This window comes from Columba livia, chromosome 1 (genome assembly GCF_036013475.1).
Source record: "Columba livia isolate bColLiv1 breed racing homer chromosome 1, bColLiv1.pat.W.v2, whole genome shotgun sequence".
Classification (NCBI taxonomy): Eukaryota; Metazoa; Chordata; class Aves; order Columbiformes; family Columbidae; genus Columba; species Columba livia.
Genome location: NC_088602.1, coordinates 145,413,281 through 146,356,074, shown reverse-complemented (window position 1 = coordinate 146,356,074; position 942,794 = coordinate 145,413,281). Strand labels below are relative to the sequence as shown.

At 44.4% G+C, this 942,794-nt stretch overlaps 16 protein-coding genes and 3 long non-coding RNA genes across 58 annotated transcripts; 9 read left to right on the top strand and 10 right to left on the bottom strand.

Annotated features, from left to right (window-relative positions):
* Nucleotides 1–18,501: 18,501 nt before the first annotated feature.
* Nucleotides 18,502–68,896, top strand: NINJ2 (ninjurin 2). Its single transcript, XM_005500309.4, has 4 exons — nt 18,502–19,056; nt 64,473–64,704; nt 66,743–66,927; nt 67,824–68,896. The coding sequence occupies exons 1-3, from the start codon at nt 19,024–19,026 to the stop codon at nt 66,904–66,906; spliced, it is 429 nt and encodes a 142-aa protein (XP_005500366.2). The 5' UTR covers nt 18,502–19,023; the 3' UTR covers nt 66,907–66,927; nt 67,824–68,896.
* On the bottom strand, nt 19,050–35,676 carry LOC135575844 (uncharacterized). The gene is made up of 3 exons (XR_010467179.1): nt 35,541–35,676; nt 34,918–35,002; nt 19,050–21,019 (listed from the first exon to the last, which is right to left on the bottom strand). It is a non-coding gene; the product is annotated as an uncharacterized LOC135575844 (long non-coding RNA).
* Nucleotides 68,897–70,470: 1,574 nt separating the features above from the next.
* On the bottom strand, nt 70,471–141,083 carry B4GALNT3 (beta-1,4-N-acetyl-galactosaminyltransferase 3). 2 transcript variants are annotated; one of them, XM_065035618.1, is made up of 20 exons: nt 140,797–141,083; nt 99,347–99,438; nt 98,607–98,684; nt 90,054–90,149; nt 89,452–89,542; nt 88,462–88,562; nt 88,044–88,111; nt 87,599–87,677; nt 87,105–87,171; nt 85,213–85,356; nt 84,697–84,806; nt 83,691–83,791; nt 82,307–82,383; nt 80,494–81,478; nt 78,633–78,931; nt 78,099–78,252; nt 77,171–77,243; nt 76,576–76,729; nt 75,746–75,872; nt 70,471–74,933 (listed from the first exon to the last, which is right to left on the bottom strand). In XM_065035618.1, the coding sequence occupies exons 1-20, from the start codon at nt 140,939–140,941 to the stop codon at nt 74,825–74,827; spliced, it is 3,150 nt and encodes a 1,049-aa protein (XP_064891690.1). In that variant the 5' UTR covers nt 140,942–141,083; the 3' UTR covers nt 70,471–74,824. The 2 variants fall into 2 exon arrangements, with proteins under 2 accessions (XP_064891690.1, XP_064891700.1); XM_065035628.1 differs by lacking the exons at nt 88,462–88,562; nt 99,347–99,438; nt 140,797–141,083 and having other exon boundaries at nt 98,607–98,653.
* A 6,879-nt stretch (nt 141,084–147,962) lies between these two features.
* On the bottom strand, nt 147,963–162,427 carry CCDC77 (coiled-coil domain containing 77). Of its 2 annotated transcripts, none has more exons than XM_021284745.2 (11): nt 162,081–162,427; nt 160,458–160,690; nt 158,976–159,118; nt 157,767–157,863; nt 156,449–156,515; nt 155,600–155,694; nt 154,096–154,244; nt 153,511–153,754; nt 152,518–152,643; nt 152,280–152,432; nt 147,963–150,319 (listed from the first exon to the last, which is right to left on the bottom strand). In XM_021284745.2, the coding sequence occupies exons 2-11, from the start codon at nt 160,686–160,688 to the stop codon at nt 150,173–150,175; spliced, it is 1,452 nt and encodes a 483-aa protein (XP_021140420.2). In that variant the 5' UTR covers nt 160,689–160,690; nt 162,081–162,427; the 3' UTR covers nt 147,963–150,172. The 2 variants fall into 2 exon arrangements, with proteins under 2 accessions (XP_021140420.2, XP_005500367.2); XM_005500310.3 differs by having other exon boundaries at nt 160,458–160,674.
* Nucleotides 162,428–166,170: 3,743 nt separating this feature from the next.
* On the top strand, nt 166,171–215,793 carry KDM5A (lysine demethylase 5A). 2 transcript variants are annotated; one of them, XM_013371968.3, is made up of 28 exons: nt 166,171–166,476; nt 168,354–168,431; nt 169,450–169,572; nt 171,453–171,623; nt 172,119–172,253; nt 177,237–177,342; nt 177,897–177,985; nt 180,871–181,029; nt 184,695–184,814; nt 185,926–186,084; nt 187,658–187,839; nt 189,609–189,771; nt 190,611–190,730; nt 191,949–192,143; nt 192,252–192,433; nt 192,708–192,832; nt 193,080–193,230; nt 194,422–194,536; nt 197,905–198,260; nt 198,771–198,909; nt 199,936–200,115; nt 201,607–201,768; nt 202,714–203,265; nt 204,039–204,182; nt 207,152–207,311; nt 207,804–208,024; nt 210,168–210,578; nt 212,705–215,793. In XM_013371968.3, exons 1-28 carry the CDS (start codon nt 166,312–166,314, stop codon nt 212,915–212,917), a joined length of 5,076 nt encoding a protein of 1,691 aa, XP_013227422.2. In that variant the 5' UTR covers nt 166,171–166,311; the 3' UTR covers nt 212,918–215,793. The 2 variants fall into 2 exon arrangements, with proteins under 2 accessions (XP_013227422.2, XP_005500368.2); XM_005500311.4 differs by having other exon boundaries at nt 194,419–194,536.
* Nucleotides 215,794–222,562: 6,769 nt separating this feature from the next.
* LOC102097452 (sodium- and chloride-dependent GABA transporter 2) lies at nt 222,563–263,718 on the top strand. 6 transcript variants are annotated; one of them, XM_005500313.4, is made up of 16 exons: nt 222,565–222,693; nt 230,991–231,056; nt 232,362–232,574; nt 237,372–237,506; nt 238,356–238,496; nt 239,101–239,185; nt 242,082–242,214; nt 246,212–246,346; nt 255,846–255,949; nt 258,750–258,874; nt 259,590–259,702; nt 259,830–259,967; nt 260,703–260,805; nt 261,446–261,546; nt 261,982–262,152; nt 263,219–263,718. In XM_005500313.4, exons 3-16 carry the CDS (start codon nt 232,367–232,369, stop codon nt 263,336–263,338), a joined length of 1,812 nt encoding a protein of 603 aa, XP_005500370.3. In that variant the 5' UTR covers nt 222,565–222,693; nt 230,991–231,056; nt 232,362–232,366; the 3' UTR covers nt 263,339–263,718. The 6 variants fall into 6 exon arrangements, with proteins under 6 accessions (XP_021140421.2, XP_005500370.3, XP_064891657.1 ...); XM_065035585.1 differs by having other exon boundaries at nt 222,632–222,693; nt 232,378–232,574; XM_065035561.1 differs by lacking the exon at nt 222,565–222,693 and adding an exon at nt 230,774–230,888.
* A 7,897-nt stretch (nt 263,719–271,615) lies between these two features.
* Nucleotides 271,616–336,369, top strand: LOC102097804 (sodium- and chloride-dependent betaine transporter). Of its 2 annotated transcripts, none has more exons than XM_065035504.1 (15): nt 271,616–271,751; nt 281,062–281,258; nt 284,859–284,993; nt 286,085–286,225; nt 287,817–287,904; nt 289,481–289,613; nt 292,475–292,609; nt 294,785–294,888; nt 296,451–296,575; nt 296,921–297,033; nt 298,379–298,516; nt 299,946–300,048; nt 306,290–306,390; nt 308,301–308,471; nt 336,246–336,369. In XM_065035504.1, the coding sequence occupies exons 2-15, from the start codon at nt 281,066–281,068 to the stop codon at nt 336,321–336,323; spliced, it is 1,758 nt and encodes a 585-aa protein (XP_064891576.1). In that variant the 5' UTR covers nt 271,616–271,751; nt 281,062–281,065; the 3' UTR covers nt 336,324–336,369. The 2 variants fall into 2 exon arrangements, with proteins under 2 accessions (XP_064891576.1, XP_005500372.1); XM_005500315.3 differs by lacking the exon at nt 336,246–336,369 and adding an exon at nt 312,100–314,788.
* On the top strand, nt 336,352–366,718 carry LOC102097632 (sodium- and chloride-dependent GABA transporter 1). Its single transcript, XM_065035517.1, has 14 exons — nt 336,352–336,592; nt 342,123–342,254; nt 342,961–343,061; nt 345,641–345,750; nt 346,115–346,247; nt 347,404–347,538; nt 348,830–348,933; nt 349,248–349,372; nt 350,204–350,316; nt 356,249–356,380; nt 357,107–357,209; nt 357,622–357,722; nt 358,524–358,691; nt 361,327–366,718. Exons 1-14 carry the CDS (start codon nt 336,352–336,354, stop codon nt 361,429–361,431), a joined length of 1,803 nt encoding a protein of 600 aa, XP_064891589.1. The 3' UTR covers nt 361,432–366,718.
* A 6,774-nt stretch (nt 366,719–373,492) lies between these two features.
* Nucleotides 373,493–479,804, bottom strand: IQSEC3 (IQ motif and Sec7 domain ArfGEF 3). 6 transcript variants are annotated; one of them, XM_065035449.1, is made up of 15 exons: nt 479,110–479,804; nt 434,355–434,435; nt 415,719–416,007; nt 408,429–409,522; nt 402,265–402,426; nt 391,265–391,387; nt 390,456–390,622; nt 388,238–388,377; nt 387,240–387,365; nt 386,014–386,113; nt 383,772–383,933; nt 382,880–382,972; nt 382,177–382,220; nt 382,014–382,093; nt 373,493–379,940 (listed from the first exon to the last, which is right to left on the bottom strand). In XM_065035449.1, the coding sequence occupies exons 1-14, from the start codon at nt 479,592–479,594 to the stop codon at nt 382,019–382,021; spliced, it is 3,141 nt and encodes a 1,046-aa protein (XP_064891521.1). In that variant the 5' UTR covers nt 479,595–479,804; the 3' UTR covers nt 373,493–379,940; nt 382,014–382,018. The 6 variants fall into 6 exon arrangements, with proteins under 6 accessions (XP_064891521.1, XP_064891538.1, XP_021140427.2 ...); XM_065035457.1 differs by having other exon boundaries at nt 379,782–379,923; XM_065035466.1 differs by lacking the exon at nt 382,014–382,093 and having other exon boundaries at nt 373,493–379,923; nt 479,110–479,803.
* On the top strand, nt 479,412–497,697 carry LOC110357344 (uncharacterized). The gene is made up of 5 exons (XR_010467157.1): nt 479,412–479,552; nt 487,297–487,439; nt 488,596–488,769; nt 490,112–490,406; nt 495,181–497,697. It is a non-coding gene; the product is annotated as an uncharacterized LOC110357344 (long non-coding RNA).
* A 4,047-nt stretch (nt 497,698–501,744) lies between these two features.
* WASHC1 (WASH complex subunit 1) lies at nt 501,745–548,761 on the top strand. 5 transcript variants are annotated; one of them, XM_065035348.1, is made up of 13 exons: nt 501,843–501,873; nt 507,498–507,639; nt 511,988–512,071; nt 514,888–515,041; nt 536,859–536,970; nt 537,648–537,794; nt 542,760–542,896; nt 543,782–543,917; nt 545,198–545,402; nt 545,881–546,045; nt 546,573–546,731; nt 547,336–547,404; nt 547,971–548,761. In XM_065035348.1, the coding sequence occupies exons 4-13, from the start codon at nt 514,893–514,895 to the stop codon at nt 548,120–548,122; spliced, it is 1,431 nt and encodes a 476-aa protein (XP_064891420.1). In that variant the 5' UTR covers nt 501,843–501,873; nt 507,498–507,639; nt 511,988–512,071; nt 514,888–514,892; the 3' UTR covers nt 548,123–548,761. The 5 variants fall into 5 exon arrangements, with proteins under 5 accessions (XP_064891408.1, XP_064891432.1, XP_064891416.1 ...); XM_065035360.1 differs by lacking the exon at nt 511,988–512,071 and having other exon boundaries at nt 501,800–501,873; XM_065035344.1 differs by lacking the exon at nt 507,498–507,639 and having other exon boundaries at nt 501,829–501,873.
* Nucleotides 548,762–549,285: 524 nt separating this feature from the next.
* On the bottom strand, nt 549,286–582,992 carry DDX11 (DEAD/H-box helicase 11). 4 transcript variants are annotated; one of them, XM_065035316.1, is made up of 27 exons: nt 582,963–582,992; nt 574,295–574,401; nt 568,249–568,485; nt 567,556–567,642; nt 565,798–565,955; nt 564,676–564,721; nt 564,027–564,134; nt 563,383–563,470; nt 562,691–562,893; nt 561,974–562,126; nt 561,824–561,870; nt 560,947–561,026; nt 559,600–559,644; nt 559,411–559,478; nt 558,826–558,864; nt 558,231–558,354; nt 557,580–557,717; nt 556,541–556,653; nt 555,163–555,235; nt 554,753–554,856; nt 553,827–553,976; nt 551,836–551,904; nt 551,558–551,658; nt 551,096–551,180; nt 550,449–550,524; nt 550,113–550,267; nt 549,286–550,004 (listed from the first exon to the last, which is right to left on the bottom strand). In XM_065035316.1, exons 3-27 carry the CDS (start codon nt 568,264–568,266, stop codon nt 549,951–549,953), a joined length of 2,382 nt encoding a protein of 793 aa, XP_064891388.1. In that variant the 5' UTR covers nt 568,267–568,485; nt 574,295–574,401; nt 582,963–582,992; the 3' UTR covers nt 549,286–549,950. The 4 variants fall into 4 exon arrangements, 3 of the variants coding, with proteins under 3 accessions (XP_064891388.1, XP_064891375.1, XP_064891397.1); XM_065035303.1 differs by lacking the exons at nt 574,295–574,401; nt 582,963–582,992 and adding an exon at nt 569,228–569,490; XR_010467122.1 differs by lacking the exons at nt 551,096–551,180; nt 574,295–574,401; nt 582,963–582,992 and adding an exon at nt 569,228–569,491.
* LOC102091005 (zinc finger protein 501) lies at nt 570,078–582,993 on the bottom strand. 5 transcript variants are annotated; one of them, XM_065035373.1, is made up of 3 exons: nt 582,963–582,993; nt 574,295–574,401; nt 570,078–572,996 (listed from the first exon to the last, which is right to left on the bottom strand). In XM_065035373.1, exon 3 carries the CDS (start codon nt 572,980–572,982, stop codon nt 571,561–571,563), a length of 1,422 nt encoding a protein of 473 aa, XP_064891445.1. In that variant the 5' UTR covers nt 572,983–572,996; nt 574,295–574,401; nt 582,963–582,993; the 3' UTR covers nt 570,078–571,560. The 5 variants fall into 5 exon arrangements, with proteins under 5 accessions (XP_064891445.1, XP_064891473.1, XP_021140444.1 ...); XM_065035401.1 differs by having other exon boundaries at nt 570,078–572,993; nt 582,963–582,992; XM_021284769.2 differs by lacking the exon at nt 582,963–582,993 and adding an exon at nt 573,681–573,828 and having other exon boundaries at nt 574,295–574,405.
* LOC110357345 (acrosin-binding protein) lies at nt 576,568–581,239 on the top strand. The gene is made up of 4 exons (XM_021284773.2): nt 576,568–576,725; nt 579,051–579,257; nt 579,647–579,741; nt 580,311–581,239. Exons 1-4 carry the CDS (start codon nt 576,692–576,694, stop codon nt 580,785–580,787), a joined length of 813 nt encoding a protein of 270 aa, XP_021140448.2. The 5' UTR covers nt 576,568–576,691; the 3' UTR covers nt 580,788–581,239.
* A 184-nt stretch (nt 582,994–583,177) lies between the features above and the next one.
* LOC135575833 (uncharacterized) lies at nt 583,178–584,622 on the top strand. The gene is made up of 2 exons (XR_010467153.1): nt 583,178–583,682; nt 583,812–584,622. It is a non-coding gene; the product is annotated as an uncharacterized LOC135575833 (long non-coding RNA).
* Nucleotides 584,623–609,215: 24,593 nt separating this feature from the next.
* OVCH1 (ovochymase 1) lies at nt 609,216–655,147 on the bottom strand. Its single transcript, XM_065051063.1, is given in 49 exon segments — nt 609,216–610,757; nt 610,916–611,049; nt 612,164–612,262; nt 613,525–613,644; nt 613,647–613,702; nt 613,704–613,726; nt 614,528–614,666; nt 615,114–615,321; nt 616,035–616,199; nt 616,999–617,168; nt 617,170–617,218; nt 618,347–618,391; nt 619,501–619,635; nt 621,122–621,217; nt 621,220–621,260; nt 621,865–622,003; nt 622,504–622,562; nt 624,081–624,135; nt 624,632–624,745; nt 624,748–624,860; nt 625,084–625,108; nt 630,934–631,092; nt 631,908–631,979; nt 631,982–632,025; nt 632,027–632,081; nt 632,183–632,244; nt 632,246–632,312; nt 632,431–632,531; nt 633,349–633,432; nt 633,850–634,018; nt 634,315–634,410; nt 634,834–634,962; nt 637,293–637,380; nt 638,424–638,554; nt 638,736–638,876; nt 639,725–639,756; nt 639,758–639,850; nt 640,487–640,575; nt 641,697–641,816; nt 641,969–642,194; nt 643,461–643,609; nt 643,793–643,863; nt 644,631–644,654; nt 644,657–644,719; nt 646,820–646,983; nt 649,374–649,471; nt 650,424–650,529; nt 651,353–651,488; nt 653,065–655,147. Coding segments are annotated over 49 exon segments (4,980 nt in total). The 5' UTR covers nt 653,117–655,147; the 3' UTR covers nt 609,216–610,583.
* A 212-nt stretch (nt 655,148–655,359) lies between these two features.
* TMTC1 (transmembrane O-mannosyltransferase targeting cadherins 1) lies at nt 655,360–805,764 on the bottom strand. Its single transcript, XM_005500319.3, has 20 exons — nt 805,277–805,764; nt 792,826–793,003; nt 791,063–791,136; nt 789,352–789,528; nt 787,188–787,388; nt 748,270–748,351; nt 747,166–747,269; nt 734,711–734,900; nt 720,939–721,060; nt 706,010–706,174; nt 697,393–697,506; nt 681,397–681,540; nt 673,550–673,658; nt 668,192–668,294; nt 664,615–664,750; nt 663,450–663,594; nt 662,966–663,103; nt 662,462–662,584; nt 661,337–661,414; nt 655,360–660,597 (listed from the first exon to the last, which is right to left on the bottom strand). The coding sequence occupies exons 1-20, from the start codon at nt 805,594–805,596 to the stop codon at nt 660,457–660,459; spliced, it is 2,844 nt and encodes a 947-aa protein (XP_005500376.2). The 5' UTR covers nt 805,597–805,764; the 3' UTR covers nt 655,360–660,456.
* A 36,282-nt stretch (nt 805,765–842,046) lies between these two features.
* Nucleotides 842,047–898,862, bottom strand: IPO8 (importin 8). 5 transcript variants are annotated; one of them, XM_065035281.1, is made up of 27 exons: nt 898,726–898,858; nt 898,495–898,610; nt 889,700–889,781; nt 887,471–887,627; nt 885,107–885,265; nt 883,994–884,150; nt 882,858–882,947; nt 882,083–882,177; nt 881,491–881,575; nt 877,060–877,194; nt 876,062–876,161; nt 874,337–874,413; nt 873,136–873,252; nt 870,776–870,865; nt 869,926–870,091; nt 868,815–868,975; nt 868,243–868,368; nt 865,581–865,647; nt 864,771–864,896; nt 864,215–864,312; nt 863,092–863,187; nt 861,425–861,645; nt 854,160–854,365; nt 852,450–852,668; nt 851,683–851,799; nt 850,871–850,984; nt 843,323–843,341 (listed from the first exon to the last, which is right to left on the bottom strand). In XM_065035281.1, exons 1-26 carry the CDS (start codon nt 898,823–898,825, stop codon nt 850,887–850,889), a joined length of 3,261 nt encoding a protein of 1,086 aa, XP_064891353.1. In that variant the 5' UTR covers nt 898,826–898,858; the 3' UTR covers nt 843,323–843,341; nt 850,871–850,886. The 5 variants fall into 5 exon arrangements, with proteins under 5 accessions (XP_064891360.1, XP_064891353.1, XP_064891347.1 ...); XM_065035275.1 differs by lacking the exon at nt 843,323–843,341 and adding an exon at nt 845,287–845,961; XM_065035288.1 differs by having other exon boundaries at nt 842,047–843,341; nt 898,495–898,726.
* Nucleotides 898,863–902,131: 3,269 nt separating this feature from the next.
* CAPRIN2 (caprin family member 2) lies at nt 902,132–942,547 on the bottom strand. Of its 11 annotated transcripts, none has more exons than XM_065035220.1 (22): nt 942,396–942,547; nt 940,903–941,165; nt 938,898–938,960; nt 935,236–935,322; nt 932,812–933,050; nt 931,354–931,436; nt 929,206–929,367; nt 928,650–928,693; nt 926,389–927,234; nt 925,463–925,504; nt 925,040–925,159; nt 921,433–921,564; nt 921,148–921,235; nt 920,369–920,424; nt 919,636–919,737; nt 918,006–918,116; nt 917,239–917,391; nt 913,318–913,501; nt 910,897–911,082; nt 909,537–909,637; nt 908,702–908,768; nt 906,334–907,255 (listed from the first exon to the last, which is right to left on the bottom strand). In XM_065035220.1, the coding sequence occupies exons 2-22, from the start codon at nt 941,149–941,151 to the stop codon at nt 906,687–906,689; spliced, it is 3,684 nt and encodes a 1,227-aa protein (XP_064891292.1). In that variant the 5' UTR covers nt 941,152–941,165; nt 942,396–942,547; the 3' UTR covers nt 906,334–906,686. The 11 variants fall into 11 exon arrangements, with proteins under 11 accessions (XP_064891306.1, XP_064891298.1, XP_064891292.1 ...); XM_065035189.1 differs by lacking the exon at nt 942,396–942,547 and adding an exon at nt 942,278–942,298; XM_065035188.1 differs by lacking the exon at nt 942,396–942,547 and adding an exon at nt 941,625–941,763.
* Nucleotides 942,548–942,794: the final 247 nt, after the last annotated feature.

Here is a 942,794-nt window from a genome sequence, read left to right as displayed (position 1 = left end):
GTTATTACCATGCCGTTATCAAGGACTAGAAATGTGATTATTCGGGCATTACAACAGTCTATGAACGTTTAAAGCATTAAACCCCAGAGATGGTTAATGTAATACAGGAAAGTAAAATTAGAACTACTAGGTTGACTTGTAGAATGGAAAAATGGACAAGTTTTAATACGCTTGAATGTGGAACAATCTCTCAGTATGACACAGCTGATACTGCATTACTTGACATTGTTTCATTGATGATCCCAAAACAGCAGTCAAAAAGCAACGTTAAAACATGTAAGATGAGAGCCAAATTAGAATATGAAACTGATTCCTAGCGCAAACTGCTATAAAGAGAGTCCATCAACCTGATACTAAGAGTAATGAGTTAGTCGTTGCAAATCAATGGTATAGTTGGAAATATTTCGTTGAGGAAAAAAAAAACTAACCAAACAAAACACATTGGTTTACATCCTTTAATTTTCACACTCTGACTATGGACACTTTCTTGGTCATCCACCCCTCCTGTTTCAAAACGAAGACATACACCCTGTTTAGCGCCTGTTAAACTGGTAATGCCTGTACACCATGCCAGCATATTAAGCTGTTCGTATCATTTTATCAATGCTGTTGAGATCTTTTTACAGGAGAGAGAAGTAGCCACCACTGTGGTGTGGTTTCTGACCTGCTTGTTAGCAACTCAGCTAACTCAGCTGGCTGGTTCAGAGTTTTTAAAAATGCAAGCTGACAACAACATGCTCTAAATGTTGGACTAAGCAATTTCAGAGTGCATATTTAGCTTACTGTCTTGATTCCCTTTTAAGTTTGCTTGATAAGAATGAATCATTTTGCTTTAAAAAAGCTGATCATAGACAATATCTATCAAAATCTGTAGTATGCAATGCAGTCTCTACCTGTGCAGGGAACACTTTTAGTCTGGACGCATGGTATTGGAATGCTAGAATCTGAAAATAATCTTAACTACTTTTTGTTTGAGTCTCATTAACCCTCCCCAAAGTAAGTCCAAACGTATATATGTGAACTTTCCGTGTTACATCTTCTGTTACCACTCAGAAATTTACTCTATGGATTTTGAGAACATTATACTCTTGCTGTAGCAAGAGGTGAGTAGGAAGTTCAAATGTGTCTGCTCAGGAGAAAAGTGGGAGAAAGGCAGCCCTCAGATTTCTGGGGCATTGAGAATTCAGAAGGAAGGTGAAACAATGAGGCAGCAGGTGAAAAAAACAAACAAACAAAAAAAACCCAAACAAACACCCCTCTCCCCACCCTAAAAAAAAAAAAAAAAAAACACCTTATTGAAACCCTTACAAAAGGTTTTGTATTTTTTCTCTTTAGAGAATGTGGTTTTCATAGTATGGAGAAACATCACCACTAACACTACATGGTGGATGAGATCTCTGTCAGAAGGACAGAAGATTGCTGAAGGCAGACCACTACACATTTTCATGATATCATGAGAAGAGTTTAACTGAGTTCAAGTAACCCACATTTCCTTCAGTGATGTCAGTTTTTATCTTCCAGGCTAAAAAACTGTGTCTTGTTGTTCTTCACACTTACCATTGCAAACTTGTCCACCTAACCCAATCAGCCCTGTCCCTTCTCTGTGGTCCTCAAGCAGCTCACACCCGCTACCTCTCTCTTAGCCATCTATGGATTGTTTTTCTGCTTGAATCCCAGATTGCACAATGTGTATGATTTCCCCTTACCTAATGTTTGTTATAAAACCTGTGACAGCATTTTTCCTCAGCTGCTCTACAAGAGGAAATAACATTTTATTTGAAATGCTGTGCTGAGTGTCAACGTGAGAGGTGTTTTAAAAGAGCTGAGAAGTGTGCTGTCAGGAAAATGTTTCCAGGCCTGCCTTCCCTCCCACATCCAACTGTGTTGAAATAATCAAATGCTATACCACTGGCACTTGGCAAGAGGGTGACTAACAGCAGCTAATTACTGCTCAATCTGTTGCCCTCAGCAGCTATTGGCCTGAATCACACCTGCTGGCATGGAGGGTCACAAGTTTGCAGGGCGGTCCTCTGGAGGCAACTTAATTTTCAGAGTCTTTCTTGGGAGGCAGCAACTGGGACAAGGACTCCATATATTAAGGTCCTATCACAGAAGCTGCTGTCACCATATCTGGCTCAGCAGATGACCAGAACATGCTGGCTCTGAGCCTCTTTGGGTCAGCCCTGTCCTACTGAGGGCCCTGGACCAGCCCATGTCATACTGCATGGTAAGGAGAAAGCAGCTCCTAATTCCTTCCTGCCCCATCCCTCTGCGGCAGACTGAAGCTAGCTCAGTGGTACTGGATATTAGTTTCAGCTTTCCTCCCAGCTCACTGCTGCAGTAGCAAAGAGTTGGCAGAGGGCCTTCTGTATCATATTTGATCTGTTGACACTTGCAGCAGTGCTGGACTCTGACACCGTAGGAGTTTCCGTCTGGAGAAATATGGTAGCCCTTCCTGCCTCCTCATTCCACTCCCTACGGAAAACCTCCCTCTTGTTTTCCCAAATTCTGGGCCAAATAAAATATACCAAAATAACATTGGAGACAGAGAAGGAATCTCTTGCCTCAAACTTGGCCTCAGAGCAATACATGCAACCATTACTCGTCTCACAATTGAAGTCAAGTGGGTGGACTCTAGGCAGGGTTTCATCAGCAGGGACTGCAGGTTCACTGTGGCTGCTATGCAAACAGATATCCCCCCTGCTTGTGGTGGCCAGAATGACCACTTTTATCTGTTTTCATGCTAGGTTGAGTTCACGAGAGTCCAGGCATTATACTCTTCAGCTGGCTAACTTAAAACTTTCCAGGAAACCAAAAGTCTTGAAGTGTGTTGGTGTAGCTGCCTGCTGGCCAACGTGCTGTGACATTTCACCATTGCATGGAGAAGGGGCAGGAAAGCAATACTTTGTTATCAGAGTTGTTAGACATCCTGCCTCACTCTTAAAGCTTTTTATTACTTCAGAGATGTTCTCCTGCGTAATCGCATCATTCTGCTGTGCTCGTATAATGTATTCAACACCTAACGTGTGAGCCAGAGGGTGGTTTTCTACAGTATAACCCGCCTCCCGTAAAGCAACCATTATTATCCCATATATGCAGATCACAGCTCTTTTATAGGAAGACTCTTGTATGTGGGGCAGCAAGAACCTGCACAGAGATACTGCAGAGCATCCTTTCTTACTTCTAGTTCCTTAGTGTCATTCCAGAATTGAGCCGTTGCATCTTCTCATCGTCAAAGAAACTGGGATTTGGCCCAGAGCTGATGATGCAGTATAGTACTGTTCTTTACTTAGAAGTAAGATGAGCATTATTATCAAGATTTTGTCATCACTGTCTCACCTGGGGCACCTTTAGTGCCTCATACTCCTGCACAGTTAGATTAATGGTACAGTCCCTTCAAGACAGACAGAGGAAATATCTCTGAAATACAGCTTCTCTGTTTCTGCTACTATGTGTTTTTGAAAAGCATATTACTAAGTAAAACTCCATTTAATTTACCCTATCTTATATGTCTAGTGATAATGAATAGCCATGTGTTGTGTGCTGTAACTTCAGCTTTTTTTAGGGATTTTTAATCTCTTCCTGATTTCCACCTGCCCCCCATTCTAAAAAAGGCCATAGGGCTCTTCAGAGCCACCTCTGCACTGCTTAGTTGGGATGTGAGTGTTTGAAGCAGCGCTGTTCTTCTGAGGAAATTTCCATTTCAAGTACAGGGTGAGAACGGAGTTACTGGCTGGTTGTGGGCACTTCTAGGATACATGAGCTTAAAGGCCAAACCAGATCATCACCACAGTCTGACTGGACGCTCTATTTAACCTGAGTTGTAGAATTACACCTCTTCTTTCACTCCCATATGATAAACCTAGATGATTGAACCATATTAGAATTGTAGAGGTGATCAGTGTCTAAACAAGCGCTAGTCTATCTTTTCTTCTACACAAGCTCTCCTTCTCTTAACTAACTTTCTTCCGTGTGACCTCCAGGTTTCCTCAGCTAGCTTCTGACAAAGAGGCTTGCTCTGGCTTTTGTATCCTGTGCCCCACATTCTTTGGATTTTTCCTGTAGATGTTATGGCTGAGATTTTTCACTTTTTTGGTTCTTTTTATCACATTCCCTTGCTCTTGCACCCAGCTCCTTGCGGTTAACTGGTTCTCCATGTCGGTCTGCCTTTCCAACCTGCCATCCCACCTTGGGTGTCATCACTACCTGCCCTCTCCTCTGAGCCTGCAAAGCCTCCATCAGTGGAGACCTTTAAGAACAGGTTAGACACGCACACCAGAAATAGCATAAGTACAGTTCATTCTGCCTTCGGGCAGGAAACCAATTAAAGGATTTACTGAGGCCCCTTCCAGACCAGCATCTTTCTGATTCTATTATCCTTTGCATTAGTGGGAGAGCAGTAATGGAGCCACACTTCTTGGCACAAATGTTTCCAAGCGATTGTTATCTTGGACTTTTGGGCTTACAGCTGGAGCTCCCCTTTTGGCTGTCTGCAGGGTAGCACAGGCTGCGGCTGGTGGAGGGCTCGTCATTGCCATTTCAGCTTCGGTGGTGACTTAAACATCTCAGCTTCTTCTCTCCATAAAGTTATCAAATTACTTTTGTTTTTAGTCGTTCTATGTTTTCCAAGTACAACAACCTTAGATACTTCTTATTATAATAGGGGTCTTTGCATTGAACTTCTCTGTTAGTCATCAGCTATTCCCTCCCACTTTTATTTTAGATCTTTTGAGGCAAACATCACTCGTGTGCACTAAAACTGTGCAGCCCCCACAGAGATCAATTGGACTGCAGATGTTTAGTTGATAATAGTTTCATTCTTTTTGTTGTGTTGTGTGTTTTTTTGTTTGTTTTTCTCATTGGCATGCCATTCTGATTATATCTGTATTTGTCTTTTCTGGTAATTTTGGCGGTAACATAGGCAGCGTACAAAACTCTACAGTACATCCTGCAACAGTTTTACGTATAACCGCTCTTCCAATCAGCAGACGAATTTGCTGTCAGGTGTGCAGATAGGATATCCCAGTTAAGGAATCCAGCCTTTCCAAAATTACACGTTTTCTCTTGTATTAAATTCCTTGGTAAACAGATTTAAAAACAGTAAAAAGAATTGCTTTACAGCATGTAGAAACATTCTAGAATGAATACCCCATGATACCCATCCAGCTGCAAATGGCTGTTATCTGGTCAGCCTATTATACATCCTCTTTAAACCTGATACCAGACCATCATTATGGCACCCGAAGTATAAAGCCATCCATTAACTTCCTTATACTTAGGATCAGCCCACAAAACTAGCTTAGTGTCCCAGCATCCTTTGCAAGAGCGTTGCTCATTATCAGCTCTAAGCTTTTGTGCTAACAGTTCCACACGGAGCACAAAAAAAGAAGCCAAAGGGTTTGCCTGCGGTTTTCTATTATTTTAAGCACTCTGGACTGAACTTATATCAATATTGTTATTGGTGTACTGAAAATAATAGTCAAAAGAATAGATGACTGGAAAAAGGTGAAGTGGTTTGGGGAGGAGGAGGAAATGCCGATGCTGCTGGAAAAACAATTGGAAAAAAAACCCAAACAGTGTTTCAGAGAGGCAGGTTTTATATCAAGCACCACCGACTTCTGTGGACTTGGTCCTAAATTGTACTAAGAGAACTGAGGAGAGAGTAGAAATTTTATAGAGGTAGAAAACAGTTAAAAGATATTTTAAAAAATCAGACAAAATGGATCTTTGAAACAATCAGGGGAAGTTTTCAGGACTCTGGTACAGACAGCCTAAAGCTGAAGAAGCTTTCAGGCTTGTGTCATCCTCTGGAGTAAACCCACAGAGCTCACTGGGCAGAGCTCACAAAAGGCATTTTCAAAACCAAAAATTTGACTGCTGTACAGTTTACCTAGAAAATTAGGTTGTCCCTGTGCTGTTGGCCAGTCTTTATTTGCTTTTAAAACGTAATATATGTACTTGTGGGTCATAGCAATTAATGTCTTTTTGTTTTGCCAATTTCTTGAAAGTACTTCTTGTTAGCCTTTAGTCTGAGAGGGAATTTGTAAGTGTAAAGTATGAGGGTTGTTTATTTATTTTTTCAGTTGTCCTCTATCTTGTTTCCTTCCATTCCTTTTCTGTGGTCCAGTTTTCTAATTGCTTTTATTGTATTATCCATTGGATCTCTGTGATGCTAGAATACAGGAGCACCTCAGATAGACAGACACAGGCAGGGACAAAAAAAACCTGAGAATAAAATCTTATGGTGTGAATGGAATTCCTCTTTTTCTCCCCATCTCTCTCAAAGAAAAGCTAATTGCTGTCACACCCTGCTCCACACGTGAGACGACAGCACACAGCAGGCTGCTGATACCAATGAAGATGCTCCTCTGTCTCCCAGTGCTGCTGGTAGAATGATCCCCTTCTGGGTACAAAGTGTCCCTTTGTGTCTACTTTAGGGCTACCAAAAAGTAAATTGTAAGTTTATTTTTTAGGTAGGGGCTGGAAGAAGGGCACAGTGTCCTTCTCCTCCTGCTACTGCTCATAGCAGGGCATGCTGGCCCCTCTAAGAAGCCAGCAGAAGCAGCTGGTCCAGCTCTGTCATAAAAAATGCAGAGGTGCTGGGAATTTGCCCGAGGGCATGGGTCCCAGATGAGAGATGCAAATAGGGAGGAGCAGATGCAGTGCTTCTATAGGGGATGGACAGACAGACTTGTCCAACAGTCCGACACAAAGGCAGTCCTTCCCCTAGGGTATCCATCAGGCGCTTCTGCCTGGGCAGAAGCACACAGGGATTTTTCCTATTTGATGGGTTGAATTGTTCCTTTCCTCTGATTCATTATGGTGAAAAAAGCTTAAACTGAGATGCTTTCAGGCAAGTGCCAGTGGTGTTCATTATCATAAGCTGGCAGGAGGCAAGACTGTCTTGTGATGGTTAAGAGAAGGAACTTTCCTCTATCAGTATCACTTCATCCAAGCTCCTTGTAAAGCTGTTCTTCTTTCTTTGCTCCCTTTTCTCCTTCGTGACTGAGGGATGCACATTGCGAGCAGCCCTCAGCGATGAAGGCAAACATCTGTTTGTGATGCTTCAAATCAGGGAACAGGTAGTGAAGGCCTGGAGCCTCTGTCTGCAGGTGACCAGGAGAAAAGAACAGTTCCAAGGATGATGTTTACATTCAGCTGGCTGATGTTGCCTGACAGGGCAAATTTCTAAACTAGTTTTCAAGGAAGGAGAATTGTTCCTGAAACAGTAATTCTACTATAAAGAAAAAAAAAAGTCAGGATTAAGTTTGGTAGTTGCAAATAGTGGATACTGAAAGTCCTGTTTCAGGCATCTGTAAGCAAGATGGTTACCTTATCACGCTAACTCATAATTGCCCATGGAAAGACTACGATTCTCCTTTGCCTGTTTAAGTCACCATGACCTTGTAACTCCTACACAATGGGCAGTCACAGATGCCTGATATAATCAGGTATCATGGTCAGCGTTTCCACGAGACTGGTGGTGTTTGTGAGAAATGCTTTTGTTATCATATTTCTTGGCGTCTACAATCCAGACTATTTTTTTCTTGCACAAAACCAAAACAAACTACCCTTCATATTGCTTAATGGGCATATGTTAAAAACAAAACCAAAAACAACACTATTTTCCTTTGGGAACTATTTATTTTATTTTTCTTTTCTGGCATAATGATACATTTCACTAGGAATAATTCTGTCTATTCCAAATAGAGTTTTAGCATTCTAAGTCATTTCTGTGGGTTTCTATCTATTATAATCTAATCATAACTATTTTTAGAACACCAGTGAATAATAATATTAGACAGCACTGATCTCCGAGACAATTTGAAACTCCCAGTTGAGTTTCTGCTAGAGAAGAGTATCATAAAAAGCACCATCACAAATTTGCCCCTTTGTTGCAGAGGCTGCCAGACAGATCAAGGACTTAGAGGGCCTGCCATTTGAAGTCTCTTCAGTATGAAGATGTACTGTCAGGGATCAGTCTGGAGAGGGCTTTTGTTCTGCTGCTGGAGTAAGTGTTTGTAGATGAAAGGAGAACGCCTGCACCCTGACACTTTTCGAGACATGAAATTCACTTTGAACTAAGCATGGTATGGTGGACTGAAAAATAACATATATTTGTTTTCCCTTTGCTTACTACCTTGATGAGCACCGCAATCACTTTGTAAAGGAATATTGATACGTAATTATCCTGCTGGAATAGATTTACAGCACAAGGAGCAAACATTTGAAATTGCGCAAGCATGGTAGCAGAATTTAAAGTTCTGGAGCTACATTATAGTCTCTTGGGATGTGTCCATTACCTTCAGTGCATTTTGATCAAGTACTTAAAACTTCTGGGGCACAGGTATTTGATCACCTGTCACTAAGATCCATGTCACAGAATCATCACCCTAGTAGGCACTTTTAAACATGAACACAGGTATGATGTTGTCTCTTATTCCTTGAGCAACCCCTTCAGATCCCAGATGAAATACACTGGATAAGACAGCAGAAGGGGGAAGGTTTTTTAAAGCTACAGAGATTTATTTTTTCAATGTCTTTGACACCCTTTACTTATACAATAGTAAGTCCTTTTCAAATGTACTTTTTGTAACAGTTAAAAATAAAAAGGGTACAAAAAGAGGAAAATGGATGGCTCAATGTAAGCCTTCAGCTTACATTGTTAGAGTCTCAACACTCCTGGGCATTTTGACCTTGCCCATCATCCAGAGCCCACATATACTCCTTCCAAGGAGTGACTGACATTTGTGCTGTATCTTCTGTCCAAGGAGCTCCAAGCTTCTAATTTAATTCACCACTTGATTATTTACTGTATACAGAAAGAGCATCTTGCTCACCATTGCAATTCAGCCACCTCTGGGATGAAAGACAGTGTTTTAGGCAGAGAGCATGTATTACTTGAGAGATCTAAGCATAAACTACTGAATATCATGTTCTTAATAAAACTAAGAGGGAATTTTAGACAGAAATCAATTAATTACCCATCGAGGATGTTATCTGCATAAGAGACATTTACAAAGAAAGTGATACAGGATTTTAGTTGGCAAAATCAGTTAAGTCCCTGATTTTACTTCTGAGCTGAAAGCCACCACCATATAAAACACCCTGCCTGCTAAATAACATGCTGGAGATTGGCTCAGAGGAAAGTATAGCAATATAATTTTCTAATATTTTTAGGAGAAGAGGGACTAACCCTCTCTGCGTTTTGAGTACCTTATAAGAAGAATTTGTGCCTGGAGAACCAGACATAATAAATGACCATACTGATGTAATCCCTCTGGTAGGTGTCTGCCACAAGGTCTCTGCTTTCTGCCAGAGAATCTGAGTCAGTTACAGATCCTGGGGAAGCAAAGTTGGTATCAAGGGTAGCACTTTTTTATCCTCTCTTCTATCTTTGCTTCATGGCTAAACCAGGATGGACACTGTCACTTGGAACGACCAAACTTTTATTCATGCACATGCAAGGGAGGGTTGAATCTCACTCCCATTGCATCATTTGAATGCAATTTAGTGGGTGCAGTAGAAAGTGGATAGTCACTGGACTAGATTCTCACATCATCTGTACTGGTGTTATTTTGGGTTAAATTTCTGACATCAAGTGATTGACTCCAAATATACTGTGGTATAAATGAGAACAAAACATGACTCTAAAGTACTAAATTTACTGTTACTCCCTGCATGAATGTCAATGCTTTAAGAAATGTTTCAAAACATTTATCATCCCAAAAGACTAATTAAAGATACACAATACTTCAGCAACAGCTCACCCTAGCAAACTAAAAGCTACTTTCTGACGGGATACACAGTAGAATGCTGTTGATGCTCTCTGTTTGGCTTTTGTTTGGTTGTTTTTGTTTGTTTGTTTGTTTGTTTTCCCCCCTTCATTCATTTCCCTTACCTGCAGCCTGGTCTTCACTGGCAATAGCAAACAAACAGCTTCAAGATGGGAGAAAACAATTCCCTGTAACTTCCATAATCAGTGAAGGTGCCTCAGACATTTAAACAGATACCTTTGTAAGTAGCTCACTATAGCCTGGCTATAGTAGCCAGGTCTCAGGTTCAAGCACAAAATAATGCAGGTGATCACACGCAGCCTTGGCTTCCCTGTTGGCACAGGGCTGGGCTGTGCAGGCTGAAGAGCAGACAGGTCATTTGGTCGCATTACTCAATGAACTAAAGCTCAGCACTTATTATAGCTTAGTGCTTTGCTTTGTAAGATTGGAGTGGCCAGCACCCTGCAGATTTGAACCTGTTCTTCTTACCACATCAAAGCACTCTGGATACTGGGGCAGATTTGGATCTCCCGTCAGTTTTAACTGGTATAAACTATGTGATAACTGGTATGAACTGTGTGTAATAACTGTGTTACTTAAGATCTCCAAGCACCCAATGTGAGCACTGAGTGAGATCCCTGTAGTGGAAGAGCAACAAAACCCATAATACTTTGAAAGCAGTAAGCGACATATTATAAAACATTATAAAAGTGATTGGAAACCCAGCATTTGTACAGAATTTGTGGCTAATGTTGTATATCAAACATCAGTCATTATACAAGCTAATATTGTGCATAGCACAATGATCCTGTTAAGGAGCTACTGTAACAAAAGTACTTCTACTAGGAAGGATTTATAACTTCATTTCCCAACGGTAATCAGAAACAGACCTGTAGAAATAAATGCAGTTATACTGGTGTAAAAGCCCGGAATTTAGACTACAGGGCAAAAGAAGATCATGTGTTGTCCAGTGAATCCCTGCAATCTGGTGGGGTTTTTTTTGCCATATTCCCTCATCTCCCAAGCACATCTGGTGTTTTAGGAACATTGTATTCAACAGTGGTAAAAGGACACTAAGGCCAAGAATAACAAATGAAAAAAGAAAACAGTGGGGCCTAATGCTGATCTCATATGGGTGTAAATCAGAGGGATTCCAGCAAAGCCTTTGGAACCACACCAGTGAAATCCTTGTGTCTGATTCAGAATCAAAACTGTAGAGACCAGTGATTTTCATCAACTGTCAGGCCTGAAATTCTCCCATTCCACTGGGAAATTTTACTACAAAAGTTCTCTAAAAGTGCTTCTCACAAATATCGCAAATGCTGAAGAACTGACAGAGTTAAAGCAAAAACGCTTTAGTACCTCTTGTGTCTGCACCAGAGAATGTTAAATACAAATCAAACCAGATTAAGGGCAAGTTTTTGATTTGCAATTTTAAGTACAAAAAGAGAGTTTGACAGCAAATGAATACATATATTGCACGTAGTTACTGGATTAGTACATGGTCGCTCTTAAGCCCTTTAAAGACAGAGAAAGTCTTTCCACTGACTACAGGGTGGGTTGTCCTCAGTAGCATGACCTTCTGAATAATATACATTATTGCACTTTGTATTTCTGGTCTTGACCTGGAGGCATTGCTGTAGCCACAGCACTTGTAATGCTTGGCAATTTAACTAAATAGACTGTCTTTAAAATACAAACAGAAAGCAGCTGCTTGTTGACAAAATTGTTTCAAGACACCAGACACTAAAACCTCTTAGTCCCCATTTGTTGTAGGGAGATCCTAGCAGGGAGGAACAATGTATCCATAAACGTCTGTACAGAAACCATGTTTGAGCCTGATAATTCTGTTTTCTCCTGTAACCCTGCAGCAAGAAAGCAAAAGTACATTCAAGACACAGATCCAATAACCGCATTACGTTTCCTAATCCCACCTTCCATCATAAAAATCAATTATTTTGTCTTGTACACTTCTCAGGGATAAATCACATCAAATTAGAACCACCATAAAAACATGGGGTTTACTCTTCCTGAAGACATGGTGCCAAAATCTTGTATAATTGTCGGGTGCTGCTGTTTTAATTTCATTCCATTGTACTTGTATTTTTACCTCCTTAAATAACTTCCCTCCTCCCTTTTGTTTCAAATACTGGTGGAATCTCCCCCTCCCCTGCTGTCTCCCTTCAGGGCTGCTGTAAAGCTAACTGTAGACAAGAGGACTTTCTGTGGATTTAAAGGGGCTTTTTAGGAGGTACAGACTTCAGCTATCCTCCACTTGTTTTGCTTTTAAAACAGTTCCTTACAAATTATGTCTTTTATTGTCCTGCAGTCTTTGCTTCTTGAGTTGTTTGCAGTCCATCAATACTCGGGAGCAAAGCAGCCCACTGAGAATGATACTCCAGGTCCTGCCATACCAAATTTCTCCCTGTTTTTCCCCACTGTCCTCCAGGTGAGGATGCCCTTTAATGTCCACTTTGCCAGAAGTCAATATGCTGCTTGCTTTGTAAACAGAAGAATAACCTACCCAGACTTGCCCCTTGTTTGACTTTGCATTCAATGAGCATCAAGTCAAACAGCGGCTAGAATGCCTGACCTTAAAGGCTGAAGTTCAGTAAGAAACACTAAGATCTTGAGGTGAAGGGTTTCATATTACTGGCTCCTGTGTCTTTCATTGATTAGAGGCTTTACAACTGATAGTGGGTTTCAAGGTTTATTTGGAAACTTTGTCAAGAGGGCAGAGGTGGGGGAAGGGAGAAAGTAAGCAAAGCTGAGGGTTTCTTTTCTATTTAGTGTGTGGCATTAAGATGGGAATAAACAAAGGTGGCAGAAGGGAATGCCATTAACATACCATTTCCAGATCCATTCCTCGGCTTGTCGTTGGGTCAGTTCTCTGCAGCAGTAGGTGGGGAGATGGGGGTGCACACTGGAAGGAGGGAGGGTACAAGAGAGGGAATCTGGGAGGTGTTCATTTCAGATGATTTGTTTGCTTTCTGCAAAGTGTATTCAGCTCCAGCTGAAGCAAATGGGGGTGATTCAATTATTCTGAATTAGATGGTGTGAATGATCCAAGACTGTGTTCGAGCTTCAAGTTCTAGATCCTTGCAAAAATGTCATACAGGTGAAATGTCACATAGGGAGCTTTGCAGCATTTGCTCACAGTATGCACTCATGGCAAAATCTGCTGCCAGGATCAGATTCGGGAAAGACTCAGTCCAAGTGGGGAGGAATACCAGGAAAAGTACCAATCCAGAAAGTGGCGAGAAGGAGAGATCCTAATTTTGCCCAGTTCCCAAGGGCCAGATTGAGAGGAGACTTCCAGAAGAAACGCAAAGGAGTCTTAATTAGATGAGCTTTCCAAGCTTTACCGTGGAAAATGGCTTTCAGAGCTTTCAGGCACAGCGAGACTGGGAAACAGTGCTGGGGCCAAAGTCAGATATGGACCAAGGCCATAAGCACTGAAGTCAGTAGAAATATCCACAAGGAAATTCAGATAGCAGCAAATTTTAGTTTCAGAAGTATCATGCAAGATGTTTCCGTAATCACTGGAGGACTCAGAATAAAAGAATGTATTATGATTCTCTAAAAGACCGTGCAGTGTTAACAAGCATGTAATGGGGGTGTGCCTGTGCGTGTGTGCATGTGTGTGTGCACACGTGCGTGCCTCCTGACCCACTGGTGTTGAAAAAGCTTCAAGTATCCATCTGTCTTGAAGTAATAGATGAAAAGAGAGCATGAAGCAACCTGTAATTTCCGTAGGCTGTGGCTGAGGTGTTAAAGAGAGGGGGTGTATACTGGAATGCACATAACTCTTTTCTAACCTCTCACGCCTTGCCCTGTGGAAGATAAGGATTGACATCGGAATTATTTGTCCACTTGAGCTCTCAGAGAGCTCAAGGAAGTGACAGTCAGGCTGTAGTCCAGCTGAGCTCCGTGTTTCTTGAGCCATAGCTTCTCCTGCCAGGCCTGTGGCTAATTAACGTTCTTAATCTACCTTTCCAGCGCAGATGTTTGACTAAGAAAGAAAGAAAAAAAAAAATCCAACAGTCTAGCACCCAGAAAAGAGCATTCAGGCTTCAGAAACCATTCTCCAAATGGGACGTGGTTTCATCATTCCAAATCCTTCCTTCGAGAACCAAAACAAACTGGGGCTGCTAGGATTTCTGGGAGTTATTGGTAGCTGGTTACATGTTGCTGAGGAGCTGAGCCAGAACCCCCTACAGCCTGATCCACCTTTACTCTGTCTCTCTCTGACTGTGGCTTCCCACAACATTTTTAAAAGTTGAAGAATGTTAAAAGAATCTTTCTTGTCTAGCATCTGTCCTGGCCTTCTAGTGGGAAGCAGTGATTTTCTCTCAAGGACAGACAGAGAGCTCACACTTAGTCAGACTCCAAAAAAATTACAGTCTATGCTCCAGACACCCATTATCAGTCCAAATACACAGAAGATTATTTCTTTCTTATTTCTTTCACTTGCACCCCCATGTCCATTTTTCACCTGTGCTAATGCAGACTGCCAACAGTTCAAAACTCTCCAACAGTTCGACAGGAAAGAGTTCAGAGAGCAACAAGAGCACTCAGAGATCTATGAAATATAACCTATGAGGAAACTGCAAAGGAATTTTTGTTTTCTTAAATATGGAGAAGACTGAACAGAGACATGATAACAGTCCTCAAAAATGTAAACGACTGCAACAAAAAGGAAGGAAATAATCTCTTCTCTCCCACGTGGAAAGGATAAGAATAACAGGCTAAAATCACAGCAGGCATGTTTCTTTATTAGATATTAGCAAAAAAAAAACATTTCTCACTGTTAGGATAGTGTTACTGAAGCACTGGAATCGGCTGCCATTTAAATCTCCGCATTTGGAACCCTTTTCAAGCAGGTTGGAGCAACGTCTGTGCTGACCGGACAGGTACCAGTGACCCACTGTGCCCTTGGAGCTGGAGAAAGAGTTGGTGACTCCTTAAAAAACCCTTCTGGCCTGATTTTGTATAATTTAATGATGCATTGGATAAGTACATGTTCGTTTATCACCATCTCGGAGAATTTTAGAATTATTACTTGCATTTTTGTGTTCTTTGTCTCCAGGGTTTTCTCAAGATTATTGCCCTTCCAAACACTAGGCTATGCTCAGTGGTTCTCTGCTATAAAAGATGAATCTAGTCCTACCAACCAGGAGCTATAACCCTACCATTAGTTGAAATACAGTGGGATTAAAGCTCCTAAAGAAAGTTTTAAAAATGAGCTACCTAGTCATTTGCCTTCACTTTTGCAGCAGCATGCACTACAGCATTGCTGAGTTTTGCTCTTCAAAGACAACCACCAGTGAAACAGAGAAAATAGGACCCAGGACAAGAATGATTAGCAGGGTCAGTCCTTGGCTGTCCCAGGCAGCTGTATCAGGTAATCCTTTTGGCAAACTCAGCAAACTGCATCTCCAGTCCGGTTTGGTTTCTTGTCCTTGCTACTCTCACTGGCTGGCTTCTCCAGAACATCAGCACTTAGGCAGCCAAGAACCTTCCTCTAATGTCTAACCTAGCATTTTTTTCTTGGCCAGTTTATTAACTAGTTTCTATGCTAATGCTGCATTTCCATCTCCCTAGAGTTTTCCAGTTTAGTGGATTTGTTGTTGGCATCAGTATCTCTCTTGGTTTTCATTGTGTAAAGCTAGACAAGTCGAACTCTTTTCATATCCTCTCAGGCAATCAGGTGAATGCACCCATAATAGATCAACAGCACACTTCTTTCCTGATCTAATTAAGAGGTGACCCAAAATTACAGAATGGAGAAAGTGTGTCTCAAAACCCAAACCAAACCACTTCTGTAACACAAAATGGAGGCCTGTGAAGGGTTAAGAAGTGAAGTTGCCCTGTTATTTGCTCTGTTAGAAGTGTTGTTGTCCTACAGAAACTCTTGCAGTCTTGGTTATGGTTCTTTCGGGTACCACAAGTAATCTGAGAGTGGTGAGGAAAAGCAATTCTTGCATCAGTCTTCACACAGCATGGACTCCTTTGTGCTGCCAGTGGTCCCTACTGGCTAGTTCTGAAGCCCAAGAACTGCAGCTCTTCTTCTCATGTCACTTTTGCAGAGGCCAGCCCCACTGGTGGCACCAGCACTGCAAGGTTGTGGTTACACATTCAGCAGCAATGCTGCTTGAACTGGCTTGTCCCCACCCTTCTCCACTCCCAGCTGCTTTTTCCATTTCCCGCCAGGCGCCCTCCCTGTTGCCAGCATGAGTGTTTGTGCAGATATGTGCAGAACCAGGTCAGGGATCTCATCCCAGCCAAAAAAATAGCCTGCTAATTTATTTTTTATTTTCCAGCTGGAAGAAGCTCTTCTGTCTGGTTTATTGGGTGGCTGCACAAGCACTTTGGCTGGCACAAGTGCATGGGGGTGGAAATAAGCAACTTTGCCGTGCGTGCTCCTCCCAGGTGAATGTGGCCGATCCACAGAACCTCCACTCTCAGCTAGCGTGGGTTGATCTCACAATGGCAATCACATGCTTGTTCTTCGTCATGCCCCAGATGCTCCCCACCCTCCTTTCAAGGAATGTTGCTCTTGCCCCATCCGTCTCTTGTATGCATATACCAGAAAGACTCTCTAATCAATCAACATCCATGGGAACAGCCAAGTCTTGGACGTCTCCCATTTGTCTTTATCAAAATAGACTGGAAGAGAGTTTTGGGGGCTGCTGAGTGCTGCCACTCCTGCCACAGAAGTTGGGCTACATTTTCTATGCCTTAATCTTTGGACCGTTACAGTGGTGCATTCTTATATCATAATAAACAGCTACTAGAAAGATTGTTTGGAAAATGTAGTTCTTCCTAATTGCATTCAGTAACAAGTAAATCTTAGTTATAACTGTGTTCATGGGGGCATTTGTTTTTTCTCAGGCAGCTTTTTACATTCAAGTTAGAATAAACCCACTGCTCTATCTTCTCACGTTTTTTGGCTCTGAGCATTGCTATTAAGGATATAGACGAATAATTTCCAAGAGAAATTTTACTATTTCGAGTTTTCTCACTGTAACGTGTTTTGCTCGAGACACTTCAAGGGAGGCTGATACAACCATTATTACCAATAGGCTCTGCGGGAAGACTCTTTCACATTATCTTGGGAGAGGGGATTGGGAACCTGGTTTGACTGAAGTATCCACAAGGACACAAGGCTTACTGTACTTTCTGACTGATTTCTGCAGGTATTCTGAGGATATAGCGCAAGATTATTACTCTCTGGAGAGTGGAAAAGTTAAAAAAACCCACACAACACCACCAAAAAGCCCTTAGCATAGCATTTAGATAGATTACTAAGAAAAAAAATAGTTTTAAAAAGGCACACTGTTATATATGATGCAGTCTTGTCTGAAATTTTTACACTGGTGATATTTATCTATGACATAAAATTACAGATAGTTCATTCCTGTCTGACCACTAGAAGATATTTTAGACTTGTTTTTATGCTTATGGCACATATAGGTACTCAAAAAACTTCAGCCAGGCTTCATGGGTTGTTTGCTGGAAGCCTGTCCACAAAGGACCTGCACAACACGAAGTCGTTTTAACTCCTCAATAGACACAGCAGACACCCATCCAGCATGAATTAACCATTAATAAAGAATATTTATTTATAAACTGATCAACCATAGCACCTTTTTATAGCCTACACTAAAAGCAGTAAATTAAAAGAGGTAGTTACCTATATTAACATCTATGCAATAGTATACTTACAGAGAGTTTTTAGTTAATTTACAGATTCCCATCAGGAGAGCAAGTCAGCAGCAGATGGCTGCATTTGGGGTTAAAAAGAAGCCAACAGGTGCTGAAGAGTAGCAATCAGTGGCCTCTTTCCCCTCACCTCCATTTCCCTGCAGGATTCAATCACTTCAGTGGTAACAAGATACAGGGATCTTAGTTTTCGTTCAAAAGTAGGAGCCATGAGGGTGGATTTTGATTATAGAATCAGACTCATGGCTCCTGATGGGCTTTTAGCCTTAGGCCAGCCCTTACGAATGAAATGAGCTGTATCCTAGCCCTGCTTTCCTGTGACACGTTAGCCTGGTGCCTAAACACATCTCACTGCTTCATCACACATGTCTGTAAGCTAAAAGAAAAAGCAACAAAAGCAAACAAACAAAAAAGCTGTTTGAGAAGAATGCAGGGAGGCTAAACTCATCAGCACTTTGAAATGAACTTGCAGAACTAAGCACTGGTATTTTCATTGCAAAACAAGGCCTTTTGCTGGGGAGCATCAATGCAACAGGGTCTACTGACAGACTTGTCAGCACTTTTAGTCAGGCTGGAGCACTAGAACACGCATTTGGCTAAACTGTTTGACCAGAATATATTACTTACCATAAATTTTCTATGCTGCTATAAATATAGAAATTATCCTTCAAAAGCCAAACATGCCTACTTGATCTGCAGGTACTACAGAACAGCTCTGCTCTCTGTTTCTCTAAAATCTAGAGAAGTACGCTCATTTTTCTGCCTGAGGATTCCATCTAATAATAACAACATATTTTTCTACACTGTGACTTGATTCTGGCTGCATATGTTTCCATTCCAGTGTTATTCGTAGTTGCTTTTAACTTAAGCAAAAAGCAAGATTTTATTTCAGCTGAGACCAGACATATCAAATTCAATGAAAAAAAAAGTGTTGGGGAGGGGAAGGGAAGGACGTTCTGGCTGGGGAGAAAAACAAGAAGAAGTGACTATAAACAGAGTAAAGTGGAAATTTTATTTGAGCCGTAACAATATCTTCGCAGCAGCAGCACAGCAGGCGCAACTTTCAGGACCGAATCTCTCCAACTGTTGGTTCTTCACCCATAGGCTCTGCTGTGCGCTGGCGAGAGAGGGAGCGATGGAGATCACTGCTGCGGCTGCACAGCCCATGCCAGGAACCTCTTGGTACACTGGCTGCATCACCGCATCCCAGCCCCAGTGAGCTCATGGGGCTCAGCTGGACTCGGAGAGGTAGCACAGGCACATCATGAACACGACTGTCATGGAAAGTCTGTGAGAGGGACGCTTGTTCCACGGACTGCCCGGACAATGAAGAATTGGCGTGCCGCCCCCTCCCTCGCCCCCCCAAGCTGATGCCAAGGCGGGCGGCCGGCCGCCGGCACATGAATAGCAGGTCTGTTCCAGCAGCTGCGTGTCCTGGGCCAGAGAAGAGAGAGTCTCCAGCAGCGTGGAGTGCCCCGCTCCGTGCGCTGTCTGCAAAGGAAGAAGCCTTGGGGGTGAAAGGATGGCCTCGGAAGGGGAGAACATCAATCTCCAAGTGAGTTCATCATGGGGAAATACCCATGGGAGGGAGAAGTGGGAGGGAAGATCACCGGTTTAGGGGGGAAATATCTGTTTGCTCCTCAGCTTTGGCAGCCAATTTCTCTTGAAAACTCAGCGCTGCTTTTTTCCTCTGTCCTCCTTTCAAGAAAAGCTAGCGGCGGGATCTCTGCCCTGTTCTGCCAGGAGCTACTATGAGCCTTTTTCCTAAAGAGTGAGGGTAAGAAGAGGGGTATTACTGAATGGAGCTGTTTTTTGGGGGAAAGGGAAGCAGCAGGGACAGAAGTTAACCTTCAGCTCTCAGAAGGAGGCAACGCATACTATATAAGCTGCAAAAACCTGAGCTGTTCCTCATCTCACAAAGCCTTTCTCTGTTTGGCAGAAAATGCTCCCAATCTGCAGAGGAGGAAAAGAAATAAATACAGCAAATGCTGAGGCAGTGCAGAGGCCAGGGTTTCGTATGTGGAGTTTATAGAGAAACAAAACCTCTTGGTGAAGCTCTTTCAGTTCTCTGTGTTCCTCTTCTGAGTGTTTGTGTTTTTTAAGAAGGGTGTTTCTTGTGCTCAGCGTGTGTTCTAGGAAAGGGCAACTACTCAAGGGTTTGGAAAAAGGAGCTATAAGAGATTAAACACCCGTCAAATGTCAGAAGTTCAAGTCCAGATCCACACTTCAGACAACTCTGGAGAAGGAGAGAATATGAAGCATTGTCCCAGGCTGCAGCTTCCAGCCCCGGGTAGGCTGGCAGCAGGGTCCAAATCTGTCCAAGCTGTTTTTTTTGTCTGTAATGTTCTTAACCATCCTGAGACCTGAAAGTGGGGAAGTCTATCTGTAGTCTCGATTTTTATTTCTTTGGCCCAAATCAGAGAAACTACAAAGGCAAGATTTGTGCTCTTGGAAATAACCAGAACAATTACTCTTAACTAGAAAGACCGAGACTCCCTGATCCTGCAGAACGTATCTCCACTGAGATACAAGGTGCAGAACAGTTTTTTAAGATCTGGAAACAGTTATGCTCAGATAAGAGACACAATAACTGAGGAAGATACACGCATAGCTGTGAAAGTGTGTGAAAATATACTTTGTTTAGGATTGAGGAAGAGAGAGGTTATGCTTTCCTAGAACTAGATAATAAGGGGGGAAAATGCAGAAATCAGTAAGCCAGGAACTGGGGGCAAAGGGCAGAGAGGAGAAGGAAATTATGCTAAATAAAAATTCAAATTAACTCTCTATGTTAAATCATTCCACCCAATAGAAAGTTTCAGGTCTATCATGGATTTGAAGCCCAAGTTTCATAGATGAAAAAATCAGCTTCACCAATTAAAATGCTTATAAACTTCTGAAAAATCTGAGGTTTAGATTTTTCTCTCTCAACCCATCTTGAGGTTAAGCAAAGAGCCAAAAGGGATCCTCAGCGTCTTCAGCCTTCACAATAGTTAAATAAGCCCAGAAGGTCAAAGGTTCATTGAGTTACAAAACTGAAAAGAGCATACCTATCTGTTCTAGAGCAGGAAGGTGTGGAGCGTTTCTATCCACCTCCACACAGGTTGCCACAAGAAGAATCATGCTACTGAGATTTACTTTGCAACACCTTACAGGCCTTTCATGAAGCCACCAGATGGTACAAAATATAGGTGAATGCAAACAGGTTCCTGCATGCTTATGACCAGGAGATATACAGTGCAAGGAGGGGAGGAAAAGAGCATTACATACGTCCACATAGCTGAGACAGGCAGTAGGTCCTGGCAATGACATGACTTGACAAGTGTGAGGTGAGAGAAGGAGTATAGTCTTTCAGTTGAAAGTACATTTTAAAGCCTCTTCTGAGTCCCTGCTGTGAGCACTGAACACGGAGCAGGTGTCTTCTTGGAAGTTTCCAGCTGTGGGTTTCCAAAGAGCTTGTGGGAATGCGCACTGCCCGCTCTGGGGTGGCGAGGCATGACTCACTCCTCCTCAAAGAGCTCCTGGACGGAGTAGAAGGAACAGTCATTAAAGTTAACTGTGATACAATAGAGAAACAGGATTCTTTTATTATTATTTGTAGGGAGAGGGTCCTGTGCACAAAGCAGCTGGACAGTACCTACTAGCATTTCTTATACAACATTTGCATGGCCAGCCTAGACAGGGAACAAGAGATTGAAAACAATAGGAGCCTCTGGCCTAGCATCGGAGGGAGCTAGAAGAGGCCATTAAGATTTAAGAAGGCTCTAAGGAGAACTGATTGGTCCACAGCCTTTTTGCTCATCCCGAAGCATGAGAAAAGGAGCTCACTCAGCAAAATTAAAAGTCTCCATAACAGGAGACTCTCCTTCACCCAGCATGTCATCAGCCCGTGGAATTTGCCATCTCCTGGAGCAAGTCAGAAGGTCAAATATTGGAGCAAGCATTGAGATGAGGTCGAGAGGTCCAATAACAATATTTACAGTTATGCAAGCTAAAAAAGGTACTTTCAAATCCCATAAGCCAATAGCAGGATAAAAATAAATACCCATTTCAGTTCCCTACAGGCAATGGCACAACTGCTGACCAGACTGCAAGTTGTATCTTGCATTAGAGAAGTTACCCCAACTGTCCATAAATGAGACCTCAGACTGCTTTTTAACAGCAAGAAGTATCTCCCATTAATCCACTTTCTCCCTTACAAAAATTCCCATGTTCTGTGTGTTTCAAAGGAGTCTCTTTTCCAGTTCAGATTTCTAGGAAGACCAACAAAACCTCAAACTGTGCACAGAGAGGTGCTAAAAGGAAATGGTGCTAAAGTGGAAAAAAAAAAGCCACAGGTCTGTAGAACAGCCTCACCAGATCTGTGCCAGCCAGCCAAGTGCTAAGACATAGGATAAAACTTGAATTAAAATATTTTAATTAAAAATATTAATTCACCTGTTAAAAGATAAAACTTTAACACTAATTAATTTGAGTGATGCACTTTTCTTCCCAGACATCACTGCTTGTGGCTTCCAAGTGAAACTTTCACTTTTCCCTATTAAGGATCTACCAGGCAGGCAGAACAGTAACCTGATGAGACAGAACAGAGTAGTACATCCTAAGATAGCTGGGATCAGAAAAACACATTTGGGATAGAAACAAATAAAATAACCCAAGAAGATCCCATAATCAATTTATTTTTACATCAGGAAACAAAGGTTTATAAATTAGAAGTATAGCTTGATAGCCACACTCTGGCTGATTTATCTGCACTTCTCTATGCTATTATTCCCCCTGACTCTCGCCTCCAACCCTCCCATAGAGGTTTTCGGGGGGGAGAGAGAAGGAGGCAGCCATACAGGACTGTTCTTTTCAGCAGCGAAAGACCCGTTAAATCTGTTTAGCTGTGTGCCTCAGCTGCTGCAGTTCACGATCTGGCATCTTAACACAACCCTGTTTCATCGGTGATTTAAGCTAATGCACCAGACTTTGAATGGGAGCGACTGAGACAACATCCGTTCCACCACTCCCACCACAGCAGCAGTAACCAAGGGAAAGTCTGTGGACAGCTGAGATCAGTAACACTCATACATTATCGCCATGACTAAGTCTGTCAGAGCCACAGATGAATATTGCAGAACAGAGCAAAGAATGGGGCTGATACTAAATGGCTCCGGAGTTCTATTAGTTTTGTATTTTTATATTTTCTTATTCATGAATGGGTGTTGTGTTCTGTATAAATGAGTGTTTAAGGTATGTGTGCCAGATGAGTGTTATCCATATTTGTATTGCAAAAGAGGCTATATATTGTGCTGCATCTTTCTTTTTATAGTTTCTTACTCTTTGGATAAAAAAAATTTACAGTCCTCTGGGATGAGAAGCAGAAATAATACCTCACCATTTAGGGAATCATTCATACATCAAAGTAAAAAAAAGTAAACAGATAAAATAATCACTCTGGAAAACAGACCCTACACTGAAATTTTTTGGCAGAAGCTGCTTGGCAAGTACTTTGAATGCAAAATACATCTGTGGAAATAAAGACAGGTTTACAAGCAACTTGTAAGGAAAAAATATTTTAAATAATTGGGTAATTTACTTCCACTGCTCATTTTTTTGACCAGACCTACAGCAGGAAGATTTTATACAGGCAAATAAATAGAGTTAGCTAGAGACATCACAGAGCGAACTTTTCCAAAATGCCCATGAAACAAGTGGAAAGTCCCACTTACCACTGTAAATCCCATCTCCCACATTCCGCTTTCAGTCTAGGCCTGATGAGGGGTTGCAGGCAGTGTGTTCGTAACTGGGTTAGACTGTTGGTTTTGTGGGGGTTTTTGTGGCTTTAACATGTGCCTCAAGGCTGTGATGTGCTTACAAGTTCTTGGCTTGGACACATAATTTCCTGCTTCTGCAGCAACAGCCAGCTTGTGCTTTCTGGTGCTATAGGACCTTTACTCTCCCTCTGTGAGTTCCTATAACAGTGGCAGTCTAATATTGCCAACTGAGCAGTGTCCCTGCCCCCGTGGGCTTCAGAAAATTATTTGGGTTCTGTTATTTGGGCCTGGATAATGACAGTCTGCATTAAGAGAGTGAAAAAGCCTTTCAGAAAGAACATCTCAAGTGCTTCAGAGCCATTCCTGTGACATCCCTGTATGGTGTGTATAACTCAGCCATCAACAGTTCAAGGAACTTATCTCACTGTGTTTTTAAATAAACCAACCCAATTACTACAGCCCTTCAAACAGGATCCCACTCCTGGGGGTTCACTTCACTGCCTGTGCTATTCATTTGACCCTGGTAAAGCTGGTTCAGAAACCTAAACTTGCAGAAAAACAACCACTTTCTGGCAGGGTAGTGTTCTAGTTTGTTGTCCTGCAGTGGTTCCCGGGAGGATCAGACAACCACCAATGAGTAGGACTGCATAGCCATGGGACCACGTAGAGGCAGCAAGTTCTCTCCTTTCAGTGGCAGCGACCCCTCACTTCAGATCAGTTAGCTGAAGGTCCAAGTCTGGGTGTAGTCAGTGGAAGAAGCAGGGAAGGCCCAAACAGTAGCAATGATTGCTCTCACTAGTGGATGTCACTCAGACTGCAAGACTTCAGACCACTAATGAGAGTAAAGCCTTAACAGCACTAGCTAGAAGCTTAGGCAGAGATTCACCATGCCCTAGTTGGTTAAAAGGCAGGTGTGATGTAGCATATCAAACTTAGGACCAAGAATGATCCTATGCTTTTCTCCCCCAGCTGCAGGGACCTGCAAGTCTCTGTAGAATTACCCATGCTGGTTCCAGAAATCAGTAACACTAGAAGACAGCATGATCACAACACGCTGAGAATAAGGGGAATTTTTCTTACAGCTAGTACTAATTGGTCATTTGTTCTACAGTCAGATGTGGCATTTCTCCTCTCCTCTATACATTCCTCCTGCCTCCTCTATCTCTATACGGCCAGCCTTTGCACTTAGGGTAAAGGTTCACCTATGCCCTTCCAACACATGGGGATGGTATTTTGTCATCTTGGGAAACTGGACTCCAGGTTTTAGAGTATCTGGGTAAATGAGGCACATATGGGGTCAAATATACCCTTTGGAGTTATCCCATGGGAATCAGTGGTCTTACACCAGAGGCTGATCTAGTGCCTCGCACTCCACCTTGTTGAGAGGTGGTGAAAGAAAAGTATCAACTTCCTTCTGAAATAGGGAGCCTGGTCCCATGCTGCACACTGGGTAGACTGTGTCCATCGTGAAGCCCTGCACGTGAAGGCAGAGAAGGGAAAGGGGGCAGAAGGGCTGTAGACAGAGAGCATATCAAACAGTGAATTAGCCTGACTGACCCACTGGTCAGTAAATCTTCTCTCACTGAAACAATAGGCATGCAGAGGCCACGCACAGAAGAGTACAAGGGACTGTTGTTAAATAGGATTCTTCCACTGCGATTAGGGTTAGGGTAGGATTAAGATAACCCTGCTATAGAAATAAAAAGGCAATGACATGCCATTAGAACAGTCATTTTCTGTGATGTATCTAAAAAGTTGCCTGCTAGTGCTGTGAACTATAGAAAGGAGTCTGTGCTGCCAGAGGACACTGACAGCAGAGAGCTCAGTCCCTGGGCTTGTTGTGGCAGAGGGCAAAGACGCTGTATGAGTGGTGCTGCCTCCTTATCCTCGCAGGGATGATGGACACCCAGACCTCCCCACGCTCCGTCAGAGGCTCTGCCTGCAGTTGCACACAGGTCCACAGCAACAAGGCATGCTGTTGTACAACATGTGGCCCTAGGCATACAAGTTTCACTCAGAGCTAGGGCCGCCCTATACAGTAAACTGTGGGACAGTTTCCCCCATTGACTTGTAGGGCTGGTTCATGGCAGACTGGAGCACATCACACCTCACCTACACGTCTGATAACCACAGCAGAGGTCACAGCTAGAAATGGTCAAAGTTGCGAGGGAGTGGAAATGGTCTCTATAAAAGTAACCTGAGGAAGCCCAGACATTTCTTAGGACGAGGCTGAGAGCGAAGGAGGGAGAAGTGACTTGGGTCAAGGGGTACTGCCACCTTCCCTGAGGTAAGGGCAAAGGACCACAGATGCTGGTAGCTACAAAAGCTTCTTCATAATGACGGATTTCTGTGCCTACTTCATAAAGTTCCTAAAACTGCAGTGGGGGCAGCAGAAAGGGAACAAAACTCAGGAAGCATGGGCTCTCCCTGCAGGAATGGGAAGGGGATGAAGTGGCACAGGACTTGGGGTGACAAGGTGGTGCCTGCACAGCACCAGGGGCTGAGGGGACACTCAGGATTTACGTTCTGGGGGCCCCACACCTAATCAAGAGTGTGTCAGCATGACCGCACCCTGTCCAGAGGAGTTATCCCATAGGAATCAGCCAGCAGCTACACCAAAACAGCCAAGGAGACCCCTCCTACTGCCCCTGTGCCACATCACCACCCCAGCTGGGCCTGCTCGCAGCATCCATGCAACAGCTGCCAGCAGGACCCCTTTGCCCTTTTTCCACCATCTCCTCTTCAGCCACAAACTTTAGGGGATCTGTCTCTTGCCATGTACCTGTTCACAGGTTGAGATACAGATTAATCTCACCCACACTTGCACCTTGCAGACTTGAGCACACAAGGAGTGGGCTTTATTTAGTGAATAATCATAAACATGGTTATGGTGGTGGTAACACACGGTTCTCCTGGCTGCCCAATGGCAAAACCTCCCACTGAGACATCTTTGTGAGTAGGAGTCCTCTGCAATGTGAAGTACCTGCTAAACCATGGCTCAATCCATTTTTATGTCTTTTGTCAAAAAGTTGCCTCCTTCAGCTTCATTCTAGCCCATGTCAGAGAGCTAAAATATGTGCTTGGTTCTCTGTTTGCCCTCAGCTGACAAACAGGTACAGCACCTCCGCTCACTTAGCCACTGAAAACGGAAACCTTCAGCCCAAGTTATCATTTCTCAGCCTTTCCTGAAAAATATGTATTCATTTGTTATGTTTCTCTTCTGAGAACCAAGAACAGGCAATGCTGCCTGTGTATAATAACCACACACAGAAATATGAGCTTCTCCAAATACAACAGGGCGCACAGGCATTTTCACTGCTGTTGTCCCATCCCTGGCTTGTGAGTCTAATGTTTATAAAACTCTCTCTGAGAAAGGGCAATACAAGAATATTGTAACCTAGACTGCCCCAGATATGTAAACATGTAACAGAAATATTTGAATTGGACACCAGAATGATGGAAAAGCCCATGTGCAGATGCTGCAAGATTCACATCACCGGTTACCATACACCTTGACACACTTCTTTGAACCTGGCAAGTTATAATTCCTTGTCAAATTACATGAATCAGATGTGTGACTCTGTAATTACAGCTATGAAAACCATTATACTCAGGATCTTAGAACTTTCTATCCAAAATAACCCTTGGGGAAGAAATTTCACATGAAGCTGCTTAGGTCAAGGTTCAGTGAGTGCTGGAAATTCTGGGGGAATCCTGTCAGCAGGTTTAGAGAAATGAGAACAAGAAAATGAGATGATGCACTGGTTTGTGGATTGTTTGGGCTATTTTCTTTTCTCTACGTTTTTAAAGTTTGCAAATATTTATGCAAATTTGCAGGAGTTTTCTCTCTGCACTCACACAACTCCAAATGATATTTTGGGGAATTTAAAAGAAAAGCCCCAAATCCACCACAGACCTTAGTCATGTGAGAAAAATAGCTGCTCCTACCAATCTAACAAGAGCCAAAGGGCAACAAACCATTCTTCTGTAGCCTATGTTTTACTGAAGGAACATTTCTGCAGAAAATAACAACACAACAATAGTTTGTACTCTCACAGGACTTGTGTGAAAACTAGTTCTGCTGTCCCTAGTCCTCCAAGCATTTTGTATATATCAACGAATTCAATTTCACAACCCTGACATGGAGTAAGAGGTGTTTTCCTGCCGGTTTTACAGATATTAGGTCAAGGCAGAGAGGGTTAAATGACCGCTACTGTACCCAAAGACCCATTGGTAGAAAGTGACAAAAGCGAGAAGCCAAGACTGAACATCTCTGGGTGAGTGGGTGGATGGCCATGCAGCAGTAATGTGTTCTGTGGTTTCACCTCTACTTCTAACTAAGTTCTTAACCTCAATTTTTTAAAAAGAAATTGTTCAATATTGTTTTATTTAGTCGTCAGAGACCACTCAGTTACTTCACACAATGTAAAGAAGAACATTAACTGAAGCTGTCAATAAGAGAACAAACACAATTCCTTCCTTGCTGAATGCAACTTCAACATCAAATGGAGACAAATTTCAAGATACTTTCAAAAGTTCAGGCACACAGCTGTGTTTGCACCTCTTCCTTAGTGGAGCTACAGTCATGCTGAACCATGTTGGTGTAGGAAGCAAACCCCAAAGCCAAAGTGAAACAAGGTAAATGATATTAAACATAAATGCTGACTCAGAATGACCATACAGGTTCTTGATGCAACTATTCTACTTCAAATTTGCACCTTTTTTTTAGCTGATTGAGGAAGAAATGTTCTTGCATGTCCCTGTGTGATTTCAGGCTGTGGCCACACATTTTTTGCTGACTGAAGCTGAAGCACTGAAAGGGGGAGGTTCATCCTCATCACCACCATCAATTATTCTTGCTGCCTCAATGCAACTGCTCAAAGTAATCACTGTATTAAGACTGTCTGGGCTAGGAAACACCCAATACTGAGTGTTCAAGCTAACCCAGATCATTGTGAAATAACTTGCTTAGGGAATATGCAATTATGGCTTCTAAGGAAGAAATAAGTCCCCTGTTTTCACAAGTCTGGACAGAGATAGGAATAGCAGCTCCTTTAGATAGGTTTCATTCATGTTATTGAAATAAGATGATTGTTTGCATTCTCAGATATTTCTTGGCTGAAGATCTAGTTCTTCTGGGATGACCATGAGATGTACAATTCAATCTGGGTTCTTAACTTAAAGAATAAGGAAAACAGATACAAACACAAATACAATCAAAATATTCCTGCATAACATAAGCACCTGGAGGTTTTTTTTGTGTTTTGCAATTGGTGATACCTTGACTGGCAATCCACACTGATCAGAGAGACATCCAGCAAAGGATTAATATGCTACAAGAAAATATAATATGCTGCGGTTTTCTTTTAAAATAAATAGATTTGAACTCCATCTTCATGTGCTAGATTTTTGGGAGCTGATTCTGGACCAACTCCTTAGCCAGGCCCCATTTTTGGCATGTGGCTGTTAAAAAGTTGCCGAAAGAAGCTGGGTCAAAGGGCTTTTACTTTGCTCTTAATGGCTCCACGTACAGTCTGAAGGAATCTGAAGTGCTCACAAAATGTGGTTTTGCCTCTGGTGTTTGCTGTTCAGCTGGCTCAGCTGCTCAACCATTTAAAACCATTGTGAGGGGATTTAGCACTTGTGAAATAATGCTGGCCTATTCAGATCCGTAGAGGGATGGACAAAGTCCACCAGCACAATAAGAGCCCCATCTCCCCTCCTTCTCAGACGAGGAGCCACTGTGCAATCAAGTTTGAGGGAGAAAACTACTCTTTCCAGGTGCAGCTACACAAATATTGGGGGAAAGAGATACAGGCCTACCAAAATAAAGAAGCTAACTCATGATCAGAGGGGGCACGAACTTCAGCATCCCAGAAAAACAAAACCAAACCACCCTGAAACAAACACACCAAAACCCAACTACTTAAATACAGAAAGCAAATTGTGAAAGTGGGGAAAAGAAAGAAGGAGTGCAGCCCCAGAAGAGAGCTCCAGCGGGGTATAGTCCACAAAATGACAGATTATAACTGCTAGTAAGTCAGATGGGGGGAACGGATACAGAGAACTGAGAGTCCTGGAGGTCTCTGTCCCCAGAAACTAGAGAAGATGGAGCTCCCCACTTTGTCCTAGCCTGAGCTACTAAGTATAGCAAGAGGTGTGTTTCATCTCTGAGCTGATCTAATGCTCAATTATTCTGCTGAGACCACGAAAAAAAAGAGATAACTAAAGGCATCTCTGATGTGGACAGAGTTGCAGGCATGCTGTAGATCTGTATCTTTGTGCAGAGATTTGAACTCAGGACCAGGCTCAGACAGGCAACTCAAGTGCAGATGGCAACAGGTCTTGGTGGCTACTAATTAGATTAGCTTTTGGTTAGTGATGTGGAGCTGAGTAGCCCTCTGATTTATCTCCAACCCCCTCTCTGTGCTACCTTTAGCCACAAACCTCCAGGCATCACCTTGAATTACTCAACTAGGTCAGTTTTACAATGTTCACTTTTCCCAGCTATAGCAAAATGGCAGTTCTCTTAGGGATCCCCAGGTGGGGGAACAGGCTCAGGGTTCAGATGGGGGCCGTGTGGTGAACTCAGGTGTTTACATCCAGGGTGGGGCAGGGTTGTTTTAAAGCGCTTCCTCTTGCCTCACTCACACGACATACAAACAGGGACATTATCTCTCCGGTGGGAGCAACTGACTCAGATGCTTGGCCAGCTGCAGGGAAAGGTGTCCCCATAGCTGCCAGCAGCGAAAAAAACAGCTAAGAGATAAAAAGATGCATTGCTCTGTGGCTGAAAATGATAACAATACATTCCTCTTTGTTCTGATCCAAAAGCAATTTTTTTCTTCCTTTGTTCCCCTCCCTGTTTTTTCCTATCTGATGAGAACTTGTTTCTCAGCTAGGAGCCTGATCTGTCTGTTATTGATGTGCCTAACATAACTTTCAAAACTCCTCCTTTTTTTTAAAAGATGTATTTTACATATTATCAAATGACTTACGAAAAGTAAAGTTCAGCCAACTAAACCTCAAAAGAGTTACGCAAGAGCAAGTTGCACTGAGCTTTACCATGAGCCCTGGACAATTAACCATGTATGTCCAAGGACTTGATAAATCTGTTGATGGAGTACATTGTGTGTATATACTGTTGCAGATCTGGCTGGAGCAATCTGAAAGGATACCCTTCCCAGTGGTGATCCTTTAATCGGAAGGCACTGTCTCTACACTATCTTTGACTTCCCTGAGAAATAAGGGAGGGTATCTAGCTGAGTATCTCCTCTAGCTATATCAGCCATTTCCATATACATGATTTATTTGTACCCTGCACACCATTAAGTACTTCTTCATTTCTTATCATCAGCTCAGTGGGTGTAATTGCAAGGCTGATTTGGCAGAAATGAGAGCAACACTTGTGGGAAATTTGTCTTAGGACCAGCAAACTACACGGGCTAAGCGAAGGCTGTGATTTACTGATCACAATCTTTGCATGGAAAGATCTACATCCTTTGCAGGCCCTCTCCTCCTCCTGGTCCATTGTGAAGGGCAGGTAGGACTCTGACTCCTCGTGGTTGTGCTTTAGATAATACTCTGTGGGCCTAAAACTGTGGGAATATTGTGTCTCTTACCACGCAGCGTTCAGTCTGCCTTTCGCCCAAGGCACCTTTATTACGTACACGATCAAGGCCAACATGTTGATACCTGTGAGCAGAGGGAAATTCATGTTCTGTACTGAAATGCTGCAGGAGCTGAGGTGTTAGGACGATGTATGAAACTAAGGTAGGGAGGGCAGAGAAGCAGAGGAAAGTCTTCGCAGCTACATTCAAATGTAATAGGTGTAGCTAAGCAAAAGCTTTCCAGGTGAAAGTTCGAAGAGGTATCCTTTGAGGCAGTATTTCTTCAGAAGGTGGATTACAAGGTAAAACATCATCAAAAGGCCCAAAAAAACCAACACAACTTGGTGCCAGGGTCAAGAACTGAGGAGAACAATTTTGAGGATTTCACTAAATATTTATGTTCCTGTCATGTAGGGGTAAATATAGATTAGGAGTCACTGGTCATGATAATCACATTAATAGGTGGAAAGAAGTTTCTTTTGACCACCTTCTCTGGTCATGTCAGCAGCAGCATCAAGAGTATCTGGGCACCCAAACAGGATATAAGAAAACGTGAATAAGAAAAAAAGGGGCAGATTGGCCTTTTGTTTTGTTTTTCCAGAAAAAAAAAAGATTGTAGTGAGGGCACAGAAAGGCACCACAAAACCCCTTCACAAGGCTGCTGCACAACATAATGACAACAAACCTGAGCTGCTCCAACAACAGTGAGTTCTGTTGGAGGAGGCAGAAACCAGAAAAGGGAGAGCGTGATCAAAAGTGAATAAAGTATAGGGATAAACTCCTCCATCACTTTGTGCTAGGTATGTGTAAATGTTTCAATGCACAACTAAAACTGGGAGCTAATATGAGCTACTTCTCTGAGCCCATGCCAATTGATGACCATCAAAACCACCATGGTGCTCCAAACACAGACATGCAGTGCCTAGTCTGCCCCACATGGTCCAGGTTTTTGTTTGTTTGTTTGTTTGTTTTTCCTTCTCCCTGACTCTTCCAACCCTCCTCAAACATTCTGGAACTCATTTGGACACAGCTTGTTTCCTACCCCCTTATAAGAATCGAGCTCTGGTACAAAGTGCTCACTGAGCAAACCCCACTTGAAATCCAGGGCATTTGTTCTGCATCAGTGGTTCCCGTTTCTTTTGCCTCTCGGCCATCTTGAAGTGAGAAGCTACAGGATAAACACCAGGTACAGTGACAAAGGAATCATAAGAAACGTCAGTTCCTGCAAAATTTTGTTTCCCACTCCAGAACTTACATGTTTGGTGGCTGAATGTGAATGCATTTCAGAAGACTGTATTTGCAGAATTTGGGCATTCAGTTGTCAGAGAATTGGTTTTCTGCTTTAATCTCCTCCCATTCCTATTCTGGCCCAGAGGCATTTGCTTCCCCAATACAGTCTCCTAGCAAGGCCTCATTTGCTACAGCCCTTCCCAAAGGTCTCTCAAAGCAACATCTACCCAGGAGATCTCTGAAAAACAGAATTGTCACTAAAGGGATTTGGACCTCCCTTTAATTTCTGCCATGCTGCACTATAGCTCCTCATTATAAAGCTAGCTCTTAAAGGTTCTTTGTCTCTGCAGGGTTGAAAGTTGCTGACTGAATGTCTGGGTCCAATTTTCCACCAGTCGTCTTTTAACTGGCCATTCTCAGCTATGCAAAGTGTTTGCATAATGCTACAAGATCATTCACATCAATCTTATTTAACATTTTGAACCTGTTTTGCAAAGGGGTTAATGAGAAAACAAAACACAACCTGCATATAAGTCATCAGAAAAAAAGTACTAGCCTAATCTTTTAAAACAGAGCCTGAACGGCAGTTCTTTTCACCGAGGGAAGAGGACTGACATTTTTTCTAATCAGAGAATGTAATTCCCAGGGACAGTGTATGAGAAAACAGCAGTGATCTACAGAACACCCAGGAACAGTTGTTGAAAGATTCCCAGGGTGTTACTTTTGGCAGGACATCGGGTTCCAATAAAACCCACTGAAAACACTAGCCTAACAATAAAAATCATATATTACACAGATGAAGTGTCTTTCATCTAAGGGTCACAAAAGGCTTCTGCAAATGATGAATGAGCTTCTTGAGGAGGGGTAAATGGAATTGATGCTCCGTAGATGTTACCACTGATTCACTGATTTGGAAGATAGGTTATTGTGTGCATAGTATTAGAGGGTACAGAAAGAAAAGAGTTAACATGTATAGGCAAGCTTGGGAGCATGCTTTGTAGTGAACGTGCATAAACACAGTAACCTATTTTTTAATGTTTTCCATAAATCAACTGCTGACATTCCACATACACAATTTGAGCACCTGTACACAAATCAGGTAACCAAAGATTACACTGTGCAAATATAAAAAGTACTAGGTGAGTTCATGCGCAGCTACTGGACTCTAGTGTGAAATTCTGTATGCTATGCTTGCGATTCCTGCTTGGCACACTTTTGTGTATTTTCTGAGACCAGTCTGGGACTTTAAAAATATACATAACCATACGTAAGTATGTGAAAAGTTAGGGACTAGAAATAAGAGACTGTTGTACGCCACCTGTGAACTGCTAAAAGTTTTGGATCCAGACCCACACTTTGCACTGCTAGCTCACCTCTGCAGGGCAACCATTCCACAGTATGCCTGTCTTTCACAAAACCCAAGATGCTGCATCACTCTGGGCCATACACTATACTTCATATACCATACTGTGAAGATGTTGCTGGCAGTGTTATAGTGGCAAAATTCCCAGTGGAAATACAGCTTATACCGCATCATTAACAGTTTTTAAAGCTTAATTGGATTGCTTACAACTTTTTGGTACAAGTATATCATCAGATGTTGCTGCACTGACCTTACCTAAGTGACCTTAAGAAGACAACACATATTGAGCTAACTGGTTCCTTTCCTTGGGGTCTCTCAGTGTATGTCTCAAACGGGGATTACATCTTGCTCTCTGTAGCCATTTCTAGAGTCAACACCACCCTTATTTTCCAGCCCAGCACTCTCATCAGACCGCAGAAGCTGTTGAGAAGTCATTGTCTGTGCCTGAACACACAGACACACGACATGACTACTCACTGTTTACATGAAGGAAATTATGGAAAACAAGTCATGTTTCCTCTGTGTCATAAGGGTAAAAACAATAGCAACGGAGGTTTTGTCATGGCACCTCCAGTCTAAGGCAATGACTAACAACCAGAAAGATTAGATATCAGGATGATCTAATAGCCTTCTGCTCCCAAAAAGGGGAGGCCCTGCTCCTCTTCAGCCAATGACCCTTTGCTCCTTTCCTTATCTCCTGCTCCCAGAGACACATCCCACCTTGCCCTTGTGCTGGCATTTGCCAAACCCTTCTCACAAACAATTCAGCTCATTAAAGCTGAAGAAAATAGTGCTTTTTTTTTTTTTTTTTTTTTTTTAAATTTAGCTTGGTTTAATGAGCTGAATTGGCTCAGAACAGGGTCTTATGAAAGTGAGAGTGCAAAACAGTACAAATCTCATAGCAGGAGCATTTGCTCTGGACTCTTAGATCACAATAGCTATAAGCTATAACTCTTAAAGTTATGCAGAAGGTACTCTCTTACTGGTAGTTTAACTTTTTTTATATAGATGACCATAGCTACTTCTGAGATCATTTGATCAAGACAGGAAGGGGATTAGCAGAATAACTGGTGTAATTCAGAAGTTGTATTCACTACAGATGCAAAAGAGAGAATAATTCTGGCCTCTTAAAGCTGTACCATACAATACCACATGTTTTTGTGCATGCACATTTGTTTCTTTCAGCACTCAGTTTCTGTGTAGAGATGGCAGATGTATATGTGTAGCTGCTATGATGGGACATAGGTTAAAAGTTTACAAGTTGGTCTTCGCAGCTGTGTTTGGAAGCTAAGTTCTGAGAAACAGAATGGTTCTCATCTTTCTAGATCTTGGTTTTGAACAACCCCATAGTTATGGTCAGAGATTAGAGAGATTTTTGTGGTGTTAAAAGAATGGTTTGGAATTTCTTGTCCAGTCATCTGCCCTCAAAACTTAGCAGATGACTCACTAACACTCACCTCCATTTGTTACTGAGCCGAAGCTTTTCTCTGCTCAGTTTCTTGAGAAGTTTCACTCTGTATCTTTTCAGAAGCAGAGCCTGTTCTAATACAAAAGAACAAACATGGGAAGTGCAATTCAGTTTTCAAAAGTGCTCATGTTAAATTCCAGCTGAGCTAATATGCACATATGCACAGAGGCATTTGCACACATAAATCACGGCTTGCTTACATCTGGCACCCGCAAAGAGCACACTCCTTGGCACACTGTTTAAATGTGCTTCAGTTACTGGACTGCATTCAGGTCTGCAGACAATTTTGAAAAATGTTCTTTGTAGTCAGGAGATGCAAAACCTTACTGAGTATTTTGCAGATATTCTTATGTATCAAAGACACTCATTGTTGCCTGCCGTTTGCTAATGAAGTTTCTGCAGCCCTGCATTTGCAGCATTATCCAGATAGGTGCTTTTCATTCTTGGAAAGTAGAAAAAGTTATCTCCATGTCCCAGATGTTATTTGTTTACCTTGCACAAGTTCAAAGAAGTACGAATAAACAATCACAGTTCCTAAGCTAGCTACATAGCTTGACCAAGCCTCAATTTCAAGTAAAGCAGCTATCTAAAGCAGTAAGTAGTTACACTTACCCAAACTGAATGGATTATTGCAGTCTCCCAGACACTGCTCACAATTCACTTGCATATTCAGCCCCAAATATAGAAGGTAAGGCCAGAGAAGTCCAAGCTGAAAAAATATCAGACTGGTGCCACACCTAGATTGCTCTTACCACCTTGTACCTGATTAAGTGCACATCAAGTGCATTTTCTAGAGTGGTTTATGGAAACCCATTAATCAGCACAGCATTGATCACAGCGCTTTAAACTGTGCTTGTTTTCCCCTGCAACTGGGTCGGATTTCTTCTGGGTCCGAAATTATAGCTTTTGAGAAAGGAATATTTCTTTTATTCTTAACCTGGAAATTTACAATCCGCTCTGAACTGCTTTCGAGTTATGCAAGTCCAGATCTGTACTTCTTTCGTAACTGGTAACAGATAGAGCAGCGCCATGTCTGGTCCCTCAAGCTCTGTACTTGTGCCAAAGATAACGAGTTATACTGGCATAATTAATTTTGATTAATAACACAACAGTTTTTTGTCTTTACCAGCCAGCATATTTGCCAATAAGATTTGGCAAACATAATTTAGCAAAGTCCTTTCCTCTGCTAAGAGGGAGAACAATCTCTCAGTCTAAAGGAGGACAGAGGAATCCTCATTCAGGGATTAATCATCACTTTACAACTGTAGAATTCACACTCCAGGCTGTGATTTAGCTATGAACAATAACTGTGGCTTGCTACTTAATAACAGCGTGGGTATTTGCCTTTCTTTCTTTCTTTTAGTTTCTTAAACTGCTGATTTAAAACTTCTCTCAGTGTAAGAAGCATTTCTAAATATCTGAAGTGTGAAATAACAAGGGCATTTGCACCTCCAGCCAAACCCACATAGGTTGGAAAGAAAGGTGTGATTTATGTTCAATACCTCAACCCATAACACACAGGACGTCTGGAACTCTTCAACACCAGCCTCTGCTCTATGAAAGAGGGACTCCTCTTCCGTGGCTACAAAGCAGATTCACCTTTCGACTCTATTTGTTGTCACTGAGGGGGCTTTAGCTTGAAATTATCCATTCCCTCCTATGACTTGTATATGAGACAAAGCCAGAAGTACTCCAGAGACACATGGCACTGACACTTATGAAAGTTTTCTGAACTCATTTGAAATCTTGTCTCGGTCTTTCACTGGAGTATCCAACAGGTACTCTGCTTTGCAGCTCATGCAGGTTTTTCCAAAGATCCTGAGATACTCTTTATTTATTGCAAACTGAGATGAAAAAATAAAATGGTTTCCCGATCTTACTTAAGAAAAAAAAAAATTACTTCACTTTTTAATTCTAAAGTAGATTTTGATGAGTCCTACTGCTTCATCAGTCTTAATGAAGCTACTCTTATAGTAGAAAGATTATTTACAAGGTTCAGTCCAACATATCTGCTGGATATTAGTCTAGTCCCTTACAAGTAGAGTTTGATGGATTTTAATAGTGCTTCTGAAAAGCTGGGGTCATGGGATGATAGCTCAGCTTGATTAAGACAACATTTCTTCCGATCACACATTATTAAGAAAGATGTGCTTAACCTTGACTTCAATACTCTGTAGAATTTTTTTATTTTCCCGATTCCTTTGAGCCTGAGTTTGATAGCAGTTCTGAATTATGAAACTTGATGCCAGCTTTGATTTGGTTGCATCAATAGCCTTAACTTTTTTTTTTTCCCAAAAAAACTTTCACTTTGTTTACTCCTTTATGGTACCAAGACTTGGCAATCCCTTTATCGTTGCAGAACTTCTTTCTGAAAAAAGGGACGGGGGGGGGAGCTTAAAAGCACACAAGCTCACGTGCTGTAGCAAATGCAATAGCATGTTGACTGAAAACTCATTCTAAAGATGACTGTGATATGTAGGGACGATGAGGGGAAAAGGGTGGTGAGGCAGCATCTACTTTATTACTCAGGGACTTTCAAACACAAGATGTGCACATTGCATAGCCCCATGCTGCAGACGGGGCAGCAGGAACAGTTTTGGGGGAGTCTCTGAAATGGAGAGAAGTTAATACAATGAAAACCATTTGTACTGGACACTACTATTACTTTTCATAGTAGTATTTCTTTCTATGGAATCCTGGATTCCCAAAGGAAAAGAATTGCGGGGAAGGTCTTTTCTGTGCATTTTCCAGGTAGTTGCAATAAATTCTTTCATAGGTAGATGCCATTTCCACAATGCAGTGATTTCTCAGTCTGTTCAAGGATGTATTCCAGAGAGTACAGACTTGCAAGCCATACAGAAACACCAGGTAGTCCAAACGGGGTTGCTTGTTCATTTAACTGTCAAATATATAGCTGATGTAAGAAGTGCTTTCTCTGTTTTCCTCTCCATTTCTAGATGTTCTCCAAGGGATTAAATGCTGTTTTAAAAGCACTTGCAGCAGTAGCCATCTCTTACCCTTGCTGTAACTGGAAAAGCTCAGACCCACTGCAGTGATTTTGCTAACATTCCAGTGATCTGACTATTCACAGGGACAGGGTATTTTTGATAGCAAGCCCTTAATTCTTCATCCTGTAGACCCAGCTGGTCCACAGAGGCTGACATCATTTGACCACAAAATATAAGATACTAACCACTTGAGCTTTTGCCAGAGTAGAATTTGATAGCTGAGCACAGATTAAAATGTCTTTTGGAATCAGTGTCCACTATATATGCTGTTATTCACCAGTGACACACATTCAATGTCTCTATGCAACTGGCCAGTATTTTTTTTTCTATGGATATATTTGCCAAGATGAAAAACCAGAAAAAATTTAAACCATTTGCAATGTGTTTCCAACTGCTGAAATATTTTTTTTTTCTGAACCACATTGTGAGTCGTGATCTAAACTTACTGAATATTCTCCCAGGCAGCTGCTATTCAAACAGTGATTCTCCATTTTCTTTTTCAATTATGATCTATAAATCACTGAACATTATCAAGTGGGGCTACACATATGCACAATCTGGGTTCATTACAAAGCAAGTCATAATGGGCAGTTATATCTTCCTCTCTCCAGGTTTAAAAATCTAGTCTGGAATGATTTTATAATCTTCTTTGGAATGAAGAATACTCTCTGAACAAAAAAAGTCCATCTTTCCAAATATATGCTGGTGTTGCTATTGCCAGTTTGACAACTGTGACATATCCATATTTCACAGGGAAGTTTTGGTTTTGTTATCATGGGGGTTTTTTGTTTGGTTCTTCTCCCTGTCCCCATCCAGGCAGCTCAGTGTTCTGAAAGAGCCGATGATGAAATACTGAACAAGCACTGATAACATTTACTTGGAGCAATATAAGAGCTTAGCCATAAGTTTTAGTCTGAAAAAAAATCTTGATATGGAATTATTTTTCATTGGAAAAAAAGGCAGTCCTAATAAATCTTTTCAAAACTGTGCTGATTGAATTAAAATTTGTGAAAGTCTTCTACCTGAATGTTTCAGAATGAAACATTTTATCTTCTCACTTTGAAAGTGCTCTTTATTTTGGATTTTATATTCCTGATATTCTTTGTTACAAAACATTTAAAATATCGTTGGCTTAGTTAAAATATTTTATCTCAATATTATATATATATATATATATATATATATATATATAATTTTTTTTTCCCTTTGACTTTTCTTTCCCAGACAATTTTGAAACACTTAGCACCATCCTTCCAGATCAGAACAAAATAAACTGGATGTAACCAAGTAATCAGTGCATATTACGCACTCTCCTCTGGATCTGAGCCACGCAAGATCTGGATCAGCTACAGCTTTCTGCTGAAAAGTTTGGCTCCTCACCTCAGGCTGCAGGGACTCGCCTGCACAGCCTCAGACATTCTCTGCTTAAGACCTCAGTGTCAAAGCACTGGCTATCACAGCAGTATCTATACTCACTGGGTTCTGTAATCCCAGTGCCGTGAAACCCACTGAATGGGTGGTCTTAGTAAACACAGAGCAAATTCCCAACTCTATCCAGAAGGAACACTTTGCACTTATAATACACCAATTAATAAAATGGCAGAGTTCAGGGTTTATTACAGAATCACAGAATGTTAGGGATTGGAAGGGACCTCGAAAGATCATCTAGTTCAATCCCCTCACCGGAGCAGGAACACCTAGATGAGGTTACACAGGAAGGCATCCAGGCGGGTTTTGAATGTCTCCAGAGAAGGAGACTCCACAACCCCCCTGGGCAGCCTGTTCCAGTGCTCTGTCACCCTTACTGTGAAGAAGTTTCCTCTCATATTTAAGTGGAACCTCTTGTGTTCCAGTTTGAACCCATTGCCCATTGTCCTGTCATTGGTTGTCACCGAGAAGAGCCTGGCTCCATCCTCATGACACTCACCCTTTATATATTTGTAAACATTAACGAGGTCACCCCTCAGTCTCCTCTTCTCCACACTAAAGAGACCCAGCTCCCTCAGCCTTTCCTCATAAGGGAGATGCTCCTCTCCCTTAATAATTTATGAGATTGCTGTGTGGAGAACTGAGATGTTCTGCACAAAATTTTTCCCTTTCTTGATCTCGGAAACAGGAAGAGCAGAAAGCAGTCAGTTATCTGCTATGTATTTACTGATGATATATAACTATTGGTTGACATGCAAGTTTTCTGCAGCTGAATACAACAATCTTTGCTACACTGCGAGAAATTCAGTGATGGTTGCTAGTCCATGTTACTGAGGTTGTTACTTGGCGATAGTTTCAAATTTACCAGCCAAAAACAGCCACTGCTCACGTTCCAGCACACACCAAGAATCAACCCCTTCCTAATCTGTTCTCAAAAGGTTAACCTTGTCATGCATTGCTTCAGATGGCTTTAGTGTAGAAGAGTGAAGCAGAAGACTGTTTTGGTTCAGGATTTGACTCAGATGGTGGCCTTGTCTCCAGCTTCTATCTTTTCACATTACTTCCAGATACACAGATATCTCTGGAGATGTTTGTCATCTACAGTTTGTCAGAGCAGGCTTAGCTGCAGAACAGCAGCCAGATGGTTTTGTATGCTAAAGCCTGCCCTTCAAAGGAAGATGTCACGTGCATTGGTACGTCATGGGCTCTTCAGTAGTTACAGAGATCTTAAAAATTCATCACTATCTTCAATCTATGAATAAATTGTTGCTCCTGTGGAGCCACACATACAACATCCTTCTAGTTCTCTTGGTTATTTGTGTACTTGAAAGATCCTGCAGAAGGTCAGGCAATACTGAGGCCAAGAGCTGGACGCAACAACTTTAGGTGCTGTTCCATAGTTGCGTTCTGTCCAAGTAACCATCACAGGGAAAGACAAAACAGGAAGATCCTTCAAGTGGTTGGATCCCAGCCAGCTTGTCATGCAACTGCAATAGTGTTAGTACAGCTCCACAGCCTTTTCAAGGGACATAAATCTATTTAAGTCTTGCATAATCCGACTGACAAGCCATGTACATCTTTTGGATTTCATTAAAGCTAGGTGAATCAATTCAATAAAATAAACCTTTGATGTCAGGACAGGACCAGGATTGCATGATACACTGCCTTCACCGTCTATTTAACTTTGCAATATTGTCTATTTAAGTCATGCTAGATTATTTATAGAGACAAAAATAATAAGAGATACAGATAGATGAGAGAGATTTCAGAAGGTGCATGCCACTCTCCAGCAGGAAGCCAGGCAAAACCAGAGGATAAGTCATGTTAACCAAAAACAAACAAACAAGCAAGCAAACAAACAAATCAACACCAAACCACAGACAAAAAACCCCACCACACCAAACTTTACCGTCCCTTAAACTCACACTTTCTTGCATCAACATCCAGATCCCACAGAGCTGTTTGAACAAAGGTGTTACAGAGATTACTAGATTAAACTAAAGAATTGACTAAGTCTAACTTTACCCCCAGTGTTAATAGATTGACAGAAAAACTCTGTATCAGCACCAAAGCTGACGCAAGCTCACCAGTGTACAGCAATACATTTCAAAAGTTTAGGAAAAGTAACAGATACTCAGAGCCCTTAGGGATCACTGAATTATTCAGAGTCACCTTCTGTGTAATGCTGATGCTGTATCACTTTGCTTTTTCTGTACCGAGTCCAGCAAGTGGTATTTGACAAGAGCATATAAGGTGTCACATCTTGATTTGAAGGGTTGGAGAGCTGGAGAATTTCCCCCCTCTTTTTGGCAAGAGATCTTGCTGTCTTCATTTCTAATTTAAACTTACCTCAGATTCAGCTTCCCGTCATAGGGTTTTTCATATGCTTTCTCCAGCAGTAAAACAAAGTTAGTTTAGTACCAGCTGGACTCTGTGCTCCTTATTAAGCCTGGATCAAGTCTTCTTTTAAGCAGGATAGCTGGATCTCTTCCAGTTTCCCATTGGAAGGCATTTTTTAGTACTTTCATAGTTTGTACAGCTCTTTTCCTACGCACTCTTCAGATTTCATGGGCTCTCAGCTGCGAGAGAGTTTCTCATGTTATTCTGATATTAAACTAATGAATCTTATGAACACAGCCCTGCTCCTGTCATCACTGCAGAACTGCCATGTCCCACAGTAAGCTCATGTTCAGCTCTTTTTCCATTGGGACCTTTAAATTAATTTCTAAACCACTGCCTTTGAGTTGTATGGTTCTTAATGCTCATAAGCTGTACTTCACTTCTGTTGTACCTAGCGAATAAAAAAAAATAGATATGAAACTGATTACAGTTACCTTTATCTATTATTTCATGCCAAATCAATGCAAACTGGTCTGACAAAACTATCTGGCATATGATCATGTTGATTAGAATCAAGTTACCCATATTGGTTCAGCCAAGACAAGTTTCACTTTGTGACACATGAAGTTAAATGATCTCCTCTTGCTTTCCCTCTCTCCACAAATAAAAATTAATATATTTTTCTTAAAAAATATTCATCTTACATGCTCCCTTAGCCATATTTGTAGCCTCATTGCCCACATGCCTTCCATCACAGGCTATCTCTCACAAGTCCTATTCTACAGGCTTGCAAAGATCTTTTATAACATTTATTTTAAGCCAGCTTCGGGCTCAAGAAATTACACAGATAAAAACACTGAACTGTCTTCAGCAAGTCAACACGTTGATCCTAGTTTGGATGGTTCCAGCTCTAGCACTCGACATCTGTGCCAAATCCAGCTATAGCACCAACTAATTCTGGCCACCAAAGCATGTCACTGGGGCTGATAAAGGGCTGTAAAGGGACAATATATCTGGCAGGGTATCATATAACACAATGGATATTTTTAAATAATATTTTCTGAAATAAAAAATAGTGCCAAAAATTCCAAACCTCCCTTGATACTGGGCATAATATGGTATATTCCCTTTTCTCCTCAACTAGCTGAATTCCATATCAAGCTTTCTCATTATTTGCCCTCTAATATCAAACAAGCTGGGCCAGGATTATCCAGGTCTTGTTTTACTTTTTGAGTTAATTCTTCTCTAGACTCCAAAGTTCCCTTATTGCTCAAAGATGTATTACAAGTTAACAAGAGAAGGCTATGCATCTCACACAAGTCTTTTCCTTATCTGGTGCTACCTAGGCATGCTGGGGTTTATTTCTTAATTTTTTATGGTTGCTGTTCATCATCTTAGTTACTTTGGAGGGTTGGAAGGTAATTCTGCATTCCCATGATGCATGGTTACATCATCCTGTTTCTTTCTAAACACAAAAGAGAACTATTGAGCGGTTTTGCCTTTCCCGAATCATTAAGACTTTCACCATCTTCTGGTGGCAAGCAAGCTATACTACTGTTTTAGGAACTATTTTATCGCTGTTATCATTTAAAATGCCTTACTGTACTTAGGGCCACGAGGCAGAGGTTTCTTTTGCTCCCTATCAACTCTTTCCCCTCTTTATATTTCCACAGTCTCTACATAACTGCTGCCTGCTTCCTTTCTTCTCATCTTCCCTGTTTATCTGATATATTTTTAATAGCTACCTTCACTTCCTCACTTAACAAGTAACACTTAACTAACCAAAGATGTCCCTATTCACAACTATGAAATAGTGGTTTTTAGTCATCTAGTAAACTTTCCTAGAATAATTTCCAGTTTTCATTCACATTTTCCTGTCCAAATCTTACTACTTCTGTCCGGGTTTCTCTTCCCAACCACCTTCATTCATCATTTTCCTGGTTGCTTTGGGAAACAAGCCATTTGAGAGCAGCAAATACATGACAAAACAGATATATAGTAAACAGAATAGAAAGTCAATCTTGCATCTTTGTTTGGACAGGTTAGAAGCATGACTGAAAACTCTTAGTTTAACATCCTAGCAGGAAAAAAGGAGATTATTTTCAGTGTCGCTTCAGAATATGCTGGGATTACAGTTCAGGTCCTATTCTAATTTAGTCAAATTACTTAGTCATTAGTGGGAGTCACTGGGCTCCCCCTAGCAGTCTCTTTTCTAGGAATTAACCAGCTCTACTCAGCTTGAAAATTATTGGAAATCTGTTAGGCACTATTACCAAAGAAATGAGATGCTATTGGGAAAACTAAATTAAAAAGACTAGATGTTCAAAGAAGCATTTAAATACTCAGTATTTACTTACTCCTATTAAACCTTTCAGAAGCTTGTGCTTTATTAACAGAAATGGTGATTAAATGTGGTGTTGAGGAGTTGTGTTGGACTGGGGAATCCTGGGGGAAAACACCAAGCCATAGCATCAACTTGTCAGAGTTTTTAGCTTACTTTGGTGAAGGATGCAAAATGTGTGAGGTATAGCCAAAAAACTAAGAATAGATGAATGAAGTTGTCTAGACGATGCTTTTCCTTCCTGTTAAATGCTGATGTTTGAGAATTATGGGGAAGCAAAAATTCTTGATGATACAGTTTACTAGAACTGAAAGGACTAATTATTATTAGAGTTTTGATTACAAGATGTGCCATGAATATAAAGCTATTTCTTGGTAGACATTTTTTTGTTTGAGGGTGGGATAAAAGACAACAAGAGGAGCATCTAACCATGGTTAAACACAACTCCTAAATAGCATTTCTGCTTTTGTTTGTGGGGTTTTTTTGTTGCCTCCCCCCCTCCACTTCTTCAATCAGATCTAGTGCAATAGCTAGAGGGAAGGAGAAACAGTCTTCCTAATAAGCATTATGCAACCTTTGCTACAACATTATGGCTACTTACTTGATTTTAGTACTTCTATTTGTGAGGTAAATAAAATAGTTAGAGGAGACAACAGATGAAAATGATCTGTAGCAGGGAAAAATAAAAAAACAGCAGGGGGAAATCAGGGCTTTGGGGTGTGCAGAAGTCAGGGGTCTGACAGAAAGTAAATGAGTATTGTTAACCTTAAGAAAAGACTGACTGATCTGAGGCATGTCTGCAGTTATACTGTTACTTCAGGCAATAACTAACGCAAGGGCTGAGTTTTAAGTTTTATGTATAGTATTACAGGGCAAGTAATTCCAGTAAAGGAATTAAAAAAGTGGATCTTTTTTCCCCCACTTAATCAGCCTCCTCATATTAGCTCCTTTTTAAGTTTAAAATCTTGCATAAGAAGAGGTTCAGAAATTTCTGACTTTAGTGGCTTCCTTAGCTGGCAAAAATTAACAGACTAAAATGGAACCCACAGTGTCCTACCTCCACTGGAGTTCAGTTTAGTTATCTCGAAAACATGATGATGAAATAATACTGCAACTATTTCTCAGTTATCCTGAGACCAAGAAAGTTGTATTTTTTTTAAAAAAAATGGTTTAACTGGGGCAGACGACTAGTTATTAAATATTTTACTACAGAAAAAGATCTGGAACATGAACAATTTGGTGCAGCAGGTTTGCTTTTCTGTGCTATTGGCAGTTTTTAAAAATTAGGTCATTTATTTTCCTTTTCTTTTTTTTAAAGAAACATTAGTAAGCATATGTGGAAATTACACACTGCAGCTTGAAAGCAATGTGCTTTTTAAGGGTGCTTTTCACATCCTACATACATTGTTTTTCAACATACAACAGAAGATTTGTCAAATTGGAGTGGCCATATTTAGTCTTCGGTTTACATTTCTCCATAGTTGCATGCTAAATTAGACCCATCAAATTGTGATCATTCTCTAAGACACTGTTGCTTGGCTTTTTTTTCCTCCATTGTAGCTTTACACACTCCTTCAAATCATGGGGAAATTTACACTGAACATAATAATTTTATTTATTCCTTTTACTGAGAAAGTCTCTTTTCTACTTCGGAAGCAGGTCTTATATGCCAAAAAACCCAGAACAGGTACCGTAGATGACTACACAACACTTGTGTTCTCTACTTAGACTAATATAGATTTGCTTAGCCTTTGATATCCATCTTCAAAACACACCTTTGAGATGTCCAATTGAAAAAAAAAAATCTCTGTGATGATGGTCAAACATGGCAACAGGCTGCTCAGAGATGTTTTGGACATTCCATCCATTTAACACTTTAGTGATATGACCCTGTCTGAGCAACCTCAGGTATCTTCACAATTGGCCCGGCTTAGAGAAAAGGTTGGACCAGATCACCTCCAAAAGTTCTTTCCAACTTCAGTCACTATCTCTTACATACAAAATAAGAAAATACATGTTAAAGTATTATCTTCATCCCTCTTAATTAGGGGGAAAAAAAAAATACATTTACAGTCTTGTATTTAACATACATATATGGACAGCTTGCAAGTCTGTACTCTCTGGAATACATCCTTGAACAGACTGAGAAATCACTGCATTGTGGAAATGGCATCTACATATGAAAGAACTTATTGCAACTACCTGGATAATGCACAGAAAGGAATTTCCTGGCAATTATTTTCCTTTGGGTATCCAGAATCCAATAGAAAGAAAAACCATTATGAAAACTAATAGTAGTGTCCAGTATAACTGGACCATTATATTTGCTTCTCCAATAGTGCCAGTGAAAGACGAATGGCTTTACCACCAGGAGCAACAGCAGATCACATCTTGATTTGAGTCCCAGAGGCAAATGTGAAGCAGCACTCTCTCATGCCAGGACCCAGCCCTCCGGATCCACTGGTGGTGACATCTGGAGTGTCTGTGAAGCTTGGCAAGGCCAGGACTCAGAGCAGAAGTGCAATGAGAGCTCATGTGGAAGGCAATGCTGTTGGGCGCTGATGCTGAAAGTGTCAAATATGCATGCTGCTGCTTTGAGTGGAGGATTGTTCTTCCATAAGACTGGCCACAGAGGCGTCTTCCCCTTGACAGAAATGCTGTTCTTCAGTACGTGAAATAATTATGAGATGAATATGAATTGAAAGTGCACTTCCTCTTGACCTACTTCCCAGGCAGGGAAGCACAGCTTGATGCCCTCCTGTTTGGAAAGGTAAAATTATCTCTCCACATTCCCTCGGCTCCACATAAACCTCTATTGTTTGGTACCAACCACATGGCTAATTATCATACCTGCCATGCAGTCTCTTTTAATGATTTCCTTCCATCTCTTGTCAACACCCAGGCTGACTAACCAAACTGGTTTCTTTGGAGAGAAGTGTACCTGTTTACCCCGTCAATAAATACACCTCTTTTTTGTTTGTACTGTGAAGGTAAACATTCAGAATGATAGCATAAGCTGGACTGCGTGCAACTGAAAAGACCTTTCTTTATGCACAAGGTTGCAGGATGCATCTTTTTTACTTCACCACAAAATCAATTACATGTTCCATTAATGCTGGGGGAGCCTGACTGTGGCCCTGAGCCTTCATGTACAAGTCCCACAGCAGCTCAAGTCTTGGAACAGGACAGTAATGCCACCTCCATGACAATCTCCTTGCAAAAAGAACACAAGCTTCAGAACCAGTGCTTTCATACTTGGACCTTCCCATCCCCTTCAGAGACGTCTGTGGCTCTCATTCTGGCATCTATCAGAAAATACAGAAGATGCCCCAGCATAGCTCTTGCTGGCGTTTCAAATCCATGAGCTGTGGTGGCACTGAGAGAACTGCTGAGAGGATTTGTTAGATCTGGTCTTGGCAGTCCTTGCATTGACAGGCCAGTTCCTCCTCCTGTGGGATCACTCCACAGTTCTGGCCACCAAAAGTAACTGTTTGAAAAGGGAGGAGCTGCTGGGGTTTTCTGACCTGGATAGGATTACCACAGGAGAGGGGAAAAAAAGAATATACATATATATTATCTATCTATCTATATGTAAATATTTAAGAAATATATATATAAAATCTCTTTGCTGATGTGTTCAGTTCATGATTTTCTAGGTAACTATTATAACTAATGTTTTGCTGTAGTAGGATATTACTGTGTCCAGACTGCAAGAGCAAGCACCAAAAGTATAAAGGAGAAAAGAAAGCTCAGCAACACAACAGACAGCAGGCTGTGGAGATCCCTAAATTAGCATTGAGCCAAGTCAGTAAATCTGTGCAGCCCCACATAGCATCGTGCAGCCATACCGAGTTGGACTGGAAGCAGAAGAGAGTGGGGTGTTGCTAAATGATTGCTCAGTTAATCCATAACCTGAATAAACCACCCAGAGATAAGTGGGAGATGATAGTGTGTAAATCACCAGAACAAAATCTTGATTCCAACTTCATAGGCAGAAGTCTCTAGGTCACAGCGAAGAAAATTTATGCTAGGGAAGAATATGATCATGGGTTGTATTTTTTGCCCATGTCTATGACACCAAAGATAATACCTTTAGCTGTAAACTTCACCCAGGATGAATTGTGAATCAGTGTACATGAATCACCTGCCAAACCCTTAAGTGCGTCAGTGATAAGAGAAAACAAATCCAAAAGTGCAGGTGCCGTATCAGCAGCTGGAGTGGAGCTGACAGTACAGCTAGAGACAATGACCATTCCTGAATTTCTTCCTGGCCATGGTTTGCATTTTTCATTTCACTTTCCACAAAGAAGATACAGCGCATCTGAGCAATGCAACCTCTATGACAGATCTGGATGTCCATCTGAGTTCTCTTGGCTTGTCAGCAATGCTAATTTCATTCAGTTTGAGCATCCATAGTTGCTGCTGTAATCTTAGACACCACTAACTAAACTTCCTGTAACCACCAGGTGTGTCTAGTGATCAAGCTACAGTTCTAGGTTTGTCTAATCTTTTTTTCCCCTCTCTCTTCCTCCCCTCATGTAGTGATGTAACAGTCTTCCCCCAGATGACAGTTTTGCCATCCGCAAGGATACTTAACAGAGAAACTCCTTGGTGAGATTAATTCAGAGGAAACTGTTTCAAAGGCAGTGTTTTGGTTGTTAAAGCAAGCACAGCATCCATTGAATTGGGCTCCGATTTTCTTTATTTATTTCTGCAGCTGAATTAAAGACATCTTAATTAATTAATTACACTAGAGATTATTGCCTCCAATGCACATAAACCCAATTTGACTTGCAGAAAGGCTGAGAGCCAGCAAAGTCCACCAAAACCAATAGGAGTTATGAATCAGTGCCCTTGGGCAGAAACCCACACCCTGGCACTGCCCACCGAATGCCTGCTCCTGTTTCCCCCAGGAGGTCAGTGGAAGGTTTCTTCCCCACAGCTTTCAATAGAAACACATCTGGCCATTGAGTCAGGTATACGTCAAACAGGTCCCTGGCTGAAGGTGGTTGCAGCTGAAAGGCCATTCGACAGCCATTTGCTTAAATGTTACTTTGGCTTCCCCAAAGCAAAGCATTTCCTGCAACACTGCAGATCTACCAACATAATGAAGTTCAGAGTTGATTTCTATCCGCTGCCTTTCAAGTGACTAAAAAGACCTCAGACAGTATAATTTTCAGAGGGTGGTATTTTGCTGCACTGTTACCTGCAATGGCTGCCTAGGCAAAAATATTGTGGCTGAGAAGTTCCTACTGGTTGTACTAGAAGTTCCAGCTCTGTTAGGCTCATTAAAAGGAACAGCACTTAGCTGAATGGTTAGGAGGGACCACTGTTAACTTTGAAGAGAAGGATTTATAAATCAGTTATTGCTTCCACGAGGCTGAGACAGAATGCTGAGCTCGATGGGTAAGAACAACAAGGTCCAGTGTGCTCTATTGCTGTGTGATCAGTGACAAACCCATACAGGACACCTTATCTCCACCAGCCAAGCAGGAATCACCAATCTGATCTTCCTCCCCACACACGCCTGCTGTTTGCAGAGCCCTCTCACAAGCACAACTTCAGCCACATGAACTTTCTTGGTAGCTCATGAATGCTTACTGACTCCACTCTATCATCTTCTAAGCCTTCAATGCTTTCAGAAGATGAAACCAAATTCTCCAGGATGCCTAAATAGTCTGTTTTTGAGACAGAGAATCACAGAATAGTTGGGGTTGGAAGGAACCTCTGGAGATCATCCAGTCCAACCCACCTGCTAAAGCAGGTTCACCTAGAGTAGATTACACAGGAATGTGTCCAGGCGGGTTTTGAATGTCTCCAGAGGAGACTCCACAACCTCTCTGGGCAGCCTGTTTCAGGGCTCTGGCACCCTCAAAATAAAGAAGCTTCTTCTCATATTCAGATGGAACCTCCTGTGCTTCAGTCTTTGCCTGTTGCCCCTCATCCTGTCATTGGGGACCACTGAAGAGAGTCAAGTCCCATTCTTTTGACATCCACAATACTGTTCCCTAAGCTTTGTTGTCCGTACCTTGGGGTAGAAAGTAATGGTGTATGTTACTTCTGCTGCCAGATTTGAGACAGGTAGACTTTCACCATTCAAGGATCTACAGGAATACTCCATTCCAAGCATGGTTGCTCTACATCATTGTTTTAAAAACTGAAACAGGAGAATGAACTCTATGCTTGTTTGCATTCTGTGCACTATCAGTAAGCGGGGTTACATGGGATTGAGGTCGAGGCCAGTTTTATTTCTAAAACCACTATCTAATCAGACCTTTAGTATTGCTTTTACATAAAACTGAAGAGCCGCAGCAACAGCTGTATGAGGAATTGAGCCCAAAACATAGTATTTCTCCAAGCCTTGCTGCAGGGTCCTTCCTACAGTGCAAAGAATAGAAATTTAAGACTTCAGGAGGCCACTGTTGACATTCAGGGTAGGTAGTGTTAAAGCATGAGAGACAGTTTTAACTGAAGATAAATTTTATTGGAAGAATGTGTGTCAGGTGGTTGGTATTTACCATTCAAAAGAATACAAGCTAGGGCTATAGCAACCATTTGAATATATATATATATATATAAAATGTAATAAGATCCAGTTTTACATGCATGACCAACTCCTGAAGTAGCTGTTTCTACAGAGGTCCCCTCCTGAGCTTTGTTGTAAACATTACTCACTACAGTCTTCCAGTCACAACTTAGTCCAGAGTCTTGTATATTATTTTACCACAACATAAAAGCACAAAATTAACTCTATAATAGATGATTAATGGAGGGAAGAGGAGGGAGACAGTGCTCTCCACTTGATGCATATTTCTTCTACTGTGCGGATTCCTACAACACTGTGTCTTAAATAAGTTATATCAGACATTTTTAAAGCCCAAACAATTATGCTTTCTGAACTCTGCCCTTAGACTTCAATGTCTATTTGCAGCTGGTCAGAGAAGTTTCCAAATTATACAACACATTTTTGCAACACTTCATACCATAGGTCTCTATCTAGGTAGCATATAACTCCTTTTAGTCATCATTAAATCTAAACTCACGATCCACTGGAAAAAAACACACTAGCGTAATACCAGAGGCAAAAATTCTTGCTACCATCTTAACGATGGAGCAACTTTTTGCATTTACGACTGAGCACCACCTGCTGGTTACCTCATCTAATTTGGCTATTTCTCCTGCCACCCTCCTCCCAGTAAATCCTGAGAGCAGATCCTAGATTTTAGGAAGACATAGCGATGTAAATGTTACAGCTGGGTGCTGTAACATAGGACCTGAGATTTCAAAGCTGAACTTCTGAACTCCTCAAGAAACAAAGATGGGTGCAGCTGTGACGACACAGCTGGATTGTCCACCAGAGGGAAACAAAACTTTGCTGCCCCCAAACATGGAAAGCAGTGGGGCAGAAGTCCTCCCCACTGCGTCCACTCCCTATTTGGTCTCAGAGGCCGCCAAAAAGCCAGCAACTCACAAATTAAAAGCAACAGACGTCCCTTAGTTTTCTGCTGAATTCCTGTGTGCCTCATTCTCCTCATTTTAATTCCCTTCTCCTGAAACACAGGATTTTCCTTTAATCTTTCCAGTATCCCTTAGTTGAAATGCAGGTTGCTGATTTTCTCACATGGTTCTGCTGTTGTGTCAGATCTCAGTTAATATTAAGTGCTTAAGCCAGTTTGCCAAGAGGAATAGGCGTGTTACATACTAACATGAACAAATTCTGATCCTGGCACTTCAGTTCTGCCACTTTGATCTTATAAAGTATCTTAATGGAGATGCTTTCAGAGACACACTGTTGGAGAATAATCTAATTTAACATTGTTAACTTAAGCTGAGAAGGCCAAAGATAAGTGTTTTAATTGTTTAACTTCCATTGAACTCAGTGGAACTTGGACACTGAAGTCCAGGTACCGTTTTTCAGAAATGGGAGAGCTTACTGCTTCATTTCTGATCTCTGCCCAATGGTAATTCACAATTTATGTGTAATATTACTGATATACCAATGGCCATTTTTATAGCACACTATATCACTGCCCTCAATTTGGTATAGCTTGCTGTTGCAGCACCATCATGCTGCACTGAAAAAATGGAAAGAAAAAGGAAAAACAACATCATCCTACGAATCCTGTGTCAACACAGCAAGCTATAAACTCAAACAACAGGATGACTCCACCCTTGAAATTCCTCCAGGAAGACAAGAGAAAGCCAAACTTAATATTTCTAATTATCAAGGAAAACCTTCCACTCTATAAGCACCTTAAACCTCCTCCCTGAGCTTTACAGTACATCCTAAGGCAGGGCTTTGGCCCAGCTTTCAACTGAATTATTAATAGGAACAATAGACTCAAAGTTTCCCAACTCAGATACCTCGGGTTGTTAAAACCCACATAAAGCAACATGACACCAGATATGCTGATTTCAGATTTTCCTCCTCTACCCAGGGTTTCGTAAAGATGTTGTTCTGGATCTTCCCTTTGTTCCTAATATATGAAGAGCTTCCTTGGTGACCCAGTTAGCTGTGTCCCTTGGCCACAGTGCTCCCTAGTGAAAACACCTTGCCTGGGAATGCTGGGTCCCCTACAAGACCTGAGCCTCTGCAGGGGCTTAATTACAGAGCTTGGACTCTGAGTGACATTGTTTGAGCTCTCATTGGGTCTGTGTCGTTTGGAAAAATCTGCACCAGGGAAAGAAAGAAAAAAAAAAAGGGAAGGAAAAACCCTGAAGAATTGCTCTCTTGCAATCTTTTTCCTGTCCTAAACTTCTTCACTCTCTCCAGGGACTTGCGTGGGATGTGAGAATATCCCACAGAGCCAGTGCTGCTGCCTTTCTGCAAGCAGACTCGGCATCTGGCCTGGTACACGAGCTTGGGTGGGGAAGCTGGGTCTTGCACAGGGCTAGTTTCTTCCAGAATACGCTTCCACAAACACTAATTGCAGTAGAGGGCACAAATGCTTATCTTGGTGGCTTCCAGTTTACTGTATAGGGAGTGTAAGTTGCAGACTCCAGTGAAAAGGCTGTGGCTGGAACACACTTCCCCACTTGGGGATGGTGTGGGAGGATGGCTGTCCCACTTTCCCTGTACCAGCTGTTGTTCCCTTGGCTGTCAGAAGGTTCTAGAAGCTGGGGAAAAGCACCCAGAGCAGATGCCATGGGGCTATGCAGGGGAAAGAGGGCAAGTAACTTGGCAAGCAGCAGGGAGAAAGCTCTCCCAGGGTCTTTAAAGAGACAAGCAGGTTTCTGCACACTGGGTGGTTTGTGGAAGCTGCTGGGAGGGAAAATGAGACTGAAAGAACACAATAACCATGCAAGGATACCTTGTTTGAAAAGTTAACGTCTCACCCAACAATTTCTCTGATTCTTTAGAATGAGCCTTTTTTTAGCTTAATAGAATGTTCTCCTAACTCCAGTTTTACAGACTAGAGGTGTGTTTTGTTTTTTTGGGGTTTTTTGGCCTTTTGATGTGAGGTGATTCCACCTCAAGATTCTGGCAGCTTCAGGTTTTTGTCACATATGGCCAGAAAAAAAAAGGGTTCTTGCACATGCACACACACACACAAAAATAAATGATAATTTTTTAAAAAATTACCCTGGCCCCATCTGGGTTTTCCTTTTAGTTCAGGTTCATGTAACTCCAGCTAACAGCAGCAAGACTGCAAAGAAGCCTGAGCATTTCCTTTGCAATATCGTCCTCAAAACAACATTTACATCTCCAAACAAAAGACACTATATGTGCCAATGAAAGAGTTGGATTCTTTGGTTCCAACAGTGGGCAAGGACTCAGCAAGCTGCAATCTGAAGGGAGGTAATGCTGCTTCTGTCAGAAAACTAGATCAAATTCTGGGTTACTTCTGTCACAGGCTGCTTGTGCACTCCTAAGAAAGTTTATTTGTGCTTGTCATATTAGGACACCCACATATGATGTGGTGTCTCTGTGCCACTTGATTCAGATAATAATAGCATCTCCTCCTTGTGGGACACAGCTTCTGCAGTCGAGGTATCTCCTTCCTGACTTGAACTACAGTGACAATTTTTTCCAGAAGATGAGCAGAGCAAAGAGCCGTTGTATTCAACATCTTACCTGCTCACAGGCTTTAGAGCAGCAAAAGACTAACCTTAACTCCTCAGAAGGAAACACCTCTAAGACTCTCTAACGCATTTCATAGAGTGTTTTCCACTGCTTTAAAACTCTGAACTTGTAAATGTTTCCCAGCAGAATGGCAGACAGTTTCAGAGATATTGCTTATATATGTAAGACATTTCTTGAACATACAAGCTCACTTTTCTCAGCTGCCTTTTGAGTATGCCTAAGAAGTAGACATCTCTAATGGTCCATAGGATACAGGTGAAAAAAAAGCTGCCTTCCATAGTGCGAATTTTTTCCAAGTACTTTCTTGAGTCAGTCTTGTTGCATATGGACCCTTTTTGATGCAACACTTGCCTAATAAATTGCTTAATGTTTTGCCCTTCAAAGGAGAAATGAAATTTGATCCATTGAATCCATACTCAATTAAGAAGCTTGAATATACACCTTGAAGGGCTAATGTAGCAAGGGTAGGAGAAAGAAATGGCCCATATTGGGTACTTCAGAAATCAGCTATGTTCATATCTTGTCATGAAAAAATAGTGCTTCTAGTTACTGGCAGCCAGGCATAACTGCTCTCAGGTAGGTGAAGTTTTGTAGTGAACACAGGAGACTCAAAGGCAGGACACTGGTCTTGTTCTGCACTCTGCCATCCTTCACTGATTTGTGATCATGCCTCTAGGCTCCTCAGCTGGTTCACTTGTCAAAACATAGGTAATAGTTACACGTGTAAATGCTCTGCACAAGCTAACAATCAATCATATCAAAATTCAGTTAAACTTTGAGGCACTTCCGCTCTTCTTTCTCTAACAGAGTTCAGAGAAGAGGCTCTGACTGAATCCCAAACTCTTGTGCCAGTTACTGTACACACAAAAAAGAGTGAGGCATTTTCTTGTGCTGGAAAGCTTTTAACATATGAGAATTCAAACAGTTTTATCCCTATTTTTACCAAGAATCCGAGACAGAAATTACATAACAACTCAGAGCCAAGTTCAGACCTCTCCAACCCCTAGAACTGCCTTTACTCACACCGTCCCATTCTTGTCCATTTTAGCCACAGCAGTAGTGAAACCCTCTAAAGTGTAGCTAAATAACTTGCCAAAAAAAAAAAAAAAATAAATAAAAAAACAAAAAATCAATCCAATAACGGGAGCAAAAGCCTTAGTCAAACAATAACCAAACCACAAGCAGAAATGCTAATGCATTCACCCCACATAAAGCAATGCTAAACCTACAGCAAACAAACGAGACAGCTCTTTAGCCAGGCTTGGAAAGATGCCAGGGATGTGCTCAGTAGTACTCAGAGGTGCTTCCACGCATGCTGCCGAGAACACAGCCATGCTACTTTTGAGCATGACAACTCGTATCTTCTCCAGTCTACCCATCTCCCCAGCCCTGGTGAGGCAGTAGCCACCTTCCTTGGCACAGCAGGCACCCAAGCAAGAGGCGGCTTGCAAGCCAGAGCTTAATGGAAGGGCGTTAACACTAATTGAATCTGAACAGCCATAGCCATGCATCACTTTGCATTTTCTCATGTTAAAATGCAACAGCCATTTGTTAGAGCACTCCTAATGTGTTCAAAATCTTTCCAGAAACAGCTGATGTTGTTCCTGAGCGTGACATTCCCAAGCAGCCTAGTACAGACCTGAGATGCTGCCCCACAGACTTCCCAACCCTGGAGTCCCTTGCTAAGTGCAAATATCTGCCCCTGTAACTCCAGTTACTACGTGGCTAGATTCTGTATTTAATACTTAGTTTAGCTAGCCTTGGGAAAAAGAAAAAATATACAAACAATTGGAATTAAGGACTTACGAAAGTCCTTAACAGCACCTTTTTTTTCTTCTTTTACCTTTCCTGATGGCATCTGGCCAGATGCTCAGCTGCAAACTGGCAGAACTCAGAGTGTGCCAGTTCTCAACGAAAAAATCAGCAGATTCAGCCTTTTTAGATCCAGAGATTGTCTCGGTTTCCTGGCACAGAAGGAAGCTAAACCTGGCAGTTTTTTAAGAAAGAGAATACCATGCACTCAGGTGAGACTAAATCAGCAGGGTCTGTTTGAAGATGCTGGTGAGTACTGCAATAGGAGACAGACACTGACCCACAGGACAGAGATGTGTTAGCACACACGTAACTAGAAAAAATGCTTTGTCGATGAAAGATCTTATAAATAATAGAGGGACCAAAACCCCTGAGTTTCAGTGTTTATGGATGTGATTTCATTCAGCTCTGCCTCTGTTGAAACCCTCGGTCATGTTGTCCTCTCTTTCCACCCAAATTCTCACAGCTTCTTTTCTCTGGGGAGCCCTGAGCACTCAGAGGGTGACCAGGGGCAGACACATGTCGAAATCTGCAAATGAACCTGAACTCCAGTGCTTTTGAGTGTGGTTTACCTGGGAAACACTGCAAGATGTAAGGCCCACAGGGAACAGGAAAAATCACCTACCTAATTTCATCATTTTCAGTGGCTTACCTGCATGATGAATTCAGTCCATGTTTATTCTGTACACAACACAGGCACATATCGCAGCTCTGCAGTAGATCTTAGCCATCTCTCTCCCTAGATATCACCTACATGAGCATTCTCATTATTTTACAGAAGCAGAAACTAAGAAGAAGAGCAAGTAGGATCCTCCAAGCCACCCAGCAAATGACAAATTAACCTTGGAATTCCTCTCATTAATATCAGCAGATGAGGGCTGGGATGGTTCTGTATACAGAGTTACAGGTCACTGAGTGAAAAGAGCACAAGGGACCATTGCTTGTCCCATACTATTTTATTTTTTTTAACCCTAAACATCTGCTACAAACTACAATCAGGGGCGAGTGGATCTTTGGTTTGATCCAGTACAGCTGTTACTATGTTCCCTCAGTTTTAGAAATCAACCTGACACCTCAGCATTGGATGCAAACACCCTTAGACTGGAAGAAGTTCAAATTTAGGACCTTGGTTTATGAATGTTTTGTATTAAAATGATTTATATGGACACATTTGCTCTTTGGATCTGGCAGCAGCCTGCGATCAGGCCCAGCTTTTCTTAATATTTTGGGCCACAAGCCATCCAGCTTGGGGATTTACTAATCTTAACGTGTTTAGCTTGGTAAGCACAATGCAGTAGTCACTGTTGTGCCTCCCGGCTGCTCTTCTATTTTTTATAAACTCATTTTTTCTCTGCTAACCTACTTTCAATTTTTTCATATAAAGCTGTTTTTATTCTTCCCCTACTTCCCCCCCACCCCGCCCCCAAAACAAAGCAAACAAAAAAACCAACCAACCAACAACAATGACCACAAAAAACAAACAAACAAACAACCCAACAAACCAAAACACAAAACCCAACCACCACCGGGTTAAAACTACTCTGGGTACTAAACACTAGTGACTTGAATAGGCTCCAGCTTCTATATCCTGGCTTTGGAAATAATTGTTCCCACTAATCCTTTTGAGTGCATTCCCAATTCCATACATTCAAAGAGCTGTCCCCCCACCACACATACACACCAAATTGCTTCTGTTCAACAATCAGAGATCATGCATCAGCACATTGTAACTGCTGGTGCCAAGCAGTTCTTAAGCCCCCAAACCCACTAGCGGCTTCTGACCTATGGATAGAGGCTCCTCTGCCAGTATCACTGCCCTTCCCACCTTGTCCTCACACCAGCTACCTGGAAAAGAAAAAATATCTTCTATTCCAGCTCAGCCCTGCAGCCTGCCAGTCGATTCCTGGATCCCTTCAATTCAGTATCATAAATAAACTTAACGATGGAGTTTAATATAGATTTGGCAAGACAGTTATTTGAGCGATAAATAATTTATGTTGCCCTGTAGCATAGGAAGCCATGAGTGGTGTCTGAGAGTGAACGGATACAAGAAATTCACCATACAGCAGAATGACAAAGGGAGAAAAGAGTTGGGGAGACAGTAACCCAAGGAAGGGGGTGCATGGAGGAAGAGAAGAGCCCAATAGCAGGAAAAAGTGTGAAAGAAAGACAAGGTAAAAGGCACAGGGTAAGAATGGAGGAGAGAACAGAATAAGAGGATGAAAGGAGAGAGAAGGAGCTGAACAGATAGGGCCTGCAGAATGAATGAGAGACCAGCAGCAGTGTGGAAAGGGAGGAACGGAGAGCCGAACATGCACACTCAATGCGACAAGCAGGTCTCTGCAGGCTGCAAGTGCTGCAGCCAGCCGGAAAGGAGAAGCCGACGGCCATGTCAGCTGGAGGGCAAGGAGAAGCACCCCGGCTCTGTGGGGCTCTGCCACCTCCTGACTCGCCCCGCTCCTCTCTTCTGCTCCCCCCATCAAACACAGCGAGAGCACTGCCTGGCCTCCCTACCCATTTTCACCCCTCAACTGTACATAGGGTTCAGTTTTGCTGTTCGCCTCCCGCTCCTGCGTGGCCTCATTTCAGGGAGCTGCAGTGAGAATACGAGGCTGGCCTTCCAGCTGGGTAAATCAGAGAGGCGGTGCTGGCAGCCTCACCCAACTACACTTTCATCCCTTTGTCAAGAGGGGTGTCCTACTTAGGCACCCCTCAGCTGAAGGATGAGAGTCCTGAGTGCTGCACCACAGTGACATCTCTACCCGAGAGAGCTCACCAAGTTTGCCTGTGGGTGTGAGATGAGACACAGGAGGCAGATAAAGCAAATGGAGAGTGGGAGTTTGGTGACACTGGGGAACGCGAGCAGTGCTTGGCAAGCACATGGGATCCATGCCTGCCATTTGCCTAGGCTTCCAGTTCTGAATAGGTGCTGGCCCTCAGCTCAAAAAAGTTACTTTTTGGTTGGAGAGTTCTCATTCAAACAGTTGGCACCAGTGAGCCCTCTGTTACACTGAGCAGTGACCTGTCACAGAAGTGGAGGAACACCTCAGAGACAGATCTCCATCAGGGCTAGGCCCATACATGGGAAGAGCCAGGGATAACCAGGAAAGCATCCCTGATTTATTTTCTGGGAATTATCCAATATGAATTGAATGCAACACAACCATTTGGCTCTGAGCAGGACCCCTAGTGAGCAGAACAGATGGCTATATTAAAAGGGAAATACCCTAAGCACAACCGGACTAGCTGACAGCCTCCAGAGGCCAAAGAAGGGGACTGGCCCTGAACACTCTGTTTTCCTTTTTCCTACAGCATCCATGACAAGGTTTACTATTACTTTTGTTCGTGGAATGCAGCCAAGATGCTCGCTGTTGTGCCAAACTGGAGAAAAACAGCCTTTGCCTTCCAGAGTCCACAATATAGCTGGTATTGCCCAGAGTGTTCCCTGCGTGTCCCTTGCCCTGCACACACATGGCTGTGCACAAACCTGTGTCCTCACCCATGCGTTGACACACACAGCTCTGGCAGGGAAGTCTAACCTGCTTCTAATTGCTGCTGCCACCAGCTCTGTCTGCACATAAGCATGGCATATAGATCAAAACTATTAAAACTAGCTCCCTTCATCCCAGGCTACACAGTCAGGAGGTGCAGGGAGTGAGTTTCTGTGGAAAAGCACAGTAGCTAATAACTGTGCACTTAAAAGTAGAACTATTGATTGAGAGCAAGGCCTCCTGCCCAAAGGGAACCATGCTCCTCTCTTACCTTACGACACGGTGACTCTGCGTGTGCTTTAACCTTCATCAACTAATGTTTACAAAGTACTTCTATAGCTGCCAACTGGCAAATACTGTGGAAAAACACCTCAGATTTTCCCTGATGCTGTGTGTGTGTGTGTGTGTGCCTGTGTGCAGCTGGCTGTTTATCAGCTGGGATCCCCGTGGTGGGCGTCTCTGCACCTACCCCTCCCAGTGCACGGCCTGCATTCATGTCTCTGTTTTCTTTGGCATCCTCCAGCATTTTCCTTGGAACTAATGGCCAATAACATAGTTTCTCCTCAGACATCCCCCTCTTCCAGAGTGCTCCCATGAAGAGGATTACCATTCTCATACTTGTGAGCCTCATGCCATCCCTCTGTCTCTTTCAGGCTGTTCTCCCCTGGGGATAGGGTCACAAAACCCACAGAGCACACAGATTTGCAATTAGATCTGCTCCTTTTTTTTTGTTGTTGTTTTTTTCCCTGCCCTGAAAATACAACAAGAGAAACTGCAGTTTTTGTAGAAATTGTCCAAGTAGCTTTAAGAAAGCTCTGTGCTCTCCTCAGCCCAAAATCTACAAGCTTTGGAAAGAAATACTTAGATGAACCTCCTCCAAAAGTTTTCAGAAGAAAGTAGCTATTTCTTGTAAAAATAAGTGCATAATAAAAAGCAAAGAATTTCCCTTGAAAACTAACTTCAGTGGAAATTTTTCAGGTAGCATCAGTGAACTTTGGATCCCAGCATGCCCTCTGGTGCCAGAGTCAAGTTTCACAGGCCTTGGGACCTGCCAGGTCCCTACAGCAAAACCAGAGAGAGAGTTTAAAAAAAGATAAATCCCATGCTTGTGGTGATATTAATCCTTCTATCTGTAAGAATTCCTAAAAAACCAAACAGACAAAAACACACACACACCCTCCCCCCCCCAAAAAAACAAAAAACAAACAAAAAACACCAACACACCCAGAAAGACCCAATCAAACGAACAAAACCACAAAAAACCCACCTCATTATAGATGTGGAAGTTACATATTTTTGTGTGTGCTTTGAGTAAGATTAAAGCCTCTGAGTTATAAAACATTGATAGGTGCCTCACTCAGCCCCTGTAGTGATCTGTATTGCTGCGCCACATTTACGCAGAAGGAAGCAGAAAGGGGATTTGCCTGAGGTCAGACTGAAGCCAGTAGACTCTTTGCAGGGAAAGAAGCTGTCTCGTATGGAAAGCCAAAACATCCAGAAATTGGACCTGGCAGCCAAGCTCCAGCATCAGTTCAGCCAGCACCATTGTGTGACTGGGCTGGCGTTCTCCAAATCCGAATTTCCCTGTCCTTAAAAAGCGAGAAATAATGATACATGCCCCTAAAAAACTGCTGCATACCGTTAGGTGCTGTTTTCCAGCAGACACGCTGGCTCTGCAACAACGCTTGTGAGATGAACTTGGTGTCTGATGGTCAGATGCAAGTCTCCTCTCTTTGACACAATACAGAGAAGAAAAGGCACTGGTCTCCACTTTCAGAAGGGGAACACTTTCAAAGTTACTAGAAAGACACCAGCTCTAGTCTAATGACATAAATCACTTTGATGAGCCTTAAGCTATGTCCTGTGACTTAGGAATCCATTTGCCAAAAGAGAATCATTTAATCTTCCCAGTGATCCCACATAACCCCCCACAGCTGTCTGGGCAACCCTGCTGCAGAGAAACCTGAGTTACTTGTGACTCAGCTCCTGAGCAGCAGCAGTTTACAGGACTGAACTTTAAGACAAAGCAAAAGCAGCAATGATCCCAACTTTAAAGACCCGTGCATGCATTGTGGCAGCTCAAAGAGTCACAGCCACGTGTGCACACCCACAGAGGAAGGTGGTAGCGAGTGACAGCTGTGGCACCAGGCATCCAAAGCAAAGCCAACCTCCTGCATTAATCAAAATGCCAGGTCTCTGAAGACTTCTGGTTTCTTTAAGCGTCTTGTTCTTTGAGGCCCAAGACTTGCATTCACAGCTGCTGGACTGAAAGTGAATAAATACCATGTAAAGGCAAATCCATAGAGGAGACAGATTTCTTTAACTTTTGCCTGCACCGTAAGGACTCCTGCATTGTAAGGATGCCTACATCAAACTGGTTGATTGGTTAGTTGCCTAAATGAAAGCTTTGTGTCCAGCTTTCATCACCCAGTAACCTTTTGGCCACCTTTCTGGATCTACTAAGCCTAGGCTGACAGAACTTTGAAACATGAATCACAGTTCTGCACTGCTCAGTGCAAGGGTTTCCCAGATCCAGTGACTCCACATCAGAGAGTGGTGCCCATCCCTGCCTGTGTTATCATGTCCAAACAGGGAAGCATGCCATTGTGCTCATTCACATGAGAAAAGCCCTTGTGAAAGCTGTCCATTTTTATTGCCTTATCATCTGAGACACAGAGCTCAGTGCATTGCAACTCTGCCCCATTTCACAACCCAGGTATAGGAGCGTGGGGGCAGCTGAAAAGGAGGATGCGTTTTCATTCAACAAGGGCTTCTGACTTGTTTTATTTATCTCCACATAAGCAAGTGGGAACAGATGTCTCAGCCTCCTTGTACCAGTCACTCAGCTAACAAAAGCGCTGTCTTTTTTGTACAGTGCTCTTGTTCTTGCACCCTTAACTCATCATTATGCAGAGATAAACTATCAATGCCCAGCCTTATGACGCTGCAGGGAGGAGGGCTGATGCTGCAGAAAGAAGGAAGAAAACACACGAAAGGGGCCAAATCTCAAACCTTGCACCACTTGGTACAGGCACCACTCTGCTGCGACAGGATCACATGCTTTTAAGTCAGCTAAGAGCGGGCAGTAACTAAATTCAGGTTTTTAAGACATGTTCCAAGGATTGGAGCTTTCACTGGCCTCCTTTCTCCGAGATGAGAGATACCTCTCTTCCAGCCCAGACACCAGACAGCAATGTTTAAGAAGTCTGGAACACCTATGCACCACCTTAGAGTCCTTACCAGCTGTCTAGACTTCTACTTTTAACTCCTTCCAGTATCTTTAAACTTCTACCTTTGACAGCAAGAAACACAAGCTTTGCAGAGGAGCCTCTTAACCACAGTAACTTCACTGTTAGAAACCACAAGAATTGCACACTCTAAGCCAGGGGTGTCAAACTCATTTTCACTGGTGGCCACATCAGCCTCACAGTTGCCTTCAAAGGGCCAAATGTAGTTTTAGGACTGTATAAATGTAGGAGTAATGCTTTAAGCTATCCTCCTCCTTCCCCCCAAAAAAATTCCCCAAAAGCACTTTCCTACCCCAATCCAGCCCCTTCTTAGGGATCACAAGTCACCAGTAGTTCAGACTGGACACAGTCCTTCCCACCTGCTTTTTACTACACACCTTTCCCACGTGAGGGTGATCGCCAGCACAGGCCACAACCCGCTCCTGAAATCCACCCCCAGTTTCAGGATCAGGCACAGAACCATACACAGCTGCCTCCCAGGGTCACTGGCTTTGCTCACACTCCCACCCTTGCCCCAGGATGCACAAGGAAGCCAGAGACAGCAGCATGAAGCACAAACCATAACCCTTTCCAAGTGTCATGCCCAGAATATAGAAGAAAGATTACATTTTCTACTGCACCTGGTACAAAAGGACTAAAATAGGACTTACCATTTGATGTAGGCATAGTTCTACTTCCAGTGTGTACCCAGAGAACTCTTCTACCTCTCTCAACAAAAGAGGTCACCTTGGGCCCATACCTGGCCCTTATCTCCAGATTTAAAGCATCATCTATCAGACAGCACTAAGAGCAAGCCTGCTAGTCTTTACTACAGCTGTCAGGAGGCTGATTACCCAGAGCTGAAGCCTGTCTGCTACATGGAAATGTTCTTTTGTTTTTTAAGAAAGAAGTTCATAGCTTGCTGCAGATATCTTCAAATCTTTTGTAATTGTCGCCTTTGCGGGTGGTTTATTACCAGCTAATGGCACTCTGGGTGAATCAAAAACTATAATCCCCTTTCCCATCTTTTGTTTGTTTGTTTTCAGCATACGAGTCAAGACAGGCAGCAGAGGAACTGAGAAACTCAGTAAGAAAAATAGAGAAAAAGTGGATGGCTAAAAGCAGCCAAATGACCCACAGCTTGCAATTGGGTTAAGGGCAACCAGGTGATTTACCCCTTGTAAATACCTGTTTCTTTCCACTGACAAAAAAATGTGCCTGAGTGATTAAAGTTAAGTGTGATGGATCCCACCCCTTGTCTCAGTGCATTTCAGTGCTTGATGTTTTGATAAAATTGTGTCCCTGGTTTCAGAAACAAAAATGTGGATTGTCCCATCTGCTCTAGCATCTTGTTTAAGACAGTAGCCAGCAAAAAGTGCTCAGAGGAGACACAAAGCTCAGCCACTGATGGTTCCTTGAGCACTTGACCCAAAGAGAAGATCTCTCTCTAATCCCCTGCAAGTTTAAGGCTTGTCTGTGCCCTGAAGGAAGAGAATTTAATATTCCTTGCAAAATCCCTGGCTCTGGGTAATCTACATTATTGTAACCCTAGACAATCTTGTTTTCCACAAAAATACCCAGTATTTTTCTAACCTTACAGAGCTCTTGATCACCACAAGTATCTTGTGGCTATTAACATCATGAGGTGACTGTGAGGGGCAAGCGAGTGCTCTCAACATGTTTAAATCACACAATTTGACTCTTTCCCAGGCTTTCCAGACAAACCCTGGGAGGAGGCAGCAGCCTGTCCAAGATGGCAGGCCCGTTAGCTTAGCAATTGCACTGGTTCATGCAGTTTCTCCCATCTCCCCAGGGTGTGAATCCTCGGCTCCGGCTTAACGGGCCAATGAACATCAACCACTACGCGACCAAGAAGAGCGTGGCAGAAAGCATGCTGGACGTGGCGCTCTTCATGGCCAATGTCACGCAGCTCAAGGCGGTGCTGGAGCAGGGGTCTTCCTTCCAGTACTACGTCACCCTCATCGTGCTCATCAGCATCTCCCTGTTCTTCCAGGTGGTGATTGGGATTCTCCTCATCATCACTGGTAAGGCTGCTGCCGAGGCACGTGCACCCTTGTAGGGTGCTGCTGTGGTGGGGAGCCCCATGGCTTGGACAGCACGGGGGTGGGAGGGAGAAGCCTCTTCCCCAAAACAGTTCCCTTTGGCTGCAACGAGGGCTGCAGGATGGTTGAAGACATCTTGATGCGGCTGGTGGGGAGGTCTGTGTAACTGCTTTTTAAAGCGAGGAGTGGGTTGGTATTTTCTCCTGCACAGCGGCTCTGAGCACTACTCTTCGTTCACTTCCCCTCTGCCGAATCCCTGTTGCAGGGAGAGATGGGTTTTGGGCCTTTTGCTGCCCATCCTGTAGTCTGCCCCATCATGCAGCTCCTGCAGACACATTTTAGCTGCATCTTTTGCCTCACTCAAGCCAGGGTCTAACAGAACAACTTAGACAGAGGTATTTGAGCCAGCACTGTGCCCTTGTGGCCAGGAAGGCCAATGGCATCCTGGGGTGTATTAGAAGGGGAGTGGTCAGTAGGTCAAGAGAGGTTCTCCTTCCCCTCTACTCTGCCCTGGTGAGACCACACCTGGAATATTGTGTCCAGTTCGGGGCCCCTCAGCTCAAGAAGGACAGGGAACTGCTGGAGAGGGTCCAGCACAGGGCAACAAAAATGATGAAGGCAGTGGAGCATCTCGCTTAAGAGGAAAGGCTGAGGGAGCTGGGGCTCTTTAGCTTGGAGAAGAGGAGACTGAGGGGTGACCTCATTAATGTTTACAAATATATAAAGGGTGAGTGTCATGAGGATGGAGCCAGGCTCTTCTCGGTGACAACCAATGGTAGGACAAGGAGCAATGGGTTCAAACTGGAACACAAGAGCTTCCCCTTAAATATGAGAAGAAACTTCACAGTGAGGGTAGCAGAGCACTGGAACAGGCTGCCCAGGGAGGTTGTGGAGTCTCCTTCTCTGGGGACATTCAAATCCCGCCTGGACACCTTCTGTGTAGCCTCATCTAGGCATTCCTGCTTCGGCAGGGGGATTGGACTAGATGATCTTTTGAGGTCCCTTCCAATTCCTAACATTCTGTGACTCTGTGAATCCCTATATTACCCTCACATTTAACCAATCCCACAGTTCTTCTTGTGCCATACAGACAGTATGTTAACAGCAGCATTTCAGACAGGATTGCCCCATGCTCCATCTGATACAAGAGCTGCTACATTTCAATCTCTAACACATGCTTGGTATTAAAAGTCTGCAGAACTCTGCCTTTTCCTGTATATCCTCTGTAGGTTTTTGGGTTTTGTTTTTGTTTTTTTGTTTTGTTTTTTTTTTTTTTTGTGTATGTGGGACACAGGATCAGAGGCTACAGGAAATCCTGTGACCTGTTCCTTCCCCTGCCCCACATGGCACAGCCTATTTTGGTGGCAGCCATTGTGGCTGGAGCCAGCTGTGAAGAGAAGGGCCACAGGGGACCACAGCTGAGGGCAGGGAGCCACAAGGCTGATGTTCACATGGCTTGTCAGCCAGACAGCCTTGGTGTCCAGGGCATTCCCGTGGCTGAACTGATCAATACCCATCAGCTAGGGCTGATGTCTTGGTTTGAGGGTGAGGAAGAGGTTGTTAGCAGTGTCAGCACATATGTGAGATCATGGTGTCAAGGAAGAACTGGTCTCCCAACCCAAGTACAAAGTTGCTGACCTTGTTCCCCATGTCACCCAGCCCTCCCTTGCCATGACCCATAGCCATGCAGTGGCGGGGAGGGGGGGCACATAGCACATGCCTGGCTGGCATGCAGCAGTAATTTGGCTATTTAGGGTTGGCCCATTGGAGGGCAATGGCATCTCTGAGGCAAAACAAAGATATGACTAAAAAAAAGGATGTTTTTCCTCTGGTCTATCCTCTTATGTCATCCTAAAGCAAGCTGTGTCCTCTGTAAAGTTCCTGGGACTATTCCCTTATCTCTGCCGTCACAGTACCCAGGGGCACCATGGACATTTGCCGGGCAGGGAAGGCTTGCAAGGACTGGAGGACTTGGAGTCAAGCTACAAATCTCCCTTTCTTTTTGCTTTGTATCGCACAGCTCGACTGAACCTGAATGATGTTGCAAAGCAACCCCGTCTGAATATACTCAACAATACTGCCACAGCTCTCATCTTCATCACGGTCATCCTCAACATCTTCATCACAGCCTTTGGGGTGCAGAAGACTGGCCTCTACCCTACCAGGAATTTTCGACCTTATTAAGTCATGGGGCAATGGAGTCAGGTAAGAAAGGGGTGAGTTCCCATTACTGCCAGCCCCTGGAAGGGCTCTCAGTCTCAGAAAATAATCATTGCAAGGTGGAGAAGAAGGCAAAGCTGCACAAGTTAACAAAGCCTTTCCAGAGGCATGGGGTTATCCCACAAGCATCTGGGACCATTGAACAAATCCCCTTAGAAGATGAGGATTTCTCATTGCTTGGTCTTTAAAGCAAGAACACCAAACATCCCAACTGCTGGGATTTATCAGCAGCGAGTGGTTTTCAGAAGGCTGCAGACCTCAGACTAGATATGGATACCAGGTGAGGATGTGAGCTAAATTTGGGAAAGAAAACTAGGTGCCTTCTGGGAGGTATCCCAAGATGGCAGCGTTATGTGAGAAGAAGAAAAAGAAGGTGCTGGCAAGGCCGGGGTGAAAGAGCTCTTCACAAGAGTCAGTGTGGTTTGGCAGGGGCTGTTTTAAGAATCTACCTCTCATTTTCAAGAGACTTGAGAGTAAGAGTTCAACCAAATGCTTGAGTTCCCATGTCAGGTCAATGAGGAAGTGACATGTTCTTAGGTCAAAAGAGCTTTAGGTCAAGAAGCAAAGTTTACATCTCTTGTTTCTATGTAAACACATCTCTATGTAAACATAGTTTAAATGCAATATACTGAGGCACCAGCCAGCAAGAAAACCCTATAGTTGCATGATAACGATGATGGAGGATGCAAAGGCCAAAAGCCTCTACAAAATCACTGCTGCCATGGGATCCAGAAGGGTGGGAGCACTGAAGAGCAGCAGCCCACACCCGTAGGGGTGGCTCTGGTGCCGAGTGAGCCCGTGTGTTGTGACTGCTCCTCTCTGCCCATGCAGTGCCAAGGAGCCTGCTGAGACCTTACTGGTGTTTCTTGTCTTCCCTGCAGGACCTGGGCAGTGTGGCTGGTGGGAAAGCTCTCCTCTGTTTTCACTGACCTCAGCAGGAGCCCATTGACGAATCCAGAGAACTGGGTTAAACTTTCGAAACTGTGTACATGTCACGGTATACCGGCCCCTTACTGTAATGCTTTTGTAGTTCTGAAGGGGTGAAAGCATTGCCTTTCAAAGCTAGAGCAAACTTTGCTAGATAAACCTACAGGAACAGCAGCAGGTACACAATTTCAGAGTTCTGTAAATCTCATCTCTTCTTTTAGTTGCCTGCTTCACATAATCAATATTGGCTCATTTTGTAGAGAAGACTGAACGGTTTACTTTGTAGGCTAAATAAATGATAAAAGTCCAGCTTTTTTTGTCTCAAGCATAATTTGCTATACTTAAAGCAATTCTATCTAATAGTTTACTTCCCAAATGTTGGACTGGTTTTCTCAAATTAAAAAAAAAGAAAAAAAAAAGAAGCTCTCATGGGAGGATAAAGTGTTGGTGTATCAGCGTAGCTAAAACCAGTTAAAATGTCTTCCTAGTTGTTTAAAAATAAACACGACACAGTTAGGAAAACAATCAGATGTTTCCAGCATTGGAAAATTAACCATGACAGAAAATAGATATTATAGCCTGACGTCTTTGCCAGGGACCTATCAGGAATTATGTCAGAAGAACCTGACAATATTTAGTAGAAAATGAAGAAACATTATACATAAGGAGATACTCTAGGCTTATTGCCACAATGAGAAATGAAAGATGCATAGTGTATTACTTTATTAAAAAATTACCATTATAATTTAAGGTCTTATCACTAACATAAATATTTTAAAACATATCACTGTTACATTGACAATGCCGGGAATTCTCTCATATTAGAACAATTTGTTTCCTTAAAAGAGGTCTTTGAATTAATGATTTTCAGGTTTTATTTGAAAGAGTAAAAATATTTGATCTTAAATTTTGTAGCTCTGTAGTCACGCTAAAAAATGGTATTTTAATGGCCTGGTATAAGCCTATTTAAATAATGACATGCTTTTCTGATTATTAAATGATTTTTTCATTGTACGGCAGAACCAGAGTTCAGTATGGATTTTTCATTTTGCGTCCTCTTGCCATCACTGAGAAAGAAATCTCACGAAAATGCCCACATATTGGTCTTCAGGAGTCATTGGGAATGTCTGATGCTAAAAATAACTGATACAGGCAAATTTCATTTGTGCTCTACATCTGACTTTACAGAACTAAATTTTTGCTTAAGTCACAGGGGGTGCTTTTTTTCTGGAGAGGATGTGAAAGATCTTGCCTAGGAAAGCTAGGTAAGGCTATGGGCCAGCACCAGCTCGCACCTGCAAAAGGACAGTGGCTTTTTTGCAGCTGAAGGCAAGTTGCGTATAAAGAGTAGGGTGGAAAACACCAACTACATATTTACCAGAATTTCAATTATCAGAGCTGAGCAGAGTCTGGGATCTGTTCGCTGAAACAGGTAAAGACTTGTCCTCCACTTTCTCTGGGGAATGGCAGATCTGGGGCGACACTGAATTTGCTGCTTATCCTGCTCCTCCGTCTCTGCTGAGACTGATGGCAAATGGGGGTGAAGCCTCTGTTTTCCGGCTCTCCTCTGGAAAAGGCTTCACTGTAGAGGCAGCACAACTAGTTCTAGCCAATGCAAAACCACCAGCAAAGGGTTTTCAGCTGGCTGCGTTCATGAAAAAGCAAAAAATTATGCGTACCCTGTGCAGATCCCAAATCCTGTGACTCACGGCTTCACAGAGCAGGAGGCAAAGCAATTAACATTGATGACTGAATGTAAAGAGAGGTAAAAAAAAAAAAAAGGTTCAGCTGAGAGAGAAGCAGTGAGAGGAATTTCATTACCAGATCTTAACTTCAGCATCATCACCTCAGAGACCTGCCAGGTCGGGTATGGTGGTGCATGAGGCCTGCCCGAGCAGAGAGGGCTTCCCGTCACCCAGCCCAGGCAAGCAGAAGACCAGCAGTGCACTGGAATGCTTTTCCCCTGTCACCTTTAATAATCATTTCTCATTATAATGGAACCAGACTCATTAGCAACCTTGGCTGCCTTTTTCCCTCTCCATGTCTGACTCCCGTTCCTGCCAAGTTTTTTATACTCAGATGAGGCAGAGTTGAAGGGAAAAAGGGCCAAGTTTGAATTTAATTAAGCAGTTGCTGTGAAAGAGCTGACCTCCCATTTGTGTAGGCTGTACCAAGCACTGAGTTCAGGTCTAGGCTCTCACCTGTAGTCTTCTCCAGAAATTGTTCCATGCTTGTGAGAGGGACCACTTCATTCTCCACATTCTCTCTCCATGACCACATAGCACTTCTGCTTTGCTGAGACATATATTTATCCAATGGTTCTATCTTGTTTCACGTGATAAACCCAGGAAGACAGGAGAAAAACTGTTTTGTTGCCATCCCCCTCACTCCAGCCCTGGAGGGGACCGAAACAGATCTCACTCCTGGTTAACCCTGCTCGTTGCATCTCCCACCCACCTCTCATGGGCCTGGGCAGAGAGTGACCTGTCTCTCTGGTATTGTCTAAGCTCTTCATTATATGAGGCCATAGGGGCAACATATGGTTTCTAATCCCTGCTGTGTGGCGATGCAGGTATAAGTAACACAAGGACAGAACTGAGCTCTTGTAGCAAGATGATGTATTTATAAAACGTGGGGGAGAATCAGTATATCCCCCAGCTCTAACAGAGAGGTGGCCCAGGAGTCGTCTTGAAGGCACAGAGCCACATTAAGGCAGATAATTCAAAGGTACAATTCAGATTTTTAACACAAGGCATCAATATCTAAAAAACAATCAACTTCAGACATTTGTAGGCAATGAAAAGAGGTGAGATGTTCATACCAGGCGAACATTAAAGACAATGACAAAACAAGTCACATCGTAACTTTCACACAATACATTTCTCTCAGAATAAAAGCCAGCCCTTCTTTGTTCCCTTCACTGGCTGGCAAAACACGCCTCAGCCCTACAATTCACAGTCCTCAAGACGGAGCTGGCATTTGTGGGCAGAACCCCCTTGCCATGCACCCCACGCTTGGAGGCCCAGGTTCTCCAGCCTGGCCACATCCTGCCCCACAGAAGGTCTCTTCTGCAGCATGGCCCATCATCTCCTCAGCTGTTCCCAGCCAGAGAGCTGCCAGAGCAGTTCCCTCCTGCCCACCTGCCTGATGCACAGGAGATCCGGCGCAACCAATTTCCTTCTGCTGTTGAGGCAGGACACAGCCAGGATGCAAGTGAAGGCCAGAAACATGGGGTGAACTTCACCGCAAACCCAGACACAGCTTCCTAAAAAATTTCCCGTGATAGAAATGAGATTGACTGTCAGGGGTGTCAGATTCCAAGCTGTGGTGAAGCCAGGTTCTCTCTTGGTCTCCAGCAGCTGTGCCAGATCCAGAGATGAACCATCCTTACAGCTGTAGTGCACATTGTGTAACACTATGCTGATCAGGGACCACGGTGACCTGGGCACTACCCTGGATGGCCACATCCTTTCACTGCATGGCTGCCGTACTACCTAATCCTGATGTGCTGCCTGCTCTTCCCTCTTCATAGAGTCATCACAGAATCAGAGAATGTCCTGAGTTGGAAGGGACCCACAAGGATCATCGAGTCCAACTCCTGTCCCTTCACAGGACAACCCGACAGTTCACACCATGTCTCTCAGGGCTTGTCCAGTCTCTTCTTGAACACTGTCAGGGCTGGGGCCGTGACACCTCCCTGGGGAGCCTGTTCCAGTGCTCCACCACCCTCTGGGGGAAGAACCTTTTCCTGATATCCAACTTAAACCTCCCCTGGCACATCTTCCTGCCATTCCTTTGGGTTCTGTCACTGGTTGTCATGACTCTGGGGAGAAAAACTGCACGTTGTTTTGGAAGAAGGGCAGCAGCCTCAGAGCAAAGCCTGGTACCACTCCTGCAAGATTTGCTGCTGGCCAGTGATCCAGGAAGCATGTAGCCCCTTCTCTCCTTACAACCTGCAGCGGTCTCTGAGCATGCAGGCTGGAAGACAGCTTTTGTCCCCATGGACTCTCTTCAAGCTCCTCCACAGAGGCTGCCAACTAGTGCCAATTAGTACTAATCATGTTTACTAACACAATGCTTAAATACCAAATAAAAATACACACTGTGCTAGAAAGCGGAGAACATTTGTGATGGTAACTTTGACAGTGGGGATACTGGCCATCAGTAAACTGGACTGATACCCACTAACTCCTTACATCTCAACCAAGGAGTCCTCGCGAGGTAAACAGTTCTGCTTGCCATTGGCTTGGGTTACAAGGTGTGAAGGAAGGAGCACAGTCATAGCTAATGCACAGGGGCGAAATCCTAAAATTCTGCTGGCAGTGCTGGAGAGAGGGCTGCACTGTACTTCCCAGGCCACTCTTTGCTGGATTATTTAGAATCATTCAAGCCAAGTGAGTTATCTTCTGGATGCCCCTAATTCTTGACAGTGTTTGCAGATGAATGTTCACTGCTAACTTCAGGTGCTGCAGACCACATGTAAGCCAGACATGAAAGCACACAGTACAAATAACCTTTCCTCCCTGTGCATGGCATAAGGGTTGCCACCAAATCCACCAGCTTTCCATCTACAAAATGGGCATTGTGCCATTCTCCGCCCAATGGGGCCAAACGGCTGGGTCCTCCTAATGCCTCGTCGCGTCCCAGCGCTCACCCTCCCCGCCAGCCTCTCCCCATTCCACAGGGATTGCGTGACAGAGCCGGCCTGGACAGGCTGCAGAGGCACAGTCCTGGAGCCTCGGGAGCAGCTCACCTGCACACTCGTGGGGCTATGCCTGCGTTTGAGTGAAGCACAGGCTGCGACACGCACCGAGAGCGTGACTGACACTGCACATTCCAGGCAGAAACAGAGCTTATTGCAAGATTGCATCACATGGCTCTGGCTTCCTAAACTCCCATAAAACATTTAAAAAAATAATAATAATAAGTGTTGACTGTTGTCAGCCTCTTCCCTCTTGTTCCAATCACAGTGTTTCATTTCTTAAGTCTCTACATGGGGAAAATACTTTCCCTCAATAAAAAGACTGCTCTGGCTTGAGCAGAAGGCTATCTGAATATCTTCTGAGATATTCAGTGTATCTGTTCTGGCAAAGGTTCTGTGAACTCAGAGACACAGCCGTTTCTCATCTGCTTCTCACCAGAACTGCACACTGCACAGCAAAACTTTCTCAAATCTGGTTGACTTTTTCTGACTCCATCACCCGCAAGACACAGATGGTGGCAAGCAGATGATTTGACAAGATTTCTATCTCACGTGCCGGAACTTGCATGTTCTGTTTTCTACTGCAACAGTGGAACTTGATGGACTTGTCAAGCACCAGGGAATTAATAATAAATGAATGCCTATTCTGAATTTGCATCCACTCCACCAGCGTAAAAAGCAAACAACTCTAGTACCATGTCAGCATTGCATTGTCTCCTGCATACCTGCATTACTCACTTCTCAACAGCTCCCCACAGAGCTGGGTGCTGTGAGTAGCATCCTACGTCAAGCTCTCCTCTGAAGCTTGAGAGCAGTAGCAGTCCTTTCAGCAGGGTACGGGGACAACAAATCTCCAGCGCAGAGCACCAAGTGTGCTGGGATTTCTGGGTTTCTATAGTCCTGTAAAATGGTTACAGGGATAAAAATATCTTGCCTTGCATTAATGGGAGTTTTAAGGGCTAAGAATTCCCTGTAGTGTCAGGCTGGCTGCAGACAGGGACTCTTCCCACAGTTCCTCCATCAACACCAGCATGGGTCTGCCCATCCTTTTATTCATTTAACCCTCTTCTGTCCTCACTGTTCTTTGCACCCATTGCAAGTGCCATGACCAGAGGCCACCTCCTCTGTACCGGTCCAGAGCTCCCAGGGATGTTTCAGAGATGAAGTACCAACAACTGTGCTGGTTCTTCAGCCAAGAAACGTGGTCTCTACATAAAAGTCAAACTATGACAAGACATAACCATGAGGCCATAACTTATTAAACAATGCTGCATAACTGTACAGGATTTAGAGAGCAGAATACTCTGTCTCCTCTTTTTCAGACAAAATCACAATATTTCAACTAATAAAATATTGCCACTTCTTCCCTGCTAGGGTTTCCCTGATATTGTTAGGACAAACACACGTCTGTCAGATAAGGCTGCGAAGTTCCTCCTGAGATGCCCTGCTAGTTTCTCTGTGTAACCCCTCCACTACCCTCAGGCAGTGGATCAATAATTTAGGTGGAGTTTGAACATCAACCCCTGCCACCTCACCCAGCTGCAGGCAAACGTGGCTTTCATATGGGAGGTGTACTTGCATCTCCATCCATGGCCCATAATTTGCTGAATATGAGCACAAGTTTTCATAATGACTAAAGTGAAAAGCACAGAGAAACGCCTAAGCACCAGCAGCCTAAAGTGCTTATCAGCTCCTCCACCTCCAGATTGCCTTGGGTCAGCACATGGGCATGTGGACACAAAACAGTTCAGAGAACTTACTTTGGTTCTCTGTCCAAAGGCATGGATGCTGAAGACATGGGGAAGGAGGAGAGATGAGGAGGGTTGTTGTTTTTTTTTCCTCTTTTCTTTTTCCTTCAAGTATTGAAAGAGAAACTGTGTCACTATAAATAAACCATTATAGGCTTAGCTGGGATTGGTGTTTGTTTTGCATCACGCCAAGACTCAACAGGAAATATGGCACCTCTCCCACTGCACCATCCGCCAGACTGCACAGCAGGACATACAAGTCTTTCCCTCAGTGACATCTCCCCCGCACGCCTTCTTAAGACACAGATCCTACATCTTGGATGCAATGGCTCACAGGAGAAGCTCCCGCTTCCCCAGCCTGACCATCCCTTCCTCAGCTGTGCCATCCCATCAGAGGGCTCTGGAGGCAGAGGAAGAGTTTGTGCGCTCGGCTGTGTTGCCTCGATGAAGTGCATGTCGAGACGAGATGGTGGATGGCGCTTCCGGGCAGCTTTGGGGTTGAAGGCTACAGTGTCTTCAGCTGGCGCCGGTTCCACATGCCTCGCTTTGAGTGAAACCAGTGGAAAAAGTTTCTCAGAGAGAGACGCTCCACTTCCAGCCCGGCCTGCAAGATCCTGGCAGAAAGGAGAAGGGCAGGTTTAGGTAAAACTTGATCACAGAGATTCCGAGGGGCCCAGCCCCAGGAAATCTCTTTTCAGTTGTTCTGTTGTCAAGAGACTGCAATCAGATTGAAGAGCCCAGAACAGCTCAGAGGCATCTCATATCCATAAGCAGACATCTAATGACACTTCCTGAGTGTTCATAGACCCTTGAGAGCAGGACTGGTCAGGAGCAGGCTGCACAAGCCAGGCTAGGAGGAAAGACAGCTGGCAACATGGGATTGCTGGTGATGTTAGTCTTTTCTGCTGACATCTGGCAGAAAAGACAGGGCAGGTCCCAAAACCTAGAACTACAAACCAAGAGGCCTAGGATTCGTCCAGCAGATATCCCTCATCATAAACTTCTCAGAAGTTGTAAATGTACCTCATGATCTTTAAATGTCTCTCTGACAGACTCTCTTCTGGGCAATTGCTATATGTAGTACGGGAAGCCTGAGGGAGCCAAACTGGACCCCATTGTGTGCTACACTGCTTGAAGAAGACAAAATCTTCAAGATCACCAGTGCCTGATCTGCGCATAGCCAACCAGCAATGTAGCTGGAAGCCACCAGGAAACTCCTCTCAGTGGCTGTAGTAGTGTATTTTGGGTCCACTTGCCTACTAGATTTGAGGTCAGGACATGCTCAAAGACCCTCCTTCACTGACTAAGCTTATGGTGGCATTAGTCACCTCAGTCTCCTCAGATCACTCCTCCCCTGGTCCTTGGTCCTCCAGGATCTAATGCATCTCCCCCCACAAATGCATGAATGTTGACAGTGGATGCCTACCTGTCCAGGAGTTCCCAGTCCTCTCCTCCCCAGCGGTCCCGAAACTCTTTTGTGTTCATGCCTCCAATCTTGTCCAGGTCAGACTTGTATATGCCCAGGAGACCAAACCCATTCACCTCCCAGTAGCCTGAAGACAACACAAAAGAGGCATAGGTATGTTGGTGCTTTGAACCACTGATGACTCCAGCATGGCTACTGGACTGAGACTCAAGCTTCTTTTAGCCCCAACGCAGAGCCAACTATATTAAAGCTTTGGCAAGTGAGAAAGGCTTGCAGACAGACAGCAAGGGCTGTCCTATGGACTTGATAGCAGAGCCTCTCACATCTCCTGTCTGGCAGCATAATTCCTAATATACCCAGACTGTCCCAGCTTCAAAGGGTTGTCCTTATGCTGGGATGGCTCAAGATGGTCACTACTATCTAAAGGAAATCCTACGCTCAGATGATGTATGCTACTTTCTTCCCCCTGACTTGGGTTGGTTTCCCCTACTCCCAGGCTACCAATTCTCCTCAGGACAGGCTGCGCCCACTAAGAAAAGAGAGAAATGGAGGAGGGGTTTTCCAAGGTCCTCAAATCCACAGAAAGCCCTAGAAGGTGACCAGGAGGTACATCATATGAAGGGCTCTACTAGCTCTTCAACCTCAAATTCCAGGTACTTGACACTGTTAAACCCCATCCTTTGTCTAATACACTCTCATCTAGTGGCCCTGGAAGTACCTTAAGCTCCAGACCATGACAGCACCAGAGGAACAAACCCAGAGGTTACATGCACCGTCCTTCTCCCACCACTCCCCAAGGTTTGAGCCGAAGAGGCTCGACTCCCTCTTACCGTCAGGCCACTGTGGGGACATGCCGCAGTGCAGCCTCATGACCATGGGCGCGAAGGCCATCTTGCCTTCCACACAGTGCTTCCGTATTGAATCAATGACTCCAGCTGGGAAGTGGATGTGGAGGTCGCAAAGGAAAATGATGCTATGTGGGTCCTAGAACCAACCACACCGGTTGGGAAAAAAAACAGGTTGACTTTGAGTAAATTTTTCTTGAAGGGCAGGAAGACAGAGATATGGGAGTGAATTAAATAGCCATTTGTTTCTTGATCAGAAATTGAGATCCTAGGGGCTGGCGAAATGGCCATGGAGTGGATATTCAATGACAGGTATGGAATATTACGACCATCATCTGGCAGAGGCAGTATCACAAAACTGCTATTGCTGATAGTCCCAGCAGACAGGCCAAGAGCTGAACAGACCACAAGTTTCTTGGAGTAAGGGGTGAGGCTCTTACTCTAGAGGGACAGGAAACACATCTACTGATCTGACAGGCTATTCCCTTCCCCAAAAAAGTGTGTTCAGTAAGAAAGGCAAGAGGTAGCGCCAGAGACATACTAGAACCCCTCCTGTCCACCTCAAGACCCCCAGGCTTACCGTCACAAGGTCTATCCCTGCCTGTAGCCCAGCAGAACGCTCAAAATTTCCCGTCAGCTTCAAGTACTGATAGCTGTGGGTCAGACAGGAAAGAAAAGTTCAGTGCATGCAGGCTGGCAAGTGGTACAGGGCAGGCATCACACTGCACAGCTGCCCCTCACCACCACGCGCCCTCGCAAGGAGGAAGAAAAGCCTTTGCTGTGCAAGTATGCAAGTTCAGGGCTGCTGAACTTCCCAGTGTATTCCGAGGGTCTTCCCACTCTTGCATTAAGGACATGGTTAGTCCCTAGCAAAAGTCTTTTCAGGTCTAGTCCGACTCTATCCTAGATCTGTTACGGGGAACCCTTGGCACATAAAGGGAAGGACCAGCCAAGGCTGCTTCAGGTCAGAGTAGAGTGAGACAGACAGCTATTCCAGCAAGCGGAGTCCCCAGAGGTCTCTCTGCTCCCTGTCCCATTTCTCACAGCTTTCCTGTCTTTTCTGTCCTCCCTCTGCCCCATCACTGCAAGACTTGCTTCCTGTCCTCTCGTGCAAACTTGAACCAAAGCCAAGAGAAAAGAGATGCATCTGGATGGATGACTGCAATAGGTATTGCCTTGCATTTTTATAACACTATTATATGCGGTATACATGTATGTACATTAGAACACCGACTAGATAACACTCTCGGACACATGGTGTGAACTGTGGGGCTGTCCTGTGCAGGGACAGGAATAGGACTTGGTGATTCTTGTGGGTGTCTTCCAACTCAGGACATTCCATGATTACCTATGATTAGCTATGATTCTATGATATGCACATATAAGTGCAAGGTTTGGTTTCCAGCTGCAGGAGGCTGTGGCTGGTCAGTACACAGAGGCTGGCAGACGTGCTGTGTGTGCAGGCGTATGCCTGTGAGTGGTTTTGTGTGACCAGGCAGTCCTCTCACCTGTGCAAGGTAGACCTTTTCAGAGCCTTCTCTACATCCATGTCGTCGCTGCTGTAGTCCGTGATGATGATGTTGAAGTACGGATCCTTAGTGACTCGGAACAGCTCTTCCATGTCAGAGATGAACTGCAGCACCCAGCGTGCCTGGTTTTTCACTGGTTGTATTGCAAGAGGGAGAGAACCAAAGCAAAACTGATTTCAAAGATAGCATGGCTTCTCAACAGGCAAGGCTCCTTGCCTCCTCTAAGCCCCGCTAACCTTGCAGGGATGCTGAAATAGGCCCAGTCTGAAAACCTGGACCAAAGAGCCCAGGAATCGGCGTGAGTTCTTTCCCAGAGTGTGACGGGAGTTTTCTTTGAACTTACATTCTATAAGAGTCATATTTCTGAGGGGATTTAACTTGGAGAGAACAGAAATGGGAAGTGACCCAAAGGAGACAGTTGAGGCTGGCCCAGACCCACTGTTCAGGACTACCCCCATGGGAAGTGCCCATCGTGCCACCCCTGGATGTCCCGGGAAGGCAGGTCCCCCTTACCTGGCACCACGAAGTGAACCACAGCACGGTGGTTCCAGGAAAAGCCCTGGGGCCAGCACAGCTCTGGCTCATTCACCACAGACATCAGGTGCCGCTGGCGACCCCACGCCAGGTTCCTCATCTTCCTCTCCTCCTCCTCATCCCTGCCAGCGCCCTGCCAGCCCTGTGCAAAGACATACTCGGAGAAGCGGACGAGCCGCTCTCCCTGCTCCAGCAGCTCCAGTTCCAGCAGGTAGCGGCTGCCTCGCATGCGGTCCTGGCGTTTCTCCACATTCATGATACGCTGCAGCTGGAACCGCCTGCAGGAGATACAGCTGGGGTGGGCACGTCCCACATACACCAGCCATATCTCTCCCACCTCCAGCCTATTCAGTTCTGCCAGGCTCTTTCCTCCTGGCTAACACAAACCTTTTTGTCCCCAGCTTCCCCCTTGCTTTGCTGCACCACTTCCAAAATCCCCTGGGAAGGTTTAGCACCTGTTTCCTAAATCCACAAGCATGTGGGATTAGATCTGGGATTCCAGCCAAGAGAAAATAGTTGGCAAAGGAAATGAAATAAAGGTGACACAGAAAATAACAAATGTGTCTGAGTGATTGTAGGGCTGGTAATAGCGAGTGTATTCAACACCTCCTACAACAGTCTTGGCACAAGGAGCATGTTTGGGCTAGTGAAGTTGGTTGATGACAGCTCACCAGCCAATACTATGGAGTAGGACTGAGTGATCATACAGCAAAAACTGGAGTGAGCTGTAGGTTCAGAATGGCCAAAACAGGATGAAATCCCAGGTCATGCCCTTTTGGGTCATAACAAGAGTTTCTGCTATAAAATGGATGCTCATCAGTCAAAAATGCAGAGAAAAGGTTGTGTGCACTGATCAGTTACCCCATGACTGCGATGGATTTGACCCGGAAAAAATAAATGAAATCTTAAGATGTGGCTTTAGAGCTACTTCCAGTAGGGACTGGGAACTACTAACACCCATTCTGCCAAGCATCCAGGATACCGGTCACTTATGTACAGGAAATTAACCCAAACTGAAACCTGCACAGAGAAGGACAGATAAAATCATGGAAATAGAGGCCCACTCAAGAGAAGGGTCAGGAATTGGATTGTTTGGCTTACAGAGGCTCAGAGAAGGTATGTCTTTGCCAGAAAGGCAATCAAGATGGTAAGTCTTAAGAAGAAAAAGAACCATATCAAGACCATACAAAAACAGAGTACCAGATCTCCAGTAGGTCACCAGAGAAATGGGGAGCTCAGACATCTTCCCAAATCAGTACTAGGATCTAGAAATCCAGCTAGTTTTAAGACGGAGGTGCACACATTCAGGTAACAGTGTAGGGTACTTGGTTGTCTCTGAGATCAGCGTACCAATCCACATTATCTGACAGGTCACTTCTGGTCCTCTGTCCTAAATGATTCACAAATTGAGATGTGGCAGCTATCAAACCACAAGCACAAGGAGCTCCAGTCCTACTTCATATCAGCAGGGTTTCTTAGCCTTCAGCTGGTAAAATGCTCCTTTGTGCTCTCAATACCTACACTGTGCTAGGTGGAAGCCAGCCAAAGGCCAGTGATGCCAGCTGGATGGAAACCTCCAGTCTTTCATGTTTACTGCCACTAGCTATTTGAGGGCAATATTCAGCCCCCAGACATGCTTTGGTGTCCAACAATTCCCATTCCTCAACCAAAAGAGGTATTTAAACCTGGGTTTTTACACAGATTCCTTACCTGAAGTCTTACTTCCTACACCCAGTTTAGCCTCTGATTCCCACTAGCTCCTAACATGACAGGTATTCCCTGTGCAGCACGGTACACCACCTCCAGGACACCGTCCCTTCATTTTTACACCATGTCTTACCCTTTACTTCTCTGATTGAGTTTCTTCAGGAAGACCCGTGTGACTTCCAGGGCCTCACTTTCTCTTAGCAGCAAGTTCCCTGACGTGTTGCATTTCAGGTCAATCCAGTCTGTGCGCAGCATATGGAAGTCCAGGTTGCTCATGCTGAAGGTCTGCTCCCAGTTCACTGCCTGGTCAAACACTGGTACGTAATCAAAATCTTCCTCATCTTCCTCCTCTGGCTCCCCATCTACCTCTTCCTCTTCCTCTTCTGCTGCCACAGGTCCAGACTTGCCCTTCACAGGAGATGCCACCTGTGCCTCTTCCTTGCCCATGACCCCATCATTGGCCATGTTTTGCTCAGCAATGTTGGACTCCACTTGGTTCAGCCACTGAGGCAGCCCAGCACTCACAGCATGTCTGCCAGCTCTGCCAGAGATTGGGCCTCCTCTCCTGGCTGGCATGGTGACTGCTGACTTCAGCCCATCCTTAGCAGTGCTGAGGTCTCCTCGAGGTCTCACCTCTTTGGGAATTGTCACCCCTGAGTCCCTGAGGTGACCAAGAGGCTGCTGCTGCTTTTGAGACATGGTCCTGAAAGGAGGGTTTGCCGTTTTGACTGGTGCTCTTCCTTGGACAGCCCTGGTGTGCTGCGGAGGACTCCTGGAGTTGTCTTTGACACCAGCTTTTAAACGGAGTCTCTTCATTATTGGGTTCTGCTCTAGGCCAGCCTGGCTTTGGTTGGCAGGGGCCACTGTGGCTGATTTAACACCAGACCTCTTGGACCTCTTCCTCTGTGGCCCCATTCCTACATCATCACCCATCACCGAGAGGAGACGACGATGCTCCCGGAGGGAATAGTCCTCAGGGACATTATCACTGCCAACCATGCTGCTGGGAGTGTTGCCTGCCAGCTCTGCCCTCCCCATGCTGGGGTGCTCAGGGGGGCTAGTACTCTCCAGATCCTGCTCCACATACTGCAGGTCATCCGGATTCCCCTCCTGGGAGCCTGCAGGAATAATCACAATTACACCTCCGGCACCCTCCTGCTGCCTTCCCTGTCCTATCTCAGGCACCTGCCATGCCAGGGGCAGCTATTTCTCACCTCAGGTTGTACCAGGGGGAGGTTTAGATTGGACATTGGGAAAAAATTCTTCACATAAAGGGTTGTTGGGCATTGGAACAGGCTGCCCAGGGAAATGGTTCAGTCACCATCCCTGGAGATATATAGAAGATGTTTAGATGAGGTTCTTAGGCATATTGTTTAGTGCCAGATTTAGGTTATGGTTGGACTCGATGATCTTAAGGGTCTCTTCAATCAAAATGATTTTATTATTCTGTAATTCATCTCAGTGTTGTGCCTCCTGCTCAGACGGACAGGGATGCTCTCACATACAGGAGCTGTGCTCTTGTTGGTACCAACCTCCTCAGTACCTCTTAGCCAGCTTTGTCAAAGGCTGTTGCAGGGTTGCCTTTGGCTGTCGGTCTGGCCATAGCTTTGCAGGGCAGGTGTGAGCATAGGGTGCCACACTGCACACCTTTGGCTCTGTCACTTCTGCCTAGATTTTTGCTGGAATTGCACCTCAGCTAAGCTGTGGGCCTGAGAGGTGGTTGACATGTTGTCCACCACAGCCCATTGTTTGGTGACCTCTCAACCTGCCATTAAGAGAAGGGAAAGTGGCAGCAAAAATCTCCACCCAGCCACAGCAATATGGCAGGGAAGGGCTGTGACTTGCTTGGTTCAGAAAGTCAACAGCTTCTTTCAGCTGATCCTGGAAGATCACACACAAAAGTGATAGATAAAGGATCCTCTGGGCTCTGACATTAGGGACCCTACCTGGTTGCTCTGTCTTTTCTCCAGAGTCCAAGCTCTTCTCTGGCCGATCCATTTTCATGTACTTGTAGAATCCAAATCTGCAGAGGGAAGGGCAAAACTCAAAGTTGATGAAAGTCACTTTACCCTCTCAAATTAATTATGGCCACCGCCATAGAAGTGACGGTCCATTTACTCTGATTACATCTGCCCAGTATCTCTAGATCCCCCTTTCTCAGCAAGTCATAGACTACCACCATCCCTATCTTTCAAATCTTTGGGCAATCAAATCTTACTCTGCACTGTCAAAGACATCAGCTTTCCTTGCTTATCATCCTAGTCTCTCAGACATTTTCTCATAAGCACAAGAGGAAATCCCAATATAAGTACCCTGAAACACTCCTTTAGCCTCACTTAAACTGCCCCTAAAAGCTCACTTATGATGTAGTGCTCACAAACACAAGTCATCATGCTGCAAAAGCAGCTCAGGCAGGTAATTGCAATGATCTTCCTCTCTCCTCTCTCACAGCACGCTATGTGCTGTGTGCTGTCCTCCTATGTTTGTGCTTCAAGCCTTCGGAAGGGATTCCCAGGACTGTTTTCCTCCATGTATGCTTGATGCCAAGCAAAAACGGGCTCCCAGTTCCCAAATGCTGTCACAATACAAATGAACTGTCAAAGCAATAAACCTGGCTGGCACCTTCCAGCCCATGGCAGCCACCTTCTCCACCCTTCACTATGAACCCCAGTCCCAGGAGTCCTCTCCCAAACCTACAGTACGATCTGTTGTTCCAGCCCTCACAATAGTCTTGTAGGGAGGAAGAAGATCTTGAGCACAGGGAGACCACCATCAGTTATCTCACCAGAAAACTGACTCTCCTTATCCTGCAAAAAAAGTCCTCCCGAATGGAGGAAGGTCCTCACACAAGGTGTCTGCCTGTGACAGGGGGAACCTTGGAAGTGGCAGCTCCCTCACAGGGCCACGGCTGGGAGCCAGACCCCAGCGAAGACAAATGACATGCATTTATTCCCCTGGAGAGATGCCTGGTGGTGAGCATGGTTTGGCTTTCACAGCGACAGCCATCAGGAGGCTCCAGCTGCTGGCAGGCTAGGTTTGCTGGAAATGCATTCCCTGATGTAGTGGAACAAACATGCTCTGACCCAGCTTCTGGGTTAATAGAGCAAGAAAAGCAGCGGCAGTTTTCCCTTGAGACCTAAATGTATTTTCACTTAAAGGAAGCATAGGTTATTGAAAGGAACTACAAATGCTTTCATGTTTTGTAAGACTTAGGGGATCTTTAAGAATTAAGAGAGTCCTACAGAAATGAATATGAAATTCCACCCCAATTCCAACCTTAAAACCATCTCCTTCCTCCTTGCTAGTAAATCTGCATCTGCAGCATCCTACCTTTCCAAGTAATGAGGGTTCTCCTGATAGAAACATTTGTTGTCTTTCTCCATGTGGCTCAGGCGGCTGTAATCATTTGGGTAAACAAAGGATAAATGAACCTGGAAAAAAAAGGAGGAAAATAAAGTAAAACCCTCATAAATACCAGGTATCAGTCACCAGGTGACCCAGACATGGATGTAGGGTGACCAGCCCTTTTGAGAGGGAGCAGGGGTTGCTCACTAACTATTTGCATCTCCAAGTCACCCAGTAGCAGGTTGTGTGCATGGAAAACAAAAGGAAGTGTGCTGGCATGTGTGTAGGGGTATGCTTTTTTCTCTCTCTTAGCATCTGTCCCTCCATCTCTGTGCATTTCAGTCCTATAACAGAGTGGGAACTAGCTGTGAGAGAGGTGGGCAAGTCCTCCTGAAGACATGCAGGGGATCAGAAATTGTCTGGGGAGACCTCCAGGCAAGGCTGAAGGAGCTGGGACTGCCCAGGATTCAAGTGCCCCAGGGAGTGTAGGCTTGCCCTGGCATCCAGGGAGGGCAAACTGTGCTGGTGACCTGCCCCTGGCAGATCTCAGAGTCTGCTCTGCTATGTAGGGGATTAATCCCTGTTATACTGCATGCCCCACAAACGTGAGATCCCCTTGAAGACTAGTTTTAAACTTGTCAGGGGATTTAGTAGTCCACACGGAATACAGTTCGCCCCATGGAGAAAAAAATCTTCAGCCATTGTGAGGGTCTGTGTGAAGGCAAGCTCAGCTCTTTGGTTTGAGGTCCAAGGGGCTCTGTAAGACACACACACTTGTGCCACAGTGAGACCTGTGAGCGGTGCATAGTGCCCATCTTCCTTTTCTTGTTGTAGCCCTTTCACATGTATTGGGATGCACAGACCTGATCAGCAGATGGTCAAATCTGCCAAGGAGCTTCATATCAATGAAGAAGCCCCACTGTTAATGGGGTCTCCCTCATTCCTCCTTGCATTCCCCTGGGCAAGTATTTGCTCAAGGAGCAAAACTTACAAACTGGAGTCCCTGGTAGCGCTGCAGAGGGAATCCATTCACCAGGTAGCTGGGCTTGTACTGGCAATCTGGTAAGGCTCGGCGCACACGAGACTTGCTGAGCAGAGGCACTGAGAAGAAGAAACACATAGGCAAGTGTTGCTGGAGAAGCTCTGCTGTAATCCATGCACCAGCTTAGCTACTTCTGTGCCTGGTTTCTATTTATCCACTAATGGACACACAAAGCAAACTACCTTGTGCAGCTCATCTCTTTACATTGCTCTACAGAACTTACACTAAAATATTATGCCCGTGGATGTCATCTGAGTTGGATGACAAGAAAGAGGAATTGGGTTTAGTCTGTGCTTTGTGTCCTGCAGTGACTGATATTGTTTGCTGCCCTTCTCCTCTGCACTGAGAACAAAAAAGCATGGCTCTTGCTAACAGTGGCATAGGGGGACAATCTTTCTCAGCTGTGCTATCGCACGTGCTGTGACAGGCTGCAGCAACCTCCTTCAATGGCTTTGCAAGTCTTACCTTTGTAAAGAGTGTCCCGGGGATCAGGCTTGAGCATGTCAGCGGGGTGTGCCCTGCTGCCTGCATTGTCAGCAGGCCGGCTCGGATGGCTGGCCAACGTCTGTGGGATGTGCCCAACCTCATCCATCTTTAACAGCGTCTCATCTAGAAACCAGAGAGAGAACGGAAGCGGGAGGAAGGGCTAGTTCATTCCTTGTCCCAAAAAAATGCCCTTTCTCAGTGTCAGCCATTTCTAAATAGCATTGAATCCATGACAGCTATGCTGTCTCTCTCGTAGCAATGCCTAAATGGTGCTGATCAGGAGCTTCGCTGCAAAGACACCGTGGGAAGGAAAGGCTTTGACTCAGAAAGCTGGAAATAGAGACACTGTGGGGTAGGAACGTGGCTATCAGTGAAAGCAAACAAACACAGTGATGAGTAATGGATAAAAATGACCTCCTGCCTTGCACACACTAGCAGTGGTGTGCTGAAGAAGCCCCATGCTGGCAGGAATTACTGGACATATCTGAATTATTAGCATTAAATTTATTTTAAAAGGAGATAAAAAAGATGAAAGGGAGGAGAAACTTGAGGAGCAGAACTTTCTCCTGTGCTGGAAAAGGAGCAGGACCCTGAGGTCAGGCATTCAGTGGCTGAGGAGAATTATGCTCCAGCAAGGGAATGGAGACCCACAGTAAGCCAGGAGCAAAGGGAAGCTTAAATTTAAGACTGGTTATTGGTTGTGTTTTGTCTTGGGTGCTGAATGTTCCTATATATCTTACTCTGAGATGAGGGGAATTGAATAAATACCCAGGAGGGAAAGGCAACATGCTGACAAGGGCACTGGGGTTGCTGTTAGCAACTTCTGGGTCCTGAACATGAGAACCCTGAAGGAATGGGATTACATGATACAGCCAAAGGCTGATATGGAATAAGGAAACACTGTATGGGCAGAAGGTACCAGATAAATATGAGACTGCAGAACTGTGCGCAACCATGAAGGGATCTTCTGGGATGTGAGTCTTCCCTTCTACGGGGAATTAATACGAAGAAAGCACAAGGAAAAAAGATGGGGATAGAAGACTTAATGGAAAGCCTAGTCCTGGACAAATGGCAGGTTCCAGAAAATACAGCAGCAGGTTGCAATCCAAGACACAGCCAACAGATAACTCAATTATACCAGGGAGTCCTCTGTGGGCAAAAGTGTTTACATGGAAAAAAGCCCAGAGATGTTGGAAGGTAACAGTGGAAGATACGGAAAGGGAGAACGCTGGCAGAGGGAAGTGATGCTGACAAAGCCAGGTAAAGGTAAACAGGACTATGGAGCTCCTTAATTAATAAAGGTATCACTCAATGGGCTAAGAAGAGTTTACAAAACAGGAGGGACTGGGCTGATGAGCTTGCTGCAACCCAGCAGCAACTTGAAGAGACTTGAGGCTGATAGAAGGAAGCAGCATCCTCCAACGTCATTGGTGTTTCCCATTGTGTCCAGCACCCAGAGTGAAATCCCCTGGAAGTGCTGCAGTGGCCCCTTCTCCATGGTCACGTCCAGCTGCCAGCGAACCCTCATGTTCCCACTAGCTCTCTGCAGGCAACCTCGGTCCTGTGTTACTCTCACCTCTGGAATAGTTCTCACCCTTGTAGATTCTCCTTTCTGCCTTTCCTCACTGCCTCTAGATTTCCCTGAAATAATGTTCCAGTCCTACTTCCAATCCACCTATATTTAATAATGACCTGTTATTTAATAATGGACCTCTTGTCCTGAGGTCCCTCTCCTGCCCTGCCTCCACTTCTTTCGTGTAATAATCTGTATGCATGGAATTTGCCTAGACTATGATTCATGGTGAAACACCCCTGATACATTTTGGAAGAATGAGGAGGTGCTCGGGGAAACCTGTGGTGAAGATACTTACTAGCAAAAAGGGAGAGGTATTGGGAGTCAATGACTTTGAACTTCGCTTCTGGGTCATTCAGTCTCCACTGGAACAGAGAAACACATGAAAATGAAGTGCTTAGGGAGTTAACCAAGCCTGAACAAAAGGAACAGGCACAAGATGTTTTTTTCACCAGATGGGCTCACAGCTTCCTCTTTCTCCTTGCTATGATGGAGTTTACCTAGCAGCAGAAGACTGGGAATAAGCTGAGATCCCGCAGAACACATCCAAAGCAGGAAAAGACAAAGAGCTGCAACAGAGATCAGAGAGGGCAGAACCATCCCAAGCAAGCAAAGACTCCTGACATGTAGCCAGGGCTATCCCACATAGAAGTAGGTAAGGGCTCTGGGAGGGATTAGATATTTCTCATGCAAAGAGGAGCTGGAGCCTGGGAAAGGAGGTCAATTATTACAAATGTAATTCCTGAGCTCTGTGGGGACACATACACAGCACGGCCATTTGCACGGACTCACCGCTACTTCCACATGGTCTGTTCCTCTGTCATCCTGCTTGTGCAGCACCTCAAAATAGTACCTGCCTGTAGCTGACAACCTGTGAAGAAAAATGTACCTGTCACCAAGAGCATTAAGGAATATGTCTTAGTTTGTCAGCAGACAACGAGTGGAAGGCAACCACACCCATGAAACAACCTGATTCTCAGGGTAAGCAGGGTTAGGACTGCCAAGAAAATCCAGATGCTGACAGTGAGATAGGTAGCTTCACTTGTGCACCTGGAGCACACCATACCCTTCTCAGTGAATTTTGAATAAATCCCCTTCTGTCTTGCCTGCTGGGTTCTGGCATCTGGGAAACCTGGCCAGTTCCAGGGCAGTAAGGCAGGGAGGAGTAGTTCTTTGTCCTTGTAATTTCCTGGCCATGTGCAGAGGTGACTGGGAGCGAGGGGCTCCGCTCACTCACCTCACCATCTTTGACTGCTGGCTGTAAAATTTCCCAAACTCCCCTGGCGCGGTCCACTCCTTCCCTGTCTGTGAAGAGAAAGAAAACACTCTAGTTAATATGAGTTTCTTCCCTGGTTACTGCATTTGAAGTGATAAAGAGGGAAAATTGAGCTACTCCTCCTGGTAAGTTGTTTGTGAGATCCACAACCTGTGGACAGATTTAAGTCCCTCAGTCATGAACATGGGGCTCCCAACAGCACTGCAAATATGTAACTGGCTTAAGGTATGTCATGTCATACCCGTCTCTGTTAGTGGTGTCTGTAGCTGGGCAGGAAAAGAGACTTGGGAGTCCAAGGAAGTGTGTAAGACAGGAAGGTCTCTGTCCCCACAGAAACATCAAAGCCTTGATGGAAGAAGCCATGCAGCAAGCACTGTACCTTGCCTACACTGGCCAGCAGCTGGAGACCAGAGGTCTTTTCATCTGGACTCAGCCAGAACTCAGCATTGTCATCCGCAGAAATGGCAAACTGAAACTCCCCTGTCGAGAGATGGAGGGAGTAAGTAGGGCTCTGGGGTAAGGACTTGTGCACAGAATGGATTCTGGTGCTCTAAAATGCTGTCATTATGCTTTCTCCTGGTGACACTACATCTTTTTTTTTTGATATTACCACCCCCATCCCTTTGAACCTCTGTGAATTCTAACTCTGCTGTAATTGAAAACAAAATTTTACAGATGCAACTGGTTCACTATCCATCCTGCACTGGCTTCACCTGACACCTAAGCTGGAAAGCTAAGAAGTCCATGCAAAGCCTCCCTGCCTCCCATTTTGTTTCCAGAGCAAATTTTTGTGTGAGAAGCTGCATTTGGATGGAGGAACGTGCACATGGAGCCACAAAGGGAGACAGAGGTGTTTCAGTCTCACTGTTCTATCTGGGGTTACAGGGATGGTGGCTGAGGGCCAGGGGACCAGGAGACATGGGTGAGTGCCAGCAGGCTGCTCTGGGCAGAAGCATGCAGCTGGGTGATACAGATGTCAGCTGCTGTCAGATGGTACTCATGCACCCGGGGAGAGCAGGAACACAAATGATGTCACGTACAGTCTTGTGTATGCCAGGGAGGGAGGAAAAGCTCAAGGATTGTTCGTGCCCACGTACATGCCACGAGGCTGTGCATTCATGACAGCATTGTTTTTAATCTAGCATCTGTCTTCTTCTGTGCTTTTCCTTTCTACCCTACAGGGGAAGCAGATGTGTTTCACCCATGCCAATGCCACGGCCGGTCATGCACAGATAGCTGGGCTGCCCATGTGAGGGACCTGGTGCTGGGCTTCATGGAGTGAGGGCACCAGTGGTTCAGCAGAAGGGGTGAGGGAGGGGCAGGTGAGAAGCGACAGGAGGCAGCAGCACAGCAGCATCGGAGCCCTCACCATCAGTGAAAGGATGGAGGTAGCCAAATATCCGGAGACCATAGTTGGTCCATTTTGGGGACACAGCCAGCTTCTTCAGTGTAGTTCGCGTCTGAAGTGGAAGAAGAAAATAATAATAAAAATAATTAGATGTGACAGGATGCAGGAAGGATGCAGAAATCCTGGGACAGGTGGGCAGAGGGAAACATGAGGCTTGTTCTGGAAGGAGGATGGAGCACAGTGTGTGATGGAGGCAACAGGAAAGAGCAGCCCAGATGAGAGATGAACTGGAGCAAGTGCTACTGTGGGGAGGAGAGCCACATGGGTGAGATGGTGGGAACGGAATGTGACATTCACCAGCCACTTGGATGGAGAGCACCAAATACAGGGTTCCTTCAGCCTGTGTCTGAGGCCTCACAGGGCAGAGCGGGTAAAATAAGCCTCCCCCATGCAGCGGAAGAGCTGCCACCATTGAACCTTTGTGAAAGCTTCCTGCTCCCTCAGCAGGGAGACAGAGGAGGTGATAGAGAGGGACAAGGACAGGAGGTGAAAAGAGCAGGGGTGATCCAGCTGGGAAGCAGAACTGGGAAGTGTGGGACAGAGGGTGTCCCAGTTTTACTCACGTGGGGGAAGAGGGGGAAGTGGAGGTTTTTCCGGAGCTGATCAGTGGAGCTGCCGCACCAGTCCTCAAACACATGCAGATTGGCCTGGCCCTGGAACTGGGGGGCAGAAGTGGGGCACAATGAATTGTTGCATCCCTCTCCTGTTCTCCCAACCTCAGCCTGCCCCACCAGTACTGGAGTGCTTGTGAGAGAAGAGGAAGATGCTGCTGCTGCAACAGGCTGGTTTACAGGAGATATGGGTCCAGACCCCAGAGACACAGAATCATAGAATGTCCTGAGTTGGAAGGGACCCAAAAGGATCATGGAGTCCAACTACTGTCCCTTCATATGACAACCCGACAGTTCACACCATGTGTCTAAGGGCTTGTCCAGTCTCTTCTTGAACACTGTCAGGCTTGGGGCCGTGACACCTCCCTGGGGAGCCTGTTCCAGTGCTCCACCACCCTCTGGGGGAAGAACCTTTTCCTCATGTCCAACCTAAACCTCCCCTGGCACATCTTCCTGCCATTTCCTCGGGTTCTGTCACCAGAGAGAGAAGATCAGTGCTCGCCCCTCCTCCTCCCCTTGTGAGGAAGCTGTAGCCCCATGAGGTCTCCCCTCAGTCTCCTCCAGGCTGAACAAGCTCAGTGATTTTAGCCACTCCTCATATGGCTTCCTCTCCAAAACCTTCAGCAACTTCACAGCCCTCCTCTGGACACTCTCTGGTAGCTTAATATCCTTTTTATCCTGTGGCACCCAGACCTGCACTCCATGCTCCAGGTGAGGCCGCACCAGTGCAGAGCAGAGCGGGACAGTCACCTTCCTCACCTGGCTGGCAATGCTGTGCTGGATGCACCCAGGACACAGGTGGCCCTCTTGGCTGCCAGGGCACACTGAAGGGAGCTGGGGTCTCCTCCCGGGTGTGCAGTGTGGGTCTGGGTGGCTGTCCCTGCTACCCAGCCAGCCCCGCCAGGACAGGCTGTCAGTGCCCAATGGGGACCTCCATCACAGCTTTGCTGGGAGCTGTGGGTTTTCAACGATATGTTCCTTGAGGGACAGACTCTTTCTGCCAGAGCCATTCAGAAAGGAGGAGCTGGCTGTCCCCCACAAAGTCCAAGCTCTCTGTCTGCAACCAGTGCAGCTAGATGCTGAAACCCTCCTCACAGGACCAGCATCCAACAGCAGAGAATAAATAAGTTGGAGACTGCAGAAGTTACCTTAGATAGGGAAATGCTGAACAAAGGAATAGGTTGCCTTGGGACTGGGAAGGCTTTGCCGCAGCTGTCCTGCCTATATAAGGACTGAGGAAACTGCCTGAGCAGCACCCCCATGTCTACAGATGGCAGCAAATTCTTAGTTTTCACCAGAGTGTCTCCAGCAGAGCTGAAGCAGCACGGTGGAGGAGTGCCCAACCCCTCCATGCACTCCTGGCAGAGAAACCACTTCTCCATGTTATTTTTCCCAGGACAGTGGGTTGGGGTTTTGTTTTGTAATGAACCATGGCTTGAAGGAAAGACTTGGAAAAGACTTGGCCTAGCACCAGCTTAGGCAGCAATGCTCCTTGCAAGCTGTGGGCTTTAGTCATACACGTGAAAACCATCTCTGTGTGCCAGGGAAAACACATTCACAACCACTGCTGTTCTTGAGTGGCCTCTTACCAGCCTGCTCTCACTGGTCTCTGCACTGCCAGGGCTTGACTGATGTCTGCAAGCCCATATCGTCTCCCATCACTATCTCCTCTCCTTTCCTCCTCTGCTGACACGCCCCAGCCTGGATTCTGCCCATCAGGCAAGAGGAAAATCAGTGAGAAAAAGTGAATGCAATTCCCCAGAGTAACGCTGCACAAAATCAGAGAGGAGCTACACAGAGGGCTTGGGGCGATGGATGCAGAAAAGAGAAACGTGTGACTCTGCAAGGACTTGTGATACAAATAAATCACTGCAAGCATGACAAACACTGCACTGGAACTTAATTTCTGGGCAATTCCATGCCCCTTGGCCAAATCCAGGTTCACACCCAAGGGTCTTACACTACTTTTCTCAGCCAAATCAAGTAATGTCAATTGCTGTTGCTTGTGGAACATGAAATGAGGTGAACAGGCTGGGCTCTCACAGCGAGTCACTGCCAGAAACTGAGTCTTAGGGCAGTTTGCTGCTGTCCAGAAGTGATGCTGGTTTTTCTTCTTAGAGAATTACTTGCACACTGCAGACAGTATGCTAAGATCTCTATCAAATGTAGCACAACACTCCCACACTGTGGACAGGCTGGTGTTGCAGTCCCCTCCTCACAAAGACCCAAGAGACGCTCCTGAGACTCAGGACTGCAATAGAGCTGGGCAGGCTTTGGCATGGGGTAGCCCAAATGCCAAAACAGCTCTTCGGAGGGACATCCCAAAAGAGTGGCTAGACTTGCTTAAATGTTTGCAGAGGAAACTCAGACCTGTCCCGTTCTAATTAAATACTTTACTGCAGAGTTTGGCAATATTAGAGAGAAGGCAGCCCACTAAAAAAATAAGGCAGACACCACCCCACTAGGTGTTCCATCAGTGCTGTAAGAGATGGTGCCTGAGATTTCTAACCTGACACCTCTGTCTCCAAAGTCTTTACAAAGCCACCTGAGAGGAGCTTCTGGCAGGAGCTAATGAGATTGCTTCTCTTTCACACACTCACAGCTATTAGAAATAATTAATTGGTAAATAATAAGCATTTCTTGCATGTGGCTTCAAGAGTCTTTTCTGAAGCAACAGACTTTCTCCTCAGCTTAACTTACAGCAGCTTAACTTACTCTCTGCTTCCTCTGAAAGGGAAAAGAAGAACATTATTGACAGATAAGTGCTGGCTGCCCAAAGTGCTGGTCTGGGACTGAAAACTGAGCTAGGCTTTAATTTTAGGCCCCCATGAGCCATCAGCACAGCAGCTGTTTTGAAACCCTATCACCTCTGTCGCTCCAGCTCAACTCATGGCTGCCCATTGCAGGCAGCTGAGAAATTCCTCCATTTACTATTTGGGTCTCCTCTGGAAAATGTAGTAAAAATCTCCTCCTTTGGGCTTTTGGAGATTGCAGCAATAGATAAAGAGCACCATTATTCCCAGTTCATGCACACAGGTCCTGAGGAATGTCCGTAGACTTTATAAAACATGGCTACTGAGTTTGACTTCCCAGCTTGGAACTATCTGGCCCCGGTTGTCAAAGGGCTGGAAACATAGGAGTTGGTAAGCAACAAGGTAAATTCCTCTTCTCCCCTTAAAAACATCTGCTTTGAAAATTTTGGATAGACTGATTTGGCCAGAACCAGGAATAGAAGCCAAGAGCCTAGGCTTTCAATGGGAGCTGGTATTAAGCAGTCTTGTGCCTTCCCATTTAGAGGGCACCTCCAGCCCCTCAGCCTCATCCTTGTGTCCCAGCTTCACCTCCCAGTTGCTTATCTCCACCCTGCTGAAAGAGTAGCATTGCAAGAACCCAGCTCAGAGCCAAAATGGGCACGTGTCGTAAACCAAGGGCACCGTCAGCATGGCATGAGTATGCACAGGAGCACTAGGAGCTGGTCTGGGCAGGCTGATACCCTCCTGAGCACAAGGTCACTGCCCAAGGCAAGGGAGAACTGAACCTCAGCAACCCAAGTAGCAAGTGATAGGACAAAAGGAAATGGCCTCAAGCTGCACCAGGGGAGGCTTAGATTAGACATTAGGAAAAATTTCTTCACATAAAGGGTTGTCAAGCATTGGAACAGGCTGCCCAGGGAAATGGTGGAGTCACCATCCCTGGAGGGGTTTAAAAGACATATAGATGAGGTTCCTAGGGACATGGTTTAGTGCCAGAGTTAGGCACTAAATGGTTGGACTCTATGATCTTGAGGGTCTCTTCCAACCAAAATGATTCTATGATTCTAAATGCAGGGAGACCAGGGCTGGGACAGGCCCCTGCTTCGGTGCTGACACAGCAGCCTCCACGGTTTCGGGAGTGCGCCTGGGCTCAGAGCCCCAGCGCCGACCTTTTCCTCTGAGTGTGCTGAATTAACACCCACCCGCAGCCCTGGCTGCATATTAAGAGACTCTGGTATTTCCGCTTCATTCTAGTGAGGAATTTTAGATTACCAGCCCCTCCAATGAAAACAGACCGTAAAGGAGGATCAGGCACACAGAGAGCATGGACCTGTCTTCCTAACCCAAGCTCTATCATGCCAAAATTGCCCAGGGGGCTGGCACTACACACCCAGCAGCTCCTGATGAGCAAGGAGCCCTAGGGAAGAAAGGCAAAGCAGCAGCAGAGGCTGGGGCAAGCGGGAAAGCTGGGAGGATTGCAGCACTGGAGACATGACCTACTGCGTAACCGGAGCAGGATGGAGAAAAGAGGTCTTTCCTAATTTAATCCCAGGCGGTTTTGGCAGCACGGAGGCAAATCAGCTGCGTGCAGCCCAGGGAATGCACAGTGTCGGGGATGATAAACAGGGCACAGAGAGGGCCTGAGTCAGGGAAGAAAAGCGACATTGTGCTGCCAACTGGAAACTCCTGAGTTTATAAGACGCTTCTGTCTCTGCGGAGCGGCCGCAGCCCCTCCTCCCGCCTGGCCCAGCTCCCCTGACTGGGTGACATTCAGCAGTCAGCAGCTGGGCTTCGCTGCAGGCTCTGCTGCGCCGTGCACTTGCTGGTATCCCATCAGGACAAGTCAGCAACAAAGACCACCTGTCCCACCGAGCCTTGAGACCTGACGGCATGAGCAGGCACAGAGGCGACGTGGGCAGGGACAAAGTGAGCAGCAATAGCTTTGTCTTTTGGTCCTCTAAGGATGCCTCCTCTTAGGGCAGGTTTGGTAGCAGAAGGATGCCCTAGCAAAATGCTCTGGTTTTGTGCAGCACCTATACAGGTGCTGCCTGCAAGGGGCTGTGCTCCCGGATGACCCTCACACCTCCTTCCAGCGAGAAGTCCTCAGGCTGCACATACATGAAGTGTGGGGGAGCATTTTAAATGCTGCCCCCCTCCAGTGCTGCCCTAACCTCTCTCCTCTCAGAGCTGAACAGAGGCTTTTGCAGAGGTAAATGAGAATGATCAGGCTAACCAAGCACATTTCTGAAAATCCTCCCCCTATACGTAGAGGAGTGCTAAACTGGTGACACTCACAGTCCCACAGCGCAGGTTCGCCCTGACAACAGCCAGGCACCTTTATAAATTAGAGAAACAAAATGCCCCACATCTCTCCAGCCTGAGGAGGCAGTGGGTGATGCTGGGATCTGGAAGACTTTGTTCCCGTGTCTGGAAAGGACAGTGAAGGTAGGGATCATGTGCATGGGCACCTTGAAGAACTCAAGAGTGAGGCTGAACCCTGCTTTCCCCCAAATGCAGGTAATAACTTTATTAGGGATTTCCAACGTGCACACATTTCCATCACATTATCTGAGGCTGAAGACTTGAGCCGCTGGTTTCATCTCCTGAAACTAAAAGAGGAAAACTGAAACCTCTCCTTTTTTGGCCAGTCTTGGCTGCCAGCTCACTCTGCAACCCTGTTAATAATTTATGTTTGTCAGGAATACACCTCTCCATTCAAACAAAGTGCAGCTCCCTGACCTGTAAGAGGCAACCTGCCACCCCTCGCCCCAGCAATCAGGCTGCAATTAAGTTCTTAGAGATGCTGTGGGAAGGGAACAATGGGATCACAGACCCTTGGTAATTAATTTGGGCAAAGTTACAGAAAATCTTAATCCCCAGGCCAGGGGAAATTTCAGTCAGTGGTTAAGAGGACAGCAAGCAGCTCTATACAGAGCTGTGCCTGTGGATCCTTATCCATCTCCTGCAGCTGGTACAGGTGAACTGCTGGCCTCTGCAGTCAGGGCGGCTCTGCTGACCCTCTGGGTACAGACAGTGATGCAGCAAGGGGCAGGAAATTTTGCCTTATAGAGACAAAGAGAAAACTGGTGAAGGAGGCGAGTGCTGCGCAGGAGCAGCGTTAGAGAGCAGGGCTGGCAGGGGAGAACAGCAGGGCACGTAAGTGGGCCAAGGCCACCCAAACCAGCTCCCTAGACTGGTATCTGTATGCCCTGGGAGTCACAGTCTTCTGCTGGTTCATCTGCTCCACACCACCTGGCAGAGGGCACGGCTGGGGACTCAGACACCCACAAATTCCCAAAAGCAGCAGGTCTGAGGCAACAGCCCTGCTACCTGGCAGAGCTCTCCTCCCCAACAGGGAGCAGTGCAAGACAAGGCAGGAGACAGAAGGCAACTTTCCAGGCATGGGGCCATCCTACATAGGACACCTCAAGCTCTATCCCTTCCCCTTGGCCAGAACAACTTTCCCCTCACTCTCTTCTTGGCAGGATCACACAAGGGCAGCAGGTTTGCAGGCTGGTGCCCTGACCTAAGCAATGGCATGCAAGGATGTGAAATGAACCCACCAGCAAAGCAGAGGGCTTTGTAGATCAGCCCTGTGCTAAACAAAAACTGTGTGGCAGTTGCGCTCACCTAGATGAGGTCTGGAGCTTTCAATAGGGTAGTTGATGGCTCTTTGGTACCTTTTGTGCCCCAGTGTGCCTGTCTTCACTTACACAACTTTGTGGCACCTTGGTCCGTGCCAAAGTTCCAGCAAGTCACATCCCCCCACCCCAGGAATGGTGACTCCTCACATTCACCTCCCCAGCTCCATCAATAGACAGGGACCCTCCGTCAATAGACAGGGTCTTCAGCCAGGAAGGTGACCAGGCCCAGAGAGTCTGAGCAGCTCTGGGACCATGCTTGTAATGACCACAGCTCAGATTCAACTAGGGTATAAATGGAGCCTGCTGGAGACCCTCATTGAGTTGTTCTTCCTTGGAGAAGAGGGTCTGCAGTTGAAGACTTTCCTCCTTAGACTGGCCATCTAAAGAACATTTAGACACTTTGCTGATCTGGTAAGCAATCTTCTGGGCACCCTTGAGAGTTCTCGTTTTGTAAGAGGTGGGAAGATGCACATTTTGAATCATCACTCTAGAGTTTTGGGATCTGATCCCCTTGGGTTTGAATTTGCCATGTAGTAACTGAACTCCTAACCAGTATCTGAACCTGTGTTTTGTAATGTTGTCAGAGTGCTGAATAATTTTGGATAAACCCCATTTCTAGTTAGTTTTCTGCTAAACAGTTCTGGTTAGAATAAAGTCTGCTTGGAGCTTATTGCCTGTCTCAATCGACTTTTGAGGTACCTCCGTGACACATACCTTCGCCCAAGCCACAGCGCATGCCCCACAAGCTGCATTTCTAATGCAGTAAAGGCTCATTGCACGCTACAGCAGGGGGGTTTCAAGACCAACATGCTTTTGAGAAAACATCAAGGAGGGGATCAGAGACATCGGGCAAAGCCTCAAAGAAACTGGGGGATGCCACACAGAGCCTGTGTGATTAGACCTGAACTGCTCAGTGCAATGGCTGGAGGGAGGTTGGTGATCATCTCCTGCCCCAAACACAGGGATGGCAGCCTGCTCCCTCCCCAGGGGAGTCCCAGAGGCCCTTCTAATTTGTGCAGGTCTCTAACCACCTGGTGCCATGGAGAGGGGAGCAGTAAATGCTCCGTGTCATGCCTGTGCTCGGCAGCAGTCCTGGCCCTGACATCCCACCGGGTCTTGGCCAGCAGCTGCCCATCTGGGAGGCAGCCCTGCCTGCATGCTGCCTGCAAGGCCCTGTGGCCAGAGGAGCCCCCAGGCTCCAGCTGGGACCAGCACTTTGAAAGCCCATGCGGCAGACCAGATCAATGATCTGAGTCTGGTTCTAGGCACTGGAGGGTGACTGGTGCTGCTTCCAGAAAAGCTTTTAGTTCATGCTGCAGGGACCTGAACTGCTCAGTGCAATGGCTGGAGGGAGGTTGGTGATCATCTCCTGCCCCAAGCGCAGGGATGGCAGCCTGCTCCCTCCCCAGGGGAGTCCCAGAGGCCCTTCTAATTTGTGCAGGTCTCTAATCACCTCGAGGAATTTAGGGAGCTGATTCCATTAGTTAAATGCCCCCTGGCTGGTGTCCCTCTCATTATCAGCAGGCTGCACTGTTCCCTTATCTTGAAGAGGAATGCTGAGATAAGGGAACAGGGAAGGAAAGCATAAACGAGGCACGAAGGAAACAAAGGGAATGTTTACCCCAGTCTTCAAGTGTTACCAGAGAATGTATCTGTTCATCAGAAGTGTCACTGAAGTGGAGAAATCTCTATGTATAACACACAGGGGCTGGATAGCAAGCAAAAGCCAGAGCAAGAGCAGAGTGTGACACTTCTGCGCACCACGGTCATGTATTCACTTGTTGAATGGTTGGCCCTACTCACTCCCCACCCTGAATAAACTTCACCTTTCAGGAAGGGAGGAGGCTGCCTGCTCTCAGGGAATCGCAGGTGGGTGCTTGGTGCCTTGATGGCTGGTGAGGATGCCAAATTATCAGGTATCTGGACACTCCTGTCTTTCCAGGTGATTACTCAGGTCTGTAAGTGCCATTAAGCCAGGAGGGGGTGATAGGGAAGGGACTTCTAGTGAAGCAAATGAATTTCCAGGCAGAGGTCCATGCCTTTCATTCCTGTTGCACAGGTCTCTAGCTACAGCTCCCTCACACAAAATGATGGAGAAGGGCACCCACCTCTGGCCTCCACGGAACAGGGTTGTCCACAGCTGCATAATTCAATTTATTCCTCCCACCTCTTCGCAGCTCTTGGTTCTGAAATACAAGTAGAGGAAAGACAAAGCCACCTGATAAATGACCCAGTACTGACACCTACACAAGAGGGCTCAAACCTGGTCACAAGAACATGTGAGAAAAAGCAAGTTCCCAAGCTGCCTCTCCAAAGGACAGGTCAGTTATCAAGGCCATAGTGCGGTGAAAATGCTCCCTGGCTTTTTTGACAGCAAATTTCCACGGTGAGCTACTGAGGGTAAGGATACCAGCACTTTATAACTATTTGCTGGCATAGTTAAAACTTAGGTAGTTTCCCTTCTTTCTTTTTCCCCATCCTTGTTTCACGAAAGGCCCAAGTAACAGTTCTTCCAGCACTTCCTTCTGGCAAGAGTACTAAGATGTGCTTCACTAGGGAGCTACGAACTCTCTCCTGACCTTTCATTTCTGCTTTCATCTTGCTTAGTGCTACCTTGCTGTGCCACATACCCAGCCAGCTCCAGCCCACCGCTGCGGCTTAGTACATCTAAAATAACTCAACTGACTACAGTGGAGTCATTGTACATCCACATTGCAGTGAGTCAGCTCGGATGTTGCCCTGTGGCATGCCCTCTTTCCTGTGTGAAGAGAGAGCTGTCTCTTGGGGATAGCATCAGAAAGGAAGGTCTGCCTTTCTCAACTTTCAGAAGACATCCAAGCCTCCTCACCTGGTGTCCCACCTTCTGCAGGTGGCTTGGGTCCCCACCTGGGACATTAATGTCTGCCAGAGCCTTTGCCAGCTCTCTCCAGCTTTCGTACCCTGTGCAGAGGAAACAGAAAGAGATGGTCAGAGTACAGGCTAAAAAAAGAAGCCACAGCAGTTACCAGAATAAACTGGTACTTTACAAGGCTGAAAGACCTTTAACGCTCTGGAATGGTCCAGCAGAGACCAGGAGTTGTTTACATTACTCAGAGCTGGCAGACTGACAGAGAGAGAGAAATTGCCTTTGTCTTCCTTAAAAGCTCTTCCCTCCTTCTTATTAACTTGTTATATTACAGATTCATCACAGTTCTAAAATGCCATAGATCTCATTAATCACGACAGGACTGGGAACCTCTTTGTAGATCCCTCAGATCTACATTGGTCAAACTAAACAACATCACTTTCTTTTAACTACCAATCCCAAAGAAAAATAAGTGAGACAATAACCAGGTTACTAATTAGCTTAACCATCAAAAGAATGTTATTCTGAATATGCACCTATTTGCATAACAAAAGCTTTCCATCTTCTTTTCTTGAAGGAAATGCCAGCAAAGATTGCACCTGATGGAACATTCAGCTGTAATGCTTAAAGTATTAGCAGTGATGTGGTTAAGGATGTCATTATTTAAGTGAAGTCAGCTTCTAGGTTCAAAGCAACTTCAACACCCCTCTTCTCCCAGTCTGCTTGATACAGGAGCCAGGATCAATTCTGGTTTCCTTCTACAACTTGGTTGGCCTTCTGGGTTTAGGAGGTACAAAGATAAGCAGATACAACATAACCCTGTAGCTCTCCATAATGTCAGTCCGTATTGCTAATAAGACAAGCGATGGTCAGCAGAGCTCATGCCTCCCACCAGTGTTACAATGGCTCACACCATGTGGTTTTCAGATCTGCTAAACATTTTGGCGTAGAGACAGCAACTATTCAACCTGCCAGCAGCTCAGCACGGTGCCCACCCTGCACGATAGCTTAATTGTGAAGAGTGCAAGTGCCAAAACCTCCATAAGCGCTTGCTTCTCCCAGGCTGGTGGCGGACCAGCTCAATATCCATGTACCAGGGAGAAGAGCCAGGCAGGCTCTCTGCCCATTATCTTTAAAAATGGAAGTCATTCCCAAAGCTCTAGGAGTTCCAGAAAAGTTGGCTGAAGTCTGAGCCTTGAGACGAATGGTCTGAGACCTCTGCACCGCTCCTGCAGCCAGAAGTGGCGTGGACCTGCTCTGAGGGGGCAGCACAGCCCACTGCTGGGGAAACCACTACTCTTTTGGGGCCACCATACCCATCTTTGCCCTGCCCACCCAACCCAGCAGCACGGGAAACCCCACTGTGACTCAAGTAGGAGCATGTTCCATCAGTTTGCTTCAGAGGGGGTGTTTACAAGCCACACAACTTAGATCAACTCCAAAACATCTCTGAGCTATGTAGAAGCCAAGACAAACCCAAAACAACCCCAAGAACTAGAATTCACCAATGACCCTTTGACAGATCTCCCTCCCTGGCTGTTGTAAGCTCTCGGCCTGTTATTGCACCTACAAACAGAGTTGCAAACTCTGTCTCTGCTTGCTCCTGAACCAGGATGCTGTAGGATCTGGCAGAGGTGAGCAGAAAGTGAAGATGTTGAAGTTGCCTCCTATGATGTGGTGGAAAAAAGGAGACAATTAATGAAAAGAAAGTGCAAGAAATGTGGAAAATGTGAAAGGAAGTAGTCAGAGATGCAACTGAGAGACAAGACTTGGAGGCAACTAGGGTGTCCTGCTTCCCTGACATGAGTGTTAGCTTAGACATGTGGGCTTCATTCAGGTGCTGTGAGATCCTGAACAGCCACAAATTTCTGATCTAGGTCTTCCCACCCCCAGATTCTGATCTGAAGCTACGGGTTTAAGTCTATGACTAAAAATATCTGCATTGATATTTTTCTTCTGCAAAAGATTTTTCAGACACTCTGGGTAAGTAATTACTGATTAATGCAGCTAAGCACACCTTGTGCTTCAGGGACCGACTGTAATGGGAAAGAAGGAGAAATTCCTGTGTCTTCACATAAAATAATGCATAACCAGTGAGCTTCCACCTCATTCAGAGTAACAAGGCAGGAACCACTGTTTCTGAGAGCCCTACAGCTGGACACATCGCCCCACTTGCAATGGGGCTGAAACAGACTTTGTAGTTTGCATGAAATTCAGCACTCACTGCTTCGAGGGCTCATCGTACCAGTGGGAGAGAGGACCACGTTTTTTTTTTCAGAGGAGAGACCCAGAAGAGTGGGACTGGCTAAATTAGAAAGGAACCAAGTAAAGCAGGAATAAAATAGAAAAATGGCAACAAAAGTCAGTTCAGTCCTGGAGGTTCACTGAGAGAGGACATCAAGAGAAGCAGGTTTTTTTTTTTAATTCTGTGCAGAGGGGAGGAGATTATTTGGTTTAATTGTTAAACTGAGGACTTCACAGCTCTCTGGAATAAGCTCAGGACAAAGTGTCAGCAGCCCTCCTCTCCTGGGAAGAGGAAGCTGGCCATCACAGCCAGCCATGCCATTCGCTCCACCACGGTGACTCCTGGTCTCATCTGCACTTTGGCTCCTGCTCATGGCTGGCATGGAACCTGCCCCACAGCAAACACAGGAGCCTGGCTGCACACAGGTGGCAACAGCTGACATTCTCCTTGAGCCTTGGAAAAAAAGAAAGGGAGGCAATTTTCATTGTTGTACAAATATTTACTTAACACTTATATCAGCCAAACACAGAAGAGACAAAACTTCTAGGAATTCATCTGGAGGTAGTGATTTCCTTGCTGGGTAATTTGTACTTTGGCAGGCTAATTCCCTGCCATGGTAGGAAATTATTTTCAGAAAATAAGGGGATAAACACACCCCTCAGAGAAAGTTCTTGGTTCTCTAATTCCTTCTCAAAAGACTGGCTTCCGCCTGAGGATCTCCATAAGGGGACCCTTGTAGAAGGACCCAACTTTGTCCATGCTTTCCTCACTAGGAGGAGGGAGTGAGCTATAGAAAAGAGACATAGTTCCTCCAGTTTCCTGCAGTCAAAGACCTGTTGAGGCCAACTGTTGACCAAGGTTTTCTCCCCAGCACAGGCCACAGGAACCCAGGACATCGCCTTGCAGGTATCCCCTCCCGGATGACAGCTGGAGAGCAGAGCCCTGTTGCTAGGTCCACTGCTCTGTCTCAAGAGCACCAGAGTGAGGGGGTCTACCATGGGTTCAGCCCGTCCTTGAGAACTGCTCAGCAGCCCAGCTGGCAGGAGCACTATCTTGATGGCTACTTAAAGTCAACAAGAATACACCTGGAAAAAAGCAGTAAGACTGGAACTAAAGCACCTCAGCAAACACTTCAGTATTACTAAGAGGGAATGCCAGAACTGTTAGCTTTGATGGTTTTGCTCTAGCTGTTCTACAAAACCGGTTCTGGTTAGGATGGGAAAAGGCAAAAAGCTGTAAAGGCAGAAATCAAAGGCTTGGGAAGAACCTGTCCCAGAGCCAGGTAAATAGCTGAAGATGTTGGGCCAGGCTTTGTTGCCATTAGCCTGTTAGACGGACATACCAGCCAGCTCCTGGCTTTTCTCTCTTCTGAGCATCACTTCCCACCATTTCCTGAAGCACACTGATTGTTTTCCAAGGATACCTTTTCACCTCAAACACCTCCAACCCTGATTCAGGCACAGCTTGCCAGAAGCAACCACCAGCCTTGCTGCTGCATACTCCACCTCCTTGGCATCAGTCCCCACAGCCACAAGGGATGGTTCAGGGCAGTGATGCATCCAAAATCCAGCCCAGAGGAAAGAAAGGCACAGGGCTTTCTGCTGAGCTAGCTTGCCCGACCAAACTGGCTGGTGGTTACACTAGGACCACAGCAGACTCCATGGAGGGGGATGCTGCTGTAGCCAGGGCAGAGCAGCATCCACACTTCCAGTGGCCTGCAGTTACACCACATGTAGTGTCACATCAGATCTGCCCCTTCACCATCCCTGCCCGCAATGGCACACCTGGCACCAGAGGATAGCGGACAGGGAGATTTGTATGATTTTGTGCCGAGAGGGACTTGATGAGAAAGGAGATGTTCTTAAAGGCACTGTGGATGGGCAGAAGGGCAGACATTCACAACAACGACATGGGTTTTGCCCAGAGTGCATCCAAACTGCATTTTTTATCCTCACTCCAACCTCCAGGACATTTTCCCTATGTGTATAAGCAGATACTTGGTTGACCTCCTTTCTACAAGAAGAAATCCACCTTTTTTTCTACTTTTGTACAGCAGTGGTCCAAGGTTCAAGCCTTACAGGGATCAGCAACTGCCCAGAAATGTGAAGGTGATTCTTCTCTGGAGACAAGGGTTCCTTTTTCTCCCTGTTCCCATCAGACAGGCTGGCAGCTGCCTGTTGATGACCAAAATGCCAACCGGGGCTGAGCCTCAGCTGCCCCTCTGGATTTGGGATGGGAAGCCCTCAGGGACTTGAACTTGCTTCTAGAAACAGAGACAGGAGGACACAAAGAAAAGAGGCTGAAGAGGAAGCTGAGACAGATGCTGCATCCTATAGTAGAAACTGGCACAAGAGGCAGCTGGTCTGGAGCCAGTTGCCTGCAGAGCCAGTGGACCAACAGTTAAGGGACAGAAAAGATGTAATAAGAGGAAATATGATGAAGATATTTCTTGCCTTGCGTCCAGTCAGGGCACTATATGCCTTGTCTCAGCTATGCTTTTTACTGCTCCCAGGTTAAAAGTCGGGGAAGGGAACTGCAGGAACAGCACATGGAGATGGGGAGATCTCATCCAGCAGTCATAACTCCACCAGAGCAATGCACTTGAAGCCTGGCTCAAGAGAAAAAACCCAATAACAATAAAAATGTAAAAAGCAGAAAGGTGCAGGCAGAGATAACAGCAATACCCAGGGAGCTATCAAGGCCTTGGGGCAGGACTGTGACCAGAGCTGCTCTGTTTGCAGATTAGATCCATCAAGCTACTGTCGTGCCCCTGGCCCCAGCCAGCACTCCATGTTTCAATTAGCCTGTGAAGGCACCTGGCAATTGTGCAAGGGGGAAATCCCAGACTGACTCAGGTGATCAGCTTCCTCTCTGAAGGAGGAGATTTGATTACTCTGCTGTTGTTACTGCTGCTTACATAGCTGCAAATGCTATTAACGCCCACATGCTGCCCAGCCTTTTGTAACCCTGCTAAATGATTTCACTCGGCAGCCTCAGGAAACAGCAGGTCCACAGGCTGGTTTGCATGAAAAGCATTTTCCTTCTGATCCAAGACCATTCCCCTCCTCTTTTGTTACAGGGACAGGGCAAGAAAAAACTGGCAGGTATGAAGCAGGGTTTTGTTCTTCACTACCCACAGACCCTCAGTATGGTATGATGTTTTTTAACCCTCTCTTGGATTATTCTATTTTTCCTCTTATCCTGGTTGAATTTTTTCAACTTGCTGTTATCCCACAGGACTTCAATGTCATTTGAAATCTCTCCCAGTATAATTCCTGGCTGAACAGGTATGCAATACCCCCAAGTATTACCATCAGGTACCTTGCAAACATACTAGTCCAAAAGATGCTGCTGAAGGTTGCTTGAAACTCAACATGACCATGTGAGTTCAACTCAGGGAGCTATTTGCAGTCTCTCACAAACATGCATCAAGCCTTCTGTCCTGAGCACGAGCTTCAACTCTACCTCCTGCCCCGGTTATCATTTAGATTATACCCCACTCACACGGCAGTGCACTGGGAGTGCCTTCACCCTGCCACATGAGCTGGACAAACTCAAGAAGTGGGTCCATGCAAATCTCATGAGGTCCAACATGGCCAAGTGCAAGGTCCTGCACCTGGGTTGGGGCAACACCTGGTGTTGATACGGGCTGGGGGATGAAGGGATTGAGAGCAGTCCTGCAGAGAAGGACTGAGGGGTACTGGTGGATCAAAGACTGGACATGAGCCGGCAACATCCACTTGCAGCCCAGAAAGCATTAAAGGAGCATGGCTAGCAGGTCGAGGGAGGTGATTGTGCTCCTCTGCTCTGGTGAGACCCCACCTGGAGTTCTGCATCCAGCTCTGGAGCCCTCAGCTCTACAGGGAAGACATGGAGCTGTTGGAGAGTGGCCAGAGGAGGCCAGCAAGATGATGAGAGAGCTGGAACAGCTCTGCTGTGAGGACAGTCTGAAAGAGTTGGGGTTGTTCAGCCTGGAGAAGAGAAGGCTCCAGGGAGACCTTATTGTGGCCTTTCAGTACTTAAAAGGGGCCTATAAGAAAGATGGGGACAGACTTTTCAGCAGGGCCTGTTACAGCAGAACAAGGGATAATGGTTTTAAACTAAAGGAGAGGAGATTCAGGCTAGACATGAGGAAGAAATTTTTTACAATGATGTTGGTGAAACACTGGCCCAGGTTGCCCAGAAAGGTGGTAGATGCCCCATCCCCGGAGACATTCAAGGCTGGGCTGGATGGGGCTCTGAGCAACCTGATCTAATTGAAGTTGTCTCTGCCATTGGCAGGGGGTTTGACTAGATGACCTTTGAAGATCCCTTCCAACCCAAACTATTCTATGATGCTGGGTGTCACGGGCAACGAGCTTGTGAACCAGCAACCAAATACTTCTGGCCAGTGAGAGCATGGGGACAAGCTGCCATGCTGTGCTGTGCACCCTGGGGAGCTTGTTTTCATGGCTGCAGCCTGATCGTGGCCATCTCCTTGTCACTTGGCCAAGGCAGTACTGTATCACGCTCTGAGGAACAGGGTATTTAGAGAGTTTGACATGCCTTTTGCAAACCCTGACCAGGGCAAACCCCTACTGATAGTGCCCCACGGCAGGGGAAGCAACACCCACCTCTTGGTCCTCCACGCACACCTGTGCACAGCCATACAACACCAAGTGTACAAAGCATAAAGATGAGGTGTAAACTGACCTCCTAAAAACAGAGATGGGAGGGAAGGATAAAGTGAAAAGGAACAAACAGCCAATGGTTTCTGGCCATAGGGGTAAGTGAAGGTTAGGTCAAATCATGAATCACAGACAGGGGTTCAGAGAAACTATCAAAAAAATCATTCAAGGGTACAGCCAGGCCAAGAGAATCTCTCTGGTTACTTATTTAAGTCATTAAAAGGCATAGGCAGAAAAGACTGAATGCCCTGCCCTCAGATCAAGATCAAAACTATACTTCCAGAGCTAAAAGGATTAAAGAACTTATGAAACTTGGTTACAGAGGGAGGCCTGCAAACATTTCCATTTCTGGTTAGGGTAGGACTCTACAAATAAGATTTCTGACCTCCTCCAGGGATAAATCACAAGTTAGAGACTGTGTGTGCAAACATAAATTCCTCTATTCTTCCTCCAGTTACGACTCTGCTTCACTGCTTTGTGAAAACTGCATGGCTTTGCTGACTGTGAGTTTGCAAACTCTGACAATAAGCTGCGGAACATTAAAAGTTAAGCTGCAGAACATTAAAACTACATGAAGTATGACAGAGGAAAAGGCAGAGCACTGTGTTTGGGAACGAGAGGAAAACGAGCAGAAGTAAGTTCTCTGAGCACTCATGCGGTACAACTTCTAGACTTCAGCCACCAAATAATAACTTGCTGCTGTTGCCCTCTAGGTATAGGAAATGTATTTCATACAGGAAGGGAGGAACTGATAAGCAATGGCTGTGGCACTAACCTGTTTTGTGGAAGATAAAATTCAAATCTTGCTGCTGCTGCTAAAATTTTCCATTGCCCTAGCTGAATCATGAAATCCATCTATGCCACAAGATTATCTGGCAAACACTGCCTGTGTCCTGAAAGCTCAGTGAGGATGTGCGCTGCTAGATTTGAGTAAGAAAGCCCATGATGTTGCTGCCGGTTGTGCTATCCGCCAAAATTACGGGGCTGAGCTCATAAAATCAGTTCCAGAAATGTCTCTGTTTCAACCTAGAGTAAAACAATTGCAAACTCTTGCCTATCTGCACTTGACCAGCTGAAGGCAGAAGAGGTTCAGGAGCCAATGCCAGTGTGGAAGGGCAACTACGACCTGCAGCCAGCTGAGGTGCCCAGCCACAGAGGTCCAGCTTTGGTTGCCTAATCCACAGGCCCCAAGCAATGGAGACATGTCCTCTCCCCTCCAACCATTTAACTTAACTCCTCCTCACCTTTCTCTCTTCTGCCTCTGCAAAGTTGCACTAAGGAGCCCTGAGGGATTGGACTGGGGAAGGGGAAAGAGCTGGATGCTTTGTTTTCCAGGCAAAAGTTGACTTAAATGAAGACTGAGAAGAAGAGCACCCACTGTAGCTTCTATGAATGTAAGATGAAGACCATGATTTTGACACTACTAATTTCCACAGCAAAGCAGGGGGAAATACTTTCTATTCTGCTATTCTTCCGCAGTAATCCACAGGTCATCTTAACCACACAAAACATACGTAGAAGCTTTTAAACAATAAAATATGTTTTTAACATTACAGCCATAATAGCTGTGCCATTAAAATCATTAACGTCTGGCAAGTTCAACTCTTCAATTTACGGAACGTGTGGCAGTTGTCCTGCAATTGCTGTGTGCTTGTCCCCAAGATGTTGTGCTGACTCGATCTGCCTCCTTGTAAGTTACTGACATCAAAGGCAAACAGTCTCTCGCTTCTTACATTCTTCATGCACAGCAACAGATTTCTCAAAACAGCCACAGCCAGTGTTACAAAGAGCTGCTTCCAGTCATACCAAGATTAAGGGTATCTGAGTAGCTCACTTCACAGTACTGCATTTCCCGAGACAGGCTTTTGCCAATCATTGTCTTTAAAACATGGGATTTGCCTCAAATCACTTACTGATGAGAGATCAAGATGTTTGGCTTGCTTGAACTACAATACCTGCAGTGCTTGGAAAAACTGGCAGGTTGACAGAAGAGCACAGACTCAGATGTTTTGATACAAGTTTAAGTTTTTATTCCTGCTTTTAAGATCAGAATAACTAGCTACTTTGTGGACCCCGGTTTCATACTTTTCTTCCCCCCACCTTTTTTTATTTTTCGGTAAATGGTACCATCTGACATAATTTTTTAACAAAATTACCATTAATCCTGGAACATCTACATGGGTTTCCACCAACTCACTCCCAGTGACCACATCCTCAACTGCTGACTCACACTCCGCAGCTCTGCATAGAGTCTGCCCCCCATTTTTTTTGTTAAATAAAAGTAATAATAATTTAAAAAATTCCTCTCTGGCCCTCAAGGTGACTAGCACAAAAAGCAGATGTTCCACCTGGTTATGATCACTGAAAGTGGTATTCCTGGCACTCTCCCTTCTGTCTGGAGGCACCAGTGATGCCGTGCCCTTAGGGACACGACAAGCAATAAAGGCCTGTTCTACTGCGGTAACAAGTTAATTAAAGCTAACGTTTGCCTCCATATATCACCAGCTCAGTGCAGCGAATCGGGTGCACTGTACTTGGAGAAAGACCTGGGAGGCTTCTTGCCCACTTTTAACCATATGTACAGCATCGTCATTAACAGCAGTAAGGACTTCTGGCAAAAAGAAGCATGTTTCTAAATGCTTTCAACCATGAATTGTTGCTTTGATGTCCAAGGTACCTGAATAAATGCAGTGAACAAAAAGCAACATGTGTATGCAGCTTCCTTCCCCTGAGCACAGGGAGGTACCTGCACAAAGAAAGAAAGAAAATGGAAATTCCACACTCCGCGGTCTTTGCCATCTGTTTTTCTTTTTGTAACAAGACTGCACCCAAGAAAGTTCAACAAGGTCACCCATGCAGCTTTCAGAAAGCTTTGGTAAGTGCATTTTTCTCAGCCGATCCAAACACTGCAGCACACAGACTGCTCAGAGAGCTTTCCAAGAGATTTTTGTTTTTAAACAGGAGCTGTCTAGGATGTGAAGCTGAACATCAACTGTGCACTAGACCTTCAAGACAGCATTTGTTATTGCTTTACCAAACACAGCTAATGCATTATTTCTTTTATCTTGGATAGGCATTTTCCTAAAGACTCAACAGCTTGCCACTTCCATGTAGACGCAGCATTCCCAAAATATCTGTCTGCAGTCTGACTTTCAGTCAAGTTCGGCCGAACTTTGGGCTCTGGAATCTTATCTTATTTATCTTATTTCTTTTTGTACTCGGTGTTTCTATTTGTCATTTTGCTCAAAGCTGCTGTAGCCATTTTCTTCCCCTGAATTCACCTTGAAGGCAGTAATATGCTCCTGCTGAAATGTATTGTTTCCATGGTCTCTGTGTGCATTGTGACAAAATTATTACCCTGTGCTACCAGTTTTGGTGGTGACTGGAGGCAGTCTAGAGACAAGACTGAAGGAAGAATTAAGATAAAGAACAGGCTGGACAAACATCCACCAGAAGTAGCGCAGGTGGGGTTGACCTCAGGTTCCTACTGACCTCTAGGCAAAGAAGCAAGTTAAACTGACACTCCTGAAGGTCATTCCAGAAATAACTTATGATTTGTTTAAGTCATATTCGTTTGCCTCTGTTCTTCAGGGTAGCAGAACAGCTGGTCTTCCCAGGGCTCTGCATGGGATGCCCTGCTCTGACACTGAATAAAGCCCTGAAGACACAGACACCCCTAGATGTGAGACAACACAAGAGTTATCTGACAGCTATGCTGAGGAGGAAACAAAAGCAGGCATACTGATGAATATCAAACCCAGGAAAATAAAATGAGTCCTCTAAATAACAACGAGGAACTGACAGTGCAGTGGTTGAGGCATTACTTTGGTATTGCTTTCTAGGTACACCATGTTAGAAACAATCTGATGATTGAATTTTGAGTCAGATGAAGTCCTTCTATTAATGGGTTTTGGATGAGGCTCTAAAACTACACCAAGAATTTCAGGAACTTGGATGCAATCCCTGTGTACAAGTTTACTTCCATGATTCTGATTCAAAATTCAAAACTACAGCTTCTGGTTTACACATGATGAAATGTTGATTAAAATGGCAGCAAAAAGCAACCAGAATTTCAGGATATTCTTCAAGAATGTTTGAAATTTCTCATCAGATGCTGACAACACCAAATCTAAGCCCAAAGCTTCATTTGGCCTCTGACCCCAAATGCCAGCCTTCATCTCTCTTTGCGGAGGAACTGGGCATGTGCCTTTCAACCCAACACCACCACCTCTGTTTAGCAAATCTGTGATTTGTAACACTGTTTTCCCCTGAATCACCATCAAATATGGATTGCTAGTCATGGCAGACATACATGCAAGATGGATTAATGGTTTTATATGTTACAGAAAATCCTATGTACCTATGTTTACAGGTATCAAGCCTCAGAGTACTAAGGGGGCAAGGGCATGCTCGAGCTTCTCCACAACACGGGCTCAAAATTAATGTGCACAAAACAAGCCACCAGCCCTCCCTTTGGGCATCCTGCCTCCAAGCAAATGTACACCGTGCAATGTGAATGGCTGCAAAGCACAGACACTTGCTTCTGGGCCGGCTTTATTTACACAACATGGGTTGCTATGGGGAAGAATCACAGTTGTGTAAACTCTCTTTATAGAGCTCTTACCCAATGACATAATGCCAGAACGCCAGCTCCTGAAATATTGTTTCTCCTCTTTCTTGACTAAATCCCACGTCAGTGTCCTGCTTTGGGTCTCAAACGGCCTGTGCAATACACTTGGCAAAAATCACTAAGGATGTGGGAGCCAGGAGGCGCTCACAGAACCCGCTCTTTGTTCCGGACTGAACAAACCTGGAGCCGCTCACAAGCCGAGAGGTAGCTGAACTTTTCAGAGCCCAGACCGCAGGGGCCAGCCAAATGTTGCTGAGGGGCCCCCGTCTTCTGCAAGCAATCCTTGCCACCCGCAGGCATTCCTGAGGGCTTCCAGGAGGTGATCCTTCACCCAGAAGGAGACGGACGGGTTAGTCGCCTTGGAGCTGGGCCAGCCTGCCTTACAGGGCTATCTTGTTTCAGGGGAATATTTACCCACGCTACAGCTTTCTTACCAGAGCATTAAAACCACCCTGCCAACTGCTTACCCTGGGGCTTGCAAGGACTGATGGCAAAATTATTGTTTTCTTTCCAATGCGTTGGAAATTTCCGTAAGTCAAGAAGAGGGGTTCCTACTGCCCGGCACTCATACAGAGAGCACTTAATGAACTTAGGGACAAATGAAACCATAAGGACTGTCCAATCTGCCTCTTCTGTAATTCGGTACAGGAAAATCATACAGTAATTCCTTCACCAGCTCCAGAATAAATATCCAACAAAAATGCCATCTGAAATTGGTTATTTACATGCTGATTAGAGATTTCACCCAAACTCTGTTCTCAGCCTCTTTGTTAAGTTTTACTGACCTTTTCCACAGGCTCCTGGTAGGATTCTTACTGACCTTCACTGACTGTTCAATTTCTTTCCCTTTCCATGACAGCATGAGTCTACCGCCTTGTACAACTTAACCACATATGTCAAAATACCCATTTCTAGCATATTCTGCCAAAACTGAAGGCGAGTGAAAGCAGCTGGCCTCTCTACTGCATTTTGCCAAAGGATTAGTTGTTCATCATGTGTCCTTTGTGTGCCTCTGACCCCAACACCTCACAAAGCTCCAGGTTTTACATAGCTGGGAGAACATCAGACCTCAGCTCTGGTGCCTTGAAACACTACAATACAGTTTATATGCTACACACTGTTTTATGGGAAAAGTTCCTAACATGGTGTCTCCTGGGATGGAGATGAAGACTATGTGTGCCTGTGACTTCCCAGGCTCCACATATAGCCCAAGGCAGTCCATTCTTAGTTACTCTCTTAAGCTACTGTTTCTGCATGCTAATACAAAGCCACAGAACTTCTGAGGTTGGAAAGCAACTCTGGAAATCGTCTAGTCCTAATTCCTGCTCAGAGCAGGGTCACCATCATCTAAAGTAGGTTGGACAGGGCCACGTCCAGTCAGGTGTTGAGTACTTCCAAGGACAGAGACTCCATAACTTCTTTGGGCAACCTGTTCCAATGTCTTACCATTTTAACAGTAAAAAAGTTTTTCTTATCTTTAAACAGAATTTCCTATGGTTTGGTTTGCGCCCATTGCCTCCTGTCCTTTCCCTAGATGTCACTGAGAACAGTCTGTCTCCTTATGCCTTACTCCCTCCCTCAGGTATTTATACATATGGATAAGATCTCCCTGAGCCTTGTCTCCAGGCTGCACAGCCCCAGCTCTCTCAGCCTCTCCTTGTACATCAGACGTTCCAGTCCTGTAATCATCTCCATGGCCTTTGGCAGGACTCACTCCAGCGTATCTGTGTCTCTCATGTGAGGAGCCCAGGACTGGACAGGGCACTACAGATGTCTCACATGGGCTGAGCAGAGTGGAAGGACCATCTACCTCAATGTGACCTAATGCAGCCCAGGAGGTCTTTGCTGCAAGGGCACATTGCTGGCTCATGTTCAACTTGTCCATCAGGATCCCAAAGTCTTTTCCTGAAAAGCTGCCTGTACCAGGGCATGGGGTTATTCTTCCACTCCCTAAAACTGTCTCCCATGGGATTTTTTGAAGCAGGTCCCTGAGCAAGGCAAAGTCTGCTCTCCTGAAGTCCAGGGCTGCTATTTGCCTTGTTCCAAGTTAACGCCAGTCTGTTCAGCACATGAGGCAAAAATCATTTTTGAAAGCAGTTTTAAACCAGCCAGTCATCTAAATACATTGATAACTCTGAACCCCAAAAGTTTACAGCTTCACTGCTTTTGAAAATCTGCCTGTAAGTGCCTTGAAAGCATAAGTCCCAAGGGAAAGTGCTGGGATTTGAGCCAAGCCACACATGTGCCTTTTTAGAGCCCAACCTAAAATAGCAATACAGTTAACTACTTCAGAGTTCACAAAATCACCGTGAGCCTTCCTCCGTCTTTCTGTGCTCTCCACCTCCCCATTAAAAACTCACCTTATCCACAGAGAGTTTCAAGACTGTGATCAAAAATGGTGATCCTGAAAAATGAGAATGGAGGGACAAAAGAGAAGGGATTGAATGCTAGAAGGAATAATGAGAAGTCTTGTAAGCTAAGTTTATTATTCATGTCCCTACTATATTAATGAGATACCAATTTTTTTTCATTCAAATAAAGCAACCACAGAATAATATTCAGGCTGCCATATCAGCATTTCACAGGATTTAGAAAAGCTGGAGCAGAACGTAAATCCTGTTTGCTACTGGATGTTAAGGCTTTGTCTATTCTATTTTGGAATACACATAACTGCTACTGCTTGACACACTCTTCTACTTGAAGAATTGATGCCAAAATGATGCAATGGGACTGTCAGCAGCCCACTGTCTTGGAGCTTATCCATCAGAAAAAGTCCTGCTGTTATGTAAGATATCAACAGGTAAACAAAACTGCTCACCTCTGCCAGGTTCATTTATTTGTTGTTCTGCCCTGGATCTCAGTGACAGTTAAGTCAGGAGGAAGACTTGGGGTAGTGCACGAAACGGAGACAGAATCATTTTATTTTAGCTGACACCAAGAATGACACTTAACACACATCACACACTTGATTTTTACCTGCTTTTAAGGATCTGGGCTGCTTGACTGAATCTTATCATGCCCTTTTTTTTTTTTTCCCAATACTGACCGAAATACCAGGTGTTTTTTCAGCACTGGTTTTGACATCTCAGCACTGCGAAGACGAGGCTTTCACCCTGTCTGAAAAGCAGCTGTGTTGATGTTTGAGAGTTCAGTAATCCTAGTGGCAGCACCCATGAAGTGACAGGATAAACATCGTGTAAAGTAAACATGGAATAAGTACAAGCCATTACCGCAACAGTGTCAATGGGGACGAGTTAGCACATGAATGTGACTGCGTTCACACAGCTTGTGACATTTGGGCACGTCCTGGATGCCGGTGTGCTCTCCTTGACTGTTTTTCAGTCACCATTTGATGGTGAGAATAACACAAATCTGTTTGCTTCCCTGAAGTATCGAGGGGCTTGATTATCTTGCTTTCTAAAACACCAAAAATGACAAGGATAGAGTCTGATTCACAGGGTCTGTGCACTCAGGCTCACACAGACTTGTTACAGAACTGATGCCAGTCCTATCGGAAAAATCAGGCCCCTGGGCACTCTGAACCTCATTAGAAATAAGAAAAAATGCTTTCTAGTGAATAAAAAAAAAAATCTCATATAGGAATCTCTGCATCTCTCCAGCTCTGAAGTTGGCAAAGTAAGCCTCAGTGGATTTAACTTCAAATGCTTATAACTTTGCATAATTGGGAAATGTTAGAGTAACATTTTTTATGCATCTTTGCATATGATCAAAAGCATGATTGTCAAAAAACCAGATGAGGCACACAGCATGTCCCAGACCCTTGGTGAAATCTGGTTGCTAAAGCATCCAGCTGCTTTAAGTGAGCCTTACAGAGGGTTGTCCTTTTTGAACTTCTCTGTTATACGTTGGGCCATCTCATATGAAAGAAGAGCTTCATTAGCAACTTTATCCCTGGTACAGACTGTGAAAGAAAATTACAAAAAAAAATAATATAATTTTCCATTAAACTCTACAGAAATTTTTAGGATGTTTCTAAATTTATAGTCCCGTATCTACCCCTAGAAACTCCTGCAGGTCTTCTTCATAAAACCTGAGTCCACTTATGCTACCAATGTGGTAGGGTCTCTGTACCGGTAAGCTCAAATGACGAGAAAGACACCACAGGCATAACACTATCTTAAAATTATTAGAAAACAGGAAACAACAAAACAAAACAAATATTTTTCTACCAACTCTGCAATAACGAGATGACTGTCCAGTTTCTCCCACCCCTTCTCAGATGGTCTCCCCATGCTTTTTATTTAACTTGTTTTCCCCTGTCATGCCTTTGCGCTCTTAGACTCTTCCAGCCTCTGACAGTTTTTGGGGACCACCCAGACCTTGCCAGCTCCCAGTGACTCTCCCGAGACCCCTTCTTCAAGTCCTCTTGCATTTCCTAGTGAACTCTGCCTTCTCTTTCATCAGCTGCCTCTAAGTCCTGCCCCGGTCCTACAGTGCTGGAAAGAAATGCAACCCGATAGCTCTAATAAATGATAGCTAGTTCCTCCTTTCTCTTTCATCTCCTTTTCTCCGGCTGTAAGTGATCTGCCTGCTGCCGAGGCAATGGGCAAGCAACCACCTGGGGTAGGCGGTGGGGCTGCTATGTCAGGCCCTGAGCCTTACTCCAGGCCAGGTCACCACCTGAGCAGGTTGGCAAGCAAGATATACTCTCCCCGGCTGCCCAAGCCTCCTGCTGGCACCACCAGTGGAGAAGACCTGATGGGACCTTGGATTACAGGACAACAAGGGCTTTCACCCGATAGAGCACCCACATCTCCCCCCTCCCCACCCTGCACACCTGGAGAGGACACATCCACCAAGAGGGTTTCCCCGGCAGCCTCTCATGCTATCAGAGCTCAAGGCATCACCACATTTGCTCTGGAGGCCGTGGACAGCCCATGGCTCCCTGACAGCCCAGGAGAAATCAGCCACCACTCCCTGGTCCTTCCCTGCTGGGTGCCCAAGGCTCTTTGCCTGAAAATCCATCAGGTTTTGTGACTCATCCCTCATCCCATGGTAAAGCTAAGAAAACAGGTACTGACTAGATAGAGAAAAGAATAATTAGCTGTCATACAAGAAGAATTTGCAATCTATCCTTCCTTCACAGGACTTCCCCATCCCCGACGTGAAACAAGCACCAATTAAACCATTCCAGCAGACTTCTCATGCCCCAGCAAGGGCTGGGTGTGAGAGACACTGAAGGGCTCCATTGAGTCCTGACCTGCTACAGGGACCGGGTGAGCACTCACTGGTAATGTCCTTATGGTATAGGGTCACACTTCTTACAGCAAAGGAAGTCCTTCCTCCTTCCAGGTGTGACAAAACATAGCACTGAACTCAAATGGATTGGTGGGAGAAGGATTTGGGGAGACAAAGGTACTTGTGAACCTAGGATGAAGGGCTAAACCCTTAGCGAAATCCAACTGTTTCAACACCATGAGCAAGGCAGGAACCACCATGGAACACACTTGCTCAGCAACTCAATGTGCAGGCTTTAATCAGGCCCCATGAGACATTAAAATGCAATTACAGTCAAAGAAGCAATATAGGACAGTATCCTGTATTTTCTCTCTTTTAGTAGCTTGCTCCAGTTTGCTCACTTTTTAAATCAAAAGGATGTATTCTAACTGATGGTGTTGCAAACCACAAGCTGAAAAAACAAACCAGGTTATTTTTTGCTCTTTAAAAAAACGCCACCACCCACCAGGGATCTTGCCCAATGGTCAAAACTGCCCAGCTGCTCATTTGTGTGCACAGCTGAATACAATCTGCACAGAGCTGCACAGCTATAGGAATGGAAGGAACAGAAAAAAATAAAACAAGTTGCCACAACCAGCAACATTAAAAAGATTATTTTTACCACTCATTTTCCCTGTAATTAAGGTAGCTTTCTCCCAGTTTTCTGGACATTTGAACCACCCTGGAAGCATCAACCCCAATATATTTTAAACCCATGTTTTTGTTTACTCAGAGAGGGCCAATTTTTCATTCACTTCTTACAAGCACTTGCAACACGCCTGGATTATCAAAGAGCTAAGCCTTAGTCAAATCAGGAGAGGGAAAAAAAAAAGCAATGCTCATGTAATTAACTATTGCTAAACAACATCAAATACATGTGAGGAGATTTTGATCTGCTCCTGGAAGTTCCACAAGCAAACACATAAAGTGAAATTAATACGGTAAGTTATTTATTGCAATTTCTTCACTCAACTCTAAGAGCTTCTGCCAGAAATACAGTTCCTGTGCATGGAGCAGAAACCACAGAGGCCCGCCTAGGGCTACTCAGCACGCAGATATGGTCCAAACTTATTGAACGGTGCTGGTTTCAATTAGGGACCAGAGCTGGTGCTTCAACTCAGTCTTACAAAAAGCAAAAAAAAGTACAGCACATGCACTGTACCTCCCTGTGCAGGAAATAAAAGCCTTACATAGGAATTTAGTAATGAGCAGATTAGACCATTGGTTCATCCCATCAGATAGTCTACTTTTGACCACTGGCCAACTTCTGATGTTTAAAAGGCAGAAGAAAACAACCTTCAAAAGTACTTTTAGCCGTATCACTTTACAAAGGAGAAAAAAAAATGTCCTCGTGACCTATGCAAACAGGCAGCTTATGCCCTGCAGCACAAATTGTGATTACTCGTCTCTTACCATACCACACATAGTTGCAAATGTTATTATTAGTCATAAAATTATCCAGCCCTTGAAAAAAAAAAAGTCCAGCCACACTACTTGCATCACTGGTTCCTGCAGCACTGAATTAACTAGGCTGAAATTACCCTGCACATACATGATACCTATTCTACAAATAATGCTTTTTAATTTAATGGTGTAATTCCCTTATGCTATGGGGCAGAAGGAAACCAAGAAACTTAATTCATTTCTAGAGCCACTTTTAATTCTGCTGTAGGATCAGCTTTAACCCTTCTCTTTTCATGGCAAAAATCCCCCCCAGAAATATATGTATAGATGGACACCTTACACAAGTAAATCCTGCCACAAGTAAATCTCCTCTGCCTCAGCCACCTTTGCCGTTCCTTCCCTTGGTTCTTCTCAGATCTCATGTCATCCCTGAGCACTGAAGTACACTGAGCTTTTGCTCCAGACAAAAGTGTCTGGGTTCAAAGGAACGTCGGAGCTCAGTTGTGCCTGTTTATGTTCTCTTCAATTTTTAAAACAAAACTGCTCTGGACCACGTTGGCTTCAACCCAATAGGAGTCCTTCCACTGACTTCTGTGGGCTCAGATCCAGCCCTTGGTCCTCACTCACGTTTTGATTAGCTGCAGCAAGCAAGGCAGACAGCTTTGTTGCTTAGCCAATTTTTACTATGCAGCCCAGCGAGTAATTCCTGGGTTGCTCACCCTCCTGAGTAGCCCCCTGTGTGACAAGTTTTGAAAGTAGCTCACTTGGATTTTTCAGTTTCAGGTAGACGGTGTTTGGTTTCACTGTGTCCATTCCAGACAACTCTGGTAACTCAGAGGGATCCAGTTATGCAGATGACGAATGTATTGGTTTGACCATATCAGATCTCATACTAGCCTGAATTTAATTAGCTCCTTATGGCCTGGTTTTGATCTCAGAAACACTGTGGTAAATCTGGAGTAACTCCTCTGTGCAGCAGAGTTTTGAGAACACTGTTTGGCCCCTTAAGTAAAGTTCTGACCTTCTTTATGCTTCTGTGAGGGCTGATCAGTAAGTGGCCATGAGAGCAGCTCCAGGAAAAACCAGACTTCCAGGGCCCAGCTTTCAAACCAGGTTTGAAAAATCCAGGTGTCCCAAAACAAGCAAGTTTGTCCATGTCAAGTGGGGCACTCCTTGCAGTCAGGACCTGGCCACAGCATCATACGCTCCCCTCCCGTAGGAACTCTTTGGGGAAATCCAGGCATTTCAGCCTGGCTTGACAACAGCGCAAAGGACAGGGGGATAAAGGGTGTCCTGCTGTGGAGTAGCTGAAGTTAGATGCAGCCAAGGGATGTCACTCCTCATAGGTTCAATTAATTACTAGCATGTACGTGAGGACCTCAGCAGAGGTTCAGCTGCTTACATCAGAGCTGTGCTTGCCTCACAGCACCCATGAGCAGCTCCCTGCACCTTCTTATCCTTGCAGCTCATGACACTGCCAAATGCTGCTGCAATGTAGACATCTTCCGGCCACTCCAGTGCTGTCTTCACACAAACACCCAAAAAGAGTGCGCTGCTTGACTGTTACCAACATCCTTGTGCACCACAAATAGCCTGGCTGAGGTCTGGGCCTGCTGAAGATCTGGAAACTACATTAGGTTCTTGGAAGAAACTGAGGGCATTTGGCTGCTCATATAGGAAATACACTTGTACAAACACGCTTGCAGACAGTTCCTCACCAGCTCCCCATCCCAAAAGGGGTGCCAGGGGTTAGTTCATCCACCTCGGGGACAGCGCTGACCTGCTGCCTCTATCCCCAGTCATAGCCTTTTCCATTACACACTAATCCTGACTGCTCTGCTGTTGTTTCCTTGGATGTTTATCTGTAATCCTAATGCTCATGCTCCAGCTATTTCCAGATCTCTGGTCCTCCTGTGTCTTGCTCCTTTTGCAGCTCTTCCAGGAGACACAGTTCCAGCCTTCTCCTCAGTGACTTCCCTCTCAACACTGTGAGCAATTTCACTTAAGACTTGTATCACCTATAGCTATTTCCCCCAAACCGTGAAACCCAGAACCTGAGGGAACGTCAGGAAGATATGCCAGGGGAGGTTCAGGTTGGACACTAGGAAAAGGTTCTTCCCCCAGAGGGTGGTGGAGCACTGGAACAGGCTCCCCAGGGAGGTGTCACGGCCCCAAGCCTGACAGTGTTCAAGAAGAGACTGGACAAGCCCTCAGACACATGGTGTGAACTGTGGGGTTGTCATATGCAGGGAGAGGAGTTGCACTTGATGATCCTTTTGGGTCCTTTCCAGCTCAGGACATTCTATGATTCTATGCAACTCCAACAGCAGGAGCCTGAAACATCTGAATGCAGGTCTCATTCAAATTAACCAGCACTGAAATACTCTTACTAGGCCTGCATAGTGTACAGGCATGATTTAGCAGGTCTCGTGGTCTGTGCTAGCAGCAGCCAAATGTACCCCAGGGGAAGGAAAGAGCTCCATTCTGCTTTATCAGCCACCTTCCCTTCACACAAGGCTCTGAAGAATCAGCTGCAGTAAGCTGCATCTTGCACCACATGAGGTCAACAGATTTTTGCCATTGATCTCCAGGAGAAAAGCATTTGGCTCACATCTTTTTGCTGAAGAATAAGCATAGGTGCCTGGAAATTCATAAATATGATGGTTTATGCTGGCACCCTGTCTGGTTGTAACCCTTTCTCACATCAGTCCTTCTTGATTACCCAGTTTCTTCCTCCACCATTGCCAGATCCCCAATTAAAGCACTCAGGATTGTTACTGAGTCCCTGTAGACCTTTGCCCAGCTGCATTGTGGCACACGTAATGAGTTGCGCAGGTGAGCTATATGGCAATGTACCTCTGAGATCCTGCTCCTTACTGCCACTAGTAGCCCATAGCTGCTCAAAGAGGTTTCTAGGAGCTGCTTGCACAACAAAGAAGCCCAGATGTCCTGACAGAGCCAACACTTGCCCTCCGACTGAAGAGATGGATAAAAGCAACCACACACATGTGGCCAGGACTAAATGTCCTAAATTGTGACACTGCCCATGTGATTGTTATGTGTGACAGGAGCAGCTCAATTCCATGTGCAGCTGACCTGGGAGCCAGCTCCATCCAAGACAAGTTGAGTGGGAACAGTGGCAAACCAAACTGGGGACTGGATAAGAGCAGGTGACAGTGGTCTTGTGGAAACAAAGTTTACTATTCACTGCAGTTCTCTCTGGGTCATTAGGAGACCTAGGTAAGTCCCCAGAGACCAGCAGCAACCCACTCTGAGCCAGGGGGGTGTCTGGGTTCTGGATTCATCCTCCTTATTTTCCTATAGCCACCCAACCTCAGCCAGCATCACCCCTTTCACATCCAGTTCCCTTGGCCATGACCTCTCAGCAGCACCTCCGGTCAATGGCAGAGGGGTTTTGACATTGTGCATTTTGATAGATTCACAAGCATCCTTATTTCTTTTTGTCCTCAATTCCTAAAGCTAAATTTCTGAGGCAAGGCAGAAAAGGTCCATGAGCTGGAGCTAGGAGAAGGCAGAAAGGCTCCCTGTGACACCGTGCTCTTGGGAGACAGCACAGTCTTCCCTGGCAAGCAGAGAGGCACCACACAGTAATTGGTGCCAATTCCCCACACTGACCTTCTCATCAAAGCCTTCCTGCAGGAGAGCCACTGAGCCAGGCACCGATGGGCTGTGCTGGGATGGGAAACCTGGCCAATGCCACCGAGCACGTGGGTTGTCAAGGAGACCCCTTGCACAAGCTGCCTTCAGATGCTGACAAGGCAGATCTGGCCCTCTCACGTGCATCGGTGAGGCAGAAGGACACAATTTGATTATGAAGTTTGATGTAGAAGAACAGGGAAAATTTGTTACAGGGTTGAAATTTCAAGATCCGTACAGGCTGCCTTGGTGCTGCTTGTGTGCTGCTGTGTTAACCTCTAAGAAGGTCCTGCAGTGATAGGACAACTAGTAATAACATCTGTTACCTTGGCTAATGGGAGCATAAACAAGACCCTCAGAATTTAAGAATGATTTCTCAGAATTTTAAGCTTTCTTTTTTCCCCAGAAAAAATATTCTTTTCATCTTAGTGAGCTACAAGTGACAACTCTTTGCTCCAGGATCTCTGCCTGATGAGATGTAATAGTTTCTTTGCGTTTTCTTTATGAAGGTGCCCAACACCTTCAGGTACTTGCATACCTGCCAGCATTTGAACACTAAAGAAACATCCGGAGAGAGAAACAGAAAGATCTTGCAGCTCTGATTAAACAAAACGAAATTAAGAAAGCCTTTGTAAAACAACTGAAGAATGAACAGGACGCTGAAAAAGAATATGGGTACACTCCCATGGGTACAAGCTCTAAATATACACGTCTCCAAGTACTTTTCTGGTCTGCAGAGGCACATATGTGAGGCAGAAAGACCCAAGGTGGGAAGACCAAGGAATTCTGCAGGCCAAGGAGAGTAAAAGCCATGAGTGAGCTGCACCGAGTAGCTTAGGGGGCCACAAAAAAAAACAAACAAAAAACAAAACAAAACAAAAAGCAAATGACAGTATATTGCAAATACTGCAAATACCTTGCTTGCATTGTGCTGTGCTCTCCTAGGGGCACAGAGCTCGCTCTCTCTTCTAGCTCTGCTACTTTAGCCAAGTTAGTTCACTGCAGCTGAAACACGTCATGGTGCAAACAGGCACATGCCTTGGTAGCCACGTGTAGATGAGGTTCTTAGGAACGTGGTTTAGAGGTGGACTTGGCAGCACTAGGTTAATGCTTGGACTCGTCAATCTTAAAGGTCTTTTCCAACCAAAACAATTATATTATTCTGTGACTAGAGAGAGACACCTGTGAAGAGAAGGAGGCGTGTGACAGCAGAGGGGACCGCTGGTCTGTGTTCAGATGCGCTGGCAGAGCAGTGCTGGAGGAGGCTGCGATTCCCCTCAACAGCACATGGACCAAGTCGGTGAGGAGTCAGCGTGGGATACTGTCAGAATTTGAAATGGAAATGCACGGTTGCAACCCTAGAAAGGAAACTTGCAAGGGCCATGGCCATCTCATGTCTTATTTATCCCAGGATCTGACCTACCACATTAGTGAACATTGCTCTGCACCTTAAAGGACAGCAGAAGGAAAAAACATGGTAATATATAGCAAGTTGTGGAGTCCCAGGAGCTTGGCAGGAGAGAGCAATGCTTTCAAATTTATGAAAACACGCAGGGTAACACTATGAAAGAACACTAAGTAGGCGAGGTGAGCAACATGCAGGTACTCGCATGCTGGGGTGGACAGGTATGTAGGAAGATGAGTGAATACATGGGGAGCACATCTACATGCCCAGAGAGGAGCATGAAGCTGTGAGATGAGGCGAGTGGACAGCCTCAGAGATTAAGCCAGATATGGAGCCTTTTGGTGGGAGGAGAGATGTTTTGCGGGGAGCGGCAGAGCGATGCGGGGATCTGGGTGTGCCTCCATGACAATGTGGGTGGGGAAGCTAAGGGGTGAGGAAAACTAGCACCGCAGCCTATAGGAGTATGTGCTGCAGGCATCGATGTACACACTGGGGTCATCCAGGTGCAGCTGGCTTCCCCAGGCAGGGAGCAGGTACAGAAATGGCAGCACACATCTGTGATGTGCCTGCATATGGACAATGATTCCTTAGGGCACTTTTATGTGGGAGATGACAGCATCTGTTTTATTAGACAAATACTATTTACTGAAGTCTCTTGCTTCTGGCACTTTCACTGCAAGAGTATCCTACCAAGAGAGGATCCTGGGCACGAGGAAAGACAACAAGAGAGACGCTGTGTCAACAAGGGAACAACACTGGCAAGAGCTCATTTAACAGTGCCCGAAACCACTTGCTCCTCTGGTTGACAGCAAGTGCAGAACGCAGCCTGTGTCACTCAGTGTTTAAACACAGCATCCAAGCCTGTGATCTCAAGAATCCCAACCTGAGTCTTAACATTAACCCTCAAGTTAAATCATCACAGTAGAGTGTAATTAAGTGTCCTGCACCCTGGTTCTTTACAAAGGAAACCACTGCAGCCTGCAACGCTTTTATGTAGAATAATAAAGCTGGCATAGAAGACATGCCGCCAGTCTACAAAACACTGCACTGGGCTTTGTCAGCAGGTTGTTTAAGAGCAGCAGCATGCTGCATAGCTGCTGAAACCCTCACCTCCACCACACACCACAGTTCCCTCAAGCTTGGAGGGAGGAAAGAGCAGCTGCAACCAGGTATTCATTACAGACCAGCTCCATGAAGGCGACCTTGGGTCAATGAAGTGCATGTAAAATTGCCCCAGCACTAGTCCAGCTGTCTGACATGCAAAGGAACTCAGCATCAAATTCCTTGGCCACCTGAAGCAACACAAAGTGCAGGTGCTGCAATTCTTCTGCTGGGAAATAATCGTTCTTACTCCACAGCAAACAGGTTTGGTTAGATGTGCTCAACAAACATGAAGAGCAAAGGTGCCTTCAGAGCACACGACACTTAAAATGCGCTATCGTGAGACTATCTTAGCACACGATGCAAAATTAGGTTAGACCTTTATTTTCTTGGGAGATTCAATTGCCAGCTTCTGAACTCTGGGTTGATTTGGTAGTACTTGGAGCACACACAGACCCTCTATCTGTGGAAAATGCTGCACGAGAAAATGCCTTTAGAACCTGAGATACACACACCTGCAGAGAGTAAAGTTACAGCCATTTCTTTACAAAGCTACAGATCCAGACAGTACTATCACACGTATTTCAAATAATAATTTTTAAAATTGGGATTATTTAGATAAGAAGGCAAAGATAAGCACACAGGGATTTGTACATTTCATTTAAGCCATATAGTGAGATCACAAATCTCAACAGACATAACTGGTAAAATCCAAAAGCATGGAAGAAAACCCCTAACCTACATGCCTGTAACTGTACAGATGTACCTACTACAATGATAAGAAAAAGCACCCAATGCCATGACTCATCCTTGGAGTAGAGCAGCTCTGCTGGAACTGCCAAAGTGGCCAGGCCTGGACATCTGAGCAGGCCAGGCCTGAGCCTCTGCTGCCAGCACAAGGGGTGGCTCAAATCCTTTTGTATCACCATCACCACCTCCTTTTTTTTTTTTCTTTTTTCTTTTACTTGAACATGCCTGCTCTGGGAGACCCCCCATGCCCTGCCCAGTTTGAGGACCAGCCCAGTATCATTCACCAAAGCTGTTCTCCCTCCGGGGGCCTCTGCCCTCAGCCAAGCAATGTAGGAAGTCCCACCCTCCTGAAAAAAGCTTTCCAGTAACTTAAGCCTTAATCTGTCTTTGCACCATATTACTCAGCAACAGAGAAATACACCTAGATCTAACACCATGGGATATGGGTCACAGCTGCAAAAGGCATATTTCCCCATATAACTTATATTTTTGCCTTTGTTTACCCATGCAAAAAATACCTTGATGTCCTTCACATAAGTACACTCTTAATTCTACCTCTGGCATGGAAAAGGAAGTGGAAGCCAGGAACAAAGTTGAAAGTTTTTTTTCCTTTACTCCAGCGGAATGAAACCACAGAGCGGTGCTGGCGGGAAGGAGGCACCTGTGTCTGGAGCTGGGATGTGAGCCAGGACAGACCCTACCAGTACCTCACCTGCTCCAGTTCCTGGGGCTCTCTCCTTTCTGTATGCCTAATGTGATGGAGACCTGGCAGACGGTGAGCACACATCTGCTGTACGCACCTCCAGACATAAACAGAGAGGCCACTTGCCAAGTATAGTTGATCGAATCTATAAGACACAGCTGATGCAGCCATGCTAGCTGCCCTTGTTTCTCTGCTGTTTGTAGGAAAAGGGGAATTCCACCTCCTTTTCAGCAGGAACAGTTGTCAGGCTGATCATGAACACCTTCTCTGCTTTTTTGTTCTTCTTCCTGCAGCTGGCCCAGCTTTGCCCACAAGCAGTGCCCACCAACTCTTGCTGAAAAAAGCCCAGAAATGTCAATGCAAACCGTGTTTGCGTTTACTCTGACCTTTATTAGGCCATCAAGGGGTAAGCATTTTGCTCCAACACCCCCACGGTGCCCGTCAGGCTGCCTCCTCCTGAGCTATCAGGACCAAAAGCGTGCAAAACCCCCAGCAGTTCTCTCGGCAACGGTCGCAGTTTGCCCTTGTGCTGCTCTTGCACGTACTACAGATGGGTCTTTCCAAAGGCCATAGATAAAAGGAACAGGGTTTAGGGACCGTGTCCCCACATCAGCTGCATCCTACCATCCATCTCTTGCCTTGGGCTGTGCAATTCAGACAAGTGCAATGAATAGGAAAGGTCAGAGGTGAGACTTGTATTCTGAGGGCCCAGATGAGTTCCTGCCACTGCATTACACGCACTAGCAAAGTTGTTTCTCAGAAGACAGGGTAGCAGCATGCCTGGGGCAGCCAAAACAGGACTGTACCAGCAGGGCAGGCCGGGTCCATCAGAATAGTCAATAATGAAATAACATGCCTTCCTGTTGCACTGAAGTCATTTCGAGCCAAATTAATGCTTTTCCATTCACAGACATCAAGTATTTCAAAAGGATAAATAACAAATATTATATCATCAATATCTTTGCTACAGAGGCTAATTAATTGTGGCACGGGATGCTGAAGCAGCTTGTTCTGAAGCCTCGGTTGCTCCAAGGCAGAGAAAGGCATGGCATGCATCCCCATTTGTACAAATTTATGCTGTAACCACAACCTCTTCTGGAGCCCGCCCTATAATAGAGAGTGAACAAGTGCTCATTTAGGGTGGGCAGCTACTGGGGGCAGCGAAATCTTCAGCAGCTTGTTCTGTCGGGGTGGGAGCGGTGAATACACACGAGTTTTCTTACAGCAGCCAAACCCCACATCTGCCCAGAAAACCTCTCCCTAAGGAGGGAGACGCCTGCAGCTTTGAAGACATCCAGGGAGAATCAGGATTTCCTACCATGTCCCAAGATGATCCTGGCAATGCCCTACTCTCCCCACTGCTTCAGCGTCCCCCGAGCACCCTCCATCAGGGCATCCCCACCCCTTGCAATGAGACCCTCAAGAAGGCAGCAGGCACACTGGGTGCTCTGCAGAGGAAGATTTAAGACTGTTTTCCTCTTTCCTTCCCCAGGCTCAGCTTGGGTCAGACGCAGCATTTGGCAAGAGAAGAGCTCCCTGCTAATTTTAGTCTCCAGCTCTCCACCCAGGCAGTGGCAGCAGCTCAACCGCTATGGAAAGCTGGGCAGCAGGGAGGTGAGGGCTGGGAGACGCTGCCTTCAAACGGCCCATGTGCTGACAGCTAAATATAAACCAGTGGCGGGCAGGGGCCAGATGTGCTGGCTTGGGCTGAAGCAAATCCTTACCCCATTGCCCAGAGACAGAGCAAAGAAATTGCAGGTCCCCAGGGGATCTGCTCCAAGACCCAGGCAGTGCTCGCAGGACTCGCTTTCTGCCCAGAGGGATAATTTAGGCTGCAAACTCGCAATAGGATCCTACTTGTTTTACATATTTTTGGACAGATCTGGAGTTGGTGAGAGCTTAGGTCAAGAGAGGTTCTCCTTCCCTTCTACTCTGGCCTGGTGAGACCACACCTGGAATATTGTGTCCAGTTTTGAGCCTGTCAGTTCCAGAAGGACAGGGAACTGCTGGAGAGAGTCCAGTGCAGGGCAACAAAGATGATGAAGGGAGTGGAGCTTCTCCCTTATGAGGAAAGGCTGAGGGAGCTGGGTCTCTTTAGCCTGGAGAAGAAGAGACTGAGGGGTGACCTCATTAATGTTTATAAATATATCAAGAATGAGTGTTGTGAGGATGGAGCCAGCCTCTTCTCAGTGACAACCAATGATAGGACAAGGGGCAATGAGTATAAACTGGAACACAGGAGGTTCCAGTTAAATACGAGAAGAAACTTCTCAGTGAGGGTAACAGAACACTGGAACAGGCTGCCCATGGGGGTTGTGGAGTCTCCTTCTCTGGAGATGTTCAAAACCCACCTGGACACCTTCCCGTGTAGCCTCATCTAGGTGTTCCTGCTCCGGCAGGGGGACTGGACTAGGTGATCTTTTGAGGTCCCTTTCAATCCCTAACATTCTGTGATTCTGTGGTGCACCTCAGAGACCAGTGTGCCATCCCGAGCAAGCACCACCACTCGTACAAGAGCCTGGTCTGGCTCCTTCCCATAATGGCCCCTTCGCCACCATACTGCCTACTACAAAATGGTTACTTGGGATGAGATGCCCTCTCTGCTGGGCTGATAGCTGCAAAATCGCAGTCTCTGCTGTGACAGTCGGTGCTTGGAGTGGGAGTCAAGTGGGGTGAGTTTTCCCTGGACCTCCACGCAAACTTGCCCTGGTTCCATCAAGCAAAGCCTGTTCTGCCATCCAAGACAAATACCCCAACAAGGGCATGGCAAAGAAGGGAGAAAGGGAGCCCTGGGGGTTATGAAAGGAGCAGAGGTAGCATGAACCTCAGCAAATACAGAGAGTTTCCAGATTAAATGCTACCCAACCGTGGACCATAGGACTATGCACAAACCAAGCATCTTTTCTTTGATTTTCACTGTACCTAAAGGGACTTTACACACTTCGTAAATAAAAAGGGACACGTGAAAAATTCCTGACTGCATAAGCAAAACCTTTTTCTACAGAAACAACTGGCAAAGTACTGAGCGTTTGCTAGACACCCAGGACAAAACAGGTAACCACACTCTGCAAATCAAGCAGAGCAGCTGCAGGACTGAGCACAATGCTCTACACAGGCAAACCAGATGTCTTGGCAGACACCAACTACAGTAAAAAGCTACCGTGGTACTAATTTTCAAGGCAACAAACACCCTTATGACACCAAATACGTTCTTAACCATTTCAGTAGAGCTGCTTATGGTCCCTACCAGCTTCTATAATTATCCCTGCATTTTCCTTCACCCCTTTTAGGAGTCTGAGTGGTTTATTCTGTGCTCTGACACCTTTCTACATCTCCTCTCTTTCTGATCTCTACACCTGAGACTGTCGGTTCCAGTCTCTCTGCTCCATTGAAATTTCAATTATTTGCTTCTAATTTAGCTTTCAGTGCCTTCCCCCTTACGACTTTTTAATGGTCATTGGCATTTTCCAATCACTCTGCTTCAACACTCCTCTTCCTATGCCCCATTTTTGGCTGCTTCCTACTTTTGTAAAATAATCCATGTGGTCTGTATGCCCAAACGCTGCCTTTTCTGCTTGTCTTGTCTTTAATTTTTATTTATTTCTGTTTCTCCATGAGTTGCAAGACCTGCTGAAATATTTCTTTCCATCCCTTGATGTGACTATGTCAAATATCTAATTCAAACACAGAGTTACAAGAAAAATGTGAAAACAGAATTTACAAAGGATCTAAGTTAAGGAAAAGACCCAACTAAACATGCCATTTGAGAAACACAGAGCTTTTGGACAAAGCCCTCAAGAGAGAATACTGGAAGACCCAGAGTTAACTGGCAAAGCAATTACAGTTTGCAAAGCAAAGGAAGTCAGCCGCATGGCTGGAGCTGATGGAATGCAGACAGCGATCAGACAGTGCAGACACACTGAAATAATACTGGCCAGACTGAGGCAGGGGGACAGTGGGAGTTCAAAGAGGGAGTGAATCCTCCCTTACCCCACCAGCACACACAAAAGACCCTCTTCCCCACTGCAGCAAGCGGTGCGAGTCAGTTGGATGCACCTGGAAACACCCTGCAAGGAACGGTGGCATGTTCAGAGGAATCAGAAGTGCAGAGCGCAACCACAGGGCAGCAGCAGCATTAGCATCATCAGGAGTTTTTCAGAGGAACAGCAGGAGCACAGAGGAGAGCTCAGCGAGGCGGAGGCATTTATTAGCCGCAGACTAGATACAGGTGAGACCACCATGCCAGCAACAGAGAAACTGCCAATGGTTGAAAAGGCACTGGCAGGAAAATAAAATTAAATTCAGGCTGAAAGCTGGTGATCTTAGCTCTGCTACTGGAGCAGGTGAACTGCATGGATAAGAAAATACACATGATCAGCTACAGCCAGTAACTATGGAGGAAGGAAAACACCCATTAGCAAGGTTAAAGTCTGTCAAACCCTGGTCTCACAAAGCGTGTCAAATTCCCTGAAGAGGCAGGAGACCAAAACAGCAGAGACAGAATTAGAATGCAACTATCCAGGGATAAATAAACTCCCAAGATAGCACAAGCCGGAGCAGTACAACTGTCCTTCAACTCACACACCTGAAAAAGCTCTTCCTGCCCTGAGGAAGCGGCTGCATAAGAGCTGCACTGAGAATGGCTCTGGGAACTGGTGACAGAGCTGGAGCAGTCCAGGCACCTGGGCAGAAAGAGGTGATGAAGCTGCCCCTGCCATGCTGCTCCTCCCACAAAACCTGATTGCTTAGGCCCTGAAGAATTAATCCCCTCTATAAAGAAGGTTATGCCTCTTCCAGGAGAGAAGAATGATGGCCAATACCAAACCACTTCTGGTGCTTGAAGTGCTCACAGCTGGTGATCTGGCCCACACATGGAGACAAACCACGTGTCAATTTGGCAAAACTCTTTTTCCACAGACCACCAGTTGGGCCGTGGTTAGCATTGATGCTCTTTCTAGGACCCACATGAACTTTGATCCACGCAGACTTTTCACTTGGGGCAGGGGAACAGCCCTAGAGGATCATCACCTGAGGCTTGGGAAAAGCTAGACCTGCTGGGTTTAAGTAAAAGGATCTACATAACCTCCATAGCAAAAAGAAAAATAAGAATTGAAAGGTGAAATGGTTGGCAACAGTAATGCTGAGGCTGCTGTGAGGGTGCATATCTCAAAATCAGTGGGAAGGGACACAACAATTCTTGGAATAGAGAATTATATCAGGCAAATTAAAAATGCTTGAGAAAATGGCCTTTAGAGCTAAAGCATCCTACAGGCACAGGGCTTGAGTTTCAACTGAGAAACTGGAAAAGAAATTATGCAGACCACCACAAAAATGCAGGGGAACCAAGTGCAGCAGCACATTACACATTACACAGACTCATAGAGTGGTTTTGTGGGAAGGAACATTTAAAGATCACCTACTCCAACCCCCCACTAGATCAGGTTGCTCAGAGCCCCATCCAGCCCGGCCTTGAATGTCTCCAGGGATGGGGCATCTACTGCCTCTCTGAACAACCTGTGCCAGTGTTTCACCACCCAGATGACAAGAGACAGTTCCCTCAGCCTGCCCTCATGTGTCCTGGCCCCTCACCATCTGGACATCCCTGGGCTGGGCCCACACACCAGTGTCCTTCCTGAACTGGAGAGACCAGGAGGGGACACAGGAATCCAGATGCAGTCACCAAAGTACCAAATAACAGAGGAAAACATTTTTACTGTTCTTTTTCTTGTTTTATCGTTGGCAATTAAAAACAATTTAAAAAACAATATTGAAAAGAACTCCTAATGAAGCAGCTAGAAGGGACCTTAACACTGAAGACCAGCACTTCTTCCAGGCAGAACTGCAGGCTCCTTCTGCTCCACAGGAACAGCTGTCCCTCTGACTTCTTCGCTTCATCTGTTGCTATTCTTTGGGCACTGCCACAGAGGGTCTGCCTTCATCTTCAACCACCCATCAGGCAGCCTTCTCATCCTCAGACTGCAGAAAGCCCACCTCCAGGCCCCAGGGACCTTGGAGGTCCTCTGAAGAACAACAACTGTCACACAGATGCCAGGTTATTGGGATGGCCAGGCATGGAGGCTGGGCCTTCCTGTGATACCACTGCTGTGGAGTAATGGAGGGGACCCCTGGCACCATGCAGTGGTGCCAGATGAGCTGTGCTGGAGGTGAATCCACTTCCAGCAGTTCTTCTTGGTCTTTGGGTGGATTCACTTCCATGGGCTCCAGGCCATCAACCACATCAGCAATGGCCATCACCACAATGCAGCTAATGGTGTCCCCGCTCTGATGTTGCCTCCTCTTCCTCCACATCTCCTGCAACCACCTATCTGCTTTCCCATGCAAATGCAGGCAGCCACTAGCCTTGCAGCTGTGGCATCTCTTTCTTCCTATCATCCTTGGAACCTGAGGACCTCTAAGCTCAGTGAATTGTGGGCCAGCTGCCAGGATGCCTGTGTTTATAGCGCCCAGAACAGAAGGCAGTGAGGTGGCTCATGACATCAGGAGGCTACTGTGCTGGCAACACATGTGGCCAAAGATGGCTGTTCTGGGAGCTGGTGGTTGTGTAGCCTGAAAGATGCCCTACCGTGTGAAAAGAAAGAGGGTCAGGGGGGCTAAGGGCCCCTTCCCTGGGGACTGGTCCCCTGCGCCATTCTGCTGCCCCTTGGGCACAGTGACTGCCATCCACTTCTCCTCACATGCCCGAGACTACAGCTTCCTCCTTATCCCACACCCAGGGTCCCCTGGATGAAATGGTAACCACAGCATTCCAGAAGAGTTGAGGGTCCTCAGTGATCACCTGCTGACCTGGCTCCCTGCAAGTGACTCAGCCCCCCATGCTCAATAGTGGCTGCGAGGGGGTGAAGCATCCAGACATCCCACCAGCAGGACAGGGAGGCTCAGCCAGCCTGTACAAATTGTCACACCACTCCATGAAGTTGTTGATGGCCAAGTGTAGCGTGGGTCCTTCATTCCTGCCCCCTGGCCCTGGAACATGAAGAGATGCCATCTCCTTGGCATGGAGCCCCAAGGGGAGGACAGAGCCTGGTGCTCCTCAGACTGCTGTGCTGGCACAACGCAAGTTGTCTATTAGAGGCCACCGAGGGAGGCCCATGAGGCCTTGAGGTGGCAGGGTTTCTTTCCACACCAAGGTTCACCTTTGCTCTTTTCTCTAGTTTTAAGGACAAACCTTTTCAATACACGCTTTTTCCCCCTCTAATAAGAAAAGGGCAACATATGACCTGGGAAAGACTCTAATAATGCATTCATTCTCAACACCTTGGCTCGGGTGTTATTTTGAATTTCTGAGTAGATGAAACTACTCCCTCCTATTGGTATGAGAGTACAGACTATGGGTTAGAATTGCTGTTCACAAAATTTCCTCTGAAATAGGCATGCATTGGTGTTTCAAGACACAGCAATTGCAAAATGAGACTTCTTATATTTACCCCTTATGTTAGGCAGACAATTTAGTTTCAAGGTACACCTCTGGAAAGTATAGTTTAGTCAGGTTTGATAGGAAAACTTGGTACATGGTTGATTTATTTTGCATTTTTTGGTTGAAAACAAAGCCCTCCCAACTGGCCTGCTTACAACAAAAGATGGACCTGTGGCAGCTAATGCCGAGTGAGCTGCCACAGCAGGTAATTGAGGCCATTAATACAAGGTGGTCTGGACAGAGTATTCTCAGCCCATTATAAATCTTGTTCTGCACCTTATATGGAGTTAATAGCACCCAGACATGACTACTGCAATTTTACAGAAAATAACATTACAAAACATAAATAAAACTAATTTAGGAAGTGAAGTATTTACAAGAAGGGTTGGAGATATCTTAACTAGGCTCAAATGAACGGCAGCACTGAGGAAGCTGTCAGAGTTGCCAACACCAAATATACCGGCCAAGTCAAACAGCCCACGCTAATGACATGGAAATAAGTGGCCTCTTGAAGGAAGGAAGAAACAGATTTCTTTAGAATGGCAGGAAAAAATACACATGTCATTAATGTAGATTATCCTCACTTCAAGAGAGCTCCACCAGGCAGTTCTTCAGCCTAACAGGCAATGATGCAGATAAAACATTTTTACTGGTAAATAGGATATAACAGTATCTGACAATGAACTACGCTGTACTGTGTGTGAATTTACACAATTTCAGTGAAACACAGGCTTCCGGATAAGCCTACTAGTTCCTAATACTCACAGTCCAGAGGGCTAGTGGAAAATAAAAAGACAAAACATGGCTGTTATGGAAGGCCACACAGACAAGTCTCTGGTCTGTATTTAGTGTTTTTACATGACTGAGTAGCACTGGCTGTCAGTTACTCATATTTGGCTCAACTGGGAAAAACAAGAAACAAACAAACAAAATGAAAAACTACAAACCAAGACTATTTAGACTGTCTGAAATCAACATTAAGGTCACTGAGATGGAAACCGGGACATGAGTGATGCAAAGACCTCGGACTTACCGTTTGCATCTCTGATGGAAAATAGTGACACAGAAAAGCGAGAATAGCACAAGATGTAATACTTTTGCTATGTAAAGGTACCAGAAAAACCTATAATGTAAAGTAATAGGTGACAGCTTTTTCACTTTCTAAGAATAAGGGGATAAAAAGCCACATAGACCTCTTTTCCTCTCAAAAAAAATCACAAATGGGAAATAGTCACAGAATGCTGAAATAACTGAGCCTTAGGAAATGGTAAAATCAGAATTAGTGACCTTTTGAGAGGGGCACTGATGCTTCAGGGGGACTCCCAGCTCCATCCAACCATCTTTAGATTGTCTGAAGTGATTCAACATCTCAAAGTCTAACTGAATCTCATTATTCAGTGTAGTTGATTTAAAATCTTTATTATGCTGGCTTGAATTATTGTTCTAAGGTGTCTCTGGAGAAGGTTGATTTACTTAACAGCAATGTTGTCCCAGACCATCTTAACATCTCAAAACACAGGGGACTCTCTCCAGACCAGGAATATCAAAGCCTTTGCGTTTTGGCATGGGAAATTCTACTCAGGAAAACTGAATTACAGAGGAGCTCTGGTCAAGATCCCAGTGTATTTTGGTTTGGCTGATTACACACACAGACTGTGAATTTCTAACATCATAAAAAGCCTAAGGACCTGGTTAACATCTGTTTCCACCCAAGGCATTACATGGATCTTTCTTAAATCTCACACCACATCTAAATAAGACAGCTTATTTCCTTTTCTGGAAAGCCCTCCCCAGCTATTACCACAAGCCTGAAAAAAGCAATTGGATTGGGAAGGGACTGGAAAAGGGAACATCAATAAACAGCAAGAACAGATAGGATGGGGAAACTCAAAGCACAAGAAAATATATAACGCCATCAGTTGTTGAGGCTATTGTTGTAAGCGCTGGAGCAAGAACCCCATCATCACTCTGTTCCACACTGCCATGACCGACAAGGCAACCTCTGTCTTCAGGAAAACATCCTGCCTTTTACCATATTGCAGATGTTGGTAATTCCAAACTGCCAGATGAAAGATGATGTCCATCACCTCTCCCAGTGCCACTCTTCCTTCACATCTGCCTGAACTTGCAGGCGAGAGAAGTCAGAGCCTTCACGCTACTATACCACACGCAGAAACGCCTCTCCAGAAGACAACAGCATTCCTCTGCCAGCCTCACGGTGCAGAGGAGACGCGCAGGAGGGCACCACTCCGCTCCCTGAGATCAGAGTCATCCTAAACCAGTCTGATTTAAGACAGGAGGGTGTGGTGCAGGAATACACATTGTGTTGGCACACCACTACACAAATCTGTCACAGGTAACATGTATACATAAAGGGATGGCGCAAGGGTTTATTTATAATGATAATATGTAATCTCTGCAAATGGTTTGTGGATCTTCTGGGGCCAGACAAACCGCAGGCCAGGTTCCAAGAAAACACGCACAGTTCTCAGTGAGCAGGTACCCAGGCTCTCAGTGTTGCTCTGCAAAAAGGCTATTTAAGAGTCAAACCTGACTTAAAGAGGTGAAGAGAGCCAAGGTTCACAAGTTACCTGTAGTACATGCCCCAGCAGCAGTGAAAGGATACGCTGGCCCAGGACGTGTATGGCATAGCGAGCATGAGGTCCAGACATCCCCCGGCTGCTGTGTCAATGAACCGCACAACCAAGCTAGAGTATGATCCAAATTGCTCTCAGTGGCCCTGGCTTCTCTGCCGAGTCTGTGATAGTGACACGTGCTGTGAATATGGGCCTGGGGATGTCAGCTCACTTAACATATGCCAACATAGAGCAAGTTGTGAGAGCACTTCTGATCGCTCTCTAAGGAGACTAAGCTGACCACATGGAAGTGAAAAAAAAACTGTCCCACCTGCAGTGCCCATCCTTCTCCCACAGCTATGGCAGCCCACAATTGTCCTCCAGGGAATGATGTTGCTTGGCACAGGTCCCTGTGAAAGAAGGTCTCACTGGTGTCTTCAAAAGCACAGAAATATCATATGCAAATTTCATGGTCTAGATGTTCCCCTGCTGTCAACACTTTTCTTGAAGTCAGGATGAGGTGCTTTGGGAGTGATACCTAATTTAACTTTTCCACTGGCTTAACAGTTTCCACAAGGATGAAATAGATACTTCAGCCAGCACTGGAGAGCTACAGGGTCCAATCTCTCCCCATGGACACTCAGTAACCTTCAGTGCAATTAGCTATGCAGAAGAGCAATACTGTGCATGTACAGGCAAGTAACCTTGCGTGTGAGCGATTGCAAAAGTCAGCCCGTGTGCATGTAAATGAATCTGCATATGTAGGTGTGCTCACCCTTACGCACGGACACTTCCAAGGGTGCCTGGAGAAGGAAGTCCATGCATTACATTGAATGAGCAACTCCAGCCTTCTGCCAGCTACATTTCTCATACAAACACAGGCATCTGCCTGTTCACACCAACACTTGGCCCAGCTTTTAAGCAACTCACGCTGCTTTGTAGTACCCTGGATTCTTGCAGATCGGAGAGCTCACTAAGGTGGGAGGGTAAGAAACTAATTTTCTGAGGAAGGAAAGGGACTCTAACGATGTAAATACTGGGGTGGTGGAAGTCTTGCCAGAAAGACTTTTTTTATTCACACATCTCCATAGTTTCTCCTGAGTCTCTCCTATTTTCCACTTCAGAGAGGGGGACTGCATGCTATCGAGTTAAGAAAGCAGCAGTCTGAGACACTAGAAGTGAGACAGAAACCACTTGTCACAATCCAAGACAGGAAGACACTCCCAGTGTTATTTACATGCAACAATAAAATGTGGTGGAACAGGGGTCGGTTGAAGCAGCTGGGACAGGCATATTAAAGGCGTGTCCCCCAATCCCTTGTTCCTGCTAACTGCACCTCCCAGCAATCTAGTCTAAGCACACCCTGCTTGTGCCTGGATCAGTGTGATGCTCACACCTGCAATAAAGGAAATTAGTGCAAGTGATTTATAGCCTCCCGAGATACCATGGTATTTGCAGCAGAAAAAAAAAAAAAAGAGTGTGTGGACAGCAACGGCTGGGAATGACCTCACCTCCAAGTTTCTTCAGGGATCGAGATTCGCTTTTACTATGTTGACACAAGGTTTTAAAGCAAAGGGGGATCATTGCATATCGTTCCTTGCCTGCAAGCACAGCTTGCTGACACCAGCCTTGCTCCCTCAGAGTCACACCTTTCTGCATGGTGGGGTGAGATGAGGCATTGCTGGGTATAGAAGAGAAAACCAGAGGCTGCAGGAGGAGGTACTTGACCCAGCAGCCTTTCCATCCAAAGAGAGCATCGCAGCAGCTCTGGGAAGAGGCAGCGTCTTAGGATGGGGGTCTTCCATGAGGAAGACCTGCCCCTGCCCTTGCCCCTTCCAGCCGCGCTGCCAAGCCAAGGGCATTACAGCACCCAAGGTGGGGTGCAGGACTCGCTCTCCAGACCTGGCCACTCAGTGATTTACTGGTATTTTCTCCCTCCTCAACACCCCGTTAACCCTTGAAATAAGAAAGTTTCCCATCTCCAGCATTCATGTCCAGCAGCAAAGTGTGCTGTGTAGCAGCTAGCAAAGATGAGACAAATATTTCTGCTGGAGAGCCCGCTCCACAGAGGTTAGTGGCTGTCAGCAGCAGGAGTGAACAGACCATCTCCAACTCCTCAGGTTTCTTGGCAGGATGGCAGTGTCCTGCCTGTTACTACTTGTTTTGGATGACAACAGGCCACATTTCATTTGAGGAGAGTTGTGCCCATCTTCAACTCACATCAGCTTGTTTTTCTTCACTCAGCTGTAAACATGTTCAAGATTCCTATAAATACCTATTGGGCAGCAGACCAGCAAAATATGCTCAAAAGGAAAAAGGCAAGGCCTACAATAACGACAGGAACAGCAACACAGAAACAGACAACATGTCTGCCAGTAAGGCTCCCTGGGAAGAACATACAGGAATAACCTGATGTAATCACATCACAATAACTTTTTTTTTTGACATGACCAACTGCCCATTTCAGCATCATCTTCAAAGAAAAGCTATACCTCATATCACTCATGAGAGCCCATACTGTCATCTGTCCCTGTCCAGCTGAAAATGTCTGTCCCTGACAGCTAGAAAATGGCCCAGATCAACTTACGCACACATGAATCCCAACCCATGGGGTATACTGAGCATGAATTCTGCACCTCAGTCTGGTCCCTCAACCTTTGACTTTAACGTTACAACAAAATGAACCTCATAGCCAGAGACTCTCCCAGCCATACTGTGACGCAGCGCCATGGAAGCCAATGGGTACTGATGATTCCAGCATATTCTCCTAGGCCCTTTATTCTCTTTCATCCAAACTTAGTTATATGCTTAACTTTGTTGCGCAGCAGAGCTGCACAGACAGCAAGGGAGGACAGTCAGGGCCTCAATTTTTAAGCATCACTTAATCAAACACCCACAACCAGGCCATCTAACATTTGCTTTCTCTGATCTGGTGAGGGAAGAGAAGGAGAGGAGCATAAAGCTGGGGAGGAAACCATTGTGCCTGAAAACTTGCTCTAAGGTGTTGACCCAGGAGCAGATGTGGAAGAGGCGCATCACAGTGGCTTGTGCTCCATCCCACGCATGGCTGAGAGAAAAGGGAATATTTTCTATGATTCCTTACAGCCTTGCAGGAGGAGAACTCACCTCTCTGGAAAGAGAAAACATACTTGGCTTTCCATACACAGTCTGTTCCGCAATGCCTTTTAGGGAGGTAAGAAGAAAGCTCTGTTACGGACATAGGAGATGGAAACAGCGATCTCCTGCAGGTCTCCTTCCAAGCCCAGCAGCTCTTCAGCTTTCTGGCTCCAATGGAAAAAGCCTCATAGCTTTTTGCCCAGAAAAATTACCCAATAAACAGCCTTTGTATTTTATCATTAATAATTGTCAAGGCTGTTGCATCAGAAAAGTTGAGGTGGTAGCTCTTGGTTGGTCCCAGGTGTGACTTACGTACAGTAGGATTCCCACTTGGGATATGTGATGGAAAACAATGCAGAAATGAGAGGGGGAAAGTATTAATTGCTCTGAGAGTCACTCCTTCCTACACCAGCTCCCTGGAGTTTCTGGGAAGAGTCACCATGAGGAGTCACAAACACAGGCGCCCCAGTCCCCAGAGGAGAAAACATGACTTACTTCTAACAGCCAAAAGAAAACAAATACTACTTGTCTTTCATTCCGACTCCTGATTTCTCTTAAAACAAAACAGGCTTTTAGAGGTACTGGGGCAAGAGGAAGGGTGGGGAGGGTCACAGATTAATCTTTCTCCGGTTAGCAGGTTCCAGGATCCTGGCTGCAAGACCAGGAAAACACAACGCCAAGTGCTCGGCACACCCACAGCGCCTCGGCTCTCCGGGCACAGCGACTCCTGCTCTGAGATGCTGCAGAGCCGTGGGGAGCTGCCTGGCAGAGGGTTTCACCCTTCCACCCTTTCCAGCAGCGTTTCAATGCCTTTCACATGCACTGAGCAGCAGTATCTCTGGTGGTGGATTTGGGAGAGCCTGGACTTTTATATAACTGAACTTTAATATAATTATTTTCCTCATCTTCTCTTTTAGTTGGTAGTGGCTGTAGTCATGTCGCTGTTTCCAGTTTCAGTCTTAAAACAGAATTACTTCTGTGACAGAGATGTAAAAATAACCCTGTCTACAAGCAAAGAGTAAAAATCCCATTCATAAGAAAAGTTGTTAGCTCCAGCACATCCCTTCTGTCCTCGTGCTCTCTGCCCCTTTCTCTCATCCTCCTGCTCTGCGTTGCTGGCAGCAAAAGGACTGTCAGCTGCATGGCTCTGAACACCTGACTCAGCCCTTTCTCCTTATAACCACTATTTTAAATATCTCTGAGTGGTTTGTTTTCTTCCTTGCTGCACTTGCACAAGTCATCTATATGCCTCTACAGTCTTCTCTAAGGATCTTTGGGGAGTATTGGCAGAGCGGCAATACAGTAAGAGGCTTGGCTAGCTTGCATGAGAGGTGTAACACAAAGTAGATCTGTAGTGCAACCCATCTTCTCATGTCCCAGCCAATTCCACCAGGCATGAAAAACAGATTATAACTAGAGGATTTATCCTAGCCAGAGAAATCAGATCTCTTACACTATTGCAAAAGTAAATATGCATTTTTAACCTTGGCATCCCATATAATACAGAACAAATGGACAAGCTGAAGTCCTGTAATGGACTTTGTGGGAGCAGGCATTCATAGAGCTCCTTGCACAGTTTGTGCACAGCTTTAAGGCTGAAACCAAGCTCACTCCTGGGAGCAAGAATCAGAGGATTTATAATGTAAAGTGAAGGGACTAAGATGCTGAAAAGCGTTAATAGTTAAATGCTCATATGTATTTGAGAAACTACTACCAAATTAGACCAGCACCAAGCACTGATATTATTTTTAAAACAGCAGCAACACCACTGTAGGTTTTTCTTAAAAAGATTTGGGCTGTTTAAAACTTTCTTGTAACTGTGAAAGAGAAGAGAAGCATAAAACCCCACATGACACTGATAGAAATAAATGCTCCTCTACTTTGTAAGAGAAGAAGCTAATCACACTTTGTACATGCCCTGATGTACTCCTAAAAGTTTGCACAAAATGAACCCGTTATTAGGCGGGTGTTGCACATCTCCAGGGTATGCATTCCCTCCTCCTTTGCATACACTTCTCTCATCAAAGCGATATTCAAAGCATCTTCGCTTCCTTCCAGGTTAGCACCAGAGCACCAAGAATATGAGTCGGCTCAAAGCCCTGACTCCGGGCTCTGCAATTCCAGCAAGGTCACGTTTTGATAGGTCTCCTGACAGAAACGAGGGCGAGAGCCGAGAACCTAAGGCAGAACAGCAAAACCCCTCAACACATACCTCCTTCCCGCAGAACAGAGGCCACCTCCGACCCCGAGAGCTCCGCAGGGAGGGGGGTCCCCGCTCACCGGCAGCGCTCCGCCGCTGCAGCGGGCCGCGCTCGCCCCCTCTTCCCGGTCAGCCTGGAAACCGGAGCGCTGCACCGGACTACCGAGCGGGACGGAGCGCCTAGGAGAGCCCAGCACCGCGCTGGGCTGCGAGGGACGGGACGGGACGGGACGGGACGGGACGGGACGGGACGGGACCCCCCCCCTCCCCACCTTCCCCTTCCTTTTCCCTTTCCCCTCCCCTGGCGCCCCGCGGGATAACTCACTGCGGTCCGGAGGAGCCCCGCCGCCGTCCACCGCCACCAGCTCCAGGTAGGCGGCCCAAAGCCCCAGGGCCAGGGCGCCCATGGCCAGCAGCAGCCGCCGCAGCAGCCGCCGCCGCCGCAGCCGCGCCAGCAGCCGGCCCCGCATGGCGCCGCTCAGGGCGCCCAGCCACCGCCGCTACCCCGGGGCATGTTCCCGCCGCACCGCACGGTACGGCACAGTACCGCACGGCACAGCACGGCCGCTTCCGACTCCCCCCCTCCTTTACGGGGCGGGCCCAGGTGCGGGGCGGTGCCGCGCCCCCGCGGGGGCAGCTCCCGGGCGGGCTCTGCCACCGCCCCCCGCACCTGCCTCCGCCCCGCGGGGGGCCGGGCCGGGGGCTCCGCGGCAGGGCTGCCCCCGTCACCCTCCCCCTGCCCGATCTAGGGGCTGGCGGCAACGGGACCGGGGGCCGGAGCCGTCCCGGTCTGGGCCCGTGAATCCCTCCGGGGAGACGGCGGGAGATGGTGACTCCACTGCGCGGAGGGAAGCAGGACGAGAGTGGGGCGATTCGCATCTGCAGTTACACACAGCTGAATCCATTTTTAAGTGGCTTTTGCATGGTGCAACAAGTGTGTTTACCTCAAAGTGCTTTTTTCAATCAGGGGGAGCAGGACTCATAAGGTGTACAAATCTGCTTTCTGAAGCAGCTGACTAGATGCGATGTTACGCTGTTTGGACCCAACAGAGGGAGGATGTTGGAGACCCCCATGAAGACCAGGGCCTTCCTTGGGTGGACTCAATGTTTCATTTCACATCTCGAGCACACTTTTGAATTACTCTCCCAGACATCTCTCTCATGCTGTTGGTTTGGTTTACATTGGCAAACAGTCTTGGAGGACGCAAACCAGATACCTCCTGGGTGAAACTAAACTGGCAGATGCTCCCTGGGATGCATGTAATGTACCCAGCTGGGGAGCTACTCCAGAATAACACTTTCCAAAAGTGTACAGTGTGGGTGTTGGGCCATTTGCATCAGTCGTTTCCCTCCACAGCAGCCCTGCTCTTGCACAGATGCATCCATTCAACCATGAAGAGAAACCCTCAGGCTGATGTTAATTTTTAAAATGCATGCAACAAGGACCTTTTTTGGAGGGTCCAGCTTCCTTTCACAGCAGCCTTCTGAAGTGGGAGGCTGTGCAAAAGGATGCTGGTCATTATTTAGCCTTAGAAAATGTGCCAAAGGCCTTTTAAATGGAGGGCCACAGAAGAGCAGTGTGAGTCCCAGCAAGGACACGATGACATTGGGAGGGTGCTGACACCCCAAGTGTTGCACAGCTTGGGAGCAGGAGCAGCATCTGTAGTCAGTCAAGTGCTGAACACTATGTTCTCAATATCCAGGCAGCACCTAGAGACCCTGCTATTACCTGTCACATACTGGGATGGATAGAGAGATGATAAGTTGCCTTTTTTTTAATGTCTCACAAAGGTTTCAGAGCCATCTCCCTTCTGCTCTGTGTTGGAGACATTTCTCTTGTTTTAGGAAAGTGCATCCAGAGAGTTTTACACCTCATTGTGGAGGCAGAAAGACATAACACTTCTCAATATGGAAAAAACTTCTGCAGTGGCAAGCAGCTCTGCCCTTGGGCTCCCCTGGGACAAAGTCCACTCTGCAGCTTTCAAGGAAGCAAAACTTGCGTTCCTCCTTCCTACCTTGCTAGAGGCTGTGGATGCATGTGGCACCGATCCAGGCTTGAGCCATGGTGATCCTTCCACTGTTGCAAACAGAAAGGGCTGACAATACCCAGCTACCACCAGGGTCCATACGACTAAAGAACTTGAAGAGGTACACCAGTTAAATCACTGCAAGGCAGAAGTCTTGTATAAGGGTACGACACCACTGAAGTTTTTTGGTAGTGTGTTGATTTGTTTTTTTACGAGTGTGAGAGAAATAAACCAAGTTTTTCATATTTCTTAAAAAAAATACTATTAATAGGAAAAATTTGTAATAAATGTATATCTAAATTAAACTTTATTTACCATTTAGAATTGAATTAGGTATTCTTAGCAGGAAGTTGCCTGCATTTCACAGATGAACAACCTTAAGTTTCAAAAACATCAACTGTACTTTGTTGCATATTAAAATATTAAAATAAGTAAGAACATCTTTCTCTTGTGAACATGGTGCTAAAATGGAGGGGAGGGGAAAGTGAATCTATAGGCTAACAGTAGCATGGTTGACTTGCAAAGCAACAAATCTTTTGTCACAGTAGAACTATGCTATAATGAAGATACAGAAAAGCTCTTGTCTCCATATAAAAGGCTTAAGGAAATAACTGTGGGACATTGATGCATACTGTTGCAATATAGTTACAACGGAACTACATTAAGGAACAAAATTAATCTGGATGTGTAATAAATAGCAAAGAGGTATTTGAATAGCCCTACACTGTACTTAAAGTATTATAACTTATTTTGCACCACTTATTCATTGCAGAAAGTACTGATACTCAAGAGTAAGATTAATGCTTGCAGGAATGTTTTTAAAACACCTCACATAAATGTGTTTATCCTTTGTCTACCAGCAGCCCTGTATTGCCAATTCCTCAAGTGTTCCAAGTCACACAAGTACACACCCAGACCCCCTCATCTCTCCACCTTCACTGGGTGCAATACTGTAGCTTGTAATAATCCCATACGCCGTGCTCAGCCCTGTTAGGGAAAGAAACTGCAAGTGAGCTGGCAGCAGGTGATGCAGCAGTAGCGTCTGTGTCATATTTGGATGACTCAGACAAGGAGCTGACACTGCTGATTGCCCTGACGGACCATCCTTGAGCACCGGACAGATCGCTGCTCGCTTCAGGATACACCTCTCCTTGACTACTCTGTATACCCACTTCAAAGAAACTATTTGCCAGGATGAGCCAACTGGAGTATTTCTCTGCTTTGTTCGGGCTTTTGTTTGTTTTCTATCTTGGCTATGTTTCCTCATGATAAAAGCAGCCTTTGAGATGGGCGCAGCACTTAACAACGTGCATCTCCTATTCCTGCTGGCTCTCCTCTCTAGCTGTCTCTGTGCATCCCTGCCTCTTCTTTTTATGGTTTTGCTTCTAGTTGTCTAACAACTGTTTCTCTGTTCTGTAAATTACTTCTAGCTCTGTGCCAACATCTTTCTCTGTAGGCTCCCCAAAGGTTCAATTATCTGCCACTCGCTCCTTCCCTTCTTTCTTCTTGTGTAATTTTCAGTTTAACACTAATTACCAACTCTACATCAAAGATACTCGACTGTCCCCAGCTTTCACCACCCTGGTGGCTCCACACCCCTCTCCCTGACCTCAGCCATGCTCTGAAGCACAAACAATGACTTCATCTCAACATTCATAACCGGAATGGCTCAAAGGCAGAAAAGTTTCTAAGAGGAAAAGGCAGCCTCCAAAGATACAGTTCCTCATTATTTCCCTTTTTGGCTCCTCAGGAATGGACTGGGCTCTAAAAGGCATCACTGGGTGGAACTATCCCAGTAAAATCCCTGTTAATGCTGCAGTTTAACATCACAGGAAGAAAATCAGTGTGGTCCCACAATTAAACTCTTGGCAAACATGATGTTCTTGCCCAGTTAAGTTGTGCTGATATCGTGGGGTTTGCTAACACAGTTACATTAATCAGCAATGTCACTTTTACCAATCCAGTGACGCTGTCAACATTTGTACGGACTGGCCTGAGCCAGGGTTTGAGCCTTCTCCTGCTTTTGCTGTTCACATGGCTGTGCTCCCTCAGTTCTGGCTGTGACAGCAGCATCACAGTCACACCACTGCTCTCCTACAACTTACCCGTCTGGGTAGAAAGCCTCATTCATGTTTCTTTCTCCTCACCACATCACTCTTCTTAGGTCTCAAGCCCTAGTTGTTCAGAGAAAGTTGTACAGAAATGGCCTGGCCTTCATCTTTAGCATAAAGAGGACACATTTTTACTTCACACAGGACCTCTAGGAGCACCTCCTTATTGTAGGTCCTGCCCCATGAATCAGGCTGAATTGCTTTCTGCACATCAGAACAGTCTCTCAATACCTAGAGCAAGTTTGCACTTCCAGAAAAAAGCTTTTACATATTTTAAGCTGAAAACTTTCAAAAGACTTTTCAGGGTTTAGACATTTACCATAATGAAAGTTTTATCTACATCTGTGATCATTTTGGAAACCCATGTTTTCAAATCTGACTAAAGTCTTGCCTAAATTTCCTCCTTCCACTGTCTTAAAACTACAAGTTTTATGATTTAAGTGACTGTGCTCATCATCCTCACATTTCAAGAAGTTCTAAAATGTGCTATGGTCATTTTATTAGGGACACTACAGAGAACGCAAAGCTGAGCAGCTCTCCCTGTGATGGCACTGAGTACACTTCTACCCATCCAAGCCAGCACTGAAGAGGAAAAATTGTGTTAATGGATGCTTAGGAATGACTCACCACAGAGATAAATGTTTCCAGTGAAAGAAAGGCAGTTTGATCTCTGAATCAATACAGGAGAATCCAGCACATCCTGGACATGCTTGTTCAGGATAAACCCAGATCTTTTCATTCAAGTCAAACCCATTTCTACAATTAAACCCTTCATGCCTGTGTAGTTAATCATTGTCTTTTACATTCAAAGTTGAAAGACGCTCTGGGTTTTCTGAACAAAACCAAATAATCCATATTTACACATCTGTAATCTGTCCACAACCCAACATCATCGCAACTCTTAAAACAAACAATTTAGGCAGCATAAGTGAATCATCAACCCCATTGAGGGCTGTTTATAAAGCTGTAGTTTTGGTGCTTACTTGAAGAGCAGCCACTATCACTCATAATCAAAGACGTCCTTTCTCCAAACAGCTCATTCGGTGCTAAATGGGAAATATCAAAGTCCACCCCACTCTTCTCAAATACGTCAGTCATAGCAGAAATGTTTCCTGCTAGTGGGTTAAATCCCAGTTACCTCCAATGGCCTGTTTCAGAAAAAGTCCTAACCTTCTTGATGCAACATAAGAACTGAAACAAACTTTGTTCTTTGTGCCCAAACCCTATGAATACAGCAGCCAAAAGGAATCATCACAGCTTTCACCTCTCACACCTTCTATGCTGCATCCAAGTATGTTTTGGTACATAATCCCAGTCCAGGTGCTAAAAAATGTGTACATTTCTATAGATCACAGAATGGCTGGAGTTGGAAGGGACCTCTGGAGATCATCTAGTTCAACCCACCTGTGCTAAAGCAGGTTCACCCAGAGTAGACAGACTTGGAAATTTAAGAATAACTGTTTAGGAGGTAAAAGGACTATTTTTCACAATTCAAAGCAACTTGGGAATATAAAAGCAAAATGGTGCAGAAATATTAGAATGAAAAATCTTTAAGTGTTCCTTATATACAAGTCAGCTATGATGTCACTTTGAGTGGGGACAAATGAGACATCTTTATTTGGATTTTGGCCGAGGAAGTACGAACACACTCAAGTGTAGCAGAATTAAATGTGTTACTGAGCTGTAATTAAAAATCTGAACAACATAGCTGTTCACAAATATTAACATATCTACCAGAACAAAGTACACGGAGATGTTGCTCCTGGCTGGTCTCAACAAAGTATCTGATCACTGAAGAATTCCTTCCCAGCATTACAATTCCAGAATATTAGGCTGCCCAGAGTCCATCCATACTGGTAAAATGTGCGTGTTTCTGAATTGATGCTACTACTTACATAAGCAATTTAAGTACAGCTATTGCATACAAGCACATATTAAACTGTTATTTAGATTTATTCTGATGGCTCTCAGGACAGTGGCTACTGCTAACCGGCCTTTCTAAGCACAGTCACAGCATCAATTAATTTGGGAATTACTGCAAGTTGTGATATAGGAAGGTCATGAGGGATTTCTTTGTTAACCTTGTGTAACCTTGCTGTCTAGGGTGAGCTGACAGCATATATTCCTTTAATTAAGGCAACAGCATGAATGCTGGAAAGCTCGTGTAAATATTACATATAAAGAAATCACGGTTTTAAAGCCAGAATGGACCATTAAATCATATCCTGTTAGTTAACATCATTATATTTCATTAAGTTCTAATGTGTCAAACCCAGTAACTTATTAAACTGAGCTGCCTTCTCCAGAGGTGCAACCATGTTTTGATTTGAAGATAGAGATGGAGAATTTGTTACGTTCACATACAGTTTGTTATAATGAGAGAAAAAGAGCAATTTTCCTGTTAAAAATGTATGTTTGGTTTGGTTTTTTTTTTAATTCCAGTTCAGGCTACTGGTTCTTTCTCAGCCTTCCTCTGCTGGGATAGAGGCCTTTGGCAGTTTTTCATCTTCAAGATAAATGTATATTAATCAGTCTTGTTAATGTAATGCAATATGAGCTCTTGCACAACTCTTTCTCCTCTGCTGAATCATCTGTGGTTCTGTGCCTTACCCAATATTTCGACATCCTTTCTGAAATGCAGGCACTCCTCCTTACCTAAATAAGGCTACACAACAATGAATTTTTTCCCTACTGCTCACTTTTCTCCTATTTATGCAAGAAATATTTTAGTATCTTGGCTCATAAGAGGAACATTCGCCCAGTTCTAACCTTTAATCCTATGTAGAACACTCTCCATATTCATAGAATTAGCCATTTTAGAGGTCTTTCAAGTTCTGTGCTCCCACATACACAACCTGGCATTTAGTTGTATTGAAATGATACAAATCACTCATTATTAAATTAAAATAGCGAAAAAAGCTAATCAGTCTTTGGAGTAAATGCCATTTTTTGTTTTGTACCCAAAAAATTGTAGAAGAAAATTGACTAATATGGGTCTCAGAACCTTCTTCAGGAAACTCTCTTGGATGTCTTTACCGACATCTTAAAGGGTAGTTGTTAGTGGCAGAACACACTTGGCTTTTTAAAGCAATTCTTAGCTTGAAGGTTCACATTTGTTTTGGCAACATAAAGCAACATTACACCTGATCAGATGACATCACACAGAAAAAAAACAGGTACAATACTTTGCAGTTCTTGTCTTTGGACAAATATTCAAGCTTCCAAATACAATGGATCTACAGATCAGCACTACTGTAATTGCCCCCCACCCCATAAATAGGAAGGTTTGTAGCCTAGTGACAAATTAAGAATAAAGCTCAAGCTGCACTTTGATATTGACACACTGGCAGGTATATCAGGAATGTTGCCATTTTATTCTGTTCAGTCTTTCAAGTAGTAAGGAATATTGGTAAGGAAGACAAGGAATCAAACATTTACATCCTTCTTACACCAATACTTCCTCCCAGTCTTACAAACCCGACTGTCAAAGCCCACCAGCTTTATCCAGACACACTTCGCAGCCTTCAAGTTAGGAAAATGTAATTTCATAGGCAATTCTTCAGCTTGGAAGAGTTGAAAATAAACAGAAACCCATTTATTTCTATAGGTTCAAGAGACCTTTTAGCTAGCTTCCCATAGCTGAATTTAAGTAGGCAAATTCTGCTGAATAAGTGGCTAATACTTTATTATGTAGCAATTTTCAGAAGCAGCCTTCCAGAACCTGTGATAAATTCGATATCTTATCTTCAAAACAGTAGCATGTTACTTCACATACCAACTCCCTTTAATTAGCTAGGCTTATCCGAAAAAGTACTAGTCAACTAAGAAAGCGTGATGCTAAATGATAGATAGCATTATTTAATAACCTTCCTCAACCCTCCAAATAGCATTGGCACTCAAGTTGTTCATGAATCAGTGTCTGAATTAGTTCAGCATTTTCAGCTAAACTCATCAGTGCAACATACTTTAAAACAGCCTCTTTTAAGTTGTAGTAGTAGTTGAGCATCTAGGTACAGACTGTCAGCCACCCACACTAAAGTCTGTGATGAATTTGAGCTCAAGAATGCATATATAAAAAAAGCCACACTACAGGACCATAAGGGTCAGGAAGACTGTCACAAAAAGGACCTGCAATTGACTTAAGGGAATTTCTCCTCCCACATTGGTTTAGTTGGTGCTATAAAACCAATTCTTTCTCCAAACCTTGACAGCGCAAAACCATCTTTTACGTATCTCCCTCAGCCAAACACTGAACAAGTATCTCCATGGCCACTACCACATCTAAAAGAAACTGTCTGCTTTCACGCACTAAATTCTTTTCAATGGGGAAGGACGTGCTGGTAGCCTTTAGGCATATACTTCAGAAAGATATTCTGCTTCTGCCACATTTAACAAGGTCGGAAAGATACAGTAGGAAACAGAGGGACTGAAATATCTTTTCCAACAGCAATCTGCTCTCAGTCTACAAGGTGGCCAAGATTTGCTGATGCTACAGTAAAAGCATGAACGTCCCACAATTACAAACTGGGCTGAAGCCATGTCGTAATCCTTTTCATGATTTCATCTGTTTTCTAGAATTGCAATGTCCTCATGTCTGGTATAAAGATAATCATCATATAGCCAGAGTTATATTTACCATGTAGCAACTAGGCACCTGTTTTTCCAATCCAATTTCAGTTACAGTACAGCAGCAACAACTGCTGTAGCAAAAGTTGACACTGATTTGTTGGTACACAACCATGATATTGTTTAAAGCTGCAGAGGCAGAGATTAAGATACTAGATGCCTTTTATTATGGGCCTCCTCCGTATGTTCATATAAACTGGGAGGAAGGCAACAAGAAGATGACACTTTATAGTTTAGTATTTCCCTTCTGCCCAAACATTCAAAATAAGTGTAGACGTTGCTGATTCTTGCAGATGACTTCTTAACAGGTTACTTTTTTCCACCATATTAAATCAGGCAGGTTCGTCCCAATTGGGTTAGAATCAAGCAAAGGGAAGCCCTTTTCAAGTAGTTATTTGGTCAAGGGGACAGTCACTTTAATACATACTTTCTATACATGGTCTTTTTCAAAGAAAATTTCCAGTTACATCCTGAAGTGCCTAAGCACCAAAACAGTAATAATTTAAACCATTTTTAAAAGCTGCTTCTCACATATGAAAAGGTCAGTCAAGCAATTCAGATCTTGAGCTAGATCCTTCCATAATCATTAATTTCATATGCGGTTTATAATATGCTCCAAAGAAAGCTGAAGACTAGTATACACTGACTCCTACTGCGGATGTGAAGGTAAGATGAAGTCATAAGCATATTCCTGATATATTAGTCATCATGTACTTTTTATGTCAGTCTTATCAAGAGCCATCTCTCAACTGAAACAGCAATGTAATTTGGCATGTTAGGAATGGCTCATGTACAATGTTATGACATTAACTGCTGATTTTCTCAAGCCTTCTGTCACTGGATGCCAGAAAACAGCCAGGAGCTGCTCTCACAGATGACTGTTCCAGCCTAGCAATGTCCCTTTCCTAAAACTAGAATGCCAGCTAATACCTCAACTTCAGCAGACCCGTAGTTCATTCTCTAAGCCATAGATTTTTGCTTTTAAGTTTTTTAGTTCTCCTTGAATTTTACGGGTTAGTCTGTTTCCTTGGCGGACCTCATGAAGGATTGCAAGGTCCTGGTCTGGTCCAATAGTCAGAGTCACCTAAAAAGGAAGAGAAAAACAGATCAAGGAAAACAGATTTATATAAAGTACAATTTAGAGAATATTATGATGAGAATATGAGCGAGAGATCTCTGAAGGAGACCCTTTGTAGCTAGCAAGGAGGATGCTTAAGCTAATGTCACTAGAATAATGCATATCACCAGTAGAAAGGCGCTCCAGAACCAAAAATTAAAGAACAAACTTCCATACATTATGGTGTTACCTTACTGGTGGGGAAGAAATGTGGACAGAATATAGTTAAGTCTAACATAACCTGTTGACTGCATTCTACTACCTGTATTATTTTGAAACGCACAAAAAGAGGCAAGATAAAATATTAATCAACTAACTTTTATCTAGTTCTAAGTACTTCTCCTGATATGACGACATTTTGTCATCTTTTGCTACTAGAACTAGAGGAGGTCTAACTCCTGTGGCCAACCTGCTGCCTTCTGAACTGTGTATGATTGAAGAGCAGTTCAAGAGTAACGCCTCGCATCAGGCCACACCACGTGGTCCATGCTGAGCTGAACAAAGGCTGCTGGACAATCAGAACTCCTGATGGCAAGCTAGCCAAGGCTGCCATTTCCTGTCACCCTGGAACTGGAAAGCATGCCAGCCCAGCCACTTCAATGGCAGAACAGCACAGCCTTGACAGCCCTCTTTTCTCTCAACCCTTTAAGGCAGGGGTGTCAAACTCATTTTCTTTGGAGGCAACATCAGCCTCACAGTTGCCTTCAAAGGGCTGAATGCCAATTTAGGACTGTATAGATGTAACTAGTCCTGCATTTATACAGTCTTAAAATGACATTTAGCCATTTGAAGGCAACCATGAGGCTGATGAGGTCCCCAGTGAAAATGAGTTTGACACTCCTGCTTTAGGGTGTTGCATTGTCCTCATGTAGTTTTTGGTCAAATATTTTCATATGCAAATTTGGAAATTTAGTCATATGCAGTCATTTTGGTCTGAAGTGATGAGAATGATTTAAAGATCACTGCAGACTTCTAGCAAGTATTTTGTTCCTCTGCCCTCTTGTGGTTAAAAGTACGAAGAAATTAGGAATACAATTAAGAGGACAACCACAGTTACAAAGCATACATGTCTATACTGAAGGTATCATAGGCATTTTTTCCTCAATTCACATAGGCTGTTTAATCCTTAAAGTTTAAAAACCCACAGCCAATCAAACAAAATCCCAGAAGACATCAAAGCCTTTAGTGAAGACAAATGCATTATTAAACCAAACTGTGTGCCCAAAGTACAGAAAACAAGTGAATCGGTGGCTCCTGAGAATCAGCTGGGTAAAAGCTATACCTAGATGATCCTCTCTAGCATATCTTAGATAAATATCCTAAACTCCAGGCAACATCAAGGCTATGGCTTCCATTCTAAGCTGTTCTGATGTTCATCTACATATCTAAAAGCTACATCTTACTACAGAGTACACAGTTTCAGCTTCCAGCCACTGTTTCCACAGTGATTTTTGCGGAGTTACAAACAAAAAATTAACAAAGGAATAAATAGCATTCACAATACTTAAGTCAACTATCTACCTCTTACTAGAACAAAACCAAACACTATGGTTCCCAGAAAGAAAACCAATCATCATTTTCTTTGTGGAATATACTTTTAAACATACTGCTGTCTTGCAATTTTGAGACAGCTAAGTGAGGTACGGGTATCATATAAGAACTTTCAGAGCTGCAACAAAAAGATACAGTTAATGTATAATCGGGACAGTTCCTGGCAAGCTTGATGCCTGACTGATTAACTAAGAGAAATCTTTTTTGCTTGATAATATACAGAAGAGATCAAATTTATTAAATATTAATATCTAAAGGAGCACTTAAGAAATAAATTATTTCGTTAACTCTAGGGAAATAGTGCATTTAAATACTGAGAATACACCTCTATAGGGTAAGCCTATAACAGTGTGCCTCAGAAATGCTTAGCTATTACCTTAAAAAGCTGCATCTCTACATCTTTCAACTTCTGTCGAAGATCTTTAATGTCATTCTTGAATCCTTCTACTTCCATATTACGACGTTTTTGCAAGGCCTCATATCGCTGAGTCATCAGCTGCAGGCGCTTCCCCATCTTTTCTGCGCGTTCCTATAGAGATGAAGACTCAATAGGGTACACAAAATAAGGGCTGCAAGATCACTGCCTAGCTAGCAGATGATTACAGACTAATTACCTTAAAGAGTTCTTTGCCGACATCTCCCTCCTCACGAACCTTAGCCAACTCGCATTCCAAGGTGACACACTGCTCCCTATACATGTTGGATAGGCGCTTTTCCTGCATTAGCTGTTCTTGCAGTGACTAGGACATAGAAGGAACAGATCAACTCAAAAGTCAGTTCTCACAAAATCTCCCTGGTCTGGTCTGGAAAGCAAGTGTGATAGACTGACAATATGACAGGCACATAAAAATTAACAACTGGAGTTACAGCTAATGAAATGACTAGGTAAAGACAAAATTTTAACACCACTTCCATTACCAAAACCTTTTAATTAGGTTAGAAACTCTGCATGACAGCTCATCATCACTTAAAGAACTCTCTCATCTTCCCCTTAAAAATAGTATTCAACTAATGTTGAAATTTCCCTTATCCACAGCAGCTTGTCCAGTACTGCATTTCAGAAGCACCTACATCCAGTGGTAGATGAAAACAATTCCCTATTGCCTGCTTACTTCCCAGTTCCTTATTACCTGTTAACCCATTTCAGAAAAATCCTGACTGCTGTAGAAGAACACAGGACACCAACTGAAAAGACTTTGTTCTCCCCTGTCAGCAGCAAGGCAGGTACAGACACTGCTTGCTAAGTGCATTAGTTGTGAGCAGTTACGCTAAAAGAAAGGCATGTGCAACAAGCAGGTTAAGAACTGTTGGTCCATACCTCACACAGCTTGCAGAAATAAGGATTTGTCGTGGGTATAAAAGAAACAGACAGTAAAATGCTCTCATAAATCCTAACTATACCTTTCATCTGAAATTTGCAAGCAATGCTTATTTTGAGGCAGGAGAGCTTTCTTACATCAGTAAGAAATCTTACAACAATACAACTTATGGCAAGCCAGTACAGCTCTGAAACAGCTGCTACCTACTGCCTGTCTTGGCAAAATCCAGATTGCAATTTTCTAGTCAAAGACTGTTAAAGAGCATCTACCTAGGACAAAAAAAATTACCTTTAGTTCTCTGCTGTGGGGTTTCCAAATTCCATCATCTGCTCCAAGCATCTTCTTGGTATCTCTCTGCTTCTTCTCTCTTCCTGACTCCCTGCTGATAATAAGTTGATCTGGATCTTTGTCAAGTTTCCTCAGCAGGCTGTCCTTTTCTGCCATCCATGCTTTCTCCTTGGCTCGGACATCAAACTTCAGCTGGAGAAAGTCACGGGTACTCTCATATAAGAGATTTTGGGTCTTATGGAGTCTGTAAAAAGGAATGCCAGTGGAGTTAACTGACTTCTTTCCTAGTGCCTAACTTAATTTCCTCAGTCATCACTGCTAGTTGGAAGAAACATAGAAGAAAAAGGTGCTTTCCTAACAATTTAGCTCTTCCCATCTAATGAATGAGGTGATATTCTTCCAATGTGAAACAGGTTTTATATGTAGATTACTCCTTTCATTTCCTTCCACATACAACCAAACAGATGGCTGCATAATTTGTTTTTCTGCCTGCTGCAGCAACCAACATATTAAAAGCCAAAATATTTCTATTTTCCCCTCTCTTCTCATCTCATGACTACACCATTGCCATTCTCTTGCACTCACTTATCCGTTATAGCTTTGATCTTGTCTTGGTCCCTCTGATGCTGGACCTGGGCTTCCTCCATGTGAATCCGTCTGTCCTCTAGTAGCGCCTCAACCTGTTCTTTGGATAATCGTGTCTGTTCTTCTAGCTGAGCTTGCAGGGCCTCCACCTGAATAGGCATACAAAGGCGGTACTGAATTAGACCTCAGAGCAGCTCTGCTCCTGTCCTTGCAAGTTCCTTTTAAACTCCAGGATTCAGATCAAAGAATCTACTCAAGAATACCTTTGAGAGTTCTAAGTTCTTAAATTTTTATTTTTGTTGTAAGTATTTCAAATTACTACATTTTAAGAAGAAATCATGCTATAGGCAAGACCAATGTATTATATGCAGCAAGAAAAGACAGAAGATATTGGAAAGATTTAAACTGTGCAAAGGATCTGACAGATCCTGTGGAATATACAGAGACATTTCTGTATCTACGTTACCGTCTTTCAATAAAATGGTGATACAAAAATACCCAAAATCAAGGAAGGCAGCAAGTTCACATACCTTGAACAAAAAAAATTATTCAACCAGAATAAATCATTAAATGTAAACAAGATGATGAATGAAAGAGAGGAATGCAAAGAATTTTGATCTAGGGCACACAGTCAGGGAGATATAAATTGAAACAGTTTATTGAAAAATATGCATCTGGCCTATGTGTAAGAAACTATCTGAAAAAAATTGGCATGAATTTAGATTACTTATTTTTATGACAGTTTTTTATGATGTTTTTGCTCCAGAACAAACGTTGTTAGACAGCTAACTGGCCACTATGTCAGTCACCACTTAAACAAATAAATAAAATGAAATAAAATATAAAAAAAAAAAAATCCATCTGCTTTACAAGTTCGCTCATGATTCTTCATGCTTTACATACAGCTTCTCCTATCTTCCCCAGTTCATGATTCTGCACAATATCTTTCAATGCTTCCTCATGCTTTAACAAAGCTTCTTGTATCATCCCAAATTCACAATTCTGCACATTATCTTTCATTCTGTCACGCTCTCTACACCCCATCTTTCACTGAAGTTTAGCAAAAGGAACATTTTACTGTACTAGTGCATGTTATCGGGGTTGCCTAATTCTGTCTCAGATGCATGGCTTTGTTAGCCTTCTATAAAACACCCAGTCCCACAGATCTTCGGTAGGTTTTATCTAAATTGGTAGCCACAATCAAATTATGGTCGATACCACCCATTACACAATCTATATTTAATGACAGCACATTGAAGTTGACATTACTGGAATATCTGCTTATGTAAAGCTTCCAGAATCAGACTAAAATTCTTAAATGTAAGCCTACATTCAACAGAAAAATACCAGCTAAGTAAGCTGAAAGAAAGTGGAAATCCATGGTAAGATGTGGGAACTTATAAAATTGATATGACTACATATTATGTAAGCAGGCAGCATGTTTGTCTATCATAATTTCCTGGACAGCCAGGAATTATGTCCATCACTTAGCAAATGTTTTTACCTGAAGTAGAAGTGCTTGATTATCTCTCTGATATCTCTCAGGACATTCTGGTTTCTCTCCTTTTGCTGCTGATTTTGAAGTTCTCCTCTTGGTGCCTATTGCAGAAATTTAACAGAAAGAGAAAAAGGTCTTCCAGTCCACCTGAAGTACCTTTCCAAGCATGAAATATCCTATATTTTGGCAGGCCTACAAGAATGGGGAAAAAGCTTGCCACAGCTACAGTCACAAGGACTTCTAGGAGGGCTAGCTAGAAGAAAAGAATTTCAGATCTTATTGTGATTACAGGCCTTTTTACCACAGTAAGACACCACAATATTTAAGCAACCTACTTATTTTCTTGGCATGTACAGAAAGCAAACTTAACAAATTTTCTTAAATAAATGATGAATAGGCAAATGACACAGCTGCAAAAGCATCAAGCCTTGAATGAATTTTGAGCTTGTTAGCTAATTTCAGTAAATTTGGAAGAGGCAGTTCTTTGTCAAAAGAGAAGATCAGTAAGCAAGAGTGCAGACCCACACTAGTCTCTGCGCTAAAGGCAGACAGAACCCCCCACCTGGGACTGGCTGTGTCTCAGGCTGCCTGTCCAGCAGGTACCAGCATAGTTCCAGAGCAGCCATTCCACAGTCATACCAGCCTCTTCCTTAGCTGAACAGATCTCAGACATGAGACCCAGCCCACATTATATTAATATATGTATATATATGTACACATGGATACATTTAGAGTACTTTAATGGAAGTATATCAAAGTATTCACAGTAAGGAATTATTTTGGTATACCAGACACTAACACACAGAGAAGGAAGCATCAGTAGCTGAGCTGCTGTTAATCAGTTTGGTGTAGTACCTGTTCTAGCAGTATCATTCTGTTCATGTGGATCTCCAGATTTAGTCGGCCTTTGCAGAACAGTAACCTATAGAAACAAGATTAGATAGCTCAGCTGAACATCTGACTTCTCCAAAGGTGCAAAAGTCAAGAACAAATTTTAAAGAGTGAAATGAGATATCCAGAAGAACAGCATTACCTTACTTCTACCCCAAGACAAGGAAGACATTCACAAGTGTAATGTCCACGTGGAAAAGTTTCCTTTATCATGGCTGAGTTTTACCACTTCTGCCTTTATATTTTGTTCACTGAAACAACTGGAAAGTAATCCTGCCTTTGCTGGCTTCTTTAGGATGAAAATCGGCACTCTCAGCAGAAAAAGGAGCATTTTAAGGACAGAGAGGAGAAGAGGGAAGGTGAAGATGAAGAGTATGTTATTTTCTTCCTTCCAAGCATGAAGCTTGATTTATCAGCACATTCACTCAAGCTACTGAACAAGCACATAACAAAAACTGGAGGCCACGAGGGAGTGGGTTATAACCCCAGTGCTTATCTTGAGGTAGATACTATATAATAGGCCTAACTTTAGAGCTACTCTATGTAAGGGAATTTTAAAGCTTCTGTGAGATTTTTCCACTGCTTGAGCAGTGCAGAGCAACCACAAACAAGCAGATTTCAGCCTTTTTCTGTACCTTATTCCAAGATAAATCCTATACCCCACCATAGTCCCTGTATATCCAAATCATTCATGACTTTAAGTAGGTTCAACTACACTGCCCTTCTTATGTGCTGCCAATTGATCAATTTCACTTGATGTCTGAAGTATGTGATACAATATTGCCTAGAGGGCATGGCTCTTCTACAGTCTCCTGCCCAGGAAACCACTGCAGCAATCTCAACACTGCTTTACTGCTCACCAAGGCCCTAATTAGGACCTTACCTCGGCACTCTGAGATAGCTGATCTTCAAACACAAACACCACACCTGCTGATTTTCTGCACTTCCTTTTTGTCTTCTTCTCTTTGCAGTCTCTCCAGCTTCTCAATGACCATTTCTCAGATAGCTTCAGACTCCTATCTGACATTTCAGAGGCTGATCTGGAGGTATGATTTGAAGGTAGAAGGGGACTGATGCTAAGAGGACCTACTTCCAGTGTGCTTCTTCCTATTTATCTGTCAGCAGCTACACTAAAGACTGATGTTGCTACACAGATAAAGATCCCTCCTTCTTTGGGCTCATTTTTAGCAACTTTTGACAGATTTGGTCTGTGGTCAGCCTCTGGGGTACAGCTCTTCATGTTACAATCAAAAGCAGAGTTCTACAGAAAAATGGAACTTGCCTTATGTGGAGGCTCCTTGTGAAAATAGGTAACTTCTCCTTTGTCTGTTCCCACTAAAGCCAGGAGGTGTTGAATTTTTTTTCTATCTTCCAGTTCCCTGGAATTCAGAGAAAAGTGGTCAGCACATTGCTATTTTTAAGTACCTCAAGACATTATGATACATTATCCTTCTAGTTTACTTGCTAATGCTTACAAGTTTTCCAAACTGTTGCAGTTATTGAGAATGCTGCTTTAAAAACAAAGTCTCAAAGACATTACTGATGTTGCCGAAGTCATAAGACCACCAATTCCACTGAGCATTCCTCTTTTCAAATACAACAATGCTTCATTCAACAGATGCTAAGTGTCGAGTATTTTTAAAGCAAACTACATTAAAGGGTGTACCAGACTTTTCACCACACTCCTGAGAAGTGCCTAAGCACACCAACACATGTTTTGACTTAAGTTCTTAAAATTTTAAAAGGCGTCTTGAAATTATCACACACAAAATGTTCCAAAGGAGGCTGGGAACTCCGTTGCTCCTGGTAGCCGCTCTGGTACAAAAGGTTATATACCAGTTCACCAATCAAATGGCATTAAAAAGGAGTTTCTGCCAACATGATCCCATAGAGTCAGGGGAAATTAGAGGGTGTTTCAAAAAGATGGACCCAATTTGAAATCCTTTATCTCTGCAACCACAAACCACCTATGAATGAAACTCAACCCCTTGAAAGGGTGGGGCATAGTTTCAAACGATTACCGCTAGATGCCTCTCCCAGCACACAAACAGCCCCCAGCCTCAGCCATTTGCAAAATGGCGACCCTGCAACTGCTTTGAAATTGGGTCCATCTTTTTGAAACACTGCGATTTGCTTTGGTCTGTATTTTCTATTTGAGCTTAGGTAGTTTTAGGGCTGTAGGAGGAAGTTTTGCTAGGTAGGTACAAGGTCTGGTTAAATGAGAACCTCCACATTCAAATTGGCAATTCACAATTCAGATCTAAATGTATTTTCAACTTCTGCTCTTTCTTCTACTACTAGAATAGGAGGAATAATAAGTGGAAATATATTTAACAGCCCAACAGATTGTACTGGTATGATTTCATAAGAGCCCTCCCTGGGAAGCATGACATAATTGCTTCTCTGAAGACTCCAGATTTGGATGAGAATCAGAAGATAATGCATGCAAGCGCTATTGCCAGTGACCCAGCCCACCAACTAGACAGCACACCTGATTTTCAGCCGGTCATTCTCAGAGTAAAGACGAAGAACATGTTCCCTCTCCTGGAAGAGGTAGACTTGCATGTCACTCAAAGCGTTTTGCAACTCTGAAATCTCCTCTTCTCGCTGACGTACTTCCCACTGCAATTTGTGCTAGGTAGAGAGAATGAGGTACTTGAAATGATACAGAGCACTGGGCAACACTTACAAACTTCAAACTGCTTGTGCCATGAGCCTGTAACTGGTATAGAACTGCCAGTTCAAGCAAATAATTTTATTTTAGTCTCTCACGAAATTTGACCAGATGAGGGCAGTATTGGAGAAAATATTTAAAAATGTTTCAACAGGGAGTTCAGAGCCCTGAGAATCATTGTCACTACACAACAGACAAATAAGGCCTAAGCTGAGGTCTCCCGTTTCCAGTGGTTGTACTTCTGCACTGGTGGTCAGACTGGCACAGGTATGGGGAGACTGACATCAACAAAAACCTAGCAAAGTCTCTGTCATAGCACTTACTCTTGAAATAAATTACTGAAGAATAAACATTAAAATATTTGTACAGTTTAGTAGTGAGAAATTTGGCTAGTTAGTAAGTTTCATCAATGACTTTCTGCCTGGTGTGGAAAGCAAACAAACTCTGCATAAAACTACTCCTGTAAGAGAGAAGGTACTATTTTGGAACCTTCCCCCTCTTCTTCTCCGGATAATGAAAGTAACTTTTATGCCACAAATTTCCTGAGAGCTTTCAGGCTGCTTCAAGCACAGCCAGTACTTAAAGAGGCCCCCCCAATCACCTCAGAGGTGATCATCCTGTTCCCAGAGGGTCATTCCCAACTGCAAAGATGACTGCTAGACAGGTGGATGCTGTAATGCATATCAGCACTGAAGTTACAGATATTTGGTAAGATTTTTTTTTCTCTTAAAAGGCAAAAATGGGTTTTGAAGTTTCTTTTAAAAGCATGTTTATTTGTTGTGTATGACCATTGCTTAATAGCCTCTGGCTAAGCTTATGAATTCCACTGCAGTTAATACAAATTAAACCCCTATCTCAAAGCTCATTACACTTGGACAAATGAGCGCTCATTCTTCACTATGAGAAACAAGGGAAAGAAGTTAGACAACATGAGACCTGAACATCTAAACTCACACTTTCATTAAAAAAAAAAAAAAGAACCCCTCCCCCCCCCAATAAAACCAAGCCAGAACAAACAAACAACACAAACAACTCACTGTGAAAATATAACCAAACTACAGTAACTTAAGAAGAGAAGAATATCCTACAGGCCTGTTTCCCTTCGCTTTGACAGAGAACAGACAGCTAGATTTTATAATAAAACCCTGAAATCTACCTATTTCTTTTTAGCTCAGTTCTACCAAATCACCATTAAATCCTAAGACCATCTGTGCTCAGTTTTGAACTGAAGAAAAATATTAAAATAAAGTTTGTGTAAGGATATGTAGTCTGTCATAATGCAAAAGCTCGTTTCCTAACCTGCTCATCATAAGTTTCTTTGTATCTCTCCAGCCTTTTTATCAAATCCTCATGTTCCGCATCAAACTCAGCAATCTTCTTGCGGTAGTATTCCAGCAGCTCCCGGGAGGGATGCAGAAAGGCCCAGCGCTCATTGATTGAAGGGAGAGGAGTAAAGTCCTCCTGACTTGGAGAATGAGAACTAGTATATGTGGATGAGACACGGGGAGTTGCCAGCCTGGACAGAAACATTTCTAATGACATGTAAGCTTCGGGCAGTAAAATGAAAAAACTTCTAAAATACTTTAAAATAAATTTTCAATTTTAACAGCTTCAGTTTTAAACATGGATTAGCTTGTCTGTGCTCTGGGTGTTAATAGATCACAGTATTTAGAAGGACCAAAAGCTTTGATGTAGAACAGCTTGCAAATTTAGTATACTGTGGAGATAGGGCTAACTGACAGAAAAGGATTAAAGAAAAATGTTGTGGAAGGAAAGTCTCATAGGTTATTTGAGGAGGGTGCATGTGAAAGGAAGAGGAGGAAAGAGAAGAATAATAGAAGAAAGAGGACAAATAGTCTATTGTTGTACAATTAGAAGCAGCAGCCATTGCAGGAAGACATCATCTGCAACAGAATCACTATCTGATATCCAGAAAGAAAAACACTATCTAAAAAAAGACTGTTGAATAAAGACAATAATTCAGGTTAGCTGATGCACCAGCAACCATAGCTTGAAGTGTAGGTCTAACAACTGACACGCTTCCTTCTCTTCTGATCTACTTAATGTTCTTATCCTCAAAGCTTGTCCACCCTTGATAGTGAAACGGATGCTTTGAAGTTCTTGAGTTTCACATTAAAGCTCTAGATGGAAAGTATGTCACTATTACATAAATCAAACCAAGGCCACGTATATGTAATCACATATCTGATTTTTAAGCAATGTTTACTGTGTTTAAACATTAGTCTGCTCAAGGAAACAGCAAATTTGCAAATAGAGCTGGCCACAGAATTCAAAATTATCTTGGAAAGTGTTTGTTACTTATGTTGACCTGATGAACTTTTTTTTTTTTTTTAATGATACATAATTAAAGCTAAGAAGTCTCTTCACTAAAGATCCGCTTAACTTAACAGAAGCACAGCCTAGAATCTGATTCTGGAGCCAGTGCCAGAACTTTGATGATGAAGTGATTCTACAGGTGACACTGCGGGAGCGGAGACTTTTATGGACCAGCTCACCAAAGTTGCTTAGATCAGAAACCCAATGTGATACATCTGTGAAAGCATGCCAAGCTTCTCACCCCCGGCACCGTAGGAAAGTATTAAATATGCAATAATATGATGATTTATGTAGGAACTTTCCCACCAGCAGTGCCCAGGAATGCCTTAAACACCACACTTTGAAAAAATGAGTAACAGCAAGAGAAGAAAACAGGTAACAGGTACAAGGTGAATACTTTATTACTGGACTAAATAATAGTAGAAATGGAAAGGCATAAGGAGAAGGAAGCACAGCAGCCACACGAGCGAACAAAGCGGTGCCTCACGTCAAGCCTGGCTACCGGACAGAAAGGGAAGAGCGCCGGGGCCAGGGCCCGAGGAGCAGTTTCGGCCGGGGTGACCACGACAGCAGCCTCCACACTACCTTCTGGAGCGCGGGGAGGAGCCCGCGGCGCAGTCCGTCACGCTCATGGCCGCCCCTATGGAAGGGCCGGGACAGAAGCTTCGGGCCGGGGCACCCCGGGCGGCGGTGGGGGTGCCCAGTGGAAAAGCAAGCTAGGGCGCCTTACAGGCCCGGCTGGGAACAGCCCCCGCCAAATAAGCCAGGGACAAGCTCCAAAGATAGCGCGGGAGGAGGCCGGCACCACCCGCACACAGCCACCGCCGCCCCACGGCTCCCTAACGCGGGGAAGCCCTCAACGGCAAAACAACCGCCGTAACTGACCCTCCACAACTTGAACGCCGAGGCAACCTGCCGCCTGCCGCCTCCGCCAATCACGAGCGGCCTTCCACGCGGCGCCCACCGTCTCTACCAATCAGCGCTCGCGACACGGACGCCAGGGACTCCGCGCTTGCGCGTCTGGGAGTTGTAGTCCTCTGGTGTTGCGCGCATGCGCACCTGGGGGGCGGGGCGGCGCATGCGCCGGTGGTGGCGCTGCGCGTCGGGCTACCGGCCATGGGGGGGGGGGGGGCGGGGGGAAGAGGTATTTTGGGGAAGAAACGTGGAGCCTTGCGTAGTGACCCTGTTTTTATGATGGCAGCGCTTAAAGCTCCGGGCATGATAAGTGCAGTGCGCAGTGGGAACACATTTCATCAATAGTGGCAAAAAAACTTCCACAACAACATTGTGTTTGCCTTTAAAAATGAAGTGAGCGGTGCAGCAGCCACAGGTTCACGGTCTGGGTGAACATCCATCCACATGCGTGTTCTAGATCATCCACATCCTTTTTAGCCTCTTCATCCCCCCTATATCTTCCCAAACCTAGCAGTGCTTAGTGTTCTCACAATTTATGCAATAGAGTATTTCCTGATTTAGTTGCTAAGTGCGACCGGGGATTAAAAAAAAACCCCTTGCATGCTAATAAGGCAACTTTTTTCCCTAACCTTTTCTTTAAAGAAACAGACTTTCTGTGTTACAAAACCAAATCTAGGCTTGCCCACAAAACTCTGAAGTTGTTCTTCACGTCAATTTCCTCAATAAACAGAGAAAAGAGGAGGGTACCTCATTTTCTGGGCAAAGTCCAGCACAAAGGCTGCTATTATCCTTGGTTAGACGAGCTGCTCTCTCCTCATAAAGCGGTTGAATATATTGTACAAGGGGCTGAAGTCTCAGGGAAGCGATAAACACTTCCAGATGACCAAGAAGAATAAGGATTGAGACAGGGTCCACAAGCTGCAGCGTGGCCCGGAGTTCCAGAGCTCAAAAGCCCCCAAACCAGAGGAGGCAATGGAGAAAAGCATAAAATTCTGTTGCAAAAAGGGTATCTTGCAGAACTGATAAAATGAAAAAATGCCCCCTCAAAGGTTATTTGTGATTTTCATCTTTTTACTCTTGTTGGGAAAACCTTCACCCCTCCCAGCAGCACCTTCCAGGGCCCTTCACTGCACAAACATCAACATAAAACTGAAACAACCTTGAACAGTCTGGAAGGAAATCAGCAAAATACTGGTTCTAAAAACAACGCTTTTGCATGGATTAGGTGCTTTCTAGCACAGATTTTCCCCCCTCTTGTAATCCTGGCTAAATCACTGTTTATCTTGGTAACTGAGTTATGTTGGTGTTTCTGCTGTTGGGAATAGAATACATATAGATATATATTTCCTCAAAAGAATGCAGTACATTTCATCAGAAGAGAGACACAACCAAATAATAAAAGAAAATAAAAGGCAGGCGTATTTAGAAATAAAGTTGCTAGATACTAGTAAGGAAACATCTGCACTCCACATGCTTTTACCGGCATAAAAGTATCAGGCACCCATGACAGGAACTCCCTGCAAAATACAAAACATTGCAATGGCACAATAACCATTGGTAATTTCACTAAAATAAGATCAGTTTGCTCTTAGCTGTAACTTTTGTCAAAATTAACCGCTTGCGTTGGAGCCATTTGTTTCCCATATGTGAAATGTGGGTGACATCTCTTCAATCTGGCAGGGAAGCAGTGCAGTCCGATGTATTAGTCTCTCTGAAGCAAATCTTGTAAGCTGCATGGTAACAGGAGGAGGAAATTAACTTTTTCTGAGGCTGAAATAGTACACCAGGACCAAAGCTGGAATAAACAGCAAGAATAAAGTGAGATGTGGAGTATGGTGAACACTAAAGGCAGAGATCTGGTTAAAAAGGACCAAATCAAACACAGAATCACAGAACGGTTGGGGTTGGAAGGGACCTCTGGAGATCATCCAGTCCAACCCACCTGCTAAAGCAGGTTCACCCAGAGCAGATCACACAGGAATGTGTCCAGGCGGGTTTTGAACATCTCCAGAGAAGGAGACTCCACAACCTCTCTGGGCAGCCTGTTCAGTGCTCTGGCACTCTCAAAGAAGTTTCTCCTCATATTCAGATGGAACCTCCTGTGCTTCGGTCTGTGCCCGTTGCCCCTCATCCTATTGTTGGGCACCACTGAAAAGAGTCAAGTCCCATCCTCTTGACACCCACCCTTGAGATATTTATAAGCATTGATAAGATCCCCTCTCAAAATCATGCAATTCTCTTTTGAAGAGTGTGTCGTAACGGTAAAAGAGGTACCGAGTACTTGACTTTGCAAATAAAACATTCCACACGGGGAGGAGGAGATCAGCAGAGTATCTACATGCAACACAGAGGTTGAGGGTTGCTTGTGGAGTACTTCACACTGAAATGGAGAAATAAACAGCAGAGTCAATTATACTGTTAAGCATTATTCTTTATTGGCAGCGCTGGGGAGCTCTGGGGATCATCCTCCATAAGTACTCCCAAGAGTGGATGCTCTTGCATTGTTTATATTCACATAATCATTACATATGCATTACAATTTTTGAAAATTTTGCTATACAATACAATACATCTATACTAAGAAATAATTGATGATGTTAGTTATAATTTAGTTTCTTACTTACATCTATTATTAGTTAATTATAAGCTAAGCACTCTGCTTCTAAACAATGTATTACTAAATCTCCTGTCTCCCTCTTGTCATGCAGGAGGATCTAAAACTTGAAAAACATCCCCTTGTTTTGCAGGTGGTCAGAAAGCATTTATCTCATGCCAGTTGGTTAATGATGGGAACGCCTTTTGTAACTTAATCACAGTATACATTAATTTGGCAGCTTCTCCTCAATACAACCCCGTGGTTAATTACTAACCCGACTTCTGAGACCTCAAGGGAGAAGCAGTGAGCAAGAGGGATGCTCTGGGCAGAAGACTGGGGAACTGCCAACAGAAATGTCACGTTGACTGGCGTTAGCACCGGTTAATTCAGATTTATCTCAAGGAGCGGCCAGAGCAGCCGCCTGGCAGGCCCGCTAATGCCGACGGCGCCTTTGCTGCAAAAGTTCAAAGCAATAAAGAGAAGAAGCCGCGTAAGACGCCGGGAGACAAGTCCCGAGGGCCCGGGCGGCCCCTCTCGGGTTCCGCGGGGCGGGGCTTGCGGGAGGGGGCGGAGTCTGAGGGATGGGAGGGGCCGGAGAGGGGGCGGGGTCTGGGTGGAGGGGGCGGGGCTCCCAGCCTTCCTCCTGACGTCCGGCTCAGACAATGGGCGAAAAGGCCCTTCAGAACCGGAAGTGAATGTGTCGAGTTTCGTCGCACATTCCTCCGCGGCGGAAGTGGAGGCGGCCCCGCCCTCCTCGCCCCCCTCCCCCCCCCACTCCCTTCCGACGCCGTCCTGCCCCGGCCGCCCCGTAGGGTGTGCTGAGGTGTGGTGGGCGGAGCGGTGTCGCTATCGGAGGAGTGCTGCCGGGAGCAGCGGGCCCGGGAGGCGGCCGGTTCCTCAGCGCTGGGAGCCTCCTCGCCAGGAGAGTAGCGGAGGGACTATTTTTTGGATCGGAAGGCAACAGCGGTTTCTGTTTCCGGGGGAGGGCTCAAATCCAGACGCGTAACTTCCGGCGAGCTGGAACGCGAGCGAGAGGGGCGAGCGAGAGGGGGGAGGCAGCCCCGGGGGACGGGACAACAACAGTCGGTAGCAGCCGCCCCGCTGCCCCGCACGGCCGCTCCGCGCCCCCTCCCCGCCTTCCCGGTGGCCGTGCAGCCCGGCAGCCGCCGCCGGAGGATGCGCCTCGGCCACCGGCCCAGCCCTGCCGGCCGCCCCTGAGGGTCCCCCCCGGCCGCACCTCCCCGCCCTGCCCCGCCGCGGCACTCGGTGCTCTCCCCCCGTCGGCGGCGCCGTCCAGCTGTGGCCATGTCGGGGGGCGGTGGGTCGTGCTACGCGGCCGAGTTCGTGCCCCCCCCCGAGTGCCCCGTGTTCGAGCCCAGCTGGGAGGAGTTCAGCGACCCGCTCGGCTTCATCGGCCGCATCCGTGGCCTGGCCGAGAAAACCGGCATCTGCAAGATCCGGCCCCCCAAGGTACCACCCGCCTGGGGTGGGGGCAGGGCGTGGGCCCGGGCCGGGCCCAGGGTGGCCGGGAGGGGTTCGCCGGGAGGTCTGAGCGGGCCTGGGGTCTCGGTAGCCGAGCGGTGGACGTGGGGACCCGGGGAGCCCCTTCCCCCACTCCTGAGGTTTCGTGTGTCGCCTTCCATAGGCCTCGGTCTCTCTGCCAGGGACACCGAAGAAGCTCTATAGGCTTTGACCTCAAATCTGGGTTTTGTAAAGGTCGTTTTGGAGCGGGTGATCAGCCAGCAGTGCATGCCGGTGTCCAGGACTTCACGCTCTTTTTCCTTTAAAAAAAAAAAAACCAATCCAACAGTCTACTTGTGCAAAAATGCAAAGGCATTGTAGATGAAATCAGGTGTGTGCTCCACGAGAGAGAGGAGGAAGGGTATTTCTTTTTAATGGATTATTGTTTATAGACATAGTATTTAAACTGTTAATAAAAGTGCAAAATCAACCTGTTTATGCAGGGAAATTATGTTTATGCATAACAGTTTAGAAGCAGAAGTGTAATCTCTCCAGTGGCTTGATCTTTATTTTGATCTTTATTTTATGATTGCTTGCACTGTGACCCGGTAAGCCATTTAGATGAGAACATCAGGCAAGAACATCACAGGTTGGATCACTTAATAATTAAAGTACAAATAAACTTTACCTGTAGTTGTAAAATAAAAGAGTAGAAGGTATTGATAGAAGAAAAAACCTGAAAAGAAGGCATGTAACTGAGAACAACTTGGATACGGGGGTTGCCGATTAGATTTCATGATCCTTCCTCTCCTTCTGACTTGTCTGGGTTGCTGGGATCTGTTTAGTTGATTTAATGACATGCTGAAAACTTGACCTCCAAGGGGCTGCCCTTTCTAAAATAAGCAGAATGGCTTAGGTTGAGAGGCCACGAGAAACTGATCCAGATCCTGTTCATTGAGAATAACTAGAACTTTCCTGGCCGTTGAACACATTTGTATTTCTCCATGATTGCTTAGCTGTTTGCATTGCAGGGTTTTGCAGGATGCATGCGTCAGGTTGATTTGCAACCCGCAATAAGGACTCAATTGGAGACCTTATACCAACCTTACTGATTTATTATTCTTTTCTGTTAGTAGAAGCTGTAAATATTTTACGATCGGGCTTGAGGCCTTTATATGCTGCAGCAGCGCACATAATAAATACTTAGTGTGGGGTGTCCTTACTCTGTTGTATTTACTGCCAGGTAGACAATCCACTATAACTTAAGCTTTCTTAAAAAGTATTAAAAAGCTGAATTATGTTTTGACGTTGTAGCATGGTTTTGAGAAATGAGGCTAAGAGGCACTCTGGGTTGAACTGACTGGTGACTGTGTTGAGAAAGTCCTTATTTAAGGCTATATTTACGTTAAAGAGTTGGACTCCTGGCTGGTGGTCTTATCTTTATGGAAATGACTGTAGACAAACAGGAAAAAAGCTACATGCATAATAATGTGCTTTATTTAGTGTTTGCCTCTGTTGATGGTGAGAATTTTGCAACATGCAGGATATATGGAACTTTTTAAAAAGTAAATAAATAACAAGCTACAGTCTATCTCTCATATTTAAATTCAGTGTAAGATAATGCATACTGAAATGCTTTGAATCTTATTTTCTTTTATATCTTTAATTCTGTGAGGATCTCTTTTATCAAACTAAAATATAGTGGGAAGAACATTATTTTAAAAGGAGAAGAATGTATTAAAATTGGAAAATTATATAACCAGTTGTACTGAGAAACTCTTCTACTATTGGGAGCTTGTTTACTCAGACTTTGTTAGGGTCTTCTGTTTTGCACAGTGTTTGAGAAGTTTCTTGAATCCATAAAACGTCTTTCTGTCTCTGTTTAGGACTGGCAGCCTCCATTTGCATGTGAAGTACAAAGTTTTCGTTTCACTCCACGAATTCAGCGCCTGAATGAACTGGAGGTGAGCTTTTCCACTGTTGATATAATTTTGTGTTTGCACTGAAAGAGTAAGTTTCCTTGCTTGAGATTTGTATCTTGGCAGGTTTCTGAATGGGGTAGACTTTAGAAACCCGTAGACCACATCAGTGTTTATACTTGGCAGTGGCAGAGTTCATATAAAATAACTCTCTACAGCTTTGAGAAAAGTCTGGGGTTTATTTTATTACCCAAAATAACCACAAGAGTTTTTCATATTCAACTGGAAATGCCTAAAATGAATGCCAAATACCATGTTGTATAAGTAAGAGCTGCCAGTGTCTAGCCTTCAGAGCTCTACAGCAATGAATTTTTTTTTCTTAAAACATTTACTGCTGTTCTGAAGCTTCTGGTTACCTTATACTGTCTTGGTAATGCCTTTTAAGCCTTAAAATGAACGGATTTTTTTTTAATAGGCTTATTATACTCGTTTAATTTTATGATTCAAAAATGTATGGGAGCTTTCTTGAAAGCAGTAAGAGTTGCGTTCTGTCCTGGTTTTTCCTTTTCTATACAACATTTCTCAAGGCCTTTCTCTGTACATACAACAAAAAGTCATGTATCATTTGGCTTGTAAGTGGGTCTCCTTATGGAAAGTGATTTGAGTACTCCAAAAATATGCAAGGGAGGAGGCCCTTCTGCATGGTTAAGGTATATATAAAAGCTCTTAGTAACTCTCCTTCTCCCCTCCAATATATATTTTAATAATTGCTCTTGTGTTTCTCCCTGGAATGCTGATTTTTTTCATAAGTATGCATTTTGGTTTCAGACCAAGAAATTGTTAGGTAAGAGTTTGGTGAGAAAAGCATATACAAATTTCTGTTTGTAAAGATACTTGTTTTTATCAATATTTATATTTTTGTTGTTTTGTTTTGGTTTTTTTACATGAATAAGAAATACTTTGCTTGCCAAGTTGCACTTCGAAAATGTAAACACTATAAAAACTTTTCATGTTTTTTTCATGCTCATTTTGGGACATAGACATTTGTCTTTGTTGATTGCAGGCAATGACAAGAGTGAAGCTGGACTTCTTGGATCAGTTAGCAAAATTTTGGGAACTCCAAGGATCCAATTTAAAAATCCCTGTAGTAGAAAGAAAAATACTGGATCTCTACGGTCTGAGCAAGGTGAGTAAGCAATTGTAGATCTTGGTCTGACTCAGACCTCGTTTTTCATTCAAGTTCAAGAAGCCAAACAACATGGAAGGCTTGTTTTACAGCATTAATCTCATTAACACACAGATTAAATGAAAGTGTAGAAAAAAATACAGTGAAAGAGAATTTTTAAGCTGAATGGTTATGGCAGACATGTCAAGCACAGTTAAATCCGTTGACTTTGATTGGATTCTCTACAGCATTTATTCATTACCTTGTACACAGCTTGGACATCCTGATGTCAGGTGACCACTTCTTAGTTCTCCTTTTTTACATGTGGTAGAGCCACAGGATTTCGAGGTGGTTTTTGAGCAGGCAGCGGTATAATTGCATGCAGTTCAGCTCCTGACCTCGCAATTCTGTAATGAATTGCCGTTGTAATTGTTTCCATTCTGAGTCAAGATTTCTTTCTCGTAGGTAAGTAGATGTGTAAAGATCTGAATATATTTTATTTTTAAGGAAAGAAGTCAGTCTTTTGAATAGTCTAGAATGACAGATAAAATGCAGAGAAAGATTGATGAAATGCCTTTCAGTTTTTTTTTTCCTCTTTTCCTGTCCATAGTGGTTTGCTGGGAAATGTGGAATATAATAGTGGTACTGGGAAATATCTAGGTCGCTGTTATGAACTGGAACATTTTGGTTTATTGCAGATATTTAGGTCTAAGCTTATTTAATTACTTAGTGGCTTCTCTAGCCATTGTTCATGTATGGGTAATTCTAGAAGTCAAATTTGCATGGGTATTTTGAAGATAAGTTGAAGTTTAGAAATAGTTTCATTTAAAATGGCTTTTCTAGTACTTAGATGTAAATATGAGGAAAAATAATGATTATTAATATTATATGTTTTTTCTAAGTTTAGCTATTTCTGGTTATAAGAGGAACCAGCATTAACTAATTTATTTGTCGCTGTCACAATTAGATTTTTTAATTTACTTCAGCCTCAAAAGTAAACTGTAAATTTCACTCCAGTAACAAAATGTTTTTGCGTCGAGGTTTCTAACAGTCTGTGAAACATCAAGCATGAAATTTGGTCCTCATGTGTAAAGAAACCTAATGCAAAACTACACTGTTGCAGAAATGCTATTAGTCTTACAAACAAAATTATAATTTGTTTGAGTTTTAAGCTTCTTGGCAGTGAAAATGTAAAGGGAATGGAGGCAGTGGAAATGTGGCCAGTGTTTCTGAGGAAGCAACTCATATGCTGTTATGATCATTGCTTAGAATCAAGCGATGTGTTGTTTTTCATTCTGTGTACGTATTTGTTACATGTAAGCAGTGATAGTTCTGTATGGTAATTACTAGACCCAGACCAATTGAAGTCAGTTGTAAAAACTAGATTGAGTTAATTGGAAGGTAAATTCAGTTTCTCTTCTTTTTACAGTAGTCTCTTTTCCATTTGGGGTTTTGCGAGAGTTTCTGTAAGTCTGAAGTTATGAGCTCCAACATTCCCTTCTACCTGGGGTCTGTTAGAGTGGCCCTCACTCCTGGCCAGACTTGTGTTTTGCGTCAGAAAACAAGTCTGGTGAGAGAGTTAACTTTCCAGCTTCTTCTGACGGTGGGGTTTGTGTTCTTTCCAACATGTCATAAATCTTAACTGTTGGACTCCTCCTGTCTAGAACAGTATGCAATGTACATTCACTAGGAAAATTGTCATGTTAAGTCTATTAAGTAATGAGGCAAAGTAAGCACTTAGTTATTGAAGTACTAGTCCTTCAGGAAGCAAAAACTAAATTTGGGATTCTGTTACTTTTCAATAGAACTTTTTAACATTTCGTTGGTTTAATTGATTCTTGGTTTATGCAAGGTGATGAGAGCAGCTCAAAACCCCTAACTTTTTTATTTATGTGTTTCAGATTGTTGCCAGCAAAGGAGGCTTTGAAGTAGTCACTAAAGAGAAGAAATGGTCTAAAGTGGCAAGTCGGCTTGGCTACCTGCCAGGAAAAGGCACAGGGTCATTACTCAAGTCTCATTATGAACGGCTCTTATACCCCTATGAGCTCTTCCAGTCTGGGGTCAGCCTCATGGTGAGATGCTTTTCTTTCAGTGTATGAAGAGGGGATCTGAGCTGCACGTAGCATGCTGCTTGTTATTGCGTACAAAAGTAGGACATAGGGTCTATGCTTTTAGAAGCTTTAGGTATGTAAATGAACCTAGAATTGCCCTCAAGCCTACCTGTGACAGAAAAGTGCTAGAAATTGTAATGTGACTTTGTGTAGTTATTTTCTGGTAGCCATTTCTTTATAGGACTGAGACGAGCCCTATTGGGGAAAGAAAACAGGGGGAAAAAAAAAAAAAGATTAATTGGAAAGATGTCTCTGTCTCTTGATAAGCTGGCAGTTGAGATTCAGTTTCCTTATTTGAAGAGTGTGTGGATTCATTGGTCTCTTGTCCAAATGGCATGTGTAATACTGTGTGATTTCACTCGTCCTCTTTCTTAGCAAACAAAATGGTTCACAGACCATGGAATGATCAGCACCACTTGATCAATCAACCTGGTGTCCTGTGCTCTGATCCTCTAGGGCATCCAAAAGCCAAACTTGGACCTTAAGGAAAAAGTGGAGGCTGAGGATCTCAGCTCAGATGCCCAGGCTTCCCCAAAGCAGGCTTCAAGGATGAACGTCGTGCTCAAGAGAACCAGGCGCGTCAAATCGCAGGTACCCTGTTAATTGTCTCCTAAGTAGGACAGAGAATGCTTATTCCTTCCACCAGCACAGCAGCATTGGCAGTGCAACAGCCGTTGTCTGGCTGTGGGAGCCTGCTGAAAAGCATCAGCAGGAAGCAGTCTTCATTTAAATCAAATCCAGAGAAGGATGTCTCTCTGAGGCCTGGTTTGCTTCTGGTAGATGCTCTGTTTATCTCAAATCTTTAAAAAGCCACTTATTAACAAGTGGTCTAGGTACCTCTGCAGTGAACATATCTGTGAAAACTAAGCAGTTAAAAAGCCATTTGTGAAATGATGTTAAAGCTTCTAATGGTGCAAAGTTTGGAAAGCGTTTTTAAGTTTTGCCATTTAGTTATATGAATGCAAATATGTTTCAGTAAGTCTTTATTAATTGTGGGAGTTGCACTTGGCACTAATTATCTCAAGCTGGACAAGACTGTTTTTGTGAAGAAATGAAACACATTGAGGGCAGGTGCTCAGGGATGGCTGGAACTATATGGGATTTCCACAGTTTTTCTACTGGAAAGCGGTTCATTTCCTTCTGGATTAGTAGTGTTCTAGAAATATCTGATATTCTACTAGGTGATATAAAATCCTGGGAGTAGCTCACAAGAGGTCTCAATTCAAACCGAATCACCGCCATTTTAAGTGCTATACCAGTAGAAATAATCTTGGAGGCTTGTCCTGGTGGCTCCATTGCTTTTGTTGCGCTGCTAAAAGCAGGCCTTCACCTTTTGACAAATCTGTTTCAGGTGTCATCCTAAGGCTCTGCCCAACAAGTTGAGTGGCTCCCTGCTGGCCGGTCACCAGAACATGGGTGAAAGCTAGTTTTGTACACAAATGCTTTTAAACTGCTTTTGTTCTTGTCACTGAGATATTTGAGTATCCTTTATAAGCTTCTGTCTTTTTCTCTGATGTCATGATTGACTTAGACTACATTGTCTTTTTAGTCTGTTTTCTCAATTTACTGAGGCTGCCTTGATATTTATTTCTCATAACCATATAACTATGCATCCCAGCCTGTGATCTTACCAGTTCTCTCAAACCATGTATTGTTAGTGTCCTCTCCAGAAAAACAGAGTGCTGCAGGAACTGCAGCAGTTATTTGTTCTGTGGAATTCTGCTTTGGATTTGAATGAATCTTGTGAGATAATGCCAGTATGACCTTTTTCTCATACATGGTATAGAAGCACCACTGCGTTATTAAGATCCTGTAGGTTCTTTCCTCTTACTGATTTCAGTAGAATAATGGTACTTCTCATTTCCTCTTAACTGAAAAACAAAAATTCTGTGGTGATCCTGGCATAGTATATCCGTTTCATTTCATTTAAACGGGCTGCATTTCAGAAATGAGAGAGGTGATTTTACTTGGATCAGCTGCAAAAAATAAATACGTATATTTAAATGCCTTTCATTAGGCCTGTAGCCACACTGTCTTTTAAGCATTACGTTTATTAAAATGGCTGAAATGAGTTCTTTCAGGCAGGAAAAACTCAACCTACTTGCATAGCCAGGAGAAATACTTTTTGGCTGTGTTCAAAGCTATGTGTAACTCTTAAGTCAACTTTGGAACTGTATTTAGAAACAAGAGATTTGTCTGCAGTAGCCCCAAATGGTAGAAGTGTAAATATCTGGGGAATGCTGAGAAATTGTTCCAGATTTCAGTACACCTCCTTATTGTAGACAGGGCTCTCTTTATTGTTTGAGTGCATACTTGAAATTGTACCAGAGATTGTCTAGATAGTCTTCAGAGCACAGGCAATGTGCAACTAATGTAAAAACCTAAATAAATGTCATTCTACTCCAGCTGAAACATCTGAATGATTTGTGTGTAGTGTGTGGAGTAGTCCAGTGCCTTGGTAGTGAGCATGGATAACTGCGCTGACCTCTGCAAGTCAGTAGATTTCTTCCAAATGCTGAAAGTACTCTCCAAAAATCCTCTGCATTTTCTTCTTGCAGATAGCTTACTGAAGAATGGGTAATGAATAAAAGAGCATAAAGATAATAGTCATAAATTACAGAAATGAACTAAGATCCTCATCAGTAGAAGGGGGTGACAGACTTTCGAAAGGCAAACTTTTGAATTTTTAGAGAAAGTGAAAAATGAAAGAAAATATGGAATGACAATTCTCCTTTGTGAAAGATGGGTTGGGAGGCTTTGGATGCTACAATCAAATGTCAGTTGAATACATTGGCTCTGAATAGGAAGAAGATAGTTTGGTGATGAGAGATTCTATGCAAAAAGAAAGTTAATGCTTCATTCTCTTTCCTTTTTCTTTGAAGAAGGCTGTCACAAATGAAAACTGGAGAAGGGCAACTGAATTACTAAAGGCTTGTAAAGAAAAGGACAACAAAAAGTAGAATGAATTCAGATTAGGAAAGGAGAATATCGTTAAGGAAAGGTTAAATTTAGGAGAATACTTTTTTTCTTAGGAAAGAGTACTATATCTTCATAGATCATCTGTTAGGGTGTACTTTAACTGGCAAGGGATTTGTCTAATGGGATTACATCATGATGATTTCTGGTAGAGAAATGCAGTACTGAAACAAAAAATAATGAAGCACTGTCTTTCTAAATGATATTAACATGTAGAGAAATTTCTGAAAAACTGAAGTGAATTCAAAGTAATGTATCCTCTTTCAGATTTCTTCTACAAATTCGTGTGGTTTCAGAATAACTGAATTTATAAAGTGAGCTTCATTTTTTTTAATTTGAAAGGTTTATTTCCTTGGGAACAATTGTGTGAAACAAAAGAGCTCTCGGAGATGCTGATAAATGACCCAAACACATATATTTTTTGGTTATTGTTTGTAACTGCTCTGTTTTTTGTATTGGGGCGAAGGGGTGGAGATTCAAATGTTTCAAAGTTGATGAGAGTAGAACAATAGAAAAAAGATAGTTTGTAAATCCAGTGTAACTGGGTCATGCTATTACAGTTTGGCCATATGCAAGCCTTTGGGTTGTTCTTCCATTTGGGAAGGTAAAAGAAACAAAGATATCAGCCTGCATCCTTCAGGAAGAAGAGGAGCTGAGAATAGAACTGCAGTTTAATCAAGTTCATTTTGCTTTTTGTTATGTGGATAAAATATAATGTGAAAGTGTAAAGGAGTTTGTGCTGTTACCGATGAGAAAATGGCAAGGAATGCAAGATTTCTGCCTCCATGTGCTCACAGTTTTGAATTTGGTGTTTTTAAGCAGTCTTAAAGGATACCACAGAAAGACTACTTATTGAGGCTTCTGAACGCTTTTGGCATTCACAACTTAAACTAGCAATATCCTGGCAGTGTTCATAAGTTTATGTAAGAATCTGATTTAAAACCCAAACATTTCAATATTCAACCTGTTCTTTTTGAAAACTGTATAGCCTTTTCCACCTGAGCATGAATGGATTGAATCCACTTAGGTTTAGTGGAATCCAGGTAAAGCTGTAAAACTGTAGAGTGGTTGCGGCACATTAATCTTTTACTATCATATTTACTAGAAGTAAATCTATTTTTCAGGTATTGGGAAGATTGTCTTGGGTCACAATAGCAGGAGAGAGAAATTGTGTAGATAATTCAGAAGCCTTGCTGAAATTATGGAAAACTGTGCTGTGCTGAGAAATGTAATGTGGGTTGATTCTGTCAGCTTCAATTAGTCGAGAGAATGGATGAGCTGTTAATGAATTTCAAATGGGAACTGAGGGACTATGAAGTCTCCAAGTAGCAGGCTTTCCTGTACAGAGAAAAACTCTGTTTCCTTAAGGCTTGTTAGCCAAAAAGTGAGGAATTTATGAGAAAAGATTGCCAGGTAGTGTGCAATTTCAGAGTGGACTTACAAAGTTAGCAACACACATCTAAAGTGAAAATAATATAATAACAACATAGAATTCATGAATGTTTAAAATTAGAATATGAGCAATAATCAGTTTGGAAAGACGCTGGTTAGCATACTACGTACACAGTTCAGTGGGAACAGGGATTCTAGATATTGCTAAAAATTCCTTAGAGTGATAATGTCTAGGAAATGATATCTCTTTTAATGTGTTCCAGAAGCAAGAATAAATTGAAATGATCTTCTCTTTAAGTTTTACTGAGAGTGCATTTGAATATATTTTAAATATTTTTGGGAAGGTTTTTTTTGTTGTTGTTGTTGTTTATTGATTAAAAACTGAATGCTTGTCACCCTAAGGGAGCTTATTTCATGCATGATACATCAGGCCATAACTCTGTAGAAAATAACAGGTGAGATATCTTCAAGTAACTTGAAGATACCCTCATTGGAATTAGATGGGTTTGCCAAGATCTTAAAGATGAGTAAATCTCAGGAGAAAGATTGCAAATGATGATAATTTAGTGGCCTTCTATATCAGTTTATAAAGGGCATTCAAAGTATAAGGAGGCAACAGAAAGAAAAATACTAAGGTAATTGCATTGCAGATAAAAACAGAATACGGAGCTTCTTTTTTGCGGTTAGGTTAGTGCCAATGATGTGGAAAAATGAGGTAGGTGAGACATGGGAAACGAGAATAAGTTCAGTTGAGCAGGACACCTTCAGAAACAGCACTGGCAGCGGCCATGGAGTTATGTCCTAATGGGTCTTTTCATCTCTGATTTTGTGATTTCAAGATTTGTACTCATAACATTTCATCACAAATAAACCCAGGAGCAGCCAAGCCGAAGGAAGTAGGTTGGAACTCATTAGTGTCATGTGTATGTGTCTACTCAAGGAAGCAGATTAAAAAATCCTGTTGAAAGAGTGTATCTGTGAACTAAATGGGAAATAATTGGGAAAGCTGGGCCAAAGTGCTGTCTTTTATTCTGTATGCATTTGTTCATTGGCTTCAGCAACAGAAAATCCTACCTTTTCATGCCTCTGTTTTCTTTCTTTTGATGATCTGATGTTGTGGGAGAATGCAATATAAACAAATTACGAAGAAACTTGAAGGGGAAATATTGGTGGTTTATGCTGATGTGGTCTTGTTTTTATTTTTAGTCGGAGGCAGGAGAAATGAGTAGAAATACTGAACTGAAGAAGCTGCAGATCTTTGGAGCTGGACCCAAGATGATGGGACTGGCTTTGGGAGCAAAGGATAAAGAGGGTAATTAAAGCTTGGGATTATTGCTGTGTAAAGTAACAAGGCTGTTAAATCTTTCCTGTGTGTCTGTAGAGACAACATTAAGAAGTGAGCAAATCATTATAACTGGAAAAAGAAAGCTAAGTATTCTAGGGTTTTGTTCATGAGAGAGATTTACAGGGTGCTTCATGTAACTTGGCATAGTTTCAACTCTTTATGTATTATATAGTAACAATAGCAATTAAGCAGCTGTTGTATTGAAATCAGTGGCTGGAAGGGAAAACAGGGTTTGACAATGCTGGAACTGATCCTACCAGCTAAGTCCACAAATTATTGGTGTAATTCGCTCTGTTTTCTGAGGCAATTGGCATCACCTGTGAGGATAAGCAAAATACATTTTCCTAATCCCTGTTTGTTTTAACTTGGCCAGGTATAAGAAGGCATTTTTATTTGCTTTGGACTGTCAGGTAGTTTCTGATACAAAAGGCAGGGTACCAGTTTGGACATCTGTGTTGTTTTTGCAAGTTAAGTCTATCTTGTTGTGATATTAATGACATTTAACTTTATTTTATTTCAAGATGAGGTGACACGAAGACGCAAGGGAACCAGATCAGAAGCATTTGGAATGCAGATGAGGCAACGCAAAGGAACTCTTTCTGTCAACTTTGTAAGTTTGATTCCTTTGTTGCAATTTCTGATAATAAGAAATTGATTGATTTATAACATTTTTCGCTTCTAAAACATCCCCCTGTACCCCTAAGTAGACAAATGGAGGGACACTGCAGCAGATGATACTGTTGTGGGAAGAATGAACAGTATTTTGAAAAATAATTTATGCTCTAGGTTTTTGTTTTAATCTTTCAGACAGGAAGAATGTTGCAATGTCAAGGTACTTGCTGATCATGGGGTTGGTAGAACAAATATAATACTACTTCTCTTCCTTAAAAGATATTTTAAAGTGCTCCATTACTTCAGGAGGTTATTTTTTAGCAATTCCAGCTTTCATGTCTTTTCTGTTCCGAGTTTAAACTAGTCATTATGCAAGTTCATGCAAGAGGAACCCATAAGGGGAAAAACGAATTGTTTAGCACTGTGATGTTTGATCATGGAATAGCAGTGTATAGTTGTTCTTAATGTCTTTCATAGCACATCACATTTGACTTTTAAAGTGTCATAATTTAGCATGTGTATGCAACCATGAATGAAAATCCATGCTTTTCTTTAGACCCTTTGCTAATAATTTAGCTGTTTTTTTTTTTTCTTAGCCTGAGAACACTTATAAAAGCTCATTTTAAATTTCAACCATAGAATACCAAGACAGTCAAAAATCTCTAGTAATCATATTTTTATGTGTAGAAATGCCTTCTGGGGAAAAATGTGGAAGAAGTTGTGTATTTAAAAACAGATCATTGTGCCATTGCAGCTAAGTTAGAATTTGTGTGACTTGATTTTTTTTTTTTTAATCGTACTATTATTTCTGAGTATACGGTGTTCCTAGACTGTGTAAGTGTTGTGATTGTTTTAGGTATGCTTTGATTGAAAAATCTTTTATCTAGTCTCTGTTTCTTTATGGAAAACTGTTTGTTTACTCTTTCCATTTACTCTTATTTATAAGATAAAACTAAAATACTGTAGAAACAGAACTGCTATTTTGGAACTGAATTGCTGTAACTATAATCTTGTGAAATTCTGTAATTTAGTACCATTTGGTTCCACACTTCTCTTTACTTGGATGAGAGATCTTCAAGGAAAGCAGTCTTTGAAGTGTGCAGGTCATACATTAGCCTTATATAACTTTTACCTGAAAAATACTGTTCTGCAGTTTTGTTTATGCTCTAATCTTTTTGCTAACTATGAAATAAAATACACCTTTTTATCCTCTCTTCCCTCCCCGCCCCCCCCCCCCCATGTAGTTATGCGTCATAATAGTCTTACTGTGTTTTGTTATGTGGTTAGGAGGCTTATTTGTGCTTATTGTCTAATCACAGATTGTTGTGAATATGTATTTCAGTGCAGTCTTTGTAATTTACAAATCATCCCTTGGGCTGAAATAAAAAAGATTGCATATGGTAATATGAATTTGGAGAGAAAAAGGTATTATCAGTGATAGGTAACTAGTGAGTATCATAGAATAGCCACCTCTTATGATTGCCATTTAAATGCATTTTTAGTTCTAGGAAGAGAATCTGGAAGTGTCTGCTAAGGGTACCCTCTCTATTTCATATACTTGAAACAAAAGCAACTCATTCAGTGTTTTAGACAGACATGATATTCCAGGAGGCTGAGTGTATGGATTTTTTTAAAAAAGTGAAAATCGTGTATATTAATAGAACTGCATTATTTAAAAAAATTGTTTCTTATGAAACCTGAGCAGTCTTTTTAAGAAGTATAGTATTGCATAGCCAGGAAGTTGCATAATTAACTAGGTTGGTGTAACCAAGATGGGATTGACATCAAGTATTTAACACAACTGTGTAAGCCTAATCAGCTGAAAAGCATGCATTTTTGTGACATCTTGATGAAACTAACAGATCCCCAAAAACCAAGCACACCACTTGTGGTGTTATTTTGAGCTGCATAAAGGCAATACACATAGCCTGAGTTGCCTACTGACTGACAGGAGTAGTAGCAGGGTTTGGAGCAAGGGTTATTCACGAATTTCATGTTGTTGTTAAGAATTTATGCATAAGATAAATTTTTTAGCTGTGCTAAAGTAATGAAGTTTCTTCATATAGATTATGTTACAGATCTTCAGTACTATATTAAATGTTTATATTAAATTAAAGGTCCTTTGAATGTTACAGGAAGCAACAGCAAAGAAAATTTGAAACCTGTTGATATGGTTTTATCTTTGGTCCTGGAGAATATCTCCCAGTCAGTGTTGTTCTTGTTGAGTGATTATCTTGGACAGACACCTGCGAAAATTGTTTGCTATTGTATCCAGTTTAATACTTCTCACTTATCATTTGGAGTTTTATCCTTTATTTTGGAGAAAATGAGAAGTTGGTACCTTTACATGCAGTTTCCTTCCCTTCCCCTTGGATTTTTAGATTGAAGTCTGTAGGTTTGCGGGTTTTGTTATCTCTTCTTTTCAATTGCAAAGATAATCACTGTACTGTTTTAAGTAGTGGCATGTATGTTTCTGAAATAGTTTTTGAAGATATTCCTCAGCTGTGTGCTCTTCGTAGAGGTTTAGTTTGACTTGTTTTCCATGATAGAGACCCAAAGAGAAGGGAGAGTATGAAATTTGAAAAAATGTTACATACTCTTCTGCCTTAGAATAATCTAAATGAGGTGCTGCTTCAAGTTATGTAGAAAATAATTGTCCAACTGAACTGGATAGTTATTTTGCAGCACCCGAAGTCTCCCTGCCCATCATGTATTACCGCTTTAGGAAAATGAAGCATGATTTTTCATTATCAGCTTTTCTTAAAAACCAGAGGAGACTCTGTTCATATATCAGACTTCACAATTTCATCCTTTGTTCCTTAGTTTAAAGAAGGCAGTTTCTAGGTGGGAAAAGATTTTTCTGAACTTTTTTTCTCTCCACAGGTTGATCTGTATGTTTGCTTATTCTGTGGCAGAGGAAATAATGAGGACAAACTGCTACTGTGTGATGGATGTGATGACAGCTATCACACCTTTTGCTTGATTCCTCCTTTACCTGATGTACCCAAGGGTGACTGGAGGTGTCCGAAGTGCGTTGCTGAGGTACAGTTCAAGAACTACTCAAACTTTGTATGTATGCTTGTGTTCCTGGAAAGATCAGACAGAGGAAGAGCAGTTCGGCTCGGTGCCGTTCTATCCGGGTTGAAGCTGTAGTTTCGCCTGGAATATTGTCAAAATGATCTGTGAAACTCCAGCTATTCTTGGTTGTTACACTTCGGCATAACTACTGTTTGTTATATTGCTACATGGCAGCTAAACCTTTGGTCTTTGTATGCTAAGAGCTGAAACTCAATTTGATAAACTGATAGTGGTACATTAGGGTGAGAAGTAGGGTTGTGATAGGTGTTTCAGCATAACAGTGAGACATTTTGTAAACTAGGAAGTAATAAAAGTATGTGACTTGAGCGTAACAGGGAGCTTTGGTTATTGGGAAGTCATTATGGCATTGTTCAGAATAGCTGGCAGCAGAAAGTGAAAGAACTAATTTAAAAATATGTAGCTGTTTTAGATTTGGTTTAGTCTAAAAAAAGAACCATTTGGGCTCTGAAAGTGGAAGCTAGTGGAATTTCATTGTTCACGAAAGAAGAGCTACCAAGTTCCAAGAGATGACTGATCAACAGCCTAAAGGCAGCAAACATCACTTGATTAGCTTGGTATTTGTCTTAAGAAAACAAGTTTTGCAAGCTCAGGAAATTGGTAGTTCTAGAATTCAGAGGAAAAAAATTACTCTTTTAAAGCTGTAATTTTGTGACCGACTATTACATTTTAGACCGTGTTTTTTCCAAAAGAGGCAGTTGCACACATGCTTATATTTGTCTATTTCCCCTCACATTCCCCACACCCTTCCCAGCTGTGGGCTTCTGCTCTTTCCTTTATGTATGAGTATAGTTGTGCAGCCACATGATGAAGTGGATCAGCTCACTGCTCTCTGACCCTCCACCAAGAGAGATTAGGTTGTCAGATGAACTCAGGCAAATGCTGTTGTGAGAGAGGTGGAAATTCATAGTTACAGGCAAGGGAAGAGCTGCAACTAACCCTTTGGGCTGCCACTCACAAAGTGGATTAAGCTGCTTGTTTCTTGTTCCCTTAAGAGAGAGCAATGAAGGAGTATTAGCAAACTTCAGCTAGTAGTAAATAGAGTGACTGCAGTGATTTAAGAATGCGGAAACTCATGAGAAACTTCAGTACTACTATGAGCAGTAAAAGCAGTGATAGGTTATTCTCAATGAAAAAATACACATGTAGGGATAAAATCGGGAAAATTAAGGTGCCAAGTAAGTTGCTAATGATACAGAAAGTACTTGAAAAATTCTGGAAATACATTGGAAGTAAGAGGAAGAAGGGAAAAAATGTAGCTATATTTTGTAATGGAAAGTAAACAAATAGCAGGAGAAGTTTGAAATGCTCAGTAGTGCTTTTTGCCTCAGTTTTTACTTTAAATGTTAATTGTGCACAGATGCTTAATGTAATGTTAACAGCAGGGTGCTGGAACAGGAGCTGGGAAGAACAGGATAGGAGCTCTCTATGTGTATTCAGGTCAACATTGTTTGACAGTGTTTACAGATGTTATAGATTCTATATTGCAGGCTCCATTTAAGAACTACTTTGATAAGTGCTGGGCATAGGCTAAGGATATTTCCTCTTGAAGAACAAGAAACTATTGATCTTCTGAATTCCTTTCCAGTCCTGCTTGTTTATGACTGAACAGCTGACTGTCAGATAGTTCTGTATCACTGTGGTGGGCTGACCCTGGCTGGACTCCAGGTGCCCACCAAAGCTGCTCTGTCACTCCCCTCCTCAGGTGGACAGGGGAGAGAAAAGGTAACAAAAGGCCTGTGGGTCAAGATAAGGACAGGGAAGAGATCACTCGCCAATTGCCGTCCTGGGCAAAACAGACTTGAATTGGGGAGAATTGATTTCATTTATCACAGAACCACAGAATGTTAGGGATTGGAAGGGACCTCAAAAGATCATCTAGTCCAATCCCCCTGCTGGGGCAGGAACACCTAGATGAGGTTACACAGGAATGTGTCCAGATGGGTTTTGAATGTCTCCAGAGAAGGAGACTCCACAACCTCCCTGGGCAGCCTGTTCCAGTGAAATTATTATTACCAGTGAAATCAGAGTAAGATAATGAGATAAAACTTATTCTTAAAACACTTTCCTCCCACCTCTTTTTTCTTCCTGAGTTCAGCTTCACTCCCGATTTCTCTACCTCCTCACTGCCAGTGGTTCAGGGGGATGGGGAATGGGGTTGTGGTCAGTTCATTACACGTTGTCCTTGCTGCTTCTTCCTTGTCAAGGAAGGAGGACTCCTTACACCCTTCCTCTGCTCCAGCGTGGGGTTCCTGCCACTGGAGACAGTTCCTCATGGACATGACTTCTTCCCATGGGCTACAGTTCTTCACAAACTGCTCCAGTGTGGGTCCCTTCCATGGGCTGCAGTCCCTCAGGAGCAGACTGCTCTGGGCTGGGTCCCCTGTGGGGTCACAAGTCCTGCCAGCAAACCCGCTCCAGCCTGGGCTCCTCTGTCCACAGGGCTACAGGTCCTGTCAGGAACCTGCTCCAGTGTAGGATGGGGGTCACAGCCTCCTTCAGGCATCCACCTGCTCCAGTGTGGGGTCCTCCCCAGGTTGCATGTGGAGGTCTGCTCCACCATGGACCTCTAAAGGCTGCCGAGGGACAGCTGGTCTGCACCACGGGCTGCAGGGGAATCTGTGCTCGGCAGCTGGAGCAGCTCCTGCCCCTCCTTCACTGACCTTGGTATCTGCAGAGTTGTTTCCCTCACATATTCTCACTCCCCTCTCTGGCTGCAATTGCTGTTGTGCAGCAACTTTTCCCCTTCTTAACTCTGTTATCCCAGGGACGCTACCACTGTCACTGGTGGGCTCAGCGTTGTCCAGCAGCGGGTCCCTCTTGGAGCCAGCTGGCATCGGCTCTGTTGGATGTGGGGGAAGCTTCTAGCAGCTTCTGACAGAAGCCACCTCTATAGCCCCCCTCAGTACCAAAACCTGCAAACCCAGTACAGTCATGTTTGTATTAAAATATGTCTTGTATCCATAAACATTGTGTCAGACACAAAGTGTCTGACAAGGACCTTGTAGAAAAGGGTTGGGACAAGAGGTGAAAAGTAAACTGGTATTTTTTTGCACTCTTGGGATGAATTTGGGCTAGAACAGTAGAAGACTTGTAGATTTTTTGTCAGATGGACCATGTCCATTGTTAGTTATGCGGCATTGTTTTGATTTCCTTCTTTCTCTTCTACATACTTTTGTAGAACCAAATTATTTGGTGGTTGCTGATTTGATAAGACAGAAGCACTTGCAGAGTTTGTTCCTGTGCAGTTGTTTTGCAGGTGCTTGAAACCAGCCTGTCTAAGAAATGTCTTAACAGCTGTCTAAGCTGGTTTCATTTGCATTGTATTAGTCTGTGACTGGCAGCAGTGGATGGTGAACCTTAGTTTTGGACAGGAAAGCAGAAGTGTGTAGTGTTGGGGTTTACTGTGTTAGATTCACTTCTGTACAATACTATTGTGTTTCCGTTGTGGTCAGACTTCCTCAGCTGAGAAAAGCACTCAAAACTGATAGCTTATTGACTTTGGGAAGGGCTCGGATGGACACTAGGGTTTGGTGTATTTTTTTTTGCTAAAAATGTAGCTGTGTCATAATGTGCTGCAGGGAGAAATATTTTTATGTTCTGTCTCCTAGGAATGCAACAAACCCCGTGAGGCCTTTGGATTTGAACAAGCTGTCAGGGAATATACTCTCCAGAGCTTTGGTGAAATGGCTGATAACTTCAAGTCTGATTACTTCAACATGCCAGTTCATGTGAGTTTCAACTTTTGTTGCGATTCCTTGTAGGGGAAAAAGAGAAGGCTTCAGCTGATCCTGAATTTTTGCAGACCTTTGCATTGTTTAAAGAGACACCATAAGGTTCAAACATGTGAAGAAATGATTTAGCTTTCTGGCATCCAGTCTCATTTCATCTTCATTTCACCCTTTTCCTGTGATGGATAAATGGCTTTATTGCTTGTTAGGGTATACATTATTGGCCGTACTCTAGTTAAGTTCTTGCCCTTTTTGATTAATTGAACCAAGTATCTTGTTCTTGTTTGGCAGAAGTATTTTTTTCTCCTGCCTTTCCTCTGGCTTTTGTCTTGGTTTACTTTGTTTAGAGGATAAATCATTGTCTTCCTGCCTGTTACAATCTTTTCTTGTAGACATATCAATAGGCTGAGTCTGTCTGATAATTGGGCTGTTTTTCTGTTTTACATCTCAGCAACATTTTTAAAACTGGCATTTCTGCTTTGGCATGCTTCCACGAGTGCACTGTCCTGTAGGGTGCATGCAGCACCAATCTCCTTTTCCTCTCGGGGTTCTTTGGTAACTTGTGGGTGTTCTTGCTAAAGCTTCTGCCTTTTAAGTATTCCGATTTATGATACAACTTTAGGACATGGAGCAAAGCAGGCAGCAAAGCTTATTTTACAATAAGCTTCGTAAATAAATGCATATAAATAGGAGTTTTAATGAGCTATATGAAGACAGCACTTTTGAATGCAATGCTTTATCTGAATTTCCTTGCTGTTACTCAGAAGTTCTGGTCGTTATCTTCTGAAATAGTTTGGCATTTGCATGTTATGTCATTCTGTTTGCTACTTGGCTTCTGTCTCCTTTCCCACTTACTTTTAGCAGTACTTCTGGTAACCCTATATTTTTTCTTCATTCCCTCACTTATGACATGGAATCCTATATCTGTTACATTGCAGACACTATTAAGGAATACAGACCAAATTATATTACTTTGAAGAGATGGAGAAGAGAAAGGTAGTGGCCTTAGTATTTGAAAATTCATGGGGGATTAGTAACGATTTATTGCTTAAATGATAACTTTTATGTTGAGTCTTATCTGCACACACCCTAACATCTTTTCCACTTTCAGATGGTTCCCACTGAGCTCGTAGAAAAAGAATTCTGGCGATTGGTGAGCAGCATAGAAGAAGATGTCATTGTGGAATATGGGGCTGATATCTCATCCAAGGACTTTGGAAGTGGCTTTCCAGTGAAGGACGGCCGACGAAAGCTGATGCCAGAGGAGGAGGTGAGGAACAGGATATGCAAACTGAGCCCATTCTTTACTCTGTGTAAGATTTCACATTAAGAATTTAGGTCAGAAATCAGTGTGGATTTTTTTCGTGGAGAAATGGCTTAATGGTTTTGTGTGCATTTAACATTCCTTTTGAGCAGAGCATTAATCTGATACCTTAGGTTCTCTTACAGATCTGGTTGATGATAGCTAAGCTGCTTTTTATGATTTAAGTCATACCTGGTTTATATCACTTAATCTTAGCAGGCAAAGATGTGCAAATTGTTACAGTATGCCCAAGTGTGAGGAGACTGATAAGACTTAGGAGGTTAATAATAGGTAATACAAACTAATTGAATTTAGCTTGTTTCTCTGAGTGTGCATACTGTAAGAATGAAAAGATTTAGATACAGCATCCCGTTACAGAAAATTTTATAAAGAGCATTTGGTAAGTATATTACCTGTTTTTCCGAAGACCTTACTGTGGCATATTGATTTTCTGTCTGCTTATATGTTTAAGTTCAGAGGAAATTAGAATAAAGGCATGGGTTTGTGATTACACAGCCCCAAATCAATTTATGCTGCTCACTGGAAGAGGTAATCCTGCCCACTAGTGTCTTCCACCCATACCTGCACCTTCCTGCCTGTGCCTTTGTTGGCCATGCAGTGATTGTGTAGTTGCGTAGTGAGTCAGAACTACTTGTTGATTTATTCGTATGAAAGTAGTAATTTAAAAAAAAATATTTTCTAGCCAGATCACTTAAGTCATTTGACTCACTGTATTGTCTTTATAGTGTCAGAGCAAAGGAAACAGTGGAACATGTGGCTGATGTGAGGGTGTGATGAGTCCTCTCAGCAAGCGTGGGGTATGCCTAAAATGAGTGAATCTGTGCTAAAAGCATTCTTTAAGGTGGAAAGTAGACTAATGTTGAAGCACAGTAGTGAGCTTTTAAGGCAGTCTATTTGGATTTTCATTTTTTGTACAACTTGTGTATTTGAAAGTAAAGATGGGATTGCTTAACTGGTGATGCTGTCATCTTAGAAATGAGTCTGTAGGAATTTTTTCTCTTGAGAAAATTTTCTAAAGTAATGTATGAAGATGATCAAGAGAAACTGCAGTGCAGTAAAGCAGGTCTTAAAAAAGCTGAAATAATAAGGTAAGATGCGCTGAATTGTTTACGATTTTAAGTTGAATTGTTTACAATCTAAAGTTATCCTATTTTATTGAAGACTTCTATCTTTTGTTCTTTCACTAGTGTTGCTGGTGTTTTGTTTCACTAGAAAAGCATGAAACCTATGAACTGGGGGGGAAAAATCAAAGCCTAAGTAGATAAACCTTGATCTAAAGAAAATGGGTTGTGTATATTGAAATACTAGGACTGCCTTTAAATCTTAGTCTGGTTAATTGCTGACTAAGGTATTTAAGGAATTATTTCATAGTTTTGATGCTTCATTGTTGCAGAATATTACCCCACTGTCTACTGCAGAAATGGATAGGCTGATCTCTTCCTTCATGCTTTCCTTTTCTGGAGTTGGTGTCCTTTTGTTCTTCTGACTTGTTCAGAATTTTCTCCTTTTTTTTTGGCAGGACTATGCGCTTTCTGGTTGGAACTTGAATAACATGCCAATTCTAGAACAGTCAGTCCTTGCTCACATCAATGCAGATATCTCTGGCATGAAGGTACCTTGGCTGTATGTAGGGATGTGCTTTTCCTCATTTTGCTGGCATATTGAAGATCACTGGAGCTATTCCATCAACTACCTGCATTGGTATGGGCTCTCCTTTGTGCTGACGTGTTTGCCTTTAGGAAATTCAAAATTCTACTTGAAAATGCCTATGCACACTGACATTTTTCACCAAAAAGCTAAATGTGATGAGTGTTCCATATTTTTAGCTGAGGCTGATTAAAAGCAAATACAGATACTGTTTTAAGTGCTTTCGTGTTTTTCATTAACTGATGAAATATTCTTGTTTTGACAAAAATTCAGTGTCATTGTAAAATCATGCTTTACAGGCTCACGTATTTTCTAAGAAAACTTTTGGTTTTGAACTGAGTTACAGTTCACTGCTTTATGATTTAAAGTTGGTATCCCCCTATGCTGGAAATGGAGGCTGCTGCCTTGGGGCTTCCTCAGGCATCAGAGCTGACAGTTCAGCAAGCAGCTCTGTGGGTATGCAGAAGTAGTCCTGTTCAGGAGAAGAGAGATTTGAAAGTAGTTCTGACTTTCAGCACAATCCTTGAAGTGTTCTGGTGTTCAGGTTTTGTGTTTGAGAAGAATCGTCACAGGAGATTAGCTATTTGCATTGCAGTCTTGCCACTTCGTCAGGGTCAGCCACAGTGGATGGAGCAGGGGTGACGGTGGGGGAAGCTGTGGCAATCACCCCTTCCAAATAGAAAGCTTGTTGTACCTTTGGTAAGGATGGATTTGATAGCCTTTTGACTGGGATTGCGCATTTCTGCAGGAGCACGTTTGCTGGTAAGATCTGATCCATGGGCTCAGGAGGGAGATTAATGTTGTTTCCAGTTCAGACATTGACCTCAGCATGGTATCAACTAGATCAGTATATGAGGGGTTTGTGTGGGCTGGTGAATTCCCACAGCCCAGATGCAGAGAGAGCAGTTATTTACTGAGTTTTGCTAATACGTCCTACCAGCAGGTGTCACTGAAGCCTGTACGAACCACAGAAAATGCAGCACTTTGCCTCATCTAACTTTTGGGATGGTTGGCAGCAAGGTTATTAATACAGTTAAATAGTGCTATGTAAGCAGTTTCAGATATTTCAGCAGACTACTGTTTGTACTACTTATTAAAGTAAAATGAAAGAATAAACCTCAACACTATAGGTTCATTACAGTTCGTTTTGGTTAAGACAGGACTGGAATAATATGTTGTCAAGTAATTTTCTGTCTAGTTTTGATCTTGTTAGTCTCTTTCTTCTCTCATACTTAAATAATTCTTGTTATTAATCAGTTTTTATCTTAAGAGTCCAGTGGGCTACTGTTTTTCACTAATTGGTTATGTATATTAGAAGGATTGCTTATATTTCATTGCACTGTCTGGTGTTTTATTCTTTCCACTTCTGCTTAGCTGGTAGACTATTTCATTGGTTTCAGGAATAGGACTGCTCCAAGCCTAACTGAGTGTAGGGAGTACTGTGACCTCTTCTATCCTAAACGTTAGCTGTGATGGACAAGGTTTTATTTGTTCAGCTCACTTTCTTCCTCCTAAAGGAAAATAATTGCCTGTTTTATCCCCATGCTTAGAGCATGATAAATGACAATTATCTTCCATATTAGGCTTGTCCTGGCAAATCTCTTGTCAGGTACATTGGTAATTGTGTTTTAGTGTAATTGATTTTTCAGATTAGAACGATATATCCTGACGAAGATGGTTGTTGATTAAAGACATTTTTGTGTCTATAAGTAAAATAATTTGGATCGTGTGGACAGCAGTGCTAGATTTGAGGTGTAATTTGCAGTTGGGCAGCACCATTACTTTTAAGTAATGTGTTTATTACTGTGGTTGTGTTTTGTTAGGGGGGAGCCCAAGACATGGTATGGCGTGCCCTCTCATGCCGCAGAGCAGCTGGAGGATGTGATGAAGGAATTGGCTCCTGAGCTGTTTGAATCCCAGCCTGATCTCCTGCATCAGCTGGTGACTATTATGAACCCCAATGTGCTGATGGAACACGGTGTACCAGTGAGTATGGCACATGAGCATTTTTTTACATAAGTACTCCTATACGCTCTCTTTTTTCCCCTCTGTGCCAGATTTGTGTAACAGTGGTTTAGCATAGCTCTGAAGAAGTTATGTGGTGGATATTTACATATTCAATTAATTAGTTTTGAGGTGTTTTTTAAAAGCTATTTTCTAGAAAGTTCTCTAGATTCACCATGAAATTTAAATTATCTTCTATCGGATGTGAATGTGCCAGGCTTTTTACATAAAATACCTTATAGGACAAGTGTCCATTGTGTTTTACATTTAATTTTAAATTAAAAAACCTCCACCCCGCCATAGCAGCAAGCTTGTTTGTGAAATGCTTTTAATGTCTTTTTACAGTAAAATACTTGTCTTATGTTCAGTAGAAATCTCAGCATTATAAAATGCGTTTTTGACCAAACGTAATTGACTGCAGACCTTTAAGCAGCAGTCACTATAATTTGCTTTTGTTTTAGGATAAATTACTTCCCTGGCAAATACCCCAACAAAGCAAACCGTAAAGTGCTTCCACAAGCTTTTGTGCTTTGTGATGCAAGGGATTAAATGATGATAGAAAAATATTCCTTTTGGGATTCATAAAGAGAATTTTCAACTCTTGGCCCACGTATTCAGCTTTTTGACTAAGGCTGTGAATTGTGGATTAACTTTAAGAAGACAGAACCAATCCTTACCACTTTTGGGGTAGCTACATTGCCTGTGGTGTTCTATAGGTAAAGAAGGTGGTGTTCAATTGCCTTGTAATTATGTGTCTTAAACTTTGTTGCAAGTTTAATATTTTTTTCCTTTTTTTTTTTCTTTTTCCTCATGTGTATTAGGTATACAGGACCAATCAGTGTGCTGGCGAGTTTGTTGTGACCTTTCCTCGTGCCTATCACTCTGGATTTAACCAGGGATATAACTTTGCTGAAGCTGTGAACTTCTGCACTGCTGACTGGGTCTGTTCTTTTGTATATGTTTGCTGTGTCTCTGCTAGGTCACCTTTGCAAAGAGAATGGTAATGACTTTGTTATCTGAAGAGTAGTCTTTTGTGTTATATAGTCCCTGGTGCAACAGCTAAGGACTAATATGAGTTTGCATTACACAAAATAATTTTGATGAGCACATAATTTTAAGCAGCTTCAAACTGAAACTCTGGTGTGTGGTCTTCCTTTTAAAGTATTGATCTAACCATAAAGTGACATGTCATAGTACCTTTAGTTAGTATTTCTGTGATTCCACTTTCTGAATTTGATACAGATTAGTGTACTGTCTTTGACAGCTGTTGTCACTTGGATGTTGGAGGCAGGCATGTAACAGTCTTTTATTCTGCATTTGTGCCAAGTCATTGCACCTTTTTATCATATTAGTCCTTGTTCTAATAGCCATGCCATGCCAGAGCATAGCTTATGTGGATTCTTCAGTGAGTTGTCAAAACTGTGTCCTATCACTATCCAGGGTTTAGAGTTCAAAGTTACAATCTCATCTGTAGCTTATATATCTGTAACTTCTTTTATGTTACCTTCAAATAGGAATTTTAGTCCTTTATCAGAGAATTTTCTTAATTCCTTCATCAGAAAAACTGTTTGCAGGGTTGACAGTGTGTCAGTGGTTTTCTCTTTTTCCTGTGCTCATGATGCAATCTGTATAGCCTCTGTGAAAAACTGCTAAATTGACACCAGCCACGTGAAATTTCCTTTGCTTATACAAAATGTAACCAGAAATTTGTGTAGCGAATTTGGCTAGCATTTTGTATTTTTTTGCTTTAAAAGGCACTAAATGAGTGATACCAGTTTTGGTTAACTCTAGGCATCTTGTGTTAAATGCCTGTGTCCAAGCACAGTACCATCCAGAGGGCAATGTATTCACTGTAGCATAGACTAGATGACTTCTTTTTGGTGCCAGTTGCTTTCCACTGAAAAGAAAAAGAGCTTGGGTGAACTCTTAAACTTGTGTCTGAAAGTTTGGCACATAAGGTTATGGGAGATGTGTCCCCCCCATAGATATCCTCTGTGTCCTCATCTGTGACTTGATTTGTTTATAATTGCCTCTGTCCCATAAGATACAGCTCTCTCAGTCTCGGACTTTTCCTGGGTTTTATCAAAGGAAGGAAAGTGGGAGCTAAGAGACGATATTGAAACATCTTTTCCCAGAATGATGGATGTTGTCTTTTGTAGCTTCCCATTGGGCGTCAGTGTGTGAGTCATTACCGAAGGCTGGGACGTCATTGTGTTTTCTCCCATGAAGAGCTGCTCTTCAAGATGGCTGCAGATCCAGAGTGCTTGGATGTTGGGCTGGCTGCCATGGTCTGCAAGGAGATGACCCTAATGATAGAGGAAGAGACACGGTTAAGGGAGTCTGTTGTACAGATGGTGAGTAGGAAGACAACACTCTTACTTTGCCTACAAAAGAACTTTTGCTTCCCTTTCCCCCTGCCTGGATCAGAGTTTTTAGCAAGTGTTTAATTTTTTTCTTGTTAGGGAGTGTTGATGTCTGAAGAAGAGGTGTTTGAACTGGTTCCAGATGATGAGCGTCAGTGCACAGCTTGCAGAACCACGTGCTTCTTGTCAGCTCTTACATGTTCCTGTAATCCTGAGCGTCTGGTATGCTTATACCATCCGTCTGATTTATGTCCATGCCCCATGCAGAAGAAGTGTCTAAGGTACACTTGATTTCTCCCCCGCACCACTTTTCTTCTATATCAAATAGTTTGCTGTAGGCCAGTGACCAGATACAATATTTGGCCATGCTTCTCTCTTCCTTTCTTTAAGGAGTGTTTTTAGCCTCTTTGCTTGTTTCTTGATTCTAAAGCAGCAGGTATTATCCATGTTCTGTCTTTCTGGCCTTGTTAAAGCTGGAAAAACTCAATGTAAGTAATATCCTGGCTTTTCTATGGCCATTAATACCCTTTCTGTATTTTCCTTCCATATTTCCAGGTACCGGTACCCACTAGAAGACCTTCCTTCTTTGCTGTATGGAGTGAAAGTCAGAGCACAGTCTTATGACACTTGGGTCAGTAGAGTTACAGAGGCTCTGTCTGCCAATCTCAACCACAAGAAAGGTCAGATTTCTATCATTCATAGTGGGATGTCCTGAAACTCCTGCATGTGTTTTGTGTTCTCATTTAATGAGAGAAACACTGTCTATTGTTTAGTGGAAAAAAGAAATGAGCTAATATGAGAGCATAATGCGACTCATTGTGTATTTGAAACTGAATTAGACTGTTGGAACCTTGATTGAAAGCCTTTGAAGCAGTCTAAAATCTCTTTTGGTTTTGCATACAAATAATTTATGTACTGTTATTACAGATGTGATTGAGCTGAGAGTAATGTTGGAGGATGCTGAAGACAGGAAATATCCAGAGAATGATCTTTTCCGCAGGCTCAGAGATGCTGTGAAAGAAGCAGAGACCTGTGCTTCAGTAGCACAGCTGCTTCTCAGCAAAAAGCAAAAACACAGGTAGGACAGGCATTTTTTTCAGCAGTTTCCATCTGTCTGTTTTATTACTTGATTGGACCTGGAAATGTAAGAACCCTGAGGTGTCACTGCCTACTAATGTCTTTTGGTGTTTGCTGCCTTCCGTGCTGTGACTCAAGAGACAGATACAGTGACACAAAGGGTCAAAAAAGTGCACTTGGTTGGAATGGGTTAAATATACTGTTCTCGGCTGACTTGTGTACTGAAATGTGAAATCCTTTGGAGAAGTTGTGTGTTTGATCGTTGATTGGGTATGTCTCTGAATGGGTGGGAGAGTTGTACGGAAAGAGAGGTAGAGGAAGAAATGTAATGGAAGTCTTGACTTGAAGTGTTTGTAGCTAGTCAAAGGCTGCAGGGCTCTTTTTTCCCCCTGTGAGTTTTACAGAAGTGTGTCATTATGTGTGATCATTCATCTAAATTTTACATTTACAATTGTATTTAAGTCCATGGGTTGAAGAATTGAATTTTGGTTTTCTTTAATGTTTCTGTAGTGATAAGGTGTAGATTCATTAGCAGGGAACAACTCTTCAGTGTTTAGAATCTTATTCTGCTTGTGAAATTGTTGTGCCTGTCAGTTATATGTATACCAAGTCTTTAATTTGTGCAGTGTGTTACTTTTAAGTCTTTTACTGCATTCAGCAGGCTTTTGTGATACTCGCTGCAAGTAGCATTTAATGGAAATGTGTTTGCAGAGCATGTCCTACTCAGTAGCAGTCTTTTCCTCTTGCAAGGCCAGTTTCAATAGTTCTGTGGCTACAAGAGAGCGAGCACTCTAGAAAATAACACTTCTTTTCAGAGCTTGTTGCTGTTATATAACTGAGACTTCTTGTCAGTGCCTGTCATGGCAATCAAATTCTTGAGCTGCCTAAAGCAAACTTTTTAGGGCTCTGTTCTTTACCTGTTTGAAACAAACCCAATTTGAAAGTCATCTAGACTTCCCTACCTGTGAAGAGCAGATTAAATTCTTTTGAAGGTGCTTAAAGGAATTACCTTAAACTTATTTGTCAAGATTTTGTAATTCTTATGGAGTTTCTTTTTTGAGCTCTCAAATGATGGAAGTTATTTTGTAAATTCTAAGTAATATTGAAAGCCTTCTGTCTCTGGGAGTTCATCCAGAGATCATAACTTTCTCTCTCACTTAATATTGTTTGATTATGTCGATGATTACAGCAGACAGAGCCAAGATAGTGGAAGGACACGGACCAAACTAACTATGGAGGAGCTGAAGGCATTTGTACAGCAATTGTTTAGTCTGCCCTGTGTTATCAGCCAGGCCCGACAAGTAAAGGTAAGTTCGCATCTGTTCTTTGGATATATTTTAAGTGTTGTGCCTTTTCAAAAAAAAAAAATCCAAAAAAAAGAAAAAGAAAGAAACCCTGAACAAACAAACAATAACAAAAAAACCCCAAACAAACAAAAACCACAACCCAACCAAACCAAATCAAACAAACAAAAAACAAAACGAAGACAAGTAAACAAACCAACAGATAATACTGCCTGATGTAAAGAATGAAAGGTTTGTTGTTTTTTTTTTTCCTTAAGAATCAGTCCTGCACTGGCAGAGATTGATTGGAGTGTTACATTTCTAGCTTCTAATATAGAGCAAGTAGCTGCTTTGCAGTGATACCTGTGGCCTCAAGAAAGGCGGTAAAATACTCTTGATATATGTAGCTCAGTGTTTCCCACTTTACTGGGTGATCTTGCTGTTTGTCACTGAAGTTGTGCTGATGACATTTTGCTGTCTGTCAGTAATGGAATAGTAACATGTATTTCCTGCTCATTTGCAAGTACGTCTCTAAGTGGGCAACGATGGTGTTTGTACTTTCACGCTAGTGTAGTCATAGCAGCAGGATATGTACAGCTCAGTTTGGTAGCCTAAGCATGGCTATCCAGCGACCTATGAGATGCTCTGGAGTATTTCACCTGGAAGAATACTGTAGCTCTCTTGTGCGGCAGTGCCAGACAGTGTGGGCTGTTGCACCTGACAGTCACTGTTTAGGCCACTGAACAGAACATTTCACTTGACTGTGCATACACTTTTTAAGGGTACCTGTTCAAGTGGGCATGGTCAGATGTGGTGGTCTCACTGTAGCTAAATCAAGATAAAAGATCCTCCCCACCCGTCACTGTCCAGATGGCCCAGATTTGTCTCTCTGAACCAGTTACTCTTATATGGCACCTTTAATGCTATCTGTTGTGGTGGGATTTCCAGTTAAATCCTACCCTTTGTATGTTTTGGTAGAAACTTCTGAGGGTTATATTGGTGTGCTGCTTCAGGGGAGAGGGAAAGCAGTACCACATTGACAATTGTTCACTAAATATTCAGCCTTTTTTTCCAGGTTACAGCCCCCTTGATCTGTATGCATGGCCTGCATTTCTTGTCCTTCATGTATATCTTTGCACCCGTCTTTGAATGAACCTAGCCTAACAAGTAATCATACTGATCATACTGATTCCCCTGGCTGCTATTATCGTTTATCACTCTGGCAGTCTGTATCATAGCAAGTGTTTTCAGCAGTAATCTTAATCTGTTTCTGTGTCATCGATGATGAAACGTTAAATAGTGTTTTGCCTACTAACCAACTTCTGGAAAACTCCTTCAAGAGAGATCTTTAATAAATGAAGATTTTTCACCTTGAGGAATGGTTTGAGAGATGTGCATTAACCATTGATTAGCCCATGTATTCTCTGTTGATGCAGTTTTAAGAAGAATGTTCTATAGTGCTAGATAAGAGTTCCTAAAATTCTAAGCATTGCCTAAACATGCAGCTACCCCTACATAACCAAACATACAATTAGTTAGTCTTATTTGAAAAGGCCTCTTTTCAGTTAGTGTTTCCTAGTGTTGGCTATGTCTTCCTCCATTCATGATTTCTGTATTAACTTTTCCATGGTAATTCAGTGTTGAAATAATGTAAACAATCATTATATTGGACTTCCCTCTGAAATTGGCACATTGTTGCTGGAAACAGGTACATTTAGAAAACTATAGAACTCCAGGATACAGATTTTCCAGGCCCATTGACTCTAATCTTTAACCTTCAAAGGTGTTCTTTAATGTGTTTCTCAGAAGCTAATAGAATGGAAAAATATACTATCCTCATATGACAGGAACATTTTACTACACTACTTCTTTTGAAATACAAACCAGAAATATTTACTATTTATTAATGAAATTTTGTCACCTATAGATGACGACCTATAAGGTTGTTCTCAAAGGATTTCTTTGTTTCTAGTGTATTTAAAACCTACTTCTAATTAAGACGTAATTTGTAGATTACAGAGCTGAGTGCATACAATAAACTCTTAACAGTTTTAATTTGTATTTTTATCTAAACATTTTCACCCAGCTAGTCTCTCTGTTCCCCTTCCTAAGCCTTAGGAAGCTTGTTCTGTTAAAGTACTCTGTGCATGTGTATGTTCTTGAAGCCTCAGCATAATCACTAACCAATAAAATAAATATTATGATTTTACTGGTTATGAACCATAGTCTCTTAGTTTCTGAATGAAGTCAGATAATGATCATTTATGCCTAAGCGATCACTAACTTTCAGCATGGCATTTGAACGCAGTTATCCATTGTAATAAATTGCAAAATAATTGTCATGTTGGATGATGAGCATTTTCTAACACAAAAGGCATTATAATTATTAAACTGTAATAATTTGCTGTTGTCACTACTAAACATTCAGCATACGTTCCCTAAATCAAAATCCTTATAATGTGAATCTTGGTTCTTTTTTGTAAATGCCTTCTCATTTCCAGTCAGTCATGAAAAGCAGCGTCAGACAAGAAGGGCAGTAAGCTAAGGGATAGGAAATGCTGGTTTTGCTCCTCATTGGGCCATCAACTTGCTATCAGAAATACTTGTCTTTTTGTAAGAGGCTCAGGAGTGAGTCGAGTATAGTGGTTGAATATCATTGGGTGAATCTCCTGCAGACTTTCTTTCCTGTCTGTTTGTTTTCTTTGATTTTTATTTTTTTTCATTGCAGTGCCAAAACATGAGGATGAGGACAACTGCAGCAGTGCAGTTGGATTTCTGTGAAATTGTCTTCTTTCTTTAGAGGGTCTTGCATTTTAATTTTTTTCCTTTTTGAGATAAAAGCCAGGTGTGTTTAAGTAGTGGGCTTGCTTTAAGAAATAGAAATTAAAAAACCGGCCATTGTTATTCTAATGATCTTTTGCTATTCATGTCCTCCTACAACTATGGCTTGTACTTTTTCCTCAGCATATTGCGTTCCCCTGTGTATTGCCACCACTTCTGTAATGGCCCTGACACTAGATTGAACAGACAATCTGTTTGCAGAAGTCTCCTTCCCCCACTATTTTAAAATTAATGTTGACTGGGCAGTGCTTAATATTCTGTTTCATCGGGAGCTGTAGTTAGTTGCAGCTGTACTATTTAAGGTGCAGAGTTTCATCCATCTAATATGCACAGTGTATGAAACATTAGGCCAAATGAATTTAGACAGTCTGTTACTTAATATGTGTCAGACTTGATGTCTTGTGACAAACTAGCTGGCAGTGTGTGTAGAAGCTATGACTGATTATGTGGTGATCACGTCCAAATTCACAGCCGACTGATCCCTCAGTCAACTTTCCCTTTTGATTCTATGGTGTTTGTTCCAAATTGATTTGTACTGTATGTGACTTCAGAATCTGCTTGATGACGTGGAAGAATTTCATGAGCGTGCTCAAGAAGCTATGATGGATGAGGTCCCAGACTCTTCCAAACTGCAGGAGTTGATAGACATGGGCTCTGGCCTCTATGTAGAACTTCCTGAACTGCCGAGGCTGAAGCAAGAACTGCAGCAGGCACGATGGCTGGATGAGGTGAGGTCCACCCTCTTGGATCCCCAGAGGGTCACCCTGGATGTGATGAAGAAGCTGATTGACTCAGGTGTGGGCTTGGCACCACACCATGCTGTAGAGAAAGCCATGGCTGAGCTGCAGGAGCTGCTTACAGTTTCAGAGAGGTGGGAAGAGAAGGCCAAGGTCTGCCTGCAGGCCAGGTGAGTGTTCCTTTGCAAAGTTCTTACAGGTCACACAGTTCAGGGATCCTCAGTCTGTCTTGAGGAGTGTGATGATAAATAGAGGTTTTGAAGCTGTAGGTTTGTTGTTTTGTTTTTTTTTTTACCTCCCAGCAGTTTGATTGCTCATGAGTTGGATTTGAGGTTATTACTTGCAGAAGAGTTGATTGCCTGTCATGTTGCACAGGAGGCTTTGATTGTTGCTGTCTTTGCTCTTCATCCCCCTCAACAAAAAACACCGAGTATGCTACACAAGACAGCTTCCTCAATGTTAGAGTTCTGACACACTGCCTTTTTGAACTTGATTGTGCCAAGTCATCAGCTTTCTCACCTCTCCTGTTACTGGGTAGCACGTAGCGCTCTCCAAGAATAGAGCCATGATATCCTCCACTGCAGTGCAGTGAAGAAGTTGCATCACCAGCTTATCAAATGTATGTCTTTAGTTGACTGACATTTTGAGAGGAGGCTGGAATTTGTTTTTTCTTACTCTAGACCACGCCAAAGTATGATGGCTCTGGAGGGTATCGTGAATGAAGCAAAGAACATCCCCGCTTACCTGCCCAATGTACTGGCACTGAAAGAAGCTCTGCAGCGGGCTAGAGACTGGACAGCCAAAGTGGAGGCCATTCAGGTAGGTGTTACAGCAGGGACTTGGAATTTTCTGCTTGCATCCTTTTATTTATGCATGTTCTTTACTCCTAGCTCCTTTACCCACAAAGGTGACCTAAAGGGAAACCTTGCTATAGCTGTCAAATGTGTTTACTGTAGCTCTGTGCTTGAATTTATTTTTGTGCTGCTGTTTCCTCATTGGCTATCCAGTTTGTTTCCCTTCCTTTTATGCATTTCATGGGGGATGTAAAAGCCTGCAAATTCATTATGATACAAATGTGACTCTCAAAGGACCTTACTTGGTATTGAAACTGCTCTGCGTACTGTCACTGGAAATACTTAGCTGCAGCAGAAAATGTTCTGCTTGCAGGTCTTCGGTTTTGGAGATGGCTATGGAAATGTGTGGGTGGTATTTTTGGTCTGTTTTTTTTTTTTTTCTTTGGTTGGTTGTTATGTTTCTGTCTTTTTTTGTGTTTTGTTTGTTTGTGTTTTTGTTTTTCCCCACAAATGGTGTAAGATTTAATGGCACTGATGGCTGAAATTTTCTGTCTGAAGTAGATGAAGTTATCACCGTTCAGTAGTCCTTCCTTCTGTTGTTCTGCCCACATAATTTGATCCAAAAGGGGCATGGCTTCTGTGATATTTCTAGGTGCTGATTTCTGGACTACAAATGCTGCTCTTTTATCAGGTATTTCTTGGGAACTGAAGTGAGAATCCTAATTGGTTTCACATCAGCCTCTGTACAACTCTCGGATATTGTAGCTTCCTGTTAAGCAGACAGCATTTAAGATAACCATCTAGAAATCAAATGTTGTCTTACTCCATAAGCCAACTAGCCATGTCAGAATGGCTGTTTTAATAAAAACTGTATTAGGTTTAAAAATATCAGTAAGGCTTAAAAATAATGGGAAGTTTTAAACCCTGCCTTCCTTTCCTTTCCTATGGAATTCTATTTTAGTCAGTGGCAGAATAGTGTATGGCTTGAAATGAACCTGGCCATTGAATAAATGGTGGGATTGTTGGCTTAGAAATGTTTCTCTTACCCCAGAATGGGAACAACTATGCCTACCTGGAGCAACTGGAGAACTTGTCTGCCAAAGGCCGCCCAATACCGGTGCGTCTGGATGCTCTGCCACAGCTGGAATCACAGGTGGCTGCAGCACGGGCCTGGAGGGAGCGCACGGGGAGGACCTTCCTGAAGAAGAACTCAAGCTACAGTCTGTTACAGGTGAGTGACAGACACTTGTGTGTCAGCCGTCAGAAAACGGGGCTTGGTGGCCCTCTGTGGTCTGGAGGGAAAAGCTGGTTCAGTTAAAGTAGATCAAAGCTCCTTTTGAGAATAGAATATTGTAAAATACTTCAGCTATTCTCAGGTGAGAAGAATGAAGAAGGCAAAATGTCCATGTTTGGCTAATCTTGTTTAATGTGTAGAAAACCTCAACTGTTCATTTGTTTCTTCAAAAGAAAAACTCTCTTTCAGAGGGAAAGAAAAGGAGTTATCTTTTTGTCTAGTTGTAGAAATGTAGGCCTAAAAGGGACATGGAAAAGCTGTCTTTAATCAATGAATGTTTCAGCTTGTTCCACTGCTTAAATTCTAAGAAAATAGATTAGATATTTTATAAGCTGTTTAAGAAAAATTAAGTCAGCTGCTGTTTATTTCACTTCAATGAATGTAGTCACTGTCTTTGTTTTAATAAAAGTCATTCATGTGTTTGAAGATTGATCATATCTACTTGACAGGCTTCCCTTTGCTAGGGAAAACAATTCCAGTTCTTTCAATGCTTTCTTGTAGGCTGTGTTTTACATAATCTTATCTTGTTGCTATTCTCTGTGGTTTGTCTTTGCTTTTAGTGTGATGTCTAAAAGCAGACAGAATCCTCTCACTGTGGCTTCCCTAGTGCCTCATGAAGTACCATAATTACATCTCGTGTCTCAAAGGGGATACTGGTTTCTAATTTTTCCCAGTGGGATCTACCCCAGTTGCAACATCATCACAATGATTTCCGTTCAGTTTATGATGCACTCTAGGTCATTTTTTTTTCTCTGTATTCTTCTGCCTGACTAGTGATTTAATATGTTCTGGTTTTGTATTTGACTGTTTTCTTAAATGTGTCAATCTGAACTTGCCTATATTGAATTTAATTCACTAGATTTGCCTTCCAACTAAACAAGATTACTTAAAACTTAATTCTTGTCCTTAAAACTGCTTTGCAGCCTCTCATGTTTGTTACTGAAAGGTTGATAGCATATATTTTTGTTTCAGCTACCAAGTTGCTGATATAAATGTGAAATAATGGCAGGTTTTTAAGACTTGAAGTGAAGGTGCTCAAAGTGAACGTTAAACTACTGATATGTAACTGCGTACAGTATTTCAGTTAGCTATATGTACAATACCTTAATCTGAATAGATTTTGTAACTTAATGTTGAGAACACAGTGGCTTTCAAGTTTGACCTCCCATATCACTGTGGTGCTGATTACATGCGCATTCCCTATGGGTGACATCCTTTTCTATTTATTTCTCTTATTTCCAGCATTAGTTGAGAGATACCAAAGCTGCTAGATTGCTGAGTTTTTTTTGTTCTCTGGTGACTCTGTTGTAATTCCTTTGTTAGATGTTTCCATATATGTGCCTAAAATCATAACATTATAGATTACAACTTTTTTTTTTTTATGTTCTTGGTATCCTTGGCTCTGTGTAAGTTTCTTGGTGGTTACAGGTTCTGAGCCCTCGGACTGATATTGGTGTTTATGGGAGCAGTAAGAACAGGCGGAAGAGGGCAAAGGAGTTGATGGAGAAGGAAAAGGAGAAAGATCTTGACTTGGAATCTCTGAGTGAACTGGAGGATGGGCTGGAGGAGGCCAGGGACACTGCAGCTGTGGTAAGGAGCAGTCTGTAATCTGCATAGAAATCTTATGGAAAAACTAATAAAGGAATCTCATCAAAACAAATATCTCATGATGTTTGACACAAGAATATAGTTCAGATTTAATTGCAGTGAAAATAGAAGGAAGCACAGTTCAGAGTATAAGTGCTGGTATTTAATATGTATTGGGTTACGGGTAAGATTTAAATGCTCTTGGCTTAATATCTGTGGCTGCTTATCTAATGTTATTAACATTTGTTGAAACCTCATGATAATAATGTGGAATGAGGTACAGCTCTACCTAAACCAGTACTAAGACGTATTTGGTTAGGTCGATTTTTGAAGGCAGTCTGTAAGTGCTTGGTCACAGAAACTGGCCTGGGGGAATGTTGTATTTGATTCTTCCTTGTTGGGAGGATATTGGTGCAGCTTATCGGAAGAATTTGCTGTAATATGCCCACGCTTTCTCCAGGAACAAAGGAGATATATACAGGCTCATTAATGTGTCTTATACACAGTCTGTTTTACCTTAGTATGCTTTGTTATAGTTACTCGAATGGAGACACAGAGGAAGTTGCTTCAGGAAGATGTGTGGAAACTTGGGTGCTTCTGGTGCTGATTCAACATTGAAACAATGCTCTGCTGCGTTGTCTTGGTAGACAGATGGGTGGTCTGATTCTGACTTTGTCCTGGTATATATGTAGAAGGTTATCTAATGTTTACATAGAATCTGTCAGAAGGACTCAGGGGAATAATGAGTAAGCAAGGAGGAGATATTCTAGCTAAAGTTTTAATTAGATCACACAATTCCTAAGTTTTCATTAGTTTAACTAGGAAGATGTCTTGATATCTGTTTGTGTTTTGGTTGTGGGATTTTTGTTTGTTTTCCTGTGTTGCTAATAAAATGCAATCTGTCTCAGCTGTGAAGGTTATGAACTGTTTTTTGTCTTTGCTGGGTAGGTGGCTATATTCAAGGAGCGGGAACAGAAGGAGATTGAAGCCATGCATGCTCTCAGGGCAGCTAACTTGGCCAAGATGACTATGGTGGATCGGATTGAAGAAGTCAAATTCTGTATCTGCCGCAAAACAGCTAGTGGATTCATGTTACAGTGTGAGCTGTGCAAAGACTGGTTTCATAGTGGCTGCGTGCCTCTTCCCAAAACAAGTTCTCAGAAGAAGGGCTCTAGTTGGCAGGCCAAAGAAGTGAAGTTTCTGTGTCCGCTTTGCATGCGTTCTCGAAGGCCACGGCTTGAGACGATACTGTCTCTGCTGGTGTCCCTGCAGAAGCTACCTGTACGGCTGCCGGAAGGTGAGGCGTTGCAGTGCTTGACAGAACGTGCCATGAGCTGGCAGGACCGAGCACGGCAGGCTTTGGCCACCGACGAGTTGTCCTCCGCTTTGGCGAAGCTTTCTGTGCTCAGCCAGCGAATGGTGGAGCAGGCAGCACGGGAGAAAACAGAGAAAATAATCAGTGCAGAGCTACAGAAAGCAGCAGCCAACCCAGACCTGCAGGTAGGAATGCAAATACCTTGCTTTTTACTGTGCTTGTCCTTCATCAGTCTGTCAAAATGCCTCGTCTTTCTTGGAGGAGCTTGTGGGGGTGGAGGGGAGGGCAGTTAAAAGCTGAGGATTAGTCATATCAAAATGACTTAGTTCAGTGCTCCTCAGGCTGTGGCTGGCTTCAGTCAGTTACATGCTGCTCCAGGAACAGCTCGGTTGCTTTGTGCTCATTGTCTGTAGCAACTGCTGAAGGTGCTTGAAGGAAACTCTGGTTCAGATCTAGCAGCTGGCTGAGGGCCTGAAGATGCATAAAGCAGTAACTAGTTCACTGTCCAAATTCCATTTCCCTCTTGACAGAATCAATTATCTCAATATTTACAATTTCTCATGAATTATCATTCTTGGGCATTTAGGGTCTTGTTAGTAAGTTTTGGTGAGGACGATAGGCAAACTCTGATACTCCTGCAGCGGACCTCTTCATCTTGAGATTGAGATCAGATGAGGCTGTGGTGAAGAAATTCGTACAACCACAGGCTGTAATTTGGTAGCACTGAACAGCAGTATTTAAATATTTCTAGTCACTATTATTCAAAACCATGTAAATAAAATGTAACAAACTTTTCCTTGGATATTTACCTATCCTTCTTCACCTTTTGATGTAGCTAGGTTTTTCTGTGACTGTCCAGGCCAAAAGAACCAGCATTGTCCTTGTCAGTAACTAGGTTTTTTTATAGATTTTTCTGGAAATTGTATTATTTCCTTCCTGTATTCCATTTTTCTTCTAGGGACACTTGACTAGTTTCCAGCAATCAGCCTTTAACAGAGTGATAGGGAGCGTGTCCTCATCGCCACGGCAGACTGTGGATTACGATGATGAAGAGACAGACTCTGATGAAGACATTAGGGAGACATATGGCTATGACATAAAGGTAAGTAATTCATTGTGGCTTGCCAGCATGAAATTAATCCAGAACACCTGTTTTTCATTAATGCAATTTATTTCAGAAACTTTTTTGTATCTTAAGCTATGGACATTCTACCCTGGCTCCTGTTGCAGAAGAGATGCTTTTTGATTTTTATCTGAATGTCTCAGTCCTGGACTGCTGGGAAGTTTTGTAATGCTTGTATTCAAATTTTCCAAATGTCTCCATTTCAAAAGGTGCTTTTTAGTGCTAAGGAAAAAGATACACTTCTCATTTATAATACCATGGAGGATGAACATTGTCTTTATGCCCCGTTCAGAGATATCATGAATCATAAATATGAGTAAGTCTCTATGCCCTTCAACTGTTTTTGCTACAGCAAAAAATTAGTCTTTGAAAACTGCATGCCCTATAAGATGTTCCCTGATGACAGAGCTTCTTTCATGTTTTCATACCTTTCTCTTCATTCAACCCTCATATAAAGGCTGAATATGTGTTGAATTTTGGATCTGTGGAAATATTCAGGGCTACATATCTGGATCGTGTTGTAAAACTAGTGTCTGGATTCAGTTCAGAAATCGTAAATGCAGTTAAGTTTTAAAAATATTTTAACTAAAGAAGAACTGTCATGAGAAAAGGCAATTGTAGAGATAGCTGAGTGTGTTCAATGTGATGTATTTCACTTCAGAACTTCTGAAATGTCCTTTTCATATATATAGAAACAAAAGCAATGACACTGTTTCTTCCTGTGCAGTGATGTTTTGTTTTTTTTTTTAGCATTAGTGTCATATCTACCTTAAAAGATGGTAACTTAAAAGCCGGTGTGGTCATGTAAGTTCTTCTAAGGCAGATTTTGTGGTTTATAAAGGGACAGCAAATAGTCTAGGTATGATTTACCTCAATCTCCTGTTCTTAATATTTGTTTCTGAGCAGCTTTATGCAAATACACATATTTGTCTTAGGGTCCCATGTGAAATGCCAACAAGAGTTCGTTGCAATTGGGTGCTACAGCTTTAAATTAAATTAGTTTTATGTTGAAGAAAATTCCAAACTATTCTTTGAATCAGGAGTCATAAGGTGGCATTTCTGAAAAATGTGGCATTGTCTAAGGATGTCATAAAGCATACATCAAGAAAGATGGCATATACCTGTAGGATCTGAGGGTTTTATGGGAGTTTTATTTCATTTGTTTAATGATTCTTCTGACAGGATTTCAAAATCTGTTACTTAACCCTTTTTATTTGGGTGTCCATCACTATATGTAATTGTAAAAATCTGTTGAAGCAGAGCTGATAGAGACCAGAAATGTCTTTTGATAGGTCAACTAACATGGTTGGAGTAGAAGACAAATGTTCAGCCAACCAAATTCTTCAGGTCTAAACTAGGAAGGAATAGTCAAGTTGCTCAGAGTTTTTTATGCTGTTGGCTTTCAAGGGCTGGGTTTTTTTCCAGTTTATGACCTTTAAATGTTTTTCTAGTGGAAGATTTTTTTTTAAATATATAGCTCATGATGCATCAGTTATGAATTTGTTCTTAATAACTTCTTGTGGACCCTGTAGAAGTAACCCTTGGATCCCTAAGGGTCCATAGGCTGTATTTTGAATACCAAAGTCTTGGACATCTCAAGTACAACAGTGGTTACAAAAACAGATGTGAAAAGGCCTGCTTGATTATATTGTGCTTCATCTAATTAAAACATGTTTCTTGCCAGCAAATGTTTAATTATGAGTGCGATAGCTAGACTTGTAAGGGTTGTTCCAGGTGGACTGATTCACTGGTCTAATTTACTCTAAATTTTCTTCCCCTTTAATTGTTTTCATTTTTGTCTCATGTATTTTTTTCTCATTCCTTTGTACCTGTGTTGCTTGTGGCCACCAAATGATAATACCTTTTTATTAATTTCCCTATTGGTGATGAACTTTCTTTAATGTAGTGTATTATGATATCCAGAACAAGATACTGTAAGAGATATGACATTTATTATGTAGGGAGAAATATCTTCATCTTTCTGGATACATTTATTCTACCTCTTCATCTGGGCAATCTGAATTTCCCACTTCTAGTTCCTACTGGAATCATTACTGTGCACTTCACTTCCTTTTAAACATGTAACTGAAGGCCAGAGAGAGATTACCATTCTTAAACTCCCTTTTTATGTCATGAAGTGACAGTGTCTGGGTGGTACAATTTCCTGAGTTGGCCATTTTGGGACCCACACAGCTAATCTTCAGGTAGATATTGTCAGTAACTGCTCTACAGCCTTTTTCTTCTTTTAAGCCAGCTACTTGGCTTTTATTGTTTTCTGAGGAGCACAATGTGTTGAGCATCTTATTCAGTGCATTGAGCTGAGCGCAACCCAATGCCATCATTATTCTGTTTGTAGAAATATTCACAACAGTCTCACATGTTGCAGCCCTCTTCCTTTCAGTGTTTGGTCTTATCTTAAAATGATTCAAGATGGCTGTAAAAAGTCCTTATACCAGGGCAACATTTGATTGTTTTGCTGATAACTCTTGCTGTGCTGAAACCTCCTGGTTTTACTCACCTGTTAGATCTTTAATAATTTCTTTCTATAGTAACCATTATGTACTCAGCATGCTCCTGTTTTACTGAAGATGCCAGTCTTTATGGTCAAATTATTCAAGAAAAAAAAGTTATATATGCTAAGAATAAGCCTCTTTTCATTATGTTGACCTCTGAAGACCGTACTTGAGGGACTGCCGAGTGAAGAAACTTGTTAAGTGTTTCTCATACACTAACTGTAAATCTGTTCACCTGTCTCTATTGTTGCTGTGTTAATCTACTGTGTAAGCAGGGGTGTAACTTGTACCTTTTGCACATGGTCTTGCTGTCTCTGATGTGGTACTTCAAAGTTGGGTTTTAATAGCAGCAGACTGGTCAGTCTTAGTAGAATTTACTTTGAAGAAGGTATTTTCTGGATCCAGGTGTTGTATGTTTTCTGTGGTCTTTTTCAGGACAATGCCAGTGTAAAATCTTCTAGCAGCTTGGAGCCCAATTTGTTCTGTGATGAGGAAATCCCTGTTAAATCAGAGGAGGTGGTAACACACATGTGGACTGCTCCCTCATTCTGTGCCGAACACGCATATTCATCTGCTTCTAAAAGCTGCTCTCAAGGTATTTGCTTTTATATACATTGAGATAAAGTTGCACTGATAGCTGGGATGAGCAGTCAGTAAGGAGGTTGAGTGCTCTGTTACTTGTGCTAGTTGTAGAGCGTATGTTGTCTGTAAGAAGGCATAGTACAGGGGTGTCAAACTTATTTTCACTGGGGGCCACATCAGACCCGCAGTTGCTTTCAAAGGGCCAAATGTAATTTTAGGACTGTATAACTGTAGGAGTAGTTACATCTCTACAGTCCTGAAATTACGTTTGGCCCTTACCAGGCAACTGCGAGGCTGATGTGGCCCCTGGTGAAAATGAGTTTGGCACCCCTGGTACAGTAGAATTACATTGCACTTAGTTTCCTAATGTCTGAAATATAAACGTGTCCATGTTTTTTGCTTGCGATTGTCTCCCTCCTTAGATTGCTCTTGTAAAAAGTATGTAATTTCCTTTGGTTTTGATCTCTTCCTTTTGTCCTTATACAACTTACCTCCTGTCTGAAAGGTTCTAGCACTCCAAGGAAACAGCCCCGGAAGAGTCCACTGGTACCTCGCAGTTTGGAGCCGCCTGTATTGGAGCTGTCACCTGGAGCGAAAGCTCAGTTAGAAGATCTAATGATGATAGGAGATCTACTAGAGGTATCACTGGATGAGACCCAGCACATCTGGCGGATTTTACAGGCTACTCATCCACCCTCTGAGGACAGGTTCCTTCATGTCATGGAGGTATGGAACTTGAAGAAGTATTCTGGTATGGAAAAAAAAACCCACCGTGTTACTTTGGTGTTGTTTTTAAAAATATAATCTGGAGTAGTTGAGTGTTTAGTTACTTGTTTGGATTTCAACCAGGGAGTAGTAGATTCCAGAAAATAACAGAATAGAAATCCAAAAATTCAGTTCTTGATTACTCATGCCATAGCACTGTCCTCCACAATTAACCATATTTAGAACAGTTTTCTCAGGCAGTGCCATATGTAAAGCTTATTTTAGAAAATATAAGGTTAGGGAAGGAAACACTGTTCTTGATTATGCTTGGAATCAGAACTGATCTGCAAAAGAATTACAAGAAACATTTCAGAAGATGGAAAGTCTACACTTGTGTAACTTGTACGTTGTGAACTTTTGTTGTTACTGAGGAAAGAACTGTTTGTTTTCAGAAAACATGGTTTGGTAATACAGGTAATAAGATTCCTGTTCTTCCTCAGAATAACACAGACGTAGCAATTTTTTTATTTGTACATTCAAAGAGGGTGTGCTGATTGTTTTGCTTGGCTGGCAATGAATGAGGCAGGTTTATCTGCTGATTCTGAGGTCTAGTCCAAATCACTTATCCTCATTCATGCAGAGGGTTAGGGATGTGTGCTGGAAGAGGAGATGAACTCTTGTGTTGGAGAGCTGTACTGGAACCCATCCTTCATCATCTGTCAGCTGAAGCTAAGGGTCAATTTGACCATGTGTAGTTATGATTGCTTTTTGGGTTCTTGAACTGCACAGGAAATATCTTGAAAATGGTTCTTCCTTGACTTTTTGGTAGTGTACAGTAATATAAGATGGAAGGTTACATGCTGTGAACAGTGAGGTTAGATGAGCATATTCATCACTTGTCTCATTTTCTGAGTGCCATCCACATACAATGTCTAAGTCAAAGAGCAGCCAAACTGCTGTCAGCTAGTTCAGCGGTATAAAGCAGACCTTGCCTCCAAAGAAGTCCTGCTTTACCATGTTTTGACCCAAGTACTTCACTGCATAAACTTAATGTACTTTTAATCTAATGATTTTGGCATGGAATTGATTGAAGAACAATTTGAATGCCAGCAAATAGTAATTTACAAATCATATGCCAGACTGTTATATTAATAGTTAAGCACAGCTTTTTTCTTTATGTTGGGGTTATGAGGGCGTGTGTGTGTGTGTTGCAACACTTTCTGGCTAACCCTTATGAATACTTGTTTGACCAGAACTACTCATTTTGAATTGAGTACCTTTCTATGTCTATATAATGCAAATTAGTTAGACTTTTGTAAAATAATCTTCAGAGGATTTGCCTTTGGGTGGAGTAGCTATATTAAATAATGTACAGTAAACAGTCTTTTCATGGCTTGTGGTATGTCCTTAATCTATTAATAATTATTAAGGTTAAATCATGTAGCTGGATTAACTAAAACTGATTCAGTCTTGTTTGTACTAAGGAGCTACAGATGTGACTGTCTCAGCTATAAATAGGACTTGTCACTGTGGATGCTACCTGCAGTGACAATTTGCCAATTTTAAGCTTCACTTCTGATCTGAATCTGCTATTTAAGATTTGTTAATGATGTCAGGATATTTGCAATGTGTGCCAGTTTGGAAGCTATTCACATAATGGATCTGTTACTTCTCTTGTTTGAGTTATTGATACATTTTAAGAATTCATCAACTGTTCTTTCTTGAGCTCCAGAATAGCAATTGCTTTGTCTCAAAAATAATTACAGGCAAGACTGACCTAGGATGAAAAATAGGCAAGAGCATCTAAAAAATTATTAATCTTCTCAACTTTTGTTAAAAAGCAATGTGAGAAGGGATTTGTATTTATTGCTCTTCTGCCTCCTTACCCTTGCTGATGATTTACTTTTTCCACTGGACAGTTTTGATTCATTGTACTTTGACACAGTTGATACCACTTATTATTACCACTTATTATTTTTTTTCTAGTATGGCGAAAATAAAGTTGAGCCCCTTTTTGTTTAGAATTTGTAACACTATGTTGTTGAATGGGTTCCTTCATACCATGTCAGGGCACCGGTAGAGGTAAGTACATCTCTCAAACCACAGCTTTGCATTATATGGAGATTCGCATTTGAAAAAATGTCTTTTTCCCCTTTCTGTGAAGGATGACAGCATGGATGAGAAACCACTGAAAATGAGAGGGAGAGACTCTTCGGAGAGGAAACGGAAACGAAAGCTGGAGAGAGCAGAGCAGTTCTTCGGAGATATGAAGCAAAAGTCTAAAGATCTGAAAAAACTGGAAAAACCCAAGAAGAAGAAGCTAAAACTCACCATTGATAAAACAAAGGAGCTAAACAAGCTGGCAAAGAAACTGGCTAAGGAAGAAGAGCGGAAGAAGAAGCGAGAGAAAGCAGTTGTCACAAAGGTGGAACTAGCAAAGGAGAGTGCAGAGAAAAAAAGAGAGAAGAAGGTTCTAGATATTCCTTCTAAGTACGACTGGTCAGGAGCGGAGGAGTCAGATGATGAGAACGCTGTATGTGCTGCACAGAACTGCCAGAGGCCCTGCAAGGACAAAGTGAGTTTTTACTTAGTTCTATTACATCATAGGCAATTCCGTGCAAAGTCAAAAAACCCCAGTGCAGTTTGATAGTTAGATTGAAGAGCATGAGCAACAAAAGTGGTATGATAGGAAATGAAAGAGGATTGAGGAGTACTTGGGTAGGTACGCAGAAGTATTAGATAAAACTGTAAAACTTCCGTATTCTCTTAGATACTTTAAAACAGAAGAAAAAGATGGAAGATTAGAATCTAGGGAGAAGTACTCCCTAGTCTTGGTTGGAAAGTTTAACCTCTTCAAGCTGTGTAATTTTTGCTGGCTATGTGAAACACACATTGTCTGATTCAAAGGATTAATTCTTTGACTCAGCTAGAAACGTTTCTGAGTTCAACATGTTTCTGAGCAAAAGTGGGATGTGTGATGTTCCTAAATGAAGTGAATTTTCTGTATTTCTTGTATACAGTCTGTGGACAGTGGTGCTGCAGGCTGAGCGATCTGCGAACTGCAGTGTTCCACTTGTTGGAGATGAATAATCAGTAATTTTAGACCTGATTGGATTATTACAAAACAAACCTGATCTGTCTCTCTTTATAGTACTGCCTGTCCTGATCATCAGCCTTTAACACCGACTGATGATCAAAAAATGGTGGTGTGGTGTGGGGTTTTTTTCAGATTTTTTTTCCCTGCTTTTTAGAAAGAAATAAAAAAAAAGCTCCAATAATAACTGGGATTGACACTATACTTCACTGGCTTGCACAAGAGAATAGGAATAAATACAAATGCCAAGAACTTATTTTGCAAAGTTGAAACATGGAATTCAGGTGTTCATTTGAGCACTTTAAAAGACCAGTTAAGACTATTTTTGAAGCCTTGAACTTATGCCAAGGTTAGAAATCACTCAGTCACTCAAAAGAAGATACAGTCTTTGTACCACCATTCTCTTTAATTCCCAGATGATATTTAGTTCATATTAGTACATTTTTACAGGCATTGAGACTACAAGAGGGAGGAGAATGCCTGAAGGTTTGTATTATAAAGAAGGTTGTACTAAATTTGTCAAACTTCCATAAATTAATTATACAACCAGGAATTTTACTCAGTTTAAAGCTTTTGATGTAATGACTGTCTCTCTGTAAGGTCGGACATGGTTTTGTACATTCAAAAGGTAGATGCCATATAAGTGAAAACTGGCAGATACAGGAATGTAATGACTGCAGCTGTTGGTGTCCATTCCTAGTCACTTATAAAAATTTGTTCAGGAAGAGTTTTCCTAGAAACTGAAGTAAAATCTTGAGCTGATAATGTTTCTTCGTCTTAGATAGGTTGCCACTACTGTAATTTTTCTGATATATCTTTGTCTTCACATATACCTCTAAGGTGAAAGCAGAACTACAGCAGTAATGATTTTGATAGCTGTACCAGTGTGTGCCATTAAAATTAAGAATATGTGTTCCTTATCCTGCAGATCTCAGTTTCTGCCCACTGACTCAAATTAATGTGTACATTTACTCAAGGAATTATGGAAATCTAATAATTCCTAGTTTTTTCCTTCCTAAATTTTAATTTACTTTTTATGCCTTTTCCAAATTGTTCTTATAGCGAGTTCAGCTCAAAGTTTGAAGTATTGTAGCTTAAATGTTCTGGCACTTTGGAGTTAAATTTTGTGTGAATCTTTTGGCATTTGGTGGCCAGCTCTGTACCCAGAAGTCCTCCTGCTTTCTGTAATTTGTAAGTTGCAAAAGCAACCATTTGATAAAGCAGTCTAAGCGGATATATATGAGGAGGACTTGTATTTGTAGACTCTCATCTATGCTGAAGTAACTGTCCCTGAGCAAGCTCCTGTTTTAAATGTGCTCTAGCATGCTTGTCCTTCATTTGAGGAGAGCAGAGTGTCAGCTTCCTCAGTAGTAGCAGTGTGTGTTTGTGATGGTTGGATGCAAGAGGGTCAAGGTTTGTTGGAACAGTGTTATTTTTTTAATAAACTTGAAGCAGCTTGTTAAAACGAAGTCTGTAGGGTATTAATTTATGCTCAGAAACTTTTGTGTTCTAGGTATATCAAGTGGGCTTAATAGAAGGTATTTTCTTCATAGGTGCCATGCCTGTCTTGGTAATGTGTGATGTGTTGCTGCTCTCATCTCTTGCAGGTCGACTGGGTGCAGTGTGATGGTGGCTGCGATGAGTGGTTTCATCAAATCTGTGTTGGTGTCTCTCCGGAAATGGCTGAGAATGAGGATTACATCTGTATAAACTGCGCAAAGAAGCCAATGCAGGGACCAAGTAGTCCTGCTCACGCACCACCACCACCTTTCTTATTGAGCTACAAACTACCAATGGAAGATCTCAAGGAGACGAGTTAGCAGCTACTCGATGCCTGGAACTTGTTGGGAAATGGACCACTGAAACCCTACAGAAAGAGAGGGTTTGGAGTTAATGTAGCCACTGAGCTTCACTTCCAAGGATGTACAGACCTGCAGCAGAGTTGGTCCCTTCCTTACAGCTGGCTTCCTTCACACAACGGGGACGTCAAGGCACAGTGGTACCGACTCATCTATGCAGACGCCGCCTGATTAGGAGCTCCAGCCAGTGTTTTTTGACTTGAGTATTTCCATCTTTGAGTGTGGCTGTTGCTCTTAAGAGACTGAGCAAACCCGAGGCTGTTAGATTAGACACTTCAGGGTGTTAGAAGTACACATTGGCAGTGGAGCTGGCCCGCAATTGGTGGGTGTAGGCTGGAGCTTTTAGACCTACCATGTTGCCCTAAGGAGGTGACTTTGGAAGTTTGTCTTTTGCCTCCCCATGCCAACCCAGCGAGTAGAGCAATGTCTTGGGAGAGTCAGTTGCCTCCACGTCCAGGCAGCTAACACTACACTAAAAGGATGGGAGCAAGTGGTTGAATTTCTTTTAATTTCTCTATTGTAGCTAAAGGGCAGAGGAGCTCACGATCTCAGAAATTGGCAAAGGTTCTGTTCACCAAAAAGGAAACCCAACTCTATACTCCACTAGGCAAAATTTTTTCCTTAGTGGGGAACAGCTAATCTTCCTGTCCTGAGGAGGGCCAGAAAACATTGATGAAGATGTCTAGCTAGACCAGAGCTTGGGAAAAGTAGAGTGCTTCCCTTTCCACAGGGGTGCCCTCTCCTGTTCTAGGCTTTGCGTAGGATTCTGCACTCCTGCACATTAAAGTTGTCTCACGCAGGGTGGAGCTGGCAAAGGAGGTGCAGCACCCAGGGCACCAGCTTCTGTGATCTGTACCCAGGGATGGGAAGGAAAGAAGACAGCCCACTTACCTCAGAGGTTACACTGACATGTGCTTCTGTGAAAAGTTTCACTCACAACTATTCCCAGTATCACCAGGCTGCAGGCATGGCCTCAAGCGATACCAGCAAGCAGTGTGCAGATACTGTTCGCAGCGCAAATCCCCCTCCCTGCTGGCTTTGCTGGATGTGTACCAGTGTACAATCAGCAACAGTTCTTGTCTGAAGTTGCCCCTGGCTTTGCCAGAGGACCAGAGGGCTTGGGGTCATCCTGGGTGACAGTTGTTTTAGTAAATCCATTTTTAAAGAAGGACTTGTTTTTACTTTTTTCTAAATGTCTCAGACTACTGACTTGTTCTATAAATAGATTATTTTTCTTTGATTTTTTTATACTTACCACTGTTAACCAGCAGCACAGACAGAGGTTCACAAAGCAAAAACCTGCCCGTGGGCTTGGGTTTTTTTACTCCATTCCTTCCTTGTAGTACAAGGAATTAGCAGTTACCTTCCCCATTCTAGCCTGACCAGCTGCCTGTGTTTAAATAGGTAAATACATTTCATGTGCTACCTTTGTGTTTGGGTTTGTTCCTATTAGTGGGGCATCTGGGCCTTAATGACTCCAGTGGATGCTGGCTTTGTGTATGTGAATGTCTGAAGCCAGCCCCTGGGCTGTCTTGTCCCCCTCTCCACTCGCTCCCTATTTGTGTTTCCATTCTTCTGCAGTTCTAGGAGTGTTGTAAGTAGTGTCCAGTCTTACTAGGAGCTGGATTGGGATTTAAAGAAATATTGACAAAAGCAAAAGTGTTCTGTCTTGACTGTTCTGTGTCCCTTCTCTTGTTCTCTAATATTTGGAAGTTTATTTGTCTGGCAGAGTTATCCATCCAAAAAAAAAAGAGTCAGCTCAGGTAAACGAACTTTATCAGTTTGTTTTATTTGTGCCCGCTAGCTTGGAAGAGGAGGATGTGCGAAAGAAAAAGAACTAAGGTGGAGGTCAGAAGATACAGGGTCTTGGGGAGATTTTGAGTGCAAATTGGGCACAGACTTCTAGTTCTGCTCCTTAAAGACTAATATGGTATTAAAAGCAAAAGCAAGCTGTGGTTAATCATGTGGCTGAATGGGGCACCCCAGCAAACTTAAGAGTATTTTTTGTTTACTTATTTATGAAGGAGTCTATGCTATAGCTAGACATACCCTCTTTTTGCCTCCAGTTATGTTTTTTCCTAGTCATTGTACCCTTAGTTTTGATAAACTGGTTTAAACAGATGTTACTTTCCTTCAAGCTTTAACTGAGGATACTACATAAATGTTTCCCTAAATGGAGTGGATAGACTTTATCTGTCACAGATGTTTAATCGTTCCAGAAGTAGACTAGTACAAGACTTCTTAAAGAATCCCAGTGTTCTGTATTTTCATGACTCCTAGAATCCATGACAAAGGAGGGAAAATATGGTTAGCATATCCTGTTAGCCACTGAGCATATCCTCTTAACCATTCCTACGTTCTCTGTTGCGATAAAATCATTGTTGTATGTAATTACCATCAACTGGAAAAGAGATCTTTTAGTAAATCTGCTGCATTGAATGTTCCTGTTTCTCTGAGTAGAAGGTGTGGTGGAGATTGTTCACTGTAGCACTAGTTACCGCAAACAGCTATATGATGCCGTGGTCAATCATTCTGCTTGTAGCAGGCACAGGAGAGAGAACAGAAAGAAATGTGGAAATTATGTGCAAAAGGTCACACTTCTAGTAGCTGTTTTTCATGTTATCACATGGAGAGGCTCTTGATTAACACTGTCGAAAAGAGATTGCCACAGTTTTTCTAGTTATGGATGTCTCATCTGCTTTCGGTAAGGTGTTCATAAACTGAAGACCATTATTAGCTTCACCTCTTATTGTTTAAGCTTATTTTTAAGAGCATAATTCCTCTCAAAAGATTGCTGATAGTATGAACTTATGAATAAATGTTAACTTTTTGAAAAATCTGTAGATAATGTAGTTAGTGGTTGAAAAACCTAAAGAGCTGTGATACTGTTTCTAGATCTTGAGGGTTTGAATTTTTATGAAAACATATGTGAAGAAGCAAGCCAAAGTTAAGCTAAGGAAATAGTTTTCTTACATGTCTGCTACAGCTGTAGGAAAATATCTCGTGTGCTGTAGGGACAAAAATCTTAGCTCATGTATCTAGAAAGGTGTGTATCTTGATGCTATATTCTACAAAGCATACTAGCCACTGCTCATGTTTCTCTTCATGTGTCTGATACAAAAGGTCAACAGAATGCTGTTGTGAGGAACCAAAAATAGCCAGGACTTGAGTTGTGTATCTTTTCCAAATCTTGTGGTTTCAAGCTTTTTCTTCAGAAACAGGGCCTGAACTTGGGCGGTTTTACTTCCATATAGATAAACGTCACTCCTGAACTCCAGTACCATTACTTTTAGGATTTATGCCACGAGTGTCAAACATGCGGCCCAGCACCTTGTTTCTACCTGGCGGCAGTGCTGAGCTCCTTGTCTCCAAGCTGCTGCCAGTGCTGGTCACACAGGCATCATGTGCGACACGTGTTGTGCTGCAGGAGCTGTGGCTGTAGCTACAGGAGAGCGGTGAGCCTGCGTGAGGAGAGTAATAGGTGACACCAGTAACTGCCCTGGGCATTGAAAGACCCGACAGACAAGGATTGCGCGGGCCGGGGTGGGGATGGTGGAATAAGGAGAATACTCTTCATGGGCGGTGATACAAGGAGAATATCAGTAGGCATGTCCACCCCCAAAGGAACATTCTCCTTATTCCACCATGGAAGAATTAAGAGAAAGTTCATGCCGGGGAACAGTGTTAAGGTAAATGTTGCTGTCCAAGGAACTGGCAATGGGGGAATAAGGAGAATGTTACTGGGATAGATGGAGGAGAATTGGAGGAGAAAGAGTGACTGTTTATGGGGAAGGGGGTTTGAAGGAAAGGTGAGCCTGTATGAGAGGGCCTGACTATCATTTAACCTGGTCCTAAAGGATATCTTTGTCTTTTACTTAAGTGGCACACCATACTATGTTTGATGGAACAATTCGAATCCCAAAATGTCCAGTAAGAGAAAGATTGATGCAGAAGGAAGGCAATTTCATGATACAGGGGAAAGCGAATACATGTTTACGTTTCAAGGAGAAAAACCAGTATGTCCTTTGTGTTACAAGACAGTGTCAGTGATAAAGGGGTACAATGTACATGGCAAACACAAGGCCCACAGGCCAAATCTTAAAATTACATTCAGCCCTCTGAAGGCAACTGTGAGGTTGATGTGGCTGCCGGTGAAAATGAGTTTGACACCCCTGGTTTATGCTTTTGACAGATGATCTGTACCTGAACGCTTGTGCAGCCTGGACTATTTGATAAGGAGGGCTGAAGGTAAAAGTGACGCAGATGCCTGTGTGTTAGACACACTGTGAAGCTTGCATTGATAATTTCAGTTTTAGAATCATAGAGTAATTTAGGTCAAGAGGACTTCTGGTGGTCATCTGAGTCAGCCTCATGACCAAAGAAGATCTGACTTTGAAAGCAGGTCAAGTTTTTTAGGGCTGTGTCCAATCAAGTTTTGAATATTTCCAAGCATGGACATTTGACAACCTCTCTGGCTTCGTGTTCCAGTTTTGTAACATATTCAATGCAAACTTTTGTCTAATGTATAGTCAGATTCACTTTGCTATAGTTTACCTGTTGCCTCTTGAAGAGTCTGGCTTCGTATTTTCTGTAACCATCCATTAGGTAGTTGAAGACTGCAGGTCCTGCAGCCTTAATTTCCAAGCTGAAGAAACACAGCATGGCCTCCCTTGAAGCCACGTCACATTCTGCAGCCTTCTGACAATCTTGGTGGTTCTCTGCTGGACTTGCTTCAGGTTTGTCAACTTGTGTTTTTGTTCCAAGGAGCCCAAAGCTGGATGGGTGAAGCTACCTGCCCTGTACTTGCCTGCATCCTCCTTGTTTTCTGCTCCTCATTGAATAGGCCTGGTGTGCAGGAGGGTTCATCACAATCCATCAGGAGAATGATCTTCTCTACAGGTATTTTCCTAGTCTTCGTTCATCATTGTGGTGTACAAGATTCAAATAAAACAAACAAAACCAAACAAACATCAAACCAAACCAACAATTAAAAAGGACAATCTATCTGAATTGCTGTTTGTAAGATACGTGGAAAACTGAATAGCAGAACCAAGGTTCTCCGAGTGCTGCTTACACCTAATGTCCTTGTGGGCTAACAAGCACCTGTGTCAGTCCTGTACACTTAGATACAAGTCCAAGCTGCTCTGGTTGAAGTCAATGCTGTGGATGCACAATCCTTCTGTACACAGTTCTTCACAGAATGTTAGGAATTGGAAGGGACCTTGAAAGATCTTCTAGTCCAATTTACCTGTTGGAGCAGGAACACCTAGATGAGGTTACGTGAGAATGTGTCCAGGCGGGTTTTGAATGTCTCCAGAGAAGGAGACTCCACAAACCCCCTGGTCAGCCTGTTCCTGTGTTCTGTCACCCTTACTGAGAGGAAGTTTCTTCTCGTATTTAAGGGGAACCTCTTGTGTTCCTCTTTGAACCCATTACCCCTTATCCTATCATTGGTTGTCACTGACAAGAGCCTGGCTCCATTCTTGTGACACTCATGACACTTGTGACCCTTTACATATTTATAAACATTAATGAGGTCACCCCTCAGTCTCCTCTTCTCCAAGCTAAGGAGCCCCAGCTCCCTCAGCCTTTCCTCATACGGGAGATGCTCCACTCCCTTCATCATCGCTGGAAGAAAGGCAGAATACAAATGAGCATGAACTGCGGTGTCTGATGTTCCAGGAGAAATGAAACAATCTACAACCTTGTTCATTCACCAGTGGGCTCTTTACTAGGCAGCGTTCCAAGGGCAGCTGTTACCTTTATTTTGTGGTGTTCTAATAACAGTCATTAGAATAAGCATAACACAGAGTTGTAGCGAAGCAAAAACTATACAAATATTCATCAATTGCTTATCAGACATGCCTTGCTTTCATTCTAGGTACGTGTTGCATACTTTTAAAAAACAGTGACTGATGGAAAGAACTGCTCTATGTTAGCAGTCATTTTGTGTGCTGGAAATGAAAGATTTTAAAAGGGCAGAAAATGTTTCTTAAAATCCTTGTCTTTCAAATCACTCTTAATGCCCCTGTAAGAAGTTGAGAGCTGTGGTTTGCTAAAAGCGTAAGTTGAGGCTTCCTCGAGTTAGATGAAAAGTAGGGACCTCCTTCAAATTCTCTCCAGCTGTGATCCCTAAGAATGTGTTAGGTCAGCCTGGCTGAACCAAACAGGAACTCTGCATGGAGCACTGAGTCAGTGGGGAGATGCAATAAATCCAGCACTTATCGGAATTCTAGCCGTGCTGGCTTTGGGAGGGTGATAAATGCGTAGGACAGCTGGAAACGGCACAGCAGGAGACTGAGAGCACCGAGCCTCACGTCATAGAATCGTTTTGGTTGGCAAAGACTGTTAAGATCAACGAGATGTCTTGGTAGAAATGCATGTTAAGTTGCAAGGTAAAGACAGTGAAAGTAGCAAAGATTTACTGAAAAACAAATATTTGTAAGGAGACACATTCTGAATGCCTTTGAAACAAAAGCCCTGCTGCAGTGAAGAGTTTTAATGCTATGTATGTTGCACCCCACCCTCCCCCCAAAAAAAAATAGAAAAAAAAATTAAAGCCAAATGCCTGAGGTAACTGCTATAGGTATTAATATCCAAGGAGACCAGCCGTCTCTGAAGATGTGGGTCCCCAGCCAGCTGATGGCACTGGCCAGCTGGCATGTGCTTTTGATGGGCAGGTGACATGCCAGATGGAACTGCTACATCTGTTTCCAGGTTGATGCAGTCCTTGCTCAGTCTGAGAGCGACTCGAGTCCCCTCGTGGGCACTGGGCACACAGTGGCTTTCCTCTCCAGAAAAATAAGGTGTTTGCCATTGTATTATAATAGCAGTGGACCCTACATTAGTCCAAATTAACGGATTTGAGAAGCAGCTCAGGTTTTGGTGGAATGTGAGATGAGTAGCACATTCTGTTTACGTCTGTCGCCTGAGGGTTTAACTTTTCCCTTTATACAGCTGGAACTTTAGTTAGCCAGGCCTTATGTGTGTCCCTGCAATGACGTTATCAGAGCAAAATACTGTAAAGATCAAAATCTAGACATTATCAGTGTATTGTTAGTATTGCATCCCATTATTTCTTTGCCAGCTTTCCTGATAGTCTCTCTTGGGAGGGGGGAAGGAGATCACAGAATCACAGAATCGACTGGGTTGGAAAAGACCTCAGAGATCATCGAGTCCAACCCTTGGTCCAACTCTAGCCCGTTTACTAGATCATGGCACTAAGTGCCATGTCCAATCTCAGTTTAAAAACCTCTAGGGACGGCGAGTCCACTACCTCCCTGGGCAGGCCATTCCAATGCCTGACCACTCTCTCTGTAAAGAATTTCTTTCTAATATCCAGCCTAAATTTCCCCTGGCAGAGTTTAAGCCCATGCCCCCTTGTCCTATTGCTAACTGCCTGGGAGAAGAGACCAATCCCCACCTGGCTATAACTTCCCTTCAGGTAGTTATAGAGAGTGATGAGGTCACCTCTAAGCCTCCTCTTCTCTAGACTAAACAACCCCAGCTCCCTCAGCCTCTCCCCATAGGTCTTATGTTCAAGTCCCTTCACCAGTCGTGTTGCTCTTCTCTGGACCCGCTCCAGCACTTCAATGTCTTTCCTGAACTGAGGGGCCCAGAACTGAACACAATACTCCAGGTGTGGCCTCACCAATGCAGAGTACAGGGGAAGGATCACTTCCCTTGTCCTGCTGACCACGCTATTTTTGATACAGGACAGGATACCGTTGGCCTTCTTGGCCACCTGGGCACACTGTTGGCTCAGGTTGAGCCTCCTGTCAATTAGTACCCCCAGGTCCCTTTCTGTCTGACTGCTCTCCAGCCACTCTGCGCCCAGCCTGTAGCGCTGCAGGGGGTTGTTGTGACCAAAGTGCAGCACCCGGCACTTGGCCTTGTTGAACTTCATCCCATTGGAATCAGCCCGTTTTTCCAGTCTATCCAGATCCCTCTGCAGAGCCCTCCTGCCTTCCAGCAGGTCGACACTCCCTCCCAACTTGGTGTCATCAGCAAATTTGCTGATGATGGTCTCAATCCCCTCATCTAAATCATCAATAAAGATGTTAAACAGGACTGGACCCAACACTGACCCCTGGGGAACACCACTAGTGACTGGCCGCCAGCTGGATGCAGCCCCATTCACCAGCACTCTCTGGGCCCGGCCCTCCAGCCAGTTCTTAACCCAGCGTAGAGTACACTTGTCCAAGCCTTAGCTTTGCCTGCAAGAACTCTTGGGAAATAAACTTGCTGCACCCCAGTGCATGAGAATACCTGGTAAAGAAGCGGTGGAATAATCTGGTAGCAACTCTGCGTACTGCTGATGAACCCCCAGGTGAGCGTGTGTGTGATACCGTGGGGCTTCTGCTCTTCACCTGTCGCTGGAAGGTGACAATCTGCTGGTGCAGCTGCAAATTATCCAGGTCTGTATCCATGCTGGTAAGGTTTAAAGACAGCTGGGTTGCTTGTCTTCTGGGTGTTGCCTCACACCATGACTTTTTCTATAGTTTTTAACCAAGACTGGCATATTGTCAGTCCTGGCTGCTCTTTTTCATAATTACTGTTGTACAAAAGGAGACTGTGGAGTAGCTTGCAAACAAACCACAGTATTTGCCCTGAAGGGTGGACAGACTTCCCTGGTAATCAACATGTATCTGGAGCTGACACAGTCCAGCACCGATGCTCTAATCCCTGGACTATCACTCACTCTGTCTGCAGAGAATGTTGGTGCAAAATAAGTGGATTTTTAAGTGGTTTTCCGAAGAACTGAGGTTACAAGAGTGCTTCCCACAATGTTTGTGATACTTTAGCAGCCTTCCGTATATCCCGTATTTGTGCAAGCTGTGTTTGTTAGAAGGGAATGGATGACCGGTTGCGAATTAGGTAGTAAAGAGGCAAAACACTGCTCTGAAAGGATCCTGCCCCGTTCTGAGCATGTGTGTGTGCACAGGGAGTTGAAGGCTGGAATACTGAATTCCCCTGGCTCCTGGTAGGAATATGCTTGGAACGGTTACACCCCAGGATTTTAGGGATATTAGAAAATTAGAGAATGTGCAACACTGAACAAATAACAGAAGAGAGTACAGAGCAACAGGAAATCTGTTCACAGCTTAAAAGGTTGGGTATTCTCCCTTCTCCTCCCTTCTTCCTTCTCCCTTCCTTCTCGCTTCTCCCTTTTCCTTTCCTTTCTCCTTTTTTTTTCTGACTAAGGCAACTCTAGGAAGCTGATGACTCAGATTCCTGTATGGAGCAGAAAGTAGGCACTTATTTTTCTTCCAACTCCTGTTTACAGAGCATGCAGAGAGTGCTGCTGCACAAGCAACACCTGAGTTTTCTGTAAGAAGAAACTTGCCTTGCTTTGTCCTAAGAAACCGTTCTGAGTCCCTTTTCCTCTCTCAGGTCTAATGATCTCAAAGAAACACAATTGCTACATGTATTTTTTTGCTTTCTTCTCTTCCCATTTCACCGTGGGAAATCCCTGAGGGAAGTGAGGCCAAAGGAAATTAGGACAAACTCCCTTTGCAGGCTCTTTTTGCTCCTCCCCAGCTACTTTCCCTTCCCAGCAGGGGAGATCTCACCTCCCACCCTTCTAAGGCTGCCTGTCTACTCTCAGAGAAGCTGTGAGACTGCAAACTGCCTCTCCGGAGCTTTTCCAACCTTGCAGCTCAGTGTTTCCTCACCCCCCTGCGGGGAAGCGTGGAGCTGCTGTTCCCCACCTCCCAGCCGGAGCATCCTCCATGCAGGTGAGCACTTTGCTGCTGTCCCATCAGCCCTGGCTGATCCTCCAGCTTCTCCACCAGCTGGTTGTGGAGAGTGGAGATGTTCTGTGGCTCGGCCTTCCAGGCAGCCCCGGGCTGAGCTTGGGAACGGCATGGGGGCATGTACATCTTCAGGCTGCTTTTTGACGGTGGCTGTGAGTTGTTATCTGTGCTGTCACAGTCAGTGGGCTGTGTGGGGCATCGCTTGGTTCCTCACTGCAGCTGTACTGACAAAGCTTGGTTTTATCTCTCCAGTTTCTCCCTCCTGATGTCCCTGTCTTTCCTCCTTAGGGAGCCAAGTGCTGCATCCATGTCCATTAGCATCGTCAGGACCAGATTTGGATTGCAATAAAAAAGGGCTGTTTTCTGGTTTGCTCTAGTGTAAAGCCACAGCTGCTGTTCTAGCAATAGGGTGTATGCTGGTACTGCTATGCAGTTCAAGCATAGCTGTAGGAAAATTGTAGGGTAACCAGTATTGAAGACCAGTCTTATTTTCCCCTTAGATCACAGTTGTGGTGAATACCAAGATTGAAGGTTTAATTGGCTCCATATTTTTAATTATTTCCCCTATCTGGACACATCACTATGGGTGCTTGCATTTTTTTCTTTGATGGCTATGAAAACTTCACATCTGGGCTGTGACTGATGTAGTGAAACTAAATTTCCAGCACTTGTCAGAGGATGGGCAAGCAGCACCTGACCCTCTGCCTTAGCTTGCAGTGGCCAGGAATCAAGTGTCTTCTATCAAAAAGAGCAGGGATGCCCTGAGCCTGTCTGGCTGAAGGAAAGTAATTAATTAATGTTCATGATGGAAATACCTTGTTTGTGTGTGTTTCTCTCTCTGACCTCTTGGTCAGGTCAGGCCCCCTGTGTTTTATCTTAGATGGGCATCAGTATTTGAATTCATGGTGGCAAGAGAGCAACATGGCTTGGAATTTAGTATTCAGAAGTGACAAAGGGTAAAACATGTGAGCAGCAGCATCTTTTCTGTTCCCTCTGGAGAAGGTTGCTCTTAAGCAATGCCAAGAAGCTACCTATTCCTTGTAGCACTTGGCTTTGCTAATATCTGTTTGCCTAGTGCCTGGGCACAAGCCCCTGCTCCACTGTCATTCCTTCTCTTTACCAGAAGGGTCACCTTTCTTTAGACATCAGCTGGGTCTAATATGAGGCTTAGCCTTTTCATCCCTGGCACTCATCATAGAAAAATAAAATTGCCTTAAATTATCAAAACTAACAAATGGCTCTTTGCCTGAATTTTTGAGAAAAAAAATGTCTAAGCCTGAAAGAGATTCAGTGCCCTGACATGTTGCAACTGACCACCAGAACAGGAATGACTTGTAGACAGATCAGTCTCAGTGTGAAGCTCACTTCAGGCAGAATCCCATCCATTTGCGAAGATGTCTAAAAGCTCTGGGTTTTGCTCGTGTTACATCTCAAATCTCCACTACACAATGAACCAGTTCAGCAATTGAGTGGTCAGGAGCAGGTTTCCAGTACATAAGCTCCTTTTAAATTAGTCTGCAGGGATAACTCAGCACTTAGAGCATCTATAATACCTGTGCTACCTTATGGGGACCTCAGCAGTGCAGCCAAGGGGAAGGTTAGAGAAGATGGGGCCAGCACATGTCCCTCTGCTCCCTCCTGCCCTGCCTCAGGCCAGCAGGGACCACAAAAGCAAAACAAGGAACAACACAAGCCACTTGTGACCAGCAGCAGCTGAGAGTGGATGTGCTCCATGGTGATCGCAGCAAAGCTCTGCAGAGCCTTGTAGGGTCTCCTGGGCCAAGTGGCATTTTGGGGATGGGGTGTGGACTCCCACAGGGGGTGTCTCTCCAAACACAGCATCCCTGTGCACTGTGCTGGCCCAGGAGCTCAACTGGGGCACCCGTCATGCCAAGACGAAGGTTGCCTGGGATGTTCTAAAGAGGTAACGCCTCCTTACAATGCAGGGGCTTTTAAAAATCTGCTTTGTTTCTGATTTTGGGAGGCTGGAGAAACTGAACCCATGTTTTATTTCTTGTTGACCTTATTTTGAAATGCCAAAGTTATTCCCTTTGTCATCTCCTACTTTGAAATCTTATTTCTGACAAACTTTTAAAAACTTTCTCTCATTCTGTCTACCAATGACTATTTGTTGGATTTTCTCCCAGAATGGAAACTTTGTATTCTGAGTAGTTTCCAGCCCAGTAGGTCTCTTGAATTTAAAAATATCCTTTCACTTTCCCCCAACCCCCAGAGTAAGGAAATAAGCATGAATAGATGCTCTGAGAACACTGTCCAGTCCTTGCCTGTGTAAAACCAGATCATGGGTTTTCTGTGCAAGAATCAGTTAAGAAGGTGCAACCCTATCTCACCTCTGAGCTTTGCTTTTTTTTTCCTGCCAGAATGTCCAGGCAGACAGGGCACAGGGGCAGTTAAAATCCCAGCCCTATCAATGCCTTTGACTTCATTCCTTGTGCAGACAGTCTCTTTCAGATTTATCATCTTCACCTCAGAGGAGTAAGACATGCAGAGCACAAGGAAAGACCATCATCCCTATGGTCCCAAGGTACAGCTCCCAATATACTCTCCAATCTGCCCTGTACCTAGTCAATCTGCTGATCTCATACTTCTTGTATTTGGGCCACTTCAGCAATACTGCTATTAATAATAGCCTGAAATGATGGTTTCTTTTTGCATATGGTTCTTGATATGAAATTGCCCTCTAATTAGCTCATTGTCTGCAAGAACAAACTGATGAGTTTTGTTTTCTTGGTGCAAACTATCAATTTTCACATCTGGAGGTTGGTGACTAGCCTTCGGAAAGGTAATGATTCTTGCCCTCTCCCTAAGAAGTGCTCAGGCTCTATTTCCACAGTTATTCTGCGAGGATTTGTTCTGCCTGCCCAGCTGCTGCGGAGTGGGACTAGGGAAGAGCCCTGAGGTGGTACCTGGTGGAGCTGGAAGGAGAGCGGAAGGAGGTGCTAAAAAGATTGAAGATTTCAGACTCAGGAGTCTTTGCTCACTAATCAATTCTTGTTTATACTAAATATTTATTATATATTATATTGTAAGCATATATATAGATATCTATACATAAGTGCTTATAACTGCATAACCTTGCAGTGCTTTTGTTTTTGTCCATAAACAAAATGGAGACACTTTTGAAGTCTGAACACAAAACCCCCTGTTTCTTGCTCATCTGTGCAAAGGGCCAGGGCGTTTAGCAGAAACAAGATACTCAGCTGAAGTCAAAGCAGAGGTAAGATGTGTAGCACTGCAGGCCTGCCTGCCTGGGCACTCCTGCTACACTTGTGCTTGTGTGTGCAATACAAATGCCTGTGTGTTCCTGCCTTAGTCTTGGGTTTGCTGTCCCAGATGGGCAAGTGTACACCTGTGAAGCGCTGCTGTTTCCATTGTGTTCTGGGGGAGAGACCACCAGCACTGGACATAGCTGAGATAGTGGTGATGGGAACTGGCAGCTCTATTGCTACCACTCCCTTATGCAGCTGGAAATTCACATTACAGCCAAAGCAGGTCTGGGGGAACAGTCTTTTTGGTCTCAGCTTATCTCTCTCTAAGCTCTACCGCTTTTGGCCTTTGACCAGAGCTGCACAGAAAGGGACTCTGTAGCTCGCTGTCAGCCCATGCACCAAATGTGGTGAGAGCATCACCCTTAGCTTCTGTGTGCAGAGGAGCCGGGGTACAGCAGTGATGCCTGCAGGAACAGGTTCTCCAGCACTGCACTTGCTGCGAGTGTGCCATCCCACGTTCAAGCTGGTCCCTGAGCTCTGGTTAATGCAGGAGTGTCATCTGTTTATCTCCTGTGTGCAGAGCATTGTGTCCACAGACAGTCGTATCTTGCCCTGGGCACTATCTCCTGTGTGCAGAGCATTGTGTCCACAGACAGTCATATCTTGCCCTGGGCACAAATGAGGCCTCCACCCCTCTGCGGGCAGGGTTTTTCTTGCTTCAGGATTCTGGTCATTTGGGTTGTTATTGGGAAGCTGGTATTCACTAGGGAGGCTGTGTTTGATTGCTGGGGCTGTCCAAGTGGCTGCAGTAGGATCTTCTGTCACTGCAGGAAATGCAGGTCCTTGCAATGGGTTTTGGCTCCTGCCTTTGTGGTTTCAAAATACATGTGCCTTTCTGGGACAGGCTTTAGTAGCTCAAGCAGAAGTTGATCCTTTGTGCTCACTTTGGCTTCTTTCTCTGCTGAGCATTCCTCGGGTTCCTTCAAAGTGCCAGCCTGTATCAGCCTCTATTTATCTCCTTTCTGTACATAATTATGACAATTTTGCTTGCTACACCCATGGTCACTTAAGCTGAATAACGTTTTCAGGTTGAAAAGGCCAGTAGCAGGGTGGTTATCAGATAGAGGAAATTCATTTTATTTGTTCTGGCCTTTGGTTCCCAGATAATACAACTGCAAATTGTGTTCCTGGAAGCTGGGAGGTGGTTTGCAAGATTACACAGCCCCAAAACACATGCAGGCAGTTTGTCACGTGTCAGAGGAACATAGGGGGAGGTCAAAGTGGGGAGCGTAAGAGGTTGTGTATGTCTCCCAGTAGCCATTTCCATCTCCTCTTTTCCCCTCATCATCCCTCTAAGCCTTTGAATCCTTCCTTCTTCTAGGTTTGAGCCGCACCTGCAGATGGCTGGGTGCTTTGGAGGGAAAATATCTGATTAGTGCTCCTTCCCTGCTCAGCTGGAAGTGAAGTGAGATGTGAAGCGAGAGACCAAACCTTGGAGTATGTTCTGTGGTTTCTACTAGAGCATGCACGGTCAGCACTTGTATGTGTCGGCTGTGCAGGATGGAGTGGGCTGGGGCCAGTTCTTTTGCACATCTGACACAAAAAATGTCAAAGTACCTCATTGTCTTCAGAGAAACCTTGTTCCAGGCTTGCTTGGTTCAGGCTATGGGCGCTTCCCCAGGAGCGCAGCCTCAGCTGCTGGTAGACAGCTGTGACCAAACTGAAGACAGAAATCTTGGCAAAGGTTGTAGGGCAAAGAGAAAGATGAGGAAAATGCAACATAAATTTCAGGAGAGGAATAAACAGCCATTAGGATTAGGATTTTCCAGCCCTTGTCCCGGCTGAGGTGTGAGGTATATTGACAGAGAACCCCCTGGTCCAGCGCTCTTGCTCTTCTCCAAAACGGGGGTAGGGGGGAAAGTGGCTAAGTCAGCCGTGCACCCCTTGTGCCCCAGCAAAGGCAGCTCGGCAGCTTGCCTGGAGCTGGCAGCCGCTTCAGGGACCTGCTCAGAGAGGCATCGCTCCAGCTGTCCTGGTAAATGGTGTGTTCTGACCCAGCCAGGTGGGTCGAGGCTGGGAGGAGCATGGCTGGCACTGTCCTCAGCCCTGTGCTCTGGTGCATTGCTAAACAGGCAGCCTCCCATTTTGTACCTTTGGCAGGGGAGACAACCCACCAAATTAACCCCCTTGTGCCATCCTGGGGGGTGGCAAAACAGTGATACACTCAGGACCGGCACCAGCATCAGTGCAGCCGTTTGCCAGCACATGCAGCACTGGAGGAAGATGCTCTGGAGCTGCCTGGTGAGGTTCAGCTTCTGTGACTCTGGGTGGCAAATTCTGCTGCAAAAGTACTTCCCTGGTGTTCTCCTTTTTCATACAAATAAAATATGTATGTGTGTATCTGCCCAAATATTTTTAAATGGCATTGTCTCCTTAGATCTCAGGGTGAAATTGTTTTCCTGTTTCTTACTACAGTGTGCATCTTATCTAAGCTTGTTATTTTATTTTTTTTAATTCACATTCTTCTCTCTCTTACTTGTTTCTTGTAAATTCGTTTCCTAAAGATTTGTTTCCAACTGTCCCCTTTCTTCTGCTTGACGTAAATGTGGTTACAGACTCAAAATCTTAGACATTGAAACTTCATCCTTTGCGATTTTCCCTTTAGATTTTCTTTGCCTCTGATGGGCCCATTAAAGTGCTTCCCAGTCTCTTTGCCGTCTGTAAATTCAAAAATGTGTATTGAAACCATCTTTTTCTGTAGTCTTAATGGATACTTTGTGATATTTGTTGGTTCTTTTCTCTTCCTATCTTCAGTAAAAGGATTCACTCATTTATTATTTTTAATCTCTTAAGTAACATGTCCCAAAACCATATGGACTTTTTCTCGTTTCACCCCAGAAGATGTGTAAACTGATGTTTTACTTTAAATATGCTTTGCTCAGCATTTTCCAGCTTGCTTTTGCACTTGTAGATTTAATATTTCCCCTTGACGGCTTATGTTTACACTGAACATTTGTTTTCATTTTCAAGCTATTGTTGTGTTCAGCGCAGTCTTATCTCGCTGGGCGGAAGTCAAATAGTTTGTTATTGATTACACGTTTCCTATCCTACTCTATTAGTTCCTGCCAATTAACTTGTTGTCTTGTTGATAAGATTATTGCCATTGGTGCACTGTAGTGCTCGTGGTTATCCAGGGATATTCAAGCAGCAATACTGATGTACACAATTGTTTTGAGACTCTCAAGAAATATTTCCTTATTCTGTCTTCTCATTACAAAAACCTATTGCACAAGGCCAGGTGTTATTTGATTTTGCTGGTGTTTTTTTTAATCCTTCTATCCTTACCCTAACTATTTAGCAGCTACACTATCCACTGTGAAGTGGTTTCTGCACAGGGATGTTCTCCATTTCTCACCATCTTACATAATTCCTCCTCTAGAACACCTTCCCTGGTTTCCAGCAATCACAGTTTTGAGGACTGGGGCTGACTGTTTTATTTGGACCATTGTGTTTAATCGCTACTGTGGAGGAGCAGCCCTTTGTGGATTTGCCCAGTTCCTTTCCAAATGATGTTCTGCGGCAACGGCTGTGGGTACCATGTTTGATTAATTATGCAGAGTTGGAGGAGAAAATATTTCCTTTTGTTTTAAATCTTAATGTTTCATCAGATGCCATTAGTTGTTATACTATGAGATGTCAGGAGAAATATATTAATTTCTCTGTCTTTTCCTTGTTTTCTAGATCTGTTGTAAGCTTATTTTTATTGTAGACATCTCTTTCTGAGCTGAACAGTCAACTTTTATTTGATCACTCCTTGGCTGTATTTATTCCTTACCTCTGCCCGTCCTTCTTCCCTTTCCCTGTTTCTCCTGTAGCAAGCCTGGTCCTGTGTGATTACACCATGTGGTGATACCACAGTGTTTGCTGCTTTGTTCCTGCTGTTCTCCTAATACCTTCTCAAAATGCCTGTACACAGCTCAGGTTTTGCTGCTGCCTTGCACAAGGACACTGAACCCAAAAGCATGATTTTTTCTTCTTCTTCTTCCTCTTCCTCTTCTTCTTCTTCTTCTTCTTCTTCTTCTTCTCTCTTGCCCCAGATATTCATTAACAGATGTAATAAAAATACTTTAAAACCTTGCCTCACATCCTTGGACCATCGCAGCTGTAACACATCTACCATGAACAATATCCTGTTCTGTTTGCCTTTTTTATGGCCTCAAAGCGCAGAGGTAACTACCTGCAGTAATCCCAAGACCTGCTTCCCATGCAACCACAGCTAATTCTGCACCATGGTGTTGGGTATGCAGAACCAGGGCTCTCTTAATTCCTGCTGCGTGATTTTTCATCTGCTGCTTGACTGCCCGCTCCCACTGTGGCTTCTGGAGTGATGTCCTGGGATGGATGGGGCAGTGCTGCTTCTGGGAAAGACCAGGGGAAAAGTTCCCTGTGTGGGAGGGAAGAGAGTTTGCCACCTGTTGAATTTCTGAATGAGGCTGTTTTGAGCCCTCAATAAGAAGCAGCAGAGAGTTGAGCAGAGTTTATTTCCAGCTCAGAGCTCTGCTGCTTGCTGCTGCTCCCGGCTGTGCCGCAGCCTGGCTGCCCCCTGGGCACTGTGGGTTGGGCTGCGATGCAGGATCGTGCCCTGTGCCTGTGTCCTCCCTGCCCAAGAGAGACTCCAGGATGGGAACTCACCATAAATTTGTGCTTTGGCTCTTACCTCTTTCCCAGCAGGTCTTGAGGCTTTGGGTCCCTTGGGCAGGGCTGCGGGGGCACCTGTGTGTGGTGGTCTCCCCTTTCTCCAGGGACAATGTGTGGCGGAGGGATGATGGAGATTGGGATCCAAGCAGTCCCTGACCGGGGAGGGAGAGCACTGGTGGAGGCAGCGTGAGCCCTTCTCGCAGGCGGGGGGAATGAGCCCCTTTGCACTGACCATGAAATCAGTCATGTGTAGGTTTTTGTCCAGCCCTGGGGGGTGGGGGAAGGAATGTGGGTTGGGCAAAGTCTAGGATTACACCACGGGCTGAATTTTTCTTTCCACACTTTAAATAGCCAGCACCTTTTGGTCCTGCCTTCGCGTCTCCCGTCGGCTCGTGCCCCGACAGCGCCGTCCGCAAGGTAATACCTCTGCCCCTGTTTTCTTCTGCCCTGCTCCCCCCGTGCCCCACACTGTTTCGGGTCTGCTGTGGATGAGAGGTCATGCTGCATTTTCTGCCTGTTTAATCATTTTCTAGCATGGAGGGGTCCTCCCAGTCCTTCATGCAGCCGCTGTCAAACGCCTGACAGTGTTTCTTGCTCCTTTTCAAGTCCCAGAGTATTTTATAGGGGACTATGTAGGGGGAGGGGAGAGGCTCAAGGTGCTACTTTGCCTTTTTTGTTTTGTTTTGTTTTTCCTCCCTGAATCAGGGACAGTGTCATTTGCTGCCAGTACATTTTCCTCCTCTCCTGGCAATGGAGTCGCCAGCGGGAATGAATGTCAGAGTTAGGCTGGGGCTGGGGCAGCCGCTTCAGCGGGGAAAGAGCGGGCTCGACGGCTGGCACCGTGTGGAGGAAAGTGCCCTTCTTGGCACACGGTCCTCAGCAATCCCAACTTTGGCACCAGGCTTTGGTGGGAACTGCAGTCCTCACCCTTTGCCCTACGGGGCTTTGCAGCCAGGAGGGCATCCTGCCCATGAGTAACAGGCTGAAACATCCCTTGAACCTTCCAAATGGCTGCAGCAGAGCTGGTGCCACCTGTGCCTGTCTCCTTGCTGTGCCCTGGGGCACCAGCTGTGCACCAGCAGTCACGCTGTGTCCTGGCTTTCCTGGGAGGAGAGGAGTCATCTCAGAGGTTTTTGGGGGACTGGTAGATTGCCACCAACAGTTGCCGTCACTGAAAGCAGAAATGTGTTTCCCCTCTTACTTCAGTTTGTCCTCTTCCCACATCTAAGGCTTCTGTGTGTTTTGTGGCTTTCATTGCATGGTCTGTAAAACCAGACTCCAGTAATCAGCAAGAGGAGAAAAGAGAAACCCTTGTAAAATAGCTTGTCAATTATTTGATCCTGCTCTCACCCCTAAGTCTGTTCCCTGTACTGCTGTGGTGGGAGCTCCAGCCTGGCTGAGCCCAGCAGGGTCTTCTGTGTAACACTGTGCTTAGAGGATGGGCTTCCAGAAGGAAGAGTGTGTTGAAATGAGTCAGTTAAAAATAATGAAACTGATAGAGGCTTTTAAGGACTGGTTTTGGACTCAGCAGAGAAAGCACACGCATGGTCTTAGCACCTTCTTGCTAGCAGGAATTGGTACAGGAATCAGCATAAGAGGCAAGAGAGGAATGGTTCAGCATGTGTGTGCACATGTCCTCTCCCCCCTCTTGCCTCCTGTATCCCAAATTTCTGCTTGTTGCATGGCTTGTGCTGAACATAATGAAGGAAACTCCTTCTGAAGGTGGGATGGATTACAGAGTCCCTGGTGCTGTCAGCAATGGTGAAACAGTGTCCTCACACCCCATCATGGAAAAGGAGAAGGAGGAGAAGGACCAGACCTTGGAGCGAGGGCAGTGGAACAACAAGCTGGAATACGTCCTGTCTGTGGCTGGGGAGATTATCGGCTTGGGAAATGTCTGGCGCTTCCCCTACCTCTGCTACAAGAATGGTGGAGGTAAGTGCAACCCTGACCCTGGCCCTGGCCACCCCCGGGGATGCCCGCTCACCTGTGTCCCTCTGTGGTTCCTCCTGCCTCTGACACATCCACATCTGGCCCTGCTCACCCCTGGCAGCAGTCTCTCAGTAATGCTTGAACCACGAGTCTGAAGAGAGGATGCCAACCTGCCAGCGTGGTGCCACCACCTGGACTAGGTGCAGGGGCTATTTTGACCTGCTGGGATGTGGGTGACCAAGCGGTGATGTCCCAGGGTTTCTGGTCACTCTGTTTGCCTGTGGTGTGTGGAATCCTGGTGCTGCTGGCGAGGTGGGCAGCCATCAGCAGGGGGAGGCAGGAGGGCCCCGGTGGGGGGCTTGGCTCTTGGAGCAGCATGATTCACCTCAGGCAACATATCCTTGAGGAGCACCAGGAGCCCTGTGCAAACAAGGTGGCAGGTCCTGGTGATGCAGGAGGCTGCTGGCACCATAGTTCTCACATGTGCTGCCAGGAGCTGTGGCATTTCCTGAAGGCTCAGGAAGCCTCCAAGGGACTCTTGACCACGGGTTCTAGTCTGGTGTCTGGTTGTGGAGGGATGTCCCTCAGGGACTGGTGCCGAAGCCAGGAGGCAGGAACCGGGCAGAGCAAGAGGGCGCAGCTGCCCTCCTGCAGTGCCCTCACAGCATCTGCTGCAGCTGTGAGTGCAGGCGAGAGGGAACACACACCCCTGAGATATGCAGTGGGGATGTGAGGTGTGCAGACAGACAGACGTGTTTGAGGGAGAGAGAATGGGGTGTTGCTGTTACCCCTGAGGTGCCACCACACTGGTGCTGCTCTGACTCTGCTGGGCAGTGACCAGTGGCTGATCCCCTGTGAGTCTGGGCTGCACTGTGGCTTGGCAGAAGAGCTGGGCTTGCTTTTGCAGGTGGAGGGTTGCCACAGGCTTGTACAGGTGTTTGTGCCTGCTTTTACTTTGTGGTTGCCTTTTAAAGGAGAAAACTATTTAAAAACCAGAAGCCCAAAGGCCTTCTCAAATTTGGCTTGGTGGCACATGGAGAAGGAGTTGCTCTCCCAGTCTGCTGATTAATTGCTAATTGGGCTCTCCGGAAGGGCAGGGGAGAGGGGAAACAGTGCTTGGCTGGGAGCTGGCAGGGAGCGAGTGCTGGGGACCCAGGGCTGAAATCCCCTGGCTTGAGCTTGGCGTAGTCTCATGGGCCTCACTAAACTGCTTTCATCCCAGTGGCATAAAAGAGGATTAACCGCTGTTTAGCTACTTTCACACCATGCTTTGCTTAGCGTTTGTTTCTTTTCACCAGATGGCTGGGCATTTTCTTTCCCTGTTGAAAAAGGAGGATTTTTCATGTTTTCTTTTTCCACGGGGAATGTTTCTTGGCTGCTTGCTAAGCCGTGTCTGCTCCCACTGCTGCACCCTCCCGGGTGCCATCCCATCATGGAGAGCAGGACCATGGACCCTGACCTGGCACCCCTTGGCTTGCATGCCAGGGGAGACCTCAAGGAAGGCTCTGGGGAAAGTGGAGATGTTGTGTGTGGTTGGACAGCAGAAGCAAGACACAAAGGGAATGCTCAGCCATTTTTTCCCTGAGAAGAGGGCATGAAGCAAAACCTCAAGAAGCAGCAGAGGCTGTGAGGAGTTGGAAATCTCAGGCAAATTTCTGATGTCCAGCCCCTTTCCCATGAGGTCAGAGCAAGGATGGTGCATGAAACTCTCGTGCAGAGAGGAAAGTGGTTCCTGTATGGCTTTTCCTGGGGCAAGGCAGTGCAACAAGGCTGTGCAGGACTTGGGGCTCCCTCCTGCCTCGTGGAATCCAGCCTGCCCTGGCTGGTGCTCTATCACATCCCTTGTAATGCCTTGAGATTAACTTTAAAAGCTACCAGAGGTTTTTTCCTGTACTGCTTTGAGAAGGCTGGTCCAGAGACTTGCTTCTCTGGTAATTAAATAAAGGTGAGAGACCTTTATTTAATTTTTAGCTTCTGGTCAATCATGGCCAGCCTACAACCATTTGCTTTCATGCCACTATTACTGCCCAGTTGAAATGGCCCTGTCCCACCAGCTGACTTCTTCTCACCATCATGAATTGTGTGTAGGCAGCGGTGATAGCTGCTCTCAGATCTTCCCTTGCTGCTCTAAATAAGTCAGGCTTTTCACAAAAAAAAGGTATCTGCAAAATCTGAGCTATGCAAAGAGAGGCAGCTGGTTACTTCTCCTTTCTATAGGGATATTTCCACATAACAAAGTGCAGTCCCTTACATATTTGGTGCTTGGTGTTTGATACCAAGGTCCTATATAGTAAGGGAAAAAAGAAGAGCAAAAAATGTTCTTTTTTTTCCTCTTGTTCACTCTTGCTCTCACCTCCTGTGGCAGGGTCAGGCCCTCCCTGGCAGGCTGGCCCCATGGATTGGGAAATACTGGGGAAGACTGTCTGGTGGTGTGGCTGCACTCCCCAAACTGGCTGGTCCCAAGGGCCGACTGCCACCCCTGCACATGCGGAGGGGAAGGTGCTGCAGTGGAGGGGACATGTGTGGCTCTGCTGGGCCCCTCTCCTGGGCTTTTCCTCCTTGCAGTCCCTGCCTGAAGGCCATCCTGCCTGCTGTGCTTGCCCGGCTATGCAGGCAAGCAGCAGCCCTCTGTCAGATGAATGAAAAGAGATGGGGAGCGGTGGTGGGGGTCATCCCACCCTGCCTGTCCCCGTAACCTGGGGGCAAGGGGAGCAGGGCACATCATAGTCCCTGGCCCAAACATGTCTCTGCAAATCCCTCCTTCACCCTACCATAATTTTGTATTATTTAACAGTTTGCATGCCAGGACCCTTCAGTTAGACCTCCAAAGCATGAAACCTGCCTGAAACCTGGGATAACCAGAGGTGCTAAGGAAGGTAACAGGCCAGACCCAATCTGCAAGTAGGGAAAATCCAGGCTGGAAAACTTGACCTGCCATCTCAGAGACCTTCCTGGGGAACCCCTGGCTACAGTTTGGTTAAATACAAACTTTTATATGAGAATAATCTCTCTTGGAAATAGGTTCCACTTTTATGATCACATGATTACACACAAGCTGGGAGTTGAGGGGATGGCGTTGATACAACCATTTCCCCTGCCCTTTGCCCTCACCAACTTCTATTTGCTGGTGGAGGGACAGCACATGGGCAGATGCTTGTTGTTCCCACGGGGCTGCCAGGTATCAGCATCCCTTCAGCTGCTGTTTGCCCGCAGGGAGCTGCTGAGATGCTATCCCTATCTATTATGTTGATTCCATTCTTCTTGCAAGAAAGGGAGCGCTGTGGCTCTGTACCCTGCTGGGATGAGTGTGAGGTGGGACTTCTGGCCAGTCCCCAGAGCCCCTGTTTCCTCTCCCTGCTCCTGTAGGCTAGCTAAGCTTCTTAATGAAATCTCTTGGGTTTTGAGTTCACTTGTGCACCTGCGTTGTTATTTATTTCCCATACACCCCCACTGACCAGACTGCAGAGCCAGTCAGCGTCTCACTGGCACAGAAAAGGCTGCCGCTCTCCGCTTGGCACTGCTCCTTTCCACAGCAGCTCTTCATCCTGCCCCATGTCCCTGGCTTTGCAGGAGGGCTTGAGCAGCTGTGGTGGCACATGAGTGCAGCCGGGAGTGTGGACTGTCTTGCAGGGCTGTCTCTGTCCTCTGCAGGATAAAAGCCATTAAAGCATTTAACATTAGCCTGGGGTAATTAAAAAACGTGATGCATTTTATCTCTCCATGCCTGGTTTCATGACAGGTCTTCACCAGGAGGGCAGCCCTGACCACTGATGTGAGGTACATACTTTCCTGTACCACTTGCTTTTTGCTTGCATATCTGCTGCTTTTTTGGTGAGCAAATGACTGAGTAAACCCACAGACTAGGTAAAGGTGTCAGTCTCTACATGCTCCTCAGTGCCTTGGTGTTGTCACCTGTGAGCCTGTCAGCTTATTCTGTCAGAATAATTAACGTGAAAGGAGCCACCAATTTGATTGAAAGTCACAACGGTTTTAAAGCAGGGTGTTCCCCTTATTTCTGTACAGCTATTGAGAACTTGTTTCACTCTTCTGCACAAAAATCAGGCCTAGAAACTTCCCTTCCCCTTTCTCTTCAACCTTTCCTCTTCCCTCTTTTTCCTTTCCTTTCCTTTCCTTTCCTTTCCTTTCCTTTCCTTTCCTTTCCTTTCCTTTCCTTTCCTTTCCTTTCCTTTCCTTTCCTTTCCTTTCCTTTCCTTTCCTTTCCTTTCCTTTCCTTTCCTTTCCTCTCTCCTCTCTCCTCTCTCCTCTCTCCTCTCTCCTCTCTCCTCTCTCCTCTCTCCTCTCTCCTCTCTCCTCTCTCCTCTCTCCTCTCTCCTCTCTCCTCTCTCCTCTCTCCTCTCTCCTCTCTCCTCTCTCCTCTCTCCTCTCTCCTCTCTCCTCTCTCCTCTCTCCTCTCTCCTCTCTCCTCTCTCCTCTCTCCTCTCTCCTCTCTCCTCTCTCCTCTCTCCTCTCTCCTCTCTCCTCTCTCCTCTCTCCTCTCTCCTCTCTCCTCTCCTTCCCTTTCCTTTCCCTTCCTTTTTTTTTCTTTTGTTTTTCTTTTCCTTTTTATCTTTTCTAAACGTTGAGTTTGTCATGCAATTGCATCACTCTAGGAGATGAAACATGAGAAAAATCCCTTTTTTCTGGCACCTGTGTCCATGGCCTTCCCGCCTCACAGCCCCCAACCCCTCCAAGGCTGTCACCCCCCCAAGGAGGGACCTGCTCAGTGCCAGATTGGAGATGGCCTGACCCAAGTCACCCCAAAGGGGCTTATTTCTCCTATCTGCTGCTTGAATCTGCCAGGTGCCTTCTTCATCCCCTACCTTATCTTCCTCTTCACCTGTGGGATCCCTGTCTTCTTCCTGGAGACGGCACTGGGGCAGTACACCAGCCAGGGAGGGGTGACAGCCTGGCGCAGGATCTGCCCCCTCTTTGAAGGTGAGTGGGGTGAACCTGGGAGGGCACAGCAAGGTGGGGCGACCGTGGGTCCCCAGGGGGGTTGAGTGGCGATGCATCTCCCCACAGTTAAGCTCATAATGTACCTCCACACATCTTCTGCCTACAACGGGGAATCCCAGACCAGGGAGGGGCACCGGCTGCCCCCTTTCCAAAATCACGCTGGAAAAATTGATGGCCTTTCTCACCAAACAGTTCTCATCATTACGTTGCATGCTGGCTTCCTTCTCCATGGCCACAGCTCTGGCCAGGAGCTTTGTACACAATTGAGGTTGTCCTCCAAGAGATAAATGATGAAAATGCCTCTAGAGGTTATAAGGAACCTAAAACATGGTACTATTTTTTAAAGTCAATGTTATGTCATTTTCTTGATTTTGTAGATCGCTTAAAACCTTCGTGGTAAAAGGTGTCAGCTGTCTTAATAAGTTGTTAGCTGTCAGATCTACTTCTAGCACTGTTTCAGCACAGTCATCCAGCCTCAAGCTACTTTCTTTGATGTCTGAAGAAGAGTTTTTTCAGCAGTTAGAGCACTGTCATATTTTTCTGTCCCTTTGGGTGGCTTTCCAACCATAATTTGCCAGTCCCCAAGGAAGCCTGTGGGAGGGTGTTAGGAAGAGGGGGTCTCTGAGGTCTCTGCTCAAGCCCCTGCTGATTACGGCAGGGTGGGCTTCAGATGGTGGCTCTGGTGGCCATCCCACTGGCATTCATCCAGCAGCAGGGTCAAAATGTAGAGCAGCAGATGAAAACTTTGGGTGAGCACTTCCCAAAGGGGAGTCCTCTTCCTGTCTACCAGTGTGTGGGTGACCTGCCTTTGGGGCTCACTTTCTGCAGGAATTGGCTACGCCTCACAGGTCATCGTTGTACTTCTGAACTTCTACTACATCGTTGTTCTGGCCTGGGCCTTGTTTTATCTCTTCAGTTCATTCACCATTGACCTCCCTTGGGGCAGCTGTGACCACGAGTGGAACACAGGTGGGTGCTGAGCCCTCTCCCAATCCTCCACCAGCTCCTGGCTGAGGGAAACCTGCTGCTGACCAGGGCCAAACCTCAAGAAGCGTGGCTTGCCCCTGCTTGGGTGGTACTGTTGGTCATGGGGGTTGGGAGTCTTGGGTCACTGCAGTGATCCTGGTGCTTTTGGGGAAGCAGCTTGGTTGATCTGGGTCTTTGCTAGAGAGCACCAGTGCTGGCACTGCCCAACCACTTGCAGCACCTGGCTAGGACCGTGCAGTGGTGGCCTCTCTGGTGGTTCCTGCTCTGGGCTTCAGCCACCATGGGCACTTTTCTTCTTGGCATCTTCCAGTCATCCTGGGCTGTCTGTCAGCCATAGACCCAGTGCTGGTCAGGAATGCTCACCACGCCCACTGGAAGGAAAGGATTAAATGCCATCATCTTAATTGTCACATGTTTCTTGCCAATTTTACCCTAGAGGGGACTGCTTTTGTGCATTTTTGGGTCTATATGAAATCAATGTCAATGAGAGTTGACACTGTGGATATAAAGGGAGGGATTTTTTGGATCCTTCAGTATTCCAACTGCTGCTGCTTATGTTCCCTTTCTCCCTGGGCCTCTCCCACAGGGAACTGCATGGAACTCCAGAAGGCAAACTCGACGCTCAATGTGACCAATGAAAATGCCACCTCCCCTGTCATCGAGTTCTGGGAGTAAGTAAAGGACAGGCCTATACCTTACTTTCCTCTGGGACATAACTTCCCTGAGCAAGGAACAAACCCTGCAGCATCACTTCCTATTAACCCATGCTTGCCAGAAGAAGACACAAGGGAGGAAGCTGGGCAGGTCGGGGTGAAGGCTCTCAGGGATGGCACTGTCAGCCAGGGTAATTTCGCTGGGCTTGTGGTGTCTGGAGCTGTACTGGTGTGCCTTGGAGACATCTGTCTTTGTCCTTCTCTGATGTTGCATTTCTGTCCCTCTGGAACTTTTGGGTGTCTGTCTCACTGACCTCAGTAGTGGCTAGCTGACTGTGCAAGACCTTACCTCACCGATGCTTTGCCTCCTCTGGTCCTTGATGTTTCATTTATTGTTATTTTCTCCCTTATTCCATTCTTCTGTTGAACTCTTCTTTTCTCCATTTGTGTTGCTCCTCTCCCTGCCTTCTCACTTGCTCTTCACTGCCAGCAGAGAACTTCCTTACACAGTTGTTTCCTCCTGCAATGCAGGTGAATTGGCTGCATGTTCCCCATCCTGAAGGTTTGGCTCAGATTTACCCAGGGTGCAAATCTCAATAAAATTGCTAGCACTCCCTCAGGGTATAGTGTCCATTACCCAATGGTTTGGATTACAGTTTATATATCTGCTGGATTATTCATCGCTCATGTTCTGTTTGGAGAAGTCTGACCCATGCAGTCATTGACCTGACTGGTGGCTGCATCCCGTGTAACTGTGCCCAGGACACTGGTGCCAAGACTATAAGTGGGCATGGGGTAAAATCTGTGATGATCCACAAAGCCACAGCTCTATGATGGGTTTTTGTCTGTGTGTTTTGTGAGCTGTGTGTGTTTAGCTGTTGAAGAAGAGGCCTTGAAGCCCTGTGGTGTACCGTAAGAGTTCATGCTGGTAATGCAGTCGGTGATCTTTCCTTTGAATCCATGCTACTGTGTGATACCAGCATGTTCCTGGAAGGCTCTGGCATGGTGGATGAGGACTTCTGTACGTGTGCTAGTCTTCAAATTAAAAGTAGAAAAATAAGGGATGTTTTTACTTTACAGTAGCTAATATGCAAGCTATTTTGAGGGAAGAAGTTCACCAAAATTGAAATGAAGTGCTGGAATCAGCTTATTTCAGAGTGAAATTAGCTCCCTCACTTTCATTGTTTTCTCCCCTTGTGTGAATTACCCTGAGGAACAGAATAGCTGTATTTCTGACTTGAAGGCATAGGCCTGTTGTCTTGGGATCTCTGATGATCTTCAGCATCTCCTGGGAGAACAGGCACAATGAAGTACTGAGCTCTGGCCAACAGACTGTGCAAATGGCCCCTCTGCTGACACTCTGAATTCTCCTTGTGTGTGTGGATGGATGGAGGGCTCTGCCCCTGCTGCCAGGTGCTGTCAGTGCATAGAGCACATAGCACCTCTGGACTATCCCTGGCTCAGCATAGGGATGCTAGTTTAAAATTTCAAAGTTTTTTATGCTTTCTCTGTCTTCTCTGTGCTCCCTGAGCCTGCATTCTCCCTCTGCCTGCTGCTCATGTGTGATTAGATGGTGACCTGCTGGTCTTAGGCTGCTTTTCATGAGGCTGACTGCTGGAAATGCTGTGACCATCCCTAGTGTTACAGGTGAAACGGCACCTGGGACTGGAAATTTCCACTGTCCATTGCTTCCAATAAAGCATCTGTTCCTGCCCTCCCTGGGCGGGGAGGTAGGAGGTCACTATTTTCCTGAGAAGCACTGACCTGCCAGAGGGCTGGTGGCACCCTTCCGAGGCCTCTTCTGGATGCAGTGCAGCACCCAGGCAGTTGTGCTCTGCTGGCACCCTATCCCCACTGGTTACAGAGTCCACATCCTTAGAAGCAGGAAAAGAACAACATGATGAAACCTACCTAGTGGAGCAGAGTAATTTTTCTGACGCCCCCTCTCATCTCTCTTCATCTGGCACAAGGCTGTGGGGCAGGGAAGGAGGCAGTGTGTCTTAGACTGCTGTTCTCCAGGAGCATAACTTTTATTTGGGGATAACTGCTGTCTTTTGCAGCAGAGTGGGCATTGCTGCTAGGCTCCAGTGTAGTGCATGTCCATCTCTGCCTGTCTTAGGCTTGGGATTTTGCGACTGCACCATGGTGTTTCACACTCAGATCCATCCGTGTGGTGTAGGAGATGGAGGAGGGTGAGTCCATACTTCTGGAAGTGATGAGGAAGATTTGACATACCCATAATATGGAAAGCTGCTATATGGCCAAGGTGATACTGTAAGACCTTACCTGAACCAAAGTCCATCTAGCCCAGGATCCTATTCTCCATACTGGCTGAAAGAGGATGCCCAAGGTGGCCTCTTCTGACTGTGCAATGTGAATTATTGTGGTCTTGGTTGAGTCTTAGTCATGGTATGAGATGCTATGCTGCTCTGAGTCCAGAGGTGAAATTTGTAGCTGCTCCTAAAGGCAGAAGTAGTGTGCTATGGAGAAGGGGCTGGACAGCATTGCTTCTTGGGTGATTCTCATGAATTCTGCATGGTAAGTGCAAGGTATTGTTCACTTTGAGGTTTGAAGCATGTCAGAAATGTAGGTGAACTTTGTGTACAGGAAAAAGGTCTAGGCAGAGCATGTTCTTGCAGAGACAGACCTCTTACCCTAGAGGACAAGGCAGATGAAGGGTGGGAGGAGGACAGGAGAAGAAATGTCTTGGTCCAACATGTGTGGATCTGCCAGACTGGTAGTACTTTTAAAAGGAGAGCACTGCTTGATTCCTCTGAGGTTTGATTCCTCTTGAGCTCTTCTCTCCAGAGCCACCAGGTGCCATGGAGATGTGGTGGGATCCAGTGTGGTGTTTGGAACGTTAGTGGCCAACAGCGGTAACGCCTGGATGTTCCTTTGCTTCCCCTCAATGCAGAAGGAGAGTTCTAAAGATTTCTGATGGCATCCAACACCTGGGCAGCCTGCGCTGGGAGCTGGCTCTGTGTCTCTTGCTGGCCTGGATCATCTGTTACTTCTGCATTTGGAAAGGGGTCAAGTCTACAGGCAAGGTGAGTCCTTGGTTCAGATCGAGCCTCTTCCCTTGATCACAGCTGGAATGCTTGATCTGCTCACCTTTTGTATGTTTAGAAAGGTCCTAGGAATATCCTGGGAACCACTCCCTGAATAAGCTGACAGGAGCTTGTGGGGCTCAAATTGCAGCAGAAGTGTGAGCCAGGTTCTGTGTTTTGGGTAGGAAAGAATGGGAGTACTGAGATGTCTCAGAGCATTAACTTCTAAGATGTATATCCCCATCTGGTCCCTCTGCATCCACAGGCCCAGGAGACCCTGCAGTCTTCTTATTTATGGGATGGTTGTGTGCTCCCTTCCCTCCCACCACAGTGTGAGCAAGCAGCATGTTTTTGCCTCTGCTGGCAAGTGCAGCTAGAAAATCTTCAAAGTCATTAGATAGCAAGGAAGATAACTGTGATGGCCTCAATGCTCTCTGCCTCATTGCCATGGGGATCTATTTTTTTTCATTTTGTTCGTCTTAACTCTTCCTACAGTTGTGCTTATTCTCCAGCAGTAAAGGTGTTTGTTCATTTGTTTGTTTTCCCCACACTGGTCACCACAGATGTATTTCTTTGAATGCTTCTGGGAAAGGTTGATGTGACTATCCAGCTCCATCTCATGCTCCCTCTTTGCAGAGCGTGCCACTGTCATTTGCACTGACCCCTTAACTTAGTTTCTGCTACTGCCTCCTAACCCATTCCCAACCAGCTTTGTCTGGAACCAGCAAGAACAGATGGAAATGAAAAGGTTTTGTATGTTATTGAAATGGTGTTTTCTCAGCATGCTTTGAAAGAGACATCGTGTGTGATGAGGTGTAAACTTCAGCTGCATTCATTTCCATCAAGTTGATGGTATGGATGTTAGCAGTTTCTCCTGCTTCCAGAACGGTCTGGGATTATGAAACATGATGGGGAAATCAAGCAGCTTGAAAAGATGATGTTTTCTGGTTTCTATGGAGTAAAATTAGAAGAAAAGAGCAACTGCTTGCTGTAGTGGTCTGGTTAAAGTAAGCAGAGGCAGCATAATAACAGTGAGTATGATACTAAGATACAGCAAACATAGTGTAGGAAGTGCTGAGAACAAACCCAGTCTATTTTAGATACAAGTTCTAAGTTAAATGCAAGTGCTTTTCAGCAAAAAGGACTAGTGACGATGACATCTTCCTGAAAACAGAAACCTTCTTTCAGTAAAGCAACAGTGTCCATAAGTTTATCAAGCCTCCACATGTTGAATAAACCAACTGAATTGATGGCTGTGGGAATACAGTCCCATTGGGGAAGAGATATGCCTTAGTCCTGGGGATTTGCCTGTGGAGGGACAAACACCATGAGCTGAAATCACCTGGTTCAGAATAGCAAGAACAGTTTGCATCCTGCAACATGAGGACTGCTCATCCCTGAGGATCGCTCACAGATGCAGGAGCTTGTCACAGATGGAACCACTTTGCCGAGGCATGTGGATCAGATTCAAAAGTAAAACCCTGGATGTTGTTGACCAGCATGTGACAGAACGATCACACTGATCCCGGCAAGGTTCCTAGGGATGTAGTTAGTGCTAACAATGCCCAAGAAATAAAAAAGTTGGGTCTCAGCCAAGCATTGAGTAATATCTCATTGGACCCAGATGTTCCTGTTGCTAGATAGAAGTTTGGCACACTTAATCCAGCAAAACTTTCTCCAAACTCCGGCCTCTGCTCTCAGTGCAGATGTGAGTGTCTGCTGAGTGAAAAGCTTAACATGCTAGTTCATGCACACTGTAAAACAAATAGAACATTAACAAAATGTGAATCCAAATAATCTGCCAGGCAACCAGCACCAGTTCATGTTTTGAGCTCCTAAAACTGATGTTATTTAGAGATCCAGCTGAGAATGTGCAACCTGGCATCCTGGAAGAATGTGCAGTAAGGTTCAGAGGCAATGGGTTGTTTTTGTGATTTTTATTTTTAATCTTGCTTTCATGAGCTGAGAAATATTAGACTTGCTTCCTGTCATTTTATGAAAAAAGAATTTGGTTGTGTGGTAAATACAGGGATGATTGTTCAACTCGTAGGACTTGCAGATTTATTAACTGTCACTGAAATGCTCTAAGTCAGAGACTCCTTGAAAATTTGAGAATTAAATGAATGATGGTGTTTGCCTGTCCTAAAGAATGCTGGCCGTGGGTTCCTTCAGTGTTCAGGATGCAGATTCAGAGGGACAGGTATGGATCTGCTCGTACAGACGTCTCAGTCAATCATGAGCCCCAGCAAGACTGCTGTGATATATAGAACAGGGCACATGAAATGCACAGAAAACCTGGAGCCATGGGCAGAGGTGATCACCTAGTAGTGCATTTTTTCACAGATGGAATATCACTCGAAGACTTCTGTTCTTCTGCGTTACAAAACTGAATCACCAAAGAGTGTATATATTGACTCAAAGGAGGACTTGCAGTGCCAGGTGCTTTGGATGTTGCTTTATTCAGATGGAGTATATCAAGGTGGATCCAGAGGAAATCTTTTTGAATCATTACTCAGATCATAAGGATTATCCAGGGGCAGAGCGAAAGTGATCATACTGTACAGGGAAATTGTATGCTTGTTCTTAGTAAGATCTCCTCTAATGCAGAAATTGCTATAGCTGTGGCAGAGCCTGTGACCCTGCTCAGGGATGGTGGGCTTTAGGTGGATTTTGTGTCAATTCATTTTGCATGGATGGGCAGGCATGAGAAGTAGATAATTTCACATCATTACATATTGCGGTTCCTCCAGAGATGAGCTTTAGTTCTCTGGTGCGTAACTGCCCAAGCTGAGAAGAGAGCCATAGGGTAGCACTCAGGTGAAGCGTGCTGATGTGAATCCTCACTCAGGACATCCACACAGGAAAAACCCCAAGGAGCAACATTCCTTTTTTGGCCTAGCGTGATAGAACAGACTGAACAACTTTTTTCAAGGTGGTCAGTAAGTCTTGAAGGTGTTGCAGCAATACGAAGGGATTAATGACACTGCTTGAAATTGCTGGGAAGGCTGCATCAGCCCTTGATGTTGGGTTGCTTGTGTGGAAAACACAGACCACAGCGTGTTATTGTTGCAGGATGCTACAGCAATTAGCCTGAACAGTGCTGAAAGTACCCCAGTAATTCCCAAACTGAATGTTATATTTACCAGACATGGAGTCCCTGAAAGGATTTGCAGATATTGGCTTGCAGTGTTCCCTCAAGGGACATGGTTCCTTTGCTAGAAGAAGGGATTTCAACCCTACCTGAGTAACTCTGTGTTGCTCATGGGGCTAGGGGTGTAAAAAGCAAGAGTCTAAAGGTCCTGTTTGGGTCTGAGTCCTTGGTGGCAAGTCTGAGACATGCTGCCCTGCTCTGCCTCTGAGACATGCTGCTCTGCTCTCCATGTTGGGTATCTGGACAAGGGTCAGCCAGAGGCAGCGGCTGCAAGTTGCTGCAGTGGGGAGCGGTGGGCACAAGCCCTTTGTCAGTGTCTGCCCTAATGGTGGAGCCCCAGTGTTGTCCTTGCTGGACCTGTGGCAGCAATCACATTTCAGGGTGTATCTATCTCTTATCTGCACACGTCTTCACCTTTGCCACTAAGTGTTGAAGAGAAGAGACTTTCTGTGCGCAACTCGGGCCTCTGTCGAGGATAGGATTGTGCAGATGGGTACTGGGGGCAGCTCCTTCACTGTTGCATGTGGATATTGCACTGCTGGCTTCAGCAGGGTTACTCTGACTCCAACCTGGTGACAGCCTGGCTTGGGGTCTTGATCACTTCTAGGACCAGAAAGGTTTGTCTGGCTCCAGACATGCTGTGGCATGTCACAAGTTTCCTGAGCACACATTAAAATTCCTTTCTTTCTGCTGCAGATGACAGCAAGGTGCTTGGGGAGGCAGCCTGACCCATCTGCTGCCACTGCCCCTGTCCCTCAGCCCGGGGGTCGGTGCTGTGCTGCCGGCCAGTGCTGCACACTCTGGCCCCTACTGCTCGCTCATGCTTGAACTTCATCCTCCTCACAGGTGGTGTATTTCACAGCCACGTTCCCATACCTCATGCTGGTTGTTCTGCTGATCAGGGGAGTCTCCCTGCCTGGAGCATCCCAGGGAATCCTGTTTTACCTTTATCCAGACCTCAGTCGCCTTGGGGACCCCCAGGTAAGGTGGAGAGGGGACTGAATGGCTGAGCTGTGCTTGCTTGGATGCCTGTGGCTGTCCTCTCTCTCTCCTTTTCCTTTTCTCACTCTCTTTCTTCCAATTTCTTCTTCCTCTCACCTCTTTTTCCCTTCGTGGGCATAAGTCAGGACTGTCATATTGATGTATACTCTGACAGTCCCCACACTGTCTTGTCCTCAGCTTTCACCTGTCCTGTTACTGTATTTTCTATTCTGAGTTTGGTCTGAATTGCCCAGGGATATGGGCAGTGGGATTTACCCTTCATCACAAGTGGTGTCAGCTGGACCCCCCCCATTTCTCAGGGAGACTCCTCTGCTGCGGAGGCAGCCAGTGCATGGGGTGCTGCTCTGCGCCGTGTTGGCAGCTCGCAGGGACGAGCCAGGCTCCTGGCATGGTTGCTCCAGCTTCTCTGGGAAGAATGTTGGGAGCATGGATGGTGGAGCCACGGCACACTGCAGCACCTCACCAGGACCCAGCTGCCCTCCTCGCCTTCCCGTCCCCAGTGAGAAATTCCTGCCTGTCTGACAGGAGGGTCAGCGCCCAACTGCTACTTTTAATCTCTTTGGGACAAGTTCTTCCACGTTAAATCCTGGCTCCAGCTGAGCTGCTGTACCAGCCTTTGTGTGAAGGTGTTTCCAAAGTAGATTAAAGGGTCCCTGCCTGGAAAATAGGCCAGCAAAACCCTTCGTAACCCCATTAACTCTTCCTGCTCTAGGCCCAGTGCTGCCTTGGTTATTAATTTTGCAAATGGGGGCATAATTGCTGGGGGAGGAATGGCTCCAGCTGATCCTGTTCTCCCTGACGGAGAAGAGAGGACCTTATGGGAGGGGGGTAGCAGTGTGTCCAGGGCTGCTAGGTGGCATCCCCAGGTCCCACCTATGCCACTGGTGCTGTGTGGCTCTGTGCAAGTCAGTTTGACTTACGGCTTCTGAGCTGGGGAGCTAAACACGAACATTCAGTTTCCAGCTTCAGACAGTCTAGTTTTTATTACGGGAAGGACTCTAAGTTCCTGCTCAGCTTTCTCAGACTTGCTCTCTGGTCAAGGCTGTGCCTGGGCAAGAAGTGAAAAGCCCCATTTAAAGTGCTGGCTGCTTTCCTGCACTCTCGGTTTGCCTATGGACAGGAGGTGGATAGGACAGCTGCTCCTCGGTGTGGAAGTGCAGCAAGGCTTGGAAGGGGGTGAGGACAGGCCTGTGTTTGCAGTGTTTGTGGCTCCATTTGTGCCAATGATCTGTGAGAGACCTCTGAAGTGAAATAACACATTCAAAGGGTGCTCATTCACTTACAAAAAGTCCTGTTGCTACTGTGGCTGTGTCGCCCAGGGGACTGAATTAAACCACTTCAGGCGTAGCATGGTTTTGCTGGTACTAGCTGGGTCCTCATTAGGTCTGTCCTGGCAAACTTTTCCAATTACAGCCTGAGCTTTAGAAGCACAGCTTCCTCCCAGTCTGGAAAATACTAATGCGCTGGTGGAAAGGCAAAGTAACCCTTCAGAGTAAGGGGATGGCTTATCCTCCATGGTGGGAGGAAAATTCGCTCCTACCTTCCTGCCTCCATCATTCCCTGATGAACGCTTCAAGTCTGTGGGAGAAAAGCAGCAGCTGGTAGCAGCAGCTGCCTTCCTCCAGCATACTTTAGCCATCCTACCAAACCAAGCAGCAGGGATCCAGGTTTCTGTTGTACTTACCCATCAGAGAGGGAAGGAAAGGGTTAGTGCCCCAAGCCTCAACACTTGCCAGCTGTGCCCCCCCTCTCTCTGTGCAGGGACAGCGTGAGTCCTGCCAGCCCATCGAGGCCAAGTCGATTACAATTGATTTGCACTCAGAGGATGGTGAGCTGTGATTGTTTACCTGCAATCCTGCACTGCCCGGAAAAATGGAAGATTCTTTAGCGTCTGGGAAGGGATTCTGGAAATTAAAAAAAGAATTAAAAATACCTGCTGCAATCTGAGCCTTATGATAAGACATCTCAAAGGGAGGTTTAAGCAAAGGGCAAACAACATACAAGGGGACAAAATCAAAACTCATTTGAAGTATATGAAAAACTAGGTGAAAAGAGGGGATGAATTATTTAGCAGATTCTACCAGGGGAGCAGCAGCAGCCGAGATGTGATTAGGTGTCAGAATATCAGACTGGTGTGTGGAAATCATTGCTTTTCACCTGCCTGATGACCTTGGACAGAACTGGGAAACCCTGCCTACGAGAGCTCAGGCTAGCTGATTGATTATGGTCTCTTCTGGCTGTGATGTCTGCAGTGCCCTAAATCTTCCTGCACCTTCATTTTCCAAATCTATGAAATGTTTATAATCAAAGTGTTAAATAAAATGCATTTGATAGGTAGGTCAGACTATACAGAGAAACTGCCAAACTAAAGTTTAGAATAATGAAGTCTGGTTCTGCTCATACACAAGCAGATAACAGCAAACCCACCCAAGAGATAATCCATTTTATACTTTATGCCCTCAAACTAAGAAATCCAAAAAACAATCCCATAGTTTGTTTTTTATTTGGATAATATTTAGTGTTATAATATCAGCATTTCTAGGCCATTTTTTTCCCTTCTCCTTGACTACATTTTCTGTGCTTCATGAGGGTCCTACTTATTTCATGGTGCAGATTGTGTTTTAACTGAAAGGGGGTCTCGGGGCTGTTCACCATTTCCACTTTCCATCACTCTGACCTTTACAATTACTTTTGTGGCAATTTTATCAATTGTTTATTCCACTAGATAATGCTGGGAATTTATGGATATGGTTAGGAGAAGGATGCACAGTGTGACCAGGAACAGGAAGCTGAAATGAGAGAAATTCAGAGCAGAAATAAGGTTTAAGTGTGGGGAACTTGTCATTAGAAGAACTTTTCTCGGGCCCTGGCAGGCTCTTCATCGCTTGATGCTTTCCTACTATGACCAGGGACCATTTTAATAGACAGATTCAAAGAGAGTTCTGATGAGCTTGGTGCAGAAAGTGCCGGCTGTGTGTTTGGGTTTGCTTTAAAAAGAAGATACGTAATGGTTTCCTTCCACTCTGGTATCAAGTCTCAATCAATTTTAGCTAAATTTTGCTAGATTCAATGAGTGAAAGTGGAGGAGGAGTTAAATGCAGCAGCCTCTGCGCATATCTCCCTCTGGAAAAGCAGCAAATGTTTCTGCAAACCTCTCTCCCTTGCTTTCCTCTTGAAATTTACGGAAAACACACCACCTTGCTGTATGTGTTTGTACTTCATCCAGTCTTTATGTAAAGGCAGAATTTTCTTCAATGGGCCCAGCCTTGCTGAAGGCCCTGGTGGGTTCTGTGCCCCTGGTCTTAGGGCAGGGAAGCACCATCAGTGTCCCAGACACCTGACCCTGCACAGCACCATGCTGAGGTGCCCTGACTTGCTCTGCACAGCTAAATTCAGAGCATTTACCTTCATCCCACCCCTGCTTCTCGTTGTCTCCCTCTCTTATCTGCATGGCTTTTCAAATAACTTTGCCTACATCCTTCTCATTTTCTTTCACCCATTTCCCCGGTGGTTGCTTTTTGGAGCACCATTTGTCCCTGCAGAACCCGCACAGGTTCCTGCTTACTGATGGATGGATGTGGCAGGAAGGGGAGGCAAGAGATACAGATGTCCCCAGCTCTTTGGGGGGCTGCCTGCTGTGGCTGTGACCGGAGATGGAGGCTGCTGAGGTCCAGCTCATGGTTTGTGCCAAAGGAACTCCTACTGCCAAGGCTGTGCTGAGGATAAGCCCTTTGGGCCACCTCAGGGAGGATGGGAGATGTGTGCATCTTGCAGGGCTGTGACCTGTTGGGTTAACCATGGGCCTCAATAGCCGTGCTGGGGAAGAGCCCCTGGACCCTCTCCAAATTCAAGCCCCTCCTGCTGCTCCTCCATGGCCAGCGAGAGCTGCTGCTTCCCAGCAAGAGGGGAGGGCAACTGTGGGCCTGCTAAATATTATTTGTTCCCCTTATTTATTTTTTTACCAGCAAGCCTTTAGCTTGACCCTATGCGCTCAGTTTGTGCTGTTGCTGGCCCCCCACTTTCCCTTTCTGAAGACAAGCATGTTTGTTTTCATGATGGAGGGCGACCCGCTGGGTTTGTGCGTGGCTGTGTGCACTGGTGGAGCTGCAGCCATCACCCTGTGCTTGCTCCCCCATCGCAGCCTCACACCCTGGCCCAGGACGCTGTGTCCCCCAGCCCTGGCAGAGGGTCTGTGGAGGGCCTGCAAGCCCAGGCACCACTGCTGGCCTTGCCTCCGGGGCAGAGGGCAGGTACTGGGCAGGATGGAGGGAGTGCTGGCAGCTCCTGCACATGTTGGAGGGTCTCGGGGCTGCTGTCCTCTCCTCCACCTTGCCAGAGTAGTTGCGTCCACATAGGGTGAATCACAGCTGTATTTAACTTTGAGGGGCTTCCTCCTCCTCCTTCTTCCTCGACTCTCACCAGCCCTGCTGGTGTGGGATGCAGGTGGCTGGCCAGCTACAGCCACACAGCCCTGCTGAGTGTGATCTCAGCGCTGACATGGCAAGAAGGAAAAAAAGCTGTCTTTCTGTCCACTTGCAAGCAGCTGGGCAAGGAGGACCACAAAGCCCAGCTTCCTGGGCAGCAAGGACTATCCTTCAGAGCATCCTTCACCCCTCCACACCACCCTGGGGTGGGCAGCTGTGCTCTTTGGGATGAACCAGAAACTTGTTTGCTTTCTTGTGGTGTTTAAAGAAACCCCAGCACAGGGCAGGCCCCCCTGGGTGTAAAACATCCCTGTAGGTTTGAAGGTGCACTGAGATGTGTGGGTTACATGAGGTCAGTGCTCACTGGTGGGGTATTGTGGGGGCCTTCAGTGCAGTTACAAGGAGGATAACTGTGGAACAAAGACCCTATCTTTGATTCCTAAGGAGCTCAATCACAGAATCACAGAATGGTTGGGGTTGGAAGGGACTTCTGAGATCATCTAGTCCAACCCACCTGCTAAAGCAGGTTCACCCAGAGCAGATCACGCAGGAATGTATCCAGGTGGGATTTGAGTGTCTCCAGAGAAAAAGACTCCACAACCTCTCTGGGCAGCCTGTTCCAGTCACCCTCAAAGTAAATAAATTTCTCCTCATATTCAGATGGAACCTCCTGTGCTTCAGTCTGTGCCCATTGCCCCTCATCCTGTCATTGGGCACCACTGAGAAGCGTCTGGTCCCATCCTCTTGACACTCACCTTTGAGATATTTATAACATTGATGAGATCCCCTCTCAGCCTTCTCTTCTCCAGGCTGAACAGCCTCAGATCTTGCGGTCTCTCCTCATAAGAAAGATGCTCCAGACCCCTAATCATCTTCATAGCCCTTTGCTGGACTCCCTCCAGTTATTCCTTCTTCTTCTTAAACTGGAAAGCTGCTGGGGCTTGGAGCTGGGAGCATGATGCTTGGCTGAGCATAAGGCAGGCAGAAGGAACAAGGAATGCTTTATGGAAACATCAGTGGCTCGTTCCCACCCTCCTGGGGTGAATGGGGATGAAGGAAAGCATTGGCCTGGGCTGTGCAGCATGGTGGTGGGCTCTTTGCAGCCGGGCCCCAGGGCTGCACAGCCCTGTGCTGTTGCAGTGCTGCAGGACATGGACTGGGTCTTTGGGCTGGGGCCTGTTGGCTGGTCCTGAATGAAGGGGGAAGGCAATAATTTGTAAATGGTGCCCTAGGTGTCTTGAGGTGAAGTCTTAGGAATCAGAATCTTTGCTTTTAAGGCTGGGCTGAAGTGATGTGTTTGCATGGTGCAGCGGGTGGCTGGTGGGTAGTGCCAGTGCTGTCGGCTGAGCTGTGATGCCAGGTGTGAAAGAAATGCTGGTTGAAATGCAGCTGAAGACTTGGGTGGTTTTTGCTCTCTGCTCTGCATTATGCCAAGAGTGACCCTCCACGCAGCATGTACTCACTCCGTGCTATATCATCTCTGCTTGCTGATGGGGACCGTTCAGCACTTCTCAGCGTGGCACCTGTATTTGATGTATGAGATGCACTGGGGTTCGATAACATTTTGCTCAAAAACAGTCTTTACTGTTATTTGTAAGTGCTTTTAGATCTTCCTAAGGAAGGATCAGTTTTAGTACAGGGAGATATTAAATGCCAGTACACGTAATAAAGTGAATATTGCTGAGAAAATTAAGGGGTGAAGGAATACCTCCTCTTGCAGGTTATAACCATCTTGGATAACTGCAGCTCAGGTGTGAAGACTTTCCTAAAAACAGAGAGTAGGAGTTTATTACAAACTGGAGTAAACAACATGTTCAAGGAAATTGAATTATGAATTAAATAAAGCAGATGGTTTATTTAAACTGCAGACAGTAATTGAATCAGAATACCCATGCTGCCAATGTGCCAGCGAAATATGAGGAGCAGGGGCCAGAGAACAGCAATGTGCTCCTACCTGCAGGGGAAAGAGAGCCCTGCCTGACCCCAGCGAGCACCTTTAGTCAAAGTGGAAGTATTAAAATAATGAGGGGCTGTTGATCAGCAACACAGGAGGGAAAGAGGGATCCTGGTAGAGGTGAAAAAAAACATTTCTCTGAGTCACTGCAGCGAGAGAAATGAGCACAGGCAGCGAGTTGGGAAGAGAAGCTGTGGGTTGCTATTTTCTGAAGAGCGTGGTCTGTGCAGCCCCCATGAGCCCATGGCACTGTGTGGGCAGCTGTGCTTCTCATGAGGGGCTTGAGGAGGAGGCTGGGACAGGGGTGGGCTGAGGTCCCTTCTGACCCCAGTGATCCTGCAGCCCTGGGACTTGCTGCTGCTGCTCGGCTCCATCACTAGCGGGTCAGGGCTGCCCACAGCACCAGTCTTGTTGCAGTCCCTCCTCATTTGGGAACTGCCAGAGGTCTGGGAAGGACACAGATGGGGTTTGGTCTTTGCCCTAAGAGCAGCAGTAACCTTTTAAAGTGGGAAATAAAAGTGCATGCAGCCTGAACTGGTGCTCACAATCATGCTGACTGAGCAGGATCATAAACTCTGCAAGCTAGGTTTAGCTTTATTTACACTGCTTCAGCCACAGGCTGACTTGCTTCAAATGGGAGCATATGTAAAGGCCAGTCCTGTAGTCCCTAAAGACATTGGGGCTGGGCTTCCACAGCCTGCACCCCATGGGTGTTGTGTTGGGCAGACAGGAAGCCTGTGTGCCCCATGCTCATCTCTGATGCACAGTCAAGGGTATTGCTGAATTTTAGAAATGAGCCAGTTCATGAACCACGGAGCTAATGAAGCTTGGTGTCTTGATACTTGGCTTCTACCACAGCTGGTAAAGCGTCAGTTCTTTTCCTACCCTTGGGATATTTCCCATGCCTCCTGCCTCCTCCCATGCCTCCTGTGATTTATCTGATATGTAACACTGGTTGACTCCTCCTCTCTGTAGCTTTCTGCTCAGTAGCAACGCTGAGTTCCTGTCTTTTTCCTGTTCCCTGGCTGATGTGAAGTTCATAGGTAGTTGATATCTTTGAAGTTTCTATGAACTGTTAAATCTGGTTGAAACTTGTCAGCTGGATCCAAAGTTATGGCAAGTGTGGCGTAGGCAGTTTGCAGACTTGTGATTTTGACAAACTGAACTACAAGGGCTCCAAAAGCCTCAGAGGGTGGGATTCTAGCAATGAACAGTAAAACAAAAAGCAAGCCTACTAAAGTTTCCACCTGGATCTGTGCAAAGATGCTTTAATTATGGATGCAGAGATGTTGGCTGGTCCAGCTCACCTCAGTGTCTGGCTGTGCCAAAAGAACAACTGAAAAGTGGAGGCTGTGCCCTGACTGCCCACAAGCACAGTGAGGCTTTAAGAATCAATTATAAAAATGGCTTTGATTTCCTCCAGTCTTTTTGAAATGCAAAACTGAACTCTTGCTCTCTAAACCTGCCTACCCACTCCACTCCTCTAAAAAAGAGTAAAATAAACCCAGGTTAATTACTTTTTCAATTTCTCAGTGCCCAGAGCTAGCTACCCCAGTCCTACCTCATTGTCTGTCCATTTCCATGCTACAAAACAGATCTTTGATCTGACTCCCTGGCAAGATAGTCAGGGAGAGCAGTTTCACCAAATCTAGCTCTAACAGGGCTTTGCTTTCTCTCCCCATGGACCGTGCTGCTGGGTCTTACAGCAGTGGGCAGGGAGAGCATTTGTTCTGTGCAGCTGTCCCTTAATCTGAAACAGAGTTTTTTCCAGAAAATCAGAGCTAATGGGTTCATAACATCCCTTCATAAGTCACATCAGCCTGGGAAGGAGAGGAGGTAAAGACTAAAGAAAACCTTTCACCACACAGTTGCTTTTTGGCCAGTATGGAAGAGGAAAGGCAGAAATGTGCATTGGTGAGGATGGCCTGAGGAACAGGGGTAGTTGGGTGGGTGCTGCCCAGCTGACCATTGGCTCAGGACATGAGGTCTTGCCTGACAGGTACAGGTGTGATTCGGAGTCATCAGAACTGCTGTGGCACTTTCCATTGAATTCTGTTCTTCTCAGAGGGGATCCTGGGGCAAGGGTGGTGTTTGAGGGCTTACCAACACTACTACTCTGGGGAAGGAGAGTATAGCCAAATGAAGACTTCTCTCATTGAAATTGTCCCAGTAATGCTTTGCTTCTGCTTTTCTTTCCCGACTAGCTTCTCTTTTGTCTCTAGAATGTGGCTGCCCTTCAGCATTGGTTGAATGACTGTGTTATCTCTGTTTTATAGACCCCTTACGAGGAAAGATCTCAGAATACAGCGGGTTTAATTAATAATCTTTGTCATTGCTTCATTCCTTACTGTTGGTTCCTGCTTTTGCTGTTCTCTGCAAAAGGTGGTGGTTGCATTGGTGACTGAACACAGCTAGGCTTTCAGATAAAATTTGGCATTGACAAATGTCAGCCTCGGAGCACTGGTTCATGTTATTGACAGTGAGAGGGAAGCAGAGTTCAAACGCGTCTCATGGGACTAACAGCCTTCTTGTATTTTCTTTTAAGAGCTGTCTTTTGGAAACAACTCTGTTTATTTCTAGTACTCCTCTCCTCCTCAGTTAATATTATTTTAAGTTTTGGAGACTCTAAACTAGGTCTTGGAGAGAAGGGCCACCATCAGAAGCTGTGTACCCATGCTACCCAGTGGGAGACCAGCCTTGCCTGAATCAAGTCCCCCTTCTCTGCTGGCAAAGGGCTCCTTCAGCTCTTGTGGAAAGCGTTCATCTGATCTCTTGTGGCCAGGTGGCTCTGGAGAGTCACAGAGATCTGCAGATTTGTCCAAGGAAGAAAGAGATGATGATGATCAGCTATACATGCTGTGGGTTTGCAAGGGTCCTGGTGCATCCCTTCCCCCTGCATGCCTCACTGAGCACTATAATTCCTAGTGTTGTATAACCTGCCCCTAGAAAAAGCTTGTCTAAATCCTGAATGTTGCTGACCTTCTGATTCCTGGCCTTTCTGCTCGTTACAGAAGGGATCTCTGGGATCTCTGCTTCTTTGCACCTGTGCAGTGTCTGTGCTGGTCTTGTCTTCTCACCTGTGTTTGCATCTCCCTTGCAGGTCTGGATGGATGCAGGCACTCAAATCTTCTTTTCGTATGCAATTTGTCTGGGATGTCTGACAGCTCTGGGCAGCTATAACAAATACCATAACAACTGCTACAGGTAACTGGAGCACGGGGCTGCTCCCTAGAGCCTTTCCCCTCCCTGGACATCAGTGCACATAAGCTGGTGAACTCCTGGAGGCTACTGGCCTTTTGAAGTGTCAGGTTTTCTGTTTCTATTCAAGGTGTAAGAAATCTCTTTGAGGTGTTTTCTCCCCAAATCCAGCTCTCTGTGCTTTCTACTCAAAGGAACTTTCTCTCCATGCCATGGGTGATAAATCCCTCTTCCCCACCTGCTGAGACCCAGTGAAATCTGATCCTCTTCACTAGCTTTGTGTCCCCAGTCCACACCACAACCTCTCCTACTACATGGGTACATGAGTAACCACAGGGGAAGCAGAGCTGTGAGATCTAATGGCTCTAGGCTGGAGTCCTTTCACCTTGTGATTTATCCTTCCTAGGTTCTTTTGGACCTAGTGTCTTGCACAGTTGTCAGTGCTCTGGGTTCCTATGTGCTGTCTGTGGTCTACACATAAGCCTGCGGATAGGACTTCTGTTTCTTGCACGGTCTCCCCATCCTGGACTGCCTTTGAACAGAAAAGAGCCAAGTTGCCATATAGAATCAGGCTGCCAAGTTAAAGTGGTCAGGTGAAAATAAACTCATTGTGCTGTAGATGTATCCGGAATCTGGAGCTGCATCCCCAGGGGTAAAAGGCTAGTGCGAGTGGAAGAGACAATCTCTAGGTAAAACTACCCACCTCTCTTCCCACCCTTTCTCTACTGACTGTGTTGCTCCTGGTGCTGTGTTCACCTCCTTTCTTTAAATTCAAAACCGTGGTTGTTGACATGGAAGGTCTAGGCTTCTGTAGCTGCCCCTGAGAGTGCTACAGAAAGCGGAAAGACATCTGTTCGTACATGGACCCTTTATGCTATTTGGAATTGCGAATTGCTAGGGAAATAGTTCTTAGATTTGGTGTCAAACCTTGGACTAGTTTGTTCCCAGGCATGGACCCAGTTTTAAGGGGTGGTAAAACACTGGCCTAGGTTGCCCAGAGAGGTGGTAGATGTCCCATACCTGGAGGCACTCAAGGCCGGGCTGGACAGGACTCTGAGCAACCTGATCTAGTTGAAGATGTCCCTGCTCATGGCAGGGGGTTGGACTACATGACCTTTGAATGCAGGTTCCAACCCAAACCATTGAAGGATTCTATAATTAATGAGTTGGTCCTGCGCTCTGCAACCTTGATTTGTGATAGGAAGACAGGACAAGGCTTTAATAGGCAAGAGGACCACAAGCATGGTGCCCCACTCAGTTAGTCCAGGCCAGGTGTAACCTTTGGTGACCTGGGAGGGGAAAGAATGCAGGCAGGAGGGACCATTGTTCATGTGGCAGTGGCCCAAGATGGCACCAAATGGCACAGAGCATTTCTTGTTTTCTGGGAGAGTAAGGGGTATCATCAGGGCTCCTTTTCATGTGAAAATATGAAGAGACCTTTTTGCTCTGGCCACTCTGCAGTTGTTACCATCCACCATGACACCCCTTCCCACCTGCCAGGTAGGACTAGGGAGCACCTCCCAGCACAAGCCTTTCCAGGGAGGGTTTGACCTGTCATGCATACATCCAAGGGAAAGAGGGAGAAACACCAGGAAGGAAGAGGAGCTATTTCAAATAAATGAGAATTTGTATAAAATGACTGTGAACATAATTTGAATGGAGAGCAGGCAGTTTACAGCAATCAGAAAAACTAGGTTCTGGCTTGGGCTTCCCACTGGGTTAGCTGAACTTGGTGGAGTGTGACCCTCCTTACTAGCCAGGAGATTCATGGGGACTCACCCCACGGGCCTCTTTCAGTCTCTACTGCCTCAGAAATCAGGTGAAAGGGCAGGATAGTGGTGCTAGGTGCTGTGCAGTCCTTGACAATGTCAAGAGCTGTGCTTTGGAAGGAATAATCTGAATTTGTACAGCACAGGGCCTCTGCATGAACTGTTCTCTCTCTCTCTCTCTAGAAAAAGTTGCAGGCCATGAACAGGCTTAGTTAATGTACAGGGAGGAGCATGAAGCCCCTAAAATGTGAGATACCTAAAGACTGATACAGAAAATCACACTGGATTTGCAGAGTAGGATTTAATAAAGTCAGAATGGGCAATGAAACGCCAGAAGGGCTGTATTCAGTTTGGTTCAGAATATCCTGGAAAGATGCTGCAAATGTTATTGTTGTCCCCAGGGTTGCATTCAGAAGAGGACTGGGGAGACTGGAGCGTGAAAAGGAATTGGATAGATAAGAGATGCTTAGTTTAAAGCATAGATGGATGAGAATGAGATGAAACAAAGACAAAAGGGAGTCAATCAGAGAAAATAAATTGGATGGTGCTGTTCATCTTTTTCTCATAATGTGAGGACCAGGAGATATCTGGGAACCAAGGAGATTGTCACTGGTCTGAGAAATCTATTAAGGAAAAAAAAAAACAACAACAATATGCCCCCTTCTCAGCCAAAAATAATCTCCTGTACTCTCTGCTACAGGAGGGACCAGGGGAGAGAGAGAGGAAACAAGACAAAAATCAGGCATTTAGATGTTTAGCCAGACTACCTCATGAACAAGGAGCTTAGGTGAGGAATGCATCTTTATGCTGTCCTTGGAGAAGGCTTTCCCTGGGGGGGCTCCTGCTGTGTTGCCCACCCTGGGATATCCTGCTGCAGCTCCTGGTGCTGAGCTGAGCTGTGGGGTGCTAAGAGAGAGGCCCTGCTGTGGGCAGAGTAGCTGGGGTGGAAGAGTGGATGTTGCCTTGCGGGGGGCTGCCCTGGGGTGTGGGTCATGCCTGGACTCCCACCTGGCTGATGCTGTGCCTCTTCCTCCCAGGGACTGCGTGGCCCTCTGCTTCCTCAACAGCGGCACCAGCTTCGTGGCCGGCTTTGCCATCTTCTCCATCTTGGGCTTCATGGCAGAGGAGCAGGGCGTACCTATCGCTGAGGTGGCTGAGTCAGGTGAGTGGGGACCACGGTGGAAATGGGGCTGCAGGGGAGCTGCTGCTTAACCCCCGCAGCAACAGGGGCATGTCTGGAGGGTACCCACCTTGTGCCAAGCAGTGTTGCAGCTGCAGGTTTCCATCCTGGTGGGCAGCTCTGCTCTCTGCCTCCAAAACCCAGGGAGAATTGAATGCACACACACTAAATATTAAGATGTAATGGCCACGTCTTGAGGTCACTCTAAGCTTCCTCTGAAGGCAAGTGTTAGGCAGTTGCTGTCAGTGGCGGGGGTGAGGTGCCTGGATTATGTACACCCAGGCTAGTGCCATGCTCCTTGGGGCTCAGAGGCTTCCCCAGCTCCCAGCTCTCATGACAGCAATCCAGCCAGAGCTTTCTGCATCTCCCTTCTCTCCCTGTCGAGCTCCTCCACGCCGCCAGGAACCTGGGTTTCAGGCACAGCACTGGTATAACTGGAACGAGAGGCTGCATGGCTGCAGGCTATGCTTTGGCTGGGTGGCTGCCCCAGGCAGCTCTGCACCAGCTGTGCCACTGCCATGTATCCCTGCAAACGTCCAAGGCCGGGCTGGACGGGGCTCTGAGCAACCTGATCCAGTTGAAAGTGTGCTTTCTCATGGCAGGGGTTTGGACTAGATAACCTTAGAAGGTCCCTTCCAACCCAGACTATTCTATGATTCTATGCTGTTGTCCACTCTGAAAGCCACTCTCCCCGCAGGGCCTGGCCTGGCATTCATCGCCTACCCTCGGGCTGTGGTCATGCTGCCTTTCTCCCCACTCTGGGCGTGCTTCTTCTTCCTGATGGTGGTTTTGCTGGGACTGGACAGCCAGGTAAGGGCGGAGGTGCAGGGTAATCCCCTGCCAGACAAAAGCCACCGTCTCTTCGGGACAGGCTTGAACATGGGCTGGGGAACCGGTCAGGGTGTGCTGACAGAGATGGGACCTCTGCTCTTTGCAGTTTGTCTGCGTGGAGAGCCTCGTCACAGCTATTGTGGACATGTACCCCACCATCTTCCGCAAGAAGAATCGCCGGGAAACCCTCATCCTGCTGGTCTCCATCCTCTCCTTTCTGGTCGGGTTGGTGATGCTCACAGAGGTATTTTGGGCTCAGCCCCCTTGCATGGTGCTTGCTGGGTCTGAGTGCTCCCCTGGCAGAGGTGGGGGTCTGGTGGGTGGTGGGGTCTGTGCTGGGGCTGGGGGCTTGCTGGTGAGCCCCATTTTACTGCACAGTGCCTGGGGGAAGCTGCCCTTCCATCCCCATGGCATTTGTATTTTCCCTTCCAGCCCTCACCCTCTGTGCCAGTCACAGTCCTGATGCTTCTCCTGCCAAGACTGATAATTTGAGCTCTGGACAGCCCATATTTTGGCAGTGAAACACCCAGGCTGCCTGCCTCAGGGCCCACAGCGACAGGTGCTTGCAAAACTGCATACACAGCTTCTTCCCTCTGCAAATTAGCGGGCTGAAGTAAATCAGATGCATTGGTCTCTTAAGGGGGTTTCCACCCTCGCTTCCAGCTACAAGAGTTGCTTTGGTTTTGTTTTTCTTCTAAAATATCCCCATGATCCCTGGCAGTCACTGCCCTGCCCTGGAATGAAGGGTTGTAGAGACTCCTGAGAGCAGGGTGGCTGCATGTCTCCATCAGGCCTTGAGCACAAGGGACGTGGCCTTTGCTGTTGGCTAAATCCCTGCCCTGGAGAGAAAAGATGCCTGCAGCTCTGGGGTAGATGTGGAGATTGTTTCCTGCTGTGGCTGGAGCTCTTTGCCTGTGCCTGATTCCTTTCCCCTCTCTCCCTCCCCATCTCGCCTTGCTGCCCGCTTGGCCTTTCCCAGGGTGGGATGTATGTCTTCCAGCTCTTTGATTACTATGCTGCCAGTGGCATGTGCCTGCTCTTTGTGGCCATCTTCGAGACCCTCTGCATTGGCTGGGTCTATGGTGAGTATAAACTGGGGAGGGGGTCCCCAGCTCTGGTCTCTCAGACTCTCGCTTAGTCCATTCTCAAAATGCTGGTCTGTGGCTCATCTTGGCAATTGCTTCACAGTGCAAGGCAGACCTTTAAACCCTTGCTTTGGAGCCTCTGGACACAGCTGATGGGGGCTTCCTCACAGCAATTCCCTGGGGGATCTGCTTGGCAGACATCCCCAGTATGTTCCTATGTGCCCCTGCTTTTCAGTCCCTCCTTCCTTGCAGACTTGGAGCTGGCTGGGAAATCTTTGCCCAACCTGTGTATAGAGGAGTCTGAGACCCTTGAGCATTTTTGAGGGCCATCTCTCAACCTTGACATTCACAAGGGACAGGGAAAACCTGGGTTCAGGTCCCAGCCTGGGAGATGCTGAGGGTCTGGCCCTGCTTGACCCACTGGGCTGTTCTGGGATGGAGGGGGTGTTAGTCCAGGACAAAGACTAAAGCTGGTCACACTCCTGGTGAGCTCCCAAACAGGGCTGTCAGCTATGCTGAGGTTACTGCCTCACCTTCTGGGAACCACTCAAACAGTGGTGATGCAGGACTCTGGACATGCTGACTCTGCTGCCCTCCTTCCCTGGTAGCAGCAAGGCATCCTTCCTCTTTTCTGTAGGTGCTGAGCGTTTCTATGATAACATTGAAGATATGATTGGCTATCGGCCGTGGTCCATCATCAAATACTGTTGGCTTTTCATCACCCCAGCCGTTTGCATGGTGAGGGCTCGCAGGAAGAGGGGCTGCGAGGAGGATGAGCGGAGCTGGGCACCTCTGAGATATAGATACCTGCGTTATATACAGAGGGATGTGCATTCGTATGGGGGTTTTGTGGCCTGTACCATGGGAGCCTGTTGTTCTATGTGTTTGTGGCTTTGGAGGCCAGGTGTGGGGATAAACAATGGGGAGAGGGACCCTGCCCAGCAGTGACAGAGGCGTCTGCTGGTGGGGTGAGCTCCTTGCTGCCTTGCCCAGTGCTGCATAGGGGGGCTGTCCCAGTAAAGCTGGCTTGACTGGTGCCTCCTCAGTTGCTGTTCTGAGAGCTCTTTGTTACCATGAGACTCTGTGCAGGTGTGGACTCACCAGGAACAACTATTTTGACTAACGGTGTTGATTTTCTTGCTCTTTTTCTCTTGGTCTCTTCCACCTTTCCAGGCAACCTTCCTGTTTTCTCTGATCAAATACACCCCACTGACCTACAACAAGAAGTATGTGTACCCGTGGTGGGGAGACACCCTCGGCTGGCTGCTGGCCCTCTCCTCCATGGTGTGCATCCCTCTCTGGATCGTCTACAAACTCTCCAGCATCAAAGGTTCCCTCAGAGAGGTGAGGCTGGTGCTCTGCGACTGGGGCATGGGCTGTGTTGCCATGTTGAAATCCAGCCTTGCAAGGGGATCGTTTGTATATTGCAGGTTAATTAGCAGGGAGCCTAGAATAAATCAATTTAATGAGTCCATTGCTATAACAGGCTTGGTTTTTTTAAAGTTCTGCCTGCTTGAAAGGCTGCTCCAAGCTGGCTGTGGCCTCTTGTTGCCATTTGCTTATTGCTTTTGTCTCTTTGCAAGCACCATTAGGAATAAGTTCATTAGGTGGAGGGGATAAAGATGATCTCCAGTGCCTCAAGTCAGTTTGAGGGCTGCCCTTGTCTGAGGCTGGGGTACTTGCTCCAAGAAAGCTCCAGATCCCATAAGTGTTGTGGACAGCTATGTGTCAGTGCCCTGGGCCTGTCCAGCTCCTGGAGTTGCTGCGACCCATTGCTTGCTGCCCCGAACATGCCTTGGGACTGCCAGGGAGCCGACAAAGAAGACCTAGATCCAGACAGACATCCCGTCCCTGCCATGGCTCACTGGAGGTTTCACAGGTGTTCTGGTACCCCAGGATCCCATCCATTCTCTGCCTCCTGCAAGTGCTCAAGAATGGGTTGTGGCAGCAATGGGCCTCGAGCCCTGTGTCCAGCACAGGCAGAGAGGAGCAGGCACAGCTGCAGGTGTGTGGCAAGGGCCATGATGCATGACATAGAAAGTAGGCCCTTACACACCTGCTGTCCCAGTTAAAGCCAAACCCGTGGAGGGGATCACCTAGAGGTACTTGGGAACTGTCCTTTCTTTGGACTTCTTTCTAGCCCTGGCCTGGAGCAAACGGAGGATGGAGTTTTCCTACTGTGTCTCATGTCTCTCATGTGCTCAGTGCTTGTCTTGGGACAGGTTGTTCAAATATGAGTTTGTCCCCTCAGTTTCTGCAGTGCCGACTGTCCTTATCTGGCAACATGCCTGGCATTTAGGGACCAGACCTGCAGCCCTGGCTGGCTGAATGATATCTATGTCTGGAAGGGGAGGGCCCAGGTCACCTTTTGTCTTTGCGGCTGTGTTCAATGCCTGCCTTTGCTTTCCAGAGGCTCCGCCAACTCACCTGCCCACTTGAGGACTTGCCTTCCAGGCCAGGCACAGGACAGCCCCTTCCTTCCACCAGAGCTGGCCTCTTGATGATGACAGAGCTCGAATCTCATTGCTAGGAGCAGTGTGGCTCTCCCTCCCCACAGAACGGTTTCTATACAGCCTTTACCACCTGTTGGATAATGCAAGGATTCTTCGTTTGCCAAGGAGAGAGGGATTTCTGGGCTGAGCTCCCTTCTCTGGAAGATTTGAGAGGCTGAGGAAGAGGCTGCCATGGAGATGGTTTGCATGGAGTTAACGATGCACCTTAATCCTCTCCCTGGAGAGGGCTCTTAAGGGGCAGATCAATCACCCGTGTTCCTGAGCATCCCAGCCTTCTGCTGGGCAGAAAGGAAGGACTGATCCTGGAGTGGAGAGTGTCAGAGAGTCTCAGAGATGTGGCTCCAGTGTGGACTTTGGGAGCTTCTCCATTCCATTAAATCTTTGGTTTTGCCCACTAGATCCGCTCTGTCTCAGTTTTGTCTCACCAGGACCCCTTGCTCACAGCATGTTAGGCTGGATGTGTGCTGGGCATCCAGGTCTGGATCTCTGTTGCATGGGCACACCCATGTGGGAGGGTGGCCAGAGGAGAGGAAGCTTGGCCTGGGTAGGAAGGAAAAAAGGGAACACTGTTTTGGGGCCCCCCATAAGGACTGTGGTACCTGGTTGAAGCGGGGAGTGCAATGCCATCTTCTGCTGAAGCCATTGCCAGCTCTCAGCCAAAATAGTCATCTGGCTGGTGAGTCACTGGGCTATTCCCTGGGCCTGAGAGAAGCATGTAGGTTTGTGTTTTCTTTGTCCAAGGGAAGGATCATGGGTAACTCTCCCTCGTCTCTGCAGGTCTATGTCTTTTTTGTGCTGACTGCCTTCCAGGTGCTCTGGAGCCACTCATTTTGGTTTTCTGCCTAGGGATGAAGGGCTGTGTGAAGTGGGATCTGCATGTTATGTCAACAAGCAGGGCCCCTCGTTTCCAGGCTGTTTGGTTAAAAAAAAAATAAAAATCAAAGGGCTTGTATTTTAAGTGCTGTAGCCCCAGCACCCGAGGAGGGCAGCCAAAGGACACGTAACGCCGGGAAGCTGGACGGCTCCCAGAAAACCCTGAAGGAAAACGCAGCTCGGGCAGAGCTGAGCGAGCGGCTGGAGGCGCTCGGCTTCCTGAAGCGCACACGGACACGGGTGGGCACCACGCTACGGCCAAGGCTTGCGGTGGAAGAGGCACATGAAAGCAATCCGCGCCACTAGCCACGAGGTGGCCCCAGGACCTCACCGACGGCCGCAACGCGGGGCCGGCTCCTGGCGGGCGGGCTGGGGGTGGCGGGGTCTCCCCCTCTCTGCTTGGGGAGAGCCTCTGGGCTGGGTGGCTGTTTTCTCCCGGGGTCGGTGGCTGCCTGTTCACCGGCCGTAGGGCTGGGGAGGGATTTTCTCTGGGGTCACGATCACCTGGACATTTTCCCCCACCGTTTCCTGTTGAGTTTTTCTCCACGGACAGCTGCCTCTTGTAGGGAACAGTGACCTCAGTTGTGGCAAACAGTGATTTAGGTCCCCGAGGACCTATAGGCAACGGCAAGTTATTTGGCTTTTCTTGGGCTTAGTTTTCCCCAGTTTAGTGTTGTTGCAGCCTGGTGACCTGAGATGGGAGGCAGGTCGATGCTGGAAAGGGGTAATGAGCTTTCACTCACAGAGGCTGTGAAACTGGTGAGCACCAAATACTGGGGGGATTGCTGTTGGGAGGGTTTCTGGCAGTACAGATTTAACCTCCAGCAGGGAGAGCCCACTGATTTGTGGTCCTCCGAGGCTTCATTGGCTCAGTTCCAGAGCGGCTGTGGAAACCTCATCTCATTTCCAGCCCATTTTCCCTTTTCCCAGCCTGTTTCCCACAGGAACTCTGAATGTGTGGGTTCTTTTGCTAGGCTGCATGTGCAACCATGGGTGAACCCCTACCATGTTGTCAGCCCTGCACCTCCCATGTCGAAATCTCAGCCACCGAGTTTCTGCATGCCACCCTCCCTGCCTCTGGGGATGCTGAAAGTGGAGGACCGAGGAGCAGGTCAGGGCTGAATGGCTGTCACTGTTTTCCTGGGCAGCCTCAAAGTCTCAGAGCTCCAGATTCCTCAGCTGCCACAGCGCTTCATGGTGCTCTTGTCTGAGCTGAGGGCAGGAAAGAGCGTAGAAACCTGGGGAAAGTCCCTTTTGAAAGAGATCCACACTGTGATGAAGGATGGAGCCACCCAGCTGCTCTGCCACTTGGATTTGGTACTGGTTGGTAGAAATTACAGAAATAAGTGAACAGGGTTCAATACAGAAGGTTTTGTTTTGTTTTTTTTCTTCTGTTTGCCTTTTTGTGTGAATCATATTAGAAGCTCCAGCAACAGATATTTTCATTAATGTCATTTTAATCTTAAACAAAATTATGCTTCCATTTTCCAGTAATATCTGTAGGAGGTTTGGTCCACTGGGTAGGTATTTTAAACCTAATAGAAAATAGTAATTGTCCACAGCTATCTCCAAAGTATGGTTGATGTAGAAAGTCTGCTCAGCTACATGTGGGCAAAGTGGGAATCTGCTGCAAGGCTTGTGACTGGCTTTGTTTCAAAATAGTCTGGTGTCCAGTAAATTGGGCATGTGGTTTATTGATTTGGTTATATATAAGCCAGGAAACCTCCCAAGCCTGTGTTCTTACATGACCCAATTGCTGTAAAGCTTTGGATGAGCTAAGCAGGTCAGATAAGCAAGAAAATCAAAGGTTTTGTTGGACATTCTTAAATAAAATGTCTTATTTCTGATATCAGTTAAGAACCTATGACTCCTCGCTTGAAATATGAATCAAGTACATTCTGTATTGCTCATTGAGAAGGTTGATGGACTAAACCTCAAATTGATATGTTTGAAACTTCCAGACATGACATTTTTCACAGCACATTTAAAACCCCATGGTTAGAGGGAATTTTGGTGAAATTTGGAATGTGGTGATTCTGGCATATGGTGATTGTTCATTATTTGGAACATGATGAAAGGGATTTTCATTGCATTCAATAATTCAATGCAATTCAAGAACTCCTCTTCTTGCAGTCTGTGGAGTTTGCTCCTAGTTGTACCTTCTCCAGCTGGGGACATGCTGATGTCCCTCCAGACAGGAGGTGTGTTATTGGAAATTTCCCACCTTGAGAATCCAAAATCTACAATTTAGCCTGAAAATTCAACCCATGAGTTTCAGGAAAAAGGGGACGAGATTAAAGATTTTATTTATTTTTCTGAAGTAGTTTCAAATTAGAAGTTCTCATAAGAAGATTCTGAGATTCTGCCCCAGGTTGTTAGTGCTTGGAAAAGATGACTGATGTTTCTATCCACCTGTCTGCGAAAACCAGGTTCTGCTTTTCCCATGCTGCGATGCTTGTGTCAGTGGTGCCTCAGGCCCCTGATCAGGAGGTGCTATTGATGCTGCTATCCTCCTCCACCCATGAAGATGCCCAGGTAGGGCAGGGGAGATACTTCAGGTCTTGGGGACAGACCCATGGACCTGTGGAGGAGGATGCGTCTGCTCCTGTGGAGACCATCCCGGACCCTGAGGCTCCCAGCATGTTCAAACAGATGCCTTGAGATGTCCTTCTCCTTTTGCCACTAGTGATAATGCAAGACAGTTTCCCACGGTTGTTGAAGAATCATGTAGTGTGAATTGTGTTGCCTGTTTTGGTGACAAGGAAGGTGCATGTTTTGGGAGAAGATAGGCTATGGTGCATAAATTGAGAGAACAGAATAAGATTGACATTTTAACATAATCCTGTGAAGCAGAGATCTCCAAATAATCTGTTAAGTGTGCCCTACAGGCCAGTGCAAATGAGCATATCCCTCAGAGCAGAGTGTTTGGCTGAGCCCTTGTCTGCTAATGTGGTTAGCAGCCTGCAGGATGGAGATCTGCGTGGCGCAGATAAGGGAAGCGAGCGTGGGGGAGCACAAAGACGGATTTGGGAAGTCACTGTTTCTGAGACGTTACAAGTGACTTGGTTACCCCATTCTCCATCTGACCTGTCCAGAGTCGAATCACTTTCAGCAGCAATATGTGCTTCACTGTCCCTGCAGACTGACCATGTCTTTTACGACCTTGTGCAGTGGAGGCGTTTGCTGTCACAATACACATCCCACAGCAACAGGCTGAGCTGCCCTGAGGATGCAAGGAGGGGAAGCAGGAGCAAAAAGACACGTACCCATGTGTCTTCTGTCTGCCTTTTTTCTGTGGTCCTCCATGGGCTCTGATCAACAGCAAGAATTGTGGTTAGACAGGCAGTTCAACAACGGATATCTCCTTGGCATTGCTAGTCCTCCCTCCTGACCACTTTTATTGCTGACACTGTGCTCCTAAGCCATTTGCCCTTGCCTCATCCGCTCCCACTCTGGGGATGCTGTGAAACAGGGGATGTCTCACCCTGCCCTTATTTCCAAAGGCAGAGGTTCCTGACGGCCTCTTCTTCTCTGGGAGGCCAGTGCAGGAGTGGTGCAGTGGCTACTGGAGCACATCATGATTCTGTGGGTCCTTGTTAGTGCTTGTTACTTTGGTTATGTTCAGTTGTGGTTAGATGTGGTGTAGGAAGTCACAGGTTTGCTTAATCAGAAATTAGCCATAAGCCTAGAACAATAAATTATACCAATGTCTAGGGGAAACTCCTCTGCAAACGTAGCATTCAGTCAGTTAGGCAAGTTCCTGTCTACAATTACCTGAAAGAAGGTTGTAGTGAAGAGTGTGCTGGTCTCTTCTCCCAAGTAACAAGTGATAGGATGAGAGGAAATGGCCTCAAGTTGTGCCAGGGGAGGCTTAGATTGGATATTATGGAAAATTCCTTCATGGAAAGGGTTGTCAGGCATTGGAACAGGCTGCCCAGGGAAGTGGTGGAGTCACCATCCCTGGAGGTGTTTAATAAGATGTAGAGAAGAGGCTTTAGGGACATGGTTTAGTGCCAGATTTAGGTTATGGTTGGACTTGATGACCTTAAGAGTCTCTTCCAACCAATATGATTCTATGATTCTGTGTGGTGAGTGCATTGACTCCAAGGCATGGGAGTATACTACAGCTCAGGGCTGCGTGCAGGACCTACCAGTGAGAAGGCTCCTGCCCCTTAGGCACAGCGACGGGGCTTCCTCTTGCCTTGGTTTTCTTGCCTACAAAGTTAGATGTCACCATCCCTCCCTTTGCAAAGTGCCTTGGCATGCACCATGGGGAGGAGGGCTCTAGAGGGCTGGACTCTGTCAGTGTCAAGCTGCACATGGCAGTCCCTTCCTGGTGTTGGCATTTATCCCCCTACCAGACTCTCTTCAGGCTCATACAGCCACAAAAATGATGAGAAGGCTGGAACAGCTCTGCTGTGAGGACAGGCTGGGAGTTGGGGTTGTTCAGCCTGGAGAAGAGAAGGTTCCAGGGAGACCTTATTGTGGTCTTTCTTTCAGTACTTAAAAGGGGCCTATAAGAAAGATGGGGACAGACTTTTTAGCAGGGCCTGTTATGATGGGACAAGGGGTGATGGTTTTAAACAAAAGGAGGGAGATTCAGGCTGGGCATGAGGAAGAAATTTTTTACAATGAAGGTAGTGAAACACTGCCCCAGGTTGCCCAGAGAGGTGGTAGATGCCCCATCCCTGGAGACACTCAAGGCCGGGCTGGACGGGGCTCTGAGCAGCCTGATCTAGTTGAAGATGTCCCTGCTCATGGCAGGGGGTTGGACTGGATGAGCTTTGAAGGTCCCTTCCAACCCAAACCATTCTATGATTCCTGATGGTGCCTAACCCCTGCATCAGCCTTGGCTGTGGCTCTTCTCCTTGGGCTTGCTGTGAATTCGTGTTTACCTGTGTAATCCCTCTGCTAGCCCCTGCGTGAAGCTACCTCTGCCCTTGGCAGTGGCACAGGAGGAACCCGTGCTGCAGGGAGGCCCTCAGTCAGATTGCAGTGTCCTTTAGCAGCCCTGTCCTACATGTGCAGCTACACAGCCCAGGGTACCTACCCAAAGGCTGTCTCTGCCAGCAAATGTGGCAATTAGTGGTCAGGGAGTGTGTCACCCCTTCCTTTGCCTTCTCCTGGGACTGGGGATGAGCACAGTCCATACCTCCACAGCTGAGCTGGTCAGAAGGCCATTTCTGGTTTTTGGTCTGGGCCAGGGCACTAGTGTATTCCCTCATGTGGAGGCTGCTGCGATGTGATAAATGTGCCCTGTGCATGTAGCAGGATTTAAACCCACAGTGACTTTTGCCTGGTGGGAAACTCTGAAGCCTGAGTGTTACTTCTGGTACCTTCTGGGCTGGAAAGCAAAAGTAGCAGCCTTTTTTTCCTCTGGAGAATGATTTTCACACATTGCTGGATAAATTTTTCATTTAGATTGACTTTTTTCTTGTTTTACCTGAATGTCACAGGTCATTTCCCATCTACAGCTTTGCAAAAAACCTGTGACGTTCCTGCGAAACACTTCATTGTAGATAAATCAAGTTTTTAGGTCAGCTCTGCTTACCTAGGCTTATCTCTAAATCCCCCTTTCATGTCTGGATAACCTCTATTGCACCTTTTCCCAAGCTGTGCTGGGTCACACCAGTCCTCTATGGAAGGACAGGCAGTGGCACTGTCCTTCATCAGTAGGGACAGAGGCAGACCTCACGGTCTTCCAAGACTCCAGATACAGCCCCAAAAGGCAGAAGATGGAGCCCAGTCCTTCTGACACTGACCCCAGCCTGTGCAAGGGAAGAACCAGCCTGAATTTCTTTGGGTGTAGGACCAATCCAATCAACCAACATAAATGGTAGGTGAAAGCCAGGGCTTTGAAAAATAACACGCTTGCAAAGTTTAATTCTGGAAACAGGGTACTGCACATTGTATTTGACTGCCTATGAAGAGGCAGTGCCTGATCCAGCTGCCACCCCGTCCCTCTGCCCTCGTGGCCCTGTTGGGACCCTGGGATGGGGCTAGGTTGACTCAGAGCTCCCCGTCCCTGGGGACATCCCCTAGCAGCTGCCCAATCTGTTCTGATTCCTCTCTGCACTGCCCAGCAGTGTGGGCACAGACCGGCTGCCCCCAGTGTTAGCTGAGGTAGTAAATGAACACCCCCAAAGCAGAAGGAGACATTTTCCCCTCCTGCCTTCTGTGGTTTGCCCTGAGGATCCTGCCAGGCAGGAGGGTGACTCCCTTTACGCACGTCTCTGGCATCGCTTGTCCCCAGGGCAATCTGGCACCCTCTAATGTGATCTGATTCACTGGCTGCTGGCACCCGTGGAGGGATTTTTTTTGAGATGACATTACAAAAGACCCTCTACACAGCCTGCAGGCAAGTAAACCTACCACTATGCCTTCTGCAGTGGTGAGGGCCTTTGTCAGCTCCCAGGTTTCCCACTAAAGGGGTCAGGGGATGTTTATCTGGTGAGCCCTGACACAGGTGGGCAGATCAGAGCACGTGTTGGATGTGTCCTACCTTCCAGCCCGTGTGCTGCTGTGATTTGACCACATGGATAAATGAAAAGGTCAATAGGAATTCAGCAGGCACATTAAGAGACAAAGCAAAAGACAAAACAGTAATAGAATTAAACATAACATTAAAAAAAAACTAAGCTGAATTATCTTGAGAAAAATGGCATAACTGGAATGCCTGCTGCTGGTGTTGATCCTGAGAAGCCCTAGAAAAGTGCATCACGGCTGAGGTGGATGCAAAGAAAGCTGCCAAAGGAAAGGCACAGAGGGATTGTTCAGTTCTAGCAAGCACACAAACACTATAAAAATAAAGACTCCGGCAGTATCTCGCCCTGCTGACAGAGCTCTCTCCTATGAGTTGTGTTTGAACTTGCAGCATGTTTGCACAGACATGGAGGGGTTTGTGCGATCCCAGGACAAAGGTCCCCCTTCCACCCACTCTCTACCTTTTGCTTCATCTGCCTGGTGGTGTTGGTGAGCCTTGAGCTTGGCTGCTGAACCAGGTTTAGTGTAGTGGCTCCTGGAGTTGGTTTGATCTGTACAGCTGCAGAATGATTTTAAGGGATGCCACTATCCCATTAAAGTGCTGGAACCCAGAGCAGCAGGGACATGTGGCAGCCAGCCTGGGACACACTACGGGGTCTGCAAGGGGATACCTTCCTCCTGCTGAGGTCAAGAGGACCTGGAATTGCTGCACTGACTGCTCTGGTTGATCCTTGCAAACTTTGAGCCTTTACCTTGCTTGACCATGGCCGCTTTCTTTTCTTGTTTTCCTGTCAGGGCCACAGTACAAGGTCTTGGAGAGGTGTATGTTGTAAGGGAGCTGGGGAGAAAGTTCTCCCGCCCCACCACACCTCCTTTCCTACTATCCCACCACCCACATGAGATCTGGGTGATAATTTGGTGGGGAGGGCTGATGGAAGGGGAGGGACAGGAGGAGGAGAGAAAGGAGTCTTTGCCTTAACTCTTACTGTATCTCTTTGGCACTTAGTGGATTCACTGCCTGGACTCTGGTGGGACGGGACAGGGTTGCCTGGGTGAGACCAGCGCTGGGTTCAGGTGAGCTGGCTGTTTGCTTGTTGAGAAGATCTGTCTGGATGTGCTTGTCATGCCAGGAGTGCCGGTGTCTCCCGTCCTCCCTCTGCCATGTGCCAGCTGCCTGCCCTACTGTGGGGAGTGGGCCAGCGATTCTGCTAGGGGAAAAGATTGCCAGTGTCAGGGAAAAATAAGAGCTGGAGGATGGGGAGCAAATGATCAGTTTGGATCAGCCCAGGGAAGAGATTTTTCTTGCAATGGTTCCTGTAAGAAGGGACAGGCAGCAATGTTGCTGGAGGCCTGCCAGGAAGCTGCAGAGCAAAGGGATGGCTGAAGGATGGGCAATTGGTACTGAAGGTTGCAGCAGCAGAGAGAGAGAAAGGAAAAGACTCAGACAGCAGAAAGATTGAGAAGAGAGGTGAGAGGGGGCCAGACAGGGACAGGAATGAAGGACAGCAGTGGCTAGGTGATAATAGGTACAGGAGGAAAGGTGCTAAGAGTGAGGTAGGCTGTAGGCATTTTGGCTCCTGCAAACATGAGGCAGTGACTCCCTCTCTTCCCGTGCTGCCCTGCAGAGGTGCTGGCCCTGGTGCATTGACTGGGGGGCTGCAGCTCTAAAAGATGTGCCTGGGAGTGTGGTTCTTGTTTCTCTTGCCTCAGAGGCTTCATCAAGTTTGTTCCCACATAGCGGTGAGGAAGGAGACAGCACAGTTTTTGCATGTGCTAAACTCTGGGGAATTGCAGGCATATTTGTGAACAAATCCAGGCAGAACACATGGGGATTTCATAACACCTGATCCATGTCTCCTTAAATCAATAGTGCTTTGAAAGTAACCACTGCTAATCAGGGCTTTCATCCAATGCCATTGGAAATGGTATTGCCCCAGTTTTTCCTCTTTGACAGCCGCTGATATGAGGGGCTGAACCTTGGACCTGACCTTTGCAGTTCTGCAACATCTCAGCTTTGCTGAATTGACAGCTGCAGATGTGGTCCTTTCAGAGGACAGGTTAACGAGTCCTGCACCCTATCTCCACCTGCCCCTGCACCCAGGCAGGGCTCTAGGAAAGTTTTGGTGCCTCAAGTTGGAGAGCAGATACCTCTCCTCTCAGAGGGTGCAGGTAGGACACAGTCCCTTTTATGCCAGGTAAAGAAGACTGTGTGTGCATTGCAGCTGGTACTGCCAGGAAGGGGTTAAAGTTTCAGGAAGGGGTTGGAGTCATCATCCACACCTGCCTCTGCCTGTGCAGTGTGCCTTGTCCTGTGCACCAGCTGGAGGTGGCTGAGCCTCCCCGGGGCCAGCCAGGTTGATCCTGAGCCAGCTCCTGAGTGGGATGTGGGGTTTGGGGTCCCTGTGCAGGGCCAAAAAGGGAGCTGGGTGTGGGCTGTGGGGATGATGGCAGCAGGGACCCCACAGTGGCATGGCCCTGCTGCTTTGTGGTGGCTGCACACCCATCTGTGCCAAGGCACTCTGCTCTGCTAGAGAAGCTGATGGCTCCCCTTGTCCTCTGCGCTGGGAGGTGTAAGGTAACATGTCATGCCACAGCCTGACCTGCCATTCAGAAGAGTGTTGCTTGAGTACTTTTCTCTTGTGCTCCCCATCTCTTACCACTCTGACAGTGGCTGTCCCTAGGCTGTGCTTTTGGGAGGTTACACAGGGTGAGCCTGCCTGGGGGCATTTAGCTAGAAGTGCCTAGAACAGCGTGATGCCAAATCTCCTGTGCTGCTCTTCTGCCTCCGAATTTGAGACTTTTGGAGATGTTGGCTCCCAGTGGTGCTGGCTCCTCTGCTCTCCTGCCCCAAAGCAGAATCCCCAAGGAAGTGATTGCAAGGTTCATATTTTAGGCTTTGCAGGGGTTAAGATTTTTATGTGGGCCCACATGCAGCTTGTGGCAGATGCACTTGACACCACCCACCCAGCCAAACCAGCAATGCTTTGGTACAGACTCAAAAGGAGGGTAGTTGCTTTGCTTCCCACTCTTCCTCAGCCCCTCATCCTCCATCCTCAGGCTGACCTGGGTCAGCAGCACTGTGGGCTGACCACCTCCCTCCCTTCACCTAATGTGCCTGAGACTGCCTGGTGGCATGCCTGGCTCCATGAATTTGCTGCCCTGGTGGGGTGGTGGCCCTGCAGCCACTGTGTCCCCTCCTGCGGACTCTGTCCTGTCCCTGTGGGCCACCTCCAGGCTGCACCACAGGTTGCTGCCCTGTGATGTCCTTGCTGCCGCTGTTTGCAGGGCAGGTGCTGGAGCAATGAGGCTTTCACCTGCTGTGCTGTTCACCTGCTCCACCCCTCCAGCCAGCGAGGGGAGCCGTGCTGTCCCCACACTTTGTCTGTGCACAAGAACTTCTTCTGAGCCAGCCTGTGGGGCTTCGGCCAGACATCTCTGGCCACCAGGCAGGTGGCTGCCAGGGGTCCAGTAGGGTCAGGCTGGGAGACTTGTCACTGTGGTGTTCTGCAAGAAAGATGGATCCTGCCATGGTTGCATGCTACTGGGCCTCTTGCGATGTGGTAGCAGATGCAACCAAGCTATGGTCTGAGAGAAGATCTTGAGCATATTTGGTTTGATGCCAAGGCAGAGGCTGGTTTCTGATCATATATATGCACCATTTACAGACCTCATCAGTTATGCTTGATTTTTTTTCTAGGCTGAAGTAAGAAACCACCTCTGTGTCTCTGTAGCCCAGAGCAGGGATGCTGAGCCACAGATACCAGTAGAGACTGAACTGGCACTGAGAACAACAACCTATACTGCTTTTAGCAAGGGAATTGCTACTGGCCCTCAGTAAAGTCCAGCCACCATTAGGTACTGGAGAGGCTCTCCTGTCCTGGAAGCAGCCATTTGGTCCCCTCCTGAGATGGGGGAATGTGTTCTGAAGGATGATGCTCTATATTCCTTGCAGCTTGTATCACAGATGTATGTGTCATTAGTAAACTCACAGTTGCTTTCTATCTCACTCTTGCTGCTCTCAGTAAGCAGCAAACTCACTGATGCAGAACCATTGCTTTTATTTCATGTTGGAGAAAACGTAAGCAGGATCTGATCTTTTTACCAACCTCCTGTGCCCCATGAACCTTGCTGAACAGATGCTTTAAGAATACCCTGCAGCCCACAGAACCTGGAAGTTATTTAGAAGGTGTAAAGAAGCCAGCTAGCTTTCAACAGCTTGAAAGGAGATGCATTTTAATTTCAGCTGCTGTCCTGGAGTTTTTCCTTTTTTCTCTTGCTACATCTTTCCTTGCCTTTCTCCTCTTTGCAGCTGGAGTGAGCTGTTCTCCAGCAGCATTTGTGTTTGGAAGCAGCTGTGGTTGAAGCAGCCGTCCCCGCTCATGTAGCTGCTCATAGATCGCTGGAAAGGACTTCTGCTGCTGATATTTTCCTGTCCATTTTTCATATATGACTTATTCCAATAGCAGCACCCACACACCAATCTAACTGGGTTTGTTCCTTAAGCTTTACTTTGGCATTGCAGTTCCTCACTGAGCCCTGATTTTCTGCCTCTGCTCCCACAGCCACCCCCGCCTCCTGCCATCAAAATGCAACGCAGGATTTCAGCCGCTGACCAATTGCTGGCTCATATCATGCGACCAGATAATTTTCTGTGTCCTCCTGCTCCTTCTTTTGTAACCCAGCCCAACCTGCTTGCTTTCTGAGTCCTCCCTCCCTACCTTAAATGGCAGTTTACATCCTTGGTTGCTGCTTGTTTCAAAATTAAACCAAGAAATATAAATGCAGTGCAGCTGTCTGCAGCCTCACCTCTGATTCTGCCCCCTGCAAAGCAGGCAGCACCTAAGAGTGTCCAAAAGTGCTTTAAATGGTGCTTCCTCTCACTAGCAGTATTGTCTCCTTTAATAACATCCATGTTTGCTCTCTTTCACTTTTTGCTCTTGAGATTGTCCTTCTCTCATTTGCCTTAAGATGAAGCAGGAGAAGAGATAAAACAGAGGATGTTGACTGCCCAGCAGTAGGACCTGCTGTGTGATGGCAGTCAGGAACAGGCAATACGTTTGTGGGAGGAAAAGCTTTAGGAGAATCTCTAACAGCTTCTTCCTCTGGTGCCAAAACCCCAGGCGGCTTCTTTCTCGTCTCTCTGTTGTTCCTTGTCTCACCTGAGCAGCACTGAATAAGCCCTTTTTGCCCTGCTCTAGGGACTGAGGATACCACCATGTTTTGCTTTCAAAGGACACTTCAGCTCTCCTATTTTTCTGATTCCTGCCTCCCTCCTTTAGTAACAGTTTGTACCTAAATGAAGCAAACAATGCTGTTCTCCTGTATCTCTGCATCATGCATTCGGCACGTCGGACCCAACTGGTGAGTGTTCACAGCACTTCAGAGGTGTCCTGGGCTTATCCTTGCCTTTTGTGGCCATACCTGCCTTTTGTGGCCATACTTGAAGCATCTCATGGTGGTAGGTGTGGGACAAACACAGCCCCAAATTTGTGACTGAGCGGACGCTGTGCTACCTCATTCAAATATTGAAGGAGGGAACTTGTTGGTGTGGTCTGTGTTTATTGCTGCCTGTATGCTGCCTGTTCTCTTTTCAGTGCCTGGGGGAATTCAGGTGTATTCTGATTTTTCTCACCAATAAACCTTGTGGGGAAAAATGTGGCTGCTTTCATGCAGCAGACCCAGCACCAAGCTAAAGATTTCATACAGGGTTGCCTGTTGCATCTGGCACAGGGGAAGCCACCTATTCTCCATGGGAAGATGACAGGCTGGGAGTCATGTCTGCAAAGGGTACTTCAGCCCTGGAAAAATGCATTTCCTCAAAGCCCCTGAGGGCTGGAAATACAGCAGAGAACCTCTGAAAGAAACTGGCGAGGTCTCAGGGAGCTGAGGAGGGAAGGTGGTGGTGGTGCCTGAGTGAGTCCAGGAGAAGGGGCAGACCGTGGACTGTGTCAGGTGGCATCTTAGCAGTGGGAAGAACTTTACAGCAGAGGTAAAAGCAGTGGCTGAGAATGAAGGAGTCAGAGGATTTTTCTCCACACTTCAGTGAAGGAACAGCAGAAAAAGTGCAGGCAGGCAACGAGGGGTAAAGTCTTCTCTCCAAACTCATGGATTAAGGAGAGCGGCATCCAAAGGGAGAAGAAATAGTTTCTGCCTGTCGGGGAGGATGTAACACAGCGGGTGGCTGCGGCTGCTGTGGGAGAGCCAAATTGTTCCTAGCTGGAAACAAGAAGGTATTTGAGTCCCCATCTGGCCTGAGAATGTATAGGGCAGGGGCACAGTAGGATTAGATGTTCAGGAAAAGAGCCAGGAGTTGTGTGAATAGGCTTTCTCATAGAAACAGCAGGCAAAGCAGAGAGAGAAGGAGCAGGGACGTGTAATGCCGTGTATCACTTTGTCTGAGAAGGGAGAAGCTGAAGCTCGTATCACGAAGGGCCAAAACTTTGAGAACTGGTTTAATATACCAGCTCTTCCCAGCTGAAAAGGTTTGATTCCATAACCAGGGTGTGTTCCCCCTTTCAAAAACAGGAAAATGAGGCACCAAGCACTGCATCTCCCCTGCTGGTCTGTGTTTGTCCCAGCCCTGTTCCCCACTGCAGTGTCCCAGCTTCTGTCCTTCATGTTGGCCTGTCAGAGAGTCAGAGAACAGCTGCAGAGTCAAAGCCCTGATCCAGGTACCCCTGAGGTGGGTTTGGTGAGAGGGCTGAGGCTGTAGGCTGGTGCTGAGGGTGTTCCCTTCCTGGGATCAGGTGAGAGGAGCTGACTCCAGGATTGTGGCATTACCCCGGCCCCATGTAAAACAGGCCTGACACAAAACCAGGTAAAACACAAATGTTAGTACGAATAGGTTGGTGCTTGGATCCACCTTGCATTAAGAGACTAAAAGCAAAGAATTAGCTAAGTCCTCTCCTGTCACCTTCTTGTGACATCCTCAATAAGCCCAGACTTAAGTATCATTGTACTTGATAATGTGCCCTGGACTGCAGCAAATTGGAACGTGCCAAGGACTGTGGCAGATCAAACACGTTTCATTAAGTATGTGTTATTTTTTTCTCTTGCATTTGACAGTGTGCGGAGCTCTGCTCCTCTCAGAGATGAGGAGGCTGTGCTGCAGCATCTGAATGAACTGATTAGCCAGCTGGCAGGCCTTGCCGCAGGCAGGCAGTGGGGAAAGGGGCTTGCCTGGACTTCGGAAAATGAGAAAAGACTGGTGGGAGGACCTGATGTTTCCACCTCCCGATCCAATCCAGTGGGCAAATTAAGCGAAGGGGGCGAAGTTTGGACTGGGAGGACCTCTGTGCTGATGAGCTGTTGGTGAGCTGCAGAGCTGCCAGCTCTGCACCAGCCAGCACTTAGGGTGCCTGCTGTGATTTCTAGGTTGCACCAGAGGTTTTTTTGAGCCTGTTAGAAGACTGATCCAGCTTCACACTCAAGTGTAGATTGACAGGTGCTGTGGTACTCAGTGGGTTTGAGGCAACACAAGCCATACCAGTAAATAGGTACTTTCTGGCTTATGAACCACAGAGGGCAAGGGCTGAGGAAAAATGGGAGGTTGTTTCCTCAGTGCCCTGGTGCATCTGCATTTGACACTGAAACTGCTTGTGCCCACAGCAGTACTGCCCATGTGTAAGCGCCTATTGGAAATAAATCTAAAAAAACCTCTCAAATTTAATAGGGGACCAGAATCTTTCTCCGATGTTTTTGAAGAGGCAGCTATATAGCCTGGAGAATGGTTTTTGCTGACCCCTGACTGCCCTCCTCTGCGGTTTATGCTTCCCTGGTCTTGCTGCAGTCCCTGTTACTAGAGGCAGTGTTAATGCATTGCACGGGATTCAGCCATTCTGCATCCAGAGTCAGTGGAAATCCACTGCTGATTTCAAAGGGAATAGGATGAGCCCTTCAGTGCAAAGGCAGATGGAGGAACAAAGCATGTTGTTGCCTTGGGAATTTAGAGAGTAATTGGTGTATTACACTGGGAGATCTGGTTTCCATTCTTCACTTGAATGACAGAGGGAGGAAACATGCCTTGTGCCAAAAACTGCTTGCTTTGCTATGAACATTCAGTAAAGTTGTTTTTTCATATTCAGGCATCTTTCTTTGCCTTGGGGCCTGATATATCCAGAAGGTTAGCATTTAGGAAATAATTTCATTTGCACTGGGCAACTGACAGAATCAAATGAGACACAATGGTAACGATGATATCTTGTATAGAGTAAGTGCAAGCATGGCAAACCAGTTCCTGCTCCTGCTTCTCCTTTATCTCATTGAAAACCACATCAAAACAGGTGCCATGGTGTTTCTAGGCTACTGGTCCAGTTTGATGGTAGAACCATGTTTCCTCTTATTCCCAGTAAGCTCAGATTCCCTGGTAGTTCCTACTCCCCATGAGAAGTCTCGTACCCTGACGCCAGCCCAGAGGGACATGACTGGAGAGGGACTAGGCAGAAGGAGGGAGGGAATGGTTTGACATCCTGCTCCTGGTGCACCATCCTGGTGCAAAAAGTTTATGGATAGATTTGGTTGTCCTATCAGGTAGAGGGCATCAAGAGTGGTGAGGTCTTGCTCATTCTGCTGACTGGGAGAGATCACCGGACTGAACCACCTCCAGAGCCATCCTTGGACTTTGCCTGGGAGAGAGCAAGCTGATGTGGTCCAGAGCAGCTCTGGGGTCAGAGGAAGAGTTAAGTAGTGTGGATGAGGCAAACTGCTGCCCCTGTTGCTCCCTGGAGATGGAGATGTCCCCTCAGGAGGCACAGAGGGAATGATAGAAACCTCTCAAACCACCAGCAAACCAAATCTGTAAATTAATGTGAAGGGACAAAGCCCTGATTTCTTAGCACTTGCAGCTGGTCAGAATGGAAGTCTTTTGCAGAGAAGCTGCTGTTTTGGACAGGCTTGTTTCCAGTGTAGTTTACTAATCCCACCATAGGAATGTGTATCCCTTGCTGATACCAATCACCTCTTCAAAGGCCAACTTCTGCTCAGTAGTGCCACCAGTGAGGTGTAGCTACAGTTAGGACTTCTCCAGCATAGTTCATCAGCCACTCTGCTTGTGTTAGGACTGTGCTTTCTGGCTGGACTCATGTGTGTACCTACCTCAGCTAACTCATTGGAGTAATCTTTTGAGGATAATGTTTTTTAGCTAAGCCAAAGGGGGGTTTCTCACTTCACACCTTACTTTCTTTTCATAATCAAATGCCTGTAAACAATACAAGAATGTTGTCAACAAGATGATTCAGTCTGGTCTGTATGAATTTTGGCTAGATTCAAATTTACCAGTCAATTAAAGGACTTTGTGTATGATAAAAAATTGTATCTTGTAACAAGAAGCCACTGACTTTGCTTAATTAAGATGATGCTAAACATAATTCAGGATGTAGTATAGACCAGAGAATGTCTTCCTTGTACCACCCTACAGGCTCAGTCACATTTAATGTGCCTCCTCCAACAGTGACTTCGCTCTGTGTTTCCATGGCTGGGCTTTTTCCAACTAACATTTTCACTGCGATAACAGAGCTTGTCTAATCTCAGTAGTCTCTTGCTCAGACTTGAAACACCTCACAAGTATGAGGTCCTTTTGCTCATCTGAAGGGCTTCGTTTCCTTGCTCTGCATTCTTTGCAAGGTTGGGCATGAAGGTGGAGCCTGTTTGCTATTCAAGGGATCCAAGGCCAAATCGGCATGTGTGCACTTTCCTTGGGTGGCAGGTTGTATGGTAGTGTAACATGGTGTCCAGGGGGTCCCAGACAGCACTCCTGGCAATGCCTTGAAGTAAAATGGTTGGTCATCTGTTCTTGTTCAGGCTATTAGTCCGTAACATTTCTATCCTGCCCTCTGAAACCACTCCAGAAGCAGACAGTTGCTGTATAAAGCACACAGGGAAGAAAAACTCCTCCTGCTCCCGTGTCTTGCTCCAGCTCCTTGTCTCTTCCTCTGCACTGCTGTTTCTGAAGTTCTGGCCGTGTTTCCAGAAACAAAGGAGGTGGTTTCCAGAAACAAAGGAGATGCAGAGCATCTAGGCAGGGTGCAGAGGGGCAGATGAAGGTAAACCAAGGCTGGTGATCTGTGAAGGATGAAGTGGACTGTGGTGTAGGAAAGGTGAATTCAGGGATGAGTTAAGTGAAGTGGTGATGCAGGTGGGCCCATCCCACCTGGCCAGTGACCTACCTCTGTCCCTTCAGCACAGCCTTTCTGCCCCACAGACATGACTTGGGGAAAATGCTTCGTGCTGATGCTAAATAAGCCATTTCCCAGGGGAAGAGGGGAACCTCATGGTGATACTAGGAATACATCTCTTGTGGTGACTGTGCTCCTCCCCACTCTTCCCACCAGCATGTCCCATAGCAGATCCCTATGTCCCATTGCTCTCTTTCTCCTCTGTCCCACAGAGCCATGACAAGAGCTGCGGCTAAGGAAGGAGAGTCCAATGGGGCCATGGCAGCTCCCAAAGAGATAAAAGAGGAGGAGATGGAAGAGAGAGGCCAGTGGAGCAGCAAAATGGAGTTTGTGCTCTCGGTGGCTGGGGAGATTATCGGTCTGGGTAACGTGTGGAGGTTCCCATACCTCTGCTACAAGAACGGTGGTGGTAAGTTCACAGCATGCATAAGTTGTCCGACGTCTGTAGGCATGACAGATACACACATGCCTGGATCCATTTCTCCTACACCTCAGGTGCTCCCACATATACTCCCTTATTTTCTCCTCCAGCAATTCAGCCCCTGACTTCTCAAAACTAGGAAGAATAGCAGTGTGGTGCGAATCTGCCTCCCCAGTGGGTACTGTTTCTCAAAGCAGCACTCCCGAGTTTGGCTGCTGAATTGAACTTCAGTAACTCTTTAAGGCTCTTGGGTGTTTGGAGAGGTGGTCTTCCAAAACCATCAGAAAGCTGTGAGTGGCCAGAAAGCCACAAGCAACTTCCTTCTACATAATTCCCTTTTTCCACCCTCCGTGTGACCCCTTCTACCTCTCTCAGGTGCTTGTTACAGAGAAGGAAAGGCTTTGATGATGTTGGTATCCAAGGCCTGGTACCTGTAGAAGGACATTGCTATCTCTTCCCCAGTAACACTTCTCCCAGTAGCCAGCCCATTACTAGAGAAATCCGTCCCCAGAACAAGTCTGTTGCCCTTGCCTTTGTTACTTGTGTGACTGCTTCTTCCAATAACACTGCAATAAGATCATTACATGGTTAAAAGACAAACTTTCTCATAACAATAAAATTAAACTGGGAAAGAGGAAGGGAATAATTGACTGTCACTAACTTTTCTTGGTGAATCAAAATCTAACTTTATAAAAGAAAAGGAGGAATAATAAATTACATGTCAAATACAGCATAACTTCTCTCTTGTTCTATAGAGATAAATTGAAGGAATGTTTTGGGACTTGCTTGTTTCCCCCCATTTTAAACATCCTTTTTCTGCAGGCCATGCCATGAAAGCCTTTCTTACCCAACGTGCTGTGGGCTTTCACCAATGGGTCAATGATTCAGCTGCAGTTCAACCCAGGACTACCAAATTCATGTCCCCTGTGCTGTTACTGGAATTTATCCAAATCAAACAGGAGTCACTACAATGTCTCCTCTGAACCAAATGGATGTTGGATAAGAGAATGGTTAAAGAAAATGGAATTGAGTTTTTCTTGAACCTGGGATGGCTTTTAGCAAATCTTCCAGTCTCCTTCTCTGTGGTTTTGATGGTAGGCACTGAAGGCACAAAAAGCAAGTCAGACCCACAAGGGTTAGTGAACACTAGTGGTGCTTCTGACTGAACACCCTATTCTGCAGTGATGCTTTGAGAGAGAAGTCATGGGTTTTGCATGGAAAATTCCTTCCCGAGCTCAGATGATATCTTTGCATCATTTATGCCTGTGGTATTCGGTTCAGTAATCCTTGCAATTTGTATGCTAATTAGTTTAAGTGAAAAGGCTACTTTTGTTCTTTTTATGTATTGATTGAATAGCTTTTTTTTTTTATTATTATTATTTTTTTTTAAATTAAACTATTCTGGAATATCTAAGGCTGTGATTCAGAGTCCAACAAGGCTAGGCTTGGGAAAGATTAGGATGGCAGAGTCCTTCCCTCATAGCTCACACACTGCCTTTGCAGGAAGTATGCTACTACTGTAGGAGGCACATTTCTCTCTCTAGTGATCTGGGGAACCAGAGGGCAAGGGACAAGGCACTGTTTTTCCCATGACATTCAGATATATTCACACTATTGGAAAAATCTTTTAAATTGAAAAAAAAAAACTTTTTCCACCTATAAATGCCATGTCCGGTTACTCAAATCTGGAGATTTCTATCCTGTCACCTTTCTCCACCTTTGGATGTACTGAGATGGTTATAAAGCTGTAAAGATAGATGCCATAAGAACTACTGTGTTAACTTGCTGTAAAGCAACCAAGTGTAAATTTACCTATGGTTGCACTTCCAAATTTGATCTAATTGCTCAGCATCCTGAACCTGTTCTTGGTCTGTTTCTGGAGGTCTTTCTCAGGGCTGAGTCTCCTCCAGTGGAGCAGCAAACTGGAAATGAGATCACAACTGGAGTTTCAGCTTGTAACTGCTCTGGGAAAGTTAAGAGAGGCAAGACAATAGAGGGGTAAGAAAACCCTCATTACTCAGAGACCAAAATGGACCAACCTCTGAGATAAGGAATATCAGAGGAGAGGGTCTGGGACCTCCTGAAAAGCTTATCTGTGTGCAGGATAATAAAGCTGTCTTGCAGGTTGGACATACAGATTGATGTCTTGCAAATCTGAAAGCAGCAGCTGCCTCTAGTTTAGGACATTCAGTTCCCATCCCTCGCTCTGCAAACCTGGACCTATGCTGTGAACCAGCCTTCTGCCCTTTGGCCCCAGGTTCCCCGCAGCTACAGCACAGCTGTGTTTAGGGGAAATTTGGATCTTGCTTGTTATTGTAAAATTGTTGGCTTGAAAACAAGGGGAAGTGTTCCCAGCTGCTAGTTGTCCTGGGAAGGAATTTCATCACAAATGCCTGTGCTGGTAGGGGAGGAGAGGTCCTGGGGGACAAGGTCCAGCTCAGCTGAGAAAGGGGCCCTCGTCTTGGTTGCAAGCAGCTGAGATGCTCTCCAGGCCCTGGCAGTGGGAGGTGCTCACGGCCAGAGGTTACTATATGGAATGACAGGACCTTGACAGTTTTTCCAAAGGGGAAGGCAGTCACCTTGGGCTCTTTGGAGGGGAGTGGAAGTGTGAAAACCTACAGTAATGATGGGGAGAAAGACTGTGAGGCGATAGAAGGGAGGTCAGCAGTGAAGCAGAGGTCTCAGGAGCAGTTTTGAGCAGAATAACAAAAATATTGGGTGTATTGGTTTGGCAGCAGAACTGAAAAGAAGGGGAAAAAGCTGAACAGGGTGTAATCACTGGTTTGTTTGTTTGTCTTTCCCAATGCATTGTTTTTGTTGGTCAGTGTTTGTGGGAAAAAAACCTGCTTTCTCTCCCCTTCCTCTTCCATTTCATCAAGGGTTAATCTGAGCACTATTTCAGGCTGATTTCTCTTAAGATATTTCTCTATATTTTAACAAAAAATTGAATTTGAAGAGAGAAGTTGAACTTTTTCATTTTGAAAATGCGGGAAAGATACTCTTGCTCTTCCCCTAGTTCCATTCTTTTTGTGCAAATTGCTTTTCAAATTTGACGTGAAATATATCTCAAGAAAATTTATATCCTGGCAAATTTATTACTTACTGAGAAATGCCACCAGCCTCCAGGTTTGTATCCTCTGGGCAAGTGGGAGTTTTGCTGTGACTCCTGAGATAGGCAGAACAAATGTGGTTATGTGAAACAAGGACTCCTTTTGCTTTGCCTGACTCCTGCTGAAAGCTCAAATGAGGTCAGGAGAGTGAAGCAGGGAGAACTTCTCCAGTGCTGTCTTATTTTTTTCACCTCACCCTGCTACTCCTCACCTCTAGGTTTTGGCCAAGATCAAGCTCAGAAGTACTGCAGTAGCACAAGGCAGACCACACTTTTATTTTTTTAGACAAAATGATGACATTGGAGACCTTGTGTGGTTTTTTTTGGTTTTTTTTTTCAGCAGATGTTGCACAATTAATTCAGAGAAATATTTGTATTTATTTAGCTAAGTCCAGTTGTGGCCTCAGGTACCTGGCAAGAGCTGATAGGGACAAGGTTTTAAAGAAGTTCCTGAGGCAGCATCTTGCCCTTCTGTGCAGGAGCCTTCCTCATCCCTTATCTCATCTTCCTCTTCACCTGTGGGATCCCCCTGTTCTTCCTGGAGACAGCACTGGGGCAGTACACCAGCCAAGGAGGGGTCACTGCCTGGAGGAAGATCTGTCCCATCTTTGAAGGTGAGTCAAGTCATGGGGAATCGCTGGCAGTGCTTTCTGACAGTCAGTGACTCATTTTTTGGAAATGTTATTCTGTTTCGTTTTGTTTTCTTTTCTTTCTCCTTTATTGTCCCTCCCATCTACTCTCTCCCAGCTTCGCTATCTCTCCTGGTGACTGCTGTGTGTGCAGAGGCAGTGTCCTGACCCCCTGTAGGTGACTGGGGGCGTGTGGTGCTGGCTGGGGGCTGTGCAGGTCCAGCAAAGCCATGATCTCTGCTTTGAGATGCTCAGAGCCCAGGAGAGAGGAGAAGCAGGATGGCCAGCAAGCAGCAGGAAGAGGAGGATGGAAGTGTCGCTGCACTAATCTCTGCATGTAGCCCAGGACAAATACTGAAGGGAGAAGAGGATGGGAAAGACTGGCTGGCTTGTGATGCTTTCCCTGCCCATCGCTGTGCCCAGGGCTGCTGTGGGAGTGTTTGCAGGCTGGTGTCCTGCAAACTGGGGGAACCACACTGCATGCACTGGTCTGACAGTCTGGAGATGGGCTGGGGCAGTGGTTATAGCACAGCTATAAGAACCTGGACTACTGGGGCCCTGGGGAACAATGTTCAATGGCATTAATAGGTTAATGAGTCTAATGTTCGCAGTTCTCCTGTGCAGAGGAGAGTTTATTAATCCCTGTTTTGCAGACAGGGAAACCTGTGCTCAGGCAGATTAAAGGCCTGGTTAGTTTGCTCAAGCACAGGCATGCTATTTGAAACTTCCTGGGGAGCCCAGAACCTCCTGTGTTGGAGACCCCTGCTCTCTAGCATGGGCCCTGGAGGAGGACAGCAGTGGCATTTCTTTCTAGGCTAGAGCTGGCTTTTCTGCAGGAGAGGAAGGTTTTCTCTCTCTTTTCCACCACATGCCTGTCTAGAGATACCAACAATGTTTCCTGTCTGCATGCACAGTCACAAAATCCTTTCTCTTTCCTTGAGGTAAGTCTTGCCCTATTCTCCACTGAGACCTGTGGTTGGTGTTACCATGGCATGGTCTTTGTCTCTGAGGTTAAGCCCAACATGTTGGGAGTTGGTTGACATTCCCATTCTCACTTCCTTTGCTTTCCTTCACAGGAATTGGATATGCCTCACAAGTTATCGAAGGCTATTTGAATATCTACTACATCATCATCTTGTCCTGGGCACTCTTCTACCTGTTCAGTTCCTTCACTGCAGTGTTACCATGGGCCAGCTGCAATAACCCTTGGAACTCAGGTACACCTTCCCTTGGTTGGCTCCTAACTCCTTCCCAATTGCCAGAAATTATTTGGGTTTTGTAGGAAATATTTTTTATTCAGACAAAAAGCTCTCATGAGCTGCAAAGTGGCTAGGGACTCCTGCAAAGACAACTGTGTTTATTCACCATGGGCAAATACCAGGAAGGGTGAGCGGTATGGCCTAGCAGCAGGGGACAGTAAAACTGTTTCCACATAGAGATGTTTTGGGTGTTGAGGTTTCACCGAAAAATCTGCATTTTCTGGCAAGTGGGAATGGTAGGTGGGTTGAAAGAGTTTTCAAGACAATCTAGAGGCCTCCTCATGTGGCAGGAGCTTTTACTTAGCTCTATTACAACAAATTATCTTGCAGTTCCCATACTCTACCCTGGTCCTTAGGAGTTACTGAGACAGTTGCTGCCACATACTGAACAGTTTCCTTTGCCCACTCAGCTTTTGGCTAAATCAGGCCAAGCCTGCAATGGAGGATTTTGCCAGTACATGTCTCCCAGTGTAGGAACCAGCAACACAAAACTCTAAAGGCACCGTTTTTCTGGTTTAATTGCATTCATACAAACCATTACACTGGCCAGGGGTCTCATCTCATGCCTGCAACTCACATAACTGTGCCCAGCAGAGGACACCTGGCTTTGGTTTCATTCAAGGCACTTGGTCTTTGCCTGGGAAGATGGGGTAGATGTGAAATAATCCTCATGGATCTGATGTCCTTGACAGGCCTTTTTTACCATGTTGAACAGGTTGTTTTGCTTTCAGTGGAAAGCCAGGCTGCAAAGACCTCTGGCAGCAGCTCACTCCCCTCCCTTTTTCTCTTGGGACAGATGATTCATTTCTATGATATGCTAAAAATCTCCACCCTATAGGCCATTCACTCACAGCTTCATCTGCCCCTTCACCCCAGCAGAGGTAACCAGGCTTTTAAAGAATGGATCTGATTCCTTCAGCTCCCCCAGCATGGGTTTGTTTGTGAGGCAAGTCACATATGTTCATTCTCTGAACAGGCAGAAGTTTCCCAGCCAAAGCTGGGATTCCTCATTTTTCCACTGGGTTGTCTTTTACTTGCTAAATGCAAGATGAGCTGTGTTTCTTGGATGCACAGCATCTCCTCTGTTTTTAGCAATTTCATGCTATATGACAGGGTCAGGGACTGCAGAGTGGAACATGGAGGCACCTATGGCATGTGTGAACATATATGTACATGTATGGACAGGGATGGTGTGTAATGTGGGAGGAGAATGGGATTTTCTACCTTGACTACTCATAGTGGCTGTCCGTCAAGAATCCATATTTTGCAGCCATCTGGTTTCCATTTGGCGGGGAATTGCTCTCTCCCTCCACTCTCCCCCTCCCAAAGCCCTCTGGCTACTGCTGGATTGGGATATGTAGCTAGGGAGACCCAGAGTCTAATAAGATACTTAATGAGATGCAAGAGTTTAATGAGATGCTCTGTAGCAGGGGGTGAAGGGTCTGTGTGCTGCCAGAGTGAGGTTTAGGGTAGAGAGGGGAAGGAACATCCCTCATGGAGAGGCCTTGAAGAATTTCTCTGGCTCATAAGCTTCCTTTTCTTTTGGTAGATCTCTGTGTGGACATTCTGAATAGCTCCATCTTGGACAACAGGACCATACCTGCGAACGCCACCTCCCCAGTGCTTGAGTTTTGGGAGTATGTAACTGCTTTCCCTCTGTTCAGGCTCCTCTCTGATCCAAAGGCTGCAGCTGTAGGAGTATCCAGGCAGAGGGCTGTGCATCCCTGTAGGACCAAGTGAGGTGCCACGTCAGACCCGAACATGGGGAGCACAATGCACCAAGCTGCCGAAGAGATGGGCACAGAGCCCAGGGGCATGAGGACTAGGTACACCCCAGAGGCTGCTGGCAGGGTGCCTGTCAAGGGGTGCTGGGCACAGGCATGTCCCCTTTCTGTCACTGAGGTTCCTGGGTGAGTGTGGCCACAGAAAGAGTCATCAAAAGAAGATGAGGACTTGCTGCAAGCAAGGGGTACTTGTGTCGGGTGTTGCAGGCTACTGTTGGCAGGCAAGCATGGGAGGTCAAGGCAGATTGAGCAGTCCTCTACAGTGAAACAGAAAGGGCAAAACTTTCTTTTCCCTTCTTCTGACTATGTCTCGCTTGGTGCTTAAGGCAAGCAGTTCATCAGGCTGCACAGGCTCATCCCTGGAGAACAGGGTTCTGAGGTGCATGTGTGAGATGCCAGTGGGAGGCTTGAGGAGCTTTGATCATGGGGCTAGAGCCAATAGAACACCTCTGAGGGAAGGGTCTTGCAGCAGACCAGACAGCGTCCCAGAGAGGGTCATCACTGCAGCCTGGACAGGCTGAAATATCTTCCAGGGCCACACTACATGTCCACATTCACCTGAGGAAGGTCTCATAAAGAAGAGGGATGCCAGGGGCTCAGCTTCAACGTTATTTATTTTTTTTTTCCATTTATAGCTCCTAAAGTGCCCCTAAGAAGGTTGAGTGTCCTTTATCCCTTGCAGCCACCACAGGCCACATAGAAGATGATATGCGCCCATGGGTGCAGAAAGAGTCTGCACAGTGCTGGACAGCCTTTCCTGCCCTATTCTTTGCACATACTGTTTAGTGAGAGCTGTCACTCCTCTGAAATTATTGCTCAGGTATTCTGCAGAAGTTGCAAGGGCACCCTGAGGGGACTGCTTCAAAGAAGGGTACAAAGAGGAATCAAAAGTGTGGGGTTGGGCTTCTGGGGACTGCACAAGTTGCAGTGCTGAGCTCTTGTGTGGCCCACCTTCATGATGGTGAATCTTCGAGGAATGAGGCTTAAGGAAGGGCATGGGAGTCATAAAGGCCATTTTTGCTTATATATAGGGTGTCCATATTATATGAGGAGGCCAGAGGAAGAATGGTGGCCATGGGGTGACAACGATGGCAGTGGTGGCCTTTTTTGGGTTGGGTAGTGTCTGCTGGGCAGCTACCAGAGTGGAGGAGCAATGTGGGGCAGGTGGTGATTTTGTATTGCATGGGTCTGATGGGTATGGCAGTGAGGGCTTGGGCCGGCTACAGGGCATGTCGAAGAAGCATCAGCAGGACAGACAGAGATGGGAACCCTAGGCAGAGCTGGGGTAATTCGCATGGCTGGGAGCCCTTGGCAGATGTGTTGTGAATAGTCAGTTAAGTCTTGGGATGGGGTAACACGGGGAAGGTCTGTATGGATATGTGGGGCTTGGGGTGTTAATACTTCTCTCCTTGTCCCTCGACACTGGCAGGAAGCGAGTCCTGGGACTCACGGATGGTATTCACGAACTGGGCACTGTGCGCTGGGAGCTGGCTCTGTGTCTCCTGCTGGCATGGATCGTCTGCTACTTCTGCATCTGGAAAGGGGTCAAGTCCACAGGCAAAGTAGGAATGGAGATTGTCCTCCTGGTCCATAAGCCTCCTTGTACCCTTCTAACATTTCTTTCCTCATCTCTTTTCCCTCTTCATGAAGTCGAGGCAGGAGACACACAGCACCAAAGTCAAACCTAAAACCTGGTGGGGCCATACTGATTTACACCAGTTGTGTTTGACCTGTAAGAGGAAGAAAAAAGAGTAGGTCAAACAGGGAGGAGAGGACAGGGAAAGAGCTGGGAACCAAGGGCAGTCTTGGGTCACCTTTTCTCTTGCAGATACTCACAGTGGCTGATGGATATTTTCAAAGTGCCCTTGGGAACCATCTACTCACTAGGGTGTTGTCCTGGTCTGACTTGCTGGTGTTTTTAACAAGATTCCCTGCAGTGGCAAACTTACTATCCCTGGCAATAACTGAACACTTGAGCAAAACAGACAAGCTACTGCCTGTAACCAGATCAGTGAATAGATAATGAATCTCTCCTGCTTCTTTATCCTGCAAATCTTTTGGGCTAGGAGAGGTGTCTTTGCTCTCTCCTTTGCACTCTCCCTGGCTCCGTGGCTTTTGGCTCAGTGGGTCACTTTCTGCATTCTGCTAGTGAGGCTGGAGCCAATGCCCCCTGCTTACATTGATCCCTTAGATCAGGGGGACTGGTTATCCTTCTGGAGTGAATGAGTGTATGATGCCTTGAGGTGGCTGTTAGGGACACTGCTATGGCCTTGAATTGTTCAGGACTTCCTCCTTCCCTGGGGATGCAATGAGATGGGTGGGTCATTAAAGATGGTTGGGTCCTGTGGGTGTCCAGGGAATGTCCCAATAGCAAAGGCAGGAGAATCCATTTCTGCAACAGACTTTCTTCAAATCACTATTTCTACTATTGGCAGATGTTACCTGTAGTATTAGACGTGCATATTTCAGTGCCAAATCCCCTTTTTCAGCTTGGCACCCATTTTAACAGAGCAAGACAAAACATCCCACTCTGCTCACTAAGTTTCTCCCAGTTTTTGCTAATGGCTCTGGCTCTTGCTGGTGCTGACCTGTTGTCCACCATTTCTCAAGGAGGAAGAGCCAGACTCCACATCCAAAGGGAGAGGGGATGCTTCACATCTTAAATCTTAAATCTCTGATGCTCCCTGGTTTGAATACCACAGTGCCATCTTCACAAAAGGTATCATTCTGATCCTGGGAGACTGGGTCTGAGAGGCTGTTTGATCCACATGGAAGTGAAGTTCAGTCATTCCAGGTTCCCTTCAGCTCTCAGCCCTCTCCACAGAGTTTCCCATTTGCTTGGTGCTGATCCAGTGTGCTGAGCTTGCCTGCACAAGGAGAAAGCTAAAGAAATTCAGTCAGGATGATTGAGCTGATTGGGTTTGACAAAGTCAGACCAGAAAGTGAGAGGAGACAGTGATTGCAGGTAGTAGCTGGAACAGTTTTCCTGGGACCACAGAAGAACTTTCCGTTACATGTTTTAGGATACAGGGCTTACTTTTTATCAGCCAGATATTGTGGACATAGTGGAGCAACACAGGGTGGGTTTTTTCTGTCCCGAGACATACCACAGCTCAGGCAGGCCAGTTGTCTTCTCCGCAGGTAGCCATTTTGAGTTTTACAGGAGCACTATCAAAAAAGTCAGCTCCTTCCTTCTTCTCCTTGCTGACTATGTATTAGGATAAGCAGTAGGGAGGTCCCAGGAATTCTGAGTAGGTGCATAATTTCATTTAATGGAGTAAACAGGATGTTGTGCTTGACTGAGAGGCTGCTCTGCTTTGATAATGCTGCCAGACCCCTGTGTTTACGCTTCTGTAATTTAAGGAGTCCAAACTTAAAGAAACAATAGTGACCTCAGGAAAATAATTTCAAATAACTCCATGAAGACTCATTTTCTTTAAAAGCCTTTTTCTTTTATTAATTTTGCCTGCTCTTGTGTTCTTTTCATGTTTCCTTTCCTAATGCATTCAGCTGATGTGTATAAATGTTTCCCAGAAGTGATTTCTGAAGGTAGATTTTAGTACTTGTGCCAAAAGTGCTCGTGTTCTCATTCAATTGGGCAGCACAAAAGTGCCACGTTCTGTGACTTATTTGACCAATTATCAAAAAGCAGAAAAAAACATCATTTTAGGCCCCCTACTATGAATCCATAGAGTAAACAAGCTTTCACATTACTTGCATGAATTTTAATAATGAATAAACGTTAGGAAGTTGCAACTTGCTCATGGATATTTTGCAAACAGAAAAAAATATGTTACATTAGGCAATGGATTAGAGATAATTAATTCTACTGTAGTTTTTATTTACATCACACACAAAGATAAGTGAAAATAAGGTTTTACATAAATAATGGTTTACATTTTCTTTAAAGGCTTTGAGATGCCTCTGGTTTTTGCCTGTGAGCTCAGTGGCACTGAAGCTGTATGAGCACCCCTGGAAATTAGACCCCTCAGAGATGTCTCAAATTGGGCAGCAAAAACTGCTATTTAATTTGAAAAACTCTTGCTGGGAATAAGACCATTTTAATAACTCCTCATTAAAACTCAGTGACAGGATGAGACCCGGGTTTCTTCTGCAGCTCTAGAAAGATGAAGAGAACAGCTTGGGAGCAGGGAGATTACACTGACTGGAAAGAGAAAACAAAGCAAAGCAACCAGTGGCAGAATCTTGGGTGAGAAGAAAAATGTAGATTAACAAAATCGCCGGTGAGACGTAACCTTGATTAATTTATTTCCCACCCTTTTTCTATGCTAGCATTAGCAGCTATAGCCAACAGCAGAGTCCAGGGATGTTTTCAGCGGTGGGGGCCTGCAGATGAGATGGGACGATGCCTGCAGCCCCCTCCCTGCTGACCCTCTCTCCTCTCACTGCCCTGCTCCCCCAGGTTGTTTATTTCACTGCCACCTTCCCCTACGTGATGCTGATCATCCTGCTGGTGCGAGGAGTTACACTGCCGGGTGCTGCTGAGGGGATCATCTTCTACCTGAAACCGGACATCTCCAGGCTCTCAGACCCGCAGGTAGGTGGAGGTCAGGCAGGTGCTGGCCATGGGAAGGTTTCCAGTACCCTGGCCCTAGGATCTGCTGCTAGCTGAGGATCTAGCTGTGTTCTCTGAAGGGAGAGTGGCGAACGAGTGAAACCTTCTTAAGACAGCTGAGAAGGGGTCCAGTCCTGTGCAGCACAACCGTTTTGCTCATGTGTCTGCAGCATATTGTCATATTAGGTAATTTCCACTCATGGGCTCAGTAACAAGAGAATACTATATGAAATATTCAGCATGTAACAGATGGTTTTTCTGGGCCTTAAATGCGAAGAATTAAGGAAGGTGGGGTGGAATAATCTACCACTTTTCATTTTTTCTGGCCTGGTTAGCACTTTGGCTCCAACAAGGCCCTCACAATGTGCTGGAGGGGCCCTGTGCTTGCAGAGACCAAATGAGTGCAGGTAACATGGGCTCTGTAATAGATTCACTTCCCCCATCCTTGGGGCTGGTCCCACTTGCCTGGGTCAGGGTCTGGCCAAAATGAGCACATCAGCCTCTGCCAGCACTCGCTGGAGCTCATGGAAACTGCTTTCCGACAGGGGAGATGCTGTGTACCCAGTAAGGGCAAGTCCAGATTAGGGCACGAGTTGCAGCCAAACCCAGGACCCACAGGGCAGCTCAAGGTGGCAGGAGGTTGGCAGCACCTTCAGGGTCTGCACAGATCCTCCTTGGAGGATCCCCCCTGGGGCGTCTGTTCAGACACCTTTGGGTAGCAGCAGGTTGCATCCCTTCCCCACGTGGGCTCAGCAACACTGTGCAGGCTGCCTCCCCTGTCCCAGGGAAGGGCTAGTGCAGACACTCCCCCAGAAGAGCATTTAAATGACACTGCTGCTAATTATTCCATGGCTGAATCTTTTCCTGGAGGCAGTCAAGCAATATGCTTAGCCCACAGTCTCAGATTACCTCCTGCATCTTCCCAGTTGGCCAAAGCCCCAACTGCTCCCAAACCAGCTGCCAAACACACTGTCTTCCCCCTAATGGCTTTCAGATGCAATTATGTGTTGTCAATAAAAAATCTGTGGTGCGCTGAAAGCAAAGAGCCAGCTGAACGTAAATGGCATTTTAATATCAAAATAAATAAAAAGGGGGTGACTGGGGCTGAGTGTGTTTTATTCAGGGTCAGAGCTTGTTCTCTGAAAACCTTCCTGTCTTTCACAGCCTGACTAAAGCTGACATGGTCTTTGCAGGCTGCTAGAACACAGCATAGCAGGAGTGAGAGATCCTGCTACTGAGTTTAAGCAGGATGTGGGGCTTTGGTGTGAAGCATGATGTGTGCCCATGTCTGTAGGGCTCCCATGTAGGTTCCTATCTGTGAGAGATCCATATGAATTTAAGCAGCAATGCCTGGACTGGGATTTTTTGAGGGCTGCCAAATTGGAGCTGCCTGGATATTTGCAGCTGGGGGCTGCTTAGAGGAAAAAGAGAGTGAGGGGGAAGACATGGACAACAGAAATGTGGGCTGTTTTCCTGCCTGCAGCTCAGGGCTTTCCCTGGGAGGGGGTAAGAGTGAAGCTGCAGTTCAACCCACAATACATGGAGTGAAGGGAGTCTTCCACAGAGGAGAGGTCTGGAGCACAGGCAAACAAGTTCACTCAGCTTTTCCCATGAAATGCCCAGAGCAAAGGGGTACCTTGGTGCACAACACCCCACCAGCCTGAAATCTCTTAGCTTGGCAATTTTCTGCCCTTCACCCTGCATCACGGCCTCAGAGATGTGGGAAATCAGACCAGAGAGCAGGTAGGGGAGCACATTGATCATGCAAAGGACTTGCTGGCCCTCATTTGGGATGACTCAACAGTGGCTCTGAGACCACTGAGCCACGGAGAGACCACAGACATCTGCAATGTCAACTTCAGCTGAAGCCATGCTATCAGGGATGCCATCTCTGCCCAGCAAGCAAAGGCATGAATTGAAGTCATGTCACCTTGAGTGGAATTTGAAAATACAGTCCCCTCAGGAGACTTCTCCTAGTGGACTTTCAGTCCCCTAGCTCTGTTTTTCAGAGAGGTCTCCTTGTTTCTACCTCCACTGAGCCTCTCTCTGCCTCATAGAGTTTGCTCTGCATGGGTGAAGGGGTTGTTGCTAGACAGGGCACAGCAACTTGTTTATTTTGTTGCCAGGTCAGGAGACCACTGACCTTCTCTGTTCCAGGTCTGGATGGATGCAGGCACTCAGATCCTCTTCTCTTATGCCATTTGCCAGGGGTGCCTGACAGCTCTGGGCAGCTACAACAAATATACCAACAACTGTTACAGGTAAGAGGAGCCTCGGCTCCTCATTTCCTTCTGGAAATTTGCTAAAGCAGCACAGAGCTGCATCTGAGGCAGATACTGTCCCCAGGGGAGACCTTAGGTTATGCTGCTTTGGCTAACAAGCTGCTCAGGGTGTGGAAGCTGCAAAGGGCTCAGCATAGGAATGGAGAGCGGACTGGGGAACACAGGAGCTTCAGAAAACAGGTTTGGTAGTGCCCTCCCACCAGTCAGCTTGGAAATGGGAGGAGATTAGAGAAGGGGGAGGAATCAAACAGGAGAGTGTCTCCAGCCACTGTGGGGACACCATGGGCTGGCTATTTTGACAAGGATGAGTGAGCAGGGGTGGCACACTCAGCTCTGTTGACACTTGATAGGCAGGGAAGATGGTACAAAGATGATGGCTGGGTCCCCTGTCTCCAGTACTTTAATACCATCAGGGTAATGTACTGCTAGTGGCATTTTGATCCTATCAAGAAGATTAATCGAGTCTGTCTGACCTCCTCCTTGCCCTTGGATTACAGATCCATTTTACCCGTGGCCTGACACAGAGCTCAGTGAAGACATCAGGACCATTTCTGACACCTTTCACAGAGCCCTGAGGAGACGGGGCTTTGTTATTCCTTTGTGTATTGCTCTGGCATGGATGGGAAAATGTAATGGTACTCTGGAGACATCAGTCATCTCTCCTCTTTTGTTCTCCAGCAGGTGCTGCCACAGCTATTGGTCAGGCAATTAATACTTTCTCCTGGGTCTCATAACTTTCCTGAAATGTATCTGTCACCAATAAAGCAGTGCACTGGCACTTTTGTCTGGTGCCTTATGGGCCTTGGACCAGCTGCATAGTTCTGGGTGTCTCTCCAGCCCAAATGTGCTGGGTGTCCACACTGCCCCAGAGCAGCTGATTCTATGGGTCAGCTCTGGTGGATGCCCAGGCAGGATCCTGGGCTGTGGGGTTTCCAGCCCAGCCAGCTCAGACTGGTGCCCTGTTTTCACAGGGAGCAAGTGCACAAACATTTCAGGACAAGTGGCATAGCACTTTCCACCTGACCATAGTTAATTAAGACAGTGTAGACACAACCCTTGTCAGGTGAGGATTTTTGTTAACCCATTAGCCCTTGTTTTACCAGACCTGCTGAACCTGTATGTGTTCATGCGTCCAGATGCTCCTTTTTCTTGTCCATGTTAACTTTTGCAACCTCTTCCTTTTCTAATTGATCTTCTTCATTTTCTCTGTTGTTTGTCTGATTCTTTTGACTCCTACCAACTTTTTTGTTGCCATGTCCCTACATGTATCACTGTGGCACCCTATTCAAAAGCCACTGCTGGTGCCCTACATCTCTCTTTGTCCCATGTATAGTCCTATAACTCATGAACAGTGAGGTACAAGGTAAGTAGACTGATTTTTTGCTTTGTTCTGAGCTTTTCACTTCTGAGGGAGTTCAAGAGCAGCATTGCTGTTCCTTGGTCCATACTGTCTGACTTGGAAAGCTGAGTACAGATGTGATCCCAAGAGGACTCATTCTGCAGTGGGAAACACTGATTTCTCTCTGATCTCCCCCCTGCAGGGACTGCATCATGCTCTGCTTCCTGAACAGTGCCACCAGCTTCATTGCTGGATTTGCCATTTTCTCGGTGCTGGGCTTCATGTCTCGAGAGCGGGGCGTACCCATTGCGGAAGTGGCTGAATCAGGTAGGTTTGTTGGTTTGTTTTTGTTGGTTTTTTTTTTTTTGTTTTGTTTTGTTTTGTTTTTTTTCCCAGGAGACTTCAGAGCCAAGGCAAACCAGAAAGGCTGAAGGGCAAGGGGACTTTTCTGAAGTGAAGCCTGGGACGTTACCTACGTTCTACATCATTGTGGGTGTCTGCAGTGAAGTTTGCAGGACTGTGCTTCCTGATGTGGCTTTCAGTTTTGTGTGGGCAGGGAGCCATGGTGGAGCAAATACTGAAGCAGTACCTGAGCTCACTCTGTGCTGCAGGGGCATGGTGGCAGGCTGCAGTGTGGGGGGCATTCCTGCTCATCTTGTGGTCTGTTGGCAGGTCCTGGCCTGGCTTTCATAGCATATCCAACAGCGGTAACGATGATGCCTGTGTCTCAGCTCTGGTCTTGTCTCTTCTTTCTCATGCTGATCTTCTTGGGACTGGACAGCCAGGTACAGCAAACACACCCTTCTCCTCGTCTACTGCTCTGGTGCTTGTCCCCACCTTGAGCACTCCCAAAGGCCATGGGAAAGGGTAAAGTGGTTATGTGCTTTGCTGGTATCTCAAATACATTCTCCACATTGTCTGCAGCACTTTCACAGTGTGGGAGCTCAGAACCAGGGCTGATGGAAGGCCAGTGATTATGCATGCTGGCATCTCTGTTTGGCATCCTTCTCCCTGTGTGTATGTGAGGGTGTCCCAGCTACATCTCATCCCAGCTACATCCCCTCCCACCTCTGTGCCAGCACCGAAACCTCACACACTGTGGAGTGAGGCCTGGCAAAGAGCAGGGCAGTCTGGAAAGGGGAATAGGGCCATTTTTTTCCCAACTGCATCTCACCAGAGCAATCCCTGTGTGTTCTTGCTGGTATGCCCATCTCTTACTCTCCCATACCCATTATGCCAGGAGTAAAACCCAGCAGAGTACCCTGGGGAGCACAGTGTGCATCCCTGGCAAGCCAGCATGAGGGGGAGCAGGGGGTGTCCCAGAATGCCTGTCAGGCAGGGTGATCTGCTCACGCTCTTTGCAGCATTTCAGCCCCCACACCTGGAGAATGAGGTCTGTTTCCTCTGTTTGTCTGGGTCGAGGTCCCCTCCTGCCTGATCTCACAGCTCTGCTTCATGCTGTCCCAGCAGTGGCTGATGTTCTCTTACACATTCCATGAGTGATGTACACTGCAGGACCAAGAGCCGTGTGGCAATGGGCAGGTGTCCTGTCCCACGGTCAGCCCCAAAAGCCAGAAATCAACCTGTGGAACCCCCGGCTGCATACTCCATTGGCTGTCCCAAGCAGTCGTGATGTATTTTGTAGCCTGTCCTGCTGTACGAGGGGTGTGCTTGATGTTAGGGCTGAGATGTGCCCCCACAGACATTTGGCTTCCCTTAGCTTCACAGTGGCAGGGGGAGCTCCTCTCTGTTCATAAGGGCTCCTTGTGCCATCTCGGGTGCTTCCTCACCCTGCTCGAGGGGTGCAGTCTGCCCTCTGCCTCCCCATCCCTTGGTTGTTCCTGCTATGCAGGGACGTGCCCTGTTGACTTTGAGGCAATTCATCACACATCTCACAGTTCAACCTCCTGACATGGGCTGTGCTTTTAACCCCTTTGGTCTGCAGCTCCAGAGGAGCTGTGTTTGGGTCCCTAGCAATTGCAGCTGGCCCTTGGTGGAAGCAAGACAGACTAAAAGAGAAAACAAACAAACAAAAGAATTTGGGTGGCTAGAGGAAGAAAGGACAGTGAGAGGGAATGCATGCTTGGGGAAGTGGAGACACTGTTTTTTCTGACCTGTGTTCTTCTGTAGTTTGTCTGTGTAGAAAGCATGGTGACAGCTATTATTGACATGTTCTCGGGAGTGTTTCGGAAGAAGGGGCGTCGGGAGCTTCTGATCCTGACCATCGCAGTCATATGCTACCTGCTGGGCTTGTTGCTGGTCACTGAGGTAAGAAAGTAGCAGCTGGGGTATGCAGCTGAAAACCCACTAGACTGCTCTGGAAGAGTGGATAGATACAGCAAGTTCATCTTTGATGCTGTTAATTGTCCTTCATTTCTAATGCATTAGCTGGTGCCTCTCACAGCCAGTGCTGCTTTTACCCTGTGTGATGCTAGTGTATTCGCTGCATAACTGAGCCTTCCAAAGAGACGGTCCCGCAGCCCTGAGAGGCTGCCTGACACACAGCTTTGTGCAAATACCAGGCCTGGTGGTTAGAACAAACTGATCTGTACAAGTAGAAGTTCTTTTAAGGGCAGTGAGTGTTTGCTGTCTGCTTTCCACAAGCAGCAGAGCAGCAGGAGAGGAGGCTGGGGGTAACAGCTGCACCGTAACCCTGCCTGAGCCAGTGGGGAGCCTGTGACCCCCAAGACCAGAAGCAGAAGAGCTGGGCTGGTGCAAGGCTATGTGCATGGTGTTTGCCCTGCTCTGCAGCTGATAGCCAAGCACCTCTGCCTGCATGGTGATGTGCTGTGCTGTGTGTGCCCTCTTGGGTGGGGGTCTGAGAGATCCTCTGTGTTGCCTCCATGTGCTGCGTAGTGAAAGCTAACTCCTGCTGAACTTCTTAGCCACTGCAGAAGAATCCTCCAACAGGATCCTGGCTAAGGATTTGGTGAAGGTAGCTGCTACTGTGATCAAGATTGCTTTGAGTGAAACTGCGTTAAGGGTTCCCCTGGCTTTTTCATGCTTCCTTGCATGGACACATATACTCCCATCCTTGCAGCATGTCGCCTCATGCATGGTGGGGTGAAAGTGTAACAGCTCTGCTACTCTGGAAGTGTAAGGGCCCTTTGGCACTGTTAGAAAGCATCTACTTGACTTGTATTGGAGGGGCTTTCTTTTTGAGAAAACGCGTGAAAGTATGAGAGAGGAGTCATCCACTGACTTGTGCAGGTAGATGATAGCAACTATGCAGGGCTGAGCTCGAAAGTAGAGGTGACAGGGTAGCCACATGCCTCTGTCATCATAGGGCTTGGACCCTGAGCAATATGTAAAGATGGATGCAGCTAAAATGAGGTATGTGAATGTCCAGATCCTCAGGATACCAGCTTCTTGGGTGCAAAGTTCTGCATTGCTACACGGTATTTTGAAATTATGCTGGAAACTTGCTGACTGATTTAAAACAAGCAAACAAACTGGCTTCTGCTCCTACGGACACATAAATCAGCCTAGCCCAGCAGCGTCAGAAAATAGGCATGAAATACTTTTCTGCCACGAGGCCTGACTGTCTTTTTGGGGCACATTGGGGGAAGCCCCAAGAGGACTCTTCTCTACTCCCACTTGCTCTAGCTGCAGTGTTTCTGCCGATATTCTGCTAGCCTCAGTCATTCTTCCCTCTCATGGAATAGTCCTGCCATGACTCTCTCTACCTCTTCAACAGGGTGGGATGTACATCTTCCAGCTCTTTGACTACTATGCTGCCAGCGGCACATGCCTGCTCTTCCTTGCCATTTTTGAAGTCGTCTCTGTAGGATGGGTGTATGGTAAGTGGAGGACAAAAACCTGTGTTGCTCTTTCTCAAGGCAAGGATGGAGGGGCTGAGAAGTGGGAGTGGATAAAAAAGATCCTTTGGGGCAAATAAATGCTGCAATTACCCTCTCTTTTGTCTCTGGTTTCCATTGTATTTCCTCACAATGTTTCTTAATTGCTCCACATTTAGAGTAAGTACGTTTTTTCCCTCTCTGAAAGTTCCTCGTGTTGAACTACCTTGCTGCTCTTCCCATCTGTGCTTTGAATTAGAAAATCAGCTATAGAGGAGTGACTGCTGCTCTCTGGTCTCTGTTGTAGTCTGCTTACATTGTGCCTTTAGTTTAGCCCTGTCAGGTAATTTAACACAAAATGCTGGGATGCAGACTTGCTCTGTGTTTCTTCTGTGATGATACACTCTTCCTGTTGGCATGGGCTGTGATGGCACTCCTAAAATAAACAGGAGGGACTGCTTTGGCTCTCAGTGAAGTCTGTAGCTCAACTACTCAGGAACAGGATTAAACTGAGCTTTGTGAACTATCAGAAGGAAACCGACTGTTTGATAGCTTGTGCAGTAAGAAGAGTATTCCGTGATATCCTGCCAGAGATCTCTTCCCTGCCAAATGGTGCCTGAGCACACAGGTTGCTGTTCATCTCCCTGAAGCTCACATCGAAGCTAGTGGTTTTTAGGGAAAGGCTCTAGTTGCATATGGTACAGAGCAGCCACTCTCTCTCTTTACCTTCACAGAGGTACAAGAGCTCAGTACCTGTAAGGATTGTGCAAAGCTATGGTAGATGCCAGATTAGACCAGGTCTTCAGCATCTCACAAACAAGCACCTTCTGGCTCCTATGCTGAGCAGTGTGCACATACTAACCTAAGGAAAAGATTGCAAGCATTAACATCATGTTGTGTCTCTTTCAAGAGCAGGAGTGGATGCTCAGGGAAGAGTATAGTAGCCGAAAAGTTAGCAATGATACTTTCTGTGAATATTCTTCCAGCTTCTAACAACTTATTGTAAAATCATAGAATGATTTGGGCAGGAAGGAACCTTTAAAGATCATCTAGTTTGCCCCACCACCATGGGCAGGGGCATCTTTCATTACATCAGGTTGCCCCGTTCAGCCTGACCTTGAACACTTCTAATGATAGTTAGTGCATCCATAACTTTCCTGGGCAACCTGTTCCAGTCTCTCATCATCCTCATAGTAAAGAATGTCTTCCTTATATCCAATCTATAATAAATCTACTCTCACTTTAAAACTGTTATGCCTTCTCCTGTCCCTACAAGCCCTGGTAAAAAGTGTCTATCTTTCTTACAAGCCCCCTTTACATATTGAAAGACCTCAACAAGGTATCCTCAGAGCCTCCTCTTCCCCAGGCTGAACAACCCCAACTCTCTCAGCTTTTCATCATATGAGAAGAGTTTCAACCCTCTGATCATTTTCATAGCCCTTCACTGGACACTCTGTAACAGGTCCATGTCTGTCTTGTGTTGGGGGTCCTGGAGCCAGATGCAATACTCAGCTTGTTGCCCAGGGATTTCCAGAGACAGATGTAAGATCTATTTCTCTGTTGTTAATTTTTCCGGTTGACTCAGGTAAGCATTTATCATCCACAAAATCCTGCAGCAAGGAGCTCCATGGCTTGGTCAGGTGTTGTGTGAGGAGTCACTCTCTTTTCCATGTTTTGAATCTGCCACCCGCTAATTTCTTTTGGTGCCAACTATATCTTGTTTTGGAAAAGCCAGTGAGCAGTTGGTCCCTGTGCACTCTCTTTGGCGCTTACTGTTTTACAGAAGCTGGGTTGGCTGTAGTGACATTGCTGATGAAGGGGTTATCAGTTTCTCCAAATGCTGTACATGTACAGCAGGAGCCAGTTTCTAGTCTGGATGGACTCCTCTCTTGCTGAATGGGAGCAGGTGCAGCTGTTTGGGCTTGACCTCCAGGGAATGCAAGAGAAGCAGATCTATAGGACGGATTTATCTAGAGAGATGTCATGCAAAGGAAGCTCACCTGAGAGCTTGCAATACCAGATCCAGCCAGATTTAAATTTAGAGTTGCCTTCTACCCAGTCCCTGTGGGATTTCTAGGGAGATCACAGTGCTCATTCATCTGTTACAGGGCCTCACCGCCATGCTCAGTTACATTAAACTGAATTATGCTTTAATGTATAGAACCTCCCTGCCATTTTAGGGTCACACAAGCCACGTGCCTTTTCACATGACCCATGGAGAGGAGCAATGGCAGACAATGAGCAGCAGGAGAGGTGATACTGTCCCGGCAACCTGGAAGAGGAACGGAGCAGCTGGGGATTGAGAAATGGCCCTTTCCGTCACCACCATGGGTTCATTTGTCACACTCCACACAACCAGATTGTACCTTCTTGATGTTCTGCTTTGCATCCATTGGACAGACTCTGGTCCAAAATGTAGTCAGAGGGCCAAGGTGGGGCATCTTGGTGGAAAAAAAATAGTGAGTGGTGCCAATTAATGCCTTTTTATTTTTCCCCTGCAGCCTCAGAACTGGCAGGGCTGAGCCTCTTGCTTACACTGTGAAGAATTACAGCATTTTTGCTAACACAAATATGCGTTCTGAGCTTCCCCTCTCCCAGCACATACACCAACCACCCACCACTTGGCAGCTTCTCTCTGCTGCCAGGCAGCTGCTCTCGCAAAGATCTGAGGATTTCCTCCCGTACTGCTCTCTGCCTGTGAAAGGATTGCCCAGCATCAGACCTGCCAATCATGTTCCCTGGAGGGGAGCACTGGAGGATTTTGTTGTTGTTGTTTTGGGGTTTTTTCCTCCCCTTCTTCCTCTCTCCCACTTTGGGACAGGCAGCCTTCATATAAGCGGACATGGGTTTTGAACACTGGGATTTACAACATGATGCCACCAAAACGTGCTGCAGGGAGGATATTTTCCAGGCAGTCACAGCATGCACATTAGGATTAGCTGTTCCAGGAGAAAGCAAAAGCCTCCATCGCTGCAGGAGAGCCAGGGCTTGAAATCATTAGTACTGTTTACAAAGCTAAAGCAAGCTGATGACAGCAGGTACCTGTGGGTGGCCCTAGGGTGAATCTGTGTTGTGCTGGTATAAATCTCTCTCTTGCTCTCATGCAGCATGGCTAACAGAAGCAGCAGCCTCCTTCTGCCTGGATCCTGCCCGTCGGGCTTGTGCTGGCTCCTCTTGGATGCACCAGCAATCTTACCATCTTATTTATGGACCATAAGGGTCCTGCTCTGTGCACCTGGTACCCAAAGGATGCGCAGTTGTCACAGTGCCACAACACCTCTGCTGCTGGCATTTTTTGTGGATTTGGTGCAGGTGTTGATGCTGCAGGTCTGAGACAGAGAGGGAGCAGATACAAGCTTAGCACTATAGCACAGAGCCAGGGTCATCACCTGTTGAAACCCTGTGGGTGAAATTTTAAATAGGTGAATGGAAATAGATGCAGCTTGGGTGAAAAGATTGAAAAGGGAGGGCTTTTTCACAACTTCCAAACTAGGAGATCTGTGAAACTCACTGTTTCTGGCTGTCATTAGAAAAAAATAAATCTTTGTCCCTTTCAGTGTGAGTATCACTTGCAGTTGTTCTAAGCTATGTAAAATAGAAAGGTGTCCACAAGGATAAGACGTAAGGATGTAAGGAAATATCTAGTTGAGTTCATGTAAAATTTATTCTGAAGAATTTATGTAGCAAAATAAAGCAATTTGTCAGAAAAGCATGCAAGAGCTTTGAAGGTATATGGGATGGGTCGGCACCAGAGAAGTGGTACCAGCGTACATGGATAACTGCCCTGTGCCTGCATACAGTCTTCCTTGTCTTGGGATACAGGGGATAACAGCAACATCTTTGTTCATTCCAACAAAAATCTCTTTGGGGAAATCTTTATGGCTTTCTCTGCAGGAGCTTTATCTAATCCTTCTAATGTGCTGAGAAGGAAGGGGGACTGCACACATCCTCCAGCTTCTAATTTGCTCAAAAATCCAATGCCAAGTGATTGAACTGATGACTTCTTAAGCTTGATTACTTTTTCATCTGCCTATGAAACGCAGAACATGTAAAACCTCCTGTTCATATTCTCTCTAAGGACATTCATGTGAGGTCCCATTGTGTTTCATCACTTCACCTACAGACTGCTACAGTGGCCATGGAAATACAGGACCTGATATTTGCACTACAGAGAACAGGAATAAGAACAGGTGGAGGCACACTGTAACTAACAACTTAACTTTTGGGTTGTTTTCTCAGTGAAGGGTGGATGTCTTCTCTGTCTTTCTTTTTGTTTAGCACCTTTGTATTTCTTAAATTGCTATGTCTCTTCCCCTAGATGCTAGACTCAAATTTGTGGTGAAATTTTGGCTTCCACGAAGTTGCATTATGAATTAATCTATCTGTCATATGTCTGACATTATGGGGTGTTTCTGTGGAAACACTGTATGGTATAAGAGACCGTGCTATATTCATATTCTAAACGCCAAGTCACATCTCTCTGCTTTTTTTCACCCTGCAGGAGATTTTGGCATTTTGGCAAGAAAATTTCTTTATACCATCTCTCTTTTATTCCCTGTATATTTTTCAGAAATGCTGTCAGAAGCCTCATGATATTTACAGCTTGGAAGTTTTAGGGCTCTCTTCTCTGGTGTAGGTTGGGCTCCCACACAAAGCTGTGTGTCCCTTGATATGCCACAGCTTGTTGTCTCTGCTTGAGGCTACTTGTTAACTTCACAACTCAAGATGGGAACCATGAGGTGTTCAAAGAACCTGCCCACCCCCCCCTCCCCAGACTAAATACTTCAAAAAGCTGGGTTTAAAAGAGCTTTCCTGCAAACATTAGTCATGGGCTATATAAAATGTTGCAAAGAGCTACAAAAAAGAAAAGCATACATAAAATAGTTTTGTAGAATTCATATATTTAAAGGAAACATAATATGGGAAATTAACTCTAAGACATAAAAAACATAAACCAAAATAAAAGTCACCAAATCCCAAACACTTCTAAGGGTAGCCAGTCCTCTAGGCTTCTATTTTGCCCATCCCAGCCTTCTGGTATTAAGATGCAAAAAGCAAAGTCTCATCAGACTTGCAGGTGGGACCTATGGCATGACCTTGAGTTCATAGTGGGATGAACACTCCTAAAGGCAGACTCCTTCTTTATCAGCTAAGCACTGTGATTAAACATCAGTAAGATAAACTTGGCATTATTTCATCCCAGAGGTGCTTAACTGGTAACCCTTTCTTTGGACAAGCTAGCTACATTTTTTGTTTCACATAGCAGCTCTATTTCACCTGAGGCAGTCTGATATATTACCTCTGGCTGGCTCTAGTTAGGAAGAAGTTAGGGCATCTTATGAATGATTTTTTGATTATTCTTCTTTTAACATCTCTTTTTGTCCAACATTAGGCTCTTGCACCTTTAAGACACCCTAGAGGTTACTGCAAGGTCTGCTGAAGTCCATCTGCATTATGCCATCACCTCTATATAACGTTGCATACATTTCCTCTCTGTGCTTTGGGTTGGGAAGAGTCAATGGATAGGGTCTGGCCAGTGGCAGGACTTTTAGGTGCTCTTCAGGTGGGCACCATTTACTGTGAACAACATAATCTGTTAAGTGAAATGAATGAGAGGAGATGGAGATCAGGCACCCACAGGACACCGCCCGTTGGGCAGTACAGCAATGCTTGCAGATCGAAGATTTGGTTTCTAGCAGAGTGTGGGTTAACAGGTCTTCTGGGTGTAGGCCAAAAATAACGTGTTCTGTGGAAAGCAGGCTCTTGATGACATTGGAAATGGCTAATTCAATAGGGATTCTTGACATGACTTCTCTGGTGTGCCAATCTGGTTACAAAGAGATGGGTTTGTTTGGTGTCCCCCACTCTCTTTCTTCCTTTTAGCACTCTGGGCTCACACAGTCCCATGTGCTCGACCTGCAAGAGCTTTCCCTTGCTGACCTGTAAACCAGGCACCCTTCCTTGCCTTGTGCCATTCCTCACCAGCTCTTACTTGCTCCTCTCTGAGGGACAGGGCATTTCTTCTACATTAACCTTTCTGGTAACTTAGGGCAGAAGTTAAAAACCTCCATCTGTATTTAGCCACAGATCGGTCTTTTCAATGACAGAAAAGCCTGTTACCTGGTGCTATATTATTGAAATAATGGTGAGGATAAAGAAAGTGGGGATCTTATGTGAGTAGTGGTTGAAGGAAACAACAATGATCTGACCTTTGACTTTGTCTCTGTACTGGTTGGTGGCCAAGGTGCCAACCGCTTCTACGACAACATTGAGGACATGATTGGTTTTCGACCATGGCCCTTGATCAAGATATGCTGGCTGGTGATAACCCCGGGTATGTGCTTGGTAAGTGCAATTATGGCAATATGCCATATTATTCTGAGTCTGTGGGTTCTCAGTAGAAAAGGCTGATTTGTCTTCAAGGTGCTGCTGTAAGTTTTGCAAACTGCTATGGAAAAGCAGAAGCTTGTCCATAGCTGAGGTGGCAATTTATTTCCTTTGTAAAACCTTATCTTTTGTCTAAAAAATTAATTTAGCCTGAAAAGCCATTTGTTTACCATGAAGGCAAAGGGAAATGTATCCTCAAAGTCTGGAGAGGTTTGATCAAATTACTTTTGAGTAGAAGACCAGTGAGAATTATGCTGTTCTGAAAGGCTTGCTTCAGCCTGTGTTCCTGTGATCTCCTGTGGCTCAGAAATATCTTCCCATGGCCATTTGCTTCCTGTGTTATTAAATATCTTTTAAAACTCCTGTGACAACTGTGTTTAAAGAAAATGTACCCTAAGTCAGGCAAGTTCTTGCCTGTTTTGAATCTATGTCCAGTCTTGCTTGACTGACTTTTACACGTTTTCTGAGCCAAATTCTGCTCCTTCATTTGATGTTTAGAGTTGTTTACTTTGATCTCAGTCGAGACACAGATGGGATCTATAGCTACAGTTTACAAAAGATTTCTAGTCCTTTGTCTTCAGGTTCCAGCAGGAGTTGAATATCAGTGAAATTTTCAAGCCAGGCTTGATGAAGCCCAAATCATCTGAGAGCTCTGTGGCTAGAGAGCCTCAAGAGAGGTAAAGCTGTGCCTGTGTGGTACTTCTGGAGGGCTTCTGCTAGGGACAGCACTAATTCCTGACTTTGATATGAATAAATTGCAGTCTCAGTGTTGCTAGACCCTCAAAGTTGCTGCTGGCTTTGCTTAGGTTGAACCCTTAGGAAGCCCAAAGGCTTTACACTGTGGAGAAACCTGGCCCTCTCTCTGAGATAACTCCTTGTCCAGTTGGCATGTGTCACGGAGGCACCCTGAAGTTAGTTTTAGGCGGACAACAGGGTCCAAAACAAACTTTTATTCTAGTCAAAATAGTGCAGCAGATTAACCAGTAAAGAAAGTGGTTTTAGCTCTCCAGTAACGTAAATACAGGTTCGAGTATCAGTATTATTGGGGTGCAGCAAATAACAACAATGGAAATCCACAGTGTGCATACACGTGGCTCACCAAAAACGGCCAGAGCCATCCCTGACTCCAGGAAACAAATACACGTGCTCATATTTAGGCACGGAATATCCTCACTTTGCCTAAGTGAGGAAAAACAGCACCCTCAGTCCTGCGAGGAAATATTGAGAAGTTTATCACTCACCCACACAGCTCGGTGAAGCAATCCCAGTCACAGGAGATTACCTTAGGCAGTGATCCTGCCTAAGGGGAGGGCTCTCGGTGGCAGCATTTGGCCCGCACTCCAAGAGGACAGGCCAAGCACATGCCTCGGCAGTGAGGGTCCCGTTTATATACCCGAGTCAGATCTAACTGTGGGCATTCTAGAAGCTTCTCTGCACCCCCACTCTGGCTGTGGGGTGCCCTGAAACTTCTCGGCACCCCCCCCACTCTGGCTGTGGGCACCCAGCAGTTCCTTGATGCCTCTGCGCCCCCTCCTCCTCTCTTTTAACGTCCCTGGCAAACGGGCTCTGGGGTCAAACAAAAGAAGCTGTTACCCCCATTGCAGGAGAGGTGTGGGAGAGAGGAAGTGTTGAGGGAGAGGGAGATATGCCTGTGCCTTCCCTATCCAAGGAAGGGGTGGGGAGGGAGAGGGGGGTGTTCATCTGTCACAGCATGTACCAAGCTCACCTCGCTGCAACAAGCAAGGTCCATGCTAGCTCATGTGAGATAGCACGCTCATTGCCACCCAGCTGGTGCCTACAGAGTGGCCAGGTGGCCCTGCTTGGCTGCTCCTTTTGCTCCAGCTATGTCTCCATTTTCTGCTCCTCAGGCCGTCTTCCTGTTCTCCCTGATCAAGTACACACCTTTGAAATACAACAATACCTATGTGTACCCACCCTGGGGCTACGTGATTGGCTGGCTGATGGCACTCTCCTCCATGATCTGCATTCCTCTCTACGCCATCTTCATCCTCCTGAAAACCAAAGGACCCCTGAAGCAGGTATGGCGATTGTGGTCACTGGGCAAGTTGCTGCTGCTTCCCCCAGATGTCTCGTGGGAAGGGTCCCCAGGGAAGACATACATGCCACATTTCTTCTCTAAGGCAAGGGAGGGTGACGGTGGCCCTTTCCCAGAATTCTCTGTAGGTCTTGTTGGCAATTTGGAGGGCTTGAAGAATCTCAGTATGGCTCCCAGGGTGATCATCAAATGTTCAGAGTCTTCCATGAGATGTTGCACCACCATGCCCAGTGCACATGTGGACATATGCAGGAGCATCTCTAACACTGGCTCCACTGGGTGGCAGAGGACCCCCTCAGTATGGGCTACCTGAGGCCACAGGCTGATTGATTTGGTTTATGGTTCAGGTTGTCCCACTTGTCATGTAAGTAAAGATGGCACGCCACCACCTTTGCCTCCTCTTCTGTTACTGACTGAAGCCAGAGCAAACCAGGGGCAAAACCAGGATCTGTTTTTCCTTCTTGTCCCTGTTCCTCTTTTAGTCCTGGATCAGGACTATGTTATTTTCTTTGAAGAGATTACCCATGGTTATTGAATAGGACATACTCACAGAGCTGTAAAGGTCTACCCAGTGCCATGCCCAAGCCTGTCCTCTTTCACTTGTACACATCTTGTCCTAGGAAGAACTGTGTCTAGGAAGATGGTGTCATGGGGATGATACCCCACCTGACCCATTGAGAAATATCTGAGTGATGTACAGTGCATATAAATTTCTGCACAATTTCCCTTCTGGTCCTTCTCCATCTTCACTGACTGTAGGCTCATCTGTGGCTGGTTGTGGCAAGGGGAGTAGGTGAACAAGAGCATCCCTGTGGCTGTGGTGTAGGTATGACCATCATGTTGTAGGGTCATGGGGAGAGAGACCCTGCATGGCCAACACAGCCAGGGATGAGCTGGGTGCAAGATGTTCTTGTTGGCTCCATTGCCTCAGGGAAGGTGAATCTGTGCCCACGGGGGCTCTTATTTGCTGACTGGGAGATGGGACTTAGTAGGGAGTTGTGGCAGAGCTGGCTAATACCCATCTCAGGCTCGAGGAGAAGATAAGTGCAATGCCCAGACAGGAATGGTAGCGATGAAAGCCTTCAGTGGCACAGTGAGAGGGGCATAAGACATGCATGCAGGTAGCTGGAGAAGTATGATGCTATGAAATAATTCCCATTTAGCTGCCTTTGGCCTTTGGGCCTCTTGGCTGTCTTTGGTGACCATAAAGAGATGACAGGGTTGGAAGGGAGCTGGGAGCTCTACACCTCCCAGTATGAGGAACTCCAGGTGAATCTTGCGCCAAGGTGCTGTGATATGGTTTGCTACAAGTTCAGATCTTGAGTCCTGACTCTTAAAGCCCTCTCCTGTCCTCCAGGCCATGTAATGGTAATGCATCTGTCCTTTCCCATGGGCAGTTTGAAGACTTTGACTGGGTGGCTGACAGTGTGTCTGACTGCCCACAGCTCAGAGGTTTCAGATGTCTAAATGAGAACCTGGAGCTGTCAGTGAAGTAATTTCCCGAATGTCCTGCCTGCCAAACAAGAACTATTGCTCACTTGTTGCAAAGCGCTTTGAGCCCTTGGACTGAAATGCTGCTCTGAGTAGTGTTAAAGCCAATTTAAGATTGAGGGTTTTCCTATTTGATATTCATTGTAATTTCCAGGCACTTTTCATTCATATCAGTATGAAGAAACTTTCAAGGTTGTGGTTTAGTCATGTAGGAAGGAATCACTGCTAAGCCTGGACTGATTCGGGAGACAGGAGGTATCATGTGGTTAACTTGGACTGTAATATTTGCTCCTGTTTCGAAAACAGGTTTTCTCAAAATATACCTGTTCCTATTTTCCAGTCACACCTCAGAAATGCAGTGAATTAATTTCCTGACACGGTTGCTTCCAGGAACAGTGCCTTTCAACTGAATATTGCAAACCATTCACTGAAAGCAAGTTTCTAATTGGTAATCATGAGCAGTCACTGCAACAAACTGCTTCCTCTCATTACACTTGACTGACCAAGAAACACAAACGTTGTTTCCTAATGTGTCTGATTAAGACAGCTCAGGCTCTAAAGACTGAAAACTTGCCATGAACTGCTCACAGAGCAGCTGCAGGCTAAGGCAAATTTCAGAAATCATGGGGCAAATAGTTTTGAATAAATGAGCAAAATCGAAAATTCTGGCAGGTACTTCACAGGGAGTGGAAACACTGAAACTAATCCAACAAGTCATGGATGAATTGCCTGCTCTGCTTGTGCTGCACTCTGCAAGGAAGGACTGTGCGCTGGCCCAAACAGCTTGTAATGGAAAAAGTAACTGTGAAAGTCAGTTTTCAGCAGGGAAATTATACGCTGGCCTATAGAGCTGGGCAGGTGGCTGCAGGACATCACAGAATAGTTTGGGTTGGAAAGGACCTTCAAAGCTCATCTAGACCAGCCCCCTGCCATAAGCAGGGACATCTTCAACTAGATCAGGTTGCTCAGAGCCCCGGCCTTGAATGTCTCCAGGGATGGGGCATCTATCACCTCTCTGGGCAACCTGGGCCAGGGTTTCACCACCCTCATTGCAAAAAAATTCTTCCTCACGTCTAACCCGAATATCGTCTCTTTTAGTTTAAAACCATTACCCCTTGTCCTATTGCAACAGGCCCTTCTAAAAAGTCTGTCCCCATCTTATAAGCCTCTTTTAAGTACTGAAAGGCCACAATAAGGTCTCCCCAGACACTTCTTTTCTCCAGGCTGAACAATCCCGACTCTCTCAGCCTGTCCCCATAGGACATCATGTGTTACTTGGCTTTGGGCGTAGACCGGGCACTCAGGAAGGTGTGTGGCATTAGAGGGGCTTCAAAAATGGGATGAGAAAGACCAGGAATTCACAGCAGCTGTCTCTGAGGGTCAGCACCTTTTGCCCAAATAGTTCCAAGTTCTTTGCTTTTTTCAAGAACAAATTCCCCAAAACTGACACATAACACAACGTATGTGTGTGTGGAACAGCCTGCACCACCCCTGCATTGCAGAAGGTGGGGGAGCTAAGGGCAGGCAGCTACCCCACAGCCCCTGCCTGCACCGTCACAGTTTATCTGGCTGGAATAGGGGAGCTGGGATGGCTTGGGGGCAGGAACCAGTCTACTGGGGGATGGCTTTACCAGGGAAGTGCCACTGAGGCAGGTGTCAACTGCCATACTGCTTTGGACCATAGCAGGAGATGCCCAGCACTTTCTGATGGTCAGACCATTTGGAAAGCTCCACAGCTCCCACCAAAGTCAGCAGGAACCATGGCTACTTGGCATAGGGAGAGAAAGGGGCTTTATGGTGCTTTTCCATAGCTACAGAAAATAACTGTGGGCCAATCTCTAGCATTTTTCCTCCCAGAAACATGTTTGTGAGGAGCCCTGTATGTCAGGTTGTTAGTCCAGGGCCTGGGTTTGAGCCCAGAGGTGGACTAATTGTCACTGAGAGCAGTTCATGTGAGCCTGCTCTCTTTTCTCTCCCTTTCACAGCCCTTTGGCAGGAGAGGAACGAGGAGCTGGGAGCACCAGCTCTCTAAGATGCCTTTGCCCTCAGCAATGGTTGCGGCTCACTATCGGGTGTCAGTTTGTTTCTCAGCTTAATTAACGGAGACTTCATCTCTGCAGCGGCTGACACAGCTGATTTCCCCAGCGGAGGATCTGCCGCAGCCGAAAAAGCACGTGGTGGGCCTGTCTGAATTGAAGAGCAAGGGATGGTCCCCTCCGGTCCAGGAGGTTATCAGCATCACAGAGAGAGAAACTCACTTCTAAAGCACTGGAGATATCTCCTCCATACCCCAGACTGATTTGCTCTCTCCTCCCTAAAGTGACTTCTTTTCTCTCCTGGGTTCTTCCCTTCTCTCCTTCGCATCTGAGACAGAAGCATTTGGGACACCCTCTCCTTCCAGCCAGCTGGTTGCACACACCAGGGACAGCGTTTCTGTCAATATTCTGGAGATAACATTCCCTGTTAGCAGCTGAGGAGAGAGCAAGACACTTTCGTCAGAAGTGTCCTCCAGTACTGACACTGGTGGGGCAGAGACAAACCATGTATTACCAAAAAAAAAAAAAAAAAAAAAGAAAAGAAAGGAAAAAAAAGCGGTAAAAGCGGTCATGTCGGGAGGAGTAAAGGAAAACACAGTGGTGAGAGAGGGCAGAGAATAAAGGTGTGTACAGTAGCAAAGTTAGGGATGCAAAGGCACAAAACAATGGGGTGTTAGTACAGGGAATAAGTAAAGTGGTTCAGAAGTACATAAGAAGCTAGAGGATGACAAAGGCAAGTGCATTGCTAGGTCACCTCTGTACAAGGGAGATGGAGCCAGGAACATATCACAGGCAACGATAAAAGAAGGCTGCAGTGTTAGTACTTACAGCTTCAGTTGTCACTGAAAAGGAAGAGAGTGACAGGCTGCTCAATGCAATCATGGCTTTTGATGATGGATCTCAAGGCAGATCTCAGGATGGAAAGGGGGTGAGGAATAACTATCTAGTGGACTCACTCTTGGTCAGAACTACATGGCCCATGCATCTGAGAGTGAAACAGCTGAATATTTGACAATTCTTTCAGAAAATTCATGGAGCGCAGGAAAAGTCACAGAACAGCTGGTAAAAAAAATGAGCTGCAGCACAGCAGGAAGAAATGAGACCCTGGGGACTGCACGCCTACGAATTTAACTGCACTGCTGGGGCATTTTGTAGAGAAATTAATGAAGGAGTTGATGGTCCTGATTCTGTGGTGGAGAGTAGCTTTGGGGTGAGGGTGGGAGAAGGATTGTGTTCCCTCAGCTTTGCTGCAGATGACTGCTCAGGGGATAAGGAAGACATAATTGGGCACAATAATCATAAGCTCAGGCAAGATAAAGTGATAATTAATAGGTAAGATGGGATCACTGGAAGCAGATTATGTCGATTTAAAGGTCTCTTTTTGCCAGGGTAGTCATGAACGTGAGGCAATGTCTGGGAGGAATTGCGCTCGGATGTGGCATTTGGTGAGATGCCACACAACTCTGTCCTGTGGAGGCTGGAGCTGTAAAACTCTCTGCCAAAACCTGCTTGAGTGCCTATCAGAATTTCACATTTAAGATCACAGGAAAAACCAGTGGCAGGATCCTCCCCAGGAGCTTTGCTGTGGTTGAGGGTACACGCTCTGGTGCATGTCTGTGTTGCAATAGTGGTGCATCAAACCACACCAGAGAATGGCCATTAGAAAGAATCAGAGATGCCACAAGCTTCTTTCCCTTGTTCCAAGTAATTGCTTTTCCCTGTGTTTTGTGGAGATAAACCAGAAGCACGGAAAGTAAGCAGGAAAATCGGGCCTCATCTGTGCAAAGCGGTACCTATTCCAATTGCTATGGGAACCTTATCTGTTGCAGTTTCCTGTGAGTTTAACTGGTGAATTAGCATAGGGCAATCTTTCCCCCTTTAATTTCCTTTTCCTTTAAAAACTAAAAACTGTTGGTGAAATGAACACTGAAAGTCAAGTATCAAAATTTGTGCCTCTCTGGGATGTTATTGTTTGATTGGAGATTATTTACTGCAAAAGGTAGAGATAGCTGGCAAACCTCAGTCTTGTTCCCTGCAAAGGACTGCAGCACCACACAAGATGCCAGTTATTTTATTTTTATATCTTTAAAGAGCTAAATGTCACATTGCGGTAATAGTCGTGTGCAGAGCTTAACATCCAGAGGCTTGCAGTCAGGCCTCATGGTAAGTATTTTGGTGTTTTTTCCTCTCCCTCCCAGCAGAGTCGCTCACGATTTGGCGGGGGGAGCAGCTTCCCGCAACAGGTCTCCACATGCAGCCAGACCAAAAGCCAGTGGCTGCCACCAAGGAGCAGCTGTGCCAGGGTGGCACAGCCTGATCAGCTGGAGAAATCACCATCCCTCGGGCGTGCTGGGTGTCCCCCAGGTGCTTGCTCTGCAGCTGCCTCTGGGCACAAGGGGTTTGATTTCAGGCATGGGCTGCAGCTGCCTTGACAGTACCTGTGGTCAAAACGGTGGTATTGGTTTTGAGAAGAAAAGCTGCCATCTCTTCTTCAAGCAACAAAAAGGAAAGTTGAAGGACCGGGACTTGCCATCCAGATTCAGTCTCAGGCATTGGCACAGATTTCTTGTACAGCCCTTTGGTAGGACATTTAACCCCTTTGCTTCTGCTGCCATGCCTTTAGGATGTAAGGTGGTGTTGTACTGCCAGAAAAGTCGTGGAGGTGTGTTTACTCCTACTCCGAGAACACTGCAAAAATCCTAGGTAGAAATAAATCACTTTTTGAACACAAATATGAGGCTGTGTTATTGAAAATAAATACTGCACAAACCGATTCCTCTGTTGCTTATGTATAATCTAATAGTAGTGTCCCACCTGTGCCAGGAAGCTGCATATTTAAATAAAGTCAGAGGAGGTATTGCTGTCCCCATTGAAAGCACTTAGAAAATTCCCAGGATCAGGAAATTTCATCCAAACATTTTGGCTGGGATTAGCGATGTCTCAGGAATTTTAAGGGGAAGCTCAGTGACCCAGGTACATCCAGCTGGGGTAAACGAGGGAGAATGTCACCAAGTCTTTTGCTATGAGACCCCCCGCATGCAGGCGTGGTGAGAGACCAGGTCATGGTTTGCTGACCTGATAGAAATGTCTCATGTGCTGCTGAATGAATACAACAGAACTGACAGGTTTCCATCAGCCTCTGGAAGCAGGCACTTTGGGAAACTTGTGAGACTATCTGATGGGAAGCTGTTTCCTTTCCACGCACCACCAGCAGGTAAATATACTACTGAAGGGATGGTATGGAAATGAGGGAGAGATATTTTTCTCCTTGCAATTGTTGATAGAGGCCAAGACGTAATGTATTTGAAGCTGAAGTCCAAGAGAGGTTATAAGGTGGCTATACTGTGCTGCTCCTCCTGGTTGGAGGAAAAACAGTACATATAGAAGTGAGAACAGACATCTGTCAAGCATCTAATTACCGCTTCTGGGTTTTCAGTTGTTTTTTTTTTTTCATTAAAAAGGCCATTTTCACCCTCCTCTCCAGAAAGGAAAGCCAGGAAAATAGTTACAACAGAAATCAAGTCAAAAGGTCTTGTATTTTCCTTCTCCTTTCTTCATTCTCTGCTTCTTCCCTTCCCATTTCTCCTGTTCCCTCTGTTTCAGCCTTCCCTCCCTTCTTCCTTCAACAGTGGCAAATGAAAAAAAAAGGAGAAGGAAACAATAGCTTAAAACTTGTACTAGACAAAATTTGAAGAAAGAAAGAAAGATAAAACAAATGGCAAACAAGTCAAACAAGTTATTAAGAGTTATTAGCTTGCCACGCTCCCCCCACCGCTCATCCACCCTCACAGCCAGAGAGGTTGTATCCATCCCTGTGTGCACCAAACAAGCCCTTTGGCAAGTTTATTTTTCCCAAAAAGAAATGTGTCATTCTTGACCTTCTTCCCCTAGATCCTCATGTGAATGAAGTTGATCCCTGGTCTGGCTGGGCTGCTTCAGGTTAGGTAGGGAGACACTGCATTGTCCTTAGCACAGCCCTGGGCCTGCAGCTGGCTGAGGAGCTCTTTCCATCCTGGCCTTGGAGGGTGCATCCAGGCTCTGGAAGACTCTTTACAGAAATTCTTGCACTTCTACATTTGTCAAGTAATATGTATTTCTTTTCATTATCAGGAGATCTTCAGTTTTCACGACTCCATAGTTTTCTGAGGGGAGGAGAATTGCAGTGGCATTTCATCTTGGGAGGAGCTCAGCTCTCAAACCTGCCTCTGCCCCCAGTGACCATGGTAGCAGTCAGGCAAAGGACAGTGACCTACTGTAGCTTTCAATGAGCTGGAGATGCTGCTGTGCCCTCTCTCCAGTCCTCACCTTAGCTTTTTTGGATGGAGAGAAGCTATGCCCATGATAGCCCTAGCACAGGGGTTAGCTACCAAGGACTGGGGCCACAGCTCTGTCCTGAGCAAAGCTCTTGATTTTCCCTTGATCCTGTGCATTTATTGCACCTTGCCAAGGGTCAGGAGAGAACAAAGGACATTAGGGACAGAGCTGGAGGAAATGAGGTAATTTTGTTTGTGAAAAGCTTTAGAAGAGGAGGGGAGGCTGGTTTCTCAGATCTTGGGTCACATTTGCCTTGTGTGAGTCGTGGGTGATCTGCAGGGGTTTTGTGGTTTGTGCTTGCATTTGGGGACTTTCCAGAGCTTTATCTTCCCTTGTGTGTGGCAGGAGGAGCTTGGTGAGGTGCTTTCCTGGTCTTGAAGGGAGATGGGCCTTGCCCAGGTAGAAATAAGAGATGGTAGGCAAGTGACTTGGGTGCCCAGAAAACAAGGACCAGGAAAGAGGGCCGTCTGCAGTCATGAGTATCAGGTTATCTTGCTGTTCTCTCCTTTATCAGGTTACTCACTCTTTTGTATGGTCACCCCTCACTAATTAGCTAATCAGGGCTTGAACAGGGTAAGAGGGCAGTAATGTTCATCAAAGGAGAAGATAATATAAGCTTTCAAAAGGTCAGGAATAAAATTTGAGACCTGAGGGGCCGAGGAGATGTGTATACGCTGCCAACCAGCTCCCTCTGCAAGGCTGCAGGGAGGGGCTGGGGCATTGAAGATTTTGTTCCTCAATCTCTTGCTGGAGCCAAGAGAAGAGAAAAAACATGTCTAACAGCACTTGTGGGGGCAGTGGGGAGTTTGTTTTGCTTTGTTTGGTTTTGAAACCCACGATAAGTTCCGCCCCCTTGACTGCTCTTGGAGCATAATCCTGGCTCTGTTTTGAGTCCATGACTGTCTCTGCAAAGGAGGACATTTATTTTCAGAGCTGTCTGTTCGGGTTTGTCAAGCCTGTGCTTGGAAAGCTATGTGGAAAGGAAAGGGATTCCCAGAGAGAAATGTTTGCAATGGCTGTGCAAAGCCAATCGCGGGCGACCTGGTCCGGTCTTGCTTTTGGTGAAACGCCAAGACCATGTTGTGAAATGCAACCTCTTTATTTCATATTTTTTTTAATTTTATTTTTTTTTTCCAGGCTGTAGCATAATTTCTTGCCCAGCCTGGGTTACAGCCAGGACGGGGAGCTTTACCATGCTGGCTGTCTAGGCTGGATGCTCTGGACTAAAAGCGTGATCACTCTGGTTTGTTATTTGCCAGTGGCCATCAGACTTTTCCAAAATATAGTCTATCAAGTGTGAGGGTTTTGTTGTGCCATGGTGGAGACAACAGTCAATGAAGAAGGATAAGTGATTATAGGCAGTCTGGTGCCTTTCTTGACCTCGTATTTCAGCAGGAGATGTAACGAGCTTCTTTTTCTCATGGAGGAATAAACCCACCCCCAAAGAAAAAAGCAAACTGTTGCTTTCCCACATCCTGGAGAAGGGCCATAGCTGCATCATGCAACATGAGCCTTCCTCATCTCTAGCTTTGAAGTAGGGGTGGCCTGAGAGCTGGAGCCTGGTGTTTCTCAACCAGGCTATCTGGAAGCAGGGAGCTTTGAACAAAAATCCCATTCGTGGCAGGGCACAGAGGTGTAAACCAGAAACCCTGGGTTAGTCTCTTCAGGGTGGTGGGGGGCATCCTGGCAATGGGAACTGGCCCAGTTCTGGGGTTTAATCTCATAACTTGGGGGAAAATGTGCCTAGGCAGTGTTAATTTTCTGTGTCATGCTTTTGGATGAGGTATGAATTCTCCAGGCAGAGCAGGGGACTCTGGCTCCTATTGGCACTGGTGGGACATGTACGTCAGTCATGTTACAGGGGGATGGCAGTGGAATCCTCTCTCCCATGACCCATGCCATCCTGTCCCATGGATGTCTGTCCTGCTGCCAGCACCGAGCTCTCCCAATCCCAACTGCTTTTGTAAGACTCAGCTTTAAACCTACTGCTTAGGTAAAGAGTAAAGTACTGGCCAAGTAGAACCAGAGCCTGGGGCAAGCACCAGTTGTCCTGTCCCATAACCTCCTTGTCCAGGAGCACAAGTGAGGGGGCATGTCTCCACATGGGCAAGCAGTGCTGTTCAGGCACAGGTAGTTTTTTCATAGCCTGTGTGTGGAGGATATTTGAGCACTTTAAGAACATATTGATTTTACAGTGAGAAGATTGGAAAATTCCAGGAATTAATTTCCTTTTTTTTTTTTTTTAAATGAGATACCAGCCGTAGCCAGCAGCTAAAAGATACAGCTTTTTAAAGTTATTTGGTGTCTAAAATTGTCTAATGTTTTACATAATGTAGTTTTCAATATGAACCCCAACCCAGCCTCTTTTGCAGTTCAAGACAGGGGTGGCATTTCTGCTGTATTTGAGGGCAGTCAAGCTCAGTCCCACTTTCCTGCTTCCCTGGTCTCCAGGCAGCTGGAGTTGGGCTTTATTAAAGAAGGGTAGGGGAGCACTGACCTGTGTGGGTACTTCTGGGAGGGTCTCTCCAGGCAGCTGTCACAGCCGATGGCCAGGGGGGTGGCAGCAAGACCTTTGCTCTTTGGCCCTTGGGCTCCCATGGGTCTGCATGTGAAGAGGAGAAGGACAAAAGGGAGTCAGTCCCTTTCAGAAGGCTGGACATGCTTATCTGCGATGTTGTTCATCTCCATGTGGGTGCACGTGTGCCGGGCCATCTGAGGGACAATTATGCTTTAGTATTTTTTGTAGCTTAATCACACCACCAATGTCCACGTTGTGACAGAGACCAGTGAATAAACACATTGCTGCCAGTATTTCCAGTTTGTGAGTCTCCAGTCCTTGACTTCGAGTAGGGGTAATTTGTAATCTTGGTAAAATTTCTCAAATTTTCTTCATGCTCTGGAAGGAAGGGAAGGGTGTTGTATTGACCCTGGGCAGTGGTGTCAGCAGCACCTTCGGATTGTTCTGGCCAAAGTCCCTCAGATGGTCTGACATAAGGCTCATCGAACGATAGCAAAGCAATTTCCCACCATCCAATTCTATCAATAGAAGCAAATCCCCTGGGGGGTGAAATGCGCTTGCTGCAAACAAGGGCTCATTTTGGTTGTGAGCATCATCACATGGGCAAGCAGCAGCAAGGCTGCAGGCTGGAAACATTTTCTCTCACCCAGGCTGGCTCTGCCCCGTCCCTCCTGCTTGCACTCGCGTGGGCACAGCCCTGCACACAAGGCAGGCACCATCCCTTTCCATGGGGTATAAATGAGATTGCACCTGCCTGGCACTTCACAGAGGGGCCGAGTCTTTGCTTTTCCTCCTCCTCTTCCATATTTCCATGATGAGGTACCTGTACTGGGCAGTGGTTATTCTGCCTCTCTTGTTAACTTTTCCTGGCTTGCACCTCGTATCAACATCTGTCCTCTTTTTCCTCCACACCTATCACTTTTTTCTTCACACCCCTGTGCTTTTGAGGTCAAACACAGCAGTGCAATATGGCCTCTTCTCCCTGTAGGAGAGCATTGCCATACAGTGGTACTTGGAAGTGGCATAAGCTCCATCAGTATAACTGTACTTATGCTGATTTAAAGCATCTACCTCAAGCTTTTATCAGCATAAGCCTCAATAAAAAGGGAAAAATCACCCACTTCCCTGGCAGAGTTATATTAATGATGTAACTAGACCTAAGGGCACATTTACTTTAAAGTTAGGGTAGTTTAACACAGTATGTGATTTCAGTTAAATCTTCCAAAGTATTTGAGGACACTTCTATTTATGTTCCATTCACACTAATTTAAATTTATATTAAGTCCATCAGGATCAAGTTTGAGTTAACTTGAACACGGCTTTACTTTTTGCACTGCTTTGCATGGATTAGAAGCAACAGAGCTAAATCATCACAGTCCCCTGTGAGAGCAGTTTCACTGATAGAAAGATTCAGGTTTTTTAACCGCATTTATCAAAACAACCAGCAGGCACAGGCACAGCTTAATAAATGTGACTACGTCCACCTATCACCCAAAAGGTCTTTAAACTGCAATAACTATAGTTGCAAAGTGGGTGCTCTGGTTTTATTTAGCCTAACTGGTTTTGAATCAGATGGGCAACAATGGTTGCTTATGGGTAGAGAAGACCTAAGAGAGCTCCCTACAGTGGGTAGGTACTGCAACCCTGCTGTTAGACAAGTCCTACCAGAAGCCCTTCTCCATGCAGAAATCCCATGGCTGGTGTTTGTGACAGCTCTTGCTTCTGGTTACTGGGGCCTCAAGACCCTTGTTTGGTGTGCTGGCCAGGAGGTGCACATCACAGGGACATTGGACACCCAGGTCTCTCCAGTTTCACTCAGATACCCGTATGGCAGGGGAGATGGCTGGAAAGGTGGGGGAAAGAGGAGACTCTGCTGTGCTAAGAGTTCACTCCCAAATCCCACCATGGACACCACTAGTGCATGGCCTCCTGGGCCTTCTCAGGACCCCTGGGAACACCACTGTCCCTGTGTCACTCAGACCCCAGGCATGCTTGCAATGTGGGGACTCCTGCATTTGGAGCATCTTTGGAGAATGCCAAAAGCTCATAGGCAGGTGCCATACCTTTGCCAGTGCTTTAATCTAACCAGCAATCAGCTTGAGAGCTTTCAGGCAGCTCTTGGGAGGCAGGTACTAGTAATTAAACCTCACACTTTTTGGAAGGGCAAAGCAGGTCTGGCTTTGCCCAGCAATAAACTGCATCTGTGTTGCAGTGACATGCCGTAGCCCAGAATGGGCTGGGCTACCCATGGGTATGGGACATCCTCAAGTGCCAGCACGAGATTTGACATGGCTGAAGAAGGAGATATTATGACATTGCAGAGGTCTGAGCTTTCACTGTGCTTTAGCTGTTAACAAAAGCATAGGTGGGCTATCCTGTGTGTTCTTGTCCTCTCAGAAATTTCCGTATATACAATCCTATTTATTTAAATCAAACGGAAAAATTGTTCATACACCTAGAAATACTCTACTGAAGGAAACAGGAGGTGAAGGCCCTTCGTTCAAAGAAAGAGTAGGGAAAATGCCATTGAGACTTCTGTGAATTTCATGGATTTTCTTTTAGTGGCCTTTTATTTCTCTTCTACCTAATATTCCCCCTCCCCCTATAAGGCATCTCAGGACTTGTCAGATTGATCTTCTTCATTTTGTTCTGGAGGACTTTTGGTCCTTCAGGTCTCACCTGCTGACTGTAAGTTCAGTGCTGATAAATCTTTAGCAAAGGAAGCTTTTCTCCAAGGTGTTTCTCAGCCACATGAGTTCAGGTGAAGTGCACAGGGCAAACAACGGAAAAAACACTGAGCTTAACAGAACTTGGCTGTTTCACAGCTGATGAAGTCTTACTGCTGGTATCGCCAGTGACATTATCTCACTAGCTGTCCCTGTCTCCAGAGTATTCCAGGGATTAAAAAATGAGTAGGCAAGTCTTGAACAAGAGTCCTCCAACATGATCTATTTTCCTTTTGCAGGTCACCTTTAATCTCCACCAGGGTGGAAATTCCTTTTCTCGTACTTATTTTCAGTTTTGTTCTTACTATATTTCCTTTACATTTTTTGTTCCTCTACCATGTTCTGCTTTGTTTGTGCTGCTGGCAGTGGAAGTAATTTAAAAATTCCCAGTCTGTGAAACAAGTGATCTCAAGACGAAATTGCTCCCAAGGGCTCCTAGCAGCTGCAGGGGCAATTGGCATAAACGTAGATTTAAGACCAGTGGGTGAAGGCAACTGTAAATAAAAGTGCTAGCTGTGGAAACTATTGGGCAGGTTTCTGGGGGAAGGATATTTCAAATACACTGTGTGTCCCAGGTGTGTGGCTGGCAGCCTGTGAAGAACTAGAAATGTGTGGGGCAAGACCTCTCCCTGTGCCGTAGTGCTGGCTCATCCCACCTTGGCTGGGAGGAACCACATAAGGTGCCAAGGAGCAGGAGGACCCCAGGTTCTGGTAGCTTCCCTGGAGAGAAGAGGCCAGTGAGGCTGGGAGGTGATTATGTTACTGGGTATTAACAGCCCAGCCACTGCTGATGAAGAAACCCTGGACCCCACCAAGGGAGATTTCAGCAGGCCTTCTGGGCTGGGAATCCCATCTAGCACCTGTGGTTGGAGGCTGGGAGGACTGAGCATGGGAATTTTCATGCTTTACCCACCCTGGTCTTATACATTTTCTCTATCTATGGAAGGCTTCCCTACACTGTGTTATGGAGGACGGTTAGGGTGGCAGGAGGTGGACTGGAGCAGAGGCCTGAGCTTGCTCAGGGTGGAAAGAGGCAAGCCATCTTGGACCCCACCGCAGGCTGGCAGGATCGCTGAGGTTGTGGAGGAAAGGGCCAAGCCTTAGACTGGGCTCAAAAAAGCAATGTCTGCCAGACCTGCTGTGCTGGCCAGCTTCGCTTCCCTTTGGATGTGGTGGACTTTGTGGGCTTAGCCAGAGCCAGGCAGCCTCACAGCTACCAGTAGCTCTTTTCAGTGAGTGCAGCCCTCTTCCTCTCTTCAAATTATCCTCAAGTGATTATATTTCTGCTTATTTTACAATGATTGTGCTAATGATTTTTGCAAATGAATTTTAAACCGAGAGATGGCTAGCCTGATTATTTGGCAGCTTTTACTGCTATCATCACATCCAATAGCTGTTATTCAGAAAACACTCTTTGCACTTGTGTTTACTCACCCAGATTATATGGTGGGGTTGGGCTCTTTTGCTGGATACTTTCCAAGCCACCAAGAGCTTTGGAGGTGGCAGCCCAAACGCTTCAAATGCAAATACTCAAGCCAGAGAGTATTTGTCTGAGTATCTGCCAAGCTCTCATTTTCTGGGAACACGCTGGTGAATAAAAATTTAGTCTCATGAATGTTTATGGACAACAACCAAGAGAACAGCTCCAAATCCCACCCTTCCAAATAAATTCTGCTTCTCTTCGGACGCATAGTCCCAAATTCATTTGTGCTTACCAGTTCATGTCTAGTCCTAGCCAAGGATGAAATATCCATATAATCTCATTTCTTGGTTCTACTTTCCTTTTTTTTTTTTCTGGGAAAGGAAGGGGTTGCTCAGACTGATGCTGAGATAAATTCTTGCTTCTCAGTGCCTTTGATACCCACTTCTGCCTCTAACTCGCCCAACAAATGTTGTACAGAAAACACTTGTTGCTTCCAAATTCATTTTTATCCCTTCAATGGAAATTGCTGGTTTCTGGCCAGTGTTCTGTCCAGGCCAGCAGTGCATGAAGCAGGGAGATTGTTTGCTGTGCTTTCAGTGAAAGGAGTGAATGTCTTTGCCTATGGCACCTGGTGTTTCCAGCTGACCCACTGTGCTTCTCAGGTGTTCCTCAGCCAGAACTGCATGGGGAACTGTGAAAACGCATATAGCAGGCTGATTCCCTCAGGCCTGAGATCTGTACCTGTCCTGCAAGCAAACTCCTGCTGTCTTTCCCTGTCTTTTTATTTTAGGAAGTGTCACATCAGCAATGGGGCTTGAGGAGAGATTGAAGGCCAAGAGAGAACAGTGATGGACAGGCTAATGCCAGGCACAGCGTGCTCAGGAAGGAGTGAGTTACGATATCTCCGTAGCTGGATATTAATTCCTTTTGACAAAAGGAGGCCAGGGGCTTTGCTGCTGCTTCTCCTCTGAAACTACCATCTGCAGGTATCTGCTCTAATTTGGTTTGTTTGTCCAAAGCAAATCTGACCTGGTAACATGGCATTACATTCAAAAAGCCCTTTCCTGGCTTGGGATCTGTGGTGGCTGCAAAGCAAGTCTGTCAGACAAGGCAGAGCTGAGCCTCCTACACAGTCCAGCACATCCAGGACTGTGTCTGCACATTCCCTAGGAGACAGGAGAATCTCACCTCCATGTTGTGATGGGCAATAATATCTCCCTCTTCTGTACTACGTGCTCCCTGTCCTTGCAGGTCTGGCCAGTGCAGGCTGCACTCGCATAAATGCGGGATGTGTGTGCTAGGGATTGAGGGCAGCACAACATTTCCAATGTTCTTTTAATCCCAGACAAGAGTCGAAGGGAAAGATTTCTGAGGCAGATAAAGCTTACTTCTCTTTCAACTTTACTAGCTGCTAAATAAGAGGTACTGAAGCTCACAGAGTGGCATGAGGGACACAGGTTCACTGGCAGAGAGGTATCATGGAGCTCCCTCAGCCCCACAGCTCATTTTTAGAAGGGATTCCAGCTCACAGAATTTGCTCCAGCTCAGAGAGGAAGCTTTTTTGTTCAAGGTATCTTCAGCCTGTGTGCAACCATCCCACTCAGCTCTCAAACCTTCCTGGTTTTACCCAGGAAAAACAATCTTCTCTGTCCACTCTTCCTCTCACCAACCTTCCTGGCACGACCATCTTTCTCCTTTACCTGAAGGCCAAAATAACCAAAATAGCAGTCTTACTGTTTCCTTCATGTCGCTCTACTGCCTGCTTAGCCTGAAACACAATATTTAAACAGGAAGGATATCAGCACAGACACAGAGGGAACCACAAGCAGCAACCTCAGCAAAGATGTAAGGCAGCACTTTTTCCCTCACATCAGTGTGGGTTAAGGGCTTTGTCAGGTGAGCTGCATTAAGTTTAGCTGTGATAGGTTATTGGTGCAATTACCTGCTCTAAGGAGACATGGGGGACCTTTAAAGAAGGTGAGTTTTGCTAACAAGGAATAAAACAAGCGGGATTACCAGGGTCCCTTCAGCCCACCTGAGCACCTGGGGAACTGGTGTGGGGTCATGGCTGGGGTGAAGCAAGCACTTGTGTATGGGCTGGGGTACGGGGGGAATCGGGGTCATGGGCTGCATTGTCTCCGCAGCACTGAAAGCTGCTAAGTGTACTTTTGTCACTAATTTAAGCGTAACTAGCTCTGCTTTCACACAGAGAGAGGAGCTCGTAAGTGAGAAGGTGTCATTTTTGCTGGCCATCTCTGGGCAGAATCATACTTTAATTCACTTGGGCTGCTGCCCCTGCACCTCTGAAAATGCTGCCACTAATTAGGTGGTGCTCAAAGAGCTGGCAGCTCCCTCACATTGCCTTTGAGAGAGACTTCTCTGTGCTCCCAGTGAATGAAAATTGTCTTGGGACCCAGAAAGATATAGAAAAGGGAAACCGTTTTTAGAGCCAATGACAGGATTTACATGCTGAGCAACTGGTCATTCGCATGTGACTCCTTTGCTTGGTTGGTACCTGGCACTTCAAACCAGAAGTATCCCTCTTCCACTGCCTTCCCCCTCCTCTCCAAAAGCCTGACCCACAGCCAGTAGTGCACCTGACTGGTGACACTGTGGTGGTCCTTTGGAACGACTCCTCCTGAGCCTTGCCTGCCCTGTTCCACCTTCGCATGGCTGTGCTGTTGCAGGCCTGGCGTTGTGCAGGGGCTGCGTCATGCAGGGTTCTGTGAAAGCAGGAGACGCTCACAGACAAAGACCCAACCTCCCCACCGTGCCAGGTTTCTGCATCCTCTACATGGCTGCAGCCAGGCCTGCTCGCAAAGCTGGAGACCAGTCCAACTGCAAACAAGGTGGGCACAGCACCGAGCTCTTCTCTTTAGTGACCAATGACAGAACCCAAGGGAATGTCAGGAAGATGTGCCAGGGGAGGTTTAAGTTGGACATTAGGAAAAGGTTCTTCCCCCAGAGGGTGGTGGAGCACTGGCACAGGCTCCCCAGGGAGGTGTCATGGCCCCAAGCCTGACAGTGTTCAAGAAGAGGCTCAGACACATGGTGTGAACTGTGGGGTTGTCCTGTGCAGGGACAGGAGTTGGACTTGATCCTTGTGGGTCCTTTCCAAAATGGGACATTCTATGATTCTATAGCCTCTGATGTACTGCTGCAGACATCCTCACAGGAACTGCTGTGGCAACATGGGCGCAACCAACCCCATGCAACCCACTCACCTGCTGCCTCCCTCATTTTTCAGCTCCAGGCCCTTTGCCTGTGCTCCTGCCCTCCCTCCTGCCCATGCCCTTGGAGCCTCTTCTCTCCCAACAATGTGTGTTTTTCCAGTAGCTCTGGGTACCCAGCTCCCCCACCCCCCGCGACATGCAGGGTGTTGATTTGACTGGACGTGAGCTCAAAGCTCATTAAAGACTCATCAATAAGGGCAATGAGGAGCTGCGTGGGGTGAGACGGGGGAGAGGGGGCCCGTGGCAGGAGGGGCTCATAGCTCTCCTCTGTGTATGGGAGCAGGTTACTATGTGCCTTCCCGGGCTGGTGTCTCCGTGAGTGGCTCTGTGCAACCCAAGGACCCACAACCGGCCGGCATCGTGAGGTAGGTGCATCTACTGGGACAGTGGTGTCTGATATTGGGGGTTGGAGAAGGGAGCATTGCAGTGGTGGTGGGGAAGAGCTGCCTGCCTACACAAGCATCCCTGGGGAAGGGGCGCTGCAGGTGCTGAGCTCTCCTCCATCCACTCTGGCTTGGATGTGGGGCTGAGAGGCTCAGCAGCACAAGGACAAGACAGGATGAAAAGCAGTTTCTGCCTCCCAAAGGTGCTGGAGTGGTGAGAAAATGGGGGCAGACCCACCTGCCTGATGCTCTGTTTGGGCAGTGTGAAGCAGACACGCTGCCCAAAGAAAGAGCAGATTTTGTTTATGCTTTACCCTCAGCTGCACCACTGCTACCCCAATTATCTTTTTGCCATTTGCCACTGCCATTGCAATGTCCACTTGATCAAGAAAGATGCCAGTTGCTGGGAAAGTAGTGTCCTTCCCAGCTGCCACCAGCACATAGAGCCAACTGGATTCCACCTCTTGTTAATGGGCAGCTGCAGCAACCAGTGTCCACTTCAAAACCCCCTCGCCCCAAGCAAAAGCCTGGACTGGGCAGAGTGTTGCTGCTGTGGTGGAGAAGCAAGGCATGAGTCCCGTTTCCATCCAGGGAACCAGTGCTGCCAGGCAGGGTGATTGGGAGGATGGTGGTCCAAGAGCAGCACCCAGAAATGGTATTGAGGGCCTGAAAAGTGGAAAGCTTTTCACAGTGCCTTTGGCCTGGAGGGAGATATAGTGAGCTTAAAGGATGTATCTGTAAAGACACTGTAACAACACTTAGGTGAAAACCTGGGCAGGTTTCCCTGGGCAAGGGTATCCAGTGAGGAGAACTCTGGGAATGGGGTAGGTGACATCCATAAGAGAGGAATCAGTACAGCTGCCTCTGCCTGGAGCTGTGACTGCCCTTCCCAGCCTTGTGCGCTGCAGTTCCAAGGATCAGTCAAAACCACAGCATTTCAGGTTCTTGGTACCCCTTTGCAGAGGTCCTGCAAACTCTGGCAGTCTCTGACAGTGGAGTTGAGTTTCCCAGCCTGTAAAGCTGCTGCAGTGTTTCAGGGCGGCATGTCTGTGCCTTTCATCCCTACCTATCCCAAAGAGACGCTGACCCTGAAGGAGGTCCCTCCATATCCCTCCTCTGTCTCCACGGCACTGGAGAACTAGCCAAACTCCTCTGCTTCCTCCCTTTCTACCTTCTTCCTGCTCCTCAGCTTCCATGAGTACTGCTTGGAGGAAGACAGCCACAGCCTGGCTACCAAAGGCTCCCCAGTTTGATGGTGACCTTACTATGGTTCTTCCAGCATGTGGTGGAGACCTCCAGCACATTTATTTTTGTCTCTCCTCCCTTCAAGAGAAGCTTTACCACAGTTTGGAGTTTTGTACTGAGGAGAATAAAAATCAGGCTGAAGACGCAGCTGCAAATGCATTTTCTTCTGGAGAAATTTAATGGGCACATGGAACAAACAACTAATGTCCTTATGCTGGAGGTGGACTGCCCCATGAAGCTGGGTCCTTTATGCCGGGGATAAAGCAAGTGAGAGCCGTGTCTGGCCCCTGAGGAGATGCTCATTGCAGTGAAGGCTGTGCCTGGCCCTGGTGGTTCAGGGTCCGCACCCTGGTACAGGCTGGCCGTGTGAGCTGTGACACAGGGACAACAACCTTTCCTTCACCTGCCTTGTCTCCTGATGTCACAAACCCCAGGAGCTGCTCATTCTACAACACTGTATAGCGCTTAGCATAAGAAGTAGCGAGAGGAGAAGGAAGCTCCAAATGTTAAAGTAGTAGAGATAATAATGCCCAGCTAGTTGCAGGCTGATCCTAGGTGGCGGGAGCTCATGGCCTTACTGAGTAATGAGCACATTTTCTGGGCTATTTCAAGGAAAAGCTCTGCCGAGGGCTTGCTGGCTAACAATGCTTGTGTGTGGTTCCCGTTAGAGGGAGATAAATCTGCTTTTCTCTGCTTTCCACCCCAAAAAATCGTATGAACAAGTTGGAGCCTCACAGCAGCCTGAGGGCTCTGGGGCATGATTATCTCTCCATTTTCATAGAGAAGGAGAACAAAGAGTTTGGCATCTGAAAGCGGGACACAGATTTTCTCTCCAGCTTGGCTGTGCTGCAGCAGGAAAACTATGTTGTCCTCTGCGTGGTGAGGCTCTGGTCTTTCTCAGAACTGAGTTTGTGTGTTGGAGTGGTGCCGGGCAGTTTCACAGGTGCCGTGTTTTGAATAAGTTCTTGGTGACCTGAAATAGCATTTGGTTGCTGCCGTGACCCTGATGGTCTGTGTTTGGGGGAAGGACTGTGTTTGGCCTCCTCCATCTCCCACCTATGTTTCCCTTTGTGCTTTCAGATGAAAGCAGTAGCAGAGATTTTTGAGGCAGTGCAGGGTTTTTACCTGCCTGTCTTACTCCAAGAACAGCAGGTGCTGGCTGGCATGGAGCAAGCTGGACTGGATGCCCTGTGGATGGGCTGTGTCCCTGGCTGAGAGCTTTCCAGCCACAGGGGACAAGCACAGTGGCCAGTTCTTCGCTCCTTTGCCATGCAAGATGAGGAGAGATCACTCCCCTGTTATGCTGGACACCTCAGGGCAGTCTCTGGATCATTCTCTTCCTTTTTTTTTCTTTTTACTTTATTAAATTGTGGCAACAAAGCCCAAGGTGACTTTTTCAGGTGGAGGTTATCACTTCCCGTTGCAAGACCAACTGCACCCAATTTGATCTATTGTTCTATGACATCATACAAAAACAAACCACCACCAACAAAAACACCTAAAAAAGAACCCAAAATACAGCAAGCCCAACACAGCAAATAACCAGTGACGTTACTTGCAATGTCTCTGGAGGTGCATCAAATCCAGCTCTATGTGTATGAAGTTGTTATTTCCTCCCTTCACATACGGCACAGCTACGTCTTTTGCATGGTACTTGTGACTCCCAGAGAGGCTGGGAAATTTACCATTGTGAAGGTCGTGGTCCAACTGAGGATGCTGTTGCAGCTCAGAGTTTGAGCTAAAATCTTGGCTCAGAGGTGCAGTTTGGGTAAGGTAGTGGCTGGAGGGAGCAGTAACTCACTCTGAATTGGCTGAGCTGTGACACTGGAGCTTCTCCAGGGGAAAGAGTGACTGGGCGAGTGCGGATGCCTGCCCAGACTGTGGTGGCAGTGCCTGGAGACCATGCTGGGCTGTAATGAAAGGGAACAAGATGTACAAGGCAAATGAGAAATTCCAGCTGAAATTGCCATCTGTGTTCATTTTTAGGCACTTCTGCCCCAGCGATGTTCTTGTTGAAGTCAGGGGAAGGTTTTTTCCATTAGCCTCCCTGGAGTGGGGTTGTCCCTTAGCAAGGAACAAGGCAGACAGGGGAGGCCAATAGATTTTGTTCCTGGGTTGTGCATACAAAAAAAAAAAGGTGGAGAATGTGCAGTTTCTGTCCTAGTGGAGGAATAATGAGTTGGAGGTTTGTTTTTTCTCAGCAGAACTAGCAATATCTGCTTTTCTCTTAATAATGTCCTTTGTCCCTCCACCTCTAATGACAGTTCCCTCATGGCAGTGTTTGCTGACTCCATAGTCCCCCACACCACCCCATCCTCAGTGCTCCTGCCTGTCTCCCATGTCTCCAGGCTGCCCTCCTGGGAGCTGCCTCCCTCCTCCTTGGCCCCATCCACACTGACTGTTGTATGATGCCCAACAGGGCACTGCCAGGTACACCACACAGCCCTTCCTTGGGAGAAGCACTAGCTGGAGTCTCTTCTCTCTCTATTCCATTCTTCTCAAGGAACTGGATATCTTTGAGGGCTGTGCTCCTTTTTCAAGTACGACTAAAACTCGCCAGTGAGCTCAAAAAGTAACTGAGGTTGATTACAGACAGGTGGGTCTTTCTAGGAGAAAGCTGGGCTAAAAATGTCCACGTTGCTTCAGGCAGGACAAAAGAATGATGTAGCAAAACTACATATGCTACTAGTATTGTGAAACTGGCATCCCAGTGTGCCAGCTTGCACTGTATAAGAAAAGGAAAACAGTTCTTAATTTATCAGCACATTTTAAATGGGCAGGAATAGGCCTTTAATCTTTTTAATGCAGCAGTTTTGCTGCGGAGGATGGAGACAGGGATGCCTTCAAGCTACTTGTCTGTCTTCTCCGATCTGGAAGCTGGTGGGGGCTCAGGGAGCCGCCTGCGGGCTGCTGGGAGGCTGCTGCAATGGGAGCGCAGCACAGCTCAGCTCCCATCCTCATGCTGCTGCAGTCGCTCGGCCTGGGTCCGGATGATCTGTGGGAGCTGAGGAATAGCCCTGCTGGCTCTCTGCTCCCTGGAGAAGCTCCTCAGGTGCCAGGATGAGCTTTAAATGAGAGTGCAAAAGCAGCTCAAAGGCTGCATCATTTGCATCATTCAAAAAAGGCACAAAACCCTCACTTTCCTTTGAGGCAACATGAGGCAGCCCCAGCCGTGGAGGTGAGAGCAGTGGTGGTGGGTGAAGCACAGTCTGCAGCTGGGAGCAGTATCTGACCCCACTTCACCCTGTGGAATGAGGAGCTAGAGGAGATTCAAGTGGGCAACCAGAGGCAGGGAGGGCATTGCAATGGCTGACCTGATTCCTCCTGCTTTCATAATGCAAAAAATCAAGGTGCTGTAGTTCTTTCCCTGTTTTTTTCAAGGCCATGATGGACTGCCACAGCCCTCCCAGGATTGTGTCTGGTGGCTGCGAGATGTGTTCTGGCCTCATGTGGATGTCCCGTTCATTTAATGCTTCGCAAAACATGTCCCATGCCTGCCTTCCCTCGTCTGCTCATCTGGATAGGGTTGTGGAGTGGTGCCAACACTGCCTGCCACGTTACTGGGAGCAATGCAGCTTGCCAGGGGCTGCTGGTTGAGGAGGAAGATTTTCCAAGGACCACATGTCAGACCTGGACATCAACAACCCAAATCTCATGCAGAAAGGTGGAAAAGGTGGGGGTGGAGGACATCCAGCATCTCCATCACCCAGGAACGCTTGATTTATTTTCTTTTCGTGTCCTCTGTGAGCACTGATTTCTCCTGTAGCCAAGTAATCTCATCTCTTCAAGGGAAGGGAGATGAAAGGTTGGGTGGCTGCAGTGGCAGCAAGGGCAGAGGGCTGTAAAACACAAACCCTGTCTGCCTGACCCAGCTGGGCAGGACAGCGATGCTCCAAACCTGAGTGGACCTCACGTAGGGCCAGCACCTCACTAGCATCCTCAGGCTCCCATGGGGGGCTCATCCCCAGACCCTCTGGCTCTCATGGCTGTGGGAAGCTACAGCAGAGGCTGCTGCTGCAGCGAGCAGAAAACTGGCTGAGAGTCTGCTGTGCCCTGATCAACTGGTCATGGCTCTAAACAAGATGCAAGAGCCTTGGGGCTACTTGGCTGTCATTAAAATGGTGTGGATGGAAGGAAAAGTCTAATTGACTGAACAACAGCCTGCACTGTGTAATTAAACTAATTGTGGCTCTACCTGCATGGGTCAGAAGTGATTTGTGTGGCTGTTAAAGCACTGACAAGTAAGAGGTGGGGAGGTGTGAAAGTATTTCTTACATGTGTTGCCACAGGTAATTTTGCTGTTTCATTTCAAGCAATTTTATGCCCTTGAAATTTTTTGTTTCTGTCAAATTTGAGGAGACTGTTAATATTTCACACTGAAGAAGGGGAAAGCAAAAAGGTCACTGTTGTTAGCAGTTTCAGGCAGCAGCGTTTTAAGTGGAGGTAGTATATTTTCAGGACTATTTTCTTATTTGAAGTGAAATTCCTCAAAAAATAAAAAAGAGAAGGGAAGGACTGTTTTCCAGAATGCATTTCAGCTCAGCTCTGCACCCGCTAGGGACCACACGATTGTTTTTATTGACTTGAGCAGCAGAAGACCAGGCCTTCTGCACGGCTTGGTGAAACTCGGGTCACTACTTTACTGCCAGGGATTTATGATCTGAGCTTTTAGTGACTGTTTTGAAAGTCTTGGCTTCAGAATGTGGTGTATTTAGAAGAAGCCGAATGAGAAACCTGCTATAGTGTCATGTTCAAACTCTTTGACCTTGTTTTCAAGTCCTTGCGAAGCAGCACCCACCTCCAGCTTGTAGCTCTGTTCTTATTGATTATCATTTTGAGTCCTTCAGGCATTTTACTGTGCCCAAAGCGCCGTGTGCTTTTCAGAACAAATAATGTGACATGACAGAGAGCTGCTGAACTGGCTCTGCTCTCTCTAGGCTGTCAGCACAGGGCAGAGCCCTATGCTCACTCTGGAGGAGACCCACATGTAGAAGTGGAAGGGTTGGTGCATTTTTGTCCCAGTGTGACCACTGGTCCAGCGTGTGAGCTGATGCCTAAACGTAGAAGTCAAACACCCAGCCTGGAGCAACTGATGCCTGTATTTTTCCTGGTCAGAGCTGTGTGTCTGGGGAAGGACATGGTGCAGCTGCGCTGCAGGACATGCATGAGCCCTTCTGCTTTAATCATCCATCACTGTAGGAGACAGGACAGTAGGCAGGATGAACCTTCAGTGGGTCCTCTTGACTGTTTTTCTGTTTCTTGACTGTGGAGAAACCCCTATAAATCTAGTTGATTCTTTCTGAGCTGGAGATGAAGGACCTCACTTCTCAGGTAAGAAGAACCTGACAGTATGGTCTGCTGCTCCTCTGTTGTCCTACAGCAAGTATAAGAAACACAAGCTGTGATCATCTAGCTGCAGTATCGCTCCAGAACTGTGGCAGCAAGAAGAGGGGAAAAAGCACAGGGAAAACAAGATATATAGATACTTTTTAAAGACAGCAGCTTACCTTCTGTTTTCTGTCTCAGAAAAAAAAAGTAAGTCAAAATGGCTTCTACTGAGCCTAAGTTATTATGTCTCCAGGCATAGCTAATTATCCTGACTTAGCCCAGCTCTGAATTCTTCCCAGGGGTTTTGATGCTATTTCTTCTGGTTTGGTTTATAAATTGTCTTTATTTTACTTTCCTCCTACGTGTTCTGTATAATCTTTTTGCTCTCCCTGCCTTACTGAGGACCCAGGAGCTGGTAGGACACTGCTACAAGGTGTAGGACACTGCTACAAGGTGTAGGACAGAAAGGGGACCTGGTAACCAAAGGCTTTGCTTCAGGTGTTCAGCAATACTTTCTTCTGGCATCAGCCTCATGGGCTATGTGAAACAGGACATTTTAGAAACACTAATTAATGAGTCCTCCAAGCATCGCATATGTTTGCTTAGGAGACAAGACTGCCAAGAGTAAGCAGCTCAAGCAAGACCAGCTTTAACTGCTAGAACATGCCACCTCTTCATAGCATTGCTTTGTTTTCTGATATACCCACTTGTTGTGTGGGGGGTTTTTTTTCTTTTTTTTTTTTTTTTTCTTTTTTCTTTTTTTTTTTTTTTTTTTTTTCTTAATATGTGCATCTGGGAATGTTTTTGTCAATCAATGGACTTCCCTGGGAGATTGTAGCACTCATCACCCTTACAGCCCCTGGTGGAGGCTTAAATTCAGCTCTGTGTAAAATGGGCTGAACTGAGTGAGAACCAATGCTACGCCAGTCCCAGACCCCATCTTCTGCACTGGCTGAGGGAAGATGCTGAGGGGAGAGGATAAAACCAGGAAAAGTAGGGAGCATTACTTTACTGGAAGAGTCCTTCAACCTCCAACAACTTGCAGTTCAGGGATGTCCTGAACCGCAGCAGTAGCTCCTGGTGGATTTTCCTTCCATTATTTTTCCTCTTAATTTCCTTTTTGAAGTCATGTAAACTCTTAGCATTCAGCATGTTCTGGGGTAGGCAGTCTTACTCCATAGCTCTGGATTTTGTGGAGCATCACCTTTAGCTCCTTTTGAACCTAGCACTTGCTGTCTTGATTTAATCCCCAATAGTTCTTGTATCAAAAATGATGAATACTTGTATTCTATGACACTGATACGTTTATAGACCCCTGTCAGTCACTGCTTCCACAGGATGATGGTTTCTAGTTCATTTAGCCTTTCCTCACATGGAAGATGTTCCACACTTTTGAGCATCCTTTTGGTTCTCCTCCATGCCTTTTTCTGACTCTGCAATAGCTTCTGTAAGGGGAAGAGAGAACTGCACTGAGTTTTCAAGACATGAATGCAATATTGTTTTAGACACTGTTGTAATGATGTAGCCTGTTCTCACTTTCTTTCTGAATTGTTTTGGTGTGCCGGTTACACACTTCTTAGGGCCTAAAATCAATGGAAATCATAGAATCATAGAATGTCCCAAGCTGGAAGGGACCCAAAAGGATCATCGAGTCCAACTCCTGTCCCTGCACAGGACACCCCACAGTTCACACCATGTGTCTGAGGGCTTGTCCAGTCTCTTCTTGAACACTGTCAGGGCTGGGGCCGTGACACCTCCCTGGGGAGCCTGTGCCAGTGCTCCACCACCCTCTGGGGGAAGAACCTTTTCCTAATGTCCAACTTAAACCTCCCCTGGCACATCTTCCTGCCATTCCCTCGGGTTCTGTCATTGGTCACCAGAGAGAAGAGATCAGTGCTTGCCCCTCCTCCTCTCCTTGTGAAGAAGCTGTAGCTGCCATGAGGTCTCCTCTCAGTCCCTCTTGATTCCAATTCACTCCATTGTCATCCCACCACCTCATTGTCAGCCACCACCTCATGCCACCTTCCTGCCACCGCATGGGGACCCATGGTCTTCAGCGGGCTGAAGCACCATGTGCTGCACAAGGATGTCTGGTTTTCACTGTGGTCCCACTAAAGGTTTGCTGCCATGGCTGTCCCTATAGCCTGTTTCTGGGACACCCACCTGCTGCGTCCAGTTCAGGTGTCCCCATGGGGAAAGCTATGCTCGTGGCCACCTACCCAGCCTTCACAACAGAGATGAATAATCTGCTTATTCATTAAATTTTTAGTGAGACTTATTCAATTAATCCTCAGGACTTTGTAGTCCTGACTAAGTGTGACTCCAGTGGTTCACAGGCTGGCTATGGTCACTAGCGAGCATCATCTGAATACACCTGATGATTACAGTGTCCCATGTGACATGGTGTTCAAGGAGATGCTGAGCAGATCAGCAATTTCCTTGCCAGGCACTGCGGGTGCACAGACGTGATCTATGTCGCTGCCATGACAGGGGATTAGGGCATGGCATTGCAGTGTGGGGCATGTCCATAGTGGACATGTCACAGTCACGCATGGCTGGCTGGGCCACACAATCTCTCAGATAGCTCTGTGGCTGATGCATTCAGTTTTGGGCCCCAGACGTGGAGCATGTGGCACCTCCGTCACGTCCTCCTCCATCATCGCTCAGACATGCTAGATACATTTCTCTACCTGGACTGCTCTGTGGTGGGTCAACCACAGGCTGTGGCTTCCCTGCATGCATACTTGTCCTGGAGCTTTTCTTGCAGAGCAGGTGTTGGGATGAATAAGAGATGAGAGTTGATGGGTTTGTTATATGCTGGTAACAACCAGGTTTGAGCCTGTTGTTAGCAGTCTACATGACCATGGCTCCTCAGAAGGATATCTGTGGAGCAAGGCAAAATTATCCTCCTTTTTCTCCCTGGGGAAAGCAGAGAGGCATGGGTAGGCTGCCCTGATGTGCACCAGTCTATCCAGTGAGTCCACCTCAGAGCCAGTAAGACCCTCCCATAAGCCCACTACACTAACACAGAATACCTTCTTCTCTCCGTCTTCTCATCAGGAGCTTTGCCCAGCACTTCCCATTTCATCCAAGCTCAGCCAGTGTGGAGGCTGCCCTTCCCACTTCTCCAGCCCCTGAGCAAGAGCAGCCATACAACTGAGCCACGATGGGTAAGATGGACAACACCTCCGTGGAGCTGAGCTCCCCCTCCGAGGTGAAGCAGGCAGCCTTGGAGGAGACAGAGACCATCGCCCCAGAGGCTGTGAGCACGAAGAAGAAGAAGAAGGAGATCCCAGACAGAGGCTCCTGGAAAGGCAGATTTGACTTCTTGCTGTCCTGCGTGGGCTATGCTATTGGGCTGGGCAACGTCTGGCGCTTCCCGTATCTTTGTGGCAAGAACGGAGGAGGTGAGAGAAACACACAATGCCTGTGGTCATCCCTGAGCAGCTTTGTCTCCTGAGCTGGTGTTGGTTTGGTGTGGGTCTGGGCAAGTGTCTGGCCCCTTGGTTGAGAGCTCTTCCTCATTATGTTTTTAAGCTGTCAGGAGACTAGTTCCCATGGTCTGTGGGCTTTACTAATAAATGCAGGTTGGAGAGACGCAGCCCAAAGAAATATAACAAGGAGTTTGAGTTTTGTCAAGCATCTGCAGTCCAAATTTTCAGGGCCACAGACAAGAGTGTCTAGGATCTCATTTATTTACATGGAGGGTTATGCACACCGGCACCCAAGTGGATACTGGGGATTTCCTAGGGAAATCAGTTTATGTCTGCTAATGGTGGGTTTCTCCTCAGTCTTGTGCATCCTAAAGGTGTAACAGTTTTGCACCTGAGTTTGAGTCATATGTGTGAGGACTTTTTATTAGAAACTTTGCATGGACCATAGCAGGGCTGTATAGACATATATACAAGAATCCATATGTATGACCGTGTACATAGGCATGCAAAAGTGTCATCACCTATGGAAGGAAATGAGCTTTACTACAGTGCTGTGAGAAGGGTCACAATTATCATCTCCATCCTAATGTTTGGAAAACAGAGGGCATGAGAGGAGGTGGCAGCGGGTGGAGGACTTACAGTAACTGTGATGCAGCTGGTAGTAGTGCCCTCCTCTGCAGACAGATTTTAAAATTATTTCTATTATTGTGCCACTACATTGTTTCCTCACCAGTCCTCAGCTGAGATTGTGCCAAACCATTGCAATGCTAGAGAAAGGCAGACAGTGCTGGGCTGATCTGGGAGATCAGCTCCCTCCTCAGCTACAGACTTTCTGCATGTCTTGGATCAAGTTAGGAAATATACCCTTGTGCCTCAGCTCCTTTCTAATGGTGTTATTTCTTCAGCCTTGGCAGGGAGACGTTTTTGTGGAGGGGAGTAAAGGCTGCTTTGGCATCAGCAGAGCAGACATTTTTTCTTTCCCTCCCCATGCACAGTTCCCCCATTGTTTGTACTTGCTATGAAAATAACCTTCCCTCCCCTGCCCCCTTGAAGAGCTGCTCACCTTCTTAAACCATTCCTCAGACTTCCCACAAAAGTCCAAAACACTTTGCCTCACCTTTAAGGCCGTATATATAATTTTAGTACCACTCACTTTTTGCTCTTTGCTTCCCTCTTAGCTTATCACTGCCCAGAGTCCCTGTCCCCAGTGCCACTTTCATGCATGCTGCTCTGAGGGTCTCTTCTTGCGCTCCTTCTCCACATCTTTTTTCTTTTCCGTTTACCTTGAATTCCATTTTCAAAACCCTCTTTGTCTTTGGCTCTCATGACTTCCCATATTATCAGCCTACTTCTGCTGTCCATGACATAGATGGTGTAGGATGGTCTTCTCATCCCACTCTGGGAAACAGGAGAGGGGTCCAGCTCCCTGCAGCTGTTTGTCCTTTTGCTTCATGGCATTTAGGAGGATCTTGGCCCTTTCTCTGAAGCATGTGGAATGAGTCCTGGGAGAGACTGGACAGTTATCAATTTTGACAAAAAGATTTCTAGTTCAGTATGTTGTTTTGTGCAGAGGCACAATCGTGTAGTTGCACTGGGTGAGGTTTAGGGGAATCAGCCAGGTCTACCTAGGGGAGTCTGTGCCACCATCTCTATGGCCATGGTGTGGGTCTGATATTTTTATCTAGCCACACTCTGGCACTTGACTGCGATAGCCCTCCTCACACAACAGTAGCCCTGTGGCTACGTCCCGGCACTGTTTTTCAGCCCGGTCTCTGCCCTGCGATTGCTGCACCATTGCAAAAACACTGGATCCGTGCTGCCCGTGGCTCTGTGTCCTCATGCATAAAGGTGGGGATGACGACGTTGATAATTAGATGAGGGGTGTTTTGAAGATAAAGTCAGTCCTATTTACAAAGTCAGCTGAGAACCGTGGACGGAGGCTGCTGTGGAGGTGTGGAGCGCTATTATTAGCAAGAGCAATGGCACACAGGACGATCTCTGCCTCAGCAGCTGCAGGCAGGCAGGGGAACCAGCCAGCTGTGAGCAAAAACACCGGGCAGACAAAAAGCAGGAATAGGTGCCTTCCCCCTTTCGTGCCGCTCATGGCACCCTGCACCGCTCATCCCTCTCACCCCTACCCAGCCTGGCTGCTCCCGCAGCCGGCAATAATGAGCAGCAAGTGGAGGCTGCTGCTGCTGGAGACGGGCAGGAGAGCTGACGCACGATAGCGTCACCGGGAGCCGATGCGGAGTGGCGAGGAAGGGTCGCACGGCATCTGATTCGCAAATCGGGTGGGCACCGTCTTGGCTCTGGCCCGGCGGAAGTGCCTCCGGAGCAAAGCAGACTGTGGGAGGGACTCTAATTTTAGAGTCCTGCATGTGTGCTGCTCAGAGCAGGGTCGTGTGGGCTGCTTCCATTACGCACAGGCAAATTGAACTGAATGGAAATATTGTCGTCTCACTTACTGCTGTCACATTGTATCAGCTCACGGCTGATTTGCTCGGCATTGTAATCGGGCACATGATTAGGAGATATCCAGCCAGGGTACAGCAGCCTAGTGCAAGGGCCATCGGCTGTGGGGAGCAGGCTTTACCCAAAGTGATGCTTGTTCTCCCCGCTGGCTCTGCACACAACTGAATGTGCCTGGCTATGACTAACACTCCAGCCTCTACACCGATTTCTAACTTCATGCAGTCCTTCTGATGTCAACAGGATTCTACCGGACTCTAAATTGGCCCTAAACTCAGCTCAGTAGGTGCTAAAAATTGTCTGTGAGATCCTGAGCTTGAATAACTTGAGAGAAGAACATTTCTGTAAATAAGCATCACGCATTTCTCATTTACACATCGAGAATCCAAGCAACGGCATGTAACAACTTGTAATGCTCAACTTTTGATTTGTGGGCAGTGTTCACCATTTTAAGGCTGAATTATTGTTTCCTGGCTGTACGGCATTAGGAGCTGGAGGCTGCAGGCAGATTTGGGGCTGCACAGTGAGTGCCAAGCACTGTGTGATCCTTCCCTGCCTCTAAGAGCTGGTGCCCTCAGCAAGCAGAACAGGACCAGCATCATCACCCCTTTGACCTATGGACTTTGGAGACAAGTTTGGACTTTTCCAAGGTCACACACAATCATTTGTAGCAGATCAGGAACTGAACCAGGCCTTTCAGCAGTCCATCCAGGGCAAGAGATTAAAGATCATCCTTTTCCCTCTGTGCCAAGGATTTAGGCATAGGCATGCAAATTCTAGGTACAGATTTCAGAACTGATTTCCCCTCTGGCTGTACAGCACCTGGGGATGTTATCTGTGCCTGCTCGTGGCATTGACCCTCCAGAGTGACAGTGTCACTGACAACAGCCCTCAGTTCAAGGCTGTGGGCTGATTTGAAGATTTTCCTCTATTTTAGAGGATTTTTGTTAAGCCAGGGTAAATTAACTGGGTCCGAAAGTTTTTCTGGTTTTGTTTTTCCCAATAATCCGATAAAATCTTTCACTTACAAGCCTTCCTGGCCTGCTGCAAATGAAAAATGCAGGATCATGGGGGCTGTGGCCACATTTCACTAGCTGCTTGCACAGAAGCATACCAGGTACTGTGACTGCTGATAAGCTCAGTCTCCAAAATCTACAATGAGGCACAATAGGAGTGAGGCAGCATCCATGTCCCTGGAGTGTACCCTGGCTTCCCACAGGGTTCCTCATAGAATCATAGAACAGTTTGGGTTGGAAGGGACCTTCAAAGGTCCTCTCATCCAACCCCCTGCAATGAGCAGGGACATCTTCAACTAGATCAGGTTTCTCAGAGCCCCGTCCAGCCCGGCCTTGAATGTGTCCAGGGATGGAGCATCTACCACTTCTCTGGGCAACCTGGGCCAGTGTTTCACCACCCTCGTTGTAAAAAATTTCTTTCTCATGTCTGGCATGAATCTCCCCTCTTTTAGTTTATAACCATTACCCCTTGTTCCATTGCAACAAGTCCTGCTAAAAAGTTTGTCTCCATCTTTCCTATAGGCCCCTTTTAAGTACTGAAAGGCTGCAATAAGGTCTCTCTGGAGCCTTCTCTTGTCCAGGCTGAACAATCTTTGCGGGGCTTGACCTCTTCCAGCCCTGCAGGCTGCAGTGGCCAGAGAGAGGACAGAAGAGGACACTGAGCAGGCAGCGCTTCTCCTGCAGCAATGCTCAAAGCTGTTGGTTCCTCCACACCAGGCTGCCAGTGAAGCCAAGAGCCTGCTTTTCCATGCCAGCTTGTGATTCAGGCTGATGGTCATCAAGCTGCTGGCCCACAGCATGTTTTCTCCCTGCCACCTGCTGCCCCCTCTTCTTGCACGCTGCCTCCCACAGACACCCACCCTGGGTGCTGGCGCCTGCCTCTCCCAGCTGGGCTCAGCTCCCTGCTTGGCAGGCGGGAGTGCCCAGCTGGGTGCCTCTGAGCCAGCATCCCTGGCTGTGCCTCGCCGCTTCCCTGCCCTTGGAGAGCAGCTGCTGCAGCCCAGCTCTGCCAGGCGCAAGCTGGGCTGCATGTCTCCAGAGTGGCTTTGCTTGCTGGCTCCGTGTTTGCTTTTCCACCAATAACTGGAGACAAAGACTCAGACTGACTGCTCAGACCTCTAGCTAGTGTAGAAACCAGCACCCTTCTGGACATGGACAGCTGCTTCTGAGTAAATTCAGTGTCACCTCTCTCTACCTAGCCATCATCTTCTGCAGCAGCTTGCTCTCTTCAGGAATGATGGCATGTGCATGAGGAGTCAGGAAAATGAACTTTGCCCCAAGTTCTAGAAGTCAGGATGACCTGAACATGTACAGCCTTCAAATCACATGATAAGGCTCTCCTAATCTATTTGCTCTTCTAATAGCAAGGTGCAAGTAACATCTCTAGTGAACGGCTGCACTACCTCATTTCTGGTGAGGACATGATTTCCGAATCATCTGTAGAGAAGAATAATATTTTCACCCAGAATTTTAAGGGTGAAACCTAGGGGAAGAGTGGGGATGTGTACAGGGCTGTTACAAGAGCAAATACAGTCTTAGCCAGGGTTTCCTTAAGAAACTGAAATTGCTATAAACAAAGTAAGTAGTGGCCTATGCCAGATATTCCTGTGCCCTTTTTCCTCAAAGTGAAGAACGGGGAACTGCTGCAGGTAAGACAGAAAACATCAACAAGAACAAGTTACAAAATGTCTGTGTCTGTACTTTTGGGTTCATTGTCAGATTTGGCTTAGCATTGCCTAAATATTTAAGAACTGAGACTGGCATCCCCTAGCTAGTGATGCCAGTAGATACGTATATACGATACATATATATCCATAGTGACAGGAGCAGATAAGGGTGAAGTCAGTGGTGATCTGAATGGGAGACTTACTAAACACATCAAATCCAGTTGCAAACTGTTGCCTCCAAGCAAGTCTGCTCCTCATCACCCAGGTGGTGTGGAGCAAGAAACAGCAGCTGGAGGCATTTACTTCTTGGTAAAAGGGGGAGCCGTCTGATAACATTCCTCCTTCTTTCAGGGGCCTTCCTCATTCCCTATTTCTTGACACTGGTGTTTGCTGGGATTCCTCTCTTCCTGCTGGAAACTGCCCTGGGCCAGTATACCTCTGTCGGTGGACTGGGAGTCTGGAAATTAGCACCCATGTTTAAAGGTACTGTACTGTTAAGTTTGTGAAGATGATGGCACATAAGCACAGAAAAACTAAAACAAAAATCCAACACTTTTTAATGCTTTAGGAAGCAAATCAGCAAATCCCTGGGGACTGGGATGAGGTGATGGGTGAGGGGAGTTTTTTCCCCTCTATCAAGTTGTCCCTGACCTGATGTCTGCAATCACTAATACCACTGTGTTCTGTTCAAGCAGTCTTCTGTGGTGACAAGACGCTTTATGAGCAGCAGGGACTGTGATGGAGTGGCTCTGGTTGCAGAAGGCCTGCCTCAAGCCTCCCTACGTAGGCTTATTTAACTGTATGGGAAAGCTGTAGACAGAGCATGTGAACATGTTGATGTGTCTGCAGTAACTTCATTCTGGAAACCAGTGGTGGTTTAGAAATGCCTTGGATGTGGAAAAGAGCAATTCTGCTGGGGAAGTGATCAGATCCTGATTTCATGGAGCTCTGTCCCTGAAGTACCTGTAGCATGCTGAAAGGTAGCACTGCTCACCCAGTGGAAAAGGGTGGCTGAGAGATGTGAGGGAGTAAGCCTCCCTTGCGGACCAGTTCAGTGTAGCTGTATCTGGTGCTGTGCTGATGAGCTGGTTGCTTTTTCTGGCTCTGCCACAAAACTTGTTGTGATACCCATGAGCGCAGCTGGTCACTGGAGACCTGGATTGATGCTGCTCTCTGCCTTCATTCGCAGGAGTGGGGCTGGCAGCTGTGGTTCTTTCCTTCTGGCTGAACATCTACTACATTGTCATCATCGCCTGGGCTCTCTACTATCTCTTCAACTCCTTCACCGCGGTGAGTCACAGACATGTCTACAGCATGGCATCAGCTGTGTTCTGGGTGCTCACTCCCTGCTTTATGGGGATGAGTTGTTTACGCCATGAAACATAATTAGTGTGGGCACTAATTGCCCACAGTTAGTGCAAAGAACCTTTGCCAGAACCCTGCAGGACCATTCCCAAAGAGGTTCATCAGCCCTGGAGGCAGTTGTGCAGTGCTGATGGCTACTGATGCTTGTCCTCTGGAGAGGATGGTTCTCTGGAGGGGATGGTCCCATCCCCTCTCTGTGAACTGTTGCCAATTACATCAGTCTTTAAAAGCCACCCTTGTGTCTCTGCCGTATTTCTAGAGCTGTGTGAATCCAAGAGCTGCACATTTCCACAACTGGTTTTGTCACAACTTGTTCTTATTACCCAAGACTTAGTCCTGGCCTTAATAGGTTCTCATTTATGCTTCCCTTTGATAAATGAAATCCCAGGGATTTTTTTTCTGCTGGAAAAATGATTCAGAAAGAACTTAGTCATCTGATTGTGACTGTCCCTTAGCATGTATTTTGGCATTGTGGTTTATAGTAGATTTCTCTTTCATAGCAGGGTCTTCTACTGTACAAGGTCAGAATCCAATCCCACTTTAACTTCTTGGTAGCTGAATGGTTTATTTCAGTCCAGCAACTGCAAAGAGCTCCCTTAACTCTCTGAGCAACACACAGCCTTAAAGACATCAACTCTGTGGTTCAAATAAGATATTTTTTATTTAGGTATAACCCTGAAATTCTGTTATGAATATTGTACATCCAGTTTCACTTTTTGCTTGATTAAAAATTTCAAGTATCTACCAAGAGTTTTACTACAATATTTTGTTTGGCATTCCCGGCTGTGCTTCTACCACCAGTACCAACTGTAGGCTCCTGGGTCCAGAACAAAACTGTTAGTTGTAGATTATTAGATGCACTCCCAGGGGATTTCCAGATGAACAAAAGTCTGCTCCAAAGGAACTTAGCCCAGTTACAGCCTGGGCAGGATGCGTCTTAGGATGAGGCATTGGTACATTCAGGTGTTACAGACTCGACTGGTGACAGTGCTTGTATCTATACCAGCAGCTCCAGGTATTTGGCTTAAGGCCACCAGAAATACTTCCAGATTCCCCAAAAGAGTCGAGGTGCAAATCAAAAAGCTAGGCTGATGCCTGTTCCCCCTAAATTTGACTAGGAGTATTTTGAACCTGAATAGGAACCCAGCTTGCCTTCTGGAGTTTCTGTCCGCTGAAATTCAGAGGAAATGGAGCCGCAACAAACTGTCCTGTCTGCCCCTCCTTATAAGAGTTGTGCAGCAACTATGATGTGCAAACCACTCGGCTGAAGGGCTGCTGTGCAGTGCTGCTTGAGCCATTGCATTTGTTTCAGTGCAATTAGCAAGTCCACAATGAAATCACTGTGTGGGTGCAAACAGCCTGGGTTACCACTGAGATGTCCTTGCCCACCTCTCCATAGCTCTTCCTCTGCCAAGCCAGTGTGCACCTTAGGAAGGATCATCTACTGGAGTGAGCTGATTTAGATGGGGGGTGAAGGCAGGGCTTAAATGCACTGATGCCACAATGCACCTAAACACAGATAATATTTCTAAAGGGCTCTGTGTTCGCAGATGAATAGGAATGGATACAAACATCTTCTTAAAGCTTTGTTGAGCTGGAGCCTGAGGTCTTATCTGCAGAGGGAAATAATCTAGAATAGCTATGCTGCATCCCTCTATGTGCACCGCACTTGGGAAATGAGGTTACTGCACATGGAGGTGTCTCTGAGCTGCTCTCGCTGGGCTACCTCGGCCATGGCACTACATGGCATGGGCGAGTTGCCCTGTGTGCTCACACAGCCCCTGATGCTGTGGTTTGATCACTTGCAGAGACAGAGCTGATTGCATTAAAACTGTAGTGGTGTGCCCCTGCCGCATTGCACTGCCCATGGTGTAAACATATCTCAGGAATCCCTTCGTCCTGCTTGTTGAAGGGCATAGGACTGTACGAAATAACTACTATGCTTTAAATTTACTCCTGAGATTATGTTACAAGAGTTTATTCATAACAACAAACTGCTAACCCCCATTCTCAATGCCACATTGCTTTTCAAGCATTGAAGCCTGGTATAAATGAGAGATAAGAAACAAATGAGAGTTTATTCTTCATGGAGTAAATTCCAAACACTTGTTGAGTGAAGCTAGCCAAAAGCTGTGACAATTATAAACACAATATCCCCCGGTAGCTATTTTAATTAGTAGCTATTAATTACCAACAGCTAATTGGAAATGGCTTTCTATCTGGGGAATTGCTAACATTTTATTACAGCTACGGTATTGCCCTAATCACATAGTGATATTGTTTCCTGGAAAATCCATGTCCCAGTTTATCATTATGTTGGAAAATTGTTTCATGCTTTTGGCTGCAAGGTTCCTGCCCATCCAGAGGAGCCACCCATCCTCTTTGGAAAAAAAAAAAAAAAAAAGTTTGGGGGGGTTCAGTTTAAAAGAAGACAAATTTTGCTCACCACTGCCCATCAGAGATGGCACATTAATGATAACCCTGCTGTCCTTGTACCGGCACAGGACTTGCCATGGCAGAGCTGTGGGAACGCCTGGAACACCGACCGCTGCTTCTCCAACTACTCCCTGGATGACACCACCAACCTCACCAGTGCCGTCACCGAGTTCTGGGAGTATGTCCGCAGCCTGCCTACACCAGGTTTCTCCCCCTCACCATGGCTGCTTGCTGGGGCTGCGGCCATGCCCACCGGCACCTTTCCTTGGACAGCCTTGGCAAGAAGGATCTGAGCTGGGGTGGGCAGGGGCATGGGGTGAGCTGTGCAGCTGCAGGTCAGATGGATGGAGGGGATAACAGCCTCTCCACCTCTCTTCTTCTTCCTTTATCATATCATGATGAGCCTCAGGTCCCTTCAGGGTTTTGCAGGCTCTTGTGCTTGTTGGCACCTGGTCCTTCACCCTGCAACCACCTCCAGGATCTCCAGTTCCTCTGTCCCTAAGACTTAGATTTCCCCTTAACACAACCTCTCCCACTCCTAGGAGGAACATGCACCAGATGTCCGGGGGCCTGGGAGAGCCTGGCACCGTCCGCTGGCCCCTGGCTGGCACGCTGGCCCTGGCCTGGTTACTGGTCTACTTCTCCATCTGGAAGGGTGTGGAGTGGACAGGCAAGGTATGGCGTGAGGACTGGGTGTTTGAGTGCTGCCTCTCATTGCTGTGCTCAGGTCTTGGCTGTTGAAATGTCCTCCAGGCTCAATTTTATTGGAGTGCCTATAACTAAGGTTATGATGTTTCAAGGCAGAATTGCAGTGGATGCTATTAAATTTCTGACATTCACCTTTCATGGTTGTAAAAATTTCTACTGTGTTTATGGTAATTTTCATTCTAAGCATAGAGGATAACTCTTGCCTGTAAAGTCATGGATCTGAGCCCTCAGTCTCTCTGAAGGACCTGGGAAGAAAGGCCTCTTCTGGGCTTCCCCTTTTGAGAATCACGGTCTCTTAAAATGCTGCTGGTTGAAAAAAAACCTCACCACCTCCTTTGAAAATTTTCTTGCTGCCCTTTAGGTATTGGTGGGAGACCTTCAGATCAGAAACACGTTGTTATTCACTGTGTAGCATTTCAGGCTAGCACAGCGGAAAGGTAATTGCTTAGTTTAGTGAAACAGCGATGCTGAGATACTGAGATGTGTTATTTAGAGCACAGCATGGTGTAGTGGGACAATATTATGAAAGGAATAATCTAGAGGAGAGATCAAAAAGAAGCACTTCAGGTGTAGGTCACCTAAGCTGTTAACTTCCCTGGGTGTTCTCAAACAGGTTTTAGCTATGCAGCCGCAGCAAAGCTCCAGTGATTGCTGGTACGGGCCCCATGATGAGGGATGGCAGGTACCTGTGAGTCCCTGAAAGGATGCTGAAAAGAAAGTGGTGAAGTCAAGGCAACTCATGTTACTTGAGGCATTGGGCTAGAGAAACACCAGCTTTAGCTTTGCAAAATAAGGAAGTGATGACTTGAAGGGATTATGTCTGTGGACTAAATTTATCCCTGTGCAATTCCCTTGTCTTTGGGCAATTCATCCAGACTTTAGCCTGCTACTTTTGCGATTAATGCGTCCTTGCATGTCATTGCCAGTAGGAAACCTCAAACAGCCAGAATCATTACTAGCATGGGAATGGGAAAGAGAAAATGGAAGTGCTAGCAAAAGTGACAGTGTGTGAGAAGCCCATCCCCCCCTACAGGGACACACACCAGACCTTACAGCACTGGGAGCAGGAAAGCTCCTGGGTGCTGGTGGGCTGATGGCTTCTCTCCCATGGTGTCTTTCTCAGGTGGTGTATTTCTCGGCCACTTACCCCTACTTCATGCTGTTCATCCTCTTCTTCCGGGGAGTCACGCTGCCGGGAGCCAAGGAGGGGATCCTCTTCTACCTCACGCCTGACTTCAGAAGGCTCTCTGACTCCGAGGTTCGTAGACTAGTGAAGAAAGCTCTTACGTCCCAGTTGTTTCCACATTACTCTTCCTTGAGCACTTCCCTTGAGTATTTTAAGTGTCAAAAATAAACTGGAATAGTTCCCCGTCCAAGCAGTCATGACCCTCACAAGTTGAGACAAAGCTGAAGGGCAGGTTCTTCTTGGGTGGAAATCCAAGCAGCAGCTCTGTTGTACTCAAGCAGTGTTATCCATAAGGCAGGAGGGAATCAGAAATCACCCCAATGAAGGAACCTTCTCTCCAGGTTGGGAATACCTCATTTCACTTACTATCCCAGGGCTGGTGATTTGGCCTTTATTTGGTGGTCCTGAAGAAAGAAGGATGTGATAGCACCAGCATGGAGAGCTCTGAATCAGCACAAGCACAACAGTACATATGGCAGCAATTTTTGGAAGTGCTTAAATGATGAGGAGTGGCAAGCAATGTTGTTTTGTTCTGTGGAAACAGAGGAGACCCAGTGCGGGCAGAGTCTTACAAAATTTTTCAGGCATTACACGCTCTGACTTTTGCAGCAGAGATGATTCTGTGTCTCCAGTTACCAGTCATATGTAGGTGGGGACAACTGGACACCCCCCATTTCCTAACGGGTCCCAATGATCCCTCTTGCAGGACACTCACTGCAACTAGTACTGTACTGCCAGCTGCAGAGGCTCTGAGGCTGCAAACAGGTCTCTCAAGACCAGAAGAGTTGTTTAAATACTGTATAATTAAGAAATAAATAGTCTGCCCCCTTTTAATATGCCTCATAGGCTTTAAGCCCTTAAGGCACTAGGACCAGCTTTGCAAGCTCTCCTCTGCAGTTGTTTGCATAAGAAATTTTATGCTGGATAACCAAGGCATGCTAGTGGAAGAGAAATGGAGCGGGTGAGCGTGCGACATGGAGCTTCTCCTCTGCACTTGCCCCACATCTCTGAGCCCTACCTCACCCTGGAGATAGGTGTTCAGAAAGGCACGGGAAGAAGTCTGTTCTTCAGATGTATTCAGCCCAGTTGGCAATGACACAGCTACAGGTTTCAAGGTGGCTCCTGTGGCATTTCCAGATGTTGGCCCAAACATTTCCTTGTATCTTGGGCCAGCAGCCAGTATGGTAGGTGCCTGTGGCTCTAGTGATAGGATGCCCTTGGGTCCTGACCACCCCAATGGGCTGTATGGCCAAGCCCACAGCCCCATCCAGACCCATCACCAGCCCTGCACTGAGATGCTGCTTGTGTGACTGCAGCCCAGAGTCCCTCCCACTGCACTGCTCTCCTGGCTCCTTCTCCGCAGGTCTGGATGGACGCAGCCACACAGATCTTCTTCTCTTACGGCCTGGGGCTGGGGTCCTTGATTGCTCTGGGGAGCTACAACACTTTCCACAACAATGTCTACAGGTCTGTTCGTTCTTTTTCCAGTCTTCTGCATGGTGGGGAGTGCTCATGGGCGAGGGAGGGGCTCACAGGGAGTCTGGGGTGTCTGGTCTCCAGTTTACCCTCACTGGCAACATGCAGCCCAGGGGCACACTGCAATCATTTTAGCAGGGCTCCCTCGCCTGCAGGACACTTAACTCATCACCTGTGCTACCTCTTCAAGGCACAGGAGTTGCGCTCAGCAGGGACTGGTCTTTTGTTTACCCCACTCTTCACTCCCAGCCTCTTGGTAGGGACCTGCAGGTGGTTTCTTTTCTTGCTTTCTTTCTCCCTTCCAGAGACTCCATTATTGTCTGCTGTATAAACTCCACCACAAGCATATTTGCCGGATTTGTCATTTTCTCTATTGTTGGCTTCATGTCGCACATCACGAAGAAGTCTATCTCGGAGCTGGCCTCCTCAGGTAAGCAGAAACCCAGGTTCAAATGAAACAGCAACCCTTGAGGGCAATTTGTCAGCAGGGATGGGCTGCTCCCAGGCCTTTCCTGACCCACGACCCAAGTATGCAACCCTTTTTGCACACTCTCCCACCAAGATGGGACTCAGGCACCTGTGGCTGATGTTCATCACACTTTGGCTGCAAGTGGCATCTCCACCTGCTTTTAATGTTCACCTTCTTTCAGTGCTGAAGTTTTATGTGCAGCTTTTGCTGCAGTGAAATATTCCAGCCATTTGCTTTCTGAAACCTTCATATTGAGAACAGATACTGCCTATATTTTCAGTAGATGTCATCAAAATTTGGAGTCCCTTTTCAAGGCAAAATTTTGAAATTGTAATCTCAGAATAATTTTTTAACTAAGATGGAACCATGTCTTTCTGTACAAAGACACATTTTGAAATTGCTGTTTTCCCAGAGAAAGCTTTTATCTCAAGAAACAGACTTTTGTGATGGAAAAAAAGATATCAGGAAAGTTATAACCAGCTCTGAATATCAGTTTATTTTTCTAGCAAAGTGCCCCAGCTCCGTTTGGTAGCAGTAATTTGATGACTTCTTTGCTTGCAGGAAGAGAAAAGGCAAAGAGTTTCTCCAGTCATTCCTGCGTCCTCATCCTACCCCTATGCGCTCCACTGGGTTGGTGCATCATGGGTGAAGGGTCACGTTTTTCTAGCTCCTATATTAAATACCTGCAATTCTTGACTGTGATCATGGTCTCTGTTCAACCGTTGACCTTAGCTCAGACTTCTCATCAAATGCTTTATAAACATGTGTGCATCCCTCTTTTCATTACCACAGGCCCTGGACTGGCTTTCCTCGCCTACCCACAGGTTGTCACCCAGCTGCCCTTGTCCCCACTCTGGTCAATCCTCTTCTTCTCCATGCTGATGATGTTGGGTCTGGATAGTCAGGTGAGATGAGCCAGGAACAAAATGGGGTAAAACATGAAGTTATCTTCAGATACGATGGTGGTGTCCCCTTCTGCACCTTGGGCCAGTGCTAAACAGGGTCTTGTCTTACTCTTAACGGTGAGATGCAGCTGCATGAAACGAAGTCCCTTGTGCGGCCATTGCCTCTGTGGTGGCATTCCCTAAGGTGGGCATATAGAATCATAGAATCATTTTGGTTGGAAGAGACCCTCAAGATTATTGAGTCCAACCATAACCTAACACTGGCACTAAACCATGTCCCTAAGAACCCCATCTACACAGCTTTTAAACACTTCTAGAGACGGTGACTCCACCGCTTCCCTGGGCAGCCTGTTCCAATGCCTGACCACCCTTTCCCTTGTCATATATCGCAAGTGTGATGGTATCTAACCACTACCCAGCACACCAATCTTTGTTCTGCTGCTGATTAAAATGAGAGTAATGACCCACTTCCGGCAGCCCTTCAGAACCAGTCAGCCTTACAAGATGATTACCACTTCCCTGTAAGAGGGTCTCTGGGAAGGCTTTTCTCTGTCCAGATCAATTTCTGGCCCCAGTGCAGTGCTGGTGCTGCTGCATGGGCACAGCATGTCCCCATTTTGCCAGATGACCCTGGCAGCTGAGCTCACAGGTTCTAAGTAGACCTAGTGGGAAGTTATCTCTGCCAAAATACTTTGGGACAAGGGAGAAAGAAAAAATACTTATTTCAAGTAATAACTGCTTCGTTCTTGTAAAATGTGAAATACGGGAAATCAGTATTAACTGTTTCATTTTGTGTCTGCATGATACTAGGTGTGGTCATCACAGCTCTCTTGTTTTTTTTTGTAAGAAGTTCAGTTTGGATGTTTTGGATTTCTTTACTGTGTTACAGAGCACCTTAACCAACCTTACTGTGAGGCACTATCAAGAAAGTGTCATTACTTTGGTTTACTTTTGTAGGCTAGGGTAGAAAGTCTCCATCTTCTCTACTCCCAGGAGCTGGGGGGAGCATCTCTGCACCAGGTACCAGTCTCCAGCCGAGCCACAGCGCTGTGACGTGGTATCAACAGGTTGCAGTGGGGGAAGCAGTGATGCTATGTTTGAATTTGGGCTCTGCCATGTTGTGGGGATGGTGGTTTGATGCAGTGTTTCAGCACTGTTGTTGACAACAGAATTGGCCCTGAGCAGAGCTGAAGCACCCTGGCCTGGTTCATAGGTGGGCAGGGGTAGCTCCTGGCAGAAGGAAGGACCCATGCCTTGTGACAGGATGGTGCCCGAGTACCCTGACTGCTTTACCATCAGATAAATCATATAAGATATTTGAGGGGGAAGCAGCTGTATGTAGCAAAAATTCTCTACCCTGCCCCCTCAGAGCCCTCACAAAAAAAAATCGTGTGCTCTGTAATTTTAAAAATTATGCTACTTTTTTTTTCTGATAATTCAGCATAAAAGTTGCTACCAGCTGAAGCAGTTAATTGCAGTGTGCCTCCCTTTTGAGTGTATAAAAATCAAAGGTTCCTTCAAAAGCCTGTGCTTGGCCTGTCACATCCTCCCCTCTGCCTGTGTGCTCTTTACTTGCAGTGCAAACCACCGGTACAAAATGGATGCTCTCTTGGATTACAAGCAGCATTCATAAACCCAGGTCTACTTCATAATCAAAATCAGACCTGTTCTTGAAATGTCACACATGGTTTCCAGGAAAATCTAATCAACCAAATCTGGTTTTCAATTATGACACACTCCTATAAACACATCGTAGATCTCATGTCTGCATTACCACAGACATTGTTTGGCAAATAATTTCAAATATTGACTAAATGTTCCAAAAGAGGCCACATTTACAGAAAAGAAAATTACCCTCCATGGATTGTTCACTCAGCACTGGTAAATAGTTCAAGACATGACAATAAGCCCTTTAAGCACTGCGTAGAATTTATTTCCTGCATTTGCTACTAAAACACTTCTTGAAATTCTCCAAGTCCCTTCTGACATCTAGTCTCAGAGGGTGGGCAGTCCGTGGGGGGCTATCATTGCCTGGAGGAGGAGGAGGAGGAAGGGAGAGGGAATGAAGCATCAGAAGGAAAACAAGCTTTTAAAAATCACAGATAAACACATGTGAAGAAGCTTTCTGTCTGCATGCTGGAGCTCTGATTCAGACACATCATTAACAGCATGGTAGGTTATGTGTATAAAACAAATGGCACAGGCTGCAATAATGGCTGCACTTGCACATACATTTTGAAGTGTCCAGGTAAAATTTTTTAAACAGGTGGTTCTGCTGTGTGCTGATAAATATAATTTGTGGTATTTGCAGACAGGGAGCAGCCATTTTCCCTTTGGGTCAGCAGCCCAGTCCATGAGCCACGGCAGTGCCATAGGGGCATTTCTTGCACCCCGCAGCCTCAGGGCTGTTGGGCTGGGGCTGCCACTTGTCACCAGCCAGGTACGGGGTTGTAGGCACAGCTGATAAGCTTGGAAGCTCATCTGGCAAAGGAAGGTAGGGCTGAGATCTGCCTCTGCAATGCAGCGAACAAGCCCCAGTCCCTTCAGGATGGTGGGAGTGGGTCCACCCGTGTCCATCAGCTTTGGCAGCAAGCCTCGCGTGGATGCAGCACAGCTCCATCTGCCTCTTTCTGCCAGGGTGCTCGTCTTGTCTGCAGTTACTTCAACTGGATGAGTGACCTATATTGATAGACACGCGCCTCCCTCCTGTGCCCCCACTTGCTGCTCGTGTGCCTGAATGCTCACTCTGCTTCTGATCCACCCGGGCTTTAGCTCTCTTGCGTCTAGACCCTCTTGCGTAATATGCTAATGCTTTCTTTTAACCTACCCGTTTCCAGGTCAGGCATTTTCTCCCCAGGGAAGTTAGCAAGCCTTGTGACTGCAAGCCTGTGTCTGTCCCATGTGAGGCTGCCTCTCACAGGTTATTCATGAGGAATTCCAGCTGCAAGTAGTGAGACCCACTCTTGTGGCTCTCTGCTGCACATCTGGCAGCTGTGGTTGAACCCCCTCCATGAGCCCCAGTCAGGGTGCTCTGCATGGCCGAGGACAGCAAGCCCCTGACACTGGGAGTGGGTGGCAGACAGGCTTTCATTCAGACTGAGGTTGACTACCAAGCCCAGATTATCAGACCCAGCAGCTTGTGTAATGATTAAGCCCCTGAAGGGGAAAAAGAGCAAAAGAGAAAATGCGAATGGAAATAAAATCTTTAGGAGAGAAACAATATCACGGGGTGAGGCATGAGGAAGAACAGAATATGTGCTAAAAGTTGTGGCTGGAGATGGCTGGTGAGAAAATTGGAACTTTTCGGAGAGCAGACTGAGGTGTGAGTGCATTGGAGAGGGGGGCAATGGCATTGGGGTGTGTTGTGGAATGTGTATGACTGTGTGTGTATCTACCCTCATGCACGAGTGCTCACACCGGGCAAGGGCGAGACAAGGAGATATGACAATGACTGGATTCTCATCACCCCTGCAAGCAGCATGCTTTCACTCAGCTGCCTACTCATCCTTTGTGAGTGTCTGAGGTTGGGTATGGGGCTGGGAAATTCAGATCCCAGGCCAGCCAGGGAGCCACAGTCCCCAGGGTGGGAAAGGTGACCGTCCTGCAGGCTGCATCACCTCCTAAGCCTGAGGCTGACATAAGGCAATTTTCAGTAAATTATGTGAAAGCCATTACCTGTTTTATGGCTAGAAAATGCAGAGCTCCACCGTCTGATTCTCCACTTTATCCATTATGCACCAGCTTAATTATGATAGGAGGCAAAGAGATTTCAACTTACTTTGTAGCCCTGTTCCCCATCACCCATCTCGCTGTCTCTACTTCTGTGCTTTCCCTGACTTCAATCCCTCTTCCTGCACCAAAGGGTTGTTGGTTTTACTCCCTGTCATTATCTGAGGTGTCTTTTTCTTCACTTCTTCTCTGCTGGACACCCCTCACATCTACCCTCTGCCCCCAGTAGCCCCTGGACCCCTCCAAACCCTTCTCCCTCTTTGTCTTGCCCTGTGTCATATTGCTCAACCCTGCCCATGGCTCTGGCAGTGCCTGGCCATGCATCCACATGAAAGGAATAACTTTAAACAGTGTTGGTTTGGGGTTTTGTTGCTTGTTTGTTTTTTTGTGTGTGTGTGCGTTGTTGTTGTTTTTGTTGTTGTTTTTTAACAATGAGCTGGGTGGGATGGGGTGAAGAGCTCTTTGTCAATGAGTATAAAGGCAGCTTAACCCATGCCTGAATGGCAAAAGATGCTTTAATAGCTCTTGTGCCAAACATAAAAGGCTTAGCTCATTAAAAATCAGAGTTGAAGCCATTGAGCTTTGGCACTCTGGGAATACTGGCTTTCCGCACTGCACCATGCAGATATGAAACCCTGGGCAGAAACAGATTCATAGAATAGTTTGGGTTGGAAGGGACCTTCAAAGGTCATCTAGTCCAAGCCCCTGCCATGAGCAAGGACATCTTCAATTAGATCGGGTTGCTCAGAGCCCCGTCCAGCCCGGCATTGAATGTCTCCGGGGATGGGGCATCTACCACCTCTCCGGGCAACCTGGGCCAGGGTTTCACCACCCTGACTGTAAAGAATTTATTTATCTCTAGCCTGAATATCCCCCTCTTTAGTTTAAAACCATCACCCCTTGTTCTATCCTGTAGCATATCCTGTTGACTTGCTCTGTGCCCCAGTGGAAGCCAGCCCCAGCAGCCTGCAGTGTGCCAGCTCTTCTGCTGTCCCTGCTCAGCTATAGGCATGGTCCAGACTCCCCACTTTTCTTCCATACATCTTTCCAGTGCTGTATAGCTCATTTTAATCTCTGTACCTCCACTGATGATATTTTCTTGTTCTGTTTCCATATTCAATGCTGAATCTAAAACCACTAGCACTTTGTACAGCACTCCCCAAAGACAGGAAGATCCCTGACAACCACGAGCAATGAAACCTCTTTCTTTTTCATTGTACTGGCTTTTACATTTACTGAGGGTGACCAGGGAAACTAGGAGCTTGCTGCCCTCATAAACTTCCTAGTATTTTTGCTAGAGGCATGATGTGCTCTCTGAGAGCTGTATGTTACCACTGGTTTCTGGGAGTGAGACATAAAAGCGAATCTCACAATTTAACAAGAAATAGGAGGGAGGGATGCACTTCACATATATACAGTCAAACTGTCTTCATGCCATAGGGCAGAACTGGTAGGGAAACTGATTTGAAAGTAACACCCATGGGGACTTCTTAATGTTCTATGGTGCAGACGGCGCTAATACACTGTGCCTGGCATAGCACTGCACAAGCCAGCGGGTGTTTTCAGCTCTAGAAAGACCATGTGCTGTGAGGATGGGCTTCTAATGTGCTACATGTACTTAATGTACCGTGCTTGAAAAACTGAAATAAAGTTGAAGGCTGCAGAGTCAGAGATGCTGTTGTTACACATATGCATGTGAGAGGGGGCGGTGGGTGAGGCAGCTCCTTAATGAGTGTTTTAGATCACTGAACAGCAAAGCGCTGTTGCAATAGGCTGAGAGGACCACACATGGGAAAGGGAGAGTAAGTGAGGTCCTGCGCGTGTCCCCACAGCAGACAGACACACGGCTGTGACAGAGCACCTGGCAGCATGGCAGAGCGGGGCAGTGGTGGGGAGGCCCTAGAGAGTTCTGGGGAAGAAAGAGGAGGTTTTCCATGGGACACAAAAGGCAGAGCTTTATCTTGGCTAATCTTAGGTATTTAACCCCGGTGCTTTTAGCTCCCTCTGTATTCAGTGGAGGGAGAGAGGCATTTCAAGAAGATAGTTCAGGCCAGCTTTGTGCAGAGGTGCCTCCTTCTTTTGTAGTGTCTGCAGAGAGCACTTAAAGCAATAAGGTTGTCAACATTGGAGTTAAATGTAGGTGAGGGTGATATCAGGCTAAGATACTTATATATATGTCCTTGGTGTATAACTTTTTCCATAGTTCTGCACCGTGGAAGGGTTTATTACAGCCCTGATGGATGAGTATCCTCATCTCCTGAGAGCCAGGAAGAAGGTCTTCATCGCGGTAGTCTGCTTCATCTCTTATCTCATTGGATTCTCCAACATCACCCAGGTACAGATAGCCATGCTTGTACCTCCGTTCATAGTACCTTTCTAGTCACTTTGGCAGAGAACACCAGCACTGAAAGCTTTGGAGAAGTGACAGCATCCCTAGGAGCCATCCTAATGCTAGATAAATGGTCTTGCTCACCACTGCTATGTCTCAAGTGACTTAGGGTGCCTCCATATTTTTAACATGACCCTGTTGTCAGTCTGGCTTGGGATTTTTTTTATATTTGCAATAAGGGCTCAAGCTAACAGAGCCCAGGCTGAAGAAACACTTGGTGCAAGGGTTGAGATAATATAAAGACCAATCTGTTGGGGACCTGAATCTCCGGGGCTGAAGCTAAGGTGCATGTATGGAGGTTAGGTCTGAGTGGTCTGGAGACTTTTGGGGAGCAGTGTAGACTGATGAGGAGGCAAAGCAGCAAAACTGGCAGGGGCACAGCAGACTAAATTAAGTGACTCTATCTAAAACAGAGTAAGAAATCCTAGTGGATCTCTGCTTTTCTCCTCACTCTTGGCCATACCTGAACAGGCTGGCTAATTGTCTGCAAGAGCACACCAGTTTTGCTGCTGGGAAGCAGATTCCAGTGGAAAAGTTGCATCACCAGCTCCAGTACCCAAGAAAATAAGCATTAAACCCAGCAGATACAGATAGTAACAATCCAAGCAGCTAACTGATATTGTTGACCATAATCTATAACTAAATTCTTTTACCCTGGTTTTGTCTCCTCAGGGTGGCATTTATGTCTTCAAGCTGTTTGATTACTACTCAGCCAGTGGCATGTGCCTTCTCTTTCTCGTCTTCTTTGAGACCATCTCCATTTCTTGGTGTTATGGTAAGCACAAAATACCTTGTTCCTTTGTTTTCTCCATGGGCACAGAGAGTTATTTCAGAAGCCTCCCACAGTAAAGCGAATGAGAACTTCGCAACTGAAAATAGCTTGGGCTTGTAACTCCAGAAAATCAGGAGTGAAAGGTTGTCATCTCACTTCTTCAGGCCACCACAAAGATGTCTGCAGAAACTGGCATATGCCTAGGGTCCTGCCCTCTGGTCCTTCAAGAGGACACCAGGAAGATGGATGCTGCTAGCACAAATTTGCTTTTGTGTCCCCATAGCCCATTCCCTCCAGATAGTGCTTCACATGTCACGGCATTGTCACCCCCTCACTGTGTGCTGCGTCATGAGAAGAGGTGATGACCATGGTGCCAAGGTGGGATTTTTTTTTCAACGCTCCTTTCCTCTTGTAGGTGTGAACAGGTTTTACAGGAACATTGAAGAAATGATTGGCTACAAACCTTGCATCTGGTGGAAGATCTGCTGGGCTTTCTTCACTCCTCTTGTCTGCCTGGTAAGACCTGGGACATCCTATCTGCAGGAGTGGATACAGAAGGGCCTCTTAGTTTGGATGAGCTGCAGGGGAAACATTATGTTCTTGATCCAGTATAGGTGTGGTGCAAGGTGATCCTAGGTGGACTTGAGATGGGTAAAGCAATACAGGATCTTCTGTCACTCTGCCTACTGCAAATCACCTGTAAGAAAAGCTCTAGCCTGTTTTCAATCTAAATGAGGCCATCTGTTCTTCATTCTTGTTTCTGAGATGCCAGAAGACAAGCAAATAATTTACTCTTTTAAAAAGCTGTTATTGATTCTGATGAAGGCTCTCGGCTGCTCCATCTCCAGCCTCAGCCCCTGATAGGCTTGTCAGAGCAATAGCTATCAGCAAATGCAATATTACTGACTGCAGAGCGATTTTGACTTTGCTGCTTCTTGTGCTTCCAGAAGGAGTAGTACAGGGAATGGTGTGAGGAGGCCAGTGGTAGGATGATGAAGGCTCCTGAGGCCAGCTGTGAGGTTGCTGCCAGCTTGCTTAGAGACTGGTGTGGGGGCACGGCTTGTCTGAGTAGTTTAGTGAAGAAGGCAATCAGTGACATGCCAGTTCCAGCTTTTTACACAGGATAATAAGAAATTATATGAAATTACCAGTTGGTGGGCTGAGAGCATTTAACTAGTTTTAAGGAGCTATTGGTTTTCTGCAAGGCTGTTGATTTGCTGTAAGAGTGTTGGGAGCTAAGAAGATAGTGAAGGAAAGAATTGATGAACCCTGATTTTTGCACAGCTTCACCTGCAACGGCTGGTCCTCTTTTCCCAGGGCGTGTTCTTTTTCAGCGTGGTGGAAATGACGCCTCTGACACTGGGAAAATACGTCTATCCTGCGTGGGGACAAGGCATTGGTTGGCTTATGGCTCTGTCCTCCATGGTTCTGATTCCGGGATACATGCTATACTGTTTCTTCACCTCAACGGGGACCCTCCGGCAGGTATGAACAGCTTCACCATGCTTCTGCTCCCTGTTTAGACTGAGCTCCCCTTGATCTAAGTCTAAGGAGAACCAAGCACACTCTGCTCTGACACAGCTATCAGAGTGCTTCAGGTTGGTGCTGCAGGAGCTCTGCCCACCTTCTCCTCCAGGAGGGCTCACTGGAGAGGACTTACCAGCAAAACTGACCACCAACATGTCTAGATGTCTGGGAGTGCTGTCAGGCAGCACATGAGAGACCTTCAAGTAGTGTCTCCTTAGGTCAGTCTGCTGTCCCTCATTGAACTGTGTGTTGTCACCATCGCAAAAAAGGAGACCTCTTCCACTGGATATCTCTTTGGTACGGGAGACTGGAGCCCTGAAAGAGATTGGGAAGAAACCCTTGAGGTTTCTTAACCCAGAGAAATCCCAGTTCCTGGCAGTTCTTGGCTATGAGCATGATTATCTTGCACTTCTCAGCAGAGAGATCAGCTTCCTCTGAGCATGAAGATTGACATATCCGAGGGCTAAGACCTGCTAGTGACAGAGACATGCACAGTGGCAGTTTGTCATGTACTTTGCAAAGGGCACTCAGTGAATGTGGGGTTAAGAAGCAAGGAAGACTTTTATGTAGGACCCACAACTATTATCTTGTTTAAAACTTCTTTTTTTTAGTTTGAGTAGGGTTTCATGTAGCAGTGAATCATGAGCCTCTGTATGTCATAACTAAAAAGACCTGTAAAGATTTTATTTACAGTGTTGATATTCAGTCTTGAGAGCACTGTGCACAAAGTCCCTGGCCCAGTGCTGTCTGCTGCAAGCTACAGGTGTAAATCACCACAGGAGTGCTGACTGATGGCTCTCCCAGCCCAGCTGCAACAGCCACCACAAACCATCTACATCCTATGAGTTTACTTCAGGGATGCTGTATTTTGAATAATGTTTAATTCAGAAATATTTTGGCTGGAATTGCTGGGGTGAGGTCAGCTTCATGCTCTCTAACTCTGAGGTCAAGCTGCAGTTGAATTTGACTTGCCTTTCATCAGACTCTCTATTTGGATGGGCTCTGATGTGGGAACCAGGCTGGTTTGGTGTGTCAGATATGCTTTCGGTTTCTCATCTGAGTCTGAGTTTTGCTTCTTGCCATTGCTGTGCAGGTTCACATAGAGGTTCCTGCAGGACTCAAGCCAGGGTCTTACGGCAAGCCACTTTGGTGATTTTGGTTTGAAAGCCAGTGGCAATTCCAATAGTATGTCCTTCCTCAGATGTTTCAAGGGCTCCTTATTCTCTCATAGTAAGAGCTGGAAAAGGGAAAACTGCAAATACAGACGATGATTCAACCCCTTGCTTAGTCTTAATCCTGATCCCACTAGGAATGGTGAAAGCACGTCTTGGCATCTGAGGGCAGCTCATGAGCATGTTACCACCCATCCCCTCAGCATCTCGTGCCAACCACTGTGCCAGTCAGTAGTGTGAGTGGCTGGTGTGCACCCTACTTGTCCCACTGTCCCTCTGGCAGCACCCACGTACATCAGGAGACCCAGACATCCTCCCCACGGTTCGTAGACCCAGGAGTGAGCAGGAGATGGCAGCAGGAGAAAGCTGGCTTCTGTGTGCGTGTGCGCATTGGTATCAGATGGACAGTGAGAATTTTTGGCCTCTTATGTGCACAGATCCTGGATTAGTTTGTAATAGAGCTGAAGCTGGAGGGAAATTAGATGTCAATGCTGAATAAAATGGTTTTGACAGACAGGAAAGATTACATTTTGATCCTACTGAGCATGAATGTGAGGGGGAAAAGAAAAAGACCATGAATGGCAGAAGCAGCTCAGAGAACATTTCAGGGACTTCACCTAGCAACAGCCCACTTCAGTGGTATAGGAGAGTAGGAGCTGGTTTCCCTTTGTTGGAAAGAGCTTTTTCCTGACTTAGCCATGTCTATTCAGGTCAGGCTCAATCCTCCTCTGCCTTCTCATCTGCAAGTTGAAGCCTCAGTCCCTCCCTGACAGGCAAAAGTGATTCATTCTTCTTTATCACTCCTGATGCTCAGTACACACGCCTCCAGTAATGAGTTGCCCCTCCATATTTTCCCAAGTTCTTGCTTCACTTTACTGGGCTCTGCAGTTTTCATTTGATCTGCTCAGGGTGACAAGAATCACTGCCAGTGCAAAAGTTTATGCAGGTGAACTGGTCTGATCTGCATCAGCAGCACAGACCGTAACCTTGCCAGCATGCTGTGGCTAGTTAGTAATGCTTTGTAATAAATCCTAGTTGAAAAATTTCAGAAACAGGAAAAATGGGTCTGCTCTGAAGCCTGTGACATTGCAGCCCTCATTCCTACTTGCAGCTGGTATTGCCTGGTAACAGTTTGCCTGTGTTTCAAGGGTGATCCCTGTATTTCAGATAAACGGAGGAGCTGCTGTGCTGTGTGCAGCACCAAAGCAAAAGTGACTCAGAGGGGCTTCCAGTAGGTTGCTGAATGGTGCCAGAGAAGTAACTCCTGCTGCATGCACCATCCCCTTGCCCAATAACTAGGGCCACCTCTGAGGCTTGAGACAAGGGGTCCCAACCTTCAGCCACTGCCATGCACCAGCTGCACCACTGCTGTTGCCCCTCGTCCTCCAGCTGACTCCCTCTTTCCCTTCTTTCCTGGGCAGCGTTTGCAGCAGATGACACAGCCCAAGCCAGAGGTGCACACTCAGAACAATGGCCTCCAGCCGAAGACATCCTTGAACGGGAGGGTTTCAGATGCTGCTGTGTAGGAGGACAGCCTGGACCTCCTCATCCTGCCCTGTAGCTGCTCGTGCCGCGTTGTCCCTTGTGCTCCTCCAGCACGGCTCACTGTCCCCAGCTCTGCGGTGGCTTTTGCTTGTTGAAGAGAAGACCTGATGGAGGAACCCTCTCATGTCTCTTCCTCCCAGCACAGCTTCCCAAAGCTCTGCCTGAGCTGCCACCACGACATTGTGTGCTGACCATCTTCATCACGCAACATCTTGGTTCAGGCTCTCAGAGATGAGTGGACAGTGCCCAGGTCTTCCTCCTCCTGACAAGAGACGGTGTTTCTAGAGAGCTTGACTGCTGACCACTTCGCTCTTCTTGCCTTTTCACATGCACCTCCACAGAGATGCACACAGCTGTGCTGTCACCCCAGAGATCCGGATGCCACCAGGTTTGAATCCCAGATGGTTGTGGATGGATCTACCATAAACCAGAACCAGCAAACGCATAACTGAAGGGCATGTGGCAGAAAGAGGGCATCCAGTGAGGAGTCCAGCGTGCTGGTAGCTGTAGGACATGACCCTGAAACTGGAGAAGTGCATGAGGATAGTGTGGGCTGCTCACAGGTGCCACGTTTCAGGCCTCTGCAGTCTCTGGCCAATTCCACCGTGTCCATCGGGGCTGGTACTGTGAGCCAGAGCTTGGCAGACCAGGCAGCCTTTTTCTTCTGGAGCGTCCCACCCTCTGCAGCTGTGTGCAGTAACCTCCCCGTGACCCTAAAATGCAATTGAGAGAGTAAGTGGAAGGCTCTTTGCTAGGGGCTGTCCCAGTATCCTGCACTGACCGTGCTCTGCTGCAATCAGCTTTGTGCAGAGGTGTGCTAAGTGATGGGGAGACTTTCCAGCACAGTAGAAATCTTCCCCCCAGCTGGAACAGGGCAGTTCCTGCCAAATACCCTCCCTGGCTGCATCCCTGGGTGAGAGGCAGTATGTGTGCCCATGGGTGGTTTAGCTTTACCTTTTTTGGGAAGTGGCAACACCTAAATCCCAGCCAGTGGGAGGCAGAAGCTCCTGGGGCAGCTGGTAGGACATAGCCACCATGCTTAAACCCACCTCCATGAACCGGTGCTGACTTCCCTTGGGAGTTGTCTGTATCACTAGCCACTGGGACTGGCACATCCCAACTCAAAGCACACACAGCATAGAGGCCATGAGCTGTTTTAGATGATGCTGGAGGAGTGTATAACACCTTGGAGAAAGCTGGGAAATATTTCAGAGCTGTCCTAAAACAACAGCGTATTTCTGGTTTGTAAAGCCTTGAGAAAGGAGGTAGCTCATCATAGCACCACATGTAGGTGTGACAGTGATGCTCCCATTTGTGACAGCCTCCCAATGACCCCACGCAGAGATACCCATGTACTCGGAGCATTTGATGAGCACCCATTGTACGTGTGCGCACACAGTATGGCTCAGTGCAAATTAGTCTCTCCCCTCTCTTGGCACCCAACAGTGTTGCCAGGTCTGCTGGCCTGCCTTCCCACAGGCTTGCACTCCTTAGCTCAGCTCAGAGTCCATGAATTCATACATGAATGTCTGAGTCCATGAATTCATAAATGAATGTCTGAGTGGGATGTACCTATCCCACTCACGCTGTGAAGCTGTGACATGATGCAGGTCAGCACTGTGCTGTCCATGCCCGGGACCAGCTGGTGCACAGAGCCAATGTGCTCTTCTGCTTGTCTTCCAGCCTGAGGATCAGTAGTATAAGGAGGAAAGAAGTCTTAGGGCCACAAAACTGTTCACCTGGAACACCTGTATTGTAAGGACAGGCTGAGAGAGTTGGAGTTGTTCAGCCTGGAGAAGAGAAGGCTCCAGGGAGACCTTATTGTGACCTCTCAGTACTTAAAAAGGGCCCATAAGAAAGATGGGGACAGACTTTTCAGCAGGGCCTGTTGCGATAGGACAAGGGGTGATGGTTTTAAATTAAAGGAGGGGAGATTCAGGCTAGACATGAGGAAGAAATTTTTTACAAAGAAGTTGGTGAAACCCTGGCCCAGGTTTCCCAGAGAGGTGGTAGATGCCCCATCGCTGGAGACATTCAAGGTCCGTCTGGATGGGGCTTTGAGCAACCTGATCTAGTTGAAGATGTCCCTGCTCATGGCATGGGGTTGGACTAGATGACCTTTGAAGGTCCCTTTCAACCCAAACTGTTCTCTGATTCTATGATTCTATAGTGATTAAATCTCAAGTTGTCCACCTTGAGGGTTGGGTCTCCTACCAGCTCACCAATGCACCTTGGTTAACGTTGCTTTAGATGTGTAACCAATGTGTGCTTGTACACATGGCATGTGCTGTGTCCTGGATTTTAGCAGTTCTGCCTGCCAGGACTCGAGTGCATGTTTTGCAGTCTCCAACACCACCAGCTGAGATCATGCCCTGTCCCGCTACTACTTGTTAGGGTGTTTACATCAAAAAAATCGCAGCTGTTAAATCAACATGAGGAAACGCTGAATTTACAGGCTTGATCTTGTAAAGCCGAAAGCCAAACACTGAAAGTTGCAATCATAGTTCATCACAATTAATCTCAGCCAGTCACAGACGTGTCATCTTTCCTTGTCCTGTAACTGCAAGCACTAGTAAGGCTGAAATTTTCTATTCCACTTTCACCTATATTTATAAACCAGGAGATAAAGGAAACCACTCCTTATATACATATATGTCCTTTGAGAGCGACATCTGTGTTGAAAGCAGATGTTAACTTCTGATCTTTGTGGCAATGACTTTACTGAAAACCTGCTTTTGCCTGTGCACCCAGGTCACGTAACCTCTCTCCCTTTAAAAGCAAACTCAGAGTTGTGCAGGTGGGTGATGTGCAAAGGAATCGATTCTTGAGCGAGGCCTTAAAACCATGGGAGATGCCAATCTTTTCAGATTTATTGGGGCAGCTCAGGTCTGAGGTAGAGCAAATCAGCGTAGGGCAACAAAGACAATTAAGGGAGTGGAGCATCTCCCTTATGAGGAAAGGCTGAGGGAGCTGGGGCTCCTTAGCTTGGAGAAGAGGAGACTGAGGAGTGATCTCATTAATGTTTATAAATATATCAAGGATGAGTGTCATGAGGATGGAGCCAGGCTCTTCTCGGTGACAACCAATGATAGGACAAGGGGTAATGGGTACAAACTGGAACACAAAAGGTTTCACTTAAATTTGAGAAGAAACTTCTTCTCAGTGAGGGTGACAGAGCACTGGAACAGGCTGCCCAGGGAGGTTGTGGAGTCTCCTTCTCTGGAGACATTCAAGACCTGCCTGGACACATTCCTGTGTAACCTCATCTAGGTGTTCCTGCTCCAACAGGGGGATTGGACTAGATGATCTTTTGAGGTCCCTTCCAATCCCTAACATTCTGTGATTCTATGAAATCAGTGTCAGAAGTCATTTTTTTTAAACTCTTGGCCAAAGAGCTCAGTTGCTGGGAATGCTGTTCAAAGGGTTGTACCGTCCAGGTCATTCCTCCAGAGGAGTGGAAAAGGAAGGGTCCAGAAAACAAAGTCCCTTCCCTGGTGGCTGAGGAAATCCCTTCATCTCCAATTCTTTTTTTCTGGGTTTTTAGTCCCAGCATATCTCCGACTTTTGGCCTTGTCTGTGGCAGGTGCAGAACATCACTCCAGGTGTTGCAGCAGGGGCTACCCACACATGGGCTGCTCATAATAATATTTGATGAGATTTAACCATTTGCTCAGTTTTCTGCCAGTGATGACCTCCTTAGCTTTCCTTCCTGCCCTGCTTCTTTCTGTTCTCTTACCTCACTGCTTCCCCACTATCATCTGTCCAGAGGAAATTATCTACCTCAGCTTGCTTCTTCCTGCTTTTTTTGCTTTCACTAATGTCAAATTACAGCTCTCTCCCCACCTTCTCTTCTCCTTTTTATTCTTTCCTCGTTTCTCCCCCTCTGTATTATTACCAGCCTCACTTCCCTGCTTCTCTCATGCATTCTACTTCCAGCCTTATTATTTACTCCTGCGTGCCCATGGCTCAGATGCTTGCTGGGTGCACTCTCAACCCTCTGCCTGCTGAAAGCTGAAGCTCAGGACCCCATGGAGGAGCTCAGGTTTTTGCAGGATCTGGTCCCTAAAAACTAACTTCTGTCACAATATCAAAATTATAATGATGTTCCAGTTATCTTCTCTTCTTTGCACCAGAAAGCACTGTGCCAAGCAATGCTGTCTCTTAGTATTACTAGAAGAGACATTTCAAGCCATATTCCACCAGTCTCTGCAGAGCTGTGCCTGTTCTGAAAGATTTTATGGCCTTTCCTAGTTTTGCATTGTTTTATTTCTGCCGTGAATGTTTGGTTCTGCAAAGTCTGGCATTCATCACCTTGCAGGGGAGAATTTGCCCTTAGTCAAGCTCTCTCTGTTTGACTGATCCCCTTCTCCAGCATTTAAAACTTATTCTATCCCTCGTGCTAGAAAACCCTTCCCACCTCCATCGCATGCTGGATTCTCATCTAGCGAGAAGGGAAGGATGGGGATGGCCCCTTGAGCTCATCCCACACCTCAGCAATGCCACCATGGGCAGGCCCAGTGATGCAGCCATATCCGTGTGTTGACTTTGCGACTTGGGGCCTTGGCCACCAGCTGAAAGGCATGTGCTGTGCTCAGTACCCGTGACTCCTGTATAAGAGCTGCTTTTGTTCTGCTGCTGTGGTGTGTCGCTTCTGGTGACCACCCCTCCGCTCCCACTCCTTTTGGCTCCCCCAGCAGAGAGGATATGTGCATGGCCAGGGATTGTCATGGCCCCTCTCCCCCGTGCTGTGGTTCAGAAGGAGATCACATTCCCCTGTGTTCACCTACAGGGCTTCTGACTTTTTTCCTGCCCCCTTGCTCCCCCAGTACCTCCCAGCATCTCCCTCCCACCACAGGCAGCTGCTTGAAATAATCCTCTGTGAAACCTCTTAATTCTAAGGAGCTATTTAGGGAGCTGTGCTCAAATCCCTCTGAAATCCTCTTTTTCCTGAGGGCTGCGAAAAATAAAATAAATGCCACTGCCCCCACCCTCTGCAGCAGCAGGGATGCAATGGGAAAGGCAGAATTGCCACTGCTGCTCAAGTGCTGCTTCCCCTGGAGATGCAGATGCAATCCTCTCCTGTGGGAGAGGGGAGCTCTTTCTGCTGCTGTTCTCCCAGATGTGCTCCAACAGCTGGCAGCTGGTCATACAAACACGTGTGCAACATCCACAACACGATTCCGATGCTGTGCAGCACCGTAAGGCTTCAGCTAGCCCATCACTGCTTGTAGTCTCTCCAAAACTCTATTAAATGATGTGTTGGGTGCATTTGTGCTGTGTCTTGGGGGATGTACTTAAAGTCAGCATGATCCTGGGTGAGCAGCTTGTCCTTATTCCTCTCCTATCCCAGGCAGATTCTCTCTGGATTGAGGGGCCCTAGTTGCACATGGTAGTGATGGCCAAACGGGGAGGGGGCCTGTGCCACTAAGGGGCATGTCCACAGTGGTTTGGCTTGTGTTGAGGGCTACCAGCCCACGCATGGTGATGGGGCTGGCACCAAGCACACTGCCAGCTTTCCTCAGGAGCCAAGCACACCGAACGTGGTGCTCAGCTTTGGGTGCCAATAGTGGCACTGGAGGCCACACAGTGTGCCCATACAGCATGGTTTTCCTCTCCTGATGTCTGATCCTGTCTCTGTACAACTCCTGCTACTGGTCAGAGTCCACCTGAGCAACACAGGGGCAGGAAGAAAAAGCCTGGAAACTCTGAAACCTACCGATGACACCTGGGAGCTAGCTCTTAAAAATAGGTGCAAAGACCATTCTGATCACTGACATCTAAGGGAGGTGTCAGATGTTTTCCTCTCCCCCGCTGACAGTCCTCCACTGCCTCGATGGAGGGAAACAAGGGCACTGTGAAAGCAAAAGCCACAGCACTATACACCTCATGCATTTTAATAGCTTTCCGCCACTTTCTGCATCTTTAATAGTATGTTAAAGCGGTGCTTGTGGTCAGAGGTCCAGACAGGTGTTGGACCTGCTCAGAGCTGCGTGGTGGCAGGGACGTTACCACCCTGGCCATCAGGGTTTGTTCACCCCATCAGGAGGACTCCCTGGGTCTGGTGTCCCCCTCCGCAGCAAGTCAGGTGCCCTTTCCAGTGTAGGTCTTCATGTGTCCCCTCCTGTGCCCCAGTGGCAAGTATTTGGAGGGATGCCTGGGGGACCATTTCAGACTTTCCCCCAGCTTTAGTACTTGCCCTGGCACATCCCGAGGGGGCTGGGACCCATGTGCAGCTGTTAACCACTGGATAAAAGTTTTTGAGTCCCAGGGCTGTGCCCATTGGGGAGCCCAGATGATGGCCACTGGGACAGAGGCCCAAGGAGTGGCAGGGGACAGGGATGGCACCCAGTGTCACCACAGCAGCGCTGGTTGAGGTAGCACTGCCAAGGGCAGTGTGGGGCTCCTGCCAAGTATGTGTCCATCATCCCCAGGGTGCTGTCAGCCAGGAAGTGTCCATGTCTGGAGACGCTCAAGAGAGGTTAGTGCTGATACCTGATGGCCGTGACGCTGATGGAGATGCCTCCTGACAGCCTGGCATGATGCCGCTGCGCTGCCAAGAAAGCGGCGCCAAACTTCATCGGTGCCCCAGGGACCAGCCGCGGCCCCTCAGCTCACTGCAGCCTCAGAGGGCCCCATGGCCACAGTGCAGGGCAGGCAATCTGCCTGGGGGCACTCCTGCCCAGATGGTACATCTCTTGTGAGCCCAGGGAATGCCAGCAGAGAGGGCATGTCTACCCTGCTGGATGTTTTTCTCCCTTTGAAGGCTGCGTGGCTCAGAGAAGGTTCTTGGCTGGTTTGTGTTGGATCGTGCTATTCAGGAAAATACAAATAACCCCTCAATGACCCCATAAAGAAAAGCACCCATGAGTTTTGGGCTGACACTGCTGACCTGGCTTCAGACAAAACCTCCAAAGTCCAGATATGAGGTTCTTCAGTGCAAACTCAGCCCTTGCTGTCAGCCTGGAGCATGCTGCCTCCCGTCTGCTCAATAGCTCCAAGGCTGTGTGTGCTGTCTTGGAGGCACATCAGCCCCTGGGCTGGCCCTGGGGGACAAGGAGCAGGATGCAAGAGCACCCGTGCCTTGTGCCTCGGCACTCAGGCAATGCTGGACCCTGCCATGCTCCCTGCCCATCCCCAAACAGCCCGTGTGCCTTTTGGCCATAGCTCACCCTTGTCTGTGGGCTGAACCCAGCTGCCTGCCACCCCCTTGTCTGCCTATCCCTCTCACACCAGAACTGACTGACATGTCTGTAAAAATAACTCCTTGGTGGGAACGGAGAGAAGACACAGAGAGGGACCAGCGCTCTTGGTGGGAGGGTGACAACATCCCGCTCTGCCTCTCCCTGCCCTCCTGATGGTGCTCTGATGTCCCGGCCAGCAGAAGCTCTAGGTTGCCACCTGCCCGGCCTATGGCATGAGCGCTTTAATCTGTTTCTGAAGCACCAAATGTCCTGCAAGAAGGAGACTAAGAGCACTGGTATATCTGTCCCCTCTCTGCACTTACTGCAGGAGAAGGGATTAGGAATTATAATCTAAGATTCTTATTTTAAAGCAGCTTTTCAGCTCTGCGAGGGGAACCTCAGCATGATGCTCCAAGGGGAGCTGGGTGACAGAGTCACAGCCCCAGCCACAGTAGGCACTTGGGCAGCAGCAGCCAAGGCTCAGCAATGCCCTCTGGACTCCAGCAGTGGTTGCATGAGGTAACACTTTGGCAGGGAGGAGGGTGGGAAGTGGCGGGGGGCTCTGCAGCCCAGGGTCTTGTCCCATGGCTGGACACCTGCCTTGGCACCGCAGCGTGTGTCTGAGCGCTGGGTAGGTGCTGCTGTTGGGCTGAGCCAATGGATTTTTTGGGGTTTCTGGATGCTTTGAGAAGGAAGAGGGGTCTCTTCCTTTGGGGGTGGAGGGTGAGTCTGTATTAGCCATCACCATTTAAATGGGAGTGAGCTGGGTGAGTGTCACAGCCACAGTGAGAAGTGTGCAGCAGCACAGTTCCTTGGCAGTGTCCCAGTCACTGCCTGGAGGGGTATCACATGCATCCAGCCCCACAGGGGCTGCCGCCATCCCTGGCAGCACCACAACCCCCAGGACAGTCCCCTAGCTCTGGGAACTCCTCTGCAGAGCCCTGGCATCTGAGAGACATCTGCTGCCAGTCCCCCATGGCAGCATCTGCTCCTGGGATGCCATGTGCCAAATTGCACCAGCTCAATGTGTCCTGTGGCCCCTCACTGCCAGCAGCATTTGCTCTGGTGAGGCAACGTAATGTTTCTTACTTTGAACCCTTTCCCCCTGCTCCTTCTTCCCACTGCATTCATGGCAGACCTGTGTGAAATGTTAGCAAACTACTGTTTGTTTTTTTTTCTCCCTGCCATCTCTGGCACCTTTCCCTCTGTTAATTATTATAGCAGTGCCTCTTCTAGGGCAAGTAGACAGATGGCCAGGGTTTCATCTTTGAACAAGCTATTTAATAAAGGCCCCTGTTTTTCCCTTGCACTTTTTTTTCCTGGCTGCTTGTTCTGAGCTGCTGGATGGGTTGTCCTTTTCATGGGAGATGCCAGAAGATGTGAGCCGAGGCTGAAGGCTGAGGTCACATCCCAGGGGATGGGTATTTTTCTTTCACTGTAGAAATGGAAAATTATTCTGCTCAGGTTCATATGTCCCTAACTGAGCAATGCTCTCCCTCCCTTCAAAAAGACATGATGGGGAACTGGTCCCCACGGGGAGGTGAGAAGGGCTGAGTCCAATGCTGGCTCCTATGAGGCGGATCCTAAGTGCACAGAAAGCCGATTTAAGTGCTGAAACCAGCATGCTGCCTGCTCTCCGGCTCACGCTGCCATCGGCTGCATGGCTTTGCTGTGGTCCACTGGGTGCAAAGCAGGTAATTCCTTCTGCAGGTGGAGCGTCACAGGCTGTGGCTGGGAAGATGAGGGAGAACTAAGGTGGCAGGGATCGACCAGCCAGTAAGTGCGGCTGAAAGCTCAGATTCAGAAAGCTCAGTCTGGGATTTCCCCCTCACTGTTGCTGACTCCTGGGCCCTGATGGGGATGTACAATGATCTAAACCCTCCTGGACCATGCTCCAGGAGCAAGGAGAAAGCTTCCGTTTGCATGAAAGCAAAGACCAGGGAAATGAAAGGAGGCTTTGGGCACCAGTAGCTTTACGGCAATGCATCAGTGGAGACACGAGCACCAGGCAGCTGGTATGGCCAGGCTCACTTCAGTGACTATTTTCTCTGTTTTTAGCAGGCTTTCTCTGTACTTGGTATTCCTAAAGAGTTTTCAAAGCCAAGTGTCCTGGGGACTCGGTACCATTAGTGCTGACCTGTTTGGCAATGCCTGCTCCAGCAAGAGGGTTCGCATGTGTCTGGGCTCCCTGCACGGCAGGGCTGCAGCATCACTCACTGTTTTGTTTTCCCACACCTTTATTTCACCCTGCCTAGGAAGCCGAAGAGGGTTTTGGCGGCTTTTCTTGCCTTTTGCTTGGATAGTTACAGCAGTTGTAACATCAGCTATCCCAGGTCACTCCTGTTTCTGCCAAGGTTGCTTGTCCTGGCAGTGAAAAAGCCCCGCTCGAAGCATCACAGGAGGGCTGGCGTCCAACTAGCTGCTGTCAGAGCCCGGCTGGCAGCCCCCTGCACTACACTCTCTTGTTGGCATGGTCTGCCTGCATGGGGCTCAGCTGTTTCAGGCTGATCCAGAGCCAGCACAGAGATATCTACTGAGAATATATGGATTTGTGTTTTCCTACAGGGAACATTTTGTCCTCCTTCTCCTGTGCTGCCCAAATACTTTGCTCCAAGTTTTTTTTAGGAAATACAATGAACAGCTCTTTTCAAAAAGGGAGGATGGGGGAAGTGTCACAGGCAGTGGTGGGATGCAGGAGCGTGCAGAGGCAGCTGTGGCAGCGAGAGATGGCCATGACAGGGATGAGCATCCCTGTAGGGGTGAGCATCCCTCTAGGAGCAAGCACCCTCGCACTGTGGGGCTGCACATCATGCACAGGAGCATCAGGGTACCTCAGGCTGCTGCTGGTGCAGAGCCCTGCAAAACCACTGCCTTTCAGTGCACACCACCCTGGAGTAACCCAGCTCTTTCCCAGCCAGCTGTGGAAATGGCACGGGGTGGCAATGGAAGGACATGGACGGCTTTAGTGCCCTGTGGGTAAACACCAGTTTGCAGCCGTGTGTGGGAACAGGCTGCACTGTTATTTCTCATTTAGCAATGGGAAATTAATGAGAGTAGCAAAGAGGGGCTGCCAGCGCAGGGAAGTCCTGAGCATGCAGCTGGGTGAGGGGAGGAGGGCAGTTGCTCCTGTTGCTGGCACTTTTTGAGTTCTGTTTGATCAACAAGTCTATGAGGTCTTGATGGGGACAGATTTTTCAGCAGGGCCTGTTGCAATAGGACAACGAGTAATGGTTATAAACTAAAGGAGGGGAGATTCAGGATAGACATGAGGAAGAGATTTTTTACAATGAGGGTGGTGAAACACTGGCCCAGGTTGCCCAGAGAGGTGGTAGATGCCCCATCCCTGGAGACATTCAAGGCCGGGCTGGATGGGGCTCTCAGCAACCTGATCTAGTTGAAGATGTCCCTGCTCATGGCAGGGGGTTGGACTGGATGAGTTTTGAAGATCCCTTCCAACCCAAATTATTCTATGGTTCTATGAGTAGTCAGCATGAGGCTTCTGCACATTTGAGATAAAGAACTGAAATGTTTTTGCCTTCCCTAACGGGAGGCAATAGGAAGGTATACATGGAATATAATGATGGGCACATTTCACTTACAGTGTCTTTTGGTGCTACAGCATGGACCCTACAGCCCTATCAAGGAAGATCATTCCTTCTACCCTTCACTGCCTGCTTTTTTTTAAAATGAACTTGATGCTGTTTGGGAGACCCTACTCTTCATGAGGAGGAAGGCTTAGAAGACAGGACTCTTGTTTTCAATAAGTCACTGATGACTGTGCCGCACTATCAGACCACAAGGCTGGAGCATGGGTGTTAAATAAAAGAAGATCCTACCCTACATGCTTGAGAACAATCCCAGTTCATGGATTGTATGGGTCAAAGCAGAAAACACAGCTCCTCAGACAGCTTTTAACCTCAGTTGCACTTATTAGCTGCAGGAAAGATGCTCCAAGACCGGCCAGGTGTAACAGAGCTCCTAAACTGGTTAAATCCCACAGTCCTGCTCACCCATCATCCTCATCCTTGTGACACCTGCTTATTTCCAGCCACCTTTCTCAGGTGCACTATGTGCACAACTCCAGGTTGCCAGACTCAGGGTCTGGGCAGTGTCTTGCAGAGGGACACCTCTCCCCAAGCAGCTGGTGATGACAGGAAAGCTGAACCTGCAGGGGACAGTGGAGCCCATCTCTGTGATCAGCTGTGCCCCAGGCACCCCCAAGGCACCAATACAATCTTTCCAGAGTCCCCGAGTTGATGTGGAAAGGGGTCCATCACACCACGCACACAACAGTGACATTGCAGGCACTGCCCTCTTGCTGTCCCCCATCAGGGACGGTGACATGGCAGCTTCAGGTTTGCAGTAACCTTGCTGCCACCACACTGCTCCTCAGGGACTCTACTCTTTGTTTTGGTTTTGGGATGGGTATCTGACCCCAAGGACAAGGCCCATGAAGCGGGAGACAGCAGGAGCTGTAGTGCTGAGTTCTGCAGCAAGTCTTCTGCATTGTGCTTGACAGGGGAAGGGTGGAACCCACTTACAGAAAAGCACTTGAGGGATGTGCTTAATCTAAAGTCCATCTTAAAAGTTTCAGAGAAAAATTGCATCTCAAAAATTCTCTGTGGAAAAGAGCAGCATATTTTGATCAACTCTGAATGCATTATATATATGTTATTGCACATTATGCATACTGTATAGATATAACAGTGTACAAATGCAAGATGACAGTGGTGGTATATGTTTTTTGGATTATCATCTCTTTGTACCAGCATTAGCTTTATGTGTCTACATGGTATTCATCCCGAAGGGACCTGCCATCTTCCAATTAAAAATAGTATCTGCACATCGGAGCAAGTTAAGCGTATTTCACATGTAGACAATCTGTTTTTATTGCTTTCATCTTTACAGCCATGTGTGTGATCTAAATATCAGGCAGAAACTTCTCCAATAATAACCTCCTATTTCAAAACATCTTAGAAAATGACTGTTTGGGATGGGCTGATTTATAATATATCTGTGGCACACAAAACCATGAACTTAAGCCTCTGATTCCCTGGGAAATTTCCTGTCTGTGTCTCAGAGGGATTTCTGTCCTCCTGAGTATTTCAGCATGGCCCTGGGGACCTAAGGGGTTCAAAGGAAGCCAGCAAAGAATTTGCAACCTATAGACAGGGCTTTTTAGCAGGTGCAATCTGAGCACAGCATCTGTTTGACTCAGCTGCAGAGATGTAGGTTGCCTTCCCCCACCCATCCCAGGGCAGAGCTACTCTGTGTGCACGTGTGTCTCTGATCATCTTTCTCATCCCTGTGCAGAACTTCGCAAAGGTCAGTTTCATTAACCTTAGGGTTATGGTTCGTGTAAATATGTGCGTGTATCTGATTTGCATGGGAAATGTCTTTTTCCTTAAGTGTCTCCTGTCCAAATTTAACCAAGCCTGAGCCTATGTTGTTTGCGAGATGTGCTGCAATGGCAAGTGCAGCCGGCACAGCTGTGCTGCTCAGGCAGCGCACGGCTGCATAGGCTTTTCTGCACGGCATGTTCGGCTGCATGGACAGTCGAGGTGCCTACATGTTATCTGCCATATAGCCCTACACATTGGCAGATGGTGTGTGCATTAACACACAGTATGTGCTGATGTCTCTGGGTGCATGACTTTCTCCCTGGCCAGCTGGCGCCCAACACACGCGTTGGCACACGCGGCTTGCGGAGCTGCTCTCCTTGCCGCAGCGCGCACACGCGGGCACTTTGCGTGGATGTGTGACCTCCTTCCCCAGGGGCGCAGAGATACACGGACATGAGCAGAGGGCTTGGGGCTGGCTCTGCTGTGTGCCAGAAAGATGTAAAGCAAGGAGCAGCAGCGCAGAAGGGCTTTACCTCCCCCACCCGCTCCATCCCCCTTTTCCTCTCTGCCTCACTGCAGGGGTGAATTTCACATTGAGTTGCCATCTCTTGGACAAGATTATTTCTTCCTGGTTTCCTCTGGATTTGTCCTCAGAGAGCCTGAGCGCTGAGCTGCCTCCTGCTGCATCCCATGAAGAATCAGCAGCAGCGGCGGGGGCAGCTGTCCCCGAGGCCAGCGGGAAGCCAGGATGCTCCGCGGTCCCTGGGAGCCGACCCTTGGTGTGCGTCCCTGTGTCTGCGCACACCAATGGAGCCCAGGGGACACGGGGATGAGGGGGAGGCTGAGGCAAAGACGACATTAGTGCACAAGTGACATATCTCAATATAATTTCTAAAACTCTATTAATCGAACAGATAAAATACCTCTGGTCTATTTTTTGTTATTTTGTTACAAAATATTAGCCATTTGGACTCTTCGCTAGGTGTGACCACACCGCTTTTCCCCACTGAAGCTTTTCTTGGTGATATTTACAGCAGGAAACAAGTACAGACAGACAGGTGCTTTCAAAAGCCTACACACAGGTAACATTTCTGTTGTTAGGTTGTTTGTTTGATTGTTTGCAAAAGACACATTCAGATGGGGTTGTGAGTAGTGTTGAAGAGCTGGGTGACTTCAAAGCTGCTGTCCCAGGCGTGGCTGGGAAAGAGCGGGCAGGACAAGGACAGCTCTAGCTCACGAAACACGGCCGGCAATCCCTGGAGCCTACACTAGCACAGTGAGGCGGCTGGTGGAGCGGGAGACGGGGGAGCTTGCTCAGCAACTCGCATTTCAAAGCAGAGACTGTGCCAAGCAGCAGCTTCCTTGATTTAGGGCTCGGATTCATTTTGGAAACCTCACAAACACATGCAGATAGTTGCAGGTTGAGCCTTCTGAAAAACATGTAACAAAACTCAAACTCTTACAGCTCAGAGGCCCTCAAATACTTCCAAATCTGGTGGTATATTCTTCTTGAAGAAGTCTGAGCATTTATGAAATTCTGGTTGTGGACCATACTCACACCTTTCAGCTACAGGGAGGAAAGGAGACACGAACAGTTGGATGATTTGAAGAACTAAGTGTTGCCACCACAGTGGCCCAGATTATGGCATTAAAAGTACTACAGCAGCAAACAAACACTGCATTAAACCCGAATTGTTTGCCCAAAGCTTGATTCTCCTGTCACATTTTTCCATCCCTTTGCTACTGGTATAAACAGATTAATCTCACTGGACCTGCACCAGAATGAGCGAGAGAATCGGGCCAGAGCCTGACAGTTTGTGTGTGGCAGCTCTCAGGAACACCTTGCTCTCTGCCACCTTCCAGCAGAGCCACCTTTTGTTTGGCCACTGAGTACCTAACACTCACTGCAGAATGCTCTTTACTGGGTTTCTCTTTTCTCTCTCCCCCTTATCCTTTTTTAATGTAGAAAGGTATGAATTTGACAGCAAAAAGTCACTGGTTTATTTGGGTCAGACTAATCTCTGCAGCAGCTTCCTGCCTGATCCCACCACCTGGAAAATTGTGCTAGGTTCACGATCAGAATCACCACTGCAAGAGCTGGTGATTTTTCTTTGGGCTGGTCCCTCTGGGCCAGTTGTGGTACAAATTTCACCCTTCATTAAAGTTGTCGCTGACACACTCCTTCTAGCCTGCACCCTGTCAGCCGTCAGTCTGTGTGCAAGGGTGTCTGTTCACAGTACTACTGCTACACTGAGTCTGTGTGTCTTGCTTGCATGAGGGAGGGCTGCGGGAGCAGACAACACAATAGATCAGATGAGGTGTAGACATGCTTTAAAGTGCTTGTCATCCTTCGAGACCAACCTTCAAAGGAAAAAAAACAAAACAAAACCAACATATTTTGAAGTAATGTCCGAAGGGCTCAGCTACACAGTAGAATTTAGAGCAACTTGTTCCACGACAACCTGGAATAGAGCGTTTAGGTGTCTCTCCAGCTAAACCTGACAGAAGATGTTGCAGCCAGCAGGTCAGAAGACAGCAAGGGTTGTCTATGTTTGCTTCTCTGTCCAAAGCTCAAGGCCAGCAGTAGCCTTTGCAAGGTCAGGTAAAAGGAGCCAACTCGCCCTGAGAGGCTGCTGTGCCGCAGGTACTCCGGCATTTCAGATAACACACTTCCATCCTTCACCCAGCAATAAGAAGGAAGCGTCCTTATTTCTTCTTTACATTCTTGTAAATCTCCCAATCAATTATTAAAGCAGCAAACCTCTCTTGTAGGAACTTCATAGACATTGTTATAAATATTTTATCTAAAAAAATTATTTCATCAAGTACCTTAAGGTTTTTGTTGTTGTCACTTTGTGTTAAATGTCAAGTAAAATCTAATTTATTTATTTTAACACACACAGAGAGACCTTGAGCAGCTCACTGCACTCTGGGAAAAAAAACAAGCAAGGACTGCCATTCCTCTCAGACACCCAAGTAACAGCTGAGACGGGAGAGCAGTGCCAGTGCCTCCTGGATACCACCACTCTCACCGCAGCAGTGAGTGCAAATAAAATGGCAGCCACTTGCTACATTGGCCAGACAATAGCAGATGCCACACAAATGCTATCCCAGGAAGCTATTGGCAGGTTGGATGAGAGCCCAGCTGCTGTGAGCCAGCGGGGTGTCACCTTGGAGGGAGATAGCAGCAGATCAGGCCAGCTGTGCCTCACAGCTGGCTGGAGGGTGAGCCCTGGCTGGGGGTGAGGACCTCTCCCCAGGGCCAGTTTTGAGATGTGCAGCATCCTCACTGCCCCGGGGGGCTGCCTAGAAGAAAGCTTCTCTGGTCTGGAGGGAGTCTGGGCTTCCCTTGAGGGCTTTCTAGCAATCCTTTCTGTCTTCTACTTCCACAGTCCTCCCTGAGGCTGCGCCTGTTGGCTCCTGGTCAGTACATCTCCTATTGCGTATAAAAGTGGCAGCCTAGTGCCCTGCTCCAGAGAGATAAGCAAAAAATTTAGACCTGTTGGCACACCTGGGTACTTGGGTCAGGCTCAGAAATAAGGGGACCTGAAAGTAAGCAGGCTCTGGCCCTGGGGGGTTTGACCCCAGCCTCTGCCCGCTTCCCTAACCCCAGCTGGGCTTATGCCCCGGGCAAATCTGTGAACTCTTTCATCTGAACACTTCAGCAGAGCCAGTAGACATCCCAAAAGCACTGAGGAGAGCCAGTCCCTGATGCACTGTGGATTTTGTCACTGACAATAGCCTCCAGAGATGAGCATACTAGCATAATCTCTAAGGAAATTGCTCTGTGGCTTTTACCCCACAAGGTAAAAGCGAGTTTCCTGCATCTGCCTTCACTGCCTCTTTTTCCCTGACATTTTGCACATCCCCATCACTGCCAACAGCTTCTGCCACTCCTCATCCAACAGCTGTGTCATCGGCACCCAGTGCTCATGTCTCACTCTTGTATGGGAACATAATTTCTTTCCCTCTTAAAATAAAATAAAAATAAAGACCCTAAAAGGCATTCTGTCCTATTTTAAAATCCTAAAGTTGATCTTCTTAAGCCTCGAAGAGAGATAGAGCGAGACCAAAGCCTTTAAGCTAATTAATACCTTCCCCTCCCTACTGCTCAAAGAGATTTTTTTTTCTAAAAATACATCCATAGTCCATTTTTAATGCTGTCTTCCTTCACATCAGTGTCCCCAATAAAGCAGAGGAGCTGAGCTGTCTTCTCTATCTCAGGATCTTCCCCTCCCCTCACTTTGAAGCTGGGATGGGGAGGGAGAGAAGAGGCCCTGGAGTCTGGTATCTGGGCAGCTATTCTATAGGAAGGGCTGATGGAGGCGACAGTATAGGGAGGCAAGAGATACAGATGGGATACAGACCTCACACGGGTGGTCTCTAAAAAGCCCCTTCTGTCTAACACAGTTGGAAGAGCCCACGTGAAGGGATCATCCACGTCAGAAGGTGAACATAACACTTGGCTTTGCTTTCAGAATATAAAAAACAGGTGGGCAGGAAACACAAAACCAGCTTGAAGGAGGACAGCAGAGGTGCGTTTGTTTTATGCTAAAGACAATCTTTGTGTGTGTGTGTGTGTGTGTGTGTGTGTGTGTATGTTGAGGTGGGAGGGCACTTCTTGGTGCCATCTCTTTGGAAAAGTACTTATTCCAGGAAGATTCCTGGGCTCAATCCTTCCCTTCTGCTCCCTCAGAACTGCTTGGTGTTTCCTTTAGTAAGCATGCGCCGTACATACGCTACCATACAGGTGTATTTACATGTGATGAGGTCTGCCAGGTCTCAGCAGAGGTCTCTGGTACAATGCTCCAATATAACAACAGAAAGAGTTTTGGTGTTCAGAGTGAGGCCATCTTTGCGTTGCACTGCAGCTCAGGACAGTCTCTCCTTCTCTTGAGATCTCTTCCACTCATGCACTCCTTCGCTTGGAACCGGCTGCTGCAAGGAGATAGTATCTGAAGAGCGATGAGGAGAAAGCATGGCCAGCAGCACAAGTTCTCAGCTCTAGCTTAGCAGGCAGCAGCAGCAGTGGGAGGGAGAACTCCACCCCCGGGAGTGCCCCAAGGTCGGTCCTTGGCACGGGTGAGTCTGTTTCTCTCCGAGGCTGGCGAAGTTTTGAGGTGGGTACAAGCCTATGGCCAGGTAAATGCAAGGCAGGGAAGGAGGCTGAGGAGTAGCAAACGGAAGACACGGTGCCTATAAAGCAGCAGGTCATCAAGCCTCTCAGGAACAGGGCAGCAAAGTGCTACTCGGGGACAGCACGAGCAAGGGAGGCCAGCAGGGCTGGCAGGGTGTGAGGATGTGTGAGCATGTAGGCTGGCGGTTTCTACAGATGGCTCCTCACAATTAGCATCATCTTGAGGGGAGACAAGGTAAGAGTTAGGTCTGTCAGCTTTTTTTTTTTTCTTTTCTTCTTCTTTTACTAAAAAATAATTCACAAACTAGATCTCTGTAGGCAGAAAGGGTCCCCGGGAGGTCGTGGGGAAGGGAAGCAGGGAAGTCTGTGCTGTTTTGGTGCTGGTGGTGTGGCTACACGAGGCTGCGTGAGCCACTGGAGTACCTGCGCCTCTGAAGCAGGGAGCTGGGGGGACAATACTGGTGGGGGTGGTTGTAGGGGGGTGGTGGAGGTGGGAGGGGAGGCTGATGGACCAGCTTCATGGGGGTCCCGGAGAGCCCACTGCCCACACCGCGCCAGGGGGTGGAGGTGCAGGAATCGGAGGTGACGTAGCGTGTCAGAGTCTGGTTGAGGGCCGGCTCCATTCGAGCGAGGCACGGCTTGTCCAAGACAATGACTTTGACAATCTGCTGGCACTGTACAAGTGTCCCCGCCGAGGCGGGGTGCGAGGGCACCAGTGCTGTCTCCAGCCGCTCCCGTGGCATGTTAAGACGCATGCTGGGCTGCATTCCACTCTCGGGCCCCAGGGCGGAGTTGTGCTGGTACGTTTGAAGCCTGTTGTGAATTGACACCTAGTTTAGAAACAGCCAAAGAAGCATTAAATGTTACAAGACTTTTCCCATCTGCTGCTACTGGCTGCCCTGAACCCGCGCCACCAGCCGGCCTCATGTGCATTAAACCCGCCCCCCCCCCAAATAAAAAAACAGAACGGGAACAACCCCTGGCTGCACAGTCCCCCCTAATGGTCCCATCATCCCAATCTAGGCCTAAGTGCCCCTGTCCTTTCCACCATGTAAAAGGTAACAGGGCCGGCGTTCCCAAATGCAGAGCAACTTTGATTATCCAAATGGCACAGGGAACGCAAGTCAACTCTGTAAGTGGAGGCATCCGTGAATTCTCATGGTAATGAACAGACCTGGGAGGTCATGCCCTTGTCCCCACCAGCAAAAAGGAGAGGGGAACCAGACAGCAAGGTTTCAGATAATCGAGGTTGTGTATTTCAGCAAAATGACAGTAGCTGAATCTGAGATAGAGAGAGACAGAGAGACTCAAGCCTTTCCCAGCTCCCTGCCTCTCTGAGTAGGAAGGTACACCACATGACTGGCTAATCTGTTTACAAAGGAAAAAGCAGAAATCTGATATACTCTAGCAAAAGGCAGCTCCCTCTGATCCATTTGATGGTTTGTCAGTGAAAGGCAATGATTTAAAAAAAAAAAAAAAAAAAAGAAAGAAAAAATGCTTGTCTAGCTCATACAATGATAAAAGAAATTCATGATGAAATGGCAGCAGATTAGATAATCTCAAAGAAATGGAAATGCTCCTCTGCTGGCAGAGTATTACTTGGGCAGCTGAAAGGGGGAAGGGAAGCAGGAGGTCATCAGGGTCCCCACAGAGAGATGCTGATAATGGAGTCAAATAATGGAGCTCTCTGAGTCCAGTTTGAAAAGGAGGAGCTGGCCTGGACTGGAGGTCCCTAGCAGGGAAGCACAGCAGGAAAATGGTGCTTCCCAAACGGTGGATGAAGTTACAGCTCCTCCCGGCATGGACATGAGCTGATGGAGACCCCAAAGTTGCCAGCTCAAAACAGAATGTCGGTCAAGTGATGAACCCTGGGTAGGAAACAAATGTTTGTGGACTGGTATGGTGCTTTCAGCTAAGCAGGGGTACAGATGGGCAGATGGGACAGTGGGGGTGCCCTGATGGTCTGGCATGTTGGGCAGCAGTGCCAGCAAGTGGGAAGGAGGAGCGGTGGAGTGGTCAAGCTTCCCACCATGCTGGAACAAGGATGAGCTGTCTGTCCCTGCTCAAGCATGGAGGTTGCTCAGGCTCACTGCACAGCAGGACGTAATATTGTGTCAATATTTATTCAGGCAGTGGGACATGCCCTAGGAAAAACTGGTTGCTGGGCCTCAAAACCCTAATGGTGTTAGGACACATGGAAGCCATTCTCAGCAAGGAAATTCTCCTCCCAACAAGAATAGCAAATTGGCTGGGAGAGGTGCCTTCCCCAGGAAAGGGGTGTCTGTAGGGAAATGGGGTGCTCTTCAGGGAAAAGAAGCAGTACCCACTCCCCACAGAAAAGCTGAACTCTCCAAAGTAAATATACTATGACAAGAGGGGAAGGAACTATCCTGAAAAAGGGCAAATTCAGGGCAATGGAGATATTCCAGACAGCGAGAGAGTAGGAAGTAGTAGATAAGATTTTCAGTGTGAAGATCACATTTTCCTGTTTCCCCACAGGCAGTGGGAGTATGGGTGTCTGTGAAGAAACAGGCAACCCACTGGATGCTAGACATCCCTGCAAAGATAGACGTATATACGACAGCCAAGCTCCCTACCTAGGAAGGTGAAGCTCTAGGGAAAGTTTCTGGTATACAAAGGCCATGCTCAATCCCCTTCAAGGGGAGATGGAGAGAAAGAGCTGCAGAGATTTTGCAGGAAAGCTGGGCTGCGGGGAACTTGCATGTGATGCTGCATGGAGTTAGCATGTCAGGGAAGTCTATAGTGGGGTTCTCAGTCTCCCCGTAAGCAGTGGCGTGGGTTAGTCTACAGCGTTTGGGAGCTTGGTCCATGAGGGATGTTACAGTTATAAAAACGGATTGAAAATGCTTTGAAGTTTAGTTTGGATTTGAAAGTTGTATTACCCGTCCTAGCAGTAACTTTTAATTGTATCTCTGGAAATTGGTAAAATTGTCAGTCTGGCTGGGGAGGCATTGATTAAAACCTGAGAAAAGAAACAACAGAGAATGTGAGAAGAGCTGAAGTGAGAGAAAATTACTTACCTCAGCTGCTCTGCACTCTACTTACCTCCACTGTGCTGTCCGAGACTTTCTCTCCCAAATCCTTCTTGCCTTTGAAACAAAACAAAAGATCTCATTTAGGAGGTCTGTACCTCTAATCAAGAGCTGGCCCTCATGTTGTGGACTGGAAAGCTAAAGGGAGAGGCACAGGGCCAAACAAGACTCTCAACTGCAAGAAGAAATTCAGGCCCTCTTGAAACCTGATAGCTGCTTAGTGGGGTAGAGGGAGGCCCCTTTGAGGTCCTATCCTTAGGTCCTGATCTCAGTGCCATTCTAGTGAGTTGGTAGTCACTCACCTCTGCACTTGATTTTTGCTGGCATGCAAGCCAAGGCATGAATGGTCACAAAGCCCTTCATGCAAAGAGGCTGGTCCAAAGTGTTGGTGAAGAGGCTGGAGGAAGGTGATAGCGCAGTTACTCTTTTGTGTCAGTTCAGGGAAGAAAAACTGGGACAGGTTCTCTAGCAGCTACCTGTGCTCCACCAGTAATGTCTCTTTGCTAGACGTTACAGCTACAGACTGGGTAATGAGATTTTAATGGCTCTTCTAGGATATTTGAAGAGTGCATATGTTCTCATATTTCCACTATATGCCCAAGGCTAAAGGATACAAAACTGATCATTTCTTTTTGCAGATATTCTCACATGAATCAGTGAGAACACATTTGAAAAGGCAGCACTCCTTAAGCAAGAGAGGTTGGGTGTCCTCTTACCTGTTGGAGAGCCTTGCTTGGACTGCAGTTCCATCTGGGCTCCGTTGGTCCTTAATGAGAGAGTCTTTGCCCCTTGCTGTTTCTCCAGCTCCCCTGCAAGACAGACATAAGGAAGTGAATGAGGGATGGAGGGAAAGACACCAGTGTATTGAAGTAGCAACGTGGGAAGTCAGCGCAGAGAATTAATGCAAGAAAATTAAAAGAGAGTGACAAGAAGGGAGGGAGAGAGGAACAGCCAAGAAAAAAAAACAACTAAAAAACAACAACAAAAACAGAAAATGGAGAGGACTTGACATGTGGAGAAGCTTGTATATCTCCATACAACCTTCTGTGTATGACCTGCATTTATACAGAATAGGTTATTGCTGCACAAGAGGGGACCACTGATGATGAGCTACTTTGGCTCATCAGTTTATAAATAAAAGGCCACCAAAGGCTACATGGACATCTAATCTGTGTAAGATAGGCCACAGAGGGACACAGTACAGACTTCTTGTTCCCTAGACATTCCTGGTGTGAAGGACAACTCTGCTAAGGCTACGAGACCTGTCCTGTACTTCCCAGATATCTACAGATCATATCTGCATAGTTAAAAGAGTATAAGATGGAGAAGAGTCTTCTGGCTTCACTATTCCAGGCCACTGTCTAATACATCCTGTTTCATAAGCATCATAAGTAGTTATGTTCTTCCATTTTTCCTGCTAGCAGGTGGTGACAGAGCCTGACTGCTTTTTCCACCCTATCAATGAACACAAGAACAATTCTGTGCAGACTTGTGCTACTCATTCTCTTTACTACTGTTCCTGAAGAACCCATTTCTTTTACTCTTTCTCCCTTGTAGACAAAAGCAGTGTGATGGCATTGGAGTGTGAATTGTATTAGAGGTCCTTACATTCAATTCGTATCTGCTCCAGCTCTGTCACTTCTGCTATTGATTCTTTCAGATCTTCCACAAACTTCTGCATTTCCTCAGCACCGAGAGCACAGAAGTGTAGTACCTGTTTCTTCTCTGAGCCTGAAACTGGAGTCACCAGTGTGATACCATGGGGGTAATCTGTAAAGAAGATGTGTCAACAAAATAAAGAGGCGTTAGGCATTCTTGCTGGAGTAGTTGGCTGCTTTGGTACCTCTGCAGGACAGAGAGTTTCCAACATGAGTCTGAAGAAATGGCACACCTAGAGTTTGTCACACTGCAAACTGTGGGAACCTGCAGCCTTGCAGCCCTCCAAGGCAACAGAAGATAGACCAAGCTGCAGCAGCAAGGCAAGTGCCACCAGCACCACAGCACTGCCAAAACCAGAAAACTCCAGCGCAGGTACACTTAGTGCAACATTGGTTCTGGGAACCTGAGAACAGAGGTAGGACTGTAAAGCTCTTCTGAATAGTATATATGAGGCCAACACCACTTCTCCTGTGGGAGATACAGCAGGAGAGGCTGGCTCCTGGAGTCAAAGCCAGAACAGCCAATAAAATCCACAGTGGCAGGACTTCTCCCCAGTCTCTACTTTCATCAGCAGAGAACATGGCAGGGGTGTTAGCACAGCATGGGTGGGGAGATGTGCTGTGCAGAGAGAATGGTAAAGAGAAAGATGTGGGTTGGACTCCATAATCCTTGTGGGTCCCTTTCAATCCAGGACATTCTATGATTCTATGGTTTGTAGATCTCCACTTAGTACTGCCCAACTGGCAAAACACATGGGGATGTAAATAAAAAGGACATTTCCAGAGAGTGGAAATATCACAACAAAAGGCCTTATGTTTTAAAGGTCAAGTTGAGTGCAGAGAGGTGGTGGCTGGAGATTCAGCCAACAGAAGCAGGAGAATAAGGCTGTGCAGAAAACTTGCTATGCTTGTGACTGGACTTTCTCTACCTTTTGCTCAACGGCCAGTGGTTTCAATCCCTTTTCTTTTTCCCTCTCACCTTTACCTGCATTTAATGTCTCCCTCTGTCCTGCTTTTTCCTTCACTGCTCCTGCATCTGCCTGCCTTCCCCACCATCTTCCTTTATCAATCTTTACTGCTATTTGCTGCCAGCCCTCAGCTCACCCTGTTTGTGTCCCAGTCCCCTTTTCCCACCCTCTGTCTGTCTCATCCGTTCAGATCACAAGCTCTTTAGGACATCTGCTTTTCTGTTTTTGCAACAGGATGCCTTTGCCAGGAGATCTTTGGGCACTCCCAGGATAGTCATGATATCCCTGAAAGCTGATCCCAGCTCTGATGGTGCCTCCTGGAGATGCTCGGTTATGAATAACTCTTTTGTACATACAGGGATGTGAAAGCCTCTGCCTGCTGCAGAGGGTCAGGTGTTGAGAGAGTGACTCATCCTGCCCATAGGGCAGAGGGAGGATGTCAGAAACTTAGTATAGCCACAGTACTGCTACAGTCTTCCTTCCTTGCAGCATGTTGTGCAGGTGCTGAAAAAAACCCCAGTGGGCATCAGTCATGCTTGCCTAGGACTGCTGTGCAGCCCCTCTCCCGGTGCCAGTAGGAAGCCTGCCTGTTTCTGGAACTTCTCCACCGCACAACCAGCCTCAATCATGACACATCATGGCTCTATTCCCAGACCATCAAGGTCAGGCTGACTAGGGCTGGCCTCTCGCCATGCTTTGGTGGGTGCTGTTCCAAGGGCTCTGCTTCTGTCTTGGGAAGCATTCAGCACAGCCTGGCACAATGCAGGGAGGCAGCAGCAGCACCTGAGCCTTTATCAATGTCAAAGGTAGAGGTGGGAGTTGTGACTCTGGGCATGAGGGGAGAAGGGCTAAAGCTGGCAGCAGCAGCTCTGTCACGGAGGTTCTCCACATGCAGTTGGATCCTGAGAGCTCAGTGAGATTTATCTGGGGATTGATTCCCTCATTTCTCCTCACTAGTGCTCTCTCTGCCACCATGGCAAGCCAGATCCTTCAATGAGCTTAAATGGGAGCTCAGACTTAGCGAGAGGTACCGGGGACCTCTTCTCAACACACTGTACCTGCACAGTGATGTCCTCAGCACCAAGCCTCAGTTTCCTCCCCTCCACTTTTAACCCTGATGGAATCCTCTTCTGATGCACACTCACACTGGGTGGCACGGCCACCTCCCTTCTTCTCTTCTTTTCTGACAAACCCCTCCAGGCAATCTAGGAGCAATGGACTTACATTCATTCTCAAAGAGATGGAACTGCATCCCTAGCAGGCCGACGGACTTGCAAAATGTGTACGTTGAGGAGCTTTTCTTCTTGGGGCAAAGCTTGAGGATCTGTTGGAAGGAGAGAGGAATCATTGGGCAGGGTGCTGGGGCACAGTAAGGAAAGAAAAATGCGAACTGCTCAAAGCAAAAAAAAGTTTTGGAAGCTCTGTTACTTGTATATGGGAGTAATACTTGATGACTGTCAGGCTCTTCTACCAGAAAGCAGCCTGGTGTGCTGCACTTGTGAAATTCTCTGTGCATAGCTCTGGGGCCCACTCAGCTTTCTGTCCCCCAGGGGTGCTGGCTTTTTGATGCCCACATGTCTGACTTTGCAATGGTGATTCTGTTCACCAACAGCCAGATCAAAAGGCAAAGGGAAGCCTGTCAGAAATACCTTAGAGCTGGGAACAAGAGCATACATGAATGCTATGCTGCCCTTGCTCCCTCAGCACTGGTTCTCACAGACCTGATTTATCCCATGGAGGAGAGGGATAGCAAGGACCAGAACCTTTCCCCAGGTTCACAATTGTACAAATGGCTACAGAGGAATGGGTGGGTAAAGCTTTCTTGTCCTCTGCTCCTACAAAAGGGTTTGGTTTTAGCCTTACATTTTCAACATCCACAGTTTCATTTTGCTATTAAATTCAGTAGAACTTCCATCTTGTTTGGCATCCTTGCAGTGTCAGCGTACCTTTGCTCACTCTGGTACCTGTCTGAACTCAGTTGCAAGTTTCCTGGGGCAGTACACTTTTAAAAGTACTATGTACATTTAGGGCTCCAGTAATACCTACTCTCCTACAGCCATGTTAGAAGGCAGTGGTTTAAAAGTGTCTGGCAGGAAAGATTTAAAGTGCATGGGAGGGCTCTGTCTACTATAGTACAAACAGACAAAGAAATGATCCTCCCTTTCATGAAATGAACCTCCCTGCTGGCAAAGGCATGAGAGAGAGCAGTGACATTGCTTGGATGGCTGCGCAATGTGACAGCTTGTTTTTTCAAGGGTTAGAGGAGTTTTAGATTTGGTAGGTTTTTAACAGTGAAGGATCCAGAGATCTGTCTTACAATATTGACGGACCAGGAGATGGCCTGTCCTTAGCACAGTGGGGAAATGGATGTTGTGGACTGTTTTAGATTTCTTCATAGAAATCAGGGCAAGTTTTATCACTGCAGTGCCTAATTACCAGAACACACTCACCACCAGCAAGTCATTGAAGAGAAAAACTTCCCTCTGGTGAGCTGCCTGCTTCTGCACTTTGTTCACATCAGTCACTTCGTACAAGCGGCTGCAGCAGACCAGTCGGCGATGTGGCACAGACAGAACCTGCAGAAGATGCACAAGAGCATGTAGGGGCTGAGGGAGGTGCCCATGTGGGTCTCCCCTACCCTCAGCCAGCACAACCCTGCCCGGTGACAGTAGCACAAGTCAATTCTGCCCACCCTGCCCACTCAAATCATCCTCTCACCAGCAGTCCCCAGCATCACTTTTCCTGTTGGTGCAATAGCAGACAGAGCTATGCCTTTGTGATCTGGATTAATCAGAGGAGTGTGACAGGCTGTAGGCAACCCTTTTGCTCACACATCCTCTCTTCATATACCTCTGGCTTCCAGTCACTGGGTGACTTCTCATCTTCTATCACCCTGCTGGATATCTGCAGGTATCCTGGGCCTTGAGAAATTATTCTGCTCATTTTGGGCAAGCAGTATGTATGTTTTTGCATTACAGATTGGTTACTGCTAAAGAAGCTGTCTCTGCATTTGAGGGTCTCTTAACCACAGCAATCCTCAGGGAACTCACTAGAGATAGATGGGTTAAATTGTCTTCTATCAGTTTGCCTTCTGCTTCCTACACCCTCACAAGGCCTGAAAGTTTGAAACACTGCAGGGCTATTGCTGGAGCATTTGCAGGCAGGACCTGCATGGTAGGCAGGACCTGCAATGAGATTCTAGGGCAAACAATTACCACGCCAGATACTGTAAACTCTGGCCAAGGACACCACCCAAAATGAGGAAAGAATGAGACAGCAAGGAAAAAGGTGTTTGGAGAAAAAGGAGTGAATTCATCAAGACAAGCAAGGAAAGTATTACAGAAGAGGAGCAGGTGCACAGAGAAGGAAGGCAGAAAAGAGGGCCAGTGAGGGAGGTGGGGGTGAGAGGGGTGAGTGTGTACCAGCAGGGTTATGTATGGGTGCTCACCGTTTTCATTCCAACTATGGACTTCTCCACTTTAGTGACGTAAGTCACGTGGTCCTCATTGGATTTTAGCTCTTTCTGCTGGATCCTCTCGTAGATCCCCACCACCAGCTCCCGTGGGATGTCAGCACCGTCGTCCACTCCTGACAAACACAGAAAATGTTGGGCAGGCTGGGCAGGGAGAAAAGGAAAGTGAAGAACCGGTGTTCCCTGACAGGCAACTACTGCCTCCGCACAATGCAGTGCTGGGAAGACTGAAGGGAAAGAGCAATAGTTTGCTTTAGGCTGTTTCCTTTCTTGCTCTAAAACACCTAATGCACCAGCGGGAGAGACTGACATCTCTAAGGCCAATGCAGAAGATTTCATTATTCCTTTGCTCTGCATGGTGGCTCCTTTCCATGTGTTCCTTAAGGTTTTATAGCCACAATTTCACACTCATATATCTTGGGCCACTTAGCAGCAACCCCTGCATTGATTTCATATCATCAAAAGTGCTAGATGTGGAAGAGATCTATGGTGAGATACAGCTGCTCCTCCTGCCAATGCAAGCATCAGCTGTCCTGTTTGCTTGGTGGCCTCCATAATTTTCCTTCTGTCAGGTCTCCTAGGAGTAATACTTTCCTGTTACTCTGTCTGTGATATCTCTGTCTTGGCCCCATCCCTTTCGTCTTTTACATCTCCTTAGATAACTCTCCAAATTTTGCTTTCTGACCCTTGCAGAGCCTGACAGAAAAGTTTTCTTTCACCTTTCCCTGAGCCAAACACCACAAATTAAACTGCCAGTCTTTCCTCTGAACTGAATTCCTTCAGTCATTTTATCTTCTCTATTTTCCCTCCAGCTCCCTAGTCTGAGATGTACTACCCCGAGTGATGCAGGTGAGGAACTGCTGAGGAATGGGGAGGCATTATCTCATGGCTCCCTCATCCATGTCCTTGCAAATGTAGCCTGAATGCTCCATCTTTTTTCAAACAAGGGTTGGTGAAGCTGCTGACATGGGCATTGTCCTGCAGGTGAATCTGGAATGAACTCCCTCCCCTTGTCTGTAGTGTCGTGACATTCACTTGCTCTAGTGAATTGTGGTGTGTTACACACTGTAGGTGAGTGATCCTCGTGTTGGCTGAATTCATTGTGACGTGAACTGGCAGATTTTCAGGTACCCCTAAGTGTAAGTTAACATAAAAAAGCCTTTTGAGTCAGCGCTATCAGCTGTGATACCAAAGGGGATGATGGCAGTTATCAGCCCCATTCAGTATCCCAGGAAATAACTTGAAAGAGGGTCTCAGTGTCAACATCATACCAGTCTGAAGTGGATGACAAACTGGGGAAGGCGTGGGAGGCCGAGACGACACTTTCTGAACAGTAGTCAGGACAAAGAAACCAGTCAAAAGAACTCACAGAAGTTCAAAAATCTAGACAGGCAAAAATTGAGGGAGATCCACTTGAACAGCAGATCTGCAGTAAGAGACACTTGGAAGATGGCTGACTTAGGATGACCTAGGAGTGAACATGGCTGGGAAATTAGAAAAGAATTTGTCTAGACATGATGTCAAAAAGGCCAAACAATACTAAGCTGCATTAACAGATCTGAAAATAACGAGGAGGCAGTGTCTCTATATATGAGTATGTTGTGATCACATTTGAAAAAGTGCTTTTAGCAACCTATTACCAAGATGGGAAGGACTGACCTTGAAAAACACAAGAAAATGGATTTAGGGAACTGATGTATCAGAAATTGTGAAGAGGTAATGTATGCATGAACTCTGTCAGGCTTACAGTCACTGTAAGTAATTGCAAGCCATTAAGAAGGGGAAGATTTAGCCTGAGTAGAAGGAAAATGTGTTCATATATTCAAAGCAGCAAGGAGGGGAAGGGCTTGTTTAGCACAATCCAGCAGGGTCAAAGAAGGATGGAGCTGAACAATAGGAAAATGTAATATAATGGACTGCTTCCAAGCAGTGAGATCTATTAAAAGATGAAACCATCTCTCAAGGAAAATGGCTGGTTTCTGAAAAGGCTGGACAGTTTTTTGCAGAAGACAAAGCTTAGATTTTCCCCTTCCCCAGTATCCTAGAAGACAGCTCAAAGGACCATCCATGTCTGGCTCATAGGGAGCAGCAGCAGCCCTGGAAAAAAAGCAGCTCCACTAGATTTTTGCTGCCTTCACTTAGGCAGAATTTAGAGCAGCAAGAGGGCAAAAAACAATCAAAGCAGGACCCTCACCTCTCAGATTGCGAATGAAGTCCTCCAGCATCATCTTCCTGTCAGGCTTGATGTTGGGGCTGTACATGTCCGTGTTGAGAAGGATGATTGCAAAGGCCAAGATGAAGATGGTGTCTGGATTGTGAAACTGCTGGACCACATCTGGATTACACATGCAGTACCTCTGGCTGCAGCAGAAGGGATGCACACACTTAACATGGAACATGGGAGTCCTCTGCTCCAGGGTGGCAATGGCTTCATCACAAGTGGATCTAATTCCTCCTTTCTCTCCACCTCTCACACAAAAGAGAAGGAACAGACTGCTCTCTGAAGGCAAATTTCCCCACCAATGGCTGAAGCAGGCCACTGAAACTTCAGCCTTCTTGTCCTTGGGAACCAAAAGAGCAAGTGAGACTAGAGACGACTACTCAGGCTGGTAATGCAGGAGGTGCCTACTCCAGCCTGCCTTGCGAAGGGCAAAGCACTCCTCTGGATGCACCAAGGGAGCAACCCAGCACACCTGCAAGCCCCAGTGCTGCTCTTCCTGTGAGTCACTAATGAACAGGGAGTTCCCTACCAGCAGACATGTCAGGACTGGCCTCAGTCTGTCCCTTTGTGCCCTTCATGCCACTGAACATCTGACAAGGTCATGGCTCTGCTGTAGCAGTGGCACAGAGGACTCCGTGCTTCAGTAGCCTCTCCATGATCACCTTCTTTGGAAGGGAGGTCCCTGGCCATTCAATTCATGGCTGCTGCATCTTTTCTGCCTTGGGCGTGCTCTCTGCTTCCACCTGTTTCCAGTAGTGGGGCTGCAGGGGTTATTCTCTTACCTGAAAGCCTCAATTAGCCGCTCCACCTTCTGCGCCTCCCCCTGCACGCGGATGTGAGCCTGGAATTTCCGCAGGGCTTCATCCAGCTCCATGCCTGAGAAGTCCATCTCGTCTACCACGCAGCTGTGGGAGGGGACAGAGCCTTCATCAGCACCTTCTCCCACAGATGACACCAGGCAGGCTCCTTCGCTGTGGTGTCAAGGCTCTGTCCCCAAGGGAAATACCATGGAAGAGCCTCTGAGACACCACTACAGCTGCCCAGATTGTATTTAAAATGGGCAGTAATTTCAGACAAGTGATTCCTGCATTCTACAGCAGGTGAGCAATTCTTGTGCCTAGCCATATATATATATACATATACACACATAAATGCGTGCATATGTGTATATACACCACAATATATGTATCATATAATATCATATCCATAAAATATCATACCATATACAGCATATACATTTACACATACACGTACAGAGAAAGTATATGTATGTATTGATATTTATCTGTATCTATATAGATACAGATATCTAGACATCTATATTGATATAAATATTTAGACAGCTATATCAATACCAATATTGATATAGATCCATCTATTTCTGCCTTTCCTATCATGTGGTAATCCTTCACACATCATCCATTCCTCCCCCTCAGCACATGCACTTGCTCACTACCCACTTGTTTATCCTTCTCTTATCTCTGTTCACTCGGCTGTTCCTGCACTTGTCCTCTCCTCACCTTCCATTCTGTCCAGTTTACATCCTCATTTGCAACCCATTCCTTCTTCACCACTCTTCATTCCCACTCAACCACAACATTCATTATGTCTTTAAAGACCGGGGGCAGCTCAGAGAAAATAGGAAATGGAAGCTGTTGTACAGAAATAACATTGCAACATCAGCTGGCTTGTAACATCACGGCTGGGTAAAACTGCCCATGTAACTGCCCACCACAAGTCCCCACCAATTAATTCTGCCCAAAACTCTATTCATTGTGTACATTTCTACCCATTCCACGCAATATTTTCCATTTGCACCATACTTCAGTGACATGCTTCCCTGCTATCTGCTGGAAATCCTTCACCTCCTACATCTGGTTTCACTTTTCCTTTCACAGCGATGCATTGCACACTGGTAATTCCTAGCTGATTGAAACACCCAAAGAAGGGATGCCACCTCTCTTGTTTCCCAGTTTATGAAAGTCTGACCATTAGTCTCCAAAACCTATGACTGCAGTTCTTGCTGTCTGTATTGTCAAATAATCTAGTTGCTTTTAGTCTTGCTGCATTACTTTGGTCATTTGAAATCACATCATCTTCCTCATGTGGCCTCACCATATTTGATTAGCATATTGCTACCTTTTGTGTCCAGGTCATTACTGCAAGCATTAATCAAAAGACTAGACTCAGAAAACTCTGCTCATACCCTCCCTTGGACCAAACTTCCTACTTCAGCAGAGTATGTAGGAACTAATGTCTGCATCAGCCAACTGTCTCCACCGTTTATTATTCCTCTGCTAATTATCTCTTTTCCACTCTCAACTAATAATTTCTCATGTCAAATGCTTTGTTGAAGTCTAGAATTACCTTCTGTATGTCCCTTGTCTAGAAAACCAGTTATTTCAACAAAGAAAGGCATTGAATTAATCTGCTCTCCACTGGCTTTGGTATGTACCATTTACCTTCCTATCTGTCATTCTTTCCCATAAATAAATTCTCAAAGTTGACATTCTATCTGACAGACCGAGAAATCCAAGAGTGCCAAAATCCCATTTTCTTTAAGCCTTCCTTAAATACAAAGTTACTAATTTGATAATCTTCAGTCATATGGTACCAACTTTACATTACAAGTGTATTAAGAATGCAAAGACTTCATATTTTCTGCTTCTATATACCTTGGATGCTAATTCTATCGCCCTGTCCTCTCCCATCCTCCCCCTTTGTTTGACCCTCTATATTGTGTTTGGTTTGCTTTCTCATATTGTAAAGGATAAACTGACCCCAAATTTAAGGTTAGGAGGAAATTTTCCCCAAGACAGGCTGTTTTGGTACTGTTTGAGCAGTGGTACAGGGAAAATGGGGGGGGTGGGTGGGGTTTAGCTCTCTTCTGAATCCTTCAGTTTCCTAGGATTATCTGGAAATTTTAGCTCTGCTAATAAAGGGATGTACTGTCATCAGTTTCTTCTTCTTCCTTTCTATGATAAACTGGAGATGTGTCTGTAGGTCACATCTATAGTGCTGTAGTTTGCTGTAGGCTATTGAGAAGTGTTTTGTGAGCCATGCTGTTGCATGCCATGTGCAGCACTCCTGGAATAAAAGTCTACTGCAAATGGGTGAGGGACAGGGTTCAAATGCTCTGCGATGTCTCTCCATTCCTCCATTCCCTTATTGATTCAAGAGTTGAGATATCATTGTTTAATTGGAGCAACACCCACAGAAGAGCTTACCAAGAGCCTTGGCTGAACACAGAGTGTTCAGTATCTTCTAAGGCTGGAGTCATTATGACCTCAACTAGGAAATGTGGGCTCTTTCCCTGCACAAACTCCATATAATCAATATGTAGGAACAACTGGTGAGGAGCAAGGCCGGAGGATCAATGGGGCTGCTCTCACAGGAAATCTTACATGAAATCTATTTTTCCTCTCCAAGAGGCAGGCTGCAGAAACACATATTGTTTCTGGCAACAGCAAAAACTTCCTCCACTGCTTCTTTCCTTTGTTATTTTTATTTTTCTCATACTTACACTCGCATGTCCCTTGGGTTGACATGAAGGCATTCTGCTCCTTGGAATTTATCTTTGATAGAAATAAAAGTTTTTCTCTGGTTAGTCATTATTGTGTTCTCAGCTGCAACCACCTCTGCAGTTGAACTTTTGCTATTATTTTTTTAATCCTTTCCAATGCGTGATGTTTCTCAGTATTGACCCCAATGATTTTGCTGTTATTGTCTGCTTCCAGACGCGTGAAAGCAGAATCCTTAGACACATCAGTGAGACCTGCTAAGGTCACCCTAGTAACCCCAATCCACCAGCATTAAATCCTGTATCTTTCACTCCCTCCCTCGCTGATCAATCCTTCCCTCGCACACAGGCTGCTCTAACATGTCCTCCCCTTTGTGTACAAATCGCAAATAATAAAGTCAATTCCCTTGATACAGAAATCATCAAGCCTTTATTAGGACAAGTAGGACAAGGCAGCTGTTTATAGCTCTTTTCAAACTCAAACAGGGATTGCTACATCAGTTATGCTCAGCATCTCCTTTGAGAGTTGCTTTCACAGACTGACAGATGCAGGTTTACTTTGTAAATTCTAAGATGAACTCCTGGGAGTCCCTTCCATTTGTCTCTCAGCCCAAAGAAGGGTACCCCCATCCTGCTTCCTGAGAAAAGTTGACCAGGCAGAAAGGACAGGTTAGGAAGAAAGTTTGACTCAAGCAAAGTCAGCGTGAGCTGGCATTTGATTTATCTGACAAAGCCTGTGCCAAAGGCTTGAGGAACAGCTCCTAGAGGAGCCATCAGGAAAGGCTGCTACTTTTTGCTGCTAGACATACAGAAAGAATAGTGGATCGCAGTTGTCTGATTTTTTTGGTGAGCAAATTCAATAGAGAAAAATCAATTCAAAGAGCCTTGTGCCATAGAGCTGCCATACTCATGCTCCTTTTCTAGGTGACTGCAAGTTTTGCTGCCTCACCTGACCTCAGACTCCTGTACAGACTCTGGTTAGCTTTCCAAATGCACTGTGGTCCCCTGAAACGCAATGCAACTTTTCTTTGTGAAACCAGAGCAAGGAGGTATTTTCTTTTCAAGGTAGAAACCCTGGAAGATGACATAGGATATTTTGGCAAGTGTACTGTGACAAGTACATTGATCTTGTCACCCTCCAGAGCTGCAAAGTAAAAGGTAGTATAACCACACATGAGAGGGGAGTCTCTCCCCAGAACTGGATTTGCCAGTGGAAGAGACAAAGGTTGAGCTGAGGGCAGATAACTCTCTGCATCCAAGCAATAAACCAGCAGCATGTGCCAAAACCAGTGCTGAGTTCATTTTCCCACAAACAGCAGAATGCCTATGAGGTGCCTATTCCCGGACCACCAGGAGACCTGACGGATAATGAAGAAGAAGCAGAGTAATCACCTTATAAAATCTCCTCCTGTTTCAACTCCTTCCTCCCCATGGATTTGCAGCAAGCCACGCTCACAGTGCATTTAGAGATGCCCAGTACCTGCAGAGATAGGACTTCGGATGTTTGGATCATGTTGCTGAAGTAAGTAGGGAAAGTGCTGACACCATGTCTCACAAATGAAGTGGTGGAGTTTGAGGGCTCTTGTGCCACCTGTGTACACAAGGAGCTTGGTCTGTCCTGAGGCACCTGGCAGACGGGCGAGGGGACCAAGGAGTGGGCTCCTAGTTGGATCGTTCTGCTCATCTCTTACCTCCGTGGCAGCCATGCTGCCTCCTAGGCTTCAGGGCATAGATCCCCCCAAAATGGGGTGGACATAGTGGCATCAGAGCTGCAAGGATTTAGCACAGGGCTAAGTATGGCAAAAAAAGCCTTGAGGTGAAAGGGTTGAGTGAAGGCAAGAAGCAGCTGTATCGTGTGGGACTGGCATCTGCTCGCCCAAGCGTAATGACCTATTTTCCAGCTTTTCCGCTCAGGTGACAATGCAGCAGGAGCTGGGCTGCAACTAGATGCGTCTGTAATGAACCTGCAGCCCACACTCAGGAGGGTGCAAGGGGGAAGGCAGCCAGGTGGAAAGTTTAAAACCACAAGGCACAACGATACTAATAAATAACATCCCTATTCTCAGCTTTCCTAACCCTACAAGCTTTCTGAAGATGAACCAGGCTTAGGGTGGACTGCAGAGGAAGAGCTCAGCTCCTTGGGAGGAGGCTGCCCTGCATGTGTTAACTGAGGCTCACAGAAAGAAAAGTGAGTAGGACTCACTGATTCCTTGCACTAATGGGTATGGGTGTGTGTCCCAATGCTGCTCTCCATGCCCTCCTTGTGTGAGGGTGGTCTTTACAAAAGAGACCATAGCCCATACCAGTCTTCCCTTTCTGGGGTATGATGCCTTACATGTATTACCTGTATTTTTTTCTGGGCCTGAGTTGCTCCTACTTGCCCTCCCAGGGCTGTTGGTAGCTCACATGGCTACTCATTTGGACATCCATTTCTTCCTAAGCAAGAAACTGCCTAGTATACCATGCCTTGCACCAGAGCTGCTGTACAACGAGCAGAGCTGTTCCCACTCCAGGCACGTTGGCCATGCTGGGGAGGGTTCTGCCCAGCCTTCATCTTCCCCTCCAAGGAGCACTGGAAATGCTTGCCCCACAAGGGAATATGGAAACCGCTGTTTCCCTGGGTATCTAGGCAGGTTCAAGCTTCAGCTTTTGCAAGCCTAGCATGGGAGAGCTGCTCTTGTTCACAAGCTTGGTCTGTGCCACAGCTCTGCTTGCAGCAGGAGGTCAGAACTGCCTAATACTTTCTTCCCTCTGTCCTGTTTCCATAAAATCATTATCTATTTCTCCACAGCACAAGCTGCAGCACTGTGCTGTTCAAACTCTCCTGTAACACAAATCCCCTATTGATCCTCCGTAATGTCCTCAGTGAGCAGAGGAAAGGAGGCTAGTTTGGGATAACCTGTCAAGTTTGTTCTGCCAGTCCAAGAGGAATCTAACACTTCTTTGAGAGACAGTCTCTTTGCTGGGCTCTCAGCTCTGCGCTTGCACTCCTAGGAGCAGTTTTTCTCTCCTTGACTTCCCACAAGAGAAAGAGAAGACAACACACGCTTGACAGACAGGAGAGCTGCTCACCCACAGGGAGAGCGTGTCTAACAGCAACTTACAACCTAACACTAACCAGCCCGTTATGCAGTACAATGTCTCCTCTGCATTAATCCCTGCCCCTTTCTCCTCCAACAGCATGTGCACCAGGACAGCCACTTCTGCACCTCCAAATCCCATGACCTGAACACAAACCATACAGTATCAGCAGCACAGCTGGCTCCATTCATTGCATCGCTCACATTATCCTGTTCGTGAATGAACTATTAATGGAAGTAATTCCTGAGTCAGAAACAGGTGGAGGGGAAGAATGAACTAAAGTGAAGGGAGGTATGAATGAAGGAGAACAAAAGCAACAAATAAACACAGCATGAAGAGTGCACAAAAATAAATAAACAATTAATCTGAGCATGTAATACAAAAGAAAGGAATGAAGAAAGGATGCAAGAATGATGATGTGTCTCATATCAAAAATATGAGCTAATGCCTTGGGCCTGACTTTTTCAAAGTAACAAAATAATTTTCCTGCAGTACTTGCCAAGAATATTTGATAAAAACTACCAGTACCAGACCAGCACTTTAATGGCCCAGGCTTCCTTTTTACAGCTGTATTCCCTGAGAACACAAGAGGTTCCACTTAAACATGAGAAGAAACTTCTTCCCAGTGAGGGTGACAGAGCACTGAACAGGCTGCCCAGGGGGGTTGTGGAGTCTCCTTCTCTGGAGACATTCAAAACCCACCTGGACACATTCCTGTGTAACCTCATCTAGGTGTTCCTGCTCCGGCAGGGGGATTGGACTAAATGATCTTTTGAGGTCCTTTCCAACCCCTAATATTCTGTGATTCTGTGACTTGTAGACTTTGAAATCCTGGGGTAGGTCCCCAGTGACTTCTCCCAGCTGGCTGCAGGGCAGGTTGTGGAAACAGATTCCCAGGAGAAGAGGCTGGATCTTGCTGTGGGATGCTGAATCACAGTGAGTGGTTGTTACTGTGGTATGCTCAAAATTGATTACAGATGGGATTTATCCCCTGTAACATAAAATACCTAAAAGCTAGATGTCCAGCCTAAACTAGCACATTTAGTAAAACAACACTCTTGAGGGACCTATGTCTCTCCATTGACTAAAGAATTCATAAATTGATAGAAGACACTAAACTCAGTGGTGGCTAACAATAGATGAGATAAATCCTACTTTTAAAGATTGAAGCCTTTTCTGCTAGAGAAAATGACATACTGCATCTGCCTAAACAGACAGGCTTGAGCAGTTTAGTGTTATCAAAGGATGTGTGCCAGTTATAGCCAGATAGTGTTGAAAATCCCCTGCTCCCTCCCTTGTTCCTCTGGCTAGTGTGTATTATATAATTACTTGTGAGTTATCCAGAAACCTTTTCTGGGTTCCAAGAAAATCAGTTAAAGGTTGAAAGACGGGGTAGAAAAATGGAAGGGAGAATCCAATTTCAAGGAGTTTAGATGCTGGGCATGCAGGTGTGGGAAGGCAAAATAGCATCCCAAGCTGCTCAAGCTTCATACTGTGCCTACCCGCACTCAACCCCCTGCCCATGTACATAAGAGGCTTTGCAGCCAGAGTAGCTCTTCTCTGGAGTTTTGCATTTACTAGGTGGGCAGTAAAGAGAGATCATCTTCCAGCACCAAATACCACTGTGCACTCCTGAGAGCTGTTGCCTGACTCCAGGAACAGGCAGTGGTTGGCTTGTCAGCCAGCACAGCTCTAATACCTGTGGAAGCCAAGAGAAGTTTGTGGAGTATAGACTTAGGGCTGGACTTAGAGCTGAGTCTGGACTTTGCGACCTCGGCAGCTCTGCCCTGCCTCCAAGTGCACAAGGGAGGCTGACACTTTTGCAGATGTTTTAAAAGCTGTCCTATTATTTATTCATGCAGTTGGGTTAATTCACCCTGGCTGCAATAGAAACAATGCTTACAATACACTATTCTAACACAAGTTTTCACATCAAGCAAAAGCTAAACTAACACAGCAAGTGGCATCAATAATTAAAGTGGCTTTTGGGAGGGAGAGGATGGGCCCAGAAAGCTGCAGGGCCAGGTCTGCGATGTGAAAGAGCAGACATATCTCTCCCTGCATGCAGGCTTGCTCACTACAGGTGGTCAGAGCCTGTCCAACAACTACTGCCTGCTCACAGCCACCCTCCCTGGGCATTTGAGCTTGTCAAAACTAGCAGTGCTTGTTCTTCTGCCCACTTGGGCCATAAAAATGGCTGTGACATTAGGCAAATTGTGCAGAAACTACTGTAGGAGCCATCCTGTCTGTCTTGTGCTCTCCAGGGAATGTCACATACACCAACACTGGCTTGCTAAGCGTGGGTAGATGTGGGGACTGCGAGACAGCCCTTGCAAAGTCCATTCTTCCAACCTGTGCCAGTGTTCCTGAGCTAGCTTCATTGGAGTTGGATGGGGAATGAGAACCAGATCAGGTCTTAGTTCTAAAACACCAAAAGGTCTTTGAGCTGTCTCTTGCTCCCACTCAAACAGCTAAGAAGTTGTGACTAGCCCTTGGGCTATACTCGACTGGAAATGCCAGCACACTACATTGCACTGCCAGCCCTCTTCTTCCTGCAGCATGGACAGGAAAAATATCCAGGATTATAATCCTGGGCCAGAATTTCTTCTGGAAATCCCTCGTTTCCATGCATGGCACACCACTGGGTGTGCAGCCATTGCAGAGCCAGCTCTCACAAGCAGTTGATTAAAATTTACTTCCAAAAAACACCGACTATTACTATCCCCAAGATCAGAACTGACACAGAAAGAAACTGAAAGTACCTGCAGACAGTACAGTTACAACCAGTTGAACACGTGTGTTTTTTCCTTCTTTTTCTAGAACATTTTGTGTATATTTTATGTCTACTTTTATCTTTGTCTTTAAGGATGACAAATCAGCAATATATTGTGAAGAGCATGAATTGTTAGTGCAAGAACATAATCTCTTGCCTGGAGAGATCAGACATAGGTTTGAACCCTGAAGACTCAATTGCTTGATATATGTCCATGTACACACAGTCCATGCCCAAGATATGCCTATATACACACAGCCTCCACAGCTCAGTTCCCATCTTTGAGCCTTGTCTTCTGCATCTGTAAACAGGATGGCAGGATCACTCTTTCATCAGACATTTGGCGTGTTCCATTGACAGGTGCAGTGGAAATTGAGAGTAGTGAGCATGCTGGAGTAGGGCCACCTGCTTTTATGGCACTCCTGCAACATGCAGAGGCAAAAACAGGCAACCACAACATAGCAACTCCTGGGCATTGAGGCTTGGAGAAAGACACCAAGCTTTGCAATAGGATCTGTTCCCAGGAGCTGCTGACACAGTTTGTAGTCACATGTGAGGCAGAAGAACGTGGTCATTTGCAGGGATGATGCCAAATTTAGGACGACAAGGAATTGCCAGCCTATTGCTATTGCAATATTTCCCTGTCTGAGCAGAAGCTATGTTTGGACTTCAGCAGAGTATCTGTCAGGGGAAGCAGTCCACACATTGCTTGCTGGAGAAAGAGGCAATTACTTTTAATTGCAGCTCTCAGCATGAAGAGACTGGAGAGAACATATGTCTTGTTCCTGGCCAAATCAATATCCATACAGTATATTAAAAAAAAAGAGCTGGAACAAAGGTCAGATACCAGCAACAATAAGCAGCAGCAATTGCAGCAAGAAAGAATTTTGAAATTTGCGCCCAGATTTGGCTCTTGAACTGGCATACTCCAGTCTTTTCCCTGGAGTAGAAGTGGTGGTGTGTATATTGGATTTAGGGTTTCCGTTTGGCTTGGTTCAAGAGAAACCACTGCAAAATTCAAGGGAGGTAGAGAACATTTTGGAGAGAATATAATAAAGGATACAGTGCAAAGGACTTTTTGCCTAATGGAAAGACAGCTCTCACTAAGGACTGTGCTTCTGCCCAGTAAAAGAAAGACACAGTTAAGTGCTGGTCATCCCTTGATACAGGTATCTGAACGAGCTTGTTGCCCCCTGACCGCACAGGTCACATCACCCTGCATGGCAGCCCTCGCTTTCACACTCTGGTGCAAAATCACTCTGCCTTCTCTGTAGCAGTTCTCACAGTGAGAGAGGTGCTGTCCTGTGGTCCTGCTGTCCCCTGTTTATCATACAGAGAGCTGTGTCTTCTCCTTTTCTCTCATCTGAAGTAGATGAGGACCAAGTAGGAAATGAAGGGTCATCTCAGTTCCTCAGGCCTATCTTTGCAGAAGGCCTGTCATCTTGGACAATGCTCAAAACAACAAGATGCTTTTCTTCCCAGCACTTCATACCCTGCTCCTCTGACACTGGGGTCTGACAAGTTACCAATGGTTACAACGTGGAAGGCAGAGCAACAAGCACATGTTGAGGTACTATAGATCTCACGTATCCACAGGATTTTGCAGCCCAAATTGCAAGACTTGAAAGAGGAGAGAGGTGTAGGCTGAGAGATGCATGGCTTGTGTGACCAGGAGAGGGTCATGGTGAGACAACTGAAGGGAACAACCCAGCAAAAGCAGCCGCTGAACAGAAGCAGGGAAGAAACCCGAGATCTTGTTCAGAAAAGGGACAGCTCAGCTCACTGAAGTTTTTTATAGTGAGGATGTTCCTCAGTGCTCTGTGACTGCAGTGGTAATGAGAAACCCTTACTTAGCGTGCTTCCTCACACAGGCCTCTTCATTACCACAAACAGGACCAGTTCCCCTCTCACTATCCCCATAGTCCAGTTGGACAATCTGAAAAGGTCACCTGTCTCAAAACTGGACAAAAAGAGAAGCAGGTATGGAGTCAGCATTCACTGCTCCCTGCTGGTCTCACAGCAAGGAGTAGATTTTTTTCCTCCTCTGACTCTCTGTACTTCCCAGAAAGCATCAGAGGTGCTTTAACTGGATGGGGTGAGACCCCAGTCACAGAGTTTCCCAGCCACAAAACGTCCTAGCATCACTAATTTTATCACCCAATGGTGCTGAGCTCCTGCTAGATGATTGCAGGCCCTCTGAGAAGAGACTGAAGTGAAAGGGCTGCTGATATTAAGGGCAAAGCACACTGCTGGGAAATGCATTGAGAGGTGCCAGATAGGGAGTGGGAATGGTGAAGTTCCTGCAGAGTGGAGGTGGAGGGGCATGGAGGATGGGGTGCATGCTGGTGCAGCGTGGGATGGAGTGGGCTGGCAATGCAAGGAGGAGGAGAAGAGGTTTCCACACTTACTCCAGGACGTCCCTGTTGAACTGCTTCTTGCTGTTGCCCAGGAACTCCCCAATCATTTGGCGGCTGAGGCCTTTCCGCTGGAGCAAGAAGTGTGCCACTCCAATGGGGGTGTCCGGTATGAAGCCTCGGGAGATCAGAAACTGGATCCCTTTGTCTGGGTTTCTGAAAGGGAAGGACAGAGACATGGTGAGTTTGCATGTGATGCCTTTGAGGCATTATTGCCTCCGGGTCACCTCATAGTTTGCAGCAATGCAGTTCTCAGTATGTGCATGGGCTCCCAGGAGTTCATGTGTTTGGCAGGGATGGGACTTGGTGAGGGCAGGGAAAAGTGACTTGGGGGAGTCCCCCCAGTTGCCGCTGAGGACAAAAGAATGCCATGGGACCTGCTGTGTCATTTGAACAGCACCTGCTGTCACCTGGCAATCACAAGTGCCATCCCACTGCCATGAGGGATCCTGCTGTACAGTACCAGTCTCATCAGTGACTCTCTTCTGGTATCCATCTCCTCCAGAGTCAAACACTCTTGTATCCTCCCTGTCCCAGCTTGGTTTGCTTAGGGGCCCTATGAGGACACGATTGGACTGTGTGTGTCCCATGCAGACAGCACAGGAAATATAAGTAGGTTCAGCTGCTCCAAATGCAACCCACAGAAAGCTGTCCCCAAAGACCAAGGGTGAGGGCTGGGTACATGACTCTTTGCTTTAGGAAAGCTGCGGTTGCAGCTCCTATAGAGAAAAACAAAGATAAAAACATGACCGTGACAAGACCTTGCTGCCACAGCCCATGGGCAAATGAGGTTCAAGACAGAAAGGGGGATAAACAAAGGTGGGCACTTTTTCTGTAAACAACAACAACAACACAAAACACAAACAAAACCAGAAACAAACAAACAAACAAACAAAAATTCTCTCGTTCATACATTTTTAGTCCTCAGTGTTGAGCGACACTTTCTACCTTCCTCACCTGAGCCTGGTGCTGGCTGCCTGAACAGAAATCCCATGCTCAGATTTGCTTATCTCTTCCTCCAGTTCCCCCACTTCCCCCACCCTTAACTGTGTTGTTCTTCCTTTCTCTATTGATTTACCTCCTCAGGCAGAAATCTCTGTGTGTGGGTGGATGAGAGCATGCACCTGGAGAATGCCTTGTCAGAGCTGGGAAAGAGCCGCGTGCTGCTCCCAGACAGAGGGTTTTTCTCCCTCTGTGGCTCTGAGTCCTCTCTGAGAACAGGCATGATGCTGAGTGGGCCTGACTGCATGGTTGTGGGAGTGATTTTCTGCAGTGTCTGTGCCTGCACATGCAGCTCTTTGGGGGGTAGTGCACATGTCTCAACAAGCACACATTTGTGCTAGTCTATGTCCTGTACATGTAGATTTCTCTCGTGCCATATGTGTTCATCAGAGCCCATGTGTCTGCATATGTTTTTAGCAGGGCCTGTTGTGATAGGACAAGGAGTTTTAAACTAAGGGAGGGCACATTCAGGCTAGACATGAGGAAGAGATTTTTTACAACGAGGGTGGTGAAACACTGGCCCAGGTTGCCCAGAGAGGTGGTAGATGCCCCATCCCTGGAGACATTCAAGGCCGGGTTGGACGGGGCTCTGAGCAACCTGATCTGGTTGAAGATGGCCCTGCTCATGGCAGGGGGTTGGACTAGATGACCTCGGAAGGTCCCTTCCAACCCAAACTATTCTATGATTCTAAATATTTTGGCTTTCTCCTTATGTCTCATATAAGCACACATGCTTCTATGCATCCTGGGAGCAGCTGTGAGCTTGTGTAGTGCCTGCCCCATCATACAGACAGGAATGTGTGTGCACGTGTGTGTCATGCAGGAGGTTTTCTTCCTATATTTCAATCTGCACCACTGAAGGGGGTCTGTCACGATGCACTGCTGCTGAGCAAATTCGTGCAATGCCAGGAAGATTTTCACATTCCTTTGGCTGTCTGAACTGGTGAGTGGGGAGAGGTAAGAGGGTAGCTTCTTCATGACAGAATGCTATGCTCCCATCATTAACCCAAATTCAAGGATCTTTGTCAAGGCTTAAGGAGTTAGCTTGCTCAGGCAGTTTCCTGGGGTGAGGAAAGGATAGGATGAAATCTCAGAGCATGTGAATACATGATATGCACAGGCACAGACTGTGACACTGTCAGGTGGTGAAGGATGTGGGTGAGCAACATATGTCTAGCTATAAGGGGATCAGCATTCAGGAGAATGGCCTGCTCCTTACAGGGGCCTCATGCGTATACAAAAAGTAGATAGGCTTGAAATAGTTCTGCTTACTCTGCAATGTCACAAAGAAAATATACTAGGCAGTGTGGCATCCCTGGGGAGAGTGGCTGGGAGAAAAAGTCAGCCCATTAAATTCATGACCAGGAGAGCTTCTAGATCTGATATTGAAAAACCCAGGCCTTCTTTGGGGAAAAGCAACAATGCACCTTCTGTATTATCACACGGATCTCTTGGTTCACCTTTAAAGAGCACAGGCAAAGTGCTCTGCTAAGTAAAAGGTCATATGGTCAGGGCCAAAGCCAAGCTAAGTAACAGAGATTCACAAAATGCGCCTCCATCTGTATACTTTGGTATTTGGCAAGGGACAGTATGGTGTTTACAGCACAAGGATGATCTCAGCTACACTGGTGTGACCCCAAAGCCAATGTACAGACTTCAGATTCCAGAGGACCTGGAAGCTGAATATGGCCAGAACAATGCAGCTCATACAGTGGCGTGGATGTGCAGATTTAAATAGAGGTGGAACATACAATGCAAGAGGATGTAAGATAAAACAGTCCAGCTGTGACAATCCTTCTGCACTGCACCGACTGCAATTCAAACATCATTGCACATACTGTTCTTCCAATAACAGCAGTCTTTCCTGATTTTTTCCCAGGATTCAATTTGCTCCCCACAAAATCCTGATAGCAATACAGCATCTCTGCCACTGAACACCTGCAGATGTACCCCACGTACTGCAGCATGTGGCTTTTACCCAGATGTGCAGCAGACAACTCCACTTCCATCTCTCCTGAGCCTGGTCCCTCCTATTTTCTTTAGTTGCAGGGGTGTTAAGCACAGCCAGCAAATGCTGTGGGATTCCTCACGTCCTGCTGGCTTTCCCTCTGCCCACGCAGCCAGCTGCCCACACACACGGAGTTATTACAGCAGCGCTGCATAATGATGCACTCTCCGTTCCAAGGATGCCACCCCCTCACCGTGGAGCGGGGATGAGGAAAGTGCCACAGCAGCACAGCATCGACATGTTCCCAGGGGCCTGCTCAGAGCTGGAGCGCTGCTTTCTGAAAAGGCAACGCAAGGCCGACTAGGCTATGGCAGATGCTGCTGGCAACTGGAGGCTTTCAGCTCTTGGTCCAGGGAAGCGATCAGTAAAAGAAACGTGCGCCCACGCATGCACGGCCTCAGCTCCGTGCCCTGTGGGTTGGTGCCCACACCACAAACCCCACAATGGCAAACTGGCTCCTTGTTAGAAATTGACATGGAAACCACCAAGCAAGTAACTGCAGAAAGCTGAAGGGCCTTCCCAGCCCCTTGGATGGAAGTGCACTGCAGTGTCACAAGGGGAGCCCTGTGTCCTTTAGATCCCACTTAGAGAATAAAACAAAGACTTCACTCCTCAGAGCTAACAGGTCAGTTCCCTCCCTCCCTGTCCTCCAACATTTTGTCAAAAAAACAGCCTTGCAGGCTACCACACATTATTTCAGCAGGTAGTTTCAAGGGAGCAGGGAAGGCCTGGCTAGGAAGTTGTGTTTCAGAGCTCCACAGTAAGTCTATTCCACAGAGACCTGCAAGATGCAGTGAACTCAGGTCACTGAATGAAGGAGAATGGCAGAGCTGCTTCCTCAAAATGGACCTGGTGCTGCTAATCTGTCACATGAATGTGTGTCAGGCAGATCGGGGGAAGAGGAGAGGCTGGGAAAAAGCATTTTCACTCCTGCTTTATCTCCGCATCAGTGCTCACGTCAACCGTGCAGGAACCAAAGGAAAACACACGTGGTGGAGGGACTCCTGCTGAGCACAGCTGAGAATACTGAAACACAGAGCAGCAGAGACGTGAGCCCCACATCCCCCTCCAGAAGTACACCTGTCCCAACACAAACACCAGAACGTCTGTGTGGACCTGGAACTATATCACAATCAACCTCCTCTGTGTCTGGTGCCTACCTTTGCCTGCTTGTGTTCACTAGGCAAATCAGAGTGCACCTGGAGCCTGACTTTGATATATATATACATGGACCCACCTGTTCACAACACGATCTCCGAGCTTGTAAAATGTGCTCCTCAGTTCTGTAAGAGTCTCAAATTTATCTGCTCTAACATCACTTCTGTTCTGGGTGTGCTCTGAGCCCAGCTCTAAGAACCTCTCTTCCAGGTTCCTGCCTCTTACAGTCCACATCCTCCACATACATAAATCCTGTGCACTGTCTTGTCTGTGCAAAACTTCTGCCTAGGAATATGTAACCTTCAGTCCTTACACTCACCAGAAGGTCCACGCTAATGTGTGACAAAACATACTTCTAGTATGGGTGTGTTAAATCCCCAGCATCTTCATCAGGGACTCAAATGGAAACCAAGACAGCATAAGATTGGGAGTGTGATGATGGAGCAAAACCCAATTCTTATGGCTTGCTTTGATGAGAAAACTCTCATCAAAAGGCAATGAGAAAATCTAAAGCTCCTTATAAGAGCTCAGCTGCTTTCTGTCAATCCAAAATAGACTATACATGACCCCTCGAGTTAACCTCTTCTGACGGTAATCTCTGGACTGCCCTGCTTTTGCTTTCACACCTGCAAACTTTTCATAGAATATCAGACTCAGATGTATGAGAGACTAAACCTGGTCTGTCAAGTGAAAATCTACCCAAATACCAGAAGGAAAGTGACAGCCAGAGCAGTCGTATCAGGCTAGCTAAGCTCAGCTCTATCCTTGTCTCTCTCTCTTTACTTGGAAATGCTCCACATTAAGTAACCAGGGCTGGGCTGTCACAGTTTAGCCCCAGCTAGCAATCAAGACCACAATAGAAGTTTGCTCACTCCCAAATCAGGGACAGAATTGAAAGGGAAGGGAGAAACTTATGGACTGAGATAAATAAAGCTTAATAAAATAACAAAATATTATTAAAAAGCCACTTCTACTACTAATATATATAAAATGGAAAATAGAATATAAAATGAAAGATACTCAATGCAATTCCTCACAAACTCTGTTCGGACCAAGCAGACAGACCCAGGGAGAGAGCAACCTCGTCCCAAACAGCTGATCCCAGGGGAAGAGAGAAAAAGCTAAAAAGGCAGAAAGGCCTAGAGACCCACTGCAAAACAGCAGAACAGCAAAAGGCCAAACTAAGGAATTCCAGAACCAGATTCAACTGAAACGGAGCAGAATTTAAATGGATCTCCTTCTCCCTAGCTGGAAAACCCTACTCTTCTTAAGTGTGGAGCATGATGTTAATGGCATGGAATATTCTCATTGATCAGTCTGGATGCCAGTCAAGGTCTGTCCCGTCCATGTCCCCCTTCCCAGCTGCCTCACACCTGCAGACAGAGCACTGAAAAAGACCTTGGCTCCCAGACAACAAAGATAACAGTACGTTCTTACATTCTCTTTGTTCCAGTTCCAAAACGGGGGAAAGTTACTTGAAGAAAAATATTAATTCTGTGCCAGGGTGTTATCTTCTTGTTCTCAAACCTCATCCAAACAACGACTGTGCTAGCTATGCAAAGAAAAGTTTCTAACTGCCTGAAGAAAATTACCTTGCTTTCAACCAAACCAGCACATGTGTTTACATCCCCAGCTACACTTGTTCCTTTACAACAAAGTGGAGCAGAAGCCCAGATCCCAGGCTAGGCTGGTGGATGCCAAATGGACAGCAACTGAGACTGAAGGTTTAGAATTCAGGAGACCATGGGCACTACTCATGGGGCACTTGGCTTGTTCCTCTTTTGGGCAAAAGATCAGGCCAGCACTTGGGGAACTTTAAGGAAAAGCTTCTGGGCAACCAGCCTGTGGTCTGCATTGCATACCCAGAGAGTAATGCCCTTGACTATGAAAGAACTTCCCTGGAGATGGATCCAGACCAAGATACTACCATCACCTGTTCCTGTGAGGTATGAAATAAGCTGGGAAACACAAAAGAGAAAGAATCACTTACATATTAAAGAGGTTCAGCCCGATGCGGTAAAGACGCTTCCTCATGGTGTCTGTGGAAAGTGTGGGGGACTTGCAGCTAGCTGGGTTCTCGCAGTGGTACCTTGGGAGGCTGAGGATCATGGCCTGCAGTGCTTCTTTTGAGGACACCTCAGAGGCTGACTTGGCTGAAGTAGAAGTACTGCTGCTGCTCAGCTGCTCTGAGTTGTCTGCATTCTCAGACTCAGAGCCTTTGCTTTGCCCTGTCTCGTTGCTGGCATCAAACTGGAGCTTCTGCACTGCCATCTGCCCAGGCTCAGCACTGCTCTCTCCTGTGCCATTAGTACTGACATTCACCTCGGTGAAAGTGTGGCTGTTCTGGAGAGCGCTGGACTCAGGTAGGCTCTCTGGGGCAGCTGGTTGTTCACTGGCTTCTCCCTCCCCTTCTCCTGGGCTTTCTTCAGCCTTGCTAGCTTGAGAAAGCTCAGCCTGGGCATTGCTGCTGAGGCAGTTTGCCATGGACACCGAGGTAGACGATGAGACAGAGATGTTCTGGTTGTCAATCTGGACTGTGACATCTCGAAAAGCCATCATGAGAGTGCTGCTGCTCTTGGGTAGGGTATCTGGCAAGAGCCCTTCCTCCTTCTCCTTGTCCTGCACCTCAGCTTCTAAGTCTTGGTTTGGCTGCATTGAGCTGGCACTGAAGGTCTCCCTTATCTGGTACGAGCCCCCATCTTGCAGGGAGCACATGGTCTTCAGGCTCCAGGTGCTGAGGGCATCATCAATAGACTTGGCCAGGGACTGAACTTGTTCCGTGAAGGAGTCCTCCAGCTCAGTCAGCGCCCCACTGATGGTGGCTGGCAAAGATGGGGACCTTACCAATGGGATGCCCACAAAGTTGTACCCCTCCACCAGGGCTTTCTCAGTGGAGAAGCTCTCTGAGTTCTGGACCCGGACTTTCCTCAGAGAGATGCGGCGTGGCATGCGGCTCTCCAGCAGTGAGTTGCGGATCTTCTCAAAGTTCTTGCTGAGCTGGTACTGCCGGAAAGCAGTCTGGATGGTGCAGGCTGCCCTGCGAGATACCAGGTGACCTCCATATTTGTGCTCTAGCATTTCGATCTGAAAGACAGACAGGAGAGGTTCTTTTTTGTTAATTGACTTCTGATGGCTTTCTCTTACACCGGATTAGTTTGCAATCATTGTCAGAAGAACTTTTAACACTGAATTAGCTTTTGCCTGCACTGATGTGCCCTTGATTTCAACAGATGGCCCCAATTTGGGCATGGCTAGCTAAAGCACCAGTACTGTGAGCTTCCTCATAGCTGTAACATGATCATGCCCCTTCCTAGAGCAGCAGCCCTGCAAGCTGGAGCCTGGAGGTGCCCTTCCCTTGCAGAATCACTTCTGATGGCCTTTGGGGCCAGCTCATCACTGCAAATACAGTGTTCCTGCTTGGCAGTGTTCTGGTAATGTCAAGCACCATCCCTTGTCTCAAAGTGTTATTAATGTTCCTTCCCCTCCTTAGTCACCTTAGGAAATACTTTCAGGGAAAGGAGAAACCAGTCAGAAAAGGGAAAGAAAAGTTAAATTTTAAATGCGTGAAATGTTGGCTTGATCATAGGAGCTAGCGATACATATCAGCTTCCATAGAAGTTAATGGAGGCTGGTTTTGTTCAGTATCTTCTAAAGAGAACTATGAATTCCAAAGTGTCTTCCTTTCTGATATCTGAGTTTTTCAGGTGTCAGCCAGCAGTGAAATGAAAACTACCCAAGAAAAGAAATACTTTCATTTTTGAAAGATAAAAAAATTCAGATTTTAAACATTGAGACAAGATATTAAGAACAAGTAGAAGGAGGATTTACTCCTCCCTGAGCTGCTAACAACAAACACACATGTAAATACATACACACACAGCTAGGCTGTATCTCAACACGCTTCAACAAAGCAAGTATGTACAGCAACTTCTCTTCTGTAGTCTAGTATTTATACTTCCTGGTAATCCCCTCACCCTTCCTCTGCAACTGGACCTTCACTAACATGCTACAAGAGAATGTTAGATGACTTGTTTCCAGTGAGTAACTGATGGAGGACAAGGGGGACAGTGCGAAGTTGATGGTGGATGATGTGATTGAAGAAAAATGAAGGTTGAACTCCAATTACCTTTACTGAGATTTGGGCTAAACTATGAGCTAAACTCTACATTGTTGGCACTTCACAGGACAGACTGCAAGTGCAGACTGAAGTGTTTATATGTATGTGTGCACACATGGAAAAGCCAAAAAAAAGATGAAGTGCATGACTGGGAGGACGGGTAAAATCAGCCCTGAATTAACAGAGAATTCACTACATCATTCATGTGGTATGAGCTCATTAGCAGATCCAAAGGATGAGTTTTACTGACTGCATCCTTATCTCCAGACAGATACCACCTGCCCCTCAACCTGCCTTGCTGGCCCAGTACTCACAGGATGAAAGACTGAGTTCACAGAAGATCTGAGTTTAAGTGCAGACTGCTTTTTGTAGTCAAACTGAGACCAAGGCATGAGCCTCAGCTTGCAGAGTCATGTCATGTCATGCACTTACTTCTTTTCCTTTTTTGTAACACTACGCAAGTTGCAGATAAAACTATCAGTAAGTGATCTAGGTACAAGAGAAAGCCTGGAATGACAGCTGTGAGAGGTGTAAATCATCTCTGGCATCTTTCCAATACTAACTTTCCTGGAAGTGGGGGAAGATGCTATGTATGACCTTGGGAGATGACAGAAAGAGAGGAACAACATGACCTCAGCCAGCCAGTCCCTGCACTGGTCTCCTGGCTGCGGAAGTGAATACTGAAAGCCTTGCCCACTGGCACCCCACCACGTCAGGGAGCAAGAGGTCTGGGAATCCTGCTGCCTTGGGTGGGAGGCTGCCATTTCTGGAAGGGGGACACATCCTATCATATTTCCATTGCTGGAAAAGAAGCAAGAACCCTTTGCCTTTTGCTAAAATATAAGGTAGGCTTCTGTTTTCTGTTTGCCTAATTTAAAAAAACATTGGCCTAATTCTTGCTCTGCTGCCCTCCCAGAAAGGGTCTGCAGAACTGGTGCTGAAAATCACCCACACATTTATAAGTGATTCAGGCTCATCACAATAGCAATACACAACCTGCCAGTAGGCTTTTGGATTAAAAAGGTGTCTGCTTATCCCCAGAGTTTGATGTGTCAGGAAAGAGGAATACAGGGACAAAAAGAGATGCTGAGTAGCAAGCAGAAGGGTTTTGCTGGGGTTCTTTGTCCTTTCTGAAATTACCATTTTAAATACCACCATAAAATCAGCACTCCTGCCACATCTCTTCAAAGTCGGCCTCCCTGGAAAGAGACTGAGTTATCCCTTGGCCCTTCCCTTCAGAAGAAAGGTTCATACAAATAAATGAAAATTAAACAAATAACCTGCAAAAGTCCCACTCAGGCAGTTACTATCGACAACTGACCATGAGCACTTAATATAATGGTCTGGTTAATCAAAGCGTAGAGCTGATTGTGTTGGGAGGGAAAGAGGAACAAATGGGAGGGTCAGACACAGCTATCTGAGGGACATGATAATAGCAAAATGCAAAATAAAGCAGAAGGAAGAGCCTTATAATTATCTGAGGTTTCCAAGGAGGTGACAGCCATTCTGAAAACATGAAATTCTTAAGCTCTGATCTTATTAGAGGCCAAGATAAGATGTCATTGCTGATCTGAAGTAAAAGGCCAGTTATCTCACGCAAGGACAGTTCCCAAAAAGGCAGACTTTAATAACTACTAAGAGGAGAGATCCTTCTAAAAGTCTAAAGGAAAGATGCAAGCTGCCAGTACCTTGCAAAATCATCACCAGCTTTTTGCAGGCCATTATCTCAGTCTTCCCAAAGGGCTAAAGCATTAAGGAGCAGAATAAGATAGGAAGTGAGAGTAGTCCCAACCCAGTCTGTGCTCCAGCTCATACCAGGTGTGCAGGGATGGGTTCTGCATGTGGTCCAGGGCCATCCAGCCCTGTCCAAAGCAAGGGGAGTCCTACAGTGTCTTGTGGCTGGGGTAATAAGGACCAAGGACTGGTCCAAAGGATGCTTGAGAAGGCTAGCAAAGGCAGAAGCAGCATTCCCATAGAGAATTGCCCTTTCCCACCCTTGCTTGGTAGCACATGGTCTCTGTCTCTCTCTCCTTGATGTAGCCCAGCCATTTAGTGTTTGCTGATGTCTGAGACATTCACATTTGTTATCAGGTCGAGCTAACTGACAATCCAGAGGAATTAAGGATTTCACACAGCTGTTGACCTGTTTTCTTCCCCTTGAGAAGAGGAAAGGGCATCCATTAGCACCACAGCAGTCACAGGTAATGGAGATGTATGTCTGGCTTGCTGGAGGAAACTTCTCTTCCCATTTGAGAGGCAAGAAAGGCCAGACATGGTTGGCCTTCTCTCACTCCTAATAAACCCTATGAATCACAAGTAATTGCCTACTTAAAGCTGCACTTCTCTGGGGAATGATCTGAAGGCCGGTGCCAAAGGAAGGGAAAAGCAGGAGGGGGTTGGGGGGATTTCAAAGAATAATTAGCTTAATACATTTCTGGGCCTCAATATGAACACTCAATTTGAGCAATTCAGGCCTTGTGGCTGAATTAGAAATGGCTGGGAAATATCCATTGCCATGAGGGATTGCACATGAAGGGAGCTTTAACAAGGTCAGCCTAAGGCAAGCCAAAGTGCCAGGCCTGGATATGGCCAAACATTTGAGGTGCACACCTCATGGCTTTGTTGCCCATAGGCATAAATTCATAAATCTGCCGGGAGAGAATGGGCCTGATCTTATGCTCAGTTAGTACAGTTTTTTCCCCCAGGTTGCCACTGAGCATGGCGACATGCCACCATGTTAGCAAGAAAATAACCAGGCTCAGTGACAGAATCTGAGTCACTCAAGTCAATGCATGCATTGTAAAAAAAAAAATTAAAAAGACATACAGAACATACATGTTCTGTGTCACTCATTCTTAATGCCTCTCCCTCCCACCAACCTCTCACAATGGAAGGACATTGCTATAGGGGTCATGTGTTAATATGACATTTTCCTTCACACATGGGACATCTGTTGCTCTTCAGCACAGCAGAAGAGTACATATGCCTGAAAGCATGCTCCTCTCTTCTGTGATCTGCTCTATTTTCCCAACATTATCATAGAGCCTAAACATAGGGGGAACTTTGGCACTTGAGTTTCCTTTCCACCCTTCCAGCACAGTGTACTTCTGCTCTGCATACTGTCACCATGCTGTGTTTCACGGGACAGAGAGCAAGGTGAGACAAGACTCCCCTCACCAACCCCCTAGTATGACACTGAGCAGCAATGACTAGTGGATGACCTGTACCTCCAAACCCTGCATCGGAGGCTGTATGATGCCCTCCTTCATTACCAGCACTCAGTCCTCTCCCAAAAGCTAAATGTGACTTCACTGTGAGACTAAAAATGTCTCCTTCCACCTGTTTTTTCTTACTGTAAGTTCTATTAATGTATTATAATTTGTGCTGTGACAAGGGAACCACTGGGACAGTCTTGTGAGGGTTCTATCACCCTTATTCCTGTTTCAAGAGAACTACCTGACAAGCAAGTTGACAGGAATACCTATGAAAACACATACTAGAGGACAAGACTGGAAGAATTAATACTCTTCACTCCCTGAAAATCTCCCCTTCCAGAGCTGGAGGTAATCCACTGAGGACATCCATTGGGCCGGAGGAGCACACATACTTCAAGCCCCCTTTGCTGTGAGAAAAGTGGTTTCACCTATGAGATAGGCTAGGTCCCTGCAAGGTCAGTACCGCAAGGCATCAGGATTTAATGAATGAGCAGCTAACATGTCCCTCTGTCTCACACACATCCAGGGCAGGTCTGACCTCTCCTGCAAGAACAGTGATAGGACAACATGACCTTAAAGCTTAAATAACACAGGACAGACACTCCCCTGGACAAATCAGAGCAGCTCTAGGACATTGAGGAGGCTAAACCCATATATAGCAGCAAGATCTGGCCCACCCTGAGGATATGCCACATTAGTTTGTGAAGCCAGTTAATTAGTATCTCTTGGTTTCTGTCTGAGTTGTGTATGTAGTATTTTGAGAAAGACGGAGCTAAAGAGTCAAAGTCTTTTTCCTGAGCAATTCTGCTCAGGAATTTAGTGGGCCATTGATCTGATGTGTATGTTTAGGGACAGCAGTGATGCCTTGAGGGAAGTGGTAGAGAGGTGTCCCAGAAGCAGCAGCTTCTTCTGTGGGAACCTCATTAGCTAAGACCTTTCATCTGCAATAGCACAGCTCTCACTGAATTCTCCCACTGAAAGTAATCTGGATGCTTGTGCTCCTCATCTCACATACTGCAGGGTCTGCATATCAAACAGCCTCTGGTTGAGCTGCCATCCTAGGAAAAAGTCAGAAATAATTCTTTAGGTTTTGCTTTGCACAACAGCTCTCCTGGTCTGTAATCTGCAGAGATGCAGGGTTGGGGTGGGGGCACATTCCACCTCATTGCCTTTGAGTGAGGAGGCCAGCTGCTATTAGTCCCTGTCCCGCTATCCCCTGCTGGGAGCCCATCAGGAGGTGCAGCTAGAGGTGGGTATCCTTCTGCTCTGGTGCTAGCCTGTAGCCTCAGGCACAGGAGGCAAGGCTTGCAAATTCAAGAACTGAATAATTTTCTCTCAGCCTGGTAAACCTGCCTATCTCTTCAGCATCCATCACTGGGTTGAAGGCAGTGATGGTAGCAATACACAAACATCACTGCAGACACCACGCAGGCCACTCACTGAACAAACCTCACTTCCCCTGAAAGCTCATGCTTTGAAGTGGCTAATGTGGAAGTGGGCTGGGGGACTTCCCCAGTGTGATCCAAGAAAACAAGATGGCTCTTGGAGACTTCTCCCATGAGGGAGATCTTTTGGGACAATCAGATGCTGGGAGCCCTTCAGGCACTGTATGTTTGTCAGCAATACATCACCTCTGGATGTCACAGCTCTTGGCTGTCCACAACCCATCTCTAAGCCTACAGTCACAACTAAGTATCTGGGTCCATTTTGGACCACAGAACCCAGGCAACGAGGAGCTGAGCCCAGCAGGTTTGAGTGAAAGGGTGTAGCAGTCAGAAGTGGGGAAGCTACTTCCTCCATCAGCCCCACATAGCCTGTTCAGGCAGGGCAAAAGCTTAAGGTGCACAAAAGGCTAAAGTAGTTGCTGAAAGATGTCCCACCGCAGTGCGAATGCAGGCCCACCCACCCCGTCCCCTTTTCCCACAGCCTGAGGAGGAAGCCTCTGTACCTGTTTATTCTTTAGGTCAAGGGAGAGCTCATAATCGGAGGCAGCTGCATGGGAACACGAGGCCGTCCCTTTGCTGCGCTGCACTCTCACTGGGGAGCCCGTGTGGTGGAGGCTCGCCTTCTGCACCAGAGGGGAACACCCCGCTGCCTGCTCTTCTTGGAGCTCCGCATGCTGGGCTTTTAGCGTCTGGGTGTCGGACCTGCCTTCCTGGCCACTCTGTCTGCCGGCCTCCTTCGGATCCTCCGTTTCACACCCGGCTTTCTTGCTTGTGGAACCGCTGAGATCGTCACTGTGAACAAAACGCAACGTTTCGCTTTTTTTATTTGCTTTTTTAATTATATTTTATTTACGATTATGTTTATTGTTGTTCACTATACTCATTCACTGAGCTGCATTTTAAATGTTTAGGGAGCCTGTGCTGTGAGGGGCGGGTCTCTCTCAGTGATGGATCAGGACTTCAGGTCGATGCAGCCAAAGCTCTGATCCCTCCCTCCCTGAGATCAGGCACCTGAGCTGCACACACTGTATGAACCAGTGCTGTGACTGCTGGAGCTGCCCAGCTGCCTCTGCTCGTGGTGCTGCAGCTGGACATGAAGGGCCAAAGAAGGTGTCAAGGCCCACAGACACCTCTCCTGCTCCCTGGAGCAGCTAGCAGCAGGCAGTCACCCCTGTGCCCTTGCTGCCTATTGCTCAGCATCTCCCTGTGTACCCCAGAGCCCTGTCTGGCAGGATCCAGTTTTCCCCTGGAGTTTCCATCAGTCACAGCAGTAAGTGTCTGAAATCAGGACCTGACAACAGTGCACTCTAAAAGAGGTGACATGTTGCTCTGGACAGGATGGTATTAGCATGTGTCTGATCCACTGAAGTGCTGAGGAAGTCTGTCATTAACCTCTCTTGTCAAATATTTTCAAAACCCATCTAATTTCAAACAAGATTTTGGTATTCTGGGGACTGTTGGAATCATGAGAGTGTGTGTTTGTTGTTACACTAGTCTCCTTCCCGTTGCTACAGGGGAATAACTTATGATTTCCAATAGCGTACAGGCCAGTCCTCATGGACCCTGGGTTCTACTGCACCATGTACATCAGATACAGCTTCACTGGTTTCCAGGGAATGAGTATTTAGCTGAGAGCAACGTCTAGTTTGGAAATAATTACTACAGAACCGGTGCACTTAATTCCATTGAAACCACGGGTGTGTACTGCCTCCCACATTTAAACACCATTAAATTATTTAATTCACTTCTGAATCATATTTCTTTCTCTTGGATTTGCTCCACATACAACCAGTTCTGCTGTCATCTAGATAACAAACCATTTTATGATTGGTGTTCATGTCAGAGCAAAATCAGGGAAATTAGATATGATTTTGTGTAGTGCCCAAATTACTTTGAAGCATTTAAGTCTCATTTTCAAAAGTGCTGTAAGCACTTAAGAGCCCAAGTCTTCTAACTGTAAATAGACTTTGCCTCCTAAGCCTCGGAGCACTTTTGCATACTTACTAGTACTTTAAAAGGAAGTTTATTCTCTCCAATGGCAGCTTGTCTGTTCAGTAGATTTAACAATCAAATTTAGAAATATTCTCACAGTTTCTAAAAGGGCTCCACATTTGGTGAGCCAAAGACAGTACCACAACTGCAGAACTAAGAAAGATGAAGGATTTAAAGGAAGAAAGCTGCTTCTTTTATACACATGCATGTAGTCACCAGTTAGAATTAAAAAATAAATTCACAGAAGAAACCAGTCTCTTACATAAACACTATATCATCAACTTTGTCAAAACAATTTAAAATGACATATCTGTATCCTCATCAATCAGGAAATGCCACCATTAAAATTAGGCATAAAACTGTCACTATCCTTTTAGGTTGTACACCTTATAAAATTTTTCTGTGTTCTTTCCCTGTTACTATACAATTGAACACTCCTTTTTCTACACCTGAAGATGTACATGTAAAGTATGCATGCATTTTTAACTCCTTCTATTCTATGTCCATACGTATTTAACAAAGTATTAATAAAAGACTTTCGCCTTACAGCTCTTGCTGTAGCATTTTCTGTTCTACCCATTCTCATTTTAACCAGCAGAGCAGTAATTTCTATCCTCGGCTCAAGGGATGACCTTGAACATAGATTTGATCATGTTTTCTTTGGAGTGCGTTCCGAAACCCTCACAAGTATTTCAGTGGGAACAAGACTGTGCCCTACAAAGCAATTTCAGCTAGATGCATAAGCTCTGATTCAGCACACCACATATCCCACGTTGCTCTGCTGAGTCAAGGCCACAGTGCAGTGTGCTACACAGACTTTCTTTAGGGCAGATCAGGGCCCGAGGCAGTAGACTAGAGAGCCAGTTGACTTCCCTTGGAGCATGAATGGACTCTAAATGCCAGCAAATATTCCCTGACATGATGCTCTTGCACATAAGCATAACTCTTTGTTTTTCTGAGGGCCTCCACTGACTGCTCATGATAGAACATGAAGTGTGTGCATAAGAGTTTGCAGCACTGGGGCCTGTTGTCCTGCGAGGCTGTACACCACCTCCAGTGTATGCTACCTATTTGGTTTTTTATAGCACACAGTTTAGAGTCTGAGTTGGAAATATTCATAGTGACGGGATATCCTGCATGCACTGCTCATACAGAAGAAAAAAACGCAGGCTTTGTAGAATCACAGAATAACCTAGGCTGGGAGGGAAGGTTGAAGGTCTGTATTCCAAGTCCCTGCTCAAAGGAGAGCCATTTTCAAAGACTGGTAAGTTTGATCTGGGCTTCCTCTGGTGCGCTCTTGAGCACCTCCAGACACGAAGGTTTCTCGTTCTCTATGGAAAGTCTTGTCAGGGTCCTTAGTGCACTAACAGACCTTAATGGCCTAAGCAGTCTCACCTAGGCCTCCCTCCAAACATCCTGCACAGTTCCCCCTTTTCAGTCCAGCCTGGAGCAGTCACTCCCTGTCCCAAGGAGACTGTAAGAGTGCTGGTCTTCAGCTCTGCCACAGCCTTTCCCTGTCCATGGCCATGGACCCACTTGATCTGGACTCTGACCTGCAGACTGACTCCCCAGCTTGACCTTGGACCTACCCACTGATGACTGGGCTGTGTCTGACCCTAGGTGCTCTCACTGGACGTGATTCTCACCCTGGCCGATGAAGCACAGGGTGTTGAACCAACCCAAAATGATCAGAAGCTCCATTTAACCTTATCAGTCATCTAGGATATTCCTCAAGACACGCGAGAGCCCCAAGATTGCAAGCGCTAGGTGCACACATTCAGTCACAGACGTGCAAGAAGCACCACCAAGCTGAGTGCTCCCACTCACAGTGCGTAACTGAAGCCCCTAAAGACATTGTGCTAGGACAAGGATGCAAGCTAATCTCACATACACGTATAACCTTGCCTTCCTCCTCCATGCATACTCTTAGCCCAGTGGATACACCCATTCAGAATGTACTGTGCTGATGCGTGGGATTTTCTGAGGGTCAAAACTCGATCAAATCAAAATCAGATTCCACTGAAGCACTCAAAAGCACTTTTTAGCTAGATGTTTTTATGCCAAATATAAACTTTTTAACCCCCTGCTGGTTTGGCTGTTGTGCTGTTCAGAAAGCAATAGCAAATACTCTTGCTGAAGTGGGAATAGTTTCCACATTCTCTTTTGTAAATAAATAAACAAACAAAAATATGGCTGAACCACTTTTACTTAGTGGGAAAAAAATCTCTCTCAAAAAAAGAGACAAACCTACTTCACTTTTGGGCAAAAGATCAAACCTGGGAAATTTCAGCGTCAGCTGGTAAAATTCAGTGACTACAAGCAATGGAAAAAAGGGGTAAAGACACAGTTTTCTTAATAGTCTGAGTGTTAACATTGCAGCCCTATGGTTCCATTTACCACCCTGTATTCACCCAGGTTTACTCCCATGTTGAACCTGTTTCTGAGGAAATGTCACGAAGAGGTCTATTCTCTGTTGTCCAACAGCAGCAATGGATGAAGGCTCCATATGAGAGACAAAACACACTGCTAAAGATCAAAACTGATGCTCCAGTGAACTATTGGCTAAAACCTTAACAATCCTGATTTTTTCACTCTGTCCTGAGTGATACAGTTGATTGGCACAGGTTTTGCTACTAAGTGAGAGCTCAGGAGCTACTGTAATCATAGCAACAAAAAACCCCACAGTAAGAAAAGTAAGTAGGGCAAGCATAGACACTACAGCATGGAAGATCTCTGGAAAAAAAGCATTATGAAATAAACAGTCGGGATTCACTTGGTTTCCCTTGGCCTGTGAGCAATCAACCTCCCTGGATATGGGATGAAGGAAGGGAATGGAGCTATTGTATGTTCTGTTTCTTGGATGAGAAAATTTTTCTAACCACTTGTAATAATTAAAAGTCCCATGCAGAGTCTAAGGTGTGAATCCTAATGTCCTGGCCAACCTCCAAGTAGGTTAATTTAATTCTGTATGCCAGCATCAGCCCTCCAGTTTCAACTGTAATCAGTGTTCTTTACTTGCTGTCCTAAAGTATCATATACCACCATCTTTCACAGTCTTTACAGCTACTCTCGCATGATAAATGAAGCAATTTTCTGCTCATCATGCAATCAGGTAGGGAAGGTTTGTAATGTCTTTGAATTCTGTTTGATTGAAAGTTGTAATATTAATGTAAATCGCTTGCAATCAGATAAAAAGAAAGACTACAAATTCAGCTGTTCTGCTCTTTCTAGATGTCCCTATATGACTTTTATGACCCATAGCAAGTAGCTTAGTCATTATTACAAATAGATTCCATCTGCTGTAGAAAATATCTCTCATGCTTCAGGTGTCTCCTGCTACTTTTGCACAGCTGACTTGTACATGCCTGCTGCAGACAGAGACCAGTTTTGTTAGCAAAGATGATGACTATAGACAATCTGACTCAGGGCTTATATGAAATGCTATAGCTAGTCTAGCATTTCAAGCCAGAAATAACAGGGTTCTGGGCTGATTCCTAGTGTTTGTTTCAAGAAAACATGATGGTGAAAAAGCCCTTGCTGAGACAATTCAGCTGGACAGTCTCAAATATGTTTCTCTAGCACAGGTAAAAGAGGTTTCTGATATTTAGCTTCTGTGTGCAGATTTCTCATTAAGGTTTTCTATAAGAAGTACTCTGAGGGAAGGATATAGGAAGATGACAGAGGAAAAATGGTATTAGATAAAGGGCTTTTTATTACTTCCTTTTTTCTTCCTTCCTGGTATTTTGGAAACCTAAAGCCCAAATCAGTGATACTAAATTGTCAAACCAGAGAATTCCATCCACCCATTCCTAGCAGTGCCAACTCCCCAAGTCTGTACAGAGCTGTTGTACTATACTCTGTCCTGGGAGAGATTTGACAGCTTTTCATTTCCTACAGCATCAGGATAGTGCCCTTCCTTGCATAAGCCTCACCAGCCTCCTTGCTGCTGGAAACATAATGTTTCCAGCTTGGCAAGGATCTGCAATTCGAACTGCCAGCTGTGGAGCTGAATCATGGTCATCTGTTGAACCTTAACTGTCACGCTTAAACATACCCATAACTGATCACTTAAGAAAGAACATGCAGCCCCTTCCCCCCAGATATTTCAAGACAGTTTCAAGTTAGACACAACACAGGACTTGGATGCTCCAGACATTACATTGTCTCACCATCAAATACCAGAATCAGTTCACAGTCTGAGAGTAATTTTCAGAGCTCTCAGAAAGATGTTTACAGGGTGGCTGAATGACTAAATAGGGCTCAAGGACCCAGAGAGCTACTCTTCTCAAGGACAGTAATGTTAGTCCTGCAAGAAATTAGAACTGAGCTTTCTCACTGACCACTCCACAGCTACACAGTTCCCATGAGGTCAAGACACAAAACTCATCTCTTTGTTCCTTCTCTCCTACAAGAAGAAAAATTATTGCAGATAAATAAGAGCAATAACAGAGTACCAAAAATAGCAACGGCTCTTCTGGACTTAGCAGTGTAAGAAACCAGTCACTCAAGCAGAAGATGCTCAGATGCCCTGTTGACAGGTATAGTGATTATTCAAAAAGATCTGGCTAATTGAACAGGAGGAAGCTACGTGTTACGAAACTAGCACAGGGACAGATCTCACCTCCTGTTTGTGTCCCTGTGTCACTCCAGAAGAAGAGCACATTGCCGTTTCCCATGTACAACTTACCAAATGCCTTCTTCATGGTACTCAAGGTCAGCGTGCAGGATTGCGACCTGTAACTGAGGTAAAGACTACAGGGACTAGTTAGGAAGGACCACAAAAATTTATTAATCCATTTCACAGAGATCCTTATGAGGATCAGTTGGTTATTGTATATATGCTGCTTTAAAGTACTGTAAGTGATTAGCATTATCATTATCATGGCCTGAGAGCCATATGAGACTTCAAAGCTTCAAAGATGTCAGAATAAAAAACCCTTTGAAAGTGGCATATGGAGAATTAGAAGAAGAGGTCACTGGCTAATGCCAAGAGAATGGAACCCAGATCCCAAGTCTGCAAGAAGCTGTATTCCCTCTGTCTTAAGACATTTCAGGATTTTCGCTGTCCTCACTCATCTCCCTGCTCAGAAAAAAAAATAAAAATCAATTGCTGAGTTAGCGGGGTCCAAAGTGCCTTTTCAGTTTATTTCATTTCAGTGTTCCCTGAGGACACCCGAAACATATGGTGAACGGGTTGATCAGAATTCAATGGAAAAAAAATGGCTGAGAGAAGCTTAGTAATATGGGATCTTTTCAAAGTTCGAAGATTTCTGACATACTGGGGGTCTGAGTGCAGAAGAATTGCTCCTGATTTGCTTTTGAGTTCAGGTTTTAGGGTGGCTTGGAGGCAATGCTCTCTGGGAGCATGCTGAAAATGATGGAAGGCAAAAGTCTCTCCTGCCAGAGAGGCAGGAAACTTGGAACTTGATCTTGGCAAATCATCCTCTGCCAGCCGAGCTGCAGCTTTCACAGACAGTCTCCCCCAACACAGACAAATATAGGAACAAGATTCTGATTTTGTCTACATTCACGTAACACCTTGCAAAGCAGTGGCATCAAGCCATCTTCTCACACTAGTTTTACCCAAGAGGAATTAATGATAATTAGGCAAGCTCATTACCCATCCCAGAATATATTACTTATTTCATAAAAAGGCTGGCACACACACCTGTAAAATAGGTTTGACAGTACGGGATGGTAAATATATTGGAAATCAACTAAATTTAACATCCTTTAGCACAGACTGAAACAGGTAACATCTTTTCAACATTGCTTAAAGTGGTTTCAGTGAGTATTATTACAGAAAATATGATAATACTAGCAAATGCCTCATGTCCCACAGGGTCCAGCATGCTAAAGTCAGGGCCTTCATTTTGGAATTGGTATTTAAACACGATCCCTGCATACTGTGCAATTTCCATATTGTTGTGTTCTTGTGCCTTTTGCTGTATAACAGGAGCTAAACTTTTCTGATGGGCCTCATGCCTTCCTAGTGCAAAAATGATTGTCCAGGTGTCAGTCTGGGCTGGCTGCCTGTCTGACAGCCAGGCTCTCCATGACTAACTTTAGCCACTTGAGGACTAGGACCTTTGCTTTTCTCATGGAAACAAACAGGCTCCTTCGGAGGGTGACTTGGAACAGCAAAGGCAGCTCCCACTGAATGAGAAGTGTTCCTGGTGCAAGGCTGGCTGTGCTGGGTCATGTGGTTGTCACACAGGGGTTTTTTTCTTATAGTTCATCAGAATGACACTTGGGCCACCTCCCCAGCCATGCCTCCTATTTCACCAGCTGCAGGAGCACAGGGCTCAGCTTAGGAAGGACAACCCCTTTCTCAGCTGCCCATCACACCTTGGTGCTTGATGCCCCAGGCTGGTTGCTGTGCTGTCTCTGCTGGTTAGACTAGGAGGAGGTCCCACAGCCTGTCACTGCAGAGGGGGTTACTTGTGTCTGTGTCAAACCAGGCACCTGTGCTTATCACTGAGGTGTGAAAAGCACCAACTGGACAGTGGAGGCACAGGGGGGTCCTCCTCTGCAGGGTTTAATTACTTTTACTTTAACCCCAGACCTCTCTTGCCTCTGCAATGTTTAGTAAACACGACCTTTTAGAGAAGGAAAAAACAGATGGCATCCTGCATTAGTGTAACTGCCCGCTCAGCACCCCAGGAAAGAGAAACTTGGCTTCTCAGCAGCAGTCTTTGTGCCACTTCGACTCAAATCTCTTGGCTCCTCATCCCTGAGGCAGGTTTGAGCATCACCAAATTCGCTGACAAAAGCCTGCTGGTGCAATCATGCAGAAGATAGAATTTCACTGCTAAAATGAGATGAATTCAGGGCTGGGAGGCAGCAGAGCCTCTGAAAGGCAAGGAAACCTTGCATATCCCCTCAGCCCATTGCTCTTCCATTCCAGCTGCCTGTTAGCTGAGTGAGGGACACAACTCCTGGCATTTATAGACCTCGGCAAGGGCTTCTGTAGTCTTCTTTTTCCACCTGCTGTGACAGACCCTGGGTTGGACTGCACCTCTGGGTTCCTTCCTAAGGGATCAGTGTAATTGACTACTGAAGGCAGTGAGTGAGCAGCTTCACAGGAAGATCTTCTTGTAACCCAGACAAATTTCTCAATGTTCTCAAGTGTCTCAGCTATTTCATCTCTTGTGACCCCTGCAGCCCAGTAGAAGGCCACTGCTTGTGTCAAATCAAGGAGAAGGAAGCACTGTACTCTTCAACATAAAGAGTAACACAGCCTCACACTACCACCCTCAATACAGACAGTCCTAATACCATTCATCAGCTTTAGGAAAGCAGATATGATCCAGATTTTAACTCTGCCAGTGTGTTCAGATCTAGAGTTTTGGGGTGACCTATGGCCAAAGACCAAGACAGAAACAGCATGGTTTGCATTCCTTCCTCCTTTCCCCAATCCAGTGAACATCCCCACAGCCTTGTGCAGCAGGCACAAAGCTCTACTTTTCCAAGTTCTAACCTATTTTTTCACTGCTGCTTCACTCACACTCTGATCCAATTCATGTCACTTCTCTTCCCTGAGGCCTTATTCCCTTTTCTATCTTTCTTCATTCCCATGTGGAAAACAGGATGACTTAGCAGCTTACGCATTTGGTTGTACCAGCTGAGATTACTCTAGGGCCACTTAAAATTTCTTCCCTATGAGGAATGAAAATTATTCCCATCCCTATACTTTGTACTCAGACATGGAACTTCTGAGGCAAGATCATTAAGAAAAGTAGGAGTTTGCCTTGACACAACTAACTCTATTGCATTGTTGAGCAGAATGATGGCTGGTGCTAAATGGCACTATGCCATTGAACTGCACCAAAGTCAGTGGAGGATCTAGCCCAATATGCTGCATTTTAAGACAACCTGTAATATGCTTACCAGATCCAGCTGTTTTGTAAAAGCACAGCATTACTTTTCACAATACAACCTGCACTATCTATTTTTGTGCCTCTTGATCTATCACTCTCACATTAAGTGTATTCCAGGAAATTACAGGCATTTGTTACATTTTGCCAGTCACTCCAGCAGATGTGCAAAAGAGTACCAGCAATGTGTACATAGAGTAGCCAACCCCACCTTCCCTCTTTCCCCAAAGGATGGAGCGAGAGAGATTGCAGTCAATCCAGATACGCAGGCAATAGCAACAGCATCACAACCTGTTTACAGGAGAGCAGCAACCTACCAGTGTGGGACATGACAAAGTTGACACATGACTCTAGTCACTAAGCAAATACAGTTCCCCATGTGATGATGGTACAATCTATGTATGGAAAAGAACCAAGGTGCTAACCAGAGATGGTTAAAAGTTACTAGAACACACTTCCAAATGGTGTGGCCAGAGTTAGGTTCCTCAGTCTCAAAAGAAAAACCACATGGAACTCAGCTCCTGTCTATGTCTTGATGTTCTTCTTCAGGATGATGTTTCCTCACAGAAGATGGTGTGGCCTCCAGCTCTTCTGCAGTTTTTGAACAGTCCAAAAAACTCCCAACTTTTTTACACTCCCCGCCCCCCTCAGCTATCTCACTGTTTGCGGAGCCCAAATATAACGGCCTGAGCTGCTGTACAGTGTGCTTCAGCCTCTCAGATTCCTCAGTTCTTCCTGAAGAATATGAAAGCCTGGCAGGGATACATGCAGAAGATTAACTCTGGAGCACAGACCTGTCTTTCCAAGGGAGAGCTTATTGTATTTGAACACAGAGCCTGCCCCATGGTGATGAACAGAAGATGAAACTACATACAAGTGACTTAGTGTCGCAGAGAACAGAAAAGACAAAAGGCCTTTGGATTGACATCACACTGCAAGAAAATTTGTAATAAAAGGCCACAGCCTCATTGCGGTCACTGCCAAAGAATGCTGGCATGAACAGGAATATTCCAGCCAAGGGACCTGCTCATTTGTCTCCTGTTCATATATTCTTGCTCCCTCCAGTTTCTTCTTTCGTTTACACTATTTTTTTACTTCCTGAATTTCCTGCTCCTTCTCTCGTGTCATTCTCCTTCTCTGTACAGCATGTTTGCCATCCGTTTTCCTTACAGTACAACTGTTACCTTTGTGGGGGTGAGTCTGTCTGCCTTTCTTTCTCCTTGTCTCTCTGCCTTATCTCTCTCTGCCTTGTAAGCCACGAACAAATGAGTGGACAGAGGGTCCACAGAAACCACCTGTCAAGTTCAACAGAACACACCGTAGCATATTAAAGATCTGGAATGGCCCAGTTTTGAGGGTGGGTGCATCTTGACAGACGCAGATCTGGTCAGATGATATCAGTAGAGTATTAAAATGAATGGCATGAGCTCCACCACAGTCCATCTGCTATTACTTCATCAACCGTCTGTGCCCATTTCCCAGTGCTAGACATAGGCCTCTTTCCAAAGCTGTCATAACCTCTTCTTATGCATCTCTGTGGTGTTATCAGACAGAAAACACAGGATACACCAGGTGTTCATGTTGCATTCCACTGGTAACAAGAAGCTGCCATACTAGAGGCAGGGAATTCTTCACGATGCAGAAGAGAGAACATGAGGATCATCTGCAAGCCATGAGTGAATCACCTAGTGTTAAAGCAACTAGCTTATCTCAATAGCTGTTGAAAGTGGCTCCCACAAATGTAAGGTTGTCTATGATCAATTCTCTTTCACTGACATTACCACTCCTGTGGCCCGAGAAATGGCAAGTGTTGTCACATGTGGGAGAAGAGTACCCAAATCCAAGGCTGAATTCCCCACATAAGCAAGGGAAGCAACAGAGGAATAGGAAGGACTAGAAGAACACGTGGCCAGGCAATGGCTGGATACAGCTTCAGGTTCTCAAAAAACATTTGTCTGATGGGTATATTTGCAGTTTCAAAAGAGGATACTACAGATGGGTTTTCTTTGGCCTCTGTCTCCTGCCATCTTCCTCGTTCCTGAAGAAAGGTGTTCATAGAGGCAAATACAGCAACCCATGTGACAGGGAGACTCCAGTTTCTGTCAGAGATTTTTTTCCTGTTGAAGAGCCCACCTACTCCGCACTTTAATTCCCCACCCTTGTGTTCTCCAAACTTGCCTGGAAGTGGCTGCACCAGCCATCAGAGAGAAGGAGCAGAGAAATGCCTGTGTGGGAGATCGTGCCAACATGTCCTGGTGGATCTTCTTTACAAGACTGGGATGCTGCATCTGAAACTCAGCTCCTGTTTCTTTGGATGCTTCTAGAAAGAGCCATTCCTCCCAGGTCATAGTATTAGAAGAATTGCCAACTATACCTCCCTGCAAGAGATTCCCAAGGTTGTCGGTAACTATGATGTTGTGTTTCCACATTTCCCCTAAATCTACATGCACTGAATACCTCTGTGGTTCTGGGCCCAGGCTCCTGCAAAGCAATTGAAGCTGCTAGTCTTGACTGTACAAAACAACCATAAAAAGCAAGGAATCTAGTCACTCCCAAGTTTAGGAAGAGCTCAAGTCTGGTTCTAGACATTACTCCTTGCCCACATCTCTGTGTCAGACTGAAATCAAAACTCTGACAACTGTGAGCCTGAGGAATATTTATGTGAACTTTGCTGACCCATCCCTGCCTGTTTGCTGCATACCCACAACCTCCAATTGTAGTATCTTGAATGGGATTATTAAGTCTATAGGGAGAAAAGAATAAGAAGTAGATGAGCTGTTAAGAAGCAGAAAAAATCCTCTCTTGATGCCTGTGACCTCAATAAGAAATAAGAAAATAAGCACAAACAGTATATGCTAACAGAGCAGAAAAGTTGCTCAAACTTCTCCCATGTGTTCTCAAAAACAGTGCTGTGGAAGACTTTAATACGAATGAAAGAAGTAAGATTGAAGAGCTTTGTGTAAGAAGTCATTTATCCTCAGAGCACACAAGGCACAGACCATGGGCACAGAGGCTTGCCTTGCACTGGCATGTCCAGGTACTGAAAGCCTGACCTGAAGTGTTCTCCGTTAAGAATCAGAGGAGAATTCAGCCTCCATGGTCCACTAAATGTACGAGCTTGCACTTGGCACTGCCAGCTGGGGGCCAATTAGTTAGAGTTATTATGCTGTTTTGTGTGGTAGGTTATAGATCTGATTTGATACAGACTAGAATCATTATCATGTTTCACACCTGAGCCAGAGACACTTAATACCTCTGAGCTGAAAGGAAGCACTGACCTCCAGATTACATATCCAATATCCCACCAGCGATTCTAAGACAGAAAAGCTAATTTCCCATTTCATGAACAGGATTTGCATTCTTTCTGTCAGGCAAGGTCAATCTTTTACAAGTTCAGACATAGTATTAGGTAGCTCAGTTGTTTTTCTGTAATGCTTAAAGAGTGGTGGATACTGATGGAAAATCATCATTCCTCACCCGTTTTTTACTAAGATGCTTCAGTGGTATCTAAAAGGAGAATCGACTTGTAGAGTGGTTCCATTCTTATCAACTTCACGGGCCTCAACCATAAGAGGTATTGTACTCACAATCCAAACAAAGTCTTGTGGATTGCTCAGGAGGATCTAACTGTTAGAGGACATAGAGTGACCAAAGGGCAAAGTGGGAGCTGTACTGGGAGGAGAGATGCTCCCAGGCTACAGCAGTGGGCAGCCAAAAAGATACATGATGTTGTGTGCAGCGGATAATATTCATGGCTCTTTTGTGCCAATGTCTTCCAACACGATTTCATGGGGCAGAGAATAAAAGCATGTTCAATGGAAACAGAGAGTTCAGGTAATGAGACATGAAGAATCAGAGACATCAGACATCCAGAAGTAAATTACATCAGATTTTGTTTTTTTAATCATGTGCTGCTTAGAGTGTAGCAAATTCTTATGCAGCTTAGAGAGCTGAGCAAAGATCTTTGAAGGTTTGATTTCAAAGAATTGTCCAAAATATGTCCAACCACTTTTCACCCTCCCACATACAAAAACGGAGCAGTAAGTACAAAGGACCTCTTCCACCAAGAACACATCTTTCTGTTTGAGTACTTTGGTAAGTCAGAAGTGGGTCAAGAGTTCTTTCACCAGAACTGCAAGGAAGTCTGGCTTGGTGATGTAGCCAATGGCATACATGTCTTCTTACCACTAACTGGTGCTGTGATGCCAGGCAGTAACCAATCTGCAACAGTGACTAATCCAGTAGGCACATTAGAAACAAGCACACAGCTGTTTGAATCTAAATTATATTGAGTTACAATTTAATCGGTCTGTAATAATGAAGTAAACACTTGCCAGTTGCACCAATCATGTTTTAACCCTGATCTAAGCAGCAGTCTCCCTACTGGAAAGTGAGGAAATATTATGGGAGAATATGAGCAGAACTTGCCCAACTTTTCCATAGATGTTTCTGTAGATGTTTCAGACCCTAGCCCTTCTGCTCAGTACACATCCAAGCCCATTCAGAAGACTCTATTCAGATCCCCAACCTTTCCTCTTCCTGGGAGGACTCTGTTGCCTTTGCCTTAAAAGCAGGTCAAGTCTCATCTGCACTTCTTCCAGGTGGGAACTACCTTCTCTCTCCCACAAATGCAGATGGAACATCCTCCCTTCCCAAAAGCTATCTGGAATCTGATCCTGCCCTTCACACAAAAGTACCCACATGCCATTCAGTCTCCTTTGTGACATGATCCTTCAGCGTTCCAGTGCTACCCTCATGTTCATTGCCAAAGCGGACCTGTCCCAAGCGCTTAAAGTTTTATGTAAAACTTTTCCCATCACTGGACCAGAGGTGATTTTCTACTGATTTCCTATTCAGCACCGCAGGCGAGCCAGAGGCAGGCTCTGAAAAGCCTGTGAAAGGCAACTGAATGAATATACTGTTCCCTCCAATTGTGACTCCATCATTTCCTCTCATTACTCTAATAGAAACAAATCTTTCTCATCTCAGCCCTATTACCTCACACAAAGGAAAATGGTATGTAATCCTGTTAGAGCTGGGCTGCTGCTGGACACATTTTAAGGTCATTGTTCTGGGATGCCAGTCTCCACTATGTGAGACTGGAAGAAGTGGAAAATGCAATTACTAGGCTATTCAAATCCCTAGAATGAAACCCTGCCGTTAACAGGCAGAAGCCAGCAAGGAAAAGAGCAGTTGCTTTATGAAATTATAGGGTTTGGCTAAATCAGAGTCTAATCAGCACTTCAGTAAAGGGGTATGGTTAGCTCCTACTGCCATCCACGGAGTCTCCTCATTCCCCTCAACCTGATCTTTGGCATTCCCAGTGGAAGCCCAACCTCCAGGATGGGTTATGGTCAGGAAGTCCGTGGTGTGCAAGTCCAATGGAGACAACAGTAGTCCACACCCAAGGTTTACACTGTACTTTGAAATGGGGAAGCCCTAAGAGTTCAGCAACAGTTCAACAGTTCAACAATTTGGCTCTGAGCTTCTTGGAGACAGATTCTGGGATCAAATTTGTCTCCTAATGTTCATGGCCTACAACACCAGTCTTGCTGATTGCTAGTGCAATGCAGCTAAGCTAGGTGGGAAGTTTGCACTGCTAAACTCACAGAGCTGTAACCCCCCCGCAATGAATTCACATGCTGGAGGAGAGAAGGGGCTAGCACTGCTTGTTGGCAGGCAGTGAAGCAAAGCAGAACAATACAAGTGGGAAAGATTGCAACTGCCTCATTGAGTTGGCTTCCATTGAGCTATCACTGAGCTAGACACTGACATCTTCCTAACCATTCCCACCCAGGTGCAGCCAAGGCGTTTTTAGCTGGATGAGTAGCAAAGAAAGAGTCAGAAATCTTGCAGGACAAACATTAGGGAAGACCACACAAGAACAACAATGACCATCACAAAGCACGAGTAGAGACAAACTTTCATCCCAGACTGTTCCTGACAGCCAAGCTCCTACTGTTATGCCCTGTGTTTTCTTCTCCTTCTGCTCCACACCTGAGCTGGTCTCTCCTGCTCATGCTGGTCTTTCCCGCAGTCAGGCAATCACTCTTATTCCTGCCTTGATGCTCCTCTTTATCTTCACCTTACCTGCTGTTTTACGCTCCTGCTGCCTATGTTCCTTCAGTCTCCTAAAGGATTTCTGTCCCACAAGATAAGGCTGGGTTTCTGCTGAAAGTGGGACCATTCTTGCAGGTCCCAGAAGGCAGTGATGTGGGCTCAGGTAAGGTTCATGGTACGGAAGGAGAAAGCAGGCAATCTCCACTGGAGTCTCCAAGTCCCTTGAAGAGACAAGAGTCGCTTCTCTGTTTATGCTCTTTATTAGTCCCTATTCTCTTTAATCGGCTTAGACTGATGAGCCAAGGCAGCAGTAGGGATCAGCCAGGCTGTTTAATTAAAGGATTGCAGCTCAGCCCTGCAGTTTGGGGGTTTGTATAAATGAGCTGCAAGTACATTATTTAATCTGCTGCACAGAGAGGAGTTGAGGCATTAATGAAGCAAACTCTAATTAAAACTAGACGGCTGATGGTTATTAGTGGCATCAGTTCTGACAGGATTTATCTCATTTAGGGAAACGCCTGATCACGGAGGGGGGAAAGAAAGAATAAACCCAAGCTGGTTTATCAAATTCACCACAGCACCACTTGTGACTGGCTGTCCATTCAGCAAGGTTCAGGAGAGATGCACAGGGAGCTCCCATGTCCCAGGGTTTCCCACCAGGAGCCCTGATCAGCTTATTTAGGCATATGCCTGGCTCACCCAGAAACTGATTGCCTATTCAGGGTGTCTGACCCACATATTTTAGTCTTGATTGACTTTTGTTCTGCCCTGGTTCAATGGGGAGCCTGTTCACGATTTGAGCAGGGTGACAGGCTCTGTAATTGATATGATGAGCTTCTCCCAGCAGCGTATTGAGCTGCTTCAGAGCAGCATAGCTATCAGCTACAGGCATCGGCTCCACAGTGACTCCGTGTTTTTCCTTCTCTGCCATTTTTTTTCTCTTCTCACTGCATTGTATATGTAACTTCAGATATGAAGAAAGCCCATGGCTGAGTGCAGGACCCGTCAGAAGTTAGGAGGTGTTTTCTGGCCAGTATAAAGCTGACCGGTAAGTTTAATAGTCGTCCACATGCTCTGTCTTTCCTCTGGCACAGAGGAAGTAGGGACATTCTTCTCTCCTGAGACAGTGCCATAGAAAGATTGCATAAAAAAGCTGCTCTGTTTCAGAAAGCAGAAATTCTGTATGCCCGTTTCTCACCTTCACATAGCCATGGTGGCTTCAACCATCTCTATCTCTACATAGAATATTGTGTCACACACAGATTCAGCACTGATATTGGGACAAGTGGAGAGGACAAGAGAAAGCCTTGGGAAAAAAAGTAAGCAAAGAAAGCAGGAGGTCTGCAGAGTGGGACAAGCTACAAAATGCATAAAATCGACAGGCATAGATGAGTATAAGAAGCCGTTTAACTGGAGGCACAGGTGCAACATGCTGCAGAGGTGACTGACATTCATCCCCACTTCTGAATTTCGTGGCTCAGACTCTTCTTTGGATGCAACTTGCCAAAGTTGTCAAATTACTGAAACAAATGATTGGTTCCTCTTCAATTTACCTGTCAAACCCCAGGTCAGAAATTTCGTGGTTCCCACCACAAGGAGAGCAGGCAAGCTCAGGCTCAAAGGATGGGTAGGGCCTTTGGGAGTCACTGGGACAAAATGAAGGCCCGAAGCATGAACATGACAAAAAAGACCCTAGAGCTTAAGATGCTGTAGGAATGACAGCCTTGTAGGATCAAGAAAATACTAGAAACTAAGGGAACTATGGCAAAATTAAGCCTTGGTTCAGACAAAATACAGCACATACATAAGCAAAACTTTCTCTCTCCAGAAATGCAAGGGAGAGGTGCCTGTCCCTACCACAGAAACCTCTGCTGTCTCCTTGCTAGCATCTCCCCATCTGCCACAGAGGTGCAGCTGCAGATGCCCCAAAGGGCTGCCATGAAAACGACCAATCTTTGAAAGACCTCAGCACAAACATCATGAGGGTCAATCCTTATATCGTCATATACAAATAGGCAGGAGGGGTCCTGCTTCTTTATCCTGTCTTCAAGTGTGGCTGAATCCTACTTTTGAACATATGCACACACACAGACCAACGCACAGACACAGGCACAGACATGCAGACACACACCCACCCACCCATCATTCTCTTCACCATTGTCCAGCACTCACACTTTTCTTTGGAAGGAAATCAGAAAACACAGTCTGCTCCAGTGAGCAGAACAGACAAGAGAAATACCATTTAAAAATGCTGTAGCCACACTATTGCAATTCAGCTGCCCAGTTCTGCCCAGAGCCCTCCCTAGTAACTCAGGCTTCTTACACAGATGCCAAGTTGAGATGTAAAAGTGTGGCAGTGTGATGAGGGAAATCTTTAGAAAGAAACCTGTTTGCTGTTGACAGAAGAGTGACGAGGCATGAGAAAAAGGAGTAGGTCTGTGAGATGGAGGTGTAAGAAGTTGTGAGAGGAGAAGGAGATGGCAAGGATAGAGGGACAAGGCCAAGCATGGCAGGTTTATACAGTATGTGCAACTCAGGTATTTTTGAAGCTGCTTGGACCTTGGCATTAATGTCATTCACTGATGAGGGAGACCTATGGCAATTGCAGGTGTACTCACACCTGGTCACACTGGATACAAGTTGGTTAGAGTTAATCGTAGCTGCCTATAACTGTCCTTCACTGGCAAGCTCAAACCATTTCAACACATGTCAAACTGTGCCCCCACCTATCTCAGGGTGTGAGACAGAACCCTGAGTTTGTTTGGTGACTTTTGCTGTAGCTTAAAGGTTGTGGGTTTATACTGGTGTGTGTCCAGGCACCTTATAATGTGGGATAACTAATTCAAAGAAGAGTGAAGTATGTGTATGTGGGCGCCAAAGTGATGCAGAAGGGTAAGAAAAGGTACAAATGTGGATGTGTATTGATAGAAGTAGATGTTTGAAGAGAGGCTGAAAGTATGTTTTCGGAGGTGCACGGGTGTGTGTGAAGGGAGAACAGAATGGGTTTGTGAGCAATTACACATTACGAACAATAATCTCTGAGAGGAAAAAGAGAGGGAGAGCAGTGCTGCAGACATGGGACACAGGGAAGGATGGAGGAGGATGGGCATGTATAATATTTGAGTTTTGTATGGGACAGGAAGATTAGTGATGGATGATAAGGAAGTAGGGGATGGAAAAGAAAAGATCTTGCTGGCAGCAATTTCCCACCTTGGTGAGGAGTCCGGAGATGAAGGCTTCTGCTCTGCATCAGCTGCTGGGCAACAGAACTGATGTAAAACAGTTTCATTCCTGTAAGAAAGAAACAAACAGTCAGTGTTCGGCTCACTCAGCAGAAAACTCAAGGGACAATGCCTTTCCTGGGGTTGTTCCAAGGGGACAGTAACTCGCAGTGATGCTGAAAGAGAAATCTAATTATTACATGAATGTTTTGCAGTTCAGGGTGGTGGGGAGCAGGAGAGAAGGGGGCTGACAATTCTGTCCCCCTACATTATCTGTCCTGCTGCTGATGTCAAGCCGTAGAGAACGGGGCAAAAACACTCTAATAAAAAGTTTTCCTTTTATCAGTATCTGTCTCATGATCCCATATATCTCATGAAGAACAGTTTTGCCTGTTTCTAACTTTTATTTCTTTTGGGACAGAAACATCTCTTTAGGTGTGTTTCCTTAGATATGTTTCATATACATTAAAAAACAAAGAAGTTGGTCTTTTGTTGAGAGTGGCTAAACTATGTCTGCAAACATTTTTTCCTGAAACCTCTCTAGATCACAGAAACGGCCTCAGCACATCAGCAGTTGGCATTACCAGAAACACTAGTGGAAAACTGACAGGACAAGCACAAAAGGCTGAGATAATGAGAAAAGGAAGACATCGCAGCAAAGAAAAGCAAACCATAAGTAGCAACAATCTTAGCAAAACAGGAAAATAAGAGGCTAAAAATGTGTTTATTAGATAGGACAGGCAAAATAATTAATCCAAAGGAAGAAATGCTAGACAAAACTTCCAAAACTGCTCACTAATCTTGAGTGACTTCTTGGGTCCCTTGCCTGGAAACATGTGTAAGGAGCCTGGTTTTCAGGGGTGTTGGGCACTTATCACAGCATTGGAACGCAGTAAGAGCTGCTCAGCACCTCTGAAAATGAGATCCTTTTAAGAGACCTTCAGGAAGGTTCTCGAGGTGTCATAGGCAGCACAAATCAACAGCCAATTTTGAACACACTGACCTTCATAATGGAAAGGAGTCACTAAAACCAGACAGTGTCAAAGGGGGAAAGTATTATAGGAATGAAAAAGAAAATGAAGAGAAGAAAATCAGGGGAAATAAAGCAGGCTGAATCCTCAGATGGCATAAAATCACCCTGTCTCTGAGTCAGTGGAACAGCACTTAAAGCACAGGGCTCAAATGGGGTCATCTCCTTTTAAAAATATTTTTGCAGCTTCTAACCCAGATACAAGCAGTAAAGCTTAGTCTCCTGGCTTGTCATGGGGTCTCACATTCTTCCAAAGGCCCTGCCACACTTTCCATCACTCTGAAGTGTGAAGCTTATCACCTTTGTCTTTCTCAAAATCTGACAGATATGGCCACAAAGATACCTAAATTACAGTTATTATACTGTTACCAGCCACCTCCTCCTGGGCTCCCAGCTAGCTTAATATAACAAACTGCTTAGTTCTTCTGCGTCCTTGGCTTCCAATGCATTCTCAAAAGGAACCTTTCCTTAGAAACAACAGTATTGGCAAGGAGCAACACAGCAGGGGGAAGATGAAAGCGTTAGCTCTACCTTACTGATCTCTGACCATGCCCTCAGTCCCTGCCAGCGACACGCAACCTGCTGCAAAAGAGAGGACATGCTTGTGTGACATACCAATTCCATTTCTGTAACTACCCAGCTCACTTCCCTTCTCTCCTGCTAGCCTGGTTATTGCTAGTTCTCACTATGTTGTTTCTAATTTAAACTTCTCAGGTGGCAAATATGTACCTGACTGGTGTGTCCATTACTTGTGTTATCTTTTTACTGAAACAAGTGGTGAGATCACATTTAGGCCTACGTTCAAGCAGGCTCACACAAATACTCCAGCTCCTACATCTTGTCATTTTGCTTCCAGCTAGAATCCATCAGGAATTTTCTGATAAAATTTTGGTTTTGCATAAAAACACTGATTCATCAAATTTAAACTATCTGGTGAAAACATCTTGGGATTCTTCAAATTACAGGGCTTTACTGAAATTTCCTGGCAGGTTGCTGGAGGGCCATGCCTCCATATCTCACATCTCTGGTGCAGCTGTGCCATACAGGTAGCCCATCAGAAAGAGGTCATCAGGTTTTCAAACCAACCCTTTGTCCTGCCCATCTCCCAGAGCAGCAATGCTGGGAGCTGGCTAGCACAAGAGGTGAGGAGCATCTGCGCCCAGGCAGTCGGCTCTGCAGAGCAGCCCTGGAGTCACAGACACCATCAGCTGCAGCGTGGAAGTGCACAAGGCTCTCAGCTGATTCAGCGGCAGCCGGCAATTCATTCTGATGAACATGTTTGGTTTCAGGAATATTACATATTGGCATTTCCTACTGAATTTCATCTCTACAGAAACCCCTGGGGGGAAAAAAAGAAAGTGTATTTTCAGATGAAAGTAACAATACATTTTGAAATCATAAAATCATTTTTGGTTGGAAAAGACCTTTATGATCATTGAGTCCAACCATAAACCTAACACTGCCAAGTCCATCTCTAAACCATGTCCCTAAGCACCACATCTAGAATCACAGAATAATTTCAGTTGGAAGAGACTCTCAGGGTCATCAAGTCCAACCATAACCTAACTCTGGCACTAAACTGTGTCCCTAAGAACCTCATCCAAACACAGGGATGGTGACTCCACCACTTCCCTGGGCAACCTGTTGCAATGCCTGACAACCCTTTCCGTGAAGAACTTTTTCCTAATGTCCAACCTGAACCTCCCCTGGCACAACTTGAAGCCATTTCCTCTTGTCCTATCACTTGCTACCTGGGAGAACAGACCAACAACCTCCATGCTACAACCTCCTTTCAGGTAGTTGTAGACAGTGATAATGTCTCCCCTCGGCCCCCTTTTTTCCAGGCTAAACAGCCCTGATTCCCACAGCCACTCCTCATCAGACGTGTTCTCTAGACCCTTCACCAGCTCATAAATGCAATCTTCCAAAAAAACTGATGCCCCAAATTTCAGCCATTTCTAATTTCAACACTTCCCTAAATGAACTGTTCTCTGCTTTTATTCGAACAGCAGATGCACAACTCCAGTTCCTAATTACGCATGAAGAAGGCAAGTAACAGGGAGGGAAAACATGGGGAAAAAGAGGAAGGAACAAGGACAGAAAAAAATGAGAAACAGAAACCTATCTATAGATGAAATACCTTGCTAGTTAATTATCAGCATAGAAACACAGGGAAAAGTAAAGGGGAAACAGGGAAAGGAGGAGTGTTGTGAAGTTACAGGACTTCAGGCTCAATTTACTGTGGGCATCTTAAGAAAAAGCATCTCACAGGTACTCTTCAGAGAATCGGTATGCTCTGAGCACTGCAGCAGCACAATCAGCTGTTGACTCCCGTTCTCAGGATTTCACATGTGTTTAACACTAACCTTGGGTATTTTCTGCCCAAACTGGAGTCCTCTTCAACCTCTGAGATCCCAAGATCTCTGGAGTAGTTGTTCACCTTGCATACCACTATCAGATGCGGATCATGCCCACGGGCAGAAATATGCCTCCAGGCCATTTGGGATCTTTAAGTGCCCTTCCAGGGGCCAGGGCTCCTATGCAGAAGCTACCAGGGAGGTGGTGAAGAGCAGGCACTGCCTGATAGAGGTAAATATATGAGGTATAGATTAGTATTCCAAGACTGTGCTGAAAGCTCTTGCCCTGACTGGGGTCAGGGACGGATATCTTATCGCTCCTATTAAATCTGTGTTCCCCAAATGTCCAAGAACAGTTTGAGCTCTGAGTCTATTTAATGTTTCCTTTTACAGCTTGCTTCTCTTTCTCTTTCATGCTACCCAGACATACACCATAGGGACTGGGTTCCACCTTGTAGACTATCCCTGTTCATTATCCTCTTTCTTTCCATCTCTTGATCCTGCATAGATCCGATATTTTGCAAACCCATGCCCTCACCTTTGCAGCATAGCATGCATAGCCCAGACAGGAGCTGGGAGATGAAGGTTTAACTTGATATGGAAAAAGTGGACCTGTTCCCACCCTGAAGAGGCTGTATTAACTGTTACCTGGACAAAGCAGCTCTCATCTGGGTGTAAAAGGCAAGTAACCCACGGCCTTACTATCACTTCTAAGCCTAAAATAAGTGTCCTAGTAAAGTAGTTGTCTTCTTAACTGTGTAAGTCTTCAGGTAAGATGTTATTTTTGCTGCTGCAATTCAAGAAGGCCTGGCAGGCTTGTAATGGCAGGTGGCTACCTGGATTTCATTCCTTTGTGGTGGTGTCAACATTTGCACTTTTAAAGTAAGTCTTGAGATATTTAGTACCTGTCTTAAGTCATATGTGTAAGACTTTTGGTGGTGTTTTGTTTTGCTTTGTTTTCTGTGCTTTCTTTTTATTTTGTTTTTAAACAGATCTTACTTCATAAGTCAGAAAGGCTACATGAAACTTGAATGTGCAGTCTCTGAAGAATTAAAACAGGGAGGAAGGCAACGTGTCTTCAATCCAGTGACAGTGGATTCAGACTCATTACTTTGGGGTGCTGATCTGTAATTTTATTTTTCTTTTTAAATACTTCAGGCAGGTGGCAGTGGTCTACCCATTAAAAGGGTAGGTCCAGGGCTTGCTTTTTTGCCTTTCTGCCTCTTCCTCTATGTCCTCTGCCTTGCCTTCCTCAGACTTGCAAACCTTCACAGAGACTGCAGTTAAACACACGCTGTTGTGGGCAGGTCGGGCAGGTGATTGGGAAGACAAATTATTTCTCCCATCTGTCAGGATACTGTTGAACTGTTTGTTGCTTTAAAATCAAATAAATTATTATATCTTGGGCTGCATCCCAATGAAAGTTTGGAAAGGAAAAGCCAGCAAGAAGAAAAGGTGTTCTGGGTGAGTGAAGAGGAGTTGGGTGGTACAAAAGAGGAAGAGGCTAACAGGGATGGGAGGGCCTATTGAGGTAAATCTTGCCAGCACTATGTGAGTTGTGTGTCAAGAAGCAACAAAGGACAAAGGCAAGCACAGACTCAAAAGGAGGACTGGAAACAGCCTGAGCCTGTCAGTGCCTTGCTCTGTCTAGCTGGGATGCATGCTCCAGAGGCAAGGATTTGACAGTCCAGACCTATCTCAAATGCAGAGAAAGCCATGCTTGGCCCAGTAGTAACGTGTGCTGTCAATTGAAACATTAGCCTCCTCTCCTCTTAGAGAAAACAACTGTCTGTATTTTATTCAGTTGTCTTTGGCATTGCTCCTGACAAGAGGTATCCTCCAGACAGCTGCCTGCAGCCTCAGTCGGGGTATCTGTGAATGAACTGTCTGGCCACAGCAATTCCCGCTCTGTGATGAACATTAGAGAGGCCTGTGCCAAACCTCCTGGCTAGCACAAGCTGTCTAGTCAGCTCAGGAGCTAGCTCTACCTTTCTGGTTTCTTAGAAAGTTGGACTGTGCTGCAGAGAGACTCTCTGAGTCATGGTGCCTTGGTCTTTACAGCTATGGATCCCAAAGAGCCAAGCATCTTTCCTCTTAAAAATGGGTACAAGAGTTGAGCTCCAAAAACTGCAAGTCTCTGTGGCTACCTAGATCGCATATCACAGGGGCAAGGGAGTGCAAACTCCCCTAAAATTGCCTTAATGCTCCTTCTTTCCTTAAGACAAGTGTCTGGGTCTTCATGTTTATTTAGTGTTGTTGCCCATCCTAAGTACCAGTGCTTACTAATTTAGCACTGATGACAGGTGTCCTGAAACAGAGATGCCTGTGTGCTGAGAGCTGTATTACTGTAAACAAGTCTAACCACTTTTTCTTCTTCTCCGGCCCCACGCAAAAGCAAACCCCCCACCCAGATAGCATATGGAAAACGGTGGTGCTCCCTGCTCTTCATCAGTCAGCTTTAATTAAACAAATATCCAGGGTGGCCTGCTCCCATAGATAAAGAGCAGCCCTGTGGTTTTCTGCATTAATGATTTTAGACTACAATAAATGCAAAAGCAAGAAAGAATGAAAATTCCTCTCACTACAAGTACACAGAGCTCGCTTCTCTCTAACACGCTTGCACCCCATCATGACTGCTGCCTTGGCCTTGGCCGGTTATGTAGGACGGCTGGCATGGCCTCAACTGCCAGAACAATGAGGACCATTGTGTTCTCCAGTTGCCCATACTTGCCTAACCTCTGTAGCCTGGCACTTGGGCCCTACTGACCTTGCCCATGGCCCAAGCGCACATCAGTTCTTAGAAATCCGACAATGCTGAAAGGCAAATGGTGCTCCCTCAAGAAATGTTCTATCAGAAAATAATGAGTCCAACTCACATAGCCTTTCTGGTTTCTCTCTAAAACTCCACGTTTTGAAGAAATGCTAGAGGCTTTGACCAGAAGTCATTGTTTGTAGTGCTAGATATCTCAGCTTTCCTGGATTCTTTTGCTACTTGTCTCTTCTCTGGCATTTTTTCAGATAGCTGCCAAGAGAACAGATGGACTCACAGAAAATCATGGCCTAGAACAGGAAGATTAAAGGCAGAAAGAGTCAAAGGAGAACCGAACATCTCAAATGAAGTTTTACTGGCTGTTATGAGGACTGGAGAATCACAAACAGGAAATATTTAGCAAAGCTAAGTTTATGAAAGGCCTGTTGCATGATCTCCCTCAAAATGTATAGTTCAAGGCTACCCCTACCTAATGACAGAGCTGTGACACAATGTAGCTAAGATTAGCTGCAGGCCTTACTCCTTCTATCATCTCCCTCCTGTGCGAGATCTATTTCTGACTCCAGTCAACCTGGAGCTGAGAGTTGAAGTGAGACCTGAAAGAGGCAGTGTTTCCAAAAGAGTACATTTTAGCAGCTAGCTGTTTCTCCCCTGGTTCTTCACTTTTCACTCCAAAATGCCCTCACTAAAACTTCCTATCTGTCTTAATTACCTGTCTCTATTGTAGGTCATCAGACTGGTATTTAGGAGGGAGCTGAGTAGGAGCAGAGTTTATGTTGTAGGGAAACCATACACCATTTAGAATAAATTCAAGGTGATTTCTGGAACTGAAGTTCTTTAACTCCCTGTAAGTCTGATGACCTCCTCATCGTTATGGGATACTGTTGATGGCAAGAATTTGACAAGATTCAGAGAGGAACTGGACATTTTAAAGACTATCCGATGAGAATACTTGATGCAGGTTCTTCCCAAGGCCAATGTGTAGGACTCAAACATTTCAGCATTAAAAGAAAGCTTTTATGGGTTTTCCATGGCTCTCCGCTATCTCTGAAAAACAGCTACACAAACCAGATTCACAAATCTGACTGTCTGAGAAATCCTGTGTTAAAGGGTAAAGGGCTTAGAAGCCAAGATATTGAAATGTCAGAGCACAACAAGACTGAAACTGTCATTTTATTTTACATTCCCAGTAACCTCAACAATCCCAGTCTAAGTGTCCCTGGGGTGCATTTAAGGAATGGACTGATTTGGTAATCTTCTCTAAATTCTCAAAGAGTTCTGGATTAAGTAAAAAAATGCCCCAGTATTAATTCCTGAAGAGTAGAACGAGACTGAAGTAGTCTGGAGTCCATTTGCATGGTAGATTGCTGAGGATGAAACTACAACAAACAAAGCAGGAGGAAGAATTAAGCAAATTATAATAGGAAGATGACTTGGAATTTGTGTGTGTTGACCCAGCAAGCTCTTAGGGACTATTTCCCCTTCCCTAACTTCTTAGACTGTGCCTCTCCCTACATACCACAACTTTTGGTTTTATGGCTATACCTTTACTTTGCTCTGCAAGTCACCACTGCCTTAACTCCTCCATGAGAACCAGCCTCTCAAGTGGCAATGATTGTTCTTAGTCATTTAATTATCTGGAAGGTCAGTGCCATATTTGTAAAGGGCTTGCATATGCCAGTGTAGTCTATGCAGAACCACTTTATATCTGTTCCATGTCCTCGTCATTGACTCTCTGGTCTGTTGCCTACAGGGATAGATGTTTATAATGTTTCTCTGTGCAGAGTGCCAGTTACATCATGCAGATTTAGGATTTTCTTAATTTATTTCAGATCAAGGATTGTCTAACTCTGTCTGTAACCCTTCACAGTCTTAAATATCTAATTAATTGTATGAAAAAAATGAAGATGTGTGTAGATGATGTCTAGATGCCAGCACATAACCACTGCCTACAAAAACAAATTACTGAAGAAACCACCTGGCAGTGTCAGCATGATCAACAAAAGTATAACATAGATGTCCAACCTTGCCAGGATGCATGGTAGCCCGTCTTTCAGTTCACTTGAGTGCCTAGCATTCCACAGCTCTTTCTTTAGCCTTCTTAAAGCTGCTCTTCCTTCTTCCCTCCTCCATCCCCCAAAGTTGTGCTGGGAGGGGTGAAGAGGGAGGAACTTAACTGGAGCATCTATTCTCTTGACTTGGTTGCCAAAAAATGAAAAATCACATAGGCTTCGTAGTCTGGAAATTGGCCTGCCTTGAACACCTCATGAGTGTTGGAGTGAATGTTTTCTTCCACAATGTTTCTCTAGCAATTCGATGATCAAAAGATCAGAGCTCATCTTCTAAAACCTACTTAGCACCTGCTTAATCACCATATTGTTTCTTGGTACAGATTTGTTTTAAGTCATACATCCTTTGTATAGCATTACTATAAATCTGTTTTTCTAATGCTAAGGGATGGGATGAAGACAGGATTCCAACTGACAGAGTGTTCCCAGTTTCTCACTAGAATATGTTGATTTTAGAGACCCTATAAAATATCTTAAGTCAAATTCACCTCTGTAGAATACAATACCATATGCATACACTACTGTTTGGAAAGTGAAAATTCAATGTGACATGCTGACGCAAATGTGTGTCTTTGAGCTATTGTTGGTTCTTCAGAACAGCACAGCTTGGAAGGATAAGCACAAGGCACCGCACTGAGGAAACGGAATTTCCTGTGCTGGAGGAAGAAAATCTGAGCCAACGCTGCTGTGATCTGATCTTTTTTTGGTTAACTAGCTGGGTTACTATAACAGATATGTCAAATATGCCATTCATTTATCACCATCTGCTTCTAGGAATAGAGATATTAATGCCAGATCTTCCTGAACAACTGGTTTCTCAGCTTACTTTAGTTCATATATGTGCCAGGCATTTCTCCTGTATCTACTCACTCTTAACTTAAAGAAATTCTTAGGAAAAAGTGTGAGCATGACTGGCAGATGAGTGCATGGATTTCAGAAAGACTTCAGGGTGTTTTGCACCATCTCCAGTGTGAAGAACACGACCGGTGGACAAATGTGTGTGGATGTGTATTAAAGAGAGTCTGAGCATGTAGTGTAGAATTCATGGGTTTGGGGTCAGAGTCAGACATGCGTCTGGAAGATGGTGAAAATGAGCTGTGGCCTCTTGTGTGCAGGCTTGGTGGGGTCTGCTCCTCTGCCATAGACCTAGACACTCCCTTTTCTCTTGCTGGTGACAGGCTACTTGGCAGAAAATTCCCTACTCAAGGATCTAGGCTCCAGATGTCACTAGCAAGACAGAGGAAGATTAGAAAGATGCCACCTGTGGATTCACTGTATTCAGTGAAAATTGTTGCTGACAACTCCATTTTGTTACCCAGAAACACTTGAAGGAAATCTAATCCATTTGTTAAGCCCACAAGGAATGGTTGGGCTAACTGCCAAACTTTTCCTACGTGCTAGAAATGGGTGAGAGCAGAAAAAGGAATGGAAGGAGCAGCTGGTATTCACACATACCCCAGGAATCAACTGGAGAGGGAGAGTCCACACTGCCTTCTGGGTCCAGTCTGCCAGATAATCTCCTTGTGACAGCCAGAAGCAAAGTCTGGGGGCGGCTTTTGGACCCACTTTTCATGCTACATGCTGCATTACTCTGTGCAGTTCTGTGGCTCTTGATGCCTCAGCTACAGTGGGATGAAATAACTTACTTAAGGTGAACTAAGTATGATACACTCACTCTCAGTTATCTGTGGACTAAAGTCATTATAACCAGGGTCAGTCTAGGTGACAGAAATTGTCCACAGGAGGAAACTTAAGGTCAAGTATCTACTGTACAAAGTCTGATCCTTAAAGAAGTAAACATAATGTATTGCATACACATGCAGTGCCTTAATAAAAGGCAGCAGCTTGAAGAGATTTGGAAACAATACTCAGCTTGGACAGAACAAAACATTCAGATTTGGGAAACGTGTCTTGCCTGGGAAAGGCTAGCATTGCTGAAAGCTTTCTGCAGAGGGGTACTTGTATCTGTGATGTAGCTGCGTTGGTCTCTCTTATAAAACTACAAGTTGAGGAAATACTCGTTAGGTTTATGGAGGATAGTTCTCATGTTCTCCTGTTTGTTCAGTGGAAGTGATTCACTCAGAAGCTTCTCTCCTTACTATTACTTTCTTTCCTAAGGCACAGTAGGAACAGGGATGAGGGAAATGATTGTACTTGCTAAGTAATTCCCAGGAAGAAACTTCCTGGGTGGAAGAGGGTTTGTCATCAGCTGCTAGAGTGGTTGGGGGGTTGTGCCTCTCCTGAAATGTCTTTGAATCACATGTCAGTGCTCCCCATTCACTCCATTTAAATTGGATTTTTCTTTTCCAAAGGAACATCAGCCACACAGAGCATGACTGTCTGCTAATTGGATTGGCCCTTTGTGAGCATAAGAGGAAGAAGGCAAAGAGGCCATGATAGGAGGAACTGCTGTATGTTGGACTATGCAACAGCCCAGTATGCACCATCAGTCTTGTTTAGTTCCTCTTTCAATGGTGGAAACGATTGATGACTTACTGTGATAGACAAGTTACAACAACATTTGCTCTAACTTGCTAGCAGGGTGGATAGTGGTACTTAGGAAAAACAGCTACTCGAAAAGAGCAATCTGATATTCTAAGTGTATGTGCACAGCTAATCATGTGGAGGAGACCCTCTAGTGACACATACAACACTCACTGGGAGTGAGCAAAGGCTTAATAAGTTGTATCCAAAACCATACTTCAGATATCACAACTAGGAGGCTGCTATGTAAATCTGAAGCATTTGTGAGGGGGAGTTTGTGTATATGCCTGAAATAATTTCAATTAAATAATTACCATAAACAGAACTTCTATTGATTAATTTCTTAATGGAAATATGGTATATTCATACAAAACTACTTTTCCAAGACAACATGTGCCTTTTTCCAAGACAACATCCCCTATTTCCAACTATCTTCAATATGATCACTTCTTTTAAAGGTTATATATGTAACGGAATAATTACATGTCTGCAAATGCATGCTGATAGCAACCTCCTGTAGCTTTGAAACATCTTTTCATACCTCTTCTGTTTTGTAGTATACAAAGGCCCTTTCTTCTTTGTTCAAATAATAGATTTATAATTACATAAAATGGAAATAGCTGGCAAAAGCTCACTCTTAATTATACCGATGAACATTCTCCTTATCCCCTCCAGTTCTTCATATAATAATTATGGTTTGTCAGCCTAATACCAATGAGTACATTGTCCTCCTAAAGGGATCCAAAACTAGCACTCTGCCCAAATGCCCTGCAAGCAGAATAAACACCTTTTTTCTCATCTCCTATTTTGGGCTGATATGTATGAACACTATAAAAAAACCTAAGGCTTCTGTTAGTCGAGCTGGCAACCCTTTTCATAATTACCAGGACTGTGAGATATAAATGGAATTTAGGTCTCTCCCTCAGTTAGAATAAATTATTTTTACTTCTTGAATAGGTGTCAGAATTGGACTCAGTTAAAGGATTTTTGTTATGACTGAGTATTATATCTGTTTTTAATCGGGCTTAGACTTCTTACTGACTTTACACTCATGTGGCTCATGTTTAACCCCTTAGCACAGGAAGAAAGCCCTGGAATTTTCCAGAGGCTAAAATCAAACTGTCCTTCAGAACTGGAGAATGACACAAAGCTGTATGAAGGAGTGCTGTTCGATAATTCGAAAACCCATAAACATGCAAATTAACTGCATACACAGAAATGGCTCACCACTGAGCTCTTCATGCACCTTAGCAACGCTGTCTTCTGTAGACTTGCTCCTGCATGGACATGCACGGCAAAATTTGCAGCCTGTATCAAAGCAGTTCTGTGTCCTTGCACGCAGCTCTGTATTCAGTGCAGGATACCAGAGTAGCATGACAGTGAATTGCACCAGCTGTAAAAGACAAGCTTAAAAGCTTGTTACTACCACATCGGGCTGATGCACTAAATTTAAGTAGTGGTTTTATTCTGTGTACTCACCAAAGATTACCAAGATTGTTCTGTGAGGTAAGTTCTGGGTACCTAGTACTGAACTGCTCAGACTCTCCTGCATGTTGAGGTTTGCCACAAAACATTATAACAAGGGGAATGCAGTGAGAAACATCATGGCTTGGCTTGGCTTGACTTCGCTCAGCTTCTCTTGTCTTGCAGAAGGATGCTTCAGGTCCTTGGTTTGGGGCCTTGCCTATGGAAACCCAGTTACTACCAGACTTGCAGGTATCTGGGGCTGTTGCATCACTAGCACCTACAATTGAAAGTGGAGTGGGAAGGACAACAAGTAGTACTAGAAATGTAAAACTGAACATAGGCTGCTTGGTGACATACACAAGCATAAATTTTGCTGTTCTCTGATCCCTCAGAGCTGAGCTGTTTCTGCTGTGAAAGGGTGAAGAGCAGAGGAAAAGTGCAAGACCAGTTGCAGAGCTGACTCCAATACCTTAGATGACAGACAGCAATAGTTACCATTGATTCTGGGGAAATTAAATTTCCTCATTTCCCTTTCACACATACTCATGTGCTTCCACCAGAGCCTTGACATATGGAAAGTAGAAAGTGTTCAAGGCTGCTTGTGGACACAGCAGCTGTTTGACACCAAGGACAGCTGAATTTGCATATGCAATTGCCCTGGAAGGAAAATATCATTTGGCACTAATACACAAGTGGGGAGAGAATGCAACTTTTCTGCTCAGCACTTGACCCTCACTTGTACTTGGTTTTGGGTTAAGAGGAGATTTCACAGTTTCTTGAGGCTTCATAAACTCCTGACCTTGCTAAGGCAGCAGAAGAGCAGGTGGAATTAATGAGGTATCCTAAGATTTGGAAAAGCTATGAAAGTTGTTACCTTTCCCCATCTTAACTGCCCAGTTCTTGGGATTTAAAATGAGTCAGACATACAACATGCCGTCAAGTCAATTTATCAAGATGACGATAGTTTAGGTTAGTCTTAGTCCCAGGAGCTGGATTATTTTATACTCCTTCTCTGATGCAGCAGCACTGGGAAAAAATCACCACAAAAATGGAGAAGGCATCACTTTTTAACCTGATGCCTTGCATACACTAATTGTTCATCAGAACAGAGAAACAAAAGTTAGCTTACACTCATATATCTGGCCAAAAGAGCAGTGCTACAGTCAGTGATGACTATAGGAGCCTATATAGCCTGTATCTGCAACCAAATGTACATCTCATCTTGAATTAAATGAATACCACAGGATCTCTCTGCAGTGCCTTATTGCAGCTAGCTTGTGCCTTCTGGAAAGTCTTACCTTGCTAAAGCATCTGAATTACAAATCCATTACTGTTCTCTATTTAATAAAGCTTTGAGCTTCCCACCAAGTGCTGGAGTCCTTTGTTTCCTTTATTTGGAAAAATATATATATACATAAGGCATGGTTCTGGAAACATAAACACAAGATATTTTCTTGTACTACAGGAGCCTGATTTCTGCAGAGATATTTCAGGGAAGTTGCAGAAAACAATTACTAGAAATCAGAGTGAGGAGCTGTGGGAACAATTATGGGTCTGCTCCTGAAACAAGCTGGCTTATGCAGACTTTCTGACCCTTGTGGTACTTACAGCTAGGCAATCTCCTCCAACAACTGAGACTTAACAAGTTTGCTTCAGTCCCCTGGTGCCAACAGGGCTGTAGCATAAGCTGACACCATGTGGCTCAGCATAAGCTGGCAGTGCTATTTGTGTTTTCACACTTCAGCTGTGAAGCTACATCAGTGATGGTTCCAGACCCTAGATGCTGGGATGTGACAATACTTCCCATCTTGGGAAGAGGTGACAGCAGTGGCAGTATCTGCATCTGGGGTTACTTTAGCACTAGAAGCTGTTGAAGTCTTGATTCTTGTGATGGATGAATTCTTCCCAGACTCTAGTTTAGCCTTGGAAGCCATGTGGTGGGGGAAATTCCACTTTTGGCAGCTGCTGTTTGGTATAAAAAGTCTGTAGCACATGAAGAGATCCCAAAGCTATAGAAAAGATGTTGGGAAGACACAAGGAAGCCTCTCACAGAAAAAACAACCTAGTAAAAATAGAATTTTAATCAAGAAAGTGTCAAACAGTGGGAAGGAGAGGTGAAACTCTGGATTAGAAAGAAGAGCTGTCTTCCTTCCTATTCTCTAAGCATAGTTATGAATTGGTGAGAGCAATTATGACATTCCTAGGCTAGGAGGGTCAGCCTTGCTTGTAGCTGAAACACAGCCCCCTGCATCCAGGGAGTAGCTACACATAGTTGCTCTCAGGGTGACTCCAGAGCAAACAAATTGTGACAGAGATTCATTAGTCACTGGATTTCTTTCATGGCAATGAAACAGAGCTTACTCAGTGTGCCATGGAGACTAAATACTCTCCCTCCTGTGCTAGGAGGGGTACTCTGTCTCCAGGGTCACCTAGTTCTATGCTATTTACATGCGGTTCTGCTGCACCATCCCAGTCCTACCCTACAGGGAGATACAATTCTTCGTGCCTTGTGTCTTGATTCTGGATTGTCAGAATTCCAGTCTTCCCACAGCTGCTACTTGCTCTTCTAAAGGATTAGTACCTGATTGCCTACACAGTTAGCAGAGACCAGCATATTAGCACAGCAGAAATACTCTTGAAATGTAGGAAGAAGCCGGAATGCTGTCCTGGCCTCCTGCTTGTGTGTCCTTGAGAAAGGCAGAAGTTGAGTTGCAGCTGCAGACCACTAATTAGTCTTTACAGGCCGAGGCCTCCAAGGTCATTTTGGACAGTGGTCTGGAGACTATCTGTAAAGTGAAATGCTTGCTAGACAGTGAGCAGTCACCTGATTAGCGAAAAGAAAAAAAAATCAAAAGTGATTAATAGCAGAAGGCAAGTAATACTAAATAATACCCATCCTTGCAGCAAACTGACATAAAACATCTAAATGGGGTGAGAAAGGGACATCCTCCTTATTTTTAAAATAAAAATTGTTCTGCCTTGCTTGCAAAACCAACAAGTAAATAACATTGAGGGCCAAATCTACCTTTTATGTACTTGCCTTCTATTTTAACTACAAAGGCATCTCCTCAGGACTTTCCTTATGCCTGCCTCCGCCCTGGTCATGATTACTTCAATACAATGGCCAACATCATATCTGGACTACTGAAAATAGTTGTATTGATAGCTCCATGTTCCTAAGCTGACCTCTCCATCAAGCAGCAGATCTCCCAGATCAGACTAAACGTAACTCTCACTGCATTTTATTCCCCTTCTCTTTGTACCTCTCCCTAACAGTTGTTTCTTAGCTGAATGTTGATTGCTTTCATCATCACACTAATCGGTGCTTACTCAAGCCATACAAACTCATACTTCATTGATGTGTTTGTTTCTCCTGCAACTCACCATATTTCAAATTAAGCTTGATGGTAACAGATAATCTCACAGGTCTGCATGGCAGCAGTTATGTCCCCAGTACAGCTCGGATGAAGCTCAGTACAGTGGCCCTTGCTGTGATCTGAATCATCATAAGCAAGAGATACTCTGGCAAGAGGACAATAACAGTAGTCACTAGAGATTATGTGGTAAGGTGCTTTGATAGGCAGTTTCTATCAGGAGGAATTTGGCTTTTGCAAGCAAGGATGGATTATGTGACATCTACAAAACGACCAAAGAGATGTCATTAAAAGTACTGGTGCATGTCTATATGTGGTAGAAAGAAGCACTGTATTGCAGTCCTGAGATACAGGCCTTTTGTATAAAGCTGGATATCAAAAAACCACAAAACCCAAAAAGGCTAAGCTGATTCTTGCAAGTCAGCATTTTCTCTCTTTGTTTGCATTTTTTAATTATGCTGGTGTGAAATTCTCTGCTGATGCCAGGCTCTCTCCTTTAAGGAAGCATGGCAGAGTGTGAGGGCTTGGGGCAGCAGGTACATAACAAGATTAAGGTTTGTCTCTTTAAATGGCAGATTCTAAAGCCTTTTCTCTTCCTCCTGCAAAATTATCCGCCTCTGGTTAACTGTGGTATTGACTGCTTTGCTACTTCACTCCATGACTGTGTCTGTAAAGGGCAATGTCATACTTGGCTGTGTTTTATTTATTCTCTTTCTGCTTTACTCCATTATTTGAAGCATATCTTCCAAATTCCCAAGCTTGAGGTAACTGATGCCACTGTGAGTTTCAGGGCATTTGCTTGGGTTTTGCACCTTTATGCAGAACAATTGAATTCTTTCACTTCTTTCACTTTCGACCTAGCACAGACAAGGTTCACTGGAAGAGTATGTTGGGATGTTCCAGAGGGATGTTATTTAGGAACCTGAAAGGTCTTAGAATAGCAAAAATTTTTCTTTTCTTGACAAGGTAATGCTCGTTGAACAACTTCAGTGGAAGAGACTTTCTCTTTACTTCTTATGATGATAGGACTTGGAACCTATTCCCACATTCACTTTCAAACAGTGACCCATTCTTTGTTGGATGGGGTCAGAATTTCTCATGTTGAAACCAGGTTGCATTACAGATTGGAGTCTCATGGTTAGGCTGCATTTGGAACGGACCACACTTTGCTAGCATTTATTGAGATTTCATAGTGATGACTGTCATAGGACAGCTTGAGCCTCTTTGCAAAACAGTGCTGAATTGTATAAAAGGCATCAATAGAGAAAAAAATAGGGGGGGTTTGCTGCTTCAGTCACGGAGTGTAAATGTATACCATGATTCAATTGCATGTTTAAGGTACTGTTGTTAAGATGCTGTCTGGAGTAGTCAGCTTTCACTGCTTACATGGCTGAAAATGACTAGTTGGTTTGTGTGTTTCAAGATAGGAGGCTATTTAAGAAAAAATCAATAGTCAAACCCACAGTGAATTTGTGTTACAGTGAAACTAAAGTACCAGTGGGAGACTGGATTTTGTGGAAAAGAATCATCTAAAATAACACTTAAAGCAGAATACAACCATACCATAAATGCACTTGCATCAATGGCATGGACATAGTCTCTGCACAGATGTATCTGGTTTTGAGACCTGTAGCTCCAGTCTAATCAACAAGTTTAATAGGAATGTCAGCCTTTGATATCAGGAGAAGCAGGGTTCTTCTCTTATACAGTAGTTAGGCAAATAGCATTAATTGAGTCATTTTATAATTTGTTTTTATTTACTTGGTAGCTGCATGCATAAAGTGAAAATCAATGAATAATATATTCAGTGAACTTTGTGATATTTCTTACTCTAGGATCAGTTTGTCCATCTCTATTGGAGAATTTCACAGGTGCCATGTAATGTTTCCATGTAATCCACTTATCAACAGCTCTAAGACACGACCAGAGATTCTGGTAAGGTTAACCATATTGGAAGATATCCCATTAAAAACAAAACAAAACAAAACAAAACAAAACAAAACAAAGAAAACAAAGAAAACAAAACAAAACAAAACCAACAAAACAACACATAAGCAAAACATAAATGTACTAGGAGATTCCCCATAAGCAAAAAGACTGGAAGGATTCCAGAAGACCAAAAGATTTCCAATGATGCACAGGGAGACCTCTATATAGATTCTGAAGTACAGAACATAAGGGAGGAGTTTGGAGGCCTCCACGCAATTCTTACTCTTTTAAGAGAAAACATATAATGCTACCAATATCCTATCCAGAAAAAAAGATAAATTAAGCTTGCAATGTCTTGGGCCACCTATTTGCTTGTGTAGGCATCAGTTCTACATCTAATTATCCTTTGTCCTTGAATTTTTCTCCAGGCAGAATGGGTTTGGTGGAAAAACAATGTACCTTGGCAGGCTATATGCAGTCCTTTAATATCACACTCTTAAAATGCAGCCCTGGTCTTATTAAACTGTTAGCACTTCTGGTACAGTGAGAGAGACAGATAAAGCCCCAGAATTGTGATAAGGCGACACATGAATACTGTTTCCAAACTTTTTAATCTTTCCCAGCACATACAAAAGAAGCAGCTGGCCAAGAGTACGGGTTGAAATGGAATCTGATTGTTATTCATCTGGGATCTCCTCCAACTCCCACTAAAACAGTATTTCCACTGAGTTTGTATATGATCTGATTTCAATTCCCATGCAGTGAATCTCAGCCAATTCAGCTCTTAAGGGTTGTCCTGACTCAAATGCTAACTATCTGCATTCAAATGAAAGCTCTTCCTACTTATGAACAGATCTCATTCTTGTGTCTGTTGCATGAGAAATGTCATTTATTGCCATTTCAAGCAGCGGAATGAGTAAACAATATGGCTTCTCACTCAGCAGCCTCCTCTAGCAATGCCTATGTTGTCTTCTCTGTCTTCAATCTTTTTACATTTGTAACACTTTCAAATGGGAATATTTTTCTAAGGGTAGCAGAATCAATAACCTGATCTTAAGAGCCTCTAATGATTCCATGCTGGATACTTTTTGAACATGGCCTTAGAGACAGATTATGTGTGCAGGCATGCAGTTCTGAAAAACCTCTGGCTCATGTATAATCCACAACGTATGATCCAGCACGAGCCACAAAAAAAGACTGAAGCAACAACAAGAGAAGTGTGAACTGTCCCACTTATCTGTACAGAGTCTGTGTGCCAGTATTACAAAGTTCTACATGACTTACTGTGTCCCACTGAGCTGATGCTGAGAGCAGGCACAGCTTGCAGTAGAAGCCAGTATGTGCTTCACTTTCAGGAGAAAGAAGCAGTAGTTCTTAGCTGCCTCATCTCCTCACTGAGATCAGTGACCTCTTGTGGGTGCTAGGAACATCATTTAGGAATATCTGCAAAGACCTTTGATCCTTGGACTGAAGACACTTTGAAAGAGTGAAGTGGTGGTGGTAGCTGCAAGAATACTTACCCCTGCGCTCCTTTGGCATGTCCCTTTGGGTGAGGGGTGATGATGATTTGTCGAGGCACTCCATGGAAACCTGAGCTACCACAGCCTGTGCTGTGCTTGTTTTCTTAGGTAAACAGGAAATTTCAGACCTTACTAACGTCAATTCTGAACTTCTCAGCAGGGCTAAATTCCATTTGAAGGGAAAGGAGCAGGAGGAATGATCTCTGTGTTTAGTTATCTCATATCTTGTCTAACATCATCCTCTCATGAGTGTGCCAGAAGGCCAAAAGAAGACCTCCAATTGTCATGTCCGACCTGCATAACGGGAATTTCTGATTGTTGATATGGCATGTGGAAGACTCAGTGAACTGTGTTCCTTTTCTACCTAATTCAGAGCGACTGGAGAGACAAACCTTTGCCCTGAATCTGCAGGTCTGTGAACCTATCCCTCTCTCCCTTCCCAAATGAGCTCTGAATCCAGAAAACTTACCTGCAAAAATGCTAAGCTGGATCTGCATTTCAGCCTCCACATTTTTTTCTTAGTCTTCTCACTGGCAAATTTTACCAATACATTTGGAATGCCATACCCATCTACAGATTTTATAGTTAAAACATATTTAAATACCAAAATCTATATTAATCTCTGCTGGAGACTAACAGAATGCTTTCACTGTTTTTTGTTTCCTTGAGCTTTCTCAGGCAGCTCTTGCCTCTTTTCAGGGTCCATCTTCCACCTATTGGGATAGGAAATAGTGTTATCACCCATATGTCTTAATCACTATCCTTGTTTTGAGGTGCTAGAAAAATAGGAATGTGGGTAAACAATTTAAAACTGCCATCCTGAGAACTCTCTCACCAGACAGTGTTTGTACCCCAAACTGCTCCACCTAACCTGACTCAAAGAGAAAATGGAATTGTTAAGCATAGCATGGGACTCCCTCCAGCAGAGGCTCTCAAGGCCCAAAGCTTAGTGCTGGCTCCGGGGCAGCACTAGGAATGTTTCAGTATGGCTGCCTGATTCATCCTCTATTCTAATTTTTGAAGTTGTGGTGCCTTGTATTTTGTCTAAATTAAAATATATTCTTGAATTAAGATGATATCTAGAATTCAACTTCAAAAGCTGTCTCAGAAACTGTCTCCCCTTTGTGACAACAATGCAGTCCCACTCATTTCTTTGTTCCACAAAGTGCTGTCAAACATGTCCAGTCATCCAGGGCTCACTGCAACAAAACTGTTCATCTTTCAAAGGCAGCCTTCTCAAAGCTCTTCACAAACCCCACTGGCAGACACCTCGTGCTACCCCCTGCAAGGGAAATGAGTAACAGTCCTCTAGTCACACTGGGGGATGCTAAAGTAAAGCGAGGCAATACAATTTGCCCACTGTCACATAGCAAGCTTGTCTGAAGCTCCTACCTTTCTAACACCTTAGTCCTGGTTTCTAAGCAATAGCCCAAGCTTCCTCTCTATTCGGCAGCTGAAACTACTGCAAAAGATTAAGTGGGTACTTGACACCATACTGAACAGGAGCCAAAATAATTAATTTCACAGGAAAGGAAGAAACCAGCACAAAGAATTCAACAAGTTGAGGGGTGAAGAATGTGTGTACTGATTAAGAGACAGAAACAACCTACACTTAACTGCTAAAGCTTGTAGTTGTTGAATCTAGCCTTCCCATATTGCTTCTCCCTGCCTTGATTTGTGATAATTTGCAGAGCAAGAGGTCTCCTTAAATGAGGGAGAAACTGTCTAAAGAACAGAGTGCAAGTCACTTCTACCCAACAGCTTGCCTGACCAGGTGTTCCCCTAAGGGTCACTGTAAGTTCCTCTACTGGATAGTGGCCCCAAGGAACAAAACTGGGCACCTCTCTTTGAAAAGAATGGCATCTGCATCCTAGTACTCTTCTACATAGCCTAAACTGTGGTCACAAAAGAGTATGTCTGTCTCAGAAGCACTATGCTGTGCCTACCTGAATTAAGTATTATCCTTGCTCTGATAGGACTGCAGATGCTATGGAACCTGTCATTGGAACAGCAAATGAGCTCACATAACTAGAAAAAGACCTTGAACCTGAGCAGTATCAACCTGGTCCCTCCAGGCTGAAGAAACCAATCCATTCAGTACAAGTAGAGAAGGCAACACAAAATTAACTGGAATTAAATGGTTCAGATCACTAATAAACCACAGGAACAGGAACGAAGCTGACCTGTACTGCTCAACTGTTACTAATAGGTTAGCTTTATAGCTATTTCAACCAGTCTCCTCCCCTCCAGAAGAGAACATATAGCCTCAATAACACAGGGAGAACCTCCAGTTATTTGTCAGCACACGAAGTAAGCAACGCATTTCTGTTGAAATCACCACCAAAGCTCATAAAAGTCTTGCAGCAGCATACAAATGGGCACAGCAGCATCTGGCTAAACATCTGCTTGTACGTTCAGAATAGAAAAATTGAGCCCTGATGTCTTCTTATGGAGAAAGAACACTCTCCTGCTTGAGCTAAAAGAGCATCTCTGTGAGAATGCATAGGTGTCATTGGGATTATTTTCTCCAGTCTCCACACTTACTGAAAGCACACATTCTCCATCTCTCCTAGTACACCACAAAAAGCAGATGCACATATGCACAAAGAAGTCTAGAGATAAGGATATATCTAGAAATTGGGTCTATTTCATGGGATCATTAAAAATGTTAACTTTCCCCAAGGCACACATTAACAACCTACTTGACTCCTCATCCCTTTCCTGCTTCCATTCAGGCAGAAGGCATATCAGGAGGTGGGAAGTACAGCATAAGCAAGATACTTAATTTAGGTTGATACAATAAAACAATCTGCCTGAAAAATTGCAACATTCCCTAACAGGCAACAATAAATGTATTTTACTAACTGATTGTCACTAATAGCTACTGCAAGCAAGTTAAAAATAAAATGGAGAGCCAGTAAAATGGAAGCTTCAACCAGCCAAGAGGAACAAACAGCAACAAACTTTCATATAAGCATGAGACATTCTGTCCTCACCAAACAATGTAGACAAAAGAAATGCAGCCCCCACGTAATGAGGTTTTTTCTCTTCTGTGCTTGATCCCAGCACATATTCCTTTATGTGGGATTTCCAGTATGATGGAAGAACATGAAAGCAATGGGCCATATAGTGCACGCAGAATGCAAAGCAGCCTTTTCCCCCCTTCCATGTCGTCTTAGCATTGTGCCTTGCCTTTGGTTTTAGGTTCGAGAAGGTTGTTAACCTTTGCAGATTCCCACAGGTGTGAGTTCTTCTGCTGAGCCTGCCAGAAGGAAGCCCATCTTGCTGTAACTGTGCTTAGTCATACGGAATAGCCAGGAGTTTTCATCACATTGCAACTCATGTCATTGAGCCTGAACACCACACCACTGCTATGCAGGCTCCCCCCTCCCGCAGACTAATCTTGCTGTTTGGCATCAGTGGAGGAGCTTTCAGAGTTGAGAAGTACTGGCACACTTGAAATTTCAGCTAATCCCCTTTCAAATGGCATTGTTGCTATTCTGGGAATAATGAGTAGGAAGTTTCCTTGCTCTGTTAATGGGTACAATTAAAGGCAAAATTGTTGAGTTGTTTTCTGATAGCTCACTCCAAAGATGTCATGACCCATACCACTTCTGGTTGAACCAAAAGAAGTCAAGGCATTGAAGTTTTTGTCTGGATGACGATTCATTAAACAACAACTGGTCTAAAATTGCTAGAGTCCAAACATTCTCCTGACAAGAAGTGCTTTTTTGGCCCAGAAGGAACACTTAAGCATTTTTAAATGTTAGTTAACTTCTTCTAATGACCTTCCAGTGGAAAATTTAGGAACAAAAACCAGTTTGCTGATTCTTAAGTGTCATATTTTATTCAAAGATACAGGTTCTCGTGAGACCTTATCATACACTGAAAATGTGTGGGTGGTTTCTTAGCCAGTTTTAGTGTGCATAAATATTCTCAAATGGTGCCAGAGAGAGATTACAAGAACTCCTTATGCTTGTGCTCAATGGAAAGAGCTTCTGAATTCCAACAAATCTGTGTTACTCCTTAACACGGAGAACCTATCCTCTTGGAGACTAGCCACTAGATGCTGTTATTCTGTTAGCACAATTCCATCATCATGGACTAAGTGCAGTGTTTTCTCACTCAGTTGGTAGCATGATCCATCTCAGCTTAGGGTGGTTGAACTTCACCTGAGAAATGAAGTTTACCTCCTTGTAAAATGGTGTCAGAACAGTTCCAAACTACCTTGAAGACATGCCAGCCTCCTCTCCCTCACCTACCCCATCTACTAGCACTAGGATGTCTGCTTTCACGCTGCGGCTGTGAGAAAGACATTGCAATGTGATTCATTGATCTGGGACATACCGTGTGCTCCTTCTCATGTAGTAGCGGTGCTCATGGATACATATGTGAATGCATTTGAATTGGGGAAGGGAAGAGGTTAGAAGCCTGATTGCTGGAGAAGATGTGAAAGAGGTAAAAATTAATGCCTTGATGCTAATCTGAAGTGTCTTGAGTCCTCAACCTGTGTGAGGGGATAGCTGGGAAAAGAAAACAGTGAAGATACTCTGCCCTCTGTGGCACTACTAATATCTTTTGTAAAATTAAGGTAGGGCATCTGTTTTGAATAAAAACAGTAAGTGACTTTTTAAATACTTCTGTTAATCCCCTAAATGTTTTATAAGGGTGGCAGGAGGCACACAGAAACAGAGAGAGTGCCATTGATGTCTAGCCATCTCTAGGTGAGATTTGGCAGTCAACATGCTGCACAGCTGTGTTAAGGAGGAGCTTTGAGCCAGGGATATCTAAATAAAACATTTCTCTTGCAAAATATACTGAAGGATCATTTAGCAATTCAAGTCGGTCTAGGAGGATCTAACTGCTCTTCTTCCATGAGTGTTAATGAAAACTAACACCTGAAATCTCTTGGTGATTTTGGAAGGTTCAGCCTTTTTTAACTCATTCACAGCAGACAGAAATGCCGCCACTCAGATTTCAAATCTGAGATTTGCTGCTCCACTGTGAGCTCCTGAGAAACCAGTTTCTTTGCCATTGAACGGAATCTCGTTTGAAAACAAATGCTTAGATCACTAGGCCATTTTGGGTAGGAACTAAGAGCTGTCCTGCTTGACTATAAATTGCAGGTAAGCTGAAAATCCTACATATGGCTGCAGCATCTCCTCAGAAATCAACATTCATCAGCAAAGAGATAACTGGTTTCCTTAAGCTTATTCTGCTGTCCTAGAGCAAGTGTACAGGCTGGATTACACGAGTTCCCACAAGAGTATGTCATTCTACTGCTTTCAGACCCTTTGTAAGCTTCTGTGTGACTCTTCATCACTTTGCACTAGTCTTTCTGCACTTCTGACTGAATTGTTGCAGTTGATTGGATTACAAAGAGGGAAATTACCCTTTCACTTGTGTTTGATACCTTCGTTTCCTCTTACCAGTGGAAAAAGCAGCATGAGGAACCTTTATGTAAGAAAAAATGTGAAAATACTGAGAACATGCACAAATTGAGGCTCACCTAGCTCAAGACTAGCAGTTAGAAATGTTTTAGGAATAAGACCGGCTGTTGCTTGTGTCATATTCTTGCCACCTGCAAAGGTATGCTTCTCTCCTTTAAAAAGAACTGGAGTGAGATCCTTGTGTTTAGAATGACAAAATCCATAGCAAAGTCAGATTCAGAATGACTCCAAAGCAGACAGACTGTGACAAGTTTTCACTGCAGTTGCTAGACCTCCTTCACCGAGTTGAAAAAGTCTGTTAGCAACGCTCAGTGGCCTAGAGCCACACTTCCTCAGGCTGCACTCCTGTCAGCTCTTATAAGCTGACTCAGTCTAGGTGTGCAGTTGGATTTAAGATTTCCAATAAAAAAACAAAGGAGGAGCTGCAGGAAGCGGTTGTCTTCCTCCTGACTCACCACTGCACCAGTGCCATGGCATGGTGCTATGTCGTTCAGTGTCTCTAGCAAGATGTAATGCTGAAGTCACCGAAACTCCTAGTAAGACTAAATGGATTTGTTGTTGTTCCATGCTTGCACATCTGAAGCTGGAGTCTTCTGTCAAACTTCCTTTGGTTAACAGAAATCACTGGGGTTATAGTCATATGCACCAACTAACAGCCTGGTCTTGGTTAGCCTAACATCTTGCACAACAGATTTTGTGGAAGAAATGGCAATTCTGATCACAAGCGACTGCTGCCTTCTGTTCCAGAGGCAGCTGTGTCTCAGCAGCAGGTAATGGTCAGTTCGAGTGCTCAGAAAGGTTTCTGTCAATGGAAATTAATATTCTTCTGGCTTGGAAACAAAGTCCAATGTCCCTTAGGGGCAAGAAGGGAATTCCAGTCTACAGCCATTATTAGATGGAACTGTTTCCAATTACATATCCTCTGAACTCCTTAATTCACAAACTCTTTTTCTAAGGGGAATAATGCTTCTGAGAAGCCTCGTTAAGGCTGCGTATGGAGGGAGAGAATTTCTTAACTGCTTCAGCTAGTGCTTCAGTGCAGGGTATGAATGCCAAAAACCCCTCTAAAGTTCATGCATCTATAAGAAACTAGTAGAAATTTAATTGCACTGCTGTGTAAGAGCTCCTGTAAAGTGCACAACAAAGCCTCTAGCAGACCATAGAACTGGGATCACAGAGCAGAAGTGGAATCCATTGGAATGCTCATGGGCACCTTGAGAGCATGCTTGGAAGAGAAAGTACAGCATGGTTGTGTCAAAGGGCTGCTCTGTGGATGATTTGTGGGGCTGGGCACTGCTAAGGACCATACACAGAAAGGAAGTGCATGCCAGACTTTCCTTGGGAAAACTACATAGCAAAGAGACTCAGGGCTAAGCTGCACTTTCACATGTGTACAGTTCTGCATTACACTGATTCTGGAAAACTAACAGTAGCTAGCTGGAATGGATTACATATTAGAGTTTGGCAGGATACTCCTCAATATCCTTTACTCAACAGTTCAGTGTCATAGCCTTACATTTTCCTTCATGATCCTTAAAATGGGAAACACAATTCTTTGTGTCCTTCCCTATCACCTTCTTCTCTACAACCCAGAGCTGAACTCTTAAACCTCTGAAATGCCTGTAGCTAGACTGACTCCTTAGATTTTAGAAGCTAAAACACAGCTGAGGGCAGGAGGTGCTAAGGAGATGCTAGCAAGCAGAGGAGTGATGGTGTTTTGAATCTCTACAAGGTTGTGGTTTTTCTCCTTTATAAACTACCCAAAGTTTTGCAGTCTCTATGTAGACATGAAAGATACCTTAGTCCAACACAAGAGATTGGTCTTTTCATGTGCTAAGTGCTCTGAACAAAATTCTATAAATGCCTGGAAACAGACTTAGGTTCTTCAATCATGGGCTCCTGAGGTATTATGGATGGGGAGGGAGGAGTTTGATTCTGTGTATGTAAGTCTGTGACTTTTTTTTTTATTTTCTGGGAGATTGTAAACCCAAAGTATTTGTCATATTATTTCATGCCATTTCTCTGCCTATCTTATTTTCTAATGAACCATCTCTCTTTCTGAGGTCATTGAGTTTGACTAGCCACACCTTACTTCTACAGTAATGAAGACACTTGTGCAGTATTCTTTACTTCCTTTGCTCCTTTTCAGGGACATTTTCTGCTTCTGGCTTTTGTCCTTTTGCTCTTTTGACAGAGGCTGCAAGTTTGTTGGAAAGTGTTTTTCTGCCTGCAGTGCACGTAGAATAAAAGTGCTGTGGATTTTTGTTACTAGGTCTCTACTGCATGGCTGCTTTTGTCTCCAAGGAACTAGAATTTCTAACAGCTGGTACTGAGAGCTCCAAGTGTCAGGATGAAATTAGGAGATGCCTGCACTTCATTCCCCTTTCTGAGCCTTTCTCTTGCTCATAATGGCTAAGAAAGACTGTGGCAGCCTCAGCATCTCAGAAAGATCCAGGCAAAGGCACTTAGATTTATTGTTAGACCTCAGATAAAATAAAAATCTTCTGTCATTCTGGTTATGTTAGGTTTTTGACCAATGGGAGATACTTGGGAAGAAAAACCTACAAGGTACAAGACAAAAAAAGGAAAGGAACAGAGCACGATGGAAGTACAAGAGGTAGATGTGGAGTGTAATCATGGGGTTTGGGCATCCTAATTCTGCCTTGACAATTAATTAAACTAGGGATTTTACATCAGTCCAAGGAGTGCTCCAATGAAAGATGAGGAATTGTTAATAATGGAAGGAAATGGACAAGACAATCAGGAAGAAAGAAAAAAGGGAATTGTACAACCTTATAGAATTTAAATTTGTATGCATCTGGAGGTTGGTCTTCAAAGAAGAATTTGCAGGCTCATCCACTGATGAGCTCCATATGAAATAAAGCTGTGAAGTGATTGTGAATCTCCAGGATCAAGCATTCTAGCACATTTGAGAATGGGAAACTTGCCATATGACCCTTAGTTCTCTGCAAAGCAACAATGCTGGCATCTGAGAACGGACTTCTCAACATGCAACAGTAATGAGGCCATCTGGCCCAAGAGAAGAAACTTTTGATGACAAAATGCCATCTTGCAGAATGTGCTGAGGCTTTGTGACTCCTGGTTGGCATGCACCTCTGAAATGTAGCAGGTCTTATCAGTTGATAGCATTAGCTATTAAGTCATCTTCTCCTTACAACTGTTTGTTGTTTTGCTTTGTTTTGTTTAATCAACCCAGCCTTCTGAAGGAGAGGGCTATGCAGAAGTCACTCCTGTGTTTAACTTCCTTCATAAAAACAGCTGCTGTCAGACAGTGTTGGGGCTGGAATGATTACAAGATCCTTTACATAAATTACTCTTCTAAAACTCATTGGTATTAACAAGTTCTTGTATCAATGTTCTCTTTATTATCTCTCCTTTGGAAGGCTTGCAGTCTGTTTCAAGACCCTCAGTCTGTTAAAGGATGAGGCAAAATGAAGGCATCTGAGTAAGTATGCTAAAAACTATGCATGTGTTACAACAAACTGACTGTTGAATTTGTGTGCCCCTGTAAATGTTTTCTAGGGAAATGCAAGGCAAAATAAAGTGTTTTGCTTTTTGTTCCTTTAGCATTTATAAAGGCTGCCTTCATATGACACTGTATTTTGAATTTCATACCTCCTTTCCTCTCACAGTTGTTATTCAAACTATATTTTCTTTTGTGTCACATCCTTACTGAAAGGAATATGGACATTTTGGTCTTCACAGTGCATGTCAGGGAAGAAATAGGGGATGAGAGATAAGGGTAACTTTTATTTCATTTTGGGAAGGTTTTGATGATTATAATTTTGTTTGAATGCTTTTGTACTTGAGTACTGGAGTGTGGAAGGAAAGCAGTGTTCATGTGGCACTCGATTTGTGATACTCCAGTATCCCTGACTGAATCCAACAAAAAGGAGGAAATAGGGGAACGAAGACTTCATGTTTTGAGTGTCTGGAAAAGAAAAATCTGTTGGGACTAAAAAGGGAAAGTTAAAGGATAAAAATGTTTCTTAATGCACCTTTGTTTCACTCATAATACAACTAAGGTGGGCATGAACTTTGAGATATGTAGCACTGCACGGAACTGCTGCTGTGGCATTGAGACCTGTGCTATGTTCACTACTATAGCCACTTGTTCTCTTACAGGCAACAGCCACTGTTGACTGTCAGCACTACTCTTCTTCTTGTTTGCTTATTCAAGACATTTTTTTTAGTAAGGAATGCAGCCTGTATTTCTACCAAGGCTGAAATGGCCTTCTCTATTAACTGTTCAATCCAGCTACTAAAAGTTTAATTAAATCTGCATATGTTGCCTGTGGGCCCATTAGAGCTCCAAGGGCCTCTGCTCTCTCCTCCCTTATGTCTGTGGCTTTCACTGAATTGGTTTCATTGCCTTCGACGGTTACTCTCCACTTGTGCCAAGGTAAACAAAACAAGAATTATACGCTAAGCATCTAGAAGACATTGAGAACAGACAAAATATGTGAGTAATTTTCTTGTTTAGATCTATAGTTCATTCTGTAGAAAATCTGTTTTGGAGACTGGTTCGAATGCTGTTTGGGAGATAGCTTGATCTATCTTTTCTTGAAAACCCATTCTTATATAATTAATAATTAAAACAACAACATCAAAAGCCTGATTGAGAAAAATGGTTCAGATTCTTCATTGTCAAATCCCCAAACAGCTAGTGAACACATACGCAGAAATCCTGTGCCATGGAAATTCAGCCAGTCTTCCTACCCAGGAGATTTTCAGCTACCTATGGAATTGTTATGCTCTCTCCACCATCATAGTTATGGTTTGGTGAGTGACATGGGGCATAAGACTGTGTGCAATAACGCAGCTACATAAATAGGTGCAAGTATTCCCACTTGTGTGCCAGCATTGTGCCATTAAAACAATATTCCTGTCTTGCAAAGCAGGCCAGAAATATCCTCAGTGGATGGATTTGCTATTATTAACTAGAATACCTATTAGCAAATGAGGTGATTTCTGGCTTGGTGCTAGTGGAAATCACAAGGCTGAAAGGACAAAGAACAGCCTGAACTACTCAGTGAGAAGGAGTTCCCTGAGAAACAGAACTTTACAAAGGACGAGGTGAAAGGACGGGTCAGTAGCAGGTAATCAGCTCGCACTCATCATCATGATGGACAGGATAAAATTGAGATGCCACTTTTCTAGATTCATATCTAGTTCTCTTTTATCTAAGTTCATAAATATGAAGCTAAAGAGCCTTTCCTCCCGCACTTGAGGAACTTCTTTTTTTCTTCATAATTTGTATGAATATCAATGCTTGGGGAAGTGAAAGATTAATAGCAGCTACTTGGTGCCAAGAGGAGTGCAGGCAGGCTTCCTTTGTGCAGCTCTGCAGCTTCTCCTCACCTGCAGCACCTCCACTCAATTCTGAGCACGCATGCAGCTGCCAGTACACCCAAACTCTGCTAGCCCAGACCTGTTCATCCACACAGCTCTGCTGCTGATGCAGAAAGCTGCCTACGTTATCACTTGTTCTCCCAGTGTGGACTGCCCATGCAGCTCTGCTGATGCATTAGAATCCTGTCTTACTCTTTATCATGCTATTCCAGTCTTGCTTCGTCACCCATCTCACCATGTGCAGCATTTGTTAATCCTCTGCACAACACTCAGACTTTGTCTCACACCTGCAGCATTGTTTCCTCCAGTTCTCCATGTCTCTTCCACAAGTTGCAGACCTCTTGCATTCATCTTAATTCTGCCCAGCAACTCCTACCTTAAAAATGCCATTCTGGACTTGCATAGCGCCTCTGCTGAGCCAACTTGGGTCTCCCACCTGGGGAAATACTCACATAAAGGGTACACAAATGTCACTAATCTCATTCTAGTTTATCTTAAGGTAGACCCATGGTGGCCTACTGGCATGATAGACACTCCATGGACTTCTTGCCATCAGAGCTCTCCCCATCTAGGAGAGGGCAGGGGTTGTAGACAAAATGTACTGCTTCAGTTTAAATAGGAGCATCCCATATTATGGTGTTAGTAGCAATAAGCACACCTCCAAAGGTTGTGTCAAAACACTGCCTGCTACTGATTTAAGTAGTACATGTAACTATGGCTCTTTGTTTCAGTGTGTAGCAGGAACTGGGTAACAGGTAGTCAGCATTTTGCTTGCCTCAGTCAGCATTTTCCTTGCCTTCTGAGCACTCCCACCTGTGTTTTTTTGTGCACTATCAGAAGTTTCCCAAGCTCAACTCCCTGTTGCTTAGAAGCCTCTACTTAGTTTTTCCTTCTTAGAGCATGATTTTTTTTTTTGCTTACTCAGAGCTTCTTCTAAGCTGTCTCTGGAGCCTTCTTAGTCGCAGGGTCAGAATGTGGTCACTTATTCTTTGAAGCACAAAACACAGAAGCTGATTTTTTTGATGTGGTCATCACCACACCACCAAACAAAACAATTAAATGTAAGTTATTTTAAAAAAACATAGCCCAAATCTTCTCTTCCATCTTTCCTATTGATCCTTTTGTTAATTCGGTGGGTTTCTGAAACACATATAAGTCACCAGATGTAAAAACTGGATATATGTGACATAAAGCACATCTCACTTGGACTATTCACCCAGCCAGTTTTGAGTGAGTGTATATGTTTGTACACTTTTGAATCCTTCATTACTTCACTTCTTCACAGAGATGTATATCTAGAGGGAGAGGAAGACATATTCTCATGGGGATACAGGTGTAGAATTCACATGCCACTTCACCATACCTATTCACTGTTCTGTACATGCAAACATGCCATGTTCCTCATCGTCCAAACAACTCCCTGGGAATCTAGCAGCAGAAATCTTCATCACAGCCTTGTTCTCAGCAGTGCTGTATTCATATGCTGCCATGATGGTGTAGCTGCCACCTACACTATGCTCACAGCAGAGATGTAGAATGTAGGTTTTGGGGAGAAGAGAGGGTGTAACTCCATAAGAAAGAGGAACAAGGGTGAGCTAAACAAGGATGAACAGGAGGTGCTGTCTGGAAGGAGACAGTGAAGTTTGGAGAAGGGCTCCAAGCTCTTTTCCTGAAGGCCAGTTTCATCCTTGCTGACATCTTCACAATGCCCACTGTGCTACCAGGAACCACTCGCGTCCTAACTTTTCTTCATGACTTCAATAAAAGGAGTAGTAGTAGAGAGATGTCATTAAATCAGTCATATTTTAGCTATTTTTTGTGACATATCTCCAACTAGTGCCATACTGGATCCCAAGGGAATAGTTACTAATTGTGCCTCTGGTTAATGTTCATCTCATGGAATTCAAAACAGCAGCAAATAAAACCAGAATGGAGAAATCAAAAATAGAGCTGGAAGATAAAGGCGAGAGAATGAGGTCCTGATCCTCTGAGGTACTGAGTCCTTTCAAATTGAGGAAATCAGTATACTCCTACAGTATAAGCTGAGAGGAAAAAGTAACCAACATAAATAGCTTCTTGCTGGTAAGAGAAGGGAATTCCGGGAATATCCAAGGCACATTCATGTCCTGAAGGCATTCCTGCCCTTGTTCTAGATCTTCCCTGCCATCTCTGCCATAACCAGATGCAGCCTAGGTCTACACTGAATGCACCCCTTGACTATGGAAAATGCGTAAGAATTCCCAGAGTGTGTGCCCCTCTCACACCTGCATGGGAGTGTGCCAGAGAGCACCTTTTGGGTCTGGAAAACACTGGAGCCTACTCCATTACTAAATGAAAAACCAGGCAGGATGCAGGAACCCTATCAAAGTGATGTCCCCAGGTACAGCTAATCAGACTGAGCTAATGAAACACTGCTAACACCAATCTCAGTACCACAAGCAAGAGGGATGGGGGAATGCAAATGCTCCTCTTATTGAAAATTAAAACCTCAGCCCAGAATCCATTAAGCCACACATATCAGTCATGCAAGAGTTCTCCTTGGGTGAGGCAGGAAAAATCTGACAGAGTAAGACTTTGAGACTGTCTGCATGACTTGGTGATTGCATGTACTACTGTGATTGTGTCAGGTGAGGAGGGGATGGAAGCAGCGCACCCCAGTATGACTCTGTATTTAATAGAAAAACAGGGGAGGGAAACATATAGCTGTGAGAAGAAGAAACTGTGTCTTGCTAGGCAGTGGTTTTTGAAGAAGGTATACTGTCAACTTATTCACATGCACAGATGTGATAATTACTTTCCGCTTCCCTAGCTCACATGCAGTGCCTACCTCTGTGGGAGGCTTTTCCTTTTGCTCCCACGAGAGGAATATTTTTGGTGTCTTCCGTGTGCTTGCTGAGCTTTCTTCCATCAAACCAGACTGAAACAGCAGAGACTACAGACTCTTAACCTACCTTCTCCCACTACCCCCTCCCTTCATCATTCTGTGCAACTCATAACTGGTTCATTGTTGCGAGAAACAAAACATGCTCCAGCATGTGTGTGTGGTTTCTCACACTTTTTTTACTCTCCCACATTTACACCACTTTTTTACTCCGATACATTTTCTTGCTGAAACAGCTGCTTTTGTAAACCTTGCTGGAATTGCATGCAATACACATTCATAGCCCTGCCAACCTGAAAACACGTGTCCCAGTTCCTTTTCAAATTCAATATTACCTCCAGCCTCCATTACCGTTTCTTTCTAGTGTGCACAACATAGTATCGTGAATGGCCTTTAAGGATTTTTGGCCAAGTTATAGATCTTCAACTGGCCAAAACTCTTCCTGATATCAAGCTGTCCAGGGAGTGAATCAGATTTCAGGATTTAGAACAATGTTATTTATGCCACAGAAGTGACCTCATAACATTTAACACTTTTTGTCCTGTTCATCTCCCTCTTTCAAGGCACTGTAACCTACTTGACAGATCAGAGCCCTGGGACACAACAGGTTTTACTCTCAGCTTTGACTAGCTAAGTGAACTCAAGCAAAACACTTTCCGTGTGTTCATCCCCTTCTGTAAAATGAAGACAACCTTTGTCAGAACTGAAGGGTCTACTGGTTAAGAATCATGTAGAAGAAATAGTATTATTGTTGTTGTTGTTATTATTATTATTACCTGGTTTTGCATGGTATTACTATCGTTCATCCTGCAGCAAGATCTTGCTATGGTTAGAGGTGTACTAGGGGAAAAGCTTGCATACTTGCTACTTGCTGCACTTTTATATATTGGTAGGGACATCCACTAACAATGTTCCACCTGTGAATAAGTACATTACTTCCCGAAGCACTTTAGAAGATGTAACATTACTGTCTATATGTGCTCATCTCTGAAATGCAGCTGTTTCTGGTGTGAGATATGAGAGTTGGCCACAGCAGCCTGCAATGAAGCCTTGTAAAAAATGACAGCAGAAGAATGGCCATGATTCTTTATGCTTTATAAGTCATATTATCATGAGGTAGTGGGATATAAATTGCCCAGTGAGGATGTTATAGCATCTCAAACCCAGGTCACACAAGAGAAAATAACTTCACAAGGAAGACAATGGAGAATGGGGCCTGTTGTCAATTAAGCAAAATAGTGAGAGGAACATGATGACAAAATTACACTAGCACATGAACTGGGATAACACCTTTGCTCTCTGTGTATGTATATCCTGTGAAAGGACATAGGTGGTCAAGGTGCCCAGTATCTAATCTGAAAAAAGAGGTGCTAATGTCAGGCAGAGACATCCTGAATATGATGCTATCTGTGGTCACACTCCACTGTCTTCTCCTAGCACTCTGGATATTTATTGGAGATCTCCCAGATACTGCCTGACCAGGTTAAACTGCATTGCTTTATGAGATCTGACAAACCTTCCAACCCCCAGTGATGAGAACTAGTCTGGCCAACTCTGGGCATGCAGTAGTGGGCTCTTTCCTTAAGCCCAGGAGTTGCCTACTGGGGAGGTGCCTTCAACCAGTCAGTATCTGTTAAGGTTAAAGTTCAGTGTGTGCTGTTCATTATTAATTTGTACCGAGTAAGAGGCTTCATAAAAATAGAACTCAAAACCCAGTCATTCCTTCCCTCCCCCCAGCTACACCAAAGCATCATTACAGTCACACATGTAAATGAACTGGGCATTCAAAAACTTCACAGATTCTGCAGGATAAGATCATGGGGCTCTTGGCCCTCCTGCACTCTACAGTTTCCACTGGGGCCTTTCCCCTTCCCCTTGTAACTCCTCCCTACTGCTGTCCACTCTTCCACCAGCTTGTATGTCCCTGCACAGACAACCTCTGCAGAACCCAGAAGTGTAGTATATCCTATCTTATGACTGCTGCAGAGGCTTTGGAGAGCATGCAGATGTGCATACTGCTGGGAGGTAGTCCTGAGGCAATGTTCCAGCCATGCTTTCAGGCTTGGCATTTGAAGAGTAGGTTAATACAGACTTAAAACCAGCCTGAAGGTTTGCCCTTAGCAGACAGTAGAGACACACCGTAGATGTCTCTCATACTCTTCTTCCCCTCTTCCCCTGTCACCAGTCTGATCCCCCCCTTGAAAATGAGTAGATTCTTTCTTCCACCTTGGGGAGGCTGAATACCTTTAAATGTCTGAGACTGAAATTCTTTGCCAACGCTTTTCATCCATCAAGAATACAATTCTGGTATTCCCTATCTGCTTGGCTGTGTAAGAGCTACGGTAATTGAGGTGATGAAGGTGGTATAATAGTTCCAGTCAGAGCATGGCTAGTGAAGTCAATATTTATGTATTCATCACGACAAAGATGAGAAACTCACTCATTTCTTGGCAGAAACAAGGGACCAGCAGTGGATGTTGCTGCAGCTAACATGGAGATCAGTATTTTCCCAAATGAGTAATAAAGAATTATTGGGGGAAATATTACAGCAGTTGGCTGTGTCATCCCAAATGATTGCCATGGCAAGTGTGCACAAAATCTAATAGGCTAATAGCTAATTCAAACTAACTAGCTCCAGTGCTGGGACAGAAGTCAGTTCAAGAAGATCTGTCACATGAGAAGTTATGTATGAGTGTTATCTCACATCTCTTCAAATTTCAAGTCACTTAGTTAAGTGAGTTCAGCCACTCAGATTTACAGTTAAGTGGTAACAGAATCTGGCTCTTAGACTTACCTAGATTGTAAAACAGTGAAAATTACTGATCAGAGCCATGTAGTCTACCTACATCAGGAGTTTAACTGGATATAGATCTATTGGCACAAGACATTATAAAAGAAAACTGCTTGAGGAGAGGTCTGTGGCATGAGAACCAAGGAGAAAAGAGAAGGGATTCCTCAGATTCTTCGCTATTTCAGATGAAGGTTCGTGGTCAAGTGTGCATGGACATCAGCATGGGCCCTCAGGACAAATCTGGATACTTGGTTACTATGGTGAAGGGGGCCGTGTGAGTACCTAGACAGAGACAGACAATTTACTGGTGTCCTACTGGGAACGGATTTGCAAATTAAAAACCGGCAAATGAAAGACAAGGACATTTGTGAGAATTTTGAACTGACTGCAGAGCCAGAACTTTTCCTGGAACAGCGTAAGGGAGGCAGAAAAAGTATCCCTCACAGACAAGCAAAAGCAACGAAAGACAGGTCTGAGCTTGGTTTCATAACTGAAGTAGAAAGGTAATCTCTATAAAACTGGAGAGATACCCTCTCTTTTGGTAAATGCTATCACATATATAGTCTATTAAGAATCTCAGAGGCAAAACCACACAGTTCTGGGAGGCAGATCCAAGGATGTTCCATGGTGGCAGTGCCCACCCAGACACAGCAACACCAAGGTGCTGGACACTGAGGCTGAAGGACGTGCTGTCAGAGCAATTCTCCCACTGGAGCAGGATACTGTGAACCACTTTGGAGGACTGCCTGGAAACTGACATCACAAAGAGATTGACAGCAAGGTTCTGAATTTTAATAGAAAGGTCAGAATTTGAACAAACATCCGAAGTACAGCAAAAACTAGAGAAAATCACAAGCCTCCTTAATTTCAGTATCAATTTTCTACTGCTCTTGAGAATGACATAGATGCTTTAGTGTGTTTCAGCAAACATAAATGAACCTCTCTAGTAGTAATTGTCTCAGCAGCAGCCCATGCCCACACAAATGTTGGCAGGTGGATTAAGATGATCCACCAACTTCATATGCAAAGCCGGGAGGAGCAACAGACTCAATTTCCCAGTGGTAAACCTCCACCTAGGTAGCCCCTAAATTCCTATAGTAATTTCCCAATTCTCTATAACTTAAATATTCCAAGACTTTTAAGAGGCTGTTGCACACAGAACACCAGTTCCAAGAAAGGGTCACAGATTTGGAGTGGACTGTTCAGCCTGTGAGCTAAAGCAAAAAACTATCTATGACTTGGTCTTTATTACTTGGGTTCCTAAGCAAAATATGTTTTCTGTGACCATATCATCTTTTCATTTTACCTTCTATGCATATATGTCTCTCTCTTTCCTTGTGTGGGTTTGTGTTTCTGTGTTGGTTCCTACTTCCTAAACGCAGATCCCACTATGAGCTTCAACCAGGTCTGAGTAAGTAACAGTGATCTCAGGGATATTAACCTCTTAACAGTTCCATGAAACTAGCTGGTGGGGTGTAACAGAGAGAACTTTGTAGGTTCTCCAGTGAGGGAAAGGCTGGCAAGTGAACTGAGGCCAGTACTTCACACAGAAGTCTACATGTTGGAGAGAAATGTTATGAAAGCCTCAACACCAAGAGAAGCTTAGAGCTTCATCTTGTTAGGCATCAGAAAATGTAACTGTGACACCAGTCTTCTGGAAGATGAGTTTCATTAGCTCTGCGGTTCACAGACTCCCTTGTTTTCAGCTAGAAGAGAGCAGGAAGGATAAGGTTTGCCATTGTTAACTTCTTTTTCAAAATCACTTCTATTTCACCAAAATGTCCCCTCTTAGATGTGACTAATTATGGAAAATATTTATCCCCTTCTACCTTTCTCAGAAAGTGCAGCTTCAGAGCACATGAAAATAACAGCTGATCAATGAGCATAATCTTAGCAAAAGCAATAAAAATAATACCTGTGAGAAGCAGACTGAGGGTGCATGCACAGGGTAGAGAAAAAACATTATCAGAGTAAATATATCTTTATAAGTCTGCAGCAACAAAACTCCTACCACCCTATATTAAAATACCATAAGAAAACATTACAAACCTATTATACAAAGAAATCAGAATGTTGCTTAATGGTTTTCTCATTGTTCACTTATTTCTGTGATGAGTTCCTATCCCTTGCTATTGTCAACACTCATTTACAGTAGTGGATGTATGTGTATTTGTGTGTGAAGACAGATCCACAAAATCTGGTACAGATCCTCAGGTGATGTAAATTGTTGTGGCTGTATTGACATCAGTAAAGATACACTGCTTTCCTCCAGCAGATGATTTGCTTTTCTGTATGTAAAAAACACAGAAACTAGGTGCTGTTTCAACTTTGCTGTCAGACACTTACTGTAGACAAATGGTCATGCAAATAAATTCATTCCTCTACATGCAAATACACATATTGCCTTGCAGTATACATTGCAAGTAATGACAAGAGTTTTACGCTGCTTCCTATGCTGAAATTTATAAAAAGGACCATTGCTGGTCTACCTGCCCACTCTTATCTGTAACAATAGATCTCAAACTGCCTCGCTACAGATCTTAAAATACACAGAGATGAAAGACTGTCCAGCATCACAAGTCTGTTAAAAACACATTTAGGAGGAATTAAACTTTGATCTTAAGACTTTCAGTTGAATGCTCTAAAAGATCATAAACACAGCACTGGGCAGAACAAACCCAATAGTCAAGACTCTCATTTTATCACCTACAGCTGGCTAAATGAAATTACAAACTCCAGAATAGATTAATACAAGAATATCATCAGTTTGTTTCAAGACACACCTATTTGAGGGGAAGAAGTATATATAATTAAAAAAAAAAAAAAAAAAAAGTATGAAAAGGAAAAGAAAAATGGTCACATTTCAGGCTCTGTCTTCATAAATGACTCTTTTCTTTCTTCCTCATTTGCTTTCATATGGTTCCATGAAATGCGGACCAAGTAATGATCACAGGCTACAGGTAATTTTATAAAAAATGAAATATTTTCCATCCGTTAAACAGAGGAATATTTCTGGCTTTCGATAATGTTTTCCTAGGGGAGAAACAACAAAAGGTTTCATAACCGAGAATGGAAAAAGATAAATAAACCACTGCTGAACTAGGAAAGAAAGGAGAAAACAAGCAACCTATCAAGGCCTTTATAGGGAAAATAACAGGAAAGCAGAAGATGAATAAACCCTATGTACAGCAAGATTAAGGTAGAGAGACAGTAGCTGTTTTTTAATGTTTCTACTTGGATTCCAAGGCAGGAGAAAAAAAAAAAAAACCAAACTGGGAAATTTCTACAATCTAATATATCTGTTTGTCTAGAGGTATTTTTGCTTGCAGAAGTGTACTTCATTTTATCACACAAACACTTTCTTTGAATGAGTAGGTAGAAGCGACAATTAAAAGAGGACCAGACTTCTACATGACAGGCTCTGGTCTGGTACCATCTAAGGACTGGAAGAGCATCTCTAAGCCAGATTTCTCTGCCTTACTCTGTGTAAAAGTGCAAATAACTTCAAGTACAGAGCGGGTGGGTATGTGTACAGTCTATGCCTTATTTAAGTAGCCAATTGCTGCATAAACTGTATGAACCATGCCTAAATTGTATATTCCTGTGTGCACATCATTTTATGAAGGACATGGAAGTATCAGTTGCTTGTTGCAATCTCAGAACAACAGGTGTCCTTCCACACCGTACGTGCTGCAAAAAATGGGACAGCCAGCCCAAGACTCACCTGGGACTGAGTCCCTGGCAGGAATTATCAAGGGCATGGTTAATACCCATTCATTTGGACATTTTCCCATGTGTACCTCTTCCAAATAGCCATGTGTGAATCCTTCCAAATGCTCTCAGTGTTGCCATGTGAACCCACTGCTCCCAAAGTCCTCTCATAGAGCCTTATCTTGGATCTGCCTGGGAAGTGACACCAAATGGGCTAATTCAAAGCGTATGGAAGAAAGGTACCCTTGCCACCAGAGAGGAGCAGCCTGGCTGCAACAGAACATAGCTGAGTGATATAAAAATATTGCGAACTTACCAGAAAAACAAAATGATGCATTTGCATCCCTCCTCATTTAAGCATTAAAGAATTCACCTTTTTTGCTGTTGCTTTCAGCCCTTGATTTCTCTTGTTAAATGATTAGTAAGAGTCTTTGCTCCTTCAGGTACTGCTCTAACTGGCTCAGGACACAGATACATGGGTAGTATCTGTCCAAAGCACCGCTGGGCAGTATTTCACATAGTTTCCTTCCTTGTTATTACTTCCTGAAGCTCCCATCCCACCAGTGAGCTTTCCCACAATAGTATTTTCAGCCTTGATGCTGTGTTGCTCTGGTTGGGACTTTATACAGCATCATACTGAGGTGCTATCGCTGCAGGTGAAATTCCTCATGCTGCCTTTACTCAGCAATTTTCTGCCTAAAACTTCATCCTGAACCCTTCCTAAGAGGAGACTTTTTCTTTCCCTCACTTCATCTGTTATTTCTTAAATATTAATTCTGTATTCCTCCAGCTGGGGTTATATGGGGCCTAATGTTGGTATAACGTAGATGTGTTCATGCCATAAAGTATGTCTCAGGATGTTTACCATGTGAATGCAACCAGTACAGATATATCTTTAAATGGGACATAGTTAGAGAGAGCCTACTTTCTCTTTTCCTCTCATTATGTTCCTTATTTGAAAGTCATCTAAGCAGGGCTTTAGCATCACTGTAGCTGTGCCAATGCAGACCTCTATAATTTGAAACCAGCTTACAGCACTCTACTCCAAACACCTTTTGACGCTGAAATGAAACATTCCTGGCAGGGATCTGTAGAACCCAGAGTAGCACCAATGCAACTCCTTCTGCTGCGTGGAAGCTCAAGGGAGTCAAATCCTGAAATAGGTTGGGGTAAATTTCAAAGAATAAACGTGGAGTGCAAAAATAGCGTTCCTTGTACACCCAGAGTGAAAGAAATGGGTATCTGGGGTACACAAGCCATCCAGAGTTGTTCTGGTCTTCTTTTTCCTTTCCTTTTTTTTGTGCTGGTGCAATGCGCAAATATAGCAAAATATGTTAATAGTAAGCCATAATATTTACAGTTATTGTTAGTATCCATTGAAATCAGTGGGATTTTGTGTAATGCCTTTACCCTGGAGATAATCCATAGAATAGAACATTAATGCATAGTTAAAAAGAAAATTATGGAAAACAGCACCTCTGCATATGCAATATCTTCATTTTAAAGTTACATAATTGAGCTTTCAAATTAAACAAAAAAATAGCAAATAGCCTCAGACCACAACAGCAACTAAGTGACTCTAAAATTGTCTTTTTAAACTTGCCTCTTTATTAAGATAAAAAATACTAAGATTTAAAAAAAAATAGTTTTCAGTCCAATGCAAAGTCAAATGAGCTTTAAGACCTCTGGGAAAATGTGATTTTAGGAAATTTCTTCCAAGAGTTCGAAGAGTTTGTTTTGCGTGAGGAGGTATCTTGTAGAGCAAATACGGGCTAAAGATTTAAAGGCAGTGCTTGGATTCTCTATGTCATGCTACGCAAATACTATTTCTATGTCTTGTTTTCACTGCTGATGGCATGGTTAAGACGGCTTTAATGCCACTTCAATGCAGAATGTCTGTAAATTGCACCCATGTCTCTTGATGGAAGGAACTATAATTGATTATTAACTATTATTCTAATTGTATTTATCTAAGTGAATTTTCCAGATAATGCATAGGCTCAAAATCTGAAGTCTTTCCATAGGCAGTGCTCCTACTGAGAGTTTCACTGATAAAAACCAGCAGGATTAGGGCCATTTAGATGTAATCTGCTAAATTCAAGTCGGTGGCATTTCCCTGATACTCAATGAAAGTACTAGGGATTGAGAAAGAAGGTGGTATTCCAATAAAGAAGTGAAGGAAAATTTATACTCACAGAATTTGACAATACTTTGGGATGGTCCCTTAAGACAAGAGGCTGCCTAGTAAGGGTGATCTAAGCTATGCTAATTTGGCAACCTGTATTTTTGAAGCAAAACATTCCATGACGAATGACCTTATTTTTTGTTTTTAAAGCTGTGAGGCGCTTATGCAATAGAGTCCTAAGGTAGAAAGAGACAGATGCCGCGGAATAATAATCAGCCTAATTCTTGCTAAGAATCTCTGCAAAAATATTTTTCCTTGCATCTCCTTTCATAGGTAAGCTCAGTGCTACCTTTCTCACACAATGACATGCAGCAACAATTAGTGGGCCTCTGCATAACTCAGGAATTCTTCCCTTTCTAGACATGTTCTTTCAAAATCTGGGGGAAGAAGTGGGGGGCGGGGGGGGAGCTGTAAGAAAAAGAAAACTTACTAGGTGTTTTTAAAGTGACAAAAATAAGACTGAACTTTTCTTTAAAATAATTGAGATGCTTCACGCTTTTTTCTTCTGAGCCCCTTAAAGAAGCCTGCTCCAGCTGACATGAATAGTCACACGTGTCCAAAAGCTCAGGTCTTCACTTCTATCCAGAGCTTGAGGTGAGCTGGGCTGCAAAAAACTCTCAGTTGTGACTCAAAATGAGCAAAATCCCTGGGCTGTGTCTGAGGTGAGAAGGGCCAGCACAAGTACACTTAAACATGCTGCCAGAACCTCCTGTTTTGTGACAGGCAGAGGAAATTCCATTACTGGGCAGTGACAGCCGGGCACTGCCTGAGCGCTGCTTTAACCCTTGCTTTCAGCCACCGCATCCTGACATGCTAAAATGTAATTTCTGTTCTGTTTAGAGTGGCCATTTTCTGTAGTGAACAATCAGTTCCTATGCTCTTGACTAAGAGAAAAACATTTAGATAACATTAAATTTCAGGGTTTATAATAGACGGGAAGAGATGTTTGGATGTGGGGAGGAAGGAAGAGAGTACAGATACTTAATCTTTGTGGGTGTCAAAGTTTCTGTCCCTTGCTGTCACACAAAAGCAAAAACACAACTCTCAAGCCGGCCAGCTGGATCACAACAGATATTGGGCATGCTTTCAATAGGTGGTGAAAGATTCCCCCCCACTCCATCCAAGTTGCCTTTAAGTTATATTTTGCAGTCTTTGATTTCCTTCTAACAGTCAGAGATGAGAGATGATGACATCCGGTGCATACAATGAATGGGGGAAAAAAAAGAACCTGCAGGAGTGAGAAATGTAGACTGTTTTGCATCTCTCATATTTCCTTTTCTATACAAAGATTTTGGTTTGCCTAAGCTATAGAAGGAAACAGAAGCAGTCTATTTTAATCTTCCTGAGGGAAGAGCGCTGCAGGGATTGCTCTGTTATCCCCAGCAGCAGCCCTGACTTCCCACAAAAAGGCTACATCCACCCCTCCATCCACCTATCTATCTGTCTGAAGTATCAAGATTATCATATGATATACCAGCAACCAGCTGTGTTCTTAGTGCACTTTTGTGTATTTTCATGTAAAGAAAAAAAAACTACAATTCTTCCCCCAATCAAACCCCATTGCAAAAAAAACACTCAGATAAGAAAGAGGTAGTTAGACTTATGCTTAGAAATTGATTCTTCAATCTGTGTAATGACACATATTAAAAACTCTGTTCAGAAGAAAGGAAAGCCTTTGCCAATACAATATTTCTAACAGAGCCCTCACTGCAGGAATTCACTATTGAAAAAACAATGAGGTTTCTTAGTGTTTTGACTTCAGTGATTTAAACTATGCTATTCTGGATTTACATCAATCAGCATGAGTTGAGGATCTGGCCCTACGTATTTTTAAAACTCCATCTATTGCAAGATGAATAAAGGCCAGATTCTGCAAATGCTTACTACATGTATTAATACTCTGAGTAGCCCACTCACTTCCTTTAAGTTGTGATTACAAAACTGAGTCTTACAGCACACTATTTTAGAAGTATGGATCTGCCTTCTGGGATTGAAGCATGCCTTGACTGTACATTTTTCTTTAATAGTATTTCTTTCAATAGTAATTTCTCTACTGATTTTCATAGAATCACATAATGGATGCTTAGTTGTTATGAAGTGGTGTAACTCTACCTACACCAGCAGAAAATCCAGCTCCATGTTGTAGCTATACTTGCGTATTCAAAACAAAAATGAGAGAGAAGGGTGCCTTTTATTTAAAGTGTCAAAAGAGACAAGGAAGATGTTTTGGGCTATGCAGTGTGCTGTGTACTACATTTGTTTTGACATTATTATAGCCAAAACAAGAGTTTGTTCTGGGAAAGAAATTCCAATCTAGTTTTACTACTTACATTAGCATCTTTCTTACATAAAAGAAGCCACATCAGAAACTACGCTCCTTCTCTTCCTAACTTCACTAACTCTGGCTTTCAACCAGAAAACATTCCCCTGCTTTCAAAGTGCCTAAATAAAGCAAATTACAATACTGAGTGCAGTTGTAATTACCAGCTGGTGAACTGACGGCATATACTGGATACATAATCAAAGAAGATGTGGCTTTTCAATAGTAGCCTCTTCCACCACCTATAGTGCTGGAATGCTCATCCTTGTTTACTATGTATGCACATAGATCATTATTAGTATTCAGTACTAGTAGTCATGCTTTTTTCACTGAAGAGGAAAGATCAGCAGAAAATACTCTGTCCTTTTGAAGATCTGGATCAGTGTCAGGTGCCACTCACCAAAAAGGAAAAAAAAAAAAAAAAGACAACCCACACACAAGTGTGATAAGCATCCTAAATGTCAAACATATGTACAGCATCTGAACATATATGCATCATGTGCAATATAGCGTATATCCTAGACCCCTTACGCCAGTTAGGGCAGGAAAATCCCAGCTCATCCCAGGGATGATTGGGGTTTTTTGACAGATACCAGGGACTTAAGGCAAACAGAAGCTGCCACAACACTGCTGTCCTTTGCAAAGCTTCCCCCTGTCTGGGCTAAACCGCACTCATCTTTGATCAAAGACTTATTTTTTTGTGACAGACGAGGAGGGCACGGTGCTGTGTCAGCAGCCCGAGTGGGTTCAAACGGGCCACGGCCACTTGCACATAAAAATAGAAGCGGTGAACTAGGAGGCAAACGCCTCTTGGAAGCAGCAGCATCCTGGCTCCTCGTTGCACTCTGCCTGCTCTCCCCGGGAACGCAGCGAGGGAGGGATTCCCCACCCACCCACACACTGCCTCTCTCCGTGCAAGGCTGCAGGGGGGGTAACCCAGTTCCCTCTTGGAGCCGGGCCCGGGAAGAGCCCGTTACGCTCCCGGTCCCCAATCACCACCCCTGCCCGCCCCCTTCTCCCGCTCCTCACTTACTCCGGTCTCCTGCTCAGGACGCCTTTGCCGATGGCCGAGGGGGTCTTGTGCTGGAGCAAAGCGGGGCAGCAGCCCTTCTCCCTGCCGTCCTTCTCCGCGGGGTGCTGGTGGGGCTGGAGCGGGGGGTGCTGGTGGCCGGGAGCCCGGCCGCTGCCGCCGGGCCCCGCCGGTGCCTGCTTGCCCGGCGGCGGCTGCGGCGCCGGGAGCTGTTGGTGGTGCTGGAGCGAGTCGGGCTGGCCCGGCGGCGGCGGGGGCTGCTCGGGCGGGGGCCCCTGGGGCGGAGCGGGGGCGGCCGGCGGCTCGGCGGGGGCCGGCTGCTGCCCACGGAGGTTGCGGTTCTCGGTGCTCAGCTCGTCCAGCCGCCGCTCCAGCTCGTCGATGCGCTGGCGCTGGGTGTGGATGAGGCTCTGCTGGTTCTGCACGATGGCGGTGAGCTCCTTCAGGTAGAGCACAGCGCGCACCGGGTTCTCCAGCAGGCTCTCCATGCCCCGGCCGCCGGCCCGGGCCCCCCTGCCCGGCCGCCGGCGCTCCGGCGAGAGCGGCGCGGGCTGCGGGGAGGCGCCTCGCCGCCCCACGCGCACACACACACACGCGCGCGCGCACGCAGCCGCGCGACCGACGGCCGCTCGCTCGCTCGCTCACTCACTCACTCGGTCACACGCCGCGCGCGCGCGCGGGAGGGGAGGAGAGGCGGCCCGCGCGCCTGCCCCCACGCGCCCCGCGCGCCACGCACGGCGAGGCGGTGGGCACGGGAGCGGGTAGGGGCGGGACCCGCCGTACAGACCCCGCCCCCCCACCGGCCGGGCCGCGCAGGCGCGGGAGGGGCCGGGGCAGAGGGTCGAGGGGTCCTGTCCCGGTGCCGCTGTCGCCGAGAGGACTCCGAGCGCGGCGGTGCCCCCGCCGCCGACACAGCCCCCACACCTCCCGCCGGCCCTCAGCGCGGCGGCACTTCGGCCATGTCTGGGTGGCGCTGACACGCTCCGCTGCGGAGCGGACCCGCGGCGGGAGCGGGCAGCGCCTGTGGGGCCCGGCCGTGCCCCTCCGCCCAGCCCTTCGCAGCCGCGCCTGCAGCCGCGCCTCGCTCCTGCCTGCATGGCATCTCTTAAGTGCTCCTAGGCCTTTCTTTTTTTTTCTTCCAGGATGACTTAGTGATTCCTTTTTTTTTTTTTTTTCTCCCCAAAGTGACTCGAATTAATGTGGCTGGAATAATTGTGCATCTGGAATATTGTGTCCAGTTCTGGGCCCCTCAGTTCAAGAAGGACAGGGAACTGCTTGAGAGAGTCCAGCGCAGGGCAACAAAGATGACGAATGGAGTGAAACATCTCCCTTATGAGGGAGCTGGGTCTCTTTAGCTTGGAGGAGACTGAGGAGTGACCTCATTATGATTATAAATACATAAAGGGTGAGTGTCATGAGGATGGAGCCAGGCTCTTCTTGGTGACAACCAATGATAGGAGATGGGGCAATGGGTATAAACTGGAACACAAGAGGTTCCATTTGAATATGAGAAGAAACTTCTCAGTGATGGTGACAGAGCACTGGAACAGGCTGCCCAGGGTGATTGTGGAGTCTCCTCTGGAGACATTCAAAACCCGCCTGGATGCCTTCCTGTGTAACCTCATCTAGGTGTTCCTGCTTTGGCAGGGAGATTAGACTAGATGATCTTTTGAGGTCCCTCCCAATACCTAACGTTCTGTGATTCTGTGTTTTTGGCTGCCCTGTGGATAGCAGTGGCATTTTTTGCTTACCTTGTTAGCACACAGAAGGCAGGGCTGAGTCTGAACCTGAGGGAAGGAGTTACAGAGGAAAATGGATGTTAGAGGAACCTGCTGCTGTCCTGCAAGTTTGTCACCCCTTTGAGTCTTTGGTGTCCTTTAGATTCTTGGCAAGAAAATAAGACTTACTGTTGAGTTTTACTGGGAGGTGTGGGGGCTGTGGGAGTTAATACCAGAGAAGTGACAGGCAAGGCCTTTGCTGTTAGACTGTGCAGGTTTTATTTGTTTCTCAGGAAACACCTTCCCTTGCCCTTCCTCATCTACAGCCTTACAAGTCTTCAAACTTAGAACCTTGGTTCTCTGAAACTATCTGTGCACTTCCTATTATATTAATCAATAAGTAACCTGGCTAAGGCTAATAAACTTACTTTGCAGGAACTCCTTAATAAATCTATGGACAATTTTTGTTGATTTCTGTAAAGGGCAAAAAAAGTGACGTCCTTTCCAATCACTGTGGGTGCTGAAGGTCCAGGACGTGTAATGAACAGTCAGACCTGGTTTTACGCAAGCATGTCAGTAGATTAGACTGAGCATACAAAAGGTGCAAGGCCACAGAACAAAAAGCAACCTTTTTTAAAGTAATTGATTGTAAGTGTAGAACTACTCTGGTTTTGCCATTTCAGATCAGCAAAACCTGCACTGTAGCAAGGACTTCCTGAAGTGAGAAACCGAGCAATGTAAAGGAGAATGTCTGTTTCGGATGAGCTGAAAGGTGTTTTGCCAGTCTCTTCTGTTCACAGATAGCCCTGGGAATGTAAACTGATGCAAACAGGTTCACCAAGTTTAGAAACTGTTCACAGACTCCTCCTAAAAAAGAACTGCTATTCACAGTTCCCTTGCAGGCACTTAGAGGTGGCTTTGGGGATGATGAAACATCACCGTATGCCCCTGTGTGTTGGGGGAAGACCCCGGAGTGAACTCTGAGGAGTAGGAGCATTCAAATCTCACACACTTATGGTTTTACTGGAAAGTTTTAGGGCAGACCTTCCTCCATCTCATGGCTTAGTGTGTCATTAGTGTCTCATGACAGGTGATTGACTGAGCAGGAACTGGCATTGTTTAGCAACGGGAAAGATGGTTATAGGCGAATGTGAAAAAAGGCACACAGAGAAAGATAGGGGAGGTGAAAACACCTAAGCTATATTTGGGGAAGAGTGAAAGTGATCGTTTGGGAAACTGTACTGGTGTGCTGTCTCCTTTCAGCACCATTTCAGTCTTGCCTCACAAGAACGGAGTCCAGGGACACCAAGGGGAATAACATGTTTTTGGCATTAGTATGTTCTGGGAAACAACTGGGGATGGCTATGGGTACGTTCACATATGTACGTACACACACTCACAGAGCTATTTTGTCCTGGTCAGGAGGGACTTCAGGCAGAGATTGTTTATCCTGCAGAATAGAGACGGCTGTTTTAACTCCTCAGGCAAGTCCTGTGCAGAGTTCTGTCTTCACAGTGGACATCATGTTCCTTTGCACCTCAGCTGTATAAAAGCGATGAAGAAATAAGGGTCATTGACATCATACTGGCCTACCCAGACACAGTCAGCCAAGTTGTAGCATGCATTCTTAAGGGAATATGAATTAAAAATGAAACATCTTCCTAGTTTGGATGATTGAGGATGGGGCAGAACAGCTTGGAAGTCTTTTGTCATGGTACTTGAATGCCTATCAGAAGATATGACTTTTACTGCATTCCGTGGACCCAATGTATTTGTTCATTTTTTCTGCACCTTTCATTTGCTTGACCAGCCTCATTAGCCTAGTTTCTACTAATAAATCTTGGTCATAAATTAAACAGAGACCTACAGCCATGGAGTAGTAAGCTAAAAACAAGCAGGCTGGGAGAATCTGAAAGAAACCTGTATTCTGTGTGGGTGTGATGACAGATGGACAAAACCAGTTTAAGACCAGTCTTGACCTTCCAGGTTTCTACAGACAGCACGTGCCAAAGTAAAATGCAGCAGAATGATTTTGTGCCTACCGTGAAAGACTATGCAGGGATCTCCTTACAAAACCTGAAGAGGTAATAGAGTTGCATAATCCTCCGTAATAAGAAAATTCAATGAAGACAGGGTATTCATTCAGGAGGAATCTGCAAGGGTATCAGAAGAAGCTGAATGTCTTCTTTTACTTGGTAAGCAAGAATCCTGCATAGCGAGGGAACGCCTCCTCTTTTATCCAGCCATCATTGTGTCCCTTTGATTCCGCTGCCACAATACCTAGCATACATCATTTGCAAAGCTCTGCACATTACTGAAGTAAGCTTTACTGTGCCGCAGAAGGTGAATGGTAGGATTGTAGCCATCAGAAATAGGGAAATAAGGACACGGAGCGGTTAAATGATTTGTCCAAGGCCATGCAGAAAGCTGGGGGGACAGATCTCCGATTTCAAACATCTTTGGCATTATAGCCCAATCTTTAGGTCATTAAGTGCTGCCACTTCTCTCCTTAGGAGAGATGATAGCTAGAGGAAAACAATGGTGAAGATAAGGAAAGTATGAATTCTGTTAAAATTATTTTTGCCATAGATAATTTGTTGCTATTGTGTTTTTCAAAGTCCTGATTCTTTTCAGCCCAGAAAAAATAATAATGAATAATAATGGATTAATTATGTTATTATAGAATAAAGTGCTTCCCTTATCCACTTAGCAAGGTATTTGGGCATTGCACAGACAATTACAAATAAAGTGCAGCAGTAGTAATTAAAATAAGCATGCATTATAAAAACAAAACAAAATGCAAATGAGTCAAGCCCCAGGATTCAATGGAAAGGCCTAATATTATATGATTTAATTTTATATTTATTAAGCTATTTAATTCAGTCAGAGGAGAGTTAATCCATAAATAAAGGTATACTAATAAGCATACATGATAAGGAAGGTAGTAATATCTTCAGGTGTTTCATCTGCAGAAAAATTTTTACTCCAGAGGATTATTGGAACATTTTCTGAGAGGTCCTGATCCCACTTTAATTTGCAACAGCTCACTGAAACTTGATGCGCACAAATCGCTCCAGCCTTTTGACAGGTAGAGACTTCTTATGTTTTTCTGTTTGAAATTCTGTTCAAGGTATTTTCCTTCTCTCAATATCAGGAGCTCCTCACAGCAAATCCAGGCAGTCTTCTGCCCATTTCTTGCATTTGACCCCGTTCCCCTCCAGCTTCCATGCCTATGCCTTGCAAGTTAACAACTTTTTCCTGGTAATTCAGTATCCAAAGTGCTACCAGTTTGTGATGGAGGACATATAGCTTAGGTTTCCAGCTATGATTTTACGGTCTTATTCTCATAAGCTCATGAGCTTATGGTAAGGTTTTTTGTATTTCTATAAGACATGTATTTCTGTTGTTTTTCTTTAAGGAGAATTATGTACAAGTGCACCAGAATGCAACAAAGGTTATTGGTGTTCAAGGTCAAATCCTTAGTCTTCAATGAAAGGCAGATGTACTGTTGGCCAACCCACCTTACTTAACCGAATGTTTTCTCCCGTTCCTCCTGTCTTTCTCAAAACCGTGGCAGAAGCTTGAGTGAAATACCCACAGCCAGTGTCTCCCAGCAAATCCCTTCTCATCCAGTTCTTAAGAAGTACACACAAGGAAGTGTAACACAAGTCATATTAAAAAAACAAACAAAAACCAAACAATTAAAGATAGGAGGGAAGAGACTCAAGATTATCACAGTCTTGTGTTGCCACCTTCCATTCTGATTTCTGGGGGAAGATGGGGTGTTTTCAGCCCCACCTGGAAGTTAGCAGCTGCTTGTGTAGAGGTTCTCAGAACTGCTTGCAAAGAGCCTACAGACAAAAAAAAAATTCTGCAGGAATTAGATGAATAACTTCAAAATAGAAGATAGAATCAAGACAATCACAATGTACTCATGTATAATTCATGGTAGGGGAAAAAAAAAGTCTGCGTCTCCTGAATGCTTCTTTCATGCAGGCTTCTTTCACTTGAGTCCTTATCTGAAACTATTCAGATCAATGAGAGATGTTTCACCATACTGAGTCTAAGCCAAGTCACTGTCTGCTTACACCTGTTAAGCAGATGGGAAAAATGAAGCTTAAGACCAAGTAAAGTGGGTTGGCCCCAATCACATAGGATGCCACGGAGGGTATGTAATTAGAAAGCATTGAAGCCAACAGCAGTGCTTCCTCTGCTTCTGATGAGGACTTAGTCAAGGCAGGAGGAGTCCTCTGGCATCTTCTGCCTCAGTCCAGCACTTAAAAGGCAGGCGGCACAGTCTGCAGTCCTACGTACGTTCTTTAAACTGAAATCTGCAGCAAGGTAGACTGTCTCTGTCACGTTGGAGCTGTTCAATTGTTAATTCATACTGATATCACAAAATCAGAAGCAAAGGGAAACTATCTTGTTCTATAAATCAAACATAAAGAGCTGAGATGTGGTAAGGACAAATACTTCAGATTCCTTCAATGTTGGTTTGTTGGATTTTTGGTTTTGTTGTTTTGAGGTTTTTTTCTCTCTTCAGTGGAGTACAGCTAAGCTGACATATAAATATTTTAAACAACTGCTCATCAGGAAAAAGGTACAAATTCTGTATTGTAGCCTTAACTGAGATGTGTAGTTTTGACACATTTAAAAATCTTTACTGTATTTGAACTGTGCTATTGCAGCTTTGTATTATTTACTGCAAATTAAAAAGCATCAAGGTCCCTCTTCAGAATGCCCTTTCCCTTTTAATCATAGAATCATTTTGGTTGAAAGAGACTCTTAAGATTGTCGAGTCCAACCATAACCTAAATCTAGCACTAAACCATTTCCCTGAGAGCTTCATCTGTACGTCTTTTAAACACCTCCAGGGATGTTGCTAAATGTTACATTATCTCCTGTCTTTTTCATGAAATTAAGTTTTGACCACTTAATTGATTAATTCTAGAGAGCAAAAGCTATTCAGAGACATTTTCTTCAGAGTCAGTCAGGTTTTTGTTTGAACTGACAGTTGTTCAGTCTGTTGTAAATACTGCAGTAAAATGAAAAATGGAATATGAGCTTGATTCTCCAAATCTTATCTGACTAGTCTCACTGAATTACATGGAGATTTTCAGATGGGACAAGTTTGTCTGATCTGACCTTGCGTAAGACACACAGAAAAGAAGAAAAAGAAAAGAAAAAAAAAAAAGAGAAGAGGAAATGGAAAAATGTTAAGTCTAAGCTCGTACTCCAACTAGAAGCTTCTTCTGCAGTGGCAGAGATCAAATACTGTCAGGAAAACAAAAAACAGGCACGGACAGTATATATTTCAGATAAGGCTACAATATACCATTTTCCTGATGAGCGGCTGTTTAAAATATTTACATGTCAGCTTAGCTGTACTCCACCGAAGAAGGAAAAAAAACCTGAAAGAGTCTGAAGTATTTGTCCTTACCACATCTCAGCTCTTTATGTTTGATTTATAGAACAAGATGTTCTCCCTTTTTTTTTTTCTGATTTTGTGGTATCAGTACGAATTAACAATTCAACAGCCTCAACATGAGAGAGAGAGTTCACCTTGCTGCAGATTTCAGTTTAAAGAACAGAGGTAGGACTGCAGACTGTGCCACCTGCCTTTTAGGTGCCGCACTGAGGTAGAAGATACATGAGGACTCCTCCTGCCTTGACTTGATGCTCATCTGAAGCAGAGGGAGCACTTTCTGACTGCAGACCTTCCGTGGTGTCCTGTGTTTCACCTTGAAAGCCATGTTTTTTTTGGTCTGTGCTCCTGTTCTGTAACAGGGGTGGGCAGGTGCTGACTTCTGAGGGAAATTAAGGCCAGGACAAATCAATAACATCTGGCCTGATGTGCTACACACCATATGATCTCATGCAGCTACTGAACATGAGTTTAAGAAAAATGTATCTCCAGAAATGTCTCTGGTAGCACTGTGAAGGTAGCACAAGGTAGAGCATTTCTCTCATTCCTTGATATTTTGTCACTATAGTCCTGTGTCCTTATTGACAAGTTGTAATATTTTTTCATTCGAATTTATCCTTTCTACTTTCCAACCGTGAGTATTTATGCCATTCTCCACTAGGGTAAAGAGCTCTTTAGTCCTAAAGCTTTTCTCTCCTTGAAGGTGACTGATCAGATCAACTGATGATATTATTTTTAGCAAGCTAAACGGACTGAATTCTTTAAATGATGCAGGGTTTTTTTTAAATTGAGTCCTTTTTTTTGGCTTTTGAGGTAATCATTCAAACTTGCTGATACACAGTGCAGTCCAAATAGAGGCAGGCCAAATACTTGCTGAAGAGGTCGCTGCTCAGACGTGTCCCTGTCTCTTGTTGCTCATTATTTATGGGGTCAGGCTTCTGCCCAGGTTAAGCTTCGCCTTCAAATCTGCTAACAGACAGGATCCCTTGTGCTCAGACGTGCTGACTTTTGATAAATATTTCTGTGTTCTGTTTTGATTTCTGAAAGAATTTCGAGGAGCAAATGAAGAGACAAAAAGGATCCTGTGACTCAAAAGCAACAGAACTTGCTCCAGGCTCTTATTTGAGGAACGCAGCAGAATTGCTTCAGCCAGCTACCACCATCCACATTCTTGCAACTGACTCCTTATGGTAGGGCCCCTGTCTACCCAGCCTCTGCAAAGGACACAAAATATCACTCTGTTTTGAGAGGCCTAGGTGTACAGAGATGAAGATAGGTCAAGCGGTGGCAGATCACAGGTCTCGTATTTGTGTTGCATACATTAGCCTAACATAAGGTTAAGCTCTAGGTGCAAGCCATGCTGTCTTGCAGATTTCTCCACAACTGATGGGATTTTGGCTATGGTTGAAGCCAATCTAGTGACAAGGCTGAAACCTTGCAACGTTTAACTTGGCCAGAGAGAAATTCCCTACCGATTTTCTTGCTACTATATTTGCCCATCTCCCAAGTAACAGCAGCCTAGCACACTCTTTCAGATAGCGAACAGAAGTATCTTCTCAACACTATACTCATTTTTAAAGGAAGGGAAATAATAAAAAAAAAATCCCAAAAGCTCGCAGCACCACTTTTTCTTCTTTCCACCCCATGCACAGATGACAGTTCAGCTACTCCTTCCCTCTGCAGCACTCTCTGCAGCGCTCACCTTGGGAAGGTGGAGAGAGAAATGCCAAAGGCTAATGGGTCTTGGCCCTGGAGGGACTTAGGAGCCAGAAGCAGTAAGAGTGGCTGGATGGTTGGGAGAGAAAAGTCACGTGTGAATTGGGAAGCGTGATACATAGGGAGACCACTGAGAATAGTCAGGGGACTGAGGATGCAGAGGGTGTCAGACGCTGGGGTGGGCAGAACTGGGGTGGGAGGAAGGCTGATGTTTGGTCTGAAGGCCAGGCTGACATGGGAGTTGTGGAAGAGAAATGAATGTGCAGCAGGAGGCAGAAAGGTGTGAGGGCAGGAGATATCTGAAGTGCCTTTCAGTAAACTGAAGAGAATGGCTGAATATTTGTTATAAAGACATGCTGAGACTCAAAACTTGAAAGTTAGGTTAAAGACTTTAAGATAATAATAATAATAATAATAATAATAATAATAATAATAATAATAATAATAATAATAATATCAGATGCCTAGGAAAGACAATTACAGTGGGAGCAGCACAAAGTGATTCTTTTCCAAAATATGCTTCCAACCAGGCTTCCTGAGCAGAGGTGATATCCTTGCATTAAAAAAGAAACCCTCAGTAGTTTTCTTTCAGTTTGGCTGGTCTCACCTGGAATCTGTCTGAATTTTTAGCAATCACATCATCCTGTAGCAGGGGGCATCAGATCTTTGCTTTAGCTGTGTTTACCTGACACTCTTCCTATGCACTACTGAGGAACAAGGACACCATCACATACCTGAACGAGGGATCAAGGCCACATGAGCAAACAGAAGCCTCTCTTCAAAGACGTCACCACGCAGGAGCACGTAGGTACCTGGAGCTTGGTCAAAAGACAACACCAGTCTTTCAGTTGACTGTCTCCTAGTTTCAGACCTGGATCCTAAAGCAGACAGTTATTTGCTGATGTCTTAAGTTATTATTTGTTTAAAAGCTTCCCATCTGGTGAAGTTCGTACTCTGTTTCATACACATTTAAATTACTGCTGGATGGATGTGGTAGAGTGATGATTTTGGAAACATTCTCATTGTTTTTTTAATTTCTTATGTGCTGTGATTTTTTACAGAGATCAGCACAAAAAGGCAAAACACAACCAACTGTGACAGAATATATAAAACAGCATGAGCTGCCTACGGATAAATGAAAACAGTCCAAAATAATAGAGACCAATGTGAATCATGACCAATAAGCATATTTGTAATAATAAACATGTCATCTGTGTCAGATAAACAATTTACAAATATTTATTAAGACATCAAACAGATTATTAATAGAGAGACATCCCAAATTCAGATCATGTCTTTCGGTCCTCGGAGATATGAATTAGCAGCCAAATCTGCCAAAATTAATCTGGCGCTCTCACAGAGGTCATCATACCTAACAAATTAAAAAAAAAAAAAAAAAGAGAGGAGAGTACAAAGAAGGAGAGAGCAGACAAGTTTTTTTTTTTCCTTCTACTAGTGTAACATAGAGAGATCAGGCTGCATTAGTGCTACTAAAGATGATATAAGCATGATGATGATAAGAAAAAACTGGAGGCAGGGTCGAGGGAGAGTCTTCCCCTGGTAGCTGCAGTTCTGACCCCAGTCCTATAAGCTGCTCCAGGCAAGCAGGTGCATGAGGCCTCCTTTTGAAATCAGTGGGTTCAAGCCAAGCACAAAAATCTGTCCCGCCAGAGCGTCAGCCTGCAGTTACCATTTACTTCCTTTTGCCAGTCTTTCAGATGCAGCTGCCACTTTGCTGATATGGCATGAGTTCTGAAGTCATGAAATGATGTGACAGAGTATTTATTCTTTGACTCTGGTGGCTGCGGAATGACACCAGTCAGTTTAAAAAGTGAACCAAATTTATTTTTTCTTTGGGAAGGGGCTAAAGAAAAACAGCTGTTTCTTAATGTAAACCTGGCACTAGTGCATCACACAGGTGATGCGTGTACAGTCTTGAACTTCTGGAAGTGTAGAGGCTGAGGTTGTAGCAGTATTGAGAATTCTTCCATAACATACGCTGTATATGTTTCACAGCATAAACTTCAGGACATAAACAGTATTATACCAAACTGAACAAAACAGGCTTATAAAATACCAAATGTGACTGAGACAATATTGGTGTTTGACATTACTTTTTTTTTTAATTTCCTTCTCTCCTATCAAGGTAATGGTGCATACTCAAGGCGAAGCTCCTGCTGCTTCCACACAGATATATTCAAAGACAGAAAGGAGTAACTCATAACATGACAATCTGCCTGTCCTGTCTGGGTCTCCAAAGAGAAGCAGGAGCAAAAACTGCATCACTGGTAGTACTGGTTCAGATAAACCCAGGGAGTTACTGTGATGGAAGCCCAAATAGAGATGATGATTTGCCAACTTTTTACCACACACCATGCTAATTGATCCTCTTCACCCTTGCTGGCACTTCCAGCGGTGTCACTGCTGCTTCAGCTGAACTGGTAGGTAGCTCCAATTGGAACTCATCCTGCTTAAACAGCTATGCTGTAGCCAGCAGACTGTTTGTTCATTGGGCTTCTGGAAAATTAAAACCTCTCCTATGAGTAAGAGTTGAGCTATCTAGAGCTGAGAACAAGGGTTCACTACATGCTTTCAAAGTCAGGGAGTAAAACCCCTGCTGACTTCATCAGCATCCAAGATTTCACCCTGTGTGACGTCTGCATTGCTTTCCTAGTGGTTCTGGGGTAGTGGTGAACATGAAGTATTTTGTAGTGGCAGAGACAAGGTAGAGAATTGTGCCACAGTTTGCATGACCATAGGGAATAAAGCCTAAAATTAGGAGCTCTCAGCTGTAAATATCAGTCAGCACAGTAAGAGGTAGGTGCTGCCCCTACTCTCCACTGCAATTAGTGCAATCACTGCCAGGCCAGTCTAAATTTTAAAGAATATTCTTGTAGCTGGTTTATATTTTCATTTGCCTTCTGATAAGTCCCACTTAATCATTTTGAGGTACCCAAAAAACTTTCTGCTCTTCCATTATGTTTACATACTTGGATCCTCTCAGATACTCTTTCCCACCCACAGCTGTTGTTTTGTAAAGGTCCCCAGGTCCTTTGACTCTTCCTTACAAAGCAGCTTCTTGCTCCTAATGCTGTTTGACTTACCTGTCCTGGCCATCTCTGTGCTTATCCTACTTCTCCGCATGGCAGAAAGGTCAAATCTATAAGTCCCCCGTGCCATACATGAGCATGTCCACAACCACCCACTTCAAAAGCAGGTGCACCCCAAGGCTTTGCAGGCAGAGCAGACCTGGGCTGTCTCACTGCTGAGAGCAGGAGGCAGCTCGTCTTTGGACATCCAGCTCAGCACCTCTGCCTGGCAGCAAAATACTTGGACAAAAATAGATAGAGGCCCCCTTGAACAAACTCATGGATTGAATTCTCTGCATTCAACAGGAAATTGGAGAATGTATTCATGATCCGTACAGATATAAGAACATGTCTTTTGTTGTTGACTGAAGCTCAGCCTGAGCTGAGAGGTTAGGAGCTTGACTGTGGTCCTGTCTTCCTTCCTGCTGAAAATCCGTGGTTCCTGGCTCATGTAAGCAGATGTGCTCACCTTCTATTGAAGGCCATGTTAAAATGAATGTAGTGAATTGTTTGTCAGAAATTATTTGCCAAAATAATTTCTGCCCATGCAAAATTATTTTTGAATCTGAGATGCACTCACTGAACATTTTCGACATTTAAAACAATGGAGACAAAACTATAGGAATGACCAAATGCTTCTTTTTGCTCTGTTTTTAAACAAATTGTTTGGATGTCCTAGATGAAGTCACAAGGTGGTAGGGACAGTGGGGAATCCTACACCATCACCCAGCCACTGTCCTGTTCATCAGCTTCTGGTCAGGATATTCACATGGACCACGACAGAACGATGTCGCACACCATAGGATACATAAATGCAGCCCATTTCTCAGGGATGAGGCTTTAACATTGGAGCATAAGGTGCCTCCCCTTCCTGCTCCCCTCTCCAGTTTATGTGAGACTCCCCAGATTTGTGAGTTTTAGGGGTGTTTTATTGTGGTTTTTTTTTTGTTTGGTTGTTTTTTCAAAGCCTTTTGTCTTCTCCCAAGAACAGGGCAAAAAATAAAACATGAAGTAGTTATTTACTGATGCTTAACTTTATTATTTTTTTTAAGATTGAGCTATGCAGTTTAGCTAGCACATAGAAGTGCTGTTAGAAATATTTATTAAATAAATGCACTGGTTTTATTATGAAACAATGATAAAGATATTGTTAAAATGGAAGTTGTGTTGCACACAATATTATTTTTGTCTATTCACATCTCTCTAAAATGGAGGGGGGAATTAGAGGCTGAAGTGGGAGATACATCCTACTGCTTTGTAAAATGAAAAGGAAGATTACATCTGTAGGTCTTAGAAGCAGAATTAAATAGGGACCTGATCCTCTAATACAGATGCAAAGTAAATTCATGTTTCTAGAGAACAATCTTGTGAAATTAACATGGCACCTTGCTATACAGTTATTACAAGGCAGTTAATATGGCATAATTTTAAGGACCACCAGGAAATTTGGCCTGCAGCACAGAGGAATTATAATAGGCTGTTATGGTAAGCTTTGAAATGAAATAACTTCATGTGAATACTTAACAGCAATAGAAAGCATTTGAAAGATTGAAATGCAAGACTAATAACGTCACTGGAAATGTTTAACGTGTATTTCACTGTCCATTCGGAAAGAAAGTATTTCACATAAGAATTTCAAGTTTCCACTAGATTTCCAGTTGAGTAAAAACAACTCTGAAGGTGATGTCTAGGCTCTTCTATGAATCTAGTCCTTTGCTTTTTTTGCATATACCTGGAAAAAATGGCAGAACGGAAGATGGTCTCAACCAACTGAATAGCAAATAATTTACCCTAAAACTATGGAGTTTTTATTATTAACCAAATACACTGAAAACAGTTTGGTTTGGGTTTGACTTTGTAAAAAAAAAGCAGAGTTTAATTTTTTGGTTCAACAACTGAATCAAATAATCAATTATTCACACAACCCAGCCATTTGAACACCCACTTAAATCCTAAAATAGGAGCTTGCCATTGACAGCAAAGAGTTTGGATGAACTTCTCACTGGGGTGAGTCTCATTCCCAGGGATATTGATTTCTTTTATTTAGTTTTTATATTTGAAAAGATAAAAAAGTTGTTTCCAGCTTGAAACAAACTCTGCAGGAACAAGCTTTTATTAAACTATTTTTTTCAGTACACATTTTTCTTCATTAGTTAATTTTCTGAAATATGCTTCTAGGACACAAAGTCAAAAGTACAATTAAATGGTGCAGGACTGAGTCCTAACTGATGGTGACAATAATTAAAATACATTATTTAATGAAAAATTCTTTTATTTTTTTCCCCTCTTTCATCTCTCATTATTCTGTTTGGAAACAGACTGTCCTAAAAGGCATTGAGTGTCCTGCTGTCACTATTTAGACAAGCATTTATCAATAGGTTCTTAATATACACTAATATTTTCCGTAGGCTTTTATTAGAACATCTGTCTCTCTCTCCAGTTATATTTAAAACTAGTCTTTAATGTAGGGCCTTGTATCTCTTTTAATGCTTCTCTTTTTATTAACTTTTCAGATATATTCAGAAATCCCCTAATTTGCATTCAGCAATGACTTATGTCTTGAAGCATTAAAATGTACATTTAAAAACATAGAAGTTAATGGAGGAAACAGATAAAATACTATTAAAAGTTCCTGGTTTAAATATATGTGGTTTGAAAAATATGAATTTTTAAAAGAGCTATTTTTAAAAAAGGAAGAATTGTTCTTGAAAATTCCATCCTTTTTTTTTTTTTTTCTTTCCTTTAGGAATTAAAAGTTCAGAAGATTAAAAAAATAAAAGGCATGTCCAAAGCTGGGTAGGGAGTGCAGTGAATTTTGATCAGAATGATGGCATTTATTTGAGCCTTTCAGAATGGGAAAAAAAAAAAACACTTCAATTTTTTTTTGCTACAAAGTCTAATATTTAGCACCCACATTTTTCTAAAGGAACTTAGCAGAGGTGATCAGAATCAGAAGAAGGGTGATGTTCACAATGACTTGCTAACAGGGTAGCTGGTAGTTGTAACCAGCTCCTTCATCCTTGGGTTAATGTCATCTTCATGTGGCAGAGGGGGATTAGTCAGTTCGTGACAACTCCTAACTTGATTACAGCAATGGAAGATTGGCCCAGCAACGGGACTCGTGTCTGAAACAAAGTGGAGAAGGTTTGGATAGCTGGGTTGTGGGTTGAATATGCAACGGTACCTGGGATTGCGTGCCCAAAAGCTGCATGTCTGAGAGTGCTGCAGATTCCCTGAGTCTTGTATGTGCTGACTTCAAAATTAAACAAGAAATTTGTGCCTGTTAGGAGCACAGAATACGCCTTAGAATACTTGTTGCTTTTCAGTTGAGGCTATGGCCGTTCTTAATATTTCTCCCTCCCCCTTTTTTTTTGAGGCCTAGTATGGGCTATTTGATCTCTTGCCAGGTAGCCTAGCGGGAATACTCTGTTCAGTTACGCAACAAGCATGGATTTGATCCCTAACTCCTGTTACCATGCTCTCAGGAACGTGTGGTTACAAAAATAAAAGCATTAGCCTGCAGCCATACTGCTGTGCGCTGTGCTCTCGTCAGATCTCACGTGTTCCGCAAGGTCAGCCCTGCCCAGGACTCACAGAGCTGGGGGTGCTCTGGGGATGTGGCAAGGAGATGCCGAATAAAAGGATGTGTGTGAAACACTGTCCTAATCTGTGCTTCACTCCAGGGAGTTTCTACTCTCTTGTCTGTTTCTTGTGTTTTGGTTTGGCTTGGTTTGTTTTCCCCCTCCTGTGTACCATTATTTCATAAATGTGGGGGGTTTTTGCTAGTTTGTTTGTTTGATTGCTTATTTGTTTGTTTGTTTAAGTCAACGGAGGCAATTACTGTGAGCATGCAGAACTGTGTGTATGCAATGCTGAGAATGGCAGTTTGGAATTCATAGCTAGGATTCTTCCCAGCAACACTTAGGACAGAGAGTGGTGCAATCCAGCCTTCCCTTACACACCAGTTCAAGGTGCATCAATATAAGACACTAGTTCAGTGTAGCTGTACAAAAAGGCACCATTTTAACCTATGATAGCGATACGCGGGTCATTTGATACTCATGTGTGTATTGAAGAAGTTGCATTAATATTGTTAATCATGTTGTTTGGTTGTTTGTTTTTCCAGCACTGTCTGAGAACCAGCCACAGCCTGAGCTCTACACAAAACACTGCAGCAAGTTGTGCCCTGGAGAACTTACAGTCTGGTGGGCAGTGCAGGCAGGGGATGTCAGAAGGGCTCTGGCACTCAAGAAGAATAAATAATGTGATGCTGGTGAGTGATGTTTAAAGCTGTGAGTCCAGGGCTGAGGAGGAGGTTTGGATGACAGGGAAGAAAGTGTAGAAGCAGAAGGGGTTGAGGAAGGGACTTCAACAAAAGTGGCAGAGAAGAAAGCGAAGGGGGACAGATATGGTGCTTCTGTCAACTTCAGGCTCTAATTTGTTCCACTCCACTGCATCTTACCCCAAAGCCCCATTGCTAGGAGGGAAGAGGAAGGCCACATGTTTGTGGGAAAATTTGTGTGTGGGAAAAGGGTCTCCACAAATCTGAGTCAGAAGAAAGCTTGCACAGAAGGAGAGGTGGCTGTAATTGGCCCTTATTTTATCCCCCTGCAACAAGAACACCTCAGAGGTAATACATATATTGTTATGCTTAGAGCATCTATAACTCTAGGCAGTAAAAAACAAAAAGTACTTAGCATATGTCTTTTGTCCCCAAATGACACAACATTGTTTAGTTATCTCTGGTTTCAACATCCTGTGATCATTTACTGATCATTAGCACACACTCAGAGGAGCTGCTAATTGTCACCAGACACAGAACAAGGGACAGTTGTTCAAGGAGGACCCTGCCTGTTCTTCTAAGGCAACACTACAAGCAAAACACGAGAGTCAGACCTGAAGAAAAACCCGAGGTCCAAACACTTCTAAATGTTAGGCAAGCTCAACCCTGTGTCCAACTGCAATAGTAAAACATTCCTCAGATCTGAAAAACTGTAAAATAAGAGGAAAGTCTGGAGTAAGATCTGATCTGTTTTCTGGCCCTCTCCTGACCTTGTCCAAAAGCGGCTCAGCCAGCTCTGCCTGAATGTTTGACAAACACTACTCAACAGACTACAAGAGATTTCCAGCATCTTCAAAACACACAACCACAGCAGCATTCTGTATTCTCCTCACCTTTGCTTTTTGCATTTTCCTTTCATGTCCTGAGTTTTGTGTTATTAAATTTTGGTGTAAAACATTATAATAAATAATAAGTAGCAACATTTTCCATCCTAAAGATATCAAAGATGGAGAAATATTATTGTTTCCATTTTCCTAGTGAGGAAAGTGAGGCACTAATTACTTGCCCAAGGTGACTTTGCTCTGTAAAAGATACTGCAGCAAGAGACAGAGCAAACTAATGTAATGTTCTGAAGGTTGGGTTTGTTGGTTTGCAGGGGTTTTTTTTGTTGGTTTGGTTTGGTTTGGTTTGTTTTTTTTTACTTGAGAAAAAAGCAATCTGGTGGGAAAATGCAGTTTCAGAAAAGTGAAAATGAGTTCAAATATAATGTGAATCTGAAAGAGTTGCCTCTTGCGCATGAATTTGTGGCTGTGACACAACAGATGAGTGATCAGTTTGTGTACAGATAATTGCAATGAGTCTAGCCTACAGGAAAAAAAGTCTTTCTGCAAGAGCTCTGGACACGGTGGAAGCGCTTGAATATTGCGGTGACAGAAAAGCTAAAAGACAGAATAAGGACTCTAGACAGCCAGGGAGAGGCATGCAGAAGCACAGAAAACCTGACATGCCCTGAGCTGCTCTGGATCAGCCAGTAGCTCACAGTGAGGATTGTGCCGGCAACTCACAGCAAAGCAGAGCGTGCAAAGCCTCCACGCAGCCTGCAGGAAGACCTGTGGAAGCATCTGGCTTCATTTACTCACCTGGCAGAGGGCAAAAGCAGGTTCTGACAGAGGGGGGCTCCAGGTCACTCTCTTGCCATGCAGAACAAAGTGACTGAAAGTGGCAGTGCCCCCCCTAACTCATGTTTCCTGTTGGTATTGACTTGGGCAACGGCTCTAGGAAAGCCAGAAGGCATTTTCCAAACCAGCAATGAGTGCATTTCCCGACTGTATAACCTCTGCCACACAGTCACATGTGACTTGGCACAACCACAAGGCGCTGCCTTTTGCACCCCATGAAAAATCCCATCTTACTGACTGATGGGAAGAAGGACCTCTGTCTAAATCTTCCCGTACCCGGGCAAAAGTGGGTGGTAGTGCTCCTTTTGTTAGGGGAGAAAAACACTGTGCCTGATTTTGTTGGCTGGAACTTGCCAATGCAAAGCAGCAGCAGAGCGAGCTTGGTGGCCACAGGTGGCAGTCAGCTCCTTGAGAACAGCCTTTGCTAAAGTAAGAGGATCCTGTCCTCAGGACCACTGAAAATGAGCCACCAAAAGGTTATGAAATGCAGCCAGTAAACATTGCTCTGGAGAGAGAAGAAATTGCGTCCATTATTCTACTGGCTGGGAATGGTGTCACTCAGTCTCCACCAGCCAGCTGTGTGGGTTGAGATGTGCTGGAGATCAGTGCCTCTGCAGTTGAATTAAACACTGTATTAAGCAGCTGCTCTTGGCACAAGTCTGATGAGGAGCGGCTGAGGGAACTGGGGCTGTTTAGCCTGGAGAAAAGGAGGCTGAGGGGAGACCTTATCACTGTCTGCAACTACCTGAAAGGAGGTTGTAGCATGGAGGGTGTTGGTCTCTTTTCCCAAGCAGCCAAGTGATAGGACAAGAGGAAAGGGCCTCAAGTTGTGCCAGGGGAAGTTCAGATTGGCTGTTAGGAAAAAATTATTCGCAGAAAGGGTTGTCAGGCATTGAAACAGGCTGCCCAGGGAAGTGGTTGAGTCACCATCCCTGGAGCCATTTAAAAGGTGTTTAGAATGAGGTTCTTAGGGACATGGTTTAGTTCTAGAATTAGGTTATGGTTTGGCTTGGTGATCCTGAGGGTCTCTTCCAACCAAAACAATTCTATGATTCTGTGATTTGCCTCCAGACTCTTTCTGTGCTGTACTAACACTTCCTTCTGCTTGGTTAGATAGGTCTTGTCTGCACAGGTTGATGTATGACAAGGTTACACAGGAGTTCACTACAATTTACATCCTCTCACCTGCTACCAGGGTCTTCCTGGTGCTTTGTCCAGACCACAGCTATTGTTTCTCACCTGGGCCTCGCTGCATCCCTGCTGCTCCATCACCTCTCTGCCCAAGCCAACCTAATAGAATCATAGAATAATTTCAGTTGGAAGAGACCCTCAAGATCATTGAGTCCAACCGTAACCTAACTCTGGTAGTAAGCGATGTCCCTAAGATCCTCATCTATACGTATTTTAAACACCTCCAGGGATGGTGACTCAATCACTTCCCTGGGTGGCCTGTTCCAACCCCTGTAACCCTTTCTGTGAATAATTTTTTCCTAATATCCAATTTGAACCTGGTGCAACTTGAGGCCCTTTCCTCTTGTCCTATCACTTGCTGCTTGGGAGAACAGACCAACCCCCTCCATGCTACAACCTCCTTTCAGGTAGTTGTAGACAGTGATAAGGTCTCCCCTCAGCCTCCTTTTCTCCAGGCTGAACAGCCCCAGTTCCCTCAGCTGCTCCTCAGCAGACTTGTGCTCCAGACCCCTCACCAGCCTTGTCACCCTTCTCTGAACGCCCTCTAGTACCTCAATGTCTTTCTTAAGATTCACTGTCTTCCCTTTCTGTCTCTGTGTAAGCTCTCTTTTTGCCTTGTACTGATGGTTTTTTGCAAACCCGCTGGCTCCTCTCCCTCAGGGTGGCTGGAAGGAGGACATGGGAAGGGGCTGCGTCAGTCTATCGTCACCTCTTGCTTCCTGTTGAATTTTATAAATGCATCAAATTGGATTTTTATCTGAGAAGCAAAAAGCATTTGGAGGGCTTTCCGTCAGCAGTATATAAATAAATATGGATCAGAATAGATTGGATTGTTGCCTCTTACATCCGCTTTCCTATTTTGTTTTTGACAGGTCCTGACACCCACACACAGGCTCTTTGCTCAGACTCTGCTAGATCTGCTTTTTTGTCTGCTTTGAGTTTTTGGCAGGATTTTCCATTCCTTATAATCTTCCTCCCTTACAGAGAGTTTCAGCAGCTCTTACTCTGGTCCTTAGCTCTTCGGCCTTGCACCCTTACACTCTCCATGCTGATGGGCCCATCATTAAGACATCACAGGGGCAGCTCTGCACCCTCCTACAGGCTCTGAAATGGGGAAGCCACTGCTGGGGGCTCCTGGTCTGCTCCACCAGGTCTAACACTGTTCCCCTGCTTCAGCCCGTGCTTCCCACCGCTAAGGAGCGGAACCCAGCAAAGAATCCACAACAGGTAATTTCTATAACAGTATTACCCTTTATCCCCCCCAGAGCTGAATACACACGAGCACGTCCTGATGTCTTCAAGCACATTCACTTTTGGAAGAGGCTTGCCTTGTTTTTTTCCCTTGTGCACTGCTTTAATGCTACGTGTCAATCACAAATGTTTCCTGAGAGCGTTCAAAAACTGCTATTTGCTAATCAAATGTTGAGTTGTAACTGCTGAAGTAAGTCTTGAAGAATGGTTTCTGGGCCTGAAGTGGATGAGCATGCAAGCACCTCTGTCACGTGTAGCACATACCCCTTTAAAATGTGGGTTTAATATTTGCGTATTCAGTTTCCATGAACATTTGTTCTGGAGTAACTTGGTTGCTTGAAAATGTGCACATAAAGAGGAGTATAAATCACAGAATCACAGAATGTTAGGGATTGGAAGGGACCTCGAAAGATCATCTAGTCCAATCCCCCTGCTGGAGCAGGAATGCCTAGGTGAGGTCGCACAGGAACATGTCCAGGCGGGTTTTGAATGTCTCCAGAGAAGGAGACTCCACAACCCCCCTGGGCAGCCTGTTCCAGTGCTCTGTCACCCTCACTGAGAAGAAGTTTCTTCTCAAATTTAAGTGGAACCTTTTGTGTTTCAGTTTGTACCCATTACCCCTTGTCCTATCAGTGGTTGACACCAAGAAGAGCCTGGCTCCATCCTTGTGACACTCATCCTTTATATATCTGTAAACATTAATAAGGTCACTCCTCAGTCTCCTCCAAACTAAAGAGCCCCAGCTCCCTCAGCCTTTCCTCATAAGGGAGATGCTGCACTCCCTTCATCATTTTTATTGCCCTACACTGGGCTCTCTCCAGCAGTTCCCTGTCCTTGGGACCCAAAAACAAACTAGGAGAATGTACTTTAAAAAAATTTTAAAATCACTATTTCATAAAGCAGATTTTTAAGTTGCTGAACTCTAAACATGAACACTGGAGAGAAAACAAGCAAGTGTATGAGTCAGAGATTCCCCCTTTTGCGTGCCACGCTTGGTGCCAGATATGTGGAAGCAGAAAAGCAGCCAGGCGCAGAAGCAGGGCTGAACATGGCCACCAAGAAACCCCATTCTGTGGGGTTTTCTCTCAAACTGTGAATCTGCAACATATGGGGCAGGGACCAGGCCAATATCTCTGCCAACACCCTCTTCTCTTCACGGTGGGGTCCTGCTCACAGAACCACAGTGCTCCTGACAAAAAAAAAAATCTTTTGGAAACCCCTAGGCATAATGTAGCAAGACTAAGCCTAATGTAGCACGTCTAGGCCCAATGTGACAGAAACTCAGTACAGGAAGGATAGCTCTGTAGAAACTGGGCATGAGGAAAAGCAGGATGCCCTTGGGTTGCAAGCTGGGAAAGCAGAATGTTCCACTAAATGAAGAAAGAGCTACGTGACTTTTGCTGAGTAGTAGTGTAAGGAGCCATTGAAGGAGGAATGTTGTTCTTACGAAACTGGGGACATAGTGGCTGATGCCAGCTGTGGGGGGAAGTACTGAAAGACATCAGACTATGAATCCTTAATGTAAAACAAAGTCTCTTCAAACTAATCCTGGAATGCCAACTGATTACTGTATTTAAAAAGTTAATCTATGGGGAAGGGTAACCAAAGAGCTAGGAATCCATATTTTAAATAAATCAATAAGGGGTGAAGGGGGTTGTTCGAATGAGATGAATGAGATAGGTAAACTGAGGCAGGCATCGGGTAGTCTGTAAACCCTGCAGTACCCAATCAGTGGGGAACCAGGGAGGGAATTTGTGTCCAGGATTCGGGGGGATATAAGCAGGGGCTTTTGGCCCTGTTCCATGTGCCTGCCTTTAGGTAGAACACCTGGTCTTGCAAAAACATTAACACAATATGCTTTGCTAAGATTCTGCCTGAGCCTATTATATTGGCAAGGTAGCACAAAATGACAATATGCATGATCAAGAAATCGTGCCAAGAAGCCGACACCGGGGGGCAAAGACCCCAGGGACCACTACAGACCCCTTGATGAAGGCTCTCAAATACTAGAGATGGACATCCGGGAAAGGGCGGGACTCTGTAAATAACTTATGTTTAATGAATTAACTAAGTGGTGGAAAGAAATGTATATGCAATAGGCATATGTAATAAAACCTCCTGCTTTTTAACACTTTCAAAACAGTGTTAAGGACTCTTTTTTGGCCGACTTTCCGGTACCACAGCAGCCGGGGGCAGGGACAAAGGGCAGGTGGCTGCCGCCCCACAAAATGGCGGCCACGCCCCCCCCCCCCGTCGGAGAGCTCCTCACGCCCCGCCCTCCGCAGCGTGCATGCGCAGCTCCGCTCCCGGCACCGGGAGGTGTCCTAACCGGGCGGAAGTGACGAACAACTAGGGGCGGAAGAGGCGCAGGGCGTCGCTTCCTGCAGGGTGCCGGGGCGTGGCCGGTTCGCGGCAGGTGAGAGGGGCGCGAGTTCGGCGAGGAGCGCGCGCTGGGCTGGGCGCGGCTGCAGCGGGCGGGGTCGGGCCCTCCCCCTCTCCACCACCCTCCCGGTTCCGGTCCCGGGGCGGCTTGGCCGGGGGCACCGGGGGTCGGTGGTGCTGGGGGAGGGCCGGGTGTGGGGAGTTCCCCGCGGCGCCCCGTGGAGAGCGACCGGCTGCGGTTGGGCTCAGCGGCGAGGAGCCGGGGCTCGGGAGGGGGCGGTCCCGCCCATTGGGCCTGAGCGGGGCAGCAGGGCCTGTCAGCGCCTGTGAGGGGCTGCCGTGAGGTCTGTGTCCTGACTGCCAGCGGGGAGACGCTTCTGGTGGCCACAGGCCCCGGTCCTCGGGGACCCCGCGAGGGCCTGGGGGGAGGAGCTCGGTAACGTGAAATGAGCCGTACAGAGCCTGTTGGGGTGCGATAACGGGTCTAAAAAGTCTTCGGTTACGCGTCTAATGAGGTGCTTCATTGCTAAGCACTGTGCCCTTGTGGCCAGGAAGGCCAATGGCATCCTGGGGTGTATTACAAGGGGGGTGGTTAGTAGGTTGAAAGAGGTTCTCCTTCCCCTCTACTCTGCCCTGGTGAGACCACACCTGGAATATTGTGTCCAGTTCTGGGCCCCTCAGTTCCAGAAGGACAGGGAACTGCTGGAGAGGGTCCAGTGCAGGGCAACAAAGATGATGAAGGGAGTGGAGCATCTCTCTTATGAAGAAAGGCTGAGGGAGCTGGGTCTCTTTAGTTTGGAGAAGAGGAGACTGAGGCGTGACCTCATTAATATTTATAAATATATAAAGGGTGAGTGTCACAAGGATGGAGCCAGGCTCTCCTCAGTGACAACCAATATAAGACAAGGGGTAATGGGTAAAAACTGGAACACAGGAGGTTCCACTTAAATTTGAGAAGAAACTTCTACACAGTGAGGGTAACAGAGCACTGGAACAGGCTGCCCAGGGAGGTTGTGGAGTCTCCTTCTCTGGAGACATTCAAATCCCGCCTGGACACATTCCTGTGTAACCTCATCTAGGTGTTCCTGCTCCAGCAGGGGGATTGGACTAGATGATCTTTCAAGGTCCCTTCCAATCCCTAACATTCTGTGATTCTGTAAAATAGACTGGAGGTCCTGTCAGGAGCCTGCGGATCTCAAGTTGGCTATGACATATAGGACACTTAGACTCAACATTGCACTTCAGGGATTGTGGAGGGCAATGTCCTCCTTCCACGTAGCTTGGGTACCCTGTAGAGACATGCAGCTAGATGCTGCAGCCTGAAGGGAGTCATGAAAAAGAGTAAAAGGTGACCAAGATAGCGGGTCAGAGGGCTCTGGCGTGAAGGTTAAGCAGTTTTGCCTCAGAAAGTTATGTAATGGCTTGTGGTAGAGTTGTGATGGTTTTGTACTATTCCAAGTACCAATTGGTTAGCACCCTGTTTCCCTGAAAATAAGACAGGGTTGGTATTCATTTTTGCTCCAAAAGGTGCTTACTTTTTTTTATGTATAGCTGCCTGGACATTATTTAAATTAACTTTTTAAATTAACTGTAACTAGGGCTTATTTTTGGAGTAGGGCTTATTTTTCGAGCATCCTCAAAGATCCTGAAAAATCATGCTAGGGCTTGTTTTCAGGGTAGGTTTTATCTTTGGGGAAACAGGGTATTAGTGATCAACTAATTCAAAGAACACCACAGATGTAGAAGACAGAACTTCTAGTCCATTAGTGCGTCAACCCAGTTTGCTACCTGGAGTACTGGCTAGCTAATCAGTTTTAATGTTGGTTACCTTTGAGTTGCACAAGGTAATGTTCCTCACTCCCATGCTGGCAGCTGCGACGTTGTAGCTATTTGTCAAATAAAAACATGTTGTCAGTGTTTGCAAGTGAACCCAAATGCTGTTGTGACAAATGCATTTATTGTATTAATTTTTTTTCTGTGTTCAAAATAAAGAATGAGTCAGCCAACAATAAAAAGACCAGAGGGCTACTAGACCTAGCTGTACGCATGAAGAAAGGCTGCTGATGGACGTAGCGAACATTGTGAATCCACATCCAGCAGTGATAATCATTGTTAGTATTTATATTAGTAATCAACAGAAGTCCTGTTGTGGTGAGATGTTCCTCCTCCTTTTTATTTTTTTAAAGTGGTGTGGTTCAAATACTGAGTGGTTGAACAGCACCTGGATGTTCCCGAAGGCCTCTTTCAAAAGAGAGGGCTTTTCATCCCTGAGGAGTAGGCTGATTCTTGATTCTACTCGATTCTACAGTGCAAATGCCAACAAATAATGTGGAATCATGCTGGCTGTGGTTGTGGTATTCCACGTGATTCAGGCAAATGTCAGCTAGGGTTTTGCTTGAGATGACCTATTTATTTCATTTAGGTGGCGCAGCGCGTGTTACTGGCAGTGACTTGCAGGCTGGGTTGGCCTGTCGTGAAGTAGATGAGGTAGAAGCTAAAACTGCCCCTATTTCTTGCCAGTTCACTGAATTACTGAGCCTTCCGTGAGCAGTGAAAGGAAGCGGAGCGAATAGTGGTGCTCTTGCCAGAGGCAAGGGCTGGAAGCAACCTGGCTTTGGCATGTCCCTGTAGAAGCTTTCTGCATTTCAGCTGTCGGGAGAATCGGAGGTGTTCCAGTCAACTGTCCCTTGCTTAGACTTTTTTTTAGGAAGCTTAACTAGGGGCTGATAAATTCTCATGATTTTTTATTATATTTGTCTTGTCGGAATAGTAAAGCTGGGATGTAAAAGCTGCCCGATATACCTCTATTCCTGGGGTGCTTTGGTTGTGCAGAAATAGCTACAGCTCCAAAGTGCCCTCGGGCAGAAAGATGCCTGAGGCACCCTCAGAGCAGCACAGGCTGCTAGTCGTAGCATCTGCTGTCCTCTATCACTCTGGATATTTAAAGTGAGTTTTTAAATCTTCATTACTTCACATAAAAAGTGCTGTTCTCTTCTCTCAACTCAGGAGTTCATTGGCAAGAAAACTGAAAGCAGATAATCCCTGGGAACAACTCTGCAGTCTGGGTTCTGGTTATACCAGGTGACTGCAGTCACTTGTGCTCAGCCTGAGCAGTAAAAGAGAAGGGCAGAAATTGAGGGCTGGAGAAGAATAGTACTGAGATAAGCCTGAAAGCAAGGCAGATTCTTTATATATATATATATATATATATATATATATATATATATATATATATATATTTATATATATATATATATATTTAGATTAAAGATAGAGTGCAGAGGAAGAAGAGGATTATGTTTGAAATTGTGATGTTTCCCATGGCTGTAGTGTATAAGGTTGAAGGGAATAATTTTTATCACTCAAAAAGCAATTTCTATAGCTAATCAGCTCTGCCTAAACCCCTTCACAAGATAACCTTTGCCAGAAAATAGTCCATCCACCAACTTGTTTAGCGGGTTATGGATTCCCCAGGTGTCATTCTTTTGACCCAGCTTTTTGTCAGCTCCTGTTATCCAGGCCACCCTGTAGGGATATTCCTTCTAGCAAATGTGAGCAGGCTTAAAGACACTTCCTTACAGTGAGTTTCCTTCCTGTCACCTTACAGAAATGCAAGCATTCCCTTTGCTTTTAAATATATCAAAGGGACAAGAACTGGTTTGGTTGCCAGTTTGATTTGGTTGTTGTCTTCATTATGTATCTCAGGATCTGTCGTAACACAGTGCTGTAAAATTCCTGAACCTTGGAGCAGAGAGTACTGAATGTGGAGGTGAAAAATAAGACATTGCTGGTTAGGGTTTGTGGCAGTGTGATGTAGCAATGGTTAGATCTGCAGATATCTTCACTCTGCAGGAGACTGAAGCTGATTTTTCATCAGAAAATTAGAGGGGAAATATTAACTGTTTGGGGTTTTTTTGTTTGTTTTGTTTTTAGGAAAGTGTGGTGGGTTTGAAAGTTATGTATTTGTTGCTGTGGTCTGATAGTAGGATTGAGCAGCTCCTCATTTTTCTGAACCAAATGTTGTGAAGGAAGCTCTACATCAGCGTTTCACCTAACTTGCTTTTGAAACTCTCCAGCATCTAAGAGAACTTATGGAAGGGAAGTGACCTTCCAAGGGACTTTGTGCATAGCCTTCTGTTTATTTCAGGCACACAAAACTGGAGTGCCCCCATTTAGGAAATCAAATGAAGAGTTGTGCCTGGATGTTTTGCGCTGGGATTCTCAGCATTACTTCTTATGTCTGTATTGTAGGTGTAGCTAAGCTGTTTCTTAGGTTTTTTTATAATAAATAGTGGGAGGAAGGGAAGGCAGACAATTAGCACACTGCTTTGGGTCAGTTTTACATGGCTACCTTAGAATCAGATCAGCTGTTCGTTAGAGTGCCTGATGGTCTTTATTAATGATGAAAGCCAAAGGTGACAGTTCCAGAGTGCGTTTTTTGATTAACTTTAGATGTCAGCATCTGTCTATCAAAATGAGCTTTATGCATCTGGCTGAGGGAAATCAATTTCAGGCTGCAGGTAGAGGACAGGGCTTTCTCAGGAAGGTGCTGCAGCCCACAGCTCCATGCCTCATGGCAGCGAGGGCTGATGTCTGTGCTTCACAAAGTAGGGCTCGATGTTGAGAGGGAAAGGTTGTCCTGAAGACAGAAGTGACTTAGATGCCACCTTAGCTTGTGGAGCTGAGAATATTGACATGCACCTCTAAATTCTTTTAAGTCTCTATCTTTCAGATTATCTTTAAAACATGACTTAAAGTAATAGCATTCTGTCTTCTGGAGAGACAATGCTGCTGGCGGGAAACCAAATCCTCCAGTTCATGTGCATTTACTTACCTGTCAATAATGTCTTTACTTTAATGTCATATTGGTCATAGATTTCATCTGTCTTTAGTAGCCTCAATACCTACTGTTTCTTTCAAAGCAATGTGTCTGAGCCAAAGCTCTGACTTCTTGAGAGAATCTGCCTTAAATACTGGGCTCACGCCTTCAGAAGTAAGTTTTTGACAGGTCAGTGACTTTCCTTTGGAAGCTCTGACTCCTCGGGAAGGATCAGGTACAGATACAGGTACAGCCTTTATTCTGGAGACAGCAGGATAAGACAAGCATGTAAGTAGCAGGGGGTGTTTGTCGGTCTCTGACACAGCCTGTGGTCCAGGGAGACAGGTTGCTATCAGGTACCCAGTTTACAGCCTGTTACAGCCTATTTATTGTGTTCCCTCTGCAATTTCAGGAATTAACTGGGGAAAAAAAAAAGGTTTTGAGATTTTGGATGCAAGCTTCATACCAGAGTCTCACTGTTTCCAAAAGTGAATATCTTCATAGCATTACCTTAATACCTTTTCTCTAGTACAATACTGCTAGTCAGTAGGTAGAGTGAAATATCCATTTCAAATTGAATGGATCTGGGGTGCCTTTCAAGCAGATCCCAAGGCTGAACTAAACAGCCATCAGCAGTACATAGATTCAGCTAGCAAAAAGGCACCTAGCACTGTAGCTGACATTGTGGTGCTACATGATGTTCTTGGAGGGTAATGCATATGTCCTAACTGCCAATAATTCCACACCATTTGGATATGGAGCACTGAGTGGCGTTATATCACTGGGTAGTTAGTGGCTGCCTACCAGTGCAGCAGAAAAAGCTTTTCCTTTTCCTGCAGCTGCTGCTAGGACAGATGAGGTAAGACGACATCAGTGATGGAATCCACTCCTGCCATGGCCAAGCAGCATATTGTCCCACAAGGCCAGGATGTGCAGTGCGTGAGATGCAGCATGAGCCCTCAAGTCCTTCCTGAGCATCAGGTCAGGCTCTCCAGTGTTCTGATGTTTCTTCAGCGCTGTGGTGTGATGTGGGAGGCTGACTCCTCTTGAAAAGATCTTGGCTGTTTGGGCAGTCCCGTATCAATGGGCGACTTTTGGAAATATCAGGATATAGTGGGAGATGCATTGTGGGATTCATTTTTTATACAGACTTTTTTGTTGTTTTCTTGAGGTAATGCTATACTGTAATGACAGGCTGAAAGTGTGACATTGATGAGGCTGAGTAAGTAACTCTCTTTCTAAAGCTGGAGCAGAGGACCAGAAATGGGTTTTACAGCTGCGACTAGGTTAACTTGGTGATGTAGATGTGGCCATGATGTGCTCCTGCTGCTCTGAGAGGGAGGGAGACCAATAGCTTCTAAAACTTCTCACTTTCCTGCACCCCTTTTTAGTTTTTGTGCCTGGGGAGCTCCAGCTGCCCAATTTAATTCACTTGATGAGAGTGGGCAGGGTGGAACAGCTGGAATGGAGAGCTCTCTTGCTCCAGAAATGGTACTGGGAAGTAAAATCCTAACCAACACCAGGCCCTCCAAACGTGAAGAAACCCCCTTCTTCATAGCTCTGTCTAAAATAGCTACTAGAGTTTTGGAGACCTAAAGCAGTAATGTCTACAACAGAGTTTGAGGATGCTACTATAAGAGATGTCTAGTAACATGAGCACCCTGGTGGAATACAGGCTGCTACAGGGCCTAATTATGGTCTTATTAATGCTTTCTTTCATCACTGCCTTCCAGACTTCAGATGGTGATTAGACCTATTTATAGGGGCAGAGTTCCTTAATATTCAGCACAGTGCACCTCTTGCCAATCAAATCAGTACCATCTGCATCTTGGATTGCTGCTTAATAACACTGTAGAACATGGTTAATTAAAAAATATAAATAGACTTTTCATCCTCTTAACTTCTCAAAGTGCTTCTCTTCTCCTCCCTTCCCTTCCCCTCCCTGCCCCCCCACCCCAAAAGGTAAAGTTGGCGTAGCACAGGGACTGTGGTAAACCTCTTGTCTCACTGCTGGAAATATATCCTGCTCTCCTACCCAGGATAGTTACCTCTTGTGTGCTCTGCTGGAGGGCTAAATGTCAACCCCTCCAGTGAATGTCAACCACGGAGCAGAACGTTAATTTGTTGCACAGTGAAATACCCTGTTTCCCTGAAAATAAGACAGGGTCTTATATTAGTTTTTGCTCCAAAACTTATTACTTTTTTACATGTATAGCTGCCTGGTTTTTGGTTTTTGTTTTTTTGTTTTTGTTTTTTTTTTTTTTTTTATTAACTGTAACTAGGGCTTATTTTTTTAATAGGGTTTATATTTCGAGCATTCTCAAAAACCCAGAAAAATCGTGCAAGGCCTTATTTTTGAGGTAGGTCTTATTTTCGGGGAAACAGGGTAGGACTTGCATCTGGGCTCCTGTGCTGCATTGAGTCTCTCTTTTAAATACAGTAGACTCACAGTAGTATGATTTATCTGTGGAGGGCAAGGTGATAAACTAACTTTTTTTAATTAGTAGTATTTTGTCCTTGGAGGAACTCATTCTGATATTTTGTTGGAATGGCCTCTAGGCAAGTGTCTAGTACAACCAATGTATTACTTGAATATGACAGCAGATTTGATAATGATTTTAAATTCTGTGGGAATCCTGTGTGGAAAGTAGAGAATGAAGATGATGTAGTAGTATATTAAGTACAATACCACAGAGTACTGTAGGTGAGTGTACAGTAGAAGTTTGTGGTGAGACGCATAACAGACATTTTAACAGCTGGGAGCTTTGAGCTCTAAAAGCTGCATTTAGGTGTTACGAGCCATGTACTGATGTAGTGTGCTAGACCAAAGCAGAGGAAAATGAGAATAACTGAGGTCTCTTATTGTCAGACAGGATGGGACAACATTTGTCCAGGTGAACATGACAGAAAGTATTATGTGTAAGAAGATACTGTCAGCGAGGGATTTAGGTTGACTTCTCACTGTGAACCAAGTTATGCATGAGACTCTCCTCTCGGAGGAGACAACACCTCCCTCTACTCCATCTTTTGAATGTGTTCAGTCTTAGCCTGTAGTTCATTTGTGACTTGGTCTGTTGCCGCTGTGGAACCATCTTGGTGCTAGCAGTGCAGTGGTGTGTGGTGCAGGATGTGCAGACTTGGGTTTCATTGCATCGTGCTGGTTTCTGCATCCTTGCAGGTGGCTATGAGGCATTGATCTTTTATTAGGGTCCTACAAAGGAGAGACATAGGGCTAGAGACAGCCTGTCACCACTTCTTGGAGATGTCACAGCATGTGGGAATTAAGGGGCTTTAGTTCATGCTGCCTTTCCAGTGCAATGACAGAAACAGCAGCACAGTAATTGCTGAAGCAGCCCTTGTATCTTTGAAGAATACACACTGATTTATTTTTTTTTTTTCCAAAGTATTTAACCCCTCTTCTTCCCTCAACTCCCTTTTTTTAATACCATGAAGCTTGTTAAGGAAACAAGTGGTGGTAGTAGCTTGCTTTATCCTCCCTTTATTTTCATAGCTAAGTATGCATCTGGTAAGTGCTTGTTTTATATAGAGCTTTACATTCTCTGCCTCTGTTGAGGGCAGCTAAATTATTTTTTTAATGTTGCCTTTGTTTATGTTTCCTTGAAAAATCAAGATATTTTAAGGTTATGGGGGGTTTTTGTTTGTAGATAATAATTTCAGTGATTGGTCCTCCTTAGAGCAATAGTTTCTAAAGAACTTAGAGGAGTGCTGCTTCTTTTACAGACTTCATTTGCTCTCTAACAAGTTCTCTTAGGATTAGCCTTGACATAAGGAGTTTTATTCTTGGGTTCAGGGAGAAGTAACCCAAGAGGTGAGCAAAGTAGGTGGAACATTTTTCTACCTACCCATAGCAGTGAATTGCATACTTCCTTCTATGGTTTCGGAGCTGCAAATCTCTACGTAACCATCCGAATATTAGATTTGTCTGTGATAATTTAACAGTATGACCAGTTGCTCATTTCAGATACCTGAAAACCCTGGCGTGCTCAGCCTGTATGTGTCCTGGTGTAAGTCTTTTGGAAAGGTGGGACAGTTTGGTGGAGGCTGATGTTGCAGTTCCCACTGCTGTTGTTTCTCTCAGCTTTTGCTAGTGTGAATGTTGGAACTGAGAGGTTGAGAGCAGCTTTGGGTGCAGAGGGGTAGCCACTAGCCATGATGAGCTTTGTACCAGTTTGCTTAAGGTTAAAGGTATAGGCAGCTTAAGGCAAATCTGAGCAGTTGCTAGCTCTAGTCAGAACTTCTAAATCAGGATACAGCACTCACAAGCAGGTGGTACAGTGAGAAAACAACCTTTTTCTTTTTGTTTGCAATTTAATAAGGCAAATTATATAACACCGGAGCACATTTGTCTTGATCATTAAAGTTGACATAGAAAAAATAATTGAATAGAGTGGCTGGAGCTCCCAGATGCTGCAGCTCTTTTTCCAGAGCCTCTTTGATCACAAAAAAGAGCCACGTTGCTGTTTCTTCTGCCTTGTGTGACCCACAGGTGGTCACACCACTAATGATTAAATCTCTTGGGTGATCTGACATCTGCTTTTCTGAATCGTACTTGCTTTGGTGTTTCATGTGTCTGTTTCTCACTGCAGCATCTGAGTATTTCATGTCAGATGTCATAATTCCAGCATACTGTGCTTTCTGCTGAAACACAGCAGCTTTCTCTTGAAGATTCTGGAGTGATACTGGAAGCAGTTTGTTGCTTTGTGGAAGTCACTTCCATGTGTAAGATACGAACAGTATATTTGCACCTTTGATGCATATGTTACGTGAAGGCTTGGCATCCATTGGACAGAGTGAGAGAGCTGCAATCTTTCTAATCTTCAGCGCTTTGTTTTTATGTGATGCCTAATTCTGATAGTGGAGCATGGCAAGGAAATGTGTTTCTTCCTTCTCAGTGCACTGAAGGTTGAGATAAGAGTTGATCTTGCTGAGTGACATTCAGTCTTCGCTTTCCTTCCTGACTTTTGTTTGGAATATTTTGGGTTTTCCCTATTAAAATCTTCGTTGTTCCTGCAGTCCCTGTCATGGGAAGTATTTCTGCATTTATTCAAAGCATACAGTCAGGTCTTTACTCAAAGTGTTTGTAAAAATGGCTTATTTCTAGTTAGTTTGGTCACAAGAAGTGATAAATAGCAGTTGTAACATGGGATTTCACCTGAGTCTTGCCATTCAGAAGGGTGTTGCTGTTTTTCCTCTTTCTTGCTATAAATCTCTAATTTATTACCTTGCACAGAAGGGACTTCTGTTGTATCTGTCTCTGATAGCAGTTCCCACAGTGTCTTCCATGTTTCTCTAATGTGTTTATTTTTAGGAAAGGTGAGAATCCAGAGCTCGTGTGAGAGGCTGCATTGAGAACCTGTGAAACTGAAGTTACTGACAGCTGAACTGTGAGACTGTAAGCAGGAGCACCCGGGGCTTCCCCTGCTTTACCCCACTCCTGTGTGCTTCTCTTTCTGCAAGGGAGCAGCAGGTCCTGAAGGATGTTCTGCAGCTTCTGAGTGTGACAAAAGAAATGGTTTGGGAATAGCTGGTGGAGTGGTGAAAGTGCAAATGCTTCAGGGAGTGCTTCTGAGTGTGAGCATCTGTCAGTCAGCAGCTGAACCGAGCTTGGCTTTAGAAAGGTCATTAAGAGAATTAGGATTGGCGAGTGCCTGGGAAATCATACTGGGGCTGTATAATCTCATCTGGCTTCAAGAGGTGAAAAGCTTGGCCTTCTCATCCTGTGGGGCAGGATTACCATTACACGGTAATGGTTTTGATAGTGAAGCAAGTTTAAGAAGTCCCCTTCTTGCCCCTGCTTCCCACTCTGTTCCATGACTGGGCAATTACAGCTGTTTCTCTGGCTGTGGTAAATCAGGTCATTGAACTGATCTGCGTTAAAAATAGGCATCCCAAACATCAGCAGCATTGATGCAACAGAAGAGTTGTGACCAGGGGCAGGGAGGATCGTAAACTTGTTTTGCTGCCAGAGCCAAAGCATCTTGTAACTGCACACTCACCGTGTTATACGGTCGCTTTGTTCTGCATTGTCGGTCAAATAGTAGATTTGAAAGCACAAAGAGTTCAGGCTTGGCTGTGGTCAGCAGATCAAAAGTTGCCATCTCAAAATTAGCTGTACTCCTCTCAGATTGACTTGTATGTTTTACAACTCTAAATAATAATTTCCTGCCTGCTGAATAGGCCCAGTCAAGAAGACTAATCAGTGTGCAAACATTGCCGCTAAAGAGTGTGGATACAGAGTCTGGCTGCCAGTGATGCATGAAGTGAAACAGAATGAGTCTGGGCTTCCTGCAGCAGAGCCAGGTCTTCTGATGGCTGGGCTTGATTTTGCACATTTGTTATCTGCAGAAAGGCTCATAGGTGTCCTCCTTCCTTTACCTGTCACGATTAATTGTTAAGCATCCTCCCCCTTCCCCTCAGAAAACATCTCAACCAACCCCCTCCACCCCGCTGCAAAGTCGAACGAATACCCTACCCCCAAAATAACAAAAACCAACAACAAAACCACACGAAAAACCACACACACAAAACCAACAAAACAAAAAACAAACCGAACAACAACAAAACAAAACCAGAAAAACCCAAACAAATTAAAAACCCCACAAAAACAACACAAACCCAGCCACATCACATTTACAGAAAGTCTTTCCTAACCTGCTGTGGTAGTATCAGAAAGGATGAATTCGGAGAGGGTCTATGGGATAGTGTTTCGTATATATACAGGAAAGGCTGCAAGCAAGTCTGATCTCATATTTTCATTTTGTGAAGCAAGACAGGGAGTTTAAGAATGTGCAAAGGCCCCTCTAATTTTCATCTGTGACACCATTGGTTTATGCCGTAACTGTCTCTTCAGGCTCTTGTTTTGTGATTTCTGCAGCACGGCTGTGTTTCTGTGTTATCCTCAGCCTGCTCTGCCATACAGACTGGAATACAGTTTGCACACAGCAGTGCTCCCTGGACCAGCCCCTGCAGACCTCCAAGTACCACAGAGAGAAAGTGTGGAGTCCTGAGACATCTCTGTCTGTTTCTGATACCTTATTTTTTGATACTCCTTTGTTTTGCTTCTCTTCAGCTTAATGAAGATTTATATAGACGCACAACACTGTGCGTGATGAAGCTCTGTAATGATCAGCTTTAGACTGTGTTTTGTTACAGTCTGAATGAGCAAGACACACAGAGATAACAAGTTTGAAGGGAGGTGTATAGGCCTAGCAGCAGAATTTGGGTTAGAAAATTGTGTGGATGCTCTAATCTGTTCATCGATGAGGCTGTCCAAACAGTAACCTATTTATGAGTTTACAAATGGGTTTCTTCTCTGCATCCTCCTTCATGTCCCGGGAACTTTTGTGTTATTTTTGGGAGTAAAAATGTTTTGGGAATTGCTGAGGGACAGGTGAGGAAGGCTGTCAGGATGGAGCCATGGGTAAGGCACAACCTTCTCCTGGCTGAGCTACAGAGCAGTGGTGTTGGCCCAGCTGCATCCAGGAGCAGGAGAACTGCTCTGGTGTATGTGTTGAACACGACTGAAAGACTTAAGTGACTGTTCTGGTTTTGTATGTGGAAGGATCCTAAAGTAAGGAGACTTCTTTCAAGATAGTTACTAAGGAAAATCCCAGTCGCCAGAAGCAACAAGCAGCTCTTGGGAGTCTCAGGATGGAAGAACTCTCATTAACAGACTGGGAGCAAGGGCGTGTGTGCACATGCATGCCCTGTAATTTCATAGCTGCTGTTCTTGGAAGGGAGGGTAGTTGTGTGTCTCAGAGCAGAAGTGTAAGATGAAATACTGCATTTTGCTAATAGGGTTGAATGGCCTGAAATAGATCCATCTGGAATATGAGGATGAGAGGAGGGGACAGGGTGGTTTCTGATGAGTCTTGTCGCCACCTTGAACCGACTTTGCTCCAAAGCGTGGTCTTTGTTTTCAGCCCAGTACTGAGCAGAGATTTGTCAAGTATCATGCTAAAAATAAAATTATGGTTCCCAAGAGCATCCAGATAAGCAAGAGACTCCCACCTCACTGTAGCTGCCTTGGATTTATTAAAAATCCAATATGTCAACCTTACTACTTGCGCCTTTCTCCTCAGCTCACTGATTTCTTTGCAAAAGCTTTCCTAAAATATTTAGGGGAGCAGAAACTGGAAGTTCTTGAATAAAGGCTGTGATAAAATGGAAGTGTGTTTACTATAATGACTTATTTGCTCTTTCCTTTAGGCACAATGGCTACTGTAGCCCAGAAGCATTTTTTGGAAGGGCAGACGTACTCAGTCCCCCTGATCCAACCGGACTTACGCAGGGAGGAGGCAGTTCAGCAGGTGGCAGATGCACTTCAGTATCTGCAAAAGGTGTCGGGCGATATCTTCAACAGGTACGGCGCTGTAACGTGAGGGCTGGGGACTCAGCATTCAGCAATAGGAAACAGAGTGCTGTGATAAGGTTGTAGCAGTGAAAGGGCACAGCATGGGCAAGTAATGGAAGTTCACAGAAGATATAAAGAAGGACCAGATGCACTTCAATAAAAGTTTATTGGATTCGGGTCTGTCAAAGTTAAGCATAATGAAATGGCTGCAGTTAGCCAGACATTGTTATTAATTTTTTATTCAGTGGCAGACTCCCACAAATTGCATTGCTGCTTCTACTGTAGTTATCCTTTATTCCTTCTTGCTTGTGTTTTAAATGGTAGACTTTCTTATTTAGAGTATGTTGATGATAGATCTGAGTTGTACTTGGAGCAGTGGAGTAGAAAATGTCTCTTTGTTCTGATCTCTAGGACTTACAGACTGTTCTCATTGGGCTTCTGGTGTTTTGCACTTCTCTTTTTGTATGTTGGGAAGGCTGAGCACACGAGACTGCCTTCGCTACAGTCTCATAATCCACATAAACTGTTCTCTTCAAGGATTCGGCCCAAACTTGCCATCTCTGCCATGGTCATCTTTAGAATTGAATTTTTAAGACTACCTGTGTGGCAGATCAGAGAGATTCTTGTGTTTGCCTGCAAATGATGATAGACTATGTAGTGCATTTTTTCATCCAGTCCCATATTTGATATCTCAGTGCCCTTAGATGGTGTATTCTGTCATTGGTAATGACATAGATCAGCATTTGTAGTCTCATAGCCTGATCAGCAAAAGCATTTGCTTTGGTTTTACTAGGGATCCTGACTACCTAGTTTGATTTATTATGTTCTGAGCAGGAGCATGGCATTCTTTCGAGTTTTTTTGGGAAGTTTTTTGATTCTTGATAGTGATACTTTGAAGCACAGCATCTGGGGAAAGGATGGTCACTATAGCTGAACTGAGGTCATTGAGGGAAAAATGGGCTTTTCATTTGGGCAAGAACTCCTGGGAAAGGGCTGTGTATAGGCTGGATTAGGTTGACCACAAGGTCTCATTCTTTTGTGCACTTCTCAGTATGGGAACCCTTAATGATATAAGGCTGGGAGAAGCCTTTCCAGAGCTGCCAGAAACGTGTGGAAGACACCTTTCAAACTTGGGACTGGTTGGCAGTGCTGTCTATTTCTGTGGGGCAAATAAAGCTATTGATACAACAGGAGTCGTTCTTTCTCTGTCTCTTTTTTTTTTCTTTTTTTTTTTTTTATTTTTCCCTCCTACTCACTGTTTTGTAATGCAGTACCCTGTAATTTCCCTGGGGAGACAAACCTGCTGTTTTGTATGCAAGTCATTCCTGAGTCCTGAACAGTGACTGTGATGCTGTTCCCTCCCTCTTTGGTGCACTCATGACTTTTAATTACCAATTTTTTCCAACAACAGAGGAGGCTTCATTGGGTTCTTTGTTTGCTTTGCCTTTCCTCTGAGGTCTTGGCTCTCTGATATAATTAATAATGATTCAGTAATTATGCAGACTTCTGATTAGAAGTTCCATGACCTTGGTTATTCCATGCCAATCAAGGGCAAAGCTTTCAAGGTAAGAACTTTGCCACTTACTGAAGAGTGACCTTTTATCCTCCCTTTCCTGAGATAAAGCAGCTCTATCTTCCATTTCCAGGAAGGAGCTGCCTTATCTGCGGAAGCTGACTGTTCTGATCTGCAAAACAGCAGCTTGCAATGTTGATGGAGAGGAAACTTGTTCAGTGTGGCAGACTCAGCTGAGTGTGTCAAACTCATTACTTCAGTACTACAAAGATGCAGATGTTCTGAGGTTGTGTTGTGGGAACAGTTGGATTGGTATGGTGCTTTCGAGAGTGGCAAGCCGATTTGTAATTTGTTGAAGGTGGAATGAAAGAGTCTCTCTTACTCTCTATGGAAAGAGGAATCTTTCTGTAAACAAATCTTTTTTTTCTATGTTAGCTGATCAAAACTTCTGCTCGGAGATGTTGCTGACGTGACAATTGAGTATAAATTCTTAAATGAACAGGTCCCTCCATTGTGAAAGGAAGGTGCAAGGAGCTTTTTCTCTCTTTATTTGGAAACTGGCAGAAGGCAACTGTGGTGCTGTTGTGGTTGAAGAAGAAGTATTCCCTGGGCCAGTTAGTGGCTGTGCAGAAGCAGCCTTTGTGAAAAGTTCCTGTGGATTCGGTCTTCTCAAGGGGATACAAGAAAGACACCTTTACATGTGGAGAACTGGGAGAAAGAAGATAAGCAGCTTTCTTCCCTTTCCCCCTGGTTTGGGGATTCTGTGAAATAACCCCTGAGACAAGTCTCTGCCAAACTGTCTTCTTTCCAAATGCTCTCAAACAAGCTGACTTGCTGTGAAGTTTGTGGCAAGATATGTGGTGAATGAGACACTTCACCAAGTTCCTTAGTTTGTAGAGAATCAAACTGCCCCCCTCAAAAAAAACAAACAAACAAACAAAAAACCCCAAACAAACAGAAAAACACAGCAACAAAAAAAAACCCAGTTAAACTGTGGCTGGGTTTCAGAACAGACCCACTGGAAACAGCCTTGGAGAGCAGGTCTAGCAACCCCTAGCAGCTAAATCTGCTCTGTACCTTGCTAACAGTGCACTTGGACTGCAATGTGGAATCAAAAAGAGAGAGCGGGGGTAGCTCAGCATCCCTCTCTGCCTTATTCCTCACCCTTGGGAGCAGAGACCCATTTGGCCTCTTCCACACGGAGAACAGCGAAGTGCCACATCCTGCAGAGGGAGAGCACAGACCTGCGCAGTGCAGGTTGATGCCTGAGGTCAGTACAGTCAACAGTCCCATCCTCTTAGGAAGTCCTCGTAGTGCTGATATCAATACTGTGAGAAGATCAAGAGGTTGCACGTACTTTCCAGGGTTGTGTTTTGGCATAATGGAAGTTTTAACCTTGTGTGTGTTAACTGAATTCATGTAATTAATCTGCTGTGGAAGCTGCAGTAAAGATCAGATTCATCGCCTGTAGCTACTGAGATTTTAATACATATCATTACTGCTTAAAACATAAATATTCTAACATAGCCTAACTGACATAATATCTATATGAGTTTAACTCCTGGACCTTTAAAGAGGGCTTTTGATATAGGTCACAGGAGACAGAATGACCAATTTAAACACTCAATTAACCATTAGTCTTTCATCTATTTGTTTTCATCATTACCAGCATTTTCTGTGTGACAGTTTATGTTGGAATCCTGTGCTGTGAATTTTTTTTACAGGAATGTTGTTGTTCTAAGTACTTCAGGTAGGTGGTAGGTTTAGCTTTCCTGAGATGCCCTCCTGGTTAGTTAGGCTTGCCCTTTGAGATTTCTAAATTTCTGAGGACACTTTTCGTTGCCAGGAGATGTTAATAACCTCTAATATGTCACTTCATTATTCAGAGTGTACACTTCTGTATAACAGATTTGTGGAAAATTGCCTATGCAAGTTATCTCATGGAGTGCTATAGCAGTAGAAAGAAAACAAGTACTTGGGATTGGAACTGTATTATTAAGGTCTCCGTCGGCTTTGTCTGTGATCCAACCACAAGTTGCCCAGTATACAAAATTTCTCAACCTTGTGCTTTATTTTTTAGTTTAAGGAAGAATTTATGTGTTGATCTTTTTAAACATCCTTATTCAGTGTCTTTTGCCTGTCTGAAATAGTATTTTGCTAAACAGGCGTATCCTTCCTGTTCTTTCCCAGTTGGTTTCAAATTCATTTCATATTAAATATTTGAAAAGTGGTTTAATATTAAACAAAGCTTTAACTGAGAGCCACACTTCTGAAAGCAGGAGTTGGAAAATAAAAGCACTGTGGAAATGCTGTAAGCATGTGATTAAGGAAGGTGAGGAGTGGCAGACTGGGCAGCAAAGCCTTAAGGGATGCTTGGGATGGGAGCAGGACCGAGATGCAAGTAGTCTTTAAATTGAAATTACAAAGAAAGCCTTGATCATGAGGTTCAGTTGAGTGTTCTCCCCTTGCTTTAAACTTATTGCTGTGATGAGTTGTGATGATCAATGATGGACATTTGTGACTGAACATATGATAAGAATGTACTTGATTTAGGAGGTCTGTGAAATGTATTGTTAAATGTTCATGGAAACTTGTGAAGAAGGATCCTGCTGCAAGCATGTTGCTTGTTGTGCACATTAGCTCTGGGATGCAGCTTGGAGCTTTAACACTGCATTGCAGCTGTTCTTCTGCTGGCTGTAAGGGTTTGATCTTACTAGGAGAGCTGTCAAGAGGGCTCCATTGTGATGGGTCACCATTCAGGTGAGTTTACACCAGGAGGGTGGCTGTAGCATAGGGAATCAATTTTTCTCCAGTTAATTTGAGTAAAAAGTCACCTCATGGTACTTTGAAGTTGTCCCAGAGGCCATCTGAGAGAGAATGCTAGGTCTAGTTTAGCATCAGATACCTCTCTTGAGAAGCTGTAGGAGCAGTCATTTGCTGCCAGGAAGATCAAGCAGAAACAGTGAGGTAAAGGAGTGGATGGTCCTGCAGACATGAGGACACAGCATGGGGAAGACAGGGGGAGGAATTTTGCTTGGGGGTATTGCTTACTCTTGTAGAGGCATGTCCAAGTAATGTGGATTTTTTTTTTTTTTCCAGCATAGCACACACTTTGTAAGAAACTGCTCGTTTGTTTAGCTCTCATGATTCTCTGGAAGCTAAATTTGAAAGCTTGTAAAGATGTGGCTTGAATGAGGTTCCCAAACTCTTGGAAAAACTTTAGGAGGTGACACATGTGGGTCAGATCAGCATGCCTGGAAGGTTGGTGGCAGCTGACAGTAACAAGCATACTATGCCCTCAAAAAGAGGCAAAGGGACAGTGACTGTTCTGCAGGAGTCCAGATTACAACTCTTTCTAGGTGCTGCTAAATCCCTGAGCTTAAAATCTTGTGGGATCTGAGGCTCAGGCTCAATTCAGATGCCTTGACAGCCCATGCAGTGGGGCAGCAAGTGGGAAAGAGCACAGATAGAGCTATCACAGCTTGAAATGAAATGGGAATAGTAGGAAAGAGGAGACTAAATGGTGTTAAGTCATTAAAAGATTATTCCTTCAAAATGAAACAAATACAGAGAATTAGCAAGGCAGGATTTTTGCTCATCTCAGAAAGTGCTGAAGAAATCTGTGTCTTTTGGACTTGCAGAGATTAAATATGTCTTTTGAAGGAGAGGAACAGAATGCTAAATTTGATTCTGCAAGCAAGATGCTTTTTATGGCATTGGCATTGTAATGTTTTGATGGTTACTTAAGCCCTTGCTCTAAGTCTACTAACAACAGCTCTTCCACATAAGTTTATTTCACTAGCAGTCTGTTTATCTTTGAATCCCATTCCCTCAAAAGGAGAGTGATCAATCTGTTCTGCCTTAAGTGATTGAAAGGCAGCCTTGAACTTGATAAGAGAGCTGTAGCCTTCTGTACACTAACAAGGCCTTCAGCATAGTTTAAAACAAGCAATTTAAAGAAACGACTGAAGTGCTTCACCTTCAATATCCTTCTCCAAGCAGACTTAAACTTTTCGCACCTAATAGCACGTCTGCAAATAGTGGTGCATTTTAATGAATCACTAAAAGGCTCAGTGCTGGCATTAATGCAAAATATTCTCAAAGCATGAGATGAGTTTGCGTTAACTGCAGAAAACATCCTCTGAGGAGGAAGGGCTCTTAATGCTTGAGTCTAATTCTGAAAAGAAAATGATGGAATATTGTGTCCAGGGTGCTGAAATGGCCATCCAGGAGCACAAAGGAAATACAAGCCTTACCCATATCCTCAGTTACTAAAAATAAAATGAGTGGTTTAGGTGCAATCATGCTAAACTGCTGATGTAGCAATTTGCTGTTAAGTAGTAAAAGACTGAAGCAAAATGCAAAAGTTGCAGGAGAGTTGTTGTCCCACTTCTGGCATTGGTCTCAAAGCTGCTTAGCAAAAGGAGGCAGGCAACAATTTCAGGCTTAATAGAGTTCTTGAGAGGATTCTCTGTACTTTCACAGGGCCTTTCAGGGTAGAGGAATATCTAGTGGAGATGTGAGACAGTTTGATCAAAATAGATGGCATGTGCAGCAGGAAAGGCAAACAGTAGGGAGAAACTTTGCTACCTGTACCAAAGTTCCCTATGTTTTAGTTTAGTGTAGTTTGTGGGGGTTTTGAGCCTGACAGGGTAGTATCTTGTTTGTACAGTGTGCCTTGTTAGAGAAAACTCAGTATTGAGCAACAGCTTTCAAATTCTTTTGAGCTAATTCTTTCCCTGGTCCTTAAAGACAGGACAAGACAGACTCCCTGAGAAGACATGTAAGAAATGTGAGAGTAGGAAGAAGTGCAAGATGAACGTACAATAAGTGCAGCTTGGTAGCTGGAAGAATACTCAGTAGACTATGTATTGTGGCTGGAGCATCCTGGGGCTTCAATCTGTTCCTTCCTCTCTGGACAACTTTAATTCTCCTTTTGCAACTCTGGAGAGACCAGGTCGATTCTCAGAAGGAGGATATGCTGTTCCTCAGAGGGTGGAGTGATAACTGAAAGAGAACAGATGGAGACAAGGTCACTGTTTCAGTAAAGGAGTGCTTTGCTTTGAAGGTGTTTGGTTTATTTTCTTTGGTCATGAGCAAGGGGAAATCCCACCTTCACTTGTAGAGGATTGGTTATGGCAATTACAAATTATCATTTGTAAGCAGGGATGTTTCTGTCTACAACTTTATGGGTTGGATTTCCTGAAGAGAGGTGGCCTAGAAGAGTCTCTGATAAATCTTAGCATGCTTTTTAAAAATAAGTTCTTGATAGCTTAGGAAATTCTTGCCGTGCAGACTCTATTCATCCAGTAATCTTTGCATCTTGAAGTCATTAATAAAAAAACCCCACATTTTGTCCAATCATATGCAGTTCATGGTGGCTTTCTGACTTAATTTTCTTTGCTTTTTGTTCATATTTTTATGTTTCTGTAGACTGAAATCAATTTACTACCATCTCTAGACTGTCTATAGCTCAGCAAAAGTTTTCTAAAGTGTTTAAAGAGCTATGATTTTAGCACAAGAGTTGCCACGTGTAGTAGCTATAATGGTTTATTATTCAAAGGCTGTGTTCCAAAGCAGATAAAGCCAGTTTCAAAGCTATCTATAGAAATAAACCCTGTAGCAGCAAGAGGCAAAGGAAACAAATGTTAGACCCACTTGTGGAGGTGAGAAGTAATTATGGTGAGTGCCTTCTCTCACCAATGATTATTTTAAAACACAATTGATTTGAAGACAGAGCTGTGAATAAGTTGAAGGATGGATCGCTTTGTATACTCCCAACTGCTATAAATTGGTTGAAACTTTTATGAACTATATCTTGTAACAAAAAGTACAGAGGTGTAATTACCCTTGTTTCTTCTGCTTTAAGAAGTGGAAGCACAAGAGGACCTCTCTGCTATTGACAAAAGTAACTTTTTGGCTACTGAACTGTTTCTGGATTGAAAAGGTGGTGTGTGAATAGCCTGGAGCCCAAGCACTGTGTAGTTTCAGTGAAATAACCTTCTTTGAAGCTCAGTGCAGCAGTGTCTGAACCAGCTGATGCTTTTGGAGGTTTATGGACTTCAGGAGTACTGTCTGATGCCTTAGTGCAGAGAGGTCTTAAATGGCTGAAAGCTGTAATATTCTAGAGCATGGGAGTAACATATTCAGAAATAATAACAGTGATGTTGTATCCATAATGGTCTAAAGATAGGTGAGAAGAGAATCGCAGAATCATAGAATGGTTGGGGTTGGAAGTGACCTCTGGAGATCATCTAGTCCAACCCACCCACTAAAGCAGGTTCACCCAGAGCAGATCACACAGGAATGTGTCCACAGAGGTCTTAAATGTCCCCAGAGGAGACTCCACAACCTCTCTGGGCAGCCTGTTCAGTGCTCTGGTACCCTCAAAGTAAAGAAGTTTCTCCTCATATTCAGATGGAACCTCCTGTGCTTCAGTCTGTGCCCGTTACCCCTCATCCTATCGTTGGGCGTCACTGAAAGGAGTCTAGTCCCATCCTCTTGACATCCACACTGAACCCTAAAGTATGCTTTTCTGTGTAGCAAGATCACTGAGAGCCCTTTGAGAAAGAAGTAAAAAAACTTGGCAGGGGATGGAAGTGGTGGTGATCTGTCTTCCTTACCACGTGCCAAAAAGACACGTTCCAGTGAGCAATGCAAGCCTTTACAATGGCACCAAGGGTCCACCTTTGCATGCTTATTTTCAGTTAATTCTGAAGCCAGAGCTGCATGGACATGTTGACACCTTTTCTAGTCTCATCTCTCAGTGTTGTGTCAGAGTTTCTACCTGATTCAGACAGATGCTGACATGTGAATCACTTGTATGCAGTGCTTGTATATGTTTGGGGATGCCTTAGAGGCAGCATTGGGTTGGAACATGGTGGGAAAGTGTGACAGGGAAGGGACTTTCAGAGGTAGAGAGTGGGCGAGTTGGGCTACAGTGCTTCTTTAGCTGTGTGTTGACAGCCATGGTGCCAATCCCTCAGTAGGTTAGTGAGGTGTCAGTGTCAGTCCAGGGTTCAGGCAGTGACCTGGGCCTTGAGGGCTGCCCAGAGAGCAGGGATGGGACTGGCTAATCTGAAGAAGTTTCATGGCTGCAGTCCTTTAACATGGGAACATTAAGTGTGCATCCCTAATGTCTTCCCACAGGTGTGGTGCCGGGAGAAAGCTCTCCAGGAGAACTCTGAAACTCTGCTCATTGTGCAGCTGAGTAAGCTTCTTTTCCATGAAGTATTCCAGATGGCTGTGGTTTGGAAGGATCCAGATCCACTTGATGGGAGATGCAGTGGCTGAGATTTTGTCCAGCAATAGGTCATGTCTATAAACTACAAGGACAAGAGGTGGCTGTTAAGTAAAGGAGATCTGGAAAAGTTATTATGAAATTCCCCATCCAGAGAGGCATTCCCTTCCCTCCAGCCACTTACCCCAAATGGCTGTAGCTGTTATTCTCAGGAAATATCTAAGAAGCAGCAGATCATAGCAAGTAGTCAGTGTGTGCCTCACAACAAAAGAAAGGTTCCCTTTTTTTCTAGTTTCTTAGCCCACGAATTTACCAATATTTTCAGATACTCCCACTCTTCTTTGATGTTCTTAGGGATGTGGTTTAGTGCCAGAGTTAGGTTATGGTTGAACTCAATGATCTTAAGGGTATCTTCCAACCAATATGATTCTATGAACCTTGAAGCAATTGCCTTGTCATTCTTGTCTTATACATAGTGGTAGCTTTACCTGCTCAACCAGCTTCAGATGCTGGACTCTCACATGTGTTAGAGTAATTTTTCTCTTCCTATGGATGAGTTTTGTCTACTCGGTCAGCCCTAGAGGAAGAGATTCAAGTAAGTCACTTTGTTTTACAGGCGTGACTTCTATCAGGAATCTAGTGTGGAGAAAACTGTCTGGAAAATAACATTGAGTGGCTTGAAATGTGTATTACAGGCTCTCTCCTATGTAAGCGGGAGTGTGCATGCTGGGGGGAGAGTTGCAGGAGAAAACACGAGTGCCAAAGGTCTGTTCTTCACACTTGACTGGTGGATTAAATTCTCTTTCCATGGTCCTTTTTTCTGACTAGCTGTGATGCTGTCACTGGGCCTTTCCAAATGGGGTAGGTTAGAGTTTGGGTGTAAATGCAACTGACAGAGCAGCACTTTTGGAGACAGCAGATCCGTTTGCAGATGCTAATGAAGTAATTCTCGTTTTTCTCCCATCTACATCCTTCAGACACCATGCTATGCCATTAGGGAGAGGGGGCTATAAAAATTATTTTTATAATGTGGGATGAAGGATTTGGATGGTAAAGTGTGTTAAAGAGAAACCCCAGGTGGGTAATTTAGTATCTTCTGAGTTGGATTCCATTGTTAATTAATCCAACAATGTGATCCTTATTCTGGTTTAATATACCCTTTAAAATGCAAATATCTAGTTTTACTTTACTTCCAGGACTTTCATTTTAGATCTAGTATGAAAGCCAAATAAGAAGACGTGCTTGATGGGCTTAAGCAGCATAACAGGACATTCCTTTTAGAAGAGAAGGTAAAGCTGTTGCACTTCTGCTCTGTGGTAGGGCAGCAGGAATAGCCTTTCTGATTATGTCTTGAAATAACACACCAGTCATTCCAGTAGCTTAACACCAAGAAACTATGAAGTTCATGATCTCTACAGTTCAGTTCTCTCTGTAACTTTGGCCCAATGCTCGGGTCTATTTGGTTTTGCTTCAACAATACTTTTGACAGTGGCATCCTGGATTTTGTTGATTCCAGAACAAATTCAGACCTTGTGTGACTTTTTTAAGGAAAGGAAGGTGAGAAGCTCCCAACTGCTATTGAGTTACTGAGCACTGGCCAAGGTTTTCTTTGTTCTTTCTAGCACATGAGTGATTTTGGAGGGAAAAAACAAACAAACAAACAATGTCACAGACAAATCCGTGCCCTTCATTATGCTTTGTGCTTACTTTTAGCTGGCATGAGGGGATTAGCTGCCACTAAAGGCATTGGTCCATGAGAACATTTATTGTGTATGTCACAGAGTGAGCGGTTAGGCTATTAAAATTTATGAATTTACGGTCCTGGCAGTTTTGGGGTGGGGAGGGAGGTTTGAAAAATATACTGGACAAATGTGTTTTGGTATTATTCTGAAGGGAGTGTTTCCATTCTTAATGACTATTTGAGTCGGTATGTGGCTAAGATGAGTTTTAAAAGGATGGTGAGGAAAATGAAAACGTGTGTCTAGAACTGCTTTAAAGGTGATGTCTGATCACTGATGCACCACGGACTGTTTCATTGAAATGACAGAGCAGCTGTCAGTCCAAGCAGAGACACATCTGCTCTTCGATGCTGTGAGAAAAATCTCTGCCTGGACCCCAAAGTTCTTTGGCGAAAAGTAACTAGAAATCCATCAAGAAAGCAAGAAAGCGCTGTAATGACTCAAGAAAGGTGTTAGATGGATAACATGTCATAAAGATTATTCTCATTTGTTGAAGAAGCACTTATGCTCAAATTAGCTTGTTGATGGGCATATCATAGAAGGTGCCTTCTGAGATTTGAGTGTGACTGCAATTGATTGTAGGAAAATGAAGAAGTAACACTAAATAACCTCTGTTTCTGAAGAGCAAATATTTTGAAATAAAAAGCTTAATTTACAAAAAATATGGAAAGAATTTTTTCCTTTAAAAGAAGGAGAACCGTTGTGAAAGAAAAGGATCTGTTATTAGAAGTTCAAATTGGAAGCATAGGTGAGCAAAGGAGAAAGTGGAGTTAATGATGAGGTTTCTTAACTAGCAAAGGGCTGATACACTTTCTCAGAAACAGTTCTCTTATGTGGTGGGGCTTGTTTTCATTGTAGCAAAATTTTGAGGGAATCTTGGGCATTGGTACTGGTCCTCACAAGCTGCTGAGGGGGCTCATTAATTGCTGAACGGAGGCAGCAATTGGCAACGCTTGCATGGGCAGAAGTATCTAATTGAAGGAAGCGTGGAAGGGAATAGAAGAAATTTGATTGAGTTGTAAGCTGTGGAAAGTACAGTGATTGCCGCAGTAAATATGATGAGCAGCAACAGAGTATTGAGAACAAAATAAAATGACCTGGATACTCCAAGTCATCCTTCAAAAGCTAGTTACGTCATTTACCTAGTATCTGATGACAACCTCAATAGATCAGGACAAAGTGAAGAAGGATCACAGAGACAGATCCTTATTACGTGGTGGAAGTCAGAAAGGAACTGAGAGTTACAGGAAGAGATGAAGTGCAGATGCCTTTGAGGGCTTCACAGCTGATGAAACAGACTGCTTTATGGTAGCAAGTCCTTTTTCTTGGGTAGGCTTTCATTCTCATGTGTGCAGGACAGTGATTTTTATAGCAACAGATTTTAGTTGGTGACCATTGTGTGGTTACTAGCTTGTAAATACGGCTCTTAAGTATGTTATTGAAAAGGGGACCAAAGGGTTCAACTTGTGACATGCAAGTCAAATTCCATGTGCTTGCCATCAGCTGCTGGGAAGTGGGGAAAAGCTAATACAAAAACCTTTACCTTCGAACTTGTGTCTTAAATGTGGGGAGAGTGTGTATTTTGGATCCAGAGTAAGAAGTGGTGATGGAAAGAATGGTCAGTGGTTTGTATCAGTGCTTGGTGGCTGTAGTTTATTCTAGAGAGCAGCAGTGTTACTGACTTGGCAATGGGGAGGCACTGAAGAGGGTAGAAGTACTTGCACAGGTGGTCTTAAACTCAGTAAAACTGAAAATTATACAACTGTGGAAATGTATATGTTAGCTCCTGTGAATTAAAGCAAAAATTGTTCAAATTAGTAAATGAAGAACTGAAAATCTGGTCTGCTGGGACTGCACTATGAATTTCCCCAGATTTCCTTTGTCACAGGGGACAAACAATTCCATTCTTGGTGTCACAAGCAGCTGAGACTTAATTAACGCTCGGAAATTACTTGGAGATCTTTGGGTGAAAAACTATGAAGTTCTAATGATACTAGATTAAATACAAAGGAAAGCAATGCTTTTCTCGGAGATTGATTAGATTTGAACTTGTATCACAAGGAATAATTTTCTGCTCTGGAGGCATGTTTTGATCAGCATTCTTATTCTTAGTGGCAATGACTGTTTTGGCAGTGGAGATAAACAGACTAGGAGCAGCATTTGTGCTGTGTGCCATGTTGATATAAAAAGCCTCCATCCCAATGATTGAGTGGGAGCTCAGCTTATGCCGTACATTCAGGATTACATTAGGGCAAGCCCCGTAGTAGAACCTTTAGAGATGTTCACTAAATCAGTTCTTGTCACACAAGCACAACTTACCTTGGTCAAGAAAACTGCTTTAAAACCACTTGGAAGGTAAGGAAGAAAGCTGGGAATAAAGAGGAGCTTCCTGATGTTCTCATATAACCAGGCTGTCCTCTTGTTCTTCAGCATGGACATGAGCTGGCAATGTGCGCTTGCAGCCCAGAAGGCCCATCATATCTTGGGCTGCAACACAAGCAGCATGGCCAGCAGGAGGTGATTCCACCCCTCTGCTTCACTCTGGTGAGACCCCCTGTGGAGTCCTGCGTCCAGATCCGGAGCCCTCAGCACAAGAAAGGCATGGACCTCCAGAGGAGGCCACAAAAATGATCAGAGGGATGGAACAGCTCTCCTGTGAGAGCAGACCGAGGGAGCTGGGGTTGTTCAGTCTGGAGAAGAGAAGGCTCCAGGGAGACCTTATTGCGGCCTGTCAGTACTTGAAAAGGGCCTGTAAGAAAGATGGGGACAGACTTTTTAGCAGGGCCTATTGCGATAGGATAAGGGGTAATGGTTTTAAACTAAAGGAGGGGAGATTCAGGCTAGACTTGAGGAGGAAATTCTTTACATTAAGAGTGGTGAAACCCTGGCCCAGGTTGCCCAGAGAGGTGGTAGATGCCCCATCCCTGGAGACATTCCAGGCCGGGCTGGACGGGGCTCTGAGCAACCTGATCTAGTTGAAGATGTCCCTGCTCATGGGAGGGTGTTGGACTGGGTGAGCTTTGAAGGTCCCTTCCAACCCAAACTATTCTACAATGCTATGATTCTATGATGTGGACTGCCTTACCAGTGGGGAGGAAGGCTCTGCAAATGTCACTCTTCCTTCCTGTATTATCAAGGCATCTTTGGCTCAAGTGAGCCAAAGGCTGAAAGGGCTGGGGAGGCTGCTGTGGACTTGTTGGTGTTGGTCTCCTGCTGTTCCTACCTTCAGGTGAAACTAAGCAGAAGTGTTAGTTTTGGCTGGTGCCTCATGCTCTTTTCTCTTGCAGCCCCACCTGGGAGACCTTTAAATCCAGGCTGATCTGTCCCCTGTGACTCCTGCTGACAGGAAATGTGAAGCATGATGTTGGTTAAGAGTAAATTGCATAACAGGTTGTGTTTTTTTTTTTTTTAGAATCAGACACAGTGCCTAAATGAGGAGGAGTTTCTTCTACACTCAGGGATCCAGAGGAATCTGAGACCTTTTAAAGGTTTTAGTTGTCCCTACCCCCAGATATCATTCACTGCAGGGTCACCTGGGCGTTTCTCCATTACTTACTTTTCCTGTGACTCTGTGTGGTGATATACATTTTCCCTTCTATGGGGACAGGGGGGAATATCTTTGGTTATTCTAAGAAAGGGGCTTTGGATAGGAGAAAGTGAAACTTAATGTTTGTGTACACAGTTGATTAATTTGATGTTACAAGGTGCCAAAACACCTTCTGAGGCTATCTGCCAGATATGATCCACAACTTCAAGCAACATGGAAACAAATTTTACTGCTGAGTCTCATAAAATTCTGCCCAAACAGGATTAGCCTTCCTTTCAATAGTGACTAAAAAAACAACAGGGGCAGGGGGGTGGAACACTTAAAGCTCCTACTAAAAGATTGCACTTCAGTGAGTAATATTTGTCAAAATTTTACAAGGATGAGTGAAAACTATATAGATAACAAACCAGCTACTAGTACTTACGGCATCTGCAGCCTAATATCTCAAGACTATTCCTGTGACCGCTGCTCTGGGAAGCAGCTCCTTAGTTTTCTTCAGTATCTGCCCCTACACTGCCAGGGGAGGAACTCAAAAGGCCACCTCTGAAACTCCCACAGTACTGGTAGAAGAACCACTTTTTTCCCATTACTTCTTTCAGGGATCCTTCCCAAAAGTTACTGTGATGGTAGAACCTGTTGTGTTTATATATCTTAACACTATTAATGGAGAAGTAGTTTGACCAAAAGTAACCTGTATAGATTAAATAGAATATCTCTTTGTGTAATTTATTTGCAAACACAGACTTTCTACTTAGTATATATTTCTTCTAAAAAAATGAAAGCCTGGCCCCTTTCAGATCAGTCAGTGGTGGAAGGCAAGTAAAAAGGCTGGAAGGTTAAAGAAGAACTTGTTCGTGACTTCAGGAAAAACAAAAAAAAAGGGAGCAAAGAAAAATAAGTTGCTTTTCTGGGGAGAAAAGTCTTCAGGGAAAGGAGGGGGAGGGTGCCGTGTTGATAGGTCAAAATTCTAAGTTTCCAGTTTTACATAAACTTAATTCACAGTAGCAGGAGCACCTTGTGAAAGGAGAGATTAAAAATCAAAATGAAATTATTTGTGTGGGAGAACATGACCTGTGGAGATTGATGTATGCCAGATCCTGCTGAGGATAACCTGGCAACCTTGATCACCCTCCAATCTGAAAAGCCGTTTGGCATCACAGGAGCAAGGCAATATGCGAATGCTGAAACATCTGCAAATCAGGCTCAAGGAGCAATCAAAGTGCGATAAACATTAATTAGTATAATACCCAAACCCTTAATGGAGGAAGGAACGTTGATTACACCACCTCACTTGGGATTTCTTTCTGTCAGAGATGGTGTGTGATGACAGTTTCTGATTACACTTACTCAGACATGAAGGAAGACTTTAAAAACTGCTTAAATATGAAGGAGAGAGAAGAGCAGAAAGCAAACAAGTTGATCTTTCTTTGAGTGGCTGAATGTATTTGGCTTTTCATAAAAGCATGTGTTTTGGCATTTTGCCTTTCAAACTTTTGAGGGGATTTGGCATCGTGAACTGGCTTTTAATGCTTCCCTGGGTCGCAGTAAACCATAAATGTCTCAGCAGCCTTTCCTTTGCTCTCTCCATCTCGGTCCTGTGGTGTTGCTGGGGCAGAGGTGCTGTGTGGGAGTGGGGAGGGTAGGGCTCAGGTTTCTCACAGTCCATTTCTGACTGTTGCTGGTCATGTCATTGCTGCTGAACTCCGAGCTGGCCCACCGCAGTGTGCAGGAACATCCATGTGCTGTTGGGCTGTTGTAAAGCATGCTCTGGTGCCTCATAACGCACTATCCTTTGTTAGCCAGCCAGAACACGCTCAGAAATTTGAGCCTGGCTTTCTAGCCATGCTTCAGTCTAGTGGATTGTGCAGCAAAGCCCTGAATTATGGGTTAGCATTGATGTTTCCCCATCACTTCAGCAGCCTGAGGAGCCATAAAAGCCCATGGCCTTTTTTTCAAGAGGATTCTTAGGCAAATTAAAACTTTTTCAAGTTTGAGATTTTCTTATTCTCTGCAGCATACAAGTAAGAAGAGAGCATGTGCCTGTAGGGCTCATGAAAGAAGTGGGTGAGGAAGGAGTTCAGTAGCCTGAGAAAAAAGGTGGACATTTCATTCCCTCAGCTCACCTTCTTCTGCCTTCATCATAGGATGATGTCTCCCCTGGGAAATAGTCTGTCCTCACCTCACCAGTGGTTCTCTCACTTCTAGAAACCTACTGAAACTTGTCCTAGAGGTCTAGTGGTATGTCATTCATCAGTAGTGGTATCTCGCCAGTTTTGGCACTGGTGCTGTGGAAGGAGGAATGGCAGCCAGCACTGTTATCTTTCCTTGCTACCCTGCGTCAGCATCAGCCACCTGGAGAGTCCAGGGATGTAATACAATACAAGAACCATAAACTCCATCCCTTCTAATTCATTCCTCCTGCAGTAAGGGAGAAATTTAATAAAAGCATGCATTGTCAGGAAAAAAAAAAAAAAAAAAAGGGCAGCTTGACTTTTAGGCAAAAAGCCCAGGTTTTATAGAAAAACTTTATGATGGGTACACTGAATTTTAGAACAGCAATGTCAAGCATCCCTGTGCTATCTCTCAGGGCTGGAGCCTGGGCTGGGAGGAGACAAGAAGCCTGTCTTGCTGTGATGTGTGCAGTCCTCATTTAAGGAAAAAAATCATTTAATACTTTGTCTGCCTTATCCTCCTGTGCAACTTCATTTCTCATTCTGCTCTGTAATGTTCTTTCTCCTTGGTTGATCGCTTAACTTTTGTACTTCAGATATGAAATTGAAGTTCTTTGGTATTCTGGAGAGGTTTGTTCCCAGCCTCTGCTGCCTTGCTTTTCTCATTCACCTTGGTGTGGAGCTCACCTCTTCTCTCTCCCACTTCCCCAGTTTTGTCATCCCTGTCACTTTTTGGGTGATGTGTACGTGGACAGCAAAGGGTCTTCTGCTTTTGCGATACTTCCTTCCAGCTGAATTCTGTCTTGCACAACTGCCTTTTTGGGAATCTGCCAGCCTGTCTTTAAGTCTGCTCTGATTTTAAACTTTTTTTCTGATGCTGTCTGATCCCTAGCAAATATAGATGATAAAAATCACAGTTCTTTTCTGGCATTGTGGTGTGCTTGGAGACCCTCATAGAAATTTCTATATTATTGCCAGTGCTGACAACTGACAGGCATCATCCAGTGTCCTGCATGCCAGATTCCAAATGCCTCAAATCCTTTTCCTGAGGGAGTAAGAGAACAGTAATTTTTCCCCCATGAGCAGACACAGACACAGCAGAGGAGATCTTTGAGTAGCCGCCCAAATGTGAGATTTATCAAAGGAGTTATAAGGAAATAATGGGAAGTGATGCCTCCGTGGCTGCAGATGGGACAGAGGATATGGGGCCAGCGAGGCTGGTGGTGAGGTGGGAGGCAGTATTCCTGGGACCTGCTGTGGGTATTGGGGAGAAGTGCCTGTAAATTGGAGAGGAGCTCAAGGCAGCAGGATGAGGGCTTTAGGAGAAGGGAGATCTAAGCTGGGAGTGAGGTGCAGGGGGCTTGACTGCAAAAAGATTTCAGAGGCACCAGAGAATGTGAAAGCTTGAATCAAAGCAGCTGAAAGATTGGCTTTAATATCTGCTTAGATAAAAAATAAAAGTCTGTATGGATTAAGAGATAATCCACTAGATAGATTTAATCTGCCACATGTATTACTTCCCCAAAGAAAAGCCTTGGGAGGGGAACGCTGGTTTGGCTCAGTGCCCAGGGTTTGAAGGCAGGTGATATATTCTCCTTTCTTCTACAGGCCCTTTTTAGCTTGTCGCCAAGCATGGATCCTGCCCAAAGGGAGGGGCTGCTGCTCTGTGCCTCCTGCTTCTTTGCAACTCCAGAGTCACATTGAATCTAACTAAAGGGGTTTCTCAAGCAGAAAAGAGCACTGAGAGCAAAACAACACAGCAATGACTAATAGGGTAAGCACGGGGTAGGTTCAGATATGCTGATAGTGTTTTTGGCTGGATGAGCAAAAGGTTCTGAGGGGCAGTAAAGGGCCATTTTATTATTAACACTTACCCTTCCTGTCCTGATTGCAATTGCTTTTCAGACAAATGCCCTTCAGTCACACAGTCCTTCTTAAGTGGAGGTTAAGGTCTGAATGCCAGCTTGCTTCAAACAGTTTGCCCCTGAAATCCTTGGCAACAGCCCTCTCCATCCCTTTGTGTTTCCCTTTCTTTACAAACATCAGGTTGACTTCTTGGAGTAAGTTCAGTTTCCACAGCAGTAGAAATACTAGTGTTGATGGAGGGCACTTGAACTTGAGGGGCTTCTTCCATGTATTATTTATGTATCAATATGGTATATTGTCCCTTTCAGCTAACACATGCAGCTGTATCTTGAATTGTACAGGCATAACAGTCATGCACTTTTAGGAGCCTGTACATGTGATGGAATTTGGATCAGTTGGATTGAGGGAGCTTAATAATTTTTTTCATAGTTATTTTGCTCAGCAAGAAATAAATTAATTCTGCAGACTGATGTGTGTTCCTTCTGTGTTGTGGGCCTGCATCTGTGCCATCTCAGGTGAAGGTTTTTGGCAGATCTCCTAAGGTCAGTGGGATTTGGCCTATCAAATCCTAGAGGAGGAGATCACAGGAGAAAGCACAGGGTGCCGCAGAGAAGAGCCATCGTGGTTTCAAACATCTGAGCTTCCCCAGCTTGTGCTGGGAGCCGGCCATCCGCCTGCTACTGTCCTTCTGTTGGTGAAGGTAATCGCTCTTGGTTTTATTTGGTGGGCAGTAGGGATGGATGAAGCTATAAATGTAGCATGGAGTGTGTTGGTCTCTTCTCCCAAGTAACAAGTGGTAGGACGAGAAGAAATAGCCTCAAGTTGCGCCAGGGGAGGTTTAGATTGGATATTAGGGAAAAATTCCTCACGGAAAGGGTTTTCAGGCATTGGAACAGGCTGCCCAGGGAAGTGGTGGAGTCACCATCCCTGGAGGTGTTTAAAAGAGGCATAGATGAGGTTCTAAGGGACATGGTTTAGAGTTGGACTTGCCAGTGCTAGGTTAATGGTTGGACTCAATGATCTTAAAGGTCTTTTCCAACCAAAATGATTCTACATCTTCCCTCCTTCTCTCCTGGATGCACCACTGCTGTTGGAGCTAGGGCACAGTATTTGCTGGTCATGCTCTGTTTCTAGGGATGCCTCGTTTTTCAGAGAGGACCCAGCAAACCTTAAATGAGAAAGATGCATGCAGCGCTGTGAGCTGAAGGGTCCTTTGCTTTCTGTTCTTTCCCTGATGCTGTCCATGCACTACAGGAGGCGTTAGTACTGTAGCACCAAGAAGCACTTTGTAACAGCCAGTTCACTGCCTGTGTTTGGTGGGGACGTGAAGGGAGTTGTGGCACCGTTCCTCTTCTGAACTGGGTGTCTTAGAAGATTAATGTTAAAATTGAAGTGATTAAGGGGGAAAAGCAAGGATAGGTTTCTTCCAACCCAAACTCTTCTATGATTCTGTAACTGGGATTCCTCAGATCCTCCCTTGCTTCTTCACAGCCAGCAAAAGAGCAAGCGTAGGAAGGGAGAGGATCGGGGGATACCTGGTGAAGCAGTGGGGATGATATGGGGCAGGAAAAGGAGTGAGGGTAGCACTTGCCCACTGACATTCGTGGGGTTGAAATGAGGAGAAAGGTTACTGGTTTCCAGGCCTGAGCTTGCATAACCATTTGCTTAACATTTCCTTCTGGAAGAGGATCATGTGCCTGGTCAGCCCCTGAGAGTTGTGTCTGGAAGTCAGCAGGGTACTGGCTAAAAGGCAGTTGATACCTTGCTTTTATTTGGAGCTTCAGGAAGGCTTTGTTGAGCTCTTCTAGGAGAGGGGTCTACTCATAAGTGAGAGGGAAAATTGCATCATTGATTTGAGGGAGAGAGGCAAAGCAGAAATAAATGACCACTTTTTTCAGCTTTGAAAGAAGTAAAAATAGTCAGATTGCCCCCAGGAGTAGTGCTGGAAATAGTGTCAATCAATACAATTATGAAACATCTAGAAAAGAGGTGAACTGTGAGGTGGGAAGACTTTCAGGGGAGAGCAGTTAGGGAAGACTTAGGTCCTTCAGAGGCATCTCACACTTTAAGAAAACAAGGGAGCCCTGTGACACATGAAATTTGTTGCAGACAGGTGCTAGGAAATGCACACTGAAAGTAACAACAGAAACTACTCTGAGAATCTATCAAGTGTGTAAGTTATGTGGACTTACTCCACTGAGACGGAGGGAGGATGTGGGAAGGAAATAATGGACAGATTTGTACTTAGTATTGGTACAAAATACAAGCTGTTAGGCTGTATTTAAAATAAAAGGATGGGGAAACAGAGAATAAATCGGAGAGGGAGAATCTCACAAGGTTCAGTTTTGCTCATCTCCCACTCCAAAAGAATGAAATAGAAGCAGGCTGTGTCTTCTCCTACCGTATGTATAAGGAAGGATTTTCATCTCTCCAGAAAGAGGGGTGCATGGCTATAAAGAAATAGAAACACTTAAGGCTGTTTGGAGAAGGAAGTAGGGGTCTTTCAGAACGATACAAGGTGACTAGGCTGCTGGTACTTGCTGGTTTTTTGCTACCCACAGTGGGGGGCTTTAGTGGAGTCTGTTTCTCTACTGTAATAGGGAGTGTGCTGCACAGAGTGAAAATACTTGAGAAGACAGTTTTGGTACAGTTTGAAAATGGAATCATGGATCACTGCTGATGTCAAATTTGTTACTAAAAGGAATTATACAGAGTGGAAAGAAAAAAAAAAGCATGGGAGCACTCAAAAGCAAAGAGGGATTTTTGGTGAAATTTAAGGACAATACTTGAGAGTGATTTTTACAGGCATAAAATGATCCGATGGAACTCATTGCTACAAAACATTGCTGAAGTGGAGTGCTAGCTATCCTAATGGATTGCATAGCCATAAAAAATAATCTTTGCTGGTTTCTTTAGAGGGGTGAAGATTCCGAACAATTTTTAGCTTTTTGAGCTTGAAGCTCAGGAGATCCTGCACGGGGAGGGAAGGTCCCTTCCAAGAAGGTGACTCCATAGTTACCTGTAGGTGACGCCTGGTTCCGATGTCCCTCCTAGCTTCTGGCTGAACCTGTGTGAGTCATGCCCCTGGCTGCAAGGCATCTGCAGTAAGCTTTGTTGGAAAGGAATATGTCCACATGGTGACCCCAAGAGGTGCTTAACCGGTGACTGCTATCCCCTGCTGCCACAGAGTGCTTTTCAGCTCGGTTGCAAAGCATTTGGTGCTGATCTGGTTATGCAAAGATTACACAAGTCAGCCTGCTCTATTGCTCCAAATGAGGACTCAATGTTGTTCAACTGATGTGCAAACCAAATCACAAAGCTGCGAAGGAACGTGGAAGAAGTCGTGCAACAAACTGTTGGTATAATAGAGGACAGGATAAGCCTTGTGACTCCTGAAGTCTGCTCCCTGGCATGTGTTACCTTTAATTTTTAACAGGTCACTTTTATTAAAAATATGTTGGCAGTTGATAACTGCTGTTGCAAAAAAGCCAAAGTTCTCCATCTTTCTGTGCTATGCCTCAAACAGCTGCAGGGACATTGTGCTGTGGGTCATCGACTAGACTTACCTTCATATCAGAGTACATAACGCTCTCAATAGGACTGAGACAAGCATATCTCAGCACTGTTTTACTGTATGAAACAGTCCAGTCCACTCAGGTTCACGCCCTTCCCTGAGGACCTGGGCACTGGCTGTTGCTAAAAAAAATCTCTGCCTCTGGATTCTTCACCTTAAAAGTTCTTGCCTCCTAGGATCTCTCAGCGGGTGGAGGCCAGCCGGGCACAGCTTCAGGCAATTGGTGAGAGAGTCACACTTGCCCAAGCAAAGATTGAGAAGATAAAGGGCAGCAAGAAGGCTATTAAGGTAAGACTTCACTGAAGGCTGCATGGCCTCCCTTCTCCCTTCCACCTTCTCACTTTACTCTTTATGTAAGCTCTGGAGAAGAAGAGGTGCTCGACTGCCGCAGCTGCTGCCTGCTCACCTCTCCATGCCTTGCTGCTGAGCAGGGTTGTGATGAGAAGCTGCTTCCTGACTTGGACAGTTAATGATTTTTAGACCAGTTAGCCCCACAGCTCCTGGCCTTATGAGACCTTTATAAATTGCTGCTCCACCTTCCCCATGAGAAAGAGAAAAGGCATGTGCTGAGCAGAGCCCAACATCCTCTCATTTCAGGTTCACAAGCTCTTTTAGAGAGCCTCCCCTTACTACATTTTAATCTTGTTGGGCCATGTAAAACTCGTGAAAACTCTTCTTTCCTTGTTATTCCTCTGTTTAATACAGTGTTTCAAATTCTTCTCCAGCCAGTGGAAGCCTATAATATCCTCGTACTTATATAGAGAGAGAAGTTCTGGCACTTTTACTTTCTGAAGTGACAGTCCATGCGTAACTGAATCTGTGCAGGTAGCCCTGAGGAACCTGTTGACTCCAAGGCTGTCCATTCCCCACAGCAACACAGATTGCGTGTATACTCCGCTCCATGTGTTTCTGTAGTGTAGGATTACTTACTTGCTTTTTTTCAGTCCCTCCCTGTCTCTCCACAGGTATTTTCCAGTGCCAAGTATCCAGCCCCTGAACGACTGCAGGAGTACAGTTCAATTTTTGCTGGTGCAGAAGACCCAGCTAAACAGAAATGGCCAAGACACAAGATTCAAAGCAAACACCGAGTGCTGGATGAGAAAGGTCTGCAGGTAAGGAGGAGGAGAACACACCTTGAAATGAACAAGCCAAGAAAAGCTGGGAGGCTGTTAGTCTCTTTGATGAGGAAGACGAGGCCTTTAGTATATAGGCAGGGAGCAGAGCATCTTTCCAGCTTGGCCTGTTGGTGGGGGCATGTGAGATCAGGCTGGGAAGCTTGCGGAGCTGCCCGTTTGAGGGGGCAGTGTCAGTACCAGACCTTGGCATGGTGGTTGGGTGCCCTGGGTGGCTCAGCTGCCTACTCTCCCCAGCGGTTCCATGTCCTGATACGCCGCTGCTTCCTGCAGCGGTGTGGGCGGGTGCTGCAAGCCGGGCTTAAGGCTTTGGCTGTGCATAGCAAGGCAGCTGGGAACAGGATCATAATGGTTTGAAAAATAGTTTCTGAAGGCTCTAATGTAGGCAATGGTGAGAATGGAAAAGTAAAAGTGCTTGTGAATGTGTCAGGAGAAAAAGAAGTCATTAGAGCATTTTTCTGTCCCAGGAAGGCATTGCACTTGAGTATTGTCCCTCCCTCATTCCCAGCTAAGTTTTGAGGGGAAGGGAGAAATAATTTTGCTTCCTTACATTTTTTTTTTTTTTGGTGTGTGCTTTGTTTTTCCTTTGCCTTGTGAGCTATTGTAGGTTGCAAGCTCCTTAGAGAGAGGCTGAATCTATCAGTATCCTGCACAGCTGGGACTTCCAACTGTGCCCATAGCACAGATGCCTGCAGCTGGTGGTGTTGAGGGACATCCTGAAGTATTGAGTTCCCTTTTAGCCTGTGGATTGAGTGGCAGAGAGGAGTTTCTTAGGGAGGTCTGAGAAGTGGTGGGTTTGGCAGGAAATGCTACCAAAGGAGTCACCAGCAATTTCAATCAACACCCCTGGGTTGGGAGGAGAGGAGGAAGAGTTGCTGTGTTTAAGGTTTAAAAGTTGCTCTGTGTGTGCTGTGCCAAGAGTAGCAGATGTGCTTTTCCTAGTGGGTTAAGGATGAACCTGACAACTTCCCTGCTCTCCACCCCTAAAGAGACTTCATTCCTCATCCTTGCATGCCTTGGCCCAAAAATAAAGCTGGCACTGAATAATTTATCACGCTAAACTTTCCTGAGTTTTAATGGAGTTGAGACCTCACACAGTGAGGTAGCTATGAATATTTCAGCCAGGCCAGGGAAGCGGGGTTGCTGGCCAAAGGGGCAAATGGCAAGCTCGAGCAGGGTTTGTGCTTTTTTTGAGCCCTGGTAGTAGCTCAGGGCAGAGCCATGTAGGACCTGCTGCAGGCTGGCCAGGTGAGGTCGATGATGGCCATGGTGTCTGGCTGGTGGCCCCAGCCCGTGAGAGCGTGTTTTGGGAGCAGAGGTAGGTGGTGAGTGGGCAGGGGAGTTGCTCTCCCACCCTGAATGGCTGGTGCCCTCTCACACAGGGTGGAGATTGAGAAGAGGTAAAATAGTGGTGTCCTGCAAAGAGCCAACAGTGTGTCCATCCAACTGGCCCGCTGGCTCCAGCAGGCTCTGCGTGTCCTTCCCTGCTGCCCTGGCCATCTGCCCGCAGTGCAACCTCTTCTCTGTCCCAGGTAGTCTCAGTACCATTGCCATGTTCTGCTCTTCGTGCCAAGGCTGCTGCCACCAGAGGGATTTTGTTGCAGGCCCCGAGAGATGTTTGCATTTGTTCTTCACCTCCTGTGACCCATCTTTTGATCCTCCCTTGGGGTTGTTGGTCTTTCTCTGGCGTTGCCGACCCTACTTCATGTGTCAGTCTTGTTATCCCTGCCAAGCTCACGCATGCCCTGGCTCCTGCAGCTCTTCTGGGGGCCATGGGGATGCGGCTGTGGCTGCCAGCCGATGGACGATGGAGGGGCCTGCGCCAGGAGCAGCTGCCATGCAGAGCAGGACTCGCTGTGGCCGAGATCTGACCATGTTCCAGGGGGACAGAACCTTCTTGGCCATAGCTGAGCACAGACCCTGACATGCCTTGCAGTAATGAGATGTGACAGAGCGAAGTCCGATGTTTGCATTTGTGCCCTCCTCAATTATTCAGGGCTTTCAGCAGAGGCTCACTGCCTGTTTTCACTTCTAATGAGGGCCTCTTTGCTGCGAGCGGTCACAGTGGCCTTTGCTAACTTCTCTCGTGCATGCACACACACACTGCCCACCAGGAAAGCAAGCTCTGCTTGTGTCAGTTTGAGGGTAAGTGGTGGCAGCCTGTGCTCGGTGTTTAGGTTTTGTGCTCTGGGGGAAAGCAGCTGAGTTGGAAATGTGCGAGATTCTGCAGTTTATTTTAAAAAGCTTCCCTCCTGGGAAATTCTCCTTTTCCTCTCCGCACCCCAAGCAAGTGAAAACTCAGCTGTTGAGAGGACACCGTTTAGGTTGGTAAGGTAAGCACGGATGGATAGGAGTGCCGGAAACAAGGTCCCTGTGATAAGCCTGGGAAGCCACTTGCTTTGCATGTTGCTGTAGTAGCAGCTAGATGGGGTTCAGCAGTGAGCTGGCTGCAGCCCTGGGGGCTTCTCAGGCACTGGGCACTGCCCTTGTGGTGGGAGCTGTGTCTGGGTGCTGCAAGTGCCCCTCAGGAGGCTGGAAAATAGGATGGGAGATGTGATCTGCCTGGGAAGATGGGCTTGGGAAGATGTCCAAGCAAAAGTTACAGTCCACTGCTGGAGTAAGCTTGATAGGCTTCAAAAATGTCAGTAACTTGGCATGTCCTTGTGAATTCTGCCTTTCTTGGAGCCTACCCTGGGCATGGGGAGGTTAAACAAAGTTTTTGGCACTTGCTCATCTTCAAGTGTTTTTTGAGGTAGCCTCAGCACTCCATTGGCATGGGGAAAATGGGGTTTCTGGTGTTTCATGCCAATTCCCTTTGCAACACTGTGTGCTTAATTAAACTTAAGAACCAAAGTGACTATGTGTTTTTGTCTGTAGGCTCTTAGGAAGAGAAATGCCCAGAAATGCAGCATCCGTAGGGGTGTGATCCTGCCAGGTGCCAAACCCCAGGTTGGGGTGTTTGAGCATTCAAGTACCCCCCATGACTTCAATATATTGAGGTTGCTGAACCTTTGGCTTAAGGCCTTAATGTCCCTATAAGAAAACTAATTATTAAATGGCATGTTAACTTGTGGAATTCACAGTTGCAGGATACTATTGATGGTATGTAGCTGTTCTAAATTTCCAAACAGATCTGGGTACTTAAGTAAGACTAGCACTTTGGTGGCATTTAAATTAAAAGGATTATGTAGAGCCTCACATACTCATGCTCAGTGCTTTTTTAACTGCCTTAGATGAGACTGATAAGTAAATGTATGTAATGGTTGGTTTCTCACTACACCCTTAAAGTGACGCAGAGTCTTCCAGTGCTAATTGAAATCTACAAAGAGAGAATTAAAAAAATATATATATGACTTGAGGGCTAAGTGTGTGTGAACAGTTCTAGCACAAACGTCAGTACTCCCTCATGCTTAAAAAATTAAACATTGGGAAATGAATATTAATGATCAAAAGAACCTTTATTTTTGAATCTGCTTCCACAGTCTCTAAATAACAATTTATGTATTTTTGCCTACTTGCTTCTGTAAAAATGCAAGATGTTTATTTCAGTGTACGTTTCACAACTTGGAATGAGTTATGTGGGGGAAAAAAAATGAAATCAAAACCTCCCATGTCTTTTCTTGTAGCATTTTATAGATTCAGATCATCATACGAACTCTCAGTGGATTAACTGAGCTGTGACTAAGCCATTTCCCAGGATTTCTGGCTACCAAATTCAAGCCTGAAATTTCGATCACAGAAACTGCTTATGTCACTGAGATGTGATCTTAGATGGGGTCTCCATGCCCCCCATACAAGTACAGAGAGAGAAAGAGGGCTCAGAAAATGGAATGGAGCAGGGATGCTGGAAGTAGAGAGGCAGTAGGAAGCTGTGGACAGGATCATCTTCTGGTCACAGAAGCAAACCACAAGAGCGTGGCCGGTTATTTAACATGACAAACTGTCCTGGTTAGTGCTCTGGTTTCTTGTGTTGCCACCACTTACCATCTCGGAGCTGCCAGGCTGCTTGTCCTCGTTTGTGAAGGAAGAACAGGAGATGTGAAAGGGCTGAGGAAAGGTGTGGGGAGGGGTCTGGAGTGGAGATTTGTCCATCCCAGGCTGTCTCTGGGTTCAGGAACTGAAGCTTTTCCTCCCTTGACAGCAAAGCTTGCTGCAGGCGCTGAGCTTCATCCCTCTGAGCATCTGGCAGTGGGCACTGTCACGCTAGCTGGAACACTGGTCTGATCTGGGATGGCAATTCCTCTGTTCTATAAAAGTCAAGCAGTTCAGATGTAATAAGTCCTTTTCTAAAGGGAGCTCTATATATTATGCATGAAGTTTTAGAACTGAGAGAGAGGAGATTTCAGTTCATTAGAGTTGAAAACTCCTGCAAATCCCTCAGGCTTTGGAAAACCATCTGGCACACGTTCCACCCCGCGCACTCCCTTCTGCCCGATCTCTTGCCTGACGCAGGCGCTCTGTTTTCTCCTAACCCCTTTTTCCTTGCCTTCCCTGCATACTCCACCAGTGGGATCGCATCTCTTAAAACACCAACAGAAGGCAGAATAGCAGAGGTAATAGAGATGTTTGGGGGACTCTGCTTGCATGAAAATGTCTAGTAGTTGGAGACACCGTAACAAATGTCTTTTAGATTGCGGTGCTTGATCCCTGCCTCTGGCTATAGAGCCCGAGTGGTTTTATTTTGGTTGATCCTTGCCACAGCAACACCTGTTCAATATGACCTATCCATGGCACCAAAAGCACGTGCTGTGAGTCTGAACTGCTGAGGTTTGTCCGGAGTGTGGGGTTGCAATGTTGTCCATGTGCTTCCTTGCTCAGAGGGAGGTGGAAAGGAAGCAGCAAGGTTCCCAGACCTTGCAGTGCATCCAGCATTGTGGTGGCTGGGGAGAGCTCTCAGCAGCTGTGGGTTTAGTGTCTTACCACCTGTTATCTGTCTTCTTGCAGGAGAAGCTCAAGTACTTCCCTGTGTGTGTGAGCACCAAAATTCACCAGGAGGATGACGCAGAAGAAGGCCTTGGCAGCCTCCCCAGGAACATCAGCTCCCTCAGCTCCCTGCTGCTCTTCAACACCACCGAGAACCTGTGAGAGCTGGAGCAGTGCTGTGCTTGTCCTCAGAGGGGCTTCTCCTGCCCTGGGGGCAGCAGTAACTGCGTGCTTTCCTGGGGGTCTGACGTATCAGGCTCCAGATAGGACAGGGTTGGGTACCTCTTTGCTGGCTTCCAGCTAGCAACCCTTCCCCACTCTTTCTGTTGGATGGAAGTTGTTCTGCCTGCGCCTGATCCTCTGCTCAGCTGTTTTCAACCCAGTTTTGTACTTCTCTTTCCAGACTTAGTTTTTTCCTGTCATTTCTCTCCAGCCTTGAGCTGCCGTCACTCTTGCTCTTCTCTGCCCCATGTGCCAGCTTGGGTACTGCTCCTTCTCCTGATGATTCCTCACAGCAACGCTTTACTGCTCTTGCTGCTGTAATGTCTCCACTGCCTCCCTCACTGCAGTTCCCTTTCCCATTGGGCTTTGCTCATATTGCAGAGCTTCTTTAAGCCCTTCCTGAGCTTTCAGCTGCTGGACATCTTCTTTCTTCTTCTGAGCCATGGATTATTTCCCCTCTTTGTCTTTCCTCCTGGACCTTGAGGGACAAGTCACCAGGAGAGACTAGTATCCTGCTGCAGGATGGTTTCAGGCCAGGTGGTAGGAAGGGGAGAGCTTGGTAATGATGCCAGTGCAGTGGGGCTTTGCTTTAGAATGAATGTGGAGGCTGCAATGGTAGGGTGAGGAGCTGGTCCCCTCCTGGTGTTGGAGAGGTGAGACAGGAAAATGGGACTAAAAGAAGGAAACAGGAAGGCCTAACATGTTCCACCTTCATCAGTGAGTCAGGAGGTCTCCACCTCCAAGGCCTTCTTGGGTACCCTGTTTCTTCTGGCCTTGGCTCTTGAGGCAGCATCACTGAAGTATTTGTCTTCTACCCTTAGGTACAAGAAGTATGTTTTCCTGGATCCTCTGGCTGGAGCAGTGTCCAAGACCCATGTGGCTCTGGAAACAGAGACAGAAGAGAAGCTCTTTGATGCTCCTCTCTCCATCACGGAAAGGGGACAGCTGGACCGACAGGTGAGATGCTGCTGTGGGGATGCAGCTGCTTCCCCTTCAGAGGACTGCACTCAGTTCTCTGAGAGAAGAGGGCTTCTGTAGGGTGCAGAGCAGGTAGGAAAACAGCCCCTCATGGGACTGCAGAGTATCTCACTTTTCAGAAGTCCATTGCATGTTTTTGTGCTTGAAGCCCTGATGAGAGCTTGATGGGTGAGACAAAACCCTCAAACTTGGCAGGTGTTTCTCTCTGCTCAAGCCTCTGCTGAGTGGTGTGAGAAATGTGATATCAATTCACCTTGGTGCTAGAGCGGGGGTGCCAAACTCATTTTCACTAGCGGCCACATCAGCCTTGTGGTTGCCTTCAAAGGGCCGAATGTAATTTTAGGACTGTATAAATGTAACTACTCCTACATGAAAATGAGTTTGACACCTCTGTGCTAGACCTCAGGGCTGTAGCGGAGTTTGAAGGCTTCATCACTTGATCATCCCAGTTGTGCTAACTCCTAAGCTTCATGATGACTCTGAGGGTGAGTTGCTACTGCTAGAAGGTGCCTGGGAAGAGGTCTAATCCCCATCATTCCTGCTGGTGCAAACAGACGGGCCAGACAGACTGAGTAAAGGGTTTGTGCTTGATGCGGACATGGGGCAGGCAGTGCACCAATCCATCTGCCCCAACATGTGACTGACCTTGTACCTGACACCTGGAGATGGCTCTACCTGGAGCTTTGCTGGTGCGTGGTTGAGCGTGTGGTTTGGGGCTGGGGAAATGAGCTGGGGGGCCATTTGCTCATTGTGTTGAACTGGGAGAGATGGCAGTGTGTATAGTAAACAAGGCCCCCTTTTCAGAGTACACCTTTGGTAGTTTTGCCTTTGTGTTAAACACAAAAGCAAACCTCTGCAACTACTTGTTCGTGCTTCTCTGTGTCTTAATCTCAGCAGTGGTTCAGGCACCATTCTCTTTAGGAGGAGAAGGGGCTGACTTATGTAGGCTGCAAAAGTTAGTACATAAAACCTTCAGAGGAGGAGACAGTCCACTTGCAAGAAACTGGGAAGAGCCCTGCACCTCTCCCTCCTCCTGCAGACTGCCTTTTCCCACCCTGGTCTGCAGGGGGTGGCCTCTGAGCACCAGGAGCTGCCAGAGGACAGGAGTGAAGAGCTGTAGGGGTAGCTGATGAGCGGCCACTGCACTAAGGCACACAAGCCCAGCTCTGACTGCTGTTCCCTGCAGTGCCCCTGTTTGCTATAAGGGAAAGCAAGTGTGTAGTCACTGCCTTATCTTTTCTGCTTCGCATTTCTTTTAGGTAGCTGAAAATTACTTCTATGTGCCAGATCTGGGCCAGGTCCCCGAGATCGATGTGCCATCCTACCTGCCAGACCTGCCCGGCATTGCTGCAGATCTCATGTACAGTGCTGACCTGGGCCCTGGCATCGCACCGTCCGCCCCTAGCAGTGCTATTCCAGAGCTGCCCACATTCAACACAGAATCGGTGGAGCCTTTGCAACCAGGTACATCTAATTCCTGATCCCAAGATACTGTGAAAGTGGAAGGCAGGGATTGCTAGAGATGGAGACAAGGCAGAAAATCCCTTGGTAGAGATTTCAAGATGGATATTTGAGATATCTATGGCTTGTGCTTGGGCCTGAGTCAAAGCTGAAACCTGCTCAAGTGCTGGCCAGACTTTGGGGCCCTCAGCTCCCTCACCCCCTGCATGGCTGGGGAGTGGGGAGTGTGGTGTGCAGGAACTGGCCTGCTGGTAGCCTGTGTAGTGCCCTGGGGCAAGCTGGGCAGGCCTACTGGGATGAGCTGAGGGGGCAGAGTAGGGTATCTCAAGCTCTGCCTTGGCCCTGCTGCTGTTAAGAGATGCTGCACGGTGCCTGCTGAGGACTCTGAGCTGCTGCCACTGAGGCATGTGAAGCTCTGAGCTGAAGCCTTAAGTGTGCTGTCCTCTGGGATGCCTCGGATACAACTTTTTTCATCTTTCAGACCTTCAAGATGCTGTGCTATTGCCACCTCCTCCACCACCACCTCCCCCACCACCTCCTGCGATGCCAACTACTGTGCCTCCTCCACCGCCCCTGCCCCAGCCCACAGCCCCCTCTGAGCCAGCCCGGACAGCGAGCGAGGAGAACAGCAGTGCAGTGCCTGCAGGTAAGGGCCGGGCATCTCCACAGTTTCCCCAGCAGAATCTGACTCCTTGGCTTCAGCCCGTGTCTTTAGAATCATAGAATGTGCTGAGTTGAAGGGACCCACAAGGATTATCGAGTCCAACTCCTGTCCTTGCACAGGACAACCCCACAGCTCACACCATGTGTCTGAGGGCTTGTCCAGTCTCTTCTTGAACACTGTCAGACTTAGGGCCATGACACCTCCCTGGGGAGCCTGTGCCAGTGCTTCACCACCCTCTGGGTGAAGAACCTTTTCCTAATGTGCAACCAATGTCCTTAGTTGGTTCCCTGTGGCTTCCCAGCCTTCCAGCAGAGGAGGGAAGCTGTGGTGGGAGATGAAGCTGCTCCTGGCTGCCTGGGAGCTGCAAACCTTCAGTTCCCCCTTGGCAGAGCTGCTGCTGGCTGGGCACCAGGCAGAAGCTGGTGGTGTATTGGAGCAGCCCTTTCTGTGGTGAAGCTGTAGCTGGTGCACTGACCCACCACTGCTGCTTGTCCTTCCTGTCCTTGCAGCTTCAGTCCAGGGAGCCCCGAAAGAGGTGGTGAACCCCTCTACTGGGCGTGCCAGTCTCCTGGAGTCCATCCGCCAGGCTGGTGGCATTGGGAAGGCCAACCTCCGCAGCGTCAAGGAGAGGAAGCTGGAGAAGAAGAAGCAGAAGGAGCAAGAACAAGGTGCTGAGACCTTCCTTTCTCTCTGCTCCAGGCTGGGGAGCTGTAGGTGGTGGAGGAAATGTGCAAGCCAGGAGCACAGTGAACATACAGAGAGGAAAGGTGTTGTCTCTTCTCACAGGCCGGTGTAGATTTCAAGTGTTTCCCATTCAGCCAAAGCTCTGTGAACTTGCTAAACCCCATCTGCCAGGAAGGGCATTCATGTTCTTGATGGAGACCCGCTCTGCCTCAGGGCATGTGTAGAAGTTTCACGTGTACTGCGTGGGGTCAGGAGGGGCAGGGCCAAGCTCTGGTTTGGGCAGCTGGGGAGGGTACTGATGGAGCTGGTTTGGCAGAATGAGACTGCAAATACCCAGCCCCTCTTGCCCCTCAAGGAATTCCACTCTTGGATTTCCACAGAAGATGCTGCTACCCTGCAGTGCCTAGTGTTTTCCTGACCTGAAACTGGACTGCAGTGGGAGAGATTAAGGGTGGGACACAGGATTAGAGATTATGTGGTGGTTTTTTTCCTTTAGTCTGAAGGCAGTACTGCAAGAGAGTACTTTTGCTGTAGTGCTTGGTTCAGGCTGATGCTGCTTCTTGTCTGACTTGTTTTGCTCTGTTTCAGTGAGAGCTACAGGACAGGGTGGAGATCTGATGTCAGACCTCTTCAACAAGCTGGTGCTGAGGCGCAAAGGTACTGTCCTGCAGGGTGGGCTGCTCCTTCCCCCTAGGAAACAGGGAGAAAGCCCTAGAAACAGAGACACTTTCCCCACTGAGTGTGACACAGCATGGCTGGGAGTGTCTTTCCAGAGGGTGAACAGGGGGATCTCCACCTCAAGTCCAGCTGGAAGTCTGAGGCAGAGGATGGACTCTGAAAGCTGCCTATGATGGAGGGACAAAGATAGCTTTTTTTGATTCAGTGCTGGGGCAGCTGGGTCCCTTGCCCATGGGTGCACACAAGTGGCCCCAGAGCCTTGGCAGGTACCCAGGGCATTCAGTGGCAGTGTCCACCCTCAGCAGCTGGCATGGGGCAGAGGAGGGCAGGGACTTGTTGAGGTGCAGTTTTAGTTAAATGAGCCCTTGTGCAGGACCATGGGGAGGTTTAAGTGTGTTGGAGTGCTGGACGTTCTGCTTGCTCAGGCTACCTGGCTTCTGGGAACAGTGGTATGAGATGTGTTTTTTCCCCCCGCCTCTCCTTTGCTGAGCCTGTGTTCCCCAGTCCTCAGGTGTCACTCACTGGTGCTTTTCTATCCCTCACAGGTATTTCAGGGAAAGGGCCGGGAGCCTCCGGAAATCCTGATGCTCCTGGAAATCCTGCTGGTGCCTTTGCTCGTATGTCAGACTCAATACCACCTCTCCCACCCCCCCAGCAGCCTGTGGGTGAGGAGGATGAGGATGATTGGGAGTCATAGAGAGGGTCAGTTGAGTGTCAGTGTGAATCCCAGGACTCTTAAACTAAGCACCTTTGAGAGACCTCAGCCTGTCGAACTACATCCTGGAGAGTGGGCCCTGGCATGGCAGGGAGACCCCGTCATTTCTCTTCGAAGAAGAGCAGGAGCAACAGGAGCTAACTGCTGCTGAGGTTACAGTTAGCAATAACGGTTTTTCTTCTGCTGTCTGCTATTCTCCACCCCCAACCCTACATTCCATCTCAAATGCTGCTGCTGCTCGCCCTGCCACAATAAATCCTGCCTTAGCTGGCAGGCAGTGGTGGGGGCCTGTGCTCAGAGGATCGGAACTAGCACTGCTCCTGATTTAAAGGGCCCTCAGTCTTTCCTAATGTGACCAGTGACAACTGCAAAAGCAGCTCTTGCAGGCAAACAGCTCTTGCTTCATTTCTCTCCTTGCTTGCTGAAGCTCCTGTTTGCTTGGTTGTTGCCAGAAGAGAGAAGGAGAATGTGTGTACTTTTACAGAGGTCTAATTCCTAGTGCCTCTGCACTTGCTGGTTTTCTTTCTGTACCTGGCTTATGGTAATTCTTTGCCTGTTGCCATCTGAAAATTTCAATAAAGTTGAAGGCAGCAGGTTGTTACAGCCTTCACTTTGGTAAAAGGGGGAAGTGTGCTCAATTAAGAGTGTCTCCAGGGAAAGCCCAGCTGTCCAATCTCATCTCAGGTGGGGACTGTGCTGCTGCTGCAGTCACTGGGGTTAAGGCAGAGCTTGTGCCACACTGCAGCTTTGCACCCACTGAAGGGGCAGGAGACTCACAATGGACATTTCTCAGAAGCAGCTACTGCTTTCCCTGAGGGGGCTAATTAACATGTAGGGACTAGGTACCTGCTCTGTGTCTAATTTTAAGTGCATTTTTTTCATTGAAAAAGAGTCCTGAGAAATTGCATCCAGCTGCTGGAACTGGAAAGGAGGCAAAACAGCTCCTGGGAAAACTTGCTCAGGATGACAGAAAGAGCTGGGGACGACTGTGGGGTGACAGAGCTGTCCCTATTGTTATTGCTGCCTTCCAGCATGGATCCATGACCTAGGAAAGAACCCTAGGAATGTTGCACTAAAAAAACAACAAAAAAAACCCAAACAAAACCCACAAAAAAAAAAAAAAAACAAAAAACCAACCACCAAAAAAACATCAACTTATTTACTTACTATTTTCCACAGAAAATTACTTTGAATTCAGAAATCTAGGCAGTAAAAAGAGCAATCCTGTGCTAATGCATGGTCAAAGGAGAAGCACTGTGCTGTATTATGGCTTTATCTTTATTCCACTTGAAAGAATGAACTGCTCCTTGAATCTATTGCCTGCTTGAAGCAAGGTAGAAAGAAGGGGATAATAAATGTTACCCATGGCTGCCCTGTGTCTTACCAGTCTGACTGCAATTCCAATATGACACAAGCTAACGGCCTGATAATTTACAATTCTTGTGAAAAGCTCTATGTTTTCATTGGTCATCAGGCCTCCTACATTGGTGGTTGATAGGAAAAGGCAGATGTATACATTCAAAATAATTATACTCTCCATACTTAAGTGTTTGGTTTGAAAATATTTTATCAATTTAAATAAAATGTTAACAGCTGTAAATAAATAGGAGCGTCCTGCTACTGCCTTCACCTACCTCCAACCAGTTTCCCTCCTGGTTATAAAGGCTCTCACCATCATAGCACTCAGATACTGAACAGCAAACATCCACAAAGGAGGCAGAAGGCAGAGATTCACAAACTTCTTGGTACAGAAAAGTGCGAACTCATGTTACTTCGAGTGTGCTTCAGAGGCGCAGCTCACAGAGCTGACCTACAGCCTGTTCTCTGGTGCGCACAATGAAGTGTCCGACTTCCCTCGATGGAACTAGAAACACACAAAACCAGACAGTTTGTTCCTGGCCTTAAGTGAAGATTTGAGTAGAGTACAGCAGGAAACAGTTTTGGTAGCTGTACATAAGATACAAGTTCTGACCTTTCTTAATTCTGCAAACGCTGACCCAAAGGCCGGTTTCACTTGGGTCCTCTCTCTGATCCACTGCGGCAGTTTGTTAAAGATGGCAGGGCGGGCGTACCTGTGGTCCAGGAGCAGGATGCTTGCAAAGTCCTTCTGGTGGCGAATGGCCCTGCCTGTACAGAGAGTACAACCACCTTAAACCAGCCCGCTCAAGTGTTTGTTCTCAGGCAGGGAAGCTCATGTTCCCGTCATCTGTACTTAGACTGAATGGTACTGCGTCCCTTTTCCCCACCCTCCTATTTCAGCGCAGTCACGTTTCGTATCCCCCAGCCTGTCCAAGGAAGGATGAATTACCTATCGACTGGTTTACTGCCTTCATGCACAGGTTTTCAATCAGCACTCTGCTAGGGGCCTGACCAGCAGCTCTCGGCTGGAAAGAAAAAACAGGTAAGACTGAACGTGAGGCAGATGTAAATCGAACTAGGGACTCTTACTGACAAAGTGAGACAAATGCTTTTACCCCTGCAGATCCCATGCTGAGAGTAAGGAAGGGGAGAACAAAGGTTGCAGTCAGAAAACCATGTCGAGCATCCACAAACAGCCAGCCCAAGAGCCCCTTGAAAGTAGAACACTTGTCCCCAGCTGCCCAGGAACAGCATCCCCAGTTGGGCAGTGAGAAAGAACAAGTGAGCCAAAGGGAGAAGTGATCCTGGCAAGCAGCTTCTACCACCCTGCAACCTCCTCTGGGGCAAAGGGACCTTGTTCCCCTTAGCTCCCAGCAAGCCCTGGTGGTGGTTCCCTCCACTGAGCTTCTTCCCTGTGATTACGGCCACGTGCAGCGTGGAGAAGGCTGTGCCCTCAGTACCACACAGTCTGGGAAATGAGGGAAAGCTCAAAGACGAAAAAAAATATCTTCAAACAAAGCCCTGGGACTCATGTACTGGGAGGAAAATTAATACTAAAAAGCAGAAGTGAAACAGGCGGAGGTGTGTCTGTGTTACCATTGTTTTGTCAAGCCAAGTCATTTTTTCCTGGAGCTCTGGAGATTTAATGTTGGGGTAAGGCATTCCCACCATAATCACACACCTGCAAGGGGCAAGGGAGGACTGCATTATTCTTAATGTCTCATCCTAGAGCACTTTGCCAATAGACTGATAAATTAGAGGTCACTGCACCCCTGAAAGACAGCCAGCCCTGAAAACCAAAGGCGGCAATAAAGCACAGCAGTCTGACAAGCACATTCTGAGCCAAGAGTTGCAAAGGGATTCAGGGTGCCAGAACAAGGGATTATTTAGCACAGCAAGCCACACTGCATTACTCACATGAAAAGTAGTGGGTTTTACAACACGTAACATCAGCCCAAACCACACGCTCCCCAGGATTTTCTATCATGCAAGTCCATCCTGCTTGGAGTCACAGCATCACAAGCCCAGCAGTCACATTCCAGGGAGCAGCCACCTTACCTGCCCAGGTCATCTGAGAAGTTGATCCCTTCGCTCATTTTGCCTCCGACTACCGAAAGGAGCAGGGCCCCTGTCATCTGCCCTCCTGCCTGGCTGCAGCGCTGCAGGAGAGAGAGACCAGCAACTTAAACCAGAGTTGGGAAGACTTCTGTGCTTCAGAAATGCTCCCCACACTAGAACTAGAGCCCCTCTTGTCAGATGCTGCAGTGCCCACTTGAGCAGCATCCCCTCACACAGTTGGGATGCTACTTTCCAGCCAGCCTGCCAGCTCAGCTCACCTGTATGCACTTGGCGTATTCAACCAGCACCTGCTCCACCTGGTTGGCTTTCTTAGGCTCCTGAAAGATCTGTCACAGGCACAGTGCATTAGTTGCAGCAACAGGAAGCAAACAGTTTGAAGAAAGCAAATCATTTTACTCCCAGCACATGGAGCTAAGATCAGGAAAGGGCAAATTGCCCGAAAAAAACAACCAGCACCTTTCCCTTCCATCCTGAAAAAGCACTGCTCGCTCACTATGGCACTTTTCAACTGGGCTCTGAAGGGAGCAGCAGCTGCTCCTGCCCCTCCAACATTCCCTTTTCAGCTTTGACAGGCTTGGGTAATTCTGCAAGAAGTTAAAAGTCACCCGAGAGCTGAAAGGCAATGAGCACCTCTTCCACCTATGAAGAAAGATACAATGAGGTGGAGAGACCCTCCAGCTGCAAGATCTTGAAAGACAGTGACAGGACCAATCAATTAGAATCACCAATTAATTCCAAGTAATAGCTCCCCTTCCCCAGTGAATAAATAAGTTTTGTATGCAAAGCATACAAAAAGTAATATTTCTTTATGTTATTCTAGCATGCCTAATTAGTTACTGAAAGCCCCTGAAGTTAATTGAGCTGCATTTTGATAGATGCTGCACCTTGGCCTAAATCACAAGTTGTTTCCCTAGTAAACAAGAGGTGCAACATCTGTCTTCTGTATGACAGTAAAGAACCTAAAGGATGTATTTTCTCATGGTTAGCAAGAAGTACTATCAAATTTTACCAACCAGAGTCAGTCTTTCAGTAGAAAAATAATTGGCAATTACATATACAAATCAAGACTATTTAACTTATTAAACAGCAGCTATTTAATCCTCTGATTTAAATTATTTTTCCCTGTGTAATTTATATATAATCTCAGTGTGATCTCACCACAGCTACCGCAGACAGACTTTAACCTTCCTCTGCTATGATATGATCTTGTGTGTGGGCAGCTGAAAGTCACACTTGCTGCACTTCTACTAAATTGCTTTGCTAACGCATATCCAATTTGCTGGAGACTGCAAAGGCCAAACAAGAACAAATCAGAGTTGAAAGGCAGAGCAAACTGCGTGATTGTGGCACAAAGCCTTGGAGGCACCAGGCAGACCATGGGACCCTGACAGAACGCACCTAAAAGGCACTATGAGTGACAGCTGTACCAACACACAGAGAAGCTTCCACCACAGAAACCTACAGGCAGATCCATGTGCCAGAATGCCCACACCAAGGCTATGAAATACCTGGGAATGCGCTCTCCTAATCCATATGGTAACTCGTTTAGCTTTTGGTAAAACAAAAGTCGCAGCCAGTCTATATATAATTCCTTTTTATCCGCCCCTGGCACATGATCCAAGACCCCTGCCCCACACCCTGAGAGAGCTGGACTGCCTGATCTTCAATGCTCAAGCTCCAAATACTTGTGAGACTCATTGCAAAGATTTTATGTTTGCAGTGATCTTCCCATTTAATATTTCTTATCACTTCTCCAACAGGAGTCACCACTGCTAGTCTTTTAATCCTCCATTCTGCACTTCTACCAGAAGAACACCATTTGTCCTACAAAATGCAGTCTGGTCCCATTCTGCCTACCCTTTAGTTGTACTGGTTCATGTGCAAAGGACACACAGCTGAGCCTGGGAAAAAAAAATTCCCTATAAGAGCTCAACATGAACAGGCCCCAGCCACATGGGAACAAGCTTGCTGGTTATGGAAAGCAAGGATTGTCTCCCCCCATGGCCACTACACAGGCTGCACTTAAAGAATCTATAGCTAGATTTAATCTAATTTAGATCCCAGCTCAGTGATCAGCCACCCAGGAAGCATCATTTATTCATTACTGGAGGGACTGGCTAGATAAATATCCGCTCTGCTGTGCAGAGTATGAGAACAACTCAGCAAGAGAGGCCCATAATGCATAGATAATTGTTTGAGTTTTGAAACCTCCATTTAAAGTACCAGCTGCTTCTGGCTGCACAATTACCTTCTTCTTAGTTGCCAGGCGGGTGAGCAGCCCTGTTTTCTCCCAGTGTGCATAGACCTGCTTCTCATATTCGTAGGAGGGGAAGAAGCACACCACGCCCCCTGGCACCACATTGCACAGGTTGCAAAGGATTCGGCCTGTCTCATCCATCTGCAAGGGAGACAAGAGCATATTGCAGCTGACACGAGCTCCAGCTAATGCCACTCCAATTCTGTGCTCAACGCCAGGATCACACCTCCCCTGTGACATGCCTTGGGGGAAGGAAAAATGTGGGAAAATATGCCAGGTCGAAGAGTGCTCTCTCTGGGAGTTGGGAATTACCAAAAACCTCTTCACTGCTTGGCTTTTCCTCTGAATCCAGGGTTTCTGTTACTGTTGTGGTGCAGTGATTATTCAGGAAAGAAGGGTTTATGTCTGTTGTTGCAGTGGATGGGACCTGTCACACTAGAACAGATGTAGAGAGCTAGCTAGGACATCTGGTGAAGATGCAGCAGGGGCAGAGCAGATCTAGTGTCTGGCATTGGGTGCTTACTGGCCCACCAAAGGATGGTAAAATTGCAGAAGCATCTGCTGCCACCTCTATGGTTTGGGCTCCACGCTCCACTGTCACTGAGCCCTTCAAACTGTGAAGCACAGTCAGAACTCTCCTTCTGATGTCCAGCACGCAAACACAGGGTCAGTACAGCCAAACGAGCTGCTAGTACTCCTCATCTCCAATAGCTACCTCTGAGCAGGCTGATCAAAATCCCTTTTGCTGCTCCTCTCTCCCAATTATGTGGCAACACACCTGCCTCAAATCCCGTGGACTTCCCCTGCCACGGCTTTTGATTAGCCCACCTTTCCAGCAGAGAGCACGCTGTCCTATGAAACATAAGCATGCAAAGCAAAAAAGAGATACCAAGAAAGGGAACAACAGGAAGACTGACCATCTGGGGCAGGTCTCTCGTCTGGTAGGTGAACTCCAGCTGCTGGTTGGAAGGACCACTGCAGAGGATTATGGGCAAAATGTTTTCTGGAGGAATCACGTGTCCTGAAGACAAAAACAAGTAGTGAGAGTCAACATCACTGCTGTGTGCACAAACCCTACCAGCTGAACAGCTTTACCTGTGTACAGTGAGCCACACATTTGCCTAAGTCACTCATCTGTTCTGACTTCCATTCCCTGAGCCCCTGGGAAGATGGCATACTGCCTGTTGACACTGGGCCTGCTCAGAGTGGCCCATGAAAGACGCCACGTTGCTTTGAGCGCTGACAAAACAGCACTAACGGCCAACTGCAGCACTCAAATCCCGCAGACATGGATTACGACCCCTCCCTGCCACCCCGGCACACTCACCGCAGGAGAACTCCACGACACGTGCAGGGCCCACACCAGCACAGGACAGCAGCTGCTCTCGGAAATCAGCCACCTACGAATCACAAGCCAAAGAGAGGTAAAGCACCAGCATCCCAAAAGACATTACATCAGCAACGCTGCTCCTTGAGCACCAGTGTCAAGGGAGAGCTGGTGGGGCGCTGTGGAGATGGGCTACCTCCATCATGAGCAAACCAAAGGCATGGGAATGCTGAGAGCGCAAGCCAGGGCTGGGAGGCGAGTTGGAGCCCAAGAGCACACGGAGGGAAAAGGGGCTGCATCAACCCTGCAAGGTCAGCCACTGCCCAGCTGAGACCTCCGGTACTGCACAGCGGCCTGGCCTTGAGCACCGTGACCCTTCTGCCACAGCCACCAGTGCCCATGGCCTCCTCCACTGGGACAGGAACGGCAGCAGCCTCTGCCAGAGCCCGGTCCCAAGGCCCTGCTCCCTGCCAACGCCTGGCCAAGCTCCTGACTCAGACCTTCAAGCTGGCCCAAGCAGAACAGGGTGAAGGGAAGGGAGTGTCCCCTTTCAATGCCTGTGGTCCTGAGCCTTGTCAGGGCCCCCCTTGCCTGGAACCACCCAGCCTCTTGGCCCAACACACCGCAATTTCAGACTTCCCCAGGCGCAAAACCCCATTAGCAGGACTCCTAAGCACAGCACAGACCACAGCTTGAGCTTGCAACTGTGTGCTCTCTCAAAGTTGCAATCTGAAAGGTTCAAAGTTGGAATGGTGGCCTTCCAAAAAGGAGGTCCTGCACTTCACACCCTCCTCCCGTCTCATGTCACAAGTGCAAAGAGGAAATTTCAGGACATTTGTCTCCAGGAGCAGGATAAACATAAATAATTGGGATATCTGACACATCCCACTGCATCTGTACAACACAAGCACAGTCTCTTACGCACTAAAGCAACGGGAGAAGGATGATAAGCTGCCTGCCACCATACCAAGACTGAGGCTCTGATTTTCCTGAAAGGTCCCCTGTGGGATGGTCCTGTGGGATGTCAGTCCCTTGAGAAGGTCAGATGGTTTTACAAGGTCCTCAGACTGCTACCCATGCTAGTTTCAGCCCACCACAAGCTCAGCCTCAGCTTGCATTGTCTTGAACACAAGAAAGACTGACAAGGGCAATCCTGCCATACACCTACAGCTTTCCGCCTGAACAGGCGATGTGATGCCTCATGCAGGGAAGCTGCACCAGGGAGACAAAAGGGCAGGTAGGAGAGGCCTTTTCCCACACATGCCAGGGGAAACTAGAAGAAGAGCACACCCCAGGGAGGCCAAGCTGCCCTCTTCCCATGCCTGCTTGCAAATAGCACCAGAGACCTCCTGAGAGCACAGCATCCATATCCCCTCACCGGCTGCATGGTGCCCCCAGCAATGATTACAGCACGGCATTCTTCCACCACCTTGGCAAAGTGGACAGCTGGATTCAGCAAGAGGAATTTGAGGCTGCTCTGGCCAACTGTGCCTGGGAAAAGGAGAGACACAGCATCAGGAACTAGCTGTGACACACACTCAGGGATATGAGATTCTTCCTCCTGCCCTGGGCACCCTGCCTGGTCCCCACCTCTCAAAACAAGGGCTTACTATTGAATGCTGCCAGGGACAGCAGCAGATAACGCCAGCCTGGAAGTTACCTGCTGCTTCCTAATCTTCCTGGAGCTGTGGAAGAGGTGCAATAAATCACAAGACAAAAATCAACATCCAAAGTGGGAGCAGAGCTCTGCAAACCCTGGCCCCAATGCCCTTGGCTGAGAATTCCTTTGGGTTCATAGGAGTTCTCACACAGAACAAGCCTGTTAGTCTGCATCAGGAACCATAGAATAGTTTTGGTTGGAAAGGACCTTCAAATGTCATCTAGTCCAACCCCCTGCCATGAGCAGGGACATCTTCAACTAGATCAGGTTGCTCAGAGCCCTGTCCAGCCCGGCCCTGAATGTCTCCAGGGATGGGGCATCTACCACCTCTCTGGGAAACCTGGGCCAGGGTTTCACCACCCTCATTGTAAAAAATTTCTTCCTCACGTCTAGTCTGAATCTCCCCTCCTTTAGTTTAAAACCATTACCCCTTGTCCTGTTGCAACAGGCCCTGCTGAAAAGTCTGTCCCCATCTTTCTTATAGGCCCCTTTTCAATTACTGAAAGGCCACAATAAGATCTCCCTGGAGCCTTCTCTTCTCCAGGCTGAACAATCCCAACTCTCTCAGCCTGTCCTCACAACAGAGCTGTTCCAGCCCTCTCATCATTTTTCTGGCCTCCTCTAGATCCTCTCAAGCACAGAGATGTTCCAACAAGGCTGGAGGTTCCCCCCAGGTCCAGGATCTCCTTCCTCACTGCTGGTGATGTGCCCTGCAGACAACTCTCGCCATCTCTCCCCACCTGACCCCTTCTGGTACCTTGCCTGTTGAGAATGACTCGGCCATCTTGGTTTGCATTCGTGAGGGCTGCGAGAAATCCTTCAATCTGCATCAGTGGAGAGGTAGCTCGGAGCTGGTCATTCTCAGCCTCCACGGGAGGGCTCTGGAGAGTCCCGGCTGGCCAGAAGAAACAAGGAGAAGCAGGCAACTTAGGCCACATTTCTGAAGACAGGGACTAAGCACAAAATACAGAAGGGTCCTCTCTACAGGAAACCGATACCTGGTCTGCATACGCAGGCAGAGAACAAAGACCCAATAGAGAAAAAAACACAAATTTTGTCTCATTGCTAGGAAAAAAATGATCTGGCTTTTGTAGCTGGCATCACTAAACAGAGCTACTCATGGTAGCTCAGGTCCCAGAGCCAACAGGTCACAGCAGGGCAAAGCTTGAGTGCATGAAGCGTAAACATGGAATCACATCATTCAGCTTGAAAGGGACCTCAGGAGATCTTCTAATGATATGTATGGTTGCCTAGGTCATCTAGTCAGATACATTAGAACACCTGCACAGGACAGCTTCTGCAGTCTGTTGCTCTTCAAATCTGCCTCCCCTTTCCTCAGGCAGACAGATGCAGGTTACACATCCTCACTTCGTCTGCAGACGCACAAGTGGAGGATGTCTGAACTCACCCTCTTTATCAGATCCCTGCTGGAGTGTCAGAAGAAAGTTCTGCAAACCACCCAACTTCTGGTTCTCCTTGTTGATCTTCACAGCTGTGGCAGGGCCTCCATATCGCTCCACAAACCCAAAAAGCTGCCAAGCAAAAGCCAGTAGGATTAAGACTACCAACAGCAGGAATCAGACAAGATAAAACCAGGTTTCTGGCCTGCCATAGATAAAGTTCCTTAGTAGGTGTTCACAAACCAGCCCAATCAGTATCTGTCAGCCCAGAGCAACCATTATGTTCCTTCACTCATTGAATCAAAATCTAAACACGTCTCTGATGCTTTTTTCCCCAGTACGGCCTACCAGGCTAGCGAGTTTGAAGCCAAGCAGCACAGAACTAGCACCCACTGGAATACTGTGGTACACCATGTTGTATGCTTCTTTGCTGTATAAGCTAAAGGCAACCTGTCCATACAGTGCTTTTTGCAGGAACCCCTTTTTTTGCAGAGCAGAGTGGAGAAGACAGGCTTCCACCCCAGTTGCTGCGTCTTCCACTTCAAACTTAATGTGTGAAACAGCATTTGAACGCTGTTGATCACAAAGTCTCAGGGGCAGTACCTTCCTACTGATGAGGCTCTTCTCGCAATAACGCTGAACCTGTTGGAGAAAGAGAGAAAAAAAAAAATGAACTGGCATTCAGCATCCCTTCTCCCATCCCACTGCCCTGGATCCCTGTCCAGCTGGGATATCACTTGCTGCTCTTGCTGTGCTCTTGGGGAGGAGAGCACAGTTCTTCATGAGTGTTGCCTCCCAGACAACAGCTTATTACAAAGGCATTGCTGCCAGAGAGGAAACGCCCTGCGTTAAGGTGCTGTGTTTGGTGGTTCAAGGGGTGGGTGAGGTTATTGGAGCAGTGTAGTTTCTTCACCCTCAGCCCTTACAGTTTAGCTTTGCCTACAGGCAGCCTCTGCACTCATACATGTTTAATTGCTTGCTCCCCTCTACCCCACGACCATCTATCCAGATTTAATGCACTGTCATCCAGACAGCAGCAGAGAGATCTATACACCGGGGAGAATCTACTAGGAAGCAGATCCCAACATGTGGACCTTGGCTCTACTTCCAGCTCTCACACACATATTCTGATAACCTTGAAAAAGTCACCACCACCAGTGACCTAGCAGATGACAACATTTGCATTACCTTGAAGAGATTGATATTGTCAATCTGGCTCTGAAACAGAAAGTCATTGATGGATTTTAGCAGTGTCCCTGAAAGAAAGTGTGGCAAGGAGAATAAAAATTATTAGATGCTGGGCCTGCAGCCCCTTACTGCCCATCTCTGTGTCCTTGACTGATGGCTGCATAACCCAGGTGTTCACCTCAGTCTTACCTGTTTGGGAAACTGTCTGACAGCTAGGATTTTGGTTCACATTACCTGGAAAACATGAAACCGATTCAAGGAATGGGTCTGTCTTAAAAACGAAGTGAGAGATTAACAACTGAGCTGAAAGGGACACCACATCAGGACAAAACCCAAGAAATAACTATACATCTGCAAAATGTAGCTACACAGACACAACATCAGCTCCTGCTCAGTTTTCATTCCCCCTGTAAAGCAGCCCTACACTGCAGGACAAGCATGCTGTTGCATCCTAAGAAACACCACCTACATTCCTTGTATAGCAGGAGGCAGCAGGTAGGGTGGGCGCATACAAATGCTCACACACGACGTAGTCATCACGCTGCACAGACGAAGGGACAGGGACTGCAATGCATCCTTTACCCCTCCTCAGTGCCGCAGCAGGGAGCTGGGAGACATGTAGGCTGCCAGACAATTGGGAAGAGGGGAAAACCTGAGGACAGCTCCACGCCCAGACCCTGACAGCCAGAACAGGATTACTTGCTGCCACTCACTGTGTTCTGTGTCCTGGTGTTTAACACCCACCTCACACCTCACTCTTGCAGCCTCAGTCATAAAGCTGTACACAGGCTGCATCTTTCTGATGAAAGGACTTAACTGAGTGTGGGGAAGAGAGGACTGGCAGGAACAGGGTGGGAAGAGAAGTAAACATCTGAGAGAAGGCAGAGAGCACCACCACGCCTCTGCCCCCCAAGAGCTGCATTTCCCTTGGCCAAGGAGGAAGCTCCTTATGAACTTATGACAGGCTCTTCTCCAGGCACACTGTGTTCTCACAAAGAGAGCATTAGAGGAAAGGGGCCCTGCAAATGCCTGTGGATTTAAAAATCACAGCAAAATAAGATTTTTTCACAAAGGAAAGTCACCGCTCAACAAAGACTCATTCTGCAGAGGCATACCTGACACAGCTAGAGGCCATGCCACCAGATGACCCAGGAGAAGATTTATTCTGTGCAGCTCTTGTGCTGTCCTGATCACTGTCACACATCTGTTGTATTCCTCACTTAACACCCTACCTTGTCACCAACTATAATCACATCAGAAGACCCCACAGAAACAGAGGGAAACTGCCTCTACCAACTTATGATGTCATCTACTGCTCCACAGCTAATGAAACAAAGAGAGGGGTTCAGGAAGATACCAGTCAACATCCCCATGTTACAAAACAGCCTGAGAAATAAAATTACTGGCATCTGAACCTATACATGAGCAACATCTCCCCACAGATTCTGCAGAGGAGGAAGTGGGACAGTGCCCTGAGGAAGTACCAACTAGCTCAGAGTCTACCAGCATCCCTGGAGATGGAATAGGTCTGCTTACCTCCCAGCATGGCCACAAACCGCTCCAGCAAATACAGGATCTGCTTAATGTACATCAGGTTCTTTGCCTTCAAACGTTTCCTATCAAAAATGAGACAGGTATTAGGCCCCAAAACATCTTCAGAGAGTAACTCACAGCAGCTGAGCTGCAGAGACAAGCACCTGAATTCTCCTTCATTTTGAGGAGATGGGAACCAAGAGTGATTTCTCTCAGGCTCATTCTCCCTATTGGTGACAGAGCACAGACCCCTGGATGTCCTGCCCAAGGTCACACCAAAGCATTCATCTCTGCACACCACACTGTTTCTACCATCTCTTTTTTCCTCACACATTAATTACAGTTTGTTTATTACAATGACAGTGACATCTCAAGTCCCTGTTGCAATAATGCTCCACAAATTCAAAGTTATTAGCACTGATCACAATAATCAGTCCCTGCAGGGATGAAAAGATGCAAGATTTGGCCTGAGCCAAAAATCACACATAGCTTCCTCTGCAGACCTTACTGCCTCTGCTATAATGCCAGTCAGCGCATGAAAGACTAAGGTTCAGGAGAGACAGAAAAGACTGAATCTTTCGAAACTCTGCATCACAAAGCAGGAGTGATTAGAGTGAGATATTGGGAAAAGAACAGAGAGTATAAGGGAAAGCCAGAATCCTCATGGTATCCCCCTTCTCACTGCTTAATACTAGTCCCAAGAGCCTGACTTAGATGGATCTAGACAGAGATAATGAAGTAATTGGCTTTTCATCTGCAGAAGTATTAATGCAAATAACATTCCACCAGGGAAAAGCAATAAATACTCTGCAGGCATGAGACAAGCCCTGGCATCCACACTGCCAGCCACTGTTGTGCTATTTTCCTCCGAGATCCTCACCTGTATCGCTCCATGTACTGCAACAACTGGGAGTGGGCACAGCACAGCTACATGAAGGAAAAAAGGAGCTGTTACTAGGTAGGAGTCAAGAAAGGACAGTCTGTTGGATGCAGAGCTTGCTCATGATTATCAGGCCAGGCTATGACCCACCTGAGAGCCGCTGACCTCCGCGCTGTGGATACAGGTGATGGTGTCTATGAGGTTGTGGGCCTCATCGATGATTACAACCTGGTCCTTCAGCTTGATCCCAGCAGCGCTCCTGGTAGGTTCATGCAAGAGCATCTGATAGGGCAGCACCACCAGCTACAGAGGAAGCACACACTGCCCTGATTCTGGCTCTCATCATCACAAACTGAGGGCGCTCCCCAAGAACTCCTTAAATGCCCATGTCAGATGGCCTCACAGAGTTCAATCAAGTTACCTACTCTTATTATGGGAAAAGGGACAGGAGCACGTGCTTGAGAGGGGCACTGGGATGCAAGCTAAAGAGAAATGTTTATGCTACAAATGCATAGTGGCTCAGGTTACCCTCCAGATCCCCGCTGAGGCACTGAAGTGTGTCTTCTGACAGAGAACCAAGCAAGGAAGAGCAGTGGCAAGAGCAAAGATTATGCCCACGTCAGTATTGCCTCACAGTTACTGAGCCTTTCAAGTGTTTCAGAACGCTGAGACATACTTAGAGCCTCCCTATTAACTTCAAATTGGTATTCTTATTTTCCTTTGCTTTCTCAGCAAAACTACAGCTGACAGAAACACAGGCTGTTTACAAACTCCCACAATATTGAGCAACAGTACTGGGGCGAGCAGGCAATTGGTTTATTCTTAGAAGCCCTGTCATTAATTCCACTAAAAGCATGTACACCTTACCTGAGCAGCAGGAATGGCGTATCGACTCCCATAATACGGGCAGGCTTTGGTCTCCCTTCCCAAAGCCACCAACTGCTCAATATCCTTCACTTCCACTAGAACTTCATCGCGGAGAAACTGCATTTGCTCATAGGAATAAAAGGGGCATACAGTGCGACTCACACGCCTCTTCTTCCCTTCCGTCTCTTCATCACTCTTCTTTTCTAACAGCAGAAATCAAAAGCAAGCTATGAGGAACAACACAATAGCCTAAAACAACCCCTTTGCAGAACCTCTTGGATTTCAAAGCAGGCTTTGTCATGTGTATTTTTGACCTACCATCTATTTAAAGATTATTCAGCAGTCACATTTCCAACTCCACAACGGATGCTACTCTTGCCAGTTAGATTTAGCCACGTGGCATTTTCCAACATTTCTAGTACTGAGCTAAAGACAAGCACTCTTCTGTTGAAGAAGTCCCAACCAACTTAGGACACTCATACACATATATACAGATCTCAGCATCCTAGCCTGGAGGACAAGAAAAGTCAAAGCACTAAGGATCTTTAGCTCTGCTCCTCCCAACTGCCATTTTTCAAGCTCCTACCAAGACAGTCTTGCCAGAGAGAGAACTGACTGGCAGATCACACTGTCTCCAGAGTCTCATACCAGCTTTTTCAGCGACTGCTTCCCCAGGCTGCAAGTGTTCCTACCGTGTTTGTTCTTTTGCATCTCCATGCAGCGGTCATTGATGAGCTGGAGAGCCCCCAAGCGTCGCACCTCCTCATTCACACACAGGTTCTTGGACATGCAAAAGAGCAAGCGTTAGGGGGTCATTAAGCACCGAGTGCCCCCTGTGCACCCTTTGCTGTAAAGTGAAAGATTTCTTTAAAGCAGGCCTGATTCCAAAATGAAAAAAGGAAAAGGAAAAGTCTATCAGTCAGACACTGCACATACTAACTGCTATAAACATGCTCAAAACCCATCAAAATCTAGCAAGGAGAAAAAAATGAGGTGTACTGAGATGGCTCACAGCTACACAGCAGCTTCTAAAAAATGCTTCCAGAAGTAATACTAAGAGGACCACCTTCCCAGTGACTCAGACATCTGTAATATTCCACATCAGGAAAGGTAAAACAGATTTTTGTATATACATCAAAAGGTAAATGGCCAAAGCACGGCTCACAGAAAAAAGTGCATCACTCAGATCTGTGTCACAGCCCTTGACAGGTTTCAATGGGAGATTCAGTCAATTCCTGAGATGCCTTCTGTGGTGTTACATCCACACGCCTCCTTGGAAAGTCTCTCACATTAAGTTAACGTGCACTCTGGGTCACTTGCAAAAAATTCCACTTACTTGCCTGGATCCCAAGGAGACCAGACGGGTGTCTTTGCCAAAAGGACTTTTTTGCACCTCACGCACAAACTGAGACAGCTGGGAGTGAGTGCGGCTGCAGTAGTAAATCTGCAATGAGGAAGCACAAAGAGAAGACAGGGAGGACATGGAAGCAAATCCCCTACTTACAACCAATCCCGCGAGGACACGGCCAAGCACCTCAACAAGGTACATCTTGCTCAAACCTTCAAAAACACAAGGGAAGGCACATGGTCGAGTGCCAGCTTATAACCACTGAGGCCAACAGCCTCATCTTTCTTTCTCCTATGCATTTGCCCATGTTTCCATTTAATTTTCCATGGTCCCTATAAAAACAGGGACTTACCGTTGGAGAGTAATAAAAAGCTGTTTATTGCAGCATGCTTTTACAGCAAGTCACAGCAAAAATTCAGCAGTGATTGCAGAGCAAGCTGCCTAAGCAGCCAGCGTGGTCCAGAAGGAGATGAGCACAGCAAAACTGGCCACTATCATCAACAAACTTGGCAGTTCTTGGCTGCTAGCTCCTAAATCCTTCTGTATTGATGACCCTGGGAAGGGTGCAAAGAAGCCATAATTCTGCGCACTCCTATGTTGTTCTATGTGTTGGCACTATTTACTTTCCTCATCTCACCTTAGTCACGTGCTCCTCTTCCAAATCATCATCATCATCTTCCAGCCTAAGAAAAGAGAAAGCTCAAACATTTTCCTTTCAGTAGATCATTGACAGTTAGAATCAAATGATGCTCTACTACAAGAGACAGGTCTCAGGAGAGATGGTTATGTCATCTCAAGAGAAGCCTCACATCTTAACTCAGGAAGTTAAAGAAAAATCAACTTTTTAAGAATAGTGTATATACGCACAATTGGCTCAAGCCTTGCTCTTTAAAAGAAAAATCTCCATAGGGCTGTGTCTTTAGCAATGTCAAGCATATTTTTTTCTTTCAAATCTGGGGCTTGTAAGCCCCAGGCATAAGCTACTCAGTTCTATATTATTCTTTGGTGAGCTTATTTATTTTTGTAAAACTTTCCCTTTAGAGACAATCTACCCCCCTCAAGCTATTGCATAAAGAGAAGCTTCAGGAAGATATTTAGCTGCCATAGAGTTCCTCAAAGGCAACAGCAGTTTAATGTTTGATAAACTACATAAAACAAAGTAGTTAACGTGTTTTGCAGTTTTTAAGGCAGGAGGATCTGTCTAGATACTCATTAGTAAATTTGTATTTAAAATGTATTTGGCTTTTCATGCTTATGTATGGCTTCTGGCTTTCTGCATAAAGCAAATGTATGAGAGTGAAAAGTGAGCATGGGGTTTTCATGTGGAAGCTCGGTCATTAGAAATCTGAGCATCTCTCCTGTTAGCATACCAAGAGATGACAGTGTTAGTCTGCACAACTGATAACTTCCTCCGATGCCTTGGGTTCCATTTTGGTTTTCTAATGCAAGGAACTTGATGCCAAGTCATTCACTCAGCATCCAGAGGCGTTCTTTGGGAAACTGGACATGGATAAAGGCAAGACATTGCCACACATTTTAAGAAAAATGCACTTTGTCAGAAAAGACTTCAGGTCAACTCTGATCAGTCTAATAAAAGCTTGAAAAAACAAAACAAATCCCCAGAACAACCACTACCTTACACAGCCTAAATAGGGGAGAAACTTCAGATCTGCACAACCACATATAAAATCCCTTTAATTAATGTAAGTCAAAAATTATACAGAAAACATTTTCTTGGCATGGAACTCCCTGTCCTTACCCAGATACCATTTTCTTTTCTTCGTCACTCTCATATTCGGCAAGAATCAGCTCCTCCTCATCGTGATCCAGCTGCTCTAGACCATCCACTCCAGCTCCCTCTGAAAGAACCTCCTTGCTGAGCTGAAGAAGGCGCTTTGTCTCATCCTCCTCAGACCTCTGGAAGGAACACATGATCACGTAGTTTCTCTTACAGAAAGAGAGGTAGCACACAGACAGATGGGAAGATAGCACAGACCCTCCCCAGTAACACAGGGAATGGTGTGTGGGGTAAACCCCCAGCAGGATAAGCAGATGCACCGAGGTGTCTGAAGCTGTTCAGCCCCACAGCTGCTACCAACAACCAAAGACTTGCCGACACACACTTGTGAAGAGAGAAACATGAAAAAGTCTTCTATGCAAAAGGTCTCCTGAACTCCTAGATCCTGAAATTACAATATCAATGTAATCCAGTATTACTTGCTTAAAGTGGCCCACAAAAGATGACTGAGAAAAACACCAGCGTGTGTGAAAAAAGCCAACCAAGGAAACATATAAGGACATAATCAAATACTCCATCCACACTTAACTCAAGGCTAGGATCAACTCAGCACCTGTTTCAGAATGCAGAGCACAAGATTTCTCTTGCCCTTTTTTCTCCAGTTATGTGGTTCTTATTCTAACATAGGTCTACCTCTCTGCAAATACGTCATTAAACTTTGAAGAACAGTGTTCTGACTAATTTTGCGTCCTGTTAAAGAACAGCTTGTTTTTCCCCATCTGAAAACGGTATCTTTCAACTTCAATAAGCATTCTTTCACCATGGGATTATGAAGAAAAGCAGTTAGCAAGCACTACAGAGGAGATGAAATCAGTTGCTTTGTCAAATCTCTGTAACACTTCTCTCATTAGCTTTCTTGTTTGTTTTGTTTTTTCTTTTTTTTTTTTATCATGCTTCTCACATCATGCTCTTCAACCTCTTTTAAGAGACTAAAGTCCTTTGTTCTACTTGTTTTGGATTTGCTATTCACCTCTGAACCTTCACTATTTTTGCCATATTCTTTTGACAGGAGTTGACTAAAACACGACACTGCACACTAAAAACCAATAGCCTGGCAGCACAGCAAATCTGTCTGTTTGGGGACATGAGGTGGGTATTTCTAGGAAGTTTGGCTCATACCATCGAAAAGCTCTTAGAGTCAGGAGTACTGAAGCCAGTTTACCCATCTAAATGGCAGGAATATCTGTGAACTTTTTATATGTGGAAAAGAGACATTTCTGAACAACACAATCATGTTTGCTATGAAAGTAAACAACTACAATCATTCCCTAGTGGTGGGCAAAGTACAACCAAAGCCTGACCTGGCTTTTTTTGAGGGGTCTTCTGTTCCCATGATCTTAATCACAGTTCTATAGGTTTTAGTCCAGAAGTACAGTGTTCACAAATGCTCATTAAACAGAGAGCTTTAAAATAAAAATAATCAAAGTATTAAACTTTTTAAAACAAAAGCAGAGGGACAGAAGGTCATTAGAACACATGCCTCTTCTATCCACACACAAGTGGTGTCACAGGAAATTGTCTATGCACAAATTGTTTTTCACACCTGTACTTTAAAAAGAAAAACTAACAAAAAATTTTGGATGGCCCATTTCAGCAACCTAATACAAAGAACTCCCCAAATAGATGAGTTGGAAAATTCCAAGTGAAGTCGCAGATATAAACAAGTATGAACTAAAGATAACCAAAACAGAAAGTTCTAATCTCTGTGGAATAACTCACCTTTCTCTTTGCTGCATATTTTAACTGCACATTATGGCGAATTTTCTCAAGACGATCTTCTCGCTTTTTTCTCTTGATCTGCTCTTCCTAAAATAAATGGAAAGCGAAGAAAGGATGAAGTGTATTTAGTCCTTAAACCTTGGGTACAATTACTTTCCTAATTCCTGGGTATAGAAAAAAATTAACTCTGAAACCAAATTGTTTGTACACGATCCCTTTTCCCTGGAGTGCACACCTATTGTATGTTACCATGTTCAGAGCAGTATAGTTTCCTATCTTACGCAACCTGCACAGCAATGCCTCATCCCTCGTAACTGAAACAAAGTCCTGCAGAAGACGAAGACCTCCATCACAGTGCACCTCACTTTTTTTTCCAGCCAGCACCCAGGCTATCAGCCTTTCTTACCCTCACACCTCGTTGCTTTACCCATCCTCTGCATATGAGGCTGTTTATGCTAGACACGAGGAAGAAATTTTTTTACAATGAGGGTGGTGAAACCCTGGCCCAGGTTTCCCAGAGAGGTGGTAGATGTCCCATCCCTGGAGACATTCAAAGCTTGGCCAGACAAGGCTCTGAGAAACCTGATCTAGTTGAAGATGTCCCTGCTTATGGCAGGGGGTTGGACTGGATGAGCTTTGAAGGTCCCTTCCAACCCAAACTATTCTATGATTCTACAATCAGCATTTCTCAACCTTTAGCCTCTCCACCATGTCTCGCTCTTCCTTCTTCTGCACAAAGGCCGTCACCCAGTCAGGTTCCCCGGCAGTGTCCCTGCTGTCTGGGCACTCTGGCTCAGCTGGCGTCAGCCGCTTCGTCCCCTCCTGCCCACTCTCCTCGGGTGCCAAGAGTCGTGCTTCCTCCTGCCGCTTCTTCTCCTCGAAGTCTCGGAGCCAGGACAGGGCCCCACAGATGAGGCTCAGTGACTTCCCCTGACACAGAAAACAGACAAGATGAGGCTCCCGTGGCAGAGCAATGATGTCACCCACACGCACACCAGGCTGCCTCGCGCACTCGGTGACAGCCCCTTCTGAGCGGCACCAGCCCCAGGCCCGGCCCCTCTCCCCAGGTACCACTTTGGTAAGAGGAACAGAAATATTTTAGAAACCCCTAGGCATAATGTAACAGAAACACAATAGAGAAACAATAGCTCTATAGAGACTGGACATGAGGCAAAGTGGGGACGCTCTTGGCTTGCAAGCTGGGAAAGCAGAATGTTCCACTAAATGAAGAAAGAGCTACGGGACTTTTGCTGAGTAGCAGCACAAAATGACAATGTGCACGATCAATAAATGAGCTCAAGAAGCCGACACCAGGGGGGCACCAGGCTGCGAACACACCAGGGACCACTAGAGACCCCTGAAGAAGACTCGAATACCAAAGATGGACATCCAGGACAGGGCGGGGTTATGTAAATAATCTGTGTTTAATGCATTAACTAAGCGGTAGAAAGACATGAATATGCAATAAGTATATGTAATAAATACCAAGAAATGCGAATCATGCGCACTCTCGATTTGAGGAACGATCCTCCGAGCGCCCGGCTGTAAAAGTGCTGCTTCTTAACACTTTCAAAACAGCGTTAAGGCGTCTTTTTGCCGACTTTTTGGTGTCACCGTCCCTCTCCACCCTCCTCCCCCTGGGTGGCGGCTCCTGCCCGCCGCTCCGCCTCACCGTGCCCGTGGGGCTCTCGAAGATCCCGACCCGTCCGGCCTCCAGCGCGCCGTACAGCGCCGCCATGAACCGCTCCTGGATCGGGTACGGCGTGTAGGGGAACGGGAACCGGCGGCCCCCGCCCGGGCCCGGCGCTGCGCCGCCCGCCACCTGCGGGCACACGGACGGTGCCGGTGCCGGTGCCGCCGCCACCGCCGCGCTGTCCATCCCGCCCGCCGCCGCCCCGCTTCGAACCGGAGACGCACCGCCCCCTTCCCGTGACGCTCCGGAAGGCCCCGGTCAGCCCCGGGCGGGCGGAGCCCTGGTAAACCCCCGGTTCCGTCAGGCGCCTGTTGCTATAGGTGTTGCTGATCTCTCTGGTAGCGCCTTGTGCCTGTCCCTATACATTTCATAAAATTACTGAATCAGTTTGGCTGACCCTCAAGATCACCAAGTCCAACCACTAACCCAACCCTGGCACTAAACCATGTCCCTAAGAACCTCATCTACACACCTCTTAAACACCTCCACGGATGGTGGCTTCACCGCATCCCTGGGCAGCCTGTTCCAACACCTGACAACCTGTTCCATGAAGAAATTTTTCCTAATATCCTACTCTTGCTGCTGCCAGCAAAGCACCAGAGCTGCAGAGTTGGGTGCGGGTACCGTGGAGGGCCCACAAGCCCTGTGACGGACACCTGCTCATCAGCCCCAGGCTTAGAGAAAAGAAAATCATCTCAGAGAACAATGTAGGAGTGAGCTCCTGTCCTCCCCTTTCTGGTCAGATTGCCCTCCACCGTGCCCAGTTCGGCACTGGGCTGACCCCCATTTACAATTTCACTCCCATCATACACAACAACAGAAAAGTGGGTTATACAGAGCAAAAAAATGGGTTTATTTAGGATGGAAACACAGAACCAGTAATAAAACATAGCAATATAGAGGAGGTTTATGTAATATACAGTCATTAGCGTAGTAATAAATGCAAATATAATAACACCTAACTGCTAAGGCTGAGTTTTATATGTTAATACTTTACAAACAATACTGAGCTAAAGAAGACTATCATAAAAAGGACTACAAAATTGCAAACAGTCTGTGGACTACCAGTAGGAAATCACTGTGCACCAGTTCTGAGTAGGACATCTGGTGGGGGAACATTTTTTTGGTTAAATAAGGTAAGGCCACATTTTTGCCCATGTTGGTGACCTGGGTTATAAAGTGTATCAAACCAGCAAGGACAAAGTTGGGAGAAGCTGCCACAGACTAGTAACGGGCAGAGTTCCAACTGGAAACGCTTGCACATCCGTATTTTCTGGGAACTGCTGCGACAGTTTTGCATTATTCAGCTGTCATATCAACCAGGCTTTGTGTGTGGAGGTAGGAATTCATTGCCCCGTGTGCGATTTGGAAAAGAAGAAGAAAAGACAAATAGAGTCAGGTTCATCTCCAGAGTCTCAGGCTCAAAAGATCTGGAAGCACCTTGTCAAACACTGGGTAAACTTATTACGTTCATGAAAAAACATATAATAGTTTGGGTTAGAAAGGACCTTCAAAGCTCACCCAGTCCAACCCCCTGCCATGAGCAGGGACATCTTCAACTGGATCAGGTTGCTCAGAGCCCCGTCCAGCCCGGCCTTGAATGTCTCCAGGGATGGGACATCTACCACCTCTCTGGGCAACCCGGGCCAGGGTTTCACCACCCTCGTTGTAAAAAATTTCTTCCCTGTGTCTAGACTGAATCTTCCCTCCTTTAGTTTAGAACTGTTACCCTTTGGCCTCTCAGGACAAGGGAATAAAAATTTTAAAAAGGGAAGGTAACAAAAAGAGTTTCTAAGACACAACTACAGTGTCTAACAAGCCAGACTTCAGACTTGGAACCAATCCGGCACTTTTTATTTTGATCTTTACTTCAGCTGGAAAGTTATTTTGCAAGCCTGGTTCTCCTAGTTGTTATTCTACCACATATTCACAGTCCTCGATTTAGCCAGAAGCTCAATGAAGTCACACAAGTGTGGGTCGTTCTTTTGAGTTGCCAATTTGCACAGCTCTAGCAGTGACTGGTTCACATTCTTCTCCAGGTGCAGGGCACACTCCATTGCAGTCAGGCCATTCTCCTGTTCCTCAGGCTGCCAGCACACTTCCTCAACTACCAGCACTCGGCTCCAAGGACTAACTCCCTGCTTCCAGACCTCCTAAAGGTTTTTGTGCCCCTGGGGTCAAGCAACCATCCCTGACACCATTCACCACATCTCCAGTCAGTCTCTTCCCACCATGGTTCTCGTCACCCACCTTCTTCACATGACCCCCCCAAACACCGCTTTTGTTTCCTGCTCCAGTCACCCACTCCAGCCCTATGGCAGAAGTGAGTGTGAAGTGAGTGTTCTCCTACCCACCATACATTTATAAGGTTTCTCAGCCACGTGGATTTTCAAATGCACTTGAAGCGTCGAGCTTTTCCGGAAGCTTTTCCCACACTCACCGCACTCGTAGGGCTTGGCTCCTGCATGGATCCTCAGGTGGGCACCAAGGGCCGAGCTGTGCCTGAATGTTTTGCCGCACTCCTCACACTTGTAGGGTCTCTCCCCACGGTGGATCCTCAGGTGCACGTTGAGAGCCGAGCTCCGACGGAAGCTGTCCCCGCACTCCACGCAGATGTGGGGCCGCTCCTTGGTGTGCGTGGTCTGGTGCTTGGCCAGTGTGGAGCGGTCGCTGCACCGCCGGCCACACTCGGCACACTGGTAAGGGTTGGGCAGGAGGTCACCATGATACACAGGCAAGGCCTTTCCTCCGTGGATCCGGCGGTGCGTGGTGAGCGCTGAGCTCTGGCTAAAGCCTTTCCCGCACACGGGGCACTTGTAGGGCTTCTCACCTGTGTGTGTTCGCATGTGGGTCACCAGAGAGGAGCTCTGCCGGAAGGTCTTCCTGCACTCAGCGCACTCATATGGTTTCTCTCCCGTGTGGATCCTCTGATGCCGAATGATGGCTGAGCTGTCTCGGAAACACTTCCCGCACTCCTGGCACACGTGGGGCTTCTCTCCGGTGTGGACTCTCCGGTGTATGATCAGGGAGGAGCGGTCGCTGAAGCTTTTCTCACACCGGGCGCAATGGAAGGGTTTCTCACCCTTGTGGCTTCGCTGGTGGACGATGAGATGTGAGTTCTGGCTGAAGCTCTTCCCACATTCATTGCACTGGTAGTGTCTCTCTCCCGTGTGGGTCCGCTGGTGCCTGATCACATTGGACCTCTGGCTGAAAGTCTTCTCGCACTCAGTGCACTGGTAGGGCTTCTCACCAGTGTGGATCCGCTGGTGCTTGATCAGGTCCGAGTTGCGAGTGAAACTCTTCCCACATTCGGAGCAGCTGAAGGGTTTCTCTGCCAGGTGGATCCTCTGGTGCTGGCTCAGGTATGAGCTCCGGCTGAAGTTCTTCCCACACTCAGGACACTCGTAGGTTTTCTCTCCCACCTGCTGAATCCAAATGGTGCTGTTCTCACACAAGGGTGGGTCTGGCTTGTCCCCAGAAAGGATCACCTTGCTAATGTGGGCTCTGTCACTGACCTCACACTCCCAGACTTCCATCCCATGCGGAGTTATCGTTCCCTGTCTCTTTCCAAAAGATGTCTCCACCTCATTTTCTGTCTCCAGCTCCTGTTTGCGGTCCTGTCTTTGATCAGTGTCCTGGAGGACATCTCCTGTGAGCTTTCTGGAGGGGAACAGATGCAGTTCAGCTCTCACATGACTTGCCTGATGAAGCTTTCCTTTCTGTGTGTCGCCCATGGTCCTGTCACCTGCTGGAGTGAACAAAGGAACTAGCAATGAATAAACACCCCTCTGCTTCTCTGAGGGAGAAGCCCAAACAGGGCAACCACAGAGACCTGCTGCACGTCTGCCATCATTAGCTAACAGTGCAGAAGAAAGCCCTTTGGTATCTTCTCTGGGCAGGATGAGGGCACAGAGACCGAGGAGCACAGGAAGGGAGCGTGACCCAAGGATGGGCAGCCACAGTGGCACAGATTGCAAAGAGGGTCTTCTGTCATACAGTTACAGCCCTAAAGGACAAAACCTGTCACTTGCTTCTCCTCAAAGTTCCCACACCTAGCGAGGTCAGGGGAACATCACCACTGCTCTCCTCAACAACCCCCACCGCAGCTACGTCTCCTCCCATTGCCCATGAATCACTGCTCTTCTTCCAGCATTCCTATGCTTAATCAAAGAAGTAAGCAGCCAACACCACAGGAACATCCACCCTGCCAAGCAGACTATTTTCTTTCTTCTTTCCAGTCATAGCCCTTTTCCTTAAAAAGAAAGCCCTACATATTCTGCAGCATCTGTATCTAGATTTTGTCTACAGAACAGATAGGCAAGTGAGTGGAATGACAAACTGTTTTATTAATCAAGCATGGAAATGAACATTTAGACTGAAACATATAGAGGCTCCTGGTTTTTTATTATTTATCGTCATATGGAAAACACACCTCGGAAATGGATCCTGGCAGGTGAGGTAAGCCGATTACTTGGACGGCACTGCTCACAAAGTTAACATCATCCCCTTACATGTGGGAGGTCCAAATATGAGATGAATGCAGTGGGATAAACCCCTCAGGTTTTGTTTCGGGTGATCTGCTGATTTTGGAAGACAACACCACATAGGTTATACTAATTTCCAAAGTTTTACAATACTCAGGGTTGAGAAACATTTGTAATACAAATAAAGGTATAGTGCCGGCCCAAGGCATTCACCCAAGGCAGCAAAATGACCAATAAAACATTAAAAATACCATCAGCGTGAAAGGAAGAAAAAGCCACACTTTGGTTAGTTATGTCTTCTAACATTCCGAGTATAGTCTTTGCTGAAAAATACACAGGATTTGATTTCATTTTAGATAGGCTCTTTCTGAAAGGGTATTAGAATCCCCAGGAGTATGTTTCATCTTTATTGTACCCTGCCTACGAAATCTTCCTGAAAGCAGAATCTATCTAGTATGGGAGCAGAAGAGGCGGGATGAGTGCAGAGCATGCAGCATGGTACATGCCAAATTTTCATCATTCAGCTCTTCCTTTCCCAGACGTGCTCTATTCAATTTCTCACCTTGTGAGCAATCTCTCTGCTGTCTCAGTGTTTAGCTGCTTCTGGCCACAAAGCTGTTCCTCTTCACTTCATCCGGCAGGTTAAAGCCAAGTCAAGGACTGCAGATCCTGATCAGAGGAAAGAAAACAAATGTAATAAATACCCATCATAGCAGAGTGAGATTACAGGAGAATAAGTATTTAAGGGATGAAAGCAACCAGAGGAAAATGACACCTAGAAACATGAGTCAGGGTCACCGCTTGTTCTGTCACGCACAACACGACACCACCGTTTGGGTCCAATAACCAGAACCAGCTCACGTAGCGACAACGGCATCAACAACACATGCTGGGGAGAGCTGCCTGCCAGCGTGCTGCCTGCTCACGAGTCCCTGGATGCTCCTCCTGCTGCACTTCCAGACCAAAAATGCTGCCTACTGAGTTTTGTACAAGAAAATATCAATTCCTCAAACCATTCTCTCTCCACCACCTTTCTCCCTAGTGAACTAAATCAGAACATAATGTGGTTAATGCAGTTCTGTTCTGCAGGCAGAGGAAGAACGCCACCTTCACAACCAGGCTGCTTTTTGCATCTGTCTGGAGTCCCGTTTATTGCCTTTACCAAAGGAATATTTTGCTCGATTGCTGTCAGTGGCTCGGTCAGGCACACGCAGGTCTGAAAGAGAGGAGAGATTTCGGTCTGCTCACACATTATCCACTGGAGCAGTCCAAAGGCAGAATTTCCTGTCCTGTTCTCCAGAAAAAATGGCAATTTGGCTGCCTCATTCCAGATGGAGTTTACAGGGCTGGCAGCAAACAGAAAAAAACCCGAGTCACACACACCTGTTTGTGCATGAGCACCATAATGATTTAGTCAGCCAACATGCAATTCCACTTCTCAAGGATCTGTCTTCAGAGCAGAAGTAGGCTGCACGAGAGTGGGGTTTGTGGGATAGAAAATTAGGTCACCCATTTAGCTTTACACTACATTTGTGCGGTGGTGTTTGTACAGAGGCATTTTAAGATGCTGAGGACTCAGCGACATCCTAGAAATATACAGGCTATGGAGAGGAAACGCTTAAAAACTGTGTATGTGAATGCCAGCTCTGCAATGCCATTGCACCATCTTGGTCACATGGATTCCCAACATGCCATCAGGAACAAGTGTATATAATTACTCATGACTGGGTGTTCATAAGAAAAATAAATGTCCTTTCAAATGAGATATTGTGATAGATGTCGGTTGCTAGACTCTCCCAAGGACAGAAGGAAGACCTCCCCACCTGCATAATGCCACCGTGATAAAAGAAGGCCCCTGGCAAAATGGAGAGCTGACATGTTGTTGGCTGTGCCTCAGCCTGGAGTCACATCCTTCCTGCTCCCCACCATCCTCTCCACAGTAGATGTGATGGGCATCAGCCCTTGGGGAGAGGTTATTTCCAGCCCTCCCAGCAGCAGGCAGCAGCTGCAGGCTCCGATCCCAGCTAAGAGACAGGGAAGCTGAGGTCTCCCTCCCCATCCACCCCCCATCCTGCGAGCATATTAGTCCACATGCATCCTGAAATGGCGGGTAAGCACCTACAGAAGGCAGAAAGCAGATGCAGGAAACATCAGATGCTGTGCAGAGCCAGACAGGTTGTGGGATACAGCAGAAAAGTATGTTGTGCGATGTGTAGTAAAGATCTGGTCCCCTAAACAGACAGGAAACCCGAAATGCCACTGAGCACCAGATGAGATTCCAGTCTCCAGAGCGGCCACATTTGGACAAAGATGAATCCCCAAGCAGTGTCTTGGCTGATGAGGTACCCTGGTCCTTACAAGGCCAGTCGAGGAATGAGAGAAGTGACCTGTAGTGTGGGGAGGCCATGGGCCGCACCAAGCTCCTGTGACAAGGGACAGACAGAGGCTCCAAAAGAACTGCACCATGAAGGACGTGGCTGGGCAGCGGTGGGCAAGCCACTACTGAGACCATCTCAGAGAGGCATGGAGAACAGAAGGCTGCCGTGGATGTCAGCCCGGGGAGACCAAACATCCTGCTTGGGGCTTTCTCTGAGTTTGGACCCAGCAGCATGGCGAGAAGGAGTGCAGACCCCACTGCCACAAGAAGTGGGCTGTGTCCAAACTCAGCCTCAGGCTGGTGGCCTCCACTGCTGTCCCTAACATAAATCCAGCGGTGGGCAGCACGCTGGCCCAGCAGCAGGGCAGGAAGGAGAGAAGATGGAGGGAGGCGTGGGCAGGAGGCAATGGAAGAGAGAACAGTGAGAACAGAGGTGTCTGTGACACCACCAGCCAGGCTCTCCTGGGGGAACCTGGCAGGTCAGGACAAGCACGCAGGCAGGAAGGAGGGCAAAGCGGCAGAGGTGACACCTCTGGCAGTGCAGGGGGACCCAGGCTGTTACAGGGCCCCCCTCACAGCGTGATGTCGGCCATGTGGGCTTGTCTGGTTTTGTCCGGTGAGTAGGAAACATCTCTCCTTCAAGCCAGGTTGTGAGGAAGCGTGTCCAACACAGCTGCTCTTCACCTCTCCCCATCACTCCTCAGCTTTGGCAATTTGGAGGCCAGAGGAAGAGACGTGACCATCCTTGAATGCCTCAGGTGCAAAGACCTTGGGTACTTAAAATTTTGCCTGGTTTTCACTCATTGTAGCTGGTAATTTACTCATCAAGGAGGGCCAGAGAGTAACCAAGTTGCTGGGGAGGAGGACTTGGAGTGGAGCTGGTATTTTGTTCATCAGGGAGGGCTGGAGAGGACTTGGAGCTGCACGCAGAGGGCAGAGGCTGGAGCAGTGGCAGAGACTGGAGACACAATGACAGGGACAGTTGGTCACATAAACCAGACACAGGTGCAAAGGCAGAGATCTAGCCTTGACCTGCAAGGCCAGAAGGGAAGAGCTGGCCAGGTGAAGTGACAGGGGAGGCAAAGAGGCCTGAGAGAGGACCTTGGTTAAAGACAAATAGAGAAGGATGTAGCTGGAGCAAATCGAGAGAAAGGCCAGGCTGCTCTGGCCACATCCTAGTGGGAGACCATGGAGGGGCCCTATATTCCCCGATCCCCTCACTCCCTTGCTTTCTGCAAACAGGGTCACTTGGCAAAGTGTGGTGCTCTACTCTCCTACTGCCGCACCAAGTGCTCAATAACCCCTGCCGTTCTCTTAGGGAGAAAGTTTCATGCTTTTGTTTGATCCTGCTACAGATACATAGGTGTTAATCAGACAGAGGCCATGAGGAAGTTTTTAATTTGTTTTTACTAAAAGAAAAAAAGACATCATAAGTTAAGAGACTATTACAGAGGTTGCAAAGCCGAACTTGGAGCCCACCTGAATCACAGTTATTTTGCAACCTTAGATTTGTTCCCCCTGTGCATGGACTTAGCAACCCAGCTCTTTAATTACCTGGCTTCACTTTTTTCACATGGATTTTGGCTTCTTCAGTCCATGGATGGACACTGCCTTTCTAATGAGCAGCTATTCAGCACGCTATGTCACCCTTACTGTTCAGTGTTTGACGCTCTGATTTATTTACGGATCCCATTTGTATGCTCTGGTTTAGACAGAATGACTCATTTTGTCATGAACTTTCTCATACTCTATGTTTCAGTGCTTCACAGCTATTAATTGGTTTATAGTGATTTTGCAAGTGGCAAAATGAGGGCAGAGAGGTATTAAAGTCAAAAACATCCACTACTTTTAGAACCTCAGTTTGAGATATCTCAGCCCTGTCTTCTCAGAGTACATATGCTAATGTAGTACTTATTTGCCATTCAAAATGCACCACATGTAAACTCCAAAACTGCAAAATAGCTCAGCCTTCCTATAAATAGCAACCTACAAGGTATGGAAAATGCCATTTATGACACACTAAGGAAGCTGGTACTTGCCTAGCATCACACAAGAGCCTCTGTGGTGTAGCCAGGAATAAAACCTACTTATTGGAAGAGTATCTGCAAAACTACCCTTGCCCTTCCAGCATCTTCCTGACTTATTCTTCCATATACCTTCCAACCTGTGGGAAATAGGCAGATGTCCTGAATATAGTAAGTGCCTATGCACAGCAACTGATTTCCTGCCAGAGCAGGTCCAGTCTCTACACTGAAGAAGCTGCAAGTCTTAAGCAAAGAAAAGTAGGTTGCTCTGTACTTAAAGAATGTACAAAAAGCATATGCAAGAGGAGATGAAATTAAGATTGCACACAAAGCGTTTATTTGGGCACATCTAACCCCCAAATGTTTGATTTCACAAGCTTTCATAAAATTCTTTATAATGAAGAACTAGCTTTAAGTCTTGCATATGTGTTCAGTGAATGCTTGGACCACTGTAAGAGCATACACACATCCACTGGGGCACGCCGTGTTAACTCAAGGAGTCTGGACCCATTTAACCAGAGGAAAAGAATTTGCAGAGGCTAAATATTTTGAAAGCAATCCACGTCCCTGCACCAGCCTCAACAGCAAAGCTGCATTCCCAGTTTCAGCCAGGACTTCCAAGATGTTTCTCTCAGTTCAAGACTTGAATCTCCAGAGCTTTGGTCAAGGTTCCTCAGCTACGCACTGTCCCCAAAATACTACACCCCTTTCCATATGGGTGGGGCAGGCTCTCCTCAGGTCTAGACCCACATGTTAAGCATGTTACTGCATTTCCAGTAATCTTATTGCATTTCCATAATGGACTCTGAATCCAGAGAAGGCAGCAGAGACCTGAGTTCAGCCCTCCAGCTCTTTTGAGTGCACCATGGTTAGCATTTCCTGCCCCCCGACCCCCTGCTTATTCTGTTTTTCACCAGTGCTCTTGGGCTGGGGCTGCATAGCTGGCGGGAAGGCGCAGCAGCTGGGAACACCCCTCTCCGACCAGGAGTACCGCCAGTTCTTCATGTCCCTCCGGGCCGCCGGCCGTGCCAGGACTGCCTGCCTTCTTCGCATGTTGTACGGCTGCCAGAACCCCCTGGTGCAGAGACTGGACAAGTATGAAAACCATGGAGCCATCCCTGAGGGTAAAGCTGACCACGACTCCCAACGGCAGGCAGATAGATGGGGGTCCTGCATGGCCAGCAACTGGATCTGATCGCTGGGAGGGGATGTAGACTCATGAAGTGATGGGGGAGAGGGGTGGGTAATGATCCTGCAGTGAAGAGAAAACACCTGCTTGTGAGCATTCTCTCTCGCACTCCATCGCATCCATGTGTGCCCCTAAGGCACGCCCTGGGTCATGGAGATGACCAAGAAGTGGTCAGGTTTCTCCTGAATTTCAGGGAGACACCCAAATGGCATGGGGGTTTTCATGGAGGGATGTCACTCCACAGTGAGGTTATTGCTGAGGGCTGGTGGTACCACAGCACTGGAGTTTATCACTGAGTCTGTGCCTTTATTTGTGTCTTTCTAGGGCCCATATGCTCCGAACTGCCAGGAAATCCTTTCTTCCCCAACTTCTGCACCTTTTCTCTTTATCGCTGTACTAGGAAATGGTATTTCATTAAGGTGAGTTATTTAGCTATTTCCTGAAGACCACGGTATGCCGAGCAATGAACAGGCAAAAGGGAAAGCCCTGAAAATGAGGAAATGGGAAAACAGGAAGCTAAAAGACAGGGAAGACAGAAGGGAGCCATGGGGAGCCCACCTTCCAGGGGCACTCACACCAAGCTGACTAGCTTACACAGATGGCACCTGCAGCCACTTGCCGAAAAGGAGACTTTGCAGAAGGTATTATTGAAGATTATTAATCTTTGAGGACCACGTCAGCTCTTATCTCCAGCTGTTATTTCCAGCCAAGTTGAGATAGTCTAGGTTACTGCAGGAGAAAGGGTGATTGATTCAGGGTAGAAGGAAAGGCAAGCAAAGAGAAATACAACCGGGAGTCACAAGAAGAGACTTATGGGGAGCCTTGACAAGGAAGGAAGAAGGTTTCTCTCCTTTCTTGGGCTCATCTTTGTAGGGAGAGGGAAAGATGGGACTGTGCAGTGAGTGCTAATCCCACAGAACAGGGGAGTGGCTAGGTCTCTGCTCCTGAAGTCCACTGCCTCTACAGAGGTGTATTTTCTCCTCCACAGAGGACTGCATGCCCAGGAGAGCTGGGCAGAACACAAGCCTCCAATGACATGGCTATGAGCAGTGATGCCATGTCTTCCACCATCTTCAGGCCCCAGCTCCTTTTTCCCATGTCTCCAGCAACTGCCCAGCCAGCTCACTCCATCACTGACACAAAAATAGTTGTGATCCCCGCCTCTTCACCTGAGTCAAAGAACATTCAACCAAATCCTTCTGACCCACATGCCACAGAGGTGACGGCCAGAGGCCAGCAGCAAGGACGGCTGCCCACCAGTGACATCCAAGATCTCCTCCTAAGGCTACAAGACACCTACGTGCAGAGTTCGGCGCAGACACTTCAGTGGCTGTTGACCATGGGGAACGCAGCGAGGGAGACAGACGTGCGGGCTGCCGCCCTGAGGCTGCTGGCGGACCTGAACAACGCCAGAGTGTCTGAGCGGCCAGCCAGCACTGACACATGGCACAGAAGAAAGAAGTGAGCAGCAAAGGAGGAGGAGCAGCTGCTGTGGCTCTTCTACGTGGCACAGATTCAGATATGCTGTCTCAGAGGAGATGTGTGGGAAGAGGGAAACATGAGGAGGAGTCCTCCTTCCTAGGCCTGAGGCATCCTCAAGACTGACAGTGCTTCCCCAGGCCAACAGTGTGGGAAACAAGGTGCAAAGCCGTCTTTTCCGAGTGCATGGGAGAACCCAGGCATATGAAATGGTATTGCTCAGGATTCAAAGAGAAAGATGTCATCCTCTTGGAAATAACTGTATTGAAGAGATACTGTCCTCTGCCACAAAACCAGTTCACTTGCTGTTGTTCAGTTTGAGAGATGGCTATTCTTGAACAAGACAAGATGGGAAAATAATTCATTTTTCCTGCTTGGGGTTGTCCCACTATGATTAGCTCTTTGTTCTGGGCATTGAATTGTGTCATTCAATGAACATCATGGGAGAATGCTGGCCTTTCTCCATCAAGTATAGGTGTTTCTGCTGAAAAGCAGAAGAATCTTCTTTGGAAGTAGGTGTGTGAATATACACATATATATATATATACATACAAGTGCAGGAAGGCCTTACCCTGCAACAGAACTGCTGGTCTAGCATTCTCCTTCTATTGGTGTTTGTACATGGTTGTCACCTACTTGTGAAATAGATGCTAGGAAACACACAGGATAAATACTCATTTTAAGAAGCTCCTCTTGTCTCTCTCAGAAAATCAGAGAGTGATTTACAGGAACTTTGTCTGAAGTGCTGTTCCTTTTATAAACACTGGATATACCTGTAAGTAAAGCTGTGTGAAGCCATCTGGAGCCAGCACTTACTGCTAAAAGCAGAACAGGAACTCTTCAGAAACCAGCTCTGGTTTTCTGAACCTCCACTCAGAATGAGCTTACAGCTACCTCAAACCTACTCTAAACTCCAGAGGTTGGTTTTGGCTTTCAGGAAACCACCGTTACAGTGAGACTGCCCTATTTACCTTTCCTCCCACAGGCCTTCTTGTAATCTATTCCACCAAGAGCTGTGAGGAGAAAGGGCAGCTCTCCCTGTGGATGCAGCACACCAAGTGTATCCCTGTGGAGAGGGTCAAGAATATCTGTTCCCCTTAATCTGCATGACACAAACACAGCTGAGTGAAATATAGGCTCTGTCTACATCCATTGAAGAGAGCTTTTAGGAGAAGAAGAAGATCCTTAGAAGAAGATCTCAAATTTACAGGTCCTCTGTTTGTCCTAGGAAGCATAATCTTTCCCACAGCTGAAGGCAAGTTGTACATAGGAGGAAAAACTTGTTCACAGAAAGGGCTGTCAGGCATTGGAACAGGCTGCCCAGGGAAGTGGTGGAGTCACCATCCCTGGAGGTGTTTAAAAGAGGCATAGATGAGGTTCTAAGGGACATGGTTTACAGGTGGACTTAGCAGTGTTAGGTTAACGGTTGAACTCGATGATCTTAAAGATCCCTTCCAACCAAAACAATTCAATGATTCTAAGAGTGCTTGCTTTCATGCACAGTCCTTACTGGGTGGGATTCGTAAGAAAACACAGCCTGCCTTGGCCTTGTCCTTGGCATACCGGCTCATTCTCTTCTCCCTAGAAAGAGCCCAAAGCTGATGGATCCCTGCTCAGGCTGCCTGGGCAGTGGCAGCCCCTCCAGCCCCACAGCAGGGCACCCCCAGGGCAGTTCTCGCAACAGCTCCACTTACCATCATCACCCTCCGTTCCTGTTTGGCAGCCCTCGCGTGGATCGGTGCACGCGTGGGGTCGCCAGATTTGCCCTCAGCGACCCGAACCCTAAAGGTTTCCTAATCAGATGGCTCCGGCCTGGCCCTCCGCGATGCCACAGCCCCGCGCCGCGGCCCCGGGGCCGCCCTCCGGCAGCCGCTCGTCTCCCGCAGGGACCGCCCGCTCCTCACGGGCCGTGCCCGGGCGCGGTCCCCGGACACCTGCCCCGGCCCAGCGCCGCGGCCCCGCGGGGTCCCCGCCCGCTCCGCTTCCCCGCGCCCGCCTCGACAATGTCTCGTCGCTTCCCAGCGCCCCGGGAAGCCCCCCGCGCTGCCGGCCCGTTACTTGGCAGGGCTCCGCTCGCCCGGCCCGGCCCCCTCCACCCCGGCGCCGCCCCGTTTTTGTCGCGGCGGGCGCGGAGGAGCCGCGCTTCCCCCGGTGCACTTACCGGAGCCGGGGCCATGTGAGCGGCGGCGGGGCCGAGGGGAGGCGGGGGGCGGCGGCGGGGCCGGGCGGCGGCGCTGCGGGGCCGCTGTGCGAGGGGCGGCGCGGCGCGCTCCGTTCGGCTTCGCTCCCTGGTGTTAACCCTTGTCTGCGCCGGGAGCGGCCCCACCGCCTCCCCCGGGGCTGGGGTGGGGGGGTCCCGGTGCGGCGGGGGCGGCGCGGAGCTGCCCCTTGCTGCGGGCAGAGCCGCCTCCGAGAGGGAGTGTTCCTCCCGCCGAGATGCGGAGGGCGGTGGGGGAGCGGAGACCCGCCTCCGGGGGCTGCGAGGCCGGCCCGGTCAGCGGGGTCAGCATCACCCTCGGTCCCCAGGCGTCCTCCCGGGAGGAGCAGGGCGAGCCCGGCGAAGGGAGGCGGCTGGGCGTGGGTTTTCATCCTGTTCGGCGCAAGGGTCTCTCCAGAGCATTGTCAGCTCCCGCGCTGGAAATGCTCGGGTCACGTCTCATACCTGTGCAGACACAGGGCAGTCAGCAGCACACAAGTCCCAGGGCACCGTGCCCCGCAGATTTACCTCCTTGTGCATGTTTCCCAGCACTGGCTGTGTTTTACCGTGCTTGCAGGCCCTGGCAGGTAGGGAAGCACCAACGTGAAGCAAATGCCCAGAGCTGCTTTCTGTCACAATCTCTCGGTTGACAGGGCAGTATTTTCTTCCTTGGGGACATTTCAGGTAAGTAGAGGCTTCACTCTGCTGCTGTGCCTAAAGGTTTTCTGAGATACTGGTCACCCCAGCATCTTTGGCTGTTTGGGTACAGGGTAATATATCCCAGAGAATACAGGTGTACACCTCATTCCACAGGAAGGGATCCATCCGCCTTGCGACAGTCTTGAAGCGCTCTCCCCATCATTAGCAGAACAAAGGCCTATGTTATGCCTTAAACATCTGGTTTTTGTTACTTTGGGAGGAAAAGATAAATGATTGTGGAGGCAGGCATCTCATCTTTCCCAAGATTTTGTGATTGATACTTTGAGCCGAAAAGATAGATGGCCATGGAGGCAGAAGATAAAGTGAATTAACAGTGTTGCTGTGAAAGGCCTCATGGCCTAATTGGGATGATAAAGATGGACAAACAGCTACCAGAAGAAACCACAAATCAACAGTTACCTCTGACAGGCAAAACAACTCACTTCTGGCCCTTAGTCTGAAGACCCCACACCCATTTCCAGAAGAGTCTTCCTAATTAGCATGAAGAGCGAACAGAGGGAGGAAACAAACCACCCTCTCCTATCTTGCATATAAATGAACTGGGTTATAAAACGACCTCACACATGATACGAGGTGGTGGCATGTAAATCCTCAATGCGTCCCCCCCCCAGAGGTCATCGTGAGACCTGTGGAGCGGTGATATCTTACCTTTCCTTGTCTCTCTCTCTTTTCCCTTCTCCTGAATGTATAAAAGTAATATCATTGTAAGTTCTCCTGCTAAAGTCTTGTGAAGTTTTGCATTATAGTTACTAATTGTTGTCAATCCACTGTTTTTTATAAAGGCTTTTGCCATCAATGTATTGATAATTTTTGTGTTATTATAACATACTTTTGCCAAGTCACTGATCACTGTAATTTGAATTCCACCATGTGCTTTTAGTAAATTCATAACTGAACCCCCGGAGTGATTGTCTGTCATTCACTTCACTTTTCCACGCAGAATTACCCGGAGTTAATTCACACCTGATCTCTTCTGTTGAGTCAGGGTGCATGTCATGTTCAGGGTTAACTTATCCCTCATGCCATCTGTTGGGACGGGACACACTCCAGGCAAAATCTACCTGTTACTGTACATCTTGCAAGTGCTACTGATGCACAGGCATTTAGCCAGGTATTTTTTCCCCAGAGGAATGCAGGAATTACTGTTCCCTTTGAGATACGGCAGTAAGTAAGGGGCTGAGGTATGTGGCCATGAGTTTCTAGAAACGATTGAACTATTTTCTATGGGCTTTTAAGAAGAATGGTAGGAAAGTCTTTACCCAGCCCTCCACACATGCAGCTGAAGAAGTTTATGATTTTTCAAGGGGCTACTGACTTCTCAGTGGCCCAGGGATGGTTTGCCAACTCCTGGAGAAGTCTCCTGATCTTGTAAGGTAGAAAAGCACTGATCACACAAGCAGAGATGAACAATGTCATGCCCCATAGGTGATTTCAAGAAAATTAACTTAATGATTCAGGGACTTGGTAACTACTGGGCCATTTCCTTATTTCTAATTGCCTGCAGCAGCACTAAAGAGGATTCTTACCTCCACCTTAACAAAAAGGACCCAACTGTCTTCCCTTGCTGCCTGTGGATAGCAGCTTTTCCAAAGATGGAGAGCAATGTTATTCCCAAATACAAACTCTGACCTGAGCAAAGCATTCGTTGACTCCAAAGCTATTAGACACAGAGCTTGAGCAAATTGAGACTTTGCAGCTTTCCCTTTGCAGAGGTAAGAACTTTGCACAGATTGCACGTTCTTTCTCATGAGACCTGCCCCAGCTTCCTCCACCTTTCTTTTGAAGAAGACACTCTCCCTTGCAGATAGAGAAAACCAAACGAGTTGTACAAAAAGTCCTGCTACCAGAGCATAGTGAAGGGTAAAGGAGAGACGGGGAGGCATTTCTGATGGATAAGCAGAGCGAGATCTCCTCTGCCTCTTATTCTAGAGAGTGTTGCAAAAGGCCACATGCAGCACAGCTCTGATAACAAACTCAAAGGAACATGGGGAAAACCTGTTTCAACAACAGTTTTTATCAAAAGCAAATTATGACAGAGCTGAATTGTCACTTATTACTTTGTGCTAATCAGTATTCCACAGTAAGAACACTGGTATTATCAGAGTTTGTCATGTGATTTATGAGCCTACACCCATTTATCACCTATGGCTTGTTCTGCAATCTTCCACCCTGTCTATGTTTTTGCCTCTCACTGGCATGTGAGGATGCTGTACCTGACTGTCCTGCGTCTTAAGTAGAACTGTCACTGAATTTTTCAAAGTAGTACCAGTACCATTAGCTAGATGTCCCTGAATAGTTTAAGCACCACTCAGAAACCTCAATTTTTAAACTCAAAATAAGGATCTGAAGGTCCTGTCTCTTACTGTTCACCTGTTGCCCTTGTGTGCCCTGTGAACCTGGTTTCATAGTAAATCAGGTGTACTATTTTTTTGGCAGTTGTATCTTCAGCAGCCCAGCGTAGTGAGTCCCTTCCACAGATGTTATCCATGCGACATAAACGACACTGCAGACATATTGTGAAAATACGAGTCATCCCACTCAGCAGCCCCATGAAAACCCACCTCTTTCCCCACAGATGCTGCTGTCTGCAGACGCATGTAAGACCCACTGAACTCACGCCATAATAAATAAATGTTGCCACCTGTTTGGGCAGAGGATGCCTCCACATCTTTTCAACCCGTTTCTGACAGCAGTCCCACTGAGGTCACATAACCACAGGTCCTACCAGAGTGCAGCCCAACAGAGCAGGTTTAATGACAGCTGTATCAATCTTCTGCTGTTCCATGCCCTGCACAGATAACAGCTGGTTGTACCAGGCAGAGATTTTCTTCACTGGGGTTTGAAGAGCAGCTACCATTGCACTCTTTTTCACTGCCATTTATGGAACATTAAGCTCTTGTAGGGGCTTAATTACCTCTGTTTTCTCTAACTCCTGCCTCTGCACTGTGAGACACCTGTGGCCAAAAGAAGTAGAGTTTGCCATCAGATAACAGAAAATGGCTTTTCTGAGCCACATTACCTCTCATTCCTGCTACCTTTATCACAAATTAAGTCTTACAATATTTTCTTTGAAACTGAGGGCGAGGGCTATTCTTTCTAGATAAAAGTGTATCATACATCAACCTTCTGATTTTCTGACTGCCTGAAGGTTAACAATAACAGCAACTATATTACACTATATAGTAATGGAAAAAAAAAAAAAGTAATGAGAAAAGAGAACAAGAAAAAAGAACGAAACATTACACATTCAAATTTAAATGTAAAGGAAACTGGTATCAATGAAAAAGGTTAACAAGCCTTTTTTTCTTTGTGACTGTAAAAAATGTTCAGATCAGCCTCTTCAGATCGTATTTCACAGTTTCACAAGTCCTGACCCTCATTTTCTTTTTAATCTCAGTGATAATAGGGTTCCTATTCTCTACTTTCTTTGATGGTTATGGTCTTTGGCAGTCTCACACATCTTAAGAGTATATTCCTTCAGTTAAGGACTCAAGTCCTTAAAAAAATATTCTTATTTAATTAAGAGGTGAAAAAGCCCAGCCCACTATATATTAGAAAGGAGTACCTTAAATAGCACTGAAATCTCAAACGTGAAACCAGAAACAACAATTCTCAATTCAGTGAGTTCTATTTATTTTGTTTTCTCCAATATTCTAAAACAACAGTTTAAGTTTTTCAAAGCAAACTGAAGTTGAGCCAATTATTCCAGCTCCCCCTGAAATGAACAGTTTTGTGGCTCAAGTTGTCTACAGCTGGCTGGAAATCTTAATTACTTGTTTGCCCATTAGGCACAGCCTCTCAAAGCAAACGAGATCTGACTTTGTAATTACAGGTATGTTACTTCAGAGATTTTCAGAAAAGCAAGAGATGTGTGGAAGGAGCAACAAGAAACTAGTTTCCTTGCAGATAACTTTCAAAGAAAACAAAGCATTAAAATATTCTGAAATACACAGTAAAAAGTCTTCCGCAGACTTTACTCTGCTCCCACAGCAATACTTTGAGGACTGGGAGGAAGTCAGATTTATTTTTCCCCCACCTTAAAATAAAAAAGCTTGTCTTTCCTAACTTCCATTGGTGTACCTGAGGAGCCTCATTACTTTCACAAGTAAAGCTCTGTCTTGCCTGTGAGACATTTATGTTCTGCTGCTGTATGACCATGGATCCCTGATTGTACCGGTGTCAGCAGCCAACGAGGCAGCAGTTCTTCCTGGAGACCACCCACAAACCTGCCTCTGAAGTCATATAAGTGGGAGAAAATGGGGCTGAAAGGCAGCCTGTTGACAGGAAATCAGTAAACCCAAGGACTTGTGATTTTTATTCGGGTATAACTGTAACCTGCAAAATTATTTTTGTCTCCTGTAATTTTAAGATAAGGGTGAGAAGGTGTGAGTCCAAGTCTCAAACACAAAGGTCCGGCTGGTCAAGCATGTTGTCTGTAGTGGAGGTTAGTAAGTGGTAGGAGAGATATGAGGGATATGACACACACATTACATGCTGTAAGTCTCCTAAGGGCTTTGCAGAAGGACATTAGAAGAGAACGGCAGGGAAGAGGGAAAAGAGTCTTACATCTGGGCAGGAACAACCGCAGCATCCAATATAAGTTGGGGAGTGACCTATTAGAGAGCAGTGTAGGGGAAAGGGACCTGGGGGTCCTGGTGGACAGCAGGATGACCATGAGCCAGCACTATGCCCTTGTGGCCAGGAAGGCCAATGGCATCCTGGGGTGTATTAGAAGGGGGGTGGCTAGTAGGTTGAGAGAGGTCCTCCTTCCCCTCTACTCTGCCCTGGTGAGACCACACCTGGAATATTGCATCCAGTTCTGGGCCTCTCAGTTCAAGAAGGACAGAGAACTGCTGGAGGGAGTCCAGTGTAGGGCAACAAAGATGATGGAGTGGAACATCTCTCTTATGAGGAAAGGCTGAGGGAGCTGGGAGAAGACTGAGGGGTGACCTCATTAATGTTCATAAATATGTAAAGGGTGAGTGTAATGAGGATGGAGCCAGGCTCTTATCTGTGACAACCAATGATAGGACAAGGAGCAATGGGTACAAACTGGAACACAAGAGGTTCCACTTAAATATGAGAGGAAACATCTTTACAGTGAGGGTGCCAGAGCACTGGAACAGGCTGCCCAGAGGGGTTGTGGAGTCTCCTTCTCTGGAGACATTCAAAACCCACCTGGACACATTCCTGTGTAACCTCATCCAGGTGTTCCTGCTCCGGCACGGGGATTGGACTAGATGATCTTTTGAGGTCCCTTCCAATCCCTAACGTTCTGTGATTCTGTGAAAAGAGTTTTTGTGTTTTTTTGGGGTTTTTTTTGAGTATTCACATCCATGAGGTACAGCTGTCCTAAACAAGCTTACGAACAACAGACAAGCATGCAGGGCGGAGATCCTGAGGCCCCAAAGGGAGGTGCAATGAGCACCACAGCATTGCAACATAAGCACTTCAAAGCTGAGGAAGAGAAGCTGCAAGACAGAAAAGGGAGTTGCACACTTTGCTGGAGTTTCACATCTAACATGGCAAAAACCCCATTTATCCCCATGTGGCTCCAATACAACACAATGACCATGGAGTTAATCTCTCAGCACTGTCAAAAAGAGGTGTATTGAGCATATTTCCTTTAAATACACAGTCTGGTACAAATGGATATGGTTTCTTTTCTCTGTAGAGCGTCTCCAAAATGAAATAAGATCAGAGATGCTGCTGAAGTCTCACCAGGTTCCATAAACACTTAGCAGTTTTCTGACAATGAGAATCCTCATCAAATTCCTTCTGTCCCCCATCCAGAAAGACTCACCCTCTCTTGCCTGAACATCACATGAGCAGCTTTACTGGAACATGAAAACAGGTGCTACAAACAAATCCATCATTCAATCACAGCCAAAGATGAAGCAGCAAAATCAGACTAAATTTAAATGTATTCCCAGCGTTACGATAAGCAGACTGTTTACTAATATTTTTGTACCGTAATGCCCTGCCACAGAATCCTAAACATTGGTCCTTTTATTTTACCAAGATGACACACTTGCGCTGTACAGAACCCAACTCAACTCCTACCTGCTCCTTCCAGATCCTGCCTACCCACCACGTCTGCTTGCTCCGGCACCGCCAGCAGTGCCTCGTCTTCCCAGGAGAGCTGGGTCAGTCCTTTGAGCTGCACAGGCAGAGAGCTGGGAGTCCTGGAGGTGGGAAAGGCCAGGGAAGGAAAGGGGGTGACCCGGGTGATGGCTGGAGGTGGTGTGTGGCTGGGGTCAGTTGAAGGGTTTGCTAAGCAAACACCACCCTCTTCTGGGCAGGGGAGATCAATGTGGTGGGGACTTTCCGTACAGCAGACAGCAGGAGCAGCAGAGGGTAGCCAGAGATCCTAAAATGGTGGCTGCTAAAGGTCTGGGGTATTTGTTCATGAGTGCATGTGAGCTCAGGAGCGTGGAGAAGCTCCAGCTGGAGAAACGTGGCTTATAGTCAGTAACGCATCTGCTGGGAGAGACACTTAGGAGCTGTTGGTAGGGCACGAGCTCCGGTGAGACAGTGGTTGTGCCAAACGAAGAACACACCATGGCTAGAGATGTATTAGTGACATTAACATGTGCTGAAAGATACAGGCAAAACACTTGCAAAGTTACTTTTAGCTGCTATTTAAACCCTTGAACCACAGCTTAGAATAAACAACTGTCGAGGGTTTAGATTGTGGGGTGACAATAAAACCCTGGCAGATGTATTGTCACCCCCCCTCTTCCCCCCCCACTTCCCCCTTTTTGCCCCTCCCTCTCCCCCCTTTCCACTAAGGAGAGGCGATTGGGAGGAAAAGAAGAAGAGAGAGAAGAGAGTTGGAAAAAATTAAAGATGTTTTACTAATGCTACTAATAAGAATAGAGAAAATAATACAAAATATACAAAACCAATCTTGAAAGTCTCAGCAACTGCAGAGCTGGCACCTGAAGTCCTGGATTAGACTCTGCAGCCAACCGGAGCTGGATTCAGTCTGTCACTAGGCCTCAGTTTGCAGGGACGACTAGCAAGGTCCTCTACTAATGTCGGCCATAAGGAAAAAAGAAAAGGGAAAAGGGATGAGATCCTCATGATCTCCCACTTTTATATGAAGTATTCAAGTGAATGGAATGTTATACACAGTTGTCAGTTTCTTGGTCACTTGTTTCTCGTCGCCCCTCTCGCGAGATGTCCATCCATGCTTATCAATAAGTTCGCATTCCATTGCTAGGTTTACCAAAACATGTGTCTGGTTCTCCAGGAAAACGCAGCTAATATGAAGGCTTTAGCTGACAGGCAAAATTCACTGAAAGAGAAACTGGTTTTTAACAAAACCAGGACAACAACAACAAACAAACCTAGAGCATCCAACCATACAAGTCCAAAACGCTGTTTCTGTGGTTTTTGTGTTCCTTAGCAAACAGACCTTAAGTAGGGTTTGTGGCAGGGAAAATTAATACAAGTGTATAGTGCAGTAGGCAAGTGCAGGTACCAGAATGGGCTTCTCTGCCCCAGTTTCTCTCAAGTCTGATCTTCTCAGGACAGTTATCACTGATCTACTTAATAATAGCATATATTACACCTCCGTCTTCCTTTTTTTTTTTTTTTTCTTATGGTTCTTACAAAGAATAAAAAATAAAATGGCAGTAGCTGCTCTAACAGCATGCAAAATGTCTTTCAGGAGCTCCTCCTGATCTCTGCCTGATCTCAGTAGAGTCTTTTCAGACTGTGCTTCCCCAGGCTTCATCTCCATATTCTTCTTATCTCCCAAAAGCCTGTCCTTCAGGAATGTGTTCTCTGAAGGAGAAAGAAGCAATCTCCTTGGCAGGCAGAGCTCTGTGAGTCTGCAAAGTCTTGTTTCCATGTGCATTCTGCATCTACTTGCACTTTGTTATCCTTGTTCCCCATGAAATAGTATGGCTCTTGCATATCTTCACCCATATTTATAAGCACCCAGATTAGTCCTGTACCAGTAAGTTTAGTTCTCAGCCGCCTCTTAAAATATTTTAAAGGCAGTCTCTCAAGCTTAGCAGCAGAAGAATCTCTTTTGGATCTGGTAGCTTTTTAAAGAAGTCTCAAGTGTCTTAATTCAATTTTTCAGTGGGCCTTTCAATGCAAGACATCTGGGACTAGATGTTACACGGTGGAATCTCCTCTGTCAGCACTTGAAAATAGTTGAAAATTATTTTCTTTGAGCCACTGCTCAGCCTCCTTCTGTGGTCCTCTGCTGGGCAAATGCAGATATGATGGGCATTATGAGATGCTCTAATGATACGTTCCCTATAGCACAACCACAGGGGAATGCAAATGATCCAACACTGCCATGTAGTCTCTGCCAGAAAAGCGAATTATAAATATATCCACACTTACTTCAAACCATGGCTGTAATGTGTCCTGATCTATCAGCATGAGTTCTATTCTTTTCTAGGTTGATATTTTGAACAAATAGCTCATTTTTTGCAATTTTCTTTATCTCTGAGTTTTTATGAAACTGCTCCATGTAGATGGCTTATGCTTTCCATTTACATTTTTCTATGCCCATATGAGCCTGCTGAATTCTCCACAGAATATCGGATTTCAATGCACTTTGCACTGCTATTCTGTTACCTCTAAAGACCAGGCCATTCTTTACAGCAAACTCCAGTTTGAATTGGTAATGTGAGCTTGCTGTGTAATTCCCTGAGTCCTTTACAGTGACAGCCCTAATGCCTTTTTATAATCTCTCATATTTTACTGTGCGTCTGCAAATTTATTCCATATTTCTAAGAGCAAGCAATTCCCTTTTCTCGTATTTATGTACACTGTATTACTGGGTTCCTTTGTCTTATATAAGTCATGTTTTCAAACCTTATGTTGCCTCTTTGTCTCCAGCAGCTATAATAAACTAAATATATAACAAAGAGCATAAGACAAGCATATATATCTGTACCTAGCTTGCTTAGACCTGCTCTCACTGGTCCTCTGAAAGAGGCCATGCCTCTACAGACATTTTAGTCTCCTCATCCCCAGCACCAGCAGGAAACTAAGGCACTTCAAAACTCCCTCCTCAGCCCCTCTGTATGCATATACGTTGGATAAAAACATAATTTTCCCTTTTCTAAAGACGGAGATTCATGTGTAAAGTCACAGGATTTCAGACACAGCGGACTGGAGGAAAACCAAAGGTCTCAAAAGAAAAAAGAACCCCAAAAGACAGAAGCACTGCTTCTCCATCCCACCCCACCAGCTGCTTGTAGTGCCATCCTTTCCTTCAGTCAGATCCCCCTGCAGCACATTATATAGGGAAAAGCTGGTGCCCTCACAGACTTACTGTATCTCCATGGACTGCTGAAGACCAACATGGGAACATACAAAACAGAGAAGATGCAAAAGCTGGATCCAGCTGGGAGCCAGATTGCTTTTTTGAGACAAATAACAGCTATGAATATAGGTTTATAATGGCACATTCTGATACTGGTTGCTCCATTATTACAAGACACATGGCAGGTACCTGTGGGACACTTTTATAAAGCAGCAGCGTGGATGCTATGGACATCACCAATGAGAAGTTCAGTCCTTGATTTGTGCAGAGGGAGAATGCACTTTTCTTAAGATAGGTTTCACAGGTTTATATGTCTTACACACTCTCACTTGGACCACTTACAACACCTAAGGAGTCACACCACAGTGTCACAGGTAGGTCTGTTTAAGGACCTTGTAAAAAGCCTGGACTGTCAGACAGTAGGTCCTGCCTCTTGGGTCACTGTCTGACCAGCCAGGGTCCAGACTAACACTGAGCTTTATCTCAAACCAGTCATTCTATAGGGCATTGCAGGTCTCGTATGTAATTTACCTATGCAACAGCTGACATTAATGCGATTATTTGAAATATACATTTTATTACAGATGGGTGCGAGATTAAACCTATTGTCCTGGTTGTCATGAGGACTATTCTAAAAGCACTTTCCATCAAGAATTTTGTGAATGATATTTAAGATCGCATGTGATATTCTAAACCTGAACTCTTATTAAGTTGAATGGTTAAAGTAGCAGTTAGGCTCTTACTCTTAAAATATTTAATTAAGTCTCATATATAGCTTGGTAAGACATTAATTATTTCAGTCTTGGAACTAATCCATAAGTCTAAGAGTTCACAGGCATATTTGGTAATACAACCTCTATAAGTTCCCAAGAACAAAGCGGAATGAATAGTTTTATTTTCTCATCAACATGTTAGATATGCCTTATATACAGTATCAAATCTGGGCTGAACAGAGAACTAGAAGTAGAAATGCCCAGAACACATCACTAAAGGTTCAAAGTCCACTGTACGGTTGTAAAAATGTAGTTAAAATTTGTACAGTAACTTGATATCTGTGTTATGGCCACTCATTGGGAATCTCTCTACAATCTCCAAACTGATATATTCAGGAAGTCTCACCTATGTAATTAAAACCACTGCCACAGTTTCATGTTACAGATATTCCAAGTTTACAGTCTGATTTTCTTTTTCCACATCAGCATCAAGTATGAAATCCAAATTTTTCCTTCAGTTTGTTATCTCTGATGTAATGTCACACACAAATCCTGCTTGCACTCACCTCCCAGAATGCCTCCTCACTCCTGCCTTTCTAGGGTGAACTTTGGTATAAATCCTTCTGATTGTTACCAATCCCGATCCAGAGTTCTTTCCAAGTTACAGGGTATAAGTCTAGTCTTATAACCTTAAACTACAAAAGAGTGACATATGGACCAAAGCAAAAAATACCATTGCAGGAGTGCAGTGTTGTGATTCTTATGTGTATATACCAGAGCATTGTCATTTTCTTTTCATGGCTATTCAATGGCCTATCTTCAGTGCTTTACTGCCTGCTGGGTAATGGCTCCTTTCTAATCAATTTTAGATTATATTTCTCCATATTTACTCGTATCTTCCTTTACAGCCCTTTTAAACCAAAATCAATTTCACTTTTTCCTCAAATAGCCATCCTGGCTGTGCAAAGATTGATTCTTGAAATTCGTTCCTAGAATCTAAATTAGACTCTGCACCATATTAATCCTGGTCTTAAGCAGAGAAACACATAGACATTCAGCTCTTCTAAGATCCTGGCCAAGGCACGATGTAACCACCCACAATTTAGTCCACAATGGTTATGTCTGCACAGAGATACCAAACAACTCTGGAGCTCAGCTTTATGTTTCAAGCATCCTGTATTTGCATTCACACCCAACATGATAAGCCCATCCCCAGGTGCTCTTTCAGCACTAACAGCAGCTCTGTACTCAGGTAGCACATGCAGTGCCATGTAAAGCACTGCTAGAACCATAGAATCACAGAATGTCCTGAGTTGGAAGGGACGCACAAGGATCATCGAGTCCAACTCCTGTCCCTGCACAGGACACCCCACAGTTCACACCATGTGTCTGAGGGCTTGTCCAGTCTCTTCTTGAACACTGTCAGGCTTGGGGCTGTGACCCCTCCCTGGGGAGCCTGTTCCAGTGCTCCAGCACCCTCTGGGGGAAGAACCTTTTCCTCATGTCCAGCCTAAACCTCCCCTGGCACATCTTCCTGACGTTCCCTCAGGTCCTATATGTTGTATAGCAATATGGCCAAAACACACTTATTCCTACCCTGCCTTTGCATTGCACCAAACAAGAGCTACATACAGCTTTGTGGTGGCTGGCACTTACTCTGCAGAAAGCAGACAGTGAAAGAACAATGTCCTTTACTGCTGCACATCCTTAATTAAGGTCTTGATTGCAGTCACCTCACATGAGCTTGCTGACTATCCTCTGCGCTCTGCTACAATAGGGCAGACTGGATCTCTCTCAGTATACAGGTGCCTTTGCCTTGTGACTGAGTAGGATTGGTGGCAGGACCCACCTACTGCCTCTTCATGCCCAAAGCAATATGGTTCACCTGCAGTACAGCAAAAAAGAGCGAGTCCCATGAGAGAGGAGAGGGCACCTGGCCTGTGGGGGAACAGTGAAAGAGAAATAGCGGTGAATACACACATATGGTGCTGGATAGAAGAGGAACTTACATTGAAAGACAGGAGCAATCCAGAGCCTGCCCTGTCATACTCTGTTGCCTGGTGCCCTACAGTGATACTGTGGAGCCACGAGCTTTCCCAGGAGATGACTCCTGCATGTGCAGCCATCACTGTGTTGCAGAGAGGCTCCTCTGTTATTCACTGCCAGGGCCTGTTCCTCCTTCTGCAGGTATTATGAGAGAAGGGGCTGTGGGTGTCCCATGCTCCCGCAAAGTGGGCAGATTTTTGTGTTAACAAGAAAAGTCACATTTATCCCTAAAAAACACAACAGAAACATTATTGAAGACTAGTTCACACTCAAGGCAGATCTTCCAAAGCATAATCTGCTTCAACTATTATCTTTCATATTTATAGTACTCTCAGTACAAGGCAGTAGATATACACTAATGCTGTCTCTAACTTACCTATGGACTGTCGGTGGTGGGGCATGGTGATGTATGACATTTGGGTGAGTTGCATTCCCATACAGCAGCAGAACTATTTTGGAGGGTGCAAGTCTTTAGATGAAGCGGGGGAAAAATCTAAAAACCTGGGTTGTATGTCCTAATGATTAGGAGCTCCTGGATGTCTCAGTGCTGGAGTTCCTTCTAAATGAAAGCCACTTTCTTCTCTGCAGTAGGGAAAGTTAAAATAAATAACCAGCAGGTGAGGGAAAAAAAAACACTCTTGTAATGAAAAATGAACGAAAGAGTCTAAACACCAAAGCCAATGCAGAGAGAAATAAGGCAGATTTCAGATAAAGGAAAGAGAGGGAGAGGGAAGAAAGCCAAATCTTCAGAGGTTTGGAAAAGTTAGTAGCAGAAATATTCTTTACATGTAAATCCTGTTTTCTTCCTCCGTCAGAAATTTAATTCCATAAATTAGGGGAAATAGCTGATAACTTTTAGAAGTGCAGATACTTGATATCCACCATTCTTTTTCCTGGCTAGGCATAAAGCTGTCTGCATCTTGAGACAATGCAGAGGTGAACTGTTTTAAAGGTGAGAAAAGATGTAATGCTTACTTTCCGTCTAAGCACCTTACCTACCACCAGGTCAGCCTGACAGCCCATAAAACCCAAAAGCTCCTTTTGGGACTCTGATTTCTCCCGTTGGGGTGGAGGAGCAGAAGAAACTCAAAAGCATCCTTATAGGTCGCAGTGCATTAACATGTGTGGAGGATAATGCTACAAGAATACTCTGTGTGTGTGTATGGATCCCCAAAACCTACCTCAAGAGCAGCCAGTCGTAAGGAAAACCCTGTCATCCAGTCAAAGCAGAGACAATGTGAGAATCCCCAGCTGACTGAACTGATGTCTCCCTGGGATGGTGTTTCACAAGTCTTTAAAATGCACCTCTCCACTCACTTTTGTTGTTGTTGTTCCATCTGTCTTTCAGTGATCTCCTTAAGTGTTCACACCAACAGCAGCTTCCATGTAGTTTGAATATGCCCTCTAACATGAATAAATCAGGATAATTTCATTCTGTTACTTAAGTTTCATAGATTTTTTTTAAATGGATGTTTTGGAAAAATCTGTGGGAAGAGTGCTTTGCAGAAGAGAAAAGCATAAGGAAACACTCTTTTCTTAGAAGTATGATGCAGTAATAAATTTGTGTGTATAAAAGTGGAGAGATCATCTCTCTAAGGAGCTGTTCTGTGCTTGTTTAGACAATATCTTTTGAAGCAGCCAGCGGGTTTTCATTAAAAAAAAAGTATGATGTGGGGAGATAAACCAAGGTTAGTGGTGCTCAGGTGGGTGCTGTTTTGTTCAAGCATCTTTTCATGTTACAGCTCCTTGGAGAGAAAGAGGGGTCATATTTAAAAACAACTATTTGAGTGTAGTGCCCAGTATGAGGAAAAAAAAACCCTGTATGATAGCTTTAAATCTGACATCTCTGTAGGAGTTCTTTTTTGCATTGCTGGATGTCATCCTACACCTGAGGAAAGGACAAAGAAAATTAAAAAGAAAAAAAAAAAAGAGAGAGAAAATGATAGAGAGGGAAATTGTGTAGATGGAGGAAAACAAAACAATAAACAAGCAGGATTAAAACAAAAAAGTTTTTTTAAATAGGAAAACAACAAAAAATTGAGGCAGAAAATGGGTAAAAGAGGAGACAAGGAAAATTACCTTCCCAGTCTGAGGAGGGTGGTGGCCAACATCTTTATGAAGCCATTCTATCTTCTCGTTTGCAGGTCACACTTGTCCCCATTAACATCCCCTCTACCAGAGTCGGATTATACAGACACCATCCAGTACCTGGCTCTCTTCTTTTGTACCTTAAAGTTAACAATCTTTAAAAGGTCTTGCCTCTTGCTTTCTTAGGAAGACCTGGGTTTCTGTCCCTGTGCCCAGCAGATTTTTGGCCTCTGAGTTGCTGACCCTCATGCCTCCAAGTGCATCATGTGCAGCCTGGTGCTGTTCCTAGAATCATAGAATCATTTTTGTTGGAAGAGACCCTTAAGATCATCAAGTCCAACCATAACTTAAATCTGGCACTAAACCATGTCCCTAAGAACCTCATCTAAACATCTTTTAAACACCTCCAGGGATGGTGACTCAACCACCTCCCTGCACAGCCTGTTCCAGTGCTTCTTGCCCAGATGAGAAGAGTTCTGGATAGCTAGAGAGTAAAATACTATTACAAAAAATCAGGCCTCCACACATGGTTAATAAATCATGTTTTATAGGGTGATTTTTACTGTATATTTGAAAAGCAACATATATTTATAATACCAATGGTTTTGAGAAAGGTTAAATATGTCACTGCTAAAGAAAATGTATTACAAACCTCATATTGCCAGAGGAGCAAGTGCTTTTTTCCAAGAAACCAAAAACAAACTAAGGTCTTGAAAAATGACAGACAGGAGCAGGGCTCTCCCAGCTTTGTCCCTAGATGGCACAAATAAAATAAAACACAGAATTACTGTTTCAGATGGGGATGCACAACGGCAGGTTGGGCTGGTCAGCTCTCAGATCATCACAGCAGCGGTAGCAGCTTTGTCTAAATATGTCTAAGCTGAGCTCTTCAGCTAAATGAGAAGGTGGAAGACTGAGTTGTCACTACTTAGGCAGGCCCCATTTTTGCATGTCTAACAATTATGGTTCCATTAGGATTAAAAAGTTCTAGGCAAGTCCTCGAACAAAATGCTCAAACACCTCATTCACCACTTTGCTACCAATAATGAAGTCAAAGCTGATGCTGTAAAGCAATTACCAGCACTTTAAAATCTAGGATGCAGCTGTATTTTACAGCCCACAATACTTCTTGCTACATGGATGTGTTAGCAGTGTTTATGTACCAGAGCTAACTGCAGCTCCCACAGAAATGTATACAGCAGCCTCGAGGGTGCAACTACCTTGTACTCCCAGAAGGCTTGGGGAAATATTTATGGAAAGTTTGCTTGTTTGTTTTGCAAATAAAAATAATAATAATAATAAAAAAAAGGTGCTCTGTCTTTTTAAGGAAAAGAACCATTTGCAAGCATCTAAACCCAAAGTAACCATCAAGTAAGTTTATAGACAGTTGTTCACTAATGACATTTTCACAGCGACAGAAAGCATGAACCTGTCACAGAGAATCACGTATCAAACAAAAGACCGAAAAGGTGGGGTGATTCATAGTTATTTTTTTACCCTGAAGAAGTACAGAGCACTCATGCCAAACAGCAGGATGTTTGCTGGACTGAAAGAGTTGTACCTCTAGAAAAAGAAAAGGGAGATGGAAGTGCTTATTGCTGAGTTGATTGGGATGGCTTCCTAAATCCCACATGTGGGAGGGTATTTCCCATATCTGCAACACTCAGATGTGATGCTTTCCAGAATGAACATTTAACAGGGATGTTCCCATCACTTTTCCCAGCAAAGTCAACACCTGGGTATTCCAACAGAGTGCCAAATCTGCTTTTCCAGTCCAGTTAGTTACACCCTTGGATCTCTTGGGAAGCAAGTGTAATGGAAACACACCAGCCCTGTGGCTGGAAAACAGTTTTTCAAAATCTCTTACATGGGTAAGGAATAGTCACAGCTTTTGTTTAGTCCTCCAGGGATTACTTCTCCAGCGTTTAACATGGCAGTCCATAACTTCTAAGCTAGTCCTGATGGATGATGTGCTTGGAGAGAAACTAACCCGAAAGATTTGGATACCACAAGGGTATTTTTCATCACATATCATCCAATGGACACCACTGCATCGTAAAATCCTTTATATCCTTTTTCTGCGGATGTTTCCAAAGGATTTAGCTTTTTGGAGCCGTAAACAGGCACTGCAAATACCAGTGTTTGAGGGGCCATCTACATCACTGTTGTGTTGCATACGTATCCAAGATAAGAAAGCCAACAAGTTTGTTACTGCTGCTTATGACTATCAACATGTGAGTGAACATCCTACTGGCACCTCTTCACTGCAATAATTTCAGATCAGAACTGAAATATTTAATTTTCATCTTGGCAAGGTGGTGATTGAACTATGTCCCCACAAACCTCTGCAGAAATTAAAAACAAACAAACAAAAACCAATGAGACCAACAACTATTGTGACAGTGAAACTTACAACAATCCTAAACAACTGTGTAGCTTCCTCCTTAGTATATGGGATTTGCTGTGATCTGTGGCAGTAGGGCAATTGCCCTTTGAAAAGCTGCCATCTGGGGACAAGAAGAGGTAAACACTATTAAGTGCTATAGTAAAATAGCCATATAAATCATTGTCAAAATTGTTGTAGGTTAACATCTTCAAAACTGTTTCCAATAAGGGGGTGAACCTGCTGTGTGGAGGATTTCGAGAAGTCTTCTGTGAAATGCTTCTTACCACAATGCACAGTCTCTCAGCAGAAAAGCTGTGAAACATCTGATCTGCCATAGGTTAAAAACTTAGAAGAAGCTAAGAAGAAAGACAAAGAGCTCTCCTGAGGGTGAAAGAGGTGGTTAAAGATGGCTTTTCTCACTCTCAGTCTAAAAAGTGTACTAAATCTAAAGCAGATCTGTTCCAAATGGCTCGCATACAGACCATGAGAGAGAAAAAAACCTATGCACTGAGGTGCTAGTAATCAAAACTACAGCAAAATGTAACTTTAGTTCAGTATACCTCCCATTATTGCATTGGCTATTTTAAGACAATACCTTTATTAATCATGGGTCTTTATGAGAGTCTTTCTTTTTTTTTTTTAGCAGCCTTGTCAAAAGCATATTTTATTTTAAGATGCTGAAGTCAGTTTTCAAAATGGCTGCTACTAAATTGTCTGTGTCAGAACAGAATATAGCTTTCTTCTGTCGGAGGGGTTAGCAGATTTAAAAGGGTCATATTTTTCTTAATGCAGCTGGACAGACTTACTTTCAACAGAAGCAGACCTTAAAAAGTGTTTCTTACTATATCATCTTATTTTATACTTAGAGATTGCTTTTCAGAAGTTATAAACCAGCAGGCAATATAGAAGAAGAAAACTCTGGGGTGTAAAAGCATCTAACACAAATAATGGATATTTGCAAAGTTTGCTTTTAGCAATGTCAAAAGCTTCTGTAAGGAACAGAATATCACAGGTTGTATTCCCTTTGAACCGTGACTCTTCTAGTCCAAAAAATCAAGGGAACAGGTATGATACAGGTTGCAGAGGTTGTCACATCTAGTAAAGGCTGTGGCATGTTTCCAAGCAATGTTATCAACGTATTGCATAGTAAGACCTCAAGATCTGAGGAAGACAGCTAGTGAAATAGTTCATCAGGATCTCCCACATCAGCTGGGTTGGAAGTTTTATCATTTGGACAAATTTTTCCACCAGCTGGGAAGCAATGGAGTTGATTGTCCCTCAGCAGGCTCCACCTCTGTCTTGCAGCTCCATAAATGCACCTCATGTCACATAGGGAAACCAACAGCAAACTCATTTTCTTGTCCTTGATCCATGCACTACATGGAACAACACAGAGCTTCTAGAAGAGAAGGTTTTTTTCTTTTTCTAGTCCATCTAGAGGTTAGTTCCTAGCAGCATACACAAAGGGTTGTAAGTAAGACCAATGCTGTTTAACATCCTTATTGAATGACCTGGATGAGGGGGAAAAGTGCACCCTCGCGTGATCCAACGTAATTGGATCTGATACGCCAGAGGGTCATGCTGCCATCAAGAGGGACCTCAGCAGGCTGGAGAAATGGGCTGACAGGAGCACTGTGAAGTTCAACAAGGAGAAGTGCAAAGTCCTGCACCTGGAGAGGAACAACCTCCCCCGGTGTAGCTTGAAGACAAGAAGGCCCAGCAGGATCTTATCCATGTGTATAAATACCTGATAGGAAGGAGCAAATAAGACAGGGCCAGGCACTTCTCAGTGGTGCCCAGTGAAAGGTCGAGAAGCAGTGGGCATAAGCAGAGATACAGGAAATTCCAATTAAACATAAGAAAAAGCTTTTTTTACTGTGAGGATGGTCAGACACTGAAAGAGGCTGCCCAGAGGAGTTGTGGAGTCCCTATCCTTGGAAATATTCAAAACGTGACGAGTCACAACCCTTGGCAACCTGTCCTGAGTGACTCTGCTCTGAGCAGAGGTTGGACTGGAGACCTCCAGAGGTGCCTTCATACCTCAAAGATGCTGGGATGATAATGGTCAGCCTCACCCCAGGCAACCAGATGCACCAGGCTCACTCATGGAGCATTTTCTGTCTAAGGCAGTTGTGGACATTGGCCTTTTTAGGGCATTGCTGTCACGAATGCTAGCCCAGGCCTGAAACCAAGGTTAGCCCCAGAACAGCATGGAAACTTTGGGTAGGCCTTTGATGCATCTGCTTTTGCTCAGATGAGTCACAGCTGGAAGTTTTACTGAATTCTAGATTCAGATGTCTCTGAAGACCAAAAGAAAACTCTAAATGCTTTATGATTTTATTCTGTCCACCAGTAGAGGGAGGAAAGAGAGAGAAAATGGAAAGAGAGTCATTCTTGGTTCTCCAAGGCTGAATAGCTATTCTCTTTCACATTGGCACCAGGACTTCACAGCCCTGAGGCCAAACTTGCTCTGTCAGAGCTATTGTAATGGATAAAACCACATGAGATTTAGTTATTCTTTCAGATACTGCAACCACACTGGATATCCTGCTATGCGGCTGCTATCAGGGACTGAATCCAGCTGTGATCTGTCCTGACAGCTGTGAGCAACTGGACTCAGCACAGCTTTCCAGACACCTAGAACTGCATTTGATGTATTAAAATCTGTCTCATTTAAACTTTTTCTCCCCAAACAAGGATGTAAATGAGACCACTCCAGCCATTCAGAAGGATGTTCTCTGATACAAACTCAGGTCAAAGCACTCTCAGGTGTTTGCTTCCAGGAACTACCCCTGAACTGCATCCTGGACTGACAGGGGAGATCAGACCCCTGACCCCAAACTACTTACTGCTTTCAACATTTCCTTGCTGAGGGAAAGGGTGCTGTTCTTTTCCCTTCTGATACCCTGTCACTAGGCAAAGTAAGGACTTGCTGAGACTTTTGCTCAGGTGTAATACTGAAACAAGTTAACCCCACAAAAGCTAAGGTTGCAGGACCTGCCTCAGCATAATGCCACTATTTCTAATAGAATTGAATTTATATGCTGCTTTTTTATACAGCAGCAGATTATAAACAATTGTTGGAATGCTGAAGGTTACTGATGGAGACATATACAAAGATAAGTTACATATCCTTATCTCTGTCCAACTTCAAATACAATTATTCACTTGGCTCTGGCCTGCATAAGCCTCAAGGTGAACAGGATCCAGGTTGCACGGCTGCACCAATGCTGTTCTGTCATTAAACTGTATGAGCTGCACCAGACATCTTAATTAGTCACCCTTCCTCTCCAGAACTCCCTGCTGGCAGTTTTAGTAGAGTTCTGCTCTCAAAATAGTATTTCCAGGAGTGCGTAAATGGTGTCAAGTCCCAAGTGCAATTTTTGGACCTGAATGTACGGCATGTAAAAGCCAGTCAATCAACCCTCGTGACACAGATTCTTCTGTATATAATTGCCTCATAAGCAGCCCTCTGGAAAAATTTTGCTCAGGCTTGAGCCTGGCTTTTGATTGAGATGTCTGTAAAACTTCTGTCTGAGATTTGTAACTTGCTATGAACACTCAGTTACTCTGCATAACCTTTTCTGGAGTGTGAAAAATGCACACCCTCTGGAAGTCCTTCAAAAGAAAAATGGGAAAGAAAACCATGATGGAGATTTTCATTCCCTGTTTGGTTATTTTAACACGTCAAATTCCCCTCAGACAAATTTGACAGCAAATGAAGAAACATGTTGCATACAGTTAAAAACTGCAATACAATCAAGGATGGAGCATGTTCTTTTCAAAGATTAATACAAACCTTAAATGAACACAGAGATGTGCCCACGTGGTGGCAGCAGAGGAGGAAAGTGATGAAATATCTACAGGAAGCTCGAAGCTAAACATTAGTTACCTGAGCTGCAGCATTTCTTGGTCAAGCACACACTTTGCTACCTGCATCTTCAAAATTAGGAGTGTGACCTAATGTGGTGAGCAACTGTGACTACCCAAATCCAGCCAGAAGACCAAAGTCTACACACCATCACAATGACAAGTATGTTGTCACCTGACACTATTTGGGAGTGAAGCTGCTTTAAAGAGGGAAAGCAGATGTCTAAACTTACCACCTTACACCTTGCCACCAGCCAACGAGACACGTTTTCTTTCCTGTGCTTCACATATTCTCTCAACACCCAGCAGCACCTAGAAGCGAGGAGCAGATTCCATCAGCTGCAAATGGAGCAGCAAGAGCAGGCAAAGGGCAGCAAGAACTGACAGGTTTTCCCTCTGCACCCCAAAAGTACAGGCACATTGTGGTGTGCAGCCTGCCATGTACGTTAGCAATGTGGCAGCCAGGAGTCTCTCACTGCTGTTTGTAGCTCTGAGAAATAAAAATCTCAGCTTTAAGGAAACCTGCAGTTCACTTTCCTTTGGTTGAGCAGGATGGAAGAGCTGAGGAAAAAGAAAAAAAAATGTGGAGACTTGCTTGGACTCCCAGCCTTGTGTAGGAACCACAGGACAAGCGTGGTTCGTGTTGAACACAAACTGTACAGCATCCTTCACACAACAAGCTGTCTCAAGAGCTATTCCCCAGCTCCTTGCCATGTACATGCATACACTCGTCTTCTCTCTCCCAGGAAGACTCTCTCAGCTATCAAGGGTCAGGAATAAAGAAAAATTAGCTTAATAAAAACAGAGGCAGATAAGAAAAACCCTCAAGCAACTAAGTAATGGTTTTCTACTCTGAGAAATACGTGGTATAATTGAGTCTGTTGCACCTTTTAGAAAACTAGCTTTGCTTCTTGCAAGGCAGGTGGCTGTATCCTTTTTCTTCTACCTCATCATCTGAAAGGTGCCGATATAGCTGAAAAAGGCACCCCTGACTCCTAACTGGTACTGGACCATGTTGGTATTTCCAGACAGGTCACCTCTGAGAAGATGTTCCAGGGAATTATAAGTCAGGAGTAGGCTACAGTACATGTGTCTGCTAAATTTAGTACTTTTACTTTGGTGGAAAAAATATACTGAATTCCATCTGAGCTAGAGGAGGGAGTGGTAGAGTAAGGTGCTCCTCTGGCTTTTTACAGGAACTGTATCTTTTCCAAAACTGCTGGAAGAGAAGAGGGACAATTACTAAAGAATTCAACTCAAATTGCCCCATTGTAGTGTTTTAATTTCCTGATCAGAAAGTGCGAATAGCTCCCTCCCAGCTGGTTTCATTACCAGATATCCCAAGCAGTGCTGTGCTCATGGCAGCGTAAGCTCCTTTTCCAACTGGTGCAATGCCAACCGTAAACCAACAACAATGAAAAATCCCCAGCAACAGTTTCCTGAGCAATTCCAGTTCCTCAGGAGTTGATGTCTGTGGGTGGTTCCTTCAGGTATGATGGGGAATGTGTCCCTGGGACACAGGACATCAGAAATATAATTCTCCATAAGGAATGGGGATGAGCACTGCCATCAGTGTTTGGGGTAGCTCTGTAACATGAAGAACTGAAATCCTGTTTGAGCATGATCTGCAGTTGCCATTAATTAGGATTTCTCTCCGAGGTCAGGGCAAGGAAGAGAGGAAATAGCAGTGGTTAGGGACCCTGGGACACATGTCATTGACTATCTTTACTGATGATCAACTGCAAGTCTTCAGGACCTAGTTCTACTCTTCAACCTACTGCTAGGTCTAAAGAGCATCCACCCCCAAATAAAACTTGTGTGCCCTCCCCTTCTGAGACCTGCTGTCTTGCTTGCAAGTCTAAACACGGAGACTGTCACGATTTTGGAGCATGTTGTGCTCCTGCTGTCATGCCTACACATACAAGCCCCCATTCTCTGCCTGTGGCACACACTCCTTGTGCCTCTGTTTTGGGATTATTCACTGTATCTTGTGGTGTCTCAGGTTTCCTGTCCCACTCTAAGTACTAAATCTCATATACAAATGCAAGTGAAATATAGTCTAGGGCTCATGCTGGAAACATTTATCTGAAAACAGTGGAGAGCAGCACGTAATTTGCCAGGAGCCTGCCATTACAACTTGCCATAGTGAGCAGACACCTGTCTGTAACATGCTGACTTCCAGAAGGAAATTCAAAGTGCATAAATTTAGCACAACTCCACCTTGCTGGTCAGAGCCAGCAGCAAAGTCCCATCTAAACTGCCACAGACCGAATCTCCCTTGTACATCAATGGGGGTCATATAGGGTGACAGCACTTCTACAAGATGCCTTAGACAAGGGACAGAAAGAACTTGGGACTTCAGACCATGCTTTGGAACCACATAGGAGAAGGACAACAAGGCTGGACATAGCTTAGTAGAGGACAAGTCTATTAACAACCATATCACTAAGTGCTGTCAATTTTAAAAGGCATTTTGAACAGAAGAGAAGCCAGTTCCTCCCAGCTCTGCTGAGGCCCCGGCTGACTTACTACCTTATATAATCACCTTTTTCAATAGACTGGATAGAAGTTAGTATTTACTAAGCCAGAGACCAGTATTCTCTCAAAAATCACACACTGAAACTATTTATGCTACCCTTGGTACGTATTAATTTCAGAACCTGCTAGTCAGCAATAGATACTTGCTGCTTTTTTTACAGAAATATGGCATTTAATAGGTCCATTCAGGAGTAGCAGACAAGCAGATGTAGGTTGTTCTGGAGCACAAAGACCCAGCTTATTTCAAAATGGATTGCTCTGTGAAGGAAGGATAGCACTTCCCAGATCCCAGAAACGGTTTACTGGCCCAAGTCTCACATAAAATAGTCTCTTGGTGAAGAGCTAAAGAGTTTTAAAAGGTGTCAGAGAAACCATTAGGTGATAAAAATTCACAGAGCAATTCTGCCAGAGAAAAAACATAAATAAGAAGTGTATCATTTGTCTCCCAGCTTTTCTTGCAAGTCAGCTGCATTCAAAGAGATGTGCCACAGCTAGAGTCGCGCTAAAGGCAATTAAAAAGCATTGGCTGTCTTGTGTCAAAATTTCAGCTTGTACTCATGCACTTTAATCAGAATAGCAGCAATTATATAAACGGTGCCACTAAACGAAGGGAAAGCAGAGAGTACAGCAAGCATAGATCAAATCGTGTATGCATTTTGAAAAGAAAAATAGCAACTGATCCTTATTTGTGTGTGGGTGCATTCATTCTGTATCAAAGAAAACATGCACACAAAGGACTGGCTCTTGCAAGGAAATGTAGATGCTAAAACACAGCTTCCAGCTAGTTCAGGCTATTTTGCTTCAAGGATATACTGATCTGCTTTTAGCTTATAAGTTTTAGTTACATCAAATATTACAGATTCTTCTTGGAGGCCTTTCAGCCCATATGCAAATATGACAGGCTACTTAGAACATTAAAAGGAAGAAATCTGAGCCCTAACATTAAGCATGAGCTATTCTGGGAATAGCTCATTTGTTTGTGGTTTTTGCTTGTTTGTTTTTAAAAAACATGCACAAACAAATCATCTCACCACTCATCTTAAATCAGCACTTGCTAAAATTAAAAGAAAATAATTGCTTGCACAACCAGCAGCTTGTGGTTTCTTGCTAAACTACTTTTAAGCAAAGAGGAAAAAATCCACAAAGCAAGAAGAGTGAAGCAGGATAACATCTCCATCGCAATTAAGCAGAACATGCCTCTCTGATAGGACAATCAGCTTCGTGCAGTAACTGCTAATGGAAGGACATTTCTAGAAGCATCAGGACGTGCTGTGTTCCCAGCTACTTGAAAAATTTTAATGAGAAGCCTATTTGAGATTTCGCAGTCCCATTTCTTGTGCCATATAAAACTCGCACACAGCACCTAAGCATATCCAGCAAGTGCCAGGCAGGAGCCCTCCCTCGCCACCCAAACCTTCACACACAAACCCCAGAGCCCATGGAATGAGGAAGCCAAGTCAATCAGAACTGCAGCTTGGGCTGATGGTCAGGAGAACTTCCTCCTGATTTTGAATACCTGTGTTGGCTGTATCACTGCAAATGTAATCTACACTGCCGTCCTGGAGAACATAGCTGTTCACCCCAAGAAGCAGTGCTGTGTAGATTAATTTATGAGTTGCTTTTGCTTCAAACAAGTCTAGAAATAAAGAGAACTCATTAGGGTCCATGTTTTCGGGAATTACTTGTCACGCTGTAATGGTGCAACTCTACTTTCCCCCCCCATTCATGCCTCCTCCTTCAGTATCTCACTGCCTCTGCCTTCAAAAGGTGCAAATCATTCTTGGTCCTGCTGTTCCCTTCCCCCCAGGGAATACATTTATATTATAAGAGCCAGACTTGCTTGTAAAAAGGTGGAGAGGGAAAACTCCTTTGTACAAAGTGCTACACCTCACACTGGACCAGGGCTCTGTTTTCTCTTACCAGCTGTCTCTGCATCAAACAGATGGTCCAAAAGGAGAACGTGCAGCAGATCTTGAGGGACAACGTAAACAGCAGATACCTTCTACACATTCATTTAAATTCTAGCTCTGTAATGGAAGTCAAAGTTATTTTATAGAGTAACACTTCCCTTACCCAGTTAGTAGTTACTCCTCTTAATATCTGTCCGCCCATTTCTAGGTCAATAAAGAAAAAAAATTATCAGATGAACATTAACTGCTTCTCTTCAGCTTTACCAAAAGCTTTCCTAACACTCTTCTCCTATTGAAATCTAAGGTGTGAAACCCTGCATGGCAGGCCAGGGGTTTCTGGTGCCACCACAAAGGTGCCCCAGAGCCTGGTTTCACTTTGCAGCTCTGCCAGTCTGCCAAGGCACGGGCAGGACTTTCCCTGCAGCGAGGCTGTCACTTCACCAAGCAGCATGTCCCCTTTTTTGGATGCAAGAAGTGGTTACTGACAGCTCAGGAGTCCTGGGAACAGGTTTCCTTCTCCCTAGTTCCTTGCCACCAAGAGCAGGCCTGGTGACCCACCCCCCCTCCCCATATGTCTTTAAAGGTTTCAGTGAGCATGTTATTCACCTAATGCCTTGGATATTTTCACAACAGGGAGCCTCCCTGGTCTGTGATACGGCACTGAATTACAAACCCTAAGCTGCTCTATTTGCACAGCTGAAGACACACTGCGGAAATCACATCTTCGAGCCAAAACCCACAAGATTTTTGCTGTTATGATGGCAGAGCAGTTTTTTTAAGTCAGTTATAACACGACAAGTCAGTCATCAGCAACAGCAGCCTGACAAAATACTGCAATTTACAGCTCTGCTAGTTCAGAGGAACTATTATTTTTGTAAAGATTGACTGATGTTTTCTGAATTGGGCTAGAATATGCGGTTTTCTTTCTCAAAGCAGCATGGGGTGGAAATAGGAGAGAGGGGGGTTTCTTTTAAGCTACAGAGAGACTAGTATTTGGTTAGTCAACAGATCATGTGTTTAACTTTTGATTTATTGAACTATTGTACCCGAATGACCTGGTGTAAGGGCAGGCTGTAGTTCTTCAGCCATTGTGGTTGTCAAGGTCACTTGGCCAGATAACAGCCATGTAGTTGTCTCATTGCAAACACTCTTGTGTTTGTATTTCCATGTTTAAGTGGACTGCTATGTACAGCACAGAGATGGAAAAGAGACTGCTGTCTTCAGTTTAAAGGACAGATACATGTGCAGTGCACAATAGTGCTGAAACCAGAGGAGATAGACGGAGGCAGAAGTTTCCTGGCTTGTAATTCACTGATACATGCTGATGGGGCTGAGCACTAAAATCCTTCTTCACAAATACACTTTGCTCCAAGTCTAGTTTTTAGCTACCAGCTCATAGGAAGCTTTAGATAAGTCAGACATGACCTTTCCCTCCTGCAAGAAAATACATATAAAACCCTTCGCTTTCAAACAAAAAAGCAAGCTTCTGGCAAATGAAATCACATCAGTGTGGCCTTTCTAATATGAGAAACAAGGCTAAGAGCTTGGCATAGATAAATCTCTCTGAAACCTAAACATACATTTAGAATGGGTGAGCCATCACACTAAATTCCGGATCACTTCCTTTTCAGTGAAATAACACTGCTGCTGTCCATCTTAGCTATCCCTGCTGCTGGAGCAACTACTTGCCTTGGTAAATCAGGTTATCTGAGAGGAACAGGGAGTACCAATTTTATTTTGACAGATGAGTACTAGCTGTGTAAAGGACTTGACACTAAACATGCACCCAAATACCAAAGGATAGTATTTCCTAGGCACCTTTCAGGAATTTAATACATAGCAATGCTACATCACCACAAGCTTTGCTGCAGTAAAAAGAGGGTTTCTGAAACTGAGTTTTCAAGTTTGAACTTCCAAAGAGGAAGGGTCTACAGGAAGGTGACCTGAATCACATTTACCCAGTATACACTACAATCTTTTAAATTAGGAAAAATACAGAAAAACCTGAAAAGCTCCTCTTCAAGTAAAGCAGATCTTTTGGTTTGGAACTGATGAAATCTGGTGTCTGTGGGCAGAAACCCTGGTGCAGACTCTTGGTGACTCAGGATGGCACCTGCTGCTGCCCCAGTTTGCAATGCCAACCTGCTTATAACACCTGCCAATCCCACAAATCAGTGGCCACCCAGAGTCACTCTGAGAGAAGGAAAAGAGGAAGGGGGAAAAAGGAAAAAGCAAGGAGTTATCACCTGCCAGCAGTATCAACAGCAGTCACACGCTGGAAGCCAGGGGAGGGCATGGCTTTGGCTCCTGGTTGTGTGCAGCGCAGCATTCCTGCCCCATCAGTTAGCTGCCATGCCAAAGGCTGCCCTCGCAGCTCTCCCACAGATGTTGGTCTCTTCAATATTTTGTCTCCTGTAGTTTGCATAGGCCTCGTGGGAGAGGAGAGACATCTCTGCTTGTTGGAGTTTGGCAGCCAATTCTTCCTCTGCGAAACGCAACAGAGTCAGGGAGGCTGCAGATGTAGGAATCACAGCCCAGTCACTGCTCCTTGTAGTTATTCAATGCACTTCTGAGGTCAGACCCCAGCCTGGGGATTAATTCCCTTTGCATGTATGTTATCCAATATTACATAAAACAGTATTCCATATGCTTCAAGAGAAGAAGTCTCTCTCCAGACAGCTGTATGGAGCCACTTCGGCTTTTCCAGTCAGCACAGCTCAGAGCACAGCTTTCTGAAGCTGCGAGGCATGCAGCTAGCAGGGGGAACCAAGCCCATCAGCCAGGAGCGGAAATAGGGTGGCAGTCACCAGCGGGAAGTGTGCGCTATATATTAACCCCTATAGTCCTCATACCCCTCCCCCATCTCTCGCAGGGGTCACCAAAAGATTCAAGAGGGGTTGGGCAAGCCCCAAAGAGAGAGCAAAGGCAGCACACCAGGGACAAAAACCTCTCGCTGGGCACAGATAAGCACTTGCAAACTTTCTGGTAGCATCCCCAAGCCAGTCATCACCCCAGCAGCTTTCTCAGATTAACCTCTAGACAGCTGGTAGGGTGCTTCCTTGCTGCTATCTGTGCCAGACTTCAGCTAAGGGCTGGTGAGATGGGACACAGACAAGCTCTGCACCAGCTGCATTCAGGCACACATACCCCATGTGTCTTGGCAGAGGGGTCTGTGGCTGTTTTGAATGAGGAGGTGGTACAGCTCTCTTCAATTTGAAGCTGAGGGGAGAAGCTTCTCCTCCCCAGCCACCAAGCTGTCCCAAGGAGACAGGCACCAGGAGGTAACTGACGGCTATGCTGGGCAGTGGGGGTGACAGGTGCCAGTGGCCCCAGGCATTGAAGGACCATGAGGGTGATCTCATCTCCCTTCAGTTTGTTTCCTCTCATTTATCATCCACCTTGGCTTTGTCTTTCCAGATGTGGCAGCTTTCTGACAGAAGAGGCAGCCTGGCTTCTATCTGGAAAGCATTTCACATGCTGCAGGTGACATTTGGGGGTGGTTTGGGGCAAGGTCTCTCCTGGCAATGCTTCCAGTCTGAGTTGTCACTGCCTTCAATAGGTCATAGATGTTCTTTTATGTCAGAGTAACCTGTACTTACTGCCAGCTCCCATGTCTCCCCATCCCACTGTTCAGCACCTTGCGGCAGTGCTTCCTTCCTCCCGCTGCCTGGTGAGCAGAGTTTTTGCTGCAGGACTACCTGTGTTGGAAAGCAAATTCCCATCAACACCAGGTGCAGCTTCCTTGCTCCTACTTCTGTTCAGACCCCTACTTTTCTTGCCTCTTAACTCACTGCTTCATTCCCCTTCCCCCCCCACTCCAAATAACCCATAACTAGACTGCAAAACAGATGAGACAGAGCTTTAATGATGTACACGTTCCCTCGCTGTACTTGCTGGATGCCCGAGAGCGCTGTTTTAATGAATCAAGTCTAGCTTTCTCCTAATACCACTGCGAGGCTACAGCATAGTCAAACTGAACATCTTTTGAAGGCTGTTTGTGAGAAGATGAGAGAAGAGACACTCCAAGGAGGCACAGAGCCATGGAGTTGGGTGAAGACACTGCCCACAGGCTAGTTTGCCCCAGGTTACCTCCCTGCTTGAGTGCAGAAACCTCCCATTATCAGTGCACATAGTTAAGCAGTTCTTGGAAGGATTGTGGCATTTTCTTTGTGGATAATATTAACAGAAGATGGCAATATCCATATGCTTATATAGCTGCCCTGTTTACATGCTTTGCTTTTGTGCATCAGCTCTCTTTAGATCACCTTTTCCCATTGCTTAACATTTGTCTTCAGTTCTTACCCTTTCCTTCCCAAGTCCTGCCCCATGCTGTACAAAATCTGGAAGGAGTAACTTCTCTCAGCTCTATCCAAGCATTGCACTTTATTGTATAAAATCTAAATTATATACTGCAGCAAATTATTTGTCTAGCAAGAATATTCTGTGGTTTAGACAAAAGGTACAGGCAACCTAGAAGCTTTTTCTCCTAATTTCAGCCCTTGCTATCCCAGACACATTACTTTGCTACCAGCAGAGGTGCAGAACGTATTAGTGCTGTGCATACTGATTTTTATGGAGAAAAAATAACAGCTCCCTTGGGATGTGCATGCTTATTTTTGGCTCATTAACTTTAACGGTCATGGTACAGCTGTGACAGGTTGGGAAGACAGGTGGAATAGATGATCTTTACTATTCTCTAGATCATGTCTAGCCTACACTTGCACCTTAAAGGCACAGGTGAGTTTGCTCAGAGGAGCCTGGTTCAAAGCCTGTTGAAGAGAGCAGAATCTTTCCTAATCCTTTTGCTGTTTCTACACAGGATGATAGGAAGCAAGCCTGTCCAAAGGCTTGCACTATTGATTTCACTCTTAGCATCCCTTAGTGTGTAAAACAGACAAATTCCCTTCCACCCCCCTCCCCACATGCATACTGAACACTGTGCCCTGTGTCAAAGTCTTACTATAATCATTAACCCCAGTAAAGCTGAATACAATGGGGCTCCAGGCAGTATCTGGCTCAATGGGTTTCTGCAGCTCCAGGAGTGCCAAAACATTTCTGGAAGCAAACCTACCAAAGTTACAGTGTGTATGGCTTCCACAAGCACGGGGTTGTCATCCTTCATCTTTGGAAAAGTATTTTTTCCCCAGAACTATTCTGTCTGTCTAAGCACTGGGTAAGGAAGAAGGAAAACAAATACATTTTCAGTCTAAAAACCGCTAGTTCAGACAACAGGAAGAGTCCAAAGTTCACTTGTAACATTTGCTGCCAAGCAAAACCAATGCTTCAAGACTCAAAACTTTACATCACAGGGACACTTTGGGGAATCCCAGTTGAAGTACCAGTGCTTTCTGTGCTGTGCTGAGAGAAAACTATGATTTCCACCTCCAGAGGTTTGCCGCTCTTACAACTAACACAGGGAGTCCAGAGGTCAGTCAGTCACTTGCCTTCTCAGGAACCAGACCCCAACATGGATGTAGATTACATTGAAGCTACAGGCCTGGTCTGTATAACTAGGTTTGACAAACCATTCAAGACCTATGGTACCACCATGGTGTCTACACACAACAAAGATGAAGATTCAACAGTAGCTTGTTGTACCTCAGCCTAATTGAGGCCAATAGGTACATAATGGGAGGCTGGAGACATAATACAGGCATCAGCAGTTTTTTAGGAAGCAGAAGACAAGCTCTTCCGGTACTGCATGCACACATTAGTTACCAGGTACACATGAAAGCCCACATTCCATCTCTACTGCTACCACTGCTAGCAGCATGGAAAGCTACAATGTGAGGTTTAAGCTGCTGGAGGGCAGCTCTGAATGTGTGCAGACATGTAGGAAGCAATAAACTGATCTATATTTGCCAGGATGGACAAGATGGTTTAGAAATAGTCCTGGCTGGAGGCCTGCAAGCCCTCAGCATTCTGGGATGAGAAGACGTTGCCTACCTGGGCGTGCAGGGTACAGCTGTCAGGACCCATTTTTCATCAATTAGAAAGCCTCAACAGAAGTGTGACTCCCAGACTACAGGCTGGCCAGTCAGGACCAGGACATGAGTGTTGACCAACCACTTTCGTCCATCCTGGGCTTCCCACATGGAGATTCTGTATGTGTCACCAGACACCAGCACAGGCTGTGGATCCACCACTGGAATTTGGTATTTCTCTGGAATTATTTTGTCACGGCTCCCTTGAATAATACACCAAACAAGCAGCAGACTCATTCCGGACAGCTGTATCCACCAAAGGTTCCACAGTAGCCCACTGGTGGGATTGAAGCATCTGTATTGTAGAGACTTGGGAACAATTTACTCTAATTGTCTCTTCAAAATAACAGAAGTTTTCCACACATGCTATACCAAAAAATAGAGACCACAACTAATACCAGCTGAGGAAGGACCTGAACTTTGTTGTTCCAGATGCGTAAAGTCTGGCAACGTCCTGGCTAAGCACGTTTCCACAGATTTTTCAGAAAGTCACATTCTGCAGGTGAAAAGCATTTCCTGACCCTTTTTATAGTCAAAACTGATATTTATTAAGTGTTTCCATTACAGTAAGTCTCCATTTTCCAGAATTAGTTCACTAAAGTGTTCCAAGATGTCTCCAGTAATAGCAAATTTAACAGTGTGTAAGTAACCTGTATCCCACCACCAGCAGCTTTCACCAATCACAAGGGGTGTTAACAAGAGAAAGGACAAAAATGAAACCAGAAGTGAACAGTACTTACTTTCCTCAGAAATTAGTGATACAGAGGATGAGTCTAGGGATGAAAAAAAAGATTTAACAGAAATTAAGTCCATTAAAAGCTTGTCATTGGTAAAGCTAGTTCAGAGAAAGTGATTGATAATTTTAAGGGATGAGGTACAACACATCCCGTATTTCCCCCTTTTGGTTGCACTCTGGATTGCACCATGGGAACTAGCCTTTTTGTAATAGGCTCCCTTTATCCCTTTTGTGTGCCCCAGGAAAAGGCATGGCCCTTCAGTAAGAGCAGCCAAGCTTTCAAGCAAAAGTTAGCACAGATGGGTTAAACTGTTTGGTATTCTGCATCCTGTTTATATGGTGTCAGGTTCCAGACAGTGGTTATTAATTAATCTGAGGTCACTTACATGCTGAGACCAGTTGTTCCTCCCAATGAGCATCTGTTTTAAGTAACAACAAGCCAACCCAAAAATTAGTTTAAACAAACAGTCATTCCTCAGGCACGTTTCTGGTTTTGGCTTGGTGACAGTGAAAACTGCAGAGACACAAGGACGACCACCTAGTGTGAAGTGCCTGGAGTGAGCACCGAATTAACTTGCTGCAGTTTTGGGTGCATTAGAGCATGGAAGTATATGTTGAAATTATCTCAGACAATAGCTTTAGGGGAAGCACATAAACGTCACGAATGTCCTTGTCTGTAACTTTCAATGCTATTTTAACAACAGGCTTGCTTCATGGCACCAGCACGGGAAGACCCAAAGCCTTACTTACATAGGCTGCTTCCTTCCAGTTCACTTTGTGTTGGCTGCTGATACAACTCTTCAAGAAGGATTTTGAAGCCTCTGTATCCCACAGATTCATCAGTTTTAAAAGGCAGGGTCAGGAAGCTGCTGCTGGAGAACATGCTAAGAGACATTTTCTGGCCACATAAGATTGCTGGTGGGGGAAAGAAGAAGATACTGCAGTTGTAGTCATTGCCAAGCAGCCTGAGACACAGCCCCTACACTTTTTTTCCAGGGATAGACTTATTAATCCAAGCTTTTTGGTACTCAGAGGTATTAGTGGATGCCAGAATTTCTCTGAGGTCTTTCAGGAGGTACATCTCTAGTGGCCTTTACAGTATCATTCCCTATCCAGGCTGAAGAGGTGATGCCTAGTGCAATGGCCAAATTATTCTTATACTCTATATGAGTGCACCTCTCATACTTTATTGGGATTACTTCAATAACCAGTTCTCTACATGTCTACGTACATAGACGAGAAAGGGGGGAGACAATGGAAGAACAAGTAATGCACGAAGCCATTCCTGGCTACAGAAACATTTGCTAAGACCCTGATGTCTATACGGCCCAAGGCAGCTTTAGTATTCACAGCAGCATCTGCTCAAACTATTTCAGACCCAGAGTGAGACCAGTACCAAGATACAAAGAGTTAAGGAAAAAAAGGGTTTTAAAAGAAGGATTGATACAAGTATCCTCCCAGATACAGCCATGATGCTGGAAGTCAAGAGCTGATAAGCCCAGGCCACTTCCACCAAAGAAACCCTGGGTGACAAGAGCTGCTCTCAATGGCTCTCAGGAAGCTTGCTGTCTCTTGGCCCTGCCTTACAGGCACTAATCAGATGGTGTTGTCCTCCTCCTTGCCTCCCATATCCCACGACGGAAGGGAATTTGGTCACCCTCATTCAATAAAAGGGGTCAGAAAAGGAAGACAGTAGATGAACATGTAGTTCAGCCTCCCAGAGGCCTTGAAGAGAGATGTGGTCCACCATAAACACTCGGATGATCCCAAATGCAAACCCTTGCATCCTCAGTTACAAAATCTTTAAGCATGGCCTTCAGCTTATTTCCTGAAGTAGAATAAATTGTCCCAGTGCGGTTCAGCATTTCAGGGTAAATGCCAGGGGGATGTTATTTCAGTGGCTCCAACTGGGATTAGATCAAAGCCTGGGCACTCTTAAAAGAGAAAACAAGCACATCACAAAGAAAAACCTGTTACCGCATCAATTTGTTTAAGCAGGCCTATTAATATTGAAGAAAGAAGAGATCTTAGCTTTGTGGTTTAAGTTCTGTTGGTTGGAGTGAACATTTGCATGGCTTCAAAGCACAAATTCTACATGTTCTTTACAGAGAACTTTTCAACAAGGAAAAGGCCTATAGACTTTGGAAACAACTTGAACTCTGAAGAATGATCTACGGGTTGGGCATTGAGACCCTACGTACAGGATCAATTGGAGTAACCTTTCCTAAAGGGCCAAATTCAAACTTAAAAATCCATTAACTGCTCCTAAAATATTTACATAGATATTCCTTTCACCTTGCATTTATAGTAGCCATAAAGCTGATCAAAATGCAGAATACCAGGTTGTAGGCATATTAACACTTTAATTACATGTTTTTCTGGAATACTTTGCATTGTTTTCAGGAATTCTGTAAATAAAATGCTACATAGCCAATGCCTATCTAATATCACCCCCCAGTTTACCAGGGTGAAAAGGCAGCAGTGCTTACAACACACTTCCTGGGGTGATTAGAGAGAGGAAAATGAACCTGCTGGAAACACAAATGGTGTAGAAACTTCATGAGTCTTTTAAACTTCCACCTTGAGGGTCTCTGTGGCTGAACAGCTGGGAACGTGCTTTAGGCAGGCTGATCAACCTGGGTTAAGTTCGAGTCCTTATACAAAAAGCAGAGACAGGTTCGAGGATCTCACATCCAATGTATTTGACATTGTTGGAATTTGCTAAGGTTTGTTGGTAGAGTGTTATTTTATTTTCCCCTTCAAGTAGCTGTTCGTTTCTCCAAGCATACATAGCAGCTCTGGCAACAGGAACCGAAAGTAAATATGGCAAAATAGGGATGTGGTGAATGAATAAAGTACATTTAGTACTCACATGGCTAATGTTGCTGGTGACAGTCTTGTGCCCAAGTGCTCACACTTAACTATGACACAGGTTAATTCCCAAGCCATAAATACAGAATGTGCATAAAAGGAGGAGGGGTACTTTATTTTTTTATTATTATAATTTTTTAAATCAGGCTTTTTACTCCTTTCCTCTCACTAGTGTTGTGCAAAGTTAAAACCAGTCTTTTCTTTGTCAGCAGCCTTCATATTTCCAGGTTCCAGACCTGAAAGGAAAGCACTGCCTTACCCGAGGCACACAAACACAGAAGAGGTTACAGGGCTGTTCTGGGGAGGAGAGCCTGAGCCAAGAGGTGTTTAGAGCCAGTCTGTGGGTGAATGGAAAAGAACACCTCCTGGTTTTCAGAGCTAGGGCTTCAAGTGCAACTTGGAAATGTGTGCATACGTGAAAAAGCAGACAGATCTCTGTTGGTGGTGCTATTAAGTCTGAATCTGAATTTTAATATGAGAAATTTAATTGCTACGATTTACCTCTGAAGCCCAACATACTTGCCTGAAACACAGAGAAGCAGATGTGCTCTTCCACCCAGCAGTGATGAGCACAGGTAAGACAAGAGAAAGGGGGATGGGAGAAGGAGATTAGATGTGGTTCAAGTCACTAGAAATGCAAAATGGTTTGCTTCCATAAAAACAGAGGAGTCAGACTGGATGCATCTCTCCAGCTCCAAGTTTCTTTGGTCTGAGGCTTCAAAGCATCAATCTACTTAATGGTGCCAGGTCAGTGCTATTCATGGAGAAAACCGTGCACCCGTGTCACCAGCTGTACCCCGGCATGGGAAGCAAGAAAGCGAGAGAGGTTTCCTTTGGTTTTCACACTTAAAGCCCAATTAACTGCGTAGCTCCCTGGGCATGTGGTGGAGATGAGGTTTGGGGAAGAGCAGTGGTAACAGTAGCAGGCCACAGCAGTATTGCCTACTAGGTGAAGAAGCAGAAAAGAGATGGTAGAAATAATAGATTGACCATGGAGACAGGGGATTCTACTTATGCTCAGCAGAATAGAAAGGGGCATATTGTTTAGCCTGGAGAAGACTAAGGAGGAGATTAAGAGGCCCTAATTTAGCAACAGCTACATTAGTATCACTTTTTTAAAGGTTTATAGTGGGGAACGAACATAATAACTGGATCACTACTTATGCATTTAATCATCAGCACTCAACATCACTAATAAATCTCCTAATAACCATTTATTTTCAGAACAGATAGTTTTATGTTTGGGTTGGGTTGGGTTTTGTTTTGTTTGCTTGCTTGTTTTATATAACAGTCATACTTTAGGGTCTACTTCTCTACCCCCACCCCAAAATCATAATAGACTTACCAGACACTGTTTCCTGAGTAGCGTAAGTCAAGAGAGAGCCTTTCATGGCTACTTCAGCCCTGGAAAGGAAGGTCACTGTCACCGCTGAACCTTGAGATTTTATGGGATAGGTGGAAGCATCATCGCAGAAGTTGCCTGGAAAGTAGACCAGGGTAGGAGATGAGCCTTCCACTTTCCCCTTTTTCTCTTGAGGGCTGTAAGGCACAGTCTTTCAAAATTCAATGTCAGAAAGCATTTCCCTTTCTAAAAGCCTCTTAACACAAAATCCTGATGTCATTCACCTTTGAATTCATACATTAGACCACAGACATGGCCAGAAGATAGCTTGCTATAATTGTAACCGGAATCAGAACCTTCTTCAAACAGACATATAGTTACAGACACACATTATAACCACTATAAATCTCTAGCAGCAAGTTCCCACTGTCTGGACTACTCTGGTCAGAAGAAATTCCTTCTCTGACAGGCAGCACCCACCTCAGGCTCCTTTGTGCAAGACACTATGCAATGCTCACAAGATTGTGGGACATGCATATTCCCTGGGGAATAAGTCACCTTGAGAGTCTCACATAGCTAAGACATGGATACAAGGTCCTTCAATGCCACAAGTGTTTTAGCAGTTCAAGTTTCCAGTCTATGCTTTCTCCTTCACGCACAGAACATACTTGTGTGGTTTAATTTCCCCAGCAATATCCTACCGAACCAAGCCAATGCTTGTTAGTCAGGGTGGGGAGGACCATAGACACATAAAATGTCCTGAGTTGGAAGGGACCCACAGGGATCATTGAGCCCAACTCCTGCCCCTGCACAGGACAACCCCACAGTTCACACCATGTGTCTGAGGGCTTGTCCAGTCTCTTCTTGAACACTGTCAGGCTTGGGGCCGTGACACCTCCTTGGGGAGCCTGTTCCAGTGCTCCACCACCCTCTGGGTGAAGAACCTTTTCCTCATGTCCAACCTAAACCTCCCCTGGCACATCTTCCTGACATTCCCTCGGGTTCTGTCGTTGGTCACCAGAGAGAAGAGATCAGTGCCTGCCCCTCCTCCTCCCCTTGTGAGGAAGCTGTAGCCACCATGAGGTCTCCCCTCAGCCTCTTCCAGGCTGAACAAAACCAGTGACTTCAGCTGCCCCTCATACGGCTTCCCCTCCAAAACCTTCACCAGCTTCATGGCCCTCATCTGGACACTCTCCAGTAGCTTTATATCCTTCTTATACTGTAGATGCCTCCCCTTGCTCATCAGGGTGGTAGGAAAAGCTTCCCTTCCCTTGCCCCCACCATTTTGACCTTCTGCCTTGTCTTTGGCACATGGCTGCAGACACACACAGCGAGATGTCACACTGCAAGTTCAAGCCTGGGAAAGAAGGACCCAGATAGACCCATGTTTTTTCCAAGGCACAGCTATGCCATTATTAGGACCTCACATCCAATACATGCACTTGGAACAATATTTCTATGAAGGGAAAGGTACTGAGCTGACTTAAGTAGCTCCAACTATTATCAGAAATCCCTTCTGGATCGTGGAAGTGTGCCATGTAAAACTCCCTGTCTGTCTGCAAAAGAAACTTAGTTGGGCTCCTCTGTTTCTCTCACCCCAGCATTAAGGTGAGCTCTTTCTCACCTATCAACTCTTTGGTTAGTCCAAATCCTTTATACTCCATCAACTGGCCAAGAAAATTAGACAGATTTCTTTCTGTCCAGATGTCCAGGACTTCAGATGAATAATGGATTTTAATGGGGCTACAATTCTCCAATGGTGGCTGCAGCACAAAGTAAAGAACAAAGTCACAATACCAGCACATTTTACAATTGGCTCTTATTTTCTAGAGATAGCTATCAAAATGTGAGCAAAGGCAAAAGGGATTCTAATGCTCATTAAAAAGAGGAAAATAAAAAAAATCAAAGAGGGCATACTGGTCCAAATCTATTTCAGTCATATTATTCATTATTTCTGAAGTTAAGCCTTCAAACAGTTTAAAAGTCTATGCTAGTGCCATGTGAATGGAAAGTTATCTCTTATCCTAACTAAGCATGATAAAGGAGGAAGAAAAGGAAAGAGATGAAAGTGCCAGAAGATTTTTAGTGACGTAGTTTATCATTGCCATTGTTAACCCCTCAGTTACACCATATTCAGGCCTCTGACATGCTTTATGATGAGAGATTTGCCCAGAAATGTCAGATTTGTCTACTGTTTGCTGGAAAGAACATACTGGTGTCCCCCAACTTTCCTAACTCTCTTTGGGGAACTTGCCCAATTTTCTAAAATGCACTGAAGTACCATCTATGGATTTACTGAAAACCGCATCACAGATGTTTGCAGATTTTCATGTGAGTTTCAAAAGCCAGAATAACTTGGGTGCTCACCTGGCAGCATTTGCACGTCTCATGGGGTAACCTGGTGACTGGATGTTCGCTTCCCAATTTGTAAGGATGACATCCGTGCATTGTGACAACTCTGAGCTCATCTCCTTGGGATTTTTTAAGGCACTGCCAAGTTTTTGTCCTAGGAAGAGTAAGAATATAGAGCATAAAAATCAGCTTTATTATTAACTTTTATATGGTATTTCAGTGGGTACTAGGACAATTCCTAGATAACATATGACTCCCATTGAAAAGCATGTATCATGAATGAGAGCCAATTTGGAGTGCAAGAACCTTGAAATGCACATTTTAAAAGATAATCTGGAAAAAGGTGTGTTCGATTAGAGGACAAACCAATTAGGAAAGCTACTACATTCTTATTCTACCAGGCTAGACCTCATTTGTCATAATCCTACAAAACTCAAACTCACTTTAGGCTTGTTTCAAGCTTCAGAATTTACATAACAGCCAGTTTTATCCAGGCTACAGCTTAGGAAAGTTCTGTTCTCACTTATGTTTGGAGAACTTCTGTATGGAACAACTCCAGAAAGCCCATAAAGGCATCTTGAAAACTAGTACATTCTTGAAGCTTGGGTCAAGCAGGTAATTTTAGAGAGAAGTGGTTGTACAGCTTGACTGTACCTTGGACCCTGAGCATCAGGTATTCAACACTGCCATTACTCAGTCTCCACTGATAGGTACTTTCAGTTGTTGAGCATGCTAAATTGTTTTCAGGTTACTTTCTAGTTGTCTGGGTTTTCCAGCCTCTTTCTCCCTTGTCACATGATCGTGCTAAAGTTCTTGCTCATGCTGACATTAAAGCCCCAATCTATGTTTTAGGTTCCTCAATAAAAGTAATTCTGTTGAGAGACAGGCATCCAACAGCCTTCTGTTGCTCATGGGCTCTACAGCAGGAGAGGGAAGGAAAAGAAAAAAAAAAGAAAGAAAGAAAAAAGAAAACAGGCTTTTTCAGTATGTTAGCAAAGAAATAGACATAGGAATCTAGTTTAATATACCCAGCCTTGAAAAACTGCCAGCCATTACAAACGCTGTTACTTAGCAAGTCTGTGTGCTGGAGAATGCTCCAGAGAGCTATCAGACTCCTTTCAGGGAAAAGTTTGACTGATGATCCCATTTCTGACAGGATTTTCCTCTGTCTTGGATAGAAATAGTTGTGCTAGTTAAACTGTTATTCTCAGCTGTAATAGACATACTTTTAGAATTTTTTTGTGTGCTCTTATAAATAAGTTATTGGGGGAAGATAGCTGCAGAGTTCTCTAAGAGCTCCTTAGCACATCCTCTGTCTTTCTCCTCTCCTGTCCTTTCACTCCTAACTTAGAGTTAACTGGCATGTTAAACATTAGATTTGGTGGTGGGTTTTTGTTTGTTTACTTGTTTCTGTTGTTTGGTTTTTTTTTCTTAATGAAAAAAAAAAATATTCTTGTTCCATTACTCTAAAGGTCTTCATCTGGAAGCACCTGGTAACAAAAGGGTGTTCTTGTTCAAGTGTCAGGAAAAAACAGCTTATTTCCCTTATGTGAGAGTTATGATGATCATACACATAGCTCTCATCTACACCCAGAGAAAAGTTCAATAGGGCCTCTTCCCACGTGCATTAGCCATCACCACCAGTGTGATGTGGGAGGATGAAAGTCTACACAGAATACCTGTTATCCCAAAACTTTCTCCAAAGGCATCACTTCGTTTTGAAAATATTTGGAGAACACATACGTTAGAATTCACCCACAAGAATCCCAAAGGCTGATGGTGGATTTCTCCACCACACTTTGTCTACCAGGATGTCAGTGTGGATACCTACCCAGGAAAAATGTTTCTGTATACCTGGTTTATAACATCTGTAATCACAATACACTAAACCTATACAGAGAATTTTACTTAGCTGGATGATGTGCAGTCTGTGAGCAAGCCACACATGTAGACATACAGGCCTTCAGAAACCTAAATTTTTGGGTAAAGAAAATTAGAGCTCTCAATTTCATTTTATTTTAGCTTTCTTTAATGCTGTGGATTGTGTTCATTGAGATGTTGTCTCAGTGATGGGATTGCACCTCAGCAGGCTCAGGGTGAAGAACACCATAGGTTTTGCCAAGGAGATAATTTTTTTTTTTTAATAAAGAGCCACACTCTTGTTTCCCAGAGACTAATGCTTCAGTGTCATCTATTCCAGCTCCAAGAGGCAAATAATACCTACATCTCACTTCGATGTCTCTGAGTGTATGGAGGAAGGGAGGTTGACTTTGAACAAGAAGCTGCCTGTACAGGAGGTCACAAGGCACAGAATCACAGAATATCAGGGATTGGAAGGGACCTTGAAAGATCATCTAGTCCAATCCCCCTGGCCGGAGCAGGAACACCTAGATGAGCCTACACAGGAATGTGTCCAGGTGGGTTTTGAATGTCTCCAGAGTAGGAGACTCCACAACCCCCCTGGGCAGCCTGTTCCAGTGTTCTGTCACCCTCACTGAGAAGTTTCTTCTCAAATTTAAGTTGTCCATAAGGATTTTCCCAATTACCACAGCTTATTTCTTCATATATTGAGAGGGCTGTTCTCTTACTGAGTCAACGCAACACACTGACACAGGGATTACGATCTTCAGCCAAGTTTACGGCCTGGGCTCTAAATCTTAACTGAAGGTTGCCACACATCGGATCCATGCATCTGGTGCTGAAAACCCTTTCTGAAGGTGGCCCAGGTGAGAGTGAGAAATTTCTAATACTGAGTGTCCTCAGCTGGACCATTTGTTGCTACCTAGCACTAATCTTCCTTGCTGGCTCTCTTCATAAATCCCAAGAAACTCTTCTTGGCAGTTCAGTGATGATGTTATTGACAGATGCTTTACTATAATACTTGCCATGCCCTTCACAGTATCCAAGAGCACTCTGTGCTTCCCACCTATGCTGATGAGGAGGGAATGGAGATAAATCCCCGGGGCTCTTCTAACTCCACACCTGATGCACATTCTGTTGATGAATGTGTACTTGAGTTATAAAAGTGTTAAGAAAAGACAGTGAGAGCTTTCTACAAAAACTGCCAGTTCTGCCTGTGATTAAAGATAGTCTAGCAGGTCAATAAGGTTAGTGCAAAATGGCTTTCCAATATCTAGAGGTTTTTTCATTGTTGTTGTGATGAGTTTTTTGTTTGGTTGGTTGTTTTTTGTTTGGTTGGTTTTGAAGCCTATTTTCCCCTTTCCCCAGTATTACCGAACGTGCTGGAAGTCTGAATATCCTGATTTCATTGGCAAGAGCACAGCTACAGCAGGTCCACTGGAAAGGTCAAAATGAATGCATCTGATAAAAAGCTTAATCCAACATCGGGTATGTATATATATACATATATATATATCTTTAAAGCCCATTTCTGTCAGTTGAATAATTTCTTAGGGTCCAGCATGCAGGCTGGTACAAGCCTGCAGTTCTCAATGTGCAGGACCACAAGGCAGTCCTGTCGCCTTTGCCTTGGAGAGCCAGGCAGCAGACACAAGCCAGGCAGCAAAAACGAGTGAGCTGCCAGGCCTTAAAGGAGAGCAGACCTGCTTGCAAATTTGCTCTGAGCTGTGCTTTGAATTAATGCCTGAAAAACAGATAAACAAATACCAGGCTGGTCAAGTACCAAATCTAACATGCCTACCAACCTCAGATGCTCACTTATTACTAAGGAAGAAATGCAATTATGTTGTTTTTTTTTTTTAATTGATCTGGTGACCAGCCCTTGACAAGAGTTCTGAAATATTTTGCTTTTGTCTATGCACTTTCTGGTTCTCCAGAAACACAGGAGGAGAGCAGGCTTAGCCTGTAGCTGTATGCACACACAGGGCAGTCAGATTCGACACTTGTTAAATAAGAGGCCAAATCAACAGGGAAATATTTGGAAGCATCTAAGTGGTTATAACTGAGCAGGAGGAGTGAAAACAAGATCACTAATGAGAATTGCATGTCCCTTTAGTACCAACCATAATAGGGTTCTCTGCCTCCCAGGGCAGCAATTTTTAAAGTTGTACCCTCTGTAGAGCAGCTTAAATTCTGTTTAAGTGTGCTTCCACCCACACCAACATTTATGAGCTTTCTGCACAGATTGGATGCTGACACCACACAGTGTCTCTGCCTACCTGCATGGGATGCTGAGACCACAAACGGGGAAAGCTGAGCCCTTCAGCTGGCTAGAAATTTTCCATATCCAGAAGGGAGATGAGGAACATTTGCCTCCTGGGGAAGGTGTGGTGGTGTGAATGGCATTGCACAGCAGCAGCAACTGTCTGAGGGCACACACAGGGAAGCATGATGAAGCTTACCCCACCATGGAGCAGAGTTTGGCCAGGCTGAGTTATGGGGAAAGTACCCTTCCTCCAGGAGAATGACCTTTAAAATAGATAGATAGATATATAAATAGATAGGTAAATAAAAAAATAAATAAGCTTTTTTATAAAGCAAAAACCAACCCAAAAATCTAAAACCTCTTCCACCAGTTTAGGTTTAAAAAAAAGCACAATGAGTTAATCCCACAGCTTTGCACAAAGACAAAGCAAGGGTCCTGCAGGTATTCAGCACTGCTGGAGGATGGGGACCCTGTGCTGGCATGGGGGGACAGCACGAAAGGGCAGTGCAGGTGTGGGTAGAATGGTCTGGAAGTGGGTAAAGCCCAGCAGGCTGAGCCACAAGAGCTTGTCTCTAGGTTCATTTTTAAAACTGTTTAATGCATTCAGGATGACACCCCAGTTCAGGTCATTACAGCACCATGCACTTGCCATGACTTGGAGCTCATCCAACAATGAGTGGCTCGGCTGAGATAAGCCCTCTCCAGTGCAGGCAAGAGCCTCACATGTATTTCCAGTCCCTACAAACCATCCCTGGAGCTGCTGTGTTAATGAAGCCCTCACAGTTGCTGGCTGTGCTGCACTTGCCTGAGGAGAAAAAGCATCCCCACCTCCTGTTGCTTATTACTTCAGGGGACCTATTTTTATTTCAGTGGCGTGATGTCTTGGAGCACCAGCAAGGATGCCAGTGGGAAGAGGAGGAAAGCGCATGCTGCATGCCAACAGCCCAGCTGCAGCACAAGTCTGCAAGCAGAGCCAGTAGCACATCCCGTCCTGAGCAGGTTGCTTGTTAAAGCTGTGAGCAACCGCATTCTGCGATTAGTTGCCAAAGCAAGTGTCACCAATAATTCAGGGGTACTTCAGCCTTTTCATCAGTCTTCCTCCAATAGTGTCACAATATTAGATGTGGAGAAACATTTGAATGTTTAATAGGCAGGAGGAGGCACGACAGCAGGACAGGGCTGTTTGCTATGCTTTAAAAACAGCAGCAAGCTGACAAAGCACCTCACCCAAAATCGCAGCTCTGGTTGTGCTAAGTACATGCGTAAGAGATTAAGTAACTGTCCGTGCCCTGGGAAACATAGCCTAAAACATGGACGACTGAAAACAAAACAAAAAACCAGCAACAACAGAAAACCACACACACAAAAGCCCAAATACCTCATTCCAAGAATAGTAAGGGAGAGAAAGAGCAGATGAAGCAATATTCCCACGTGCACCCAAACCTGCAGCATCAGGATTAATGGACCACTGGCTTCCCCACAAGAGGAGGCCATTGCTTCTCGCTGCAACAGTGTCTTTCTTCTCTTGGGTCTGCTCACCAGCCTCCCTCCCTCTCCCTGTGTACACACACACATGCTCTTTCCAGGACAAAATCCAGAGAGCTGTGTCCACTTACATCAAGATGTTAGGAGACTCAGACTTGTTACTAGGCTCTACATACAGCTGCTTCTGAACAGAACAAGCTCCACCACCTTCTGCAAACCAAGCGCTGCAGCCTCTGGCACACATCAGCTCCACACACACAGTTCTACAGTCACCCTGCATGCGCATCTACCCCAATAGCTTTGTGGGCAGCTTCTCTGGCTGCTCCTGTGCTGAGGTCTCCAGTTTACTTCCCAGCAGCATGCTCTGTTTAGCATCTGAGCAGAGGCACAGAGTGCTTGGAGACAGTTCAATATTATACAAAACTCAGGAAGAGTCAGCACAGCCAAGCACTTTCCTCAATGAGAAGGCAATCATATGAAAGACAGATGAAAGAGTCAATGGTCAGTATTTGGCTCAAAGAGCCCTCAGGGCTCTGAACCTTTTGTATGGTGCCATATGTAAAAGCTGTATGCAATTCTACAGCCTCCACCTCTGAGAAAGATTTACAGCTACAGAGCAGAGCAATTCCCTGCATAAACTGCCTGACCTACAGTAAATCCATTAAAGCCATTACAGCCTTCAAAGAATCAGTGGTCGGGAGCCAGTTGTGTCAGATCCAAGGGTATGGAAGATCTCCAGCCAGGTCTCAGCTTATCTGTGGGGATGGTCTGGCTACCATACAAGTGATTACTTGTTCTGTTAACTGGTTTTAGTTTAGAAGAAAGTTCTCACTTAGTCAGCACCTGTACTAACATTTCTGTTAGGTCAATGTGGGACTATGAATGGTGCCACAAGGGAGGAAGACTGGCAGCTGCAGCACAAAGCAGCAGAGTCCAAGTGCTCATCTGACCCAAGAGTAAAGGATTATCCACAACGTGCTCTTTTCTTTAATATATACTTTAATTTCCTGCTCATAACTGCAGCACGCTTTATTCTGAATACAGGAAAAAAAAAAAAAAAAGAAGAAAAAAAGGAAGAGGAGAGGAGGAGAGGAGGAGAGGAGGAGAGGAGGAGAGGAGGAGAGGAGGAGAGGAGGAGAGGAGGAGAGGAGGAGAGGAGGAGAGGAGGAGAGGAGGAGAGGAGGAGAGGAGGAGAGGAGGAGAGGAGGAGAGGAGGAGAGGAGGAGAGGAGGAGAGGAGGAGAGGAGGAGAGGAGGAGAGGAGGAGAGGAGGAGAGGAGGAGAGGAGGAGAGGAGGAGAGGAGGAGAGGAGGAGAGGAGGAGAGGAGGAGAGGAGGAGAGGAGGAGAGGAGGAGAGGAGGAGAGGAGGAGAGGAGGAGAGGAGGAGAGGAGGAGAGGAGGAGAGGAGGAGAGGAGGAGAGGAGGAGAGGAGGAGAGGAGGAGAGGAGGAGAGGAGGAGAGGAGGAGAGGAGGAGAGGAGGAGAGGAGGAGAGGAGGAGAGGAGGAGAGGAGGAGAGGAGGAGAGGAGGAGAGGAGGAGAGGAGGAGAGGAGGAGAGGAGGAGAGGAGGAGAAGAAGAGAGGAGGAGAGGAGGAGAAGAAGAGAGGAGGAGAAGAAGAGAGGAGGAGAAGAAGAGAGGAGGAGAAGAAGAGAGGAGAAAAAATATTCCTCTTAGCCAAATCACAGAATCACAGAATGTCGGGGATTGGAAGGGACCTCAAAAGATCATCTAGTCCAATCCCCTTGCTGGGGCAGGAACACCTGGATGAGGTTACACAGGAAGATGTCCAGCCGGGTTCTGAATGTCTCCAGAGAAGGAGACTCCACAACCCCCCTGGGCAGCCTATTCCAGTGCTCTGGCACCCTCACTGAGAAGAAGTTCCTTCTCAAATTTAAGTGGAATGTCTTGTGTTCCAGTCTTAACCCATTACCCCTTTTTCTATCATTGGTTGTCACTGAGAAGAGCCTGGCTCCATCCTCATGACACTCACCCTTTATATATTAATAAAAATTAATGAGGTCACCCCTCAGTCTTCTCCAAACTAAAGAGACCCAGCTCCCTCAGTCTTTCCTCATAAGGGAGGTTCTCCACTCCCTTCATCATCTTTGTTGCCCTGCACTGGACTCTCTCCAGCAGTTCTGTCCTTCTGGAACTGAGGGGCCCAGAACTGGACACAATATTCCAGATGTGGTCTCACCAGGGTAGAGTAGAGGGGAAGGAGAACCTCTCTGGACCTACTAACTACCCCCCTTCTAATACAACCCAGGATGCCATTGGCCTTCCTGGCCACAAGGGCACAGTGCTGGCTCATGGTCATCCTGCTGTCCACCAGGACCCCCAGGTCCCTTTCCCCTACACTGCTCTCTAATAGGTCATTCCCCAACTTATACTGGAAGTCCTCCATTTTCTGCTGGCAGCAACAGGATAAAATATAGGATGTGCAGAAACATGAAAACTCCGTCCAAGATTAGCTTTTTCCTCTTTCTTAGGAAATGCTGTAGTACAATCACAGCTGTTCACTAAACAATTACATACTTGGCTGTACATGTACACATGCAGGGAAGGAGGAGGGATAAAGCTCTGGAAGACAAAGGTTTTACATCAGCAGCTTCCCAGTGCAACTACTTTGAGCCAAAGTGAAATATTTCTCCAGAATTAGATTCAGTTTATTTAACATGGAAAAGGAGGCTTGAAGCTATCTGGTGGCTGTTTGAAATCTCTCAAATCCCATCAGATTAAATGAGCTGATGCAGTGGATTTCTTCATTTGCCAATGAAACCATAAAGCCAAAATCACCTTGTCCTGAGTAACCTCAGCAGGAGAGGAACTTCCGGGAAAGAAGAAGAGAGAGAACCAGTGCAGAGAAGCAGTATGGCAATGCCGGGTTCACATGGAGCACCTCAAACAGGTTTGCTCCCCTCATTTCTCTGCGTGAGAAAACCCCTAGTTTAAGAATAGGGGCCTCTTCCTTTTGTAAGATACCATCACTTTCATGCAATCAGTCGTTATGCACTAGCATATGTTATTCTTTCTCTAGCATTTTTCTGGCAAAATTTATCCTGCAGACTTATGAATGTGGTGCTAATTATATCTAGGTACACACACAACTTCAGTTTACAGCATTGTCCCAAGCTATTCTGCCCAAAAGCATGGGGCTGGTAGGCATTTTCAGAAGCAGCCACGTTTTACTGAGAAAAGTACCTGCCCAAAGATTATATTCTATTTGAGAACCGGAAGTGTTAAATACAAGACTTATGCTTCTGAAACTCCCGTTCTAATTTATAGTTAGCATTGTTTGGGGTGAAGGCATGAGAAAGAAGAGGAAGCAGAAACTTTCTGCAGGACATCACCTGGATTTTTAGTTCTTCCTGTTATGTTGCCTCAAAAAGTCTGCCAGACAAAATCTCAGTGCACTTGGGGTATTTTTTACAAAGGGGTTATATTCAGGGCTCATCTCACTTAGAGAAAACTCACCTTTTATCATCAGTCTTATCCAGTCTAGGAAAATCTTCTCCCTTGAACAGACCACTGGTTTCTTCAGATTGAAAAGCGTGAATAGTTCATTTTCCTTGCTGCAAGCCAAAGGACAACCAGAACCACCCCAGGAACCAAAAGTAAAGGATTCACAGTTATCTCATTTAGCCCCCATACTGCTGCAGCTAAGAAGAGAGCTGTCACAGGTCAGATTTGCCCAAGAAAAATCCTCTGTGCAAGAACAGGGCTGCTGCTGATGCAACTCAGCCCTAGCCTGCAATGAAGAGACTGATTTAAAGTCTTGCTTATCAACATGGAGTGAGGACTGAGAACAGGCTGCAGACAGCAAATGACTGAGTAGTGCTCTTTAGTCTTACACATAATTTATGAGTCTGCCATAAGATTGTGATATTAAGCAGAACCTACTTTCTAATTTGACAGTGCCTCAGTCAGAATTACTTGCCTTTTATTTACTCAATTGTTCTTACTCACTTGCCTTGTGATTTCAAGGAAGTTAGTTCTTGAACAGTGCTCTGAATACAAGAGTTTTACAAAACCAATAGAAGTCTTCATAGTTTATCTTGACAAAAGAGTACTATGAAAGGATTGCCAAGATACAATGGGAAGTGTCTTCACTCGAGTAAGAGATGGGACTCAAGAAATGCAAGGGAAGAACAACCTCTCCTCCACAGGTCTCACTAAAATTACAGTCCAGAGAAATATTACTAATCTCTGTTGTTCCATTTCCAAGCAATACTGCACATCACCTATATCTCCCGTACTGATTGACACCATCTATTGCTCTTACAAGCACCATCCACTCCAGAAACAGCAAGGTGTCGGAACTATTAACTGCCTCTTGCCATGTACGGCTCTGCCCTCTGTCCTTCTCAGTCCCTTCCCTCAGAAAGTCCACCAAGATCCATATGTAGACACCTTCAAGAGTGCTCACCTTTAGTTTTACCTCACCTGACAGGAGTCCTGGCCTCCCACAGAAACAAAGCCAGCACAGAATATCCTGGCTGTGATCCTTCCAGGTAAATGAAGTAGTAATTTCTCTCATAGATTTCATTCTCAAGTACAGGTACTTGTCTGCTGCAACTGCCTAGCTGGGCTCCCATCTGCTTGGGAAATAAATTCAAGGTTAGGTCTGGGCACAAGAATAAAAGACGAGATGAAAGTGTCTGTTTTGCTTATAATAGGCAAACAGGCAAAATCAGAAGAGCCACCTTCTTTGATGATTCACCATTTAGACACAGTGAAGAGGAAGATAATGTGTTTCCGCTGTTGGGCAGACACACTGGGCTCAGTAGTGTTGTATTCTAGAGGGGTGTCTCAGTGCACAAGGGCAATGCCAGAGTCATAGCTCAGCATGGAGGCTGAGGGGAGACCTTATGGCTCTCTACAACTACCTGAAAGGAGGTTGTAGGGAGGTGGATGTTGGTCTCATATCTGAAGTAGCAAGTGATAGGATGAGAGGAAATGGCCTCAGGTTACACCAGGGGAAGTTTAGATTGGACACTTGGAAAAATTCCTTCACAGAAAGGGTTGCCAGGCATTGGAACAGGCTGCCGAGGGACATGGTGGAGTCACCATCCCTGGAGATGTTTAAGAGACATGTAGATGAAGTTCTTAGGGACATGGCTTAGTGCCAGTGTTAGGTTAGTGGTTGGACTAAATTATCTTGAAGGTCTTTTCCAATCCAAATGATTCTATGATTCCATGGAGTGGCGATTTATCGTGGTGGTTTTCACCTGTGACCAGGGCAGAAAAGGACCAAACAGCACTCTAAAGTGCATCCTGAAAGCATACGTGTAAAGGAAGAGGGTAAAAATCCCACAAGCAATGACCAAGCTCAAAATAAGCCATAAAAAGAAACAAACAAGGTGCAAGAACTTTTAAGACAAACCCCCCACTTCTCAATTTTTCAGTTGAGAATATTGCTAGGATGGATTATGTAGACCTCCTGAGCTTAGAGTGAAGGCTGACTGCTTGATTGTGCAAACACAAGTCACTAAGCTTTTACAGAAGACTAGTGTGAGTCATTTGTGCTTCTTTTCCACATGTTATTTCTCCCCTCTCCTCATTAGGAAGAAAGAATCAGCAGGCTTTTTATAGACAGATATATTGCTCAGCACCAAGAGAGTAAGTTGCTGTGGACACTCAGTCATATCTGCTAGATTTTAAGACTTTTTACTGCTAGTAGTAAGAACCAGATATAAAACATAATTCTATAAACTGGAAGTTAGCTGAATGAGACCAGAGTCACTAGATTTCCTTTCTCATTCCTCAACCTGTGTTGCATATCAGTCGTCTTGCCTTGCTGTCAACACTGTTTTATCTGTGCATATAGATGTATTTTGAGAAATAGTGTAGTGGCAAATACACACAAGTCAAAATTTTTAATGGTATTGCATGGTTTTTACCTGTTCTGTTGACTCTCTCATGGCTCTGTCATGTTCTTCTGCTGTCACAGTCCAGTGCAAGAGTATATTGGATCTGTATAATTAAAGCAAACATATTGGAGCTACTTACAGTCAGCCACACAGCTTCCTTATTCAGCAGTCATACATCCCTTCTGGCTCTTCTTTAATTAGTCAGTTATTCCCAGGACTGCTGAGCAAGATCTGCTCACCACAACAAATATGTTGCGTCAGTTCTGGTTTTGCTACAGCTCTGATAGTAGATAGTCCAATTAACTTTAATGGATCTCCTACAAGCAAGACCAACCTGCTGCCTTGTCTAAAATCAGTGATTGCAGATGAAGGGCAGAAGGAAGGTTTTGTAGAGGACACGAAGGTGTGAATGTAATTTATAGCTCTCCAGCTGTTTGCACCCCTGCCTGGAGGAGGAGGGGGAGTGCAGAGCATGGGGAAAGGAGCTGAGGTGGCCTTGGGATGCTTTGGTCACACTCACAGCTACACAGAGCGTGTGGCTTTCAGCAGCTATATAGGGTGATGACACTGGTGGTCTCCAAGGAGCTTCAGGGCAGCATGCCATGGCCAACAGTGAGGGCAGGTGTTCTCAGTCCCACTAACATGCTTGAACAACCACTGGAAGGTAAATGGGGGAAGGCCACAGGTGTCTGCAAGAGAGCACTTCAGAAAGCAAATGAGGCTCAGGCACTGAAAGCAGGTCTCTCCCATCCTCTGCCCTGTGTCCCCACTCCCAATAGGAAGTGCATGCAACCAGAACAGAGAGGACATACCATGCATATGGAGAATGAGAAATGGGACACCTGCCTATCACTTTTCATCCATGCAAGAAGCGTGCAAGGATGGACCTGAGGTCAGAAATTATCTGCCTCGCTGTATAATCCTCTTATATGTCAGAAGAAAGCTCCTCAGCCTAGATCAGCTGAGTAGAATTTTATTTCTTTGCCTAAGGGGACATCTTTCAGAGGCAACATCAGTGTAGTAGTTAATCCTGAATCTTCTCTTCCTGCCTCCATTACAAGAGAGGAAATAAGAGTTAACTCTGACTTGGGTCAATTGCTCTGGCTTGTCCCCTCAAAAGAAGTCCCCGCTCTGGAACGGAAACGTTATTCATCACCTCCAACAGCAGCTGGCACATATTAATGAAAGTAGAAAGCAACGATAGCAAACTAGCCTCCAGCATCAAGAATCTATGATGAGATTTCAAGGGGAATATCAGACTGACAGGATTAGCAAGGTTGCTTGTTTCAGGTAACAGAGGTTAGCCATCCCATTTCTCAGTGAGAAGAAAAAAAAAATCATCTCCCTTACTCAGGGAATGGAGCTTTGCCACAAGCAGCTATTCTGTTTTAAAGTTACTTTGACAGAATGCAGCAGGATTAACCTAAAAAATAAGATCATGTATCTAAGAATAGCTGCAGATGATGCAGACATTGTTAGACACAGCAAGCATCTCTCTGCTAACCTGAATGAACAAAAGCAAGCCGGGCTCTGAACCTTCTGAAGCTGTTCTCACTATCTCTCTCAAAATGTACCAGCATGGTGTTCCCTGGACTCAGCAATGATTTGGGAGTCGAGAATCCACAGAGATTAGCTGAGGGAATGAACAAGAAGATGTATTTCTAAGGTGAGAAGTGTCATCCTGTAACCACTCGCGGCTTTAGCTAATCTAGGTTTCTAAAAAAACCCACAGCCCTAGAGTCTTGGTGACTTTCTGATTGAAATGAGAACTTTTGCAGAAGAGGCACCTGCAAAATGATGTTAATCAGTGACATGAGCCGGCAATGTGCGCTTGCAGCCCAGAAAGCAAATCGTATCTTGGGCTGCATTAAAGGAGCATGGCCAGCAGGCTGAGGGAGGTGATTGTGCTCCTCTGCTCTGGTGAGACCCCACCTGGAGTTCTGTGTCCAGCTTTGGAGCCCTCAGTGCAGGAAAGACATGGAGCTGTTGGAGAGGGGCCAGAGGAGGCCACCAAGATGATGAGAGAGCTGGAACAGCTCTGCTCTGAGAACAGGCTGAGAGAGTTGGGGTTGTTCAGCCTGGAGAAGAGAGGCTCCAGGAAGACCTTATTGCAACCTTTCAGTACTTAAAAGCGGCCTATAAGAAAGATGGGGACAGACTTTTTAGCAGGTCCTGCTACAACAGGACAAGGGGTGATGTTTTTAAACTAAAGGAGGGGAGAGTCAGACTAGACACGAGGAAGATTTTTTTTTTTTACATTGAGGGTGGTGAAACCCTGGCCCAGGTTGCCCAGAGAGGTGGTAGATGCCCCATCCCTGGAGACATTCAAGGCCGGGCTGGACAGGGCTCTGAGCAACCTGATCACCTGATCTGGTTGAAGATGTCCCTGCTCATGGCAGGGGGTTGGACTAGATGACTTTTAAAGGTCCCTTCCAGTTCAAACTATTCTATAATTAGTAAGCAATAACAGCCAGAGTTAATCTACTACAGTTATGCTACAGGTACACAAAAGCAATCCTAATTTTCTCATTGTGGAATTACAAGTAATCTTCAACAGTGTGAATGGCATTCATTGCACAAACCCCCGACACTTGAGAATTGCATTTGCCAGCGTTGAGGGGTTCAAGCAAAGTCTTTCTTGAATGGCTTACATGTACAGGTTGAAGACCTATAGAGCATCTGCTAGACTTTTCTTCATATTGAGAGTATTCAGTTTGCACAACATCTGGAAGTCCCATAACTGCAGCTGGATAGAAAGCTTGTGCTTTATTCCAGAGGAACTTTCCTGTAAGGATCTGAATTTCTGATGGCAAAGCTGTACTGGAAAGCATCAAGTGAAACATTCTGGGATGCTGAAAGCTCTCCCCTGAAAGATTCCAGATCCAAATTTGTTAGCCTTCTTCCCCCCACTTAAATACTCATTTCCAATGCAAACCAGATTCCTTTTCAACGGAAATGTAGTGTTAATACTTATGCAGCATTTGGCAAACACATGCAACTAAATTACCACCACAAAATAGATGGTGAAAAAATAGCAGCAGTTTGGCAAAGATGACTTGTCAATGGTGAACCCAGGACAGTTCAAGCCTCTTTCCCAGCTTATTTGCTGTGAAGAAAAGAGCACCAGACCCTCATCACTCTACTCTGTCTTTTCGTTGACATACAGGCCTGTAAAGAGGTAGCCAGAATACAATTCAAATATCTTCACTTCTGAGCACTAGTTTGCTGTTCACCTTAAGAACAGATACCAAGCTCTGCTGAAGTGAGTGTGGTGCCTGGCAGCTCTTTATTTAAAAAAAAAGCTGGTGCATTACAACATGCTTTCATTTTGTCCAGGTAGGAGGAACGTCTGGAAATACAGATGTTAAAAAAAATTACATTAATAAAGCTGAAGCAGATTTAAAATGCCAAATTAAAAATATTTCCTTTTGAAGGTGTGGGGAAGCAATGCCTCAGGTTAGCACTTTTTTGATAATGATATTCCAGCAGAATTACTTCAATTCATAAAGAATTCATATCCATTCCAGTGGTACTAGACACCTATCAACAGCCGCTCTTTTGCTCTGCCTTACTTTGCACATTTGTTTTATTTAGTAACACTTAGATCAAAGTTGCTCTTGCTCTCTCCTTTGATAGAGAGATGCAGAGTTGAGACCTGATCCAGCAGCACACACTTGTGTGCCCTGCAGCAGAACATGAGACCATGGCCCGATATCCAGCCCCTCAGCACCAGCCAGCTCTCCATGAGGAAGCACAGCCTTGGACCGGAATGTGGCATCTCCTGTGCCAATGGCCCATTTGGTCACATCACGTTGGGCAAGATAGATGGGCAAGCCTCAAGGCTACTGCAGAAGCTCTTTCAGTAGTACCAAGTACCACATTACCAGACAGAGTATTTTGGTGATAAAGCATGCCCATTTCCACACAGACTTCTAATTTGAGACTGAAACAATTAGCACTCACCCAGCCGGTTTTCTTCTTCATCACCGTGAAGAGTAACTGCATCATAAATGCAGCTTGGACTAAGTTACACAAAGTCTTCAAACTTCAGCTGCAAAGAGGACAAGCAAGAAGGAATCATCAAGACTGAGACACCCTTCTTAACCATATGCTGCAGAAAATCTAGATTTCAGAGGAATTTGAGCATGGCTTCCCTTGGTGAGTGTGTCACATTTTGCATCAAAACAGCCTGTTGGCAATCTTGGCCTGATTGCTCCCTCATGTGCAGGGCTACAGACAGGTCTGCAGAGAATGAGGCTGGCCTAAGCTTTGCCTTAAGGGATTTCAACTGTGATCTTTACTGTAACACTCAGTGCCTTGTACTTCTGAAGGGTCAGTGTCCCATATGGAGTGCCCTTCCAAGAGCTTTTCCTGCCATCATGGAGAACAGGCAATTTTTCCTTTGTTTGTTTTGTTTTTAATCCAAACTACAAGTTCTCACAGCAACAGAGCAGCAGCAACCCAACCAGTAGGTCTTGCATACCCTCAAGCATCCTTAAGTTTAACACTGTTTTTCAAGCCCTCAGCCAAGGCAGTGGGGGAGGAGAGATGTTGCTGCTTTGAACAGAGTCAGATGTTGATGTGATTCATCAGGGGCTGGGATGAGCTTGGTGGCATGTTTGGTGCACACAAGTAACAACAGGCAATAAAAATAAAGAGACGTGCCAGTACTATGAGCAGGAACTAATGTCAAACCACCCTTGCACAATGAGGAACAAACACTTTGGTATGGGGCTAAGGAGTAGCATGGGGTTTTGACACTGTCTTCAGGAAAAGACTGACTATATTTTTTGCAACATGATCTCTACCTTCCCTTTACCATTAAGTATCTGTGCTGGACTTCAAGATAAAGGCATCTTGAGATGAGATTGGTGCCTACAGACTTCAAGCACTTACAGCACTCACAGCCTCTCCATACATGAGTTCAGAGGTGATGTCTAATTGACAAAATATGCACTGCAAAGAATCAGTGACCTGGAAACCTTACAGTTTACAATCTTGCATGTCACAGATGTTTCTGGCAGGATTTTATTGAATTATTCCCCTGAAGAGTTCTTTGTGCAGAGGTTTAAGTGCAGTTTCTCCTTTTATTACCTATACCACATACTCTGCTGGAGCCTCAATGAGCCAGTGGCACTTTGTGTTCCTGGGATACAAGCCAGGGTAATTAGCAGTATCAATCTTCCCCTCTTCCACTAGCATTGCAACACTCCCACAGCCCCAACCTGCAATACACAGATGAGTATCATGACAATTGAACAGTTGGGATTATACAGTACTTTTAATAAACCCAAATCAAACAACTTGAGTTTTAAGGAACGCAGGCACACTAAGGATAGTAGTTGTTATATTTTAAGGGAGTCAGGAAGGAAGGAAAAGGAGTTTCTACAGCACAGGTGAGGTTACCTGCTTCAGAGTCCTTATGGGTGGCCACAGAAGTGAGCTTGAAGCCACAGCTGGTGTTGCTCCCATCAGAAACAAAAATAATGGTGACCTGGTCCAACTCTGCCAGCAGAGGGGCTGGGAACACATTCATGCAGAATTTACCTCATGGAGACAAGGAGTGGGCTGAACATACATTTATTCAGACAAATCTCACTGTGGTTTATTAGGCTAGGTCCCACCAGGAAGGTCTCTCCTTACACTGAGTGGAAGACTGTTTGGCTCTCATTACCTATAAAATATTTAGAGGCAGCAGAGAAAAAACGAGGAGATGAGACCATCTGAAACAACCATATATTCCTAGAGGATGAATTGCATGGACTTCAGGTTAACATTATTATCAACACATTGCCAGTAATACTAACAGTGGAGAACCAGCCAGTATTTGCAGGAAATATTTATTCTCTGTTGGTTCAGTATTAAGCATACCTTACAGAGGGACAACAGGCCGCATATCTTTTAAGTCTCATCTGTACAGTTACACAGTAATCTGCATGCTTGTTGGACCATATAACCAATTTTGAACCAAGGAAGACCAGGCCTCTGGAGATGTGTCTCCAATGCACATGACATTTGCTGGCTCTGCTGACACTTCAGAAGCTTGTCTGGACACACACCAGCTAAGAAAGGCTAAGCACTCTGTCTCTCCTGATACCCAGGGTCCATAAAATATGTAATATTGGAGACAAGGCAGAGAGGGCAAAGAATTATGTATGGCTGAAAGACATTTTTGAGACACCCACCACGCTGCACTAGATGCCAGCATGAACAGGAACACATCCCTCAGTCCCACCTGCCCTGCCCCATTTGGGTGTTGTCTCTAGCTCTTTAGGTTCATAATGCAAAATATAAAAGGCTTCTCAGAAGCCAGCTAGATTTGTTGGGGCTTTTTGTGACAATGAGTTACAAGAATCTACACCCAGTAGCCCTCACTCCAGGGCACACAGACTTACTGATCAGCTTTCTTCTGTTTGAATAGAGGGACACAGTCACATCCAACAGGGTACTCCACATATAATTTGGTGAAGTGTATCAGGATGATTTTGTCCTCTGGAACTGTTGTATTCCAGGTGCACAGGCTAGAAGCAAGCAATAGTAAAGGCATGTATCTGCATGGCTGAGCTTAGCCCTTGTCAGTCCCACCATGGGCTGGGAGGCTTCAGTGACTGCTTTCCTACAAGCACACAGCAGGAGCTGTCAACTGATGTCACCAGCTCCACCTGGTAAATTTTATTATCTTCCCCCTTAGCATAAGCCATCTGGGAAGAGTTACCAAAAGCAGAGGACTGTTGTGAATTTGCTCAGCACTAGGTGTGGACTGATGCTACCTTACAGCAGCGACAGCTTTGTGCTGTGTGACTAACTGCCAGCTCAGTCCATCACATTCCCCAGCCTCTCTCAGGGGCTGAAAGCTTCTTTGTGCCAGGTGACACTGATATGGCCAGACAAAAGGATAAAGGGTAGAACAGATCTCTAGACAGCTACAGCCATTTTAAGAGTGTGGCTCATGCAGAATCTGTGTTACGAATAGACTGTGTCTTCCTTCCCCTGCAGCATTATCCTGCCCAGCAAGTGTAGCTGGGGATCTTCATTGCAGAAAACACATAACCCCCATCATACAGACACTGCTGGGAGCAGCACAGGCTGGATCACTGGGAAACACTCGGGTGGGTGCCCCAAGGAATACCCAGCAATTTGGCTACTACATCAGTTACCTGTTGTCAGGATAGTTATCCTCCAAAGCCTGCGTATACTGAATATGGCCACTTTCTCCAAAGAGCAAGGACACATTGGGAACTGCACTCTGCTAGCACAGCAGCCTGGGAGAGGACAGAGCTGTACAGGATACCTCAGAACAAGCACTATCAGTCAAGGCATGGGCTACAGCATGGCAGTTGTTTCAAACACGAAGTGCTTGATATGTGGCTGAGAGAAGCCTTGGTTGAGAGCACATTATTTCTTTCCCAAAGTCCTACTTAAAAATCCCGAAACTTTTGGAACCTATCCCACCAACACAGGGGCTTACACTCATTCAGCCTGCTAAGACCTGACATGTCTACTCCAAGCTACGTTTTAATGAAGCATCACTTTTACATTTGCTTTTCCTTCATCTGCTATGGGCATTTGGTCTGCTCGAATCCCAATAGCTCTGCTTTGCAAAGGGTAATGTACCCACTTTGTAGCCATGTGGCTTCTGCTCCTTGCAGTTACTTTTCCCAATTAAGAGGCATCTTGTTAACTGCAGACAGTTCCCCTTTGAAAGCACAATCATTAAGGATCCCTAGCGAAGCCATAATAGGTTGGGTATTAGTTAATACAAATGCTTCAACTTTGATGGCTATGACAGAAATAACACTATCTCTTTAATAACTTGTATTAGCCCTGTAATCATCTGTATAGAAAAATACAAGTGGCAAGCTGAGAGTCACTAGACCTGTGCCTACCTATAAAAGGCACTTCTGATAAGCCACGAAAACCACAGCACTTAATATAGTGCCCCTCTTCCCATTCAAAGTTGTATTTGATGAGGAGATAACCCCTGATCAATCCCACATGCTGTTTCAGGAGCACAACAGCTATTGCAAGCTGGCAAGTGCTCAAAGCAAGCTTTTATTAGAGCAGGACTGCTATGCAGCACTCGAGGGACACCTCACCAAGCTGGAACGGCTGCATTCAGCCAGAGAGAGGGCAGCTTGAGTAGCCTTCTGCTTTTCCTTCAGAGGATGCATGGGTCAGACCTGCTACTGCAACACAGTTTCTGAAGGCGGATTTATGCGCTTGAAGCTTTGGTTTTGCCGTCCCAAATTAAAGATGATATATCTTGCTGCTGATGCAGTAGTTGGGAATTAAACAGAACTGCTGTGCGTGGAGTGGAGGGAGGCAGCAATAGCCTGGCAACTTGGGTCCCTACAGCTCTGAACAGACAGGCGAGGAAAAAGCCTCCCAGTACTCACACCTAGCTAGTGCCATGTGCTGGGCAATGAAGTCCATGAATGCAGCCACCCAGGAGAAGATGCCTGGAGAGCCCTGGGCCATGGCGCTTCCCTGGAGGGTATCACAGTATATTTGGGATTGGAAGGGACCTCAAAAGATCATCTAGTCCAATCCCCCTGCTGGAGCAGGAACGCCTAGCTGAGGTCGCACAGGAACATGTCCAGGCGGGTTTTGAATGTCTCCAGAGAAGGAGACTCCACAACCTCCCTGGGCAGCCTATCCTATCCTCTGACACAACCAGTCTCCCAGGATACCACACCAGCCAGAGTCCAGGTGCTCAGACACGCAAGGGGGGCTCTGGAGTCACCCTCTCCCCAGCCTGTCCAAGGAGAAAGGTGCCATTTGTTCCTGTACCAGCAGCACCAACCTTTGGCAGTGTTGCATGACTTACCAGCTTTAACACAGAAGCCAACACAACCTGGCTTGCTTCTCCCCAGTCACAGAGACCTGGCACTGTCCCTGCTCATTCAGCTGTGCTTCTTTAATCAAAAATGCACCAATCTAAGCTCTGATATGCCTTGCAGTTTGGCACCTTGCCCTTCCCCATACACAAACCCCCTTTTTCCATGAAAAATGTAAAAATTAAAGCTATTTCACTAACAGGTGCAGAACTGCTTTGAAAATTTTCACACAAGGTATGACAAAGGGCAAGAAACTTCCCAGGCTACTGTTTGGCTAAAAAATATTCCTGTAAGTACACCCCAAGGGGACTAGTGACAGCCTGGTCAGCAGCTTTCCCTAGGGCAGGGCAAGAATGACCCCACTCACAGAATGGTTGGAGATGGAAGGGACCTCTGGAGATCATCTGATCCAACCCACGTGCTAAAGCAGGTTCACCTAGAGCGGGTGGCACAGGAACAAGTCCAGCAAAGTTTTGAATGTCTGCAGAGAAGGAGACTCCACAACCTCTCTGGGCAGCCTGTTCAGTGCTCTGACACCCTCAAAGAAAAAAAGTTTCTCCAAATATTCAGAAGGAACTTCCTGCATTTCAGTTTGTGCCCATTGCCCCTTAACCTGTTGTTTGGCACCACTGAAAGAGTCTGGTCCCACCCTCTTGACACTCACCCTTAAGATACTTCTAAGAATGTATAAGATCCCTTCTCAATCTTCTGTTCTCCAGGCTATACAGACCCAGCACTTTCAGCCTTTCCTTGTAAAAAAAGATGCTTCAGTCCCCTAATCACCTTTGTAACCCTCTGCTGGACTAACTCACATGGTTAAGACCAGCACAGGAGGGTTTGGCACTGACCAATCTCCTCTGTTGCAGCCCATTGCCCAGTGGAGCTGAGTAAAGCTATATCAGAAAGCTTGAGTGTGTGTAAGGGGACATTGATGGAGAGGTGAGAACTGCCTTCTTTCCAGCCTCCTGGTAGCCTTTCCCATGCCAGGCTCCCTTGCGCATTGCCTGAATTCCCACCACTCAAAGTCTCTCCTGGTTTCAGCAAAGGTGGTGGCACTTGCATGCAGAGATGGAGGTCCTGCTGTTAGCAACGACCAAGACAGGTCTAGACAAGGAGGCAGTCATGCTCCAGTCTCCTACCCACATCCATGCTCCCACCCACAAAAGACTTCTCCTTGCCTTTGTTATCCTGAAGCTCCTTGTAAAGCCCTTGCTCAGTGAAGTGCTGACAGCACTGCTGCTTCCTTTTCTCCCCAGGAGAGGAGAAGGTTTGCAGGTGGACATGACTAGCCTACTGCCCAGTGGGAGCCAGGGCAGACAAGCTGTTACCACACATCCCTCCCACCATCAGGAAAAACAGCATGAAGCCCCACACCAGCAGCAGGTTGATACCTCTCAGCAGCATGCTGAAGGTCTGACTGTGGGTGAGGGGCAACTCCAGCTCCTACAGACAGGATCCAGTGCCCCAGTCGCTGTGGGAGCAGTCAGGCCACATTCAGCATCTGCAAGACAGCTCACCCCTCTGACCAAATGACAGCCAGCAACTCCGACTCCTGGGAGCCACATCCACCCCTTTCCCAGCACCCCAGCACAAGTGACTAGGGTGGGTCCCACACCATTTGCCCACCTGGTTTTGAGGCAGTTTGGGATCACCAAGCACAGGCACCCAGCTAGTCAGGTAATGCATTGGTTTGCCCTCTGCCAGTGCAGAAAGAAGTGCCACTAAAGGTCAAAGCATGTCATTCTTCTGCTGGTTGGACAATGGACATCACTTTCTTCTCCCAAGCATCCTCCTGCTACAGGGCTGGAGACTTTCAGGGGCCAGGACAAGGCCTTCAGTGAGCTGCTAGTGTGAGAGATCAGCCCTGGCTGGGAGACAGGCATGCTCTCTCCTGGGAGGGCTGCTGGAGAGTGGGGGACAGGCAAGTCTCCTCTGTTTCCTCTGCTGTGGATGAGCCCCAAACCACTGGGAACGTGAAAATAAAAAGCGACATTCACAGACATTCCCATCTCCTTCAAAATGCACCAAACCCAAGCAAGTGCAATTCCTCTGAGGGAACAAATTTCTGATATCTAGAGGAGTATTAAAAAAAAATATATATATATACATTTTTACATGCAAGAGAACTATTCTCACTTTTGTAAAATCTTGTAAGGACAGCTCTGCTTCTGAGAGGCTCTGATATGCATGCATGAATATGCACAGCAGTTCTGCAAAGTGCAAACTTCCCTAATGTTCTCCAAGGTCCCACACTGCAGGAAAATGCTGATCTGCACATCCCTACAGGGGCCAGCGCTCTGACAGGCAGAGGAGACCTGATGAGCAAAGGGATACCTGAATTTTCCATCTGGCAGAAGTCACCTTCTCTTGCATTTCTATTTCTGAAAATAAAGTGTCTCCTTTCCCTTATCTGTTACTCTCTATTCCTGCAACTGCGACCAGAAGACCCTACCATTTGGCTCACCCTCAGATACCTTGCCCCAGCCACACACAGTGTCCCAGCCTGGAAGTCTTCATCCTTGTGGATGAGGCAGGGGGGCCAAACCTTGTCCCCTGCAGAGGAAAGGGTGTATAAATGGACACCTGAACCCTGTCCTTCCAGGAGCATATCTAATTTACAGGCACAAACAGCATCCTTCAAGTCACACTGTTCCGTTCCTCCCCTTCCCAAAATACCATGGTCATATGTAGGTGTCTACAAAATGGGAATACACATTGAAGTTAGTGACATGTAATTGAATTTACAGGAGGCAAATTCAGAGAGAGAGAGCACATGAAGGTTGTTAACTTAAGCAGGATACTTGGAAAGGGGACAAAAGAAGAGGGAACAGCATGACAGGGACCACAAAAGGAAAGCAAGTTGCCTTTGTATCAATTTCATACAGCATGGAAACTGGACAGTGCTTGGGAAACTCTTTACACCATTGTCCCCAAAGAACAGCACTAATCAGATCAGAGGATTTGTGCGGGGCACGGAAAACTCAGCACAGTTCAACTCAGACTCTTATTGCTTGGGTTTTTTCTTGGTATTGGGAGAAAAATGGATGACAGTTCTCCTTGTCTGCCCTGATGGGGCATTGGCAGGTCTGAACCTTCAGAAGGGCTGGTCAGGGAGCCATGTAGTTTCCTCAAGGGTTGTCCATATGGCTCAGATGCTGTCAAGCCTAGTTAATGCCTAGAGGTATGTCTGTTTAGCCACAGAGTACAGCACACAGGCAGCCCTCAAGCAGCTTTCCTCATGCTGCCTGGCAGTATGTTTGAGCCCCAAAATGAACATTTCTTGGGTCTTATTTCCTTTATTCCTGCCGTCATGGGCAAACAGTAAGGCTATCAAAATCTGAGCCAGTGATGAGAGACATGACAGTGACAGAAGGTTGTTTTATGTTGGCTGATCTGCCATCTGATGGTCGCAGCCAGTCATGGCCAATTGGCTGTAACCCATCAGAGCTCCATATAACTCAGAGAATTACCTTTGAAAAGCCTAAAAAATTAGAGACTTGTGCCACTTCCTTACCTCTGACATCCTAAAATTGCCTCCAGAGGCTTTGCCTTTGCCTACAGAAGTGCTTGGAATGAGCAGGTTTTAATCCAGCCTGCTCCTCAGTGGGCAGGACCCTTGCAGCCACAGCTAGCTAATGGTCCAGGGCTGCAGCCAAGAGGAAGCCCATGGTTTTCCAGCAGCTAACTGAAGCTCGTGTTAGCACAGCAGGGCCAAAGGGAACCGTGCTAGTACAGTTTGTGTGAGGGGAACACAAAGCACACAGGAATCTGATACACAAAGAAAACATTCATCCAGCACTGTGCCCTTGTGGCCAGGAAGGCCAATGGCATCCTGGGTTGTATTAGAAGGTGTGTGGTTAGTAGGTCCAGAGAGGTTCTCCTCCCCCTCTACTCTGCCCTGGTGAGACCACATCTGGAATATTGTGTCCAGTTCTGGGCCCCCCAGTTCCAGAAGGACAGGGAACTGCTGGAGAGGGTCCAGTGCAGGGGAACAAAGATGATGAAGGAAGTAGAGCACCTCCCTTATGAGGAAAGGCTGAGGGAGCTGGGTCTCTTTAGTTTGGAGGAGACTGAGGGGTGACCTCATTAATGTTTATAAATATATAAAGGGTGAGTGTCACGAGGATGGAGCCAGGCTCTTCTTGGTGACAACCAATGGTAAGACAAGGGGTAATGGGTTAAAACTGGAACACAAGAGGTTCCATTTAAATTTGAGAAGAAACTTCATGGTGAGAGTGACGGAGCACTGGAACAGGCTGCCTTCTATGGAGACATTCTAAACCCTCCTGGACACGTTCCTGTGTAACCTCATCTAGATGTTCCTGCTCCAGTGGGGGCATTGGACCAGATGATCTTTCGAGGTCCCTTCCAATCCCTAACATTCTGTGATGGGCTTACCCAGGACACAGACCCTGACCGAGGGATAAACTTCTTGGACAGCTAATCAAAGCCTAGGACAAGAATTAACCCAATTGTGTTACCTCAGTGAGAATTAAAGGCATAACTGAGGGAATATTCCTCTACCATAGAGAGCACAGGGAAGGAAAGAAGAGGGGTGTTTTTTCCAGACCAGTGAATCAGATGAGGACTTTGCCTGCATAAAGCACCCTCCCACAGCGGCAGCTCACTTCCAGCCCTTGCGTTCCCACTTACCATAGCGGACTTGGTGCTGCAGGGCCATGTCACAGACCATGTAGTGCAGCTGGTTGAATGTGGGCTGGGTAATGACATACAAGACAGGGATGTTCTGCTCCTGCCTGCCATCCCACTGGAGGTGACACTCCTCTTCTGTCACCACCAGGCTCTTCAGGAGTTTCCTGGTGGAAAAACCAACGCCAGGGTGATGAGGGAAGAGGCTTCCACCACAAAGCAAACTCTGATACTGAGCCTGAAAACTCGCAACATGCTCCTACGCTAGGGCTAGCTTTTGGTAACAGGACTTATAGCACGGCTGATTCCACATTATCGGCATCACAGAGGATTCCCTGACCTCCAGCTGGAAAAGCTGGACTTACTTTTAAATTGATAAACAGGTTTCTTGTTTCATCTGCTATGCATCAAGCCACAGTTCATACCTGGGCAGCAGTGAGCTGCCAGGAGGCCAGGGGACGTGCCAGCAGATTTCTTTACTGCCAGCTCTGTGGAGGGAAAAGGACAGTTTATCTTTTTGTCTTGGGACTCATGGAACCTCTGTGCTGGTTTTGGCCTTTAAACATCAAGTTCAGCCCCTGTTACCTGCAATCTAGGATTCTAAAAGGCACATGAAAAGCCTTAAAAGCAATTGCCAAGTCATTTTTGCCCCATAAATCTTCCTAATTTTGTTATCAGCACATTTAGGAGATGAGCAGAATCCTATGTCTGAGAGCTTTATGATAATTATACGCAGTTACACGTATTTTAAATTAACACTAGATGAGTGTATGCCCATTATGGTTTTTCTGCATATTTTATAAGCAATATAATGCCACAGTTGAATTTACAGCAATTTGGTCCAGTAGAGTCTAAACACCATTCAGTATTTCTTTTACCACTGGGTAGATAGCTATGCTATGAGAATAGAGGTTACCCAATAAATAGATTGACAGTAGATCCCAGCTTTGCTAAATATCTGGTTGGCTAAAGGAGTTTAATCTCCTCTGGGGACTCAGCAATTATGTTGGGTGCAGGGTGGGACAGTTTTGCACTCAATGGGAGGCATGAACAGGATTCATCGATCTGCTCAGTACCAGGCACTGCAAGAGCCACCCATAGGAGCCACACAACTCATCTGTTTTGGCTGTCAGCATTTGCCCTTACCAACTCTCACAGCACAGGGCACAACACAGCAGCGACCTTGTCTCGAGACCTTTGCAATTAGGCCTGACTAAAGATCTGCCTGAGTTAATACCAAACAGGACAAAACCCAGACCTGAAGCAACTGCTTTTTTTCTCCAAACTATGTTCACCTGAGAGCCCAAGAAACTCCAGTGCTCAGACAAGAGCTTGGAAGCCTGTTTGTCACTGATTTCTAGTAGTTCCATAGATTTCTTTTTAATTATTTTTTTTTAATACCTGTCCTCAAATCCTTCTAACCCCCATGAGATTGTACCCCTTCATGAAAATCTGACTGCTGTGAATCACCACCACACTATATCACCCATGAAGACTTCAGAGGTGACAAGTGCTGACAGCCTGGTTTGAGGGGGCTGTTAGGCACACGGTTACAACTGCCTGCCCTGAAGTGTGGCCTTGCATGTTTTGATTCAAGATATGGGGGGTTCAAGTTGAGTCTTTGCTTCAATGCTTTCTAGTAAATTAACATATATCCCCACACACACACATACACACACACTTTCAGGAAAACCATTCCTCTCATTTTCTAATCACTTCCAGCCACAGGTAACAGACCCACTCAGCATTAAACCCAGGAGGCTGTTTATTAGAGCTGCAAAGTTTCCATACTTCCCAGCGACATCTAACACTGGGATTGCCTGGTAACACAAATGCTGCAGCAATGGGAACGCAGGAATTGCATTGGCAGCATAACACTGGAGAGCAACAGCACTGGCTAGTTTTGCATTGAACAGAGAAACAAGGAGGTGCCTCGTTATCAAGGTTATTCTTGCACATTGAAATTTTTGTACCATAGTGACTTCATCATTATTCAACATCAGCCCTCAAAAATGATGCTCAAGTTGAGCAAGAAACAGATGTGAAGCTGACTGGTCTGCAATTACATTATAATGGATTATAAAAGGGCTGGCAAAGGGGCCACTTATATCATTGTCCCTGCCCATTAAGAGGTCTGTAGCGTGACCTGTAAAGCTGGTCTTGCATTAAAAGTGCAGAAGCCAATGTGACTGCCAGGACTGCTTTTACTAGGAAGCCGCAGTACTGCTCCTCCTGCCTCAGAAATGCTTCTCTGGTCTGGGCACTGAACAGGACATTCGAATTTCATTCACAATCTCCCTGTGCAGGAGACCCCTCTCCCCAGGCTTTGGGGAGAACCATGCAGAGACCTATCAGGAGCAAGCAGGGTGCTGGGGGGTGCACCAGTTGCTCAAGGACATCTGGCAAATCTGACAGTGGCAGAGGACTCAGTCCCAGGGGGAGCATTTCCCTCCCTGACTGAGGACCACATACCTGGGCTCAGGAGCTCCCCACATCCTATGAAGAACTTCTGCTTCAAGAGGCATCAAGAACAAGTGAGGAGGTCAGGCTGACTTACTGCTGCAGGCTGACCACACAGTGAGTGGTGGTAATAATCACATCTTCTTGGACCAAACTACCACTACAGAAAGGGAAAAGGCCCAGCCTGAGGGACACCTTTGAAGAAAGGTTTGGTTGTGTTTTGAGATGAGGAGAGTCCTATTGCCTCCCCAAAATGTGAAATAAAAAAGAATCACTCCAGCCTGGAAAACAACTTTTTCCTCCCAGTGTTTGCATGGGATGCCCAGCTACCTGGAGCCCAGAGGAGTCATTTCCAAGCCATTGCTGACCCTTGGCAACCACCTTCAGCTGCAGCGCAGCATGAGAGGATTGAGACTCTGGAGCATCCCAAAACAGAGGGGAATGGACAGACTTCTCACTCCTCTTCCTTGTGGTCCTGAGCTTCAAGGCTTGATGCCACCCAGAGCATCCAGCCCCTGACCCCAGCACCCTACCCTCCTCCTACACCACCCCCTCCTTTTCCTTCCTGCCCTTCACACTACTATCTGCATACATTTTCAAGCTGATGTGTTTGCAGAGACTGGTTTTTGGGGAGAGGGAGGTGCCACACATGCAAACAAGTAGCACTTTTCTAAATAAAACCATGTCCTGCTCAGGTACTTGTCTAATTTCCTCCCACAGTCATTGCTCTGTGCTTTTCTTATGTGAACACAAACCACCAGGCAAGGCAACTTTCCTCTGCAGCCTCTTGCTATACCATAAAACCCAGCAAATCATCAGCTGGTGCACACTACAAAAACTCTGCAGCTGCATTAGCTCACAGCAGCCAGAGATCTCATCTGCACTATTAGATCCGCTCATTCCCTCCTATTTTGGGAGGGTACTCAGCCTGGGAAGCTGGGCAAGTCCAACTTGATTGAGCAGCATTCAGTGATTTCTTAGGGACATGGTTTAGCACCAGTGTTAGGTTAATGATTGGACTCAATGATCTTAAGGGTCTCTTCCAACGCAAATGATTCTACAATTCTATGGCTTGAGGAGGAAAGAGAGATGCTGCTGTCTCTCCTCCACCTTTTCCAGGAGGAAGGCAGCCCACTGCAACACAGACCTGCCAGGGCTGCCCTCCAGGCACCGACTCTCTCCCACCAAGGATTTGAGAGAAGAATCCCAGTGGCAGAGCGTCATTTGTGCTCTTCAGGTTGATGGGATGAACTCTATGTTTCAGGTCTACACAGAAGACAAACAGGAGAGTTTTGCAGTGAGACAACCCCCCATATGCTCAAGTACATCACTTCAGGCTCTTCTAACATGAAGGGAATTAACGGGACAAACCCCTGGTGTCACACCTTTCCTAGCTCCAGCCTGAACTCCAAGCTGAAGGCAATTATATGGAAATAAATGAAAATGCATAGAAACTGCATCTCTTGATAAGAAGCTCATGTATGCAAAGCTGAGGTCTCCTGTGAGGTACTTTCATGGTGTGTATGCACAGTCATAAAAAACACAAATGCAGATTTCACCCAGTAGCCTAATTATTCTTCATGAAATGCAACTAGGACTTACAAAATTAGGTAACAAACACAACAAGTTACAATGATGCCACCCCACTTCATTCAAAGTTTATTATTTCAAAGCTTCTATACCTTAAGTTTTCTGGGGAAACAGACAGAGTTTCTCACATTGCTTTTGGCACCAATTGTGCCTTTAAAAAGTGGACAATAAGCACAGGGTCTTTTGACTTAGATTAGGGTCCAGCCAGGAGTGACTGGATCTGATTAAGTTTTAGATGCTTCATTGAATTGTGCAGTTTCAGACAAATCTGTAGCCATCACATTTATGTTCTCTGGGAAAACCCCCCTCAGCCCTCACCCAGCAGGGAGTGATGCACACACTGACAGACCTGTTGGACCACATGTTGGGGAGGGGGGAACAGAAGGGGTGTGCTGCTCCCCCTGGTCAGCTCCAAAATGTGATCATCACAGCAAAGATCGCACAGGAGGAGTGATCTCAAGTATTTGGGATGCAAGGAAAAGGAACCGATTGCAACAGCTCATACCAGAGGTCTGCTTCTCCAGGCTGGGTGGTTTCAGGAAAGGGTTAGCATCAAGCTTCTGTCTCCTCTGCTGGGAAGAGGACAGCAGCTCTTCCTCCACACCCTTCAGCTGGCCTGTGTCTGCACCAGCTAAAATCACTTTGTTAATCACTCCTGCCCAATGTGTTTCCATGCCAATGGGGGGGGTCCTCTGCCTCTCTCAGGCCGAGGCTGGGATAAGAGTTCAGCTCCCAGCCATGCAAATGTAAGCAATATAATGCTCACGATTCAGGAGTTCCTCACACTGTATTTGTCCAGGCAAGGGCCTGGAATAACTCAATGGAGTCACCAAGAGACCAAATCTGGATCCAAAAAGTTACCACCTATCACAATGACACCCCTCCAGACATCTCTTTAACTTTGGGTCCTATGTCCTCTGTGTAGGCTTGAAGGCAATGCTACTTGCTTAACCTGCCCATTGGATCGGCAAGCATTAGAAAGCCCACCAGTCTCTCACACCATACTGCTCAAGTGCCAGTGAACTGAGGAGCCCACGTCTTTCTCCTCTACCTGGATGGCCAACCACCCCAAGACCTCAGCAGCACCAAGTGGGCCTCACCCCACAGGTTGGGGGATCCTTGCACAACTCCTGAAGCACTCCTGGCTGTAGAGAGGCTGAGCTCTTTGCTGTCCCATTCAGGCCAGCATCTCTCTCCCTCCCTTTTTTAACAGCATTTCATCATATTCCCAGGACACTCTCTGGCCTCGAAACATCTGACTACTGCAGAAAGCTCAATCGTGAAATCAGGCACAATTTTCTAAGCCACTGACCTGGACCAAGCTCTCCTTAGCCCTTCCTGCTGAATAGCTTTTCCAAGAAGACACTGTGATGATTATTGCTATAGCAGCAAGTCTACTAGTGAAGCAGAAAATAAATAGACTTTATCAGGGAAGTAAATGATGGAGAAAACACCATTCCCTTGGGTAGGAAGAGGAATAGCACTAACAACAGCAGGACCAGCACCATATTGAAGCAGGATGGGAAGAATGGCAGTTAGGTGGTTATCCTTTCTCTTGCCCCAGGTGGGCAGATCTTTTTAGCACTAGTTACATTACTATTCCCTTCTCTTATCTGTAAGCATCCCTAGGAAATAAATTTTTACATGGATGTGGTAGCAGGCCAGAATGGGAGTTACAAGTATGTTCACCACTGCAGAAGGGAGCATAAGAAAGATTCTTGAGAACATGCTGCCATTCACTGCCCTCCTAGATGCTTTTCTGACCTGATTGACCTAGGGTCACCAGTCAGCAGCTCAACAGGACCAAGCCGTTGCTCTTTCTTGCACAGCCAAGAGACCACACAGCAGCTGAGCAGCCTACATGGGCAACTGCTCTCTTGCCACAGCAGCCAGGAGAGAGCTGTGGGAAAACAGCACCCAGATGGGAGAGGCTGCTCTTGCCACAGCAGCCAGGAGAGAGCTGTGGGAAAACAGCACCCAGATGGGAGAGGGTAAGCTTTCAGTAGGGGCAGCCCAAAAATCACTCACCAGGAATAAACATACCAAGCACCAGTATAATTTTTGAAAATCGGCTGTTTATATTCACCTGTTTGGTACCCTAAAAAGAGCAAAACAAGCTAGTGCTCACTGCTGTAACCCCCACACTGGGACACACCACCCCATTAGCCCTTACCCCACAATCCACACACAGGACTCACCACATAGAACAAGAAGGGGCACCAGCAGCACAAGAAGCCCTACTCCCACCATAGTCCAGGGAAAGCACTCAAACCAAGCCTGAGCTGGACTACACACAAGAGAAACAAACCTCACCCACCTGACCTAACAAGCCCCTTTAAGAGATGAGGGAGCCAATCAGTTTTGGCAGGTGAGGCTGCAGGGCTGCAAATCAGGTGTGTATGGAGGCTCTCCAGCCATGCCTTGCTGGGGATCATCAGCTCCCTGGGCTCTCCTGTTTGTAGTTTTCTGCCTGCTTTGCACAGGGACAGCAGCAGGAGCTGGCATTCCCCCTCACCATTGCCACCAGTCCTGAGTTGCCTCAACCTCTGTGGTCTGAAACAAATCTTTTGAAACAAATCTTCTTTTGAAAGAAATCATAGAATCATTTTGGTTGGAAGAGACCCTCAAGATCATCGAATCCAACCATTAACCTAACACTGGCACTAAACAATGTCCCTAAGAACCTCATCTACATGTTTTTTTTAAACACCTCCAGGGATGGTGATTCAACCACTGTTGCAGTGCTTCACAAGCCTTTCCATGAAGAAATTTTCCCTAATATCCAAACTAAACTTCCACTCATGCAACTTGAAGCCATTTCCTCTTGTCCCATCTCTTGCTACTTGGGAGAAGAGACCAACACCCTCCATGCTACAACCTCCTTTCAGGTAGTTGCAGACAGCGATAAGGTCTCCTCTCAGCCTCCTTTTCTCCAGGCTAAACAGCCCCAGTTCTCTCAGCTGCTGCTCATCAGACTTGTGCTCCAGACCCCTCACCAGCTTCGTCACCCTTCTCTGAACTCTCCCCAGCACCTCAATGTCTTTCTTGTAGTGAGGGGCCCAAAACTGAACACAGGTTTTGAGGTGAGGCCTCACCAGCTCCGAGTACACGGGGGATCATCTTATTGCAGCGGAAGGTTAGCACAGGCAGGGGCGAGTCCAGCCGAGTTCCTTTCTCTGTGGTCTGTCCTCACTCAGGCCAGCCAGGAGGAATGTGTTTATGAGGCATGTGGTGTGTTTGCCTTTTCCTTCCCAGAGGACACCAAGAGAATTGGACACCTCTAGGAGCTCTTCATCTGTGGAACAATTCATGAGGTTTACAGAGAGGCTTAAGTAGCTGCCATAAGGATGAGAATTAACCATTTTTACAGGGAAAGCTGCTATATCCATTACTGAAAGAGCAAGCAAAGCATGGAACTGCCTTTTCTTTACGACCAGGAACTACAGATCCCTCCTGAGTGCTGCACTGCTCGCAGGCACATGGGTCCTTGGTGTCACCCACAGCAGAGCAGACATCTCCACCTCACCTGGGGGCTGCTGGGTCTGGAGGAAGCAAGTGTTTCCCAGCCTGTCCCCACTTGTCACTTGTCATGCCATGGCCCTGTTGGCCAGCTGGCAGTGGGAAGGGCCCTCTCCTGTCATAACAACACCAAAGGCCAACTACATCTGCAGGCAATAGCAGGAGGCAAGCCCAGCATTCTGTATTCCTTGTTCTGCTGAAAGGGCAAAACCTGCACACTGCTCCACAGGGTAGGATCCATGTTACTACCTGGCTATACATCTTATTTCTCCATCAGGATAAATGTGGACCTGGGCAGGGGGGTGTTGGGTAGCAAGCTCCATAAATAAACCCTGTGCTGTTGGGATCTGCAGAAGTTCAGAATGTACAGGCTGACTTCAAAGTGAGAGTGCAATTCCCCTTCATGCTACAGATGGCTCTGCACACACCAATGGTAGGAAACACTACGGCTTGTGTTCAGGGCTTTTGATTCTCTTTAAGGTCCGCTTTCCGTGGAGGTGTTTATCACCATCATGATGCCCCAAGTGAACCCAAGCCCTGGGAGCACACAGAAACATCTGGGAATGCCTGCCAGGAAGAAGGGAGTTAGAAGAAAATGAGTTTAATTTCTGTTCTGTTTTTCTCTTTGCACTCTGTAGGCTTGACACACCCAACAGATGTATAAAGCCTGACACTAAGAGCTTATGTCAGTATAACATGTCCAATCATCAAGGCCATGTAAGCACCAGCCCCTGTCCTTTCTCACGCTCAGGCTCCAAAAATGCCTGCTCCAGTATTTTTATATGGCCAGACTCAAATACGTGTGCTGCACAGTTGATCCTACATGACCAATAACTGGGACTCCTTGGGCAGTGAAATGTAATGCAGGTGGAATAAGAAACTTCGGCCCTTCCACCTCCAGAAGAACTTGTTCATGGTTGGTCCTAAGGAACAGACTGACCCTGCAGCCAAGAGAACAAAACCAGACATGGCACTTACTTTTCTTACGTTTTATATAAAATAGACATTTACATACATTTTCTTTTGCAAAGACTTCCAGCATAATTCCTTTATGTGAAATCTAGCCATAAATCCCACAGCGAAAAAAAGCAAAGACTTTGCAAATTCCTGTACCACTGACGAACATCCAGTTGCTGCTAAGTCTGAATTTATTTTCTAATCCAAAGGCTGCTTTCTTGTTGTTCTTGTTCTTGTTTTTTGGTGTTGTGGTTTGGTTTGGTTTGGTTTTTAAAGATATGCACAACTGGTACAGAAATAAGAACCATATGAACAATGGGCAATGCAAACAACTCCCACATGAGAGGAACACGCAGCGTGACATCCACTTCAGGCAGAGATTTCTATATTAATACGGTTGTAGAAGCCATAACTTTTACAGAGGATACCACTGGGTGTATTTTCCAGAGGAAAAAAAATTCAGCAAGTCAGTACAAACATGGCAATGAACTTTTGCACAAAGTCATAAAGATTACCTGAAGCAACTTTGCCACATTGAAACATTAGTGCACTAGTGAATGCCAAGCGCCTTTTTTTTTTGGTCTTTTTTTTCTTTTTTTTTTTGCTGCTGGGTTTAAATGTACATGAAAGCAAAATGGTGCATTTTGAAACTGCTGCAAGAGAACGAAGGTTGGGGAAAAAAACCCTCTAAGGGCTATTTTTTTCCAAAGATTGTGCATAATTGCATATATCAAAGGTAGAAATTGAGCACTTCGTCTACTTAATCACACGCAGATTGAGGAGAGTTAAGCATATACCATTTCACCGAACTGGAGGACAAGTGGGGCAAAAGATCATACAACTATATGCTAAATTGCCTAATTATTAAAATTAGAATGACAATTCTCTTCTTTCATCAAATATTGTGCAGCATATCTGGCCTGGTTCCTATAACTGGTGAGAAGCTTTCATAGTTTTTAGATAATTTTAGGGGTGTCCAGCCTCCCCTGCAAGTTAGGCTTTTTATTTTTGATATTTTTGATTTAGACTTCTTCCACCCATGTGCATGCAGGCACACACCCCCCTCCTTGTCGAGATCTCTGGAATGAAGGCCATTTGCACTGCTGCATTCACTTACCCTCTGGCCAAAACAAGTTGCCTGCACATTTGTAGGAAAATCTAGTCTAAGGAGTCTAAGAGAGAGAGAACATGCCCCCCACTGCATCATTTATGCCAGGGGATGGAAAAGGAATGGAAGCAAAGAATGCTAGACTTTAAATAAGCAATAAAACAAAACAAAATCCATCCACTGAAAATATTATTCATGGGAAAGGAAAAAGCAACACCGTTATTATGTTTTTCATTTAGGATTAAAATGCACAGTGCGTGTAGGGTTAGTCCTGTCTAACCAACTTTCCATTAATTCTCCACTTTCGTACTGGTGAGCGCTGAGGTTTAGGCAACGCAGCTTGCAGACAGTGAACTCTCCCTCACCAGGTAGAGCTTCACCCATTTATTAATTTATAATCTCTCCTAACCATGCTGAGCGCTGGAGTCATCAGAAAACAATGTATTTATAACTCATTATTTTAGAAGCAGTGCAATGCTAGAGGAAGAGGACATTTCCTATGATTAATTAAGATAATATCCAGTTTATCACAAGGTACGTCGCTTGATTTATCTTCCACAATAGCATTCCATTTTGGTGGAGGCAACCCATTTCATGCCACACTCCATTCTTCTTCTTTGCCTGCAAAAAACCTTTCACAAGATTAATGTCCTGAAAAAACACAGCGTTTCAGCACGGATGCCAATGAGACACGGAGTCAGCTCAAAAGTTCACAATGGTTAAACTGCTTTGGTAGCTCATGGTCTGAATCATTCTCCAAATATGCTGCCAGTTTGCAGACCGTCATCCTGCATAGATGGGGTATAAAGTACCAGTTCAGGAAAGCGGGGTTCACTACCAAGCCCCCTTCTCTGCATAACTACCATAAACCCAGCTCCAAAATGTGGAGAGTTGGCCTTTTGGCATATAAACGTTATCCAGTTCAACTGGGATTAAACTCCATGGATATGTTACCTGTTTAACTGAGGCAAGTGGATGCACATACACCAAGCCTTCCAACCAAACCACTTCCCTCATAGGAAGGTTGGTCTCATCTTTCTACATTATTCTGCAAGTAAGACAGTGTTGCAAAAATGGTAATCCTTCTCCAGGACCTGGGAGGGGGGCACCCGAAGCTATAGAATACTGTCACATGTGCACCAGTTTTAGAAGGTCAAGATGGCTTGGATCAAGTTCTAGGACAAGAATGAGACAATCATTTCTACCAGGTCTCTCAGGAAAGACAAACTAAGACTTAAGCCAAAGTTAAAAACACAGAATTAAGTCTTCCCCTCACAAAGCATTGCTATAAAAAATACAACTTTTTCTATATTTGAAAAAATATGTTTCATTGGCCACAATCTAAAGCCACACTGCTGTGGGGCTTGTAGAATATATAGTATTTATTTAATATATCTTTATGAGGCAAAGTTTATAGCTGATACATGTTTTTAAATGAGTCGTGTCTCCCCCCAGCCCTATCCCCCACACTTCAGCTGGCTGTCAGAGCACTCTGCAGATGCCTTATCCACGGAGGTTTTTGCACAGCACCTCTCTCAGGGGCTGCACCAAACACTCCTCTGTCAGCCCCAAAATTCCCTGCCAACAGCAGTACCCCAGGCAGCCACCTCAGGCCCACAGGGCTTTGGTGAAGCTGCCTCAAAGCTTTGGTTTCTCCATCCCATGGGTCTCTGCTGGTGTGACCCCATCTCTTCTGGCCACCCCAGCAATGCCAGGGCTGTGCAAAGCTACTCCATGCAAGGCAGGAAGCAGTGTGCCCGGACCAGGGACCTGCAGAAATGTCAGGTCAGCAAGTCCATGGCCATAAAAGTCATGTCAAAAGACAAGGGTTGCTAACACAGCTCCAGGACCTCAAAACTGGCCTTGGCCCCCAAAAGCAAAGTAGGCTGCTTGGGCTGGGGAGGGGGAGAAGGGAAAATGCACCAGCATGAGACTTGCTTGTTTTGGTCCCAGCTGCTCCCTTGGGAAGCTCATTTGAAGGGAGGGAGCCCCTAAATGTGTGTCACCACTTCTACCGCAGATGGTCTCCGCCTCCCACCTCTGCCCAGCTGTAGGCACCGGCCAGCCTCATTGGTCAGCGGGGACCAGAACCTTTCAAGTCCAGCCTCATCTTGCTGGGTGCACAGCCATGGCTCTAGCAGGTCTACAAGCCCTGGCGGGGCAGATCTCTGCACCAGTCTGCACTCCCTCTGAGCTCCAAATGCAGTTGGAGTCACGTTAATAATTTGTCAGTCATTTGACCACCAGTAGCAGGCAGACACAGGAACCTTTTAAATGAAGCCTGCGGAGCCACCAGCACATGTCTGTCTCATCACGCTGAGCTTGCTGAGGTGCCATGGCCAGCACCAGCTAAACTTGGATGCCACGTGGGTCACTGTCCCTCAGGCTTTTCCTCACAGATACGTATCAAGGCATTGCCTACCTAATCAGAACTGTCCTTTAGTAATAATGCCAAACCCTGGGCTGCTCTGCTGCAGGGACTGGCCACAATCAAGCTCGAATATAACAACTTTTACAGGAGCTCCCTCCTGCTAGAGGAACAAACTGATGACCTACCCTGATGTCCCAACCCAAAGGCAGTGGGACCAAGCACGATTCCACTAGCACTCTCTGTGAACTGGTACAAACCCTGGTGGACACAACAGAAGTGCTGTTCTTACAGCAACAGTATGGTCCGATGCGCTCTGCAGCCATTTGCTTTAGAAACATCATCAAGGGGACTTTTTCAAGCACGTTTCGGTGGTCCTGCATTTTTCTAACTTCAGACAATACGAGTCACAGTGCACAGCCACGTGGCCGGCTGTGAAGGATACTGCCCAATTGGTATAAAACAGAGAAAATATATTAATTATTTGATTATTATAAGTTAAATAAATAAAGCTCAAAAATAAAAGCCTCAATTCTGAAGAGAATTTGTTTTCCCACTTCAGTATTTAAAAATATAGATTTATGACTGGTCAGCTATAGGCCATTTTCTGTATCTTTTGGGGAAGGGGGTGAGAACATTTTGACAAAGCGTTTTGTCAGTGTTATCACCACGATAAATAGGCTTTGTTCCTGCACACTCATAAAAAAGCCTCCTTAGTACCTTTCCAGGCTAGGAAATCTCCCCTAATCTCTCTGTGGCCTTATTTTACCTGCTATATTGATCAGGTCAGTTGGTTGGTTGGTTGGTTGGTTGATTTTTTACTGGGGACTGGACAGGAGGACAAGTACTTCTAGAGCTTCCCATTGCCTTTGGATACTTCCATTTTCTTCAGAGTAATAATTATTTGGCCTGGAGGAAGAGGGCAAAGGGTAAAGCCATGTGATATTTGACAATACTGACATCATGAACCTGAATTACTACAAAATGACTATCTTATGAGTAAAACATTCAGGTGAGGTCTTCCCTCAAGGGATCTTTTATCCTACTTGTAGAATCATCCTTCTAGGATGATATTCCAACACCACTTTCCCTTTCTTTAGAATAATTTTCAAGTCACATTTAGAGCTGCAAAAGTGGCCACCATATCCTCAGCATTAACCCCTTGAAATCCTTTTATGTGACCATTATGACCATCTTTCCTGGCTCAGAAGGACCTGGTAGCATTTGCAACAAAGCACATCGGTGGTACTTTATGTGGACGAGGTGAGCCCGTGTTGAGTAACAGGAGGTGCTACTTCACCCCTGCTGCAATGGATGACTGCTTTGTCTCCATGGTTTCCCCAGTGATAACCAAGATATTGAAGGTACATGTCCCACCCACACTCCTGGCCGGTGTGATTAAAATGGGTTCAGCCTAAACACAGATGTTGATTGAAGGAAGGTTTTCATTAATTCTCCAGCATGTCCTACAGGAGCCAAGTGACTCCCGTAACTTAAGTCAAACCCAAGCATGCATTCAAAATTTGCCTTCCGTAATTCTGAGACATATCAAAGTTCCTTCAGCATCGCTTTGAGCAATAGGCTTCCACCATACTCTTCTCCAAGGGGCATGAGTTTCTTTCCACTGGTGACCAAATGCTATGTTTGGTCTTTCTCCTGGACTTCCTGAAACCGTTTCTCCAAGCGATCCAGTTTGGCCAGATTCTCCTTCAGCAACTTGCTGTTTGGAACCAGCTGTAAGGCTTTCTCATAGTAGCCACGGGCAGTGACGTAGCTCCCCTACAAAGACAGTGAGTGACAGATCTCATTCGCATTCCCTGACACAGAAAGTTCATTCCTTGAGAATGGCGAAGATGGTAATACAAAGAAAACAAAGTTCATAAAACTTGATATTGCTAGGTAGCGGGAATACTTCATTATGAAAAGGATTACTGAGTGCTGTTAACCTAAATTTGATATAACACACATGGCAAGAAACAGATTTACATTTTCCTGTTATGTTGTACCAGAAGAGTTAATTTTATTCAACGACAGGATAGCTTGAGGATCTCATACAATGAGACTCCTTAAGACCAAATGATAATGATATGCTAAGGTATTCAAAAAAGATAAGCATCCACAGGGCAGGATGTCTATTTCCATAATTTCATGCCAGAATTCTGCATTAGACATCTTTATTAAATTAATCAGGTAGAGAGGAATCTTAAAAGTCAACTCAGGGTGACATTTTCCTAAGGAAGGTTAACAGTTGAAGCAGGAAAACTTTAGAGATGGGCAGGCTGTTCCTTGAAGCCTGCCCTCTTAAAATATGAGGTTTACATTACAGGATACATATTCTCAAGCAACCTGGTTGGAAAATTCTAGTTGGATTGGACAGATGTTCCTCCTTTTTGGATAAAATGATGTCGCGGACACTCACTGTTAACAAACATGCAGATCTTGGCAATCTAAAACAAGTTTATCTTTCTGTCTTGAGTGTCTGCACTCGACAGCTTAAGGAAAAGCAAAATTGTCATACCTTGATGTGCTCAATGCCTCCCATATTCATCCAGGCCTGCGCTTGGTCTGGGTTGAGCTCCACAGCCTGTTTATAGCTCTACAAAAATATGAAATATTTTTAGGTTAAGAGTCTGACTCTTCAAGCAAAACCAGATCTGGAGAAGAAAGAGAAACAAAGTTTCCTCTCCTTCTGAATCCATTTAAAATATAATTTCAAATTCTTCTCAAATACAATGCATAAGCTGAATTTCAGTTTCTTTACAGCAGAGGCAACATAATACACTTCTTTACTGCTGAGCTCATCTTGTAGCTTTTCCCTGCCCACAGAACTGCATGAGGAGCCACATTAACCCCTGAAACCCTCTCCCTGGCACCCTGCACCACTGGGGTCTCCTGCACATCAGGGTCACTCCCTTGCCAATCTACAAGCCATGTGTGGGCTGTGATGCTCCTTATCTGCAAGGCTTTCACGTGGAGCTGGCAGCAAACTCTGGTACAACCACCTACGTGGAGGCTTCACAAGGACCTGAGGGCAGTGCTGTCCCTCCCCACTGTTTCTGTCACTGTGCATGGGACAAGAAGCAACAAGGGCCTCCTGCGCTCTGTCAAACAGCACCGTTTTTATGGTGTCACGACATGAAAGGATTCAAGTCAGGATTAGATATCTCCAGGAATATTGAGAATATTCAGAACTGTCTCAATAATATTCTGTGCTGTTATTTAACAATAAGATAATTTTAGAGCTATCAAGCATCCTGCTCCACAGGATAAACTAATCTCTCAGCTGTTAGGTAATGAGGTGAGATATAACAATGCTGTGGGCTCTCACAGGTGCCCAAGCTTCCAGCTGAGCCATCTGAAGTTGGCCGTCACCAGCAAGAGCATCTGAGAAAATCACAATCCCACCACAAATCTGTACTTAACGTCTCAGAGCCGGGAGCTCTATTTCCACACAGGAATGTGGAAAAAAGTTGCAACTAAGTCTGGCAAAGTTAGCTGCCCCATAGCTTTAGCTGTACCGCTGGTGAACTCTTGAGCTCCCAAGGCCAACAGCCAGGGTGCATGCCCCAGGGAGTATTAGATACAACAAGCTAACTCTATCTTCTAACCTATAAACTATCCATAGGGCATAGAGCAGTCATACCTCAAAAGCCTTGTCAAGGAGATTCTGTTCTCTTAGCTGGTTTCCTTTAGTAAAAAAGAGCTCTGATATGACTTTCGGATCCTTTGGTTTTAGCTGAAAAGCTTTTTCTATAGCTTCAAGTGCCTGTGAAAAAGCAAGAGGACATTGTGTTGCTGTATTCTGTGCCTTTCCAATTCTCATGTTCCCCTCACCACTAGAGCCTCCCAGTATAAGAGTCTTCTTCCTCCTTCCCTTGTTCGTCCCACACCATTAACACATGTGGAAATGAGTTTTTTAGATGCCTGTAGCTAATGGGCAGTGGGGCTGACAGCAGCAGGAGCAGTAAGTCATAAGAAAACCACACTGCTTAGCTTCAGTCCCAGTACCTAGATAAACAGGGTTTAATGAAAAAAATAAATCTACTGGATGTGCGCTAACGCACGCGATGTGTCTCTGGAGAGGTGGAGTCTAAAATGCAACCCGAGCTCTGTGTGTGAGTCCTTGGGACAAGTGTAGCCACGGTACCTTGGCATAGTGCTCCTGCTTGCTGTAGATGGCTGAAAGAAGGCGGTAGCACTCCAGACACTCCGCATCCTCGCTGAGTATATGGTTGGTCATCTTTTCGGCTTCTTTCATCCGCCCCATCATTGCTAAAACCTGAGCCTATGGAGCCGTATTATAAAGGGTTATGATCTTGAAACGCTCAGCCCTCTTTAGCACAATATGCTACACCCAGTGGCTGGTGCTGGACTCCTGCTTCTCCTGCTAGTGGCGTTAAGAGACACCTCAAGGAAAGGCAGAAGGATTGACACTTTCTAGCAAGTAAGGGGCAGGTCATATTTTCTCTGTGCCAAGTCCTTTTCAGCTGGAAAGGCAGTGTCTGAAACAAGGCTCTGACTTCAGAGCATGGAGGTAGAACCAAACTCTGAGTCTTGGGCAACATTCACTCTAACAACCAGCCCCCTCCACTTTTGCGGCCCTGCCCTGGCTGAGCTCACCCCACACTCACCAGTGCCAGTCGGATCTCTTTGTTCAAAGGCTGCAGTGATGCGGCTTCTCTGTAAACCTGCAACGCTTCTTCATACCGCCCGGTGTTGTAATACAGAGCCCCCAGTGGGGACAGGACTTCAGCCTTCCGGGATACCTTCAGTGCCCTGGAATTTGGGAAAAATAGGTGCTTCCAGGTGGTGTGGGGCTCAAAGCAGAAGAGCAAGATGTGGCTTGTTCTGGGATGGAGCAGCGAAACTCTGTAGCCTGCACGGCACACTCATCCCACCCTGGGGAGCACAACTTGAAGGTCCTCAGTGACAACCAACGATAAGACAAGGGGCAATGGGTACAAACTGGAACACAGGAGGTTCCACTTAAATATGAGAAGAAACTTCTTCACAATGAGGGTGACAGAACACTGGAACAGGCTGCCCAGGGAGGTTGTGGAGTCTCCTTCTCTGGAGTCATTCAAAACCCACCTGGACGCATTCCTGTGTAGCCTCACCTAGGTGCTCCTGCTCCAGCAGGGGGATTGGACTAGATGATCTTTTGAGGTCACTTCCAATCCTTAACATTCTGTGATTCTGTCCCGGGGATGGACAAACATTCTACCTGAGAAGGGGAGAGGGCCACCTCCAAAGCGCAATGTAAGCACGAAGCAGGGGTGGGGATGGCTGAGAGTGGCAGAACCTAGGGAATGTGAGCACAAATCTGGATGCCAAAAAGGAGGCAAAAACCCCCAACCCAGTCCATCTTGCTGCCTAGCGGGAGTCAGAGCCTGCCTAGTGGTGTGTTGCTGGCAAGGGCTGGAGTTCCTGATGGTGCAAAGGTTTTGATGCTGGGCTGTGCACAGCTATGGCTGTTAGAGGTGCAGCACCCACAGACCAGCTCTGAGCAAGGAGGGAGTCATGCTAACGACCTGCTCATGCCATCAAGAAACGTCTGACTTCTCCTTAGAGCATCTCCCAGCCACAAGCAGCAGTGGCTGGGGGCTTGGGAATGGTTCCAGGAAGCCAACTTCCCAAAAATAGACAAACAAGCACAGGTAAGTCTGGTTTCAAATGGAAGGATAAGCAAGGAGAGGAAACCCAAACATGCACAGATTCATCTATCAGAGGCTCTTTAGCAGAGACAGGTGATAGAGGGGGAGGAAGGAAACCTGTGTCTCCATTCCAAATTCTTACCGCTTGTACCAAGTTTCAGCTTCTTTGTTCTGCCCCAGGGAGCGGTGAAGCCTGCCCAGGTTCACCATGGCCACGTGGTGAGTGGGGCTCAGGCGGATGGCCTGCCTGTAGTGGGACACGGCTCGCTCAGGAAACCCTGGAGAGGAAAACAGCAATTAATATTAAACTGGTGACTCAGAAAAGTCCTGCCACAAATTCAGCACACAATAATGCTCTGGGTTTTCTTTCTATTACTCTATGCACAAAAAACATTTTAAGAAAGAAATCCTGCCTCAAGCTTTTGAGAAGAAGTGTAAGGAAAGTTGCTGTCGAAACTAAGATTTAGGCTCCAATATTCAGAGACGATCCTGAGAAACAGATTTTTCTAGGGGTGGGTTTTCACAAGTTGAGGGTACAGTCACGAGAAGAAGACTCCTGACCAAAAGCACCCTCTGATCATACAGTGGGGGGATGCAACCTCGTGCTAAGGACAGAGCCCACCCAACAGAGGGGACTGGGACATGTGTACCACCTCCTGGGGCACCATCCTTCCACCCTGGCCCACTAGAGAGACGGGCAACGGAGACAAAGAGAACAGGCCACCCAGTATTCCTCAACCACACCTGCGCTGAAAATAGTTTCAGCTCTTTCCAAACTGAGACCATTGTCTCCACCTCTGTGGTGCTGTCCCTGCTCAGTCTCTGCATCTTGCTCCACAGGACCGGGTGGAGCTGCCAGCCACCAGCTCATTCCCACCTCAGGGCAATTAAATCCCAGACCAGAGGTGTCCAGGTGCTTCTTTTGGAGCACGTAGGCACCGTCTCTGTGTTGCAGAGGAGCCATTGGGTGGCACTGCTCCGCTGTGTGAAAATGTCTACTCGTGCAAGGCCCCGCAGTCCATGACATCACCCAGCACCACAACAAAATACAACACCGTGCAAAAGGAAAGGTGCCAGACCAGTATCCTCACAAGTATATTTGTCTTTCTTTAAATAATGGCTTTCCTCAAGAAGGATCTTGCAGTGCTTTCCTCAGGCTGGGCCTGCTAACTACCTACTAAATAAATTAATGGGCACAGTGTAAAGTTTCAGCATTTCAGCAACGTGAAGATCATATTTTTAACACCAGTGCTCGTTCAACTGGTTTGCACACTCTAGACCAGATAATCTCCTGATGAAAACTGATACTCATGGAGCTTTGTCCACCACCAAAGCTTTTGAGCATTGGCATTTTTTAAGCCAATGTATTTAATCCCATTTCTAACTGGAAAGCGGAACTTGAAAACTGCCTGTGCGTGTTGGGGCACAATCTGCTGCTGTGGGAATTTTACTTTCATAGCTTCTCAGATCTTACTTGGGTTTTCCTGAGACTATCCATGCAACATAAATGTAACATGGACACTTACCCGCGTTTCCTTTGCAGAAGAGAGGAGGGATATCTGTAGTGAGATTTAGAAGCACTTAAGACTCATCAAGAGGCCAACAACATATCTTTCAGGATAGGACTCTTTTAAAACATCCAGATGTTTTTGAAAATCACATCTACAAAGCCACCTGGGATGCAGCTGGGCATGCACCTCAGTCCCTAAGGCAGGCAGTGCCCCCCCTGCTCCACACACAGGAGAAATGAGCAACGCTCAGGGAGACACATTGAGTGTCCATGACCACTGCAGAGCTGTTTAGAGTTATGGCTCCCCAGAGTTGACACTTGCTTGAGGCTTGCAGAACAAAATCCTGCAAGTTAATTGGCATGGTGCTTCACAGCAGCTCCCTGTGCCTACTGGGGAAGAGCACAGCCTGTGATGGGCTCACTACCAGCCGCTTCCTTCACGCCTTGTCATGTCACCAGGAGGGTTATTTACACATCATGCCTTAAGTATCGAAAGTCAGTGTTGGTTTTTTTTTTTCCTGTTGTTTGTGTGTAGGGAAGTGTAGGAGTAAACTAGGAAAAGTTAGTTTGACTTTGGCAGAACACACAAGTGCAAAAAATAGAAAGTGCACTGCACTGTGTTTAAACCACAATTTTTGGCAGGAACAGGGCAGTTTATCTGGGTTGGGAGGCAAAGATTAATTCAATGTCAGAGTTAAATTACTGAGGAATTTTTATTATTTGCAAGCTTGAAGTTGGCCAGGGCACAAATTCAGAACCTTGACCTCTGTCACTAATGCCACGATGCTTTTTTTGATAACAAATACTCATTTTGGCTTTGTATTTATTTTACACAGATACTACAGAAAAGCAATGGCTGAGCATAAGCTCAGAGGTAGGACAGTCAGCTGCAGACTGACAGATACCATTGTCCTTTCTTCCCAAGCACCACCAGAACTGGGCACAGTGTGAAAGTGGCAGAATGGGTAGCAACCACTTGAAGCCTACAATATTTCACCATCAAGTCTCAGCTCTGTTCTGGAGGGACTGCAGTGAGATAGTAGTTCGGTTTCCACTAGTCATTTGTCAAACTTGGTCTTGCTTATAAAGCTGTCACTAATAGGTGGCAATTACAGTGGCATTTGTTGGCGCTGTTGTTATGTGGATGCCAGGAAGTGCTTGAGTCCAGGGAAGCTGGCTGGGAACCAGACCAGAAAAGAAAGGCTTTGGATGTCACAATGGAGCTCCTGAGAATCAGTTCATCCCACAGCTACCTTACATTTTGTTTCCACAGGTGACTGTGGTTTAAAAGCCACGTTTGTTTTATAGGGATGGCAGTCAACCTTTACAGGCAAAGAGCAGCTTTGTCACCAAGTAGAGCTGCAAGTGCCCCAAAGACCAACCACAACGATCCACTTGTGTGCCTGGGATTTGGTTTGATGCTGTATGGGGATATAGCAGAAGATTTGGCGAGAAGGTTAGTTAAATGTAAATACGCTCAAGTGACTTGCACGTGTCTGTAGAAAAAGCACATACATCACACTAACTGTTTTACTGACCTTGTGTGCTTGATGGGTAGAACCTCTGTGTTAGACAACATAGGCCTGTGGGAAACCCTAGGCACCTTATCACTATGTCTGAGATTCCTGCTTTGTTGTGAGAAAGAGCAGGAGGCTGCGCCGGCCTGAAGCCTTGAAATACAGGAGAGCTCAGCAGGACCACTGATCTTCCAGCAGGGCTGAACTGACCAGCGCCTGCGTCCCCGCTTATGTCACCTCTGCCTGGGAGCTCAGGTGTGGCTTTGGAGATCCCCCAGTAGAGAGGTAACTAAAATAAAATTTGCTCATTGCAATGCATTCGTGGCCTCTGGCTCTTCTCGAGACGTGCCTGTGTACGTGTACACAGATGCGGCCACGCTTTCCTGTAGAAAGGGCAGTATTGTCAGGGTGGTGCCCAGCTCAAATGGAAGAGGACAACTGCCTGTGCAAAGATGGTGAGAGACACTGAAGGAAACAGCCAGGTTGAATGCCACTGCTGCACAGTGCCTGCATTGATTACAAATTTCAGTACACTGTGCCATCTCAGCAGTGCAGGGATACTTATTTCCAAGCTACAGTGGAGACACATCTATTGCTTTGGAAGCTTTTGACACCCTTTTAGATGTCTACTGCGGAATAAAACAAATCAAAGTAAATAAGGCAGAGGGGGAAAACCCCTCCCCCTCACTTACCGGTATCAACCAAGAAAACACCGAAGTTGTTATGCAGATCGGAGCTCTCTGGACAATTTTCTATGCCAGCCTTATAGACCTCCTCTGCTTCCTTCAGCCGTTCCTTAAAAGAGAAGGAGATTTCTTACTGGTGGCAGAAAGTGTGCCAGTACCATTTGCCACATATCTGCATTTTGTGACAACTCCCTTGCTGCACAGGGAGCTCAGGGAACCCATCTCGCCTTCTACAAGGCCAAAATTTCACCCCACAGCATGGATGTGATAAAGGTGCTGTCTGGTATCCCAGAGCAATTCAGACAGCTTTCCCCCATATGTTTGCAATTGGAGCTACCTATGAAACAAAAATAACAGCTGGAAAAGGTGGCTCCTGTGCAATGTCAGCGAGGCACAGCTGGGAACGCACCCAGCTGGGAAACACGCAGTGACAGGGGTCGTCTTGGCTCTGTTGAGAAATGTCTGTCATCTGGGAGCTGACAAATTTTAATTTATTTGTTTAATGAGCATCTTGCTGGCTAACTTTTTCCCTCTGGTCTGGAGCTCTGCTGTTTGTTCCCTAAGCGGTGGGGAAAATAGAAGGAACAAAAGCTTGGTGTGTGTGCTGGCTGGGGGATGAGGAGCTCATGCAAAGGGATGAGGGGAGCTAGAGAAGGATGGGGGCAATGAGAGAGCCGGGAAAATCTGACAGATTCACATTAAAACCAGGCATTGTAAATGCCTGGATGGAGCTCACTGGTATGGATGGGATGTGCCACCATGCTGATTCGCAGATGTGCTGAGCCCTTACATTTTGCATAGATTTCAAGGTTTGTTGGTGCCAAGCATTTCTGAAAAATATAGATCTTTACTTCAGGAACGCTCTGCCTACAGAAAGTGCCACACTGGCTGGGCTCTGCTAGCCTGAGCTATGGACAGCCGGGTCCTGAAACAAAAATAAGGTATCTTGTTTGAATCAAAGAGCAATTTAATAAGGTTTCCGTGTCCCTCCAGCCAGCCAGTGCATGCTCCCTGCCTGCATGCTCCCTAGCATGGATTATCATGGTCTTCCTCCCCTCCAAACCTCAGAGCTTTGCTGTTGGGTGTATTTAGGGAAAAGGCTGCTCACAGCAGACAAGCTGAGGGGTGCAGAGGGGTGTCAGGCAAGCCCCCAGCACCAAAGATGCTTTTTCCAACTCTTGCCCTTCTGTGGAGCGATGCAGCCCCATGGCAACAAACCCCATGGCCTTCTGAGGAAGCTGCCAAGCGAAATCAGCTGTCTGGGTCTCCCATGAGGAAATTCCAAACCCACTAAGGCTGATCTCCTGCTCAGGAGCTGAATCCACGTTGAAATGAGAGGCAGGTCCATTCCCAGCTACGGACTCTCCTTAAATCCTGCAAATCCCAGAGCCTGCGGGGCTTTCTCTAGATTTAAAGGGTGCACCTGACGGCAGCTTTTGCTCTGCAGCTGCTCAAATGTGTGGACTTCTTTCTCACCTCCTATTTCAGGACTGGAGAGCTGGAATTAATCGCATTGGAAGAGGATGACTTGATGAAAGCACACGGTTTGCCATGGTTAAATGCCTTCACATTTACATGATAAAGGTCAGCCAGCAGAAAAGATAGTATGTGATAAAACACAGAAACACACTTTTAAAAAGTGCTTAAGTTTCAATATTTTGGATATATTTATGTGAATTTGACATCACTATCCTGTGGGGTCAGGAAAAGTGTCAGAGTTCACTAAAATGAAGAGCAATTTTTTGAGAAAATATCTGTGTCACCAATGCATTAACAAGCATACTTTCAAATATTTCTGTATTAGTTTCTTTTCCTTTTATTTTAATTTTCAGCAGAGGAATGTGGCTTTGTGTGCAAGTGTGGCTTTATGTTAGCTTTCTTCATTTTATTTACTGATCATAAACCTGATCTTTAAAGGAAGGAAGGACTGTGTTAAACTGGATTAGCAGTGTCCCCTGTCAAAACATTCACATCCACTGATACTGAGCACTTTTAGCACTTTTATCATGGCTGCATTGCTTTTTTGGCACCTAATATCCTGACCCTGCATGCCTCAGGCTCAGCACAGAGTCTGGGATGATTTCTTTAACAAAGTGTTCGCTTTAAGCACAGTCAGAAATAGGGAAGGATGGGCTCAGCTTCTTGTGCCAGAGCTTTCTCCCTCACAGCCTCTCCTCTTCTCCTGAGAAATGCTGTAAGTTCATCAAGGCTCGAGTCTTATTAACACTTAATAATGCCACTCCCAGACCTTCATGAAACATTAATCAAGCTCACAAAATTGAGGAGATTGGCTTAAAAAATGTATGAGATTTTTATGATATTAAAAAAATTATGCATGTGAGGATCTCTCAGTTGAACTCCAGGGTTTTTAAGTCTGTTTTTTTATGGCTCAGTTTTTCAGTGTGGTTATGCCTGAGTAGGCTCTCCTCTGCAGCTAAGCGGGTTAAAAAGTTTCCTTTTCTTAGTGTGGGCTGATATTATTACACACACACACACACACACACACACACAATCACTTAAAGCCAGGAACCAGGACCTGAAAAGAGGCATCAAGTAGCACGAGATGGCTTATGAAGCTGCAAGAGCTGGAAAGAAGATGCTGTTCAAATACATCAGAGTAAATCCTGGGGAAGCAGTGCTACAGGAGTGGGCAACATCAAACAAAAATGTCTGATTTCTCACATTAGCACCACTGCAGTGAGCATGGAAAACAATGATACATAACAACTGAGTTATGACATCAAGTTATGATATCAAAAGCAGTAAGAAGGGCAAGCATTAATAAAAGGCACAAGCAAGTCAAACTGTTTTATACAATGTGAGGATTTTTTTTTTCCATGTCTCAACTCTGGCTTCACAGTCAACTATCACAGAGAGAAAAGGAGCTGCAGGCTAATTCCCCAGTGCATGAGACATTCCTCTCAGCAGCAATTTTTACAGCCACAGAATCACAGAATGTTAGGGATTGGAAGGGAGGAAAGGACCCATAAGCCACACTTTGGATTCATTGTCTTTAAGACTGGGGGGAACATGCTGTGCGGGACCCACCAAGGCAATCCCGGTGCTAATTCACTGAGCTGCGCCCACCCATTTGCCCCCTTCTTAGCCTCAGTGGAAAGCTGTAAGAGCAGCAGCTTGTCATGGGCATGGTCACTTCACACAAGTTGTTTTAATCTGCCACTGACGGCACTTCAGCCCCTTTCTATCGCATCCCAGCAAGAGAGAGGCAGTTCGTGCTCCCTGCCCCAAATCTCCACAGCGATGCCATCCGTGCGGCCCACTGCATGCTGCCTGGCATCGCAGACACCCCTGCAGCTGTGAGACAGACTATAGGCCAGAAGCGGACAGAAATACGGGTCTGAAACTTCTAACCATTTTAGGCACTGTTGCTTGGACAAAGCGGAAAACCCCGAACTGAAAAATGGGGTCCTGTCACCAGCCTTTGGGCTGAAGATGCCAAAAACTTCTGCCCGTACCCCTCCAGGAAGCGCACAGCATTAGGGTGCGATTCTGCAGCCCGTAGCCATGGGCAGCAGCACCTATTTGTAGGACAACCCCTACTGCGTTCACTAAGACGGGTGCACGAGGCAGGAGATGCACAACCAGGTAGCCGTCCGCTGTGGCTGGACATGAGAAGGTGTTAAAAGCCTCCAGGAAATGGCTATTTTCTAAGGAAATTGTACTAACTATCTTTTTTCCCTACCGCTTCCTCAAGTCACAAGATGAACAACCTGTAAGTAAAAGTAGATAAATTACTGCTGGTCTTACTAATGGCATTTGCTTTGGGCAGAAGGCCTCGGGAGTCTGTAATGGCTTTATTGCTCTGTTGACCTTACAATCAATGGTTCTAATTAATAATTTCAATGAATATTAAAACCAGGTATTTCTGCAGAGGACTCATTTCCTGTACTTGCAGGAGACTCTTCCTTGACAGGCTTATTCGAAATACAGTTCCCATTCAATAAAGTGGTTCTTTCAATTCATACACTACATTTCTAGATCCCTGCAGCTGATATTAATAATATTCAAATGTTTGAAAGCCACTTGAAATAAAATTGCACATCTTCCAGTAACCCATATATATCATAGGTTAATTTTGCAGAGTGCCTACATCATTACAGAAGTCTAAACCAGAACAAGACCTTCACTTATAGTTTTGCTGAAATGTATCCCCTTCCAAGGAGAAGATTTCGCCAGCCAGATTAATGGGAAACCATGAAAGATGATACTTCTTTGCTTTGTCTGTATTTGCATTTGGCAACCTTTTAAGAAACCTGTAGCACTCTGTGCTATGGAACAGTTAGATTTGAAACCTGGAGAGATAAAAATCAGTTTTCAAAAGGTTTGCAGATGCGTGCTGGAGCTGTGCCGTTATGAGGACCTCATCACCCACCCCCATGCCCCCAGAATGGGGCCACTGGTTTTGGCCACAGTCCATGGGAGCAATGCCCAAAGCACAGCATCCCTCATCTGCTGCTACAGGCACAGAGAAAAGCGGGGCTTGGTTGTCTTGACATGGGCACCCATGATCCCTGGCTGCTGCTTCTGAACTCAAGAATTTTGTGCCTCAATTTCCCTTTTCCTCTGCACGGACAATATTTCACCTCACAGGGACCTTGTAGAAATAAATTACCTAACTACAGAGAGTAGAGAGAACCCCAAGTAATGAGCACGGGGAACAAGCCGGAGAGGAAATGAGTAATCCTGCCTTCAGAGTGCAGCCTGGGCTGTGTGCAGTAAATAACGCCTGGGGGCACATATTGAACAATGAGGTTAAATAAAATAGTGAACAGCTGCTCATTAAGAGCAACATGAAGCTGGCGAGCCTTCACACCCTGTGTATGTGATCATCTACCACGGTAACTAACGGCCATAACCTGATGTGTGCATGCAAGGAGCAGAATTCGGGCTGCGGAGGCCACCTTGTTTCAGACATTTCCTAGCTTTGGAGTGATTTATTACAAAATCTCAAGGTTATCTACGTAGGCGTGTGTGTATGAGAGGGAAGCGCTCGCCTATTCTACTGTCACAACATTCCAAGTGCGATGGATTAAGACCTCGTCATAGACGCAGGGAGCTGCAAGAGAGGGGTATTTACTCACAGCTTCAACAGTGATTTAATTCAGAGCCACACCATGTGGGTGTAATTACTCACTGTGAACAAGTCGCTTCCTATCCTGGAAAACTCATCTCTAAAGCAGCCCGAGAGCTGTCTGCAGACAGCCACAGATCCACACTTGCTGTCACTGCACACATGCGAGGCGAGGGTGCTCCCCAGCCCCGCGATGCACGGGATGTGTCATGGATGCTGCAGCAGTGCCTGCACCCTGCAGAAGGCACAGGAACTCGGGCCATGCCTGTTACCTGTTCGGCCAGCAGTGAGGCCAGGCTTGAGTAAGCATCTGCGAACTCTGGGCCGTATTTAATGGAGTCCCGCAGCAAGATTGCGGCTTCCTCCTTCTTCCCTTGGGACCTGCAGCACAGGGAAGGAGGGAGAAAAAAGAAAGAACAGTTCCTGTAAGCGCATATTTAGGTCATCCCACTGATTTAACTGCTTTAAAGACATGTGAAAGTCCTTAGCTTTACCTTTTCAACAAAAGACTAAATTATTCACTCGTGCCTCCTCTCCATGGCATGTATACCCAGCATCTCCTCAGCCCATCACTGTTTCCATACGTTATTCCCAGGAGCTGGGAGGACACTGGCTTTAATGAATCCACTGTTTGGTCTGCTACAAAACACACCCAAAATAGCACATTCCTCAGCCCTGCACACTGAAGGGTGAAAGTATTGTATTTTGGCTACAATGCAACCAGTACAGGGCACATGCTCTGACTGTTGAGTCACAACAACTAGGTTTTTGTAAACTTCTCCAATCATACTCTACATCTCCTCTCAGTATTTCTATTTATGGCAAATACATCACCTTCTGCATCATTCATCCGGTCAGGAGTTAAAGATACATGAAGGACAAGATAGCAAAAGTGTCCCCAGGTACGAAGTACTGCACAAGACCCTCCCAGAGATGTCCTTGGGAAGTTGTGTGGCCTATGGGCATGATGCTGTTGGGGTAACACCGCGTTTGCAGTCAGCTTCTGAAGGTCTGGCCCCAGTCACGTCACTGAGGCACTGACTGACCTGGGAACAGGACATTTACTCTCACTTCGGTAGGTTGTCGACACCAAAACATCTGCATTTTCCTAAAAAAAACCCACCTCAAAGTCTTTGCATGTTCCTAGACAAGGAGTGCTGTTACATATCTACTTACTGAAATTAACACTTTGAAATTCATATATTGCTAAGTTAAATCTGCCTAGGATGTCTAAATAATTCCTTAGCAAGTTGATCATTAGGCTAGAGCAGTCTGTTCTACAAATCCTAAGGATTATGAACAAAGTTAGTTGAGAGATGTCTATGCTGATGAGCTAGACTTTTTTTAACAGCATTTTTCTGTGTTTACTGCCTTGGAAAAAGGAAAAGGTTTCCTGAACAAAAATCTAAGCATGTTTATTTATTTGAGCTACAATTTCTCTAGTATCACACTGTATTTCTTTCCTTAGGAAAATGAGAAGGTTTCCTGAACAAACATCTAAGGATGCTTAGCTGGGCTGGAACAACATTCTCCTTATGTTGGGTGTACAAAGAATATGAATAGCAGTGCTTACAAAAAGAAACAAAGGGCTCTGGGACACAGAAAACATGGGAACACCTTGCCACTTTGGCCTTAGATTTCATCTGAGTGACATGGTCAAGTAACCAGATCTTGTTTATAAGGTGCAAATTTCAGCTGATAATATATGTGGCTTTGCAGATATTTTCCCTTTCTAGTTGTGTAACTGGAAGAATATTTTGCCTGTGCATTAAGCTAAGTAAAACCAGTTGTGCTGGTCTTTTTCTTCTTCCAGTGGTGTTCCATATAAATTACACGAATGAAGCAAAACCAAATAAAGAACCACTTTTCTCCTACACTAATTAAAGACTAGCTAGCTTGTCAATTTATAAAACTTTTGGATCCCTTGGCTGGAGTTTCATGACACATTTTTATAAATCAAAACCAGATGACTGCTTTATAAAGGTATTGATGTTTGGCAAAAAAAATGTAGGAAATGCCAGCTACAGAAATAAAAGGATTAAGTGATCCACTCAGCAGTAGTAAAAGCTCCCATTAACCACAAGCATGCACTCTGAACATGGGGCAGCCCTCTTGATTACTCTTTTATTTCAAAATGGCTTTTTTTTTTCTTTTGATCCAAGAACAATGTTTGTCTCCTGAAAGTGGGGGCAGAGAGGGAAAGATTATGGTGTCTTTTTATAGGACAGACTGAATTACATTGAAAAAAGCAGATCCAGTAGTTTCTCAGAGGGCTCAGGCCTGCGAGATACCAAGCGCTCTGCCCGAGCACTTAAACGCGTACTTAACTTTTATGTATGCAAGTTGAAAATTAATTACCAGCTGAAGTGCTTTCCTGGATCAAGGCCAATGTGTTGCAAGATTGAGGCCGTTGCTTATATAAATCTCCTGCAATTTGGGAGAGCGCAGAGCATTGGAAGAACAGTCCAATACACTAATTTACCGTAAACTGGGGATCTAGAGTAGGAAAAGCTAGGTAACGTGTACCTTCGCTACGACAGAGAGAGGAACAACTTCAACTGACACATGGAGTCTATGATCACTTAATCCAATTTTTCCCCAAATTCTGTTGCCTTGCAATGCCCTCTCTTGACTCCGTCTTGAGCTCCCAGCCTTCCCTCTACAACCAGCGTGCTCGAGCTGAGGGCAAGAACAGCTCTTTCCACGAGAAGCATCCCTTCCATATTTTTGCGAGTGCCCCGCAGTTGGACAAGCATCAGCCAAAACCACCCTGCAGAAGTCTGGCGTTGCACGGGGCTGTGTGTGGGCTGTTAGCGCTGAAGCAAATTTCATTTGCAACAGAAAGAGCAACCTAGGAATTAAAGCTCGAGAGGACTTTTTAACTTTCAAGATTTGCTTTGTTTTGTGACGTTAGTTTGGCTGCATTAAAAGCAGAAACACAGAACTCAACAAGGGCTCCGCAGCTGCTCTGAACATCTCATCTTGGTTTCACACCACAATCCAAGGGGAGCTTGCAGTGTCTAAGACTGCCTGTCTGAAAGGAAGCCTCTAAGCCTATTCGATTCCCTGGTTTAAAAGGGATTCAGATAATTTAGATGCACACCTTTGCCATTCATCTATACCAAAGTGGGGGAGCAGGCAATACACTGCAAGGCAGGGCTGCTTTTCAGAGGGACCATGTCGGGGATTGGCTCAAGGAGCACGGACATGAGTCCACCAAGCAACTGTACGAGCAGAGCCCATTTTAGTTGACATAAGTAGGCCTTAGTTAGCTTGTCTATTAGGCCGTGGGAAAAGGGGGGAACAGAAAAGTACTAACTAAGGCAGGGTCAGGATATTTTTGAAGAGATAAGAGTCAGAAGAATGTGGGATGCGCATAGCTAGCTAAACCCAAGTAGGTGGAGTAAGTAAATGTGCTTAGCCTATTAGATAGAGACAAGTATGCATAATTATGGTATTTGGTATAAATGCACGCTATCTCGGGCAATAAAGTTGAAGTATGCTTTATCACTCATATTGAGTCGGCTGCATTTCTTCCTCCGTCCGCTCGGGTCTGGAACTCTGATGGGATTTCTCTCTGCAGGACCAAGTCTGATGGGAACCTCAGAAAGTTCAACAAAAGCAAAAGTAAGTCCTGCGCCCGGAGTGGAATAACCCTGTGCATGAACATAGGTTGGGGAATGACAAGCATCCTGGTGGACAAGTTGACCATGGGTCAGCAACGTACCCTACATGGCAAAGGCAGCCAACAGTGGGTCCAGGGAAGTGATTCTTCCCCTTTACATGGTACTTGTGAGACCACATCTGGAGCGATGTCTGCTAGAGTTGGGCTCGCCAGTGCAAGAGAGTCATGGACTTCCCAGAGGAAGCCAAACCGAGGGCCACCAGAGAAGGTCAGGGCTAGAGCACCCATTGCATTGAGCAGAGGCTGAGTGAGCTGTGCCTGTGCAGCCTGGAGAAGGTTCAGGGGTGACTTCAGTGCTGCCTGCAACGACCTGGTCAGAGGACACACAGAAGCCAGAGCCAGATTCTTCTCAGAGGTGCACGATGACAGGACAAGAAGCAATAGATCCAAGTAGAAACATGGGAAATTCTGGTTAGATATAAGGAGAAATATTTTTCAGCAAGAGGGTGGTCAAACAGTGGAACAAGCTGCATGGAGAGATTGTGGCATCTCTGTCCTTGGAGGTGTTTAAGATTCAGCTGGACACAACCCAGAGCAACCTGATCCAATTAGACTTGCTCTGAGCAGCAGGCTTGATCAAATGATCTCCAGAGGTCTGTTCCAACCTACGTTATGTTTTTAATCTACTGTAAATTTGACACTGGCAGAGGTGGGATTTTTTGTTGTTGCTTTGTTTTGGTTTGGTTGGTTGTGTTTTTGTTTGTGCTTTGTTTTGTGGTGTTTTTCTTTTTTTTTTTTTTTTTTTTTGGGGGATGGGGGTGGGTGTTGTTGTTTTTTGTTTGTTTTTTAAATAAACAGGCTACAATATGTACATGATACTGACATATAACCACAGCACTTCATGCAGCGCAGGATATCCTAACCAGAGACCATCCAGAAAGCCAGATGCAGTATCACTGAGCATTATCACTCGCTTTGCCTCTTTGAATGGAAGGGAGGAATGTTTCAGTCTCTGAAAGATCTTAAATCTCAATACACGTAATAGCTATCTGATGTCTTCCAGCATCTTCAGGCAGTTACACAAGCCTGTGTCAGCACATTCACATACACACATATCCAGAAGCCTGTACTGGAGAGGGCAGACAGTCCTCCTTCCTCTGAATAGATAGGATTGCTAAACTTGAACTAAATCACAGGAACAAATGCACAGAACACCTTGTGTGTTATTCTACATTCAGAAGAGAATCAGTCCTTCAAATAAACTCAATATTTTACTGGGTATTGTTTCTAGGCATTTCATTTTCCCCTTGAAAATGCAGCCGTAACACTCGCAAAGCACGCAAGAGTTTTGAGGCTTTTCTTCATAAGAAATAGTGTACTGAATGTTGAGAATGCTTCACATACGGATAGACACAGTACTGCAAATAAGTTGTCTCCCATCCTTCCTCCAACAGAAAGCTGAGACAAATATTTACTTCAAATGTTCATAATATTCTATTTCTTGTCTCTTTACAGAACATCTCACAGGCTATAAATATGTGAGGTATTCTGAATGATATTTATCTTAGTTTTTCAAGCTCAACAAAACTAAATCTATATAAAGGAGCTAAATATTGATATAATGGGAAACTTCAAAACAAAACACAAGAAAGTAGCATCAGGCTGCTGTGTGTCACTGATTACAGATCACAAAAGTGGAGAAAGAGATTTATCGCTTTCAGGTAGGCCATCTTTTGGGTCTATTTTAACTAAGAAATCTGTTGGCATTGTTTAATTATCTACTCTCCAATATTTATATTAGGCAAGAAAATGATGACATACAACTTTATTTTAGGAGATGTAAACAAAACCAGAGGCTTATTCAGCCATTACCCTGCAATGCTTCCTGAGTACATTCATCTTCTGGCACATAGCTGTCTTCATTATGTGCAAACAGAAAATGGAAACATCCTTTTACATCTAGGACTTCTGCAGAAAAAAAACCCTTTAAAATTCTGCCATGTAGTCCTCAAAACAGATTTTTACTCAAGCTTAAATCACAAGCAATGGATGCTTAAATAGAGAGCTTATTTACATGGAATAATGAGAGGCAGATTCCCACACGGGAATAGCAAACCCATCCTCCCAAAATCTTGGAGTTCCCCTTTCTCAGTACTCCAGAGGAGGTGAAATCTAATATCCACCATCAGATTTCCACACTACGAGCAGGGATGGGTATAAAGAACTTGGCAGAATTCAACCGGGAATTCCCCATGCCAGACGGCTTTGTTAGGTGTCTCAGTACAAGAAGTGCACCAGAGGTGCCTCAAATGTTGCTGATTTGGATTTTCCTGATCTGTACCATGCACTGAAGTCTGTGCAAAGAGGACAGAAAATGCTTTTACGGCTTGACCATCTATTCTTTCTCTGCCATAGGTTTAAAAATCAGAACACTCTTCATGATGTCTCATAGCAGAGCCAGAAAGTAATATCTGCCTGTAATATTCTGCAGATTTTCATTTATTACTTGGATTATACTAGCATTTAGTGTCTGCAGAAAACTGGTTGCCCTATATACATATGCTTGAAAGGATAATTTGGAGGGACAGGTAGAAAATACAAATAAAGACAAAGTTGTAGGAAGGAGGAGCTTGAAATCTCTGCGTCGTTTCTGTCTGGTCATCCTACAAGTCACCTCATGCACCAGCATGGCTGATGATCTCTTGTATGTTGATGGATGATCCAGGAAAGATCGTGGCAAAGGGGTTTGGGCTGTGTTTTAGGGGAGATATTAATATAGGATCCGCCTGCACAGAATCTCCTTTATGTACATGCTAGTCCCTCCACCATGAACTCTACCTAATTTAGGATTTTTTTAAATCCTAACAGGGAGATGAGCCCACCCAGTTTCCATTATAATTAATACTACTGGTGTGTTCAGATGAACTAGGTTGTTTGGGAAGCCTAAAAATAAAAAGTCTAGAAAATATGAGCAAATGGCTCTGGGAAAAGGGCAGGTGGAACCTGAGTGCTTTATTTTAATTAGATTAGCACAAGCATCACACACTTTTAACATACTGCAATTATGGCACCACAGAAGGATGCAGAGCACATGCAGTCCAACAAAACACGCAATATCTTAACTATCACATTAGGAAAAACATGCCATATTGCACAGAAAACAAACAGCAGTTCTAAGAGATTTTCCCACATGTCTCCTTTGTGCTTTGCCAGTGCAACAAATTCAGTTTATATGCATCTGTTGGGTCATAAGAGCCCATCAACAGGCCAGATTTAAGCATTATTGACATGGGATGTCCTGGTGCTGCTTCTGGCTTACACTCTTTTGTATTAATATTTTATATTTTTAAAAAACCACAGAGAATAATAACTAAGGCAAACATGATGGATTAAAAGGACAATATGTATATTTAAACAGCATTGCCACCTAAGATTAATTTCAATCAACCGAATTCGATGAATAATACAAAGACCTTCCATTTCTCTTGCAATAAGACTGTCTTTACCGTTTTCCTTTCTTTCTAGTATTTCTAGTAAAGCACTCATCTACTTTTTATTTAAGAATTACTCAGCTGCAATATTCTTACCCAAATCCATCAAGTTTACTTGCAATATTATTCTGATAACTTTGCTTTTACTGATGTAGTTTATGCAGTTCTGTCAGCAAATAACACACTATCCTCACAAAAACAAGAGGGTTTTTGCTGGTGTGAAACAGTAATGCATGGGTAGAGATATATATATTTTTTAATTGCACCCCAAGTGGATCTTATCATACTTGCAAAGCTTCTTGTGTAGATTTAAGTCCAGCATTTAGATATGGTTAGCCAAATTAATTCACATGATTATGATTGTCTGCTGTTTTCCTTGCTCAGGGCTGAAACTCTAAATAACAATGAGTGAAATTATAAGCTGATTAACTTGTTCTCTTGCTCAGCAGAGTAACTGTACAGGGATGTAACACCAGTTTTCCCCTCGATTGCAGACCCACCCCCTCCGCAATGGGATGAACCTTCTGCTGGTCTCAGCACCTCAGGGTTCGCTGCTTATGCCTAAACTAGGCATCAACCTTCCATACAGCTAATGAGGAGAAGTGGGAATGTGCAGAGGGGGATTTGTTGGATCTGTGTTATTTATTAGATCTGCATCACATGCCTGTCTTGGAACAACATGACTTGCTCCACTGGAAAGACTTACACCGCTCCATTGAGATGGGAGTCTCAGGTGATTAGTCAGGTTTAGGCACCTCATTTTTTGCTTCCTGATTGGGATCAAGTGAATTCCCTCCAGCTGAAGCACAATTGTAAACAGCACCTCAAGTGATGTGGTGGACAGTATAAAGATATTCAAACTAAGCCTCACCTTTGTGCTGGAAGTCTTGACCACCAATAGGAAATAATGCCATTCCTTCACCACTTGGCAACCAAAACTACTTTGCTGATGTATGTAGAGAGAATGTGAATTTCCTTGGTGCCAGTTCCACATTCAACTTACTTGAGCAGGTTGCCAAGATTGAAGAGAGCTCTGTTGTGCTGAGGGTTTAAGTGAAGGGCCCGTCTGTAGTAGTCCTTTGCCTCCACCACATCTTTGGTCAATGTCCCCAGGTTGTTGAGAGCACTTGCGTGACGAGGGTAGAGCCTAGGAAAAACAAAATATCAAGTCACAGACACTCATTAATTGACAAATAAAGCTAAGGTTACTAATGTTGCCACCACTGCTGTTTGGCACTTGGTAAAGCAAAGGATGCTGGCTAGGAAACATTGTTTTCCCTTCATTTGCTGCCGGTCCTTGTGGCATCCTGAGGAACCTTTTCAACTCCCAAAGAAACTGCAAATCAGATCTTCTCCTACAGTTCCTGCATGCCTCCAGGGTAAAAGGGAACACTGAACAGCTTTGAAAGCCTATTTTACCCTCCAAGCAAAAGGCAAAGTGACTAAAGCAGCTTGAATGTCTTTATTCAAAATGTTTTTAAACAAGCAAGAACTGTTTTGTCAAAAATATGTTTCCAATGGAAGTATGTTTTGACATGTACAGAAACCAATACAACACTGCTCAAATTGATCTGGGTTTTCTTTGTTGTTATTTGTGCTTGTTTTTTTTTTTTTTAATAAAGTGCAAAAGGAAACTTGAAATCAGCTGTTGGAACAATATTTTCAGGATCAAGCAAAATGCTAAGAATATCTGGAAACAGACTGCTTAACACTATGAATTTCCTAAGCTTCAAGTTGTATTTTTTCACCACTTGGTTCAGTTTTCCTTTTCACTCATCTGTTGATCTTTGCATCTACCTGTTTCAGTTACAACACTACACATTGGGCACACTGCATCTCCATTAAAATTTGCCATGAATTAAGAAGCATGTTGTGGTCTAATTCTCAGACAAAATTGTACTTCTACATTAATATTTTCATTTGTACGTCTTACACCAGAAAACTCCAGAGGTAAAAGTGATCCAGGGCAAGATTAACACCCAGGACCCTTTGTGTCACAGATGGGTGAAAACTAAGGTTCATTACAATAAAGAAATAAAGCTGTGGCAGCAGCCCATGGGGGTCCCAGGCAAGCTGGGAGACCAGCTGTGTGTCTGTCTGCTGCTCTGGTATGAGATGCTGCACAGGCGCTTGCCCACTGAACAATTCCCAATGATTATTTCATTCACGATACAGAGGAAGAAGCAGGTTAAAGATGGTCAAGGCTTCAGTTTGAGAAGATCTAGTTGCAAACCCTGCTGCCAGTACAGATTTTCTATTTTGGACCCGGACCAGTCATCTGACATTTCATTGCCTCAGGTCCCTGTTCATGGGAAAGTGATGTGGATAATGACGTTAAAAGCAGTTGGCTATGATAGCCCAGGGTACAGCATGAGGAGGGGCATTTAAAGGAAGAAGAAGGGATTAAGATTCTATAATACAGTCTAACTCTAAAGTTTGCAACTGGTTTTAATATAAGACCTTCCATGGTGTTTTTGTTTGTTTGTTTCTTTTTGTGTGTGGTTGCTTTTTTCTTTTTTTTCCCTGGAGTTTTTCATTATGTCAGTTCAGCCCTGGGATTTTCTGTGCTGAAGTACCATGAATAATTTAGCATTTTATACACTGCGGCAACATTTGTATCATTCACATTTTCGCTCCACTGCACACAAGTGATTCTGGCAGCATCTTCCGTGGGGGTGAAGCTGGGGAGATGAATACAGTGTGAAGCACGAGGGAACTCCGGGAAAAGTGGACATGCACTGATAATAAAACCAGGATGTTTCCTACAACTAAGCAAGAGAAAAGCCCCAAAATCCTTTTTCCACCTAACACCAAGCTTAGTTGACGACTATTGCAAAGCCACATAGCCCAGGAGACAGCAGTCAAGGATGCAAACACTTTTTAAAAAAATTTTGCCTGTTATACTGACAAAAGATAAATGTAGCGACCACCACTCAGTAACTAACAACTGTGGACTCTGTCAACATCCCTCAGGTACAGATAAGCATCCGGTCTCTCAGAGGTAACCACTTCTGCTGCAAGCTCTCAGGTGCAGTTCACAAGTCTCAAATGTCTGCATTGCCCCGTGCCTGTTTGCCCACGCTACCTGCACTCCCTGCTCAACTGATTTTTGAAGAATTCCCTAATTGATCTTGTCACAGAGGAGCAAAGAGTATGAAATCTGAGGCCAGGCTGCAGATGGCACAGAAACAGCATCACTTTCCATCACTGAAGCTACCCAGTGAGCCTGCGCGTCTTGGGATGCGAGAGGCTGCCTGTGCTTGGAGAAGCACCAGCTGAAGACAAGACAGTCACAAGGGTATAGTGCTGAGTCTTGACCTTGGTCCTAAAATCCACTGTCTATCAAGGCTAAGCCTTCCCAGCTGAAGAAGGCTGGGAGAAATACTTCCCACAGCAACAGCAGGGGAGCAATGGGAAGGACTGGCTTGCTTGCTCTTAGGCATTTGGGATGCAACTCTGTGAGATAATGTTGAGCGAAGAACATCCTATCTATCCTAGGCAAAATGACCGAGGGCTTAGCTTTTTTTCCCACTTCTTCCACGGCATTTTGACATAGTTTTGGACCAAAAAAACGCTTTGGCAGTTATATTTTTGAGGCCTTTTTTTTCCAGTGATAAAAGCCATGCACTACTTCTGTCAGTACTCACACATAAAAACAGCTCTAATATCTGACATGAAGTCACTTGAGTTACGAGTGGGCAAAAGTATTTCAGGCAGTTCTTGGGAAGGTCAGAAACAGATTACCATTTTACAGCCCAAAACCTGATGATTTTGCTTTCAAACTTTCAGAAATTAATTCTATTCTTGGCCTCCAGTGCTCCCATGACATTTTAGGCCCAGGAGATTTGCTTGCACCAATTTTGAGAGGAATGAAAACTCAAGATTAAAAAAGAGAACTGATTTCACCTTTAAACTGCACAGTTCTGACCAGCAGTTCCATAAATACACTTCTAAGCTCAGCACTAAAACCTCTTGACAGCAAATCACAGGATGCAAGCACATCTCCCGTAGATTCTGGGCTCTATTTCTTGTGTTTTACATTTATTCATTACATCTCATTGCCCTTTCCAAGAAATGTAAGTGAAAAAAGAACCTTAAGCTTAAACCCACTTAGCATCCATCCCAAAGAACTTCTGACATTTGCAATTTTACATATCCGAGTAAACTCTAAGAGATAAGGTGGTGTTGTTGGGGCTTTGCCATTACGGTTCAGACCTTTATTCTTTTATTTGGAGTATTACTTCATTACGGTGGTAGAGCAAGATGCCACTCAATTCAGATTGGCCCAGAGCATAACCAAGCCCTAAGAGAGCATCACTTCTAATAAAGTAACAAGAGTTAGAGCCTGAGCCCATGACCATTCACACTGTTATACTATTAACATGATCCTTAACTGTTTAACAACAGCCTCAGATAGTTCCCAGGAGCGGTCCAGGGCTGAGCCCAGACCAGGGTCTGGTCCCAAAAGCCAGCTTGGGCTCAGCCACTGTGTCTCAGAGGACGCAAGCACTATCTGAATGTTTGCAGGTCAATTTACGCCAACTGGCCTCAGGGCTAGAGAAAGAGGACCAGGCCATTTTTTATTCATTAATATGGATGATGACTAAAGGACTAATGGCCTTAACTCAAACTGGCCTCTGTTCATGCACACCCACTGCTGTTAATAACAGCTTCCTGGGGATAAAACCAGAGCAGAAAAAACTCTTGTGGCTGGATTTACAGGGTATCATAAAACTTGACCACAGGTGACTAATTAAAGCAACATTTACTAAAGAACTCTCAAAATGTTTCTGCAAAACTTGCAGATACACCACTTGTAAAATGGTTTGCTTTTTGCTGTATGTGACATTTTAATAAATGATGGCACATACACTTTTTTTTTTTCCATTTTCATGGTATCAAGAGGTTTGTGCCATTTTTCAAGACTTTTGGAATAGGTCCAAATGATTCCCAATGTCCACCTTGCTTACTTTGACCATAAGCTCTCTGATGTAAAGGCTGCCTCTTCCTCACATGTATTTATTTCTTGGAAGGGTCATAAACACATTACCAGGACAAAGAGCTCTCCAGTTAACCTCAAGTCTCTTCATGCCACAATAACGAAAATACTCAGAACCCAGGTCTTATTTTATAAATAGCCAAGACACTCTGAGGCTCAAAGAATCAGTTGTTGGAACATATATACCTTGTTTTGCAGCTTCTCTGAAGAAACAAAGCTTTCTATCTGGATACACATGGAGCTGTATTTTCCTTGCCACCACCATTGATAATGGTAGCAGTCTGCAGGCAATATCCTTCTTGCTATGCATCTGATTAGGTAGAAATTTCTCTAGGCTTCACCTAATCAAATGCAAGTGCTGCATTATTTATGAAAGAAAGCTGAATTTCATTAAACTTGTTCTACAAGAAGCAGTTTATGTAAAAAACTCTGTTTCGTTCTTTCAGAAATCAGAATAATTTTATTTAAAAACCTACATTCACACTTAATTCTAATAGAAGCCTTGAAATGGCAAAATTACTTTAAAAACAAAAAAAGGAAAACAACCCATAAAAGTATATTTTAAATCAGACCGGCATTTCATTTCTAAAGAGAAGTGGGATGTTTCCTTGTTGCAGAATGAATAATTCAAATGATTCCTCCAGTGCTGTATCTGCAATTGTCAGAATAAATTTAAGCAGCTTTCCCTTTAACTATTACAGGTATACACTGCACAAGAACTCCTGTTAGTAATTATTCTCACTTCTTTTAGGCTAGCAAAATTCCCTCTAATACCACTGAACAAAAGCCTTATTGACTTGCACAGTCAATAGATTTTCAGTTTCACAGGAAGATACCGGGCATAAAACATATATAGTCATCAAAATGCTGATGACCATTTATTTTGCTTTTTTAATTTAATGCTTCTATCACCTGAAACATTAGAAGAAAAAAAAAAGGAGGAGTTTTGTTTGGCAACATTTCTGAAATGTAAGACAAATCTAGGAAAAAAAAAAAAGGAAAAGGGAGAGAATTTGTTGTCATGGCTACAACCTATAATCCACCAAGAATTTTAATTCTTTTAATTCAGATTGAGAGAGATCACTTAAACAACTGGCAAGCTCAGTTTGCAGTCCTGCCTTTAAACAGCCCCAGGGCTGGCGCCAGAGGTGCTCAGGGGGCAAAAGGCATTAGCGTGACAACTCCCTGCTCGCTCTTAAGAGCCTTATGTGGTTTTTGCACAGCCATGGCTGTGTAGGGGCAGGGAGCAAAAGGGTACAGGGCCAGACTAATGTGCAATTAGCCAAAGAAACTACCAGAGACAGCATGGAAAAGGCTGCAATGCTGGCTTTCAGGGGTCTGGGCAGCCGCCCACAGCCACCGCATGATGCGCAGTCCAGAGCCATCCTCTCTGAGGCGGGACAGCCCTGAGATGTCACACGCTGGAGTGACACTCCCTGCCAAGCACAGGTGATAAACCTGTCAAAAGTGCATTCCCAGTGACTTATAACATGAGACCTTAAAGCCATTATAAAAGCTGTAAGCAACACTGGCCATCATTAACCTAACAGTCATGCCATGGAAGCAGTAGCAGAAAGAAAAAAACCTGTGAGCATCATCTTGCACAACATTCAAAGGAGCTCCAAGCATCTTCATTTCTGCTAAAGAGAAAAATGAGCAACTGACTCAGCTGGGGAGATCTAGCATGCCTGTTTTTCATTAATGCATCTTCTGATTAGAGAATGCGTTTAACCTCAGCACTCGCAGGGAATGCTCCACCTTTGAAGCAGCTGTCATTAATTACCACTGCTGCATTGCTGTGAGAAAACAGGTTGTATTACCTCTCTGGTGGTAGAAGGAGAAGAGGGGCTAAAGAGCTCTGGGACAGACAGATAGACATCCTGTCACCAGTCCTCTATACTGCAGGATGCTGCCCTGCTATCCGCTCTTGGCTCTCCTGGTGCCTGTGCGACCCTCCGCAATGCTCAGCATCCCCAAGGCTCACGGCAGCCCAGTTAAGCGTACAGTCAGGTCTTAATTACTGAAGCCAAATTACTTGCTGGCAACATGGCAACTTGTTTTCAAGGCATGTTTTGCCCCATTCCAACACATACCGTATTATTTTATTGGCATCAGTTTGCCAACAAAAGTAAGAATGTTATGTGAATAATGCTTCATCTGTGCCAAATTTTTATACTGCCCATTTTATATTTACTCCAGTATCCTACTTCAAGTCAATTCTTCAATTTTAATATTACATCACATTCATAAGTTCTCAATAAAGCTCTATGTCTGGACTTGATGTAATTCCAAGACCAGTCACCCTGTGGGGAACGATCCTGCACCGGCAACAACGTGGGCTGTGGCCTCACAAAGCATGGCACCTTGTTCTGAGAGCTGCTCTACATGATGTAGAGGTGTGTCGGTCACAGAGCCAGATCCTCTGTCTTTCTCAAAAACACCTTCAATTTGCAGCATTTGAATTCCTTTTATAGAGGGAAAGATGATCCTGCAATATTAAGCAGCAGCAGCTGGTTTTCTCTTGAGGAGTTTTAGTAGTCACATCAATATTTCCTCAAAGGTAACACCCTTCAGCTTGGCAGAGGGTTTGTGGCAGGCTGGGATTTTTTGTATTATAATTTTTTTTTTTAATGGAAATCCTGTGGAAAGTCAGGCAAGTGAGAGATCTAACGCTTTTAGGTTCCTTTGAAAGCCTCAGGCGTAATCTTCTTCAGGGAAAGCATGACAAAGCAGCCAGGTCTTGCATCATGCCCATTTCCACGTGCTCAGCTATGAGGTGGCCTGGGTCAGGACTTGACACAATGTAGGAACAAGGCAGTGAGCGACCCCACCCCAGCACAGTGCCAGAGGCTCTCAGGGCATCTCCGAGTGGTTCTACAGGTTCCATTTGGGTCCTCACTGGTGTTACATGGTCCAGCTCAGATCCTGATGGAGGTCGTGCTGCAGAAGTCAGAGGAGATGGTGCCTGATTACCAATACCTACAGCTAACTTCAGACACCCACCCAAGGTGTCCTCCCTCTGCTGCTGAAGAGCAGGGGGGTCCCCGCAGATGCTTTGGGTACCCCAACCCACCTCAAATACATTCTACCTTCTAGTGGGCAGAAGTCATCCACATTTTGGCACCAAGCACCTACAATATGAACACTGAGAAACAGTGTTCATCTCAGCCACAGTTTCCCACGTGGCCCAGGACAAGTCTGTGTCTCAGGGTCTCCATGCTCCATCTCTAAAGTGACAATAATAAAACTTCCCTTCCCGGTACTGTCACCTCTCTGTTCACAAGTCCTCTGTGGTGATGACAACATCCCCGTGACAGTCAGTGGCCAGCACAGCAGGATCTTGATCTCATCTGGGACCTCCAGAGGCCAATTCAGTATAAATATTAATAGTAAGTGCTGAATGGCAGCCAGGGATCAGTGGAAGGAAGAAAGGTCCCGGCTGTCCGGCTTCTCCCCCAGCCCGGCAGCCCAGCCAGCAGGACCAGCAGCCAGTGGGTGCCCTGCCACTGGCAAACCTATTCACCAAGGTGAGCATCCAAGGCTGATGGGCAGAGCAAACAGGACAGCAGCTGTGCTGGACCCTAATATCAAGGGAAACCTCTCAAGGACAGCAACATGAAAAGAAAACAAAAGAGAAGCTGAACAGATTTAATCTGTAAATGGACAAAAGCCCCATGAATTCTTTAAGCCTGGCATCCATTAAGAAAACAAAACAAACACATATCCAGAAGCGTGCCACTTAAAAAACAAGCCTGTAGCACATTAAACAATACTACAATTTGTGAATTTTCATTACGTTTTCAAACTTGGATGGGGGTAGAAGCTTAAGAGTTAGAGTTGAGGGGAAAAAAAAAGATTTTAAGTCAAACAATGTCACAGCTAAATATAAATAAACAAAACCTTTCCTGCTAAACTCACATGTTCCCTGCAGTGCCGAGGCAACATGAGGTTATCAAACTGGGCTGCTTGCTTATACAGAATTTATGCAGGATCCATGTAAATCCTGAAAATCCCAGAAACCACTGAAGCCCAATAAAAGACTAATAATTCACGACATGCCCGACTTACAGACAGCACGAACAGTGAAGGCGCCTCTGCAGAGCCCAGAGAAACCAGAGGAATAACATAGCAAACAGGAGACCATTGGGTGAGTTCTTCAACCAAACCATTACGTGAGGGGATGAAATAACATATATCTCACCCAAGCAGATGGGGTGCAATCACACCTGTCATCTCCCAAGGTTCATGGGTGCCAGAAAAAGCTGTACAGCCCCATAACGCCATCCGTGATCACGGCTGTCTCTGAGATGTCTGGGGGGTTGCCTCGGTTTTCGGTGTAAATCAGAGCAACCCTGTTCCAGCACTGCCCAAATTGCTTGAAGGAGCCATTTGAAAGCCTGGGGATAAGCAGAGTGCCCCAAATACTCCTGCCAAGCCTTCACTGAAAGTCTCAAGGTTATCCTTGACAGATGTGTGCTGGGAACCATTTTTTCTGCTGACCTTTGGTAAGGACCAGTGAAGGCAGGTCTCTGTTGATTTAGCATGACAATAATAAGTGCAACCTGGCCATTCTTTGAGCAAAGTTTTCATAAAGACAAGGACAGCAGGCCAGGGAAAAAAGAAATGGCTGTGGGAATGAGTGATTAACCCCTGGAACTGAGGTTTGCAATAGCCAAAAGTGAAAAGCAGACTTGGATACCTGCAAAATACAGTCATAGGTTTCTGTTTGCACAGCCTACATAAAAATCAAAATAGATGTCTTGTCCCAATAAGACAACAGCTTTGCAGCTTCATTAGGGAAGCATTTTCCATTCTCCAGATTTTTAGCATCAGTGCCCAACATGTAAGTAGTCAGAGTGATGATGCAGTGTCTGAGGAAGGCTATGGAGCAGCCACTCTCAGAGCTGCTGGGGGCTCTTCTCCAAGAAGATGCCTTTGAAAAGCCAGCAAGTCCCTGAAGGACAGTGCAGAAGGACCTGCACCCATGACAGAAGCCATGGTCTAGGAAGGGACCCTGCCTGTAAATACCAGTGTCCAAGGGTGAGTTACACACACATCTGTGCATCCCAGCAGGGACATCCAGCTTCCACCACTGTCAGTGCAGTTACATTGCACAGATACTGCCTCTGCATCAGGGCTCAGGGTTGCACTTAAACCAGTTCGGGTTTTGAGTAAATAAAAGTCTGTGCCTTGATTGACTGATATTTGATCACTGAAAAGCAGAAAAACTGAGCAGAGGTGGAGTACACCCCGAAACAGGGAGGGATCAGCACTTCATAGAGACCAGGTTCAAAAATAAATTACACTGGCTGAAGTAATTTGGTCATCATCCCATGCACTGTGTTGTAAAGGCCATTAAGTCTCTGATTCAAATTATCAGGCAGCCTTTTCAGCCATCAATTACAATTAAATCAGTCAGCAATTTTGTCTAGCTTCAGGACAGCCACCATATACATATACAAGAGCACCAATTACCCCAAAAGCCTATTGACAAAGGGTGATTCAGAAGAACGCTGCACAAAGATGTTTCCGACAGCTTGGACGCGATCTGTGGCTCAAGTCTGTAACATCCACTAGCACAGGGTCTTTTGTGAAGTCTCTATGAAGATGTTTCATCAAATGCCTAACCGAGGGATTGCTCCAAAGGCCTGACCCAAGTAACATAAAGTGTCAGAAGGGCACTCACGGTTTCAGGAGCAAATGTAGCCCTGACAGTCGTAGCCAAGCAGCGCTGTACATTTTTGACTCACTGTAAAAACAGGCTAACAAATGGTGCTGGTATTTTAATTCTTTCCAGAAATAAATCACAGATGGTATCCAAGGCCACCTGCAGTCCACGCTGAGAGGCATTTTCAAGGCACACACACAGACATACACGCATAAAGGGCTGTATGAACACAATTTTTTTACTGCATGGAGAGTGCAATTTAACCGAATTTAAACAACGCCAGATAATGTTGATTTAAGATATATAAAAACTCAGTGGGTAGGGGTGTGGGAAAGCTTAGCAAGAAACCTGAGTCTCCCTTACAGCATTAGGGCTTTATTTCTAGAATGAAGTGAGGAGAAAGCGCAGCCTTGCTTGCTCCTTTTTTACCCATTCCAGTGATGTTATGCACCAATATTTTTCCCCCTCAATGAAGGAAGTGGATGTGGTACCCACACTGCTTCCTCCTTCCTCCTCCCACATCTAGCCTATGTTCAAGTACCAAGCACACATAAGCAGGACCTCATGACATTTCTTGATGCCACAGACCAGTATTCCCAGTTTCCATGCTGTGAGCCATGACCTAATCTGTACCATTTGCAAGCTCTGCAAGAGCCAGACCACACATCGTGGCACCAAGTGTTTTCACACTGGTTCATCTGCCTCCTGGCCCGCTCTCCCCCTTTTCTCAAGGCTGAGCATCAGAGCAAGCCCGCCCGAGGGTTCCTGCTCGCTGCCTGGAGGCTGCCTTCTCTCGAGGATGCTACGAGGGAAAATGGAGGCTTCTGCATGGATCTGCTGATGGCAGCTGCTCCCCTTCTCGCTCTGTTCAGGCAGCAGCATTTAGAAGGGAAAGTCCAAGGGGAGCTTGTGACTGTCAACCTGTTGATGGGCATGCAACCACACAAAGACACAATGCAAACGTGTGTGCACTCTCTTGTACACACACTGGTGCATTTATGTGCATAAACTCACTGTATTACATACCATGGATACCTCCTGCAGGACTCTATACTATCAGATATTCCACTGATCGTAAGAGTCAGTTCACATGCTTGCCCACATCTCCCTTGGGAAAGAGGAACACCCCAGAGAGCAGCTCCAGGTTGGCCCATGGTGCCTGATGCTTGCAGGGCGAGACTTACTGTCTGTATTTCTTTCCAGCACTTTTTCTTTTTCAGTCCTCTAATCCCGGTTCATTTCTGTAGCTTTCATCCAGCAAAAACTAGTTACGAAAAATAATTCAGTTCCATTTCAATTATTTGCTATCATTTGATAGTCGCAGTGTCTGTCTTTACACAAAGATAACTCTTCCCTACTATTAACTTAAACACAATGGTCTACTGACACTTTTTAATTAAGGGCAATTCTATGTGTTTTTATATCCGAAAGTGAAAACATGATATATTAGACACTCACATTTTGCCGGACACAGAAATGTAGCTTGAATAGCACAGAATTATTATTAGCGCATTTATCCACCCAACTCCAGCAAGAAACCCAGCAGCCTCATTCAGCCCCACCTGCTGTTGCTCAAATCAATCTGCCATCTATGGGAAGCACAGCCCTGGCAACAAACGTGGAGATACAGAGGGTAAGACAGAGCTGCTTTGGGAATTAAAATTTTGAATGAGTGCAGTTGTAGCAGGGACGGTGATTTTTTTTTTTCCTTTCATTGTTAAAAGGGTTATTAAGGACATAATGAATGTTCGTCAAATGGATTTTAAGGCTCTGCTGTTTTTCTCTCTCTGCATGTCAACTCAGGTGTATTCCTAAGGAGCAATAAAACAGTCTCAACGGCAACAACAAGCAAACAGGGCTGGGGAGAAGCAGGACAAAAGCATGGTAACTATGAATATCAACAGTAAAAACGTCTTCATTAGCACATCAGAGTGGTTCTTCATATTGGCATGAGGTTGCACAACCTCATATTCTCACTCACAAACACAAGAGTGGTGAGACAAGTTTTATTTCAGCACTGTTTGATCTCCAGCAGCAAGGGGTCTCAGGAATTCCTACCAACAGCTGCAAACCTTCAGCCGGAGCAGCAGCAAGAATATCAAGGCCAACTTTCAGAGTAGCCATGGTCAACTCATCTCCGATGGAGTATTTCTGGCCTTTTTGCAGAAGGAAAAAGAAAAAAGTCAAACAATAAAACCAAAACCAAGAAGCATCTCTTGGGGTCACTACCATATATCAGGCAAACCAGCAAAGCAGTCTGATCCAGCAGTGTGTTTTTCTTGTTTCAGTGAAGGTAAGCTGAAAGGTTTATAAACCACTGCTACAACTGCACAACACCAGCTGTTCATCAGGTCTGTGTTATGGGTAACTCATCTTGCACCTCCAAAGGGCTCTGCTTCCATTGCCCTTTTAGGAACCCAATGTGCAGGAGGAGCTTTTCCTACATACACAGAACATTTTTACTTTTCATTCTCTTCTCCACTTCAAATGTTGTTCTCCATTTCTGCATTTCATTTCAGTTTTCATTTCCCCTGCTCTTGGACAGCATGATTAGATTGCACTAACTAGCTAAGCCTAAATCGGGGTGTTGTCACTGGCCCCTGGGCTGGGGTGTGGAACAGATTTTTTTTGACGGGCCTGCAGCACTGGTATCAACAGACCATTGTTGGGATCAATTGTCAAGTTTGCCTTGGCAACCTGCCCTGCCGTTTTGCTGTCAGAGAAAACGCATTCTTCCCCTCCACCACTTACCTGCCCTGACGTTAACTGAAACACACCAATAACTGCCAGCAGAGGATCGCACCTGCCTTTGAAAGCAGGAATGGGAGCAAGCGATTAAAGTATCGGGGATCAACTTTCCCAGGATTTAGCCTCAATCACTATTATTTCACTATGTAACCTGTGTCCACTTCAACATCTCTTCCCACAGCTATAGCTACAACATCACCTGCCTCCTTCACACGAGCAATGGGTTGCTCTGCAAAATAGCTACATGGCCACCGACACTTCTGACAGAGCAGCAGCGCCTTGAAACGCATCGTTACGTTGGTGGAATGGTAATTGCGAGCAGTTCAAGCAGCCGGGTGCAGACTGACAGGATCACTTTTGTTTAGCAAACAGTTAAAAGCGTTCACTAGAGATCAAGCAGACCTACATTGTAATTTGGCACAAGCTTTAGAAGCGAGCTGGGATGATGGATGAGCCATCGCCCACGTGCCTCAGACGGGGCCGGTACCAGGGTGATGCCGCTTCTCCTTCTCCTGCCTCCCAGGAGCTCCTGGGTGGTGGTGGCAGCGGTCTGTGTCCTTATCGACTCAGTTTCCCTATCAATTCCCTTATTGATCTGCTCACTGTGCACTAGGCAGATATGATATCTTGATCTCCGGTTCTTCTGACAGTGCTGCCGCTGGACTGTGAAGCCTCTTGAGTACCTTGTGGTTTCTGTAATCTGGAGAGTGTGGATCCACTCAGACTCACCCAGAGAGCAGACACCCACTGAGGGGTACCTGGGGGAAATCAGGGAAACTTCTTGTGTTAGCACCTGAGCTGCTGGCCTGCCTGCTCCCTGATGAGGAAATCCACACAGTAAGTGGTGCTTTAGCCTCCCAGCTGTTCTTCCATTTCCAGGCCAGGTCACTGGCCAAAAATAGCCTGAACCATCCAAATCTGGTCAGGATATTACAGCTACCACTTCCTTCTCTCTAATTGTAGAGTAATTGGTCTACAATCAGAGCAGTCATTGCACAGCTGAAGTCTGTGAGGATGAGTGAACAGCTTGGACATAAAATCTGCTCTTATCTGCAATACCAGTCTAGGGTCTTGCACTATATCCACCATGATGTTGCCTGTGGCACATCCATCACCTTTTCCACCGCCACAACACAGCCATCATGCATAGGCACCTAGCAGAGGCTGCAAGGCCTGCACACAACCCAGAGGCATTTCAGTCTGAGGGGAAAACACAGAATGCAGTTCTCAACAGGAGGACACACTATGCTTTTTACTTACATGGTTTCATTGCTTATTACACAGGCACCAAATAATTTCCCTGTGACAAAGGTGGGAAGAAGGGGTGAAAATAAGGAAAGCTTAAGTGCAGAGAGATCAGGTGGTGGGACTAACTAATGCAGCTTCCCAGGGATGGAGCCAGCAGGAGACTCCCAACTCCTGATTTGCACCGCCAGGTCAGATAGTGAACGTGCAGTGGGGGGATAGGAGTTTGCTTTTGAATTCAAAAGTGCCAACTCATCCTGAAATCACTGAAGCAATTGGAGCACTAGCACTGGTGCCACTGAGAGACTGGGCACAGCACTGAAGAGCTTGGCTGCTTCTGTGTGGCTCCAAGACCCGACAAGGCTTTGGATGCTCTATGAACAAACGATACCATCAGCACAAACTGTGCTAGCTAATAAAGTTGAGGAAATGTTTGCAATCAATTCTCAAAACAGGCTCTTTCATAACTGAAATACTGCAGAGCAGAAGACAGCATTATAATTATAATAAATGGGTGCTGCTGAGTTAGAGAAGAACAAAATCTTTTGTCAGCAAATTCTATTTACACAAACAGAGGAAATGTCAGTAGAAGCAGTTACGTTACTCTGTATATTAGTATGTTCACTGCAGGGCTTGGATAATTTTTGTTACTCCTCCTTCTTTTTGACTTGCAATGGCCTTTTCTGGTATATTGGAATAAGCTTGGAGACTAGCCACAGGAACCTCTGGAGGACTGAAAAAACTTGCACACCACTGAAAGCAGCAGCAGCAGCTACATCAGTGGGTTGGATCAGGTTAAGGGAGGAGTTGATCACTCTATGGAGAACAGTCTTTTGGTAAAGGACTCTTCAGTACGGCATTTAAAGATGTAAACAAATTCAATGTCTGGAAGCTGCTGTTAAACAAATCAGACTAAAAATAAAGGAGGACATTTTCAACAGCCAAGGTAATTAACCTTCAGTACAATTTATTGATAGTTCTGCTGGATTTTCCATTCCTGGAAACATTAAAAAAATGGGACAGAGATTTTTCTAAACAACTTCCTAAATGCCCAGTGTGATAAAACATGACAGGATGCTGCTCAAAAAAAGCTAAAAATCACCTTCGCTCAGTTTCAGGGCCTCCTTGGTGACAATGAACTCCTGCCCCTCCAGCTTAATCTGGGTGGATTAGGAGACCCTGAAGGGCCTTTAGTATAACCCTGTCAGCTGGCCAGAAGACAAACCATAGATGTAATTTCTGGAGTTTCCTGCCACACCATGTGTCAGGAAAGCACGTTTCTTGCACCTCTTGACGTGCCCCGCAGAGCCAGCTCTGTCCTTGCTGTCCCTCAGAGCCACTCCTCACCTCACCTGTCCTTTCTACATACAACTTTTTTTCCCACGACATTTTCTGCACCCTCTGTCCTTGCCTTCCCTTGCCACCCCCCCATGTACTTGCCACCCTTTCCCTGCACTCACTCCCTTTAGGGGCTTGTCCCTTATCACAAGCCCCAGGACCAGAGGGGAGAGCTTTGGGGAACTGGGGTGACCTGTTTGCTGCACCAAGCGCTGTCTGTGCATCAGGGAGCAGCCGAGGCCCCAGGTGAGCTGCACTAATGGCACCAGCAGCAGTGAGTGGATGGAGGGTACTTGCAGGGAGTGACCCCATTTCTGCATAGTCAAGAGCATCCTTCAGAGATACTATAGGACATGTCCCACTTCACAGCCCAACCCTGGGCCCAGATTTAACGTGCATTTATGGGCAAAGCAATTTGTCCTCCTGCTTCAGCTTCCGCTTGTACAGAACCACAGTAATGATATTTACCCTGCTACTGCACAGGAGCATTTTCAGGATCAATTAGTTTAGTGTTCAGGCAAAGCTCTGTGGACAGAAGCCTCAATACAAGTAGTAAGTACTATTATTATTACTGTACTTCAGATGGCTACAGCACTGACATTTTCCAGGCATGCACCATTAACAATTTACTAAGATAAATGGCCCAGGAACCTGAAAATGCATTTATGACAACTACCTCCTGCTTACCAGCATACATTCAGCCGAGTAAATGACACCTCATTGCTCAACATGTAGCTATGGTAACATTTCTATCTCGTATATTGAAGCATGCACACAAACACACACGTACACACACGTGGAGCTGGAGGAAAGCCAGGCCACCTCATTTAATGACACACAAACACCGAGCCAGGGAACTTTCTCAGCCTCCGAAAGTCAAGCTGCCCTGGGAGCTGGGGGTGAGGAGTGGCCAACCCACCCTGTGCCTGGTGGGAGAGCGCTGGGCTAATGGCAAGCTGCACCACATAGCCCAAGCCCCACTGGGCTCTCAGGAAACTTACTTGAGAGCAGTTTTGTAGTGGTAGATCGCCTCAACGTTACGGCCCTGGTCTTTCAGAAAATTGGCGTAGTTGTAGTGCACCTTGGCGTTGTGGGGCAGGGTCTTCACTCCTGAGCTGCAAAAAGGAACAGAAGCAGGATGGTGTTAGCAGCCAGGTTACTACACCTTCCCCAAGGTCCACCTTCTTCTCATGGTCCCTTTTTCTGAAAAGTTTGCTTGTCACCTCCTGCACACTGATGCCAACGTAACTCACGTTGTGAGTGTGTCCACCACATGCCCCGAGTGGACATAAATATGTGGCAGCAATTCAGCTTGTCCTAGCCGCTGTCACCTCGGGCACCTCTAGCACCAACACAGATGGCAATACTCTCTGCACCCACATGCTGTCATATTTCAAAATCTGGGTTATTAAATTGAAAAACCCTAAAAAGGCTAATATTTAGCTATAACAGGCTGCCTGCTCAAACTTGAGTGCCACAAAGTGCCTTACGAAAATCTTGATTTAAATCAAGATGTCCCACACAGAAGGTATATACATCCATATACATCAGCCAAGAGAGGAGAAGCATAGTGTACTCTGAGTACCAAGCCAGCACCCATACACTGCTTAACGCTGAGCAGAGTACGGCCAAGAGGTGAGGGCTAATGGGACCCTCATCCTGAGCTGGCAAATTGTACACTCCTGTGTCATAACACATGACTGTGGGCACGTGGCTGCACAGCCACCCCGTCCCTCCCCTCTGTCTCCTCTGCCACATAGATTGGACTTAGCGTTTGGAGTGAAAAATGAGGGCACAAAGACAAAAGGAGAAGAGTGAGCATATGCTTATTTACTTAATTGAGAGCACAGAAAGCAAGGTACACCTTGCATAGCTAGAGGAAATGCCACTTCAAGGTTAAAGAGAGAAAGAAATCACGGGAGCACGTACACCATGGAAACACTTCCCCTGCAAGAATCCAGAGAAGTTAGTACTCTGTTTAATGGGGGAATCCTTTCCAGCACATAAATAGGGGCTCTCTGAGGTAATGGGAAATAAGGATGGATGAATTTGTTCACGTAAAAGCAGACAAAGCACTGTTTCTTGCTCACAAGCAGATCCTTGCCAGCTGCTGTCTTTTCTCCCCCCATCATCTCTGACCCTCCTACCTCAGGCAGGACAATCAGAGATTAGGAAATTCCCAAGTCATCTTGTTCTGTCTTGTCCGTCTCTGCTGTTTAAGTTTGGTGGGGAAGGAAGTTGATCATGACGAGACAGGGTCACACACAGCCCCCACGGTGGGGTGCACACCCTCTCCCATGGAGAGAACGTACCCACAGCTGTGGAAACCCTTTGTCAGGGATTTCATTGTAAAAACAGCACTGGAGAATTGTAGTGGCAAATACGGTATCTTTTGGGTTATCTGCAGCCAGTGGTATCAAGTATCACTAATGCCTACTTCATGAGAGCTTCCAAAGCTTCGTACATGGCTGCCTTACAGAGTTCAGCACAACACAGCCACGGTTTGCCTACTGAAATTAAAAAAACACCTTGCATTTGGCTTCGTAATCATCAGGTATTTCCAAATGACTTACTGGGAGCACTACAGGAATAAGACATTTTGTGACTAATCGCTGAATTAAATCAGTTAATTGATGCTATTCTTAAGAGAATGATTTTCTGTATTAGTTTTCACAAAGATATACTGCACCAGCAGCAAGTAATGTGTGACTGGTACGGCTGTGTTAATTTCCATTGGCCTTGGGAGCTATTAACTACACACTTACAACCTCTGGGCATTACTGGAATATTAATTCTTATACAGAGAGGGTTTCATTACATCAGCACCGGCGTTACAGGCAGAGACACGGACAGGCACTCAAAAGTGCTGCTATCTCAGAGCTCTGTGCAATGAGTTGCTGGCTTCACTACAGTCCCTGCTGAAACAGAGCAAACTGAGTTAATGGTGAGGAGAACATTACATATGCACAAGTACTTCAGTTCTAATGAGATATGGTTTTAACAGTAAGATGCATATGTTTAAATACTTTAATTCTGGACTCTTTCAGTAGAATTTATTTTCAACCCTGCCAGTCCCATTTATTAAAATGTCACTAATAAAGCTTCTTGCAGCTGCGTGCTTCTGCCGGGGTGGGGGCTGACAGAGGAAAGGCAGAAATCGGTTTGGGTTCTTATGATGCTCTGTTCTGCATCACACCACTCACACACCCTGACCTATTTATTTTCCCTGCACGGGCAGAGGGGGGGGTGTTTCATTTTGCAAATGCACGTAGCAATGACTGAGGCTGCTTGGAGTCTCTGATCGGTGGGAGGTAGCAGCAAACACAGCACTGGGCAGGGCACAGAAGGGATTTTTTAGGAGAGTTTAGGCAAACACTCCTACTAATTGATCCTTAACCAGCCGAGTACGCTGTTTGCTGGATGACAGAGGAAACAATAATGTCCACAGTGAAAGCCAAGCAGGAAAGGGTGGAGTATAAATAATAAAGCAGAACACAATGTTTTTCCATTTCTGCTTCCCGCAAGCCTTCAGTCTCTCACAATTTCAATCTAATTTTCCAGCATGCTTTTCCAAATCTCCTAGTTCCCTCTTCCACAGCCCAGCACACACGTGCCCTCTGAAAACCTATGGCACCAACCTGGCTCCTGCCAGAAACAAGCCTTCCAACCTCAGACGTCACTTCTCCAGAAGATTTCCTTCCCTTTTGACTTCTACAACAGCAGTAAGTGACATAAATGGAAAATAAACCATAGGCAAACCCTTTTACAATAGACAAACCCTTTTACGTAACACTTCCTCTCCACAGAAAGACAAAAGCCTATTAGCCATAAATCAGAGAAATAAAATACCACTGGTATTTTCCAACCTCAAATATCAGCATTACCTAAATCCCACTTCAGTTGGGAAAAGCCTCCTGTGATCCCCTCTGTTGTCTTCCTAAGTGCATGTTCTGCTTTGCAGAGTGACTGGATGCAGGGCAGAAGCTTCACTGATCTTCTGTGATTTCCATATGAAAAGTGCTCAGTTTACAAAGAAATGAGGCCACCCCTGCCTCAGCAGGAGCCCTGGGAGACCAATGGGGTCTCCTCTGCTTTGACAATCGTTATGATCAATAAAGGTTCTCTAGGGCAAATTATTCTCTGGATGACACCAACAACCACTTTCCTCGGCCTTCTACCCTTGTATTGATTTTACACATACCAATGTTGGGCCATATTAAACTGTTCTACAGAAGACATACAAAATGCAATAGGACGTGCTCTCCTCAGCTGAGCTAGCTTTCAGAATTAACAAAATTACAGAGCAGCAAATGCCACTTTTGGGACTGGGTTTTTACAAATTGCTGAAGTCAGCAGACCTGGCTTGGGAGGGAAAACTGCTGAACAAGAAAGTGCCAGTTTTATACAGTTCCTTTGCTGGTTACAACCGCGTCTCCAGGCGCCGTCACAGACGTGGGCAGCACATGCAGATGCTTTCCAGGAGCAACAGGAAACGTGGCAGCTTGACAAACCTTGAAAAGGTCGGAACGGCGGATGCAGAGGTCAGTCCATAGCCCTCACCACCCTCTCCCTGGCTTCAGACATTAACAATGACTGTGGTTGTAGCCTGGCCTTCTGGCCTGTGCATTTGCTGTATAGAGTAGCTCCTTAAATATTTAACAAATAAGCCCTCCCTGCCCACCTGCCAATACAGTCAGACAAACTGCTTGAGGCTTCTAGAGATCTGTTGATATAATATGCCTCAAATATCTAGATCTCGATGTATTTGGCCACTTCTTATGCTGGTGGTTCATTTGCTTCTCATTTAGTCCTTGCATATAGAGGCTTGTGCACCTAGATATCAATGCATCATCTCCTCAGACAGTAGCATCCTCCCCCATGCTGCTCCTTTCAGCCAGGACCCAAGCAGGATTTCTGCATCCAGAAAATCTGGCCCCTGGGCTGAAGACTGAGAGTCAGGATGGCCTAGAGATGGCAACAGTGCTGCCACACAATGTCAAGGCAGAGTAAGCCTTGAGAACGGGACCAAATGGGGTGCAAGCACAAAACTGGTAACATGCTGGGTATACATATGTCTCCTGGACAAGTATAGAGAAAGTGTGTATAACAGAACAGGTCTCAGACAAGGGAATCAAGACAGATAGACCCTGAAGAAATACATCCAAGTAAATGGAAGAATGGAAAGTAGAGGTGAAGGGGGAAAAAATTAAAAGGAGGGAAAAAGCAGTAATTAATTAAAACAGCAACTGAAGAAAGCAGAATGAAGAACGAGGGAGTAAAGATTCTCTCAGCACATACTTCTTAAAAAGAAATTCAGCACACACAGGGACTACCCAGTAGGTTGATTTATGTCTCCTTTCCCACATGTATAGATTTGCTCTGTTTCCTTTTTATTTTCCCTCGTACTTCTTTACTGTTCCTTATCTCCTCCTCCTGCTCTGTCTTTTCCATTTTCTTGCTGTTGCGAATGCTTCCATCCACTTCTTCCTGCCCTCCTCATCAGCCTACCTATAGCCTCCTCCTTCTGTCCCAAACAGGAGATCTCCCACTCCTGGGATGACATTAGCTTCTTGCTATACTATTCTGGTTTTGCATTTCCTTCCCATCAACAAGAAGAGTCTTACTGTATTACAGACTCATGAGAGATGTATAGCACCTATGAGAGATGATCTTGAAAAGACAACTAAAAGGCCAATATGGTTAAATAGCATAGTAAAAAAGGCTATGAGAAATGAAAAACACCTTTTAAAAGGTGAACGTGATGGCTACAGAAGGAAAAAGGAAAAGAGTATAAACTTCAGCGAGTTAAACATAACCCATAATTAGGCAGACCAAAAGAGATTTAAGGAAAAACTTGCTAAAGCCATCAAAGCTAATAACGGAATACATCAGATATAGGAAACCTGCCAAAGATCCCCCTAAGGCAAATAGACGATGGAGGTCTAAAAGTAGTGCTTGAAGAAGAAAAGGCAACAGTAGAAAAGCCAAACGGATTATCTGCACCAGTGCTCACTACAGAGGAACTGAAGGAGGTTGCCACATGGGAGACTTTCCTTACAGGGGCATGTCCAAAGCACTGCTTCAAACTGAAGTGGCAGGAAATGAGGCTTTAAAACAAATCAACACCAAGAACAGTTATAAATCCATTTAACTTGGTAGTATGCATCCAGAGGAAATCAAACATGGAGCTGCTATTAGCTGTGGTATGTAGCCTATCATTTAAATGAGGCTGGCACTAAAGAAATGGGAGGTGATGAACATGACATCAGTTGGCTCCAGGGATGGGTTGGAATGGGGGGCACAGACCAACAAGTCTTGATTTGCATTCCATGTAAGTTGAGAAAAACTGTAATAAAGGCTAGTTCTAGCAAAACTGTGGATAACTACAATCCAACAGAGAAGAATTAGCCTTGTATTTTCAGAAAGAAGTTAGGCAGATCTGTTGTTCTTTAATAGACTCAACGGGTACATGGATATTGAAACTATGGAAAGATTTTATGAAAATCCAAAGATAGCCCAGTCAGCCAGAAACACATACACCAAAGATGTGTACTTAAATGTTTGAAAAAGTTTTTGATAAAATCCCTCTCTAAAGACTTCCAATTTCTTAAAGGCATAAGGGAGTAAGAGGGAATCGTAGAATCATTTTGGTTGGAAAAGATCTTTAAGATCATTGAGTCGAACCGTTAATCTAACACAGCCAAGTCCACCTCTAAACCATGTCCCTAAGAACATCATCTATGCTTCTTTTAAACACCTCCAGGGATGGTGACTCCACCACTTCCCTGAGCAGCCTGTTCCAATGCCTGACAACCCTTTATGTGAAGAAATTTTTCCTAATGTCCAATCTAAACCTCCCCTGGTGCAAATTGAGGCTATTTCCTCTCATCCTATCACTTGTTACTTAGGAGAAGAGACCAACACCCTCCATGCTACAACCTCCTTTCAGGAAGGTCCTCTCCTGAATCAATACCTAGTTGAAAGACAGCAAGCAAAGAGAACAAGTGTGTGAACAGTTTTTAAAACTGAAGAAGATTGCAAGCAGGATTCCTAAGAGACATGCAGTGGCATCTGAGCTGCTTCATGTGTTCACAAAGGGTCTGGAAAAGGGAGAAAACAGAGATATGACACGTTTGCTGATGACACCAATGTGAATCACGCTGCAGGAATTAAAGCTAGCTACAAATTGTCACAGAAAGATCTCACTGTACTGAAGGCTGGACAAGAAGATGGCAGATGAAATGCAATTCTGGCACAGGGACAAGTATCAGAGTGTGTGTGTACACACACACTCTAAATCTGCATAAATCTGCACACAGACTGATGTCCATAAATCAGATACTTTCACTCACAATAGGTGCCTTGCAGTTCATGTGGACAATGCTGTGAAAGTATCACCAAGTGCTTAGGAGAGGTCACAAAAGGTATGTGGAAGATCAGGAAGATATGAGAACAAAACCCACAAAGCAGTCCTGCATTACTGTGCTGCATGTATGTCTTGAAAGATGATTCCGGTCTCCTCAAAAGGATACATTGGAGTTTGAAAGCATCCAGTGGAGACTGACAAGCAGGATCAAAGGTGCAGCACAGCTTCCATATGAGGAGAGTTCAAAACTAGCAGACTCCAGCATGAAAAAGAGACAGCCTTGGGTGACAGCATGGGGGTAAAGGCATGGAAGGCAAAGGACAAGTGACAAGCTGATGGTTACTCACTACTCCTTCAGCACATCAGAACAAGGGGACACGGAACAGGATGATCAGGCAGAAGGCTCACAACACACAGAAGGGAAATCTTAGTGTGCACGCTGTGTAATCTAATGAGAGCCTAGCGCACAGGATGCTGTAGAAGCCAAAACTATAAATAGATTCGAAAAAGCAGTCAGAGACATTAATGGAAGAAAAGTCCATCAGTGGCTGTTAAAGGCAAAAAAAAAAAAAAAAAAAAAAAGAAACTCCTAACTCAGGAAGTCTTTAAACTGCAGATTACTGCAAACTGGGAAAGGACTGGAGAAAAGAAGCATCTCTGTTGCTGGCTCTGTTCTTACATTGCTTTTCTGCTGATGATTGCTCTCAGGGACAGGCCATCATAAGAGGTGACCCAACAGGAGCACACCTACATTCTTGCCTTCTCCTCAAAAGCCTAGTGCAGATCTCTCTCCTGGCATGGTCCCCAAAAGACCTGAGCTGAAGAGCAAGCCAGTTCGATCCAAGCCACCGAGGACTACCGAGTTCTACCTACCAACCTGGGCAACACCAGATCCCTACCTTGAGTTAAGGTGTATTAGCGCCAGCTCAGCGCTGCATCGAAGCAGTGCCACGTTTTCTGAACTTGAGCTGGCTGGTAGATGGTCACCCTGCTTTGAATGGAGGTAGGATGGGCAGAAGTCCATCTGCGTCCAACTCAGCAGACATAGCTTCATCCTTCTCTTCTGCAATAGATCCCCTGGCACCCCATATCACCCCAAGCGTTCCTCAGAAGGAGACGCCCTCCTGTCATCCCCTCCAGTTTGACTTCATAATTCTTAAACAGGGGTGACCACAATTCAACACAACATGATACCATATGGATACCTGCAACTCAGCATATGGAATTACCATCTTCCCACCCCTCTTCCAACAAGAGAGTCATCCAACTTGGAAAGGTGTCCAGCTTTCCTCCAAATGGCCACCATTAGCCAGAAGGCTTTGGACTGTGGGAGTGCTACACCAGGACCGCTGTGTGAGCCCAGACTCATCACCATGGCTGCTGATGTTTGAACAGCAAACAGCGTTTCAGGGAGACGGGCAATGAATCACGTCAGAGCAAATAAACCCCTATTCCGGATTTTTTTGGGGAAAAAAAAAATCCCACTACTAGAGCTCCAACCACTTCAATAGGGTTTCCTGAAGACCGAAGGGTACACATAAAAAATAATTTCATACTCTCTAGTGCCGTGTAAATTAAACTTTGCTCTGGCCAATAAGTTAGAAAATAAAGCTAAGCAACCCATGTGCCGATCACCTGTGTTTCTGCAATTACTTCACAATTAGACAACTGCTGAAAGCAGCTGGAGGCAAATGCAATACATTTGCTAGCAAAACACAAAATGAAACAGTCTGTTTCAGTGCAAACAAAATATATAAATGAGGTTGTAGAGAGAGCTGTTTGGCAAAGAGTAATCAAATAAAATGAAATATGGTACATTAACTTTGATACTTCATGGCATTTAATTTTTGTCATTAAGAACATCGCTAAAGAAAATTCAATACATTCAACAGCGTTACTATGGTGTTCTGGAGGGTTGCAACAAACTTTTGCTATTTCTTTAAAAGGGAAAGTGTTACATTATTGGTAAATCTACAGAACTGAAGTTATTTAAAAATGGTGCGTCTTAAAAATGTGACTGCCAGACCCAAAGTTTGTTCATAAGCATATAAAGTGCTGATGCCAGTTTTTGCACAGTTGCCAGGAAACAGAAAATAGGTGTTATTTTATAAAAATCAAAATGTTAATCACAGCAATGCACCAGTAGCACAGGACTCGTGCTAAAGAAAACGAACAAATGAACAGTACACAAAACGAACAAACTTATTTTAAACAGTACAAAAACGCCACTATTCTCCCGTGAGCACTCATACCTGAAAAGGGATTCTCGTGACAGCCAGATTTCATTCTGTTTCACAGTCTTCCAAGAGAAGAGCAGCAGTAGTAAAGCAAAGAGGGTCAGAACAGTAATCCTCCACTTATTTAACCACGTAGACAGCTTTTTTAGACCATGGACAAAAAGGATGCAGTACCCCATACTGAAAAATAAAAAAAAAATACCAAAAGTTATATTCCAGCACTCTGGTTTATATGCAAGACCATTCAGTATTACATTTATTACTCAATTACAGGGGGCTTTGGACTAATTACATTTTTCCAGGCTGACAAACTCCAGTTCAACAGCGGTTTTCCTCAGTTCGCTACACAATTTCCAAATTAATCTAAATGATAGACCCAGATGCCAGAAGTACAGTAGCGTACATAATACCACACAGCATAATGGCAGCTTGCAGCAGCCTGCGAAAGGCAGCTGCTTTTCTGAACAGCATCATGTAATAACAGTAATACTGAACACGACTGGAGGGAGCAGCACTGAATCGAAAAGCATTATAACATGGGGAAGTCTCTAAACAACCCCAGTGGCGGCCGCTATTAATTCCAGTTCACAAACTGTGAGGCTGAGGCGGGCGAGCGTTGTAGCACACGTGGCAGCAGGGACAGGTGGCAGAGGCCACGCCAAAAGGCAGGAGTCCCTGCCTGGGCCTTGCATGTCTCCATCAGGGCCAGCCCATCCCTTCCAGGGCCTGGTCCAGCGCAGGTGAGATGCCTCAGCAGAGCTTCCCCGTTGCCCCTCCATGAAACCACACAGGGCCTTCTCCAGCACCCAGCCTTCCAGCACTTTCATGGCTCTCCGTGCATGACTACTGAGACATTTTCTGTGAAGTTAACTTGCATTTTGAACTCAAGCCTTATTCCTGTGTAACTTTAAATCAATTCAGTAATTACGGGCCTTCATTCAAGTGTTAATTCCTCCAGTGATGCCCCTCTGAGTTGGAAATGGAGTGCTTTGGGTTGCTGTACTTAGTACGCCCCTAACTGTGCTTGGCATTTTCAGAAAGGAATTTCAATTCCTAGTGCCTGAGGCATTTCATTACCTTATCTAAAACTCTCCTATGCAGTTACTTAGCACCTGATTTAGTTTTAGACTTCAAAGCTATCTTAATCCAGGCAGCTCCCCCACTGAAGAAAAAAGGAAGTAGAGTGATCTGGAATAACCCCTGGGGAACCACCAATACATGGCAGACACTGGCACACCTTGAACCCCAGCTGAGTCCCACCCTTAAATCCAGGCAGGATGCAGACAGAGACTTCTTCACACCTGCCCATGCTCCAGACAGAGATCTACAGGCTTTCCTTGCCCTGTACCCAGGTGTCTGAGTAACTTCCCAGTGAGACTGTTATGAGGTAAGAAAAACTAAGAACACAATGTTCAGTAGTGACCAAGGATAGGATGAGGGGTAACGGGCACAGACTGAAGCACAGGAGGTTCCATCTGAAGATGAGGAGAAACTTCTTTATTTTGAGGGTGCCAGAGCACTGAACAGGCTGCCCAGAGAGGTTGTGGAGTCTCCTTCTCTGGAGATGTTCAAAACCCACCTGGACACATTCTTGTGTCATCTGCTCTAGGTGAACCTGCTTTAGCAGGCGGGTTGGACTGGATGATCTCCAGAGGTCCCTTCCAACCCACCCATTCTGTGATTCTGTGGCAAAATTCAGTCTGAAGATCAGGAAAAGAAAAATGTCCCATCTTTAAGGAGCTGTTAAGTGTGCTTCTCGGCAGAGTTTCTCTGCCCACCTGGAGGACTAGGCACATTGCTATTGCCTGAGCTTCCTAGGGATGGAGAGGGATAATCTTGCTTTCACTGAGGAAAGAAGTGCCTCCGTTGTACATACTGCCCAGCATCAGGCAGTGGTGCTGTCTTTGGCACAGTACAGGTGCCATATAGAACACTTGAAGTGGAACAGACATAGGTGGCAAATCCAGAGACAACATCAGATCTGTGATAATTCAAAACTTCATTGTTGTTTTAGAGGTCTTCTGTTTTTCAGAAGTGGGTATCGGTATTTTTTTTTCACTTAACTATGCTTGCATTTTGCTGCAATATATTTCTTATGGCACTTGCACTGTTTTTTTTCCCATGAATTCTTCTGCACACATGTTTATTGCACCTATACTAACTGCAAGCAGACAATTAGAGCTACAGACAGAGATGCTGGTGCCAAACAAACCAGCCTTTATAGCTATTGAACCCTACTTTAAAACCTCTAAAAAGCTAATCTCGGTAATAAGCCCTTTCCTTCCAACAAGAAATGCTTCAAAAACCTGCAGACGGTTTGCACACTGTTATTTAGCCTTTCAGCAATTTCATCCTTCCCCTGGAATTAATTATCTGACATAAACATTATTTAATTGCTTTAGCATAAAGCCGTTTTCAAACAAATTTCCCTACGCCTTTACATTTTCAAGAACAGGCCTTTTCTAACAGAATCTTGAATGTGTCCAGAAAACAAAAAATGCACACATCAGTGTCTTGGTATTTATGTCAAACCCTGCCCCAGCTGTTGGGAATTTCTGCCTTAGCAGCAGCAATCATTCTGCTCGTCTGGGGCACAGCCAGCATCACGCTGCAGCTCATGCAGCCACCAGGAAGGTGCAGCTTCCAGGGGTTGTTCTCCAACATCTGCAGTGCATCGCCACAATAGTTACAGAGAGATGCCGGGTGGGTTCATCTCAGACAGCAGCTCCCATCCCAGCTGCAGTGGCAATGACACAGTGCAGGCACAGAGCAGTGCCCAGCTCCGCATGGCACTTCCCATCGGGGGCTCCCAAAGCACTTTGCAAGGGAGAATGGCTGCAGTTTCCCTTTTACAGAGCAGGAACCAGAAACACGGCAATGAAGCGATCTGCTCTGCTGATGGGGACTGGCAAACAAGGCACTGAAGCTGCAGTTCAGCAATTCCACAGCACTGGGGAGCATGCAGTGGAAACCAAGGTATCTTGCTGAAAAGCCCACAGGACTCCCTGAGAGATAGAGAGGTACGTAACCCAAAGGCAGGCTCTACATCCACACACTCACCAAAGCAGCAAGACTACAGAGTTCAGCAGTAAGTAGAAGTACAGAAGGGAATGGGTACCCAAATGCCTGCTGGAAGGGGATCGCATAGCTAATGTACCAGAATCCCAAACTGCAAAGCTGCTAAGGGGAAGGTTAAAGGAGTGATGCTAAAGAGGGCAGGGTTGAAACACGATTTACACTTTAATAAGATAGAGACAGCCTACAAGAAAGCTGGAGAGGGACTTTTCACAGGGGCATATGGTGATAGGACAAGGCATAATGGCTATAAGCTGAAAGGTGGTTGATCTAGTTTAGAAATAAGGAAGAAAGTCTTCACCATGAGGGTGGTAAGGCACTGCAACAGGTTGCCCAGAGAAGCTGTGGATGGCCCATCCCTGAAAGTGTTCAAAGCCAGGTTGGACAGGGCTTTGAGCAACCTGATCTAGTGGAATCTGTCTCTGTCCATGGCAGGGGGGTTGGTACTAGATGATCTTTAAGGTCCCTTCCAACCCAAACTATTGTATGATTCTATGATTATTCTATAATTATGACAACATTAGGACTGAGTTGTAGTTATGCCATAACTATAGCCTAACTGGCCTACAGTCAAGGCACCTGCACTATAAAGTACACAGGAATGGAAAAGATAGGAAAAGAAGGAAAAGGATCAGAAAGCATAAAGTAGGTGAATAGTTTTATTTTCAGAATCTGGTAAATTTAGCTTAAAACTTCAGACAATTTCCTGCCACAGATCATCAAGGAGAGGGTGGGGAGGACACACCCACATTATCTCTTCAGGGACCTTTGGTGCAGAGGTCAGGTAGACCTGCATCTCTGCAAAGTTTTTTTTATGACATGGTCATTTCAAGCCAATCCCTTGCTCGAGGGCAGATGTTACATTCCTGGCTGCAGGTCTTTTGCAGGCCAAGGACTCCCAAAGCACAGAAGGCACTCTCATGTCCTTTGCTGCCAGGAAAGCACATGCGTTTGTGATTTCATGCCACAAATTGTTTGGGAAAAAAAAAATAATAATAAACTCCTTGCAATGTCCCCAAAGATACTTTTCTTAGTAATTTTTGCTTTCTCTTTACATTTCTACATTAAGGCCAAATAATGACGTTGAAATCAGGGCAAAGCCAGACCCTTCCTCCAGATGCCATGGTCTGTTCTAATTAAAACAGTGTTCACAGCCATGTATTAAGCATCAAAAAAACATAATTATATAACTATTGTTTCCTGGTCTCAAAAACGCATAATCCCTCATACCTTACAACACACTCCTTTCACGTGAGACTCAACAGTCCCAGTACAGAAATCAGCTTTAGTGCCGTGAAGTTTGGAACCAGTAAAGCACCAAGCTTGCCATAATGGAGCTGCTGCAGCAGCAACATGCCCTGACACACACTGGACCTGGAGAGCCTCCCCCCAGTGCTTCACCCATGAGATGCAAGTTCATCCCATTTCCCTTGATCCCAGCCTCACCAACCTTTAGATAAACTGTCGCAAGCTGTGCTGAGTTTTAGCAAGTCAGCAGCAGCGCAAGCAGCAGTACCATAGTGGGAGAGCCCATACAGGTGAGACTGTACTTGTCTAATTAAAGTAACTCACCAGGTGACTCTAAGACAATTCCTATGTGGTTAACTCTGCCCTGACCCTGTCATCACCTATAAACACACAGAATATTTCAAATACATTAACTTTTCTTCTCAAAGTGCTAGGGGCTCCATATCAAATGTTATTGCTGGCTCACCAGTAAATCAGATTTTACTCACATCCATTTAGAGGAAAAAAAAAAAAAAAAGAAAATGTCTCAAAAGCACTTTCATCAAAGACCCATTTGCCACTTGAAAAAATTACTCTAAGTACTACATTCCAGACATCTCCATAGCTATCTGCATATGTATGGTGGCTGCAGGATTGTGGGTTTGGGGGTTGTTTAGTATTTTAACTCTAGCATTTCCTTGGGAGGGGAAAGGAGAGGACCTTTTCTCCTGAAGGGCTTTTCTCTTGGCATTGTCATCCCGTCATGCAAGTACTTTTCTGCAATACTTCATAGCCAAAACGAAACAATTGGAAACAAGCAAAATCCCCAGCCCACTGTTATTTTTATAAGTCCATTTTCCACTGGATTACTGTAAAACTACTACGCTTTTTTTTTCTTCTGTAGGATAAGCAACAGCCTGCTACAGCAACCGTTCCCCACTGTGAAAAGTCCACGCCAGCTGGGTCCCCAGGGTCAGATGCAAAGCAAGACCTGAGTAACAGTCCAACAGGTTAACATGGTAATAGTTTTTCCATGGGCTCACTATGAGAACACTTATTACAGAAGAACCTGCAGCTTCAGAAATTCAATGAAGCTGCAGGACAGCTCAGCACACGGACCAACAGGCTAACGGTTTCATGACTCCTCGTGTTTCAGACTCATGAGGTACTGAAGTGGTACGTTAGGCAGGTCCCAAATTACAGCGAGGGCAGGGCTGCACCTGGCAGGCAGGCCCACAGCACCACTGCCATGTGTTTCTGGCAGATCGCAGGCAGGGAGCTGTGCAGTGACAGATTTTCACCTATAATTTCTGTGATTTGTTAATATTGTTCCACCTGCAAGGAAGCAAAGTGGGAGGAGGCACAAGCAGATGGGAATGAGGTGGCACAGGGACCCTGTTTCCCACAACATGCTACAGATACTGCCTGATTGAAACAAGAGCCAAAACAGCAGATACTTAATATTTGCAAATACTTCTCCCGTGATTAGATCACAAATTCCACCTTTGCTTTGGCCATTATGGCCCCTTTCCCAAGGCAAGGCTGTTCTAACAACGCTTACACACAGCTCTTCTTTCCCTCTGTGGATCAGGTTTATCACTTTTCAGTAAAAGTCAGGAACAGCTTCACTGCATTTTGTTCTTGGCAACAGCATCTAATCAAAGACACATGTGGTTGGTGCTGCAGCCCAAGATTATCAGAATGTTCTGCTACAGCTGTCTGCATCAGAAACCATCTTGCCTCCTCCAGAAGCTGCATAGAGACCTAGTGCTTCAAAAAGCTCCTGAAAACCGAGGCATGTTCTAGTCACGCATCTTACTGTGTTTTCTGAGGTGCGACTTTGCAGAGTGCAGGTTTCCAGTCCGTGGAGGAGTATGTGGGCAGAGCAGGCTGAGCGCTGAAATTGGAGGCACCACGCAAGAGCCTCTAGCGCTGCAGCCCCAGCCTTTTCTAACCCAACCAGGTAGGGCTGTAAACTGAGGAGTTAAAATAAGTGGAAAAAACTATGTAGAAAAGATGCCTTCCTCACACTTCGTAATGGTTATTTTGGGGATGTCAAATCTTGTAAAGTAGCTCATGTTTTGGTTTGGTTTTTGTGTTGTTTTGGTTTGGTTTTTTTTTTAACCAGATTTAATCTCAGCTACACAGGTAAACTTGGAGTAAACTCATTGATTTCATCAAAGCATTTACTCGATTTCAGAGCTCAGCATAGATAAGAATCCAGATGCATACATATATACTAGTTAAGAAAAGAGCTGCCTACAAGCAGCCTGTCAAAGTACAGAAGAAATACTGCCCTGTTCAGGGGCTGCTAATGCAGCAAAAGGGATTATCTCAAAACTATACTGAGACCAGAAAATGCACTTGGCTTTGACATCTCACCCCGGAGGCTCTTTCTGGGCTGCAAACCTCCTTCTTGATTTCCAGTGCTTATTTAAGATGACTCCCTTTCCCTCCATAAAAACTAACCCTCACTTGCAAGCTCCTCTGAAGCAAGTTTAACCCTCACGTGCACAACTTCAATTAAGCACCTGCCCTGCTGCTGCTCCTCGGAGAGTGGGGAGCGCAGCAGTGAGAAGACCATGTCTGAGGCCAGGTCCTAATGCTGAACAGAAACATTCAGTTCTCTCAGTTTTAAAATTCCCCACAAGTTTCCCAGCCCCAGTCTCACACATGTTACCTGGCACGACACACTTTTCGTGCTCTGGGTCCAAGGCGCTCCAGCTCCGCAGCCTGAGCTGGGGAAACACCCTGGGAGGAAAAGCCCAAATCAGCTGAAAGGCAGCTTGCAGGCAGGGCTGTCGCTGCAGGGGAAAAAGGCAGTTCGGCCCTGTTAAACTCATCAGCTCTGCTCACACTTCTCTAATGGGGAGTAATTGATTGCAAAAAGCCAGCTTGGCACGCCATGTGGTCTGCTCCTGCCTCACTACGCAGCTGTCAGATGCGGAAGGGAGCGCTGACAAAAATAAGCATGGCCAGGGTAGCTCTTTCTGTCCCAAAAAGCACTCTCAGGCACGGAGCTCCAGCAACAAGCAGCGCTGGCAGCGTAGCAAAGATGCTGTTTTATGAAAAATGTCAAGTTTTCCGAGGCTGGAGCTGTTTTGGGCCAGGATAAAATTTGAACTTTTAAAAAGTGTTTTTGTCGGTAAAAACTCTGTATTTATATGTGCATGCTAGCGTGCACTCAGGTCACTCAGAAAAGCCCAAAACTCACAAGTTAAGGCACTAACTGCAATCTGGATCACTCATATTCAAACCACTGCACTCGGTCAGGCTTAGAGCTGGGGATGCAGCAAGTGCACTTGTAGGGCTCCGAGCTTGGGATCCCCAAAATTCTCCAGCCATCAATGCCCAAGTACTGACCTAGAATAACCACGCTCCGCTGGTCCAAATGTATGCCAAGAATTTTTGAGAAGTTAACTTTGTGCTGCCAAGCTTACTGCTGGATCAAGATTTTCTTTTGCACCTGGTACAAGGCTGATCTAAATTCAGTGAGTTATGAGCTAGCTAATGTGACATAAGTGCAGGCATAGGCCTGGATCAGGTCTGGATCAAACTGCCGCCACTGAGTGATCCAGCAGTGTGTAGATCCAGTGCTAACAATCCTGGAAAACTGCTGGTGTGTGGCAGATGGACCATGACTTTCCAACTCTCAGATAAGCATCTCTGTAAATGAGGCAGTTCTGGGTCAGATCCATCCAACTGTCCATTTCTGTTGTCCGTGTCCTTTTGAACACAAAGGGATGGAGACGGAATGGAGAAGTCTTTTGTTTCTAGCCATTTTACCTAAAATTTCACTGTAGTCAGTGCACCTTGACAAAAAGTTTGGGCTAACTAAAATGTCATATTTCCAGTGGGAAAATCTTGTATCAAAACTTTCTCAAACAGTCAGGGATACAAGGGAAAAACCTGTAGGAACAGTCACCTCTTTAGACGAAATGTCCAAAGGCAAGGAGGATGCAGGATGTGCCTCCATCACACACAGACAGCCAGTATTTTTGCATCTTCACTGGTACTGACTTTTGGGGAAAAAAATTTTGTTTAAGTTGCCTGTCTCCCAGTAATGATGACATGGAATCAATCTTCTTTTTTTTTCCCCTTGGTTACTAGAGGTTTTTAAATTATGTCAGAACCATCACCAAGATATAATATTTAGCACACAAACTAGATCCCACTGAAAAAAAAAGAAAAACAAGCCTTACAGCTCAGAAATATCAGTGTGACGACCAAGTAACAGGCAACATACTTAACTTACTACTGATTCTGCTGAATAAAATGCCAAGTTTCACCAGGATTAAGAGGCCTTTTCCTTGAATAAAGTCTGCAAGTCATAATACAAAGACATAGAGAACCATAAACTCTGGCACAATACATCTAATTTGGATAAGTATCTTATGCTTTAGTGTTAGACTTTGTCCTTGGCTCTAAATTAAAAGATATGAAGGTCTATGTTAAAGACACTTGGATCAGCTAAGTCACCAAAATGATTTACCTCCACTAGCAATGTGGTCATCCAATCAGAACACAATGTAATTAGAGAAGATGCAGGAACTCTTATTTCCCTTATTAGACAGAAAATATGGACTAGAAATTAATGATTTCACTAACCTTTGAATGGCTATTTAACATCTGGACACATTCCCCTTCCCTTCCTTCCAATAACTCACGTGATAAACAAACCGGTTTCATTAGAGTACTTGAGTCCAAGATTTGCCTTCTAACGGATTCCTATCTGAAATATTTCCAGGTAACAGAGAAACTTTTCAGGCTTTTGATTACTATATGCACTAAGAAAACATTTTATAAATGAAAAATCTGATATAATTCCACAGGGTTTTCACAGAAATTTCCCTAAATCTTATATATGTTACTGAGGAAGGGTCTGTGTGCTATAGTTTTAATTAAAATACTATAATAACTTCTGGAATTCTATAGTAGGGATATAATTTCCCATTCATTTCCATTGCAAGTCCCCAAAAACTTCATGTAAGAAAATATTTTCTATTAAATTTCATAAGGCATCCTCTTAACGGCACCATATTCCCTTGTAAATAAGAATTCCTCTTTCAATCAACACGACCAAGTAGATTATTTCCACAAGATGACATTAACTTAATTTATTACTGTTTTCTAGAAGCAATATAGTTACATATCTGCATTATTTTCAAGAGCAGAAAAAATGCATTTAAAGGTTTTCCTTTAACCTAATATATCACAATGAAACCAAAAACCTTTCCAGTATAGCCAGGAACACTCATATGCAACACAAATGTACCTTTTTCCTGGATCAATTGTACATAGCCAAAGAGCAACATGTTTCTCAAAAGCATGTTTTAAATTTAGTTAGAATAACACAGGACTGCAGTCTAGACCAAATGCACCACAAGCTAATATTTTTCAGCTTTGCAGAATCATTTTGGCTTTTATTTCTACTTCTTTACTGCCTTTTGCCAAAATATCCGGCACAAGCATCTCATAATTTCTTGCCTGCATTAAGAGAGGATGGCTGCTTTGATTTCTCCTCAAAGTGTTTAATAGGGGTGGGCAAGCCTTCAAAAGCTGGGAGCTTAGGTTTGGTTGTGCATCTGGAAGGTAGATGCTTGCAGCATTTAGCCTTTCTATAAGCAGTTAATTCTCATTAATTAATCAGAACTCCCTCTGTTCCCTTCCAAAGGGCAGAGCAGAGTCATTATTCCTGGGATGGGGAAGCAGAACTGGAGTCACTCGCCTCAGCTAAGATCCCAACCTTCTCTCCTCCTTGAAGAGCTCTGCTCGAATTGACACCCTGGGGCAGGGACACGCAACCCCTCAAGGTAAAAAAGGACCAGGATGGGGCTGGGGTCTGACCCACTGCTATCATGTAATGCTCTCCCAGTCCCCTCCCAGTGCCCTCACATCTGCAGCTGAACTACAGGGAACTTAATCCAGTTTGCTCCTTCTAAACTTTGGCGGCTCAGTGGCTCTTGCAAAAAAAGCAGCACTAAAAATCATGTTTTTTTAAGTAAATGGAGCAGGTGCAACTTGGATTCCATATCCGAATCCCAAATGAATTGTGGATTTAACTTGAAAGCCGGCAAAAAGCTTAATTATGTTGCTGAATTGAGATCAGGGAGCAGATAAACGAGCCCTGCAGAACCAACGGGACTTTCACTGCTGACTTTTCTGGGGTTGGGGTTTGACTCCAATTGAAAAGAGGAGCTGCTTCTGTAAATCAGATGATGCCTAGCTGGATGTGATCTGATACTGAAGGAAAGCTGAACAAGTAAACAGGAATTCAGCTCCTGGTGAACTTGTAGCTTCAAATAACCTTAAAGAAAGGGGTGGCAAAGGACACTGAAAAGACAACACCACTCCATTACACAACTGGTCTTTAAAAAAATGAAGATAATGTGTAGAGCATAACATGCTCCTAGAAAAAGTGACGCACCAGTAAGTCCCATCCTCAAGTGGCTGCCTTGTAAGTAAAGGCGACTTCTGCTCAGGTCCATAAAAATTACAGATGATTCCACTACCTACCGGGTTCTTTTTCTTTTTCAATTACAGAAGTCAGGATTGTACAGAATACACTAACTGGAAAAAAAGCATTAACACAAAGAATCAAAAACATGCTCTATGCAAAAGTAATACTTCCATACGGTCCCTGCTTTGCTATGGCAGGGGGAAAGCTTTAACATGATGTGTTAAGTTCCCGAAAAATACGAGTGCACTCCTTTCTGGATTCTGGCTTTCTTGCAGATTTTGAGATAGAGACTGAAGCAAATGCCATCCTGTATATAGCAGTCATCTCATATTCTAGTATTGACAATTAGGGTTGCAACACAAACTCTTGATATACTGAAGATCTGGTGAAAAAAATGACAGCAACCATAATTGCCTGTGTTGGGAGTGTGCACTGTGCAACCCAGTCCTTGCAATATCCACCATGAATAAGTTGCTATAAAAATGGTGCAGGTACCACTGGACGGCCTATTGCTTTCAGCACATTGGAAATAAGCCCTGTAGCAATGCTCTGGTTGGTTTGTTGTTTCATATGAGGCTGTAAAAACAGTTTAAGTTGTCCAGCTACGATACAGCAGCCCAGCCAGGTGCCACTGCTCTCAGGGTAGCAGTGAAAGATGAGGAAAACATAGAAATTGCTCTGGTAGGAAAGGTCCAATCCCATGAGGTGAGAGCAACCCCAGCTCTCCTGGTACAGCACTAGGGCAGGCAGCTCCTGGATGGCCCAAGGGTTTGCGTTGCCTCTCCAGTTCCTGCACGGGGAAGGGCAACACAGAGGAAGAGCTGCTGCTCCTGCTTGAGTACTGACAAATTGCTCACAGCTCAGAATAACTGGATGCACATAGTTCTTCTAGATTTCCAAGCAATGAGGCTGCCTGTGGTGTTCTGAGCAGCAGTAGCAGCTATGCAGTAGCCATAACTACATCTGCATTTTGAAGGGGGAAAAACCCATGGTGGTTTAAGTCTTTCACTGATCCAGCTATTGATTGTGATAACTCTCTGCAAAACTGTGGCCTACAGAGTTGCATCCTGTCCATCACTCCCAAGATACCTGTTTCACAGCCCTAGCCCTCCTGAAAACAAGTTCTCCCTTCTTAAGATACGGAAACAACAACAACATTAAAATTAAATTTTGAGAGACAGTAAATTGTTTTCCTGTGAAATTTTTCAGGCTAAAGTAATACCATCATTAAAAATTCCTGATTTCAATACGTGCTTGTAACCCTCAAATGAAAACTAAATAAAAATAAATATTTTCTCAAAATATTTCTGGTTTGCTACAGCCAATTAAAGAAAACATTCAACCACGGTGACTTAGCTTATATCACTCTTCACCAAGGCATGGCTGCAGACAGAAGAGGAATTGTTCCAAATACCCATCAATCCCCAGAAGGCAAGGCCCAAACATATAATGAGATATCACGCAAAAAGGCTTATTCCTTTCTATTTACAACATCTTTTACATAAATCCTTTGGCTCTTGCTTAACTGTTACTGGAAAGAAAATGCTTGACGTTTTGCCCAGGTAACTACTCAGCAATACTGAATTAGGACTTCTGTCTGTGACACACATACACAACTGCCACATCCATAAATATTGATAGAAGGCTATTGCTTGAAACAGAGATAGAAAAGCACCTGGCAGCATAAGCCTAGAAAGACAGGTCTCTAATTTTTCCCCATCTCATTCAAGGCTTTTGTCTAAATAAAGGAGAATGACAACCTCTGACTTGCTAAATGAATTGTAGAGAAGGAATAGCAAAGCACAGGAAAAGCCCTACTCAAGATATAATGTAAGAAAAGTGCTAAAGACTGTTCTACATAAAGAACATCAGCCCTTCCTAGAGCTGTCACTATTAAACTGCCCCACTCCCAAGGAACAGCAAAAAAACAAGGTGATTTTTGTCCTGTCATAGTCATGAACGTTTGCAGAAGTCTCCGTCACCTCTCACGTCATTTTGCACCCAGAGGATGTAAGAGAGCTCATTTCCTTGTAACTCGGAGCCAAGAGTTCAGCTCTCTCTGGATCCTTTGGCTGGGAACTGCCCATCTCCACCACAAACTGCCGTCCCTTCTCATGCTAGTTGCCTGCCAGCCTGGCGGAAGGGCAAAACCCAAATATTGCAAAGCAGGACACTAGTGATCTGAGCAAAGCCTGAGATCCAGGGACTCTGACACAGACTTACTCCAGAGAAATCATTTAATCCTCTTGCCTCCATTTTCCTGCCTGAAAAAAAAAAAAGGCAGCAACTATCAATTACCTGCTTTGTAGGTCATATATTTGCAAAGCCCTCAGGAAGAAGAAAAGCACTACACAAGCTATATGTACACATGTTAACGCTGATTAATTTTGCCTGCGCAAACGTACCCTTTTTTCTTCTTCATTGCCCCTCCTCTCATTATATCAGCAGTCTCATCTGGAGGAGGATAAGGAACTGCTGATGACTGAAGTATTTTTCGCAGTTGTTCTTTTGAGATTCGGAAATGCAACCACTCAATAAAACCTTGTGTTCAGCTGACTGTTTCCTTAATAGCTTTGCGCTTTCATGTGTTTCCTCATTCTCTGTTACATGAATTTAAAGCAATCTGATTTCCAAGTTAATTTGAAATGATGCAAGATCCATTAGTTGAGGGTATCATTTGCAAAATAACTCCGAGGGATAACTTTCACTCACTGTACTTCCACTTATACTATCAGCAAACAAAAGCAGGGCTAGTCATCTGAATAAAGTCAGTAGGATTTGACCCAAAAAAGTGAATAAGTATATAACGGAGCACAGAGATATAGCCTACTGCCTAAGGAAGCTTGTTATAAATACAACAGCTCCTACACAGCCTGTTTCACACCAATGAGCAGCTGTTTTGTGTTAGTGCTTATACAAATAACCATCAGAATATGCATATGACTTTACAAAAGACCACCTATAAGTGTTTTTCTCAGAATTTTTAGAGGAATAAATTTTTTCTGAGGAATCCAATTTAAACACTTCGTGGGCTAAAACTATTGTTTCAGTTACCACAAAGTAATCCCAAGTGAAATTGAGGACTAGTGTTCTGTCGAGAGCTCCACAATCCCATCAGAGATAACAGATGCTGACCCCCTGCACCCGACAGTATAATTGGGCTTTCTGGCTTGCAGTCTCCAAGAATTACCATTTATGTTCATGGGTGGAAAAAAATGCACTGGCACAGGTTGCCCAGAGAGGCTGCAGAGTCTTCCTCCTTGGAGATGTTCAAAAGCCATCTGCACATGGTCCCAGGCAACCGGCTCTAGGTGGCCCTGCTTGAGCAGAGAGTTGAGACCAGACAGCCTCCAGAGGTCCCTTTCCAACCTCAACCGTTCTGTGGTTCTGTGAAATGGGCAACAGTCTGGTGCATCTTGGATGAATGTTCTTTGCCACTGCACTCTCTGGTCTGGATACTGTGGAGATGTCAGACGTAACACCTCAAAGTTGTCCTTGAGTAAAATGTAATCAGAAGCACCTAGATTGCTGAAGTGACAACTGTTAGAGGCTGAAAGTGGAGCAAAATCCCAAGGCAGAGGCTGAAGGATGGAGAAGTGGCTAGATTTTCGTCATCCTCTTCAACAACTGCAAATCTTCCACTCTTAGATGGGTATGCAGTCAATGGCTTACAGGCAGAAAGTCAGGCATATATTCCACAACTGAAGCCAGCAGGCTTTTAACACAGCAGTACTGTCACCTTTGTTTTTACTGACCACCTAATGTAGTAGGAAAGCTGAGTAATACCACAATAAAAATATCACAGGTTAACTTTTCAGATATTGCTCATTAGGTAAAGACACTGGACAACTAAAGTTGATAATGCCATCATAATACCAAGAGAAAGAGTCTTGGAGAACAACCCTCAAGAAACAACACCTCATCTCTGTACTGAGCTGTTTCAAGCATACCAAAACTTCTCTGTTTAAAAAAAATAAAATAAAATAAAATTTTGGGTAGCTTTGCTCCTGCCAAGAAATTTGCTCTCAAACAACTACAAAATCTCTCATGCTATCATGCCAAAACTGAAAGGCAGAGAATAGCAATATGTTTGAAGTATTGTATAAGGGAAGAAGCAATTACGTTTGCTTTTAGAAATGGGATGGTGGTCCCATTAGAAAGGAATTCAATTGCAATAGTTACCTCGGCATGTAAAGGACTCGCTCTGCCACCACAAATCCCACCCTGAAGAAGAGGTTGCTGGCTGGGATGAATGGGAAAACCAGGAACAACAAGCCAACCAAAACTTCTTTGTGTTCCAGTTTCTGCAATAATACAAAATTAAACAAGTATCAACTAAAAAAGTGCAACTTCATTCACCACTAACTTTCCCCTTTCCTTTTGATATCCTTATTCATAAAACAAGCAACTTAGATTAACACTTGATATGTTCTGCATTTAAAAGAAATTATTCCAAGACACTGTTCTTCCATATTTACATACTGTGCTTTGGATATGCCCAGAAAGCACATAAACACTGACCACAGTGTGTATTATTACCCTTGATATGTTTTCCAAAGTTGGCTCTATTGTAGCTCCCTTGAGATGGCATAGATAGTACTTAAGATATACCCCATATTGGTAATACGTAAGTATAGAACAGCGTGAATGTATATATTAGCATGTCTACCACAGTGTGGCTGTATGTAAATACACGAATGCATATCACATACACACAGATCGCTGTGCTCAATCCTAAAAGCTTATAGCTGAGAAAAAAAACTGTGCAGTCATGTTTTGTGTAAAGAAAACTAGTCACAAATGGCACATTAATGCAGTCACTCTATCCCTTTTCAGGCAATATCTAAACTTGAAATGATACTTTAACATAGGAGGTCTCCATACTCAGAGCTGAAAATTTGAGACGTGCTATATGTTAAAATTCACATCTTTCACTTGAGCTCAGCTATTGCCCTTCACTTGAGCTCGCTTAAATGCTGGCTCACTCTTTGAGGAGAATTCAAATAGTCACATGCAGAAAACAGCTGCTGCATGGCCAGCACAAGCATCTCAGGACACTGCGATCAAGAGCAGCCACTGCTCCTGTCACAGAGGTACCCAAGCTTCCTTGGGCAAGCGGAGTTTCAGATTTCACCCCAAGATGTTGAATCAGCTCATGCTTTTTGCTGGTGATCTCAATGAATAAAATCAGGCTAAGAGAAGCATAGCATTAGGTCTGTTAAATCACCCAGGCAGACATCTGTGCATTCCTGCCCTGCGATGATGCTGCCTCCTCAGAGCCCTTCTGCAGCCATTGGGAGAAGCTTCATCACACTTAGAAACAGATGAAACCAAAATCACATGATGGTTGCAGCACTTCTTAATTATTGTGGGTGATTTCTCTACTTCGGAGAGGAAATTGGCTTCCCTTTACTAGAGGGATCTAAATTTAGAAACATTGAACAAGATTTTTGAGTAGAGGAGCTCAATCAATGACGCTGTGCTGAGCAGAACAAACTGTCTTGCTTTTTTTTTTGCCCAGCTAGAGACTGTCACACCAGTTACCACTGGCCAAGGCAGTGACGGAAATTCAGAAGTCCCATTATTAAAATCATTATCTTAGGCCCCTCATCATAAGAAGGACATTGAGGTACTAGAGAGAGTTCAGAGAAGGGCAATGAAGCTGGTGAGGGGTCTGGAGCACAAGTCTGATGAGGAGCGGCTGAGGGAACTGGGGCTGTTTAGCCTGGAGAAAAGGAGGCTGAGGGGAAACCTTATTGCTGTCTGCAGCTACCTGAAAGGAGGTTGTAGTATGGAGGGGGTTGGCCTCTTCTCCCAAGCAGCAAGTGATAGGACAATAGGAAATGGCCTCAAGTTGCACCAGGGGAGGTTTAGATTGGATATTAGGAAAAAATTCTTCACAGAAAGTGTTGTCAGGCATTGGAACAGGCTGCCCAGGGAAGCAGTTGAGTCACCATCCCTGAAGGTGTTTAAAAGGTGTTTAGATGAGGTTCTTAGGAACGTGGTTTAGTGCCAGGGTTAGGTTATGGTTAGACTCTATGACCCTGAGGGTCTCTTCCAATCAAAACAATTCTGTGATTCCATGATCTTACTACGTGGGAAAGACAATGAGCATTTTCTATGGGTACAGATGCAAGAGTACATGTTACAAGGCTCTGATGTTGATTCAGAGGAGCTGAACCACAGGATCACAAAAACGTGCACTGGCTTCCCCTGGCTCAAAGAGTAAACAGAAGGCAGAGAACGGAGCAGAATTCATGTCTTCTGACTTCTTTACAAACACCTCCTTTAAACAGTTCCACCATCACCTGTTCTATTATCCACTTTTTCAGTGTCTTGTAATTGAAGTTATCAGTGCCTTCTTGCAGTCACAACAGCACCAAATATACATTATTCCCATCAATCCGTGAAGCTGATGAGCAGAAGTGCCCCGTAATAGTCATTTTGGCTTGTAATTACAATAGAAAATTGAATAGAAAGAAGAAAAAAAAAAAGGATAAAAAATTATTTCTCAAGTCTACATGCAAAATATCAGTCCTAGCTTAACACCAACTTCCCTCCCACCCAGCTTGGGACATATTGATATCCATTTCTCTCCTGCTCTTTGACACTCTCTTCCCTTCTCACCTTGTCTGGCCTAATTATGGTGCCCATTTGCTGCCACTACTCTACCCCAGGGGTTTCACAATGAAGACCCAAAGGCACAAGAAATCATCTTGGGCTAAAAGGAGTGCACTGCTAATGTATAAAATGTTCTCTGTCCCCAGGATATGCTCTTGGTTTCAAATGAACCAGCTATCAAATATTTCTCCAGTTGCTGTTCGTTAAAATCAATAATTGGGAAAGCACCCTCTAGTTTACATCGCTAGGAAGGATACGGTGTTACTCAAGGCTGCAGCATTGCAGATAAGCAAAGAAAACTGAATGCTGGAGAAAGACAAATTAAGCCTGTACATCAAATGAGAAAGAGGAAAATGTGGCAACAAGCTCAGCTGAAGGAAAAAATGGCGTTGTGTGCCCTTTCTACCTCCACAAGTCACAGCAATTAGACCAAGGCGGTGGAAGGCCACCAGCTTAGTCCCTCAGAAACGCGAGCCCAGAAGCATGAACCAGCCTCATGGAGTAGCAGAGCTCTCTGTGGCGCTACTTATTTCTGAAACAAGAAACATCTGGCAGCACCCTCTTTAAAACATTTGGTTCAGACAGAGGCTTTTGTGAAGAGCCAGTCCTTGAAGGGCCTGCAGGTCAAACTGCCAAGCTTGTGCTACAGTCACTCCAGAGCTCATTTTGGGTTTCTCCTCTCTACCCAGCCATTGACTGTCCCAAAACTTGTACAGGCACTTCATGTATTGGACATTTTGGCCCTGCAGCTGGGGAGAGCCTGCGGGCAAGAGGAGCAAGGGGGGCTGCTGGTTATCTGAAACTTGTCAGTGGCCATTAACTAGATGTTCTGGATTAAGCCTCTGGCACAAGCGATACCTAAATCACTGGCTGCCTGTAGTTCGGAATTTATACTGGAGGAAAAAGTTACCCTATTCACATCCAGATCTTATTTTGCACATCCCTAAACAAGTCCTACTGACTGCTCAGATACTGGGGGGATCTCATCAATATTTATAAATATCTCAAGGATGAGCGTCAAGAGGATGGGACCAGATTCCTTTCAGTGGTGCCCAAAGATAGGATGACTGGCAATGGGCACAGACTGAAGCACAGGAGGTTCCATGTGAATATGAGGAGAAACTTCTTTACTTTGAGGGTACCAGAGCACTGAACAGGCTGCCCAGAGAGGCTGTGGAGTCTCCTTCTCTGGAGACATTCAAAACCCGCCTGGACACATTCCTGTGTGATCTACACTAGGTGAACCTGCTTTAGCAGGCAGGCTGGACTGGATGATCTCCAGAGGTCCCTTCCAACCCCAGTCATTCTGTGATTCTGTGAAAACTGGCCTTTGCCCTGACCCAAGAGCTGCACATTCTTCCATCCCAGCATCACAAGGGCACAAGGCACAGCAGAGCTACCTGTCCCTGCCTGCCAGCAAGGGCTAACCTCTGCTCACCGAGGTAGCTCAGAGAGAACAGAAGACAGAAACACAACCGCAATGCGTGGAAAGGACTGTGTATACCATAGGTCATAACCTAAAAGCACGAGTCTCATAAGACATTATATTCTCTTTTATCTTTTTCCCTATCAAAATTTACTTAGCAGATTCACCTTTTATTCCTCCTTCCCCTGGAGGGGCTGATAGATTTATAGAAGAGTAGACAAGCAGGACAGAATGGTGCAAGAACGTCAGAGAATGGTACTGTAGGGCTGCAGGAACAGAGGACAGCATGATCTTCATCCAACACAAACAACAGGAGATGCCCTCCACACGTTTTTTTAAATAAATAAACAGATAGATAAGTTAATAGATAAAATCTACCAAACTGCAGCTTGTTACATTTTTCAGGGAAAAAAAATCAGGACCATTTATTTGGTTTAACTATTCTAGTCATGTGATTCAACTCAAGAGATTGCTGAGCTAAAAGTGTCAGAACCAGCATCTTCCAGGTGCCAGGAGCAGTAGTAAAAGCTTTTAAAGAGTAGTAGGCAATTTTTACTTCCTCTTTCCTTAAAATAAAAAGGCTAGGACTAGAAATTATAGATCACTTCATTCCTTTTACAGGGAGACATCTCCTTTCCTCTTAAAGATAGTGCTTTCTTTTGGAAATATAAAACATCTTTCTGTCACAGAGGTGACAGAAAAAAAAAAAAAGCACCTTTGAATTAACCTTAGAATGATTCTTTTCATTATAGACAAGCCAACTTCAAATCAAAGTAACATTCCTTATAGCAAATCGTTTGGTGAGAGTTTTCAAATTCACATTCACCTTTAATGACCATAAGGCCTTCATTATATTGTAACAAAAAACAATAACAAACCGCTAATAAAGACGAGGGTTTTTTTAACCTGCTACTTTTCATAAATTTATCAAAGAACTAAAAAACTCCATTTCTTCTCCCAAAAGTAAGGCAAAAAATTGTCACACTATCTCAAACAAAATAGCAAAAAATCACTCCAAGGCCAAAATCCATCAACACAGCAATAAATCTCAAAAATTGCTTCCTTGGCAATATGGGGGAAAAGGAAGAAAGTCTGGAGTTTACAACTGAAAGAGATCTTCTCGTATTACATATAAGACATATTCTTGCTGACTACTATTAAATCACAAGCCTTCAACAAGCCAGAGCCCACAAAGTACCAGCACAGCAGGGACGCAGACTACTTTGACGCATCTGTCGTAAACTGTGGCCTTGCATAAGCCCTGTGTTTCCCATTGAGAAAGCATCATCTGAGGTGCCAGATCCATTAAGCCTCACACTGTGATGGCAGGACTTATGTTCACATCCCCTGGCACCTCCAAAGGCTGAGGTGTTGGGAAGTGGAGCTGTGAGGACAACCTTCCTCCTGGTTGGACAAAGTTGCACCTCGGAGAAGAAAGCAGCTGGTCAAGGAAGTCCAAGCAAATTCCCTTCTGTCCTATCCTGGAATGTTTCCGAAGCTGTTTATACATGCTTGCCTGTTTGATGGGAAAGTAGCCATCAAGCGGGTTTAATTTCTTCCTCTAAGAGTTTATTTTGAGAATGAGGCAAGTGTCACCACTCCACCATTTAGAACCAACAGCTCCATGGAGTAAAGTCTTCTTTCCTACCAAAAGTATAAATCACCCTCTGCCAGGGAGCTCTGAATGGTCCACTGCAGCCAGTGAGATGTTAGACTTGGATCATCTGACTGCAAGTGCAGAAAAGCTGGTATTCAGGGAAGCTGGTAGTTCATGGCGGTACAAAAGCAATGATTGCTCTTACACATTTTCAAATGCTTGCAGGCCTAGGAGGCATTATCTATGAAAAGAGACACAGAGATTGAAAGAAGCTACATGACTATCTGTAGACCACAGAGCAAGGATTACACTTCTTCAGTTTATTCCTAACATCCATTTGTGCAAACTGCACGCAAACTTAATTCACATGTTCCTGTTGCATCAGTCACTCATGAAGCCACAAGCAGCTCAGCACCATGACCCCTCAGTGCCCTGCACCAAACCACCAGCAGCATTTCATCTGGCAAGAGTTCAGGATCTGCAAACACCTGCTCTTGAACCTTCCGCATACACGGTATAAAAGATAAAAAGGGACAGTGTAGAAGCATGTCAAATCCACTCTGCATTTATGCATAACGTGATAAAAAGAAAACTTAAGCTAATCAGAAATTAACCCTAGGGATTAATTTCTTCACAGGAAAATAATCTGTTGATATGAAGCTGCAGATGCAAGCACAGGGTGCTCCCAAGTCCCACCTCACTGATGCAGGCACAGCCAGGTCATGGCAGACAGAGCTGTACCATGCTGCAGGTACCATCAGCATGGTCTCCTTTAGGCCACCGGCAGAAATCAGGATAGGACATGTACACCTATATCTTCTGTGGCCAAACGGGAGGGCACCGTGGAGCTGTGGCTGTTTCCCTCTGCTGCCTGTGCCACCACTTCCGAGCAAACGGTGCCAAAATTCAGGTGTTAACAGATGGTCTGAAAAACTCAAACATTTGGTAAGGAAAACATAACTGCCCAGCTTCAAATCTGGCTCAGACACTCAGCTTAATCAGCTTGCTCCTACAAAAAGAGCCACAAATTCTCTAATCACTACAATTTATCAGGAGTTTTATTCTTTCATCTCATTAAAAGAAAACAAGAAAAAAAAATCAGCATCTTCAGTAGCGCCAGCTGCTTGAATCCCAGGCTTAGCAACTCACTGTCTTCCTAAAATAGCTCCATTTTCCTTGGTGATCATCTTGTTCTGATAAACACACCCACCGTTACTACTGAATAGAATTAAGCTAATTTTACACTTCACAGCCAGTCCCAAGCCATGGAGATTGCCAATGTTATTTTGACCATCACTGATGACTCTTTATTAATTGCCAGACATATTGATCCTATTTTGAGCATTTGGCAACAACAAAAACTACCTTCCAGTTCACCACCAACAGCACCTCTTCAGGAACTGGTGTACAGGCAAACATACACCAGCCAGAAACTGAATCAAAACCCCTGAAAGTATCACTGGCTTCCTACCCCAGGATTATGCAAAGAGAAATCCTTGGCACATTCCTCAGACCACCCTAATGAGATCATTCACTTTCTGTTTCCAGAAGGAAGCAAGTCCTGATCTGTATCACTAGGTAAAACAGACTATTTCTCAGAAATGCTGTAAGTGCCTAAACATGTCATTTACATCAATGGGAACTGTGGATGCTCAACACCTCTGGAAATCAGACTTTCAGTTACGGAATAAAAGCAGAAATAGCCCTTTCCCAAGCCCATAACCTACAGCAGGGCACAGAAGTATATTCTACTGATATTTCACTTTTTACTTTAGTATCTCAAAGTAAAATTTTGGTATCTATTACTTTCTTTTTCTCTGTAGACTTCAGCTACCCGTCCATTCAGCTGCACATTTACGCTCTTTCTCACCCAAGTTTCTAAAATTCCCTGGAGATATAAACTAGTTTTCCCAATCCCTAATCTCTGCAACCTCTCATTTCGCTTGACAATCTGATCTGAGCAGGATGCAGGAGCACATACACCTTTGAAAGAGAAGTGGAACATTCCAAAAGGAAATAGGAAAGTCAAAAAATTGCTCCAGGAATTAGAATTTGACCTTGTAGTTGTTTTTTTGCTGTTCCCTTTCATTCTGTGACTGCAGGCTGATTTACTACATGGAGGAGGGGGGAGGAAAAAAAAAATAAAGGAAAAATTTAAACACATGCACACTGCTTGCAGTACATACAAATGCGATCATGGTGAGTTTTCTCCTAAAATGTAACGCGGAACAAGAGGATCATAACAGAAATCACCCAATGGCTTGGCACCCTAACGTTTAACTAAGACCAAGCAGCCACAATGAGCATCATTACCTCCCCCAGCTGTAAATTTCTTGGTCCTCACTCCACCTACCCTCTCCTACTCACCCCTACTATTATGCCACTCCAAAACCTTCCAGCTCTGAGTGGGTCTTGAAATATTAACACAAATCAGAAGAAGAAAATGGCAGAAACAAAACTAATATCTCTCAAAATACAGTAATTCTGTGTTAATATGCTGAAAATGGCAGAACTATGTGCCCCTATGAAAACGACTCACCTAGCATGACAAACTCCTGCCGGAGTTGAGAACCCGTTTGGTGAGATGCTGAATATCTTCACGGTGGGACAAATCAGAACTACTTCAGCTATGGTTGTATTTACTCAGAGTACCACACCCCAAACGTGTTATTTCAAAAATCTACCCAGGAAAAAAACAATATCTGATGCAAAAGGTATTTTAATAATTTCACTCTTTTGTTTTTTTAACCAGAACGGCAATCGCACACAGAGTGAAGAAGGTTTCATCTTGCACCTGAGCCTCTCGGCTGGCACAGCAAGCGCCCTGGGAAGGTTTTCGTGTTGTTCCCACCCCCTCGGGGACCCGCAGCTGATGCGCTTGCAGCGCTCGGCAGAGCAGAAACGCGGCCGGCGAGACACGCAGGGTGCCCGCAAGCAGCTCCCCCCATCCCTCTCTCCCTCCTTCTCTCCAGCTTTCACTAAACAGAGTCTTTCTGGCTTATTACTCTCTCCCCGCAGCAAACATTAACAACAGAAGCAGCATAGAAAGCCCTCGCTGCTAAGGATTAAGAACATCAGTCCTGACCTTCTCTCTAAGTGGAAGGAATTCAAGTGGGCCCTCAGGAAAATGAGAGCAGGATTTATTTTAAATGGACCTTTTATGAAAATGACTGTGGTTTCCAGCTCGTCAGATAGACTCCGTCGATAAATAGCCTTATTCACCTTGCCGTGCCTTTGAAGCAGGTATTGTTCGGAAAGCGTTGTGGCATACGAATTTTGCTAGGCACACTTTCTTACTGTGCTGGTACTACTGTAGAATATTATAAAAGGCAATTGTTCCCCAGAAAGGTCCATGAGCTGTGATTTATTAATGAAATGCCAAACATGGGAAATGAGGCAAAGGTCTCAGGAGCGCAGGGTAAAGTAAATAAATAGCATGACAGAATACACATAATGAGGGCTAGCAAAACCAACAGAAACATGCACACAAAGAGAAGACACAAATGTATTCCTCTCCTCAATAGTATTAAACATTGTCAGCTAAGAAATACAGTCTGTGAGTGACTGAGGAATAGGCTTGGATGATATCCATACCTATAAACCACTGGCTAAATGGCAACCTGATGCCAATTACAGCATGAATTAAAGTCAATAATTTGGTATAAAATGCCTTGTCTTGGCTAAGAAGCATTATGCAGAGAAATGTAAAGAGGCAGCATTACCTTAAAATTAGACCTGAAGTAAAAACCAACCCACTGCAGCATAAGAACAGCATAATAATATATATCTCAGTTGCAAGTCATGAATACAACCTGAAAACCATCACAGCTTTCCTGTACCATACATAGCTATGTCACACATGGCAGCAAAGCACGTTCTTTAAAAAGACATAACTTAGAGGATATATTTTTTTTTTAATTGATATGAAACATAAGTAGCTCTCCCTCCTCAGACATGAGGAATCTGTTGCACCATTGTTATGTGTTCCTGCTGAACAAATAGAAGGTGCTGTGAACCACCAGAAGGTACCTCCATAGTGCTGGTCATCAGCATAAATGCAAGACGAGGGCCAAGCAGTATAAGGCACAATAAACTCCCCCAGACTGGTCAGGTACAAAAACTACTGTTTCAAATCACTTTTTCCGATCACCTTGCTCTAAATCACCCCATCACACACACATGAATTTTCTCACTATCAGCCCTCCATATATCAGGTGCCATGTGGAAAGTGGAATCTGATCCATCATGTGCTCTGTAAACACGTCACAGCTACCACTACAGGACAAGCCGCATTTTAATCACACTGCTAATTAAGCGGCGACCTAAAAATGCCATGTGGACTGGCTCTTCAAACACCTGAAGGGTTTTGCTTTGATGCTCACTGAATTACTACGACACGTCAAAGAAATAACCGTCACCCTGATGATATGCTCAGAATTGCTGTCCTCTCTCTAGCTCACCAGGTGCTCACTGTTTCTTCCAGCACAGAAAAGCAGCACTACAGGCCCTTGGGTACACTGGTGGCCATTTGAAGCATCAGACAGATTATTTCGCTGGCCCTGTAACTGGTGTGCTTGGCAACCAAAAAGAGACTGCTGCATCCATTTGACTGATACCCTTGTAATCTACCTAGTCCCAAAGCAGACCAGCTCCATTCCTTGCAGTTGAAGCAGTCTTTGAAAATGAGCAATAAACAAATATCATCCTTTTTTCCCCAACTACTATTATTCATCTGGGATGCAGGTGTTTGCAATAGCACCCCCGGCCTTTGGCACATCCCCAGTACACTACTCAAAGCCCAGCCAGCCTGGGCGAAGAAGTTCACTGCGAAGAGCTGAGCAGAACCTGAGGATTTCAAGATCCACCAGTGACTCACTGGGCATCTGCAAAGTGAAAAATCAAGTCTCAAAAGGTTTCAAAGAGCTGCTTAATGATGTCCTGCTGTTTTGCCACAACAGTCACTATGAAAAAATGTTGGCCAGAGATGACAGTGAGGTCCTTTGCTCCCAGTGGGAGGTGCACCAAGGAGCAGGCCTTTTCTTTACTCCCATCAGGCCTCCTAAAGAAAGGCATTAATTTTCACAGGCGATAGGGATGGCTGCAGCAAGAGACAAATGTGGCTGTGCACCTAAACACCATGCAGAGCAGCAGGTCCTTCTTGGTGACCTGCTGAAGGGGAGATCTCTGGCCGATAAGCAAGAGGGATTAGAACGAACTATGAAACAACCCAGTGAATGGAAGTTATAGACAAGAAATTAACAAGGCAATTTTTCAAATGACTTCCTCATTATGTAAGAAGGACAACAGTGAAAGTGCACAAGGAGGATGGAGGAGGGAGGTTTTCTCTCCAAACAATAACAAACTGGAGAGTTGCCCATTCTGTTTCTGCAGTTTTCAGCATAAAACCCCTCATCTAGTAAAAAATGTGTTTCAAGGAAAGCAGTTACGGGTAGAAAACTTGCACTGTTTCTTCTCGTTCTGAGGTGTAACAATGCTCACACAATGAAACAGAACAAGAAAGCTTCGTGCCTTAGATGTCTTTTATCAGCATTACACATACATGCCAACAGGGTTATTACCCTAATCACAAATGTCAACAACAAATTAGCCCTGTTTAAAATTCAATGGCAACAAAGGCAGAAATCCAATACATGCATTTGCTAATTACAGTCCATGTAATATATTCTGAGAGTCTCCTGTGAGCTTGTTTTGTGGATGCACACGCACTGCCTCTTGCCACTGAAAATCAGTTCAGTGTTCACCACACAGATGTCTTCAGTTCTGCCAAAATCATTTCTAGCTTTTGAATTCTCTGTGCAGGGAGAAAGTGTTAGTGCTGATGAGAATGAATACGAGGTTTTGTCCTCTCTTACCCCTGCACACCTACACACTGCAATGAAAGGCACATAAACTATTTGTCTGTTCACTCTAAAACCATCCCTTAAAAAATTGCATGCTATTGCTTCCAGGTTAGACTTTGCAGTGAAAAAGGAGGGCAAATGGCTGCTAAGACAGTTTTACATCCTTGCTTCAAAAAGGAAGCTGGACATCTTATACTCTATGAAATACAAAAAATTAACTGATGCATCTGATGCTGCCCACAAGCTGCAAAATCATGAGAAGTGGCCTGTCTGGGGCTTGACTGAAGGTGAAGGATGGTCTGTCTTGGCGGGAGCAATGTTGTATCAAAGGCCACTGCTGCTGAATTTGCAAAGAAGCTTTCTTAAAGCCTAACATAAGGAATTGTGCCTGCAGTTCACGTGTCCTAACCTTTTGTCTCCTCACTGTAGACATTCCTGAGAGTGTCTGAAGCCAAACAGGATCATTTACTTCCAGGAAATAGGCCTCTTCCTACTGTTTGCTTTCCTCAATGACGCACACTACTCAGCACAGTGTAATCATCCTCTTACCACTTAACGGCAGTATCACAAACAGGTTGTTATGAGAGTTGCTAAAAATGAAATAGAAAATAGCTTCAAGAAATTTAAGATTTCCTGAAAAGCAGAACATTTCAGCTACCTCTAATAGTACCTGGGGCTGGGGGAAGCATGTCAGGTTGACCCCAAATGGAACCAGTATCAGTTCCATGCTTACAGTGGGTTTGCTGGTGAGCTGAGACTGATTAGAGCACCATGGTTCTGGTTTTACTTTGTTTAGACACAAAAACAGAGCACTTAGGATCCAATTTATTCTGTGTTTGGGCTTTTCAAGGATAAACACAAGGGAATCTACAAGATGAATTTCAAAGCATCCTTTAAGTAAATGCCCGGAGAGCAAAATTCATGTTGCTTAACGCAACATTAACAGTGGTTAAGAGCAAAGCAGTGAACTTATTCTCACGAAAAATTACAAGTTGCAGTTTCAAATCAAACAGCGGTATTCATAAATTCAGACTGAATAGTTTTGACTTAAAGAAAAAAAAAAAGGAGGAATAAAAATGCGGTAAAATCTAGACATTTAATGCACAAAGTGTTCTGAAATGTTTTGTTTTGCAGTTTGGTAGAAGTTACCCAAAGGAATCCTTCTGGATCATTTTTTTATCCAAAATAAAATAACACAAAATGTCTTTGGAAAAAAAAAATCTTTCAGGATTATCCAACAAACCAACAACTTTAATCTTATTCATAGTATGAATTCCAACAACAGAAGAAGAAATAAAAAACACCCAGAACTTCAAAGAACATGGGATAAGATTTTTCAGAAGTGTTCAGTACCAGGATAATGGGAATTTTATCATTTCCTGGGAACAGGATTATGTCTAATACAAACACTTCTGAATATCTCTAGCAGTGAGTAATGAAAACAGGAGGAACACAAGATGATACACAACCTGCAGGCAGAACTAGCAGATACCTAATCGGGTATTTTCCCATATTTCCCATACAGCATTTGTCAATGTATAATCTAAATTAATGACTCTGCAGTCTCAAAACTGTTTGACTCATTGTCCATCTCCTTACCAGGGGTACGGAGAAGACTGACAGGGCAAACTGAAGCATGTACGTGACCTGCACATTTTCATGTAACATAGGTATTAAAAAGCCATTACTCCCCTACTATGCTTTTGATTGAGATGTATGTTTAGGAAGATAATTTTCTGCACTATTTCAAAAATGATTACCAACACATTTCCTAAGACTTCCACAACACAACTGCAGATAGAAGAGCCTGTAACTCCCTGTGATCCACAGACACACCTTCTATGTAAGAGCATATCTGATCTCTGACAAGTCTAGTACAATCTCACTTCCATTTCTGCAATTTGATTAATGGTGGATCTGAAATGCTGAATTGTAAAGCTCGGCTTACCGCTATATTATTTAGACTAAAAAACAATTTCCAGATAATTTCTATTTCCTGCCTTCCATCGCTTTGGTGATGGGAAATCTTCTGTATACAACATTTAGGTTTTAGAAGTAAAGATACCAATACAATAATTGATTTAATTTTCAAATAGCTCTGCAGATGACAGGTCCCAGTCCTGTTTGAAGCAAATGACAAAGAGCCTAATGACTATGGGGGAGGCAGAGACACTTAACTTCAGTGGGGTTTGGATCATTAACAGTAATTGAATGCAGGACTCCAGGCAAACTTTTGCCCTCAAATAAGACCAATTAGAGACGGAGACATTCACCTAGATGGACGTTTTCATCCGTTAAGTTTGCCTGAGTTAGTTATGTAACACTATGTTTTTTTACTTCTATCCAATGCACTTGAGAGGAAAACTTGCGTTTACTGCCCATTTCATCTAAAGATTAGGAAACAAAAGATCCTAAACAAAACGTTGTATTGCATGTCTTTTGGTGTTACCTTGAATGCAGCTATACAGTGCAGGCTGAGTAATGTCATCACCAGCACCAAGAACACTGTGGCTAAGTTCCTTGCATCCCAGACGGACTCGACCAAAGGGATGCTGCCGACCTGCCAGTCGTAGCACAGGGTGATCGGTGCCAGCAGCAGCCACGCATTGAAGGCCAGAAGGTAGGAGTAAGTCAGAAACCTGCAAAAGAAAACAGGTGACATAATACACAGAATAGCTGCCAACACATGAAACATTTTCCTTTGGCAATTACCACATACTGTATGGAAGAAGGAAAACAACAAAACCACAACAACAAAACCCCATACCTCTCTGTCAATAAAAAGACACTAACATAGGTGCGAGGCACTTCAGTAGGTCACTTACAGAAATAATATAAGATCACTAATATTTATGTGGTTTCTATGCACCAGTCTTCGGAAAACTAACAGATAGTCATCTCCCATTTGAATGTTAGATTTTCGATGTGACTTTCTATCAGCTTCAACAATAAATGAATAATAACTAAGCAGGTACCTACATCTATCGAACCGTTACACAGTTCACTGCATCACTCCTGCCATAGAAAATATCCATCTAGCTGGATTTAACTTACAATTTAGGATTTCTCTTATGTGCACAATATTGAGCAATTTAAGTCAGACCTCTCTGTCTTTTCTCTTTGCATCCTGGCACAGGAAGAAAATACAGAAGAAAGGAAGCACAGGGTGATTCTTGGCTGATCCCATCACAGCTTATTAGGGTTGGGGACAGCTTGCATGAGATGCACCACAGATGTGATGGAGAAGTAAGAAGCCTTTCAAATTGTTGTAACCTTCACTAATTGGTATTCTCAATAGAGAGGAAATTAATGGGGAATGGAAATGGGAAACATGCTGCCCTCTGGGAAGTATGCAGGGCTTTCAGAAGACAAGAACAGCATGTGTGCAACTGGGCTAAAGAAAACAAGAAAAAGATAAAATCAAAGCAAGATACCCTCTCCACCCAAAGCTTTTTTCTGCTCCTCACCTACTTGTCCAAAAGTGCATCCCCCTCAAACCACATTTACAAAAGTTCAAATACTTTTTGTATGCAAGAGGCTAGAGATTATTCCAGCAATCATGAAGGCAACCAAGCAAAACTGTGACAGCCTTAGAACAGACAAACCCTTCCTTGGTTTGATCCACATGGAAATGTGGAAATGGAAAGATCCACATTGTACTTAGCGCCAAAGACGGCAAATACTCCAAAATAAACGAATTTATATTCTATCCTGCATAGAATTTCTTCCATCTGAGCCTGCTTTGGCTGTTGTTATCATACCCAGTTGCCATGGTACCTTAGCAGGTTTATTAAAATGATAACAAAGGATGCCCAAGAGATGTCAAGTCACGTAGACAGAGGATTGTTTCACTCATCATTCACAAACATACCTCTCTGGAGTCAAAATGCAGCCCTTTCTAACAGCACTTAAAACATTATGTTATATTTGTGGTAGAAGGGGTAGGATACTGAAGCTAAATGTGACTCCAGGCAGGCAGTACTGAAGTTTTCAGATGGGTGTTAGGCCAAGACACAGGGATGAAACAGGCCTAAATTCCTGTGAAAACATTTTTAGATAACCACAGTTAGGATATCAGTTTCTCTTCTCATCTGAAAAACAAACGCCTCCAGCAGCACAGCAACCCAAAAGCAGGGAGGCTTAGAGAGCTGGAATAATGTTTCATTGTAAACAGTGGAAAAGGCACATTCTCATTTCCCTGCAAATCTTTCTAAGCTCCCAGTTCTGATGGAAAATGGAACATTTCCACATTTTTAAGGTTTTCAGCCATTTGGTACATGTCTCTTCCATCCCCCTGTTTTCATCTCCTTCCCTATCCTAAGGCAGTAAACAAGGGGGAAAAGTGAGACAAAATCCATCTTCTCTCTGAGCAGAGGCAGCAACTAAAAAGCCAGTTCCTATTTAAGAAAACATCCCTCAAAAACGTAATCTAATTTTACTCAAACTCTGCTTATAATTTTGATTGTTCACTATTTCTAAAGGAACAAATATGTCTTTTCTAGTCACCAAGTCAATCTTTTCTGGCCTGCATTAGAGGAACATGGCAAGACAAAACCTGGTGGAGCTTAATCATGCCAAGACGCTCACTTGTGATGTTACATGTGTATACAAGTGTGTATATTAGACAGGATTTTTTGGAGCATTGAGTTAGCTTTGCACTTGACACCTTAGGAAAGCCCAGTTTTTTTGCAGGGAGTGTCCTTTTATGCCCTGGCATATTAACATTTTCAATAAGCATCACAATATTCACAGCAGTTTGTATGCAAACCCCTATTTTACTCAGACAGGGCTGCTGGGCAGGAAGGAATGGGATGGCGTTTGGCATTTTTGCAAACTGCAGCACTGCAGTTAAAGACGGACAAGTTGCTTTTCTGCATCTTCACTGATAAGGTGGGAGCTGATAAACGGTTACGCAGCACAGAATAAGTAAACACAGTTTGCTACCATAACAAATTGAGTCAGTTTAACAAACTTTCAGAGGAATTCAGAATAGCCAGATTAGTGTGCATTAAAGCATTTCTGCTGGAAGGTTAAGACAAACTGCTGTTGTGCTGTTGGAGCTGAGAAGACACTCTCCAAGACACGCACTCATCAGGAGAGGTTTGTAAGCAAGTCCCTCTTTCCATGTGCTTGTGGGGTTTCCATCTTCCTTGGGAGCCATGTGCACAACTCGCTGCCAGAGGCAGGTCCCAGAAGAGATGGACAATCACCCTGTTCCATCATAGTAATAATTACTGCCTTAAATATGCTCCACCAAAAGCGGTGAACTATTTTAAAGCCTGTGACAGTCTTTACCACCTACGTATGGTCAACTGGTTCACCTCTCCAGACACCGTACTGAGAACCTTTGGCCACGTCTCTCATCATCAAGCCTGAACACCCTCGCTGAACGTGAATGTGCCTCCAGCAGCCACAGAAGCAAGATCAAGGAGGGCGCTGCCTGATTTTAGGAGGCATTTGTAAGCTGCAAGAAAACCTTGAGTGAGCTCTGACCCGAGCAAAAGTCCCGATATGCTTTCAGCATTACTAACCTGTCCTTGAATGCGACACATGGCTTTGCAAAATAAAGCACTGCAAACCATCACTATTCTAGATACTAGTAACAGAAAAATAGCAAGATGCTAATAATAGCTCCTGACAATTCAGTGCTGCTTTTTACTTATTGCTCTCAAAAGCACATAGTACTCTCCTTTACATCTGTGTGGCTCTCCTATCACAAGGCTAACCAGGGAGAAAGCTAAAGGTAGGAGAAACTTTGGAAGAACCCTCTCACCAAAGCTGACATCGCAAGGAAATAATTTGCAAATTTTGGAAGACTTGAAGATTCATGGAGTCATTCCAGGAGGTAATTATATTTCAGCAGCCTACCTGCAAACAGCAACAAAAGTATTTTCTTTTAATTAGTTGACTAAATGAATTACATTTAAAATTAATGATCTTCTCTATATTGCTGTTCACGTCTGCTGGAATTCCATGGGAGAAAAATCCCTGCCTGCAACATCTCCCGCTCTATCAGCTAATCCCAGGCAAAACAGAGTATTACTGGTGAGGTGATTGGAAGAACCTGCCTCTTAATTGGCAATCAGTTTTCTCCCAGGCTGGTTAACAGCATTTGCATTACAGCAGAATCATTTTTTCTATTTGCAAATTGAACATGGAAATCCAAGTTTCAGCAGGTATCAAGTGATTCTCTTCACTTCTCAGCATCTCTGGGGGGTTCAGAAAAACACAACTACTCCTGTAGGTATGAGGTGTTGTCATGGCAATCCAGTTTGTTTAGTTTAAAATTTTTTAGTTTAAATTTACTGTTGCGTGCTTTGTTTGAGATAAATACAGGATGACTCATATCTAGAACCTGTTGCAGAAAACAACTATCTAAACTGATTGCTTCTACTGCAAAAACAAAAGTAAAGGGTGCTACTTAAAGCCATAAACAACAGAACAGAAGAATACTTGAGGGATTGTTTGTTACCCTTTGCTGTAGAGGAGACTAACAAGCTTGGAAAAGCCCCAGTCTCAGCTCTGCCAAACCAAAGCAATTAAAATACATGATGATTGTGAGACTAGCTAAATAAAATACAAGATTTATAGACATTTATGTGAAGTTTCATTTGCTTTCTGATTTGGGAGTGTCTTAAGCTTTTTTCCCCAGCTCCCAGGGACTGAGATTACTGATTTCTTCCTAAAACTGTGCCACATGAGTGATTATAGGACTCAGACCATGCCCCACCAAAGCCACATGGAAAAGCAGGGGCCAGTGACCCTGTTCTTTCTAGGTTCAAACAGGGGTACAACCTACCATCTACCCAGTTCTGGGACAACCCACCCCATTCCCGACAACCAACCTTACCCCAAAATACCCAGCAGGGTATCCACCTGCAAGTGGAAGATTTTCCTGCACTGCAGACTTTAGCAAGGCAAAAGCAAAATATTCTCCTGGTTGGGAAAAAAAAAGTACCTGCATTTAACTGGTATTCAGAAAAAGAATGGGATGCACAAAGAAGGGGTGATCTGAAACAGAAGCATGAAGACCATTATGGCCCATTCAGAAGTCACAGACCTTGTTAGTGCTCTTTTGAGAAGACCTCCACACCTCCAGGCACTAAGAGCTTTCAGTTTACTGTAAGGGTGAAAAGAGCTCCTCTATTAGGAAATGCTTCTCACTTGCATTAACAGCTAAACTGATTTCAGCTCAAGACTCTCTTCATCCTCTACAAAGCCCTAAAACCAAGTGTGTTCAATCAGTGCTTCACAATAATGTCCTCCTAGGACACATGTGGCTCCAATTATAACCAGGTGGTGGTATTTAACAATATTGTCTTAAAATTGTATGTATTTGTGCTCCCCCTGGGAACTGCTGGTCCAGCCATACCTTCCCCCGTGAGTTTATTTTCCTGCTCTGTATATTGTCAGCCTAAACATTTTCTTTTCATAGCCTTAGAAGAAAAATCACACTTTGTCTATCCAGCACATTTGGTGATGGAGTAAGTCTACACAAACAAGCAAAAGACATACCAATTCCAATTTTAACATCCAAATGCAAGTATCCGCTAGACAGAAAACACTTGTAACTGGAAAAGGTGCATGTGGATTTCTTTTCATCAAAACTTTTGCATCTAGGGGGAAAGAGCTGCTAGTCATTAGAGGACAGGAGTAGGAAAGACAAAGATACAGATAAACACGCAGAGATGCAGCTTGATGAATAGTAAGGTGGGTTTGTGTGCACCAGGGACACAGGAGGAAAGGCAGACTATGTTGTCCTCTACAGCTTCACAGCCTGAAGAGCTTTGATGTGTTGAACAGCTCTTGCTCAGTTGTTTCAGCTCTGTAGCTAAGAATCCGAAAAATATCAAATTCTTGAAGAGTAAAGACTTTCAAAGAGCCTGTGAATTCCCAGTGAAACCTGAGCCTGCTGTCAGAGTCTCAATGCTGGAAGACCTGGGATTGATCTCACACTGTTTTCCCCCTGCAAAGCCCCACATGCTGTGGGTGAGAGCGTGCCCAGTGATCAGACGTGACCCTCAGCTCACCACCCAGAGCAGCACGTTCCAAAAGTCACACACCTGAAACCCCCCCAGCTGCCGGTCGGCAGCTGCTACAGGACAGGTTCAATGGGGCAGTGGGGGATGGAGGGCGCCCTGGACACCCACTGAGATGCTGGTGGCTGATCCTCAGGAAATTAAAAACCAGGCTTTATAAACCCACTGTGATAACGATTCTGGAAAAGGTTCGTTGTACCCCAGAGCGTTACCTGTCCTGCGCCAGCAGGAGTCAAGGGGATGTTCTGGGCACGCTGCTTTGCCTCAGGCCGCCCATGGCCAATCCCTCCTGCATGGAACTATTTTGACAAGCAAAATGCATTGCCTGTAGGAATCAATGGCCTCTGATTTGGCTGCACCCCTTCACTCCATATGCAGGCTTTTGGCAGGGAAGGCTTCTTGTGTAACTGACATTTGCAGCAAGCGCCATGACCTATTAAAAATGCCTACCAAGCTGATTGCCAGAGCAACACTACCTGCCTGGGTTTGTTCATTAAACCAAGAAATCTTAACTGAGAGAGATGCTGAAACCTTTCAGGTGGCTTTGGGAAAGCAGGTTCCTCTGGGAACCTGCTACTGTGGGATGACTTTTACTTTCTATAATAGCTCCGTCTTCCAGATAGGCATCCCCTCCACTCCCAGCCCCTTTGGAATAAAGAATATATTTTACACTTAATGTATAGACTGTCTGGCCCCTGGGTGGGCATGACATCGATTCTTACCAACGCTGTTTGGCTAGAATTGAGCTGTGAACGCTGGGTGCCCCCAGAGATCACCTGTAGAGCTGAAGTTTAGCACCTCTGGGCACATGACAGAAAGCACTGACAAAACAGGCAGAACTTTTCCACTCAGGAAGCATGCACAAGCCTGACTAATTAAGAACTGATGTGCCACACGGGTCTATTTTAATGCTAGTTCCTAGCCTAAAGTCAGTAAAAATCCCATACCAGAGTCGTTGCTGCACTTGACTTCTATTGCCTCGGCAGAACTGGCTGGCACAAGGGACCGACTTCTTCAGCATAGGTCAGCTGTGTGCCTCTCGGTAATTCATCCCTTTCAAAGTTACAACTGGGATGATTAAATGCATTGCTTGGGAAACAGTTACAAATCTCTATGAAAAGGAGTATATGCCAGTTTTTATGTACAAGCATTTCTTAGGCTTTCTGTGGCACTGAATTCTCATTTACCTGTTTGAAACAGCATAGAAATACAGAAAGCCAGCTTCTTACAGAGAGAGCAGTTCAACCATGGGACAATGTTATCTCAAGGCAGTCTTAGTAGAAATACATTAACTATTTAATGAAACACCAAAAATAAGCCTGCGTCATGCTCTGAGCGATCAGCCAAGGGAGGTCACAAGGCAAATGCCAGCAGAAATTAATATAACTTGATTCCCAAAGATGCAGTTTTAAAAAAACCACACTTTCTTAGTTTGAAATTACTGGTAGGATTTAATCTGTTTCACGCACCTTGAGACATGCTGTACAATGGACTTTTCCCTTGTCTCACCACGGTGTTAGTAATACAATCTGTTTATCCAGAGGAGGCCTCCTACTTCTTTCCCCTCAAGAATGGCAGAAGAAAGGAACATTGTGCAAAACGTCTGAAGCATGACAGCCCCACTGTTCAACACCCAGCTAAACACTCCAGCTGCACTTCGGTGCACTGCTTACCTAAAGCCGGGAGAGCTTGCAAAACCTTTCTAATTGCTTTCTTCCTCAAATTTCATCTAATACAAGCAAGAATGTTTTAACAGAGGCTTGGGGTTGGTTTTTCTATTGCAGCAGCTTACCCATAGCAGATTTTGAGCTGGCAAGTCAAAATGACTGGAAATCTGTGTGCTTTAAGGTAGGTCACCAGAGAAGGTTTTTGTATGTCCTTTCTGCAGCAGACAACAGCCTGTATGGACAGGCTCTACTGGCAGGGCTTACAAAGAGCAGGATTCCCAACACCGTCATTTCTGCCTCCGCTGAGAAAGCGAATGATGGACAGCTTTCATCTTCTCAGATCACCCTTGCCAAGCAACACACTGAAGGACATGGAAATGTGGCTTTCGTTTATGTCACTGTAAGTTTTGAAGTATTTGGGGATATTAGAAATATCCAGCACCTTGCAGGGACTGAAGCATTCATATTCTGACTTTCAAAGCATTTACTTGCATCCCCATTCACTTGTAATTTTAAGGAAAGTAATTTAGTGAACACACTGAACAGATTATTATTTTAAGACTGCAAAACTGTCATTGTTTCAGTGTATTTTGTCTTCCAATGGTTAAATAAACCACCATCTATCTATTTTAATTGATAAGCTTGTGTTATCCAAGATCGGAGACAGGTTGCACAGAAAATACAGTCACGTTCTAAGGCCAAACTGGGCCACACTAAGGGTCTGTCTAGACCAGGATCCTCTCTCCAGCAGTGACCAAAAATTAATGCCAAGCACAGCATATACAAACATGGTAATTTTTCCCAGTTTCTAGCTGGCAAATCTGAGTTGAATATGGTTTCTGCATATTTAGTAGTCTAGATTTCTTTTTTTAACTTGGCAAATCTCTCTTTGAGTCTGCATAAACTTTCAGCACACCCACAGCATCCTGCAGGAAGGAGCTCCTCAGCTCTGCTACCTGTTACAAGCCACGTCCTTGGCTTGCTTTGAACTTGTCTCCTCTTAGATTCATTTGGCATACTTTTATTTCTATATGCTCCCCTCCTCCACACAATCATGGATGCATAGACCTCTCTCACACCCTCAGTCATCTGATTTACACTACAAGCGTCATAAGGGCTGACAAAATCTGACCTCATTACTCAATACTTTTTCAAACCTGAACTTATATCTACCTCTAATCTTAGCCACACTCCAATAACCCTTGCCAGCCTTGGGACAAACTACACCTGTAGAGCTCACCAGCTGACACAGAAATCTTGTGAGGGTTAACAGGACTCTTTTGGGTTCATCCCATGTCAACCAAGACCCCAACTCCAGATCTAACTTTATGATTTTCACAAAGACTGCCACACATTTCCAAACAAGTGTTTTTCTTTTTTTGTTGCTCGACTTGTTATCATCAACCTTCCTCCTGGCCACACCGAGTTGGCCAAGTCTTACAATAACTTTCAACTCTGTTGAAAACTGTAACATTTACTCTGGTGAGACATGTATGCACAATAGCCACACTCCCAGCTCAGTGCAAATAAAGATGACTGCTTGCAAACAGAAACTCCTCTTTGCGCCCTGCGTGATCTCTAGAGAGTTACAAAACAACTTGCCCCTTGCCTGAGCGCTAACCCTTGCTTCAGCCATAGTCAGGGTGTTAGTAACCACCTCAAGATCACACCCAACACTGGCCTTTCTTTTAGCTTCATGGGGCTTCTCCCTTCTGGTCATAACACCAAACTTGCCTCTTCTACTCACTTCCTCCCATCTCAACCCAAAGTAACATCCTGGCTTTGAATTAAGTGCTGTGACCTAATTACTGCCTTCAAAAGCTCTTTAAAAGCTTCTCCCACCAACTCTTCCTATGCTGCTGCTGTAGGTGTCAACAGCTGAGTAACACACACCATTTAGCATCTTCTCTGAGGCTGGACCGTAACGACAGAGTCTCCCATGTGACTGGACATCCACCAGTCGGGCAAGTAACCACACACCCAGCACCTACTTGGATGTTGATCTACTTAAGCCTTGATGTCCTAGACCCTAACCTAACGTCATCCCTAACAATGGGGCCAGCAAGTTGTATCACCTCAAAATCCATCCTCAAGCAACTTAATTCAGCTAACACCACTTCTTATTTCCACCCCGTGGAAATACTAGGCTTCAAAAACAATCTGGTCTCTTCAGCCTTCCTCTTCCTTGCACCTAAGCTGAATGCCAGCCCTGCACCTCAGCCCAGCCTTATCACTGGTCAGACACACAGACCTTCCTGGAAACCAGGCCAATGCCATTCAACCTTGCCAGATCCATCAGATGTCCCAGTCCTGCACTCATGATGATGGGTACAACATCAGTTCTGCACCAATAGCTTTAGCTCTGACCATGATGAGATAATGTCTCAGGTGAGAGTTATAGTTTGAATCTGAAAGAGGAGGTGAGGAAGGAAGAGGTTTGTTGCCAAGAGAAGGGCTGTGGTCAGTGGGTGCATTATGGGCTGTCAGTTCAGAGACAGTCATCGGGTCTCAGTCTGCCTTGTAAGATTGACCACTCATCCATTTGGCAAAAATTTGCCACCCCAGCTGTCCAGACACTCACCCTAAGGTATCATCCACATTGAATAGTCCTCCCACAGTTCTGTGAGATTAGCAAGATTCAACAACAAAATATAGCTCTCATCTCTGATTTCTTTTTTCTACATGGACCTCACAGGTCTAACAAGAAGACGTCTGCCAGAAGCACAGCTGGGCATGTAGCCAGCTCTGAGGCAGTCAGTGGACAACCACCTATTTGGAAGTGAAGGGTAAGGGTCTGGGTTCAGGAAAGGTGTTGCTGCACAAGCCTAACACACTGGCAAGTGGATCCTGCAATCTTAGGGTGGTGCATGGGATCAGGATAGCTGGGTCTTGGCCTCTTTCAAGTCATTCAATTGCAAGTTCAAGCTTAAGGTTTGAGTTGAGATAAATAAGAATTGCAGAGAAGAATTTATAGACATATTCTGCAGGTACCTCACATCTAAGATGAAGGCTCATGCCAGGCACCTAGGGTTAAGGTCAACAGAAGCTCGAGAGCCAGCTTATTTCTAGATCATACAGTGCCTGCAGAGTAAGGACAGGGATTATCACAGAAGGTCAGCAACAAGATCCATGCCAGGGAAAGTGGCAGGTACTGAACTGCAGCAACATGCTGCCAGGGCCCTGATGAGCCTCACCTGGCCCCACACCTGATGTCCAGTGCTCTAGGAGCCCCATTTCAGGTCAGCCCTGTCTCCTGGATGGACCCTGGAACTATGCTGTAGGTAGCTTGTCTCCTGGATGGACTCCCACAGACACAAGTTCTCACTTGTCCCTACTCCTGCCTCTCACCCTTTATTCCTGGATGGACTTTGGGCCAGTGTTGCAGCCTTGCCTCCAGTCCCGCCTCCTAACTGGACCCTGACCAGGATTCAACAACAAATGTTCTTTTCAGCTTCAGTTGTCAGCACCCATGACTGAGCATCAGCCATGGGAGGTTGGTGCTAGATGAGCAGGGAAGGAATTTACCAACTAAATTTAACTCTGCATATTAGAAAGCCATGTAACAGCTGACATTGGGGCTTGCCGAAAGGATGGGTTTTCTGGGTGGAAGACACAGGCTTCTGGGTACACTGGCTGAAGTGAGGATTAAGATTAAGCTCAGCAGAAGTCGAAGAGCTGGGATAACTACAGGGTTTTGGAATCCCTCTAGAACAATAATACTGGTTTTTACTGGTAGGTGTTGCTGGACTGCAGGTGAAGCCAGGGCTGCTGCTGGGGCCAGAGAGGACATCATTTGTCATTCATGAGGCTGTTAATAAAATCCACAGTGCCGGTGGTAAAAATAGTCACTGTTTCATACCCCAAGAATGACTTGGCTTTGGGGTTTAAAAAGCCTTCCCCTGACATTATGAGATGTAAAGAGACAAACACACGAAAGACATTTGCAGCCAGAATACGTAATTGGAATCAGGCCAGGATCATTTATGAGACTTGATGACCCCCATCTCAGCATAAACATATCAAAAAGGGACAGCAGCAAATCCTTCACGCTGTGCCGCACAGAGTCTGGTATTAATAACTCTGCCAGAAACGCTGCAAACAGATCAGAGCTTTCCAAATCAGACAGCGTGCTTCCTGAAAGCACTTTTAGCCTTGATGGTAATAGGAGCTGTTGTCACATTATCATAAAGGTCTCCCAAATGAGATCCAGTCCAATTCTGCACCAGATGTTGAATAAGGATTGTTTGATCTTAACCTGCATCTCAGCTGCAATTCTGCTGTTGGAATGAGGAGCCAGCAAGTGACACAGAGGAGGACTGTTCCTATTCTCATTCAAGACATCAGGAAACTCCTCCAGAAGCCTCCAAAGAGTCTTTCCCCAGTTCAGTAGCTAACCAGAGCAGTTATGCACATGGCTCTGTCTTAAGAGGAAATCAACAACTTCCTACCACATTTACTCGGAGCACTGGTCTGGTTAGGTTTGGAGGGAAGAGCTAAAGCACAGCTGCCACTGCCTTGCTGGTCTGGCCCAGAAGAACCAGAAAGATATGGTATCAGCCCACCTAACCACACACCAGGTCCCGGGCAAGGGAAAAAAAATACCCAATTTAAGCATCAAGTATCTTTAAAAAAATAGTGATAAAATAAGACAAATCTGTTAACACAAATTTCAGGTTCACTGTTTTTAATTAATCCATGGCAGCCCATCCTATGCTTAGCCAGAGCTGTGCAGTACTCTGTGCCACTGGGGTCCTGCCTTCCATCTCACTGATCAGCCAGCCACTCATATTCCACCAACAGGCATGGTCATCCCCTTTTTATACAAAATTCAGCTGAAGCCGAAACCCTGAATGCTTGCATACCATACCTCAGGAGTAGCCAGTTTTAAGGTTTAGGATTAGGCTTCAGTCACTGGGTTTTTCAGTCCTTTGCTCAGGCAATTAAACTATATTCTTTGGGCTTTGCATAAAAATAAGCCCACATTTTTCAGTAAGAAAGCATCTGTAATATAACTCTACACATTCCAAAACACACTTGGGGGTTCAAATAATGCTGGTTTGAGAGCAACAAGGAGAAGTAATTAAGACAACAAAACAAGTCTTCTCATTTCGCATCTGTAAAACATCCCAGGCAAAGGGGAAAAAAATAATGTGAAGACTGCCCTTTTGAAAACTTTTGTTTGATTAGTGGCATCATACCTCGTCAGTAAATACGGCGAGAATGAAGCTGGATTGTCCTGCTCTGAGAACATCGGCATGGATCCTCCCATTATCCAGAGGCGGAAATACAACACGAGAATCACCTTCAAAGAACAACACCTCGGTTAGCAATGCGCTGCCTAGAAGAACGAGGGCCTCCAGCAGATATTTTGTTGTGATAGCTCCCCATGCTCTGCCCTGTGCCCAGAAGTGAGTCAGCTCAGTGGTTTAGGCAAAATTCAATTTTGCCACCCCCTGCAGGGTGACAAATGTGTCAACCCGCAGCACAGACAGCACGCTCTGTTGTTGTGTGTCCCATCCCATTCACACGTGCGTTACTGACAGCAAATGGCACATCTTGGCTAAACACGACAAACGCAACATTTTGAAGAACAAATCTGTCATCCTGGTCCAGCTCAGACTGCAGAGTTTCACTATTGACCTCTACCCAAATACAGAGGAGAAAAAACATGGCTGATGTCCTAAAAGCTATTATTGCTCACTGATGCTGGCACAGGTGTAAAGACAAACTCCACTGGTGTTTCTCATGCTGTGTAATCCTAATCCCTGGAAGGATTTCTGCAGGCTGGGACTCCTCTACCTTTCCAAGAACCACTTGGCAATGGACAAGCAAGGGAATCTGGCTTCTAGAGCAGCACAAGGAGTTGCACGCGTTGCACACCTACGTGGAGGTCTTTGTTTTCTTCCCTGCCATGTGTCAAGTCCTGCTTGGAGAGCGCCAAGCAGCAGGTATTTGCAGGCAAAGCTTTTCTTGTGACTCCTACCGAGCCCTGCGCTGGCACTAACAGCACGCCACTGAAAAGTCAGCCCAGTGCCAGAGAGTCCCCCTGTATTTAGGGCAGGAAATACTTGCTCATGATTACATGGTTGAAAGGGCAATCACTATAAATTGAAAGAAAATCTGAACCGTAAACACAGCAATATTCTTGTCTCTGCCCAGCCGAAGTATTCTAGACTATCTTCCAAGACTAACTTTGTATTAAGATCTACCATCTAAGCTTTCTGAGTTTTTCTGGGACACTACCATGCAATGTTCATTCTTATCACACAGAGAAATACATGGTAAAGTCCATTTGTACTTACGTAGCTTATCACCAAAGCAGCTCTCTTCAAAAAAGGCCTTGCAGTATACAAGAAATTCTGATTGTTATTTGCAGTCAGGTAGCTGAAACATAAGAAAACCAATATTTGTTGAAATACTTTGAAACAATAACTTGCTTTTCAAACTGGAAAAAAAAAAAAAAAGCCGTACATTATTTTATCCACCCTAAACTAACGTGCAGCAATAATGACATCACTCTTACTCTTCAGAGCTCTTTCCACATGACTTAAGTGAGACCACTTCAAACAATACACACTACAATACGTGGCAGTTTCCCCATCAAAATCTGGTTTTGGTTTGGTTTTAAATCATCAATTCACTCCTTAATCCTCAGAAAATCCTCACGTGTCTCACCAAGATTGCTGTCTTCAGACTCCCAGAAGACTACACACACACGTTTTTGAAAGGTCACCCAAACAAAGCAATTCAGTTTTAGGCTGTGATTAAAATGCAAAAACTCCTTGTTCCCAGCTCTCTCGATCTCTAGAGATGGGAATAACTGTCTAGCAGAACCAAAGTTATTTTAAGCATTTTTTTTAAAGTGTATTTTGCATGCTTAAGTTTCATTACAAGTCTGCTGACAAGGTGTTATGATAATTAACTGCAGAGAGACAAACATACAGGTGGCTTATTGTTGTAGGAGTGTTCATAAAAACCTTCCTGTTTCTCAATCAGTAAAATTAAACTGTATCTGGAGCCAAAACTACACATTTATTTTAATATAGGGGAGAAGCACTTGCCGAATTCTAAGGAGCTTTCTTAATATAACAAATGGTGCCATGACTATGACATTAATTCAATGATAATTTCACTTCTACTGAACCTTAGAGAGGCTTCGTCATTGTAATAACGCGATGAGAAGCAAAAAGAAATACAGAAGAGACAACGGGAATATTTTAAGCAGAGAGGAGCTAGAAAACTATTGAAAAAATGACAAATAATTTTAAGAAGTTATAAATAACAGGTAGACAAAATAAATTCAGAATGAAAACATTTGCAGGTCCCTCTGTGTAACATACAACCAGTATTGAGATACTCTATTTAAATGATTTACAAAAACTGCACTGTGAATCACAACACCTGCACGCAAGTTACCTTTCAAGTATGAAAGTATCATACCTTTATCCTGTGAACATCTAGCATATAAAATGCATCTTATTTCCTCTCCAAATTCCTCAACACAGTCTATCATCTGATTGCTTCCACGATTCAAGTCTTTGAAAAAACAAGATTGCAGAACTTCCTAATGCTGCCAAGAGTCTTTAATATCTGGCTTTTTGTTCGAATTTTCTATAGTAGGAAGTTTGCAAGCCTGGTCACCATGGCAAGATGGAGAAAAGATTACACTGAAGACAAAAGAAACGGGGGCAAAGCCAGCAAGAAACAGACACGGCATTTAACAAGACAAAAGTACACCTGGGTGCTCTCTACAAAATAACTGCTGACCAGAAAATTTCCCCTAAGTTTCATACCTAAAACTTAGGAACCAAACCATACACTGTAAAGCAAGCCAGATGACTTTCAGTCTTTGGTGTCTACTTATTTACAAACGTTGACATTTAAGGACTAAATCTGACTTAAATGTCAGATTAGTCTTCAAGGGCTGAACTCCGCAAAGTGCAAAGTTTTTAGAGCTCCTACTGATTTTCATGAGGCTCCAGCAACTACAAGTGAGATGAAACTAGGCCTTCAGCTTTCTCTCTCCATGAAAGGTCAGGCTGGCCTCCAAGTGTTCACCATGGCTCTGCTCCAAAGCCCACCGGAGCCAAAGAGAAAGCCTCTTGGTGATTTTAACAGCAGTTGGATCAAACCCCAGTCTTTTGTTCCCTACTGGAACCTTTTAAGAAACTCAACCCCCTTGTGATTTGCAGTGGGAACAGAAGTGTTGGGTTGCTTTTTGTTTATGTTTTTATGGGTGGAGGGAGGAGAGCCCTCTATTAATCATGCTGCCTGACTCTTTTCAAGAACCTGTTTTCACTCACGTGCAGTTTTAACTAACTGCAACACTTTGGGCAGAATTTTTCCATTACAATTATTTGCTTTAGGTGGAATTATTCTGGATAAAGATCAGCCAGAACACTTCAGCTCTTTCTCCAAGACTTTAACTAGAGACAGAGGAGCACTTTTACTGGTGTCAAGAATAGTGCCAACTTCATCCTTGAGCAACTGCATCACCTTGCACCAGTGACCTAAAACTGATGAGGCGGCCGTCATCTCTGAGCCACGTGTTTGCCACCCTCCAAAACAGCCACCCATGGTTGGCCAAGCCACCAGCCCAGGGAGCAGAACCTAAGGGGAGGTGGGAACATGCAGACTCCGCTGCTTTGCCATGCTCAGCAGGGATCTGGCTTTTAACAGATCAAGTTTGCATCAAAGATGTTCCAGCTGGAACGATTGCTAGGGATGACGCGCTGTTCATGAAGGCAGCCCTTCAGCAAGAAGGGTGAACTTCATTTTAGGCTGCTGAGGCCGAGGAAACCACGTCTGTGCTTCGGGGCCTTGCAAAACTAGACACTGATCTGGATCTAAACACTGCCCTCCAGATGAACCCACACCACTACCATCTCTCTGTTCCTTCCCAAGCCTGGCCTGAGGAGAAAATTAAAGCCAGAAAATGAATGAAAACGGAAGGCAGTAGTTGCTCTTTCATCCTTGGCAGTACAGTTGAAGAATGCTTACTCTTTAAACATCTTGAGTTTGACTTTTTGTCTGCCTATGAGTAACTAAAATGCTGCCCTTGCCACCTTCCTTGCAGCAAGCATCACACACCATGCAAGATACCAAACACAGTTTCAAGGAGTAAGTTGAAGTTAATTTGAAGTGCTCCACTGAATTGCAGGGTAGCTCTGGCCACTGCAGAGCAGGCCTTTTGAAAACATTTCAGGAAATCCTGACAGGCCCCTCACAGTTAATGTTGTGGAGCAGTAACATCTCCAGGGAAGAAATAAATATAAATAAATAAATAAAAAGCCCCCTGCATTGACACCAACTGCAAATCATCACTCTGTGCTAGGGAGCCCATGGGCAGCAAGCAAGAAGGGACCAGAATGAAAGCAATGAGTAACTGGGAATGGATGAAGCAAGAGAGTTCAGAGAGCCCTGAGCTTTCCAATGCTTCATCCAAATGCTTTTGCTGCTTTGCAGCTTCAGTTAAGACATGTTGCTTTCCATGACAGTTCAATTAATAAGCAAAGCTTTTCCATTTTAAGAAAGCTGCTGTCTTCAAGTCTACCTGGAAGCCACAAGAGACAATATGGTTCATTGCTTGTTAATCCAGCTGTCTGCCCATCAGAGCAACCTGTAGAAGTAGTATAAACGTGTGAGTTATACTCAGTACATCAAAGCTTTACAAGAACTATATGGTTTTCCAGAGTACCTGACTGAGGCTACTACTTGTTTCAGGAAAGGTAACTAGGAAAACATTTCTGCTGCAGGCAAAAAACACCACACAGCTTCTGTATTAAAATCAAACAAACTGCAAATGGCACCTGGATGAGGAAGTTTGCTAAACATCAGCATATAAAATGAAGTAGCATTTCCCATGTAAAACTGTGGCTTGCAAAAACATCTGAAGTGACATTGAACATTGCTCAGACAACCTTAACATCAGCCAGAGCTCTTTATTTTGTCTTCAGCTAGCACAATCAAAGCAATTACAGCAGCTTAACTGTTTTATAGCTGTTTTAAACAGCTCCTTTGTATAAAGTCATTTACAGGTCAGATTTCCTTGCATTTGCCAACCACACCAGGCTGCCAGACATCCCACTGTTCATGGGAACCACTCCCTATCACCTGCTCCACCCGGACCAGCATAATGAGGCTCTTGGTGCCAAAACACACACGCACACACGCGCACACACACACACACACACGCATCCACTCCCGCAGGGGAGCAGTATGTAGGAAAACTGTATCGATGGTAGCTACATGCAGCAAAATGCCTCCAGGGTAGGCAAACAACTCAAGGTGCGGGTCTCCCAGATTTTGATAATGAAATTATAAAATTAGCAGAGGAAATCCAGATTGGCAGATTTGCTAAATAAGTGTGAAAAGAGCCCGTCTGGGCAGAAGTTCCACCTCTGCTTTGTGCCAGCTTTCCCAGAAAGCAAACCAGCGTGTCATTGCCTACTTGCTATCTTTTAAAAGCCTTTCAGGAATACCCTCCAAAGCAACCGGAATCACAACAAATGATAAATCCAAGAAATGCTTCATAATGCGGGGACTTCTCTCGCACAGTTCAAGCGGAGGCCAGGACAGATATTTGGCAGCTCTGGCTTCCTGAAAAGCACGGCTCATCCTGAAATCATTTACATCATCAGGGCACTTGGAGGTTTTATAATTGAAGACAGCAGGGTAGGTGGCCTAGTAAAACTCAATACCGCGCAGTTTACAGGAATGTAAACTTTGCTGGTACCAGATGGACTCTGTGTTAATCAAAACAAACTTCTCTAAGAAGAAGGCAGCTTTTCTAATTCGCCTGTACCGTTGGAGGCATCCAGAGTGCGCAGAAAGGAGCGGGGCAGCTCCTCAGTTGCCGCTCATTGCCACGGCTGTGAGAGCTGTCGCAAAGGGGTATCAGCAACACATTCATCCCACGCTGCGGCTGACTCAGCTTTGGTATAAAACGTGAATTCACTCTTGTTTTCTCTTCGAAGGGTTTCTCAAGGGAAGCAAACAAACAATTAGGATGTATGATGGATGGTCCCTGTTGGGGACATCTAAAAGACCAAGAAAAGTATGCAGCAGAAAAAGCTTTGGTGTTTCGAGAGATTGTTTTGGCCAGGTCCCTTTGCTGTGAGATCCCCATTTATGTTCTCCTCAGGAAACAGAACCAGCTCCCAGCAATTGCCAGAGTTTTGAAGCAGCCCTTTCATAACCTCTAATCAAGACTCTTCAAACTCAGAAGGGGCTATTTTAAGTGAATGTCAGAGCTTTAGGTCATTGGTAGATGCACACCTAATTCCAAACCAGTGTGACAGACTCCCCTGCTGAGAATGCACAATTTTTACAGGAGCCACATTTTGTCTAGAGTGACCACCTTACCTTTTCTGTTATACTTCAATATGACTTCTCTAATAATCTGTCCAGCCAGCTACATCTTATAATATAGAGGTATCTTTTCATCCTAGCTTGGCCTGTATTCTTCTTCGAGGACTACCATTGAAGGGCAAGTGCATGTGATATCCCAGGGAGAAAACAGGAATGAAAATCCATTGTGGAGTAAAAAAATCGAATTTAAATAAATAAATAAATAAATAAATAAATAAATAAATAAATATATTAAAATATATATATATATATAAAATATATATACACCAGCTGCATCTGGATTTTCAACTTGCTTAAAATACCTGTTAATGCATGGAAATAAAATACCAGTCATAGCTACAGGCTTTGCACAGGAGGAGAAAGAAAATCCCTCCTGCTTCCTTCCATATGAGTAGTCCTGACATTCTCTGTAGCATATGTATGGCATCCTTGCTCCTTATCTCCCCAGAGAGCCCTAAATCCCAGCCACCACTAACCCACGCAGACCCAGATGCATAAACACACACAAACAGAAGCAGTTTTACAGACCTTTTAGGGGGCCATGGAGAGATTTTACTAATGTCACAACTGTTTTAACTCATTCGCACTGATAATGTCACGTATTCTTTGTGTACTGTTTCAGTTGCAACCACATTTGGAGTTCTTGCTGTTTATTGGATTTTAGGGAAAGCAGAGCAGGGCATAACGGCATCGGCATATATAACAGGGAAGGTGATCCCACTCATACTGTTCTGTATTCTTTTGGGAAATACATACCTCATTCTGCGTGGGATGAAAGTAGAGGAAGAAAAGCAGAAGGAACAGGGAAAGGAAGAGAGAGAGGCACAGTAAGGGATCAGGAATAGAAAAAGAAAAAAAGGAAAGTAGCAAAATGCTCTTAACAGATCAAAGATGTGAGATGTGACCAAGAAGATGAAAAAGGGCTTCCCTTCATACCAGACATTCCACCGACGCGACAAGGAGACAAGGTGGAGCAGGGCTAACAGGAAAAATAAGACCTCATCAAAGCACAGCCACCTTCCTCCAGAGCTCAGGAAACCAAAGCATCATGCCTGCAATTTAAAGCTGCCATTGATTTCAGCCATTTTATTTCTTCTGTCTCACACACACCTAAGGCATTGAAATCCACTGTTGGGTTCATTATTCCCTGTACTAGGCCTGTTAGTGGCCAGTATAGAGGTATTCCAAGTAACTGCATTAGAAGCAGCACCGGTAGAAGCTTTGGCTGCTCCAAACATTCAACTACAAACCTCCATTTTCATCTGATTGCTCTTTTGACAGCTTCATTCATTCAGGCTGTAAGTTTTCCCTTCCAGGACCTTGTGTCAAGCTGAAATTGTTTTCTTCCTTGAAAGTATCAGGTAAAACAGGCTGTTCCTGAAAAAAAAATTGGAAAGATTTGCCCATATCGACAAAGTCGTGCGACCACTTTATTGAGAAAACTTCCATGGTTCAAGTACTTCGGAACAGGGATTTGAAATTTAGCGGAGGGACTGCAGAGATGTGCCTGTTTTGCTTTTAGCGACAACTTGCTCAGCTTCTGGGAATGTGACAAGGCACTGGGGAAAAAAAATCTCTATTTGCAACGCTCACTAGAGATTTGTATCAGTTCCCCAGGGTCTCTAGCCCTACCAAACACCATCTAGCAGGGGCCTGGAGGAACAACATCAGAGTCTCCTTGCACTGCTCCTGCAAAGCCACTGAGATACAGGATTTTCTCTCCTGCAATGCCGGTACCCACTCTGGAGGAGACCATTTGCTTGGACTGCAGAGTGCTGAAAATTTGCAGCTGAGGAAGAGGCTACATGAGTATAAGTTATTATACAAGGAAGAGAGGGGATAAAAGAGAAAGAAGGTAGGCACAAGGGGCAAAGGAATGGGAGCAAAGAAGAGCCAGGACTGGAGAGCTCATGAATGTTTTTAAATATGTAAAGGGTGAGTGCCACGAGGATGGAGCCAGTGACAACCAACGATAGGACAAAGGGCAATGGATACAAACTGGAACACAGGAGGTTCCACTTAAATATGAGAAGGAACTTCTTCTCAGTGAGGGTGACAGAGCACTGGAACAGGCTGCCCAGGGAGGTTGTGGAGTCTCCTTCTCTGGAGACATTCAAAACCCGCCTGTGTAACATATTCCTGTGTAACCTCATCCAGGTGTTCCTGCTCCGGCAGGGGGATTGGACTAGATGATCTTTTGAGGTCCCTTCCAATCCCTAACATTCTGTGATTCTGTGTGAGAAAGGAAGAGAAAGATGAAGATACAGGGAGATATTCAGACCTCTGTTTTTGTCAAAGATCCAGCAGCAGTACCCAAGAAATCTGCTGTTACTGGAGCTCCATTCACTTGTGTTCCCAGTGAGGAGCTGGACTGCAGCATCACATCCCCTGGAGGAAAGACCCATCACCTCTTTCCTCCTCTGTGCATCAGCCCTAAAAAAAGTGATGGGCACTGATAAGATGCATAGGGGTAGGATAAGGTCAGCTGGTCCCAGTCCCAGGTCCTGAAACAACTCTTTTAGGAATTTAAATAACTTACTGGTACAGAGTCGGACTTGAAGAAGGAGGGGAAGAAAGCAAACTCTTAGAGCCGAGCCTGCTTTCAATCAGGCCAAACGTTCAGTCGTTTATTTTTTTCTTAAATATGTTTGTTGAACTGAGTTATATTTTTTAAGTCATCATTTGGGGTCAGCCCAAAAAGAAACTTTTTGCAATGCTTGTAGAGAGGCACTTAATGTTTTAGTTGTGAGCATTTCTGGCAAATCAACTGAAAGTGGTAAGTAAAAGTCTGGTTTCAAAAGGAGATGTGGGCACAATTTGCAAAGAAACATAGGGAGAAAATACGCACCCAAAACCCCCTCTAAATGTAGCCTGAAGAGTATTGCTTTATTTCAAAACCTATTTGTTTGGAATATTTTTAATTCTTCCATATTTTACTTGTAATCCAAAACTACTTGCCAAATTCAATTTAAATTCACATTTTTCACTTAATTGGAGAGGGGGGAAAGATCACACGTCCACAGTTTGCATCCTTGGCTTTGAGCTAAGAGGATGGAAACAGGAGCAGTTATCACACCGCTGTGATGGGGCAGGGGGACCATGAAACTTCAGGACAGTAAACCAGAGTCTGTATGGGGAGTTTGCAAGCACTAGCACTCAAGAACTAATTTACAGACATCTAGAAACAAACAGAAAGTGATAATGAGAAAATAAGTGAAAACAAGTGGTAGGTGAAATTCATGGGCAGGGGAATATTCATGCATCTGATAATCTTCCCTCCTCCCCTGGCTGCCTCTGCCTTAGGACAGTGAGGTCTAAGAGTTGGGCTGGGTTAAAGGACCACCAGATTTAGTGGGAGCAGGAGAGAGGAAAAGGAGTGCGAAAGAGCTGGTGTACCAGGCACTACTGCAATAGCAAGTTTGCTTATCAAGGCGTTAATGCAGACCGAAAAGCTTCATGGATTCTCTTGAAGGTGCCCTCTAAATTAAGAGAGGTTATAACCTATTCATTTACACTGAGAATAGAATACAGTGGAAAGGAAAGGGATGTGCCTTGTTTGGATTCAGACTTTCTGTCAAAAGCCACCAGTGGCAGAGACACTAAATTCAGCTGTATCATCCTCAAACTGAAGCTTGGCCTGTGTTCCACAAACTCTTCCTTCAAAATGAAACCCATGTATCTGCTACTTAAAAAGCAGTTTACCGGATGTCAGTGCTAAGTACTTCAGGAAGAAGGTATTTCCTTTCCAGAAAATTCTTAATCTGACATTTGATCTACCATGTCCCTTTGCTTCTGTCAGATTAAATATAGCAATTCGTAAATATGTCACAGCCATATCTAAATACAAAATAAATGGTAAAAAAAAAAACCCACCCTCCTCACTCTTTTCTTGTTAGGAAACTGTCTGATATTTTTAACATCCTCAAAAATAGCTTGTTCTTTTTAAATATAAATGACACGAGTCTGTTAGCAATATAGTAGAGAAGCAAAATAACATTCTTCAGAGCTGGTATCCTTTCAGAGAAACTTTTTGATGTTTGCAATCAAATGCAACTCAATGCCAAAGTTATACTGCAACACAGAAAGAATCTGAAAGAAAACAATTCAAAAATTGGCAGCAAATTACTTCTTTTGTCAGCAGCCCTGTAAGTAAATTGTGCCTGTGCTATTACTGTTGGCATGAAATACAGAACACTATACTTCCAACAACTTTTATCTCTGTTGCTTTTCCACACAACCATCTACACACAAATACTTAAATTCTTCAAATTAAAAATGGAGCGGTTCCTTCATCACAGGCGCTCATGGTTTGGTTATGACAGGTTTCATCTGTGAAAAATAAAAACTAAAATCTGTGATAGCCAGTAAAGATTAGTGGCTTGTTTTAAAATGGATTTCCTCTGCAAAGCTATTCTTTACATCTCATCTAAACAGATAATAAATGGTAAAAGCCAAAAGCACATCAATAAAAGCACAATTCTGAAACTTGGCAGAATTAAAAAAAATAATTACATTTCATCCTATTTTGACCACAATGCAGTCTCATCTATTGCCAGCAAAATAAGACCACAAATATTCCAGTCTTTTTTAAGTCACTAAGATATTTGCTTTGAACTGCACTGGCAACTTCCAAAAATAAGCAGTAGCAAGAGAACGACATCAGCTTGTAGTCTCCATCTCCACAGAACTGGCTTTAAATTCTGATATTTAAAAGCCTGGCAAGCATGGAAGATCCTGCACAGTTGCTCACAGGAAAGCTTACGGGATGTTGCACTCAGCCAAAAACACAAGCCGCTTCTGCCCTTGGGAATTTCGCAGCAGCCTGTAATGCACCCCCGAACCATATCCCACTTGTACTGGATGGGGCTGGAGCTGATGGTGGGTAATGCTCAGATGCTCACTCGCAGGGACAACCAAACCATCCCACATCACTGGTAGCCTCTCTTCCCCAGGCACACCATGCTAGAAGGCACATCACCGTTTGGTTTGAGGGAAACCCATGAAAACTCATTGTGAAGTTTTTTTGAGGTAGCCATAGTCTGGGTCGTTCTGGTAAACCACCACCAAGATCAGTCTTAACAAGGTCATCTCATCCCTTCCACAGCCCCACCATGCAACACATCTCCACACTGCCAAATGGACACCTGCTCTGGCTACCATGTGGGGTATCCTCCAGCACCACACCTGTCCCACAAGCTGCCCAAAAGGAGGGTGTGAGCAGACAGGTCCTGGTGGGCAAGGAGAGGGAGCCACACACCATGGGAAAGGCTGTAGGTCCTTCAGACCTTCCTGTGATCTGTGCTTGCCTGGACTCCAGACAGTGATGGGGTCTGGTCAAAAATGATGCAAACGTCCAGATTAAAAGATACAGGTGATGGAGGAGGGCAAAGGCAAGAAGTGGTATCAGAGCTACCACAAACACATCTGCTCATTCTTAAGGGATGGCGGTGGTTCTTGGGACCACTGCTGCACAGGTGCATGGACACAGCCAGGACCTCGGTCTCGAAGGCCACCAGAAGGGCTGCTATGAAAGAACAGTGAGACAGCCTCTGCTCCACAGTGTGGCAGCAGTCCCATTGCAGGTAAGGCAGGAGAACTAATTCTCCCAAATTCATTTGTGAAGACGCCTGTCGTGGTTTAAGCCGAGCTAGCCATACAACCATAACAGTCGCTTCCTCACTCCCTCCCCTACCCCACCCCCCAATAGGGGGAGGGAGAAACTTGGATTGAGATAAACACAATTTAATAAAATAACAAAATACTAATATACTACTAGTAAATATATCTGTGAAATAGAAATAAAAGATACTCAAGGCAATTCCAAATGAACTCTGTCCACGCTAAGCAGCCACTTCCAGGGAGAGATACCACAGTCCTAAACAGCCGATTGAAAAGAGAGAAAAAAAGGAAAAAGGCAGAAAAGCCCAGAGGCCTCTGCAAAATGGCAAGAGGTCGGACTAAACATCCTGACCGAAACTCCCCCAGCTGCATCCCAGAGAGAGAGCAGAAGAGCAAAACTGGAAGGTCTCAATTCTCCTTAAATAACTAGCATGACGTTAACATGATGGAACACTCTCACTGATCAGTCTGTATGTCAGTCAAGCTCTGCCCCATCCAGGCCCCACTTCCTTGATGCCTCACACCTGTGGGCAGAGCGCTCAGAGTGTACTTGACTCTCAGACCAGAACAATTAAAAACATTAACTCTGTCCTGGGGTGTTCTCTCTTTTTCTTAAACTAAGTCCAAATAATGACTGTGCTGGCTATGAAAAAGAATGGTTTCTAACTGCATGAAGAAAATTAACCCATTTTCAGTCAAACCAGCACATGCCCCAGGACAAGCAATACTGCAACAAAACCCATCTAAAGACTCTTGTACAAATTTGCTTGCAGGACACAGACATTTGCATTAAACTAACCAATTATTTTTTCTATTCTTCTTCCCCTTTAATATTTGCACTGTGTATGTTTGATCCTATATTAAACATGATAAATAAGCTCTTGCTGAATAATTAAGAAAAAAGTACAAACCAGCATGGGTAATATTGCCAACCAAGACTGAAGACAGAGAGCTGCTGTTATTTCTGTATTTGAGTTATTGATTAAATGTAACATCCGTAAAGCAGCAGTCAGAATTGTTATTCCACAAACATTCCTAGAGAAATAAAGACTTGTTCCAAGTGCCAATCACATATACTCTTGTGATTAAAATGCAATTAAACAAGGAAAGCATGCAATATACCCACAAGCCAAACAAAAACAAATCACAGAAACCTGGACTGTGGAGCAAAAAAAGAAGGCAAATTTTTTAAAACATAATTCAAAAAATGAGAAGTGTCAATACAGGCTGTTGTTCATAAGCCATTGTAAAAACTTCCAGGATACATGTATATGTGTTATTTATACACAGGCAAAAGGGCTTTTTCCAAAATATGTCTCAGTAGGAAAAATCTTTTGAAACAGTAATGCTTTACTTACTCCAGAAAACTGTCTTTCTTTTTTATGCTTCCTTATTTACTTTTGAAGGGGTTTTTTAAGCCTTGAAAAGGATGGGAAGAAAATGTTCTCAAATTAACTATGTAAAACTTCTGCCCTCAGACCCTGTGGAAAGAAGACTATTCTGAGACAAATCAGAGACTTAAGAATAATACCAAATGAATGTACTGATTCAGCAGTCTCGGTTTGATCAGCAGAAACTACTAGAGAGAGAAACATCCTCACTGACGGCTGTCAGATCTGCCCAGAGCACGGAGCCAGAAGCCGTCCCAGGGGGACACCAGGGTTGGCTCCAGCAAGACCCCACAGCCCAATCAAGCAAGCGGTGAGCCTTGCGTGCTGCCTGCTCCCACGGAGGGAAGAGACCGGGAGTTCTGGAAGAAGAAAGCCACACATCTTCATGAGAAGATAAGCTTTCAAATCACAATTTGTGGATCCCACATGGGCAAAAAAGGAGCAATCTCCAAACCAGCTACAGTTTCTATTAAATTCAGCCATCGCACACTCATATAATCAATAGAATAGAATCACAGAACCATTTCAGTTGGAAGAGACCTTCAGGATCATCAAATCCAACCATAACCTAACCTAACTCTAGCACTAAACCATGTCCCTAAGAACCTCATCTGAACTACTTTTAAACCCCTCCAGGGATGGTGACTCAACCACTTCCCTGGGCAGCCTGTTCCAATGCCTGACAGCCCTTTCCATGAAGAATTTTTTCCTAATATCCAATCTAAACCTCCCCAGCACAACCTGAGGCCATTTCCTCTTGTCCCATCATTTGCTACCTGGGAGAAGAGACCAACACTTCCAGCGGTGTTTAGCACAGGAGGCACCTATGCTATGGACACCAGCCGTGGTTCACAGCTTCTCCTCTTTGGGGATGAGTCTCTAACCTGCCCTGCTCAGGTTTGCTGAGGAGCAGAGACATGGTGGAGTTGACCTAACTGGCTGCTGCCTGCCAAAGCTGCCCCTAGAGAGCACAAGTTCACCCAAGTGCACTTTACCTGAGCAAAGCTATTGCCTCTGCTTCAGTTTTGTTTCCTCGAATTGATAGCTCAGGGCAATGATGGAGAAGGCAGAAAAGGCACTTTTTACAAGGGTCAGAAAGAAACAGATTTTACAGGATGGATGGAGCGAACCAAGGCAAAGTTTTGATGAACTTACTGTGTTTTGGACAACTTAATAAAACTCACATTACAAAAATCACTACAAGTCATCTGCATGAGTTTAAAGTCTTGACCAAACCACAGGTGCTGCATTATCCCATAGCCTGCTTGTCTCAGGTTAAAAGAAAAATTCTGCCTGATGCACTGGTACCTATTACAGAGCAATAACACACCACTCCTTTTTTGTTGTTGTTGTTTTAAACCTCTAATGAGCTTGTTTTATTTAGTGCCCAAGCAGATCCAGGAGTCTCTCCCATTGCAAATAGCCACCTGACAGCAGCCCGGAGGAGCTCTCTCCTCAATGAGGACAGAGATGTCAAAATACACAAAGGCAAATTGATCCGATCGATCTCTTGGAGAGTTGAGAAGCACACAATCCTCAGAGGCCTTTATTTTTTCCAATCTGCAATGAAAGGGCCTGGCAGTAAACTGGAGAGAGCCAGTTTTACAAGCTGGGAGGGAAATTATTATAGAACTGTAGCAGTTTGGGGATCTTCCAGATGGTTTAAATTATTTGGCTTCCTTATGAACATACTGAAGGTGGAGGAAAAAAAAAACAACTAAACAAAAAAAAAACACAACTCCTGAATGTCAGCCACGAGTGCTATAGGTATCACATGAAACTGAGTCCTCAATTTATTCTCAAACATTTAAGGTAGAGATGGAGACAGGGGGAGGAAGGAGGAATACAGAGGGGTAATTGAAGTTACTGCATCCGTATGTAAATATGGATAAAAGAAGCAGACCGTCTCCTGCAATATCTTACACAAATGAGCAATATCAAGAGAGGGACCAGAGAGAAACATGGTTTACCCCAAGCTCCTCTGACTGCAGTGCACGGGTGCCCAGGTGAGGTGCAAACTCAGACTCCCCCAGAAAGTGCTGAACTGACCCCACTCTGCCACGGCTCAAAAAGCAGCTTTTACTGCTGGGTGAAATACCACTTCCCCAAGGGAAGAGGAGCTGATTCTTTGCCTCCTTCATTTGGTTTTCCCTTTTTATTACACAGGCTGGGCTATTAAACGTGCCATGCTGATAGTTTCTCAGGGAAGCAGTAAAATTTCCAAAATGCTCGGAGAAGAAGGGGGTGTTTGTTTCAGTTGAAACTTTTTGGCTGTTTCAACCCAAATTCCCAGCTTTGCCAGCCCCACACTGCACTTCTGCAAACTCCACAAGAAAAACAAGTGGCCTTGCATTGACCAACCTTCAGCAATCCAGGCTGGTGGGGACAAGGAGCAGCATCTTAATAGCCTCCTCTTTCTGTCCCACTCCTGGGAAAAGTGTGACTGTTATTGAATCTGACTCTTTTTCTACATTTCTTATTTATAAAATGTCTAAGATAGAAAGAAAACAGTCTGTTTACTGAGAAATGCCTTTTTTTTCTCCCATATTGTTTTGGGTGGATTTTTTTTCAGATGGTTAAGATTAGTAATAAAAACTAGCTCAGTTTAAGCAAAGCTTTCGAGGATATCCAGGTTTGTCTGTTGGTGTTTTGTTGTGTTATTTCTTCGTTAGGATGAATGTAATAAATTAATTTTCATGCTGCTGGGAGTCAACAGGATCTCACGGTTGTTCCCTGCTTTCCATCTTCCTGGGCAGGGTCAGCATCCTGGCAGCAGCGGCCACCTCTGGCACATGTTACAGCTCCGCATGCTGCACGGAGGCTCCCCCTGACCTTCACCCATCTCCTGGGAACAGCACAAGGCTTGCAGCCAGCCTGATGCAAACATAGGTGTGTGTGGAAGTATTTCAAACATGTAACTGGGATTCCATGTGTGCCCCTCTGGTAACATCGCCAGAATAAGGACTGTATTACACCAGATCACAGCCCTTGCCTCAGCTAACCATACCCTAAGTTGCGCACAAACCCACTTTAAAACTCAAACATGCCAGATATTTATTTCAATTTCTTTTTCTCTCTTACCGACTCTGCAAGGTCACATCTGATATAAACAATATCAGCATTCACCAAGTTACGGAAAAGGAAGCCGAAACCCTACGGGATCCATTCCACTTTCACTTCTGTCAACAGCCACTGCTTGTTGATTTCACAGCAGGAATCACAACTCCTTTATTATTATTTTTTTAAAACAACTTTTGGTAGAGGGCCAGCACTTGATGCAGAACAAGACAATCTCACCCGGGTGCTGTTCACCCGCATCCTGCCAGCATTCCTGGTGCTAACCGACCTGCCGCTCAGGATCTACCACTAGGGATCACCATCACCCAGGAGGCCACGTTTCCACTCCTGCCCTCTTTGCCCAGCCCTGGTAATGATCACCAGGGCAGCATGCATTGGGAATCTCACAGATCAGCCTACTCTGCTGAAATAAAGCACTCCAAGCTACATCCTAAAATCCTGGTGAAAGCTGTTGGAAGCCCCAGCAAGAGGAGTAGCAGCAGCAGCTGGTGGGGAGTATTCGGAGAGGTTAACTTTTGCCAAGGGAAATGAGCCTCCCCATGCACCCTTTTTGATAAGCAGTGACCATGGAGGGGTGATACAGAGCCTTCCTTACCTCTGAGCCATCCTCCGGCCATCTTTCTCTCCATCAGCTACAGAGGGAGATCACCTCCTTCAAACTCAGCTCCCTCAAAACCCACACTGTCCCAATGCAGCTCAGGCTGTGACAAAAATAATTAGAGCTACTGAGGGAGAAAAACTACCTTTTGAATCTGGTATTTATTGAGCAGAAGAGTGCAGGATACTTTCACCTTCTTGGTGACCTTGCCTTTGAGTTCCCAGCAAATGATGCCAGCTTTGATGGAAAAATATGTTGTTGAGTCTCAAAAAGCGTGGGGCTACCTTTTGCTTTGCTGCTCTGTGGGTCAATCAAATAGACAGATTCATAAATGGAAAAGCTTCTGTCATCTCACAATAGCAGTACACAGACAGGCTGCCTTTTGACAGGGAAAAAAATAAAAGACAACGACAAATAATGTTGATATGATAACACATGTTTAAAATCAATAATGAGAAGGCCAGAGGAGAGTTTATCCAGAGCCCCAAGTGCCAGCCAGGCTTACAGCACTTAGGGGCAGAGGCAAATCTGGAAAAACAAGGTGGGGGTATTTGCTTTATGGCTTGTAGATTGTCTGTGTCAATGCAATCACACCTGAGTCATCTGCTCCAGCTGAGACCCAGAGACCAAACAGTCCCTGAGATGCTGATCTGGGACAGGCTCTTTGGGACCCATGCACCTCGGGTCTGAGAGGGGAGCGCCTGGCAGCCCCACAGTCACTGTGTCTCACCAGAGAGCCCATCTCTTGATGATCGCTGCCAAACCAAGCATGAGCTGCGCTGCCGGGCTTCTCCTCAGAGACAAATTTTGGTAGCAATCACCTGTGTCTCTTTGTATGTAAGCATGCTGCCCACTCCACAGTCCACTGCAGTACCTATCAGGTGGTTCTCTAGAAATGCAGAGCCCATGGCCATACTTGCCATCAGAAGTTCCAAGGACTTTGCCTCCAGAATGGCAGAGTGAATTAAACCAAACAATCTCTAGCAGTGCCTAGCACTGAGAAAAACTGCAGCATCACCACCACTACAAAGGCAGTAGGACATAGGAAATTCCTTGTGCTCTCAAAAAAGGAGTTAGCAACTATGCTTGATACAAGAGAACTTCACCAGCAAGTAAACATTTTTGTCAAACAAACATACAGCTTTCCGTCCCAAATGACTTCCCTGCTTTCTGCAGAAGTACCAGTTATCCAGCCTTCCAGATGTCCTCAAGCTGCTTCATGGCCACTTTTGAGAGCAAGCGTGTGGAAAATGTAGAATTGTTCCCAAAATGAAGCTAACCACTCTGCAGGAACTGCAGCTGTGACTCCTAACATTCCTAGCACTGGTTTCCTAAAGTGTATTTTGTTGGCAGTCACTCAATTCAAGTCAACCATGCAAAAAAAAAAATCCCCAAACACCCATACCAACGCTCTTATGAGAATGAGAGCTTACGAAAAAAAACCCAAAACAAACCAAACCAACACCTGCCCAACTGGTGTTTCTTCAGGACTTCTCTATCCATGCTGTTACAGGGAATCTGCAAGACCATTTCACAGCTCTGCAGCATCTGCCATGTGCATGCCCACCCCACAGCATCTCCATGCTGCAGGGGCATTGCGGGAGCCTGGGCTGAGACTTCAAGGGACCGCAACAGCCACCCCGTAACACATTGCAAACACTGTTCTTACGTTTGGGTTTAACACTGAGAAGTGGGCAATCATTTCACCAGTTTTGTCCCACTGCTGACTCAGGACTCAGCACTGCAGTAACAGCCTGAAACCTGCTTCAAAGCATTAATATCGGGGACTGAGAAAAAGGGCTGGTACAGACAGACAGACTGCCATGGCACAGATTTTGTGGGATACATTCAGGATCTTTACCCCACTGTGGACCGTCACCGATCCAGAGGGCTTTGTGGCTTCTGTTCCTTTGATTGCTTAAAAAAGGATGCACTCCATCTTTTTTAAGAAGACCACTGACACATTTCAAAACTTCCTTTTAATTTCTATCCCAAGAACAGAGAAGTGAATGGTCAGGCTGGGTAAAGAAATACAGTTTCAGAGAAAGAACACTGCAAAATGAACATTGTTCCCAAGATTTCAACAGGGATGACTCCCAACTCCAGGAGAAAAGACACCCCATTTACATAAAAAAATATGCTATTATGAGAGTAGAGCTTCAAATTACAGGAGTCAAAGAAAAGCAGTTTTTTAAACCCCACTTTTTTTTTTTTTTTAACCTGTCTATTTCTAGCCAGAAACCTGTTAGATTATGTTTTTTCCTAGACTCTAAGGCATATGCTTTTCTCCAGGAGACTGAACCACTGCCAAAACCGCACTGCTATCCAAGGATCTTAACACACTTTGCAAAAACATTAATTAAAACTCACACAGCAAGAAGAAGGGAGTAAAGCTGGATCTTTTGTTTCACAGCAAGGAAAACACCACTGCCCAAAAAAAATAAAAAACAACAAAAGGATTTGACAACACACCAGCCATCTCAAAGAAAACACTGCAGAGGATGGCAGAGGTGATGCCGGGAGGGCAGAGAGGTGGGGGAGGAAGAGGAAGACGCAGCATTTTATCTGTCAGCAGTGCTTTTACTAGACTATGAGTCTACTATGCAGTATTAGGTTGGTTAGAGATGGAAGATGGAGATTTAAGAGCCAGTTTTGTTAATCCTGGCCCTTCTCTGCTTTCTCACCACACCTACACAATTGCCACATCCAAATACACGATCCGCACCAATCGTATCTCATTGTAAGGACACCTCAGCTGTACTGCTTTCAAGATCTGTCACAGAGTCATTATTTCTCTCTGCAGCATGATTTTCCACTCAAGTGTGGGAAAATGAAGGCAATAGCTATTTAAATGCAATTTGCAACATGGCCTGCGTGTGCTAATTCCTTGCTGTCTTCTGGGAGCATTTTCCTACATCAGGTACCTAATCCATAAATATACATCCATTTCCTCAACAACTTTGTGGACAAAAGAAAAGTAGAACTAAAGTGACAATTTAATTTCTACTGAACAGCACACATTAATTCCTCTATAATACATAAACACCATTCCATCAGAGTGATCTAAGGTTAGGAAAGCCATTAATATCTCCTACCAATGTGGCAGAGGTAGAAAGTGAAATAAAGGGTACTCATTCACATCAGACGTTATTTTCTGGTTTTCTAATTGTTATTTCCCTTAAAAATATCACCAAAAAGCAAACTTTCGGGGTAGCGACTGATCATTTTGCAGACAGAAAGAACAGCCTGAAAAGCTGTGAGTTCAGCAGCAAAATGGTAGCAATTACCCAAAGGCAGGAGGTCAGGGGACATCGCAATTCACCACAGGCTGCGGCAGGGCTCTATCCAAAAGGCCGACACACGTCCTGAGCAGAGATCCTCTCCATTTGAGCCACCCAGAGCGAGGACAGCATGGAAGCAGGAGAGCAGAGGAACCGAAGGAGCAGAGCTGTCTAGGCTTTGTTTCTTAACATAAATAGCTGCATATAAAAGACTTTACTGAATCAGAAATACAGAAGACTATAAAGGAAATCTGAAACCCCTCATGCTCGTCCATTTCCAGCTCTTTGAACCCCAGTACATAGCTGATACTGTGGCTGCTACTCGGAGGAGATACCATGACATCCATGTGTGGAGCCATCTACTGCCTGACAGGCACCAAAGGCACCTCCTTATGACAGAAACATTCCTCCCTCACATCAGGTTTAGAGACTTTACCACACAGTCTATTTTTGTTATGGACAAGAATGTTTTCAGATCAAATTTGTTTTCAAAACAAAGGAATTCACCTCCCCAAGCCTGCCAGGGAGCAGGGAGGACAACATTCCTTCCTCTGCTCTCAGGAAATTAAAGTTACCCGAACTGCTGGGAGGTGTTAAGAAGCCTCAGTCTCTTCCTGATGCCAATACTGAAAGGTGCCAAATGCCTTCACCTCACACTGCTGCCAGAGGATGGCAAAGGAGCCGAGCACCACACGTCCAAGCTCATGCGGAAAGTTTATTTTGTTTCCTCTGAGCCAGAAACACTTCAGACCACTAATATATGCAGCTCCAAGTTATTTCCTCTTCAGCTTTTTTTCCTTTAAGCTAAAAAGGAGCTGGTACCGTTGCTGAGTGATGGGTGTTTCTTAGTGCAGGGCTGGAACGCCATTCCTCTGAAGCTGTTGCTCCACAGCTGACGGACAGAAAAACCCAGCCCACACAGGACTTTTCCCTCTCTCAGCAGCAACCTAAACTACGTCCCATCACAGAATCACAGAATGGTTGGAAGTGACCTCAAAAGATCATCTAGTCCAATCCCCCTGCCGGAGCAGGAACACCTAGATGAGGTTACACAGGAAGGTGTCCAGGCGGGTTTTGAATGTCTCCAGAGAAGGAGACTCCATAACCCCCTTGGGCAGCCTATTTCAGTATTCTGTCACCCTCACCATGAAGAAGTTCCTTCTCAAATTTAAATGGAACCTCCTGTGTTCCCGTTTATAGCGACTGCCCCTTGTCTTATCATCAGTTGTCACCTAAACAGACGCTACAGTATTGCCCAGTGTGTCCAGAGGCCAGACGCAGCGAAGGAAAGCCCCAACTTCACCTACGGGCTGAAGAAAGGTCAGTCAGCCCTGGGGTTGTGCCAGGCATGAGGATGACTGCCTACACACCTTCCAAGGGAGACAGATTATGGAAGTGCCCACCCTTCCCCTAGGGATCCAGCAGCCCTTTTGCTGTCTGGCCAAAAATGAGCAAATCACCCCTGCTCAGTAAAAGACACTCTTGTTACAGGACTTTGTGGATGGAAATTCATAGCAGAGACAGCAAAAAAGACACAGATCCCTCTGCGAAGCACACTACCAGGAAGGAAAGACAACCATACTCTTCTTAAGCTACGATTCCTATTAGCTTTGCTTACAGGCTACATCACTTTAACACAATCATTCAGACTGACACAAGGGGCAAGAAACATCCCATCAGCATGGAAGAGGAAACTTATCCAACATGCTCATGAAAAGGGAGTTGTGGTCTCCAAAAGGCCTAATATAATGAGAACTATAATGCCTCTGGGAGTCCAGAAGAAAGCAAGAAGCAGCAAGTTTCTTGACTAACATGATGCGAAAGTGTTGATACTTAAGTTTTAGGTACAGTTTAAATTTCAGTTCTCGGCTCAATTATAATTGTTTTGCACTAGTGTACAAAACAGCATAAGCATGAGCCACTATCCAAAATAGCTCAACTTTATTTTTCCTGTTTGCAAGTTGCCAAGATAAAGCAGGAGGTTCTTTACTGCTTCATTCTCCTATAAAGAGACCTTAAACATATTTTGTGGGGATACTCGTGGTATGTTTTCTATCCCACACATTTGCAGTTGCTGATGTTTTTTGCTCTGTGCTTTCTCAAAATGGCTGCAAGTCAGAATGAAAAGCATAAGTTTCTGAAGCTGCTGAGATTTTCATGGCACTTGACCAAAGGAAATAAACAAAAACAAAAAACAAGCAGTCTAAACATACCCTTCTCCTTGGCAAATGCAAAGGCAGCTTCTCTGGAGAGTCTCAGCCGTTGTCACTATACAAAGCTTGCCTAGACAACACCAGTAAGAAGGTTATTACTTTATTTAGTGACAACCCATGGCAATATTTCTGTGTCCCATCTCCAGAAACACTTATGTTTTAAAAGGAGTTGCTGCTGGATTCTCACACTTTAACACAGTTTTACACTTTTGTAGCTCACTTGACAGTCCTTTTAGTTCTGTGCATCTACACTTTAACACACAGGCACACAAAGGAAGGAAGACCAAAACAGATGCACAAATGCAAGGGTTAAGTGGGCACAAATTGGCCATTGAGGCATTTAGACTGGGAAAACAGAGCTTTCCAGTCAAACTTGTCAGACTGTGGAGCAGCCTTCCAAGAAGAGCCATAGAGACGATCCAACTGGACATGAGGCAGCACTGAGCTAGTCTATGAAGTGGATTAGATAACAGAGGACTATGTCTGATTGATGAGCTGAGTAGTCCTTACCATCTGATGTTCCTCTGACAGAACAAAGAAGGTTACTTTAAAAAGTGACCACCTGCAGAATATCTTCTGGAGTGCATTGGTTTATTTAGGTTTTGAGCTTTTTCTTTTACTGAATCAGAGAGTATACCTCTCTTCTTTCTAAAGCCACAGCAACTCCCATCAGAGAAGCTATTTAAGAAAATAAGCATTAACAGATTGGAAAAAGCTTTTTAAATTAATGCTCTAAAATTCACCAAGCCAAGTTTAAGAAGGTGAGAAGAATCCCACAGGCAGGCTTAGCAAGTCAGTCAGATCTGCACTGTTAGCCATTCACTAAGCTTGCAGAGGCCAGAGTCTTGTCACAAGGATACCAGAGATGCAGAAACCTCAGCTGTACAGAGCACAAATAGAGCTAACAGTGATCGACACCAGCTGTTTGGTCGCAATGACCCAGTAATCATCATGATTATGTGTCCCAGTTACCGGGGGACTCTGCTAGGGGGATTAGCAGGTCATGATCATCACACTAAGCTCTACTCAAAAGGGCATTAAACGTGAGGACTAAACGTTCAAAATAATTTCCTGCTCAAGTACTTCAGTGTTTGGGAGCCCTAATTGGTAGAGAGCATTATCGCTTCCGAGTGATTGCGCCGGGAATCCCACAACTCAAAAGCAGGCCCTGGGAGCACCATCTGGACTCGCTCAAGAGCCCTGCAACCTAATCCTGTCGAAAACTAAAGTCTTCTTCAAATCTAACTTGGGGGATGACCATGCCATATTCCCAGGACTCCTGCCTCCCCAGAAGCCTCCTCCATGTCCTGGCAGAATTACCAGGGAGACAATAACACACCAGAGCACACTTCAAACCACCCCACTAAATCAAAGTCAGTAACCTCAAACTCCGGGCCATGCCAGGGAGGCACCTTTAATGATGATACAAAACATCTCTCTTGATTTTGATCCCTTTTTCAGGCTCTCATATATGTGTTTTCTTCCTTAATAGTTTTTTAAAGAAGATATTAGACGTAAGATCTGCCACCTATTAAAATATAAGCTTTGAAGGTAGAAAACACTTCTAGAAATTATCTTGGGAATCTTGCTGAACTTTATCATATTTGGAGTCATCATTCTTTCCATACAAGTGTGCACTTCATTACCTAGTAATGGAACAATAATTGCTCTTCAGTTATGCAAGATGCACCTCTAATTTGTAAGGGGTTTCTGAAGAGGTAATGACAGATGCTTAAAAAAAATGAAATGTGAAAATATGAAACTTGTTATGTAAAAGATAATTGTATCCATGGAATAGTCTGCCACTTGGTCACAGTCTCTGCTGGTATAAAGGAATGATGCTGATGTTCCATCTTATGTATTCTTGAACAGTGACCCTAGAGCCAAATTAATCATATTACTTTGTGCTTTAATCTGACTAAATCTCACCAATGAATCGTCATCAGTGTAGGTTAACACCTGACATACCTGCTTTCCTGAGAGCTTCCTGCACACTCTAAGTGCAGAGAACAGACTTCAGCAGAAATACTTCCTAATTATAAAACATAATGAGTGTGAAATAAAGATACATGTCTATGTTTTTGCTTGTTTCTAAAACTAGATTCAATACAAAACCTGCTAGGAACTATATTGTGAGGGACAATCTTGTGTTAAAAAAGATGATTTATCCAAATTTTCTCCGTCTCCTTTACTCAAACTTTACTACTGTGAACAAGGGCTCAGCACAACATTTCAAAGAGCCCATGTTCACTCGCAGCCCTTCCACACAAAATGTCAACTCCAGACTCTGGGCACTTGCATTCACTGAGGATTCCATAGCAATGCTTGTAAGATCAAGAGCAGCGCACCATCCAAATGTCAGCTGTGTGTGCAGATGCAGAATCGAGTGCACCTCCTCATATGACTAATTTTCCAATTAAGACTGAAACAGTGTTGTGCTAGAAACACAACAAACACATGGGAAGATCTCGTTGTTGCCCCATAGGGATTTATTATCAAAGATACGCTAATTTTTCTTTAATCTACTTGGTTTTACTCAGCAAAGTACTGACTTTTACAATATGTAAATTTTGCACTGCAAAAATTAATTGTATTTGACTGCTTTGAAACAGTTTAGCATGACAACCACAGGAAAAAATTCAAAAAGAAGATTGGCAAGGGTTTAGAAAGCTTCCTTCACTTACTCCAATTCTATGCCACTGCAGACCTATTATTAGCAGGACCTAAACTACCTAATCTGAGACTTGTTCAGGTCCCAGTACATAAACTGCATCACAATAGCAAATGCTTGTTATTCATACCCAGAGGGAGCCCAGACTTCCACTCTGCCTGCAAGAACGATAAAACAACTATCACAGACTGCAAAACTTTCAGCTAGGAGAGCCCTGTTTAATCTAGCGGAAAAAAAGACATAATGAGATGCAGTGCTTGAAAGCTGAAATTAGATAAATCAGGCCAGAAGTAGGCACACATATCACTGCAACCGTCCACCTAAAGATACCTCAAATACTCCACCACATCAAGTCAAGTCAGGGCTGCGCTGCCTCACTGACAGATGTGCGACACAGCTCAAAGAGAAATGCAAGCTTCACACAGTAATTCTTAGACGAAGCTCTGTCTCTTGCACCATGCTCCAGCTCAGATTAGATGGTCATAAATGGTTCCTCTTGACCTTAAAAATTTACAGTGACACTCCTAGTAATGGTAAAAATGTCTTCAAGGAGCTGTAGCTCTGCACAACCCTCAGAGACTGCAAATCGCGTGACAGTTTTGTGCCAATAGCCCGTGTCATTTCCATCTCCTACAAACTGTCTGAGGGCCAGTGACAGAGCTGGGCCGGACAGCTGGCATTTGGGAACCAAATTTAGTCCCTTGCTCCTTGGTTGGCAGCAGCTGAAAGAACACTAAAAAACCACCATGTACCTTAATGAAGCAGCTCCCCGCAAAACATCAGCTGCCTGACAGTATCAGGGACTTTGAAAAGAAAGAAATCCAGGTCTAATTCACATTTCCCAGCAGAAAGTTGCTACAATGTGGTCTTCATAAAAATGGCACAGCAGGAACGACAAAAAAATTCTCCCCTCTCCAAATAACTAAGCAATTTAAAAATAGTTAATCCTGGAAGCACTCTCAAAAGATTAGCTGTGGCTCAACAAACTTTAAAGATGATCATTTTTAATTTAATTTAAAGTTGAACATCCTTGTGTAATAATGGCAGAGATGAAGGACTATTAGGGAATAATCTTGTTTATGGATCAGTGAACTCAGAAGATTGCCAAGACACTGTGAAGCATATTCCTTATTCACACCTCATAATTAACTGAGTGCTCTGCTGAGACAGGAAGCTGCAATATTAAAGTCATCTTCGTTATTAGAAAGCTGCTCATTTGTGCTGGGATGCCACTGAGGGGTTCTCATTGAGTTCTGGCATTTCCAAACTCCGGGGAGAAAGCACCTTCAATCCATTAAAACAGCAGACTCCCAAAGTGTAATGGAGGGCAGAGAAAGCCTTTGGTCTATGACAAAAACATGGTTTGTGCAGAGAGAAAAAACACCTCTCTCCTTCCCTAATGCCATCTGGGAGTCTTTCTTTTTTAAAGGCAATTGAAAGAAGAAAATGCAGCTCTCTTAATTAATTCAAATTGAAAGGCACTTTTGGTGGAGTCAAGAGGCCAAATCAGATCAAAGTAAATAATGCAACAAATAGTGACATGAAAACCCTGGCACAGTAGCTATCATGGCTTGCACTGCCTACATCTACATACTTGAAAACAACAAATGCTGAAGCTTTCAGCTTGTAGGAAAAGGGAGAGGAATAGGGGACTCTATTTTTTCAGCAAATTTTAAGTGAGAAATGGTTAATTTATCCGCAAAAACTGGAAGACTTTTGCTGAGGTAGAGCTGCTTAAGATTTGGGAAATCCTGGATTAAGTCTCTGCTTTATGACAGATTTTGTTTGTGAATTCAGGCAAACGCTCAGACTTTCTGCCCTTTGGTTCAGAGGTAACACGTCTCCCTGGCTGATGGAGCACAGACACTCGGATGGAGAGGACACCAGCTATGACACCAGCTGCAGCCCCTTTGCACTGTAACTACACCACGGAGAAGAGAAAACCGCTAAAGCAAACAAAAAGCAATGAGAAGGACTCAATCTTGTGGGCAGCACACGAGCTTTGCCCAAGCCAGGTTAACTTGGAGCTATTACTCATCTCCAAATAGCGGTTAAGAAAGGGAGGATATATCGTAAACCTATATCTGGGTAACTTAGGCCCAGATACAGCTGCTACGGAGTTTGATGGTGTCACCTCTGGCCCTGAAATCAGCCTGGGCCCACCTTAGCCAAATTCAGCGTCTTGCTCCAGCCCTTCCCATGTAATCAGGAACAGGCCAGTTGCAGGATGCTCTTCAGCCAAAGCCAACACACAGGATTCAAAACGCAGCATTAAAATATACCCAGATTTTCTATTCATGTTTTTACTGTACATCTCAATTACCTACACAGACTGCAGTCAGAACAAAATAATATATAATAAAGAAAACAAGGGTGGTGCCATAAATCAGCACAGAAAACACAGCTTCGGAATAGCATAAGCATCCGTCACATTTAGAAAGAAATTGAACATAAACAACAAGCAATAATACACTAAATAAAAATTCAAGGTGTCCCTGCATCCAGAGTACATCATGTTATTCCAAGTTGTCACCCTCCCCTGCCCATTTTCCAAAAGATCTAATAAGAAGTACAGGAAAGGGTAATAAGGCTCATCAAACACAAGGAGTCGCTTTTCTCTCCACCTTGGAAAGGCAGAATATATAAAGATACTATAAAATTATGAAGGGCTTGGGGCAGTGAACCAGATAAATTACTTTCTACTTCTTATCACACAAAGTCAAAGAGCTCCCAATGAAATTAGCCGTTTTCAAGCAAGATTTCTTCATACAGTGTGCAACTAAGTCACAGAACTCATTGCGACAAGATGTCCTCAAAGTCAGAGGAGAGAAGTGCTCTAAAAAGGGAATTAGGCAACTCCACAGAAGACAGGGTCCATGGAGAGTCTTAAACACAGTGCTCCAGATAAAGCATCCAAATCCATAGACTGCACCACTGAATGGCACACGTTCAGCATGCACTGTGAGAAAAGATAACCACATACTGGCCCCATTCCCGTTCTTTTCTTCTCTATAAGCATCCAGTAATGACCACAGTCAGAAAACAGATACCAGAGCCAGATGAACCAGTGTTTTGATATGGTATTCCCACAATGTTCTTCTATTGTGTTGAATATACTGATATGAGCTCCACAGACCAATCCTAATATTAAGTAAAAAGAGTTATATTTTTTTTTCCTGAAGAAGTATAATGCGGAAGTTCCTATATTCATATTCTTGCATAGCACTAGACCAACTGCATTTCTGGCTGGAAAGTTGTCCATCATCTCCAAAAGTTTATATGGGCAACAAATGAAGGAATTTGGTTTCCCATATTGAGTAATTCCCTGATGGAGATACCATTCAGGATCATAAGCAGGGTCACGATAGTGAATCCACAGTACATCAGCCAAGATCAGCAAAGGAATGCTGATCTGTAATGGACAGATTAAAAAGACCAGCATTAGCAGCCACTGAAAGCACAGACTAGGTGACAGCTTTCTAAAGATGAAAATTCCTGATGCTTGTACCAAAAAGATTTATAGTCTAAGCAATTCATCATCTGAAATAAATGCATGACATAATTGACACTGGAAAGAATGGGGGCAAAGAGGGAAAAGAACAACAACAAATGAATTGAGCATACTACCAAAATACAAAAGAAACATCTCTGCTCCAAACATTTACAGATAACCCACAGACACTGCAGTGATTCAAGCTGCTGTCATGAGATTAGACAGAGATTATGGTAAATGCAATTAAATAAAGCAACATCAAAATATTGCAAGAGTACCCAAGCCCACCATCTCACAGCTGCTTTGCCTCTGCAGAAATATCCAAACATGGTCTTGCAAGAATGATACGTGTAACACTGTTGTATGGTCAGATAAAACTGCATTTTATGGGAGCGAAAGAAAGGGAATGTTCTCTCTCCCACCTCTGACTGATAATTACTCTTTCCCTGAATTTTATTTTGAACAATCAATAAAGTCCTTGTCTCCATGGAAAACAGAGAAAAGATGGTTTTTCCTTCCAATTTTCCCTTCTAAAATGAACACCCAGCAGGCTTGCTGGCATCTTTCACAGATTAAAATGAGCTGTGTTTTATTCCATAGTTTCTGTACCAGTACAAGCAAAGTGCTACCATAGCTGGTTTCAAAGTACAAATTTCATGCTTAATATTTCCTTACTCTACAGCTTATTTGCAAAAACAAGGGATTCATAGGTCACAAAATGAGAGATTTGAGCAGACATTCAGCCCCCAGCCTGAACAAAGGACCTACAGCAAACACGCTGCAAACCAAAGCTTTAAACAAGGTTAAGGAGGTTAAAAAAAGTAGAACAACAAAAACCACAACATATTTCAGTGGAAGATTTTCATTTAAGCTGCCCCATGACCAGTTGCAGCAGGTAATGAGAACTCATAAGGCAAAGCAGAGCGTGGCCAGATGCTGCGAGACCTGTCAGACCTGGAAAGCAAACACCCCATAGCAGCAATCCAAGCACAAACCTTGTCTTTCAAAACTCACTTCAGCCAGTACCTGAATGTCAGCATGGACGTTTGGGAATGTGGAATATGCATTTACAAGGGTCCCTTCTGTGCTGCAGCTTCCTGGACATTCACGTTTTGGAAATTGCTTAAAAGAACAGCGACAGCGACTCTCCTGCAGTTGGGAGAAAAAAGTGTGTTCCAGCATTTCCAAGCCAAGTAGAGGATTAAGGTTTTTAATGCACTAGTTGGAAAAGAATATTGGGATAACTGAATTAGAAACGTGAAAATGGATTTACTACTGTTCTTCTTTAGATTAAGTTGAAGATTAAGTTTCTAGTCAGGGAAGAATCTATTTGTCTTGGAAAGCATACTAGGAGGATGGGAGAAGCTTTAGACATGCTAACAGATTTTGTCTTTTTAAACCCAGTATTAAATCTCACCAGCTATACTAATACCTCACTTTTTTTGTTTGTTTTTTTTTTTTTTTCATCAAAGTAAAACTCATCACACAACTGGAACCATCCACCTCAAGTTGTATTTGATGAGACAGGTGTCCTCATGGTTTTGAGCAAATGACTGCTTGTATCAGTCTGTGAAAACCTAAGGCCACGTAACTTAGTCCTGAGATTGTGCTGTCCTTCACTTAATACCTGCTGTGATTACCAGGTTCACAGAGGAGACACGGACCAGCTCAGAAAGCATCAGTCCTTAATGAGGTAGGCAGTTACAGCTGAACCCTTCACTCCTGAGAACAGCCTGAAAGTTTCTGCTAGATGTGCAAAAATGTGCCTGGAAATCAAAGATGTAAGAAAGAAATTGTTCAGTTAGATTAGCTCCAGGGAAATACCTGCAATAATCCGGGTATCATCTATCTTCAGGTGTTGTGGTTTGGTTTTTATATTTTCTGGGTGACTGAAATAGCATTCTGTGTCAAACTAACCCAGATTTACTGCAAGGAAAATGATCTGGCAAGCTATTAAGGTTTTTCTGTTTCTCAGCCGCTGTTAATTCCTTGACACTGGTTTACAGGGTTTTCAGACAAAGCCAATGAACACAGGCACAATGCTATTTCAAACAGGGGTTTAATGAGACTGCCATGAACTGTGAATAGAAAGGCAGTCCTGTGAAGTAAAGGGAATGAACAGAGTCTCCTGTGAGTCAGCTCTGGGACACAGACTGCACCTACAAATTGGGGATTTCCAATTAGCAACACAGGGAACAGAAGAGGCCGACAGACAACGAAGTGACTGCAACTGCAGGGCTTAAATGCAACTCCCATTAATGAGAGAAAAACAAACAAACAAAAAAACCTGAAAAAAACAAAACACAACACTCCCTCTGCACATGAATGAATAAGTGATCAGCATCTTTCAAAAGATGGGGAAGGAGAAGAAAAAAACCAACCACATTCATTAGCTTTTCCTCCTGATGACTTTTTTTTGCAGTGTGGTTCTTCATCCCAGGCACAGTTTCCACTTATGAATTCACAAAAATGGATTTTTATGCACTAAATGAAAGTCTAAAGGATCTTTAAAAGACTAAAAAGTCTCCCCCCACAAAAAAAAAAAAAAGTAGCTAAAACATGTTAAGTCATCAGCTAAGAAAATATAATCAGTCTTGGCCTTTTCTGACATTAAATGTACATGAAGCCAAAGTACATCAGTTTATTTGCTGCTTACTGAAATAAACAGGGCCTCTTGATACTGTCACATGTTAACAGTCCAGGGGATATTGTTTACTTTGCACTTCCTCCTCAGAAGGATTTAAAAAGAGGGAGAGGGTTGTTTTTCTGTATCACAGGACAAAATGCACTATCCAGAACGGCAGCTAAAATGATCCAACGAAGGAAGTCAAATTTAAAACCCAGCCTCTTTTATTCAAACAAGTGCATGCAAAAATGCCTGCTTTTCCATGTACAAATTAAGGCAAGAGTGCAAGCAACTGTGGCGCTGCACCACCCTGACCACCAGGGCAGAGCAGGCTCCTGGCTTTTGCCTGGCTCTCCACGCTCCCTCCTCCTCAAGCCCAGGGAGAACTCCTGTGTTATGTATAGGGTGGAGGAGAGCTGAACCCCCAAAGCTGGAGAAGAGAGATCAAAAAGAAGCCAGGCTTTGCTGAGAGCTGGAAAACCCCAGAGGGGCCTTGCCTCCTGGCTGGGCAAAGCTCCCACAGCAGAAGATTGAATCTGAAAGATGGGAGGAGTGGGGACCACGTGGAGGATGTGATGTGCAGTACAAGGACATAGGTGGAGGCCCTTGAATTGGCTGGGCAAGGACTTTGGGGCTAGGAGTATAGGAGGGACCCTGGGAGAGGCAATTAATCACAATAGCTTTTGAGGAAAGCAACAAGATTCAAAAGGCAAGGATTGGAAGCAATTAAATGACTACGGAGAAGCAAGCAAGCAAAGAGATGAGGGCAGGCTGGAGTAGACAAGGCAGGACAACAAACTGGGGAGAGAGGAAGGAAGGGGCTGCCAGAAAAAACTGACAACCCAGGGTTTATTCCTCTCTGAGTCACGAAGGGAACATCATGTCATTGTGCCTCCTCAGCCAGCAAATACTTAAGGGGAAAAGTTCCCCATCTCTTCATGCTGACTCCTATAGAGCACAATCTACTGCTGCCACCAGCCAGTCTGCTTCCTCATGCAGTCGATGCCAATTATGTAGATTCAAAGGTTTCAGTCTAACTGTTCACACCCATGTGCTTCCCCACTGCAAAATTTCTGGCTATTCGCTTTACTTGTTTTGAAAAGCAAGGAAATTACACATCCAGAAGCTATGCCAAAAGTACTTTAAAAGATTACAGACTGAAGCAACAAACTGTGAGGAAATACCAGCACTTGGTAGTTTGTACACAGAGAAATTATCGAGAAGTTGTTAATCTGTCTCAGAGCAGGACTTGAACAACGTGAAGTAAATAAGGCATTGGGCCATGCTCTGGACAAGGAAGAAACAAAATATTGAATAGTTGCTCATTAAGTGAGCACCATCCATTCTGAGCAATAAACAGGGCAGGGATCATGCGGATAAAAATGGTATGTGATAGTGTAATCAAAGACTGTCATGATATAAATACACAACAGGGTCAAAATTAAATCAGGCCTTTCTTGCTTGGTGAGTGCATAATTTTGCAGCCTAATGATGTCTAAACATGCGATTTTGTGTGTGCATGCAACATTAGTCATCACCATACCAAAGTGGTGCTGGTTTTAAATAAACTTTAGTTATCAAGCAATGAGTTCAGTTACTTGTACTGAAACAGCACTTGCAGATTTCAAAGATTAAGACACATAATGCCACAAGCACGCAGAAGAAAGATAGTGCTTGGCTTTTTTTGGGAGGAGTCCTAAAACAACAACCGCTTCGCACAAGTGGAGGTGGAAGAGAACCACGCATTACTGTGCCTCATCTTCCAGCACACGCCATGGGAACAGAGAAATGTAATTATTTTCCCAAGATTGCACAAGGTTTCTCTTGAAGATAGTCAGAGGCCAGAGCACGTAAATCCTTGGCTGAATCAAAGGCTTTAAACATAGTGGCACCCACCTCATGTCTTTCTAGGCTCTAGCAGAATCTTCTGGTGGCTTCAGGTACTGTCTGAACCTGACAATAAATATCATCATTGACTGCAGACAAAGAAAGAGATTCATGTATTGTTGCTAGCGAACATTTCCTAAAAAGACAGGACACAGACACAGAAGTAGCTACAGCTATTGCTCGGACTCACAATGGAAAGATGGTCTAAAGAACTCAGTTCAGAGAAGAGTAAACCACAGGCCAAATCCACCTCTGCAATACACCTCCCCAAAGGGGGCCAAACTTCATTCATTACTTAAGCTTACTAAATAGCAAGAATGGCAGATGCTTAGCAAACCTGCTACAAATAGAAAAAGCTCAGAACACCATAGCAGCAGCATCCCACAGTGACCAGGATAACAATGACACTTAACTAATCTGTCATCTTTCAGCACACACTATGCCTTCCTGGACCTTGGGACTCAGGGCCCTACTTGTCTTTTGGGATGAAATTGTGTTGTCTTATTCTCAGTTCAGTGTTAAACATCCACCTCTCTCTTTACTAAAATCACAGCCTATAACCAGCAACAATTCAGCCCTTCTTTTTTCTCCTTTCACACAGAGGCAATCCAACATCAGCCTTTGCTCAAAGCACCACAGACTAGAATCTTGCTTCTGTATTTTCAAAACCTCACAACTCTCAAGAGATCACCAGTGAGAGAGGAAGGAAAATCCCAGGCTGGCTCCCTTGCTTAATGCTCCAGGTTACTCATTTTGCTTCCCTGAAGAAGGAAATCATTTTGACTGCTAGACTCCCAGACCTTTTTCACCACACACTGAATCCCAAACCAGGCCACTGTCCTGGAATTTCTGCACTAATGATTACTGTAGTGTTTGCAAAGCTCTATATCCTTTCTTCGCTATTTTGCTGTTGCACAGCAAGGACCCCTTAGGCCAGCAACAAGTATCAAGGTGTTTCTTCTGTTGTACATTTGATCCTGACCAAAATAGTTATAATAATAGTTACCTTAGTGTGCTCTCAGAAGCATGGAGTGCTTTTCACTGCTGTGCTTTGTGTGTGTACACAACCGCCACTGACCTTCAGGGTATATGAGTGAAACTAAGAACAACTTATTAAAGAAAGTTGTACCAAATCGAACAGAAAGCGTCTTCCTCACACTTCAATAACTCAGGCAGTTCCCTATTCTGAGCCACACCCTCCTACAAAACTCCATCTAACAAATTCAAGAAAAGGTATAAAGGTTGCACACGTGAAAACCCATCTCTGGGAAACCGGTCACACTATTCTGCCTATATTTGTTATTAATTTAGGAAGCAGCATTACACTGTGTGGCAAGGGGAAGCATTAGAAATGCAGCTGAGACTTCTGCTTTTTGAACAGGAATTTCATGTTGAAGCAGAAACATGCTATACTGTCAAATTAGTTTTTTAGGAAAAAAAAAAAAATCATTGCTACACAAGAACTGGAAATAGAAGCACCCAGTGAGAAAAAGCCAAATCAACAGCAAGCAATTACTACGTAGTTGCATGTTACATCTACGAAAGGTTTTCCTCCCCTCCCTCTCCATTCTTCATGCTGGAGAACGGCATCTGTTTCAGCTCAAACACTGGCCCGGCATGCTGTGCAGAGACACAGGGAAGATACATTATGACCTCAACATACTTTTCCTTATAGTGTATCAACCTTTGGGCCAGCACAGCCATCCCTGGAATGCACCACATTCTGCAGAGCCTTTCCATTTTCCTTCCCCTGCTGCTGCAAAAGGAAACAACATTGCTCCAGGTTTAGTCATCAGATCACATTTAGCCCTGCTATAGCCTTCAGGATTTCATTGAATTTTGGATCAATGTGGTTTTGTGCCTAGATCCCACAGCGTTAACAAGCAGTGAGCTCCCTCTGTCTCTTTTGCACATACACAAGACATTTAAAGTGACACCACTGGGCACAGCTCCAAGCACACCTGCAAGTTCTTCACTCATTATGTCACTTGGGAAAAAAGAAAAGAAAAAGCAAACAAACAAACAACACACACACACTAAAAACCCAGAGGGAAAAAAGGAAGGGAGAGAGGGAAGGGAGAGAGGGAAGGGAGAGCGGGAAGGGAGAGCGGGAAGGGAGAGCGGGAAGGGAGAGCGGGAAGGGAGAGCGGGAAGGGAGAGCGGGAAGGGAAAAGAAATAATGCAACAGTTTATTTACATGGAAGATGGCAGCATTAAACAAGCCTGTCCTAAAGCTCAAGGTGATGGATCAAACTCATAAGAGGTCGTAGTTACCTCGTTTCGGTAGTTTATGCCAGTATCTCCCAAAATTGCAATAATCCACAGTGATAAAACCCACTATTTCATCCAGGCTAACTCCTGAAGGCACCTGAGGCTGCAACCCACACAACACCTGAAGAGCAAGTGACAATAAAAAACAAACACCCCTCTGCACCAAGAACTTACATAACTAGCTTCAGTTACTGCTAATTAGACTGATTCCCTTTACTCCTCCATTACATTTTCCTGCATTTTTCAGTTAGCTCTAGTAGCAAGACACATAATACATTATTATTAAACAGAAACCTAATTGACCATATTACAAGTACTTAAAAGTACAGATTAAGCAGTGCACAACTACTTTACTCTAATGAAGACCTTACAGCTAGCAACCTGGTGCACTAGATAAGGCACCTGAAGCTACTTCACTATGCCAAATCTGCCCTCCAACTCCAGAATTTTTGAAATATTGAAAACATTTTCCCCTCCATTTTGCCATAGAAGAGATCTACACAAGTCAGAGAAACATCGGTTACAGAGGAGGAATTGTGTAATTGATTTTGTATATTTGACAGCAACTTCATTTTTTTTTCCTGTATATTTTTTCAGCTTCAGCAAGGATTTACTTTTTTTTTGCTTGTTTTTAATATGGACTGGATTTCAATAGACCAATTGCCTTGAGTGCTTCCCACTTCATATCATATAATATGTCTATAGCACTGGAGAAAGACAACCTGTCCTGTGAGGAGTAGACAATTGGGAGTACAGGTAAGACTGCAGACACATGATCAGGCAGTGGCCACAAACCTCCAGGTGATGTGAACATCATTTTGAGAGTCAGTGACCTGCAATACATTGAATTTTGCTGTTCCATACAATCACAAGCATGCTCCATGTGGCTGAGAACTGAGAAGATCTCTTAAAATTGCAAATACTGTAGCAGCACTTTTTTTTTTTTAATACTGACTAGCAAACACTGACATTAGACAAGTAGACAGTGGTCAAATTGCCCAGGCTCTATGAGACTGTCATTTCACAAAACACGAAATTACTCAGCCTTATCCTGCCTTCAGAGTAAAAAGGAATTCAGAGCAAGGGAAAAACTAGCAGAGAAGGTTGCCACCGGTATTTTAGAGAAGTTTCATTCAAAGCAGCATCCCAGGCTGTCTCCCGCAAGGCTTTTGGGCACAACTCTGACACATGTGTGCGGCAGCAGGCTTCCCACTCAGCCCCGGGGACCAAGCCAGCTCTACTCTGGGCATCCAACACCAAGACATCACACAACAGGATGCTGCAAGTGCATCGCACACAGCCAGTCACTGGAAAAGAGGAGCTGAGCAGCTTACACCACGAGAGCCCCTTTTGAAAGAGAAAGCAGCTCTGTACATGCAAAGCTTGATTTGCCACGTGCAGAAATGCTTCACAACACCCCAAGAGGCAGCTGTTGAAAAGCAGCGCCAGCTGGCAGCAGCGCGGACAAGCTCCCTCTGAAGCCGTCCCACGTGCGTGGTCTCTCCAACACAACTTCTGCAGCCTCCCCTCGAGAGGCTGGAAAACCAGAGGCTTTCACCTCGGTGTAAGGAAAAGACTTTCCCAAAAGCGGTGGCAGAGGGAGGGTGTCTGCAATAAGTATAAAGCAAAGGAGTGGGGGGAAAGGAGCAGTAGGTGGAAAGAAAGAAGCAGGGGTAAAGGAATCAAAGAATCACAGAATGTTAGGGATTGGAAGGGACCTCGAAAGATCATCTAGTCCAATCCCCCTGCTGGAGCAGGAACACCTGGATGAGGTTACACAGGAAGGCGTCCAGGTGGGTTTTGAATGTCTCCAGAGAAGGAGACTCCACAACCTCCCTGGGCAGCCTGTTCCAGTGCTCTGTCACCCTCACTGAGAAGAAGTTTCTTCTCATATTTAAGTGGAACCTCTTGTGTTCCAGCTTGAACCCATTACCCCTTGTCCTAAGACAGGAGACATTTTTTATATTGACAGCCTCTGTCACAGCATCCATCAGGGAAAACAGAAACAAGACCAAGTATCAAAGAGAACGAAAGCAGTGAAAGAAAAGTGGAAAGAGCAAGGGGTGCCACGGAGGCACCCTGAGGCTAGTTTAAGGGACAACAGTGTCCAAAACAACTTTTACTAAACCGGTGAGAAACAGGGTTTTAGCACTCCAAAAGTGACTTAAATACAGGTTCGGATATCAGTTGAGGAAAATTATTACGGGGCAGCAACTAATACAACAGGAGGTCCACAGAGCAAATGCACATGGCTTCACCAAAACAATGCTGGAGCCGTCTCTGAGTCCGGGAGTACACACTTCCCTGAACACGGTGTGGGATTATTTTTAAAGAGATACATGTACTCGTAGTGAGTACGGAAAGTTAGTACACTCGTGATTCTGCGAGGGTAAATTTATAATACACTCGCAATCCTGCGAGGGTTAATACACGTGCAAATGTGCATGGAATATTACACGTGCTTATGTGGAAGCACGGGAGGAAAATACACTCGCAATTGTGCGAGGAAATGATTTATACACGTGCTCATATTGAGCACGGAAAGTTATATGTGCATATGTGCACGGAAAGTATAAATACACTCGCAGTCCTGCGAGAAGTTTTACTTACACCCGTGTCGGCAAGGCAAGCGGAGTCTCCATCCCGGGGAGGGGGCTCTCGGCGGCAGCATCTTGCTCCTGTATATTGCGCTCCGAGAGATCCGCAACAATGGGCAGAGTCTCAACAAGAGTCCCATGTTTTATTGGCTGATCAGATCTGACTGTAGGCATTCTAGAAGCTTCTCTGCACCCCCACACTGGCTGTGGGTGCCCCTGAAGCCTCCAAACATCCCCCACACTGGCCGCAGGTGCCCAGCGGCTCCCTGGCGCCTCAGCACTCCCTTCTTCTAATGGCCCTGGCCAGGGTGCTCTGGGGCCAAACAAAAGAAGCTGTTAGCCTCAAACAGCAGAGAGAGGGAGATGTGCCTACTCCTTCCATACTGAAGGAGGGAGGGGGAGAGAGGGGGGTTTGCATCCTGCCACAGCTGCAGCACCAGCATCTGTGCTCAGGTTACTCCTCCCCACCAGGTCCCTAAACCTCAGAGGCAAGATGTTAAACAAAGATTTTGGACAGCTTGTTCTGGCCTGGCATGTCAGAAGGAACTGGGGTCACCCACTCTTTCTAATTGTTCTGCCATTTGGTGATACAGGAGAAGAAATAAATTCAAATGAACAACTTTAGAAGTTGTTCCCAACAGCCAGAAGAGTCTCCATGCTGGAGTAGCAAGTGCTTACCCCTTCTGAAAAGTCTTAACTTCCTTACCATTTTTGTGTCACAACTTCCCACACAAACAGGCAACATGACCAAACCCACTTCTCTCTTTGCTAAAAACAAAACCAAAACCCCAAACATCCCCAGGTCAATCAACCAGACAAAGCACCTGCAGAGCAGAAGCTCTCAAGTAGGTTGAACCACTTAAACTACAGGTAGAGGAAACAGACTCTGTGACCTGAGAAGTTACAGATCTCATGTAAAATCTATATGCCATGAATACGGATGCAGCAAGAAGATCACTAAAAAAAAATAATAAAAAACACACAAAACAAAAAACCACACACAACATGCATATAGCTCCTACTGAGCTAAGTAATGAGGGGTGTTATGTGGCAATAAACCACTCTTTTTCCTAGGTTTCAGGAGTGCTGCATGGGGCCCATTCAGGTGCCAGCTGTTACATGATCAGAGAACTGCAGCAGGTAATTCCTGATCTATTTAAGGAACACAACACTTTTTCTCCAAGGAATAGGCAGTGTGGGGGAAATCATTATTACAGGTCTCCAAATTAAAACATGCTGTGACCGTTTCGTAGTTTCAACAAAAGTCGGCAACAAAGGGCAAACTGGGCAAGGGCTACTGGGGAAATTGTACAAAGGCCAAGGTTAAAAAGAAAATAAACTTACATTCTGGCATGGATCTATGGCTGCTGAGTCACATTTACTAACTCAGTGTTGTCCCACAGGAATAAGGGCACCAAGTGCTAGTCCTGTGCCAGAGCGTGGCCCTGAGTCACAGCGAGGGCCATTCTTCCCCAGCAAGGTGAACAATTAACATGCCAAGAACTGCTGGACATGACCGGTGAAAATTCTTCTGTTACTGCCTGTGCCCATCTCTTACCTTTATATGTACATCCTTAAGCATAAAGCAAAAGTGAGCATCACCTCTGCTTTGGTGTATTTACAGAAATATGCATACACTCACATATCCATGTGTACATACACCCATGTGCAGAAATTATACCCACAGACGTGTATATCCATATAGCAGTATCACATAATACCCTGCTCACACTGCACTCACTTCACTACAGGCATTATTGTACACGTGCACATATTCTCCCTCTTCCCAGTCAAACTAGCATTACAGTTCTGGCTTTCTCAGCAGAGAAGCTGGGAAAGAGCATTGCCTAGCAATATCAGATTAGAACAGAAAGTCTCAAGACATGGATAGCCCTCAGATAGCCTCCTCTTCCCAAGCAGAAGAAACGCACTTTTTGATTTCTTCTTCCTCTTTCTTCCCTTGACCCTTCTCCCACCTTCTCCTCTCTTCCCTCTCCAGTAGCGTTAATAAAAATTACAGCACATTTCAGGAAAAAAAAACTACTAAAACAAAGTGACTTCACATTTTAAGGTAGGCTCAGCTGCAAACTAAACCACAACAAGAGCAGCAAGTAGCCAGCAGTACCTCCGAATGGCCCACATGGCTTTGCTGGGCACAGAAGGGCCACCGCTCTGCTGTTCCTCAGGTGATGCTGGGTGGCAGGAGCTCCAGGTGCCCCGGTGAGTGAAGCGATGCTTCCCGTTCTCCCTGCCTGACGAAGGGACCTGCAGTGAGGGAGAAGCCGCGGGATGCCGGGCAGGTCTCTGGTGGATCCCTCCATTTCTCCTGATTACGCATGCAGAGAATAGGGAAAAAAGAGGAAATGGGAAAAGGATTTAAGGATTTTTATTTTCCATGCTTACCTATCGAAAGGTTGAACACTACGAGAACAGCACAACATGGTATCTAACTACAACAGATGACATTTTATTTAATCCAAAATACAATCTTCATGTGTTGGGAGGACAATATTTATTAATTCCTAACTAGATCTAGAGGAAGAGACCCTACAGCAACAGAAGATGAGTGCTCCTGTATCAAGCTGTTCCCTAGACCTCAGGTAAGATGGGAAGCACTGTGAGGAAGAATATGGTTCCATTCCTATTTTTTTGCTGCAGAAAATAATTGATGTTTTGCCTCATTGAAACAGAAATCAAATCTGTACAGGCTGGAAGAAGGAGCAGGAGGAGATGAGTTGCAGTAACATGTAGAAGGCTGCTGGTTTTCTGCCTCCCCCTAAAAAAGTCAGATACAGTCATAAAATCCTGAGCATCACAGAGACAAAAAAGTGCACAATACCTGCAACCAGAGCAAATCTGAAAATGCAGCACATCTGGACTACAGAGCCTCATTCCTGCAAGCTAAATAACTGCTACATCTGGGCAACTGGATGCCACTGAAGCAAAGAAATAACCTGATAAGGCCCTTGGAATGTGAGATTGAGGGGAGAGAGAAGGAGCAGGGCACAGATTTTCCCCCAATTAATTAACATTTGTGTTACCTTTAGCCAGGCAGCTCCTGGAACACACCTGGCAGGCAGTAAGTGCAAGTGTTAACAGGCAGGCAGGCAGGCTATCAGTCCCCAGAAAACTCCTCCCTGGCTACTAGCCCACCAGATACACCATTACGATATTTATCAGGTCAAAATAGGAGGAACCCTTTGCCAATCCATCATACCTGCCTCCTGATTGCAATCGCTGTCAGAAGGGCCAGAGTGTAGGGGGGCCTGAAACCTGGTCCATTAGGACCAGGTCCATTAGGACCTAGAGGAAGGGCTGAAACAGGAGGGAAGCCACAATGCTCCTGAAAAAGGGGAGTCCCGCTTCTCCCTGCATTTGCGGCTCTCACATTGTGCCAGCTCTGGCACTTCCTGAATCCTTCTGGGAGCTGATTTAATTTACTACTGCAGAAACACAAATTCAGTGCCCTCTTTTTATAAAATAGATAGACTAGCCCAGGCAGGGGTGTGACAGGCTCCAGCAGCTGTGGGACAGCACCAGTGGGAACACAAGAAGTGCTGGCAGGAGCAAGACCTCCCATTCTCAGTGGCAGTCAGCTCTTACCTTCACTCCCTTGTCAACAGATCTGCACCAGGTATGGTTTGAGAGAGAAATGGATAAAAGACAGCTTCTATCAAACAAAAGACTTCTAACTTTTAATGGGGATACAGAATAGCATAGTTATTTGTGACACGAAGTGGGTGAGGGATACAAACTTCAAAGTATTTGATTTTTCTTTGGTGACTGCTGAGAGCTGCTAATTATTCAAATAATTCCAGAAATGGCTGGGTATTTTCCCTCTTTTTTCATCCTGTAAGGACAGAAAGGATCAAACCTGATTTTACTACTAAACCTCATATATTTCTACAACCCATGCCATTATGACTGAATAATCAAGCAGATGCTGCAAATGGAAGGAGCTAGGCCAGAGAAATGTTAAGATGTTGATGCTTCAGTGAGAAACCCCACAGAAAAAAATAAATACTAGTCTTGCCAGAGTGAACTGAGGATTGTAGAGAACAGTTCTTCACATCTGCTCTATTTACCCAGCAAAAGTTATCAGACAGCAGCAGAGTAAAAACAACAAAAAATATAGAATGAAGTCTTGGTGACTTCTAAATTTGCCAAATATGTGCCATCTGATTCAGCAGGGCAAGTCCATCTCCCACAATGCTGTATATAATAATGTATATTTTGCACACACAGGTGGCAACACTTGAAAAGCGCAGCAAGACTAGCAAGTTACTTACAGTTTGAGTCCATTGCAGGAGAGGGAAAAGAAGTCATAAACCAAGCACACACCAAACACAGTGACTCCAGTTTCTTTCACCAGCATTGCACACGTCCCAAGGAATAAACTAAGCAGCAAAAAGAATGGGGAGGCAGTGGGAGGGAAATGTTCCCCAACATAAAGCTGATCCACACTCCTGAAAAACAGATTTGACATAAATACTTTAACTTTTCTGTTCTTTTCATATTTACTACATTCACACAAATATTGAGGCACTTTTCCTTAATTTCTTAAGATCCTGGTAATAAGTAACACAAAAAATCTACACTATTCACTGATAAATGAAGAGAGGCTTAGACACAGGATGGGAAGATACAAATATTGAGAGGTGCAACATGAATTTGAGCAGAGGAAGAAAAAGACAAATGGATTTAAAACAGTCAGAGGAAGGCAGAGTAAGTACAATGACAGAAAGGGCAGAAAAACACCTGCTTTCCATCATTTAGAACACACATGCTTATTTTTCCTTATGTGACAAAATGCACCGTGCAAGCAAAAATTCCTTCATTCCACCCACACTCCCCCGGGTTAAAGATGTGTCCTAATCATTAATAGACTGGGCAGGGACAAGAGGGAGTGAGGCAAGGAAGAACCAAAATCAAACAAGCTGATCTCTGCAAAGTCACTACCCATTTTACACCTTTGAAACCTTGTGACTAAAACAGCATTGCAGATTTATAACTAACAACCCAAGGGGGACATAAGCAGTTTTTCCACGTTGCCATGATGGTGACGCAGTGCTATTTGTAAGTGAAACAACGCAAAAGGAACAGAAACCCCATCCAAGTAAAGCTATTTCTTATCTACACTTGTTCAGTTACAGTTTTAGGACACAATTCAGCAAACAGTGCCAAGTTTTCATCTGAAAAGAATGACTAATGGTCTAGATGCAATCCTTAACTCTCACAGACTTGTATTTGAGTCTCACAGTCACAGCACGTATTTTAAAGTCAGGCATGTGTCTTTTCTCCACTCTACATAGAGACAATTTGCCTTCCATCAAAAACATTTTTTTAGCATTTTTAGCTCTACAGGCCCTCCTCTAGAGTACAGTCAGCTGTAATGTCAATGGAATCATAGAATAGTTTGGTTTGGAAGGGATCTTCAAAGCTCACCCAGTCCAACCCCCTGCCATGAGCAGGGCCATCTTCAACTAGATCAGGTTGCTCAGAGCCCCGTCCAGCCCGGCCTTGAATGTCTCCAGGGATGGGGCATCTACCACCTCTCTGGACAACCTGGGCCAGGGTTTCACCACCCCCATTGTAAAATATTTCTTCCTCATGTCTAGCCTGAATCTCCCTTCTTTAATATAAAACCATTACCCCTTGTCCTATTGCAACAGGCCCTGCTAAAAAGTCTGTCCCCAGCTTTCTTGCAGGCCCCTTTCTAAGTACTGGAAGGCCACAATAATATCTCCCTGGAGGCTTCTCTTCTCCAGGCTGAACAACCCCAACTATCTCAGCCTTAAGAGGGGGCTTTAAACATTGACTTCTATTTTTATGTTTATTTGTTGTCACTTATTTGGCACTGAAGCTGGAAGCAGGGCCAGGGCACTGCTGGAGAAAGTACTAGTGCCAGCAACAACCAAAAACTGACAGGTTTCCCCTTTGCCTCCTCCTCAGGCCAGAGCACCTCATCATATTATTACAACTGATAGCAAGGATCCATACCTATTATAGGAGAGAAAAGCCAACAGAAAGAGTAGACAGGCCAGGACATCCGCTCTGCCTACTATACCTGTTACCTAAAAGGAAAAGAGACACACAGGTGTAAAAGCACAAATATAAAAGGCATGAGCATTCAGTGGCTGTTTTGGGTGATACAGTTATAAGCTTTTTATCTTTCAGCATCATCCTCTCTCAGCATACTGAATTATTACTTAGTGTAGGATATGCTCGGTTTTGTCTGCTGGATTTCCCACTTGGCAAAATAAATGAGTAAACCAAAAATTAAGTAATATTTTATGTTCTTATTAAAACATAATAAAGTTGCATAAAGAAATGCCAATTTTAGGGATCTGTTTTAATTTTGTATAGTCAGGCTCAAGAGAGAAACACGTCCAACTCCCAGAATAGAGATTTGTTAAAGAAAAAGACTAATGACAGAGCAACTCTTTGGAGAAGACTTATTATATAGAAAAGAGTTAATAATTAATATTTGAATAAACTTTATCACCAAAAAGTGATACAGTGGTATGTAATTTATTCTCTTTCTGAATAATCTGAGTTTATAAGAGTTTTTTCTACATATTAATTAACCAAATCTTTTTATAAGAAAGGGAATACTGAAGAAGAATGTATAAACACTCTTTTTACAAACTATTTCAATATTCCATTTCATAAAGATCTAAAAACTGCCCATAAAGCAAATAAAAGGCCCTTTGAAATTTTGCCTCTTTTAAGATTACATAATTAAGCTATATTCAGTGCTCTGGCATTTATTTTAACCTTTTTAAGTTCTGACCCAGACAAAAATAAATTCAAAGAGCGTCTCTTCTAAAACCTCCCTTATAATATAAAGCTGCATTATCAAAAGGAGCCTTGCTGATTAGTTCACACAAGACAGCACAGGGAGTAACTGTAAAGCTCATGGCTTTTTGTTATTAAGGTAATCTCTCCTCAAAAGTTCTCAGCTGCAGCAGCCGTTTCCCTCGCTCATTTACAAAGGCTCGTAAGGAGAGCCTGTGATGCCAGTGGTAGCTCAGCTAACGAGGGCATTTCTTTAAGTTCGGATAGCTAGACATTGCATTTCCTTCTCAAAGACAGCAAGGCTCATTTTATCTATAGAAACCGCACGCTAACAGATTGCAGTTTTAGCATGAATATGTTTTTAAATGTTTTACTGTAGCAAACAGAAAAACATCCAATGGGAGCTGTCGCCCTGTAAACTTACCGTGATGTTTATGAAACCAATAAGTTTTTTCTGAAGATGATACTCTTAGCTTTTAACTGAAATCAAGATAAATTAATCCACGGGTCACATCACTTCTATCTGAGAGATCTCATCCAGAACACACGCTAATGCTCCTTTCACTTTCTCTCCCTTAAATTGGTGACTATAGGAGATGACTCAAGGCATGCAACAATGTCCCAGCAGGAGAGCGTGGCCTCACCGAGGCCTTTGGTTTTGGAAGACTCGACATTTTCATCAGCTGAATGACAATCCATTTATTCCCAGCATCGCTGATTAGAACTGTCAATTAGAATTTAGTGCCGGAGCAGAAAGATGGCAAGTATGAATTCACTTCTTTTTAATGACTCCTGCAACTTATTTTAAATATAGCATATTCTCACCTTTGCTCCTCCACAGCAAAAATCACAAGTACCGTATTCTGAATGACTCAGAGGCTTCTTTAAAAAAAAATAAAAAATAAAGTATGCATTTATTTTTAGCTTCTGTGTCACCATTTTTTGTGTGTGTGTCACATACTTACAGCCTCGGTGTGAACGGGATGCACAGCAAAGAACAGCGCCGTGACAAAAGCAAGTCGACAGTCCTTGAACACAGCTTTGTCACAAGTGTACATCAGCACAAGAGTCACTAGACAGTGTAAAATTACATTCACTGCGTGGAAATAGAAGGGGTTCATACCAGCCAGCAATATGTTTAACCTGTAAGGAAACAAAATGGAACCATTACTAGACTGGAGAGGTCTTGTAATAGCAAGACATCTTTCAAACACTCTAAATTATGCTTTTTGCCTGATTTGCAGTCTTCTAATGTAAGTGCTATTAAACTAATTAGTGAAAATTGCTCTGAACTTCTGGTTTATCAGAATAAAGAGAAAACACTTCCATAATTTATAAAATATGCAGTTGAATTTGGCAACCTTCTTGACACCAAGATGAGAGAGGTTTGTGCCCTCCCAGTGAAGGTGACTGCAGTAAGATGAGGTCTGTACTTTCCTAGCAGCAAATAACTCCAGCCAACACCAGAAGCAGAACACTCAGCCTGTTTCCCTGTTGTCACCTTCTGCGGTTGTCTCAGCCAAGCAGCATCTTTACAATATGGGTAGCTATTTTCTGCTATGGAGTAGATGCTTTCACTTGGGCACAGCCAAGACAAGGACTTGGTAAGGTGCTGGAGCATCTGCTTGGCATTACAGATGCACTTATTCCTCTTAATCTTTCAAAATACTTTCACATACTGAAGGTTAAGCATTTATTTAAATGCTTTACTGACATCAGGATTACACTAATAAGCTGGTGTATTAGTTAGCATCCTTTTTATAATGACTCTGATATTAAAGATATGTTAGCTAACATCATCCTAGACTCAATGAGACAATTATGGTTCATTATTTATGTCGATCATTAAAAAAAAAAAAAAGAAAAGGTGCTGCTGTGACATTTGTTTTGTTTTACAGCATGTATTAACGCATTTTTCTGGTCACTGTTTTTTACAGCCATCTTGCTTAACAGCTGCTGACAGGCTTTGCCTTACATGCCGTTGAAGATAACTCGATTCTCTTTAGAATTAACTGCATCAGTGCATTTTGACAAATATATATATGTATACACACATACACATGGTGTCTTTATCTAGGGAAGACTCCATATATCAACAAGGAATTCAAAAGTACTAACATTAAAAGAAATTTAAAAAAAAATACGCAAGAAACCCAGTGGGGAAAAAGACTCAATCTAACTATTTTGCATGTAGTTATAAACATGCTAAAGGGCCAATAATCCTTCCTGTTGTCACTAGCAGACTCCAGGTCTCCCATGACATACACAATACAACAGCAAAGCCACCAAGTTGTTGCTACTATGCAGGCACCTCGGATTTTTTTGTAAGACAGAGGAGGTGTGGTATGTCTGTGAGGGCCAGTCAACATATGCTTTTTATAAATGCTCTCTACATTCCTTACTCAGAAGCAACAGAGTACTATCTGTCCTGGGCTGCATTTTCCAGGCCAGTCTAACTTCACCAGACCAGGAGACTTACTTGTGCATTCCCGCTCTGCTCGCAGCGGAGGTAATAGCTGAAACCCAGAGAGTTTGGGAAAAGCGACTTTTTTGCATTACTTGACCTTTCCCTTTGAAATATAGGTTGATGCAGCTACATTTTGACAAGACATCAGTCTGTGTGACTCAAGTATATGTGAAGAGTCAGGGCTTTCTAATTTTTGTTTGTTTGTTTGTTTTCCTTCCCCATTTCTCCTGCAAGCCACTTCAGGGTAGCAGTATACATCACTTTCCCTCATTTCTCCCAGCACAGAATGACAAACCACAACAAATGTCAATAACAGACACCCAGGCAGAGTTTCAGCTGTAAATACACTGCGGCAGCAGGAACTTTCAAGCCTAAACCTTGTTTTCACGGGCACTGCAGGGAACAAGGGGCCGCACAGGGCCACCCTGCCCCAGTGCAGACAAAGGTCCCGTCAGAGGCACCTGCAGATGTGCGCAATGGCAGGGACCATCTGCAGGAGCCATTCTTCATACAAATGAATCATGTCTGGCTGTAAGTCAGCCAGATGGAGCACCGTGCTCATAATCATCCCACCCCAAACGCCAGAGTGTGCTCTGGCCACCTCATTTCTGGAGAAAGCAGATGTGTGCACGTAAGGACAAGTGCTCAGGCCATCATGAAACACAAACCCATGCACCAAGATGTGAGAGATTCTAATTTATTTATTTGGCCAGGTTGTGAGGAGCAATCCCTAAAAACATGACATCCAACAACATTCTTGAAAAAAAAATCTTGCATTAGTCTCCATGGATCACGTCTGATCACTTCCCATCCTGCAAAATGAGTCTACTGGCAGGAGAAGCAGAACCTTTAAGGGGAGGGATCTTCCTGACCCCATCATGTCACCTATCCCAAAGGCAGGGTAGGCTTGTCACACCCCTTCTTGAGGCAAACATCAAAACATCAAACATCAAAAAGGCTAGTAAACTGTGAATTACTTGATGTAAGTTATTGAAAACAGTTATGTAAAAGCATCAGCCTCACAGCTTGGCTATTCTCCTGAGTATCCTTTTTCTAAAAAAAAAAAATAAACCAGAATAAAACACAAGCATAACAACACCGTGGTATTCAGATAAGCCTTCCATTAAACAGCAAAATACGACTGCAAGCATGCCTTGGTGTATATTTTAAACACCATCTTTGGTGGTCCATGAATGCTCAATGTGAATGTGCGCAGGTGCTATATTCACACCAGTGTTTTTTGCTGTTAAAGCTCTTTGTCATAAGAGATTAGGCCACATGGCAATGAAGGAAACATTCTTTCGTCCTGAAACCATCCCAGCATAACAATTTTAAAACGTTAGCAGTGGTTGAGTTTATTGTACGTCAAACAGGTGAGCAGATCTGGAGCTCCAAACAGCTCTCATCCAAATCACAAGAACTTTGCAAAGCTCTCCAGCACACTCATCTACCTATGGAGGGGGAAAAGCAGCCTATTGTGGAAAGCCAGATTTGTTCCACTGCAGAGCAACTACAGAGCAAATTCTGGGCAAGGGAATGGGAGGGGAAGGGTAAATCAACAAAAATAACTTCTCCCTCCTTAAACTTTAATACCCTTACAGAGATACAGTCTTGTCTATTGGCAGCAGTATTACCATGAACTTGTGTAGTAATTATACACGGCATACAGCTCAGCAAACAAAGAGAGTAAAACAGAGATAGGAATGTCAAAATTAAGAAGTGGTGTTTCTCCAACATGATGTCCATGAACAAGAGCTCTGAGGCAGTAACTGTACTCTGCTATGGGAAGGGACGTTTGTCCCTGTGGTTCCATATTTAAACTGCCTCATAAAAAAGGAAAGTTTTTTCCCCGTTTAAGTTGCAAGCTCAAAAGACACCAATGCTACCATCATTTCTAATTTCCAGCATTGTGTGGGCTAGAAGACCCTAGTCGCTTCTGCATGAAGATCATAACATCTGCCTGGGCTAAAGCACAACTTGTAAGACACATACTACAGGCTCAGTAGAGCACACAGCTAGAAGAGCAGATACTTCAGGCTGGCCAGACTTTTTGAAATGGCTTCTGGTCAAATCAGAAAGGTGTTGGCAAATAGTATTCTAAAGATTCAGGGCTGAATAAAGCAAGTGCCCAAGCTCCTAGAAATGGAGTTACTTGAAAGAAGAGACACCATCATCTCAGACAAGGAGGTCTTTCCTCAAGGTGACACCTGTGAAACACTTGGAGAAGAGTTTTGCATTGTTTCAACACTTCTGCTGGGGGAGACCTTGGAGTCAAAGTGTGTGCTAAGCCTCCTGAGAAGTGGTGAATGGCAGTTCAAATGCAAAAGCCCAGGAGAAAGGAGGAGAAGAAGGAACAGTCTCTTGATACTAGGTGACATTTAGGATGAGAGGAAATGGCCTCAAGTTGCACCAGGGGAGGTTTAGATTAGATATTAGGAAAAACCTTCATTGAAAGGGTTGTCAGGCATTGGAACAAGCTGCCCAGAGAAGTGGTGGAGTCACCATCCCTGGAGGTGTTTAAAAGATGCATAGATGAGGTTCTAAGGGACATGGTTTAGAGGTAGACTTGGCAGTGTTACATTAACGGTTGGACTTGATCTTGAAGGTCTTTTCCAACTTAAATGATTATACAATTCTATGATTGTGAGTTACCTTCCAATAGAGGTGCTGGGCATCACCCAAGCCACCAGCAAAATATAAATTATAGACATCCCAGCATTGATCATATGCTCCATCAGGGCGGAGAAAGCTGCACTGTGACATGTATTCAAGCAAAGAATCTTGTCCCAACATCCAAGTGTTGCAGTATGTGTGGTTTAGAGTGTCACACCCAAGGCACATCACTGCCAAAACCGCGTGCCCAAGCAGGAGGTATACAAAAATAAGAGGCATATGCCCTAACACATAAATCCCTAATTTTGTTAAGGCTGATGGATGTTTTCCGGGAACAGCGGTGTAGTTTGCCTTCCCACCTACAGCAGCTTTTCCATTCCTCCATCATCCTCTCTAAGAAAAGGAATTACATGGCTCTGCTCTCAGAAGGAGACTCTCACAGGCACCAGTTGTTGAAGGTCCACTGACTAGAGCTTGTAAAAGAGCTCTCCAGAATAAAGCAACTGATTCTTGCTCTTAAAAGAATATGCAACATCTACCAGCACCAGTTAACCACTTGCCCTCCCTTGCCCCAGCACCGCTGACTCATTTGAAGAATGACATTTGTAGAGCAGGGACCATGCTGCATGTTACCCTCAAGCCACAGGCACTTACTCCTCCTCTAGATTAGTCATGGGGCAGGGACGTATCTCCTCAGGTAAGCAATTTGCTGTACAGAGGGGTCGGAAATCAAGTGGGATTTGGTGACTTCATCCTCACGGGCCCAGCACCAGAGGGGTCTATGCCACAAGAGTACAGGCTCACAGATAAATCCCATACATATCCAATTACGGTATATGATCACCAGCGCCCCCAGACTCTAATATAGTGCTTTTTATCCACTTGTACACATGAAGACTCATTCAACCTTTTTTAAGACCTCTTATGATTTTATAATATTGTAAGCCATAATTGGAGAGTTTCTTTTTTATAGACTTTGTTATTATCCCTGGGCAGCTCCTGTTTAGTTTAATCTGGTTTATTATTTTCAAAAGGCTAACAAAAACCACAACATCTTATGAAATAGAAACGCACACGATAACGATGGTAATTTGTTATATTAGCGAGTAACACTTAATGGAAAGTCTCAGAGCATCCCACATCTCATAAACCACCCTTCAGTTTTTATAGAGGAAGGCTCACATGCAAATTTATATAAATTAATCTAACATACAAGGACAGATTAAGCTTCCTGTGATCTTCCCTTTCTTTTGGAATTGTGTGATATAAATGACAAACTTTATGCAAACTAATGCCCAATTTTAGTGCACAGCGGAATCTCCTTATAAACTCCACAGATGCATCTACTGTGTGCCAGGAAAATGAGCATTTGCACTCCAAAAATGGTGCAGCTGCATCAGTGGCAATAATGCTTGAAGCTCTATGTGGAAACAGCTCAAAGATTAACGAAAAACCTGTAGCAATAAAAAGAAGATAAGCCCCCTTTGCAGCAGTGTTCGTGCAATGGCCAGGACAAGCGGAGCAGAGTTTCCACTGTGGTGCAGCATCACTTTGTGCTGATAATCTTTTTATAGTACAGTACAATGCCTCAGAATTAAACAGACAATAAGGTTTAAATGGTTTGTTACCTGATTTGCTATAACGGGGATGGGTGAGAAGACAGAGGCCATATCAATTCCCAGGCTATAGCAATCCCCTTAGAGCACACGAGTGATCACTTACAAGAGCACTAGTTAAGTGTTGGCATTCAAAGCAGGTTATTGCTTTCCAGTACAGTTAAGAAAATAAAATAGAAATCACCATTAGACTGGGATGCAGCAACACCGTGGACGCAGCAAATATGCCAGGGCAGAAATATCTAGGGAAACCGTGGAAAGCGTGGCTTGATCATTCCTGTGTTAAGAATACTGAAAGCATCATTCACATAGCTTTAGATTTGTCTCCATAAACAGCCTTGCAAAATTTTTTTAAAAGCTAGAAAATGGCAATTTATGAATTGACAAACCAGGCGTCATTTTACCCAGATTTTGAACAAAAGAGAGGTTGTCTTCCAAATTTTTCATGAGCATTGGTTCGGCAGGAGGAACGCACTGAAGGAAATTAACTTATCGTGAAACTCTTTAGCAGCCATCAAGCAGTCCTCTTGCAAGCACTGAGAGAGTAAGAGATGAAGGTGATCAAGAACCAAGCCAGGACAGTCGTTCATCAAAAAGATAAAACGTTACAAGAAATCTAAAGTTATTAGGCTTAAAGAAGAGAATATTTCAAACTAGGTAAAAGAGCTTTTCCACCAAATTTAAAATACATTTGGTAATCTTTCAGCTCAAGCTGCAGATGATGGAGAAAGTGCCATTTTAATTTATACAGAAGCAAAGGGGGAAAAAAAAAAGGTATAGTGAGTGAAAAGAGAACAGCCCTTTTTTTTCCCTCTCCTTTTAAATCTGAGAGAGGATAACCAGGAAAGCAGTCAGAAACACAGTGAGTAAATGCAGAAAAATGCCTTTAGCTAACCAGCAGCAGCCAGAGCACTTTATTTTCACGGACTGTAAAGATTATTGACAGGGATGCTCCTGTGGGGAAGAAGGTTGGTCCAAAGCTGAGCCTTTCAGGTAGAAGAAGACTAAAGGAAATTAAGGGTGACATTGGTGCAAGAGGAATAGGATGCCAGATGAGAGAAACCCCCCAGGAATTAGTAGGTATTAAACAGAGACAAAACACCACTGAAGCAAGCAGCAAACACAGGCGTGACTGGATTCACATCAGCCAAGTCTTTCAGGAATATCCACCTGGATCTTTTAGTGAGCTCTTCCCCTCAAAACAAAAGGCTTTTAATTCAGGAGACAGACAAATTTTATTGGGTATTAAGGACTGAGAAAACATTGCGGCTAGGCAGAAGTCCAACATGGTTTTGCATGGCAGCAGGGATCCCCAGCCAGGCCTGCACCTTCTCTCCCAGGCATGGACCTTCCCTCTGACCCTCTCCAGGAGTCCTGGCACACTTCCAGAGAGCAAAAGCAACCCTGCTGGTCCCTCTAGAGAAACGCAGCCCAAACCTACAGCCAAAAACATCAGACACCTGCTACGAAAATTACATTCAAGATGGTGTGAGGGGGGAGGACTTCTGTGCACCTGGAACTGGGGAAGAAAAAACAAGCTCTGAGGCACACGCACCCTGTCCCAGGCCTGAAATGGCAGCAAGGCGTTCTGCTCTGGGTCAAAAGAAAAGCTGATATGCCTAGAAATGTGTCTGTATGTTCCAGCTATAACACAACCAGCCTAATAAAAGCAACTGCACCTCTTTTCACAAATTCCACGTCGCCCGGTGTGGCTACACCAGTCCTACATCAATTTCATGGCAGGTATCACAGCATCAGTGTGGAGAGTAATCGCTATAGCTAAGGTAGAAATATTAGACTAAGCTGCAGAGGAGAAATACTAACACAATCTTAAACATTGTGACGTTGCCCTAATAGAGATGTACAGAGCAAAGAAAATACTTGTTCAGTGTGTATTGAACCTGGCACTTTATAGCTGCACTATGTTACCCTGTGATGTCAAACTGTAATATAGTATTAAATCAAGAACAAATAAAATCTAAAGTCTTTTTTCCTTCTCCAGGTTATTTTGGTTTTCTTAAGCTCCTGGTCCTTGAAACCCATGCCACTGATACAGCTGAAAAAACAGAAGGATCAGCTATAAGCAACTGGATAGATCAGAAGGTCAGCAGTGAATTATTGGATTATTTTTCTCTTTGGCTAAGTATTTACATCTAACTGAAGCTCACAGCCACTTAAGTTTTTGATCCGAAGCCACTGGTAGTCTTAGATGAGGCTCTGGGTGCCCACACAGAATACTGAAGCATTGCTGAAGCATTTACTTCCTAGACATGTATGTACCCAAGCCATCAGTGCCCATCAGTCTCAGTGAGCAAACCTGAAGGGTCATCCATTCTACAGTCAGCAGCTGAGCACAGCCTGACCTTTTTAATGTATCTTTTACCCAGTTTTTCCAGCCAGAGTACTAGTAAGATGAGTGTGTGTACAAACTGTATCTATGTCTTTTCTTGTGGGAGAGTTGTGTTCCGCTTTACAGCTTGTCCCCACCAGCTCCTCGCCTCCTGGGCCACCAGAGCCCCCCAGCAGCAGCTGGAGTGGGCACCCCTACACCCTTCCCATGAAGCCAAGAAGATTCCCAGTGAACAGTCACTTCCACCTCTTTCAAAGAAGACTAGGTATCTCCTGTGCTTCTCTGCCTAGGGTCATCCTCCTGAGTCTCTGTCATGGCTATGTGGCCTAGACCCGTGAACACCTTTTCCTTTTGTCCCTGGTGACCTGTCACTTGAGGCACCTCCCTCAGCAGCATCTGCCTTGGCAGTGCCCCCCATCCTGCTGCCAAAGAGGCTGAGCAGGCAGGGCCCTCACTTCTGGGCCACCTGCAAAACCAGGAGGCTGATCTGTGATTAAGAGTCTTTACCCTTGGCATTGGGGTTTTTCAAAAGGCTTCGTTCTCACCATTTCCTACTACTGCACACCTTCAGGCTAAGTCGGCTGTGATGCTGACTACATCAAACCTCCATCACCTACTTGTTTCTGGGCTGAAAAAATCTATCTAAATAGGGATTTGGCAGAGAATAAGAGAAAGAGGGAGGGAAACAGCACCGAGGATTGCACCTTCTGCTTCAACAGTTGAGAAACATTTTTGCAAAACCACTGGAACCAAGGAATAACTCAAGTGCTACTGAGGGAATAAATGATTCACTGAAGTTCTGTTAGTGGAGACAAGGTGTAAGACAGAAAGCACCCAGTTTAAATATAAAATCTTGAGTGAATTAGAGAACTGGCAGGTTGTTTTTTTTTTTCCCATCCTTCATCTTAACATTTTATAGGGAAGACACCAATAAACAGTATATCCTATCCGAAAAGTCACCTTCTTTAGAAAGAAGTATATTGAATCACTTATTGGAAAAGAAAATAGGTGCAGGTAGACATCTCTGAGCAACTGGAGAAGAGAGTATGAAGTAAGTTTTTCCTAAGGGCTAGGCAAAACCACTGCCTACCATGTCAGCTCCTATGCAGATGAGGAGTTGTGCTAGACCTGTCACCCAACAGTTACCCATATGTAACAGGAATGTTTCTGAAGCCACTAGTTTTAACACTCCTTTACTTTACTGAAGCCAAGAGAAAAGGTGAGAGGAGTTCAAAGATGCAAAGCAAACATTATTTAATTCAACAGTCCATGTGCGGGGTTTTTTTCCCCTTCTGACGTTAATCAGTGCAAAACAATGCAGCAGTTCTGTGAATATTTGAAGTTCTACTTAATGGTTCCAGTAACACAGGCCACTCTCATTTTCCTCTGATCATTCATACTGACAGATCCAGTGTGAATAACATCAAATACTGGAGCTCTTTTTACTGTTTGGCTCCAGAGCATTAGTCTACAGGAAAGAGGACTGTCACTTAAGATTTCCAGTTCATCAGGGACACTGAACTAGTGTTACAAAATTCCAGCAATGTCTGATTTTTCTGACAGATGGGTGATAAAATTTTTTAAATTGAGATCATTTCAGGAATATGTATCATATATGTAGGATATATTCAGCTTAATGAAAAGTCCATAGGGCATCCTGAGTCCTTCCTTTCACAGCCACAAAAGACAGAAAAGAGACTAAGTTTCTCTAGACCAATGGAGCTGTAGATAAAAATTTCAGCCCACCCTTCACATCTGTTCTGTACATACAGTTTGGAGATCTCCCAGATTTTTAATCTTGGTATAGCAAGACTCAAAATGAGCCCTTCCAGATGAAAGTTTCATGCAACAGAAGCACAGCCAACAGGCAGGTACAAAGAAGCACGCTACTATTAAAATGCCTTGGATTTGGCCAAATGAGCACAAGAAATAAAATAAAACAAGCAAATAAAAAAAAAAAAAAGACCAGAATACTTTGGTCCCCCCTTCCTTTGTTCAGCAAAATCCTCTGACGCACACATCACACGGTTTCCTCAAGTATCCTAAGTAGATACAGTAAATTCTAACAGAAGTATTAACAAACAACATTCATTTCCATTCTCTTAAAAGCCTGTTGTTCCTGTTGAGCGTTTGACAAGCATCAGGGTAAACTGTTTTCCTTCTGCGGGAGGACAGAGAGCAACCAGCAACCTCTAGCTGGGCAAGGCAGGGGCAGGTGGCTCAGGTAGGCAGAGCACAGCTCAACTACAGGCTCAGTGTCACTTGGCAAAAGCTCCATGCAGCCTCTTGGGAAGCGTTGAGTTTGGAGGATCCACTCCAACCACATCTTCACATCTTCCTCTGACACACAACTGGTAGAAACGAAATGGGAAGAACGCGGAAACTGGAGGGCTAAAAGGGACACGGTGGAAATAATCTTCTTCTGCAGCCAAGGAAGATAAATTATTTCTTCCCCATTCCAAATGCAATGCCAAGCAGTGAACAAATTACTCTGCCTTTGACCCTATGTCTTAGCTGTACGGCTATTATAAGCACTTGAGGGTGAAATCTTGCTCACAAAATTAGTCTCACTAATTTCCCAAAAGGACTAGACGGAGACAGCACTTCATCCTTTTTTTTTTAAACACCCCCTCCCTTCAAATAGCAAAGGGAAAACCAGCTCAGTGTCAAGACACATAAACGGGAACTAAAGCATTTAGTTTCCATTCCATTATTAAAGTTTAAGATTCTTTGTTAATTAGCATAACGTAACCTCAGTCCTGCAACCTGATCTAGGAAGCCGATAGGCACCAATATCGCATGGAACGCGGTCAGTGGCGATACATGCAGGTTCAATCACCTCTCAAATTACCCCCAGATATATTGCTGGAGGGAACAGATTAATGAAATGGCTCCCCAAAGTGCAACAGTTTGGCTGGACACCCGATGGAGAAGGCACCATGTGTGCACAAAGCCAGCTCTGCCTGTGGCTGCCTTCACTCTCTATGGAAAACTGCTGAGATCCCCTTCCAGGAGAAGGCACAAAACCTAAACAATCCAGTTTACAAGGGTCTGTGCTGTTCACAGTTTTGCTCTATCAGGGATACTCCACCCCGTTCCCATCCAGCCCCGCTTCCTCCAACAGCCGACACCGACTGCTCTCAGCTCCAAACCCGCCCTTACAACCAAAGGGCAGCAAGTGCTCCATGGGAATGCTAAAGGGACGCTGCGTTCCCCAAAACTGCTTGTGCTTCACAAAAACATGCAATTTTTCATGCAGTGCATGAACTGTTATTTATAAATCACGTATTTTAATGACTAGTTACTCAATCAGCAGAGTGACAAGGTTCCAGTAACACCTGCTCCTGACTTACTTTCTAGTTTCTATATGGTGTGTTCTTTATGCCTGCTATGGGTTTGTAATCAGCATCTACCGATCACCCACAAACAGAACCCTAGAGCTAAACATCACCCAGATACACGAGTTCTTCTGTGCAGTTCCCCAGAAACACCTGTATCATTTTAAATACTAAAACATGGCAAACATTCACCATCATTTATGTTTCAGCAGAGTAAAAAATAAAAAAGAACAGGCTAATGGAAAGGATGACAAACTACGTTAATTGTAACTGAGCTGATCTGCCGCAAATTATTCTCCTCGCAGAGAGAGAGGGGTATCTGGGTTTTCTTTCTAGGATGAGCAATGGTAACTGTCACTTTGCCGCTACCCGGCTACTCTTTATTCCAGTAAAACCAAAACTACTCAACAACTCTGCCCGGTACACAGGGAACATCTGAAGCAGACGAGGCTGGTGGGGAACTCCGTGACTGCCGTGAGAGGCTGCCAGGCTGGCTGCGAAAACGGCGCGGTACCTTTTCCCTTCGCGTTAAAAAGAAAGGTCAGGATGATTATCGGGCTGCTTCAAAACAGCACCGGGTAAGTTTCTGGCATGATCATTCAACTGCAGAGAAAAGTACTGGAGATAAAGCAGAGGGGATGAGTAAGAGGAGCAACTCACGAGGAATTCTATTTAAACACCCTTCTCAGTCGAAAGAGCTTTCAGAAATGCTCCGTTTTCACTTTTATCCCCCGGCAGCCTGGGGAAGAGGCGCCACCTGTTCCCGAACGGCGAGGGAAGCGGGGCACTTGCCGGGAGAGCGGCAGCCTCCCCCAGGAGCGGCTCCTCATCATTCCTGTGCCGCACTTAACTTCCACCGGACCGCCCCGGCGGCAGCAGCCCCGCCGTCCTTCCCCCGGGGCACAGCCCGTCCCGTACAGCTCCGGGCAGAAATGCTGAATCACGAAGCCACGGGACGGGAGGCGGCGGTGCCCGGGGACACCCCTTGCCCCCGACCCGGGGCCGGCCTCCGCGCCGGCGGAGGGCACTTACTTGAAGGTGAGAACGCAGAGGGGTCGGTAAGACTTGTGGCTGGTGTTCTCGGCCATCCGCTTGCCCCAGAAGTCGTTGGAGAAAGCGGCGGCCACGGGAGCGGCCGCCCTCACGTCGGGGTTGTTCACGATGGCCCAGACGTCGTCGTGCACGAACTCGCCCCGCAGAGAGTTGCCGTAGCACAGGGCGCACAGCCCCGCCAGCACCGCCGCTGCCACCGCTCCGCCGCGCCGCCCGCCCGCCGACGGCGGGGACGGGTCGGGGGAGGGCGGCGCGGCTCGGTCCCGGCAGCGGGAGCCCAGCGCCGGGCCCGTCACCATGGCGCGGGTGCGGGGCGCCGCGCTGGCTGCCCCGGCTCCGCTGCCGCCGCGGCGCGGGAAGGCAGCGGCGCCCGCATGGTGCGGGGCGGGCAGCGGGACCGCCGCCGGCCACTCGCGCTCTGCCGAGGCGCAGCCTGCCCGGCTGCAAATAAACAGCGGCCGCCTCCCCGCGCCATCCCTCCTCCTCCTCTACCTCCTCCTCCTCCTCCCCCCGCACGCATGCTCCTTGCCGCGCTGTCACCCCCGCCGCCACCTCGGCCCGCCGGCGGGGTGGGCTCTGCCCGGGGTGGCCCCCGCACAGCAGAGAGGGAGGCTCTCCCGGCACGGCAGCACCCACGCGAGGCCGTGCCGCCCGCGGGCGAGGTGTGCTGCGGGGCTGGGAGCGGAGCCCTGGTGCGGCGGGTCGCCCCTGTCACCCGCGGAAGACAAGTGCAAGGCTGCCCTCCCTGGTGCCAGGGCCTCCCCCATCCCTCCACGGGCATCCCCCTCCACGGCCGGTCGCGGCAAGACTAGCCTCCCTGCGGTCCGTGCTTATCTAGGGTCTGGGAACGTCCCAGCCGGCTCCACAGCATCCGCGCTGCTCCACAGCTTCCACAGCACGCGTGCTGATACACAGTATCAGTGCTGCTCCACTGCATCCACACTGCTCCACAGCGTGGGTGCTCGTCCACGCCATCCAGGCTGCAGCATCGTCTGTGTCAAACAGTCCTCACTGTGTCTTGCTGGTGGGAAAGACGGTTTAGTGCCATGGAACTTGTTTTCTCTACTCTGGTCCATCACTTGTCCTTCCAAAAACACCAGAGGGCTGCCTTCTCCAAAGCATTACTTCAGTGCCTGCACTATGTCCGTCTCCTCCCAAATGTGACCTTTCTTGTGTTAGTGACAATTCCCAACAACTTTCGCTTAAGGAAAGGCTGTGTTCTGATCAGCTACTCAGCCACGTATAAAAGGTAGGCAGCCATGGCTTTTTCAGAAAACAGAAAAACGAACACTCCTTTAATGCTTTTTCCTGTTTAAATAAAACCTCCTGCTTATAACCAAAGAAATAAAACTGCTTAGCAAAGAAGCTTAGGTTCAGTTCGGTGAATGAAGATACTGGACATACTTTGAAGTTATTCCTGAAAAAAGATCTGCTGAGCATGGTTCAGCACTAGCCTGTGCAGTTCCAAGCTGTTCTGTGCGTGTGTGCGTGTGTGGGAAGAAGAGGGGAGCGGAAGCTGTGAAGAGTTCATGCAGGCTGTCCAGGGCAAGCCCTCTCCAGGAATGCTTTTTCCCCCAGCATATTTGGCACTTTGAGTGATCTGGTATTTTCCAAGTGCAACAGAACAGGCTTTTCAGATGCACTTTTGTCATAGCTAAAAATAACAGTTAAGTCCGACTAGGACAGCGTGTTTACATCCGGAACAGGAGGAAACTCCACCAGAACAGGGCCATCGCTCAAACTTTCCCTTTAAGCAGCTGATGAGATTTTGGCATTCGGCTCCCTGGAGTTTTCCCCAGCATGGGAAACCATTTGTGGTGGTGCATGGCTATTCATTTTCACCAAAGTTGCGTGGCTTGGACAGGTAAAGCTAGACTCCAACATCTGTGCATGGGCACAGAAACAGCCTGGTATTCAGAGGCACCGAAGTACCAAAGCCCACAAGTTCCCAGCAGCCCTGGGAAAAATAAAAAGTCACTACTGAAGCCATACCTAAAAGGTGGAACTGGGACTTGTTATTGACATAAATTAAAATGTCAGTTACTGGCAGGGGGGTTGAAGGGAAAGACGGACTGTAATGTAGATGAAAGCAAAACCAACATGTAAGATTTAAAGGTTGAAATGACCTATAGGTAATGTTTGAAATCCTAAATTACGGCACTAAACAAAATCTGCAATCCCCTGTAGTTCTAAAATGGGCAGCTGAGGGTCTAACTATTCTCTGGGGCAGAGGTACCACGCACAGGTAAGCTAGGTAGCCTAAAGGGGGTCCGCAGCACTGCTAATGTGACTCAAACAAACCCAGTGCACCCAGCAGCTGGGCTTCGGCAGGCTGTCCCTCCCAACAGAATCCCTATACTTCATTTTCAGTGTGGATCAATGTCCACATAGCCTTTCTCACTGACGTCTTCCAGCCTTCTGTCCTGCTCCTTTATCCCAGGTTGGGGGCAACCCACCGATAGCCCGCTCCTGCCATGAAACAGGGCCCAGGGCTGCCATCAGGCAAGCCAATGTTGGGGCAAGGGGATGGGTCTCTCCATTCATTATCCAAAACTGTGGTACACATCCCTGCTTTGTCACAAGTCCCACTGTCCACCCTTTGAGCTTAAATAGCTTGCCACATAAAGCTCACAAAAGTACAGAGGTCTAAACCAGCAAATATTGAAGAGGTGATAAAAGACCATTTTTCTAATCAAGGGATTTGCAGACAATATCTTATGACAGTCAAGTACAGCCAGACTGCAACAGACATACTCTCCAAAATAAATAACATCGCTTCCTATACAGATTTACGATTTCCCATTCGTTTTCATAACTCACCATGCTTGACAACATCAAAAAGCGTGGAAAGCGATGGCAGTCCTGGTGCATTCAGGACTACTTCTGCCCTCACGCTCATTAGGAGGGCACCAATGGTGGCTATTGGCATGGAAACGTAGAGTTTGCAAGGGAGAAAAATCCTATTTGTTTTCTCTTTTTTTTTTTTTAATGCACTTATCACAATGTTATGCACAAAGCGTAGTTAACAATTATTTGTCAAGTGTCTTTTGTGATAGGAAAATCTATTCTCACTTCTCCAAGATAAACCAGATAATTCCTTTCCTCCCTCAAGCAAACAAGTGAAAGAGAGAAAGCAGTGCTCAAGTCAGCCATGGAGAAAGACCTGTTCTCCACACCAAGACCTGCTGAAATACAAGCACATAGTCTTCTCCTTTTGATCCACAAAGGGAAACATTACCTACTCATGCAGCAGTCACTGTCACTGACTGAATTCAAGATGTTGTCTATTGCCAGAAGTCCTGTCCACCTATAAAAACTAACTGCAAAAAGCCAGAATTCAGAGAGCAGGAGAATACACATTGAACACCACTGTATATGGAGTCTTAAGTCTGTAGACACATAGGCAGGCACAGACATAGAGAAAGAGAGGAAAGAGAGAGACAAAGAAGAGAATCCAGTGATGGGATGGTTTGTTCCAAAGCTGCTTTGCCACCTCCAGAAATATCTGGTCTAATAAGAAGCATTTCCTCCTCGTGCAAGCCTTGATTCTTTCTCTACCTAAAGTAGCCATGTCATCGCTTCTGAAATGTAAAGCCAAATTGCTTCTCAGAAAAGCCTAGCTGGGTTCTGGAATCGTGTGTGTAGCTGAAGCACTCCAGCTATTTGACTGCCTACTTGTATTTGAATCACAAGTTCCATGCCAGCTATATAAAAAGATTGTTAACAAATGGCTGTTAAAACTAGAGGCCTTGAAACTAATTACACAGGATGCTCAAAAGAACTTGCTCTGCTAATTGAGCAGAGCTCATTACTTCTGAAGTAGGAAAGTTTAGCCTCCACTCGGAGTAAAACATACGGCAGGGTATACAAGGCAGTAGACACATTTGAACTATTAAACTTCAAAGGGCTGAGCATTGATTGATCTGTTATTATCTGAAGATGGTGACTGCTCAAAGGCAGAGAGAAACTGCGAAAGTTTTGAGTTTCAAGCTTAAACATGGAGTTCTGAAGAGTTTGGCTTTGCATTGACTGATTAAATTATAAGAATGCGGTAAATACAATTTAAAAGTTAAATTACCATATGGTCATAGCTAGAGGTAAATTTCAAAAGTAGCACATGTAAATAGTTTCTTGCTGTCTGAACAAATAATTTTACGTTTAAACTAAGTCATTTGGTAACTGGTATAATTGATTTCTGCTTGTAGTCAGTCACTGAATGGTTTTGCAATTCATTTCAGTAGCCCCAGGATGAAACTCTGTATCTGCCATGCATATAATCTTCAGTTGATACAGATTATGTTGCTGTGGTTAAAAGAAAAAATAAAATAAAATAAAATAAAATTTAAAATAAGAATGAGCCAGCCAGCTACCAGGTTCTGCCAGCTATTAAAGGAAATTGCCATCTTAAATAAAGGAGTGTTGCAAAACCTGGAACCGAGTTTGGCATCTTGAATTGAATGCGCCATCTGTGTTGGAAGAGCTTTGGACAGATGGCAGCAATCCGTGTGGTTCAGAGCACCTCCAAGGAGCTCGGTGCAGGGGCATCGTTCTGTTTAACCAAGTAGGATTTGAACTTGGGAGATACAACAGTGCAGTGAAACACTGTGCCAGACTGGGCTGGAGAAATCCTAATTATGATCCTTTTTGCTTGTTATCAATTTGCTTCTAGGTCTATACAGGCTACAAAAAGTGAATGTTTGGTGAATTCTTCCTACAGCCCACTGAAAGTTTGTTTGTTTTTCCTTCCGTTTTCAACCGTGGCCAAGAGCCAGAAGTACTATTATTAATACAAGCAGGAGAGGAAAAGTTCTTGCCCTGGTCCTGTGATCTTTAGGAGATAAAGAAATCAAATATCCTCAGGATGGCATCTCTTTTTCAATAGGGACGTAGTATTTCAAAGTTCAGCCCACAATCCCCTAATAAGCCTTCTCACTGTGGCAGTCACAGAATGTGACAAATATTAGCCCTGAAAATTCAAACCCCTCAGTCTTTACAAAGCAATATCAACAAGAAGATAACACATGGAAAGCGCTGCCTGGTGGATCCCCATGGACGCACATTTCCCATCCCTGACACAGATGGCAAGTAACACAGAATCCTCCATGACCCATTTTCACATCCATTTGTCACCTGTTTCATATGCTTGTGTAAAATGAGAGATTTCAAGCTGAGAAAAAGCTTGCCATAGTTGTTACTGGATTAGAGGGAATCTCTTTTTCAGCTCATACAACAAATGCATTTTCTGCCTTTGAAGAGACTCAGGTTAAGCCTCAGTCTATGGGCAGGATTGTACAGGGTCTTTGAATGACCGTGGTGGATGGAACGTCCTTGATTTGAAAGGGGAGAGGCATCCAGCAAATGGTGCAGAATGACTTGAGTTTGGTCATCGCAGATTGAAGGTCAGGGACAAAACAGAGGTGGGACAAATCCTTGTAATGAGAATAATGGGATTCATCACCTATAGAGCAGAGAGAGACTATGACATAGGCTGCTGAAGTTGCCCACTCCAGTGGATTCATTCATCAGCTGAGGAGATTGGTACTTTCCATTTTTATGCACTTGATTTGGGTGTGTAGAACCCTGTGTTGAGGAGAGGAGGAGAGAAAGAAATTTTCCTGACCATACTGAGCATGGATCTGCACTTTTCATTCTCTAGAAGCACTGCAGAAATGTCCCAAAGCCAAAGAGAGTTCTCAGCCTTGCCCTTGCCTGAAACATCTCTTTTTATGGCATCAGATCAAGGGAAAGTGTAGCCTATAGGGCTTGAGCCATAAGAATTATCACTTCTAACATTCATCTATTTAATGCTGATTAAGCACAAGACAGTTTAAGTTGAATTTTTATGTACTTCATGGAAATCAGCTAATGACTCAGAACCACAGAAATTAAAAAGGGAAAACCCAACTCAAGATAGGCCCATTTCTGCATGAGCGAATGAGGGACACTTAGATGACCCAACATTAATTTCACTTACAGTGCATAGCGCTGCACTGCATTTTTTCTCCACCTGGAACATTGTTTCTGAACGCAAGCAGGTCAGAATGGGTGTGAGGCTGTTTGAAGTCGGGATCTTGCTAAATAGAAGCTGTTTTAAAAGTACAACTTTGCTGACAGACAGTAACTGCCACCATACGCTCCCTACAAGGCCATGCAAGGGCACATGCAAATTGTCACGCAGCTGTAAAGTTGTACACTGAACGGCACAAGGCACCAAAGTCAAATGCAGCATAAGAAACAGATTTGAGCACAGTACTCTGATCAATATTTAGCAGTTGGGATTCATACTGCTCCTGCAGGGAGGCATTGGATTCGGAAGAAGAATCTGATTTTGGCAAGGCAAAGGAGGCATTTTCAGTTTGGACTGATCTGAGTCAGTTCAATTCAGCCTTCGGAGTTGGCTGTACATTCCTCAATGTAGTTGTCTCTTGGAAGTTTATATGTCAAAATAAGAACAGAGATTAAAGACCCCAAGCCTGTTCCCTATCCAGATTCAGTCAGTTTGGTTTCCTGGGCATCTTTGAGCCAGAATTCAGTATCAGTTCTCTCCTAAAGTAACTGATTCATAAATAAGCTCTTCTGGCATCCTGAGTTTCAATTGAATTGCAGTCACTGCAAGTGGTCTGATAAAATCAGACAGTTGGATAAAATCAGGAAATCTCTACATTTATTCTCTGATTAGTGAGCGAGCTCAATTTCATCATGGTGAACTAGAAGCCAGTGGTTACAATTACCTTTCTTTCCTTTCATCTATTTTTTAATATTTGGATTTAAGATGGAAAAATTACAAATGAATAAATCTGCACCAAGTCCAGTCAAGACTCTGTATAATAATATTATGCATATTTCTATAATTAGCAACAGCTGGAATAAATTTTAGCAAAAATATTAAAATCTATATTGCAGAACAAGCCACATGGAGTCTCTGTAACTTGAGGAGGGTGAAAGTTTCCATAAAAGCTACTGGGATAGGGACACAACTTCTTTTTTTTCAGGTGACTTCTTTGGATTTTATTTTTGCAAGTAGCTACAGTTTTGTTTTACAGTGCTTAACTTTCTAGTGTTTATGTTGAACAAACACTCTGGATAAAACAATGCATTCATGAGCCACTCTGGACACTGTTTCTTCTCACACCAAGGTGTACTGAGGAGCTCTGGCTGTGTTAAAGCAAAAGTAAGTTTTCAAGTGCCATTAGAACAACCTAACCCAATACCGATGCTGGAAACCTGTCACACAGATCTGCTGCTCACCTGCAAACATCACCGAGCATCGGCTACTGTTTTCCCAAAATGTCTGAGAAATTCACAGATCAGTTAAAACCAAAGCAATAAAAACCTGTACAGCTTCCCAAGGGAATTAATTTGAAAATCCAGTTCAGTGGCTAGTGGAGAAGGGCGGTGTGAGGAAGCGGCAGCTGGGGATATTTGGGGTAGCTTTTCAGTGCTCCCTTCTCGCTCTCCATTTGTTCCATAGACCATGCACCTAAGTGACCCTTGAAACTGAGGTAGGATAAATTGGACCCTCCCCAGTGATCCTTGCTCTTCAGTGCTCACCTGCACCCTCGTATATCTGTTGTGGACAGGTAAAATACATTGCAACACTCAAGGAATTTGTAATTAAAATATTAAGGCAATTCTGAACAAAAGTGATTATCTGGCTGTGGAAGCACCAGTGGAAGAAGTGCTGTGAGAATGGCGGGTGCAGGTGGCACCTAAGTCATCAAGATGCCAGCACATCTATGTGCAGCTTACCAGGACCTCCCTAAGCTGAAGACAGACTACACGGAGAATGAATCAGAGGACAGACTATAAACCAAAGCCCTAAAGAAGTGATGCAAGGAAGAAAATAACAGGCTTAGAGCCATTAAACACCCAGATAAGGAGAGAAAAATAAACCCTAATCCAGGGATGCAACAGGATGAAGAACACATGAGGGTGTGAGAGCATGTGCAAATCCTGTTTAGTTTTGGCTATAATCACTTTCTCCCCTATATTTGCTGGCATTGAGCTTTGTTACATTGTTACTGCAATGTTTCAAAATTAGTTTTGGGGCTACAAAGCTGGCAATGTTAGAGTTATGAGCCATTTGTGCTAACAATACTTACACACCTTTTATCCATGTGAATGCAAACTCTTCGCTTGCCTGAAATGCTCTGGGGAGATGTGTTTTTTCTTCATGTTCCCCAAGACGAGCGCACATGTATGAGCGCAGGATTTTCACCTCCTCCTGCTAGTGGAGACCACAGGACTCTCTCCTTTCAGAGCCCTTCTCCAAGGAGATGAGTCTCGCTTGCTTTATTATGCCCACCCATACTCATTTAAAGTGCTTCAGCTGTTTTCTCCTGTATGATTCCACTCCAGCTTTTTTTCTCAATCAGTAGGAAATTGTAACCTTTGAATTTCTATTGTTAAACATTTTTTAAAACAAAGTGCTCAGCTTTGCCTAGTTTGGAGCTTAAAAAATTTCCCATGGCTTCAGCCCAAAGCCAAAAGTCATCTGCAGTTCAGCTGAAACACTCCTAGGATTCCTGCAATGGGGGTCTGGAGGCTTTCTGGACAGCATTTGGAGCCTGGAAGGTGTAGAAATCGAAACAAGCCACAGTTTGAGAGCAAATCTAACATGCTTGCTGTCACCCGCTCAACAATGCCTCTCTGGAGGGTTTTCTGTCACCTCTAGTAGGCCAGTCCTAGCACATTACACCTGCTCTTTTCTTCCATCCCTGGGAAATCACATCAGATTCAGCGACCTGGCTGAAGTTCCATCTGACCTTATTGCCACATCCTAGGTCCTTCTTCATTTTTCTTGCAGGCTGTCTAGAGGCTTTCGGAGATGCTCCGAGAACCAGCATATCTTAACTATTATTGAGGTCATTCCATAGCAATGTCCCTCAGGCACAAGGCAACCTTTACTTTGTAGATTAGAGGTCACATATGCTGAGACAGACCTTCCCTGGAAGCTGCTTCAAAAATAATGAGTGATTCCCTGCAAGACTCAAGGATTTTAGTGACCCTCATCATCACCTTCTCAGCGCAAAAGGCCAATACTCTCCAGTAAAAACAAAAATAATAACAGTAGCAAACAAACCACTCTGTCAAACCACAGTGCTCCTCTGTACTCTCAATCCTGCCTTGGGAAAAGATGGAGAGAAAAAAAATGAATTACTTGAGAGTCAATATAATTTATATCACTACTGCTTAAACAGATCTGTTGATAAAAATGGTAAAAACACACCAAGCTTGCTTGGAGTAGTTTTATAAGGGAAAGGACTGAAAAGGAGCCTGAAGGAAAATTCAGGCACAGCCCAACATCAAAGAAGTGCTGCAGAGATCCACACTTTGCAGCTTAGGTCTATTTCTAGTTATCTGTGTATTTACATAGATCGACAATTGTGAAGAAGAGAAAAATCATAAAGACGGGGTTAGTCTTTTTTGGCATGAGGCTGGCGTCTGCCATGGGAAAGTAATCCGTGCTAAGCTGCAGTAAGCTGAACTGCTGAGTTTGTGTTTGTGATGCTGAGATCGCTTCTACTCACTGCTGGTCTATAAACTCTTATTAGTCAGACTTGACAATAGGTGACATCTTGATGAAAAGAATAGCCTTACAGATCACGATCCACTCAATAGCCGTTTATAAAAATGATATTAAATGAGCCATTTTTCCTAAGCCCACGTACCAAAATGTTTTGGGGAGATGAATAAAGTGATAGTGGGGGATTTATTTATTTATTTATTTATTTATTTATGAAGCGGCGGATTAGAAGTTCCCAGGGCACTTTTTCACTGAAATAACCACATCTGTCAGCTAAATTGGCAGGGCTGTTATATTTAGTTTCTAGAAAGAGTTCCTCAGACACTGAGGTCTTGGATACCTCCCAAAAGCTTTGCTCTCTGGACAGTCGAAGCAAAACAAAATTAGAGGGGAGAAGTAGTTCACAGTGACAGCTAGCGTTTTCATTTTTTCTTAATATCACAGGGTCTGAAATGTTGATGAGAAAAGACAGGCTCATGAGGGGTGACTTGACAGGAGTCACATTTTAATTTCCTTTGTAAAATTTTGCAAGCTTTTCTCTCCAATGGCCACCTTGCTGTTCTCATCTTTTGGGGCCCCATATGATCCTCCCTATGAAGAAAAGCTATCCCAAGGCATTTCCTTTTTTTCTTTTGCAAGATGCAGTCAGAGGATCCCATTAAATTTTTTAATTTGTTTAACTGGCCTCTAACTTTGCAGACTCCTGTCATGCCATAAAACTGACTGATGAATGACAGGGCCCTGCTAGGTTTGGCTGGGGTGTAATGTGAGCTCCCAGGGCTGGAAACAATAAACCACAATTTTCTGAGAAATGAGGTTTTGCGAGGGATGTGCTAGCCCTGACTTCACCACACCCATTCATTTTGCTAGCTGCAGTTCAGCAACTTCGCGCTGCATTTTGTTAAATTTTCTGTCATTATGTGCCCTCTGTTCCCAAAGGTAGAGGTGGATCCTCTGCATAGTTCAAGGTCATTTAGGAAGAGAGATGAGGAGTGCCATGTTGGAGACTCATTCTGTGTGTATGTGAGCCAGTGTACGGGCTGCAGAACAACACAGCCAAGGCTCATACAAAGCAGTTTGGAACAGAGAAGAATTTCAAATGAACCAAAAGGCAGCCTCTCCCTCCCACACTGACCCTCTTTGGAGCAGCCCTATGCTGAAAATCCTCTCTATCTTCACATCTATATATTTTCAGAGGCAGTAGGTTGAAAAAAAGAAAAAACACTGGAGTTTGGCTCTTGGCTATCATTGCTGCACGCTGGTTTTGGAAACCAAGTGACGAGAAGTTAATGCCACGTGTCAGCTCACTGTCATTAACACAGCCAGGCTGTCCTGGAAGAGAAGCTTCCTCAAAACTCAGTACTGTTTCTTTTGCTTTCTAGGTGAACCTGATCAGGTCTGACTCTCTCCTGCAGAATATCCTCCTCAACATCCAGGCAGAAACAATGATAATCATTTTTGCCTTGTCAGGCTGCCTGCAAGTAATCTAATCAGATGTGGAACATTTTAATTCATAATGAATTGGTCCATCCAGCTGAAAGTGTCATCGAGCAACTGCAATAGTGAGTCTCCACCTGTTTTCACCACCCTGCCAGCTGTGCCAGCCTGGTCTCCAGCTGTGAAAGCAGCTGCACAGACACTGACCTCCTGCCAGGACACAAGGGGCACCTACACCGAGGCCTGGCCCTTATTACAAGCACTCACCGAGATACAGTCCCTCACCCCTGGCCAGTAGAAGCCTCCTGGTCCCAGTTTGGGTAGGGGAACAAGGCAAATAAATGGTGGAAAAAAACAGGCCTCAGCTTCATCACTGAACAAATCTGAAGCAACAGGGCATAGGAAGGGTAAAGAGATGTGCCCAAAGCTACAAAGGAGCTCTGCAAGTAACACAGGCAGGAGCTGAAAACGTGTCTCCTGATGTGGCAATCTCCCCCTGAGGGCACACTGGGACTGGGAAGAGAAAGATCCATGCACAGCACAAAGGCTCTCTGCTCTGGATTTCACTGACTTTTGTATTCTGGTTCACACTGGGGTGAGGAGGCAGGAGCAAGGAAAGCGGGCACCAGTGTACCAGTGCTTTTGGGAAGAGCTTCAGTAACAGCTGTTGCCATAGGTCTCAACAGAGCCAGCTATCTCTGTGCCCTGGCCAAGCACCACTTCAGTGCCCAGGAGAAGCTGGAACAAGGCATTCCCCAACCTTTCTGAAGTTTTCATATAGACTTCTTTCAGTCTTTGCACTCCAGGAGATGGAGATGGGAGTGAGAGAGGACTTGCCTGGGATGCAAAATCTTGTGCCCTCTCACTGTTGATCTCAGGACACGGGGATCTGTAAATCAATCCCAGGGCAAAATCTCTAACGGGGAATATGACAGGATGTCACATCGCTGTAGCATCTTGCAGCAGCTGGTGCTTGTGTCTGAGAAGCAGGAATGCATATGCCCTTACTGTGACAGCATAGGAGATTCTGTTTTAGTTTTGAATAAATGACTGATAGGGTAAAGGCAACTGTGGAAACAGGTCAAACACAGCTAATGAAAGAAGCAGACCCAGTCACCATCCTGTTATATCACTTGCTAATAGAGTAGTGTTTAGCAATAGCTTGTGTGTTGTAAGGCTTAAGGTTATCAGCAGAGTAACTGCAGAGAGCTAGTTAGAATTCATCCCACATCTGTGACTGTACTCCAGCAATTTAGACGAAAACATGTATTCTGCATAGGTGCCTGACATAGACTATCACCATCATTAATACAGTAATAGTCATAATAAATCACATATTGAGTGTGTTTGTTATTCCGAGGAAAACTTAATTATAATTTCCAAGCCAGCAGCATTTGATTTACTTTTTGCTATCTCTGAAATTGTATAATTAGTTCCCAAGTTACATGTCCTGCAAAATCTCTGTCTTGTTGGGGGTCGGAGATGTGGAGTTACAGCTGCAGCTATCACTCTGGCAAAGACAGCTTTCCCTTGAGAACATTAATTTTTAACAGAACAAAGAAAAATGAGTAAAATTCCCCTAAAAAGGGGGGGATATTAATACTTGGAAGGCGCCTCTCTCGGGGAGCATGCCCTCATCTTGCTAAGCTGTCTTTGGTGAAAGGAGCTCTCTAGTGTCCAGCTGTAATACTGCAGTTCAGGGAGAAGACGCTATGAGCACACAACCTTATCACATGGATGTGCAAACGGGAGGCCTGGGTCTCTGCTTTTAGGAACTCAGTGCTAATGTGTAATGTGTAAAGTGCTTCCTAAACATCGCTATCACTCAAACCAATACCCGACTCAAAAGTTCTAAGGCACAGCACAGAGGTCTCATTCATTCATGGAATCATAGAATTCTTTTGGTTGGAAGAGACCTTCAAGATCATCAAGTCCAACCATTAACCCAACACTGCCACTAAACCACAGAATCATAGAATAGTTTGGGTTGGAAGGGACCTTCAAAGCTCATCTAGTCCAATACCCCTGCCATAAGCAGGGACATCTTCAACCAGATCAGGTTGCTCAGAGCCCCGTCCAGCCCGGCCTTGAATGTCTCCAGGGATGGGACATCTACCATCTCTCTGGGCAACCTGGGCCAGGATTTCACCACTTTCACTGTAAAAAATTTTCTTCCTCATGTCTAGCCTGAAACCATGTCCCAAAGAACCTCATCTAGGCATCTTTTAAACACCTCCAGGGATGGTGACTCCACCGCTTCCCCAGGCAGTCTGTTCCAGTGCCTGGCAACCCTTTCCGTGAAGAGTTTTTTCCTAATATCCAATCTGAACCTCCCCTGGCTCAACTTGAGGCCATTTCCTCTTGTCCTATCACTTGTTACTTGGGAGAAGAGACCAACACTCTCCATGCTACAATGTCCTTTCAGGTAGCTGTAGACAGCGATAAGGTCTCCTTTTCTCCCAGCTACACAACCCCAGTGCCCCATTCCCACCAGTATTTCTCCATCTGTTTTTTAAAATAACTTCTGCACTGATGAAGTGGCTCCTACTTGGTCTGTGGGGCAAGGGTGTGTGTGTATGTCTGCCAACACTCAGGCCATAAAGAAAAGGTTGAAAATTTTCCCGTGTTCCTCTCCAAAGGTGGCAAAGTGCCTGCCACTTGGGTATCTAAGGTCATGTGCACATACTGGCTAGAGGTAGTAGATTTGATGCAAGTGAATGCCTAATTGTAGCTGCTGGCTTTTAGTGCATGCACCTGATAAATTGCAACTGTCTCGTGCCAGACAAAACAAGCCCTTGGTCACTAATTCTAGAAAGCAAATCACAGAAAAGATGTGCTAGTAGGGTACAAAGGCTTTCTGTCTTTCTAAAATGAGGATCTTAACACTTTAATTAGTGGTTATTATGCATGCTTGAACACATGCTAGAATAAAAATATTTTGTCTTTACACCGCTTTTTAATACCTGCATTTGGTTTTTCTCGACATGTTAGTGATGAGCTCACTAATGTTGATAAGAAGGAATATAAAAGTCTATTTGGTTATCACTGGATATCACAGATGGAGAATAATGACTTAACAAATTGACAAACTGAGATTATCTGCAAATATTATAAGAGACACTGGAAGCTCTTACAAAGTACACCATCATTTTAATAGCATTTTGCTATTATGGTACCTCCCTTGTGGATACTGTGGTTTAATATTGCAAGTGTGAAAAACAGTACCATAGGTGAAGCTTTACCACTGAAAAGCACCATCTTGTGTTTCCTATGCTCTGCTTCCCACAGTAAGGTTTATTCTAGAGTAGCAAATAAATTAAGATGTAATAATTGACTAAATGTGTTTCCAAGTCATGAAATCCCACACAGGGCTAAGTTGCTCACCTTTAATCACTGCAAAGAAAATAACAATGAATTTCATACAAATTACTGCGAGCCAGACGTTCAAACCTTTTGCCTTTAGGTGGGATTGCAGCAGTCTTTTCTTCGGTTATTGACCGTCATTTTCTGAGTTCAGCTTATAGAGAAGCCATAGTTTTAGTAGCTGAAAAACAATCTCAAAAATAGAAGCCACAAACAACAAAGAATCCTGCCAGATTCAGGTCAGCCATGACAATAATAGTTCTTCCTCCACTTAGCATTTCAGCTCAGTATTAAGGTGATCACCCTTGATTAACACAAAACCTATTACGTCTAAGCACCCTATGGAATAACTAAGATACAGCAGCCCATTTTCCCTTTATTTTTGCAAACCTGCAGAACTGCTGGCAATGGCTTCATCATTCTCATGGCTTTTTTTTTTTCCAAAACAAAACAAACTGCTGGTATCTTCAGTCCAGAAAACTGAAGCAAAGTGTTTCTTGGCTCCTCAGAAAACTCTTTGTGTGATAAAAAAGTCCTCCAATGCTTAATCTTGAAAACGTGGATCCATTTTTCATTGAGATTTAGGCTAGAAGGGACTGTTAAGATCTTCTTGTTTGAATTCCTGCATAACACAGGCCACAGAATTTCAGCAAAGTCCACGACTAATTTCAGATTTAATTGCAGTGTTGCGTCCTTGCAATGCACAGAGCACTTGCTCCCCGCTGCTGAGGGGGTTGTTGCTGAATTCAAGTGAACTGGAGCGGAACCTTAGAGAAGAAAACAGTTCCTTGAGTCCCATCAAAATTTGTCAGGTAGAAACTCATATTTTACACTGTATCATCTTCAAAAATGATAAACCAGAAGATGTGTAAACTGTGTTTTAACGAGAAGAATAAAATCCGTAATTCAGGACAGCATAGAAAACACCTGGTTTTATGCTTTATTTCCATTTTTAAGCATAGAAGAAGCTCAGAGAAGCATCTGTTGAGCTTCTGAATGGGTTTGGATCAGCTGCAAGTGCCCATTTGCCAAAAGCAAGTCCAACTCCAACAGGAAATCAGGCAAATCTCAGCAATGCTGGGTCAGTTTCACATTTACATGCCAAACAGACAGAAACTCTGGATTGGTGGCAAATGTGTGTGACAAAAAAAAAGGAAAAAGTGCAGAAGCTTTGCATGTCTTTCACAGCATGAGATTCCTAAATATCAGACAGTTGCAAAAAAGGACGTACCTAACCATTGGGTTTTTCATTTCTGTTTTTCTTTCTCTGCATTGATGGATGCAGTGTTATGGAAATCTCCGTTAGATGAAGATTGGCAAATGGAGAATAATATTGTTGTTCCATGAATAGTTTCAATCCAGTAGGGTAAGTACATAGCTAATGTAAAACTTAAGTCTCTGGGGTACTCACAGCATCCACCTGAGATCACTAAGTTACAGCCTGAGAGTCATCACTAATTCAGTAGCAACTCCTGAGAGCAAAACAGAATTTTTGCAGTGCCACTGACTGTACAGAAGAAATGTCTTAATTTGCTTGGTGTGAAGGGCCCCTGAAAAAAGGAAAATTACTTTTAGTACAGAAATGTTGCTCTCAGCTCAGCTGCAACATTTTACTCTCCTCTGTGGGGTTAGAATCATAGCGTGTCCTGAGTTGGAAGGGACCCACAAGGATCATCAAGTCAAGCTCATGTCCCTGCACATGTCAACCCCACTGTTGACACCACGTGTCTGAGGGCATTGTCCAGTGCAATAAGTACTTCTGTGGTGACCATCTGATGGTGGAAAAGAGGTGGTAAGTCTGGAATCACTTGTGATGTGCCACAGCAAGCATGGATCCACCAGACCTGGCAAAAGCCAAGTTGTCACCCCCAGGGATTAAAACCTACCTGCAGCACCTGTCACCATCTATACAGACACCACCAGGGTCTAGCAGGGTGACAGGTCTCAAATTGGAAGGGAACTGCTGCAAGTATCACTCCAAGGCACACTAACTGCTGCCATCACCATCAACAACAGACTTGTGGACATGGGGTGACACAGCTAAATGCAACACCACAAGTGTCTTTTCCAGAAATGCAGAAGTCATACTGGGTGCCATCTGTGCTGTCACAGGCACAGGGATTTTGTGACACCTCCAAGGAGGCTGGCATGGCCTGGGTATCGGCTGTAGAAGACCAGCAGAGCCATGCTGACCCTGTACTCACCATCCCAGCTCACCAGGGCTGCTCGGTGCAGGCACACAGTGCCACCACAGAGCTGGTTTGGTCTCTGCTGCTGAGTCTGTTGTCTTGCAGAGCCTTACAAGGTACCTCTACCCACCACTTCCCCTGGCTTCTCTTGCCAGAGTGGCAAGTGTTTGTAGATCCGTAACATCTGCCTTTGCCCAGAGTGACAGTGGTACTTTTGAAACAGGCTTTAAGCTCCTTTTAGACTCTCATCCCAATACAGTTATGCTGTGTTCCCCTCCATGCACATAACATGTAAACAACATTAGCAAATCCTAAAACAAGTGCAAATGCTTTGTAATTTATACTACCTAAGAAGCCACTTCATAGAGCAAGAAAAAGGTGAATTGGTCTGCTCAGACCAGCACTTTGGAAAAGCAGTGCACAGGTTATAGACTTCATTTCTAGTTAAAGACTATTTCTTTAAAAAAAGACAATTCAACCAGCTGAGAGAAAAATTCTCAAAAGAATCATGGAGGCTTACCCTTGCCAATCAGCTAGACACGACAACTCACCCTTCAAAGCTTCTGCCCATCACCTTGCAAGCTTGCTTAGGTTTCCCCGTGCTCTCATTTGGAGTTGCTAGAATTAGTGTGGGAGTCATGTCTGAATCCCTGCTGTCCTGGGCAGACCTCCCCAGCCAGCAGCGCTGCAGTGGCACAGTAGATTTCCTGCTGCAAGGTGGTGGGAGACACCGAAAGGCAAAGGATCTGGCCTCGTTGCCAGTGTTAGTGTTGACAGTGAGTCACCCAGCTGACTCTGCTGAAAATTAGTCTCTCTCTCTCTCTCTCCAGCTCTTATGAATATTGATGAACTTCACAGCATCAAAAGAAGCAAAGGCAAGACAGCTGTTTGAGGGGACAAACACTTCCATTCTGGGTTTGGAAAAAAAGAGACAGACAGAGGAGTGGTTGTGATGAGCCAAGACAGTCTTCTCCCTCGTTTGTCAAAATGTGATTTACAGAAACACTTTCATTCACCCTGTGGCTGCCAGTTTCCACATCCTATGTCCACAAATCTCTCTTGCTAATTGGATAGGCAATATGTGGGCTGCTTCCTCTATAAAAAGCTACTCTGAACTGGGACGCTTCCCAGCTCATTTTAATAAATCATGACTGTAATTAAATTCTTTTGCTGCATATTTCTGCAATAAAATCTGTATCGTTCACTTATTAGCCGCCTTTGCTGTCCAGCTAGCATTTTGTCTTGCTTCTGAAGCTGTGTTTCCTACTTGGTCATTTGAAGAATGCCATTAACTTCGAATCCCTAATCTAATTCAGCTGCTTTTTTCCTTATCCTTATCTTCAGATCCTCTTTGTGTCCATCCTAATAGCTCCGCTGGAGCCTCCAGCCACTGTCCCTGCCGTCAGTGATCACTTCAACTCAGTCTCGACAGTCCTACTCAATAAATCTGTCCCATGGCCTCAAGAACCACTTCCACCAGCATGCCAACAAGTACATCTGAGGCTGCCCCTCAGCAGTGCCCAGATGCCAAAAGCACTTATTTACATAACAAAACCCCCTTCTTGAGGACATTTGTTCCTCTTTTGTTCTTTTGGGGCAGTGTCTGTGCTCCCTTATGGACTTCCACAGGGTTTAACACATTGCAAGGACTACTGCAAAGCAAACAGCAGAATCATCTTCACCCAGGCAAAAGACTTTGCCCCAGAACTTTCCCTGACTCTCTACAGGAAAGCCTAACCTGGAACCGCAATGTCCTCAGGGCTGTCAGACCGTGAAGGCCCCCAAGCCTTGTAGTGAGGGGACATGGAGACCCTGAAATGCTCGTGCTGGTTGCTGTGAGGAAAAAGTCAAGAGGTTGGGTTTGCCAAAGTTCCTCATAGCTGGAGTTTCCTTTTTGTGCAGGAAGAACGTGGAAAGGAAGCCCTGAGCTGGATGTTCATGCTTCTTTTGGGGTTGGGGAAGGGACAAGGCTCGGAAGTGCCTTACAAGCTAGGCTGGCAACCAGCTAGCTAGCTGCAGGCCAGAGCTATCACAGGGCAAATGCAACCCTCTCAATAAGGGCCAGCAATGTCAGTCATGATGGACAGGTACTGCTTTGACTAAGCAACAGTTCTCATCATTAGTTTTGCTAATTTGCCTGGTCAGAGGCCAAAAAATCCATGCATTTGGCAATTCTTTCATATTTCTCGGTGGGAGCTGCAGTTTTGAAGCCTCAGATGGCCAAGGGTTCCCACTGGATTACACGTGCCAGGACACACCACACGAGCTGCACCCCACACCAGCTGAGGAAGGGGCAGGACACCGGTGAACAAGGGGAGACTCATTCATTATGGGACTCCACCCTTCACTGGAGGTTGTGCCACAAGTCACTGAAGTCACAGCTCTTGAGGACATCATAGTGATTGTCCCCAGCCTGCTACAACTCTTAGCTACAAATCTGAGATTCTGGACAGTAATTCATTTTGTTTTGTTTTTTTTAACCACCAAAATCAGAATTTTCCATGGAGATAAAAGTATTTTCTGACTGGTTATGGCAGAAAAGACCTTGAGGCACCTCAGCAAACTGAAGTGTAGATGTTTTAAGCAATTTGCCCACTGACCATAGCAAAGGCTATGTGTACAGTTGGGAGAAGAACTTGGGAGCTACAACCCTCAGCTTTAAATCTCATTATGTCCTCACAAAACTTCTCTTCGTTTCCATTTTCGTAAAAGATTGTCAATCCTAGTGTTTCAAATACACAAATGCATGAAGCAGCATCGTGGTTTGTGCTTCTTCAGAAAACTCGTTATCAACAGAGTCCTTTGTCTTTCACTGTCTCAAAAGCAGAATGTAAAAAGTTTTAAATGTGTGAAGTTATAATGTAGGGTCGGTTTTATACTGACACTTAGCTGGTTTCAGACTCAAACCAGATTGAGATGTGCTTCATTTCTGCATAACTCAAAGCTCAGCTTCAAACGTGTAAGTGGGAAAATTAACATTAAAATGAATCCTTAAACTGCAATTACTTGGAAGATGCAGAGCATGAAGCATTCAAATGGCTCTCATTCAGTGACCCAGTTAAAACATACAAATCAGCACTGCAATTTGGTCTTAAGTGCTTCAGAGACTCAAGGATGTGGAGGGTCTACCCTACGCCCAGCTTGACTCTACTTTTGTACTCTAATGTTGTCCAAAGAAACAAATCTATGCCCAGAATACTTTTTCGTTGAATGCATCTCCATTAGGTTGTGATCTACCTCAGGTTTTCTTATGAGGAAACAGGAAAATACTTGAGATTGCAGGTGAGCTTTACAGAGATGTCTCAAGGTATCGTATGATCATTGATAATGTGATGTAGGTACCATTTACGCAGGCATTGAAAATGCAACCGCTGTGCCACATTATTATGAAGTCAAAATGTATTATATCAGATAAAAAGGAAATAAAATCTTGGTATTTTCTATTACATGAAAATGGCTTTGTTGAAAGAGGCATCGGTGAAAGTATCATCTAAATTCTAAGAAAGAAAATTAATTCCTTTTTTTCCCTATTTATAAGAAAAGACATATTCCAAATACACCAAGCAATAGAGTGAGCTAATCTAAAGCATTATAGTGCTGTGTTAGTATGAAAGCAGAGTGTCCTTGCCCTGCAAAAGGGTAGCAGAGCACACAATCAGTGTGAATGACCTCATGAAACTTTGCTCTCAAGATCCCTGAGTTGCTTGATTCTCTCCAAGAAAATTCACAGACCATTACCAAGGAAGCAAAACTGACAAAAATGTCATCTTTCCCTTCTGTCTCCTTGTGAACAGCCAGGCAATTTTTAAGGGAAAGCACAGGAACAAGGAAAGCTTACAGCCACCATAACACCCCTGGCAGGGAAGCACAGGAGAAGTGTGACACCAGGACCTCCAGCCTCAGACCTGTCAGTGAGAACCAAAAGAATAACCTCATTAGCTGACAGCAACAGCAAAAGCTTGTTTTCCCCATGGATTATCTCCTAGAAGGAAAGGAGCAGGAAGTATTTGGCAAACACACACGTCTCAATGCAATAATGCGTCATGGATGCATTCCCCTTCTTTTCATTACTGTCTCCAGGTTTCATTTATTTTTTTGCTTCTTCCATATTCATTTGTGGCTGCTGAGCAGGGTTTGAAGGAAGCCCAGTGCAGTAGTCACAAGTATGACCTTTCCTGCATCACAGCAAGGATGAGCTGTGGCTGAGATAAGCAGCCTGATGTTCTCCAGGAAGCTCTGCTGCAGCTCTGCCTCTGACAGCATTAGGGGACTAATGCCAACACCTCCCAACAGCTCCCAGTCACATTCATCTCAAAGAGCTTGTGCTCTCCTCCCTCTGCTCAGCAAAGCAGGCTTCTGCACTCTGCTTTTTAATTGCCTTCGTAAATGACAGATAGTCTGATACAGACAAGAGCTGTGAACCAGTAACCTGCTTACTGATGCCCTTGTAGGAAAGCATTCATCGGCTTCTCCTTTCATGGTAGTGTGAAGGTGCTCCCACCTCTCCTCCAGCCATCTGCATCTGGCCCTCACCACAGGGCTTTGCCTTTTTCGGTTGGATCAGGACCACACAAGCAGTTTATCTGACATTTGGCATGGGTGAGGTGATGAGAGGGTTTTTCCGGGAAGCAGGGGCACGGGGTGGGGTACAGTGGCTCACTGGGAACCTGCCAGAACAGCTCCACAGCGCCACTCCTTTTCAGCTACTTCTGATCATAGACTCATAGAATTATAGAATCATAAAATAGTTTGGGTTGAAAGGGACTTTCAAAAGTCATCCAGTCCAACCCCCTGCCATGAGCAGGGACACCTGCAACTAGATCAGGTTGCTCAGAGCCCTGTCCAGCCCGGCCTTGAATGTCTCCAGGGATGGGGCATCTACCACCTCTCTGGGAAACCTGGGCCAGTGTTTCACCGCTCTCAATGTAAAAAATTTCTTCCTCATGTCTAGCCTGAATCTCCTCTCTTTTAGTTTAAAACCATTACCCTGATCCTCTCCGTGGACATGTACCACAGTTGTGTCTACTACTCCAGGGACTGGAAGACGAGTGAAGGAGTGGAAACCACTACTGAAGGGACAGGAATAGTAACGGGGGTATTTTTTTCCCCAAATGAGTTGTGAGAATCAAATGGCAATCATGGTTACAAGGCAAAATGAACACACCTCATATGAAATGCACATTGAAGGAGCAGCCATACGATGCTGTAAGGCTGTAAGGATCATGCCTGAAAGCTCCCATTTCTGTAAAGAATTAACTTTTTATTCTATAAGAAAGCCTCAATGACATCAATAAAAATAAATATTAAAGGTGATAGTCCCAGCCTCTCTGACACCACCAAATACCAAGCTATTCCATTCAGTGGGGGCAGGACTAGACATACAATGCATAGTGCCAAGACATACCTAGGTGTTCACCGGCTCAGTTCAACACACATCAAAAGTTGTAGGCCACAAATACTTCCCTTGGGAGGTACAATGAACAGCTATAACTCGAATATTTAATAGTCTGTTAGAGAAATCCGATGAGCTAGAGAAAGACTAAGTACAGGGTCACCAAATAAAAGTGAAGCATGGAGTAACAGGGAGATTATTTAGCCCCAGCCCTCTGCCCAAAGCAGGGCTACCTTCAAAATTTGCTCAGGTTGCATAGGGTCTTGCACAGATATGTTTTGACCATATTCGGGGCCTTCAGCCTCTCTGAGCACTTCTTCAGCTTTGCATCTCTCCCTGAGGGTAAAACTTTTTCCTTAGGCACAGTAGGAATTTCCTCTGGTACAAGTTGTGCCTGGTGCCTCTTGTCATTTCTCTCTGGGCACCTACAATGGTTCTGTTATCTCTGTAACCCACATTAGGTAGTTTAAGGCAGCAATAATGTTCCACCTGAGTCTTCTTAAGGATGAAGAAATCCAGCTGTCCAAGCCTTTCCTTCTACATTTCAAACTCCTGCCCCTTGACCACATTATTGGATGTCCACCAACATTGCTCCAGTTTATCATTATCTTTCCCATACTTTTGGGGGAGCCAGAACGAGACACATTACACCAGATGTCACCTCACAAGTGCTGAACAGAGGAGAACGATCACTTCCCTCGGCCTGCCGGGTCTACTGGTATTAATGCGCTTCGTGCCTTGTGTGGTTGGCTCTCATTGTTGCAAAGGCACATCCTTGACTCATGTTCAGCTTGATGTCCATCAGGACCTTCAGGTCCTTTACATTAAGCTGATTTCTAGCTTAGTCCCCAGCTTGCATACTTGCATGGGGCTATTATTCCCCAGGTGTAGGACTTCGCATTCTTGCATTTCATGGTGCTTCTGTCATCCAGTTTCTCCAGCTTGTTCATGTCCCCCTGAATGATGGCAGCCTCACCCTCTAACATATCAACTACTCCCAATATACGAAATAACTCGAAGGAACATCATGAAAGAGATGATAGTCAGCTTAATGGTACTGTATAAACTCAGAATGGAGCAGGACTGACAGTTATGCCGTGTTTATTCTTCTACTGGAAAACACTCTGATGCTGTTCTTCACAGGGTAGCTGATGCCCTTACTTTTGAAGATGAAACCAAAGGATGATGCCATTTACAGAGGCAGCTTTCAGAATTCCTCTGAGAAGATTTAGCAAGGACTAGTAGAATTAAGGTGCCTTTTTTATCTCTACCTACAGTCCCAGAAATCAAAATAATTAGCATCAGCCCAAAGCAGGAAGCACATCATCTAATCTGGGAAAAAAAAAGATGCACTTTCCTATGACCTTAACTCAGTCATACAGGTCAGGCAGCAAAAATAAGCTGCTTAAAATAACATCCAAGCTGAGCTTGACTGCTCCTCTACATAGGCATTTGTCCACAGGAAAAAATAGCTATATTTCCTCTTCAGAGCTGTTTATTCATTCAAATAAAACCACAACAGCTAAGTAGCAACAAGCAAGAGTTAAAGTGAAGATAATGCTGTGTTCTTAGTTATGTAAAACCTAAGCACCTACTGCTCAGAGTGAAGGGGAAAATGGCTTCTTTCCACAAACAGCTGTGCTGACAGCAATATCTGCACCTTCCTCTTGCTGTTTTCATTCCTGCACACACAGCAATGGCTTCTACTCGTCCCGTTTCGATTGTCTATCACACCACATTGAAACACCATGCACTAAGTCAATGCAAATCACTTATTAAATCCATTAGGAAGAGCCAAATGTCTGCTGAGAAAAATCCAAAGAAATAGGAGAAACTTAGCAGCTCAAAGGGAACCATGGGGCAGTTTCCAATGTTAAGATCTGGATGGCAGGAAGAGTAACTGTGAGGATTCACCCACCTGAAGGAGCAGATGGACAGCCTGTCCTAAGGATGGAGAATCCTGCTGGCACTGTCTGTTCAATAGACGGTCCTCTCCTGAGAAGGGCTCACCCCTGTGCTGAGCTTCTCTAAGCCAGGACACCATTTCCTTTGATTTCAGAAGTTTTGTGGATTGAGGTCCAACACAGATGTGCCTGAATTGTCCACAACAAAGGGCTGTTGGAAAAACACTAGCTGAGTTAGGCTACACTTATTTCCTACTTACCCACAAAAAGAGGTGCTAAAAATTGAATTTAGGAAGAATAAATAAACCAGAAAATAAGAACTCAGAGAAAGGGACCTCAAGGATGCTTCCTCCCTCTCTCCCTCACACAAACCTAAAGGGCTCAGAAACTCTTAGTGGGCTTAAAAGCCCAGAGCACACCCCTAACCCCTTCCTGGCCAGCTCTGAACACCTCACTGCTGGGGGGGCTTATGACTTTCTTATGAAGGCTCCTGCTCTATGGGAAGATGTTTTTCAATCCACTGACAGCACAGGGTAAGGAACAGATAGGAAAGGGAGAAAGCCAAGGATGGTATCCATACAGTTAGGAGAGAGAGGGAGAAAGAGAAAGGTGGCAGGGCACAGAAGGAAAGCACCCAGTAATTCAAAGAACAGTTGTTGCATAAAGCAAAGGGCACAGGGAAATATTGTACCAACTAGAAAGGGGAATGGTATGTGGATGGAATTCTATTTCTTAACTTGGTGAATGCCCAGCCAGTCTGTGGGACATGTGCACCGTTACTCCACTCTGCCCTTTCATTTTCTCTCTTGTTCTCTCACACAGGATGCGGAGCTGGGGGATGGACTCCCCACCTGGGGACAACTGCAGGAACTCAGCACTTGCTCTTGGTCAGAGCCTGGAGGCTCTGAAAGTGGAGTAGTGGCTCAGAACTCGCTGCCCCTGGCTGCTGCAGCACCTTACTGAGGCAGCCAGATACTGCCTCGGGGGGCAACCATGCTGGATCACCCTCCTATCTTCCCCCTCCCCGGCCTTCTCTCTCCCATGGCGATCAAGCTGTCCTGCCACTTTCCAAGAAAGATCAGAATATTTCCTGAGCTCAAAACAGAGCAGGCACTTTGGGTCCACAATCTTGCTGCTCCGAGAGCAGTGGCAGACCTGCATCAGCTCCACTGGGCAACCTTGCCTCCACAAATAGCAGATGCCACCAGCTACGGTGCTCAGGCACCTGGGAAACCCAACAAGCTACATGTCAGAAGACCTTTGCACTCACCCAAGGCAGACATTGTCTCTGAAAAAAGCAGATACCTGACACCTGTCTCCTACTGACTTCAGGATTCAGCAGATTGCTGTCTCCCATGGTACCTCTCTGCTGTGAGAAGAAACTACTTTCGGCTGCCTGCTCCTGAAACTGTTCCCTGCTGAGCCTGAAGCTACAGACCCTCTTCAAGGTTCCTTATGTCAACAACATCGTACAATGCAGGGTAGGACAGAATTAATCATTTTGCCACTAAAAAGGCAATTTCTGTTTCCTTGAAACCCCAGGACATCTGTGAGCAGTTTCCACCAAAGGAAAAAAAAAAAAGCATAAATTTCAGCTTCATCAAAACAAACTCTTTCTCTTAGAGGATCTCCACTTTCAACAGCTCTTGCCAGGAGTAAACAAAGAAGGTGCTGCCACAGACCACTTCAGTGACCAAGTGCTTGGCAGATTCAGCTGGAATATGGGAAATCCCCTTCCCTGAGTTAGGGCTGGATGCACAGACTCTCATGTGCTTGCTGTGCCCTGTAAATTAAATGGGGAGGTTTTTGAATCTCTTTATTTTGTGGGACAGGAGAATGCTGCTGTCACAAAGCCCCATGAGCTCCTGTCCTGAGATTCCATGAGCAGGAGCTGGAAGGTTTGTGCTGTCTTTTGAGACAATCTTTAATATTCAGCTGCAAGGAGTCATTCCTACGGTAGAAAACAGCCCTCCTGCTGGAGTCAACACAAAAGCTCAAGTAGTTTTGCTCCACTGTTTACCTTAGACCATTTCCTCAGAATAATCCTTTTGTACATGGTCATTTCCTATCAGTTCTTGTTATCTTGGCCCTGCTTGCAAATAATCTGAATATCTGCCTTGCTTTCCAAAGAGCATTTCTGTTTCTCTCCAGAAGGCAAGCTAACCTGCTCATTCCTTCATTTTCCTTCCATGAGCCATTAAATTCAGGGAATAGAGTCTGTGTAGTGGAAACTCATCGAAGCACTGACTGCTGGACCTGCCTGAAGGATACCTTTTGTCCCAGTTGGTCTGCTAGGCCCACTTTTATCCTTTGGATGCAATGTACACTGTGCAAGCGCTGTTGGCTTTTAACTCCTGGGACAGAAAAATAACCAGCCTAACCACAGAGAAATGACATATATTGGCTACTTGAGCATTCCTCTCCTCCACAACTCCTTTTGTTACCCCCACTCAAAAAAGAAGAAAAAGCACTAAAATAGGAAAGAAAGCCCTTGTTTATCTTTCACATAAGCTCACTTACCCACTGAACCCACAAGAATACCTGCGTGTTGTTCCCTCCATTAGTGCAAAGCCACAAACTTCGCTTGGTCTCTGCCCAACAGCCACCCAGACGGATGCAAAGCAAGTGGAGAAGGCTCAATAAAATACATGTTGTGCCTCACTCTGAAACAGATACGGCAAGCTGAGCTGGCAAGGAAGAAAAAGTCAATTTGTCTCCGGCCCCTGTAAACTCCCAGACTGTGTTCTCAGTAATATGATCAGATTTGGGGCTAGATGATCAGCTTTGGCAGTTCTAATAGAGTCTGTCTGCCAGCACTGTAATTGTAAACACAACCAACATCTGAATATAATAATAATAATGATAAAAAGTAATGTTACCATAGCCTACATCCACTGGGACATCTCATTTTTGCTTTGGCTTTAGGATAAAGGATGATGAGGCCGTTTGGATCAACAGCTCCGTTTCAGCTGGTGTTTCTGATAAGTCTGTCACTGCATTTGTCTCTGGAAAATATTAAGCACAACATAGAGCTCATTCCTAGATGATGTACAAGCAGCTTGTTTTTCTCATTTCACCACAAGTCTTATTTATATACACACTGCAAATAGATTGATACCACACACAGAGCACATCTATAGGGCCCAATATTTCAGTGTTACATTAGATTTATTATCTTGTAATTCCACGGACTTTAATGAGTTTTACTAGAATACAACTGGTTCCTAAAGAGAAAGGATATGTTATGAACTTGTACATATTACTTGTGTATCCACCCAGAAATATTAGCATACACAGACACCTGGCACAGATGACAATAGTTAAATTTGCGCCATATTCCCTTTATAGGACCCTAATTTCAGTTGTTTGCAACTGCAAACATTCAGTGTTCATGCAAAAATTTTCCCTCTAATGTGCTTGCCTTTGGCTAAATATTTGCAGACAGTTCCTGCAAAATTAGCCCAGCCATTTTGAGGATGAGTTTAGGGAAAAAACACAGTGTTTCACCAATATTAAGAAAGGCTCCAACAGCTTTATTTAGAAGCTCTTGAAGCTTTGAAGCAAGTCTCCAAAACACTGAAAGGAAGCGGCATGCTGTATCCCAGAAGCGGATGTGCTGCTGCCTCAGAAATCCATCCACAATCCAAGAGAGACGTGCCCAAAAGCAGCGGTTGGCACTCAGCTGTTGACCGCGCACCGAGCCGTGAGCTGCCCACGTGTGCTTGCACCGGCGCGCTCTGTCGCAACAGGAGACCTCTGCGCTCGCACCAGGCACGCAGCGAACCCACAGCGGGTGGGTATGAAATCATTCGTGGGGAGCTGATCAATGCTGTGAGTTTTCTGCTACATGACCACGTCGCATTTGCTCTGCAGGCTTCAGCGAACGGAGGCTGGCTGAGTTCAGAGGGCTACAGAGGCAGCAGCTGGGCAACATACAGGAGGCTTTAGAGAGGATCAGAAAGGAAGAATGAGAAAGCTGCCCAAAGTCAGGGTTCTGTTTGGTTTATGGAGTTTTTTTTGGTTGTGGTTTGTTTGTTTGGGGTTTTTTTCATTTTTTTGGTTGGTTTGGACTTTTTTTTTTCTTTTTTAAATGAACTGTTAAATAATACTGTTAAATAATCACAGTATCACAGAATGTTAGGGATTGGAAGGGACCTCAAAAGAGCATCTAGTCCAATCCCCCTGCTGGAGCAGGAACGCCTAGATGAGGTCACACAGGAACATGTCCAGGCGGGTTTTGAATGTCTCCAGAGAAGGAGACTCCACAACCTCCCTGGGCAGCTTGTTCCAGTGCTTTGTCACCCTCACTGAGAAGAAGTTTTTTCTCAAATTTAAGTGGAACCTCTTGTGTTCCAGCTTGATCCCATTACCCCTTGTCCTATCATTGTTTGCCACCGAGAAGAGCCTGGCTCTGTCCTCGTGGCACTCACCCTTTATATATCTATAAGCATTAATAAGGTCACCCCTCAGTCTCCTCTTCTCCAAACTAAAGAGACCCAGCTCCCTCAGCCTTTTTTCATAAGGGAGGTTCTCCACTCCCTTAATCATCTTTGTTGCCCTACGCTGGACCCTCTCCAGCAGTTCTCTGTCCTTCTTGAACTGAGGGGCCCAGAACTGGACACAATATTCCAGATGTGGTCTCACCAGGTGGAGTAGAGGGGAAGGAGAACCTCTCTCAATCTACTAACCACCCCCCTTGTAATACACCCCAGGATGCCATTGGCCTTCCTGGCCACAAGGGCACAGTGCTGGCTCGTAGTCATCCTGTTGTCCACCAGGACCCCCAGGTCCCTTTCCCGTACACTGGTCTCTAATACGTAATTTCCCAACCTATACTGGAACCTGTAAAAACTGTTAAATAAATAAGCTGTTTACTGCTGACCACATCCTAGTTAGCATTGCCAAGAAACCCCTGTGATTGTCTTTGCTTAGGCAGGTCTATATTCATTTCAGCTGCTTACAGAAAATACTGCAGAACAATGTGCTTTTCTTGGTGCATGAGCAGTCTTTAGACAATGTAGGAACAGAAAAATCTAGGTGAACCAGACCTCTGGAATTAAACACTCCAGCACCCCATCAACAATTTAAAGTAGGGTCAAGGACCAAGCAAGCTTTTGTGTAGTTCTCTGCTTCTGGGAATCACCGTGGCATCAGACAGAGCAGTAGCATGCACAGATGGCACCTCTCCTTCTGTCACCTTGCTCTCAGTGATGACACCCAGATTGTGCAGGTAAAATGAAGCAACCACCTTCACAAGTGACAGAGTTAGATGGAGGAGCTGAGACAGGAGGGATGTCTGTGGATGCACTCTTCCACAGCAACTCAAATCAAATTGCGGGTTCTTCAACCATCTGAAGAATCACAGAATCAAAGAATGGGTGGGGTTGGAAGGGACCTCTGGAGATGATCTAGTTCAACCCACCTGCTAAAGCAGGTTCACCCAGAGCAGATCTCACACGAATGTGTCCAGGTGGGTTTTGAATGTCTCTGGAGAAAGAGACTCCACAACCTCTCTGGGCAGCCCTCTGCCAAAGAAGGGTGGCACACTTTCTAGTGTTTGGCCCCACACACCAGCAGTTCCTAAATCCTGCATCCCAGTGGTTCACAGAAAATCCACAGCCACATCCTATGCTTTTCAAACAGGGAATTCCACCTTTAACCTACATTTATTCTGATGTTTAACACAACTCTGCAGACCAGCTGCTGACCGCTTGCCACATCCACTGACAGTCGCGGCCTGCGGACCACCCTGCCAGAGAGAACAGCTCTTCAGTGCTCTCGCTGCACACTCCTAACTCAAGTGGAAGGCTCTGCTAAATCTCAGCCTAAGCAGCTCAGCCATTTTGCTGACTCCTGTGAGGGTACATATGGTCCCATATGGTGAGAAAACTGGTTTTTTTCAATTTGCTCCTAAGACCAAGTGTAGGAAATGATATACAAACCAATGTTAAGAGAACATCAAGGTTGCAGAATAAAGCAGTTGCAAGTCAGGAACTGTCTGACAAGATCTTAGTCACATGAGAGAGAGATCTAAATAAATGTGGTTTGATAGATAAAAAATGCTCTCTGAAAGACAGGCTAGATAAACAGAAATAAAAGAATGAGGCCACTTTGAGAACAGCTTCTTAAATCATGATTGTCTTTCCAGACCATTTCCTTCTCTCCTCCCTAAACTCCTACCAAATTGCAGCAAGGTTTAACATGAAGATTTTTAAAAAGGTTCATCTTTGCTCTTGAGAAGTAAGCAAATTTTGGGTTTCAGAGGTGATTTTCTTAGATCATTTTGAAGAGTTACAATGGCATAAATTGAGTACCTTAAATTTACCACACTGAAACGCTGCAGCACTACATAATTCTTCCTGTAATTTTTCTTCCTCTATAAAGATGACATTCATCCCTGTGGTGGGTCTGCTATAGCTAAGGCTTAGACTTATGAAGGTGAAATCCGCTTTCAGCAAAAGGAGGAAAAAAGATTTTAGAACGAGTGTGTCTAGGGTTGCGCAAACAACCCCAAATGTCCCCCCGCAACTTTTCTGTTATCAGAGACATCCCAAATAAGTGCTGCATCTGTTAAGTTTCCATAAGGGAAAACCATTTGCCATAAACCCAAGGAAGGATGCTTGCTGCGAGGTAAACAGAAACCTCCCCAGGCCAAGCTGCATCTGTTTTGGAGGACAGTAGCCAGTAATCGGCGAGCCAGGTAGGCTGCAATGGCTGAGGAAGGCTTGCCAACCCCACCATGTGCTACTGAAGCACCAGCCCAGCGCTCACCTGCTGTTGACAGAAAAATCCACATGGGCAGCAGATGTTGACAGGTTGGCACTCGCATCCCTGGCTGAAGGGTTGAATCAGCTCACGCCAGAGGAGAGGCGGGATGTGACAACTCCTGCTCCTCGGGTGCATTTGGAGCAGAGTTGTGCTCGAGGTCCTGTTGTGAGAACAGTGATGAAGGCCTGAAAGCGGGAAGGCAGAAGTCACACTGTAGGAGAATTCTTCAGAGCCAGTGCTGAGGACCTGCTGGGCACCAGACTTCATGAAACACTAATCAAAAGCCTTTGATTACTAGGCAATACCAGGGAGACAAAAAAAATAATGAATCAAATAAGTAAATATGGCAAAATGAACAAAAAATCAAAATAAATTCAAACCCCTTTTCTCTGAGAAGAACTCCTGTGCACCGCAAGCCCTGCAGCAGCCTGTCTCCTGCAGCTACAGTCGCAGGCTTTGCAGAGACTTATCCACAGGTCAGAATGGGCAACTGAAGGGAACGGTCTGGAAATCTGGCAGTGTTATTCACATAGATCCTGTTGAGGAGTTGAGCAGGATTTTGAAATGCCAGTCAGGTGGAAAACTTGTAGAGGAATTGTGTATGGGAGCAGCACAGGCTGCAAAAGGCAAAACCTAAAAGGACCGAGCTGCAGGACGGCCACAGCTTGAGGTGGGGATGGGAGTACAAAGCAGAGGGTGATTAGCAAAGGAGGGCCCATTTAAAATGGGAACAAGTCTTATTCCTATCTGTCAAGTTCTGTCTTTCACTGATAGAAGCTACACTTTTGTTCTCAGGAGCATTTTACTAGACCCCCAAAACTGCAGACATCAGTGCAGGCAAGATCACAGCTCTGGAGAATGGCCAGCAGAGTTCAAAGCCCCTGGTTGGAAACCAAAGCAATGCTGACAAGCATTGATGGAAAATTTATGAGGTCTTGATTGCTAAAAGCATATGTTTGGGATATAAAGAAGTAACAATTATGCCACCCACACTGTTTATTATTTTCTTATGTGTGGAGCTTTGGGCTAGTGTGTTGAAACCTAGAACGATCTGAGCACTTTTTAGACAGGATTTATAGCATTCCCAGACTGACATTTAGTATCATGGCTTGCAGTTGAGCATACTATTCAACAAGCCACCTGCCTCTATAAATGTCACTATCTGGGCTCAGACTTGGTTTATATATAACTCGAAGGAACTCCTGTTCTTTCAGTTCTTGCCTGTTTACGTGGAGGTTTCATGGCACACAGCACTGAAAAAGACAATTTGTAGAAAATAAAAGTTAAGGTCTTGGGTGATTTATCTTGTCTGGAAGTAGCAGAAAGAGGCATGTGAAATTTGCATTCCAGTAAAGATGCAAGACTGCCTGCAGAATAAATTTGTCTTGGCTTGCACACCCAAAAATCCTGTGAGAAACAGAGAATGACCCATCCACAGAGGAGAGCAATGGATCGCCAGGTGGGGTGGCAGGTGGCCTTAGGTTTTCACACCTAGAGATACCTGAACCTTTTACAAAGCACCAGAGCTCCCCAAAGGGAGCTGGCTGCAGGGATTCCTCTTCAGTGCAAGTGCTGCTAAGAGGTAGTCAGTGGTCACCCAGCCACATCCATGGTGGCAAGCAGAGAAACGAGCCTGGGATACAAAGACATAGAAATGTTTTTTGCTCTCAGCTTTCCTAGAAAATGTTGGACTTGAAGCAGCTCTCCAACACCATCAGAGAGATTCCATCAGTTTAGATAACCACACCTCATAAAGAGCTTTTAGTACTACAAAACCCTGAACGACAAACTGACCCAACAAGTTAGATAAGTAATAAGGGAACCTCTTTCTTTCCTTGTCACCCCTATCTCTCCCTGCCTTCTGGCTCCTGTAGCAAGTCAGTCACATGGTGAAAAAAAGTGTTTCAAGCCAGTGGGTGGCATCCAGTATTATATGCTGGATGTGTCGTTGATAGTTTGAATATATCAGATATTTTTAGCTACTGTAAGCAGTTCTAGGCAATCAAGTGTTGCAATCAAGAGCACACAGCTATAGCAGTTCAAGATTTTAAGGAATTGGGTTTTGCAGCTCTATCAGTTAATGTGCTGGGATGATAAGAAAAGAGTTGCTCCCTGCTTTGGTGTAGCACAGCCATTTTCAGAAGAACTATCTTCCGGAGAACTCCCCACTGCGCTCGGCTTGGGGGATAGTTATTTCAGTAATAGTAGCTTTCTGCAAGGAAACAGGAAGAGTAGCTGTGGTTGGAGATATTCAGAGTTATCTGCCATGGAGAAAATCTCTGGGTTCCGTCCGGCCACCAAGCCACGTTATTTGAGAAATGACACAGAGAGATTACAGACAGATCACAGACCAGACGATCCTTTCAAGACCAAGCAGGAAGGCAACAGAAAACCTGTCATTCCTGCCCAGCCGAAGGAGCCTTCCCCAGCCGGAGGAGGCCAGACCCCCCTTCCCCTTTGCTCGCGGCTTTTCGGAGCAGTCGGATCCCCCCGCCCCACTCCGCGCTGGGGGGCGGCGCCGCGGCGGTCAGCACCGCGGACAGCGGCACGGCCGCTCCCGCCCCGCACACGCGTGTCCCGGGAGCTGCTTTCCCCGGACGTGGCCGGCGGCGGATCCGTGGCAGCGACCTGGGGTTGGTACCGCAGCAAAAATGTTTCCCCTGCAAATGACAGTGGGAATCTAGGAGAGAGTTACAGATGGAGACCTGCGTCCAGCTCTGGAACCCTCAGTACAGGAAAGACATGGACCTGTTGGAGAGTGGCCAGAGGAGGCCACCAAGATGATCAGAGAGCTGGAGCAGCTCTGCTGTGAGGACAGGCTGAGAGAGTTGGGGTTGTTCAGCCTAGAGAAGGGAAGGCTCCAAGACGACCTCACTGCAGCCTTTCAGTGCTTAAAAGGGGCATATAAGAAAGATGGGGACAGACTTTTTAGAATGGTGTATTATGATGAGACAAGAGGTAGTGGTTTTAAACTGAAAGAGATTCAGGCTAGACATGAAGAAGAAATTTCCTACAATGAGGATGGTGAAACACTGTCCCAGGTTGCCCAGAGAGGTGGTAGATGCCCCATCCCTGGAGACATTCAAGGCTGGGCTGGATGGGGCTCTGAGCAACCTGATCTGGTTGAAGATGTCTCTGCTTATGGCAGGGGGTTGGACTAGATGACTTTTGAAAGTCCCTTCCAACCCAAACTATTCTGTGTGTTCTAAATTGCTGTAGAGAAAACATGGTTTCTGTAACTGTATTAATAGCTCTGTATCTTCTCCCTAAACTCGTGCGTACCTGCGCATCCCCTCTTCCACAACACCACATTTATATCCAGACATTTCCACAGCCGGGTCTTTCCTATCTGAATTTCCAGCACATCCATACAGAGACAACACATCTGCACCCCTCGCTGGTGGATCGTTGTGAAGAAGCTAAAGCCTGATGGCAAAGCTTGAGACTGGAAAGCACAGTTGTGCTGGCTGCGTATCTCTGTACTGTGGCTGAGCAAATGCTTTCAGGGTCAGCAATATGCCTCTGCTTTCCCCTGCAGTAACACAAAGTAAATGACTGCAGGTGCCTTTCTCAACCTTCAAAAGCCACCATTTCCCTGTCTAGCCTTTTTTCCTTCACCAATATGCTTTGTCATCTTGGAAAAGGCTAAGAACATGAAGGTCACAACCCATCTCCTTGAAACCTCCGGAGATCCCTCCATTCACCTGGTTCACCCATGCTTAGATCCTTTGTCAGTGAGATGCTCCTTCTTCTCTCGTGAATAATGAGCCACCTGCTTCCCTCAGCAGGCAAAACCTACCAGACACCTGCTGACACTTTGCAATCCAAGCAGACACTGATTTCTCAGGTAGGTCCTCCTTTGATATCTCCCGCTCCCACACAACTCAATAGTTATAGAGTTTATGCCTTTTATACCTCCCTCTCCCACAGAACTCTACAGGTTTATGATAACACAGAAACCTATAGTTCATGGACTGCTCTGAGGAAATGACACACCCTTGCAATTGAAGACAATGCTACTTTAAACAAGCTGTAGTTTCCAGGGTTAGAAATTGCACTGCAGTGGGACTCCTGCCTAATGCTTATTGCTTTTCCTGCTTGTTTCCTTTCAAATGCAAAGTCTAATTATCCTCTTGCTGTCTGAAGCGGAGCCACTCCATCCAAGATTATTGTCATTATCACATTTTGACCAAGTCCAACACCTGCCCTCCTCATCATCTCCGCCCACGCAGCCCAGTCAAGTTACTCTGCCACTGCTGACCCTGAATTCTCCCTGCCCATCCTACAGAGAGAGCAGCAAGACTGACTGGATAAAATCCTGAGCAACCTTGTCTGATCTCCAAGCTGATCCTAGTTTTGGCAGCAGGTTGACTAGAAACATGCTAAGCTCCCTTCCAATGTGAATTATTCGGTGGTTCTAAGTTTGCAAGCAGGGATAGTAATAGAAACGGATAGAAAATCCAGCTCTGTAACATGCTCCACCACATGGGTTATGTTTTCCTTCTTCAGGGTTTTCCCTTAATTCTAAAGAATCAGCAAATGGTCAACAGAATGCCCAGGATCTGGACACCACATGCGCAGGGGCTTGTCACATTCAGTAACTCATAAACAGAACCTCACCTACCTTTAGGTGCTTCTGTTCAGCAGATTTCCAAGCTATTCCTGCTGATTGCCTTTTTTTCGACGTCCTACAACTTTGACATTCATAGATTATCTTTCAGTGCTGACCTGAATGCAGCCTCACAAGTTGTCTGAATGCTGTAGTATCATTTACTTGGGTTGGAACATCCACGGTAAAAGACAAAAATGAAAAGCACAAAAATTTCATGATTGATGGTACCATTAAGGCAACTTAACGCACTGTAGAACATAAGAAAAGCGATAGTTCAGCTCTTGGGCAAGGAACAGCTGTAATTTACTGCAACAAGACAAAGTATTACATATGCATCAACACTGCCATGCTCCACAATCTCTCTTATGTATGAGCAACAGCAAAAATGACTGTGCACTTGCGTGCAATCAACAAACAAGAAGTGGAGACTTTTCTTCTCTAATTACTTTTGGTTATAATTCTCTTGAGTGTTTCTCTTTCCCCTCCAAATAAACCAACCGGGAGTCTGGTCACATTTGAAGAATCACCCACCCAGCACTGGATGGTTCACTTCCCTGAGCTCTCTTTAGAAGAAGGCTTGGCCAGAGGTTGATTCAGAGCATCTGATGGGTTAGAAGCACTACTCCTGCTGTCCCCCATTCTCCTATAAAAGCCTAACAAGATAAGCCACCTAACCTAAATTGGGTGCTTAAAAATCAGGTGGTGTGCTTACCTTTTTCCTTATCTCCCTGTTAGCACTACACATACTACTGCTCACTTGTGTATCTTTAAAGGTCATATCCACAGTTGGTGATTTTTTTTCCCCCTATTTGTCTTCAACCCACAGAAAGATATTATATATATTAAAAAAAAGGAGAGATTGTACAAAATTATATTGTGAAACAGAAACTGTTCAGGAAAGGATGAAAAGCTTCCCAGGGCTTTAACATGATTTTGGAAAGTCATTAGATTATGAACTGTTAGTGCCCTGTCAGGCGATCTCCTGCAGCAGAATAAATCTTGGACTCAGGCGTCCCATAACGTAAGTGACCTTGGATCAAAGCCACAAAGACAGCAACAAAATAAACCAGCACATGTGCTTTGACATTATCTTTAAGTAGCTGCTGTTTGTTTGTGTTTTGTTTATTTTTTTCCTGCAGCAGTACTGTCATAAAGTTCATTCTGGAGTTAAAAGTCAACTACAACTCCATCCCTAAATGAAAAGTAAATTAAATCTTCCCCCTTTACTCTTTCCCCCTCCTTCCCCCCACCCAAATCAGGAACAGGCAAGAATACAAAGCTATAATATAAACTGACTATTTACAGTTTATAAACAAAGCAATATTCTTTTTCTTGTCATAGTTAACCTCAGGTTTGTTTGCCTCATGTTTTCTGTATCTTCCCCAACCTGCTGTACAGCCATAGAATTTCACTCAATCAGGATTTGGGCCCCAATCCAGTAACTGAGCCCTGAAATGCTGAACAAAAATAGCTCAGAATCTATTTGAAAACATTTTATACAATACCTAATCTAAAGAAAGACACGGAATAGCAAAAGAACCTTGTGATTCATAGTCCGTGCTTTGTGAGAATATTTATTGACAGAAAAATCTGGCATCACTGTACAGTTCTTCCTAATTCAGCAGATCATAGCCCCAAACCCCCAAGAGCTGCACATGTGAGAGGAAGACTGAGGAATCCAGAATCACAATTAAGTGAGAGGATTTCTTTGTTTACAAAAAGCAGAAGCTGAATATCTAAGGCAAGGTGCTGACAGGCTGGAATACCAGTGCACCCTAAAGCTCCAGCCCAGGCCGCAAAGCAAGAGGGTAACAAAAAGCCTAATCAGAGCTGGCAAGAGACGAACACAAGCACTTCCCCCCAACCCTTCTGCGACAATCAGCCAGGAATGATTCGCAACCACGAACAGCTGCTACTTCAGCCACACAGTGGCAGTGGTTTTTCAGTATGTGTATTTTATTAGAACAGCAATCAGTCAGTATTAGAAAATCCCATTAAACAATCAAATTTGCCTTTGCAACAGATAGGAAGAAGCAACCAGAAGGACTGAGGCAGCCTGAGACTGTGCAGAATTCTCCCTTGACAGAGTTACCTTTGGCAGCCAGGAAAGTCCTTTAGATCCTCCAGCCCTGGGTTCTGAAATCAGCCGTACTTACAAATCAGAGGAGCACAATAGGGAAGTATTAGCAACCTCCTTACCTCAGTCCTTGCTTCAGGAGATCAGTAAACTTTTGATTTGGGATAAATATTCTGTAACTGAACATCAGTAGTAGTAATTCTTTGGAGCAATTTCCATGTTTACTCTCCCAGTGAAGTCAGTGCTCGGAGTACTTCTTGTGCCTAGACTCTCTCTTGGCCAGGTTGTTTTTCTTCCCCCCTCACAGTGATGCAGACAGATCCTGTCAGTCTTTCTTCAGAACGATAACACAAATTGAGCTAATCATGCTGTTCACCCTGAGTCGATTCTTGTTTGGCAGAATTCAACAACTGCGATCCTTGTTGTACTAAGGAACTAGACTCCACGTATCTGTTTAATCTCACTTCACACTGACACATTTCTACACATAGAAACGGATGGCAAGAGCTGGTTCTGTTCAGTGCACGCTCCGATGCATCGCGGTGTTCTCCAATGACTCTTGTTGCGGTTTTGTTTAACCCGCTGCATCCTCCAGAAAGATACTTACGGCAGGAGGAAAACATGACACAGGGTTTGCTGTCTCCATGCAGATGCAGCTTCCAGAGGATGCCCACAGCTGCTGTCGAGGTCAGAGGGCCAGCCCCACAGCCGTGGTCAAACCTCTACACAAAGGTGACAAAGCCATTTCGCTCCATCATCGCGCTTTGCGCAACAGCCTGTCGAGACAGTCGGGTGTGCACAATGATTTGTGTTGTGCTAAAAAGGACAGCACGGATTATTTGCATTTAAAAGAGTGGGGAGATTTTGAAGCTGCTTAAGGCATCCTTATTTGTTGCAGTTGCATACCCTGCTCTACAAGGTGTTGAGAGATAGGCCAATATCTTTAACAACAAAGAAAACATCCATTACTCATATATGGATATGACCTTGCCAGATGCTCTCTATATTTTACTCTGAATTTCATTTATAAGACTATGGAGAGTTTTCCTGATGTGCACACAAATCCATGTAGCTTGAGCTCTGCCAGAAAAACCATAAATGCAGCAGAAAACTGCATGGGAGTGGTTGATGTCCCAGTGGTTTAATCAAACAGGTAATTAAATTTCTTAAACTATTTATTTAACACACCTGATACCAAGAGAAAGCAAATTCTGATCGTTTTTCATCCTTGCTGGGGACTGACCAAAAGAAACAATCATTTCAGGGGATTTAGAGTTAGAACTCCGCTATAGAATGCTCCTCTGGCTAAAAGAAGATCAACACACTGTCAGAGGGCAGAAGGAGGCGTAAGAGACATATATTTACTTTGGAAAAAATACACTCTTCAGAGCATGTTAAAAGCAGTAACCTGTAACAACTTCACAATCCATTCAGCATCTTTGTTAACACCTGCAGAGAGGCTACAAGCTTCCCAACACCCTGATACATGGTATAGATTGGGGTGTCAAACTCATTTTCACCAGCGGCCACAACAACCTCGTGGTTGCCTTTAAAGGTCCTCATGTAATTTTAGGACTGTATAAATGTAACTACTCCTATTTCTACAGTCCTAAAATTACATTCGTCCCTTTGAAGGCAACCGCAAGGCTGATGTGGCCCCCGGTGAAAATGAATCTGACACCCCTGGCAGAGACGATCCTGTGGGTCACCTGCAGTTCTGCTCCCACATCATCAGGGATCACCTTGCTAAGAACCGTTTTTCCATAGGAGAGCTTGTCATACCAAGCAACCCACACAAGATACAATGAAACAATGTCACTGCTAGACACGTTAAACTTGCAGCTCAATAGAAGAACTCACTGTTACTAAGCAATTTCATAAATTATTTTCTGGCAGAGCTTCTCTGGAAGGTATTAGCAGTGATCCAAACACTAGGACCCAGGAAATTTCTTGGGTGAAATCTTGGCTCCGCTAGAGCTAATGGCAAAACTCCCAGGCACTTCTACAGAGCCCGAATTTTAATTCCTCATGCCAGCCGCGACACACTGCTACGGCTTTGGGCAAACTACACTAACTCAACCTCCCCAGTTATAAAAATGGGCCACTAACCACTGCTCTTGTTGACACCGTGGAGGATTCACAGAAGTGCCCTGTACAGAAAAGGGCAAACATTATCCAGTGGTGCGATTTAGCAAACGGGCTACTTCAGCAACTCACCGTCAGGGAAATATCCACTGATACAAATACCAAGTTTGCAGTTTCAGAAGGATTAACCTCTTGTCCTGTGGAGGCTTGGTAAAACTATCTTCTTCATGAATTCCATGCACAGAAGACTGGCCCAAGCCCTGGTGCGATCCCCTCTCAGGACTGCAAGGTGACTATCCTCACTATTTTAATATTTTGAGAATTGTATTTGGATAATCCGTAATGATCTTATCTACACCAAATATCAGTTACGTTCTTTCACAGGCAAAGCGTGCTTGTGAACAGTTGTTGTCACAAGCCTGAGATTAACAAAGACACACTGCTACACAAATGCACATATTAACTCTGGGTACCGCACACATTTGTTTAAAATTAATTCTGGAGTGTTCTTGCAAATAAGTTTTATGGCTGTATGAAGAGAGGCTATAAAATGAGACTGTGCTCCTTGGTAGGTGGCATGTTACATTTTTTGAAGAAATATTATTCCTCCCCTATAAATGCACAACAGATGTAACATTCGACCTAAGCAGTAAGATTTATTACTATTTTTAAAGCAAATTCAGCACAGCTTAAGAGAACACTGCACAGAATTCTTTAAGCTAGGAAGAGGTTCTTCTTGTCATCGATGCATGTTTTGCATTTGTCAATTCTTGCCCTCAAATCCAACCCACAGTTTAGTATTCCAGGCTTCTTACAAAGGTGATGATCCTGCAATTCAATCTGCTAATGTAGCACATAGTGGTCTCTCTCTAGGCACTGCTTTTAATACCAAAAGAAATCTGCATGGCCTCTTTGGTCTCTTTTTGAGCCCCAAAACATTTCAGGTGATTTACATCAAGCATACTACTAACAACACATGCAATCAAAAGCAATTTTCACACATTGTTTGGCAATGAAAAGAACCATTACAGGTGTGATCAAAGAACAGTCTCACTTATATTATCTTATACTCATTTCTTTGCCTCATGCATTTTGTATAAATATTTATTGTCTCATATTGCCATAGTTCTTCTGTTTTCTAAAAATAACCTGCTTATACATAATCTTCTTCTGATCCCAAGTTCAAAGCACTGCACCAAATCTGGGGTTGCTCAAGAAGTCAGGCTCATTCTTTTCCTGGAGGAAGGAACGGGACGAAGTTCTTGGACAATCCTCTACAAGATCCAGGCAAAAATCAGGAAAGCTGCAGATCTGAGATCATATCAAACATACCACATCAATTTACATGGATGCTTTCCCAACTCGTCGCACTTACATATGCCTGCAGATTCTTTTTGAGCTGCTGTTCCCCAAAACTCTTTAGTTGAGGAGAGGTTCATCAGTGAGCTCCCTGGACATGGAGCACTTCAGGCAGCACTTTGGTAGGGGGTATGATGACACTCTTTAGGAAAGGCTGTTATCCCACCTCGTGCCTCACGTTGGTGACTACACATCAGACAGGGCAAGAGGTTGCCAGAGTTTTGCATCTGCTCTCTGCCAGAGAAAATCATACTATGTCTTTATCTCTCATTAACTACCATCAGATTCAGGGTACTGATATCCATTCAGATGTTGTATATCCTATTTTAAAGGTATCCAAGTGCATTTGCAGTGAGTATTGGGATCAGATACACAGGCCAAGGAAGTTTCTACCCATCTAGTGCACAAGCACTGCTCTAGTTCTCTTTTGGTTCACACTGGTTTTGTTTGGCTGTAATAGTAGTGGAAGAGGTGTCAAAAGCAAGCGGCTTGGCCTGTTTGTATATCCTCTTTACGATATGGCTTTATGCTACAATTTTCTGATATCTAGAATAACGTCTGGCTTCCTTTAACACATTGGGAAGATCCATCTCTACTGTACCCCATCTGTTTGGGGTAAGATTTGACATCCAAGAGGAAAGAGTGCTATTTTCAGTCATAACGACAAGAAGTCATTAGCTATACCTGCTGTATCAGGTATACCTGTACGCATGAGCCATTCCTGCCACGATGAGGGAAACATGATTCTGTGTCCACCTGCAAAGACACAGAGTCTCTTCGACTTGAATGTCCTCAATCAGAGGCGGAGATCCTTGAGGGTCTGACCACCAAACTGTCAAACACTATCAGAAGACTGACCAGGGTGTATTTCAGAACTGGGAGTGGGTACTCCATTACATAGTGCATTTTTGCCTGTCCTTTAAGCAGATTTCAGTACAAGGTGTGGGGATTTCAAAGTACCCACGTTAAGGAGTAAATCACTGGCTCCTCTCAAACCACAGGCACACAGGTGGTGTTTTTGCAGGTCTGTATCATCTGCATAAGTCAAACTAAAGATGTTGTTCTATTGATAAAAATGCAATGGATAGGCTGCACTGTTTCAAGAACAACAGGATTTTAAAGAATTTTGTTTAAGCTTTACCTTTTCAGATATTTTGAGTACCCCTTGACACACCTTTTAGCTTAGTAGTTGGCAAAGGGATGGAAAGGAGGGAATCAAAAAAGGCTGAAAAGTATTCTGGAAACAAAAGACAGTCAATAGTTCATGTCTTCAGTTCCCTTGGCTCATGAAAGTCTCAAGACAGACTCTTGCTTTATAGTCCAAAAAAAAAAAAAAATCCTCTACTGCCCAACCTTCTCTCCACTACAATGTCTGATGGAATCCAGAGCCACAAACTGCCTGGGCTTCACAAGAAAAGGGCATGTCCTACAGCAGCCCCTTTTATGTCTCCCTGACACCCCGCAGGCAGCCTTTCTCCCAAAAGCACAGAATCTTGCAATATCATTATGTGTAACATTCTTTCCATGTTTTTACTTACACTCCCAAAGCAAATTTATTTCAATCCGTGTGCACATGTGGGTTTGGGGTAGGGGGGGTTGTTGGGTTTTTTTTTTTTAGCTTTTTCTTTAGCTTGATATTCTGCACTTTCTGAAGCTCAACATTTTGATTAAAGATTTTGCTTTGTGATGAAAGCAAACCAAGTACTTTAACTTTGAAAGACAGAGAGCAAAAAGAAGCAGCCAAAACATGTGGTGATTCTTGTTTTCCTTTTAAGAGTGACAAAACAGCATATGCAATTCAATACCAAAGACCAGTTAATTTTAGCTGAAAAAGGCAGCTTATCATAGAACGTTTGCTATGATTATAATATGTAATCCTAATTTCCTATGTAAAGCCCCCACGGTGCCCATACAAGTCACCTTCACACTTTGGGAACACGGGCATGGGGCAACATAGGTCATCGGTTATCAGCCTCTGTTTTATTTTACAACACATTCACGATTCTCTGTACTTCCAACAGCAAATACATCATGCTTGGTTGGCCAGTGCTGTTATCTGATATTCCATGATTACCTTGGCTTCAAAGTGAGACAGTAATGCACATTTGTGTTACTCTCCCTTTAATGTAGTACAAAGCTGGACACAACTCATAAAGAAATCCCTAAAATCCATTACCTATTTATGATCATGTACAAACGGATATTTATCATGTTAAAAGAGAACCATATGTTAAAGTGGAGGCTAGAGCCCAATAAATCTTTTTGGATGAGATCCCTTTTCAAAAAAAGGAATAAAATAATTAACATTGGCTTTTGCCAGTAGAAACATTTGCTCATGAATCTCCTGGGAAGGGAAGGGCATTTAACCTTTTTCCATGCCATCCCCTCAGACATCTCTGACCCCTGCTGCAAAACAGACAACAAAGATTCCCAACTCCATGCTGCTTATTAAACCCCTTGTAAGAAACATCTGGATGAAATTTTCTTGGCAGTTGATCTGAGAAGTATACAAGAAGCAGAACTAGGGAGCAGCCATAGTTCAGCTGAGTGACACAAAGATGATCCTATGCAAAAGCAGAGTTCTCCTTGAACGCATCAACTCCTGAATATTAGCTTGTGACTGTGTGAACAACCTCATTAGCACAAAACACAAATAAGCCCCTCTTCCACTCTGCATGAGTGTAGAGAGCGAAAATGGGCTGTGAAAGAAACCCATCCACAATATATATTTTTAAAATAAAATAATAGCAGGCTTAAACAGTTTACCTGCCTAATACTTCAATTATCAGGTAAGAGAGAAGTTGGCCATATCCTTAACTTCTAGAAAAACATTTATTAGATCTGTGAACAATTTCAAAACTTCTATGGTTTCTGAGAAACTCACCAACAAACTGGATGTACTACTTTCCTGCCTTCTCAGTCAATACAACCCCAGGCCTAAATTAGCAAAAGCGACCTACGATTTTCATGGCCTGGCATTCAATATAAAGGATGTCCCGGCCCTCTGCTGCTTGAGCTTACAGAGCCTGTCCAAGGCAGCTCAACGTATTGTTCACTTTTGGAAATGCAGACCCTGGAATGCTCATAGTTTTCTACACAAACAAAAGACCTAAAAGTGAGAAATTTTCATGGTTGCTATTAAGTGAGTACCAGCAGTGAAAAACCTACACAATCCAGGCCAACTTTACTTTGCAGCAGAAGGGAAGAAAAACAAACACAAAAAAGCAGCAACAGAGAGAGTCTGACACAAAGGTGCAGGTAAAAGAAAAGCAGTGGAGAACCTTCTGCCCCACAGCTGCCAGGCTGAGAAAATTCCAGGGGATGGAACAAGGAACGGGCAAAGATGCTTTGGCCTTTTCCAGAAGCCAAGGTGCAGAGAGCTTCAGATTTATCAGACTGAATTCTAATCACACTGACATATTTAAAAAAAAAAGTATCAGCACAGTGCAGGGCCAGCAATCTGTACTTCATGTCAGTCATTGAAAATTTAATGGGGTATGGGAAAGACTTTGACTTTTCAGCTGGGGCACTGCTCTAAAGACATACATTGTCAGTATGCCCTTAAAATTGCTTGGTAACTATTTTTAAGTCACAAAGAAATTAACACCTAGAGACAAAATCTGGTCTCAACATCTTATCTCTAATCCAAACTTCACACTCTAAAGCACCCCTACTTATTTTGACTAAACCACTGCGATCCCAATAGATCTAAAGGAGGGGTACCTATCCAAATTAGTGCTGCTATCAGGTTCTCACTAAATGACCATATTCACAAACACCTTATTGTATGTGTTCCAATTTATAAGAAACCAGTCTTTGAAATTTAGGAAAAATCTGGCAGATAATGAAATCTCAGCATGACACAAGAACAGCCAAATGGAATGCAGACCAGAAACTCAACCACAGAAGTGTAAGAGTAAGAAGAAATAAGTTAGAAGCTGTTTTACTTCTATCAAGGTAAATAAAATACTGTAAATATTTTGTACCACATTATTCAGTACTACCACTGGAATGGTAATGAATGAATAAAAACAGAAAAGAGGTTTCTAGAATCCCAAGTAAAATTCAATATTCAGCAAAAACAGTGGAAATTAAAAATTGTCATGTAGAACATCTACATGCGAGGGCCACACCACTTATCCAGGCAGGAGGTAACATCAATACAGATTTAGGGGAGCCACCTGCCATGTGTGCCATCCTAACTCAAGTGAGTCGATTTCATTGCTAAGAGAAATAATTTAAGACTACTGCATCAAGGGAAAATCTGCAGTATTGTTGAGACCCTTTGCCGTTACCAGTGTATGCTTTGCAACTCCAACAGACACCTCCCTCTACACGTTTGGTCTGCACCAAGTAGGGAAGATGAGATAATATTCTGAATCCAGCAATGTGTACTCAACCAACGAACAATCAAACCGAGCAGTAAAAAGCAAGTGACTGGAAAACATGGAACCGAGGCTTACAGTGTATCAAGAAATGTCCTTACACTTAAAAAAATTATAATGCACTCCAAAATCCATTTCTTCAGGCAATTCATGTACAACAGAAGGCACTGTTATCCATATGAATCTATCAATTCTGCACAGCAAAAACCTGAGAAGTGCAACTCAATTAGATGCAGCCTGGCCCCTCCCAGTCGTTCAGGTTCCTTGAGGACAAATGTTTCCTTTCAGTCCACCAAATTATAGACACACCACAAGAATTTGTACATTACAGTAGCTGGTTAGAAAGAGCATTCTGGTGGGGGAAGCACACTGCTATTTTTCCAGGAAACCTTCAGCAGCATTAAATTACCCTCCCCTATCACTCAGAACTCGCGATGATTTCAAGAAAATGTAGTGATGAGACCCTTCCCATTGACCTTTGTAGCTGATCCTTCAGTTGCCACCAGGAGTACTTCCAGCAAAGTTAAATGCTGTGATCAGTCCTTTGTTGTCAAACGCGTAGCCACTTTGTTGTTCTATTGTCTTAGTCTCTAGAATTCAAAGAAGGGAAAGAATATGAAAAATAGTCTACAGAGAACCCTTTTGCCAGAGACAATACCATTAAGAATTCAAAGTTATGGAACAACCTCTTGGCTGAGTCAAAATTTTGTTCCCTAAATGTAGTGACAGTAATAAATTATACTCAAGGTTTTCTCTAAATGCATAATCGCAAACACCTCTACAACAAAACTGAGAAACGAAGCCGCTACAGAATCAGGGTACATTACACTATTCTGCAAGCTTTTTTACTAAATCTGAATTTTTTTTCCATGATGCAAGCTTTCTAAACACCTGAAATCTTATACTGACCGTGAAGGCAATGTTAGCGGTTAAAAAGTTACAGAACTGTTAAACACATGATAATGTACAGCAATCTTCATCAAATGCCTGGCTGACAGCTAGGTGTTGCCTTAATTTCCTCTTCATTTCAAATGTCAGATTGTGCAAAACTAGTTTGTACCCCGTTCAAACAGCAGCACATGTCAGCGAGAAGGCAATTAATTGAAAATAACAGTAATCTACCTGAATAACACACGCTTCCAGGCAAGGGATAATACATGCGCAATATCCTACTCAGGCCTCTCAGAAAATGCTAATTAGCACAGAGATTTATTCTCGTATTGTTGCGGATTAGATGCAATTCCAACATCCTTGCAATAGATAAAATGGCCCAAGAGAAGCGACTCACCTGCAGCATTTCGCCGGTGTTCTGCTAATGTATATATTTCCTGCAGCTGTTTCTTCTGATCCTCACTCAGTGGTGCTGTCAGCGAGTGGTACCAGGCTGCATCTCGGCTCTGCACCGCTGTCAGAACAGGAAGGGATGAAAAGTGATTATCAGGTTATATTGCAAGCCCATTTCACAACAACAAAACGAAACCCATGGAATTTCTGGTTGGTTTTAACAGAGAATTTGCACTGCAAAACAGGTTTAGTATTCCTGACAGAATCCTCACTGTAGTAGAGGCAATCCATTTTGGGGAATTTGATTACATCCTCCGCTTTCTGAAACAGAAAGTTAATCATGTGGCTGTTACCCACAGACAATTATGAAGTGAATCTTTTAATTTAAAACTTACATCAAAACTAAAACCAACAGGATTAGTCAAACAGGAAAGGGAGAAATTATTTCTCCATTATGATTGCAACATCTAGAAAGAAACATATTTCTATGTGTAGGAGTCCCTCTAGTGACCAAGTCCCACTTATTCAGGCTGTGATTAAAAAGTTCCGAAAGAGAATTAATCTCTGGATGTATTTGGTACCATTTGTGTTTTGCAGTACTTGTAAGCCAAAAACATCTTACGTCTAGCATTAGAAAGCAAAATCACATTTTCCAGTTTCAATGATCTGAATTATTACTTGTAACGCAGAAAACGGTTTTCTAAGTGATGACCGTGCACATTTCCAATATTTCATCATGTTACATCATTCTGCCAGCTTGCAAACACATACCTAAAAGTGCTTGAGTAAAAAACTGGTATTCATCAACACCATTTTCAAGGTCAAGAGGTGTGCTGAACCCTTCAAGAGCAGTCTCCTCCAAGGCATCTTCATCCCAGTCATCATCGTCATCATCTTCATCCTCCTCCTCTCCACCTCCTCCTCCACCATGGTTCTCTTGCATTGCCTGGCTCACTTCGTTTGTCTCCTCCTCATCACTCGGTATCTCCTCTGCAGAAGCAATGATGTGTTTTGTAAAACAAAGATTAGAAAGTATAGGGAAACAATGGCTTACGAATGAAGAACAATTAGTAAATCTAGGTTTCAGCTGGAAAGGGGACCCTCTGTTAACACCCTTTCTCCAAAACCTTAGAAGAATTGGAAAAATGAAGCTGTTAGGATGTTTCCTACATTCAAGATCCGTTAAACTTTTGTTTTCAAGCACACCTGGGGAATGTGAAACTGCCATCTTTTTTCCTTCTTCCATTTATGCACTCATTGTGCATTTATAGGATCCAAAAATGTTGAGGAAATGTGTCTTTGACAAAGTGTTCCATCACTGTGCTTTTTAAATTATGAACAGAGACTTGCCTGGACTTCACAAATTGACACAAAACAAAGAGAAAACCAGACGTGGGGCAAATGTCTGCCTGCTATTCTTCAGAGTGCTCCTTTATTTGAACAAAGTTAAAATCACGTCTTTTGCTTAGCTTTACCTTCCATTCTCCTTACGAAAGAAGTATTTCATCCTGAATTAAATGCAACCCCAACATGCAATTCTAAAGACTGCTCTTTCTCACTGAAGGAAAAATATTTGAGACTTGTTTACAATAAGCAAGATTCAAAAAAAAAACCACCCAAACACTTCTAATTCCAAACCTTCAGATCTTCCTGTGTCAACAGTTTAGAAAGAATAAAGATGACTGTATCTGCAACAAACAGAAGCACTGAATCACAGGACAGACATTTGAAAATTACTGTGCTGTTTTCATACTGTATTCCTATGCATTAAGAAGAATTCTGTAATTCCATTACAGAACAATCACGTGTGAAATTTGAGTGGATTACATAATCTGCTTACATGCAATCTAATTTTCAGGCCTCAAACCATCTATCTACTATTCTAAGTCAAATACAGCCACGCATATCTGCCTGCAATACTGTGTAAACTTCTTTCCCCGCAATTCCCTCCACAAGGTATTCTTTGATGTTTTTTCTCTTCTGGCAGACTCAGCAATAAGAGGCCTGTCTGCTCCAGAAACCTTCAGTTGTCTCAAACCCCACTTTACAAATCACCTTCCATTTGAACAAAGAAGACTTGCTAAGAATTCCTTCAAAGTTGACCACAACAGGTCTTTCTAATAGTTGGGTACTAGGAACAGCTTCTTTCCAGGAATCAAGAATATAACCAGTGCTATCCTGGCAAAGTCCTGCTGCCTGTGTGAGAAGACAAAGAACATTCACAACCCACAAGAGTGGATTTGCGACTTTTGTTGTTACTCTTAACCAATACTACCATTCCACAAAGTGTTAGCTGTTACACATTGAAACATTTTGGTTTCATTTTGGGAGGAAAAATCAATTCCTAAAATGATCTTTCAAGGACCCACTAAGCCTAGCTATTTTCAGCAGACTAATGAGTCTTAAAAATGAACTGCAATTTCTTACCCCCTTTAAATTAAATCCAGACAAAATCCACAATGTGAAAAGGGGAGATTTTACCATTATCTTCTGCAACGTGTTTTTCATCTTTAGCATGATCCTCATGTTCTGTGAGTTCTCGTGAGGCGCAAACTTGTTTTAAGCCCAGGAAGAGCAGGAGGATTGAAGGGACAATCTGGGCAGCCACAGCATCCACTGCAGGTGGTCGGTTCTGTAATTCCATTAGGATGCTCAGTCCTATTATACACATCTTTCTGTCATGGAGTCTGAAACAACACACACTTGTCAGACAAAAAACAGATTTTCACTGCAAGGACATGTAGAGAGAGTATTACGGTCCTGGTGCCCGATATGGCAGAAGACAGAGACAACACCATACAGACTGTGTTCAAAGTCTGTGATCAAAGCTCCTAAACACATTATTTCCTTCGTTCTGAATGCAAGTTCCCCACTGGAAAGTCCGCTCCCAATAACAATTAAATACCTTTCAAGCACTGGCCAAAATCCTGGAACAACTGTTTCGCATTACCAAATACGAAGTCTGTAATGCTAAATAAATACTGTTAAATAATTATGCAGAATATCTTGTCTTTAATAAAGCATTTGATACAGACTATCATCATTAAATAGGATGGAAAATTAATTTGCCTTGGCTTCGATAACAGCACTGTTGCAGGGATTGAAATTAGCAAAAAGACTATTAGTGGAGAGTAATTATAAGTGGGAATGCACTGAATTGCAGGGCACTTTTATACAGTGCCACAGGGCTAGCTGTTTTTAAACGTGTTTATTAAAGAGTCCATTTCTAACACTAACTTGAGACACATTGCTAACTCCAGTGAAAGCGTGGAAGTAATTCTACCATATCAAGAATAGTTGGCAGTACACTCAAATAGGGAACTTGCAAATGGGTAGAATTCCAGTAAAACAAACAAATGATAACTGAAGGGAAAGAAAGTCTTGAAATTAGTAGCAGAAAGACTTTTATGTGACCATAGCCAGACTACTAGGTAAAAGACTATGCTCTTAAAAATAAGAACTGATTTTCACTTCCAGAAATAGAAGTCATCTGCAAACAAGACAAGGAAAAATTCTCTAACTTCTTCTGCAGATACTCTTTGGTTCTCCTTTACTGGAAACACCAGCAGTATTCAATTCCTCTCTATCATTATGTTATTTTAATATTAAGGGCTTGAGACAAACTTGTTTTGTTTGAACTACTCAATTTGATGCTGACAGCTTCTGTGCCAGCCTTCTGCAGGACAAGTAGCTCCAGCAAAAAGCTACAGCAAGACCTACAGACGCCAAGCAAACCCCCAGAGCTGGCAGAAGACGGCAATCCTCCAGACTCTCAGTAGATATTTCCCTACTGAATCAGTTCTGCTTTGGAATGAAGAGGATAGAAGTTGAGAGAGAAGAAATTATCAAGTTGTGTGCCACAGTGTAATAAAGCTTACAGGGAAGTGCCAGCTCAATCCACCACTTCAAAAATTGCTACAGAAATACAATTTTAAAAGTGCTTACAATTTAGTTACCAAAGATCCCACACAACACGCTACTGAATTACAATATTCTTTAAGTAATAAAAGTGACTATGTATTACAACTTTCTGAACTTTGCATGTGCTTAAACAAGGCTGGGGATTAAGAGGGATTTCATTACACCCCCCATGTTGTTAGTCCTGTTAGGGCTTAGCGAAGTGATTCCATTCTCAGAGTAGCTGACAACTGCAATAAACTATATATGACCATGCGTAACATTATGCTCACAGAAGACCTTCCAAGAAAAACAAAGTCAACCAGCGTATCAAATTACGCGCTTTGTCATGTTGGGTTTGGCTGCTCCATTACACATGTTGAAAAATGTACCAAAATGCAAGTAGGCAAAGAGTGTCCTTCCGTCCTTCCATCACTGCTAACTGCAATACTTTATTTTCAGAAGGAACAGTGCACAAAAGAGGGCATATAGACCAAGCAGGGAAACTGAGGCAGGAGAACAGGGTCTGCTTTCACCATAAAAAATAATAATTAAAAAATAACAACAAACAACACAAAACACTCTTGTGAGTTTATCTATCTTGAAAACAAGCTCAGCACCATTTGCTCTCCTGCCAACGCTGTGAAGGCCAAAATCCAAGCTAAAGATGATGTTGCCTATGAATGAAGTATAGCTTTTTGAGCACAGTTGTCCTTACTGCAAGTACAAAACAAAAGAACTTCCTCCACCCCTTCTCTCTGCCTGCACCTTCATGCAAGTTTGACCCAAGCTCTGTAATCTATGCACAAGACTTCTATTCTGCATCTTGAAACTGGGAAGCAATGAAATTTCTTCAGTCCCCAAATATATAAAGAAGTAATTTCAGTGTACATGCTCTAGAGTAGTTAATGACATTTGGCTATAACTGTTACAACCATTACACAATGCCAATTGTAAAATGCAACATTGTAAAAAAAACCAAACCAAACCAACAACTTAGTAATTAGGGGCTTAGCTTCATACTAAACTATCTTTCTGGACAACAAGTGAAAGCGCAAGAATCAAGCATTGCTGCTTAAAAGGGAGTCATCATTAGGAAGGAGCCCAAATGGCCAGAAAAATACAGCCTATTTGTCATGCTCCATTTTCAAGCTGCTAAACAGAGAAGTTGTAAGAATGAACATGTGTCTTCAGAACATGCAGGTTATTAGAAAGCCCACCAGGACAGCAAAAATCCAGGCATGAAGCCATCCTTAGTGAAGCTGAGCCAGAAGGAGACTTGTTTCTTCCACCTGCCAGCAGAGACAAACAGCAGGATAAGCATCCACCTTGCCTGAAGTTCAGCGTTCTGCTGCGCCCCAGCTGTACCAAGTACCCACGGGACTGAACAAGCAAAACAGAGTTTAATGTCATTTACATAGTTTCATAATGGCATAGAACCGTCTCAGGACCATTCCTTTGCTATCCAAAGGCTCGTTATCTCAGCAGCCTTCCATCTGCATGAGGGAGCCTGGATACAATTCTCCTTAGCGCTTTGTGCTTCAAGATCCATACTTAGTTGCTCACCACAACACAATAGTCCTCCCTAACAATCACGGACTTTACTTGCTACCCCAATGGTATATGAAGCCCGGAGTGCTAAACATGCAACGCATGGCAGTGCAATGCACAACTCCTGGGCAAGTCTGTTCTTAAAAAGCTGCGTGTGGTCTGCATAATCCGCAGGACTTTTTCTTGCTAATACACTTCCTTCAAACACAGGACAAAAAGATCCAAGAATCTTTTGTATTTAAAACCAAGCTGAAAGTGTTTCAGAGGAAAAAAAAAAAAAAAAACAATCACTAAGCTTTTCCTTTACTGGTTTGCTTTGCTCCTTTATGTGAGGATCAAGTTGCTTTCTATTACATCAATCCAGTTCCTTGACAAACTGCAAATAATTTGCCATTTCCTTCTAGCTGCAGAGTTGGAACCAACCCTCTTTTCCTATATAAAACCTAAATTTTATATATAACTCTGAGAAAACTAGTATTTCTAACTATTTAAACTCCTATCAAATAAATCCCCATATTCTACTTCTAAAAACATAAAATAACTTTTTTTTTAAAGCAAATTAGATTTTCCTTTCACCCTACTTTCCACAGAAGAATTTTTAGTATGAGAATTAGTATTGGTCTTGCAGAAGTCTCACCCAAATTTCAGCTGCCAGAGAAAACATGGAAAGCAGTTAAGGAACAAATGTTTCTACAAATGGCTTTTCAGTTTGAGGTTATTGTAGAAAACCTTTAGAAATAAATAAACACAATATACTGTGGTAAATGGGTATTATGGGCACACGTCCACAGATATGTAAGATCCACAATGACATACTGGATTTATGCAGAGCCTTACAATGAGTTCTCAGCTCTCCTTGCCTGGGTCATTTTTAATACTCCAAATTTCTAATCGGCTTTAAATAGTTTCCACACTTTTAACGGAAGATCAGCTACTTATCCTACCATAACTGCTTTCCCCCCACAAGAGGTATTATTCCCATGGATTTCGTCTCATGCATTCACAAGTGCTGCTCGAGAAATCCTGCATTCTCTTGGCAAACACTGTTGGCTTCAGCCTGAGAGCATGCGGACACGCACAACCCTGCCGCTGGCAGAGCAGAATCTACGGGTAGTAGGACCTCACATGAGCAGAAGACAGACAGAGGGGTGTGAGATTTATGGAGAGCCACTGCTACCAGTAAGTTACAGATTTTCTGCACAGATGAGAAAGAAATGGCAGGAAAATTCACCTGGTCCTTCACGCGTGGAAGGGACTCTACTTTGTTCTTCTCCAGTTTCTCTAGGATCTCTGAGTCTTCCAACTGGTTTGAATTTGAGCCTAAAACTGCCTCTTGCTGGAAAGCAATCTATAATAACTGCAACCCAAAGCAGCAGTGAATGATGGGTGGTGGGAAAAAGGACTGTATAGTTCAAGGTGCCCACTGCTGTCCACACTGACAAAGACATGAAATCTGCAGGGGCGGACCCAAGAAGGGTTTCAAGAAAGTCAGGTTTTGTCTGCATTTCTGTCTTTTCCTGCTTGGTTAGGCCTTTGAGTATCTGGCTGCTGTTCAGATTATGACCCTTACTACCCTTACTGAAAGAAACTGTCTTCTAGAAGCCGTGCTGTGCAGAGGGAAAGGGAGGAAGACCCTTACATCACATCACATCGCATCACCGTGCCTGACAAGCGGGACTATAGCAAAAGCCCTATACCTGGAAGCCACAGACTGAGGAGACAGCACTGAAGAAAGAGCACCTTTTAGATTTAAGCAATATTACAGATATTTATTTCACTGCTGGTAGTAGCAGATCAAAGAGATACATTTTGATCTGCTGCCGTTCAAGTGCAGAGTCTGAGCAGAATCTTGCAAGATGATCTCCATTTTCAGTGTCATAAGCTTTGTCAACTTTTGCCTCAGCTCTGAAGAATTTAGTTGAACACTAGTTGCAGTAGCTGATGCTTTTTGAAAAGCGACAAAAAAGAACGGAATGTTAAGCTGTAGCCTACAGGAGTACTTGAGGTTGGCATCTAGTCAGATCTCAGCATTTTTCCCTTCTGAATCTGACTAGTTTCTCACCAAATGCTCCAGGATGAACAGTTTAAGGCTATAAATCTCTTTCATTTTTTATTTCTTTGAAAAAAAGGAATGACACATTTACCTCCTATAGGGAATATCTTCTTTCATACTGTCTCTGTATGCATTCAGCATTTGATATGCAGTAGAAAAAAATGACAACACAGAGCTGAATCTCAAGAACTTTGCTTCAGCCATAAGAAAAAAATCAGTACATGGAAATCCTAAAAATTCTTGGTCTTTTTTAAAGTTGGTAGATGTAAAAATAATTCAGTAATTAACAATAACATCTCCACAAGGTGTAGAAGTTGTAGACTTAAATGTGCCCTTTTCTAGCCACAGGCACTCCAAAAGAAATGATGGACACTGGGTCCTTTATGCTTTCTTTGTCACCCACTCAAGTAACCCCTCTAATTGATAAGATGTGTATTTCTGTTAAGATACAGGACGTACCGTAGCCATTTTGTATACACAGTGGGCAGAAGTCAGAATGTTTGTGATAATAGGAACTGTCTGGTTTTGTTATAACGACTACAATATTTTTTTCCTCACTTTTTATCTGTTTAATTTTGTACTTTTTATTTTTTTTTCTTCAAGGAGAGAGTGCTATGGTAACACCTTGGAATACAGACATCAATGGGGAGTCTGCACAAAGCCTGTATACACCCAAGTAGGCAATTTCTCTGGTATCTCCAAATGGTTTTCATTCTAGTAAAACAGACAGAATCAATGTGCAGACCTGAAATAAAGTAGTCTGTGTTGCAGTTTTCCAAACTACTGTGCTTTCACCCTCAACCCACTAAAACGTGTACTTAGGGCAGAGGAGGGAGGAAAACAAATTTTACTGTGTACATTTGGTATGTGTTTTAAAAATATTACAAAGGTCATGCTCAGGGCAAAACCTGCTTATACCAGTTGGCCATTGATTGACTGGGAGTCATTATTTTATTACAGTTATAGTAAAGGTAATGCAGTGCTATAAAGCACCACACAGTTCTAAATTCAAGATGGACAACTGAGACAATAATGCAGCTATACCAAGATGGTGTATAATTCTGTTCAAGAAATATTAACTCAAGTAAGAATTGGTACAGAGAAAAGCTTACTTGGATGACTGGGGAGTGGAGAAACCTAATTATAAGAAACCCCCAAGAGACTTGCTTAGAATTGGAAAGACAAGACTGTATCAATAAAAAACAGGTAGGAAAAGAAAGACAACCTACAATAAGGCGTGCATCTGTGGGTCAGGAGCTGCTGCCTGGGCCCATGCTCATTCTTGGGATGACTCCTGACACGCTGACACTTCACTTAATCTGTTGGCAGAGACTATACACAGAGAAGACGCGTTCTAAGCCTACCCGTGCGCCTGCAGTCAGATGTCAGCCCCAATAACAAAATGTACCTCACAGCGGGAAGGTGAGAGGAAGCTGTTAACTACATCTGACTGTCTGATTGCCCTTGAGTGTATTTGAATCTCACAGTTGGACGCCACATCTTCAGCCAAGAGGCAAGCACCAGCTGCCGAGCATGGGACTTCACGTCTGCCCAGCATCAAGTGTGTGCTTAACTATGCGATGACAGGCTTTGTCCACCTTCATTTACTTCAAAAATGTTCAGCTCCTGCCCAAGTGCACGCTAGTGCAGCAAACACACATGTTCAAGGGAGGTCAGATTGAATTTTAAGTTCAGCGGTTATACTAAACATCCAGTACACCAACGGCATAATGATAAAGATGCAAAGATGATCATGAACAACTCGTAGGGATTAAAATCAGAGTGTGGGATTCATTGGAAAGAATACCGGTTTTTTAACACTAAATGAAGCCATTAAAAACCTTTACAAAATATAGAAGAGAAAAGATGGACACACTGTGTTTCAGAAAAAAAGTTAACATCTTGCTGAAAAACAGCTGGTCAGCTGCATGCTGGACCATCTACTGAAGGAGCAGATAGTTTCTGATTAAGAAACATAAAATAATTCTGAAATATGATATGTATCATAGCCTTGCATCCTCACAGCACAGAAAATTCAGCACGTAGCTCAACAAACCAAGAAAAGTTACATGGACATAGGTCACATTTACTGGCATCACAGCAATTAGAGCTGGTGTGGACTATTGTTATTAAGACTAGCGAAGGAATGAGAACTCTTTCATCAACATGACTAGGGATGCAAACAGAAGTGAAAAAAACCATCAAACCCATGGACTCTTAAAAAAAACCCACACACAATACTTGCCCAAGAAAACAGTCTGTGTCATTCATCCACTGGTTTATGAACTGTGCAGTGATGGGCTCAGGATTGTGTGGAAATCTGATGTTCTCCAAGGTGTGCAGAAGTAGGTCAGGATTGTAGTAGAGCGCAGCTATGGCAACCTGAAGACACATGGTACGAAGCTCGCTTGTTTTAACTCCTCTAGTTAACCGCTCCAGAACAGCCTCCACAAAGAGTGGAATACACTGGGCATAGAAGTATGAAGGGAAAGGAGAAAAACAAAGAAAAACAGACATTATACATGTTGCCAGATTATATAACAGTTTAAAATACTTTTATCAGAACTGTTCTCCAGAGTTAAATGAAGTCCAGGTATGACCTAGGAACACATTCTATTCACTTCCTAGTGTAAGAGCATTTTAAGCCTCTCCTGGCATGCTTATAAATCTTTCGCAAAACAACCATAATCTGAGCTAAGAACTGCCAATGTTATTATTCTTAGCATGGAAAGGAATATTTGGGGCCATTTGGTGGAATTTGTTCTAGCGTGTATAAAAGGTTTAGAAAATAACTCAGAGGCATTCTCATATTTAAATAAAGATATCGAACAATTTCAAAACCAACAGGCATTAAAAATGGAATTACCTAAATCTGAAGAAAAAGAAGTTTTTCCTAACAAATGTAAGTAATGTTAAATTTATGATAAAAGTTCGAAATGAGTGAGCTTATTCTGATAAAAGCAAGTATGCACAAATTTCTACCCAATGACATAAACATCTACATATACTTCAGTGTGCAGGTTTATGCTTGACAATAATTTTGGAAGCATTATGAATGTTTTAGTTCATGAGTTTCAGTTCAGTGTGCAACCATTTTAATTGACAGAGTTGTGGAGCTCAGTTAAGCCTTCCACCACATACTTATTTCAATGCAAATGCATGCAATTCACTTTAATCCCTTCCAGACTTCTTTTAAAAATAAAATCTTCCAGGGAACAGTTTTATCTTCAATTACTTCATAATTACATTAGTAAATTTATACTGGTTTCAGTGACATTAACTGAAAATTTATCACTGCAGTCCACAGGTTGCACTGTGGCAACATCAAACAAGACGTGTTAAAGTAATTTAGGCTGGAGCGTTATGTAAAACATAAGACCAGAATTTAGCCCTTAATAAGAAAAAGACTACTATCTAAAAGCGTATTTTAACAAACAGGAAAGCTGTGATGATATTTTTCCCAGCAACCACAATCCAGCCACACTAAAAATTCTTCATTTCCAAATGCATCGAGCAATTAAAAACATTAAAAAGAAACAACTTCAGTAGTTGGATATGTATAGTTAACATTTCAGCCACAATAGTTTTAACAGCGTGTGTTTTGCATTAAAAGGGAAGTCCTATCAGGAAAAAGCACAAACAAAACAAAACAAAAGACAATCCTGGACATCATACTATATCTTTACCTTACAGCCTATGTTCATTTTCCAGTCACGCCCATGAATCTCTGATCTCAAAAAAAAAACCCCAAATTAACCAAACCTTACAAACTCTCTTGAGCTCATTTACTTCTTTCTGTACTTCTCCCCATTCCCACACTTTACCTTTTCCTCAAATTCTCCTATTCCAACTGCTTTTCCCAGGAATCACACACATGTCATCGGAAGCCAGTAAAAGAGAAAATCTGTTCACCTGGTCAATACCCCGTCCTTTGCATTGAAGAACAATTACTTCTAGGAGTTTGGCTGCATGGCACTCTGCATCTTCTCCTGCATCTCCTGTTAATACCTAACAGCCAAAATGACAATTCAGTTTATCAATATTAATCACTGACAACTTTGAAAGCAAGTGCTCCTGTACCTGCACTCAAACACCCTCTATATGACATATACATATTTATTCATGCTATATTTTGTGAGGAATTAAGACACATAAAAAATCACCTATACAGGACATAAAAAAGGATAAGTGGCTAAAGATGAATTTAAAAATTTAGAAGAAATCGCCATAGTTCTTTATGAATGTTAGTATTCTTTATATGTCATTGTTTTCCCTTTTTTAAAGGAAATGTCACTTAGAATATTTATTTATGTTTTCCACGTTCTGTTTCAATTTTTTTACTTCAATGCTAATATAGGCACTGGCAGATTAACAGCCTGGCAAAGTGAAGTCCTCTCTCTAGGCTACTTTCTGATTAAAAACAAGATGTGTGCAATCCCTCTGTGTATTCACATATACATGAAACTGACTGCTGCTTCTCAGTACATTTCAACCCTATGGTCAGTGTCAATCAAACCCGACAAAGAAACAGAATTCTCGAACACATTCTATCTATATAAGTTTCTTAAAAATAAGCAGGTAGCTAAATATCTAACACTCTATAATGCCCAAAATCAGAGAAAGGCTGCAGCATTAATTATACTTGAGAGAATCGGCATAAAAGAGAAACATTATAAATGTCGGAAGAACTTCAAATGAGTTCACAGCTTAGCTGACAACTAGAGAATCTAATCACAAGATGCACAACCCAAGGAAATCAGGCTTCATTAATTCCTCTACTTACCAAAATAGCTGTTCATAGAGGAGAGTCGAGATGAACAGCAACTTTCTCCCACACAGATTTTGTGCGTGCAAATTTTTTAAAAGCATGTCACTTAAAAAGTGTGAAGGTGCTATGTGTACTCAGAACTGAGTCGAGACCAGATTTTGTTTCATTCTGAAACAACCGGCCACCACCTGGCATGTTCAGGTCACCCTGTTAATCTGATTGTTAAGTACCAGTGATAAGCGCAAGAGTAAGAATCAGAAGCCTTACCTTTTTACACATAGCATAAATGATTTCTAAATGCTTTGGGTTAGAAAGTAAAGTATCAGTGTCAATGGTCACATAATTATGCAACAGGGGCATCATATCTGCAGAACAGGGAGAGCAAAGGAGAAAAAAAAATTACAAACTAATCCATGAAGTGCTAACCAGTGAGGCTGTAATCCTATAATGGGATTCATTAGCTCAGATTCTTGGACATGGTTGGAAACTCAAGCCCTGCAAAGCCTATTCTAGCAGAATTCTTCTACAAAGTCCACCAAGCACGGTACATTCTCAGAAGAAATAACACAGCACTACATCTTAATTAATTAATTTGCTTTGAGTTCTGAACCTCCTACAATAACTGATCACACTGACAGATTTGAACATACTTCTACTTAAATATGCTCCTGTTACACTCCCACACTAAATAGACGGTCATGGTACGACTCAAATACATGATCATTCTAAATCCTCACATTAAATGGATATGACCCTTACAAGGTGGGTTTTTGAGATAAATTCCCAAATAGCAGAAACATAAACAGAATAGAAGTGATCATACCTGCAAAGTACTCAAAGCAATCCTGCTGGAAAACCTCATACAGAACACCTAAAAGCTGCCACATTTGAGGTGAAATCATCTGGCATGTCAAGCTGTAGGCCAAGGAGAGAATTTCTTCATAAAACTCTGGAAAAGATAAAGCAAGGTGCTTTAAAAAATAAATTTAAATTGCAAACACCTTGAAATCTGAAACTAAGCCACGAGTCACATAACATCTAGAAGACGGTAATTAGGAACTAAATCAATAGGTAGAAAAATAATACAAATTGGAAAAGACTCTTTTAGATGGGCCTTACATTGGCTATAGTTACAACAACATACACAGTTTTCCTTTATAAATACACAGTAGAGAAACATATTACCAGCACAAAGACATTGTTTCTGAACAATTTCCTGCAAAATATTTTTATTTCCCTAACTTCTGTTGTATTTAAAGGCCTTATCACGAAACTGTGTAGCTCTTTAGTACAGGGTATTGATAAAGCAGTAATTTAATCACAGACCGTGTCCATAAAAACACTAATGTAATTGTAGATGTTGTCCTTTAACACAGCTAGAACTGTAATCAGAACCGCATCTACTGCTTTTGAGTCTGACCTCCAGAACACAATAACCAGCCTGACTAATGTACAAGAGATCAGGAGAAACAAATCACAACTGAAAATTCATGTCTTTTTTTTCTTCAGTGAAGCACACCCAAAAAACATGAAGTTCTGTTCAGGAAGACAGTATAGGTTGTAATAATTAAGTTGAGACTTTTTTTATGTAAAAACATCTAATATTTTTCTAAAAATTATCTCTAAAACATACCTATAACATGTTTCTGCAAAACGAGGCCAATGATCTGTAAACAAATGCTCTCAAGCTGTTGAGTTATCTGAAATAAAAACATAAAGCAGTTTTTTAAAAAAACTTAGAAATACAGTAGTTTAATCAATGGATTTCACTAATTCAGTTTGAGAAGTTCATTGAAGCAAAAAGGCTTTAAACCACTCTTTAAATACTGTATTAGCAATCACAATATTACAAAATAATGTCTCACTGATCTAATTACTCAGATTTTCAATAAACAGTATTGCTTTAAAATTTGTGACTTACAGCATTTTGCTTTATTTAAAGAAAAAAATATTTTTTGGTTATTCTACACGTCCCATCAAAAACTGTGTCTCTTGTGCTCTCTGGATATAAAGTAACACCGTCCTCAAAACGTTTGTGAAAAAGCCTCTGTCCAAAATCTTAGAAGTAGAATGGGTTTAAAGGCAGAAAGGGAGAGAGGCTTTTGCCGAAGGTCTGTGGAGATCTTCCCAGAGTGGGCTCAGCAAGAGGAACATGTGCAGAAACTGGGAGTGGACAACTGTGCTGAAATCAGGATTCAGCTTTGCCCTGTTGGGCAGAGAGACTTCACTTATGAATTAAACTAAATTGCAAGGAGAACTATATGACCACATTGTAAGTCTAATTAAAACCAGCAAATACAGACATTTAGTGATATTACCACAGGTTATTCATTACAGACAGAACCTTGCAGGATGTGAGGCTTTCTGGACTTGTTCTAGCAAAGGGATTAAGTATGTGACCACAGATTCATCCACTTTCCTTCAGACACTTGACTCAGAAATGATCGTCCCCTAAAATCTCTTCATACTTAAAGGCGAAAGGGAAATGAATTTCTGAGGAGCTTTCAGCCCCATATATAATTTCTATACCATTTATATCACTTCTGAAATAAGATCCTGAGATGAAAGGCACTCAGCACAGTATTTTAGCTTGTGTTTCATACAACAGAAAAACAAGCTGCTAAGTTTATACCAAATATGTCCCAACCCCAAAGGTTCTCCTAGGCTAAAACCTGAAGATATACTTCAGACTATCAATCATGATGCTGAGCTTACTTACCAGATTTCATTTTAGCTTTCAAAAAATACAAGGGGCTCTTGTAAAGAAATGAAAGATGTTTTGAATACAAAAGGAACACAATGGTCTTCTGTCCTGGTTTCGTTAAAAACAAGACCAGTTTCTCTTTCAGTGAATTTTCCTTTCAGCTAAGTTCTTCTAAGTAACTGCACTTTTCTAAATTTGGCTGCAAGTTTTTCCAGACAGGAGCTGATAAAGGTAGCAATGGTATGCAGAAAAGACCCAGGTTTAGACTTATTGCTATGGTAGCTAAGGTTACTGATAAATTTTGCATATCCCGTAAGTGAGAGGGGGGGTATTTGCAGGGAGGGGCGAGCAGAACAGGTGACTAAAAATTGACCAGCTAAATATTCCACCCCATACACGTCATACACCCTACAAAAGTGGGAGACCACGTGGGTCTTGCTCTTTGACCATGGCCGGCATCTGAAGAGGACCCTGCCTGTCGTGCCTGGCATCCGAGGCCTGGTTCCAGACCGTGCATCCCTGAATCCAGTTCCAGTTTGCTGCACAGTCCAGCCCAGGACTTGCAGGTGCCTGCCCTGCAGCCACTGGTGCCAGCTCCGTGGCTGCACAGCACTGGGAAATTCAAGATTGGTTTTGTATATTTTGTATTATTTTCTCTACTTTATTAGTAGCATTAGTAAAGTATTTTTAACTTTTTACAACTTGCAAGTCTCTCTACCTTTTCCTCTTATTCTCTTTCCTTAGTGGGAAGGGCAGGGGGGAGGGGGTTAACAGAGCATCTGCCACGGTTTATTGTCACCCTGCAGTAAACAGCGACATCTTCCAAGAAAATAATTAGTATTTTAAATGATGTATTTTTAAAATTATTAGCTTAATAAAAAGATGTCACACATGAAATGAAACTTTCTCATTGTAAATCAAGGAAGCAAAACAGTCTAGGACAAAGCATTTTATGCCAACTCAGCTTAAAGTTACTGGCTGACTTTGCCTCTCTGGTCAGTCACTGAACTCTTTCCTACCTCAGTCAGCCCAGGTGGTATGAGCAGAAAGAACCTCTTCTCTGAATATGTGACATGTAGACTTCCATTGCACCACAACTGGGAGATCAATTCCCAGGAATTCTACACAAGAATTTCTGGGTAAATAACAAAATATGAGTCACCATTGTAAAAAATTAGCCTTATGCAAAATAATACTCCCTAAAATCGGGTTGGACTAGATGATCTCCAGAGGTTCCTTCCTAGTCCTAACCATTCTATGATTCTGTGAAATCTATTTTAACAATCTGTAATAAAATTATCCAATCAAGTATTTACCAGAAAAACGGCTAAGGACTTTACCCTCAGAATACAAATTCCCCTTGAAGTTGAGAGGTAAACAATTAAAAAAAAAAAAAAAAAAAAAAATCACAAAAGTAAACCAAGATTTAAATTCAAATTTGTCAGAGATCACTTGGTACTAATTCACCATCCTGCTATAGTAAATGCACGTTCATGTTAACTCGAGTGATGCAACATACATTAAAGCGCTCGTCACAAATAAAAGGCACGAGGGAACAGCAGGATAAAAGACGTATAAACTAAAATCTCACCTCCTTGTGATCTTCCACAACTGTCAGGATAGTGTCAATTGTGTGCAAGATGCCCATGGCCATAACTGTTTTGTCCTCTACTTCCTCATATTCCTCACTCTGAAGAACTTTACCAAATATTTCAGCCTATGGAAAAAAACAACTAACTTGACATCCAAGAGCAAACTCACAAATTCACATTTCTAATTTGTCATGCAAAGCCAAGACACCTAATTCAACAGCAGCAACACCTTATCCGTAAGAGACGTCAGTGCTGAAAAATATGCTCCTTACTTTTGAAAGGGGAATATAGCAAATTAAAAACTCCTCTTGAGAAGGCTGGCTATGTTAAGTCATTTGAAATGTTAGATAGTTAGAGCCTGGCTCATTAAAACCAGTGACAAAATTCAGGATCTTTGAAAAATGTGTACATTTTAAAGATGCTTCATAAAAAAAAAAGTACTGTGAATGCTATAGGTTGACCTTTACAAAGATTCCTTTAAACAGTGTGCACTTCTAACAAAGTTCATTAAATGTTTACGAAACTAGGCACATGCTTCTGACTGGACTGTTACTTTGCTATTATCTCTTACCAGGTGCTGAGTCATGTCGACGGCGATGGTAGCGACTTCCTGACTGTACTCACAGATCATCTTCTGGATGACATTAGTAAGATCATCGTTTTCCGTCTCTCTAACAATGTGCAAGAGCTCTTGCATAACTGGCCTTACATAAGGCTTCACATATTCCTTGGCTAAAAGAAGCAATTGAAGTGAAATCAACTATCCATAAACACAAATATACAGCACTTAAAACTACTACATACCTGATTAGTCTTGAACAAAATAATTTTTAAAACCTACTTGTCGGGGATTGGCTCAAGGAGCACAGACATGAGTCCACCAAGCAACTGTACGAGCAGAGCCCATTTTAGTTGACATAAGTAGGCCTTAGTTAGCTTGTCTATTAGGCCGTGGGAAAAGGGGGAACGGAAAAGTACTAACTAAGGCAGGGTCAGGATATCCTTGAAGAGATAAGAGTCAGAAGAATGCGGGATGCGCATAGCTAGCTAAACCCAAGTAGGTGGAGTAAGTAAATGTGCTTAGCCTATTAGATAGAGACAAGTATGCATAATTATGGTATTTGGTATAAATGCACACTATCTCGGGCAATAAAGTTGAAGTATGCTTTATCACTCATATTGAGTCGGCTGCATTTCTTCCTCCGTCCGCTCGGGTCTGGAACTCTGATGGGACTTTTCTCTGCACCTACTCAAGGCACTTTTACAGCCTATAACTAGCAGACCAGCAAAGTAAATAAATTGTACATTTAATACACTCAATACTGAAACGCCATCTACAACAAAAATCCACTGTTTTGGGGGAATACATGCCCTTAGACATAGGCAGCATTCATCCTCAGACATACACACTGCTTCACTTTGCTAAAGAGAAACAAAGTCAGGTGCTATTTCATTTATTAAAAGAGATTTGTTGATTCTAACTTCTTCTGTGCAAAGACCTGCTGTAAAAACTTGAAGTCAGAATTCTGGGATGTATACAGTAACTAACAAGTAAGTGAAGCTGTCTAAACACGGTTAAATGAATGGTAGAAATGTTTAGATAAACCTGCACCAACCTTCCCATTTCTAAATAACAAAAAAAAATAATCAGCATATACAACTGATGAATCACTGTAGCATACCTTGCTCTTGGTTGCTTATTAACGTCTGAAGAGCGATGGCCGCTTCTACTTTGACAGGCATTTCCTTATCATCAATCAGGCTCTTCTTTGCCAACTCTACTGCATTCCTCAAGTTTAGCTCATTGTGAAATTTCAAAGCACTGAATGAATGAAGTACCCAACAGGACTGCATGGCAAAAAGAAAAGCAAGATAGGGACAACAGCAATTTTTAGCATTTCTTTAACTGATTAAAAAATAATGCTAACTATCTCTGTTTACACGCATTGCTTTTTTTTCCTTAATTATGGTGTGCTCATAAAGTAACATGTAACATAGTTCTTGCAACCGAGCAGTTCCTTGTTTTCCTTTCCCAAATTCCAATAAATTCAGTATACACATAAATGGCATTCACAGTTTCGGTCCTTCTTGAGGAAAAAAATCAAAACAGAAATTAAATAAAATTTACTGCTTGTTTATGACTGACATGGGCACTCGGCGATCTTCTTCAAGTTACACTCAAACTGACATTATCTATTCTGTGGAAATCCTACCTATTCTTCACAGCCATTCAACCACCCTAGTTACTGAGATCTGCTAACAAGAAATGGTCACAAAAGGGCCATAACCGCTGCTCAAATTCTCCAGCCTGATCAAAGAGGTAAACAACAACATGACACAGACTTTTGATCAAGTCATTTAACTGACAAATAATTTTTTAATTTAAAATGCTGAAAAATTACCATACAGGGTAGTTATTCAAAATTTTATTTCGTGTCTGCTTTATTTCTTTCATTGACATCCAGAATGAAATCAAACTGCAAAGGAAAGAATCATGGCAAATATTGAAATTGATGTAACTGGTGAACTTACTCTAGCTCTGAGGTACCCCAAGTTAGACATGAACAACGGAAACACATGATTCTGTAACATCAGCTCCATTTGATCCTTGAAGACACTCTTCTGTTGGTGCAAATAAAAATCAGTTTTGGAGACCATTCTTTTTACATACTTCATTATAGCAAATAATCCATTTCAACTCTCAACCACAGGAAATACAGTGCTTTGTCTACATAATAAAGGTATTCTCTCATGAAGAGATCTGGATCTTGTACCTTGAACAGAACAAACCTCATGAGCATAGCAAGTTCAAAGACAGATAGGTGAAAGAACTGTATATATAACAATCAACTTCACTGACTGAAATACTCCAAACTGGAATTTTTCACTTGCTTTAAAGCAACCAATTCCAGTTGATTTTACTTAAAAATTAATTAGGATAGATAATCTAGTACCTCCATTCTTCATACACTGGAGTACATGGATAGCTGAAGATAAATATAATTTTAGCATGAAACAGATATGAGTATCAAATGACCTGCTATTACTATAAGCATTAAAACAACTTATTTTTATATGCTACAACAATAACTCACACCTTTTTACATGTTTATTAATGGATTAAGATAATTCCTTTGTGACAGAAATCTCCTTGGCTAGAGAAGGATATTAGATGAAAATTATTCCTCATTATTCCAACCTTGGCAAATCCCAAGATATTGACAGGAAGCCAGGACCACCAGCACGGAGATTTTGGACCTTCCTAGCACCTATAAGCCCGGCATACTAGCAAAGATATATGCTGGGGACACTGGTACCATCCAAAGGAATGATTCAGTAGCTTAGAGAGGAAGAAGGTAAAAGGGCACATTCAATACAAAATGTATCTTAAGTGATCACACTTCACCAATCCATACACCATTTTTCCCCCACGCTGGGAGGCAGATGAGGAACAGAGCAGAGAAAAAACACGAAGAAGGGAAAAGAATTTTCTCTTGTGCACAGAGATCAGAGGTATGCACACATTAAACTGGAGCCATTGTGGAGAGCCAGGTGGCTAAGGGAGGGTCACTGTGTCTATGAGCTCCTTACAACCAATCAATGAATCAATCTCTCAACTAACCAGACAGAACACACTTACTAATCAAGTATTCTGTGCAGAAACAGTTCATGGAATTTTTCTATCTGCCAAATCCCAAAACAAATACATTCAGAGTAGAGAGGAGTCTGAAGTGTCTGGCACTTAGTACTCTTTGATAAAGTATCTTAGAACCTCATGTTTCAAGACTGAAAATGTCAAATAGGAGCAGTATACTGGAGTAAATCTTGTTTTTTCTTCTGCTTAGGACAGGTCAACGGATTTAGAAACCTCCAGTCAATATGAAAGACTTCTCACAACATGAACATCATCATCTTCTTTCACTGTTACACTCCAGCACAAGGGAGGGCATTTACAATCCAACATAATCTACAAAAAGCCTGCAAAAGTTACAGATGTTTTGGAATTTCAGATCAGATCATGGATGGGTACATTGGTTAAAAAAAAGGATGGTAATGTTGGTAAGATGTGCCTTGTAACATGAAGACACATCCTGCACTCACAAAGAATAAATTTGTGCATACTTAACAAAGGAAGCCTCGAGCACAAGACCATCATTCTCATGCTAAAAGGGATAATGTTTTGGCAGTAACTTTTGACAAGGAGCGAGGGCACACTTTGGACTCCAGCATCTACAAAAGTTTAAGGAAAATTGTAACTAATGTTACAATAGAGACCAACAGTGTGGCTTAAATGTGTATTCAAAAATACACAAAATTGTGAAGATACTGTCTATAAAGGTGGAGAAAGGATAGAAACTCTGTGCTCTTTCCAGCTATTTTCAAAACTCTCAACTGGCTGATGAAATAAGACTTAAAGCCACACATTGTAGGCTAAGAAAGCTGGAAAGCTACACAAAATATTCCCGCAACATGCTAAGCAAACATTTTTCTGGAATCAGAAGCAGCCCACAAGAGTGCAGGCTGTTGGGGGGTTTGCTGAGGAATCACAGGCAGTGCTATTGATGGAATGCACGTTTGCTATTTTAACACCCATTTTATTAGTAAAAGCAAGAGAGGACCAAGGAACTGTTCTGTAGCAAACAAACAGAACTTTGGAGAAACACGAGAAGAAGAAACTGCGTACAAAATGGGAATATAAAAAACAGGAAAGAACATTAATATTTTTAAAGAAACAAACTCTCAGATTCTTATTGCACAGTGCAATCTCTACAGACTTCATAAGCATAGCTAAGGGCTAGTTGTACTTTCTAAGTTAGGATTTTTTTACTGGAAATAGTAGTTGATAATAAGAATTACAAACATATACCTTTTTCTCTTCTTTACCCACCTACCTTCAGTAAAATATCTGCTAAGGATCCTATGACATGCAAAGCCCCATCCTTTTTTCTGGGATCAATGGTTGGTTCTGTCAGAATCTGGTAGCAATATGCCATCATTTTTGGTAATACCTACATAAGACAGAAAATACACAATCTCCTTTTGTGAAATTACTTTAATAGCATTGTTTCCATTAAAACATTAGTAGGATTTTTCTAAGTAAAAATTTTATCTTGGCCAAAGTAACTGCATATGTACCATCTTTCCACAGTGAAAATGCAGAAGGTTCCCTTTTCAGCCTTTCACCCAAACTTGTCATAATTAATCTCCTCAAAATTTCACATTAGTAATAATAAATAAGGAATCTTGTTGCTTTGAGGCAAATCAAAAAAGGTGACGAAAAGACAAGAGGGTCAAACAGTACCTCACTGATTTTTTTTCCCTTAACTTCTCTTCTGGTTTGTCCCACACATACATAAATACATACATGTGTGTACATATATATATGAAACGTATAAATATTCAAGAACAGCTTGAACTACAACCTAATAAACTTATTCTCATCTGTTGGTGTGGGCAATAGCTTGTAAAGCTGACAAGATTTAGAAAGGTTTCCTGGCAAAACCAGTTCACTTCTGGGGGTGTTAAAATGATAACCAGAAAAAGTGAGCAGTTTCAGCAAACGGATGTATGCTTTCCAGGGCCAGGCCCACTACTTTTGCACAGATCACGTTAAATATAGAAAGATCTACAGGAAAGTCATGTCCTCATTTCAAGAGCAGCTGCATAAAATTGGTTTCATTCTGGCTAATTTCATTGCTGTCAACAGGATTTTAAATAGCATCATTGAAAATTAATAAGGATCAGGTTCACTTTTCCCCCTGCTACTTTAGGAAGCTCAGAACAGCTGTGACAGAAGCTGTTTGTAAACTTGGGAAAATACCACCACATTTATTCCAACTCAGTTCATATCTAGCAGATTCATTTTACAGCTGCGAGAGGAACCCATTTACTTATTTACTAATTTATTTATTTTTACATACGCATGTATTTTAGTTCTCCCACAACTGACAGCACTCCTTGAGGAGTTTTTGTCTATGTATTAATATTAGCAAGAAGGTTTTTCAAGACCAGCTTCCGGTAGCACCTTCAAATTTAAGTGAAAATGACACCATTAAAGAAACTTGAAATCACTAAAAACCACCAGCTTCATACCTCTTTCCTCTTCTTCGCAGCAGTATAAAGGAGATTCTGCGCTGCTGTTGTAGTGGATGCATAGTCCTCAAATACATCTAACAAATTAAATAAATGAATAAATAAATACATTCCTTTCCTGAATGACATAATAATACAATTTTTATAAACCATCTTGTTTGTGGGATATCACAAAATCAGGGTGAATATGTAACTTTGAAACTATTGACATGGTTGTCTTCACTTCAAGGCTAAGGAGTCCGATACAAACTTATGCCACGTATCTTATGAAAGCATTTACTTCTTACCTTCCAAATCTACTGCCTATTCATCATTCCCTTTAGTAGGAATGCATTATTTATTCATTAATTCTTTTGAGACTATGTATTTAAGGGATGAAAAATGCTGGCTTTTTTTTTTGTTAAATTAAAAACACTATAGGAAGAACAACAATACATTCCAGTACCATCTGTATACCATATGTACAGAATTTTGGCTTGATTTTATTAAAACCTCATGGGAAACCTTTTGTATGTAAAAACTACTTGGATCTGGGGTAGTTTTATATCTGTTGAAAGCTAAAGTTTTTTAGCTTGACTCATCAAAGTAAGCCTCCTTTAATCATATTGAAAATATAATTTCTATCTTGGAAAAAAATCTGTGCTGTCAAACGTGTTCTAATCCAAACATCCCTAGACAAACTGAATTAAATAAAAAGATCTAAAAATGTAATCTTAAAATTACATGCTAACTTTTCCTGAGAACTTAAGATAAAATATGATTGAGAAATACTACCAGACTACCGGAATTCTTGTTCCAAGCCCAAATGTGCCTTCACTAAACTTTAGTTAAATGTTCTTTCACGCCTTTTCATTTTTACCTTCCACAATACAATTTAAGTCTGTATTTAACTGTCTCAGCTAAACATAAAAATTTTTTTCACTACTTACACAGAAAGAGCTGAATTCATACACCAAAACTCAGCAATATATTTGCACCCCAGTGATCAACACTATATTGTGATTAATTTTTTCCATAACAACTCTCCAAGTTTTTTTCAACTATTCTACGAACATTTAAATTCTGTTTTCACTTATGCTAATCCCAAATCAAATTCCCAAATGTTAAGTATCTCCATGGTGCCCGGCTTACTGGAGTTTTCCAGCTAAGTTTGCTGTATTTTTAAAGTATCCTTCTCTTGTTCAATGAGATGACTCTTTTAATAAAAGTAATTATTCATAATATGGTCCTATGTGATATTCCCAAGATTTTGCCCTACATCTTTTGAAAGAATAAATATATTTATTTATCCTACAATTTAGCTATAATAATTGGCAAAATATTCTGAAGACCTAATTTTCAATAGGGAAAGAGCAAGTCAGGCCTCTTCTGGTCAAAGTGAGAGCTGCAAGAACTTGCAAACAGCTGGCACATCTGTAATTCACGATTCTGAAACTGGCATTAAGAAGTGAGCACGACAGTTAATTTGGGCTGCACTGAGTACATGTGAAGTAGAGAAAAGCTTTAAGAGAATAATTTATTTTAAAGCTAACAGCCAAATGGTCAAAACTCACTTGATCTGCCTTCTTCTTTTAAATCCAAATTGGTGAGATTTTAGAAACAGATTTTCTTATTCCTATTGTTCAGGACACTGGTAAAGACATTACAGTGGCCATGCTGTTACCTTGGATTGTGGTGTACAGTTATGATGAAAGCAGAAAATAAATCCTAAACGCAAGCATTTACCAAATTTCATGCGGATATATTCATATGGATCCTCCTGCCAGAGCTCTTCATCCTCATCTTTGTAGCACATTAGAGAGAATATCACTTCTTCTGTTATACTCTAATATTAGAGAAGTCAAGTACACGTAAGTACATAAAACCAAACTCCAGTACAGCTTCCCTCCACTATGCACTGATTTACTAGATCTAATTTTCAGAAAAGCAAAGTTATTTTAACCAGTGCTCTTTATTTTGGCTAACCGAAATAAATTTGCAATATACATACTTTTCTTCTGCAACAGTCCCAGACATCAGTAATTATATAATCTAACTTTATAACAATACATTACCACACACAAAATATACTTCAGTATATAGGCTATAAACAGGAGAACATCACATTCTGCAGAAGAATCTCACCAATTCAACACTTACCATGAGAACGGATTTCAGAGTCCTTCCTCTTAACACTCGTGAGATTAACTAACTACAAGGGAGCTTATGATATGAAAAAATAAAAGCATCCAAATCACTTCTTACTTGTTTGTAGTTCACTTTTAAAACATGTCCTTACAACAGAGCTCAGTTCCTCATAGTTCATGTTCTCTTTCACTACTATATTTTATGCCTTTCAGCTTTTATTCATCAATGATGAATTTCCAAATCTACAGACAATTCTGAAGACTGGCAACCAATGAAACCCAGAACATTATGACTTTCTGGCAGATTTCAAAAATAAAAATTAAGAATTTATGGAACCAAATCTTTAGTTGAGGTAACAGTATCTGCAATAAAAGGTAGTTACAATGCTGAAAAAAACCAACCACATTCATGTAGAAATGCTGGGTTTTGCCCAGATTCATTGCTGCATGCAAGATTCATGAAACCACTTTTAAAACTGCAAAACTTTGTGTTTGGTTTTGTTTTGTTTGGGTTTGTGTTTGGTTTTGTTTTGGTTTGGTTTTTTTTTAATCACTCTGATGACATGTAGTGTTTACAACTGGGCTTTATGCACTGACCTGTATGTGTGGCTTCATTTGCTTCCATGTTACAGAGTGAATAACCCCTTGGTTCAGATAATTTAATGCTTGCTGAAGAACACGCGGTGCAATATACTCCTTTTGCCTGTATTGGTCTAAGATTCTTAAGAGAACCTAAAGAAATAACAAACTGATATTTTAAAACAAAGATTGAATCTTCTCTCTCATGTGCAGACATGCAGTGCACCTCTTCAGTGAATGTACATGGACAGATTAATTAGTTTTACAGCAGAGGTTCTAGTGTTAGTAGTCACTGTAATGCATTTGATCCAAAAATCAAAAATCATTTAAATACTAAGGATCTAATCTTGCAAGCATTTATGCATATCTATATTTATATGTCTACTACTAGCCCCACCATGTGATCACTTGTGATTGTAAACCAAAGATATACTTCAATATTCACAGGATCACAAAACATTTTGGAATAGATAAGGAAAAGGCACAGTGAGATTTTCAAATCAGTTGGCTTCTAAATCTGTTAGTGGTGTCTGTGTTCATTTTTTAAGGACAGGCCACTAAAGAAGACAAATTACTTCGGAAGAACAGCGACAAGAATAGAAATACTAAACTAGACCTGAAAAATAGGTTAGCACCTAAATTTTTAAATCAGAAGAGATGCAAACCCCTTAACTTCAATTACCTGTTGTAACTACTAGATATTATCACCACTTGCAATCACAAACTCTATCACACAAAGCTTCCTTACTATAAAGGCCCACCCTACTAAAAAAAACCCTACAGTACAAAGCCACTAATCTGCACTAATGGCTGGTGAACTATTAAAGTCTTAGTAAGTGTAAAGAACTGGCATGTACATAAATAACAATAAAAATCAAGGGCAATGCATAACAAAATATTGAGTCATCTATGTTCGGGAGGACAATTCTGCTTCGTAATTCTTCGCTACACTATAATAAATGTTATTTTGAATGTAACTCCTTCTTTAGGAGTACTAAGTCTGATCTTAAGTCTTTTATATGATATGTTCCTTCAGCAAGAATTGTCTATATCTCATATAGACTCTAGCATGATGTCAGCACTTAACAACTGATGAATAAGTAATGAAGGCTCAGTAATGTAATATTCACATTAGAATTCTTACTAACTCTGCAAGAAAACGTGACAAATCAGCATTTAAGAGCCAGAAATGGAAGAAAGATGTACATTGTCCAGTTCATTTAATCTTGAAAGTGAAACTGCTCCCACTACTACATAGCCTAATTTCTTAACAGACAAACTTTAAGTATCTCAAAATAACAACCGCTCATGGGAGACTATTTTTCCACTCAGGAGTTAAACACTGCAAGGAGTCTAGAATAGATATGTTTCCCTTCTAATTTCATTTAATGTTTACAGTCTTACCACAACCATTCCTCTCTTCAGTTCTTAACATTTACTTATTTACACTGAATTAATATGCTGAGGGATAAACTATTCTGTTGTCAAACTGGATGGAGAAAAGTAAATTTGTTTTGCAGACAACACTGATATTTTGAAATCCAGTTTAAGTTTGACTTGGAAGTGACAACAACAGCCTGGCACCCTGCACCAAAGACACTGGAAATTTAAACGGTAAGAAGCCTGCAGATGCCACCTCAGGGATATTTCACCTGGCAATGTGCTGAGGAGCCACACACTCCAGAAATAAACATTATCCAAACGCTTGTCACTTGAAAAACAGCATTCCCAGGTGTTTTCCTAGGTTTACAGGCCAAAGGGAATCGAGAGCCCAGAATCATGAGCAGAGAGCGCACTGCTTCTTAGGACCCTGTTTGGAATAAGTAACCCAAAAGCCTGGACACTGAAGAGCTTTAGCTGAGCCAGAAGCCTGGGAACTACCACTCCAAGTCATCTAATATATGGCATACTGAATGCAAAATGGGAGAAGCAGTGCCAAAAACATCTAAGCTTGGGAGCCAGCACTCTCAAGGCTTCCAGGCACCCAGTTGTTCTAGCCGTTCCACCAAACCATGCTGATGCTGGAGATGTGGAAGCCCAGGTTTCCTGGGGGCCCACCGTTGGGCTGGCAGAAAACCACAGGAAAATCTGACAGAAACTGCCTCTCTTTCTATGCAACTTTAACAAAACTGAATTGTCTCCACAACATCGTGTTAGTCACAAAGCATTAGCAATCCCTAAGAGAAATAATTGCCTTGCAAACTTACTCTATATTTTCATAAAATATGTTATTCAGGTATAAAATAACTTTTGCTGCTTTTCTCCAGACACCTTCTAATCTGCTTGTATCTTGGAATCATAGAATGGTTTGGGTTGGAAGGGACCTTAAAGATCATCTAGTTCCAAGTCTCCTGCTATGGGCAGGAACACCTTCCACTAGACCAGGTTGCTCAAAGCCCCATCCAACCTGAAGCTGAACACTTCTAGGGATGGGGAATCCACCGCTTTTCTGGGCAGCCTGTTCCAGTGCCTCACCACCCTCATGGTGAAGACTTTCTTCCTTATTTCTAATTTAAATCTACCCTCTTTTGGTTTAAAGCCATTACCCCTTGTCCTATTACTACATGTCCTTGTAAAAAGTCCCTCTTCAGCTTTCTTGTAGGTCCCCTTTAGGTAGTGGAAGGCTGCTGTAAGGTGTCCTTGGAGCCTTCTCTTCTCCAGGCTGAACAACCCCAACTCTCTCAGCCTGTCCTCATAGGAGAGGTGCTCCAGCCCTCTGATAATCATCGTGACCATCCTCTGGACTCACTCTAAGAGGTCCATGTCCTTCTTATGTTGGGGGCCCCAGAGCTGAACACAGTACTCCAGGTGGGGTCTCACCAGAGCTGAGGAAGAAAATAATCTCCCTTGATCTACTAGTCATGCTTCTTTTGATGCAGTCCAGGATATAGCTGGCTTCCTGGGCTGCAAGTGTACATTGCTGGCTCATGTTGAGCTTCTCATCAACCAACACACCCAAATTCTTCTTCTCAGGGCTGTTCTCAATCCATTATCCACGCAGCCTGTATTTGTGCTTGGGATTGGCTTGACCCATGTGCAGGACCTTGCACTTGGCCTTGTTGAACATCATGAGGTTCACACAGGCCCACCTCTCAAGCTTGTCAAGGTCGTTTTGTGTCATCAGCAAACTTGCTGAGGGGGCACACAGTCCCACGCTTTGAGTGCAACCATCCACCCAATTCCTTATCCACCAAGTGGTCCAAGGTCAAACCCATGTCTCTCCAATTTAGAGACACAGATGTCATGTGGGACAGTATCAAATGCTTTGCACAAGTCCAGGTAGATGATGTCAGTTGCTTTTCCCTTATCCACCAACACTGTAACCCCATTGCAGAAGACTACCAGATTTGTCAGGCATGATTTGCCCTTAGTGAAGCCATGTTGGCTGTCATCAATCATGTCCTTATTTTCCGTGTGCCTTAGCATAGTTTCCAGAAGGATCTGCTCCTTGATCTGGCCAGGCACAGAGGTGAGACTGACTGGCCTGCAGTTCCCTAGGTCTTCCTTTTTTCCCTTTTTAAAAATGAAGGTTATGTTTCTCCTTTTCCAGACAGTGGAAACTTCACCTGACTGCCACAACTTGTCAAATATGATGGGTAGTGGCTTAACAACTTCATCTGTCAGTTCCCTCAGGACCTGTGGATGCAACCCATCAGGTCCCACGGACTTGTTAACTTTCAGGTTCCTTAGATGGTCTTGAACCTGATTTTCTACAAGTGGGCAGTTCTTCATTCTCCTAGTCCCTGCCTTTGCCTTCGGTGACTTGGGTGGTGTGGCTAGAGCATGTGCCAGTGAAGACTGAGGCAAAAAAGTCATTGAGTACCTCAGCCTTCTCCCAGGTAACCAGGTCTCCCATTTCCTTCTGGAGAGGGCTCACATTTTCTCTAGTTTTCCTTTTACTGTCAACATACCTACAGAAGCTCTTCTTGTTGCCCTTAGCATCCCTGCTCCTATTTCATTCTATCAGGGCTTTAGCTTTCCTAACCTGATCCCTGTCTGCTCGGACAATTTCTCTGCATTCCTCCCAGGCTTCCTGTCCTTGCTTCTACCCGCTGAAATAAAACAGTATCACTGCATTGCTGTGCCTCAGCTGTTTGCAGCCAAAGCACTTATTAAAGACTGGCCTGAAAATACACCTTTATACAACGTGAGGCCTCTGCATCACCAGTTGTTTCTCTCAGCTATATCTAGAATATTTATACATGATGATAACAGCATTTCATCAGCACTTGCCTTTTCTGAGAATTTTCCTGCAGGGTTCTTTTGAATTGCTGAAAAATTAGTGTTACTATATCTTAGTTGCCTATGCCACTGAGTTCTAAAGAACTTCTCAGTCACTACAAGGAACACCTGCCTGACTCTGTTCAGTTTTGTTTCATGAACTTCAATACCAGCACACTGCTGAATAGCCAAAATGATCTAATTCAGAAACAAGTGAACTGTACTTACCTGTTGTATGCCCACAGCATATGTTTTTAAGAAAAACTCTGAGAATTCAAAGTATTCTTTAGTTACATTTCCAGGACTTCCATATCTTTGGAAAGAAGAGACACAGATATTTACATTGTGGTAAGTCTACTATGTCAGGCAAACACATTACAAAACACAAAGGACTCTGACTAGCCTTCCATTTGCAGGGAACCCTTTTCCACAGATTCCTTCTAAGCCTTAATTTCCTAAATAATGCTCTGTTTCCCTTTCCTTGTCTTAGATTAGTCAAGTAAATGCAGCCACATTTTTGTTATGTTCTATAACTTCACTGTTTTTTTATGTGTTTTCAAATCTTCCCCTGCCTTTATATTCAAGCACTTGTAGCTGAATGTAGAAAAAAAAAAAAAAAAAAGCAAGTTTCATGTCAGCTTAAGAGGCAGAAGAGTCAAATCGTTTCACTATGAGCTCAGACCAGTAGCTGAGCCAGTGAAAGGGTTCAAGGCAGAAGACAGGAGCAGGAAAAATCAACTGTCTCCCTTAACTGTACCACAAGTAATGTTACAGACTTGTAACCCCAACTTAATTTTTAATCAGTCTGTTGGTTCATTACCGTTCAAAAAGACGAGCTACAATATGCAATGCCCACTTCTTGCATTTCCACCACACCAGTTCCGGTCTATCATCTTCATCAATTTGCAAAGTCTCCTAAAAATAAATACATTTATTATCAATTAACTGTGTGTTTTGTTGAGACAAATGATGTTGTAAACATTGTTTGCTGAGCAAACTAATACAAATGCACAGCACTGACTTCAGCTTCAGATCTGTTAACAGTTATATAACAGTAATGAACTTTCAGATACCTTAATTAGTCAACATAATTGTATATATCAATACCTCTACAATGTCCGTACTTTAAATTTCAAAAATATGCACATTCAAAAAACTGAAACTGAGACCAATGTTAAAGCTATTAAATAAATTTCTAATAACTTAGGAAATGGCAGTTGTACACATGCAAACAAGAATTTAAGTACAATTTTTAATTTGTTCTTCAACAAACAAGGAAGACACGAAAGAAAAAGAGGAACAGAGACAAATGATGGGTTTGTGATGAGCTTTCACTTCTTGTACAAGATAAACTGGCTAAAACGTTCAAAAACTTGAAAACAGATTAGAGTCTACAATGTATTACTACGTCAGACAAAGAAATTCTGACACCTTACATGATCTTCCTGCATTTCTGTCAGAAACATCACTTATTCCAAGGATAAAAAATCTTAAAGAGACAGCATCTTAGAAAAATAAACACAAAATCTTCACACTGCCTGTTCCTCAAACACCAACACACAAGTCTCAGAGGTCTTTACAAAACTAAAACTTACCGGAGGTACATTTCTGTCAATTATAGTACGGAAGATCTCCATCCACTGAGTCATAGTCTGGTTATTGACCAACTGGAGTGGTAATGCATACTGAAAGAAGAAAACACACACTGTAATAAAATACCAAGTCTCTGTGAAAAAAGATAAATCTTTCTACAGTAGCTACATTCCCAGGAAGGTGAGGTTTTAAGTAATATTAAAAGTAATGGGTTAGATATCAATACTATTCTAATTGCAGCCTTCTTGGTACATTTTACAGAGGAATTTCTCAGCAGACACTCTTTGAGGAAGGTTCCTTGGTATAAGAACTTGCTAATTCTTTTTGGTTCTTCCTCTTCTTCACAATAGCCCAGTTGACTTTCAGGGATAATGGTAGTAGCTATATCACAGGGCTTGGGGAAACCAATAGCATTTTAGTAAGTGAAACATACTCCTAATTACTACCTATCCCATATCTAGTAAATCTTATTTCTCTACAAAATCCAAAGCAAAGTGACAATATTCTGGTAAGCTATTGGAAGGTAAAATAGGATCTAGGGGTCTTTTTAATCCTCCCCCCATTTAATAACAAACTACTCTAGCTTTTTAACCTCTATTAAGAGTTTTCAGGCTGCCCCTTACATAGGATCTTGGTTTGTTTCCCATTCTCTAAAAGTACGTCCTCACCAAACTCATCCCTGTAAAAGCTGAACTCATCCCTGTAAATGCTTGTACCTCAATAAATAATTTCTGCCAAATCTTGAGAAGATAATGACAAATGCCATCTACTGAAGTGCACTATTTTACGATTATACTACAATAAGCACTACTGCTACTTCCAGAGGCTAAGCAGCACAGTCTAGATACTCATATAGTTTGTATCAGGTTAAGGGTGACTTTACAAAAATAGGAACATTTCTCTGGTAAGCTTACAGACAGGATGTACAGAAGTACCTAGGTCCAGTAAAAATTTAATCTGGGGGATCACGTGACCAGAAAAATCTGTAAAGATCCTATTTTTATAAAAGCTGTTAACTGTACATGACCTTTCCCATCCACATTGGTATTTTTAGTCAATCACACCCATGAGAGTACTGAACGGGGTCGCTGTGCCCAGCAAAGTAAAAGTTCTGGTTTTCCTCTACATAGATGCCAACCTGAACAAGAGCATAGAAGATTTTTAAGATTTGTTTCTGAAGCAATACAGAGTAATGGGAGTTATCAGGCAGAAGCTGGATCATCTGCTGCTGAATCCGAGGCAAAAATATCTGCATTGCTGCTATGAGAGGATCTCGCTCCTCTGCTTTTTTGTATCTGCAAAGGAAACAAAAACGTTGGTCCAGGATCTACACACTGGAGATTCTAATGCCTATTCCCTATCAGCAGTTTAATTTCTGTACCATAAAAAAAAAAAAAATAAATCCAGCACTCACTCATTCACTTTCCCCTCCTCTAGCCCCCATATCAACAATTTGAGCAAATTCTCTAAGGTATAAATAGAGAAATGAAAACCAACAAATGTTACCTTATATAAACGCAGCTATTAGGAGGAAGAACTAATGTTCTTTACTACTGAACTGTCAGCTCACAGGAGTAGGGACATGAGTTTCTCTGTCATTCATACCAATGCCAAACCCAAGTTGGGTGCTGAACAGAGAGGAGTGAACAGCCATTGAAAGGGAAAGAAAATTCCTTTGTTTTGACAACATTCTCTCCTTCTTCATTTACATTTCTTCTGTGCGGTTTACACATTTGTTTCTAACAACAGATAATTTTTTTTTTTTAAATAAGAGAGAGGTCACTACACTTCTCCTAATTTACGCTTTGTGGATTTAAATCATCAGGAGGATAGTGCAGGTAACAATATGTAATAGAAGTATATGACAATGACAGTACCGTCTTCATAACATAAAAGTAGGAAATCATTTGCATTCATATATTCAGCATTTAGGAAATCTTCACACAAAAGAAGTTATAAACATTTAAGAAAATTTTCACTAATGTGTTAAATCAGATGAAAAGCACAAAGCCTCAAGAAAAATATCAGTCAATGTATACAGATTATTGCTAGCTTCTCTGCTTTCACTGATGATATAAATATGATGAAGAGTTTTCATTTATTTGCAGGAGAGGAACATACGATAATTATTAATTCCCCCTTTCTATCCGAATTCCTTGGAGAACTGCCAGTGCTGTCAAGAACGTCATTCTCGGTAATCAGCTGAGCCTACAAGTACTGACTCCTCACCTACTGATGGACATCAACTTACTCGTAAGTCTTCACCAGCTGATACAGGCACAGGAGGCTCCCAAGCCAACTCCCACTGTTCTGAGACTGCAAGTAGTAGCCGATCTTGTCCACCACAGCCGTCCAATGGCCGGGAAAGTCATGTTTGATGATAGCACGGAGGCACATTGTCAGCTGTGCCCTATGGCAGGAGGGAAAGAGAAATACATTGTAAGTAAAGAAGATCATGGCAGAGTGTTTAATATTAAAGGACAGATCCCAAATCTTGGTTTATTTGCCACAACAGACGTATTACATCATAAGTATCATACATATTTTGACAACATCGAAAGAGTTCTGTGAAGTGGAAGAGGAAAAGCAAGAAAAAAAAATCCCAGGGGATTTAACCTTAAGGAAAAAACTAATATTTAAGCTCGTTCTCTCCCTTCTTCCTCTTTCTTCACACCCGTTCAAGCAATATTTGAAAACAATTAATTGCTCACAAAACCAGCCAGCTTTGTACTTTTAAAATGAATGTTAATACTTCTAACACTACGAGGCTGAAAGCAACCACAAAAGCACAAATTTGTACATTTGTATTGAACAATATTGGCCTGTGTTACGATCCAAGCCAGAGGTTCCTCATGAAATTACATTTTTCCTGGGATCTTCTCAAACAGCACTTCTCAACCTCTGAGGCACATAGCAGAGCCAATTGGGTAAAAACATCTTAACTTTCCCTTCTTTCCACACACTTTTAGATGACACTCAACAATGGTGAGGTAAGACATGATTGTTAATTGACTAAAGTGAGGTGTAATGAAAAAACCTGGGTGGCACTGAGCTAGAAGCTGTAAATAAACACTCTTTGCTCCACCAGGGAAGAACAATTTTTTTTTTAAGTCTGCATAAAATACCAGTTCTTCTCTCTTTAGCTTTCCTTGGGTATCCTCTTGCAGTGCATTACAGAAGGAGCCACTATTACAAAGCAGTTCAATAAGGGATCCACCTACTGATCCTTCTAGCTTTGTACAAACTTCCCTTCCCCCCCAAGCCTTTGGAGTTTGTGCTTATTGCTCGTTTGTTTCCTCCTCGCCACTTATTCTCACAAGCAAACAGTGAAACCTATCAGTATTACAGCATCAGACTAGTTCCAGTGAAGTTTCTGTGACTTCTTTAACCTCCAACAAATCTACAAGTTTATCCAGTATTTAAAAACCCTGTACATTATTCCAGGTGATTGTCCCAGGGATTTAACGATCCTTTAACATGTAGCTTGTCACAGTAACATCAGGACATTTTGAATACCAGACTATGAAACAATGCCTGAACAAATTTGCAAAAAACTCCTTGAACTTTCATTACTTTATGTTCTTTTGTATAAACGTAGCCTTTGTATTTTTTGACATGATGGGAACTGCATGCCTTTAATACATTATCACAGAAACAACACAAGCTGCCTCACCTTGTAGCACAACCGTGGCAAGGAGAACCTTTCTCTTTCAGTGGAAACACTAATCATCTGCATCAGAGCATGTTAGAAAAGCTGAACTGGAAATGATATCTCAGAACAGGCCCATTTATACCGTAAGCATTCCTGGCAGGTGTTTTTCTGATCTATTCATAAAGACCTCCAGTGACAGCGATGCTATAAGTCTAACACATTCTTGTGTTTTATCATTTTTGTAAAGAGTTTTTCCCTAATCCCAATTTCAATCTGTAGCCAAACACCCCTCTTCTGGATATGACTACTGACAAAAAAAGACGACTTTTGATATCTTGCTGGTGGAGAGCAGGAGAGAAGAGGAAGATTTTCTTCTTCAACATCTATACATCACAGCCTAATCCCATCCTATCAGCCTCACTTTCATTAGTGGTGAACAATCATACATTGCAGTATGTTTGTGAATCTAAACTATTATTCCAGCAAAAAGTGGACAGCATTTCTTCATTCTTTTAACATCTTAAACCCAAGAATGCTAATACACATTTAAATACTAGGATTACACATAAAATTGCAAAGGTATTTGAGAAAAGGCCTACCAGAAAAAAAAAGAAAATATATTTTGGGCAGTATTTCTCCAAATGGTTAATTTTGTATTGCAGATAGCCCTCTAATATATTTACTCTGAATCAGCCAAATAGACAGGCTGTCACTACAGCAACTGTTATAAGACACTTTAAACAACACCATAAGAGGATAAATCGCATCACAGGCCTCTTAGCTGTGTTACTATATTTCTGAAGAACAGGTGCACATAAATATGTTAAAATTTATTGTTATTACATTTTCAGAACAAGTATTTGCTTCATCTCCCAATAAACTGAGATCCTCAAATTAACTACATCCAGACTGGTAGATCTGAAAACCTGAGCTACGGAAGTATCTCTACACAATGTAATGTACCTCACTAAGTCAGGAGAACGAATTATTCCTTCTACAATGTTATCACGAATCTGCTGACGATCATTTTCATGAATGTTGAATGGAAATACAGCTTCTCCAGGAGGTGGTTCACGGTCCGGCCAGTACTGTGTCACCATGTTCTTCAGGTAAATGGCAGCTGAGTATAAACATTGGGGAAAAAATAGTTTAATTCTAGCACATCTCCACATTACTCTGTGCTCAACATGTAGTACAGCTGGAAGCAGAAGGTAGAGCAGGTTCTTAACAATTATAGGCACTAAGCACAGCTGAGTCAGAAAACCATTTTTTTTAATGATTCCACACAAGATCAGGCTCAAGCCCCTCATTCTAAACAGAACAGAATAGTATTTCAGCCAGCTTCTATCAGGATACATTCTCTATTACAGCAGTCTTCCACAGGGACATAATATTCCACCGTTCAAAACAAGCAAACAAAAATCTACTCATCTGCATTTTCACTCATCCCTAAAAGAACTACTCAAGCTCAGCAAGAGAAGTTTTGGAAAGCTCGTGTAAACAAATCATTGTGCGGGCAGATGGGACACTCTGCTTGGGGAAATGCCCAGTATGAAACTGGCAATTGGCCCACCTTCTATTCAGACAGAAATGTTTGTTGTGAATTCCCTGAGCTTTATCTCACTATTAGGATTTCCCATAATCCCCTAGAATTGTTCCCTTCTGTCTCACATGAAAAACCATGAAAAAGAAAGTTAATCTTCAACTGAAAATAAAGCAGCATTTATGCCTCAGTACTAAAATGCCTCTAGGCATTCTTTAGGAAATATAGGAAATATGGTCTAAGACATTAAAGCAATGTTCTTAATAAATTCTTGTCCCTGTACCATTTCAGTTGATTACTAGCTGAGCTTTTAAAGTATAAATAAGATATCCCTGGGTAAAATAATTTTTCTTGGTGATGACAAATTACAAAGCATGAAAACATGTAGTTTGTAAAACACTTTACAGAAGTAAGAGGAAAAACAGCTCTGTGTCTATGATGTGCCAGAATATTCACAAAGAAACAGGTCCAGAAAGACCAGCCCAAGGATTTATTTTACTTTGTCCACAGATCTTGTTGTTATCCAAATTCTTGGCTTTTAAAAAAAAAATCCCAGGGAAACCTGTTGACTTACAAATATAATTTAAATGTGCTTTTCTATTTCATAGCCCTACACTGTAAAAAAAAAATAATAAATAAATAAAAATTATGCTCTACATACTTGTTTTTTTCCTGAATGATACTGAAATGAGAGATTAATTTATAAAAATAATCTTATGGAGTCTAGATTAAGCATAAAACTTTACTACAGAATGGTTTAACAATGCCATTCAAAGTTGGATTATCTTTGAAAAAATAAATGCCAGCATGACAAACAGCATATGTCAGCATGCCCCAGCGCACTCAGGGGATTAATAGGATCTGCACAAAAGAAACAACAGTGTTTCTATGGGAAATGCTGTTCCATAGGATAAAAACAGAGCTGTGAATGAAACAGTATTTATCAATTTCTTGAAAAAGCTTAATATTTTCTGTATCTGTCAAAAATATTGTATAGTAGTTAAAATAGATCATGAGAATTTTGAAACTGTTCTTACACAAGTGTATACCCTAAAGTTAACTGCATCACCATACCTGAACTCACGCACAGTTCAACGTTTCTAGACATGCTTAGACTATAAATTTATTTATTACAAATGTATAACTTAACAGTCATGCGACCTTTCTTCATATCTGCTTTTGTGAGCAGACACCATAGATACTGACCAAGTGTATGTGGCTACCCTTGACCTAGGGAACTATGGTTTCTTTCATTTTTCCAGGAAAAGTGATTCAAATAAATAAACAGGTATTCAAATGAGATCCACTCTTTTTAAACTTCTGCTTGTCTTGGCATCACTATTTCATCACCACCAGGTGGAAAAATACCTAAGGCTCTCTAGGTACAGAGTTTCGAGCAGATATTATTCTCTGCGCGTATCAGTATCACAGCAATCCAGTAGGGATCACTACAAACACAGGGAAGCCAAAGCAGGACTCTACCCTATACCCATGGTTTTATCTGATCCTCATGTAGGAAAGATATGGCAAAGATGGATCCTTCTCATTTCCACAGTCAGAACAAACATGAACTCACATTGCAACAGCTCAACACCCTCTTGAAGCAACTAACAGTCTGATTTTCTAACTAAAGAAGGAATTTATCTCACCTGCTTGACGCACTGGAAATTCAACTTGATCTGACACTATGATTTGCAGTAGACTTGGAGCAAAATTGATGATCTTATAGGACTGAAACACATAAAACAAAGTTAGCAAATCACTGTGTTTAAAATAGACTGTATTACCAAAAGCTGAACAAAAATTACAAACCACGTATTTTGCAGTGTTCTTTGACTGTCCTCATGAAATATTAAAGGTTTCAGCACTTGGATTTACCCAGATGTGCAGCAATCCAAATAATTACTTGTAAAAGCTGAGCCTACAACGGCACATGGGTGGAATCAGTAATGTGACAAAGCCCTCTATTAGAGATTAGTGATAATGAATATTTAAATAATTCTGAGAATGCATCATGAGAAGCACTACAGATCTGTCTTTGAATTATTTAACTAGGCTTCCTAAGTCAGATGGTTATTGACATGCTTCATCAATACATACCATTTACTTGCAAAATAGATTGTGGTATAACAGCAATACTGAATTTTTAAGAGATTAAGAAAACAATTTAAAATTATTTTCAAGTGTAAACAGTATCTGCATCAGCTATGTATTATACAGCTATCTATCTTTTAACCAACTAGATGCATAGTGCATCTTAACAGAAAAATCAAAACTGGGGAAACACAGCAAAATAACTATTTTTAATTAAAATCAAGCATGGAGAGATGACATTTCAAAACCCACAGCCTTCCTGAGAACTTTTCAAATGCTACATCAGCTATGCAGCTGAAGAATTTCAAAGAGAAAACAATGCTCACTGAACTTCTGAGGAAAGCACGCCAGATTTAACAGATGTGAAAATCTGATAGCATTATGCTGCTGTCTTTCAACAGGGGTCCTCCAACGTGAAGAATCGTTGACTCAGCATGGTGCAGTGACTGCTAAGCCTTGGCAACATTAGTAGTTACTAGTAGGTCAGATCTTTCATCACTTAGATCTGTGTGCTCGATGTTCAAAGAGAGATGTTTCCTGGGGCTAGATGGCAGTAGCTTTCTTTATTTCACCTTTTATAGTATTTCTTTCCAGCTAGATTATGCCTAGCAGTTGTGTGGTTGTTTCCAGAGCTGCGCTTTAAGTACAAGTCCACTACATCCTCCCATAAATTCTGCCTTGTTTGAAACCTGTGAAATAAGAGGTATGTTCTGCTCTTCATGCACCCAGGTCCTGGATCTAACATTTCCATAATGAAGTAAGCTTAACATTGCATTCATGAAGCCTAAGTGTAAAAGTTGCATCACAACGCTGTCATTCAACCATTTGACCAAACTGTTTAACTTTCTGGCCTTCATTTTACTCACTATAATGATAAAGTAATTCTAACCTGCTCTGTGCTCGGAGATTCATTTGATCTTTATTGAGTAATCTCAGATAAAAGCGGTAATGTCAAATGAAAAGAACAGTCTCCTGCAATTCCCTTCCCTGTAAACTTTAATTATCCATAAGCAATGCTCCAAATGAAGTAAAAGCTGTAACAGTACAGGAACTCCACTTATCTACAGACATGCTGAAATACCAGCTTTCAAAGTCAACTGGCTGAAGCATACTGGATTCCAAAGGTCACCTTTAATCAAGTATACTGGAGTCCAAAGCTTGTCTTTCAGTCGCTATCGGCCAGAATCCGGTACGAAGCTGGTGGTTTCTGACCCACGGGGCTGCAGCAGCCTCCAGCACTCAACACTCAACTCCCAGGGAGATGAGAAAAGCACAAGGAATCCCAGCAGCACAGAAAAGCAAAAATGTGCCTGAACTCTCACCATCTTTTTTCTTCCAAATAGTGCCAGTGTGCTGCCCTCAGACCCAGTCTATGAACAGCTTTTAGCACTATAGACACATTGATGAAGAATGCAACCTTTTCGGGGGTTCTTTTGTTGTTGCTTCCTGCAGTAAGTTTACCAGTATCACATTTAGGGTAGACACAGTAGTAACAGTATAAATTCCTTCCCTTTTTCTGTGCAAACAGCTTATCCCGCATCTACATTAAAGTCACTGCTACTCCAGAAAGCTTTACTGGTACCACTTGTGCTGGCACACGATCACTACCCCTGAAGTTTTGCCAGGATCCGTACAAATACGGTCACTTGGCCTGCAGAGCAAATCCTCTCAGCAAGTGCCTGGGGTGACGCAAGTTACACAGAAGATATGCAGAGCGTCTCGGGGGGGGCCCGATCCCCACCAACATGGCACTATGAGGTCTTTTTTACACTTCACACACTGACAACCCTAAAGAGATCACAGGGACATGGCATTGAGCTCCCACTAAATCCTTCTGCTTCACGCTATTATCATTACCTTTCTATCACGACTTTGAGCAATGCCCTAGTTTCCTCATTCCATCCCATTCACATTTTCACATAGCTCCCTTTCCCACCCATCATCAGAAACACGAATGCTGCAGAGATCAACAGCGATTGTGTGCCCATTTTAGAAACAAGACACCCAATTCTGTTGTATTTGTGAAGCTCGAATATCACCCTGCTCACTTGTGCAGCAACAAACCCAGTCAGGAAAACTACACACTGCTTGCAATTTTTGGAACAGAGGACTTTTTAAAAAGCTGCATGCAGCAACATTTTTCCTATACCAGCACATTCTTGCTGGTTTAGTTGTCATGCTAATTGTGATCTTGGGATGTATTCTTCCCTGCTTTGCTTGGGAAACTGTACAACAGGCTTCTGGACACCAGCAAGTAAAGCTGTACGTATCATGTAGCAGGTGCAGAGCAATTGTCAGGTGTGCACTGTGTAAATGGAAAGACAAGGAAAAGATGTCAGAGCTCAATAAATTCAGCACGACAGTTACTTCTATTGTTAGAGCTGCACCTGAACTTTCAGAACAGGAGAGCAGGAATCTCGTCAGTCCCACAGAAGGAATGGAAAGCTGCTGGTTTTGAAGAGCCGTGCCCAGAAGCCGCGGGGAGGCACCAGATGGCTGAAAAAGACCTGCAGTGCAACTCCCGTAACACAGCAGGCTGCTTCCTGCACTTCGTGAATAATCACACTCCCTTGAACTCTCATTGTTGTGATTTGGTAAAACTTTCTATAAAGGTGCTGCTCGACAGGGGCATATGTTTACTTTAAAGGAGAAAGTACAAGTTTTTGAAAGATGAACTTTCCCTGAGTACGTATAAGGAACAATGATTACTTTAAAGCTGTGTAAAATGTGTACCGACTACTCTTGCATGAATCACAGATCAGAGCACTTATGCTAAAAAAAAATAATAATTTAATTTAATTTCCACTGGGATTAATAGGATGGGATACAGCAATGTGCAAGGCTAGCAGCTGAACTAGAAGAGGCATACAGCACTAGTAAGATTCAACTGAGTAAATTCACAGCAATGACCAAGGAGATGCCTATGTCCCCACACATCTTGTTTCATGTGTGTCCCCTGTCTCAGGATCTGTGCAATGCAGCTGTACAGCTTTCTGCATTCTGTCCTTTCACTTTTGGCCTAACATGCAATCATCCTCATCTCAGCTCCATTCTTCAAAACATCAGAGAACGCATAATTTTTTTTGCCTCTTCCATTTGATTAGGCATTAGAACAGATGACACCAAGAAAATACGATGAACATTGTCATATGTAAAGGACTAGAATAGTAGGAGAAGTGAGCAGGAAACACACATAAAAGCTTCCCCAAATTACTCCTACTGAAGAAAACAATTTTCACATCTAACATTCAGATTTGGCTCCCTGGTTATCATCCACTACATACTACTAAACTTTATTTCAGATAAGTATAATGATTGTGTCTTGCTTGCTGTCACATTTAAAGCCCACAGCAAGCAACTGCTCTATAATCACATTTGTCAGTGACCTTCCCGCTCCAGTGAGAGCAACCACAGCGGCTGAGCGCAGAACGGCATGGGAAGGTGCTTCTTCCTCTGCAGAACAACAGGACAACGGACGTGGAAAACTGGACACCCTCAGGTTCTGCAAGCAAAGCCAAGCCCATCCTTCTCCACCAGTAATAAACAACATCTCTTTCTCCCTACCTCTGAATTCAAGTATGGTACATAAAAACTGCTGGAAAATCAAGGCACCGCATCTTTGTTTGCAAAGATAAACACACTGAAAGAAAAATGTACCTCGGATATGTATGCAATTAATTGTTTACAAAGATTATTTTAAGGTTTTCATGCATTTGATTTGAATGTTCAACTACCTGGTTGACTAGGTTTTATTTTCTGTTTGCTGCACACTGAATACGTGTTACTTATTGTCACACTGGAGAATATTTTTACAGTTGTTAAAAGTATTTTCTCTCTTGGTTTTTATGCTGGCAGTCACAGATAGATTGTTATAACGAACTAAGACTTCACAAGACACCTTCTTCTTTCCCTGCCTATGTGCAAACCACCATTTAAGGAGGGGGAAATGCACGATATTTTTGCACACAGTGAAAATAAACATAAGAACCTACCTGAGCTTCTTTTCGCTGTGGGTTCTGCTGCCAAACTTGTTCAGTCTCAAACTCGGCTTTCACAGCACTTCTAATCATGCATGTCAGCCTCCTCATCACAAATACCTGAGATTCCTTCCTCTAGGTAACATGAAGTGTTCATTGTCACGCTCAGAGTTGCTTTAACATCCCTGCCTACTATGGGAGCCAACTCAACAAAGATATGGATGATATGGAAGGAAGCCCAACTTTATTCTGGACTCTTCTGCATTTGGGCAATCTGCTTACACTTCTTTCTCTTATTCCAGCACTGCTTCCCAGTTCCTGTCAAAGCCAAATTCTGTACCTCCTTCTCAATATTTAAACAAACAGCTGTATTTTTACGATTGTGTCCTAATTTTCCCATTTGTTACAGGCCAAAGAAATGTGTTAGAGCAGGTTGAGCCAATGAAGGTTAATGCATAAAAATTGTATGGTAATCCTATCTGAATTGGAATCGGAGATGGCTTTGTATGTTCACATGATCAGAGAGTACACTCCACAAGACTCCAAGAATTGGCACATGAAAGCACTATTTAGCCATTAAAAAAACCAAACCAAACTAACAAAAAAATAAACCACCAGCAAAAGTCCCTGAAGTCCATGAGACAGACCTAACAAGAGTAACAGCCTAGAACAGTTACCAAAGAGAGGTGCACAGAAACTGAGTATCTTTCTTGGTATGATAACTGACTGTTCCAATATGTACAGCGTGTTTGATAAATATGATCCTAAAGTGCACCCTGATTATGACATGACAGAGCTGAAGAAAAAAATGAAAGAAAAAGAGGGAGATGGAAAGATGTGTGCACTTAGAAAATCAACAGGCTAAAAGGGAAATTACAGCTGCTACATCACAGATATTACTGACCTGGCAGGAAATTACTGCTCTAGTTTATCAAGAATCACATTTCAGACAAATCCCACACTTACATTTGTGTTCAGATCACTGAGAGAAGTGAAGTTTTTCGATGACTCAGAACTAGCATGCATCATCTGACGAGAAAGATCAGAAAAATCCTACAAGGAACTGAACTATCTTCAGAACTGCACCAACAAAAATGGAGCAGAGTAATAGGGCAAAGTATAATACAGGGTCATGCACCAAAGAACAACAGGAATTTCTCCTTAAAGGTTCAGATTTCTTAGTGAGGAACAACTATAGGATAAAAGGACCTCAGCATATTAAATGATAAGAAATATGTAGGTGTTAGACACAAAGAGGATAACTGTAGTTTTAGGATGTATCAAATGACATACTAGTGGCATTGAGCGTGAGACTTTCTGGAGTGCTGCAAGCACAAATGACAAGATTGCAAAAGAAAGATTAATACAAAGGCACAGAAGAGTGAAGAATGCTGTGCTCTCCTATTATTAGATTTCATAAATTCAGTTTTACGATAAAGTAAAAGAAATACAGCCTGTTGAGGGTAGGAAAACAGTCCTGTAGGGATCAGCCTTTGGCAAAGATGTGAGAGTGGGTATCAAGGAAACAGTTCCAGTTAAGAAGTAAGATTGGCATAAATGCATATAAACAGACCATAAACTTATTTAGGCTGGAAATCAACACTTCTTTCTAGCTACAGGAGGAAGAAAATTCACAAACAGCTTTCCAATAGATATAATAATCAGGGAAAAAAAAAAAAAGGAATCTTGATTCTATTTACAAATGCAGTTAGATGATAATCCAGAAGGCAGACAGCAACTTCATTGATTTATCTCTGTCTTTAAACGGGTGCAGGAACATACAGAAGAGGCATTTTCGAAAACCTGCCGGGACTTTCTACAGCTAGATAAGCTTTCACTCATTTTAACTCCATTCCCCACACTACACTGTAAGCAAATTATGGAGTTGAGACTATTACGATTCTGTTCTAAAGGACTCTCTGTATTAGCACAAGCAATAAGGTGCCTACGGAGAAGTGTTATATTGCTGGACTAGTACGATTTATACTTTCTGGGAAGCTCCTGTGATTACCTGGACTCAAACTTGAAAGCAAATGTATACTGCAGACAGGCTAATGCAAGAGAAGATTTACCTCAACACCCATTAGCATGTATCAGGAACAGCATCACTTTCACTAGTGCAGAGAAAAAAAGGTGGACCCTCTTCTGTTTGGCCAAGTGTGGTATTACCACTTCAAGTACTTATTACTGGAGGGTTTCTGTTTGGTTGGTGGATTGGTTCTGTTGCTAGAACGAGATAAAAGCTAGAACAGCACCTGGATTCCAGTACTTGCAGGAAGACAGTTACATATCAACACTGTCATTACATACACAGGAGCCTGACAAGTCACTTTGAAGTCTTGCTTCAAAAGCACTGAAAGGCTTCAAGGTGCCAAAGGCCCACATTACGCAACATTCCTCAGGAGCACTTTTGTTCTACTCATCCGAAGAGTCACGTCAAACTAGCAACACTGCATCAGTACATTTTATCAGTCAGATACACCATGCTTCATTTAGTAACAGAAAGCCTACAGAATAATAGATATGTCTTCATTTCAAGATTCATTCGTTATAACAGTTAGAACAGAGAAAACGTGTCAGCTATTTAAAAAAAAAATCCGTATCTCAGCCTATGCTCGATAAATGTACATGCAATGTCAAAACCAGGGCCTTTCAGGCAAATTGCATTATTCATCACTTGAACTTCAAACATTTTACAGATCTCAATCTTAAAACACTTTCAAAACTTCTCCTGAATGTCACAGTACTTATTGATGATGTTAAAATGCCAGTTTTAAGAGCAAGATCCAGGAACCCAGACATCTGCCTCTTTGTTCTGAGCCTGGCAGACACATGGCAGTTTATTATTGTACTTCTGATTCTTGTGCAACAGGCTGCTGACAAAAATTTATAATTTCCCTCTCAGCCCTTAACAGTAGGTATAAAAATAGGTACTGATGAATTTTTAAAGTAACTAGGCCAAATAAAGAAAAAAGTTTTGCATTTTTATCTAACTATCCACAAGAGCATTCTCAATGTCCAGCACTTAATCCACTGATTTACTAAAGGAACTTGCCAACTGCTAAAGCCAGGATTAGCTACAGCTAATTCAGAAGTTTTAATTTGCCTAAATAGAAAATTAAGCCAGAGTAGCAATCCTGAAGCAGCAGTAATTCCTGACAGCCAATTCCCATTGATCGTTTTGTTAACACGCAAAAAAAATCCAAGTCTTCCAAGAGAATTGATCAAATTTTCCATCGAATCATAGAGGTTAAAGCTTTATTCATGTTGTGCAAGGGAACTTCCTCTTCTCTCAAAGGTCCAAATTGAGATTTGGTCACAGTTTTGGCTCAGAACAGACTGCCACTACACTAAGTGCAGGATGCCGTCATAAATACTACCCACAAAAATCTTAATGTGGCTTTCTCAAAGTTTTGCTTGGCATGCTGCTGAATGGGACACCAGGAATACCCTGGAGTCCCTGTCACCGTGCATCTGGAACTGGAACACAGGAGGTTCCATTTAAATATGAGAAGAAACTTCTTCTCAGTGAGGGTGCCAGAGCACTGGAACAGGCTGCCCAGGGGGTTTATGGAGTCTCCTTCTCTGGAGACATTCAAAACCCGCCTGGACACATTCCTGTGTAACCTCATCTAGGTGTTCCTGCTCCGGCAGGGGGATTGGACTAGATGATCTTTTGAGGTCCCTTCCAATCCCTAACATTCTGTGATCTGAGCACCCGCGGGCTCGGGGCAGCGTGGCGCTCAGTGTCCCGCCTTCCAGCATCCAACACTGACCGCGACCGCCCGGGACAGCCCAAGGACCGAGCCGCCGAGCTCCGCTTCGCTACGCCCCGCTCCCAGGGTCACAACATTAAGGGTGAAATTGAGTGAGGGCGGCGATCCCGCCAGGGCACCTGCGGCGCGGACATGGGGCGCCCGGCGCCGCTCTCCGCACCCGCAGGCTGCCAGCACCGGCAAGTCCCGCAGCGGCAGAGCCTGTCCCGGGGGTACCGGCAGCCAGACCACAGCGGCTCTGCCTCCCGCTGCCAGGCCACCCCCGCCCGGCCCTGCTGGCAGCCGGCGCGGAAGGCCCCATTCTGGCTGGGGACGCCGCCGCCCCCGGCCCCTCTTTCCGCTGCAGCCCGCGCAGGGGGAGCGCAGCGCCGCGGAGCCCCCTGTGTCCCCCATCCCCAGCCCTTCGCTGCCGCCTCAGCGCGGCGGAGGGGGCGATCCCCCCGGCTCCGACCCCCGCTCCCGCCCCTGCCAGCGGGGCCGGGTGCCCCCGTGCCGCGCGGCGGCCGGGGGGAGATGAGGCGCGGCGGGGCGGGGGCGGGGCAGGGCAGGCGGCCGGCGGCTCGCGGCCGGGGCCGCCCGTTGCTCCCCCCGGCTCACCTGATTGAGCTCGTTCTCGGCGGCGATACGCAGCTTGGGGTCGATGGTGCCCTTCAGAGCCTGGATGATCCTGTTGGGATCCATCTTCCCCTTCCCTCGCCGGCGGGCAGCGCTTCCTCGGGGGCAGGAGGAGGAAGATGAGCCGCCGCTAGCGCCGCCGCCCCCCCCGCGCCACAATCACAGGCTCGTGTCTCCCACCCCCCCTCCCGATCCCTCTCCAGAGCCATTCACCGGTTTGCGACAGCTGGGTATCGGGAAAAAGCGGTGCTGCTTTACGGCCGCAGCGCCTCCTCCTGGCTTCGTGCAGAGGTCGGCAAGAGGTGGCCGCCATCTTGTTGTACGGCCACAAGCAAGGACGGCCCGTGGTGGGCGGGGTGAGGGGGCGGCCATGTCGTGTCCTGCTCCCTGAGGGACAGGGCGGCGGGGGGCGCTGCTGTCATCACGGTCTGTGTGGGGCCGGCCACCCTTCCACTCCCTTCTCTGATGCAGCTGCCCCTTGCTCCACCCCTGGAGATACCAACAGGAGAGTGGGCCCATAGCGAACCGCTGTCATGGCGACGGTGAGGGAGGTTATTGACGCGGTTATCCAGGTACCTCAGGATTGTGCTCCTGGACAAGACGGGCTTACAACACGCGGGGAGAGAGAAATTTGCCGCAAGGAGCTTCCTAAAATGTGCAGTTGGAAGACACAATTCCTATCATGCTTCTGGTACTTGCCCTCATTATTATACAGATTAGCAGACGCTGAAAGTGGTTTATCTTAATGGTATTTGTGTGTGAAAGTGGGTGGAAGGTGCTTTCCACTCAGGTTTGTCAGGAACATCAAAACACGACTAACTGCAAGCATTTGCCCCACTGTGATTCTCCACTAGTGTCCTATTTCTCCTCTCAAATCCTGAAAACATGCAGGTGAACCCAAGGAAGATTTCAACACCCCTGCAGGTGTGAGGTAGCTGTCAAAGGTGCAGCTCACAGACCAACAGCGTGCCAGGAAAACCTCACAACTAATATGATCTTGGTGAGCCAAATCCTTTGGTTACTTCTGCAGGTGATGTTTTACATAACATTAACAAACCAGAGGCGTGTTATTAACTGGTGGAAAGAACAGAAGGACTATTCGCTGTGCTTTGGAAGAGTCAAACACCAGGGCAATTACAAGATCATCCCATTATATAGATGCCCTAAGAACACAATTGGACGTGTCATTTGTTCATTTTAATTACAGCATAAAACATCATTTCTCATTATTGCTCCTCAATTAAGAAAACAGCAGTACTTCCCTCAGCTTATGTATTGCCTGACCTCTGCTGAAGAATACTCTTCTTAACAATGGGGAATGCACAGAAGCACCATTTATGGCACAGATACCCTTCTGTAGCCAAGAGGACTATATGGTAAGGCTTGCCACAACACCTTGACTGCCACTAAATAACTTAAGTTCCTAAATTGTTTACAAAGAAAATATTAAAGCAGATAATACTATGATGATTTCATATACAAAAATTGTCCATTGATAAATTTGCTTATAATTAAAAAAGAATCTAGCTGTAAAAATGAATTGGACCTACCTAGCATTTGGGGATTGTGTGCGTTCTTGTGGTTTTCATCACTTTTTGAAGTGGTGCGGAACACCTGATCATTGTCGCTCAATAGCTGTCTTTCTGTTCTCCAGTAATGCAGCTCTACAGCATCTAGCAAGACATTGTGGGTACTTTCATTCACCTTTTCATCTCTTCTTAGAAGCACACAAGACTATGTCCAGTAAACACAATATACATAAACCAAAAAACAATGTGTGCATAAAAAGTGTATCTTTTTCATGGTGGTAATTCTTTGCCATTTTGGCCAAGATAATAAATAAGACTAGTTCAGTGAAAACTGCTCATTTTAAAGATCTTGGATCATATTTCATACTAAAACCAAATTTTTACTGTTATATCTCTACTTCCTTTAGCATGTTTTGGACAGTTTAAAAGCAGATCTGGTTTATTCCATTTCTGTGTATTCATCTGTGGTAGAAGAAGTTAAAAGTTACTGAATTTATCTGTAAGGACTTCAGTCTTGTGGAGCTAGTGAGGTAAAACATATCAATAATGAACAAAACATGCTTAAAGGCTGTTTTAACATCTTCCTTAAATATTTTTCAGCATTTTATTGCACTTACAACCTGCATTTAAAACTGCACGTTTAACACACAACATTCACTACAAAAAGTGGAAAAAAATTTACACTTAGGCTTTTACTTTGAAGACCCACTTTTTGTGCACACAGCCATCAATGAGGCAATGCAAGCAAGTCTCTGAATCAGGTAACATCCAGTTCAACAACGGTTATTCCCTTTGTAGTATGTTAGGAGTTATTTAGTTGTGAATAGTATTGTTGCAAGCATCTACCTATGTGCAAGATTTGATGCTTGCCTGATATTTCTTTCTGTAAAACATGAACCTCCATAGATACCATTTGCTATGCTATTCTAAAAACAAGTTTAGGCATTAGTTGAAATATTTTTCTGTAACTTTGAAAACTATAGGATGGAAGTAGCTATTTATAAGCAAGAACTCATATGCCTTTTTGTTAGAGCAAAGATCCTGTTAGTATTTTGGGCTTCATCTACTTCAAAATAATGTATCTGGAACTACAAAATGAAGAATCTGAGGTATTCTGAGATTTTCTTGTCAGCTGTCTAACCCTGCTGGTGAGAGAAGACCCAATGTGAAAGGGACAAGTGATATACAAAGAAGCTAAAAGCAACTAAATGTAACTCAAGTGACACGAGCATGCAAGTACAGGAAAAGAATAGATGAGAATAAAAGGAAGGTGGGGAGTTAAGGGAGAGCAAATATTTTTTTCTTAAAGCTCCAAAACTCTCCAGGTGTACTATAACAACAGTTTTATGAAGCATCTAGAACAGGGAATCATATTTTGAAACTCACTTGCTGAAGCCAAGGATTTTTAAAGCCACATTAAGTGTGACCTCCAGAAAAATCAGACGAAGTTCCTGGGAGAGTTGCTATCAAGATAACTTGATTAAGTTCAAGAACTTTGGGAGATGGAGCAAAACGAGAAAAACCTTACATATTGCAGGTTCCTTAGAACTAGTCCTTTGACTTTTGGTTGTTTTGAAATGCAGGTAGTGTTTTAGCTGAATGCTGTGTGTAACACACTTTCTGCTGGCATAGAACAACTGCTATGTTAACCTGCCACCCAAGCTCCTGTACAATAGCCTCTGGTTATCAGCTGTAGTTAATAAGAGGTACCCATGGAAAAGTATGACAAAGATGACAACAATCCTTTGTGTGATGTGCTACAAGCTAAAAGTATGCACTTTTTTCAATATGGGGTGTACTTCATTGTAGTGAACTAAAGACAAAGTGATTGGATCTGTACTTAGCATAAAGCCTTCATTCCATATCAACCACAGCCTCACTCATCCAAGACCCAAACAGTCCAAAAGCTGTGTGAGCTAGTACTTTCCAGTCAAATTAGTACTTTCCAATGTTTGGTTGGTTTTTTTTTCACGTACAACACCACCTGGAAATGTTCGATCAGCAGATACACTTTTATAAGCTTTTTCATGCTTAATAGAATTGTTTATAGTTGGGAGACGACATAAAACTAAGCTGATCAGAGACTTGTGAACAAGTACATAAGTTCAGTTTTATCTGGTTACGGTACAGTACATCTCCAGTTAGAGTAAACAACAGACTTTTCATATCCTCCACAAGACTCTCAAACTTAATTTTCTCAAAAGACCTGAATAGATTTGATAAAGAGCTAGCAAGGGCGATCTGCAGCAGATAAATGTATGTCAGGTTTCCAGAGACAAGGCTTTGATCAGAGTTAACATTCCAAAGCCATCTTCCCCACTGTTTTGTCAAAGCAGCTGCAGATAATTTGTGGCAGTCAGGGAGAAAAAGGTACATAAACTGAACGGGTGCACCAGAGCAGTGGCATTCTCTGCAGCACCACTGCAGCCATCAGGAGGGAGGTTTCCTTTGCCGCAGGAAGTTAGCCATGGCAATTCTGGTAGGTCATTCATGTCTCCTCTCACTTCCATAACCTGGAAAAAAACACACAAGTCACAAGTGCATTAGTACTTTGAAAACTTTAAGAAACACTCTGGCATGGTTTAACCCAGGTAGCCAGCTCAGTCCCACACAGCTGCTCGCTCACGTGCCTCCCCTGTCCCCTCCCAGTGGGATGGGGAAGGGAATTGGAAAGGCAAAAGTGCAAGAAGGCCTGGGTTGAGATAGAGACAGTTTAACAGGTAAAGTAAAACCTGTGTGCACAAGCAAAGCAAAACAAGGGATTCATTCACCACTTCCCATGGGCAGGCAGGTGTTCAGCCATCTCCAGGACAGCAAGGCTCCATCACATGCAGTGGTTACTTGCAAAGACAAATGCCCTTACTCTCAATGTCCTCTCCTTTCCTCCTCCTTCCCCCAGCTTTTATTGCTGACCATGATGTAATATGTTCTGGGGTGTCCCTTTGATCTGATGCGGTCAGCAGTCCTCTCTGTGTCCCCTCTCAACTTCTTGTGCACGCTGAGCTCAATGGCTGGTAGAGCAGCATGAGAAACAAAACGTCTTGAGGCTGTGTAAGCACTGCTCAGCAATAAGTGAAACATCCCTGCTTTATCAACAGTGTTTTGGTCGTGAATCCAAAACATAGCACCATACCAGCTACTCTGACAAAAATTAACTCTGTCACAGCCAAATCCCGTACACCCTCCTATTTTAGAGTCATTCCAGTGTTTCACTGAAATCAGAGAAAGAAATATGGAAATTTGCTCACTCCAAATCCAAAACTAGTGTTAGTTCCTTACAATTTATCTTCAGCAGGCTGCATAAGATAACTGATCTGGAGAGAATTTAGGAGATATCTCATTTGCATAGCAAAACACAGCAATAGGAAGTTAGCAGAACTGTGGTGCCCCCTTGTATGTATTAATAAGACCTGATGGTCATCTCTATATGGTGAATGCATGCTACTTGGTGCAACAACTGAAGCAACTTCATTTAACAACTATGGAACCAAAAGTATTGGCAGATAGTATTTACATGAAGTCTATACTGGTCTTACCACAAGTATTTTCAAGTTGTGAAACTCACCTGTTCAATTATTCATCCAGAACTAGAATATGGTTCTAGGTCCTTTGTCTGCATGTGCTGAGGTAACTAAAACTGTTTTGGCAAATAGTGCACTGAAATACTCGAAAGTACTTTGATAAGTTTTCAAAACAAGTTTTAATCTAGAAAAACAAAGAATGAGGATTGAGGTATCAATAGCCTAGTGTTTATCATTATGGGATATCACGTGAAGTCGTATTTCTAGGTATTTGAAAGATTAGAAATTTTCTACTAGTGGATTTTGGCCAGCTGCCAGTGTGGAAAGCAGGTGTTTTGCTTGGTCTTTTGCAGTATTTTTTTTTAATGTAGCTTTGACATGGAAGGTTCAGTACTAGCCTTTTGAGTCACATACTGTCTGAAAACATTTTTATGACAGTACCTGTTCAATTGTACTTATATTCATTTTTATAATAGAGGTTTGCAGCTCCAATCAGAAGCACAGTGAAAGCCAATAGTTCTAGCTGATGGAGCTACACAAGAATGCTAGAGGATAAAATTGATGTGTTCAGTTACTGTATGGAGTAGAATTGCCGAGTGGTTACTTGGTCATTTTAATAACCAAAATCAGGAAAACGAGACATTTTATTTGAAAGTAGCTGGTGCTGTAGAGATGATTCCAGTTCAGGCTGATAAAGCTTACAAAAGTATGAAGTCTTTCAAAGCCATCCATTATATGATTTACAGTCAAATTTACTATCAAGGGATAGTGTAATGATTAGATTTCATGTTTCATCATCACTTCTTGGTTTTAAAAATCCATTTTATACAGGTGGATAACCAGCTCTGAAATTGAGATGCTTACCTCAGATATCTTAAATATACCCAAGCTAGAGATACATAAGTTTTGATAGATCTGCCAAGAAGAAAAACAACTGCCAGATCACTCTGAAGCAAAGTGTAACATGGGTCCACCAAGCAGTTGTCCAGGCGCGATTGAACTGCAACATTAGAAGCAACATGTCCTTCATGTATTCACAGTAAACATCTGACACTGCCAAAGGCCAAGCTTGTTAGCAATGCTGAGAAATAGTAGTAACTTATTCTTAAAACTAAGCAATCGTACAAATACATATAATAAACCCAAGAAAGATAAGTCACATGCTAAATTAAGAAGTCCACACCAAGGCAGCCTAAGGCACAAGGGCTACCCTGCTGCTATACACGGAATAGGGCTTATTTATTAGTCCCTAGGCAAACAACCTGAAAGAAGAGTGACTGGGTCAGTACTCTGTCTAAAAATCCAGAATTGCAGGTCTGCTAAAAAAGCAAAGTCCATCCACAGCCACAAAGCTACTGCAAGCTGGAAGTTACCCCTTGCACTTAGGCCTGTCTACCATATTCCCATATTTATACACAAGAAGAGTTAACAGTTTGAGGAAAAAAAAAAATACTAAACTCCTGCCACTTAGCCTTTATTATTGAGAGTGTTCTAGAAATAAGCCGCTTTATAGGCTAGAGTCAGAATTAGCACATTTAAAAATACACAATACAGGCTTAGTTTTCAATGGCTAGGGCTTGATATTTTTGTCTGTAGTGGTTAAAAAAAAAGAATAAAAATAAAACTAGATTCCCTAAAGCTTTATCCTAAATTTTTCACCTCAGAACTCCAAGAAATTAAACCAGGACCTGCATTAAGATCATCCTCTAAAAATTTATATGAAAAAGAAACACAAGCCTGGAATAAAACCAAAATATTTCTGGCAGTGACTTCCTGTAAAACTAGTTACCAGGAAACAACAGCTTTATACCAGGTCCAAATTAAGTTTTTAGTTTCATTTAAATAAGCAGAAAACAGGACTGCTTTTACTCTGCTGTAAAGTTCTTTACTTTGCAGAGTTCTAGTTCATCCTTAGATACACCAGTCAGGCTTTTGTACTATGTACCTTAGTACACTCAGATAAAGTACTTCCTACTGCTAAAGCAAACTGTTGAAGCTTTTAGAAGTAGAACCAGTGACCTACAGTCTTCTTACTAGCTCATACTTCCATTTTAAATACTGAAGTGCTTTATAGTATGTGACATGCTGCTGCTTAGACAAGGACATACATGATGGCTTTTCCATTCACAGGCCACAACAGATTGCTGGTCACGCAGCCCCTGAGCTATAAGGAATTCCATAAATGCTTCTTAGCATTTGTATTCAGGTTTGATTTAAAACACAAGCAGCAGGTCCCAACTACAAATAAAGTTCCTTAGTTCTCTGAAAGGAAGAGAACTTGCATTACAATCCAATCCAAGTCTCATGGGGGAGTGAAGCCATACCTGTTTGTGCTTCACAATGGTCAATTTTAACTTAATATATTGCAGCTGAGTAACAAACAGTGTGAGCCAGCCCTTCAGTAACTGTTGTTTTGAGGTTTAAAAATTTCAGCTACTTTACTGCTGAAGGAAAGCTGATGTGACAACACTAGATTTTGACAGGATGTGCATTTAAAATAAGTAGTCCTAACAAAGTCTACAGCATTTCACTTTGACTTTCAGTCAAAAAGGAAGTAGGTATATAACCCTTTAAACCTTTTGATGAATAGAACACTCTTGAGAATGGCATCAAGCAAAAACTAAGTAAACAAGTAATCCCATTTAATCTACAGTTTACCCTGAATCACTGAAAGTTGAAGACAAGTTCTACATAATAGCATGCATGTACACCCTCCATCAGGAATAAGCTCTGATATATTTTGAAAATAAAGACCACTGGCAAGATTAATACTAAAATGCATATTAACTTGTTTTATTGAGGCACAACAAGGCATTGTGAATAGCCCATACTCGAGGCAATCAATAGTGTAGTAAGCTGGACATTAATACAGTTTAGGGTAAGTGCAAACAATATACATTCACAGCTTTACTAGCAAGGCTACATCACAACTGATAAAGTGCCAAATTAGTGCTGATTCAGTACCCCAACTCCATGATTTCACCTTGCACAACAGGACCATCATTTCCCCCAATAAAGGAACCACATATCTTCTATAAAGTCAGTAGTAAGTGCAAAGCTAGTCCCACCCCCCTCCACCAAGGTGTTTGGAGCAGCTCTTTTGTAAACATTGCACTGGATTTTTTTAGTCCTGATAAAGGAGGTATCCCGAAAAGGTGGAGTATTTCCAGCTGCTTCCATAGATGGCTCCCCGATGCAGACGCAACCAGATCTGATCTCCCTGGAACAGCTGCAGGACCGCATGGTTACTGGCTGTTTCATGATCAGGAGCCCCATCATTTGCATATGCTGATACCAGGACCTCTTCATTCTTCATGAGATTCACATACAGGGGAACATTTACAGCCAGTTTCAGCATGTGGAAGATGAAGACATATGTACCATTCACTGGACAGTTGAACCTACCAAGCTGGATATCAAAAGTTTCTCCAAGATTGTTGAGCAACAGATCAAACACAATTGGCTGGTCTAGAGTTCCAGGGGCCAGGTTAGATGTTCTAGCAGCAGAGAAGGCAACTCTCATCTGCTGTGGGAGGGGGTAGACATGCACTGGTAGTATGGCAGCAGCTTGACTCGTCACTGGCATATCAACAGGGGTGATGCTGCGGGAGTCTCCCTGTCCAGAGTCCCCACTGTTGAAGGTTTCATTGTCTCGTTCTGGACTGCTCACCTGAGAGGAATCACTCCACCCTGCTGTTAAAGATCATTAGCAATGATAAATAAGTATTATAACAGAATGATACCCTTAAACCTGTGGGCATCATCTTAAGCAGCAACCACATGGGCTTTGCAACAGATTTGACTTTTAGCTACAGGAAGTTGAAGTACCCTAGTGAGAACAGCACTTCGAAGCTGATTTACATTCATCACACTTGCATTCAGCAAGATGCACCATAATTTAACAACTACTGCTTTTAAGTAGAAGAAAGCAGTAGCTTGCAGTAGTTTTAGCTTTAGTATTGCCATATACATTAGCATTAAAAAACATATGCTAACTTTTGAGCAGAAATAAAAACGTAATTTCTTAAAAAAGCCAAAAAAGGGCAAAAATTATCAAGAACTAACTAGTTATTTAGTCATCTTCAAGACCTGAAATTTCATTTCAAGTTCTTTCAATACTGTTCTTCTGGAGTTCTTTCCTTAGTAGGTCATATCAACTCACAGTGCTAAAATATTTTAAGTCTGAAGAACCAGAATTGCTTTTAAGCATTCTCCACACCCTACTTCCCCAAATGAAGCTGTTTATCTTTCCAAATATACAAGTTAAGAGTCTAGAATGAGAACATTAATAGATATGAGAAATTTAAAGCAGTCACCCTCAAGCTGCAATCCATTGTCATTTCTACTGGAAAGCAACACCTTAAGATAACCAATAAAATGAAGTAACGCTGCTATGATATCTTAATGCTAACAAGCACTTTTCTCAACTGTTGACTCACCACAATTTCTTCTAATTCTCATCTTCTGAAGTGTGTCTAGTCCTCCCTCAGACTGAGGGAAGACCTGTTTTATATTAAAAGTTTCCATATGCCATATTTTCCCTTTATTTTTTGTAGTGATCCATCATTCCTATTCATGTCACTTTTCACCTATAGCACTATGACTCCAGCTTTTTCCAGCACATACAGTAGGATAAAAAAATCTTGTTCACAACTTTTCAAAACACATGCTGTTCATGCTTGGATTGAAACAGCTAGTCTTGTGTATTTTAGTTTTTGTACCACAGCATGGAATTAAAGCTGCATTTCCAAACAAACTATTTTAATAGAATAAGTTCTTACAAATTTTCTAAGATCCAATAGCTTACCCAGAATCATGCAATTAAGATGCCAAACGCAACATCAGAACCACCCTGTGTGTGTTTTCCTAGTCAGTTTATTTGTGAAGGAAGCTCAGTAAGGTACCATTGTGTCAGAACTCCAACATGGGAAGATAAACTGAGAATAGTGAAATTAAATCTGCTGCTATGCAAAACTAAGAACAGTACTTAAGCTTCCATCTAGCTTGGTTAATTTATAGCAAGCTTGACCTGTTTAAACAATGATAGTACATTGTTTTCCTCACTGTTCACAGTAACACTTTCAGCATCTGCTGTGCACATGCACATAAGTATGACTGGGAACCTTAGGGCAGCCTTACCTCTTGAATTTGCTCGAGGACCACTGGTTATCCCACCTCGTTTATAGCATTGTTGGTAATTAACGTCCTAAAAGAGAACAGAAGTATTACTAAGATGACTATAAGGAAATCTGAAAACAAGTGTGGCTAACAAATACAGTATTTTTTCATTTGCACAATTAATTCAAGGTCTAACATAAACAATTAGCGAGTTCAGAATTAAGATGCAGATAAACAGCCTTATTTATGGAAAAATGAATTTTATAATACCTTGTAAAAGAGTGCTATTTCAATGCCAGTTCTAACAAGTTAGCTTCTGAACTATAAACTCAGTTCAGTTCACTGAGCAATATCTTAACTCTCAGGTCTGCTAGAAGTCTGAATCTGTACAGGAGAATACATTTAATTTCAAAGCTGAAGACCCTCCTCCTACCAGAAGCCTTTGCTTTTTTACATGTTGTTTTGTTTGTTGTTGTTTGTTTTTTTTTGCCGGACCACATTCTCAGTCAGTCCCTTTAAGAGTTCATTATTTTATACTACAGAGGCACTGAGTACCAACTTTAAACTTCACAGTAAAACAGACTCATTATACCACATCCTATTTGCCATCTGTTTGCATTTTGGAGATTCCCTTCAGACTAAAATCCACCTGTCATACAGAGATGTTACCTGTCTGAACCAACTTCCTATTTCAGCTGCTGTCTACTATTCCAAAAAAAGGGTTTTGTCTAGGAAACAGAAGTAACCTATGATTTGTAAGGAATAGTTCACCTGTTACAATAATGAAAAGCTACAGTATTAGACTTACCTCCCATACAGTGCTCAAAAGGCTACTTTAAACAAAGTCAATACTCACCCTTTGAGTATAAGACATTCCAGCATAATCTCTACCAGGGAACTGCAGCTGGCCATAGCTGCCATTAGTTATTGAAGGTGAGCCTCTGTAAGCATCAAAACCTGTTCAAATAAAGTTGATTGAATAATCAGTGTCATTCATTGTTTTACAGCACAAGTCCAGAATACAACTAGAGCTCCTTTTGGCAATTATGTCTGTTAAGTTATGCAATTACACATCTATTCCTTATTTCAGAATTTGTAGCAGAGTCTCACTACTATAAAGAATGCACTTCATGAGCTACTCAGAACTACCCACTGTAAATGTATCAAAGTTACATGTTTGAAAGTATTAACATCAGAATTTAAAAACTGCCTGTTTGATACCAATGGGACTTCAAGGAACATCTGAATAACTTGCTAGATCCAGAGACAGAATTTAACAGAATTAGCACTTTTTAATTTTTGCTATTACTGTTGTATACTTGGGTGCTACTACAATATTTAGCCCCTTTAGCTATTAGACTAAATACCAAAGAGGAGCTGCAAGCAGCTTAGTACCAGACACTACCAAACCCTTAACTGTTAAGTTAGCTGTTAGGTTAGAACCACACAACTCACTGTCTGGTACACATTCCTACAAGGTATTGAGCAGGCTCAACCCAATAACTGAAACAGACTAAGGACCCTTCCATTTCAAAGGGGAACAGGCCACAGCTACCAACAACCTTAAGTTAGTATCTACTTAAAGTCAGCTGAAACTTTCTGTAGTACTTGAGGTAGCAACAAAATAGTAATTGATTTATACAGACCAAACAATCCTCCTCTTAAAACTCTTCAGTTTGTTATTAATCCAGAAAGGCTCCCCACTATGGGGAGCATCTCCCCATCCCAGTTTCTCTTGGTAATATTAAAGGCAACAACACTAAGCGTATCTTGTTTTGAGCAAATACTACAAGTGACATCTGATGAGAAAAACACCTGCCCAGAATGTTAGCAAGACAGATGCCAAGAGAAAGAATAAAGGGGTTAAAAGTTCAGAATGGTAAATGAAATAGCAAGCAGAAAAGTCAATGTAATTAAGTAATCTAATAACCCACTAGAGAAATTTTCTACTTTGATAATTAAAAGCACTATGAAATTGCTCTGTCAGTTCACCTGACACCTAAAGTACAGGGACTACAAAAAAAAAAATCAGAATGAACTTGCTTAAATTCCACAACAGAAGACCCCATTCTCTTCACATTGCTCTTGAAGTCTTGTTTTAAGAAGTTTCACACATACAACCTAAACTTAATACCATGTTAAATCATGTTCTAGTGTTACTATATTAGCAGGTTTTTCAGTTTGTTTTTTTAAGGTGGTAGTAAATACAGACATACCTTTGTACCCACCAGGGGAACGATATGAATTAGCCAGTGACCTTCCACCTCTAGCAGATCCTCTGACAGACCCACGACTGTTAAGGTAAGGCTGAGGGGGTCTGGGAATAACATTAGTCTGTGCTGGATAAAAGGCAAGGCTACCATTGCTAACAGGAACCGCTCCATCAGGTTGATAATTCACTCCTTAAAAAGAGAAGGTATAGATTAATTCAAAACTTTCGTAACTGTAAGTTACCACACCTAGAAGGGAAGAAGTTCAGAGACTGATTAGGCTGCTCTGAATATCCTGTTCTTGTGCCACTTCACTACTTCAAACAGGATGGGGATCATCCCCTTTGTTCTGTAGAGCTTGATGCTTGTTAAAGTATATTGTAGACAGCCCAAGTTCAGTGGATGCCTCTAATACATTCAACAGGATCCAGTTGTGTAGGTGACAGCAAGCTTGCTAACAGTATGAAGAATATAACTAATCTAGAATAAAATAAAGTAACACCTGATTAAGAGTATTCATTTAGAACCAACACTATTCTACAAGCAAGACCTCAGTGGTCTATGTAATAAACCAGATTACCTCAGTGTTAACATCTTTTGAAATGAAAAACTCAGTCTTGTCTGGATAGCAATAAGACAACTGGAAAGCTATATATTTGGGTTTGGTCTCTTCAGCAGGCATTCCTACCACACATCATTAGGCAGGTTTGCCCCAAGCAACAGGTATTCAAGAATGCTTTTCACTCACAGGGTGGCTGAGTGATCAGCTTTACATACAGACCTTGCAACCATGAATACATTTCCACACATGGATATAAACCATACTTTTATATCAATCAAAAAAGCTTGAAACTGATCCAGAGTGACAGTCCAAACCCCTTTCTCAAGTCTGGGCAGAGCCACTGCACAAGATCAATTTAAAAATCATGATGTTACATCAAAAAAATAACATGTATAGAAGGCTGACCTGTAGTCTCAGTGAGGAGAACGAGCATTCAAGCTAAACATGCTTTCCTCACTGCTATACTTATATTCTTATTTGGAATACATTCTTCATGTGTCTCACTGACTTCATACAGTAGCAATCTGCTTCTACTATAATTTCTAAGAAGAGTCCTCTGGCAGAAAGACTAATTTTAAGTGACCTTGAGTCACTTGATTAGTCTTAGAAATCCTGTTTCCTAGCTGCCAGCTTCCTTTCACCCTGGAATCTGTTTCAAGCAAATTTAGGGGCTAGTCTCATTTCAGTTTCATAGTGTCAGCTATATAGATTCACCTGGTACAGTAGCTGAATGTCAAGCAGGTTAGTTTTGTGTTGAACAAGGCAGCTCATGATCCCACTTATCAGAAGCTTAGTAATCTTCAGGTCAGATGCTCAGACTCAAGCAACTAATAAAATCAGCATTGCTAAGAAGTCAGAGCTAGATAAACAGGAGGATTACATTTTGCTGCAGAGTAGGCCATTGTCAGCTTGTACCTGCTTTAGGCTAAAAGCACATGAACAGTTTGCTGCAGCTCAGGTGATTCTCAAGATGTCACTGAATTACAAGAACCTGTGACAAGCCACCTAGTTAGGAAACAAGCCTTCCTAGGTAACAAACAAGTGACAAATGTGGGGCATAATTAGGAACAACATGGATCTCTGCTACAGAAAGTTAGAACTTCAATATCACAAGATACAGCTGGAATATTAAATAGGTGAGACAGATGTGACCCATCAGTAACATCTAGAATGGTTATGTCTAATATAGCAAGGTGTAATATCTATGAAGATTTTGGCAAGTACTAGTACAGTCAAGATCAGCCACATGTCTTACAGTAATTGTATTGTAAACTAAGTTCAAAGGAAAAATACCAGCATTCTTAAAACTAGAATATTCTAAATCCTAAACAGCTCTCAGATAACACATTTTAGTCTTGTACAGTAGCATAAAATACTTATCACTTTGAGTAATTCACCTCAGCACTGAAAGCTTAAACAGAGTTTCTTATTTAGCATCCTGAAACTCCCAGCACTACAGACAACACTGGTGTTTACTACCAGAGACAAAAATGAATGGTTCCAAATGCAGTATTTCATCACTGCTTCAATTTTGAGCAAACACTGGTTTGACTCTCACAAGTATCACTGCATACTTGAGCTTCATTGGTGAGAAATTATTTTTATCAGGCCTTTAGATGTCACTGTCTATACAACTAGTATAGAAACTAGTTTGAAGCAGCCCATCATCCTGCTAGCAGCTTTGAAATCAAGTTCACATACCATTAGCTAGAGTTGATAACCATAATGTTAACAGGTGCTACATAAGCAGTTCAGAATTTTACTTTGAAGAACCTTAATATACTCACATTAATGAATTAAAATACTATTATAACCTGAAGAACTTTAAAGACTGCTTGAAAAACAGAAACAAGTTCAGTTCTCACCTGAAGACAGAGATTCTTGTGAAAGGGAAGTTTGTTCTGCAACATGGGAAGACTGCAACTGGCATTGAGGAGGAGTTTGTGTACTTGCTGTGGAGAAACTCTGGTTATATCCTGCTGAATATGAAGAATCCTCTTTAATCTCCTGGTCTTTACGTGGAGGCAGTGGTGCATTCACTTTAAATACCTACAACATATTTCAAGACAAGTACTTAACGCTACCAGATAAAGTCTTTGCCTAATGCCACCACCCTGCTGTGCTGTGGTTTAAATTCATCTGCCAAGACCAGTTTTTAGAACATCAACCACTTCTTAGAAAGGATCAAGAACAGTGTATTTCAACCCAGATTTTTCCTTCTCAGTAAGCATCTAGAACTTAATTTTTACATAGCTGCTACCCAAGAAATGGAGCTTGATTGATCATAGCTACCATGTTTGATCAAAAGAACAGCTACCATACAGTAAGTTATTTTGCTTCTATGGGAAGTTGACTGTTGCATTGATTCATTAAGTACTTGTCCTACAGCTTTTGACCTGAAGCTAGGACAGCCTATGCTCAGATGAGATATTCATGTTTGAAAAGAACTGAGGTCTTTATACCCATCTTGAAACCTGGTGCAACTCTACTGACCACTCAGATAAATACCATATTAGACAGCCTTCACCTCTATGAAAAAAAAAAAATAAAAAAAATCAAACCTCAACTTCCATATTCTTGTTTTAAGTTCCCTCAGCATAAACATGTAGCCTAAATAACCCAGTCTTATAATACAATTATTATGTTACAGCCTGGACAGGAGAGTGGTACACATATATTACTGTTAGATCTAATCAACCAGAGTTCAGTCACTCCAGTGACTATTGTTTTATAGCCAATAACCCAGAACTACCAGAACTAATGTTCCAAATAGGAAAAATCTACTTCGAGTAGAAGGTTCTAAATTTCATATGAAGAGCTGTCAGCAGTACTGAGCCTAGCGATATCTAAACATTTTCCAAGATTATAAACTGAAGGCAGACCAGGCAATACAAACTACAGCTAGATGCAAGGAACAGCTTCACAGTTCCTGTCATTGCAGAAGCCTCTATAGTTAAATGGGAAATGAACACTTTTTATAAGGTCAAGAAGCCAAGTGCTTCCTCTTAACAGGGAACCAGCCCAGAACCCCCTCATGATACTGAAGTACTGAGTATACAACTTGAACCATTATAAAATAACACAAATTCTGGTTCTGATACACCAGATAAAATGATCTAAGTAATCCAAAGCAATCCTCTTTCTGAAAGCAATTTGAAGATGCTGTGCAGTCAGGCTGTCAACAGCTGTATCTTGGACTATTTGTAGCAAATTGTCTACTTTTTTCTTCCAGTAAGGGTTACAAGGTGGAATTCTAGTCCAAGTACTTCAGCTATAGGTAGGATCAGACTAAGTTCCCATAATCACAATGGCAGCAACGGGGTGTTCAGAAATCTGAGGACATGCAATCAGAGACTTCCATTATGTCTCTGTACTCTCCACTCTGGCAAGAAACTCTGGCTCCTGGCTATCTACTGAAATCCAATGGCTGTGATTTTCTGGCAGCAATGAGATCTAAACAATGTAGAGAAAAAAAACCCACAAAACCACAAACCCCACACCATGAAGTTAAAGACTGCCACCACTACAGGAGGAATTAACATCCTAACAATATAGTGACAGATGTCTGCCAGTTTGACCCAAAAATTCCAAAAGAAATCTTTAATGTTTAACACCTCTGAAAATGCCACAGCATTAATTCAAGTGAACTTCCAGTTATACTATTTTGGCCAAAAGCACTCCTAGCACAGTCACCAAGACCAAGGCTCCACACTTACATCATGACCAATTGCTTTTCTTACAGACTGGGTCCCCAGAAAGACTATGGGTTCCTTGGTCATAGCATGCTGTTATTTCCCCACTTGCATAAAAAGTCACCACCCAGCCACTTAACATAATTTAAATAGATCTGGCTTAGAAAAAAAAAAAAAAACACCTCCCTTACCACCACTTGCCTTACTTATAATGTATATCAAAATTCCATACTTCTGAGGTAGGTTCTACTTGAACCTCTTCTACTAGTACAGAAAACCAATGAGAAAGTCAAAGTAGTGATTCACTACAGTCCACACCAGAATATCATAGATGTTTTAGTCATTATTTCCTGTGCTCTGAAAGGCTATTAGCTACCTTCTTCCACCAAATCCTACCACCTATCTCAATACTGCAAGATGCAGATTGTCCTACAAGTTATGGAACTGCACCAATACATTTGTTAGAATTGAGAATGCCTTTAGAGAATCTTAAGTGACCTCTAAGCTTGCTTTTGAGCAAGAACATTAAGGTTTCTAGCATCTTCTGAAGAAGGCAAAGGAGTAGATAAGCCAAATTACAGGGAAGGGAACATTAACATTTAACAAGGGAAAGTGTAGAATCCTGCATCTGGGCAGGAACAACCCCAGGTTCCAGTATAGGTTGGGAAATTACATATTAGAGAGCAGTGTAGGGGAAAGGGACCTGGGAGTCCTTGTGGACAACAGGATGACCATAAGCCAGCACTGTGTTCTTGTGGCCAGGAAGGCCAATGGCATCCTGGGGTGTATTACAAGGGGGGTGGTTAGTAGATCGAGATAGGTTCTCCTTCCCCTCTACTCCGCCTTGGTGAGACCACATCTGGAATATTGTGTCCAGTTCTGGGCCCCTCAGTTCCAGAAGGACAGGGAACTGCTGGAGAGGGTCCAGCGCAGGGCAACAAAGATGATTAAGGGAGTGGAGCATCTCCCTTATGAAGAAAGGCTGAGGGAGCTGGGTCTCTTTAGTATGGAGGAGACTGAGAGGTGACCTTATTAATGCTTATAAATATATAAAGGGTGAGTGCCACGAGGATGGAACCAGGCTCTTCTTGGTGGCAAACTATAGGACAAGGAGTAATGGGATCAAGCTGGAACACAAGAGGTTCCATTTAAATTTGAGAAGAAACTTCTTCTCAGTGAGGGTGGCAGAGCACTGGAACAGGCTGCCCAGGGGGGTTGTGGAGTCTCCTCCTCTGGAGACATTCAAAACCCGCCTGGACGTGTTCCTGTGCGACCTCAGCTAGGCGTTCCTGCTCCAGCAGGGGGATTAGACTAGATGATCTTTTGAGGTCCCTTCCAATCCCAAATATACTGTGATTAGCAACTAAATGGGCACCCTTCCTCCAAGTCCCTCTAAGCTTGTACTGCAGATTACCAGACAGTAGTAATGTTAGAAAACATTAGTAATGACATATAATCTGAAAAAAATAGTATCTACTTGCAAGAAACACCACTCAGTCTGTGTTGACTGTTCCCTAGACATCTATACTGACTACTTGTTAAGATGCTAGGATAATGAGCTACACCAGTCTTTATCAAGGACATTTTCCATTATTCCAGTGGACTGCATTGACTGAGTTTTATCCCACTAAAGCAAATGGTCTAAAAAGAGCAAGACAGGTTCAGTCTTCAGAAAGCTTTTAGTCCTGACACCTATATGCTTCAGGATTCCCCCTCTCCTCTGCAGCCTTTATTATTTGAAATTTATGCACAAGAACAGTTTAAGTATAGTCAACTTTACCTTTGGGCACAGCTATAAATCTGTTGATTAAAGGTCTGACTTCTCCCTTTTAGTTTAAGACTATTAAAGTAACCCAACATTAGATTTTTTTTTGGACTATAGAGGAAAAAAACACACAGGTTCTCTATTCTTAGATGATCTCTTAAGTTCTAAAGGCACTGGAGAAGCAGATGTCTAATACAGATTTTTAACAATAAAACAAAGTGATCTATCAAGTTCTGCACTACATCAAGGGGAGCCAGTCCCTCAGTATTAGGACTAAGTTATTAGCATTATTGTCAATTATTCTCTGTAGCCTCAGTTCACATACTTACAGTCTGCATAGCCTGGAAGGGAGCTGCTGTTATTGTGACAGAACTGCTAGTTGCTGGAGGAGACTGAAAGCTTTGCGCTGGTGGTACTGGGGACATAGAGGTGCTTGAAGTAGGCAATGGTGACTGCGTTTCGCTTGAGAGGGGAACAGTTGCCTGAGGGAAGAACAAATGTAATGGAAGGTCACTTGATAGTTGTCAGGCAGTAACAGAAGCAGTTAATTTGTTCTAAAGCCTAGACTGACAGAAGTCAGCAGTTTCTACAGGATGACATTTGGACATAGTAGGGCTACAAAAGAGCTTTTGCTTACAATTCCAAATCTTGCTGTGCATTCTCAGCAAACAGTACTTCTATTGCAGTCTCTGCTGATTAAGTGAAATGTGCCTATGAGCTACTATACATACCACTCATTGTAATAATTTTGCAATCAAGAGACTGTAGGTATTTTTCCCCCACCACTAAGGAAACACAGAATGCCTTATGTTCCATTTATTGGAAGATTATTCTCTGGCTGATATTAAAATTGACTTCTCTTTTCTAAAGGAACTCAGGAAGTTTAGGGGGGTTGATTTTTTTCCCCTCCCAACTTAATTATGTTTCAGATTAGAAACAATGCTGAGTTGTACAGACAAGTATTAACCAGTATTAAGTCTCATCTGAGCAGATGGCAAAAGGAAGTATTGATTTTAAATACCAATATTTATATGAACCAGAAGTCAAAAGGAATGTAAGGCATATATCTACCTTACCTGTATTTGTGAGAGCTCACCTGGGCAATTTCAATCTTTTTAGATATCAGTGGCTCAGAAATATGTGAAGTTGTCTGATACAGTGGCTGGGAAGCATATTTCTCAGTCTCTTGAGAAAGCGATGCTGATGCCTAGAAGAAGCCATACATGGACCTGCTATTACGAGAAGTATTGCAGAAAGCACAAAGTTCTATGAAATACCAGTGCATAATAATACAACTGCTTCAAGCAGTTATTGTAAACAAAGTCTGTGACACACCTGAATTAAATGGGAAGACATGTCTGATGTTAAACTTCTGATAAACTCCATCAAACAAGGCTTCAGAGCCAAACTTTGGTTTGCTATTGCAAAACCTGCATGTTCTATAGTTGGCTCACACTTGTAACGCTAAGTTTAAGAGTTACTCAGATACACAGCCTAGGGCTAAAAGCTACCAGTCCCATTCTCACCACATTTACCATCACAGGTGCCAACAGAACTGCACATGCATACCAGGAGAGTGCCCTGTCACAGAGTATATTCCCCAGTTGTGCTGGGACCAAACAACGCTTAACTACTGCTTTTCATGAGAAGCAGGACTGGAAAAGGAAGACATCACACTACAAGCCTAAGGGACTAGAGATATGCTGAGCACAGGCAACTCTAATTCCAAACAGTAAGTCTGCACCAAAACTCAAGAATATTCTGCTAAATCATATGTTCTACATTACAGTGCAGCACAAGTCTTCTGGATGCATACTGAACACTAATTTTATTTAATCTTCGTCAGCACAAGAATTCCTATGACACTGTAGAAATGAAAAAAGGCATCAAGAATCAGGCCAAAACTACTGATTCAAGAGGCAGAAAGACTTAATATCCCTGTCAAGACTCTTATATTCAACTATATAGTACAAGAAGGAATAGAGTAAATGCTACATGCACAGTATACTGATAACATGTACATCAGCAAAAGAAACACTTTAAAAAGCTTGTACATTTCCCCATTATAATCTACACACACTGTATAAGAGTCCAACAGGAAAGAACCAGCTGTGTTTCTGAACACAGCAACACTTTGCAATAGATCTTTAAGACAGTCATCTGCATAAATTGAAACACTTTTCAGCTCTAAACAATATTGGAATGCTAGTTGAATATTTAACTGCACATAAATACAGTTAAGAAAGCCAATTGAGGTCTTGGCTGAACATCAAAGTCAGATTCCCAGTATTTCTCCAGGTAGTGCTTGTGAGAACACATTTCATTCTTTAGCTTACACAGCAGTCTATTTCATGACAAATCCATCCCAATTTATGCATCTTCTGTGTTGTCATGAGAGTATTTTATACTGTAACCAAGGCAGATATTTATGCTGCTTCATATGTTCCCACAAGAATATGCACCATATTTCCTAGCCTGCATTTTTCATCCCACACCCTTCCCATTTCAAGGGGCAGACCGTTAACTTTGCATTTATGCAGAGCTAGGCAGACTTTCCTCACCAGAAAGTATTCCAGAATGCAGGCTGTACTGTTGCTGTTACTTGCATTCTGTCCCTGTGTGTTGTTCAAGTACAGTTACTCAGGGGAGGCCCCACCACAGCTTTGTTACTGCTGGCTATCCCATAGATGTTTGCATGCCAGTAAACCCGAGGGTGCTTTCTTTACCTGTGGTGTCACCAAGTCTTCAGTATCGTGGCCAGAAAGAGTCTGATCAGCAGATGCTAGGGAAGTATTTGAGCCATGTAATGTCATGGATGAAGCAGCAGCCTTGCAAGAAAAGAAAACTGAGATCAGGTTTTGAAAGATTATCTTAAACATGCTGGTTTCACTGAAACTCACATTCTGGTCGCTTCCAAATAAACCTTAGAATGAGGCAGGAGCTGAAGCACTTTGACCAGTTTCTTATCTAAGTTCCTTCAGTATTATTGTTAGTGGCTAGGAAACCTATTTAAAAGCCAAAGCAGCAATGTGTGCAAGCACATTAAGTGAATTTAAGGTTCACTTAACCATGGCTGCCAAAGCCTGAGATGCTATCTTTGGCATAAGTGAAGATCTCAAAGATGAAGACATGCACTATCTACGAAAGAAGCAGCATGTTCTCCTGCACACAACTATTAGATACAACTTGAATCTGTGGGTTAAATATTCAAACTATTTAATCATGTCTTCAATATACTGTTATACTTTGAGAAATTTCAAACATTTTTCCTCTTTTTTAAGCAGGATAGCAGCCAGTTTTAAGCAGCATTTGAATGTTCTTAGACTTGCAAGCTATTAAGTTACATGAAGTTTGTTACAAACAAAAAACCAAAGTACTAAGTCTATTCTAGTGAATAATCTCCATACTGCTCCTTAGTTACAGCTCTGCCTCTTCAGGGCAGTCCTAATTTCAACTTACTTGAAGGGGCTGTTGAAGAAAATCACTCTGACTTGGCAGTTTCTGTTCTTTTGAAGCTGTAAAAAAAAAAAAGTCTTAAGGAACATTTTCTTGGAATTCAAACACTACATATAGTTTCAGTGTGCAGTTCTACTTTTTGAAAACATTTGGTGTATGAAGATGCATACTATTCTTAGTGTGTCCACTGCAAATATTTAGACTTCACATCAGTAAACTACACCCAACTGAAAACTTCAGTTTCTTTTTTGTAAAAGAAGACAGGTATTCAATGATAATATTTCTACCACACTGGAGATACTTACCTCCAGATTTAAAAAAATCAATATTAAATAGACTGGTTAATTGTGTTTAATAGCCCAAGAGCCACCCAGACAGTTTCTTAACATGGCCCATTGTAGAAAGTTCTAATTTTCTAAGTGTAACTAGATAACCACTCTATTCTGAGCTCATTCATGGCTTGCATCTATATAGACCACAGCTAGACAAGTTTGTTACAAAGATACAGCATGTCGATCCTGCAACTGGATTGAGATGCCCATGCCAGTCAGTGGTTATACAAACATCAAATTTCCAGGCAGATGGACCAACTTAAGCCACCTCCAGCAACAAATAGGCAAGTAAGTGGCTCAAGCTGCTGCTTTTTTTTTTTTTTAAATCAGATACTCATAGTCTTTATAATTAGACAAGCTGTCTTCACCAAGCATACTTATCTACAGCCCAAGAAAACTGTTAGTGTTTGCAAAATCTTACATATGGTTTACACTTACAGTATTACCTACCTACAGGACTACTTGCTGGAGTAACTGAAGGTGGTTGGGATGAACCAATGGCACTTGGTGAACCTTTATCAAAATCCAGGATGGACTCCTTTTGAAAAGAAATCAGTTAGGAGAATAAAAAAAAATTAAACTCTAGACACAAATGAAACATTCTCAGTTGACAAGTTGCTGTTAGCTAAATGGAGCTAGATTCATTCATTCAGTACAAATACGCATTGTCAGCACTGTTGTCCCTAACCCAGTAGGAACAGGAGCTTTATGCTACAAAAGAAAAAAAAAACATACTTGCATGAAGTTGTAAGTCCCTTGTATCTGAATCATCAGATCCTGAAGTTTCTCCCTTCTCAATACTGGATCTTTTGGAAGAGTTGAAGTAGAGCAAAATTCTGCAGCTGGCTGATGTACAGGTTTAGGCACCTAATAAGGAGACAAGATATTATCTCTAATACTGGAAGCAAGACAAACTGCCTTACCCAATATACTTCCAGAGTAACCTATAGGTGTCAGATACCACAAGCCAAGGAACTCTGTGCTGTTATTGATATTTCCTGAATCAAGATTTCACTTTGTTAAAAAAAAAATCTGCCTACTGTTGCTAAGGGACAGAATTAATTCAATTTCTTACAACCAAATGCACATAATACAATAAGTTGCCTGCATTTAGTGCAAAATTAGGCACCTCTATCTAAGAAAAGCCAAATATTTATGTCAAAGGCCAGAACAGATTCAAAAATTAAAGCTGCATCACTCAGTATTTAAAACAAACTTCCTCCCAGGAAAGCCCATGCCAGTAAGTATAGATCTTTTATTAGGATTACTTTTCCAGGCATTCTGAAAAAAGTGCACCTAATAAAGATGCTGCAAGCAGATCACTCAGGATGAGACCAAAGTGCTTCCACTAAAAAGCCAGACAGTTCCAATGCACCAGCTCCTGCAGAAAGTATTAATTTTTTCAAAGCTTGGCATGGAAAATACACCTGTGCTCCTATCTGGGAGCCTTTGTTGTTAAATAAAGACTTCTGCAGGGCCTTACTACTTAATTGTTTCAGATAGTCACATAACAGTTCACCCCAACTGGTTCTCACCTCCCTCTAAAAGAACAAAATGGTTTATCAGAGAATTAGCAAGTCTCAGGTATCAAAAATCATGATAGAAACCTTGTTATTTACAGTGACAATAATATTAGATTGTCTAGATAGTCTAAAAATGTCTTTTGAAAGCAGCTTCAGGAAGACATAGGCTTGTTGTTAAGTGTTTTAAAACCATAATTTTTAGTGATTCTCTAAAGCTTTGCTGCAATTATGTTTGTCTATGCAGCTAGAGGAAGGCAAATCTGAAGACATTAAGTGGTTGCATTATTTCAGCTGGCCCAAATGCTGAGACAGAGGAACATGTGAAAGCCTTCACTTTCCTACAGTACAAACATTTGTCTTTCTAATAGGAAGTTACTATCTCACTATACTGTATAGCAGTATAGTTGAATATTTGTATGAAGTCATTAGAAGACTCTATGGCAGAAGCGTATGTGTGTCATGACAATTGTCACACTAAATTCTAAACAAACTGATGAAATGCTCTTTGTCCAGTTTCAGGACAACAAGCCCCAAACTCCTCCTGCATTTCCTCTTCAACAGTTATCTGAAACTAATCACTAGCATTTGCAGAAATTCCAATAGCATGCACAGAGAAGAAGCTTACAGGGTTTAGTGAGCTTTGCAAAGCATAATGTATGTACATGTAACACATCATTAACTCTGGAGGACTCAATTTTTAATATCTGTGGCCCACATGATAGCTACTTGTTGAGCTGTGAAAAAATTTGCTCTAGAGCTAGAAGAATATGTTTTGGTATAATGTATCTTCATTAGAATTTGAGGCACATCAGCTACTGACTATGCAAGTTTATATTGCTGTATTGTTTCCAATAACAAACAGGAACTAGAGCTATTAAGCATCTCAGTGCAGGGCAAGAGATACAGTTGAAGAAAGTTAAACCTCAGCAAGTTATAGATTAAGTTACTAGGAATGTGAATCTTCCTATCCATCACTTTATTAGCCCTCACTTAAAAGCACACAATCTTAAAACACTTGCTGTCATGGTAAATCCATTATGGGTTAAACTGGTTAATGCTTCTATTATGCTCTTCTTCCTCACCACAGCTTACCAGGACACAAGCACACAACTGAGCTGGTTCTGTATGTTTGCAAATGGATAACAAACTTCTAACCTTTAAGTCACCTAACCAGGTGAAGTCTGCCAGGTTTTACGCCTTTTTATAAAAGACATGCTTAGAAAAAGAGCAGGTACTTGACAGCCTTAACATTTTTTAAAACCATTTTCTTCTAGCCTACAGTTAGATGCTGATCCTGGAAATCATTACAATCTGGTAGCAGATTATGAGTTTAGTAATGTATTAGTCCAGCTCAGACTAATGCATGCTGAGATACTAGTAGTTCAAGGAACATCCAAGTTAGAGTTTTACAAAGCACTGATAAGTTTAGAGTCTAATTTGTCATAACAATTGTTTCTGAAACCTAACTTCAGCACTACTTGTATACTCAGAAAAAAACATTGACATATCCCCAGAGAACTAACTAAAAATGGAGTTGGAACACCTAGAGGTTTTTTCAGGACCCATTAAACCATTGCAAATGAACAAATGTAAAGGCACACTGATAGCTTCAGAATTTTACTAGCCAAAGTGCAATATGCTAGGAACTCCTATTAAAGCTTGATTTTTTTTTAAGACAGTGGAGGTCTATTTATACATAACACTAACATACATTTCAACCACCTCATATATATGAGTAAAACTCCATTCTGAGAGCCAGGACCTCAATTCCACTTTAGGTTTGTTAGCTGCAGAGCATTAAATGAGCTGCAATGGTGGTACCTAAGCTGTAATCACAATAGTGATCACCAGCTGTGCCACATAGATACACAATTAACATTTGCTTTCTACTCAGCAGTATTCACAGCAGGTATGAATTAAACGGCACTGGATGACAGCACAAGCCGAACTGCTTTGCTTTCATGTAACAGGCCACAAATTCAGCTCTAACCAAGTTTGCCAGTCCACAGGTTGCAAACACTTTTACATAGAATAATAGCACAGCAGCCCTGCACATCAGCTCACTCTGCTGTCTTAGGCACAACTTCTTAAGTATCGCACCTCATGGTACATTAAGTTAAATAAGTATATTTTAACAACTCAAAGCCTAGCAATTTATTAAAAGATCTCAGTTATTTCCAGGAGTAAAGAAAGGTTAATTCCAGCTCCAGAGAGCAGCAGCAGTGACATAGGCCCTTCATCTACCATGCCTAGATCCCTGCACAATGTCATTTGTAGGTTCTCTCTGGCAGTGAAACAGATCCAGCTATAGCACTGCATTGCTGCTTCTTTCTTCATACAAGCAAAGGCAAGAGAAATTTCATTATCCAAAAAGCTTCATAGGATTTTAATTGTTCTTGAAACATACCTCAGAAGTCAAAGACACCTTCATTGGTTATGGAAACTAGCTAGATTGACAGCACACTTTTTTTCTCATTCAATATAGTTTTGATATTAGGAATTGTCAACATCTACTAAAAATTAAAGCCATCTGGTGTTTCACTATGGTCTACTATCTAAACCAGGGGTGTCAAATTCATTTTCACCAGGGGCCATATCAGCCTCACAGCAGGAACAGTTACATTTACACAGTCCTAAAATTACATTCAGCCCTTTGAAGGTAACCATGAGGCTGATGTGGCCACCAGTGAAAATTAGTTTTACACCCCAATGTAAATCAAAGTTTGAATACTTTGAAAAATATGCTTTGTTTACTTAATTCATCAATCTTAAGCAACCTCACATTCCAACATTTAGTTTAATTTTGCTGATGTGCACACCTGCACATTACTATGAAGATTCCTAGGCAGTTTACAAGTTTCTCCAACTGACTGGAGACCCGCCTTTTTCCTCACTGCATCAAAGTCTTGTCCACCACATAAGCCATCCATCTTTCCATCCTATAGAAAAATAAGAGCCTCATCTCATTAGGAAGCATCTTGCATTTAAACTTCATGGTAATCGACACCAGAAATTCCAAGGCATCTTAAGATGCTTGAGATTATTCCAGTACTTGTGATAGTTACAGTAAATACCATGCATAGTTCAATGCACAACACCTACTTGTGTTCAGAGTTACTTAGTGAGGCAACCAGGTTTTGTACCACCACCAGACACAAGATTCTACTCAGCTTGAGTGCAAAGATGAATCAAGCTGAAACACCTTAATCCCATTTTGTCACCCAGTGCTCCATGTTACATACTCTTTTAACTTCATGTTCAACCTTCTGTTTGCGCTCCCGCTTCTAGGCACAAGAAAATCAATTTTTTCAGTTCTGTCAAGTTGACTGACAATATTTAAGCTTAATTGTTTGCTACAAGTAATATGGAATGAAGTGATTTCTGCTTTCTTTAAGAAACAAGGTAGTCATGCTGACAACATTGTGTACAAGAGAATTACTCAATTCCTTTATATTTTTTCCTGAAGTTTAACTCTAAACTAATCACCGTACTGATTTAACTAAACTATTTTGCCTGTCATATCTATTTTACACTATCAGCTGTTCCTACCCAAGCACAGGTGAGAAAGAACATAATGTAACTATAGGCTAGCAGCCTGCCCAGCTGTAAGCCCTGCAATAGCTTTCATTTTACATTTCTAACACAAACTCTGCTATTGTTAGGCTCTCCAGGACAGCAGTATGGCTTATGCATTCATCTGGAAATACATATTTAAGCCCCTGTACAGTTGGTATTGCCTGATCTAGATGTTAGATCTCTCTTGAATCAGCAGCTATTTTAATCAAAAGCCTACAAAATTACTGAAGTGCTATTTGCATGCAGCCACAGACAAAGTATTTGATCCCTCGATGAGTCATACCTGCTTTGTACCGATAACAGTGGACAGAGCCAATAGCTGGGGATGTAGTTAATTCTTCTGTCTTATGCATAAAGCAGTTATTCAAGGCTCAAACACAGCAATACTGTGTTGATGTAAAAAGCAAAGCAGACTATCTCAGTCTTCATATATAAAGTTTAACAGCCAGAATTATTCTCCCCAAGAATGAAATAGGAGTCTAAATATAGGTCTACAAAATGCACCTTATAATGCCCGTGCTAACAGATATCTTTAGTCCAATGCACTAGTGTCAAAAACTTATGACAGGTAATACTACATATGCCAACTCACTTCTTTGGGTTCCATATCAAACTTCTTTGGCCCCATCTGCTCCTTTGGCCCAACACTTGCAGCTCCCCAGGTCTTCGGAGGGTTCTGTATCTGTTGTGATGACACGTGCTGCTGCCTGTCAGCTTTTTCCCAGGCCTCTCGAGTCTCCTGCTTCTTTTGTTCCGGCTCCTCCCTAACATGTGCAGACCAAGCCTTCACAGGCTCCTGCTTCTTTTGCTCTGGCTCTTCCCTAACAGGCATTTCCCACGATTTCACAGGCTCTGGCTTCTTTTGTTCTGGTTGCTCCCTAGTTTGGGCTACCCAAGGTTTTTGAGATTTCTGCTTTTGTTCTGGTTCTTCCTTAACTTTGGTTACCCAAGGTTTTGGGGACTCCTGCTTTTTCTGTTCCTGCTCTTCCCTAGTTTTTGCTACCCATGGCTTAGCTGATTCCTGTTTCTTCTGGTCCTGCTCCTCCCTAACCTTCGCTACCCAAGGTTTGGGGGACTCCTGCTCCTCTCGGACACCTGCTACCCAGCCCTTTGGAGCTTCTTGCTTCTTCTGTTCTTCCTCTTCAACACGGGTGTTCCAGGGCTTTGTAGACTCACGCTTCTGCTCCTCCTCTTTACCACGAGCTTCCCAAGGCTTTGGAGAATCTGGTCTTTTTGGTTCTTGCTGCCTAACACGAGCTTCCCAAGGCTTTAAGGTCTCTTGTTTCTGCTTCTGTTCCCGCTCTTCAATATCAACAAGCATTTCCCAGGACTTCGGAGGTTCTTGCTTTCTAGCACACTCAGCTTCCCAAGATTTGGGCTCTTCTGGCTTCTTCTTGACAGAGTATTCTGCTTCAGGCAAATAACGCCTGTTGAGAAACTATATAGACCAAAGAAACTTAATGGCTCCCAAGAAAACATTTGTCTACTACAGTTCAGGTCAGTTAAGTTAGGTCACCAAGCTACTAAAAGTTTCTGACTAAAAGCAGACCCTAGACAGTTTAAACACTACCCATAAAAACCTACTTGGAAAGCCATGGCTTTATCCTACAACATCACAGACTAGCTGTGCTTGGCATGCCACAGAAAAGCATGAAACAGTCCCGAACCATACAAGTGAAACATACTTGAGCTGAATTTATTACCCTTATCCTCCATGCTAACTGATGTTCCTAGGCAGTGAAAATATCAAATTCAATTGTGATTTTTAAAAAGGTAGCTCTCCTGTTAAGCATGTAAAATACCTTGAGGTACTATATTAGTAGATGTTCTGCTAAGTGTAGCACCACTATCTTCCCCAAAAATCTTTGGCCCTTTGGAACTCCAGTAACCAAATATAGCTATCATTCTTAAAGGAGTTTAAATACTACAAAATCAGATTTAGTACCACTAGACTTTCACAACTTCATGCTGTGTTTACTGTAAGCCCAAGAGTTCAATGAAGATGTCCTGAAGTTTTCCTGAGTTACCACTTTGTCATAAAGAGGAAGTGTGTGTTTGTATGTGTATGTATATATATATATATTTATAAAGTGAAGGATGTATGAGGCTCATTGGCTGAGATTTTTTTATGACAAGTCACCAGAAAAGTGTCAGAGTCAGGTAACAGTGTTACCAGTAGGTTACAAAAAAACTTGTTCTAGAGTATACCCACTGGTGGGATACCTGGGAAACATGGATTCAGCATTTTAAGAACTGTTATTTTCACTTAAAAAAAGATACCCCTCCCCACCTTTTGAACCAAGTCTAATGGTTTTTATGCTATTGCCAGTTTAAGCTTGAGTACTTAACTCACAAGTCTGAAGGGCTGTTGAAACAGATCTACACACTCCTGTGCACAAAAGTCTTTCTTGGGAATCCCTACTTTTCTGACAAATCAGAGCATGACCTACATCATTCTCAAGCCCACCAATATCAATCCTGCTACAATAAGCTTAGCTTTTAGAGATGGCTTTAGTAGATCAGTATCTTCTCTATCCTATAGTACACAAAAGATCTGCATGTTTCAACTCTAAAGGCTGATGCTTTGGTTTAGGAAGGAAAATACCAGAGGACTGAAGTACTGTACTGCTTCATATAGTCCTGCCCTATTTATCCCCTAATACCCTAGAGAAGCCATAAATTTGGGGTTAGAATTAGAAATGCAACCAAGTCTTTAATGCTTCATACATAAAGCAACACTTAAGTTGCTGTTTCAACTCCCTTTTTAAGTTTAAAAAAGAGTTGTAGAAGTGCAGTTATATTTCTGATAAATCACAATACTAAAGGAAAGCAATTAGCAGTGAAGTATCTTACCTCCTGTGGCTGTATTTCAGACTTCATAAGCTCCATAAGGGATTCTAGAAAAAGGATGTTAATTTGTTTCAACTGATCAAATGCAGCAAGGCAGACCAAACAGTAGCAAGTCTTTAATTCTATTTAAACAGTAGTGCCAATTGCTAAACCAGATATTCTGAAAGGTCAGCTCGTCAGTCAACATGCTCTTTTTAGACAAGCTTTTATTTTCCGATTTGGTTTTGCAATTACAGAAGTTTAGAGTTAAGCAAACATTCTGTAGTATCCCTAATTTGGTTATTGTAATATGTAATATTCCCTGCACCAGACAGTTCTCACATATTCAACATGGAGACTTGCTTGGAAGGCAAAAGCATCCTATTACTATGAATTAAATTTTTTTGGTACAGTATTAGCCATAACAGGGCTGCAAGCCTTGCATGTTTCATTTTAGTTACTACATCGCAAGTAAGCTACAGCACAGGATTAGATTTAAAATCAAGCTATGCAAAGTCAATGCTCAGTTCAACCTTATCCCAACATTATGATATAGAAAATGAACCATGTAATATTCTACCTTGTTCTTTGACAGACTCTCCTTTTGACATCTGTCTCGTTCTCTCAGATTTTCTATTTACTTCTTCCAATTCTTTTACTGGCACAGTGGTGCGAGGAGTTGGAATACTTTCAAAGTAGCCAGAGTCTAGAAGTTTGGATAACAGGTCCTTCATGTGTTTATCTGAAGAGTAAAAATCCATGAAGATATGAAAATTTGAAATTAAAGGAGTACTCAGATTACAGATCAAGACTCTTTACTTCCTCCTTTTATATAAATTGCAACTTCAAGTTCACACATCTTACCGAGTTATAGCAATAATATACTTTCCTTTACTAAAACATTTTAAATTGCTTTATGTATTACAACTGAAAACATCTTTGTAAGGCAGAGATAAGACTGCAGCTTGTGTTTAAATGCACACAAGGTAAACACTGAGCCACCAGGTCTCCCAAACACTTAGAAAGGGATTTGTTCACTATCTATAAGCTGGCCAGTGCTGCATGTTGTGCAGACTGTAGCATAGGTAAAGCTATACAAAGTCACTATGGAACTGCCCTGCAAGACCCTCTTCCCAGTGACAGGATGCTAAGTCTCAGAAGGAAAAAATATCAACTGCATAAGCAGGCAGAGAAGGAGAAAACAATACTGTTCCAGACTGAACTTAATCCTCTAAAGTTCTAGAAAAGCTAAAGTTGACATGGTTGAAGAAAAACTTAACTGGATACTCAGAGTCACTGTCCAGTTTCCTCCTTTATGCAAAAAAGAGACAGCAGCTGAGAGGAGAGAGTAAGACCTCAGAAATAGCAGTGATAGTAGAAATTCTTTCAGAGGACCTAGAGACAGGGCAGCCTTGAGAACAGGACAAATGTTCAGTGAAAGATCACTCCTACCAGTGACCATCATATGAACAGGAATAGAAGCTAGAATTTAATACAGATATAAAAAAATTGCCTTCCAAGGCAATGAATGCTAATAAGTCATAACAGCTTTATCTGAAGTTTAGCTTTCACACAGAACAACATAATACTGACACTAAAGTGATAGAGATACTGACAAAATAGTCACAGAAGTTCTTTAGATGATAGCCAAAAAGCTACAAAAGTATTGATCCCAAGATAATGAGGCAACTATCAATTCATGTCAACAAATACAAGCATAAAGTTACTAGCCTGTGGCCATACAAGGCCACCTTGCACTTTGTCCAGAACTGTATGGAAAGAGTTAACACTCAGTTGTCAGTTCAACTATCTGTATGTGGAAATTAGGTAGGGAACATCAGTGCTCTGGTCTAACAGTTTCAACAACATTATTTTCAATGACAAATGAAAGATTACTGCTGCGTAGCCATTACAAGATCAGCACAAACAGGACAAACAAGGTCTGTTTGCAATAGGAAAGACACTACAATTCAAGTAACAACAGCTTCCTCACAAGCAAGTTCTCAATAGGAACACAGAACGTGTATGAAGGCTTACAACCCGGATTTTTGAAACTAAGCCACAGAAGGAAGAAAATATGGAGTCCCACAGATTTTTGTACACTTGAAGAGTGAAGATACTTGCAACAGGTCAAAGTTAGATCACACTGTGCATGATTAGAGATCACAGCAAGTTCCAGCAATAACTGTCCTTCCTTAGTGTGGTATCCTGCACTGTAGTAAAAAAAAATGGGTATGACCCTGGCGTTCCTACAAAAGGTAGAATCTTCAGTGCTGTGGGACTTTCAGCCTGGGGCCGCTAAAGCTTCATAATATACATCAGTATATTTCTAATATACATCAGTATATTTCTAAGCATTTCATGGCTGGGAACTGATTTTTAACTGATTTGCAGATAGCTATCAAAAAAATTCCCACTGCTGATTCTGTATGGTATTAATGCATCAACTTTCAAATGACCATCATTATTCCTCAAAGAGGTGCTAGGATGTTGGTAGAAGAGTAAGTCTTTACTTGGAAAAAGAAAGCATGCTGTTTTGTTATTGATCTGTACCAAAAAAACCCAGAACCTGGAACAAACAGCAGTACATCCTTGGGTAACAGAGTTAAACACAGCACTTGAAAGTCCTTAACTTAGTAGCCTTTGATGTATATTAACTGTTTTCAAGACATTTAAACAGCACACAAATTTCAGACCTCTAAGTTACCTCTCTAAACAAGACACTCACATGTTGTTCCAACCACAGGTTTCTCACTTCCTTCTAGAAGGTCCCAGAAGTAGAGAGATGATTGTTCCATCTGGTCTTCAACACTAAAAATAAATGACAGCTTTACCAGGTGGAGTCATAGCCAAGATCAAGTCTTGTAGTATCCCAGAGCCCCTCATTTTAAGACACTAATGTTTAGCCTTCCAAATGAAGGCTGTATACATAGAGTAAATCCTAAGACCATTATCCACTACTGAAAGTGATTGATCTGTATCTGTTTGTACATGATTTAATCTAGCAAATGGCAGCTCTTTTGTTGGTAATTAAGGCAGATTAGAGAGCCTAGCACTATCCCACAAGACCAAATCCCTGGACTTCATTCCAAGCCAGGATTCCCAAACAGGGAAACAATTGCTGTTTATTTAGCTGATCACCTCATTTATTGGACGTACAGGTGTAAGAGCAGCCATCAACAGCTCCTGCCACTCTCAGTTATTGAGAACCTTTGACACAGCTCCATGACCTCACCCCCTCCAGACAATGGATTTGGAAGTCCACCATGAAGTATTAAACTTGCCCAAAGGCAAGGATTACGCTTCTTGTGGAAGTATAATACAATGAGGATAAGCTAGAAATAAAAGTTACTTCACTGGGATGAGAATCCTGTTGTGTAGCTTTTTATAAGCAGCTGTTCTTTAGAAGAGCTAAGATTAGGCAAGTTTCACATATGACAAGTGATTAGAAGTTTTAAGAACTTAAATCATGTTTGAATATGGAAATAACACACCCAATAAAGTGTTTCAACTTACCAGCTAATAACTACTCTTCCCACATATAAATACAATTCTTAGTACACTGTCTTAAAAAGAGACAGGCTGTCATGCTAAGCATAAGCCATCATAGCGTAAGTATGGTGCCAAGGTAGCACAGACAAACATTAGATCTGTTGACAACCTGTTACCTTAAAAAGCATGACTTTTAGTGCAGAGATATCAAAAACTCTGGTTAAATTTTTAAAACTACTTTGAAGCTAATAGCAAGATAGCCTCAGGACTACCACCTCATGTTCCTTTGGAACAAAGAAGCACATCGGTATCATGAGAATGTAATATAGAACAGCTCTCCTGTGTTTACCACACTTTTTTCACTTCTTAACAGTGAAATCTCAGGGAAGTGGCACAGCACCGGCCTCCTGGCTTACAATGATATTGGACCATCTCCCCTCAGCCCCACAGGGAGACAGAAGTTGGCAGGGCTTGTATGTGACTTGGACAACTGAGGCTGTAATTGCTGCAGCTTTCCTTTAACACAGAGTGAGGTAGATATGCTACATTTCTAGTCTGACACTAAAGCAAATGTACTGAACAGAATTTTAATTAGTATCCTAAAGCATAATATTTCAAGACATGGCAGTGGCAAACAGCAGACACTTATTATAATGAATGAAGCATACCAATTAGATAATAATCCTGAACTTACCTCAAGTTCTCATTTCTTTCTGGACATGTCAGTTTTGCAAATCTTATGAGGTAGTCTAGTTCTTTAGAAGGCAAGTATATTGCACCATTCATACCACCTTTGAAATCTTTTTGAACATGCTCTTGAGTGAAGTTCTGCAGCACATACTGGACTTGAAGTATTGTACGCAGTTTCTTCTTCTCTGCTTCAAGCTTCAGTAGACTCTCTCTTCGCTGAGCCTTCTTCTGTGCTTTCAGCAGCTATTTCAATACATGAATTCAACAGTTAAACATCATGGTTTAGTAACAGGTCTCTAGGATAAAACGCAGCAACTTCTAGTATTGATCATCCCATGTTGATCGAAATGACTGATTTTAGTTAGATAACGGAAGCTTCTAACTCTCTTCAGATACCCAAGATCTCTCCAGGTCCTCCTCTGGAAGAGCTCCCCATTTACCTGCTAATTTCTCTACACATCTAGCTTTTAGTCAAACTTGATACTGGTAGCTTCACCTGGTATATGCCTTTATGACATTCAGATCCTGGTTACGCTGGCTAGCTGTTCTACTCTAACAGCTTTCACAACTGAATATAAGGAACTGGTAGAATTTATACCCATCTAAAAATCCAAGCCTAGCTGACCACTTATCACATGAAGTTAGTGATTCAGAAGTTGCCTCAGATTTCTCCTAGTGAGACAACTGCCTCTTGACTTTTGAATACTCCAATTTAAGTAATACAGCAGAATCCTACAGTTCCTCTTATTTCTGTTGGCAGAAGACTGAAGCACTCAAAATAAGCAACACCAGAAGTCACAGAACATACATGGCCCGCATGCATTTGAGAAGCTTCTCAGGTACTAATAAGTAACTGCAAAATTTTAAATGCCTCAATACACGGTATCTTAAGTTTCTTTGCAAAAATCTATGAAAATTTTGTTTTCTAGAACACACTGTAAAAAAATATAAGGCTGTTGTTGCCAGAATAGCCCGTAGTGTTCCACTAATGGGTATTGGCTGTAGACTCTACACTGGTAGAAGTAGAGCCAAGGAAAGAAAAAAGTGGGTTAACTTCTATATGCAGCATAACTTCAAGGACAAACACTAACTGGTAGAAGTTAATCCTGGATTACTAAAAACACCTACAGAAAGATACCCTGGGTCATAACCCTTCATTTCTGATATTTTACAGGCAGCTACACAGAGAAAAGCAATAAGAAGCAAACTAAGCTTTGACATTCAGCACAGTAGTTTACATTCAACATACAATGACTGAGGGAACCCAAAGCAGCAACACTGCTGAAAAGGCTCTTAAATCTCTGCTCACATAGAGCTTCAAGATATTTACTGCACTGCCTGGAATTACTACATATACAAGATAAGCCTCTATAGCAAAATTGTTAGCATATCAGTCAACACCAAGACAAGCCATTTTACTAGTCCTTCAGCAGTCTGTAAGAGGCACAGAAATACCACCAGAGCAGTGACTAATCATGTTTAGCATTCCCTGTGCTACCTTGGATCGGATCTTTTCATAAGGATAGTATTTGCTTGAGCCAAGAGACTAGTTTCTCCAGAGATAAAACACTCGTTTACACAAAATTAATGTATGTAGTGCTTTAAACCCTGAATAAATATTAAATAAAGCACTAATTATGTGACTTTCCATAATTAGAGACAACTAACTACAGCAGAGTAAGTGGCAAACTCCACAAGCTTCAGTAAAATTTACTGAGAGCTGTACTTCTCACTGAAACCAAAGTGACTTAACCCCAGCACTTTCCCTCACTGGAAACATCAGAACACCCAGTTTGGACGGGATCTTGGGAAGTCATTGAGACCAGATTGTTTAGCAGGGGTGTCAAATTCATTTTCACTGGGGTTAACATCAGCCTCACAGTTGCCTTCAAAGGGCCAAATGTAATTTTAGGACAGCCCTGGTTTGTGCAGTTAAGTCTTGAAAAGATACAGGGACAGATTTTACTGCTTCTCTAAGCAGCTTGCTCTAGTGCTCAATTATCCTCAGAGTGATCCTGTTCCTCCTATCTAGTTGGAACATCTTTCAATTTATGATTATTCCTTCTACCACATCTCTCAGCAAAAAGCCTGGTTCCATCCTTTCAGTAATCTTTTGGGTATTTGAAGGTTAATATTACATCTCCTGCCAAACCTTCACTACACCAGGCCCAACACGGCCCTTTCTTCCAGGCTCTCCACACAGGTCTCATGCTCTAGCCCCCAGCCATTCAGAGGCCCACCACTGGACTCACTGAAGTTTATTTATAGCCTTTGTGTACCAAGTGACAAGACCTAGACAAAACTAGTTAACAAGCACCAAAATGCTCCTAATATTCTGTGTATTGGCATATAAATGTAGCCGTTACAAAAGTAGCACAAATTTTGTAGTTACCTCCTGACAGTGTCAGGAACAGCATTTCATACTTACATCTTGGCTAAGTCCTGAAAAAGTCTTCTGAAGCTCCTTGGCAAATTCCAAGTTGTGTACTACTTCATCATACTTCTCTACTGCCTCCTACAAAGGAATAAATAAAAATGTGGTTTTCATGCTTAAGACTACTGGTTGCATCTCATTCCCCTCGTACTTCAGTTTTCCTTGAGAACTGGTATACTTCTCCAAAATTGTATTTTTTTCTTAAAGATACTATGCCTGTAACTGGTACTTTAAATTTAGTCATGAATAGAATTCATCCATGACTGTCTGAGGTGTAATACAAAGCCAGCTCACACCACCGCACAGATATCCTACAAGTTTGTCTGTATTAGACTTTCCAGGCAACATCTTGTGCAATACTTGGTGCACTAATGTTGAAAACAGGATACTAGTTATTTCATGTTTCCTTTTGTTCCCATAGGTAAACAACTACTTAAAATCAGATGCTGATATGAAAGCCTAGAAAGACTACCGGAGATGGACAAGTTCAGCACTGATCTTTTACGCTGATGCTTAGCTGAATGTCTTCACAGATAATTACTACAAACTTCAGAAAGAAAACAATATAGAAGTCATACTTTGAGAAAAGTATTTCAAGTTTAGTTTCCACAAATAAAGCAGTATTCCTGTCTTTGCTGATGGCTTTCACCAATATTTTACTAGCCAGTCTTCAAAAAGACTATTCAAAAGTAGATAAACTAGATTATTAATTGCATTTTGATATAGCCTATTTTTGAGTTTTTTCCCCACTGAGGAGTCAGTTCATTTTTATAAGTCTCCTTGACAGCTCTGAAGATGGCAAAATGCCGTAGTTCAGGCATGCTGCCCATATCCTCATACCATAAGGGATGCCTGGGAAGTAACAAGTTAAGTTTCATTTCAGCTGCTCACATGTGCTTTACAGTCAGTTTGGTTTATGCTCATGGCATGATATCAGAAGTTTTTCTAGAATGAGCCACTCAGTCTAATATAAAGCTCTTTCAAACTAGCGTTAGTGTTGATAAGTGTTTCATCAGTGCAGTGACAAAAGCTTAATCTACTGTCCCAATAAGATCTGGGACATGTGCAAATTCCATGTGTGTTTCTAAGCAACTGGAAAACAAATTACACATTCATTTGTTCAATCAGTTCAATTGTTCAGTTACTTGTATTCACTTATTTGTGGTTTACTAGATATTACTAGGCCTAAATGCTACTCAGCACAATGAAGTTTGAGTTACTCACTCAGTGTTTGAATTACACTCACCTGGTAGCTTAAGTTGTCCTCTCACAAGTTACCAAACAACTTTTAAGGACAAACTATAAAGTTCACTTAACATGTGGGAGAACGACTTCTAAGACCTCAATACCCACACAGGTGAGGAAGATTCACAATTTAACACCAACAACTAGATAGACTGTGGCAAGTGTGCTTTTAACCATGCAAATCCCAGAGTAAAACTCCCAACCTGAAAGCATCAAAAACAGTTAGCACTGCTCTGGTAAGAAGCTTTAACTCAGCCTGCAGGAAAGCAATAGTTTTCTTTCGTCAAATCTGTTATTAACATTAACAGCATGTTAGAGCAACAGTACCGAGGAAAGTCTGCTTAGCTGGCTAAACAGCACAATATTACTAGTGAGAGCATTTAACTTGCTGGAAGCTCCTAATTTTTTGAAACAAATGTTTCCTAAGTAAGGCTAGCACACATATTAGCTCTGGCAGGCAGGACAAGTAATGAGTTTAACCCAAACTGCTTACAAAACAAGTTCATTACCAGATGTGCACTACTTCTTTTGCCTGAGAAACAATGAAAAAATATAGACTACAAGTTACATTAGAGCTCCACTGTATTATAGGCAGTCAGGTTTCTTTAAGCAAATGTCCAAGCTATTAATGACCTGCTCTAGCTTCAATCACCAGGTCCCAGTATTTGTACATAGATTGAGAATTTGCATCTGAAAGGTACAAATGCAGTATTTCTGTATTTTAACCCCTGGAACACAGCTCTTGACTAATTATTTTTTAGATACTGAGTTGACACACACTTGTACAGTAGTCATCTGAACAGTTTATCACTGGTCAGTTCACTAGCAAGACTGAATACAACTCTCAATTTTAGAAGTCTGAGAGCCCAGAAACGGGACTAAAAATACTAATTCTAAAGAAGTTAAGCTCCACTGGGGATACTGAAAGCCAGTAACCAAGTTAACTGCCATTTTCTTAAGTGAGTGGGGCTGCTGGACACATCTGCAAGAAAAACATCTATGGAATCCTTCACCTCTGTAATTCCTCACATCTTAATTTCACTTTCACCTAACAGCTCTTCACAGTCCAGTGTGTATAACAAAGATGATTAATCAAATTTAGAAGTAGCTTTAGAACTGTTTCAGACTATTCAGACCTACACAGAATACTGTTCAATAGTGTCACTGCCAGTGACAGAAGAGAACAGACTGTATTTAACACGTATTATCTAAACACAAAAGGCTCTTGCCCACCTGATTCCAGGTTGAATTTAGAGGAACTAAAAGGTTGTCATCCTACTTCAAAGCATCAAATTTAATTAATTTACTTCTGCTCTTGAGATGGCAAGACACCACAGATTTTGTAATTAAGTGCTAAATGATCATTCACTCCAATAGGTCTACTCCACTTTAACAACTTATCATTTTCCCTCTTGGCCCATTTATGTCTATTTCTTATTTAGAAATGATTCAGAGTAAGGAAATCACATTTGTGTTCTCACACTACTGCACTGTGATAAAGCCAACAGTCAGTGAAGTATTTTTCCAACTGGTTCATTAGCAGGATCAGCACTACCACTCAAGTGTCAAGTGCCCTTTATCACACAATTGTTCTTTAGGATGTCCATGAAGTACATTTTAAAAATGTGATTCCTAGATGACTAGCGCAGTAAACCCTTTGGATTATGTGACACTGCTACTCAGACTCTGCTTCAGTTCTAGAATCCATTCTGGCGCAAGACAGAAAAAAGCCAGAACCACTGTTTTAACACCAGGCAATTTGAAGCCAGCTCCACAAAGTGGATCACAGACATACTGTTCTAACAGCATTTGAGAGTGTTGGCAACTCCCAGCTATCTAATGGCAGCACTAGGACAGGTATTCCTAGGACTATTCCAAACTAATTAACTCAGAGCTAGATTCTTGTATTAGGGAAGCCTTTAGATACCATGCAAGTTAGACCAGAATCTTCCTTTTTACCATCAGGGACTGTTTGTCAACAGCTACTTGTAACCAACAGCACCATGAAGCCAACAGCCTATTTCAAGTAACAACTGGTAATAAAGAAGTCATGAGGATTAATTAGCTACCCAAGAAGACTTGAGGTTTGGCTTCTGACACTGCAATGCCATATAGATGAGGTGCATACAGGCAACTCATCAAGAAATAAAGGTGAAGCTGAAAGTCTATAGAGCAAAGATAAACAAAGACCTTCTATTAATTCAGCACACTACTCAAAGGCTAAAGTAGGAGACTTAAAGTTTCTGGGCTCACTGTTCAGCTTAACTAGCAACAATTTTTATCCATTTGGTTCTGTGAATAATACCATTGCAAGCCTTCAGACATTACTTTTGTAAAACTTTCAGCAACCTATCTCTTCTAACACACCTGAAGTTTTTAATGACACCCATTCCTACACAAAGCAAACTTACCAACTGGTCTTGATTGAGGGCTTCTCCCTTCTTCAGTCGATCTTTGTAGTCTTCTAGTTTGAGCTGTAGGAAAATCCAAAGTAAAGGTTTTATATTTATTTCTGTCTAATGTGGAGTATGGGGTACAAGTGAAGTTACATATTCTTTCTGCATTTTAAGTCATCTGCACACTGCAACAGAATAGGAATTTTACTACTTCCTTTCATTTTCAGAAGAAAGGAACAAAGAGTATTGCTATGCCACTGATTTGGCAATCTCAGTCTTCAGGACTGCCTACTTACCTTTCCTATCTTTCATTCCTTACTTGCTACCTTTGTTTCATTTAAGAAATACTAATGCATTGAACCTAGATCTTTAAGGGGCTCCAAACACATCCAGTGTCCTTATATTAAGTTAAGCTTTCTCAGCTTTTCCTAGTCAGTGCTAGAATTTAGTTATGTTAGCCTTGAATAACCATGCCTATTTTTCCAGAGCATGTCTTTCAAAATTTGGCTTCAGTTATGTCATCAAGATTTTATAGTGCTATTTCCTAAGAAAGTAAACTAATGTCTTTAGTGAAGAAATAAGATTAATTTCCAATATACTCAGTCTTTAAAATTACACTAAACTAGTAGGTACTACAAGCTGCTGTATATACATAGGGAAAAGAAAGGGGAGTTCACTACCGTGAAGTTGAAAACTATTTGTTTTGTATATCTACCCACATAGCATTTCACTGACACAGTACCTTTGACTAGGAATACTTTCTACTCACTCTAGTAAGTCCCACTTTCATTTGCTCAGGAGACCATACTGTCATTCATGTGAAAGTTAAAGATCCTTGTATTCTAATTCTGTCCAAAGAATATTACTGCTGTGAATTTCTCAAGTTAGAGTTGGTTAATTACACAAAGAAAACATGCTTGTCTCACATCCTTCAAAATTACAGCATGATGCATGACATGAGACAGCAGTAATACTGCATCTGCTGCAGGAAGGTCAAGTCCCCTAGCCACATGGCCAAAAGCCTGATCTACTCCCTCTCCTCACCCCAAGACATAACACAAAGCTTTTCAGACATTCAGAGAAGCACAAACATATTCATATAATTGTTTTACTTATAATCCTGATCCAGTCCAGAAACAGCTTACTTTTTTGGGAAAATGGCATTTTCCCAATTAAAAATCATGTACATATCCTTCAGTCACCTGCCAATCAACTGAAAAATCTTGGAATGCAAAAGTCTGGGCAGCTATAGCCACAATATTTTACATGTGTCATTATCTCAGTTCTTTTTCTTATTAACACTATTCTGCCCCCCTCAGAAAAGCACAGTTCAAAGCAAGAGAGCTAGCTTTGGAGGCTTTCTGTATAAATGCTTTCCAGTGAATAACATTCAACTACATTTAAAATACAGAAGTCAAACATTTATTCAAATTGAAGGGCAATACATACTTAGTAGAATTCAATGTTTCCATGAGTCATAGGAAACACTGTTCTAATTTCCAATTTTACATACATCTCTACATCCTAATATTAGGTGCATTTAATCGATAGAAGAAATATGAAGATTTCTGCAAGACTAAGCCATCTCCAAATCAGTTTCAAGTTATAATAGTTCTGAACTGATGCAGTCTATTAGAGAAGCATCCCCAGTTTTGATGAACATTCAGTTACTTTTGCTAACTACTGGACATGCACTGTAAAGCCAGAGGCTGAGAGCAGGTTCATAGTTATCTGCAATCCTGATTCTCCAAAGCTATAATGTTATGCTCACACAATGTCAAATGCAATTTCAGAACAGAGTAAAGGACACCATTCTTTACTACTCGGCAGTAATAAATGGTAACAAAAAGCCACTAGCAAATCCACAATTAGGTCCTTTCACAGGCTATTTGAAAAAAAAAAAAATCCATTATTATCCTCTATGTACATAGACAATCTTATTCCAGCTACCATAAAATACGCAGTGAGTTTTACAATCAGCAGTTTAAATATGTTCCATACCAAAGACAAAACAAGTTACCTTCTTTTTCTCAATGTTCCTGATCTTGTGTTTGAGGCAGATAAGCCCATTATCTATGTAAGTCTCATATGCCTGGGAAGGAGAGGCTGCCGAGTTCAGCGCAGACTGCAGGGGGCTGGAGGGAGGTTGGCTCTCCCCAGACGGGTTCACCTGCTGCTTGGCCGCCTTCATGCTCTTGTCCTTGCCCTCCTCTGACCAGCCTGAAGGTGATGATGGGCGACAGAAAGGGGCTTGGGAAAGCTGCACCATTGAAATGGATGGAGCTGCAAAGAAACTCATTTTATTTAAATCTCTCTCACCCTACTCTCTCTCCCCCACTTTTTTTTTTTTTAAGTTACATCTTATCACACACTCAGAAAACACAGCCACAAAATTGAGCCTCGATAAGAATTCATCACCATCTCTCACTCTTCTCCCTCCCCCTTTCAGAATATCTGTAGCAGAAATTTCAAAGCAAGGCAAACTTTGTATTGCTCGAGTCTCCCCACCCATCCAGACACCAGAAATCCTTTACATAGGCAGAATCAGACAGCACAGGGGATGATTCCAGAAACCCAATATAGTGTCCATATAAAACTAGGCGGGTTTCCTGCACACATCACCCACAAGGGAAAAAACTGCAAGCAAGCAATTGCAAATCATGCTGCCAGCCTCACATCCATGCTGCAGCCTGAATGAAGATGTGGAAGAGGCATGCCTGAAGGTACAGCCCCTCTCCTTACCCCCGTTCGATCAGTTTTAGCCCCTCACGAGCTTTGCGGCAGTCCAAGCAAGAATTACAAAATTAAACACATTTCAACTGAAGAAAAAAAAGCTTAATAAAGCAAGCAGCACGCTGAGTTACAGCCGCCTCATTCTTCACGAGGAACTGGTCTCTGCCTACGCCCATCCAAAAGATGTGCCTGTGCCACGGCAAGACACCAGCCTTGATGGGAGGGGCTGGGCTTTAACCTTGAGCAGAGAATTTCTGCCAGGGATGCCCCGCTACCCTCATCTCCTACTCCCCACACCTGCTCCTGGAAAGCAATGACACCACATTTCTGCCTCCCTGCCCTGCGGCACAGCAGCCCCGCGGCCACCAGCCGCCCGCACCGAGCGAGGCGAGCGGCCGAGGAGGAGAAAACCCGCATTTCCCCGGGACGCCCGCTCAGCCCCCGCCGCGGGCCCCGCCAGCGAGAGCGGAGCTGCCTCCGCACCCCGCCCCGCCGGCTCCGAGGCCCGGGCTCGGCCCTTCATCACGCCCTTGCCAGGGACAGCGAGGAAGCATCTCCCGAGGAGAACACGGCGCCGCCGACCCCCCGCCGCTCCCTGAGCACGGCGGAGGAGTGGGGGAAGGAAAGAAAGAGCAGCGGCGCCCTCCTGCCTGAGGAGTCACCTCCTCCGACACCTCCCGCGCCCGTTCGCGCTGCCGCTGCGGTGGCCGCCGGGCTACAGCCGGGAGGGATGGCCCCCAGCCCGTCCCCACACCACCCAGCTCCCGCCTCCCCGCTCACCTCGGTGCCCGCACACGCTCAGGCCCGCCCTGGCGCCCGCCCCCCTCCTGATATAGCGGTGGCGGAAGGGCGGGGCCGCGCCCGCCGCGGAGGTCACTGCCCGCCCCCCGGCGGCCGGTGCCGCCTCACCTGCCCCCTCCGCCTTCCCGCCCTGCGCTGCACGTGAGGCGGGGCGGGAGCCGTTACCCGCTAGTGGGTGTGAAGGGGCGGAGCGGGTCCATGTGAAGGTCAGGCTGCCCCCCTCGGGGTGCGGCCGTGGGCTGCCTGGATTATGGCGATGAGGCATCGAGCTCTAGGGCACGTTGTATTCAGCTGCAGAAAACTTGCATCTCAACCAATAGTTATATATCATCAATAAATACATAGCAAATAATTGCTTTCTGCTCTTCCTGTTTCCAA

What these genes read in the sequence shown, in the direction of transcription:
- NINJ2 (XM_005500309.4), top strand. Translation starts at nt 19,024, where the DNA reads ATGGCCTCGGAAGGGGAGAACATCAATCTCCAA. An exon ending in GGGAGAACATCAATCTCCAA is followed by an intron (nt 19,057 to 64,472) that starts GTGAGTTCATCA and finishes CCATCTCCCCAG; the next exon opens with GGTGTGAATCCTCGGCTCCG. An exon ending in GATTCTCCTCATCATCACTG is followed by an intron (nt 64,705 to 66,742) that starts GTAAGGCTGCTG and finishes TGTATCGCACAG; the next exon opens with CTCGACTGAACCTGAATGAT.
- B4GALNT3 (XM_065035618.1), bottom strand. Translation starts at nt 140,941, where the DNA reads ATGCGGGGCCGGCTGCTGGCGCGGCTGCGGCGGCGGCGGCTGCTGCGG. An exon ending in ACTTCCCCCTCTTCCCCCAC is followed by an intron (nt 89,543 to 90,053) that starts GTGAGTAAAACT and finishes CTTCCACTTCAG; the next exon opens with ACGCGAACTACACTGAAGAA. An exon ending in AGAAAAGACAGAGCAACCAG is followed by an intron (nt 81,479 to 82,306) that starts GTAGGGTCCCTA and finishes TTATTCCTGCAG; the next exon opens with GCTCCCAGGAGGGGAATCCG.
- CCDC77 (XM_005500310.3), bottom strand. Translation starts at nt 162,127, where the DNA reads ATGAGCGTGACGGACTGCGCCGCGGGCTCCTCCCCGCGCTCCAGAAG. An exon ending in AAGAAACTTATGATGAGCAG is followed by an intron (nt 159,119 to 160,457) that starts GTTAGGAAACGA and finishes CTCTCTACCTAG; the next exon opens with CACAAATTGCAGTGGGAAGT. An exon ending in ACAAGGAGCCTCCACATAAG is followed by an intron (nt 156,516 to 157,766) that starts GCAAGTTCCATT and finishes TTGTTTCTATAG; the next exon opens with GTTACTGTTCTGCAAAGGCC.
- KDM5A (XM_005500311.4), top strand. Translation starts at nt 166,312, where the DNA reads ATGTCGGGGGGCGGTGGGTCGTGCTACGCGGCCGAGTTCGTGCCCCCC. An exon ending in AGCGCCTGAATGAACTGGAG is followed by an intron (nt 168,432 to 169,449) that starts GTGAGCTTTTCC and finishes TGTTGATTGCAG; the next exon opens with GCAATGACAAGAGTGAAGCT. An exon ending in ACTTCTGCACTGCTGACTGG is followed by an intron (nt 190,731 to 191,948) that starts GTCTGTTCTTTT and finishes TGTCTTTTGTAG; the next exon opens with CTTCCCATTGGGCGTCAGTG.
- LOC102097452 (XM_065035561.1), top strand. Translation starts at nt 230,852, where the DNA reads ATGAGCCCCTTTGCACTGACCATGAAATCAGTCATGT. An exon ending in GACCATGAAATCAGTCATGT is followed by an intron (nt 230,889 to 230,990) that starts GTAGGTTTTTGT and finishes CACTTTAAATAG; the next exon opens with CCAGCACCTTTTGGTCCTGC. An exon ending in TCACCCCAGCCGTTTGCATG is followed by an intron (nt 261,547 to 261,981) that starts GTGAGGGCTCGC and finishes CCACCTTTCCAG; the next exon opens with GCAACCTTCCTGTTTTCTCT.
- LOC102097804 (XM_005500315.3), top strand. Translation starts at nt 281,066, where the DNA reads ATGACAAGAGCTGCGGCTAAGGAAGGAGAGTCCAATGGGGCCATGGCA. An exon ending in CCAGTGCTTGAGTTTTGGGA is followed by an intron (nt 287,905 to 289,480) that starts GTATGTAACTGC and finishes CGACACTGGCAG; the next exon opens with GAAGCGAGTCCTGGGACTCA. An exon ending in TATACCAACAACTGTTACAG is followed by an intron (nt 294,889 to 296,450) that starts GTAAGAGGAGCC and finishes TCCCCCCTGCAG; the next exon opens with GGACTGCATCATGCTCTGCT.
- LOC102097632 (XM_065035517.1), top strand. Translation starts at nt 336,352, where the DNA reads ATGGGTAAGATGGACAACACCTCCGTGGAGCTGAGCTCCCCCTCCGAG. An exon ending in ATTAGCACCCATGTTTAAAG is followed by an intron (nt 342,255 to 342,960) that starts GTACTGTACTGT and finishes CTTCATTCGCAG; the next exon opens with GAGTGGGGCTGGCAGCTGTG. An exon ending in GATTCTCCAACATCACCCAG is followed by an intron (nt 356,381 to 357,106) that starts GTACAGATAGCC and finishes TTGTCTCCTCAG; the next exon opens with GGTGGCATTTATGTCTTCAA.
- IQSEC3 (XM_021284752.2), bottom strand. Translation starts at nt 479,594, where the DNA reads ATGGAGAGCCTGCTGGAGAACCCGGTGCGCGCTGTGCTCTACCTGAAG. An exon ending in TCTCCGGACTCCTCACCAAG is followed by an intron (nt 416,008 to 434,354) that starts GTGGGAAATTGC and finishes TTTTGTTCACAG; the next exon opens with TGACGATCTCAGCGGTTCCA. An exon ending in TCTCGGACAGCACAGTGGAG is followed by an intron (nt 379,941 to 382,176) that starts GTAAGTAGAGTG and finishes TTTCTAAACTAG; the next exon opens with GTGTCAATTCACAACAGGCT.
- WASHC1 (XM_005500361.3), top strand. Translation starts at nt 514,863, where the DNA reads ATGACTTATTTGCTCTTTCCTTTAGGCACAATGGCTACTGTAGCCCAG. An exon ending in GCAGCAAGAAGGCTATTAAG is followed by an intron (nt 536,971 to 537,647) that starts GTAAGACTTCAC and finishes GTCTCTCCACAG; the next exon opens with GTATTTTCCAGTGCCAAGTA. An exon ending in CAGCAGTGCAGTGCCTGCAG is followed by an intron (nt 546,046 to 546,572) that starts GTAAGGGCCGGG and finishes CTGTCCTTGCAG; the next exon opens with CTTCAGTCCAGGGAGCCCCG.
- DDX11 (XM_065035303.1), bottom strand. Translation starts at nt 569,434, where the DNA reads ATGGACAGCGCGGCGGTGGCGGCGGCACCGGCACCGGCACCGTCCGTG. An exon ending in GAAAAGAAAATGGTATCTGG is followed by an intron (nt 564,722 to 565,797) that starts GTAAGGACAGGG and finishes CTCTTTTCTTAG; the next exon opens with GCTGGAAGATGATGATGATG. An exon ending in TTCTCAGATGACCTGGGCAG is followed by an intron (nt 551,181 to 551,557) that starts GTAAGGTGGCTG and finishes TGCCCCTTGCAG; the next exon opens with GTGTGTGATTATGGTGGGAA.
- LOC102091005 (XM_065035373.1), bottom strand. Translation starts at nt 572,982, where the DNA reads ATGGGCGACACACAGAAAGGAAAGCTTCATCAGGCAAGTCATGTGAGA.
- LOC110357345 (XM_021284773.2), top strand. Translation starts at nt 576,692, where the DNA reads ATGTCGGCCATGTGGGCTTGTCTGGTTTTGTCCG. An exon ending in GGCTTGTCTGGTTTTGTCCG is followed by an intron (nt 576,726 to 579,050) that starts GTGAGTAGGAAA and finishes GTTTTTCACCAG; the next exon opens with TGCTCTTGGGCTGGGGCTGC. An exon ending in GGAAATGGTATTTCATTAAG is followed by an intron (nt 579,742 to 580,310) that starts GTGAGTTATTTA and finishes TCTCCTCCACAG; the next exon opens with AGGACTGCATGCCCAGGAGA.
- TMTC1 (XM_005500319.3), bottom strand. Translation starts at nt 805,596, where the DNA reads ATGGTGACGGGCCCGGCGCTGGGCTCCCGCTGCCGGGACCGAGCCGCG. An exon ending in CTCTGCGTTCTCACCTTCAA is followed by an intron (nt 793,004 to 805,276) that starts GTAAGTGCCCTC and finishes GTTTCCTTACAG; the next exon opens with GTTAAACATATTGCTGGCTG. An exon ending in GCTTTTCTCTCCTATAATAG is followed by an intron (nt 789,529 to 791,062) that starts GTATGGATCCTT and finishes TCTGTTTTTCAG; the next exon opens with GAGTGTGGATCAGCTTTATG.
- IPO8 (XM_065035281.1), bottom strand. Translation starts at nt 898,825, where the DNA reads ATGGCGGCCACCTCTTGCCGACCTCTGCACGAAGCCAGGAGGAGGCGC. An exon ending in GTAGCTCGTCTTTTTGAACG is followed by an intron (nt 881,576 to 882,082) that starts GTAATGAACCAA and finishes TTCTTTCCAAAG; the next exon opens with ATATGGAAGTCCTGGAAATG. An exon ending in CTGCGAAGAAGAGGAAAGAG is followed by an intron (nt 873,253 to 874,336) that starts GTATGAAGCTGG and finishes TGTCTTATGTAG; the next exon opens with GTATTACCAAAAATGATGGC.
- CAPRIN2 (XM_021284779.2), bottom strand. Translation starts at nt 941,181, where the DNA reads ATGAGTTTCTTTGCAGCTCCATCCATTTCAATGGTGCAGCTTTCCCAA. An exon ending in CCCTCAATCAAGACCAGTTG is followed by an intron (nt 935,323 to 938,897) that starts GTAAGTTTGCTT and finishes ATTCCTTTGTAG; the next exon opens with GAGGCAGTAGAGAAGTATGA. An exon ending in GGACTTACAACTTCATGCAA is followed by an intron (nt 921,236 to 921,432) that starts GTATGTTTTTTT and finishes TCTTTTCAAAAG; the next exon opens with GAGTCCATCCTGGATTTTGA.